The sequence below is a fragment of the Dermacentor albipictus genome, chromosome 7 (assembly GCF_038994185.2).
Source record: "Dermacentor albipictus isolate Rhodes 1998 colony chromosome 7, USDA_Dalb.pri_finalv2, whole genome shotgun sequence".
NCBI classification, from domain to species: Eukaryota; Metazoa; Arthropoda; class Arachnida; order Ixodida; family Ixodidae; genus Dermacentor; species Dermacentor albipictus.
This window is the reverse complement of record NC_091827.1, coordinates 132,257,545-133,115,203: the sequence shown is the minus strand read 5'-3', so window position 1 is coordinate 133,115,203 and position 857,659 is coordinate 132,257,545. Positions and strand designations below refer to the sequence as shown.

The following is an 857,659-nucleotide window of genomic DNA, read 5'->3' as shown; positions in this document are numbered from 1 at the left end:
TTGTTGTGTTGATCTCTTTTCGCCTCCGTGCACCGCTAAATCCCCGTAAGAATTAGAGGGTCCTTATATGAAACGCACGCGGATTGACCCAGCTATTACTGCACTGTGTTTTGCTGGCAATCCGCGTATCGCTTGTGGCGTTTTTCTTATGTTCATTTGCAGTTGTGTGTTTTTCATCAGTAAAATGGCATTGCCGATTACCGAAACATCTTCGAGTGTATAAGGGAAACTTGGAAGGAACGAGCTCGCAGCTGTATGTAATGTACTTTGATATGCTGTATTACGCTTTATTATTTGACGGCCAGTAGCTGTGGCTATGCTGCATTCGTTTTTAAAAACAGAGTAATGCAGGCACTTAGCAATATATTGACACGTGTACTTATCTATATTGGGCGACCACGTTTCGCCGCTTAACAACTGTAATCGCACAGCGAGGGACGCGCCTGAATGTATCCGATGTTTCTGGAAAGTTATCGATGCTTCTACCCGGCTGTCTGTTGTCGCCGAACCTTGTGTTATCTGATTTCAACGCGTAACGCGAATGGTGTAGAACTTTGTGGAAGGCACGCGGGTCCGAACGATTAGTCTGGAACATTCGACGACTGCTCTATAAAAGCCGACGCGCTTGACCTGCTTGACCCGCGCTGATCAGATTTTCGACGATCGCCGACTGTGTTCGCCGCTATCATTGTGCTTTAAGTGTAGCCTGTTTTGTGGGCACAGGTTCGCCCAATACAAGCTAGTTTTGTCTTACACAGTACTGCTACTGTGTTCTTTCTTCACCGTCACTACCACGTGACATCTGGTGGAGGTGCTAGTGCGTTCATGTACCGAACGCCCCCGCAAAGCCGCGATCCAAGCCTGAAGCCCGAGGACAAAACCGTCACCGCCCAAGACCAGCGTGCTAGCCGCAGACTGCAAGGACTGCCCCCAAAGCACGGACTTCTACCTGATGCGACAAAGAAGATCGTGGTCAAGACAACCTCAATGGCTGCCCCAGCGTCCCCCGTTATCCTGCAACAACCCCGGGACCCACCGACCTTCCATGGAGCAGCGACTGAAGACCCGGAATCCTGGCTGGAGACCTACGAGCGAATCGCGACATTCAACAACTGGGACTCCGACGACAAGCTGCGGCATGTCTACTTCGCCTTAGAAGACGCCGCCAGAACGTGGTTTGAGAACCGGGAGTCGACCTTGACTACGTGGGACCTGTTCCGTAGCGGCTTCCTGCGCACCTTTACAAGTGTCGTGCGCAAGGAAAGGGGCCGAAGCTATGCTGGACGCCCGAGTGCAGCTACCAAACGAGAACGTTGCCATCTTTACGGAAGAAATGACCCGTCTGTTCCGCCACGCCGACCCGGATATGGCCGAGGAAAAGAAAGTTCGCCTACTCATGCGTGGTGTGAAGGAAGAACTTTTCGGCGCAACGGTACGAAGCCCACCGACGACCGCAGCAGGGTTCCTTCGCGAGGCCACCGGCATTGAGAAGACACTCGAAATGCGGAACCGGCAATTCAACCGCCGCACGAACTCTACAAACTATGCAGGAATTCAATCGCTGGCCACCGACGATCTGCGCGAGACTATCAGAGCGGTCGTACGGGAAGAGTTGCAGAAGATGTGCCCTAGGTCGCAGCTTCAAGTAGCCTCAATCGCCGAAATCGTCAAAGATGAGCTTGAGCGATCCCTTGGAGTTCCTGAGATGCAACCAGAATCACCGCAGCCCCAGCCGGAAGCGATGACCTACGCCGCCGTCGCCCGCCGCCAAGGCCCCCCTGCACGACCGCGCCAGGGACCTGCCACAATTCCGTCGTCCACCGCCGCCGCCGCCAGCACGCCCGCCCGTCGCCCAGCGCCGCTACGCGAGGAAGACGGACATTTGGCGCGCTCCTGACCACCGCCCACTCTGCTACCACTGCGGAGAAGCTGGTCACGTCTACCGCCGATGCCCATACCGGGAAATGGGACTGCGAGGGTTCGCTGTTAATGCGCCGCGACCACAGCTTGGTGAACGACCTCGCGATATCGCCGACTACCTCGCCGCTACTCAGTGGAGCGCGCGACGACCATCCCGTTCGCCGTCACCAGGCCGCTACCTGTCACCGCAGCGCCGACCATACACTGGCCCAGCCCGGCGCCGCTCTGCGAGCCTATATCCGGAAAACTAAAAGCAGCAACCGATGGAGGAACGGTTGCTGTTCGTCGAACTGACGAAGATCCTCCGCCGCCGACGAAGACGATGAAGAGACCACCTCGACGACATAATAACGACACGCCGCCGTCCCGACGAAGTCAGGAAGTCAAGACTACACCGACGAAAGACGACTTGAAGACGCGACGTTCCAGCTTCACTTCAACACGACGCAGCCGTGATCCGACGCCAAGACCTAACTGCAACGCCAGACAAAGAACCACCGACCTCGATGTGCTTCTCGACGGCCACGCAGTTAACGCCTTAGTGGACACAGGGGCTGATTACTCCGTCATGAGTGGACACATCGCCGCCCAGTTGAAGAAGGTTAAGACTGCATGGGAAGGCCCTCAAATTCGCACCGCTGGAGGACACCTGATTACGCCGACTGGAATCTGCACGGCAAGGATAACCATTCATGACCGGACTTACCCTCCCACCTTCGTTATCCTCCAACAGTGTTCACGAGACGCCATTCTCGGCATGGACTTCTTGAATCAACATGGCGCAGTCATCGACCTGAAGTTGAAGTCAGTAACGCTGTCGGAAGATAAAGCGATACCGACGGAGAGCCCTCGTAGTCACTACGCCTTGAGTGAGCTCGAAGACCAAGTAAGCATCCCGCCCCGCTCCAGCATTGTTATTTCGGTCGGCACCGAAATACCCGCTGACGTAGAAGGTGTCATCGAAGGCGACCAACGTCTCCTGCTAGACCGTGAAATTTGCGTCGCAAGAGGGATCGCTCGACTGCATGGAGGGAAAACTGAAGTGTTGCTGACAAACTTCAGCGAGGAGTTCAAGCACATCAACAAAGGCACGACGATCGCATTCATCGAGGAAATTGTGGAAACCAGTAATGCGTTTGTCCTCTCGGATTCCGCCGCATCTACCCCGACGACCATGGTTCCCGAACCAGACTACATCAATCCAAGTCTCCCAGTGATTAAGCAACAGCAGCTCAGAAGTCTGCTCAGTTGATACAAAAGCTGCTTTTCGACGACATCGAGGATTCGACAAACACCAGTCGCCAAGCATCCCATAATCACCGAGGAGTACGCTCGACCACTCCGCCAAAGCCCTTACCGAGTTTCGCCGCGAGAACGCGAACCTATAAGAGAACAAGTCGACGAAATGCTGCGCGACGACATCATCCAGCCGTCGAAAAGCCCGTGGGCATCCCCTGTTGTCCTGGTGAAGAAAAAGGATGGAACCCTACGTTTCTGCGTCGATTATCGTCGTCTGAACAAGATCACGAAGAAGGACGTATACCCCCTTCCACGGATAGACGACGCATTGGATCGGCTCTGCAACGCTAAGTACTTCTCCTCGATGCACCTCAAGTCTGGCTATTGGCAAATAGAAGTCGACGAAAGAGATCGCGAAAGACCGCCTTCATCACCCCAGACGGCCTCTACGAGTTCAGGGTTATGCCATTTGGACTGTGCTCGGCGCCTGCAACGTTCCAGCGCGTGATGGACACCGTTTTAGCGGGATTGAAATGGCAGACCTGTCTCGTTTACTTGGATGACGTCGTTATATTCGCCGGAATTTTCGACGATCACCTTAGGCGGCTTGCCACAGTACGAGAGGCCATCAAGTCATCAGGGCTCACTCTGAAGCCGGAAAAGTGTCGCTTCGCTTACGACGAGCTTCTGTTCCTAGGCCACGTCATCAGTAAATCCGGAGTACGCCCCGACCCCCAGAAAACAGCCGCCATCGCAAAGTTCCCGCAGCCCACCGACAAGAAGGCAGTGCGTAGATTCCTCGGCATGTGTGCCTACTACAGGCGCTTTGTCAAGGACTTTTCACGCATCGCCGAGCCATTGACACGTCTAACTAAATGTGATGTTGAGTTCAAGTGGGAAACGCCGCAGGCCGACGCATTTGAAGAACTCAAACGACGCATGCAGTCGCCGCCAGTACTTGCGCACTTTGACGAGTACGCCGATACAGATATCTATACTGACGCCAGTAGCCTAGGCCTCGGTGCCGTTCTAGTCCAGAGGAGAAACGGAGTCGAACAGGTGATAGCTTACGCTAGCGCCGGTCGCTGTCAAAAGCGGAAGGCAACTGTTCTACGACCGAAAAGGAATGCCTCGCCATCGTTTGGGCTACAGCTAAATTTCGCCCTTATCTTTATGGCAGGCCATTCAAAGTCGTCAGTGACCATCACGCGTTGTGTTGGCTAGCGAGTATAAAGGATCCTTCAGGACGACTGGCGCGGTGGAGCCTCAGACTACAAGAATACGACATCACTGTAACCTACAAGTCCGGCCGAAAACACTCCGATGCCGATTGCCTATCACGCGCCCCCATTGACCCGCCGCCGCAAGATGACGAAGATGACGACGCCTTCCTTGGCATGATAAACGCGGAAGACTTCGCGGAAGTCTTCGCTGAACAGCAACGGGCAGACCCGGCGCTATAAGGCCTGGTGGAATATTTGGAAGGGCACACCGACGTTGTGCCCAGGGCATTTAAGCGCGGATTATCTTCCTTCACGCTTCAAAACAATCTCCTCGTGAAGAACTTTTCACCAGTCCGCGCCAACTACCTTCTTGTTGCCCCGTCAGGACTTCGTCCAGAAGTATTGCCCGCCCTACATGACGATCCGACCGCTGGACACCTCGGTTTTTCCCGGACACTATCGAGGATACAAGAAAAGTATTGTTGGCCGCGCCTAACCGCCGATGTCGCCCGTTATGTCAAGACATGCCGCGACTGTCAGCGACGCAAGACACCACCGACAAGACCAGCGGGATTACTACAGCCAATCGAGCCTCCTTGCCGACCATTTCAGCAGATCGGGATAAATTTGTTGGGACAGTTTCTGATGTCAACATCCGGGAATAAGTGGATCGTCGTGACGACGGACTACATCAACCGCTTCGATGAAACTAAAGCTCTGCCGAAAGGTAGCGCAGCCAAAGTACAACAAAGCGCAGCCAGAATACAACTTCCAACCACTCACAGATGAATATTCTTATGGAGCACCTGAATAAGACCCTCACCGACATGCTAGCAATGAACGTCGACGTCGAACACAAGACCTGGGATGCCGTCCTGCCATACGTAACCTTCGCTTACAACATGGCGGTGCAAGAAACAACACAGATCACGCCGTTCTAGCTGGTTTATGGCAGGAACCCGACGACGACGCTCGACGCCATGCTGCCACACGTCACTGACGAAGAGAATGTTGATGTCGCTAGCTATCTCCAGCGCGCCAAAGAAGCCCGACAGCTCGCCCGCCTGCGGATCAAGAACCAACAGAGGACCGACAGCCGACACTACAACTTCCGACGACGCTTTGTTGAGTACCAGCCAGGCGACCGTGTTTGGGTTTGGACACCGATACGCCGACGAGGACTCAGTGAGAAACTACTCCGACGCTATTTCGGACCCTACAAGGTTATCCGACGTATTGGCGCTCTTGACTATGAGGTCGTGCCAGACGGCATTTCGCATTCACAGCGGCGCCGCGCACGATCTGAAGGGGTCCACGTGGTGCGCCTTAAACCCTTTTACGGACGCTGACGAAATTCCTTATTTTTTTGTTTTGTTTTGTTTGCTACGGGTGTTTTTATTTTGCTTGTATGTAGCATCGGGTCGATGCTTTTTAAGAGGGGGGTATTGACACGTCTACTTATCTATATCGGGCGACCACGTTTCGCCGCTTAACAACTGTAATCGCACAGCGAGGGACGCGCTTGCATGTATCCGACGTTTCTGGAAAGTTATCGATGCTTCTACCCGGCTGTCTGTTGTCGCCGAACCTTGTGTTATCTGATTTCAACGCGTAACGCGAATGGTGAAGAACTTTGTGGAAGGCACGCGGGTCCGAACGATTAGTCTGGAACATTCGACGACTGCTCTATAAAAGCCGACGCGCTTGACCCGCTGATCAGATTTTCGACGATCGCCGACTGTATTCGCCGCTATCGTTGTGCTTTAAGTGTAGCCTGTTTTGTGGGCACAGGTTCGCGCAATAAAAGCTAGTTTTGTCTTTCACAGTACTGCTACTGTGTTCTTTCTTCACCGTCACTACCACGTGACAATATTTATTCACATATGCAATGCACAAAATACGATTAGGATATTGGAAATTACATTTTGGACATGTTGTAAAGCGCAGTTAACAACGCGCGCACAAACATAGGAAAGTGTAAAAGTAGAATTCGCTGCTGAATTTTATTTTTTTATCGCACGTAACGCAATGCGGACATTTGTCTGCGAGTTAATGCGTTTCTGCCCCACTATTTACTTGCATGCTACGTCATACTGCACTTGCTAAGTCAACGGGCTCGTAATGCACTAAAATCAGCAACCTCCACAAACTTCGGCCGTCAACATTCATGCGCGCGAATGAAATAATACTGCAGCTCTGCACACACAGGTGTATACTTTCGCTCGCACCTTCGTATCGCTCTACGTTACTTTCCTCGCATAGTCGTGCAGTTACCGACGGTTCAGTCTTTCCGTCCATTTCTATGCAACCAGAATTACCTTCTGGTTAGGTTTTGTTTGCTGCGTGGGATGCAAAATAACTTCTTGTCGTCCTCCGTCTGATCTCGGCACCCATCCGCACAGCAACACGGCATTTCGGTCCTTCACATCCTAGGTCATGCCGATCTATTCAGCGGGCTCACAGCGAACTAAAATAAATAATCTCCACAAACTTCGGCCTTCAACATTCATGCATGCGAGTGAAATACTATCACCGTTCGACACACGCACGTGTATACTTTCTATGGCACCTTTGTATCGTTGTGTGTTACTTGCCTCGCATAGTCGTGCTGTTACCGACGGTTCAAAGTCCGTCCGTGCAATTCTGTGTAACCATACTTTTCGTCTGGTTAGGTTCTGGTTGCCGCGCGCGATGCAAAATAACTTCTTGCCATCCTTCGTTCGGTTTCGGCACCCAACCGCACAGCAACAAGGCATTTCGGACCTCCCGGAACGAAATTATCGCAGCGATGTGCAAAGCACAACAGGCGAAACGCGCGCTCTTCGCCCGGCGCGCAGGAACTTTCATGGCGGCAAAGGGGCGGAGCAAGGTCACATGTCACCGATCAGCCTATCGCAGGCGTTGTCGGCTGGATCAAAGCCTGGCGGTACTTTTAAATGATTGAGGAACTTTAGGTGGGTGTACGTCATAGAGTTAGTAGAACAACTCTAGAGGAAAAGCTGGGCCGGAAAAGTGGGAACCTCTAGGGCGCCGCCCTGTTGCTACTGGTCAATGTGGCCAGCGCAATTACTATTGAAAGAGCTGAGAACAAGTACAAGTCACCTTATGCTTTGTCATCTAAAAACGCATACCTGATGGCTTTATGAACGTGGTACGTTAATATGAAGTTTACAGAAAGCGATCGCTAAGTCCGTGACTTAAGTAAATCACGATGTACGCATTCATGCAATAAAGGATGACGCCAATTTCGGTTTCGAATCTGTTTTTTTGCATGCGTAGTAGTTTCGTTTAGGTTTGACATGCGATCGCGCGTCGACATCGGAGGCTATGGCACACTCGTGCCTTATGTGCCACCGAAGCCCCGAAATGGTCTGGCATATACCTTCACATGTAAGTAAACGAATGTATCTCAATTGTTGAGAATATCACGCGAGTAGGCAGCTCTTGTGGTACATCACAATCGTTTGAGAAGCGTCAAAGTAGAGCATTTTTCTGCATGCGGAGCGGTGTTTTTATTTGCAGGTTTCCCTTCAGTAGGAATTGCTGGACAGGCGGACCAGCGCACCGGAATTGTACTGGAGAAGCCACAAGCAACTCAAAGAATCTGTTTAATTATTGCACTTTGAACAATCATGCTTCTACAAAGGCCACAGCAGAAAAACAGCCTGATGCCGAGTATTTCTGTGCCACGAAGTAATCAAGAGGCGAGTGCCTAATGGGGACGAAATCGAGTGCATCGAGACTTAGAACGACAGAAAGCTGAGCTAGTTCGTAAGGATTCATTATGCAAAACAGAGGTGAGGCGTGCAGACAGGACACAAGAGTAGAGAAGTGGGCGGCGCTCGTGTTGTTTACTTGTAAATACTCTACTCTTGTGTCCTGTCTGCACGCCTTTCCCCCGTTTTGCATAACGAGTGCATCAACCCACATATTAATAGCTTAGGCGTTTATTAACTGTACAATATTTTCAGCACTTCCTTGCATGCCATTTCATGTGGAATATCTTTTATGGTCACAAATTTGTGCAGCGAATCTATTTGCATGATCGACTCCGGGCCTGTGGGACCGTTCACTTGCACTTGATGCTGAGTCTTTTACATGTATCCATAAACTGCAGATATGCACATCAGATCCCTGCGAGCATTTTCAAAATTCAATTATTTTCGACAACAGGCACATATGCAATACTGACATAATCCCGAATACCACTAAGCAGCTGGGACATATTTTTGTTGACCATACTCGCAGGTATAATAAGTACATCATGTGGGCAGCTCCAGCTCATTTTCCTTGAGTCAGTGTGTACAAGGGTTATGCAAAAATAATTTTTTTCTCGCGCACCGATTATTTTGCTGTATAAGCAAGGGAACCCACCACGTTAGTGTAACGTATCTTGTGCATCACACTAATATGTGCTTTCATTTACCAAGTGAGATGAGTTACTTTTATGGCTCATTCAGTCATATCACACTGCAAGCTGCATTCATCAATCTTCAATTGGATTTTGCAAATGTTTAATGAAATATGTTTCCCTTTTATGCAGATATGCAATGGCAAGCCCTTCCATGTGTTCCAAAAGTAAAATTTAAGCTCTAAATTAAAGAAGATATTTTTAGTCAGAAAAAAGCAAAAATGGTGACTGCAGAGTATCAGAAGCCCAAGGTACAGAAATTATGAGAAGTGTCGAATGATTTTAAGGAAAAAGTCGTATTTGAAAATGCAAGACTCTTTAGTGGAGGTCAAGCAATTGAATATATAGGTAGAATATTCTGCAAAATTATGCGAGTGAGGGGATGTCAAACAATGGGCCAGGAAATGCACTGTTTTTCTGCAAAACAAAAGCTGATTGCCATTACATAAGTCACTTTAGCATCATGATAAATTCAGAAATAAACCAAAAAACAAGACACGCAAGAATAAAAAAAAACATTTAATGATATTCCAGCAGAACTTTTTGTTGGGCTAGTTGGTGCATACTACTGAAGTACTATAGGGCCAAACAGACGACACAAGAAGAAGAGACACGGACACGAGCGCTCGTCCGTGTCTCTTCTTCTTGTGTCGTCTGTTTGGCGCTTTAGTACTTCAGCCATTTAATGTTGCTCTCTCCACACTGGGATAAATAAAAACAAACACATCACATCTAATGTGGACATATCAGATGATTTGTGAAACACTATATAAAGGAACAATTCAGTTTCGAGCTATGGCACTTGCCGCATAGATGTGGGGGGGCCTTGCACCAATAGTGATAGTAACCACTGCATTTAGAAATTGAAAGCATTCGTGCAGACAAGAATGATTCTTTAAATTTTTGGCTACCACTTCAAATGCCTCCACCAAGTGTTACAATGCTGCACGCAGCCATACTAAGGATCTCGCAGCAACACCTGCAGGTAAAAAGCAGAAGCAGTCAAAGTGCTGGTGTGTTCTGGACACTATGTTTGAAAACATTTAGGCAAGGAGAGTGCAAGAAGCAGACATACCAACTGCATTTATTTCCATAATTCCCCATTTAAATGGCCTTTTCTTTTTGCTTAGACAATGCCTACGCCTAGCCACAGCAGCTCCCTCATACAGACTCCACAAACCAAGAGGCCGTGGAGGCAAATGCAGGTAAGAGGCAATAAGCAATAGCACTGGCATCGACATTCATCTAATTTCTTTTTATTTCGTTTAGGCAGCCAGCACACCTCGAACAGCCACCTTTACTGCGGGTGTGTCACTCTAGTCGCCAAGGAAACATTTGAGGGAAAGTGACAGGCAATGTGAACAGCCACTTCTCCATGTAAACAATACTCTTTCTCTCAGATGACTCCTACGCCTCGCCACGCCAACACACTTGTGCACAAAGATGCCGCAGAGGCACGTGCAGGTCAGAGGCAAGAAGCAGTGGCACTGGTGTCGACATTTACCCAATTTCTTTTTCTTACACTGAGGCAGCCAGCACACCTCGAACAGCAATCTTGACTGCGGGTGTGTTAGTAGATTCCTGTTGTACATATGCTCATAATAAACTTCAGTAAACTTGAACTTCATAATAAACTTGAAGGCAAATGGGACATTAATTGATGCATTGTATTTCTGAACATTTATTGCACACATGCAATATATGTTATACTTTGCAGTGCTACAGAGTGTATTTTGAAGCTTCCCCCTATATTTTGCACCTTTAATTACGTATGTGTTGTGTGGCCCTCAATGCAGTTCATGTTGTAGCAGCTGCTTTGTCTGTGTATCGCACATTGGCTTAAGCTCGTGATATCCACATACTTCTCTCACATATACAAAACAAAGTTCTATGTAGTCCTCAGTGTTACAACAAAAAATGAAAGTAAACAATCCGATCGTGGAATAGTGTTTATTACAGTGATTCCTATGACAGTTACTGACAAGTTGAACTGGTCAATCCGTTCATAGCCTCCTCTATTTTTCAAAAGTAAAGGAGGCTATGATCCGTCATGGCAAGGAATTGTATGTATAAATAAAAAAAGGGGGGGTATGTGTGTGTGTTTGTAGTGGGGGGTATAGGATTAGGGCGGTTCGAAAAAATGTACCAACACCGTCCTCTAGACCCATTCCGTTAAGGTACCGTAACAAAGCGTATTATGCATAAAGTTCATACAACCAACTCTGATATTACTACAGACGCCAGGCGACGCGAGCTACATTTGTCATGATGCATTCGCGACTGCACCGGATGCCCTCCACATTATTCTCTTTAATCGTGCTCACTGCGCCGAGGCAAAAGACAGATCATGGGCGCAGGTGCCTTTAAAGTATCTTGACCTTGCGAGGCACGGCTGCGCGTGCCAGGGGAGCTGACCGTGCGAACACTCCCTGGCACACACCTGCCTCGGCGGCCCCAACCTACGTACCGTTCTGCTTCGAGCTTTGATCCCCCCACTGTCCCTCGGGTGCCCTGGAGTTCCTGCCCCGCCTGCTCTACTATCATCTCAGGTGCTCTCCTGAGACTTCCGTTTGTCGGTTATATGTGCCCTACAGCTGGATCATTACTTACAATAATAAAAAACCCGATCTATCGTCACGACGATAGATCGCGAAAGCGGCTTTTGCAACATACCGCGCCCGTGTGAAGAGAATTACGGAACGCCAACGAGGAATCTGACCACAGCTTCGAGCTCGTAACGTCGTCGAGTGACACTCCTGCAACAGGCGTGACCGCTGAAAACCGCATACCGCCAGAAACTTGAACAGGATCATCCCTCGGTTGCATAACTGCCAGCTGTACGGCCAACATGGACCACACCCACACCATCCCGCAACATAGAATAAAGAACCGACGTATAAAGCCCAAACACACGGCGGCACGCACACATCACAACACTACAAGCGAGACGCCTGGATGCATGGATGGATGGCGGCTATACCCATTGTAGCGGGCGGCGGCTGGCGCCACCTAGCCTTTTGCTCCCCCTCCTATTTTATTATTATTATTCTTTTTTTGCTATCTTTATATCCTTTTTTTCTCAACCTAGTTTTTACTCCCCTCGATCTTCCCCCCAAGATAACTATATAAAACAGTAGAGGAAACATTAGGTCCCCGATTTATGTTATTATCCATCTCTTGACTTCCTCCACCAATCCTCTAGCCTCCCCTTCGTTACTGCCACTCTTTTCTCGTCTATTTGCCCTCGGTCCCCGGGAAAACCTAATGCCCCTTCCATATCTGCCACTGTTCCCTCTGCCATGGTCGGGCGAAGGGCTGTGCATCTCAGTACTATATGCTCAGTGGTCTCCATTTCGGCTCCGCAAGCTGTGCACCGAAGGTCCACGTCTTCAAATTTAGCCCTATATGTTTTCGTTCTCAAAACCCCCGTCCTAGCCTCGAATAATAGTGAGCTGCCCCGCGAGTTATCAAATAAGAGCTCTCTCTTAATCTCCTGTTTTTGTGACCTATACATTGATAGCGATGGCTTTCCGAGCATTCTTTCTTCCCACATTTTTCTTTCCGTCTCCTTCACCTCCTTTCCCACACTAAAACCACTTTGGACCCGCTCCCTCGGCTGTAGGTATCTATTCCTCAGCTTCCTCGTTCTGAGTGTCCACTTTGTGTTCAAACTGTTCATGTACAGATATTTGTACACTTTTCCTGCCCACCTTTTTTCCTCCAGTGCTGGGAGTGTCTGTTCAAATTTTAGTTTACTTATTGCCTCTCTACCTTCAAATGACGTCCATCCCATGTCCCCCTGCACTCCCTCATTAGGGGTGTTCCCGTGTGCTCCTAAGGCCAACCTGCCTACACTTCTCTGTCTCGTTTCCATGCATGCCTGAACTTCCGATTTCATGCACAGTACTGAATTTCCGAATGTGAGGCCAGGTACCATAACCCCTTTCCATACGCCCCTAACCACCTCGTACCTATTATAGTTCCAAAGTGCCTTGTGTTTCATTACAGCCGAGTTCCTTTTCACTTTTTCAATCGTAGTTTTTTCCTGTTCTTCCAAGTACTTTTTGCCCTCGTTTAGCCATATGCCCAAATACTTGTATTTTTCAACATGATCAATCTTAGTGCTTTGTATTTCCAATGGTTCCCCCCTTTCTTCATTGTATACTATTATCCCAGACTTCTCTCTACTGAATTGCAGTCCCAATTTTTCTCCCTCCTCTCCACATATGCTCATTAGTTCCTGTAGCCCTACTCGGGTGTCAGCAAGCAGTACAATATCATCTGCATACATCAGTCCGGCTAGTACTTGAACTACCTTCTGCCCTTCCAGCATATAGCTTATGTCGGTTCCTATTGTGCTCTGTTCTAGTCTCTTTTCCATTTGGCTCATGTAGATCATAAAAAGCAGAGGTGACAATGGACAGCCCTGCCTGAGACCTCTTCTTATTTTAGCTGGCTTTGTAGTTTCCCCCTCCCATGTTATCTCTACCTCATTATCTGTATAAACTTGTTGTAGGAACTCAATCATCTTTCTCTCTAGACCATATTCCCTCAACTGGCTCCATAACTTTTCTCGGTTTACATTATCATAAGCTCCTCTAATGTCTAAAAAGGCTATCCATAGCGGTTTCTGCCTGGCTGTTGCTATCTCTATGCACTGTGTTATAACAAATAAATTATCATCTAGCCTTCTGTTCCTTCTAAAGCCATGCTGCTACGCTGCTACTGTTGCCGGATTAAAACTGACTACTGTCACCAAGTCTAGCAAGCGTCTCAGGAGCTGGCAACCTCGGCGCGTAGCAACATGGCGGCGCTCTTGCGGTTCCCGATTTTAATGCATGGGCTCTATGGGTAGCTTGTCCTCTAGAGTCAGTATAGTAACTCTATGGTGTACGTTTGTTTTGCAGGATGATTAGAGCGTCCTTTCGTGCCACGTGTTCCAACATGTGCAGCCTAGTGGGACGTTGAGTGTTTGTAGTCTTTAGGTAGTAGCTTGTAAGTGGCAAGAGAAATAGCTATTAGTGGTTTTACTGTGCGTGTTTGGTAGAAAAGTGAGAACGTGACCGCGTGGTTGAGCGCGTCATACCTTTGGTCTCCGCGGCATTGATTGTTTTTGAAACAGTGGTGAGAGTTGCTTTGCGGAATTTTGAGGATTTGAATTCTGTGCGTATCGGTTTTTTCTAGAAGGCACGTGCTCTGCATTGATATAGTATTATAGTATTTGCAAAAAGCCGTGCAATACATCGCGAGAAAGCCGGTAAAGCAGGCAGTACGGGAGGCGACCCTCAAGGCAGATGAAGAGACGGGTGAGAATGGAGAGGGCGTCGAATCAACCGGCACACAATGTGATGTCGATACTAGGATGCAGAAAATGGAGAGTTTCCAGGAAGAGCTTCTCAAACAGGTGCAAGAGCTCAAAAATGAGCTAAACACGGAGCGTGAGGCACGGAAGGTAGTTGAAAAGAGACTGGAAGCAGCCGTGGAAAAGCTGAACAGGACCGCCATTGTGACCGAGAATGTGCGTGACAATGGAACGCAGACCCCCGACGCGACAGGCGCGGGAGGATCAGAGAAATACGTGGAACGCAGGCAGGGTGATGATGGGTTAGCTGGAAAAAGCAGCACCTACCTTGAGGCCGCTACGCGGAAAAAGCAGGAGCCGAGGAGACAATGCCCCTTGTCGAGTCCGAATCACGCGGAAAATGACAAAGGGAAGCAGGGAGAGGTAGGAGAGAGTGAAAGGGTGATTATTGCAGGCGATTCAAACCTGGCTGGGTGCTCAAAAGCAATTGTGGAGAAGGTGAAAGGCGACAAAAGAGTGGCGGTAGGGACATTTCCAGGGCGCACACTGGGTTCTGTCATGGAGCGAGCAAAAGAAAAGCTCACGGAAAATGCCCACGTGCGCAACCTTGTCGTAGTAGCAGGTGGGCTAAATGACATCCTTAACAGGAAAGGGCCAGGACTAGCCCAGCGCTTGGCGAAGGGGGTGGATGACTTGCGCGAGCTATCCCCTCAGGTGCAGATCGTGGTGTGCACGGTGCCGGAGGTGCCTGTGCGTGACAGTCACGTACAAAGAGCCGTAATGGCTGCCAATGAGGCAATATGGAAAATGAGCCGAGAGAAAGGCTTCGAGGTTGTCGAAGTAAACAGGGAAGTGAGAAGTTGCGGTGGTTTTAAACGAGACGGGATCCACTTCAATTACAGGTTAGCACGAGAAGTGGGCTGGCGACTTGGCGGTCGCGCTGTTGCTTTTTTAGGGGGCCCGCGGGCGCTCAGGAGGTCAGAGTAGATAGTAATGAAGAAGGTCCCCTAGGGGAACATCAGAAGAGCATCGCCGTCGATAATAGAAAAAGGAGGAAAACAAGAAAAAGAGCTCGCCATGCAATATGTTACATAAACATGCAGGGCGGCAGAAGAAAGGAAAAGTGGACAGAGATTGAGAAGCAGTTACACAGAGAACAAATAGGGGTGTATGCGGTTACAGAAACGCACCTTAGAGACTCAGAAGAGCCACCAGTTATTGACAATTATGTTTGGGAAGGGTGCAACAGAACTAAGTCGGAAAGAAAGGGTGGGGGAGTCGGAACGCTCATCCATCAGGGAGCCAAATGGAAAAGAGTAAATTCACAATGTCAAGAGCATCTTTGGTTATCAGGTACAATAAGTGGGAAAGAAACTTTGCTGGGCGTTACGTATTTGTGGACCGGAAAAAATTGCACAGAGAAAAATAAAAGAGTTAGTGCAATGCGTAAGCGCTGATATTAAAGGGCCCCTGAAACGGTTCGGACAAATTTTGTAGACGCGTAGGGTACAGCTTAAGTAGAACATTCGCACCACAATTTAAGTGAAGCGTTACGTATTAATGGAGCTACAAGCGATTAGAAGTTACCCTCCTCCCCAGCCATGCTTTTCCTCCTCAACTCGTTCGCCGAGCGAGCGGGGCTAAGCTCCGCCTTCACTGGTCCTGCGTCACGATGCGACGTCACATCGTCCACTTCCGGTTGTTTTGAAGCCCGCCCCCGCCCGCGCGAAACCTCTCCGCTAGCCGCTTGGCTGTCGACCCCAAGCGAGAGCTATCGAAGCAGCGTGCGTTGCGAGCATTCTGTCGTAGCGCCGAACGTATCTGGTATTCCGTTAGCCACAGGCAAGCTGGTCATATCGGCAAATGACTGGAGGCATAAACTCAAGCTGATGAAAAAACTTTGGCGCAGACGTACGTGAGCGGCCTGATCGGTCTGCATGGTCCAGACACTTGTTGGCGCAGCGCTTAACCAGCCAAACAAAGCGCTAATATTGCTCTAACCAAGTGTAAAACATTTTTAACATTTATAAAAACGTGTTGATGATTACACTCCTGCGAAAAATACGCACCAGCAGCAAAAAAGAATACGCTTCGTTGCTGCTACTGTGTATGGTTGAGCTTGTAGCGGCAGCAGCATCGGCGTCGCACGAGAGTTGACGTGGACGCTCGCGTCTACACGTGGCTCGAGCGGCTGGCACGCTCCGGCACGGGCTAGCGTTCCGAAGGACATTAATTAAAAAGAATGCCACGCTAAGCGATCGAGTGTTGGTGCTTCCTCTCCTGCGAGAGCCCGACTTTACCGGTCTACGTGGTCGCTCGTCGCCACAGTTTGGTGAACCTGGACGTGATACTGCCATACGCTCCTGTGGTGGAGACGACCATGGACCAGACCGACGCTACGAGAACTCAAGGCCACCCTTCCGAGGAACGCGGTGAGCCCTCCTGTTCCGCCATCGCTGTTCGCCTCCCACAGTACTGGGACCAGCATCCTTCGGCGTGGTTTCTTCAGGCCGAAGCGCAATTTCAAGTCGCTGGTATCCGCTCTCAAGCCTCGAAGTTTCATTAAGCCGTCGCAGCACTCTCGCCCGCCGCCATTGACGAGGTAGCAGATTTGTTGAACTCCCCATTGTCTGCCGCCGCCTATGACGACCTCAAGGCAGCACTGCTACAGCGCACAGCAGCTTCACAGCGTTCTCGCATCCAGCAGCTTCTGTCCGCTGAAGAACTCGGCGACGGACGCCCTAGTCAACCTCTTCGCCGAATTAGCCAGCTGCTCGGAAACAATGCGAGATCCGTCGACGACACGCTGTTGCGCGAACTGTTTTTGCAACGACTCCCGGCTAACGCGCAGATGGTCCTGGCGACAGCCTCTACCATGGACCTTACCGGACTTGCCGCTTTGGCCGACAAAGTCATGGAAATAGCCACCCCAACCATCGCAGCCACGTCACCGTCTCCGGGTGACAATACAACCGCTCTGCAAACTCTTCCCTGCTCTTCCGCAGTGCAATCTCCGCTCGACTCCTTGTGTGAGCGCCTGGAACGCATCATCTGTGGAGCGGAACATCGCCGCGCGTGGTGGTGGTGAAAAACTTTTATTGCTCTCAGACGAGAAGCACATGGAGGCACGCACATGGGCCGGTCCTTAAGGGCCCGGCCCTTAAAATACTGGGTGGAATCCCTAGTACGGGACCCCAGTGGCGTCGGCCGCTGCCCGGGCGCGCTCGACCAAGGCCCTTTGGGCCTGCAGGTCATAGCAGCCGAGCAGGGTCGCCTCCCAGTCCTCCCGAGTGGGGTTGGGGTGAGGGGCAATAGCTGGGTTAGATGGGCAGGCCCACACCATGTGGTAGATGTCCGAAGACTTCTCCGCACAGTGCGGACAACTGCCCGTGAAAGAACGATCGAAATGTTTGAGTGCTGCCGGGCACAGCAGAGTGTTCGTATAGAGACGGAGTAGAAGCCGCTCCTCCGTCTTTGATAGACCTTTACTCGGGCGAGGGTAAAGGCTATGGCCAGATTGATAATGCAGGACAATGTCTTTAAAAGAATACGCAGGATTGAATTCAAGATCCTGATCTAGGGGGTCGAGAAAGGAAGCCCGGAGAGAGAGCGCGCGGGCGGCGGCATCGGCTGCCTCATTCCCCTCGAGACCCATATGAGCAGGAGCCCATACTATGTTCCGGTGAGCGGGGTCCCCGGTGTAGGTGCAACTTTGAAGTAGTCGGTAGGCTAAGTATGGAGCCCAGCCTTGCTCGACGTTCCGACAGGCCCCTCGCGAGTCGGAGATAATTGTTTTGGAATCAGGGTGGGTAGCTGCCAGTGAAATGGCGACCTCCTCCGCATGAGTTATGTCGCGGGCGCGAAATGTAAGCCCGTTAACTGTTTTGGACTGGTGGACGACTGCGGCCGTGTACCATCCCCCATGGTGGGGGCCGGAGGCGTCCACGTAATAAATGCCGGGTTTCGACCCATAATGACGGCCCAGGGCTTCCGCCCGCGCCAGGCGCCGACCATTATGGTCCTCACGTGTCATGTTGTTAGGAAGAGGGCGTACGTGGAGGGCGCATCTCCACTCGAAAGGGAGTCGTACTCGCTCTTCCATAAGGGTGGTGTGTTGGATGTGTAGTCGGGCAAGGAGGCGGCGACCCGACAGTGTCTTAGAGAGGCGTGTGTATTGGTTAGTTAAGTGAGCCTCTCGGAGCTGCCGGAACGTGTTCACCATGCCTAGACCCAGGAGTCGCTGGTTGGAGGTGTTCACGGGGAGATCGAGGGCTCTCTTAATAATTTTGCGGAGGATGACTTCGAGTGCATCCTCATCATGTTTCCGAAGGTGGAGGTAAGGAGTCGAATATAAGATTCGACTGGTCACGAATGCATGCGCCAGCCGCAAGGCGTCTTTGCACCGCAACCCCCCGCGTTTGTTGGAAACCCGGCGGACCATGCGGCCCACCTGGTCCCCCACCTTACGGAGCTGGGCCAGGGTAGTGTTCGACCGTCTATGTTGATCAATGAAAAGCCCCAGTACCCGGACTTCTGTGTGTTCAGGAATTGGTCCTGTCTCCAGAAAGAGCTCAATTTTGGCTGTACACTTTGGTGAGGGGCGTATGTGTACAAATTCAGACTTTTGAGGGGAGCATTGCAGGCCACAGTGGCGAGCATAACGGTCCACTATGGTCGCCGCTTGTTGCAGGTTGGCCTCAATGTCTCCGAGTGAGCCCTGCGTGGCCCATAGGGTGATGTCGTCGGCATACAGCGCATGCTGCACACCAGCGACAGCACCCAATTGGGCCGGCAGGTGCATCATAGCCAGATTGAATAGGAGAGGAGACAGCACTGCACCCTGTGGTGTTCCTCTGGTTCCAAGTCGAAAGGGACCGTGTTCAGTGTCCTGGATTTTAATGTAGGAGTCACGATCTGTCAAAAATTGCCGAATGTATCTGAACGCGTTGCGTCCGCAGCCGGTTTGTGAAAGATGGGTGAGTATTACCTCGTGAGTAACGTTGTCGAAGGCCCCCTTCAAGTCTAAGGCGAGTACGACCTTATCGTTGTGGGGGCATTCGACCGGGTCAAGGATGTCCCGATTGAGTTGTAGCAGAACATCCTGTGCGGACCTGTGCGGGCGAAATCCGAACATGGTGTCTGCGAAGATGTGTTGATTTTCCATGAACTCGGACAACCTGTCACGCACCATCGTCTCCATTAGTTTGCCCACACACGAGGTGAGAGAGATGGGGCGAAGGTTGTCCGTGTTGATGGCCTTGCCAGGTTTGGGAATGAAAGTGACCAGAGCGGTTTTCCAATCGTTGGGGAGTGGCGCGTCCCCGAGCCAGATTGAATTGATGTAATCCAATAAGGACTGGTAGGCCGGGTCGGGTAAGTTAGCGAGTAATTTAACTGTAATTTTGTCCCGACCCGGGGCTGTGCCACGTTTCATTTTCCCCAGGGCTGCCCGCAAATCGTGGAGCTGGAACGGCTGATCCAGCTCAGCGTTCTCCGAACCTGCATAAGAGTACGCCGATCCGCAGGGGTCCTGGGTAGTGCACAAGTATTGGTCCCGTAACTTGTGCGCTAGCTGAGTTGTGTTGCCGTGAAAACTGTGTATGGCACGTTGTAGATGTTTATGAGTTTCTGTGCGTGTCTGCGTTGGGTCGATAAGGGCGCGGAAGAGCCGCCAGGTATTCCTGCTGGACATCTGCCGCGCCGCCGTGTTGCAACGATCCACCCAGTTGGCGTCTGCGAGCTGGGCCGCATACTCGGCCGCCTGCTGGGTGAGCTCGGCAATTCGAGCCTTAAGTTTGCGGTTATGCTTTTGTCGGCGCCACCGGCGGACGAGGCAATGCCGCGCTTCCCAGAGGTGGAGGAGGTGGTTATCCACGTCCGATACCGCCTCGGAAAGCTGAATTTTGGTTTCGGTGGAGCGAAGGCTAGAAACCAATTGTTGGGACCATGTCTGGTAGCCTTGCTCGAGTATAGATGTCGCTGTGTTGTAATTTTGCCTAAACTTGGACCAATCTGGGAGTCGGGCCTGTGTTGTGGGTTTTGCTAATGGCTTGGTCCGAATTGTAGTGTTTAGGATGCAGTGGTCGCTACCGAGGGTTTCCTCTGTGTTTACCCAGTCTGCATACTGAATGTTGCGGGTAAAGGTCAAATCCGGACATGTATCCCGTGTCACAGAATTGCCTATACGGGTTGGGTGGACGGGGTCTGTGTGAAGAGTGAGGCCCAACGTTGACGCAAGCTCCGCCAACTTGCGTCCCCGTTTCTCTTCACGCTGGTATCCCCAGACTCGACTGGGGGCGTTGAAATCGCCAACAATCAAGAGGGGGTCCCGACCCGCAACTCTTAGCGCACGGCTAAAGACGTCGGAGAATGATACATTCGGCAATTTGGGTGTGCAGTAGACATTTAGAATGTGCAATGGTGAGTCCTGTTTGCGGAGGGGGAGGAGAGTCACCATTACATGGGAAAACTCAAGGTGGAGGTCTAAGTCGACCATATTTGCAGTATAATTTTTATGAACGCATAGACAAGACGAGGGGTCCTGCTGAAACGTCGTATAGTTTGTTAAGGTGGCGCCCCTTCCTGGCTCTTGAAGGGCCACCACGGCGGGCATATGCTCAAAAGTTGAAAGGAAAAGCCGAAGGTTGGCCCGCTTAGTACGAGACCGTAGTCCTCGGCAGTTCCATTGAGTTACTGTGACAGGATATGCCAATTTAGATAAGGGGGAACGCCTACACCGAGGTTGTCCCGCCATGTTCGGATTTAGAGGTTAGAGGAGGGAAGGTAGGTGTCCCGGAGCCAGCAACCAGGGGCTGAAATTCAGCTCCTGATAGGGGGCGGCTGTCCTCATCATCTTCCAGATCAATTGCTCTACGCGATTTGGAGGGCCGGCCGGATACATCTTTAAGAGGACCGGCCCTGCGAGTCGTGCGGGGGAGATTCGCGACATGTTGGGCAATCATGGTAGGAAGGGCCTCCATGACCTTGGCAACGATGCGTTCCATTGCCGTCCCGATAAGGGTCTCGAATTTGGCGTTAAGACGGGCTTCAAGATTGGCCACAAAGGCGTCCGACGTCACCGGCGCCGCCGCGTCGCTCTCCATGGCTTCTGCTAGGGGTGCAGATTGGGGGGGAGCAGCGGTTTTAGCTTCTAAGGCTTCAATTTTGGCAAGTAGCATCTCGTTTTGGACCCGGAGAGATGCTACCAAGTTGTGAAGCTCGGCGTCGGTCGCCGAGCTAGGGGAAGGAGAAAGTGGTTGGGAGGAGGAGGCAACCCTGCCCGAGCCGCTCACCTGTTTTCCCTTTTTGACCGCAGTTGCCCAGGCACCGGTCTCGCCTTGGTAGTGGGCTTGCTTCCCCGATCCGCCGTGTGGGGGCGGTGGTGGCGCTTGGTCGCCCTTAGCGTCACGCCCGCTTGGGGGCGCATGCTTCTTGGAGTTGGTGACGTCAACGCGGGGAACTGAGTCACCGCCGATGGCGCGATGCTGCTGACCAGGCTTCTTCCTCGTCGCGCCAGGTTTTCCGCCCTTTTGGGCGGCCAGCTTGGTGTCGAGGCGGTACTTGGCAGTACAGTCTCTGGAGTTTGTGGCATGGCCGCCACCACAAACAGCACATTTCGGATTGCACTCATGAGGGGCCCGCAACCCTTCCACGAAAGGAGCCTGCATTCCACACAGGCCGCACTTGTCTTGCATTGGATTTGGACATGAGTCTGCTCTATGGCCCACGGTGCCACACACACCGCAGGCAGGGATAGTGCGTAGGTAGGGCTGCACTTGGACAATTTCCGAGTTGTAGTTCACTGTCCGGGGCCTCACTTTTCCGGCAAAAGTCAGGCGAGCCTTATTGGAGGTTCCAAATTTACGAATTTCTAAGATGGTGCCATGCCTCCACTGGATACCGTCTTTCAGAGTTTCCCCTGTTTCTTGATTTGCCACAGTGATGACGCCGTAGCAAATTTCTTCGCCATTTTGCTTGAGATGGCCCCGCAGTGGCACGTCTCCCTGAGCCGCTTTGATCGCGAAATCACCAAGCAGGCGGTCCGCCACGTAGGCGTTCTTGGTGCTCGCAATGAGTAGATTTTGCTCGCGGGAAAAGACGAAGCTGAGTTCCGCCGCCATTTGCGGTCCGAGGTAGGCACGCAAGGCCAGGCCCAGCTCACCATATTGGAAGGCGCTCCCGATGGCCACAGCGGCTCGGGGCTTGATGATCACGACGAAATCGTCGGGTTGGAACTTGGGGAGAGGTTTGGGCCTCCATGTTGATTTAAGTTGGCGGTCCTTGGCCACACGCGAGACAGGACCGTGCTGAGGTGAGGTCGACTTGCCGGTTGTCGTTGTGGCGTCTGCTGTCATTTTGGCGTTCTGGCGCTGAGAGCGGCTCTCCACGAGACGCAGGAGATTTTCGTTCCGGAGCTGGTCCGATGTTGCCGAATTGGGTTCCTTGGCTTGAGGAATCGTCGACCAGGCCATGGCCTCCGGGTCGTAGCCGCGTTGAGGTGGGGAGTTCGCCATGTTGGTGCGGAGAGCGGCTGCTTCGACGCCGGGCGCCGGTGCAGTCGTTAGGCTTAGCGGCGGCGCCGCCAAGCACGAGTGAAAGTCCGCTCTAAATTGGCGAAAAATTTGGCCCACCTGGATAAAAGTGATGTCCCTGTGTGCCGGGCAACTTGCTGCGTCCGATGGATGCAAAATTGGCAGGGTTCGACGAATTGGTCCGTGGCTCCTGTCGAAAAATGACGGAGCCGAGGTGACATGCGTCGCGCGGGCACAGGTCGCGACAGCGTTCCCCCTCGCCGCGCGTCTCGTCGCCCACGCAGCCGTAGTTCCAGCGGATCAAGACGCACAAGAAAAAGAGCTCGCCATGCAATAGGTAACACAAACATGCAGGGCGGCAGAAGAAAGGAAAAGTGGACAGAGATTGAGAAGACATCCACCCGCAATGAATGCGGCATCCCACCCGCAATGAAGCCTCAGCTACACCGCCTGGCGTTTGCTACTACCACCGCCGTTTTCGAAACGACGCTCGTCACTGTCGGCGTCCCTGCGCTTGGCAGGGAAACAGGCCGGCCGACCTCTAACGGCGACGAGTGGTCCGGCCCAACACACAAGTCGCCTTTTCTACGTGACGGACAGAGTTACGGGACAACGATTCTTAGTCGACACAGGTGCTGACGTCAGCATTCTCCCCGCCCAGCACTCCGACCGAAAAGCGACACCTGTGTCGTTTTTGCAAGCCGTCAACGGCACCAGGATTCCAGTTTTCTCGTCACGCTCCGTCATGCTAAACCTTGGCCTTAGACGAGCGTTCCGCTGGATCTTCCTGGTTGCAGACGTCCGTCATGCAGTCATTGGAGCAGACTTCTTGCATAACTACGGACTCCTTGTGGACATCCAACGACGCCGCCTCATCGACTCCGTGACCCAGCTATCCGTTCCTGGCGTCCCATCATTAGGCACATCGCCCATAGCACCTATTTCTGCCATGTTGGACGAACCTTTCGCCGCGCTCCTACGCGAGTTTCCCACTTTGACGCGCCTGCCGGACTGGACGCAACCGGTGCAACATGACGTGTGCCATCACATCGTCACCTCCGGCCCACCGGTCTACTTCCGTCCCCGGCGTTTGTCCCCGGAGAAACTCTAGATCGCTCGCGCGGATTTCGAACACATGCTGCAACTTGGCATCATCCGCCCTTCCTCCAGTAACTTGGCATCACCACTTCACATGGTGCCTAAGACGGGAGATTGGCGCCCATGCGGCGATTACCGGGCACTAAACAACGTCACAGTTACTGATCGCTATCCTCTACCGAACATTCAGGACTTCACGGTAGCGTTGCACGGTGCGACGATCTTTTCTAAGATCGATCTCGTTCGCGCCTACCATCAACTACCGGTCGCTGAAGAAGACATTCCCAAGACCGCCATCACCACACCCTTCGGTCTTTTCGAATTTCTCCGCATGCCTTTCGGTTTACGGAACGCGGGCCAATCCTTTCAGCGTTTCATCGATTCCGTCACCCGAGGTTTGCCTTTCGTTTTTGCATACATTGACGACCTTCTCGTCGCAAGCTCTACGGCTGAAGAACATTTTCACCACTTGCGGTTGTTGTTTTCACGCCTTGCCAGTAAAGGAATTGTCATCAACGCCGCCAAGAGTGAATTCGGTCAACCCGAACTCGAGTTCCTCGGTCACATCGTCGACGCTAACGGCATTCGACCTCTGCCGTCCAAGATTGGCGTCATCGAAAACGTTCCCCGGCCGACCACACTCACCAAGCTTCGCCAATTTCTCGGATTCGTCAACTTCTACCGCCGGTTCATTACCAAGTGCGCACGACTTATGGCTCCGCTAGACGCTCTCCTGGTAAACAAACGCAAACAAGTGCTTCAGTGGACTGAAGAGGCCACCGACGCTTTCACAAGAGTCAAGTCTGCCCTCGCTGACGCCACGCTGCTTAGACACCCAAAGCCTGACGCACCCACTGCCATCATGACCGACGCTTCAAACACCGCCGTTGGTGCCGTTCTGCAGCAATTCATCGACAATGAGTGGCATCCACTCGCTTTTTTCTCCAAGAAACTGAAGCCTGCGCAATCCCGCTACAGCGTGTTCGGCCGTGAATTACTCGCTGTTTACCTGGCTATCAAGCATTTTTGCCAATTCCTAGAAGGCCGTGCATTCACTGTCTTGACTGACCACAAGCCCCTCGTGCACGCAACGAATTGCTCGGCGTCCTGTTACTCGCCCCACGAGATTCGACACCTTTCCTACATCTCCGAGTTTACGACAACGTTCCGCCACATCAAGGGCACCGACAACGTTCCAGGTGACGTTCTGAGTCGTGTCAATGTCGTTTCCACGTTGACATCGGAACCTTTCATCATCGAGGCCGACTTACTCGCCAGTCAACAGCGTGACGACACTGAACTTCGTACACTCCGGAATTCGTCAACGTCCCTGAAATTGGAAGATGTCGTTGTGACCCCAGATGGTACGTCCGCCGTCTGCGACACTTATAACGACACACCCAGACCATACATTCCGGCATCCCTTCGCAGACGTCTATTCGAAACCGTGCACAACCTGTCGCACCCTGGCATACGCGCGACACAGAAGCTCCTTTCCAGTCGTTTCGTTTGGCCTCGGCTAAACGCGCAAGTTCGCGATTGGGTTCGCTGCTGTTTGTCGTGTCAACGTTCGAAGATCCAGCGTCACCCCATTCCTCCTGCCAAGTCGTTTCTTCCACCGGATGCTCGTTTTGACACCGTACACCTGGATCTCGTCGGCCCTCTCCCACCTTCGAAAGGTTACTGCTACATACTGACATGCATCGACCGTTATACAAGGTGGCCAGAAGCTACACCTATATCTGACATCTCAGCGCCCACTGTTGCAGCAGCTTTCATGTCTACCTGGATCGCAAGGTTCGGCTGCCCATCCACAATCATCACAGATCGCGGTCGACAGTTTGACTCAGCACTTTTCAACGAGCTACTCAAACTACTCGGAACGACACGTTTTCGCACAACTGCTTACCACCCGCAGTCTAATGGACTAGTTGAACGTTTTCACCGGCATCTCAAGGCCTCCCTTATGGCACATGAATCGCCGGAGAAGTGGTTCCTGCATTTGCCCCTCATCTTACTTGGCATCAGAGCCGCACTCAAGAGTGACCTAGGTTGCTCCTGTGCTGAGCTAGTTTACGGCACTCACCTACGCCTTCCGTGCGATTTCTTTGTCGCCACCCCCAAAGCGCCTATGCCATCACCTGCCGAATACGTCGCCGACCTGCAAGCCTTCTTCAGCCAGATGCGCCCCGTGCCTACACGTTCACAAGAAACAAGGTCCCCGTACGTTTCTCCCGCACTCAGCTCTGCTACCCACGTTTTTGTGCGTAACTGTGCCGTGCGGAAGCCTTTACAACCACACTACTCCGGGCCATATTGTGTTCTAGAGCGTCGTCCGACGACGTTTGTAGTCAATGTCAACGGCCGATCAGACACAATTGCCCTGGAACGTCTCAAACCCGCCTACATCGAAGCACCCGCGCCATCAGCTCCACCAGTATGCGACGCGACCCTGCTGCATCCTTCGCCGCCGCCAGTGCACGTGACACCCAAGACCAACGCCAAGAGACGCCACGTCACGTGGACTTTCCATCGTTCGTCGAACTTTCGTCCTCTCTAGGGGGGAGCCCTCTGTAGCGGCAGCAGCATCGGCGTCGCACGAGAGTTGACGTGGACGCTCGCGTCTACACGAGGCTCGAGCGGCTGGCACGCTCCGGCGCGGGCTAGCGTTCCGAAGGACATTAATTAAAAAGAATGCCACGCTAAGCGATCGAGTGTTGGTGCTTCCTCTCCTGCGAGAGCCCGACTTTACCGGTCTACGTGGTCGCTCGTTGCCACAAGCTCTATGCCACCAGGTGGCTGCACCGTGCAGACCATTCACCTTTGCCCTTATGCTCATCTCGGCTCATCCCGTTACGGCACAGTCAAGCGGCCAGACCCTGTCCCCTTGCGCTTACGTTTGCCCTAATACGGGACTCGCGAAACGCTAGTGCGTTAGTAATCTTCCGGTGTAAAGCGACGGCCACAAACGTGCAACGTCCTGGCGCCGATCGGATAGCGGCAGTCCGATGCGCAGCAGCCAGTTCGCTCGTACGCTGCCCTGCAGAGGGACACGATGTCGCGGCTTGACATATTGCCAGTCGCTACGTTTGCAGTCCACAAGGCAACAAAGTCGAATCATAGTGCTCGCGAAAAGACTGAGACCAACTCTGACCGCGGAGCTCTCGTCAAAATGGAGTACGTTGTAACACAAGCAGACGACACTTGCTGTGTGCCGGAAGTGCTTAAGTGTACTGAAAAATTGTTCTTGTGCATTCTCTTTCTGCTACTTTCTCTTTATAAAAACAAATTAACTAACATTCCAACTATTACGAAGATCATTCGTTTACCATAAAGTTGGAAAAATTATCGATCACGCGCCCTGGTGAGCCAATCGGATAGCTCGCCCCACTGACGTTATATGGGTTATCTCGGTCATATGGGTAGGGGCGGCTTAAAATTCCGCCGAGCAGTGCGCTGCGATCGGCAGCGATGTGCATTTTTAAAACCTTAGAAAAAATTACACGCTTTACTTAGATGTGTCAATTAATGATCAGAAGGACCTACTCTAACGACTCAGTACGTTTGTAGAAAATCGACAAAAGCGTTTCAGGGTCCCTCTAAGGGTTTCGGGAGTGGTGCTGAAATTGTCCTGTTAGGTGACATGAATGCCCACATACAGGATTTAGATGGCTATACCGACAATAACGGGAAGTCAATGCTGGACCTTTGTGAGCAAAGTAACCTCGTGATCGTGAATACAGGGCCTAGGTGTGAAGGACAGATCACGTGGGAAGTGGGAAACCGGCAATCGACCATTGATTACTGTCTGATGACAGAAGGAAATCATGATAAGTTGAGAGAAATGGTCATCGATGAGGAAGGGTTTAACAGCATAGGGAGTGACCATAAACGCATCATATTGAAAATGGTATATGTAGTTGAGAAAGAGAGCAAGGAGAGCAAAATGGCCAGTCCAAATTTGAACGCTGAACAAATAGCAAATACAGTCACTAGAGTTGAGGAAGAACTTGGCAAATGGCCAAGAGTGGGAATATGGTAAGCTTATAGGTGTAATAAAGACAGAAATACGGAAAGAGAACCAACATGTTCGTTGGAAAGGAAAAAAGAAACCGAAAACCTGGTGGAACAAGGAGATACGAGAAGCGATCGCCGAACGACAGAAAGCATCTCGAGAGCACAGGCAGGCAAAGAAGGCGCAGTTGCCACAGGATGAAGTAACTAGTAAATGGGAAATATACCGGGAGAAAAAGTCTATGGTTCAAATACTGGTGCAAGCAAAATTAAAAGGTGAAAGTGAACGTTGGTTGCAAGAAATACGTGAGGAACAGAAGGCCGCACCTAGAATATTTTGGAACCACATAAAATTATTAGGCAGGAAGTCAACAACAATACAACAACATATCCTAGACGAAGATGAAAACAGACTCGAAGGAGAAGCGGCAATAAATTACATCCGAAAAGCAACAGCCGAATCTTTCCAAGGCAATGACGAGGTTATACTTGTTGAAAAAAAGAGCATTAAAGAGACCCAAGGGGAAAAGCAGCTGGTGCTAACAAATTTAAACTGGAAGAAGGCGGAAGAGAAAATTCCTAAGCGTACAGCCACAGGGCTAGACGAGGTTCCCGTTAGGCTGATAAATGAACTAGGACCAAAAAGTAAGGAAGCTCTGGTAAAGCAGTGGAAATAACTTTAAAAGATAGACGAATACCAGACAGCTGGCGACAAAGTATAATGAATTTGATTTATAAAGGAAAGGGGGAGAAAGACAGAATTCACTCGTATAGACCGTTGACCATTACATCGGTAATATACAGGCTAGCAATGCAGGCAATCAAATTAAAGCTTCAAGCATGGACAGAGAATAATGGCATTTTGGGAGAGCTTCAGAATGGTTTCAGAATTGGTAGGCGTTTGGATGACAACTTGTTTGATCTTACTCAGTGTACTGAAATATCAAAAGCAGAAAGCAGACCGTTGTATGTGGCCTTTTTAGACATTACAGGAGCCTACGTACGACAACGTGGACCGCAACATATTGTGGGATATCCTGGAAGGGGAAGGCTTAGGTAACGATTGTATACAGCTTTTGAGAGAGATTTACCTAGAAAATACCGTTTGAGTTGAATGGGAAGGGATGAGGAGCGAGGAGAAAGTTCATATCAACAAGGGACTGAGGCAGGGGTGACCTTTATCCCCGCTGTTGTTTATGATGTACATGGTGAGGATGGAGAGGGCGCTAGAAGGAAGTAACATCGGGTTTAATCTCTCATACAAACAGGCGGGTACAGTAATAGAGCAGCAACTCCCAGGTTTATTTTATGCGGACGACATTGTGTTGCTAGTTAACAAGCAATGTGATTTGCAACGTCTGGCTAATATCTGTGGACAGGAAGGCAACGATTTAGGCTTGAAGTTTAGTGTTAGAAAATCAGGTGTTATGGTATTCAATGAAAACAGTGAACAGACAGTGGAGATACAGGGCCAAGAAATACCTCGGGTAACAGAATATAAATACCTTGGTATATGGATAAACGAAGGGAATGGATATATGGAAACACAGGAAAAAAACATAACAGTAAAGGGGAAGACAAATGCAGCCATAATGAAGCACAGAGCTCTATGGGGATACAATAGGTACGAGGTCCTCCGAGGTATGTGGAAAGGTGTAATGGTTCCAGGACTTACTTTTGGAAATGCGGTTGTTTGCTATAAATCAGGGGTACAATCAGGACTCGACGGGAACCAAGGGTCAGTGGGTCGCCTCGCATTGGGCGCTCACGGGAAGACTACAAATGAAGCTGTGCAGGGTGATATGGGCTGGACTAGTTTTGAAGTGAGGGAAGCTTGCAGTAAAATTGAGTATGAAGAACGGCTGAGGAATATGGAAGGAAGTAAATGGGCTGGGAGAGTGTTCAGGTATCTGTACAGGAAAAACATTGATTCACAGTGGAGGAAAAGAACTAGGAAGCTTACCAGCAAGTATGCAGCCTGTAGGGTGGACAACACAACAACAAAGGTCAAGCGGGAAGTCAGAGAAGCTGAATTAATCTCATGGGTGGCGGCAACGGAAAAGAAACCTGCCATGAGTAACTACTTAAGAGAAAAAAACGAAATCAGGAAAGAAACTATTTATGATAACTCAAAGGGAAGCTCATTACTTTTCGAAGCGAGATCAGGATGCCTTAGAACACGCACCTATAAAGCGAGATATAAGAAGGAAGAAGAAGCATGTGCTTGCTGTGGTAAAGCTAGGGAAACTACGGAGCATGTTTTATTAGAATGTGAAGACGTCTACTCAGCGGTCGATTTAGGCACCACTGGCCTCCTTGAAGCCCTTGGGTTCAGAGGGAGCAGTGGTAAAGCAAACATGTCCGCAATAGACATTAGTAAGAGGCGACTGGAGGATTGGTGGAAGTAGGGAAACGACAAAAGACGGAGACGTACAAAAGCACAGTTCGCAATAGGGGATCAGAAAATTTGGGCGTGGTAGTTCATAGTGTTTTTTGTGTGTCTTTTTTCATTGTTTAATCTAGGTAGAATATTAGGCAGTATAGTAGCAAGAGCTTGGTTGCGCAACGCACCGCCCCGTTCCAAAGGGGACGCTCATAACATCCATCCATCCATCAATGGTCGGTGCGCACGGGTGCGGTTGATCGAGGATGAAAGTGCGCACATGTCCTCAATAACTTTGTGAAGCATGTTTCCCCTGGGGTTGGTGTACGTATAACCCCAGAGGGGGTGGGCTGCATTGAAGTCGCCCGCTTCTAATTGTGGGCGACTTCAATGCAGCCCACCCCCTCTGGGGTTGTACGTACACCAACCCCAGGGGAAACATGGTTCACAAAGTTATTGAGGACATGGATCTCACACTCGTCACCGATCCAAAGAATAGCACGAGGCTCGGCACAAGTGTTCAAAGAGACACGAACCCCGACTTAACCCTCACCAGAAATATCCCCCAAGCTTGCTGGACCAATCTGGAGGAGTACCTAGGCAGCGACCACGCGCTGCTAGCCACCATGCACTCTCCATGGGCTCGAATACAAAGCCAGGATAGGCACGGCTCGCCTCACGGATTGGACCAAGCTGCGGGAGATAAGAGAAGAAAGAGCTGCGAACGAACAGAGCCAACAGCTTCAGTCAATTAAGGACTGGATCACTCAGCTTCAGAAGGATGTGAAGGCGCACACCAAAATGCTTGAAACATCCACCACCACTCCAAGCATCGACGCTCGCTTGCTCCACATGTGGGAAGCCCGGCGTAGCCTGCTGAAGCGTTGGAAAAGGCAAAGATTAAATCGCAAGCTCAAGAGGCGGATAGCACTACTCACACAAGAGGCTGCGGAATACGCTACCACACTATGCCGAGAGAATTGGCTATCCCTCTGCGACAGCTTGAGAGGAAGACTGAGTACTTCCAAGACGTGGAAGTTATTGAGGTATTTAATCAACCCGGCCAGCAGCAAAACGGAATCCCACCACAATATGGCCCGAGTAATTCACCAATTTCCTGGAAATGAGGCGGACCTCCTTTTGGCTCTCAAAGCCCAGTACTTCCCCACACAGCCATCGGAGCCTCTGCCACCCTACACCGGCATCCCTAACGAGCTCCTAGATGAGGACATTCATCTACATGAGGTAACAGCGGCGATAATGGGCTTGAGACGCCACACAGCCCCGGGAATGGACCAAATTACCAATAAGGCACTCGTAAATCTTGACAGCCCCTCGCTACTAGAGCTTACCGCTCATCTTAATGAAGTATGGAGGAAAGGAAACCTTCCCGAGGACTGGAAAATAGCCGAGGTTCGTCTGATACCGAAGCCAGGCAAGCCACCAGCCATTGAGAACCTACGACCGATCTCCCTCACTTCGTGTGTGGGAAAGCTCCTAGAGCACATCGTTCTCAATCGGTTACAACCATTCCTGGAGGACTCGGGGAAACTTCCAACAACGATGATAGGATTCCGTCCACACCTCTCAACTCAAGACATCCTACTTCAGCTGAAAGAGGAGGTGATTGTACCAGCGACACGCAACTCCCCCACGGCTATCCTCGCCTTAGATCTTAAAGGGGCGTTCGATAACGTCAAGCACACAGCAATCTTACAGAGGCTAAACGCGCTGGGCTGTGGGGCCAGGACGTACTCCTATATCAGAGATTTCCTCTCAGATAGAAAAGCCATCCTAAAGGTCGGGGACAAAGCCACAAACCCCTTCCTACTGGGCGGGCGCGGCACACCACAGGGCGCAGTGTTATCCCCTCTCCTTTTCAATATCGCCCTAATAGGCCTACCGCCGCTCCTCGATAACATCCCAGGGATCCGGCATGGCCTATATGCTGACGACATTACCATCTGGTCGTCCACAGGGTCCATCGGGGAAATGGAGAACCGCTTGCAGGAAGCTGCAGACGTGGTGAGCGACTATGCTAAGTCATGCGGGCTCAGCTGCGCCCCCCAAAAGTCGGAGCTACTCCTGGTCTCACCGCGAAAGAAGCACAGATGCGACTCGCCCACTATCAACATACAGCTGGAGGGACACACCATCGTTCCGTCTCGGAGCGTAAAGATATTGGGAATGGTTTTCCAGTCGGATCGCACCAATACAATATTAATTCAAAAGCTTAAGACTACAACAGCCCAAGTTACGCACATGATCCGGCGAATAACAACCAAGACAAGAGGCATGGGGGAGGCGGACACGCTTCGGCTTGTCCAAGCCTTCGTCGTGTCTCGAATAACTTACGCTATTCCGTACGCACTACTCAACGAGACGGAACTCAAGAAAATCAACACAATGATCAGAAAGGCATATAAGCAGGCGATGGGTCTGCCAATCAGTACGTCCACAGAACGCCTACTACGACTAGGTGTGCACAACACGGCCGAGGAGCTGATCGAGGCACATTTATCCAGTCAGCGAACAAGGCTGGCGATTACGGAAGCAGGGAGGTCCATTCTCTTACGCCTGGGGCTCTCTGCCCCTATGAGCCATCCGACGCCTCAGACTGTGAGCTTACCCCATGCCATCCGGAGAAAAATCACCGTACGTCCTCTGCCTCGCAACATGCACCCAGTGCACCACGCAGAGCGAAGGGAGGCCCGCGCCCTGGCCATACACAAGCGATACGGAACTTTACCCTCTACAGCCTACACTGACGCGGCTTCTTACTCCAGACGCGCAGCCACAACAGCCACCGTAGTCGTCAACACAGAACATCGGAGCAGCATTTCGCTCACACGAAACAATCCCCTCCAAGCCGAGGAAGCGGCCATAGCCCTCGCTCTCTCCCAAACACAGGTTGAAGTCATAGTGACCGACTCCCAACAGGCGTGCCGCAACTTTGCTAGCGGCAGAATTCATGCCACTACACTCCGGATCATCAATCAAAAGCCGCCAACGAGATCAGTCATGATCATCTGGGCGCCAGCTCACCAAGGCATTCCTGGCAACGAGGTCGCCAACCACGTGGCTCGAGATCTGACCCACCGAGCTGACGCCGAGGAATCTGAACCCGAGCGCATGCACCCTCTAGTCTCTTACCAAGACATCACACAACACTACAAGCTAACCCGCAGAACATATGCACCCCCACACAAGTCACTACCTAGAGAGCAGGAGCGATTCCTCCGGGCTCTACAGGTCAATACATTCCCCCACCCAACCAGGAATCACCTCATAGACCCTACAAAATTCTCTCCCCAATGCCGCTTCTGCGCAGAGCCCGGGTCCCTCAGGCACATAGTAGGAGGTTGCAGAGCGGCACCATTAAATCATCCGAACCCTTACCCCACTAACGAGCTTTGGGAGAGAGCCTTGGCCAGCTCCGACCTCGAGGATCAGCAACGGCTGATTGCGAGGGCCCAGGATGCGGCCCGAGCTCAAGGCATTCTGGACTGAGGACGCCTCTCCCTAGCTGCTTCACCTAATAAAAATGTTTATTCTCTCTCTCTCTCGCGCACCAAGGCGCCCCGGTGCAGGTGATCGAGGACGCTATAAAAGAGTCGTAGGATAATCTAGCTTTTTTGAGTTGATTACAGGTAGCATAATGTCGTAGATGAGATTAGCATTTACTGCTGTGTGCCATAGCGAAAGGCAGAAACGTATTCGCAAGTAAGACCTGCGCCCGATTAAAGCCCCTTCATACACGCGCCACCGCCGCTTTCCGACAACCGCCTTTTCCCCTCACACCAAATCCGGTTCCGGTATTTCCGCTTCCGGCACGTTTGGTTTTAAGATTTCCTGTTCAGGCGTTTACGCTTCCTGGAGCGCTATTCTGGACACGCATGGCGGCTGCACAGCCGCCATTATCCGCCATGTTTACTCTCTTATTGGCTGTGGCGAGCTCACGTGCCTTGAAATTTTTGCCGGGAAACGGAAGTTTTGCGAAATGTCATTTTGCGTTTTCATCAAGATGACGAAACGTGACGTGGAGCTGCAAATTTTATGGACTAATACATTTTTTTGGTCCTTGGAAGATATATTGTGATGTTAGTGCTTCAAAAAGAATGTGAGCGGTAGCGTGCAGAAGCCAGTGCAATGCATCTGCAATTGCGCGAATATGTCGTGGCGATTCAAGATATGCGCCATGCCAGCTTGCTGATTGGCTGAAGGAATATCTCGCGAGGAGCGTCACAGGAAGGGCTGTTTCGTAAACGTCATTTTGACGATGCGTGACGTTGCGCTGGGCCGCCATTGCTGAGATTTTCCGCCATAATTTTTGCTGCGACGAGCCGCGCGAATTCTGCTAATGAGCAGCCATATGCAACGGCAGCCGAGAGGAATGAGTATCGTCACATTTTCCCCGTCGTTTGGCGCCACGAAAATCTTTTGTTCATAACGCGTGCTCATAGTATTTGCATGGCTCTCGGGTAGTGTTGGCATTTGTGTTTGGGGCCATCATTCTTTAAAAGAACGCGTTTATACAAAATAATATTGGTTGAACATAGCAAACTTTCGGCAATGTTGTCCACTTTTCACTGCTGCATTCGTATTGTAATCAAGATTAATGCCTTTTCGCACAATGAAACGTTATGATAACGGCCTCTTTCTAATTTATAAAAAAAATGTACGCAAGGCGGCGCCTTGAAGTTTCCTCTCTCGGTGCGAGTAACCAGCGAAATGAACAAGAGATGGCAGCGCCGGCGCTTGCGTCGCTCTAGTGGATATCTCTGGCGTGCGCAACGCTATCGGTGATATTCGGCTGTTTCTCAGCCAGTCGAGTCGGGCTGTGTCCCTTGCGTTTCACGAGATAGCGATAACGTGGCCTAGAACGTGCGCGCATCACCACTGGTAGGTCGCGTATGTTGTCTCAAGCAAGAAAACAAGCGCGTTGGCGCCAACATGCCATGACTCATTGCATTTTCCGGGGACACGCATCCTAACTATTGAAGCAGACGACGGCTTGTACGCAGCAGACGACGGAAGCGCGAATCGTTTTCGACGGAACAATCATACGCTTCGAGATAGCTGCTTTATTTTTACTGCGGAGGAAAACTGTTTTGCTTTACCGATAACGCTACATTCAGTGTCTTCATTTCAGTTTCTTAGGCGAAACGTCAAGTTGGCGTCACGTTACGTAAGCAAAACTGGGCCACCAGCGCCATTTTGTTTGCGTCGCGCCTACGTCACGCACCGAAGAAAATGGCGGAATGTCCAGAATAGCGCCCCTGGGGTGCGTTTGTTACTATTGATACTATAGCCTTGTTTGTTACTATTGATGTAACCACTCCTGCTTGGGCCCGAATAGGGCCTGCAGTATTTGTAAATAAATAAATAATTTTAAGCGTAGTGGCTGCATGCCTTAGCAATGAAAAGCTTTTGTCAGAAGTTAAGCAAAGTTGTTTTGGCAACGTAAAAATGTGTATCCTCGTTGCTAAAGCATTCCTGTCCGGGGAGTGCTAGGAGTTTGTCTTGGCGTGATGTAAAACCCTCCACACATTTATATAGTGCGAGAGAGAGAGGTGATGGGGAAGTGGGAGTGGTAGTGGCCAGTGGAGAATCCTTCCCTGAAATAAATTTCTGGCTACGTCACTGAATGTCTCTAATGCCTTGTAATAGCAATAGGTCTTGGATGGAAACACTATAGATGATACCAGTGAACCTATTGAGCCTATTCCTGTTTAGTGAGGTGATGGATGTTTTCCCAAAGAATTACAGGAACTGTACAGTGGAATGTCTTCACCTGTAATAACTATGCTGCAAGAAAACCGAAAGGCTGAGCTTAAATGTTGTAGGAAATCTCTTAAGAGGCTAGAGGATAGGTAAAGATGGCTAACTCCCGTATTCTCCACTCAACACTCTACCTGGACTCGAGTGCACAGCAGCCCCGCTTCTTGACAGAAACGGTCGCTTGGCTTTCATTAAACTTCATGTCAATTACTGTGAAACACAGCGTCGTCTTCAGTCGAGGGGTGGCACTGTGCTCAGCTCGGTGGAATGAAGCTTCCAGTCATAGATGGTTTCGGAATACAGGGTAAGTGGCCTCACATTTTACTCTCTTCGGTGAAGTCTAGACAGCAAAGCCTCGGTTTGAACAAGTAATGCTTTAAGCGCTCTCTCATGCATAAGTTTGCTTTAAGGCAGAGTCAGCTTACTATTTCCTGCTTCTGCCACATGCAAATGATACAAAAATATATCAATAAAATGATTGAGATCTAAGTGGTACACACTCTCTGCAAGGTGATTGAATGTTTGCAATAAAAGAAGCACTACTCATGTGCTGGTCAGCATCTGCAGCAATATGTTCACCGAGATAGCTTTTTTGTCTCAATATATTCGATATTGCTGTAAATTTAAGAGGTTTTGCAGCTAACATGTAGCTGTTTACTTGTGTTTCGAGAACATACAGCTTTAGGTGAGAGGAGCGCTATATTGCATGATACAAAGGAACATTTTTGTACTGCTTGTTTTATTTTTGTGTGAAACACAATTGTGAAGGTTTTAATTGCAAATTAATACAGTAGGTGTTGGCCACACAAGCAAGCCATGCAAAGTGTATGCATTAGAAATGAACTAACCAGATGAGGACCCTCCGCCCCCCTGATATATTGTCAAAAATGCTATAAATAATAAATGCTATGCTATAATATCAAATTCTGTAACATTTAACACACATGGTGACTAAAAAAAAGGATAACTAAAGCAAGAACAGCATTAATAAAACAACAATATCAACTGCAAGATTTATACAATTTTTCTCAAAACTTTTATCTTCGCATAAACTGTGGCCTCACACACTGTGGGCACCTTTGCCAACAACCTTCACATTTCACTAATGCTAATTCTAGCTTCCCTTTAGCTTCTAGCTCAACTGCAATATTTTGAACGTCAAGGCGTGTGCAAGTGAAAATTTGTTTGCGATGGCCATGTGGATCTCAGTTCCTCTGCCTGAATAATAGGGAGAGGAGGGCAATATAATTGCCTTGTGAACTTTTAAGCAGAAAAAGCATGGTGGATGAAGTGCAGTGGCCGTGATAAAACATTTCAGGAGTTCGATGTAGTAAGGATACAGGAGTAATATGATGAACTCTGCAAGAATATGACGCCATTATAACACTACGGGAAACAGACTGGCCCATCACAATGAATTTTCAGATATTGTAACTGATCTAGAACACCTTGAACGGCTGCTGTAATTAGGAAAAAAAATGTAGCATTGTCTTAAAAAGACAGCTTTTTTTGTATTTTTACTCTGCTATGCCACTGTACACATTATTACTATCATTTTTTTTTCTTTTGGAACAGAAGTCACCATATGCCTGCCCAATTGGAAAATTTCCACTTGTTTCCAATTGGTCCCATTTGTGTATTAGTACCCAATTGGGCCACTTGGAACAATTGGGCCAATTGGTTGTATACCATCTGGCTCAAATGGTGCAGTTGGCATAAAACCAATTGGTTGTTGCCAGTTGGGTCACATGGTGCAGTTGGCATAGAACCAATTGGGCCAATTGGCATGGAACCAAATGGTGCAAATGGAGCCGCTCGACGGGTCAAATGGTTTCGACTGTGCACCGCCTGCCTGCGCTGTGTGAATCTGGCAAACTAGCACAGCAATAAGGAACCACATTATTACGTGTTGCTCGGCTAGTTGGTTCATATATATTGTCATCTAATATGATGCAATACAATACGAACAGCACAGAAAGAGAATCTCTTCATTAATACTCTTCCCCATGCTTTTCTTGCTTCACATCATATCACACAAGGAGCCAGTAAGATGATAACTACATGTGACAATGAGGCAACAAGTGAAAAGTAGGATTTAAAGCTTTATTACTAAGAAAAATGCAATGCGGGATACTGTTCATGGTCCTTTTCCGGTCTAGTCACGCCACAACCTGCAGAAATGGATAAAAAAGAAAGACAGCATTGTGTACGGAATCCTGAAAAACCTGTTGCCCTCAAAAGCTGGCAAGACAGGCAAGCTGATATTAGATAAAAAGGCACCTCAATTTTAATATTCAGCAATCCAACCAGGTTGAAGAGAGTCACAATTTGCGGTTTATGTAGCTAAGGTTCAAGCAGCAAATGCAAGAAAATTGTTCTAATCAGTATATATATTTCGCTGTTCTGTCAATGTCAGCAATGTTCTCCCCCACGTAGTGATTCATACGTTTCACCAGTGCTGTCACGACGCTCTCGGGGAAACCTTGCTTTTAAAGAAACGCTCATGCAATACACTTGAAGCATTATTGTCGAAATTAGTTCAGTGCAACATGCATATTTGCTACATTACACAAAAGCGTATACATATATCTGTGCAATCATTTAACTCAAACGAGTGTGCGTGACCCGTGCACTTGTGTAGTGCAGTAATGCAAATTAATTACAAGAGATTTGGAAACGCGGAAACTTACCTCCGATCTGCAAAATCCTGGCAAGGTAGTGGGCACACGTGCCGGCCGCGTTTGCCCACTTCACCATATAGAAACCCGCCGAAAAGTCGTCGTCAGGCTTGAAGTTCTTTATGTCTGTCACTGGCACAATTGCCAAATGTTTGTCGATTTCGTGCCGCACGAAGCACGCAAGGCGATCAGGACAAAGCGCAGAATGCAGTGCAGCACGCATGCACGACTGTCGGCGCGCACACACGTGCACATGTTGCTAATGTTGATGTCGATTATGCTGTCCCGTTCGGTCGCCAAGGAAAAATGACGCTGAGACAAAATTTAATTCCAAGGAAGAATTATTTCATAGATGGGAAATATAAAATTTAAACAATATTGCTAAATTACGAATTGCATTATCCCTAAAAGTTGTTTGAGTCGTGTGTTTAAGAAACGCATAAAACACTGCAAGTTTTTTTTTTTACTGTTTAACATGATCAATACATCGCGACCACTTTTTTTTACGGTTGTTCCCCATTTGCCCTAGCTCCAAATGCCAAATAGTGTCTTCCAATCTCACGAATCCAATCTCGAATCTCGCGTCCAAATCTCAAAAGAGAAATCTCAAAAGGAAAAGAGAAATCTGCAAATTTTGTACACAAGAGACATCACTTAAATTTTATCCAAATGGTTTTGATAACTCCAATTGGACCATGTGGCAATTCTGATTTACCCAAATGGTCCTGCTGGAGACTCCATCTGGCCCAATTGGAAGGGAGGGTTTCCATATGAACCAATTGGCCGTTCTAACTGGTACAAATGGTCCTGTTGGTGATAACATTTGGTCCAATTGGAAATTGCCGTTTCCAGTTGGACCCATTGATATTTCCAAATGGTTTCAATTGTTTTTTCCGACTGGGTGGAGGTTTTAGATCACCTTCTTGGTGTGTTCCTGATATATGAACAGTTCGAAAACATTAACATTGTTGCTTGGTTTATTGCCCAAGTGGACCGGCACGTAACGACTGACCAAGGCAGCAGGCGTGTGAATATGCACATCCTGTATGCAATCAACCCCTATATCAATCAATTGTGTACAATTAGACCTCCATATATTGAACTTTAATGTAACAAACCGTTTTACTTTGCAGAACTTATTTGGTGTGCATATAGAAATCTTCAATTTATTGAATTCTGTTTATCTGCAATTTCAATTTAATGAAATCATAATGAAATCATAAATTCTTCTAAAATTTAAATGAGGATATGTGTTGCATTTGAACTGTAATTTCTATTGACGTACAAACGCTTTTCGGAAATAAAGCTTCACGATTTCCTTCCCAAGTTTATTCGACTTAAGGACAAAATTCTGCACCAAAATTATAAAACGACCACAGGTGATAAGCAGCTGAATGCGAGGTATCTGGTACAGACCGACGGGGGAAAACTTACAAATCACAACAGCACACATCCAGGCGAGTATGTAAACAGGCGAACTAAGCAGGGCACAAAAACAACACAGCACTGCTTTCATAGGTCCCGAATGATCAGAGTTTCATCAGAGTTTCATTTCATTTCATTTCATTTATTTTACCCTCAAGGTACATAGTACATTATAGAGGGGAGGGGCTAAGGGAATACAAAGTAAACATCGGCAAAAGTAACTCAAACAAAAAAATAATTATAACAGCAGTAATAATTCCAAATTTTGAGTTAACATCCGATGTACACAATGGTAATTAAAGAGATTCAAAAAAACATAATATGTACAGTAGATTTACAAAATGCATTGTTAATTTTTTGATCATGATGCTGATGAAAACTGATGAAAACGCTGCAATAGAGAAAGGTACATACACATAGGCAAGACAAATGGTATATTACAAAAGTTCGTTTTCAAGTGCGTTTCTAAACATAAGTGGATTAATTATACCTGTTAATGAAGGGGATAAGCTGTTCCAGTCTTTGCTAGTCATTGCTAAGAATGAATTTGCGCCCATGATAGTATTGAAATGAGATATGCTAACCTTCTGATTATGATCACGACGAGAAGAAATGAAAGGTGCTGGCCTGATCCAAAGAGTGTGTAAAAAGGTGTTATGATAATAGATTTTGTGAAAAAGAGAAATGCGTGAATGCGTCCAAGTTGGTGCAAGCACGAATCAGCAGATAACACGGGCTCCCACCGTGCATTGCCCAATACTTCGAGAGCTGACGCCTACACATGACGCAAGTACTTGCGACCTTCCACAACTCCAGAACATCACAATCATATGCAAAGACCGTTTGCACATGTACTAACCAGCCAAACAAACTAACCACGGCAGCGAAGACCCCTTAAATGGTATGTACAACGCAGAAACACCTCGAAAAGGTTTCACCATACAGAAAGGTTACACCCTGAAACCTGTTTCACAATCGCTCACAAGAAATCACAAGAAATGTCCAAAGCGCACTACCACCGCCTTTTAAAAATCCAACGGGAGCCAAGCCAACTCAGCATTTGTTGACTATTTTGGTGAACGCAAAGCACCCGTTCGAACCACCGGTATGGTGGCTAGAGGGGGAGGTGTCAGCATCGGATGGGCTGCGCCGCGTATGGTGGTGCGGCATTTTTTCATGACAGCGACAGGTGGCGTGCTCGGGTCTCCTGTGGACGAGGCTTCAGCGACTTCGCTCGTAGCTAAGTGCTCTTTTATCTTTATTAGCTAGTGTTTTGAAGTGTTTTCTTTTGCATGGAGTAGGGGCGCAAATTTTGAATTTTTGGTAGGAGTAGGAAACGTACCGGCTTTGTCTAGGTCTGGCGGCTCCCCCGTTAGGCCTAGGGGGTAGTTCTTTCAGCTAGCTCTTCGGATTCTTACATGGAGTAGGGAGTGATAATTATTAGTTTTTGTATGGGATAGCGGTCGAGGTCGGATTTGCGTGAGTGATTCGGTGAACTTGCTCGTTGGACCTAGGGAGGTAGGTCTAGCGATGAAATCGAAAAACGTGAAGGCCGCGGGGGACGGGGAGCAAGTGCAGTGCGACGAGTGCCTGCGCTGGTGCTTCCTCGACGAGCAGAAGCGGTGGGGTCTAGCTTCACGTGCAGGTCGTGCGAGGGCGTCAAGGAAGCCGTCCAAAAACTGGAAGGGAATTGGGCGGCTAAGTTTGAAGAGCTTAAGGCAAACCTGAGGGAGGAGCAGGAGAAGCGGGCAGCACTGCAGGCGAAGGTTGAAAATTTCGTCAACGTGGGGGCGGCCCAGGCCGCGCAGTTGGTGAGGACTGTGGCCGAGCTTGGGGAGGCGAAAGAAAGGAGCGCCGAACTGCAAAGACGGCTCGACGCTCTTGAGACTCGGGCAGCGGATAATGTCGGGTCAGGACACCAAAGCGAGGGCGAAGTGGGAGGCAGGGAGCCAAAGCAAGCGGTCGCCAGCTCGCCGCCGGTGAATCGGCGTAGCTATAGCGAAGCAGCCCAACACGCCTCGAGTGAGGCGACGCTGCAGCCACAGGAAGCCGGGAAGCAGGGAGAGGTAGGAGAGAGTGAAAGGGTGATTATCGCTGGCGACTCAAACATGGCTGGGTGCTCAAAAGCAATTGTGGAGAGGGTGAAAGGCGACAAAAGAGTGGCGGTAGGGACATTTCCAGGGCGCACACTGGGTTCTGTCATGGAGCGAGCAAAAGAAAAGCTCACGGAAAATGCCCACGTGCGCAACCTTGTCGTAGTAGCAGGTGGGCTAAATGACGTCCTTAACAGGAAAGGGCCAGGACTAGCCCAGCGCTTGGCGAAGGGGGTGGATGACTTGCGCGAGCTATCCCCTCAGGTGCAGATCGTGGTGTGCACGGTGCCGGAGGTGCCTGTGCGTGACAGTCACGTACAAAGAGCCGTAATGGCTGCCAATGAGGCAATATGGAAAATGAGCCGAGAGAAAGGCTTCGAGGTTGTCGAAATAAACAGGGAAGTGAGAAGTTGTGGTGGTTTTAAACGAGATGGGATCCACTTCAATTACAGGCTAGCACGAGAAGTGGGCTGGCGACTTGGGGGTCGCGCTGTTGCTTTTTTAGGGGGCCCGCGGGCGCTCAGGAGGTCAGAGTAGGTAGTAATAAAGCAGGTCCCCTAGGGGAACAGCAGAAGAGCATCGCCGTCGATAAGAGAAAAAGGAGGAAAGCAAGAACAAGAGCTCGCCATGCAATAGGCTACATAAACATGCAGGGCGGCAGAAGAAAGGAAAAGTGGGCAGAGATTGAGGAGCAGTTACATAGAGAACAAATAGGGGTGTATGCGGTTACAGAAACGCACCTTAGAGACTCAGAAGAGCCGCCAGTTATTGAGAATTATGTATGGGAAAGGTGCAACAGAACTAAGTCGGAAAGAAAGGGAGGGGGAGTCGGAATGCTCATCCATCAGGGAGCCAAATGGAAAAGAGTAAATTCACAATGTCAAGAGCATCTTTGGTTATCAGGTACAATGAGTGGGAAAGAAACTTGGCTTGGAGTTACGTATTTGTGGACCGGAATAAATTGCACAGAGAAGAATAAAGAGTTAGTGGAATGCATAAGCGCTGATATTAGAGGTTTCGGGAATGGTGCTGAGATAGTCCTATTAGGTGACATGAATGCCCACATACAGGATTTAGATGGCTATACCGACAATAACGGGAAGTCAATGCTAGACCTTTGCGAGCAACATAACCTCGTGATCGTGAATACAGGGCCTAAGTGTGAAGGACAGATCACGTGGGAAGTGGGAAACCGGCAATCGACCATTGATTACTATCTGATGACAGAAGGAATTCATGATAAAGTGAGAGAAATGGTCATCGATGAGGAATGGTTTAGCAGCATAGGGAGTGACCATAAACGCATCATTTTGAAAATGGGATATGTAGTTGAGAAAGAGAGCAACGAAAGCAAAATGGCCAGTCCAAATTTGAACGCTGAACAAATAGCAAATATAGTCACTAGAGTGGAGGAAGAAATTGGCAAGTCGCCAAGTAAGGGATGGGAATATGGTGAGCTTCTAAGTGTAGTAACGACAGAAATACGAAAAGAGAAACAACATGTTCATTGGAAAGGAAAAAAGAAACCGAAAAGCTGGTGGAACAAGGAGATACGAGAAGCGATCGCCGAACGACAGAAAGCATCTCGAGAGCACAGGCAGGCAAAGAAGGCGCAGTTGCCACAGGATGAAGTAACCAGTAAATGGGAAATATACCGGGAGAAAAAGTCTATGGTTCAAATACTGGTGCAAGCAAAATTAAAAGGTGAAAGTGAAAGTTGGTTGTCAGAAATACGTGAGAAAAAGAAGGCCGCAGCTAGAATATTTTGGAATCACATAAAATTATTAGGCAGGAAGTCAACAACAATACAACAACATATCCTAGACGAAGATGAAAACAGACTGGAAGGAGAAGCAGCAATAAATTACATCCAAAAAATAACAGCCGAATCTTTCCAAGGCAAGGACGAGCTTGTATTTGAAGAAAAAAAGAGCATGAAAGAGACCCAAGGGGGAAAGGAGCTAGTGCTTACAAATTTAAACTGGAAGAAAGCGGAAGAGAAAATTCCTAAGCGCACAGCCACTGGGCTAGACGAGGTTCCCGTTAGGCTAATAAATGAACTGGGACCAAAAAGTAAGGAAGCTCTCGTGAAAGCAGTGGAAAAAACTTTAAAAGATAGACGAATACCAGACAGTTGGCGACAAAGTAGAATGAATTTAATTTATAAAGGTAAGGGGGAGAAAGACAGAATTCACTCGTATAGACCATTGACCATTACATCGGTAATATACAGGCTAGCAATGCAGGCAATCAAATTAAAGCTTCAAGCATAGGCAGAAAATAATGGCATTTTGGGAGAGCGTCAGAATGGCTTTAGAATAGGTAGGCGTTTGGATGATAACTTGTTTGTTCTTACTCAGTGTATTGAAATATCAAAAGCAGAAAGCAGACCGCTGTATGTGGCCTTTTTGGACATTACAGGAGCACACGACAACGTAGACCGCAGCATTTTGCGGGATATTCTGGAAGGGGAAGGCTTAGGTAACGATTGTATACAGCTTTTGAGAGAGATTTACCTGGAAAATACTGTTTGCGTTGAATGGGAAGGGATGAGGAGCGCGGAGAAAGTTCATATCAACAAGGGACTGAGGCAGGGGTGACCTTTATCCCCGCTGTTGTTTATGATGTACATGGTGAGGATGGAGAGGGCGCTAGAAGGAAGTAACATCGGGTTTAATCTCTCATACAAACAGGCAGGTACAGTAATAGAGCAGCAACTCCCAGGTTTATTTTATGCGGACGACATTGTGTTGCTCGCAAACAAGCAAAGTGATTTGCAACGTCTGGCTAATATCTGTGGACAGGAAGGCAACAATTTAGGTTTGAAATTTAGTGTTAGAAAATCAGGTGTTATTGTATTCAATGAAAACAGTGAACAGAGAGTGGAGATACAGGGCCAAGAAATACCTCGGGTAACAGAATATAAATACCTTGGTATATGGATAAACGAAGGCAACGGATATATGGAAACACAGGAAAAAAACCATAACAGTCAAGGGGAAGAGAAATGCAGCCATAATGAAGCACAGAGCGCTATGGGGATACAATAGGTACGAGGTCCTCCGAGGTATGTGGAAAGGGGTAATGGTTCCAGGACTTGCTTTTGGAAATGCGGTTGTTTGCTTTAAATCAGGGGTACAATCAGGACTCTACGGGAACCAAAGGTCAGTGGGTCGCCTCGCATTGGGCGCTCACGGGAAGACTACAAATGAAGCTGTGCAAGGGGATATGGGCTGGACTAGTTTTGAAGTGAGGGAAGCTCGCAGTAAAATTGAGTATGAAGAACGGCTGAGGAATATGGAGGAAAGTAAATGGGCTGGGAGAGTGTTCAGGTATCTGTACAGGCAAAACATTGATTCACAGTGGAGGAAAAGAACTAGGAAGCTTACCAGCAAGTATGCGGCCTGTGGTGTGGGCAACACAGCAACAAAGAAGGTCAAGCGGAAAGTCAGAGAGGCTGAATTAATCTCATGGGTGGCGGCAATGGAAAAGGAACCTGCCATGAGTAACTACTTAAGGGGAAAAAACGAAATTAGGAAAGAAACCATTTATGATAACTCAAAGGGAAGCTCATTACTTTTCGAAGCGAGATCGGAATGCCTTAGAACACGCACCTATAAAGCGAGATAAAAGAAGGAAGAAGAAGCATGTGCTTGCTGCGGTAAAGCTAGGGAAACGACGGAGCATATTTTATTAGAATGTGAAGACGTCTATCCAGCGGTCGATTTAGGCACCACTGGCCTCCTTGAAGCCCTTGGGTTCAGCGGGAGCAGTGGTAAAGCAAACAGGTCCGCAATAGACATCAGTAAGAGGCGATTGGAGGATTGGTGGAAGAAAAGTAGGGAAACGACAAAGGACGGAGACGTACAAAAGCAATGTTCGCGATAGGGTATCAGAAAATTTGGACGTGGTAGTTCATAGTGTTTTTTTTTTTCATTGGTTAACCTAGGTAGGATATTAGACGGCATAGTAGCAAGAGCTTGGTGGCGCAAGCAACCGCCCCGTTCCGAAGGGGACGCTCATAACATCCATCCCATCCATCCAGAAGCCTAGCGTGATGTGTTTGAGCAAACTCTCCGGCTCCAAGCGCGCGTCGTGAAGTCTGTGGTGAAGTTAGCTTTGCCTTCCCCGCTTTTGTTTGCTTGTCATAAGAAGAAGAAGCCGAAGGGAGCGGATGCACTTCACGCCGGCTCTGTCTTTCGTAAATGATTTCTCAGTGTTTATGCAAAATATCTCTGTAATTTTGCAACATCATCTCCCGCAAGTTATCCTGACTCTACCGATATTCGTCTTCAAGGTGGGAACTGCATTTTCACCGCGTTATTGGACCATTTCTGCCGAGCCGCTGCACCGCCGAGCTAAGCTTACTGCTAAGCTTAGTGCTCCGGCCGCTACGTGAGCCGCAGTTACGGCTGCGCGTCAAATTTCTTCAAGCCGCCATGGAAATACAAGTTGCAGGAACTGACATCTCACCCACCGAGATTTCTGAAGAAGCAGGATGGTGCACCATTGGCCCGCGTGAACGACTTTCTCCTTGGGGCAAGCGCGCTAACCCTAGCATTGCATCAGCCTCCCAAACCGGCGTTGGAGACACGAACAAGGCGCAGCGAGGCCCGCGCGCTCACAAGCAGCAAGTTCTGAAGGCAGGGAAGATGCCCACTCTTCCACGTGATCACCACAAAGTAGTTATCAGGCCACGGGGCCGCTTGAACGTTGCAAAAGTCGGGGTCGTCCGCCTCGCTTCGGCCCTATATATAGGGCAGCAAACGTATCTCCACAAGACGCCACGGAAGACATTGTCTGCCCAAATATTCAGCAAAATATCATCGTTGTGAGTACCCCTCACTCTCCTAATGCAGAACGGTACCGCCGACTCGACAGCTTTGAGGTCGACGGACACCAGTTCGAGATACGGGCATATGAAACTGCGCCCGACTATACAGTCAAGGGAGTCGTCCGAGGCATTCCTCTCGAAGAAGACGCGAAGGACATTCACCTCAATATCGTCAACAAGAGGAACCCGAATGCCTTAGCGGCCAAAAGACTCAGCAAGACCACGTCAGTCATCATCGCCTTCGATGGTGGCCGAGTACCAACGTGGGTGTACTACGGGGCTGCTATGCTCAGGTGTACCTTGTACAGAAAGCAGATTGACATGTGCCACCAGTGCGGACGCGTCGGCCATCGCATGGACGTCTGCCCGAACCCCCAAGACCGTGTGTGTAGAGGCTGCGGAGCCTCGAACCCAGACCCCAATCACACATGCACGCCAAGGTCCCAATGGGCATTCGAACTCCTCTGGACGTCTACTGGACTACCACTTCTGGATATCTTGGTCATCCATAGGACGTCCGCAGATCGCCTAAGGGCGTACGGCGGACATCCACAGGACTAGCAGGCGCTTACTAATTGGCAGTCCGAGGGGTGTCCCGTGGATATCTAGAACGGATATACGGATGTTCCTCGGACGCAAGAATTTGTTTAGGTTTTCATTGCTAAACGTCCGTCAGACATCCATACGACGAACTGTGGACCATTAAGGGATGTCTGCAGGATGTTCATTTTATGCGAAGCATATTACGAGAGCTCAACCCAGCTCCTCAGGCGCGGCGGTGTCGCCTTCAATACCACGTGACACCGTGACGTCACGACAGAGGAGAAACGGCGCTCCAACTCGCGCCGTCGCTCGCGGCGTCGCCCCCCGCATCGGACGCGGTGAGCGTCGAGCAACGCAGCGTTCGGCGCGACAACGATTTATTCATGAAGTGCAACGCCGCAGACACCGATACCGACGACAGCGGCTTTTCTGCGACCCGAGCTCCTTAACGCTGTCGCGTTGAAATAAAGGCTAGTATGCTTCGCATCCTGGGCGTAACCTTAGCTAAGCCACAGCCATTTTTTATTTAAATGGGCTGAATAGCACAGTTAGCGTAAACATTGGCTTTGTGTAGAATCTGTGCTGCAAAGATGATGCAGTATACTGACATGCACCACTGAAAATACAACTTGCACCCATGGAACAAAGATTCCAAAGCAAGCTAAGTTTACATAAAATGGACAATCACTTTCACAGAAATTTTTATTCATTTCCATTACAAAAAAATGGCTGTGGCTTAGGTAAGGTTAAGCCCAGGATGCGAAGCATACTAGCCTTTATTTTAGTTGTTGAACCACTGTTTAGCCTGGTGAACTGCTGTTGCTTGGCTATATTTGGTTCGGCTAGACGAAGAAACAACTCATGCATTACTTCTTCGCCTTCAAGAGTGGAACGCGACAGCGTTCCCGTCGACCCGCCAAGGGGTGTAAGACAATGGGCTACAGGGCAGCGACTACGCGCCCCGCATTGGACGCGGTGAGCGTCGAGCAAAGCAGCGTTCGGCGCGGCAACGAAATGTGCGCCTGAGCAAGAGACGCACGCCTTAGAAACAGCGCGTTTCTAAGGCAACACCGCATTCACTAGAGGCGCTTTTGTACCGCTTTGAAGCGTTGTACTCGTGGCTCAGTGGTAGCGTCTCCGTCCCACACTCCGGAGACCCTGGTTCGATTCCCACCCAGCCCGTCTTGCAAGAGTTGAGCCAAAGCCACTTCTCCTCTGTCGTGACGTCACGGTGTCACGTGATTTCATGGTCACCGCCGCGCCTGAGGAGCTGGGTTGAGCCCTCGTAATATGCTTCGCATAAAACTCGATTTAATACAAGGAGAGCCGGTATAGTGATGCAAGTGTTACAAGTACTCAAACACAGAACTGGTCACGAGACCATTGATATACTGCAAACCTGTAACATTCAGAGAAAGAATATGACATATTCTTTCTACATATTTTTTGACATATAATACGTTGTTGGCTTTTATTATAATGCAGGACTGTCACATTGTGACAGTCCTGCATTATAATAAAAGCCAACAACTTATTAGCACAAACTAAGACAAAGTCTGCAGGTGACAGCTTTTACAGCAGTACATTAAAATTTCCAGCCCCCAAGTGCTATAAGAGTGTTTACTAAGCACCACTATCGGTAGTATATCTTTAGAAACATCAAGGTGGGCAGGGCCAGGTGTAGCACTCAGGGTACTTCAAAAGCATGGTACACTTCTTTCACTATTGTACGATTATTCTTCACCTTAACATCAGGGAGCATGAGAAAAAAGCTCAGAATGCCGCATGGTATACGAGACATGAACAGAGCGCAGGTATTCACTGTTACATTAGCGTGAATGAGTCTTGAGGTGAGGCTCCTATCCCCGAAAAAAAAGCTGGCGATCAGTACACTATCGCGTTTCACTACATTCAGTAATGAGTATACAAGGAACATAAAGGTACTAGCAATCCTCACACCTAAAATATCACACAGCTGAGACATAAATTATCTGGACTGTGCCTTTTTTTCATATTCTAGCAATACCTTGGAAACGGCAAATGATCCCTCCTTGGTTTACACATGCATATGAACAAAACTATGCAAACAGTAGCTGAAATGTGACAAACTTGCAATGCACTACAAATAAAATACTGTTTCTTCTCGAAAAAGTAAGTCACAGTAAAACAAAATGCAAATAAGAACTGAAACAGTGATTCTCGCTATGCACTAAATAAAAACTCTGGGCTGACAGCAAGAAAACAAATACAACGCTACGCATAAAAGTAAAACTACTAGAAGAGAGCAGACTTTTTGCTGCCAGCAAAGACCAGCATAAATGATAAATACTTCACAGTAAAATAACTATCAAGGAAATTATTGTTTGTAACAAATAAACATAAAACTGGAAGTGACACAGAATGGTTAAATGTGAAATATGTGTAGCATTGACTTGCTACATGCTAGTAGCCCTGCCACCTCTTCCCGAGGAAAAGAAGTAAATAGCAATGAACGGAACGGTTGATACATACTGAAACTGGAGTCCTCATGCAGTACTGCTCAATATAGTGCAGCCTTTCCGACTCAAGGCCACATCGTAACACAAAAGAGGTATAATAAAATGTAAACAAACTGTTTCGTAACCTCACCTTGCAACACACTGGAACTTAGCCATCACTTGAATTGTGAAAGATAGTAGTAAGCTTACACTTTAGCATGGTTCCTACAATACCACGTAACGTGACAATGGACAACAGGAAGTACACACAAGTGGTACTGTGCATTTATGCATGTTGTGCTGTATGCAAAAGTGTGAACATTTACCAGCTAGTTCAGCTTTCTTTAGTGGTAACACAAACTGCAACGGAAGTAGCCGCATAAGACTGACAAAAATACTGCAATGGAATCGATTACAAAATAATAGAAATATAGTGAGAGAACTACAAGAAAGGAGACATGTCAGCAGCAAATCTATTAAGATCGATACACACAAAAAAGGCCGTTCAGAAGCATGCAGCCATGACTTGCGAGAAAGAAAGACTGCAGTGGACTGGCTGCCTTCATTCAATGAAGTACTCAGTGAAGACAAAATGCCCACTGATGCCTTGATGCCTTCTATTTCACACCCTTTTGTCACTCAGAATCTGAAAAGTGACATAAATATCAGCAATCAGTCATTCAAAGGAGAAGAAAACTGTGAAAACAATGAATTTAAGCACAAAATTGTGCACAAATAATGTTACAATATCAAATGATCAACTGCAGTCTATGAAGGCACTACTCCAGCCAATACACCAGAAAAGGAATTTTAAAGTCACAAGTATTCTAGCCCGCAGCAGTGGTTCAGTAGTATTGGCGCTCGGCTGCTGACCCAGAAAATGCGGGTTCGATTCCTGCTGTGCCAGTCGCATTTCAATGGAGGCAAAAGGCTCATGTATTGTAATGTCAGTGCATGTTAAAGAACCCCAAGTGGCTGTAATTCATTCGGACCTCTCCGTTACATTGTCCCTCGTAGCGTGAGTCACTATGAGTTTGATTTTATTTAACCACATATGGTACATAAGAAATGTGCATTTGTGGTTGGATATGACAAGAAAAAGCTATTTTTATTAATAATATCATTTAAGAAACTAACAATGACACCAAAGACAACATGGGTGAAATTACTTGTACTGACTAACTGAAATAAAAAAAATTATAAATTAATGGAATCGAAAGTGGATGAAAAAACAACTAAAATGACATCCAAAACATCCAAAATGAAATTTAAACTGCGCGCCACGGTGACATTTAGAAGGTCGAGCGTTGTGGGCACGCCTCACTGCGCCGTAGCCTTCGCAGTGCAAGGGATTGAAGAAGAAACGGGTGCACAGCGGAGGTCGTGTTTTATTCCCAATAACTCCGCTTCTGCTGAACCCATTGAAGTACTTTTTGCGGCAAAGTATTTCTGGAATAGCCATTTTCACTTCAAATACATTTCTCCCCTTCGATAAAAAGTGGTTCAGGGCAACGCTACTACAGGGCCCCTTCAAGTTTTAAAAAGCTCCAAGGCAACTAATAGGTATCTCCCAAAAAAATAATTGCGATAAACAAATTGCAAGGACTTCATTGCATAAGGAAAACAATCATACTTACCAAAGTACAGCTTGGCATTTTTAGCATGCGTAAAGGCAACTGCTAAAAGTGTTATACAATTTGTTGGCATATGCTGAAGTTCGATATAGCCCAAGGCTCGTGGGGGAACAATGGAACAAAGTTTCTATTATACAGCAACACAAATAATGCCTCAATTCCAAAAAAGAGATTTTTCCAAACAGCGCAAGTTAGATTGAATGCAGCTCTGGAACGACCACGAACTGCTTCTTCCATGGGAGCCTGACCATTTTTCGAGCATTATGCAGAGGCCACACTTTCAGTTCTGAAAGATCTGAAACAGTCTATATGCCCAGTCTCGAAGACTGAAAAGGCACTTTGTAAAGGTCTTCCTTTCGACGAAACTCTTGACTAACAGAGCTCCTTAGTTGACTTTAAGCAGGCAATATTTCGTATAATAATAATGTGCTCATCCAGCATACAGCAGTTGTCTTGCCTGTCCAAGCTCAGGGTGAAACTTGAGCATTTCACACTTTGAAAGTACGGCACACAGCACGTGGAAGGAAGTGGACCATTTTCATGACGGCAACCGGGTGTTACAACACTGGCTTCCTCGCGAAGCTCTCCGACACTGCTTGACCGTGCTTCAGATAGCCGCTTTCCAAGTTGCTGCAAGGGTTTTCTATGCTTGCGAAGCTGCTTTTTCAGGTGTCGCATGTTGTTTTCAAAAGGGAATGCACTGAAGCAATCCAGTGCCCCATGATACTTTACATCGTCAGGCAGGTGTAACAGGCAGTGAACATTGAAAGACACATGGTCTTTTCCATAGAAATTAGCAAATGTATTTACAAAATGCTTGAGAAGATGTTTTGCATAGTCAGCATAACGAGCACATAACTGCTTGCTGGCTAGAATTGAAAGTGCGGCATGAAGAACCCAAAAATTTTCATAGAGGTAATCTGGAAGAATGAGTTTGAGCAATACTGGCCCTGTGTAGAACAAAAGAAGCCGGAATTCAACCGCCTTCCAACGATCTAGCTCATCAAGTCCCCGTGGCTTCCGGGAAAATTCACGTGGGATATGTCGACGCAAAGTACTGCTTAGTTCATTGAACTTGAGACGAGAAAGTGGACCGAGCCGAACATTCAGAGGTCCTGATACCCATATGGAAAGGAGTTTTCTCACAACACCGAGAAGGACAACATGAATATAGTCAAGAGGAACATCACTTACTGTATCAAAGGGCAACTCGAGGAGAATAGAGGTTCCTCTGTGATGTTCGGGATCATGCTGTTCCCTGAAGCTTTCATCAGTGCGCAGAGGGCTATCTGAATCAAGAAACACAACCTTGCCTGCCACATAAGAGCCTTCAACAGTGCACTTTGGGCACCCGTTGTAGCCACTATGACCTTTCGACATCATTATGTAGGACCGTGCAGGGGCATCACACACTAGTGCCTTCAGTGTCAGTTCAGACAACAAGCCCATGTGTCAACAGATGCTGCATTTCGTCAACGAAAGGTCTGAGGAAATCATTTGAAGACAGTGGCTTTGAAGGCCCTGCATAAGAACCAATTACAAATGGTGAGGTAACAGCGCCGCAGTTGCTGACCTGGCACTGAATTGGCCACAGTTGCATTTTCGAACTCTTTGCAAGCGGTAATCCATCCACATTCAGTGTGAGTTTAAGAATGCGTGGGAGCTCTTTCACGGCTCTCAGAGAGTACCGCAATCCTGCAGCAAGACCATAATGACAATATTCACCTGGCTTCAGAGCAGTTACCGGGTATTTACCTTGCGTGCACGGTGTTCTCAAGAGGGTACCCGCGTCACCGGGAAGGTCCAATTTAGAAAGGTCTTGGGACTTCAGAAGCTTCAGTAGGTAGGTAATGGCCTTCCTTTTAATGTTGTTTTCAATTGCCCATAGACGCAGGGAATCTCGAAAACGTATTTGTGGAGTTACCACATCAGAACCCGATGAAGCTATAGGACTGGACTGACGAAGTGGAATGCCATCCGCACCAAATCTCAATCGCCTGGAGTAATCGCGGTCACAGAACGTGGCGTCTTCTGAAAGTGTGTCATATTCTGACGACTCGGGTTCCTGAACAATTTCGTTCACGTTAACACGAGGTACGGTTTCCAACCGTTTACACAAGGACTGCGAAACAACAGATGGACTGGTCGAAGAACACTCCTGCCCGGTGCATGCAGAATGAAGAAGTTGAAGGGATTTTTTCGTCTCCCGTGCCGCTTTCTCTTCAGAAAAATCTCTTGCGAGCTTTCTGCATACTTTACGCGCACTATACCGTATTAACAGTGAGTAGCAGCTCCCAGCGACATATGCGACCGCAAGCAATCGCGTACAGCAGCACCTCCTTGCACATATGCGACTAAAAGAAAGGCGCTCACGCGAACTACTGTGCATATGTGGCCTGTAGACCATACCGACAACACATGGTATAGTATAAAGTCCAGGCACGCTTCATATTACCTTTACTGCGGGGCCAACCCGGCCAGGAGCTCAGGAGAAAGAAACAACAGTCTTGACCACCTTGCACAGCCGTAGTGACAACTGAAAATGGCGCCTCTGCACTCACAATAAGCGCGCGAAACGCTCGCCTTCGCGCCTTTTTCGCAGGCCAAGTTTCATCCTAGAGGCCAGCGCTCGCATGGTGCTCGCTTCTCTCCCGGCGGAATGATTTCACCTCCCACAGGTGTACGTTTTCGCCGCTTCCCGTCAAGGGCGCGCCCGCGCTTGGCTCGCGCTGCGCGCGAAACGTCTCTTGTTTCCGACGGCGCCTCTTCGGATGACTGGAAATTATTGTGTTGTTATTAAACTGTCACAACATCAATGTAAACACGAAAGGGTTAATGCCACCAGTGAAATTCTGCCGATGCACACTTCCAAAAATATTACCGGAAAGAACCCGCACGATAAAAAGAAATAGCCTCCCGCAAAAAAAAAAAAAAGCAGGGTATGCTAAGCTTCAGAAAAGATTGCGCTGGTAGCATAATGGGTATGCTTGCGGCGCGTTTTCTGCATCTTTAGAGATGATCGAAATATTTATGAAGTTTCCAAATGTGTGGCTGCTGTTAATTATTATTTGAAAAGCGTCGTGAATGGACGTCAACTATACAATGGCGCAGTTGATCTCTGGTCACATCGATGTCTGGCGAGCGTGATGGCTCACAAAGGATATGCGTGATAACGCGTGAGCACTGTAAGCACAGAAATCATTCTGTGGCTCTGCAAGTAATAATAATGAGGCGGTCACATGTGCATGCACGTATCTTTTACGATCACGCTGTGCTTTATAATTAGAACCAGTCCACTAACCTGCCTCCGAGGGTACCTGTACGCTCTCCACCAGAAGAAGAAAATCCCATGGGCGGGTAGAATTAGATCGAATGTGGTTTATTTTATGCTGCATGTTTGAAGACTCGTTGATATTTCGCCGACAAACGTTGATGCCTATATTGAACAAAGTTAGCTGTGGCTATTGCTTGAATGAACTCGAGGTCAGTTCTACGTTGGTATTTGCAAGCGCAGAAATGCTCAGCAAGGGAGCAGTTCGTCACTCAAATCCGAACAAAGTCATGCTCAGGAGATTGGCGAAATGTCCAGCACGAATGACCTAAGGATGTCCGCAGGAGGATAAAAAGTGGATGTTAAAATTAGTCCGATAATGATATCCACTGGATGTCCCCAGGACGACTGCCGTAGGACTTGGACGTCGGGATATTATCCGGACGTCCGAGGGAGTTTCAATGCACATTGGGGTGCCACCTTTGTGGGGGAGCGCATCCCACTGCGGACAAGGCCTGCAAGGCTCGATTCAAGACCCCCTATCTCGTTAAGAAACGACGCGGAGACCGACAGAGGGCAGCTGCGGAGGCCACCCTCGAGCTACAGCAACAGACCTACGACCAACATTTCCCACCTGCCTCCCGCTCCCGCTCTCGAGGCCGGGCCCGGTCTAGACTTAAATCCGAATCTTGTCTTATTGTAATCTAAAATAAGACTGGACTTTCCGGCCATCATGTTTCGCTTGCACGAACCGACGAGACTGAACTATAGTCCGGACTTATTGAAGACGGTAGGTACTTTTAGTACCTAGGTGGGAAATTTCGCCGTCGTCAGGGAATGAGATGGGGAATGGGCCGGAAGTTCGTTGCGGCGGCGACAGGCGTTCGCGCTGTCCAATAGTTGACCGCGATTCGATGTCAACATCCGGCCGCACTCCCGCGCTTGTCACCGCTGCAGAAGCAGCCGAACCAGCTGCAAACGTTGACGGTACGCGCGTGTTTTCAAGCATGTCTTCGCAACCGCCCGCCACGCGACTCAAGAGCCATCACTGGAGCGAAGACGAAAAAATAGATTTGGTCCATATCATAAGCGAGAAAACCACTGCTTTATTTAGTAAGTTCAACGTTTATGGAGTGATAAAAGTGGCGGTTGACGTAGGCTTCTTCATGCTCTCCAGGAGCCTGTATCCGCACATGCGTGCCGTCAATTGCACCCACGACGCGCGGAAAGCCAGCGACAGCGTAGAAGCAGCCTTGGACTCCCCGCACCTCTCTAGGCGACGGCCAACTGGAAAGAAAACGAGGGTGGTCACCTTTAGATTCACGCCGATGTCATGCACGGTCTTGCACACAATGACACACGCACATATTCAGGGAAGCACACGTATATAGTGTTAAGCTCGTGCTGACCATCACACAGCTACGCACGACGTCGGCTTGAAAGAACAAAATGACGAACTGCTCACTTGAGGCTGGAAATGTTATTCACGGAGAGCGACACCTTCGCGGTACGTGCAATCAGTTAGCTTCGTTGCAGTCGAGTAGGTGCAAACATTCGAGACATCGTCAGCTGATGTTATGGCAGCGCAGCTTGTTCAAATTTAAAGTTCGACGAAGCGGGAACGCGGCCACACGTTACATCACATTAGCGAGATCAACAGAGCCTAGTTCCACAGATGATTCGACGTACTGCATGCCGGACGCGGCCAACGCGCTCCGACGCGCCCGGCGTCTAACGCTCGCCCTCTACACACGTAGGCATTTCGCAGCACTAAATTCCTAACGCGACACGCGCTCCTACGTTCCGCAAAGCACTTGCGTGCGGCTTATTTATCGTTATGACGCAGTACTAAAGCTGTCTGCTAAAACAGGCAGTAGAAAATAAATGGTTGGAGAGAGGCTTACCTGATGAGGCAACCCGGCGTACCGTGCGGCTTGCGGTCGATTCGTGGGCGCCGATCACATCTCCGGCAGTAATCAAGAAGCATCCGGAGGCAAAAAATTTCAGTGCCAGCATCACCTGCAGCTCGGCACTCAAAGCACCACTCCGACACGTCGGGTGCTCGATCTCGGAGCGAAGGAACTCGGCAAGAAATACTATGCCGTCCCGCCCGAAGCGTACGCGCCGCTGCAGCTCCTCCTCGCTGAAGGCGTCCAGCGGATTTGTCCTGTCGCGAAACACGCGTTCGCGGCGCAGCAAGTGCTCGGCGAGCATCTCGAGGCGGGCCAACCGCAGGGCAGCCATGTTGGAAAATACTGAATAAGTTTTGGATAAGCCAGCTCGGAGCAGGCTAGATTCCGGTCTCATTTCAATCTTAATTTCGTGTCTTGTTTCAGTCTAGTCTCTTTCGTGCAAGCGACTTATCGGCTAGGGAAGATTAAGCCTCCAATAAGATTCGAATGAGCCTGAAGATCAGAATAAGACCGGACTAGAGAGTTTTGTGCAAGCGGGCCAAAACTCGGAGCCGGGCGCGCAGCAAAACTCCCAGGGCGAGCCGTAGCCGTTCGAGCTCTCGGCGTCCGAGGCAAGCCGGCCAGCAAGATTCGGACCTACCTGACAAGGTGAGCTGGGCAGATGCGGTTAAGGGCTCGCTGAGACGCAAGGCTCACGGAGCTACTGCCTCAGAACCCAATAATAAGAGGGACCCCAGGGATGTGGCATTAGAAGAAATGCAGCGCGAAAACGCACAATTACGTACGGTCGTGCTACAATTAACCCAAGAAATTCGAGAGATTAAACAGTCGATGGCGCAGACATCTATACCTAAACCTCCTTTAGTCCCGACCCCGGTCACGAACGGTAACGACAGTGCGGCGCCGCCCACAAAGACACGCGCGGCGGCCAGTTCCGAGTCTCAACAGCTCGAGAACCTCGAATCAGCAGTAAGTGATTGGCGCAAAGCACATGTCACGATAAATGACTGGCGGAAAGAAGAAGAAGAAATGAGGAAGCTGCTTTCAGAAATTCAAACCGGGATCCGCAACATCGGCGTTGCGGTCAATAACCTCACTGCTCGAACAGACAGGGTTGAAATCCATATAAACAAAATCGAGACTCACATAGGCCTTCGCCCAGGCATGGAAATGATACCCACCATGGGCCCTACAGTCATTCACCCTAGCCCAATTTCAGGTAACGCACAAGTACAGCACCACGATGGCCAGCCCCACTAACGAGCTCGTGGTGTGGCAGTGGAACTGTCGGGGCTTCACTAAGAAGCAACCACTGCTGCAACAATACGTCCGAAACGCGCAACCCAAACCCGACATCATAATGATGCAAGAAACAGTAGGTACCGTACCAAAGCTTCCAGGTTACACTGCGCATGCCTTGCCGATTCCCGTTGATCGCGGACTTGCAATTTTAATTCGGAAAGGGACAGTAGCGCAAGAACACAGCGTAAGCGGCACACATGCGGAAAACATGCTTGTAGAGCTCCTTCCCAATAGAACACGCAACCACAGTGTATTTCTCCTCAACGTATATAGTAATCCGGCTCACTCACGGGCTCGTTTCCTTTCTCTGTTCCGGGGGGGCGCTTGCCTTGGCGGGCGCAAACCCGTTTCTGGTCGGGGAGATTTTAACGCCCCGAACGAGGCCTGGGGCTATGGCTACACTACCGCCTAAGGTCGACGCCTGTGGCAGGACCTACATGATGCCGAATTAACTCTAATTACCGATCCCACGGCGCCGACCCGCACGGGCATCTCTACGGCACGGGACACGACACCAGACCTGACGGCGGTCCGTAACATCCCTCAAGCAATGTGGCGCAATACCTTTGAAGATCTCGGTAGTGACCACATGATCATAGAAACACGAATTCCTCAGGCGGGTACACCCCCTTTTCCTAAGCTGTTCAAATGGACGGACTGGGACAAATTCCGAAAGCAGCGAGAGAGAGGTGAGGAGAACATCGATGACATCGAGGCATGGATGGAAACGCTCAACGACGACATGAACAAGGCGACGCAGACGCTCGCACCCGAAGTCTAGGTTGACAAGATCGACAGCCGACTAGCCCACCTCTGGGAAGCCAAGACGTCACTAAAGGCACGATGGAAAAAGCAAAGGCACAACCGAAAGCTTCGTAAGAAGATCGCACATATTAATCGCCAGCTGGAAGAACATTGCCGAACCTTAAGCCGCCAACAGTGGTATGACATCTGCAACGCGGTCGATGGGCAGCTCCACAATGGCAGCACATGGCGCCTCCTTCGTCACCTCTTGGGGGAATTACGCAGAGCAAGTCTGCTCAGCAAGCAAACCTGCAACGCCTTTTGCACAAGGAACAGGCTACCACGAGTGATCACCAGCTCGTGACAAGCCTGCTAGCCAAGTACTTCCCTCAACGGCCTGATGTTCAACACGGAGATTACACTGGAGAGACAAATGTGACACTCGATGAAGAATTTCACGAGTCAGAGATCCGCGCAGCTCTCCACGACCTTAATGGCAAATCAGCACCTGGTCCCGACAAGGTTACGAACAAGACTCTAAGAAACCTCGATGATGCCTCGATAACCGCTCTTACGGCATACATCAACAAATGCTGGCGAGCAGGTTGCATCCCAGGCGTGGAAACGCTCTAAAGCAGTCCTGATACCGAAGCCAGGCAAGCCGTCCAGCCTCGATCACTTGCGGCCCATTTCCCTCACATCCTGCGTTGGCAAGGTGATGGAGCACGCGTTCCTCTCCCGCATCAACCGCCACCTCGAGGACACTGGAGCCTACCCACCCACTATGGTGGGCTTCCGTTCACACCTCTCCACTCAAGACGTCATGCTCCAGCTCTACCACCAGATTATCAATGACCCAACTAGTGGCAACCGGGCCATCCTCGGCCTAGATTTGGAAAAGGCATTTGACAATGTAGCACATGCAGCAATCCTGAGCCGCATAAACAAGCTCAACTTGGGTGAGCGAAGCTACAACTACGTCAGAGACTTCCTGTCGCGCCGCACAGTCACCCTCGCGGTCGGCGGCATGACATCCGACGAACATACACTAGGAAACACCGGCACTCCTCAAGGATCGGTCATATCCCCGCTCCTTTTCAACCTCGTGATGCTGAGTCTCCCGGCCTACCTCGACGAGATCGATGGCCTCCATCACGCCTTGTACGCAGATGACATCACCCTGTGGGTCAACAAGGGCAGTGACGGTCAGATAGAATACACCTTACAAGCAGCGGTCTCTGCAGTCAAAACCTACCTCCAAGACACAGGTCTCCGACTATCTCCACTGAAATCAGAGCTGCTCGTCTACCGCTCGCGCCGCCGGCCCAAGCCTACAGTCGAATCGCGCCAATGTGACGACATAATCCTCTATACGCAAGACGGCTCCTGCATTGCCCGAGACCCGAGGATACGCATCCTAGGCATGCATATAACAGCCAACGGGTCAAACATAGCAGCGATTCGCAAAATCGAAGGCAAGGTTACAGCGGCTACCCGCCTGATCAAACGCATTACAAACAAGCACACGGGCATGAAGGAGGACAGTGTCATGCGCCTCATACACTCTTTCGCAATCAGTCACATCACTTATGTGGCTGCCTTCCACAACTGGAATGTCACTGAAAGGGAGAAAATCAACACCCTTATACGCAAGACTTACAAGATCGCCCTTGGCCTACCGGAGTCCACAAGCACTGCTCGTCTGCTACAGCTGGGGGTATACAACACGCTTGAGGACATTGTGGATGCGCAAAGAACCTCTCAACTCGAACGCATGTCTCTGACAGCCACGGGCCGCTACATCCTGCAGAAACTCGGCTTCAACTACCACGTCCAACACGGTCAGAAACAGGTCATTCCACCTGACCTCAGCGACACGCTGACTGTCGCCCCTATACCTCGAAACATGCACCCCGAATTTAATCCGGGCCGACGCCAGGCCCGTGCCAAGGCACTGCTGCGATCCTTGGGTGGAAAGAGGACTACGCGCTTTGTAGACGCCGCAGAATACACACGAGAACACCGGTTCACGGCGGTAGTCGTAGATGTTAGCTCCCGGCTTACGCACGCGTGTAGTGTCGCAACAGAATACCCCGAAACAGCAGAAGAGGTAGCAATTGCGCTTGCGCTTACCGACCCCCTCTGCGAGGTAGTTTTTAGCGACTCACAATTCGCAGTTCGCAACTACGCGCGGGGGCGCATTTCCTCCGAAGCTCTCCAGATTCTAAGGAAAGCTGGTCGACAGCACTTCGATAACACCGCCATCATATGGTTTCCAGCGCACGCCGCCACCCCCACCGATGAGGGCCTCATTAACTTGAACGAGGTAGCACACCGCTCTGCGCGAGAACTGACCCGCCGCGCAGAATCGGAGACTGCCTCTTCGAGTTCGGAACTGCTGGCTCAAAACACGCGAGAACGCCTGGTCAGGTACAATGACATCACCAAGCACTACCAGCTAGGCAGGCGGTTGCTGCCCCCACCTCACCCCATGCTGAAACGTCGCCAGGCAGTCATCTGGCGACAATTGCAAACACAAACCTTCCCCAGTCCGGTGCGATTGCAGCACATTTTCCCCGCGCAATACCCGACTGCTCTTTGCAAATTATGTCAGGAAACTAGGGCGACGCTGTCACACATGTTGTGGGGGTGTCGGGTTACATCAGCTACAATGGCAGTAGCTCCGGAGGCTCTTGCGTCGAAGTAGGCCGCCGCTCTGCGCAGCTCCAACCTCAAGACACAAGAGTGGGCTGTCCAGCAAGCCCGAGAGGCGGCGACGAGGCAAGGCCTGGAAGTCCCCTCATGGGAGACCTGAGCCCGGGTCGTCAAATTTGCCGGATTCAGGATAAAGTTGTTTCCATCCATCCATGTCATAAGAAGCTCTGAGTAACCTTCTTGACCCACGCCACTGGAAAAATTTGGTCGGTATGCAGAGTAAGCTGGATGATCTCCTGGATGTGGGCCACCAAAATGAAGTTCACGAGATGGTAAAGCATTGTGATGCGATGCCAGATCATCGTGAAATGGTGGGATCAAATAGCGACTCTCGCATACCCTACTACGTTAGCGGGTATGTTACCAGGGAAATGCTAATGAGAACAAAGTGCGAATAGTGTTCTCTAGCTGTTGCTTCAAGCAAAAGACTCGCGCTTGCTTCCGGAAGAGTCGTGCGTTACCAACCACATGGATAGAGGTGGCCTACTTTACCCATCTCAGGCACTAACAGACTTGGTTGCTGCGATGGAAGATGCCTTCGCGCATTGTTTCAGTTTTAACAAGTTGAAGGCTGACAGCATCATGTGCCTTATTTCCTGCCTGTCAATAAATAAGCTGGATATGGTTGGCTGTGCGCAGCATAGCGTAGAAATCACCAACCAAGTGATACGACTTTTTGTCATCACGAGGTTGCACGTCCTTGTCGCAGGAGAGAACGCATCGAAGCAAGGGAAGCGAGAAAAAATTAAGTACCTCAAGTTGAGGTGCACAGCATAACTGCATAACTGCAAAGTTCATATCAGCAAGACCAACATAAAGCGTTTGTATATGTATATATTATAAAACAGGAATTGTTCCCATCACATTATATGCACAGAAATATTTGCATATCTGAACAGAATTTCCCACCCGACAAATTATTGTTTGCACTGCACCTCGTTCAGCGTTTTTGGGTATATACCTCCATTATATATTGGATTTGCGCTCCATTTCGTGTCATATTGTTTGTTTGAGAGCTAACAACCATGTATATAGAGTCGTGTGTATTATTTTATTACCAAATATATTCTTATTAAGGCATTTTTGGCATTATCTGAGCGGTACTAAATACGCGAACTTAGTTCTTTGCAGGTTTCTAATATTGGAAACCAAATTTTCCTTAACGCTCTCATATTATGCTGAGTTTTGGCCATGGGTGCCTACAGTTCTACCTTTCATTGCAAAATTAAATAAACTTGAAATAATCATGGTTCACTCGAGCGGCCCGTTTCAACTGAGGCGCGCACCAACCAGTGCACGATTAGGACAAGCGCCTGTAGCTCAAGGCACCAATAAAGTCACGCCAGACATAACTGCATACGGCACCAAAAAAGCGGCACAGGCAAACTGCAAACAACCGCCTACTGCAGTTTCACAAGTGTTGCACTGAGCGCGAAGCTAAAGCGCGGCGATAAAATGACCAAAATTTAGTAGATAGTACGTTAGGCCAGCTGCAGTGATAAAGTCGCCTAGCCTTTAAAATGATTTTCCGATGCGCGTATTGCGCCCAAGAAGCCGCGGAGCGAGAAAGCACTTCGCACCGGAACCAAATAACCGCAGCGGACCTTCCAGCGTACGGGAGGCATCTCGGAGCCGACAGCAGCGCCGCCGCATCGTCCTGAAAAAATGCTTCCTCTCCGGCGCTCCGATGCCGACACCTCCCCCTCTAGCCACCATTAGCCCCGAGAAAGAGGAATGGCGCCCTCTCGCGGGTGACGTCACGGCCAGGACGCCGCTCGCTCCACGAGCACATCGAAAATGGATTTCACCGCTGTTTCTGCGCACGCGCGAGGAGCAGTAGCTGCGAGAGAGAAATGTGGGGACTTTTGGTGCTCAAGATTTCTCGTCGTTTAGGTACTACGGGGAAGAAAACCGTTTGCTCCGTTTGTCCCTAGCCGAGCTTGCTGCACAGAATCGACAGAATGCGTGGCCGGCAAGGCGGAAAAAGCCGCGTACGAGGTGAGTTTGTTTCTATTTTGTTGCGACGGTAGCATATTAAATTTTATAGTCGCAAGGGGATACGTTTGGAAGTGAGGTGTCTTGAAAGCATATTTAGCGCCAGCAAACAAGGACGGAAGGGAGACGACAACACATTGCGCTTGTGTTGTGTTCTCGTCTCCCTTCCGTCCTTGTTTGCTGGCGCTAAATATGCTTTCAATTTACCAACACGCTCAACAAATGGCAATGAGGTGTCTTCTCGGATGACTTTAGTGGCAAAGCATTACGTCGTGCCGATGCATTGTTCATTAGTGTCGTTGATCAAGGTCAGCATACCACTCACTTCAGGGGCGCGGGAACGGAAACAGTTTATGAATTAACTGCCGTGCCGATGCATTAGTTCTTAATGTAACTGAGAATACAGCACACTTGGAGGTTCGTGGGAATGTAAATCTTGTACTCTGTATGTCTAAGTATACAACTAGCGTCGTCATGCAATCTGAGCCGTAGATCGTTGTGAGAGCTGTATAGCCACACTGGCAAAACACTACGCCCTGCGGATGAATACGGAAGAAATGTATGCAAAAGAAAAGTGGTCGTCATGCAATTTCATAGCAGTAGACCTTTGTGAAAGCTGTGCAGTAACACTGATATTGGCTAGTTAATAATCCCGGCTGTTACGATGTCTAGCTCATATACGGGGCGCTCTATGTGGGCGAAACAAGGGCTCAGATCACTACAACCGCATGCGAAATAGCTCTGAATGCCTGCCAGTACACTTGTTCGGCGTCTCTGTGGTCAGCCAGTAACAAACGCATTGCACGAAACAGTGAGACTTTGTTTAATCCGCAATGCTTATGTGGTGAACAGGAGAGCAAAAGGTGAAAACAATGTTTTCATACAAGGCAAGTTATCCATGTAGTGGAATTGCATTTATCGTTGGTGTAGTGTTGATGCACTTTCTGAAGTCCAACCTTTAATGCAACTTAGTTTTCGTTGGTGCAAGTGCTTCTACTGGAAACATCCAAAATATGATTTAACAAATCAGGTTGCTGTCTTGTAGTTGTAGAAATTTTCCTCTGGTCATAAGTCTTTTCTGAATCTGGAAGAGCTGGCTGATTGCACATTTCATCTCGAGATAGCTCGCACACTTCCAGCAGCACAGGTTAGCACACTTTGTTGAGTGCAGATGAGCACTGCAAATTCAATCATTTTGATGAGGCACCGATCTAATGCCACTCACTCTTGCCACAGCACTTTTTCAACTTGTACTGTACTTGTTTCTTCCACCTTCCATTTGCAGCACCAGGGCTAAGGCACAACAGCAATAACATTTCTAGCAGAAAATTCTTGCTTCTTGGCATCTGAGCTCCCCATTCATTTGCTACTTTCTTCAAATTTTTCTTTTCATTTGATGCTCTTGCCTTCACACACAGTCAGGCTTCTCCTTCATGCGTTTCTTTAATACTCCTTCTGTCTGCTTCTTGCTCGACATACCGTGCATGCCTTCAGTCATGTCCAATTGATCGATGCAGTCTTGTCCTTTTGTCTCTCTCCTCCAGAACCTGCAACTTTCGACAACCTAGCATTATTTTGCTTCTTTTTGTGATAGTGCCTGGCTATCTGTTGCTGATGCCACACATTCACTTTGCAATGGTTTATTAGACCACATACATAAATTAGTAGCTGTACAAAACCTTGACTCTCCAGCACTTCCACAAAATTCATGCAGAAGTGGAAACAAAGATTACACTTAATTCCTCACCACACATTACTATGTCTGCATCAAAGCTTGATATTACCAACATGTGTGCAGTGTCGTTGCCCGTGCTTCCTGGACAGGAAAGCCAGTTGCTCCAGTTCACAAGGCTAGAACAACTGCGAAGTGATTGAGCTATCTGCTTGTGCTGCATTTTGTTGCGACAAGCTGTACAAGGTCTTGGCTTGTGCTGCAGAAACCGCATCTTTTTGCATGCTGCATTCCTTTGTGATGCATTGAACGTGTCTGCTTCCATTCCCCTGCTATTTTTACAGCGAAGCTGTATATGGCTAGGTTCTGACCACGACCAATAGTGCATACATCGACAGGGTGTGTAGAAAAAAGTTGCGTCGACAAAATTGAATCCACAGTAGCCTGCTGTGCGCCAGCAGTGCTCAGTGGCTCTGGAGTGGATGGCAGAATAATAAAACGTCATTGTGTACCCACCAATGTCTATGCCTCGTTTTCTTGTGAAGTCAACATCGCTCTAGCGACATTATCAGCAGTTTTACTTTGGTCTAGTCCATACTAGTCCATAATAGTCCATACTAGACCATACGCGTCTAGTCCATACTGAAGAAGAACGATGTGCATGTTAAGAGCACAGGTGTGAGCAACAGCGTGAAGGCAACGGGCAGCTGCTATAGCCAGACCCGTCTTGTCTGCAGATCCGTAATGTCGGATAGCTGCTCTGTGACTGATGAAGAACAGCGTGCCCGTGAGGATCACCTTTGCAAACAGAAGCGGGAGTGGGCACGAAAGCATCGGCGACCAATTGCAGTATATCACAGTGACCACAAAGCAATGGTTACCATGGTGACAAAGTAAATAGAATATCAAAGATAACGAAGTTGTGTGTATGTTTCTTTATTTAATCAATATAGCAATTAACCATATATAACTCAATATACTTGTCAACAAGTACAGCTTCAGCCGGTCTTCCACCTTCACATAGTGGAAGGGCTCTGAATTGTATTTTTTTTATCATTTGTCATCAAACTTGTGCATTTTCTTTTTGTAATGCTACAGCCTGTTTCGTGCCATCACTGTTTTCTCTGCTTTCGCCTATTCTGCAGCAGTTGCTGCCATTGTCTCTTGCCTAGGTGTTGGTCCACATGACATGCTAGAGATGCCATAGACAGTTTAATCACAGGGTGTTCAATGTAAGAGAAGGTCAAAATTACTGGTGTTTTTCATTTTTAAGCAGGCTTTTTTGAACTTTTATGTGATAAAACTCGCTTTGTTGATAAACAAGTGATTATCTTTGACAAGTTGTTTCCAATGACAACATTTTTTATGCGTCGAAAGTTCACACATTTGCCAACAAGGTGCACACACGACTCAAAGAACTTTGAAACTTTATAGGTCTTGCTTCATGCTTTGTCACTTGGTTTGACATTTTATTGCCATTTTTGATCTCATTAACCTGGCAGCTGTGCGGGAATACCGAACTTGCTACTTAGTACTCAGCACGAAACAATGCTTTAAGACCACTGTGTTGTCCACTTGCCTCACCATGCCACTGTGTGGTTTTGATCAGAATTTTCCATCATAAGTACACTGTTACAAAATTGCACATGACAAGTATGTTACCCTATATGCAAGCAATGCACTGTTTAAAGCCGAGCTAAATACTTCACCAAAAGAACTGGTTTCACCTCCAGTCCACTCTCTTTAGTCTGTTGTCTAAACATCCTGCCAAATACTGTCATTGCTATTGTGTCGCACCGCAAATGTTCATTGTCAGTAAACCTTAATTGTTCTGTATGCTAGTGCAAGTAATATGCCTGAAAATGTGCTATGGTGGTGTCCTGTCCTCTTAAAGATGACCAATTTTCCTGGAAACCATAGTAGCCAGAAGAATGGCATTTAAAATGTGCATCACCAAGGTCCTGCAGAAGAGCAGAGCTCAGTGTTCGAGCCTTGACATCACTCCATAGAATACCTGCATATCATTTGTGCTCAATTAGCCTTGCTGCAAGACTTTTTCCAAGAGCAAGGCCTAGAATGTTGGTCAATTTTTGATGCTCTGACCTAGTTTGATGCGATTTTCTGTGACATTTTTCTCTATTCCTTTCTTGATTATTTTGGATAGTGGCCTTCTTAGGAGCTATTGCTTCATTAGATGTTTCCTAGGAAGGAAAATCTTGGATGCCTTTATACCACACTAGTGCGCATCATCTGTATGGAAACAGAGCGCTGCATGAGCAGAGGTCTGTCTGCGGCAGCTGCTGTGAATTGCGCCCACGCATCACCCATGTGCTGCTCTCGTGGTCTTCCAATTAGCAACGCAGTCGCGCCACACTTCGCTTTGTTTGTGAAGTGCCACACGAGACAGATTGTCCATGCTAGCCAATATATTGCAAAATGGAAACATGTATAGAGCTGCACTCAAATTTCGCATTAGGCAGTTGGCGAAATATATTGTAAAAATAACAATTATATAAATACCATGCAATGAAACCAGTCAATATGTACTGAACCAAACTTGTCACCTAATTGCACTGCAGGGAACCCCTGATCATTTTAAGTTACACCAAAGGCTTGTCATATTTAAATAGTCTCTTGTGCACGCAGTGCATGAATGGGATATCATTGAAAAATATGTGAATGCCCTAAGGGAGTGTAATCAGGACTGGCACTTCTTTCACTTTAACTGTCAGTTTCCTATATGTTGCTTCGCTATAGGGAGGTTATGCTCTAATAGAAACAGTTGGAAGACGGTTCTGTGCACCATTGTCACTTGCATCTATATTTTGTTTTGCACTGTGCATTCGTTTCAGACCCATCAACTAGCCCAAATTAATTTACATATCTCATAAAAGCAAGTGCACTGCAGTTGGAGCTTTGGAAATAGGCCTGTGTTTAAAACAGATTCGAGTGGTCGACACATGAAGTGGGCTCATTCATGTGAGTACCCATGTCAGTGCTGTATTGTCTTTTTTTGAAGAGGATTGATCGATTGTTCCTGCTTTAGATAAATGTCTAGTGATCTAGAGAGCATAGTTTAAAAGGCTGATGAAAAAGGGAACACTTTTGGATTTTGCGTGCTAACTACTATCTTGTCAGCTGCTACAGTTTTTGTAAATATTCAGTAAATATATTTGGTGCATCTCTTTTCCTCTGTAACACTTTCATGGAGGTTGCGGACGCTTCCAGACGCAAGACTGATTTATGCAGCAGGCACTCAAGGCGAGAATGCTTTGGCTACGTTGCCATCTGCGTCCACAGTCATCCTGGCACAACCGCCATGGTATGTTGGCCACAGAAACGTCACGTGGGTTGACAATATGTGTAGGCTGCTGTGAACACAGTTGGTAGGTGGGCTTTGCTTGCCTTGTGTGGTTTAGATTCCAGCTTATGATCTTGAAAATCTCGCCTTGTGCTTCTACTGAAGCATTACAAGCAATGGTGTCTGTCCTTTGGCATCATTATCTAAAACTTTTCACCTGTGTTGTCATCTGTTTACAGCAATGTTTCTCTAACTTATCTTATGTTCAAGTGCCATTGTAAGTTCATTCTGGTTCACACATTTGACCCATCGTGTCATGTCTCGGCACAAAATGTTACGGAACCTGTATCTGTGAAAATAGAGGGTTTTCACACCATTTTCTCCTCTAACACAGGATACTGATGATGTTTAGAGCATCAGCAAATGTCGATAGCGTCTTGTTTCTGCGGAGAAATCGGCAAGGAAATGCTCTGTCCTGACAGACGCGTGTACCGTGATGAGGCCGATAACACCTGTGTGAATCAGGCCTTCGTGAGGAACATAGTTGTCACTTTACCTTTAGCTATGTCAAGTTGTCACTTTAACTCTGGCTATGTCAAGAATTGCTGGATAAAACACACTTCTCTCTTTCAGAAAGAGATAATTGAAATGTTTTGGAGGTTGTCCTAATTTCCTGCCTCTGGCTTAAGCAGGTGTGCAAGATGCAAGCATTAGGTCCATAGAATTGACTGCACCATTTGAAGGTGCACTACTGTAAATGTTTGGTTTGCCTGCAAGACTGAAACATGCTTTGTTAAGAGTCTTATGGCTTTGGTAAATATTACGTCTCAATGTCCAGAAATACGTCTCAAGATGTTGAACTTTAAAGGGGTACTTACATGATATTGTTGCAGGAAGAAAGCAGGCCCACGAGTGTAAAATAATCTACATTTACAACTGATGTTAATGGCGTTCAGGCAACTGCCAGACTTCGTCTTCATCTAGTCTAATCCAACTTCTTCCTTCCCTTCACCGTAACGTCACCCTCCCGGTGGGGTAGCTCTGTCCCGGTGCAAGTCATAGAGCATCACTTAATGGGGGGACATAGGGCTTCAGCCTGGCGACGTGAACAACATCGCTGGTGACGTTGGAAGGCATTGAAGGCTGGCCGACGGGGGCGATCTTGTATGTCACGTTGGAAAGTTGGCGTAAGATCTGGTACGGACCAGAATAACGGCAAAGTAGTTTTTCCGACAAGCCGACGCGACGTGAAGGCGTCCAGAGAAGGACAAGGGAACCAGGTGAAAAATGAGAGTCTCGGTGCTGAAGGTCGTAGCGTCGCTTTTGAGAAGCTTGCGAGACTGTGAGGCGATAATGGGCTACTTCTCGGGCCTGGGCGGCTAAGTCAATAGCATCGCGAGCGTAACCAGTGCTGGGTGATTGTACTGCGGAAGGTCGCAATATATCAAAGGGCAAGGTGGGGTCGCGGCCATACAACAGGTAAAATGGTGAAAATCCGGCAGTGTCGTGATGGGACGAGTTGTATGCAAAAGTGATGTATGGTAAAGCGACGTCCCAGTCGCGGTGATCGTCGGAAACGTACATGGCCAGCATTTCAGTTAGCTTGCGGTTGAGTCGCTTGGTGAGGCCGTTCGTTTGAGGGTGGTACGCGGTAGCACTCTGGTGTTCTGTAGAACAGGAGCGGAGCAGATCGTTGACGACCTTCAATAGAAAGTAGCAGCCGCGATCCGTCAGCAACTGGTGAGGGGCGCCGTGGTGCAGGATGACGTCGTTTAGTAAGAAGTCGGCAACATCTGTAGCACAGCTGGTTGGTAGCGCTCGTGCGATGGCATATCTCGTGGCATAATCGTTGCTACAGCAATCCATTTGTTTCCTTTGATGGAAATTGGAAAGGGGCCAAGGAGGTCTAGGCCCACCCAGTAGAAGGGCTCTGTAGGGATATCAATTGGTTGCAGCAAACCAGTGGGAGGCATAGCAGGCATCTTTCAGCGCTGACACAGTTCGCAAGAAGCGACATAACGGCGCACAGTGCAATAAATGCCGGGCCAGAAGGAGCGTCGTGAAGTTCCTGGAGCAAGGTGAGTCGAAGGTGCTTGGGAACGACTAGGAGGAGCTCCGGGCCGTCTGGACGAACGCTGCGACGGTATAAAGTTCCATTGCGCAAGGTGAACATCCGGAGGGACGGCTCATTGGGCGAGGAGCTTAGGCGTTCCATAAGTGTTCGAAGAACAGGATCTTTCCGCTGCTCGTTGCCAATATGGAGGAAGCCGGAGAGGGATAGTACACTGATGTCCGAGTCTGCATCAGTATCGTCCGGTTGATTTGCCATTGTGGCGGCAAGTAGATGACGTCTGCTGCGAAGTTCCGTGATTGTACCCAGCACCTCCACCAAAATGTTGCAGGAAGAAAGCAGGCCCACAAGTGTAAAATAATGTATGTTTACAACTGATGTTAATGGCATTCAGGCAACTGCCAGACTTCGTCTTCGTCTAGTCTAATCCAACTTCTTCCTTCCCTTCACCGTAACAATATTTTTGACTATTCATTTCTTGTGTTAAATCAAGGTCCTAGACTTCTAAACTCTAGAAAAAATTGTGACAAGCTTCAGAGCGCAGTTAGTAATTTACTAACTTTTCTACAGCCAATTTCAGTGTCGTTTCTTTTTATAAAGTGGAACCTCGATACGATTCTGCTTAATACATTTTTCGAAATGTTGTTTTTTTTCTTTTCCCGAAAATCCGATTTGGTTGGATAATATGTTGGATGATACGATTTTCCTATGATACACTTTACTTTCCAGTTCCTGTGAAGATCGTATCAACGAGGTTCTACTGTATTTCAGTTTTTAATTTATTTCTCATTAACCCTTTATTGACATTTGTTGCCTGCAGGCAACATACCAGAAGTATGTTTGTCTTGCCTAGTTTCATTGTTCAGTACCAAGATTCTGGCTAGGTGTCTTTGGCCAACACTGAATGAGAGGCAGCAACTGTCATTTGTTAGTTTAGAGCAGGAATACTCGACGAGGAAGAAGTTTGGCATGTGACTCAGTTTTCTGAAAGTAAGGTCAGAGGATACAGGCCGATGCAAGATATCCAACTGCGGTGGTGTCACACATCTGAAGTAAAGCAAAAGAAATGTACACCTATGCTTCATATGTGATGAGAGCTGTCTATACAAATTGAAAACAAAGCCTCAGGTGGCTTGGGGTGAAGCCCACTTCCAGATTCCTGCCTGGGGCTATTGTATTAAATAATTACCCCTTCATATCAGTAAAATCATAAAACTTCCCACATATTTATTCATGAGGTGGAAATGTGCACATCAGCTGCTGTGAAATATAACCTCACTGAGCATTCGACCTCACTCAACCTCAAATTTGTCCATGAGGTTGCCATTGCCATAGCTAAAAAATTTTAACAGCCAACCAATCTTGCATCACTTTGGGAGGTTGAGATCAGCTTAGGTTGACTTCATTACGTCAGCCGTGTGAACCTTGTGAGGTTGGCCATCTTTGCATGGAAGTCTAATTCTATGGCCCCCTGTAGAATCCTGGGGTGCTATAACATAAAATGATTCGAAACTTTTCTATTCCAATTCTGCAATCAGCCCACCACGATTGGTCAAAACTTTTTCAGGCCACTCCAAACTTCACCCGTCTGTCATGCGACGTCACGAAAACCGTGATGGCTCTCCATCTGATACACATGTACACACTGATAATGAATGATTAAACCACACAAAAGAAAAATAATTATTCCTGATTCAACGCCTTTTCACCATTAGCCCTCTGCTATTGGTTCAATGTTATTGGGCGACACCCACCTTGCCTGTCTGTCACGCGACCTCACAAAACAGCAAAAACTCACTGCATCAAAGTGACGTGTACGCGAAAAAAAATGCATTAATATGCCGAACAAAACTGAAAATTTTTCTGAATAGCCAGAGACTACCCCGTTCTGAAAGGAATAGAATATGGCTGCCCGCCGATCGCTCAGGCCCTCGCTACTCGCACCTGCCGGTCAGCATGTATTTATTTGCACATGATAAACCTTTTTGCATGACAGTAAAACGTTATCGAGCCCTTGCGGCATGTATACAGCATCACTCTGCCAACTCTTCCTTGCCGAGGATCCGTTTTAGCGGCATTCTTATCCTTCTGTTGCAAGCTGCCGTGATTTTCGACCAGCCACCGCAAGCTAAGTAAGGTGAAGCGGACCAATCGGAGAAGCCAGCACCACCCTCTTCATGCGGTTATCTATTTTCACTGTGCTGGCTCAGCCCCATCGAAACCCTCTCCACTAGACCGTACTCCTCGCCTCTTGTCAGCCAATTAGATAAGAAAAACCGCTGAGTGTAGGCAATGTTATTGGTTTTGAAAGTGAACAAAGGTGACCTCCTATAAACGAGGAGAGTGTCTGATTGGGTTCAGACCACGCTGCAGGTCACCGCCCAATGCTTGCACCGGTGGTTACGTAAATTTGATGTCAGGAGATTGGAATCAAAACAGTTTGAAATCATTTTATGTTATAGCACCCCTGAATGTGCTTTACTTTAGGTGCGTTCGATTCGCCTGCACCGCCTGAACGAGTTCACAAGTTGCACCCAGCCATTTGTTCCAGTGGCGCCCGCTGAACCACTCCGTTCGTTTCAAAAGGTGCAGGGCTGGTTCATGATTTTGCTGCACCTACTCCGCTGTCGGTGCCGACTTGGTACAGGCATACAGGTGCGACGCAGCAGTGCAGCAGAAAATCCAGCACATGGGCGCAAGCGCCATTAAAAGCCCGCTTACGCACGTCTGATGTGTCTACAAGTGTGGTTTGTAGTTAGGCCCACAAGCTGATACTTGTAGTTCACGATCTTTCAAATGTACGCACTCTATGCACATTAATTGGGCATAACATAACACCTGCACCGCATCTGCACCTTGCCATTCGTTTTGAGTGTTGCGCTGTGCCTGCACTGCAGAAACAAGCTGCACAATTTCTGAACTTCTTGTGAACCTCCGTTAACTGGTTCACAGTTGTGCAGATGAATTGAACAGACCTTTTAAGTGCTTCCACATGAAGTTCTTATTTGCCCTTACGTTGCTTGGTGGCCTGATGGCTGCTTTGATTCAATTGATTCAAATGCTAGATTCAACATTGAAAAAAATTCAAGGATATGAATGCTCATGAAGGCCAAAATTCAGTGACATACAAATGCATTAATTCTGCACATAAACTAAATATTGTCAAATTTCCTTCTTCCTAGCTGCATTCAGTTAAGCATGCTACTAAGTTGGAATTGCTGGAAAAGTGTAAAAAAAAGGCAATTCTCTTTTATAGTGTAGACTGATAACTGGCCTTACGGCCAGAATTGACGTGCTTACCTTGAGGAGGATGCTTTAGTTCAGTGCCAACTCTAATCTCTTTATTCAAATACATGTAAAATGCAGAAATGCTTTTGAGACAACTACTCGAATAATTTCAATGAAATTTGTTGTATTTGAGAGAAAAAGTTAAATTTTAGTCATTCTAGGCTGCATAATCTTGATTTAGGACCTTCAATATTTAGGAAAAATTGCTGAGAGTCAGTAAGCTTAAAAAATATAAGCACAAAGTTTACAATGTCATAGCTTTTGTATCAAGTTGCAAACTTCATACGGACGTCCTTTTAATTTCACAATTTTCAAATTTTCCTGCCACAAAACATTGCCCCCTAAAACAGTGGCTACATTTCAGCGGTTTTTTTTTTTGTAAACAGAACCAACCTTATCGAATTCTGTTGCTGGCTTCAGAGAAAAACTATTTCTCTTTTCCCATGTATTCAGATAGGAGCTCCCGAGATAAAACTGCCTCCAAGTCAGGTAAACCATTGTATTAAAGGACATAAGGAGGAGGAGGAGGAGAAGAAAAAACATTTATTACAGAAAAGAAAGGAAAAGCAGGTGTCCTTCTGCTTGTGTGGGAGGCGCCCTTAGTCCAGGACTCCTGCGGCTCTTGCTGTCTCCCGGGCTCGCCACACCTGGTGTAACAAGAATTGTGTTCTCATCTGAATTACTGGAGTATACTTTTTCCTTTGTCATAGGTGGAAAAGTAATCAGCAACGTTCGCACACCTACACTGTCCTTATTGGTATGTAGTGTGACTAAATTCTGCTTCTGCATTAGTTGTGTTGATAGCATGCTTGTTCCAAATTCTTATTTGTTCCTTTTGCTACTTTTCATTTTGTTCACAGAACTTTCCAAAAGGGGAACGTATCCAACAAAATAAAGCACTAATTTACTTTCATGCTGAAGATTCATAACTCTTACATATTGATGTGGTTTTTACCTGGTGATCTTCACTGCACTAAAGAGTTATGAGATAGGTACTAGGGTATCCCAGCAACATCATGAGCAAGCAACACCATCTTCTCTCATCTCTTAGAGAAAAAGAAAATTCTTTATAACTTTACTTCACTCTGCAAAATGCTTAAAGCATAAAAATATCACTCGTTTTTTTATTTTTACATATTATATTACACAAGCGCATATTAAACAATGAACAGTACTCCTCATTGTCTTCTCCCATCCAGTCATCCCTGGCCCAAGACTATGCAACTGCCAGGTCAGCAAGCCAAATTAAAGAAAGTGTACCACACATGAAGTAGGACGCTGAAAAACTTAGATAAATTGTGTTGTAGTTTAACGTAACCCCCCTCCTCCTCCTACATGACAAAAACTTGTTTGCATGTCAAGGTAGCATCAGAAAATACTAAATTTCTTTTCTGATTGAAATTAAAGCTGGAAAGTGTTCTATCAAGTGCAGAGGGCACAAGAGCATTAGCAAATAGCGTAGCTTTCAAGATTTTTCACACAGTGCCTATAGGTTGCCTTGATGCAGCCTCCAATCTCCCTTGTACTGAAACATGCACACACATTATACCTCCATTGATACCGAAGTCCCACTCAAAAGTCTCTGGCCACCGCAAATCATCCTGCATATACCGCTGACAAGGTGTACATCTTTGGAGAATTTATTTCTGATTCAAACATCTGATGGGCCAGAAAACTATAAATTTCGATATGTCACCAATAACCAAAACACAAATTAATATTCCTGCTTGCAGGGACACAAACTGATTGCTGTTACTGAACAGCGCTCCGTGGCATTCAAGTGAAGAATGATCTTGATCGTCACTTATATGAATAATCATTCGGTTGTATGGCTGGGATTCCTAGGTCATGTGAATTGCAGTGGAGCTGCTTAGTGTAGTGACTGACTTGGGGCTGCTCAATATTTTTTTTTTTATGCCACTCTAATGTCCGCCAAATAAAAGAAAATGTTTCTTTCTACATTGTGTCTTATCGTTGCTTTGCAATTTGCAAGCACAGTACAGCAAAAAGGGGCCTTGCCTTACATTGGTTCTATTTGAAATAGGCAATAACTATTTATTTCGGCATACATGCTGCAGTTTGTGCTCTGCAGGTCTCCAAGCATGAGTGCCTGCTTCCGAGAAGACGACAGCTGTAAGAAACAAATGACTCTGTGTCACACAACTACAAAAACATGAAATTGCCTGCTTTATGATAAATACAAAAAAATGGCAACTCGGGCAGACTGGCAGAGCAGTCATCAATAATAAAACAAGACATTGCACAGTTTATTTGCCTGAGAAATGAGGTCTGCACATCAAGCTTAGCAATTCTCTGCAGCTTGCTCGCCTTATACAATGAGCCCACATTGTTAGCTCAACATATCCGTTTGATGGATTTCACAGTCCTCTTTACCACTCTGCCTGTCCCTTACTTCACCAAATATGTTGTTGCTGTGAACACCACTGAAATTACAGTGGAATCTCATTGATAAGTGTCCAGACAATGGTAGCTGTCATTCGTTTTAACATCTAATTCAACAAACCAGTTGGGCAAGGGCCTAAAAACCAGCAATTTGGAACCATCAAGTTACAGTGCACAGGGCTGGGCAAACACTTTGAAATTGGGTTCTACCAGCACAGAAGGTTAGCACTACCCGCCATGGTTGCTCAGTGGCTATGGTGTTAAGCTGCTGAGCACAAGGTAGCGGGATCGAATCCCGGCCACGGCGGCCGCATTTCGATGGGGCCGAAATGCGAAAACACCCGTGTACTTTGATTTAGGTGCACGTTAAAGAACCCCAAGTTTCCAAAGTCCTCCACTACGGCATGCCTCATAATCAGAAAGTGGTTTTCGCACGTAAAACCCCACGATTTAATTTAATTTTAAGGTTTGCACTACCTTTCCAAATGCAGGCACATTTAGGTGAACAATCACATTTAAGGTGGAGCTTATGTGCTGCTGATCTATGGTGTAAAAACACACATTTTGCTTTAAGTTGGCCTTGTTAATCAAAGAAATATATGTGCCATAGAATCTTGACTGTGGGTAATATTAGTGATAGCCACATTAGACAACTGCACCCATCCTACTGGAGAGCTTCTTTGCATTCTCATGGGAGGAACTTTTGAAGTTCAACCATGTTATAGTTCTGTACAGCGAGGGCAATTTCGTCTCAAGGCCAATGAACCAGGAACGCAAAACATTTCTCTATGGAGTGAACAGCGTGCCCTACTTTTTTAAACTTACTAAGCTGATTGAGCATATTTTTTCTGTCCATATCGCCAACAGCAATCTGCCAGTATCCAGAACGAAGATCAATAGAAGAGAAATAGCTGGAATTGTGGAGGCAGTGAAGGGCATCGTCTATATTTGGGAGCGGGTAGACGTCCTTCTTAGTAATTTTGTTCAGATGACGGTAGTCCACACAGAAGCGCCACGTGCCGTACTTCTTAACCAAAACCACAGGTGACGCCCAGGGACTCGAAGAAAGCTTAATGATGTTTTTATCTAGCATTTTATTCACTTCACTTAGAATTACTCGGCGTTCCGATGCAAAAACTTGATATGGTCATCGGTGAATAGGCGTAGCATCGCCAGTAGAAATCCAATGCTGGACCGCGAGCGTCTGGCCTAAAGGGCGATCGTTTGAAGTAAAAGATATCTCGGTAGGACGATAATACTTTGCAAAGGCTGTCAGCCTGCGCAGAGAACAGGTCCACCGCAACCATTTTCTTTATGTTGGCATCGATGCCCGAGGCTGGTGCGAGGGGCATGCTAAGCTCAGAAGAACCATCGCTTGATAAAGCTGCTACATGATGGTCGCCGAGACAATCAACGTTGACGAGGCAAATACCTTGCAATAGGATTTGCGTTCCCAATCCAAAGTTAAAGATAGGCATGCGAGTATGGTTAGCAGTAACAGTCAGAATGCTGTGAGGCACGGTGACGTCATACTGTAGTGGAATGTTGGGCAGGCGAGTGACGAGGTACTCGCCATCAGGAACAGGTGGACAACACAACAGTTCAGTATAGGCTGTTGACTTCGATGGCAGGCGAATAAAGCAGGTGGGGCGTAAGCGGCACTGGGGTGCGCTGGAAGGTTCTACGAGAATCGGCACCTCAAGGCAAAGGCTACTGGCAGAGCAGTCAATAAGAGCAGAATGCGCAGAGAGAAAATCGAGTTCGAGGATTAGGTCATGGGGCAATGAGCAATCACGGTGAAAAGGACAGGAGTGTGGTGGCCGGCAACGCTGACACATGCCGTACATATGCTGATGATAGGCACAGTACCGCCATCCGCAACGCGACCAACGCGTGCTGACGCTGGGGTGAAGTGCTTTTTCAGTCGTCTTCGGAAGGCAGCACTTATAATATAATAGAAAGATGTGCTCCTGCATCGATGAGTGCAATGACAGATGTAATGGTTGGAGTCGGGCATGAAATAGATGGTAGCTGGCCCATGCGGTCATCAAACTTACCCACGCTGAGGACGTTATTGAAGGGAGAGACTTGTTCTCATCAAGAACGAGGAATCTGGGATTTATTTACAGTATCTGCATGAGAATGTTACACTTCATCAGTCTACAAGACTGAAAAAGGAATGCACCCTGAAGAGCTGCCAACAGCTCCTTAAATACACTGTCCTCCCGAAATCCCTAGGTGACGGAACACAGCAGTTCACCGCCCACCAATTCGGAGCGTCCAAAGTCATCATAACCAACCCGCCTTTGAGGGGCAGGGTTTACGCACACACTTCTGCACAGGTTGCACTGACCACACCGAGGTGAGAGGGTTTTCGCAGACACTGTGCTTGACCCGAGCAGGTGCCTCTTTATCCCAGAGTTGACCCTGCAGTCAGTGGCCGCTGCATCTGTCTGTTGACTGACGCGCGAGACGGGTTCAAAGCTGCATGAGACGGCACCACAAAATATCTTCCAGGAGCTCCCCTGCTCCAAGCAGACCTTCACGGTGTACACGCTAACAATACTTGCTCCGCCCACTGTGTCTAGCCATCTCGGCGCCCTTCCGTTGGGGACGCGGCGCATCGTCCTCCTTACAAAACCAGTCGCCGCCACAGCCATGGTGGCGCCGATGGGCTGGGGACTGATGTCTGGTCGTCCTTTCAAAGCTAGTCGTCACAGCAGACCTGGTGGCGCCTTTCCGTCAGTCCCTTCCTCAAAGATCGCCAGCCCCCGCTGGTCGAACGTAACACAGGATACCTGTCAATGCCAAGAAAGTTTTGGTTCGTAGGTAACATGAGCAGAGAATTTGAGGGCAGGGTCGACAACACAGCTTCACCTCCAGAAGCTGTAGTGCCTAGTTTTTTGGCTGCATCCAGGAGGCGATAGGCGGCGAGGAGAAGTGACGGGCCTGGGGCGAACGAGACTGATGGCGTTGAGGTGAGGGCGAGTGGCTGTAGCGAAGGTTCGGAGGTGGAGCATCAGTGGCAGTGGGTTCTAGACGGGTGGCATAGGGAACAGTAGGTCCAAAGGTCCAGGAATAAGCGCAGGTGTATGTCCGAGGAGGTGTATGTCCATTGGTTGCGGCAGTGACGAGCGACGTGGTCGATGCGACAGCAGTGGAAGCAGATCAGCTTGTCATCAGGGGTACGCCATTTGGACGGGTTGCGATATGTGGCAGAAAAGGAGTGCCAGGGACGAGGAGGGCCGCTAGAGAATGGGGGAACGCTGGGTTGAGTCGTTAAACACACAGAGTTCAGACCCACGTTCTCAAATTCCTGTCTGACGACGGCCTGAATCCTGGCAATTGTGGGTGCTGGCGGGTCGAGAGGTGTCGCGGAGAAGGCTGGCCAACAGGTGGCCTCGAGCTGGCGGCGAACAATACGGGTTAGGTCATCACAGGTGGTCGTCTGATGTGGTCGACCCTCACATGTCGACTTAGCAGCAGTGTTGGGTAGCTGCGTGATGTGGTGTGTGACACGGCAGCTCTTAGCTTATTCAAGGCGACGGCATTCATTTATCATGGCGCTGATAGGAAAGACGTTGCCGAAAACAAAAAATTGAAAGCATCGTCGGCGATGCCTTTTAGCCACCTTTTCTGCTGCAGGCATAGTATCGTGGGCTTTGTGGCAAAGAGCCAAGACGTCTAGGATGTATCGAACGTATGGCTCTGTAGATGTCGGGACACAAGGCGCAAGAGCCTTTCTCGTGGCAAACTTGCGCCTGAAGGGGTCACTGAACAGTTCTCGTAGCTTTACTTTGAAACTGTCCCAGCTAATTATCTCGTCATGTGTTTGGAGTCACACACGTGGGGTGCCACCGAGATAAAAGATTACATTAGCAAGCATAATTGTTGGATTCCACCTGTTATTAGCACTGGCGCATTCATAGAGCTTGAGCCATTCATCAACGTCCTGTCCCTCCAGGCCACAGAAGAGACCAGGGTCACGATGTTGGGCAACCATGACGATAAGAGCAGTCGGACAAGCTGAAGCCGTTACAGATGCGGTCTCGTCACCGGGAGGTATGGTGACAAGCTCGATATGCCGACCACTTCGGAGTGCCGTGACGAGGACGGGGATCGCTAACCTCCACCAGAATGTTGCACAGACACAGACGAAATACAGAGATGAAAGAGGCTATTTACATGCTATTTACACTGGAGCCAGACAGCCAGGCCGACACTCGCTCACGCCATGAGCCCAGACACACTTCATCTCTTCCTCGCAGCGGCTCGTCTCTTGAGCCTCTCTCGATGAGATCGTAATAATACGAATGTCTGTACTACATAGTGTGGTGTGTAGTGCATGACATGGTACGGTAGATGGAGAGAGACAAGAAAGAATGTGCACGCAGAGGCGAATTCTGTACTGGATGGAAGACAACGTTGAAGAGCGTCCAGCACGTGAGCACGCAGCACTAGAAGAAAAGAATAAAAGGAAAAGGCATCCAATCAGAAGAAAACACGGAGCTTCCAGGGGCCAATCAGGAAATAACAAATCGAACAGAGCGGCAGAAAAGCGAGGTGCGCTGGCAGAAGAAGGGAGAGTTCCAGGAAGCGACGCCAAGAGAACGTCGGCCACCGGACCGGGAGTTCAAGACCGGCCGGCAGGTTCCGGACCCGAGCCACCAGGACTTCAACCAACCGGGACCTCCTGCCAACCCGTTCCTGGGCTTCGCCACTCTACCCGATCATGAACTGCTGCTCGAAACCGGCGAGTTTCTGCGCTCATGGGCAGAACGAGAGCAGTCGGGCTATGGGCCTGAGTTCTACGCCCAGCTGCCTGACCAGAACGCCACCACCATCTGCCGCCGCCTGCCTTTCCTCTTCAAACTGGAGCCACTACACTCTGGCCGCCTATTCATCTACCGATCCCATCGACATTGCGGTGACACATTACATTTTTTTCTGTTTTCCAAATCCCCTTCACTAATGAGAAATTTCGCAGCATCCCCCCTTCAAGTATTTATTGAAGAAAACCTTCAATCAAGAATTCATTCATGCTGATGTAATTATGCAATGAATTACAGAACTTCATTCAACTTCCTTGAACAATGAATAAAGAAATTAAATGGAAACCATTAGTCAGTTGGACTACACCTTAACGTGCAACATAATTGGTGGATGTATATCCATAATTTATTTCCTTCCATGTCCAGTTAATGTCCAGTCCAGTTAATTTCATTGATCTCAGAAATTTTCTAATTTTTGTTTGTGCTTGCATTACTATGACCACAGCTAAAGTAATGCAAGGCGGCAAATTATTCACTGCTGCCAAAAACCTAATTTTTTTTTTTTCCACTTGTCAGCAGCAACGCAAGTGGAAAACTGCTTAGCAAGATATGTATCTAGCAAATACATATGCAGTTGGCATCTTCATAACAACAGAGAGGTGGATCATGCTACACTGAGGCTCAAGGGCTAACTGGACAAACCTAGCTGAGCTAGACAAGGGTGGACCAGTGCATGGCACTGGCTCGGATCAGACCAGGGAAAAGTGTCCATGCAGTGCTCTACTTTTATGCAATGTTTTCAAGTACTGAAAATTCATCCTTAAAAATTTCTTGGTCATGCAAGCATACTATGCTCTTCTATGTCCATCACAGTTGCGTCTCATTTTCACAACTACCTAAGCTTTATAGCTCAATATAGCTGTAAAAATAAGGTATACTGAAGCATACACTAATGTTTTGTTTGTGTGTTCCTGTCGTATGTTGAAAGGCAACATTTTGGTTGCAAGGCGACTTTCAGTTGTTTTGCCTCGGTACCATGACAATGACGTATTGTTAAAAATTCATTCAACAAGAGAGATAGCAGTTGATGCCACAACGTCACGCTTACCTTTTAAGTAGCCGGAACACATTTTTACACAAAATGAATTCGCCCAAGGCGCACGATCACCAGGTCACTACAGATGTTGGTAATTAAAGCACTATTTATTTCACACAACTGTGGCACCTTCCTTGCAACTGTTGCATCATCCTTTCCTTAAATTCATTTCTTTTTCACACGGAAGGGGTGGTTTGCATAAAATTAAAATATCCTGATGCACAAAAATACGGAGCAGTAAAGAAAGGTAAAGCGGCAGATGAGCAATATTCTCGCTCCAACGTAGTGACAAATGAGCTGCTGCAAATGCTTCTTAACAGTCATGCTTTAACGGTGCGAGTGGTGCCTGCACTATGTTTAGAAAACATTTACGATGCACTACCGATGTTTTGCTTCGTTTAACATGCGAAAGGTAAACAGCGCGACTCCGCTGTTATACTCTGCGTTGTCGCAAACTAGTGAAAGGCGTCAAAACGCATATACAACGCGGAAATGGATAAAGTAAGGCTATCAAAAGCTCACTTTAAATGCAAATCGGAGCGTCGAACCTACGCGTCTTGTTGGAAAGACGAAGCGAGTGCTCTTCAAAACGCAATAAACAATGGCCACATATCGATTTATCAATAAAGACCGTTATAAAACGCTTCTGTGTACTGGCGGTGCAAAAAATAGAAACCGTTTGAAGAATTTAAACCATTAAAACTGGGACTGAATCCTTCAATGACACGGACGTCCTGCAACAAACCAATGGAATAACTTCCGAGCACGGAAAACAAGATTAACGCTTACAAAAAAAAAATGGTTTTGCTAGTTTCTGTTTCGGTTTCTGATGCATGAAGCGCCACCTGCTTCCTGCAAAAAGTGCCATGGCAGCTTCCTGTTTACTTTTCGAATTTGGCGTAACTAACGCAGCTGAGTCTCGAAGCTTTCGTGTGCCGTTAAGCATAACGCAATGTCATTAAATAGATGCTGTGTGTATTTGTGGAGCCTCTAGAAAGTCCTGCATCGATACGTGTGTGTCTTTGTACACGCGCCATCTCTGGAGGTAAGCAAACCCCTCAGCCAGCTTGCGCCGACCTTCGTTGCAAGGGCAATATTTGTAATTTAACTACATGCTTTATCGGTATACAACTGCCACTTTCTTATTGGCCTGATGAAAAGTGGTATTGAAACCACTACATGGGTAATACCGTAACCTTAATCTCTACCGTAATCTACCGCAATCTTAACCTGCGTTTTCGTTTCCTTCAGTTCTAGTTCGATTTCAAAACAAGATCCCATTTGTTGGTACTCATCGTTCATTATATGCTTAGCATGTTGGCCTCGCCCGATTTGTCCAGAATAATATATATATCATCGCCTTATAACAGACACGTCGGTATCGGAGAAACTCGCAGGTGGGTGTGCCGTTTTCACTGCCTAAAGTACGCATGAACGACGTAGATAATGACATCTAGTGATTCATAAATAACTTGGAGTAAAGAAATGCTGTGTTGCTGCGAAATTTTAGTAAAAACAAAGCAAAGATACGCCTGAAATGTTTTTCAGTGAAATATTTGTGCACATATTTGGGGACGTCTTCTGAAACGTTCCACTTCGGCGATAGTTTGCCTAGGCAACAATTTCGCCTTCAGGCGCGCGCTGAGATGATAAGATTGCATAACAAAATACAAATTGCATAGCAAAATACAGCGGTGACTACCAGCTGATGCTTTTTGCGGGAATTACAATATATGTAGCAATCAAAATGCAAGAAAAAGTAGCAACAGAAAAAAACAAATTAAACACCTGTGAGTTTACTCAACCATGCACTTGTGCATATATATGCGCTCACAGGTAGTTCTAGCTTTCTTTTATTATGTCCGTGTTTTGCTGCACTACCCAGATACCATTCCATGATGACCGACCAACAAGCCCATATTGCCACCCTTGTCGATTTCATTTCTAGTACAACAGGCTTTTTTCAATATGTTCCTCGGGATTCCGGGCATACTGTTGCCCTCATTGCCATGGCTGCCAGCAGCATGTGTGTCCTAAGGTTCTGTATTCATAACAAGCAGCTTTTACAGGATATAAAATCGTTGTTTACTGGTTGCGCACTATTCGGATGTCGGTCATGGAAAAAGAATTTTGAAGATTGTATGTGCTAAACAACTTCAGCAGGCGTGTCTCCACAGAGATTACCTCAGCGTGCAGATGTTTGATCAGTATGAGCCGTGCGTCGCAAGGAACCTTCTGTGGAGGCACCTGCACTTAGCTGATCAGGTCACCAAGTTTCTTTGGCAACCTCAAATAAGACTACTACGGGCTCATGTGAACAAGGATTGACAGAAAGCAACAAGTGATGTCTATGTTTCTGAAGGTTTCATCCTACCCAACAGTGTGTGCAAAGTTCTTGGCCTCGGTCCAAAATTTGCCCAAGCTACCAGCTGGACTAAACCGGAACTTCCCTGTCCGTTATAAGTAAAGTGTCCAGAAGAGCCCCGTAAGAAGATGGTGTGAGGATGAACTCGGAAGGTTTAGATGCCCCGTTGTGATGCAAGCCCCAACCTTCCAAGTTACCTGTAAAATGTGTAGTCTTACCTGAAGAGCAATTCATTGTGTGTCATACCAGCTGACAAAGAGCGTGGTTTCGCAGTTTTTTCCTTTAAATGTTTCTTGGAGAAAGCCAGTCAAGCAATTTCTGCAGTGTTCAATGAGCGTAAGGATGTATCACTTATGAAAGTAGCAGCGAAACCAAGTGAAATTTACAGAAAGTTGAATCTCGATAAACTAAGCAAAAGTTCAAAGATGTAATTTTTAGTAAGTGCACAAAGAGGATGTTCCTTTTCGGGTCATAATTTCCGAAAGGGGTACCTGGCAGAAGCAAGCTGCCCCGTACCTGGTTTCAAAGCTGAACATTAAAGAGATTGATGACCAGTTTCTTGTAAAAGGTTCTAACGAATCCTTGATTTTGTTAGGTTTCACGGCAAAAAGGGCTTCAAGGCCTTCTCAGCTAAGGTCAAAGAATTATATTATTCTATCCTGCTCAATGACCTTATTCAATGTGTCGAGGATTGTATTGACAAATATGGCGCCGTAAGGTTTTCACAGGAAGCAGGTTGTTTCAGTAGAAGGGTATTTAGAATTATGGTGTTTTTACATGTCGCCAACCTTTGCACAGTGGAACAATAGGCTGCATCTGCAGAAGAAAGGCATTTGCATAGGGTTGTGTCTGGCTCCCGTCTTTAGCAACCTATATTTAGCACAATTAGATAGACACATATATGACCACCTCACGGGACTAACAGTTTTTCAGCGGGCTTTTAGATTGGTCAACAATTTTTTTCGTGTTTCTGGATTTCCCTAGTAATAGTTTTCTAGAAAAATGTCCCGATGTCTAAGATTTTTTGCGAGTGTTTGAGACCTCTTGAAGTGACTTTTGAAGTGCAATACGTTTCAGTTTCTTGACTTTCAGTTCATCTCTACTGATACTAGTAGGACTTGCTGGGCTTACAGTCCATGAGCTAAGAAACCCAATTTCATTCAGCCCATTTGAATTTGGTGAAGAGGGGCATAACTAATAGAGATGTCTTTCTGCCCACTGCTGCGCATGTGGATGTAGGCCGAAATTCAAAAAATGTTTTATTGTTGCAAAACACGGGGACCATGTTACACGTGAGATAATCAAAGCGGGAGAAATTCTACGTTTAAAGGATAGTTGCATAAGCACCCCTCTATCGCTCTCACTGACAAGGAGATCAGTTACCTCGGGCTATCACCACGTTGAATTTTGTGTGGCTTTGTCGTGGCGTTCTAAGCATGGCTGGTGGGCTATTGTGTGACTGTATAAATAGCGATGCTTTCTGAAAAGAAAAGAAACAGTTGGAAGTTCAGCGCTTGGTTCTCTCTTCTATTCCTTCTGGTGGCTTTGCGCTGTTAACCTGACTTTGAAGCATAATTTATCAACAAGCCCAATCTTACACCCTTCATAACTAACATGTGTTTCAAAAACGTCCTAATGAAAACCACTTTCCAGCAATCGGCTGCAAGTCTTAAGGAGGCTGGTTACCCTAACCACGTGTTGGTGTCGGTGGCAGAAAGGCTGCTCAAACAGGAACTTTCGAGACGATGCCTCCATGCAAATGCAAGAGCTAGCAGCCTTGACCAGGTGAAAACTGCTGTGATTCCGTATATACACCAGATATCACATAGCCTGAAAAAGATAGGACGCCAAGGTAATGTGCGGGTGTTTTTTCAGCTCCAAATAAGCTAAGCACCTTGTGTAAAACCACTAACCCAATAAGGACAAATAAGCCGGTTTGTGGTAGCATTGCAAAGATGAGTTCGTCGGATGCGCTGTAGGAGTGTTCTATCATATTCCACTGTTATGCGGTAGATGCTACATAGGCCAAACCAGAAGATGCATTAATGAACACTTAAGAGAGCACAGAAATATAGTGTATCAGGTGACGATTTTCTTGCTTTGCATTGCAATACATGTCCATGTCGCCCTCTTCTAAATGACACCGCTATTATATACAGGGATAAGCGCAAGTGTGTAAGATTAATAGTAGAAACTGGGCAAATCCTATCGGCCGCTAACCAATGTATCAGCAAACTATCACTATCATTGTCCGTGAGAAAGTTAGATTATTTGCGCATGCCATGAAAGTTGACTGCATTTGCAATGGGTCATTTAGGTTTCTTGGTGTTTTCTTGTTGTACCGGTTTTAGACAGTGTGGCTCTACTCAGCCATATATACAGTCGACTTCCATTAATTTGATCATCTTTCTGGGATTTTACTTGCCAAAACCAGTTCTGATTATGAGGCATGCCCGTTAATTCGATCCTCACGGAACCATTGAGACTGGTCGAATTAAACAAAAGGCACAAAAAAACATTGAAACATGCCATTGCTTCACTTTGTAGTATTTGCCTTTAAAATTAACTTTGGCTGCATTTCAGTTTAGCGCTACACCTGCAACCATCAACAGCTACCAACTCGCCCAGTTTACTATTTTTCTTAATGTTAGCTTCACTGCAATACAGCCATGTTATGCGTAGAACCATACCAAGCAGGGAAAGGTACCATTGTTGCAAGACAGCGCGTGTTCCCTAATTTACATACATGCACATGTGCAGTCTCCAGTCACAGTATGAGCACCAAGATGCCTAATAGGTGTATGGGCAGGCCTTCAGAGTTTGATATATTCACACTCTTTTGTTCGCTTTTAACATCTCCTCGGCTTAACGCAGTTTTTTCAACTTACTGCCTTCCTTTTGCTAGCTTTCCCAAAACACGATTGTTTTCCACTTCTCTGTGCACGGCACATTTACTTAAAGAAGACGTACTAGGCCTCATTAACGGTCTCATATAGGAGACATGTATGGAAGGTGAAAAAAGGACTCAAATCACCACTGAAACGTAAGAAACAGCTCTGAATGGCTGCCACTATGCTTATTAGGTGGCTAGGTTCTCCTACTGTGACAGGAAACTGCATGCCTGTATAATCAAGGAACACGTGCGATGTCCTGTGACAGTGGCCCTTTTCCATTCTCGGTATGCTTCACCACAGTAAGTTGCATATGCTTCAGTGCATAACACGGCTGTATTTGGGTGAATCTGACCAGTGAGGTTCGAACTATCCGACGAAGGCCAATTTTGAGATTGAAATAACAGAAATGTATTTCATTAAATAAAAAACAATCATCAGCAAACAACTTTATTTAAAAGGGGTGACTGTCTACTTCTATATCATTAATACATATTAAAAATGACAAGAGGCCAAGCATGCTGCTTTGAGGAACACTGGAAGTAACTGGCACTTCATGGGAAGGGCAATCGCTTATGCTGACAAATTGTTTGTGCTTAGTTAAGTATGCAGAGATTCAGCCAATTAAGTATGGCAGAAGATTTGCGATTTAGAGCTTCTCAATTAGAGTGTCAAACAAGCTCAAATGCTTTTCTGTCTGCAATACAGGAATATGACATCAATCTGGCCAGGTTTATCAAGAATGCTAGCAAATGCTTGCATGTATAAACCCATGATCCAACTTCCAATAAATCGTTGAAAGTACCACTTGTGTGTGTCTCTTCTCTCGTCTGTCTTGTCTATGGTTTCTGCGCTAAGCACTAAAAAAATGTTGTACCAACAATGTTAAAAGTCCACCCTTGCAATGTAAAGTTTTTTTTTTCAAGAATACTCCACACTTCTCTGAAATGTGAACATATTTGTTATTCAATATTCAATAGGTCAGTTTCGTCAAATATCCATATTTAATTCTATCCAGAAATATCAGAATATGAAAACACCTACTACATATAGGCCTTGAGTGGAGCAGTATGGCCTTAAATTCGTGTAACCAATGCTACTTACAGGGAACAAGAGGTGAGTCTGGGGTTTTATGTGCAAAAACAACGACATGATTATGAAACACACCATAGTGGGGGACTCCGGATTAATTTTGACCACCTGGAATTCTTCAATGTGTACTCAATGCATGCTAAACAGGTGTTCTTGCATTTCTTCCCCGTGGAAATGCAGCTGCTGCAGTCGGAATTTGATTCTGCACCCTTGGGATTAGCAGCACACAATGCCAAAGGCATTATGGGGGGTTTTGAAACTCAAGAGGTGGAAAAGAAACCGCAGCAAGCTTTAGAAGAGATGTTTTTTAGATTGTTTGACACATGTAATGCCAGTCACAACCAGGCCTCTGGTCAACTGATAAGTTTGTAAATGAAAGTGACTGAAAGGTGATAGTGTCTGCCGCGCCAAGATGACATCAGGAACATGTTCACATTGTCCAAATGATAATTTTTACAGCCTCAATTGAGAAAAATCCGTTGGCTGCCTAAAGGCGAGACATCCTTACTGCGCGACTAGAAATTACTAAGCAAAGCAAAAAAGTACCTGCTGTATATGTCCGCTCAGGAACTGCAGTTCCCTTTGAGAATGGTCACCACATGCACCTGACTTTCTCCCTAAAGATCCCAGTATGTGTAATTATTGACAGAAAGGAAGATTTGATAACTTCTAATTGCGTGTTCTCCAATTGAATACAAGTCAAATGGTCAACAGCTATTTGATTTACATTTGACATTTTGAACATTCGCACAGCACAAATATGTACTCCAGCCATACTCGAGAAGAATACTGTAAGGTCGCTCTGATTGTTCGTGTTCTTAAGTGTCACGAATCGGCCGTGTGCTTTGTGCATAGAGAGGGGGTTCACTTCCCCACCCATGTCAGCGGGGCGACAGTTGCTGTGTTATGTGGGGTCACAGGCACTGCGCGGTGTTGGGTGACGCGTCGCGGCAGGCGCCAGGAGGGCGAGTGCCGGTTCCGTGAAGTCGGTATTGTGCGCACGGTGTTGGCAGTCCGCCGACGGTCACACAGACCAGCCTTGAAAGGGACCGCTGTACAAGGTATTGTGGGTCTGGCGCCCGAGTGCCTGACTAATTGGAGGCGCCGCCGAGGCTAAGAAGGGCTTAGCAACTCTGACCCCGTGCCGCATGCAGTGAGCATGGACCTAATCTTCTACGCGTCCGGAACGCAATCGCCAGCCTTGTTGTTGGGTGCGACTGCCTATGTGGTGTCGAAGGCCAGCTTACAGCGCACGCTGTAGGAATGTGGTGCACACGTAAAGAGTGCATTCGGACGACGGCGTCTTGGAAACACGCTCTCGGAGAACTTTGTCTTGTAGACAATAAGTTTGAAGGACAAGGAGGGCCATCCGTCTCCCACACGGCCAAACTTTGAGTACAGCGGCATTACGTGGTGTCGATGCCCCTGCTTCCGAGACATTTGCGGCCTAGACGCCGTTGGGATTTGAGGCGGTCTAGCGATAACTTGTTCGGGCCTGGCGTGTTTTGCTGAGCCTGTGAGCCCGTCACTAACTACGGAGAAATGAGAGGGCAACGGAGTTTTAGGGAAGAAGGAAAAGAGCTTTGTTTTCCAATATGTTTATTTTTAAGAGTAAGCCCATCTCTGTGGGTTGTGGGTTAACAAACGGTTGACTCTGATTGGCAACTGAACCTGTGGGACGGGCCAACGGCCCTACCGACTTTTTTTCTTTGTATATTTGGGCTATAAAAATCGGGACGACATGCTGTCCCTCAGACTGGGCTGAAATCAGGATTGCTGATAGATCAGTGAGCCTCCGTACTATGTACGTTAAAACGAGTCTGGGCTCTAACAGTCATTGAGACAGTAGAAAAGTGAGACTTTGTTTCTCAATTGTTCAAATTTGTAATGTATTTGTTTTACCTGCCATGTATATAGAAAAGTTTACGTATAAATATTTCTTGTACATCTGATATCATCGTTTCCTGCCTGCGTTTGATCAACAACTGCCGATCATCATCCGAGAAGCTTCAAGTGCCAACGGTGAAGCGAGGACGGAGAACGAACGAAACTTTACTAATACCATCAGTGCAGATAGTGAAACACCTGACGAGTAGGGAAAAAAAAGCTTCGTTTTCAGGGCTCTGAAATTATTTTGAGTTTTGTGCAAGTGCAGTAGCGTACCTACTGTAGATCATCAAGGGTTCAGCATTAATATATCTGCTCTTACCAACACTAACAATACGAGATATTCCTCTAACAATTCTTTCCTTCCTCAAATAAACACTAAATTAAACCACCCCATATTAAAGCCTGCCGCACAACATTAACATTCAAGAGAGCTATGAAGAAATATTTACTATCGACAGTACTGGCTACAGACTCATTACTATGAACATATATTATATACAAATTTATTTTACCACTTTCAGTGCTTCTGTATTTGCCTAATGTATCGCTTTTATTCTCTATATCCCATTGTCTTTATTCTTTCCTTCCTTATATTTAGAAATTTTAAGCTTTTTGTCACACAGTATATATTTCACTTGTACTTTGCATATTGTAAGCACATTTTTGTTTCTAATTATCTCGTACATTAACCTTGTGTTCTTTGATATGTGTCATCCCTATGTTTCCATAACGTGCCAATTACTACATTTTTATTTATTCATACACAGCATCTATTTCATTTGCTTGTATTTGTAAGCACCTTCCTTGTATTTGATTACTCACTTCATTAACTTCATGTATTCTGATGTGTATCACTGCTATGTTGCCATAATGTATTAATTACTATATTGTTAAACTACTAATAGGTCCCACTGACAGTTTTTGTAACTCCGGGACCTCCTTCTGTACTAATGATGAATGATGAAATAAAATTTAGGTATTCTGCATCAATTGTGTAATTATTAGGTATTAAACATCACCATTGCTAGATGTCATAGCGGCACCACTCCCCAGGTTTTGAGCCACCTCTAGCAGAACGAACAAGTGATCTTTTTTCATGAAGTGGATTGGCTTCCCACTTGACATCATTAAGAATGCACAAAGCAAGCTTCCTCATTTAGCTTATTTTTAGTAGGATATGAAGGCATAGTAATTGATGTACCTGTAAAAGTAAACACACTAATGTAAGACATGTAGATGTTTCTTGAGTCCGATGGTAGACTTGCCTGAGATAGCAGATTGTCTGCCACTGTTATCTACACACATACTATCGACTAAAAAAGTTTACGGACCACGGGATCTCAGAAAACGCTAAATATCCGAGCAGCCTTTAAAAGTACCCAGTAAAACCGAACATCACAATGTTCGCATATACTAGTAGAGGCTGGAAATGGGAATACCAGGCTTCGTTTTGAGGCTGCGGAGATATTCAGCTTTTTGTGAGATCCCTTCATTCGTTAACTTTTTGGGTCGATAGTACATTTGTATGTGTGTGGTAGGGAAGGTATGAATTAGAGAGTTTCTCCAAAAAAGCGGGGCTTTGCTATAGATGTGCCAGGCTGTAGATGTGCAGCCAAAGAGTGAAAAAGAATGCAATGTTTAATAATAGCACAGTGACGACAGCAAGCAAAGCAAAGCAGCAGAGAGGTACATGTAGTTACCCGCCGTGGTTGCTCAGTGGCTATGGTGTTAGGCTGCTGAGCACGAGGTCGCGGGATCGAATCCCGGCCACGGCGGCCGCTTTTCGATGGGGGCGAAATGCGAAAACACCCGTGTACTTAGGTTTAGGTGCACGTTAAAGAACCCCAGGCGGTCAAAATTTCCGGAGTCCCCCACTACGGCGTGCCTCATAATCAGAAAGTGGTTTTGGCACGTAAAACCCCAAATATTATTATTATTAGGTACATGTAGTGGCAAAAACTTGCACTGTACCTATTGCACTTATATTCTTGTACTGCAGGTGAGTGCAGAGAGTAAGTTACCGCGACTGCACACTGTACAAAACATAAGCGCTCTATGTAAACTTCGTTTTGAGGCCATCATCACCACAATAACAAAAAAAAAGCTGCATCTCTAAGTCATACGGGAACACACTAGGTTCAAGTAAACTGCAAGTAGCCAACACTACTGTCACTGTACGATGTCGTGTCCAATGAGGCAGGACATAGCCAAGGCCACATAGAATAAAAGTGACATTGGAGAGAAAAGGCTTTAGAGGAGGGTAATTTTTAACCACTTGCAGCTCTTTATATAGCATGGTGACATGAAGCTTTTTTTGAGTAACCATTCGAGGAGAGATACTGTGTACGTGTAGGTAACACACCAATAAAATAGTTTCAGGGACCCTTTGGGTGATGAGGTTAACATTTAGTCTTTTTTTCTTGATGCACCCACAAGGTTCTGTTACATATGTACAGTTTTTCCGTGAACAATTTTTTTTTTCCTTATCAATTTGTGTTTTACCTGTTTTTTCACCAACAAACTTCCAGTTGTGAATAGGTGCTCGTGTGTGTTCCTTAATTTCCTTGTATGATTTGGTTCTGTTTTCTTTAACTTCAGTCTTTCCTCAGCGGCAATGCTGATGTCATTGTTATTGATTTCTAGTGCTTTAAGCTAATATGGCCAGTCCTACACAATAGACAAAGAGTGAAAGAAATGCACAAGATATGCATGCTGGGATGTGAAGTGATTGCTTACGATGGGGCAGGGTGGACATCTTAGGGATTGATGGCTGGAACAATGTAATAATTATTTTCTTTTTCACTTTTTCTCATTGGTCTCAGCAGCATTCTGCTTACATTATCATCAGCAGGTCTACCAGTAAATGATAAGCAAATTCTGACATTATACCAGCTAATAACTGCCTTGCTCAAGATGGACAACTGAGCTATTTCATGATAGGAGTGTTTGAAAACTTGCATCAATACTGACTGAACGAAATGCTATTTTGCTTCAGCTACCTAGAAAGAACTAGCATTAGTGGGGTTGATCTCTTGATATGTCTTATGGTAAATGAATGGAGGTGCATTTGCCCATTTAGAATGAGAATAGTGGAAATTAATGGGACATTGAAAAGACACTTCAACATTCCGATGGTTGTTACAATTATGAAGGGCATGACAGTTCCCGTAGCATTACTGTTCTGCTTACCATTTAAAGGTTACCAGCTTACTGCTGTGGTTTGGACATTAAACTCTACATTCGACCTCACATTGGGCATTCTTGTTGCACCTGCCTTGAACCCCACCCTTTCCATGCATATGAGGTGTGTTGAAAAAGAAACCGAACTTTTGCTATAACAGCTTTGCTGCTTATGGTACAACATCTTAAGTGCTGTCCCCTTCAAAATAGTCCCCTCTACTGGCAATGCACTCTTCCCATCTTTTCTTCCATTTTTGGAAAGCCTCCTGGAATGCAATTTCTGGAATGGCATGCAGGTCTCTTCTCGCATTGTCCTGAATCTCCTCTACGATTTGGAAAGGGTCTAGGTCCGGAGAATATGGTGGGTGGGGCACAAAAGAAGTGTGGTGTTTCGCTAAGTAGCTGCGGACAAGGAGCGACATGTGAGCCAGGGCCTTGTCATGATGCAACATTCAAGCCTGATTTTCCCACAATTCAGGCCTCTTACTGCACACAGAATCTCTCAAACATGCTAGGGTTCCCTGGCAAACTTTGTTTACCACCTAACCATGTGGCACAAATTCCTGATGGGCAATGCCTTTGCAGTAAAAAAACACAACCAACATCACCTTCATTTTTGACCGACTCATGCGTGCTTTTTTTGGATGAGGAGAACCTTTGGCCACCCACTGCGACGACTGCACTTTCATTTCAACATTGTAGGCATAAACCCATGTCTCATCGGCTGTTATGATGTTCTTAAGAAAGTTTTCATCGTCAGTGGCAGTGGCAAGCATTTCCTGGCTGATTTCAACACGGGTCTGCTTCTGTGCACCAGACAACAAACGTGGCACAAATTTTTCACTGACACGACGCATCCCTAGTTTGTCACTCAAAATTTCATGACATGATCCTACGCTGATACCCACTTCATCAGCGACTTCTCAAACAGTCAAACAACGATTTCCACAAATCACAGTTCGAACTCTCTCAATGTGGTCATCATCTGTGGATGTGGAAGGTTGTCCAGGCTTGGGATCGTCACCGACTAACATTCTTCCCTCTTCAAAACGCTTGAACCAACCATAGCACTGCGTGCGACTCGCATAGTCCTCCCCGTATGCTTGGCTAAGCAACTGAAAAGTCTCTGTGAAAGTTTTCCCAAGTTTGTAGCAGAACTTCACACACACACACACTGTTCTTCCAATTTCTTCATTGTCACTTTGGCACAAATCCGAAGAGCAGCTTGTTCATGTGCTCACTTCAGCGGCTGTAGCTCGCCAACTACGGTCAGAGCGAAACACGGCAATGGCAGTTTGTTGTCTAAACCTGCCACTACATGCGCTCAGTAGCCGCAGCACGCTCCCTCTGCTGATTGGCACACTATTTCAAAAGTTCGGTTTCTTTTTGAACCCACCTCGTATATATTACTGCACACACACACACACACACAAAAAAAAAAAAAACTTGAGTCATAAGTGAGCACTGTGCCTGTCCCCTTTCCTTTTCCAATCAGTTGACACTGTTTTCGTTCTAAATACCTTCTAGGAACTAGGCCCTCAAGAAACTGTCTTGCAAGTGCCCTATATTATCTGTGTTGTACAGTTCAGTTTGTCAGTCAACCTAAATTTAGCATTGTTTATGAATTCTGCTTAAGTGCTTCAAGATTTTATGTATTCTGTACACTTCTACAGGTCAACACCACCACATATTTCATGTAGGTAAAAGTTACTATGCAGAAAATGCTCGTTTTATTTGAAGACCAAGCAGCTTAAGTGATAATGCATGTCCTGGCTAGGTAAAGTTAATGAAAAGTGACCAAACATATTTTTCAAAGAAAGGCTATGTATATGTACTACAGGCAATACAAACCTTTATTTGCATGCCGCTGCTATAGGTCCCATGACCAGTGTGACTTGCTTTCTGTAAGCAGTACAGACTGTACAGAGCTGTCAAGTCAGCTAGTCTTTAGCCTATCTAGCTTGCTTTCCTGGTGCTTTCATGTATACAAACCAGAAGGCCGCCTTCTACAGTATTATGCTGAAGATTATAAACGGTTGCCTGACACTGTGCCTTGCAATGTTCACAGGCATTCGGCTTACCAGGAGACATCATTTGTGTTGGCAACAGTAGGTGAGAGGTAAATAAAAAATAAAGTACACATTAATTTAAAAGCCTTCATCTTCACTACATTGTGCAACATGAGGATGCCTTTCCAAAGGAATGTAGCCAGTGCTATCTGCAAGCACATTGCTCACCAGCTGGAGTGGCTTCATTTCGACACTGGTGACACGCAAAGACATCGTTGTGCTTGAAGTGAGGTGCATGTAAAGCACCACAATCCAATAAAACTGCTCATATTTTATACATGTACTGCGTTTTTGCTCCCACTTTGATGTTGACATGATGAGCCTGAATGCCATCAGCCATCCCATACAAAAACTGTCCCAACTTTCATTCAAATGACTCAACCTAACTGTGATAGGCTAGCAATTTTCTTGTTTGGATATGCTGTTCAGTTTGTGCATGTTATAGTGCAGGCATACCACCAATTGAGTTAAGCATTGTGAAAATCAAGTACACTACATTGCCTACTTAAGCACATGAACATTTAAGCAACAAAATCTTTCTCTGCTCATGCAGTGACCTACAGCTACAAAGGAAGACACAAAGACAGTGCGCACGGGTAGGTAATATCAAGCTTTGATGCAGACATAGTAAGCTGTGGTGAGGAATGAAGTGTAATCTGTGTTTCCACTTCTGCATGAATTTTGTGGAAGTGCTGGAGAGTCAAGGTTTTGTACAGCTACTAATTTATGTATGTGGTCTAATAAACCATTGCAAAGTGAATGTGTGGCATCAGCAACAGATAGCCAGGCACTATCACAAAAAGAAGCAAAATAATGCTAGGTTGTCGAAAGTTGCAGGTTCTGGAGGAGAGAGACAAAAGGACAAGACCGCATCGATTAATTGGACATGACTGAAGGCATGCACGGTATGTCGAGCAAGAAGCAGACAGAAGGAATATTAAAGAAACGCATGAAGGAGAAGCCTGACAGTGTGTGAAGGCAAGAGCATCAAATGAAAAGAAAAATTTGAAGAAAGTAGCAAATGAATGGGGAGCTCAGATGCCAAGGAGCAAGAATTTTCTGCTAGAAATGTTATTGCTGTTGTGCCTTAGCCCTGGTGCTGCAAATGGAAGGTGGAAGAAACAAGTACAGTACAAGTTGAAAAAGTGCTGTGGCAAGAGTGAGCGGCATTAGATCGGTGCCTCATCAAAATGATTGAATTTGCAGTGCTCATCTGCACTCAACAAAGTGTGCTAACCTGTGCTGCTGGAAGTGTGCGAGCTATCTCGAGATGAAATGTGCAATCAGCCAGCTCTTCCGGATTCAGAAAAGACTTATGACCAGAGGAAAATTTCTACAACTACAAGACAGCAACCTGATTTGTTAAATCATATTTTGGATGTTTCCAGTAGAAGCACTTGCACCAACGAAAACTAAGTTGCATTAAAGGTTGGACTTCAGAAAGTGCATCAACACTACACCAACGATCAATGCAATTCCACTCCATGGATAACTTGCCTTGTATGAAAACATTGTTTTCACCTTTTGCTCTCCTGTTCGCCACATAAGCATTGCGGATTAAACAAAGTCTCACTGTTTCGTGCAATGCGTTTGTTACTGGCTGACCACAGAGACGCCGAACAAGTGTACTGGCAGGCATTCAGAGCTATTTCGCATGCGGTTGTAGTGATCTGAGCCCTTGTTTCGCCCACATAGAGCGCCCCGTATATGAGCTAGACATCGTAACAGCCGGGATTATTAACTAGCCAATATCAGTGTTACTGCACAGCTTTCACAAAGGTCTACTGCTATGAAATTGCATGACGACCACTTTTCTTTTGCATACATTTCTTCCGTATTCATCCGCAGGGCGTAGTGTTTTGCCAGTGTGGCTATACAGCTCTCACAACGATCTACGGCTCAGATTGCATGACGACGGTAGTTTTATACTTACAGAGTACAAGATTTACATTCCCACGAACCTCCAAGTGTGCTGTATTCTCAGTTACATTAAGAACTAATGCATCGGCACGGCAGTTAATTCATAAACTGTTTCCGTTCCCGCGATTCCCCTGAAGTGAGTGGTATGCTGACCTTGATCAACGACACTAATGAACAATGCATCGGCACGACGTAATGCTTTGCCACTAAAGTCATCCGAGAAGACACCTCACTTCCAAACATATCCCCTTGCGACTATAAAATTTAATATGCTACCGTCGCAACAAAAGCGCCTGCCGTGATTTATCGCTTACGGTCAACGCCGCGGACGCCGACACCCGACGCCGACGACACCGGCTTTTCTGCGACACGAGCTCCTTAACGCTATCGCGTTAAAATAGAAACAAACTCACCTCGGACGCGGCTTCTTCCGCCTTGCCGGCCACGCATCCTGTCGATTCTGTGCTGCAAGCTCGGCTAGGGACAAACGGAGCAAACGGTTTTCTTCCCCGTAGTACCTAAACGACGAGAAATCTTGAGCACCAAAAGTCCCCACATTTCTCTCTCGCAGCTACTGCTTCTCGCGCGTGCGCAGAAACAGCAGTGAAATCCATTTTCGATGTGCTCGTGCTCGCTCCGGCTCGCTCGGCTGCCGCGCACGCTCGTTCCCTTCGTGTATGCTTGGGGTATGGGCTCCCTGCAATGGTCAGGCGGCGCGGCGATCGGCTCAGCCGTCAGCGCCACCGTGTCAGTTGCGCGAAACACCGAGGCGGCCGCGCGGCCGGTCTCTAGGGGAGCGCGCGCTTTCCTTCCTACGGCCTTCGCATTCGCCGCAGAAGCAATTGGAGTTTTTCTCCAAGAGTTACGCCTTTCGCCTCCGCCAGGAGCGCGACGACCCTACTGCTAGGGACCGCTCTCTGCCCGCCTGCTTCTGCGGCGGCGGGCGGTGATCGCCTGGTTTCGTGCTGTTGTTCCGCTGCTTCTTGTTCAACGATTCACCGAAACGAAAGAAAACAAAAAGCAAATGATTTATCTACATGTAAGTCAGCCAATAAGTTCAAACGCGAACGGAGTTTTCATAGAAAAATTCGAACCATAGAAACATCAAAGGTCCAATCACTCTTGTTCCTGAAAGGTATGACAGGGAAATGACAGATGTTGCGGTCTGAAATGCCGATGGTCGTATTTCGCTCAATTTCTTGCATGTATCATAGCCCATGCCGAAGTTAAGTGCTGGTAGAGAATTTAGTTAATCCGAAGGTTAACGGAATGGTTTATGGGGGTTTAACGTCCCAAAGCGACTCAGGCTATGAGGGACGCCAATGTGAAGGGCTCTGGAAATTTCGACCACCTGGCGTTCTTCAACGTGCACAGACACTGCACAATACATGGGCCTCTAGAATTCCGCCTTCATAAAAATGGCTCAGTAGCTTAGCACTCCAACCACTGAGCCATCGCGGCGGATTCATATAAGTTTCAATGCCGCCATATTCATTGCTTTCGTTTTCTCGCCACATTGTCAGGAGTAGGGGGTATCGTCTCCTGACTCGGCTACCTGACGACGCTACTGTCGCCGCTGCTTCCGCGAACGCCATTCCTCGCAGCTGCGTGTCGAATTATGTCTCGAATTCCGACTCATCCGCCTTTACGTTGGTTTTCTAAGAATCCTCCCAAGGTCCGAATTCACCGATCTTAACAATGTGCAGAAAAGCCTGCCAACTTGACTTCCCTCTTATGTGCGAAGCGCAAACGTCACTGTTGCTCTGCGCTTGCTTTTTTTCCGAGCCTCGCATATTTCTTTCTTGGACGGGGAGTGCTCTCATCGCACTGTGTGCCGGCAGGCAGCGTGGCCTTTAGTGTTGTGAGCGCTGGTGCAAGTTTCTACCCGTTTCTTCCACGGATTAAGTTATTGGCTATGCGACGGTGTTTATTGTCCGCCGTTGATGATCCAACGCGGCGATGGTGTACTGCTGCGTACCGCTTTGCAAGTCGCAGTTGGGTAAGACTCAGGGCGTTTCTTTTCATCAATTCCCGAGTGATTCAGAACTGTTTGCAAAGTGGCTCAAAAACAACTCCAGAGTAGATTTCGTCTTCAACGACAAGTCGGCATCGAGTGTGGTTTGCAGCCGGCATTTCCTCGCTAGTGACGTTTGGCACTCTTCTCACTTCCACAGCGTTGTTCATGCCATTTTCTTTGATGGGAAGTTGTTGATCACTCATGTACTAAACCGACTGAATCTGCAATAGATGTGCTTCAGTCGCGATGCTATAGATATGTAGAGTGTTTCAGCCAACTGATATGTTCTGAACGTAAAACATATTGAAGTTATGGATCTGAGCGCACCGCATTGGACACCTTGAATTTAGCTGTGAATACATTTGTTTTCGTTTCTCTGAATCCGTCCAGCGTCATGAATTCAAGCTAAATCCGCTTTCGTGCAAAACAAAAACGGCAGCGCTTGAGATTTCAGGAGCTATATTTTAAACGCTTCGGAATTCTTAGGAATCTGTCATATAAACGCTTCAGGTCGCTTATAATTCTACACACTGGTTAAAACCCGTCAGTAGGCAAACTGAAGAGGCTGATAGCTTTGTTTCTGTCCAAATTTACCGGGTAGAAAGTGTTGACGTGAGTGTACCAAAGCCTCATGCGACCATGCAGTCATACTGAAGAAGAGCATGCGATGGCGCGCGGTTGTTATTCTGTTGTTTATAACTCTTAGCTGTCAAATCCAAGAGGCTCATTGCGCGGTCTTTGCATTGCATAGGGGTGAAATATCAGGACCTGACGGTTACCACTCACGCGGGACGGACTTGGAGCGGGCGCGTGTTCTCCTTCCGCGTGAACGGCGGTCGCAGCGTCGGAGCAGTTAGGGTGCCTCGATGCGCGCGCATCGAGGCACCCTACGGAGCAGTGGGGCAGTGGCGACCCCACCGCGGTGCGGTGCGAGGCGGAAATAGACCCCATTGCGAAGGCCGTAAGAAGAGAAGCGCGCGCACCCCTCGAGACCGGCCGTGGCGGCCGCTGCTGCGGAGGCATGCTTTTGCGGTACTCGTTTGAAAGCTTTCGGACGTTCTAAATTGCGGTTTTAAGGCAATCGAAAACGTCGAGGCCCATTTTGGACCACCGACGCTTGAGAAAGGACGTGAAATCTTTTACTACAACCACGTATACCGTGTCAAAGAAGTAAACAGCACGGACATCCCACTGAGGTGCTTAAATTAAATTGTGGTGTTTCAGGTGCCAAATCACGATCTGATTAGGAGGCATGCCGTGGTGGGAGACTCCGGAATAATTTGGACCGCCTGGGGCTCTTTAACGTGGACCTAAATCTAATTACACGGGTGTTTTAGTATTTCGACCCCATCGAAATTCCGCCGCGGTGGCCGGGATTTATTCCCGCGACCTTGCGTTCAGCAGCTAGCCCAACACCGTAGCCACTAAGCAACCACCGCAGGTAGCGAAGTATTTTTCACAACAAAGTAAGTATGCTTACGACGTCGATTGCGAAGTGCGTTAACAAATCATTATTTTATGCCACTTAAGTGAGCAAATACGGCCGTGGACGTCTTTGAACTGTCATTTGTCGCTTCCTTACTTGGAGCGTGCCTTGCACCTCACATTGTAGAGGTTTTGGCGAATTGGCAGGTAAGTGCTTTTTTCTCCGTTGACGAAGTGCCTCGAACATATTCTGGTATTGTCGTTCGGGCTCGAATGTCAGAGGTATTACCGCTGAAGAATCATAGAGAGCAATCAGCTGAGACTAAACAACGTGAAGATTGAACAAATATGCTCTCGTGTGCGCGAGGGAAATGCTAATTTTCGAATACTCGTCGTGTTCTGCAGTGTACTCCAACCTTATGTTGTTCTAAGCGCGAGAAAACATCGGCACGAATGAGCTCGGTACCAGCATTCGCGTCTTGATCTTGGCGCAGGAGGAAGCAAGCGCATGCAAAGCTCCAGCACGGAGCGCTTACGAAGCTAGATTTGACACCTAACAACCACTTCGACTTTGTTTTGGAGCAAGAAGAGCTAAACAACTATCAAAATTGATTTACAACAGCAGGAATCAGTTCACGCATTTTCATGCAGTTGACGCTTTATTGTGTCTTTTTACAGATGCCGCTCCTGGCTCTTTTTCATTTCTTTTTCTAGTTTTTTCACTGACGTCTCAGTTCGTTTGGTAGAAATTTGCAAGACCGGCACAAACCGCGACGATCCACTTCAGCCGCCGGGTTGCTTCCCCCGGTTTCGAAGGGAAGCGGCACAATTTGATGCCGACATCCCCTTCGCGGATGTGACAGTTGTTAACGCAGCAGTATCTCCGCTTGTTCTTTTTGTTCACACTTCTCACAAAGGAGCTGCCAAGAGGCCGCGGAGAATCAAGTGGAAAATTGGAAAAGCAGGCTTGCAGGCGCGCCTGAGCGCACCGCGGCCACTGGTGAAATGACGGTGACGGCCTACCCGCGGATGCTCACCGCCGCTGCCAGGTGGCGCGACATGTACAGGCAAACTGCATTGCAGGGTGCCTATAGGCGGCTCGAGCCGTACGTATTGAAGAATAAGTCGGCTTCTTTCAGCTGCCATACCTTAACCACAGTTTCTTCTTCAAAAGCGTGTGAGTCGAGAAACTTTGCGGCTTGGATATCGCAAGCTAAGTAGCGTTAAAGGGGTCTACTAGTTTTTGCAATGCATATATGCGCCGTGTCTATCGGTAAATTTTGACTAAAAAATGAATATCTGCAAATTCAACGCGCCGCTAAACACTTAACATTCCTTTAGTATTTAGCTATGAGAGGTATTGCATTTTACGTGGAAGAAAAATTTGGTAATTGGCGTCAACATGTTATCCGATGTTAGAAAGACACTGCCCAGCGAAGCTGTCATCATGATTCCTATTACTCTGGTGTGTTGTTCTATTCAAATATGGTCATTCATGAATGCGTAAAAAAATAGTTAGGCGCGCATTTCTTATGAAAATGTTTGCTGCTACTTTCATCCCCCTCTGAAACAGGCCTCCAAAAAACGAATTGCTCATGGCTGCCAACATGACGGCGCGTCATGTAGAGTATTTACATAGTTAATTCACAAACACCATTGTAGCAATCACCTGAGAGAAAAGTTTCGTTGTTTAGATCGAGAGCCACTCAATTGAAAGTGATGAAATGTATCATAGTGGCCCTCAGTAGCCTTTATCGACAATATGGCACACCCCTGATCACGTAATGGTAGCAATCGACTGTCCGTATGGCGAGGCACGCTATGTTCGCGAAACCCATCAGTTCACTTCAACTTCGAATTAAAACCATAAAGCAATTTTTTACAGCGCCAACTGGAATGGCTAAAGTATTCTCGAGCTACTACTACGCAGCTTAGATTGCCTACAAAAAGAAATTTCAAGCACCTTTTGTCTCACCATGTAACGATCCAGCGTTATTTAATTATACAAACGGATAACTATTCGCTTCGTCGGTACATAAAAGAGAACCTTGCAGGCTAACTTAAATTTGCTCCAATCCAATCGCAAACATTCATAAAGAAAGCACCGCAAGCCTTGCATATACTTTCACTTGATTTCTGACCCTCCACAGGGGCAATTTCTATATCTTCAATATGTCCCATACTACTAGTCATTGACGCTTCGACTGCTTTCTGGCTGCAGCTATGCGGTCCAGCAGGCATACTTCACTAAAAAAATTGGGCCGAGCAGCCTGTGTCAGTTTGCCAAACAGATTCGTCATGTATATTCCTCAAGCAACAAGCACCAGGAAATTTCTCAAGTGAGTTTGATTTGATTTGATTTTTTAATTTCCATTTACACACACACATGTAGAGAGGAGTGGTAAATGGAGGTGGATGAGGGAAAAAAGCCGCACAGACGCGGCTTGAGGTAACCTTACCCTCTTAGGTACAATATGGCTGCATGGGGTAACACATCAAGCGCCATATAAATTACATTTATATAGTGGCCATAAAACATTGCAGTTATACAATATATGAAAGCACAGTGAAATATTTCCACGATAACAATGCAAAACACACTGCGGCATTGAAATAAATAAATGATATACATTTGGTAACATAGACAAAAAAAGAGGAACATAACATGTATTATTAATCATTAACAAACGCGCTCTAAAGAGGCGAGTTGAACGTGTAGCACGGAAAAGGGAATATATATTGGTACATTCCTATTTGTACTCTGTAAATAGCTGTAAGCCTTCATTAACTTTACTTCAAATTTCCGCCGCTTAAAAAAAATAAACACGTGAGGAACCGCCTAATGTTGACAAGCAGTTAAAGAAGCAAGTGAGGCGCGTAGAATCTAAGCTCCAGTATTAGTTAAGTCACCGTGCTACTGCCGAGCGTTTCTGTGAGGAAATGCGAAAATTCGATATTATACCATGAACTACTCGTCGTGAGCAAACCTGTTTTAGCGGAATAAAATCAACGTAACTGCTGTAGAAGTCATATATAGCCAGCTTTGTGACATACTTGTTGCACCGCGGCAGGTATGGTATCATAACTGGATTCTTATAGGCTATGCTTTTGCGATTGTCGATCCGCGTATGAAAAATCCGCAATGGGCTGGTCTGCGTCGCTTCGGCTGGCACTGTAGCGTTGCCTTCGAGAGCTGCATTGTTGTCTAAGAAATTAGCTCTTTGAATAAATGTTCGCAAAGGAAGACGTCGTAAAAATATATTTGAGACGACCACCATAAGTATACAAGCAGAGAGAACGAGGGCGAACAAACGAAAACACCGCAGAAAGCGCCCGGACAACGCCCGAACTGTAGCAGACGACAGGCGCGAGTCCGTGCCCTGACGTCACGCGAGCAGCGCTCGCAGCGCCGCCCGTGTTCGTTCTCGGGGCTAATACCACCGGTACGGTGCCACCGGGTACGCGCAACGCCGGCCGACATATAAACGGTATAAAGCCGGTCGTGGTCCAAGCCAAGCCAGTCTAGAATGTGACAACATGGTGGCGCGCATCAGAAGCACGTGAGGTGCGCGTGCCATTACCGCACAGTAGCTGAGCAACTGTCGGCAGTTTAGGAAAAGCTTTCTCTGGCGATTTCAGCGATGGTGCACAGAGAAGTGTGCTTGCGTCTGCTGTTAGCTGCGGCTGGTCGTTCTACCGGAAGCGCTGCCGGCATCCAGCAGCGGCTACTCTGGAGCACGCCGCGTCGTATCGGCAACACGGCGGCGGCTCGATTGCTGTTGGAAGGGAGGCAGCAACGATGGCGTCCTGTATTTTGGGCTTTACGGCCTTACTCGACGCAGCCGGAGTCTAAGGAACACATTATCATTAAGGTAAGGGTCCCCTCTGCGTAGAGGTCAACTGTTCTGCACGATACCATTAGGGTTGTTTACACTGGCATTTCTTCCTTGTCGCTCTGCAGTGCATGGGAGTGGCTCCACATTCCCAGTCATTTATTTATTTATTTATTTCAAAATACTGTAGGCCAATGTGGTGGCCCAAGCAGGTGTGGGTTACATCCAACATGAATGTGCAAAGCAACAGACAACAAAAAAGCAAGCAAGAAAGAAATAAAGCTTAAGAGAGAAGGTAACACTCCAACTCAGCGAGAAAATTATTGGAACCAAAAATATCAGACGTCAAAGAATTCCATTCTTCCACAGTTCTTGGAAAATAACTGAATTTGAAAGCTTTTGGTCCGGCAAAGATTGGGGTTAGTGCAAATTCATGGCCATGGCGTGTGCGTCGTGTTGTTAAGGGTTTTATACTGTCAGGCAGATCTATTTTTATGTTACCAAACATACAATTATAAAGAACTGAAAGGCGACTAAATTTTCTGCGGGCTTCTAGCGTAGAAATAGTTTAATTGCATTAGGTTGGATGGGGAATCAAGTCCACGATATTTGTCAAATATAAACCTAACAGTATTTCTGTTAATACGTTCAAGTTGCATGATATCTTTCTTTAAATAGGGATCCCAAATGATAGAAGCATACTCAAGCTTAGAACGAACACACGTATTATAAGCTAAAAGCTTTGTTTGCGAGGGTGCGAATTTCAGCTTTCTTTTAAGGAACCATAACTTATACCCGTGTCACACGGGCGTTTGGAAGGCCTTCCAACCGATAGTCAGTTGACTCAAAGGTCAAGTTCGAGCTGCTACACGGGCGGTTTCGACGGCCGCTGAGTCAATAGTCTATCGAGTCAACGGAGCACCTTACAACTCTATCGAAATCTCGATGGCCTTTGAGCAACGGAAACGGAAACAACGCCAACATGCCCTCTCGTTCACAGTGTGCTCCAACTCACGGTTAGACAGAACAAATCAAACCAAAATGCTCTAAAAATACTATATATGAGTGTTATCAATTATTCAATAAAGTATTTTTGCCACTTGATATGCGCGAACTACACACACTCTTGACAACAGCGACGTGCAGCGACGCAAGTGTTCCCGCAGTTTCGCTGCTCAACAACTTAAAAACTAAACATATATGTAAGGCAGTGTATAAACAATTGTTTTCATGTATAAACAAACATAGAAGAAATTATAGTGCTTTTAAGTGGTTTGAATGGTGTTTAACTTTTTGTGACATGAAAACGAAAATAAAGATACGCAATGCCACACAATTTGGCGAGAAACGCCGCAACCACTCAACGGCCTTTCAAAAGTGCCGTGTAGCAGCGCGACAACTCCTTTGAGTCGATAGAGTTCTGGCGTTTCGAAGGCCGTCGACTGAAAGCCTTCCAAATGTGCCCGTGTGACACGGGTATTACGTAGTGCAGATGTACAGATATCAGAAATGTGGGTTGACCAAGTTAAGTTGCTTGTGAGGGTGACACCTAAGTACTTATATTTGCCTACAATCGAGATACTATTGTTTCTAAGGGTATAACAGAACTGGCTCGGATTTAGTTTCCTGGTGATACGAAGTAGTACTGTTTTCTGAGTATTTAGTTGCATGCCCCATTTTTGACACCAGTCGTCAATAACATTCAGTGCATGTTGCAATTCAATGTGATCTCTGGGGGATACAATTTGGGGGATACAATTTGTTTAAAAATGATAGAATCATCCATGAGCAAACGTACAGACACATTTTCGGGAATAACAACAACCAAGTCATTAACATAAATTAAAAACAAAAGTGGTCCCAATACACTTCCCTGTGGAACTCCAGACGTGACATGAAGAATAGCAGATGATGAATCATTTATTACCACATACTGTTGTCTGTTATGAAGGTAAGCCCCAATCCATTGAACTATTTGTCTTGGTAACCCCAAGCACTAACTTGTACAGCAATTTCCCATGTGGCACTTTGTCAAAGGCTTTACAGAAATCTAGAAAGAGAACATCTATTTGACCTGATGCATCAAGCACTCGTGAAAATTCATGCACAGTTGTAACTAGTTGTGTAACAGTGGATAACCCTTTTCTAAATCCATGTTGAAATTTTGATAGTACATTGTTATCACTAAGGAATTAATGAATGAAGTTTGCAATAACATGCTCGAGAAGTTTATACCTGTTGCTACTATTTGCTGGGTGCTGCTGTCGCTTCATGCCCGCTCTACATGACGTGCGATGAAAGATAGTTCGCGTGATCCCCCAGTCCGAACACTGCCACGCTGTGCTTAGTGTCACAAGCACGACCTACTTAACTCCAGACCTGCACATGTCTCCCTACTCCAGCACGCCTGGTCTAGTTCTCCCCTTTTGCCGCTAGAAACAACGTACGAGCAGAGTGGCGCTACATATAGCCTGTTCACTGTCGACTGCTTCTCCGATCTGTTCAGCGCTCGTGCGGCTATTTCGGTAGGCACAAAGTGCTTGTATTGATGGTAAATGAACAAATTCACAAATATAAGAACAAAAAAATTTGCGAATGCTTTGCGTTTGAACAGGGAAATTAGAGGAGGAGGAGAGTTGCAAGGAAGGTAAACAATGAGCATAGGTGGTAGCTGCAATGCTAGACGGCATAAATTTCCCTTTTCTAGTGCTATGGAACAGTATTTGCGATAACCAAGAGGCGAGCAGTGTGAAGACGACAACGAATGGAGGCTAGCATGGGCTGTTGCCTCTTGGCCAAGTGTAGCGTATTTGTAAATATACTTGTATATAGCTTTTCGTCTGCGTCTTCCTACGTAACATATCTGGTGGAGGTGGACGTTCCCTGTAACTGGTCATGGACCTTCGCAGTGGATGGTACATCGAGCCTTCCTTCATGGCTCCCGGCGATGACAACTCGACTCCGCCACCTCCGACACCTGCTGCCACTTCGACGACCTACATCACTCTCCCTGCTCACCGTGATCCTGGCGTATTCTTGGGCAAAGATGGGGAAGACGTTGATGACTGGATCAGCTTGTATGAACACGTCAGCCACACAAATCGGTGAAACCCTACTATTGTGCTCGCCAATGTAGTATTTTACCTCGGTGGCACACCTCGAGTTTGGTTTTGGACACACAAAGATGGGCTCACCAGTTGGGATTCACTTAAGCAAAAGCTCCGAGTCTTGTTCGCCAACCCCTACGGTCACCGACTTGCCGCGCAGAAGGTGTTATGCGGCCGTGTGCAGACATCAATGGAGCCCTACGTCACGTACATTCAGGACGTCTTGGCTCTGTGCGGCAAAGTTGACGCACACATGACTGAGTCCGACAAGGTTTCCCACATCCTCAAAGGCATTGCCGATGACGGCTTCAACTTGCTCGTTTTCAACAATGTGGCGACCGTGGATGCAGTTATAAAAGAGTGCCGCCGCCTGGAACTCACTAAAAGCTGACGTATCAACCAGCAGCTTGCCCGTTTGCACAACACCCCAGTGACATCCTCCTGTGCCAACGTTCCTCATCCCAACAACACTGCCGATGTTATCAGGATCGTCCGGCGTGAGATCGAGGCCGCCTATCCGGCTGCCTTCGACTCCAGTCCCACCAACACATCTGCAGTCACGGTCTCACTGATCCAGGCAGTTGTCCGCCAGGAGTTCGCAAACATGGGTCTTCACACCCTCTGCTCAGCCTATCGCCCTGATACCCACCCGGCTTCTTCGACTCCGCCCCGTTCAGCATCTTATCACCCACCACATTTCCACGACCCATCTGAATGGCGCACTGCTGACGACAAGCCCATTTGTTTACATTGCCATCGAATCGGGCACATTTCTTGGCACTGTCGCAGTAGCTGGAGTTCCCTGACTCGATCTACTTATACTGCGTACTCTCGAACCCCAAGTGGCCCTTCTCGTCCCTATGCCGCACGCTCCGATAATGCCACCACTGGTTCTCCTGCGCCAAACCGCCCCTATTCTCATTTGCCTTCGCCCCAACGACCACAATCTCACTCTCCCCTGCCCCGTCCGTCGCTCCTTTTCGCCGACTCCCTTCGGACACCGCTCCCAGCCGGAAAACTAGACGATGCAGCGCCTCGAGGTGACGCTGCATTGCTCCCTACGCCGCCAAATCATCTACTGATGTTGCCCACTCATCTGAACCTTCTTGACGTGCAAGTCGATGGTGTTTCTGTATCTGCTCTTATAGACACTTGGGCGCATTTGTCGTTAATGAGTGCTGACCTTCATAACCGCCTGAAAAAAATAATCACACCCGCCACGACGCCTGTTGTCCGTGTCGCCGATGGCGGAACAGCCCCTGTAACTAGTACGTGTGCCGCCCTCGTCTCCTTCGCCGATTGCTCCATTATCGTGTTATTCAGTCATCGCCCACTGTCCCCACGACATCATCCTCGGCTTAGACTTCCTCCTGCAGATTTTGCTCTCATCGATTGCCTCTCCACACATTCTGCTCTCATCGATTGTTCCGCCAGTACTCTCTGCCTTGACCTGCCTGTTCTGGATCCCGCTGAACCAGACCCCTGTTGCCTCAGGTCTGTCGATTTCGTTCGCTTGCCACCTTTGGCACGGACTTATGTTGACTTAGTGTCATCCCCACCAGTGCCCAATATTCTCTCCGTTGCGGCTCCTATGCAAGACATCCTCCTTACACACAGGATCACAGTACCTCATACAGTTTTATCTACTACGGCAAATTGCGTCTGTCTGCCAGTGGTCAATTTTGGCTTGACGACACAAGTGCTGCCACGCGGGATGTCTCTGGCCCAGATTTGCTCATTCGAGGATCACTCAGTAGCATCTATTCCAGTAGACGACAATTCAGCCGATCCTGCTCTACCATCGCAGTCGGCAATATGTACCATCGCCGACTTACAGAAAATGATTGCGCCTGACATGCCGTCCGAGCATGCTCGTGAGCTCTACCGCGTTCTGTTTTCCTACCATGATATCTTTGACTTTAATGATTGTCCTTTGGGTCAAACTACAGCTGTTAAACATGGCATTAATACCGGCGATGCCCCTCCTATTCATCGCCGCCCGTATCGAGTGTCACCGCCTGAGCGTCAAGTTATTCACCCAGAAGTTCGCAACATGCTTGCCAAGAACATTATTGAACCGTCATGTACTCCGTGGGCGTTACCTGTTGTACTGGTGAAAAGAAGAAGGATGGCTCATGGCGCTTCTGCGTGAATTGTTGGCACCTAAACAGGGTTACCAAAAAGGATGTGTATCCCCCACATCAGCTTGATGATGCCCTTGACTGCCTCGACGGTTTTCGCTACTTCTCCTCTATTGACCTTCGCTCCGGCTATTGGCAGATTGCCGTGGACGATCTCGACTGTGAGAAGGCTGCTTTTGTAACACCCGACGGTCTTTATCAATTCAAAGTGATGCCATTTGGTCTAATGTAACGCTCCTGCCACTTTTGAACGCATGACGGACTCCCTTCTTCACGGTTTCAAATGGTCCACGTGCCTGTGTTACTTGGACGACGTTATAGTATTCTCTCCGTTTGCTACACACCTCGAGCGCCTCTCAGCAGTCCTGGGCGTTTTTCATTGAGCCGGTCTGCAACACAACGCATCGAAGTGCCAATTCGGCCGTCGCCAGATTACCGTCTTTGGCCATCTCTTTGACGCAAACGGAGTGCAACTAGACCCAGGCAAGATTAATGCTGTTACGCACTTCCCCGTTCCCAAGTGTGTCAAGGATGTGCGCAGCTTCATCGGCCTTTGTTCGCACTTCTGCCATTTCGTGAACAATTTCGTGGCCATAGCACGACCACTAACCGAGCTTTTGAAAAAAGACGCCCTTTCCAGTGGGGCAATAACGAGGCCTCTGCATTTTCGCATCTAATCGACCTTCTCACAACGCCTCCCATTCTGGCCCATTTCAATCCTTCTGCGCCTACCGAAGTCCGTACTGATGCCAGTGGTCACGGAATTGGCGCAGTACTGGCACAACGCCAGCATGACCACGACCGTGTTATCGCTTACCCCAGCAGGCTCCTCTTGCCCACGGAGCGCAACTATTCCATCACTGAGCGTGAGTGTCTGGCCCTAGTTTGGCCGGTTGCGAAGTTCCGCCCATACTTATATTGCCGACCCTTTTCCGTTGTCACAGACCGTCATGCGCTTTGCTGGTTATGCTCACTGAAAGGTCCTACAGGAAGACTTGGTCGCTGGGCCTTATGCCTCCAAGAATATTCGTGTACTGTCACCTACAAATCTGGCCCGACTACCCAAGGACGCTGACTGCCTGTCTCGCTACCCGATAGACGAGCCTGACGACGCCGGCAGTAGTACCGCCAATGGCATTTACTCTGTGTCTGCCTTCGCTAACATCGCTGATGAGCAGTACCGAGACCTATCGCTGCGAGCACTCATTGAGTGCCTGCGCTCTACACCTACCGACGCATCCGTTCGCCGGTATGTCCTCCAGAGCGGCATTCTTTACCGTAGGAACTTCCTCCCTGACGGATCTGATCTTGTCGTGCCAAAACATCTAGGACAGACTGTGCTCTTTGAGATGCATGACGCACCCACTGCAGGGCATCTTGGCGTAACCCGCACGTACGACCGCGTCCGCCGCCGCTTCTATTGGCCTGGTCTCGCTCGCTCCTTCCGACGCTATGTTCCTACCTGTGATCCCTGCCAGCGTCGAAAAACACCTCAGGTGCTACGTGCCGGTCATCTCCAGCCAATCACCGTCCCTGTGGAACCGTTCTTTTGTGTTGGATTAGACCTCTTCGGTCCTTTTCCCACGTCATCTTTTGGGAACAAATGGGTAGCCGTCGCAACTGATTACACCACCTGATACGCTATCACGCGAGCTCTCCCTACCAATTGCGCCACTGACGATGCGGACTTTCTCTTGCGCGACATTATCTTACTTCATGGCGCCCTGCGACAGCTGCTTACTGACCGTGGTCGTAACTTCCTCTCATAAGTTATCGCCGACATTGTGTGTTCCTGCCCCACTTAACACAAGCTCACTACTTCATACCATCCTCAAAACAATAGCCTGACAGAGTGGTTAAACCGTACTCTTACGGATATGCTGTCCAAGTACGTTTCCAAGGACCACCATGCCTGGGACATTTCCCTTCCTTACGTCACATTTGAGTATAATTCTTCCTGGCACGACACTGCCAGATTTTCTCCATTTTATCTACTGTACGGTTGCGAATTGACCTTGCCCCTTGACACGGCACTTCCGCCTGCTGCGATCTCAACAAGCAAGTATGCGCGCGATGCCGTTGCCCTAACCAACCATGCATGCCAGCTTGCCTATGCTCGACTGACGGCCTCGCAAACCACTCAGCAGCATCAGTACAACGCCCGCCACCATGATGTACAGTTTTCACCTGGTGCGCTCGTGCTCCTGTGGTGGCCCTCTCGTCACGTCTGATTTTCAGAAAAGCTCCTCTCGCGATACACAGGGCCTTACCACGTGCTGCGCTAGGTGATGCCTGTGACGTACGAAATTGCTCCTGTGAGTTAAACCTCGTCCTTTACTCTGACATCTAGTGATGTCGTGCACGTCAGTAGGCTCAAGGCCTACTACACTGCTTCCGAGTCCGGCCTTTAGTCGCTCCGGGATGGCGCTTTTGCCACCGGGGGTAGTGCTACGGAACAGTATTTGCAATAACGAAGAGCCAAGCAGTGTGAAGACAACGACGACGATTAGAGGCTAGCACGGGCTTTTGCCTCTTGGCCAAGTGCGGCGTATTGCCTTGTAAGTATACTTGTGTATAGCTTTTCATCTGCGTCTTCCTATGTAGCACTAGTAAAAGACAGGAAAAATTGTTTTAGAGGATGCATAGTATAATCTAGCTTTTTTGAGTTGATCACAGATAGCCTAATGTCGTAGATGACATTAGGAATTACTGCTGTATGCCGTAGTGAAATGCAGAGGGTCTGGTAAAACTATTCACAAGTCCTGTGCTTGACATGTGCAATGAATTGGTTGAGTCAGTTTCAAGGAAAGGTGAGCATAGCTTGTTTTTAATGTTGTTTGATATCCTGGTCAGTAAAATGCTTGCAAAAGCGATCTCAGTGCTTTAAAACGTGCTGCACTGCAGGCCTTGTGTCATGGAACTCTTTTCAAACCGCAAAGCTAGCTCTCCTGCGTGGTACGGTGGTACGAAAGAAACGTGTGCAGTGAAGCTGTATATGTAATTCTCTTTTTGAACTCGCAACGCATTCACGGAAAACTTTTAAGAGTTAAAATGAGTGGTAATTGTTCTATCGTTGAACGTTACGGCGGTTTCCAGTTTCTAAAGAGCGCAGAAGCGAACTTTACAACTTGTACAGTGAAACTGTTGTCTACTTTATGAACTCTATAAACAATGGGACTCGGTGTACAAGATCTGTGCAGTTTGCTACTGCCTGAAAGATGGAATAGGAGCGGCTATTTAATGCCATTTTAGAGAGGAGCGGACTGTGCACACCGATATTTTTCAGGTTCGGGCAGTCAACTTTTGGAGCCAAGTGACCGATCAAAGCCTTGTGACATCACTGTCACAGTGTTTGCAAAAATCATAAACTAGGCAAGCACTTGTCACAACACAACAGCCACCGTACTAATTACAAGGCCGCACCAGTCAACTGTAGAGTAGCAGACGAACAGGTTATAAAAGCGACAGCAACGGTTGAACGAGAGTGGGCGCAAGTGGCTCCCATAGAAGCCGGATATATGTGCAGGTCTAGAATTCCAGTAGGTCGTGGTCACAAGCTGGTGGCGCTGCGCTCCCCCTCCCCCTATTTTTTTCTGCATTGGATTGGCGCAGCTCGCTCCGTGCTTGCGCTCGCATTTCTGAGCACAGATTGGTGTACGCTTGCTTTCCGCTCTGGGCTTTCAACAGGTCATGATAAAAACAACATACAGCGCGAAGGAAAAGGACTGTGAAAGGCGACACACACTGCGCTGACTTCCAGCAATATGTTATTGCATTGCCACATAATGTGTATATATACAAGAGGGGGCATGCGCAGGAAATGAAAAGCAGTCGCAAGCGGTGTTCTAACAGCAAGTCATTGCACTAAGAACATGGTCACTAAAAAAAAATGCACATTACTATTTCTATCTGTTGATATACATGACTTCACTAGGTGTCAGCACGATAGAGGGTAGAGGGAGCACTAATGCACACACAACCCAGTTTTCTCATGAAATCAGCTTGTATAATTTCCTGTGTGAGCAGTGTTTCCCTAAAACTTCTGTATCTTCAAAAAGGGGTACGGAGCCGACGTGGCCGCAATCCCGGCAATGGATGCCCAAATGGCCTTGAACAGTGTTATGAATGCCGTTATAGTGCTTGCTTAAATGATCGTTTTAGCACCAGCCTGTCTGTCCAACATATTTACTGCTGTAAAGCAGGGGAATCTGGTAAAGTATATTCATTGCACACATCGCAAAACGTTTTCTGCGCCAGACAGAGCAACAACTCTGACATGATTTAGGCGCATTTACACATTTACAGAGCCTTGCCAACTTTTCTGGGGTTGAGAAAACGAATGTACGCTGCACGCCGCCCAATCTTTTTTAGCCTATGGGAGACATCATGCGCATACGGCACATATGCTACCGTATGTGTGTGCTGTCTCCCATAGGCTAAAGAAGATTGGGCCACATACCGGCAAATTTTGCTGCAGAACGATGAATTTTATTTCAAGCTATGCGATCCTTGATGTCTAATGGTAGGTCTGTTGTAAGTCTGTCACCTACTTCATCATCTACATGTTTCACAGCTGCCGCTGAAGTAGATGTGTCAGAGTTGACCGCAGCAGAGACAGCACCGATGAAATCCGAAGAGCAACTGACGTGCAAGAAGCAGCATGCTCATTTTATACACTTGTGGTCTACTGCGAGTCCATCGCAGTGGACTCAGCACCGATGAAATCTGACCACCAAGCGATGCGCGGGAGGCAGCACCCTTGCTTTACACTCATGATGTGGCGCTGACACCTCTTCGTTGGCTGCACTGCCTCGTTCCCAGTGATGCACACACTAGGCATACCTTTAGGCAGACCATGGAGCCGCCATGGCATTGGGGAAGTGAGCTCTTCTCGCTCCCCACGGGTCCGGGCTTAATTCCCACCCAGACCCAAATGTACCAAATTTTCTTTTCAAAGCCACTAATTTACTTTGCTTATAGGGACCTCCCCGAGAAATTCGATGTCAATCTGAGCATTTCCTGACGTGTTTTTACTCTTTGCACTGTCAGCCATTTTTGCTACCATCGCTCGTTCATGCCAAATTTTCTGCCTTGTGGGACACATAATGCTTTCGCTTTGATAATAGGTCTATTCAATTCAACTAATCTCTGCACTGTGAAGTACAGGAACTCAAGAGCTGCACAGATAATCGTCTTGTATGAGAGCCGGCCCCACCAACTCTCGTTCGAAGATTGACCGTTGGTGTCGCTTTTATGACCTGTTCTGCTACGCTACGCTTGGCTGGGGCAACACAATGAGAATGGCAGTTGCTCTGTTGTGATGGACTGCTTGATTACTTGGTGATTTTGAGAACACACTGGCAGTGATAATGGTAAGCTTCCCATAAGGATCTGAGTATGTCGGCTGTATGCGCTCCAACCCAGTTTAATTCCGTAAGTTTCCTTTGCATGATCAGGGTTTCCTGTGAGTAATTGTCCTAGGTAAACGTCACCTTGGTCAGATACTCTGCAGCTGCTGGGGACTGAGGGTCACAGGTTAATTGTAGCAGTCATGAGGGAGGTAGTGACTGAACGCTGCACCAGGGAAGCCAATTTCTGTTCTGGTGAGGGAGTGTCTTTGTTGAAGCTTAATGGGCCTTCCTAATTTGATTAGTATAGCCCCACTGGTTCTCGGCATTTTAGCCGATATCAAGTGCCACTCCAAGCCTGGAAAAAAAAAAGAAAGTTGTACAAGCAATGCATTCTACCGGTGCTAACATATGGGGCAGAAACTTGGAGACTGACAAAGAAGCACGAAAACAAGTTAAAACTGCACAAAGAGCGATGGAACAAAGATTGATAGGCATAACATTAAGGGACAGGAAGAGAGTGGTGTGGATAAGAGAGTAAAGAGGCATAGCCTATATTCTAATCGACATTAAGAGAAAGTAATGGAGCTGCGCATGTCATGTAACGCGTAGGTTATGTAACTAGTGGACCTTTAGGGCTACAGAATGGGTGCCAAGAGAAGAGAAAGGCTGTTAAGGATGGCTAAAGATTAGGTGGGGTGATGAAATTAAGAAATTCACAGGTGCAAGTTGGAATCCATTGGCGTAGCACAGAGGTCATTTCAGATTGGAGGGAGAGGCCTTCGTCCTGCAGCAGTCTTAAAATAGGTTGATGATGATGATGACTGCAAGTGATGTCACATGGCTATGATCGGTCACTTGGCTCCCAAAGTTGACCACCTGAACCTGACATATGTTGGTGTGTAGTCCACTGCTCTCTAAAATGGCATTAAAAAACCATTCGTATTACCTTTTCGCAAGTAGTAACAAACTGCACAGTTCTTGTGCATAATGTTGCTGCGTTTATAGACTTTGTAAAGTTCACTGCAGTTTCCTTATCCAGTTGGTAAAGTTCATTTCACCACAATTTAGAACTGGGAACCACCCCTAATGTTCAAGGAGGGAACGTTGACCACTTATTTCAACTCTTAAAAGGGAATTAAAGAGAAAGGAAATTCTAACCAAAATTTATTTTGGTTGGAGTTGAAGATGAAGATGTTGGAGTTGAAGATCGGAGAGACCTTGTCCTACTTCTACAGTGTATTCATAGAAAATGTGGTTAAGGAACACAAGGTTTAATACCAGGATGTCTACCAACTGGGAAAACCGGGAATTCTCAGGGGTTTTCAGTAGTTTGGAAAAACTCGGGGAGAACTCGGGGAATTTGTGCCTCTATCAGGGAAAATTAACTGTAGTTTTATTGAAAGGGTCGAAAGTCGCGGTATTGCTGGCTCGGCCAACAGACGGGAATCGTAATGAATCGTCTTTGACGTCCAGTCGTCGGTTGGAGCAGTTGCCAGTGCACAGTCAACGACCGACTTTCCGTATACCCGATAATTTGGACGGCTTCACGGCACCACCACTTACCCCATAGTCAATGTATCAGAACGTCTGAAATTTTGCACGCAAGAACTCTTCGCTGTCCGATTTTCCGGACGTTTTGCCGTGACCGCCGGTCCGAAATGGCATTAATCAAAGCCACCACTGCTGCCATCTTGATTACCTCGCCGCCTGAAACCGGCACTCTCGCACGCAGATCCGCTGGTAGCCGTAGCCACTGCTGCGGCAACGCTAGGCCTAGGTGCTTCGACATTCGCTGTGAAGCTTCTTGCCGTTGGGTGCCGTGTTTTTTATTGAAACAATTCGCTGCTGTCAGCAATGGCACGGACTCTGCCTTTGCGGTCCTCGCGATTGGCTTAGAAGCTTGGAATGCACGGTGCGTTGCATACTGCCGGTTTCTGAAAGTCAGCTTTGCCTCCGTACAGAAATGTTACTTGGTGAAGCATACGCAAAAGTATTGCAGTGAAGCGTAACAAGCGTGGGAAGGGGCTATTGCCACGGGATACAGTATGTATTCCTTAATTATACACGTGTGCACCCCTTATTTCCTGTCGCAGTGCGAGCACCGATTTGCCTAATACGTGTCCCGACAGGCCTTCAGAGCGTTTTCAAATGTGCCTGTGGTGGTTTGAGCCCTTAAGGGCACTAAATGACATGCATTTATTTTATTCCAACTGGCCGATTTTTCGGACGTTTTCGCGGCCCCTAAGGAGTTCGAAAACTAGGACGTGGACTGTGCAAGTGACCAAGGAGATGCTTCAAATGGTCCATGAGGCGAACGAGTGACGGAAGGAGTACGAGAACAGAAAGGACCTACGCATTGAAGAATGAACGGGAAAGGAAGCATGCTGCTGCTGTTTTGAAGGAACTTGAGCTCAAAAAATAGTGTTGGCTGATGCCGAGATGCAAGTGTCCCTCATCCAAACCAAAATAATCTCTTTGAAGCAGTGAAACCCAACAATGAGGCGTCGTGTGTGGGCTGAGAGTATGTCAGGACAGTTGAGGTTGACTTGCGAGCTGTTGAGAGAGAAGCTCAATTGTGACAAAGCTCGAGCCTCATACCACTGAGCTTGCTATCAATTGATAGAAATAGCTCATATTCGAAAATATTTGCTTTTGTTTGCATCTCCTTTTTTTTTTCATATTTGAGAATGTCCAACTCGATTTGCAATTTTTTTTCTAAGACATTTTATTTGCTGTGCATTTTACTAATTCCTCCCTTCTATTCTCTTCTTGAATAACATGAACACTACTCCTTAGCATTCAAATTGGATTAAGTTGTTTTTTTTATTTTTTTGATATGCTCACTAGAGAGTGACCGCATCGGGCGATATGGTTTCAGCTTGTCTCGACATAAAACAGTTCTGCATCACTCGGGGATTATTGCAAAGGCACTCAGGGAAAACCTGGAATACTCAGGGAACTTGGAAATGTCAACTTGGTAGACACCCTGAATACTGACATGAAATTGCCCTGTACGCCTGTTGGTACATGAAGTACTTGTAAGAGGTCTTGCATAAGCATAATGTCAAAAACTATGTTAACATATTTGGAGAAGTTAGTGCTGGCATCAAGGCGCTGCCAGTTCTTATTCTAAAATTTAGCCTCAGAACAATTTCAGTGTGCTGAGGTATTCCGGAGTGACATCTGGTGCTCTGTGCAGCCCAAATAAAATAAAAATATGACCCCTACAAGTTACCGTAATACATATGCATTCTACTTCATTTACATCTTCCATTGAAACAGCCTCAATGCAGTTTTTAATTAAGATGACCAACCCTCCTCCTGTAATGGTCCTGTCCTTATGCAAAGCAGTATAGGATGGGGGAAGACATCATCATTGGGCAGTTGAGCATGCAACCAAGTCTCTGTAAGAACAGTGATGTGTGGATCGTGTTGTAGCGGGAGTACTACAAATGCTTGTTTTATTCACAATACTGTGGGTACTAATATTGAGTAGTCTTAATTGCTTGTTATAAGCTGTAACGAGAAGATAATTGGCACGGACTGGTGGAGAAATGTGTAAAGTGTGTCCCAGCTATTATGCACAGCTTAAAAAGAAGAGACAATCCTATGCGAATAGGACCAAGTGCATGTTGTTTAGAATCTTGTTGAGAAGCCAGTACCAAATTTTAGTGCAGTTATTTAATGAAAAGTAATCAAAGTTTTTATTTGTTGTTCTAATTGTTGAAATGTCAATGAGTGGTTGTTGAGAATTGTAAGACACATAAATGTGAGGTGCTTCCAGCAAGGTACACGTCACATGTTTACCTTTTCCGGCAAATGAAGGAAGCCCGCAGAATGTGAAAAATGCCATGTGACAGCGCATGCACACAGAACAGCAGCGGTATCAGAGTCTGTGGCGAAGCAAACTGTTCATCTCAGGTTCACCGTTCAGAGCAACACATTTCCTTCATCATGCAATAATTGCCAAAAGTTGTTCGCATGCTGTTATTGCTGCCACTTGGCCCTGTAGCAGCTTGCCTTGCCGCTGAGTCTGTTATGAATGTGAATTAAATAGCAAAGACAGTTATATTCATGTTCGAAATTCGAACTATTTGCTGCCTTTATTAAACAAAAATGAACTCTTCTTTTTACTGCTTTCGCTAGACCCTGTACAGTGCCAGTTACAAAATTTATAGATATATCTCAATTGCTGGGGAATGTTTTTGAAGGCTCTTTATGATAATTAAAAAGGAATGAAAATGCAGTGTTGACTCCAAAGTTTGCAATACATTATTAGACTTAGCTTGCCAACAAATGCCCTGCCCCCGCTGTGCTATATTTCTTTCCTCCTCCAGTCTCCTTATTCCTCTATTAAACCCCCTCCATTGCAAAGGAAAAACCCAACTTTTCATGAAGAAAATCCTTCAAATATGTAAACATCGTAAAAAGCCACATAAGGCAAGATTCTGTACCCCATAAGTGTAGGTGATGAATACTGTTTGTCACCTTACAAGACAAAAGAGATTGGATGTCTAATGACTAGCATCTGCACACCCACCATCACTCTTACTTCTCTTCTCGGCATCCTTTTTTGTTGCTAGTGTATACAAGCTTTTTACATTACCTTGTTTAGTTTCGGTTTCCTTGTGAGCACCTTGTGAAGATATGTTGCTGGTCGGCATAGATTTCAGTTTTTGTCAAAGCACTTCATGTAGAATATTGTTGTTAACCGTAATTGTCTTATGATACATGTTGCTTTCCATGTCTTATATTACAGTATTTTGGTATTTAATGCCGATTGATAGTCTTATTTTGCACCTAATAACAATGTTGGTATAACAGTATATAACAAAGAGGCCTGAGAAGAAGCCAAAGAGTGATCGCAGTGAGAAGGTGATGGAATAAAATATAAGTGTAACATTAAAGTGGCCGTGAAATGATTTTGGTGATATTGTACAAACGTGCTGAGTCATCAGGATAGGTCCTTTTGACCATTAAGTGACGCAGTTAAGTGCTCCACATAAAGCATGTAATTTATTATACGGTTTTAAAAATATGCATCGCTACTGATCGCAGTCGCACCATTCCCCTGACTTTTCAGCTGCCCCATCCAAATTGACATCTCTTGGGCAGACTATCCGATTGGCTATCCAGGTTGTGTCATCAATAATTTTTTCAACTTTATGGTGAACAAATGTTGTTCATAATAGCTGGAATGTTGGTTCATTTGTTTCTATAAATAAAAGAAACAATACACAATGACAATTTATCACTACGCTCAAGTACATCTGGCACACAGCAAGTGTTGTCTGCTTGTGCTACAACATTCTCTTGTGTTGACAGGAGCCGCGCAGTCATTGTTTGTCTCGAGCTTTCTTTTTGCGAGCACCATGGATTACCTTTATGTTGGGGGCTGCAAATGTGGTGATCAGCCACGAGTCAAGCTGCGACATTGTGTCCCTCTGCAAGGCAACATGTGAGCAGAGTGGCTGCAGCGCATCAGGCTGTCAGTGTCCGTTCGGTGCCAGCATCTATGTGTTTGCAGCCATTACTTCACACCAGAATATTACTACCACAACAGAGAGTTTTAGCACATCCGGAATTAGGGTAGACAAGGGGGAACAGAAGCACAAACAGATTGTGCATTCTACCGAATGAACAGAGGCACGAACATGAACAGCCTACATGGTGGTTGAACTCCATGCCACTTGGTGGCATAGAGCTCAACCAGACAAACACAGAGCTAATATGGCAGTGACAACGTGTGTTCTACTTTGCTGGTTGTGTAAGTTTTGTGGTGGGATCATAATCGTGAACACATCTTTTTAAATGCTTAAAATGTTTTACACTTAGTTACAGCAATAGTAGCTCTGTTTTTGGCTGGTTAAGCTCTGTACCACCAAGTGGCTGCACTGTGCAGGCTGCTCAAGTTTATTTTAAAACCCCTTCATCACAGCAGTGGTAGTATGGAGGGTCTTTAGCTTACACTTGCGCCCATCTGTCAAAATGCCCAGCTCACCTGCAGTTACCGGAATACCAGACACACTTGGCTGTGGCAGAACACTTGCAACACACGCTGCTTGGAGAGCTGTCATAGAGGATCGACAGCCAAGCGGCAAGTGAAGAAGTTAGAGAGGCTTTGCGTGCTGGCTACAAGACAACCAGAACAAGATGTCACAATGTCACATCATGACATAGAGCCAGTGAAGGCAGAGCTTAGCCCTGAACACTCTGAAAACGAGTTGAGGAGAAAAAGCATGGATAGGGAGGACAGTAACTTGTAATCGTCCATAGCTCTCTTCATATAAGATGCTTCACTTAAATTGTGGCTCTGTACTGTAGCTGTACTCTGCGTCTAGAAAATTTCTTTACCATTTGAGGGACCCTTTAAGGGACAGAAAGATAGCAGTTTAGAAAAAACAGGGTTAGCCGATATTCTTGTTGGCATTGACAGGAAGAAATAGAGCTGGGCAGGCCACGTCATGTGTAAGAAAGAGAACCAGTGAGTTGTATAATGGGTGTCAAGAGAAAGGAAGCGCAGTTGAGGACAGCTGAGAGTAAGTGCTGTGATGAAGTTAGGACGTTTGCAGGTATAAGGTGAAAAACATCTAGCACAAGAGAGGGCTAAGTGGATATCTCCAGGAGAGGCTGTCATTCTGCAGTGGACAGAAAAATAGGCTGATGTTGAACCCAAATCAACTTACCTGATTTTAAGCACTTGTTCAATTATAAAACTGTGCCCTTACAAACATTGCTGTCTGTCAGTCATACCATTGGCAGCATCTTTTGTGGAAATGATTGTGTAGTGAGACCTGCTGGGAGCTCAGTCTGAAATGTATAATTTTTTGATGTGCATAATACCGTGAAATAGCTGTGTGGGAGAAGTATTGCCTAACTTTTCCTGTACCTTGCCCATTCGGCATCGTTAGCCTGATAACGATGGTTTGAAATGCCACTTTCGAGACCTTCCGCGCTTCTCACGGGCACACTGCGCTATTGGACGTGAAGGAGAACTGTATTTTTGTTGGCTAAGCAGTTCGCTTTTCCTCTCAGAGGGCGATTTTTGAATGCATTCCAAAGTTTTTGCAATTGTCGAAGCAGAAAGCAGAAATGGCTGCCCACTGTCGATTGTTTCAAATGCCGCTTTCGAGGTCTTCCGCACCACTCACTGACACTCTGCACCATAGGAGGACACGAAGGAGGAGAACTGTATTCTTGTTTTCTAAGCAGTTCGCTTTATCCCCATGAGGCGTTAATTTTTTAATGCACTCCAAAATTTCGCGATCATCAAAGTAGAAAGAAAAAAATGGTCCCGCCAAGAATGGCGCGCGCTTCAAAAGGTTGCAGACCACTATGTCTGCAGCTGATTTTATCGATGGATCGAGCAGAAGTGAGTCTAGGATGCTGCCTTTTCGTTGTACATCAGCAGCCACAGCCTGGCACGCCGAACTGTAGTCATCATCATCAGCAGCAGCCTGGTTACGCCCACTGCAAGGCAAAGGCCTCTCCCACACTTCTCCAACTACCCCAATCATGTACTAATTGTGGCCATGTCGTCCCTGCAAACTTCATCTCATCTGCCCACCTAACTTTCTGCCGCCCCCTGCAACGCTTCCCTTCCCTTCGAATCCAGTCCGTAACCCTTAATTACCATCAGTTATCTTCCCTACTCATTATATGTCCTGCCCATGCCCATTTCTTTTTGTTGATTTCAACTGAGATGTAGTGGGGGGGGGGGGACTGTAATGTTTGCATTTCAATTCTTGTAGGGGAATACCTCTTCAGTGAAAAATTGATTTTTTTCAGAGATAGTGCCTACTAGACCGCAATACATTTTGTATACCTCATAATTTTTGCGATATATACATATTAGATACAAGCATGTTTTTACAACAGAACCTTTTGTTGGGCTAGTTTGTAATATCTTTACAAACTTTGTTTATCCCACAATCTTGATTCTGGCAATTTATATCTTTTTTTATGACATGCAGCTCATTAATAAAGCTTTTATGCAGGAAAAGTGAATTTATTCTGCTGTTTGCTGATGTAATACACAAAATATTGAGTGCAGTAGTTCCTCCTGAAAAAAAAATCTGGCGTAACCTACAGAAAGCATTTGTCTTCCCCATGGCAGGGCAAGAGTTAAGATAGCCTGAGTAGACTCAAGAAATAATACTGTGACTGTTCTTATGTCTGGTCTGGGAGAAGAAATAGTAACACTACCATATTTTACACATGTAAATCATATACACTCGGGCTAAGCTTACAGCTTGTGCAGTTAACAGCAAAAGTTTACAAACTATGGGGTCTGTGAAAAAAAAGAGCTATCTCCGCAGTCTGTGAACACAGCCTGGTGCAATGAAATAGAATTGGGTTGGGTTCAGAACCAGTCCAGAAAGAAGTTGCATGGGACACTGGAGTACAAACACACAGTAGAATGCTCTAATCACTCAACAAATAACATTTAACATGCGTTGACATGAAAACATTAACAATGCGACAGTTGCACTCGGGAAGTGTCACGCTGGTGAAGCTCCTTCTGTGGCAACTGAGCTCACCCACATTGTGGACGAAGAGGACGAGGACTGCAGTTGTACAGACGGTCCCAAGGACAGCAGTCGAGCTGAAAGGCGAGCCAGGGAGAGCTCGGGTAGCTGTACACCATGGTTGAAGAACTAGCACATCCACATGCTTGGCTTTTGGGCCAGGTGTCCAATGGGACAGGTTGTACCCATCCAGTCAACCCTGTCAGCTTTCCTGGATGCCCACTTGGCAATAAACCAGGTACAGCCATGCCAGCCCTTTTGGGACAGGTGTCCAGCGAAAGGGAAAGCCGAGATGGGTCACCAACCTGTGTCACCATGCCAGCTGCTAGTACCAGTTGTCCTGGTGGGAGCACTTTTCTGGTGCAGGCCAATGGCGGCATTGGTTTCTTTGGAAAGGACGTCGAGTGAGGAAATGTTGGCTGTTGAGCTCTTAGCATTGAGCACTGCTTGTGCTATGTCATAAGACACCATTCACTGTTGATTTTTCTCTTCACCACCGTACTGCACACTGTCATGTTTGTCCTTTTCTTCCTACGTATCAACATTCTGCTACACCTTGTATTAGAATTTCCAGTGGATGTGAAAGCCTTATTGTGGCAGGGTTTTATTGGCTATGGTTGCACACTGCTTTAAAATTCAACGTTTTCGCAGATTCTCTAGTCCACAAATTTATACAGTTGAATGTACATACCTGTAGTGATGAAAACAAGTTGTTTTGGTGCAATGACTGAAGTTGCACAACAAGAATACAAGTATTGTTGTGTTAACAAAATGATTGAAGTGATAAATTTCCGTGGTTTCTTTGCTTTGTGGTTTTTCCTTCCAGAATGATGAACGTAGAAAAGGGCCAAGTGAAATGCACGAGTTCCGGGCAGAGACGCGCATGTTGCTGGACATTGTGGCCAGGTCGCTGTACTCGGAAAAAGAGGTCTTTGTGCGTGAGCTGGTATCGAATGCAAGTGATGCCCTTGAGAAGCTTCGCTATGTGCGACTTACAGAACCCGAGTCGGTATCAGCAGACTCCGCTGAAGCTCCCCTGGAAATCCACATTGCCACCAACAAGCTGGCCAAAACGTTCACCATCCAGGACACGGGCATTGGCATGACACGAGAGGAAGTATGTGCTTATTTAAATATTTCTTTTTTCTTTGTTATCCTCTAGGCCCATGCACATCATAGAGGGGAGGGGTGAAATGGGAAGCATAACAATGAAATCTGCCCAATAAAGTAAACAATGTCTACTAGCCGAGCAAGGCATCTTGCTCGAACACAATTCTTCCTCATTTGGTGAAGTATATGGAAACAATCCTGTCTCCTAGTAGTGCGGTCCTTTCACCCTTATTTTTCCAGATTTCTAGCGCTACATATTTCATCTTTACATTTCCAGTCTATACACACCAGTTTGGTCTACCTGCTCCTTCTGTGTGCGGCCTTTGCCATTGCACCGGTGGGCTGGATAACGTAAATAATGCAGCTGCCACAGGGTGCCGTAATGAGCCAGCAAGACAGTTAGACAACCACAATTGGCCTTTGTAAGTGATGTAGCTCCGGGTGCCCAAGTGCCCATCTCACTTCTAGTGAATGCCACATGCGCTTGAACTGGAAGTAGTGCCGTGGAGAAACAAAAAACAAATGGAATAAATATAGAGTTTGTTAAAATTTAATGGAAACCAAAATGAAAACCATGTTTGCAACAGCCTACTGTCAGAACCGGCCTAGCCAGTGTCGGCATGATTGTCATCACAAGGTGGTGACTAAGTATTCTTACATTATGATGACGAAACGGGTTTTCACATAGCATGACAACAAAACGATGGCGACACTCTAGGGACGTATTCTGCAATGATCACTTTCACCTACAGTGTCGCCGCGGCGGCTTTGTCGTCAGGTGCGTGCTGATTGGCTGTTTCAGCAAGACCGGAAAATGAATAGTGCCATCTAGTAGTTCCAGTCTATGTCAATTTTACGTCACGGTGTTGTTGGGTGCTCCCGACGTATATTGAATAAACACATCTTTTCTCAGTCTGTTGGTGGTGAACTGCAGTAGAGAGGAGAGATGGTAGTTTATAGTATTTCTTGATGGTGGTTTGAATGTGGTTTTGTGCAGGGCTATTTGTTGACTGTTTATGGGCCAGTGCAGTGTGTTGCCTTGTGTAAGGGCCAACGCTCGGTGACAGTGTCTTAGAGCAGCTGACAGCGGCACCATGAACAATGCATTGCTCACGTGATTCCTCTACTGGAAGATGATGTCGCTATGGCTGTGCACGATGGCTGACATGCAGATGTAGACAGTGTGTGTCACATTATAATACCACCAGAAATGTACTTTGCAACCATGTGAGTTCTAGCACAGTTTAATGATTCAAATAAATCATTTCACACTTTCTTTTTAATTTATTTTACCTGAAAAGGCCATAGTCAACCCTAGTCAGTGTGCAAAAGCTGTACTGTGGCTGATATACTCAAAAACAACACACCCGAACTGCTCTGCACTCTCACGGTACGCTCTCTCTTGTGTTTTGAAGCATCCGAAAGCATTTGTTGACAGTGCAGGATGATGTCATGGGTAATCAGTTGCTGAACTATTGAATCGGGCCTATTGCCGAAAGTTATTGTCGCAGAATAAGACCCCCGCTTTCAGTCTCATTAGGAAGTACATTCAAACAAGTCAAGTTTTTTTACATCTTAAGCTAGCATCAAGGGTCGAGTTGCATGATTTTAACATTCCGGAGGATTACATGTGTTGCAGGTTGAACTAGCGAAGTGGTGCAAGTAAAGTTTGCTGGTTCTGTCCTTTTCTTTTATTGCCACCATCAGAGGCTTGCTGTTTTTCTTGCTGGACAGTTGAGTGCACATTCGATTTCACCTTTGTTTTGAAGCTGCAATGTCATTTTTATATTAGAATTTTCTACTTCTAACACATAAAAAGTGTGATGATTGATTTCGTCAGTCCCATCAGCGTTGAATTAACGGAAGTTGATTGTACCACCATGGTGGCATAGTCTTGGGTGTTGTGCTGCTAAGACTGAGGGCGCGGGATCGAATCTCGACCACGGCGGTGGCATTTTGACGAGACGAAATGCAAAAACATCTGTGTGCCATGCATTGGGATGCACATCAAAGAACCAGAGGTAGTCAAAATTAATCTGGAGTCCCTCACTATGGCCTGCCTTGGTATATCTTGGTTTTGGCACATAAAACACTAGAACTTAGTTTAATTAAGTTGACTATATTGCCACCTGCAGTAATGGGTGCCCAAGAGAAGAGGTAGGAAGGACAAGAAGGAAGAAGCACACGTGCTACTCCTCCTGCTCGATAGCCAGGTACCACCGCTGTGTTTTTCGAGAGCCAGCTGTCCTCATTAAACGTTGCGAGTCCTCTTTGAACACACGTGACCAAGTGGTGGAGGTGCTGGGTATTTCTCGCTCATGCCACAGACCCCTCCTGGAAGTGGAATCATCAGCAAAGTGCCAGTCGAGACTCCTGTCCATTGGGCCAGCCATAGGATCAGGGGACAACCTCCGGAAGACAACACAGGGATTCCAACTACCTCAACTGGCATGGGTAGCCCAATGATGACAATTTACACACTTCAGAACCCACGGGTTCCAAACTCATTCCATGGCAATGTGTTCGAAGACTTTGAAGACTGGATGGCCGACATTGAGCGCGTGGCTAAGTACAATGGGACAACGAGACTAAACTTAGAAATGTTTATTTTCACCCGGAGGATGGCACGAATAACTGGTTTCAAAACCTTGAGAAGCTGCTGATGTCGTGGCCCGAGTTCCGCCGTCAGCTGCTAGACACCTATGCCTGTGCTGACCTCTGCAAATGAGCAGAACAAGTGATCCAGGCCTGCATCCAGCTCCCCAACGAAAGTGTCACTGTGTTCGTCGAAGAAATGACGCCCCTCTTCAGACCAGCAGACCCACGAATGACCGCGGACAAGAAGTCGCGTCACTTGATACGAGGCGTGAAGGAGCAGCTCTTCGCTGGTCTTGTGCGGAGCCCTCTGAAGACTGTCGCCGAAATTTTATCTTAGGCTGTAAGTATGGAAAAGAAGCTTCAGCAGTGATCGGACTTCTATGAACGGCAAGTGAGCATCCCTTTCCAATATTTTCACGGCCACCGGAAGCAACGATAACAACCTCCGAGAACTCATCTGCACCGTTGTGCGTGAAGAAATGTAGGTTTACGGCTTGTCACGGGCTACGGTGAGCTCCATTGCGAGTGCTGTAAAATATGAAGTGCACCATGTGCTCTGGTCAACCTTTGCTCTTGGTAACACCACTGTGCGACCTGCGCAGAAGCCCTCAGACTCCCTCTTTTTCTTATACTGCTTCTCAACCATCGAGCCAATTCTCTTTTCGAGGAAGGGGAAACATGCCATCTGCAGTAGTGGGCACAGTGCATGAGAAGAGGCAGGAAGGACAAGAAGGAAGAAGAGCGCAATACCCCGCCCATTTGATAGCCAGGTTCCACTGCTGTGTTTTTCGGGAGCCAGCTGTTGTCATTAAACGGCACAAGTCCTCCTTGAAGACATGTGACAATATAACATCCAGACCTTCAATTATTTTTAGTGTTCATGATGGTCGGTAAGCTTGCCATATAGATCCTTGCACTATGCATAAACATAGGCCCTGGACTGCTTCTGGTTCTTCCCACTGATGTAGCCTGCTAAATTTAGCGGGGGAAAAGGCAGGGACCAGTAGCAGGAGTACATTAAAATAGAAGCCTGCAGCACACGTTTTCTCATGTAATAATAATTTCAAGTCATGTTTGCTTAAGAAGAGAAGAGAAAACAAGGGTAGGAAAGGCAGGGAGGTCAACCAGAACAGCATCCGGTTTGCTACCCTACACTGGGGGTGGGGGAAAGGGGAATAGAAAGCGGAAGAAAGGGAGAGAGTAAGCACTGAGTACGTGTGGGAGGGACACCATACACAAGGACACTATAAACGGTCCGTTAAGCCCGTACACTTCAAGTACTGCACTAGTGCACGAATTGCTTTTCGAGCCAGTGACGGGTGTGGCCATGGTCCGAGTATCTTCGACTCGGTGAAAGGTCTCGAGTCCAGTCTGCGTAAAGTTGCCCGCAGAGAGCGGCGTTGGACATCGTAGCGAGGGCAGGCACACAATAGGTGCTCGATGGTCTCCTTGCTCGCACTCACAGGAGTCGCACATCGGGCTCTCGGCCATTCCCATACGGTAGGAGTATGTGTTCGTAAACGCCACTCCCAGCCACAAGCGACACAAGGTTGCTTCGCCGCGGGAAAGGCTAGATGGCAGTTGTCGCCGTAGCATGGGGTCCAGTTTACGTAATCTGCAATTGAAGCCACTTGAAATCCAGAGATCTTGGGACTTCTTGCGCGCAAGTTGGCGAAGTTCTCTGGCAGCGTCCGACCTCGCCAAAGGTGTTGGACGCGTCTTGGTATCCCCTAGGGCACACCAGGCAGCCTTGTCAGCTAGGTTGTTGCTGACGATGCCACAGTGAGCAGGAATCCAGTGAAATATAATTTGGTGTCCTCTTTCCAGAGCATGGTGGTGCAGTTCCCTGATTTCAGATGTCATTTGCTCGTAAGTTCTGGGACGTAATGCGGACTTGATGCTGTGAAGGGCTGCCTTAGAGTCACAAAATATGACCCATTTCTCTGTTGGCTCTTCGGTAATGTACATCATAGCGGCATGGAGAGCTGCAAGTTCTGCCGATGTTGATGTAGTCGTGTGCAACAATTTGAATTTAACTGTACCGTTCTTGGCTGGAACAACGAATGTGGCAGTTGAGCTGGTAGGTGAGGTCGAACCATCGGTATATATATGTATGCGGTCATGATACGTCTGGTGCAGTAATAGGAGCGTAAGTTGCTTCAGAGCCGGCGATGGATGATTGGACTTTTTTGTAATTCCAGGAATAGCAAAATTCACTTGAGGCGGTCGCAGGCACCACAGGGGAGAGGAAGGCTTCCCCGCCGGTGTAAAAGATGCCGGTATGTACTCTTGATGAACGCTAATCACTCGTGAAAAGGTCCCTTGAGGTCTCTCGGCTGGTAGGGAAGCCAAATGATGGTCAGGGATCCTTGACAGATGGAAAATGTGCGCTCTGAGAGAGTCGACAGCTACATGTGTCTGGATTGTATGGTCTCCTGCGATGGCAATTGTTGCTGTGGTTGAGGTGCACCGAGGCAGCCCTAAACACATGCGTAGGGCTTGACCTTGTATGCTCTCCTAGGCGCGAAAGTTCGTCTTGCATGCACTTGACAATACTGGTAGGCTGTAACGTAGGAGTCCGAGAAACAAAACCCTGTAAAGCTGCAACATAGAATGGACTGGTGTACCCCAGTTTTTCCCGCATAGAAATTTGAAGACCTGAGCAATGGCGACTAGCTTCTTCTTGAGATAGACGCAGTGAGGGCTCCACGAGAGGTTGCGGTCAATGATGGCGCCCAGAAAGCGATGCGTCTTAACATAGAATACAGCTTGACCATTGATGGTAACAGGATACGATGCCATTTCTTTCCGCGTAAAACCAAGTAATGCGCACTTTTCAGTAGACACACTGAGGCCTTGTTCTCGGAGATAAGAAGTCGTCATGGTTGCCGCCCGCTGAAGCCTGGCTCTTAAGGCCTGTTTATAGTCCGACGTTATCGGCGCGCGGGCGAGCGTCGTTCGCGGTCAGTCACGCTACGTCGGTTGCGCTGCGCCAGCCGAGATGCCATCCCCTCTATACTTCAACGCGCGCGCCATAGGCTGCTATCTTCGGAGCATGCGCAGAAGGTTCGCCAAGTCGCGCGCCGTCCACAAAAGCCGTCTGCGGAGTTGTGTTGGCGCCTTTCTCTTCGCGCGCAATGCATTGTGGTGCCAGAGTTCCGCCGACTTCGACGTGCGAATGGCTCAGGAGCCATATCGGCGCCGGGCCCGTCGGGGCGCGTCAGAAGCCGCCGGTTACGTTGGCTGCGCCGGTGCGCCCGACTATAGAGGGGTCGTTTTCGCCGACGTGACGTAGCGTGTGCGCGCGCGGACGTTACGTTGGACTATAAACGGCCCTTTAGCTGAGGGCGAGTCACCGCAGAGGCCCAGATGCAAATGTCGTCGGCATATATTGAGACATGCACTGTCTGCGGTAGGTAATCCGCTAGTCCTACCAGGACGAGGTTGAACAAAATAGGGCTCATCACTCCACCCTGCGGCACACCACGGCAGATGTAATGGTCTGAAGTTGGGCCGTCTTTGGTCTGTAAGAAAAAAACGTTTGCTTAAGTCGTGTGAAAAAGATCCACTTGTGAATCTTGAAGCATTATAATTCACCTTTAATTTATCTGAAAACCTAAAAAAGGTGCTTTGTGTACATTGAAACAACTTAAAAATAAGCATTTCTCTTGCTTTAGTAGACTGCTAAGGCACGTGACTAGATGTTTCTCAGTGCAACGCGCTCGCTATTATCACATGTGCGAAACTGTGTTTGTGTCTTTGTTCTGTCCCGTATATATCGGGAAGGCTCGTGTTCTCTCCCAAGTGGCAAATGTCACTTTTCTCCTATGCCTGCGCTCATTGTTGGGATAAAAATAAACAGACTTAAGACTTAATCATTTAGGACAAATCTCAATCATCTTGTCTGGTTGCATTTCAGATGGTTGAGAGCTTAGGCACCATAGCACGGTCAGGCTCCAAAGAGTTCCTCGAGAAGCTGGCTGCGAACGACACCAATGCAAACTCCATCATTGGCCAGTTTGGTGTTGGCTTCTATTCGGCCTTCATGGTTGCCGACCGGGTGGAAGTGTTTTCGCAGTCACGTTGCGTAGGAGCCAAGGCGATGCGCTGGCTCTCGGATGGCTCGGGCCAGTACGAAATCTCGGAGGCCGAGGGCGTCCAGGAAGGCACCAAGATTGTGCTCATGTTGAAGCCGGATTGCTTGGACTTTGCTGATGTGGACTTTGTGGGCAAAGTGATCGAGAAGTACAGCAATTTTGTAGGCAGTCCCATCTACCTCAATGGGCGACAAGTCAACACACTGCAGGTAAGTTACCTCAATGTTTGTGGGCTCTTCTGAGATGCAACTCGTGAAAAAAGGGCACTTGCTCACTGTTGAAGAAGACTCACCTTAAGTGTGTATCGCTTGTATGGTTGAGTCTCAATAATGTGAACTCGAGGGGGCCTGGAAATGTGTTCAGTTAAATGGAGTTCAAGGTAAAGGAAGCTCGTTGAGTGGAGGACTTATGCATGCAGCCGTGCATTACGCAGTGCATGTGCACTGACCTAGCAAATTATTTATATTTTTTATTGTTTATTTAGGAAACACTGCTGTCATTAAACACCTGCCAGCTGGGGAGAGGAAAAAATAAGCAATCACGCACACATCAAGATAAGGAAAATTAAATTATGTACAAATATACAATGGGTGATCCGTACAAAAGAAAAGATGTAAACCTCTGAAACCTCTGTAGACCTCTGAAAGACTTTCGACGTAAAGTGTAAGGACTTTGTAAGACTTTTGAGCACATTATTTATACGGCCTTAATTAAACACATTACGTCAATAAGACTTCTGAGTAATCAGCGGCATAGATTTCGAAAAGGTTTTTCTTGTACAGCTCAGATGCTCAAATTTTACTACAATATAGCCTCCAGTATCGATTGTAGAGGACAGATTGAGTGCTTATTATTAAATTTTTAGAACTTTCGACACTGTCTCCCATCAGTTACTAATACAGAAACTTGTGTACATTAATATTGATAACTCTGTTAAAAAATGGATAATTGACTGTTTAACATCATGGAAACAGCAAGTTCTAAATGGCAAATGTTCTCCGTGCGAGGATGTAACATCTGGGGTTCCACAGGGATCCGTACTCGGACCCCTGCTGTTCCTTATTTTTATTGAATGATATTTTTACGGTGCAACCAACATTGGCGCCAGTCAGAAGAAGAGAATTTGACGTGTAGAGGTGGAATTTATCTACGACAGCCATCTTGTTTATGCATTGTTGTCTCTCTTGTAAATATTGTAAATACATCTTTATGTGCGACTTCTGCAAGGTAATAAATTGGTGAGGGGTGCGGAGTACTTATAAGAAAAAACAACGGAGCTCTGCAGTGGTCATCACCTCGAACTGGACAACATGATGGACAAAAGGGGACCCGACATGGCACGGCCCACATTAGCGCCTACAACCCCGACGGCTGTGCTGGCTCAGCGGCAGGATCCAGGAACTTTCTGTGGCACTGACCACCTCAACGTGCAAGACTGGATTACCACATATGAGCGTATAAGTGCCCACAACAAATGGGATCAGACAATTATGTTGGCTAACTTAGCCTTCTATCTATAAGGCACAGCGAAATTGCGGTATGACAACCACGAGGAAGAGCTTAACGACTGGGGCACATGCAAACAGAAGCTGAGGGACTTGTTCAGCCGTCCAGCTGGGCGGAAAAGCACCGCTAAGAAAGAACTAGCGAACTGCACCCAGACGTCCACAGAATGATACGTCTCTTACATCCAGGATGTGCTGGCTCTGTGCCGTAAAGTTGACAGCGATATGGCCGAGTCAGGCAAGGTTGGGCGTGTACTGAATGGGGATTGCTGACAATGATTTCAACCTGCTTATGTGCAAAAAATTGTGAAACAGTACAGGCCATCATAGTAGCGTGTCAACGCTTTGAGCAGGCCAAGAGCCACCGCATTGCAACGCCGTTCGCACGTCTGCCGAACACAGCTGCGACATCCTCTTGTGAGGACAGGTTAGGAGTGCAGCGACCATTATTATAAGATGACGTGACAAGAATAGTGCGGCGAGAACTTGAAGCCATGGCTCCTGCAGACCTTTTTTTCCTGCCCCAGTGAATCGAACAACTTGTCTACAGCAGCATTTGTGCAGGCAATAGTCTGTGAAGAACTCGCTAATGTTGGAGTTCATTCTGTATGTGGCATTGCCACTTCACAGCCGTCTCATGCTCCAGGTTCATTGACTGCTCCGTGGTATCCTGCACGCTACCGAAATCCAGCCGAGTGGCGAACGGCAGACAATCAACCAATCTGTTTTTCTTGCTGGCGTGTTGGTCACGTTGCTCGCCATTGTAAAAATCATACTGTGTCCTCCCCTCTATGACTGCCATTCACCGGTTATTATGGCCACGAATGATGCGAGTGTCGTTACCAACCCCCATTAGAACTGCAACAGCCTAACAATGACGCTTGTGCTCCTTGAAACAGTCCCTCGTCATGATTCTGATTTCACCAGTCCCGTTCACCACCAGCTCGTCGGCCATCATCCTTTTCACCATAGCCTTGTCACCCACTGTCTGCTATCACCTCAAGCCACTATGTACATCTCTGTACTGTCGTTCCCATCTGTTCCTGACGATGTCTATGTGCGATGTCCCACCACTGACATACTGCTTGAAAGAAATTTTGTCGTCCTCCATACCGTGCTCACTGTTACAGGCAATCAGATTTCGCTCTCTCTCCTCAATCATAACTGCTCGACTCAAATTCTTCCCAGAGGCTTGTTTTTGGGTGATATGTCGCCTGTGAATGATTGCGAGATATCGAGTCTTGACGCTGAAATTCCATCGCCCTCTACAGGAACCTTCGATCCACCGACTCTCACAGATGAACTTAGCAAGATTGCACCTGATCTTCCGGCACAAGCTGCTGACCTCCACCATCTCTTGGAAACGTATCACGACATTTTTTACCTTGACGGCAGCCCTTTAGTCCAGACATCTGTGGTCATGGTTCATCTGTGGTCATGGTCCAGACATCTGTGGTCTGTGGTTCACCGTCACGTGGTAGTGACGGTGAAGAAAGAACACAGTAGCAGTACTGTGAAAGACAAAACTAGCTTTTATTGGGCGAACCTGTGCCCACAAAACAGACTACACTTAAAGCACAACGATAGCGGCGAACACAGTCGGCGATCGTCGAAAATCTGATCAGCGGGTCAAGCGCGTCGGCTTTTATAGAGCAGTCATCGAATGTTCCAGACTAATCGTTCAGACCCGCGTGCCTTCCACAATGTTCTACACCATTCGCGTCAGGTGATGAAATCAGATAACATAACGTTCAGCGACAACAGACAGCAGATAGAAGCATCGATAACGTTCCAGAAACTTCGGATACATACAGGCGCGTCCCACGCTGTGCGATTACTTTTGTTAGGCTGCGAAACGTGGTTGCCCGATAAAGATAAGTATACGTGTCAGTATTTACACTGGAGAGACCAATTCAATACGCCACTGGCCATACCGTGTTTCGCATGCTGAAGAACAAGTGATACAACGTGAAGTCAATAAGATGTTGACTAATGGCGTTATCTAGCCTTGTTGCAGTCTATGGGCGCTGCCTGTTTTCCTTGTCGAGAAGGACAGCAGTTGGCACTTTTGTGTTGATTACAGGCACCTCAACAAAATCACACAAGGATGTCTACCCTTTGCCGCATATTGATGACGCCTTGGACTGCTTGCACGGAACCAAGCGCTTTTCATTGATAGACCTCCAATCAGGCTATTGGCAGATCTGAGTAGATGACATGGACCATGAAAAAAACTGCCTTCGTAACACCTGATGGCCTCTACCAATTCAAGGTTATGTCATTTGACTTTGTAATGCCCTGGCAACCTTCGAAAGAATAATGGACTCCTTAATTCGCACCTATAAATGGTCCGCATTATGGGAACTCCAGCATCAGATCCAGCAGTCAAAGAAGGGGAAGACAAAGGGACTTGCGAGTGCAAGCGATGATTCGAGGCTCAGCTGGGTTTCTAAGAGTGCCCAGCTGACTTTGGAATCATCATCATCATCGTCTTTGCTGCCGCAGGCCGGCACCGAAGAATTGTCGTCAGAGTCTGAGACTTCGCCTTCCTCAGGCTCGGACAAGGACAACGCGCCGCTCTTGTCCTCGGCTTCGCTACCTGTCGAGCGGCTCTTCCGGGTCGTTTTCTTTGACAGCTTGCCTTTGCGTGCCTTGGCGGCTCCTTTGCCGTCAACGGTCCGTTAGTCGTCGCTGTCCAAGTTGCTGGACGCGGCCACGCCACCAGATTTGGAGCCATTCGTACCGTATTTACACGATTGTAAGTCGACTCGAATGTAAGTTGACCCGCCCATATCGCTTGACCGGAAAAAAAAATAAATAAGAGAGCATACCCGAGGGTGCATTCGATAAGGAAAATTTATTAGTAGCTGACGTGGTCACTCGACTACTCGTCTTCGCTAGTGCTGCCATCGTCATCGTTGCTGCGGTCCCACAGCGCGTCGTGGTCCAGCGAAATTTCAAATTTGGCAAACGACCGCACCAGGACATCTTGCAGAACAGCAGCCCACGCCAAATGCACCCAACCACACGCAGCCATCACGGAGGCTTTTTTGACAGGTCCGGTTGGCGTAATTTCGCAGTCTTCTGCCGCCAGCCACTCGTTGTACTCACGGCGGAGCAGAACCTTAAAACTAAGGCGAAAGTCTGAGCTTGTTTCATGACCACGTCGCACTTCAATGGCAGGGACCGATCACGCATTTCAGCGGCGTACGCCGCAAGCTTAGCCTACAGCTCCGGAAAGCGTCCAGACTTCGGCACGTGGGAAATTTGTCACTTGCCGTCACAGGGTGAAAATTTCGCTTCGCTGCAGTCGCCACTCTCACGCCACCCATTTAGAAACATCGAAATTGCGGCCCGCTGCGCAGTGATTTGTTTCTTCGGCGTAAAGGATGGCAGCCCCCTTGAACGCTGCTGTGAACGAGTGCCGAACGATTAGTGGGCCTGCAGCACTCATGACGACTGGGGAAGCATGGGCACGTTGCAAGTGCTAGGCGGCGCCCTGTCTTTCCGACCCCTAGCGCCATCTGACGAACAGTTGCGCGAATGCGGTAGGATTACTCACGGCGTCAGCAGCTCGCACTGCGTGTTTGGCGCCCTGTCATACGGTAGCGATAGCGCGAAACAGCGTACCGATATTAATTTTAACCGGGTTTCGGGAATTACAACATCTTCACAGCTGTTTTCGTGAAAAGAATTTAGAGATAGGAAGTCTTCTATTTGTAGTGGGGCACGTCTACGACGTGAGGGAAGTGTTGAACTCGTACTGATCGGAAGTTCAGTTCAGTTCAGTTCAGTTTATTTTCCTTAAAGACCCCCGATTTCAGGGGTATTACATAAGGGGTGGGTACAAGATTCGAATTAAGACTAGTTCAAGTAACGTTCAAGTTCAAGCACGCATATATATACACATACATAGTATACATATTCAAGTATATTCACACATGTATTTACATATATCAAAGCCTATATATGTAGACCAACATACACGTATGTAAATACAAACAACACATATAAGGAAAGATCATGTACAATGTGGTTGGAGATGGTCAGTAACATGTTGTAAAAATATGGATGGGCAGATTATGTCGACAATGGCGGCGGGGAGGCCGTTCCAGTCTGCCGCCATGCGAAGAAAAAACGAGGCTAAAAATGTTGATGTTCGTGAGCGTGGTCGTGAAACTTGCAGCGAGTGGCTCGTCCGGTATGATATGCGCGCCGCGGGCGTAATATATGGTGCTTGATGAAGGATAGGACTGTAAAAGAATTTGTGGTAAAGACAGAGGGAAGCGATGCGCCGACGTAAAACGAGGTCCGGAAGCCCAGATAGGGATTTCAGTGACGTAACGCTTACGTCATATGAGTACGACGAATGGATGAATCTAGCAGCGCGGTTTTGTACCGCTTCAAGAGCGTCGATGAGATATGCTTGATGCGGATTCCAGACTGCTGAGGCGTATTCTAGTTTCGGTCGTACAAGTGATGTGTAGGCAAGTAATTTTACGTGATTTGGGGCTTTCTGCAAATGACGTTTTAGGAAACCTAAAGTTTTGTTAGAAGCTGAAATGATGGTATGCACATGCGTACGCCAGTTGAGGTCGTTTGATACAGTGACACCGAGGTATTTAAAAGTGTCAGTTGATTGAAGAGCGAAATTGTTAATTGTGTACGCAAACGTCCGAGGGTTATGACTGCGGGTAAATGACATGCTTTTGCATTTGTTAACGTTTAGTGTCATTAACCAAGTGGTACACCATTCTGAAATATTAGTAAGGTCACTTTGTAGGGTTATCTGATCCGAAGTGTTAAGTACGGTGCGGTAGATAACACAGTCATCCGTGAACATGCGCATATTACAGGATACATGCAAAGGTAAGTCGTTTATATAGATTAAGGATAGGAGGGGGCCAAGAACCGATCCCTGGGGGACGCCTGACGTTACTGGAACCGGTGTAGATAGGTGGTTATTTATAACAACGTACTGCGATCGATTAGTAAGAAATTCTGCAATCCATGCTAAGATAGTAGGATGTAAATTTAGCTGGGAGAGTTTCACAAGTAATCGTTTATGAGGCACTTTATCAAACGCTTTAGCATAATCAAGAAAGATCGCGTCAGTCTGTATGTTACTATCCAGGTTAGTGTGGATGTCGTGTAGAAAAACTGCAAGCTGTGTTTCGCATGACAAGCCCTTGCGGAAGCCATGTTGTGAAGGATGGAAAAAGTGATTACTGTCAAGGAAATTTATTATGTGGGAGTAGATCACATGCTCCATGATTTTACAGGGGACGCTTGTTAGGGAGATAGGGCGGTAATTTAGTGGGGAATTTCTGCTACCTGACTTGAAAACAGGAACGACCTTCCCTGTCCTCCAGTCGTCTGGAATGATTCCTGTAGAAAGTGACTGTGAAAAAATTAGGGTGAGATAAAATGAGACGTTGTGTTTGGTGTTTTTCAAGATTTTGGTATTAATTTCGTCCATTACAGCAGAAGATGACAATTTAATATTTTCTATTATGGATGAAATTCCATTTTCACAAAAGTTTATCGCTGGCATGTCACAATGAAAGTCAAGCGAAGGTAAACATGGGGGTGCGGTCCCTTCATCAGGAAATACAGTACTGAACGTGGTGTTGAACAAGTTCGCACAGTCCACGTCCGTAATCCTTTCATTCAGGTCACTGGTGAGTACGATTTCTCGCGGTTCGTCGTCTTTCAGTGTTTTCCAAAACTGTTTGGGATTAGATTTTAGTAGCTTGGGCAATTCTAAGTGGTAAAAAGAGTGCTTTGCTTGATGTAGAGTAGAAAGGTAGTTTTTATCTGCTTCATAATATTTCTCCCATGCTTTTGGTTGATCTCTAATCTTTGCAACCCGGAATAGACGTTTCTTTTTATTTTCAAGCCTTTTTAATGTTTTCGTAAACCATGGTTTGTGACGACTGGCTCTGAAACTTACTTTAGGTACAAATTTATCGGTTAATTCCTTCAGCTTTTCTTTAAAACGTGTCCAGTTGGCGTCAACATTATGGTGGTGGAACGTTGTCTGAAATGTGGGAAAAAATGTGCAAAGGTCCTCATTTATCGCTTCATAATCGCCTTTGTCATACAACTGTATCGTTTTCTTGTACATTTCGCACTTTGTTGGTCGAAAAGAAAAGCCAGCATGAATTACCTTGTGGTCACTTATTTCCTTGAGATAATGGATGTACGAAAGACTTTCGGGGTTGTTGGTTAATATTAGATCTAAGATATTGGATGTATCCTGTGAAACACGTGTTGCTTCAGAAACCAGCTGGGTCATGTTAAAATTGAGGCAGATATCGAGGAAGTTCCTGGCCTCGGTTAGTCCTGTCGAAGAACACAGATTGTCAGTGTGCCAGTCTATTTGCGGGAAGTTAAAATCGCCAAATAGTAGTATGTGTGCATTTGGGTGAGCAGCAGTAAGCTGACACATGGTTTGGTTAAGCTGGCTGCAAAATTCGGAAGTAGTGTGGGGAGGTCTGTAACAAACGCCTAGTAGTACGGTGTGTGGGCGTGATTGGATAGCCACCCATAATATTTCCAACTGTGACCGAACATTGATTACTGCACAAGACAATCGTTCGTGGAATGCAATCAGTACACCACCACCGCGCGTAGGTGCACGGTCATTGCGGTACACACGAAAGTTTGGTAGGTCCGATAGCACTTCAGTATCGCTCACGTCGTCAGTGAGCCACGTCTCGGTAAGTATTAGTAGATTACTGCTAGAGGACAATACAATGCTAGATATACGTTCACGTTTTTGAAGAAAACTGCGGATGTTAGTGTAAATTGCAGAAAGTGAAAAATCATCGCTAGAGACAGCATATGCTCGGTTCTTTTCTTTCTTTTTTTGATGCTTCGTCTGCTATGATAATTCTTTGATGCTGTTAGTACTGTCGTCAAAGACGTAACGCTTTTGGTTCATATACAGAGTTTTGAAACGTACGGAAAATGGTTTGTTCTTGCTTTTCGCAAAAGCAATTAGTTGTTTACGGGCATTTTGGACTGGGCGCGAGAAATCCTCACCGATGCCATAACTTGTCCCTTTAAGCATCCGGCCTTTTGACAATATTGCAGCTTTGGTCTTGTGTAACGCAAGCTTTACTATTATGGGCCGGCAGCGACCGGCTGAGGGACGGCTGAGGCGATGCGCACGCTCTATATCCCTTGGTTCCAAGGTTAGCTGTAAATTATCCCGGCAAAGGTTTGCGACCAACTGCTCTGTCTCTGCGACAGTTTCCGAGGAGGAGGGGTCGGGGATGCCGTAGAAGATTAGGTTATTTCGCCTCGAACGGTTCTCGGCGTCATCCATACGGGCTTCCAGCTCCGAAATTCGAGAGGCAGTGCGCTCTGTGCCGATGCGCATGATTTCAATTTCTTTCCGCAGTGGTACCAATGCCTGATAGTGATTTTCAAGATCTGTTAGTCGTTCGTTCAATTTCCCTATTGTTTTGTCCGTATTGCCGAGTTGAGCTTTCAGGCCTTGTATTTCAGCGAGTACCTGCGCTTGGCCGTTAGTAGATTACGCAATTCCGCGAGAAGGGCTTCATTAGAAGGGCCAGGGTTAGATTCAATATCTCCAGCTTGGAGTAGTAGCGAGTGCATTACATCAACACATTCAGCAATAATAGCAATACAGCACCGTGGGCTCGTCAGCTGTACCAGGCAATAATTACTCGTTTTTTTTGAAAACATAACGTAAGGTTCACCAACCTGCATAGCGAAAGTGAACTGATTAGTGGTCTGTGCACTGGCACAGTCACCAAGCCCACAGGATTGCGCCGAAGGTGCTTGTTCCTTTATAGCTGGTAGACTTGTTGCTGTCGACGATGATGCGGCAGCCCAATCTCGGGAGAGTTCCGCTGTCCAGCGTGCCCCATGCGGCTTGGGTAGGAACTGCAGCCTGCCGACAGGTAGGATGCGGGCAGTGGGTCCGTAGCTTCCAGGATCGATGAGTCCGCATTCCGATGTTGTTTGCGATGCTGCATGCGCAAGCGCAGGCAGCAGCAGGCGCACAACGCAGTAAACCATCTGCATAGCGAAAGTGAACTGATTAGTGGTCTGTGCACTGGCACAGTCACCAAGCCCACAGGATTGCGCCGAAGGTGCTTGTTCCTTTATAGCTGGTAGACTTGTTGCTGTCGACGATGATGCGGCAGCCCAATCTCGGGAGAATTCCGCTGTCCAGCGTGCCCCATGCGGCTTGGGTAGGAACTGCAGCCTGCCGACAGGTAGGATGCGGGCAGTGGGTCCGTAGCTTCCAGGATCGATGAGTCCGCATTCCGATGTTGTTTGCGATGCTGCATGCGCAAGCGCAGGCAGCAGCAGGCGCACAACGCAGTAAACCATCTGCATAGCGAAAGTGAACTGATTAGTGGTCTGTGCACTGGCACAGTCACCAAGCCCACCTGACTGCTATGTGAAGTGACTGCTATGTGTATTCCGCAAACGAAAAATAACGCACCAGCGAGATGCGTGAAGCTCAGCGTAAGTTACTTCGAAGAACTTATTGTTGGGCGAGTTGGTACATATCAGCGAACATTTTTAACTGCGCGAACAAACAGACCACAGAGACAGCATGGGACAAGGACGGGCGCAGACTTGCAACTAAAGTTTATTCCAGAACTTTTATGTCTTTTTTTTGTGCCGCTGCCGAGATAGTCGAGCCAGAGAGCTACTCGAGGCGTACCATATTAGAAAGAAGGGACAAGACTGTGTCAGTGACACTTCAGTTTATATACACAACAGTGATGTGAGGTTTATTGACGAGCGTAGCTAGGTCGCGTAAAACTCTTGCTTGGGCTAGTTGGTTCATGCTTGAAGTAGTAAAGGCGAGGCGCAGAAGACCAGGACTCAAGAAAAAGAACACAAACGACAGGACCGGTCCTGTCGTTTGTATTCTTCTTCTTGAGTCCTGGTCTGCGCCTTGCCTTTACTACTTCTAGCTAGGTCGCGTTTTGCATATACAAGGTTTTTCTTTTCTTTTATCTTTTTTTTTCGCGCACGCGCAGTAGTGTATGTCGCGGGCGTACTTATATGTGGTCGTTGTGGAATAAACATTAGTTGCAAGTCTGCGCCCGTCCTTGTCCCATCCTGTCCCTGAGGTCCGTCTGTTCGCGCAGTTAAACAATGTTCGTAAGTTACTTCGTTATCCACGGTGTGGACGCATGAAATTATAGGCGACATTGATTCTTGAAGATGGGCGACAGCAGACAAATCCTAGCGGGGAGCTGCGATTGCCGTGCTGGCATCGCAGGGAAGTGCAAGGACGCTGCGGTAGTTTCCCTGTACATGCAGGACGGCAAATACGAATCTAAAACATCTCATCCAAGAACGTGGGGCGTACGAACGACCCGTAAGACCTACCCGAGGTACACGTTGCTCTCCCCAAACATACACAAAAAAGGGTAAGGAACTTACCAGTTGTGTTAGACTACGCTGGCAAAATATTGTCGCCCAAGTTACTGGAAGTGCGATACTTTTATGTTGCGATTTTTCAGTGCGTGCAAAGGGGGTTCCAATAAACCACGTCGTCAAAAATTTTGGCGATCTCGACTGCCCCTTAGTTGATAAGCTGGGCGCAGAAGGGTGTATGCCAGCTCAAACAGCTGCAACCTCTCCTCAAATCTCTCAGCAAGCCCTCGCTGTTTGAATGAGAGAGGATTGGGAATGAGTTCCACAGCTTTACTGCGGTACAGTGTGGGAACTAACTACTTTGTTTTCTGCATATCGTGGTACGCACTGCAGGTGCCCCGTTGCTGCCATCATTGCTGTAAAAGCAAATAATTCAGTGTTAACGCACTTGGCATAACGCCGGAGCAAAAAAACAGCTTATGCCGTCGGATGAGCGCTATCCATGTTGACGCTGTTCTGCTTCATACGGTCAGCTTGGAAACCTGTAAAACTTTGTTCCTCGTGAGTTGGTGTACGTGCTGTTGCAGCCCGCTACGCAACAGCTCGGGTTGCACTTCGGGCTTGCTCAGAAAAGGCAACAGCTACGCGCGAAACAGTGCACAGACAGGCATTTAGAACGCAAGCGGTCTGGTCGCATCCTGCCGGTTCCGCGCTCGCCGCCGCGAGGGGCGCCCTAGTAGACGCGGGTAGCACATAGCCGGCAGTCAAGTGGAACGCGTCAAAAAGTTGCCTTTAAACTGAGGAAGAGAAACCCGCGAGCGGCGTCTGCTCTTCCATGAACTACCGATACCCCCCGCAAGCGCTGCTGTTCTGAGGGTGCCGCCGCAAATGGGAACAGCGGCGCTTCCATCAACTATCGACACCCCCCCATGAGTGTTGCATGCACTGTAAGACTCTCAAAAATGTTGAAAAACCCTTTCGAAAAGCGAACACGCGGGATAGCAAAAAGATACGGGTAGGACCATAGAGCAAACATAAAATTGTAACTACGTTGTAGCTCTTGTTGGTATCGCTTTTCTTGGCGGGGCCATGTTTTGGTTTCGATTGTAAGTCGACCCCCCAACTTCAGACTTTCAAATTTAAAAAAAAGGGGTCGACTTACAATAGTGTAAATACAGTCTCCGTGCTTCAACAACTTGTCGCGTTGATGCAGTGCTGCATCAACCAGCCCACAGGGCTGCACCCACAGCTCTGTAGAGCTGTGGGTGAAGCTGAGCTGTGTCCGCAGCCCATTCATGTTCGGAGGGGGGAAAGGGTGACGGGAGAGAGGCGTGCAGAGATGGCTAGAAAATGAGCACGCGGCGGCTGTTGGAGTTTTGTATAGGACATACCTCCAGACCCTTGCATTTCAAGGGCTCTGTTGAGGCAGTAGTGCTTCTTGCAAATGTTTGCCTGTGACATATTTTAGCATGTCATTGTTCTTTCGCTATGTATATTTCGTGTCCATGGTACACTTCATTAGCCATTGCCATAATTTTATTACATATAGGCTTTACGCACTTTACAGCAACCATTCTTTTCAGGTCCCTTTACAGTCACGTCACATTCACCTGTCGTAATTCATTGCTCCACTGCAAACTCATTAACACTGGCCTGGCGCTCTTTGGCCATCCCTGCTCCTTGCGCCAGAAAACCCCATACATCATCATCATTATTGGCATTAGTTGAACACAGCAGTACACACATAAAAAGGTGACGTGTGGCAGTTCTCATATGCACCTTTGATCTGAAAAGTTTATTGATTGAAAAGGTGTCTGGTAAATGTCATCATAAAGGGTCAAGCTGTCTTGCTGGGAGCATATGGTGTAACCTCGGTGATACAATCATGGCTGGTGTGATTTCGCGTTGATACGAATTCATACGATGCCCCGGCAGAAGCACACTTTATACTGCGAGCAACATTTTGGATGTCCTAAACAATCCCCCCCTGCGCATTGGTTTGGGTGATAGAATGAGAGAGCCACGAGCGCCGTGACTGCCAGCTTCAAAGTGGCGAGGAGGCTATGCCGAGCATGCCGAGGCGGGTTGGCAGACGGACCATTTCCATATTCGCAGTGCGAGGGAAGGCCGGCAGAAGGCAGCCAATAACACGGCGGCAAATGCATGCACTGTATGGAGCGGAAACGGTCCGGCTTTGGCGGTCTCTTCTTGTTAGGCTCATGCTGTGCTGTATCCAATGTTCTTGCAAAGCCTGTTTTGTGAAGTTTGTGGACAACTTCCAGAATTAGCTGCTGGTTGACCTGGCGAAGAAGAAAACCCAGAAGGACATTCGGGACTTCTTCCATCCGTTAATCTGTGAATAAATTTCTAAAAATGAGTTTCGGGCCCTTTAACATGCTGATTTCATTTGTTTTTTGGGGCTATGAATTTCGGGTGATACAAATATTTCACACAATTTACGTGGCCCCTTGAGATCTATATCGCTGAGGTTTTGCTGTATGTGCATTTACTTGAGAAGGTTGTTTACACTGTGCTTTCCTTGTGTCTTCTATTAACTCTGCTTGCTGAGTAAAAATTTCAGTAGCAATTCTCTTCGTATGGTGTGTACCTGCACTAGAAAGCACTATATGTTTACTTATATTTGAGTAAATCTAGGCCATAAACTAGATGTGTACAGAGAACACATGTGACGGGATGGGTGACAACTTCCAACTGGTTTTATACCTGTCACACAGGCACAAAAATACCATTAATTCGTTGATGCTTAAGTTTCCTAATGACATTTTTTTCGGCGGACCTGCCACATGTCCAAATTTAATGACATTTGACGCGGTGATGCTGGTGACAGTATCTTCTAAATTGAGCAATGTTGACGTAGGGAATAAAAATCAGTGTGCATTAACAAGTTTAGTTTGCCTTCATGAATACGAAATGTAAAAACAAGCATACTATGGTGCTGTTAGCTTGTGTTTGTTGCTATCTTTTAGGACGTTTGAACTAACTTTGGCCATTACATGTTCAATTGGAAGCACGAAAGCAAAATGGTGCCTGCGCTGTCGAAGCTGTTCCAATGCTTACCTGGGGAAGTTTGTCTAGTACAACTCCTGCAGGAGTATTGTTGTAGAACATTATGTATGAATTATTTTTTACGTGATAGAGGCTGTTTCAAGCACTTAAATTAATTTGCACTGGGCACGCTATGACATTGAGAGTATGCATTTCTCAGTCGAACTAGTTCTGGTGAATGCATTAGATAACGAATGAAATTAAGGCAAATGATATTAGGTTTGTCCGTGTGGCATCATGCAAATTTAATAAAAATATAAGGCATTAACAAGTTAAGGCCATTTTCTGCACCAGTGTGGCACAGGTATTGCTCGGGTTTAGGTTCTGTCATGTGACATCCTGTCTTATGTTGTTCACTTGCAGTTTGCGCTGCAGGTTTCTTTAAATATGACACACCAACTAGCTTAAACCAAAATTCTGCTGTAACACTGTATGGTTCTTGTTAACAGGCACTGTGGCTCCTGGAGCCCCGGCATGTGACACAAGCACAACACGACGAGTTCTACCGCTACCTGTCGGGGGCATTTGATGTGCCTCGCTTCACAGTGCATTTTTGCACTGATGTGCCCCTCTCCATTCGATGTCTCCTGTACGTGCCCGAGGGCAAGCCCGGTCTCTTTGACATGAGTCGTGAGAAAGATGGTGTGGCCCTCTACTCGCGCAAGGTGAGCAGTGCCCATACGTGTCGTAAACTGTATTTCCACTGCGCCGAGGTGATCTGGGTCTTGAAAATTTCCTGAACTCACTTGTGCACATTTCACAGGTTATACACTCGTTTAACACCTTGAAGACAGTGCCCATAGGTCACCGATCATAAATGATCCACTGCGCTGCCGAGCTCAAACTTCCATTTGCTGGAACATGTAATCGCATCATGGAGGTAGTTTGAGAATTAGGCTTCCAGTTTCAGTGCAGTTTGTTCTCTTTCCAACAGGCAGCAACACATGAGAGAATTGTCTAGAGACCGGTGGTGGCCATCATCATCATCATCAGCCTATTTTATGTCCGCTGCAGGACGAAGGCCTCTCCCTGTGATCTCCAATTACCCCTGTCCTGCACTATTCCAACTAGCACCCGCTAATCTCCTAATTTCGTCGCCCCAACCTAGTCTTCTGCTGTCCTCTACTGGCGGTGGTGGACATAGACAAACATGACCTCATGCTCACATCGGGACGCGCAAGAAAGCAGACATCAATCGCACAATTCTGCTGCTTCGACAACAGAAGTTTTTTATTAAACCAGCAGTGAAGAGTCTGAAGGCAACTTTGGCAGCTCTGATTTCAGTTAGGAAACGGGATTCAGGAGACGACCAACCAGGGACTTAAGGGTGGACGCGGCCCTTGAAAACCGAAAAACAGCAAGAACGTTGATTTTTGAAAAACAATATTTTGGGGTTGTATGTCTCATAAACTACTTGTTTTATAATTATCAGCACGTAATTCAACCGCAAAGTAAAAAGAAATGCAACTTTTGAGGCCACCGCGGCCTACAATACGTGCAAATGCTGAAATTAAGTCAAACTTTGCGCGTGCATCATTCCCTGCCCTTGCGACCTGCCCGCGCCACCTTGGTGTCATTTTGACCATCAATTCTTTGTCTCTATTATGGTGTCTAGAAGGGGGCAGTGTGATGGGCAGCGTATCTGTGCTGTGCGAGAGAGAGGCGCGATGGGCGATGAAAGTTCCCGGCACCGTTAGGGCCACTGAAGCACACTAGTGTGCAAGGACAAGCCTTTGCCATTGTAGGGCCAGCGAGGTCTGCCAGGCAAAGGTAGGCTTGTAGACTGCACTTGTTTGCACGCTGATCGGTATCACTGGGAAGCGTCACACTGGGATTATTTTGAGGTGCGTGTTGCATAATATTGTGCTGTTCATAGCGTGTCGTGGCCTCATGGCGTCGATAGCGCGAACACGTTTCGTACTTGGGTGCAGAAGCAGGTACAGAACCTGCAAAGCCAAGGGGGTGGGGCCTCTCTATTTAGACCGCCTAAAGCGCCGCTCTGCATGAATTGTTGTCATGACTCAAAACATCTAATGTGCTGGGAATGAGTTGACAACAGAGTGTGTCCTTTGCCAACGGCACTTAAAATTGAAGTACATCGAAAGGACCTTTCGGCATGTGATTAATGGGGAAGTAGTCACCAGAGAATCACCTGAATGCAATACAGACAGCGTGTTCATACAAAAAATTGACATGGAAGGCCCATTGTACCCTGGACATGAGTTAGCCATGCTCATTAAAAGGTTAGAGGTTGCATTCACATAATTTGTTTAAACAGAGAAGCTTTATGCTTTCAGTGTGCATGATTTTATGCAGTTCTTGAACAGTTTAACACTCCGCCAAGTGGGATGCGAGCTCTATCGCAAGGAGCTCACTGCAGAAATGATCCAGTTTGTAGTGTAACTAGGCTGTACTTTTTCACATTGGACAAGGGCAAAGCTTATCAAAGGGGGACCCAGAAGCATTTGAAGTTAAGTATAGTGAATTAGAGCCTACTGCTAAGGTCGGTCTGATGTGTGCATGTGGATTACTGTAATACATAATAAATGGTTTCCTCGTCTTGTGGATCTGTACAACAAAAGCAGTGATGGAAAATATTTAGTGCATATTGAGGGTTCGTCAAAGCGCCGACATATGTACCTAATTTTTATTTTAAGGAAGCAAAAACTCTTTAAAGGGCATGTTGCTGGCACATGCGGATGCGGATTCCCCTGTTTATTGTGCGCAGCCCCAGCATTGATTTTGTCAGAAACGACCCAATGTGAATGTGACGTGCGTGCTAACTGCCATGCACCGCCCCTTTGAAAAGCTGTGAAAACTGCACAGCAGCTGCAATTAGCGCCATCTGCAACTTTCATCGCTCCTTTGTGCAACCAATCGGCTCCCACCCATCACACTGCCTCCTTCTAGCCACCATTTCTCTGTTTTGCCGCCTTGCAAAGTGGCATAGTCGGTGTGGTTGAGGCGCTATTGGTGTTTTCTCACGATATGATGCGGCGCGCTGATTGGCTGGATTAGCCAGTGGGATTCAAATCCCACTGGCTAAAGCACGCGTGCCATTGGCTGCTGTGCGGCTGCTCTCTTCGATGCCATGCCCGCCGCACTCGCGTCTTTGTTGCCCCTTGCTCCGTCCGCTTCAACAGACATGTGCTTGCGAGCTGCTCATCGCCTTGCGCTATCTTTTAAATTATATTCAGAGCTTAGTTTTTTTTTCGCTAGTTCTGTGGTTTTCATCCTCATTGTTCCATGCGATGCCAGCAACGAAGCCCAAGACAGTGCACACGTTTGGTGCACGGAAGCGCCATATGCGACATGTACGAGCATCGAAGTTTCGATCTTCCACTGCGAGAACCAACTGCGTAAGACGCTTGCAGCGGTAGGACTGTGCTGTTGGCTGTCGCCAGTCGAGAATCCAACACATTGAGTGCCTCGAGCAGCAAGAGCTGATTAGAAGCTCTGCAGGACGTTTCTAATAAAAATATATGTGTTCAACTCGGTTTTCTCTGAATGAATTTTTTCGCTAGTAGTGGGGCTAGGGAAGCCGATATCTCAAGAACTGCTCTTCAGATTTGTGTGCCGTGTTTTTTAAAATTGTTTCCGAATGACTTTGCCAGGGTTAACAAGCTTCTTTTTTTCTTAAAGCTGGTACAGTTAATTGATAATGAGCAATTAATTTTTGATCAATGTGGTCATTACTGGCTACATCAAATTCAAAGTTGTGCCAAAATTTTTTGGAGGTGAAATAAATAGAAAGGGGTTTTGTAGCCCTCTGGGATATCTATCAAGGAATTATCACAGTGAATTAGAGCTTCTTACGTTGTCCTGGTATTTCTCCAGGCTCTTCCTCAGGCATACCCATGAACCACCTAGTTAGACCTCAATAACTCTGGAACTAATAAACACATCTTCATGAAACTTTGCAGTTCCTCACAGTTTGGTGGTATGAATGTACCTTGAATGTTTCATCCGAATATCATAAAAAATAAAAAGTTCGGTCTCCATGGTAGCCTCCCCCCTTAAACTAGTGTTAGAAGGGGAGCGTAGTACCACACTCAATCCGCTCTTGAGTAGGTACGCATGCTTGCTGTGTGTTCTCATTGATTCATCTCTATTTTGTAGTGTTTCAACAACCTATGGTAATTCATATGATGAAGACAGTTAACAGAACACCAACCAAAATGGTGTTGTTCACTTCTTGTTCACACTGCCAGACGTTGTCCAAGCATTGATTTCAAGCTATGGTAATGGCCTCCTGCCGTCAGTATAGAAGCGAAAGGAATTTTCGCTAGGAGGGGAACCTGGCATAACGACGATGTGGGTGTGGCACTCACAAGTAGGGTGTGTCAATGCACAAATCCTGCCCTGCTCTTTGCAGATGGCGACATTCATTGAAGCGGCCGATGCCAACAATACCACTTCGAAACCAGCTTTCTTGGCATGCTCTGCCATTTTCAATCTCGCTTCAGATGGCCACCTTCACATGGCCGTCAGCAGCCATCATACACATTGCCGGCCTTGCTGTGACAACAGAAAAATTACTGGTTGCTGCAGCCTGCAGTGCTCTAATCATTTGCGAAATTGCTAGTGGATGGTGAATGGATGGTCTATGGATGGTAAATATTCAGCAGAGGAATAGGCTGTCACAAACACCTCGTGTGTTGACCCCTTTTCCTTTCAAACTACACTTTATTTCTACATATATCAAACCACTACACTCATTCGTTCCTTATGGCAAGTGTTTTGCTCTCCCGGCAATAACAGTAAAACCTCGTTAATTTGACCCCCGTGTATTAGGAAAATTGGATAATTCAGATTCTTCCTTTGGTCCTGACAGGCATACGCATTATTTAATGCAATGAAACTCTTATAAATTCGGACGTATTTGGTTACACATTGGTTAATATGGACAACTCTCGGAGCTTGGTCAGCATAGAGCGCCGCAAATGTGCGATGCAAAGGAGCAAAAACGGCGTCGGCCTCCAATGAAACAAGATGACGGAGTTTGCATCGCCATGGTGATCGTAAATGACAATGCCAGAACGTTTCGCACCTGTTCGTGCCTTTGAAGCCTTTATTCTTGCGTTTACCGCAGCACATAGCTCCGTGGCTTCATGAGTGCATAGTCACCATCCAGGATTGTGTCAATAGCGGCCGCAGTTTTGTCTGCAATGGTTGCGGCAAACAGTTTCGTCTTGACTCGGTACGCACATCAGCGGCAAGCCTTTAGAACCGCAAGGTCGCCGTCCATGATCGCGTCGATAGGGGCCGCGGTTGTGTCAGCAGTGGTTGCAGCAAACAATAGTTGCATTTGACTCGGTGCGAAGCTGTCAAATATGAAAAGCACCGTCTACATCGTGATAAGTGGTGACCTGACAGCAATATTATCGGGATGTGCGTGTGGTAGTGAAAAGCATGTCTCAGATGAATACTCGCGCCGCGGCCGTGCTGTGGAGGAAGTCCTGAAGCTATTACCGCAGCGAGCGCTAATCTTTCACAAAGGGAGGAGAATTGCAGCTTGCTCACTGGTGTTGGGCAAAGTATAAACAGGATTTGCCGATTCATTCAGTAAATACAGGTATGTTGACATAGCAAGCATTTGTTTGTTTTTAGGATACCCTCGATAATTAGGCATTCGATTAATTCGGACATATTTTGCGGTTCCGTGAAGTCCAAATTAACAAGGTTATACTGTATTATTTATACCCTCTTAGAACACCAAACCTCGTAAGTCTCTTGTGGCGCTTTATAATATGGAGCCCTGAAGCTGGTGCGAGCAAGCTAACAAAAATTGCAGAAACTGAAATCAAAGCCAGATGTGGTCAGTAGACTCAGTGCTGACTTGTAAACAAAAAAATTACGCAGATCCCACTCACTGTAGAAATCAAAGTTATGCGAAACATTTTACAGGCCGCTGGCATCGACCCTGCCTCAACCACGTGCCTCAACCGGCTCTGACTTCAAGCAGGCACTCATTGTGGAGTTTGGACACGCTAAGGGTCAGAAAGGTCGGCTTGCCTAGTTGTTCGATCGTTGTGAAAGCGTTTCCCTTCCAAGTAGTACACCAGTACTTCAGAAGAGTAGAATCTGGGGCCAGTCGGTGATGCATATTTGGCTACGGTGAAGTGTGATGGAAGGGACAAAGTAAGACTAGACAGACAGGATAAGCATTACTAACAACTCTGAACATTTATCGGAAAATTTTGCAGCAGCAGGATAATGCATGCATGCACATAAGACACTCTGAGACCAGCAACAGAAAGAGCAGGCGCAAAACATGGAGGTGATACAGGTGCAGGTAATACGTGAGAATCAGAGGCGAGAGTTGGATGACGACAATGCCGCTACAGTGAAAGCTCATTAATTCGAACTTCAATAATCCGAAGTCATGGATAATTCGAACTGTACGATTTGTTCTGGCCAAGCTCCACAGAAGTCTGTGTATAAAAAAGCCCATTAATTCAAACGCGAGAAGGTTCCACCACGGATCATTCGAACTACGCGCCACCGTGCCGGCGGCGTGGCGCTTGGCACACGGCCAGAGAAGCTCACCTACTGCATACACACAAGGCTGCGTCGCCTCCGGAACAAAGAGAACGGCGAGAGAAAGCAAAATAGGCAAAAAATCTAACCAGCGCGGGGTCAGCCAGAAGGCAGCAGCGGCTGCCTCCTCTCCGTTCTACGTTGACCGCCCAGATCCCGTCCCTCCCGGTGGACTACGTGGCCCACAGAAAGGCATAGATGACGGGGGAACTGTTCGGACAGTGGCTAGCGAAGATGGACAAAAAGTTTGAGCGTTGTGGACGGAAAGTCCTCCTGCTTGTTGACAACTGTTGGGCTCATAAAGTCGACATTGATACGAAGGCCATTGAGCTAGCCTTCCTTACACCTAACACTACAGCAGCGCTGCAGCCCATGGACCAAGGTATCATTCAAAATTTTAAATCATTTTACCGGCGCCATCTGTTGGAGCAAATTATTTTGTGCAATAATTATCAGGTGACGCTCCTAAGTGCGCTACACATAAGTGTGCGTGCTTGGGAGCAAGTAACTGCAGTTACGATAGCAAATTGCTATCGCCACTGTGGCTTCGGCGCACAAGCTCTACAGGGAGGAAACCAGCCACCTGCGCTTGAAGATAGCGTCACCGCTCCCATGGTGGACGTTTTGGACGACATCTCCTTTGCTGACTATGTCGACGTGAACGAGAGTGCAGTGGTGTGTGGTGCGCTGACAGATGAGGACATAATTTCTCAGGTCAGAAGCGCTGAACCTGTCGCTGCCAGTGACGAGGAGGAGGAGAAAGACGACGAGCCAGTGAGGCCCTCCACTGTGGAGGTCATGGCTGGATTGCATGCTGCCCGTCTCTTCAGTTTTAAAGAAGGCGAAGAGGAGGCCTTCCGCCACATTCGCTCGTTAGAGCAAGAAGTGCTAGCTGTCGCCTTCAAGTAAAAAAGGCAGGCTAGGATCACGGACTTCTTAAAGCATTAAATTTCTGGCATGCTACTTCCAAATCGCCGTGTACTGTTGTTCCCCTTCACTTTCGTTAGTTCGAACTTTCGATAATTCGAACTGAAGCGGCTTCCCCTTGTGGTTCTAATTAACAAGCTTTTACTGTACCATGTTGGCAGTGTGCACATGAGCATATACCCTGCAGCTCCAGTTGTTAGGCACTGCCAGCCTTGCCAGTGAGGGGATGCTAGACAGAGAGATTGACAAGACAAGGCTAAAAACGCCTGAAGTTCACTTCACATATAAAAGTAGTTTTTGAGGCCTGATGATTTTTGATGCACCGAGCAAACAAGAACTGCAAAGACAAAATTGCTTGAGCTGCTAAGATACGGAAAAATAAAAAGATAAGCAGATAACTTGAATTGCAATACGTTATGAAATATATCTTCTGCAAATGATTTGGTGTTATTCTTTGCATGAAGGGCTGTATACAGAGAAAGACCATCTCACGTCACTGTGCTAGACACACGGTACTTCAGACTAACATTGAACACGCCGGACGCCGTGGCAGATGACATGGTTGTCGCTACCTTGTACAGAGTGGCGCCTACTACTCACAGGCAGATCAAATGAATTTTCAACTGCCTTGGACATCTTTCTTCTTTTTTTCAAGGTGATTGAAGCTATTTGCGGACACATAAATACGCTTCAACTCGCATTTTAGAAAAATCGACGCATGCTCGTTCCAACACATCTTGGGAGGAAGTTGCCATAATTAAAATGCTAACGTTCATTGGCCTCGTAATCTTCATGGGTATCGTGAAGGTTGCCTGGCTGGAGCTCTACTGGAATATAGGAAACTTCTACTGTGGTTTGCTCCCACCACGGATCATGCTGCAACGACGTTTCATAGCTTTGCTCACAATGTTGCAGACTTAGACGATATCAGTCAAGGGGAAAGCTCCAGTGCATGTGGCTTCTGAAGCGCATCAACCAAGTGTCAGCAAAGCTCTTCCAGCCACATTCAGATCTTTCTGTGAATGAACATGTGGTGAAAAAATTCGTGGGACCACAAGATTCACACGGGGACGGATTACAGTGAAGCTGTTTAGCCTGCATATGCGGACTACATACACAGACTGCATACAGGGGCTGCATACAGGGGCTGCATACAGGGGCTGCATACAAGGGCTGCATACAGGGGCTGCATACAGGGGCTGCATACAGGGGCTGCATACAGGGGCTGCATACAGGGGCTGCATACAGGGGCTGCATACAGGGGCTGCATACAGGGGCTGCATACAGGGGCTGCATACAGGGGCTGCATACAGGGGCTGCATACAGGGGCTGCATACAGGGGCTGCATAAAGGGGCTGCATACACGAGCTGCATACACGGGCTGCATACATGCGCTGCACACATTGTGAAATCATAAATTTTTTTCTTACGCAACGACACTAAGCCAGCATAAGCGCTGCTGCAGCCACACCAGTACCTCCGGTGCGCGGGATGTTAGAACCACAGAAGTGCAGGCCACAAGCACATGCACCGTTGGCACACTTTTTCCCCTCCCCTTATCTGTCTCCATTGCTGCAGCGCCGTCGCCACACTCTTTCCCTCCTTCCCTACCTGTCTCCATTCGAGCAGTGCCAGCACCTCCAACGCAGGTGACGTTTCACTTTTCAGTTTAAGTTTATTATTCTTTAAATACAATGAATGGGTAAGAGAATATACAGATGAGGGTCCCAAAGTTGCAGATTGCAACGGGACCTTCGGTTATTAATAACAATGGAGAGACGTATTAAAGATGAGCACGCTAAGTAAAGGAAACAAACACAATTGCGAAAAATACAACATAGAAAAATTAAATTAACGAAAACAACTTGTCTGTATGCAAGCCTATAGCGCAGAAAAAAACTATCAATACATACAAATGGCAAATGTAGTGTAATGAATGACGTAAACTTAGTTACAGATATAAAGAAGCTTAAGGGCATGACTAAATTCATGAAAGGATGAAGATTTATTGGTGTTGTAAACCATTCCACAGTTTTATAGCAGCGAATGATGTCATCATTTTTCCATAGAATAAATCATAGGCAGTAGAAAATTGGAGTTATGTGCAAACCTGGTATAATTATTGATGAGGTGCCTGGAGTCAATGAATTGGTATGAAAGCTGTTTAATAAGCAAATTATAAAACATAATTGTTAGATGATAGCTGAACAAGTTCACTATAAAAAGGATGTTATTTTCACGAAGTAATAGAGTCATGAAAAACCCGCTGTTAGTGGTAATGTGTATTGCTTGGTTTTGTAAGTGCTGAATAGATGAGATAGGACAGTGATATGTGTTTCCCCAGGAAACAATGCCGTAATTAATGTGACTGAATGAAGGCAAAGTGTAATGCTAATAATGCGTCTTTGAAGAAATATGCTCTTGATTTGATTAATGCTCTAATACCGAAGGTATACTTTTGCTTAATGAAGGCAATGTGCTGAGAAACTTTAGGTTAGAATCTAATTTGATGCCCAAAAATGATACACAGTCGGAGGCGGGAATGTGATGATCATCTAGAATTATGATTTTCCGACCTAGCCAAAGAATACTACCTGGCTTGCCTGAGATGAGTTGAGCTTTTGAAGGATTGATAATTAAATGATTAGAAGAACACCATGCAAGAATATGGTCAAGCTCATTGTTTAGTTTAAGGATTAAGGTAGTTAAAGAATTGTCACGCCACGAGGTAGTACAGTAAAAGCTCTTTCATTCACTACTACTGAAAGCAATATGTAACACATCCTGCTTATTCACACTGAAATCTGCACCACCACTGATAATTCGAACTCTGCATCATCGTGGATGGGGAGAGTGCTAGTGCGCGGGAGCACGCTGGCGTCGTCACACGGGTCGCACAGCTTTGCTTTTTCGATCAGAGGTAAGGACGATGACACCGTCGCCGCGCGCCGTGTTCTTTGTGTACGAGCGTGCGAGGGTGAGCCGGCGAACGCGGCTCAATCTCGCGAGAGGGGAAGGCAGGGCGGAGTGCTCCCTCTCTTGTCGCGCGCGAGGCAGGGGGGTGAGGCGAGGGAGGGTTGGGAGGACGATCTTCGGCGGCTGCTGCTTGCGGCGCTGCATCTTGAAAGTGATCTGTGACCTGGCCAAAGTGCACGCCCGCGTGGGCCTCATCTTCAAAGCGATCTGCGATGTTTGCAGAGTGTGCGTAGTGCTGGTAGCTTCATATGCGATGTGCTTTCTACGTTTCGTTCGCGTTGAAGCGAGAGCTGTACGAACGTCAATTCGCTCGCTGCTACTGCTGCATGTCCTCACTCCAGCGTTTTTCAGCAAATTTTCGCGGTCATCGAGCGAGATGCGTTCATGCTTACCTGTGTGTGCGTGACACAGTGCTTGTTAATTTATTTAGTAAGCATTCGCTTACTAGTTTATAAGGCCGATAAAACTATTATCCTTACTTCGTATAGCTATCTACTAATTTTCTATCACAATCGATGCTTCGCTTTTCGCCCGAGTCTGCGACATTGTTTTTTTCTCTGCCCCAGTCAGCGCGATGAACGCGCGGATGGAGCAAGAGCCATGTCGATGTCGGGCGTGTCGAATTGCGCTGGCCGCGTCCGGTTACGTTGGCTGCGCCAGTGCTCCAAGGTATAAACGTTCACGCCAACGTGAGCGTGTGCGCGCGGGCTCACTCCACGTCAGACTATACACGCGCCTTAACCGAGCAATTTCTTTCTCCGACTTTCATTAGTTCTAATTTTGTATAATTCGAATTTTCATAGCATCCCCGCGGAATTCAAATTAATGAGCTTTTGCTGTAGTATCGTCTGCCTAAAGTACACAATGTGCCAATTTAAGACACATGGGTAAATCATTAATATAAATGGAGAATAGTAAAGGATTTAGTATGGAGCGTTGTGGTACTGCTTGGTTAATGACTTTAGTATCAGAATAAGCACTTCCAAAAAAACTGTATGTTCTCTATCATGCAGGTAACATTTTAGCAGTTTTAGTACTGGGCCAGTCATTCCCAGGGCCTTAGTAGAAAATATGTTATGATTAATCATATCAAAAGCTTTAGTGAAGTCCAAAAATACCGAACCAACAAAGTTACCCGTATCAATCGAGTGACGAATGTAGTCAGTTAGGGATAATAAAGCTAAGTTAGTCGAACTGCCACTGCGAAAACCAAATGGAGAAGATTGCAACAAATCAAATTTTTTTGAAGTAAATATTTAGGCGCTTACAAAATAGCTTCTCAACAACTTTACCAATAGACGAGAGAATAGAAATAGGACAATACTTATAGGACAATAGGACAACACCTCCATTTTATCGCCTTTCTTATGTACAGGTATAATCTTAGCCCTTTTAAGCAAAGTGGGAAAACTACAACATTTAAAAATATTGTTAATTATGGTACAAAGTCTGTCGGAAATAAGTGGTGCAACAAGTAGATAAAATACAGAAGTGTTATCTAAGCCAGGGCTAGCATTCTTTAGAGCTAATACCACGAAACATCCACAGAGATGCAGGCCACGTGTACAGGCGCTGTCGTCACTCTTTCCCCCTCTTACCTACCTGTCTTCATTTGAGCAGTGCTGGCAGCTCCGACGCACGTGATGCTATAACAACAAAAGCACAGGCCACGTGCACAGATACCGTCGACACGCTTTTTTCCTCCCTCCCCCTACCTGTCTCTATTGCTGTAGCAGTCACCACACTCGTTCCCCTTCTTCCCTACCCGTCTCCATCCGTGCAATGCCGGCACCACCGACGCATGGGAGGTTATAACCACAGAAGTGCAGGCCACATACACAGGCACCATTAGCACACTTTTCCCCATCCCCCTACCTGTCTATTGCTGCAGTGCCGTCACTACACCTTCCCCCTCTTCCCTACTTGTCTCCACCCGAGCAGTGCGGGCACCTTTGATGCACGTGAGGTTATCCATGGAAGTGCATGCCACATACACAGGCACCGTCGGCACACTTTTCCCACCTCCCAATACCTGTCTCCATTGCTGCAGCACCGTCGTCACTCTTTCCCTCTCTTCCCTACCCGTCTCCATTCGAGCAGTGCGGGCACCTCCGACACACGTGACGTTCGCCACAGAAGTGCAGGTCACATGCACAGGCATTGTCACGCACATTACCCCTACCCGTCTATTGCTGCAGCACCATCGCCACATTCTTTCCCCCTCTTCCCTACCCATCTCCAGTTGGCCAGTGCTGGCACCTCTGACGCACGTGACGTTATAACCACAGGAGCGCAGGCCACGTGCACAGGTACCATCCGCACACTTTTTCCCCTCTACCTGTCTCTATTGCTGCAGCGCCGTCGTCACACTCTTTGCCCCTCTTCCCTACCCGTCTCCATTCGAGCAGTGCGAGCACCTCCGACGCACGTGCTGTTATCCATAAAAGTGCAGGCCACGTGCACAGGCACCGTCATGCACTTTTCCACCCTACATCTATCATCAAGAGCTAATCGGATGGATCGCCTCAAGACCTAGCGGTCGGCTCGACGAACACAGAATACGAAGATTTTGGAGGAAGCACAGTTGCTGCTTACAGATCCTACCGTGGACAAACCTAAGCTTTCACGTAGTTTTGACCGTCTATTGACCGACAATGCACTCGAAGAGCACATTGCTGACGATGAGCTCGAAGCAGAATGCATAACTGCTGCAGAATATAACGATCAAGCTATCAGCATGCTTGCCGAGATTCGGTGTAAGATCGACGCTTTGAGACACGTGGACAGTACAGTAGAGTCTGCTCCTCAGAATGCGACCCCGACAGTTCCTGACACTATGCCCACAATTGGCACAAGGCTACCGAATCTTGATATGCCGACATTTAAAGGTGACATTCACAAATGGGCACCTTTCTGGGAGCAGTTTGAGCAGACTGTTCATCTCAATAAGGCTATATCGACAACGACAAAGTTTTTCTATTTACAGCATTATCTTGCCGGGGAAGTGGCAGCGGCCATTGCTGGTTTACCGACTTAGGCAGCTTGCTACTCAGATGCCGAAGAACTTCTCAAAGAACATTTTGGCGATTGTCAAAGGATAGTGCAGCACCACCTGAGAGCGCTTCACCATCTACCTCATTTAAAGTCCGGAAGCGAGGTATGCGGCCTCGGGCAGCTGTATGATGCCACGCAACTAAATATCTGCTGTCTTACTGCACTAAAAGTACCCACTCTGTTTTTCTGCAATGCTGATAGATATTCTACAGAAGGCATTGCCATATGAGATCGTTCTTGCATATACGCGACGAAAGCGAAGTCAGACTTTACGTCAGCATGGGCCTGATATGAACCTCTCGGAACCAGCACTGGCAGCTGCAACATCGGAAGCAGAGTTAAAGAGCTGCTCTTGTTCACATGTGTTGAGTTAGAAAGCCGAGAGCAGTGCAACACATTGTCACAACGATCTGTCGATGACCATGCTGAGAGAACTCGAGGGAGCAGCACCACTTCCATACTGCACAGTGCACCATACAGCTGGAATGAGTGTTTCTTCTGTCTATCTAAGAAGCACGGTACACGTGGCTATGGCGCCAGCATATCTCTTGTTTCCGAAAAAGATAAGCTAGCTAAGGATAACTGCTGTTATAGATGTACATCACGAGGTCACCAGGCACGGTCCTGCCATGTCAAACTCACGTGCTCAGCTTGTCACGGAAGACACACCTCGAGTATGTGTGACCCAAACTACAGAAAGAAAGATACTACAGCAGAAACTTCGAGACCAGAGGTGGCTTCAGGTAGCACAGCAGGGATAGTCTCGTCGCTTTGCTGCAGTAATGCTTAATGCTTAATGCTTAATGTAGTAATGCTTTGCTGCAGAGATTCCACAAATGCTTGTGCAAAGACGAACAGAGAAGTGTACCTGCAGATTTGTCATGCTTTTGTCGTTAAAAATAACAGGTCCACATACATCAGAAGGATTATAGATGGAGGCAGTCAGAGATCACTTTTCACAGAAGATCTGGCTGTAAAACTACAACTGCAGGTACTGGGAGAAACCAGAATTTCCTTCAACACGTTTGGCAATGCATCCCCAAATTCTGCTGAAATACGAAAGGTTGTTGAAGTACCACTGCGTAGTCAGCACTGTTCCGACACCCATATTGTTCAAGCAATTATAGTTCCACTTATCTGTCACGACATTGCTGTGCCAACAGCTGATAACTTCATTCGGAAGCTGCGATAAGAGAGCAAATTTCTTGCTGACGACAAAAATTTTCTTGAAGCGGATACTGAGAATGGCCTCAACTTGTTGATTGGAGCTGACCATCCTTCGGAAACCATGACGGGAGAAGTTGCAAGGAGCATAGAAATTCCAGGACTTGTTAACACAGCATTTGGATGGACACTGCAAGGACCGAATCACCAAAAAGCCTTTCTTGACTGCAACGTTAACATTTTGGTTTGCATTCTGCAAGTGGAAGCGATTACTGACGATGACACAACCTCGCAGATTCTACAGTCGTTCTGGCAGCTCGAAGCAATGGGCATCACAGATTCTGGCGAACGTCCCTCTTCTGAGTCCATTGCACGGTCCTGAGGACCAATTCGCAAGAAAAATGGCAGATACACCGTCGCGCTGCCTTGGAAAGAAGATCAGAAACAGCTACTTGCAAGAAACCGTGATACCACGCTCGTACATCTACATAAACTGCCAAAGAGGCTATTGATGAATGAAGGATTATTGGAGCGATACAACACAGTCATCCGACAATACCTGGAACTAGGACACGCTGAAGTGGTACCTAAGAGTGTTCCTATTGATCGGGCCACTTATTATATGCCACATTGGAAAGTTATACGAGAGGAATCGCTGACCACCAAGCTCCGGGTCGTGTTCAACGCATCATCACAAGCTCAAGGCTTTCCATCACTCAACGACTGCCTGGATAAAGGGGTGAACCTCAACCCAGAGTTACTACAAGTACTGCTTTGCTTTCGGTGGTTTCCAGTCGCCATCAACTCGGATATTGAGAAGGCATTCTTACAAATTGAGATACAGGAGACCGACCGAGATGCATTTCGGTTTCTCTGGTTTGATACCATTCCCGTCACCCAAAACAGCAATATTGTCAAATGGCACATGACCCGAGTACTGTTTGGATCAACATCAAGCCCCTTCTTGCTCATGGCGACTATTCATCACCACTTGGACAACGCTTGTGAGGACAAAGCACTTGCTTCTATTTTGAAGAAGTCCTTTTATGTAGACGATTTACTGGTGGGTGCAGAGACATTTGAAGATGGTCTGTACATCTATGAGCGATCGAAGGCTATTGTGCGAGATGCAGGCATGAGTGTTAGATAATGGAAGACCAATAACCAACAACTAGAGAAGATTTTCGACAACCAGAAGGAGCAAGTGGAAGGTACATCAAGGGAATCAACTGCAGTTTTGGGAATGCAATGGGATACCGAAACTGATTACTTCAAATTTTCTTCCAAATCTATAGCGCAATAATACTTAGCCCCTGCGCAGCCAGACACAAAACGTACACTTCTCAAGGCTGCTTCCAGAATTTTCGACCCTCTTGGTTTTCTCTCGCCTTTCACCGTCACTGCAAAGCTTTTGTTTCAACGACTGTGGGTTTTAGGCCAGTCTTGGGATGACCAGTTACCAGAGGAGATCAAGACAACGTGGACGGCATGGTGTGCAGATGCTATCCAGCTTGGCTTCATCAAGATTCCGCACTGCGTGAGAGGTGGGCTATATGGAGCGGTCGAGAAGGCAGAGCTGCATACATTCATCGACTCCAGCCTGACGGCTTTTGGAGCATGTAATAATTCACCTATATCCGCGCAGCCTCTGGAATGTACACTCATAGACAGCCTAAGCTGATACCAAATAACAGCAGACATTAGATACTGGTGGCACGGCCCAGCCACCACAACGGAAAGCTGCGACATGATAAAATGTGTTTGAGAGTGCCCCTTAATGCTGCCATGGGAATCAGCCGGTTTCATCTGCTATGCTACTGAGCAGCTGTCCATTCTTGCGTCTGGGCCACGCCGCCAGTATCTGTTGTCTGCTGTTATTTTAACGTGACAGCGTTAAGGAGCTCGTGTCGCAGAAAAGTCGGCGGCGGCGTTGGCCGTGAGCGATAAATCCCGGGAGGCACTTCATGAATAAAAACAACTAGCAAGATGGGCTGGGTGGGAATCGAACCAGGGTCTCCGGAGTGTGAGACGGAGACGCTACCACTCAGCAATAAGTTCGATGCTTCAAAGCGGTACAAAAGCGCCTCTAGTGAATGCGGTGTTGCCTTAGAAACGTGCCGTAGAAGGTTATACTGCGGTGTATATCGGTAATTATGAGCATGTAACTTACAGAAGTCACAGTTACACGAGTAGCATAGTACGTTTCCACTCCAGTTCTTCTGCACTCTGCGCACACACAGAGCCATCTTGCGACAAACACAGGAGACCCCCTCCTCGCAATGTGCGGCGCTGCCCCGACACGTGGCGCGCCACTCGCCCACTTCTCCCCTTCGGGCCGTGCGGGGACCGGTGCGAGGATGCCCCACTTCCCTTGCGTTTGATAAGTTTTCTTGCCCTCTCCCCTTCCAACTTCACTCGCACCATCGTGTTTTGGCTTCTTGGCTCCTCTTTCCACCCACAGCACGATTCCTAGGTGCAGCGTCCGATGCGGGACGCCTCTGACGTGATCGCTGCGCCGTAGCGCGTCTGGCGGGAAAGCGTCCCCTGCGATGTGTGTCAAGCTGCTTCCGAGGAGTCATGCGTCTGCGTGGTGCTCCCAAGCGAGATGGAGGACGATCCCATCGAAGCGTCATCCCCATGATTGGTCGGCCTTCATGGCGCATCGTGGCCCCGGCTTTCTGTGCCAATCACGACATTTGGCTCGCGTAGATCGTTTCTCCCTCCGAGACACCGAGCTCTTTGGTTTGTTCCGCTTGCTCAGGCGCACGTTTCGTTGCCGCACCGAATGCTGCATTGCTTGGCGCTCACCGCGTGATTGGTGGGTGCAAAGTCCGATGAAGGGCGCCTCATAGGTGTTCGCTGCGCTGTAGCGCAATGTCTTACACCCCTTGGCGGGTCGACAGGAACGCTATCGCGTTCCACTCTTGAAGGCGAAGCTTAGGCGTCCTCCAATTTTTGTTTCAGCTTAGGTTGTCCGTGACTGCACTTTAGGAACCGTCGTGTGTGTGTGGGCTGTCTCCATGTGTTAAGTGTGTCTGATACAAGTCTGACGTGTGTTTGTACTTATGCGTACTGCCCCTATTTCTTTCTGGAGTGATCTTGAACCCAATACCATCACAGTCACATCTGTGACAAGCATGCAGCCTCCAACAGACTTGGCAAGTCTGAGGTGTTCCTTGGAATGCTCTACAATGTTGGACGCATTTTGCCAAATTTATCTGCTGTTATGACGCCTCTCAGACTGCTTTTGAACAAAGACACTGTCCGGACTTGGGGTACTGCTTGAGCAACAGCCTTCGACTACTTGAAGAAAATGGTTGTCTTTAGCTCATGCATGGCTCAGTACAACGCAGAATTTCCTACATCAGTGTCTGCCAATGCCAGCTCCTATGAACGGGGCTCAGTCCTTCAGGACCAACCAACTGGAAAGATGAGAGGCAGCCTCCACAACACGAGCCTTGACTTCTGCTGAACAAGGTGCATCCAAATCAAAAATGAGGTACTGGACGTCTCATGAGCAGTCCAAAGGTTTGATGAGTGCTTGTGGGGCCTCAGCTTTGTTGTTGAAACCGACCACTAGCCACTCAAGTTACTGGGATCAGCTCACCTGGCGACCATGCCTCCTCAACGGTAACAGTTTCGCGTCAGGCTCTCGCGCTACCAGTTCATGGTGATGTGTGTCCCAGGCAAACGCCTAGTTATGGCTGACACTTTTTCAAGGGATCCTGAGCGCTCCATCTCTCCAACCTCTAGGGATAGCCTCGAGCTCTTTGTGTCGCAAGTTGTAAAGGCTCTTCAACTGTAGCAGTGGGCCTTGAAGACTTCAGAGCTCAGCGGTAAAGAATTATTGCTTCAAAGGAGGTTGGTCTAGATATGACCAGTTGCCGTTAAACATGGTTCACTATTGGGAACACCAGGACGACTTTTCCATATGCGATTGTCTTCTACTCATGAGACAACACCTTGTGGTGTCAGCTCTACTTCGCCAAGACATGGTGAACCTGCTGTGCGACTGTCATCGTGGTGTTAACTGTTGTTTGGCACTAGCCAGACAGCTTGTGGTGGCGAGGTCTCAGCGGCCAGTTGAAAAATGCAGTGGCAAACTGTGATGTTTGTGCTACTACAGGGGCCCAACATCCCAAACCGATGATGCTGACAGAAATGCCCACAGTAGCCTGGTAGCGAGTGGTCACAAATCTGATTAATTTGAACAACCACGAGTTCCCGCTAGTGGTGGACTACCGTTCTCATTACCCAGAAGTCGTCACCCTCTAGTCCACATCTGCTGAAGGTGTAATCGTGTCACTGAAGAGCGTGTTTGTCAGACACGGCATTCCTGACTCTGTGCTTAGTGATAGTGAGCCTCAGTTTGCCTGCAAAGCCTCCCAGGCATGCTACGAGCAGTCCTCACTTTCCCCCGTCTAATGGTGAAGCAGAGGAAAGGGGCCGCACAATCAAGGACTTGCTCCAGGAACCCGAAGATCTGTTCAGAATCAGAATTTATTATTAAAAGTTGGGTCATATTACAAGTATTTAGTATACAGAAGGAGGTCCCATTGTCAAAGACTGTATCGGGACATCCTGTACAAGGACAGTTACGATAGCCAACATCTCAAAGCAACAGTAGCATACAATAAGGTAGCACATAAGCAACAAGAAAAGAAAGGTTACAGAACAAAATACAAATTGATTACAAATAATAACAAAGTTTAGCATATCTAATGGTAGCATGAAAAATGGTGTGGGAAGAAAATACCAACAGTTTATTTACAACAAAAGAAAAAAAGAAAAGTGAACAAAACCAAATACAGTAAACCTCCTAATTCATCTGTCACTAATAAGTGCGTTTTTAGTTCTCTCTTAAATTGTGATAAAGATCTTGCATTTTTCATTATGAAAGAAAGAGTGTTTCATATTGATTTGGAAGTAAATTCTACGGTCTGTTTACCATAGTTAGTGCGGATTCTTGGTAAAAGAAAATTGTTAAACGCAAATCTGGTTTTACTATAAATCATCAGTTAGATGGTGAAAATGTGATTGATGGTAGCTCATTATTCACAAATCTGTAGAAAAAAATACCTAGGTTGTATTTAGTGAGTCCAGAAATGGTAAGGATGTTATTCTCGTGTAGTAGAGAGTTGGCATTAGAAAAGCGTGGACTGCAAGTAATTATTCTTATGGCTCGGTTCTGAATTGTCTGGAGAGACGCAATATGATTATTATAGGTGTCTCCCCAACATATTATGCCAGAAGTAATGTGAGATTGGACAAAACGTGCTAAAGTGAGAGTAATGTGGTGCATGTGAAGTATGGGCATGTTTTAATTAAGATGCATATACCGCAATTATTTTCTTTTTTATGTGAGCAATATGATTGTGATATTTCAAATTACAATCAAGTAGAATAAAATATGAACATGGACTTGGAGGAAGGCAGCGAGGGCCAAAAGTGATGGTTGGAATGGCTGGTGCTTTTCGCTGATCTAAAGAGAATACAAAAAGTTTAGTCCTAGTTGCATTAATAGAGGACGTGTTAAGATTACACCACCTTAAGATAATTTTTAAATCAGCATTTAACTTAATAATGAGAGATGAAATAGTATCTTTATAAAAGGAAAATATAGTGGTGTCATCTGTGTACAGAATGCATTTTGTAGAAGAAAAACAATGAGGTAAATCATTAAACCAAAAACATAAATGGCCCCAGGATAGAGCCTTGGGGCACACCAATGTTAGTAATTTGCTGTCGGGAATAAGCATTGGAAACAGAAACAACTTGAACTTTTGTTAAATAAGTAGTGAAAGAGCAGGCCCGCAAATGCCAATTGCTTTGAGATTAGAGAATAGGATATTATGATTTGTGCTATCAAATGCATTCATTCGATTGATAAAAACTGAAGTGGTGAGAAATTCTTCGTTGAAAAATTTGCTCGCTTTGCTCACAAAATCGGCTTTCTTAGTTCTGGGACAGAATCGAGCTATGATACTTTCCTTGTCATTAGCTCTGTTAGTACGCGATGAACAATGTCCAAATCGCTAGGCGGTATGGGACAGCCAATTCTGTCCCCTACCATTTTCATTATTGTAATACTGTCCTATCCTTGGGTGCAGGGAACGCCCTTAATCTCAACATTGCCAAGGCAAGAGTACTGTTAAAGCTCCTCCATCTTGCGAGTTAATGACTGGTTCTAAGAATTCAATTGATTGTTCTCAACAATTAGGGTGGCCTTTTGGCTACACAGTTCTTCTACAAATCCGTTCAAGTGCTCAGCTCTTGTATGCAAGGAAGCAACTTCTTGTTTTTGCTTGACAACATCAATCCCAGACTCCATCATTCTTATCAATATTACCAAAGGCGAGTTCATGCATGCTTTTAGCCATATTGTTAATCTTTTCTTCCAGCTCCTCAATTTTTCTCGGTAGTTCTGCATTCTTTGGCATGGTAGGAGTATTAAACAGAAACTGCTCTTGCTCCCGTTTGGCTCCCGTTTGGGCGGTGGGCTAATTCCGCCGCTACTTACATGCCTGGCATTTCACCGTCACTACCAATCATCATGCACTTTGCTGGCCTAAGTCCCCTTAAGGGTCTCACTGGTCGTCTTGGTCGCCGGGCACTGCAACTGCAAGAATACACATACTTGGTTTCTTATAAGTCTGGCCGTTTGCACTGGGATGCTGACTGTTTGTCTCGCAGTCCCGTGGATTCGCGTGAAGTCTCCAATGACACGCCTGCATATATATTACTATGCGCGTGTGATATTTGATTGTTTGAACGAGGTACATGGGCACCATCACTCGAGAAAAGAGGAAGAATGAACTGGCCTCACACTGTGAATCTAGCTGGTCAGCGCTGCCACCGCTGTTGTAAATATAACTTGTAAATAGTTGCTCATCTTACTGACTCAGCCTTCGCGCAACAATATTCTTATTCTTTGCTTTATGCCACATCCGTGATTCATTCAATTATTTCATTTATTTCTCATTGCTACATGAATTGTACAAACAACAGTTGGTCCCATAGCCGAAGGCTAGTGTGGGCCCATAGTCAATATGCATATATCAGCAGCTACAAAATTTAGTATGTCTACTTCCTAGTAATAAAGTTTAAAACAATTAAGTGATGCAAACACATGCAATTAAAAAAATACAGTAGATGATACAAAAAAAAGAATCAAATAAGTTTAGATTGGTACAGCATTTTGACAGCGATTGCAAAATTGTTTGGCCTTTTTTTTTCATGAGGAATTCAATTCCAAATTTTGGCACCATGAAACTCAATCAGTCGTTGACCATATGTGTTACGAGAGACAGGTAAGTTAAAATTTATATTTGTTGCATTCCTTTATTACGATTAGGTATAATGAACAAGTTTGGCAGCAATGAGTGATTTCCGCATATAATGTTTATCAGAATCGCAACTTTCATTTCTGTTGCCAAGGGAAATGGTAGTATGCCAAGGTGACTGAATAGCATGGTGTTATCATCATGTGGGCTTGTGTATGTTATAATACTCAAGGCCCATTATTGTAGCTGAATAATCGGATCTATGTAGGTTTTATATGTACTAGCCCATGATTCACAGCAGTATATGATGTGGCAATGGAAGAGAGAAAAGTAGATAATCTTACGTATGTTAAGATTAAGGTATGCTCTGCATTTAATTAGTACATAGCAAGCAGAGGCTAATTTCGAGCATGCACTGGTTATATCTGATCTCCAGTTTGGTTACAATCTAATAACACTCCTAAGTATTTTATGGTGTCTAACGAGTAGTTAGACACCATAAAATACTTAGGAGTACCACCTTCGACATAAATCTGCATACCTGTTGTGTCACGTTGAGAATACCGGGAGTGGAGTACCACGTATTTCGTTTTATCTCTGTTTAATGATATTTTATTCCTTGTAAAAATTTGATATGTTTGATAATTCGAGATTTATAATGTTCTGTAATTCCTCAAGGGATTTTCCTGAAAAGATTAGTGCAGTATCATCAGCGTAAATAACAGCTTTTGATGATATTAGTGCTGATGAAAGGTCATTAATGTATGGCGAGAAGAGAATGGGCCTCAAAATTGATCCTTGTAGGACACCTGTAACAACAGTGTTATATTGAGAGGAAAAGGAGCCAAGACTTGCATATTGCTTACGTCCACTTAAAGGGACACTAAAGTTACCAGAAACTCAAATTAAAGTGGTAGAGCAATGTTCTAGAATGTCTAAAGTGTCAATATAATCGCGAACAGAGCTCTAGTAACCAAGAAATTGAGGTAAATGCATGACAGGATTTGAGACCTCCCAGCGACATTCCGGTACTAGCCCGATGACGAAAGCAGTCCTCATAATTTGTGTTACTAATACTTGACTACTCGTATTAAAAATATCATTTCATTCGATTATAAGAGGGAAAAAAAATGCTACTTGTCTACGTCTATTCTATTCTAAGAAAAAATAACATTTTGACGTTACCCTTCAGTAATATGGGTGTTCGAAAGGTTTTGTTTTCGCTCGACTCTGCGCGCTCGACTCTGCGCCGCGCACGCTTTGGAGTTTCAGTAGTTTGGTTATCACGTCGTGCTGTGAGGGTTCTGCTGGCTTGCAAAACTTTCATTTGGAACAAGCAGCGAAAATGCCACGTCCATGTGATGTCGTGGGAAGCGCTCGTTGCTTTCCCGCTCTGGAGAGCCGGTGTCGAGGCCGCCGTCGTAGTACGCAACGACGCCGGCAGCGCGAGCCCTCAGCAGCAGGTCGCGCTCGTCAGTGCTCAAATCGCTGAAGTTGAGCCCACCATCACGAGCCAATCTGTCGGTGTCAGGGTCCATTGCGACGAGCATTGAAGTTTGCATCATAGAATGAAGTACCAGCTTATGGGCGTCTTGCGCTGGAGTTTGAGGTATAGTAGCGGCGCCTGGTGGCGGTGCAGGAAACGACATCTGAGCCATGCCAGCTTAGGTCGTATTGAGCCCTGGCTGGGGCGAAGCACGTTTCTAGGCCGAGCTTTGCATCGATTCGCACTTTTTTATGCCCTGTTGCGAGTGCGAAAAGGCTCGTCACTTCTCACAGACCACGCTGCGAGCTCGCCGCAGCCTATAGTGTAACGAAAACGGACTCTCCGTGTGCCGTGGGACATAATGCTGGGAGCAGACGGAATCGGTGATGCCGATCCGGAGAGACCTAGCCCAGCCTTGAAAAGGTGTCGCCGTCATTACTTCTGCGTCGTGGGCTGCCATGAACAAGAAGGCCCAAATCCCAACATCAGATTCTACCGTTTTCCTTCAAGGCCTCAAGAAGTGGAGCGTCGGGCGCGCTGCATAGCTGCAGTTGGTCGCGCTGAGTAAGCGAAACTTCGTGCCATGCTGACTGCTTCGCCTGTCTTGAAGCTTGCTTGATTATCTGCGTTCGAAATTTCGGCCTTTTGTACCTAAAGTACCGACAGCAGACCGACATAGCAGCAGGCATGGCTGGTAATTCACGATTCGAGACCCGGCCACAGCGACAATTAACAATTCGACCAATGCGAAGTGGTGAAGTGTGTGCAAATGAGCGCAAATGGTCGAGCTCATTCGATGACAATTCACTACTACTCTACGAGCAGCACAGGTTAAGAGAGTTAAATGCGCTCATCCTTGATCTCAAGCCAGCACGTTGAGGCAGCGTAGCAAGGCAGTATTGATTGCAGCACATCGATGTTCGAGCACTGTCATTAAAAGCTACATCAAGCGAGCAGCGCACAAGCTCGCGCTACAGCGCAATTCGCACGTACGTGCGAGCTCATATCCATTGCATCAGTTTAGTGGCATGCAGTCAACAAAGAATGCAGGAGGCCCGCCGTTTGGCGGCATGTCGAAAGACCGCTGCCGTCGCGGCGCGTACGATCGTGCACTCGAGCAGTTCGTACATCGCGGCGCGTACCGTCGTGTGCTCGAGCAGTTCCGTACACATTATGTCTGCTTATCGCTGCTGTGGATTCATTTATAGCACGCATTTCCTCGCATTTGCGCGCCTGAATCTAGCAGCTAGCTTGCAAACCTTACCTGTAGTTCCACTTCGTACGCGATTCGCTTCACTTGCGATTGACACCATGCTAAAACTTCGCCGCCTAATTCCTGAACGGCGTACACCTATTCGGCACTGCATAATTTCTTGCCTTTACGCAGCGTGCCACCCTTGAAAAAATCTTCGGCGCCCGATATACGCAGCAGGCCGTGCTACAACACAACCGGAAGTGGCGGTTCCATATTGTAGACGTGCTTTCCGAAGCAGACAACCGAGCTTGGTAAGACCCATTTTAGGACAGAAGACGCTTTTTAGCACCTTTCTCGCAGCGCCCCCTAAGCAATGCAAGAGCCCCATGGTCGCGCGTTTCTCCTTCCGCTAGCCACCATACTAACCCTAACCATACTCCCGCTTTCGCTCTGCTGTCGGCTCTGTCTTGGCTCTGTTTCTGGCCGCGCATTTGCGTTTTGCGCAGAAAAGCTGTAGCGCCGTCTGCGGACGCCGTTCTACTCACCGATGGCGCAATGTCACTATGAGACCATGATAGGGTGGCTAGAAGGGGAGGTGTGAATACCGGCGGCACTTTCCTTCGGGCGCGCATGACCCCCTTGCGCACCGATGCCACCAGGGGCAACGTGGCGCTGCTGCTCGCGGCGCGGTATTACGGCGTGGTAATCCCTCGCTGGCCTGCGCCCTCCGCTGTCAGTTGGTCTCGTCGCCTGTTTTGGAGCGTTCCTCCCGACATTCCGTCATTCGAGGGCGAGATGCTGTGGACCACCAAAGTTACGTTGAGCACCGCAGCGACGCACGGCTAGTTTATTACATTGCAGGTTATGTGGCGAGAAGGCGTGTTTTTCCCACACATTGTGAAGACTGCGAAGCACCATAAAGGCAATATCCGTAGAGAGCTTCCACCAGAGGCATCCAAAGAGTGGCACCTTGAGGGCCTTTTATATCCCTCAGAATCGTTCCATAAGCTGGACAATGCCCTTGAAAACAAACTCACTCGTTTATTCAGTGTAACACCCGCCGTGGTTGCTCAGTGGCTATGGTGTTGGGCTGCTGAGCACGAGGTTGTGGGATCGAATCCCGGCCACGGCGGCCGCATTTTGATGGGGGCGAAATGTGAAAACATCCGTGTCCTTAGATCTAGGTGCACGTTAAAGAATTCCAGGTGGTCAAAATTTCCGGAGCCCTCCACTACGGCGTGCCTGATAATCAGAAAGTGGTTTTGGCACGTAGAACCCCATAATTTTTAATTCAGTGTAACACGCTGGCATGCCAAAGCTGTGGCCGAGATTTTGCCGTCAATTGGTTAAACATCAAAGATTGGTTGCCTAGACCATTCTGCTACCCTGATAGCCTCAGTTATACGTTTTTATTGCCTCAAAAAGATTCACTTTTTGCTTAAAGGTGTCAATCAGCAGAGCAGTGAGAAGAAACGAAAAATACTGAAACCTTGTGTGTTGTAATTTTTTTCCTCACTTGTAAATAAACGATTTCATGACCAGATCTGTTGCTTCACCGTCTGCAATCATAGTAAATTGCTTATATGAGCGTCAAAATGACATGCTACAGGTCTGCAAGCGCAGACAAAAAGTGGTTTGTAAACACGTCCAGACGTTATCAGGTAATGTCTGCAGTTTACAGGTCTTACGGCACGCATAGGGTGATTGACTGCTGATCTCGAGGACGACGGTTGCATTTTCAGGGAGGCGATATGCAAGGCGCCTGTGCACCGTATGATGTCAAAAAAAAAAATTATGGGGTTTTAGGTGCCAAAACAACTTTCTGATTATGAGGCATGCCGTAGTGGGGGACTCTGGAAATTTGGACCACCTGGGGTTCTTTAACGTGCACCTAAATCAAAGCACACGGGTGTTTTCACATTTCGCCCCCATCGAAATGCGGTCGCCGTGGCCCGTATGATGTCAGTGCGTTAAAGAACCCGAAGTGGTCGAAATTATTTCGAAGACCCCCACTAGCTCCTAACACCCAAAGCCAGCTCACGAAATGCGCACAGACGAAACGCGTTTGAATCTCGATACAGTGCGAACTGGGCCCGTAAAATTTCGCAGGAGTAACGATGTGGGCTGACATAACATTGTTGTCATGATAAAGATTCATTCTTTGACGCTCGCAGAAAGCGCGCGATACCCGAAACGGGCTTACTTTCACTTCGGTGGTAGATATGCAGCCGATGCGAGGCTGGCGAGGCGCTCATTTCGGCTGCGTGCTTGCCCCGCCTTGGTCAACAGCGCCGCCCCGCGGCATCGGTGCGCTGTGGGGTCACATTTGCGCCGCTGGTATTCACACCTCCCCTTCTAGCCACCCTAACCATGATGTCAATACTCCTCGATTGGAGGGCGGGCGATTTGAACTGCGCTAGAGGTACGCGGACGCTTCAGAACGCATTTTCTCTTAAAATAAGTCTCTCCTTGGCACGAAACAAGCGTTTTCAGGTTTCTGTGATGGTATTTCAACAGTCCACGTTGACTTAATAGTAACCTTTAGCGTCCCTTTAAGTAGCTAGAAAAGTGGCTCATAGTAGCTTTGTTAAAGCCATAGACTTGTAATTTTTTTAGAAGTATGGAGTGGATGACTGTGTCGAAGGCTTTCTGTAAATCTAAAAATATTCCTACTGAAAATTCATTTTTGTGCAGTGATGTGTTTATACTCCGAGTTACTTCTAGCATGGCTGATTTTGATCGATTGGCCCAGAGTCCACGTTGGCAATCTATTAGAAGCTTGTTCGTGTTAAGGTAGTGTTTTAATTGAGACACAATGACCTCAAATACAGTATTCGTAATGCTGAGCACAGAGATAGGCCTATAGTTTTCAGGGTCATCAATGTCACCGCTTTTATATATAGGAGAAACTCTCGCAATTTTTAAAATGTCAGTGTATGTGCCTCGGCTCATGGAGTTATTAACCCTTTGAGGGTCGAATTATTTTGAAGAAAACTTTCTGCGGTGGTCAAATTATTTTATTGCGGATATTGAATGTACAAGATGTATAAAGTCGGGAATAAATAGTAAAAAAAAATTAGGAAACAGTATTTTGGTGTCGGCATCACTCAGAACTGCAATATGTTCAATAGTATTTTAGAGTGTGGTACTCCTTGAAACACGAGTCTCCGCGCAGCCGCAGAGAGCGAGAATACCTCATGAGCGGCGGTGATAAACGAGCTAAGAGCCGTGCCAATCAAGATAGAAATCAACTTCCGCCGCCCCTGCGATAGCGTGCCGACAAAGATAAAAATCACGTTTCGCGCACCTCCGTTGCGGTGGAACCAAAACCGCGAAAGCGCGTTGCCGCTGAGAGCGAGAATACCTCGCGAGCGGCGGTTATAAACAAGCTAAGAGCAGCGCCAATGAAGATAGAAATCAACTTCCACAGCATTTGCAAGAGAGTACCGACAAAGAGAAAAATGACGTTTCGCGCGCCTCCGTTGCGATCACGTGGCAAAACCAAAACCGCAAAAGGGGTGTGGCCGCAGTCTGCGCGACGCGCTGAAGCTTGAAGTCAGTTCTGTTTATCTCCCCAAGAAGGTAGCACAAACTTCAAACGCTTCTTGTAAGACCTAAGAGGTGGCAGCACCTCCCAGTAAGCGTGCATTGTCATTATGGCGCGAAATTTCAAACGGAGGGTCGAAACTGTACCCGTACGGCGAAGACCTTGCGGGACAGAAAACCGCAGCCGTACATGTACGGCTAAAACCGTCAAAGGGTTAAATATTTTTCGAAGTACTGGCTCAAGAACATCAATGTTTTCTTTCAAAAAAAAAAAGCTTTTATGGTAATGCCATCGTTACCAACAGCTTTGTAGCAAGGCATGCCTAATATAGTCAAGGCTACAGCATGCTCGTCCACCTGCTCCAAGAAAAATGTACTACGGATGATCGGGCAATTGCAATTATTCTCACTTGCTGGAATCCGATCTGCTAGCTCTGGACCAATGCTAGTAAAGTATGCATAAAACGTTTCAGCACATTGGGCATCAACCTTTTCAGGGGTGATTTGTTTTTTAGCCAGCTCATCAATTACACCTTTTGCAACCTCCCAAATTTTTTAAATATTGCCTTGTGCTTGTTGTGTTAATAAAGTTTTGTATTCTCTTTTTTGCCTCCGGATTAGAGCAACAAGATGGTTACAAGAGATTCGAAAGTTCTGCGGATAATAGTTGTGATCTTTCTGTTTTTTTTTTTCATTTTTGGTACCACCAATCCTCGTATAGTGTTAGTCATCCACGAGCATAAAGGTTCCTCATATTTACTGTGTTTATATGTGGTACATTCAGACATCATGTGTGTTAATGCATTTGCACAGTTTACACATTCGATATGAGTTTCAATGTTGAATATTTCCTGAAATACTTTTATTTTAATATTTTCTGCAATTTCTTATAATTAATCCTGCGAGTTGCCGTGAGGTTGTTCTTTGTAATGGCATCATCTATGTTGCTTAATAAAGCAAAAATAGGGCACTGGTTAATGAGAACTATATCGTATACGCCAGCAAATATATTTTTACTATTTCACAGAACATGGTCTGTAGTCATAGATACACTTAACGAAATTCTAGTATGTTCATAGATCAAGTTCTTAAAGCTGTAAGACTGCAGCAGAATCTTAATATAAGCTCACGTAAGCTTATTCAGAAGCTGAATTCTGCAGCACCCTACCTGTCCCTTCGCGTCTTCGTGCTTAAAGATGGCACATTATATCTCCACAACGTCCACCCAAACGGACGCGAACTACTGCTTGTCATTCCTAGACATCTGCAGTTGAGCGTTCTTGACCAGCTCCATGACGTTCCGACCGCTCGTCATCTTGGAGTTTCTCGGACCTACAATCACATTCGGCATCGCTTCTTTTAGCTCAGTCTTTACCGTTCTGTTCATCACTACGTCGCTGCGTGTGAACCGTGCCAATGTTGAAAGAAACCACCTGTGCCTTCTGCTGGCCTCCTTCAGCCCCTTGATGTCCCATCTGACCCCTTCTTCCGAGTCGGTCTTGACCTCCTCGGTACTGCTGCCAAGAAATGGATTGCCATTGCTATAGACCACAACATCTGATATGCAATTACATGCGCTCTCCCTACCAGTTGTGCTACAGATGTCAATGATTTCCTGCTACATGATGTCATCTTACATCATGGAGCCCCTTGTCAACTTCTCACCGACCGTGGCCGCTACTTTCTCTCCAGCGTTATCGATGACTTGCTTCGCTCCTGTGCGACAAACACGAATTTACGACGGCTTACCACCCGCAAACCAACGGCTTGACTGAACGATTCAACCGGATGCTAACTGACCTGCTTTCTATGTACGTCTCTTCTGGCCACCAAGACTGGAATGCTGCATTGCCCTTCATTACATTTGTCTACTATTCCACCCATCATGATACTGCTGGTTTTTCACTCTTTTATCTTCTGTTTGGCCGCAACCAAACGTTACCTTTTCACGCTATGATTCCCGCTGCCAACCATTCGCACACTGAGTACACCCATGATGCTGTTTCCAAAGCTGACGAGGCACGCCCGATGGCTCTCCATTGTCTTACGATATCACAAGACCACCAGAGGCACTGTTATGACTCTCGTCAGCGCGATATTATCTATACCCCGGGTGCCTTTGTACTTCTGTGGACTCCAACTCGTCGTGTTGGACTCTCTGAAAAATTGCTTTCCTAGTACTCCGGACCCTACCATGTCTTAAGACGTGTAACAGACGTAACTTACGAGATTGGCCCAGTCAAATCTCCCCCCCCCCCTCCTTTGTTTTCCACCACCTACAGACATTCACGTATCCTGCCTTAAACTTTACCATTCCTTTACACCATAGCAAGCACCGTGACGGTGCTTCAGCAGCCAGGGGTCATGTTACGGTACTACAGTTAAACCTCGGTATAACGAAGTTGGTAAAATCGGCAATTTGCTTCATTATATCAAAATTTCATTGTCTTGAAATTCGACCTTTTATGCAAGTAAGTACAGCCGCTGATCTATTTTTCTTGCATGGAAAAGGGCCGCAGAATTTTCCGATCTATCGGGCATTCGAAAAAAGCAAATTTAAATTGGAAACAATTCATTTTGATAAATTTGGGAGTCTGCCATGAATGATACTGTTTCATGCCACATACCTTGGCGATATCTTCACATTTGTGGTGCAAATTAAGCGAAGCCAACAACGCTTTCGCGTGCACTCCACCCCCATGGCTAATAATGTTGCCCGCACTGGGACGACGCTATCAGAAAAGCGCCAGCACTGATGAGCGAATGCTTCGTCTGCCTCTCACTCCAACGGGTTGCTGAAACTCGAGGTTATGCAACCTCCAAAGCTAAACGTGCGAGAAAACAGCTTACATAGTGCCATGCTGTCTCAGCACACCCACTCTTTGCACATGCAGCAGATTGTCTTCAAAGCTGCGCATGCGCTCAGCCACACTTGCAGCCAGCCATGTGCAGCCACGGTTAAGCGCACGCCTGAAATTGAGACGCGGGCCAACTTATCCTCCACTCCGACCCCCACCGTCCTCTCGGGCGTGCTTGATCACGTTATCGTGAGTTCAGTCTTTCCCCTTCTTTCCTTTGCTCACACGAGAAGGCGCCACTCGTGAAGCCACCATCTTTCTTGTCCCAAACTCACACACTTTCATTCTCACCTAAAGCACACCGTGCACGGGGCGTGATAGGATCTTATCGCACTTAGACTTTATATGGAACATTATGTGGCTCCACTTCAGTGGTCACTCTTGTTGCGCAGCGCTCAATTCGAGAAGTTCAGTTCCAGGCTGCCACTTGTAATTCGATTGTTTTATCATATGTGTCCGTGTATGGAAGTTTCCACTTATTGTCTTGGCATTTCTTTGCAGTGGCAAAGAAATGCCGTGATAATTTTGTTATATTGAAATTGCACACAAACGCACTTCGTTATATTGAGGTTCTAAGTACATGCTGTTCTATGGACAAGAGGTTATGAAAAGTGAAGTACTTCGTTTATATAGAGACTTTTCTTATATTGAAGTTCATTATATCGAGGTTTAACTGTACTCTGCTAGAGGAGCGTTGATGAAGACAATTAACTGTATTCCGCTAGTGGAGCGTTGATGAAGACAATGCTTTTAACCTGGCGTGCGCATTTGATGATATGGTTCAGTGCTAGGTCTCCCTGTAAATATATTGTAAATACCGCATTTACTCGAATATAACGTGCGCTTCATTCCGATAAAATGGGTAAAAAAACTGTGTGTGCATAGAATCGAGTACGACCCTAAACCTGCGTTACCATTTGCATCGGCATTTCAATATGGCTGCCTCGTACACGCTTCGAGCCTAGCTGCCGTAGCTTCTTCTATGTGCTGTAATAGTGCACCATCCGTCTTCCCATTTTCTGCATTTGCTCTATCAGCATTGAAGTACCGACTGTGAAGATACGCGATGTCGCAATTAAAAGGAAAGTGATCAGGTGTGCGGAGACAGACGGAAATTGGGCCACATAAGGGACGTTCGGAGTTCCCTAAACTTGCGGGCATGACTGGCGCAAACAAGAGAGGCATTCTACTCTGGTAGCTGCTATGTACAGTGTGGCCCCTATTTTGAAAGCGATCTGCGATAGAGACAGTCTACACATCTAGGCGCACCGCACTGTGATCTCGTCACTTCGTTTGCATTGAAGCGAGAGGCCGCACAAGGTTCAATTCGCTCGCTCCTGCTACCACACTTCCTCGCTCCAGCGTTTTGATAAAGACTTTCTGCGGTCATGAGTGAGACATGTTCATGTTTACTTGTGCCCGCGTGACGCCATGCTTTTTAATTTATTTACTAAGTGAATGTTTAAAAGTTTATACGACCAATAAAACTACTATCCTTACTTTTCATACATCTTTCTACTAATTTGCTATTGCAATCGATGCTTCCACTTTCATGGGAAACCAATTTTTTTCTATTTATTGCAACTTTAGCGTACTGGGAGTAAATCTTTGCTTTTCCATATGAGAGAAAGTTGTTTTCTGTATGAAAAAAGGAGCTGCGCAGTACTGTAAATGTTTTTTTTTTTAGGGCCCGGCAAATGAGTGCACGTTACAGTTGAGGGCATTTTTTCCCTCCCTTTTTTTTGGCCATAGAAAACGGGTGCGCATTAGAATTGAGTAAATACGGTATGTTTACCTGTTGTGTCTGCCTCTACGTAACAATATTGGCACGTGTACTTGTCTTCATCGGGTGACACGTTTCACCGCCTAACAAATGTTATCGCACAAGCGCAGGACGTGCTTGCATGTGTGGGAAGTTTCTGGAATGTTATCGATGGTTCCATCCAGTGTCTGTGACCAACCCTTGTGTAATCTGATTGCATGTGTGCGCAACGCGAATAATGTAGAACTTTGTGGAAGGTGCGCGGGCCCCAGCAATTAGTCTGGAACATTCGACGATTGATGTATAAAAGCCTACGCGCTTGACCCGCTAATAAGATTTTCGAGTATCGCCGACTGTGTTCGCCGCTGTCGCCATTGTAGCCTGTTTTCGAGGGCACAAGTTCTCCCAATATAATGCTAGTTTCGTCTTTCTCAGTTTGGCTGTTTTTTTCACAGTTAATACCATGTGACAATATTTACGTGCATTCTCACTGCATTGCAAGAATGCACAAGCGATGGCTATCAGCACACTGTACGCACATCACAACCTTTGGCTAATCCATCTGCAGTTTATGAGAACAAACACTTGTGCCAGTCACAGCTTTGTAGGAATCATTTTGCTTTATTGAACACGTTTCAGGCGGCCGCGTACTGAGGAGATGTGCCGAACCACAGTGTGCTGACAAAGAGGCCAGCAAAGGAGAATATTGTTACGTGTTTAAATACATTAACTGCGACCTGAGGTATATTGTTCCTGCGGTAAGTGAAGCTTCACAGAAACGCAGTTCTGCAGTCCCGAACAGTAAGCGCATATGCGTGCTGCTAGCATGTTGACTGGGCCTACATGCGACCATCAAGGAGCATTCATACCTTAATTACTCACTGCAGCTGCTTCTTTTCCACGTGGCTGTTTACATGCCACAAAGGCACTGTCCGCTTTCGGAAGCAGGAACACTGCACAACTGTCACTGACCTGCAAGGGGTTTATCATACATATTGTGAAGCATAGTGGTTTCAGTCTGCCGTGACACATTAGCCTGAATACACTGAAGACGGAAAACCTATTCCCAGAGTGTCCTTCGTCTGTGGTGTGGTACGCAGTGTACGGCGTGGCATGCGCGCTCGTTTCATGCTTTTTACTTCCAGTCCCACCTCGCCGTGACAGCAGCTGGGAGAGCATGGTGTAGATAAAACAGCAGAACAAAACACAGAGGCTAACACGTGACGCCCTTCGCACATCATGCCTTTGCTGTGGTACGACCCACGGGGCAGCACATACATGAGCACATACCACCATAACAAAACTGCCATTGTGCCCTGACTGCATGGTCGCTGCAGCAAAAAATGCCACGTTACTTCCTCTACATTTTTCTCCTAGTGCATGGGAGAGGTAGGACCTCTCTTCAGTTTCTTCCCTCCATGGCGCACAACGTGATGACAACAATGCACCGCTTTCAGTTGGATTACGACAGCACGATTAAGTGATCAGTTATACTACATGTTAAGCTAGCGGCAAAAGGTCCATGCAACAATGGTTGCTAGTGTGCTGTGAAATGCTCATTTGCTGTGACCTAGTTCACGGCATGGTGCGAAAATGTACTCACAGCGAAGCAAAAAATTGTGCGCGGGCATGCATGCAGATGCGCACTCGGTCGCTGCGAACCCGTGCGATCGCTGCATTGAGGCTTCACTTTGTTATGCCCCATTTGGTTATACAGACAGCCCACTATAAAAACATATTTTACATAGCTTACTCTCAGCATATGCCTACCTTTCACGCAAGAAGCCAGTTCGGGAGACTCCATCGCGGCAACCGCACGCAGTGGCGTTCACTGTACGTATTCGGTAAAGAGATAGCATTTGTGAACGATTCTGTGCTTACAGTTAGCCCAAGATTATTATATTGACAGTCAAAAACTTCCTTTGTTTTGAAAGCACCTAGATAAATGTCCAGGAGGGCTGCCGCGTGGTGTTTCTATTGAGCGCCATAAGCGAAACCTATGAGGAGCGTGCCGCGCGATCCCTCATACTATGCAAGGGAGGCGCTTCTGACAGATGGCGACTCCGTAACTCCTCACTCCCAGTAGCTAGTGCCGAGATGGTACCATTTAGGATTCGGTGGTCGTGGCCTCAGAGTCCGGTGTCACAATGAGGGTTGCTCTCTTGCCTACACTGCCAGTGCACCTCGTTCTCGTAGCATGAGCTACAGGTCAGAGAAGACCACATCTTTCAGGGAGAGCACGTCAGGAGCACGTCAACACACTTTAGCACACCAGAAAAGGTCTGCTTAAATCCCTTCGGTCTCCCTAGATCCGAAGGCCAGGGAAACCCATGGTTGCAGCATTTGTAGTCGCCAAAGGCTCTGCCTTGAGGGCGAGGGTGCGCACTATCACTCTGGCACCTTTGTTCACGGAACACAATCGTAGGAATACCCCCAGGCGCACCCGGTTCACTGGCCCACCAGAGAAAGGAGGATTCTGCTCGTAGACAGGGGTGTCACGCTTGACTCAATTTGTGCGTCTTGGCTCCTGGGATGGCCCAGCAATTAGCTGGTTCGTCTGTCAATCGGCTTGAGCAGTTAGCAGCAGCCACAATAAAATGACATAGAACGTACTTTCACAGGAGTTCCTTTTTCAGCGTCGTGGTCAGCGACCAATTGTTATCCATTGACCCCAGACCCCACAGCTGTCAAACACGTCTCGCCTCGGTCTTGCCGCTGGTCTGTCCAAGGGGACGTATTGTGACCTTCACAAAGGCTATTCGTCTCGCCAAAGTAGGACAGGTTCTAAGCCCGCTGGCCGATCGTAACAGCCTTTACAGCTAGGGTTATGTTATGGCGCAACCAAAAATTATACCACATTCAGAAGACGACAATTTGATGTGTTGAGGTGAAATCGGTCTCAACAGCTAAAGGCAAGTGGCACTAAAGCATGATAGCACCCAACACTGTAGGTGATTGTCAAAAACCTTATCTGTGGGTCCAGTACATTGGCTTTTATGCATGACTCGTCGAAGATTCCAGCATAATCATTGTTGGTGCTCAAATACCTTCTAGAAAATGCAACACTATTTGCGTTGTGCATGAAATCTAATTACACAAAGTTCGGTGAGAACATCACGACAGAAACAATGATGACATTTTAGTAAGTCCCAAATTATGTAGCCATGTCTTGCACTAAGCAGTAACATTAACCTGTTAGTGGGCGAAATGCAGTCCCCAGAAAAGGGATTGTTAAGAACACGTCTCAATATACTCAATGTCCACAATTTCTTCGTGCAGAATATTCATCCACAAATAGAGAGAGGAATAAAGGAGAACTTCGTAAAAACATGGGACTAGTTGTCTAATGTACTTGTGGTAGTTAGTGCTAGATAAATGGCAGTGAGGCGTCCTTGTATGTTCTTATTTATGTTCATAACATCATTATACAGCACAAGGAAAAGCTTTCTCTTGCTTGCGACAGTCGAAAGCAAAGGGCGATGTGCCGCTAAACTGGCCCAAAGGAGGCGAGCTCTGAAGGGAATGTGTGCATGCATGTTGGCAGCTTTCCTGGTACGTTGTTGATTTTGTGAGTTGGAGAAATTTCTTGCAGCATACACGATTGACTTACTCATCAGCAATCACTCTTTTTGTTTTTCTGTGTCCCCCCAGATGCTGTGAGATTAGGTTGGTTATGTCAAGTGCAATGTGTTTGATGAATGTTGACCAAGTTATACGCAAACTTCAGGAATTTACCAAATCCTGGTAGTTATACTCACAAGCTAACACACTTTTTAAAATTGCATTATTTCATCGTGATTAGGTGTATGAAGGTGAAATTTAATGTGAACAAAGTGTGTTTGGGAATGTGTACAGCCAACGACCGATTTTTCAGATGCCTGATTTTTGGACATGCCTGATAATTTGGACGCTTTCGCATCACCACCGGGTGCCTCATAGAGCCAATGTACAAGGATGTGTGAAATTTCGGATGCTGAAACCCTTCGCCGTCCGATTTTTCTGACTTTTTGCCCTGACCATACACGTCCGAAATGCTGCTATATTGACTATTTTGCAGCCTTAAATCAGCGCTATCTCGCGCCAATCCGATGGCAGCTGTTGTAGTCATTTTGTGCTGTCGTTAAAGCTAGCTGCTTTGACGTTTGCTAACGAGGTTCCTGCTGTTTGGTGCTGTTTTTCATTTGACGGATTCACCATTTTGGCAATGGCATTTATTGCGCCTTCGTCTATTCGCCATCCTCGCCGATGGAATCGAAGCACGGAAAGCAGTAAGCGTGGTAAAGCTATGGAAACGATAAAGCATGTTTTATTAGAATGTGAAGATATCTGCCCAGCAGTCGATTTAGGCACCACTGGACTCCTTGAAGCTCTTGGGTTCAGCGAGAGCAGGGGGAAGGTAAACATGTCCGCAATAGAGATTAGTAAGAGGCAATGGGAAGATTGGTGGAAAAAAAAGTAGAGAAACGACAAAAAACGGAGACACAAAAACAAAGTTCACAATATGGGGTCAGAAAACTTGGTTATGGGAATTATCATGCACTTCTTTTTTAACCTAGCTAGGACATTAGGCAGTATAATATCAAGAGCAACTCACCGCCCCATTCTAAAGGGGATGCTCATAACATCTATGTGTCTATCCATCCATGCATCCACGGCAAGGACTCTCCGCGCATAATGGCGGTTCCTAAAAGTGAGCTTCGTTGCAGCATACCAAGAGCGCGAAGTGGCCACTGTCATAGGACATAAATTGTGTTAAATACACGTGCTCGCACCTGCCGTCTCCTGTCACAGTATGAGCACTGAGATGCCTAATAAGTGTGCTGGCAGGCCATTAAAACTGTTTTGGATATGGATGTGGCAATATGAGACCTTGAGGGCAGTTAAAAGCATGCATTCGATTTATGCAGACGTTCTTGCGGTTCCTAGGCAGTCCAAAAGACCGGAAGTTGACTGTAGATGGTGGTGACATTTTTATGCTGCAGGCACTTTGTGGCCATTCAGAAAATTATTAAGTTTGTACTTCATTGATATTACCTTGCTTACTGGGACTAAAACATTTGCCGTTTTGACACTACCAAGGCATATCAAGTTAAAGAATTGCAGGAATAATGTGTGCACAGGAAAAAATGTGCTGCGGGAATACAAAATTTCAAGTTGTCTTTAAAGGGGCCCTAAACCACTTTTTATTGAAGTGGCAAAATGCAGTCATAGTTAAATAAGTTATTTCAGAAATACTTTGCCGCAAAAAGTACTTCGATGCATTCAGCAGAAGTGGAGTTATTGCACATCGAACACGCCCTTCACAGTGCTTTGGCTCATTCTTCAATGCCATAGCCTTCATTGTGAAGAGTGAAGGCTATGGCGGAGTGGCCCACAATGTTTGCCTACCAAACGTTGCCGTGGCACTCACTTCGAATTTTAGTTTGGATGTTCACGTACTGACCACTATTTCAGATTTAGGTGCCTGTGATGCACCAAACGTAGCCAAACATACCAAACATATTTGTCCTCAGTGAGCTGCCATGCACTCAGCCAGTGGACTCGTCGCAGCACCCTGCGGCAACCGCAGTATCTACGCCACATACCAAGCTACATTCAACAGCAGCATTTGTTTTGTGCACGACAGGGCTAGAGCGCACGACAGGAGCGCACGCTCCTGTCTGGCTGTGCTTTCATGGTGCAAACCAGCTTTGCCCTACACCAACTTGACTAATGGACAGTAGCCACATTCAACTTGCGCATTTTGAAGCGCTATCTATAGCTTGATCACTATGATCACTGCCAAGGTGTCTAACCAGGAGCGACAAAGAGTGCACATGCGCTGTGAAGCATGCGTGTGGTCTGATCTTAAGTTTCGTGTGGTTCGAGGCTAGTTGAGTGTTCAAAACTACTCGAAAGTAGCGAGACCCCACAGCTACGACACTGATAGATAGAGTGGCCAAAGTTTAATTCCCACGCGGGCGGCCACGGCCCAGCGTGAGCAGACGATAGACTTCTTATGGAAGTGCGTTATTGTTATCGAAATTCGAAAGCATATTTTTGCTTAATTCAGCCTGTTTATTAAACTGCATCAATAAATATACACTGTAACAGTAGAAAGAAGTGCACTGATCGAAACATCCTTCTTGATTGATTTCATCTATTGGCCAATAGCAGCTGCCTTTGAATCCACTATATTACAAAATGAAGAGTCCATAAAAGAGTGAGGAGCAGGCATCTGTCGAAAAGCAATTGTTTGAAGGAAAGGTGACTACACGCTCCGTTTGCGACATTCACGCGCCATGCACAATTGCAATATTTGGCTGAGATGTTCCCAGCAGCATATGCTATCCACGGATTGTGTTTTTTTGCCAAGTTAAAAGGGTGTTTCAGGGCCCTTTTAAAGTAAATAACGACGATTGTAGGATCGCTCATAAGAAACAAAACAAAGCGTGGGGGATGCTACGCGCCTCCCCCACTGCGGAGAATCTTATCAATTTTAAAAAAGTAAAATCCCAAGGCAGCGAACCCGCCGACAAGCCAGAAGAGAGAGTTGGCAGAAGTTTTTATCTGGTATCAACTCCTATACAGATGAGGCCAAAGTCTGGAACAGGGTTAATAGGATAAAAGGGCGACAAACATATTCACTTCCTTTGGTGAACACACAAGGTGAAACACTGAAAGATCAGGCAGACACACTTGGAGAACACTTTGAGAGCGTGTCGAGTTCAAACCACTATTCGCAATCATTTTTGAAATACAAACGAATAGAAGAATGTAAGCCAATAATACAAAAATCCAGACAGAATGAACCTTATAACCGGCCGTTCAGTATTGCAGAGTTGAGAGCTGCTTTGACCACATGCAAAAGCTCTGCACCGGGACCTGATAGGGTCATGTACGAAATGATCAGAAATTTACACACTGACACCAAACTTACACTACTCACGCTTTTCAACGCTATTTGGGCTACGACATGCCTCCCATCCGCATGGAAAGAAGCGATTGTGGTCCCTGTTCTTAAGCAGGGTAAAGACCCTTCCTTGGCGGCAAGCTACCGTCCAATAGCTCTTACAAATTGTCTTTGTAAGGTTTTTGAAAAAATGGTTAACCGCAGACTTGTACATTTCCTTGAACTTAACAATATCCTCGATCCCTTTCAGTGTGGCTTCAGAGAAGGGAGGTCCACAACCGATCACCTTGTGCGCATTGAGGGAAACATTCGCGACGCCTTTCTACATAAACAATATTTCCTATCCGTATTCCTCGATATGGAGAAGGCGTACGACACTACGTGGCGCTATGGAGTCTTGAGAGACTTGTCGGGAATTGGCATCCGTGGCAATATGCTCGTCCTAATAGAAAGCTATTTGTCCAACCGTACATTCCGCGTGAAAGTCGGCAATGTATTGTTGCGGCCTTTTATACAGGAAACTGGTGTACCTCAAGGAGGTGTACTTAGCTGCACGCTCTTCATCGTGAAAATGAACACCCTTCGTGCTTCATTACCACCAGCCATTTTTTATTCTGTTTACGTAGACGACATACAGATGGGTTTCAAATCCTGCAACCTTACTGTATGTGAGAGGCAAGTTCAACAGGGCTTGAACAAAGTGTCCAAATGGGCAGAAGAAAACGGATTTAAAGTTAACCCCAACAAAAGTTCTTGTGTGCTTTTCACAAAAAAAAGAGGGCTCATTGCAGAACCCACTATCGAAATGTATGGTCAGCGAATTCCTGTGAAAAAAGAACACAAGTTCTTAGGCATCATACTTGATTCCAAATTAACGTTTATTCCACACATAAAGTACCTCAAGGACAAATGCCTAAAAACAATGAACTTACTTAAAGTGCTATCCCACACAACATGGGGCAGCGACAGAAAATGTTTAATGAATCTTTACAAGAGCCTCATCCTATCACGGTTGGACTACGGTGCCATGATCTATCATTCTGCAGCCCCTAGCGCGCTAAAGATGCTAGATCCGGTCCACCATTTAGGAATCCGACTGGCCACTGGAGCTTTCAGAACAAGTCCTATTGAAAGCTTATATGCAGAATCAAATGAGTGGTCACTTCATCTGCAGAGAACATACATCAGCCAAACATATTTTTTGAAAGTCCACTCTAATCCTCAGCATCCGTGTTTTAATATCATTAACGATACGACATATGCTACACTATTTAATAATCGTCCTTCCGTAAGACAGCCTTTCTCGCTGCGTGTGAGGGAACTTGGTGACGAAATGCGTGTCCCAATCCTCGAGCTTTGCCCAATGCATCCAGCCAAGCTGCTACCTCCTTGGGAGTGGCAGCTGATACAGTGTGATATATCCTTCATGCAAGTTACAAAACATGCTCCAGAGATTGAAATCCAAATGCATTTCCGGGAACTCCAGCACAAATACTCCTGCACGGAGTTCTTCACAGACGCATCGAAGTCACACGACGGGGTGTCCTATGCAGCCGTCGGCCCATCCTTCTCTGAAACCGATGTACTGCATCCGGAAACTAGTATCTTTACGGCTGAGGCTTACGCACTGCTGTCGGTCGCAAAGCATATAAATAAGTCAAAACTCCAGAAATCAGTTATATATACGGACTCCCTTAGTGTTGTGAAGGCCTTGATGTCTTTCTGTAGCCACAAAAATCCGGTAATTAATCAACTCTACTCTGCACTGTGTAAAGCATATATATCTAACCAACATGTGATTATATGCTGGGTACCTGGTCATAGGGGCATTGAGGGAAACGTACTAGCTGACCAGATGGCCACATCCATTTCATTGCATGCAGTTAGTCCTACTGCTTCGGTCCCTGTCACAGACCTGAAGCCTTTCTTAAGAAGAAAACTGCGAAACCACTGGCAACGTATGTGGGACGCAGAAGTAAATAATAAACTGCACGTAATAAAGCCACAGTTAGGTTCTTGGCCCTCCGTAACAAAATCGCGGCGAACAGATGTCCTATTCTGTCGCCTCAGAATAGGACACACATTTGGCACGCATAACTATTTACTCACTGAAAATAATCCTCCAACCTGCGGTAGATGCGGGGAGAGGCTGACCGTCCTCCACGTCCTCCTGGAGTGTTGGGCAGCCGAATCCGAAAGAAGGAAACATTTTTCGCTAGCATACCGGCAGCACATCCCCCTACATCCCGTAATGCTACTCGGCCCAGAACCTTTATTTGACACCAACGCAGTCCTAAGTTTCCTGAAAGATGTTGTCCTGCACGTTTTTAGCCCCACATGTTCGTAGCGGGTCCTCTCTTCAGAGGATGCCGCTGCGATAGCTCTTTAGTATAGCACATGCCTCTAGGCCCTTGGGTTTCAAGGGCTCTGGCGAGGCAGCAGTGCTCCAACTAATTTTACCATCCTATATATTTTTATTTTGCATCATTCTTCTACGATAGATTTTAATGTTCATAGTATTCGTCATTAGTCATCGCCATAATTTTATAGTACATAGATTTTACGCATTTACAGCAACTATTTTTAGGCCTCTTTACAGCCAAGTCACATCTTCCATAATACATCGATAACACTACCACCTGTCATGGCGCTCTTTGGCCAAACCTGGCCCTTGCGCCACAAAACACCACACATCATCATCATCATGTATTGTGGCCTACAGAAACAAACTGGCGTCTGTTATTAAGATAAGATTTTAATAATTGAAGTGGAATGCCTCTAATCCCATATTTCTCTAGTTTGTAGAATAAAATGTAGTGAATAATATGATCAAACGCCTGTGTAAAGTTGACAAATATGCCTATTGCTAATAGCTTATGTTCGAAGTTCTGCAATATAAATTCCTTTTGATCGAGAAGAGCTAATTCAATCGACCTGTTTTTACGGAAACCGTATTGAGCATTTTAAATTATCTTGTACTTTTCACAGAACGAAGACAACTGACTTAGAATAATTTTTTCAAGACCTTTTGAAAAAACAGGGAGGATCGAGATCGGGCAATAACTTTTTATATCTAATTTATTACCCTTTTTAAATAATACTACTACTTTAGCAACCTTCATATTTTCTGGAAATACGCCTGTGGAAATGCACAAATTATAAATATGTGTCAAAATAGGGGCTATATCATATATAACAAATTTTATAGGTTGAATCTGAAGACCATCGGCATCGCAGCTACGAGATGTCGTGAGTCTTAGGTACACAGAACATACATCCGAAGGCATGAGTGGCTGAAAAAATATTGTGTTTGCGTTTGGAGTAATGTGCACATAGTGTGGCATGGGATGATTGAGGTCAACGTCTCTGTGTACAAAATAATCATTGAAAGCGTTTGCCAAATCCTCCTTTACCAACAATCTACCGTTTAAACTAATTTGTTCAATTGTATCACTCCTCTGATTTCTATTCATAAGAGCATTTAGTCTATTCCAGCTTTGAACTTATATGGAGTTTAAAGATGCTAATGCAAGATCTGTGTCTTACTACAACACATGGAGATGTAGAAAAGCCTGTAAAGGGTGCGCAAAAATGTCACATAGTAATCGGAAAAATCTCAGTACTAGAAAACACTCTAAGGTTATAAGAAAAGGAGCAGAGTTTGGAGGATTCATTAGTAATTCACAACACTCAATGTCAGATTCATTCTGTATCACCCATACATTATCCTGTTGTTTTATTAGCTAATTAAAAATTGGTTAGGACAACATTTAGAATAAGGAGGTGCATTCATTGCGCAGGTCTTTTTTTTTCATTTCTTTTGTTTTGATATTTAGACAAATTTATGTATGTGGTCCCTGCACAAGAACAATTCATACTGTATTATAACACATCTTATTTCATTGTTATACAGCATAAGCATTGTTCTGCATAACCGGTCTATACTTGGAGGTGATTTGACCTTGAGTGTATTATAAAAGTGCTGGATGGAAATGTGCCTGTGATGGTCCTCTGACTAGGTGCTGATCAAGCCAAGGGCAGAAATCCTCCCGAAGTGGCTGCGTTTTGTCACGGGCATTGTCGAGAGTGAAGACATTCCTCTGAACCTGAGCCGAGAGCTGCTGCAGGACAGTGCACTCATCCGCAAGATTCGCACCATCATTGTTGGACGACTCATCAAGCACCTGGCACGCTGCGCAGAAAGGGAACCGGAGAGCTACAGTCGTTTTTACCGGGACTACGGGGTTTTCCTTAAGGAGGGCATCTTGGCCAGTCATGAACAGGTGGGTGTTTATGGTCGTACCACTCTGCGGGAGAGTCAAGTCATCAATTTTATCTAAAAAGTTATGTTGGGGTTACATGGCATATTACAGCAGGAATTCCCAGAGTTTTGAAAAAACTGACAAGGGGATTGTCTATGATTGCGTAAATAGGGTAACATTACAAAGACGGCAAGCAGTAATAAAGCTGCTGACATGGGAAGAATATAAATAATAATAAGTTTACCAATATAATTGGTACATGCAATAAAGTAATCAAAGCACAAACGTGAACAAGCAAATTAACAACAAACAGTAACAAGAATAACCTGCCTGACATAACTCAATTTATTGTCTGAACTGTCAAATAGGTAAACAAGAACGATAATATGCAGTAAGGAAATCGGTCAGAATATAGTCGTAAGGAGGCAGGTCCGCTCCTGCCTTCTTGCAAAATGAGAATGGAGATCAGGAAAGCGGATTCGTCACATTGTTTGTCGCATTGCACTAAAGCAGAATGATAAGTTATGTTGCATTGGTAAATTACACTTCTGTAATACCAGAAATGTCAGTCTTTCCACGAGCACAGTCTTGTAAAGCTGGAAAATATGCATAAACAAAAGATGCGCTTGAAGTTCTTAGCTACTCCTCAGGAATGGTACAAAACTTTGACAGTGTCTTCTTCGGACTAGTTAATAATTTATCGATGGACAAAGATTACGTTACATTCTAAAGGAATCAGAGTGGTCAACTGAAGTTTCCTGTTTGGCATCATTCACTTTTGACAACTGCAGGCAGAGAAGGAGGAGATAGCACAGCTTCTGAGGTTCGAGTCGTCCCAGCAGCCAGCTGGTGAAACGGTTACCCTGCCCGAATACTGTGGACGCATGAAGGAGGGGCAGCGCGACATCTACTACCTGGCCGCTCCAAGTCGTCAGTTAGCGGAAGCATCCCCGTATTTTGAGGCAGTGCGTGCACGAGACGTCGAGGTGCTTTTCTGCCTCGAGCCATACGATGAGTTGGTGCTGGTGCAACTGCGGCAATTCAGTCGCAAGAATATCACCTCAGTGGAGAAGGAGATGCGCAGGGACGCCGAGGAGATCCACGAAGAACCAGCTGAGGTGCAAGGCCTGGCCGAGTGGCTCAAGGCAGAACTAGGGCCCATGGTGCACAAGGTGAGTCACCTTCATGACCGTTTAGGCTTGTTAGTATGGCATATTTTGGAAAAGCATTTTTATCGCAAGTACATGGCATAGAAGAGAGGATGCACAAGAGAGAGGGCTAACTTTCAACAGCTCATGGAAGCAGTGATACAGTTAAACCCACTTATAAGAATATTCAAGTTCCACCAAAATTCATTTGTTATAGCTGGGTTGCATAAAAAATCAAAATAGGAAGATGGCAGAGCTGATGTGACAAAACTAATGGTGGGGATGCCAGTGTCCCTCCCCACCACCTTCCTTCATCTGGCTGCTAATTGTGTTCACTCGTTTAATTGCTTCCTTGGCGCTCCGATCGCGCATAACAAGCCGCGGCTTTTAGCGTTAAAGAATGACACTGCTATAACAACTGCAAAGAGGTGTCACAGGTGGCAGGCGATATGCGAGTACCGCTGAGGCATCGCTTTGGTAGCCCCAAAAGAGGCCTTTTAAGAATTCCGAGAATGCTGCCGCGGCAGCCTGTTAGCTCAAGAAGTCTGGAAGAAACACTGAGGTGAGATCGCCACAAGCATCTCGACACATACTTCTCACTCGCTTGCATGAGGAAACCCTACGTCCCTCAGCCTTAGATGCTTTACGTGAAGCTTGCCGACATTTTTCTTCAAGGCATCCAGGTGCTGCATGTAGTGCAGTGGAAGAGTCCTTGCGAAAATGAAGCCCTGGAGGGACTGAATCATCTGCTGGACCTCCTGTGAGGATAACGCTGAGGCAGCCCGCCATACTACGTCATCGCTGCCGTCGTTGCCATCGCAATCTGATGCAAGCGCACGTTTGCGACGATCGCCTCATCGGTTAGAAACACTTAGTTTCCAAATCTATAGCCGCTGCTTTCTTTTCGCCGGCAATGTCATGCATTGCCGATGATCAGCGGGTGGTTCAGCCATCTTCTGTTTCGGCAGTGAGTCAAGTGAGGCTGAGAAACCGCGTGGCCAGAAACAAACCAACAAAGTCGAACGCACACAATTAAGCTGTTTTCAGAACTGCACTGAATGAGGAGCCAGCAAACAACGTACAAGCAGCACAGTTGGCGTGGTCCATTTGTGTTTCGGAGGGTGGGGGGACTTGAGCTATGGGCGCAGCCCATTTGTTTTCGGAGGAGTGGAAGGGTGACGGGAGAGTGGCACGTGGAGAAGGCTTGAAAGTGAGCATGTGGCGGCTGTTAGAGCAGCGGGCCAACATGCAGTGGCTTGAACTTCTCGTTTGTTCTTTTCAAGGATTTTGCATTTCACTACCTTTCGGCATGGACACCCAGCAGCCAGACTTCATCGTTATAAGCGATAATGTGGCATCAGGGCATTGTAGTAAGCAGGTTATTTCACCATAGAAAACATACAATACTTGACGGTGCAGCAACTTCTCATTGTTATAACCGATATATTGTTCAACTGGTATCGTTATTAGTGGGTTAGACTGTAATGTCAAATTGTAGTGATGGGAACAATGATGAAGTGTCTCAAGTGGCGTAAACTCTCTCCTTTTTGGGCAGAGTTGTGGCCAGGAAATCAAGTAGCATACAAGTACAGTAGGACCTCGTTAATTTGGAAAATTGGATAATTCAGATTTGTCCACTGATCCCGACAGGTGTATGCATTATTTAGTGCAATCAAACTGTTAATTCAGTGGTATTTGGCTGCACATTGGTTAATTCAGACAACTGTCGGAGCTCAGTGAGCGCAGAGTGCTGCAAATGTATGACACAAAAGAGCAAGAACAGCGCTAACATCCAACCAAAGTGAAGTGGCGGAGTCTGCATTGCCATAATAACCAGTGAAAATCGTACATGAGCAACAGCAACACTAAAATGTGTCGTCCTTATTTGTGCCTTTAAAGCCTTTATTCTTGAATTTACTGCTGCACTTAACATTCCCCGCAGGGGCGTCTGCGTCAGCAGGCGTTTGGTGTGTTGCGACACCACGTACCCGAGCACACGGGGGTTGGACCCTCCCGCGTGTAACCATGCGCGGCTTAGCCGTGTCCACGGAAAGGGGGATCCTGGAGGTTGAGCCGATGCTGGGTGTTTGGACCTTTAAGGCCCCCCGGCAGAGGCAACACACCTCTCTGGCCTCTGCTTCACGTAGACGGCACCCCCGGACTGACCCACCCGGGGGAAATCGGCAGTCGCCTTTTCCTGTCCTCCTCTCCAATCTTGGTCTTTCTCTTTCACTTTTTTCATCTTTCCTGTCTTCTAATCACTTCTCCTCACTTCCTAGTTTCCCGGCTGCAAGGGTTAACCTTGTGTAGCTAGCCAGCCTTGGTTATGCTGTATTTGGTTATAGCAGCGATGTACGGCTGGCGTTGGCAGGGTTTCCCTAGCAGGAACTTCTGTCACGTCCCCCTGTTGGGCTCCATGGTGGGTGGTCGGCATCGCAGCCGAAAACCCAACTGTACTTATGGAAAACGCTTTTCTTAAACTCCCTGATCGCCCTCAGAAACGAGGGCACACCGAAGAGGTCTCTCAGTTTATCGGATGCCAAGTCTACAATTTTTCTCGTTTTCATGTGATCCACGCAGAAAAACCAGCTAAACAAGTGCGAACAATGTCCCCATTCCTTGTATCTAAGTCTCTTACAGAAGTTTTTGGTCCAGGATATAAGGTGTCGAGGATGGCTAGCGGTGACCTCCTCTTGGAGCTCCGCGATCAGAAGCAATTTGAGAAACTGCCTCAGCTAGTATCATTTGGGGAAACCCAAGTAGTAGTAACTGCGCACCGCACGATGAATACCTCCCGCGGCGTTGTCTCGGACGATGATTTGCTGGAGCTCACTGAGGCTGAGCTCTTGGGGGGCTTCAGTGAACAAAATGCTATAAATGTCAAACGAATTAAGATGAGGCGAGATGGTAAAGAAATTTCGACCAAACACCTAATACTCACCTTCAATTCAAGTGTCCTGCCCGAGTCAATCGAGGCCGGGTACATCAAGCTCCGTGTAAGACCGTACGTGCCAAATCCCCTCCAATGTTTCAAGTGCCAGCGTTTTGGCCACAGTTCGCAGAGCTGCCGAGGCCGCCAAACTTGTGCGAAATGCAGCACGCATGAACACTCCTCTGAAGCTTGTGAGAATTCTTTCCACTGTGTAAATTGTGATGGCTAGCATGCTGCATACTCGCGGTCATGCCCGTCTTGGAAGAAAGAAAAAGAAATAGTAACAATCAAAGTAAAAGAAAACATTTCATTCAAAGTGGCACGCAGGCGGGTTGCATACCTTCCTAAGGCCAGCTTTGCTGAAGTGGCGCGTCAGGGGGCAGCGTCACAACGGCCTCCGGCGGCTGTCCGACCCACAAGCCGTGAGTCGGCAGTTACGCCATCTGCCCCCGCGGCGGTTGCAACTAGCACTGCTCCATCTACCCAACAGACGGGGCCACTGACCCCGAAGGTGGGCGCAGCCGAGGCTGCCCCAACCTCCCCAGCCCCTTCCAGCGCTGGCAACAGCCGGTGCAGCCAAATCCCGCAGGGTGCCCCATCGACTTCCGGGTTGGTGGGCGCAGGGGTCTTGCCCTCCAAGGCAGGACTCTTGCCCTCCAAGGCAGGACTTTCTCTTGTAACTTCTCGCTCGCAAGAGCACGTGTCCGGCGCCTCACAAGAGGCAATGGACACTACACCTGTCCTCAAGGCGCACCAAACGCCTAAGGAGCGGCGAGGCTCCCTCGAACGCTCCAGAAAGGGCAGAACCCCCATTACAGGGCCTCGAAAGAGCTCTGTAACCTAAGGCATCACCTCCCTTTCCGTACACAAAGCACTTATTTACATTAAATATGGATACACAAATTATTCAATGGAACATCAGAGGTCTCCTTAGAAACCTTGATGATCTGCAAGAACTCATCCACAAACATAATCCAAAAGTGCTGTGTTTACAGGAAACACACTTAAAATTCAAACACACAAACTTTCTCCGTACGTATGTTACGTTTCGCAAAGATCGTGATGATGCCGTCGCATCATCAGGTGGTGTTGCGATTCTCACTCATAAAAGTATAGCATGCCAACTTTTACAGCTACAAACGCCCCTTGAAGCAGTGGCGGTGCGAGTTGTTCTGCTAAATAAGCTCATCACTATTTGCTCGCTTTATATACCCCCACATTACAAATTACCTAAACATGAATTTCAGTCCCTTATAGATAAATTGCCAGAACCTTATGTTGTTCTTGGCGACTTCAATGCACATGCCGTATTTACACGATTGTAAGTCGACCCCTTTTTTAAAATTTGAATGTTTGAAGTTGGGGGGGGGGGGGCGACACCAAAACATGGCCCCGCCCAAAAAAACGATACAAACAAGAGCTACAACGTAGTTACAATTTTATGTTTGCTGTATGGCCCTACCCGTATCTTTTTGCTATCCTGCGTGTTTGTTCGCTTTTCGGAAGGGTTTTTCAACATTTTTGAAAGTCTTATTACAGTGCATGCAACACTCATGGGGGGTGTCGATAGTTGATGGAAGCGCCGCTGTTCCCATTTGCGGCGGCACCCTCAGACGGCGGCACTTGCGGGGGGGTATTGGTAGTTCATGGAAGAGCAGACGCCGCTCGCGGGTTTCTCTTTCTTTGTTTAAAGGCATTGGAATTGGATTTACCAATTGCACCAATTGACTCACTGCACCGCAACAAGGAACACATTTTACCTGTGTGAACGAAAAATGTGAACTGCCTCCTAAATGTCACAACGAGGCCCCTAGCCATGGCGTTTCGAAGATGGCAAAACGCTCTACATTCAAGAAACATAATCGTCAAGCCACGGAGGCCGTTTTTTGACACGATGAGGACGCGTGCGTACCTCAGAAGAACTTTGGGGGTTGCGACGCGTTTCGGTCGACTTTAAAGACCTAGTCGTCCCACTACTATTTCCCTCCCCCTGGTTGGAAAATTGAATGTGGTTGTCGCTCAAAGCTGGGGAGGGTTGCCCAGGAAGGTCCTCTCGAAGTCCCAACAAGTCCTGGGATGCTACCGATTCCCCCACGGAATCAGAAACGATTGCTGACTGTGTAGACTCGGAAGCGATACAGTCAGATGCACTACTTAACTGATGCCTATGAAAGGACGATGTCACGACAGACGAGTCATCGGAATGACTATCCAGGTTTGAATACGATTACAAAAAATCTTTATCAGTTGTGGACAATGTACTATGTTTTGAATTATCTACTATTGTGGTTAACTTAGACGCATTCCACGTCTTCCCATCACTGAGTACAAAAGAGGATGGTCCTACCTGGGCCTTCACTGTACCAGGCGTACTGTACTTAAAGAATCCTTTCTTGGCAAGTTTTACTTTGACGGTGTCTCCCACCTTGATACGAGTTGCCTGAGCACCTCTATGTTTGTCTACATACTGTTTAGTCTGCCGCTGTTTCTGCGAGACTCTCTCGCGAACTTGTGGAAGATAACTGTCCTGAACCGCTATGTGCTTATGCAACCTGAAGTTGCTAATATCTATCTTTGAACGAGGTTGACGACCATGAAGTAGGAAAGCTGGGGAGAGACCCGTTGTAGCATGTGGTGTAATCCTATAAGAACCCAAGAATTCTGAAATGCTTTTCGAAGCATCTCGACCTTCAAGCCTGGCTACCTGCAGGTGTTCCTTAATGACTCTGTTGAACCTTTCTATTTGACCATTTCCCTGAGGATAATAGTTGGAGGAGAAAAAATGAGCGATTCCCTTTTCCTTTAGGTAATCTTGGAATTGTTTTGAGACAAACTGCGGACCATTGTCTGTAACTATAGAGTCTGGCAACCCTTCACGGCTGAAAGCCCAGTCAAGAAGCTTAATGACATCATCTGTGGAGATGGAATTACAGTGAAACCTCGTTAAACCGTACTCGGCCGGAGCTCGGAAAAAGTACGTACTAAACGGTAGTACTGTTTAAGCGAAATAGCATGAGATCGCCCACTTACCTGTCGAAAACGGAACTCAGAGAGAGTGCGATAAAAGGGGAAAAAACATGCAGTATTTATTCACTTCGCGGGACGTAAGTGTTATTTCCATTTGATGTCGCGGCGGCCTAGCACGACGACAGCGGCCTCAAACTTACTGAAGCTGCGTGCCAGCTTCTCAGCCAGCCCCCCTCCTCTCGGCAAACACTTGCAAGGCAGATTCCTCGTTGGCATTACGTATTCTCCGTGAACGCGCGCAGTAGTGCTGCATAAGTCCCGGGGCGCCTTTTTCATTGCCGGGTGCCGGAGTTCGGAAAACTTTTCGTTTGGAATAGTTACGTTATCGCGCCCCTGTTCTCACGACGATCGCATTCATGAGGCTGACGTAACGCGCAGCTTCTGCCACTGCCGGGCCTGAATAGCCCGTGCTGTCGCTTTCCGTGTCGTCCTCATCACTGTCGCTAGTTGACACTTCGGCAACAACAGCGGCAACGATGGTGAAAAGTCGATCCTCGTAGCCGACATATCTCTTCGCGGTCGCAGCAGCGCTGCCGAGCAACTTCGCATTCCAAATGCCACACACTGTAGTCAACAGCAGATCCATGTCGTGGGCCAGCTCCGACTTTTTCGTGTCACGTTCGGTAACACGGACGATGTCTAATTTTTCTTCTATGCTGAGCACCCGGCGTCTTTTTTATCCTAGCTTCGGCATGACGCGAGTCCTCGCTTGCACGACGCCACGACGCTCTCTGGCACGGCGTCCATGCGGCGTCGAAATGATGTTGATGTTGATGCGGCTTCACGTGCAAACGCACAGGGCGCTTGGAGGCCGTTGTACCGATCTCTGAGGCTTGTTGTTCTGCCGGGCCGCCCGATGGAGACGACGCACCGCCGTGTTTGCACGACGAAAAGTGGAAACGCTACGTTTTAACCGATGCGTACGCAATAAGCTGGTACGGTTTATGCGGATACAAAATACATTATGTTCAATGGCCGCTGAGTCGGGGAATTGACTTTACTACTTTTAAACCGAAACTACTGTTTAAGCGGGTACGGTTTAACGAGGTTTTACTGTAGTACCAAGTACTTCTGGCCACTTTGAGTAGTAATCAACAAGGGTGACTAGATACCTAGGGTAGGACGTGTTTAATGGGCCAATGATGTCCATTCCCAATTTCTGCCGAGGCCCGATCGGCCATTCAACTGGTTGCAATGGAGCTACACGAGGCTTTGCAGACTTGTCTGCCAGCTTACATACATGACAATGCTTTACATACTGCTCAACAGTGCTATCCATCTGGGGCCACCAATAGCGTTCACGAAGAAGCTGCTTAGTACGTACTATGCCCTGATGATTTTGATGTGCCAGCTGTAGAAATGTAGGTATTAGGATACTGGTTATTACCACACGATCACCACGCATGAGTAATCCATCTACAAACAACAATTCTTCATTCACATGAAAGTATCGTATTTACTCACATAATGATCACACTTTTTTGTAAGAAAAAAATTGACGCAAATTCAGGGGTGCGATCATTACGTGAGTTAAAGTTCCCGCGAAAAAAAAAAAAGTTTTTTTTTTCGCCCCCTGTTTGCTGCGGGATGCGGGTGCGGGACACCAAAACGAAAATGGCGGCCGGCGGAGCAAGCCGAACGCGATTTTTTTTCTTCTCGTGAGTACATTACATGCATTGAAACAGTTTTTTCCGTGTCAGTAATAAATAATATCGTTAATATCGGCAAGTTTGCGGCAATAACGTAGCCATGCCCACTTTGAGGGGGCAGAAACAGATGGGCGCGCTTAGCTGCCAGTGACATAGAAACACATGGCGGGCATGCTGCAGAAACTGCGGCATCTGTCTTCACTACTATCCTAATACCGCACGTTTGCGCTAAGGGTGCGTGAATATCTTAGCTGTGTTACAAGCGTTGGTGTATGAATACGGTACACTTCTAACGTATCAGTGTAAACGTGGCTACTACCGCCCCTCGCGATTTGTTGCTTGCCCACGAGTGCAGATGAGAAGAATCGAAAGGTGCCTTTTTTGTTGTTGACCACAACTATTATAAAGCCTACACATAATAAAGGAAAGTTTGGTTGTACCTTTCTTGTCATGGAAGTGCAGAAAGTGATAAAAGTAATGAAATGAGGCATCTACTTAAGAATGTTTGGTGCGTGCAGACCGCTTGGTTCGTCTTGAATAGTCGTTCGCGTAGCATTCAACAGATGGTAAGCGCGATCATTATCAGCTAGACTTGGCACACGACATATCGCTGCGACAAGTTCAGGGTGCGATCATTACGCGGGAAATAAAAAAAATCGAATTTTGACGACAAAATTCAGGGGTGCGATCATTTGCGAGTAAATGCGGTAAGCTATTAAAGCATTGTCTATGTTTTTCTTAGAAGGCCAACCCTCTGCTAGGCATTTACTGACCTTCTGAAGCGTCTCATCTGTACTTGTTGCAAGTTGCACTGTTTCCTTGTCAACGACTGATGTGACTAAGGATACTATTTCTTCCTCCTGGACTACATTCTGCGAATCCTTTACTGGAAGTCTAGACAAGGCATCAGCGACTAGGTTTTCTGATCCTTTGCAATATTCAATCTGAAAGTTGTAATACAGGAGCCTGGCTGACCATCTTGAAATGCGAAGAGGTCGACGACCTGAGTCGCCAGCGGACAGTAAGGCAACTACTGCTTGATGGTCAGTTCGAAGAGTGAACCGTCTACCCCAGAGGTAAACATGCCATTTTTCACATGCGAACAGACATGCTAGCGCTTCACGCTTTCCTACAGAATACTTTCGTTCAGCTACAGACAAAGTTCTAGATGCAAAAGCTACAGTTTCTAGCTTAGAACCATACGTTTGCTGTAACACAGCACCAACACCCACATCAGATGCATCAGTCGTGACTACCACAGGCAATTCAGGGTTGAAAATCTTAATGACAGGGGAACATGTAAGACGAGCTTTCAACTGATTGAAGCTACGTTGTGCATCATCAGACCAAGCAAAATTTTGCCCTTGCCTGAGCATGAGACGAAGCGGTTCTACAAGTTCTGCATAATGATCAATGAACTTGGCATAGTAACCAGCTAATCCTAAGAAGGATTGCAATGACTTAATATCTGTAGGAGCAGGCACATTCAGGATTGCTTTTACCTTGCTCTCTGTAGGCGAAATGCCTTCAGCTGAAATTTTATGGCCCAGAAAAGTCAGTTCTCTCACAGAGAAGACACATTTTTCATTCAGTTTCATACCACTGTTTGAAATGCAAAGCAAGACTTCTCTTAAGTTAGCATCATGCTCAGGTTTTTCCGTCCCCAGACCAAAATGTCATCAAGGTAACAGACAACATTCTTACAACTCTGCAAGATTTGTGACATCATTTTCTGAAACACTGCTGGCGCGGATGCCAAGCCAAAACAGACACGCTTGAACCTGAATAAGCCTTCATGAGTTATGAATTATTGGAATCTCAGCGCTGACGCCCGTTGTTGCAATCGGACCGCTGGCACGAGTTGTTGCAAATGGGTCGCAAGCCCCAAGGGTAGCGTTGGCCTGGCGGCCTGGGGCACAACTGGAAGCATCCGAAGGTCCGAGCAAAGCATGAGTCGACTGCTAACAGAACAACTTGTTTATTCTAGCATCGCAAAAGAGCGGCCGGTCAGGTCGACCGAAGTGGAGAGACGGGAGAGCACGTTACTCAACAGAAGAAATCGGAGCCTCTCCTTTGGCGTCCGGGCGCAGCTGCTTTTATACTCTCGGAGTTGAGGGCAAGAAGGAACGTCACGGGACGAGGCCACGTGACGGCGGGGCACGGACACGCTGAGAGAGCGTGATCGTAGTGATGCATCCGCCGGGCCGGCGCCGGTCAGACCTCCTCGCTTCACACTTGGGGAGCTCTTCTCCCCGGCTGCCGCGCTTTGACAAGCGTGGGCACCAACATGCACACACACACACACGCACACACGAATACACGTGGCATCGAAACATGCCTGGACGCGCTTGGCGGGGAGGCGTTGAGGCAGCGCTGAACGGGCCAAAATGTCCGCCGCTTTGAATGAAGCCCCGGCGTCCATTGCATCCGCGCCGGCTACCGCGCGTCGTAGGCGAAACGTAACAGAATGTAGTGAGATCTCTACTACCTTCTTCCAGTAACAGCTGGTGGTAAGCAGATGCTAGATCCAGCTTAGAAAAATATGTGGCACCATGAAACATTTGCAGTAACTCTTCCACGTGCGGCAAAGGATGCCTGTCAATGACAATTGCCTTATTCGGTTCCCGTAGGTCAACACAGAGCCAGATGGCTCCATCCTTTTTGCGCACCACGACGAGTGCAGACACCCATTCAGAAGCCTCTACGCGGTCGATGACGTCGCAGTCCTCGAGACGTCGCAGTTCATTTGTCACCTGGTCACGGAGAGCCAGGGGTAGTCTGCGCAACTTTGAAGATACTGGTTTCATACCTTGCCGCCAATGTATTCGGTGCACGAAGTTTTTGACGAGTCCCAACTCGCCACTGAAGAGGTGATCAAAACCCGGAGGCACACCTGTGGGGCTCTGTACTGGAGGAAGCGTAGCCAGGCAGCATGTCAGCGACATACCGTCGATTTGTATCCCCAAGCGCTGGATGGCGTCAAGACCCAGCAGTGATGTTCCTGTAGACGTTACATGGAACGTTACTGAGCAGGACCTTTGAAGAAACTGGACAGTGGCTTGGAAAAGGCCTTGAATGTCGATGCGTTGCTTGGAGAAATTCCTCAAGTCCACTGCTGTTTTTGACAGTCTGTGCTGTCGACCAAAGTGCTCTCCAAAATCCTCGGCCGTCATTGTTGTGTACCGATTCTGGCCGCTGAGTTCAGCGGATGACGTATCTGCATCAGTTAACCCTGTGTTGAAGAGCGCCCTCCCCCGGCCTCAAGAATGTATATATTGTAGCAGTTATCAAGTTCCCACTGTTCTGTGTTTGTTTCGTGACGGCAATAAAAGGTTATTGCCGATACGCCTTGTCGCGATGGTGCCTCGCGATACGACCCACGCAGCAACATAACACTGGCGACGAAGATGGGATTGAATGAGACCGCCGCAATAGGAAGCTAGCTCCTGTCCGTACTCGTTCACAATGACGGCCACCACAACGGAGGGGCTCAAGCCTTTCGACATCGCCCACCCTGAAGAGTGGGAGGCCTATGCAGAACGTTTCCAGTTCTTCCTTGAGGCGCAGGACGTTACGGACGCCAGCAAGAAGAGATCGATATTCCTCAGCCGCTGCGTTCCCGCCACTTTTCAATTAGCCAGGGCACTCGTGGCACCGGCCCAGCTGAAGGATACACCGTTCGAAACAATCCTCGCTGTTCTGCGTGACCACCTAGCGCCAAAACCACCGGAGCTTGCCAGACGATATGAATTCCATCGCCGCGACCAGGCACCAAGTGAGTCTGCCGCCGCCTACCTCGCTGCTCTTCGAACGACGGCACAGCACTGCAACTTCAACGACCTCGACACCGTGCTACGGGATCGATTCGTGTTCGGACTGCAGAACGACGCGGTGAAGCGGCGACTACTGGCGAAAAAAGAGGTGTCTTTCACTAGTGCTGTCGAGGAAGCAGTCGCCGCTGAGGCCATTGCCCGGGAAGCCAGCCTAGCCTCGTTTCAAACCACCAACGCGCCACGTTTTGAGCCTGTGCATCAAGGGACGACGACGGGCGATGATGGCGAGCAAGACACCGCCGAGGATGTTCTTCGGTTACGTGCGAGCCTCACTCAGCGACGGGACACCGAGAGATTGGTGGGCGGCCCCTGCGCCAGCTGTGGAGGCCCGCACGAACGCCGCCTGTGTCGGTTCCGTGGTGCCCAGTGCAGGGAATGTGGAAAAACCGGTCATATTGCTAAGGTCTGCCGGTCCCGGAGGCAGCTTAGCCCACGTCGAAATGCCAAAGATCAAGCCCGGATGCAACAATTCAAGACCGCTCCTCGCACAAACATTTCATACTGCGATGACTTGGCAGTTACTGCTATCAACGAAGTGTCTAAACCCGCCAAGAGGAAGATACATGTGAGTGTAAAAATCGAAGGCACACAGTGTCTGATGGAGGTGGATTCGGGATCAACTTTTTCCATTATCTCCGACGCCACAGCCAGACGCATTTTTCCAAAGGGGCGTGTCAGAAACCTACAGCCACTTGATGTTGTCATGAGGGATTATCAAGCAAACCGTATCGCTGTACGAGAAGTTGGTACCGTCCGAGTGCAGTTCAAAGATTTTGACGGCCCATTGCGCCTGGTCATTGTCAAGGGCGAGCGCCCAAGTCTTCTCGGGCTGGATTGGTTTCCGGCACACGGTGTCAATATCACAGGAGTGCAACGCATCGATCTGCAACCATCCTCACTTGATAGCATATTCCGGGATTTTGCCTCTGTGTTCGACGGGACGCTGGGCTGCTACAAGGGACCGCCCGTTCAGTTTGCACTTGACCCTGAGGTTGTGCCTATCCGCCTGAAAGCAAGAAGGGTTCCTTTCGCACTGCGACCGAAAATGGACGCCGAACTGGACAAGCTGATAACACAAGGAATCCTAGAGCCGGTTGACCACGCTCATTGGGAAACCCCTATTGTTACGCCACTGAAGGCAAATGGGGACGTCCGCATCTGTGCAGACTACAAGTGCACCATCAACAAAGCCTTGCAGCAGCACTCGTATCCGGTACCAGCTGTCAACCACCTGCTGGCATCCCTCTCTGGTGGAACTGTCTTTGCGAAGCTAGACTTAGCACAGGCCTACCAACAGCTCCTAGTGACTGATGAATCTGCAGAGGCGCAGACCATTGTGACGCATCGGGGTGCTTTCCGCGTTCGACGATTACCGTTCGGTGTCAGCGTCGCACCTGGCATCTTTCAGAGTTTAATGGAGAACCTATTGCGCAGACTACCAGGCGTCATTCCATATTTTGATGATGTCCTCATTTCAGGTGCATCGCACCAAGAACTACTTAGTCGCCTTCGAGAGGTCCTTCAGCGGTTCCAAGATGCAGGGCTTAAGGTCAAGAAGGAGAAATGCCAGCTAGGAGTGACTCAAGTGGAATTTTTGGGTTTCCGAGTCGATGCTGAGGGAATCCACCCCACACTGGCCAAGACGCAAGCCATCCTTTATGCACCGCGGCCGTTGAACAGAGCCGAGCTGCAGGCCTTTGTGTCTTCTCAATTTCTATCATGCATTCCTTCCACACAAGGCCACTGTCGCTGAACCCCTGCACCGTTTGTTGGACAAGAAGGTCCTCTGGCTGTGGGGAAACCTACAACAAACTGCGTTCGACAATGTGAAGAAGCTACTGGCATCCAACCAGGTGCTGACACACTTCGACGAGAAGAAGCCGGTAATCCTTGCATGCGATGCGTCCCCGTACGGAATAGGAGCAGTGTTGAGTCACAGAATGCCGGATGACACGGAAGCACCAATCGCTTTTTATTCAAGAACCTTGTCCTCTACGGAGCGTAATTACGCCCAGATTGATAAGGAGGCACTCGCTGTGGTTGCAGGAGTAAAGAAGTTCCATGACTACGTATTCGGCCGCCCATTCCAGATCCATACAGACCACAAGCCGCTCCTGGGGCTCTTCACATCAGACTGGCAAACGCCACAGATGCTTTCACCACGAATGTTGAGTTGGTCCATTTTTCTTAATGGATACCAGCATACTCTCCACCACCGACCAGGAAAACAGTTAGGCCGCGCAGATGGTCTCAGCAGACTGCCTCAAGCGGACCAGTGCCAGGATGACCCTTCGCCAGCAGAGGTCGTCATGCTTCTGGACGTACTTCCAGAATCTCCAGTCCATGCAGACGATGTGGCTAAGTACTCCGCCAAGGATGCTATCCTCTCCCGTGTCCTCAATTGGGTGTGGAAGGGGTGGCAAAGGTGCGCTCCGAGTTCCGAGTTCACACCTTTCATGTCCAGGCAACATGAACTGTCCGCCCACAAGGGATGCTTACTAGGGGGTGACCGTGTGGTGATTCCACAGAAGTTGCGTTTCCGGGTCCTTGAAGCTCTGCATGTCGGACACCCTGGCATCGTCAGAATGAAAGCGCTTGCCCGCAGTTATGTATGGTGGCCCGGCATGGATGCGGCCATTGAGGAATGGGTCCGGCGATGTTTTCCTTGCCAGGAAACATGGCCCGAGATGCCTCAGGCACCTGTGCACCCATGGGAGACGACCCGGACACCATGGTCACGCCTGCACATTGATTTCGCTGGTCCCTTCCAAGGACAGACCTTCTTGATTGTGGTGGACTCTTATTCCAAATGGCTGGAGGTCATACTAATGTCGTCAATGACATCGAGTGCTGTAATCACTACCTTACAAAGATTGTTCGCAACTCATGGCCTGCCAGATACCCTTGTTTCAGACAACGGGCCGCAATTCACATCCACAGAATTTCGAGGGATCCTGGATGCCAACCTCATCCGCCAAGTGACATCTGCACCGTTCCATCCATCCACGAACGGACAGGCCGAAAGGATGGTACGGACCACCAAAGAGGCATTAGCTTGAATAATCCGAGGAAGCTGGGCACAGCGCTTGGTAGACTTCACTCTACAGCAGCATGTAACTCCGCTCACAGTCACGGGGCGCACCCCGTGCGAGTTGTTGATGGGCCGCCGACTGTCTACCATGTTGGAACGGCTGCATCCAGACCGGGCCCCTGACAAGTCCTCCCGGTTGGCAGAAGTTCTGCCGACACCACGCATATTCCAGCCCGACGACCCTGTATTTGCATGTAACTACGGCCAGGGCCCACCATGGGTGTCTGCTGTGATTTCCAGAGCAACTGGCCCGATCTCTTATGAGGTTGCTCTTCCGGATGGTCTGTGTCGCCGGCACGTGGACCAGCTTCGTCGGCGGAGCAGCATTCCCATGAGGTTAGCCGAAACTGTACCTGAAGAACAGCCTGAGGTTCAGCCTTCGTCAAGCCCTTCACCCTGCGGAATGAGCAGCAGCAAGACACCAGATCCCAGTGAAACCGAGGAGCACCCGACACCCATGCTACCTCCCGAGGCGCAACCAACAGTCATGCTTCCTTCGGACGACATAGCAACACCTCAGCCAGCACCAACAGAGCAAAGTGTAGAATTGCCGGGCGTACGCCATTCGCAGCGTTCCCGGAAGACACCACAACATCTTCGGGACTTTGTGCTGGCATTGGCTGACTGTTGAGTCCGAACTAAGGGGGAAGGAGTGTTGTGTACCGATTCTGGCAGCTGAGTTGAGCGGATGACGTATCTGCATCAGTTAACCCCTGTGTTGAAGAGCGCCCTCTCCCGACCTCAAGAATGTATATATTGTAGCAGTTATCAAGTTCCCCCTGTTCTGTGTTTGTTTCGTGACGGCAATAAAAGGTTATTGCCGATACGCCTTGTGCGATCGTGCCTCGCGATACGACCCACGCAGCAACATTACAGTCATCAATGAGACAGACGCTCCTGTGTCCACGAGCAGCCGCATGGCGACGTCGTTAACCACGACCGGGACTTGTAAATCCCTTTTAGCTTCCAAAGTGCTCACCGTCAAGACAGACGTGGACGGCTGTCCTGCGGAAGTTGAAGACAGCGTCTCTGCAAAAGAGACGTGCTGAACAGTACGGGTATTCGGCATACTGATGCAAAATGGCCCTACGTGTGGCAGGCGTTGCACCGCCGTTTCCTTGCAGGACAATTCCTGTACGTTGCAATATGCTTCGTGCTGCCACACTGATCGCATGAACTACGGTTGAAATTAGGGTCCTTCGCATCCTGTGCTTCATTGCTGGTCCCGGAGGAGCCTCGCGGAAAATGTCGATCATCTGGGCGGCCTCTTGGAAGACGTCGGCCATCTTGGCGGCTCCTCAGAAGAAGTGGGCCATCTTGGCTCGTCGACAGAGCGCCAAGTTGAGCTGCCTCGATTCTCTGTATTTTTTCCGAGTCGAACGCGCGGTTCGCTCGATGCAGGGCTTCTAACGAGCGTCCAATTTCTTCTGCCTTGTCTAGGGACAGGGTTTCGCCATGAGCCAGCAACTTTTCGCGAACGCTGACATTCGCTGCCCCATGTATGATTTGGTCTCGGACGCGCTCGTCATAGGTTGTGCCGAAGTTGCACGGTACCGCCTTCTCTTTCAATGCGGTCACGAATTCCAGGAATCCTTCTCCCTCGAACTGCTTTCGACTGGTGAATTCGTGCCGTTCCGCCAGGACATTTGTTGACGCGGCGAACAGCCGGTCAAGCCGCTGCAAGAGTCTCGGAAACTCTGACGCTGGCAGGACCGCATCACTTGACGTTGACGCTGCGCCGGTCGACTGCCTTGCTGCTTCGCTTGAAGCTGACGCTGCGCCGGTCGACTGCCTTGCTGCTTCGCTTGAAGCTGACGCTGCGCTGGTTAACTGCCTTGCTGCTTCCTGCTCCTCGTCTGTAAAGTACTTTCGTTGTCCCTCACGCCCGAGAGCGCTGACGAGCGCGGACGCTCGTCGCGCGTCTGTCCAGTCGCCACCGCCGGCCGCTTCGAGGTGGGCGTGAAAAATATTTTTCCAGCAATACCAGGGAATTAACGGTGGGCTGGGCACTTCAAGAAAAACGGGAAGGTTCGCTGTAAAAGCCATGCCGGGTAACGTCAGGAGACAGTGTAGGAGGCAAGCCAGAGCTCGCCGCAGGAATGGGCAAGGAAGAACAAATGGGGCGAGAAGGCCTAGGCTCGGAAGCCTCGTGACGCCAAGTGCGTCGGCGGCGTTTGCAGGCCGTGCCGACACGTAAAGGACGCTTCACTTACGAAGCTCGTTGGTTTCCCGGGGCTTCGGTCGGAACCGCTGCGGGAATCCCATCCTCGTCGCCAAAAGATGTTGTTTCGGCAACGGCAGGCAAGTGGTGAGCCCCGGCCAGTGATCGCGCGCGAGCGCCGGCGCAGTGAAGGAGACTCGGAGCTAACTGCTCCCGATGAAAACCGGAACGAAGACTCGGCCGACCCGCGGCCGTTTATTGCTAATAAGGGCTTCACACGCCAGATGACACCTCCAGATTGGCCCAAGCTCGTCACATGACAGAAGGGGGGTGCGCCATCTAGCTAAACAACTACAAAACATACATTTACGATGACACAGAGATCTGACAGGGGGCGACACTATACTAAACTTTACGCCGAAGAAACAAATCACTGCGCAGCGGGCCGCAATTTCGATGTTTCTAAATGGGTGGTGCGAGAGTGGCGACTGCAGCGAAGCGAAATTTTCACCCTGTGACGGCAGGCGACAAATTTCCCACGTGCCGAAGTCTGGACGCTTTTCGGAGCTGTAGGCTAAGCTTGCGGCGTACGTTGCTGAAATGCGTGATTGGTCCCTGCCATTGAAGTGCGACGTGGTCATGAAACAAGCCCGGACCTTCGCCTTAATTTTAAGGTTCTGCTCCGCCGTGAGTACAACGAGTGGCTGGCGGCAGAGGACTGCGAAATTACGCCAACCGGACCTGTCAGAAGAGCCTCCGTGATGGCTGCGTGTGGTTGGGTGCATTTGGCGTGGGCTGCTGTTCTGCAAGATGTCCTGGTGCGGTCATTTGCCAAATTTGAAATTTCGCTGGACCACGACGTGCTGTGGGACGGCAGCAACAATGACGATGGCAGCACTAGTGAAGACGAGTAGTCGAGTGACCATGTCAGCTACAGTCAAACCTCAATATATCGAACATGGATATATCGAATTATTGCGTATATCGAACACTTTCTATATCACGTGGAAAATCGCATGCATCTTTAATTTTTTATTTCGAACGGGGCCAGATGTAAAATGGATATATCGAACTCCGCCGCCCCGGACCAAGTGCGCTCTGTTGACAGGAGGCGAGCTTTCCCGCAACACTCTCGAAGATAGCGGCGGCGCGATGGGCGTTCCGGACTGCTGCGTACGACAGCTGCCCACATCGGTTGCGCCGAGGGCGCCATTTGAACGTAGCGGCGTACACACACGGCGGCTTGGAGCCAGCACGGCCGCCTCGATCACGCGCGCACGGCGCACGGCGGGGGCAAGCCCTGCCGTGCGCGCGTGATCGAGGCGGCCGTGGAGCCAGTTGGAGCGCTTTGTCGGTGCTGAGCCACACAGCATGTGCATTGAGGACTTCGTTGGCGGTGATGACAGCACCGGAACAGTGGCGGAGTTTGCTCGAGCCGCCCATAGCCGCGAGCCGCACCGCACGCGTGCAGTCGCGCGAAATATTGCACGTATCAAACACTTGTGCACAAATTTCGGTTTACAATGTGTAAGGTATACACTGTGCACACAGTGTAAATCGTAATTTGTGCACAAGTGCTGGATACGTGCAATTTTTCGTGCGACCGCAAGCGTGCGGTGCGGCTTGCGGCGATGGGTGGCTCGAGCGTAAATCGGCCCTAACAGACGTGAGATCGCGGCAGAAGTGACTGCTGAGCGGCCGAACAAAGACGCTGCCGAGGCTGATCCAGCAAGCGCTGATGTTGCCCCGCTCCCGACTGCAACTGAGGCTGTAGCTGCATTGGCCGTTCTAAGCCGCTACTGCGGCGCAATAGAAGGCACTGGACCGTCTCTTCTGGACCGTTTGGACTATGTTGAGGATGCCGTGGTCAAGCACGCGGTTGCCAATATGAAGCACGCTACGCTGCTTCAGTACTTTCAGCGAACGAAATAAATACTTTGTTTGAAGCTTCATGTGAGTATCTATTGCGCCACGATTGGTTCATTGATTGATTTGTGCTAGTTTTTGATGCGTTTTCTACGTGATTTTATATATCGAATTCTGGCTATATCGAACTATTTTGCGATCACCGCGCTGTTCGATATATCGAGGTTCGACTGTACTAATAAATTTTCGTTATCGAGTGCTTCGTTATCGAGTCGACTTAAAATCGTGTAAATACGGTAACTACCTGTGAGGTGACCCTCGTATAGATGCGCGAGGGTGTCTTGTTGAGCAGTTCCTTTTTTCTTCTGGTGCGAGCCTGTTGAATAAGAAGGAACACACATATTACTCTCTTGCAAACAGAACCTATTCTTCAATAGATCTTAGCATAGTATTCCTGTCTGTACTGCCTGAACTTGAATGGGAAGTTACGGACAACCCTTACGGCAGTGACCACTTCCCTATACTGCTAAGGTCACCTAAAGAAAACGAATATCTTCCACAAGCTCCTAGGTGGAAGATTGAGACAGCTGATTGGGAGAAATTTCGAACTCTCACTAGCATCTCATGGGCTGACATGTCTTCTTTAGAAATTGATGCTGCAGTGGAGTATCTTACAACATTAATAATAGACGCCGCATCAAAATGCATATCCGAAGTGAGTGGTTTAGCATGCAAACGGTGCGTCCCGTGGTGGAACGACGAATGTAGGACCGCCCGTAAGAAACAAAACAAAGCGTGGGGGTTGCTACGTGCCTCTCCCACTGCAGAGAATCTTATTAACTTTAAGAAAGCAAAATCCGTAGGCAGGAGAACGCGCCGACAGGCCAGAAGAGAGAGTTGGCTGAAGTTTTTATCGAGTATTAACTCGTTTAGAGACGAGGCCAAAGCCTGGAACAGGGTTAATAGGATTAGAGGGCGGCAAACATATACACTCCCTCTGGTAAACACACAAGGCGATACCCTGCAAGATCAGGCAGACTCACTCGGGGAGCACTTTGAGAACGTGTCGAGCTCAACCCTTTATTCTCAGTCCTTTCTCAAGTATAAACAAATAGAAGAATGTAGGCCAATAATTAGAAAATCCAGACAAAATGAACCCTATAACCGGCCTTTCAGTATTGCCGAGTTGAGAGCTGCCTTGAACACATGCAAACGCACTGCACCGGGACCTGACAGAGTCATGTATGATATGATCAGAAACTTACATACTGACACACAAGTTACACTACTCACACTTTACAACACTATTTTAGCTGCGGGATACCTCCCATCTACATGGAAAGAGGCGATTGTGGTTCCTGTCATGAAGCAGGGAAAAGACCCCTCCTTGGCAGCAAGTTATCGTCCGATAGCTCTTACGAATTGTTTGTGTAAGCTTTTTGAAAAAATGATTAATCACAGACTCAAACACTTCCTTGAATTTAACAATATACTCGATCCCTGTCAGTGTGGCTTCAGACAAGGGCGGTCAACAACAGATCATCTTGTGCGCATTGAAGGATACATTCGCGATGCCTTTGTACACAAACAGTATTTCCTCTCCATATTCCTCGATATGGAGAAGGCATATGATACAACATGGCGCTACGGGATCTTGCGAGATTTGTCGGGAATGGGTATCTGTGGAAATATGTTGAAAATAATTGAAAGCTATTTGTCCAACCCTACCTTCCGTGTAAAAGTCGGCAATGCACTGTCACGTCCCTTTACCCAAGAAACTGGTGTACCCCAGGGAGGTGTGCTCAGCTGCACTCTCTTTATCGTTAAGATGAACACACTACGTGCTTCACTACCACCTGCCATTTTTTATTCCGTATACGTAGACGATATACAAATAGGCTTCAAATCCTGCAACCTCACAGTATGCGAAAGACAGGTACAGCAGGGCCTAAACAAAGTGTCCAAATGGGCAGACCAAAACGGATTTAAGATCAACCCCCACAAAAGTTCTTTTGTTCTCTTCACAAGAAAGAGAGGCCTGGTCCCAGATCCTTGTGTAGAACTGGGCGGACAACAAATTCCTGCCAACAAATAACACAAATTCATAGGTGTTATTCTTGACTCCAGGCTCACTTTCATTCCTCACATAAAACACCTTAAAGAAAAATGTCTTAGAACAATGAACTTACTTAAAATCCTATCCCACACAACGTGGGGTAGCGACAGACAGTGTTTATTGAATATTTACAAGAGCCTAGTTCGATCACGGTTAGCTTATGGTGCCGTAGTATATCACTCTGCCGCACGGAGCGCGCTTAAGATGTTAGACCCCGTTCACCATCTGGGTATCCGTCTGGCCACTGGCGCATTTAGAACAAGCCCTGTTGAAAGTCTATATATAGAGTCAGATGAGTGGCCACTCCATCTCCAGAGAACAAACATCAGCTTGACTTATTTTCTCAAGGTTCGCTCTAATAAGGAACATCCGTGTTTCGCAACTGCTAACGACTTGACGTGTGAAACACTTTTTCATAACAGACCCTCTATGAGACTTCCTTTCTCACTGCGTGCAAGAGAACTTAGCACGGAAATGGATGTCCCAGTCCTCGAACAACGCCTAATGCCTCCAGCTAAGCTAGTACCGCCCTGGGAGTGGCAACTGATAGAGTGTGACACATCCTTTGTAGAGGTCACTAAACATGCGCCAGAGACTCATATCAAAATGCACTTCTTGGAGCTCCAGTACAAGTACTCGTGCACAGAGTTTTACACACACTTCTAAGTCGCATGCCGGGGTGTCCTACGCAGCCATTAGTCCATCCTTCTCGGAATCCGGTGTACTGCACCCTGAAACAAGTATATTTACGGCTGAGGCCTATGCACTATTGTTGGCTGTGAAACATATCAGAAAATCAAATATCCAAACACAATTTTATTTACAGACTCCTTAAGCGTCGTAAAAGCCTTGAAGTCACACTGTAAACACAGAAACCCCGTAATTATTGAGCTCTATTCCATTCTCTGTAGAGCGTATATGTCTAACCAGCATGTCATTGTATGCTGGGTGCCTGGACATAGGAGCATCGAGGGTAACATTCTAGCAGACCAGATGGCCACATCAATTTCATTGCATACAGTTAATCCTACTGCTTCGGTCCCTGTCACAGACCTGAAGCCTTTTTTAAGAAGGAAACTGCGAAACCACTGGCAACGTAAGTGGGACGCAGAAGTAAATAACAAACTGCACGTGATAAAGCCACAGTTAGGTTCTTGGCCCTCCGTAACAAAATCGCGGCGAACAGATGTCCTATTCTGTCGCCTCAGAATAGGACGCACATTTGGCACACATAACTTTTTACTCACTGAAAATGATCCTCCAACCTGCGGTAGATGCGGGGAGAGGCTGACCGTCCTCCACGTCCTCCTGGAGTGTTGGGCAGCCGAATCTGAGAGAAAGAAACATTTTCCCCTAGCATACCGGCAGCAGATCCCTCTTCATCCAGTAATGTTACTTGGCCCAGAACCGCTATTTGACACCAACGCAGTCCTAAGTTATCTGAAAGATGTTGTGTTGCATGTTGTTAGCCCCACATGTTCGTAGCGTCTCCTCTCTTCAGAGGATGGTGCTGTGATAGTTCTTTCGTTTAGCACGTGTCTCTAGGCCCTTGTGTTTCAAGGGCTGCGGCGAGGCGACAGTGCTCCAGGTATTTTTACCATGTCATATATTTTCTATTCTGCGTCATTCTTGTACGATGGATTTTAATGTTCATAGTATTCGTCATTTGTCATCGCCATAATTTTATAGCAAGTAGATTTTACGCACTTTACAGCGACTATTTTTAGGCCACTTTACAGCCAAGTCGCATCTTCCATAATACATCGTCGACATTACCACTTGTCATGGCGCTCTTTGGCCAAACCTGGCCCTTGCGCCACAAAACATCGCACATCATCATCATCATGCACTTAACATTGTCTCAGCTGCTTGCCTTCATAGCCGTGTAGTTCCCATCCATGATTACCTTGATAGTGTCACATGCTAGTGACGGTAAAGAACACACTATCAATACTGTGAAAGACGAAACTAACTTTTATTGGGCGAACCTGTGCCCAAAAAAAACGGTGAAAGGTGAACGGTGAAGCGATGAAACATGGTCGCCCGATAAAGATAAACAAGTACACGTGTCAATACTCCCCTCTTAAAAAGCATCAACCCGATGCTGCAAACAAACGAAAGTAATAAACAAAAACGCCCATAGCAAAAAAACTACAAAATAAGGAAATTCGTCTGCGTGCATCAAAAGGGCTTAAGACGCACCACGTGGACCACTTCAGACTGTGCGCGGCGACTCTGTGAATGCGAAATGCCACCTGGCATGATCTCTTGGTCCAGTTCGCCAATACGCCGGATGATCTTGTAGGGTCCGAAATAGCATTGCAATAGTTTCTCACCGAGTCCTCGGCGGCAAATCGGGTGTCCAAACCCAAACACGGTCACCGGGCTGGTAATCAACGTAGCATCGTCGGAGGTTGTAGTGTCGGCTGTCAGTACTCTGCTGGTTCTTCATCCTTGGCAAGCGAGCTGTTGGGCTTCAGCATGCTGGAGATAAGTGGCGAAGTCAAGAGATTCTCTTCGTCGGTGATGTGCGGCAGCCTAGCATCCAGAGTTGTCATCGGTTTCCTTCCGTAAACCAGTTTGAACGGCGTGATCTGTGTTGTTTCTTGCACCGCCGTATTGTAAGCGAAGGTTACATACGGCAAGGTGGCATCTCAGGTCTTGTGTTCGAGGTTGATGTACATCGCTAGCATGTCGGTGAGGGTCTTATTCAGGTCCTCCGTACAACCATTCGTCTGCAGGTAATAGGCAGTGGTCCTCCTGGCTTGTCTGACTGTATTTCAGAATGGCTTGGGTGAGCTCCGCTGTAAAGGCCGTTCCTCTGTCGGGGATGAGGACTTCTAGGGCACCATGTCGCAGCAGGCTGTTCTTAACAAAGAATTTCGCCACTTTGGCTGCACTACCTTTCGGCAGAGCTTTCATTTGAGCAACGCGGGTGAGCTAGCCCATCACCACGATGATCCACTAGTTTCAGGTTGTTGACGTTGGAAAGGGTCCCAACAAATCCATCCTGATCTGCTGAAATGATCGGCAAGAAGGCTCGATCAGCTGTAGTAATCCCACTGGCCTGTCGTCGCTGACAGTCTCGGCATGTCTTGACGTAACAGCCGACGTCGGCGGTCAGGCGCGGCCAGTAATACTTTGCCTGTATCCTCGATAGGGTCTGGGAGAAATCCAGGTGGCCAGTGGTCGGATCGTTACGTAGGGCGTGCAGTACTTCTGGACACAACGCTGAGGGAACAACAAGAAGGTAGTTGGCGTGGATTGATGAGAAGTTCTTCTTTACGACTAGGTTGTTTTGAAGCGAGAACGAAGTCGATCCTCTCTTAAATGCCCTAGGGGCAACATCAGTGTGCCCTTCCAAATACTCCACGAGGTTTCTCAGCTCCGGGTCTGCTCGTTGCTGTTCAGTGAAGTCTTCCGCGCTTAATATTCCAAGGAAGGCGTTGTCATCCTTGTAATCTTGCAGCGGCGAGTCAATGGGAGCGTGTGATAAGCAATCGGCATCAGAGTGTTTTCGTCTAGACTTGCGGGTTACAGTGATATCATATTCTTGCAGTCTGAGGCTCCACCGCGCCAGCCGTCCTGAAGGGTCTTTTAAATTCGCTAGCCAACACAACGCGTCATGGTCACTGACAACTTTGAATGGCCTGCCATATAGGTAGGGGCAAAATTTTCATCATCATCAGCCTGGTTACGCCCACTACAGGGCAAAGGCCTCTCCCATACTTCTCCAACAACCCCGGTCATGTACTAATTGTGGCCATGCCGTCCCTGCAAACTTCTTAATCTCATCCGCCCACCTAACTTTCTGTCGCTCCCTGCTACGCATCCCTTCCCTAGGGATCCAGTCCGTAACCCTTAATGACCATCGGTTATCCTCCCTCCTCATTACATGTCCTGCCCATGCCCATTTCTTTTTCTTGATTTCAACTAAGATGTCATTAACTCGCGTTTGTTGCCTCACCAAATCTGCTCTTTTCTTATCCCTTTACGTTACACCTATCATTCTTCTTTCCATAGCTCGTTGCGTCGTCCTCAATTTGAGTAGAACCCTTTTCGTAAGCCTCCAGGTTTCTGCCCCGTAGGTGAGTACTGGTAAGACACAGCTATTATATACTTTTCTCTTGAGGGATAATGGCAACCTGCTGTTCATGATCTGAGAATGCCTGCCAAACGCACCCCAGCCCATTCTTATTCTTCTGATTATTTCCATCTCATGATCCGGATCTGCCGTCACTACCTGTTCTAAGTAGATGTATTCCCTTACGACTTCCAGTGCCTCGCTGCCTATTGTAAATTGCTGTTCTCTTCCGAGACTGTTAAACATTACTTTAGTTTTCTGCAGATTAATTTTTAGACCCACTCTTCAGCTTTGCCTCTCCAGGCCATTGAGCATGCATTGCAATTGGTCCCCTGAGTTACTAAGCAAGGCAATATCATCAGCAAATCGCACGTTACTAAGGTATTCGCCATTAACTTTTATCCCCAATTCTTCCCAATCCAGGTCTCTGAATACCTCCTGTAAACACGCTGTGAATAGCATTGGAGAGATCGTATCTCCCTGCCTGATGCCTTTCTTTATTGGGATTTTGTTGCTTTCTTTATGGAGGACTACGGTGGCTGTGGAGCCGCTATAGATATCTTTCAGTATTTTTACATACGGCTCGTCTACACCCTGATTCCGTAATGCCTCCATGAGTGCTGAGGTTTCGACAGAATCAAAAGCTTTCTCGTAATCAATGAAAGATATATATAAGGGTTGGTTATATTCCGCACATTTCTCTATCACCTGATTGATAGTGTGAATATGATCTATTGAGTAGCCTTTAAAGAATCCTGCCTGGTCCTTTGCTTGACAGAAGTCTAAGATGTTCCTGATTCTATTTGCGATTACCTTAGTAAATAGTTTGTAGGCAACGGACAGTAAGCTGATCGGTCTCTAATTTTTCAAGTCTTTGGCGTCCCCTTTCTTATGGATTAGGATTATGTTAGCGTTTTTCCAAGATTCCGGTACGCTCGAGGTCATGAGGCATTGCGTATACAGGGCGGCCAGTTTCTCTAGAACAATCTGCCCACCATCCTTCAACAAATCTGCTGTTACCTGATCCTCCCCAGCTGCCTTTCCCCTTTGCATATCTCCCAAGCCTTTCTTTACTTCTTCCGGCGTTACCTTTGGGATTTCGAATTCCTCTAGACTAATTTCTCTTTCATCATCGTCGTGGGTGCCACTGGTACTGTATAAATCTCTATAGAATTCCTCAGACACTTGAATTATCTCATCCATATTAGTAATGATATTGCCGGCTTTGTCTCTTAACGCATACATCTGATTCTTGCCAATTCCTAGTTGCTTCTTCACTGCTTTCACGCTTCCTCCGTTCCTGAGAGCATGTTCGATTCTATCCATATTATACTTCCTTATGTCAGCTGTCTTACGCTTGTTGAGTAACTTCGAAAGTTCTGCCAGTTATATTCTAGCTGTAGGGTTAGAGGCTTTCATACATTGGTGTTTCTTGATCAGATCTTTTGTCTCCTGCGACAGTTTACTGGTATCCTGCCTAGCGGAGTTACCACCAACTTCCATTGCACACTCCTTAATGATGCCCACAAGATTGTCGTTCATTGCTTCAACACTAAGGTCCTCTTCCTGAGGTAAAGCTGAATACCTGTTCTCTAGCTTGATCTGGAATTCCTCTATTTTCCCTCTTATCGCTAACTCATTGATCGGCTTCTTATGTACCAGTTTCTTCCGTTCCTTCGTCAAGTCTAATCTAATTCGAGTTCTTACCATCCTATGGTCACTGCAGCGCACCTTGCCGAGCACGTCCACGTCTTGTATGATGCCAGGGTTAGCGCAGAGTATGAAGTCTATTTCATTTCTAGCCTCACCGTTCGGGCTCCTCCACGTCCACTTTCGGCTATCCCGCTTGCGGAAGAAGGTATTCATTATCTTCATATTATTCTGTTCCGCAAACTCTACTAATAACTCTCCCCTGCTATTCCTAGTGCCTATGCCATATTCCCCCACTGCTTTGTCTCCAGCCTGCTTCTTGCCTACCTTGGCATTAAAGTCGCCCATTATTATAGTGCATTTAGTTTTCACTCTTTCCATCGCCGATTCCACGTCTTCATAGAAGCTTTCGACTACCTGGTCATCATGACTGGATGTAGGGGCGTAGACCTGTGCAATCTTCATTTTGTACCTCTTGTTAAGTTTCACAACAAGACCTGCCACCCTCTCGTTAATGCTATAGAATTCCTGTATGTTACCAGCTATATTCTTATTAATCAGGAATCCGACTCCTAGTTCTCTTCTCTCCGCTAAGCCCCGGTAGCACAGGACGTGCCCGCTTTTTAGGACTGTATATGCTTCTTTTGGCCTCCTAACTTCACTGAGCCCTATTATATCCCATTTACTGCCCTCTAATTCCTGTAGTAGCACTGCTAGACTCGCCTCACTAGATAAATTCCAATGGCGGCCTGTCCGGAGCCAGTGATTCTTGGCACCCTCTGCTGCGTCGCAGGTCTGACTGCCGCCGTGGTCAGTTGCTGCGCAGCTGCTGGGGACCGAGGGCCGGGGTTTTATTGCTGTGTTCATATAGGAGGTTGTGGGCCAAGTACTGCACCAGGGTGGCCAATCCTGCTCTGGTGAGGGAGTGCGTTACCAGTTCTGGTCACCGGGATCAGGCCACACTCCAGGCCTGCTTGTGCAATTTTATCAACACGTGGATTTTTCTAAAAACTTTTTTTCCGGTGAAAAATTGCTGGCACCGGGATTCAAACCACAGACCTCTTGCACGCGAGGTGGGTGTTCTACCTCTACGCCACCACTGCAACTTTTGCCAAAATTTTGCTGTAGTCCAAATGATGGCGAGGCATTCCTTTTCGGTTGTAGAATAATTGCCTTCCATTTTTGACAACGACCGGCTAGCGTAAACTATCACGCAGTCTAGTTCGTCTTTTCTCTGGAGTAGGGTGGCACTAAGGCCTAGCCTACTGGCGTCTGTGTGTATTTCTGTATCGACATCCTCGTCGAAGTGCGCAAGTACCGGTGGCAACTGTATGTGTAATTTGAGTTCTTCAAATGCATCGGCCTGCAGTATTTACCACTTGAACTTGACATCACATTTCATTAGATGTGTCAACAGCTTAGCGAGGTGTGAAAAGCTTTTGACAAAGCGCCTGTAGTAGGCATATATGCCAAGGAATCTGCGCACTGCTTTCTTGTCGATGGCCTGCTGGAAATTTGCGATGGCGGCTGTCTTCTGTGGGTCAGGACGCACTCCAGAGTTGCTGATGATGTGGCCTAGGAACAGAAGCTCATCATAAGTGAAGTGGCACTTCGACAACTTCAGAGTGAGCCCTGATGACTTGATGGCGTCTAGTACGGTCGCGAGCCGCCTAAGGTGATCATCGAAATTTCCGGCAAAGAAGATATCATCCAAGTAAACAAGGCAGGTCTGCCACTTCAATCCTGCTAACACCTCGTCCATGACGTGCAGAAGCGTTGCAGGCGCTGAGCGCATTCCGAATGGCATGCCCTTGAACTCATAGAGGCCATCTGGCCTGACGAAGGCGGTATTTTCGTTATCTCCGTCGTCAACTTCTATTTGCCAGTAGCCAGAGTGGAGATCAATCGACAACAAGTATTTAGTGTTGCAGAGCCGATCCAGTGCGTCGTCCATGGTGGAGGGTATACATCCTTCTTTGTGATCTTGTTCAGTTAATGATAATCGACGCAGAAATGTAAGGTTCCATCCTTTTTCTTCACCAAGACAACAGTGGATGCCCACAGGCTTTTTGATGGCTGGATGATGTCGTCTCACAGCATTTTGTCGAATTGTTGTCTTATAGCTTCGCATTCTTGCATCGAAATTTGGTAAAGGCTCTGGCAGAGTGGTCGGGCGCTCTCCTCGGTTATTATGCGATGCTTTGCGACTGGTGTTTGTGGAATCCTCGATGACGTTGAAAAGCAGCCTTTGTATTGTTGGAGCAGACTTCTGAGCTGTTGCTGCTTAATCATGGGGAAACTTGGATTTACGTCGAAGTCTGGTTCAGGGACTATGGTCGGCGGGGTAGATGCGGCAGAATCTGAGAGGACAAAGGCATTGCTCGTTTCCACAATTACCTCGATGTACGCGATTGTCGTGCCCTTGCTGATGTGCTTGAACTCTTGGCTGAAGTTGGTTAGCATCACTTCCTTTTGCCCTCCGTGGAGTTGAGCGATCCCTCTTGCGATGCAAATTTCGCGGTCGAGCAGTAGATGTTGGTCACCCTCGATGACACCTTCTACATCGGCAGGTGTTTTATGCCAACGGAAATGGCAATGCTGGAGCAAGCCAGGATGCCGACTTGATTTTCGAGCACACTCAAGGCATAGTGACTACGAAAATTCTCTGGCTGTATCGCTTGGTCTTGGATAGCGTTATCGACTTCGACTTCTGAATGGTTGCACCGTGTTGGTTCAGAAAGTCCATGCCGAGAATTGCGTCTCGTGAGCACTGTTGAAGGATAACGAAGGTGTCAGGGTAGGTGCGACTGTTAACGGTAATTCTTGCCATGCAGATTCCAGTTGGTGTTATCAGGTGTCCCCCAGCTGTACAGATTTGAGGGCCTTCCCATGTATTCTTAACTTTCTTCAACTGGGTGGCAAAGTTCCACTCATAATGGAGTAATCAACTCCTGTGTCCACTAAGCCGGTGAGTGCGTGACCATCGAGAAGCGCGTCGAGGTTGGTGGTTCTTTGTCTTGCGTTGCAGTTAGGTCTTGGCGTTGGATCATGGTTGCATCTTGTTCATCTGAAGCTGGAACGATGCATCATCAAGTCGTGTTTCGTCTGCGTATTCTTTTCTTCCAGGCTTCGTCGAGATGGCGATGTCTCGATATATTGTTGAGAAGGACTTTTTGGCGTCTTAGGCGGTGGCGGAGAATCTTCGTTCGTTCGATGAACATAAATCGCACTTCCATCTATTGATGCTTTTAGTTTTCCGGATATGGGCTCGCAGACTAGCCCTGGGCTGGGCCAGTATATGGTAGGCGGTGCGGCGACAGGTAGTGACCTGGTGATGGCGAACGGGACAATCGTCGAGGGCTCCACTGAGTGGTGGCAAGGTAGCCGGTGATATCGCGAGGTCGTTCACCAAGCTGTGGTCACAGCGTGTTAACGGCGAACCCTCGCAGTCCCATCTCCCGGTATGGGTATCGGTAGTACACTTGACCACGTCTCTGCAGTGGTAACAAAGATATCGCGAGGTCAATATCGAGACGATATCGCGAGGTCGTTCACCAAGCTGTGGTCACAGCGTGTTAACAGCGAACCCTCGCAGTCCCATCTCCCGGTATGGGTATCGGTAGTACACTTGACCACGTCTCTGCAGTGGTAACAAAGCGGGCGGTGGTGAGGAGCGCACCAGACGTCTTGTCTTCTTCCAGTAGTTTAGCTGGACGACAGGCGAGTGAACTGGCGGCAGCGGACAGAGGAACTTCGTCATTACAGCGCTCTTACACGGGCGTGGAGTGTTACTTTGACGGCAAGCGACAGCGGCGTAGGTCATCGTTTGCAGCTGGGGCTGTGGTGATGACGGTTGCATTTTAGTAACCCCAAGTGATTGCTGAACCTCCTCTTGATGATGTTGGCGATTGAGGCCACTTGAGGCTGCGACCTAGGGAAGAGCTGCAGTTCCTCACGAACGACCGCTCTGATTGTCTCTCGCAAGTCTTATTGCCGAATGATTGAACATCGGTGGAGTTTCGGCGGGTATACTGCCTTGTCCGCATATCGAGCGTCTTCTCAATGGCTGTTGCTTCGGAAACAATTTCAGCAATGTCCTGCGTGGGTTGCATATCAATCAATCTGGCGAAGAGCTCCTGTTTTACCCCCACGCATGAGGAACCGAAATTTCTTCTCCTCGGGCACATCTGGATCGGCGGGCGGAACGGGTGCGTCATCTCCTCGGTAAAGATCGCTATGGTCTCGTTGGGTAATCGTACTCGGGCTTCTAGCATAGCTTCGGCCCTTTCCTTGCACACCATGCTTGTAAAAGTTCGCAGGAAGCCACTATGCAATAGGTCCCACGTTGTCAGGTTCAACTCTCGATTCTTGAACCACGTTCTGATGGCGTCTTCTAAGGTGAAGTATACATGCCGCAGCTTGTCTTCGGAGTCCCAGTTGTTGAAAGACGCGATTCGTTCGTAGGTCTCTAGCCAGGATTCTGGGTCTTCTGTCGATGATTCATGGAAAGATGGTGGGTCTTGAAGTTGTTGCAGCAGAATGGGGGACACTGGGGCAGCCATTGGGGTTGTCTTGGCCACGATCTTCTCAGCCTTCGCAGGTAGAAGTCCGGGCTTGGATCATGGCTTGTCGGGGGTGTCCGGTGCATGAATGAACTAGCACCTCCACCAGATGTCCACCACGTGGTAGTGACGGTAAAGAACACAGCAGCAATACTGTGAGAGATGAAAGTAACTTTTGTTGGGTGAACCTGTGCCCACAGAAACAGGCTACACTTAAAGCACAACGATGGCTGCGAACACAGTCGGCGATCGGCGAAATCTGATCAGCGGGTCAGTCAAGCGCGTCGACTTTTATACATCAGTCGTCAAATGTTCCAGTGTAATCACTGGGACCAGCGTGTCTTCCACAAAGTTCTACACTATTCGCGTTGTGCGTACATGCAATCAGATTACACAAGGTTCGGTGACAGACCGCGGATAAAATCATTGATAACATTGCAGAAACTTCTGACACATGCAGGCGCGTCCTGCGCTGTGCGATAACATTTGTTAGGCGCTGAAACGTGGTCACCTGATAAAGATAAACAAGTACACGTGTCAATAGCAACCGCAGTTTTGTCAGCAATGGTTGTGGCAAACAGTAGTTTCGTTCTGACTCAGTGTGTATGCCCATCACTTGCCTTCAAAACCGCACAGTCATCGTCCGTGATCACGTCGATAGTGACTGTGCTTTCTTCCGCAGTTGTTGCAGTCAACGGTACTTCGTTTTGATTCAGTGCATGCATCGGCGGCACGCCTTGAGAACTCCAAGTTTGCCGCCCATGATCGTGTCGATAGGGGTCGCAATTTCATCCACAGCGGTTGCGGATGAAATTCTCAAACGCTGCGGATGAACTTGGTACAACGTTCTCGAGGTTGAAGAGCACCGGCTTTATCGAGATGGACGGACAATCTGTTGGTGACCAGTTTACCAGCTAAAAAATAAATGGAACATGTGTGCAGTAGTGAAAAGCGTGTCCCAAGTGAAGACGCATGCCGCAGCGGCGCTGTGAAGGAAGTCGCGATGCTTGCGTCGTTGCGAGCACAAATCACTTACGATGACAAGAATCACAGCTTCCGCATTGCTTTCGGGAAAAATAGAGTTCATGATAGAATATTTAAATGAAACTAAATGAGGACGTAGAAAAAAAAACACACACAGAGACAGCACTACTTTCAACTATAGATTATTTTTGCACGAACTGATAAATGTATGGCGAATGAGCAAAAGCAAAAGAGTCAAAGAACAGTTTTGCATATGGAAGAACTGTATATGTGTCTAAGGCATGATCAAAACATACACTGCAATAGTTACAGCAGTAAACCGAGAAATTGTATCTCTTTTTCATATACAGTAAAACCTCGTTAAAGCGTACCCGTTTAAACAGTAGTTTCGTTTTAAAAGTAGTAAAGTCAAATCCCCGACTCAGCAGCCATTGAACCTGTGTTTTGTATCCACATAAGCCGTACCAGCTTATGGGGTACGCATGGGTTAAAACATAGCGTTTCCCCTTTTCGTCGCGTAAACACGGCGGTGCGTCGTCTCCATCGGGCAGCCCGGCAGCAGAGCAAGCCTCAGAGATCGGAACAACAGCCTCCAAGCGCCCTGTGCATTTGCATATGAAGCCGCATCAACGTCAACATCATTTCGGTGCCTTGCCAGAGATCATTGTGGCGTCATGCAAGCGAGGACTGGCGTTATGCCATAGCTCAGATAAAAAAAAAAGACGCCGGGTGCTCAGCATAGAAGAAAAATTGGACATCGTCCATGCTATCAAACGTGACACGAAGAAGTCGGCGCTGGCAAGTGGCAGAGATCTGCTGTTGACTACGGTGTGTGGCATTTGGAATGCAAAGAAGTTGCTCAGCTGTGCTGCTGCAACCGCGAAGACATGTCGGCTACGAGGTTCGACTTTTCGCCATTGTTGCCTGTGTAGTTGCCGAAGTGTCGACCAGCGACAGTGATGAGGACGACACAGAAAGCAACAGCACGGGCGATTCAGGACCGACAGTGACAGAAGCTGTGCGTTACGTCAGCCTCATGAATGCAGTCGTCGCGACAAGAACAGCACCCAGCTATGAAAAAGGTGCACCGTGACTTCTGCAGCACTACCGTGCGCGTGCAGTATACGTAATGTCACTGTGGAATCTGCCATGCGAGTGTTTGCCAAGAAGAAGGGGCTGGCTGAAAAGCTGGCATGCAGCTTCATTAAGTTTGAGGTCGCTGTCGTTGTGCTAGGCCGCCGCGGCACCAAACGAAAATAACACTTTCGTCGCGCGAAGTGAATAAATACTGCATGTTTCTTTCCTGTTTCATCCCACTCTCTCCGAGTTCCATTTTCGACAGGTAAGTGGGCGATCTCATGCTATTTCGGTTATACAGTACTACCATTTAGTATGTACCTTTTCCGAGCTCTGGCCAAGTACGGTTTAACGAAGTTTCACTGTAGTGACACTGAAGGCTTTCTTACGCACCTTTCTTCGAATTTCACAATTTTATAGGCTTCCACAATTACCTTTGTCATCCTGCTATGAGCCTTATAGAAAATAGAAGTTCAGTGCAGTCCACTTATAAAAATATTAAGAACGAAAAATCTGATAGGTATAACTGATCATCGCTATATCTGGACTGCCATAAAAAAAAAGCTGCCGAACATACTTTCGTAGCTCCAAAACCAAATTTGCCACTTGTGCTAAGAAATCGTCTTCATCATCAGCCTATTTTATGTCCACTGCAAGACGAAGGCCTCGCCCTGCGATCTCCAATTTGTTGGGGTTGGAGGCCGGACTTCGGGATGAAAACCAAACTTGGGAGGGTTTATTTTACATTATATACAGAGAGGTGAGAGACAAGTAACAGTTGTACAGTCATTACGGGCCGGCAGCAACTCGGACGCTGCGGCCCGCGGCAAGAAGTTTGAGAGAGGTCAATCAGGGAATCAGGGAATGCTCTGGTCTCTCTGGAATGCTTCTTTTAAACCCTTCGAGGACTGGAAGTTGCGTCATGTTTGGCCAATGGGAGAGTCCGCTCAGATGACGCCATTTTCAGCCAATGGTTGGCGCCCGTATCGCGTTGTCACACCCGGCGGCTCTCTGTGGTCTTGCCTCGCGCAGACTTGCAATGCGCTTCTTCTAAGGCGGAGAAGGGGGGGGGGGGCGCTCACGCTCCATTGTCCGAGGGCCCACCTGCTCCCGGTGGTACGGCTCCGCATTGGTGGCAAATGCCTTCTTCAAAGGTGAAGAGGGGTAGGCTTGGGCCTTCCCGGCACGTCCGGCTGTCACGGCACATTACCGCCGTCTTGGTTTGGCACCCACTTTACTTCCAACAGTGCCGTGCTATCCCCTCGCTTTCTGGAAGAGTCAAGCAGAGAACAGCTACCGCCGGCTTACGAACTTGTTTGCACGTTGTGGGGACCCCTTTTGGGACCCCTGTCTCCTGTTCACACGCGATTTGGGCCATTCGGCCGCGCGATCGCTGGGGACACGCAGTTCCAAGCCTTATTTTGGATGGCGTACATTCCCCGCGGCCGCAGGCGCCGGCGCGACGCGGAGCCTGCTGCTTGCGCGCGCAGCTCACGTTACGCCGTGCGCCGCGCGTAAGAACAGTGCCTGAGGAGCGGGCCCCTCTCGCCCTCTCTTCGGTTTCTCTCTCCTTCAGCATCGGAGGTGCGCGGGCGCTTTCGCCCGGACAGATTGACTTTCGGTGCTCTTGGCTGTCGGACGTGCGGACCCTCTTGGTCCCGCGCCCCTCTGAGCAAGGCGGCCCCCTTTTGTGTGGCGAACCTGCTCGGAAGAGCCAGCGTGGCGGAGCAGACTTCCCGGGAGCTTTCACCCGTAGTCTGCGACTGCCACCCCAGTGCCGTATTCCTGTATTGTACTCGCATATTGTACATAGCAGGGAATAAACCCCCATTCGTTGGTGCCACGGCAGGAGTCGTCTCTACGCCTTGCCGGTGAGACAGCGAACCCGCCACGGCGCCCCTTTGCGTGCGCTGCGGAGTGGGGACGAGCTACGTGTCTCCTTAGACCTTAGCTAGCCGGGTCCGGGCACGTTAGCCCGAAGCCCCACATATCTGGCGCCCAACTAGGTTTCGGCATGGCATCGGAGCAGGCCCCTTTGCGGCCCCCGTCGCAGCCTGACTCCTTGGTTGCGGACCTTCTGTCGTTTGAGGCAGCGGACAATGCTGTAAGCTTCAGGGATGCTCTTCGTGGCAACCCCATGCTATCAGATGCCAAGTGCGACCCCCTAGGGACGCCCATTGGTCAGTCCGTTTGCCCAGCGGCACCCTACGGTCCAAGCAGCGTGAGCCCTTTAACTGCTCAGCTGCTTCGGCGTTCTGCCGAGCAGGAGCCATCCCGCCCCGCCGGCTACTGCGATCCGCTATCCGGCCTCAGTTGGCCTGGAGGGCAACCTTTTCGCAGCACCGTCGGCCGGCCTCCCATAGGCCCGCACGACATTTCTCCGCCGTTCGCCGGTCCCTTAGGGCCACGAGCGGGCACATCCCGGCAGGCACCCTGTGAGCCTCGCCCGGACCAATTGCTGCTGCACAACGCAGCCGCGCAGTTGCTACTGCCTAGTCGGACAGCGCGCTCGTAGCATGAAGGAGTTTAGGACGCTGTTCAGCCATGAATTCCTCCCTCCTGACTATGAGCGACGCATGCGGCGTGAGTTGGAGCTTCGAACCCAACACAGGGACGAATTTCTGCTCGAGTACGTGAGAGCCATGCAGGAGCTTTATCTCCTAGCAGAGCACTCGGTGTCGAACTCTGAGAAGGTGGAGCGGGTGATTCGGCAAGCCCATCCAACCTTCGCCGCTTACCTTCGAAACGGCCGGTTCCACGACCTGGACGATTTGGCCGCTGAAGCGAAGCGTATTCAGGGTGACATTCTGGCCGCGCGGGCCTACCGCCCGCCGCCGCCAGCGTCGTTGTCCCTTGAACCCCGGTGCGCTTGGAACGGTGGCAACGTGCTTACGCCCGCCCCTTTCCGGCTAACCGACGCAACGGCAGCCCCCGGAGAAACGGAGCGAGGCGTGTGGGAGCTCTGTGACCGCGCTCTTGACCCGTACTCGTATGCCACGCGGGTGCGCACAGTCGCCCAGCCCGGCCGAGCACAAAACTGGGAACGCCGAATCGGCCCGGCGGTGGAAACTGATACCAATGCCCACGCAGCGCAACAGAAACCACCGCCGACGCGCAGCGCGCCGCGAGCAGCTCCGCCTGCACGCAGCGTCGTCTGCTACAAGTGCAATGAGACGGGCCACATTGCCCGGGAGTGCACAAACCGCCGCGCTACCGAAGGGCACAATCGCCCGACGGGAAACGGCGTGCGCCGCCGGTGACTCTGCCTTCGCCGGCAGTGCCCGAAACAAGGGGTTCCTTAGCCCCGATGGCGTGTAGGGTCGGAATTGATGACCCGTCGCCAGCCCCCTTCCTTGCGCTCACGATCGCTGGTCGAACGTTTGCAGCGCTACTGAACAGCAGCGCCACAGCCTCGCTGTTCGGGGAGGAAGTTTTGGCTCACTTACGCCGGCACTCAGTCCGGCTGCGAGCCTGCAACACCGCCTTCCATCTCGCGAGTGGTGCGGCTACCTCGTGTGGCTCGGCGAGATTGGTTGTGCGCTGGGAGGAGCGTGTACGCCGTCACAGGTTCGTTTACCTCCCTGGTCTGTCCGTACCCGTGATAGTAGGCCGAGACTTTCTGGCCCGCACTGGGATCGTGATAGACATTGCGAACAAAGGATACAGGGAGGGCCCTGGTGCGCCCCTGAAACCTTGCGCGCATTTCCCTGTCGCTTCGGTGGCACCTAGAGCCCCAGGCGCGACACCACGGCAGGAGGAGGGGCGAGTCCCTTTGAACCCCCAGACTCCGGCTGTCACAAAACCCGCTGTACGCGGCCCCTCGTCGGCCAGCGAAGCGGGCAGAGCTCGTTGCGAGACTCATTCTCCCGAGCCGAGCGCAGCGCTAGCGGATCGGATTTCATGCAATCCTACGATCGCAAGCGCGCGCGGCGAAACGAACCGCTCGCTGCCGCCTTTGCCTGGCAGTTTGTCGGAACGTGAGAAGGCGCGCCTGTCATCGCTGCTGAACCAATTTCACGCGATGTTTACAGATCGGCCGGGACGCACCACTCTTGTGCGACACCGGATCGACACAGGCGACGCGCTACCGTGGAAATGCAATCCTAGGCCCGTGAGTGTGGCCAAGAGGAAAGCTATCGACCTCGCAATGGACGAAATGATCGAGACTGGCGTAATCCGCCGATCTAATAGTCCGTGGGGTTCTCCGGTAGTGCTGGTCCCGAAAAAAGACGGCTCCCCTCGTCTTTGCGTGGACTACCGCCGACTCAATGAAGTCACTCGGAAGGATGCTTACCCTATGCCGAGCGTTGACTCAATCGTGGCGAGCCTAGGTGGTGCCCATTATTTTACCACTCTAGATGCTAGCCGCGGTTACCTGCAAGTGCAGATGGAGCCAAGGGACGCGGAGAAAACCGCTTTCACCTCACATAGAGGCTTGTACGAGTTCACTCGCATGCCCTTTGGCTGCTCGGGCGCTGCAGCGACTTTCCAGAGATTGATGGACAGAGTTCTGGGAAGGGCAAAATGGCAATACGCCCTAGCCTACCTAGACCATATTGTCCTCTTCTCTCGCACCTTTGAGGAACACCTCCGCCACTTGGAGGACATCCTCGGAAGGCTGCACGCTGCCGGGATCACTCTGAACCCGAAGAAAGCTCAGATCACAGAGACCCGTGTCTCACTGCTGGGCTTTACAATAGAGCAAGGCCGTGTTTTGCCGAGCAAGGACAAGGTCCGAGCTATCCTCGAGTACCCAACGCCGGCGAACATACAGGCCCTCAGACGCTTTTTGGGCATGATGAATTTCTACCGCCAATTTGTGCCCAACTGCGCCGCTCTACAGGCTCCCTTGACCTCGTTGTTGAGGAAGTCTACAAGCTGGAGCTGGGGTCCGGAGCAAGATGGTGCCTTCAGGGCTCTCTCTAAAGCTCTTGTGGACACAGCCGAGCTGAAGCTGCCCGACCTGAACAGGGAGTTCGTAGTCCAAGCTGACGCGAGCGACCTGGGTATAGGTGCGGTGCTGCTCCAAGAACATGAGGATGTTCTTCGGCCAGTGGCCTTTGCCAGCCGGTCGTTGACGCCCGCAGAGCGTAACTATTCCGTGACCGAACGTGAGTGTCTAGCGATAGTGTTCGCTCTGCGTAAGTTCGATCACTACGTCGACGGAGTGCCTTTTGTGGTTGAAACGGATCACATGGCGCTCACCTGGCTGAAGCGCTTGCGCGAGCCCTCAGGCCGCCTCGCGCGCTGGGCATTGACGTTACAGCGCTACAACTTTGTTGTTCGCTATCGGAAGGGGAGCACAAACGTGGTGGCCGACGCCTTGTCGCGCGCCCCCGTTTCAGACCCGGACACCTTTGACGGGCACCCCTCCGCGACAACGCTTCTGAACGAAGCCGGAGCCCTGGTCTCCGATGGCACGGAAGGAGCGAGTTCAGGCGGCTGTGCGGCCTATAAGCCGCCGTCGCCGGGCGAAACGGCGTACCTGCTGGACCCGGTAAAGTCCATGGGTATCACATTCAGCAGGTGGGAGCTGCTGGAAGCTCAGCGGAAAGACCCATTTTGTCAGCAAATGGCTGACGAGCTCGAAAAAGAGCACAGCTCCGGAAGGGAGCGAGGCGGCAACGCCGATGGGCGCAAATTGACAGCTGGTATTGCTGTTGGCGCCTGGAGCGACGCAGCTGGTATTGCTGCAGGCACGTTGGTTTCGTATCTGCTGGATGCTGATGGAGTGCTCCTGCGCTACCTCCCATCTGAAGAGGCTCCTAATGAGTCCTTTAAGGTGGTGATCCCCTGCAGTCTACGGAGGGCCACGTTGAGCTATTTCCATGACTCGCGGTTGGCCGGACACGCGAGTGGCCGTAAGACTTATCTTAAGTTGTGCCGCTCCGCAACCTGGCCAGGCATGAAGCGTGATGCACTTCATTACTCTCGCTCGTGCCGCGTGTGTCACAGTGTGAAGCCCCGTGGTGGCAAACCCCCCGGCCTCATGCAGCCGATCGACGGCCAGCTACCCTGGCAAATCGCGGCCTGTAACGTTATGAGACCTTTCCCAAGAAGCCGGCAAGGTCACACATTCCTGCTGGCCGTCACAGATCATTTCACGAAGTGGGTGGAACTTTTTCCCCTTCGGAAGCTAACGGCACGCGTCATATGGGACAAGTTGCTCGAGGTATTCACCCGCTTTGGCTTTCCGGCGGAGTTGATCACTGACAACGCGTCCTATTTCACGGCCAAGGTGTTCGTCGATGTCTGTGCAGCCGTTGGCATAAAGCACCGCAAAACAACGACTTATCACCCTCAGGCCAATCCCACCGAGCGGATGAACCGAAATGTGAAGCCCTTGCTCGCGGCCTTTGCCCAGCAACACAGGGACTGGGACGCCTGTCTCCGCGAGATAGGTTTCTCTTTGCGCACATCGGTGAACCGTTCGACTGGGTACACGCCCGCTTTCCTCAACTTCGGGAGAGAGCTGCCAAACCCTATGGATCGCGTTCTGCGAACCGGCAGCGGGGCGAGCGCCGTTGCGTCAAGTCTCTCCGACTACGCGGTGCAAGTGCGCGCTAGGATGAGCGAGGCCCTTTCTCATGCCCGCACCAACCTGGCGAAAGCACGCGCTGGACAAAAAGCACAATACAACCGGTCGCATAGAGAGGTACATTATCAAGTAGGTGACCTCGTCCTCAGGCGCAATCATGTGCTGAGTGACGCAACAAAGGGCATCTCAGCCTCTCTGTCGGCCAAGTGGTCGGGCCCATACCGAGTGGAGATCAAAATGTTCCCTCTTGTGTATAAGCTGGTGGACTCAAACGGTAGACCACCCGGCGGTCCAGTGAACGTTTCTGACCTCAAACCTTTTGTTGCCAGAAGCAGCAACTGGGAAGAGGAAGAGACACAGCAAGCGCAACCGAGCAAGACGGCGGATCTCAATCCGCGCACTCGCCGGTATAACTTGCGAAAACGCTCTTAGTCGCCGCTTCTCGCTGGTAGGCAGAGGGACCTTATTCCCCGCCGAGCTGGCAAGCGGAGAGGTGTGACTATAGCATGAATGCACGCGTTAAAGCGGAAAAAAGGCACTCATTAGCCGAATAAGACGCTTTTTCGTAGTGCGCAGCTTCTGCTGAGGGCCGTGGTGAACCAAAGTGATCCATGAGCCCGCCGGCGTGAGCTGTGAAAGCCGACCTGGCCGTTGCCTTACTGCTCGCGCCCGGTGAACTTTATCCTCCAGTGGCGCTCGAGTGCCATGAAAGGCACGGTTAGCGTTTCAGCACTGGCCGGAGGGATGCACGAGGCTACCATAAGCCCAATATGCCCCTTTCCGTGGGCCTCCTCCTTCCCTCTGGCAGCCGCCTGCAAAGGTGAATGCGCCAGAACGATGCGTGATTGGCAAGCTGACGAATGCAGTGTGAGCTTCGTGTTCTGTGTGTGAACATTGTCAGCGGAGGGTGAGATTGGCTCGTAGTGTTGTTATTATAATCGGAGTGCGGATTAGTTGTGTGAAGTGTTGATTGTCAGTGTGGTGCCAGACGGACGCCAACAATGAAGCCATCGCAACAAGCCTCGAGGACGACGACCGACTCGCCCAGGTCTCACGGGAGCCGTCGCCGCCGCCGCGGGCGCCTCCAGTCCCAAGCCGTTCGAGAGGCCACTGCTGTCGCACTCGCTCCCGAGACCACAGCACAACCCGTGGTGCAAGCTGCCGCTGTTACCACCTCCGCATCCTCCCACGTGCGGTCGTTGCCGGTGTCTCCACAGCCAGCTGCCCGTTTGCCTCCACGCCGCCATGTCGCTACCTGGGCCTTCCAATCCAGTTCCGAAGCACCACTTTGCTTCGTGTCGACGAAACGGTGGAAGGAGCAAAGAAAGGTGGAGAACCACATGAGCGGGCGAGAGATACCACGCATTTTCTGCGGCCGCACGCTATCAGCCATGGTCGAGGCCTCGAGTGGAGCCGTCATGGCCTCTGACCCTTCGGCAGTGTACTGCGGCGTGTGCGGTGTGCTGCGGCTGTGTGCTGCCCATGACTCCAGCGCGGTGCACAAGCTTCACGTGAAGGGGACGGAGCCAGCTGCCGAGGAGCCCGGGATGGATCCAGCCCCACAGGTGCTGCAGAACACGGACCCTGACGTCAACCCGGCCTTGCTGCGTTCCGTTGTCGGCACTCTCGCTTCGGACCCTGTGTTCGCGGCGACCATCGCGGCAGCTGTGCAGCAGGTGACGGCGCTGGTGCCCCTCCACAACTCCGTCCTATCTCCGGAAGCCGGAAGCACCGACCCTGCGAGCGAGACTCTCGACTTCGATATTTTCGCTTGAGAAAATAAAACAGGTCAGACGTCAGCTTTGCCATTGATTCCGGTCGGCTCCCTCATGGGCCGGCCCGAGTCTTCAGGAGGAGGGGGGGGGGGATGTGGGGACCCCTTTTGGGACCCCTGTCTCCTGTTCACGCGCGACTTGGGCCATTCGGCCGCGCGATCGCTGGGGACACGCAGTTCCAAGCCTTATTTTGGATGGCGTACATTCCCCCCGGCCGCGGGCGCCGGCGCGACGCGGAGCCTGCTGCTTGTGCGCGCGGCTCACGTTACGCCGTGCGCCGCGCGTAAGAACAGTGCCTGAGGAGCGGGCCCCTCTCGCCCTCTCTTTGGTTTCTCTCTCCTTCAGCATCGGAGGTGCGCGGGCGCTTTCGCCCGGACAGATTGACTTTCGGTGCTCTTGGCTGTCGGACGTGCGGACCCTCTTGGTCCCGCGCCCCTCTGAGCAAGGCGGCCCCCTTTTGTGTGGCGAACCTGCTCGGAAGAGCCAGCGTGGCGGAGCAGACTTCCCGGGAGCTTTCACCCGTAGTCTGCGACTGCCACCCCAGTGCCGTATTCCTGTATTGTACTCGCATATTGTACATAGCAGGGAATAAACCCCCATTCGTTGGTGCCACGGCAGGAGTCGTCTCTACGCCTTGCCGGTGAGTCAGCGAACCCGCCGCGGCGCCCCTTTGCGTGCGCTGCGGAGTGGGGACGAGCTACGTGTCTCCTTAGACCTTAGCTAGCCGGGTCCGGGCACGTTAGCCCGAAGCCCCACAACGTGAACTTGTTGGCTCGTGCGCTCCTCTGGAATGTGCTGCGATTCGATGTGGTCCTGGGGAACTCGAAGTAGGCGCAGGAAACAGCTCCATATCTAACAAATTACACCTGACCTGCGCCAACTGATTCCAACTAGCACCTGCAAATTTTCTCATTTCGTTGCACCACCTAGTCTTCTGCCATCCTCTACTGCGCTTCCCTTCTCTTGGTATCCATTCTGTCACCGTAATGGTCCCATGGTTAGCTAATCTTCACATTACACGACCTGCCCAGCACCATTTATTTCTCTTACTATCGATTAGAATATAGTCTATATCCGTTTGCTCTCTGATCCAAACCGCTCTCTTTCTGTCTCTTAAAGTTATGCCTAGCATTCTTCGTTCCATCGCTCTTTAAGCGGTACAGACGTGGTATATAGTAGCTTGTGAAAAATGAAATGTTTGTTTATACCTCTAAACAGCGTATCGAGCATTAGGCGTGCCGAAATAGTCAAATCTGCACTTGCTTTCACGGGAGTTTCAGGTTCACAACTGCGGTGTCCAGCTGCTGCGCGAACACTAGCGGAAATAATTAAGTGTGCATGAAACCAATGAGCGACTCGATCGATGAAAGTGGACTTCGCGTGAACATCAGGGTCGGTGTCAGATGGGTCGTTGTCAATCTCATTGCCCCCGTTGCACAACGCCGCCATCTGTCGCGACGATCGCCCCGTCGGAGATCTCTTCGCATAATGAGGCAGCACTATTTGCACTCAGAAACTCCTCCATCTAAGCACCACCTGCTTCATCGTCAGTAGTGACTTGCTTCCAGAGCTCAGTAATGTCAGTGGCTTCTACCATGTTGGATCCAGAGGTTTCGTCCAGGCACACAAAGCTCGCCTTTTCCATTGATTGGCATGGCCTGTGATTGCAACCATCACGATCGCGGTGCTCCTGTATGAGCTCACACTCTGGGCCTTGCAAAATTTGCACCTTTGTCTCAAGCGATACAACATTGTGCTTTGTTGGCACCGCTTTCTATCAAACGGGCTATCCGCTGCTGCTTCTGCGCTGCATTTCTGTGCTTGTTGAGAAGGGTCAAAGGGCAGGTGCCACTTCGCTTCAGGCTTCTTTTTTTTTTCTTTCCTCACACGTAGCTCAATCATGGGTGCTGTGGCTAGGGCCATCTTGTGACGCACAGGTGGGATGCGTTGCGCGGTTAGTGGTGGCAGGTGGTTAGTAGCGGGTCTAAAGTGAGACCCACTAGGTACCCGATTCTTTGAAGCCTAGTGGGTCTAAAGTGAGATCCAAGATACATCATCTCGGCGCAGAGCCGTGTTGTGGGGTTTGCTTTGCAGTTGCCTGACCTTGTTGGATGTTTTGGGGTGGTGTCATCATTTCACAGATGGTCGCTGCAGCCAAGGCCTTGCCTTGCCACCAGCCAATCTCTTCCTGTCCAGCAATTATCAGCACTGGCCAGTCGAGATTTTCCGGGCCGTGGAGGAGCTGTTACGATCGGCCTGCAGGAGTACCGACCTGCAAAATGTTTTCAGCCGCTGTAGCTGCTGGGGTGGCATCCTTTGGAGAAGCGACCTTCGAACCCTCCTGCTCCGCTGTGACAAGTCGTTTTGGGAAGCCTACAATGCGCCTCTTTGGACAGCCCCTCAGCGCCAGCAAGGCTAGCCATGCTCGGTGGACTGACTATTGTTAGTTGATTTGTTGTCGCTTTCATGGTCTACTTGGAGCAACCAAACTCTTGGAAAAGGGTGTTTCACGGTGCTTTCTCACGGGCCCCAGAAATCGTCACAGTCAATTGACAGATGCGGCAGCTGACTGCAGGGTCAGCTCTGAAATCAAGAGGTGCCTGCTCGGGTGAAGCTTATCAACACCTGTCTGCGATGTCCCACTCCCCTTGGTGTGTCCCGTGAAAACAAAGTGCGGAAGTGAGTGCGTGAACCGTCCCCCTCAAAGGCGGTTCAACTCCAGTGTCTTTTGACGGGTGCTCCCATTGGTCGAACGTTGAACGGCCGTTTTCCCTCACCCAGGGATCTAGAGAGGACAGAGTGTTTTTAAGCAGCCATTTTGCAGCTGCTCAGTGTGCATTCGCTTTCAGTCATGCTAGACTGATAAAATGTAACGTTCTCCACCCTTCATGTAGATATTGTAAATAAATCCTGTATTTCTCGTTCTCGATAAAAATAAGTACCTCCCTTCAACAACGTCCTTAGCGTGGATGAGTCTGACGACAGCATGGGCCAGCTACCATCTATGTCATGCCCGACCCCAACTCTTACAAGGCTCAGATACCTTTTTTTCCCATTTTATAAACACCATGTTACTTTTACAGATATCTCTTAAAGGATTAGTTACTCCATCTTCCACCTCTAGTGTGTCCCACAAATCCTCTTGGATTACACTGTCATAGGGGCCCGTGTTACTTTTCTGCTATTGCAGTACACTATGTCAGTGAGAACAGATTGTCCTCTAACTTCCTTTGTTTCCGGAACCCATTTTGTAGCTCCCCCAGCAGCTCTGAAATCACCATGTCATTTCTCTAGAACAAACTGCTCCACAACGAGGGTCAATAACACCGAACTCTTCAGCACTTCTGGCAAGTGGCCGACGCACGCGCAGCCACTCCCTTCTGCGTCGCTGCTGCTGGCACTGCCAGGGCGGCGGCGTTGAGAGTGTACTAGAATACAGTTGGGCGGAGCCAAGCAGTGCAGTGAACCTTAGCTGAGATGCAAAACAATAAAAAGTAGGCTGGGGGTGCACGCTGCAGAGGATTTAGCAGGTGGGCGTCTCTGTCCCCAGGGCCTGTATGATGTAAAACTATTCTAATCTGCTTTTATACCTGTATGGGCGAGGCCTGAGCCATTTTGATGTATCAAAAGGGGCTAATAGGATTTGGAATAAAAACGGATTGGAATAGTTTTATGTTATACCAGAAAGTTAAGCATTGCTATTGGTGTCGGTGCTTTGGAATCGTCCTGGTCAATTATGTAAAGATTGCTTTAAAAAAGGACGTAGTTTCACCCGAAAGGTGAAGCATTGATCACTATAGCAAATTAGCAGACAGCAGTATGAAGTAAAGATAATAGTTTTGTCGGTCGTAAAGCCTTGTAATCGTTTGCTTACTAACTAAATTAACAAACATGGTGTCACGTGTACGTAACCCAACATGAACACATCTCACTCGATCACCACGCGCACTCGCTGTCAAAACGCTGGAGTGACGAAGCACAGCAGCAGTAGCAGGCAAAATGACTTTCGTGGTGCCTCTCGCTTCAGTGCGAACTAAGCGGCGAAAACACACAGCGCAAACGAAGCTGTCACCGCTCGACGCATGCACTCTGTCCCCATTGCTGATAGTTTTCACGATAGGGCCCGCACGGCCACGCCATATGCAGCAGTGGCCGAAGTAGAACCCACCCTCCTCTCCTCTGCCAGTGCCTTGCACACGGTGGAAGACAGTACGCTTTCTTTCTGCTTTCCTCCCTCGCACATACGAAAGATTGAGCCACCATCATCAACTCATCCTCACACGCTTTCACTCGCACATGCAGCATATGGCGCAAAGCGATGATGTTATCACTCTTCTACTGTGTACGGAAAATCACGGCGATGCTGACGCCGCTGGCATAAATGTGCCTGGAGTGTCCATATAATTACAATAATAAACCACAGTAGTTCCTAACTCTGGCTTGTCTGTACAGTCTGTTGAAGCGCATTTCCAGGCAATTCACTCACACTGTTGAGACATAAAGAAAAATGTATTTATAGTTGTGGTGTTGGGTTGTTAAGCATGAGGTCAGGGCGGCCGCATCTCGATGCAGAAGAAATGCGAAGACACCCGTGTACTTAGATTTAGGTGCACATTAAAGAACTCCAGGCGGTCCAAAATTCCTGAGTCCCCCCACTATGGCGCGCCTCATAATCAAGTCATGGTTTTGGCATGTAATACCCCATAATTTAATTGATTTTTTTGTAAATGTGTTTATAAAATATGTCTTAGGCTACTCTTTGAAATGTTAAACTCACTATTGCAGAATCCATCTTTTTGTTATTGATATCACTATTTAAAAATCTACAGGCACTATTACCAAGTTTGCATTTTCTAGACCGTATCATTATCAAATCTGCTTCAAAATTCAGCTTAAGAAAGTTGCAGTGCAGCGCTTGTGTTGGTTTATTCTGTTTCGTCATAGTTTCAAAGTGTGCTGCCATATTCTATTATTCCACCAAAATTGAGATTGGCCTGCTCCAAAGTGCTCCAAAATGCAATTTTGTCTGCTCCAAAGTGCTCCAACAAGCAATGTTACTTGCGCCGAAAATTGCCATAAAATGACTTTTGGCTGTCCCACCCCTGGAGTACGTTTCTCTTCTCTCTGGTGCACTCTTTATAGGTGCACAACATAGCGGCGCAGGCTGTTGAAACACCTGCTAATATTAGGTAAAGTGCATGTGAATGTCACGGTGAATAATTTCAAGCTATGACACAATGAGTAGTTGTTCTAGTTGTCGTTCACAGCTTCGCTGTCCAGCAACTAGATGTCTGTCTGTAGTGACAACAGTCAAAATACAGACTGACAAGGTCACATACATGGATTAAGAGTCCTGGGATTCAAACCCAGGACCTTTAATGTAGCCTTGCGCTACATTCGGGTGGATGGCAATTTTTTTTTCCTTTTCATCATACTTACTTCACCTTCTGGGCTTCTGCAGAACTGATTTGTCGTATTCGGTATCCTTGTGCTTCGAATTGTTAATTCACCTCACGCTGCAAACTGCTAACCTCTTGGTTAGCTCAAATGGTAGAGAGACTGCCCCACAAAGACGGCGCCAAGTTCAAATCTTGGACCAGGACAAATTTTTCCTCAACTGTGAAGCATTCTTTCTGAGAAATCCGCGTGGGCTTCCTTTGTAGCCTTGTACTATGTTCAAGTGGATGACAATTTTTTCTTTTCACTTCCCATGAAGGTTGCATGGCTGCTCTAGGCACTTTACAGGTCTGTATAGAAATCCTCTGCTACATTTACTATATCATAATAATGTATAGCATAGCATAGCATAACTATAACTTGGCAGATCAGTCTGTGCAAATTTACAATCTAAATAAATCTTCAGGATAGGGAAAATGGTCATAAACGTGCACAACGCTACAAAGGAAGCGCATACATGTATTTGTTTCTCAACACAGAAATGTCTGCAGGCTTTGGTCATTGGAAAGGTGTTGGTCCCAGATGTAAGCCCTAGACAAGGATGAATTTTGCTTCAGCTGTGGTTTCCTTTTTGTTCTTTTTTTTTTCAGAGAGGCCTATGTGGGTTTTATTTGTAGCTGTAGTATTGTGCAGGTGCTATCGTCTTTCCATGATCAACATATCACACTTGTATGTTGCATACCCTAAATCTAATGAGGGGTCCCTGAAAAGAATCGGAGTTGTTGGAGTTTAGCGATTTTTGAGCCTGGAACCCTGGTGTACATGTTTATATTGAATTGCTTGGGACGTTAAAAATCGTTTGTTATACAGGTCACTTGGTATAGAGATTGCACACCACCGATAACACTAGAGCAGGCTAAGCATGTTCAACAAGAGGAAACCTTTATTTAACATGAATTCAAGAGAGATTTAGTGAAATAGGTCGCTAACTTTTTGTGCACATTTTGTATGGTATAATGTGCGACTGAATCCAACTTTATTGCACCTAGTTTCACGACATGCCCTACACCAAAACACAGGAGCATGCAAGGTAATGGCATGCTAACCCATGTTGAGGCAAGGGAAGCATGGTCAAAATTCTTGGTTTGTTTGCAGGCGCTTAAGTGTTCGTTTTAATGACACTTGCATCCTTTTTGCCCTTGATTGTCCTTGAAGACCTCTTCGGTTGCCAGTTGAGATTGCATCATCCTGTCTTTATTAAGTGTGTATTCTTTAACCACTGCACCTGCTGCAGTGTTACAGGAAGTGTATGAATTGAGAAATTCCTGGGGGCATTGCAGCAAGACTGTAATGCTCGTTAACATCAGCACGCTCACCAAGTGTGTTGCTAGCATTCCCGTTAGCGCTAGTGCAGCTCAGTAGCGTGTGCAGAGGAAGCACTACTCGTAAAGCAACAAATGAGCCGTCGGAGATGCCTAAGTTCCTTCAGTGTACAGGTAAATTTGATGTAGTAGTTTTCGTTGTACAGACATTCACAAAACTTGCAATATCTATGAAAGATCGGAATAGCTGGGACATAATTAGTTCTTCGTTATACAGGTAATTTTATTGGAGAGGCATTTGACTGTATGTGTCTAAGCGAATCCTTTCATCGCAGGTAAAAGTGACGCGACGGCTACAAAAGCATCCATGCCTGGTGTCCGTAGAGGAGATGGCAGCAGCGCGGCACTTTGTGAAAACATCACTGCAAAGTTTCTCAGAAGAAGAGCGCTATCGCCTTCTGGAGCCCACACTGGAGATCAACCTGGAGCACCCAATCATTTCTAAGCTCGCTGCGCTTCGTACTTCAGAACCTGAGCTAGCCAAAAAACTTGCGAGGCAGGTTTTTGGCAATGCCATGCTCACAGCTGGTTTAATTGATGACCCGCGGAAGGTCACGTCAGAGCTAAATGATTTGCTCACTGCTCTCTTGGAGAAGCTCTGAGGCAAAAGCATGTTGATTAGTAGGGTTACCGAACTTTGCATTTAATGCTGGTTAATGGCAGTGCTGATATCGCTACCATTGTATGACGATTTGTTGGCGTCATCTTATGGCATATTTGGGTGCTCATGTCATAGTGCTCTAGTAGCTCTATGTTCCCTTGCTGATAAGTTAGCAATATTATCACTGCTGTAGTTGATTACTTTCATAATGCAGCTTTAAAGCTGTTTTTCAACGCCTTCATAGCACTTGCACCAGGATTATTACAATTAAAAAATTTGTACATAAACAAATGTTGCCAACTCAAACTTATAATTGCAAGACTTGGAAACATAGCTTTCAGAAACTGCTAAAGATCGCTCTGAATTCAGGCCATGATGGGCAATATGAGCACTGAGTACATAAATTGATGCAGAAAGGTTTAATGGGCCCAACTTTTCTTCCTAGAGTCCTTGTCCATTTGTGCACTGCAGCCCTAGATAATTAACATATCAATTCCTCGTGTTTAGAATATGGTTGACTTAAATTTCTATGATTGTTGTGTTCATATAGGAGGTTGTGGCCAAGTACTGCACCAGGGTGGCCAATCCTGCTCTGGTGAGGGAGTGCGTTACCGGTTCTGGTCACCGGGATCAGGCCACACTCCAGGCCTGTTTGTGCAATTTTATCAACACGTGGATTTTTTAATTTTTTTTAATCCGGTGGAAAATTGCCGGCACCGAGATTCGAACCACGGACCTCTTGCACGCGAGGCGGGTGTTCTACCTCTACGCCACCGCTGCACTCTGCACTACTTAGGGCAGGTAGTGACGGCGGATCCGGATCATGAGACGGAAATAATCAGAAGAATAAGAATGGGCTGGGGTGCATTTGGCAGGCATTCTCAGATCATGAACAGCAGGTTGCCATTATCCCTCAAGAGAAAAGTATATAATAGCTGTGTCTTACCAGTACTCACCTATGGGGCAGAAACCTGGAGGCTTACGAAAAGGGTTCTACTCAAATTGAGGACGACGCAACAAGCTATGGAAAGAAGAATGATAGGTGTAACATTAAGGGATAAGAAAAGAGCAGATTTGGTGAGGCAACAAACGTGAGTTAATGACATCTTAGTTGAAATCAAGAAAAAGAAATGGGCATGGGCAGGACATGTAATGAGGAGGGAAGATAACCGATGGTCATTAAGGGTTACGGACTGGATCCCAAGAGAAAGGAAGCGTAGCAGGGGGCGGCAGAAAGTTAGGTGGGCGGATGAGATTAAGAAGTTTGCAGGCACGGCATGGCCACAATTAGTACATGACCGGTGTTGTTGGAGAAGTATGGGAGAGGCCTTTGCCCTGCAGTGGGCGTAACCATGCTGCTGATGATGATGATGAAATTTCTATGGCCTGCACAGCATAAAACCAAGGAAATGGTGCTGAAGTTCGAGCTAGCTTTCTTTTTTGTTAAGCAATACCATAAGAGCTGGATGTTACAAAACTATGTTAGTATGCATCACCAGAAATTTTTTTCTGGGGGATTCTCCGCCAACTACGACTCCTCCCCCTCGTTTTCCTTGCTCTCTCTACACACATATATATAGTAACTGGATTTTCGACTGACTGAAACTGTTAGGTAGATAAACTAAAGATAACCATGAAGTTGTGCTCTCTCTCTCTTTATATATATATATATGCATAATTACAAGCATGAAAGTCATATGATTTGGGTATGTGCCGCCAGCACTAGCGGGATACAGGGCAAGAGAGGGGAGCAGACATTCGCCTAGCAATAACGGAACCTCGACTGGCACTCAGAACTGTCGTTTGCATTCCAATAAACCCTCTCTACACAGAGAGTAGTCCGTGACAAAAATGGTAAAGGTGCGGGGTACACATCGTTGCCGTATTACGGAGTCGCACTGCTTGAACTTCGCCTGAGCCACTGTCTAGCCGGTCTCTCGCCAACAACAGTCATCATGCCACAGAATGGAGGACCAGACCTGGAGTCAGTTGCAAACGCGCAAAGGTCAACGCCAGCTGCTGGCGCACACCATTACATGGAACCACGCTCGCTCGCAGAAAGAGCAGTAGAAAACGCAGACGAGTGGCTTACGCACTACAGTCGGGTGACCCGATATAACCACTGGAACTCGGTCACGAACCTTGACAACGTCGTCTTATGTTTGAGGGAAACCGCACTGATGTTCGTGAACGATGAAAAGCCCTTAATAACATGGGAACTCTTTGTTGAGGAAATCAAAAAATGTTTTGGTGACTCTAATGCAAAAAAAAAAAAAACGTGCGGAGAAAACACTTGGCCAAAGATATCAAACTCCAACAGAAACATGCACTACCTATATAGAAGAAGTACTCAAGTTGTGCAAGATCATAAACCCGCAGATGTCTGAGGAAGGCCAGTCGGACATCTTCTGAAAGGCATCACAGAAGACATCTATAATTTTCTGATTGTTAGAGAAGACCTCACTTCCATCTCGGATGTCTTTCGTCACTGCCGTACATTTGAGACGTTGAAGGCACATCGTATTGCGCCGAAATTTGGACGACTGGTAAACGTGACAACTGTCATCAGAGTCGATACGAGTCCATCCACTGACCTTGCCTCAACTATTTGGAAAATAGTATGCGAGGAACTGCAGCGACACAATGACTAGTGTGCAACGCAGCTCAATTGTGGGCTGCGTACCCAGTATATCACTCGGCGCCCGCAGCCCCATGCGCTACTTTGCCATTGTCTGTGTGTGTCAGGACGTCAGTGTGGCTGGAACGACGTGGCCACATCCGGAGACATATCTGTCAGAACAGCGATATGGGCAATGCTTGCACCCCAGCCTTGATGTACAGAGGCGGATGGCTTCTCTTCAGCGTAGTGAGGTGCCGTGCCCCGTTCGACCACCTCTGCCGGCTGAGCGTTTTGAGTGGTATTTCATCAAGCATCTTCTGCCCTTGTGCTACAACTGTGATATCAAGGGCCAGATCGCCAGGTACTGCAACGTGGCCCCACAAGGTTGCCAGCCACTGAGGTACGACGACCGATCAACAACAATATCTGGCCAGTAACGTGTTGATATTGTGTACACAAATCCATGCGGTGTGTCCAACGAGACCCTGGGAATGCTGCAAAACCATTCACCGACCTCCGATCGCATGACACCACCGCCTGCCCCTCGGGTCTCCCAGTCGCCGCTACCCGTCGCCTTCACCGGAAAACTAGTCAGCGCAGCTGTTGGAGGTGAGGCCGCTGGACAGTCTTCAATTATGACAGAAATACCTCCGCCAATTTGCATGTTTAAAAATAAGATTTGTGTCTGTCTAGACGCGTCTCAACAATGGCCTTAGTGGACACTGGAGCGACTGTTTTTGTAATGAATTACGCATTCAAATGCCTGCCAGGACGAAAAGGGCTGTTTCCATGGGACCGTGTCAATATGTTTCGTGGAGTGAGTGGAAACCTATTGTACCCTGTAGGTGCGTGCAGTGCAGCAGTTAGCTTGGGTTGTGAAATGTTAACATGGAGTTCGTAGTTTTACTTCCCCCATGCTACGCATGACATTCTAGAAGAATGTTCTAGTGCCCTATTTATTATACGCTGTCGGTTATTGACGGGTGTACTGTCTTGTGGACAATAAGTTGCTCCAATGTACCCACAATACTACCAGAGGGTCTGAAACTTGCGGCTATTCGTGAACCTCAAGTACTGGCGCTTGTCATCCTTGCAAAAGCCCCCGATGCCAAGGATGAGTCCCTTTCGGATGCGTGTGCCACGGAGACTTCCATGATGACTATGATAAACAAATCGCTCAGTATTAACCAACATCAGGAACTGGCAAATATTTTACAAAAACACTTTGCAATCTTCTACTTTTCCCAGCAAGAGGCTCCGCCATCCTTTCCCCCTTCTCGTGTACAGCATCGCATAGACATGAGATCTCGCCAGTCTGTGCGACAAAAACCATACTGGGTGTCACCTTCGGAGCGCAAGGTGATCAATGACAAAGTCCGTGACATGCTAAAGAAAAACTTTATCCAAGAGTTGAGTAGTCTGTGGGCAGCCCCAGTAATTCAAGCAAAATAGAAAGATGGCAAATGGCGATTTTGCATTGAGCATCATTTAATCTATTAAATCTGTTCATTTGGCCATGTCCGTAACATTTGAAGCATGCCCTACCCATACCTTTTCAAAGGGACAGACATTGAAAGAGCTTTTTTACAAATGATCTGGAAGAGTGTGCTCATATGTATGAGCTTGTACTCGCAAGTAATTCATGAAACGAAGAAATAGCCATGCGCTCGACTAACATCTAGCAAAAGAGGAAACTCGTACAGGTTTCTCTAAAAAGAATGCTTCACATTCTGGTCCTGGGTTTGAACTTGGAACCAATGCTTTTCTGGGGCAGTCGCTCTGCTATCTGAGCTAACCAGGAGGCTAGCAAATTACAGAGTAAGGCCAAATTAGTCAACAACTCGCACAACAGGCTCGCAAAATATGGCAAATCAGTTCTGCAGAAGACTGCAATGCAGCAGAAGATTCATGTAAGGGCAAATTGTCAGCCACATCAATGGAATAGAAACAGAGCTAGGGCTTCCAAAGCTGCAGGACAGAGAAAGCACTTATGCAAGAGTACAGGTTTCCTGCTGCAAGCAATGTAATAATAATTGGCTTGTATGTTGACAACAGCATTGTCCACAAACCAGCTACTATCTTACCATGTTTAAAAAGACCCTGAACCACTTTTCCGACTAATCATAGAATGACGCCATTAATAAATTATGTCACCTCATGAATCTCCTGCCACAAAAGCTTTTCGTATCCTTCAAGCACAACTAAAGTTAGACATGGTTATCGGATCGATGAGCAGCTTGCCCTATTCGTTCATTTACACTAGCATGCTGTAAGCGACGCAGGGGAGACGGTACGGTGATGCAAGAGAACAATGCTGTGCCCAAAGGTTGAATGTCGCGGTAGCGAGACGGCTCATGGCGGCTGTAGTACCTAAGCTACGCTTTTCATCTCAAATGCCACATGCAGCAGACACAGAAACATGCAACTGTCATGTGTAGATTGACTGTGCAGAGATGAACTGGCTTTTCTGTCATTTTGTAATTGCAGACGTGTTTTTCATTTAACGCAAATAAGTGATAATTGTGTTACTGAGAATGTTCTTATGATTACGGAATCAGCCAATAGCTATCATTGGTGCAGCTGCTTGCGATGACAATGCATGATGACATTGAGGAAGCGAGAGCAAGCGATTTTTTTTACCATTTTTGATATGAGATTGTAATTTCCGTTCTGCATGCAGTGCAATAATATTTGGCTCACATATTCTCAGGAGACAGATAGACAATGTTTTCTTATGTTGAAAAGGCATTTCAGGGATCTTTTAAGAAGTGTTTCAGTACGCTTTAAGTCATAGGCATCTATGCAGACTTGTACACGTTACAGGAAAAATGTAACCAATTACAATTACCTCACACAACAATGTAATTGATTACATTTACCAATTACTGTGCCATGAAAGTAATTAAGGAATTACTCAAAGGTAATCAGTTATTTGGAGGCTACTATCCTCTGCAATTTAATGACACTGCTAAAATACCCTATTCAAAACAAGCTGGCCTGGCACATGTAATGTGTCCCCTGCACCCCTTCATACATTGCTTATCTTTACTAACAATTGCTTTTGAAAAATTTCGGCAATCATATTCCCTAGTTTTTGTCGTTAAGACATTGGCAGTGACTCTGAAAACTTGCTCTATGTGTGCTCTGGGGAGTAAGGCAGTGTAGTAACACAATCTACCACACAATATTGTCATTACTCAGCATCTGGGTCCTCTGTGACGTGTAGGGCTTTACTGTTGCTGGTGCATGAAGACGCTCCTGGTTGGGCCAATGATAATCTGTAAAAATCATCCGTATCAGAATCAGTTTATTCAAAGCAAAAATGGGGATAATTACATGATAAGTATATACAGAAGGAGGTCCCGTAGTTAGAAATTGAAATGAGACCTCCTGTGCATGATGACGATTTAATAAAACTGCAATGGCAACGTGCGAAATTTCCGATAATAAAGGTTTTAGGAGACAAGGCATAAATGAACAGAAAAGCAGCAGATGAATGTATTAAGCAATAACAAGGCTTTGGATTAGACAACAAAAGGTGAAACTACAAAAAATTGCTTAAAAAAAAGAAGTAAACAAAATGCGAGAGACATATAGAGAAACAAAGTGAAAGTTAAAAATATAACACCTAGTACACTCAAATGGGAAAGTCGGAGAAAGCTAAAAGAAAATACGTAAGTTCTGTACGAAACCTGTGAGCTTTGAACAATTTTAAAGGGAACGGTAATGTGTTCCACAGAGATAAAGCTGAAAAATGTAATGACTGCTTACCATAGTTGGTGTAAACGATGGGTAAAATGAAGTTCATATTTCCTGCAAATCTAGTATTATTTACATTAGTAAGGGATGTCTTTGGTATGATGGTTACTGGAATATCATTATTTAATGACCTAAAAATAAATATGGCCAGGTTATATTTAACAAGGTCAGTCACATTCTAAATATTATGTGCATGTAACAGCAGAATTGCGCTAATGCTACGAGGTGAAAATGTTATTAGTCGAATAGGTCGATTCTGAATGACTTGCAACGAAGTTAGGTGACTGTTATAAGTCTTTCCCCATGATTCAATGTTAGAGTTAATATGAGAATGAACAAAAGCATAATAAAGCGACTCGAGAGTTGAAAATGAGAAATATGGTCGTGCTTTGATTAAGACGCGTATTCCGTATGCCATTTTCTTTTTCACATTAGCTATGTGAAGGTGAAATTTAAGATGACGATCAAATTCTGCACCTAAATAGGTGCAATGATCGACTGCAGTGATTAGGTGACTGTTGACGGAAATAGATTGAAGGAGCTCAGGCGATCACTGATGTGAGGCAGAGACAACAAAATTGGTCTTTTTGTGGTTAATCTGCAGCTTATTAAGTTGACACCATGTGGAAATTTTCACGAGATCTTCGTTTAGCTTACATGTTAGTGTTGACATGCAATTGTTAGAACTAAATATAGTAGTATCATCAGCGTAAAGAATACACTTAGATAAGGAGAGGCAACTAGGCAGATCATTGATATAAATTAGGAAAAGTAGACCACCTAATATGGACCCTTGTGGTACACCAATGTTAGTAGTAGCTTCTGTAGAGTAGTACCCAGAAATGTTAACGACTTGTTTTCTGTCTTTTAAGTAACTGCGGATGAGAAGTAGAGGCGGACCAGTTATTCCGATGGCCTCAAGTTCAGCACGAAGAATTGTATGATTAAGTGTGGCAAAGGCCTTGGATAGATCAACGAATATCGATGCTGCAAAATTACCATCATCAATCGTTTTTTTAAGGTAATCAGTAAGGGAAAGAAGTGCTAGATTAGTTGAAAAGCCAGAACGAAAGCCAAACTGATAAGGGGAAAGAATACTAAATTTATCTAAATATTTTGTTAGATGCTTTTCGATAACTTTTTCTATTAGTTTTTCTCATCCGAGATTCAGCTATTCGTCAATTTTCCACTTTTATTTCATTAACGCGAGGCAACCATCAAAGTGTAAGCCTAAACAAGAATATTTTCTTTCGAGGTCAGTAGCATGACAAGGTTTCTGGCAATATTAGAACCACTGTTCCATAATGACCAATTCATTTGTAAGAAAAAGGTGCGACTCAATTCGCATATCTTGCGTTTTAAAAATATTTTTATATTATTGCAGCCCTTAATGAAGAGCGCATGCTAAATAGTCTTCATGGTGACGTCATGTGAGTCACCATCATAACACGGTTTGCACGTGTCAGTGCGTCTCTTCTCTAACACGATATCTGGAGCGAGTTCCTCGGAACAGCGCATTGTAAGTCACTAGTGATCACGTCATGTTAATGAGCGATGGTAAGCAGTTACCTGCCCTTTGAAAACCATTTCTTTTGATATACGTGCCGGCAGGTAAGGGGAGTTGACGCTCACGTGCGAATGTAGTGACGTCACGTGAGTCACTAGTGATCACCTCATTCTATTTGGTGATAATGAGCAGGTTGTTGCTCTTTAAAAGCCATTTCGTTTGATATGCATGTCGGCAGGTTATGATAGTGCATGGTTGGGTGAGAACCGTGGTGACGTCATGTGAGTCACTAGTGATCATCTCATTCGACCTTGTGATAATGAGCAGGTTGTTGCTCTTCAAAAGTACATTTGTTTGATATGCATGTCGGCAGGTTAGGAGAGTGCATGGTTAGGTGAGAATCATGATGACGTCATGGGAGTCACTAGTGATCCCGTCATTGGCTGGGTGATAGTGAGCCGGTTATTACCATTTATAAGCCACTTCGTTTGGTATGCATGCCGGCAGTTTAGGATAGTGCATGGTTAGGTGAGAACCATGATGACGTCATGGGAGTCAGTAGTGATCACGTCATATTACCCGTCATATTACCCTTTATAAGCCACTTCGTTTGGTATGCATGCCAGCAGTTTAGGATAGTGCATGCGTGAAAAGCGTGGTTACGTCACGCGAGTCACTAGTGATCACGTTATCTTGAGTCATTGATGGGGAGCATGTTTTTGAGCTTTGAACGCGATTTCCTTTGATGTGTTAGTAGGCAGGTTAGGAGAGGTGCGACGGCGGTGGCGTCGAGCGAGTCACAAGTGAGCTAATGTGCGATCGGGGATGGTTGTTCGGCGCGTTCGTTTGGTTACCGGCGCGCCCGATTGGCCTACTCCGCGCCGACGTCGCCAGCCGCGGGGCGCCGCCCCGTTTTTGGTGACGTCAAAATGACGACACGCCCCTGTCAATCATCCGCCCACTGAGCATTTCGTCCGAACGCGACGGGAGTTGAGAAGTTTGGAGCGATCATACGGCTTCGCATGGCGCGTCTGGTGGATTGGATTGGATCCAGCAGGCGGCCTTTTCGGCTGCGGATTGGCACGTTTGAATCCAATCCATAGTTTAATTCTAGAAAATGGCGCTTCCGTTGGAAACCACGGAGGAAGGAAACTAAGGAGAGGCTATAGTGCCTAGAATATACTGGCTAGTGTGCCGTCCGCGGCCTCCCGGGTGGCACCAAATGCAATGAATGCCGGCGGCTGCCGCTAGGGGCGCTGCAGTGCAGGTGGGTGCCGCGGCACAATCCGGTCTTCGTAGCCCGCCGTGTTTCCGCAGCATCGGCAAGCGGGCTGCTGCGCTTTTTGTTTTTATTAAGCTGTAGCAGCAGCACAGTTCAAATGTGGGCAGCTGATTTATAAATCAGGGTTTGTTTTGATTACAACAGGCTTCTCTAGCGCTTGTCGCTTGCATGAAAAGCGTGTGCTCAGCTGGGCTTCGAGGTGGGAACCTGATGTGTTTCTATGCTGGAAAACGTAATTTTTAAGGCAAATGCATTGATATCCATTTTCCAAGGCCATGTTGCGAGGTACAGAACATATCACACGATCCAAGGAAGGCCAGAAACGAACCAAAGCACGTCCAGCCGTATACAAGAGATGCTAAATGATTCGCAAATTTAATTATTGATAATTGTGATAGGATTAAGAGGGATTAGGCTGAATTAGAGGGATCAAGCTGTATTAATTAAGGAGGATTAGGGTGAGAGTAGGCTTTACAAAGCGATCGCCTTCGTACGTGTCTCTTCGGCGATAGCTAAGGACACTTGTTTTTTTATTCTAGCGATGATGGCAGCGTAATAGGGTAAGTTTTAGGTAACATTTTTCATTCTAATAAAGTAAAGGAATTCTAAGGTTACGTTACTGTTCTATTGATGTTATAATAATGCATAACCATTCGAAACCGCTGTAACCGATCATCTTTTGAAATGACTTGAATTTGTCTGTTCTTTCTTTTTATTTTATTTGCTGCTATTTCTGCCTATTATTGTTCTCATAGGTTTGAATGTTTTTTGATTGTTTGTAAACCATGTACCCATCTCCTCATAATTCCCATTGGACCCTGAGGATAGGATAACAAGCAAAAAAAAATGCCTGTAAAATGGACTGCACGTGGTGTTCTGTGTACTATACATTTTTTAATACCTGGTAAATACGTGCAGATTTATTTTTATGTTTGATATACGTGAACAAAAATAGGAAACAGATATTTCATTTAAGCGTAACAAAGATTTTAGTCATGCGTAAGAACAGTCAAACGGAGGCATATAAGACAGCCCTAGATGAAATAATGTACACATACATGAAGATAATAGATCGCGCAGTGACGTAGTTTAAGGAGCTTCTGCCGTTGCCTTTGCGCTTCCCTCTCTTTGTTGATGCCTTTTACAAAAAAAACCCAAAACCTCAAGAAAATAAAGAACTTTGCAAGCGCTTTCAAAGCTGGTTTTTCACGTTCTGGTCACCCTAGTTGGGAAAATGCCAGCTGTCTGCAGCTGACCTGAAAAATCAGCTAGACTCGCTACTGGTACCTTGTTAATTTCTGCTGAAGAACACAGTAAAAGCATCTTCCACGGCATTCACAGCGGTTGACAACGTCTGGCTAAGATAGACAAGCAAGGCCTCCATTGTCAAAATGGGAAGTACAATAATGAAGCAGTGTCGTTTCTAGCTTCAGCTTTACTTACGTAAAAGAAGCCTGCACGATGTAGTCAAGAATTTTGGGCAGTGATCTTTCGTGCAACATAACCTGCAGTATAGTAGATCAAAGCACTACTGCTCATTTTTTCTTTTTTCCCCTGGTACTCAGGAAAAGTAAGCTGAATGCTTAGCATAATGCTTAGCATACGATGGAAGAATACTTCCACCGTGGGCGTGTGTTATCGCGGGGAATCTCGTGGACAACATCATTCACGGTGATAGAGAACGCGCGCTCGGCTATGCTGTTTTCGAAATGTTTTTCACAAACCGCAGCAGTTGGTGCCGGCCTTCTGTCCGTTCTCCTGATCATTCTTGCCCATTCTGCTGCCGCTTCGTATCAGATGGTAGAGTGAACAAGGATACACGCCCTTTGTTCGAGCGGTAACTGCTTCTACACAACGGCACAAAGCAGGTCCTCTCCTCGCACTGTTTCTATAGCTTCGGCATTTTTTCACCACCGCCGCATAGATCTCGCAATGACAGGCACACGAACATAACAGCCACGCACTCACTCTTTGACAACACCAAGGACAAACACGCAACGCTGCTATAACACTGAAAACGCAAACACGGAAACCGACGCAACAGCTGCGAAACTGATATGCGAAGCAGACGACACACGCAGTCTGCACCCACCCGTGTGGCAGCGACCTCTGCCGGCCATCGTGGGCATTCATTGCAGGCGGCGCCACGCTCGGCCATTGAAAAGAGCTGGTGGATGGCACACTAGCCAGTATATTCTAGGCACTATAGAGAGGCCTTACCGCCTCCGCGCGCTAGGAGAAAAGTGTGGCGGAAATGACGTATAGGTTCTTGTTTTTTGCTGCTTTTTATTTTTTTTGCTGCATGGCCACGCCTTTTGGGCCACAATGGCGGCGTTGTTATGGTTTTGAGCGGCGCTCACACGTGTTGCTCTGGTAGGTTTCGTGCTGTGGCAAAGGCGCTGTGTGGGTGGGTTTGCGTTAGTCACCGTGTCTTGTTGCGCTGTGTTACCTGCACCGTGCTCTGCCGGATGTTGCGCGAGCGCGCGCGCTCCGCGCGCGTAACCACGCGGCGTGGTTTCGCGAAAGATGTAAACAAGAGAGGAGGGTGGCACAAAAGGCGGAGCATCGCCATGAGCAACGCCAACTTCCGGCTTCACTTTTGCTTCACAAAGAGTGACGTCAGGGCCTCTCCTTAGTTTCCTTCCTCCGTGGTTGGAAACTTGCGCTGGCGTTTCTAGAGGAAGGAGAAGAGTGGGTGGCGGTGCGAAACGCGTTTGAAGAAATGGCAGAAAGTGAATTCCGGCGTCGTTTTTGTTTCTCGAAACAAATAATTCGTTGGCTGTACAGAGAAATCGACAACATCATCGGTGCCAGCGAGCCACTGGGATGTTGTCACTGCCTCTTGAAAAGTGCGTCACTCTTCCCGTCGTTTTTTCTTCTTTTTCCTTCTCGCTGTGCGCGACACCACCTAGGGACGATGCAAAGAACCTATTAGTTGTAAATTGCAGTAGTCACACGTACTACTATTTCGAAACGTGTTTGGGCTTGAGAAGAAAAAATACATTTTTTTAGATAAAAATTTCATTCAATTGGAAGACGATAAACATTTGTCTTTGTAGTATACTGTTTGCAAGCAGACGACAAACGACGGAGGTAAACTTCCGGGCAGGTCACCGCTTCTGGATTGGCTGCTCTCTCCTCCCCGCTGTCACAAATTTTGCATACTGCAACTTTGTGACGTTGCAGCAACTGAACAGAACGCGTATCGAACAAAATATCTCCGATCGCGCCCCATGTCACTCAAGGATTATGCTGTTACATTCTCGGAACCATTTCATTTGGTATGCATGACGGAAGCATAAGAGTGCATGCAAAATACAAGATTAGTGAGCTACATTGAATCACTTAGTGATTACGCCAAGTGCCTGAGTAATGAGCAAGTTTTTACCCTTGCGAACAATGTCGATCGATATGCAAGACGATGGGGAAGGAAATCGCATGTCATGATCGCAACCCAAGTCGCGTAATATCCGTCACGATTCTGCCTCACTTATGTGAGTCTCTTGTCACTCGGAAATGCGACTTGAAAAGGAGGAAATGAGCGAGCGGTATAACACACGGAAGTGTTTCTGAAGAAACCACATGACAACACCGGTAGCGTGGAAACTGTGCTCCTATAGTGCTGACGCCAATATAGTAATCACATCAATGAATATACGGCATTCGTGACGCCTGTTACGAGCTCTTCTGCAAGAATTGTTCGTTTCTCAATCAATTCCCAACACGATTAAATTGAAAAGCATTAAAAAGCACTTTGTATTGCTTTTTGTTGTTACTGACCATTGTATATGTAACGACTGCTCCCTCCCCCCCGTAGGAAACTCTATGCCCCCCCCCCTTATGTAATGCCCTAAGCCAAGGGCCTTAAGGGTGAATAAATGATGATGATGATGATGACTGGCATTGGGATTAAGATGTGTGGCATTTGGATTAAAATGGCTGGCGCAAGGATTATATGAGTTGGCACGCGGATTAATTCGGATGGCGCTAGGATTAAATTATTGGCACTGGGATTAAAAATACTGGCGCTCAGATTAAATTGGCTGGCACCTGGATTATTTTCAATGGCGTTTGGATTAAACTGAGCGGGAAAACCTGTAGTAGAGTGTACTAGATTCGGAGAGTGGGTCCAACGAGGGCTCCGCGCTGAGGCATTTTTTATTGAAAATCCAGAGGGCGCCACCATCGCCTTCTTCTGGAGGCCACGCCCCCGCGCGCGGCGGAGGCCGCGGCGGCGCCGGCCGGAGAGCGTGCCCAACAAAAAAAAAAAAAAGCACGGCCGCGGTCGAGCGCCGCGTTGCAGTTGCGTTCGAGGATGACCGTGCCTGGATTAGCCGGAGCCACGAAGTCAGATGGATGGCGTTTTCAGTCTGCTTTCCTCTTTAAACCTTATGTGCGTGTTTCACTGTCAAGAGATAACGCAATGCAGAGCTCATATTCCGATGAAATGGGGATCATGTGCGGTGGATGAGGTACAGGAATTAAAATGAACTGTGTGGCATAATAAGGGGTCAAATAAGAATTGGTAAACCTTTGTTTTCTTCCTTCGTAAGGCCGATATATTGAATGCTAACAATTTCCCCGATGCCCTAATAACGGCACCAATTTGACATTTAGGGAGAATGTGGGTCACGTACATTATTTGTTACGTGCAGCACTTTTTTTTTTTGCGTGTGTAGGATGACTGTGTGTTTGGAAAATATTTACGCAATAGCCATTTTTTCCGTATTTTTATGCCACCTGCACCCGAGACGCACTTGCTTTTCGAGGTCCCCTCGGTAAATAATGCAAAACGCATTGTTTATACTAGATTGAAATATCAAATGCGGTAAAAATAGGGGAACATTATGGCGGGTACGCATATGAAATTAGATGTGTCTCGGTGACGTGCGGCCTTAGCTAAATATTGCATAATCAAGGGCTTCAAGGCGTGTTCGAGAAGGCCACGTTTCAAAGGGTCAATCATACAGGCGATGTTTCAATTAAACTATCTGGTTTAAATGCAGGCAACTGATATTACTAATGCAACAGCTTGAAAGTAGCCGCTCTGATGAAAGCTGGGCTGTTTTTATGCAAGGTCGAGTAAGTTTGCTATTCCTTTTTTATTTCTGATCTTGTAGAGTAAGTCTGTTTTTCTTTTTGTATTTTTTTCTCTTATTACGCGTCCTGCAACGCGCTCATTCTCACCAGCAATCGTGCCACGCGGTGAGCATGATTTTTTCGGGAACTAATACGGTCATATATACAATTATATCAAAATATGCAGTTATCACTATTATAATTATTGACATAATTTTGGTATAAGAGGTTCTATAATAAGCCATGCAATTCGACCATTTCCTGGAAACACGAAAATGTTCTCACAGATCCAGCACAAAGAGACAATGACAAAAGCGCTGAAATCAAAGACGAGGTATGATACTTTATTTACAGAGAGAGAGAGAGAGAAATAAACTTTATTTTGAGACCAGGCTTCTTGAGCCCAAAGGTGGGTGGCCTCCTCAGTCCAGGCAGCCATGGCTCGCTGCCGCCGCCCGAGCCCTGTTCACCAACCGCAGCTGGCTGTCAGGGTCTTGCGTCACCAGCAGAGCCTCCCACTGGTCTTCCAATTCTTCTTCCGAGTCCGCCTCTTTCTGCATGTTATCGCCTGATGGCGATGATGATGGTTGTGCTTCTCGATTATTCTTGCATCCAAGCACCATATGGCGCAAGGTGTTGGGCGTGTCCGGCGGGCAGAACTTGCAGTCTCGCCCGTAGATGCCCGGGTACATGGCGTGCAGCAGTGTTCCGTGTGGGTACGTTCCAGCCTGTAGTCTTCTCCAGGTTACCGCTTGGTCCCTACTCATCGTCTTATGTGCGGGCGGGTAGCGACGCTTCTGCTTCCTGTAGTGCGCCAAGATATCCGAGTACTTCTTGGATATGCGTTCTTCATCCTCTTCACAGTCGTCGGTACGCGTTCTCTGCGCGTCGGAGATGGCTCGGCGTGCATGATCTCGAGCCGCGGCGTGCGCCGCCTGGTTCCCCGTGAGAGACTCGTGCCCCGGTGTCCAGAGGATTTGTGCTGCTTCTATCTTGGCGGTGTTCAAGACCTGAAGCGCTGCCTTTCCAATCCTTCCGTTCATATACCTTCGGCATGCTTCTTGCGAGTCCGTCACCACGGTAACCATGGCCTTCTTGCACGTTGCGATGGCCAGGGCTATGCCCACCTCTTCCGCTGTGCTCGCGTCCTTGGCACGTATGGATGTGGCTGTAAGTTGTTCGCCCTTCTCGTCGACAACGCTGATTGCGAATCGGTCGTTGGTACTGTACGCAGCTGCATCTGTATATCTAACGTTTTCTTCTTTGCTGTTGGTGCGTTCGAGTATGCGCTTGAGCGCCTGTGTTCTCGCCTGTCTCCTTTCCTTGTCGTACTCGGGATGCATGTTTCTGGGAATGGTACTTATGTGTAGCTTGTCTCTGATCTCGTGTGGGATACGCTGAGGTAGGTGCCTTTCATCCTCGACTTGGTAGCCCAGATCTTGCAGCAGGGCTCTTCCCGTCCTTGTAAGCTTTAGTCTCTCCAGTTGGTTGACGTTGTGCGCCTCCACGAGCTCTTCCCACGTGTTGTGGACTCCCATTTTGAGTAATTTCGCTGTGGACGTGGAGGGGGACAGACCCAAGGCAATTTTGTATGATTTTCTGATGAGGGCGTTTACTTTGTCTCGTTGACTGTTCTTCATGTCAACGTATGGGGTCCCGTACGTGACGATGCTCGTGAGCAGCGCTTGTATCATTTTCGTGCAGTCTTCTTCCTTTTACAAGTTCTGCTATTTACAAGGATGCACTAAAACCATATTAAACTCTTCGAAAAACTAAAAGCCTTCAGATAGCTTCGAAATCGTCCTTTAAAAATGTGCAGGGCATAAAACAAACTATAAGGCGGGAGTAGATTGATCTATATACGATCCGTCTACCGTGAAACAATAAAATCTGAAAGAAAGAACATGAACAGACGAGCATATTCCTCATGAGGAAAATCATTTGTCGAGTAGCCACGTCTTCGCGAGACACTGTACTCACCGATGCTTTATACACTGACGCACTGGAATCAGACTGAACAAATCTAACAGAACGCATAGGCGCATGTGCGGAAACATGAGCCTCTATTTAATCCTGCTTAGCTTTAGGTGCTTCGCCCTCTCTCTCCTTGATGTGTTTTCACTGTTGATTCCCTTAACTAAAAAGTGAAGGCGAGTGAGCACGTAGAAAGAAACAAGCTTAATGCTTACTTCTTCTTTGTGGTCTGGACAGCCGACAGCATTCGAGTTCAGAAAATTTGTTTTTACCAGAGAGAGGATATCGGAGATACTCTCTGTGTGCAGCTCTGAAAGGCTGAAACATTCAGTAAACAAGTTTTCAAGGGCGGCAATGAACTTGTAGAGCTCCCGGGAGGGGTATAGAAGTCCACCCCAGTCGCACTGTTCCGTAAATTGTGAGGGTAGCCGCTCAGCTGTGGCGACAGATTTCTCAAAGAGAAGTACATCTTTGCATTCCGAGCATGCTAGCTTTAAGACACACTTCCTCGCCACATACCCTGCAGTGTAATAAATAAGCCTCGAGTCGCTTTTCTCCACAATCACACCAGCGTGCTCCACAGGTTCAGCTGGCATTGCGGCAATCGAGCTTTCAACCTCGTCTAGCTTACCCTGGGAAAGAAGTGCGTCGATCCTCTTGGTCATTGAATCAGAACCTTGTTTGTCATGGACGGTCACAAGAGCGCTTAATATGTCAGGATCTGCATTGCAACTATCGACACTGCGGGCCAAGTTATAGAAGGACAGACAATTGACCGTAATTAGGAACTCATCTGGAGGAGGGTGGGCGTTGCAGCCACTTGACTGGCGAACGATGCCGAACAAGTGCTCCACTGGATCGGTGCTAAGCCGTGAAGCCGTCGGTAGGCGTTTCTGAGAGAGTTGGTGCATGGCTGTGTTAGGAAGAGCTGCGTGTATGAAAGGACGAACACAGGATATGACCACACACACACACACACACACACACACACACACACACACACACACACACACACACACACACACACACACACACACACACACACACACACACACACACACACACACACACACACACACACACACACACACACACACACACACACACACACACACACACACACACACACACACACACACACACACACACACACACACACACACACACACACACACACACACACACACACACACACACACACACACACACACACACACACACACACACACACACACACACACACACACACACACACACACATACCGCTTCCAAACCAATAACACCAGTTGATAATTGCGCTCTTTCCATCTACCTCGTTCCTTCCCTCTGTTCGTCCTCTTACACGCGCAACTGTCCCGAACATAGCCATGTACTGTTCGTGAATAGTCGCATTGAGGGTCATACGAATTCGTTCTTTGGCTAGATCTTGCCGACGATTAGCTCATTTCAAAATGTACGTGCAAGCAACACCTCAAACAATTTTTGTATATATTCACCTGCTTGATTTACTGCTCCTGTGCACTTGGTACTGAAGACAAGGTCATCTGAATGGGAGATTTGCTGCTGGAGTGTCTTCGTAAGGGCTACCTTTGTGAAATCGTTCGGTTTCCCTGCACCTCTACAAGGATGGAGGGAGTCTGCGGCGTACAGGACCTTCTTTGCATCATCAACATTGTCGCATATTGTTTCGGACACTTGTTTCTTCCGAACATATGTCCGCCAAATGACCACACTTGGATCAGGCCCGTAATTCATGAGCACGGTCTTTTCAATGCTGACGACTTCAGTATCACGGCTGAGGGAGGCCAAAACATAAGCAATTCCATCGTAATTACAAAACTTGTGGATTGCCCAGCGCTCGGTTGGCGGGAGGACATCCCCGAGCTCAAATGCCTTGTCTTCGAGCTCGCGCGGATTTCCATTTTCATATGACTCCAATGTACGTGATGGTTCAGCTCTTAGCTGGGGCGTTCTCTTTGGTGGTAGGCCTTCATCTATTGTTTGTGAGGCCGGTCTCTTTCGCGTGGCCTGTTTGTGTGGGGGCTGCTCGTTGTGACACTCTGAAAGAGACGGCAAGATTGTGGGTACGGCATCAGGCCGCAGTGCAGGCTTTCCACGCTTCACAGATACTTCTTGGCCGTCAATGATATGAACATAATGTCTCAGTATGTACTCTGCCTCAAAGTGCCGCTCACAAATTGCGTCGGTAGCTTCCAAGAGCTGATCGGTGCGGTGAAGATTGCGCTCCCACACTCGGCGCCTTTCTTCATCTTTCGGGACGCCGAAGAGCGAGAGCTTGGCCTCACCTTTCAACCTACTGTATGCGGATTCACAACCCGCTACGCAACAGTAGTTCTTTCGCCGGGATGTACTAGGTGTGGTCATCCTCTCATATTTCAAACACCCTGCCGAGTTACCAGACAAACCATATAGAGTTGCGCGCGGGCCGTCTGCGCGCGTGTACATCGTGCAGACGGCATCGTTTGACAGAAGCGACGAACCTCCAGTCATGACGAAGCAGTAATTTTATTGAATTCTCTCTTTTTTTTACATACTAAGTACAAAAATCAACTATGGAGAAAATGCCGAAATAAACAATAAACACAAGCACGACGGCGTGTTCAGGAGACGGCGGCGCGTCGAGCAGACGACAGCTGGGCGCCGCCGTACCTCCGTCGGTAGGCGTGGTTCCGCCGGGCCGCCGAGGCACCGGATTGGCCGGAACATCAGAAGAAGGCGACTGCAGCGCCGCCGCAAATTTCAATGTTTTTTGCTTCACCCTCGCCGCTTGTCGGGGCCTCCGTTGGACCCACTCCCCCATTCTAGTACACTCTACCTGTAGTACACTGTAACACTACCCCCCTCCAGCCACCATAGGAGAGCCAACGTTACTAGAGTAGGTTCAGTTTTCAAACTCCCGTGACTGCGTGGACCCACCACCCATCTCGTGGCGCTGCTGTCGCACTTTGCTCGGTCAGCGCGGCGCGGACAGGGCGACAAAGCACTGTCCGTTGTTTATGCGTTTTGGCGCGTTGTATATATGCGTGTTTTGCTGCAGTCTCGGTGCATTTTTGCGACACTCTTATGCGTTTTAAATGCCCTGTGGGTTTTGAAGAGTTTACGGGCCGTATCATCCAATTTTATTTACTGACGCGAATGCATATTTATGCACCGTTCCTGCAGCGATAACTTACTTTGAATGTGCAAGTCTGCTCGCAAGGGAGCAAATCTCACGTAGGTTTCAACATTGCACTTGTGAATGCGGTGCTCTGATGAAAGAAATAGTGCTAGCTTCATTTTTTTTTTATCCCGAAATGAAGCGCTGAGAGTGTGTATATACCGTGTTTCCCAGCTAACTTCAGCCAGAGTTTTAAAATATGCGAATGCTGCGTAGTTGGGCACAACCAAGGTAATGTTTGCCGTAGCTTTGAGATATTCAAATTATAAATCCGCCCAGTTAGGTAATGCGTAGTTAATTCATTATTAATTAAAAGTTATCCAATAATTGTTAGTGTACTTCTTAATTCACTAATGAATAAATTAGTTCATCTATTTATATAATTCGTTGCCACCACCAAAGGTCCAGGTTTCAACGACCGTGGGTTCGAGTCACATCGGTGAAAACACTTGCTGAGTACGTAAGTTGCGAAGTCTGAGGACTCAAGCCCCTTCGCCAACGCAGAGCTGCGCCCGCGTAGAGCTACTTGCGCTGCTCCCGCCCTCTGGCGGCAAACCAAGACAAGGGGCCACCCGCGATGTATGGCGCCTACGGAGAGTTTGACAACTGAACCTAGTCTAGTAACGTTGAGGAGAGCGTAGTTCAGTGCACCAACGAGCCAAGCCAAGTAGCAAAATCAGACGGCATGCAGAAAGCAGACAGCTTTCCCGGTCCCTTCGAGGCATTCTCGGGCATACCGTGGTAGTCGGCAAGCTGTCTGCATCGTTAACGAACGAACGGCGGCATGTCAGTGACGCTTAGTGGCAAGCAGTTATCGTTCATGCTTTTTGTTTCCTTCTTGCTGGGCGTCGGCTTGGGCTACAAGCTGAAAAGCCTGCGCATCCATTTCCTCAAGCAGCGCCGGGACTGGCTCGCCTCCCGGCTCGCCACGGCGCAGCAGAAACTTGAAGGTGAACTGAGGCCCTAGCAGACCAGCCCCTGTGGAGGACAAGGCACTGTCGTAAGGCTTCTTGGTGTTAATATGCCTACGCTTATCGCCATGCCTGCTGATATGCTTTGGCTAGTGGACTGCACTTCTCCTACGTCTTGGCCGGTTGTTGAATGCCGCAGGTCATCCTGCACCTAGTTCCCTGAAGAACGCAGGCGAGCTGATGATCGCCCAATTGAGCTGGATAGATATTGCAGGAAATGTTTTTGCATGTTCGGAAAAATGTCGAACGCCTTGCCGCTGTGCTTGCAGCCAATGAAGGCCAGGTAGCGCTGGTCATGCGCCTAGCTTCCATGCGGCACTCGACGATTTCTAGAAGCACAAAACCCAAAATTCTGCTCAGGAATTCCAGGAGCTGTTTAGATTGGAGACCATCGTCCACGTGAAGACATGTCTGCCGTAGCGCTGCGCAAACCAGCCGAGGGACAAACAAAGACAGGCAAGGACTAGCGCTCGCCGTCTCATTTTTGTTCGCGTCGTCTAGCCACCTTGAGCTAGGCTACTGCAGTCAGAATGCATGACCAACTAGTCCAACAATCAGGGCCTCTAAAATTTTGTTGCATGCACTTCATGTTGCATAGGATGGGTATTTCGAGTAGTAAAAAATGCGAGTCCCTGTTCCGCAGAGTATCTGCGCTGCGGTCGCAGTTTTGACGAACTTGGTGCATGAAGGCTTTTCAGCATGCCTTCCATCAAAAAAGAGGCAAAGTGTCATGTGGAATGCCTGTACTGTTCACATCATCAGCCTATTTATGTCCACTGCACGACGAAGGCCTCTTCCTGCGATCTCCAATTACCCCTGACCTGGGCCAACCAATTTCAACTAGCACCCGCGAATTTCCCAATTTTGTTGCACTACCAGGTCCTCTGCCGTCCTCTACTGCGCTACCCATTCTGTCACCTTAATGGTCCAACGGTTATCTAATCTGCGCATTACATCACCTGCCCAGTGCCATTTTTTTCTCTTGATGTCTATACCCAATTGCTCTCTGATGCAAACCGGTCTCTTTCTGTCACTTAAAGTTATGCCTAGCATTCTTCGTTCCATCGCTCTTTGTGCGGTCCTTAACTTGTTCTCAAGTTTCTTTCAGTCTCCAAGTCTCTGCCCCATGTGTCAGCGCTGGTAAAATGCACTAGTTGTATACTTTCCTTTTCAATGATAGCGGTAAGCTCCCAGTCAGCAGCTCACAATGTCTACCATATGCGATCTAACCCATTTTTATTCTTCTTTGAAGTTCCTTCTCATGGTCAGGGTTCCCTGTGATTAGTTGACCTAGGTAATCATACTCCTTCACAGATTCTATAGGCTGACTTGCAATCTTGAACTCTTGTTTCCTTGCCCGGTTATTTATCATTATCTTTGTCTTCTGCATATTAATCTTCAGCCCCACTCTTACACTCTCCCTGTTAAGTTCCTCAATCATTTGTTGTAACTCATCCGCAGTGTTGCTGAATAGAACAATGTCACCGCCAAACCGAAGGTTGCTGAACTATTCGCCATCGATCCTTACTCCTAAACCTTCCCAGTTTAGTAGCTTGAATACTTCTTCCAAGCACACAGTGAATAGCATTGGGGAGATTGTGTCGCCTTGTCTGACCCCTTCCCAAGGAGTGCTTTCAAATACCTATATACTGAACTCGCACAATGTTCAGAGCTGCAGTGGCTGATTGTTGTGGTGTTTGTCGATCGGAACTTGGAACTGTGGCTCCTGAACAAATCACACTATAAATTAATTTAGCTGCAAGCATTAGCAGCATGACTGAGTCTGACTATAATTCTAGTACATGTTGACACTGGCTGCCATTCGACTGCTGGCAAACATGCTTATGTGGCAAATTCACATTTCCTGACACTCCCTATAAGTAAATTGCCTAGTTGAGTGTTTGTAGTCATTGTGTTCACTTAATTACCTGTGCCCCTTCACCATCGGAAATTCCCTCAACTCCTGTGAATTCCTGTAAACACCCAAATAAAGTAAGAAATGAAGTCGGACTTCCCAAACAAACCAAACGACAGAGGCTTTACAGCCTGGTGACAGTGTAACTCAATGTGAAGAGCTTTTTCTACCCAGCCAATTTCATGGCTCGCCACTAGTCGCATAATGGCATGTTCAAAGCTGCAGTGTATCAGGCGTACATGTATGGCAAGCATGAGAAGTTGTAGATGGAATGTCGCAGTGATGTGGTTTTTGAGCACATCTAAAGGCTCAGGGCATCAAGCTGCAACAGAGTGTTGCAAGGCATAGAAATTTGTTTTAACAGTGAAGCTGTTTAAGCTTTAGTTCCACTGTGGAGCGTTACCAGAAAACACAGCCCAGCTGGGCGCTGCCTTGCATTGCCTAGCAACCACCTGCGAGAGCACCGAGCCATGTAACCTCCTCGCACCCCATGCTCGTAGGTTGGAGTCTTGGCGTCACTGGTGAGTAGAAGCTCGGAACAGCGGCGACACAGCTCTCACCTCCTTTACTCTGTGCGTACGTGCTGCTACCATGGGAAGACCGAAGGAAGTGCGGACGCCTGAAGCGGCTTACCGAGAAGAGCGCTGTACTATCAAGCGAAAAGCGATGCGTTGCCACCAAGCTGATCCAAAACACCGTGTCGTAGCTGTGGCTGAGAAGAGGCTACGCCAAGTCGAGGATCTCATGTTTCAGTCCAGGGAACACGAGAGTTGGCGCCTGAATGCTCGACATTGCTGTGAAGTGATCTTCGCCTGCAACTGCTCAAAAATTTCCAGCATCAAGCCCGCCGAGAAAGCTTAAAAAAACCTAGCATAACCTCACAAAACCTAGAAACAACTTATCCAAGCCTACCATAACCCCGCTAAACGTAGACTTAGCCAAGCCTACCAACAACTTAGCAAAACCTTCAAACTTAGGCAAGCCACGTAAAAGCTAGGTGATCACAAGCTCCACTGTTGACTCCAGCCTTGCACCACTAGTGCTACCTGTGCAAATTTTTTTTGCGCAGCTGCTGAGATTTATGGTCCCTGAACAATAATTCAATCAACTGATCATGCCTGTAAAAGGCTGAAACAGTGGCTGTCATTTTCATTGTTTATGCTGGCTGCTGCTGGAGGAGTGCTGGCCACAAACATGCATAGGTCAGCATACTCACTCATGAGTCTGCTGACTCCTACTCGCTTTGCCCGCGATTCATGCGCGTGAGAGAGAGAGAGAGAGATGAGGACTGTTAGTGGACGTGCATGAGGGAGTGCCAGTGAGTGGGAGTAGATGTGAGTATCGGCACGAGTCGGGGCCAATAAGTCTGTATGAAAGTGACTATGAACGTGAGTGAGCATTGGTGACTATGAGTGGCCATGAATAAGAATGGAGTGAGCGCTGACGAGTGTGAGTGCACATTTTTATTTATTTGTTTGTTCAATACTGCCAGCAGCCTCTTGGCAGTTTTATGCTTTAGTTTTACAGCTTTATGAAGAATAAGTGCAAAAATTAATACAAGCCATCAATGCATCAAAGAGTTTAATAATAAACTAACTGGCAGACTAATAAGTAACAAGCATAACAAAAGTAAGTTAAACAAGCTGAATATGATTGCAGGCACATGAGGCACTTCAATAAACAAAAGGAAACAAAACAAAGTAAATTCCAACGCTGCAGAAGACTAGTTGTAACCGATAAATAGGATTCTTGTGATGTCACCTATGCTATACCACGAGGAAGGTAGTTCTGTTATGATATTGTTCTCAGAAAAAAACAGTAAGAATACGCATTTGCTTTCATTCAATGTTCTTTCATGTTTGCCCTAAGTCTGTCAGGCTGTATTGTACTGAATGTAGAATTAAAATCAAGTTTTGTTCTGTTGGTGATTATATTAAAAACACTTGTAGCCAATGAAGTTTGTGAAATGGCTTTAGTGAGGGCAGTCCAGATTGAGCGCGCAAGTTACAGACATATGTCTACCATCCCCCGCAGGGGCGTCTGTGTAAGCAGGCGTTTGGTGTGTTGCGATCCCACGTACATGAGCTCGCGAGGGTCGTGCCTGAAGAAAGGGGGATCCTGGGTGTTGAGCTGATGCCGGGTGTTCAGACATTTAAGGCCCCCCGGCGAAGGCAATATACCTCTTTGGCCTCTGCTTCACATAGACGGCACCTCCAGACTGACCCACCTGGAGGAAATCGGCTGTCGCCTTTTGCTGTCCTCTTCCATCTTAGTCTTTCTGTCTCACTTTCAATCTTTCCTGTCTCCTCTTCACTTCTTCTCACTTACGAATTTCCTGGTGGCAAGGGTTAACCTGGTGTAGTTATCCGACCTTGGGTATCTTATATTAGATTATAGTGATTATGTACAGCTGCCATCTTTGTTGCTTTTGGGCTTTGTAGTGTCCCCTTGTTGGGTTCGGTGGTGGGCGGCTGGCATAGCTACCGAGGTGACATTTATTTTGATGACTTTTTAATCATTCCCCCAAATCCCTGATTGCCCTCTTTCCAAGAGAGGGCGCACCGATGACTCCCTGAAACTTTTCGGCCAGACCAAAGAAATTTACCCAACATACCATGTCTTAAGTTGTGAAAGGACTGATAAAACTAGAAGAACTCTATTGCCATTTGTTGTCTCTAAGTGTCTTACTGAAAAACTAGGTCCCAGCTACAAGGTCATGAATATGGCCAGCGGTGATCTGTTGCTCAAAGTTAGTGACAAGAAACAGTACGAGAAACTATCTGGACTTGTTGAAATTAATAGTACCCCCATCTCGATAAACCCGCATCGTTCTTTGAACAGTACACGCAGCGTACCTGAACAAGATCTCCTGGACTTCAGTGAAAGCGAGCTGCTTGAAGACTGGAAGGAAGAGCACATCCCCACTAAACACCTAATTTTGCTATTCTGCACAAGCACTTTACCAGAATATATTGAAACAGGCTGTATGAAAATCCAACTTAGACCCTACATTCTGAATCTGTGCTGCTGCTTTACGTGCCAGTGATTTGGCTACAGCTCTCAGAGCTGCCGGGGCCATACCACATGTGCAAAGAGTGCATCACACGAGCATCCTGCTGATAATTGTACTGAGACACCCCACTGAGCAAACTGCGAGGGTGACTACCCTGCATACTCTCGGTAGTGTCTTTCTTGGAAGAGAGAAAAGGAAATAATTACACTCAAAATCAAGGAGAACATTTCTTTTCAATAAGCACGAAAGCGTATTTTTTTCCTTCATACCGCAGGATATGCTGGTGCAGCACGTAGGGGGGTGACACCGCAGCCGGTTTTCAAAAGCGGTGACAGAACTGATCCATCAAATTATTGCCCGATATCACTCACCTGTATTGCCTGCAAACTTCTTAAACACATAATGTATTCTCATGTTGCCTCTCATCTTGAAGCTAACTCTTTCCTTTTCTGTAACCAGCATGGCTTCCGACTAGGTCACTCATGTGAAACTCAACTCTTTGAATTCACTACTGACCTCCATTTAAACCTTGATTCTCTCTTCCAAACAGACGTAATTTATCTAGACTTTTCGAAAGCCTTTGACCGTGTACCTCACGAACGACTAATGATCAAAGTGAACAGCTTGTGTCTCCATCCTCTAATCACATCCTGGATCCAGCGCTTCCTAATTAGCCGATCACAGTTTACAGTGATTGGACATTGTCGCTCTACAGTCACCGAAGTGTTATCTGGAGTACTCAAGGTTCATTCCTTGGACCCCTTTTGTTTTTAATTTTAATTAATGAACTCCCTTCTGGTATTTCGTCATCCACCCGACTCTTTGTCGATGACTGCGTGCTGTACCGCCGTATAAACTCCCACAATGATCACTTGCTTTTACAGTGTGACCTCGCCACAATTGAAGAATGGTGCACAGAGTGGCTCATGCAGCTAAACGTCAAAAAATGTAACTTCATGCGTGCATCTCGGAAACACTTTCTCGTTTCATACTCTTACTCTTTGCATTCCCTTCCTATTGAGCTGGTTCAATCATACAGGTACCTTGGTATCACCTTCACTAGCAAGCTTGCATGGTCAGAACATATCCAAAATCTGGTTACTGCCACTAATCGATCCCTGGGATTCATAAGACGGTCACTATCACCATAACCCCCTGTGATCCGTCAACTAGCATATGAAACATTTATCTGTACTAAATTGGAATTCGGGTCCACAATATGAAATCCTCGTCAAGTGTACCTTGTTGAGCTACTGGAAGCCGTCCAAAATCGCGCAGCCCGGTTTATTACATCCCAGTACGACTATCAGCTAAGTGTTAGAAACATCTAATCATCCCTTCACATCTAATCATTAGCACATGACCGAAAAATCTCACGCTTATGCCTCTTTCAAAAGCTCTATTACAATTTCCTGCATTTACGCGACACACTTCTTTTGCCACCCAACCGTACTTCACGCCGTCTCTCAAACAACCTCAGTATTCAACGTCTTCATGGCTCTACTAAATCCTTCAACAGCTCTTTTTTGCTGGTAGCTATTGCAGAATTGAATAGTTTACCGGACCGCTTAGTAATCAAACGTAACCCTACCAAGTTAGAAAAATACTAACGAACTTTCTGAGTATTGGTGCTTAATGGATTTTACTTATTTTTACTACATCGCACTTTCTTTTAGTGCTTTTATTACTTTTTGTGTTCGACATTCATTTTATTACACATTCTTTACCCTTCTGAATGTTATTGTTTCTTACTTCAGTCATGTATGTAGTCATGTAGTCATTTCTTATGTATGCTGCTGAGCACGAGTTCGCGGGATCGAATCCCGGCCACGGCGGTCGCATTTCGATGGGGGCGAAATGCGAAAACACCCGTGTGCTTAGATTTAGGTGCACGTTAAAGAACCCCAGGTGGTCAAAATTTCCGGAGTCCTCCACTACGGCGTGCCTCATAATCAGAAAGTGGTTTTGGCACGTAAAACCCCAAATATTATTATTCTTATGTATGCTCCCCCCTTATGTAATACCCCAACAGGGGCTTTTAAGGGTCCATAAATGATGATGATGACTGGGGCATCAGCCCACAAAGAGTGGCCATGGCAGTGCCCCCAGGCAACAGCAGCGAGTGCTGCTGCGCCATCTCTAATGGAGGGCCGTCGACCTCTGGTTTGGCGGCCTCCAAGGCCCTGCTTTTCGAGGCAAAACCTACCTTGAGAACACCCCACCCTAGTGAGCAGAAGTTCAGCGGCTCCCAGGAGTCGATGGACACAACCACAAGCCAGGCGGCACATTCAGCGCCTCTGGAGCGGCGTGCTTCTCCTGACTGCTCCAAGAAAGACAAAGCCCAGATCACGGGGCCTGGCTCCATAAGCCAACTGGCTCCTCTTGACACACAGCACATAAACACAATGTGGATGCACAAATATTACACTGGAGCATGAGAGGTCTGATCCACAACCTCGATGATATCAAAGAACTATTACACAAATACAATCCAAAGGTGCTGTGTGTTCAGGAGACATATCTTAAATCTGTACAAACTTTCTCAGGCGATGTGCTATTTTCTGGAAAGACTGAGGCGATGCTGTTGCATCGTCTGGCGGGGTAGCAATAATAGTCGACAGAGGCATTGCTTGTTGGCAACTGCAACTCTGAACTCCTGTTGAGGCAGTTGCTATCGAAGCAGTGCTATTCAGTAAACTAGTTACCATCACGTCTGTATACATATCCCCAACTTATCAACTCTCTAGAACAACATTTCAAAGCTTTATTGATGAGCTCCATCACCCTTACATAGTTGTCGGTGATCTAAACATGCCTAGTACACTGTGGGGCGACTCTCGCTGTGTTGCGAAAGGACGGCTTATAGGAAACATCCTATTCTCTTCAAGTTCCTGCTTGCTAAACAAGAAAAAGCCAACATTGTACAGTTCTACACACAAAACATTTTCTTCCATAGACCTAAGCGTAGCGTCCAGTACAATTGTGCCATATCTAGAGTGGGATGTCATTAATAACCTTTATGGAAGTGATCACTTCCCCATCATTTTAAACTTTAAAAAACAAGCTGCGTGTCCTGCACATGTTCCTCAATGGAAAGTTAATTCAGCTGACTTGATGAAGTTTTGCAAACTAACACAGCTGCCCTGGAATGATATCTTTAAACTTAGTTGAGACGATGCAGTAGCATACATAACAGTGTTCATTATTAATACTGCATCAGTATGCATCCCCCAAACAGATGGGTTGCCCTTGAAACAATGTATTCCATGGTAGAAGGAGGAGTGCAAGGAAGCCTGGAAAAAGCAAAACAAAGCTTGGAATCTCCTCCGTAACTCCCCAACCACAGAGATCCTAATTAACTTCAAGGCGATCAAGTCGCAAGGTAGGAGAATGCGCTGCACTGAATGGGAAAGTTGGGAAAACTCCATAAGCAGCATCAATTCCTATACAGACGAACGAAAAGCCTGGAACGGGTTGAACAAAATAAAAGGCCGCGAAACTCATCCTTTAACTTAGGTAAATACACAAGGAGACACTCTTGAGGACCAGGCAGATTGTCTAGGAGCACATTTTGAGCACATCCAATGAAGGCACATCCAATGAACTATACAATCGTCCATATAAGATGGCTGAATTCCAGGCCTCACTGAATTGCTGCAACAAGTCTGCTCCAGGAAGTGACAGAATAATGTATGAGATGATCAGCCACTTATACCCCAAAAACCAAAAATGCTACTGTCATTCTTCAACTCCATGTTTGCCCCCGGCTACGTTCCGTTTGCCTGGAAAGAAGCAATCGTAATCCCTATTCTCAAAGAGGGCAAGGACCCTTCCTTACCTAGCAGTTATAGGCATACAGCTCTGACAAGTTGTCTATAACTATTTGAGAAAATGATTAACCGTCGCCTCATCCATTTTCTTGAAAGCAAGATGGTACTCGATCCTTTACAGTGTGGTTTTAGGGAAGGTAGATCCACAACAGATCACCTTGTCTGCATCGAGACAAATATCCGTGATGCCTTTGTCCAGAAACAGTTTTTCTTGTCAGTATTTTTGCATATGAAGAAGGCATACGACACAACCTGGAACTTTTGAATCCTCCCTGATCTGTTTGAAATGGGAGTTAGAGGCAAGTTGCTGAATGTGATTGAGAGTTACCCCTCCAATCGCACGTTTCGTGTTATAGTTGGCAACATTCTGTCTCATCCATTTATGCAAGAGGCTGGTGTTCTACAAGGTAGTGTGCTGAGCTGCACTCTATATATTGTCAAAATGAACTCTATCCAGACTGCCATACCACGTACTATGTATTATTCTGTATATGTGGATGACATGCAGATAGGTTAAAAATAATTTAATCTAAGTATTTGCGAGCGACAAGTACAGCTTTGCATAAATAAACTGTCTAAGTGGGTGGACGCAAACGGTTTTAAACTAAACCCTCAAAAAAGTATGTGCATCCTGTTCTCTAACAAGAAAGGTATACTGGCTAACTCCGTAATAGATCTCAATGGAGAACGGTTATCTGAGTCATGAACACAAATTTTTAGGGATCCTTTTAGACGGTAAGCTAACTTTTGTGCCACACCTGAAGTACCTTAAGGCAAAGTGCCTCAAGACTATGAATCTGCTGAAGCTATTATTACACACAGCTTAGGGAAGCAACAGGAGATGCCTTATAAATATGTACAAAAGTCTAAGATTAACACGCTTATTTTATGGAGCCATAGTCTATAATTTATAAATCTGCTGGACCTAGTACTCTGAAAATGCTAGATCCTATTCACCATTTAGGCATCCACCTTGCTACAGGCACCTTTAGGACTAGTCCTGTGCAAAGTCTTTATGACGAATGTAATGAATATACTACCAAAGGACATATTTAAGTTTTTCATATACCTTGAAGATAAAATCGGCTGTGGATCATCCATGTCATTCAATTATTCACGACTTCTCCATGGCCAAGCTGTTCCGTAACTGCCCAGGTATCCTGCCTCCTCTGTCCCTCTGGTTGAAAGCACTCTCAGAAAAAACAGGGGTCCCTTTTATAGAGAATGTCCTGATAGCTCCTACTCGGCTTCCACCACCTTGGGAGTGGCAAACTATCCAATGTGACATCTCTTTCTTAGAAATATCGAAACGAGCACTTGAGGCTCACATACAATCACATTTTCTTGAACTTAAAGAGAAGTATTCCTGTGATGAATTTTACGCAGATGCTTCGAAGTCTCTTGCTGGTGTTGTTTACGCAGCTCACGGACCCTCATTTTCAACATCTGGGGCACTAAACCCACACACCAGTATCTTTACGGCAGAAGCGTATGCTTTCGGCTATTAAACACACAAGGCTCAGAAATGTCGCTAAGGCTGTTGTCTTCACAGATTTATTAAGTGTTGGAGAACCCCAATTAGTTTACGAAAACATAAGAATTCTGTTTTGAATGAGCTGTATAGCTTGTTGTGCTCTGCATATATGTGCAACCATGTGATTATCTTATGCTGGGTACCTGGCCACAGAGGTATAAAAGGCAATGTAGCTGCTGACGAAAACGCTACGTCAGTGAGTCTTAGTGACAAAGATGGTAATGTTCCCATCCCTGCCATATACCTAAAGTCTTTTCTGCGTTGTAAACTGAGGAGTCATTGGCAAGGAAAGTGACACAAACATTGAATAAGCTCCACATGATAAAACCAAAACTAGGGAACTGGATAAGTGAGAAAACAGCACGGTACAAGGAAGTACTCCTTTGCGAATTAAGAATGGGACACACGATACTCTTAGCTCTTGAGTAGGGGTGATCCTCCGACTTGTAGTAAGTGTGGCAATAGTCTGACAGTTCCCCACGTTCTTATTCAGTGCCCTGCAATAGCAATAGAGAGAAAAAAGTATTTTCCTTCTGCATATCGGGAGAATATACCTGTTCACCCTGCATTTTTTCTGAGCGATGAACCGTTTTTTAAACTGCTAATAGATTTAGATTTCTTAGGCGAAACCGACACCCTGAAAATCATTTGGCCTGCTAACTCTAACACATGATTAACAGCCATTATATTCGAGGGCCCTCTTGAAGCTCTACTGTCACTGTTGTTTCATTGTCATATGTTTTTACCAAAACACAATTGCCATCATCCACATCCCTAACTAATCAGTGTCATAATACCTATACATTTTATGGTGTATCTGTGTATGACATCCTCCAGTGCATTACATCTGCAGGCTTGGAGTGGCGCCTGACACCGGCGAAAGGTGCCGAGAGCGAGTGGGGCTATACTAGTCCAGGTACAACCAAATTAGCAAGGCCCACTAAGCTTGAACAAAGACACTCCCTTACCAGAACAGGAATTGGCCTCCCTGGTGCAGTATTCAGCCACAACCTCCCCAATGATATCTACAATTAACTCACGGCCCTCAGTCCCCAGCAGCTGCGGAGCACCTGTCCAAGGCGGTAGTCAGACCTGTAAATGTAGCAGAGGGTGCTGAAGATCCCTGGGTCCGGACAGGCCGCCAATGGAAATTGACCCTGCCAACCTTTAACAGCCGAACTCTGTCGAGTGACGCTAGCTTATCAGGACTCTTTGAGGAACTGTCAGGCGTTGTTTGGGATATCATCAGCCTTAGTGAGATTAGAAGAACTGGTGAGGCTTATACGGGGCTGAATAACAGCCATGTCCTCTGCTACAGAGGTCTCCCTGACAAGAAGCAATACAGAGAAGGATTATTAATCCATACGGACATAGCGGGCAACATTGACGAATTCTACAGCATTAATGAGAGGGTAGCCATAGTCGTAGTAAAACTTAATAAGAGGTATAGATTAAAGGTAGTAGAAGCCTACGCTCCAACATCCAGTCACGATGATGAGGAAGTAGATCTGTTTTATGAAGATGTTGAATTAACGATGAGAAAAGTACGAACTCCGTATACAGTAGTAATGGGTGACTTCAATGCAAAACTGGGGAAAAACCGAGCAGGTGAACAGGCAATTGGCAACTATGGTGTTGATTCTAGAAACGCTAGAGGAGAGGTGCTGGTAGAATTCGCAGAAAGGAATAAGCTGAGAATAAGGAACATGTTTTTTAGGAAGCATAGCAACAGAAAGTGGACCTGGAAAAGCCCTAATGGTGAAACAAGGAATGAAATAGATTTAATACTTTATGCTGATCCCAGCGTGGCACAGGATGTAGAAGTGTCAGGTAGGGTAGAGTGCTGTGATCATAGGTTAGTGAGGGCTAGGATTCACCTCAATTTGAAGAGAGAAAGGTCAACGTAGAGGCAGTAAGGGTAAAAGCAAACAAATTTAGGCTGGTACCTGCAAACAAATTTGCAGCCTTAGAACAGAGAGATGATGGTGATGACATAGAGCTATTGAATGAAACTGTAATGAGGCTGGCTTCAGAGGCAGCAACTGAAGTGGGAGGCAAGGTGCCAAGACAACCAGTAGGCAAGCTCTCCCAAATAACAAGGGACCTAATAAAGAAATGACAAAGAATGAAAGTGTCTAACTCAAGAGATAAGATAGAATTCGTGGAACTGTCAAGACTGATCAACAAGGTGAAAATAAGTGATATTCGAAATTATAACGTGAGAAAGACTCAGGAAGCCGTAAACAGTGGATGCAGCCTGAAATCAGTGAGAAGGAAACTTGGCATAGGACAAACCAAGATGTACGCACTGAAAGATAAGCAGGGTAGTATTATCAGCAATCTCGAAGGTATAATAAATGTAGCGTAAGAATTGTATACTGACCTGTACACTACCCAGAGTACTCAGGAGAAATCCATTCTGAACGATAACGAACAGGATACAGAAACTCCTCTTATAACTAGAGATGAGGTCAGAAGGGCCTTGCAAGACATGAAATGGGGAAAAGCGGCAGAAGATGGAATGACACTCTATTTAATCAAAGATGGAGGAGACATAATACTTGAAAAACTGGCGGCTCTTTATACGAAATGTCTGTTAACTGCAAGGCTCCCAGAAAACTGTAAGAATGCAAACATTATAGTAATCCACCAAAAGGGAGACATTAAAGAACTGAAAAATTACAGGTCCATTAGCTTACTCCCAGTATTATATAAAATATTTACCAAAATAATCTTCAATAGGATAAGGGCAATACTGGACTTTAGTCAACCAAGGGAACAGGCGGGCTTCAGGAAGGGATTCTCTACAATGGATCACATCCATGTCATTAATCAGGTTATCAAGAAATCCGCAAAGTACAATAAGCCTCTCTATATGGCTTTAATAGATTATGAAAAAGTATTTGATTCAGTAGAGATACCAACAGTCATAGAGGCGTTGCGTAATCAAGGAGTATAGGCTGCTTATGTAAATACCTTGGAAAATATCTACAGAGATTCCACAGCCACCTTAATTCTACGCAAGTAGGAAGATACCTATAAAGAAAGTAGTCAGACAAGGAGACACAATCCTTCCGATGCTATTCACTGCGTGTTTGGAAGAAATATTCAAGCTGCTATTAAACTGGGCAGGCTTAAGAGTAAGGATCGACGGCGAATACCTCAGCAACCTTCGGTTTGCCAATGACATTCTTCTATCCAGCGATGCTGCGGACGAGTTACAACAAATGATTGAGGACCTTAACAGAGAGCGTGTAAGAGTGGGGCTTAAGATTAATATGCAGAAGAACGAAGGTAATGATGAATAACCGGGCAAGGGAACAAGAATTCAGGATCGCCAATGAGCCTCTAGAGTCTGTGAAGGAGTATGTTTACCTAGGTCAACTAATCACAGGGAACCTTGACCATGAGAAGGAAATTCACAGAAGAATAAAAATGGGTTGGATCGCATACGGCAGACATTGTGAGCTCCTGACTGGAAGCTTACCGCTATCATTGAAAAGGAAGGTATACAATCAGTGCATTTTACCGGTGATGACATATGGGGCAAAGACTTGGAGACTGACAAAGAAGCTTGAGAACAAGTTAAGGACTGTGCAAAGAGCGATGGAACAAAGAATGCTAGGCATAACTGTGCGAGACAAAGAGAGCGGTTTGGATCAGAGAGCAAACGGGTATGGATGACATTTTAATTGACATGAAGAGAAAAAAATGGCACTGGGCAGGTCATGTAATGCGTAGAGTAGATAACCGTTGGACCATTAGGGTGACAGAATGGGTACCAAGAGAAGGGAAGCGCAGTAGAGGACGACAGGACTAGGTGGTATGATGAAATTAGGAAATTTGCGGGTGCTAGTTGGAATCTCCTGGCGCAGGAAATGGGTAATTGGAGATCACAGGGAGAGGCCTTCGTTCTACAGTGGACATAATATAGGCTGATGATGATGATATTTTATGCCATTAAGAGCGGCAGTTTTTAGGCCCTTTTACAGCCATGTCACTTCTACCATGATGAATTCACTGTCCATGCCATGAACAATACATCGTTAAGATTACCATTTGTTGTGGTGCTCTTTGGCCATACCTGGCCCATGCACCATTAAACACCACATATCATCATCATCATGTCTACCATAGGTGTATTAGATAAATTGTAGGGCCTTTGCACCATTTCTATACAATGGATGTCACTTTTTAGATATGGGTCCTAAACAGTGTCAGTATATTCAAGAGCCAGATGTATAAGGAATGTGTAGGCAACCAATTTTATTTTACTCATGCAGTGCTACAGTTGGTGCTTTAGCAGCTACAATTTTTTGCATACAGCTGAGCACTCTAACTTGAATTTGAACTGCTGTATGTGCCTAGATACTTGATTTAACTAGCTGGTGTGATTTTCTTGTTGTTTATCTGATGTTTAAAATGAAATAATTGTTTCTTTCGTGTCATAGTGATGTGTGCACATTTTAAAATATTAATATTCTTGTCTCAAGTGCGACACCAGTCAAACACTGCAGTTGAGTAGTTATTAAGAATAACCTGGTCATTTTTGGATTTAGTGCTGTGATAGAAAACACAGTTATCTGTAAAGAAATGGCAGGGGAATTGAATGACAGGTCATTTAAAGGGCCTCTTACCAGGTGTTGCCATCTGTAGCAAACAAGTGTAGTGCATACATGACATGCCGGCAGTCATGCCTGCAAAGCGTTATGCATGCTGTGAAAACAACTGAAATTTAAAAGCAAACACCACACTCTTTCACTCTCGAGGCAGCACGCTCCCAACCATAGTCACACATTCTTCATTGATGTGCGTGTTTCCTCACTTGCCATGACTAGTCATCCAAAGTGGAAGGCACAAGAAAGGAGGTAGAGCTTATGCTGCAGTATGTCTCTCGGCTCTGGTAGGGGAGAAGACAAGGAAGGAGCACCGCTTGGGAATGCTACTAGAGGCAGAGGGAGCGAGTGTCTCGGTTGACCGTGATACTCGCCTCCTGACTGCATGATAACAGGGCCATTAATTTTTTTCTGTCTCCTCCAATAATGAACCGATCTGAAAAAATTATTCGGTAAAATGCTTCTGAGATGGCACTTTACAGCTTCCGGTGTATAACCAACCTTTGCAATGGGGCCTGGTAAGGGACCTTTTAGATATATATCAAGGAACGGTTCAAGAACTGAGCTCAGTGGGACTTCAGATAAGACTGGCAGCAAGGATGGCTTAAGCGCTCCTATTTTAACATGCTGTGGTCTGTCTAAAAGATAAGAGTCAAGCCACTGTAATATCTTATCATTCTTAAGAAGGTTTCATAGTTTTACCATGAACTTGTGTGATATCCTATCAAAGACCTTTTAACATGATCATTAAAACATGACGCTATTGTTATGCCTGCCACCAGTTGTCACGAGCTGGTTACTGTTGTTGCGGAGATGGGGTTTCGGCAACAGTGTCTGCTTGGAGCTCGAACCAGATTGACCATCGGAGAGGGTTTGGCAGCGAAGACCAGATAATGTAAAAACAAATAACAGAAGTTAATACATCAATACGGGTGAGTGGTGCGCTCCAAGAAAAAAGTACAAAAATGTTCAGCGTGCATCTCCTGCACACACGCGCAGAGAAGATGTGTCCGTGGTGTCTTGCTGGCCTTCTTATGCCCTACTCCATTCGGGCAACCTCATTCCTGCTTGCTTCCTGGTAGAAAGCTTTGTCAGCACACTGGTCAGCCCACACAGAAGAATACGGCGAAATCCCACTCACTGGTGTAGCTGTGGGGAGCGTAGGTCACATTGGGTCAACACACTGGTCAACCCACTCGCAGGAATTCAGAGAGCAACCACTCCCTGCCATAGATGGGGTGAACGTAGGACAAAGGAGAGTAGGATTTGAACTGGTGAATAATCCCATCGCACACACCCGATGGAAAAGAAAGTGTTTTCATGTTGATGAGCGTGACGATTGCGCACATAGTCTCAAGCGCTTGGCATCTATTCCATTCATCGCTGCACACAGTGAACCATAACAGACTGCCCTGCCGCAGCAGATCCTGATGGTTAGGGGACAACATCCGCTGGCCAGAGGGATCACGCTGGTCGGTGCTTGTGGTTGTCGTCGATTGTTGCACAGCTCTATGCAGCACGAAACACTGTAGCCGTTTTCCCATGTTGCTAACGTCTAGGTCCAGGTCTAGATGCCTCAGAACGGTCTGCAGCAGTTTCTCGTTCATAGCACGCCTTGACAGAACTACACCAAAGCTCAGCCACTTAGTCAACAAGCACGAGACAAATTCTTGCTGAGCTGCACCACGCTTCCTTACCCAAAAGGGACAGTCTTACTGGACTTAGAGCAGCACTAGATACATACATGAACTGGTTATATGCTTGACAAGACATGGCTCAACCCAATTGCGTGAAACAATATAAGACCCTTCCAATTCTACATCAGGAAGAAAGAACCCAAGTTGTGGGAAACGTTTGAGGCTGGTTCTCGTTCTAGGGACTTCGACTCAAGCTATCGGCATTGTCATTGATAGTCCCCTTTTTATAGCGTATCTAAAGAGAATATTGCTGTAAAGAAAGACTCCAGTGCAGGAGACAGGCATTTTTGGAAGACGTCTGCAACCATTTGAGGACAATGATTCGTTTCGATGACAAACCTCGAGCCCACAAGATAGCAAGACAATTTTTGAACAGTGCATACGAGACATGCGCATTCTTTCTCAGTAGTGCTGTATGCTTGTTCTCAACTAGTGAGTTTCGAACTTGTGTAAAAGATGGGGTGTTCCTCTTCGCTCTCTCCCTTTTGGCATAGTATGATACCCATGCCTCGCTCGCTCAGAACACATTGAACCACAAGTCCCCTTGTGTAGTCCACTGATCTTAGAATGGGCTGACTCATCAGTGCACTCTTCAGGGCGTTAAAACAGGATTTCTTTTTTTTTCATCCCAGAGGACACTCTGTGGCTCAGTTTTTTGGAGAGCATCAGCTAGAGCACTAAATAGTTCAGAATACCTAGGGATTTACCACTGGTAGTACCCGGCGACCCCTAAGAAATATTGGATGCCAGTCTGTGCGCAGCTGCAGGAAATCTCATGTTGCAGCCGCCTTTAGATTAGAGGAATAGCCATGGCCCTGTCCGATTACATGATCGAAATAGATCACTTCCGCTTCTGCCACTTGGCATTTTTGTGCCTTGACGGTTAAGCCTGCTTCACGCAAGTGGGCCAATGCTGCCCTCAGATGTTGCATATACTCTGACCAGGATGCAGAATATATCGCGACATCATGTAAGTAAGGCAAGGCGAACTCTTCCTGTCCTCGCAACATATTATCCATAAGGCTTAAAAAATAGTACGGTGCGTTCTTCAAACTGAAGCTTAGGATCTTAGGGCGGAATGTTCTTAATGGAGATATTAAGGTGGAATATCTGCTAGCCCATTCTGCGAGTGAAACCTTCCAGTAGCCTTGAACTAGATCCAGGGTAGAAATGAATCAAGTGCTACTAACTTTCTCACTGTGCTCTTAGATCTTTGGTATAGGATAAATCTGATCTTTAGTGATTGCGTTTCACTTGTGGTAATCTAGGCAAGGGCGCCATTCTTTGCCTAGCACCTCAACTAAGATCAAAGGCGAAGTGTGAACACTCTCACAGTGCTCGATCACACCTAGATTCAACATTTTTCTCACCTCCACATCCATAATGACACGTTGGCACAGTGACACTTGAAAAGCCTTTGAACATACCAGCTCTGGAGTGAGCTCGATATTGTGTGTAAGAACTGATGTCCTTCCTGGATGGATGGATGAAAAACTTTATTAGGGTCCTTTAGGGCATGCACTAGCGCACAGCGGGCCGCTCCCACGTCGGGACAGAGAGGTCGAGCCTCTCCGCCGCGTCGCGGGCCCGTTGGACAGCCCAGATGTCCTTCCTGGCCTACCTACAAATAAGTCCTGAAACTCTTGCGGGATTTTCCTGTAACTCCATCATTTGTTGAGGCTCCAGTTGCGTTTTAGAGACTAGTTCCATAATTAGTTTTTCCCCAGCCTCTCCGTTAGTGACTGACACGAGCACCAGAAGCTCTACCGGAATCTCTTTGGGAACGTTTACCATCATGCATACAACTGCTTCCCATTCTCTGTAAGGCTTGAGCTGATTACAGTGATAAACCTGTTGTATCTTCCACTTTCCAGGCCAGCTTATAACGTAGTTTGTGTCAGACAGTTTCTGAACCACATTTGCGGAACCTTCCCACTGCACCTCGAGCTTGTTTTTATGCGAGGGTCGCAGAATTATTACCTTAGTGCTGACTTCAACTCGACAGGTCCTGGCTGTCCGGTTGTAATACACCTTGGACCGATGCTGGGCATTAGACATGGCCTCTTCTGACAACTTCTGCACTTTGCTTAAGCGTTCTGGTAGCTTAAGTATGTACTCGACCACAACTAGGTCCTCCCCATATCCTTCCCATGATTCGCGGAGCGTGTGCAGTGGTGATCACAGCGAGTGGCTATAGTATAGGATCTCTGCTGGCGAAAAACCAGTTGCTTAATGCGGCGCAATCCTCAACACAAACATGGTAGCAGGCAAGCACCGTTCCCAGTTTATCTTCCTTTCGAAGCCTAATGCCCTTTACACGCGCTTTGTAATAGAGTGTAGCATCTCTACGGAATCAGACTGCAGATAGTACGTACACTGAGCTATGAATGTGCCTTGCCCCACATCGTTCTAGAAAGGTCGTAGTTTGGGCACTAGTACACACAGTGCCTTGGTCGGACTGCACTTTGGCGGGAAAACCAGCTCGCGTGAATATCAAGAGGAGCACTTTAACTATCTCCACCGAATTAAGTTCTTTACATGGGATCGCTTCGGGGAACTTAGCAGTGGGGCTAATCACTGTCAAAATTTTGTTACGAAGAGTTGCGAAGAAATGGTTTTATTTACAGGTGATGGATGATGATCGTAGCGTGATCATAGCGCAGCCCGGCCTCTCAAACTCTTTGTTCTCTTCGTCTTCTCTTCTCTCTTCTTGTCCGTGCCTTTCGTATCCCTTACATTTCCCCGCAAGCAGACAAAGCCTGTGGGGCGAGTCAGGATGGACAAGCAGGGTAGAAAGGCTTCAGGCGAGCAATATGAGTCAGCTGAGTTCTGCTTGATCGCCGACCATTGCACAGGAAGCGAGCTGTGACGTAAGTGAGTTCGCTCAGGCGGTCGACGACTACAAATGGGCCTGAATATTGTGACAAGAACTTTTGGCACAATCCACGCTTGCGATGCGGTGTGCAAAGAAGAACCAAGTCACCTTTTGCCAACGATACTTGTACGTGACGGTCGTCGTATCGCTCTTTCGAACGACTTTGCGAGGCCAGAGTACGAAGACGAGCTATTGAACGGGCTTCTTCGGCGAGACACAGTCTCCTATACAGAATCGTCACTGTGCAGTACGAAGGGCAAGAAAGTGTCCAGAGGGCTTCACGGTAACCTTGCATACAGGAGATGAAATGGGCTATAGTTCGTGGTTTCGTGTTTCGCCGTGTTGTATGCGTAAGTGATGAGTGGAAGCACGTCGTCCCAGTTCATATGATTGGAGGAGACATACATGGCAAGCATGTTGGTCAGCATTCTGTTCATCCTTTCAACGAGGCCATTGGTCTGTGGATGATACGGCGTGGAACGACGGAACTGTGAAGTGCACAAACGAAGTAACTCTTCAATGGCATCAGCCGTGAACTGGAGACCACGGTCGCTGATGATGACACGTGGTGGGCCATGACGAAGGACCACGGAACGCAACAGGAAGACCGCCATGCAAGCGGCGGTGGAAGACGGTATGGCTGCAGTTTCGGCATACCGTGTAAGATGGTCTACGCAGACAATTATCCAACGGTTCATTTTGTTAGATAATGGGAATGGACCCAAACGGTCAATGCCTACTTGCTCGAACGGCGTGCTGGGCGGTGTCAATGGCCGAAGGGGACCCGGAGCTGCGGTGGTCGGTCGCTTGTGACGTTGGCACGTTTCACAACTAGCGACATAGCGCTTGGTTGTTTCGTACATCTTGGGCCAGTAAGAGCGTTCCTGCGTGTGGTGCAGCGTTCGTACGAAGCCGAAATGGCCGGATGTCACATCGTCATGCATGGCGCGTGGAACGGTGGAGCGGAGACTCTCAGGGACAACAAGCAGAAAACGCGCTCCATGCCCGGAGTAATTAGTTTTGTAGAGCAATTTATCACGGACAGTAAAGCGACCGCTGCCTTTAGAAATACGGGCGGCGACAAAAAGCGGATCGAGGGTAACATCATTCCGTTGTTCTCGCTGAAAGTCTGCCGCGTCAGGGAACGCAGAAGTAACAGCAGCGAGAAAGTCGTCAAAATTCTCAGCATCACAGTCATTAGTCGCAAGAGAAATCCGAGAGAGGTAGTCTGCGTCAGCGTGATGACGGCCACTCTTGTACGATACCACAAAGTCGTATTCCTGGAGGCGCAGCGCCCAACGTGCGAGGCGACCAGAGGGATCACGCAAACCGATCAGCCAGCATAAAAAATGGTGGTCAGTGATAATCTCGAATGGTCTACCTAAAGATAACACCGAAACTTTTGTATGGCAAAAACGGCTGCCAGGCATTCCTGTTCCGTAGCCGTATAACTGTGTTCAGATTTGCTCAGGCAACGGTTGGCATATGCGACAACATGTTCTGCGCCACTGTGACGTTGTACAAGCACTGCTCCTATCCCAGTTCCACTAGCATCAGTGTGAACTTCAGACGGGCAAGATGGATTGAAGTGACACAAGAGGGGTGCTCACGTTAGTATAAACTTCAAATGAGAGAATGATGCGGCACACTCTGGTGTCCAATTGAAGGATGCATTTTGTCGCAAAATATTTGTCAACGGGTAAACTATGTCGGCAAACTGGGGAACAAAACGATGAAAATACTAACATAGGCCAATGAATGAGCGGAGTTCTTAGGCTGATTGCGGTGGCTTGAAGGAGCTCACTGCTTTAATCTTACGAGGATCGGGTCTGACGCCATCCTTGTCGACTAAGTGTCCCAGGACCAGTGTTTGACGTTCGCCGAACCGACACTTTTTTGAGTTTAGAACCAGTCCAGCTTTCTTAATGCAGTCGAGAACGAGGCTGAGGCGTTCGTTATGTTCTTCAAACGTGCGGCCAAAGATTACAACATCATCGAGGTAACACATGCATATCTCCCACTTTAGACCACGTAGTATTGGTCCGTGAATGTTTCAAAGGTGGCAGGAGCATTGCAAAGGACAAAAGGCATAACATTAAATTCGAATAGGCCATCTGGAGTCACAAAAGCGGTCTTTTCCTTGTCGGCAGGGTCCATAGGTATTTCCGAATACCCGGATCGCAAATCAAGTGTTGAGAAGTAAGAAGCAGCGTGTAAGCAATCAATGACGTCATCGATTCGCGGTAGTGGATATACATCCTTCTCTGTCACTGCGTTTAGATGTCTGTAGTCCATGCAGAATCTCCAGGAGCCATCTTTTTTTCGCACCTGGATTACTGGGGCTGCCCTTGGACTAGACGACTCTTGAACGACACCTTTGTTCATCATCTCCTTGACTTGCTCTGCAATAACTTTGCGCTCGGACGATGACACTCGGTAGGGCTTCCGGCAGATGGGGTGTGCTGAGCCGGTATCTATTTTGTGACGAGCAGGGGACGACGGTAAATGAAGGGGTGCATCTCCATGCGTGAAGTCGAATGCAGCCTCATGTCTGGCAAGGACCTGTACCAGTGCTTGCCGTTCTGATGTGCCGAGAGCCTTGCTGATCATGCCGAGCATTAGCTCTTCAGAATGGCGATTATCGCAAGGAGAGCAAGCTGTAGAAACGTCCGTAGTTAGTGCCGCTATTGAGCTACATGCGGCTTTATCAAAGAGAGCGATTTTCATACCGCGACGAAGGACAACCGGCATGGCGGAACAGTTCAGCGCCCACAATGGCGACTCCTTTCGTCCTGCACACGACAGAGCAGGGCACAAGTATATCTTTTTTAGTACAGTGTATGCGGAGAGGCCTAACTACAAGGTCAACACAATCAGCATCAACAGTAGTTGCAGAAACACGAACGGGCGTCAGGCACCACGATGGTGCAATCACTTCATCAAGAACACTGAGAGTGTCTGTGTCCCTGTCTTCACCACCCGAGCTTTGTTCGGACTGTGCTGATAAAAATAACTTGTTCAATGATATTTCGCCACAACCACAGTCCACAGAAGCGCCGCACTGTTCAAGAAAATCTATACCAAGAATAACATCTTGGTATAGATGTTATTGCTATTCAATGGTGGGTGGTGCAGAAACATGACAAGATTCTACCGATAGCATGAAGGCATTAGAAATTTCACGCACGCAATGATTAGAGGGATTGTAGGTATAGCACTTTTTATTTATGTACAGTTTCTTAAAGCAAAGCTTGAAAGTGAAGGGTTGCGTTTTGCCAAATTCAACCAGTTTCTTCCTAGCAAGATGAGTAGCGGGCAAATAGTCATCACTAACGGTAATATTTATTTCCTTCAGCTTAGTTATTGAGGAGAATTTGCTGTTTGAGCTTGAAAGAACAGAATTTGGCTATAATTGGTCTGCACTTATTCGAAGTATACCCACCGAGCCTGTGTGCTCTCTTGATCAGTATTTCAGAAGGTGACATTTTCAAGCAGGATGTAAGCACATTACATCCTGCTTTCCCTCCAACTGAGCCCAGGACTCCGACTGGGTGTCTGATAGGCCGTAGAATAAAAGGTTGTCTCACCGCTGCATGTCTTCAAGCTCAGCTTGCTTAGAGCGCAGTTGAACATTTTCACTCTTAATTTGATTAATAGACTGGCAAAGGCACTGTACATCCTCCTCTAATTCCTCAAGTGCAACCGTTTTGCATTCAACCTCTGTTAATCTTTCGTCTATAGCTGTTTATTTTCCTGAAAATTAGCCTGCGTTGTTTTAATGTCATCAACAGATTTGATTAAATCCATCTGTTCCTTTCCCATTTTTTTTTTTGCTCGCCTGTTTACTGTTTGTAACATCACTAACATCTGATCAAATTGCTTAGACTGGGAATCAAGCACGGAGCCCTGCACTAGGGTTTGTGCTCTCGTGCTAGGCCCAGGGTTGAGCTCGACATCTCCAGACAGCATAAGATGTTGGTTTGCAACGTCAAAGTACTCAAGGAACATGCAAAACAAAACTCCTGGGCATGGGAACAGCAAGAGACAAACATTATTCGATTTCTTAGCATTCATACATGTAACAGGACTAACCTGGACGAAGAAGCAAAGCAGATTACTGAGCCACATCACAGTGATGTTCATGGGCCCAATAAGGATGCCGGGTTTCCGCCAGCGCTTTATGTAGGTAGCAGAAAATGATGTCGTCGATACTAAAATCCTTGTTGCGGTAGAGGGATGATCGTGAAAATGTCTGCTGCATGGCCAAGGGGATCCTCACGTGTTGTTGGATTGACAGGGCAACTTGCTGGTATCATTGGTAGATGAGGATAGCAGTATGGCGCTCAAGTAAACCCATGCTGTAACCTGGACGAAGAAGCAGTGGATTAGTAAGCCACATCGCAGTGCTGTACATACACCCACTCTGTTTGACATACAGTTGAACCCCTTTATAAGAGACACGTACTGGGGAGCAGTTTGTCTCTTATATGAGAGGTCTCTTATAAGCAAGGTACCAAGTTCTCATTTTCTAACCAGCCCTTATATCGATGTCGGCACCATACAATTAAAACAAACACAAAAGCAGGCTATAACCTGTTGAAAAAAAGGTTTATTATATGACATTTGTTGTTAAACTTTGTTAGTGGTGAAATAGTTCTCAAGCTTGGTTTGTTTCATGGCTGCATTCACAGTGTTCTTCAGCACAGCTTCTTCCAGCTTGGTGACAAGGCTGAGAGATCCTTCACGGTCACTGGTCCAAAGTTGTATGTGGTGACGAACTTGGCTAAGTACTGTCATTACCTCCCCAGAAGTCATTGGAGCTGCACAGTCACTTTCGTTGTCAGACACATCTGTGGCACTGTCTTCACTTTCCTCATCTTCGTGCACCATCCTGATTATGTTCTCATCACAGAGGTCTTCTGTAACAGCAATATTGTCATCCGCTTCAGCAAAGCCCTGAAATGTGCCCGACTCATTAAAGTTCCTCTGAATGATTGGCCAAGATTCCGGCTCTTCATCTACAGAATCAAAGTCTTCCTGCTGCAGATTAAAACCTGCTTTACGGAAGCACCCTCTCACAGTGCTGCTCTTAACATCGTTCCAGCAGCCAAATAGCATTTCAATTGCTGTCCTCAAGTTGATCGCTGATTCCCGCTTCTGCAGCATATCAATCAGCAGCCACTGAACAAGCCGTTCTCTGTATTTTGCTTTAACAGCTCTTATGACCCCTTGATCCAGAGGTTGTAGCAAAGACGTGCAGCCGGGTGTGAAATAGCTCAGCTCAACAGCTTTCAATGGCGGGGTTTTCATGTGTGCCGAACAGCTGTCTAGAAACATGACAATTTTTCTGTTTTTCACTGCCATCTTCTGATCAGAACTAGTCAGCCACTTGTTGAAAATCTCAGCTCTCCTCCACGCAGCCTTATTTGCAGTGTACTCTACATTCATAGAGTAGTTCTTTAGGCAGCGTGGTTTTTTGGACTTGCCAATAACCAGAATTTTTTCTTTTTCAGTTCCGTCCATATTAGTACAGAACATGGCTGTAATACTATATTTTGACTTTTTGCCTCCACTGCAATCTTGACCAGCAAGGCAAAACGTTTTTCCAGGGAGCATTTTGAAAAATATTCCTGACTCATCCAGGTTGAAGACATTGCAGGCCTTCCTTCCTCTCGGCAATGTTTGCAATGTCTCGTCTTTCCACTGCCTTACGGCATTTTCGTCGGCAGCTTTGCTTTCGCCGCAAACAGCTTTGTAGCTGATTCCATGCTTACGCTTGAAGCGGTCGAACCATCCTTGACTGGCCTCAAACTCAATGCCAAGGCCAAACGCAAGCTGCTTGGCTCTGCCTTGAACCAAGGGTCCGCTGAGCGGTATGTTCATGCTCCGCGCATCCTGTATCCTCAGAAGAAGCGCTTTTTCTAAGGCAGGATGAGACGACTTACGGAGTTTCGATCTGCTTGCTCCGGTTGGGGCTTCTTTTAGCAGCTTCTCTCGTTGGGTCCAAATCCCGCCGACCGTCTTTCTGGACAACCCAAATTTCCTGGCGGCGTCAGCTTGCTTCATTCCGCACTTTATATCCGCAATGATGTCCAACGTTTTTGCGACGGTCAGGAAAATACGGCGCTTCACGGAGCTGTTCTCCATACCGATGCGGTGACAGCGAGGCAACGGCTGTCCACGTCGATGAAGCACGTGAAGATCAGTTGCAGTTATTCTAGGCCATAGAGTTGGAAAGAAAATTGGAATAGGGCGATGGCGATGGCGATTCGGCTGTGCACTGTGGACCAACGCTCTCTGTGGACAGGGTTGATCGAGTTACTTGCGAGCATAGAGTTACTATACTGACTCTAGAGGACAAGCTACCCATAGGGCCCATGCATTAAAATCGGGAACCTCAAGAGCGCCGCCATGTTGCTACGCGCCTAGCAACGCCTCCTTTAAAAAGATGCCTGCCGCGTGCGCCGAAAACCTGCTGCCCTTACCTTTCCCTCCTTCCTCCGTTCCGCGTGAGGTGGTAGCGAGCGATCCTGGCGGTGGTCGCTTGCAACATATGCGCGCATGCGCACATCACCCCATGGAAGCGCGGCCGGCGCGGCCGCCGCTACCGCCGCGACACCACACCGCTACAGTGTACTGTACTAGTTCACTATAACACCGCCCCAGCCCTACAGTGAACTATTCTAGTTCACTGTACCCAGCCCCCTTGGCGGAGATAGGGCTGTAGGTAGCGCCATCTCTTGACAACCGACCGCAACTCAAGGCGCGACGGCTGCAATGGGTAAAAGCGACGCCGCAGGCATCTTTCTAGAGGAGGCGTTGGCCGAGGTTGCCAGCTCCTGAGACGCTTGCTAGACTCGGTGACAGTAGTCAGTTTTAATCCGGCAACAGTAGCAGCGTAGCAGCATGGCGTCTCGCTTGTGATGTTGTGATGTGTGCGTGCAGCCGTATGTTTGGGCTTTATAAGTCGGTTCTTTATTCTATGTTGCGGGATGGTGTGGGTGTGGTCCATGTTGGCCGTACAGCTGGCAGTTATGCAACCGAGGGATGATCCTGTTCAAGTTTCTGGCGGTATGCGGTTTTCAGCGGTCACGCCTGTTGCAGGAGTGTCACTCGACGACGTTACGAGCTCGAAGCTGTGGTCAGATTCCTCGTTGGCGTTCCGTAATTATCTTCGCACGGGCGCGGTATGTTGCAAAAGCCGCTTTCGCGATCTATCGTCGTGACGATAGATCGGGTTTTTTATTATTATAAGTAATGATCCAGCTGTAGGGCACATGTAACCGACAAACGGAAGTCTCAGGAGAGCACCTGAGATGATAGTAGAGCAGGCGGGGCAGGAACTCCAGGGCACCCGAGGGACAGTGGGGGGATCAAAGCTCGAAGCAGAACGGTACGTAGGTTGGGGCCGCCGAGGCAGGTGTGTGCCAGGGAGTGTTCGCACGGTCAGCTACCCAGGCACGCGCAGCCGTGCCTCGCAAGGTCAAGATACTTTAAAGGCACCTGCGCCCATGATCTGTCTTTTGCCTCGGCGCAGTGAGCACGATGAACGAGAATAATGTGGAGGGCATCCGGTGCAGTCGCGAATGCATCATGACAAATGTAGCTCGCGTCGCCTGGCGTCTGTTGTAATATCAGAGTTGGTTGTATGAACTTTATGCATAATACGTTTTGTTACGGTACCTCAACGGAATGGGTCTAGAGGACGTTGTTGGTACATTTTTTCGTACCGCCCTAATCCTATACCCCCACTACAAACACACACATACCCCCCTTTTTTTATGTATACATACAATTCCTTGCCATGACGGATCATAGCCTCCTTTATTTTTGAAAAATAGAGGCGGCTATGGACCGATTGACCAGTTCAAGTTGTCAACTTGTCAGTAACTGTCGTAGGAATCACTGTAATAAACATAATTCCACGATCGGATTGTTTACTTTCATTTTTTGTTGTAACACTGAGGACTACATAGAACTTTATTTTGTATATGTGAGAGAAGTATGTGGATATCACGAGCTTAAGCCAATGTGCGATACACAGACAAAGCAGCTGCTACAACATGAACTGCATTGAGGGCCACACAACACATACGTAATTAAAGGTGCAAAATATAGGGGGAAGCTTCAAAATACGCTCTGTAGCACTGCAAAGTATAACATATATTGTATGTGTACAATAAATGTTCAAAAATACAATGCATCAATGTCCCATTTGCCTTCAAGTTTATTATGAAGTTCAAGTTTACTGAAGTTTATTATGAGCATATGTACAACAGGAATCAACTAACACACCCGCAGTCAAGGTGGCTGTTTGAGGTGTGCTGGCTGCCTCAGTGTAAGAAAAAGAAATTGGGTAAATGTCGACACCAGTGCCACTGCTTCTTGCCTCTGACCTGCACGTGCCTCTATGGCATCTTTGTGCACAAGTGTGCTGGCGTGGTGAGGCGTAGGAGTCATCCGAGAGAAAGAGTATTGTTTACATGGAGAAGTGGCTGTTCACATTGCCTGTCACTTTCCCTCAAATGTTTCCTTGGCGACTAGGGTGACACACCCGCAGTCGAGGTGGCTGTTCGAGGTGTGCTGGCTGCCTAAATGAAATAAAAAGAAATTAGATGAATGTCGATGCCAGTGCTATTGCTTATTGTCTCTTACCTGCATTTGCCTCCACGGCCTCTTGGTTTGTGGAGTCTGTATGAGGGAGCTGCTGTGGCTAGGCGTAGGCATTGTCTAAGCAAAAAGAAAAGGCCATTTAAATGGGGAATTATGGAAATAAATGCAGTTATGTCTGCTTCTTGCACTCTTCTTGCCTAAAAGTTTTCAAACATAGTGTCCAGAACACACCAGCACTTTGACTGCTTCTGCTTTTTACCTGCAGGTGTTGTTGCGAGATCCTTAGTATGGCTGCATGCAGCATTGTAACACTTGGTGGAGGCATTTGAAGTGGTAGCCAAAAATATAAAGAATCATCCTTGTGCGCACGAATGCTTTCAATTTCTAAATGCAGTGGTAACTATCACTATTGGTGCAAGGCCCCCCCACATCTATGCGGCAAGTGCCATAGCTCGAAACTGAATTGTTCCTTTAGTGTTTCACAAGGCATCTGATATGTCCACATTAGATGTGATGTGTTTGTTTTTATTTATCCCAGTGTGGAGAGAGCATCATTAAATGGCTGAAGTACTATAGCGCCAAACAGACGACACAAGAAGAAGAGACACGGACGAGCGCTTATGTCCGTGTCTCTTCTTCTTGTGTAGTCTGTTTGGCGCTATAGTACTTCAGTAATATGCACCAACTAGCCCAACAAAAAGTTCTGCTGAAATATCATTAAATGTTTTGTTTATTTTTGCGTGTCTTGTTTTTTGGTTTATTTCTGAATTTATCATGATGCTAAAGTGACTTATGTATTGGCAATCAGCTTTTGTTTTGCAGAAAAACAATGCATTTCCTGACCCATTGTTTGACATCCCCTCACTCGCATAATTTTGCAGAGTATTCTACCTATATTGACTTGCTTCACCTCCACTAAAGGGTCTTGCATTTTTAAATACGACTCTTTCCTTAAAATCGTTCGACACTTCTCATAATTTCTGTACCTTGGGCATCTGATACTCTGCATTCACTATTTTTGCTTGTTTCTGACTAGAAATGTCTTCTTTAATTTAGAGCTTAAATTTTACCTTTGGAACACACGGAAGGGCTTGCCATTGCATATCTGCATAAAAGGGAAACATGTTTCATTAAACATTTGCAAAATCCCATTGAAGATTGATGAATGCAGCTTGCAGTGTGATATGACTGAATGAGCCATAAAAGTAACTCATCTCACTTGGTAAATGAAAGCACATATTAGTGTGATGCACAAAATACGTTACACTAACGTGGTGGGTTCTCTTGCTTATACAGCAAAATAATCGGTGCGCGAGAAAAAAAATATTTTTGCATAACCCTTGTACACACTGACTTAAGGAAAATGAGCTGGAGCTGTCCACATGATGTACTTATTTTACCTGCGAGTATGGTCAACAAAAATGTGTCCCAGCTGCTTAGTGGTATTCCAGATTATGTCAGTATTGCATATGTGCCTGTTGTCGAAAATAATTGAATTTTGAAAGTGCTCGCAGGGATCTGATGTGCATATCTGCAGTTTATGGATACATGTAAAAGACTCAGCATCAAGTGCAAGTGAACGGTCCCACAGGCCCGGAGTCGATCATGCAAATAGATTCGCTGCACAAATTTGTGACATGAAATGGCATGCAAGGAAGTGTTGAAAATATTCCACAGTTAATAAAACGCCTAAGCTATTAATATGTGGGTTGATGCACTCGTTATGCAAAACGGAGGTGAGGCGTGCAGACAGGAAACAAGAGTAGAGTATTTACAAGCAAACAACACGCGCGCCGCCCACTTCTCTACTCTTGTGTCCTGTCTGCACGCCTCACCTCTGTTTTGCATAATGAATCCTTACGAACTAGCTCAGCTTTCTGTCGTTCTAAGTCTCCATGCACTCTATTTCGTCCGCATTAGGCACTCGCCTCTTGATTACTTCGTGGCACAGAAATACTCGGTCATCAGGCTGTTTTTCTGCTGTGGCCTTTGTAGAAGCATGATTGTTCAAAGTGCAACAATTAAACAGATTCTTTGAGTCGCTTGTGGCTTCGCCAATACAATTCCGGTGCGCTGGTCCGCCTGTCCAGCAATTTCCTACTGAAGGGAAACCTGCAAATAAAAACACCGCTCCGCATGCAGAAAAATGCTCTACTGTGACGCTTCTCGAACGATTGTGATGTACCACAAGAGCTGCCTACTCGCGTGATATTCTCAACAAGGAGATACATTCGTTTACTTACATGTGAAGGTATATGCCAGACCATTTCGGGGCTTCGGTGGCACATAAGGCACGAGTGTGTCATAGCGTCCGATGTCGACGCGCGATCGCATGTCAAACGAAACTACTACGCATCCAAAAAACAGATTCCAAACCGAAATTCGCGTCATCCTTTATTGCATGAATGCGTACATCGTGATTTACATAAGTCACGGACTTAGCGATCGCTTTCTGTAAACTTAATATTAACGTACCACCTTCATAAAGCCATCAGGTATGCGTTTTTAGGTGACAAAGCATAAGGTGACCTGTACTTGTTCTCAGCTCTTTCAATAGTAATTGCGCTGGCCACATTGACCAGTAGCAACAGGGCGGCGCCCTAGAGGTTCCCACTTTTCCGGCCCAGCTTTTCCTCTAGAGTTGTTCTACTAACTCTATGCTTGCGAGCTTGCCGGGCGAAGCAAAACTAGAAATTATAATGAAACTAAATAAAAAAATATACACGGATGTATAAATGGTGAAAATGATGGGCAAAATAGAAGATTTCTAAAAGCATAGCCTTTGAGATTTGTTGCTCGGACCGTTCTCGTCCATAACGACAACCGGCTTGTTTTTATTTTTACTTGGCTATTGTCTCGCTTTCAGCAGATTCTAGCTCGCTCAAGCCGACCTCGGAATATGAAACTCCTGTCTCCGCCGGTCTCCGCCGATTCGGTGGCAGTAGAGTTATTGTTAATGTGACCATATTCTATAGAACCCAAAGGGGGACACGGGGGGGGGTTATGCAGGTAGGTAGGCACGAAGAGACCATTCAATCATACATTTTGATTTCAAACACGCAAAAGCCATTTTCGTTTTTCTAAATCAACCCGTGCGAAAAGTTTCTCCTTCTTTAATACTTCTGGCTGGAATGTATTTTCTTTAGCAAATGTTCCGTTTTGCAAAGATGCGCAAAGTATTGCTCGCACGTCATGCGTACATTTACCTTTAGCACAAGCATGGCTTTTAGTGTCTCCACTTTAAGCTGCGTCTTCTCTGCGGTCCATCTTGTTCATGAGAGAAAACACCCTCTCTACTAGTGCGTTTGTACCTGGCAGGCACATGCAATATTCCAGCACGGTCATCAAGTTCTCACAAGCTTGGGGAGGCCACGGTCAGGCAGTGCTGCCGTACTGTGATGGATAGAGTGGATAAAGCCACTAGTGATGGAGACAAGGTATCTTTCTAGGCCGTTCCGGAAACATACGATTTGGAAAGCAGAAAAAGGAAAAAATAAACTTGCTCGCGTTGCTCGCACCGCCCGTGTTTCAAAGGAGATGATCCTGAGAGCTAATTATCAACCAACGCTTCGTTCGGGAAAGCCAAAGCGGGACGAAACGCCGTCCCACAAGTACCTCAGTGGGACACCGGGACCGTGGCTGCAAAAGCGGGACTGTCCCGCCTAAATCGAGACGTCTGGTCACTTTAGTTATTGTATATGGCTCCCGCAGGGAGCCATATAGAGTAATTCTAGGTGGCAGAAGCAATTGCCGCCATCCGTTAGGCAAGTGGAAAAACAAAACTCGCTCTTTTTTTGACCTCCGAGATTGGCGCGCATATCTTGAAGGTCATAACGTTTTCTTCCTTTCTTTTTTTTTTCCCACGCTTCTCGCAACTACGCTGGCTTTCGGTCTTGTCATGTCGCAGCCGATTCGTTGCTCGCGCACCGGAAACGTGCTTGCGTGTCCTCCTCGTCGTCTTTTATGGTCGGATCACTGGGGCGCGTAGTTGCTCGCTACGTAACCTTGGTGGTAAGCTTGAACTGCTTTTATGTGAAGCATTCCCATTGCAGTGGTCTTGATTCGTGTTTTTTTTTTCTTGCTTCCACAACGGACGTAACTGCAGTTAGCGGGCGACGGCAACGCGTGTAAGGTTCGAATGTCTGTTACAAGCGAGGTTATTGACCAAAATTTACGGACAACTTGTCCTTTACAACCGATTGTCTTCTATATCCGGTGTCTCTTACAAAAGAGGTCCAGTTAATGGGAGAGATAGGTGTGTGAATAGTGTCTGTTATACCCGATTGTCCGTTGCATCCGTGCCTCTTAAAACGGGGTTCAAATGTAAACACGCGCCCATTCTGTTTGACATAAACTTATATGCAAACTCAGTATAGGACTCATTCCTAGCCTTTTCAATCTTGCAGAAATTCTGCCGAAATGCTTCCTCTGACAGCTTATACTTCCTCAGCAAACTGGACTTTTACGTAATCTTCAGCTTCCTCTCTATTTAAGTGAGCGATTACGCCCGTTGCCTCGCCCGGTAACAGTGTGAGCAACTGCTGTGGTCACGCTTTGCGGGAGAACTCCTGCTTGTCGCACATTCGCTCAACATGCTTTACATCCACGCCTCCCAGCGGCAGCAATTATCCTTTGACGGCATCTGTTCGCTGCCATGTGGCAGCAATTGCTTGCAATGCCTTCCTGTCACCACAATCGCAGCTGTCCTTCAACGTTTGCTTAGACTTCTTGTTTCTGTGGTAGGACCGAGGAACAGGGAGATGTGACAGGTGTTGGTGTATCATTGTTCTGCAAATGACTGCAGACGGCTCGCTGCTGCCATGTATTAACGCGACAGCGTTAAGGAGCTCGTGTCGCAGAAAAGCTGGTGTCGTCGGCGTTGTCCGTGAGCGAAAAATCCCGGCAGGCAATTCATCAATAAAAACAACTTTGTAAGATGGGCCGCGTGGGAATCGAACCAGGGTCTCCGGAGTGTGAGGCGGAGACGTTACCACTCAGCCACGAGTTCGATGCTTCAAAGCGGTACAAAAGCGCCTCTAGTGAGTGCGGTGTTGTCTTAGAAACGTGCCGTAGAATGTTATACTGCGGTGTATATCGGCAATTATGAACATGTAACTTACAGAAGTTGCAGTTACACGAGTAGCGAAGTACGTTTCCGCTACATTCCTTCTGCGCTTTCCGCACACGCAGAGTCATCTTGCGGCAAACACAGAAGACCCCTCCCCTCAATGTACGGCGCTACCCCGACAGGTGGTGCGCCACGCGCGCATTGGGGCTCTGCGGGGACCGGGGCGAGGCGCGCCGCGGCCCCAACTCCCTCTCCCCTGACGACGCTTCGCCGTGCTCTCTCACGGGTTGCAGAATCAAGCGTCCTTCCTTTCTTTAGATCACTATCTATATATCTCTGCCCGTGCCGATCACGACGTTTGGCTGGCGTTCCCCCTCCGAGACACCGAGTTCTTTGGTTCGTTCCGCTTGCTCAGGCGCACATTTCTTTGGCGCGTCTATGTGGCTTTGACCGAACGCTGCGTTGCTCGACGCTCACCGCGTGATTGGTGGGTGCAAAGTCTGATGCGGGGCGCCTCGTAAGTGATGGCTGCCCTGTAGCCCATTGTCTTACACCCCTTGGCGGGTCGACGGGAACGCTGTCGCGTTCCCCTCTTGAAGGCGAAGCTTAAGCGCCCTCCAATTTTTTATTTATTTACCTATTTATTTATTTATTATACATACTTTCAAGGCCCTAAGGCACTACAGAAAGGAGTGGTACATAACAAAGCCATGTAATACGCAGACGATGGTATGCAGACAACGTTAAGCAATACTGTGGTAGACTGCTGTTTTGAATGAGGATATATATGTGATCTGAATGATAGAAGCAGGAAGGGGGTTCCAGCCGACACTTGTGTGGGGTAAAAAAGAATCGTGATACTTGTTCGTTCGGGAGGATGGGACGGCAACTTTATATCTGTGGTCAGAACGGGATGAAATGTAGAAAGGTGGGGTGATAAGTTGATTCTTGAGCACGTGGTTAGGGTGATAAACCTTGTGGAATAGGCAAAGACGAGTACATTTGCGGTGTAATAAAAGATCTTGCAGATTCAGGTTTTTTTTCATACATGTAACACTGGAATGGCGGGAATAGTTAGATAAAGTAAAGTGAGCTGCTCGATTTTGAATTGCTTCAAGGTTTATGGTTAGTGATGCTTGACTGTTATCCCAAATGGCAGATGCGTATTAAAGTTTTGAGAGAAACTAGGGTTGTTTAGAGTAAATTTTAACGAAGTAGGAACGCTAGAAAAGTTACGACGAAGATATTCTGACATGCGACTAGGATTAGTGGTAATACAATTAGTACGCATATTCCATGAAAGATCATTAGTTAGGTGAAGGCCAAGATATTTGTGAGCATTAACGGACGCTAATGAAGGGTCATTCATTACATATTGGCACTGATTGCTTTTGCTGGCCGTACGTGAAATGCGCGTCGATTTACACTTTCTAGCATTCAGTTTCATGCGCCATGTTTTAGACCAGAGTGATCAATGTGAAGATCTCCTTGCAGTTTATCTGAATCGTTAGGGTTAGTGATCTTTCGGTATATTACGCACTCGTGTGCGAACAGATTAATTGATGATGACGTTACACAGTTAGGAAGATCATTAATATAAATCAAGAAGAGTAAAAACCCGTAGATGGAGCCTCGTGGCACTCCGGATGTAAGTGTTGACAAAGCAGATAAATAGTTATTTGTTGTGACATATTCAGTTCAATTTGAAACTCCTTAATCCAAGACAACACATTTGGGTCAATATTGTTACGTAGGAAGACGCAGACAAAAAGCTATGTACAAATATATTTACAAGGAAAATACGCTGCGCTTGGCCAAGAGGCAACAGCCCGCGCTAGCTTCTAATCGTCGTCGTCGTCTTCACACTGCTGGCCTTTCGTGATCGCACATATTGTGCCGTAGCACTACCCCCGGCTGCAAAAGCGCCGTCCCGGAGCGACTAAAGATCGGACTCGGAAGCAGTGTAGTAGGCCTTGAGCCTACTGACGTGTACGACATCACTAGATGCCACATGAGAGGACGAGGTTGAGCCCACAGGAGCAATTTCGTAAGTCACAGGCGTCACCTGGCGCAGCACGCGGTAGGGCCCTGTGTATCGCGAAAGAAGCTTCTCTGAAAGTCCGACGTGACGAGAGGGCGACCACAGGAGCACGAGCGCACCAGGTGAAAACTGTACGTCACGATGGCGGGCGTTGTACTGACACTGCTGAGTGGTCTGTGAGGCCGTAAGCCGAGCACGGGCAAGCTGGCGTGCATGGTCGGCGAGGGCGATGGCGTCGCGCGCATACTCGCTTGTTGAGACCGCAGCAGGAGGAAGTGCCGTGTCTAGGGGCAAGGTAGGTTCGCGACCGTACAGTAGATAAAAGGGAGAAAATCCGGCGGTGTCGTGCCGGGAAGAATTGTACGCAAATGTTACGTAAGGCAGGGCAATGTCCCAGTCGTGGTGGTCCTTGGAAACGTACTTGGCCAGCATATCGGTAAGAGTACGGTTTAACCGCTCTGTCAGGCCATTGGTTTGAGAATGATATGAAGTAGTCAGTTTGTGTTGAATGGAGCAGGAACGCACAATGTCAGCGATAACTTTCGAGAGGAAGTTTCGACCACGGTCAGTAAGCAGCTGTCGCAGGGCGCCATGAAGCAAGATAATGTCGCGCAAGAGAAAGTCCGCGACGTCAGTGGCGCAGCTGGTAGGGAGAGCCCGAGTGATAGCGTATCGGGTGGCCTAATCAGTCGCGACTGCTACCCATTTGTTCCCAGAGGATGACGTGGGAAAGGGACCGAGCAGGTCTAATCCAACACGAAAGAACGGTTCCACAGGGACGGTGATCGGCTGGAGATGACCGGCAGGTAGCACCTGAGGGGTCTTCCGACGCTGGCAGGGATCACAGGCAGCAACATAGCGTCGAACGGAGCGAGCGAGACAAGGCCAATAGAAGCGGCGGCGGACGCGGTCGTACGTGCGGGTTACCCCAAGATGTCCTGCAGTGGGTGCGTCATGCATCTCAAAGAGCACAGTCTGTCGTAGATGTTTTGGCACGACAAGAAGAAGATCAGGGCCATCAGGGAGGAAGCTCCTTCGGTACAGAATGCCACCCTGGAGGACATATCGGCGAACGGATGCGTCGGTAGGTGAAGAGCGCAGACGCTCGATGAGTACTCGCAGCGATAGGTCTCGGTACTGCTCATCGGCGATGTTAGCGAAGGCAGACACAGGGAAAATGCCGTCGGCGGTACTACTGTCGGCGTCGTCAGGCTCGTCTACCGGGTAGCGAGACAGGCAGTCAGCGTCCTTGTGTAGTCGGCCAGATTGGTCGGTGACAGAGAACGAATATTCTTGGAGGCGTAAGGCCCAGCGACCAAGTCTTCCTGAAGGGTCTTTCAATGAGCATAACCAACAAAGCGCGTGGTGGTCTGTGACAACGGAAAAGGATCGGCCATATAAGTATGGGCGGAATTTCGCAACCGCCCAAACTAGGGCCAGACACTCACGCTCAGTGATGGAATAGTTGCGCTCCGCGGCTGAGAGGAGCCTGCTGGCGTAAGCGATAACACGGTCGTGGCCACGCTGGCGTTGTGCCAGTACTGCTCCAATTCCGTGAGCGCTGGCATCAGTACGGACTTCGGTAGGCGCAGAAGGATCGAAATGGGCCAGAACTGGAGGCGTTGTGAGAATGTCGATTAGATGAGAGAATGCAGAGGCCTCGTTATCGCCCCACTGGAAAGGAGCGTCTTTTTTCAAAAGGTCGGTTAGTGGTCGTGCTATGGTGGCGAAATTCCTCACGAAACGGCGGAAGTACGAACAAAGGCCGATGAAGCTGCGCACATCCTTGACACACTTCGGAACAGGGAAGTGCGTAACAGCATGGATCTTGCCTCGGTCTGGTTGCACTCCGTTCGCGTCAACGAGATGTCCAAGGACGGTAATCTGGCGACGGCCGAATTGGCACTTCGATGCGTTGAGTTGCAGACCGGCTCGCCGAAAAACGTCCAGGACTGCTGAGAGGCGCTCGAGGTGCGTAGCGAATGTTGGGGAGAAGACTATATCGTCGTCCAAGTAGCACAGGCACGTGGACCATTTGAAACCGTGAAGAAGGGAGTCCGTCATGCGTTCAAAAGTGGCAGGAGCGTTACATTAGACCAAATGGCATCACTTTGAATTGATAAAGACCGTCGGGTGTTACAAAAGCAGCCTTCTCACAGTCGAGATCGTCCACGGCAATCTGCCAATAGCCGGAGCGAAGGTCAATAGAGGAGAAGTAGCGAAAACCGTCGAGGCAGTCAAGGGCATCATCAAGCTGATGTGGGGGATACACATCCTTTTTGGTAACCCTGTTTAGGTGCCAACAATTCAAGCAGAAGCGCCATGAGCCATCCTTCTTCTTTTCACCAGTACAACAGGTAACGCCCACGGAGTACATGACGGTTCAATAATGTTCTTGGCAAGCATGTTGCGAACTTCTGGGTGAATAACTTGACGCTCAGGCGGTGACACTCGATACGGGCGGCGATGAATAGGAGGGGCATCGCCGGTATTAATGCCATGTTTAACAGCTGTAGTTTGACCCAAAGGACAATCATTAAAGTCAAAGATATCATGGTAGGAAAACAGAACGCGGTAGAGCTCACGAGCATGCTCGGACGGCATGTCAGGCGCAATCATTTTCTGTAAGTCGGCGATGGTACATATTGCCGACTGCGATGGTAGAGCAGGATCGGCTGAATTGTCGTCTACTGGAATAGATGCTACTGAGTGATCCTCGAATGAGCAAATCTGGGCCAGAGACATCCCGCGTGGCAGCACTTGTGTCGTCAAGCCAAAATTGACCACTGGCAGACAGACGCAATTTGCCGTAGTAGATAAAACTGTATGAGGTACTGTGATCCTGTGTGTAAGGAGGATGTCTTGCATAGGAGCCGCAACGGAGAGAATATTGGGTACTGGTGGGGATGACACTAAGTCAACGTAAGTCCGTGCCAAAGGTGGCAAGCGAACGAAATCGACAGACCTGAGGCAACTGGGGTCTGGTTCAGCGGGATCCAGAACAGGCAGGTCAAGGCGGAGAGTACTGGCGGAACAATCGATGAGAGCAGAATGTGCGGAGAGGAAGTCTAAGCCGAGGATGATGTCGTGGGGACAGTGGGCGCTGACTGTGAATAGCACGATTGTTGAGCGATCGGCGAAGGAGACGCGGGCGGTACACATACCAATTACGGGGGCTGTTCCGCCATCGGCGACACGGACAACAGGCGTCGTGGCGGGCGTGATAATTTTCTTGAGCCGGTTACGAAGGTCAGCGCTCATTACGGACAAATGCGCCCCAGTGTCTATGAGAGCAGACACAGAAACACCGTCGACTTGCACGTCAAGAAGGTTCAGATGAGTGGGCAAAGTCAGTAGAGGATTTGGCGGCGCAGGGAGCAATGCAGCGTCACCTCGAGGCGCTGCATCGTCTAGTTTTCCGGCTGGGAGCGGCGTCCGAAGGGAGTCGGCGAATAGGAGCGACGGGGCTGGGGAGAGCGAGATAGTCGTCGTTGGGGCGAAGGCGAACGAGAATAGGGGCGGTTCGTTGCAGGAGAATCAGTGGCGGCATTATCGGAGCGTGCGGCATAGGGACGAGAAGGGCCGCCTGAGGGGCGAGAGTAGGCAGTATAAGTAGACCGGATCGGGGAACTCCAGCGACTACGACAGTGCCGAGAAATGTGCCCGATTCGATGGCAGTGGAAACAAATAGGCTTGTCGTCAGCAGTGCGCCATTCAGATGGGTTGCGGAAACGTGGTGGGTAAGAAGATGCGGGACGGGGCGAAATCGAAGAAGCCGGGCGGGTATCAGGGCGATGGGCCGAGCAGATGGTGTGAAGACCCATGTTTTCAAACTCCTGGCGGACAACCGCCTGGATCAGTGAGACCGTGACTGCAGATGTGTTGGTGGGACTGTAGTCGAAGGCAGCCGGATAGGCGGCCTCGATATCACGCCGGACGATCCTGGTAACATCGGCAGTGTTGTTGGGACGAGGAGCGTCGGCACAGGAAGATGTCGCTGGGGTGTGGGGCAGACGGGCAAACTGCTGGTCAATACGTCGGCTTTTGGCGAGTTCCAGGCGGCGGCACTCTTTTATAACAGCATCCACCGTGGCTACGTTGTTGCAAACGAGCAAGTTGAAGGCGTCATCGGCAATGCCTTTGAGGATGTGGGAAACCTTGCCTGACTCAGTCATGTGGGTGTCAACTTTGCGACACAGAGCCAAGACGTCCTGAATGTACGTGACATAGGGCTCTGTTGACGTCGGCACACGGCCGGAAAGCGCCTTCCGCGCGGCAAGTTGTTGACCGTAGGGGTTGCCGAACAAGTCTCGAAGCTGTGTCTTAAGTGAATCCCAACTGGTGAGCTCATCTTCGTGCGTGCGATACCAAACTCGAGGTGTGCCACCGAGGTAAAAGACTACGTTGGCGAGCATAATAGTAGGGTCCCACCGGTTATTGCGGCTGACGTGTTCATACAGGCGGATCCAGTCATCGACGTCTTCCCCATCTTGGCCCGAGAATACGCCAGGATCACGGGGAGCGGGGAGAGTGATGTAGGTCGTCGAAGTCGCAGCAGGTGTCGGAGCCGGCGGAGTCGGGTTGTCGTCGCCGGGAGCCATGAAGGAAGGCTCGACGTACCGTCCACTGCGAAGCTCCGTGACGAGGTACGGGGAACGTCCACCTCCACCAGATATGTTACGTAGGAAGACGCAGACAAAAAGCTATGTACAAATATATTTACAAGGAAAATACGCTGCGCTTGGCCAAGAGGCAACAGCCCGCGCTAGCTTCTAATCGTCGTCGTCGTCTTCGCACTGCTGGCCTTTCGTGATCGCACATATTGTGCCGTAGCAATATTAAGCTGATTAAGTTTATGGATAAGTAGGTATGACGTACGGTGTCCAAAGGCTTGGCAAAATCTAAAAAAAAATACATTCAATATTGAATCGTTGATCTAAGGCGGCAAACAAGTTGTAAGTGCAAAAAAAAAAGTTGAGTATCGCATGAAAAAGTTATTCTAAACCATGTTGAGATGCGTGGAAGAATGAGTTGCTTTCCAGGAAATCGATGAGGTGAGGATATATTACGTGTTCTAAGAGTTTGCATGGAATGCTAGTTAATGAGATGGGTCGGTAGTTCTCAGGACATAGTGCGTTACTGATTTATGCACTGGAACCACCCTCGTCGTTTTCCAGTCTGTAGGAAGCGATGAGCACTGTACTGACTGAGTATACAGTTTAGATAGAATATAATAGATTAAAATAATGCAGTGCATTTTAACATTTTTGAATTAATAAGATCAGGACCTGAAGAAGCTGAGATCTTTTGATTATCAATGAAACGGTTAATACCAACGCAATCAAATAATATGAGTTCAGTAGCACAAAACAAGATATGAGGAATATTTGGTAAACTGGCAAGGTTGTCATCACAAAAAAATGACGTAAACACTTAATTTAACACAGTGCAACACTGGTTTTCGTCAAAATCACTGCCATCTACATGAACTAAATGAATGGAGTCAGCTTTCTTGCCGCCAACAATACTCCAGAATTTACGTGGATTAGTTGAACCCGGACAGGCCGCCATTGGAATATGAATCTGGCAACGTTTAACGCTAGAACGTTATCTAGTGAAGTGAGTCTAGCAGTGCTATTGGAGCATTTAGAGGGCAGTAAATGGGATATAATAGGGCTCAGTGAAGTTAGGAGGACAAATGAAGCATATACAGTGCTAAAAAGCGGGCACGTCCTGTGCTACCGGGGCTTAGCGGAGAGACGAGAACTCGGAGTCGGATTCCTAATTAATTAGAATATAGCTGGTAACATACAGGAACTCTATAGCGTTAACGAGAGGGTGGCAGGTCTCGTTGTGAAACTTAATAAGAGGTACAAAATGAAGGTTGTACAGATCTACGCACCTACATCCAGTCATGCTGACCAGGAAGTCGAAAGCTTCTATGAAGACGTGGAATTGGCGATGGGTAGAGTGAAAACAAAATACACTATACTGATCGGCGACTTCAATGCCAAGGTAGGCAAGAAGCAGGCTGGAGACAAGTGAGTGGGGGAATATGGCATAGGCAATAGGAATAGCAGGGGTGAGTTATTAGTAGAGTTTGCGGAACAGAATAATATACGGATAATGAATACCTTCTTCCGCAAGCGGGATAGCCGAAAGTGGACGTGGAGGAGCCCGAACGGCGAGACTAGAAATGAAATAGACTTCATACTCTGCGCTAACCCTGGCATCATACAAGATGTGGTCGTGCTCAGCAAGGTGCGCTGCATTGACCATAGGATGGTAAGAACTCGAATTAGCCTAGACCTAAGGAGGGAACGGAAGAAACTGGTAGATAAGAAGCCGATCAATGAGTTAGCGGTAAGAGACAAAATAGAGGAATTCCAGATCAAGCTACAGAGCAGGTATTCGGCTTTAACTCAGGAAGAGCACCTTAGTATTGAAGCAATGAACGACAATCTTGTGGGCATCATTAAGGAGTGTGCAAGAGAAGTCGATGGTAACTCCGTTAGACAGGATACCAGTAAGCTATCGCAGGCGACGAAAGATCTGATCAAGAAACGCCAATGTATGAAAGCCTCTAACCCTACAGCTAGAATAGAACTGGCAGAACTTTCGAAGTTAATCAACAAGCGTAAGACAGCTGACATAAGGAAGTATAATATGGATAGAATTTAACATGCTCTCAGGAACGGAGGAAGCCTAAAAGCAGTGAAGAAGAAACTAGGAATTGGCAAGAATCAGATGTATGCGTTAATAGACAAAGCCGGCAATATCATTACTAAGATGGATGAAATAGTTCAAGTGGCTGAGGAGTTCTATAGAGATTTATCAGTACCAGTGGCACCCACGACGATAATGGAAGAGGGAATAGTCTAGAGGAATTCGAAATCCCACAGGTAATGCCGGAAGAAGTAAAGAAAGCCTTGGGAGCTATGCAAAAGGGGGAAGGCAGCTGGGGAGGATCAGGTAACAGCAGATTTGTTGAAGGATGGTGGGCAGATTGTTCTAGAGAAACTGGCCACCCTGTATATGCAATGCCTCATGACCTCGAGCGTACCGGAATCTTGGAAGAACGCTAGCATAATCCTAATCCATAAGAAAGGGGACGCCAATGACTTGAAAAATTTTAGACCGGTCAGTTTACTGTCAGTTGCCTACAAACTATGTACTAAGGTAATCGCAAATAGAATCAGGAACACCGTAGACTTCTGTCAAGCAAAGGACCAGGCAGGATTCCGTAAAGGCTATTCAACAATACACCGTATTCACACTATCAATCAGGTGATAGAGAAATGTGCGAAATATAACCAATCCTTATAATAGCTTTCATTAATTACGAGAAAGCGTTTGATTCTGTTGAAACCTCAGCAGTCATGGAGGCATTACGGAATCAGGGTGTAGACGAGCCGTATGTAAAAATACTGAAATATATCTGTAGCGGCTCCACAGCCACCGTAGTCCTCCATAAGGAAAGCAACAAAATCCCAATAAAGAAAGGCGTCAGGCAGGGAGATACGATCTCTCCAATGCTATTCACAGCGTCTTTACATGAGCTATTCGGAGACCTGGATTGGGAAGAAATGGGGATAAAAGTTAATGGAGAATACCTTAGTAACTTGCGATTCGCTGATGATATTGCGTTGCTTAGTAACTCAGGGGATCAATTGCAATCCATGATCACTGACCTGGAGAGGCAAAGCAGAAGAGTGGGTCTAAAAATTAATCTGCAGTTTCGGGAGGGAACAGCAATTTACAATAGGCAGCGAGCCACTGGAAGTAGTAAGGGAATACATCTACCTAGGGCAGGTAGTGACGGCGGATCCGGATCAGGAGACGGAAATAATCAGAAGAAGAAGAATGGGCTGGGGTGCGTTTGGCAGGCATTCTCAGATCATGAACAGCAGGTTGCCATTATCCCTCAAGAGAAAAGTGTATAACAGCTGTGTCTTACCAGTGCTCACGTTCGGGGCAGAAACCCGGAGGCTTACGACAAGGGTTAATTCTACTTAAATTGAGGACGGCGCAACAAGCTATGGAAAGAAGAATGATGGGTGTAACGTTAGGAGGTAAGAAAACAGCAGATTGGGTGAGGGAACAAAGGCGAGTTAATGACATCTTAGTTAAAATCAAGAAAATTAAATGGGCATGGGCAGGACATGTAATCAGGAGGGAAGATAATCGATGGTCATTAAGGGTTATGGACTGGATTCCAAGGGAAGGGAAGCGTAGCAGGGGGCGGCAGAAAGTTAGGTGGGCGGATGAGATAAAGGTGTTTGTAGGGACGACATGGTCACAATTAGTACATGACCGGGGTTGTTGGAGAAGTATGGGAGAGGTTTTTGCCCTGCAGTGGGCATAACCAGGCTGATGGTGATGATGATGATGATGAGTTAGTAAAAGGGATGGCAGTGTGACATTAACATAGGTTTTTTTGCCATTGCTAGCAGCATAAATGTGCTTGGCTTCTACACGATGGTAAGCATCCCAGCGATCGGCAATATTGGTTTCCTTGGCACGACGAAAAATACGTTTCTTTTTGTTGCGTATTCGCTTAAGGTAATTATTAAACCAAGGTGAGCGTGAGTTATAAGGAATCTGCCTTCGAGGTACAAACCGGTTAATTAAGTTGAGCAATTAATTTTGTAGAGCTGCCAGTTTTCTTCGACTGAGCGTTCATCAAATTTAGTAAAGTAGTAGCTGGTAAACGTTTCCAGTTTACCGGTAATTGAGGCTATGTCAGCGTGGTTATAGTCAACAATAATTTTAGATCGTCTCTTGGAAGACACATGCATTTTCAACGTGAAATTAATAATCAAGTGATCACTTATGCCCTGGAGGTAAGCTAGTTCAGAAACAAGGTCAGGCACAGTGGTGAAAATAAGGCACAGGATGTTAGATGACATAGAAGTTGTATGGGTGGGTTCATGCACAAACTGTGACAAGTTAGTCTGAACAGATATTCAGAAATCGTGCATCCTCGGATGAGCTTTTTGCCAGGGTATGGAACCCGAAATCACTTCTCCAAAAAATATTAGAAAAATTAAAGTCCCCCAGAATAAACAAAGGTGACGTAGGGTAACGAACAGTTAGATTGTTGAGAACATCATGTAAATCATCGCATAAAGGTTTTGGTGCTGTTGGGGGTCTATAGCAAGCGCAAAAAATGCATTCATAATCATCAATAACCACACGTACACGCACAAGTTCTAAAGCAGACACGACTGGAACATTCGATGAAGAAAGTTGATCATTCACAGCGATTAGGACACCCCGCCAGCACGAACATCGCAATCGTGCCAGTAGATCTTGTGGCTTTTTTCACATTAAAAAATTTCACCGTTTTTAATTTTTGCTGAAAGCCAGGTTTCTGGAAGGACAACTATGCTATGTCAGATGAGCATGCGTCAATGCGAGATAACAAAGTTGTTCGTTTATTAAGGACACTGCATACATTGGTGAAAAAGATTGAAGCACCATTTGCAGATAGAGGAGACAGCTACGCCAATCTGTCGTGTGCTGGATTAGCAGGTGCTTTGCCAGTGGAAACTGCACGCACCTCTCTAGGGGATTCCAGTTCACAAATAGTGTCAGTCGCTGCGCTGTATATGTAGGATTTATTGTTGATGACTAGTTTATTAAAACGAAGTGAAAAAGGCTGGCCGCTGGACTTGCCAAATTCGAGAAGTTTTTTCGTGTCAAACGCGTTGCTCTGCAGAAATCTTCGCTAATGGAAACACCTGTACTTTTCAGTTTAGGTTTCTGTGAGAGAATACTTTTTTTTTGTTTTGAAGGAAGGAAACTTCACGATAATTAGGCGTGTCTCATTTGCAACATAAGCACCCAGCCTATGTGCTCTCTCCGCCATGCCATCTGTAATACGCAAATTTAAATGACGTAAGAGAAGCTCACCAATATGCTCTTCCAATTGTGTCGAACGCCGTCTGAGATGCCAAAAAACAGTAAATTATGTTGCCGTGACCTATCCTCTAGATCACCAAGACGCGAGGCCAATGCAGCACTTTCAGCCTTAACAGCCTGGGCAACAGAACTACTGACATCTGCTGTAGGTAGTGCCATTTCAATACATTCGACAGTAGATTCAAGATTTGCCAATCTGCATGCAAGATCTGCGACTGTATGTGAAAGTTCCTCTTGGTTTTATTTTAGTTCAGCGAATGCATGCATCACCTCTGAGTGGCGACTGTTGAATTTCGCTGAAAGGGCTCCTGTGGCATCAACCAATTCTTTGTTCGATTTGCTAGGGTTAGCGTTTAGTAGACCGGGATTTTCTTCTACATCCCCGCAAAGCAGTGAGAGTTTCACAACAAAAATGCATTCGCACAGAGTATAGTAAAACACACTGGGGCACAGGAGCAGCAGTAGGCAAAGATTGTTCGATCGTTTAGAATTAAGAGATGAAGTACCACCAACCTGCACATGAAAGAAAAAGGAATTCGTGAGCGACAGCATTTTTGCCGTTCTCGAGTGCTCTCCAGAAGGCGGACAGCCGACGCCAGTCCTTCAAGGGCTCACTGAAATGATGGCACTGGTGTTGCCGATGTGCCGCTTGAGTGCAATGCAAAAGCATGGCACCGGTCACGCAGGAGGAAGCAGTCATCTTTGCTGATTGCAGTCGTGACTGTCAGGGTTGGTCTTGAGTTCAGCACAGGTGACGATAAAAAGACACTTGGTCGACCGGGTAGCAGGGAAAGCCACACACCAGTTAGGGCAACAAGCTGCACATGAAAGAAAAAGGGATCTGTGAGCGACAGCATTTTTGCCGCTCTCCCTTGCCCACTCTTGAAAGAGACATAAGCATTTTTTACAGCAACTTGAAGCTGACAAGCGCGGTTCGCACAGGTGGAGTACTTCTTGAGTGGCAATGGGCAGGGAATGCATCTGAAACCAATAAAGGAGCCGCCATGGAGCGAAAGCAGAAAAGAAAAAGATGAGACACAAAGGAACTGGAGGGTGAAGTGCAAGGCTGTGCGAGGTGGGCAGGCGTGAGAGGGAGCACTGAGGTGGTCTTGTCAAAGGGAAGCATAGGAAGAGCGGAGTGATCTCGAGAAAGTTGCAGTGTATGAAAAATTTCGGCAACTGGTGGTGTCTGTGAAGGCATGTAAATATTTTAGTATCACCCAAAAACTTGAAAGGATGAAAAAATTTCGGGGATGGGGGGAGCCAGTTACAGCCCTGGCGTAAAACATTATAGGTCCATTCAATTCACCTGCACCCTGTGAACCAGTTTACAAAAGTGCACGAGAAGTTCAGAAATTGTGCAGCGCGATTTCTTCGGTGCAGGCACAGCTTGACACTTGAAATGAATGTAAAGGTGCAGACACAGTGCAGGCATGTTTAGTTTTAGACTAATGTGCACAGAGTGTGCAAGCTTGAGAAGTGCTGAGCTGCTGGTATGATCAGCTCCTGTGGCATCAGTACACCCTTGCTTGCATAGACACAGCTGATGCATGTAAGTGGGGTTTTATCACCGCTTGCGCATGTGTGCTGCGTCATCTGCTGTGCAGCCGTTTCGCACTTGTACATCTGCATCAAGTCAGCACTTGCAGTAGAGTTTGCAGCAAGATAGTTAACCAGCCCTGCACTTTTGCTGCACCTTTTGAAACGAACGGCGTGGTTCAGAGAACGCCATTGCTGCACCGCCGAAAGGAATGGCAGTGTGCAGCATCTCGTGAACTGCTTCGGGTGGAGCAGGCAAATCGAACGTACCTTATATTTCAAGAAGGCCAACTTATGATCAGACATATTGATGCAAGCCAGAAGCATTTTTAAACAACGCGCGCCGATTCCTGCGCCCTCCCAAGAGGACAACGTTGTATTGGAGGGCACGTGTTTTCACATCACGCACTCGCATCGTAGGTGGCCATTGTCGGCGTGTGCACGAAGAGGTGTAGCGACGCTCGAGAGAGAGAAGAAGGCATTCCTGATCTTCTGTTTAGAAAGCGGCAGTCTTTTTTATTTATCCCCAGGGCACAAGTTAGCCTACAATAAATAGTTGTGTCTGAACTCCCTCAAGTGTTCGTTACAATTCTGGTGGAGGTGCTGGGTAATGATTTCCAGCCCCATTCGAGTTGGAGAGAGCAGCCCGGAGCCTCACCATCTCAGACCCAACGAGCTCACGCCGGCGCACGAGTCGTCGCCTACGTGGTGAGCCACCTGAGTTTCTTCTTTTGCCGGAGCAAACTATAGTAGCAGCAGCAGACAATACCGAAATGGCATCCCAGACAGCCTCAACCCGCATCGTCGTTGATCAGCTGCGGGCGCCCGAGCCTTTTCACGGCGACACCTTCGAAGATGCCAAGGACTGGCTGGAAGGCTTCGACAGCGTCGCGGACTACAATGGATGGGGCGAAAACCGGAAGCTCCGCAACGTTTACTTCGCGTTTCAAGACTGCATGAACGTGGTTTGAAAACCATGAAGGTGTCCTCCGGTCATGGGATGACTTCCGACGGGTGCTGTTGCCCACGTATGCGAGCACAGACCGCCGGGAAATAGCTGAAGCCACTTTGCAAGCAAGAAGCCAACGAAACAATGAAAGTGTGGCAATGTATCTCGAAGATATGTCCCGCTTATTCCGCCGGGCCGATCCGAGCATGAGCGAGGGCAAGAAGCTTCGGCACCTGATGCGCGGTGTGAAGCAGGAGCTTTTTGCCGGTTTGGTTCGCAGCCCTCCACGCGCCGTCGCCAAATTTCGCTCCGAGGTGATAACATTGGAAAGGACACTTCAACAACGAGTGAGACTCTACAACCGCGATATGAACGTTGCCTCTATGGATGCGATGTCGCCAATGTTCGGGAACAGTGTCGAGGTATTACGAGAACTCGTAAGATCTGTGGTTCGAGAAGAGCTCCAGAGGCAACAGCTGAACAACGGCCCCACAGCGGTCTCTTTGTTAGCAGCAGTGCTTCGCGAAGAAGATAAAGCAGTCCATGAACAGCACCCGCACGCACAGCCGCAAGCGTCGTCACCGGTACGGCCGACGGTATCATAGGCAGAGGTACTCAGAGGATCCCCAGGACATACTTTCGTTGCGGCAACTACGCATGTACCCGAACCTCGGTTCTTGCCCTCTCCGCCGGAGACGAGATTGCGGAAGGCTGAGATATGGCGCACCATCTAAGCTCATCATCTCTACAGGACGTGCGAATATTGCAGAGCGGGACTTCGGGGGTTTTCCGTAAATGTTCCTTGCCCAAGAAATGGTGAACGCCCTTTTGAAAACCAGGAGTATTTGTCAACACGCGAAACCCCGCAGACTTCACAGCTACATCAACCTCGGTCAACAGTGCCGCTGAGGTATCGATCACCGAGCCCGCGTCCATTCTCAAGCTCTCCAAGACGATGCCCCCAAAGCCCACGTCGGGAAAACTAATACCGGCCACCTGTGGAGGTGAGGCCGCTGTCGACGCAAGAGCAGAGCCTCCAGCGCTGATTCTGAAATATAACGACGGACGCGAGAGTAGTTGCAAAAAGAGTGACATTGCTTCCGATTTATGTGTGTTTATAGACGGCTGCGAAATTACTGCTTTAGTAGACACAGGCGCAGACCATTCCGTTATAAGTAAGGTACTTGCCAGAAGACTGAAAAAAGTGCTGACTGCTTGGAGAGGACCGCAAATTCAAACTGCCGGAGGACACCTTATCAACCCAGTGGGCAGATGCAGTTCTAGAATCGGAATAGGCGGCTTTGCATACGTCGCCAGTTTCATTGTCCTGTCAGAATTCTCAAGGGATTTAATTATTGGAATGGGTTTTTTTTTTGCAGGCGAACGGTGCAGTAATCAACTTGCAGGAATCCTGTGTGTTTTTCTCAACGAAGCGTGCCATCGCGACATTCGAGTGTGAAGAACAATTTGATACGCTTCAGATTATAGATGGCGACGTCACGATACCCCCAAGATCCAGCATAGCTGTCGCCGTAAGAAGCACCGTACTCAGTGACTATGAAGGAATAGTGGACAGTAACGTTGGTCTCTTAGCCAAAAAATGGATCTGTATGGCAAGGTGTCTTGTTCGGCTGCATGACGGGTGTTCTAATGTCTTCCTGACTACTTTTGTAAATGAAGTCCAGCATGTTGCGAAGGGAACCGTCATTGCCCGGCTTAACGATTATGACCAGATTACCGATTAGAGCCCTTCCGATGCTGCACTACTGGATTCTGACAACGTAGACTCCATGCTTGCATCCGTCCACATCGAAGCAGCACTATCACAGAACCAGAAGCAGCAAATAGAGAACCTTGTACGAGAATTCGCCTCGTGTTTCTCAACGACATCGAAAGTCCAGAGAACATCCATCGCCAAACACCGTATCATTGTCCACGAAGCTGTGAGGCCTCTTTGCCAGCATCCCTACCGAGTGTCACCGAAGGAGAGAGAGTTCATCAGCAATCAAGTCAAAGATATGCTTAGAGACAACGTAATTCAACCATTGACCAGCCCGTACGCTTCGTCTGTGGTGTTGGCAAAGAAAAAGGATCAGACCTTGCGCTTCTGCATTGATTATCGGAAGCTGAACGTCACAAAGCGGGATGTAAAGGGAAAATCAGACATCCACCCAGCAATTGCTACAAAAGAAACCCATACGGGTTCCTCGAGAGAAAAACCTCAGAGTTGAAGAAAAATTTGTCCTGGTGGTTCGTCCTGGTGGTTCGTTCTACTAAATTCGTGTGAGGCTTTTCTTTCGAGGAACCCGTATGAGTTTCCTTCGTAGCAATTGCTACGAACGGGTGGGTGTCTGATTTTCCCTTTATTAACGTATCTCCACCTTGCGGGTTTCCGCAGAACTACTACGTCAAAAGCGGGATGTCTATCCACTTCCGGGAATCGATGACACCCTCGATAGACTACGGGATGCGAAATTCTTTTCCTCTCTCGACCTCAAAAGCGGATACTGGCAAATAGAAGTGGACGAACGGGATCGTGAGAAGACAGCATTCGTCACACCAGACGGACTATACGAATTCAAGGTACTTCCGTTCGGCCTCTGTTCCGCACTTGCCACCTTTCAGCGGATGATGGACACTGTGCTCTCCGGGTTAAAGTGGCAGTCCTGTCTGGTTTATCTTGATGATGTGATTTTTTTCTACGACCTTTGCTCAGCATGTGGAACGACTAAGGACTGTGCTCAAAGCTATTAGTTCAGCAGGGCTGACGATAAAGGCACAAAAATGTCACCTCGGCTTCCATGAGCTCCTTTTCCTCGGCCATGTGATTAGCTCCGAAGGCATCCGTCCTGACGCTGAGAAGACAGTAGAAAAGTTTCCTAGACCAACCGATAAAAAGGCCGTTAGGCGATTCTTAGGACTTTGCGCCTACTATAGGCATTTCATCAAAAATTTTTCGAAGATTGTCCAGCCGTTAACACGAATAATGAAAGAAGATATGCCTTTCGTCTGGCTAAGCGAACAAGAAGATGCATTCAATGAGCTACGATGGCGACTTCAGAACCACCCGGTGCTTGCGCACTTTGATGAGGAAGCGGTAACAGACATTCACACAGACGCCAGCAATTTAGGACTCGGTGCCGTCCTCATTCAGTGGCAAAACAGAGAGGAAAGAGTGATTGCATACGCTAGCCGCACTCTTTTGAGGGCTGAAACCAACTATTCAGCCACAGAAAAAGAATGCATTGCAGTAATATGGGCCATAGGAAAATTCCAACCATACTTTACGGTAGCCGAGCAATCAGCGACCATCGCTCATTGTGCTGGCTTGAAAACCTGAAAGATCCTTCTGGACGACTAGCTAGATGGAGTCTGAGGCTGCAGGAATGCGACACAATGGTCGTGTACAAGTCAGGTCGCAAGCACAGTGACGCTGATTGTTTATCACGTGCGCCGGTCGCATCTGCTCCTGTGAAAGATGGACACGACTTTCCGTTTCTTGGGGCCGTGACCACATCTGAGACGGCCAAACACGAAGAGTCTGACGCCGAGTTGCTCTACTCATCAGGCACCTCCAGGAACACCCCGTCCATGTTCCGTGAGTTTTCTGCCGGGGATTGTCATTGTATGTGATGAGAAATGGTGTCCCGTACAAAAGAAATTTTGAGCACAGCACAGAAGAATTTCTACTCGTCGTTCCTTCAGCTTTACGATCCGAAATCTTGGAAGCCTGTCACGATGACCCATCAGCAGGCCATCTCCGAGTGAGCAAAACGTTCGCCCGAATTCATGCTAAGTACTACTGGCCAAAGCTATTGAATTCAGTACAGCATAATTGCCAAAAATGCAAAATGCCTCCATTAAAATCCGCAGGCCTCCTTCAACCAATAGAACCCCCAGGAGCCCTGTTCGAACGAGTAGGAATGGACTTGCTCGGTCCCTTTCCGACATCATCATCAGGGAAATGATGGATTTTAGTAGCGACGGATTACCTAACCCAGTATGCCGAGACATCCTCTCTAATCAGTGTAACAGCCGTTGAGGTGGCTGAATTCTTTGTCACCAAGATAGTATTACGACATGGTGCCCCTTCAATTATTACCATGGACCGAGGAACTTCGTTCACAGCTGGTTTGACGCAATCCATCATGAAACTCACTCATACCAGCCACAGGAAAACAACTGCCTATCACCCTCAAACAAATGGGCTGACCGAGCGATTGAACAGGACGCTGACCGATATGTTGTCAATTTTCGTAGACTTAAAGCATAGTACATGGGACAAGATGCTACCCTATGCAACATTCGCCTACAATACCACATTGCAAGAGACCACTCAAGTAATGCTATTCCAGCTTGTTTTTGGTCGAACAGTTACCGCACCCTTGGATGCAATGCTGCCTGTCAGCGACAGTACAGAACAGAACCCTGACATCTGCGACTTTACACAGAGGGCCAAAGAAACACGTCAGCTGGTACGACATTGCATTCAACAAAGGCAGTGCATCGACGCGGACCGATACAACGTGCGGCGAAGAGAAGTCGAGTGTGTACCAGGTGACAGAGTACGGGTGTGGACTCCCGTGCGGAGGCGCGGCCTGTCCGAAAAGCTTTTGCGCCGTTATTTCGGCCCTTACCGAGTGCTTTGCTGCATCAGCTAGTCCCCTGAACTATGAAGTTCTGCCAGAAGGACACGTGAGTTCATCACGATGCCGGCGTCGCACAGAAACTGTACATGTGGTCAGACTGAGGCCATATTATGACAGGCAGTGAATATTCTACCAAACATCTATTCTGTGCCATATATCACTTTAGTATGGACAACAGCTTGTGAACAATTTCGTCGCTTTACGCATCGGGACAATGCGTTTTGGAGGGGGGATAATGACACAAGGCAGAAACATATTTAAAGAACGCGGACAGGTTCGTGCGCCCTCCAAGGGCAACAGCGTATTGGATGAAAAGATGACGAAATAATGGCACGTGTCTTCGCCGCACGCACTCGCATCGTAGGTGGCCATTGTCGGCGTGTACAAGAAGAAGAGGTGAAGCGACGCTCGAGAGAGAGAAGGCATTCCTGATCTCCTGTTCAGAACGTGGCAGTCCTTTATTTACCCCCAGGGCACAAGTTCACCTACAATAAATAGTTGTGTCTGAACTCCCTCAAGTGTTCGTTACAATATCGGGGAAAGTGTCCACTGTGTAACCGGAATCACTAGGTACACTGGAGACAAAGATGAGATGAAGAGTAGATCATGCGTTTGCAGTCATACAAGTCGGCATATCTGCGACCTGCTTGAATGCTGAATAGCACGCAGTGAATCCCAATTTATCTTCGGCAATTTGGAATTGCTGCACAAGACTATGCTTTCATAGCGCTTAGTACAGAGAGACAGAAAATCGTGCAATCCCTCCAGGATTGAAATGTAAGCATTGGGAGACCTATAAAAAAGTGCCGATAAGAACATTGAGCTGGCGCAGGCAGTCCATGTTATTTCGATATTTCTGTTATGTAAAACAAATGTATACTTGAGCCATTTTTCATCACTACACCACCATCCCTGGAAGGAAGGAAGGAAGGAAGGAAAAAGTGGAGAAGGAAAGGTAGGGAGGTTAACCAGTTTAGCTTAACTGGTTCGCTACCCTACTCATGGTAGAGGGATGGGGGATATTAAAGATGGGGAAGGGGGAGAGAGAGCACATAGCACAGCACACACACATCGTCCATTGGAGTCCATCAATCTGGCATGGTACGTGACATCACTCTCACAGCCGCTTGTCCAATCCCGTCTCTTTCAAAAACCGAAGTAGTCCCTTTGTCGCCTTCATCCCTCACCATCCCTGGAGTTGCCATTATAGTGCACAATTTCGTGGAATCTGGGTATAACATCTGCGTCTGGAATTTCACTATTTAGCCGCTTTTCTGTTATTGTGACATCTGCACCCTAGCTAAGGAGAACACTTTCAAAATCATATTTATTAGGTAATTCTGGCAATAAAGGAGCCCTGAAACACATTCTCAACTAATAGTAAAGTGGCCTCACTATAAAGTAGTGAGGCAGTCACTACATTGTCTGGTGAATCTCATGGTGGCAAAATTTTTTGAATCCTTCAACTAAAAGTGTCCATTAATTGTGTCGATACTCGGCTTTCTCTTTCTTTTTGTCTCCGCCAGGGCACTGGAAGCTACACAGTGGAGAAGCCAAGAGGGCAAAGCCCCGGCCAAAGGTTGAACATCGCAGCGATGAAAGGGCTCGTCATGGCACGCTGTGACAGTCGACTGCGCTGCACAGCACGCCACTGCCATCTCAGAGGCCGTGCACAGCAGGTGCAGCACGCAATTAAAAATGATCTTTGACATTTTGCGATAACAGGCATATATATTTTCCATTTCTTTAACTCTAAATTAGCAATAATGTGTTACTGAGAATGTTCTTATGATCACGAAATTCGCAAGTAGCTTTGGTTGGCCAACTGCTTTCGATGAGCTTTCGATGAAAACATCCTGGATATGAGTGCTTGCATCACTTTTAACATTGTAAATTCCCTGCTGCATTGCAGTGCAATAATATTTGGCCCACATGCCCACTCGAGCCTAATTAACAGATCGGAGTTTTTTTGAGTATGTTCAAAAGTGTTTCCGGGCCCCTTTAAGGTTCTTCTACACTGTGAAACTGCCCTTTTCGTTTGGCATTGTTGGAATAAATTTGAGAGTTCTCTGTTGCTGATGACTGAAGTGCATGGTCATGAATGGGGCAGTCTGATTATGGCCTAAACGGAATCTGCTTCCTCTGAGCCTCGTCCCAATGGAACAGTTTTTCATTTACCTTGACCTTGTTGAAGGACAGATACACCTCATCGTTGTCATTCATATCTTGCTTGGCCCAAGGTTTTCTACATGAGTGTGAGCGAGGACATAGCCTGTAAAAATATTGGTGAGTGAGTATCCACTTATTCTGCCAACCTATGCAAACAGTTTCTAATTGCGCAGTTGAGAGTTAGTAGCTCGCATGTTTCTGCACAAGAAAGATTGCTCGGAGCCAACCATTGTGGCTGTAATTTTTTCTGCCACTTTGCCATTTCTCTGCTTACCTGAAAACGACCTTAAAGCTTGTCCGATATAACTCAGTTTGGTTTATCTCATCTAATATAATAGAACTGTGAGCATTTTCCCCATAAACATATTCTGTCTTCCTTTGCGGTCAATTCAATGTAGAATTGCACGTCTAGCACGTTTTTACAGGATTTATCATCATCCTACACTGGACACGCAATTCTTTACAAGACCCCATTATGTATCACAGCTTGTTGATCACTGTCATAAAGTCTGGACCTATGTATGCCACGCGACGCATTTTTCCCAGTCTTTCTTTCTTCGTGCATGTGTACACTGGAACCACCTTCCCGCTGACATCGTAAATACTACTAGTGATAATAGCCTTTTTCATGAAACTTGAGCTAACATTCTATAACCAGGAATTTCTTGTTTTGACACACCAGCCAACATTGTACAGAAAGAAACCTCTTGTATTTCAGCATTTTGTTTAGTTCATAATAATCACTGCATTTTGTTTACTTCCTATGTACCACTTTTTCTTTTGTACCACATCCCTCTATAATGTCTCTGGCCCTGAGGGTATGCTAAATAAATAAATGAATAAATACTATTGTTATATTCAGTTTTGTTATTCATTTCAGTTTTTTATTCCCCAGGGGGCCCTCTGTTCTTCATTATATGTATGGTTGCATAAGTTGAATAGAAGAAGAAGAAACTTTAGTAAAGAATAGTCCGGCAGTTCTTGATGTGGTGGCCTCAGGATAAACGTTTTTTTTTTACTGCGGGGTGGCTGGAGTCTGACTTCCACCTTCGGTCAATACCACATTGGCGACGAGGTTGTCGTGAACGTACCCCCAGCCCCGCTGCGCCGTCCGTATCCGCCCACCATGAGCTGCACCGGGCTTGCTCCGCCGCCGTTTTTCCTTCCGACGCCCCGCCGTCTGTCGTTGCCATGGGAGCAGTGGGAGCAGATCGTGTACTTGCTGGCATCCGGAGCCGCCGCATTCAAGCCGGAGCATCGCAAGGCTCTTTTGCATTGTTTGGGGGCGGAGGGCCAGCGCATTTATCAGACGCTACATGCAGGGACCAGCGCCGCAGAACCGGCAGCGCCAAGTGCCGCAGTACTCGCCGATGACAAGTCTGTCGTGGCCCCTCCTGACGAATACGACTCTGCACTCGCCGCATTACGGCACCACTTTTCGACGTCGGGAGTTATGGCGCTACGGGCAGCCGAGGTACCGCCATTGTTTTAACGCGATAGCGTTAAGGAGCTCGTGTCGCAGAAAAGCCGGTGTCGTCGGTGTCGGCGTCCGCGGCGTTGACCGTGAGCGATAAATCACGGTAGGCACTCCATAAATAAAAAGCAACTTCCAAGATGGGCTGGGTGGGAATCGAACCAGGGTCTCCGGAGTGTGAGACGGAGACGCTACCACTCAGCCACGAGTTCGATGCTTCCAAGAGGTACAAACGCGCCTCTAGTGAATGCGGTGTTGCCTTCGAAACGAGGCGTGGAAAGTTATACTGCGGTGTATATCGGTAATTATGAACATGTAACTTACAGAAGTCGCAATTACACGAGTAGCGAAGTGCGTTTCGCTGCATTTCTTCTGCGCTTTCCGCACACGCAGAGCCATCTTGCGGCAAACACAGAAGACTCCCTCCTCTCCATGTACGGCGCTGCCCCGACAGATGGCGCGCCACGCGCGCTATGGAGCTGTCGCGGCTCGGACTCTCTCCCCTGACAACGCTTCGCCTTGCTCCCTCTGCAGAATCAAGCGTCCTTCCTTTCTTTAGATCACTATCTGTCTATCTCTCTGCCCGTGCCGATCACGACGTTTGGCTGGCGTGCATCATTTCCCCCTCCGGGATACCGAGTTCTTTGGTTCGCTCCGCTTGCTCAGGCGCACGTTTCCTTGCTACGCCGAACGCTGCGTTGCTCGACCATATGGTTCGACGCTCACCGCGTCCGATGCGGGGCGCCTCTTAAGTGATAGCTGCCCTGTAGCCCATTGTCTTACACCCCTTTTGATGCCGAATTTCGACGGCCTTGTTATTCGCCATGCCAGAGATTCCGAGGGCCGCGTCTTGTCGTCTTGTCGGTGGATCTTGATTGTGGCATTCGAATTGTTAATGTATATGCTCCAACCCGGGCTAGAGAGCAGAGAGTGTTTTTCGACACATTAGAACCCTATTTGGTCGGTCCTCGACTAATTCTAGTAGGCGACCTCAACTGCGTGTTAGAACTGGTTGACTGCCTCTCGCGTAGAGGGACTCCAATATCTAAAGATAAGCGTGGAAATGCTGTACTGCGAGAGCTCGTCGATGGGCTGGGACTGGTCGATGCTTGGCGCGTACTTCGCCCGGGACAGTCAGGAATGACATGGACTCTCTTCTTGTCTCTCTCTCCTGAAACCTTCGCCTTTATCTCTGACTTTTTTATCTTTCCTGTCTTCTTCTCTGTTCCATTTACGTCCTTTCTCCATGGCGGCAAGGGTTAACCTTGTGCATGTGCCCTCTCTTGGGTATAATATATGAGGTTATAACCTAACCAGCACCTGGCAATGTACGGCTGGCGCCTGCAGCCTTACCCGTTAAGTGCTGCAGCGTCCCCTAGTTGGGCTCCGTGGTGAGTGGCCGCCATTGCTGCCGAAAACGAACTAACATACTATGGGAACACCCGCATTTCCCCGCCTACTTGATCGTCACCCTCAGAAGAGGGGACGCACCGATGACTTAAGTACATGTGCAAAAGAGACATACCCGAAATACCATGTTGTATATAGTGAGAACGCTGCAAAACAGGCCAGGCTCATTTCACCATTCATAATTTCAAAATCCTTGACCGAAGGGCCGGCTCGAGGCGATAAGACGCGCGACGGAACGGCTCCGTTGAAATCACCTGAAACACCAGAAATACCAACAGCATTGGTGCCATTTTCGGCACAAAGCAACGCGTAGTGGACCGGCACCTCAGGACGCAATTTGGGGTGAGTTGAATGGTTTTTCGAAGCTCTACGGCTGCTCCTCCGAAGGCGACGTGTAAAGGAGTCGCTAACCCTAACCGCCGGAGCCTCGCCGGCGGCTAGGCACGTCGACGCCTGAAGCGTCATGGACGACGAGGCAGCCATGGAACCACACGATCAAAACGGTGAGGAAGAATTCATTACTATTCCAACCGTGATACGCCACGCCAAGCCCAAGATCGTCATTCTGCGGCTGGGGACTAAAATCAACTTAAGAGAAGCCATGCCCTACCATGTGAGCGCTGCCATCACGGCAGCAGCTGGACTTACCACAACCGAATCTCGGGACGTCACTACCCAAGTTAGACAGCTGCAGAACCTTGTAGTTGCGGAAAGCCGGCGGGAATCTGCGACGCAGAAGCTCGCCGCACTCAAGACGTTGAAGTTCGGAGGGGAACAACACGAAATAACAGCATACGTGGCGCATGAGCCGGACAACGCAAGGGGTGTAGTTAAAGGGCTCCCACTTGACGTGCCGGACAACGAACTGACAAAAGTCATAACTCTTGAAGATCGGGAACTTCTAGCAGCGAGAAGACTGGGCCGATCAACAGCTATACTCATCACTGTCAAGGGACCAGAGCTACCCAAGAGAGCCCTTCTTGGAAGATCAGTCACCAAAATACAACCATTCCGTCCCAAGGCGGTCCAGTGTACAACATGCTTCACCATTGGGCATCGAGCCGACGTCTGCCCCAACGCGCGGAATTTTGTGCGGTGTGAACAATGCGGGCTTCAATTCCCACCGGACCAAAGACCGGACAGAACACTGCACGAGTGTGAAATGAAGTGCGTGAACTGTGGCGGGCCTCATGGGGCAAGAGATCCCGATTGTCCAAAGAAACAACAAGCAGACCGCATGGCCAGATTGGCGGCCGAAAAACGCAAGCAACACACATCAAGGAAAGAAAACACGAGCAATCGACACCCGCAAGCATACCGCAATAAGCCACCACCTAAAAACGACACCAACTACCCACCGCTGAAGACACAGAATCGCTTCGACTGCCTAAGAGAACCATCACCTGAGAACGTCCTGAGGCGTTCCGAAAACTACGGCAGCCTACCTGACCTCAGTAGGCGACAACCACACAAGGGCACTACACCACCAACGAACAACGCCAAGAACAAGGCAAACAAGAAACCTCAACAAGGCAGTGCAGAAGTCAAAGGAGCATGGAGGTCATGGGCAGAGGTAAGTCCGCCAGCTCCCACTCCTCAGAGCCGTACTGACGACAAAAACAAAACTAATCCTCCCCACAACCCCACTCAGTCACATGCCAGACAAGAATCATGGTCAGGAAAGCTGCCCACAGGAACACAGCGAAACGCAACCCACGAAACAACCAATGACAGCACGCTTGCCTACATTCTCAATGAGATAGCAGAAATTCGAAAAGAACAAGTAGATTTCAAAAAAGAAGATGCAGAACGCGACAGAATAGTAGCGGAAATGCAAAAACAACTCGTTGCTATTACACAACAACTTGCCGCGCTAACGCAAAGCGTGGAAACTTTACAACGAACCTTTAGAAAACGACTTCCCGCCAGGGAGGAAGCGCACCCCTATAAACAAGGTCATTCTAGCAATTATGGCGATTAATGACAGCAAACGTAACTCACTACACGAAATGGCTGTTACTGTATGGCAATGGAATTGTAGAGGAATACGCCGTAAAAAAAACTCTCTAATACAATACCTCACACACACTGCGCATAAGCCGGACGTAATAACTCTTCAGGAGACCAATGCACCGATCTCCCTACCGGGTTACACGGCCTACCACAATCCAAGTATTACACACCGGTCCCGAAGGCGAACCAATGATGATCCGATTAGTTATCCTACAATGACGGTGACACTGGTGGCGAATCAACATACGGCCTTACACGAGGACCTCAGTCATATTAACAACGGGGAAGAGGAAAGCGTATTGGTTAAATGCCGCTTCTTCAAACGATACGACTTTACCATTATTAACACCTACCGTACTCCTAAAGGAGGGGCTTATCGCAAAGCATGGACGAGCTTGCTCAAAGAGCATGGCAAGAAGGACTTGCTATGGGTAGGCGACTTTAACAGCCACCATGAGGCGTGGGGCTACAATCATAGTACGCCAAATGGAAGGCAGCTCCTACGACATGCAAGTGATGCCCACCTATCGCTTCTGAATGACATAGAAACTCCCACTCGTATGGGAAATTCAGTGGAAAGAGACACAAACCCAGACCTGACCTGGGGCCGGACAGCTAAGGAAGTGGAGTGGAAAAACACCGGGGAAACGTTGGGTAGTGATCACAGCATCATAGAAATAATCATTCCTGTACCACAGAAGCAATGCACGACTAAAGGAAATCGCACTACAGCCACAAATATCACAGACTGGGATGCTTTCAGGAGTCTTCTCCAAGGAGCGCATTCTGATAACCCGGAAGAATGGGCGAAAACACTACGCACCGTGCACAAGGGCACAACCAAGACAGTACAAAGAACTGAAGACCACCCGCAAATAGACAGACACTTACTCAATCTATGGGACAATAGGCACAAGCTACTTAGAAAATGGCGAAAGAACAAGCTGAACAAGCGCTTAAAATGCCGTATAGATATCATCACCAAGGAGGCGCAAGAATACGCTGACAAACTCGCAACTGACAACTGGATGCAGATATGCGAGCAAGCCGGAAACAACATGCACACAAGCCGAGCCTGGTCGCTCTTTCGGGTGCTTCTTGGGCAACCCAGGAGAAAGAACCACCTGGAGGCAATCCAACTAAGGGAGGAAATCGGAGCGCGCGATCTCGCAGAACAAATAGCCAACCATTTCTTCCCTTCGGCCACCTTACAGAAAGATCAGCGACAACTACCATCCACACAAGATTGCGGCGAGGTACCTGCAGACCAGCCATTTACAATTGGGGAGCTTAAAGCAGCCATCAATGCAAGTAAAAGACACACGACACCTGGAGCGGATGGCATCACAAACAAGATGCTACGCAATATGCCAGACACACAACTGGAACAGCTTCTGGCTATCATAAACCAAGCTTGGGAAAGCGGTGACATACCGGAGACCTGGAAAATGGCTACTGTGATCCCAATACCAAAGCCCAATAAGACCCCAAGCGCCATCAGCCACCTGCGCCCCATTTCTTTAACATCATGTCATGGAAAGATTATGGAACGAATGGCCCTAACACGACTCCTATGGCAGCAGGAAAATTGCACTGCTATAGATCCTCGAGTCATTGGTTTTCGAAAGCACATGTGCACACAGGATGCGATGCTTGCTATACAAGAAATATACAGAGCACAGAGCAGCAGCCAACTCAGAGCCGTAGTGGGGTTGGATATCAAAGGAGCATTTGATAACGTTACCCATGAAGCGGTACTCGAAGGACTGCAAACCATACAACCAGGTCAAAAGCTTTACAACTACGTAAAAGGGTTTCTTACAAACCGCACAGTTACCGTGAAGGTAAACGAAGAAGAGTCCGAAAAAAGGTACCTGACAAGAGGTGTACCCCAAGGGTCGATTCTTTCACCCACACTATTCTCGCTAGCATTAAGCAAGCTGCCAACTCTCTTGAGGCGTGTAGAAGACCTTCACTTTACAATTTATGCGGACGACATAACGCTCTGGGCCAGCAGAGGATCTCCAGCTGAAATTCAAGAGACACTGCAAACAGGTATTAATGTCACCGCGCTATACCTTCAAGAAAGGGGCCTCGCCCTGTCCAGTGCCAAGTGCGAGCACATAGTGGTAACCAACCAAAGAGAACCGCAGGCAGAAGAGGAACGAAAACTAATAACACTACAAGTGAACCAAGATATTGTCCCGAGAAAAACGTATATCAAGGTCCTGGGCTTTTGGCTGCAGGACAATGGTAAGGCCGACGTTTGGGTGCGGCAAACAATTCGGCAGCTCCATGAAGTCAAGAGGCTACTTACAAGAACAACACAAAGGGTGAGAGGTATCAAAGAGCACCAGCTTAGAAGACTCACCATGGCCCTGGCTATACCTCGGATAATGTACGAATACCCATACTTACAAGTCACCAAAACACAAAAAAACAAACTTGAAACCATGCTCCGGCAGATAACGAGAGTTATTCTAGGCACCCCTGCATATTCGCCATCCAACCGAGTTGATGAGACGGCAGTGCTGCCTAAACTGGATGAGCTGAAACAACTCCACCAAGAGGCACAATTTAGTCGCCTGAAGCTATCTAGACAGGGACGGGCATTTATGCGTGATCTAGGCTACGATGTCCCACAATGCCCAGACAGGGAACAACAATATCCCCCGTGGGACACGCTAGACCATATTACCGTCGACCCAATACCTCGAAATATGGGGGCAGACACACAACCAGAAAGACGACAAAGTCGAGCACTACACCTCAAGGACGACACCGACGACTGGATCCTATACACGGACGCCTCTCCAAATAATCGAGGCTTCTGCACAGGGGTGGCAACCGACTCTACACCTTTATCATGGGGCCTACACTGCAATATTACGTCACAACATCAAGCGGAACTTACAGCTATCGTGGAAGCCGCGACCATGCCAAATCCACACGAACGAAATCTGCTCATTCGAACAGATAGCCAGGCTGCATGCAGGGCACTCGCCGCCAGAAACGTTTCCGCGGCACTACACTCAGCATTAACAACGCACCTCAACGCACACCCTAACATTAGAGTGCGGATTCAGTGGATTCCGAGTCACACAGGGATCAGAGGGAACGAAGTGGCACATGCCACATCCCGCGCAAATCTCGCGGGCCCTCCTCTGTGGTGGCCGGACCCACTGAGTCTGAATGAGCAATATGCCTTCGCGCGGGCGGAAAGGCGCGAAAAACTTGATGATTTACTAAACAACTCCATGAAGTATCCACAAGCGGATACACACATGAATCGAAGAGAGGCGGTACTATGGAGGCGTGCACAGACGCACTCTCTCTTGTCCCCACACTTCCAACACTACATACAAGGTTTGCCTGGTAAACCTGCTTGCATGGCATGTGGCGGCTTCCCGGATAATGCTCACATTCTGTGGGATTGTCCGGGGAGCCGTCTCGCTATTCAGGCTAGCCTTGCCAAACTCTCACCCATCCGTAGACCTACGACGCTTGAGGAGTGGCTGGCGGACTCCTCCCCCGACTACGTACGTGCCATGATCGAGCTCATCACGACGCTCGGCTTGGCAGACAATTAGAACAAAGCGGGCGAACCCGGACCGGGGTTCTTGAATAAAGTTTATTCTCTCTCTCTCTCTCTCTCTTGACCGAAGCCTTAGGGTCAGGTTATAAGGTGACGAAAATGGCAAGCGGAGACCTACTTCTTGAGATCCCTCAGAAAAATCATTACGAGAGGCTAGGCAGTCTGGTGACATTTGGTAACGTACCAGTTTCTGTTACACCACACCGATCAATGAATAGCTCACGCGGAGTCGTGTCAGAGGCAGACCTTCAGGGTTTGACAGAAGCTGAACTCCTGGAAGGGTGGAAAGATCAAAATGTGACCGATGTAAAACGTATTATCCTTAAAAGAGACAACAAAGAAATTCCGACCAAACACCTCATCTTAACATTTGCAACTAGCGTTCTGCCGGAAACCATAGAAACGGGATACATTAGGCTAACTGTCCGACCATATATTCCAAACCCTAGACGTTGTTTCCAATGCCAAAGGTTCGGCCACGGCTCGCAGAGCTACCGTGGTCAAATAACTTGTGCAAGGTGTGGAGCGCAGGGCCACCCCTCCGACAACTGCAGTGGCACACCTCACTGTGTGAACTGCAGTGGGGACCATCCAGCTTACTCACGCTCCTGTGCGAACTGGAAGAAAGAAAAAGATATAATCACCCTTACAGTCAAGGAAAATATTTCGTTTAAGGAAGCCCGTAAACGGTGCTCACCTTTTCACAACACACCTTATGCTGATGCGGCGCGTCGGGGGGCAGCGTCGCAGCGGCCACTGCCAAGTGCCCAGCCCGCGTTTAGCGAGCAGGTACCTTTGCCTCCTGCCCCCAGGGTGGAAGTAGGTAAGCCTACTCCATCCAACAAGCAAACAGGCCAGGCTACCTTTGGGTTGCCGGCCCCACAAGAGTTATCTGCGGCAACCTGCGCTACGCGCAGCGATCCCGCAGGACGGATAGCGTCCACGAAGGTAGGCGCAGCTGAGGCTGCCTCAACCTCCCCGGCCCCTTCCAGCGCTGGCAATAGCCGGCGCAGCCAAATCCCACAGGGAGCCCCATCGACCTCCGGGCTGGTGGGCGCAGGGGTGTTGCCTTCTGAGGTGAGACTCTCTCGAAAAATTTCTCGCTCGCAAGAGTGCGTGTCCGGCGCCTCACAAGAGGCAATGGACACAACACCTATATCCACGGCGCACCAAGCGCCTAAGGAGTGGCGAGTTTGCCTCGAACGCTTAAGAAAAGGCAAAACCCCGGTTACAGGGCCTCGAAAGAGCTCTGTAATCTGAGGCATCACTTCCGCTTCCGTACACACAGCACCTATTTACTTCCAATATGGATACACAAATTATTCAATGGAACGTCAGAGGTCTCCTTAGAAACCTTGATGATGTACAAGAACTCATCCACCAACACAATCCAAAAGTACTGTGTTTACAGGAAACACACTTAAAACCAAAACACACAAATTTTATTCCACAGCACGTTACTTTTCGCAAAGATCGCGATGATGCTCTCGCATCATCGGGCGGTGTTGCCATTGTAATTCAAAAAAGCATAGCGTGTCAGCGTTTACAGCTACGAACGGCCCTCGAAGCAGTGGTGTTTCGAGTTGTCCTGCTAAACAAACTCATCACTATTTGTTCGCTTTACATACCCTGTTAAGAATGGTGAGCTGCAAGGCAAAATTGCCACCAAATTACGACTAGGGGACAAGACGCGCATCCCCCACTCTCCGTCGCTGCAGCTAGGAGGCGTTCGAAGAAGCGGGCTTTGTGCTCAAAACCGCCTCCATCCACCAGCCCCATCGTCATTGTGACGGAACGAGTCCGGTGGACGAACAGTGGTGCTGGAGTTCTCCAGCGCGGACCTGATCTGATACGCATGAACAAGCTGCCGCGGGAAAGCTGTTTTTTGGTGCTTCCCAGGCCTCGTCCAGAAGCAAGACAACGAGCTACCCACGATTGGCGCTGATACTTCCCGTAACGGCACCCCTCCAACGCCGGCGTCGGGCATCGGAATGTGTGTGCCTTTGTGTACGTAAACTGTTCTGCGGAGCGGCGGCAATTTGGCCATGAGTAAACGAACAGTCGCCGCCTCGTATGGCCGGCGGACCGAGTGTATAAAAACTGCTGTTGCGCGAATGCTGGACACACTTCTCTTGAGCAGTCACGTTAGACTGATACACTTCTCTCGTGCAGTCATGTTGGACTGACACTCTTTTTCTCAAGCAGTCATGTTAGACTGATTTAATTTCTGTAAATAAACCCATATTCCTCGTTCTCGATGAAAAGCAGTTCTTCACTTCATCAACGTCCTCAGAGTAAATAAGTTGGACGACGGCATGGGCCAGCTACCTTCGAATTCATGCCGTACTCCAATCTTGGCAAAGAACCATGGGCGATGGGATGGAATTGGCTGACAGCGGTGAGATGGACTTTGCGACATGGTGCTGTATCTGCGGTGAGTGCTTGGTTCTTGCTTTGACTCTCTAGGCTTCATTTTGTGGTTGTTCTGTTTAGAACAGTAGGGAAGCTAGATTGTTGTGTGTTAGCTAGGTTGTGTTTTCCTAGCTAGATTTAGAGAGCAGAATCAAGGCAGTAAAGCAGCAGTCATGGAGTTAAGGACACTGCTTAGAGACGAATTGTTGATTTTTGGTGAGGAACTTGGCCTAGATGTGCGCAAGGAAATGCTAAAATCGGAGCTATTGGAGCTAATTTCCAATCAGGCCAGTGAGGAAGATATTGAAATGGGAATGGAACTTCTCAAAAAGAGAGAGAAACGGGAAAGAGAAAGAGAAAAACGGGACAGAGAAAAACAAGAGAGAGAGGAACGCGATAAAGATCGCGAGTTAAGACAAATGCAACTTGAACTTGAAAGCAATCGTTTGGAGTTGTCTCAAGGAAGTGAAGGCGCTCTGGGACGATCAAGTGAGGCAGAATCGTACCGCATGGACAGGCTATTAAAGCCATTTGAGGTCGGGACCGACATAGGCTTGTTCCTAAGCAATTTTGAAAGGACTTGCGAAAAGATGAACTTCGACCCGAGTACATGTCCACAGCGGTTGCTGTCTATGTTGCCGTGTGAGGCGACGGAAGTAATCGCCAGACTGAGTGCTCAGGATGCATATGATTATTCAAAAGTTAAGGCTAGTCTCCTGAAGAAATACCGCCTTTCAGCCGAAGCTTTTCGGCAAAGGTTTAGGAGCACAGGCAAGAAAGATAGCGAGGGCTATCCGGAGTTTGCATATAGCTTCAAGGCCAACCTAGTCGAGTGGCTGAAAAGCGCGGAAGCGTGCGACAGCAGAGACATGATCATTGAATGCGTGCGTCTAGAGCAGTTTTACAAAACCATCCCCCAAGCTGTGAAACTGTGGGTGCAAGACAGAGGGAATGTAAACACTGTGGAAGGGGCGGCTGAATTAGCCGAAGAGTACGCAATCCGTAGAAAGTTGAACGCCGAGGAGGGAAACTGGGACGGTCGAAATGGACCGCGGAAACCATTTCCGTTCAAAAAGGGTGCGCAGACTATACGATCGGAGCCTGTAGACATGGCGGAGAAGCCCGCAGAAAAGAGCGAGGAGAAATTTAACGGAGAAACCGCACAAAAAGAACAGGACAGAAAATTCGAATCTTTTAGACCAATTCGCTGTTACAAATGCCACAAACTGGGACATATAGCTGTAAACTGCGAGAAGTCTCGCGTAGTTTTTTCCTAGGTGGAGGAAAAAGACGAGAATATGGAACTTTTAAGTCCATATCTCCACGACCTGCAAGTTAATGGAAAACCATGCCGAGTGCTAAGAGACAGTGCCGCCACGCTGGACATTGTCCATTCGTCTTACGTGACGGTAGATGACTTCACCAGAGAAGTAGCATGGATAAAACAGGTTGTAAAAGAACACAGCGTGTGTCTGCCCATGGCCAAAGTCAAAATCAGTGGACCATTCGGGGAGCTAGAGACTGAGGCTGCAGTTTCCAAATTTTTGTCACTGCAGTATCCTTGCATCTTTTCGAATCGTTCGAATCAGTTACTGCGTGACAGAGGGCTCAAACTGGGAGAGGGCATAGTACAGGCATTGACCCGAGGCCAAGCTCGTAAGATCGCGGCGCTGTCGACTGAAAATGCACAAGCTCCTCCAGCGGAAGTAGAAAAGGGGATAACTTCAATACCCGAATCCGAGCTAGGCCCGAGGGACAAAAGAACAGTTGAGGAGAGCCTGCGAGCTGACCAGCTCAATGAGAGCGTAGCACTAGAGTGTCAGGGTTCTAGCCTGCAGGAAGAGCAAGCTGACGCCCTCACAAGCGAGACAGGGTCGTTATCACCGGCCTCAAGGAACTTTGATCAGCTCTTACGTGTGGATAGAGAGTCATTGGCAGCTGAGCAAAAGAATGATGAGAGCTTAGCTAAATTACATGACACAGCTAAAGAAGGCATTGCTAGGCGCAACGTGACGATACATGAGAGAGGAGGATTGTTGTGTCGGCAATACAGAGATCGAAAGGGTAGGATTTTAGATCAGTTAGTCGTACCTACTAAGTATAGGGAGGACCTTTTGAGTCTCTGTCATGGGAATGGGTGGTCCGGCCACCTAGGCATAAACAAATCAAAGGAAAGATTGCTTATGGAATACTACTAGCCTGGCTGTTTCAAAGACGTAGAAAACTTTGTGAGATCATGCGACGCCTGCCAGCGTTCTGGTAAACCAGGAGAGACATGGAAAGCTCCACTGAAGGTAGTGCCCTTAATAAGAGAGCCTTTCAGACGACTTGTTATAGACACGGTAGGGCCTCTTGCAAAAAGAAAATCGGGCTACAGGTACTTGTTTACCATGCTGTGTCCGGCTACCAAGTTTCCAGAAGCAATCCCTTTCAGAATCAGCTTTTATTCATGACAAAATGAGGATAATTACAACATATGTATATACAGAAGGAGGTCCCGTAGTTAGAAAGAGCTCAGCTCCACCGAAGCAGTAGACGCGCTTTTGACAGTGTTTGCACGAGTTGGGTTTCCAGCCGAAATTCAGGCAGATCAAGGGTCAGTATTCACGAGCGCACTGACTTCCACATTCTTGCAGAAGTGCGGGGTAAAGTTAATACACAGTTTTGTCTATCACCCTCAGTCAAACAATGTAGAGAGGTGGCATTCGGTGCTTAAGCGAGTTTTGCGTGCGCTCTGTTACGAGCACAAGGAGGACTGGGAGAACTGTCTGCCGGCAACTTTGTTTGCTTTGCGAACGGTTCCACATGAAGCGACAGGGTTCTCACCAGCAGAACTAGTGTATGGGAGGACACTCCGTTCTCCACTGAGAATGTTAAGAGAGATGTGGGAGGAAAGAGGGGAGAGTCCAACAGTGGTTGAATACGTGCTAAATTTACTAGAACGGCTAAGCGCAACCCAAGAACTTGTCTGAAAGAACATGGCAATAGCTCAAAAGAACGCCAAAGTCTATTACGACAAGAATGCGAGGCTTCGTACGTTTAAAGCCGGCTTAACGATGAAAGCGGAAAAGTTAAGGTTTGGTTGTTCGCAGGTTACTTATCTGGGCCATGTTGTCGGTCAGGACATAAGACGGCCGGCTGAGCTGAAAATAGCTACGATTGGAGAATTTTCTCAGCCGCGCACGAAAACGGACCTTCGTTCATTTTTGGGACTGGTGGGTTACTATCAACGGTACATTCCGAATTACTCGCAATTGGCAAGTCCATTAACAAACGCCCTCCGAAAGGGAGCACCGAGTAACGTACACTGGGATAAGGACAAAGAGAACGCTTTCCAAAGTTTGAAAACGCTATTGGTTTCTCGCCCTGTGCTTCGCGCGCCAGACTACACAAAGGAATTCATAGTTCAATGCGACGCAAGCGACAGAGGTATGGGCGTGGTACTTAGGTCGGCGACGATAACGAGGAGCATCCTATCCTCTATGCCAGCCGTAAACTAAATGTAAGAGAGGAAGCTTACAGCGCTTCAGAGAAGGAATGCGCTTGTTTGGTTTGGGCCGCCCAGAAGTTGTCGTGTTACTTGTACGGAGCGAAGTTCATCTTCGAGACCGACCACTGTCCTCTGACGTGGCTCAATCAAATGTCACACAAAAATGGCCGCTTGCTCCGATGGAGCCTCACTCTCCAAGAGTACAACTTCTTCGCTAGATATAAGAAGGGAAAGTCGCATAGCAATGCGGATGGTTTGAGCAGGCTAATTTGAATTCTGCGTTTCAGGGTCCCGCCTAAATTTTAGGGTTACTAGTGTTAATCTTGTAAAGGGGGTTTATTTAGCTCGTAGAGCAGCAGCGACAAACTCAGCACCAGCAGGTAGGGCGCAGCCAGCGAACGAAGTGAGTACGTGCCACGCGATGGCAAAGGGGCTTTTTAGCCTGTCGATCTTCTTCGTCACAATCACCCCCGGAATTGAAGAGTAGCTATCCTGGCGACCTAGGAAGAGGTGGGCGGATCGTAATACTGCTTCAGCCGGTCAATGTGCACAGTCTCTCGCCCCCGACGACGCAGATCGGAAGATGGCGATACGGGTTCGACCACGTAGTTCACTGGTGATGTTTGTGCGACCACGCGGTAGGGCCCGTGGTACTTCTGGAGGAGCTTGGACGAAAGGCCAGGAGCAGCAACAGGCGGGACCCAAAGCCACACGAGTGAGTCGATGGGGAAGGGGTGAGGGGGCGGATTGAGGTCATGGCGTTCTTTTTGGCGGCACTGTTGAGCAGACGTCAACGAACGGGCCAGTTGGCGGCATTTCTGGGCGTGCTGAGCAACCGTAGCAACAGGTGAGCATTCAGCAGGGTCCGGCCGGTACGGGAAAACCGTGTCAATGGTGCTGGAGGGATGGCGGCCGTAAAGCAGAAAAAATGATGAGAATCCGGTAGTGGCTTGAGAGGCAGTGTTATATGCGTAAGTGACGAACGGAAGTACAAGATACCAGTTGGAGTGGTCAGATGCAACATACATTGATAGCATGTCACCAAGAGTTCTGTTGAATCGTTCTGTTAAGCCATTGGTCTGTGGATGATAAGCAGTAGTAGTGCGGTGAATAATTTGGCATTCAGATAAGAGTGACTGCAGGACATCTGAGAGGAATACGCGGCCCCGATCGCTCAACAGTTCACGTGGTGCGCCATGGTGGAGAACGAAGTTGTGTAGAATGATCGAGGCGATGTCTTTTGCTGATGCGGCAGGCAAGGCGGCGGTTTCAGCATACCGTGTCAAATGATCTACGGCGACAACAATCCATCGGTTGCCAGCGCCAGTAGATGGAAGAGGCCCATATATATCAATGCCGACACGGTCAAATGGCTGAGCTGGGCAGGGAAGTGGTTGGAGAGGTGCGGTGGAGAAATGCGGCACACATTTGCGTCGCTGGCAGGCAATGCAGGAGCGTACATATTTGTGGACGAATGTGTACATCCCTCGCCAATAATATTGTAGGCGAAGCCGTGTGTAAGTTTTTGACACTCCGCAGTGACCACACTGCGGGTCAGAATGAAAAGCGGAGCAGAACTCTTGTCGTAGGTGGCGAGGCACTACTAAAAGCCATTTGCGGCCGTCATTGTGGTAGTTGCGGTGGTATAAAAGTCCGTCCCGGATTGTGAGATGCTGCGCCTGTCGGCGTAGCGCTCGAGGTGCCAAAGTTGCCGGAGGATTTGACAAAAAGTCAAACATCATGACGATCCATGGGTCTTTTTGTTGCTCCGATGCCACGTCCAGGATGTCAAGTGGTGAGATGTCATGTCTGTCGGTAGAAGTGCTGCTGTCTGAAGTAACTGGGGAGCGCGAGAGGGCATCGGCGTCGGCGTGTTTGCGTCCAGAGCGGTAGACGACACGGATATCATATTCCTGGATTCGGAGGGCCCACCGAGCGAGCCGGCCCGACCGGTCTTTTAGGTTGGACAACCAGCAAAGAGCGTGATGATCCGTCACCACGTCAAAGCGTCGTCCATAGAGATATGGACGAACTTTTTGAAGAGCCCATACGATAGCCAGGCACTCTTTTTCTGTGACTGAGTAATTGGCCTCAGGTTTCGTAAGGGCACGACTGGCATAGGCGACTACGTATTCGGCATTAGTGTTCTTGCGTTGTGCGAGCACGGCACCAAGGCCGACACCACTGGCGTCAGTGTGAAGTTCTGTAGGTGCGCTGGGATCAAAATGGCGCAAGATTGGCGGAGACGTGAGTAGGTGACGAAGAGTCGTAAAGGCATCATCAGAGGCTTCCGACCAAGCAGAAAGTTCATTGTTGCCTTGGAGAAGTTGGTTTAGTGGTGCGATCACAGTAGCGAAATTGCGAACGAAACGTCGAAAATAAGAGCATAGGCCAATGAAGCTGCGTAGTGCTTTCAAGGTAGTGGGCTTTGGAAATTCGGATACGGCGCGAAGTTTAGCAGGATCAGGAAGAATGCCTTCTTTGGAGACAACGTGGCCTAATATGGTCAGTTTTCGAGCTGCAAATCGGCACTTTTTTAAGTTAAGCTGGAGACCAGCATTCCGGAGACAGGTTAGAACTTGATGTAAACGCCGAAGATGGGTCGGAAAATCAGGAGAAAAGACGACAACGTCGTCGAGGTAGCAAAGGCAAGTATGCCACTTCAGGCCGCGTAGGATGCCGTCCATCATGCGTTCGAAGGTGGCGGGCGCATTGCACAGACCGAACGGCATTACAGTGAATTCATACGAGGCGTCTGGGGTTACAAACGCGGTTTTCGAACAATCAGCGTCAGCCATGGGCACCTGCCAGTAGCCAGAGAGGAGATCTAAGGAGGAAAAAAACTCCGCTCCTTGCAAACAGTCAAGTGCGTCGGCAATACGTGGCAACGGGTGTACATCCTTTCGGGTAATCTTATTAAGCCTTCGATAATCGACGCAAAATTGTATGGTGCCGTCTTTCTTTTTAACTAGGACGACTGGTGATGCCCAAGGACTACTAGAAGGTTGGATGACACCGCGATTGAGCATATCGTTCACCTGGTCATTGATAACGCGCCTTTCAGTCGCCGATACTCGGTAGGGACGCCGTCGAATTGGTGCATGGCTCCCAGTGTCGATAGTGTGCGAAACAGTCGTTGTGCGGCCGAGTGATGTTGCTTGGCAGTCAAAAGACGAAGAGAAGCCTTGGAGCAAGCGAAGAAGTTCGTCGCGCTGCGTCGTCGTAAGGTCACTGGCAATAGCTGGCGTAAAAGAACGCGGCAGTGACTGAGGAGGCGATGCCTCGAGAGCAGCAAGATAAGTGGAGTCGTCCATCGTGTGAAATATTGAAGATGAGGTCAGTGGCTCTGCTCTGCCGAGGCTTTCACGGCGGCGTAAAGTAATTGGTTCAGCCGATGGGTTGGAGACGCACATGAGAGAGGCACCAGCTTTGAACTCGAGGACGGCGAACGGCAGTGGTAGTGAACGGCGGCGAACTAAGAGTTCAGACGGAGCGAAGAGTACTGTGCCGTCATCTACAGATTCGCAAGAGATACTGACAAGAGTGGAAGACCAGGCAGGTATAATGGTGTCGTCTGAAACAGCGCTTTTGCGACAATGGGCCTTATGGTCAGTGATAACATCGGTCGAAAACTGAAACAGCTCGATTTCAGCGCGGGCGCAGTCAATGATCGCATGATGTATGGAGAGAAAGTCCCACCCTAATATGACGTCGTGTGAACATGATGGCAACACGATGAATTCTATAATATAGAGGACCTCCTGAATTATGACACGAGCAGTGCAGGCGCCTGATGGCTCGACGTGCTGCGCGTTGGCAGTTCGAAGAGACAGTCCCGAAAGCGGCGTCGTCACTTTTCCTATCTTGCGGCAAATACGGGCATATATCGCTGAAAGTGCAGCGCCGGTGTCGACAAGTGCTAGTGCCGACAAGTGCGTCAATGTTCCTTCTATTGCGACTTCAATAACGTTCTTCGGGGAAGTGTGAGGACTTTTACATTTCGCTGGCACCGCAGTTCTCGCCTCCTCAACTGCGATATTTAGTTTTCCTGGCGCAAAGGGCTCCGCCGCCGGTGCATGGGGGAAAGCGAGCGGCGGCGAGGAGAAGGTGAACGGCGAGCGGCGGAGAATGCGGTGTCGACGGCAGAAGGAAATTCAAAGGCGTCCGAATAGTTGCGGCGTTGTTGGAAACGTGGTGCATACGGACGCACATTGTTCGGGACGTTCGGTGTAAGCAGGCGACAGTGACGTGCCACGTGTCCAGCACGGCCACAATAAAAACAAATCGGACGGTTGTCTTCCGTGCGCCAATGGTCTTGTGGTCGTGCATAGTTCACCAGTGGACGGACTGGAGGGGATACGGGTGGGCGCAAAGGTGGGCGAAGGGGGCCGTAGGTCTGTGGCGCAGGCCTCATCGCGACTTCGGCGTACGTCAGGGGAGCGGCCGTCGGAGCCTGTTGAAGAGAAGGCGAAATGTGGTCGGCTACCTGCTCCTTGATGATAGATTGGAGAGCGGGCGCCAATGGAGTACTCGGCTGTCCGTGTGCAAGTGGAATCAAGGAAAGCTGACGAGCTACCTCTTCATGGACGAACTTCTTGATCTGTAGCAGCAGCGAAGTGTTATCCGGGGCAGCACCCAAGTTCGACATTGAAGTGGCCTGAGTTGTAGATTGGCGGGTGGCTACGCGTTGTTTGCGCAGTTCGTCAAAGCTTTGACACAGACTGACGAGTTCAGAGACTCTCGAGGGATTTTTCGCCAACAGCATCTGGAAGGCGTCGTCTTCAATGCCTTTTAAGATATGGCGGATCTTCTCGGCATCAGGCATTGCGACGTCAACGCGATTGCAGAGGTCGACAACATCTTCTATATAGCTCGTAAATGTCTCCCTGCACTGTTGCGCACGGCCACGCAAACGTTGCTCGGCGCGAAGCTTGCGAACTGCGGGACGCCCGAATACCTCTGTCACGTTAGTCTTGAAGGCCGTCCATGTCGTCAGATCACGTTCGTGGTTGCGGTGCCACACGCTGGCGACACCGCTCAAGTAAAACGACACGTAATTAAGTTTTTTGGTGTCGTTCCAGTGGTTGTGGATGCTCACCCGGTCGTAGTCAGCGAGCCAGTCTTCGACATCATGGTCTTCTGTACCACTGAAGATGGGTGGGTCGCGTTGCCGCAACGGGCCGGGGCAGACCACGGTAGTCACCGGGGCAGCGGGTTGAGGTTGTGGTGGTCCTTCTTCCGGCATTATGAAGACGGGCTGCAGTGTCCGATTACGAAGTTCCGGAATTCTGGTTGTACCCAGCAGCTCCACCAATTGTAAAGGGGGTTTATTCAGCTCGTAGAGCAGCAGCGACAAACTCAGCACCAGCGGGTAGGGTGCAGCCAGCGAACGAACTGGGTACGTGCCACGCGATGGCAACGGGGCTTTTCAGCCTGCCGATCTTCTTCGTCACAATCTTATTAAGCGAAGAAGATCCCCTCTCATTTAGCAGGATTCCCTCCATGATTGCTGAATGTGTCAGCAGGAATTTGCTTCAGAAATCGGCATAGCAAAATGCAGCATTTTTTGTGTTTCTGCACTTATGATGTTGGTTTTTTTTTTGAAGCCTAGCGAGTCTAAAGGTAGAGCCAATGCGCGTCGTCTCGGCGCAGAGCCGTGTTGTGGGTTTCATTTTGCAGTTGCCTGTGCTTGTTGGATGTTTTGGGGCGGTGACATCAATGCACAAGTGGTCGCTGCGAGCCAAGATATCAATCCCCCCTGACCACCAGCCGTTCTCTTCCTGCCTAGCGGTTGTCAGCGCTAGACAGTCGAGATTTTTCGGGCCATGGAGGCACTGTTGAGAATGGCGAGCTGCAAGGCAAAATTGCCACCCAATTACGACTAGGGGACAAGACGCGCATCCCCCACCACTCTCCGTCGCTGCAGCCAGGAGGCGTTCGAAGAAGCGGGCTTTGTGCTCAAAACCGCCTCCATCCACCAGCCCCATCGCCATTGTGACGGAGCGAGTCCGGTGGACGAACAATGGTGCCGGAGTTCTCCAGCACGGACCTGTTCTGATACGCATGAACAAGCTGCCGCGGGAAAGCTGGTTTTTTGGTGCTTCCCAGGCCTCGTCCAGACGCAAGACAACGAGCTACCCACGATTGGCGCCGATACTTCCCGGAACGGCACCCCTCCAACGCCGGCGTCGGGCATCGGAATGTGTGTGCCTTTATGTGCGTAAACTGTTCTGCGGAGCGGGGGCAAGTTGGCGATGAGTAAACGAACAGTCGCCGCCTCGTATGGCCGGCGTACCGAGTGTATAAAAACTGCTGTTGTGCGAATGCTGGACACACTTCTCTTGAGCAGTCATGTTAGACTGATACACTTCTCTCGTGCAGTCATGTTGGACTGACACTCTTTTTCTCAAGCAGTCATGTTAGACTGATTTAATTTCTGTAAATAAACCCATATTCCTCGTTCTCGATGAAAAGCAGTTCTTCACTTTATCAACGTCCTCAGCGTAAATAAGTTAGACGACGGCATGGACCAGCTACCTTCGAATTCATGCCGTACTCCAACCTTGGCAAAGGACCACGGGCGATGGGATTGAGCCCCCAATCCTGACAACCCCCACATTACAAATTAAACAAACCTGAATTTCGGTCCTTTATAGATGAATTGCCAGAACCTTATGTTGTTCTTGGCGATTTCAATGCACACAGCACCTTGTGGAGATACTCTCGTATCGATGCGCGAGGTCTTCTCGTTGAACAGTTCCTTTTTTCTTCTGGAGCGTGCCTTCTAAATAAGAAAGAACCCACATATTACTCTTTTGGAAACAGAACCTTTTAGTCAATAGATCTTAGTATAGTTTCCGCGTCCATACTGCCCGAACTCAAATGGGAAGTTACGAGCAATCCTTACGGGAGCGATCACTTCCCCGTACTGCTAAGAACATCTAAAGATGATGAATTTCCTCCACAAGCTCCTAGGTGGATGATAGATACAGCCGACTGTGAGAAATTTCGAACTGTCACTACCATCTCATGGGCTGATATGTCTTCTTTAGGAATTGATGCTGCCGTGGAGTATTTTACAGCGTTCATAATAGATGCCGCATCTAAGTGTATATCTGAAGGAAGTAGCTTGGCATGCAGAAGGCGCGTCCCGTGGTGGAACGACGAATGTAGGATCGCTCGTATGAAACAACAAATCGTGGGGCTGCTACGTGCTTCCCCCGCTGCAGAGAATCTTATCAACTTTAAGAAAGTAAAGTCCCAAGGCAGGAGAACTCGCAGGCAGGCCAGAAGAGAAAGTTGGCAGAACTTCTTATCGAGTATTACCTCGTTTACAGATGAGGCGAAAGTCTGGAACAGGGTAAATAGAATTAGAGGTCGACCAACGTATTCACTCCCTCTGGTAAATACACAGGGCGATACACTGCAAGATCAAGCAGACTCACTTGGGGAACACTTTGAGAGCGTGTCAAGTTCCACCAATTATTCGCAACCCTTTCTCAAATATAAACAAATGGAAGAATGCAAGCCACTCATAAGAAAGTGTCAGCAGAATGAACCGTTCAACCGTCCTTTTAGTATTGCAGAGAGCTGCCTTGAGCGCATGCAAATGCTCTGCACCGGGATTTGATAGAATCATGTATGAAATGCTCAAAAACTTACACAATGACACGCAAGTTAAACTACTTACACTTTTCAACACTATCTGGGACGTAGGGTACCTTCCAACGGCATGGAAAGAAGCCATTGTGGTCCCTGTTTTGAAACAAGGGAAAGACCCTTCCTCAGTGGCAAGTTACCGCCCGATAGCCCTCACAAGTTGCATGTGTAAGTTATTTGAAAAAATGATAAATTGGCGACTCATCCATTTCCTTGAACAAAACAAAATGCTTGATCCCCATCAGTGCGGCTTCCGAGAAGGGTGCTCCACAACCGATCATGTGGTACGTGTTGAAGGACATATTCGTGACGCGTTTGTACACAAACAGTTTTTCTTATCGATATTCCTCGATATGGAGAAGGCGTACGATACAACATGGTGCTATGGAATCTTGAGAGATTTGTTAGAAATGGGCATTCATGGTAATATGCTAAACATAATAAAAAGCTACTTGTCCAATCGTACCTTCCGGGTAAAAGTCGGCAATGTGCTGTTACGTCCTTTTACACAAGAAACTGGTGTACCCCAGGGAGGCGTGCTCAGTTGCACACTCTTTATTGTTAAGATGACAACACTTCGTGCTTCCTTACCACTGGCCATTTTTTATTCCGTCTATGTGGACGACATTCAGATAGGTTTCAAATCCTGTAACCTCGCAGTATGCGAGAGAAAGGTACAGCATGGTTTGAACAAGGTGTCAGGGTGGGCAGAGAAAAATGGTTTTAAAATCAATCCTCAAAAGAGTTCTTGTGTTCTGTGTACAAGAAAGAGAGGCCTGGCTCCGGATCCTTGTTTAGAAATGTGTGGACAACAGATGCCTGTAAACAAAGAGCACAAATTTCTAGGTGTTATACTCGACAATAGACTCACTTTTGTCCCACACACTAAACATCTTAAAGAAAAATGTCTGAAAACAATGAACCTAATGAAACTTCTATCCCAGACTACGTGAGGTAGTGACAGCAAGTGCTTAATAAATCTCCATAAGAGCCTGATTCGGTCACGATTAGATTACGGTGCCGTGGTATACAACTGCCGCCCCGAGCGCGCTAAAGATACTAGACCCTGTTCACCACCTAGGTATCCGCTTAGCCACGAGGGCTTTCAGAACAAGCCCGATTGAAAGCTTATATGACGAATCGAATGAGTGGTCACTTCGCCTGCTGAGATCGTACATCAGCTTTACATATTTCCCTAAAGTGCGCTCTAATCTTGAACATCCATGTTTTGGCTCCGTTACCGATATGACGTGCGCTACACTTTTCAGCAATCGCCCCTCTATAAGACAGCCTTTCTCGCTGCGTGTGAAGGAGCTTAGCGATGAAATGCATGTCCCACTCCTCGAGCATCGCTTAATCCACCAAACCAAGCTCCTACCTCCTTGGGAGTGGCAGGTGATACAATGTGACATATCCTTTATAAAAGCTACAAAACACGCTCCTGAGGCCGAAATCCGGATGCATTTCCTAGAACTACAGTACAAGCACTCCTGCGCAGAGTTCCACACAGACGTTTCGGAATCAAATGCCGGGGTATCCTATGCAGCCGTTGGCCCATCGTTTTCGGAATCCGATGTACTGCATCCGGAAACAAGTATCTTTACGGCCGAGGCCTACGCATTACTGTCTGCTGTGAAGCATATAAGAAAATCAAAACTTCCAAAAGCAGCGATCTATACAAACTCTCTAAGCGTCGTGAAAGCCTTAAAGGGAAGCTGAAGAGTCTGTCGAATTCAATAAGACGCTCATATACGGATGCGGGAACCTTATAAACCATGTAGGTAAAATTTGTTTTTTTTTCAATTAGGAGCGACGTAATCGTCGGTTGAAATTGCGCTGTAGCTCCGCCCCCCGTTGAGTGAGCGAGCGGGGCGGAGACCGGAAACCGCGGTGTTGTGACGTCAACTCTACTGTTTCGTTCCTTCGCAGCGTCCGCGACCGTGCCTGACCGCGCTTGTTTCTGCGTGCGTGCCATCGTAATCTGCTTCGATCGACCCTGTATTCCTTTGTTGGTGCGTCTGCGTGTATGTAGAGTGGTAGTCAACGTGCGTGGTAGTCAACGTGCGTGGTAGTCAACGTGAGTGGTAATCAACGTGAGTGGTAGTCAACGTGAGTGGTAGTCAACAGATGAAGGTCACTACACGTACTGCATGAACCGGGAAGCTTTTCACGCGTTTAAACTGTCTTTGTAGATTGCCGACAGCTTGGACAGCGCACAAATGCTGACGATCGCATCCCCGCTTACGTTCCACGAGGAGGCATGCAGGAACACAACACTACATTTGTTTGACCGGAAACGAGCTCACTAGATCGGCGAAAGATCGGCGAGATCACTAGATCGCTTTGCAAAAAACATACTCACCAAAGAGCATTTCCAACACGAGGAGATCCCAAGACTGCTTTCGTTGGCGTCGAAAGCACTGCTCGCACCAGCATCGTTTGCTTCTTCGAGAGGCCGGCTCTTCGCAATCGGCTCGTACATGTAGGGAGTAACGCCGAACTCCTCAGAAAAACGCAGTCTCTCTGAATCTTCCATTACCGTCTCAGAAAAACAGCACCAAACAACCTGGCACCGCGCTTCATGTGTAGCGGCAGCGGTCGGTTACTAGAGTCGACGTCACGAGGCGCACCGACCAATCACAGGCGGAAACGAGACGCGCGAGCTGGGCGTGTCCGCTGCTGCACTTAACGTCGAAATAAAATATATTTGCGCTTTCTTTCGCTCAATTTCGATACGATATTTGAATTCGGAGGGTTGGAAACCATTATGTACAGATGTTCACTCATTTTTTTCTGGAAAACCTTTCAGCTTCCCTTTGATGTCACTCAGCAAACATAAAAATCCCGCATTTAATGAACTATATTCGGTCTTGTGTAAAGCGTACTCATCTAACCAGACTATCATAATATGCTGGGTCCCTGGCCATAGGCGAATCGAAGGTAACGTTCTGGCGGACGAGATGGCCACGTCAATCACATCACAAGCTGTTAACCCTACTGCTGATGTGCCTGCCATCGATCTGAGGCCTTTCATACGAAATAGACTGCGCAACCATTGGCAGTGCACGTGGGACGCACAAACAAATAAGAAACTTCACGTTATAAAGCCACAGTTAGGTTTTTGGCCCTCCCCAACAAGATATCGGCGAACCTATGTCCTACTCTGTCGCCTCAGAATAGGACACACATTTGGCACCCATAATTATCTGCTTACTGGAAGTGAACCTCCAACCTGTGGTAGATGCGGGGAGAGGCTGACCGTGCTCCACGTCCTTCTGCAGTGTCGGAAAGCCGAATCTGAGAGAATGAGACATTTTTCCTTAGCATACAGGCAGCACATTCCTCCTCATCCTGTAATGTTCCTCGGTCCAGAACCGCTTTTTAATACACAGTCCTAGGTTTCCTCAGAGATGTGGTCTCACATGTTATTAGTCCCATGCATTCGTAGCGTTTCCTCTCTAGAGGATGCCGCTGGGATTGTTCTGTATAGCACATGCCTCCAGGCCCCTGTGTTTCAAGGGCTCTAAGGAGGCAGTAGTGCTCTAGCATATCTTACGGCCTTGTTACGTTTCGCCTATGACGCGCGCTGTAGCCGGCGCGGATTCAACGGACGCCGGGGCTTCGTTCAAAGCGGCGGACATTTTGGCCCGTTCGGAGCGGCCGCGACGCATCCCCGCCGAGCGCGTCCCGGCATGTTTCAGTGCCACGTGTCTTCGTGTGTGCGTGTGTGTGTGTGTGCCCACGCTTGTCAAAGCGCGGCAGCTGGGGAGAGGAGCTCCCCCAGTGTGAAGCGAGGAGGTCTGACCGGCGCCGGCCCGGCTGATGCGTCACCTCCTTGTCTCTACATGTCTTTCTGTCCGTCCGTGCCTCGCTGTCACGTGGTGTCATCTCGTGACCTTCCTTCTTGCCCGCGACGCCAAGAGTATAAGAGCAGCTGCCCCCGGACGCCAGGAGAGAGGCTCCGATTTCTTCTGTTGAGTAACGTGCTCTCCCGTCTCTCTACTTCGGTCGACCTGACCGCCCGCTCTTTGCGATGCTAGAATAAACAAGTTGTTCTGTTAGCAGTCGCCTCATGCTTTGCTGGGACCTTCGGATGCTTCCAGTGTGCCCCAGGCCGCCAGGCCAACGCTACCCTTGGGGCTTGCGACCCATTCGCAACAACGGGCGCCAACGGTCCGGTTGCAACAACGGGTGTCAGCACAGAGATTCCAACAGCCGGTGCCATCGGTGCGGTTCAAATAGCCTGATATATTTTGACACATCCTATTACTTTTCGTATTATACATCGTATTATTTTTCTTAAATGCATCTTAATGTTCATAGCACACGTCATACGTCATCGCCATAATCTTATTATAGAATTTTTACGCACTTTAGCGCGACTATTTTTTAAGGCCAATGTCATAGAACTCATAATTACACTGCGAACTCATCACCAAGGACATGGCGCTCTTTGGCCATATTTGCCCTTGCACCATTAAACATCAATCATCAATCAATCAGGAATGACATGGACAGGGGGGGCATGCAGAGCCGCATCGACCGTTTTTACATCTCGTCGTCACTGGCTCCCACTATGCATTCTTCTTGGTTAATTCCTTCTGCTCTTAGCGACCACACCTTCCTAATTCTGCGGTTCGCCGATTCCTGCATAGTATTAAAAGCAAAGAGACCGTGGCGCTTAAATCCACGTCTCCTAAACGAGAGGCAGTCAACCGCAGAGGTATCATCCATTCTATTTCGATCGCATCATAACACAGCGAATCTAAGTGGCAAGGAATGGGATAACGTAAAGGTCAGGGTGCGTGAGTGCTTCAGGTCTTGGGGCAAGCGCCGAGCGCGCGAGGAGATTAAAGTAGTCTCCGACGCGATCCTCCTGCTCTCGAGGCCACTGTCCGGCGGGCTTGGTGTTGCTTCGGCGCTGGCCTCACTCCGAAAGGAACTTCGGATTCTCCTACAGCGACGCTGGGATGGCTTGAGGGCCACAACCCGAACAGAGCTGTGGGAAATGGAAGCGTGGTGCAGCAGAAACGTCCTACGTAAACATCTTTCAAGGAAGAACACAACTCTCTCTTCCCTAATAGATCCAAGCGATGGTAGCATAGTCGACTTACCAGAGGGAGTTCTTGCACTGGAGAGGCAGTTTTACATGTCCTTGTATGCCGAACCAGTTGCCTCTCCAGCTGTCTTTCCGCTTGCTTTACCAGCTGAGCCACCGAAAGTGTGCGACTCAGCCATAGATGAGGGCGAGCTATTTTCGGCCTTGAAGTCTATGAAGAGTAATCGCAGTCCAGGGTCCGATTGTCTTACAATCGAGTTTTACGTTAAATTTTGGACAGCGTTAGGGAAGCCGTCCACATCACTGGTGAACAGGCTGCTCAGTGAAGGGACATGTCAGCGTCTGAACGAGAGGGAGTAATCACTCTCCTTTGTAAGGACGAGTCGAGGAGCACTGATCTGAGAGCATGGCGTCCAATCACGCTTCTGAACTGCGATTATAAGCTCATAGCAAAGTGCCTGTGTACGCGACTCACACCAGCGCTCAGCACTGTTTTGGGTCCGTACCAGGCATGTAGTGTCCAGGGGCGCTCTACTCAGCTTCATGGTTTAGCAGTGAGAGACCTTCTCCTGTGGGCAAACACCAGAAAACTTCCAGGTATTCTTTGCTCCTTTGATCAGGAGAAGGCTTTCGACATCATTAGCCATAGGTACCTTTCCCGTGTTTTGGAAGAGGCTGGTTTTAGTGGGGGTTTCGGCAGATGGTCCAAGAAGTCTCGACCGAGTTCTGCTGTTGTCATACTAGACTGCGTCTCGGAGGCGTTCATTGTGGGACGTGGTGTACGGCCGGGGGACCCCCTCTCAGCTGCCCTCTACGTGCTCGCTTTTGAAGCGCTTCTGCAGAGGTTGTCCTGTGATAGCAGTATTGGCAGGTTCCTCCTCGCACCAGGTTCCCCTCCGGTTGCACTTTTTGCCTGCGTGGATGACTTGTCCATTGTCATCCCGGACGAAGCATCAGCTTGCGGTGTCTTGGAGGTCATGGACAGTTACTGCAGGGCGAGCGGTGCAAGGTTGAATAGTCGAAAATTGCAGCCATGTACTTGAACTCCACTCGGTCCAGTCTGCAGCGCGTTCATGGTCTCCCCGTGAAAACGCGGCTGCACATTCTAGGCTTCCAATTCGAACCAGATGGTCTGTTTCCTGAAAACTGGCAACAGGCTAAGGAGAAGCTTGAAACCAGAATTCAGGAGTTCAGCGCATTGTCATGCCCATTGACTGCTCGAGCGGCAATCCTGCGCTCACTTTTGTTTTCGTTCCTGACGTATGTGGCGTGTGTGTCTCCTGTTCAAACCCGAACCAAGCTTATCTTGGAGGGGGTCCTCTTTCGCTTCCTTTGGAAGGGTACAAATGGTTGTGTAGCTAGGCGGGTGCTCAAGTTGCCCAGGGATAAGGGAGGACTCGGAATTTCCGACCTGGGCATCGTGGCTACTGCACTACACGTCAGATGGACCCGGGTCGCTCTTAACTCGGATATGCACCTGACTCGAAGCTTTACCTCGTTTTTCCCTAGCACCCGACTCCGCTTGTTTTCGCAGAGCACTTCTTCCCACTGTGTTCCTCGCTCAGGTTCCCCGCCATCATTTATGCGGCGGCTGCCAACTCTTTGGTAAGCCTCCGCACGGTTCGCCCCGACATCGACGTAGTTTCAACTCCACTCCAAGAATTAGTAGACATCCTTACCCCAGGCCTCCCCCCGCATTGCCAAATGTGTGACCTGTCCATTCACAGGCCAAACTGGAAGCTCATCACGGCCAGTTTCCTCGACGCTAGGCGAGCCACGTTCATGTATCACCTGGTGCTAGGGTGCCTGCCGTTGGGCTACAGGCCCTTCACAGCCGTCCCGGCTAGTGGAGTGTGCTCGTTTTGTGGCGCTCGTGAGGACTCGGTTCATGCTTTTGCGCAGTGTTTGCTTCCTGCAGCTCTTCTCCGTAGGATTGCTAGTCTTTTTAATCTCCCAGGCGTTCCTTTCCAGACAGTTCGATTTTTGCACCCTTTGCCTAATCAGGCGGTCAACCAGTTCGTGCTTCTCCTCGCCGAGTGCTCCTACCAAGTTTGGTTGGCATGCCGCGATGCAGTTTTCGGGGGGAGGGCACCGGGCCTTCACGAAGTGCTTGCGAAAGCACGGAACGAAGTCTGGTTCCATCTCACTCAGGAGCGGCACCACTTGGGCGAGAAGTTTCTTGAAGTGTGGGCCCGTCCTGCAGTGATTTTTGATGAGTCAGGTGGAAAGCTATCCATTAAGTTATGATGCATGCTCCTAAGTTCGCTCGACTCGGCCGTGTGTGCCAGTCGATCTACGGGGTCTGTTTGGTTTAATGGAACCCAGAGCTGGAACCGGTGGTGGCGCGCACCCTTAGTTGGTCGCGCTGCTCCGCGGACGGCTTTGGTGCTCTCCATGGTTGTATGCCTTGGCCTCCTTTGCGCCGAGGCAGTCCGAGGGTCACTCAGGCTTGAGCCCTGTAAGACCGACATGGCTGTTTGGGTGTTGAGTGCAGTAACTCTGTGTTGCTGCACCACAACAGCCCCCTTGTCCGGGAAGGACCTTTGGCCCGAACCAAAGCCCCCCGCCCAGTAAACCCGGGTTGAGGGGGGGAACTGGGGTCAATGTATCGAATGATGCTGGGTTGATGAGTACACGAAAGCTCATGGACGTGGCGCCTTCAAAGGTGCCAAGTCCTTTTCCCATCTGACAACGGTTCCGTCTATCGGAGGGTGCCAAGAGCCCTCCCTTGTTCACGACCCGGGGTGGATCGTGACAAGCTTCAGCAAGCGGCTGAAGACCTAAAGGAGCTTTCTGCTTCGGTCGAAGCAATTTCATTGCGGCAGTGTCGTAAACCATCCTCGCATTCTTCGAAAAAAAAATGGCCAGGCTTAGCTTGGTTAAGCCAAGAATGCCTTGCATATTGCGCGGTCTTTTTTTTTTGAGGGCGAGGTATTGCTTGGCGGCACTCCATTTTCTTGGCAATACTTGGTTATACTTGGATTTACTCGGTAATACTTGGTTTAGCTATTTTAATTCTTGGTCATCCTGTGTGCAAGTACCAGTAGTGAGGCGAGAAGTGCTGTAGCGGCTATATACGTGGTTGCCGGTGAAGCTAACGCAGAATGTACAAACGCAGCTCCAGCACCGGCTACAACGGCGTTCTTGGCACCCATGGAATGGAAAAATGGAATGGAAAAACTTTAATTCTCTATATCTCAGAGAGATTGGCGGTGGGCCGGTGTCTTCATGTTTTGAGTCCTGGCCGCTTCACAAGGTCGGCGCCCCTATTCCAGGGCACCGCTGAGTCTTGCTGCTTCGCAGGCGTGCTGCACAATTGCCCGTTGGGCTGCGAGCTCGCTGCTGGTGAGCAGACCCTCCCATTGTTCCGCACTTGGGTTATTTACTTTATGGAATGCGAAATTACGCTTGCATTCCCACGTGATGTGATATAACGTGGGGGTTGTTCCGCACCACGGACATGTATCCCTGTACTGGGTAGGGAACATTTTGTGCAATGTGTGCAGGTTGAAGAACGTACCTGCTTGCAGTCTTCGCCAGCTTACTGCCTCATGTTGTGTGAGCGATGTGTGGGGTGGGGGGTATTTAAGTCTCCTTCCTCTGTAATGGTTAAGTATTTCTGCATACGTCGGCTCCACCGTTAAGGGGGCCTCTAGGGTTTCCGACTGCCCTGCTCGGTGCGTGAGTTCGCGAACTAGGCGGTCCACCCTTGAGTTGCCCTCTATACCGGTGTGTGCCGGTATCCAGAAGATCCCATGTTTTATCTTTTTGTTAGGAGGCTCTGTTTTGAGGAGGATTCTTAGTGCTTCCTTACTAACTCTGCCTTGTGTGTAGTTCCTGCATGTTGCTTTGGAGTCCGTTAGAATTATCAGAGATTTGTTCCTGCGGTAACCTTCAGCCGCCGCTAGAGCTACGGCGACTTCCTCCCCCTCCGTTACAGTGCAGTTTCTAAGGGTCGCGCAGCTAATTGGTTCTCCCGTGTGGTTTACCACTGCTGCCGCGACTCTAAACATTCTAGTGTTGCGGTCCCATGGGTATACGGCCGCGTCTGTGTATACGGTGTTTTCTAGTGCGGCTAGGTTTCGTTCCACGAAATCTGCTCGTGCCTGCCTTCTGGCGGCGTGGAGATTCGGGTCCATGTTTCTCGGTAGGGGGCAAACCTCCAGTGTCTGGCGAACGCTGTCTGGGATGCTGGCAGCCCGATCCTCTATTCCGTCTGTGTTATGCCCTATTCTTTTTAGGAGCTTGCGGCCGGTGGCAGTCTGCTGGAGCCTGGCGATCTGTGCAACGAGCTGCGCTTCCGCGAGTTCTTCGAAGGTGTTGCTCAGGCCCATCTGTAACAGTTTATCGTTGGGCGTGTTTCTAGGCAGATGTAGCGCCGTCTTATACGCTTTCCTTAGTAGCGTTTCCGTCTGTTCTTTTTCGTGCTTGGTCATGTTGTGGTACGGGAGCGAGTACGTGACTCTGCTGACCACTAGGCTTCTTGGTCATCCTGTGTGCAAGTACCAGTAGTGAGGCGAGAAGTGCTGTAGCGGCTATATACGTGGTTGCCGGTGAAGCTAACGCAGAATGTACAAACGCAGCTCCAGCACCGGCTACAACGGCGTTCTTGGCACCCATGGAAAGTACATTGGAAACAGCGGGAGGAGCGGGAGTCAGGTGGTGGCTGCGGCCGCGCGCGCCCGCGCCAGTTGGGGCCCAGCTTTTCCTCCGTGACGTCACGCGCCGGCGCAGCGCCCCTAGCGGGAGGAGCGGGAGTCAGGTGGTGGCTGCGGCCACGCGCGACCGCGCGAGTTGGGGCCCAGCTTTTCCTCCGGCTGTCGTGACGTCACGTCACGTGGTAATGGTGGCTGCCCGGCCGCGCCCAAGGGCTGAACTGAGTGATTGCAATATGCAACGCATAAAAAGGAAGTTACAATCGGCAGCCACCTTTCAGCAGAATTTAACGAGGAGTGCGGGTGGTTCACGCGCGCCGCAGCGGAACCGAGACAGAGTAGCCGCTCCGGCTCGCCACATTGTTTCCCATGCCGCTCGCGGGACCACATCACGTCAGCGCTGCAGTGCCCAGCGCATGGCAAGACTGGTTCGTTGTGCGGTCGCAAGGGCCACTTTCAAAGGGTATGCAACCGCAAGCTAACTCAAATGCAAGGCCGAGTCCGTGAAGTTGAATTTCATCAAGATGTTTCGTCATCTAGCAGCGCTGAGCAAGTTTTGACTGTGCAACGTTCCTTGCCTACAGGAATTCATATTCAGGTGCAAGTCGCGAATGTCACTGACCAAAGCGGCCGCGGTGTCAGCCTACCCCGAGATCCTATGGCACCATGGCTGGCTGGCTTAAACAAACAGTGGCTACGGCAGCTACTTCTTCGATCCGCCTCCCTCAAAGTGATGACACAGTTGATCGAGCCCTGCCATGCCAGCATCAGCGCACCAACTTTACCAAGGCGAGTAGTGACGTGGCCTCGCACGGTTTGGCAGACGTCCTGCGATTGTAGGGTGCAGGGGAATTCTACATTGACATGCTGGACATCTGGTTCATCCCGCTAAACAACCATCTCCTTCTCAACAAGGTTCCAGGCTCCGGCTCTCAGCCCCTGCTCTGACTTGTACAAGTACTCGTGGGCGGCCGTCCTTGCTCACTATGTCACCTCGAGCGCTCACTCTCCTCCAGCTGGTGCTCCATCACAACGGCTCTCGCCATCTATCGTGTCATTCTGCATCTGGTCGTCCCACATCACCTGCGTCCACCCATGCCGGTCGTCTGCATGCACCGACCCCAGCATCAAACTTCTACTTGGTCCGTGAGCTTCTTCCCCAGCTCAAAGGCAGCTGCTCGACGATTCTTTCCAAGAAATACACTGGGCTAAACGCAAGCGCTTTCGGCTACTCTACAGCTCGTCGCTCTCCTTCCTTAGACGTTCCCACAAGCCGCCCGCTTTCCACTCGGCGGAACTCACTCATTGCCAATTCAGAGGCTCAGCCACCGACTCAAGTTAACAAGGCGCAAATTTCACTCTCGCTGGCACGGCGTTGCCACAAGCACGACCTTCATGATGCATTGAGTGACCACTGCACACCTGGTGCTATCGGCATTCGAGATTCCACTGCAAGCAGCAGCAGGCAAGCTTTCCGATGTTGTGCTCACACCTTCCGCGGATGCATGGCCTACCGAAGTTTTGCAGGAGCAACTCTGCCATCCGGTTTCTTCAGCTTGAGAATCAATTCTACGTCAACATGAGTGACCAACGCTTGCGATATCTCCACGCAAATCCCGAGCTGCCAGACGGTCTACTTTTGGACCGCCGACGTCTACAGGCCTGGGCATCTACGAGTGCCTGTGGCAGGTTGCGATTTTTCACTCTGGTATCGTTGTGGCTGCGCCTCACACACAACCTATGCTGCCGGTGCTGCCTGGCATGTCTCTATGAGATTGCATGAACCCGACACTACCAATGACGACGCCGTCTGCACACTTTACCTGGGCTTTAACATTGGACTTTATTTCAATTGCACTTCGCACTAGGAGATGGGCTCTGTAGCCGCGCGACTATCGCTTCCAACATAGGCAAAGAAGATGGGCTCACGCACAGGCAGAGCACGAATAGAACATGCTAGTGCTTGCGACCTGAATGGCTGCTCCCAAGATCCCGTGACACCATGGCTGGCTGGCTTGAATAAGCCGTGGCTACCTCTTCATGCTGCCTCCCATAAATTGGTGACCAGGACGAGCGAACCTAGCCTTCCCACAACTTCTTTGTACACACATCTCTTCTCACAGTGCTTCTGTCGCAAATCAGAAAAGATTGCCTTAGCCTGCAAGTCATTATTGTATTGATGTAATTAACCATGAGGACTTGTTAATTTGAATTCCAGCAGAAGGGTTAAACATTTACACAAGTCGGAAATCAAAATGGAGCGACTCCCATGCATTATGGGAACCAATGTTATGGTAACATTTTGCTGGTAAACCAACATTGTTATGACTAACGTGAAGTGTTGCTAGGCGGACCAACATGTTTGTGTAAAATGAACTATGTGCGTAACGAAAGTAAAAAGACGTCAGTGACTATGATTGTGTGACACTGATGGCATGATTTCTACTCCGGCCATTCGAAGTCAGCTTACAACATGCAGACTTGCATTCTACATGTGTACTGGACGAGCATATGAAAGAGAAGAATGGATTGTGAAGTTATCAGTGATTATGTGTTATACAATCGTACGTACCTATGGCTATGTCATGTGATGTATGTTAAAACAACGATGGTTTCATAGGTTTCTCAGCCGAAAGCAGTTTTTTAAAAACCCATAAGAGATTTCTCTGAAAAAAAAAGCTTCATAGTTGGAAAAAATTTTCTCCAGATCCTGGGATGGAACCCAGGACATTGTGCTAAAGTCAGGTTGATGAGAATTTTTGTTTTTGTGAACCCTCCTTGATTTTGCGGGCTTCCACAGAACTGATTTGCCATTAATTGGGCTTAGGAGCAGGCAAATGGTCAACGGCCCTGACTTTGACTGCCTCGATGCCTTGGGGTAGCATACAAGAGTTTATTGGCTACTAGCCTGCTTCTAAAGTCACATGCGATTAAAATGAATTATATTTACTAACACATGCAGGATCGTTCTAATAACACATGCCTCCATGAACTCATGCACTGCCCAAGATCATAACACGCGGAAAGCACAGTTCACATTAGTAGGCCTTGCAAAGCTTGCCAAGATGCACACCATGAAATTTATTTGAATTGTTTGAGTGCTTCCTAACATGGTCATGTAATGGGACACTAAAGGCAAATACGAAGCAGATGTGGCCTATTAAAGTAGCATCCCATAAACCTCACAGTGCTCGTTTCGTGCCAAGAAAAGACTTAGTTTACGAGAAAATTGCGTCTGAAGGGTTCGCATACCTAGAGAGCAATTCAAATCACCTGCTCCTGAGGACAGAGTAGCGACGTTGTGCCACCACTGCCCTTCACTTTCATTGGTGAGTAAAACAGTACCCTACAGACGGTGCTACAGGTTTCTGTGCAAAATGCGTAAGCGCGGCCATGGAGCAACCGAGCCAAGACAGAACGTTGGACTCACCGCTGCTACTGCTCTTGAGCAAGTAGCATGGACTGTTCGGGAATCCCACAACATCACATAAACATCGACTTGTCTGTAACTTGCAGTTTGTGTGAGTTTCGCGAGCCAGAAAAGCCAGCTCAGCACTATGTGATAACGAAACTACTAAAACGTGTAAGCGTGGGCGATGCTTTCAAGGGTAACCTCAATGGGTTCTTTTTTCTAAAAATCAAATAGAACTAGACGAGTTGCATTTTTTTCGTCTAATAATGCAATGCAGCAATCTTTTTATTACTAGTAGATAAGTCCTAGCGACAGAAATTTAATGAGGAGTGCCTTCAACACCGGGCTGGTACTTGAATTTGCTGGGGCAGTCTCGAATTGCGTCCTGCAGTTACTTCCGTTTATCAATTACTTAAGCTCTGTTCGCAATAACAGTGATGCCTTCGACGTTCTCGAGCACTAATCTATTACTGTAGCTTGACTTAATGATTGCCTTTAGTGTCCCTTTAGACACTAGTCCCACTGACCTGCATAGGACTTGCCACAGCAGATAGGTATTGCGCTGATAACCCCCACAGCACAACACACAAAGTGCTTGGCATGGTTCTTCATACATCCTTGTCTTTCAGTACTCGTGTTACAAAGACACAATTGGGCTAATCACTTTGGTGCGGGAGAAACCACTGGGGCACCATATCTACCAGCCAAGTTCTTCAATTTGCGGCTAATTCTGAGCACATATGGCATGAAGTCATATCTAGTGATATCTGTTCTTTTTATGTCCGATGGTGTGTCCTAGTGAGGAACGCTTCACCTTTCAAAGAACAGATTTGGTAACAGCATGTACAACAAATTTAGTGAAGCTGGATTTGAAATGCCTGTTCACTTGAGGAAATCGCATCAACAGGCCACTTGCCCCAATTGGGCAAATGGCCAATAAACCATCATACCCTATGTTAGGGCATCAAGGGGCAGCCGAAGTCAGAGCCCTCGAACAGTTGCCTGCTGATGTATTTCACGATGCCCGCAGTTAAGACGTCTGCTGCTGTGGCTGTGAGTGGTAGTGGCTTATGCCAAGGGAATGGGAGGGTGAGTGCCACAGTAGCTAAATTGGTAAGCCACCACATGCCTAATGAAGGTGGTCTGGATTCAGCTCCTACCTACAGCAAACTATCTTTTCGTCTACTTTCATTTCCCTTTTCCATACTATCTATAAATTCCAAAAATGCACAATTAAGTTACCCTATGCTTTCTCGGAGTTCATTGCCTATTTTCATCATCTGGTCAAACAATTATGGCTCAGCTCGACACGGGCTACTTCAGCTTGGAAGATAAGAACGTCCGAGGAGGCCAAAGGAAGTGACTTGGTCGGCAATTGTGGATACTGTTCAGAATCAGTTTTAAAAACACAGAAGGTTTTCAGCTAAACGCATAGCAAACACAGTCGATTTGTCATAAAGGTGCTTAGAGTAAATACTCACTACTGCACTAAACATGAAAGATTTAGCTAAGTGGGCTCCAACTGCTGACAAGAAATGCGGAAATAAGGTAACTTGTCAATCTAGTATATGCTCCTGACAGTGCAGCTTGCTGGCGAGCGCCGCAACACCTGTCACAGCAGAAGCGCAACTAGGGGACAGATGGGGGAATAGGCACCGTGCAAGACAGTGCAGTTTGCGGCTTTGATGCTGGTCGGCGCACAGCATGGTATTGGCGTGTTCAATAAAAGCACGAATCTTTTTAAAAGGCGGGAGATGACGCATACGCTTTCCATTTCACGTTGTGGTACTTGTTAAGTCGTCAGTCCTCACATCACAGGAAACTGCGCTCTTCGTGCTCGTATGTTGACATTTCTAATGGCATTGCCGGACATTTGTGTCATTCTTCTGCCTGTCCGTGTAGAGGCTTGGTTAAGATGTCCTCTTCGCCACATTAGGGCGAGACAATTGTTTAGTAAAGCAAGATTAACATAAAATACATGTTTTCTTTAGATTGTTGCTCCGGGTGATCTAGTACCTCACTTGATTTCCCACCTCCCCAATGCTTCATAGTCTTCATCGCCTCTCTTGTTTCATGCTGGCGGCCAGACCAGACTCTAGTTCAGCGTCCAGTGAAGGTATGTGCCTGGGGGGTGCTATTTACATGGAGCAGCAGTATCTGCCTAACCGGACCCTTTAATCTGATTTGCAACTAGAGACAAGTTTTACATTTAAAATAGTGTGAAGCTTATCACCGACTTGTGACAGCACTGCAATGCATAATAATAATGCGGCAAAAGTCGACCGTGAGGCAGCCCTATTAGAAAAATGTGGACTTATATCTACCTTAACGCGCCCCTAAATCAATTTTCCATTTCGCTTTCCTCAATAGCACTTGGACTATCTTGGACTCTCTAGTGACGTAGATGCGCTCGCGGCATGGCTTTCCTCAATGGCACTTGGACTACCTTGGACTATCTAGTGACATAAATGCGCTCGTGGCATGTTTTGAAAGGATTGTAAAATCATGTATAGATCGATTTGTTCCTTGAAAACTAAGAAGAAGAAAACAATAACCTTCCCTGGATGAACCGAGATCTGCTGCACTTATCGCGACGTGCTGGCAGACGTCGCACTAAATGCTCAAACAATCCTCAGGAATGCATTTTGTACGCTCAGGTAAAAAGTGAACTGCAGATAAAAAAACCTCGGCCAAAAATTTCTTCTATAATGTTCAGTTGCCGAAACTGTTCAAGTCTAACCCCCGTAAATTCTGGTCTTTCATATCTCCGCGTTCTTCTTCTTCCACATCCTTTAAAATCAATCAGTGTTGTTAATGATCCACTAGAGATTTCAGAAGCGTTTAATACATATTTTCAGTCAGTGTTCGCCTTGGATGATGCCAGTCTTTCAACACTTACAACTAACGATTCTTATGGAATCGATGATATCAACATTGGCCTAGGTGTTTTGAATCTCGTACTAAACTTAGATGCTAAAAAACCAGCCGGTTCTGATGGAATTCTGTATTTCTTTTTAGCACGATTCTCGCTATGCACATCTAAATATCGTTTCATTATATGTCAGAAGTCCCTTAATAGCGGCGTTGTGCCTTCTTCCTGGAAAAGAGCTAAAGTACTACCTTTACAAATATCTGGTGACACACAGCTCTCATCTAACTATAAGCCTATTTCTTTAACCGCAACCTCATGCAAAATACTAGAACACATAATCTATAAGCATATAATTATGTTCCTTGAAAATAATACCCATTGAACAGATTTCAGCATGGCTTCAGGCGCGGTTCTAGCAATGTAACCCAACTTGAGGAGTTCACTCATGACCTTTCCCATTACATCGACTTAGGTAATCAGATTGACACCATTTTCATTGACTTTAGAAAAGCTTTCGACACTGTACTACAATCTACATTTCTTTTGAAACTCCAGAATATTTTAAATAACCCTCAGTTAGTGTCTTGGATTTCCAGTTTCCTTTCTTTGCGTTCCCAATTCGCATGCTATGATTCTGCGGATTCATCTGTAGTCGACGTTACCTCAGGGTTCACACAGGGATCTGTACTTGGCCTTCTACTATTCTTATTGTTTATTAACAACCTTCCAGACCATGTAACTTGAAAAATACGCCTCTGTGCAGATTATTGTGTTATGTACAGCCCAGCTGACTCACTCGCTGATCATCAGCGCCTTAAAGATGCCTTTGTTTCATTTTGTGAGTGGTGTGCTGCCTGGAAAATGAGCATCAATTTTGATAAAACTGTTATAATGTATTTTACTAACAGAAGCATGCCCGTATGTTTTGATTATATACGCAACGGTGTAGCACTAACACGAGTTTTTCAATACAAACATTTAGTGTCATTTTCACACCCAGCCTGTCTTGGTCCAAACAAATAATTACATTTGTAGTAAAGCGTTAAAAAAAACTTGGTTACATTCGCCGGACTTTGTCTGCTGCTCCGAGGGACACTAAATTAGTAGCATACAAAACACTGATTCGCCATATTTTAGAATATGCTTCCTTCGTATGGAACCCATATAAACAATGTGAAATTAATTGTATTGAGTCGGTCCAGAGGAAGGCTATTCGTTTTGTTTACCGTCGCTTCGACTGAGACTTTTCACGGTCAGCTGCTCTTGCGGAATTAAACCTCCAGTTTCTCTCTAGACGGCAGCACATAGAATCTCTGAAGATTTTCTACTCTTATAAGAACTCTCTTTGTCGCCTATCAGATCCCCCCCTTTTAACCCCTGTTTGCCCGACTTCAACTAGAGCTTATTATGCCTCTAATATCACACCACTCCATCCATGCACTAACACTTTCCAGTAGTTTTTTCCCCCGCATTATTGAACAGTGGAATTTGCTACCTGCCGAAGTTCGTTTGTTACCCATTTCTCAATTTTTAAATGCTATTGCTGATGTATAGTTTCTTTATATTTTTCTATTTCTATGTTCTTGTTTCTGCATATTATAATTAGTTTTACTCGCATGTACACCCACTCCTGCCATAGCCCGAACGGGCTGCAGTATGTATAAGAAAAATGTGTGGCTGCAGTAGCAGGTCCAGCGAAATGCATAGATATTTCAGTGGCGTGAATATAATGGTCACACTTCATCATTACCTCCATGCATTAGCTTGAGAAGCGGCTAATCACTTTGAACAAGCTAAAGTAAGCAAAAATTGAAGGCTCAGTAGAGCGTCGAAGCAGTGCCATGAAAGAGCGAGCTACTCGAATATCAAGCCGAGTCATGCTCGCAGACTCTTCTGAATTGCTATCTCAAAGCTTAAATTCATATACGGTGTGGCAAAGTAAAAAAAAATGTTTGTTTCCATCGCTATGAATGTTGGCCCTCCAGCAAAAAAAAAGAAACCTTCTTTCACGCCAAAAATGTGCGCAGCAAAAGCGAATAATTTTGCTTCCAGTAACAGAGCAAAATTCGTGCCGTTGCTCTAAGCAAGAGCATGCATGCAGTTTCGATATTAGCAGAACACTGGCAGACCAGTCCCACCGTGCCAGTGTTGACTCAACTTGTCGTGCGAAGCAATGATAGCTTTTGCACTGACGTGCCCCCTGGGCAGTGCCAGAAGCTTGTACGCTATTGTGAAGAGAGGCATCTGTTTTTTGTAGGTTACTCTTAATGAATTGGCACATGGTTATTGTTGTACAATGTCAAAACAAAGAAAATTGAAGACATTTGTTCCCCTCAACCTAGGGAATTTAAAATCCAAATTGCTGCAGGTAAGGTACCGCGTCTATGTTTTGGGACCAAAAAGAGATCCCCTTGGACTGTAATTAAGTGGGTGCTACAGGAGCAGCAGTGAATGATTTATCACTGATGGCAAAATGAGGCAGATCAGGTCGACAGGCTTGTAAAAGCAGGTTTATCCTATAGGTCATGCGTGCCATGGCCGAATAAATTTCCCGAAAGCTGAAGGGCAGCTTGACAAGGACTTACTGATCAGATGTAAGCGGAACAGACGCCACTAGACCTGAGGTGTACAAATTGTACACCTCATGTACAAATATGTGCACAAATTTAGCTCAACAGTCATCATATTGACAACAGGTCCTCTTGAACTATGTGCTTCACCATGAAATGTTTGCAAGTTTACCGATAGGGGGGTGTGAGCATCAGGAAATCAGCAGTCTTCAGTTTTGTATATATCGAGCGGCAACGCTAAAACTGTACTTACAAGCTTACTTGGATTTGAGAGCGTTTCATGACAACTACAGAAGTAACATGTTGAGTGCCAACTTGTTTCTTTTCAAGTCGTTATGGTCCTGACAACCAGAAGAGAAACAATGTAGCAAGCTCCTACTTGCTAGTTCACTAACTATGTCATCTGCTCTTTGCAAATCAGTTTGACGGGCATTACCACCAAGTATCACATGGTTCCTCACAACGCTAATTTGATACATGAAAATGCGAATAATTTTAAAATGTTCAGAAATGCTCAAAGCAATTTTACAGAAATTATACTTCATGTTGACTAAAACCCTTTGAAGTCTTTCTTCAGTTTATTCTATATCTTAGTTAATGTACCCTCAGGGCCACATGGTATTAAAACGGGGAGTGTTTACAAAGTAGTAGAGTAAAGCAAACACACACATACAAGTGCAGTGAGTTCTGGTAACGTAATGATTCTCCTGAGTATACAATGTTAGCTAATGTTTTACAAAAACGTTTGCTATTGGTGATAGCTTCCATACTTGAGGGAAGATGGTTCCATTCTTGAGATGAACGGAGGATGAAAGATTGAAAGACTGCGTGTAACGTGAATAAATTCCAGCCTTACTGCGATGATGAACGCGGTTTGAAATGCACCGAGGTCGCAGTATGAAGTCGTCGTGAAGTGTGGTGTGATGCAAACTTTTATGAAATAGCCAGTCCCCGGCGGGACTGGCGGCTTAGCGGCGGCTACTTAGTGGAATAAGTGCTACGTTAGTTTTTATTTAGGTACTCGTGGTAAGGTTATAATTTATTTATAAATTTATTTATAGATACTGCGATTTAAACGAGATCTTAGCAGCGTTTCATCGATCTAAGCGTGGTACTCGTGTACCACGCTGCTAGGCGTGGTACACAAGTAAGTTTAGAAAACAAAATAAATACAAAAATGGGGAACTGCACTCAAAATATTCTGCACACAAGCGCTAAAAAAATAACAGGCGCAAAAACAAGCGCTTGAACATTACTTCAGCGATTTTTCCAGTCATACAGTCAAACAAAGGGTGCAGCGGTGGCGTAGAGTTAGAGCATCCGCCTCGCGTGCGTGAGGACCGTGGTTGTAATCCCGGTGCCGCGCAATTTTCCACCGGATTAAAAAAATCCGCGTGTTGATAAAATTGCACAAAAAGGCATGGAGTGCGGCTTGATTCCGGTGACCAGAACCGGTAACGCACTCCCTCACCAGAGCAGGATTGGCCACCCTCCTATATAATCACAACCTCCTATATAAACAGAACTATTAAACCCCGGCCCTTAGTCCCCAGCAGCTGCGAAGCAACTGACCACGGCGGTGGTCAGACCTGCAATGCAGCAGAGGGTGCTAAGAATACCTGGTTCCGCACAGGCCGCCATTGGAACCTGAACCTGGCAACTTTTGATGCTAGAACGTTATCAGTGCTATTGGAGGAATTAGAGGGCAGTAAATGAGATATAATAAGGCTCAGTGAAGTTAGGAGGAGAAAAGAAGCATATACAGTGCTAAAAAGCTGGCATGTCTTGTGCTACGGGGGCTTACCGGAGAGACGAGAACTAGTCGGATTCCTGATTATTAAGCATATAGCTGGTGACATACAGGAATTCTATAGCATTAACGAGAGGGTGGCAGGTCTTGTGAAACTTAAGAGGTACAAATTGAAGGTCGTACAGGTCTATACGCCCCTACATGCAGTCATGATGACCAGGTTGTCGAAAGCATCTATGAAGATGTGGAATCGGCGATGGGTAAAGTCAAAACAAAATACACTATACTGATGGGTGACTTCAATGCCAAGGTAGGCAAGAAGCAGGCTGAAGACAAGTCAGTGGGAGAATATGGCATAGGCTCTAGGAATAGCAGGGGAGAGTTACGAGTAGAGTTTGCAGAACAGAATAATGTGCAGATAACGAATACCTCCTTCCACAAGCGGGATAGCCGAAAGTGGACGTGGAGGAGCCCGAATGGCGAGACTAGAAATGAAATAGACTTTATACTCTGCGCTAACCCTGGCATCATACAAGATGTGGACGGGCTCGGCAAGGTGCGCTGCAGTGACCATAGGATGGTAAGAACTCTAATTAGCCTAGACTTGTGGAGAGAACGGAAGAAACTGGTACAGAAGAAACCGATCAATGAGTTCACGGTAAGAGGGAAAATAGAGGAATTCCGGATCAAGCTACAGAACAGGTATTCGGCTTTAACTCAGGAAGAGGACCTTAGTGTGGAAGATATGAACAATAATCTTATGTACATCATTAAGGAGTGTGCGATAGAAGTCGGCGGTAACTCCGTTAGACAGGATGCCAGTAAGCTAACGTAGGAGAGGAAAGATCTGATCAAGAAACGCCAATGTATGAAAGCATCTAACCCTACAGCTAGAATAGAACTGGCAGAACTTTCGAAGTTAATCAACAAGCGTAAGACAGCTGACATAAGGAAGTACAATATGGATAGAATTGAACATGCTCTAAGGGCCGGAGGGAGCCTAAAAGCAGTGAAGAAGAAGCTAGGAATAGGCAAGAATCAGGTGTATGCGTTAAGAGAGAAAGCCGGCAATATCATTACTAATATGGATGAGATAGTTCAAGTGGCTGAGGAGTTCTATAGAGATTTATACAGTACCAGTGGCACCCACGACGATAATAGTAGAGAGAATCGTGTAGAGGAATTTGATATCCCACAAGTAACGCTGGAAGAAGTAAAGAAAGCCTTCGGAGCTATGCAAAGGGGGAGCTGGGGAGGGTCAGGTAACAGCAGATTTGTTGAGGGATGATGGGCAGATTGTTCTAGAAAAACTGGCCACCCTGTATACGCAATACCTCATGACTTCGAGCGTACCGGAATTTTGGAAGAACTCTAACCTAATCCTACTCCATTAGAAAGGGGACGCCAAAGACTTGAAAAATTTTAGACCGATCAGCTTACTGTCCGTTGCCTACAAAGTATTTACGAAGGTAATCGCAAATAGAATCACGAACACCTTAGACTTCTGTCAACGAAAGGACCAGGCAGGATTCCGCAAAGGCTACTCAATAATAGACCGTATTGTCACGTAAGTCACGGTGAGCTACCTGGCACGCAGGCAGACAGAAAGGGACACGCGTCGGCGTTAGATGTAAAAAGAGTTTTAATGGGTGAACTTGTGCCCGAAATCAAGTGAACAACGCGGTGACGGCGAAAGCAGCAAACGCGTCTGGGGCGTTCGTCGGACTGAGCCAGCGCAGGCGGTGGTCCCGTATTTATACGTTTCGCGACCATGATCGAAACGCGTCAAGCGACGCCGGTCGCGTCGCTAGAAGCCGAAATAAACGCACGTGGCATTACCCCCCCGTGAAAAAGCATCGCCCCGATGCTAAAGAAAAGAAACTTGTAAGCATGCAATCACATAAGGATAACGAAAAAAAAAGAATGTCTGTTAGTCCGCTAACACTCAAAAAACTTCTTGAGGCGCGCGACGTGCACCATCTCAGGGCGTGTGCGACGTCGCTGTGACAGCGTCACTCCATCGGGCACAACCTCATACACCAGCGGTCCAAGTCGTCGAGTTATCTTGTAGGGCCCGAAGTAACGGCGCAGGAGCTTCTCACTAAGCCCGCGGCGACGAATCGGTGTCCACACCATAACGCGGTCACCAAGTGCGTACTCTTGGTTTCGTCGTCGTAAGTTGTAGAGTCGGGCGTCGACGTTTTGCTGCTCTTTAATACGCATTCGGGCTAGCTGGCGAGCTTCCTCGGCACGTTGAAGGAAGCCGGCAACGTCTGCATGGATGTTGTCTTCAACGTGAGGCAACATCGCATCAAGCATCGTGGTGACTTGGCGACCGAAGACAAGCTCGAATGGCGTCATCTGCGTTGTCTCCTGTGGCGCGGTGTTGAAGGCGAACGTTACGTACGGAAGGACTTCGTCCCAAGTCTTGTGCCCGACGTCGACCTACATGGCGAGCATGTCGACGAGGGTTTTATTTAAACGCTCCGTAAGGCCGTTTGTCTGCGGCTTGTACGCTGTAGTGCGCCGATGGCTCGTGTGGCTCAAGTGCAGAATCTGTTGCGTAAGTTCAGCTGTGAATGCCGTACCTCTGTCCGTAATAGGGACCTCGGGTGCACCATGACGGAGAACGATGGTCTTTATGAAGAATCTGGCGACCTCGATTGCATTTCCCCATGCTAACGCCGCTGCCTCGGCACAGTGCGTCAGATAGTCCGTTGCTATTACTATACACCTGTTCCCGCAAGTAGACGTCGGGAAGGGGCCAAGCAGATCCATGCCTATCTGCTGGAATGGTTTTCATGGTGGCTTGATTGGTTGCAGGAGGCCGGCTGGCCTTGTAGGTGGTGTTTTCCGACGTTGGCAATCTCGGCAGGTTTTCACGTAGCGTGCGACGTCTGCGTTCAGGGCCGGCCAGTATTATTTTTCTAAGTAATACGTACACGCACGGAACGATAATGCATCGCCTCTACCCGACGCTCCACGGCTACCTCTGCCCACTTTGCAACGTACCCGACACTCTGGCACACTTGCTCCTGGGATGCCCGTGGCAGGAAGGCAGCGAAATGCAACCAGAAACGCACGCAAAACGAGCAATAGAAGCAAACGACCTATTCGAAACGTGGGAGGCCAAGCTAACCCTCGGGGACCTGGAAGACCAGCGACAACTCGTCGCCAGGGCCAAGAGGGCAGTCGAAGCCAGAGGGTTCCTGGACTAAGGAGCCCTCCTACCTTAGGGTGATACCCGGCCTCGCTCGGGACACTGTTTCGTTTAATAAACGTTTCTCTCTCTCTCTGAATTCTTTTGAGAGTTCGAGTGAATCCCAGATGCCCTGCTGTCGGCTCATCGTGAGACGCTTCTAAAATCTCTTGCCTTAGCTTGACTGGCACGACGAGTAGATATGCCGCTTTGTACGGCGTGAAGTTCTTTTTCACAAGCACATTGTCGCGCAGGCATAGCGATGAAAGCACGCGTCTGAATGCCTTTGGCAATGAATCGGTCTTCCCTTCGAGACATTGAACCATACAGCGTAGATCAGGATCGGCACGTTGAATCTTGTGCGAAAGTGTTAGAGCTTATGGGCCTAAGGAAGGTATTGTCGTCATCGTCGCAGGTCGGGGCGGATTCAACAGGGGCTCGCGAAAGGCAGTCGGCGTCTGTGTGCTTTCGGCCTGACTTATACACGACGGTGACGTCGAACTCCTGTAGTCGCAGGCTCCAACGAGCGAGGCGACCTGACGGGTCTTTCAGGTTTGCGAGCCAGCACAGAGCGTGGTGGTCACTGACGACCTTGAAGTGCTTCCCGTAAAGATACGGCCGAAATTTTGTGACCGCCCAAACTACAGCGAGGCATTCCTTTTCGGCCGTCGAATAGTTCAATTCGGCTTTCGACAGTGATCTGCTCGCGTAGGCGATGGCTCGCTCCAGGCCGTTCTTCTTTTGAATCAACACAGCACCGAGTCCTATGCCGCTTGCATCCGTGTGGATCTCGGTGTCAGCGCTCTCGTCGAAATGGCCGAGTACTGGCGGTGACTGCTAGCGTCGTTGAAGTTCGCGAAAAGCGTCTTCTTGGGGCTTCTTGGGGCTTGTGAGAGGCTCTGCGATTCGAGAGAAATCTCGGAAAAAAACGCCTGTAATACACACAGAGCCCCAAAAATCTACGGACAGCTTTCTTTTCACTAGGTATCGGGAAACTTTCGATGGCTGCCATCTTTTTGGGGTCCGGACGCACGCCTTCGCGATTAACTACGTGACCGAGGAACAGGAGCTCTTCGTAGGCGAAACGACATTTCTCTGGTTTCAGAGTGAGTCCCGACACCCTAATTGCCTCTAGCACGGTCTCCAGCCTAATAAGGTGCTCGTCGAAGGTGGATGCGAAAACGACTACGTCGTCGAGATATACGAGGCATATCTGCCATTTCAGCCCAGACAACACGGCGTCCATGACACGCTGAAATGTCGCCGGCGCTGAGCATAGTCCGAATGGCATGACCTTAAATTCGTAAAGACCGTCCGGTGTGATGAAGGCAGTCTTCTCACGGTCCCTCTCGTCGATCTCAGTCTGCCAGTAGCCGCTCCGGAGGTCCATGGGCGAAAAATACTTGGAACCGCACAGTCGATCTAACGTGTCGTCGATTCTCGGAAGCGGGTAGACGTCCTTTTTTTTTTGACGCTGTTGAGACGCCTATAATCGACGCAAAGTCGTAGGGTACCGTCTTTCTTCCTTACAAGCACCACGGGTTAAGGCCACGGCCTCTTGGACGGCTGAATGACGTCGTCGCGAAGCATTTCTTCAACTTGTGTCTTGATTGTTTCACGTTCTCGCGCTGATACGCGGTAGGGACTTCGGCGGACGGGACGAGTCGATTCATCAGTTATAATGCGATGCTTCGCTATGTGCGTTTGCCGGATCCTCGACGACTTAGAAAAACATTCGGAATATCGCAGAAGAAGGCGACATAGCTTTTCTTGCTTTTGTTGAGGCAGGGAGGGGTTAATGTCGAAGTTCACCTCACCAGTCACCGTCGACGACGCCTCATGGGACGACTCGGAGAGTGCTAATGCGTCGCTTATTTCGGTGAACTCTTCCAAGAAAGTGACCGTCGTACCCCTGTTGAGGTGCTTGTGTTCCGTGCTGAAATTGGTTATTAGCACAGCCGCTCTGCCTTCACGCAGGTGGACGACACCGCGTGCGACGCAAATTTGGCGATCCAGAAGCAGCTGCAAGTTCGCTTCGACAATCGCATCGCCGCTTGAGGACGCGTCTGTTTCGACGAGTGCCATGACGCCAGCATTTGGCGGGAGGCTCACTTGATCGTCGAGAATGGTGAACGCGGCGCGATGATAATGATTACTTTGCATTCTTTCTGACCGTTTTGTCGTCAGTGTTATGGTTTTCGTCTGCAGGTCGATCACCGCACCGTTTTCGTTCAGGAAGTCCATCCCGAAGATTACGTCGCAAGAGCAGTGCTGTAGGATGATGAAGTTCACAGGGTAGGTGTGACCGTGAACAGCCACTCGCGCAGTGCATCGTCCCGTGGGGGTTATGAGGTGGCCTCCTGCTGTTCGTATTTGAGGACCTTCCCATGCGGTTTTGACTTTCTTGAGTTGTGACGACAATCGTCCACTAACGACGGAGTAGTCGGCCCCGCTGTCGACGAGTGCAACCACTGGATGTCCATCTAGGGTCTAGGGTAACTTGTAAGTCGGCACTTGGTGTTCGCGTTCGATGTCGATCGGTCACCGACTGTGCGGTCTGTCGCTTCGCACAGTCGCGGCTGCGTCGGGTGGAGGCCTCGTGGCAAGGTAGTGTTGAGGCCTTCAGCCGCGTCATCGAATTTGTGGTGTCGGGTCGCGGCTTCGTGTTTTGTGGCGTCGCTGCGTCGAGTCGCGTCGTGTTGTCGGAATGCAACGAGGCGGCGGAATGTGTCGAGGCGGCGGAATGCGTCGTGGTTGTAGGAGGGTTTTTCGGTCTTCGCTCGAGAGCGGCGTGACCTCCTGACGTCGCTGGCTTTAGTTTCCCCTACGAGGGCTCGGTGACCTCTCTCTCGCGTACCCTTGGTACGGCGAAGATGAACGGCGTGGGTAGGGTGACGGGGACCTGAAGCGACGTGGGGCGGCATCTTCGGCCGCTCGAAGATAGGCTTCAATTTCTCGAGGCCGTTGGTCAGGAAGAGGTCGTGGGGCGTCTATGTTGTACCCGCGGAGGCCCATCTGACGGTAGGGGCATTCTCGTAGTAGGTGGCCGGCTTCACCACAGTGAAAGCAAAGCGGTCGTCGATCTGGGGTTCTCCAGATGTCAGTCTTCCTCGTGGTGGTTTGCCGAAACGTGTTTGAGCGGACGGCCTGCTGCGGACGCGGCGGTGGCGGGTAGGCTTGGCTGCATTGAGGTGGCGCGTACGGTTCCCGTTGCCAGCTGGTCGGCCTCGCTTGGCTTTGCAGAGCGGCGGCGCAAGTTGAAACGCGTGGCTCCTGGCAAGGTGGCGATATGGTTGGCGCCGTTTCGGCAAGATCGAGTGTGCCCAGCGCTTGTTGTACCTCGTCCCTTACAACGTCGGCTAGCGAGGATATTTGTTGTTGCGGACCCGGTAGCAACTTGCGCAGCTCGTCGCGCACGATGGCACGCATGGTATCTCGAAGGGCCACTGCGGAGGCAGTTCGGGAGTCGTCGCAGTCGGACGGAGGAGCGCGTAAGTTGAGGTCGTATTGCTTTGTGCGCAGCTCGAGCGTCTTCTCGATAGTGGCCGCTTCGCTAATCCATTCGGCGACAGTCCTCGGCGGGTTGCGAATGAGAGCGACGAAAAGTTGCTCCTTGACGGCCCTCATAAGGTACTGAAGCTTCTTGTCTTCAGTCGTGTTGGCGTCCGCGTGGCGGAAGAGCTTTTGCATTTTTTCCGCAAAGTCGGTTACGGACTCGTGTGGATGCTGCTGGCGAGTTTGAAGCAAGGCCTCAGCTCGTTCTTTGCGCAGAATACCTGCGAAAGTTGCAGATAAGTGCCTCTTGAAAGCCTCCCACGTTGTCAGGGACAGCTCCTGGTTCTCGTACCAGGTTCTAGCAGAGTCTTCGAGAGAGAAGAAGACGTTCCGAAGTTTGTCTTCGTCAGACCACTTGTTGAAAGTTGCAACTCGTTCGTAACGTTCCAGCCAATCTTGTACATCTTCGCAAGTGGAGTCGCTAAAAAGCGGAAGTACTCGCGGCTGCTGGACGACGAGCGGCGCAGGTGTAGTGGCGGCTTGCATTGGTGACGTCGAGCGCTGGTTCAAACGGCGTCCAGGGGCAGGTAGTGGTCCCAATTCAGCCAGCAGTCCTTGAAGTCGGCGGCTGCTCCGGGTTTCTTCTTTCTTGTCTTCTCTGGAGCTGTCTTCCGCGTCGCCAGCTCCAGATGCACTTGGGCTGGTGTCCCGGCTTTGAGGGGATGTCCGGAGCATAAGCACCTCCACCAATATGTCACGTAGGTGACGGTGAGCTACCTGGCACGCAGGCAGACAGAAAGGGGAACTGCGTCGGCGTTAGATGTAAAAAGAGATTTAATGGGCGAACTTGTGCCCGAGTTCAAGTGAACAACGCGGTGACGGCGAAAGCAGCAAGCGCGTCTGGGGCGTTCGTCGGACTGAGCCAGCGCAGGCGTTGGTCCCGTATCTATACGTTTCGCGTGCATGATCGAAACGCGTCAAGCGACGCCGCTTGCGTCGCAGCGACGCCGGTCGCGTCGCAGCGACGCGAGCTGCGTAGCTCGTGTCGCTAGAAGCCGAAATAAACGCACGTGGCAATATTCACACTATTAATGACGTGATAGAGAAATGTGCGGAATATGACCAACCCTTATATATAGCTTTCATTGATTACGAAAAAGCGTTTGATTCAGTCGAAACCTCAGCAGTCATGGAGGCATAACGGAATCAGGGCATGGACGACCGTATGCAAAAATACTGAAAGATATCTGTAGGGGCTCCACAGCCAGCGTAGTTCTCCATAAAGAAAGCAACAAAATCCCAATAAAGAAAGGCGTCAGGCAGGGAGATACGATCTCTCCAATGCTATTCACAGCGTGTTTACAAAAACAGGCTAAGCTTATAGCACAACGATAGCGGCGAACACGGTCGGCGATTGTCGAAAATCTGATCTGCGGGTCAAGCGCGTCGGCTTTTATAGATCAGTCGTCGAATGTTCCAGACTAATCGTCGGGACCCACGTGCCTTCCACAAAGTTCTACACCATTCGCGTCGCGGGATGAAATCAGATAACACAAGGTTCGGCGACAACAGACAGCCGGGTAGAAGCATCGATAACTTTCCAGAAACTTCGGATGCATACAGGCGCGTCCTGCGCTGTGCGATTACATTTGTTAAGCGGTGAAACGTGGTCGCCCGATCAAGATAAGTACACGTGTCAATACCACCCTCTTAAAGAGCATCGACCCGATGCTGCAAACAAACGAAAGTAATAAACAAAAGCACTTGTAGCACAGAAAAAAAAGAAAGTTCGTCAGCGTCCGTAAAAGGGTTTAAGGCGCACCGCGTGGACCACTTGAGATCGTGCACGGCGCCGCTGTGAATGCGAAATGCCGTCTGGCATGACCTCATAGTCCAGTGCGCCAATACGTCGGATGACCTTGTAGGGTCCGAAATAGCATCGCAGTAGTTACTCACTGAGTCCTCATCGGCGTATCGGGGTCCATACCCAAACACGGTTGCCGGGCTGGTACTCGACGAAGCGTCGTCGGAGGTTGTAGTGTCGGCTGTCGGTCCTCTGCTGGTTCTTGATCCGCAGGCGGGCGAGCTGTCGGGCTTCTTCGGCGTGCTGGAGGTAGAAAGTGATGTCAAGGTTCTCCTCGTCAGTGACGTGTGGCAGCATGGCGTCGAGCGTCGTCGTCGGGTTCCTGCCGTAGACCAGCTTGAACGGCGTGATCTGTGTTGTTTCTTGCACCACCGTGTTGTAAGCGAATGTTACGTACGGCAGGACGGCATCCCAGGTCTTGTGTTCGACGTCGACGTACATCGCTAGCATGTCGGCGAGGGTCTTATTCAGCCGCTCCGTAAGACCATTCGTCTGCGGGTGGTAGGCCGTTGACCTCCTTTGCCTTGTCTGACTGTATTTCAGAATGGCTTGGGTGAGCTCCGCTGTAAAGGCCGTTCCTCTGTCGGTGATGAGGACTTCTGGGGCGCCATGTCTCAGCAGGATGTTTTCGACAAAGAATTTCGCCACTTCGGCTACGCTACCTTTTGGCAGTGCTTTTGTTTCAGCGAAGCGGGTGAGGTAGTCCGTCACCACGACGATCCACTTATTTCCGGTTATTGACGTTGGAAAGGGTCCCAGCAAGTCCATCCCGATCTGCTGGAATGGTCGGCAAGGAGGCTCGATTGGCTGTAGTAATCCGGCTGGCCTTGTCGGCGGTGTCTTGCGTGGCTGACAGTCTCGGCATGTTCTGACATAACGGATGACGTCGGCGGTCAGGCGGGGCCAATAATACTTTTCTCGTGCCCTTGTTGATGTGCTTGAACTCTTGGCTGAAGTTTGTGAGCAGCATTTCAGTTTTCCCTCCATGCAGTCGAGCGATCCCTCTTGCGACGCAAATTTCATGGTCTAGCAGTAGACGTTGGTCGCCTTCGATGACGCCTTCTACGTCAGCGGGTGTTTCGGTGCCGACCGAAATAACAATGCTCGAGTGAGGCGGGATGCTCACTTGATCTTCGAGAACACTCAAGGCGTGGTGACTACGAAATCTCTCCGGCGGTATCGCTTGATCTTCCGACAGCGTTATCGATTTTGACTTCAGGTCTATGATTGCGCCATGTTGGTTCAGGAAGTCCATGCCGAGAATGACGTCTCGTGAACACTGTTGGAGGATAACGAAGGTGGCAGGGTATGTACAGTCATGAACGGTTATTCTTGCCGTGCAGATTCCAATCGGCGTAATGAGGTGTCCTCCAGCGGTCCGAATTTGGGAGCCCTCCCATGCAGTCTTAACCTTCTTCAACTGGGCGGCGATGTGTCCACTCATTACGGAGTAATCGGCCCCTGTGTAGACTAAGGCAGTGACTGCGTGGCCGTCGAGAAGTACGTCGAGGTCGGTGGTTCTTTGTCTAGCGTTGCAGTTGGGTCTTGGCGTCGGATCACGGCTGCGTCGCGTTGAACTGAAGCTGAAACGTCGCGTCGTCAAGCCGTCCTTCGTCGGTGTAGTCTTAGCTTCCTGACTTCGTTGGGACGGCGGCGTGTCGTCATTAGGTCGTCGAGATGGTTTCTTCGTCGTCTTCGTCGGCGGCGGAGGATCTTCGTCAGTTCGACAAACAGCAACCGCACCTCCATCGGTTGCTGCTTTTAGTTTTCCGGATATGGGCTCGCTGACCGGCCCCGGGCTGGGCAAGTGTATGGTCGGCGCTGCGGCGAGAGGCAGCGGCCTGGTGATGGCGAACGCGACGGTCGTCGAGAGCTCCCCTGATTAGCGGCGAGGTAGTCGGTGATATCGCGAAGTTGTTCGCCAGTCTGTGGTCGCGGCGAACTAACGGTGAACCCTCGGAGTCCCATCTCCCGGTATGGGCATCGGCGGTAGATGCGCCCGGCTTCTGCGCAGTGGTAGCAGAGCGGGCGGTGATCGGGGGCTCGCCAAATGTCCGTCTTCCTCGCGTAGGTGCGCTGGGCGTCGGGTGGGCGTGCTGGCGGCGGCGGCGGACGACGGTATTGCGTCGTTGCAGGGCCCTGGCGTGGTCGCGGAGGGGGACCTTGACGGCGTGCGACGGCGGCGTATGTCATCGCTTCTGGCTGGGGCTGCGGTAATTGTGGTTGCAGCTCGGGAACTCCAAGCGATCGGTGCACCTCTTCTTTCACGATGTCAGCGATCGAAGCCACGTGGGGCTGCGACGAAGGCTGGACCTTGCGCAGTTCTTCGCGCACAATGGCCCTGATGGTCTCCTGAAGGTCGTCGGGATCGAGTCCTTGGATAGCGTACCTCGGCGTGAGCCCCTGGTGGTTTTATTGCCGGGTGCGCGTCTCCAGAGTTTTCTCGATCGTCGATGCCTCTGCAGAAAACTCAGCTACGGTCTTCGGCGGGTTACGAATAAGTCCTGCGAAAAGTTCTTGCTTGAAGCCCCGCATCAGGAAGCGGACATTTTTCTCCGCTGACGTTTCCGGGTCGGCGTGGCGGAAAGGACGGGCCATCTCCTCCGTGAAGATCGCGATCGTCTCGTTTGGCAGCTGCACTCTATTTCTAGTAGTGCTTGGGCTCGCTCTTTTCGCACGACGCTTGTAAACGTTTGCAAGAAGCCGCTTCGGAACAGGTCCCACGTCGTTAAGATGGCTTCTCGATTCTAGAACCAGGTCCTGGCGGCGTCTTCCAGTGCGAAATAGACATGCCGCAGCTTGTCGTCGCTGTCCCAACTGTTGAACGTAGCGACCCTCTCATACGTCTCGAGCCAGGTTTCCGGGTCCTCGAATGTTGATCCGCGGAACGTGGGAGCTTCCCTGGGTTGCTGCAGCACGATGGGGGACGCTGGGGCTGCCATTGGTGTTGCCTTGGCCACAATCTTCTTGGTCTTCTCAGGTAGAAGTCCGTGCTCCGGGGACAGCTGTTGAAGACGGCTGCTTGCTCGATGCTCCGGGACTACGTTGGTGTTCTCTTTGCGGTCCGGGCTTGGATCACGGCTTGACGGGGGCCTCCGGTACATGAACGAAAATCACCTCCACCAGATGCCACGTGGTGGTGACGTTGAAGAACGCAGTAGCAAATACTGTGAAAGACAAAACTAGCTTTTATTGGGCGAACCTGTGCCCACAAAAACAGGCTACACTTATAGCACAACGATAGCGGCGAACACGGTCGGCGATCGTCGAAAATCTGATCTGCGGGTCAAGCGCTGCGGCTTTTATAGATCAGTCGTCGAATGTTCCAGACTAATCGTCGGGACCCACGTGCCTTCCACAAAGTTCTACACCATTCGCGTCGCGGGATGAAATCAGATAACACAAAGTTTGGCGACAACAGACAGCCGGGTAGAAGCATCGATAACTTTGCAGAAACTTCGGATACATACAGGCGCGTCCCGCGCTGTGTGATTACATTTGTTAGGCGGTGAAACGTGGTCGCCCGATCAAGATAACTACACGTGTCAATGTCACCCATGGTCCGAGATACGTTCAAGGTAGATCCCCTGCCACGTAATGTCGAACCTCAATACTGCAGGGCGCCAGCTCGCCCAGGCTCGTTCCCTATTAAAAGTGGCTGTGGCCACTCTGAATCTTCCATGTTTCGTTGACGCCGCCCAGTACAGGCGCTTTGATCACTATGCCGTAGTTTCGGTTCACTCTAATGGCACTCTCATCAACTCAGCATTCGTGCGGAAGGCTTCTGCAACAGTAGCCGAGCAGGTTGCTATTAGCGGAGTGGCGCTAATAGCAACAGTATTAGCGGTTGCTATTAGCGGGGTGCTATTGGAGTGGCGACCTCTGGTGAGTGACGTCACGGCGACGATGCCGCTCGCTCCGGCTCGCTCGGCTGCCGCGCGTGCTCGTTCTCTTAGTGCGTGCTTGGGGTATTGGCGACTTGAGCTGTACTTACAGAAGGTTATTTCGGGTTATTTCTGTTGCCATGCGTCGACCGCAGTTCCTTCTTTGAAAGCGCGTGAGTCATGAAAGTTTGCGACTTGGATATCGCAAGCTGTGTAGCGCTGAAGGGGTCTATTGGTCTTGCAATGCATGTATGCACCCTGTCTGTTTATAAATTTTGCTTAAATATAACTCCAGGAAGTTCAACACGTGAAGTTATTTATGATGTTCCTCTAAACGCTTACCATTCCCTTATTACTTAATTATGAGAGACACAGCATTTTACATGAAAGAAATACCTTCATATTTGGTGTCAACATTATAAATCCGTGTTACAAGGATACTGCCCAGCGAAGCTTTCATCACAATTCTTATCACTCTGGTGAGTTATTTGAATAAAATGTGGCAACTGTATTAGGCCTAAATGGAAGAAATAGGCGCGCATTTTGTGTGAAAAGATTTGGTATTACTTTCACCGTTCTCTGAAATAGGCACTGTTAAGAACGGCCAGATGCAGGGCAAGTTTTGCCACCCAGTTGCGACTATGGCGGCAACATTCCGGGAGCGTCGCCGCACACCTCTAGCCACCGCGTGACTAAGTCGACTGTGTGTGAACAACAATACGTGCGTCCTCGACTCTCCGTCGCTGGAGACGAGTTTGACGAAGTCGCCATTGTAACTAAACGGGCTCGGCGGACCAACTATTGTTACTGAGCCGTGGGAACATCTATTGACACCCCTTCCCACAACGCCGACCAAGACGCCAGACAATGGGCGGCTGGTGGGCGTGCTGCAGTTCGGGGAAGAAATGCCCCTACGGTGCCTCGTTCTCCCCTACTGTGCCTGGTCAACTCGCCTACGGTGCTTAGACGTAAAGTGTTTAAACCGCGTTTCCGAGGACCGAGTGTTTAAAAAGCGCTGTTGTGCGGCTGCTCAGGACACTCTCTCTCAAGCAGTCATGTTAGACTGATATAAGTACTGTAAATAAACCCACATTCCTCGTTCTAGATGAGAAGCAGTCCTTCCCTTCATCAACGTCCTCAGCGTGGATAAGTTGGACGACGGCATGGGCCAGCTACCTTCTAATTCATGTCCGACTCCAATCGTGACAACGAATCACGAGCGATGGGATTGAACCCCCAATCATAACAGCACCCAGAGACGCATTGGCTGTTAATACGACGGCACATCGTATATATATATATATATATATATATATATATATATATATATATATATATATATATATATATATATATATATACTGTAACGGATGCGAAAGGCGCGGGCAAGAAGAGAGAGAAGAAGACGAAGAGAACGCAGAGTTTGAGACGCCGAGCTGCGCTATCACGCTACGATCATCATCCATCGCCTGTAAATAAAACCATTTCTTCGCAATTATTCGCAACAGTTGTGGTGGAAGGTGCTGGGTAATCGACACCCGAAAACGGAGGCTGAAGCAGAAGTTCTTCGACGGAGCCGTCGCCTTGCTGGACTCCCACCGAATCTACCGGAGCTGAATATGTCCCGCGACGCAGACGAACAACGGCCCATTCCAACAGCTGTGCCGACAAGTTCCGTTCTACAACTGAGAGTTGCGCGTCCCTTCGCCGGAAGACCGGACGAAGACGTCGAGGAATGGCTCATCCATTATGACCGGATGAGTGCCGCCAACAAGTGGAACCGCGCTTCTCAGCTTTCGAACGTCGTGTTCTTTCTAACGGATACTGCGTTGTTGTGGTTCGACAATCACGAGTAAACGTTTACAATATGGGGAAGATTTGTTTCCGAAATCAAAGAGCGATTCGGTGACTCCGCGACGAAAAAAAAAGGGCAGAACAGACGCTACTGCAACGTGCGCAGGTGCCAGGCGAAACCGGCACGACCTACATTGAGGCGGTAATAAAACTGCGTAGCATGGTAGACTCTGGAATGTCTGAGGAAGACAAAGTCGGGCACATCCTGAAAGGAATTGCCGAAGAAGTTTATAATTTCCTCATCGCAAAGGACAACCTGGCTTCCGTCGCTGACATCATTCGGCACTGTCGTACTTTCGAGCAACTGAAGTCGAGGCGCATCACGCCGAAGTTTGGCAGGCTAGCCAATGTGACCACAGTTGCAAACGTAGATAGCAACCAGCCCCTCGATCATGCATCAACGATCCCACATATAGTTCGGGAAGAACTCAGCCTGCACGCGCAAGTGACACATCCAGGTACTCATAGCTTCCGCCTACCACCAGATTTAGAGCCCAACGTGGCATCCTTCTTCCCGTATCCTGCGGCGAGGGGCACTGAGGATTATGAACTCGCGCCCCGATAGCAGCCACGTCTCTACGACAGAGGCCTTACTTAAGACGCTCGGCCATAACGAGAGCAGCCGCGTTTTTACCCCCGAGGCCTTGTGACTTCTGTCAGGCCGCGACAAGAACAGCACCGACCCTACTACCACAACGCTACTTATGAACGATATAACGGATTTCAGCGAGCAGCAGAGACACGTTATCCACATGACAACGAACTTTCCCGCCGCCTGCAGCAGCCTAGCATTCGTTTCGAGGGAGATGCTGTGAACCGCGACCCTCCCGTGTGCTACAACTGCGGTTCCACAGGCCATATAGCTCGGCAATGTCGCCAAGGCCGTCAATTACGAAGGACACCGCCGATGTTCTCGCCACCCAGAACCCGTACTTCATATTACTTGCGGACGACCGATTTGCTTCCAATGGACCACTTCTCACACGCGACCAGACGCAGCGATTCGCCAGCTTCTGAGCGGAGTTTGACGCCACCAAGTAACCGTCCTCGTCGCTCTCCGTCCCCTCGGCGCCGTTCTTCGTCACCGCCGCCGGGAAACTAGTATCCGCGGCCAATGGAGGTGTAGTTAGTTGATACTGGGGCGACTGTGCCTGTGATGAGCCTCGCTTTCAAAAACCGTCTGGGCCACAAAGTTATGTTTTCTTGGAACGACGGTATTAGCTTTCGTGGAGTAGGCGGCGAGTAGCTTCAACCCCTTGGTGTTTGTGCTGTGAGTGTTTTGTTGGCTGGGAAAGTGTTTGTGTCGGAATTCCTTGTTCTTTCTCGTTGTTCGCACGATGTTATTCTTGGTATATATTTTCTTGAACAGTGCGGTGCTTCCGTGGGCTGTGGCTGTTGTGAAATATAATTGAACGAGTTATTTATATCAGCACACTCCGAACAAAGCTCGGGTGGTGAAGACAGGGACACAGACACTTTCAGTGTTCTTGATGAAGTGATTGCACCATCGTGGTGCCTGACTCCCGTTCGTGTTTCTGCAACTACTGTTGATGCTGATTGTGTTGACCTTGTAGTTAGGCCTCTCCGCATAAACTGTACTAAAAAAGATATACTTGTGCCCTGCTCTGTCGTGTGCACGACGAAAGGAGTCGCCACATTGTGGGCGCTGAACTGTTCCGCCATGCCGGTTGTCCTTCCTCGCGGTATGAAAATCGCTCTCTTCGATAAAGCCGCATGTAGCTCAATAGCGGCACTAACTACGGACGTTTCTACAGCTTGCTCTCCTTGCGATAATCGCCATTCTGAAGAGCTAATGCTCGGCATGATCAGCAAGGCTCTCGGCACATCGGAACGGAAAGCACTGGTACAGGTCCTTGCCAGACATGAGGCTGCATTCGACTTCACGCATGGAGATGCACCCCTTCATTTACCGTCGTCCCGTGCTCGTCACAAAATAGATACCGGCTCAGCACACCCCATCCGCCGGAAGCCCTACCGAGTGTCATCGTCCGAGCGTAAGGTTATTGCAGAGCAAGTGAAGGAGATGATGAACAAAGGTGTCGTTCAAGAGTCGTGTAGTCAATGGGCAGCCCCAGTAATCCTGGTGTGAAAAAAAGATGGCTCCTGGAGATTCTGAGTGGACTACAGACATCTAAACTCAGTGACGAAGAAGGATGTATATCCACTACCGCGAATCGATGACGTCATTGATTGCTTACAAGCTGCTTCTTACTTCTGAACACTTGATTTGCGATCGGGGTATTGGGAAATACCTATGGACCCTGCCGACAAGGAAATGACCGCTTTCGTGACTCGAGATGGCCTATTCGAAATTAATATTATGCGTTTTGGCTTTTGCAATGCTCCTGCCACCTTTGAAAGATTCATGGACACAGTACTACGTGGTCTAAAGTGGGAGATATGCATGTGTTACCTCGATGATGTTGTAATCTTTGGCCGCACGTTTGAAGAACATAACGAATGCCTCAGCCTCGTTCTCGACTACATTGAGAAAGCTGGACTGGTTCTAAACTCAAAAAAGTGTCGGTTCGCGAACGTCAAACACTGGTCCTGGAACACGTAGTCGACAAGGATGGCGTCAGACCCGATTCTCGTAAGATTAAAGCGGTGAGCTCCTTCAAGCCACCGCAGTAAGCACAAGAACTCCGCTCATTCATTGGCCTATGTTCTTATTTTCGTCGTTTTGTTCCCCGGTTTGCCGACATCGTTTACCCGTTCACATGTATTTTGCGACAAAATGCATCCTTCAATTGGACACCAGAGTGAGACGCATCATTCTCTCATTTGAAGCTTATACTAACGTCAGCACCCCTCTTTCGTCACTTCAATCCATCTTGCCCGTCTGAAGTTCACACTGATGCTAGTGGAATTGGGATAGGAGCAGTGCTTGTACAACGTCACAGTGGCGCAGAACATGTTGTCGCATATGCCAGCCGTTGCCTGAGCACATCTGAACGCAGTTATACGGTTACGGAACAGAAATGCCTGGCAGCCGTTTTCGCCATACAAAAGTTTCGGTGTTATCTTTAGGTAGACCATTCGAGATTATCACTGACCACCATTTTTTATGCTGGCTGATCGGTTTGCGTGATCCCTCTGGTCGCCTCGCACGTTGGGCGCTGCGCCTCCAGGAATACGACTTTGTGGTATCGTACAAGAGTGGCCGTCATCACGCTGACGCAGACTACCTCTCTCGGATTTCTCTTGCGACTAATGACTGTGATGCTGAGAATTTTGACGACTTTCTCGCTGCTGTTACTTCTGCGTTCCCTGACGCGGCAGACTTTCAGCGAGAACAACGGAATGATGTTACCCTCGATCCGCTTTTTGTCGCCGCCCGTATTTCTAAAGGCAGCGGTCGCTTTACTGTCCGTGATAAATTGCTCTACAAAACTAATTACTCCGGGCATGGAGCGCGTTTTCTGCTTGTTGTCCCTGAGAGTCTCCGCTCCACCGTTCCACGCGCCATGCATGACGATGTGACATCCGGCCATTTCGGCTTCGTACGAACGCTGCACCACACGCAGGAACGCTCTTACTGGCCCAAGATGTACGAAACAACCAAGCGCTATGTCGCTAGTTGTGAAACGTGCCAACGTCACAAGCGACCGACCACCGCAGCTCCGGGTCCCCTTCGGCCATTGACACCGCCCAGCACGCCGTTCGAGCAAGTAGGCATTGACCGTTTGGGTCCATTCCCATTATCTAACAAAATGAACCGTTGGATAATTGTCTGCGTAGACCATCTTACACGGTATGCCGAAACTGCAGCCATACCGTCTTCCACCGCCGCTTGCATGGCGGTCTTCCTGTTGCGTTCCGTGGTCCTTCGTCATGGCCCACCACGTGTCATCATCAGCGACCGTGGTCTCCAGTTCACGGCTGATGCCATTGAAGAGTTACTTCGTTTGTGCACTTCATAGTTCCGTCGTTCCACGCCGTATTATCCACAGACCACTGGCCTCGCTGAAAGCACAAACAGAACGCTGACCAACATGCTTGCCATGCACGTCTCCTCCAATCATAAGAACTGGGACGACGTGCTGCCCTTCGTCACTTACGCATACAACACGGCGAAACACGAAACCATGAACTATAGCCCATTTTATCTCTTGTATGCAAGGTTGCCGCGAAGCCCTCTCGACACTTTCTTACCCTTCGTTCTGTACAGTGACGATTCTGTATCGAAGACTGTGTCTCGCCGAAGAAGCCCGTCGAATAGCTCGTCTTCGTACTCTGGCCTCGCAAAGTCGTTCGAAAGAGCGATAAGACGACCGTCACGTACAAGTGTCGTTGGAAAAAGGTGACTTGGTTCTTCTTTCGACACCGCAACGCAAGCGTGGATTGTGCCAAAAGTCCTTGTCACAATATTCAGGCCCATTTGTAGTCGTGGACCACCTGAGCGAACTCACTTACGTCGTAGCTCGCCTCCTGTGCAATGGTCGGTGATCAAGCAGAACTCAGCTGACTCATATTGCTCGCCTGAAGCCTTTCTACCCTGCTTGTCCATCCTGACTCGCCCCACGGGCTTCGTCTGCTTGCGGGGAAATGTAACGGATACGAAAGGCGCGGACAAGAAGAGAGAAGAGAAGATGAAGGGAACGAGGAGTTTAAGAGACCGCGCTGCGCTATGATCACGCTACGATCATCGTCGAATTCTGTACATATATATATATATATATATTGTTGCACCCACAAAAGGCGTTACTTTGAAGCCGGGTAGAGTTAGCAGCGATGGCCTGGATCAGCTGAGCGCCTGGCGAGATTCAGCCAGCCAGCCACACGTCGTCTTCCTCGTTCACCACCCTCCGGTGCCCCCGCATACTTTTTGTTGAGGCGTGAACCCACTATGCTCCTAAGAGTGTCACATTCGTGAATCCACTACACACCTAAGAACGTAACATTTCCCTCCGCGCAGACGAAGCCCGCCGGGCAAGTCTAACAGGCTATCGTGAAATAAAGGGCTTTAAACGGGCGACATGCGAAAGTTCAGTCTTTGCTGACCGTCGGCCATTTGATGTGAGACGTGCTATGCGGTAGGTTAATTCGCTGATGCGCTCCGTAATAACATAGGGGCCAACATAGTGGGCCAGCAGTTTTTCACATAGTCCACGTTTCCTGGTTGGTTTCCAGAGCAACACTAAATCACCAGGGTCATATATCACGTGTCGGCGTCGGCGGTCGTAGCGTGCCTTCGAGCGGTCTTGTGAAAGAAGAGTGCGTAAAGAAGCAAGTCGTCGGGCTTCTTCAGCAAGACAGACTGTCTCTGATATACAAAGATTATCGTGGCTGGAGAACGGGAAGATAGTGTCTAGTGTATAACGAGGCGGACGAGCGTAAAGAAGAAAGAAGAGACTGTAACCCGTAACTTCATGCTTTGAGGTGTTAAATGCGTACGTAATGAAAGGTTGCACGCTGTCCCAGTTATTATGATCTGACTCGACATACATGGACAGCATGTTAGTGAGAGTTCTGTTCGTGCGTTCCGTAAGGCCATTTGTTTGGGGATGATACGGGGTGGAATGTCGAAACCTTGAAGCACATAGACGAAGCATCTCTTCGACCACGTCTGCAGTGAACTGCCGCCCACGATCGCTGATGATGACTCTGGGAGGTCCATGTCGAAGAATGACAAAACGCAGCAGAAAAATGCACACTTCGGTTGCAGTAGCCGATGGTATTGCAGCTGTCTCACAGTAGCGTGTCAAGTGATCGGCACACACGATAATCCAGCGGTTCCCATCGGATGAACGCGGGAAAGGACCGAGGAGGTCGATGCCAACTTGCTCAAAGGGAGTGCTGGGGGGTGGCACTGGATGGAGTTGACCAGGAGGAGCACTCGTCGGACGCTTATAACGTTGACACTCGTTGCAGCTGGACACATACTGGGCGGTCGTCTGGCGCATTTTGGGCCAGTAGAACCTTTCTTGAAGGCGGTAGAGAGTTCGCGCAGAACCCAAATGTCCAGATGTTGGATCGTCATGCATAGCGCACAAGACGGAGACACGGAGACTCTCCGGGACCACCAGAAGATATCGTGGGCCTGTAGTAGAATAGTTCTTTTTGTAAAGAACCCCATCACGAACACAGAAACGAGTTGATGGTGCTGATTGCCTTGCAGTAATGAACAGTGGTTCTAAAGTTCTGTCTTTTTGTTGCTCGACCTTGAAGGTATTTATATCAGGAAATCCCGGCTCCAGTGATGCAATATAGCAGTCGAAGTTGTCCGCGTCGCAGTCCGTCGTTGGAAGCGGCATGCGCGAGAGGCAGTCAGCGTCGGCGTGTCGGCGGCCGCTTTTATAAGAAACGGTAAAGTTATATTCCTGTAAACGGAGTGTCCAACGCGCAAGCCGGCCCGACGGATCACGGAGATTAACCAGCCAGCAGAGAGAATGATGGTCTGTCACCACAGTGAAGGGGCGCCCGTACAGGTACGACCGGAAGCGCTGTACTGCGAAAATAACTGCAAGACATTCTTGCTCTGTAACGGTGTAGTTACGCTCGGACTTACTTAAAGAACGACTCGCATAGGCGACGACGTGTTCTTTGGTGTCGACGCGTTGAATAAGGACAGCGCCGATGCCAATACCGCTAGCGTCCGTATGAACTTCTGTGGGAGCCGCATGGTCGAAGTGTCGGAGAATGGGGTGAGACGTCAGACGAGACTTCAGCTCACGAAAACTAGCTTCACATTCAGGAGTCCATTCAAAGGGAACGCCCTTCTGGAGGAGGCATGTCAGCGGATGCGCGATGTTGGCAAATCCACGAATAAACCGGCGGAAGTACGAGCAAAGCCCTAGGAAACTGCGTAGCTCTTTTACATGGCGAGGTTGCTTGAAGGCTTCCACCGTAGCAGTCTTCGCTGGATCAGGTCGTATACCGTCCTTATCCACTAGGTGTCCCAGAACGAGTGTTTGGCGCTCTCCAAAATGGCACTTCTTCGAGTTGAGGACCAAACCCGCTTTGTACAAGCAGTCTAGCACAAGATCGAGACGTGCGTTGTGCTCACTGAACGTGCGCCCGAAAATCACTACATCATCTAGATAGCACATGCATACTTCCCACTTCAAACCACGCAGGATGTTGTCCATGAAGCGCTCAAAAGTTGCAGGCGCATTACAGAGCCCGAACGGCATCACATTAAATTCAAAAAGTCCATCTGGTGTTACAAATGCCGTTTTCTCCTTGTCTGCCTCGTGCATCGGAATCTGCCAGTACCCCGACCTCAAGTCAACAGACGAAAAGTAAGACGCTGATGAGAGGCAGTCGATAGCATCATCAATACGCGGAAGAGGATATACGTCCTTTTTAGTGATGGTGTTGAGGCGGCGGTAGTCAACACAAAATCGCCATGAACCATCTTTCTTCCTAACCAGGATCACTGGCGCTGCCCACGGACTACAGGATTCTTGGATTACATTCTTATTTAGCATTTCGTGGACTTGGTCATTGATCACCTTGCGTTCCGATGGTGAGACTCTGTATGGTTTCTGTCGCAGTGGTTGGGCAGATCCCGTATCTATGCGATGGTGTATACGAGAAGGAGGAAACAATGGTGGCCCCTCTTGCTGGGAGAAGTCAAACAGTCGGGCATGCTTTAGCAGAATATTCGCCACTTCGTGACGCTGCTTAGTGCTGAGCGACTTGTTTACCATAGTCAGAAATGAGGAGTGCGCCGCAGGGCAGACATTAGCGAAATGGCGCTCATCCGCAGAATCAAGGGCCTCTGTAAGAATGGCGAGCGATAGCACGTGATCTTCATGGTAGGCGGCAAGTTTCAGACCCTGTGGTGGTATTGCAGGTTCACTGGAACAGTTTACGGCCCATAAGTTGGTGCGTCCCTGAACAACTGACAGCGTGCAATACGGTATCAGTACATTCCTCTTGATGCAACTCAGGTGAACGGGCTCCACGGTAGCGTCAAACGTTCCGTCGGTGGTTGGAAAACAGGCGACTGAAACGTACGTTGCGGATAACGGAGGCACAACGGTATCCCGGGATACACAAAGCACACTTTCACGATTCGGTGTGCCTTCCATAAACGCAGCAGAAAAGCTCGTACCTACACTGATTTCACCCGTTTTGCAGTCGACAGTGGCACCACACAGTTTCAAAAAATCAAGGCCCAGGATTACGTCATGCGTAGAATGCGGTAGAACAGCGAACTCCGCGTTAAATATTTGGCCACCCAAGGTTACGTCTACATTACACACGCCCACAGGATACAACAACTCCCCACTCACTCCGCGAAACGCATCGGCACGGTCCCAGCGAAACATCACCTTTCGTCCTAGGAGGCTTTTAAACGCCAGACTCATCACTGAAACGGTTGCTCCCGTGTCCACTGAGGCCATGGATGAAACCCCGTCAATTAATACAAACACCGTATTCTTAAACATACAAATGGTTGGAGGTATCTCTGTCGACAGCGAAGATTTTCCAGCGACCTCACCTCCAACGGCCGCGCTGGCTAGTTTTCCGGAGGTGGCGACGGGTATCGACGCCGCGGAGAGGGCGATCGGCTTACACGAGGAGCGGGTGGTGGTGTCAAGCTGCGATCGGATGCTGGAGAACGGTTCCGCAGCGGCTCCGGGTGCTGGTGAGGCAAGCTTCCTAAGTATGCCTGCGAGGGCGAGTATGTTTCGCCCAGAGGAGCGCGGTACCGCCTAGACATCGTCGATCGGTCGAACCTCGGTGGTTGGCGGCGATTGCAGTACCTGGCAATGTGACCCAAGTCGCCACAGCTATAACACACAGGCAAACGACGATCGATGAACTGCCCTTCGAAGCGCTCAGCCGTGGGGGGTCGTGTAGCAGAGCGAAGCGGCTGAGCCTGCTGCACAGCAGGAACGGTCGGTCTGCGTGCAAACCTGCTGGAGCGAGGGTGTTCTGCAGGTCGGTGTTCGGTCGTAAATGTGTCCTCACGTGGCCATGGAGCACCTCTGCGGTTGACGTCTGTGACACATACCGCCGGTTGCCAGGAAGCGCAGGGTGCGGCAGGCGCCATGTGTTGCGGGTAATAACCGTCAGGTTGTCGTATGACGTCGCGCGCAAGTTCCTGGTGCCGCAGCAGTTCCTCACGCACGATCTGCCGTATAGTAGACGAAAGATCGGCAGACGGGCTCTCATCTACGCTGGCAATGGTTGTCACATTCGCCAGGCGTCCAAACTTTGGCACAATGCGACGTGTTTTCAACGTCTCAAACGTAGGGCAATGACGCACGACATCTGAGACGGAATCAACGTGTTCCCGACTTATGAGGAAATTGTATACATCTTCTGCAATTCCTTTGAGGAGATGTCCGACTCGGTCTTCCTCGGACATCTGCGGATTTACGATTTTGCACAGCTTGAGGATTTCCTCGATGTATATAGTGCATGTTTCTCCAGGAGCTTGAGCTCTTTGAGCAAGTGTTCTCTCGGCGCGTTTCTGTTTGGCGTGGGTGTCGCCAAAACACTTCTTTATTTCCTCGACAAAGTGCTCCCATGTTGTTAGGGTGTCTTCGTGGTTTTCATACCACATCAGCGCCGTCTCACTCAGAAAGAGCGCGACATATTCAAGCTGAGTGACAGAATCCCAACGCTTGTAGCGGCTCACCCTTGCGTAGTGCATCAGCCACTCGTCGACGTCCTCGCCCACTTTTCCCGCGAACGAGCGTGGCTCCATGTAGTGCCGCAAAGGTCCAACGGGCGTTGACCTTTGAGAAGGTGAAACTAGAGCTGGCATTTGTCCATCACCGTCCTGAGCCATAGGGAAGGTCGTTGGCAAGCGACCGGCAAGACGACGGCTCCGGCGAAGTTCTGGATGTTGCGACTCCGTGGTACGTCCTGTCGTACCCCGCACCTCCACCACTCTGTTGCACCCACAAAAGGCGTTACTTTGAAGCCGGGTAGAGTTAGCAGCGATGGCCTGGATCAGCTGAGCGCCTGGCGAGATTCAGCCAGCCAGCCACACGTCGTCTTCCTCGTTCACCACCCTCCGGTGCCCCCGCATACTTTTTGTTGAGGCGTGAACCCACTATGCTCCTAAGAGTGTCACATTCGTGAACCCACTACACACCTAAGAACGTAACAATATATATATATATATATATATATATATATATATATATATATATATATATATATATATATATATATATATATTGTTACGCATGATGTTTATTTACAGGGTGAAACGAGGTCCGAGAGGGAAGCCACAGGCCAGGCCCAGCCGGCGCAGAGTACCGCGAGGTCACGCGCGCACACTCTACTTCGTCTTTCTCTGCCTCAGCCGCAGCCGCGCAGTGCTGCGACATTTTCCCCGGGGGCAGACGAAGCTCGCTGAGCGAGTTAAAGGGACCTGTGATGGCACTGCTTGAGTCTGGCCACGTGAACAACTTGCGTCGCCTGTGAACGCCGATTACTTGCCGTCACTTTGGCGACGACATAGTTCACATCGCTCAAGCGGTTGAGTATAACGAATGCTCCGGTGTAAGTGGCGAGAAACTTGCGGTACAATCCCTTTTTGCGAACAGGTGTCCACAACCAAACATAATCATCGGGAGCAAAACTTACGGGGATATGTCGCGCATCACAGCGAATCTTGCTGTGGCCTTGTGAGGACAACGTCCTAAGATGCGCCAGTCGACGTGCTTCCTCAGCATGACACAGAGTTTGGGCTATGGAAGGATCTTCTTTGCACGATAAAGGTAAAATAGTGTCCAGAAAGCTCTGGGGAGCGCGTGCGTACAGCAGAAAGAACGGCGCATATCCAGTAACTTCGGGCTTGGCACTATTGTACGCGTACGTTACAAAAGGTAAGACGGCGTCCCAATTCTTGTGGTCAGCAGCGACATACATTGATAACATGTTGGTAAGGGTTCGATTCTTCCGCTCCGTGAGGCCATTGGTTTGCGGGTGGTAAGGAGTGGCATGACGGTATTCAGAACCACAAAGCCGCAAAAGTTCTTCAACGACGTCGGCGGTGAATTGCCGTCCACGGTCACTGATGACAACACGGGGAGCGCCGTGACGGAGTATGACGTGATGCAACAAAAATGAAGAGACATCTGCTGCAGTGGCAGATGATAGTGCCGCCGTTTCCGTGTAGCGAGTAAGATAATCTACGCATACTATAATCCAGCGGTAGCCAGCTGACGTCTTTGGGAGCGGGCCAAGCAAGTCGATGCCCACTTTTTCAAAGGGTAACGTCGGTGGCTTAACTGGTTGTAAATAGCCTGCTGGGGCCGTCGTCGTTTGCTTGTGGCGCTGGCAAACAGTACAGCTGGCGACATACTGTTTCGTTGTTTTCCAGAGCTTGGACCAGAAAAATCTCTGTCTAAGTCGGTGTAGTGTGCGTGTAAAGCCAAGGTGCCCGGACGTGATATCGTCATGGATAGAACGAAGGACAGCAGGGCGCAGGTTTTCGGGAACAACTAGAAGCAATGGGGGACCATCAGCCGAGTAATTTTTTTTTCTACAGCAAACCATTACGAAAAGTAAACGGTGTTGTGTCTGCTGGCTCACGTGCAGCTGCCCGTAGGGATTTCAAGGTAGGGTCGCAACGTTGCTCGCTCTCGAAGGCACGCAGGTCTGGAAAGTCGGAAGAGATGGAAACTAGGTAGTCGTCGAAGTCATCATCCTCAGCTTTAGTATGCGGTGAAGGGAGACGGGATAGGCGATCAGCATCCGTGTGACAGCGTCCGCTCTTGTAGTTAACGGAAAAGCTGTACTCTTGAAGGCGCAAAGCCCAGCGGGCCAACCGGCCAGACGGGTCACGCAGCCCAACCAGCCAACAGAGTGAATGATGGTCAGTCACCATCGTTAATGTGCGGCCATGTAGATAGGGACGGAACTTCTGAATGGCGAAGACGACTGCTAGGCACTCGAGTTCAGTAACGGTGTAGTTTGTCTCCTCTTTTGTAAGTGTCCGACTAGCGTAGGCAATGACATGCTCACGGCCATCGCAGAGTTGAACAAGCACAGCGCCAACACCCGCACCGCTGGCGTCAGTGTGCAGCTCAGTTGACGCCTCCGGATCAAAATGCCGCAGTACCGGTCCAGAAGTCAACAAAAATTTCAGCTGTTGAAACGCCGACTCGCAGTCAGCAGTCCACAATTATGGGGTGTCTTTGTGAAGCAGAGACGTGAGGGGAGAGGCAAGCTGTGCGAAATTCTGGATAAAGCGTCGGAAATATGAACAACGGCCCAAAAAGCTTCGCAGATCTTTCACCGTTTGTGGCTGTTGGAAGTCGCGAACCGCTGCTATCTTTTCAGGGTCTGGTCGTATGCCGTCTTTGTCGACCAGAAAGCCTAGTACGAGGGCTTGACGCTCACCGAAATGACATTTCTTCGAGTTTAAAATAAGGCCAGCTTGCTGGATACAGTCAAGAACGATCGACAGGCGCTGATTGTGCTCGTGAAATGTCCGGCCGTAGATAATGACGTCGTCTAAATAGCACATGCAAATTTCCCATTTGAGTCCGCGGAGCACGGTATCCATAAATCGCTCGAATGTCGCTGGAGCGTTGCATAAGCCAAAGGGCATAACGTTGAATTCAAAGAGACCGTCAGGTGTCACGAAGGCTGTCTTCACCTTGTCTGAGGGGTGCATGGGAATTTGCCAATATCCTGACCGCAAATCAACAGAAGAGAAATACGACGCGGAGTGGAGGCAGTCGACGGCGTCATCTATTCGTGGTAGGGGGTACACGTCTTTCTTTGTGACGGTGTTTAGGCGGCGATAGTCCACACAGAATCTCCATGAGTTGTCTTTTTTCTTGACTAGGATCACAGGAGCAGCACAAGGGCTAGATGATTCCTGGATCACTCCTTTCTGTAACATTTCTTCGACCTGCTCGGCGATGACTTTTCTCTCTGAAGGTGAAACGCGGTAGGGCTTCTGACGAATTGGCGTTGCTTGCCCTGTATGGATGCGGTGTTGCACACGAGACGCCGGTGGTGTATGGGACGCTCGTTGGCCTTGAGCAAAATCAAACACTGTGGCGTAGCGAGTGAGCACAGCTTCCAGCAGACACTGCTCACTAGAAGACAGTGACTTGTCAATCATGCGCTTAAAGTCAGCAGAATTATCATAGTTGGAGTCGGGGTTGGATTTTTTTTCGGCAGTTGACAGTTCGACCGTTCCGACACTGACAATGGCTTGTTCATCAAAACTTGCCAGTTTAAGTCCTAGCGGCAATGTTATGGATTGGGTTGAAACGTTCACTGTCCACAAACGAGTACAACCATCAGTGGTGACCACGAGGGAGCGAGGGACTATCGCATTTTTCTTGAGCGCATTGTTATAATCGGGCTCGGCTAAACCACAACAAGAACCTGTACGAGGGCGAGAAGTAGTGACAGGTACAAACATTGCAGTCTTAGGGGGCAAACACACATCTTGTGACACGGTGAGAACGTCGGCGGCATCACTGGTGCTATCTGTCATTGAAGTTCGCGCGTCGCGGCGAAGAGAAATCGCGCCACTTCCACAATCCAAAGTTGCCCCCCACACACGCAAGAAATCAATTCCTGAAATAATGTCATGCGTTGTACGTGCAAGCACAGTAAATTCACTCCTAAATATCTGCTCCCCTATCGTAACTGAAACAGAACAGACCCCAAGTGGGCGTAACATTTCCCCGCCAACTCCACGAAAGGTAGCGTTCCGATCCCAAGAAAACATAACTTTTTGTCCAAGACGATTTTTGAAGGACAGGCTCATAACAGAAACTGCCGCCCCAGTGTCAACTAAAGCAAAAGCACTCACATTGTCAACTAAAACGCACACTTTGTTTTTAAACAATTTTACACAAGGGGGTCTTGATGAAGATGAACATATTGCGGCCTCAGCCCCGTCGGTCGCACCAGCTAGTTTCCCAGTGGCGGCGGTGATAACGAGCGACGACGAGGTGATGGAGAGCGTCGTTGTCATGTCGGTGGTGGTGTCAGGCTGCGATCGGAAACGGGGGAGTCACTGCGGTTTGCGCGTCCCTGCTGCAGCCGCTGGAAGGAACTGGAAGGAAGGGCTCGTCAGCGGGCACGCGGGGCGTGTAGGAATTAAACCGTGGAGCACGCTGCTGGCGGCAGTGGCAATACCTAGCAATGTGTCCAGCCACACCGCAGCTGTAGCAAGTGCGGGAGTCGCGGCTTGTCGCGGGTGACACCGGTGACATGGGTGTCATGGGTAGAAACGTACTCTCAGGCTGGTTGTAGGAGGGAATAGCCCGCGGAACAAATCGTTGTGGTGCATCTTGTCGGCGTCCCAGACTTGTCGGTTGCGGTGGCAAGTTGCTGCTCTCCGTGCGATCAGCATAGGTCCTGCGAGGTTCTCGGAAACTCTGAGGTGCCCTTGTGGACGGTGGCACACGAGAACGATGATCAAATGCACACTGATGGCACACATGAGCGTCGTCAACAACTTTAAGGCGTTCAAGCTCTTCTTTAACCACTTGCCGAATCACTGAGGAGATGTCGTCGTGCGTTGGGACGCACACACTTGCAATAGTAGTAACATTGTCCAATCGTCCAAACTTTGGCCCAATCCTTCTCATTTTCAGCGCCTCAAACGCCCGGCAGTGTTTCTTCAGATCAGACGGAGTACTAAGATCGTCCTTCGTTATAAGAAAATTGTAAACATCTTCAGCGATTCCTTTAAGCAGATGTCCTACTTTGTCTTCGTCTGTCATGGTAGCGCTGACGATTCCGCATAATTTCAGAACAGCCTCTGTGTACGTTGTACACGTTTCGCCAGGTAATTGAGCTCGTCGGGAAAGCGTCTGCTCAGCCTTCTTTTTCTTATGGATTGGGTCCCCGAAGCACTTGGTGAATTCTTCTACAAAATTATCCCAGCTTGTTAGAACGCTCTCGTGGTTCCAGCGAGAAAAAAACCACGTTATCGAGCTGCTTCGTAGTGTTCCAGTGGTTGTGGCGACTCACTCTGTTGTAGTGTTTAAGCCAGTCGTCGACGTCTTCGTTGGCCTTCCCCGAAAAGGTGGGTGGCTCTAGCAGCGGTGTCCAATAGCCAGCCTGACCTGCGTGATTGCTGTCTGGTCCGCCGCAGGTGGGGTCGTCATTGCCTTCTCTGGAATCGGCCATGTCCGCTGCTTGTGGTCGTAAACCGGCCAAGCGCCTACTCCGTCGGAGAGTTGGTAGAGCTGGGTCGTCCAGGATCGTCCAAGATTTACCCCGCACGTCCACCAAAGGTGTTACGAATGATGTTTATTTACAGGGTGAAACGAGGTCCGAGAGGGAAGCTACAGTCCAGGCCCAGCCGGCGCAGTGTACCGAGGTCACGCGCGCACACTCTACTTCGTCTTTCTCTGCCTCAGCCGCAGCCGCGCAGTGCTGCGACAGTATATATATATATATATATATATATATATATATATATATATATATATATATATATATATATATATATATATATGATTTAACGAATACCATAACAGCAACTACATGAAAGAAAATTTCGTGTTTAAGGTCGAGAAGCAACCAAGTGCAAAGTGCAAACGACGAAATGTGTCATAGTGACCCTCAGTAGCTTTTATCGACGATATGGCACACCCCTCCCGCAACGGAAGCAATCGACTGTTGCTACGCTGAGGCGCGCATTGTTTGCGAAACCCAGCAGTTCATTACATCTTCGAATTGAAACCATGAAGTAGCTCTTTACTGCTCCAATTACAAAGCATATATAGCATACTCGAGGCACTACAGCGCAGCATAGGCTGCGTTGAAATGGAAAATGCAAACACTTTCTGCCTCAACATGTCTCGATCCTCTTTGTTTAATTACATAGACTGAAAACTTTTTGCTTCGTCAGTGCATAAAAGAAAGCTTCGCGTACCCGCCTCCTAAAGAAGACACCACAATCTCACATGAACACTTGACATCCATTGGGGAACAATGACATCTTAAATATGTGTGACACTACTAATGAATGTACCTTCGGCTTCCTGCTGGCTGCAGCGAACCTGTCCAAAAGGCATATTTCACTCAAATATTTGATTGGAGCAGCCTGTGTCAGTTCTACAAAGAGATTCATCATGTCTGTTCCTCAAGCAAGAAGCACCAGTAAATTGCTCAAGTGAGTTGAACGTGTAGCACGGAAAGGGAATAAATATTGGTACATTCCTTTCTGTGCGCTGCAAACAGCTGTGAACCTCAATCAGCTTTGCTTCAAGTTACCGCCATTTAAATTTAACCGGTGAAGAACGGCCTAATTTTAAGAACCAGTTAAAAACGGAAGTGGTGCTGGCCGAATCTAAACTGCAGTGGTGGTTAGGTCCTCGTGTTACTGCCGAGGGTTTCTGTGAAGATATATAAAAATTATATATTATACCGTTAACTATTCGTCGTGAGCAAATATGTTTTAGCGGGTTAAAGTCAAGATAAATGTTGTAGAAGTCATATATAGTCAGCGTTTAATTGTGACGAGCATATTGCACCATGGTGGGCATGGAATCTTAACTAGATTCTTATGTGCTGTGCTTTTGCGTCTCTGCTTTTATTATCCATGTGAGCTACCACTCGAAAGTGCAAATCCGCGCATGAAAAACCCATAATGGGCTGGTCTGAGCTCCTTCTAGTGGCACTATAGCGTTGCCTTCGAGAAGTGTATTGTCGCCTAGGAAATAAGCTCCTTGATTACATTTTTGCGAACGAAGACATCGTAAAATATATGTTTGAGAGGCCCGTCATAAGTATACAAGCATTGGGAACGAGAGCGAACAAACGGAAACACGGCAGAAGGCGTCCTGACACCGCCCGAACTGCAGCAGACGACAGGCGCGAGTCCGTGCCCTGACGCCACGCGGGCGGCGCTCGCAGCGCCCCCCTAGGTCTTTCTCGGGGCTAATAGCTAAAGACCGTTTTTTCCACGGAGGAAGGAAACTAAGGAGAGGCCCTGACGTCACTCTTTGTGAAGCAAAAGTGAAGCCGGAAGTTGGCGTTGCTCATGGCGATGCTCCGCCTTTTGTGCCACCCTCCTCTCTTGTTTACATCTTTCGCGAAACCACGCCGCGCTGCGCGTGGTTTCGCGCGCGGAGCGCGCGCGCTCGCGCGACATCCGGCAGAGCACGGTGCAGGTAACACAGCGCAAGAAGACACGGTGACTAACGCAAACCCGCCCACACAGCGCCTTTGCCACGGCACGAAACCTACCAGAGCAACACGTGTGAGCGCTCAAAAAATCAGAACAACGCCGCCATTGTGGCCCAAAAGGCGTGGCCATGCAGCAAAAAAAAATAAAAAAGCAGCAAAAAAATGAGAACCTATACGTCATTTCCGCCACACTTTTCTCCTTGCGCGCGGAGGGGGTAGGGCCTCTCCTTAGTTTCCTTCCTCCGTGGTTTTTTCGTAGGCGCTGCCATATTGTGAGCACAGTGGCGCCGCCTATGAGCAGCGCCATACTGGCTTGGGTGAAAGCAGCCTTTTGCATGGCAGGTATACGCTCGGCGGTAGATTCTGGCGTTTGTTTTCGCGGTTGTGCGGTCTGTTTAGTGTGACGTGCGTGTTCTACGTGGTAAACGGTTCTGTGAGACGTGCTGAAGTAGTTTAAGGCGTCATGGCCGGAATTTCTGCTGGCGTTGAGGTGGACGGAACACGCAGCGCGATGCGTGCGCGCATGTTCGAGTCTACAATGGGCCTCGGAGATCAATAGTGCATTTCTGAATGTTCCAAGCACTAATGTGACCTTATTGCAGTATTATCCTCTATTTCTAAGCTGCGGTTTAGGAGCCATGAAACATGCGCGACGATCGTAACAACGTGGCTACCGTTCTACAACCGTGGGTACCGTGGGTACAAGCGTTCAAACTGTTCGCTACAAATTGCGTGACTACTTGGTTCGATGGATGAGGTTTCCGCCCCTGAATAAAATAGTTTTGGCAAGTAATAACAGCATACCTTACAGCCTGAATTAAGCTTGTCCAGCAAAGGGACTGTTTACGAACTGCGCGAGCGTCCTAGGCAGTGGTAGGTGCTGGATTGCATATATCTGTGTTCTGTATACTGCAAGGTCCAAGCACACGGCATCAGCGGTTATATATTCATAAACGTTGTGCGGCGTGACTATGCGAGGCCTTATTGAGGCGTTAGCCCGTTTTCTCTTGCTTTTTCGAGAAAGAGGATGATAACGGAATTTTTTTTTGGTTGTGTTCGTTCCGTTTTCTACTACGCACTCACATGTATTACGGAAATATTGACTTCAAAAATAGGCATCACATTCTTTTTATGCGATCTCTCATATATTATAGCTGTATGCAGGCCAAAAAGGCAATGCCGAAGCGCACAGCTTACATATGTACTTTGCTGGTTCACCAACCGCAGTTATCGCTGTGTTGAGCAGCGCCAGCCACTTAGATGTTTCGGGGTCGCCTTAGGCTGGCCGTGCACGAGAATTCGCTCTTATGCTTTATGTTTTACTCCCTACGCCAAGCGATCAGATATTGAGCAGATTCACCATTTCATGCGGCTAATACAGAGTCAACGGTTTTCTTTGTTGAATTAAAACTGATATAAGCAAAATAGTTCACAGCACATGAACACATCGCGACTGATAATGTGCGTACGCCGCGGCTGATAAGGCGCGTCACATTTTTGCTCCCCCAAGAGATATTTCCGCCTACTGTAGTTACCGATGCACCGAAAGGCTTCCCTGACGACCTTATATGAACGGACATGGCGCAAATTTCACAAAGTACCATCTAAAACATCTCGAAATCGTTCCGCAGCACGCGACAGCAATACTTAGAAGCAGCGCCGCGCCGGATCGCCCAAGCCAGAGAGGAGGAAAGGCTCTCTGCGCGCCCTATCCTCCTCGCTCGATGAAACGGTCTATTGGCGGCGAGGAGTTACGGAGTCGCCATCTATCGGAAGCGCCTCGCTGGCGTAGTATGAGGGATCACGTGGCGCGCTCCTCATAGGTTTTGCTGTCAGCGCTCACTGAAAACACCACGCGCGAGCTCTCCCGGACATTTCTGTAAGTACCTTCGAAACGAGAGAAGTTTCTTACTGTCTAAATAATAATCTTGGGCAAACTGAAAGCACACAATCGCTTACAGACGCTATCTCTTTACCGAATACGTGCAGCGAACGCCACTGCGCGCGGTCGCCGCGATGGAGTCTCCCGAACCGGCTTCTTGCGTGAAAGGTAGGTAAACGGTAGGAGCAAACTATGTGAAATATGTTCTTATAGTGTTTGTAAAATTAAATGGAGTGTAATAGAACGAAGCCTCAATGCAGCGATCGCGCAGATTCGCAGCGACCGACTGCGCGTCTGCATGCTTGTCCGCGCACTGTGTCGCTGTCTCCGCGCGCGCGTTTTCGCACCGTGTCATGACCTTTAGGCCGCAGAATATGAGCATTTGACAGTATGCAAGCAACCATTGTTGCGTGGGCGCTATCAGAGCTGTTCAAAAATAATTTAATTGTAGAGACTTCGACGCCTACGAGGATTGTGATGTGCCGTCGCGACGATTCAATCTTTTTTTTTTCTTCTAAGCTCTTCGACCTTTCAATACTATTTCTCGAGTTGCGTCACACTGTATGTTTATCGGTGTTCTCAGTGTGCAATTTCCCGCTGCTCCTTTTTTGTAATCCAGTGCGTTAATTCATAACACAAACATGACCATATGCCATGCTTTTTTTTTAATGTGCTTCTTACCGCTGCCTTTCCACTCCACTGAACTTGCCAGTATCTATAGCATCGACAAGTTCATAGACCAAACCGTCATGACATTAGTCGGGCAGCGGACTCGGGCGAGAGTCTCAGTGCGCGTTTTCAGAACATCGCAGACCGGGTGCCGTTGCAGAAATCTTCCTCGCGTCTGTGCTTGCTGCATACCCGAGTTGTAGCCGATGACTGTTTGCCGGTTTTATGTTTCGCGAGCCAAACTTCACGCAGCTTCTTGTCCTGCGGCTACGTGTGAATAAGGCTGACACCGGCCTCCGTTACGTGCGTCCGGCCCTGCGGCACCGAGCAGATACCATGTTGCGCGCCTTCAAAGGCAGCCACTACCTATTGTAGTGCTTTCAAGCGTTGTAAAGGAGACACTCGAAGCGGGAAAATTTCGCCACTAAATGAGGACCTCAGCGTAGGACCTCGGCTCGCTTCGGCGCGCCCGAAGCAGCCGACGCGGCCGCTATGTCCACGTGATCCCTCCTAGCACGTCACGTCGACGGTGGCGCCAGCTTTTCCAGTGGTGGAGCTCGAGGCCAATAGCAGTGAAGGACCCTCTACGTCCCAATATATTTACAGACTCCGGGTCTGCAGCCCGGCTCGCTTCCGGCTCGATCTCAAAGGAGGCGGCGGCCATCCTCGGCCGCGATGGGGCTGCTGGTTTTCATATCATCAAATGGTTCCGGCCCATATGGGAATCAATGTGCACTCTGAGGTTGTTAACGCCAATGAGTTGGCCCATGACTGTGCGCGCGGTCTTACACACCGCAGCGGTTCCGGTGCACTCACGGACGGCGACTTAGCACTCTACAGGGATTCGCTTCTCACCTTCCATGAAATCGTGGCACATTATCAACTTGCTCGGCGGGCTTTTCCGCTACCACATCCTAAACTCACTAGACCACAATCGTCGGCCTTTCGCATGCTCCAAACGGGGTCGTTCCCCTCCACGGGCCGATTCAGTCACTTCGCGCCTAATGTAGAACCCCACTGTCCAGACTGTGCGGAGGCGTACTGCTCCTTATCTCATATGCTCTGGCAATGCCCTACGTTACGCAGCTCATCGCTTACCACTCTAATGGACTGGGAGGCAGCCCTTAAGAGCGGCGACCTCTCAGACTAACTAAGGGCTGTCGCCTGCAACAGAGCGGAGGACCATCATCTTCCGACCCCGACGTGGGTGGGGCCCGCGACGGCTACGGGGACTCCCGAAAAGGGAAGTACCCTAACGCGGTTCCTCAGGACCATCATTAAAGTTCTTTGTCTATCTGTCGGTCCCTTCTCTAAATTTATATAGGTGTTATGTGTCCGGCCGCGTTCCTCGCTCGCGCACGCGGGATTGAGGCGCGTTCGCCGGCTCAGACACTTTCACTCGTGCGGAACCCCACGGCGACGGCAGAAGCGCGCCTGCAGTGTCCGCATAGTTGCAATAAAAGATGAGAGGCACCATTTCGCGGTTAGCTTCGGTTGAATTGCCCAACGGCTTCAGTAAGTAGATCGACCTAAAGTACAACACACTGTACTGTTGGTGGTGAAATTAAACCTTAACTTCAACTCCAACCTATATATATATATATATATATATATATATATATATATATATATATATATATATATATATATATATATATATATATATATATATATATATATATATATATATATATATATATATATATAGGACGTCTCTTCGTAACCGAGGAGGCAGGTGACGCAGAGCAAAAACAGCTGGTTGCCCGAACGGCTCACACTCGTGCCAGGCACTGGCGATCCGGCTGGCCCACTGGTTGCACAGCAGGCTTGGCAGAGACGATCTGGCTGGCCTTGTTCTTGTGCTCTTCTTCTTCATTAGAATTACCCCCGGTGCAAAAGCGGAGCCATCCTGGCGACTTACGACGTGGAGACGAGCGGGTCATAGAATTGTCTCAGGCGGCGCACGTGAACATCTCGTCCACGGCGGCGCTTGTCGGATGTCGATGTAAGCGGCTCTATGACATAGTTGACGGGAGAGGTCCGTCCGACGATGCGCTATGGTCCATCATACTGCGAGAGAAGTTTTGTCGAAAGTCCAGGCGTGGTAGAAGGCACGGACAACAAGACAAGGGTGCCGGGAGCGAAGTTCGGATTCGTAGCGTCGCCATCACGATTGGCTTTTTGTCGTTATTGGTCAGCGGAGGTAAACTTTCGGGCTAATTGACGGCATTCCTCGGCGTATCGGGTGATGGCTGAAACGGGAGCACATTCTGACGCGTCTGGTGTATAAGGCGAAACCGTGTCGATGGTACGGGAAGGATCGCGACCGTAGAAAAGAAAGTATGGAGAAAATCCTGTGGTACTTTGTGTAGCCGTATTATATGCGTACGTGACAAATGGGAGGACGATGTCCCAGTTTGTATGCTGCGATGAAACGTACATGGCGAGCATATCACCAAGGGTGCGACTGAGACACTCTGTAAGTCCGTTAGCTTGAGGGTGGTACGCCGTGGTGGTCCGGTGAACTAGGCGGCATTGAGCAAGCAGAGCTTCAACCACCTGCGACAGAAACACACGGCCTCTATCACTCAGCAGCTCCCGAGGTGGGCCATGACGAAGAATGAAACGATGGAGCAAAAAGGATGCAACGTCACTGGCGGTCGCTGCAGGTAGAGCATCGGTTTCGGCATAGCGTGTAAGGTGATCAACTACGACCATAACCATCGTTTTCCAGCGGGTGTTACGGGTAGCGGCCCGTACAGGTCCCACACGGTCGAAGGCACGAGCAGGGCACGGAAGCGGCTGTAATAATCCGTGGGCCGGATGAGGCGGAGATTTGTGGCGTTGGCATGGCAGGCACGAGCGGACAAACTTTTGTACAAAAGTAAACATTCCGCGCCAGTAGTAACGTTGCCGCAGGCGCTCATACGTCTTCAAAACACCTGCGTGTGCACATTGTGGGTCAGTATGGAAAGACGCGCACATGTCGGAACGCAAAGTCCTAGGGATAACCAGGAGCCACTTGCGACCATCGGGCTGGTAGTTCCGTCGATACAAGAGTTTATACCGCACAGCAAAATGAACAACGAAGGCAAAATTGCGAACAAAGCGTCGGAACTAAGAACAGAGGCCGGTGAAGGCGCGGACTTCTTTGAGTGTCTTAGGTTTCGGAAATTCTGCCACGGCGCGAAGTTTTGCTGGGTCGGGGCAAATGCCGTTTTGTGATACGACGTGACCTAGAATCATGAGCTTGCGCGCGGCAAACTGGCACTTTTTCAGGTTCAGTTGCAGGCCTGCGTTGGTCAAGGACGTCAAAACTTGCCTAAGGCGAAGAAGATGTGTGCTGAAATCAGGGCGAACACAACGATGTCGTCGAGATAGCACAAACATGTGCTCCATTTTAGGCCGCGCAAGATATTGTCCATCATTCGTTCAAAGGTAGCAGGCGCCTTGCACAGGCCAAATGGCATCACATTAAATTCACATAAACCATCTGGCGTAACGAATGCACTTTTAGGGCGATCAACTGGTGACATCGAGACCTGCCAGTAGCCCGAGCGTAAGTCCAACGAAGAGAAGAATTTAGCGCCTTGCAAGCTGTGCAGAGCGTCGTCAATGCGCGGTAGAGGGTAGACGTCTTTGCGCGTTATCTTATTGAGACGGCGATAATCGACGCAGAACCGAATAGAACAATCTTTTTTTGTGACGAGAATCACCGGTGATTCCGACGGGCTATTGGAAGGTCGAATGACGCCGTGCTGAAGCATGTCGTCCACGTGCTCACTGATCACCTGACGCTCCTTGGCGGATACGCGGTATGGGCGCTGCCGCAATGGCGCGTTGGAGCCAGTGTCGATGTGGTGGCTGACGGTTGACGTGCGACCCAGAGTAGGCTGAGCGACATCAAAAGAAGAACGGAACTGGGCAAGCAGGTGAAGAAGCTGGGAGCGCTGCTCGGAAGTAAGGTCATCGGCAATGAAAGGTGTGAATAAGTCAGGTGATGGCGGAGCAGAAGTGGAAAGTGCACAGAAGTCGGTGAGCTCTGCATACGAAGCATCCGGCACGTCGGTTATAAACATGTCATCAATAGGCTGAACACGGCCAAGTGCTTCGCCGCGAAGAGCCATCAGGACTGTAGGAAGCGGATTGCAGACAACGATGGCGCTGAAACCGGCTGAAATGTCAAGCGCGGCGAAAGGCAGGGGAACGTCTTTGCGGGTCATGAAGAGTTCTGAAGGAGTGAAGAGGACAGCGCCTCCAGAGAGAGCGCCACAGAAGGCGGGAACAATGGCAGACGAGTACGGTGGTATGGCGATGTCTTCTCGAAGAACTGAGCATGTGTTGGTGGGCTACTTGGTTAAGCATGATTACAAAGACGGCGCCGAATAAAACAACACACGAAGAAGGGGAACACGAGACAGCACGTAGGCGCCTACGTGCTGTCTCGTGTTCCACTTCTTCGTGTGTTGTTTTATTCGGCGCCGTCTTTGTAATCTTCTCGAAGAACTAGCTTAGCGGTAAGAGAAGTGGCGCCGACGAGGGACACGTCACACAGAGGCGATAATTCGACTTCAGCACGTGCACAATTGATGACGGCGTTATTTCGCGAAAGAAAGTCCCACCCAAGTATCACGTCGTGAGAACTGGACTGGAGAACCACAAACTCCACAATATAGAGAACGCCCTGAATAACAACTCTAGCTGCGCATGCTGCTGAAGGCTGAACTGGCTGCGCGCTTGCTGTGCGAAGAGAAAACCCAGAAAGTGGCGTCGTAACTTTTCGTAAAGCGCGAGAGAGGCGTTCGTTTAGGACAGACACGGCTGCTCCAGTATCAATTAGCGCAACGGTAGGGACGCCGTCAACACTAAGAACGACAACGTTCGAAGGCGACAATGGAGGACTTGTACAGATCAATGGTGACGCAGTTCTTGCCTCCTGAACTGCGGCGCTTAGTTTTCCTCTTGCGTGGGTGAAGGGCGCCGACGCATGCGGGATAACGAGCGGCGACGCGGGGAAGGCGAACGACGTGTAAGGACCGGGCGCTCGGCTGGTGGCCTGTTCGACTGCCGACTAAAATAAGTGTCGTGGAAAGGCTGCACGTTGGCGTAGGGAGGCGACTACACAAACTCCTCAGAGTGCAACATGCGGAGGCGGCAGAGTCGTGCAACGTGGCCGGGAATACCGCAGGCATAACATATGGGCCTGTTGTCTTGCGTGCGCCAAGGATTAGTAAAGGCAAGAGCAGGTCGATGAACGGGACTATGAACGGGTGGTGGCGGCCGAGGATGTAGCGCAACGAGTGGTTGACGAGGGGGCTGCGCGGCGAGGGATGCGTGAGTAAGTGGCGCGGTGGCAGGGTACTGCTGATGCTGCATTGGTAGAGCCTCAGCAACTTGGTCTTCAATAACCCGCCGGAGAGTAGGAGCGAGCTGTGTAGGAGGGTGTTGCGGCAGTGGCTGCTGTAGCTCAGCGAAGGGTAGCAGAGAAAGCTGACGTGCAACTTCCTCCCGCACGAAAGCTTGGATTTGTGTGAGCAAGGAGGAACGATCAGAGAAGGCTGTCATGGAAGAGAGGGCCTCGTCAGCCACTGAGGGGCGCCTAGTCAACTCGCGCTGCCTCCTCAACTCGTCGTAGCTTTGGCACAAGTTTATGGGCTCCGCTGCGGTGCGCGGGTTCTTGGCGATCAACACTTGGAAAATGTCATTGGCGATGCCCTTCAAAATGTGCTTCAATTTGTCATTTTCCGGCATAGACGCATCCACACGTTTGCATAGGTCGTGAACCTCTTCAATATAACAGGTGAATGTTTCACTGGGTTGTTGCGCTCGCCCTCGTAACCACTGCTCGGCGCACAACTTGTGGACGGCAGGGCGACCGAAAACTGCAGCGAAACTGGTCTTGAACGCGGACCAGAACTGAAAGTCGGCTTCGTGATTCTTAAACCACAGGTGAGCCACTCCCTCAAGGTAGAATATGACGACAATTAACTTGGCGGTATCATCCCATCGATTGTGCAAGCTCACCCGTTCGTACGTAGCCAACCAGTCATTGACGTCCTGTTCATCCGTACCGCTGAAAACCGCTGGATAGCGTTGCGGGACAGCGCCAGAGCAGGTAACGGGGGTGTCGGTGGTGTCGGTTGGGGAGAGTCAGGCATGACGGGAGGCAGAGTCCGAAACCGGCGTTCCAGGGTGTAGATGTTCTTGAGTACCCAGCACCTTCCACCAATTGTAATGGGTGCACTGAACAGTTCCGATGGTAACGTCTGTTCGTAACCGAGGAGGCAGGTGACGCAGAGCAGGAACAGCTGGTTGCCCGAACGGCTCGCACTCGTGCCAAGCACTGGCGATCCGGCTGGCCTTGTTCTCGTGCTCTTCTTCTTCATTCCTATATATATATATATATATATATATATATATATATATATATATATATATATATATATATATATAGAGGGGCTCAAGAGGGGCGATTTCGTACGTGGCATCCGTTACTTGACGCAAGACACGGTAAGGGCCAGAGTAGCGTGAAAGTAACTTCTCTGAGAGGCCAACGCGTCCCGACGGCGACCAAAGGAGAACCAGGGTGCCCGGTGTGTAATGGACGTCACGATGGCAGGCATCATATAAGCGCCGCTGATTATCCTGCGACTCCACAAGTCGACGTCGGGCAATATGGCGCGCTTCTTGTGCTTTGAGGATGGCTTCACGAGCGTACTCGGATGTGGAATTCAGACTAGCAGGCAGAACGGTGTCTAAAGGTAACGTGGGGTCGCGGCCAAACAAGAGCAAGAATGGAGAGAAGCCTGCGGCGTCATGGCGAGACGAATTATAGGCGAAAGTAACAAACGGCAACGCAACGTACCAGTCGCGATGGTGATCGGAGACATACATGGACAGCATGTCAGTAAGGGCGCGGTTAAGGCGCTCGGTTAGACCGTTCGTTTGTGGATGGTAAGCAGTAGCAAGTTTCTGTTTAGTCGCGCACGAGTGTAGAATGTCATTGACAACTTTAGAAAGTAGCGGCCTCGGTCGGTGAGGAGCTGTCGAGGGACGCCGTGGTGAAGGATGACGTTCTCTAGGAGGAAGTTGGCGACATCGGTTGCACAGCTTGTCGGAAGAGCCCGTGTGATTGTATATCGGGTGGCGTAGTCTGTTGCTACAGCAATCCACTTGTTTCCCGAAGCAGACGTAGGAAAAGGGCCTGAAAGATCGACACCTACACGGAAAAATAGTCCTGATGGTACGTCAAGTGGTTGAAGGCGTCTCTTGGCTTCTTCAAACCGCCGGCATTCGGTAATGATGGCTTGCACAGTGGAAGAATTCTTGAAGACAAGGAGATGGAAGGCATAATCTGCTATGCCCTTAATGACATGTGCAACCTTATCAGGTTCGGACCTCTTCGGATGCACTTTGCGGCACAGAGCGAGCACGTCCTGGATGTACGTGAGATAGGATTCAGTGCACGTCTGGACACGCGAAGCGAAGTCCCTTTAGGCGACAATATATATATATATATATATATATATATATATATATATATATATATATATATATATATATATATATATATATATATATATATATATATATATATATATATATATATATATATATATACCAGAAAAGAAGCAGTTCTGGGTCCGGGTAAATATTCACAGTGAAGTAGACGCGTGTATGAAGCGGTTTATTGACGTTTCGGCCGGGGTCCGGCCTTCATCAGAATACATTGCATGGTGTAAGTACAGTTAATATACATGTGCTTATCAACCAAATGAAGATACGTTTACATGAAAAACGAATTAAATGGGCGAAAAAAATGCATCCGAATCGTTCAAAGGATAGCTGATACGTGTATAGACCGATGGCGATTGCAAACATATAATCTAAAATACAAAGCATAAAAACGGACCGAAATGAATTGTAAAAACCAATCGCCACGTGACAACAAAACGTGACAACAAATATATATATATATATATATATATATATATATATATATATATATATATATATATATATATATTAATTCACACATTAATTCGTTTTGCAATTCAACATCGACCTTATTATCAATCACACGTGGTGGTCTATGGGAGACTAACCAATTATTTTATTTCATTGATATAATGAAGATAATGAATGATAATGAATGATATATAATTATATAATACAATCTCAAGATGATGAAGGGACGAAACCGAATGGACGCCTGACCGTAGTTTCTGACCTCGCACAGTAGCAGCAGTTCAGTGCGCATAAAAGTACACATTTTCTACACACAATCTGAATGATTAAGGAAAGAATAGTCCTTGGTGTTTGTCTATACCACAAATTTCTCACTAGTTTAGGCAATAGTACTGTCGAGGTTATAGACAAGAAAGCACATTAATTAAGAGAGAAATAAACATCTTCGATTGAGTAAATGTCTAATATTCTCTTTATTAATTACATCTCTCCTTCTTGCGGATTTCTTCAGAACTATTACGTACAACAAAGTACAATCAACGTAAACCGCTTGTAATATTCAAAAGAAAAAACAAACTGCAGATGGAGAAGTTCAGCCCAATTTCAGCGAAGCTGTTTCGCTCATGCAGTAAGAGTTTGAGTTTCCTGTAATTATATCGCATCCTTTAAAAGGTTGCCCGTAATTGATTGCTAGGTCTGGGACCTTGCCCACATGTAACGCTTTCGAGCACTTGTTAAGAAGAAAAAAAAAAGCCACTAATACACCCACACATATCGTACTTTGCGCTCATAGCGTTCCACCCGTTTTCGCTAAATTTGATCTCAGTGACAGTTCTAGCTCTGCCAGGGCAGCGGGATAAATTCTGTACCTCTCGTCACACTTACTCATAAAGCTCTAAAGCACGTGCATAGATTATGTGCTACCAAAACCCTATTTATCCACCCAGTTAACTTTCCTACACACATCGCGCATTTCCTGGTCCTTCCTGTTAGCAAACATAAAGATACTGCTTAGTTCATATTCCCTAGATGTGGGCAGCGCGACCCAGACGAGAGGCAAAGTGGCCGATACGAGCGGTCGTATCGCCCACTTCGTTTCGTTCGGCTTGCGCTGCCCACCCCTAGAAATATTGTTGCAGGGAGAAAGCAGGCCCACGAGTATAAAATAATGTATATTTTAGGGGTGTGCGAATAATGAAATTTTCGAATACGAATCGAATACGAATAAGGCAAGAAACTGTCTTTGAATATCGAATCGAATATCGAATATGTATGTAGAATTAGAAATTTGCAAAACGTGGTGACAATAGCTTTATAGCCCTTGTTAAAGATAATATTGAATTTTACAAGGCTGCTGCAGGTTAAAAAGACACTCATTACAGATAATGCGCTCAGGTAATGACAGGTAATGCTCTCAGTCAAGTAATGCACTTGTTAGTGGTTATCATGAAGGAAAATTAACTGCTCGACATGTTCAGAAAGCAAACGCTCTGTATGCACTGTGACAGCATTTTAAGCGCTAGATAAGACTTTCACTTAGAACTGAGGTGGCAGCGATGGCAGAGTACTTCTGGGTGAGTGTACTTAAAAGCGGGTACATGCAGCGGCCAATGGACTGCCACCACTCACAAAGATCCTTGCCCCTTTCGAGAAGAAGCTTTTCCGTATATTCTGTAACAGAGGCAGATGTGAAACGTGCGTTCTCCTTGTTCATCAGTAGACCGTCAAAAGCTTTGCATACAGTGGATACCACCAGCGGACACGAACTCGACGCTGGCATGGCAGTGTCCTCACTGGGTTCTACGCCAGCTGCCTGGAGCTCCCTTATTATAATGTCTTTCAGCCAGATCATCTGACCAGACGCCTGATGAACTATGTCCTTAAAGCGTGGAGCAAGAAACATGGCCAGGTTGGCCACTTCGTCAAATTCGCACTCAGCAAAACGAATCTTGATACATTTTGCGAGATTGTTAGCAAACGCTGAGTTGCCTTTGCAATCTGCGATACAATGCAGCATTTCAAAAATAATTGGATTTTGACATGACAATGAGGGGTACTTTCCAGCACTTAAAATCACAGTTGCGTCAAATAAGGTCTTCAATGCCTCCAAAAACTCTCCTGCATCTCTTCACTTTGCAGAGTTAAAGGTATCTACGCTCGTGTCCGAAAGGGTGAGCTCAAGTCTGGTGGACTCTCAGAGTTCAAGGAGCCTTGAGAGCATGAGGTACTGACTACTCCATCTTGTGTCAACATCCTGCACAACATAGAGCACGTCTTTGTTCAGCTACGTCTGCAGATCGTTCAGTCTTTTCTGTGCGCTAGGGCTATGCTTGTAGTGCCCTACAATCGTTTTCGCCTTCTTGCAGGGTCTGTTGATTGCCGGAGTACACGACATTTCATTGCTGATCACTGATCAGGGCAGAGTGTGCGCAAAGCAGGCTCGCTGGAGCCAAGGCAGTCTCCTGGCAGCCGCTCGGATGTTGCGGCCGCTGTTCGTCACGATGTACTTCACGCAGTTGATTGGTACCTCAGAGTCGGTGCATAGCTGCTCCAATGACGCAGCTATGTTCACAGCCGTGTCACTCTCCGGCATATGTCGCATGTTCAAAGTGGACTTTTTCATGTTGAACTTCACCGCAGGAAAATGACGCGCGAGGCTTACAAAACTCTCGTTGGCACGCTACGTCCAGACATCGCTCGTAATAGCGAAAGTGCTTGTTCCGTGTTCAAGTGCTTTTAGCAGCTCGTGTCGTACCTTTGCTGTTGTGTCGTTGTACATGCGCGGGACGAGCACACGCGACAATTTTGTTCGAGATGGCCGACTGTAGCACGACTGTATGGCTGCTTCAACCAGTGCTTTGAACTGATGTGGCAGAAATGGTGAAGAAATGAACGGCTGCCACATTCTGGTGAAGCGCGTTTCCTTTCTTCTGAGACAATGACGGCTATATCTGCTGATCAGTATATCATCCAGTGTCGGTTGATTCTTCAACGGAGCGTTCGTGGCGGACTCTTTTTTGCGCTCTTCCATCAACAGAGGGTGCTGTTTCATGTGATTTTGAATAGTAGTGGTTGTTCCCGTTGGCATTTTAAGAGCATGATCGCACGACTTGCACCGAGCTGTCGATGGCGAGAGCTTTGTGCAGTGCCGCCAAAGGAGACTTCTTATTCTTTTCTTGCTTGCTCGGTGGCTCGTCATCTGCAGTTGATGCCATCCTTGGAGAACACGCTCGATCGAGGGCTGTATAAGCACTGAGATAGTTGCAAATAGCGCACTGGCGAAGTTAGCGTGTTTTGCGTTTGTCTCACGGAGAAGCAGCGCAGCAGGTAGCAAAGAGCCGGCGATTACTCGAGAAAAGCGGGAACACAAGGCGGCAGTCGTCGATGGCGATGCAACGTTCGCCTCGGACATATTTCTTTTTCTTTTTAATTTCCAAACATCTAAAGATTGTCCAGGTAACACTTTTGGGATACATATTTTATCGCATATAGAGACAGAGCCCTAAAGGACATCATATATGGTTATGAAAGAGCCATAGAATGAAGCTTGGTAAAAAGAAACTGAAACTGATCGTGCCCCACCGGCGTCATGCAGATAGACTGAAACAGAGCATACAAATAATGAGCGGGTCATGCGAAGTTCTCAGTGAATAAACATGTTCTGAGGAGAATGCGGAGCAAGCGTATAATTCGTTACTTGCTCAATTATTCCGTCTGTCAGAATATTCGCCGTTTCTACCGTTATTCGGCCCTCTTCGAATATTCGGGAATTTCCGAATATGCATTTCTCGAATCGAATACGCTTCGAATAAGGAAAATATTCGATACGCATTCGAAATTTCGAATATTCGCACACCCCTAGTATATTTACAATAGAGGTTTACAATATATGGCGTTCAGGGAACTGCCAGACTTCGTCTTCCTCTAGTCTAATTCAACTTCTTCCATCTCTTCACCGTAACATCGCCCTCCCGGCGGAGTAGCTCCGTCCCGGTGCAAGTTATAGAGCCTCACTTAATGGGGCGACATAGGGCTTGAGCCTGACGACGTGAACAACATCGCTAGTGACGTTGGGAGGCACTGAAGGCTGTCCGACTGGGGCGATCTCGTATGTCACGTCGGACCGTTGGCGTGAGATCTGGTACGGACCAGAATAACGGGAAAGTAGTTTTTCCGACAAGCCGACGCGACGTGAAGGCGTCCAGAGAAGGGCAAGGGAACCAGGTGAAAAATGGGAGTCTCGGTGCCGAAGGTCTTAGCGTCGCTTTTGTGAAGCTTGCGAGACTGTGAGGCGATAACGGGCGACTTCTCGGGCCTGGGCGGCTAAGTCAATAGCATCGCGAGCGTAACCAGTGCTGGGTGATTGTACTGTGGAAGGTAGCTACGTGTCAAAGGGCAAGGTGGGGTCGCGGCCATACAACAGGTAAAATGGTGAAAATCCGGCAGTGTCATGACGGGACGAGTTGTATGCGAAAGTTATGTGCGGTAAAGCGACGTCCCAGTTGCGGTGATCGTCGGAAACCTACATGGCCAGCATTTCAGTTAGCGTGCGGTTGAGTTGCTCGGTGAGGCCGTTCGTTTGAGGGTGGTAGGCGGTAGCAATCTGGTGTTCTGTAGAACTGGAGCGCAACAGATCACCGACGACCTTCGATAGAAAGTAGCGGCCGCGATCCGTCAGCAACTGGCGAAGGGCGCCGTGGTGCAGGATGACGTCGTATAGTAAGAAGTCGGCGACATCTGTAGCGCGTAGCGCTCGTGCGATGGCATATCTCGTGGCATAATCTGTTACTACAGCAATCCATTGGTTTCCTTTGATGCAAATTGGAAAGGGGCCCAGGAGGTCTAGGCCCACACGGAAGAAGGGCTCTGTAGCGATATCTATTGGTTGCAGCAAACCAGCGGGAGGCATAGCAGGCATCTTCCGGTGCTGACACAGGTCGCAAGAAGCGACATAACGGCGCACAGAGCGATAAATGCTGGGCCAGAAGAAGCGGCGCCGTAGGCGGTCGTATGTACGAGTGATGCCCAGATGTCCAGCAGTAGGAGCACCGTGAAATTGCTTGAGCACGGCGAGTCGAAGGTGCTTGGGAACGACTAGGAGGAACTCCGGGCCATCAGGACGAATGCTACGACGGTATAAAGTTCCATCGCGCAAGGTGAACATCTGGAGGGACGGGTCGTTGGGCGAGCTTAGGCGTTCCATAAGTGTTCGAAGAACAGGATCTTTGCGTTGCTCGTCGCCAATATGGAGGAAGCCGGAGAGGGATAGAACACTGATGTCCGAGTCTGCATCGGTATCGTCCGGTTGATCCACGGTATTGCGGACAGGCAGTCAGCGTCTTTATGCAGGCGCCCTGACTTATACATAATAGAAAATGTATATTCTTGTAGACGCAGTGCCCAACGTGGGTCCAGTTGGGTCCTTCAAAGAGGAGAGCTAGTAGAGGGTGTGATAATCGGTTATGACGCAGAAGCTCCGACCGAAAAGGTACGGCTGAAATTTCGCGACCGCCCATACGAGCGCGTGATATTCTCTCTCAGTAATGGAGTAATTTCGCTCGGCCGTGGAAAGAAGGCGGCTAGCGTAAGCGATGACACCGTCTTGGCCCTGTTAAAGCTGAGCGAGGGCAGCGCCGATGTCATGACCACTCGCGTCAGTCCGTACTTCAGTGGGCGCATAAGGGTCAAAGTGTGACAGAATTGGGGAAGTTGTAAGCCGCTCAATCAGGGTAGAGAAGGCTTTCTCCTGCGTTGTCCCCAAGAGAAAGAGACGTCTTTCTTAAGAAGGCCAGTGAGAGGGTGAGCTATGTCGGCAAAATTTTTCACAAATCGCCGGAAATAAGAGCATAAGCCCAGAAAACTACGGACATCGTTTGTTGAACAAGGTACAGTAAAATTTCGCACGGCGTGAACTTTCTGTGGATCAGGCTGGATTCCAGCTGCGTTTACGAGATGGCCGAGCATGTTAATTTCACGGTGACTGAAATGGTACTTGGAGGAGTTCAGCTGAAGGCCAGCCCTGCGAAACACGGAGAGTATGGTTGTGAGGCGCCGCAGGTGGCTGTAAAAGTTCGGCGAAAACACAATCACATTGTCGAGGTAGCAGAGGCATGTAGACCACTTCAAGCCGCACAAGAGAGTCCATCATTCGCTCGAATGGAGCTAGCGCATTGCATAATCCAAACGGCATGACTATAAATTGGTACAGACCGTCCGTTGTGACGAAGGCTCTTTTCTCGCGGTCCATCTCATCGACGCTAATCTGCCAATAGCCGGAGCGGAGGTCAATTGATGAAAAGTGTTGGGATTAGTGAAGGCAGTCAAGAGCGTCATCAATGCGAGGCAGGGGATAAACATCCTTCTTTGTTATCCTGTTGAGGTGACGGCAGTCAACGCAAAAGCGCCACGAGTTGTCTTTTTTCTTTACTACGACAACCGGTGATGCCCACGGGCTACTGGAAGGTTCAATGATGTCTTTGTCCATCATCCTGTCTACCTCTTTCTGTATGATGGCCCTTTCTGTTGCGGAGACACGATATGGCCGCGTATGAATGGGGCTGGCGTCACCGGTGTTGATGCGATGCGTCACAACAGATGTCTGGCCAAGTGGACGGTCGTCCAAATCAAAGATGTCCCGATAAGATGACAGGAGGTGACGAAGAGCTGCTGTTTGCTCGGAAGGAAGGCCAGGGGCGATGATCGTAGAAACATCGTCCGCGGGCGTCTAGTACGGAGGAGTGGGTGACAAAGGTTCGTTGGTACTGAGGAAGGATTAAGAGGTCAGAGAAGAAACCTCAAATTCTTCCAAAGGAATGATATGCGCTATGGCGATACCGTGTGGCAGCACATGCGACGAAAATCCAAAATTGAGGATGGGCACGCTAGTGCAGTTTTCGCGGATCCGGACTAAGGTGCTCGGCAGGGCAATATTGCGCGAAAAAACCACGTCAGTAAGCGGCGACACGACGTACTCGCCATCGGGTACGGGGGGGCAGGGCGTCAGGAGGACATTTGTAGCCGCTTGTGTTACAGCCTGAGCCTGAGGCGTCAGGCAGGCAGATGCGATCTCTCCAATGCTATTCACAGCGTGTTTACAGGAGGTATTCAGAGACCTGGATTGGGAAGAAATGGGGATAAAAGTTAATGGAGAATACCTTAGTAACTTGCGATTCGCTGATGATATTGCCTTGCTTAGTAACTCAGGGGGCCAACTGCAATGCATGCTCACTGACCTGGAGAGGCAAAGCAGAAGAGTGGGTCTAAAAATTAATCTGCAGAAAACTAAAGTAATGTTTAACAGTCTCGGAAGAGAACAGCACTTTACAATAGGCAGCGAGGCACTGGAAGTCGTAAGGGAATACATCTACTTAGGGCAGGTAGTGACTGCGGATCCGGATCATGAGACAGAAATAATCAGAAGAATAAGAATGGGCTGGGGTGCGTTTGGCAGGCATTCTCAGATCATGAACAGCAGGTTGCCATTATCCCTCAAGAGGAAAGTGTATAATAGCTGTGTCTTACCAGTACTCACCTACGGGGCAGAAACCTGGAGGCTTACGAAAAGGGTTCTACTCAAATTGAGGACGACGCAACGAGCTATGGAAAGAAGAATGATAGGTGTAACGTTAAGGGATAAGAAAAGAGCAGATTGGGTGAGGGAACAAACGCGAGTTAATGACATCTTAGTTGAAATCAAGAAAAAGAAATGGGCGTGGGCAGGACATGTAATGAGGAGGGAAGATAACCGATGGTCATTAAGGGTTACGGACTGGATTCCAAGGGAAGGGAAGCGTAGCAGGGGACGGCAGAAAGTTAGGTGGGTGGATGAGATTAAGAAATTTGCAGGGACGGCATGGCCACAATTAGTACATGACCGGGGTTGTTGGAGAAATATGGGAGAGGCCTTTGCCCTGCAGTGGGCGTAACCAGGCTGATGATGATGATGATGATGATGATGGTGGTGGTGGAGACAGCCTTGCAAACTCAGCAGAACATAAGCGGTGTGAAGCACAAGTTGTTGCGTCAGCAGGAAGCGGCAGATCCAACTGTACAACACCTGCGGAGCAGTCAATTTGGGCAGAGTGTTTAGAAAGGATGTCGAGGCCGAGAATTAGGTCGTGCGGACAGTGTTCAAGGACGATAAATAGAACAACGGTATAATGGCCCCCAGTGGTCACACGTGCTGTGCAAATTCCAAGGACAGGTGAAGTACTCCCATCGGCGACTCGCACAGTGCCCGGTACGGCGGGTGTCAGAACCTTTCTGAGCCTTCGGTGGAGAGCAGCGCTCATAACTGAAAACTGCGCTCCTGTACCACGAGAGATCTAACAGGGACGTCATCAACTTCAATGTCCAGTAGGTTTCCACATGTAGGCAGGGTCAGCAGAGGATCTGTGGGCTGGGTCGGAGTTGCAGCTTCACCTCCGGGAGCTGCACCGCCTAGTTTCCCGAAGCGAAGCGACCGGTTGCAGAAGGGGACGAAGAGCGGTGAACGTGAGGCGAACGGGACCTACGACCTTGCGGAGACGGGGAGTGGCTGGATCTTGGTAGAACACTAGCGGCGTTGATGTTCCTAGTCGGCGTATAGGGCGACAAAGTATGATTGTCTGGTGCTTGGCGGTAGTGACGCGGAGACGACCATCGAGGAGGCGACGACCAGTGGTTGCGGCAATGACGGGCGATGTGTCCAATACCGGAGCAATTAAAACAGATTGGTTTATCATCCGCTGTGCGCGAATCAGCTGGGTTGCGACGGAGTGCCGGAAAGCTTTACGTCTGGGAGCGAGTGGCCGGAGAAATCTGGTAGGTCTTTGTATGGCGGACCCAGCAGAAAGATGGAATGCCCAAACTTGCTATTTCCTCCCGAACGACGGCTTGTATAAGGGAGATAGGGGCACGCTTTCCCGACAGTCCGAATGAACTGGAGCTGGAGCCATGGCCTCAAGCTCACGGCGAACGATGCGCGTGATATCTTCCGGTCCTGTGGGCTGAACGAACCGCGGCGGTATTGGGCAATCGGTCGAAAGTTTGAGCGACGCGCCGGCCCTTCGCTTGTTCGAAGCGCCGGCACTCCTTTATAGTTGCATCCTCAGTGGCACAATCTTTGCACATCAGGAGATTGAAGGCATCATCTGCAATGCCTTTCAGTATGTGACCAATCTTGTCTGCCTCGGTCATGTTGTTATCAGCCTTGCGACAGAGGGCCAGCGCATCCTGTATGTACATGACATAGGATTCTGTGGACGTCTGGGCGCGGCACGCAAGTTCTTTTTTTGCTGCCAGCTGACGACCGACAGGTCTGCCAAACAGGTCTCGCATTTCTTTTTTGCAAACATCCCAGCTCGTTAGGTCAGCTTCCTGTGTGTCGTACCATTTGCTTCGCAGTTCCTCTTAGATAAAATATTACGTTTGCTAGCATCATTGTTGGATCCCACCTGTTGTTGTCGCACACTCGCTCGTACATCGTAAGCCAGTCCTCGACGTCGGCGTTGTTCGTGCCACAATGTGTCCCTGGGTCTCGCGGATGAGTGAGGATGACCGTTGGCCAGGGCTGCTGAGGCGTTGTCGCTTGTGTCGCTTGATTTGCCATTGCGGCGGCAGGTAGATGACGTCCGCTGCGAAGTTCCGTGATTGTACCCCGCACCATCCACCAAATGTGTAAATAATGTATATTTACAACAGAGGTATATGGCGTTCAGGGAACTTCCAGACTTCGTCTTCCTCTAGTATAATTCAATAATGTATATTTACAACAGAAGTATATGGCGTTCAGGGAACTGCCAGACTTCGTCTTCCTCTAGTCTAATTCAACTTCTTCCTTCTCTTCACCGTAACATTATGTTTAGTCACCATCGCTCAGCTTGCTGTCTTAATTAGGATTAGTTCATTGAGGACTCCAGGCGAACCCAATATATCAAGCATAAAAAACAACATAGCGATGGTTCAATAATTGTCCGTAACGCTTCTAAATAAACCAGAAACTTTAAAACTTCCTGACGCACTGCGTTTAAGATGCGCCCATTTCTTCCAAGTATAAAGTTCCTTAAGTGCAGATTTCTCTTAAGAATTCGGGAAACAGCTTCATAACGGCAACACGACCCTCTTGAGCACTTGCTTTGCAGAAGATGTATTTGATCAATGCTCATTTAACATCGCACACAAACCTGGCGTCGCGTATCCTTTTTGTACGCAAAATTTGACCTCGGTTGTCGTTGTAATTATGCCAGGGCAGCAGTCTAAGTTTTATGCTTCTCGTAAAACACACTAATAATGCTCCGTACTATCTGCATACATAGCCTTTTGCAAAGGCACGCATTTAAGCCACCTGTTTAGACGTTGCCTGCTTGTTACCTTATACGAGGCTCCCATTTTTCCCCACATGTGAACGAGGGTCATTTTTTGTAGTTTGCCAAGGGCATCGGGGAAACAAACTACGAGCCTCGTATGATGCGCGGAAATAGGGAAAACGAGAGTTCAGTAATACTTTGCAAGGCTTTCATTTAAAGCAGGAACCTAAAGGTTTCGCAACGAATTTGAAGTTCGCATCTAGTGCAGTTGCTTTAGGGGTGTGGGAAACATTTCCAATGGTGGTAGAGTGACGTCTCGCAACTCTTCAATACGTAAGTTTCTTCAAAGGTTGTAATGAACCTACATAGAATAAACATTTTTCACTAGTTACACAAGACAAGCTTTCTACTTCAACTAACTATAAACAATGTGCTTTGCACATTGTTTAGCGACAAAACGGGGAATATCAACGAAGTGCCTTATATAACACATAGAAACTGGGAGAGAGCGAGTGTTTATATAGTCATTATTTTCAAAGCACATAAATAACCGACAGTTCCAACTTTGGGTAAGCATCACCCAAAAGAACATTCCCATTCATCTCTAAATACGAAATCTCTGCTGTTTTCGCTCCTGTCTGGGAACAAGCAATATTGTAACTCTTATGTAGCAACAACCTGAAAATGACATCGACAGAATGTCAGAACACACGCTGACAGAAAAGGTCAGCTCAGTGCTGTAATGGCATTACAATGGTTCTGCACATTCGAGCAGTTCGTTTCTACCAACACATCTAGGATAATTCCTGATTGCACAATGAAATCCGACCGTCAGACCTGTAATATGATTGATTTGTTTTTAACGATGAAGAGACAAACTGCAATGCTATGTGGATAATCTCTGCACAGATTCAATAGTTCTCGTATTAGATAATTCAACGATTTCATGTCGTAATGCGTAAGATGTCGGCTTTTTCGCTCTGTGGGCCATTTGACACTTTCGCATCAATATTGCAATATGATTTTGATTTTTCAAATTTGATTAGGCCGTCTGAAAAAAACTGGGCATAATGCAAGAAGCGCAAGTTAAAATTTGTGATGTCGAGAACTGCCCGTATAGGGCATGCGTTGCCCGCTACAGCGCGTCGATGCACGAAGGACAATCCTGATTGCCCAAGCAAGGGATATGTAATATTAAAAGCATTACTTCCGTTGGCAATATATTAATTACGAATAAGCTTTGGCCTCAGCTGTTGTTTTCTTGAATTTCCCAGCGTGTCTGCTTTCAAAAGAGGGTGGGAGGGTGACTTTTCAAAAGCTTGTTTGTTCTTCCTCCCTCCTAGTCGTCGACACATGTGGTTAGTTGAAATATACTTTATATTTATATTATTAACATATCGTTATGTCGTAGTAAATTAGTTGACCGCGTGCGCAAGCTTCCCGTCAACGCTACGGGCTTTAGTTGTGCAGCAGGCAACACTGGCAGGTGGCCGTTCTCGTGCCGCTCTCGCCTGACAGCAGACGCCGAGCCGATAAGCCCAACTGCACTCCCCGCTGACCTTCACACGGCAAGAAAAGGTGAGCCGCTGTTCGCTGAAGCCCTTTCCTTATTTTTCGGGAACATGAACCGAGGCTGCGCGTAACCTGGTGCTGTCTTGCGCGACTGCTGAGGCCGCAAGAAACGGAGCAGATGCAGCGTACTCATGTAAATGCCACCGCGTCGCTGCGGGCAGGTATGCTGTTCCCCGGCTCGCAGTACTTTTTTTTTTATAACCCAAACCTGACTGGAGCAGTATTACGCGCGATAGCGACGAACGACGAAACGGGCCTTCGCGCGACCAAATCAAGGTCCATTCGCGTAGGTCATCAAGGCGAGGCTGAAATGCAGCGGCGACCGCCTTGTTCCTGTGCTGCCCTCTGCCGCACGCCGTTGGAAGCGCTTTGGCCGGGGCTTTCGCCGGTTGGTGTGTGTGCCTGTGCCTACATGTTGAGTGTGCGTCGGTTGTGTGTTCCGTGAATCGCGATTAATTAATGGCTTCTCCGGGGCTGCATGACGCTCCTGGAACTCGTGCAGCACTCGACACTTCTAGGTGCGCTGTTGTGCCAACAGTGCGACCGATGGACGTCAGACTCTAGAGTTTTGCAAGACGTGTAGCGCCACCTGCCGTTGCGAAGAGGAAGTAATTGAGTAGTGCGAAGCCCGACTCCCTTGCTAAGTTGCCTATGCAGCTAGCGACTGCGAAACAACGATTTGACTAGATTTTGGTAAATATTGCGAGTGTTTTGCGCATTTAACACCCAGATAGAGAGCTATGAATTTCTACGCTAGCCGGACGCGCCGCTGAACTGCCATAACGCGCTTGCTGGCTCACTCCAGACTGATGGTGGAAACGACGGCAACCGCGATAGCTCCGCGCGCTACGAAAAAACGCCGCAATCGACGCTACTGTTGTGTTGCAAATTGCCATGAACGTGAAGGACGGAATAACAACGTTCAGTTTTACCGATTTCCATCGTGATCATATGAAGGGGAAAGGCGAGAGCGCTGTATACGGGCCGTTCAACCTGTGGGGTAATCGGATTACTTGCATTCCCCACAACACGGCGGCTCGCATCAGAAAGTGCGACAATTTTGTTCTTCTGTAATTGTTTTGCGTAGCCCTGACGGAGGACCGTGGTAACGAAGCGAAAACTCAAGAATCTGCAGCCACCATTTCGTTGGTAACAGAAACAAAAAAAAACGTTGCGAACCATCCTGCTTATGTGCCATTGATATCTCCACGTTTTAACAGACGTCCGCCTCCGCTTGACTCAACAAGTGGAACGGAGAGATTTGGCAGGTCAGTTTAACGAAACATTTTGGTTCGTTTATGAATTCAAAATCCTGTTCTAGAGCATCGTTATATCGCGAGCTCATTTCTAATTTCGGTATTTTGTATGTCCTGCGCCGATACAACAAGCACGCTTCGGAATGTGCTGAGCCTGTTTGACTGCGTTTTTCAAATGTGAGCAATAAATTTGCTGTAAGAGCGCTGGATGAGTAATTGCGAAGTAACGCACGTGTGTAAAGAAAAAAGATGTCGCGTTTATTTACATTTATTTGTGCGCGCTTGTTGCCCGAAGCGTCTGCGAAAAGTTCAAATTAAGGTACTGAGCGATGCTGTAGATCCTGCGAGAAAGAAAGGTGCGGCGCGTAGTCGCTGTAGGAAGCTTACTTTCGCTACGATCGCACGCTGTTTGCTGCCTTGGAAAACGTTTTCTCTTTGCTGCCCTGGAAAAGGCTAGGAAAGGATTTACTCTCTGTAAATAATTGCGAGACAAAACATTACGATAAAATACATAAAAATATAGGAGATACTTAAGTCTTGTGTTCAGGACATATTCAATATGAACCAATTTGAAATGCTTAGATTTTTATGCTGATATGCCTATAGACAAATCTGATGCTCTCTGTACTTGCGAGTTGCAGCACGCCGAAATAACACTTGAGACTTTATTTGATATTGTACTCGTACTTCGCCCTGCTGAGCTTGCGTGGATGGGCAGAAGAAGCTTTCCAGGTCCTTGATTTTTAGGAAACCGTGCCTCAACACAAACGAAAGAGAAGGGTTCATTGTGGTCTATGCTGGAAATGGGGGCGCTGGTGATGGGTTTTTCCGCAGCGCCGCCTGGGCACGTCTGGCGGCGTCGCTACCTTGAAATTTGTCGTCGCTGATGTCTGCTCGAGAAGGGGGCTTGTTTATTCCTTCTGCACATTCTCTAGAAGTTTAGCATATTCACGACGTTTTCGAGCGCAGCCTTCTGCGTCGGATTTGCCAAAGTGGTGCACTTGTTTATGTCGACATCTACAGCCATAGATTGTTATTAGCGTGGGATATTGTGGAAACGGCGCATCGCTGAGATGACATAATGTCAAAACGTAGCAAACATATGTATGCATATGCGCTGCGCTGTTCCAACCTGAGAGGAGTCAATATGAGCGACCAAGACACTTAAACAACGGCAACTGTGATCTAGACACATATATTATTATATGTTATTACTGATTCTCGCTTTTCTTTTAACTTCATCATACAGTTTGCGCGTGCCATAAAGTATTATTAGAAATAACTGTCCCCGGCACACGCGCCCACTTGTTTACTGAGCGAGGCGGTTGTTTATGTTGCTGTACCGAATGCACTGTCTCCTCTTTTCCCGTTAGACACAGAGGCAAACAATGCTTCTATGGAGTTAACAAATGTGCCAGTGTAGCAACACGTACAGAACAGTGGCGTAGCCAGAAATTTCGTTCAGGGGGCGGGGGCTCACGTTGCAGCTTGGCGTCCTCCTCAAGAGGAACCTTTATCTCGGATGCTCCTATCTAAATACATGTAGAAGGTGAATTAGTTTTTCTCGGCAACCACTGCACAAAATGTGATCAGGTTTGTTTCATTTAAAAACTTAAATTCTACTGTCTTCTGGTTTCGAAATTTTTTATTTAGGTTGTCAACTTTTTATTAAAATTGGCACAAATCTCAAATTTTCGGAAAACTAAACTATCATGTTTAAAACTCTGAACTCAAAAATGAAAAATAATGTCACAATTCTGTGATTCGCATCTAATAGTACATCTACAGCGGACAAAGTTGATTTGTTACTAAAATCTCAAGCAATTTAGCATTATCGAAATACGGCTTTTGCAGAACCCTTGTGCACCACGTAAATGATTCACGTAAGATACAAATGGACATACCGAATTTGTCCGCTTTGACTGTTATAATAGATGCCGTTTGAAGATCCGCCATATCTGTTTTTGATGAAGAGCTGTTAGTTTGTAAACGAAGTGCGTCTATTTTTTCGCACTTTCAAATTTTTCAAAATATTTTAAACATAATTCAGGCCCTAAATCGAACTTCCACTTCCAACAGATCATCATCATCATCAGCCTGGTTACGCCCACTGCAGGACAAAGGCCTCTCCCATACTTCTCCCACAACCCCGGTCATGTACTAATTGCGGTCATGCCGTCCCTGCAAACTTCTTAATCTCATCCGCCTAACTTTCTGCCGCCCCCTGCTGCGCTTCCCTTCCCTTGGAATCCAGTCCGTAACCCTTAATGACCATCGATTATCTTCCCTCCTCAGTACATATCCTGCCCATGCCCATTTCTTTTTCTTGATTTCAACTAAGACGTCATTAACTCGCGTTTGTTCCCTCACCCAATCTGCTCTTTTCTTATCCCTTAACGTTACACCTATCATTCTTCTTTCCATAGCTCGTTGCGCGGTCCTCCATTTGAGTAGAACCCTTTTCGTAAACCTCCAGGTTTCTGCCCCGTAGGTGAGTATTGGTAAGACACAGCTATTATACACTTTCCTCTTGAGGGATAACGGCAACCTACTGTTCATGATCTGAGAATGCCTGCCAAACGCACCCCAGCCCATTTTTATTCTTCTGATTATTTCCGTCTCATGATCCGGATCCCCCGTCACTACCTGCCCTAAGTAGATGTATTCCCTTACCACTTCCAGTGCCTCGCTACCTATTGTAAATTGCTGCTTTCTTTCGAGACTGTTAAACATTACTTTAGTTTTCTGCAGATTAAATTTTAGACCCACTCTTCTGCTTTGCCTCTCCAGGTCAGTGAGCATGCATTGCAATTGGTCCCCTGAGTTACTAAGCAAGGCAATATCATCAGCGAATCTCAAGTTACTAAGGTATTCTCCATTAACTTTTATCCCCAATTCTTCCCAATCCAGGTCTCTGAATACCTCCTGTAAACACGCTGTGAATAGCATTGGAGAGATCGTATCTCCCTGCCCAACAGATACTAGAAGCTAACTCTCTCAAATTCAACAAAATTCATTAAAAGTGATCCAGGGGTTATCCCAGAAAAGCGTTTTTGCGTTTTGCATTTATTTGAATAGACCGCGTTGGAGTTTGGCCCGAGCTAAAGATTCCTGTTAAACAATTTGCCGAGAGATCAAATGCATGAATAATAACTGCATTGCTATTGCCAAAGATGCTGCAAACGAATTCTTGAATGCTACGCACTGCCAAAATAAGTAATATATGTATTTTTTATATAAGAAGATATACTCGTATGTGCCAGAAATTGTGCTCAAAATAACTGATATCAATGCTTCCATGTTTTTGCCTATTTAATAAGTAAAGAAAATGTCACACAAACCTTAGAACTATATCAGTTCGAAACATGCAAAGCAGTGCATGCCACTGATATGAAAAATGTAAAGGCCATGAAATGAACAAGTTGAGGACAAATATGTTAATGAAACTTTGTCATTCAACAACCTTGTTTACATTGGAATAAATTACACTGTCATTTATTCCAATGTATTACGCAGGAGCAGCATTCACCGGTCGTGTATCGTGACTAATTGCACCTAAATTATTGTCCCAACAGAGAAGAGGGCACCTATATAAATTCGTTCTGCAAAATATACAAGGCGAGTCAAATGAAAGTGAGCCAGTGCAAATATATGACAAACGGGGTACCTAATTTAAAAGTAGTCTTCATGAGCATTTAGACATTTATCCCATTGACTAACGAGTCGGGTGATTCCCGTCTCATAAAACTCCTTAGGTTGCTGCTTCAAGAAATCTGCAACTGACTCTTTCACGTCATCGTCCGACGCGAATCTGTTTCCCTTAAGCTGTTTTTTGCACTTGCCCCAATTGGTGGAAGTCGCAAGGCGACAGGTCTTAGCTGTATGGCCGATGTTGCAGCGTTTCCCATTTGAACTTTGCCAGTTTTGTATTAACCACATCAGCGACGTGAGGATGAGCATTGTGGAAAAATTAAAAATAAATTATGGGGTTTTTATTGTCGAAACCACTTTCTGATTATGAGGCACGCCGTAGTGGAGCGCTCCGGAAATTTCGACCACCTGGGTATCTTTAACGTGCACCTAAATCTAAGCACACGGGTGTTTTCGCATTTCGCCCCCATCGAAATGCGGCCGCCGTGGCCGCGATTCGATTCCGCGACCTCGTGCTCAGCAGCCCAACACCATAGCCAGGTCGTGGAACAAGATGACCCCATTCGTCAATTTTTCACGTCGTTCGTTCTTGATTGCCCCGCGCACCCGATCCGGCGTTTGACAATATCGGAAACGATTGATAGTCTCTCCGACTTTAGAAAATTCTATCAGTAATAGCCCCTGCCGGTCGAAAAAAAAAGAAGTTAACTACACCTTTCCGGCGGAAATGATGGCCTTTGCTTTCTTTGGGGGCGGTGAATTCGAATGTTTCCACTGTAAGCTTTGCTGTCGTGTTTCAGGCTCGTAGTAGTGGCAACATGGTCCGTCCCCGATCACAATTGCAGAGAAGAAGTCGTCACCCTCATTGTGATACCGGATCAGATGAGTCAAGGTAGCGCACAGCCTTCTGGCGGTGGTTCAAAATCTTGGGTATCCATTGCGCACATAAGAGCCGATGACCGAGATGTTCATGAATTATGGTGTGAACCGAACCGCGACTCATGTTCACACGCTCTGCCAGTTCATCGATGTTTATCCTCTGTTCTTGTCTCATCAGCTCATCAACTTTTGCACTTGTGTTGGGGGTGACTGCACGATGGCTTTGACCCGGTCTTGGATCGTCTTTTCAACTTTCACGTCCTTTTTCAACCGTTTGCTCCAATGCTTCACAGTGGCCAATGAAATGTAATGTTCGACGTACACGGCTGCCCTACGGCGGATAATTTCCTTTTGGGAAACACCTTCAGCTCTCAAAACATTCACGGCATTCCGCTGTTCAACTTCTGAAGTGTCCATTACGTCACGCAACCATGTTCAATCCAGTGTATGAGAGTATTACAGAACATTTACCCTCACAGCTATGCGTCACTTTTGTAAATGAAAGATGCCTGTGTGCTACGCGCATGCCTCGCAGATAATGAAGCAAACCATTATTGCGCGGGATGGGTAGGCTCACTTTCATTTAACTCGCCCTCGTTCATGAGAAATGCGAAGATTCCATGGAATATACAAATGCTTGATATATAAAGGGCAAAAAAGTGTCACTGGAAAGAAAGGTCACTGCACGTATACACAAAACCTCGCAACAAGGTATTTCAATATTCGTATAAGTTTCCAATAAATCTACGTATCTAAGAAAAAGTCACTGTATATACTGCGTCAAACAAGGCGAATAAACATGTAGCGCAATCACAGATTCACAGAATCCTAGATCCCGCCCCCATTCCATCCACTGCACCCGGTGTATCGCGCGCGAAGAAAGGCGGCACGCTTCCTCCCCGCTTTTCTCCTTTGTGTACACAAGGCTGAGCCACCATCGTCAGCTCACCCATTCCACCCCCCCCCCCCCCCCTACTCTTTCACTCGCACATACAGCATGCTGCGCACGGTCACGACGTTATTGCCTTGAGACTTCATACGAAGCATGAGGGCGACGGCGACAGCAGGAATGCACCTGGAATCTTCATATAATTGCTATCACAATATAATAATAGTATCCGGCAACCGAAGCGTGCCGTGGCCGATTACTTTCCGCAAAAGAAATAACAAACTGTCACCATGCGACAATTCGCTGCGCCGCAACAATGTATCTTTTTTTTTTCCTTTTGCGGGGCGGGGACAACGAAATGAAAAAAAAAAACGCAAAGGAGAGTATGACAATCCAGTGCCTACTTTGAGCACCTAATGTGACTACCGAATGAATATCGAAGAAAACGTGAGACGCTTGGTCGACCGAGAACCATACGCATAGTGCTCGGTATTTTACACCGGCGAGACAAGACTTTCAGGTGAGGTTGCGCTCAAGCGAACACGGTGTAATCTGTGAAGTCTTCACAGTGATGGTGGTGAGCGACCATTGTTTCTTTTTCTCGTCTGCTAGCCAGAAGGCATCCAAAACTCTGCCAGGCGAAAATTCACTCGGCCAGAGAAAACCACACGCGCACCGAAGTACGCCGCGCGGTGGTTTCGGATCAACACAAGAAAAACGCATGCGCCCTGGCTGGCCCTGCCAGCCCGCGGGTAGGGTTGCGAGAATAAAAGAAATTAAGAGGCTCAATGTGTCCTCACGAATAAAAGACAAAGTAGAAAAATAAATGAGAACGTAGTTACCCTGGCTGGCTCTAATGTCTTGACATGGATGCTTTGGCGTAGGTGAAAAAAAAAAATGTCGTGGGATCGAATCCCGGCCACGGCGGCCGCATTTCAATGGGGGCGAAATGCGAAAACACCGGTGTATTTATATTTAGGTGCACGTTAAAGAACCCCAGGTGGTCGAAATTTCCAGAGTCCCCCGCTATACGGCGTGCCTCATAATCAGAAAGTGGGTTTGGGCGCGTAAAACCAAATAATTTAATTTTAATTTTTTTATGCGACATGATGGCACAAATGAACCACCACAATGCTTCGTCTCATCGTATCTCGCGGCGTGTTTTGTCAACTTCTCTGAAAGTGTGTTGATTTGGCTTGTCTCGTTGCATGTTCCGATCTAAGACTTTAGAAAAGTCAATGCACCTTTGGCGTCAAATGTTTATAACAACATTAAGCCCACAATGTACCAGAATTGAAAATCTAAAGTATGACTTTGAAAATATCAATGCACCTTTCGCATCAAACGTTTATTAGAACTATATATCCATAAAGTGTCAGAATTGAGATCCAAGCGCTCCCGATTCCGCGGCCTCAGCGAGATGCCGCGACAAGCCCACCCGCCGCGCCTTTGGAAATTTGTGCGCGTATGGAGCACCTTGCGTTACGATATGTGACTCCCGGTGCATGGGGAAGAAGAAGAAGAAGCATCGAAGAACATGGAGAAAGATCGGCTCCCGCTTTCAACGTCGGTTTTGACCCGTTAATCAGAGTGTACCCTAGGTTCGCTTACATAAATCGACGCTTAGCATCGAGAGGATCATGGCGACACCAGGATTTCTACGGTGGGTTGACTTTTCGCATCTTAAGAGACTTTTTCGAGCTGCCATCGCCACCGCCGCGCTAGGCCAGGTGCCGCCTGAGTGTGGCCATTCGAGGCGAGTAAGACATGCAAGTCATGATGGAAGGGGAGGAACTACCTCCCGACGAGTGTACCGAAGAGTACGGATGGCAGGCAGCAGTTTCTAGGCGAATTTTGACCAGATCCGGTGTTAGCGGGAATTCAGCAGGAGCTAGATCAATCAGGATCTATCAGATCAGGTGCTAAAGATCACTTTAAAATTATACTCCGACCACGCGGCGGACTAAATATTAGCAAGATTGGCTCCACCAAGATAGGTAAAACCATTGTTCAAGCAGCTGGTCTGAGCTCGGACCACATTGCATCAGACATCATATGCCCGAACGTCAATCAAAACATAATTGTGGCGAGTATGCCGGAACGAGAGAATGCTGAGAAATATGTGAGAATAAGGTCAATTAACCTGGATGGATGCAGCTTCGAGATCAATGCATATGAGGCTGCACCTCACAACACGTGCAAAGGAGTGATAAGGAACATTGACGCAGCAGATGGTCCGGCAGAGCTGGAGAAGAACATAGTCAATCCAAGAAACCCTTTGGCTCTCGCCGTTAAACGAATCAAGAATACTGGTACGGTGATCATCGCCTTTGATGGACACAAGGTTCCAAATTTCGTCAGATACGGCCCTGTCCTTGTAAGGTGCTCACTATACAAGAAACAAGTCGACGTATGCTACGCTTGCGGTCGGCTCGGTCATAGAGCTGACGTGTACCCGTTTCCGCAAGAGAGAATATGCCGAGGCTGTGGTGCAGTGAATCCGACTGACGAACATAAGTGCCAACCCAGGTGTGAACTGTGTGGTGGCCCACACCCAACGGCGGACAAAATGTGTAAGCAGCGCTATACAACTCCATACGTGGTCAGAAAACGGAGAAACGAAAGAGCACTAGCAACCAACGTCAACAAGGACCATAACGACCCGCCGCCGAGATCAAGGTCCCGCGGCAGGTCTAGGTCCCGCAGTCGCTCACGCTCCCGGGGAAGAAGCGTGTCCAGATCCGGACCAGGATCCAGATCCCAGTCCAGGGCGCAATCCGGATCAAGAGATCGCAGTCAACAGGCTGCATCGAAACCCGGGGAAGGAAGCAACGGTTCCACGTGGGCCGACAAAGTCAAGGGAACGGCTATAGCGGGCAAGAGGCTGCCTCACCAGGACACCAATAAGACAAGACTTATCTGGGCCGACGACGCGCGTACTGATCCGGTAAGTGCCATGCTTTGTGACCCACCCCCAGAGCAAAGTAGGGATCGTGAAATAGAAAGACTTAAGAACGAAAATGCAGAACTAAAAGAAATGAATCAGAAAATGATGAGAGAGATGACGGCAATAAGGAAACTCTTAAGCGAGGCTAAACAAGCAGAAAACAAAGAAAGCACTAATGCACGCAATGAAGCCCCAGTCCCCGCGCCTGCTGGTGAGGGACCTATGTCAGCCAAGCGTAGGGCTGTTGAAAGTAAGCTCAAGAACACTGAAACACAGATGGAGGAAGTCAAACAAGCGCTGGCGTCTTTCAAAGACAACATGCAGCTGCTTATGGACAGTGTCTCACAGTTGACAATGAATGTAGGCCAAATACAGACGGCACTGAATGGCCCTAAGGAGGGACTGAAGGCTTTTGGCGAAAGAATAAAAACCCTGGAAATGATGACTATGTCAATGGACGTAAGGGAACAATGCAGGTCGTCATTCCTCAGAGCTACACTTACTCCCCAGGCGGGGGAGATGAATATCCAATATGGCTCACACTAAGAGGGAATTTCGAATATGGCAGTGGAATTGCAGGGGGTACAATAACAAACGTACCATCAATCAGCAATACCTTAGGCCACTTCAGTCTAAACCGAAAATTATCGCACTTTAAGAGACAGGATATAGATATGTCACACTCACTGGATACAGAGCCATAGAGTGTCAAACGTTTGGTAGGGGCCTGTACGTGCTTGTAAATAAGCAGCTTACACACATTTCACATGACTTAGGCATCATAGACAAAAACCTAGAGTACCTCATGGTTGAGGTTGTAGTTCCAACTTCACACAAAAATCAAAGGAACAATAGCTTATTCGTGCTCAACGTCTACAGCAATCCGAAACACCAGAAACAACAGTTCACGAGATTGTTCGAAAAGGCTACTAATGTAGCTGGAAGTAGACCTCTGATTATATTAGGACACTTCAATGCAGCCCACGAGCTATGGGGCTACGCTACGACGAATGTCAAGGGCAGGAATCTGTGGAACCACGCGGATGAGCTAGACCTGGTCTTAATCACGGATAAGACTCATCCCACAAGGATCGGCAATTCTGTCTGCAGAGACACCACACCTGACCTTACGTTCATTAAGAATGCAGAGCATGTTTCATGGACTAACACAAACATCAATTTTGGCAGCGATCATTACGTGATAGAAGTCAAACTGGAAGTTGAGTAAGGCCGAACTCGAGAATTCAAGGTAGTAGATTGGGACGTTTTTCGTAAGTTAAGAGCCCTAAACGGAAAAGAAACCACCAAACTCAATCTCAGAGACTGGTGTGAGGGCATCAGGAGGGACATCAAAACAGCGTCCAAAAGGTTTGTTACAGACACTAATGTAGAGATAATGGACTCGAAACTTGCCCACTTAATAGAAGCCAAGGAAGCCATAACCCGAATGTGGCGGGCCCAAAGGCTAAATCGTAGGCTGAGAAAAAGAATCGCAGAACTTAACAAACAAATCGAAGAACACTGCAACACCCTCTGCCAGCAACAGTGGGACGAGTTTTGTGAGTCAATCGATGGGCAAATAAGGAACGGCAAGGCGTGGAATTTAATCAAGTATCTGCTGGATGAAGAAGGCACGAAAGCCAACCAGAGACACAGCCTTGCCCGAGCTATACACGTAGCCCTTAAGGATCAGCCCATCGAAACAGTTACCAAACAACTAGTTGACAAATACCTACCAGTTAGCAATGAGCAGGACCAACCACTTCCATCAGAATACAGGAGAGCCGCTCAACCTGAGCTCGACCAACCATTCACCACATCCGAAATCCGGAGGGTGTTAAGTGAACTAAATCGAAAGTCAGCCCCCGGTCCTGCTGGAGTAACAAACAGATCACTTAGCAATCTCGATGAGCCGTCAATTGAATCGCTGAAAGACTTCATCAATGAAGCATGGATTTCAGGCGAGGTCCCAGACGAATGGAAAACCTCCCAAGTTATATTAATACCGAAACCGGGTAAACCTCCAAGCTTGGACAACTTAAGGCCAACATCACTGACATCATGCGTGGGGAAGGTCGCTGAGCACGCAATCCTTAATAGGCTAAAAGACCACTTAGAGGAAAATAATATATACACTCACAACATGCTGGGTTTTAGGTCCGCACTTTGCACGCAGGATGCCATGAAGCAAATTAAACACCACATACTCGACGGATATTCTAGAAATACGAAGGCCATACTCGGATTAGACTTGGAAAAAGCGTTCGACAGCATCAAGCATGAGTACATCCTCAAAACGATAGAAGACATTGGACTGGGATTGAGCATGTTTAAATACATCAAATCCTTTCTGGAAGCACGCACAGCAAAGATAAAGGTCGGCGACACATACTCGGAAGTGTTTCAGCTCGGAAATCGAGGAACCCCCCAAGGATCGGTGATCTCTCCCGTCCTTTTCAACCTCTGCATGATTGGTCTGTCCAGAAAGCTGCGCAACATTAAGGGCATTGACCATACCATATATGCTGATGATCTGGCTATATGGTGTGCTGGTGGCACTGAAGGGCAGATACAGGACGCACTGACTGAAGCGATGAAGACGGTGGAGGAATACATGAGACCTACTGGACTCAGGTGCTTCCCACATAAATCGGAGTTGCTACTTTATAGACGTGAAAAAGGGGGCAGGCCTAAGGGCTGGAAACCTCTATCGGAAACCAATGTAAACCTACATACAGAAAATGGTGTCAATATACCCAGAGTCAACGTGATCAGGGTACTAGGCTTTTTCATTGATGCCAACGGTGGAAACCATACGGAAGTGAAGAAAATCACCCTTAAAACGGATAACGCGTACAGGATTATCAGACGCCTGGCAGGAAGACACAAGGGCATGAAAGAAGATAACCTCATCAGGTTAATCAACTCTTTCGTACTCTGTCATATCTCATACGCCGCTGCCATGTACAACTGGATGCAGGTTCAACTCAAGAAGCTTGACGCAGCGATCAAGAAGGTTGTGAAAAGCGCATTGGGGCTCCCAATTCGAACCAGCACTGAAAAATTGCTCAAGTTAGGAGTACACAACACGACCATGGAGATCGCGGAGGCCCAAGAAACATCACAAATAGCGAGATTATCCACAACCAGCACGGGAAGATAAATCCTGGACAAGATCATGATCAACCCCATTACGGATCCAGCAAATTACTCTAAAGTCCATCAAGATTTCGCAGACAACATAGTTGTCGCACCGCTACCCAGGAATATGCACCCAAAACATAACATCAACAGGAGAGTTGCACGAGCCAGGGCGTTAATAAAGAAAATGGATAAAGGGGGCAGAGGAGCCTGCTTTGTGGATTCGGCTGCCTACAAGGATCGAACAAAGTTCGCGGCGGCGGTTGTGGATCATCAGGGCAAATGCACCAACTGCGCCACCGTCTACACTAGTAAACCTGAAGTCGCTGAACAAGTTTCCATTGCATTGGCGCTAACAGACGATAGATTCACAGAAATATACAGTGACTCGAAAACAGCTATTAGAGCTTTCAGTAGGGGACAGATTGCCCCACAGGCTGCTAGAATAATTAACCAAATGCAAACAAATGTTACACGTTACATTTATTGGTTCCCGGCACACCTTGGTTCACTTGAGGACATTCCTGTCAATCCAAATGAATCGGCCAACAGCGTCGCCCGCGACCTTACAGACCGGGCCGCTTTTACATATGGTTTTGATTCTGCTGGATTGGAGAACCTACAGAGAGATACGCTCATTACATACAATGAAATTACAAAACATTACTACATGGAAAGGAGGGAGTTTCCACCCCCTCACTATAGGCTAAACAGAGCGCAAGCAGTTACACTTAGGCAATTACAAACACAGTCTTATTATTCACCTGCAAAAATAAAGGAATGGTATGACATTACAGACATGAATATCTTATGCAAAGCATGCGAAATAGAGATATGCACGCTTGAACATCTGCTCTGGGAGTGTGGGTCGCTCGGCCCTGGCATTTCCCGGAATCGGTTTTTAGGAATGATCAGAACTTCAGATGATATCCCTCAAGTCCTGGCTGTCCAGTACGCCCGTGATAGGGCTAGGAGGCTTGACCTCCCGGTCCCGACATGGGACTAGCCAGGCAGGTGGCAACACCTTGTACAGGACCAGAATAAAGTTTTTTCCTCCTCCTCCTCCTCCTCCTCCTCCTCCTCCTCCTCCTCCTCCTCCTCCCGGTGCATGGGTGTTGCCGCGAAATGCAGCTCGATTTCGCAATGTTCGCGCTAAAATGTTTTTTTCGAGCGTGGAAAGCACATTCTAGAAAAAATCGAGCATGATTTCCGGCGCCGTGGGTTGTTTTGGCTGGCGGCGCATGGAGAGAACGAAAAAATTTCGGGGGGGGGGGGGGTGTCGCTGAAGCCCATAAGCCCCCTCACCCCCTGGCTACGCCCCTGGTACAGACCCACCCACCTACGCAGCGAATGTGACCTGTTGCCTACAGGAACGGTGGCGATCAGATGTTGGCACAGTGCTGCGTCGCCGCTATTGTGTACTCGCCGTGTGAAGAGTAGCTGATAAGAAAACGCTGTGAGGCGATAACTGACCAAGAGGAGCTCTTTCCTTCGTCGTAACTGCTTATATTTATGTTCAGGTCCACCGGTAGCGGGTGCACAAACTCGACGGCGCCACGCCTAACCCAAATTCGCCAATATTTTAAGTACTTTGCCAGGGCTTACGGTGTGTTATTCATTTACAGCTTAAATAAAACGTCAACCGTCCCAACAGCAAACAAAAATACATTCGAGACTACAGTAAAGCCGACTACGTATCAATGAACACACAACTTGCAGCTTTCGTCTAAAATATATGCCGGACTTTTACACTCGCAGCGTTGAACAGAACTGGTTCCTTTTGAAAAATAAAGTTAATGAATTAGTACAAAAATACATACCCTTCCGAGTTGTCCGGTGTAACCATTGAGCAGCGTGGTTGAATGCATCCCTAAAACGTACCTTGAGCAGGAAGGAGCGGCTGTTTCGCCAGGCTAAAAAACGCAACACAACTGATAGCTGGTGTGCGTATCAGCAGGTTGCTTCACTCTTTAAAAACACAGTCAAAGAAGCTCAACGCATTTTATTTTACAATAGACTTCCATTTCTGCTGATTGAAAATACTAAAAAATTTTGTAGAGCTGTCAAGGGTCCGAATGTAACACGTTATCGTTAACTGATGTATATGGTGCTGCTGTTCGGCAAGAAGAATGTTGTTCTGTGCTCAATCAAGTGTCTTCTAAATAATTTTTGAATAACGTGTTGCCCTGTACTTCTCTAGCTGAAGTTGTTGAGATGAAGTTTCCTCAGATGGAGCCATTGCTCATTGATTACGATGGTGTCGGGAACTTGATTCGCAAATTAAAGATTTCGTCATCGTCAGGAATAGACGATAATAATTCTAAGTCTTTGGAAAATACCGAAGTGTACTGCTCCATAATTTTCTGCAACATCTTTTCGCAGTCTATTCTGTCGTGTCCATTGCCGAAGGATCTTAAACTCGGCAAGGTGGTTCCATTATTTAAGTCTGGCGAAGTGCCTTTAATTTACAGGCCGATTTCTCTGACAAGTGTGCCCTGCAATATTCTAGAGCATATAATGTACTCTAATCTCATCAACTTCTTAGAAACAACTTCATTTTTTTTTCATCGCGTCAGCATGGATTCCGTAAGTTCTTTTCCTGTGATACTCAACTTATTTCATTTACACACGAAATCTATGCCACGTTGGATAATGGATTTTAGATTGACACCATCTTCTTAGACTTTTCTAAAGCATTTGATATCGTCTCTCACCAATTACTTTGTCTAAAATTAAGTACACTCAACATTGACCGTAATAATATCTCATAGATTGAAAATTTGCTATCCAATAGAACACAATTTGTCTCAGCTAACAATTTTGACTCTTCGCTTTGTCCTGTCAGCTGCGGGGTGCCGCAAGGTTCTGTTCTCGGACCCTTGCTTTCTCTCATATATATTAACGATTTGACTAACTGTGCAGCGTCCTCTACAAGGTTATTTGCAGACGATCGTGTCATTTCCAGAGTAATATCGTCAAATTCTGACGCTGTAAAATTACGATCTGATCTAGACAAGGTAACTAACTGGTGCGACACTTGGAAAATGCGACTTAACAGCCAAAAGTGCAAAATGACGATTTTCCGCAATACCGCTTCGTCTAACCTATCCAGCTATCACTTGATGAACTCTGTACACGAAGAAGTCACTTCTCATGAATACTTAGGCGTCCACATAACATCTAATTTTTCCTGGCCAACACACATAAACCACATCACTAAGAATGCTAACCGCAGGCTCGGTTACCTCCGTCGCAATTTCTCTATGGCACCGGCTAACTTAAAGGTACTTCCGTACAAAACATTAATACGTACGAAGCTTGAATATGCCTCTTCTGTCTGGGATGCTGGCTTAGATTACTTAACAAATGCAATCGATTCTATACAAAATTGTAGCGCATGTTTCATTCTTATTAACTATTCTCGGACATCAAGCTTAACATCTATGAAGGCTACTTTAAACTTCCATCTCACCCGCCGTGGTTGCTCAGTGGCTATGGTGTTGGGCTGCTCAGCACGAGGTCGCGGGATCGAATCGCGGCCACGGCGGCCACGTATTGATGGGGGCGAAATGTGAAAACACCCGTGTGCTTAGATTTAGGTGGACGTTAAAGAACCCTAGGTCGTCGAAATTTTCGGAGCCCTCCACTACGGAGTGTATCATAATCAGAAAATGGTTTTGGCACGTAAAACCACATAGTTTTGAAACGTCCCTCTCCTCTCATCCCGTAGAAACTGAGCACGTTTATCACTGCTGCACAAAATTTATTACTGCAATCCGGAATTAAAAATTGAACGTTTGTCCGAACCTTGTTAAGAATGGCGAGCTGCAAGGCAAGATTACCACCCAGTTACGGCCGGAGAACAAGACACGCATTCCCCACTCTCCGTCGCTTCAGCTAGGATGCGTTCGATGAAGCGGGCTTTGTGCTGACACCGCCGCCTGATCCTTCAGCCCCATCGCCGGTGTGACGGAACGAGTTCGGAGGCGAACTATTGTGCCCGAGCTCTCCAGCGCGGACCTGATCTGCTACGGGTGAGCGGGCGGCCGCGGGAAAGCCGTTTTTAGTTGCTTCCCACGCGCGACCGGGACGCAAGACAACGAGCTATCCACCATGGCTCCGAGCTTCCCGGAACGGCGCCCCTCTGACGTCGGCGCCTGACATCCGAATGTGTGTGCCTATGTGTGCGTAAACTGTTCTGTGGAACGGCGCCCCTCTGACGTCGGCGTCGGACATAGGAATGTGTGTGCCTGTGTGTGCATAAACTGTTCTGCGGGGTGGCGGCAAGTTAACAATGAGTAAACGAACGTTCGCGTCACCTTGTATCGCGGGAGGACCGAGTGTTTAAAAACCGCTGTGGTGCGAATGCTCGGGACACTTCTCTTGAGCAGTATGTTGGATTGACACTCTCTCTGAAGCAGTCATGTTAGACTGATGCACTTTTCTCAAGCAGTCATGTTAGACTGATTTAAATACTGTAAATAAACCCATATTCCTCGTTCTCGATGAGAAGCAGTTCTTCCCTTCATCAACGTCCTCAGCGTGGATAAGTTGGACGACGGCATGGGCCAGCTACCTTCGAATTCATGTCGGACTCCAATCTTGACAAAGGATCACGAGCGATGGGATTTAGCCCCCAATCCTGACAACTGGCTGACAGCGGTGAGATGGACTTTGCGACGTGGTGCTGTGACTGCGGTGAGTGCTTGGTTCTTGCTTTGACTCTCTAGGTTTCATTTTGTGGTTGTTCTGTTTAGAACAGCAGGGAAGCTAGATTGTTGAGTGTTAGCTAGGTTGTGTTTTCCTAGCTAGATTTAGAGAGCAGGATCAAGGCAGTAAAGCAGCAATCATGGAGTTAAGGACACTGCTGAGAGACGAATTGTTGATTGTTGGTGGGGAACTTGGCCTAGATGTGCGGAAGGAAATGCTAAAATCGGAATTATTGGAGCTAATGCCCAATCAGGCCAGTGAGGAAGATATTGAAATGGGATTGGAACTTCTCAAAAAGAGAGAGAAACGGGAAAGAGAAAGAGAAGAACGGGACAGAGAAAAACGAGAGAGAGGGGAACGCGATAAAGATCGCGAGATAAGAAAAATGCAACTTAAACTTGAAAGCAAACATTTGGAGTTGTCTCAAGGAAGTGAATGCGCTCTGGGACGATCAAGTGAGGCAGAACCGGCTATAAAAGCCATTTGAGGTCGGGACCGACATAGGCTTGTTCCTAAGCAATCTTGAAAGGACTTGCGAAAAGATGAACTTCGGCCCGAGTACATGGCCACAGCGGTTGCTGTCTATGTTGCCGTGTGAAGCGGCGGAAGTAATCGCCAGATTGAGTGCACAGGATGCATATGATTATGCAAAAGTTAAGGCTAGTCTCCTGAAGAAATACCGCCTTTCAGCCGAAGCTTTTCGGCAAAGGTTTAGGAGCACAGGCAAGAAAGATAGCGAGGGCTATCCGGAGTTTGCATATAGCTTAAAGGCCAACCTAGTCGAGTGGCTGAAAAGCGCGGAAGCGTACGACATCAGAGACATGGTCATTGAATGCATGTGTCTAGAGCAGTTTTACAAAACCATCCCCCAAGCTGTGAAACTGTGGGTGCAAGACAGAGGTAATGTAAACACTGTGGAAAGGGCGGCTGAATTAGCCGAAGAGTACGCAACGCCTAGAAAGTTGAACGCCGAGGAGGGAAACTGGGACGGTCGAAATGGACCGTGGAAACCATTTCCGTTCAAATAGGGTGCGCAGACTAGACGATCGGAGCCTGTACACATGGCGGAAAAGCCCGCAGAAAAGAGCGAGGAGAAATGTAACGGAGGAACTGCGCAAAAACAACAGAAAAGAAAATTCGAATCTTTTATTCCAATTCGCTGTTACAAATGCCACAAACTAGGACACATAGCTGTAAACTGCGGGAAGCCTAGCGTAGTTTTCTCCTACGTGGAGGAAAAAAATGAGAATATTGACACGTGTACTTATCTTTATCGGGCAACCACGTTTCGCCGCTTAACAACTGTAATCGCACAGCGAGGGACGCGCCTGCATGTATCCGACCTTTCTGGAAAGTTATCGATGCTTCTATCCGCGTGTCTGTTGTCGCCGAACCTTGTGTTATCAGATTTCATCGCGTGACACGAATGGTGTAGAACTTTGTGGAAGACACGCGGGTTCCATCAGTTAATCTGGAACATTCGACGACTGATCTATAAAAGGCGACGCGCTTGAGCCGCTGATCAGATTTTCGACGATGGCCGACTGTGTTCGCCGCTATCGTTGTGCTTTAAGTGTAGCCTGTTTTGTGGGCACAGGTTCGCCCAATAAAAGCTAGTTTTGTCTATCACAGTATTGCTACTGTGTTCTTCGCGTCACCACCACGTGACAATATGGAACTTTTAAGTCCGTATCTTCACGACCTGCAAGTTAATGGCAAACCATGCCGAATGCTAAGAGACAGTGCCGCCACGATGGACATTGTCCATCCATCTTACGTGACGGTAGATGACTTCACCGGAGAAGTAGCATGGATAAAACAGGTTGTAGAAGAACACAGCGTGTGTCTGTCCATGGCCAAAGTCAAAATCAGTGGACCATTCGGGGAGCTAGAGACTGAGGCTGCAGTTTCCAAATTTCTGTCACTGCAGTATCCTTACATCTTTTCGTATCGTTCGAATCAGTTACTGCGTGACAAACGGCTCAAACTGGGAGAGGGCATAGTACAGGCATTGACCGGAGGCCAAGCTAGTAAGATCGCGGCGCTTTCGACTGAAAATGCATCCTCCAGCGGAAGCAGAAAAGGGGATAACTTCATTACCCGAATCCGAGCTAGGCCCGAGGGACAAAAGAACAGTTGAGGAGAGCCTGCCAGCTGACCAGCTCAATGAGAGCGTAGCACTCGAGTGTCAGAGTTCTAGCCTGCAGGAAGAGCAAGTAGACGCGCTCACAAGCGGGACAGGGTCGTTATTATTACCGGCCTCAAGGAACTTTGATCAGCTCTTACGTGTGGATAGAGAGTTACTGGCAGCTGAGCAAAAGAATGATGAGAGCTTAGCTAAATTACATCACACAGCCAAAGAAGGCATTGCTAGGCACAACGTGACGATACATGAGAGAAGAGGATTGTTGTATCCGAACTACAGAGATCGAAAGGGTAGGATTTTAGATCAGTTAGTCATACCTACTAAGTATAGGGAGGACCTTTTGAGTCTTTGTCATGGAAATGGGTGGTCCGGCCACCTAGGCATAACAAATCAAAGGAAAGATTGCTTATGGAATACTACTGGCCTGGCTGTTTCAAAGACGTAGAAAACTTTGTAAGATCATGCGACGCCTGCCAGCGTTCTGGTAAACCAGGAGAGACATGGAAAGCTACGCTGAAGGTAGTGCCCTTAATAACAGAGCCTTTCAGACGACTTGTAATAGACACGGTAGGGCCTCTTCCAAAAACAAAATAGGGCTACAGGTACTTGTTTACCATGGTGTGTCTGGCTACCAAGTTTCCAGAAGCAATCCCTTTGAAAGAGCTCAGCTCCACCGAAGTAGTAGACGCGCTTTTGACAGTGTTTGCACGAGTTGGGTTTCCAGCCGAAATTCAGGCAGATCAAGGGTCAGTATTCACGAGCGCACTGACTTCCACATTCTTGCAAACGTGCGCGGTAAAGTTAATACACAGTTCTGTCTATTACCCTCAGTCAAACAGTGTAGAGAGGTGGCATTCGGTGCTTAAGCGAGTTTTGCGTGCGCTCTGTTACGGGCACAAGGAGGACTGGGATAACTGTCTGCCGGCAACTTTGTTTTCTTTGCGAACGGTTCCACATGAAGCGACAGGGTTCTCACCAGCTGAACTAGTGTATGGGAGGACACTCCGTTCTCCACTGAGAATGTTAAGAGAGATGTGGGAGGAAAGAGGGGAGAATCCAACAGTGGTTGAATACGTGCTAAATTTACTGGAACGGCTAAGCGCAACCCAAGAACTAGTCGGAAAGAACATGACAATAGCTCAAAAGAACGCCAAATTCTATTACGACAAGAATGCGAGGTTTCGTACGTTTAACGCCGGAGACCAGGTGATGATCCTCAAACCTTCAAGAAAGAACAAGCTGGAAGTTCACTGGGATGGGCCCGTTAAAGTGTTGCATAAACTTTCAGATACTAACTATGCTTTGAAAATGCCCGGTCGCAGGAAGGAGGTGAGGATATATCACTGCAATTTGATGAAGCCGTATATAGAGCGGAGCGGAGTCGTTAACTATACCATCAAAGAGCAGGATGGCACAAGTGCCAAGTTTAAAGAGTATAGGGCGACCTCCAACTCTGAAATCGGCCTAGAAGAAGTAGTAGAACACTCGGTAAGCTCACACGCTCTAAGACCCGAGCAGCTAGATGAGCTAAAAGAGGTGTTAGGGGAATATCTCGACAGATTCAGCGATCGGCCGGGTAGAACCGAACGAATAACGCATGAAATTGAGCTGACATCAACCGAACCAGTAAGATCAAAGCCTTACAGGGTGTCTCCAAGAGAGAGAGAGAGATTATGGAGGCAGAGATGCAGCGCATGCTTGGGAGTTATTGAGCCCGCTGAGAGTGACTACACGTCACCACTAATACTGGTAGAAACCCCTAACAAGGGCCCTCGTCCGTGTGTTGACTACAGGAAGTTAAATGCCATCACTAGGGATCAGCTGTACCCGATACCCAACATTGAGGAACGAATTGAAAGAGTTAGCGCTGCTAAATACATTTCAACTATAGATCTCGTGCGGGGGTACTGGCACGTTCCCCTTTGAGAAAGTGCCAGCCGCTATGCCGCATTCATCTCGCCTGTAGGCACTCTTCGCCCTCTCACACTCAGCTTCGGGCTGAAGAACGCGCCGTTTAGCTTCTCTAAATTAATGGATATTGTGCTAAAAGACTTGCAGGAGTTCGCCTTGCCTTATCTTGATGATGTGGCCATTTTTTCGGACAGCTGGGAACAACACGTATCGCACCTCAAACAGGTGTTCTCACGGTTGAGGGAAGCCGGCTTAACGATGAAAGCGGAAAAGTGTAGGTTTGGTTGTTCGCAGGTTACTTATCTGGGCCATGTTGTCGGTCAGGGCATGAGACGGCCGGCTGAGCTGAAAATAGCTACGACTGGAGAATTTTCTCAGCCGCGCACGAAAACGGACCTTCGTTCATTTTTGGGACTTGTGGGGTACTATCAACGGTACATTCCGAATTACTCGCAATTGGCAAGTCCATTAACAGACGCCCTCCGAAAGGGAGCACCGAGCAACGTACACTGGGATAAGGACAAAGAGAACGCTTTCCAAAGTTTGAAAATGCCATTGGTTTCTCGTCCTGTGCTTCGCGCGCCGGACTACACAAAGGAATTCATAGTTCAATGCGACGCAAGCGACAGAGGTATGGGCGTGGTACTTCGTCAGGTCGGTGACGATAACGAGGAGCATCCTATGCTCTATGCCAGCCGTAAACTAAATGTAAGAGAGGAAGCTTACAGCGCTTCAGAGAAGGAATGCGCTTGTTTGGTTTGGGCCTCCCAGAAGTTGTCGTGTTACTTGTACGGAGCGAAGTTCATCTTCGAGACTGACCACTGTCCTCTGACGTGGCTCAATCGAATGTCACACAAAAATGGCCGCTTGCTCCGATAGAGCCTCACTCTCCAAGAGTGCAACTTCTCCGTTAGATATAACAAGGGAAAGCTGCATAGCAATGCGGATGGTTTGAGCAGGCTAATTTAATTCTGCGTTTGAGGGTCCCGCCTAAATTTTAGGGTTACTAGTGTTAATTTTATTAGGCGAAGAAGATACCCTCTCATTTAGCAGGATTCCCTCCATGATTGCTGAATTTGTCAGCAGGAATTTGCTTCAGAAATTGGCATAGCGAAATGCAGCATTTTTGTGTTTCTGCACTTATGTTGTTGTTTTTTTGAAGCTTAGCGGGTCTAAGGTGAGAGGCAATGCATGTCATCTCGGCGCAGAGCCGTGTTGTGGGGTTCATTTCGCAGTTGCCTGTCCTTGTTGGATGTATTGGGGCGGTGACACCAATACAGAAGTGGTCGCTGCGAGCCAAGACATCAATCCCCCCCTGACCACCAGCCGTTCTCTTCCTGCCTAGCGGTTGTCAGCGCTAGACTGTCGAGATTTTTCGGGCCATTGAGGCGCTGTTAAGAATGGCGAGCTGCAAGGCAAGATAGCCACCCAGTTACGACCGGGGAACAAGTCACGCATCCCCCACTCTCTGTCGCTTCAGCTAGCATGCGTTCGATGAAGCGGGCTTTGTGCTGACACCGCCGCCTGATCCTCCAGATTCATCGCCGTTGTGACGGAACGAGTTCGGCGGGTGAACTATTGTGCCCGAGCTCTCCAGCGCGGACCTGATCTGCTACGCGTGAGCGGGCGGCCGCGGGAAAGCCGTTTTTTGTTGCTTCCCACGCGCGACCGGGACGCAAGACAACGAGCTACCCACCATGGCTCCGAGCTTCCCGGAACGGCGCCCCTCTGACGTCGGCACCGGACATCGGGATGTGTGTGCCTATGTGTACGTAAACTGTTCTGCGGAACGGCGCCCCTCTGACGTCGGCGCCGGACATCGGAATGTGTGTGCCTATGTGTGCGTAAACTGTTCTGCGGGGCGGCGGCAAGTTGACAATTAGTCAACGAACGTTCGCGTCACCTTGTATCGCGGGAGGACCGAGTGTTTAAAAACCGGTGTGGTGCGAATGCTCGGGACACTTCTCTTGAGCAGTATGTTGGATTGACACTCTCTCTGAAGCAGTCATGTTAGACTGATGCACTTTTCTCAAGCAGTCATGTTAGACTGATTTAAATACTGTAAATAAACCCATATTCCTCGTTCTCGATGAGAAGCAGTTCTTCCCTTCATCAACGTCCTCAGCGTGGATAAGTTGGACGACGGCATGGGCCAGCTACCTTCGAATTCATGTCGGACTCCAATCTTGACAAAGGATCACGAGCGATGGGATTTAGCCCCCAATCCTGACAATCTGCATACATATCACCTCGCATTTACCATCACCATAAACTGAGCGTTCCACACGGTCACACGAACCTATTTTTTATTCATTTATTCCTAAAACTACCAATGAATGGAATCATCTGCCGGCCTCAATTGTTAACATAACGGATACGTCTGCTTTTAGAACTAGTATTGAAGAATACATTTAATAATGCGCACTTTCTAATTTGTTTTATTATTATACCCTGTTATCTGCACATGCTCTGTATTTCGTTCTACTCCCTACTGTAATGCCTTCGTACTTTGAGGCTACAGTAAATAAATAAATAAATAAATAGGATTAACATTGGCCCAAACTTTATGGGCGTGGCTTGGAAGGACTGAAGCTTGTGCATTTTAACATCGAAGATATGTTTCCGCTAATTTTGACTGTGTGTGATCATAAATACAAGCGAAATACTGCAGCTGTCGCATTGTCGGTTCGACGGCCCATCGCGTGTTATTCGCTTGTGAACGTGGTTGGTACTCTGATATTGTCGGTGCCGTCGACAAGAACCATGAAACACGGAATCAGCTGTTTTATGTCTAAAAGTTGTTTTGAACAGATATTCAAAGTCTAGTAGCTTTTTTGATCAAGTCATTTTGTAGCCGTGAACATCGAGAAGTACTGCAGTAAGCCTTGCTAACATTCTGCTAAAAGTTGGCTAAGGGACATCTTGACAAGAAGAACTGAAGACTTTTATTCCCTCAAATTTTTGGTGCAAGGTTTATAGTACCACAAGGTTTGTCCACAGTTACAAATTATTTTAACTGAGGCACGGACATCAGGAAAAAAATATTAGTCCGATAGAGTAACGCACAGGTAGTTTTGCTTAATGTAAACCATGGGAATAATGTAGCACAGCCTGATTGGTCGACTAGTGCATTTTGCTTCGAACAATCGATTGAATTCCACCTGTCATAATTATTTTGTAGATAAAAAAGAACTGCATTGCATGCTGATCCCACGCCAATGTGCCCCGATTGACTAAAACAAGGATCCCTGTGGTGAAAAATTGCTCGGCCCATCCTCGGCCATATGTGCAACGGCCAACCACGGATTGCTTGGGCCAACCTGAGCAAACTAGGTTGGGCCGAGTTTGGGGATGGACATCAGCCGATTTTAGGTTCCCATTGTAGGGCCGACCGTTTCTGTCGACATGATGCCTTGTGTTATCCATGCTAAATTTTTGGTTGGCTGATCATAGAGCCAACCATTTATGCCAACCTGTCTTATGTAATGCCTCGCAAGGCCCAGAGGAAATTTTGCTTAGCTCTAGTAGGCCAACCACTGTTGCCAACCTGGTCGATGTAATGCCTCACATGGTCCATGGCAATATTTTGGTTGGCTCTACATTGGTCATTCACTGTTGCCAACCTACTTGCTCTACTCTACTTGCTTAGTCAAATGAAACATAGTGCATCACATGGGACACACTTATATTGTAAAAATATCACGTAGTGGTTCTGATGACTAGAATTATGGGATTGTCGATAACATTTGCATATGCTCTTGCTTCATTTGCGCAATAAAAGAAGTTCACATATTTTGCAAAATAGGGACAACGGCACGGCCACTTTGGCCGCCGTCACGTTTCGCTACAAAAACATTACTGCGTGTCTTCACACGGCCTGCTGCAGCCCTTATCAAGGGTGACTCTCATTGCGTTCGCCCTCCCGGTCAGGGGCACCTATCAGCCAACGCTTGATGATGGCACTTGTTTTGAAACACACACCGCCGTGGTTTGCACTTGCACAACCTGCAGCAAGTTGAAGAAAAAGGCGTACAAGGGTACTGCAGTACTGCTCTCTCAATTGAAGCGATTTGACTGCAAAATAAGCGGTTATTCAGATCTATGATGATGTAGCTGTACTACAAGATACTGCCCACAACAGAAGCAGGGAGAAAACGTCATGGCGCACGCATAAACATAACATATAGGTGCGTAAAGTGTTGCTCATTGAAGGTGGCACGATTTCGCCAGTTTATAGTAAAACACCAAGCATCAAGTTTTCAGAGAGTATGGCGGTCATTTACATCGGAACAACTACTTTTTGGATAAAATTCCTAACGCCACGGTAGCAGAGCAAAACAAAGAGCCAAACAACTCGTGTTTTCCTTTCGGCAATATGTTCCAAACTTAATTACATGTGCCAACACTGAAATTGCACTTTCTTTACTCTCCTACTGATACTCCGTAGGGGCGTCTGCATCAGCGGGCGTGTGATGTGTTGCGACACCACGTACCACCACGTACACACGAGGGCTGGACCCTCCCGCGTGTAGCCGTGCGCGGCTTAGCCGTGTTTGGGGAAAGGGGAATCCTGGAGATTCAGCCAATGCCGGGTGTTCATACCCTTAAGGCCCCCGGTGGAAGTAACACACTTCTTTGGCTTCTGCTTCACATAGACGGCAGCTCCAGACTGGCCTACCTGGAGGAAAGTCACCTTTCCTGTCTCTCTCTCACCTGAAATCTTCGTCTCTCTCTCCCACTTTTTGGCCTTTCCTGTCTTCTTCTCTCTTCCATTTACTTCCTTTCTCCTTGGAGGCAAGGGTTAACCCTGTGTGGCTGTCCAAACTTGGGTACACCATATATTTAGTTATAGTGATGGCGTACGACTGGCGTCGGGCAGACTTGTACGCAAGCTGTGCCGCGTCCCCTCGTTGGGCTCCTTGGTGGGTGGTTGGTGCTGTTGCCGAATTTATGTTTATTCATGGAATCGTCTTTTCCCCCACTTCCTGATCCTCCTCATAAATGAAGGCTCACCGAAGTCTTTCAATTTTCGGGCAACCGAACATACAACTTTTCCCACTGTCACGTCATCCATTCTGATCAAGCCGGAAAGACGGTGAGAATGATCTCACCCTTTCTCGTCTCGAAATCTCTGACAGAACTCTTTGGACCAGATTACAAAGCATTGAAAAAGGCAAGCGGCGATCTGCTACTGTAGCTCCGCGATCAGAAACGGCATGAAAAACTGGCTGCCTTTGGTGATGCTTCAGCGACAGTTACCCCACACCGTACCATGAACACCATCCGCGGCGTAGTCTCCGATGCTGATTGGTTGGAGCTATCTGAAGCTGAACTCCTGGAGGGCTGGAGTGATCAGACCGTCATCAGTGTCAAACGAATTAAGATGAGGCGGGATAGAAAATAAATTCAAACCAAACACCTAATACTTGCTTTCGGTTCTAGTGTTTTGCCCGAGACCATCGAGGACGGGTACCTTAAGATTCGTGTTAGGCCGTATGTGCCAAATCCCCTGAGATGCTTCAAATGTGGAAGGTTCGGCCACAGTTCACAGAACTGTCGAGGCCAGCTGACCTGTGCGAAGTGTAGTGACAGTGAACACTCATCTGAAACATGCCAGAACACCCCACACTCTCAACTGTGATGGCGAGCATGCTGCATGCTCGCGGTCCTGTCAGTCTTGGAAAAAAGAAATCGTCGCAATCAAAGTAAATGAATATATAGCGTTTGAGGAGACTCGTAGGCGGGTGTCATACCTGCCAGCAAACAGCTTTGGCGAAGTGGTGCGTCAGGGGGCGGTGCCACAACGACTACCGGCGGCTGTCCGGCCCACACGCAGTGAACCAGCGGTTACGCCATCTGCCTCCTTGGCGGCTGCAGCTAGCGGTGCTCCGCCTCTCCAGCAGAAGGAGCCATCGAACTACGGGTTGGTGGCCTCAAAGGTCTCTTCCAAAGTGTCGAGGCCTTCAGGTCAAGCACAGCGCTCGGAAGAGCGCGTGCCTGGAGCCTCGCAAGAAGCGATGGACACAACCACCAGCCAGAGGGCGCCACCAGTGTCTAAGGAGCAGTGACACTCTCGCGATTTTTTTATTAGGTTTTACGTGCCAAAACCACTTTCTGATTATGAGGCACGCCGTAGTGGAGGGCTCCGGAAATTTCGACCACCTGGGGTTCTTTAACGTGCACCTAAATCTAAGTACACGGGTGTTTTCGCATTTCACCTCCATCGAAATGCGGCCGCCGTGGCCGGGATTCTATCCCGCGACCTCGTGCTCAGCAGCCCAACACCATAGCCACTGAGCAACCACGGCGGGTACTCTCGCGATCGCTCAAAAAAAAAAAGACATAGCTCGCCTCAGGGCGCCTGAAAAGGGCCCTTGAGCTGAGCTTCGTCTCTTAAACACACATTACACAACACCTTAGTCATAATGGAGACACAAAACTACAGTGGAATGTTAGAGGACTCATTCATAACTTTGACGATATTAGAAAACTCCTACAAAAACATAATCCAAAGTTGCTGTGTGTTCTAGAGACGCATGTAAAACGCACACACACTTTCTTCGTCCCACTAACTTCAGATTCCACAAACTTTAGAAAATATGACAAAGAGCGGGTATCGGTGTTGTTTTTCTGCTAAAAAAAAACTTGCACAGCTTTGCGCCAAAACCAATCCTGTTGCTAAGGGGCGTAAGTCTTGCAGTATCAATCACGGGGAAAGGTATACAGATTGTTCGAAAGGTGTAGTGTAGAGGATACCCCTGAAAGGTGGTCGGTCTTATATAGGGCAGACAGGTAGATGTCTCAATGATAGATTGCAAGAACATATCAATAAAGTGCGCAAAGGGCGGGAAGCATTTCTAGGTGTCCATTGCGCACAATGCGGCTGTATTGCGCTGTTTGAGAAACCAGTGTCTTAGCTAGGCATCCTAATGAAAACACTACACTTATCATTGAAGCAGCAGCCATGGCTGAAGGTGACTCGGTTAGTAAGCCGTCAATTGCCTGAAAAGATAAAGAATGTACTTTTCTGAGGTTGCACATGCGCGCTCGTTCATCTTAGGGAGGCGGTCAAGGTTCCTTTGAATTTTGAATGCATACTCATGTCGGTTTAGTGCTTTGTGAGTAGGGGGGGGGGGGCGCTTTTTTCTTGGTGTCTTCGTATATATGCGCGTAACTGAAAGTAAAAAATAAAATAAAAATCAGTTGGAAGCCAGCGCTTCTCTTCGTCGTTCCTTTGGTCCCTGTCTATGTACGCGCTTTAAGGTATGTTTCTTCGTCAGTACGACAACTTCCGAAAGGACCCTGACGAGGCTAACGCCCCGTGCGACGGTGTAGCAATCCTTGCACACAATTCTGTAGCTTGTCGCCACGTAGCGTGTCAGTTAGAGGGGTTCCAGTCAAAAAGTTGGTAACTGTTTGTTCCACATATATACACCAAACTATCACCTGCAAAAGATAGATTTCTATATCCTTGTAAATCAGCTTCCTACATACTTGTGGGTGATTTTCACGCTAACAAGTTATGGGGAGACGCGCGATGCAACGCAAGGAGCCGACTCATTGAAAATTTTATTCTTACATCTGGTGCCTGCCTGTTTAATAAGATCGAAACCTATTATAGCATCCAACACAGCTCATATTCATCGATAGATATAGCAATGGGCTCTGCTTCTCTTATGCCTCATCTGGAATGGAGTGTCATCAATAATCCTTTTAGAAGTGACCACTTCCCTGTAATTGTAAACTTCATAACTCAATACGACAGCCCTCGCCGTGTACCCATTTGGAAATTAGCATTGGTGGACTGGGAGCATTTTATAGAATGATCTGATCTACGACAAGATTTTATAAATGATTTTACTACAGAGGATGCTGTTGCATATTTTGCCGTTTTTATTATCGATGCAGCCGTAAAGCCTATCCCGCAAAGGAATGGTGGTTCACTTACAAGACCTGTTCCCTGGTGGAACGAAGACTAGAGAGGCGCGAAATAAGCAGAACAGGGTATAGGGCGTATTGTGCAAATCGCCAAATGCGTAAAATCTAATTCAGTTTAAAGAAATTAAATCACAGGAAGGATGACACGACGTCAGGCACAGAGAGAAAGCTGGGTGAGGTTCCTCTCGGGTATTTAATGATACACGCAGGAGGCGAAAGTGTGGAATGGCTTAAGAAAGTTAAAAGGGCAACAAATCCATCCACTGCCTCGGGTGAGCTACCACGGGAATACCTTGCAAGACCAGGCAGACTCTCCTGGGGAGCACCTTGAGCGTATGTCGAGCTCAATGCATTGCTCTCAATCCTTTTTTAAATACAAACATATAGAAACGCTTAAGCGAGTCTTACGTAAATGCAGACAGAACTAACCGTGTAAGCGGTCTGTCAATATAGCCGGGCTTTGAGCTGCCGTGATCGCATGCAAGAGCTCTGCACCGGGACCTGACAGAGTCATGTATGACATGATCGAAAACTTACACACTGACACATAAGTTACACTACTCGCACTTTTCAACACTATTTGGGCTGCCGGATACCTTCCATCCACAAAGAAACAAGCGATTGTGGTCCCTGTTTTGAAGCAAGCGCGCTAAAGATGCCAGATCCCGTTCACCATCTTCGTATCCGTCTGGCCACTGGCGCACATAGAACAAGCCCTGTTGAAAGGTTGTACGTAGAGCCAGATGAGTGGTCACTCCATTTTCAGAGAACGTGCATCAGCTTCACCTATTTTCTCAAAGTGCACTCTAATAGGAACATCCGTGTTCCACAACCGTTAATGACTTTTCGTGTGCAACACTTGTTCGTAATAGAACCTCTATGAGGCTACCTATTTCGCGGCGTGTGAAGGAACTTAGCGAATAAATGCATGTTCCAATTCTCGAACACCGCCTAATGCCTCCAGCTAAGCTATTACCGCCCTGGGAATGGCAGCTGACAGAATGTATTCTATCTAGATGTCACAAAGCACGCTCCTGAGCTCGAAATGGCTGTGAATTTCCGTGAACTTCACTCGGAGTACTCCTGCTCCGAATTCCACACAGACGCGTCGAAATCATATGCTGGCTTATCTTACGCTGCTGTTGGTCCCTCTTTTTCTAAATCTGGCGTATTGAACCCCTGACAAGTATATTCACTGCAGGAGCCTTTGCAGTAGTGTCAGCGGCAAAACATATAAAGAAATTAAAACTTGACAGAGCAATCATGTGCACATGCTCGTTAAGCCTTGTAAAAGCGTTAATGTCTTTACGAAAGCATACAAATCCTGTTTTTATTGAACTTTACTCACTACTATGCAGCATTTATTTATCACTTAGACATGTAGTAGTATGCTGGGTTCCTGGGCATAGAGCAATCGAGGGTAATGTGCTTGCGGATGAAATCGACAAATCAGTAGCATCGCAGGGTGTTCGTTCTGCTGCTGTCCCTGCCACAGACATAAAGCCTTCCCTACGAAACAAACTGCGAAGCCACTGGCAACGCTTGTTATATGCTGAAACGAGGAATAAGGTTCGTGTGATTAAGCCGAAGTTAGGTTTCTGGCCCCCAACTACGAAAACACGAAGAGCAGATATAGACGACGACGACGACGACGACGACGACGACGACGAAGGTTCCCTGCTAAGGTGGCTGCTCACCGCTCCTGTGAAAAATCTCGCCTTCCGCGTAAATACGTTCCATACATCAAGAGATTTGACCCAAAGACATCTGAGGACGCTCCGGACGCTCATGTGCAGTCTGGTTTTCTGACATTCAGCGAATGTCACTCCATCGGCCCTGCAGCTGAATTGTACACCGGGACTAGGCCTAGTGCCTCCGGTGACGCGCTGGTGGAGGTAGATTCGCTGGCGCCGCTCGTCATGATGGCATTACCGGCCGCACAATTGACACCTGAGCCTGGATCCCAGCTCCTGGTTCCTGCTCCAAGTCCTTGGGCTACAGCCCACCCATCGCCTTCCCAAAATGCACATCAGACCGTGAGTGATCTGCCCTCAGGGCGGAGCCCGGCGATGGCTTCCCAGACACGGATCGGAAATGGGGCTCCAGTTGTGCATGACGAAACGAGTACCTCCATGGACATGTCTTCTGCGCTACCATCTGAGCCGTCAGCCCCCGAGGATCTCCTAAGCGCCCGTCGGAGCAATCTGCACCAGATTCGTGTTCGGCCAACAGCGGCTCCCAAGGCAAGCGTTCCTGTCTAACGACTGACCACCCAGTAGTGTCGACACCGGGCTCGGTTTGCTATAAAGCAACCATTAACGGTCTGGCCCCCACAAGCCTCACGGAGATTCCGAACAGGATTATTCAGGAGAACCTAGACGCTTGTCTTAGCACCACAGGCTTCCGCGGCTTCACGGCCAGGAAGAAGTCAAATACTATCGCTGTGTGGCTCCCGACATTGGCTGCTGTCGAGCGTTTGCAAACGCTTCAACGTCTCTCGATAACAAGCGAAGTCACCGTGCCGGTCCAGGTGTACCTGGTAGAGGGCTCGGATTTACAGCGCTGTGTCGTTTACAACGTTGACGTTGGCGAGGACCAGACTGTTCTCCAGCGTGAGCTCTACTGTCCTACTCACCGTATCATTCAAGCGCGTTACATGGAAAAGGGGCGCTCTTGCATCGTCACCTTGCAGGGTCCACCAACTCCCCTAGCCCGCCTGCACTACTATGGCTGCATTCTACGACCTCGCCCATATAAACCCCGTGTCTATTGTTACAACTGTTTCCGACCGGGCCACATGTGCCGATCCTGTCCATTTACAGCGCCAGATGGAGCTGTACTAGCTGGCGCCGTGTCTTACCGATGTGGGCTCTGCAAGACCGACGACCACGATATCACTTCTCGAACATGTCCCACAAAGCAAAAGGCCACTCAGAAGGTTCGTCGCGGGATTCATAAGCAATGGCCTCAGCATGCTGCAACACAACCAGTGCCGACATCTAACAGGTTTGCGGCGCTCCAATGGGATGACGACGACTGGCCAGAGCTTTCCGAGCCAGACCCGCCTGCATCCCATTCCCAACAGACTTACAGTGACAAAGTTCCAAAGACCGCCGTCGACCGCTGGTTACACAGAAGCAGAGTGGGCCGGAACATCCGTGTGATGATATGGCAGCAGTTGACAATCAAATTGCTCGCCTTTTAGCGGAGGTATTCAAGCTCCGGCAGCACCGTGAACTACTTGCGCGTCGGTGACGTGCAGTGAAATCTCACACCACTACAACTATCGATTCCGCTGCATCATCGTCTCTATCACGCCCCGCTGTATCGGTCGCAGAGTCTACCAGGTCTTCAGCTCCGTTGCCGGATAACTCTACAACATCCCTTTTGCGGTTCATGGTCAGCCAGTTATCCAACCTGACATCAGTGATTTTACAACGCCTGGACTCGTAATCAAAATGGTGGGCACAGGTGTTTGTGGCGTGCTTCAATGGAACTGTAGAGGGCTCTCCAAGAAAGCGGGGGAGCTTAAATCCCGCCTACGCATGAACAAGCTGCAGGTGTGGGCCCTGTTACTACAGGAGACCAACGCCTTGCCTGCCATTCCGGGCTTCAGTGGGTACGTGTCTCCTTCGATTAGTGACCGTCGCGTGCACACAGCTGCCCCTCCAGGAAAGGTGGCAGTGTATGTTGATACGCGCTATCCTCAGGTCTGCCTTTCTCTTGAAACCTGGTGTAACTCAAATCAAGAGGTAGTGGCAGTAGCTGTGAAGTCACCCAAGGCAACTGTTGTGGTAGTGTCATACTACATAAGACCAGCCGGTGGCTCTTCAAAAAATATTCTGGGCTGGTTAGTGAATGTCCGTCGCCAATACCCAGCGTGTCCTATTTTAGTTGGTAGTGATTTCAACGCCCCTCACCCAGATTGGGGCTACCCCACTTCTAGCGCTTGAGGTAGGTGTGTGCGGGACGCCTTCGTGGATGCGTTGTTTGTACTGCTGAACCACCCCGATTCAGCAATGCGCGCTGTGCCTGAAGCTCGACGTACAACATACGCACCGGATCTTACGTGGTGGTCAGGTCTCGGCACTCCCACTTGACACCTGGAGCCCGACTGCTGGAGTAGTGACCACCAACCTATCATCATCGGCCTTCATCCGTCGCAGGCCGGCCGATTGCGCCGCAAGTGTTCTGTTGTCAACTGGGACACCTTTCGCTCCGTTCTCTAAGATACCCCTGTGGACTCGTCACCACTACTTGTTGACCGCATACAAAGCGCGCGCTATGAAGCTACAGCCATCAGCTGAGTAGACGTCGATCGACCGGCACCGGATATCGGCCTGCTCAACTTGCGGGCTGCTCGCAGACAAGCTGAGCTGGCAGCATCCCTAGACCCCACTTCTGCACAAAACACGTGCAAGACTGAATTTCCTTACTGCTAAGGCCCGCAGATATGAACCCGACCTCTCGCGGAGGCACTGGCATACGTGGTGTGAGTGGTTTTCATCCAAGACATCGAATGCTTCTCTCTGGCGAACGTTCCGTGCCATGGAACACGGTTGCCGCCGTCCAGATGCGGCAGCCACAGCCTGCTTCGCTGCTGGCTTGTCGGCGGATGATTTCGCCAGAAAAGCAGCCCGGAAGTTTTTCCCGCAGTACGACGTGTTGCCTCGAACAGCCAATGGTGCTACCTTGGCAGGCATTCCGACACATATCGACAGGTTACGATCTACAGCAGACTCCGAGGGGATTGCAAGCTCTTTCACCATGCCTGAGTTGCTTGCAGCGATAGATGGTACCAGTCGCAAGACAGCACCCGGTCCAGACTCTATTACTTATGAGGCTTACAAGAACCTGAGTTCCGCTGTGCTGCTTCAACTCCTCGACACCATTAACAAGGTATGGCTAGATGGCGTTGTTCCTCCAGGCTGGAAATCAGCTATTGTTTTTCCGATTCCAAAACCAAGCAAGCCGCCGTCTGACCTTGGCAACTTCCGACCCATTTCCCTAACGTCAACGTTGTGCAAGCTTGCTGAGAAAATGCTCGCCACACGACTGTCGTGGTGGCTAGAGCACCACTGTTTCTACCACCCTGCTCAAATCGGCTTCCGTCCAACCATAGGTACTGAAGATGGGGGTGGCTGTCTTGGCATCCTCGGTTTTATGGTCAACTCGTAGCCACAGTGTCTGTACTGTCCTCGCTATGGACGTCGAAAAGGCGTGTGATAACATCAGTCATGCTTGGCTTCAATTGACACGTTGCATTTTCCCCCTAGGGTACGGAATTTTGTCAAATCTTTCCTTGAAGACCGACATTTTGCAATTCGCCTCAGTGGTGACGCCCGCCGTCGGATCTTTTGTCCCTCTTCGTGACGTACCCCAGGGATCTGTATTGTCACCCACATTATTCAGTATTGCTTTCATCCCGCTTGCATGTTGCTTACACGAAGTACCCGACATAAAGTTCTTGTTGTACGCTGATGACACCACGGTATGGAGCACTCATCACGACCTGCAGACTCAAGCCGTTGCCCTTCAATCAGCTTTAAATATCACGGCGACTTACGCTTCTTCGGTCGGCCTTAGGCTTTCCGTCAGCAAATCTGCTGACATGTCAGTCGCCAATCGCTGGGGCCGGCGTAAACTCTCTGCAACACCCATTCGTCTTCATCTATCCGGAACCCCTCTTCAACAATGTTCAACTATAAAAATTCTGGGTCTGATGGTACACGAGTCAGGAGCCGGAACTGCTTGGCTCTCCAGGACTAAAAAGCAGGCAATCCAGACGTTGGGTCTGATTAGGCGCATTGCTCCTAAAACGGGTGGCGCCAGCTCATATGTTGCGCGACAATTGGTGAAGGCGGTAGTGCAACCACGCCTTGTTTATCAAGGGCAATTCCAGCATTTGACGAGGGCACAATGGGATCGCTTTGAGGCCTTTAATCGCGAGGCAATGAGGATCATCACTTGCCTTCCCCGCATCACCCCGATCGTGGCTCTCCTAGAAAATGCACAGCTCAACACACTAGATGAGCTGGTGCAGCAGCGACGTGATGCGCGCAGGCTTAAGGTCAGCCTTTCACACGCAACGTGTGCTCTCAGGGCTTACGCTTTCTCGAACTCACTTCTACCACCACCATCGCCAGTTCTTCCTCCCTGGAGTTTTGTACAGCTGAATGATAACAAGTCAACTGATATACATCGCCCGACATCAACTCACGCGGCGGCGTCGCTTCATGACCGAATTATAGCTCAATATGCCCACCTGCCGCTTGGCTCCATCGTCCTTTACGTTTATGCAAGCATTCAGGACTGTGAAACAACCACTGCGATGTATTGCCCATGCGTACCTGCCCTTAATAAGACGACCCCGTTTCAAGTCCAAGAACCTCCTTCTTCCTTTTGTGCTGAGCTCCTTGCTGTCCGAGAAGCGTTGTGCTCTGTGGCCGCCTTTCCCATGGTCCCCACGGCCCGCATCGTCATCCGCACTGGTGCCCTCCAGGCGACGCGGCTTCTGCGACGCGTCAGTCGCAGCCCTGACACACGCCAACAGATCCATCTTCTGGTGGCGCGCATCCAGCAGCCAATATCTGTCGAGTGGATCCCACGCGACCTTCTAAGCTTCCAAAGCCGTGCGGATTCTGCGACCCGTCTAGCGACCTCTCCATCGTCACTGCCTCAGCTCTTTCGCCTAGATGATGCCACCCTCCTTTTAACAAGAAAGAAGCACCTCCGGCGCCGCACACGTGTTCTCATACCTCCGTGTGCGGTAAACCTCCCCTGCGGTCTTACCCGTGCAGAGGAGGTTACGCTTCGGAGGATCCGGGTCAGGGTTGCCCTCACTCTTGCCGTGACTAGAAGTGGCCGCACTTTCGCCCGTTATATCCTCGTCCTGAGTGTCCACTCTGCAAGTCGCGAAATGCTGAAGCTGACATCCACCACCTGCTGTGGGTTTGCCCTGCACTGAAACCAACGAGGCTCCGGCACCTCGCAGCAGCGGGACTCTCGCCGCATAATCCGAGCGATTACACTGCTTGGACGCAGAGACCGCATTATCGATCCCTCTTTGACTTCATTAGGGCAGCAAATATTTTTTCATTCATTTAATCATCCTCATTCGCCCCCATCCCATACCCCTGTATGCCCTGAGGCATTTACCTTCGCATTAAAACAAGAGCAGATATCCTATTCACTATACTCAGAATAGGACACACATTTGACACTTTTCTCTTGACGGGTAACGAACCTGCAACCTGTGGTAGATGTGGTAACAGGCTGACCTTCCTCCATGTCTTCCTGGAGTGTCGGGAAGCCGAAAGAGACAGAAAGAAATATTTTCCTTTTGCATACAGCTATTGTGTTCCTCTTCATCCAGCTATGTTTCTTGGGGAAGAACCGCTTTTGAAGACCAAAGCTGTCCTCGCTTTCTTGAATGATGTTATTCTGCCTGTTATAAGCCCATTAAATTCGTAGTGCATCCTCTTTCCAGAGGATGCCGCTGTGAAAGTTATTTTACATAGCTCATGCCTCTAGCACCTTGTGTTTCAAGGACTCTTGGTGAGGAAGTATTGCTGTAGCGATTTTTAGCATCTCACATATTTTTTATATGGCATCATTCTTTCGCAATGAATTTTATTGCTCATAGTACATGTCATTAGTCATTGCCATAATCTTATTACACGTAGATTTTATGCAGTTTACAGCAACTATTTTAGGCCTCTGTACAGCCACGTCACATCAACTTCACAGAGTTCATCAGTCCACTGCAAAACATTACCATTAGCACTAGAATGGCGCTCTTTGTTCATACCTGGCCCTTGCCACCCCTAAACATCAAACATTCATACTCTCCTACAGATACACATGATGTTCGAAAAATCAGATGCGTACTAAGAAGCAGATCGTCGACTTTCTGCATCGTTGAAAAATATTGTTTCTGTCCAAGAGAGCCTTTCTAGCTGAACTTCAGGGTGGCAGATTTTGTAAAAATATATCGTAAGAGGCACCGCACAGTGTCTTGCACATTTGTACGACTAAAACGTGAGAAGTAGGCAACCTGCAAGGTTAAGTGAAAGCAATACTTGACAGATAAATGATAATTCAATAATTCAATGACTTTAGCTATCAAACTCCAATTTCCATCAAACAAATATTGAAAAGCAAAGTATACATTGTTATCTGGCCTAATAATATGTGGTCTAACAATGGCTGCTGTTGACCTATGTAATAAGAAACTGTGCTGGCAGAGTCGACAAGCTGGCTGTTTCAATTTTGTGCTGTGAAAACTTCGCCGAAAGACTCTGGCTGTTCCTTAAGCCTTTTCCTCGCTGATCCTGCGGCTGCGCACAGGTACCGGTTACTGCATATCTCAGCAGCAATATTTTAGCACATTTTGCAATTATCTACGGACTTTTAGAATGCTTGAATATCTTACTGCAATTCGCCTGACACTGTTTCCATTATAGGCGTCATGCTATTGCGGCTGTATTGATGTGACACTATGCACTCCAATATTGACAATTTCTCAGCGGTATTGAGACACCATCCGACCTACACAGATTATCCATAAACTCTACATGCCTCTAGTCTGTCTTTGTAATGCCCTTGCACATTTACTGCCATTGTTGCACGAACGATGGGAATGCTCACTATGGCTTGCTTCACTTAGCGGCTTTTCCACTGCAGTTAACGTTGAAGTTATTTTACGTAGAATTCAAAGCCAAGATTTTTTTGACGAACTGAATAATTCGATGCTGGCAGCTTAGGGAAATCTTGCGGCAGTGTGGCGATTCTTCTGTCGGATGATTTAACAGACGTGTGCACCTTCTTCAGTTCCATCAAAATCTGCATTAGGTCTTTAAAAACATTCATCTCAAAGGGTGAAACACACACACACACACACACACACACACACACACACACTTACAAAAAGGTAGAGGAAGATTGAGGCAGCCGCCTCCTGTTTCTCTATTCAAATAGATGTAAAGCAAGAAATGGTTTTGATGAGGAAAACGGCTGTCAGCCAACAAGGGCATGGTGACAGGCCTTGTCGTTGCAACTGTCGACAAATACAGTACATATATATACATATACATATATATATATATATATATATATATATAGCGGCTTTTATATATATATATATATATATATATATATATATATATATATATATATATATTGTTACTGTTATATTGTTATATATATGTTATATATATTGTTACATCCGGTGACGCCCATGGACTACATGATGGCTCAATAATGTTCTTGGCAAGCATGTTGCGAACTTCGGTGTGAATCACTTGACGCTCAGCCGGTGATACCCGATACGGGCGGCGATGAATAGGAGGGGCATCTCCGGTATTAATGCGATGTTTAACAGCTGTTGTTTGGGCCAAAGGACGATCGTTAAAGTCAAAAATATCTTGGTAGGAAATCAGAACGCGGTAGAGCGCACGAGCGTGCTCGGACGGCATGTCGGGTGCAATCATTTTGTGTAAGTTGGCGATGGTACAAGTTGCCGACTGCGATGGTAGAGGAGGATCGGTTGAATTGTCGTCTACTGAAATCGATGCTACAGAGTGATCCTCGAATGAGCAAAGTTGGGCCAGAGACATCCCTCGAGGCAGCACTTGTGTCGTCAAGGCAAAATTGACCACTGGCAGGCAGACGCAATTCGCCGTAATAGATAAAATAGTATGAGATATTGAGATCCCGTGTGTAAGGAGGACGTCATGCATAGGAGCCGCGATGTAGTGACCGTCGGGCACTGGTGGGGATGACACGAAGTCAACGTAAGTCAGTGCCGAAGGTGGCAAGCGAACGAAGTCGACGGAACTGAGGCGAGGAAGGTGTTGTTCAGCGGGATCCAGAACAGGCAGGTCGAGGCGGAGAGTACTGGCGGAGCAATCGACGAGAGCAGAATGTGCGGAGAGGAAGTCGAGGCCGAGGATGATGTCGTGGGGACAGTGAGCGATGACTTTGAATAGCACGGTAGTGGAGCGATCGGCGAAGGAGACGCGGGCGGCACACATACCAATTACGGGGGCTGTTCCGCCATCGGCGACACGGACAAGAGGCGTCGTGGCGGGCGTGATTATTTTCCTCAGCCGGTTACGAAGATCCGCGCTCATTACCGACAAATGCGCCCAGTGTCTATGAGAGCTGATACAGGAACACCGTCGACGTGCACGTCAAGAAGGTTCAGATGAGTGGGCAACGTCAGGAGAGGATTTGGGGGCGTAGGGAGCAATGCAGCGTCACCTCGAGGCGCTGCATCGTTTAGTTTTCCGGCTGGGAGCGGCGTCCGAAGGGAGTCGGCGAATAGGAGCGACGGGGCTGGGGAGAGCGAGATTGTCGTCGTTGGGGCGAAGGCGAACGAGAATAGGGGCGGTTCGGCGCAGGAGAATCGGTGGCGGCATTATCTGAGCGGGCAGCATAGGGACGAGAAAGACCACCTGGGGGGCGAGAGTAGGCAGTATATGTAGACTGGTCCAGGGAACTCCAGCGACTGCGGCAGTGGCGAGAAATGTGCCCAATTCGATGGCAGTGAAAACAAATTGGCTTGTCGTCTGCAGTGCGCCATTCAGAGGGGTTGCGGAAACGTGGTGGGTAAGAAGGTGCGGGACGGGGTGGAATCGAAGATGCCGGGCGGGGATCAGGGCGATGGGCCGAGCAGATGGTGTGAATACCCATGTTGGCGAACTCCTGGCGGACAACTGCCTGGATCAGGGAAACAGTGACTGCAGGTGCATTGGAGGGGCTGGAGTCGAACGCAGCCGGATAGGCGGCCTCGATCTCACGCCGGACAATCCTGGTAACATCGCCAGTGTTGTTGGGACGAGGAGCGTCGGCACAGGAAGATGTCGCTGGGGTGTTGGGCAGACGGGCAAACTGTTGGTCGATACGTCGGCTTTTAGCCAATTCCAGGCGGCGGCACTCTTTTATAACGGCATCCACCGTCGCGACGTTGTTAAATACGAGCAAGTTGAAGGCGTCATCGGCAATGCCTTTGAGGATGTGGGAGACCTTGTCGGACTCAGTCATGTGTGCGTCAACTTTGCGGCATAGAGCCAAGACGTCCTGAATGTACGTGACGTAGGGCTCCGTTGACGTCTGCACACGACCGGAAAGCGCCTTCTGCGCGGCAAGTTGGTGACCGTAGGGGTTGCCGAACAAGTCTCGAAGCTTTTGCTTAAGCGAATCCCAACTGGTCAGCTCATCTTCGTGCGTCCGATACCAAACTCGAGGTGTGCCACCGACGACGTTGGCGAGCATGATAGTTGGGTCCCACCGGTTATTGCGGCTGACGTGTTCGTAAAGGCTGATCCAGTCCTCGATGTCTTCCCCATCTTTTGCCGAGAATACGCCAGGATCACGGGGAGCGGAGAGGGTGATGTAGGTCGTCGACGTGGCAGCAGGTGTCGGAGCCGGTGGAGTCGGGTTGGCGTCGCCGGGAGCCATGAAGGTAGGCTCGACGTACCGTCCACTGCGAAGCTCCGTGACGAGGTACAGGGAACGTCCACCTCCACCAAATATGTTACGTAGGAAGACACCGACGAAAAGCTATTTACAAGTATATTTACAAGGCAATACGCCGCAGTTGACCAAGAGGCAACAGCCCGCGCTAGCTTCCAAACGTCGTCTTCGTCTTCTTCCTTCTCGGCTCTTCGTCATAGGGAATACTACCCCGTAGCAATATATATATATATATATATATATATATATATATATATATATATATATATATATATATATATATATATATATATATATTTGAAGTGAAGTTTATGCTTCTTTTCAAGGAAATGAGGGGACCGGGACAAAAGGCGGTAAGGCCTGACGAGGCCCCGGCACCCATACAGTTGGCAGTAACAATATAACTGGAAAAAATGTACATAGAAGGCGCAACAAATATGTCAAAACACCGCTACAATGCGCACAGTGCAACTTAATTTGGCAAAGATACAAACATGTGCAAGGTGATATGCAAGCACACAAAGTTATACACGTACAAATACAATGCGTACATGGCTGGTGAATTAAGACAGGAAAACATGGAACTGCAGCAAACTATTGTTGCTTGTCCGCAACAAAAATATAAAGAAACGTATGTGTAATGAAACGGCAGACGCATTTTCTTACATTTGAATTTCGCCTTCAATCAAACGTTGTTTCATGTTTTTCTTTTTAGATAACACATTTTTAGATAAAAAGAAATCATCTCTAATGGGAAATTTGTTGAGGACGTTGGGTACTTGAAAACTTAGCTTTTGTTTACCATAATTCGTGCGTGCTCCCGGTACACGTTGTTTTACCTCACGAAGGTTGTAATTTATAGTACTGTCAGCAATAGAGTACAAACTGTTTCTATGAATGTATTGTAACAGCCGTAGATAATACACTTGTTCAGCTTGTAGTATGCTATGTTCAACAAACAAGGGTTGTGTACGTAATTTATGTGGTGCGCCGCAATAGCCCTCAATAGCACGCAAGGCTCTTTTTTGTAGCAGTAGTAGTTTATGGTAATTTGGAGACGTAGTCGTACCCCACTCAAGATTACAATATGACAGTTTTGAGAAAAAGAGTGCGTTATACATGGACGCCTTTAACCAAACAGGTAAGAGTTTAGAAATCCTAAAGAGCAGACCAACAATTTTGCTTAGTTCAGAAGCAAGTTTTGAGATATGAACATACCAAGAGAGATTTTCATTAAACCACACACCGAGGAATTTCCGAGAAGAAACCTGACTGATTTGTGTATTATCATAACAAATCTGTATAGAATAACGTTCCACGGTGTTGATCGGCTTGAAAAGAATATATTTTGCTTTATTTATATTTAAACTAATCTTATTTACGTGTAACCAATCACGAAGCTTCAGTAAATAAGTGTTAACCAAACTTTGGAAGGTGAGTAATGAGCGGGAGGAAAAGAAAATATTTGTGTCGTCAGCGTACATTACCAGATCTGGAGAATTATATATATCGGCTAGGTCATTGATATATGTAATAAATAATAAAGGCCCTAGTATTGATCCCTGCGGGACACCATGCATTATTGTCTGTGTATCGGAGATGTTATTTGTTCGTACGTATTGGGACCTATTACTCAGGTAACTTTTCAACAGGTTCAGCGCAATACCGCGAATCCCGTAGCCACAAAGCTTCTTAAGGAGAGTATCATGATGTACGCAATCAAAGGCCTTGCGAAAATCTAAAAATAGACCAAGTGTATATTTTTTACCTTCCATGTTATCTATTATTTTGTCTTTAACAACTAATAGCGCTTGTTCCGTGGACCTATTTTTTTATAAACCCATACTGTGAATCAGCAATGACATTGTATTTATGGAGAAAATTGGCCATCCTTGAATTAATGACGCATTCAAAAATTTTTGATAGAACAGGTAATACCGAAATAGGTCGGTAATTAGACAGTTTAATTATGTCACCACCTTTATATATTGGAACCACTCGGGCCAATTTTAATTTGTCCGGAAAAACACCTGTTGACAACATAAGGTTTATAATGTGTGACAAGACATCGCATATAACGTTGCATACATACGTCATATACAGCGGATACATCATTCTTTAAAGATAATATTAATGTAGCTACTTCTTGAAGGGCTGCTGGTGCGAGTGCTATAGAATTCAGTAATGGAGTGGTGAGGACCATAAAACTATCAACCGGAGTATGCGTAGAAAGATTTGGTGAACCGACATTAATAAAGTAGTCATTCAGGGCGTTTGAGAGCTCACGGCCCGTTAATTTACCCCTAGTTGTAGTTATTTCACTAAGTTGTGTGCATTTTGTTTTATTCTTCAAGTTATTAACCTCTTGCCAAACCTTACGACTATCATTTTGAATACGAGAAAAATGGCTTATGTAATAATTAGATTTAGCATTTCTAAGTCTTTGTTAATTTATTTCTAAATTGTTTAAATTGAGAATGCAGAGCTAGATCTCTGCTATGGAAGAACTCATGATACATTGTATTTTTCTTTCTTATCCTTGCGTAAAGTGATTTGTTCATCCAAGGCTTCTTAAACTTCCTAACATTTATTTTTCTTTCTATTTGTGGAAAAGCTGCGTTATATTGGGTTAAGAAAATATCAATAAACTCAGAATATGCTGTATTAACTTCAGATATCTCGTATATAGATCCCCAGTAAGTACCTTCGATTAGTTTACGAAACTCGTTCAGAGCAAAATCATTAATATCTCTGGTCATATGCGTAACACCATTTGTTAGTCGGTTTAATCTGAGAGGTATGAAACAAAATATGGGCAAATGGTCACTAATATCTAAAAATAATAGACCAGATTCAGTGCGTGGAGGCTGAACATTTCAGATACAGATATCTAATTAAGTAGCCGTGTTGCAAGTTATTCTAGTAGGCAAAGTGATATAGTTCATACATGCGTAAGAAGAAATCAGGCTCTGCAATTCCCTTGAATGAGAATCATCGGATAATAGGTCAATGTTTAAATCACCCATTAAAATGAAAGGTAGTTTAGTAGAGTCAAGAGAAGTATATATATATATATATATGTATTGCGCAGCACTTATTATTTGTGCGACAGGGCTAGAACGCATGCCTGTTCTCGTGTGCTTCGAGTAATGCTCTCGCCGGCTCAGTATGAGACAACTGACCACAGTGTTTGAAAGAGCACACACGTTGTACAGTGGCTGCTGCCTCACCTGAGAAAACCAAGCACATGATCTTCATTGAAGACCGGAAAAGACGAAATTCATTTTCGGTCTTTTTGATATCGCACGCATGTATACTATTCGTTCAACTGAAAATGAGCAATAATACTATTACTGAGGATGTTCTTGTGATCAAGAAATGAGCCAGCACCTGTTGGGTATTCTTGCTGCATAGCAGATGACATTGCGAAGAGAGTGAGTGATTTTGGGCTGTTTTTTCACGCAAGACTTTCTATGCCGCATGTAGTGCAATAATAATTGGTTGACAAGTAGACAGGAGACCTTTCTACAGATGGTCAGTATTTTTTAAAAATATGTTCGAAAAGACCTTCGGGTCCCATTAAGATACTGTATTACGAAAGCTGTACCCAACGTAATGGTATATTTCACAGCGGTGCGTATGTACATCAGAATCACATAATTTACATTACAATAAAGAAGAAAAGTCTGCTTCAAGGGCCTTATTGGTGCATTTTACAGAATTGTGGTACCTTTTTTAATTGCTAAAATGGAATTGCTGTCTTTGAATGAACAGAGCGAACTAAAGAATGGACAGTGAGTCAAACTACATGAGTGCCTGTCTCTTGTTTTCTTCGTGCTGTTGATCCAAAGATTATTTATTTATTTATTTATTTATTTACCTATTTATTTATTTATTTATTTATTTATTTATTTATTTATTTATTTATTTATTTATCTGGACATACTGCTAGCCTCACATTTGAGGCTGTTGCAGGAAAGGGGCAGGATAGATATTCAAGAGAACACAGTTCAAGTAGGCGCGGACATAGATAAGATTTATTATTATTATTTGTTTTGAACACATATACACATATACACAGGTATTAGGAAAGGGAAAGCGAGGAGCAGGCTGGCAACTGCCACCGGAAGGGGCACAACGCCTGCCTACTCTTCTGAAGGGAGGTGACAGCAACACAGAAATAGAAGATAGGAAGGAGGGGAGCAAAATGGAAAGAGGAAAGGAGAGCAACAGGACACTGCAACAGGACAAATCTAAAGACTAAAGTTGAACTCTGCAGCCGGAATTAAAGTGACGCCGCGTCGAACAGCCTCCACAATTATCAACCACATCCATGGCTAGTTCGCTATGCGGCTAATTGTGTTCTCCACGATGAGACGCCAAGTAAAGCTGCACGTAATCACCGTTTCACCATTAGTCGGTTCACAATATACACTATAAGGTGTTTGAACCCGCCACCTCCCATCTTCGAAGAAAGAAGCGCTAGGGTACAGTACTGATCACACACAGTAGGGCCGGTCACTGAAGGTCACGCTACTACAGAATGTTCAATGTTCATGCTACAAACGTGAACCTAAGTTAGTCAGTTCTGCAAAGGTTAGTAGGGCACGATGGGCCTGATCACGTTTAGTTGCACAGCCACTGGGGTATAAACATTCCTCGAGTGTCGCACACCGCAGGCCAAGGAGATGATAGTTTCTCACAAGCGACATGCGCTGCGCACTGAAAGCACGAAGGCAGTACATATGCACTCTATAATCATTGTACAATTTCTATAACAGGAGCGGGGAAAAATGGTAGTAAACGCCATGTTGGAAAGTTTAGCACACAGAAGAACCAAGAAAGAAAATGTAAATACTTTGGATGTGCAATGCGCAAGGGACAAGATTCAGCAGGTATTTATATCAGGGCAGAATACAAGACACTGAGAAGTGAATCAAAATGCCATTGTACGACGCAGCTCGCCTACGTGCAGATCGTAGCTACAGAGCATTGTTTGATAACTTGGCGATAAAAGTTTCGAGTGATGTGCAGGTGACATCATCATCAGGCAGCATGTTCCATTCATGGATTGCATGTGGAAAAAAGTAGTACCTGAATGTGTCGTTGTGAAATCTGTATTCTGTTATGTGCTTGGTGTGTTTTGTTCGAGAACTACGTGTATCTGTCTGTAGCAAGTAGTCAATCGCATTGATTTTCATGCTGCCATTAAGAAAGAAAAGAAACTTAAGACGAAGTAGTCGGGCTTGATTTTGTATTGTGGGAAGTTCAGCTTGCCTTAATAGTTCCCTGGGGGAGTCAAGACGGCGATACTTATTAAAAATAAATCTAATCGCTTTCCTTTGTACGCTCTCCAATTTTGCTATGTACTGCTTGCGGAAGGGAAACCAACGTACTATTCCATATTCCAGTACTGAGCGAACTAGTGACAGGAATGCTAAGCTTTTAGTATCTATTGATGCGGATCTAAGCGAGCGTCTTCACGAGTATAGAACTGCCACTGATTTATTAACAATATATGTTACCTGCTTGGCAGATTAAAGATCTGATGAAATTATGACGCCTAAGTATTTATACTGTACTACTTTCTTTAACATCTGTCCTTGTAAATAATACGAGCAGTTCATTGGCGCTCTTTTATTCGTCATTGTCATACAAACTGTTTTTTTCTGTGTTAATCACCATCTGCCACGTTTGGCACCATTGTGTTATATTTTCAAGTGCACTGTTTAAGGTTATCTGGTCATCACGACAGGTTATTTCCTTGTAGATAACACAGTCACTTGCAAACATTCTTACTGTGGCGTTAGTATTAATGTGTGAGTCATTGATAAAAAGAAGAAAGACGATAGGTGCTAAAACGGCTCCTTGTGGGACGACTGATAGCACATCGCCGCAATCCGAAAAGTAGTCTTTGAAACATACATATTGACGTCGACCGGCAAGATAACTTTTTATCCACTTGGTGATGTTGTTATCACCGAGGTAGTGGATAAGTTTCTGAAGTAACTTTGGATGGGAAACTCGATCGAATGCTTTAGATAGATCTAGGAATATCATGTCGGTTTGACTGCATTTGTCCAATGTAATCGCTAAGTCGTGGATTGTCTCAATCAATTGAGTAGTCGTAGACAATCCTTTTCTAAAACCATGCTGATTAGGGACAATTAAATTATTTTTTTCTATGAATGACATTATGTGCTTTAGGATTATATGTTCAAGGATTTTGCCGGCCGTACAAGTAAGCGAGATTGGTCGGTAATTTGCTGTGCTGGTTGGGTCACCGGATTTATATATACGGATAACCTTAGCAGTTTTCCATTTCACCGGAACCTCGCCCATTTGCAATGATTTTAAAAAAATAATCAGTAAGAACTTGGACATCCATTCCGCGTAGCGCTTCAAAAATGCATTTGGTATGTTGTCAGGGCCACAGGATTTTTTGGGGTCTATTTCTAGTAAGAGGGAAAAAATTCCCGACTCGGTTAAGATTAAGTCGTCTAGTTCTGCTGAGTAGCTAGGAAGGGATTGAAGGTAGGGTTGTCTGCTGTTGTCTTGCGTAAATACTGAAATAAAGTATTCATTGAACTCTGTAGCCTTTGCCATAGCTTCAGTTGGTGATGGATTACTGGTCTGACGTGACTTTGGATTAAGGTATCGCCAAAACTTAGACGGAGATGTTTTGATAAAATTACTTAAGGTTACATTCATGTATTCATCTTTTGCCTTTTTTACGGCTGACTTTAGTGCCAGGGAGTTTTCGCGTATTTTATTAGTGTAGCCTGGTAGCGGTAGTTTATTTCTCAGTTTCCTTAATCTGGCAATTTTTCGCTTTAGTTGTATTATGTTTCTTGTTATCCAAGGGTTTGTCCTACGTACTGGTTTGATCTTTGTGGGAATATATTTTGATAAACAGTGCTGAATGATGCTTTCCAATGTTGACCATAATCCATTCACTGAAACTGTATTATCATTCGAGAACGTTGTAAAAGTGGAGTAAGAGTGATCTAGATAATCAAGAACGCTGACGTCGTCGGCATTCGCCCAGTCGAAAATTCGTGTACTCCCTTTTTGGGTAGGCGGAGGTGTGCCTAACAGTAAGCAACATTTAGTAGCTTTGTGGTCCGATATGCCGTCGACAACTTCCCAAGAAACACGGCCTTCTGCGATAGCATCACTCACAAACGTCAAATCAAGTACATTCCTGCTTTTTGCAGTAACACGTGTTGGCTCTCGTATGATTTGTCTAAGGCCAAGATTAAAACAAAGATCAAGCAGTACCTCTGCGTGAGTTCTATCAGCCATGTTATCAAGGGAGTCCCATGCAATACTGGCAAAGTTGAAATCGCCCGTAAGGATTAGTTTTGTAGTATGTGTAAAATGATTTTCCATATAATTTGCTAGCACGTGTAGCATATCATAGGAAGTATTAGGGGGCCGGTACATGGTGCCTATAAAAAGGGAGGATCGATCTGTCATGATTTTGCACCAAAGTGCTTCAGCATCAACCATTTCAGGCATAGGTGTGACGTAAATATTTTCCCTTATCAAAATTGGTACGCCACCACCGCGAGAGGACCTATCTTTGCGCATGACAGTATAACCCGGAGGGAAGATATCGCTGCTTGAAACATCAGGAGAAGGCCATGTTTCGGTTATTGTTAAAATATCTGGTCTATGTTCTATAATAAATGCTTCAAGTTCCGTGCTTTTGTTCATAACACTTCGGGCATTTATGTTCACTATCACTAGGCTGGAGGGCGTTTCATGTTTAGTCAGTTTTTTTTCTTTGGGACGGCAGGTTTCTTTCCCACGGGCACTCGGGCTCCTTTATGTTCGTCCCAGACGTAAACCTGGCCATTGATTTTAATCTTGTCGTACACAAGTGTAACTTTTTCGCCCCTATCTCGGTTGCTCTTGCTGCTGTTCCAAAGTTCTTTTCGGATGTTACGCACACGGATAGAAAAATCTTCACCCACAGATATGTTGGAATTCTTTAGCTTCGAACAGTTCTTTAATATGTTCGCCTTGTCCTCGAAACATTGCAACTTGAGGATAACAGGTCGCGTTTTATTTTCTGCTTTAGTTCCTAGGCGGTGCATTCTCTCGATTCCCGAGACCATGACACCGATGGTACCCTTGATGATCTTATCAGAGATTGTTTTTTTGAGGTCGTCAGGTTTCTCATTTTCTACTTCCGGAATGCCATAAAAAGATTAAGTTTGATCTTCTGCTTCTATTTTCGAGATCATCAACCTGGAGTGCACGACTACTAATGGCATTTTCAAGTGTCGCTATTTTATCCTCAACGCCTGCTATTCTGCCCTCGAGGTTTGACAAAGTATCTAATTTCACGTGGATGGCTTCCAGAGATTCAGTTAAAGCTTTGTTGTCATTCTTCAGATCAGTCATGTCAGCAGCCACCCTGCGAATTTCGGTCAAGACTTCTTGATTGGTAGAGCCGGGGTTACTTTCTACATCCCCAGCAAGCATCAGTAAGTACCTCAAGGACGTTATACAATTACACACAGTTTCACACACTTTGCCTGGGCACGGCAGCACCGCAAGAAAGATGTCGTTACTTTTGTGACATTTGCCAAAATGTTTCCTCACCTGTATCAGGAAGACGAAAGGGTTACTCGACATGTTCACTGCGGTGCCGCCATGCCCAATGCCGTTGTCAGGCGCGTCGCACTGTTTATAGGTGAATGGTGTCGATAGCGTTGGGGTGGCCGATACGCTACTGAAGGGGGCGTAGGCCAGTCGGTCCAGCTGTCCAAGAAAGGCGTCGCGACCCAGCTCGGCAAGTGGCGCTTTGCAGCGCTCGGCATTTGGCGGAGCAGTCAGTGCTGATGCGGTGCGGTTGTGTGTCCGGATGCCGCTCCCAAAGCAGTCGCAGGAAAGCAGGAGGCCGAGGGCCTGTATCAGGAAGACGAAAGGGTTACTCGACATGTTCACTGCGGTGCCGCCATGCCCAATGTTATCCTATGTTATCAGTTATATCACTAAAATAAATGAGAAAAAGCAGTGGTCCCAGAACTGACCCGTCTGGCACTCCTGAGATGACATGCGTGGTTCCAGATGTATGTTCCTTAAGAATAACTCGTTGATATCGATAAATTAAGAATTCGGCAATCCAACGTGTTGTGTTCGAATCTTATCCTAGGTTATCGACCTTCTTGATCAGTCGGTTATGCGCAACACGATCAAAATCTTTTCTAAAATAAATGAATATTGCGTCTGTGTATGTTTGCTCATGTACGTAGTCGTGAAGGTGAGTAACTAGTTCGAACAATTGTCTTTGACAAGATTTTTTTGTGCCTGAAGCCATGCTGCCTGTCCGACAGTTATTTGTTTTTAAATGAGTCATTATCTGTTCTAAAAGTTCGCTGCAAATCCAGGTCAGTGATATTGGTCGGTTATTATTAGGACTTGTGCTACTGCCGGATTAGAATGTAGGAAGGACTTGTGCCAATTTCGATTTATCAGGAATGCTCCCGCAGTCTAAGGACAGCTGAAAGATCAGCGACAGCAATATGGATGAAGCGTGCACTGTCATTTTCAGAAGTTTAGTGTTGATCCCGTCAGGACCAGGGCTTGAATTAGGCGGCAATCGCTCAATAGCACGGGCTGCGCCTAGTGCTCTTGTGGTTGCTTCTGCTCATGGGTGACGACGAGTTGAATTAGTGCCCTGAAGAATAGCTTGTAAAAGGGACTTATTAGTGAAAGTTTCAGAAAAGTAATTAATAAAGACATCAGCTGTGACTTCCATGGGGCAGCGCTACCGCTTTCGTCGTTTATTAAAGGAATAGCGTGTTTGTGATTTAAACAGTCGCCGAAATTTTGCAGTGTTAGTTTTTTAATAGGTTACGTAATGTGTAACGTATAATTAAAGAAATTGTATTTAGCCTCATTAACTGCTGTCTCAGCAGTGGCGTGCACCTCTTTGTAGTTTGGCCAATCACTATCAGCGTCTGTTTTGTTCGCTGTTAGGTATGCTCTCTTTTTTCCTTTTAAGGAAACATCTTGTGCGAACCACGGCGCACCTGTTCTTGTTTTAATTGTTATTTAAGCGGTACAAGCAAGTTCTATTTCTTTCATTTTATCGTGGCAGATGATCCAGTTCTCATTTGTTGTCCCGGTATTGAAGGTGACTTTGTACGTGGGGGCAAACTCATCCAACATTCGGTTCGTTTTTGTCGTGTCAGCGCTGGAGTAGTTTAGTATCTGCTTTGTAACCGTAGATTTTGCTTGGAGGGACAGTGGAAGTGTACAGTGAACGAGTCTGTGGTTTCCTCAAGTACATTTGTACGAGCTTTGCCTGGAGTGTTTGTGAACAGTAAATCAAGAATATGTTCGCCTCTAATCGGCTTGTGTACCAGCCGGACCAAATTGAAGATGCTTATTGTGTGACGAATGTGGGAACAGTGGGGACGATTAGTCCAAGAGTTCATAGAGCACCTTGTCCATCTTATACCAAGGTAGTTAATTGAGTTAGTAATCGAATGTTTACAAATTTTTTACGGACGATAAAACTACTATCGTTACTTCGTATAATTATCTAATAATTTGCTATCGCAAGCGGTGCTTCGCCTTTCCGGCGAAACTGCGATTTTTTTGTAACTCTTCTAGTAAGGAAGAAACGTTAAAATTTCGCGACACATACCAATTAAGCTGCGGCAATTTCTTCGCAGTATAATGTTTGTAAAATGCAGAGTTCTCTCGCAAATTCGGAATACGTAGATTGTAACCGCAGCTTGACACTTTCAAACGATTGCTTAAGATTAAAACAATTCCAGTAACTGTATTTCATCAACACACATTTAACATCGCGCACAAGCTTGGCGTGGCGTTCCCCCCATGTTTGCAAAGTTTGACTTTTATTGTAATTGTAGAAATACCAGGGCAGCGGTGTACGTTTTACGCTGGTCGTAAAACACACTCATAACGCTCTGGACCACTTGCATACGTGATCTATCGTAAAAGAGGCGCATTTAACCTACCTATTTGGAACGTTGCCCAGACATTAGCAATACCATGCCCCTAATTTTCCGCAAATATGAACAAGGTGCCTCTTTAGTTCACCGAAAACAGTGGAAAAACAACCTGCGAACCTCATGTATGACCAATAAAAATAGAGAAAAAACGAAGGTTCAGTAATTATTTACGACAACACATGGAAAGCAAGTACGTGATAGTTTAGCAGCAATTACACTAAACGTTCTCCCTATCTACATGTAACTTGAAGTTCGTACCCACGCTGATTTAGAAGTATGGGAAACATTTTAAATAACGGCAGTATCCATTTTAAAAGGCGGCAGTTAACCCACAGATAAGCAATTATCGCTTGTCACTGAGTATACGGTTGCTACTTCAATGAAATATAAACGCCGTGCCTGGCATAGTTTACCGAGGAAACAGGCAAAAGCAATTGAATGATTTGTGTAACGCATGGAGGTTGGAAAAGAGTAGGTATTTACTAACTATTTTTGAAGTACATAAACAACTTACAGTGTTCAAACTTTCGGCATATGTCCCCTGAAGCGTTGAAGCTCGGACACGGAGGCCGCCATCTTCGCTCCCGGCGTTCCTGAAGTCTCGAGGTTCGGACGCGCAGCCAGACAGCCTCGTTTCCCCACACCGGGTTTCCTCCCCCAGAGAAGAAAAACCTCTCTCGGAACTCGCTTGTCTTCGTAATTGGCTGTTGACCGAGGTGCCGCGTCCTGTGAGCTCACGTCAAATCTCACTATTATTTTTCTTCATTTAGAATCACTGGCTGTTGCCGTACCAGACACGTGCGCATTAGTCTTTATATAGGGGAGTCAACTATTCGCCCAGCTGCAGACATACTTGAAGGTCATTTTCACCAACATATCTAGGATAAGTGGTGATTACACAACGAAATTCGACAGCCTCTCGACATGTATATTCTGAGAGAGCGTAAACTTTAATTTCAAATTAACAAGATTTGAGTCCGGTGTCTTTTTAGTGGGTCTGGGCACCCGTCGCGGACGCTTCTTTATTCTTGAAGATTCCGCGCTACGACAACAAAGAAGTCGTGGCTGTGATGAGTATATGTGCAGATACTATGATGGCATGAATCAATGATGATATATACAGATGAAGAAGATGAGATGTGAATAATTTGCTCACACTAGTTTCGCCCTCTAGCGGAAGTGGCCAGCCTGGCCGCACAATTATGCTGCGAAACGCGCCGTACTTAAGGTTTCAAACGAGACACGTGCGCAATCGCGGTCCCGCGAGAACGACGCTCAGAGGGAGTGGAAAGAGCCGAAATGCGGTAATTAACAGGCGAAGTTCGTTCAAGAATCCGGTAGGGTCCAAGAAAATGACTGCGAAATTTGTCAGATAAACTGGGAACCCGTACAGCTGTCCAGAGTAGTACTTCGTCACCAAGGCAGAAAATCACGCTGCGGCGATTGAAGTCGTAGCGGTGCTTGCAAGCATCTTTGGAGATGCCGGTGTTAATGCGCGTGACGTAGCGGCAGTGGGTGAGGCGGGAAACAAATTGTTCGGAAAAAGGCATTGTCGATGAGGCAGGGGCCGAGAAGAAAGATGCATCAAGGGCGGAAGTTCGTGAGCGGCCGTAAACAAGGAAGAATGGTGAAAACTGGTGGTACGTTGAGGTGCAGTGTTATAAGCTAAAGTCACAAATGGTAGGATTGCATCCCAGTTTGTGTGGTCCGGGCTGATGTACATAGAAATCATGTCGGAGAGTGTACGATGGAAACGCTCGGTCAAGCCGTTGGTCTATGGATGGTAGCTGGAAGTTGTCTTATGAAAAGTGGTGGTAGCTCGTAGAACTTCGGCAAGAATGGAAGAGAGGAACACCTTGCCGCGGTCGCTGAGGAGAACGCGGGGTGCTCCATGGCGTAAAAAGATGCTTCGCAGGAAAAAGTCCGCAACTTCAGAAGCTGTACCAGAAGGTAGAGAAGCTGTCTCAGCATAACAAGTGAGATGATCAACAGCTGTCACGATCAAGCAATTACCGTTGGCGGTCAGTGGAAGAGGCGCGTACAAATCTATTCCGACGACCTCAAAGGGAGAGGCCGGACAAGGGAGGGGTTGCAGGAGCCCAGTGGGCGCAGATGTAGGGCGCTTGCGGCGTTGACCAGACACGCGAGAGGCGATATACTTGGCCACGGAGGAGGAGAGGCCAGGCCAAAATAACCGGCTTCGGATCCGGTCGTACGTCTTGTGATATCCAAGGTGCCCTGCCGTTGGATTGTCGTGAAAAGCTTGTCGCTTTGCACAGAACGGGCAATGACAGCTACCCTTTTGTTGCCATCTGGGTGAAAAATGTAGCGGCATAGGGCGCTGTTGTGCAACTGGAATTGGTCAAACTGTCGCGCAGGCGGGAGTTTGGGGGCGAGGAGAAACCGCTAAGGCGGTAAAGAATTGTCCGGCAGTACGGGTTTGCGTGCTGGTGTGCAATAAGAACGTGATGACAGTCAGTGCCTTGCCAATCCAGTGTTGCTATTTGTAAAGGGGATGAAGATGGCTCGCGAGACGGGCTATCTTGTGGAGGCGTGGGTGAGGGATGCGAGAGCGCCAGCGGGCAACGGGAGAGGGCGTCGACTTCTTGGTGCATCTTTCAACATCTGTACTTTATGTCGAAGTCGTACTTCTGCAAGCGGATCACCCAGCGCCCAAAACGACAGTTGTTCAGCGAGGAGAGCCAGCACAGCGCGTGATGGTCTGTAACGACCGGGCCGGCCGGGAGGAAATACGGGAGGAATTTTCGCACAGCCCAAAACGCAGCGAGGTATTCCTGTTCAGTAATTGTATAACTTTCTCAGCTGTCGGCAGGAAACGACTGGCATAGGCAAGGACTCGCTTACGAGAGGTATGGTCACGTTGTAGTAGAACAGCGCCTATGCCATGACCGCTAGCGTTGGTGTGGACGATGGTAGGTGCAGCCGTGTTAAAATGGCATAATAGCGGCTCGGACGTGAGCGCTCGCTTCATAGCCTGAAAAGCGGCTTCGCAGGGCCCTGTCAAGACGGCAGCTCGAAGAAGTTGCTGGAGCGGAGATGCAAGCGTTGCGAGGTTGCGTATAAAACCGCCGCATAAACGGACGTTTTAGTTGAGGACTGCGACAATCTTTTCCGGGTCCGGTGGAATCCGTTTTTACTAAGTGTCCGAGAGCCTTAATGGTCTTGCTCGTGAAGTGGCATTTTTGTGTGTTCAGCTGCAGTCCAGCCTTGGCAAGATAGGTTAAAACTTCACCAAGGCGCTCGAGATGTTGGGAGAATGTTGAAGAAAAGACAAATATATCGTCAAGACAGCATAGGCAGGTCTTCCATTTGAGACCACGCAACACACTGTGTATCATGCGCTCGAATGTGGCAGGTGCGTTGCAGTCAGAATGGCATCACGTTGAATTCGTAGAGCCCATCCGGGGTTGCAAGTGTTCTTTTCTCCTTGTCAGGCTCGTACCTGGGTATTTGCCAGTAGCCAGATCGAATATCAAGATCAAGACTGGAAAAGTACTCAGTGTCCTGCAGTGAGTCCAACGCGTCATCAATTCGTGGCAAGGGATAAACTTCTTTGCGTGTGATTTTGTTCAGGGCGCATTAGTCGACGCAAGAGTGAACTGAGCCGTTTCGGAACAAGCACCACTGGGGAGGACCAGGGACTTGAGGAAGGGCGTATTATGTTCCGGTCAAGCATATCGCACACATTTTTTTTTCGATGACCTTGCGCTCGGTAAAAGACACTCTATATGGGCCTCGGTGATCGATGCACGAGCCATCGGTCTGAATGCGATGAGTGGCGGCAGGCATTTTACCGAGGACGGGTGAATGAACGTCGAACAAGGCCACGTGTTTGTTCAACGAATCGAGTTGATCTCGAGCCTGAGTAAGTGAAAGGTCTGTGATATGAAGTGCTGTGCCACACGTGTCAAACATGATTCGTTCTTTTTATGTTACACCACAGGCAAGCAGCTTATATATCTAGTTCGCTGTCACTGAAATAAAACAGTGCGGTACGTGCTCTTGGATCGTCTCCGTCACTCTGCCACCCACTACAACAGTGGCGACGAGGGTGACCACCCGGCGGAGCCCCCGCCACGAACAGTCGCGTCTCGCTAGCGATGGAAGTCCTGCTGGGTACTGAAAGTAATCGAGTCTACGGAGCATCGGCGGTCATGGCTCTGGCTACGAACCTCGGTACCCCAAGTTTCGACGAAAATCAAGATAAGTGGGATATTTACTTGACTCGAGTGGAGGCATTTTTTGAAGCAAATGATATTAAGACAGATGATAAGAAAAGGGCGCTCTTGGTTTCGACACTGTCAACGAAGACGGTAGGCGTTCTTGCTGGACAGTGCGCCCCCCCCCCCAGAAAGTAAACGCCCTGAGTTACAAGGACGCACTTACCATACTAAATAACCACTATGCGCTGAAGACTAATGAGGTTGCCGCAAGTTACAAGTTCTTTACAAGGGATCAGGCTGCAACCGAATCTGTCCGGGACTATGTTGTTGAGCTACGCAAGCTTGCGGATAATTGTCACTTCGGCACCAGTTTGGACCGTATGTTACGGGACCGCATTGTTTGTGGCATCCGAAATCAGGCGGTGCAGCAGACGCTGCTTGAAAAAACTGAGCTCACAATTGCCCAAGCTGAAACGATTGCCATAGCGGCAGAGACAGCCGCACTGGAAGTAAGCGCCATGACTAGACCTGATAATGAGGCAGCGGTGTGCACTGTGGTGAGTAAATCGCACCGATATCAGACCTTCACCAAAGATAAGCAAAGCGATACTGAGTGCGCACGCTTCGAAAACTACGCTCACGAAGCAAGCGACTGTCCGCACAAAAAGGAGCAGTGTTTTCGCTGTCGGAAGACTGGTCATTTCGCAAGAAAATGCCGCTCCCAGTCGGGGCTCTGGCCTGGTCGTAGGCGCGATGGCGTCGCTAACGCAGTCCATTATGAGAGCGCTGTATCCGAAACGGAGGAAGGCGATATTTCATCAGTTTTCACATTGCAGGAATGACGGGAAAAGAAATCTTTGCTCCAGGCGTTCCGCAGAGTTATCCGCTGGGGTGGCGTGCCCTTGAACATGATTATTGACACGGGATCACCGTTTTCTATCATTCCGCAGGAGGTGTATCTAAAGCACCGTCTGAGTTGGCCACGCTTATCGAAATGCAAACACACGCTCAACTATTACTTGGGCAAGCTACCCATTGTCGGTGAACTGCACCTTGAAGCCCATTTTGCGGGGAAGACTGTACCTGCCACACTGATAGTTACAGGCTGCTCGGGTCCGAGCCTTTGCGGAAGGGACTTAATCTTAGCGTTCTCGCTTTTGCCGTCCGGGTTTCTTGCTACGGTTCAATCGACGTCAGCAGATCCCGACAGCCTCAGGACCGAGTTTCCTGCCCTTTTTGAGCCAGGGGCCACCTTTGAAATTCCACATTCGAGAAGGCGCCCAACCGAAGTTCCACAAGGCGCGATCAATTCCTTATGCTCTTCGTGAAAAAGTGGAAACTGAGCTAGACCGTTTAGTAGAGCAAGGCATATTATCGCCCATAGCACATTCTGAGAGGGCGGCGCCAATCGTACCACTACTGAAGAAAGATGGTTCCCTACGCATCTGCGGTGATTTCAAAACCACAATCAATGCTGCGTGCATAACTGAGCAGTACCCTTACCAAACCTTGAAGACATTTTCGCGTCGCTACGTGGGGGATCATTTTTCACAACACTGGACCTTAATGATGCATATAACCAACTCCCATTGGATGAGGAGGCGAGGAAGTTGGCCGTGATAAACACTCACAAGGGGTTGTTCTGCTATAACCGTCTTCCGTTTGGAGTTGCCTCGGCTCCCGCGATTTTTCAGCAGCGCATGGAAACGGTCCTGGCCGGACTTCCAGCCATGCAGGTGTATTTGGACGATGTATTGATAGCGGAATGTCAAGACGATAATGGCTCAGTGCTTCGGGACGTTTTGCGCAGGCTTCAAGAAAATGGTATCAAGCTTAAGGCCGAAAAATGCCATTTTCGCAAAGACTCAATCGTCTACCTGGGTCATCGCATTGACAAAGACGGCTTGCATCCGCTTGAGAAAAACCCAGCAGCAATACGCGACTCGCCACGGCCTACGAATGTAAGCGAACTGCGCTCGTTTTTGGGTCTGTTGACTAATTATCACCAGTTCTTGCCACACATGTCAATGATGCTGGCGCCGCTGTATCTTTTGCTTGAAAAAGAGCGTAAATGGCACTGGGGAATGGCACAGGAAAATTCATATCTCAAGGCTAAACAAACACTTCTGAGTTCGCCTGTTCTGACGTTTTTCGATCCCAACCAACCAGTGCGTTTGGAATGCGATGCGTCACCTTCGGGTTCAGGTGCCGTAATCTCGCACCGAATTGGAGAATTGGATAAGCCCATTGTCTTCCGTTCACGCAAGTTAACACACGCCGAAAATAATTATTCTCAGCTCGATAAGGAAGCGCTCGCACTGGTATTCGGAGTAACAAAGTTTCGAGACTACCTGCTGGGCCGCGAGCTTATATTGGTCATGGACCACCAACCACTGGTGGGACTTCTACAAGAAGATCGACCTGTGCCCCCAATGGCGTCGGCACGTATTCAGAGATGGGCTCTGTTTCTAAGCCAATATAGCTACCGCATAGAGTACAAGGCCGGCAAGGAAAACGCCAACGCGGACGCACTCAGCCGCTTGCCCGTGCCAATAACAGACGTTTGTCGATCGGGCACCTTACCAGAATACGTGTTGTCTTCAGAGACCCTTGACAGCTCATTCGTGCCAGCGAATGCCATACGGGCGCTGACGAACGGAGATGAAAACCTTAGCGTTGTGCAGCACTTTGTACTGTATGGATGGCCCAAACGCTTGTCACCGTGTCACAATCACCTTCAACCTTATTTTTGCAGAAGACTGGAGCTGTCCAGCGTAGAAGGCCTGCTCTACTGGGGTCATCGCATCGTCGTACCCCGCAAAGCGCGAGTCTCCATGCTCGCTGAGCTACATCGGTCACACCAGAGTGCATCTGCGATGAAAAGACTGGCTCGGACGTTGTTCTGGTGGCCTGGGTTGGATGGTGAGATCGAAAGCCTTGCACGTTCGTGCATCTCATGTGTACAAGCTCAGCCAATGCCCCATCGACAGGTTCCTATCTGTTGGCCAGAAACGGGAACCAAATGGTCAAGGCTTCACGATGATTACGCCGGACCGATAGAGGGACGCATGCTGTTGATAGTCGTCGACTCGCATACTAAATGGATTGAGGCACTTGCCGTCAAGTCGGCGACCACAGAAGTCACAATTGCGCGGCTTCGTCAATTGTTTGCGCGTTTTGGCTTGCCGCAAACAGTTGTATCAGATAACGGGCCTCAATTTGCAAGTCAGCAGTTTTCCCTGTTCATGACTGTCAACAACATAACTCATCTACGTAGTGCGCTGTACCACCCACATTCTAATGGTCTCGCAGACCGTGCGGTCCGCACAATAAAGGATGGCCTTCTTAAGCACTCGATGGTGAACGAAATCGGAACAAAACTAGCGCGAGTGTTCCTAGGCTATCGACGTACACCACTACCGTGCGGCAAGTCTCCTTCAGAGATGCTGTTGAACTACCAAATTCGTTCGCGCTTGGATACTTGCGCCTCTTCTCTGCCTCGAAGTTACTCGCAGCCTCCCATATTCCAGTCCGGCGACCAGGTGTGGGTGCGCAACTTTGGCCAAGGGAAGCGTTGGCGTCCAGGCATCGTCAAGAGCATAGAGGGTTCACGCCTTGTCACGGTCGACACTCCAGATGGCCTAGCCAGACGTCACTTCGACCAAATTTTCCGTCGCGTGCCTGTGTCACCCGTGACCCCAAAAGCGGAGGCTCCCGACTCGCTTTAACCCAGCCCGGACAACAAGAATCGGCCCACGTCAACGCCAGAAGCCCGGTGCAGCCTGGCCACTCCAGAAGCAAGTAGCGCTGCACCTGTTCCTTCGATAACACCTCCAATGTCCCTCCCAGCCGAACAGGCTCTCTCTCCCCCAAGTCCGCCGGTCTTACGGAGGTCTACCCGACAACGAAGAACCGTGCAAAGACTGCAGTTTTAAAAGAAAGGGAGAAGTGATGTGAAGTGCTGTGCCACACGTGTAAAACAGGATTCGTTCTTTTTATGTTACGGCATAGGCAAGCAGCCTATATATCTAGTTCGCTGTCACTGAACTAAAACAGTGTGGTACGTGCTCTTGGATCCTCTCCGTCACTCCGCCACCCGCTACAACAGTCTGGACTGATGAAAGTTGGCAGAAGAGAGCAAGAAGAGCCGAAAGGAGGCAAAGTCAATTCCGTCAGGGCTAGAGTCAAAGGAAGGAGGACGACAGGTTGAGTATCAACAGTGCATGTGATAGTTGATCGACAGGGCAACAATTGGGGATCGGGATTAGTGTCAAATGCAGTAACCACTGCGCACCCATCAGTGAAGGCAAGAAGGCTGGGAGCGAGCACAATCCCTCTAGACGCTATGCGGCCGTAAGGGTGGATGAACACGTCGCCATGTACAATCTCGGTGGAACGAACGGCAATGATTTGTTCTCTAGAGGGTCAAGACAGCACAGAATTCGCGGCTGTTACAAAACGGCTATGCGCATAATTTGTAGAATGGCATTGCTGACTGGTGTCGGTCAGGGAACGGAGACGCTGGCGACAACTGATAAACGCGGAGGCGGATGACGAGAAATGCCAACCCAAAATAAGTTTGTGAGTGCACTTACGTAGCACGGCAAATACTATGTGATGACGGATGCCATCGATGTAGACACGTACTGTGCATTGCGCGATCAGGTATATTCTGGCATTGTTTGCACAACACAAAGGAGCGCCGCAGTATGGCGTGGTCCATTTACGTAGACAGGAGCATAAATCAGCACCAATGATAGAAATGGCCACACAAGTGCCAATAAGAACTCTTACGCGAACACCTTCCACAAACAGTAACAATAGATTCGACGGGTGCTCTGCAGAAATTATAGGCAGTCCGATGGATGCAGCTTCCCCTCCTAAAACTGCAGCTGGAGATTTCAGAGCGGATGTCAGGGGCCTGTGAGGCGGGCCGAAGTAGGGACACTGAGCGACGATGTGGGGAACGTGAGCGGCGTCGAGATGAATGGTAGATGGAAGGCATATCGTCAGAGTGTCGGTGAGACGGCGAAGGGTGCGACGAAGGCGGGTATGCCATCCGCTGGTAAGTCATAGGTACGTGGGCATCTAAGGTAGTCGCAAATAATCAGTAATCGCAGAGGCAATCGATTGCTAAGGTAATCGCAAATAGAATCAGGAACACCTTAGAAACCTGTCAACCAAAGGACCAGGCAGCATTCCGTAAAGGCTACTCAACAATAGAGCATATTCACAATATCAATCAGGTGATAGAGAAATGTGCGGAGTATAACCAACCCTTATATATAGCTTTCATTGATTACGCGAAAGCGTTTGATTCAGTCAAAACCTCAGCAGTCATGGAAGCATTACGGAGCCGTATGTAAAAATACTGAAAGATATCTTTAGCGGCTCCACAGCGACTGCTGTCCTCCATAAATAAAGCAACGAAATCCCAATAAAGAAAGGTGTCAGGCAAGGAGATACGATCTCTCCAATGCTATTCACAGCGTGTTTACAGAAGGTATTCCGAGACCTGGATTGGGAAGAATTGGGGATAAGAGCTAATGGAGAATAGCTTGGTAACTTGCGATTCGCTGATGATATTGCCTTGCTTAGTAACTCAGGGGACCAACTGCAATGCATGCTCACTGGCCTCGAGAGGCAAAGCAGAAGGGTTGGTCTAATTAATCTGCAGAAAACGAAAGTAATTTAAGTCTCGGAAGAGAACAGCAGTTTACGATAGGTAGCGATGCACTGGAACTGGTAAGAAAATACATCTACTTAGGGCAGGTAGTGACCGCGGAACCGGATCATGAGACTGAAATAATCAGATGAATAAAAATGGGCTGGGGTGCGTTTGGCAGGTATTCTCAGATCATGAACACCAGGATGCCATAATACCTCAAGAGAAAAGTGTATAACAGCTGTGTTTGACCAGTACTCACGTACGGGGCAGAAACCTCGAGGCTTACGAAAAGAGCTCTACTTAAATTGAGTACGACGCAACGAGCTATGGAAAGAAAAATGATTGGTGTAACGTTAAGGGATAAGAAAGAGCAGATTGGGTGAGGGAACAAACGCGAGCTAATAATAACGTAGTTGAAATCAAGAAAAAGAAATGGGCATGGGCAGGTTGTGTGATGAGGAGGGAAGATAACCGAGGGTCATTAAGGGTTACGCACTGGATTCCAAGGGAAGGGACGCGTAGCAGGGGGCGGCAGAAAGTTAGGTGGGCGGATGAGATTAAGAAGTTTGCAGGCACAACATGGCCACAATTAGTACGTGACTGGCGTAGTTGAAGAAGTATCGGAGAGGCCTTTGCCCTGCAGTGGGCGTAAGCAGACTGACGATGATGGTAATGAAGATGATGATGATGACGACACGGGCATCGGAGAGTTTTTGAGGAACGTAACCGTGCCTCTGGTCCTGTTGGTGCCGCCGGCAGAACCGGGAAATGTGTCCTCGGTATCCGCAGTAATAACAAAGAGGGCGGGTAGGACGTCATGCAGGGTAGGAAGGTTAAGGACGAACATGCGCCGATACTGAAGCCGCGGATATGTGGGCGGATGGTGTGGAGCCAGGCGTGGTCGTAAGTGGAGACATCGCGGTGATGTCGCCATATGTAGGTACAGTAGGAGCACCGGTAGCGTCAGAACACATCGCATGAGGAGTAGACGCGAGCTCTTCTTTAGTGATTGTGCGCAAGCCGGTCGCAGAAGGGGAAGTGACGGCGCCAGAAGCGCAGGAAGAGCATTGCGCGTGGAGTTCTTTGCGTGTGATAGTATGGATCAAAGTGCCTCAGGAATGCGACCGTCGTACGTATCGGTGTGAACGCGAAGAGATTGCAGTTCCTAAAGGCGTTGGCACATGGTGATGACATCTGGCATACTGGTAGGGGTTGTGTAGCCAGGGCACTGGAGCCAATAGTGTTGATACCCTTGATTACCTGACGGATACGGTCCCTTTCGGACATAGCGGTGTGTACACGCCGGCACAGGGCGAAGACATCTTCAGTGTACGACGTGCACGAATGCCCGGAAAAGTGAACACGCTGGTCAAGCTTCTTTTTCGCGATCTGAGTGTGAATAGCAGGAACATCGAAAATAGCATGAAACTACTGTGTGAAAGTGGTCAGTCAGGGCAGTCGGGCTCATGGTTCAAGAACGAAGTTTTAGGATGCCAGAGAGGTAGAGAGGGGCGTCACGTAGTTTAGGAAAAGTGTCCCACCTGTTGTAGCCACTGACTCGATCGTAGTTGTCGAGCAAGTCTTCAAAGTCTTCGCCGCGTAAGCCAGCGAATACTTGGGGGTCACACTGACGGCTGTTGATAGTCCAGAGGGAAGAATGCTTGGCAGAGACGGCGGCGTTAGTTGTACAGAGTGGGTCGTGACTGGACATTGTAGCACACGGTGGGGTGATGCGACGACCCGAGCGGAGCTCCAAGGAGAAACTGTGTGACTGCTTGGGGAACAAGAAGCATCCTCCACCAATTCTGAGAAACTTCTTTATTCCCGAAGATTCCGCGCTACGACGACAAAGAAGGCGCGGCAGTGATGATGATATGTAACATACGACGATGACATGAATCGATGATGATATCTACAGATGAGGAAGATGAGATGCGAATACTTTGCTCACATTAAACACAATAGTTCGGGTATTTGATGATCTAAAAATATCATGGCTTAAGGTACGCCATCGTTGGTCGGGGCTGATCCCCCGCCTCGCCATAGGTTAAATACAGCAAGCTGCTTCTGTGGTTCTAAAAATAATTAGGCGGTTTCTCAAAAAAAAAAAACATGGTATGATGCCAGAAGCGCAGCGTGAAATTTGTTTTGGCTGGAAGTGCCCAGCACCCGGCCTTCTCTACAATGCCAGCGTGTACGGCGCACGCCGCTCGTCGTATGCTACAGCTTTTCGCGGCGAGGCACGAAAGAGAATTCTCACTGTCTAAGCAGGGCATACGTAATAAAGAAAAGCGTTACTGACGTGGCTAATGCATTCAGGAAGAAAAATCTGGCCCTAGCTGCTTGATTTTCTAGCGTGCAGCCGAAAGCAAGGACCAGCTTTCAAAAAGGGGGTGGGGGGACGCAAATGGAATACTTTGCCTGTCCACTTCTGGCACTGGGGGCCAAGTGCCCCTATTCCCCCCCAGTCGGTAAATACGCTTATGCATCCTCTGTAGCTCCCCCACACAACTGCTCGGTTTCTGTCTTGCATGTCGTGGGTGCCAAGCGCTTGGACCTCGTAGATTGGGGTCGCCATTTGGCGATCATGTTTTCTCGGTCGCATTTCAGCGTCTTCTCGATGGTCGTGGCTTACGATGAAATTTCCGTGATGGGCTTCGGTGGGTTACAAATTATTCCGGCAGACAGCTGTTGCTTCGACGCCCTGATCAGGAAACTAACTCTTTTTTTTGTTCGCTTGTCGTGCTATGCATGGCGAAACGGGTCACCTCTTCAGTGAAGGTGGCGATTTTTTCGTTAGGTAGCTAAGTTCGACGTTTTAGAAGGGCTTCAACCCTTCCTCTCCTTAGGACAGGTCGTAAATGCCTGCAGAAAGCTGCTGCAAACCAGGTCCCATCTCGTTAAGATTGAATCTCGATTCTCAAACCATGTCCGAGCAGGGTCATCCAACACGAAGTAGGCATAGGGCAGCTTTTCCTCGCGGTTCTAATTGTTGAATGTCGCGATTATTTCGTAGGTCTCAAGCCAGGTTTCTGGGCCTTCAGTTCATGGTATACTGAAGGTCGGTGGCTCTTGATGTTGCTGCAGCAGGGAAGGCGTCGTTGGGATTGCGTTGATGTTCTGGTCTGTTCGGGTCAAGTCCGCGTTCCGGGGGCAGGTTTTGTAGCCCGCGGCTTACTCGGTGGTCTGGGGTGACCCTGGTGTTGTCTTTGGGTTGCGTGCTTGGATCACGAAATTGCGGGGGATTTCGGCGCATGAACGCACAAGCGCTTCCACCAGATGTTACGTAGTAGTGACGGTGAAGATCAGAGAACACAGTAGGAATACTGTGAATTACGAAACAAACTTTTTATTGGGAGAACCTGTGCCAACAAAGGCAAGTGACCCTCAAAGCACAGCGATAGCGGCAAACACAGCTGGTGATCTTGAAAATCTGATCAGTGCTTCAAGTGCGTCGGCTTTTCTATATCACAAGTGGAACATTCCAGTGCGATTGCAGGTGCCCGCATGGTTTCCAGAAAGAACTACAGAAATCGTGTCGCGCATGCAATCTGATTATACATGGTTCGGCGAGGACATACACAACAGAGAGAATCGACGATACCATTCGCGTAAGTTCCAAATCAAGCATGTGTGTCTTTCACTGAGCGATAAAGTTTACCGTTTGTTCTTTAGAAGAATTTGTTAGACTAGTTGGTGCATATTAGCCAGCGAAGAATTTCGAACTGCCCGAACAAACGATCCCAGAGAGAGCGGTGAACGGCGGAGCAAACAAGGACTGCGCCTGTCCTTGTTTATTCTCCCTGTGATCGTTCGTGGAATTATAAAAATGTTTGCTACCATTTCTTATCCGGCGAAAAGCAATCACCGGAGAAAGATAAACACGTACACTTGTCAATATCACCATTCCTGCTTTACGTGTCCGTAAATCTAAGTTACTGGCAGTCATTGCATTTGATTCCATTGGAATGCGGCCACCATGGAGGGAGTTGAACACGTGACATCTTGTTCAGCAAGAGAGCGCCATAATAAATGAGCCACCAGAATTGGATCTAGTCAGGCCTTGGTATTTCTTATACAAAGCGCATTTATTCCCTCTGTAGCGCTTGTGGCTGCTCCATATGGCACAAACAGAAGCCATAAATAAACCTGGCGCCTGCGCAGCGCATCATTCTAGAAGACGGGCCGTGCCACAGCACACACCGCAGCCTTTACATGACTAGTTATTACCTTCAGTTCTACTTACATAAAAATTACACATGCCTGTGCTTATAGAATATAACAAATGACAGTATATAATGCCGGTGAAATTAGCTGAAAATCAGAGATGGTTTTTTTGGCGTGAATACTAACATACTTTCAATGTTTTGCGATTTTCAAATTCTTCCGCATAAATCAAGAATAATAATACGCAAGAGTGACTAAATACGCTTTTACGGCGCGTTTGGTATGTAGAGAAGTAGGCGCCGAAAAAGATCTGGGAATAATTTCGCAGAAACAACACACGTTAAAAGATTTCCAGAAATGACAATTTTTAGCCTCTTGTTCAAAATTCAAGTTTGTCAGTTTTTGTTCGTGGTTTCTCTGTGTGCGGCCATTTGAGTGCACTATATTCTCTTTAAAGAACGTCTGTAATGTAGGCATAAAGAGTATAAGAGCGTTGCATATTGTATTTGTTTTATTAGCCTCCCGAATTGACAACTTCGTGCATCGCAATAGCCGCATTTTCCAGCTTTTTTTTCCGGACGAAATAGAGGGGTGCGCTAAAAGTTAAGCTCGGTTTAATTTTGGTATGAAATTTAACAATTTAATAAAATAGAAATAGTCGGTACCTGCCTTCACTCTGCTAATCCGATCACACCCTTGAAGCTCAAGAGCACGGAATAGTGGGCGAGTTGGTTGACCGTGAGCGCTTGAACGTGATCTCCTGCAACCTAGAATTAAATGAAAACATATGAAAACAAGTTAAACTGGACAACCTATTGAGAATGTGAGTTTCAAATGATTCCGTGGAATTAAGATCCCTGGGCACTGGGAAAAATTGAAGAATGATCTGATGCTGACAAAAATAGAGCTCACCATCTGGGCAAAGCTTGTGATTGCGACCCTCATCGAGGGAGCATGAATGGAAAAATTACTGCTACGATGACTCGATTAGAATTGAGTCTTCTGCTTGGAGATATTAGATTTTTTTGCGTATGAAAATATAACGTTGAAGTGTAACTTTAAAATCTAAATCTACAAAAGTATATCTTGAAACAAAAATTAAATTTTTTGATTTCGTTTATTCTCTCAAACCTACGAGAAGCACACCATAGACATTCAGCGATCAGAGAATTTGAAAGGTGACCAGAAGGTCAGATGTGTAGTGCGTCACGAATAATCAGTGAGTGAGCCGATGGGCTGCAGTTATTTGTCTATTTGTTTCATCATACTCATTTGTGTCTATCCGCTGGCATTGCAGCTGACTCCGTGTGCAGGCATGCTTCCTGTTGTGGCAGTGCATGGTGGGGCCGGGAAGGTCTCTTCGCCCATTCTTGAAGAAAAGATGGTTGCCCTGCGTGCTGCAGTGGATGCGGGATACGCACTGCTTCAGCATGGAGGCACTTCCGTTGATGCAGTCGAAGCAGCCGTCCGGGTTATGGAGGACCACCCTGCTTTCAATGCTGGTGAGGCTGGCTCATTTGATCTTTTTTGACGGACTTGTATGCACTGAGTGTCACAGTTTTGTTTTCAGTTTCCATCCATTTAGGGGTGCCCCCCTACGGCGACGCCAAAATCTTGCGAATCTGCCGACAACACAGGCCAAAGGCACTTTAGGCGAAGCCCTGTTGTGTAGTGGATAGCGTCGGTTCCTTGAGGCGTAGCCATTGTCTACAGTTGACAAGCCTATTGGCAGTGCTTTGTCAACACTTGTAGCACTGAGCTTGCTCTAGCTTGCACTGGGGAGGGGACGCTTGAAGAGCATATTTCCAGCATGTTGTGGGATCTGTAAAGCCATGTGGCTATGTGCATTGGGAAAGAAGCGGTCTTACAACCAAAGGCTGCTGCATTTGCACCAGCCCAAGGACTCAAATACAGACATCTGGTCTCTATGAACGGCTATCCTATCAATTTAGACCATGGTTATTGCAAACTATTAGGTGTCAAGCGCAAGAGCACTGACTTTTGGGCTAGTTGGTTACGCATAGCAGATCACGGTGAAGTGCGCACAAACAAGGACAAAACAAGGAGCCGACAACACAAGTATAGCGACCTGGTGAATACAAAACCAAATCGAATCCAGTGCACTAAGCTTGATTAGTTTTATTTGAGGTTGTGAGGCACACACTATTTCATGTCTGGGTCGAGTCCCAGTTATGCAGACATCAGTGGCGCTGACCTGGTTGGGTTCAGTACTAAAACGTAGAGCTTCGTATGACCCAGCGAAGCAAGACGTTCATATTGTTTCGAAGAGGAAGCCTGGCAGAGATTCGGAGCCTCTTTAGAAAGCAGGTCATGAGCGATAATCTTTGAAAATATGCCGGGATCGGACACTGCGCAACTGATCGCACAGGAGGTGGCTGCAGACGAGGACGGAGCGTCCAATACAGAGATGGCGGTATCGTCGATCAATTCATGGGATCACTGCTCACGACAAGCAAATAGAACGGAAGTGTTGAAAACAGCAACAGTGGTTCGGGCAGTACACATCATCATCATCATCATCATCAGCCTGGTTACGCCCACTGCAGGGCAAAGGCCTCTCCCATATTTCTCCAACAACCCCGGTCATGTACTAATTGTGGCCACGCCGTCACTGCAAACTTCTTAATCGCATCCGCCCACCTAACTTTCTGCCGCCCCCTGCTACGCTTCCCTTCCCTTGGGATCCAGACCGTAACCCTTAATGACCATCGGTTATCTTCCCTCCTCATTACATGTCCTGCCCATGCCCATTTCTTTTTCTTGATTTCAACTAAGATGTCATTAACTCGCGTTTGTTCGCTGACCCAATCTGCTCTTTTCTTATGCCGTAAAGTTACACCTATCATTCTTCTTTCCATAGCTCGTTGCGTCGTCCTCAATTTGAGTAGAACTCTTTTCGTAAGCCTCCAGGTTTCTGCCCCGTAGGTGAGTACTGGTAAGACACAGCTATTATATACTTTTCTCTTGAGGGATAATGGTAACCTGCTGTTCATGATCTGAGAATTCCTGCCAAACGCATCCCAGCCCATTCTTATTCTCCTGATTATTTCCGTCTCGTGATCCGGATCCGCCGTCACTACCTGCACCAAGTAGGTGTATTCCCTTACGACTTCCAGTGCATCGCTGCCTATTGTAAATTGCTGTTCTCTTCCGAGACTGTTAAACATTACTTTAGTTTTCTGCAGATTAATTTTTAGGCCCACTCTTCTGCTTTGCCTCTCCAGGTCAGTGAGCATGCATTGCAATTGGTCCCCTGAGTTACTAAGCAAGGCAATATCATCAGCGAATCGCAAGTTACTAAGGTACTCTCCATTAACTTTTATCCCCAATTCTTCCCAATCCAGGTCTCTGAATACCTCCTGTAAACATGCTGTGAATAGCATTGGAGAGATCGTATCTCCCTGCCTGACGCCTTTCTTTATTGGGATTTTGTTGCTTGCTTTATGGAGGACTACGGTGGCTGTGGAGCCGCTATAGATATCTTTCAGTATTTTTACATACGGCTCGTCTACACCCTGATTCCGTAATGCCTCCATAACTGCTGAGGTTTCTACAGAATCAAACGCTTTCTCGTAATCAATGAAAGCTATATATAAGGGTTGGTTATATTCCGCAGATTTCTCTATCACCTCATTGATAGTGTGAATATGATCTATTGTTGAGTAGCCTTTACGGAATCCTGCCTGGTCCTTTGCTTGACAGAAGTCTAAGGTGTTCCTGATTCTATTAGCGATTACCTTAGTAAATAGTTTGTAGGCAACGGACAGTAAGCTGATCGGTCTATAAATTTTCAAGTCTTTGGCGTCTCCTTTCTTATGAATTAGGATTATGTTAGCGTTCTTCCAAGATTCCGGTACGCTGGAGGTCATGAGGCATTGCGTATACAGGGTGGCCAGTTTCTCTAGAACAATCTGTCCACCATCCTTCAACAAATCTGCTGTTACCTGATCCTCCCCAGCTGCCTTCCCCCTTTGCATATCTCCCAAGGCTTTCTGTACTTCTTCCGGCGTTACCTTCGGGATTTCGAATTCCTCTAGACTATTTTCCCTTCCATTATCGTCGTGAGTGCCACTGGTACTGTATAAATCTCTATAGAACTCCTCAGCCACTTGAACTATCTCATCCATATTAGTAATGATATTGCCGGCTTTGTCTCTTAACGCATACATCTGATTCTTGCCGATTCCTAGTTTCTTCTTCACTGTTTTTAGGCATCCTCCGCTCCTGAGAGCACGTTCAATTCTATCCATATTATACTTCCTTATGTCAGCTGTCTTACGCCTGTTGATTAACTTCGAAAGTTCTGCTAGTTCTATTCTAGCTGTAGGGTTAGAGGCTTTCATACATTGGCGTTTCGTGATCAGATCTTTCGTCTCCTGCGATAGTTTGCTGGTATCCTGCCTAATGGAGTTACCACCGACTTCCATTGCACACTCCTTAATGATGCCTACAAGATTGTCGTTCATTGTTTCAACACTAAGGTCCTCTTCCTGAGTTAAAGCTGAATACCTGTTCTGTAGCTTGATCTGGAATTGTTCTATTTTCCCTCTTACCGCTAACTCATTAATCGGCTTCTTATGTACTAGTTTCTTCCGTTTCCTCCTCAGGTCTAGGCTAATTCGAGTTCTTACCATCCTGTGGTCACTGCAGCGCACTCTGCCGAGCACGTCCACATCTTGTATGATGCCAGGGTTAGCGCAGAGTATGAAGTCTATTTCATTTCTAGTCTCGCCGTTCGGGCTCCTTCACGTCCACTTTCGGCTATCCCGCTTGCGGAAGAAGGTATTCATTATCCTCATATTATTCTGTTCCGCAAACTCTACTAATAACTCTCCCCTGCTATTCCTAGCGCCTATGCCATATTCCCCCACTGCCTTGTCTCCAGCCTGCTTCTTGCCTACCTTGGCATTAAAGTCGCCCATTAGTATAGTGTATTTGGTTTTCACTCTACCCATCGCCGATTCCACGTCTTCATAGAAGCTTTCGACTTCCTGTTCATCATGACTGGATGTAGGGGCGTACACATGCCGTACATGCAGTACACATGCCAAGCATAATTGGCGTTTCTTGGTGACGGTTAACGAACCACGGCGCCATGTGGTCTTACCGTCCGTCGCGTGCAAGTTCGGCTAGGCTTGCGGCTGGACATAGTGAAAACCATGAGGGACCATAGGAGCGCATGTATCGTTGACAGATGGGTGCAGAGCCCCAGGACACATGGCTTCCAGCTCACGGTGCACAATCTTCGTCAGCAGTTCTCAAGGCTGCATCTGCTGCTGCCATGCAGGAGAGTCTTGTAGGTCTTCACAAGACGATCTTACAGCCTTATTCGGAAGGCGTGCAAATGACTGGTAGATACGACGGCTCTTCACCTGCTCGAAACGCTTGCCCTCCATGATAACGTCATTAAAGAGTTGTCGGAATGCACATAGCAAAACACGAACAATCACGCGAAAGTGGTGTTAAGTTACGACAAGGTAAGAATTAACGGCAAGCTACTCAGGTGGGATGATACACTCAACAAGGCAGTCCTCTTGAATGGCAAGTGACCAGGTGCCGTAAACACAACGAACAACACATCAAAGTGAGAACAAAACAATAAATCATTGAGTATGCCCGTGCCTCCACGAGAGCTCACTATGCTATGTGCTTATGCTAGGAGTATAAGGAGTATAGGAGTATAACCTAGAGAACCAGAAAGTTTACTCTTGGCCGTTCGTCCGGATGTAACACTCCTAACCGAAACGTGGCTAAGCCAAAACATCTCGAATGCAGACATACTACCAAGCTCTCACATAATGGTCAGGAGGGACGTAGCTCAAGAGGGGGTGGCATAGCAATTATCTTAAAAATGCAATTGACTTCACTATTATTCCTCATGCGACGAGTGTTCAAATGGCGTGGATTCTTGTTCATTTGTGTGAATGCAACCTTCTAGTCGGTGTAGTCAACAGGCCTCCTAGCGTTGACGTTTCGATGCTTCAGTCATGGAATGAATTTCTACAAGTAAACACCAAACGCTACAAGATTGTCATGTGCGGTGACTTCCATCTGCCCACAATAAACTGGGAACAACTGTGCTCACTACCGCCTTGCGCGCAGTCTGAAATGTTGCTTGAAATTGCGTACTGCTTTAACCTCACACAGCTTGTGCAGATACCGACACGTGTCCATTCCAGTTCCAGCACAACACTTGATCTTGCTTTTGTTTCTCAAGCCATTCATGAAAAGAGCCCTTCCGTGGATGTTTTACCTGGAATATCCGATCACAATATTATTCTCTTCACATGCAACTTTGCTATAGCAAGATCGCATGAACCTATAAAAGAATTCTTAGATTTCAATAACGCCAAAGAAGAAAGCATTCTCGATTACTCAGAACAAGATTTTGACATTTTTTTTGCCAAAAACAAATACAAAGTTCCCTAGGTGTCACTGAGCTGTGACAACACTTTAAGATCGCCGTGCATGAATGCGTCATAAAATACGTATCTAACAAGTGAAAAAAAGATCAACCGAAAAAGCCCATGGATTACTCGTAAAATCCCGCACTTAAAGCGTCGATTAAAACTATTATCAGGCTATCGGTCAAGCCACTCTGTCCTGGCGTCCCTCCGAGGAAATCTTAGATCCGAATTAAAATTAAGTCAATACCATTTCTTTAATGTCAGAATGAAAAGCTGTCTAAAAAACAACCCAAGTAAGCTTTGGATGCATATATCGAAGCGGAACAGCCTTGTAAGCAAGATAACATTGAATGATGCTGACGTTACCGACACTCAACGCACTGCGGAAGTTTCTAACACGTTTTTTGTAGGTATTTTTACGTGAAACGACCCAGCAAGACGATGCTCACTGCGTTGGTCGCGAGCTTCCAGATCTTGTCATATCTGAGGAAGGCATATTCTCGTCACTCCTAAACTTAGATCCCAAAAACATCTGCAGGTCCTGGCGACATGCTGTAGGGTTTTTGTTCATAGGGAAGAACTTGGGAGGAACTAGGCGTACATGATTTATTTAAAAATTTACGTTAATACAAGAGATACATTAGACAGTCTAGCGTGACTCCCAAATGGAGCACGGAAGACGAAGCACACAGCACACGAGCACAAAGCTCCAAGCACACTGCGTCTTGCGTATGAACACACAGCTCACGAGCACACCGTAGCAGCCGGCAAACTGCTGCTTATAAACGCTCTGTCATCCCTAGATCCCTAGGTGAGGGAAAAACGTTCGACCAGAGTCATCGTAGCCGCGCCGCGTATGAGTGAAAGGGCGGAGGAGCTGCGACGCAGCGGCGACGTTGACGCTGTGCCGCTGCGCGAAGTCTCCCGCTAGTGTGAGCGCGCCTTTACACAAACACTTCCGCACAGGTTTCACTGCCCCCATCGAGGTGAGACGGTCTTCGCAGAACTGGGTCTTGCGTCTTGAAAGGCGCGTGCGACGGTGCCGCCAAATACATTCCCTCGGGAGCTCCCCCGCTCCCCAAAGACCGGGTTGGTGGAGGCGAGTTCACTAACAAAGCCTGGTTCGTCGACCTCGTCTCGGCATTCCGGCGACGAAGAGCTGCCGACTCGGCGCATTATCCTCCTCACACAGTCGGTTGCCGCCGCAGACATCGTGACGCCAAGAGGCTGCGGAACGACGCCTTGTCGTCCTGTCAACGCAAGTCGACAGAGTAGACCTAGTGGCGCCGTTCGGCTGGAGACGGACGGTCGGTTCCTAGAAAACGGCAACCCTGCTGCTGCAGCTGGCTGAGAAAACTTTGCATAGCGGCACCTCTGCAGGTCGTTCTGAACAATGCCTAATGCTTTTCTTAATCGGTTCGCCTTATGGTCCGCGAAATAACTGTTCATAATATTTAACCCAAGTTTAAACAAAGGGGATCTACCTAATCAAGGTTTGGGTGCGGACTAGTTGATATTCTATGGTATCAATCGTCAATTACAGTGCATACATAGATGAGGGACAAAAAAGGACGACGACGCTTGTCTTCGTCGTCCTTTTTTGTCCCTCGTCTATGTATGCGCTGTAATTGACGATTGATCTACCTAATGACTGGAAAGTCGCCAAAGTAGTCGCCGTCCACGAAAAGGGACGCAAGCTTAATGCAGAAAATTACAGGCCCATCTCTCTACTCTGCACCTCTTCTAAGGTAATGGAACACTTTACTTGTAAACATTTATGTGCCTTTTTAGAAAATAATGATTTCTTTAGGAAGAGTGAACATGAATTCAGGCGGGGTTTTTCGACCGCCCTTACTTCATACGACTAACGAAATACTGGCAATCATGGACCGAGGTGGGCAGGTGGATAATCTTTTTTTTAGATTTCGAGAAAGCCTTCGATCGGGTTTCACACACACAAAAAAATGATGATACAGCTAAACGGCATCATACGCAGCGAACAAATTTTGCGCTGGCTTGATTCGTACTTGACGCATCGAGCACGATTTGTCAGCATAGGTGCTTCGAATTCATCGCTCGCCTCTGTACTTTCGGCGGTTCCACAGGGCTCGGTTTTAGGGCCACTTTTTCTTATTTACCCAAATGACCCGGCTTTCAAATTTTCCGTGCGGTGCCGCTTTTTCACGCACGACTGTATTGTTTATATGAGCATTCAATCTGTGGGTGATAAATCTAGCTTAACCGACTACCTAATAGCAATACACGACTGGTGTATCCAATGGCATATTTATTTATTGGTACCTCAAATACCCCATTTGGGGTTTTATGTGAGGGGTGGGCATATTTAGATAATATTATCAATTAATGCCTTGAACGATGAAAGACTGGAGTGGTGAACCACTTCAGCAGGTAGTGATTGCAGTCTTTCGCTGTCTGAACGAAGAAAGAGTTAAGATGAGCGGAGGTGCGAGCTGGTGGGGGATAAACAACCTTTGAATGGCCATGACGGGATGAAGTGCGATGCGCAGGCGTGATGTCGGTCTGATGAAGTAGTGAGTTATAAAATTTGTAAAAGAATTATAACATGACTCTAAACGTCTCGAAATGCGCGCACATGGTTATTACACGTAAAGAAATCTGCTAATTTGCACCTACAAGATAAATAATATGGATATTAAACAAGTGGAGGAATTCACATATCTTGGAATTGCAATTCATTCTAAGATACGCTATAACGCTCATGTTCGCTATGTTTCCTCGGCAGCAACGAGAAAGTTATGGTTATTAAAGCACCGTTTAAAAGACTGCACTAGTGCTACCAAAACAATCGTATATAAGACAGTTATTAGGCCAATACTCGAGTATGCAGATATTGTCTGGGAGCCTCATAAAAAGGCTGGTATAGATATTATTGAAAGAGTACAAAAAAAGCTCTTAGATTTATCTGCAATGCTCATGATTGGCGCATTTCAGTCACGATTTAAGATTGCGGTCTGGGCTCCAGACATCCTGGAGACTCGTCACGACAGGACCGTCTACAAACAATGTCTACAAACATAGTTAACAACCACAATAAAATGAGATTTGACAACTACATGCCATTTAATAAATCGCAACTGACCAGGGGTAAGCACAATCAAACAACATTATTGCCGCATGCTAGAACAAACGCATATCTTTCTTCCTTCCTGCCTAAAACAATTCGCGAATGAAGCGCCCTTCCGCAAAACGGGGTTGATTAAGCCACTCCCGATTCCTTCTTATCTGCAGTACAGACGTACATGTAATGTCATGCCTTCATTGTTTCCTTTAGCTTGTGTTACATATTCTGATGTCCCTTTTATTACGCTTATCCTATTGGCAGCAAATGGGATGGCGTCATCCTATTTCTTTTTACTTGTGTATTAGAATATGTTTGCCTTGCCTATTAGGCTGTCTTTTTTGGTTTTGTTTGTTTGTTCCCTTGAGGAAAGAGAGTTTGTAATCACGTGATGTTTGCAGGACTCCTGCCCGGGCTTCCAAATGGAAGGCGGCAGTATTGTGAAATAAATAAGCTAATTAATCGAAGTACAGGTCTTACAAATCGGTAGATCTAGGCGTCATCGGCGATGCGTTTTAGGACACGCCCAACTTTTTCAGATTCGGGCATTTCAACGTCGGCTCTGCGGCCAGCATGTCTTGCATCTAGGCTATGTAACCCTCGGTGGACGTCTAAGCTCGTGATGCCAACTCTTGGCGATGACCTTCCGACCCAACGGTTTTCTGAAGAGATCTTGCAGCTTCTGCTTGCACCCACTCACGGACTTCTGTTTCGTAATTTTGAAACCATACTGGTGGTGTTCCCGCCAAGTAAGCAATTATGTTCACGAGCATCGCTGTTGGATCCCATTTTTGCGACTGAATACCCACTCATACGTCTCCAGCCAGTCGTCGACGTTGGCGCTATCGGTGCCCCAGCACGTCCCCGTATGACACGAGTGCGTGAGTACGAGAGTCGACGCAGTCGATGCGGGCGTTGCCGAACCAGGCACTGTCTCCTGCAACACCGGTGAAGAACCAATGTGGCGGCCACTGCGAAGCTCTGTTCTGAGTCGTTACCCTGCACCTTCACCAAATGTCACGAAGAGGGAGATCGGCGCACAAACATATTGTTGCGCCCACAAAAGGCGTTACTTTGAAGCCGGGTAGAGTTAGCAGCGATGGCCTGGATCAGCTGAGCGCCTGGCGAGATTCAGCCAGCCAGCCACACGTCGTCTTCCTCGTTCACCACCCTCCGGTGCCCCCGCATACTTTTTGTTGAGGCGTGAACCCACTATGCTCCTAAGAGTGTCACATTCGTGAATCCACTACACACCTAAGAACGTAACATTTCCCTCCGCGCAGACGAAGCCCGCCGGGCAAGTCAAACAGGCTGTCGAGAAATAAAGGGCTTTAAACGGGCGACATGCGAAAGTTCAGTCTTTGCTGACCGTCGGCCATTTGATGTGAGACGTGCTATGCGGTAGGTGAATTCGCTGATGCGCTCCGTAATAACATAGGGGCCAACATACTGGGCCAGCAGTTTTTCACATAGTCCACGTTTCCTGGTTGGTTTCCAGAGCAACACTAAATCACCAGGGTCATATATCACGTGTCGTCGTCGGCGGTCGCAGCGCGCCTTCGAGCGGTCTTGTGAAACAAGAGTGCGTAAAGAAGCAAGTCGTCGGGCTTCTTCAGCAAGACAGACTGTCTCTGATATACAAAGATTATCGTGGCTGGAAAACGGGAAGATACTGTCCAGGGTATAACGAGGCGGACGAGCGTAAAGAAGAAAGAAGGGACTGTAGCCCGTAACTTCATGCTTTGAGGTGTTAAATGCGTACGTAATGAAAGGTAGCACGCTGTCCCAGTTCTTATGATCTGACTCGACATACATGGACAGCATGTTAGTAAGAGTTCTGTTCGTGCGTTCCGTAAGGCCATTTGTTTGGGGATGATACGGGGTGGAATGTCGAAACCTTGAAGCACATAGACGAAGCATCTCTTCGACCACGTCTGCAGTGAACTGCCGCCCACGATCGCTGATGATGACTCTGGGAGGTCCATGTCGGAGAATGACAAAACGCAGCAGAAAAATGCACACTTCGGTTGCAGTAGCCGATGGTATTGCAGCTGTCTCACAGTAGCGTGTCAAGTGATCGGCACACACGATAATCCAGCGATTCCCATTGAATGAACGCGGAAAAGGACCGAGGAGGTCGATACCAACTTGCTCAAAGGGAGTGCTGGGGGGTGGCACTGGATGGAGTTGACCAGGAGGAGCACTCGTCGGACGCTTATAACGTTGACACTCGCTGCAGCTGGACACATACTGGGCGGTCGTCTGGCGCATTTTAGGCCAGTAGAACCTTTCTTGAAGGCGGTAGAGAGTTCGCGCAGAACCCAAATGTCCAGATGTTGGATCGTCATGCATAGCGCGCAAGACGGAGACACGGAGACTCTCCGGGACCACCAGAAGATATCGTGGGCCTGTAGTAGAATAGTTCTTTTTGTAAAGAATCCCATCACGAACACAGAAACGAGTGGATGGTGCTGACTGCCTTGCAGTAATGAGCAGTGGTTATAAAGTTCTGTCTTTTTGTTGCTCGACCTTGAAGGTATTTATATCAGGAAATCCCGGCTCCGGTGATGCAATATAGCAGTCGAAATTGTCCGCGTCGCAGTCCGTCGTTGGAAGCGGCATGCGCGAGAGGCAGTCAGCGTCGGCGTGTCGGCGGCCGCTTTTATAAGAAACGGTAAAGTTAAATTCCTGTAAACGGAGTGTCCAACGCGGAAGCCGGCCCGACGGATCACGGAGATTAACCAGCCAGCAGAGAGAATGATGGTCTGTCACCACAGTGAAGGGGCGCCCCTACAGGTACGACCGGAAGCGCTGTACTGCGAAAATAACTGCAAGACATTCTTGCTCTGTAACGGTTTAGTTACGCTCGGACTTACTTAAAGAACGACTCGCATAGGCGACGACGTGTTCTTTGGTGTCGACGCGTTGAATAAGGACAGCGCCGATGCCAATACCGCTAGCGTCCGTATGAACTTCTGTGGGAGCCGCATGGTCGAAGTGTCGGAGAATGGGGTGAGACGTCAGACGAGACTTCAGCTCACGAAAACTAGCTTCACATTCAGGAGTCCATTCAAAGGGAACGCCCTTCTGGAGGAGGCATGTCAGCGGATACGCGATGTTGGCAAATCCACGAATAAACCGGCGGAAGTACGAGCAAAGCCCTAGGAAACGGCGTAGCTCTTTTACATGGCGAGGTTGCTTGAAGGCTTCCACTGTAGCAGTCTTCGCTGGATCAGGTCGTATAACGTCCTTATCCACTAGGTGTCCCAGAACGAGTGTTTGGCGCTCTCCAAAATGGCACTTCTTCGAGTTGATGACCAAACCCGCTTTGTCCAAGCAGTTTAGCACAAGATCGAGACGTGCGTTGTGCTCACTGAACTTGCGCCCGAAAATCACTACATCATCTAGATAGCACATGCATACTTCCCACTTCAAACCACGCAGGATGTTGTCCATGAAGCGCTCGAAAGTTGCAGGCGCATTACAGAGCCCGAACGGCATCACATTAAATTCAAAAAGTCCATCTGGTGTTACAAATGCCGTTTTCTCCTTGTCTGCCTCGCGCATAGGAATCTGCCAGTACCCCGACCTCAAGTCAACAGACGAAAAGTAAGACGCTGATGAGAGGCAGTCGATAGCATCATCAATACGCGGAAGAAGATATACGTCCTTTTTAGTGATGGTGTTGAGGCGACGGTAGTCAACACAAAATCGCCATGAACCATCTTTCTTTCTAACCAGGATCACTGGCGCTGCCCACGGACTACAGGATTCTTGGATTACATTCTTATTTAGCATTTCGTGGTCTTGTTCATTGATCACCTTGCGTTCCGATGGTGAGACTCTGTATGGTTTCTGTCGCAGTGGTTGGGCAGATCCCGTATCTATGCGATGGTGTATACGAGAAGGAGGAAACAATGGTGGCCCCTCTTGCTGGGAGAAGTCAAACAGTCGGGCATGCTTTAGCAGAATATTCGCCACTTCGTGACGCTGCTTAGTGCTGAGCGACTTGTTTACCATAGTCAGAAATGAGGAGTGCGCCGCAGGGCAGACATTAGCGAAATGGCGCTCATCCGCAGAATCAAGGGCCTCTGTAAGAATGGCGAGCGATAGCACGTGATCTTCACGGTAGGCGGCAAGTTTCAGACCCTGTGGTAGTATTGCAGGTTCACTGGAACAGTTTACGGCCCATAAGTTGGTGCGTCCCTGAACAACTGACAGCGTGCAATACGGTATCAGTACATTCCTCTTGATGCAACTCAGGTGAACGGGTTCCACGGTAGCGTCAAACGTTCCGTCGGTGGTGGGGAAACAGGCGACTGAAACACACGTTGCGGATAACGGAGGCACAACGGTATCCCGGGATACACAAAGCACTCTTTCACGATACGGAGGGCCTTCCATAAACGCAGCAGAAAAGCTCGTACCTACACTGATTTCACCCGTTTTGCAGTCGACGGTGGCACCACACAGTTTCAAAAAATCAAGGCCCTGGATTACGTCATGCGTAGAATGAGGTAGAACAGCGAACTCCGCGTTATATATTTGACCACCCAAGGTTACGTCTACATTACACACGCCCACAGGATACAACAACTCCCCACTCACTCCGTGAAACGTATTGACACGGTCCCAGCGAAACATCACCTTTCGTCCTAGGAGGCTTTTAAACGCCAGACTCATCACTGAAACGGTTGCTCCCGTGTCCACTAAGGCCATGGATGAAACCCCGTCAATTAATACAAACACCGTATTCTTAAACATACAAATGGTTGGAGGTATCTCTGTCGACAGCGAAGATTGTCCAGCGACCTCACCTCCAATGGCCGCGCTGGCTAGCTTTCCGGAGGTGGCGACGGGTATCGACGCCGCGGAGAGGGCGATCGGCTTACACGAGGAGCGGGTGGTGGTGTCAAGCTGCGATCGGATGCTGGAGAACGGTTCCGCAGCGGCTCCGGGTGCTGGTAAGGCAAGCTTCCTAAGTATGTGTGCGAGGGCGAGTATGAATCGCCCAGAGGAGCGCGGTACCGCCTAGACATCGTCGATCGGTCGAACCTCGGTGGTTGGCGGCGATTGCAGTACCTGGCAATGTGACCCAAGTCACCACAGCTATAACACACAGGTAAATGACGATCGATGAACTGCCCTTCGAAGCGCTCAGCCGTGGGGGGTCGTGTAGCAGAGCGAAGCGGCTGGGCCTGCTGCACAGGAGGAACGGTCGGTCTGCGTGCAAATCTGCTGGGCCGAGGGTAATCTGCAGGTCGGTGTTCGGGCGTAAATGTGTCCTCACGTGGCCATGGAGCACCTCTGCGGTTGACGTCTGTGACACATACCGCCGGTTGCCAGGAAGCGCAGGGTGCGGCAGGCGCCATGTGTTGCGGGTAATAAGCGTCAGGTTGTCGTATGACGTCGCGCGCAAGTTCCTGGTGCCGCAGCAGTTCCTCACGCACGATCTGCCGTATAGTAGACGAAGGATCGGCAGACGGGCTCTCATCGACGCTGGCAATGGTTGTCACATTCGCCAGGCGTCCCAACTTTGGCACAATGCGACGTGTTTTCAACGTCTCAAACGTACGGCAATGACGCACGACATCTGAGACGGAATCGACGTGTTCCCGACTTATGAGGAAGTTATATACATCTTCTGCAATCCTTTGAGGAGATGTCCGACTCGGTCTTCCTCGGACATCTGCGGATTTACGATTTTGCACAGTTTGAGGATTTCCTCTATGTATATAGTGCATGTTTCTCCAGCAGCTTGAGCTCTTTGAGCAAGTGTTCTCTCGGCGCGTTTCTGTTTGGCGTGGGTGTCGCCGAAACACTTCTTTATTTCCTCGACAAAGTGCTCCCACGTTGTTAGGGAGTCTTCGTGGTTTTCATAGCACATCAGCGCTGTCTCACTCAGGAAGAGCGCGACATATTCAAGCTGAGTGACAGAATCCCAACGGTTGTAGCGGCTCACCCTTGCGTAGTGCATCAGCCACTCGTCGACGTCTTCGCCCACTTTTCCCGCGAACGAGCGTGGTTCCATATAGTGCCGCAAAGGTCCAACTGGCGCTGACCTTTGAGAAGGTGAAAATTGAGCTGGCATTTGTCCACCTCTGTCCTGAGTCATAGGGAAGGTCGTTGGCAAGAGACCAGCAAGACGACGGCTTCGGCGAAGTTCTGGATGTTGCGACTCCGTGGTACGTCCTATCGTACCCCGCACCTCCACCACTCTGTTGCGCCCACAAAAGGCGTTACTTTGCAGCCGGGTAGAGTTAGAAGCGATGGCCTTGATCAGCTGAGCGCCTGTCGAGATTCAGCCAGCCAGCCACATGTCGTCTTCCTCGTTCACACTCTTTGGTGCCCCCGCATACTGTTTGTTGAGGCGTGAACCCACTATGCACCTAAGAGCGTAACAATATGTATAACAATTTACATAGGAAAAAGTTAGTGGTTAACGCACAGGCTGGCACAAAGGTGACAGCTCCAGCAGACAGTTTACCACTTCCTCTCCCTCCTGCGTGCACGGTCCTATACAAATGCACCGTAAAAACACGAACGCGATAGCGTTAAGGAGCTCGTGTCGCAAAAGATCCGGCGTCGGTGTCGGCGTCAGACGTCGTTTCGGCGAAAGGATTTTCGAACCATGCATACGAACCATGCATGCATACCCAGAATCAGAGTTATCCTGGTTTCTCCCCCGAATCTTTATCTCCTTGAAAAGGGATTCTGGGAAGTAGCCAGGACCAGACGCGAACTGAGGGGGGCACATAACCTAAAAAACGCCAAGATAGCGTTAGTGACACTTCCATTAGGTTGTTTCAATGGGAGATATATTGTTTAAATAATTGGTTGCCCCGCTAGGCTGGTGTGTTTTCTTGTTTGTTGCGTTCTGTGCATGTTCTATTTGTCTATATATTGCCACGAGTTGCCGTGAATAAACGAGTTGAAAGTTACCACCCGTGTCGTTTTTGTGTTCTCTTCCGCTGTCCCCGTCTTTATTTGCAGTCAATATGATATACAGTAAACACCAACTAGGCCAAACTGAAGTTCTTCTGGAGCCTTAGGAGGTTCTTACAGGAGTACACAGGTAGAACAGATACAAAACTGACATGTAGAAAACGCAAGTACAGCAGCGGAGATGCTAAATTAAGGAAAGGACATTTTGCACGAAGCTTGAAAGACAACTGCAGAATAACAATTTGGAAAAGAAGAGATACGCACAACCGACAGCATTCAAGAAAAGCTATTAATATGCAGAAGGAGTTTTGCTGTAAATGTATGTGAGTATTCATGCAACCACGCAGTAGGTTATTCTATAGTTCCAGAGCAGATAGAATGTTAGAGCAGATAGAAAAATGTCAACTGTCATCTCGCATTCTTAAACAATTCTGCTCCTGTTGCACGAGAGGTGCGCTGACCACGTACACATTTACACTAATGGATCAGTAACTCTCCAAGGTTCGTCTGGAGCGGTGATTTTCCTAGCGAGAGCCGCCACTGTTATTTTAAGACGTGCCGCCTAATGACATCGAGGGCTTGCTATTCTTTGTGCTGCACTTCACCTCATCAGCCAATAACGGCCTAGATTGTCACTATTCAGCAACTTGAAAGCAGCATGGCAGTCTTTTCTATCAGCCCTGCGGCACTGAACACACGAAGAACTACAGAACAACTGATAGTTGGGCGAGTTGGTACGAATTCATAGTAAAATATTTCATCATCATCATCATCAGCCTGGTTACGCCCACTGCAGGGCAAAGGCCTCTCCCATATTTCTCCAACAACCCCGGTCATGTACTAATTGTGGCCATGCCGTCCCTGCAAACTTCTTAATCTCATCCGCCCACCTAACTTTCTGCCGTCCCCTGCTACGCTTCCCTTCCCTTGGAATCCAGTCAGTAACCCTTAATGACCATCGGTTATCTTCCCTCCTCATTACATGTCCTGCCCATGCCCATTTCTTTTTCTTGATTTCAACTAAGGTGTCAATAACTCGCGTTTGTTCCCTCACCCAATCTGCTCTTTTCTTATCCCTTAACGTTAGACCTATCATTCTTCTTTCCATAGGTCATTGCGTCGTCCTCAATTTGAGTAGAACCCTTTTCGTAAGCCTCCAGGTTTCTGCCGCGTAGGTGAGTACTGGTAAGACACAGCTATTATATACTTTCTCTTGAGGGATAATGGCAACCTGCTGTTCATGATCTGAGAAAGCCTGCCAAACGCACTCCAGCCCATTCTTATTCTTCTGATTATTTCCGTCTCATGATCCGGATCCGCCGTCACTACCTGCCCTAAGTATACGTATTCCCTTACGACTTCCAGTGCCTCACTGCCTATTGTAAATTGCTGTTCTCTTCCGAGACTGTTAAACATTACTTTAGTTTTCTGCAGATTAATCTTTAGACCCACTCTTCTGCTTTGCCTCTCCAGGTCAGTGAGCATGCATTGCAATTGGTCCCCTGAGTTACTAAGCAAGGCAATATCATCAGCGAATCGCAAGTTACTAAGGTACTCTCCATTAACTTTTATCCCCAATTCTTCCCAATCCAGGTCTCTGAATACCTCCTGTAAACACGCTGTGAATAGCATTGGAGAGATCGTATCTCCCTGCCCGACGCCTTCCTTTATTGGGATTTTGTTGCTTTCTTTATGGAGGACTACGGTGGCTGTGGAGCCGCTATAGATATCTCTCAGTATTTTTACACACGGCTCGTCTACACCCTGATTCCGTAATGCCTCCATGACTGCTGAGGTTTGGACAGAATCAAACGCTTTCTCGTAATCAATGAAAGCTATATATAAGGGTTGGTTATATTCCGCACATTTCTCTATCACCTGATTGATAGTGTGAATATGATCTATTGTTGAGCATATTCCTGCCTGCCTTTTCTTTGCCTGAATCCTTTTCCTTTTCCTTTGCCTGAATCCTTTTCTTTGCCTGAATACTGCCTTTTCCTTTCCTTGACAGAAGTCTACGGTGTTCCTGATTCTATTTGCGATTATCTTAGTAAATACTTTGTAGGCAGCGGACAGTAAGCTGATCGGTCTATAATTTTTCAAGTCTTTGGCATCCCCTTTCTTATGGATTAGGATTATGTTAGCGTTTTTCCAAGATTCCGGTACGCTCGACGTTATGAGGCATGGCGTATACAGGGTGGCCAGTTTCTCTAGAACAATCTGCCCACCATCCTTCAACAAATCTGCTGTTACCTGATCCTCCCCAGCTGCCTTCCCCCTTTGCATATCTCCCAAGGCTTTCTTTACTTCTGGCGTTACCTGGGGGATTTCGAATTCCTCTAGACTATTTTCTCTTCCATTATCGTAGTGGGTGCCATTGGTACTGTATAAATCTCTATAGAACTCCTCAGCTACTTGAACTATTTCATCCATATTAGTAATGTTATTGCCGGCTTTGTCTCTTAACGCATACATCTGATTCTTGCCAATTCCTAGTTTCTTCTTTACTGTTTTTAGGCTTCCTCCATTCCTGAGAGCATGTCCGATTCTATCCATATTATACTTCCTTATGTCAGCTGTCTTACGCTTGTTGATTAACTGCGAAATTTCTGCCAGTTCTATTCTAGCTGTAGGGTTAGAGGCTTTCATACATTGGCGTTTCTTGATCACATCTTTCGTCTCCTGCGATAGTTTACTGGTATCCTGCCTAACGGAGTTACCACCGACTTCCATAATATTTATAAATATTATGCAAAGTAAAATATTTAGCGCGCGCAATTGACAAGGACACAGTGAAGGGGGACACACTAGCGCTTACTCACAACTATTTTATTTTCGGAAAGATACAGAACATATATACCCCAGCTATCAGCGCTGAGCATGTGCAACAAGAGTGGTCAGTAAAACAGAAACAGATAAAAAACAAATTAAGAAGGTTCATCCAGTATATAAAAACGCAAATTCATTTTCAGTGATTAAAACCGATGCCTGGCTTATGCATTTTCTCGCGCACTTTTTGATATGAAATGCATAGGTGATTTCACGTGTTAGCTTATTTTTATCTCAAAACAATATGTCAGTGTTAAAAAATGCCGGCTCATAATGACATAGATTGCAGTGGTTCGACAAGTGCGAACGGTTTTATTTACCGAGAGAACGTTCATGTTTGTTTAGACGGGTGTTTATGCACCGACCGGTTTGTCCTATGTGCATGTTGCCACAGGTCAACGGAAGCCGGTACACAACACCTGTTCCGCATTTTGTGAATTTTTTCTCGTCTTTTAGGCCGCAGCTGCATTTTTTACCCTATTGTCTAACTTACTGGACATAGCTTGGCACAGTTTTTGCACCTTGTTAGGAGCGCTGAAAACCACTTCAACGCCATACCGGCTGGCAACATTCTTTAGCCCATGGGGAAAATAATGGACGTAACGTACAACTGCACGAACAAAAAGTGCCTTGCAGTAATCACTGTAACCTATGTCATTGTGATCCGGTATATTTTAACACTGATATTTTGTTTTCAGATAAAAATATACTAACACGTGAGATCACAGAAGCGTTTCATATAAAAAAGTGCGCGAAAGAAATGCATAAGCAAGGCATCGGTTGTAATCGCTGAAAATGAATTTGGTTTTTTAAATACTGGAAGAACTAGTATTCCAGATTACAGAATCAATCAATACCTTGGCCGAGAAAGGAAACCATGTGACATTTCAATAGCTTCCAAGTCGCTGCGGCGTTAGATGTAACAAAATTGCCGGAAATCCTGCTTGGTTAGCCCTTCCAAGCAGTAAATAGGTCTTAATATCATTGCCCAGGACAGCAATTGTTAGAAAAGTGTCAGTGCTTGCACCAGAGGTGACATTGTTCATGGGAAACACCCCAATTTTTGAAGTCGCGAGCATGACGAAAGCCTGTCTGGTCGGGATGATACATAGTTAAAAGGAAGAGGACTGGACACCGACCAATATGGTTTAAAATAGTTATTTACGTTTCAGCTCCTTCACGGGAGCCTTGTTCATAATGAAACAAGGGGCAGAGCTTGCACCCCTTCTTATGTGTGGCTCAAAACATGACTAAGGCATCTGGCATACTTGGGCGGCAAATACACCTTCTAATTGTGCAATATGGCTTCCTACACCTTCCATGCACTGCTGATGCAAGCCATCGTGCGTTCTTTTTGCCCTCGTTCCGCCCCTTCGCTAAGTGCTGGAAATAGTGGCACTCCCAGGCCGCGATATACTGATGATCTCGCTGCGCAGTTTGCATGATTTTTGCAAAGGGCTGCGCACCTAGAGGACATTGGGGGTCATAATAAGTGGACGTTTTGCTCCTTGGCGGTCTTTTGGCAGTAGTTGCAGCTCGTGGAAACACCTACTAATTGTGGAATCTGGCTTCCTACATCTTCCATGCACTGCTGATGCAAGCCATCGTGCGTTCTTTTTGCCCTCGTTCCGCCCCTTCGCTAAGTGCTGGAAATAGTGGCACACCCAGGCCGCGATGTACTGATGATCTCGCTGCGCAGTTTGCATGATTTTTGCAAAGGGCTGCGCACCTAGAGGACATTGGGGGTCATAATAAGTGGACGTTTTGCTCCTTGGCGGTCTTTTGGCAGTAGTTGCAGCTCGTGGAAACACCTACTAATTGTGGAATCTGGCTTCCTACATCTTCCATGCACTGCTGATGCAAGCCATCGTGCGTTCTTCTTGCCCTCGTTCCGCCCCTTCGCTAAGTGCTGGAAATAGTGGCACACCCAGGCCGCGATGTACTGATGATCTCGCTGCGCAGTTTGCATGATTTTTGCAAAGGGCTGCGCACCTAGAGGACATTGGGGGTCATAATAAGTGGACGTTTTGCTCCTTGGCGGTCTTTTGGCAGTAGTTGCAGCTTGTGGAAACACCTACTAATTGTGGAATCTGGCTTCCTACATCTTCCATGCACTGCTGATGCAAGCCATCGTGCGTTCTTTTTGCCCTCGTTCCGCCCCTTCGCTAAGTGCTGGAAATAGTGGCACTCCCAGGCCGCGATATACTGATGATCTCGCTGCGCAGTTTGCATGATTTTTGCAAAGGGCTGCGCACCTAGAGGACATTGGGGGTCATAATAAGTGGACGTTTTGCTCCTTGGCGGTCTTTTGGCAGTAGTTGCAGCTCGTGGAAACACCTACTAATTGTGGAATCTGGCTTCCTACATCTTCCATGCACTGCTGATGCAAGCCATCGTGCGTTCTTTTTGCCCTCGTTCCGCCCCTTCGCTAAGTGCTGGAAATAGTGGCACACCCAGGCCGCGATGTACTGATGATCTCGCTGCGCAGTTTGCATGATTTTTGCAAAGGGCTGCGCACCTAGAGGACATTGGGGGTCATAATAAGTGGACGTTTTGCTCCTTGGCGGTCTTTTGGCAGTAGTTGCAGCTCGTGGAAACACCTACTAATTGTGGAATCTGGCTTCCTACACCTTCCATGCACTGCTGATGCAAGCCATCGTGCGTTCTTTTTGCCCTCGTTCCGCCCCTTCGCTAAGTGCTGGAAATAGTGGCACACCCAGGCCGCGATGTACTGATGATCTCGCTGCGCAGTTTGCATGATTTTTGCAAAGGGCTGCGCACCTAGAGGACATTGGGGGCCATAATAAGTGGACGTTTTGCTCCTTGGCGGTCTTTTGGCAGTAGTTGCAGCTCGTGGAAACACCTACTAATTGTGGAATCTGGCTTCCTACACCTTCCATGCACTGCTGATGCAAGCCATCGTGCGTTCTTTTTGCCCTCGTTCCGCCCCTTCGCTAAGTGCTGGAAATAGTGGCACTGCCAGGCCGCGATATACTGATGATCTCGCTGCGCAGTTTGCATGATTTTTGCAAAGGGCTGCGCACCTAGAGGACATTGGGGGTCATAATAAGTGGACGTTTTGCTCCTTGGCGGTCTTTTGCCAGTAGTTGCAGCTCGATGAAACACCTACTAATTGTGGAATCTGGCTTCCTACACCTTCCATGCACTGCTGATGCAAGCCATCGTGCGTTCTTTTTGCCCTCGTTCCGCCCCTTCGCTAAGTGCTGGAAATAGTGGCACTGCCAGGCCGCGATATACTGATGATCTCGCTGCGCAGTTTGCATGATTTTTGCAAAGGGCTGCGCACCTAGAGGACATTGGGGGTCATAATAAGTGGACGTTTTGCTCCTTGGCGGTCTTTTGGCAGTAGTTGCAGCTCGTGGAAACACCTACTAATTGTGGAATCTGGCTTCCTACACCTTCCATGCACTGCTGATGCAAGCCATCGTGCGTTCTTTTTGCCCTCGTTCCGCCCCTTCGCTAAGTGCTGGAAATAGTGGCACTGCCAGGCCGCGATATACTGATGATCTCGCTGCGCAGTTTGCATGATTTTTGCAAAGGGCTGCGCACCTAGAGGACATTGGGGGCCATAATAAGTGGACGTTTTGCTCCTTGGCGGTCTTTTGGCAGTAGTTGCAGCTCGTGGAAACACCTACTAATTGTGGAATCTGGCTTCCTACACCTTCCATGCACTGCTGATGCAAGCCATCGTGCGTTCTTTTTGCCCTCGTTCCGCCCCTTCGCTAAGTGCTGGAAATAGTGGCACTGCCAGGCCGCGATATACTGATGATCTCGCTGCGCAGTTTGCATGATTTTTGCAAAGGGCTGCGCACCTAGAGGACATTGGGGGTCATAATAAGTGGACGTTTTGCTCCTTGGCGGTCTTTTGGCAGTAGTTGCAGCTCGATGAAACACCTACTAATTGTGGAATCTGGCTTCCTATATCTTCCATGCACTGCTGATGCAAGCCATCGTGCGTTTTTTGCCCTCGTTCCGCCCCTTCGCTAAGTGCTGGAAATAGTGGCACTCCCAGGCCGCGATGTACTGATGATCTCGCTGCGCAGTTTGCATGATTTTTGCAAAGGGCTGCGCACCTAGAGGACATTGGGGGTCATAATAAGTGGACGTTTTGCTCCTTGGCGGTCTTTTGGCAGTAGTTGCAGCTCGTGGAAACACCTACTAATTGTGGAATCTGGCTTCCTACATCTTCCATGCACTGCTGATGCAAGCCATCGTGCGTTCTTTTTGCCCTCGTTCCGCCCCTTCGCTAAGTGCTGGAAATAGTGGCACACCCAGGCCGCGATGTACTGATGATCTCGCTGTGCAGTTTGCATGATTTTTGCAAAGGGCTGCGCACCTAGAGGACATTGGGGGTCATAATAAGTGGACGTTTTGCTCCTTGGCGGTCTTTTGGCAGTAGTTGCAGCTCGATGAAACACCTACTAATTGTGGAATCTGGCTTCCTATATCTTCCATGCACTGCTGATGCAAGCCATCGTGCGTTTTTTGCCCTCGTTCCGCCCCTTCGCTAAGTGCTGGAAATAGTGGCACACCCAGGCCGCGATGTACTGATGATCTCGCTGCGCAGTTTGCATGATTTTTGCAAAGGGCTGCGCACCTAGAGGACATTGGGGGTCATAATAAGTGGACGTTTTGCTCCTTGGCGGTCTTTTGGCAGTAGTTGCAGCTTGTGGAAACACCTACTAATTGTGGAATCTGGCTTCCTACATCTTCCATGCACTGCTGATGCAAGCCATCGTGCGTTCTTTTTGCCCTCGTTCCGCCCCTTCGCTAAGTGCTGGAAATAGTGGCACTCCCAGGCCGCGATGTACTGATGATCTCGCTGCGCAGTTTGCATGATTTTTGTAAAGGGCTGCGCACCTAGAGGACATTGGGGGTCATAATAAGTGGACGTTTTGCTCCTTGGCGGTCTTTTGGCAGTAGTTGCAGCTCGTGGAAACACCTACTAATTGTGGAATCTGGCTTCCTACATCTTCCATGCACTGCTGATGCAAGCCATCGTGCGTTCTTTTTGCCCTCGTTCCGCCCCTTCGCTAAGTGCTGGAAATAGTGGCACACCCAGGCCGCGATGTACTGATGATCTCGCTGCGCAGTTTGCATGATTTTCGCATAGGGCTGCGCACATAGAGGACATTGGGGGCCATAATAAGTGGACGTTTTGCTCCTTGGCGGTCTTTTGGCAGTAGTTGCAGCTCGTGGAAACACCTACTAATTGTGGAATCTGGCTTCCTACACCTTCCATGCACTGCTGATGCAAGCCATCGTGCGTTCTTTTTGCCCTCGTTCCGCCCCTTCGCTAAGTGCTGGAAATAGTGGCACACCCAGGCCGCGATGTACTGATGATCTCGCTGCGCAGTTTGCATGATTTTTGCAAAGGGCTGCGCACCTAGAGGACATTGGGGGCCATAATAAGTGGACGTTTTGCTCCTTGGCGGTCTTTTGGCAGTAGTTGCAGCTCGTGGAAACACCTACTAATTGTGGAATCTGGCTTCCTACACCTTCCATGCACTGCTGATGCAAGCCATCGTGCGTTTTTTGCCCTCGTTCAGCCCCTTCGCTAAGTGCTGGAAATAGTGGCACACCCAGGCCGCGATGTACTGATGATCTCGCTGCACAGTTTGCATGATTTTCGCATAGGGCTGCGCACCTAGAGGACATTGGGGGCCATATTAAGTGGACGTTTTGCTCCTTGGCGGTCTTTTGGCAGTAGTTGCAGCTCGTGGAAACACCTACTAATTGTGGAATCTGGCTTCCTACACCTTCCATGCACTGCTGATGCAAGCCATCGTGCGTTCTTTTTGCCCTCGTTCCGCCCCTTCGCTAAGTGCTGGAAATAGTGGCACACCCAGGCCGCGATGTACTGATCTCGCTGCGCAGTTTGCATGATTTTCGCATAGGGCTGCGCACCTAGAGGACATTGGGGGCCATAATAAGTGGACGTTTTGCTCCTTGGCGGTCTTTTGGCAGTAGTTGCAGCTCGTGGAAACACCTACTAATTGTGGAATCTGGCTTCCTACATCTTCCATGCACTGCTGATGCAAGCCATCGTGCGTTCTTTTTGCCCTCGGTCCGCCCCTTCGCTAAGTGCTGGAAATAGTGGCACTCCCAGGCCGCGATATACTGATGATCTCGCTGCGCAGTTTGCATGATTTTTGCAAAGGGCTGCGCACCTAGAGGACATTGGGGGTCATAATAAGTGGACGTTTTGCTCCTTGGCGGTCTTTTGGCAGTAGTTGCAGCTCGTGGAAACACCTACTAATTGTGGAATCTGGCTTCCTACATCTTCCATGCACTGCTGATGCAAGCCATCGTGCGTTCTTTTTGCCCTCGTTCCGCCCCTTCGCTAAGTGCTGGAAATAGTGGCACTCCCAGGCCGCGATGTACTGATGATCTCGCTGCGCAGTTTGCATGATTTTTGCAAAGGGCTGCGCACCTAGAGGACATTGGGGGTCATAATAAGTGGACGTTTTGCTCCTTGGCGGTCTTTTGGCAGTAGTTGCAGCTCGTGGAAACACCTACTAATTGTGGAATCTGGCTTCCTACATCTTCAATGCACTGCTGATGCAAGCCATCGTGCGTTCTTTTTGCCCTCGTTCCGCCCCTTCGCTAAGTGCTGGAAATAGTGGCACACCCAGGCCGCGATGTACTGATGATCTCGCTGCGCAGTTTGCATGATTTTTGCAAAGGGCTGCGCACCTAGAGGACATTGGGGGCCATAATAAGTGGACGTTTTGCTCCTTGGCGGTCTTTTGGCAGTAGTTGCAGCTCGTGGAAACACCTACTAATTGTGGAATCTGGCTTCCTACACCTTCCATGCACTGCTGATGCAAGCCATCGTGCGTTTTTTGCCCTCGTTCAGCCCCTTCGCTAAGTGCTGGAAATAGTGGCACACCCAGGCCGCGATGTACTGATGATCTCGCTGCACAGTTTGCATGATTTTCGCATAGGGCTGCGCACCTAGAGGACATTGGGGGCCATAATAAGTGGACGTTTTGCTCCTTGGCGGTCTTTTGGCAGTAGTTGCAGCTCGTGGAAACACCTACTAATTGTGGAATCTGGCTTCCTACACCTTCCATGCACTGCTGATGCAAGCCATCGTGCGTTCTTTTTGCCCTCGTTCCGCCCCTTCGCTAAGTGCTGGAAATAGTGGCACACCCAGGCCGCGATGTACTGATGATCTCGCTGTGCAGTTTGCATGATTTTTGCAAAGGGCTGCGCACCTAGAGGACATTGGGGGTCATTATAAGTGGACGTTTTGCTCCTTGGCGGTCTTTTGGCAGTAGTTGCAGCTCGATGAAACACCTACTAATTGTGGAATCTGGCTTCCTATATCTTCCATGCACTGCTGATGCAAGCCATCGTGCGTTTTTTGCCCTCGTTCCGCCCCTTCGCTAAGTGCTGGAAATAGTGGCACACCCAGGCCGCGATGTACTGATGATCTCGCTGCGCAGTTTGCATGATTTTTGCAAAGGGCTGCGCACCTAGAGGACATTGGGGGTCATAATAAGTGGACGTTTTGCTCCTTGGCGGTCTTTTGGCAGTAGTTGCAGCTTGTGGAAACACCTACTAATTGTGGAATCTGGCTTCCTACATCTTCCATGCACTGCTGATGCAAGCCATCGTGCGTTCTTTTTGCCCTCGTTCCGCCCCTTCGCTAAGTGCTGGAAATAGTGGCACTCCCAGGCCGCGATGTACTGATGATCTCGCTGCGCAGTTTGCATGATTTTTGTAAAGGGCTGCGCACCTAGAGGACATTGGGGGTCATAATAAGTGGACGTTTTGCTCCTTGGCGGTCTTTTGGCAGTAGTTGCAGCTCGTGGAAACACCTACTAATTGTGGAATCTGGCTTCCTACATCTTCCATGCACTGCTGATGCAAGCCATCGTGCGTTCTTTTTGCCCTCGTTCCGCCCCTTCGCTAAGTGCTGGAAATAGTGGCACACCCAGGCCGCGATGTACTGATGATCTCGCTGCGCAGTTTGCATGATTTTCGCATAGGGCTGCGCACATAGAGGACATTGGGGGCCATAATAAGTGGACGTTTTGCTCCTTGGCGGTCTTTTGGCAGTAGTTGCAGCTCGTGGAAACACCTACTAATTGTGGAATCTGGCTTCCTACACCTTCCATGCACTGCTGATGCAAGCCATCGTGCGTGCTTTTTGCCCTCGTTCCGCCCCTTCGCTAAGTGCTGGAAATAGTGGCACACCCAGGCCGCGATGTACTGATGATCTCGCTGCGCAGTTTGCATGATTTTTGCAAAGGGCTGCGCACCTAGAGGACATTGGGGGCCATAATAAGTGGACGTTTTGCTCCTTGGCGGTCTTTTGGCAGTAGTTGCAGCTCGTGGAAACACCTACTAATTGTGGAATCTGGCTTCCTACACCTTCCATGCACTGCTGATGCAAGCCATCGTGCGTTTTTTGCCCTCGTTCAGCCCCTTCGCTAAGTGCTGGAAATAGTGGCACACCCAGGCCGCGATGTACTGATGATCTCGCTGCACAGTTTGCATGATTTTCGCATAGGGCTGCGCACCTAGAGGACATTGGGGGCCATAATAAGTGGACGTTTTGCTCCTTGGCGGTCTTTTGGCAGTAGTTGCAGCTCGTGGAAACACCTACTAATTGTGGAATCTGGCTTCCTACACCTTCCATGCACTGCTGATGCAAGCCATCGTGCGTTCTTTTTGCCCTCGTTCCGCCCCTTCGCTAAGTGCTGGAAATAGTGGCACACCCAGGCCGCGATGTACTGATCTCGCTGCGCAGTTTGCATGATTTTCGCATAGGGCTGCGCACCTAGAGGACATTGGGGGCCATAATAAGTGGACGTTTTGCTCCTTGGCGGTCTTTTGGCAGTAGTTGCAGCTCGTGGAAACACCTACTAATTGTGGAATCTGGCTTCCTACATCTTCCATGCACTGCTGATGCAAGCCATCGTGCGTTCTTTTTGCCCTCGTTCCGCCCCTTCGCTAAGTGCTGGAAATAGTGGCACTCCCAGGCCGCGATATACTGATGATCTCGCTGCGCAGTTTGCATGATTTTTGCAAAGGGCTGCGCACCTAGAGGACATTGGGGGTCATAATAAGTGGACGTTTTGCTCCTTGGCGGTCTTTTGGCAGTAGTTGCAGCTCGTGGAAACACCTACTAATTGTGGAATCTGGCTTCCTACATCTTCAATGCACTGCTGATGCAAGCCATCGTGCGTTCTTTTTGCCCTCGTTCCGCCCCTTCGCTAAGTGCTGGAAATAGTGGCACACCCAGGCCGCGATGTACTGATGATCTCGCTGCGCAGTTTGCATGATTTTTGCAAAGGGCTGCGCACCTAGAGGACATTGGGGGCCATAATAAGTGGACGTTTTGCTCCTTGGCGGTCTTTTGGCAGTAGTTGCAGCTCGTGGAAACACCTACTAATTGTGGAATCTGGCTTCCTACACCTTCCATGCACTGCTGATGCAAGCCATCGTGCGTTTTTTGCCCTCGTTCAGCCCCTTCGCTAAGTGCTGGAAATAGTGGCACACCCAGGCCGCGATGTACTGATGATCTCGCTGCACAGTTTGCATGATTTTCGCATAGGGCTGCGCACCTAGAGGACATTGGGGGCCATAATAAGTGGACGTTTTGCTCCTTGGCGGTCTTTTGGCAGTAGTTGCAGCTCGTGGAAACACCTACTAATTGTGGAATCTGGCTTCCTACACCTTCCATGCACTGCTGATGCAAGCCATCGTGCGTTCTTTTTGCCCTCGTTCCGCCCCTTCGCTAAGTGCTGGAAATAGTGGCACACCCAGGCCGCGATGTACTGATGATCTCGCTGCGCAGTTTGCATGATTTTTGCAAAGGGCTGCGCACCTAGAGGACATTGGGGGTCATAATAAGTGGACGTTTTGCTCCTTGGCGGTCTTTTGGCAGTAGTTGCAGCTTGTGGAAACACCTACTAATTGTGGAATCTGGCTTCCTACATCTTCCATGCACTGCTGATGCAAGCCATCGTGCGTTCTTTTTGCCCTCGTTCCGCCCCTTCGCTAAGTGCTGGAAATAGTGGCACTCCCAGGCCGCGATATACTGATGATCTCGCTGCGCAGTTTGCATGATTTTTGCAAAGGGCTGCGCACCTAGAGGACATTGGGGGTCATAATAAGTGGACGTTTTGCTCCTTGGCGGTCTTTTGGCAGTAGTTGCAGCTCGTGGAAACACCTACTAATTGTGGAATCTGGCTTCCTACATCTTCCATGCACTGCTGATGCAAGCCATCGTGCGTTCTTTTTGCCCTCGTTCCGCCCCTTCGCTAAGTGCTGGAAATAGTGGCACTCCCAGGCCGCGATGTACTGATGATCTCGCTGCGCAGTTTGCATGATTTTTGCAAAGGGCTGCGCACCTAGAGGACATTGGGGGTCATAATAAGTGGACGTTTTGCTCCTTGGCGGTCTTTTGGCAGTAGTTGCAGCTCGTGGAAACACCTACTAATTGTGGAATCTGGCTTCCTACATCTTCAATGCACTGCTGATGCAAGCCATCGTGCGTTCTTTTTGCCCTCGTTCCGCCCCTTCGCTAAGTGCTGGAAATAGTGGCACACCCAGGCCGCGATGTACTGATGATCTCGCTGCGCAGTTTGCATGATTTTTGCAAAGGGCTGCGCACCTAGAAGACATTGGGGGTCATAATAAGTGGACGTTTTGCTCCTTGGCGGTCTTTTGGCAGTAGTTGCAGCTCGTGGAAACACCTACTAATTGTGGAATCTGGCTTCCTACATCTTCCATGCACTGCTGATGCAAGCCATCGTGCGTTCTTTTTGCCCTCGTTCCGCCCCTTCGCTAAGTGCTGGAAATAGTGGCACACCCAGGCCGCGATGTACTGATGATCTCGCTGCGCAGTTTGCATGATTCTTGCAAAGGGCTGCGCACCTAGAGGACATTGGGGGCCATAATAAGTGGACGTTTTGCTCCTTGGCGGTCTTTTGGCAGTAGTTGCAGCTCGTGGAAACACCTACTAATTGTGGAATCTGGCTTCCTACATCTTCCATGCACTGCTGATGCAAGCCATCGTGCGTTCTTTTTGCCCTCGTTCCGCCCCTTCGCTAAGTGCTGGAAATAGTGGCACACCCAGGCCGCGATGTACTGATGATCTCGCTGCGCAGTTTGCATGATTTTTGCAAAGGGCTGCGCACCTAGAAGACATTGGGGGTCATAATAAGTGGACGTTTTGCTCCTTGGCGGTCTTTTGGCAGTAGTTGCAGCTCGTGGAAACACCTACTAATTGTGGAATCTGGCTTCCTACATCTTCCATGCACTGCTGATGCAAGCCATCGTGCGTTCTTTTTGCCCTCGTTCCGCCCCTTCGCTAAGTGCTGGAAATAGTGGCACACCCAGGCCGCGATGTACTGATGATCTCGCTGCGCAGTTTGCATGATTTTTGCAAAGGGCTGCGCACCTAGAGGACATTGGGGGCCATAATAAGTGGACGTTTTGCTCCTTGGCGGTCTTTTGGCAGTAGTTGCAGCTCGTGGAAACACCTACTAATTGTGGAATCTGGCTTCCTACACCTTCCATGCACTGCTGATGCAAGCCATCGTGCGTTCTTTTTGCCCTCGTTCCGCCCCTTCGCTAAGTGCTGGAAATAGTGGCACACCCAGGCCGCGATGTACTGATGATCTCGCTGCGCAGTTTGCATGATTTTCGCATAGGGCTGCGCACCTAGAGGACATTGGGGGCCATAATAAGTGGACGTTTTGCTCCTTGGCGGTCTTTTGGCAGTAGTTGCAGCACGTGGAAACACCTACTAATTGTGGAATCTGGCTTCCTACACCTTCCATGCACTGCTGATGCAAGCCATCGTGCGTTCTTTTTGCCCTCGTTCCGCCCCTTCGCTAAGTGCTGGAAATAGTGGCACACCCAGGCCGCGATGTACTGATGATCTCGCTGCGCAGTTTGCATGATTTTCGCATAGGGCTGCGCACCTAGAGGACATTGGGGGCCATAATAAGTGGACGTTTTGCTCCTTGGCGGCCTTTTGGCAGTAGTTGCAGCTCGTGGAAACACCTACTAATTGTGGAATCTGGCTTCCTACACCTTCCATGCACTGCTGATGCAAGCCATCGTGCGTTTTTTGCCCTCGTTCCGCCCCTTCGCTAAGTGCTGGAAATAGTGGCACACCCAGGCCGCGATGTACTGATGATCTCGCTGTGCAGTTTGCATGATTTTTGCAAAGGGCTGCGCACCTAGAGGACATTGGGGGCCATAATAAGTGGACGTTTTGCTCCTTGGCGGCCTTTTGGCAGTAGTTGCAGCTCGTGGAAACACCTACTAATTGTGGAATCTGGCTTCCTACACCTTCCATGCACTGCTGATGCAAGCCATCGTGCGTTCTTTTTGCCCTCGTTCCGCCCCTTCGCTAAGTGCTGGAAATAGTGGCACACCCAGGCCGCGATGTACTGATGATCTCGCTGCGCAGTTTGCATGATTTTTGCAAAGGGCTGCGCACCTAGAGGACATTGGGGGCCATAATAAGTGGACGTTTTGCTCCTTGGCGGTCTTTTGGCAGTAGTTGCAGCTCGTGGAAACACCTACTAATTGTGGAATCTGCCTTCCTACACCTTCCATGCACTGCTGATGCAAGCCATCGTGCGTTCTTTTTGCCCTCGTTCCGCCCCTTCGCTAAGTGCTGGAAATAGTGGCACACCCAGGCCGCGATGTACTGATGATCTCGCTGCGCAGTTTGCATGATTTTTGCAAAGGGCTGCGCACCTAGAGGACATTGGGGGCCATAATAAGTGGACATTTTGCTCCTTGGCGGTCTTTTGGCAGTAGTTGCAGCTCGTGGAAACACCTACTAATTGTGGAATCTGGCTTCCTACATCTTCCATGCACTGCTGATGCAAGCCATCGTGCGTTCTTTTTGCCCTCGTTCCGCCCTTTCGCTAAGTGCTGGAAATAGTGGCACTCCCAGGCCGCGATATACTGATGATCTCGCTGCGCAGTTTACATGATTTTTGCAAAGGGCTGCGCACCTAGAGGACATTGGGGGTCATAATAAGTGGACGTTTTGCTCCTTGGCGGTCTTTTGGCAGTAGTTGCAGCTCGTGGAAACACCTACTAATTGTGGAATCTGGCTTCCTACATCTTCCATGCACTGCTGATGCAAGCCATCGTGCGTTCTTTTTGCCCTCGTTCCGCCCCTTCGCTAAGTGCTGGAAATAGTGGCACACCCAGGCCGCGATGTACTGATGATCTCGCTGCGCAGTTTGCATGATTTTTGCAAAGGGCTGCGCACCTAGAGGACATTGGGGGTCATAATAAGTGGACGTTTTGCTCCTTGGCGGTCTTTTGGCAGTAGTTGCAGCTCGTGGAAACACCTACTAATTGTGGAATCTGGCTTCCTACATCTTCCATGCACTGCTGATGCAAGCCATCGTGCGTTCTTTTTGCCCTCGTTCCGCCCCTTCGCTAAGTGCTGGAAATAGTGGCACACCCAGGCCGCGATGTACTGATGATCTCGCTGTGCAGTTTGCATGATTTTTGCAAAGGGCTGCGCACCTAGAGGACATTGGGGGTCATAATAAGTGGACGTTTTGCTCCTTGGCGGTCTTTTGGCAGTAGTTGCAGCTCGATGAAACACCTACTAATTGTGGAATCTGGCTTCCTATATCTTCCATGCACTGCTGATGCAAGCCATCGTGCGTTTTTTGCCCTCGTTCCGCCCCTTCGCTAAGTGCTGGAAATAGTGGCACTCCCAGGCCGCGATGTACTGATGATCTCGCTGCGCAGTTTGCATGATTTTTGCAAAGGGCTGCGCACCTAGAGGACATTGGGGGTCATAATAAGTGGACGTTTTGCTCCTTGGCGGTCTTTTGGCAGTAGTTGCAGCTTGTGGAAACACCTACTAATTGTGGAATCTGGCTTCCTACATCTTCCATGCACTGCTGATGCAAGCCATCGTGCGTTCTTTTTGCCCTCGTTCCGCCCCTTCGCTAAGTGCTGGAAATAGTGGCACTCCCAGGCCGCGATGTACTGATGATCTCGCTGCGCAGTTTGCATGATTTTTGTAAAGGGCTGCGCACCTAGAGGACATTGGGGATCATAATAAGTGGACGTTTTGCTCCTTGGCGGTCTTTTGGCAGTAGTTGCAGCTCGTGGAAACACCTACTAATTGTGGAATCTGGCTTCCTACATCTTCCATGCACTGCTGATGCAAGCCATCGTGCGTTCTTTTTGCCCTCGTTCCGCCCCTTCGCTAAGTGCTGGAAATAGTGGCACACCCAGGCCGCGATGTACTGATGATCTCGCTGCGCAGTTTGCATGATTTTCGCATAGGGCTGCGCACATAGAGGACATTGGGGGCCATAATAAGTGGACGTTTTGCTCCTTGGCGGTCTTTTGGCAGTAGTTGCAGCTCGTGGAAACACCTACTAATTGTGGAATCTGGCTTCCTACACCTTCCATGCACTGCTGATGCAAGCCATCGTGCGTTCTTTTTGCCCTCGTTCCGCCCCTTCGCTAAGTGCTGGAAATAGTGGCACACCCAGGCCGCGATGTACTGATGATCTCGCTGCGCAGTTTGCATGATTTTTGCAAAGGGCTGCGCACCTAGAGGACATTGGGGGCCATAATAAGTGGACGTTTTGCTCCTTGGCGGTCTTTTGGCAGTAGTTGCAGCTCGTGGAAACACCTACTAATTGTGGAATCTGGCTTCCTACACCTTCCATGCACTGCTGATGCAAGCCATCGTGCGTTTTTTGCCCTCGTTCAGCCCCTTCGCTAAGTGCTGGAAATAGTGGCACACCCAGGCCGCGATGTACTGATGATCTCGCTGCACAGTTTGCATGATTTTCGCATAGGGCTGCGCACCTAGAGGACATTGGGGGCCATAATAAGTGGACGTTTTGCTCCTTGGCGGTCTTTTGGCAGTAGTTGCAGCTCGTGGAAACACCTACTAATTGTGGAATCTGGCTTCCTACACCTTCCATGCACTGCTGATGCAAGCCATCGTGCGTTCTTTTTGCCCTCGTTCCGCCCCTTCGCTAAGTGCTGGAAATAGTGGCACACCCAGGCCGCGATGTACTGATCTCGCTGCGCAGTTTGCATGATTTTCGCATAGGGCTGCGCACCTAGAGGACATTGGGGGCCATAATAAGTGGACGTTTTGCTCCTTGGCGGTCTTTTGGCAGTAGTTGCAGCTCGTGGAAACACCTACTAATTGTGGAATCTGGCTTCCTACACCTTCCATGCACTGCTGATGCAAGCCATCGTGCGTTCTTTTTGCCCTCGTTCCGCCCCTTCGCTAAGTGCTGGAAATAGTGGCACTCCCAGGCCGCGATATACTGATGATCTCGCTGCGCAGTTTGCATGATTTTCGCATAGGGCTGCACACGTAGCGCCCTTTGGGGGCCGTAATAAGTGGACGTTTTGCTCTTTGGCGGTCTTTTGGCAGTGGTTGCAGCTCGTGGAAACACCTACTAATTGTGGAATCTGGCTTCCTACAGCTTCCATGCACTGCTGATGCAAGCAGTCATGCGTTCTTTTTGCCCTCGTTCCGCCCCTTCGCTAAGTGCTGGAAATAGTGGCACACCCAGGCCGCGATGTGCTGATCATCTCGCTGCACAGTTTGCATGATTTTTGCAAAGGGCTGCGCACCTAGAGGACTTTGGGGGCCGTAATAAGTGGACGTTTTGCTTCTTGGCGGTCTTTTGGCAGTGGTTGCAGCTCGTGGAAACACCTACTAATTGTGGAATCTGGCTTCCTACACCTTCCATGCACTGCTGATGCAAGCCATCGTGCGTTCTTTTTGCCCTCGTTCCGCCCCTTCGCTAAGTGCTGGAAATAGTGGCACTCCCAGGCCGCGATATACTGATGATCTCGCTGCGCAGTTTGCATGATTTTTGCAAAGGGCTGCACACCTAGCGCCCTTTGGAGGCCGTAATAAGTGGACGTTTTGCTCTTTGGCGGTCTTTTGGCAGTGGTTGCAGCTCGTGGAAACACCTACTAATTGTGGAATCTGGCTTCCTACAGCTTCCATGCACTGCTGATGCAAGCAGTCATGCGTTCTTTTTGCCCTCGTTCCGCCCCTTCGCTAAGTGCTGGAAATAGTGGCACACCCAGGCCGCGATGTACTGATGATCTCGCTGCGCAGTTTGCATGATTTTCGCAAAGGGCTGCGCACCTAGAGGACATTGGGGTCATAATAAGTGGACGTTTTGCTCCTTGGCGGTCTTTTGGCAGTAGTTGCAGCTCGTGGAAACACCTACTAATTGTGGAATCTGGCTTCCTACATCTTCCATGCACTGCTGATGCAAGCCATCGTGCGTTCTTTTTGCCCTCGTTCCGCCCCTTCGCTAAGTGCTGGAAATAGTGGCACTCCCAGGCCGCGATGTACTGATGATCTCGCTGCGCAGTTTGCATGATTTTTGTAAAGGGCTGCGCACCTAGAGGACATTGGGGGTCATAATAAGTGGACGTTTTGCTCCTTGGCGGTCTTTTGGCAGTAGTTGCAGCTCGTGGAAACACCTACTAATTGTGGAATCTGGCTTCCTACATCTTCCATGCACTGCTGATGCAAGCCATCGTGCGTTCTTTTTGCCCTCGTTCCGCCCCTTCGCTAAGTGCTGGAAATAGTGGCACTCCCAGGCCGCGATGTACTGATGATCTCGCTGCGCAGTTTGCATGATTTTTGCAAAGGGCTGCGCACATAGAGGACATTGGGGGCCATAATAAGTGGACGTTTTGCTCCTTGGCGGTCTTTTGGCAGTAGTTGCAGCTCGTGGAAACACCTACTAATTGTGGAATCTGGCTTCCTACACCTTCCATGCACTGCTGATGCAAGCCATCGTGCGTTCTTTTTGCCCTCGTTCCGCCCCTTCGCTAAGTGCTGGAAATAGTGGCACGTCCAGGCCGCGATGTACTGATGATCTCGCTGCGCAGTTTGCATGATTTTTGCAAAGGGCTGCGCACCTAGAGGACATTGGGGGCCATAATAAGTGGACGTTTTGCTCCTTGGCGGTCTTTTGGCAGTAGTTGCAGCTCGTGGAAACACCTACTAATTGTGGAATCTGGCTTCCTACATCTTCCATGCACTGCTGATGCAAGCCATCGTGCGTTCTTTTTGCCCTCGTTCCGCCCCTTCGCTAAGTGCTGGAAATAGTGGCACTCCCAGGCCGCGATGTACTGATGATCTCGCTGCGCAGTTTGCATGATTTTTGCAAAGGGCTGCGCACCTAGAGGACATTGGGGGCCATAATAAGTGGACGTTTTGCTCCTTGGCGGTCTTTTGGCAGTAGTTGCAGCTCGTGGAAACACCTACTAATTGTGGAGTCTGGCTTCCTACATCTTCCATGCACTGCTGATGCAAGCCATCGTGCGTTCTTTTTGCCCTCGTTCCGCCCCTTCGCTAAGTGCTGGAAATAGTGGCACGTCCAGGCCGCGATGTACTGATGATCTCGCTGCGCAGTTTGCATGATTTTTGCAAAGGGCTGCGCACCTAGAGGACATTGGGGGTCATAATAAGTGGACGTTTTGCTCCTTGGCGGTCTTTTGGCAGTAGTTGCAGCTCGTGGAAACACCTACTAATTGTGGAATCTGGCTTCCTACATCTTCCATGCACTGCTGATGCAAGCCATCGTGCGTTCTTTTTGCCCTCGTTCCGCCCCTTCGCTAAGTGCTGGAAATAGTGGCACTCCCAGGCCGCGATGTACTGATGATCTCGCTGCGCCGTTTGCATGATTTTCGCAAAGGGCTGCGCACCTAGAGGACATTGGGGGTCATAATAAGTGGATGTTTTGCTCCTTGGCGGTCTTTTGGCAGTAGTTGCAGCTCGTGGAAACACCTACTAATTGTGGAATCTGGCTTCCTACACCTTCCATGCACTGCTGATGCAAGCCATCGTGCGTTCTTTTTGCCCTCGTTCCGCCCCTTCGCTAAGTGCTGGAAATAGTGGCACTCCCAGGCCGCGATGTACTGATGATCTCGCTGCGCAGTTTGCATGATTTTCGCAAAGGGCTGCGCACCTAGAGGACATTGGGGGTCATAATAAGTGGACGTTTTGCTCCTTGGCGGTCTTTTGGCAGTAATTGCAGCTCGTGGAAACACCTACTAATTGTGGAATCTGGCTTCCTACACCTTCCATGCACTGCTGATGCAAGCCATCGTGCGTTCTTTTTGCCCTCGTTCCGCCCCTTCGCTAAGTGCTGGAAATAGTGGCACTCCCAGGCCGCGATGTACTGATGATCTCGCTGCGCAGTTTGCATGATTTTTGCAAAGGGCTGCGCACCTAGAGGACATTGGGGGTCATAATAAGTGGACGTTTTGCTCCTTGGCGGTCTTTTGGCAGTAGTTGCAGCTCGTGGAAACACCTACTAATTGTGGAATCTGGCTTCCTACACCTTCCATGCACTGCTGATGCAAGCCATCGTGCGTTCTTTTTGCCCTCGTTCCGCCCCTTCGCTAAGTGCTGGAAATAGTGGCACTCCCAGGCCGCGATGTACTGATGATCTCGCTGCGCAGTTTGCATGATTTTTGCAAAGGGCTGCGCACCTAGAGGACATTGGGGGTCATAATAAGTGGACGTTTTGCTCCTTGGCGGTCTTTTGGCAGTAGTTGCAGCTCGTGGAAACACCTACTAATTGTGGAATCTGGCTTCCTACACCTTCCATGCACTGCTGATGCAAGCCATCGTGCGTTCTTTTTGCCCTCGTTCCGCCCCTTCGCTAAGTGCTGGAAATAGTGGCACTGCCAGGCCGCGATATACTGATGATCTCGCTGCGCAGTTTGCATGATTTTTGCAAAGGGCTGCGCACCTAGAGGACATTGGGGGTCATAATAAGTGGACGTTTTGCTCCTTGGCGGTCTTTTGGCAGTAGTTGCAGCTCGTGGAAACACCTACTAATTGTGGAATCTGGCTTCCTACATCTTCCATGCACTGCTGATGCAAGCCATCGTGCGTTCTTTTTGCCCTCGTTCCGCCCCTTCGCTAAGTGCTGGAAATAGTGGCACACCCAGGCCGCGATGTACTGATGATCTCGCTGCGCAGTTTGCATGATTTTCGCATAGGGCTGCGCACATAGAGGACATTGGGGGCCATAATAAGTGGACGTTTTGCTCCTTGGCGGTCTTTTGGCAGTAGTTGCAGCTCGTGGAAACACCTACTAATTGTGGAATCTGGCTTCCTACACCTTCCATGCACTGCTGATGCAAGCCATCGTGCGTTCTTTTTGCCCTCGTTCCGCCCCTTCGCTAAGTGCTGGAAATAGTGGCACACCCAGGCCGCGATGTACTGATGATCTCGCTGCGCAGTTTGCATGATTTTTGCAAAGGGCTGCGCACCTAGAGGACATTGGGGGCCATAATAAGTGGACGTTTTGCTCCTTGGCGGTCTTTTGGCAGTAGTTGCAGCTCGTGGAAACACCTACTAATTGTGGAATCTGGCTTCCTACACCTTCCATGCACTGCTGATGCAAGCCATCGTGCGTTTTTTGCCCTCGTTCAGCCCCTTCGCTAAGTGCTGGAAATAGTGGCACGTCCAGGCCGCGATGTACTGATGATCTCGCTGCGCAGTTTGCATGATTTTTGCAAAGGGCTGCGCACCTAGAGGACATTGGGGGCCATAATAAGTGGACGTTTTGCTCCTTGGCGGTCTTTTGGCAGTAGTTGCAGCTCGTGGAAACACCTACTAATTGTGGAATCTGGCTTCCTACACCTTCCATGCACTGCTGATGCAAGCCATCGTGCGTTCTTTTTGCCCTCGTTCCGCCCCTTCGCTAAGTGCTGGAAATAGTGGCACACCCAGGCCGCGATGTACTGATGATCTCGCTGCGCAGTTTGCATGATTTTCGCATAGGGCTGCGCACCTAGAGGACATTGGGGGCCATAATAAGTGGACGTTTTGCTCCTTGGCGGTCTTTTGGCAGTAGTTGCAGCTCGTGGAAACACCTACTAATTGTGGAATCTGGCTTCCTACACCTTCCATGCACTGCTGATGCAAGCCATCGTGCGTTCTTTTTGCCCTCGTTCCGCCCCTTCGCTAAGTGCTGGAAATAGTGGCACACCCAGGCCGCGATGTACTGATGATCTCGCTGCGCAGTTTGCATGATTTTCGCATAGGGCTGCGCACCTAGAGGACATTGGGGGCCATAATAAGTGGACGTTTTGCTCCTTGGCGGCCTTTTGGCAGTAGTTGCAGCTCGTGGAAACACCTACTAATTGTGGAATCTGGCTTCCTACACCTTCCATGCACTGCTGATGCAAGCCATCGTGGGTTTTTTGCCCTCGTTCCGCCCCTTCGCTAAGTGCTGGAAATAGTGGCACACCCAGGCCGCGATGTACTGATGATCTCGCTGTGCAGTTTGCATGATTTTTGCAAAGGGCTGCGCACCTAGAGGACATTGGGGGCCATAATAAGTGGACGTTTTGCTCCTTGGCGGTCTTTTGGCAGTAGTTGCAGCTCGTGGAAACACCTACTAATTGTGGAATCTGGCTTCCTACACCTTCCATGCACTGCTGATGCAAGCCATCGTGCGTTTTTTGCCCTCGTTTCGCCCCTTCGCTAAGTGCTGGAAATAGTGGCACACCCAGGCCGCGATGTACTGATGATCTCGCTGCGCAGTTTGCATGATTTTTGCAAAAGTCTGCGCACCTATAGGACATTGGGGGCCATAATAAGTGGAGGTTTTGCTCCTTGGCGGTCTTTTGGCAGTAGTTGCAGCTCGTGGTAACCCCTACTAATTGTGGAATCTGGCTTCCTACACCTTCCATGCACTGCTGATGCAAGCCATCGTGCGTTCTTTTTGCCCTCGTTCCGCCCCTTCGCTACGTGCTGGAAATAGTGGCACACCCAGGCCGCGATGTACTGATGATCTCGCTGCGCAGTTTGCATGATTTTTGCAAAGGGCTGCGCACCTAGAGGACATTGGGGGCCATAATAAGTGGACGTTTTGCTCCTTGGCGGTCTTTTGGCAGTAGTTGCAGCTCGTGGAAACACCTACTAATTGTGGAATCTGGCTTCCTACACCTTCCATGCACTGCTGATGCAAGCCATCGTGCGTTCTTTTTGCCCTCGTTCCGCCCCTTCGCTAAGTGCTGGAAATAGTGGCACTCCCAGGCCGCGATATACTGATGATCTCGCTGCGCAGTTTGCATGATTTTTGCAAAAGTCTGCGCACCTAGAGGACATTGGGGGCCATAATAAGTGGAGGTTTTGCTCCTTGGCGGTCTTTTGGCAGTAGTTGCAGCTCGTGGTAACCCCTACTAATTGTGGAATCTGGCTTCCTACACCTTCCATGCACTGCTGATGCAAGCCATCGTGCGTTCTTTTTGCCCTCGTTCCGCCCCTTCGCTACGTGCTGGAAATAGTGGCACACCCAGGCCGCGATGTACTGATGATCTCGCTGCGCAGTTTGCATAATTTTTGCAAAGGGCTGCGCACCTAGAGGACATTGGGGGCCATAATAAGTGGACGTTTTGCTCCTTGGCGGTCTTTTGGCAGTAGTTGCAGCTCGTGGAAACACCTACTAATTGTGGAATCTGGCTTCCTACACCTTCCATGCACTGCTGATGCAAGCCATCGTGCGTTCTTTTTGCCCTCGTTCCGCCCCTTCGCTAAGTGCTGGAAATAGTGGCACACCCAGGCCGCGATGTACTGATGATCTCGCTGCGCAGTTTGCATGATTTTTGCAAAAGTCTGCGCACCTAGAGGACATTGGGGGCCATAATAAGTGGAGGTTTTGCTCCTTGGCGGTCTTTTGGCAGTAGTTGCAGCTCGTGGTAACCCCTACTAATTGTGGAATCTGGCTTCCTACACCTTCCATGCACTGCTGATGCAAGCCATCGTGCGTTCTTTTTGCCCTCGTTCCGCCCCTTCGCTACGTGCTGGAAATAGTGGCACACCCAGGCCGCGATGTACTGATGATCTCGCTGCGCAGTTTGCATGATTTTTGCAAAGGGCTGCGCACCTAGAGGACATTGGGGGCCATAATAAGTGGACGTTTTGCTCCTTGGCGGTCTTTTGGCAGTAGTTGCAGCTCGTGGAAACACCTACTAATTGTGGAATCTGGCTTCCTACACCTTCCATGCACTGCTGATGCAAGCCATCGTGCGTTCTTTTTGCCCTCGTTCCGCCCCTTCGCTAAGTGCTGGAAATAGTGGCACTGCCAGGCCGCGATATACTGATGATCTCGCTGCGCAGTTTGCATGATTTTTGCAAAGGGCTGCGCACCTAGAGGACATTGGGGGTCATAATAAGTGGACGTTTTGCTCCTTGGCGGTCTTTTGGCAGTAGTTGCAGCTCGTGGAAACACCTACTAATTGTGGAATCTGGCTTCCTACACCTTCCATGCACTGCTGATGCAAGCCATCGTGCGTTCTTTTTGCCCTCGTTCCGCCCCTTCGCTAAGTGCTGGAAATAGTGGCACTGCCAGGCCGCGATATACTGATGATCTCGCTGCGCAGTTTGCATGATTTTTGCAAAGGGCTGCGCACCTAGAGGACATTGGGGGTCATAATAAGTGGACGTTTTGCTCCTTGGCGGTCTTTTGGCAGTAGTTGCAGCTCGTGGAAACACCTACTAATTGTGGAATCTGGCTTCCTACATCTTCCATGCACTGCTGATGCAAGCCATCGTGCGTTCTTTTTGCCCTCGTTCCGCCCCTTCGCTAAGTGCTGGAAATAGTGGCACACCCAGGCCGCGATGTACTGATGATCTCGCTGCGCAGTTTGCATGATTTTCGCATAGGGCTGCGCACATAGAGGACATTGGGGGCCATAATAAGTGGACGTTTTGCTCCTTGGCGGTCTTTTGGCAGTAGTTGCAGCTCGTGGAAACACCTACTAATTGTGGAATCTGGCTTCCTACACCTTCCATGCACTGCTGATGCAAGCCATCGTGCGTTCTTTTTGCCCTCGTTCCGCCCCTTCGCTAAGTGCTGGAAATAGTGGCACACCCAGGCCGCGATGTACTGATGATCTCGCTGCGCAGTTTGCATGATTTTTGCAAAGGGCTGCGCACCTAGAGGACATTGGGGGCCATAATAAGTGGACGTTTTGCTCCTTGGCGGTCTTTTGGCAGTAGTTGCAGCTCGTGGAAACACCTACTAATTGTGGAATCTGGCTTCCTACACCTTCCATGCACTGCTGATGCAAGCCATCGTGCGTTTTTTGCCCTCGTTCAGCCCCTTCGCTAAGTGCTGGAAATAGTGGCACGTCCAGGCCGCGATGTACTGATGATCTCGCTGCGCAGTTTGCATGATTTTTGCAAAGGGCTGCGCACCTAGAGGACATTGGGGGCCATAATAAGTGGACGTTTTGCTCCTTGGCGGTCTTTTGGCAGTAGTTGCAGCTCGTGGAAACACCTACTAATTGTGGAATCTGGCTTCCTACACCTTCCATGCACTGCTGATGCAAGCCATCGTGCGTTCTTTTTGCCCTCGTTCCGCCCCTTCGCTAAGTGCTGGAAATAGTGGCACACCCAGGCCGCGATGTACTGATGATCTCGCTGCGCAGTTTGCATGATTTTCGCATAGGGCTGCGCACCTAGAGGACATTGGGGGCCATAATAAGTGGACGTTTTGCTCCTTGGCGGTCTTTTGGCAGTAGTTGCAGCTCGTGGAAACACCTACTAATTGTGGAATCTGGCTTCCTACACCTTCCATGCACTGCTGATGCAAGCCATCGTGCGTTCTTTTTGCCCTCGTTCCGCCCCTTCGCTAAGTGCTGGAAATAGTGGCACACCCAGGCCGCGATGTACTGATGATCTCGCTGCGCAGTTTGCATGATTTTCGCATAGGGCTGCGCACCTAGAGGACATTGGGGGCCATAATAAGTGGACGTTTTGCTCCTTGGCGGCCTTTTGGCAGTAGTTGCAGCTCGTGGAAACACCTACTAATTGTGGAATCTGGCTTCCTACACCTTCCATGCACTGCTGATGCAAGCCATCGTGGGTTTTTTGCCCTCGTTCCGCCCCTTCGCTAAGTGCTGGAAATAGTGGCACACCCAGGCCGCGATGTACTGATGATCTCGCTGTGCAGTTTGCATGATTTTTGCAAAGGGCTGCGCACCTAGAGGACATTGGGGGCCATAATAAGTGGACGTTTTGCTCCTTGGCGGTCTTTTGGCAGTAGTTGCAGCTCGTGGAAACACCTACTAATTGTGGAATCTGGCTTCCTACACCTTCCATGCACTGCTGATGCAAGCCATCGTGCGTTTTTTGCCCTCGTTTCGCCCCTTCGCTAAGTGCTGGAAATAGTGGCACACCCAGGCCGCGATGTACTGATGATCTCGCTGCGCAGTTTGCATGATTTTTGCAAAAGTCTGCGCACCTAGAGGACATTGGGGGCCATAATAAGTGGAGGTTTTGCTCCTTGGCGGTCTTTTGGCAGTAGTTGCAGCTCGTGGTAACCCCTACTAATTGTGGAATCTGGCTTCCTACACCTTCCATGCACTGCTGATGCAAGCCATCGTGCGTTCTTTTTGCCCTCGTTCCGCCCCTTCGCTACGTGCTGGAAATAGTGGCACACCCAGGCCGCGATGTACTGATGATCTCGCTGCGCAGTTTGCATGATTTTTGCAAAGGGCTGCGCACCTAGAGGACATTGGGGGCCATAATAAGTGGACGTTTTGCTCCTTGGCGGTCTTTTGGCAGTAGTTGCAGCTCGTGGAAACACCTACTAATTGTGGAATCTGGCTTCCTACACCTTCCATGCACTGCTGATGCAAGCCATCGTGCGTTCTTTTTGCCCTCGTTCCGCCCCTTCGCTAAGTGCTGGAAATAGTGGCACTCCCAGGCCGCGATATACTGATGATCTCGCTGCGCAGTTTGCATGATTTTTGCAAAAGTCTGCGCACCTAGAGGACATTGGGGGCCATAATAAGTGGAGGTTTTGCTCCTTGGCGGTCTTTTGGCAGTAGTTGCAGCTCGTGGTAACCCCTACTAATTGTGGAATCTGGCTTCCTACACCTTCCATGCACTGCTGATGCAAGCCATCGTGCGTTCTTTTTGCCCTCGTTCCGCCCCTTCGCTACGTGCTGGAAATAGTGGCACACCCAGGCCGCGATGTACTGATGATCTCGCTGCGCAGTTTGCATAATTTTTGCAAAGGGCTGCGCACCTAGAGGACATTGGGGGCCATAATAAGTGGACGTTTTGCTCCTTGGCGGTCTTTTGGCAGTAGTTGCAGCTCGTGGAAACACCTACTAATTGTGGAATCTGGCTTCCTACACCTTCCATGCACTGCTGATGCAAGCCATCGTGCGTTCTTTTTGCCCTCGTTCCGCCCCTTCGCTAAGTGCTGGAAATAGTGGCACACCCAGGCCGCGATGTACTGATGATCTCGCTGCGCAGTTTGCATGATTTTTGCAAAAGTCTGCGCACCTAGAGGACATTGGGGGCCATAATAAGTGGAGGTTTTGCTCCTTGGCGGTCTTTTGGCAGTAGTTGCAGCTCGTGGTAACCCCTACTAATTGTGGAATCTGGCTTCCTACACCTTCCATGCACTGCTGATGCAAGCCATCGTGCGTTCTTTTTGCCCTCGTTCCGCCCCTTCGCTACGTGCTGGAAATAGTGGCACACCCAGGCCGCGATGTACTGATGATCTCGCTGCGCAGTTTGCATGATTTTTGCAAAGGGCTGCGCACCTAGAGGACATTGGGGGCCATAATAAGTGGACGTTTTGCTCCTTGGCGGTCTTTTGGCAGTAGTTGCAGCTCGTGGAAACACCTACTAATTGTGGAATCTGGCTTCCTACACCTTCCATGCACTGCTGATGCAAGCCATCGTGCGTTCTTTTTGCCCTCGTTCCGCCCCTTCGCTAAGTGCTGGAAATAGTGGCACTCCCAGGCCGCGATATACTGATGATCTCGCTGCGCAGTTTGCATGATTTTCGCATAGGGCTGCACACGTAGCGCCCTTTGGGGGCCGTAATAAGTGGACGTTTTGCTCTTTGGCGGTCTTTTGGCAGTGGTTGCAGCTCGTGGAAACACCTACTAATTGTGGAATCTGGCTTCCTACAGCTTCCATGCACTGCTGATACAAGCAGTCATGCGTTCTTTTTGCCCTCGTTCCGCCCCTTCGCTAAGTGCTGGAAATAGTGGCACACCCAGGCCGCGATGTCCTGATCATCTCGCTGCGCAGTTTCCACGATCTTTGCAAAGGGCTGCGCACCTAGAGGACTTTGGGGGCCGTAATAAGTGGACGTTTTGCTCCTTGGCGGTCTTTTGTCAGTGGTTGCAGGTAGTGGAAACACCTACTAATTGTGGAGTCTGGCTTTTTAGACCTTCCATACACTGCTGATGCAAGCCACCGTGCGTTCTTTTCGACCTCGTTCCGCCCCTTCGGTTAGCGCTGCAAATAGTGGCACGCGCAGGCCGCGATGTGCTGATCATGTCGCGGTGCAGTTTGCGTGATTTTGGCAAGGTGTGTGCACTGTTGGATTTGAGGATGATCTCGCCGCTGCCAGCAGTTGAAGGGGTTGTAGGTTGTAGAGAGGAACTTGGGAGGAACTAGGCGTACAGCGTTTATTTACATAATTTACATTAGAACAAGGGATGCTTTCAACAGTGTTGCGTGGCTCCCAAATGGAGCACGCAAGACCAAGCATACAGCATACCAGTACGAAGCTCCAAACACACTGCTTCTCGAACACGAGCACACAGCTCACGAGCACGATCACAGAGCACCTTGACGAGCCTACCCTAGCAACGACAAATAGCTGCTTTTAAACACTTCGTGCTCCTTAGATCCCTAGGTGAGTGGAAAACGTTCGACTAGACATCGTAGCCGAGCCGCCTTTGAGCGGGAGGGCTTGCACACACACGTACGCACTGGTTTCACTGCCCCCACCGAGGTGAGGCGGGCTTCGCGGCACTCGGGGCTTACGTCTTGAAAGGCGCGTGGGGAGGTGCCGCCGAATACCTTCGCTCGGGAACTCCCCCGCTCACGGCAGACCAGGTCGGCGGTGGCGGGTTCAGTAACAAAGCCTGGTTCGTCGATCGCATCTCGGCATTCCGGCGACGAACTGTCGCTGAGTCGGCGTATTGTCCTCCGCACAAAGCAGACAGCGTGGCGCCGTTTGGCTAGAGGATGACGGTGGCTTCTCAGAAAACGCCAACCCTCGTGCTGCAGCTGGCTGAGAAACTTTGCATGTTGGCACCTCAGCAGGCCATTCTTAACAGCTCCTCCATGGCCCGGAATATATATACCGGTCATGCTGACAAACGCTGGGCAGGAAGAGAATGGCTCGCAAGCAAGAATATGGCTTTGCTCTCTGCAACCCCTGCGCATTTGGAATGCCTTTAACCATCGCACAACAACCGGCACGGAAGAGTCGATCCCGGCAACACAATACCACTCAGCGTGCAAACGCCCAGAATCAGCTGTTAATCCACCTGGCTTCCTATCAAAATTTCAATGCAAGCCACTCAACTGGGAACCCCAAATTTTGCCCCAAAATGTCGTGCCGCCAAAGCGAGTGTTCACGTTACCCTTAAGTTTGACCAACCCTGACCGTCGCGCTGCACAAGAGTGAAGGTTTACGCAGAACAAAACCGACGGCTCTCAACCACCAATACCCGAACATAACTTAAGCAGCCTAAGTTCATTAACAGTTTGTTCTTGCGCTATCGCATTGGCGTACTTATGTCACGTACTGTTGCCACTGAACAGTCTGGTCAACTCCACAGGTACGTAATCACAAACGCGCTTGCTTTGTGGTCCCTATTCAGAACGCGTACTTGCGTCTTACGTAAACGTTTCATCACGCTCACTCACGTTCCTTTCTCTAGTCCATACTGGACTCGTAGCTTAACCGAGCAACTAAACTTGCGTAACTCACGCACACCGCAGAACCCTAAAAAATGCGTCTGCTAATAACTCGTTCCACGCACGCCCATTAGAGAATTGAGAGTACGGCCGCCCTCAACACACGCACGAGCATCATCATCATCATCATCATCAGCCTGGTTACGCCCACTGCAGGGCAAAGGCCTCTCCCATATTTCTCCAACAACCCCGGTCATGTACTAATTGTGGCCATGCCATCCCTGCAAACTTCTTAATCTCATCCGCCTACCTAACTTTCTGCCGCCCCCTGCTACGCTTCCCTTCCCTTGGGATCCAGTCCGTAACCCTTAATGACCATCGGTTATCTTCCCTCCTCATTACATGTCCTGCCCATGCCCATTTCTTTTTCTTGATTTCAACTAAGATGTCATTAACTCGCGTTTGTTCCCTCACCCAATCTGCTCTTTTCTTATCCCTTAACGTTACACCTATCATTCTTCTTTCCATAGCTCGCTGTGTCGTCCTTAATTTGAGTAGTACCCTTTTCGTAAGCCTCCAGGTTTCTGCCCCGTAAGTGAGTACTGGTAAGACACAGCTGTTATATACTTTTCTCTTGAGGGATAATGGCAACCTGCTGTTCATGATTTGGGAATGCCTGCCAAACGCACCCCAGCTCATTCTTATTCTTCTGATTATTTCCGTCTCCTGATCCGCATCCGCCGTCAATACCTGTCCTAAGTAGATGTATTCCCTTACGACTTCCAGTGTCTCACTGCCTATTGTAAATTGCTCTTTTCTCCCGAGATTGTTAAGCATTACTTTAGTTTTCTGCAGATTAATTTTAGACCCACTCGTCTGCTTTGCCTCTCCAGGTCAGTGAGCATGCATTGCAATTGGTCCCCTGAGTTACTAAACAAGGCAATATCATCAGCGAATCGCAAGTTACTAAGGTATTCTCCATCAACTTTTATCCCCACTTCTTCCCAATCGAGGTCTCTAAATACCTCCTGTAAACACGCTGTGAATAGCATTGGAGATATCGTATCTCCCTGCCTGACGCCTTTCTTTATTGGGATTTTGTTGCTTGCTTTATGGAGGACTACGGTGGCTGTGGAGCCGCTATAGATATCTTCCAATATTTTTACATATGGCTCATCTACACCCTGATTCCGTATTGCCTCCATGACTGCTGAGGTTTCGACTGAATCAAACGCTTTCTCGTAATCAATGAAAGCTATATATAAGGGTTGGTTATATTCTGCACATTTCTCTATCACTTGATTGATAGTGTGAATATGGTCTATTGTTGAGTAGCCTTTACGGAATCCTGCCTGGTCCTTTGGTTGACAGAAGTCTAAGGTGTTCCTTATTCTATCTGCAATTACCTTAGTAAATACTTTGTAGGCAACGGACAGTAAGCTGATCGGTCTATAATTTTTCAAGTCTTTGGCGTCCCCTTTCTTATGGATTAGGATTATGTTAGCGTTCTTCCAAGATTCCGGTACGCTCGAGGTCATGAGGCATTGCGTATACAGGGTGGCCAGTTTCTCTAGAACAATCTGTCCACCATCCTTCAACAAATCTGCTGTTACCTGATCCTCCCCAGCTGCCTTCCCCCTTTGCATATCTCCTAAGGCTTTCTTTACTTCTTCCGGCGTTACCTTCGGGATTTCGAATTCCTCTAGACTATTTTCTCTTCCATTATCGTCGTGGGTGCCACTGGTGCTGTATAAATCTCTATAGAACTCCTCAGCCACTTCAACTATCTCATCCATATTAGTAATGATATTGCCGGCTTTGTTTCGTAACGCATACATCTGATTCTTGCCAATTCCTAGTTTCTTCTTCACTGTATTTAGGCTTCCTCCGTTCCTGAGAGCATGTTCGATTCTATCCATATTATACTTCCTTATGTCAGCTGTCTTACGCTTGTTGATTAACTTCGAAAGTTCTGCCAGTTCTATTCTAGCTGTAGGGTTAGATGCTTTCATACATTGGCGTTTCTTGATCAGATCTTTCGTCTCCTGCGATAGTTTGCTGGTATCCTGCCTCACGGAGTTACCCCCGACTTCCATTGCACACTCCTTAATGATGTCCACAAGATTGTCGTTCATTACTTCAACACTAAGGTCCTCTTCCTGAGTTAAAGCTGAATACCTGTTCTGTAGCTTGATCTGGAATTCCTCTATTTTCCCTCTTACTGCTAACTCATTGATCGGCTTCTTATGTACCAGTTTCTTCCGTTCCCTCCTCAGGTCTAGGCTAATTCGAGTTCTTACCGTCCTGTGGTGACTGCAGCGCACCTTGCCGAGCACGTCCACATCTTGTATGATGCCAGGGTTAGCGCAGAGTATGAGGTCTATTTCATTTCTAGTCTCGCCGTTCGGGCTCCTCCACGTCCACTTTCGGCTATCCCGCTTGCGGAAGAAGGTATTCATTGTCCTCATATTATTCTGTTCCGCAAAATCTACTAATAACTCTCCCCTGCTATTCCTAGTGCCTATGCCATATTCCCCCACTGCCTTGTCTCCAGCCTGCTTCTTGCCTACCTTGGCATTAAAGTCGCCCATTAGTATAGTGTATTTAGTTTTCACTCTACCCAGTGCCGATTCCACGTCTTCATAGAAGCTTTCGACTTCCTGGTCATCATGACTTGATGTAGGGGCGTAGACCTGTACAATCTTCATTTTGTACCTCTTATTAGGTTTCACAACAAGACCTGCCACCCTCTCGTTAATGCTATAGAATTCCTGTATGTTACCAGCTATATTCTTATTAACCAGGAATCCGACTCCTAGTTCTCTTCTCTCCGCTAAGCCCCGGTAGCAAAGGACGTTCCCGCTATTTAGCACTGTATATGCTTCTTTTGGCCTCCTAACTTCACTGAGTCCTATTATATCCCATTTACTGCCCTCTAATTCCTCCAATAGCACTGCTAGACTCGCCTCACTAGATAACGTTCTAGCATTAAACGTTGCCAGGGTCATATACCAATGGCGGCCTGTCCGGAGCCAGTGATTCTTAGCACCCTCTGCAGCGTCGCAGGTCTGACCGCCGCCGTGGTCAGTTGCTTCGCAGCTGCTGGGGACTGAGGGCCGGGGTTTGATTGTTGTGTTCATAGGAGGTTGTGGCCAAGTACTGCACCAGGGTGGCCAATCCTGCTCTGGTGAGGGAGTGCGTTACCGGTTCTGGTCACCGGGATCAGGCCACACTCCAGGCCTGTTTGTGCAATTTTATCAACACGAGGATTTTTTTTAATCCGGTGGAAAATTGCCGGCACCGGGATTCGAACCACGGACCTCTTGCACGCGAGGCGGGTGTGCTACCTCTACGCCACCGCTGCACGCACGAGCAACCCAGTCATAAACCATCTGCTCCCCCCCCCCCTTTCATCCGCACAGGACACGCACTAATGGAACTAAGAGCTCTTCTCAGTGCAAATGATGCACTAACTGAAAATCTACGCGCTTAACCTTAGAAAATTCAAGAACACTTATGAAAAAGAAGGTTAAATAATACACATGCGTGTTTCCATAGGCCTCTCAACGATAAACCTGACCTTCAGGTTTCTCACAAACAAACACACACACAAAAAAATGCTATCTACTAATTAATTAACACCTCGCGAAACTACAGGATTACATAAAACGCGTCTTTCAAATCTCGGAGCTTCTCGAATGAAAAAACAAAGCTCATACCTTACCTATTGGAAGAAATTCTAGTATCAAATCGCGAAAATTATCCAATGCTCAAAAAAGAAAAGAGAACAAAATGTTTCACTTGACCGAAAGCTGTCTTGGCCTCCCGTTCCAAACGTTTAGGATTGAGTTATACTTTTGAGCCGTACTCGAGGTGGTCGCGGTTCAAAAGATATTCCGGCTACCCAGCAACAACAAAAGGGCCGACACACTTTCAGCTCCTTCAACACGTTACAGTTTCTGGCCAATTTGCGTCCTTGCACCACGCTTTCATCACTAACTCGACTGATCGCGTCGCGACTCCCTACCAACTCGTCTCGTCTTGCCACCTTGCGCTCCTTCGCACTACATGCTGCATTCCGAAAAGAACGACGGAACGACGAGAAATATAACTGCCCCGTGCCCTTTGTCCGCGTCCGTGCAGAACATGCTTCTCGCTCTCTTCTTGACCGGTGGCTCGAACGTGTTTGATGCGCCAACATCGTCAACGATGACCGCACCTTTCTTGTCCTCGCGCCCTGCCTTTTCGGGTCTGTCGTCGTCTTTGGCTGCGCTGCATTAGTCACCATCTTTCGGTCTTTACCACGCTTCTTTTTACGGCGCTGTCTCTTTGAATTCTTTCTCATGCCGCCTTCTCGCGCCTTGTGCTGGCCGGTACACATTCTGTCGGCTCGCATCACTCTCCTGCCCGCACAGTCTGAGTAATTTTTCTTTAAATCAACTCTCTCTTTGCCTCGACTTGCGGACAGCTCAACCGACTCTGGAAGAATGCAGCAGGCTATACGCGAGCTATGCAACTCGCACTCTTGCGAACTGAACTCTACTGCACTGCCCAGCTCACGCTGTGCATCGGCACACTATTCCTCGGTCTCGATCGCTGTCTCGCGCGCACAGTCCGAATGATTCATAACTAACTCATCGTTCTCTCGGCTACCTACACTGGCGGTCAGTTGCACCGATCCCTGAACCATGCAGTTTTCTTCCATTGAGGTACGCAGCTCGGAATCCTGCGTACTGCCCTCAACTGCATATCGTCCAGCTGGCACTTCTCTTCGGCACACAGATCTGACTCGACATGGGTGCTCGCGTCTGTCGGGTCAGCAGTACTCTCTACTTTGTTAGCAACCTCGCTAACATTACAAGCGACGCACACGCGCGGTGTCTGTGCCAATTAATTCACAGCTAGCCTAGCTGTCTCTACAGTGTTCTGTTGGCACAGTACTTTGTCGCTCTCACTACGGCCTTTAACGGGCTCTGCTGCCACTGAGGCTTCGTTAGCTGCTAGCACTTCGAGTTCACTTATGAACGTGCTGCTAATCTCGCAGGTGCTACTCTTTTCCTGGGCTTTCGACCAAAATCTCTTATCGACTTCCTGCCACTTTTGCTGCGTCCAGCCTACAGATTTCTCAAGCCGCTGTTGACTTTGTTCGATTAACTGCTAAAAACCTTGAGTATCATTGTTGAACGCAGCAACGTACTGCCTCGTTACTTCCTTAGGCCTTTTTCCTGCTGAATGCTTTTCAGTTCCTGCCTAGCTCCTTCCCGTTTTTGCCTCATTTCTTCCTGTTCTTGCCTAATTGCTTCCTGTTTCCGTTTTTTGCTTAGAATTCGTTTACCTATTTGTTCTATGAATTTCAAATTATTGCCACTTTGCAGAATAGCCTTACGAATTTCTGATTCCGTCAGTACTCCTCTACGTCTACCTCGACCTCTTCACACAACCACAACAGGTCAGCTCTCGTCAAACACAATAGGGCCATGGTCGCTACTTTAAACTTTGGCTCTGCTGTCACACCATACTTGCTGCGATACCCATGCAAATCAGGATACAAGTAAAAGATACCCAGCGAATCAAATCTACAAATACAGTTAAATTGAAGCCTGGTCAATCTTACACCCAAAACCAAACACTTACCCACTGAAGTAGCACCATATCACCAGTCTATCTCCACCGTATCCAGTCAATTGCAAGAGGTGGTCAATCACAGGTCGCCTCCAACTTGATCGCGATACTGGTCGGTCACCATGTGGCAAAGTCCGTGAGCTGTCATTGCTGTCTACGAGTCGTAGGCCGATCTCACTCCGTTCATCCAGTTGTAAGAGTTCTCGGACGATCTCACCGCTGCCACCAGTTGTAAGGGTTGTCGGTCGAATGAGGAACTTGGGAGGAATTAGGCGTACAGGGCTTATTTACATATTTTCACATTTGAACAAGAGGTACTTTCGACAGACTAGCGTGGCTCCCAAATGGAGCACGCAAGACTAAGCATACAGCATGCGAGCACGAAGCTCCAAACACACTGCTTGTCGAGCACGAGCACACAGCTCACGAGCACGATCACAGAGCACACTATAGCAGCCGACAAACAGCTGCTTATAAACATTTTGTTCTCCCTAGATCTCTAGGTGAGGGAAAAACGTTCGACCACGCATCGTAGCCGAGCCGCCGTGGAGCGTGAGGGCTTATACACGCACTTCCGCCCTGGTTTCACTGCCGCCACCGAGGTGAGACGGGCTTCGCAGAACTCGGGGCTTACGTCTGGAAAGGTGCGTGGGACGGTGCCGCCAAATAGGTGACCTCGGGAACTGCCCCGCTCACGGCAGACCAGGTCGGCGGTAACAATAACAACAGTTCAGTAACAAACCCTGGTTCGTCGAACTCATCTCGGCAATCCCGCGACGAAGAGTCGCGGATGCGGCGTATTGTCCACCGCATACAGTAGACTGCGTGGCGCTGTTTGGATATAGGATGACGGTTGCTTTACAGAATGTGTCGACGGCGCTGTCGCATCTGGCTGGCAAAACTTTGCATGTCTGCACCTCTGCAGGCCGTTCCTAACATCGCCCGTAGCTCTCCTAATATGAGACATTTCACACAAATTGCGGTGCGAATTATTAACTTTAGCTGTACCCTACGCGTCTACAAAATTTTAGCGAACCGTTTCAGGGGCCCTTGAAGTGTCCTTCGCCTGGCCGCATATTGAGGGCACAGGCAAACTATGTGAGCTATTGTTTAGGGAGTTTCACAGACGCTACAGTCAGGGTCCCTTTCTCGTGCAATCTTGTGAAGGTATCGGTTAGTGTACGCCACACTGTGCCGTAATCTATGGCTAAGTGTTTCCTGGCCTCTCCGCAACCGAAGTGGTACCCGGAATGGCAAACGAGCGTCAAATCTATGGAGGCGCTCTTGCCGATGTTCGTGGTTGTCCTATTGTCGCGCCATAGAGGTTTCGATGGAGTTGTGGAGCAAGGCGTGGATGTCATACCAGGAAAAATTGTTTTATAATCTTCCCGTGAACGTTTGCCTTCTTGCCTCTGCGTCAGCCTGTTCATTTCCAGCTATTCCCCAAGGGCTAGGAATCCACTTCATCATGATGGTATCCCCGGATTGAGGTGCCTCAGCAAGCAGAGCCATGATTTCTTAAACCAGAGGACTATATAGGGTTCTGTGATTCATATAATTGCTTATGCGCTGCAGCGCCAGTTTTGAGTCACATAACGCTGTCCATCTCTCGATGCTTTGTTGAAGTATGCAGCGGACTCTTCTCGAACTCAGCTGCTGTTGACGATGTTCTGTGTCCTATCTTTCAACGTGACGTGATCCCCATTCCAGGTATCGCATAAACTGCCGCGGAAGAGGTCTGTATTACAGAACCATCTCCAAAAATATGTTCGATATATCTGTAGATGTAAGCAATGTAGATAACGGGAAATGCTTGAGTCCAGCAAGCGGCATTTTCAACTTCTTCGTTATTCCTGGGATTAAGAGTCTCACCGTTGGCTTTGCCATCGTCCAGAGTGAAACTTCCGGTATGTCATGTGGTGCGAAGTCCGATGACAGTAGACCTTGTTGAGACAACACGGCTTCTGAGCAGGCGGCGTCAGGCCGTACGCTTGTGACGTTAGTCAGTGGATGATTCCTTCGCCTAGTTAGTAGACTTAGATGCACTCGCAATGATTCATGTTGCAGATAAACTCCAGCTGGGTACGCGCATGCCTCTGCATTAGTGTCCCAAGTAAAAGCGCTTCATGATGTTCCTAGGCAAATTCTTAGTGCGCAGGCCTGAGTACGTTGAAGTGTGCGTTCGGCAGATGTAACTATCCGAAAAATTACAGACGCACTGTATCGAAGGTATCCGAAGAAAAGTGCCCGGTTAAGCTGTGGAAGAGAATTTAGATGGCCTCCATGATTTTCCAAACATAGGTCGAATGAGTTGATTAAAGCTGCCCAGCATTTTTCTTAATGCAGAGATGTGCTTCGACCAAGATAAGTAACGGTCGATCGTGTCTCCGAGAAACATGTGGTGGGTTACCGAAGGTAAAATCTTCCCATCACTCATAACGTGGTAGCAGGCCATTGACTTCCGTGTAAATGTCATGGCTGCACTCATTATCGGTGAGAGCTGTAGTCCACGTCTGTTTAGTCATATTGACGTAGCTTCGTTTGTACTTGCAAGTGCGCTCAGCTCGTGGTCCGTATGCAGATGTCATCTATGAGTTCTTTGATGAGCCCGAAGAGAACAACATTAAATAAAGTTGGGCTCAGTACACTTCCTTAAGGTGCCCCATGATAGACGGGATGATTCCTTGTATCACCATCCAGAGTTTACATAAATATCCTTCTCTTTTGAAGATAGCTGGCTATGCACTGACGCAGGCAGCCACCGGTGCCACATTCTTCCAGGGAATTTAAAATTATATTATTTTAAAACATGGTCAAAAGGCACCCTTGATATCAAGAAAGACAGCAGCCGTCAATCAACGGCGACGTTTCTGATGTTTAACAGTCGTTACAAGGTCAATAACGCTGTGGATTGATGACCAACTATCTCAGAAACCTGTCATCGCGTCTAGATATATATTACGCTTCTCCAATAACCGCTCTAGGCGCGTCAAAACCACGCATGCCATGGCTTTTTTTACACAACTGACAAGCACCACAGGTCTGTAGGAAAGCATAGCATGGGGTGTCTTGCCTGGTTTCAATAATGCCACGATCTCGCTTGTCCTCCAGTGTGCAGGCACCGTTTCCGAGGCCCAAGAGAGATTGTATAAAACCAGACGCTCTTCAGTCGCTCGAGGGCCGAGACGACGCGCGGTAGAATAGGTAATGCCATCAGGCCCAGGCGCATTTAAGTGTCCTGAAGAAATCGCTGCACATAGCTCTTGCAGTGTGAGTGCAAGGTCGAGACGATCGTCGATTGTTGGAGGTGTGCGGCGGAACAGTGAAGCTACCGCTCTTGTAGAGCCGGAGATGTGCAAGCACAAATCTTCCACGATCTTCTTCTCACTGCGTATCCGGATGATAGCCAAAGTACGGAAGGGGCGTAAATGTGGAGAGGAAAGCAGGGCTCGCACAACTTGCCATATCGTGGACAACAGTTTTCTTGGGTCTAGGCTGGTGCAAAGAGACCTCCGACGTGGTCTGTCGAGCTTGTCTAAGTATCTTTGAATTTTCTTTTGCATACGGCGTGGCGGCCTCAAGTTTCATATCAATTAAGTTCACCTGTATTTCCTCTCGGCACGACGTCAGACTACCCGGAGCTCTTCATATATAACGTTAACAGATGTTCTTGAATTTGACGTTGTGACGATGCGTGTTGCTGCGGGCATTGCGGCTGAAATGCGCTCTTCAATCCAATTCGGAGAAATCATACAGTCGCACGACTCTTGCAATTTGTATTGAAAAGCATCACAGTCAGTGTGTTGCGCATGAGAACTTGGGGGTCTAGAAAACCATCTCAGTTGTACATAAGTAGGCAAGCGATTACTGTCATACGCTTCAGCATATGTGAACCAGGCCGCAGAAGACGAAGGGAGTCGTGAAGCGATAGCTAAATCCAGACAGCTGCCATACTTTGTGCCAAAGAAATATGAGCCGTGTTGTAGGATGTCAAGACCGTTGGTATTTGCTGCTTGTGTTTTTTGGGACCTATCAGGATAAATGAAAATTCCCATGGATTTGACAAAATATTGGTTAGACCGATACGCTTCGTACCACTAGGCACGTGTACAATAAATGGTACATTGGTGCATATCTGTTATAAATGATTACAAAAGCATACGACTTTTGACTTGCAGCTTATTACATTAATCAAGTTATTTCGAAAAGACGCAAAAGAGAGTGTTGCACTTTCTCCCTCGGCGACCTCTGCGTAACTTAGTGAACGAGCACAGCAAAGGATGAAAGAGCGAACGCGGAACTCATTGGAAGAATAAAGGCGGCGATAGCAAAAAAGAGCGCGAGGAGGGAAGTGGAGGAGGAGGGTGGTGGCGAAAGCGTGAGAAAGACGTAGCGCGCAAGATGGACTCTGCGGCGACGACCTCCTGCGAGATAGCGCCAGGACGCACCGTCATCTGTTCACCGATGACGCCGTCGAGAAGGCATGCGGTGAGCGCGTCCTCCGAATGTGGAAAGAAAGCGCCGCATAAGCGGAGGCGTGTCTGCGGCGGCTGCTGCGAATCGCGCTCACACGCCACCCTCCTCTCGCGATCTCCCAATTAGCCAGCCAGTCGCGCCACACTTCGCTACGTTCGCAACCAGCCGAACGAGACAGACGGTCTGCGCTAGCCAATATATCACAAAATAAAAACACGCTGGAGCTGCGCTCGAATTTCGCATTTCTGAGTATCGCGCTAGTCGGTGATTTTTTTATTTCCTTGATTTTGTTCCCAATTCTTAAATCACCCATTCTTGGCGTAAAATAAAGTGTCAGAGCAGCGCAAAATGAATAATTTCAGCGTGTACACATGTAATAGAACAGTTAACTAGACCGACAAGGCGGCAATCACTGTTTATTTCATCTCATGCCAGCCCCCCACTTTTTCGTTTCGGAAGCACCTTTCTCGTTTTTCTTCTTTGGCTAGGTTATAATTACCCCCTTTCTTCGTCACTCCCCCTGTGGTGATAACGAAAAACGTTGCTCATGGCCGTAAACTCAAGATGTTCATTATTTATGTACCCCACAGTCTTGATTACACCTTATTGCAACGATGACTTCACTACTTCAAAAGCTCCAAGAATCTTTGCTTCACTGGCCGGTAGCCCTTTTCCAACGAGCACAAGGTCTTGTAGTCTGTTAAGAATGGCGAGCTGCAAGGCAAAATTGCCACCCAATTACGACTGGGGGACAAGACGCCCATCCCCCACTCTCCGTCGCTGCAGCTAGGAGGCGTTCGAAGAAGCGGGCTTTGTGCTGAAAACCGCCTCCATCCACCAGCCCCATCGCCGTTGTGACGGAACGAGTTCGGTGGGCGAACAATGGTGCCGGAGCTCTCCAGCGCGGACCGTATCTGCGACGCATGAGCAAGCTGCCGCGGGAAAGCCGTTTTTTGTTGCTTCCCATGCCTCGACCAGACGCAAGACAACGAGCGACCCACCGTTGGCTCCGATACTTCCCGGAACGGCACCCCTCCGACGCCGGCGTCGAGCATCGGAATGTGTGTGCCTTTGTGTACGTAAACTGTTCTGCGGGGCAGCGGCAAGTTGACGATGAGTAAACGAACATTCGCCGCCTTGTATCGCCGGCGGACCTAGTGTATAAAAAACTGCCGTTGTGCGGATGCTCAATACATTTCTCTTGAGCAGTCACGTTAGACTAATACATTTCTCTTGGGCAGTCATGTTAGACTGATACACTTCTCTCGTGCAGTCATGTTGGACTGACACTCTTTTTCTCAAGCAGTCATGTTAGACCGATTTGATTTCTGTAAATAAATCCTTATTCCTCGTTCTCGATGAGAAGCAGTTCTTCCCTGCATCAACGTCCTCAGCGTGGATAAGTTGGACGACGGCATGGGCCAGCTACCTTCGAATTCATGCCGGACTCCAATCTTGGCAACGGATCTCGAGCGATGGGATTGAGCCCCCAATCCTGACAAGTCCCAAATCTGGTGTATGGCCTTGGCGCCGCTAGTCAAAGTGAAAGTTCATGGCTTTTCTATATCTGTATCTCTCCTCGGATGTTTTGAAACGCACAGTTAGCGTTAGCCTGTCTGCAATTCCAAGTCTGCGCTTAGCTTTGAAACCTCACCATAGACAGCAAAATACGGACTGCACCCAAGACTGCTTCTATGAGTCCTTTTATGATGAGCCGCAGCCGCTTCTAGGCAATGTTTCCAGCCACCATTAAAATTTGGATACATCGACATGACTTGTTTCAAATTGCATATCACCCTCTCCGCCATTCCATTTCCCTGCGAGTGATGGGGCGCACAATGCCGCAGTGTGATGCCGCGGTTCTCTTCCCACTTTTGAATCTTCCTACTAAGGAATGCAGGCTCCGTGTCCGATATCACAGCCTTCAAATCGGAGAATGTGCCTCGGTCGAGGAGGGCTATGACACTGTTTGCGCCTTCCTTGCCGGGTTGTGCAGCCACCATTCTGGTACATGGATCTATTACGACCAGGAATGACTGAGTTTTGCGTAAACGTGGTCTTTGTCAGCTCGCCGAAGTCTACATGTATGGCTTCAAAAGATTTGTCGGAGTGTTCAGGCAAAACAAACTCGTCCGGTCGTGGCCGGTACTTGCCTTTTTTATGGGGTTTAAATGGCATGGCCTTACATCGTTTTCATAGTTTTTTATGTGTTTCGATCTAAGCCTTTGAAAAATCTTGTATGTGCACCAGAAACCGTCGTGACCGCCGGAATCTGGAGTGTCGTGGTACAAGTGGAGCATTCTTGAAACAAAAGTCTCGGATACCACGTTTTCGTTTTCAAAGTATAGGTGGTCACATCCTTCCAACAGCTTGGTCATATTAATCATCTCATGTGGGAGCTCAATCGCCAATCGAGACAATGCATCGGCGTCTGTCATATGGCTGCCTGAACGATAGAATGTTTCGAAGTCATATTGTTGTAGTGCATTTATCCAACGAGCAAGCTTCCCTCTTGATTCCGACATAATCAGGAGGTAAATCAAGGATTGGTGATCTCTATATAATTTAAAGTTTCTCCTATCGATATATGACCGAAAAGAGTGCATTGCCGTTAAAACAGCCAAGACATCTTTCTCTGTCGTAGTATAATTAACTGGAGGAGGGCTGAAGGTGTAGGCATAATAACCTATCACTCGTATCTGCGGACTCGGGAAAGATCGTCTCTCTTTGGTACAAGACTGCCCCAGTACCGCAGTTAGATGCGTCAGTATTCATTTCAAAGGGCAGGCTTAAGTCGGGCAACGTAAGCACTGGGTCAGACGATATACGATGTACGAGTTCCTGGTAGGCTGCCTCACATTCTTCAGTCCAGAGAAGAGGGACACCATTTTCGGTCAGTTCAGTCAACATTTCGCTAGTTTAGCAAAATCTTTGATGAATGCTCTGAAGTGACCAGGAAGTCCAAGAAAAACTCTGAGTGAATGCAGATCATGTGGCTTGGGAAGCTACGAGATTTGTTGCACCGACTCTTGTTTGGTACTCTTGGTGACACCATGAAACGCCCTTCCAAGAAACGCTGCCCGAGGCTTGAAGAATTTACTTTTCCTTTCGTTTATCTTCAAATCTGCATCAGTAAGCGACTGCAGAATAGTGGCCAAGTGCTATTTTTGTTATTTCTAGTAAACTATATTGTCATTAATGTAGACGTAGCAAAAGCGTCCAATATGTGGCTTCAAAACAACATTCGCCATCTTTTGAAACTAACTGGCGAATTCTTCCAACCAAAAGGCAGTCTATTATGTTCATATATGTCAAAAGCTGTCACATATTGTGAAAACCTTTTGGTCAGCTCTACTAAAGGCACTTGCAAAAAGCCCATGCAAAGATCCAAGTGAGAGAAGACGCTGCAACCACCAGTTTCATTCATAATTTTGTGGATGTGTGGCATCGGGACAGGGAACAGGTCAGTTTGTTAATTTGACAGTAATCGGCGCAAAGTCTATACGTTCCGTCTTCCTGCGTTGCTATAGTGATGGGTGTTGCAACAGTAGCCGTGGATGGTCGGATAACACCAGCGCCGAGAATCTTCTGCAGTTCTTCCTTGAGCCATACCTTCTTATCGCGCGGCATAAAGCATGTTATAAGGCTTGCGTTTCACAACTGTAGTATCTCGAAGCTCGAACGGTACTTTAAACTTGGATGTAGCCTTAGGATAACCTCCTACTGAGAGGAGCTCCGGGTACATCCTGGTAACGCCATCCGCTGTAGCGGGCTTCCGAAGGCTTTCACTAAATGGGAAGAACGATCATAACTGACGATCGTCTTGAGTAGTAACTTGGCCATCCCAATAAAGATTTAGATGGAGCGCTTGCATTACTGTGCGTGACAAAATTATTTCATATTTTATTCCATCGAGGACCAACGCTGTGGTTTTGATACGCTTGCTCTGACACGTGACGATTACCTCCACCCACTCATTGTGCACTTACTTTTTGGTGTCGTATCCATACACACTGACTGAAAAATCCTTCATTGGGTTCAAGTCCAGAATATGTTTCTTGTTCACAACGGTGATGGAAGCTCCACTGTAAGCCAACGCACTGACTTTTTTCCATCTACATACAGGGGAACATATACCAAGTTGGTGCGCTCTACAAGAAATATTTTCTGTTGTGGTCGCGGTGAATTGTAATCAGAGGTGTGTGTAGCTACTTTTCTGCTCGCCTCTTGATATGCGATTTGTTTATTTGCTGGGGCCAGTTCATCTTGTTATTTGACGTTATCATAACTGCTCACAGGTTGCCCAACATTATAACAATGCTCTTTTATATTCTGTAACTCCTCTGTGTTGTTTGATTTTCAAAGCTTAACACGACACCGCATGTCTTCCGTAAGTCCCAGCACAGTGAGCACGACCGAAGAAGCCTGGGATAGAGCAGAGTCAGCTAAATGCAGCAGTCTCCATTTCTCAAAGAAATAGTCAAGAACTGGCCCGGAGTTGTACTTGTAAGACATAGCATTATCCCAGCTTTGAAGCTTGATTTCAGTGAATGAAAATGAAATGAAAGCTTTTTGAGATCTTTGCACTACATCTCAAGTACAGACGCATGTTCATAACTTTGTCTTTAACCTCTCGCCAGCAATTCCTGTCACAGGTGTATTCGTAAAAATCAAGCTATTCCTGGGCACTTCCTTTGAACTACCAGTCGTAGACCTCAGGCCTGACAAGCTTCATGGGTGTCCTCCTGGTTTGCCGAAAGTTTGCTTGCAGTGAAAAATCAAATAATTGCTGCTGATGCTGGGCATTCGTTTCATGCAATTTCATTATACCGTGCATCCGCACACTTGCAGTGTGGTCCTCTAAATCACACGTAGGAGAGGTTACTTGCATTTTCGTGAAGACGGGATTTGCTGCGGTGCAACCGCGAAGAACGCACGACGTCTGCGTCATGCTGGGGATCACGCATGGCAAGTTTGGAAGCCCTCGCCAGCGTTCGACTTCAGGGAGCCAAGTTGCAGTAGTTCAATAGGACATGTGTTCGTCCGAACAGTACCGATCTTCACAATAGACGTACTGTGCATCGTTCACTGGCTTATCACAAAAAACTGTCACGTCAGTGCACATTGTCCATATCCAGCTTTTCTGGACACAGGTATTGAAAAAGGCAAGTGACAGACATGTTCTGGAAGACAATCCACACGAGTCAAATGCAGTGATCACGCTGTGGCAAGCAAGAATTTTGTTCCCAGAGCGGTTAGATTTAGTAATGGCAGCCTATAGAAACGACGCAAATTTGTACTCGATTTTCGAGACAGAAACGATAGCTGTGATAGAACTACGGTGTCTATCGTTATAGCCGCTGCAGTGCATGTAGTCTGGAGACACAGCTTTCGGTTGATGCCTACCTTGACTCTCTACACATGGCGTAACACAGGTTTCCAAAAGAGATTTTTGAAATAGTCGTGCAAGTTCGCGGAGTATCTATAAAAACCCGAGCGTATCACTGGCGGAAACATTGGGAGCCGTGGCCGAGTCATTCAATCCCTCACACCTATCGTTACGCGTCGTGCTGCGATACCTTTTTCTTTAACGCCACGTAGGACTGAGTTCGACAGTCTGCCTCCAGATGGCCGAAACACAAAACTCAAGATTTGGTTTCAGTTCTTTTTCAGGAGGGCTCTTCAAATATTCTATTTTCTATTTTTACTTCCTAAAACATAGGAATGGGTTGTTTATTTGTTAATTGCTTTTATTATAAGATTTTATTCTTTGGACAACTGAACAACAAGCATGCGTATGTCTTTGTGTTACGTTAAAAGGTACTATCGTGCCTTGTAGCAGGACATACTCAGGAATACTGGATATTGCACCTTCCCCATCCTGTGGAACTTCACGGCAATGCACATGCGTAACTGAATGGGCAAAATTTTAAACAATTTTATTTTTATATTATAGCCGAGTATGTACACATTTCAACTGTCTGCGCCAAAAGGGTGGTCCTTTGTAACATGTGCATTTAGCACACTTAGTTGGAACTTTGGCGGTGCGTTAAAGCAGTGTTTTGGCCGGAGATGGGCAGTTATATCACACGACAGGAGCAAATGGATTTGCACGCTCTCAACAGAGGGCACAGTGACTTGAAGAAGCGCGAAATTTAAACCGTAAGGCGGTTTATTATGGCCAGTGTTTTGAACGGTAATTGCAGAGCGACTGTCATTCAGTCTGCTTGCACGTGCTTGTTTTTGTGAGGCAACAGGGAAGGAGAGGGAGTGTATATGGGTGTGCACACCTTGGGTGTGCGTGCGTGTGCACTTATATTTGCGTGTGTGTGCGTGTTTGTACCTCCGTGTTTGAATATGCGTGTGCACGAGTGCGTGTATGTGTGTGCGAGCTTACGCGTGTGCGAGCGTGCGTACGTTTTTGTCAATGTGAATGCCGGCGAGCATGCATGTGTCGTATCTCTGTGTATTTGTGTGTGCGAACGTGCGCGCGCGCGCGTGCGTAAGCGAGGAGCATTTAGCCGCTTACTCTTGGGGATGAATGGGATATAGAGTATATTTAAACCCATATATTCTTGGCGGCCCCTATGAACCAGTGATTCAGGTGCAAGGCTAGGCAAGGCTGAGCAAGCCAGGTATTATGTCGTGAGGAATGGCGTTGCCCCCTCGAACGCGGCGGATTCCGCGTATTTTTTCTTTTTATTTTCTTGCGTGTTTCTTCAAAGTGTGGCGTTTTTGCGTGACCAAGCGCAATCCTTTCGTTGGCGAAAGGTGTGTGTGCACGTTTCTTGTTATTGTTCAAGTTCACGCTGGGGCATCCGATGCGCTTGTCTTGTCGTGACGAAAAATGCCAAACGCCCCGCAAAGAACCATGGCGCAATGTTAATTGACTCTCCGTAACACACCCTTTGAGTGTCGGATGGGCAGCTAAATTAGTAAGTGAATGTTTTCTAAGCGATAATGTGGGGCAATGTTGTCTGCTAATTGTTTGATATGAATAGATGGCGTCGCAAGGAATTATGAATGATTTTGTGAAACGGATTCGGATAGGTTGCTATGCCTTACGACTGTGTGCTGGCCATAGTACGTTTCATCATTAAAACATGTTTTGTTTGGTAAGTTATATTGGTTGCATTATTCGAGACGAATAAAAGCGAAGTTGATTTTGAAAGCTCTTTGGCAGCGTCATTTATTGCCACCCTATTCGCTCACCTTCCTAAGGAAGCTACTGGAGCAATTGCCGTCGACAACACCCTAATTACGTCCACACTAAGACACTCCTAATTGCTAAAGGGCACGCTGGCGTTTCAGCTGAGGCGAGTCGCAAGCGTGCCTCAAAAGAAACATAACTGCTGTCACAGCGGCCGTAATGCCGGACGCTAAAGAAGTTCAAACATTCGCGCGAAGCCGCGTAAGATCTTGACGTCACTTCATTTCCACTTTTTATTTTTTTTATTTTTTGCTTGCTGTTAGTTGTCCCCACGGTACATAGTTGGGGACGGTTACAACAGGCCCCATTTTCTCGACATGTGGGCTTCTATGGAAGCTTCGCTACCAGTGTACATAAACCTTGGCCATACTATTGATGACAGCATCACAAAATGAAGCGACTTGGCGTAGAAGCTAGGGATTGTTGGTGATTGAGCGCTGTGTGCGAGTCGCTGTCTCGTGTCCTTGTCTTTTTTGCGCTGTGTTCTTTTCCGAAAGCATCACAAAAGGCTGGGTGCGGTCAGCTTGGCTTTACAGGCTTGCAAGGATTGACTAACGAGCTAGTTGGTTGATTGTAACAGAAAGAATAGCGCTTGAAGTTGTTAGAGAAGTGTGTGTGCGGTTTATCCTTTGTGTTGCATCTTGTTATTTTTATGATGTTATTTTTATGCGTTAGTCACGCTTTCCAAGAGCGTTTAATTAGAAAATTTTAGTTCGCATAGCTCTTACAGAAGCGTGTTCAATTAAAATATCTTCGCTCGGCTAGATAATCTCGAGGATGGGTTCCAAACTGCTCATTTTCTTTAGCCACATAAGATTAGTTGCTGCAAATTTATTTAGGTAGCTTTAATTGTTAATTACGCACACAACTTCTCAACTTACTCCGCGCTTAGAGGTCACCAATCTGAACACGCGAATGATAAAACGATGTTACCGATGCTTGTATTGGTAGAATAGTTTCTTAAAAACAGATAGCATATTCATTGTGCGGTAGGCTTCGCATAAAGCAAGTGTGAAAGCTTGAACAGGTTTTCTTGGCACAAATAAAGTTCATGAGCTTAAGCACATGGGCCCAACCCTGCACTTCTGTCTTTATAACCGATTCTCGTATACATTGTACAAGAAGCAACGCAGCGCTACGGTACATCACACAACGTGTGCGAGAACATTGTCCGCGCCCCCGAATAGATTTCTTAGCACTTGTGGCATCAGGCTCGGCTTCCTGGCATCATCGGGAATGAAAACCTGGGGGAAAGCATTGGGTACATTTTCAGTGCTATGCATCATATGGATCAGCATGGACTAGTACGTTAAAACGAAATGTATTCAAATATTAAGATGCGGATTTTGCGGCACATATTTTGGCTGCCTAATGTTAAGATCTAAAGAAAAATTATGTTATTTTGTAACAATTATTGCTGACGTACGTGCAGTCAGTGAAATGTGAGCTCCGACACAGTACCCGTGGTAGAACTTGCCCCTGCACTACAGGGCTACATTGACCCACGATATGCTGGTTTGATAAATACTAGGAATCTGAAAGTGTTTAAATCTCGAATATTTTGTATCTCAGCGCCGCCGTGCAGTTTTGTGGGCCCTTTTTACCACATAGACTATGTTTCAGCTACTGTTAAAAGTAACTGTACCCTTCCTTTTTTTTGGGGGGGGGGGTGAGCTTTTTTTAGCGTCCAACCACTATTCCAATGTTCTCGTTTGGCTGAAGACGGGCCTGCATGTGTTTGTGATATCCAGTATGTTGACACGAATTGAATAGCGAAAGAGCGTTATCTTATCAGATTGCGCGCGTGAAGCGAATGCTGGTGTACATTCTCGACGACATTTGAGGACCCGAGGTTGCACTGGAGTGTATGAGCATTCCAATCTGATGAAGCGATGGCTTGATCCGTAGATCAGATTGAGAGGAAGCTCTATTTTGCGCGCAGCCAACGTTGTGCTTTGAGTGTTATTTTATTTTCCAGCGCAAGCTCACCTTATAACGTGTTATATTCGTGACTCACTCTTTTGGAACTGCCTTGTTCTTCACGTCACTACAACTTAACGCTATAAACGTGCTAGATCTTCATTGAATGAATAGTGGGAAATGGGCTAGGACTTTTGTTGCGTGTCCGCGTATACACATTTACTGCAACAATTGATTTTTCATAACTTACTTTTTAATTTAGGAGGCTGTAAAAGACAGAAACCTTAGGGGAGGTCTTAATAATACAGAAAACTTAAATGCTTATTAGTCGGCTCTCACTTCATGGTAAGAAATTTGGATAACTATATCCTTATTATAATTAAAAGCCTATCCGCTTGACAACGTTTTATCCAAGTTCCCCCTTTGCAAGCTGATACCGACTTGAAGGTGGTTGATATAGTGGGCCCCTGACATATGTCCAACCGTCAAACAAAGGGTTACTCCGAATGTTTCATTTCAGGAAGGCGTGTTACCCTTCAGCACTTCACTGCTGTGCGCAAACACGCGTAAGACAAAAGTGCTCCATGAAAAGCGTCGTTAGTCCCAACGTGCGAGCTACCGTAACTCATCTCGCCTATATTGCTGTCATTCAGGCTTAGATAAGACATGTACATTTTATATTTTAAATCGACGCATCACGAATCCGAAAAGAGCTGCCCGCTACCAGCCCAGCTAGGTTTCTTTCGTTTTGTGCTTCTTCCTAGCGGCTAATAGTAGCTCATGGAGCAGAGCACTGGATTTGAAATTGGCAGAGAAGGGGCTCTATACTGTCTCAACACATACCGAAAATTGCATGCCGCGCTGCTGGCCATTTCTAGAAAATTGTATACGAGACGCCCAGCCATTTGCAGCACAGCAACATTGTTTTGCCATGGGAGAGTCCAGGTGAGAGACAGGGTGGCTATGGAGATGAAGACACGCAATTTTGTGCAGCAATTAAGGAACGAATGAATGAATGCCTTCACTTATTGAGAAAAAAGAAGAGAAAACATCAATGGAAGCACGTCTCAGCACATTAGGAAAGGACCGGGGGACAAAAAGAGGAAAAGCTGAAGTCCGGGTCGTATCCAGCTTTTCTGGACACAAGGGTTATAGTGCGCGTGAGTGCCACCACGTGGCGTACTGAACTTAAACTTTTCAAACTTCCCGCGGTGACGCGTGATGACGTCAACAAAACAAAAATACATTAATTAAAAGCTATCCCTGCGCATTGAACTTCGCCACCCTGCTTGTCCCGCCGGCGTTATCAGTGTTCTTGATAAAGCGTAGCCGCTCGTCGCCTGGAAATCGCTCGTCATCCTAAGAGCGTTTAATCGCGACGAGCACTGGTTGATTCTGGGCTTTTGATGCGGTTCTTTTCTTTTTCTTCTTGTTTTCTCTTTTTCTTTTCCTTTTCTTTTTTTTTGTTCTACGGAGTGAAGAAGCTAGCCTAACTGGCCTAACTGTCAGAAGCACTTCGGGGAGCCTTTCTTCAGTAGGCACACATTGTTAACGTCCGAACATCGCACAGCGTCTTATAGAGACGCCGTCGTGTACGGATTTTGATTGTCCCCTATTGAATTCGTTAAGATGCACACAATTATTTCACCAGCGACTTTCCAATGCGCACTCATGGGCTACCGCCGCAGCTGCAAATCTAGATGTGCTTAAGTATTAAGACATATACATGGATATGTTGGTTTCTCCTTTCCCAAAATTGCCGCATTTTTGTCGGCCTCCGTTCATATTTTGGAAGATTTTTAATAGACGTGGAAACCGTTGCGTGGCCCCCTGACCAATCTGCTCAAAAAGTCATTTTATATCCTGAGGTCTTGTGCAAGCTTCCGCCTTCTTGCCATTCATCAACCTTCTCATTTCCCTGTCAACTGTATCCCATTTTGACGATTCCAATCCCACGGAAGTTGGCAACGAAATAATGTCCATGTGATTAAAGCTATTTAAATCAATTCTACTGTGGATACCAAAGCCGCTTTTGCTCACTGTGAATGGAAATATTGCGTTAATGAGCGCCATTCTTAAGCATTTAAATTGACAGTCAAAAAATTATACGGATCCCATGTATGTGCGAATCGATGTAAGCAAAGCTTTCTGTGTTGTCATTGTCATACGTAATCTACACAGTGTAGACAGGCACTCTCTAATGAAATGCTGTCAATGTTTGCCTGAATACGCCTGTCGTTGTGATGCAAATAAACGGAACTTCAACACATTTTCTCAGAAATGAACGCTGAATGAAATGCTGACGTCATCCTAAACAAGATCAACAAGCGCCGTAGTGTTCGATCTTATGATGTCCCGATTCGTAAGCTTATATTCGTGATATTTTTGGAGGGGGGGATCTGCTCTTGTACCGTAGAAATTTCCCACGGACGTCTCTGATGTGCTCGTTTTTATTCTCAAGTACACAATGAAGACTAATCGCTGCAACTTCATGATGTCCTGGTGGCAGGCCACCATGGCGCGTCGCGCAAGTACGACCACGCTGATTCATTTGGGTTGACATATACTATTTTGTGCGTCATACTTCGCCAAATTCATTTTCAAACTATGGCAGAGCTCGAAAAGGGCGACCAACTCACTACGTCCCTTTGCTCTGTTTACTTTCGCAAAGAGTGTGTTTATCGCTGTGATTACCAAATACGCCCAGCGGTATGCTAACACTCTAGCCTTTCTGGCGGATAAGCAACTGAAGTCGCAGGCTTTATTCAACATGGCGTCGACGTTCAATATGGCTATCCTCAATTACTATTCGCGGACTTCGCTCACCGCATTCTCTCCAGTGTCATCTCTTACACTACTCGCTCCCACTAGACACAACACAAACATGCAACGACCTGAATGAAATATCAATTACAGGCTAGTTGACACGCTATTGATGTATACTTCCGCTGAGCACCGGGATTGGAGCGTGGTCCTGTCTATGGTGACATTATCCGTCTACAGCCTCGCTCAACAACATCACTCGTTACCCATCACGTTTTTCTATCTTTCTTTTTTCTGTCGACAAGAGCATAGCGTATTTCCTCTGAATGTGCTTTCGGCTTTAGGTGTAACCTTGCACGCCCGCTTATTCTGTTATGTTGACGGTGGCCGTTTTAGTCAGGCTGCCGCCTCAATCCGAGCTTCGCAGTCACCAGAGAGCACAGAAAGCTGTCTTCACAAACAAACCACCGGGATTCGAGCACATCTCGCAAATGCACCATCTTGCATTTGGGAGATGGGCACTCTAACCATTACGCTACCACCTGCCTCCACCAATGTCTGCCTTCCCACTTCACGTTTTTGCCGCAGACGCAGGCAGAACGGATGTAGAAACGAAAAGAAAAGTAAAGATTGCTTGAGCCGCCAGCTGACACATGACCTTAACTTTGGCAGGTTATTCTCATTGGAGTGCATGTAGGCTTGCGGCTGCGCGCAGATTGTGGGTCGCCTTAGCTTTATTGTAAATTTGCTTTCACCGACTCTTTTCAGCTAAAACTTAAATGCCGGAGTTAGAGTTTTTGCTGATTGTGTCTTTTCTCCTTGAAGTCGACCAAAGTCTCTTCAAGGTGTTTATCGGCGTTGATGAAGCAGGAGGCAGGTTGGAGGTAACAAAACTTGAAGATATATTGCAACGGAAATATTTACACAGTCAAATACAGAGTTAGCAAAAGAACACTGATACAAAACACACAAGTAAACATCGCCTTACTCTTCTACTTTCTCTTAAGTTAGAGCCTAGGACAACTGTCACTACATACGATCAACCGAGTCTCACTGTTCTACCACTAAGTGGTTACGGCCCAGACTAGCGTTGCATCGTACGGAGTCTTACTGTTCTATCAGGTTTAGTGATTACAGCCTAGACTGAGGAACAAGCACCTCGTCTCGGTTGTTATAGGGGAAAGAGACAAAGAAAAAGGGCGGTAGGGTCGTTAGCCCATCCCACGGAAGCAATTGCCAATGAGAGTTGACAGTTTCTTAAGCCACAACCCAAAGGCATGGGCTTACTCTCATAAGTGAATCTATTGGAAAACCACCCTGTTTTCCCTCTTCCCACATCTTCTTCTCCCCCTCCTATTTCCACGTGGTCAGTGACGGCCTCGTCAAACACGCCAGGCCTGCAGGATTTATTGAGGCCATCTCGCACCTCAGCGGCGTTTCTAGCCAGCAAGGGTGGCTCGGGCGCTGGTGTCCCAACACCGCGTACCGTAGCCCCCCTCAAGGTTTTTCCTGGTAGAAAACTAATTACCGCTGGCGGCATCCGGACTCGGGTGCTCTTCAAACGACGCCGCGCCCCTCTCTACGGCGCGCACTGCATGCTGTAACACGACACAAAGCGGGCTCTCCCCAGCGCTCAAAACAAGATGCACGTGGCTGCCGTCCGAATGCGTAGGGGGGTGAACCCCCCGCTCCGTACGCGCCAGACGTGGTCAACCTTGCTGGCAGCTGCGTCTCTAATTAGCAGGGGACTCAAGAGCCGGCGCCACAACGTCGCGTATACAACCTTTGTCCGCTCGAGCTTTGTCCGCGTGGCCCTATTATGACCATCGGCGGAATGTCAACAAAGCCCGCGTAAAAGCATTTTCTCCGAGTCCGTTTTCCTCTGCACCGCGCCCCCCGCGGCGGCGCGCGCCTCGGCTCGTCACCCAACACCACGCGGGCCGTCCGACCCCTCAACCACAGAAACGATTGCCGCCTGAGGCGCTGGGGGGTTAGACGCTTCCCTATTCACAAAACGCACCGGCAACTCGCGGCACTTCAAAAGTATATACAAAACAATCATGCAGCCCTCCGCCGTCCATTCTGCGTGTTCGAGAGATGAGCGGCCTAACACGTTCCCCCTAAAGAGTATACTGGGCTGATTTTCGCTCAGTGATACGATAAATCACTGCCGCGATTACGTAATGAACATTCTAACCACACCCTAGCCTAATTACATCCCAACAACAAACACTTTCATATAACAAAGCAAGAAGAGAGTAAAAAGAAATACACAATACATGTCATCAAACTATCAAGCACACGATTGCAGTTCCAAACTGTAAGAGCACTCTAGTGTCTCTGGGTCTTGAATCGGCACTCACAAAGTCCGCAATATACAGCGCCAAGTGAGCAGGAACATTCACGCCCATCCAGTTGGCATGGCAGTATAGTATTACGCTGGCTTCCATGAGCTGTTGTGAAGCCTGGACAAAGCATCCGCGTTACCATTACTGACACCCTTCCGATGTCGCACTGACACGTGATATCGCTGTAAAGCCAGCGCCCATCTTGTCAATTTTGCCCCGTGTGGAGTCGAAGTTGTAAGGTACGACAATGGATTGTGGTCGGAAACAACGTTTATCTCGGCACCAAAAAGCCAGTAGTCAAACTTCTTTAAGGCCCATATAATAGCAAACGCTTCCCTCTCAATTGTCGACCATCGCGTCTGAGTCGGCGTGAAGCGGTGGCTGGCAAAGGCATTAGGCCTCTCCTTTCCCTCGGCTGTCATTTGCGCCAAACAAGCGCCCGCCGCCGTAGCTGACGCGTCTGCGAAAAGCCAGTAGGACTCAGATGGGTCCGGAGTGCTGAGCGCCACGGCCTCGCACAGGGACTGTTTCAGCGTCTTAAACGCCGTCTGAGCTTCCTCTGACCAGGGTATGCTATTGGGTACCCCTTTCTTTGTTAACCGCATGAGCGGGCTCGCCACCTCTGCACATTCTCGGACGCACTCGCGATAGTAGCCGCACAGTCCTAGCAGGATGCGTAGCTCCTTTTTAGTGCGTGGTGTCGCCACATTCTTAATTGCAGCTATTTTCTCTTCGTGTTCTGGGGTTGAGAATCTTGGTGCGCAACCTAATTTCTTGAGCATCGACTGTGTGAGCTGTGATTTGAAATTAGTGCCCTGGTCGGAACAGATCATTTCCGGCACGCCAGTGCGACTGAAAATTTCAATCAACGCGTCGCAAGTCGCCTTAGCTGTCAAAGAGCGCACTGGGACAATCTCTGGCCACCCTGTGCAAATGTTCACCAAGCATAGCGCGTACCTATGACCTTTCGCTGACGGTCTGTCTAAGGGTCCAATGATGTCTGCATTGACAATTTGAAAAGGGTGATTTGGCCTAGTGGGAGGAGTTATAGGTACTCTGTCCGTGCGACGCCTGTCAGAGCGAATTTGGCAATCATGGCATGAACTACAATGCTCTAATACCTCCTTCTCCATGCCAGGCCAAAAAAAATTACACCTAATACGCACTTTAGTTTTCCTTGGCCCTAGGTGCCCTCCGCATAGTGACTCATGAGCTAAACGCATCACCTCACTGCGCTTGTCTTTGGGAACAACTAGTTGTCTCACTCGGGTGCCTACGATTGAGTCCCAGTGGTGTAAGAGTCCATCAGAGACGAACATGCCGGATTTCCCACTCCGAGCATCTTCCCACCCCTTCTTTAAGGTAGCGTCAGCTAGCTGCAATCTGCGGAACTCTTCTCTCTGGCTTATTGACGCATCCCTCTCTTCATCAATTAGCTCAACTTCCCCAGAAACACCTTCCTCCTCCAAAGTAAAGTTGCAGGCCACTACCTCGGCTTTCTCATTTGATCTCTCTATCCTCTGAGTAGGCTCGGCCGGTGCTACAGTGGATTCCAGAGAGCTGCTGGCCCTCAACAAATGTTCCCAATCTTCCTTGGTCAACAAACAATCTGTGCCCTCGACGAGCTCATTAGTCAACGCGCAGAGTAGGTCCACGTTCTGAGGTTCCGCTGCCATTTGCGGGCTATTTAACTTTACCGGCAACGTTGCTAGCTTTGCCTCAATAGTTTTACCAAATGCAGACACCAATCTTATTGTGCCTGATGGCTCCACTATACTTTTCGGAAGGAGACTCTCGCGTATGACAGTTATTTCACTCCCCGTATCTAGAATCGCATCTGTGGATACGGTTCCGCATGAGATCGGGATCAACTGTAGGTTAGTCATGCCTTCACCTTGGTGTTTCAAGGCCTCTACCTTTGCAGTAAGGACTCCATCAGGTATCCCACTTCCCGTCTCGTCGGCTATCACCACCCTTTGTGCCCTCGGCCTTGGCTCGATAGCCTTCTTTGGCTGATTTTCCTTGTCACTAGACATCGGGCAATCCTTAGCGAAATGGCCTGAGCTGTGACATACGTGGCACTTTAGGGCGCTTTTCGCCACTCGCGTCGGCTTTTGCCCCATCTCTGCCGCTGATGGCTTTGAGGCATACCCTTTGCCTTTCGCTTGTTCCAAAGTTTGCAGTACTTTGGCAATCTCAGGTGGCTTAAGCCATTCCTCGCCTTCTCGTAGCCTCACGTATTCAAGACCCTCTATACTAAGGCCCGCTTTTATACGATCCGCGACCATGAGTTCTGCCATCACTTCTACAGTGTCGGCTCCTCTTACTTGAAGGTAGTAGGAAAAATACGTTTTCACTCGCGACGCGAACTGTGACCACGTTTCCTCCTTCCGCTTCACTGCTCTCTCAAACCTTTGCAGATACTCTGCAGGAGAAAGCTTCAGTTCCATCAACACTGCCTGTTTAACTGACTCGTAATCTGTACTCTCTTCCTGGTTGAGGTTACGCAGTAGGTAGCGAACACGCTCAGTTAGAGCTGGCATGACTAAATGCACGCGACTCTCATACGGTACCCCGTAAGTAGCAAAAAGTCGTTCTACCTCCTCAAACCATAAGGGTACATCCGCGTCACACGGCAGGCGGAACCCTTTCAGCACTTTTGCGCATTGCTCGACGGAGTCGAAGCCCCTTCGCCTCCGATCGCCCCGCTCCGACTCAGCGCTGGACGACGTGCCATTGAGACGTTCAGCATTCGTCCTTGCCTGCAACAGCCTTTCGTACTCGATCTGAAGTTGTATACAGGTAGTCTGAGCATTGAGCCTTTGAATTTCAAGCTCAAGCGTTCTTGTATCATTCGGAATTTGCAAAGGCTGAGATGCCTGCTGCGAAAATTCCTGGCTCTGACTGGGTTCTCTCATTTCATTTGACTTATCGGAATTTAGCCTATCGTCATTTGATAACTCTCGATTCCGATCCATTTCCGCCACCGTCGCACCCTCAACTCCATTAGACTCCATTGTCTCTGCGCCCCCGCGTGTCCTCACCATTTGCTCTACACATCAACTGCCATGCCAACTTGAGAAAGACGCAAGAAATCCTGCTCACCCTTTGCTGAATGCACTGTCGTTTTCGGATCTCCTCCACGGTGCCGGGCTTGGCTGCTGTGGGATCTTCTCAAAGGTGCAGGAGGTGCTCGTTGGATGACTTGATCCTTTCACCACTGGTCCAGGATTCGATGTTGTAGAGCTCGCCGATCCTGTCGACTGCGCCAGTTAGAGTTTTTGCTGATTGTGTCTTTTCTCCTTGAAGTCGACCAAAGTCTCTTCAAGGTGTTTATCGGCGTTGATGAAGCAGGAGGCAGGTTGGAGGTAACAAAACTTGAAGATATATTGCAACGGAAATATTTACACAGTCAAATACAGAGTTAGCAAAAGAACACTGATACAAAACACACAAGTAAACATCGCCTTACTCTTCTACTTTCTCTTAAGTTAGAGCCTAGGACAACTGTCACTACATACGATCAACCGAGTCTCACTGTTCTACCACTAAGTGGTTACGGCCCAGACTAGCGTTGCATCGTACGGAGTCTTACTGTTCTATCAGGTTTAGTGATTACAGCCTAGACTGAGGAACAAGCACCTCGTCTCGGTTGTTATAGGGGAAAGAGACAAAGAAAAAGGGCGGTAGGGTCGTTAGCCCATCCCACGGAAGCAATTGCCAATGAGAGTTGACAGTTTCTTAAGCCACAACCCAAAGGCATGGGCTTACTCTCATAAGTGAATCTATTGGAAAACCACCCTGTTTTCCCTCTTCCCACATCTTCTTCTCCCCCTCCTATTTCCACGTGGTCAGTGACGGCCTCGTCAAACACGCCAGGCCTGCAGGATTTATTGAGGCCATCTCGCACCTCAGCGGCGTTTCTAGCCAGCAAGGGTGGCTCGGGCGCTGGTGTCCCAACACCGCGTACCGTAGCCCCCCTCAAGGTTTTTCCTGGTAGAAAACTAATTACCGCTGGCGGCATCCGGACTCGGGTGCTCTTCAAACGACGCCGCGCCCCTCTCTACGGCGCGCACTGCATGCTGTAACACGACACAAAGCGGGCTCTCCCCAGCGCTCAAAACAAGATGCACGTGGCTGCCGTCCGAATGCGTAGGGGGGTGAACCCCCCGCTCCGTACGCGCCAGACGTGGTCAACCTTGCTGGCAGCTGCGTCTCTAATTAGCAGGGGACTCAAGAGCCGGCGCCACAACGTCGCGTATACAACCTTTGTCCGCTCGAGCTTTGTCCGCGTGGCCCTATTATGACCATCGGCGGAATGTCAACAAAGCCCGCGTAAAAGCATTTTCTCCGAGTCCGTTTTCCTCTGCACCGCGCCCCCCGCGGCGGCGCGCGCCTCGGCTCGTCACCCAACACCACGCGGGCCGTCCGACCCCTCAACCACAGAAACGATTGCCGCCTGAGGCGCTGGGGGGTTAGACGCTTCCCTATTCACAAAACGCACCGGCAACTCGCGGCACTTCAAAAGTATATACAAAACAATCATGCAGCCCTCCGCCGTCCATTCTGCGTGTTCGAGAGATGAGCGGCCTAACAGCCGGGCAAAAATGAGACCTATCGTTAAATATTTTTTTTCTTGTTTTCTAGGTTTCAACCAAAAACGCTCATTTACACAAAAAGTGATCTTTTTTTAAAGAAATGGCAAAAGGATACTATATTTCGAGGTCATGTTGTGTCAATATGGGCCGGCACCACGTATCGACGAAAGGGCATCACAGTGCCGATGCACGTGGCAGGTTACTGAATGAAGAACACAAGAAACGACTGTTTTTCAGTTCTCGCAACATATTGTACACAGAACACAAGTCACCCACCACCATGACGTTTTATTTTTGACAACAGCGACACACAATGGCGGACTGATATACTTCCTAAAGGCGTTTCATTTTATTGTTTCATCGCAGAACCGCAAGCACAGGTTGCGTCGCGCGTATACCGCAGCCGCGTACTGTGGCCGCGCTCCTTTTTCCCTAACAATGTGGCCCCCGGCGGCTTCACGCGCTCCCGTAAATGGCGGATTGGACTGTCACTCCATAACCTCTTTCAATAGAAACGACGGCATGATTGTTAACATAGTGTTGGCTTGGATATGTTTGGCACGAGGCCCAAGACCCTGTCTTCTAACGCGTTCTTATGTTTGCGTTCGCGTCTCTGTCTTGCAGGGACGCGCACCGTAACATGCTGCAATGGTGCTTGCGCTGACCGTATGTAAGATGAAAAACGCGGTTCTAAAATGTCTGTTCACTAATTTGTGCAATAAACCCATGTTTATAGTATTCGCGCACTATAGTAGTAGTATAGTAAGAGTCACGAGTATGGCATCCGTAACCGCATGCGTCACGTTATGGTCGTAACTTGTCGGGACAGCGTAGTTGTAATCCACAGACCCTGCCACTAAGGAATACGTGGCTAGGCATGGCTGATCAAAAAGTAATTGCGAAGATTGGTTTTCAGTAAAGGTTTGTTACCAAGAACGGCGACAGCTTATACGGCCGCAAAGGACGGATGCTGGGTGGTGACTCCAATCATTTACTCGGCACATCACACATCTACGCTAGAATTCAACTGGTTTCGCCAACTCTTGCTAACATTCTCCCGCCTCTAAGATGCGACTTCGCCTGCCACCCGGGCCCCAGCTTTTCCTCTTTGTCCCCCGCTTCTTTCCCAATCTGCTGAGACGTGCTTCCACTGATGCTTGCTCCTCCTCTTTCTCAATAAATGAAGGCATTCATTCATGCATTCCTAAGTGACTGCCGAGAATAGCGTGTTTTTATCTCCCAAACCACCCTGTCTATCACCTGGACTCTCCCATCGCAAAACAAAGTTGCTGTATTGCAAATGGCTGGGCGTCACATATACAATTTTCTAGGAATGGCCAGTAGCACGGCGGGCAATTTCCGGTCGGTGACGAGACAGTATATAGAAAAGCTTCCCTGCCATACCCACACTCAGTGCTCTGCTTCGTGAGCTACTATGAGCCGCTACGACGAAATACGACATGAAAGAAACCTAGGAGGACTGGTCGCGGGCAGCTCTTTTTGGATTCGTGATGCATCGATTTAAAGTATATATATTTATTATCTAAGCCTAAATGCCAGCGATATAGGAGAGGTGAGTTACGGTAGGTCGTTACTTGGACTAACGACGCTCTTCACGCAGCACTTTCATCTTACGCGTGTTTGCGAACTGGAATTAAAGACAGGAGGGTAACAAGCCTTCGTGAAATGAAACATTTGGAATAACCCTTTGTTTTGCGGTAGGACATATGTCGAGGGTCCCCAATACCAACCACCTGCAAGTCTGTGTCACCTTGCAAAGGGGAACTCAGATGAAACGTTGTCAAGCGGATAGGCTTTTATCATAAGTATATGTTTATTGCTATTCCTTACCATGAGGTGAAAGCCGACTAATAAGCATTTAAATTTTTTGTGTTATTAAAACATCCTGTTAATAAAAGGTTGCTGTGCTTTACAGCACCCTAAATTAAAGAGTAAGTTATGAAAAATAAACTGGTGAGGTAAATGTGCAAACGCAGACACAAGAAAAGGCCCTGTCCGTTTCCCAGTTTTCGCTGAATGAAGATGAAGCACCTCTATACTCTCGCGTTGTAGTAATGTCAAGAACAAAACACTTCCAAAAGAGTCAGTCACGAATGTTACTCATTATAAGGTGAGCTTGCTCTGGAAAAGAAAATAACACTGAAACATAACGATGGCTGCGCGCAAAGTGCTTCCTCTGATTCAGATCTATGTATCAAGGCGTCGGTTCGTCAGATTGGTATGCTCGTACATTATAGCGCAATCTCGGGTCGTCAAATGTGATGGAGAATGTACGCCAGTATTCGCTTCACGCGCGCAATCTGATAACATAACGCTTTCGCTATTGCATCCGTGACAACATACTACACATTAGAAACATATGCAGGCGCATCTTGAGCTAACTGATAACTTTGGAACTGTAGTTAGACGCTAAAAAAAGCCCCGCCGCACCCCTTTAAACAAGAATACAGTTGCTTTCAATATTAGCTGAAACATAGTGCGTTTGCTTTAAAAAGGGCCCCCAACACTGCACAGCGGCGCCGACATGCAGAAAATTCAAGATCGAACCGCTTTCCAATTAATGGTGTTTATCAAACCAGCATATCATGGTTCAATGTGGCCCTATAGTCCAGGGGCCAGTTCCACCACGGCTACTGTGTTGGAGCTCACATTTCATGCCAGCATTAACTGTCACAAAATCACAGTATTTTTTTTCTTAAGATGTTATCACCAGACAGCTAAAATACATCCAGCGAAACCTTCACCTTAATATTTCAGTACTTTTCGTTCTGACGTACATATCCATGCGGATCCATATGTTACAAAGTATTGAAAATGTACCAAGTGCTTCCCTTCAGGAAGCTTGTTTGATTCCTTATGATGCCAGGAAACCGAGCCTGATGCCACCAACGCTCAGAAACGTAACCGGGAGAGCGCACAATGTTCTCGCACACCTTGTGGGTTGTACCGTAGCGCTTAGGTGCTTCTTTTATAATGTATGAGAATCAGTTGCAAAGACAGAGATGCAAGGTTGGGCCACGTGCTTAAGCTCATGAAGTTGATTTGTACCAAGATAACCTGTCCAAGCTTTCACTTACTTTATAAGAAGCCTACAGCACCATCAATATGCCGGCTGCTTTTAACTGCACGAAGCGAAACTATTGAAACGATACAAACAATGTTAACATCACTTTATCATTCGAGTGTTTAGATTGGTAACCTCTAGATGCGGAGTAAGTGGAGAAGTTGTTTGCGTAATTAACAAAGCTACGTTAATTAAATTTTCAGTAATGGTTCTTACGTGGCTAAAGAAAATGAGCAGTTTGAAGCCCATCCTCGAGACTATGCAGCCAAGCGAAAAATATCCAACTAAACATGCTTCTGTCAGAGCCATGCGAACAAAAATTTTCCAACACTCTTGGAAGACGTAACTGGCGCACAAAAAAAAAACATCTGTAAAGTCACAGAAAGAACAGCACAGAAAGGAGGAGCCACACACAAACTGCGCTAACTGTAAGCGCTATTCTTTATGTGATAATGAAGCAACTAGCCCGTCAGTCATTCCTTCCAAACCTGTAAAGTCAACCTGACCACATCTAGCGTTTTGTGATGCTCTCATCAATAAATTGGCCCCGTGAACATGTTCCCCATGGCCACATACCCCCGTATTCACAAACGCACCTCGACTTGACCCTCCACTCGAAATGCTCCTTGAGGGCGGTTTTTCATTTCACCAATCGCCCTCCACTTGAAACACGCCTTAAGTGAAGGAAAGCTCGAGTGCTTTAATCGAGAATCTCAAGGTAGCTTCGCAGCTACCTTGAATCGCTACTCGAGTGTAGTTAGTGCGTAAACACGGCTACCTTGCGATCTGTCGCTCGCCTCGTCAGCTTTTTTCCGATGGACGCCAGTGGCCTCCGCAGCTTTTCTTGGGTTAGCTAGGCTGCGCATTTTCAAGGGCTTCGTTTTAGGGACTGCTGCAGTCCTCTGGAGCGCTTCGGCACCGGAATTATTCCACTGCGGCGCCAAGACAGATCGGCCGTGCTGTCAAGAATACTGCGAGCCAGTGCAGTGACTGTCGTCTTACTCCGTGCATGAGCCAGTTGATGACCTGCATACGGGTATTCTTTGTGACAGTGCTCCAAAACTACTATCGGCGTCAGTGCATTTACGTGTTTCTCGCGACTGATCGTACGAAGCCGCATCAGTTCAAGCACGGCGTGATACATACCTGCGGCGGACTTCGAACTTGTAAAAAGAAAACAACTAGGAAGATTCCTGTCATTAGTGCGCATATTGCTGGCGCGAGCGCCGGCAGTCGCCCCGTCCGCACTGTTTGTACTCGCCCCGTACACTGTTTGTACGCTTTGCTGCATAGGGGTGCAGCAAAGCGAGCATCCCTATAAGCGAGCATGTGTGTTCACTTCAATATTTGCAATTTTCTTTAATTTTATGCAGCTAGTTGCGCTAAGGAAAATAAGAAATATACTGTAATTTTGCGCGGACCGTGTGTAGTTGCTGCAAGTCATAAGCAATAATTACGTAATCCTTGCTTCAAACCATTCAGATTCAGTTTAATTAGCTTATTAGCTAATTAGCGAAGAAGTCACCAACCATGAAATGGCTTTCAGCATTATACCTGCACATATACACAGGTTAATGTAATGTTTTGTTCGAATAAAAGAGACAGAATAACAATACAACAGAGTAGAGGTTTGTGCATCACATTATTTTTTATTCCGATGAATAAAGGTGTAGCAGTGTAGTGACAGCACCTAATACAGACAGTGCTAGCAAGTGGTAGCAGATATATCTCGCACACCTTTATTGCGAACATCCCAGCTCTCTATAGGGTTCATTATGTAAGTGTTAGATCGCTGCTGTCGGTCTTGCTGAGCAAGCGGTAGGCCAGCTGAAAAATGTTTCTTTGCAAATAAAAATAAATAAAAACAGTATGAGCTAATTAATGTAAAAAAATCGCGCTCTATAACACAAAATTCTTAAACGAATGTATTATTACGAAATCTAAGCCAAGGAAAATGAACACAGTACTTAAGCTTGTTTTCATGGACCATTTTTTAACATCATTGTATGTTTATTACCGACCCCTTCTCTTATGCAGAAACCAGGTTGCCAACACACGCACGAAGAACTGCCTTTCCAACTGTGCTGTGTGTGCTTCGCTTGCATTGGTGTGCAAGTGGAGGAGAGGTCCAGTTAATGTCCTGCTGCACTATAATAGCCGTCGAAATATTCTGCCTAACACATCTCTCACTTTTCTGACATCCTACCAGCTCAAACATCACCACTAAAAGCAGTTTGAGTGCATGGATCTGCCTTCATAGACAAGTTGTAGCTGAAGTCATTGTATTTTTCATTCACATGTCTTTTCTTCAGTCATATTTATTAAGACGGTATGTATCCCCTTATTTTCTGGTCAATTCAAGTGCCAATTTTTTTCTAAAACAATAAATTAACATTACTCTCGCCTATTAGTACCTTGATAGTATGCAATACAGCGTGAACTCTCATCCTACAAACAGAAGCAGTAATGAAGGAGAAGAAAGGGGGTTGACCGAGGGCCGTGATTTTTAATAATCATATCATGAGAAGCCAACAAGCAAAGTCACCAAAGACAACATAGGAAAAATTACTTGTACTTATAAATTGAATTAAAGAAATTACAAATTAATAGCAATGAAAGTGGATGAAAAACCTTGCCGCAGGTGGGGAACGATCTAGTTCTAGTAGTAGTAGTAGTTAGTTCTAGTAGTAAAATATAAATACACAAGAAAGTGGGTGGGAAAGCGGCGCAGCAGTAGCTCAATTGGTTAGAGTACCGCACGCTTATGGCACGTTGTTTTGTCATCCGCTTTCATTGCCATTAATTTGTCATTTCTTCAATTCGATTTGTAAATACAATTTCTCCTATGTTGTCCTTGGTGTCTTCGCTTGTTTGTTTCCCAGGATATAAACAGAACGAGTATTACTGCTGACAAATATATTCTTGAATAAAACACCATCTCTGTTCAAGACAGTAGCCTGTCGGGTGAAGCCACCCAACGGCACGCAGTTGGAATTCCTGGTAGAATATATGCTGTTTCTACCCTGCTTCTAGCTTCAGCTTAAATAAATTATGAGGGCCGGAACAATGAGTTTCTTCCATTGGATGCGGATGACAGTTGGCTTCCATGGGGCTTGCAGAACTTCAGCAATTGACCCAGGTAGAAAACCCAGGGTAGCAGCATGTCTTGTGGGATCCCAGGATAGGCCAAATGGTGATGCAGACTGTCACAATGACAATGCTGAAAAATACAGTATAGAGCGCATTACTAGCGTTATTTCAGAAAAGCTGTGATCAACCATCAAAACTATGGCACATTTTTAATATACACTTGCTCATGGTAAAGTAGCTTCAGCATGCCACCAAATACTGAAGTGCTGGCTACAAATACTACGAAAGTGTTGCTTCACAAATTGTGCGCAGAAAAAAGATCCTGTCGCAGCTGCAAAGCACCACGGGCAACTGATGACCTCGCGCATCATATTCATGCGATTTAAAACAAAAATTATATGACAGCTGAAGGGGAATAAAAAATTAATTTGATTTCATTGACATGGCTGTTTCATGCTTGTGGTTCTAAATAACAGGGTGTCCATTTTGCCATCTTGTGTATGTGGGGACACGTAACATGGATATTTTTACAAAGTTTATGAAAATAAGCACAGACTAATTACCGGGTAGGCTAATCAAGTACTTCTTCAGCACCTAGCTTCTTTCAGCGAAGCGAGCTGGTGCAATTCCAACAGGCAGGCACCATATCTATCGATGCTTTCAGGTCTGCCAGAAGCCTTACTGTGCAGCACAGGCGTTGATTTTTTCATCAGCTGGTCCTTCCAAGGCCCACTTCCTGCACCAGAATGCCAAAACTTTTATGTAGACAGGGCGCTCGCGCGCTAAGTAAATACAGTATACCTAAGCAACGGAAATGAAAAAAAAAAACGTAGCACAACTAAAAATATGTCGGCATTGCGTGAACTTGAAAGCCCAGTTTATGGAACGTGCATCAGCTGCTACCACATAGCACACTGAAAGAGTTGGGACGAAAAAACAAATGGCGGTGATGAAGTATTGACAAGTGAATTTTCATGAGATTAAAACATTGCGTAGCGTATATGTGAAGTGAGGAAGCACAGGAAATGCAGGCACCAGTGCTGTTTCGTTGACCATATGTGCTACAAGTTCAGCAAGCCGACTGACAACCACGGCTTCTAAAACAAAGTAGAGGACTCAAAAGACGCTTGTTTTTTTTCTACCTGCCGGAGCTACGCACTCAACCATATACGCATTCTGCCACATGTATACTATAACTGCTTCTCCTCTACCGAAAGATTTCATACGCGATTCTGGAATGATCGTTGGATGCAGGCACCGATCCGTACCTTCTACAGTATCGTTTAAAAAAGCGAAACCCACAACAGATTGTCGTGCGGAATCTTCCACAAGTTCCCATTAGCAAAAAAATAATAATAATATATGTTTTGGACAAGCTTATGCTGCCTCGAATATGTTTCAGGTACTAATTAATGCCCGCAGCATGAGCAACTGGAGTCAATCATGCTTGTGTACATCGGAAACGGCTTATCGACAGCGCAGCGGCAACCTCAAGAAAACCGCATTGAGATACTGTGCTTCCATGAAATAATGGCTCACTCACCCATATTTTCTGTCCTGTTGTTGCTTTCAGCAAACTCACAGCACCACTCGGTCTTGAAGGTAAACAAAGCTGCCCATCGGCCGTTCCATCTGTGGCCTCAGAAGTCATTCAGGCTCGGTCACCATACGAACAAGGACAAAATCACCCATCATAACCGCGATTATCAACCGCAACGTCAGTCACCAATGAAACACTAGGAAAAAAAGAGCAGGGGCCAAATGCCGGCACAAATTATCTTGGTTCTCAGCCATGCGCCATGCTCTCAGCTGTTGGGATGCGATTGTTGCCAGACCTCAAACACAGCTCCCGCTTGCTCTATCAGTCGAACGCTCACACTGACAGCGTTGCCGAGCTAAAGTTGTGCATTGCGCCGTGTATTTGTTTGATTAGGAAGACGAATGAACTGAAACACATATTTGTCTTAAATAATGGGACTTTATTAAGCACATTGAAGAATAGTCTCGATATCAGACGCTTTTCTCAGTCGATACACTTCACTTGAGTCGAGGGCGCATTTTCAAGGTGTTCCTTGGCGGAGGAAAGGTGAAGTAGTGTTCATGAAACGCAACGGAGCCTTGAGTGAAGGAAGCCCCGTCGCCTCGACTTGGCTGAGTCGAGGAGGAGCTTCAAGTGAAGGCGTGTTTAAGAATACGGGGGATAGTCGCGTTCCATCTTTATTCATGCTGCTTTCTCGAAGGCACGCATTTTAAAATTTTCTGTCAATACTGCAGTGAACGTGTGCCGCCGAAAGCTTGCTTGGTCGCAGAGGTGATGCATGACTGAATGATGGTGCAGATTTAGCGCGTCGCTGGCATCAAGACAATGCGCTGCCGCCGAAGCAAGGAAGATAACGAAAGTGAACAGCTTGGTAGCTGCGCACGGAGCCGTGCCGATGGTGGCGGTGCCATCATGACGAAATCTGAGCCGGCGATATTGACGGCTGAGGCGGTTTTTTTTCTTTTGTTCTTTTATTCCTTTTTTTTTTACACCGAAGTCGTTAAGAGGAAGCTTTAGCTCGGGCCCAACTCCGACGCGGCCTATTCAAATACATGTAAAAACGCAAAAACGTTTTTATTAGATAACCACTGGACCGAATTTAATGAAATTTGTTGCATTTGAGAGAGAAAGGTAAATTCTAGTGACTGTTGGAAGCGGAATTTCGATTTAGTGCTTGAATTTTGTTAAAAGGATTTTCAAAAATTCAGACGTTTGAAAAAAATAGAAGCACGAAGTTTACAAGCTAATAGCTCTGCATCAAGAACAGATATCGCGATTCTGTAAACGGCGTCCATTAGACCATTCAAAGCGGATAAATTTGTTATGTCAGTTTACATCTTACGTGAATTTGTTACGTTGTTTACAAGGGTTTTGCAAAAGTTGTAATTACACATTACCCCATTTTTTTAGGTTCATGTGGTTCATGTGTAACATATCAGTTTGGTCCGCTTTAGATGTGCTATCAGGTGCAATTCGCAGAATTGCGATATCATTTTTTCCTGCTGAGTTACGGAGTTACAAACTTGAAAGTTTCATTTTCTGAATTTTTGCCAAATTTTTATAAATATTTGACAACCTAAATCAAGAATTCGAAACCATCAGTCACTAGATTTTAAGTTTTTCTTTTAAATGCAGCAAACCCCGTCAAATTTGGTGCAGTCGTTGCCGAGCAAAACGAATTCTCCTTTTACATGTATTTAGATAGGAGCACCCGAGCTAAAGCTTCCTCTTAAGAGTAAGCTTTAACTTCGGCCCATCTCCGACGCGGCCTATTCAAGTAGATGTAAAACGCCGAAATGCTTTTCTGAGATAACCCCTGGGCCGATTTGAATGAAATTTGCTGGATTCGGTAGAGAAAGGTAAACTATAATGACTATTGGAAGCGGAATTTTCATTTAGGGCTTGAATTCTGGTAAAAGGTTTTCAAAAATTCGAAAGTGCGAAAAATACAGAAGCACAAAATTTAAATATTAATAACTCTGCATCAAGAACTGATATCGCAGTTCTGTAAACAGCATCCTTTAGACAATTCAAAGGGGACAAATCAAATATGCCGATTTATATCTTACGTGAACTCGTTACGTTGTGAACAAGGGTTGTGGGAAAGCTGTATTTCCACATTACTAAACTTTTTTTTTAGATTCATGCGTAATATATCAATTTTGTCCGCTTTAGATGCGCTGTTAGATGCAATGTACAGAATTGTGATAGCGGTTTTCATTGCCGAAAGACAGAGTTGTAAACTGGTCGTTTCGTCTTCTGAAAATTTGCGATTTTTGCCAATTTTGAATAAACAAATGTTGAAGTTGAAGTTGAGGTTTATTTTGTTTCAAAGATGAAAGAGGTCACAGTTCCCCAAAACAGTCGATACAGCAGTGAGCAAGACAGAAATAAATATTAACATAGTGTGATAGTGAACAAAACACATTGCATCAAAACGACATTGCATCAAATGCATTGCATCATAGTATGACAGTGAACAAAATACATTTCATCAAACGACAGTATTACCGTGAAAAATATTACTTTTGATACAAAGACAGTGCACCATAAATCAAAAGGCAGTGTATAAACTTGGCATAAGGTCGCTAAAGAAAACACACACATAAACAACATGATATGAAAACAAGAGATGCTTCGCTAAGTAAAAAACTGAAATTATATGGAGTCAGTGCTGATTAGTAACTTTTTTATGTCTTCTTTAAATTTGTTCTTAGGGAGATCAAACATGACACTTAAACATGGGTTATTGCGAGCAACTGGAATCTGGTAATGAAGATTTTGCTTGCCGTAATTTGTCCTCGTTTTAGGTACCGAGTTTCTGTGTTGCCGAAGGGGGTACTTAGAAGGAGGGCGGTTTGGAGCAATGGAATACAAACGATTACGATGGATGTACTGTAACAGGCGATATATGTAGACATGGTTTGCTTTAAGTAAATTATGCTTATGCTAGAGTGGTAATGTTGGTAGGTTTTCGGGCCTACCATCGCCTACCCTCAATAACCCGCAATGCCTTCTTTTGCAAAAGCAATAACTTCTGAAAATTACTTGTTGTTGGAGTGCCCCAGACCAGTGCACAATAGGAAAATTTGGAAAAACATAGTGCCTAGTATATGGACACTTTTAGGGAAACGGGCGAGAGATCGCTGATCCGGTAAAGACAACTTACAGTTTTACTAAGGTACGTAAAAAGTTTTGAAATCTGTGTGTTCCACGATAAATGTTCATTAAACCAGACATCAAGAAATTTCTGAGTTGTTACCTGTTGCAGTTTTGTGTTAGCGTACAATAGGTTAAGTGTGTAATGAACAGAGGCATTAATAGGTCTGAAAATTATGTACCTGGTTCTTGACAAGTTTTTAAACCAAACTTATTCACCTGCATCCAAGCGTATAATTATTGATGACCTAAATCAAAAATTCTAAACCAGCAGCCACTAGATTTTAAGTTTTTCTTTAATGTGCAACAAGCTTTGTAAAATTTGATGCAGTGGTTGTGGAGAAAAGCGAATTCTCCTTTTACATGCATTTAGATAGGACCACTAGAGCTAAAGGTTCCTCTTAAGGGCTATTTTCCCCACTATCGCGTCCGCGTGTAGAGCAAAATCCTGAAGATAGCGTAATACCGGCCTGAGCCGCAGCGGAGGTGAAGCAAGCGTTCAGCTCTCCCCATACGTGGACTGATCCCGAATGTAACGCCATGCCAGGCCGACCTGCGGCGGAGGTGAAGCAGGCATTAAGCACTCCCCATACGTGGGCCGATCACCCAAGACAGTGCAATGCGGGGCCGACATAGGCGGAGGTGCAGTTCGCCATCAAGGGGCCCACATACACAGCTTTGCTGGTCATCTTTCTTCACAGAGTGGGATGCAAGTGAGAGTTTTTACTTATCAAACATCAGGTCATCCACGGTGAAACCAGGGACACCAAAGCCGTCCTCGGGCTCGACCTAGAAAGCGCCTTCGACAAAGTGACGCACTCAGCCATCCTCGCGCAGGTATCCCATCTAAACCTAGGTGAGAGGTGCTACGAATATTTCAAAGACTTCCTCACCGGCAGAACGGCGGAGCTCAGAGCCGGCGACCTGAAGATGGACGAGAAGACATTAGGGTGCCAGGGCACTCCTCGAGGCTCCGTGATCTCACCCATGCTATTTAGCCTTGTTATGATTCAAGTTGCCAAAATACTATGCCAGCTTGAAGGACTGAAGCACACGATGTACGCATACGACATTACGCTGTGGGTGGACGGGGGCAGTGATGCCCACATAAAATCCACACTACAGACGACCGTCGACACGATCGAAGAAAGCCTGCAAGGTACGGGACTGCGTTGCTCACCAAGTAAGTCGGAGCTCCTGCTTTACCAACCGATCAAAACGCACAGAATCAAGAAGCAAAGGAAACACGAAAAGATCGAGATTCGCACCAGGGATGGTAACACAATACCGGCGGTCAGCAAGATTCGAGTCCGAGGCATGACGATCGAAGCGCTCGGCAGGAAAGGAAACACCGTCACCCGCATCATGGGTAAGGCGGCCAACGCCCCCAGACTGCTCAAGCGCGTTACCACCTAGAAGGGAGTTATGAAGGAGGAAAACTTCGTCAGACATAAACTCCTTCGTACTCTGCCACATAGTGTACGTGGCAGCCTTCCACAAGTTGGTGAAAAGCGAAAAGAACAAGCTAGACATCCTAATCCAGAGGGCTTACAAGACACCCTTCGCTCTACCCCAAACTACCAACACGATACGTCTCCTCCAGCTGGGCACACACAACACGCTCGATGAGATCGCCGAAGCGCAAAGAGCCGCACAGTTGGAAAGACTGTCATCAACAAAGGCCGGCAGAAAGATCCTGTGCAGTCTAGGCATCGGTTATCACGAACAGCAGGGACCAAAATGCCCCGTCCCCGACCACGTATGACGGAACGTGCGGATTGACCCCTAGCCGAGGAGCATGCGCCCGGAATTCAACGAAGGCAGAAGACACGCTAGAGCCAACGCACTGACGGACCTGCACGCCGAAGACACCGGCGCCAGATACGTGGATGCAGCCGAATATGCCGGCCGCAACAGCTTCGCTATCGCGGTGGTCGACTCCGGAGGCAACGTGCGGGCGACCGCCAGCACATCGAGCAAGCAAGCGGAGGAAGCAGAAGAAATAGCCATCGCCCTGGCCTTCGTAGACCGAGAATGGCACATGATCCTCGGTGACTCCAGACAGGCGGTGAGGAACTACGCCAAAGGAAGAATTGCCCCAATGGCGGCACGCGTCCTGCTCCGACAGGCAGACCGCAACAAGAGGACTCGAATCAAGTGGTTCCCGGCGTGCACGGAGCACAAGCGTCGGAGAAGCATGCCAATCGCAATGAAATGGCACACGCCCGAGCACGAGGACTAACCGACCACGCCGAAGGCAGCGGCTGTTCGCTGTGGTTCAGCGCCAAAGACCGGATGACCAGCTATAACGAACTGACGAAGGCTCTCGGCTAGCCCGCATACTTTTCCCGCCACCATGCCAAGGGCTGAGCAGGTCGCAGGCCGTGCTGTTCAGGCAACTACAAAAGAGAACGCTTCCAAGCCCGGCGCTATTGCATAGGATGTACCCAGAATCGCACCCCCATGACAAATGCAGAACGTGCTGCAGGGAGGCGGCCACATTCGAGCACATGCTATGGGATTGCTCCAAACATCCTAGCGAAGCTAACTCAGGACGTACACCGCCGCAGCTTGAGGAAGCAATACGGAGCGACGACCAAGAAAAACAACTCCAGGCTGTCCAGCAGGTCAACGAGGTGCTGGCTAGGCAGGAGCCTGGCGAGCCGGCAACGGCGAGCGGGGATCCTCGCAGAGCCCCCGCCACGATGACAAAGTAGGCCACGTCCAAAGTGCGCCTTCGCGCCTTCACGCTTTACTACAGGCTCAATAAACGTTTTCCCAATCCAATCCAATTACTTATCCGCGTTTGTCCTGCCTGCGTCTGCGATGAAAACAAGAAGCAGGCATGCATAGAAAATCTGAGGTGGCGGCGGCAGGTGGTAGTGCAGAAGTTAGCATGCCCAGCCCCTGCACGTACTTATATCTGCATTGACATGGGTTCGCGGTGGTGATAGCGAATAAAGCTCTACTTCTTCTTCGCGCTCTAGCCATTGTGAAACTAAGCATGCCCAGCGACTGAATGCAAATTGCAGCAGTTCCGACTGGTGGAAACCCGCTGGGGCTGATTGTGAAGAAAGCTTCCTTTCTCTGTCCACTCTCGCGATGGTGAAGCTAAAATGAGGAGGAGGCCTGACGGACACAGCGTTGATGGTCACCGTAACAGAATGGATGGACGACTTGCGGAAAGGACAAAGCACACCAAGGTTTTAGCACTTGTTCTAGAGTAAAGCGCTACAATGGCTAGTATGCCCTCATGGGGATGGTAGACCGAACTGCTTCTCACTGCTAACACTGGACTGATACTAGGAAAATACTCCGTTCGCAGACACCACGCTACACTGAAATTAGCGAAACAATATCAGTTTATAAACTGATAGTGTCAATTATCTGTTGTCCTTCTTGTGTGTGTGGAGGACATAAAGGTCCTGGCGATGAAATGGTAGTATCTTTGTTTTTGCTATAGTTGCACACAAACAAAATTCGTCGAAGTGATCGGACAGCAATCTACCAGCGGAGAAGACCAACCCGCAAATTAAAAATAATTGCTGGTTTCAGATCTTCCAATGTACTTTGCGCTTAGCTTAGCTGTAAAGTTCTTTTGAATAAATAAATATATAAATAATATTTTTTTCTTTTTGTGCTCTTATGAAGAGGAAAACTCCACATTACTACAATATCAACAACAGTACACAGTACTGGGGCAACAGTAGTAGTGCTACAATACTACACAGTAGTATTGGGGCAACACGTTTGAGCAAAATGATTAGGCTTTCGGTCAAAGCACTGTGACAGGCGGGAAGAAATCGTTGTCATGCCCGGTCTAAACAATACCGTCTGAAATCTTATTTACTTATACATATTTTTTTGAAAAATCACTATAACCCTTTATACATTTTCTTCGTGTGAGTTATATACTAGCTTGCCTCGTCAATCTCAAAAATGTATTCTCTTTGCGGGAGAAGGCTTTCGTGAAAAACGACGCAACATAACAGTAAAACATCCAGCTCCAGATGATTGAAGAAATTGTGCACTGAGAACGTGTCGACTAGCGTGCAATTGAATGTTGAAATATGATGGTTGTAAGCTTGTGTTGCGTCTGGCACGAGCGAGTAGTGTTAGCGATGACATTGGTGTGAAAATGGTCAGCTCGGTTTGCGATTTGTTCTTGTGGATCTTCACATTGAACCTCGCAGTCGTCACGATGAGAGCACTCCTGTGACGTCATTAGCTCAGCGGGCTGGGAAGGCTCGAGTGGTAGCTCACCTTGAGGGGTATTGGGTAACAATTATTAATATACGTACTTTGCGATGATGAAAAATATGCAGAAACACCGCTGGTGTTGTCTAACTATTCGTAAACAGGCCCCCAAAGTTGAATTGGCTTACCCCAAACATTAAGTAGGCCCACCCCCAAATTTCAAATTGGCACATTCTCAAATTTAAATTGGCCCACCCTCAATTTTAAAGTCGGCCACGCCCGATTTTATTTTCGCCCAGCCTTAAAGTCAAGTTGGCCCAATCCAAAATTTCAATTGGGCCATCCCTAATTTTCAGGTTGGTCCACGCACGAATTTCCATAAATCGTCCTCCAAATTTCGAGTCGAGGCATCCCAAAATTTAGGTTATCCCACCCCCATATCAGCTCCAAACTTAGACTGGCCAACCCTTCTATCACCTCAAATTTAGGATGGCCCACCGCAAATCACTCCCACATTAAAAGTAACCCAACCCCATATAAACCCCGATTCAGCTTCACCCAGCCCCATATCATCCCAATGGTTAGGATAGCCCCCCCCATATCCCCCCCCCATATCCCCCCCCCAAATGTAGGTTCTCCCACCGTCGTATCATCTCCAAATACAGGCTGGCCCACCCCCATATTCCCCCAAACTTAGGCTTATCCACCCCTATATCACCTCAAATTTAGGTTGGGCCATCCCCATATCAGCCTAAAATTCAGCTTGGCTCATTACCATTTCAGTACAAATTTAGGTTGGGCCACTGCCATATTGCTACCAAATTCAACTTGGCCCATCCCTGTATCACGCCCAAATTTGTGCTGATACCACTTCCAATTTCAGGTTGGCCACCCGAACCCTTTTAATAAAGACCTATGTATTCATGTGGGAAATGCGTTAAGTTGTTTGGCGTTACAGACACGATTTTGCACGACTTTGCTACCAGATTGCTGGGGTACTCGCCAAAGAATGCTGCGCAATAAAAGCAACTGCAGCGAATAAGTGACGCCATATGTTGATCCTAAATACTGACGGCTAGCCAAGCTAGCTTCTCTGTAGAGCGACCGGGGCAGGCACAGCACGGGATATTTATTCAAATGGTTTTTTTTACGGCCACACCTACGGATTCACACCACTTCGCGGTAGGGAACACATTAACAGCAGCTGTTAATCCACACGCTGCACATCTTTTCCTAGTTGGTGCATTTCTTATTTGGATGAATCTTTAGAAATAATTAACGTTTGGGCAAAGACTCAGCTTAGCAGACCCTTTGTTCCGCACCTCTACCTCGGTAAGTGAGCAATTTAAACTTTATGGGGGAGGATTAAAGTTTTCCAAGGAATTACCTCAGCGACGCGTAATTCAGTTTCTTGACATTTCCTTGATCTTCGAACGAAATCATCTTTGTTGGCAGTACTCCCCAAGATCTTCGAAGCCGTTGCTAAACTTTCAATCCAAACATTCTAAATTAGTAAAAAACGGAATCGCCATGTCGTGCCTTAAGTCTTCCCTCACAAGATCTTGCTTGCACAAAATGAGCGCCAGTTTTAATGCGCAGGTCCGGCGCCTATTAGAAGCAGGTTATCCTAGTGTAGCGGTGGCCACTGTAGCTGAGCGCCTAAAGAAGTCGGTTTCGAGAGGGACGGACGTAATTACAGAGAGCAGTAATCGCAAAAAAAGAGTAGTGGCTATTCCGTATATTCATTCAGTGTCGCACAGGCTTAAAAAAGTTGCTAGTAGATATGATGTTAATGTTGCTTTCACTGCTCCCAATAAGCTAGGTAAGATATGCGCTGCCGTACAGAATAAAAAGGAGCGGGTTAAAGGCAAAAAACCAACAGATATTTGTCCAGTGAAGCACAATAAGAACAACAGTTTTACTGAATGTCGTATGGGTGTGGTTTATCGAATTCCCCTTAGCTGTGGCCAGTTCTACGTAGGGCAAACGGGACGGTGTATCAATCAGAGGCTAATGGAGCATAAACGGTCGTTAACCGGTGGATCGCCTTCTAATCTTTCGCTACATTGCCGAGATTGTAACTGCAAGCCAGAGTTAGATGAATGCGCGATACTGTACAGGCATAAGAATGAAGATACGCGTCTTATGGTAGAGGCATGGCATATCTATAATGGTGGAAGTGCGTGCGTGAGTCAGCCTTCGATTACTTTACATAAGGAAGAGATTAAGTGCCTTAACAGTTATCTCTCACGTAGACCAGCACGTGTACCCGATTGACACGTGGTGTTACCATTCCTGAGCATGCGCAGATGAGTTTTGCGTCTTCTTTCATTTTTCGCCTCAGTGCTCCCTTCAGTTGATAGTCGGCGTTCGTGTTGTCCATTTCTCTACTCTTGTGTCCTGTCTGCACGCCTCACTTCTATTTTGCATTATGAATCCTTGCCAACTAGCTCAGCTTTCTGTCTTTCTACCTTAGCTTGTTTACTCCGCAGCATAAAAAACGGAAAAGAAAACAAAAATTGGAGGACACTTAAGCTTCGCCTTCAAGAGTGGAACGCGATAGCGTTATCGCGCCCCGTTCGTACCACCGACTCATTCGCACGGCATGCTCTTGACTAGACGAAGGGGAGAAGCGGGTGAGTGGCGTGCCACCTGTCGGGGCAGCGCCGTACATTGCGAGGAGGGGGTCCTCGCTGTTTGCTGCAAGATGGCTCTGCGTGTGCGCCAAGCGCAGAAGAAATGTAGCGGAAGCGTACTTCGCTACTCGTTTAACTGCGACTTCTGTAATTACGTGCTCATAATTACCGATATACACCGCAGTATAACTTTCTACGGCCTGTTTCTAAGGCAACACCTCATTCACTAGAGGTGCTTTGGTCCCGCTTTGAACCATCGAACTCATGGCTGAGTGGTAGCGTCTCCGTCTCACTCCGGATACCGTGGTTTGATTCCCACGCATACCATCTTGCAAGTTGTTTTTATTTCTGAATTGCATTCCGGGTGTCTTTCGCTCACGGCCAATGCCGCCGACGCCGACACGGACGACACCGGCTTTTCTGCAAGACGAGCACCTTGATGCTCTCGCGGTAAAAAAACTGTATCGGAAGCCCAGAATCAATCATCGCTCGTCGCGACTAAACGCTGTAAGGATGATAAGTCATTTGCGGGTGACGAGCGGCTACGCTTTGTCAAGAACACTGATAATGCTCGTGGGACCAGCATTGAGGCGAAGTTCAGTGTGCAGGGTTAGCTTTTAATTACTTTATTTTTGTTTTGTTGACGTCATCACCGCGTCGTTGCGGGAAGCTTGAAAAGATTAAGGTCAGTACGCCACGTGGTGGCACTCACGGAAACGAAAGCGTCGAGTCCAGAGACGCTGGATGCCCACAGAAAATCGGTGCGGCTCAGGCGAGTAGCACGAGGTTCCATATGCGACTGCGCCAAATTGGTTTATTTCACTGTTTATTTCAGCTCATTCCAGCCACCCACTTCTTCATCTTCGGAAGCACCTTTCTCGCTTATTCTTCTTCGGCTAGGTTACAATACACTATTGTTGTATGACTGCAATACTAACAACTTGAATATAACATGTGAAAACACGTGTAGCATAGACTAATAGTACCTGATAACTTTTCAATTCTGGTTTCGTTGCAAGTTCCCAAATATTTTCTCAAGCTTTAGCGGTCACTCAACAGAACTGCTGAATCTGGTAGCTGGTTCCAATGTCTAATTCACAACTGTGGAAGTGAAAATTTAAATGCATTAGTACCGTGAAGTATTAGTGCAAGTTCAAATGCTTAGGTTGCGTGGTCGTGTAGATCATATGTCGCGTGCAGTTGAGCAGTAAAGCTGTTTACTTGGTTATAGAAGAGGGTAGTATGTAGTCTATGTAAATGTATAAAATCTCTGCAAAACTGCTGCTGTTCTAAAGGAGGAATGCATCTTGCATTTTAATGAAAACCACAATTAAAGCATGCGCTTTACAACCTCCCTAAGTCTAATTATGTTGTTGCAGGCTTTGGCTCCTCACTTACCAATGAGGGTAGCGTGGAGATGGACGCGCTGATCATGGAGGGCACACTCATGAAGGCGGGTGCCGTGGGCGCTGTACGCACTGTGCGCAACCCGGTCACCCTGGCGCGCAAGGTTATGGAGGAGGTGACTACACTTTGTGCATTTTGTCTTGCATGAATTTGGCATTTTGTTACCATGGATTGCCACATATGCTCTTAGGAGAACCGTTGCGGTAGCCTAATAGCTACGACGTTGCGCGGCTAAGCTTGAAGTTCCGAGTTCAATTCCGGCCACGGCGACCGCATTCCAGTGGGGGCTGGTATGCAAAAACGCTCACATACCACGCATTAGGTGCATGTTAAAGAATCGAGGTGATCCATATCATTTTAGAGTCCTGTGGTATGCCTCATAATATTGTGGTTTTTGGCATGTACCATCAAGCCACATCGCCAACTTTGTCCACAATGTAATTGTTTTTGTTGGTCTTGAGAAAAAGCTTTGGTAATTATGATGCATTTCTTGTTAAGATATGTCTGTGGCCCCCTTAAGGCACCTGAGGGCTCGTGCCGCCCGTCAGTTTGCGCAATATTATTTATATAAACATTCAGAAACTAAATATGTGTTGTGGCGCACAGATTAAGGAAATCAGCTGCACAAGCTGTAGCCTGTCATTCCGGCAATTCCTTCAATGCGGTTGGACCTGCAGTTTTTAGTGGCTTTCCGTTACCGTGAAAAAAAAAACATAAAAAGACGGACAGTAGAACTACGTTTGCGGGAAAGCTGTCCTGTAAGCCATATTCAGAAATAGTTACGATGCTCCTCCACGCCACAGCACACTGGGGACGCTACAGCAGAGTACTCTAAGACAGAGTACAGATGAAGTCAGGTCACCAATGAGCAGGGATTTATCAACCGGCAGAGTGCTTATTACAGCATACTCATCACTATGCGTGCCAAGCAAGCAGCGATCTACCGAGCATGAGATGTCACTAGAGGGAAGGTCCCACGTAACCAACTTGTAGTGATCTTGCAGGGCATCTCCAGCAGCGAGGAAGCACTAGGCTGTTCAGAACATGGGGGGAATTAACCCGGGGATGATTCTCGGGAGACCAGTGGGCTAGTCTCGGTGACACATACAATTCGGCTCTGGAGGGGACAAGCTTGGTTTGCCTAGCAAATTAGCTCCACTGAGCCAACCATGTTAGCCACATTCCCGCCATGTGGCAGTTCGCGAAAGGCCGCCTTGGCAAATAGCCGTCAGCATGTGCACGTTGTGTATGAGGCTCAAGAAGGCACCTCAGTCCCCACAAGGAGTTAAAGAACACCTACTAGCAATGGTTTATTTAGGAGACGAAAGGAGCCAACATATCGCTACAGGCACACTTTGGAAAATGTGTGAAAGTGCAGAAAGGGGAGGCCGAGAGCAGTTTCAACAGTTCGGTCTAGTGATAACGCAAGGGTGGCAGCAAGGTATCATCGTTAAACTGCATACACGGGAAAACGTGCGTGCGTGCGAAACGTGCGTGTGGGCAGATCTCTCACGTCCACAATTTGTGTGCGTGCGTTTCTTCTTTAGCCTTATCCCCGACGCATGACAGCACTCTTTTGCGGCTTGCCATCATTAATCACTCTTCCCTTAGTATTTATTTCACATTGCTGCCCTGTAGCTCAGTGCCTTCATGTGTTCATTTCTCCGATCAATTATTTCTACTTTGCGTTCTCAGTTAAGCTGATTGTACATTGACAAGTATGTATTAGTTCCTGAAATATTTTTCACCGGATTCAAATACAGCCAGTGCATTATACAGCTGGTGCTGTATAATGCCCTGTTCAACAGCTTTCATGTGAGAGTTCCAATACTATTTACGTTTGTGTCTCGGCACAACTATAGAAGGTTACAAATGCGGTGTATTCTAGCTATAGCATTGAAGTGATATAGGTGACTGAACCTTTGTTGTGGAAAGCTTTGTGCACACTGAACGAATACAACAAGAAAAGGACATAGAGACCAGCGCAGTTCTCTTCGTTCAGTCTGTGCAAAACATTCCACAATGAAGTCAAACCAAGTAGCCCGCCTTTCAGACTTACTGACTGAACCTTCTTTCATTCGCTTAGTTGGTACAGATACATACTTGTCATTATACAATGCAAAATATGCAAAAGAAATTAAGCTTAGGACACTGACGGCGGCACTGTCTTCTTCCTTTTTCATGCGCTGTACTGTCAGCGCAAACTTAACGAGAATAATTTTTCATTGACTGATGCGTTGTTTGAGACGGTTTCATTTCCAGCTTCACCTGCATCGTACACTTGGGACTACTCCCTGCTTACGAATTTGCCGCAGAGCGTTTAGACGTCCCACTTCCATGCCATTAAACATAGCATGGTACTCCGATCAATTATTTCTGCTTTGCGTTGTCAGTTAAGCTGATTGTACATTCACAAGTATGTATTAGTTCCTGCATTATTTTACAGCGGCTTCAAATGCAAGATGCGTGTTGTTTGGCAATCACATCTCGATTGAATAGGAATTCATTCCGGATCCAAGCTATGTGTGCAACGGTCATGCTGTTGGTTAAGACACAATTAATAAAGTTTGAGAAAAGATCATTTGTCCGTACCGCGAATTCTTTTATTACATTGCGATCCCTGTTCTGTTCTGTGCAGACAGAGCATGTGTTGTTGGTGGGGTCAGCAGCAGATAGATTTGCCCAAGAAATGGGGATCCCACTGGTGGACAATGGCTCGCTCGTCTCTGCTAAAGCCAAGCAGAGGTTGGAGGAGTTCCAGTCCTTTCGAAACACCGTGCAACGATCCATCAACGTTGACAAAAAGTGAGTGAAGGAAAGCAAGACTCTATTTAACCTTGTTGCTTGGCGAGTTTTTATTTATTCGATTACCTCAAAGGCCCTTAATCAAGGCATATTACTTGAGGTGTGTACATTCATTACTAGTGCATACATTCACAATTAGTGCATACATTCACAAATAAATGCAATCGGTACTGTTCTTGAAAGCAGCACAATTGGATTAGAGCGCGACATGTGGATGCAAGTAATTCCATTGCTTTGTTGTTTGTACGAAGAACGGTCAGAGCTGGGCAGAAGTATGCGGGCACCAGTGATAAACAGCTGATAAATGAGTGGGACTACGGTGAGGTGGTGTGATGACAGGAAACCAAGCTGCGAATAATAAATCTTTTGGAACACGCAAAGCCGACAAGCTCGGCGCCTAGATTCTACGCTGACAAGGTTAGCACGTTATTTAAGGTCTCTTACACTTGGGGACCCCAAAGGAAAAAAATTCACACCACCAACACGGTGTGCTCTCATCGTTCCAACCAAAGCACATTATTTTTGTAATTCATAAATTTATTCTAGTACCTTTCTCAAAAGGGGCCTCACGATGACTCAATACAACAGATGGTTGACTTATACAACACATTTTTGTTTCGTTGATGTTTCGTTACTTGTTTCTTAGTCGGCTGATTCTTATGGTGAGGAAAAAATGTAGTGTCGCTGAAAAGCGCCAAGCATCCACATTGTGAAGAATGCCCTTTAATGTGCGAATGAATGGTTCCCCCATAATGACCTTTTGTGTTACAAATGTCTTGTGTTCTCACAAGGAGCCGTTTGGCGGATGCATACTTTTCCACATGTTAGGGGCAAATGTATACAAGGGAGGATCTTCATTGACAAACGCCAGCGATGCTTGACCGTGCACGTGTATTAATTTATTTAATTAGTGACGAAACTCTGCCATCCCGCATGGCACTATTTTACCGAGCTTTTTAGGCGCTCAAAAAACTACTTACAGACCATGCCTTTTAACTACATGTTTTAGGTGATGCCCCATCATAAACGCATACGCTATCGACCCATTTTTGTGCTGTCCTTCTCCTCATGATGTTCCTCCTGAAAGCCATTACATACATAACGAACCAAGTTATAAGCGGATCTACACTGCACATGTTTTCCGTACCCTGAATTGCTCTTATGCTGATAACCTGCTGACTGAAATTTTCATTTATCTTTTCCAAGCAACACTTACCCAATGCAGCACGCAGACATGCAAAATCAGATATGCCGCTTGTTACGTCTTTTGAGTGTCGCGGACTGTATGACCAAGAAAGGTAGTACGTTGCGGTAGTTGACACCACATCCAAAAACCGTAGCTTGCACTTCTTTGACAACAGTGAAATCTAGCCCTTGGCTGCTGTCCTTGAACACTTAAAGTCTCTACCACTCTTCTGTCCAAAGTACCATGTTCAAATAAACATCCTCCACATAACGGGACATCTTTATTCCAGGGCCATCAAGGTTTGAATCGATTGCCTTGTCAAGTCTACTTAGAAAAATTGTGCTAACTACCAGAGAAACATTTGAGTCCATACAGATACCCGAATTTTTGTTTCTACAAATCATTCTTCAACAGTGCAAAAGTGCATTCAAGATAAAAGGTTGATTGTTCGGGAAAGGCGTTAATCTACACGCCACATTTGTTGACAACTTCCATCTCATCGTTGTCTTCCGTTATATAATTCCCAACACTCGATAGTAAGGGACTATGCGGAATCTTAAGTTGCAGATTACCGTCTATCCTAAGGAAATTGCAGCTTCCGATGTTATGCGTGCACAAGTACGGTCGGTACTCATTGTTTAATAAAATGAGCAGATCAGAAACAGTGAAGGCCTTAGGGTGGTTTTTCTTGTACACTCATATAACCAACTTCCATGAGTCATTTTCTGATACTATGGCTCCGAGCGGAACATAAATCTCATTTGCCTTGACCAAAAAAAAAATCAAGATGCTCGCTGCACGAGCGCTTAACTGCTGAAACAAGTCAATCAAAATGGTCGCTTGCCATTCACGTGTCTGCTTTATCCCTAATCTTCCTAGCATTTACGCTGATACAAACAAAATGCTTTTTTCCGCTGTCATTGCCTTTTCTTGGAAGAATCCTTCAGGTACGACAACGAAACAACCTTTCTTGGCTGAAGTAAGAAATAGTAAATTGTTCTTCGCGCCAATTTTTACCAAGATCTTTACATGTTCATCTTTTCTATCGGGGAGTCATAGTCCTAGAAACGAAATAAACGCACTTTGTGACCAAGTGAGGACGCTCTTCTGCAGCTACTCGACGCGACATGCATTTGACCAATGCTGAGATTTCCGGTGGGGTGAAGGCTGACTGGTAGCGGAACTTCGGACCAAGTCCAATAATCCTTTTATATCCCTCCGGAATGGTAGAAATCCACGTAAAACACGGGGCAGGTGGGTTATTGAAATTCAAGATGATGAGCAAGACGAGAACAAGGTGAAAGGAGGAGCCAGCGTTTCGACGAGTGGAAGCTTGTCTTCTTCAAGGCGACATATGCTTTCCTCGCCGCAGTATATTGATACAAGGCAGAAACATCTAAACAGCGCGCGCAGGTTCGTGCGCCCCATCAAGGCGACAACGGCGTATTGGAGGAAAAGACGACGAAGTAATGGCACGTGTTTTCGCCGCACGCACTCGCATCGCAGGTGGCCGTTGTCGGCGTCTGCAAGAAGAAGACGAGGTGAAGTGACGCTCGAGAGAGAAGAAGAAGGCCTTCCTGATCTCCCGTTTAGAACGCTGCAGTGCTTTTTATTTACCCCCAGGGCACAAGTTCGCCCACAATAAATAGTTGTATCTGTATTCCCTTAACTGTCCGTTACAATTCTGGTGGAGGTACGCGATAATGATTTCCAGCCCAATTCGAGTTGGAGAAAGCAGCCCGGAACCACGCCATCTGAGACCTAACGAGCTTACGCCTGTCCACCAGCGCACGAGCCGTCGCCTACGTGGTGAGCCGCCCAAGTTTCCTCTTTTGCCGGAGCAGACTATAATAGCAGCAGCGGCCAATACTGAACTGACATCCCAGACAGCCTCAACCCGTATCGTTGTTCATCAGCCGCGAACGCCCGAGCCTTTTCACGGCGACACCTTCGAAGACGCCGAGGTCTGGTTGGAAGGCTTCGACCGCTTCGCTGACTACAATGGATGGGACGAAACCGGAAGCTCCCGCAACGTTTACTTCGCGTTGCAAGACTGTGCGCGAACGTGGTTTGAAAACCACGAAGCTGTCCTCCGGTCGTGGGATGACTTCCGACGGGAGCTGTTGGCCACGTATCCGAGCACAGACCGCCGGGAAAGAGCTGAAGCCGCTTTGCAAGCAAGAATCCAGCGAAACAACGAAAGCGTGGCAATGTATCTCGAAGATATGTCCCGCTTATTCCGCCGGGCCGATCCGAGCATGAGCGAGGACAAGAAGCTTCGGCACCTGATGCGCGGTGTGAAGCAGGAGCTTTTTGCTGGTTTGGTTCGCAGCCCTCCACGCACCGTCGCCGAATTCTGTTCCGAGGCGACAGCTATGGAATGGAGTCATCAACAGCATGCGAGACTCTACAACCACGATATGAACGTCGCCTCTATGGATGCGATGTCGGCAATGTTCGGGAACAGCGTCGAGGTCTTACGAGAACTCATAACATCTGTGGTTCGAGAAGAGCTCCAGAGGCAGCAGCTGAACAACGGCCCCACAGCGGTCTCTTCCTTAGCAGAAGTGGTTCGCGAAGAAGTGAGACAAGCAGTCCATGAACAGCACCCGCCAGCACAGCCGCAAGCGTCGTCACTGGTACGGCCGACGGTATCGTACGCAGAGGTACTCAGAGGATCTCCAGGACGTACTTTCGTCGCGGCAACTGTGCATGTACCCGAACCTCGGTTCTTGCCGTCTCCGCTGTCGACGCAAGAACGGAGCCTCCAGCGCTGATTCTGAAATATAACGACGGACGCGAGAACAGTTGCGAAAAGAGTGACGTAGCTTCCGATTTATGTGTGTATAGACGGCTGGGAAATTATTGCTTTAGTAGACACAGGCGCAGACCATTCCATTATGAGCAAAGCACTTGCCAGAAGACTGAAAAAAGTGCTGACACCTTGGAGAGGACCGCAAATTCGAACCGCCGGTGGGCACCTTATCAACCCGGTGGGCAGGTGCACTTCTAGAATCGGAATACGCGCCTTTACATATGTCGCCAGTTTCATTGTGCTATCAGAATGCTCAAGGGATTTAAGTATTCGAAATGACTTTTTGGAGGCGAACGGTGCAGTTATCAACTTGCAGGAATCCTGTGTGTCGTTCTCAACGAAGCACGCTATCGTGACGTTCGAGTGTGAAGAACAATTCGATGCGCTTCAGATCATAGATGACGACGTCACGATAGCCCCAAGGTCCAGCATAGCTGTCGCCGTAAGAAGAACCGTATTCAGCGACTATGAAGGAATAGCAGACAGTAACGCTGGACTCTTACTAGAAAAAGGGATCTGCATGGCAAGGGGTCTTGTTCGGCTGCGTGACGGGTGTTCAAATGTCTTCCTGACTAATTTTGGAAATGAAGTCCAGCATGTTGCGAAGGGAACCGTCATTGCCCGCCTTAACGATTATGAACAGATTACGGATTTGAGCTCTTGCGATGCTGCATTATTTATTTATTTATTTATTTATTAGATACTGCCAACTGCCTCTTGGCAGTCCAGGCAGGAGTGAGTGTGTACAAAGTCGGCACTGCAAGTCAAAATAACAAAAGCATGGGTTACAAGGAACCATAAAAAATGCTTAAATATGCAGACTATTGCGTCGGGAAAGGCAGCATGTACAAAATTACAAAAATAGGAAAATGGTGATTCTAAAACGAACACGCTTCGTTGCAAAGATTGCACGGCAGACACAAATGATTCAACCGAGGACATACAAGCGACTTCTTGCGGTAGAGCATTCCACTCTGCTATAGTTCGAGGGAAAAACGAGAAGCGATAAGCAGTAGCTTTAGTCGGTGGCATCACAATCGCTTTGCTGTGCTTGGGTCTGGTTTCTCTTGTTTTATTAAAATTGATGTATATGTCGGGATCCATTTTTGTTTGTTTATTAACGATATTAAACAAAGTTTGTAGGCGATGCAGTCTACGCCGAAATTCTAGCGATGGGAGGCCAGACCGTGTTCTGAGATTAGTGATCGAGACTCGTCTATTATAAATATTATAAATAAATCTAAGGGCTTTCTTTTGCACGCTTTCAATGTTGTTGACACCGGTCTTTGTGTGGGGATCCCAAACTGCATCGGCATATTCAAGCAGTGGTCTAATCAGTGTCGTGTAGGCAGCGAGTTTATTCCTACTAGTGCAATTTTTGAGCCGGTGTTTAATTAGCCATAGCTTCCTTAGCGACGCTGAAACGACGTATTGGACATGAGCGTTCCAGGCTAACTTCGAGTCAATAACTACACCCAGACACTTATATTTGTCAACCGTCTCAATTGCTACATTATTGATTCTATATGTACAAATCGATGGTGCTTTCTTTCTTGTAATCATCATTTGAGTACATTTTGAGGCATTTAAGTTCATACGCCAGGACTGACACCAATTATCGATTGCATTAAGGTAATCCTGTATAGCAGTCTGATCATGGTGTAATTGAATGTTGTGGTACACAATAAAATCATCAGCGAAGAACCGGCATCTTACCGGTGTTAGGAATGGCCGTACGGGTTGGCAACGTACCAGCTTTCAGCCCGTTGCACATGTTCCAAGCCCACCAGACGAGGCGCCCTTCCGAGAACTGCGGATGACCGGCAGCCACCTGGCGCGCGGTCAGCTCAGGAATGTGGTACGGAGCAGAGTTCTACGAAGCCCGCGGTCGTCGACACCGAGAGCTATGCGGTACCAAGAGTTCTACAAAGCCCTCTGACGTCGGCTCCGGAGCCTTTGTGTGTATGCGCTCGAACTTGTGTGCCTTGGTGTGTGTGGGCCGTGCTGCGGGGCAGCGGCAAGTTTACAATGGTTGAACGAACGTTTCCGACCACACGAACATTTCCGTCCACGCCGAACGATGACGTCGAACTATGACGTCAAGCGGAGAGCTTATAAGCAGCGTTTGCCGGCTGCTAGAGTGCTCGTGTCGTGCTCGTCGTCGGGAGCTGAGTGCTCGTTGTCATGCTCGAAATGTAGTAGTGAGCTGTGTGCTCGTAAACTGTTTGCTGTATGTTAGTCTTGCGGGCTCCATATGGGAGTCGCGCTAGACTGCCAATGTACCTTGCTTAAAATGTAACTAATTTAAATAAATACTGTTCACCGAGTTCCTCTCTACGACCTTAACTCCTTCAAATGGTGGCAGCGGCGAGATAGTCCGACGACTCCTACATCTGGTTGACAGCGGTAGGATCGTACGACAAATCTTACACCGGGGAATCAAAGGACAAGTCATTCAGATAAACCAAAAAGAGACGAGGTCCAAGTACTGGACCTTGCGGTACACCGGAAAGTACGGGAGCAGGTGAAGAAAATGAGTTTCCTATATGGACATATTGTGTTCGGTTAGTTAAATGAGAGTCAAGCCAGCGAAGAATTTGTTCATTTTTCAGCGCACATTGTAGCTTGAGCTTTAGGCTTTGGTGACAAACACGGTCAAATGCTTTCTGAAAATCAAGGAAAAGCACATCTATTTGCCCGCCGCAGTCCAGCGCTGCCCTGACTTCATTGGTAATATGTAGAAGCTAAGTAACTGTAGATAGGCCACGCCGAAATCCATGCTGTTTTTCCGAAAAAAATTATTGTTTTCCAGAAAGCTGCTCAAGTGCTTAAAAACATAGTGCTCCATCACCTTACTAGCGGTGCAGAGAAGCGAGACGTGTCTGTAATTAGTAATACTGAGTTTATCTCCGGACTTATGAATGGGAATTATCTTTGCTGCTTTCCAATCGTTAGGAAGGACACCTTGCTTTAGACTTTTGTTAAATATTGTGAACAGATACTTTGCGCACCACTCCGCATATCTAAAAAGAAAATGATTTGGTATGTCATCAGGAGCAGCAGATTTCTTTATATCTATGTTTAATAGGGACGAAAGAATACTTCCTTTGCAAAAATAAAGGTCCGGAAGTTCGCAGCCAGAACCTGCAAATTCTAGGCTATCGCCTCCAGTACCGCGTAGAAATACCGAAGCAAAGTACTCGATGAACGCTTCAGCAATATTCTGGTTGTCACTGGTCTAGGTATCATTCAATCTAATTTTGGTGACCGAGTTCTTTTTCTCGGATTATGTGCATCCAAAACTTTCTTGGGGCGTTTGATAAAAAATAGTGTAGTTTAACATTGAAAAAAATGGTACTTTGAGTCTTTTATTTTTTTCCTAAGTTTGGTACGCATTGACGGTAGCACAGAACGATCGACACAACTATTGGGGCGTGACAAGCGTTTTGAGTGGCGCTTTAGCTGCAGTATGTCCCGAGTGATCCAAGGGTTATTGCGGGCCATTCTCTTGCGTTTTGTTGGAATGTACCTGTACCTACATTCCCGCACTGCGTCCTTAAAATGCAACCACAAATCATTGACACAGGTTACACCTTGATTTGATTTTTGAAGAAAAATGTCGGAATCTTGCTCTAAGTAGTCGAGTAGACTTTCATCAGCAGCTCTCCCAAAATCCAAGACTTCTTTGTCTGGACAACAGATAATATTTTGCTGTAGACTGCTTTTGAGCAGAATCGCTTCATGATCTGATATGCCTGGTAAAACTTCTACAGTAAATCCTGTTTCACTGACTGCTTCAGAGATAAGAACAAGGTCGAGGATAGTTTTTGAGTTTGAAGTAACACGTGTAGGTGTTCCTACTACTTGTTTTAGATTAAAAAAAAACGCCAAATTGAGCAGCATTTCAGCATGTTGACTGTATGTAGGGAATAGCCACTACTCTTTTCTTGTTATTACTGCTTCCTGTAATCACTTCAGTTTCCCTCGAAATCAACTTATGCGTTCAGCCACAGCGGCCACTGCCAAGCTAGGATAACCTGCTTCTAATGGGCACTAGACCTGTGCACTAAATCTGGCGCTCATTTTGTGCATGCATGATCTGGGCAGAAAAGACTTAAGGCACGACACGGTAATTCCGTTTTTTACTACTCTGAAATGCTTGCATTGAAAATTTAACAATGGCTCCGAAGATCTAGGGGAGTACTGCCAAAACACGTGATTTTCTTCGAAGACCAAGGAAATGTCTAAAAATTGAATTACGCGTCTATGGGGTAATTGTTTGGTAAACTTTAATCCTCCTCCATTAAGTTTAAGTTGCTCACTCACTGAGGTAGCAGCGGAATCGAAGTCTTCCCTATTGCAGAAAATCAGGTAATCATCAGCGTAACGAAAAACCTTAACACAATCGTCTAAGGCCTTCTCTAAGCAACTGTTAATCTTGCTCAGGTAAATATCGCTAAGACTAGGGGAAACCTTTCAACTAATGTAAATTCCTGATTTCTGCAGAAACGCGCCATCTCTCCACCCAACCAGAGTCGACTTGCAGTACATTGCAAGCACATTAAGTACATGTTGTACCTTAAGTCTTGTCTCACCAGATCACGCATGAACAAAATGAGCGCCAGTTTTAATGCACAGGTCCGGCGCCTATTAGAAGCAGGCTATCATAGCTGGGCAGTGGCCACTGTGGCTGAACGCTTAACGAAGTTGATTTCGAGGGAAACGGACGTGATTACAGAAAGCATTAATAGCAAGAAAAAAGTAGTAGCTATTCTCTACCTTCATTCAGTATCGCACAGGCTTTAAAAAGTTGCAAGTAGATGTAATGTTAATTTTGTTTTCACTGCTCCAAATAAGCTGGGTAAAATATCCGCTGCCGTGCAGAGGAAAAAGGAGCAGGGGAAAGGCAAGAAAAGAACAGAGATTTGTCCAGAGAAGCACATCAAGAAGAACAATTTTACTGACTGTCGTATGGGTGTGGTACATAAAGTTCATGGTTATATTGCGCTTAGTTTTCCACTGACGATATTAAGTGAAGGACAGTACGTGGACGTACGTAGCGCAAACTACCAACTGTTTAATACTGTTAAAGAAGGCGCTTATATGCAAGGAGATATGGCATGGGGGGGGGGGAGATATAAAAGATATGACAAGGTGATGACATGTGATCATAGTTCGGGCCAGGCATACATCGTTCACATGCACCCGTTCGCCCTGGCAAACTCGACCTCAGCTTCGATAAGCGAGATGGACGGAGTGCTTACGCACATCTCTTTTTCTTTAGCTATCGCAAGCGCCTCCCATATTTCACGCTCCGTTTTTGTTTTTGATGTGCCAATGACTGTGGTGCTTTCTAGTAGCGGAGAGCATTTGCATTGTTTGCAATGTGCAGCCAAGTTGCTAGGTGCTGTCAGAAGCTGGCATGTGCATTTGTGCTCCCGTAACCTATCATTTAGACAACGTCCAGTTTGCCCAATGTATACTTTCCTGCAATCTAGAGGGAATTGGTAAACCATGGAAGGAGCACATTCCACGTACTTTTTCACGTGCTTAGTCTGACAGACCGGAGCACTAGGATTGCCCTCTTTGGATCCTACATACACCGTCTTGCACATGCCTTTTAGTTTTTATTTATTCATTTATTTATTTACTCTCATACCCACAGCGCCATTTAGGCACTACAGAGGGGGGGGGGGGGTTACATACATTTGTGTACACAGCTTATGGCATCCAATAAACAGCATGAAACTATACAATACAATGACAAAAAGGCAGGAAATGGCATCATACAATTAAGTAATAAAGCATTATGTAATGATAGCAAACTCTACGATTGCTATATACGATATATACAATACATATATATATATATGTATATGTATGTATATATATATATATATACATATATATATATATATATATATATATATATATATATATATATATATATATATATATATACATACAATGCTATACAATTACTATATATATACGGAGCGGACAACAGTACTTGAACGCCATGGCGTTGGGCTGTCTTCTGTATCCTATGGGACAAGCCATGGATGTACGTGAAAAAGTACGTGGAATGTGCTACTTCCGTGGTTTACTAAGTCCCTCTAGATTGCGGGAAAGTATACATTGGGCCGAAACGAGCTAGGGAAAGAAGAATGATAGGTGTAACGTTAAGGGATAAGAAAAGAGCAGATTGGGTGAGGGAACAAACGCGAGGTAATGACATCTTAGTTAAATTCAACAAAAAGAAATGGGCATGGGCAGAACATGTAATAAGGTGGGAAGATAACCGATGGTCATTAAGGGTTACGGACTGGATTCCAAGGGAAGGGAAGCGTAGCAGGGGTCGGCAGAAAGTTAGGTGGGCGGATGAGATTAAGAAGTTTGCAGGGACAACATGGCCACAATTAGTACATGACCGGGTTAGTTGGAGAAGTATGAAAGAGGATTTTGCCCTGCAGTGGGCGTAACCAGCATGATGATGATGATGATACATTGGGCAAACTGGACGTTGTGAAAATGATAGGTTACGGGAGCACAAATACACGTGCCAGCTTCTGACGGCACCTAGCAACTTGGCTGCACATTGCAAACAATGCAAATGCTCTCTGCTACTAGAAAGCATCACAGTCATTGGCACATCAAAAACAAAAGCGGAGCGAGAAATATGGGAGGCGCTTGCGATAGCTAAAGAAAAGAGATGTGCAGAAGCACATCTCTTTTAGCTAATCGAAGCTGAGGTCGAGTTTTCCCGGGCGAACATGCACAAGTGAATGATATATGCCTGGCCCGAACTATGACCACATGTCGTCACCTTGTCATATCTTTTTATATCCCCCCCCCCCCCCCCCCCCCGCGCCATATCTGCTTGTATATAAGCGCCTTCTTTAACAGTATTAAACAGTTGGTAGTTTGCGCTACGTACGTCCACGTACTGTCCTTTACTCAATACCGTCACTGTAAAATTAAGGCCAATATAACCATGAACGCTCACCAAGTAACCCCCTTCATTGCTTTAATAAGTATAAAGTTCATTTTAGCTGTGGTCATTTCCACGTAGGGCAAACGGGGTAATGTATCAATCAGAGGCTGATGGAGCAAAAAAGGTCGTTAACTAGTGCATCGCCTTCAAATGTTTCCTTACATTGCGAAGACTGCCAAGATTGTAACTGAATGCCTGAGTTAGACGAATACGCAATATGGTACAGGCATAGGAATGAAGACACGCGTCTTATGGTCGAGGCATCGCATATCAATAATGGTGGAAGTGCGTGCATCAGTCAGCCTTGGATTACCTTACATAAGGAAGAGATTAAGTGCCTTAACAATTATCTCTCACGTAGACCGGCACATGTACCCGAATGACACGTGGTGATACCATTCCAGAGCTTGCGCAGATGAGTTTTGTGTCTTCTTTCTTTTTTTTTCGCCTCACTGCTCCCTTCAGTTGATAGTCGGCATTCGTGTTGTCCACTTCTCTTCTCTTGTGTCCTGTGTGCACACCTCACTTTTTTTAGCATAATGAATCCTTACCAACTAGCTCAGCTTTCTGTCGTGAACCCCAGGGGTCAAATTGTTTAATTACATACGATGGTTTGCAAATGTATCTTTCAAATGCCATACCACATAGCAAAAAGCGGATGCCAAAGTGGAACAGTGGTAAATCTTGCTTAGAACGACAGAAAGCTGAGATAGTTGGTAAGGATTCATAATGCAAAAAAAGAGGTGAGGCGTGCAGACAGGACACAAGAGTAGAGAAGTGGACACCACGAACGCCGACTATCAACTGAAGGGAGCACTGAGGCGAAAAAAGAAAGGAAACACAAAACTCAGCTGCGCAAGCTGAGGAATGGTATCGCCACGTGTCATTCGGGTACATGTGCCGATCTACGTGAGAGATAATTGTTAAGGCACTTAATGTCTTCCTTATGTAAAGTAATTGGAGGCTGACTGACGCATGCACTTCCATCATTATAGATATGCCATGCCTCCACCATAAGACGCGGAGCTTCATCCTTATGCCTGTACAATATCGCGCATTCATCTAACTCTGGCGTGCAGTTACAATCTTGGCAACGTAAGGGAAGATTAGAAGGCGATCCACCGGTTAACGACCTTTTTTGTTTTATGAACATAAAAGGATTGATGAGTGCAACGTCGAGAAGAAGCAATGCGTCTACCAGTTCATGATAAGAGCAAATATTACGAACAGAATAAGGTGTCATGTCTGCTGTTCGTAAAGTCCAAAGATGATTCTTCACATCGCAATGGAATGCCAAGGCGGAAGTGCGTGCGTTAGTCAGCCTTCAATTTGCATAAGGAAGATATCAATCTCCTTAAGAGTTATGCCTCACGTAGACCGGCACGTGTACCCGATTGACACGTGGTCCTACCATTCCAGAGCATGCGTAGGTGAGTCTTGTGTCTTTTTTATTTTTTCGCCTCAGTGCTGCCTTCAGTTGATAGTGGGCATTCGTTTGGCCCACTTCTCTTGTGTACGTGTCTGCACGCCTTCCCCTCTTTTGCATTGTGGAAGATGCGCATCCAATCCAATCACTGTAAGGTGACCAAGCTTCGGTTTCGTTCTCCCAGATCCTTTAGTCAGGCGAGGAATGACGCACTGCGACTGGAACTTCGTTGTATGAGCCGCTAGTCTCTGGAAGTTCCTAAAAGACGCCTTCCCGACACTTCCTGCGTTGGACGCGCCACGCACCGCTCGTAGCCAGTCGTGCCAGAGGCGAACTTGTCTCCACAACTCCGATTTGAGGATGCGACATATCCTTTAAGCATGTCCAATCCAAGGCTGTATTTTTCCAAAGAGAGCAATCACTTCCGTTGGAATTACTGCCTTATGCAATCAAAACGACACAAATATTGCACGACATGTACACGGGGCAGTGTGGTTGATGATGGCACAAGGCTGGACTGAAGTAGGCGATTCACGTATACATATCCAGCTTTTCTGGACACGTACCAATTAGCGCCCCAAACGGCCCCGGCACGAAGCTAGCGCATTTTCAACGGAACAAGTGGGTTCTTCACGAATAGCAAAAGCTGCAACTCGATTATTAAAAAGGGCAGGTGACACACATGTTCTGGATGACAATCCACACGAGCCAAATGCAGTGATAACGCTGTGACAAGCAATAATGCTGTTCCCAGAGCGGTTAAACATTCAGAAATGGAAGGCTATTGAAACGATGGTACTCAATGTTTGAGGCATAAATGGTAGCTGTGATAAAATTACGGCGTATGTCGTAAAAGTCACTGCAGCGTATGTAGTCCGGAGACTCAGCTTTCGATTGATGCCTATCTCTCTACACATGGCGTAACACTGTTCCGAAAAGCAATTTTTGACACGCTCGTGCAAGTTCACGTGGTATTTATAAACACACGAGTTTATCACTTGCGGCAACGTTGGAAGCCGTGGCCGAGTTGTGTAACCACTAGCACCGATCCTTCCGCGTCATGCTGGTAGCGGATCGATGCCGTGGTACCAATTTTTTTTACGCTGCCTAGGACTGAGTTCGGCAATCTTCCACCAGATTGCCGAAACACAAAACTCATGATTTGGTTTGAGCTATGGTTTCTTCAGGAGGGGTCTTCAAATACTATATTTTCTATTTTTACTTCCTAAAACGTAGAAATGAGTTGCTTTTTCGTCAAATCATTCCTTTTATGATCATGCGCATGTCTTTGTGTTACGTTAAAAAAATATACTATCGTGCCTTGTAGCATGGACGCACTCAGCAATTCTGGGCATTGCACCTTGAACATCGTGTGTGTAATTCACATGCGTAACTAAATGGGCGAAATATTTGAAAAGTTTGGCGAGTTCCACTCACTCAGTGAGAGACTGCATGCCACGTGTCGAAGCTGCCTTGCGGCGTCTGTTCACGAAAGCGGAATTGGAGCGCTGTGCTCTTCTTTATGTTACGTGCGAGCAGCGTTATCGGCGGAATCATTGCCACTGATTCCACAATGGCCAGGTACCCATTGAAAGACAACCTCGTGACCTTTTTGTTGGACGTGATGGTGAAGTTTCACAATTTCGTATGTCAGCTGTTCATGACAACTGCGTTGGAGAACTGACTGCGTGCGCTGTAATGCAGGTTTTGAGTCGAACACAGCACATTTTCTCAGTTTTAGACGATTTAACATAAAAGGTATGCGCTGTCGATCTAGCAAGGCATGGCATATGCATACGACGAAATATGTACGAACATTTTTGCTCAGTGACAACGCCGTCGATGCCGACAGGATATTTTCTGAGACGAGGGGCCCTTAACAGTTTCGCGATAAAACAGCTGCCTGGGAAAAGCATTGGATATATTCTTCAGTGCTTTGCAACAGATGGAGCAGTGCGGACATGTACGTTAGAATGAAAAGTACTAATGTGTTAGGATGGGTGTTTATGGAATATATTTTGGCTGTTTAATGTTAAGACCAAAAAAAAGTAAATACTGTAATTTTGTGACATTTATTGCTGACATGTGTAAAGTCACGTGAAATGTGAGCTCCGATACAGTGCCCATGATGGAACTGGCCCCTGGACTACAGGGCTACATTGACACGCGAAATACTGGTTTAATAACTACCAGTAGCCTGAAAGTGTTTAGCTCTGGAACTTTTGGTATGTCTGCGCCGCTGTGCAGTTTTGGGGGCCCCTCTTACCACGCGCATTATATTTCAGCTAATATTTTAAGCAACAGTACATTATTATTATTTTTTACGGGTGAGCTTCCTTTACCGTCTCACCACTGTATGAAGGTTATCGCTTAGCTCAAGATGCGCCTGCATGTATTTTAAGAATCCAGAATGTCGTCACGGGTTCAAAGCAAAAGAGAGTTATCTAATCAGATTGCGTGCGTGAAGCGAATACTGGCGTACACATTCTCGTTCATATTTTAGCGCCCGCGATTGCGCTGCTATGTACGACCATTCCAATCTGATAAACCGATGCCTTGATTCGTAGATCAGATTCAGATGAAGCACTATTTTGCGCGCAGCCATCGTTGTGCCTTGATTGCTATTTTCGTTTCCAGCGCAAGCTCGCCTTTTAATGAGTTATATTCGTGACTCACTCTTTTGGAGCTGCCTTGTTCTTCACATCATTACAACTTGACGGTATAGACCTGCTAGATTGAGGGAATACTGAGAAATGGACTAGGATTTTTTTTGTGTGTGTGCGTTTATTCATTTATACAAATAAGTTATTATTCACATCTGACTTTTTAATCTAAGAAGTTGTAAATGACAGCAACCTGGACACTCTCAGAAGGTCTCAAGAATGAAGGAAATTTAAATACTTATTAGTCTGCTTTCGTCTCATGGCAAGGAGGGAAATTTCAAGCAAAAATATCGTTAGGATAATTATAAGCCTATTCACTTGAAAACGTTTCATCTGAGTTCTCCCTTTGTAAGCTGATACCCATGTGAAGGTGTTTCGTATATTGGGCCCTTGACGTACGCTAACCTTCAAACAAAAGGTTATTCCAAATTTTTCATTTCGGGAAGGCGTGTTACCCTCCTGCCTTTCACTCCGGCTCACAACCACGAAAAAGATGAAACTTCTGCGTGAGCAGCGTCGTTAGTCCGAACCCACGAGCTACCTTAACTAACTTTGCCTGTATCGCTGTCATTTAGGCTTGGATAGGAAATGTATCTTTTAAATCGACGCATCAGGAATCCGAAAAAAGCTACCCTATACTAGCGCAGCTAGGTTTCTTTCATATCGTACTTCGTCCTGTGAGAGATGAGGCAAATCGCTGACAAAAAAAAGTGCGACATACTAAAGAAAAGGGCAGGTAATGTAAGTGCCAAAGGCAAGGAGTTTAACAATAGACGTGTCCGATTGGCTACCGTACACATGGGGAGGGAAATAATTTAATGGTAATTTAGCGGTAAATGTGAGAGAAATGCGGTAAGCATTATGTCGCACGTCTGTGAGGTCCCGGTTTGATGATTTATGCCACGTTTACTAAATTGCAGTGTTGCTCAGTTCCTCATTCGATACACGTCCTGTTTCTTCTAGGAGCGAAGTGTACCCGATGGTGGGGTCTGGAACATACCACCATGCATACATATATGTACTTTTCTAAGCGGTTCCATCTCCTCTCTACCTCTTCCACATGACCAGCTTGCCTAATGTCACACGCTTACACTTTTTTTTACTTGAACAATCCTAATGCTACGTATTAAACTATAAACAGAGATATAACGAAAAAGAATGAAGAGGTAGCGAGAGTGAACCCTGCAGTACACACAGTGCAGGAACTTTCACGAAGCACACTTGGTGTTTTATGGCCTTGTGAATCGAATGATGCTTAGACCAACTTCCCAGTATATTTCCCTCCGATAGTGGTCTGCCTTCGAACCGGGTAATAGTTGCTCACGGAGCAGTGTGTTGAGTGTAGAAGTAGCAGAGAAGGTGCTCTATACAGTCTCGTCACCCACCGAAAATTGCACGCACGCTGCTGGACATTCCTAGAAAACTGTATATTGACAGGTGTACTTATCTTTATCGGGCGACCACGTTTCGCCGCCTAACAAATGTTATCGCACAGCGCAGGACGCGCCTGCATGTATCCGAAGTTTCTGGAAAGATATCGATGCTTCTATCCGCTGTCCGTTGTCGCCGAACCTTATGTTATCTGATTTCATCGCCTGACGCGAATGGTGTAGAACTTTGTGGAAGGCACGCGGGTCCCAACAATTAGTCTTGAACATTCGACGATTGATGCATAAAAGGCGACGCGCTTGACCCGTTGATTAGATTTTCGACGATCGCCGACCGTGTTCGCCGCTATTGTTGTGCTGTAAGTATAGCCTGTCTCGTGGGCACAGGTTCGGCCAAAAAAAGTTAGTTTTGTCGTTCACATTATTGCTACTGTGCTCGTCAACGTCACCACCACGTGTCATCTGGTGGAGGTGCTTTTCGTTCATCTACCGGACGCCCCTGACAAGCCGGGATCCAAGCCCGGACCGCAAAAAGAACACCAACGTAGTCCCGGACCATCGAGCAAGCCGCCGTCTTCAACAGCTGCCCCCGGAGCACGGACGTCTATCTGAGAAGACCAAGACGATTGTGGCCAAGGCAACCCCAATGGCAGCCTCAGCGTCCCCCATCGTGCTGCAGGAGCCCAGGCAACCACCGACGTTCCGCGGTTCCACATTTTAGGACCCGGAAAGCTGGCTGGAAACGTATGAGAGGGTCGCTACGTTTAACAGCTGGGCAAGCGACCACAAGCTGTGACATGTTTATTTCGCATTGGAGGACGCCGCCAGGACGTGGTTTGAGAATCGAGAAGCCACCTTGACGACGTGGGACCTGTTCCGAAGCGGCTTCCTGCAAACATTTACAAGCGTCGTGCGAAAAGAGCGAGCCCAAGCTATATTGGAAACCAGAGTGCAGCTGCCGAATGAGACGATCGCGATCTTCACTGAGGAAATGAACCGTCTGTTCCGCCACGCCGACCCGGAAATGTCAGAGGAGAAGAAAGTCCGCCTACTGATGCGTGGTGTAAAGGAGGTACTTTTCGCCTGAATGGTAAGAAGCCCACCGAAGACCGTCGACGAGTTTCTTCGTGAGGCGACGAGCATCGAGAAGACACTGGAATTGCGGAACCGGCAATTCGACCGACGCACCAAGCCAACAAGCTACGCTGGAGTTCAATCAATGGCCACCAACGACCTGCGCGAGACCATCCGGGCAGTCGTACGAGAGGAGCTTCAAAGAATCTTCCCCTTCATCGCAACCTCAAGTGGCCTCCATCACCGAAATGGTCAAAGAAGAAGTCCAGCGAGCGTTCGGAGTTCCCGAGGTACAACCATAATCATCGCACTCGCAGCCAGAAGCAATGACCTACGCCGCCGTCGCACGCCGTCAAGGTCCCTCTCCACGACCGCGCCAGGGCCCTGTAACGCCGCAATTCCGTCGACCACCGCCGCCGCCGCCAGCACGCCCACCAATCGCCCAGTCCAGCTACGTGAGGAAGACAGACGTTGGGCGCGCTCCTGACCACCGTCCGCTCTGCTACCACTGCGGGGAAGCCGGCCATGTGTACCGCCGATGCCTATACCGCGACATGTGATTGCGAGAATTCGCCGTCAACGCACCGCGCCCTCGGGTATTTGAACGCCCTCCTGACATCACCGACTACCTCGCCGCTACTCAGTGGAGCCCTCGATGGCCGTCCCGGTCGCCGTCACCAGGCCGCTACCGGTCGCCGCAGCACCATCCATACGGCACGGCGTCCCAGCACAGGGCCGCTCTGCGAGCCCATATCCGGAAAACTAAAAGCAGCAACCGATGGAGGTGCGGTTGCTGTTCGTGGAACTGACGAAGATCCTCCGCCGCCGACGAAGACGACGAAGAGACCATCTCGACGACATAACACGCCGCCGCCCCGATGAAGTCGGGAAGCTAAGACTACACCGACGAAAGACGACTTGACGACGCGACTTCCCAACTTCAGTTCAACACGACGCAGCCGTGATCCGACGCCAAGACCTAACTGCAACGCCGGACAAACAACCATCGACCTCGACGTGCTTATCGACGACCACGCAGTTGCCGCCTTAGTGGCCACAGGGGCTGATTACTCCGTAATGAGATGACACATCGCCACCCAGTTGAAGAAAGTTAAGACCGCACGGGAAGGCCCACAAATTCGGACCGCTGGAGAACACCTCATCACGCCGACTGGAATCTGCACGGCAAGAATAACCATTCATGACCGGACTTACCCTGCCGCCTTCGTTATCTTCTAACAGTGTTCACGAGACGTCATTCTCGGTATGAACTTCCTGAACCAACACGGTGCAATCATCGACCTGAAGTCGAAGTCAATAACGCTGTCGGAAGATAAAGCGATACCGCCAGAGAGCCCTCGTAGTCACCACGCCCTGAGTGTGCTCGAAGATCAAGTGAGCATCCCGCCTTGCTCCAGCATTGTTATTTCGGTCGCCACCGAAACACCCGCTGACGTAGAAGGCGTCATCGAAGGCGACCAATGTCTTCTACTAGACCGTGCAATTCGCGTCGCAAGAGGGATTGCTCGACTGCACGGAGGGAAAACTGAAGTGTTGCTGACAAACTTCAGCCAGGAGTTCAAGCACATCAACAAGGGCACGACGTTCGCGTACGTCGAGGAAATTCTGGAAACCAGTAATGCGTTTGTCCTCTCGCATTCCGCCGCATCTACCACGACGACCATGGTTCCCGAACCAGACTACGACATTAATCCAAGTCTCCCCATATTAAGCAACAGCAGCTCAGAAGTCTGCTCCGAGGATACAAAGGCTGCTTTTTGACGTCATCGAGGATTCGACAAACACCAGTCGCCAAGCATCGCATATTCACCGAGGAGTGCGCTCGACAACTCCGCTAGAGCCCTTACCGAGTTTCTCTGCGAGAACGTGAAGCTATACGAGAAGAAGTCGACGAAATGCTGCGCGACGACATCATCCAGCCGTCGAAAAGCCCGTGGGAATTCCTGTTGTCCTGATGAAGAAAAAGGATGGAACCTTACGTTTCTGCGTCGATTATCGTCGTCTGAACAAGATCTCGAAGAAGGACGTATACCCCTTCCACGGATAGACGACGCATTGGGTCGGCTCTGCAACGCTAAATAATTCTCGTGGATGGACCTCAAGTCTGGCTATTGGCGAATCGAAGTCGATGAAAAAGATCGCGAAAAGACCGTCTTCACCACCCCAGATGGCTCCTACGAGTTCAAGATTATGCCATTTGGACTGTGCTCGGTGCCTGCACGTTCCAGCGCGTGATGGACATGGTTTTAACAGGATTGAAGTGGCAGACCTGTCTCGTTTACTTGGATGACATCCTCGTCTTCGGCGGAAATTTCGACGATCACCTTAGGTGGCTTGCAACAATACTAGGGGCCATCAAGTCATCACGGCTCACTCTGAAGGCAGAAAAGTGCCGCTTCGCTTACGATGAGCTTCTGTTCCTAGGCCACGTCATCAGCAAGTCTGGAGTCCGCCTCGGTCCCGCAGAAGACAGCTGCCATCGCAAAGTTCCCGCAGCCCATCGACAAGAAGGCAGTGCGTAGATTTCTTGGCATTTGTGCCTACTACAAGCGATTTGTCAAGGACTTTTCGCGCATAGCTGAGCCGCTGACAGAGCTAACTAAATGTGACGTCGAGTTGAAGTGGGAAACGCCGCAGGCCGACGCATTTCAAGAACTCAAACGACGCGTACAGTCGCTGCCCGTATTTGAACATTTCGACGAGTACGCCGATACCGAAATCCACACTGAGGCCAGTAGCCTGGGCCTCGGTGCCGTCCTAGTCCAGAGAAAAGATGGACATGAACACGTGATAGCTTACGCTAGCCGGTTGTTGTCAAAAGCGGAAGGCAATTGTTCTACAACCGAAAAAAAAATGCGTCGCCATCGTTTGGGCTGCAGCGAAATTTCCGCCTTACCTATATATATGGCAGGCCACTCAAAGTGGTCAGTGACCATCACGTGTTGTTTTGGCTAGCTAAAAAAAGGTCCCTTCAGCACAGCTGGCGCGGTGGAGCCTCAGACTACAAGAATACGACATGACTGCAACATACAAGTCCAGAAGAAAACACTCAGATGCCGATTGCCTATCACGCGCCCCCATCGACCCGCCGCCGCAAAATGATGAGGATGACGACGCCTTCCTTGGAATAATAAGCACGGAAGACTTCGCCGAACAACAACGAGGAGACCCAGAGCTAAAAGCGCTAGTCGAGTATTTGGAAGGGCACACCGACGTTGTCCCTGGGGCATTTATGCGTGGATTGTCTTCGTTCACGCTTCAAAACAGCCTACTCGTGAAGAACGTCTCACCAGTCCGCGCCAACTACCTTCTTGTTGTTCCGTCGGCACTGCGTCCAGAAGTACTGCACGCCCTACATGACGATCCGACCGCTGGACACCTCGGTTTATCCCGGACGCTATTGAGGATAGAAGAAAGTTTTTTACTGGCTGCACCTAACCGCCGATGTCGCCCGTTACGTCAAGACATGCCGAGACTGTAAGCGACGCAAGACACCATGGACAAGGCCAGCGAGATTACTATAGCCGGTCAAGCCTCCTTACCGACGTTTTCAGCAGATCGGGATGGACTTGTTGACACCGTTTCCGACATCAACTTCCGGAAATAAGTGGGTCGTCGTGGCGACGGACTATCCCACCCGCTTCGCTGAAACTAAACTCTACCGAAAGGCAGCGCAGCCGAAGTGGCGACATTTTTTGTCGAGAACATCCTGCTGCGACATGGTGCTCCAGAAGTACTCATGACCGACAGAGGAGCGCCTTTTACAGCAGAGCTCACGCAAGCCATTCTGCAATACAGCCAGACAAGTCACAGGAGGACAACTGCCTACCATCCGCAGACGAATGGTCTCATGGAGCCCCTGAACAAGACCCTCGCCGACATGCTAGCAATGTACGTCCACGTCGAGCACAAGACGTGGGATGCGGTCCTGCCGTACGTAACATTCTCTTACAACACGGCGGTGCAAGAAACAACACAGATTACGCCATTTAAGCTGGTTTACGGCAGGGACCTGACAACGACGCTCGACGCCATGCTGCCGCATGTAACTGACGAGGAAAATCTTGACGTCGCTACCTATCTCCAGCGCGCCGAAGAAGCCGGACAGCTCGCCCGCCTGCGGATCAGGAACCAGCAGAGGACCGACAGCCGACACTACAACCTCCGATGACGCATCCCATCGGCGGTCATCGCTTCTTGAGCTGGCACTGTAGACGCGAAAAAATCGTTTATTTAAGAACACCGATGCGAAAGCGGAAATATAGTGATTTATACTTCTTATACTTCTTGATTCCTGAGCCTAGACCTGTCGATAGCGTACTGATAGATTCGGCGGGTAGGCTAGGCCTAAGCTTCGGTGGAGACCGATCTCGGCACAGGTAGCTGCCGAAAGCTAAAATGTGTGTATTTGAGCCTCCGAACTCTTTTTAGTACAATGTGGAAAGTGGAAGCTCATGGATCACCTCAGCTTTGTTATCGGTGCGATATTATGAGTCAGCGGTAGGCTTCGCACTCGGGGTCCGTTCGAGCGCGTCTGAACGACTTCTGGGTTTCATGTCCGCTCTACAACACTGTGACAACGGCAAGAACTCCCAGTCATATATTACGTTCGAACTACTAAAAAACGCGGCGTCCTCAGCGTTTGCATGGTTTCGTGCAAGAATTTACCTATCCGCCCAGTCAAAAAGGAAAATGCAAAAAACAAAAGTATACTTCAGTGTCAAATGTGCATAAATAAACAGGGCAGCTCACGCACGTTTATTCCAAGCTGCTACACGAAATAGAGTTTTATGACCCCAAGAGATAGCGTTATTTAGGACAAGAGACTGGTGTCAACCGATGAAATTGTATAAAGCATTTAATATTCAGCAGCGCTCGTCCTTGCGTACTGGAACCAGTGTGGCACAAACAACCAGCACAGTTTCCAGTGTGAACCAGTGCCTGTACAGCACAAACCAGTGCGCCCCAGCGTCATGGCCATGGAATCAGCGTCTCTTCCACTGTGACCCAGCTCTTATCCAGCATTCTCACTAGTGTCAGTGAGAAAGTAGCAAAGGGCTTAGTTCGGTGCTCTGGGGCACACGGGTTGTTTTATTTATTTCGTCCAGCCAGCTTGTGTTACAGGCTTGAGTGGGATATACAAAAAGTGTTTAAAAACGTAATACCATGTGAAACACAAGAAAGAAAACAAAAGAAAAAAAGTGGGAACAAGCAAAGCGTCATCTCGTTACAATGCAAAAAAGGAAGAAACAAGAATCAATAAGCGAAGAAAAAATGGAAGGAACATATCACAGAATTCTGCAATAAAGCACATGTTTCCACAGTGGCTTATACAAAAAAAAAATAAGGGTTCCCTTAACATATGATCTATATCACATTCTATATGGAATAGGACAGAGATCGTGGCAAATGTTTCGGGTCATAGATTAACGAGAGCGTGCACAAATGATGATAAGGTTGAGCTTTGAAGAACGTTTTCAGGCAGGGCGTTGCAGTCATGGATGGTTCGGGGGAAAAACGACTGCCTAAATAAAGTGGTATGGTACTAATACTCGTCTAACCTGGATGAATGTGATGAACGCGTTGGGCGCCGGCTACAACGTGCAATATGCAAGTTTTTATCTAGTTTTACATTCTCCCGATGAATTAAATATAACATTTTGAGCCTCTCTCGATATCGCCTTACCTCTAGGATTTCCAGGTTCGCCTCCAATAAAAGACCGCTAACTGATGTATGACGGCGGTAGGAATTAAAAGTAAATCTGGCTGATTTGCGCTGTATCGTTTCAATAATATTTAAGCTTGCGTGGGTGTAAGGGTCCCAGACAGGAGTAGCGTACTCTAACAGTCGTCTGGTGAAAGTCTTGTATGCCAATAATTTTATATTGCATGCAGATTTAGCCAAGGTCCTTCTCAGGTATCCGAGCTTCTTCATGGCTTTTTTAAAATGTGAGCTACATGGGAATTCCACCTAAGGTCCCACGCAATTACTAAACCAAGGTATTTATATTCTGTAACAGTGGATAAGTTATGGCCATTAATAATGTATACAAAGGGTAACGGCTTCTTTTTGCTTGTAGTGATCACTAATACTGTTTTTCTTAGGTTAATGCTCATTTGCCACTCTAAGAACCATGTCGCTATTGCGGATAAAGATGAATTCAGGATCATCTGATCTGTCTCGCTGTGGTTTTCATCGTAAAGTATACCGTCATCTGACAGCCGAATTTGAACTGGTATATTATTCGCTATATCATTGATAAAAACTGGAATGAACAGAGGGCCCAAGACTGATCCCTCTGGTATTCCACATTGCACATCGGATAAGTCTGATTTCGCATCATCAACAACGACTGTCTGTCGCCTGCCCGTAAGATACGCCTCAATCCAGTGAAGTAGTTGTTCGTTTTTGAGAATAGGTTTCAACTTTGATAACAACTTTTTGTGGGACACACGGTCGAAGGCTTTCTCAAAATCTAAGAATGCTATGTCGATTTGGCCTCGACCGTCTAGTGCTGCTGCTATTTCGTGCGCTGTTTCTAATAGTTGTGTTACGGGGGATTTACCACGACGGAAGCCGTGTCGTCGCGCGTCGCAAAGGCCATTACTTTCATTGAAGACTGAGATGTGCTGAAACAGTATGTGTTCTAACAGCTTTGATTATGTACACAGTATGGAGATAGGACGGTAAGAGGAGAGAAATGAACGGTCGTCTGATTTAGGGATGGGAATTATTTTTGCATGTTTCCAATCACGTGGGATTCTGCACATGAAAGTGATTTATTATAAATAACGCAAATATATTTGACGCACCATTCGGCATATCTCAGCAAAAATGCATTAGGTATCTCGGCGACGCCTGGCGACTTCTTTATATCAAGATCAAGAAGCAAGGACAGTACACCTGCTTCGTTTACGTCGAGATCACCGATGGGTGGAATATAATTTAAAACAGCTCTGTGCGGTGTCTTTCAATCATGGTTCGTGAACACAGAGCAAAAGTACTTGTTAAGTGCATTTGCTATTTTCAGTTTATCTGTACGTATGAAACCATCTACACAAATATCGGACACGTGGGCTTTTCGGCGATAAGTACCGCCAAAACGTATCCGGCGAGGACAAAAGAAAGTTTTTCAAAGCAACATTTTGATAATAGTCTTTAGCTTTCGAAATACCAGTTTTAAGCTGTAGACGCAGGTTGGTTAGCTTTTCGACCTTAGCTTTTTAGGGTCGCGCTTTATGTTGCTTTCTTACTTGCTTTAGTTCTCGCCCAAGTCGTACCAGGTCTCTTGTTATCCACGGATGCGTTTTACATACAACTTTCCTCTTTTTTGCGTACAAAAGGGTTGATACAGTCGCGAATAGGTTTTTTTTAAGAGTAACCATGTGAGAGGGAATTGACGAGAAGAGAATGAATGAGCAGAAATACCAACTAACCTGAACGGTGCCATGGAACATGTTGGATTTGACAGGAGAAATACAAGAGAGTAAATATTAACGAACTGCATGCTAGTACTTGAGAGGTTACTTATCCAGTGGTCAACATGCTGATGAAGACTTAAATGAGAAAGTGTGGCAAAGTAGCTGGTGTGAATCTTTGTCAAATACTTTTTCGGAATCGATTCATTGCGCCTATAAGCCCGTTACCATCAAGACATCTACTGATCATTAGGATGAAGAGCTAGCTATGCTTGCCATGGAAGTCCTTCAGAAAACTCGTATGTTGGTTAGGCGAAAAGAATCTGCAGATGTGAAAAATATTGCTTGGCAATAAATACATGGGAATAAACTACATGTTCTACCAGCTTGGATTAAACGGATGTCACATCGGACACTACGAATGGCATGAAGATGACTAACCATTTTCGGACTGGTACGACTTTGCCAAACTTTTAGTCTTGCGGCAGTTCCCCAGCCGATGATTGTGGAAAAATGTGGGATGCCACTAGTGACCATCTTGGTATTTTTAGAACTTTTGAAATAATTCTCTTTATATACATGCAGGTGATTTTCGCTGAGGAGAGTTAACTACCTTGACAGTGCTGCTGGAATACAACATTAAAGGGGGGCATGAGCGGATGGTCAGAAAACATAAAATTAGGGAGGTTACCGTAGGGTTCCTAGGTAAAAACGAAACAAATTGTTCCATTCAAAGCTTCTGGAACATTGCATTCGGCAATCAGAGTGTTAATGCCTAGTAAGGAAACTTCGATTGTCGTTGGGTTCATTATGCAAAAAAAAAGGTGAGGCGTGCAGACAGGACACAAGGGAAGAGAAGTGGACAACACGAATGCAGACTATCAACTGAAAGGAGCACTGAGGCGAAAAAAAGAAAGAAGACACAAAATTAATCTGTGCAAGCTCTGGAATGGTATCACCACGTGTCAGTCGGTTGCATGTGCCGGTCTACGTGAGACATGACTGCTAAGACACTTAATCTCTTCCTCGCGTAATGTAATCGAAGGCTCACTCACGCACGCACTTCCACCATTAGAGATATGCCATGCCTCTACCATAAGACGCGTATCTTCATTATTGTGCCTGTGCAATATCGCGCATTCATCCAACTATGGCGTGCAGTTACAATCTTGGCAATGTCGGGAAATGTTAGAAGGCGACCCACCGGTAAACGACCTTTTATTTTCCATTAGCCTCTGATTGATACACCATCCCGTTTGCCCTTCGTAGAACTGGCCACAGCTAAAGGGAACCGTCTAAACCACACCCATACGACAGTTAGCGAAACTGTTGTTCTTAATGTGTTTCACCGGACAAATATCTGTTTTTTTTCCTTTTACGTGCTCCGTTTTCCTCTGCACGGCGGCGCATATCTTAGCTAGCTTATTGGGAGCAGTAAAAGCAACATTAACATCATACTGTCACGTGGTAGTGACTGTGAAAAAAGCAGCGAAACTGAGAAAGACGAAACTAGCGTTTTATTGGGCTAACTTCTGCCCTCAAAACAGGCTACACTCAAAGAATGGTGACACCCGCCGCGGTTGCTCAGTGGCTATGGTGTTCGGCTGCTGAGCACGAGGTTGCGGGATCAAATCCCGGCCACGGCGGCCGCATTTCAATGGGGGCGAAATGCGAAAACACCGGTGTACTTAGATTTAGGTGCACGTTAAAGAACCCCAGGTAGTCGAAATTTCCGGAGTCCTCTACTACGGCGTGCCTCATAATCAGAAAGTGGTTTTGGCACGTAAAACCCTATAATTAAAGAATGGCGACAGCGGCGGACACAGTCGGCTATCGTCGAAAATCTGATCTGCGGGTCAAGGGCGTCGGCTTTTATACATCCGTCGTCGAATGTTAGAGTAATCGCTGGAACCCGCGTGCCTTCCACAATGTTCTTCATTATTCGCGTCGCGCACACATGCGATTAGATTACACAAGGTTCGGTCACAAACAGCAGATGGAAGCATCGATAACATTCCAGAAACTTCCCAAACATGCAAGCGCGTCCTGCGCTGCGCGATAACATTTGTTGGCGGTGGAACGTGTCGCCCGATGAAGACAAGTACACGTGTCAATATCTACTTGCAACTTTTTAGGCCTGTGTGATACTGAATGAATGTACGGAATAGCCACTACTATTTTTTTGCTATTACTGCTTTCTGTAATCACGTCCGTCCCCCTCAAAACCCCCTTCTTTAGGCGTTCAGCCACAGTGACCGCTGCTACGCCTGGATAACCTGCTTATAATAGGCGCTGGAGCTGTGCATTAAAACTGGCAGTTATTTTGTGCATGCAGGATCTGGTGAGAGAAGACTTAAGGCACGACATGGCAGTTCTGTTTTTTATTAATTTGGGATGCTTGGATCGAAAGTTTAACAACGGCTTTGAAGATCTTTGGGAGTGCTGCCAACAAACGTGATTTTCTTCGAAGACCAAGGAAATGTCTAGAAACTGAATTACACGTCGCTGAGGAAATTCCTTGGTAAACCTTAATCCTCTTCTATAAAGATTAAATTGCTCACTTACTGAGGTTGCGGCGGAATCGAAGTCTTCCCTATTGCAGAAAATTAGGTAATCATCATCATCATCATCATCATCATCATCATCATAATCATCATAATCAGCAGCAGCAGCAACAGCAGCCTGGTTACGCCCACTACAGGGCAAAGGCCTCTCCCATACTTCTCCAACAACCCCGGTCATGTACTAATTTCGGCCATGTCATCCCTGCAGACATCTTAATCTCATTCGCCAACCTAACTTTCTGCCGCCCCCGTCTTACGCTTCCCTGCACTTGGAATCCAGTCCGTAACCTATAATGACCATAGGTGATCTTCCTCTTCGTTACATGTCCTGCCCATGCCCATTTCTTTTTCTTGATTTCAACTAAGACGTCATTACCTCGCGTTTGTTCCCTCACCCAATCTGTTCTTTTCTTATTCCTTTTAAAGTTACGCCCATCATTCTTCTTTCCATAACTCGTTGCGTCGTCCTCAATTTAAGTAGCACCCTTTTCGTAAGCCTCCAGGTTTCTGCCCCATACGTGAGTACTGGTAAGACACAGCTGTTATACACTTTTCTCTTGAGAGATAATGGCAACCTGCTGTTCATGATCTGAGAATGCCTGCCAAACGCACCCCAGCCCATTCTTATCCTAATTATTTCAGCCTCATGATCCGGATCCGCGGTCACTACCTCTCCTAATTAGATGTATTCCCTTACCACTTCCAGTGCCTCGCTACCTATCGTAAATTGCTGTTGTCTTCCGAGACTGTTGAACATTACTTTAGTTTTCTGTAGATTAATTTTTAGACCCGGCCTTCTGCTTTGCCTCTCGAGTTCAGTGAGCATGCATTGTAATTGGTCCCGTGAGTTACTAAGCAAGCCAATATCATCAGTGAATTGCAAGTTACTAAGGTATTCTCCATTAACTCTTATCCCTAATTCTTCCCAATCCAGGTCTCTGAATACCTCCGGTAAACACGCTGTGAATAGCATTGGAGAGATAGTATCTCCCTACCTGTCGCCTTTCTTTATTGGGATTTTGTTGCTTCCTTTATGGAGGACTACGGTGGCTGTGGAGCCCCTATAGATATCTTTCAGTATTTTTACATACGGCTCGTCTACATCCTGATTCCGTAATGCCTCCATGAACGCTGAGGTTTCGACTGAATCAAACGCTTTCTCCTAATGAAAGAAAGCTATAAATAAGGGTTGGTGATACTCCGCTCATTTCTCTATCACCTTATTGATAGTGTGAATATGGTCTGTTGTTGAGTAGTTCTTACGAAATCCTGCCTGGTCCTTTGCTTGACAGAAGTCTCAGGTGTTCCTGATTCTATTTGCGATTACCTTAGTAAATAGTTTGTAGGCAACTGACAGTAAGCTGATCGGTCTATAATTTTTCGTCTTTGGCGTCCCCTTTCTTATGGATTAGGATAATGTTAGCGTTCTTCCAAGATTCCGGTACGCTCGAGGTCTTGAGGCATTGCGTATACAGGGTGGCCAGTTTTTCTAGAACAATCTGCCCACCATCCTTCAACAAATTTGCTGTTACTTGATGCTCCCCAGCTGCCTTCCCCCTTTGCATAGCTCCCAAGGCTTTCTTTACTTCTTCCGGCGTTACTTGTGGGATTTCAAATTCCTCTAGACGATTCTCTCTTCCATTATCGTCGTGGGTGCCACTGGTGCTGTACAAATATCTATAGAACTCCTCAGCCACTTGAACTATCTCATAATGATATTGCGGTTTTGTCTCCTAACGCATACATCTGATTCTTGCCAATTCCTAGTTTCTTCTTCACTGCGTTTAGGCTTCCTCCGTTCCTGAGAGTATGTTCAATTCTATCCATATTATACTTCCTTATGTCTGCTGTCTTACGCTTGCTAACTTTGAAAATTCTTCCAGTTTTATTTTAGATGTAGGGTTAGAGGCTTTCATACATTGGTGTTTCTTGATCAGATCTTTCGTCTCCTGTGATAGCTTACTGGTATCTTGTCTAACGGAGTTACCACCGACTTCTTTTGCACACTCCTTAATGATGCCCATAAGATTGTCATTCATTGTTTCAACACGAAGGTCCTCTTCCCTAGTTAAAGCCGATCATGCAGGTAATCATCCACTTAAAGAAATATCTTGATGACGCAATCACCGAAGGCTTTCTCTAAGCAGCTGTCAACCTGACAGCTCAGTGCCTTTCTACTCTGTGAAGAAGGATGAGTAACGAAGCTGTGTGTGTGGCCGCCTTACTGGGAAACAGCACGTCAGCCGCACGTAGGCTTGGCATTGCAGTGTCTTTGGCCTGTGCTTGTGTATGGGGAGCGCTTAACGGCTGCTTCACCACCACCGCGAGTCACTTCACTATCTTCGCGATCAGCTGACGTATGGGGTGTACTTCACGCCTGCGTCACCAACACCGCGGGTCGGCACGGTATTGCATTATAATCGACATGGACCTACGATTGGGGAGTGTTTAACGCCTGTTTCACCTTTGCCGGTGGCCGGCCAGGCATTTTATTCATTTTTGGATTGGCCCACGTATAGGGAATGCTTAACGCCTGCTTCGCCTGCGCCGCGGCTCGGCGCAGTATTGCACCATCTTCAGAATTTTTCCTGGTACGAAAAAATTGGCAGTGGCTTAGTTGGGCTGTGTATCGTAACGACGAAAGGCACGAACTCAGGAAACGATGCGTCTGGTTTATTGCGTTCCGTACATTTATAGGGCCATGGGGGAAAGAAGGCAGGAGTTAACAAGGGAGAGGGAAATGGAGCACGTTGCACTGAAGCGGCTGTTCATAACAGGCACCTGACATGATACATCGCCACCCTTTTAATGTTCGTTATTGGTGATTGGTAATTCGTTGAAAGTCCATGTTGTAGGCTAACCGCATGCGTGGCCTTGTGGGTCGCGAGGACCGCCTTGGCAGCAGAGGCTGCGCCTTCGCACCAGTGGCTGCACGGTCCTGTGGCGATGATGGGACAAGCTGGGTTTCAGTTTGTTGGCTCTCAGCGGAGTTGCTGTCATCCGATGAGCATGAAGCTAATCGCTCCCTGGTCGCAAGCAAGTGCTGCCGGTTGCGCCGCAGAACGCTGTCATCAGCTTAAACTAGGTAGGACCGCGGTCCGGCCGGTGCTATCACCCGACTTTTTCGTGCCGATGAGGACCCTCTTATGCACACGACATCAGCTTCAAGGGGTGGCAGGTTCCGGCAGCAGTGTCGTGACTGCTTGTGCTTGCTGACCTGGGTGATCGGCTGCGGGCGGAATTCCGGCAAGGGGGTGCGAAAGCACCTTTCTTGAAGCAGCTTTCCAGGCGACCGGCCGTCTTTCAAAGGACTTCTTCTGTTTTTTAATACGCCAAGCCAAAAATCCTCAGTTCCTCGCTTGTCTTTTTAAGAATCATTTTGATCACCTGTACACCCTTTTCGCCAAGGCCATTGGTGCGCGGAAATTGTGGGCTAGATGGCACGTACTTAAAGTCATACAGTTTCGAAAAGCGTTCGAACTCGCGGGAACTTCTGATAGTATGCCATATCTTCAAAAGATTGCGCTAAGTCTTTCGATAACAGTACAGGCACTGAGATCGGGCAACTTCTCGACGTCTGGAAAGTTTGACATCCCGTAATAAGTGCACCAATAATACTTTTCTCCGTACTGAAATATATCGACACCAAGTAGCTGCCAGGCTTGGGTCGCTGTTGAACGAAGTATTAGCGGTTTTGCGGGCTGACTGTAAGCGTACATTCTGCAGATTCCACATTTCTGGTTCCATGCTTCTATGTCAGAATTTATCCCATGTCAGTAAACGAGTTGCCTAGCTCTTGCTTTGCTCTTAGTGTCACCAAGATGTCCTGCATGAATCCGCTTTAATGTCTCAGCACGCATGCTTGTGGAAATTATCACTTTAGTGTCTGTCATGAGTATGCCGTTTACCACTAACAGCTCCGATGCAACAGACTTTAGGCAACCTTCTATGGGCTTTGCTCTCGAAATGCGTTCTATGACAACCTGCAGATAAGGACCCACCGATGACTCGCGCTGTAGGTGCGTCATTGTTCTTTCACTCGCGGCTGCCGATAGTATCGTGATGGCGTGCGCTTCAACGTCATCCGTGCCCTGTTAAGAATGGCCAGCTTCCGTGCAGGATTGCCAGCCACTTACGACAATGACGGCAACCTCCCGGCGCTGATAAGAATGGCCAGCTGCAGTGCAAGATTGCCACCCGCTTACGACTATGACGGCCAACATACCGGGTGCTTCGCCGCCAACTTCTAGTCACAGCGTGACTAAATTGACTTTGTGACGGAATGAGTTCGGCGGGCCAACTATTGTTCCCAAACTCCCCAACGCGCTACCCGGAACCACTCAGAGTTCTACGGGGCCCCTCTGACGGCGGCTCCGGACATTGGAACGTGTGTGCCTTTGTGGGCGTAGGCCGTCCTGCGAGAGGCGGCTAGTTTTGCGATGGCGAAACGAACGTTCGCCGCCTTGTATCGCCGGCGGACCGAGTGTTAAAAAGCTGCTGTTGTGCGGATGCTCGACACACTTCTCTTGAGCAGTCATGTTGGACTGACACTCTCTCTCAAGCAGCCATGTTAGACTGATGTAATTTCTCAAACAGTCATGTTAGACTGATTTAAATATTGTGAATAAACCCATATTCCTCATTCTCGATGAGAAGCAGTCCTTCCCTTCATCAACGTCTTTAAGCGTTGATATGTTGGACGACGGCATGGGCCAGCTACCTTCTAATTCAGGCCGGACTCCAATCTTGACAACGCATCACGAGCGATTGGATTGAGCCCCCGATCCTGACAACTCACTGACAGCGGTGAGATGGACTTTTCGACGTGGTGCTGTGGCTGCGGTGAGTGCTTGGTTCTTGCTTTGACTCTCTAGGCTTCAATTTGTGGTCGTTCTGCTTAGAACAGTAGGGAAGCTAGATTGTTGAGTGTTGGCTAGGTTGTGTTTTCCTAGCTAGATTTAGAGAGCAGGATCAAGGCAGTAAAGCAGCAATCATGGAGTTAAGGACACTGCTGAGAGACGAGTTGTTGATTGTTGGTGAGGAACTTGGCCTAGATGTACGCAAGGAAATGCTAAAATCGGAATTATTGGAGCTAATTTCAAATCAGGCCAGTGAGGAAGATATTGAAATGGAATTGGAACTTCTGAAAAGAAAGAGAGAAACGGGCAAAAGAAATAGAAGAACGGGACAGAGAAAATCGAGAGAGATAGCAACGCGATAAAGATCGCGAGTTAAGAAAAATGCAACTTGAACTTGAAAGCAAACGTTTGGAGTTGTCTCAAGGAAGTTAATGCGCTCTGGGACGATCAAGTGAGACGGGATCGTACCGCATGGGCAGGCTATTAAAGCCATTTGAGGTCGGGACCGACATTGGCTTGTTCCTAAGCAATTTTGAAAGGACTTGCGAAAAGATGGACTTCGGCCCGAGTACATGGCCACAGCGGTTGCTGTCTATGTTGCCGTGTGAGGCGGCGGAATTAATCGCCTGATTGAGTGCACAGGATGCATATGATTATGCAAAAGCTAAGGGTACTCTCCTGAAGAAATAGCGCCTTTCAGCCGAAGCTTTTCGGCAAAGGTTTAGGAGCACAGGCAAGAAAGATAGCGAGGGATACCCGGAGTTTGCATATAGCTTAAAGGCCAACCTAGTCGAGTGGCTTAAAAGCGAGGAAGCGTACGACAGCAGAGACATGATCATTGAATGCGTGTGTCTAGAGCAGTTTTACAAAACCATCCCCCAAGCTGTGAAAGTGTGGGTGCAAGACAGAGGGCATGTAATTACTGTGGAAAGGGCGGCTGAATTAGCCGAAGAGTACGCAACCCGTAGAAAGTTGAACGCCGAGGAAGGAAACTGGGATGGTCGAAATGGACCGCAGAAACCATTTCCGTTCAAAAGGGGTGCGCAGACTAGACGATCGGAGCTTGTAGACATGGCGGAAAAGCCCGCAGAAAAGAGCAAGGAGAAACTTAACGCAGAAACAGCACAAAAAGAACAGAAAAGAAAATTCGAATCTTTTAGACCAATTCGCTGTTACAAATGCCACATACTGGGACATATAGCTGTAAACTGCGGGAAGCCTAGCGTAGTTTTCTCCTACGTGGAGGAAAAAGATGAGAGTATGAAACTTTTAAGTCCATATCTTCACGACCTGCAAGTTAACGGAAAACCATGCTGAGTGCTGAGACAGTGCCGCCACGATGGACATTGTCCATCCGTCTTACGTGACGGTAGATGACTTCTCCGGAGAAGTAGCATGGATAAAACAGGTTGTAGAAGAACACAGCGTGTGTCTGCCCATGGCCAAAGTCAAAAGCAATGGACCATTCGGGCAGCTAGAGCTAGAGCTCTTACGTGTGGATAGAGAGTCACTGGCAGCCGAGCAAAAGAATCATGAGAGCTTAGCTAAAGTACATGACACAGCTAAAGAAGGCATTGCTAGGCGCAACGTGACGATGCATGAGAAAGGAGGATTGTTGTATCGGAACTACAGAGATCGAAAGGGTAGGATTTTAGATCAGTTAGTCGTACCTACTAAGTGTAGGGAGGACCTTTTGAGTCTGTGTCATGGAAATGGGTGGTCCGACCACTTAGGCATAAACAAATCAAAGGAAAGATTGCTTATGGAATACTACTGGCCTGGCTGTTTCAAAGACGTGCGAAACTTTGTAAGTTCATGCGATGCCTGCCAGCGTTTTGTTAAACCAGGAGAGACATGGAAAGCTCCACTGAAGGTAGTGCCCTTAATAACAGAACCTTTCAGACGACTTGTAATAGACACGGTAGGGCCTCTTCCAAAAACAAAATCGGACTATAGGTACCTGTTTACCATGCTGAGTCCAGCCACCAAGTTTCCAGAAGCAATCCCTTTGAAAGAACTCAGCTTCACCAAGGTAGTAGACGCGCTTTTGACAGTGTTTGCACGAGTTGGGTTTCCAGCCGAAATTCAGGCAGATCAAGGGTCAGTATTCACGAGCGCACTGACTTCCACATTCTTGCAAAAGTGCGGGGTAAAGTTGATACACAGTTCTGTCTATCACCCTCAGTCAAACAGTGTAGAGTGGTAGCATTCGGTGCTGAAGCGAGTTTTGTGTGCGCTCTGTTACGAGCGGACTGGGAGAACTGTCTGCCGGCAACTTTCTTCGCTTTGCGAACGGTTCCACATGAAGCGACAGGGTTCTCGCCAGCAGAACTAGTGTATGGGAGGACACTCCGCTCTCCACTGAGAATGTTAAGAGAGATGTGGGAGGAAAGAGGCGAGAGTTCAACAGTGGTTGAATACGTGCTAAAATTGCTGGAACGGCTAAGCGCAACCGAAGAACTAGTCGGAAAGAACATGGGAGTAGCTCAAAAGAACGCAAAATTCTATTACGACAAGAATGCGAGGCTTCGTACGTTTAACCCCGGAGACCAGGTAATGATCCTCAAACCTCCAAGAAAGAACATGCTTGAAGTTCACTGGGACGGGTCCGTTAAAGTGTTGCACAAACTTTCAGATACTAACTATGCTCTGAAAATGCCCGGTCGCAGGAAGGAGGTGAGGATATATCACTGCAATTTGATGAAGCCGTATATAGAGCGGAGCGGAATCGTTAATTATACCATCAAAGAGCAGGATGGTACTAGTACCAAGCTTAAGGAGTATAGGGCGACCTACAACTCTGAAATCGGCCTAGAAGAAGTAGTAGAACACTCGGTAAGCTCGCACGCTCTAAGACCCGAGCAGCTAGATGAGCTAAAAGACGTGTTAGGGGAATATCTCGACAGATTCAGCGATTGGCCAGGTAGAACCGAACTAATAACGCATGAAATTGAGCTAACATCAACCGAACCAGTAAGATCAAAGACTTATAGGGTGTCTCCAAGACAGAGAGAGATTATGGAGGCAGAGATACAGCGCATGCTAGAGTTGGGAGTTATTGAGCCCGCTGAGAGTGACTACACGTCACCGCTAATACTCGTAGAAACCCCTAACAAGGACTCTCGTCCATGTGTTGACTACAGCAAGTTAAATGCCATCACTAGGGATGAGCTGTACCCGATACCCAACATTGAGGAACGAATTGAAAGAGTTAGCTCTTCTAAATACCTTTCAACTATAGATCTCGTGCGGGGGTACTGGCAAATTCCCCTTTGAGAAAGTGCCAGCCGCTATGCCGCATTCATCTCGCCTGTAGGCACTTTTCGCCACCTCGCACTCAGCTTCGGGCTGAAGAACGCGCCGTTTAGCTTCTCTATGTTAATGGATATTGTCCTAAAAGACTTGCAGGAGTTCTCCTTGCCCTGTCTTGATGATGTAGCAGTTATTTCGGACAGCTGGGAACAACACGTATCGCACCTCAAACAGGTGTTCTCATGGTTGAGGGAAGCCGGCTTAACGATGAAAGCGGAAAAGTGTAGGTTTGGTTGTTCGCAGGTTACTTATCTGGGCCATGTTGTCGGTCAGGGCATGAGACGGCCGGCTGAGCTGAAAATAGCTACGACTGAAGAATTTTCTCTTCATTCATATTTTCTCAGCCGCGCACGAAAACTGACCTTCGTTCATTTTTGGGAGTTGTGGGGTACTATCAGTGCGGTACATTCCGAATTACTCGCAGTTGGCAAGTCCATTAACAGGCGCCCTCCGAAAGGGAGCACCGAGTAACGTACACTGGGATAAGGACAAATAGAACGCTTTCCAAAGTTTGAAAATGCTATTGGTTTCTCGTCCTGTGCTTCGCGCGCCAGGCTAGACAAAAAAATTCATAGTTCAATGCGACGCAAGCGACAGAGATATGGGCGTGGTACTTAGCCAGGTCGGCGACGACAACGAGGAGCATCCTATCCTCTATGCCAGCCGTAAACTAAATGTAAGGGAGGAAGGCTACAGCGCTTCAGAGAAAGAATGCGCTTGTTTAGTTTGGGCTGCCGAGAAGTTGTCGTGTTACTTGTACGGAGCGAAGTTCATCTTCGAGACCGACCCCTGGCGTCTGACGTGGCTCATTTAAATGTCACACAAAAATGGCCGCTTGCTCCGATGGAGCCTCACTCTCCAAGAGTACAACTTCTCCGTTAGATATAAGAGGGGAAAGTTGCATAGCAATGCGGATGGTTTGAGCAGGCTAATTTGAATTCTGTGTTTGAGGGTCCCGCCTAAATTTTAGGGTTATTAGTGTTAATTGTTTTAGGCCAAGATGACCTCCTCTCATTTAGCAGGATTCCCTCCAAGATTGCCGAATTTGTCAGCACAAAATTGCTTCAGAAATTGGCATAGCGAAATGCAGCATTTCTTTTTTGTTTCTGCACCTATGTTTTTTTTGAAGCCTAGCGGGTCTAAGGTGATAGCCAATGTACGTGACAGGTGGTCACTGCGAGCCAAGGCATCTATCACCCACTGATCCCCAGCCATTCTCTTCCTGCCCAGTGGTTATCAGCGCTAGACAGTCAAGATTTTTCGGGCCATGGAGGCGCTGTTAAGAATGGCCAGCTACCGTGCAGGATTGCCAGCCACCTACGACAATGACGGCAACCTCCCGGCGCTGTTAAGAATGGCCAGCTGCAGTGCAAGGTTGCCACCCGCTTACGACTATGACGGCCAACATACCGGGAGCTTCGCCGCCAACTTCTAGCCACAGCGTGACTAAATCGACTTTGTGACGGAATGAGTTCGGCGGGCCAACTATTGTTCCCAAACTATCCAACGCGCTACCCGGAGCGGCTCCGAGTTTTATGGGGCCCCTCTCACGTCAGCTCCGGACATTGGAACGTGTGTGCCTTTGTGTGCGTAGGGCGTCCTGCGAGAGGCGGCTAGTTTTGCGATGACGAAACGAACGTTCGCCGCCTTGTATCGCCGGCGGACCGAGTGTTAAAAAGCTGCTGTTGTGCGGATGCTCGACACACTTCTCTTGAGCAGTCATGTTGGACTGACACTCTCTCTCAAGCAGCCAGGTTAAACTGATGTAATTTCTCAAACAGTCATGTTAGACTGATTTAAATATTGTGAATAAACCCATATTCCTCATTCTCGATGAGAAGCAGTCCTTCCCTTCATCAACGTCTTTAAGCGTTGATATGTTGGACGACGGCATGGGCCAGCTACCTTCTAATTCAGGCCGGACTCCAATCTTGACAACGCATCACGAGCGATTGGATTGAGCCCCCAGTCCTGACAGCCCACCATGGCGGCGTTCTCAGGGATCGCCGACCTTTGCAGCAAATCAACGAAGTCCATCTGTTTGCCTGGAACGCATGATAGTGTGTAGTTGTACTTTAGTAGTCGCAAAAAGAAACGCTGAACTCTGGGCGGCATATCCCCAATTGCTTTTTTCGCGATATCCATTAGCGGCCAGTGGTCACTTTCCAAGAAAACCGGACGGCCGTACACAAAGTGATTAAATTTCTCGCCACTAGACCACGCCGAATGGTGTCAGAAGTGGGATCTCGTCCACGATCGTTTGGTCCGCGAAGCTCTGGTCCACAAGGTTCTGACCCACGTATGTGGGCCCGGGTTCGTATTCCATTTCTGACATGATGTATCGTAACGACGAACGGCACGAACTCCGAAACAATGCATCTGGTTTATTGTGGTCCGCACATTTATAGGGCCGTGGCGAGGGAAAGTAGGAGTTAACAGGAGAAAGGGAAATGGAGCGCGTTGCACGGAACCGGCTCTTCATAATAGGCACGTACTGATTTCTGATATGATACAGGCTATGCAAGGATATACGTAGCGAAAGCTAAGGCATAGCATGGTTAGCTTTGGTTAATCTTGATTGCGAGTGCAGGTTAGTCTGGTTGTCTAGCTATGTGGTGGTGTTTAGCCAGTCGTTCGGCGCGATGTTCGTCTGTTTCCTGGGCGATTCATTTCCTCTTCCTCTCGTTCCGATGTCGATTCCAGGCCTCCTTTTACTTATCAGAATTGTCGCCGTCCATACTGCCGCCTCAACTATGGTTGCGCCGCACGCGAGCTCTCCTTTTCAATCCTCCGACATGTTATCAGGAATGCGACGCAGCTAGTGAAGCCAGCGGAGGCGAGCGCAACGACGAGGAACGCGGTGTGACGTCATACCAAACGGCGGTGGCGGAAAGGCTTGGCGCTGCACAGCGGCGGAACACCTGTGACTCGGTGCTACTAGTGGCGCATGCGCAGCACTGACTAGGGAGTGAGAAAGAGAGAAATATCGGCGGCGAGGCGCGCGTTGTGACGTCGTGTGCCTCCTCGGAGTGCCGCCACGGCAGAATCGCAAGTTCGCGGCCAGTAAAGCTTTCGCTTTATAATTACTGGTCGACGCGTGGGCGCAATTCGCCAGTTCCTAGCCACAGAGACCTTCGCTGTACAAGGCATGAAATAAATGGAGCCTCCATGAGCACTCGTAATGTATTGTTATAGGTTTTAAAATCGCAATGGCTGTACTAAAACGTGATTAGTTCGAGCAGCCTAGGTGTAAAGGCGACGCTGTTAGACATCACTGTACTTAAATGTATTGCGTACTCAACGTAGTAGAATTCTGTATGCGCGCGCACCTTGCGTCAGCATCTAATGTGGTCTTTCCGTATCCAATTCTCTCTGCCGATTACGTGCCAGCCTCGTGAGGCAACAAGTGTGACAGCCTGAGTAGCATGAGTAGCATGACAGCGTGAGCATGACAGCGACTAAACACAAGGCCCACTTGCTTGACGAGTGGTACGCAAACTTGCAGCCGATCTCAGTGAGTGAGCAAAATAAGGATGTCGCCGCTACTTTTGGGAATCCACAGAGCTTGCGCTCCATGATCTCGAAGTCGAAAGCAGCTATCCTTGAGTTCCTGAATAAATAGGCAAATTCTCAGTGAAAGCATATGAGAGATCGAAACAAACCTTCAGTGAGTTTACCACGCCTGCAACCAAATCTTGCATAGAAGTAGCCGACCCATTTTTGAAGATGTGCATTATTGACACTTTGTGGTTGTTCTGCTGAGCCAATGCATAACGGCGACTGAAATTTCGGATGCTGTAACGAATTTCCCATATTTCAGGTTGTTGACTTTCTTCCATGCAATATTGAATTCAATTTTTTTCCCTTTTTACAGGTTTTGAGGCTGCATTGACGTGGGTGGAGAACAGCCCATTGAGCTGAATATTTAGTTCTGACTGACTCTGGGCAGCATTGGAAGTTATGTTGAAAAGCCGCAGTGATAGAGTGGGGGCGAAAGCTTCACTGCTACTGATCATCGCAGTGCATTACACCAGCATCAATACATTTTTCCTGTCTTTTCGAAGGACTGTTCGGCTGGTGCAAGGACAGATTTGTTGACACGCCATCAAACTGAATCGTCTCCGACTCTTAGATTCAGTGAAACTGGCATTTTTATTGAAATTGATATTTTTAACTGCCCAATGTTCAGTCATTTTTCCGGCTACTTCCATGCAAGAAAAATCAACGGTACTTCCTTTCGTGCAAGGTAGAATTTCAAATGTCGTTATATTGAGGTTTTATCTGCAGATGGTGAGCATTGAGGTTAGACATTGTTGGTATGACACAGATATGAGTGTTGCAGTGGTGCAGTGGCGGGCAGCAGCAAACAAGTGGACACACCAAAGCGTGCTACATACATACGCAATGTTAAGGTTGGCTTTCCCGCTCTGTAGCAAGCTATGCAGCATCATTTATCCTACCTCTGACAGAGCGGGCGGCCGTAGCGTGCGCCACATAATGTGTACTGTATCGAATTCATCTTTCATTGGGAAAGCATTAAAGGGGTTCTGAGATTCCTTTTATGAAATAATGCATTTGAAGCAAAATATACTATTTTAGAAATATTTCGCCGCAAAAGCTACTTCAATGCCTTCAGAAGAAGCGGAGGTATTGGCAATCAGAGGTTGCCTATGATCACCGTCGAGGTTCTCGCACTCCTTCAATGCCTTGCGAAATGCGAAAACACCCGTGTACTTAGATTTAGGTGCACGTTAAGGAACCCCAGGTAGGCAAAATTTCCGGAGTCCTCCACTACGGCGTGCCTCATAATCAGAAAGTGGTTTTGGCACGTAAAACCCCATAATTTAATTTTTTTAATGCCTTGCACTGAAAAGTCTGCGGCAGAGCGAACCGAGCCAACAGTGCTTCACCTACATAACGTCACCATGGGGTGCATTTCAAATTTAATTTTGGATGTTCACGTAGACACCTTTATTTCCGATTTGGGGCCTACGGCATACCATATACGGTCGCCCTCAGCAAGTCGCAGTGTGCTTAGTGAGTGGACTCATCGCAGTACCACGCGCCGGCTACCTAGCAGACCGTAGTTACATGCAACTGTAGTGAGTATGTGCACTGTTAGCTTTGTGCACGACAGATCTTGAGTGTGCGCTCGCGCTTATATGCTTATGTCTAGCAGTGTGACGGGTTGCGGACCGGGTTTCTCCTGCACGAGTTTGACCCGATGAATAGTAGCCGCATCCAACTGGCACATTTTTAAGCGCTTTCAATAGTTACCTCTCTGCGCTGCGGCGGCAGCTAGCATCCTGGTGACGGCGAACGTGTAGGATTTGGGGGCCTCCAAGGCGTTACGGCGATGTAGTCAGCGATGTCACGTGGCCGCTAACCAAGCTGTAGACGCGTCGCGTTGATAGCAAACCCTTGCAGCTTGCAGTCGCGGTATGAGCACAGCGGTATAAGTAGGCGCCTTCTCCGCAGTGATAACAGAACGGCTGGTGGTCTGGAGCGCGCCATAGATCTGTCTTCCTTGGGTAGGTGCGCTGGGCGACGGGCGGGCGAGCTGGCGGCTGCGGCGGCGGAACTGCGGCAGTACCGAGCCCTACCACGGGAGGAGGGAGTTGCAGGGAACGTTATGGCGGGCTATGCTGGCGTAGGTCATCGCTTCTGGCTGAGGTCGCGGCGATTCAGGGTCACCAAGTGAGTGCTGGATCGCTTCTAGGCCGATGTCAAAAATGGAGCCCATGCGAGGCGGCGTCGAAGGGAACATCCACTGCGTACCACTGCTGTGATGGTCTTTCAGAGCCCGTCGGAGGCTAGTGCGTGGATTTCGCTCTTCGGCGAAAGCACTTGGTGGTTGTATTGACGAGTGCACATTCCAGCGTCTTCCGTTAAAAATTCTGCGACGGTTTTGGGTGCATTGTGAATAAATCGGTCGAAAAGCTCTTGCTTCACACCATGCATAAGATTGATATAATGGGGAGGGGAGGAAAGAGAAAAGTAGAAGGCAGGGAGTTTAACCAGAATAATGTCCGGTTGGCTACCCTACACCGGGGGAATGGGCAAGGGGAAAACAAAGATCACAGTGAGAGAGAGGAGGGAAGGAAAGAAGGAAATTGCGGCGAGTTCGCTGACGCGTGTGGTCTTACAGAAATTGCATTAATAGTCACAGGTGGTCGCACAAACCCGTCGTCCTTAAGAAACACAAAAGCGCCTTCACCGCTTTATGGGCCGATGGGTGATGGGGGTGGTGTTCCAGCGGCACCTGCACAGAAAGCGGCCGATTCTTTAGTTACTGGAAATCTTTGGCAAGTTCTTGTCTCTCTGGGGCATATCTTGGACAGTGGTACAGCAGGCGGTCGATGTTTTCTTCGGTGCCCCAGACCTCGCATGCTGCACTATCAGTCACTCCAATGAATGTAGCGTATGCCTTTGTGAAGGCCACTTCTAACCAAAGACGGCAGAGAAGCGTAGCTTCACGTCGAGGAAGTCCGAGTGGAGGTCGGAGTTGCAGGGAGGGGTTTAGTCGATGCAGTCGCGTAAGTCGTAAGTTTGGCGAGTTCCACTCGGTCACTGTGAGACTGCGTGCCAGGTGTCGACGCTGCCTTGCAGCGTCAGTCCTCGAAAGCGCAAGTGGAACGCTTTGCTCTTCTTGATGCGCTGTGCGAGCAGCGTTCTCGGCGGAATCATTGCGACTGATTCCACAATGGCCATGTACCCATTGAAAAACGACCTCGTGACCTTTTTGTTGGACATCATGGTAAAGTTTCACGACTTCGTATGTCAATTGGTCATGACATCCATGTCGGAGAACTGACTGCGTGCACTGTAGTGCCGGTTTTGAATGACAAAACACAGCCCATTTTCTAGGTCTTTCAGAAGCAATGAATTCCAGCGCTCGACGCAGGGCCGTTAGTTTAGCTGCCGTTGAGGTCGTTACATTCGATGTCTTGAACCGCAGTGTCATTCCTCGCGTTGGTATAACCACGGCACCAGAACGACGCAGTTGATCCATCGGTTTAGATGTGCACCTGGTTGCTGTACTTTTCATGCAGAAGTAAGCTCAGCTGTTTTAGAACAGGGGCTGGTAGATCTGTCTTCTTCTGTAAGATTGATGGAATAGTTCTGCGGAAACTGTCAAGGTAGAGAGAAGTAATTAATAAATGTAAAATGAGACATCCACCCAATCGCAACAATTGCTACAAGGGAAACCCATACGAGTTTCTCGTAAGAAAAGCCTCGCAGTTGAAAAAAAATAGATGCATGAGGAAGCGAACTTTGTTGTCCTTAGACATGTCCGGGTTGGCCTGGCGGAACACGCAGGTCATCTCTTCCGTGTACATCACAATGTTCTCGTTTAGGAGTTGTGTGCGTGATTGCAATATAGCTTCAGCCCTCTTTGCGGATGCCGCTCGTGATTGTACGCGCTCAAGAAGGTGCGGCGGAAGAAGGCCCACGTTGTCAGGGTTGACTCACAATTCTTGAACCACCTCCTGGTGGCGTCTTCCAAGGAGAAATATACATGCCGCAGCTTGTCGTCGGCGTTCCACTTCTTGAACGTAACGACCATCTCGGAAGTTTCCAGACAGGTTTCCGGGTCTTCAAACAATGATCCGCGGAAGGTCAGTGGCTCCCTGGGCTGTTGCAGCCTCATGGGGGACATCGGGGCTACCACTGTGGATGTTGACTTGGCCGTGATTTTTCTGGCCCTCTCAGGCACTAGTCCGTGCTCCGGGGGCAGGTTTCGTAGCCTGCGACTTGCGGTCGGGGGCGACGCTAGTGTTCTCATCGCGGTGTGTATTTGACAGGGGCGTCCATTACATGAACGCTAAGCACCCGCACCCAATTTCCCGCTGTTGTGATGGTCAAGGACAGTAGCAAAACTGCGAATGAACAAACTAACTCTTTATTGGGCAAACGTTTGCCCCCAAAGGCAAGTGACATTCAAAGCAAAACGATAGCAGCTAACACATTCAGGGATCGTTGAAAATCTGATTTGGGGGTCAAGCGTGTCGGCTTTTACACATGCGCATAGCCATTTGTTGGACGTGTTGACTGGTTCATCGGAAGTTTCCGGGTAATCGCTGGTGCCCGCGTAGCTTCCAGAAATGACTACATGTTTCGTGTAACGCATTCAGTCTGATTATAAAAGGTTCGATGAGGGCATACACAACAGATAGAATCAACGACAACATATTCAAGTAAGTTCGAAATCATGTAGGCGCGTCGCTGAGCGATAACCCCAAATTGTTAATGGGCGAAGTGCAGTCCCCGAGGAAAACATAAGTACATGAGTCAATGCGAAGTGAAATGCGCCAAGGTGCCTAGTCAGGAGCGCACAGGAGTGCGCTGGCAAGCGTGCGTGGGGTCTGACATTAATGTTTCGCGCGGTTCGAGGCTTGTTGAGTGTTCAGAAATAATCCAAAGTAGGGAGACCCGGTGGCTACGACACCAGTAAACCGCCTGACCATACTTTAGTTCCTAATCAAATGATAGTGGGCTTGTTTTGTAAGTATGTAATTCTTACGAAATTCGGCACCAGATTTTTGCTTACTTTAGCCTGTTTATAAAAATGCGTAAATAAAGATGCAGAGTAACAGCAAGAAGAAGCGCACTGATCCGAACACCCTTTATGGTGGCTGTCAGCTGTTGGGCAATAGCAGCCGCCTAGGCAAATATGCTATATGACTAAATCTAGTATCCAGGTGACACTTAGGAGCAGGCTTGCGTTCAAAAGAATGTGTCAGAAAAAGGTGAATTCGGACTCAGCTTGCGAGCTCCACGCACTGTGCACAACTGTAAAATTTTGCTGAGATGTTCACAGCAACCTATGCGTCCGTGAGCTGCATTTTTTCTCGAAGCACGAGGGGTGGTTATGAACCCCTTTAATTAGACCAGACCAAACACTGTCGCAGTGACACACTCGCAACTGATATCAACAATCTAAAGAAAGCATTTCATTGCTCTACAGTGAAGCATGTGTGATTGTGAGGCGTTTCGGAATTGCTTCATTATTCATTGAAGCGGAAAAAAATGACAAATTTCCATATTGTGCACGCTTCTGACGATTGGGCCGGTTGCTTGCACGCACGGGGTCGCAAGCAGGTGTTAAAAAGTTTTGTAGGCAGGGCGAGGGCGCAAACCTGTGAAGCTGAGACAGAAGAATCAAGCATGCACACACCAATACACGGCAACTGTTGCAGTTGAATGAAGTTGGGTGGTCCATTGGACGTTTACATTGCCAAGCTTCAGGCACCCGTGCACAGGCGGTGATCCGAGGGCAGCAATGAGCGTATAGAATGACGCCGGGAGCCCGATGACGCACGTTGCTGGCGATTCGGCCAGTTGCTTGCACGCGCAGGGTGACGAGTAGGTGCTGAAGAGTTGTGTAGGCAGGCGGTAGCGCAAACCTTTGAAGCCCAGACGGAAGAAACAAGCATGCACACACTCCCAAGCGCCACTGCTGCTGCTCAATGAAATTGACTGGTGCGTAGGGCGTATATATAACCATGCTGCTGGCGACCGGAAGCAGGCGCAGATTCTTGAGCAGCAGTGAAATGTCAGAATCAGGCCGACAGTCTAATGACGCACGCTGCTGGCGACTCGACCGGTTGCTGGCACGCGCAGGGTCGCGAGTACGTGCTGAAAAATTGTGTAGGCAGGCCGATACCGCAAACCTGTGTTTCGAGATGGAAGAGTGACGCATACAGATACTGCTACACCGCCATTGCTGCTGCTCAATGAAGTTGAGTGGGCCGAAGGATGTCTAGGTAGCCATGCTGCAGGCGACCGGGCGCAGGCGCAGATTCTTGAGCAGCAGTGAAATGTCAGAATCCGGCCGACAGTCTAATAACGCACGCTTCTGGCGACTCGGCCGGTTGCTGGCACGCGCAGGGTCGCGAGTACGTGCTGAAGAGTTGTGTTGGCAGGCCGATAGCACAAACCTGTGTTTCGAGATTGAAGAGTGACGCATACAGACACTGCTACACCGCCACTGCCGCTGCCTAATGAAGTTGAGTGGGCCGAATGATGTCTAGGTAGCCATGCTGCAGGCGACCGGTCGCAGGCGCAGATTCTTGAGCAGCAGTGAAATGTCAGTATCCGGCCGACACTCTAATGACGCACGCTGCTGGCGACTCGGCCGGTTGCTGGCACGCGCAGGGTCGCGAGTACGTGCTGAAAAGTTCTGTAGGCAGGCCGATAGCGCAAACCTGTGCTTCGAGATGGAAGAGTGACGCATACAGACACTGCTACACCGCCACTGCCGCTGCCTAATGAAGTTGAGTGGGCCGAATGATGTCTAGGTAGCCATGCTGCAGGCGACCGGTCGCAGGCGCAGATTCTTGAGCAGCAGTGAAATGTCAGTATCCGGCCGACACTCTAATGACGCACGCTGCTGGCGACTCGGCCGGTTACTGGCACGCGCAGGGTCGCGAGTACGTGCTGAAGAGTTGTGTTGGCAGGCCGATAGCACAAACCTGTGTTTCGAGATTGAAGAGTGACGCATACAGACACTGCTACACCGCCATTGCCGCAGCCTAATGAAGTTGAGTGGGCCGAAAGATGTCTAGGTATCCATGCTGCATGCGACCTGGCGCAGGCGCAGATTCTTGAACCGCAGTGAAATGTCAGTATCCGGCTGACAGTCTAATGACGCACGCTGCTGGCGACTCGGGCGGTTGCTGGCACGCGCAGGGTCGCGAGTACGTGCTGAAGAGTTGTGTTGGCAGGCTGATAGCACAAACCTTTGTTTCGAGATTGAAGAGTGACGCATACAGACACTGCTACACCGCCATTGCCGCAGCCTAATGAAGTTGAGTGGGCCGAAAGATGTCTAGGTATCCATGCTGCAGGCGACCTGGCGCAGGCGCAGATTCTTGAGCAGCAGTGAAATGTCGGAATCAGGCCGACAGCCTAATGACGCAGGCTGCTGGCGACTCTACCGGTTGCTTGCATGCGCAGGGTCGCGAGTACGTGCTGAAGAGTTGTGTTGGCAGGCCGATAGCACAAACCTGTGTTTCGAGATTGAAGAGTGACGCATACAGACACTGCTACGCCGCCACTGCCGCTGCCTAATGAAGTTGAGTGGGCCGAATGATGTCTAGGTAGCCATGCTGCAGGCGACCGGTCGCAGGCGCAGATTCTTGAGCAGCAGTGAAATGTCAGTATCCGGCCGACACTCTAATGACGCACGCTGCTGGCGACTCGGCCGGTTGCTGGCACGCGCAGGGTCGCGATTACGTGCTGAAAAGTTCTGTAGGCAGGCCGATAGCGCAAACCTGTGCTTCGAGATGGAAGAGTGACGCATACAGACACTGCTACACCGCCATTGCCGCTGCCTAATGAAGTTGAGTGGGCCGAAGGATGTCTAGGTAGCCATGCTCCAGGCGACCTGGCGCAATCGCAGATTCTTGAACCGCAGTGAAATGTCAGTATCCGGCCGACAGCCTAATGACGCACGCTGCTGGCGACTCGGCCGGTTGCTGGCACGCGCAGGGTCGCGAGTACGTGCTGAAAAGTTGTGTAGGGAGGCCGGTAGCGCAAACCTGTGTTTCGAGATGGAAGAGTGACGCATACAGACACTGCTACACCGCCATTGCCGCTGCCTAATGAAGTTGAGTGGGCCGAAGGATGTCTAGGTAGCCATGCTGCAGGCGACCGGGCGCAGGGGCAGATTCTTGAGCAGCAGTGAAATGTCAGAATCTGGCCGACACTCTAATGACGCACGCTGCTGGCGACTCGGCCGGTTGCTGGCACGTGCAGGGTCGCGAGTACGTGCTGAAAAGTTCTGTAGGCAGGCCGATAGCGCAAACCTGTGTTTCGAGATGGAAGAGTGACGCATACAGACACTGCTACACCGCCATTGCCGCTGCCTAATGAAGTTGAGTGGGCCGAAGAATCTCTAGGTAGCCATGCTGCAGGCGACCGGGCGCAGGCGCAGATTCTTGAGCAGCAGTGAAATGTCAGAATCCGGCCGACAGTCTAATAACGCACGCTTCTGGCGACTCGGCCGGTTGCTGGCACGCGCAAGGTCGCGAGTACGTGCTGAAAAGTTGTGTAGGCAGGCCGGTAGCGCAAACCTGTGTTTTGAGATGGAAGAGTGACGCATACAGACACTGCTACACCGCCATTGCCACTGCCTAATGAAGTTGAGTGGGCCGAAGGATGTCTAGGTAGCCATGCTGCAGGGTACCGGGCGCAGGCGCAGATTCTTGAGCAGCAGTGAAATGTCAGAATCCGGCGGACAGTCTAATGACGCACGCTGCTGGCGACTCGGCCGGTTGCTGGCACGCGCAGGGTCTCGAGTATGTGCTGAAAAGTTGTGTAGGCAGGCCGGTAGCGCAAACCTGTGTTTCGAGATGGAAGAGTGACGCATACAGACACTGCTGCACCGCCATTGCCCCTGCCTAATGAAGTTGAGTGGGCCGAAGGATGTCTAGGTAGCCATGCTGCAGGCGACCGGGCGCAGGCGCAGATTCTTGAGCAGCAGTGAAATGTCAGAATCCGGCCGACAGTCTAATGACGCACGCTGCTGGCGACTCGGCCGGTTGCTGGCACGCGCAAGTTCGCGAGTACGTGCTGAAAAGTTGTGTAGGCAGGCCGGTAGCGCAAACCTGTGTTTCGAGATGGAAGAGTGACGCATACAGACACTGCTACACCGCCATTGCCACTGCCTAATGAAGTTGAGTGGGCCGAAGGATGTCTAGGTAGCCATGCTGCAGGCGACCGGGCGCAGGCGCAGATTCTTGAGCAGCAGTGAAATGTCAGAATCCGGCGGACAGTCTAATGACGCACGCTGCTGGCGACTCGGCCGGTTGCTGGCACGCGCAGGGTCGCGAGTACGTGCTGAAAAGTTGTGTAGGCAGGCCGGTAGCGCAAACCTGTGTTTCGAGATGGAAGAGTGGCGCATACAGACACTGCTACACCGCCATTGCCCCTGCCTAATGAAGTTGAGTGGGCCGAAGGATGTCTAGGTAGCCATGCTGCAGGCGACCGGGCGCAGGCGCAGATTCTTGAGCAGCAGTGAAATGTCAGAATCCGGCCGACAGTCTAATGACGCACGCTGCTGGCGACTCGGCCGGTTGCTGGCACGCGCAAGGTCGCGAGTACGTGCTGAAAAGTTGTGTAGGCAGGCCGGTAGCGCAAACCTGTGTTTCGAGATGGAAGAGTGACGCATACAGACACTGCTACACCGCCATTGCCGCTGCCTAATGAAGTTGAGTGGGCCGAAGGATGTCTAGGTAGCCATGCTGCAGGCGACCGGGCGCAGGCGCAGATTCTTGAGCAGCAGTGAAATGTCAGAATCCGGCCGACAGTCTAATAACGCACGCTTCTGGCGACTCGGCCGGTTGCTGGCACGCGCAAGGTCGCGAGTACGTGCTGAAAAGTTGTGTAGGCAGGCCGGTAGCGCAAACCTGTGTTTCGAGATGGAAGAGTGACGCATACAGACACTGCTACACCGCCATTGCCGCTGCCTAATGAAGTTGAGTGGGCCGAAGAATCTCTAGGTAGCCATGCTGCAGGCGACCGGGCGCAGGCGCAGATTCTTGAGCAGCAGTGAAATGTCAGTATCCGGCCGACAGTCTAATGACGCACGCTGCTGGCGACTCGGCCGGTTGCTGGCACGCGCAGGGTCGCGAGTACGTGCTGAAAAGTTGTGTAGGGAGGCCGATAGCGCAAAGCTGTGTTTCGAGATGGAAGAGTGACGCATAGAGATGCTGCTACACCGCCATTGCCGCTGCTTAATGAAGTTGAGTGGGTCGAAGGATGTCTAGGTAGCCATGCTGCTGGGGACTGGGTGCAGGCACAGATCTCAGGGCAGCAGTGAGCTGTCATAATTTCATTTTCATGGCGTTTCTTTCTGTACAGGAAAAGAAACAGGAGCATAAGCACAAGGCCGAATAGCCTGACAAAGTCCTTTACTCCAGATACAGTGCGGTACGCAGGTTAGCATGCATATTATGAAGATTAAACAAACACTTACGCGAACATGTTTGAACACAAGAAAAAAAGCTGTTTAAAGCGAACAAATGTTTTTTGAAGTTTGTACTCGTTTTGAAATCGTGAAAAATTATGTAATGTACATAATATAGTGACCATAACTACAGATACACATAATTTTACAATACGAGAGTTTGCTGTCTAAGTATTCATGTCAAGTTAGAGCTGCTCAACAAATGCAACTTGAATAAAAAGCACCAATATACATGAAGCACGCAAGATAATAATAAAGATATATGCAAGTACGGTGTCCTGTAATGCTTTCGTGTTAGACATTTTGAAGGAAAACATAAGCGCATTGAAAAAAGATTCAAGAAAATTCAATGCTATTTTCCATCAAAGCCATTGTAAACCATCTTTAAGAGGTTGTGCTCTCCTTGTCTAGGAAGCGGTCGATTTTATTTAACAAAGTATGCACTTGATATGAATTTTGTTGCCGTCCATAAATAGTTCGTATCGCTGCAGTCTTTCTAACATGGGATGTGAAAAGGATATGGAGAACCCTGAAAGCCTTGCAAGCAAACAAGCCTATGGCACTTTATATACTGGAACAACTTGAAAAGGTATATTTGATTGGCTTTTAAAACATGATGCTTTAGAGAAAGTGGGTTTGTCCACAGCTCAGAGAAGGGGCCATTATGGGTTTCGAAAATTATCTGCATCCTTTTTGGAGAACAACGAGTTTAGTATAATTTTTCAACGTAGTTGTTCCCCACAGAAGCTCACAATAAGAAAGTCAACAGTAGAACAGAGTATAGCAGAGCGTCTTTTTGAGCCACAGCGGTAACAATGAATTTCATTTTACATGCATCGAATGCTTCTACTTAACTCCGCCGTTACCTTTGTTGTGTGGTCTTTCCATGACAGGTCTTCCTGAAACCACACTCCCAGGAATTTCGGAGTCTTACCCTATTCTAACATGTGCCCTTGGTAGGAAATACTCGTGCTGAAATTTCGTGGCTTGTTCACTGGAGCAAATATAATGTGTTTTGTGTTATTGGCGTTCGAGCATAGCTTGTTAAGTTTCAACCAGGAAGACAACTGATTGAGAAAATGATTCACGTTTCTTTCAATATCGACCAGCGAAGCACCTGCAAAAAAGATATTTGTGTCGTCAGCATGCATTAGTAGCTTGGGCAATCTGGAATGCGTCATAGGTCATTTACCTATATTATAAATAGGAGATGACCCACCATGGAGCCCTGCGGCCCTTTCGGCACTTCGAGGCACGCTGATGGCTCGTCATTGATTACCACGCATTGCTAGCGACTGGATAAGTAGCTTTACATCAAATCACGTGCAATGCCTCGTATACCACGTGTACTCAGTCTACGTAAAAGGACGTCATGACAAATGATATCAAACGCTTTGCTTAGGTCAATAAAAAGCACAACTGTCTATAATTTTTGTTTCAAAGGTATCTAATGAATAATCCTTTATATCAAGTATTGCTACCTCGGAAGGCTTGTGTTTTTTTTTAAAGCCAAATTAGACATCATTCATAATATACTTATCAAAAAAATCCTGAAGCCGGACATTCATTGCGCTTTCATATACTTTTGACAAAACAGGCAGTACTGATTGAACAGAACGAATAATTCGACATTTGTTTTCAATGACCTCCTTTAAAGATAGGACATACTCGAGCAATTTTTAGCAATTATCTGGAAAAATGGCCGTAGTAGGTCGGGCGTGCAGGCGCATCTCCGAGGGCAGCAGTGAGCTGTTAGAATCACGCCTAGAGTCTGATGACGCACATTGCTGGTGATTGGGCCGGTTGCTTGCACTCGCATGGTCGCGAGTAGGTGTTGAAGTGTTGTGTAACCAAGGCGATAGCGGAAACCAATGACGCCAATGCGGATGAGTCAAGCATGCACACACTGCTAAACCACCACTGCTGCTGCTAAATGAACTTGAGTGTTCTTTAGGACGTCTATATAGCCATGCTACTGGCGACTGTGTGCATGCGCAGCTGCGAGGACAGCAAGGAGCGGTCAGAATCACGCCTAGAGTCTGATGACGCACGTTGCTGGTGATTGGGCTGGTTGCTTGCGCGAGCAAGGTCGCGAATAGGCGCTGATTGGCTGGGTATAAGTAAGGTGACAGCGCAAACCTATGAAGCCAATACGGATGAGCCAAGCATGCACACACTGCTAACCCGGCACTGCTGTTGCTAAGTGAACTTCAGTGGTCTGTATGACGTCTATATAGCCATGCTACTGGTGACTGTGCACAGGCGCAGCTCCGAGGGCAGCAGTGAGCTGTCAGAATCACGCCTAGAGCCTGATGACGCACGTCGCTGGCGATTTGGCCGGGTGCTGGCACGCGGACGGTCGCGAATAGGTGTTGAGTTGCGTAGGCAAAGCGATAGCGCAAGCCTATGAAGCCAATATGGATGAGTCAAGCATGCACACACTGCTAAACCGCCACTGCTGCTGCTAAGTGAACTTGAGTGGTCTGTATGACGTCTATATAGCCATGCTACTGGCGACTGTGCGCAGGCGCAGCTCCGAGGGCAGCAGTGCGCTGTCAGAATCACGCCTAGAGTCTGATGACGCACGTTGCTGGTGATTTGGACGGTTGCTGGCCCGCGCAAGATTGCGAATACGTGTTGAGGAGTTGCGTAGGCAAGGGTATAGCGCAAACCTATGAAGCCAATACGGATGAGCCAAGCATGCACACACTGCTAACCCGGCACTGCTGTTGCTAAGTGAACTTCAGTGGTCTGTATGACGTCTATATAGCCATGCCACTGGCGACTGTGTGCATGCGCAGCTGCGAGGACAGCAAGGAGCGTTCAGAATCACGCCTAGAGTCTGATGACGCACGTTGCTGGCGATTTGGCCGGTTGCTGGCATGCGGACGGTCGCGAATAGGTGTTGATGAGTTGCGTAGACAAAGCGATAGCGCAAACCTATGAAGCCAATATGGATGAGTCAAGCATGCACACACTGCTAAACCGCCACTGCTGCTGCTAAGTGAATTTGAGTGTTCTTTAGGACGTCTATATAGCCATGCTACTGGCGACTGTGTGCATGCGCAGCTGCGAGGACAGCAAGGAGCGTTCAGAATCACGCCTAGAGTCTGATGACGCACATTGCTGGTGATTGGGCTGGTTGCTTGCGCGAGCAAGGTCGCGAATAGGTGCTGATTGGCTGGGTATAAGTAAGGTGATAGCGCAAACCTATGAAGCCAATACGGATGAGCCAAGCATGCACACACTGCTAACCCGGCACTGCTGTTGCTAAGTGAACTTCAGTGGTCTGTATGACGTCTATATAGCCATGCTACTGGTGACTGTGCACAGGCGCAGCTCCGAGGGCAGCAGTGAGCTGTCAGAATCACGCCTAGAGCCTGATGACGCACGTCGCTGGCGATTTGGCCGGGTGCTGGCACGCGGACGGTCGCGAATAGTGTTGAGTTGCGTAGGCAAAGCGATAGCGCAAGCCTATGAAGCCAATATGGATGAGTCAAGCATGCACACACTGCTAAACCGCCACTGCTGTTGCTAAGTGAACTTCAGTGGTCTGTATGACGTCTATATAGCCATGCCACTGGCGACTGTGTGCATGCGCAGCTGCGAGGACAGCAAGGAGCGTTCAGAATCACGCCTAGAGTCTGATGACGCACGTTGCTGGCGATTTGGCCGGTTGCTGGCATGCGGACGGTCGCGAATAGGTGTTGATGAGTTGCGTAGACAAAGCGATAGCGCAAACCTATGAAGCCAATATGGATGAGTCAAGCATGCACACACTGCTAAACCGCCACTGCTGCTGCTAAGTGAACTTGAGTGTTCTTTAGGACGTCTATATAGCCATGCTACTGGCGACTGTGTGCATGCGCAGCTGCGAGGACAGCAAGGAGCGTTCAGAATCACGCCTAGAGTCTGATGACGCACGTTGCTGGTGATTGGGCTGGTTGCTGGCACGCGCCCGGTCGCGAGTCGGTGTTGAAGAGTTGTTTAAGCAAGGCGATAACGCAAACCAATGAAGCCAATACAGATGAGTCAAGCATGCACACATTGCTAAACTGCCACTGCTGCTGGTAAATGAACTTGAGTGGTCTGTATGACGTCTATATATGCATGCTACTGGCGACTGCGCAGGCGCAGCTCCTAGGACAGCAGTGAGCTGTCAGAATCACGCCTATAGTCTTACGACGCACGTTGCTGGCGATTTGGCCGGTTGCTGGCACGCGCAGGGTCGCGAGTAGGTCTTGAAGAGTTGCGTAGGCAAGGCGATAGCGGAGATCTATGAAGCCAATACGGATGAGTCAAGCATGCACACACTGCTAAACCGCCACTGCTGCTTAATGAACTTGAGTGGTCTGTAGGATGGCTATATAACCATGCTACTGGCGACTGTACGCAGGCGCAGCTCCGAGGTCAGCAGTGAGCTGTCAGAATCACGCCTGGAGCCCGATGACGCACGTTGCTGGCGATTTGCCGGTTGCTGGCACGCGCAGAGTCGCGAATAGGTGTTGAGGAGTTGGGTAGGCAAGGCGACAGCGCAAACCTATGAAGCCAATACGGATGAGTCAAGCATGCATACACTGCTAAACTGCCACTGCTGCTGCTAAATGAACTTGAGTGGCCTGTAGGACGTCTATATAGTCATGCTACTGGCGACTGTGCGCAGGCGCAGCTCCTAGGGCAGCAGTGAGCTGTCAGAATCACGCCTAGAGTCTGATGACGCACGTTGCTGGTGATTTGGACGGTTGCTGGCACGCGCACAGTCGCGAGTACGTGTTGAAGAATTGCGTAGGCAAGGCGATAACGCAAACCTATGAAGCCTATACGGATAGTCAAGCATGCAGACACTGCTAGACCACCACTGCTGCTAAATGAACTTGAGTGGTATGTAGGACGTCCATATAGCAATGTTACTGGCGACTGTGCGGAGGCGCAGCTCCTAAGGCAGCAGTGAGCTGTCAGAATCACGCCTAGAGTCTGATGACACACGTCGCTGGCGATTGGGCCGGTTGCTTGCGTGCGCACGGTCAGACTGGCAGGCCTTTCACAAAGACTAGAGCGCCATTAAGGCGATGATAGATGACATAGAAATATGGATAAGTTGAGTCGTTGAAAAAGGAGACAAGTATACGAGGAAAATCACACTGTCCCAAGTCACCCCCTTCGTAGACTCCCCCCCCCCCCTCCTTACTCCGTCTGCGGGAGGCACGGAGGGGTCTTGCGAAATGCTGGCCGCGTAACAAGTGCAATTGGAAACTCAAAATTTTAATCTCAAAGCTGATCAAGGAAACGCAAGAGTACTGCGAACAACTTGAAAGAAAGAACTGGCGCGAAACATGTAACAAGCTTCAAGGAACCATAAGGAGCAAGCGCACTTGGGCGGTACTTCTATCACAGACTCTCCTATCAAAGAAGAACAAGAGCGCCGCACTACAGAAAGTGAAGAGGCTCATACACAACCACTCGTGTCAATAGATAGATGTTATCAAAGAAGTGAAGGCGAAGTTCCTCGGTACGGAGCGGAACATAACTCTAGATTCGCACTTTGACGAGCATCGAGGCAACCTAAATCTAGAACCGGATCGGCCCTTCACAGCAGCAGAAATTGAGACGGCCTTGAGCAAGCTTACCCGCAACACTGCGCCGGGGTACGACAGAATAAACACGACCCTCCGGAGCCTTGACGGACCCTCTGTAGGTTGGGCCGGTTGCTTGCGCGCGCACGGTCGCGAGTTGGTGTTGAAGAGTTGCGTAGGCAAGGCGATAGTGCAAACCTGTGAAGCCAATACGGATGAGTTAAGCATGCCCACACTGATAAACCGCCACTGCTGCTGCTAAATGAACTTGAGTGGTCTGTAGGACGTGTATATAGCCATGCTACTGGCGACTCTGCGCAGGCGGAGCTCCGAGGGCAGCAGTGAGCTGTCAGAATCACGCCTAAAGTCGGATGACGCACGTTGCTGGCGATTTGGCCGGTTGCTGGCACGTGCAAGGTCGCACATATGTGATGAGGAGTTGTTTAGGCAAGGCGATAGCGCAAACCCCTGAAGCCAATACGGATGAGTAAAGCATGTACACGCTGCTACACTGCCACCACTGCTGCGTGACTCAACTTAAGCAACTGTATTGTCAGCGGTGAATTTGGCAGTATGAAAACACCGTATTGTCTTCTATATATCTACATACTTTCTTAACTTTCGAGCTTTCATTATAGGTTTGAAGTATTCTGTCACATTGCAAGGAATACTGGTGCTATGCTGTACCATATGCACGTACAATGTTTTTAATAATGTAGGCGATGCCTCCTAGGGTGACAAAGGCTGCCTTCAGGCGGCTGTGTTGTATTTCTGAGAGTGCAGTAGGTGCCATCCTATGTGCATTTTGAAATGCAATGAGCCCATGTCGGGGATGTGAAAATAATTGTTAATACTGCTTCGTGAGCGAATAACAAAAATTGCCTGGCTTTCTGGCTAAGTGCGAGTCTCATTTTCGTCAAACTCGGGACACACCGAATTGTCCTATCAGAGGTACTACAACTTCGATCCAATCACATTGCGGACTGATATTTAGCAGTAATAATTTAACATGTGTGCATTTTCATTGGTTTTGTAAGCGAAGCGATTTTATTTTTTCACTTAAAATATTTGTGTGCGCTTGAGCTTTGTGAATAGCTTATTTGTGTAACTTATTCTGATGTTCTTTACTTGCACCGTGAGAGTAATATTTCGATAAGTGAATGTCTTGTAGTGCTCTTGGTAATCTGCTTGCTGTATGTATATACAGGGTGTCCCAGCTAACTTTAGCCAGAGCTTAAAACAATATGCCGATGCATTATAAGAAGACGTGACCAAATGCGTGTTGCTGACTATTGTATGGAGTAAGACACACGATTTTTGGTTTCTGCCTAATTGCTCTAGTCAAAAATAATTACCCACTTGGGAAGCAACGAAGTTAGGCGATAAATTCAAATTGGAAGCTATAGAGCACTTTGCGAAACCAGTCAAGTTAAAGTTTCCAACGTAGGTGCATTGTTTTGCGCTTGGTTCAGATACCCGCGAGAAGAAATGCCACGTGACGGGCCCGCTACGCATCGGGATTGCAGTGCTCTCAAACATTTCTCGTTTAAATTAACATAGGATATAACAGGGTGTGCTGCCATTTAAAAAGTGACAGGGCAGTGAGGAAGGCGTTGAATGTGCGATTTATGCACCCGTTGAGCTTTCCTTGCGGTGGTTTATGGCAGCGATAAGCAGGCGCAGTGGCAAGACAGCCGGCTAAAGGCTATGTTCTTTTTCACGTGGCGAGTTTGGGAGCACTGAAATCAGCGCGGGCAGTTATAACATGTCACGCAGTATTTTTTTGTATTTCGCGGGCATCTGCGCTAAGCGGAAAAACACTAATGCCTAATAGATAGAAAGATATAAACTATTAATCAGACGCTTTAAAAAGCTCTCTAACAGTATCTAATTGGAATTTTTTGGTTAACTTCGTTGCTTCAGAAGTTGGTTAACGAATCTTGACTAATTATGCAACTAAGCAGAATACAAAAAATCCTGCGACTCGCTCCATGAGCCCTGCAGCCTCAGGACACGTGCCTCGTGCCTTGAGATCCCCGTGCACGCTGGGCCGCCCGGCGACGACTTATCTGAATGTTTTTTCTCTCTTCAAACGTAGCCGTAACCTAGCGTTATCGTGGTCTATCGTGGTCTGGGCGGGGATTGGCGCATTCTCACGCATTCAGTTTTCTTTTCGCTACCCCTTCCCGCCGTACCACTGGATATGTATGCTGAAATGATGATGAAATGAACCATTCATTCATTCATTCATTCATTCATTCATTCATTCATTCATTCATTCATTCATTCATTCATTCATTCAAAACAAAAAAGAAACCTGGAAAGTCGACCGAACGAACTCCATAACAGGAATAACAAATAATGAAGCAGAGATGAACGACACGGAGCCGACGTTCGACAGTAACAGCGGAAAAACACTATGCAAGACGAGACCGTGGGGGATGCTACTAGCGCGACATCAGAAGAAGAAAAAATCCATCGGGACGTGGAAAACGCAGAAGGAGTTCTCATACGAGCACAGCAAGGGGCAGAACACGAATGATGGAAAACGGCAACAACCCCCTCAAAAGCCATGGGGCCACAACAACGCAAGCAAGCCACGTCCTCGCTGGCCAACGACCCCACCACTACCAGAAAACCATTACAATATTGCTTACAGACCCAAAGCCAGTGTTGAAGTATCAAACTGTAAAGACGGAGTGATAGCAAGAGCATGCGGAGTTACACTCCAGGAGCTCTACGCCAAAGTGATCATAGAGACACAGTGGCAACAAAAGTTAATTCAGGCAAGTACCGAAGAAGAGGATTGCGCACTTACGCTAGCAGAAATAACAAGCACCGAAATAGGACACGCAACATACGAAGTCACACCGTACTTGAAGCCAATTCCGGGCATTGGACGTGGCGTTGTCCACGGAATAGAGGAGGGCACCACCGACGAGCAGCTAGTAGATCTACTAGCAACGACCAACAAGTGCAAAATCCTCTACGCTAGAATGCTGGGAAGATCGACGTCGGCGGTGATCACCTTCGAGGGCCCGCACGTGCCGTTCTACGTTAAAGTTGGATGTACGCTCACCCGCTGCGCACCCTACAGAAAGTCAGTCCAGTAGCGCAGATCTTGCGGAGATATAGGACACAGACAAGACGTCTGCCCTATCCAAACGATGAACTATGTGACTACTGCGGAGAACACAACGCTGATCTAAATAACCACCAATGCGAGCCTAAGTGTAAGCTCTGCGGAATGCCCCCTGAAACGGCGAGTAGAGACTGTCGAAGGAAGCTGAAACGAGCCCCGCCACCGTTGAGAGTCAGGGAGCGGTCAAGATCTAGACTGAGAAGCTTCTGGTACTAGGTCAGCGTAGTAACTACCGACGACAACGAGCACATGATGACCATGTCATCATCACCACAGTCACTGAATGAGACTGAAAAGACAAAAAGATCCAGATGCAAGTCGGGATCGAGATCGAGGGAAAGAAAACAGAGCGCCCCCCGGTTAACGGCAATGGGCTTGTAACACGACACCCAGCGCAAGGTAGGCTGGGCCAACGTCACCATAGGGCACGGTCATACGTCGAGGGAACATACTGGCGTTCAAACCACAAGACACTCGAGGTACGAAGTCACGATAATGATTCTCCGAAGACAGATCGACGAATTGAATCGAGAGCTAGAACAGCAAAAGAAGAAGATACAAGAGAAGGAAGCCAGCACAGAAAAACAGCTCAAATACCTGATGTGAGAAATAAAACAACTATGGAGAGAACAGACCTAGCAATCGCAAACACCACTACCGCGGCCATCATTCTCACCACCACCATCATCACCAACACGACCAGAGCCATCAACACTGTCAAACCAAGCAGTGATAACGCAAAACGACTTCAAGACACCTGAATACCGCATCAACGCCAACGTGACCGTCATGAAGGAAACCACGCTGTCCAGTGTAACGCAGGTTATGCAAACTACGGTGACACAGATGATGCAGACTGCGTTTCAATCTCTCAAAAGCGAAGCAGAGAACCAGATTCAGGCTCTACAGAACAAACTGACACAATCGGGAGAAAGTTTCAGTCAACGCATCCACATGCTGGAAGGAAGAGATAATGCTCGCAAGAAGCCTAAGTACCCTGCGAGAGAAGGAAGATAATGCAGACCGTAAGCGAAAAAGATGGCGAGGCTAACTAAAGAGAAAGATGACTACAAGCAACACTCACGGCTCAAAATTTGGCAATGCAACTGTGATTCTATCCGAAGTAAGAGAAGCATCCTTGTACAATTCTGCATGCAGTTTGACCCAGATAGTATAGCCTTACAAGAAGCCGAAGCTGAAGAGTTCAAGGTCAGTGGTTACCTCACTCACGTCACCGACGGTAAAACGAGGACAGCAATCCTGACCAAGAAGGTCATCAACGCTCAGCGACACGACATCCAACACTGCATCGAACACACCCTCGTCCAAATCGTACCCAAGAAAAAACAGCAGCAAAACCTCTTTGTGTCAAACGTGTACAGCCCACCCAAGGACCACCCAAAGGATCTAGACAAGCAAATGCGAGAGGTGAAGAAGTTGAGCAAGGGTAACGGGCTGATAGTCGTTGGAGATTTTATTGCTCCCCATGGTGGCCTGGGGTTACGCGGCCTCAATGAAGCAAGGAGAAGATGTGCATAACGTACCTCAACAACCCCTCCTCATCTCATACTACTCAACGACCCGCAGACAACAACCCGCATCGGCAACAGTGTATTTAGAAACACTAGCCCCGACCTCACATTCGTACACGGACACAAACAGTGTGAGTGGTGATGCATGGACGAGAATCTGGGTAGCGACCATTATATAGTGCAAACGATCATCCCGCACCACCAAGCAACGATGAAAATCGAAAAAGGCAAGATCACGGACTGGCAGGCCTCTCTGGCAGGACTGGCAGGTTCAAAGACGAGAGCGCCATTAATGCGACGATAGACGACATAGAAATATGGGTAAGAGGAGTCGCGGAAATAGCCGACAAGTATACGAGGGCAATCACACTGTCGCAAGTCACTTCCGTCGTACACTACCCCCCCCCCCCTCCTTACTCCGCCGGCGGGAGGCACGGAGGGGTCTCGCGAATAGCTGGCAGCGTAACAAGTGCAACCGCAAACTCAAAATTTAAATCTCCAAGCTGATCGAGGAAACGCGAGAGTATTCTGAACAACTTGACAGAAAGAACTGGCGCGAAACATGTAACAAGCTTCAAGGGACCTTAAGCAGCAAGCGTTCTTGGGCGGTACTCCTATCACAGACTCTCCTATCAAAGAAGGAGAACAAGACCGCCGTAATACAGAAAGTGCAGAGGCTCATACACAACCACTCGGGGAAAGAGGAAGATGTTATCAAAGAAGTGGAGAAGCTCCTCGGTACGGAGCGGAACAGAACTGTAGATTCGAACTTTGACGAGTATCGAGGCAACCTAAATCTAGAACTGGATCGGCCCTTCACAGAAGCAGAAATCGAAACGGCCTTGAGCAAGCTCACCCGCAACACGGCGCCGGGGTATGACAGAATAAACAAGACCCTCCGGTGCCTTGACGGACCCTCTGTAGACGCGCTCTTAAAATACGTCAAGTGCTGGGAACACGGTAAAGTGCCACCGGAATGGAAAGATGCCGATGTAACCATGATGCCTAAACCCAACAAGCCGATCAGTGTGCAGAACCTTCGACCTATATCCTTCACCTCGGGTGCTGGAAAAGTCTACGATCACATGGTCCACAACCGCATGATCGAACATCTGGAAGACAACGGACCCGTCCCAAACACCATGTTCGGATTTAGAGCTCACCTGTCTACGCAAGACGTCCTTACACTTAACATCCTTGCACTTAACGTGAAAGGGGCTTTCGCCAACGTGCCACGCGAAGCCATACTGCAACACCTCAAGATATATAACTGAGGCGAAAAAATATTTACTTACATCAAAGATTTTCTGAGAGAAGGGACAGCCACTGTGGGGAAGGGCAACCTACGCTCTGAGCAATATGACATAACGTGAAAGGGAACGCCACAAGGCTCCGTCATTTCGCCCATGCTATTCAATATAGGGATGAGCTAGCTATCCAAGCAACTGAAGCAAATAAAAGGGGTTGGTCATGCAATATACGCTGACGACCTCAACACCTGAACTACAGGAGGATGGACAGGTAAACAGCAAGAGGCTCTGCAAGAAGTGGTTGACACAACGGAAAAGTACCTGGAAGCATGTGGACTGACGTGCGCACCTGAAAAGTCGGAGCCCGTGGTGCTAAGAAAGCGCACAAGAGGCCGACAACCGCAGCACATACCAGACCCGGTAGTAGAGGTTGGAGGCATTATGATTCCGCAGGTTACGACACTTCGCATCCTCGGACTCCTGATTCAAAAGGACGGGGCCGGGGGAGCAGAATTGGAAAAAAATTCAGAGAACAGTGCTACAATTAACCCACCTTATCAAAAGAGTGATGAGCAAAAGCCACGGACTCAAGGAAGAAGACTGCATGAGAATGATACAAACGCTGCTCACGAGCATCGTCAGGTGCGGGACACCATACGTTGACATGAAGAGCAGTCAACGAGACAAAGTAAACGGCCTCAGAAAATCCTACAAAATTGCCTTGGGCCTGTCCCCCTCCACATCTACAGCGAAACTACTCAAAATGGGAGTCCACAACACGTCGGAAAAGCTCGTGGAAACGCACAACGTCAACAAACTGTAAAGACTAAAGCTGACAAAGACGGGAAGAGCCCTGCTCCAAGATCTGTGCTACCAAGTCAAGGATGAGAGGCCCCTACCACAGCGTATCCCACACGATATCAGAGACAAGCTACACATAAGCACCATTGCCAGAAAGATGCATCGCGATTACGACAAGGAAAGGAGACAGGGGAGAATATAGGTGCTCAAGCACATACTCGAACACACCAACAGCAAAGAAGAAAATGTGAGATACAGGGACGCAGCTGCGTACAGAACAAACGACCGATTTGCAATCAGTGGGGTCGACGAGAAGGGGGAACAACTTACAGCCACATCCATACGTGCCAAGGACGCGAGTACAGCGGAAGAACTGGGCATAGCGCGGGCCATCGCAACGTGCAAGAAGACCCTGGTTACCATGGTGACGGACTCGCAAGAAGCATGCAGAAGGTGTATGAACGGAAGGATCGGAAACGCAGGACTTCAGGTCTTGACCAACACCGAGATATAAGCACCACTAATCCTCTGGACGCCGGAACACGAGTCTCTCGCGGGGAATCAAATCGAGATCATGCACGCCGAGCCATCTCCGACACGCAGAGAACATGGACCAACGACTGTGACTAGGATGATCGGATATCGAAGAAGTACTCGGATATCTTCGTGCACTACAGGAAGTAGAGGCGTCGCTACCCGACGGCGCATAAGACGACAAGTTTCTGAAAAAAATAAAACAAATAAAGGTTTAAAGTACACTCTTTATTGCATATGGTCGACCTGGCACTGCTCATGGAACGCTTTATATGGAAATGGTAACGACGTGTTGAAAAGGTCTCAGCTAAATCGATCGATTTCTTCTGGTCTGGTAAGGAAAGAATGAGCGTTGTGCTAGTGTATAGGGATTTTTTCTGTCTGTTTTATTAAGATAACAAAATGGGGGATTCAATTTACCTAGAGTACCTTATTACAGGACATTCCTCCTCGTTGGACACTTGGGTCTTGCATATAGTAAGGGCATGACCTCCACGCAGAGAACACGACACAGTTGGTGCTGTGGCAGTGGACGTAGCCGGCCACGTGGCGTGTGCCACATCAACAGGGGGCCTTACGGGTCAACTTTGCGGCCGGGTGGGTGACAGCCCTCTGGTGGGCGCTGGTGGATTCGCCGACGACTCTGTGTGTGCCATCTCCACCACTGGCCATGGCGAGGCAATTGCTAGGTCGTGCCTGGCATACGACATGGCTACCCGTCTGCAAGCCGGTGAGTTTGCGGCTGCAAGCTTTTGTGAACTGCCTTGCTTTCAATAGTATGCATGAAGGCCATTGGGTGGTTATAAATGTGTGCCGAGAGAAATTTAGACTTGTGGTGACTCAGCTGATTGTCCTCTGTTACTCGGAACAGATGCCACCTGAAAAGTTGCAGAGGGAGTGTCTGATCATGTCTCATTTCCACTGGGCAACAGTTCTGCGAATGATATGGAGTGCTAATCAAAGTACTCTTGTAAAGTAGTCTATATACAACATAATGCGCATCACACAGGAAGATGGACACTTGAAGCGATTAGCACTAGTTGAGCCGTGAATGCTTCCTGATGAGGACAAGCGCCCTTGTCCAAACATCGGCTTCAGCAACACTCCTTGTTCAACAACTAACAAGGCTGGAAGTTGGGCAAGTTAGTTTAATTTTAGAAGAAATGAAATGGCGTGTGCCCCCTTGTCTCCTTTTCGTACATCTATGTTCCAATTACACTGCTTTTACGACTAGAAAAACCAAACCGGGGCCATCCAGCAGGTCTCGGTGGCTTGAAAGAAAAAGGCCGAGCGAAACCGACAGAACGTTGCCCCTCAGGGCGACCGACCGCGGGTCACGCGCTGGAGTTGAGTAGAGACCACCCGCTGAGAAGACGTCAGGGCCCGCGTCGCGGCGCCATTTAGTCATGGTGTCGTTCTGCAGGGGACTAAATAAAATTGTTTCTCTCTCTCTCTCTCTCTGACAATGAATGTATTAATGTATTTTCATGTGATTGGGATAACAGAAACTCGGCACGTTTCTGATATGGACGTACTGCAATTACCTCGTTTTAACACATTCTTTTTAAAACAGAAAGCGCTGTCGAGGTGGAGGCATAGCGCAACTTGTATCCACTAAACTTTCACGTGCAGTTATTGACTTTTCGAGCATTACTAATGATTATGAAGCCCTAGCTCTGCAATGCGGGAAAGATAATTTTGCAGTTGTCTGCCGTGTTCCGGATGGAAATGTTGAGAGGTTTCTGGTGTCATAGAAAACCCGCTCGACTTCTCCTCCTCCAATAAGCTGGACATGGTAACAGGTGGTAACCGCAATATCAATATTCTACAACCCATATCTCATTACCGAGAATTACATTGATTACTTAATACAGAACCTACGCGCATTAGTTGCGCTTTTGAAGCACTCCTTGACTTCTTTATGACCAATGCATAGGTAGCAACGTTGCATCAGGCGTTATTGCCGTGAACTTGAGTGATCACTTGGCCATATATATGTTTTGCTAAGAAAATGAATTATAAAGAAGCTGCAGAGATTACCCCGCTGCATTTATCATTCAAGGTAATAATACAAGAACACTGGATACGTTTCGTCATAAAATAGAAAACATAGATTGGACACCAATATATCAGTGCAGAAATGCTGACGAAGCGTGTGTAACTTTTATGGAAATATTTCTCAGGCTGACTTTTGTGCCTTTATGTAATTTCTCTCTCGCTCTCTTAGAGACGCGTCGTTTGCATGTCATCTATGACAAGGTATGACAAGTCGTTTAGACCTAGAATGATAAGTAAGCCAAAGAAAGTCAGGAAGCCATGGCTTACGCTTGAGTATATGGACTTCATACAAATAGAGAATTCGGTCCACTGTGTTTGCCTCCTTTAAAAAATTTCGAAATTTTGTAACAAGCTTCTTGTGTAGCACGAGAAATACGTATTACCAAAACTTGTTTTTACAATGCTGGTCAAACGGATGTTCTATGGCGCGAACCTAACAAGATTTCGAATCGTAGAAATGGGCTAAATGAACTACAGCTCAGGATGAATGATAAGGTCAAGGGCCGGGCACTAGCAGTCCGATTTAATATGTACTTTGCTAATTTGATGTCAAACGTCCACAACAATGCAGCTATGAGCTTCCTAAATGAACTGAAAATTCACACAGCATTTTTCTCCGCCGACAGACGAGGATACTTATTCCATATTCTCAAGCCCAAATAACAGTGTAGCTTGATATATTGTCGGACTTCAAATATGGCTAATAATGCTTGCAGTTTATCTTATTGTACATGTGCTTAACGACATAAATAACATGTCTCCTCCTGTGGGCATTTTTCTGAAAAAAAAATGCAACACGCGAAAGTAAAGGTTTTGTTTAAGAGCGGAGACAAAAGTAATTTTTTATATTGTTACGCGGATGTTGGGAGTATAAGACTGTATTTACAACGTATATACAAGCAGAGGCAATGGGGTCAAAATGGCTGACTAGTAACAACACGCAGCAGCCAGCGTCTCGCGATCTTCTTCTTCTCTCTCTTTAATCCTTCCGTAACAGAACCCCCGGGTGCTGAAGCGCCGTCTCGGCGCGTGGTAGGCAAAGAACAGCGAGCGAAGTATGGCTTCAGCCGCGAAACGCGCATGACGTCAACAGGTGGCGCGCTTGAGGTTGGACGAAACTGTTACGGAATGATCTCGTAAGTGGCATCGTTAACTTGACGTAGGACTTCATAAGGCACTATGTAGCGAGAGAGGAGCTTCTGGGAGAGGCCAACCCTACGACATAGTGACCAAAGTAGCACCCATGCACCTGGAGCGAACTGAAAATCGCGATGGCACCAGTCATAACATTTTTTGGCAGATGCTGCGAGGCGAATAAGCCAGATCGGGCGACTTGACGTGCCTTGTGAGCGTGATCGATGACTTCACGAGCGTACTGAATGCCAACGCGGGGTACAGAAGGTAGGATGGTGTCAAAGCGAAAGTGGGGTCGCAACCATACAAAAGATAAAAGGGTGAATATCCTGTGGTGTCATGTCGAGATGACTTATACGCGAATGTGACGTAGGCCAGTGTGGCGTCCCAGTCGCGGTGATCGTTCGAAAGGAACATCGACAGCATCTCCGTTATTGTTCGGTTGAGACGTTCCGTAAGACTGTTCGTTTGCAGGTGGTAGGCGGTGGACAACTTGTGCTCAGTGGCACAAGAGCGGAGGAGGTCTTCCACAACTCGAGACAAGAAAGACCGGCCGTGGTCTGTAACTGTCGAGGTGCACCGTGCTGGAGAATGACGTCGTGAAGGAGAAAATCGGTGACGTCAGTTGCGAAACAAGTCGTCAACGCCTTTGTTATAGCGTAGCGTGGCGCGTAATCAGTCGCCACAGTGATCCACTTATTCCCTCTAGTTATCATCGGAAATGGCCAAGCAGGTCAAGGCTTGCGCGGAAGAATGGTTCAGAGGGAACTTCAATTGGATGGAGTCTGTCAACGGGTGGCAAGGGTGGTTTCTTCCGGTGCCGTGACAATTAAAAAAAATTGTGGGGTTTTACGTGCCAAAACCACTTTCTGATTATGAGGCACGCCGTAGTGGAGGACTCCGGAAATTTCGACCACCTGAGGTTCTTTAACGTGCGCCTAAATCTAGGTACACGGGTGTTTTCGCATTTCGCCCCCATCGAAATGCGGCCGCCGTGGCCGGGATTCGATCCCACGACCTCGTGCTCAGCAGCCTAACACCATAGGCACTGAGCAACCACGGCGGGTGCCGTGACAATTCGAAAGTTGCGCATAAGGACGCACGGAGGGGTAGAAACCCGGCCAGAAGAACTGGCGTCGTATGTGGTCGCATGTAGGCAAAACTCCAAGGTGTCCCGCCGTCGGTGCATCGTGAAGTTGTTCGAGAACGACAGATCGCACAAGACGAAGGCCAAGAAGCAAGTCAGGGTCGTCAGGGTTGATATTGCGGTGGTGGAGGATGCCGTCATTCAGCACGAACATGTGGCACGTGCCGTCTGTGCTGCCAGATTGCACTGAGTCCTCCGGCACACTCCGGCAATCCGGCGATTATGGACTGTAAGAATGCGTCGCGTTGTTGTTCAGCGCGCATGTCGGTCATGTTAGTCAAAGCCATCACGCAGGTCACCGGACCATGCGCAGCAGGATCGGGAGGATCCACGGGTTGACGCGAGAGGTGGTCACCGTCCTTGTGCAGACATCCAGACTTTTAGTTGACAATAAATGAAAATTCCTGGAGCCGCAAAGCCCAGTGACCAAGCCGTCCTGTGGGGTCCCGATGGGAAGACAGCCAGCAGACTGCGTGGTGCTCTTTAACGACCGAAAGCGTACGGCCGTGCAAATATGGCAAGACATTTGCGACAGCCCAAACTAAAGCCAAGCACTCCCGCTCGGTGACGGAGTAATTTCTCTCAGCAGGTGACAGCAGGCGGCTGGCGTAAGCTATCATGCTTTCGTTACCATTCTGCTGTTGGGCGAGAACAGCGCCGGTGCCGTGGCCGTTTGCGTCAGTGTGGAGTTCGGTCGGTGTAGATGGATGAAAGTAGGCAAGTATAGGAGAGGTGGTCAGAAATTCGATGAGAGCGGCGAACGCGTGACCTTGGTAAGGGTACCATGAGAACGCCGCATTCTTCTGTAGAAGATCTGTTACAGGCCGAGCAACGTCGGTGAAGTTTTTGATGAAACGGCGAAAATATGAATACAGGCCGACGGAGCAGCGCATGTCAGAAGCAGAACCTGGCACACGGAAACTGCGTACGCCGTTAACTTTTTCTGGACCTGGTTGGACGCCGGATGCGTCAACGAGGTTCCCAACATGGTAATCTGACGGCGCCCGAATTGACTCTTCGAGGAGGTTTGAGGCCGGCTTTTCGGAAGACCGCAAGAATGGCAGCGCGTCGGGTAAGGTGGCAGCCGAATATGGGGAAAACAATAACGTCGTCAAGGTAACAGAGAAGCTGGTGGATTTGTAGCCTCGCAGAAGAGGGTCCATCATACGTTCAAGTGCCGCAGAAGCATTGCATAGGCCGAATGGCATGACTTTGAACTGGTATAAGCCATCCGGCGTGATGAAGGCCGTCTTCTCGGGGTCCATTTTATCTACTGAACTCTGCCCGAGGCCGGATCCAAGATTGATGGACGAGAAGTATTTAGCCCCGTGCAAGCAGTCAAAGGCGTCATCGATGCGTGGTAGTGAGTAGACGTCTTTTCGGGTGATCTTTTTTAAATGGCAATAATCGACGCAAAGATGCCAGGTACCATCTTTTTTTTTCTTCACATATATGACAGGCGAAGCCAAAGGGCTGTCTGATGGCTAGATGACTCCTTTGCGGAGCATTTTGTCCACTTCTGATTGGATGACTTGACGTTCAGCATGCGATATACGATAGGGACGCCAACGTATAGGATTCGTGTCTCCAGTGTTGATACGGTTGTGGACAACAGATGTTTGTCCTAAAGGCTTCTCACCAAAATCAAAGATTTCAAGGTACGATTCGAGGAGGAGGCGTATATCTGTGGCCTGTGCAGAGGTGAGGTCAGGTGCAATCTTCTTCGAAAAGTCATCCGTTAGGGAACCAGAGCTGTGAGCTGCAATTGGTGGTAAGAAACCACTCTCGGCATTCAGACATTCAATATCAAATTCGGAAGTATTAGAAACACTGGCCAAGAACAAGCCGGCTGGAAGCACTTTAGGGCACCGGCTGAAATTCACAAGTGGAAGAACGACGTTATTATTAGTAATCGTCACCAGCGTATGCGAAAGGGCAACGTTCCCGTTCAAAATCACGTCGATCATGGGGCGAAGGATATATTAACCGTCGGGTATCTGGCTGTGCGGTCAAAGCGACGTGACTGCCTCAGGTGACAGACGCACCACGTGAAGCGAACACAACTGCGGTGGAGCGGTGCTCGGAGCATCGGCGACTTGAGGCAGTTCCAACTGAAGAGCGCTGGTTGGCAGTGGATGAGAGCGGAATGATGGGATAAAAATGGCTGTGGCTTAGGTAAGGTTAAGCCCAGGATGCGAAGCATACTAGCCTTTATTTTAGTTGTTGAACCACTGTTTAGCCTGGTGAACTGCAGTTGCTTGGCTATATTTGGTTCGGCTAGACGAAGAAACAACTCATGCATTACTTCTTCGCCTTCAAGAGTGGAACGCGACAGCGTTCCCGTCGACCCGCCAAGGGGTGTAAGACAATGGGCTACAGGGCAGCGACTACGCGCCCCGCATTGGACGCGGTGAGCGTCGAGCAAAGCAGCGTTCGGCGCGGCAACGAAATGTGCGCCTGAGCAAGAGACGCACGCCTTAGAAACAGCGCGTTTCTAAGGCAACACCGCATTCACTAGAGGCGCTTTTGTACCGCTTTGAAGCGTTGTACTCGTGGCTCAGTGGTAGCGTCTCCGTCCCACACTCCGGAGACCCTGGTTCGATTCCCACCCAGCCCGTCTTGCAAGAGTTGAGCCAAAGCCACTTCTCCTCTGTCGTGACGTCACGGTGTCACGTGATTTCATGGTCACCGCCGCGCCTGAGGAGCTGGGTTGAGCCCTCGTAATATGCTTCGCATAAAATATTCAATCCAAGGATAATGTCATGAGGGCAGTTGTCGATCACAGGAAAGAAAACAGATGTGGGGCGTCCGCCTATGCATATGCTCGCAGTAGATATTCTGAGTTCAACCAGCACGCCGCCCTCGGCCACACGAAGCACTCGAGCAGCTGCTGGGGTAAGGACCTTCTTTAACCGTCTATGTAGGCTAGCACTCATCACAGAGACGCGGGCTCCAGGGTCGATGACTGGTTGGAGCGGTTACGGCTTCTATTTTAACGTCAATTACACTTCTCTTTGTGGGCGCAGACGGAGGATTTCCTGCAGTAGTAGGCGATGCAGCACCATCTCCGAGGGCTGCATTTGTTAGTTTTCCGAAATGGTGCGTCCAAAAGCCACAGGGGACGAAAAGCGACGTGGCTGCGGCGAACGGGAAAATGGGCGACGTGTTTTAGGTGAGCGAGACTGGTGTCCACGCGGCGATGGTGAGCGACTGTACCACGTGTTTCCAGAAGAGCTGTCGGCGCTGTTAGGCTCGGCGGCGGGTGAAACATGGAGTACAGTTGCATCAAAACATCTCCGCTTGTCGGCGTGCGAGGTGTTGAGGGCCACGAGTTGCGACAGTATCTGGCGACATGACGAATGCGGCGACAGGTGAAAGATATCGACTGGTCGTCCGCGGTTCTCCACTCAGTCGGTATAGCGATAACGCGGAGAGAAGCGTCGGGGTGGAACGGAAATTGTAGAAGGGTGTTCGTCGGCTCTGAAGTTGGTGACGGCACAGACGGAATGTAGGCCAAAGTTTTCAAGTTCCTGTCGAACGATGGCTTGCACGAGGGGACCTGAAAAAGGGGTAGCATCAGGGCTACGCGAACAGAAAGCTGCGGGCGCCATCGCGTCCAGTTCACGTCGAACGATTCGCTCCGCGTCCTTTGATGGCGACGCATGCTGCTCTGCGCCCTTATGAAAATAGTTATATCCTTTATGTTTACTGTATGTTTCCCGCAGTTCACATGAGGAAATGTCCTTTATGTTTCCTCCATGTTGAAATTTGGCCACTGCTTTTATGTTTCCTTCGTGTGTCCTCCCTTTATGTATCCCTTATGTTACCGTACTTTATGTTTCCTCCATGTTGAAATTTGGCCACTGCTTTTATGTTTCCTTCGTGTGTCCTCCCTTTATGTATCCCTTATGTTACCGTACTTTATGTTTCCTCCATGTTGAAATTTGGCCACTGCTTTTATGTTTCCTTCGTGTGTCCTACCTTTATGCATCCTTTATGTGGCCGCAGTGACTAAATCCTGTATTTTACGTAGACATGCATAGATGAAGAGTTCCGTGTACACATCTTATATTTATAAATTTTTCCTGAGTTAAAAAGTTTTGCATTGGTTTTCATTGTAAGGTTACTGTTCCCTACATGATGCAGCGCACGGATTGAAACTCTGCTATGGCACAGAAATTTATGCCAATTTGTTCTAAAATTACAAACTAATTAGACTTCATAGATTATTTTAGTATAACACTTGGAGTACCACTGTACATTCCTCACTGCAGTGCTGCTGTTCTAGTTATGTCTTTGTGATTAATATAAAATGTAATGTTTGGATGGAAAGATCAGGTTAGATCAGTGCTTGCACTTTTAAAAGAAAGTTTTGACTATACTTTGCAAAGGTTTGTCTGAAACTACGAACAGTTTATTGGACTATCTGGATGTTACTTCAATTTGGCAGGTCTGCTCACGGCAGACCTCTGGAATGTGGTGCTTGGGTGAGAGCTCACAAGGCACCTGAAAAACAAAACAAAAGCCAATCTTTTTCACTTATTCAAAAATATTGATATAAGCAAGAACAGCCTGGCCTGTATGCACACAGCTAAGAAATGTGGAGCAGTCAAAGACAGATCATAATAACATCAGGGCAACACAGAAGCTTTTAACTAATTGTTGTTTGAAAGAGACTGAGCTGCCAGTCCACTCAGGTATTAAATTGCTCACAAATTATTTTAAACATTTCTGAAGCAGCTGCGAAGTAGTACATGACCTATAGGAGTAGGCAACTGGCCAACAAATCTTTGTGTGCCTGCTTGTACAGATGTCTCGTAGTTATATCTCAAGTGGTTACACTGTTACATGGTAAAATTCAGGCGGGAATAAAACCAGCCGCAAACATCAGACTACCTGGGAAATTATCACCAAAACTTAAACATCTAGTAAATCAAATGAACAATCGATTACGAAGGGCCTAAAACCTAGACCGCGATTTTGTAGCGATCCCTTTTTCGATGCTACTCCTTTTGCTCATTGATCTGACCGACATTCCGCTATCGTTATTAACTACAACAGCCAGCCGTGGAAGGTGGGTTATAAGAGTGGCAAACATCAAGCGCAAAGCATCGCAAGAAAATCGCATCCCTTATAAGGCAGTGCTACAAGCCACTGTCTTTAACAATCGCAGGAACTCACATCCTGTTCTTCGGTTGAAAATATTAAGGAAAACGAGCGTCTGATTGACATGCCTAGATTAAAAAGAAATTTTGATGTTGTAATGTAGGGCGCTATTTTCCCTACAATATAAAAGACAAATACACGAGCACATCGAAGAACACAAACAATGCAGACAAGTTCTCGCGAAGCTGGACTTCAATCTGAACACTATCAATAAAGTAATCTTCACACAAGCTAATATCTGTTCAAGTGTCAAACATCGCAGTCGCGTGCCAACTCGCGATGCACGTGACACATCGACATGCATTACACACGTAACTTGCGGAAATTCATATCTACGGAATGATTTCTTGCCGGAAAACTACCAAGAAAACAGTAACTTTCAGCGTTTACGTAAATATTTGCCCATTAAGTCCCAACGATCAGCGGTGGTAGCACATCACTCCATAAAGCAAGTAAGCGGTAAGAAATAATACATTTCACGGAAACTCCCCTCGTGAAATGCTTTGCTAAATGTGCAGAGCAACATGGTCAACATACGCTCAGAACGTGTTCTGTTGTCGTTCCACAAAGCTTACTACATGAACCAGAAGCTGCGAGAATGCGCGCAAGCGTCAGACCTGCTTACCTTCAATGTGGTCGGCAAACGGCTCCTTCGTCTCGCAGGCACCACGCGACGACGCTCTTTCCAGCGCGAACACTGTCGAATTGCCGATGAACACCAGCGCACGAAAGCACAACTTTCAACACATTCTTCCACGCACCACAATTCGAAGCCACAGTATCAGGTATTCCACGGGCGAACGCGGACAGACGAGAACAAAGGAAACTCGGACGGGCGCTGTAGTACACAAGACACTGGCGTATCACAGGAAACATAAGGCGAACTAATGGCGTTACAGGAATCCGGAGGTTTCCTGATGGTTAATGCACACGATACTGATCACAGTTCGTTTAGGCACTTCGAAAATATGATTCAATTACCGTGTAACTGCAACGAGCACTCTCACCGCTCATACGTACTACGCAACGTGGCCCAGCTCACCGTCAACCGCCACACTACGGCAGCGCCGCGCTGCGGTTAAAAAGTGAATTTAGCCTCCGAGATCTACATTTCCTTTTAGGGCATGCATTATGGAAAAGCACGGCCTTCGAGATTTAAAAAAGTCGTTGCTGGAAGGAAGGCTGGTATTTAAACACAAATTACTGAGTTTAAAGTGTCTTGGTGCTCTGCCTTGTAAAGTATATGGAGAGATTTTAGACGAACTATGCGCGAACTTTTGCCGGCGGACACGAGCCAATCAGCGCGCATCATGTGCAGCCCCATCGCTTGGGGTGGCGATGGCTGGCTTGCAGCGGCAGCGGAACTTCGGCCAAAGTGAAACAGGCGTACTGCTTGCATGCTCGCGTAATCAAATACGGCCATACTCCGCACACAACTTTCATACTCAGCCAACTCACAATTATAAATTGTTCAGTTGTACGCCCAAGCAAGCATTTACGGGATCCGCGCTGCCCTACTCCTACGCGTGCTAATATCGTCACAGCAGTTACTCGTACTTGTGGTCAGCACGAAAGCGACACGGACAAAAGGAAGAAACACAACAACACGGCGCTGTTTCTTCGGAGTGTTCGTCCCTTGTTTCCGCGTTGCTTTGCGCTGTTGCTATAGGTACGATGAATCGTAACCAACTCGCCCACTTTGCTATCTCGCTACAGCAATCACACGCAGTTTTGAAAAGAAAGGCACTTTTAGCATCAACCGCCGGTTCTGCATTGGTTAGTGACCAAACTTTTGTGTTTAATCTGTGTGAGTAGTAGAGAAAAGGCATCATCACAAGGCCGAGGGCTGAAAAAAAGATAGCGTAGAAAAAGCAACATGTCAAAAAGTGCTTCGAAGACCACGGTTTTGAGGTGGAGCAGTGGCAGCGTCTCCCAATGTTCGAGCTTTTTTTTTTTCAGCTTAGAGCATCAGAAACGTTACAGATATTCAATTTCACTACGTTCTTTCGAACTAGGCGTTCTGAAAGTTAGCGGCAGCTCCAGTAGAGCTTTTGAGGTGGCAGCGCTTGCATTTCCCGCTGATGGCTGCAAACAAATCTTACGAGCGTAATATAGGGACAATCGTAATGTACGTGTTAGATATTTATGTGTAATGAGGCTATCATGAAACCAATATAACACCGCGAACAGCTACTTAAAAGGTTGTATAATCATATACGCTCACAGCAAAGCGGCAGATTGGCCGCGGAAGCATCCGCCTCTTTTGCGGTTCATGTAGCGCAAGCCATCGAACGTACAGCGCGTCGTGCCACCGCGTCTCTAGGCGCCGCGCAATTGTTATTTCTCGTGAGGGATTATTCGCTGCATGAGGCTTTGATGTACGTAGGTACTGTTGATGGCACGTGGTGATCAATACGGCCAAGATATATAGGGAGCGGGAGGCAGGCGCACCCCCCCCCCCCATGTTTTTTTTTACTTTGATACGCCAGCAGTTAAAGTTAATACATGTTTCAGGCAGACGACCTATCTGTAGCATGTGTAAAAAGATAATCACTCACGAGAAATTCTTTATATATGTATATATATATATATATATATATATATATATATATATATATATATATATATATATATATATATATATATATATATATGTGTGTGTGTGTGTGTGTTACCTACATGTGCACTCAAGTGCACCTGTAGGTAACATATAAAGAGTGCATGCACCATATTTAGATTGATGCTCTATGTTACCTACGTGTGCACTGAAGTGCACACCTAGGTAACATCCCGCCGTAAACACAAAGGGCACATCCTACAATAATTATAATAAGGGTTGTTTTCTTGGGGCAAAGGAAAGAACAAGATTTGGTACTTACAATGACTCTGCAGAATGTATCAACGGCTGTCACACAGTACAGATATATCTGCCTGTATTATATGTACAGACAGTTGTTATATGCACTCTATGTCACCTACATGTGCACTCAAGTGTACACTCAGGTAACACATAGTACACACCCAGTTAACATCCTGCCGTAAACATAAAGGACACATCCTAGAGGCATAATAAAGGTCACTTCCTCGAGGTATATGTTAGGATGAGTAAACATGTGGTACACACAAAGGTGGCGTCCCGGAGGTCACACAAAGGACAAGGAATCATAAAGGTCACATAGGGCACAATAAGGAAACATAAAGAAAACATAAAGGCAATGACCATTTTCATAGGGGCGGGCTGATCTTCACAGGTCAACGTTGCGGCAGTTTTGGGAAGTCTGGTGAGTGGGTGGAGGACGCGTCGGCTTTTGGCCTGCTCAAATTGTCGGCACTCTTTGATAATAGCATCAACTGTACAGCAGCTTTTACACATGAGCAGATTAAAGGCGTCGTCAGCAATTCCCTTGAGTGCATGCTCTACCTTCTCAGCTTCTGTCATGTCGGGATCGGCTTTACGACAAAGCGCCAGCACGTCCTGGATATATGAAAGAGAGAACTCTTCGGGGAATCGGGCACGAGAGGCCAGTTCCTGCTTTGCGGCAATTCTACGGCCGGCTGGTTTGCCAAACAACTCCGTTAACTTCTCTTCGGATTGGTCCCAGCTGGTCTGCTCCGCTTCGTGGTTTTCAAACCACACCTTTGCTGTGCCTCTTAGGGTCTCATCTGTTGATTCCACTCACACGTTCGTACATCGGCACCTGCTCTTTAACGTCGGCGCCATCGGTCACGCAGAAAGTTCCGGGATCCTTTGGTTGAACAACCACAACCGAAGGGGACAGCGACGTAGCGGCCGATGGTGACGTTGAAGGCGGAAACGAAGTTGAATCCGAGTGCTCACCGTCATTCATGGTGAGAACGGTGATGCGACGTCCCCTTCGGAGCTCCGTTTCGAGCTGTGGTACCCCGCATCTCCCACCAATATGTTACGGGGATGTTGGGAGTAAGACTGTATTTACAATGTATGTACAAGCAGAGTCATTTGGGGTTAAAATTGCTGACTAGTAACAACACGCAGCAGCCAGCGTCTCGCGATCTTCTTCTTCCTCTCTCTCTTCTTTCATCTTTCCGTAACAATATTATCGACCTGTTTTTGTCCTCCCCGTTTTTTCTCAGGATGGGAAAAAAGTAATTGGCAATAGATTGACCTCGTTATTGTGAAAAACACTGTTGTATACGACCGCAACAGTTCGGCGTCCGGCAGCGCATGTCCACAGAACTGGCTTTGCTGACGCAGAAAGGAATAATATTACGACGTGGCTTTGAAGGAAAAAAATTACCTCTAGGCGTCTTTGTGAACTTATTCAAGGCTTCCGATAAAATAAGTCGTCGAACCTTGTTTGCTTAAATAATCATTGTGGTTTCGTGGTCTACCTCTTTCTCTTCTAGACTAATATTTAAAGCATAGAAAAGAGGAAGTAGCAATCACAAATTAGCTTTCTCTCTTAGAAGATATTGCGGCAGCGGTCCTTTGAGGAAGCACATTACGACTGATATTCTTTAACATATATATAAATGACGCTGTAAAATTTAGTAACCACGCACAGTTCATTATTTTTTGCCGATGACTCAAAGATATTCGTCCAAGCATAAGGTCGTCTTGAGCTCTCTCGCTTAGCCAACAGAACGCTTCAAAAATGTCACGCATACAAATTGAATTGAAATTAATATCACCAAAACAAAATCAGTTGGATTCAGAACTTTCCAAAGACAATTAATCATTCACTTGATTTGCCTCTAGGGGGTGAAAAGATGGCCCTTACGGGTGAGGTTCAAACACTACGAGTAATCTTGACCGAACATTTAAGCTGGGATGCTCCTGTACATTGTGTGTGTGCCAGTCTATCACGAGCGTGTGGTGTGCTTTCTAGACTTCGACATGTTCTGAGAGACAAGATTAAATTAATGCTTTATAACGATCTCTTTGTACCTCAGATTAATGACTGTTCTCTGATATGGGGAACTACTTCATTTAGGAATATTCAGAAGGTGTGTACTCTACAGTAAAGGGCTCTGCATCATATAGCGAACGTATTACACGATGCGGAGACAAACGAGTTATTTTTAAAATACGGCATCCTTACATCACCACTAGTGTATAACTTTATTCTGCTAATAACATCTCAGGAGAGTCTTAAGCAAAAGCAAACAGTCTTCCTTGCATTGTCTGCCTTAACACAACAATTTAACATACTTTTCACAGTCAGAAGTAGGAGCACTTGGCTGACTCCTTCTTCGAGGACGTGTCATGGAAGAAAGGTTAAAATCGCGTATAGCTACTCTTTTAGTTGACCTGGAAAATGACAATATAGGCATAAATAACTTATCCCGAAAGGAATGGAAAGCTTACTAAACCGGTGGTACTCTTAAACACATGTAGACTGTTGAATTGTATGAATTGATTATTACATCGAATTGAGATATTTTTGTTGTGCTTTATTTAGGTTTCCTTGTAGATACTCACTGTTATTACTTCTGTAGTGAGGTTTCGAAGTATTTTATGCGATCTGCTTTGCGTTTTCTGTAAGCTACTATTCTATGGGCTACTGTTCGTGGTATGTTTACAAGGGCATACTAAAACCGCGAAATGTTCTACATATATTTGAATATTGTTGCGTGTGGAAAGACACAGACAGAAGAGGCTATTTACTGGCTATTTACACTGGAGCCAGGCTGACACTCGCTCGCGCTAAGAGCACCGACCAACTTCGTCGCCGTTCTCGCGGCCGCTCGTTTCTTGAGCATCGCTTGAGCATATCGTAATACTATCCCCCAGCGGCAAAAGCACCGTCACGGTGCTGTTAAATATCCAAGGAGCGTGGAAAGTTGTAGGGCTTGAGTCGGGCGACGTGGACAATGTCACTGGTTGTCACAGCGGAGGACGTAGTGGGCGTGGCTAGAACGATTTCATAGGTGACATCGGTTACGTTGCGGAGCACGCGATATGGGCGTGTGTAACAAGAAAGGAGCTTTTCACATAGGCCAACTTTACGCGAAGGTGACCAAAGCAACACGAGGCTGCCGGGCACAAAATGGACATCACGGTGACGGAGGTCGTAGCGTTGCTTCTGCTTGTATTGAGACACTTGTAGACGACAGCGCGCAAGTTGGCGAGCGTGGTCAGCATGGGCGATTGCATCGCGGGCATAAGCGCTAGTTGAAGCTGTGGCGGATGGAAGCACAGTGTCCAGTGGTAGCGTTGGTTCGCGGCCATACAAGAGGTAAAACGGGGAAAAGCCAGCAGTTTCGAGACGGGGAGAGTTATATGCAAAGGTAATGTGAGGTAGAGCCAGGTCCCAGTCACGGTGGTCGTCGGAAACGTATTTGGATAGCATGTCCGTAAGGGTGCGGTTCAAGCGCTCAGTGAAGCCGTTCGTTTGGGGATGGTAGGAGCAACGCAACCTAGGGAAAAGTCTAGGTGAAGTTGAGAGAAGTGGGGAAGGAGGTAAAGCGCTGCAGAGGAGGAAGGTAGGCGGAGGCGCGCTCGGCTGACCACCTCTGGCAGTTGCTAAATGTTTCGTTTGTGATACGTACGTACTGGGTTCGTCTCGGCATAACGGCTACCTCGCCCACCGCACGCTGTGTGTCCGTGTGAAAGTGTGCGATGGTGATGACGATGGCGGCCCAATCTCGCTTGCACAAAGGATGAAGAGGTGGGGAGGAGCGCGCCGTTTTCCGTCGCGCGTAGGTCACGGGGGAGGGAGGGGGGTGTTGTCCTTCGGCTGCGCCTGGTCGAGCGGGCTTCATCTTGAGCGTGATGTGCTTTGGGGACGCAGTCTAGGTGGGCTCGTAGTTTGGCGTGCGCTGTGTTCTCGCCGCTCAGTTTACGATGAAGCAATAGAGAGCGCAAGGGTCACTTCGCTTGCTGTTGCTGCCGCGATTACTCACGCTAGCGTTCTGACAGCGAGCGTCCGCGGTAATCGAGTGTGATGTGTCCACGCTTGTCTGTACGCGCTCACACTACGCTGGTTAGTTTAGATACAAGGGGGCGCTCTACTCGGGTGGCTGCTGCGTACGGCGCGGCCGCGCAAGCCCTGTCTTGAACACAATCTGCAATGCGGAGCGTCCAGGCGCATCGAGGACCGATAGCGAATTCGTATGTGCTATAGCGCTCATACGCTTGCACGTCACCAGCGTTCACGAAGTGAAACGTCTCTTTTTGTCTGCTCTTGTTTTCACCTCTGCCCAAGGGCGATGTGCGCCACAGGCCTCCAGTCGGGTAGAACGACAGAAAGCTGAGCTAGCTGGTAAGGATTCATTATGCAAAATAGAAGTGAGGCGTGCAGACAGGACACAAGAGTAGAGAAGTGGACAACACGAACGCCGACTATCAAGTGAAGGCAGCACTGAGGCGAAAAAAGAAAGAAGACACAAAACTCATGTTCGCATGCTCAGGAATGGTAACCCCACGTGTCAATCGGGCTCACGTGCCGGTCTACGTGAGAGATAACTGTTAAGGCACTTAATCTCTTCCTTATGTAAAGTAATCGAAGGCTGACTCACGCACGCACTTCCACCATTGGAGATATACCATGCCTCTACCATAAGAAGCGTACCTTCATTCTTATGCCTGTACAATATCGCGCATTCATCTAGCTCTGGCGTGCGGTTACGATCTCGGCAATGTAGCGAAAGATTAGAAGGCGATACACCGGTTAACTACCTTTTATGTTCCATTAGCCTCTGATTGATACACCGTCCCGTTTGCCCTACGTAGAACTGGCCACAGCTAAGGGGAATGTTATAAACCACACCCATACGACAGTCAGTAAAACTGTTGTTCTTATTGTGCTTCACTGGACAAATATCTGTTCGTTTTTTGCCTTTTACCCGCTCCTTTCTGTACGGCAGCGCATATCTTACCTAGCTCATTGGGAGCAGTGAAAGCAACATTAACATCATATCTACTAGCAACTTTTTTAAGCCTGTGTGACACTGAATGAATATACGGAATAGCCACTACTCTTTTTTTTTTGCTATTACTGCTTTCTGTAATCACGTCCCTCTCTCTCGAAACCGACTTCTTTAGGCGCTCAGTCACAGTGGCCACCGCTACACTAGGATAACCTGCTTCTAATAGGCGCCGGACCTGCGCATTAAAACTGGCGCTCATTTTGTGCATGCAGGATCTGGTGAGGGAAGACTTAAGGCACGACATGGCAACTCCGTTTTTTACTAATTTAGAATGCTTGGATTGAAAGTTTAGCAACGGCTTCGAAGATCTAGAGGAGTACTGCCAACAAACATGATTTTGTTCGAAGATCAAGGACGCGTAATTCAGTTTCTTGACATTTCCTTGATCTTCGAACAACTCCAAACAAATGCTCCCATGTTTTTTCATATGCGAGAATTGGGCTTAACCCATTTCAATTTAACGAGAGTTCACTGTACATATACACAAACAGGCAAGGTTACGAGGCATTGTCTCAGACATTGAAGAACAAAACACATGCTTGCGCTTCTTGTTCTTCCCGCGAAAGACAAATGAGTGGTGTTGACAAAAGTAGCAGGTAATGGATCGATCCCCGTAACCAAGCGCTGGAAGCGGAAAATAGGCGCTTAGACAAGAGCTCGCAGAGATTAAGGAAACCTTTAAGAGCATAAAACGAAAATTTATAAACCGCCACGAGGTTAGCAACACTATCCCAGGACCACTAGCCGGGCAGCCGAAACGCAAGGTGCTCAACCCGGAACCTTTTAGAGACACGGAGGAGGAAGAAGAGGGCGACATAACAGAGGTCAGCGAGACCTCGTCCGCAGCCTCGGCTTCCCTTGCGAAAAACGAGGGTGAATGTCTAAAGACACTGAGTAGGATTATCGAAATGCTCTTCGCCAGAGAGTTGAGAGCAACGGCACTAGAAAGACCTAGGGCTCAGCCCAAATGTAAAGAAACAACACATACTGAACCGCTCCAAACCGGCTGAAATTGCGACGGCTGCGCCAGAGGTTTCTGAAAATTTAACGGTAAACAAGGTGACGATCACAAATAACAGTACCATCCAAATTTGCCACTGGAACTGCGCTAGCTCTCAGAGGTGCTAGGCTCTGTTAGGTCGGCTCGTCAGGTCGGTGGTAGACAGCCATAAATCATCTTACCGCAGGAGACGCTCGCGGAGAAGATCACTCTGTTGGGGTATCCTGCCGCAGCGTACAAAAGCCACACGGGGCCATAGTTAAAAAGAACGTCTCCTTTGTGGAGCACACCGGTCCAAAATATAGGAGCGGCATAAGGCGCAACTGATCGAGATCGTGCCCAGTAGATCGATCAAGGCGAATGTCTTTATTCTTAACGCCTACAGTTTGTCTGCGGATAGAAACGGAGACTTTAACGCACTATTTAAATCCGTAACCAGGGCAGCCAGAAACGCGCCCCTCTTAATCGCGGGGGACTTCAACGCTGCGAACACGGAATGTGGATACGGCTTTAACAGCAAGAAAGGCGCAAACTCAGCCGGATGCGCAGCCGATTATAACCGCAAACTTGTTAGGGATCCTAGCTTTCCCACCAGAACGGTTAAATCGGTCAGTCGAGAGACAGCGCCAGACCTCGCATTCTTTCGAAATATTGAGCGCACGTGAGATAGTCTCCAGGAGGACTTAGTTAGTGACCACTGCGTTCTCGAAATCGCGATGAAGGTCGAACGCAAACCTCCGGTCAAATACGGATACGTCGATTGGGATCTTTTCTAGAAGATTCGAGCCGCAATGGCAGCCTCAGCGAATCCTTCAAAGCTGTAAGTGCCAATCTTGAACAGGCCGTCAAAAACGCAGCCAAAGAAACCGCCACACACCTCGAAGTCCCCAAAATGTACTCGTGGTTAGCGCATCTCCTGAAGGCTAAACACGCTCTCGCGGAGAGGTAGAAAACGCAGAAATTAAATTGTTCACTATGAGGAAAACTAACGTCAGTAAACAAGGAAACAGATCAACGACAGTCTATGAGTGCGTTCAATCTTGCCGTCAGAATTAGACGAACCTTTCACAATTTCGGAAACCGGACACGTACTCTTCAACTTAAATGAAAGATGAGCCCCAGGGACGAAAGGGCTAACTAACTAACAACACCTCCGGAACCTGGACGACAAAGCCATTGAGATCCTGACGGCAGAGATAAACGAGGTGTGGAGCTCGGGGCCGGCCCGTCGGAAAGGCGCACCGCCAAGCTCATCCCTAAACCGGGGAAACTTCCGCACATGACTTGCGTCCCATCTCTCTAACATCGCGCATTTGCAAAGTGGCCGAACATGCAGTACACAATCGAATCGTCGAATGCATAGAATACCGCCAACTATTGCACGAGACTTTCTGCAATCGATAGTATTTTATCTCCGAGCACATACTTCATATTTATATATCTGCGCACCCTCAGGCGTCAATATAATCAATGTAAGATTAAAGGCATCTTTCACATTCATTTGCCCGCTCATACTCGGGCGTCAAAGATGGGCACCTGTCTATCATGGTGTGCAATCCTATCCTATTTGTTGCACACCTAACAAACAATTTTAGTGCACATTTTTTTCCTTTAGTGTTCTTTCAAAAAGACAACCTCACCTTGGCTTGGAAGTACAGATGGCTGACTGATACAACTGATGCAGCCAACTTTACGTCTGGCCATCATAACCATTAGCTAACGGCCCGACTCTCGCACAGGATTGTGCCTTCAAATAATCTTTTACCACCAATCAGGAAATTACGTCCTTCATTATATATCGGGTTCCTCGGTACTGGCTCAACCTTTATACATCATCATCATCATCATCAGCCTGGTTACGCCCACTGCAGGGCAAAGGCCTCTCCCATACTTCTCCAACAACACCGGTAATGTACTAATTGGGGCCATGTCGACCCTGCAAACTTAATCTCATCCGCCAACCTAACTTTCTGCCGCCCCTTGCTACGCTTCCCTTCCCTTACTATCCACTCCGTAAACCTTAATGACCATCGATTATCTTCCCTCCTCATTACATGTCCTGTCCCTGCCCATTTCTTTCTCTTGATTCCAACTAAGATGTCAATATCTCGCGTTTCTTCCCTCACCCAATCTGCTCTTTTCTTATCACTTAACGTTACACCCATCATTCCTCTTCCATAGCTCGTTGCGTCGTCCTCAATTTAAGTAGAACCCTTTTCGTAAACCTCCAGGTTTCTGCCCCGTAGGTAAAAACCTGGAGGCTTACGAAAAGGGTTCTACTTAAATCAATATGGATGGATGGAAACAACTTTATTCTGAATCCGGCAAATTTGACGACCCGGGCTCAGGTCTCCCATGAGGGGACTTCGAGGCCTTGCCTCGTCGCCGCCTCTCGGGCTTGCTGGACAGCCCACTCTTGTGTCTTGAGGTTGGAGCTGCGCAGAGCGGCGGCCCACTTCGACGCTAGAGCCTCCAGGAGCTACTGCCATTGTAGCTGATGTAACCCGACACTCCCACAACATGTGTGACAGCGTCGCTCTAGTCTCCTGACATAATTTGCAAAGAGCAGTCGGGTATTGCGCGGGGAAAATGTGCTGCAATCGCACCGGACTGGGGAAGGTTTGTGTTTGCAATAGTCGCCAGATGACTGCCTGGCGACGTTTCAGCATGGGGTGAGGTGGGGGCAACAACCGCCTGCCTAGCTGGTAGTGCTTGGTGATGTCATTGTACCTGACCAGGCGTTCTCGCGTGTTTTGAGCCAGCAGTTCCGAACTCGGAGAGGCGGTCTCCGATTCTGCGCGGCGGGTCAGTTCTCGCGCAGAGCGGTGTGCTACCTCGTTCAAGTTAATGAGGCCCTCATCGGTGGGGGTGGCGACGTGCGCTGGAAACCATATGATGGCGGTGTTATCGAAGTGCTGTCGACCAGCTTTCCTTAGAATCTGGAGAGCTTCGGAGGAAATGCGCCCCCGCGCGTAGTTGCGAACTGCGGATTGTGAGTCGCTAAAAACTACCTCGCAGAGGGGGTCGGTAAGCGCAAGCGCAATTGCTACCTCTTCTGCTGTTTCGGGAAATTCTGTTGCGACACTACACGCACGCGTAAGCCGGGAGGTAGTACGACTACCGCCGTGAACCGGTGTTCTCGTGTGTATTCTGCGGCGTCTACAAAGCGCGTAGTCCTCTTTCCACCCAAGGAGCGCAGCAGTGCCTTGGCACGGGCCTGGCGTCGGCCCCGATTAAATTCGGGGTGCATGTTTCGAGGTATAGGGGCGACAATCAGCGTGTCGCTGAGGTCAGGTGGAATGACCTGTTTCTGACCGTGTTGGACGTGGTAGTTGAAGCCGAGTTTCTGCAGGATGTAGCGGCCCGTGGCTGTCAGAGACATGCGTTCGAGTTGAGAGGTTCCTTGCGCATCCACAATTTCCTCAAGCGTGTTGTATACCCCCAGCTGTAGCAGACGAGCAGTGCTTGTGGACTCCGGTAGGCCAAGGGCGATCTTGTAAGTCTTGCGTATAAGGGTGTTGATTTTCTCCCTTTCAGTGACATTCCAGTTGTGGAAGGCAGCCACATAAGTGATGTGACTGATTGCGAAAGAGTGTATGAGGCGCATGACACGGTCCTCCTTCATGCCCGTGTGCTTGTTTGTAATGCGTTTGATCAGGCGGGTAGCCGCTGTAACCTTGCCTTCGATTTTGCGAATAGCTTCTATGTTTGACCCGTTGGCTGTTATATGCATGCCTAGGATGCGTATCTTCGGGACTCGGGGAATGCAGGAGCCGTCTTGCGTAAAGAGGATTATGTCGTCACATTGGCGCGATTCGGCTGCAGGCTTGGGCCGGCGGCGCGAGCGGTAGACGAGCAGCTCCGATTTCAGTGGAGGTAGTCGGAGACCTGTGTCTTGGAGGTAGGTTTTGACTGCAGAGACCGCTGCTTGTAAGGTGCATTCTATCTGACCATCACTGCCCTTGTTGACCCACAGGGTGATGTCATCTGCGTACAAGGCGTGATGGAGGCCATCGATCTGGTCGAGGTAGGCCGGGAGACCCAGCATCACGAGGTTGAAAAGGAGCGGGGATATGACCGATCCTTGAAGAGTGCCGGTGCTTCCTAGTGTATGTTCGTCGGATGTCATGCTGCCGACCGCGAGGGTGACTGTGCGGCGCGAGAGGAAGTCTCTGACGTAGTTGTAGCTTCGCTCACCCAAGTTGAGCTTGTTTATGCCGCTCAGGATTCCTGCATGTGCTACATTGTCAAATGCCTTTTCCAAATCTAGACCGAGGATGGCCCGGTTGCCACTAGTTGGGTCGTTGATAATCTGGTGGTAGAGCTGGAGCATGACGTCTTGAGTGGAGAGGTGTGAACGGAAGCCCACCATAGTGGGTGGGTAGGCTCCAGTGTCCTCGAGGTGGTGGTTCATGCGGGAGAGGAACGCGTGCTCCATCACCTTGCCAACGCAGGATGTGAGGGAAATGGGCCGCAAGTGATCGAGGCTGGACGGCTTGCCTGGCTTCGGTATCAGGACTGCTTTAGAGCGTTTCCACGCCTGGGATGCAACCTGCTCGCCAGCATTTGTTGATGTATGCCGTAAGAGCGGTTATCGAGGCATCATCGAGGTTTCTTAGAGTCTTGTTCGTAACCTTGTCGGGACCAGGTGCTGATTTGCCATTAAGGTCGTGGAGAGCTGCGCGGATCTCTGACTCGTGAAATTCTTCATCGAGTGTCACATTTGTCTCTCCAGTGTCACATTTGTCTCTCCAGTGTAATCTCCGTGTTGAACATCGGGCCGTTGAGGGATGTACTTGGCTAGCAGGCGTGTCACGAGCTGGTGATCACTCGTGGTAGCCTGTTCCTTGTGCAAAAGGCGTTGCAGGTTTGCTTGCTGAGCAGACTTGCTCTGCGTTTCCCCCAAGAGGTGACGAAGGAGGCGCCACGTGCTGCCATTGTGGAGCTGCCCATCGACCGCGTTTCAGATGTCATACCACTGTTGGCGGCTTAAGGTTCGGCAATGTTCTTCCAGCTGGCGATTAATATGTGCGATCTTCTTACGAAGCTTTCGGTTGTGCCTTTGCTTTTTCCATCTTGCGTTTAGTGACGTCTTGGCTTCCCAGAGGTGGGCTAGTCGGCTGTCGATCTTGTCAGCCTGGACTTCGGGTGCGAGCGTCTGCGTCGCCTTGTTCATGTCGTCGTTGAGCGTTTCCATCCATGCCTCGATGTCATCGATGTTCTCCTCACCTCTCTGTTCAGCTCGCTGCTTTCGGAATTTGTCCCAGTCCGTCCATTTGAATAGCTTAGGAAAACGGGGTGTACCCGCTTGAGGAATTCGTGTTTCTATGATCATGTGGTCACTACCGAGATCTTCAAAGGTATTGCGCCAAATTGCTTGAGGGATGTTACAGACCGCCGTCAGGTCTGGTGTCGTGTCCCATGCCGTAGAGGTGCCCGTGCGGGTCGGCGCCGTGGGATCGGTAATAAGAATTAATTCGGCATCATGTAGGTCCTGCCACAGGCGTCGACCTTAGGCGGTAGTGTAGCCATAGCCCCAGGCCTCGTTCGGGGCGTTAAAATCTCCCCGACCAGAAACGGGTTTGCGCCCGCCAAGGCAAGCGCCCCCCCGGAACAGAGAAAGGAAACGAGCCCGTGAGTGAGCCGGATTACTATATACGTTGAGGAGAAATACACTGTGGTTGCGTGTTCTATTGGGAAGGAGCTCTACAAGCATGTTTTCCGCATGTGTGCCGCTTACGCTGTGTTCTTGCGCTACTGTCCCTTTCCGAATTACAATTGCAAGTCCGCGATCAACGGGATTCGGCAAGGCATGCGCAGTGTAACCTGGAAGCTTTGGTACGGTACCTACTGTTTCTTGTATCATTATGATGTCGGGTTTGGGTTGCGCGTGTCGGACGTATTGTTGCAGCAGTGGTTGCTTCTTAGTGAAGCCCCGACAGTTCCATTGCCACACCACGAGCTCGTTAGTGGGGCTGGCCATCGTGGTGCTGTACTTGTGCGTTACCTGAAATAGGGCTAGGGTGAATGACTGTAGGGCCCATGGTGGGCATCATTTCCATGCCCGGGCGAAGGCCTATGTGAGTCTCGATTTTGTCTATATGGACTTCAACCCTGTCTGTTCGAGCAGTGAGGTCATTGACCGCAACGCCGTTGTTGCGGATCCCTGTTTGAATTTCTGAAAGCAGCTTCCTCATTTCTTCTTGTTCTTTCCGCCAGTCATTTATCGTGACATGTGCTTTGCGCCAATCACTTACTGCTGATTCGAGGTTCTCGAGCTGTTGAGACTCGGAACTGGCCGCCGCGCGTGTCTTTGTGGGCGGCGCCGCACTGTCGTTACCGTTCGTGACCGGGGTCGGGACTAAAGGAGGTTTAGGTATAGATGTCTGCGCCATCGACTGTTTAATCTCTCGAATTTCTTGGGTTAATTGTAGCACGACCGTACGTAATTGTGCGTTTTCGCGCTGCATTTCTTCTAATGCCACATCCCTGGGGTCCCTCTTATTATTGGGTTCTGAGGCAGTAGCTCCCTGAGCCTTGCGTCTCAGCGAGCCCTTAACCGCATCTGCCCAGCTCACCTTGTCAGGTAGGTCCGAATCTTGCTGGCCGGCTTGCCTCGGACGCCGAGAGCTCGAACGGCTACGGCTCGCCCTGGGAGTTTTGCTGCGCGCCCGGCTCCGAGACCTGCTCTGCCGGCGGGATGGAGACCCCGCAACCGAGCGAGACCGGGCCCGGCCTCGAGAGCGGGAGCGGGAGGCAGGTGGGAAATGTTGGTCGTAGGTCTGTTGCTGTAGCTCGAGGGCGGCCTCCGCAGCTGCCCTCTGTCGGTCTCCGCGTCGTTTCTTAACGAGATAGGGGGTCTTGAATCGAGCCTTGCAGGCCTTGTCCGCAGTGGGATGCGCTCCCCCACAAAGGTGGCACCTTGGCGTTCATGTGTGATTGGGGTCTGGGTTCGAGGCTCCGCAGCCTCTACACACACGGTCTTGGGGGTTCGGGCAGACGTCCATGCGATGGCTGACGCGTCCGCACTGGTGGCACACGTCAATCTGCTTTCTGTACAAGGTACACCTGAGCATAGCAGCCCCGTAGTACACCCACGTTGGTACTCGGCCACCATCGAAGGCGATGATGACCGACGTGGTCTTGCTGAGTCTTTTGGCCGCCTAGGCATTCGGGTTCCTCTTGTTGACGTTATTGAGGTGAATGTCTTTCGCGTCTTCTTCTAGAGGAATGTCTCGGATGACTCCCTTGACTGTATAGTCGGGCGCAGTTTCATATGCCCGTATCTCGAACTGGTGTCCGTCGACCTCAAAGCTGTCGAGTCGGCGGTACCGTTCTGCATTAGGAGAGTGAGGGGTACTCACAACGATGATATTTTGCTGAATATTTGGGCAGACAATGTCTTCCGTGGCGTCTTGTGGAGATACGTTTGCTGCCCTATATAGGGCCGAAGCGAGGTGGACGACCCCGACTTTTGCAACGTTCAAGCGGCCCCGTGGCCTGATAACTACTTTGTGGTGATCACGTGGAAGAGTGGGCATCTTCCCTGCCTTTGGGATATGCTGCTTTGGAGCGCGCGGGCCTCGCTGCGCCTTGTTCGTGTCTCCAACGCCGGTTTGGGAGGCTGATGCAATGTTAGGGTTAGCGCGCTTGCCCCAAGGAGAAAGTCGTTCACGCGGGCCAATGGTGCACCATCCTGCTTCTTCGGAAATCTCGGTGGGTGAGATGTCAGTTCCTGCAACTTGTATTTCCATGGCGGCTTGAAGAAATTTGACGCGCAGCCGTAACTGCGGCTCACGTAGCGGCCGGAGGACTAAGCTTAGCAGTAAGCTTAGCTCGGCGGTGCAGCGGCTCGGCAGAAATGGTCCAATAACGCGGTGAAAATGCAGTTCCCACCTTGAAGACGAATATCGGTAGAGTCAGGATAACTTGCGGGAGATGATGGTGCAAAATTACAGAGATATTTCGCATAAACACTGCGAAATCATTTACGAAAGACAGAGCCGGCGTGAAGTGCATCCGCTCCCTTCGGCTTATTCTTCTTCCTCCCTTTCTTAAATCAATATGACCTTTATACCTTCCCGGGATAATTTAGACAGGGGGTGTTTGTCGAGTGGTGCCTTTGTGGGGAGTATACCAGCTTCATCGAAAATCTGAATGCCCGTATTAGTTGACGAAAGCCTGGAGATCTTTTCTATAAAATGTGCTGCGATTAATTCGTCTGTGTTATTGTGAATTCTGATGTCGAGTAGTTGAACCGTGCTAGCGTACTGTGGAATACCGAGTATTCTTTTGACGCTGAAGGGGATGAGCCTGTCCAGTTCTTTTCCATTTTGCCCCATTGGAGATACGGTGCCGTGTAAGTAATATAATAATGTTTATTTGCCATGATACATATTAGATGGGAGGTCGGTGGGAAAAAGCTGCTCGCAGGCAGCTTGACGAGCCGACAACCCCTGGTCTGTTTGTTTTGGCAAGCACAGCAACATATCAAAAGTACGCAAACAAAACAAAGCAAAAGCATCTGCTGCTGCTACTACTGAGTTAAATATAGATACGGGGCAATCATCGAACAGAAACGGATTCTTAAGACACTACAAACCATGTAATAACATGAAACCACTGCGAAAGGAAGTATCCAGAAACAAGCACTGTATTACAATATGACTGTTGAAAAAAGCATGGAAGACGCTGAGTAGATTGTCCACCTTGAGTTCTCCCCTTTTGCTTGTGAATATAGTGATGAGTCAAAAGCGTAGCAGTTTGGGCGAGTTGGTATGTCATGACTGTTTTAGGCTTGTAGCGCAGCTCGGAAGAGCAAAAAAGGAATAAGGTAGGGGTAATCAAAGGGAACGGGAAACAGAGTGAGCGCTAACTTCCAACTGACAGTTTATTTCGTGACACGAGACTACTTATACACTCGGCAAACCATACGACATCAGGAGATAACAAAGACATGAAGCAACAAAACCGATAGTGACCAAGTGGTAACATTCAGACAGCCTGTGGCTGCAGTCGGAGATACGCCAATTCAGTGTTTGATAATGATAATGAAGGTGAGCTTACACATGCATGGCCCAGACCAATGATAGCCTTTGCTTCGATGATTTCTCTTGTGAGCTGATTACGACTGCGACCAAGAATGACGCATTCCTCTAAGACAGGTTCGCAACCACACGTTTTGCAGTGCTGCGCCAGAAACCCCCCAGCTGTAATACAATTCTTGGCATTATAACGATGTTCGCGCAGCCTGTCATTCAGACATCGCCCAGTCTGTCCAACGTAACATTTTCCGCACCTGAGTGGAAAAGAATAAACGACACAATGTGTGCAATTAACAAACTTATTTTTGTGGTTCTTGTCACAGGAAAGAGGAGCTACCTTATTGGGATTAGTGAGATTGCAAATCCTCATTAGCTTGTTAGGGGCAGAAAAAACTACACGAACATTCGCTCGCTGGGCGATTTTCTTAAGATTATGCGAGACGGTGTAAATATAAGGGATGACGCTAGTCCTACCCCTAGTAGTTACAGGATTATCTGCGTGCTGGTTGTCTTTTCTTCGCTCTCTTAGAATTCGTTCTGCTATTGATACTTGTAGGGACACGGGATAACCAGCCTGCGAAAGCGGATCGCACTGAGAGGCAAAACTAGACGAAACAGTATGGTGGTACGACTTTTTCAAAGCATTATTAAGGCAAAGGTTAGCAATGCCTCTCTTGATCAACTTGGAATGGGCCGAATGAAACGGAAGAAGTGGTTTGTTAGCACGCGGTTCATAGGACCAACACGTATGAATATCCGAACAAACTAAGCGCAAATCCAAAAACCGGATCTCATGATCCTGTGGGAGCTCGTAGGTAACGTCAAGGGGCGCTAGGCATTCTTGGACTATTGGCACAACCAAGGTGACCTCAGTCTCAAGGTCAGCCGGAGAACACTGAACACAAGACAAAAAATCGTCCACGTAACGGAATATTTTAAAAATGTTAGTCTGACAAAGGTTGACTGACAAGGCGACGTCTAGGCGAGCTAGAAACAAATCACTGAGGAGCGGGGCAATGCACGAACCAATGCACACTCCGTTTTTTTGCAAATAGATGGTGTCATTCCATGTAATGAACGTAGATGACAAATAAAAGCTCAAAAGTTTTAAAAAGTGATCACTAGACATCCCAGCATTATTTTGAAAACGGGTGACGCCAAAATCATCAATTGTCTGCGATATAGCTGACAGCAGGTCATTGTGAGGAATAGAATAGTAGATGTCCTTCACATCGACGGAGAAGAGTTGAAAGCCTCGATCAGAGTTGTCCTTTAAAAATTCAATTACTTCATCGGAGTTGCGTATTAACAACGGGTCATTCACGGGTAAAATGGCTAGCTTGGCCTGCAGAAACAATGCGACAGACTTCTGCCACGTGTCTTTTTCTGAAACAATAACCCTCAACGGGACGTCAGGTTTGTGCGTTTTCGCGCTAAAGAACACCTCTAGGTGATCTCGGCTGGCAATATTTTTTAACACTGTCCAAGTTGCATTCCCTGCAAAGTTTCTTAGCCTTAGCTTTTACCTTACTTAAGGACACTGTATCCTGACGCTTAAAAACGGCGGAAATTGCCAGACCAGCTTTTGCGTGAAAATTCCCTTCCGAGAATACACAGAACCCGCCTTCTTTATCTTCCTCTTCCGAGCTGCGCTACAAGCCTAAAACAGTCATAGTGATGAGTCTCAGTATACTTTTAGGCTGCGTGCCTAGCTTGTTCAGAGCTTCCGCATTACAGCGTTTGGCGTTGATTAATTGTCCTGAAATTTTGATGGAGTTCCCCCTCAGAATAGGGTGCCCTTCTCATGTCGTAATTACGACTGGTAGCGTTTCCAGAGGCTCGAAGCTCCTAACGCCCTGCCTGGACTGTCTGCAGAGCAGGAGTTCAGATTTGGTCGCTGAAAGCTTGAGACCCGTGCATGTAAGAAATCATTCCGTGATATCTATGGCCGCCTGGAGATGTTGCTCTAGATCTGCCAGAGATCCCCCGGGGACTAGATTGTTTTATCGTCTGCATAGATTGCCTGGCCTATTTTTGGGAGTTCGGCCAGCCTTTCGAACAGTTTTGCAAGGCGATATTGAATAGTAGCGGGGATAGGAGTGAGCCCTGAGGGGTTCCGCAGTTGCCCACTTCGTATGAACCGCCCGGGATCATGCCCAGTCGAATAAACGCTTTCCTTTCCTATATGAACGGGAGAGTGAAATTAAAGAATTTCCGCCCTAGGTTGAGATAGGAAATTTATTTCAACATGTGTTCGTGAGCCACCTTATCAAATGCCTTGCGAGGTCGAGTGCAATCATTCCTCATACGTCGACGCCGTGTATAGTTCTCGAATATGGATCTTTTCAGGAGCAGCATTGCGTCCTGCGTGGACAGACCCTTTCTAAAACCATTTAGATTATGCCTAAATAGTTTGTGGTCTTATATGTGTTCAATGATTCGATTGTGTCCATCATGTTCAACCACTTTGCAAAAGCACGGTGTTAGAGTAGATGGGACGCAGGTTATGTGCGGAGGTTTCCTCGGTTTGGGGATGAGCACGCCCTTGGCGGTGCACCATTCTGAGGGTCCCTTCCCCAAGCTCCACACCTTGTTTATCTCTGCCGTTAGGATTTCGATGGCCTTGTCGTGCAGGTTCCAGAGAAGTTAGTTGGCGACCCCGTCTGGCCTGGGGGAACGGGTGGGGAAGTGATCTTCGATTTGAGTTGAGTACGTGTCTGGTTGCCGAAATTGCGAAAGGTTCATCTAATTCTGGTCTGTCTAGCCCCGTGTAACCCGCTCTCGCATTTATGCCTTGCAAATCATCTTCCTGGACGGGTAGGTAAGTTCGCGCCAGGTTGTTTACAATTACTTCGTTTGTGAGGCCCGAGATGACCTGCTTATCTATGAGCCTATCAACGGCGAGATTTAACGCATTCCTGCACTGTTTCTCGGTCAGGAGGTTTTTTAGCAGATTCCACTTACTGCTATTTCTCATGCGACCGTCCGTTTCGTTGCATCTCTCGTCCCAATGTTGCAGGGCCAGTTGTGTGGCATACGAATATATTTGTTTACTGACGTTAGTTTTGATCGTAGTTGGCGATTTAATATCTGCGTTTTCCATCTCACAGCAAGAATGTGTTTAGCCTCCAGGAGATGCGCTAACCACTAGTCGATTTTGGGAACTTGAAGTTGGCGTGATTTCTTTGGTCGCGTTTTTGACAGCCTCTTTAAGATTGAGAAGGAGATCTTTGAAGGATTCGCTCGAGGGTGCCATTTCGGCTCGAATTCCAATCCCAATCGACGTATTTCTATCTCAAAGATCCCCATCGACGTATTCGTATGTGACCGAAAATTGGGGTTTGACCTGCACCGTGATTTCGAGAACGTAGTGGTCACTACCCAAGTCCGGCTCGAGATTATTCCACGTGCCCTTGATATTTTGGAAGAATGCGAGGTCTGGCGTTCTGTCTCAACTGACCTAATTACTCGTTCTGGTGGGAAGCTTAGGATCTGTAAGAAGCTTGAGGTTAGAATGCCCTTCATACTGCTAAACCCATTCCGTGTTCGGAGCGTTGAAGTCACCCGAAATTAAGAGGGGCGCGTTTCTGGCTACCCTGATTAGGGAATGGAAAAGTGCATTGAAGTCTCATTTCCTATCCGCAGGCGAACTGTAGACGTAAAGAGTAAAGACATCGGCCTTATTCGATATACTGGGCACGAGCTCGATCGGTTGTGCTTCTAGTCCGCTCCAATATTTTGGAATGGTTTGCTCCACAAAGGAGACGCTCTTTGACTAAGGCGGTGATGCCTGTCCCCATTTCGCTTTTGTGCGCTACGGCACGACACCCCGATAGAGTGATCTCCTTCTTCGCAAGCGTCTCCTGCAGCAAGATGACTTGTGTCTTGTCTGTCACCGATCTGACGAGCTGACCTAACAGAGCCTTGCGCCTCTGGAAGCTAGCACAATTCAGCTGCCAAATTTTGACGGCATTGTTATTTGTGATCGCCATGTTATTTACTGTGAAATTTTCAGAAATCTTTGGCGCCCACGTTGGGATTTCATCTAGTTGGGAGTGGTTCAGTATGTGTTGTATACTTTTGGGCTGAGCCCTAGGTCTTTCTGGTAGCGCTACTCTCAACTCTATGGCGGAGAGGATTTCGATAATCCTACTCAGGGTCTTTATCAATTTACCCTCTTAACTTAGCTGGGGTGGCGGATGGGGTCTCGCCTAACTCGGTTATGTTGCCGTCTTCTTCATCCTCCGTGTCGCTAAAGGGGTCCGGGTTGAGCGCCTTGCGTTTAGACTGCCTGGCTGATGGTCCGGGCTTAGTGCTGCTAACCTCGTGCGGGTTTATGAATTTTCCTTTTATGCTGTTAAAGGATTCCTTAAGCTCTGCGAGCACCTATCTATATTGTCAACTTTCCGCTTCGAGCGCTGAGGTACGGGGATAGACCCTATGCTCTGGCTGTGCCTCACCTTTTGTTTCTTTGCTTGATGCGTTCTTCTTCCCAGACGGCTGCGTGGCTCCCTTGAGTTTGTCGGCACACGTGGCCCACTTGACGAATTGGGCGCGAGACCGCGATCACGATCCTGAGGAGCGTTCTCCTTGCCTCGCTTTGGACTATCTCCTTCCCGAGCGTGAGCGCCCTCCGGATCGAGATCGGGTGCCGAGGCTGGAGCAGCTCCGCGGAGCTGGCGCCGCCGACGAGCTGTTGCGAATTGCGTCGGTGATGCCAGACTCTTGGTCCAGTTGTGCCTTCCTTGCTCTTTATCGGCGCCTTCGCGTCGGCGTCGTACGATGTATGGGATTTGCGCGCGCTTATTTTGCACTTTCGGTCCCCTGTGACGTGGGGCCCGCCGCACGCCTCGCTCTTAGGGGTGCATCAATGTTCGTTGTCCGCTTTTGCTTTTCCGCAACCGCGGCATTTACTTCTCTCTTCCTCGCTGCTGATGCAAACGTCGGCACGGTGGCGTACGTCGGCGCAAGCATGGCAAACGTTGATTTGGCGTCGCTATAGGAGCATGTCAGCAAGGCCATGCCGCAGATAGCGTGGTTGGGCACACGCTTGTCTATCAATAAAATCACGACTACATGCGAGTTCTTGATTCGCCTGGCTTCTAGTTCCGTGGAATTTCTTTCATTCACAATCATTTTTCTAAGCATTCCTTCGTCGTGAACTGGGTCGATGTGCCCAGTTATGTCTTTGAACGTATCCTCAGGGGCGGCGATGTACGTCGAAACTTCGTAGGCGCCGTACTTGGCATGGATTTTATTTAGTCGTGCATAGGCCCTTGCCTTAGAGGTGTGTGAGTGGAGATGATAAAATATTCTGTACCTCGTTTGGGCACACGGCGTCATCCATCGCTTGCTGCACAGGCAGGGCCGCCGCCATGGCCAGCGCTCGAGCGAGGAGTTCTACGTCGGCTTTTGCTACGACGAGGCCGCCCTTGGGGCGCACGATAATCTTGATCTCTTCCTTGGGGAGCTTTGGAAACCGCAAAGCTGCCTTTACTTGCGACAACAGACTTTCAGCCAGTTCCTTAGCAGTGCGGTAGCCAGCCGGCTTGTTCATGTTGCCACGTTGTTCATCTCGTAATGGCGGCCTCTTTGTCTCCTGCTTTTTACGGTTGCTGAGGGCAGTGATCCACCCTCCGTTGAGATCTTCCTAGGTTACGTCCATACCTTCCACAGTTAAGACTTGGGGCATGGCTTCGCTTTCGATGAACGCACGTGTCGTCGTTTCAGTCGCGCACAGAGGCAGGAAGACGCGAGCGCGGGGCTAGACCTAGGCCTGCCTGCACCGCCGCGCCAAGAGCAGGCTGCGTCCATTAGGGCTAGCTCCCTCGTCGGCGTGGTCGTAGAGTAAAGGCTCCAGATTATGAAGAAAAGCCCGCCCACCGATAAAACTTGGCGGTTCCGATAAGGTATAAATTTCCAGGGTTCTTCTTGGAAAGAGGCCTGAAAACATTTTGTAACGCGGGATCTGACGTGGATACGTCCGCACCGTTCGGCACCTCTTCTTCGGCATTACAGACAAAGCAGGAGGAAATTCCTTACCGCTTGCGCGAAACTGAACAGGGCTCAGGCCGTTACTTTTAGGCTCTTACGGACGAGATCGTACCTCACCGCCTGAGCACTTAGTCGGATAGACCCCAACTTACCGCAGTCATGCTCCAAATGTGGTCACACATGCTGCTCCTTCGACCACATGCTCTGGCTGTGCCCATGCAACGTGGGCTCCGAATTTCAACACAAATCTAAGTGGGACGCTTTGCTGAAGAGCTGAGAATTCACGCACCAACTACAGGCCATCCAGAGGGTCTGCGAAGTCGCAGAGAGGCGCCACCTCCCGGTCCACTCGTGGGCGGAGCACCAACTTGATTGGAGAGCTTTCCGCTCCCCCAATCGTGTTCCTCGAGACACTTCAATAAAATTCTTGTCATTTGTTCATTGTAAGACAGAAATTACATTTTTTGATTCCACAAAGCATTTCTCAGGGTATTTAATTCAAAATTATTGTTAGATATTCATGCTATGTTCAAGAACCCCGACATTATGTAGTGATCTTGCTCCTATCTTAGGAAGATAGTATAGCTAGTACGTTCTGTTTCACGATACAAAATCAAAACGAACTAGTCGTACTGCCAGAGTTCGCCATGATAGTGTTTTATGCCACTATTTATTTTCAGTTTTTATCACTTATCTGCCCAAGGTTACTGCGGTATCATTACGGCTGTTCGCTGACGGCTGCACAATGTATAAAACGATGACTACTCCTTCTGACCAAGCAGCCTCAAGTGGAAATTGCCAGAAAATGAAAAGCTGGAGCTGTTTGTGGCAGATGGAAATAAGGGCGTCATTGTGAGGCGTGATGGCAGTAAGTAAAGGGAAACATACCTTAGAGTGCGCATACTACATTAATTACCATTAAGTTGTCATTGCCGAGAACACGAATATTTCTGCCTATGGAATATCTTGTAATTTTAGATGGAATTTGCATATGGCTAGGTAACGTTACCTTCAAGGTCAATAAAGCGTTGTGGAGTGTTCGGTGAAACTTGAGTAGTGCAAGTGCTGAGACTAAATGCTTGGCGTATGTAATCGCTCAGTCGCCGATCGATTATTCGGACTTGACAGAAACCGCCATAAAGAATGGAGAATCGGGAGTCTGTAAATTCAGCAGAAAACATGAGGCTCAAATTTACTCCACAAGTACCATTAGAAATGTGCCACTTACCTGCTGTGATTGCTTGGTGGCTATGGTGTTGGGCTGCTAAGCCCAAGGTTTCGGAATCTAATCCCAGCCATGGCGGACGCGTTAGGATGGGGGTGAAATGCGAGAACACCTGTGTACGTAAATTTAGGTTAATGGCAAAGAACCCTAGGTGGTTCTAATTTCTAGCATCCCCCAGATGGCGTGCTTCATAATCAGATCGTGTGGCTCAAATTTACTCCACAAGTAGCATTAGAAATGTGCCACTTACATGCTGTGGTTGCTTGGTGGCTATGGTGTTGGGCTGCTAAGGCCAAGGTTTCGGAATCTAATCCCAGCCACGGCGGACGGGTTAGGATGGGGGTGAAATGCGAGAACATTTGTGTACGTAAATTTAGGTTAATGCTAAAGAACCCCAGGGGGTTCTAATTTCTAGCATCCCCCAGATGGCGTGCTTCATAATCAGATGGTGTGGCTCAAATTTACTCCACAAGTAGCATTAGAAATGTGCCACTTACATGCTGTGGTTGCTTGGTGGCTATGGTGTTGGGCTGCTAAGCCCAAGGTTTCAGAATCTAATCCCAGCCACGGCGGACGGGTTAGGATGGGGGTGAAATGCGAGAACACCTGTGTACGTAAATTTAGGTTAATGCTAAAGAACCCCAGGGGGTTCTAATTTCTAGCATCCCCCAGATGGCGTGCTTCATAATCAGATGGTGTGGCTCAAATTTACTCCACAAGTAGCATTAGAAATGTGCCACTTACATGCTGTGGTTGCTTGGTGGCTATGGTGTTGGGCTGCTAAGGCCAAGGTTTCGGAATCTAATCCCAGCCACGGCGGACGGGTTAGGATGGGGGTGAAATGCGAGAACATTTGTGTACGTAAATTTAGGTTAATGCTAAAGAACCCCAGGGGGTTCTAATTTCTAGCATCCCCCAGATGGCGTGCTTCATAATCAGATGGTGTGGCTCAAATTTACTCCACAAGTAGCATTAGAAATGTGCCACTTACATGCTGTGGTTGCTTGGTGGCTATGGTGTTGGGCTGCTAAGGCCAAGGTTTCGGAATCTAATCCCAGCCACGGCGGACGGGTTAGGATGGGGGTGAAATGCGAGAACATTTGTGTACGTAAATTTAGGTTAATGCTAAAGAACCCCAGGGGGTTCTAATTTCTAGCATCCCCCAGATGGCGTGCTTCATAATCAGATGGTGTGGCTCAAATTTACTCCACAAGTAGCATTAGAAATGTGCCACTTACATGCTGTGGTTGCTTGGTGGCTATGGTGTTGGGCTGCTAAGGCCAAGGTTTCGGAATCTAATCCCAGCCACGGCGGACGGGTTAGGATGGGGGTGAAATGCGAGAACATTTGTGTACGTAAATTTAGGTTAATGCTAAAGAACCCCAGGGGGTTCTAATTTCTAGCATCCCCCAGATGGCGTGCTTCATAATCAGATGGTGTGGCTCAAATTTACTCCACAAGTAGCATTAGAAATGTGCCACTTACATGCTGTGGTTGCTTGGTGGCTATGGTGTTGGGCTGCTAAGGCCAAGGTTTCGGAATCTAATCCCAGCCACGGCGGACGGGTTAGGATGGGGGTGAAATGCGAGAACATTTGTGTACGTAAATTTAGGTTAATGCTAAAGAACCCCAGGGGGTTCTAATTTCTAGCATCCCCCAGATGGCGTGCTTCATAATCAGATGGTGTGGCTCAAATTTACTCCACAAGTAGCATTAGAAATGTGCCACTTACATGCTGTGGTTGCTTGGTGGCTATGGTGTTGGGCTGCTAAGCCCAAGGTTTCAGAATCTAATCCCAGCCACGGCGGACGGGTTAGGATGGGGGTGAAATGCGAGAACACCTGTGTACGTAAATTTAGGTTAATGGTAAAGAACCCCAGGTGGTTCTAATTTCTAGCATCCCCCAGACGGTGTGCTTCATAATCAGATCGTGTGGCTCAAATTTACTCCACAAGTAGCATTAGAAATGTGCCACTTACATGCTGTGGTTGCTTGGTGGCTATGGTGTTGGGCTGCTAAGGCCAAGGTTTCGGAATCTAATCCCAGCCACGGCGGACGGGTTAGGATGGGGGTGAAATGCGAGAACACCTGTGTACGTAAATTTAGGTTAATGCTAAAGAACCCCAGGGGGTTCTAATTTCTAGCATCCCCCAGATGGCGTGCTTCATAATCAGATGGTGTGGCTCAAATTTACTCCACAAGTAGCATTAGAAATGTGCCACTTACATGCTGTGGTTGCTTGGTGGCTATGGTGTTGGGCTGCTAAGCCCAAGGTTTCAGAATCTAATCCCAGCCACGGCGGACGGGTTAGGATGGGGGTGAAATGCGAGAACATTTGTGTACGTAAATTTAGGTTAATGCTAAAGAACCCCAGGGGGTTCTAATTTCTAGCATCCCCCAGATGGCGTGCTTCATAATCAGATGGTGTGGCTCAAATTTACTCCACAAGTAGCATTAGAAATGTGCCACTTACATGCTGTGGTTGCTTGGTGGCTATGGTGTTGGGCTGCTAAGGCCAAGGTTTCGGAATCTAATCCCAGCCACGGCGGACGGGTTAGGATGGGGGTGAAATGCGAGAACATTTGTGTACGTAAATTTAAGTTAATGCTAAAGAACCCCAGGGGGTTCTAATTTCTAGCATCCCCCAGATGGCGTGCTTCATAATCAGATGGTGTGGCTCAAATTTACTCCACAAGTAGCATTAGAAATGTGCCACTTACATGCTGTGGTTGCTTGGTGGCTATGGTGTTGGGCTGCTAAGCCCAAGGTTTCAGAATCTAATCCCAGCCACGGCGGACGGGTTAGGATGGGGGTGAAATGCGAGAACACCTGTGTACGTAAATTTAGGTTAATGGTAAAGAACCCCAGGTGGTTCTAATTTCTAGCATCCCCCAGACGGTGTGCTTCATAATCAGATCGTGTGGCTCAAATTTACTCCACAAGTAGCATTAGAAATGTGCCACTTACATGCTGTGGTTGCTTGGTGGCTATGGTGTTGGGCTGCTAAGGCCAAGGTTTCGGAATCTAATCCCAGCCACGGCGGACGGGTTAGGATGGGGGTGAAATGCGAGAACACCTGTGTACGTAAATTTAGGTTAATGGTAGAGAACCCCAGGGGGTTCTAATTTCTAGCATCCCCCAGATGGCGTGCTTCATAATCAGATGGTGTGGCTCAAATTTACTCCACAAGTAGCATTAGAAATGTGCCACTTACATGCTGTGGTTGCTTGGTGGCTATGGTGTTGGGCTGCTAAGGCCAAGGTTTCGGAATCTAATCCCAGCCACGGCGGACGGGTTAGGATGGGGGTGAAATGCGAGAACACCTGTGTACGTAAATTTAGGTTAATGCTAAAGAACCCCAGGGGGTTCTAATTTCTAGCATCCCCCAGATGGCGTGCTTCATAATCAGATGGTGTGGCTCAAATTTACTCCACAAGTAGCATTAGAAATGTGCCACTTACATGCTGTGGTTGCTTGGTGGCTATGGTGTTGGGCTGCTAAGGCCAAGGTTTCGGAATCTAATCCCAGCCACGGCGGACGGGTTAGGATGGGGGTGAAATGCGAGAACACCTGTGTACGTAAATTTAGGTTAATGGTAAAGAACCCCAGGGGGTTCTAATTTCTAGCATCCCCCAGATGGCGTGCTTCATAATCAGATGGTGTGGCTCAAATTTACTCCACAAGTAGCATTAGAAATGTGCCACTTACATGCTGTGGTTGCTTGGTGGCTATGGTGTTGGGCTGCTAAGGCCAAGGTTTCGGAATCTAATCCCAGCCACGGCGGACGGGTTAGGATGGGGGTGAAATGCGAGAACACCTGTGTACGTAAATTTAGGTTAATGGTAGAGAACCCCAGGGGGTTCTAATTTCTAGCATCCCCCAGATGGCGTGCTTCATAATCAGATGGTGTGGCTCAAATTTACTCCACAAGTAGCATTAGAAATGTGCCACTTACATGCTGTGGTTGCTTGGTGGCTATGGTGTTGGGCTGCTAAGGCCAAGGTTTCGGAATCTAATCCCAGCCACGGCGGACGGGTTAGGATGGGGGTGAAATGCGAGAACACCTGTGTACGTAAATTTAGGTTAATGCTAAAGAACCCCAGGGGGTTCTAATTTCTAGCATCCCCCAGATGGCGTGCTTCATAATCAGATGGTGTGGCTCAAATTTACTCCACAAGTAGCATTAGAAATGTGCCACTTACATGCTGTGGTTGCTTGGTGGCTATGGTGTTGGGCTGCTAAGCCCAAGGTTTCGGAATCTAATCCCAGCCACGGCGGACGGGTTAGGATGGGGGTGAAATGCGAGAACACCTGTGTACGTAAATTTAGGTTAATGGTAGAGAACCCCAGGGGGTTCTAATTTCTAGCATCCCCCAGATGGCGTGCTTCATAATCAGATGGTGTGGCTCAAATTTACTCCACAAGTAGCATTAGAAATGTGCCACTTACATGCTGTGGTTGCTTGGTGGCTATGGTGTTGGGCTGCTAAGGCCAAGGTTTCGGAATCTAATCCCAGCCACGGCGGACGGGTTAGGATGGGGGTGAAATGCGAGAACACCTGTGTACGTAAATTTAGGTTAATGCTAAAGAACCCCAGGGGGTTCTAATTTCTAGCATCCCCCAGATGGCGTGCTTCATAATCAGATGGTGTGGCTCAAATTTACTCCACAAGTAGCATTAGAAATGTGCCACTTACATGCTGTGGTTGCTTGGTGGCTATGGTGTTGGGCTGCTAAGGCCAAGGTTTCGGAATCTAATCCCAGCCACGGCGGACGGGTTAGGATGGGGGTGAAATGCGAGAACACCTGTGTACGTAAATTTAGGTTAATGCTAAAGAACCCCAGGGGGTTCTAATTTCTAGCATCCCCCAGATGGCGTGCTTCATAATCAGATGGTGTGGCTCAAATTTACTCCACAAGTAGCATTAGAAATGTGCCACTTACATGCTGTGGTTGCTTGGTGGCTATGGTGTTGGGCTGCTAAGGCCAAGGTTTCGGAATCTAATCCCAGCCACGGCGGACGGGTTAGGATGGGGGTGAAATGCGAGAACACCTGTGTACGTAAATTTAGGTTAATGGTAGAGAACCCCAGGGGGTTCTAATTTCTAGCATCCCCCAGATGGCGTGCTTCATAATCAGATGGTGTGGCTCAAATTTACTCCACAAGTAGCATTAGAAATGTGCCACTTACATGCTGTGGTTGCTTGGTGGCTATGGTGTTGGGCTGCTAAGGCCAAGGTTTCGGAATCTAATCCCAGCCACGGCGGACGGGTTAGGATGGGGGTGAAATGCGAGAACACCTGTGTACGTAAATTTAGGTTAATGCTAAAGAACCCCAGGGGGTTCTAATTTCTAGCATCCCCCAGATGGCGTGCTTCATAATCAGATGGTGTGGCTCAAATTTACTCCACAAGTAGCATTAGAAATGTGCCACTTACATGCTGTGGTTGCTTGGTGACTATGGTGTTGGGCTGCTAAGCCCAAGGTTTCGGAATCTAATCCCAGCCACGGCGGACGGGTTAGGATGGGGGTGAAATGCGAGAACACCTGTGTACGTAAATTTAGGTTAATGGTAAAGAACCCCAGGTGGTTCTAATTTCTAGCATCCCCCAGACGGTGTGCTTCATAATCAGATCGTGTGGCTCAAATTTACTCCACAAGTAGCATTAGAAATGTGCCACTTACATGCTGTGGTTGCTTGGTGGCTATGGTGTTGGGCTGCTAAGGCCAAGGTTTCGGAATCTAATCCCAGCCACGGCGGACGGGTTAGGATGGGGGTGAAATGCGAGAACACCTGTGTACGTAAATTTAGGTTAATGGTAAAGAACCCCAGGTGGTTCTAATTTCTAGCATCCCCCAGATGGCGTGCTTCATAATCAGATGGTGTGGCTCAAATTTACTCCACAAGTAGCATTAGAAATGTGCCACTTACATGCTGTGGTTGCTTGGTGGCTATGGTGTTGGGCTGCTAAGGCCAAGGTTTCGGAATCTAATCCCAGCCACGGCGGACGGGTTAGGATGGGGGTGAAATGCGAGAACACCTGTGTACGTAAATTTAGGTTAATGCTAAAGAACCCCAGGGGGTTCTAATTTCTAGCATCCCCCAGATGGCGTGCTTCATAATCAGATGGTGTGGCTCAAATTTACTCCACAAGTAGCATTAGAAATGTGCCACTTACATGCTGTGGTTGCTTGGTGGCTATGGTGTTGGGCTGCTAAGCCCAAGGTTTCGGAATCTAATCCCAGCCACGGCGGACGGGTTAGGATGGGGGTGAAATGCGAGAACACCTGTGTACGTAAATTTAGGTTAATGCTAAAGAACCCCAGGGGGTTCTAATTTCTAGCATCCCCCAGATGGCGTGCTTCATAATCAGATCGTGTGGCTCAAATTTACTCCACAAGTAGCATTAGAAATGTGCCACTTACATGCTGTGGTTGCTTGGTGGCTATGGTGTTGGGCTGCTAAGGCCAAGGTTTCGGAATCTAATCCCAGCCACGGCGGACGGGTTAGGATGGGGGTGAAATGCGAGAACACCTGTGTACGTAAATTTAGGTTAATGCTAAAGAACCCCAGGGGGTTCTAATTTCTAGCATCCCCCAGATGGCGTGCTTCATAATCAGATGGTGTGGCTCAAATTTACTCCACAAGTAGCATTAGAAATGTGCCACTTACATGCTGTGGTTGCTTGGTGGCTATGGTGTTGGGCTGCTAAGGCCAAGGTTTCGGAATCTAATCCCAGCCACGGCGGACGGGTTAGGATGGGGGTGAAATGCGAGAACACCTGTGTACGTAAATTTAGGTTAATGCTAAAGAACCCCAGGGGGTTCTAATTTCTAGCATCCCCCAGATGGCGTGCTTCATAATCAGATGGTGTGGCTCAAATTTACTCCACAAGTAGCATTAGAAATGTGCCACTTACATGCTGTGGTTGCTTGGTGGCTATGGTGTTGGGCTGCTAAGGCCAAGGTTTCGGAATCTAATCCCAGCCACGGCGGACGGGTTAGGATGGGGGTGAAATGCGAGAAAGCCTGTGTACGTAAATTTAGGTTAATGGTAGAGAACCCCAGGGGGTTCTAATTTCTAGCATCCCCCAGATGGCGTGCTTCATAATCAGATCGTGTGGCTCAAATTTACTCCACAAGTAGCATTAGAAATGTGCCACTTACATGCTGTGGTTGCTTGGTGGCTATGGTGTTGGGCTGCTAAGGCCAAGGTTTCGGAATCTAATCCCAGCCACGGCGGACGGGTTAGGATGGGGGTGAAATGCGAGAAAGCCTGTGTACGTAAATTTAGGTTAATGGTAGAGAACCCCAGGGGGTTCTAATTTCTAGCATCCCCCAGATGGCGTGCTTCATAATCAGATCGTGTGGCTCAAATTTACTCCACAAGTAGCATTAGAAATGTGCCACTTACATGCTGTGGTTGCTTGGTGGCTATGGTGTTGGGCTGCTAAGGCCAAGGTTTCGGAATCTAATCCCAGCCACGGCGGACGGGTTAGGATGGGGGTGAAATGCGAGAACACCTGTGTACGTAAATTTAGGTTAATGCTAAAGAACCCCAGGGGGTTCTAATTTCTAGCATCCCCCAGATGGCGTGCTTCATAATCAGATGGTGTGGCTCAAATTTACTCCACAAGTAGCATTAGAAATGTGCCACTTACATGCTGTGGTTGCTTGGTGGCTATGGTGTTGGGCTGCTAAGGCCAAGGTTTCGGAATCTAATCCCAGCCACGGCGGACGGGTTAGGATGGGGGTGAAATGCGAGAAAGCCTGTGTACGTAAATTTAGGTTAATGGTAGAGAACCCCAGGGGGTTCTAATTTCTAGCATCCCCCAGATGGCGTGCTTCATAATCAGATGGTGTGGCTCAAATTTACTCCACAAGTAGCATTAGAAATGTGCCACTTACATGCTGTGGTTGCTTGGTGGCTATGGTGTTGGGCTGCTAAGGCCAAGGTTTCGGAATCTAATCCCAGCCACGGCGGACGGGTTAGGATGGGGGTGAAATGCGAGAAAGCCTGTGTACGTAAATTTAGGTTAATGGTAGAGAACCCCAGGGGGTTCTAATTTCTAGCATCCCCCAGATGGCGTGCTTCATAATCAGATCGTGTGGCTCAAATTTACTCCACAAGTAGCATTAGAAATGTGCCACTTACATGCTGTGGTTGCTTGGTGGCTATGGTGTTGGGCTGCTAAGCCCAAGGTTTCGGAATCTAATCCCAGCCACGGCGGACGGGTTAGGATGGGGGTGAAATGCGAGAACACCTGTGTACGTAAATTTAGGTTAATGGTAAAGAACCCCAGGGGGTTCTAATTTCTAGCATCCCCCAGATGGCGTGCTTCATAATCAGATGGTGGTACTGACACGTAGAACCCCATAATTTTTTTTTAATGTGCCACTTGTGCCGCAAGATATATTCTGCCTTTTCAAAAAGTGCAGACAGTGGTCTACCAATGATTGCGGTGATGGCTATAGGAATAAGCAACGGAAAGGCACGATGGCCTGACGGTCGCATAAGGTAATGGTATAATCGCCCATGCCACACCAGTTATATGACTCATCTCCGCCACTAGTTGCCATACGCATCTTCAGCCATGTGCTGCACGTGTGGCGAAGCGTGTTGGCGATAACGCAAACCTGCCACCGTTCCCTGCCACCTCTTCGAGCGTCACCGCTTCAAGTGCGCGTCGCTTGCAGAAACAAAAGCACCGTGTTGGCATAAGAAGATACGCCCTGCATGTGTGCCACGCTGCAGTCTGCCGGAAACCGCATGCGTCCAATAGAGCAAGCATACCGGCCACCATGAGCCGAAGCGCTGTACACAAAAGGAGGATCGGCACCACGTGGTGTGGCACGTTTCGATGAAGTGGCGCGGCTTTCGCTCAGTGGCAGACGCGCATCGAGGAACGCTCTGCCGCTGTGTTGGCCGTTTCGAAATGTTGCTCGTTTTTGCGTTATCGCAAGGGCGACGGAATTCTTGATCGCTGGGGAGAAAAAAAAGCCCGTACGAAGTTTACGTATACAATTGCGGAGGCATCACATATAATTTTTGGTTAAAGCGACACGCCGCATGTAAAGGGGGAAACTTATACTTGGTGGTTCGTACTGCCGGATCGTGCGTTGTGCTGCGTTCCCGCCAGGTGCGCGTTAGCTTGCGAACGCGGGCCGCATGGAACCAGCGCCAACGCAACCAACGAATAGATAGGTTCTTTCCTTTAATAAATTGAGAATTTATATTTAGGCTAGTTTTTAGATCTAGGCTAGTCTAAGTGCTCGCGAAAGAGCAGGTCAGTGACCTAACGGCCGGGTATTTTCCGGCTGGCAGCCAGAGATTTGCAGGGCTCATTTGTCAGTTAACTAGTTTAGACAGGCAGTTAGTATTTCTTTTATAGGTGATCGGCTTTCTGCGGTAGGCAGAATTTTATTTGAGCACGTGGTTGCAAGTGTTTCTTTTCTAGCTTTTGTGGTAGCGATAATAGAGTGCTCTTATGATGGTCAAGGAACGGAAGGTTAAAGGCAAGGAGTTTTAGGCGTCGGCGAATTGGAAGGAAACACGTTTCGTATCTGTAGAGGAGGCCGAAGGCGCGGATTTTATGTGCAAATGCTGCGTATTAAGTGCACGCCTCGACAGGGCTGACAAAGCAAACACCAGCCTAGCGTTAGGTATGGATGCTCTAGAAAAGGAGCTACAAGTAGAGAGGGCAGAGAAGCGCAAACTCCAAGAGCAGCTTAGTGAATAGTTGGACAACAAAATGGTTGACACCGCCATGCGAAGTCACATTGGCGTACTTCCCAGTGCCAGCCACGTGGATGGGGCCTGTACTGGCATGGACAGCGATAGGAAAGAAGGTCAAGCGGGTAGCATGCAGGACTATTGGTCACCTAGCCAATATCAAACCCAATCAATATCAATAGCCAATCCAAGGGGACTCCAATAAATCATTGTCATCATCATCATCGCGCAACCGCGCACGTTCACGGCATAGACCGACGTTGGTATAGTACAGATGCATGCGCTTTTAGCCACGATACCTGTCTTTCTCCTTGTCCTGTCTAAAATATTTACTTGCGGGAGACATACCGGCCTTGACTTATCAAAAGAAAATCCTCAACCAAATATAGCGACGAGGCCGACGAAACGTTGAACGCCTACTTCCACCGCGCTAACCGGCTGATATCTATAATTTTGTTCTTCGTTAAATGAGATTAAATTTGGAGCATCCAACGAAAAACGCCCCTTGAAACAATAACTGAAGGTTAGTTTACTCGTTGATTACAATGTCATTCTGGATGAATTTGCTTCACGGCTATTTATATCGCGATCCAGTCAATCGCGGGTATAGCACGTACAGTCCTGAGGTGCTATGCAGGATGCGCCGAGTTTCTCGTTCACCCGAGTTTTACCCAAGTTTGCTCGACAGCAGTCAGTGATCGGAGATAGCGTGAAACGCGCAAAGGCTGCAGGCAAAAAAATATGTAGACAAAAAGCCGCGTATGACAACATGAGCGCACCCTGCGCGGCACGCTGCTTCCACGTTTTAAGCGCAGACGGCTTCACAACGAAACGTGCCAGCGCCGCGTGTTGTTATTAACAGATTATGGCAACTTAGCAATACCGTGACTGTCCCACTTTCTGTCTGCACACTTGCCGTGAGCCGATTACCACGCTTTTCCCGGGCGCGTCAAGGGCGTGCCTCCTCTTTCGGGCACTATCTTTCTATCCTCCATTGGATGCGAACGGGGTACATGCGGCGCATTCTAGTACCTACGCTTTCGCTCAAACGAATACGTTACAATACAACAAATAAAATAACGAACATTTTTATTTCTTTGAGTGTCTGTTTTTCGTTTTGACTGCTAGAAATTTCTGATGACAAACGGAGATCGAGCAAATGATTAAATTTTGCACTTCTTGCCGGGAGTGGCGACAGTGAGGCGAAAGCTTAGAAGCGGATACATTGAAGCGAGTAGCGCGCACGAGGCAGTTCATACGGTGAGAAGTCGCCTAGGGGCGCTACAGTGTTATTCTCAATGATGTCAGTGATCAAACTCTTTCTCTATTAGGGGAATAGAAACGCAGCGCCGCGGTACGGCTGTTCATCGCAGGCGCTTTAAGGCCCCCGCTTTACCAACCAAAAACTACACACTAGTCATAAATACGGGAGCAACGGCTGTCGTTGCAAAATGGCGGTCCGTAGTGCCCGTAGTGACGCAGTTCAGTGAAAATGTACCAGTTTATCGTTGTGCGCGAAGCCTCGGCGATGCATTGCGAAGAAGTGCGTGCTTCCCAGCGACACAATTCATCGCTTGTCATCGCTTGCCCATTGAAAGTGCCTCTGAGCGCATGTACCCAGTATTTGAGTGTTTTGTGCACACCAAGGTGCTTGCGGATTACTTATGCCGGAGCCAGCAGCGATCGCAGAAGGATATCGTAACGACACCGCAGCAATCGCATTTTGGCAGGTGAGGGCTCTTGTGTGCGGTTATGAAATGAGACTTCGAACTGAGGAAGGTGTTGGAACTGTTGAGTGCGCAGTGCTTGTGATGAAGAAATGCCATTTCACTGCGTCTAGAAGAGCGAGCGATTCTCGGGCGCTGATCGTGTTTACGACGTTCTGGCTCCGATACATCACCGATGACAGAGCACCCATCTCAAACGACTGCTGCGATACGCACTCCTCAGCATCGTCGTCACCCTCGGCGCATCGACGCCTTGCAAGCAGCTACAGTGACGTGCCGATAATTATTTATTGTGCGCCATGTCGCCACAATGCAGGCAATGAAACCGTGCTGTGGGGCCATCTCAGCCCGAAAAGATATATGCATAAGCCAGCGACAGTCAACACTATGTTTTTGATAGTAGTGCGCAGTACATCACCGATGACAGTGAGTTGTGCGTGTTTTATGTCGGTGGTGAATATTGCTGATGCCTCTCAGCTCGGCACCGCGTCGTTGTTGCCCAAAGATAAGTTGGGCGTGGCCCAACCCTGGTGGGTGCGCGCACCAGAGTTACATGCCTCGCGCGGGGTGTGACCTCTGGCTTTGATTGACAAGCGAACTCGTGCTAAACTCGTACATCTCGAAACCCCCTCCGAGTTCAACTATGGTTCAACTCGGGAACATGGCGGCGGCAGCAGCAGCCTGTGTTATTGCATCCAGTGGCAGCAAGCGTCAGTATGACCGTCTGGACCCGTTCACGTACATGACCGCCGTGGAGTTTCAGCGTCATTTTCGCCTGTCGAAGACATCAGTGCGCTGGCTGTGTGACGAGCTAGGTGAAGACTCTCATCTGTGGAGATAGCGTGGCGGGTTTCATTCGCTCACCGTCGAAGAGCAAGTCCTCTGCGCCCTCCGTTTCTACGGGACTGGGAGTTTTCAGGAAAGCGTCGGCGCCGAGCGTTACATTGGACGTCATCAAACTACTGTGAGCCTCTGGGTCAGAGATGTCTGATGCGCTTATTGATGCGGCAGTCCGGAAGCGGTGGCTGGCTTTCCCGAAGACTGCGGCTCAGCGGGCATTTATAAACGAACGCATCTCACTTCGCGGGAACATTACGAACGTAGTCGGGTGTGTCGACGGAACGTACGTAGGAATTAAGACGCCTTCAATGTCAGCGTCATTGTGATTAACATTGAAGCAATGTCTAGACGCACCATATTGCCAAATTTGTCTATTCTGTGTAGCCGACTTAAATTTTGTGTTACCGACATCACACATGCGGCAGCCTATGATACTGACTTTTTCGCTGGTTGCTGACTTTTTACCGATTGTTCTACTTGTCTACCAGGGTGCCTTCCAAATGGCTCACTTTTTGGGGAAAGAGGTTAATGAAGTATAAATAGATAAATGGGTATCACAAATTGTGTGAAGTACCCTGTGAATGCTAATCTCATAAAGAACTTGGGTTTTTTTATGAAATTACTGAGTACTTAGTACAAGTTACTTAGTATGCATAATGCTGAATTTTGGTCATGCGTCATCTATCGGTCGCACTATGAAACAGCAAGGCATTGCACAATTCGTTGCAGTGCGAGATGCGGATGTCGCTCCAAGCCGGTTGTGCCTATGCATTTATGGCGAAATGAAAACGCATTAAGAATCTTAGTGTGCTGGCTTGCATGAAGAAAATACTTCGGAGTGTTTGCTGTGTTCACTGTTGGTGCATGTGCCAGTGGTTCATTGTATTTTCTTTGGGTGGGGGCAGCGTTATTCTGTATGGATAAATCGTATGTTTTCGTCTCATAATGGGGCTCTAATTCTTCAGCAGTAGAACAATGCAGATCCAATGCTATGCAGAACTCATTGTGCGTGAAGATGTCGTGAACCACCAAGGCAAAATTACGTATCGGGAGAAATGTGGTGCAGATTAACCCGCCATGATAAAAATAAAGATATCAGAGCGAATAGACCTTTTTTACAGCTTTAGAGCAATGATTACAGAAACTGTGAAATGCTCAAACGTGTAAAAGCTTGCCGCAATGCCAAAGCAGGATGAGCGATATGCAGCATATTTTGGCATTGAACATGTCTTGTAACTGCTATTTTTATTGTAAGCCTCTCTGTCACGCATTTCCCTCCGGCACTCCCTTTACTGAATCGCAGCACTGTCTTTCTATTGGTGTCATGATGACAATGGTAACAGCAGCAGTAAGGCTGGTTAATGCTTGCCCCTTTGATTCCTGCGAGTTTAGTAGTACAGAATATGGCACGTGCATACACCTGTGCAGCAAAATTTTACGCTTGTGGTGATTTGTTGGAGAGCTAATTCGTGTCGGGACATTTCAAAGATGTGCGCCATTGTGGCTTAATAACTGGTGAGGTTGAAGACTGGTTGTATTGGTACAGAAGCTTGAAGTTGAATTACACAACAATTCGACGGGACACAAAGAAGAGAAATACACACAGCAGAACCATCTGCTGTGTGTGTTACTCTTCTTTGTGTGCCGTCGAATTGTTGCGCGATCCAACTTCAAATAGAGCATTGGGCTTCTTTGGTGCAGGACCGAGGAAGTGTGAGCTATTCGACACCATGCCAGTGCCTTGCCACACAATTATGGAAGTGTGAAGGTTTGCAAACCAAGCTTTGCTTTCAAACCCAGCTGCTCGTGTAATACAAGCACTGATTGAAAGAACCGTCATACAAAAATAATGGTGAAATGAATGGCCTTTGAATATTTGTATGTTGACACTAATGACATAATAGGTGCCACACCGGACTCGACAACTGTACTGCACAAAGCAGTTTGTTTACTATGTGAAGCACAAGCTTCCATTACATGCTGTGCAGATAACCAAGCTCAGTTTGTTTTAACGTGGTACACAACATTCACTGTAATCTGTTTTCATGCGAAGCATATTACTAGGGCTCAACCCAGCTCCTCAGGCGCGGCGGTGTCGCCTTCAATACCACGTGACACCGTGACGTCACGACAGAGGAGAAACGGGGCTCCAGGGAAGACGACGACGATCGCTCGAGGAGACGTGTGTTCGATGGGCTCCGTCGACTACGGCCGCACGAGCACAAGTTGGATTCGACGGTCTTGGTTTATCGCTGGAATCAAGGAGAAGAGAGGTCCGAACGCGGATCCACCGGAATTAACAAGGTGGGACCGAATTCTCCAGCTTGCTGAGCTCACGAAGCCGCACCGTGCCACGACGGCCGCTAGGCCTAACGAGGCCTAGACGCGCTAGGGAGCAGAGATAGAGGCTACGCCTATCGGCTGTGCCCAGACGACCTCGTGCAACATGGAGGTTGTAGAAGGTACGGAAATTGATCCCGACGAGTTGAAGATTCCGGGACAGTGGTTTAAAGCGAAGAGGAGCGGAAAAGTAGCACCAGCGGAGTTGGAAGAAGGCGGCCACGTCGGCGGGAACCGAGGCATACGGGAGCGTGCTGCGCAGCTGCGCGAGGGAAGAAGAAAGGCAGAGAAGTCGGTGGAAAGGCAACATACCAGAATTCCGCCCGACTACGAGAAGATAATTATGAGACGTCAAGGGGGACTAGAGAAATTACTCCAACTCGGCGGAGCTTTCGTGGCTGACGCAATCAGCGCGGCGGCCGAGACAAGTGACAGAGGTGTGAACGACATCATCACGTTCAACACGAAGCAACAATCGATCCTCATTGCTACAAAGGACAAAACGACGAGAAATAAGTATGCAGCGATCAGAGAACTGACGATAGGCAAAGAAAAGGTGAACGTCAACGCATACGTGGCGGCGCCAGAGAACAGCGGAAAAGGCGTCATATACGACGTACCTCTATTCTGGACTGAAGACGAAATCAAAGAAAGAATGGAGTACTTCAGTGCGAAGAACCCCCCAATCCTAGGAGTGCGAAGGCTGGGCAAGGGAACGAAGGCCGTACTTATCCTCTTCGAAGAAAGCACAGTTCCGAGGCAAGTGTACCTGTCGCCCACGCCAACGAGATGCGTCTTGTACAAGAAAAAGTACGAGGTATGCTATGCGTGCGGTCGATTGGGACACAGATCGGACGTGTGCCCAAACCCGGACAACAAAAAATGCCGAAGATGTGGGGAAGAAAACCCGCAGGAGGACCACCAATGCGAAGCCAAATGCCAGCTCTGCGGGAAAGAGCACCCACTCGGCGACAAGAGATGCAAAGAGCTGTACAGAACACCGTACGAAATCAAGAAAAAAATCTGGGAGAAGAAGAAAGACAAGCAGGAGGAGCTGAAGACCCAACAACGGCAACCCCCTGCGGACGGAGCTGAGAAACTCACCAAGGAGGACTTCCCCAAGCTGGAAGGAAACAACCAAGGAAACTTGCTGACCCCCGGTTGCCAGGAGAACAGGGGACGCAGGAGATCGAGATCCAGGGACCCAAAGGACCCATGGGGCAAGGGACGAAGCAGAAGCAGGGATCCAAGCAGAGAGCCCAAACAAGTAAGCTTTGTAGAAGGGTCCTCCCAGGCCAAAGATGATAAGGACAGAGAAATAGAACAGTTAAAGAAAAAAGTAGCGGAGCTACAAGGGCTCATAAGTAACCTTATGAAAGCGCAAAAAGAAAAAGAGAAGGCAACATCCCCCCCTCCCCGCACACAACCCGCACAACCCAAGCAGGTGGCCCAACAAACCACTCCCCCAACACCCAAGCAGAGTGAAATGGAAGGAGAGAAAATGGATGAATCAGAAACAGTCAGGAGACCCCCACTTAAACGAAAAGGAGATAACGAAACAGACATGTGGGCAGAACTAAAGAAGGAATGCGAGGCGAATAGGAACGCAATGAAAACGATACAAACAGAACAAAGAGACTTCATGGCACAGGTCATGACTGCACTCAGCCAGATACAAAAAAATATAAACCAAAGATTTGAAAGTATAACAGCAGAACTACAGGCACAGAGAACTGAACTACAAACACAAAGAACCGAGCTGGTTGCCCTTGCGGAGCGACAGAAAAACTTAGAGGGCTCCTTTACCCAAATCCAATATGGCCAGAAACGCACGAATTAAGTCTATCATTTGGCAATGGAACTGCCGAGGGTTCCAACGCAAGCGAGCGCTGCTGCAAAACTACATCGATACACTAGAAGAAAAGCCGCTAGCAATAGCGCTGCAAGAAACCGGTAAATTAGCATCCCTCCCAGGATATCAGGCGTTTCACAGTGATAAGGGGGAAAAATCGAGGGTAACAACCCTAGTGAAAAGAAACGTAGCAACAATCGAACACGAGATTCAATCCAGAGACACAGAAGGAGTCTTAGTGGAGATGCTTACGGGTACAAAAAAGAAGAGCCCAGCCTATTTCTACTAAACATCTACTCAAGTCCTAGACAGAAAAAAGTCAGGTTTAGGGCCATCTTCCGCAAAGCCCTGAAAGCAGCAGGAAAGAACCCTCTATTCATAGTAGGAGACCTAAACGCGTTGCATGAGGAATGGGGATACAACAGAAGGGATGGCAAGGGAAGGCAGCTGTGGGAGGACATACAGGAACTGAACCTCTCACTACACACCGACCCAGGAAACCCAACTAGAAAAGGAAACAGCGTCACCGCAGATACTACACCCGACCTAACACTCTCCAAAAACACCAAAACAGTAACGTGGGAAAATACAGGACAAGACTTAGGCAGCGATCACTATATAATTGCCACCACATTAATGAAGGGAGTAAAGGAAAAACGACTAAAACAGCCAAAAGTTACAGAATGGGATAGATTTAGAAAGCGGCGAGAGGAATCTCCAACCACAATCATCACAGATCTAAGAGAATGGACAGACACACTTAAAAAACACGTCACCGAAGCAACGGTTACTTTAGAAGGCCAAGACGCTCCACTTATAGCAGACAACAAGCTATTGCACATGTGGGAAGCAAAGAGTAGTCTAGAAAGCCGGCTCAAAAAACAGAGATGGAACCGGAATCTAAAAAGAAGAATAGCTAGACTAAATCGAGAGATTGAAAAATACGCACTGCAGCTATGCGAGCGAAACTGGTGTAGCACATGTGATGACATGGAAAAAGGTATGAGTTTAGCTAAAACATGGAACATCCTAAGACACCTGCTAGACCCAACCCAATCAAAGTCGCAGACAAACATAAGGCTAGCCAAAACACGACATAAATACGACGGAACAGACGAGAGCTTCATGGAAGAGATCAAACAAACATACATAGGAAGCGTGACTCGCACCAGCCTACAAGAGTATGGGGGACCCCTAAATGAGGAGCTAGATGCACCCATAACAGAGGCAGAAGTGAGAGGGGAAATAATCAGACTTAAAACGAAATCGGCCCCAGGCCCAGATGGAATAACAAACAAGATGCTGCGGAACCTAGACGATGAGTCGATCACAGCTATAACCAAATACATTCTACAGGTATGGGAGAAAGGCGAACTCCCGAAACAATGGAAAGAGGCCAGCATCATACTAATCCCCAAACCGGGCAAGCCCCCTAAGCTAGAGAATCTCAGGCCGATCTCCCTCACATCATGCGTAGGGAAATTAATGGAGCATGTAATCCAGACAAGGTTAACCCGATTCATGGAGGGAAATGAACTATGGCCGAATGAGATGGTTGGATTCCGACCGGGCTTAAGTACCCAGGACGTGATGCTGCGGCTTCAACACGACATCATAAACTCAAGATCGAGAGATATAAAAGCAATCCTAGCTCTAGACCTCAAGAAAGCCTTTGACAATGTCAAACACGAGGCAATCCTGACAGAAATGCAAGAAATAGGTGTAGGATGCAGAACCTACAACTATATAAAGAACTTCCTGACAAACAGGACGGCAAAGATTAGATACCAGGATTTGGAATCGGAAGAAATAGAACTGGGAAACAGAGGTACCCCGCAAGGATCTGTACTCTCCCCACTCCTCTTCAATCTGGCTATGAGGGGCCTCCCGGCTAAACTCAGGAAAATAGAAAATTTAAACTTCAGCATGTACGCAGACGATATAAATGTTTGGATACACAAAGGTAACGACGCGGAAATAGAAAACAAACTGCAAACAGCCGCGGACACAGTAATCGAGTATGCAGCAACTAGGGGACTTACTTGCTCACCAGAAAAATCGGAACTCTTAATGTACAATCCCAAATCATTAAGGCTGAAAAGAGACAGCGATCTCAACATCACGGTTGGGGGTAAACCAGTACCCAAAGTAGATAAGATAAGAATATTAGGACTTTTCATCCAAAGCAATGGATACAACGACGAAACCATAAGGAAACTGGAAGGTTATGCAGCACAAGTCACCGGGATATTCAGAAGAATAGCTCTCAAGGGGAGAGGGCTAAGAGAAAGAAGCCTAGTTAAGCTAGTACAAGCGTACGTCATCAGCAGACTTAGCTACGCCACACCATACCTTAACATCCGGGCTTCAGAAAGAGACAAATTAGACTCGATCATCAGAAGATGCTATAAACGAGCACTCGGACTACCCATAAGCACCTCTACTGAGAGACTCCTAACAATGGGAATTCACAATACTTGGCAAGAAACAGCCGAAGCAGTTAAAACCGCCCAACAGGAAAGACTCAGCCAAACATATACAGGCAGAGCTATCCTGAACATGGTGGGGCTGCAGACAGACAGAGGCATGCAAAAGAAACGTGACATCCCAAGAGAAATCAGAGAACAGCTAAGGATAGACCCACTTCCCAAAAACATGCACCCCACCTTCAACAAAGAAAGGAGAGAAAAGAGAGCCGAAGCACTGGTCAGACGCTTCAGTGAAATAGATAGGGAGATAGTGGCGTACACGGATGCGGCCAGCGGCAAACTGGGTGCGGCAGTAGCCTCAGTGGTAGATGGCCAAGGCGAAGCAGTCTCAGCAGCAACAATACGCAGCCGCAATCCGGAAGCAGCGGAAGAAGTAGCAATCGCGCTTGCTTGTGTCGGGACCAAGGCGAGCTACATAATAAGCGACAGCAAAACAGCCATCCACAATTACGGAAAAGGCAGAATCGCACCAGAAGCGATACGAATACTAACAGGAAAGAAAATTGACAGAAAAATCAGCCTCGTATGGGCACCAGCTCACACGTCGGTCCCAGGCAACGAGGCGGCACACTTCCTAGCCCGAGATCTCTACTTCCGGGCAGGAACAGAGCCGCCCGCTTGCAAGGAACTAGACGAGAGACTACAGACCTACACAGAAATAATTGAAAACCATAAGCTTCAGCGTAGAACTGTCCCCCCTCCGGACAAGGAGCTCGGAAATAGAGAGGCGAGAGCCTGGCGCAGACTGCAAGCAGGAAACTACATAAATCCAGTATGGGCGTCGCACGTACTGAAAGACGACGATATAGACGATAAATGTAAGAGATGCGGGGAGAGGGGGACCCTCGACCATATAATCTGGCAATGCGTAGACTCCCCAGGTGTCAAGGAAGGAATAAATAGTAGAGAAGCCTGGGACACCCTTCTGCAAAGCGCGGACCCCGCCATGCAGAGGAGAGCCATCCATCTGGCGGCAGAGGCCGCGAAGAGTCAACAACTCTTTGCCTGCATCTAGTCGCGGAGACTCCCACCCCTGTCCCTAGGCCTGCGCGCCAGGGACAGGGAGTAGGGGGTCTCCTTCTCTGATGGAAATAAAAGTTTTTGGAACGGAACGGAACGGAAACGGGGCTCCAACTCGCGCCGTCGCTCGCGGCGTCGCGGCGGTATATAAGCAGCTGCGCTTGCCTCTGCTAGACACTCACGAGGTGAGATGCCTCCTGGAGACAGAGCTGCTCGTTGGAATGAGAAGCGAAGGTTGCGGCGTGCTACAGAGACTGTTTCTAGGTGGCTTTGCTACGGCGCAGCGACTACGCGCCCCGCATCGGAAGCGGTGAGCATCGAGCAACGCAGCGTTCGGCGCGACAACGAAATGTGCGCCTGAGCAAGCGCCGCACGCCTGAGCCGACGCCGACGACACCGGCTTTTCTGCGACATGAGCTCCTTAACGCTGTCGCGTTAAAATAAAGGCTAGTATGCTTCGCATCCTGGGCTTAACCTTAGCTAAGTTACAGCCATTTTTTTTATTCTGAAGAAGCGCCAAACACCACCTCTTTTTCAAGGATGTCATGAGAATATTTGGCGAGACCTTTTTGCAGCCCCTCATAATGGAAGTGTGGCCAGCCAGCTTTGCTTGGGTGCCTTTATAGATTTCTCTTCCTGATCATTGTGTGCTATCAAATTACTAAAGTCTATGCAACCAGTGCAAGGCATTACGTGATTTTATAGTCGGATACAGCTTTAGGAGGCCGCAGAATCTGCACTTCAATGGCAGGTGAACACAATCCTGCACCAATGGGCACACACTCTACACTGACGTCGTTCCGCTGGACGCTCTAATACCCGCTCAATGGAGAGGGACTATTTCTTTAGACGTGGAGGTAAGCGGCTGCTGCGCTTTTGTCATCTGGGCGGGGCCTCTCCTGTCTTGTGAAGTTGTATCCTACTAGCGGATGCCGCTTTTCATACAACACAAAAGGACAAAGTGTACAATTATTTGGCCTATGAAATGGATGCATCACAAGTGAGCTATGCATGGGCTTGAGGTGTTTGAAAATTAGTAGATGCAAATATATGACATTGTTAAAGAATATGTGGTATCGAACATGCATGTAATGGCACGTTTAAATCGGGGAGTGTTGCATTCATATGCACAGTCTATAGGTGATAGCATTATTAAGCTCAAGCCGTTTCCGGTCTTTTCATTGTGAAATACACACACCGTTCATCTTGTGGCTAATCAACACCCACTGTATTCTTGCACATAGAAAGAACAAACAACACAATGATGTATATGCTGCATTAGTGTCGTTTTCATTTACACGGTCCAAGAGTGGCACAGGTTGTCTAACGTTTTTGCCCATTTTGAAGAGACATCAAGTGCATGTTACAAGTGTCCCAATATGCACAGCACAATGTTTACTGCAATAATTTTATTCATGCTCTTGAATAATAAACAAAATAATAAACTGAAAGCTCCTTTATTAGGTGTGTTCTGGGGGCTCGACTGGAGAGCAGTGAGGGTACTGATCCTACTGTTGCAGAGCAGCCCTCTGGACCTTGGCACACTCTCAAGAGCACGTGCCTGGCGCTCGCCTACTGCCACCAGGCGGTTGAGTGCCTCCAGCAGCAGAATGTTTTGCTGCAAAAAAAGTGGATTGTTGGAGTGAATCTACCGCATATAAACCATTATTTACAAATAAAAATGCTCATTGCACTACTGGTACTAAATGCCCTTAACTGTGGAAGCCTTTAGTGTATGCATAATAAAACAATTTGTCGGGACAACGTTGCTTTAGTTTTCATACTTTTTTCAGAGTCAATTATAATGCTTATTAGTGTGCCAACAGCTGAAGTGTCCTCGCACCTTCACGAGTCTGCTGTCAGCACCACAAACCTGTTTTTGTTCACTGCAAAACCAGTGCCGCTCCCTACAATCCCGTCTTATGGGAGCTGATTGCATCCTATGCCTACAAACATCATATTTTTCTCCCATTACGCAATTTTCCACCATCCCCGGCTGCAGTTCTCTCTCCTTGACATCCATTCGGTCACACTTATGTAATCACCTGTTATAAATTGGCAACAAGTGATTGAAGACGTGCATGGCCTGCACGCCGATTCCATTTTTTTCTTAATCTCAACTAGCATATCAGTTGCCACGGTTTATTACGCCACTGTCTTCCTTCCTTAATGCTATCTCCAACAATTTTTGTTACTTCGCTTTCTGCACAGTCCTTGACTTCTCAAGTTTCTTTGTTAACCTCCAAGTTTAGGTCCCATTTTGCATAACCGGTAGAATGCAATGATTCTAAACATTTTTCAAGGATATCGGTAACGTGCCGATCATGATTCGGGAATGCCTCCCATGTGCTGTTCAACCCATGAAATTTTTGTATAGGTTTCCTGCTTTATATCAGTACCTGCTATTGATATTTCACCTGGATAAAGATACTCTTCCATAGATTCTGCGGGCTGAACGTCACTGATGAATTTCTTTTATCTCACCAAATTAGTGAAGGTTACCTTTATCTTTTCCATATTTTCGCGGGCCCACGTACGTGTAAAAGCACGAACACTCATTGGTTCTCAATGCCTTTCTTAAACTGCTGGACATTCACTTCCTTAATACGAAAGTGACTTAATCCGTGCACTATTATTATGCGAAATATAAAACAGTAGAAATATACTTATCTGCAGTTTGATGATTTCTCCTTCACTGTGTTGGTTGCGAGATCCATCGTCGGCACCACCTCCTTGTCGCATCGTAGCGATATCGGCTGTCTTCCTGTTGCACACACTATGCAATATTCGTGACCCTCGCAGTCACGCAGAGTGGAGTAACTCACAGAAGCAGCACCGGACAAATTGTTTCTTCAGCATTGCGCCGTGAGCAGTAGGTGCGCGTTGCGATCTGTAAAATCGTCGAAGCTATTGGCAGTCTTTCGGGGTGCACGAAAAGATTGCTCACGGAGGAACAGAACTATCCAAGAAATAGTGGTCATAGTCGAGCCTGATCACGACGTCGCGCACTGCAAGCTCGTTGCACGAGTTTGTTTACAGTGGGCCTCTTCGATGTTTAGCCGCCATGCTCGCCCGATGAATGTATGTGATGACGCCACCACACCGTTCCCTCGCGGTATAATGCGAAGCGTACTAAATTACAAATTAGTCGAATACACATTGAGTGTACATCTTGTAAGCTTTAAAATGCTTTTAAACCACGTTAAACTAACTAATAATATTGCTACGGCACAATATGTGCGATCATGAAAGGCCAGCAGTGTGAAGACGACGACGACGATTAGAAGCTAGCGCGGGCTGTTGCCTCTTGGCCAAGCGCAGCGTATTTTCCTTGTAAATATATTTGTAGATAGCTTTTCGTCTGCGTCTTCCTACGTAACGTATCTGGTGGAGGTGGACGTTCCCTGTACCTCGTCACGCAGCTTCGCAGTGGACGGTACGTTGAGCCTTCCTTCAGGGCTCCCGGCGACGACAACCCGACTCCACCGGCTCCGACACCTGCTGCCACTTCGACGACCTACATCACTCTCCCCGCTCCCCGTGATCCTGGCGTATTCTCGGGCCAAGATGGGGAAGACGTCGATGACTGGATCCGCCTGTATGAACACGTCAGCCGCAATAACCGGTGGGACCCTACTATTATGCTTGCCAACGTAGTCTTTTACCTCGGTGGCACACCTCGAGTTTGGTATCGCACGCACGAAGATGAGCTCACCAGTTGGGATTCACTTAAGACACAGCTTCGAGACTTGTTCGGCAACCCCTACGGTCAACAACTTGCCGCGCAGAAGGCGCTTTCCGGCCGTGTGCAGACGTCAACTGAGCCCTATGTCACGTACATTCAGGACGTCTTGGCTCTGTGCCGCAAAGTTGACACCCACATGACTGAGTCAGACAAGGTTTCCCACATCCTCAAAGGCATTGCCGATGATGCCTTCAACTTGCTCATTTGCAACAACGTAGCCACCGTGGATGCTGTTATAAAAGAGTGCCGCCGCCTGGAACTCGCCAAAAGCCGACGTATTGACCAGCAGTTTGCCCGTCTGCCCAACACCCCAGCGACATCTTCCTGTGCCGAGGCTCCTCGTCCCAACAACACTGCCGATGTTACCAGGATCGTCCGGCGTGAGATCGAGGCCGCCTATCCGGCTGCCTTCGACTCCAGTCCCACCAACACATCTGCAGTCACGGTCTCACTGATCCAGGCAGTTGTCCGCCAGGAGTTTGAAAACATCGGTCTTCACACCATCTGCTCGGCCCATCGCCCTGATACCCGCCCGGCTTCTTCGATTTCGCCCCGTCCCGCATCTTCTTACCCACCACGTTTCCGCTACCCATCTGAATGGCGCACTGCTGACGACAAGCCTATTTGTTTCCACTGCCATCGAATCGGGCACATTTCTCGGCACTGTCGTAGTCGCTGGAGTTCCCCGATCCGGTCTACTTATACTGCTTACTCTCGCCCCTCAGGTGGCCCTTCTCGTCCCTATGCCGCACGCTCCGATAATGCCGCCACTGATTCTCCTGCAACGAACCGCCCCTATTCTCGTTCGCCTTCGCCCCAACGACGACAATCTCGCTCTCCCCAGCCCCGTCGCTCCTATTCGCCGACTCCCTTCGGACGCCGCTCCCAGCCGGAAAACTAGACGATGCAGCGCCTCGAGGTGACGCTGCATTGCTCCCTACGCCGCCAAATCCTCTACTGACTTTGCCCACTCATCTGAACCTTCTTGACGTGCAAGTCGACGGTGTTTCCGTGTCTGCTCTCATAGACACTGGGGCGCATTTGTCCGTAATGAGCGCTGACCTTCGTAAGCGGCTCAAGAAAATTATCATGCCCGCCACGACGCCTGTTGTCCGTGTCGCCGATGGCGGAACAGCCCCCGTAATTGGTATGTGTACCGCCCGCGTCTCCTTCGCCGATCGCTCAACAATCGTGCTATTCACAGTCATCGCCCACTGTCCCCACGACATCATCCTCGGCTTAGACTTCCTCTCCGCACATTCTGCTCTCATCGATTGTTCCGCCAGTACTCTCCGCCTTGACCTGCCTGTTCTGGATCCTGCTGAACCACACCCCAGTCGCCTCAGTTCCGCCGACTTCGTTCGCTTGCCACCTTCGGCACTGACCTACGTTGACCTAGTGTCATCCCCACCAGTCCCCGACGGTCACTACATCGCGGCTCCTATGCAAGACGTCCTCCTTACACACGGGATCACAGTACCCCATACAGTTTTATCTATTACGGCGAATTGCGTCTGCCTGCCAGTGGTCAACTTTGGCTTGACGACACAAGTGCTGCCACGTGGGATGTCTTTGGCCCAGCTTTGTTCATTCGAGGATCACTCAGTAGTATCCATTGCAGTAGACGACACTTCATCCGATACTCCTCTACCATCGCAGTCGACAAATTGTACCATCGCTGACTTACGGAATATGATTGCCCCCGACTTGCCCTCCGAGCACGCTCGTGAACTCTACCGCGTTCTGTTTTCCTACCACGATATTTTTGACTTTAACGATCGTCCTTTAGCCCAAACTACAGCTGTCAAACATCGCATTAATACCGGCGATGCCCCTCCTATTCATCGCCGCCCGTATCGAGTGTCACCAGCTGAGCGTCAAGTTATTCACGCGGAAGTTCGCAAAATGCTTGCCAAGAACATTATTGAACCGTCATGTAGTCCTCGGGCGTCACCGGTTGTGCTGGTAAAAAAGAAGGATGGCTCATGGCGCTTTTGCGTGGATTATCGGCACCTTAACAGGGTTACCAAAAAGGACGTGTATCCCCTACCTCGGATTGATGACGCCCTTGACTGCCTCCACGGTGCTCGCTATTTCTCCTCTATTGACCTTCGCTCCGGCTATTGACAGATTGCCGTGGACGATCTCGACCGCGAGAAGACTGCCTTTGTAACACTCGACGGTCTTTATCAATTCAAGGTGATGCCGTTCGGCCTATGTAACGCTCCTGCCACTTTTGAACGCATGATGGACTCCCTTCTTCACGGTTTCAAATGGTCCACGTGTTTGTGCTACTTGGACGACGTCATCGTATTCTCCCCAACGTTCGCTACGCACCTCGAGCGCCTCTCAGCAGTCCTGGACGTTTTTCGGCGAGCCGGTCTACAACTCAACGCATCGAAGTGCCAATTCGGCCGTCGCCAGATTACCGTCCTTGGACATCTCGTTGACGCGAACGGAGTGCAACCGGACCCAGGCAAGCTCCATGCTGTTACGCACTTCCCTGTTCCGAAGTGTGTCAAGGATGTGCGCAGCTTCATCGGCCTTTGTTCGTACTTCCGCCGTTTCGTGAGGAATTTCGCCGCCATAGCACGACCAGTAACCGACCTTTTGAAAAAAGACGCTCCTTTCCAGTGGGGCGATAACGAGGCCTCTGCATTCTCTCATCTAATCGACATTCTCACAACGCCTCCAGTTCTGGCCCATTTCGATCCTTCTGCGCCTACCGAAGTCCGTACTGATGCCAGCGGTCACGGAATTGGAGCAGTACTGGCACAACGCCAGCGTGGCAACGACCGTGTTATCGCTTACGCCAGCAGGCTCCTCTCGCCCGCGGAGCGCAACTATTCCATCACTGAGCGTGAGTGTCTGGCCCTAGTTTGGGCGGTTGCGAAATTCCGCCCATACTTATATGGCCGATCCTTTTCCGTTGTCACAGACCATCACGCGCTTTGTTGGTTATGCTCATTGAAAGACCCTTCAGGAAGACTTGGTCGCTGGGCCTTACGCCTCCAAGAATATTCGTTCTCTGTCACCTACAAATCTGGCCGACTACACAAGGACGCTGACTGCCTGTCTCGCTACCCGGTAGACGAGCCTGACGATGCCGACAGTAGTACCGCCGACGGCATTTTCTCTGTGTCGGCCTTCGCTAACATCGCCGATGAGCAGTACCGAGACCTATCGCTGCGAGTACTCATCGAGCGTCTGCGCTCTACACCTACCGACGCATCCGTTCGCCGATATGTCCTCCAGGGCGGCATTCTGTACCGAAGGAGCTTCCTCCCTGATGGCCCTGATCTTCTTCTTGTCGTGCCAAAACATCTACGACAGACTGTGCTCTTTCAGATGCATGACGCACCAACTGCAGGACATCTTGGGGTAACCCGCACGTACGACCGCGTCCGCCGCCGCTTCTATTGGCCTGGTCTTGCTCGCTCCGTTCGACGCTATGTTGCTGCCTGTGATCCCTGCCAGCGTCGGAAGACACCTCAGGTGCTACCTGCCGGTCATCTCCAGCCGATCACCGTCCCTGTGGAACCGTTCTTTCGTGTTGGATTAGACCTGCTCGGTCCCTTTCCCACGTCATCCTCTGGGAACAAATGGGTAGCCGTCGCGACTGATTACGCCACCTGATACGCTATCACTCGGGCTCTCCCTACCAGCTGCGCCACTGACGTCGCGGACTTTCTCTTGCGTGACATTATCTTGCTTCATGGCGCCCCGCGACAGCTGCTTACTGACCGTGGTCGAAACTTCCTCTCGAAAGTTATCGCTGACATTGTGCGTTCCTGCTCCATTCAACACAAACTGACTACTTCATACCATCCTCAAACCAATGGCCTGACAGAGCGGTTAAACCGTACTCTTACCGATATGCTGGCCAAGTACGTTTCCAAGGACCACCACGACTGGGACATTGCCCTTCCTTACGTAACATTTGCGTACAATTCTTCCCGGCACGACACCGCCGGATTTTCTCCCTTTTATCTACTGTACGGTCGCGAACCTACCTTGCCCCTAGACACGGCACTTCCTCCTGCTGCGGTCTCAACAAGCGAGTATGCGCGCGACGCCATCGCCCTCGCCGACCATGCACGCCAGCTTGCCCGTGCTCGACTTACGGCCTCACAGACCACCCAGCAGGGTCAGTACAACGCCCGCCATCGTGACGTACAGTTTTCACCTGGTGCGCTCGTGCTCCTGTGGTCGCCCTCTCGTCACGTCGGACTTTCAGAGAAGCTTCTTTCGCGATACACAGGGCCCTACCGCGTGCTGCGCCAGGTGACGCCTGTGACTTACGAAATTGCTCCTGTGGGCTCAACCTCGTCCTCTCCTGTGGCATCTAGTGATGTCGTACACGTCAGTAGGCTCAAGGCCTACTACACTGCTTCCGAGTCCGATCTTTAGTTGCTCCGGGACGGCGCTTTTGCAGCCGGGGGTAGTGCTACGGCACAATATGTGCGATCATGAAAGGCCAGCAGTGTGAAGACGACGACGACGATTAGAAGCTAGCGCGGGCTGTTGCCTCTTGGCCAAGCGCAGCGTATTTTCCTTGTAAATATATTTGTACATAGCTTTTCGTCTGCGTCTTCCTACCTAACAATATTATACTAAATGCATTTGTTTTATAACTCGCTTGTGCATGTAATGCACTCGGTGGAACGAGAAACAAGTGAAAGAAGGCACGACCATGCACCGACGGCATGATCACGTGAGCCCCAGTTTGTCGAGGAGGAGGAGGAAAATCTTTATTTGCTCTAATTGGGTAGAAATTAGCGGTGGCAGATGTGGTCGGCCATCTTCACGATCTTCTTCCCCATCTGCGCAGGGTCGACGCCCCTATTCCAGGGCACCACTGAGGGTGGCTACTCGGCGAGCGTGCCTTAATAGTCCATGCTGGACTTTCGGGTCGCTACTGGAGAGCACCCTCTCCCACTTCTCCGCACTCGGGTCTTTTATTTGAAGGAATTGTTGATTCTGAACGCATTCCCATGTAATGTGATATAAGGTGGGCTTGGCGCCGCACCAGGGGCAAGTGTCTCTATACTGGGTGGGAAACATCTTGCTTAGTGTGTTTAGGTTTGGATATGTTCCTGTTTGCAGCCTCCTCCAAGAGGTTGCTTCATGCTGATTTAGGCTGTTGTGGGGTGGAGGGTATTTGATTCGGACACCCTTATAGTAATTCAAAATGTCTGAGTAGCTTGCGTTGACTGGTATGGGTTCCTCAGGGTCGGTGCTTGTGGCCGCTCGGTTTGTGTGCTTTCGAGCTGCCTTGTCCGCCCTTAGGTTCCCTTCTATTCCAGGGTGTCCCGGTACCCAGAAAATTGTATGCCTGACTTTATTGTTAGCCCTGCAGGAGCGGAGGATGTGAAGCGCTCTGCGCCCTATTCTGCCGTTCATGTAATTGCGACACGTAGTTTGCGAGTCGGTGAGTATTGTTAAAGACTTTTCCGATCGGTAGCCCTCCACTGCCGCTAGAGCTACGGCTATTTCCCCAGCTTCCGTTACCGAGCACTACTTCATTGACGCGCTGCTGATCTCTTTGTAGTCCTGGCTTATTACTATCACAGCTGTCTTTACTACGTTTGTGCCTCTTTGCTTGGCGTATACTGCAGCATCTGTGTATACTGTTGTGTTTTTTGTGGCCAGGTACTTTTCGACGTATTTCGCCCTTGCGTCTCTTCGCGCCGTGTGGAGGTTTGGGTCCATGTTTTTGGGTAGGGGGCTAACAGTGTATGTTTTCCGATATTCATCAGGAATCCCCTCCGTTCTTTGGGTTTCTCTGATTGATTCCGCGAAGCCTAGCCTTATTAGCAGTTACCTTCCCGTTTTGGTCTGCTGGAGTCTCATGAGCTGTGCGATACTTTGGGCTTCTTTTAGTTCTTCGAAGGTGTTGCTTAAACTAAGTGCCATTAGTTTCTCTGTCGGTGTATTGTTTGGCAGGTGAAGTGCTGTTTTGTACGCTTTGCGTAAAATTGTGTCCGCTTCTTGTATTTCCTGTTTGGCGCAGTTGAAGTACGGGAGTGAGTATGCGACCCTGCTGACCACCAGGCTGCCAACCAGCCTAAGTGTGTCTCCTTCTTTCATCCCATATCTCTTTTGTGACACCCGCGGGATCATGCGTGCTATTTGGGTTGTTGACTGCTTGAGTGTTTTCAGCGTGTGGGTGCAGCGCTGGTTGGATTGCACCCACATTCCAAGGATCCTGATTTGTTGGCTTTCGGGTATCGGCTGCGCCTTTAGCCATATGTTAAGGCTTTCTTTGCTTTTCTTGCCCCGTGTAATTCTCAGAAGCTCGGATTTCTCCGTGGAGCACTCAAGGCCTCTTTCCCCGACGTATTCTTCCACGCAAGTGGCTGCTTCTTGCAGATAGCTTTCTTTTTGGCACAGCGAGCCTTTAGTGGCCCAGATGGTGATGTCATCGGCATAAATGGCGTGTTTTGTGCCTTCGATTTTGCTTAGTTTATGCCCTAGGCCAATCATTGCGATGTTAAAGAGTATCGGGGAAATTAATGAACCTTGGGATGTCCCCTTGTTTGTGTATTGTCGGGAATTTTTGCGATCGGATCTCTCCCAAACCTATTGTTGCTGTTCTATTGGAGAGGAAGGCTTTGACGTATCCGTGTACTTTCTTCCCGCAGTCTACGCTGTTAAGGCCTTCCAGTATTGCCGCGTGGCTTACATTGTCAAAAGCTCCTTTTATGTCTAGTGCCATTAAAATGTGTTCTCCGTTGTATGGTATGTTGCTGAGAGCCTCATGTTTAATTTGGAGAAGGACATCCTGTGTCGAAAGCTTGGATCGAAAACCGAACATACTATGGGGCTATAGCTCGTTTTCCTCCATGCAATGTTGTAGTCTTTTTTTTACTATCCTCTCATATAATTTGCCTAAGGACGATGTGAGGAAGATTGGTCGTAAGTTTGTTACCTGTAGCTTTTTACCTGGTTGGGGATCATTACAATCTCGGCGTGTTTCGATTCCTCTGGTACCGTTTCCGCAGCCCAGTGTTGGTTGAGGAAGGCGGTGAGTTTTTCCACCTGTTCGCCCCCTAGCTTTCGAATAAGTGAATTTCTGATTTTGTCAGCGCCCGCTGCTGTATTCTTTTTCACGCTTCTTATGGCCGCGTACACCTCTTCTTTTGTGATTGGCCTGTCCAGCAGTTCGTTTTCTTTCCCTTTGTATTGTTGTGTGTAGGCCGCCGGGTGGTCATGCCCGAAACATTTTACTCTGACCTGCTCTAGCAGTTCAGAGTCCGGTCCCTCGAATTGGTGTACCAGGCGGTGTATGGCCTTATTGTTTTCAGATTTTGTTTTTGTTGGGTCCAGGAGCGCCTTGAGTATGTGCCATGTTTTTGCCGTGCTAAGCGTTCCGTTTAGGGACTCGCTAAAATGTTGCCAGTTTTGCCTAGTCAGCTGAGCCGCATACTCCTCCGCCTCCTTGGTTATTTCTGCAATTTTCTTTTTGAGCTTCCTGTTTAGCCTTCGTTTTTTCCATCTTTTAGTGAGCCCGCGTCTTGCCTCCCATAGCTTGAGTAGTCGCGAGTCCACCTCAGGTGTTTCCTCTGTTCTTTCTATTTCTTTGGTGTACTTGTCGAGCACCTCCCTGAGCTTGTTTCCCCAGCCTTATAGGGACTCGATGCTTCCCTCTATAGTTTTGCATTTCTTCCTGAAGGCACAAAAATATGTCACCTTGGTGGTGCCAATTTTGCGTTTTATTCTTCCGGTTGCCAATTGCGTTTTTAGGATGTAGTGATCGCTGCCCAGATTCTCCAGCAGGTTTTTCCATACCGCATTGTCTGTTCCCCGGATGTATGTCAGGTCGGGGCATGTGTCGGAGCTTACGCTGTTACCTAGTCTGGTTGGCGTACTGTCGTCTGTTATGAGGGTGCAGCCGTACATATCTTCTGCTTCCTTAACTTGCATGCCTTTCTTGACCTATTTTTTGTAACCCCAGGTCAGATCTTTGGCGTTGAAATCTCCTACAATCACTAGGGCGTTTGTTTTGGCTAATTTGCTCGCTCCTGCAAAAAGTTTGCGGAAGTCGGCGTCTTTCTGACTCGGAGGACTATGGAGATTTATGACAAAGACACTGCTGTCTTTTCTTTTCTTTTTTGGAATGATTTCGACAATACCGTGGTCTATGTCTGTGTCGGCTATGCTGTCGTGTGCTATGGCAGTGAGGGATTTAGTGATTAGTATTGCTGTGCGTTCTTTTTCATAGCACGTGTAGCCTTTTAGAGTTGGTGTGGTTTTCCCTTTCTCCTGTAGTGCTATGATATCTGGTGGTGTGAGTTGTGTGTTTATGTACTTTAGGAGTTGCCCTTGTTTTTTGCGATAGCGTCTGCAATTCCATTGCCAAATTTCTATTGTTTCGTATCTGGCCATGATTAGTCCTCGGTGTTAGACGCGTTGTAGTTTTCGAGGCCCTGTCTTCTTAGGTTGAATTTGTCTTTAGCTTGTTGTGAGATTTTTTGCTTGCGTTTGTTTCGGATCTCCTGATCCATTACTGCCATTTTCTGTTCTATTGCATTTGTTTTCTCTTGTATAAACGTCATAAATTTTCTGATTTGGTCTTCGAAAGATTCTGGTTGCTGTGGTTGTTGTTGTGGTGGAGTCTGCAGTCTAGGGGGACTACCTGTCCTTTGATCCTGCAGGGCTTTAATTAGCTCCTCCAACCGTCTTTCTAGCTGTTCTATGCGTTTGCGATATGCTTCGTTTTCCTTTCTAAGATTTTTAAGTTCCTCTCCATTATTATTATCTTTCCCCGAGTGCGGAGGTGGTGTTTTGGGTGGTCCCCAGCTCACCTTAGCGTTATCTTGGGTCTTCTTAATATGTTGTTGTCCCTTGTGTTGCTGCTGCCCCCTCGTGGGTGGAGGCTGCAGTGGTGGGAAGGAGCTGTCCCTGGCTGGGTCTCTCGCCTGGCTCCTCGACTGGCTCCTGGCTCGGCTCCTCGAACGGCTCCGGCTGGCTCGATCGCCCTCCGAGCTCAGCCATCTGGGTCGGCGCCTGCGGCTGCGGCTTCGGCCTCGGCGTTGTTGCTGCTGCTGATGCGGTTGTTGGCGGCCGCGGAGCTCCTTGGTGTCCTTGAGGCGCCGTTGGCAGTCCCTGGTTCCGGTTAGGTGGGCTCCTCCGCATACCAGGCACTTCGGTTGGCATTGGTGCCCCTCTGGGGGGCTAGTTGCTCCGCACTGGCGGCAGATTCTCCTTCCCGGCTTTGGGCAGACGTCCGAGCGGTGTCCTTGCTCGCCGCATACAAAGCATACTTGTCTAGTTAGTCTGTAGGGGTGGGTCTTGTACTCGCATGCCCCAAAAATGACGTATTTGGGGATGAAAGGGCCGTCGAAAGTGACGAGTGCAGTCTCCGACTTGCCCAGCATTCTGGCGCTCAAGATCTCCACACCTTGGGTGCGTAGGCGCAACTTGGATTCGAGTAGGTCCGCCGCGATTCCCGGGGGTAGCCCGTGAATAACGGCTCTTTTGATGTCTTCAGGTAGCGCCACGTAGGCGTTCACGTCGTAATTTCGCCCGTCAAAGTTGAGGCAGTTGACCTTCCTGATCATCCCGGCTGCTTCCTCGTACGCCCAAGGAATGATAACCACCTAGAGTGAATCGAGATAAACCAATGAAACTGGAGGCTTGTCGAAAGATAACTGGGTTTCGGTATGATTTGTGCTTTCATCTTGGAGTGTCGCCAGAGCTCGTGAAGATCCCGAGTTTCGCCAAACTCGGCGCATCCTGCATAGCACCCCTGCTGAGTGAACTGAAACAACTGTATCCTGCGACCATTCTCAATGGCCAGTAAAAAAAAAATGTGCCGCGTTGGAGGGAAGCGGCCCGCATACTCCAAATTGGTGACCATGGCGACTCAACATCGCCCCCGCAACCCCGAAATTCTGCGGCCTTCGCCTACTGCACCGCTGCACACACCGATGTCCCGCTCGCGGGCAACAAGGCGGCCCATGCCATGGGTCTAGGTCTCACACGCCGAGCCACCGCAGATTAGGTGGCCGCGGCTTCCGCCCCTCAGAGCATGGCACCGGGTCGGCCGTACTGAGACGCTATGACAGAAAGGCAACAAGAATCACAATGGGCATGGGGCGATCACCTGACCAAGTTCAGACTTCACGCAACACTAAACACTCGAAAGACGCACATTCCCGCCACTGCAAGATAAATTAAACAGGAACGTGGCCTGAACCTTACGCTTACTGCAAACACGCACCTACACTACCGTCTTAGGCCACTGTTACCCAGGTTATACACGACTGCTTCGCGTAAAGCGTGCGGACAGAGCAACGCTGCGACACATTCTCTGGGAATGTGCCTACGGTACTGAAACCGCCGCCGTTCCCGACATAATCGCGGCCGCTGTTCGCGTACAGGAACCTCGCTCTTTCTCGACGCCTCCCCAGCTGCGGGTGCCGCCGCTGGGAGGCGGCTCTCAAAAGTTGGAAGACCAGCTCTGGGCCGTCCGGCAAGAAGCCGCTCGAGTCCAAGGACTTCGAGCCGCCAGCTGAGACCACCACAACCACAAGTGCCGGTCCATTCTTTTTAATAGAGTTTATTTTCTCATTCTTCTTCCATGGTGGGTCTGTCGCAGCAACCATTGCGCAAGTGACATAGGTATTAGCCACCAGCCCGCGTTTTGTTCGCTTTCTTCTTAAACAAGGGATCTCAATGTCAGTCAGTGGATGCTAAGGAGCGTCGCCTATCTGCAAAAGGAAAGCAGCAACACCTTTGCTCTTTCCAAACTTGTCACTATCTCCGATGATCACATGGAGTAATCAACATAAGCAGTCACCAGATTCGCTATACGTGCATTCAGTTTAGAAGGCACAACTCGCTTTACATAGGTAGTTCTAATGCGGGGACTGTAACATTGCATTTCGTTTTGTCAGAAAAAAAGCAAGCACGTACAGAAAATTTCCATCTAGAAATTCCACAATAAAGCAGAAGGACGGTAAAAAAAAAGAACAACCCAGAAGCATAACCTTTTCAAACCCCTGCTAAGTGTTATCAACAATGTAAACAAGATGCTGAACAAGTTCGTTGATTTAATGACAAACACATATTTTAGGATGGCTGTTAGAGCGACGACTATTCCGCCACATGGCTAATAAATAAAAATAAAAAGGCATAGAACACCACACAAGATCGGTCTTTCTCGGGCGAGCTCGTTGGCGACGCGGTCCGACATTACTTTGAAAATTCCCTGGATGTAAATGTCTTCAGAGTGCTTCTCGCAGAAAACGCACGTTGGAGTCAACCTGCGGTACCCTCTTTTGATTAGCCGCTCTCATTATGCAAGCCGTGCAGTGCCCCCGGCAGTGCGCCGAACATAAATACCCTGCCTGGGTTCGATAGGCAGCCTCGCCGACACTGCGGTACACAACATGTCTTCTCCGTTCCATGAGGCATCATTAGTCGCTGAAACTTCCACTCACACGGGCTCAAATTACAGCGCACAATATGGAAGAATGCTGTACAATTTAATGAAACGATTTTCACGAAGCAAAAGTGACGGATGCAACTGCAGCGCATAAGAGCCGCTGACACAATGATGATGAGGATATTGTTACGGGAATGTTGGCAGCATAAGACTATATTTACAATTTAAATACAAGCAGAATTATTCGAGTTAAGATGGCAGCAAGTAACACCACGCAGCAGCCAGTATCTCGTCATCTTCTTCATATCTCTTCTTTTATGCTTCTGTAATTGGACCCCCGGGTGCTGAAGCGCCGTCTCGACGCATGGTAGGCGAAGAATTGCGAGCGAAGTATGGCTTCAGCCGCGAAACGTGGCGGCGAAATCTAGTAATATACGTCGTTAACTGGACGTAGGACTTCACAAGGCCCTGTGTAGCGAGAGAGAAGCTTCTGGGAGAGGGCAACTCGACTATCTGATGACCAAAGGAGCACCCAAGCACCAGGCGCGAACACCGCGATGGCACCGGTCATAACGCTCTTTTAGTGTGTGCTGCGAGGCTAATAAACGAGATCGGGCAACTTGACGTGCATGTGAGCGCGATCGATGGCTTCACGAGCGTACTAAGTTGCAACGCTGGCACAGAAGGGAGGATGGTGTCAAACGGCAATGTGGGAGATAAGAGGGTGAATATCCTTCGGTGTCAGGTCGGGACGAGTTGTACCCGAACGTGACGTAGGCCAGCATGGCGTCCCAATAGCGGTGAGTGTGGGAGGCGTAAATCGACAGCACCTCTGTGATTGTTCGGTTGAGACGTTCCGTAAGACCGTTAGTTTCTTGGTAGTAGGCGGGGGACAGCTTGTGCTCAGTGGCACAAGAGCGGAGGAGGTCATCGACAACTCGAGACAAGTACGAGCGGCCGCGGTCTCTAAGTAACTGTCGAGGCACACCGTGATGAAGAATGACGTTGTGGAGGAGAGAATCGGTGACGTCTGTTGCGCAACTAGTCGGCAATGCCTTTGTTATCGCCTAGCGTGTCGTGTGATCATTAGATTCCCTCTAGTCGTCGTTTGAAAAGGGCTAAGCAGGTCAAGGCCTACGCGAAAGAACGGTTCAGAGGGAACTTCAATTGGATGGAGTCGTCCGAAAGGTAGCAGGGGACGTTTCTTCGGGCGCTGACAATTCGCAAGTTGCGACATAACGACGCACAGAGCGGTAGAGACTCGGCCAGAAGAACCGGGGTCGTATGCGGTCGTATGTACGCAATACTTCAAGGTGCCCCGCCGTCGGTGCGTCGTGAAGTTGTTCGAGAGCGAAGGATCGCAGACGGCGAGGAAGCCCAAGGAGCAACTCAGGGCCGTCAGGGTTGATATTGCGGTGGTAGAGGATGCCGTCCTGCAGCAGGAACATGTAGCACGTACCATCAGTGGTGCCAGATTGCACTCCAGCGATGATGGACTGTAAGGATTTGTCGCATTGTTGTTCAGCACCCATGTCGGCCACGCCAGTAAAACCCATCGCGAAGGTCACCGGATCCTGCACAGCTATATCAGTGGGATCCACGGGGTGCCGAGAGAGGCAGTCAGCGTCCTTGTGGAGGTGTCGAGTCTTGTAATTGACAACAAACAAAATTCCTGAAGCCGCAAAGCCCAGCGACCAATCTGTCCAGTCGGGTCCCGGAGCGAAGACAGCCAGCAGACTGCGTGGTGGTTTCTAACGACCGAAAGCGTGCGGCCGTGCAAATATCGCCGCAACTTGGCGACACTCCAAACTAAAGCCAAGCACTCTCGCTCGGTGATACAGTGATTTCTCTGGGCAGGGGACAACAGCGGTTGGCGTAAGCTATCACGCACTCGGTACCATTCTGTTGGGCGAGAATAGCGCCTATGCCATGGTCACTTGCTTCTGTGTGGACTTCGGTCGGAGCAAATCAATCAAATTGGGCAAGTATCGGAGGGATGGTGAGAAATCCAATGAACGCGGCGAACGCGTGAGTTTGCTCAGGGCCCCACGAGAACGGTGCGTTCTTCTTTAGAAGGCCTGTCAAACGCCGAGCAAGGTCAGCGAAGCTTTTGACGAAACGGCGAAAGTAAGAACACAGGCCAACGAAGCAGCGCACGTCAGAAGCAGAACCTGGCACAGGGAAACCGCGTAAGGCGCGAGCTTTTTCCGGATCTGGTTGGACAACGGATGCGTCAACGAGGTGTTGCAACACGGTAATCTGACGGCGCCCGAATTGACACTACGTGGAGTTCACTTGGAGGCCGGCTTTTCTGAACATCGCATGAATGGCAGCGAGCCAGGTAAGGTGGCTGCCGAACGTCGGAGAAAGAACAGTAACGTCGTCAAGGTAACAGACAGGTTGTCCATTTGTAGCCTCGCAGAAGACAGTCCATCATACGTTGAAATGTCGCAGGAGCATTGCATAGGCCATAGGGCACGACTTTGAACTGATTTAAACAATCCCGCGTGATGAAGGCCGTCTTTTCGCGGTCCATTTCATGAACTGAAATCTGCCAGTAGCCGGATTGAAGATCGATGGACAAAAAGCATTAAGCTCCGTGTAAGCAGTTCAAGGCGTCATCAATGCGTGGTAGTGGGTAGACGTCATTTCGGATGATCTTGCTTAAATGGTGATAATCGACGCAAAAACGCCAGGTACCATATTTGTTTTTCACAGGGACGACAAGTGAAGCCTAAGGGCTGGCTTATGGTTCGAGGAACTTTTTGCGGAGCATTTTGTTCACTTCTGATTGGATGACTCCATGTTCAGCATGCGATACACGATAGGGACACCGATGACTATGATTCGTGTCTTCAGTGTTGATACGGTCCTGAACAACAGATGTTTGTCCTAATGGCCTGTCGCCGAAATGAAAGATGTCGTGGTACGATTCGAGGTGGAGACGTATGTCCGTGGGCTGTGCAGAGCTGAGGTCAGGTGTAATCATCTTTGCAATGTCATCGGTTTGGGAACCAGAGCTGTGAGGTGCAATTGGCGCTAACCTCTCGGCATCCAGACTTTCAATGTCAAATTCGGAAGCATTACAAACGCTGGCCAAGAATAATCCAGCTGGAAGCTCTTGAGGGCACTGGCTGAACTTCAGAAGCAAAAGAACTACGTTGTTATTAGCAATCGTCACCAGCGTATGCGAAAGGGCAACGTTCCCGTTCAAAATCACGTCGATCATGGGGCGAAGGATATATTAACCGTCGGGTATCTGGCTGTGCGGTCAAAGCGACGTGACTGCCTCAGGTGACAGACGCACCACGTGAAGCGAACAAAACTGCGGTGGAGCGGTGCTCGGTGCATCGGCGACTTGAGGCAGTTCCAACTGAAGAATGCCGGTTGCGCAGTCGATGAGAGCGGAATGATGGGATAAAAACTCCAATCTAAGGATAACGTCGGGAGGGCAGTTGTCGATCACAGCAAAAAGAGCAGAAGTAGTGCAGCCGGCTATACTGAAACGCGCAGAACACATTCGAAGAACACATCCCAAGCCCATATTTTCCTGTACGGATAATAATATCAATCTACGACGCATTTCTTCACTACAAATCTCTTACTGCATTTCTCCTTCGAGCAATACCTGCGTAACTCACTTGGCGCCCCTGCAGCACACACAAAACCAAGCTTTGAGAATAATCACTTACAGCCATTTTTCATCTAGTGCTTTGCCATTACTCCGCAATTTATAATATTTTGTCAGTAGTAGATTTAAATAAATGTTCTATTCGTGTCCTGAAGTATAACTTTTCTCAAGGAGAATTACCAATCTCGTTGATAACAGAAAACCAAACCCGACATTTCACCGGCACTCGATTTTCACACCATAACAACTACCTGCTACCGAAACCAAGGACTAACTATGGCAAAGTTATTGCGAACTTTTTGCACTATGGATTTAGAATTCACTGCCGCCCTCCAATAAATCATCGCATTCCATTCATTTATTTAAGAGGAAACATTGTCACCACTTGTTGGGAACGTGATTGTTTTGTTTATTTTACGCGTCTTTATGTAGACTATATTTCCCAGAATCTGCCTTTTGTGTTTATACTTCATTGTTATTACCATGACGACGTTTTTTTGTTAATCCTTTTTGTTTTCATAGGATTGCTACTGCTGTTAACCGCATTAAGTGTACTTCTATTTATTTATTGTTGGAGGTCCCTTCCCACTCAATGGCTACGGGACCTCCTAGATTACTTTTTCTGTACAAAATTTCAGTTGCACCAGTAAACTGAAACTGAAACGGAAACCAGCGCGCCGCCGTCGGCCACACGAAGCACTCGGGCCGATGCTGGGGTGAAGACCTTCTTTAAATATCTACGTAGGCTAGCATGGATCACAGAGACGTGGGCTTCAGTGTCGACGACTGCTTGGACCGGTTACGGCTTCTATTTTAACGTGAATTACACTTCTCTTTTTGGGCGCAGACAGAGGATTTCCTGCAGTAGTAGGTAATGCAGCACCATCTCTGAGGGCTGCGTTTGTTAGTTTTCTGAAAGAGTGTGGCCAAAAACCACAGGAGACGAAAGGCGACGTGGCTGCGGTGAACGGGAAAATGGGCGACGTGTTTGCGGTGAGCGAGACTGCTGTCCACGCGGCGACGGTGAGCGACTGTACCACGTGTTTCCAGAAAAGTTGTCGGCGCTGTTAGACTCGGCGGCAGGTGAAACATTGCGGACGTTTCCATCAAAACATCTCCGCTTGGTCGGCGTGTGAGGTTTTGAGGTTCGTGAGATGCGACAGTTTTAGGCGACATGGCCAATGCAACGACACGTGAAAGATATTGGCTGGTCGTCCGCGGTTGTCCACTCAGTCGGGTTGTGATAACGCAGACAGAAGCGTCGGGGTGGAGCGAAAATGGTAGAAGGGTGCTCGTCAGCTCTGGAATTGGCGACAGCACAGAGAGAATGTCAACCAATGTTTTGAAGTTCTTGACGAACGATAGCTTGTACGAGTGGAACTGAAAATTTAATAGCATCAGGGATGCGTGAATAGAAAGCTGCGGGCGCCATCGCATCCAGTTCACGACGAAGGATTCGCAGCACGTCCTATGATGGCGACGCATGCTGCTCTGCGTGTTGATCTTCACACGTCAACGTTGCGGCAGTATTGGGAAGTCTGGCGAATGCTTGCAAGACGCGTCGGCTGTTGGCCCGCTCGAATTGTCAGCACTCTTTAATAGTACCGTCAACTGTAGAGCAGCTTTTGCACATGAGCAGATTAAACGCGTCGTCAGCACGTGCCGAACCTGCTCAGCTTCTATCATGTCGTGATCGGCTTTACGGCAAAGTGCCAGCACGTCCTGGATGTACGAGACATAGGACTCCATGGGGGATTGGGCACGGGAGACCAGTTCCTTCATTGCGGCAATTTTACTGCTGGCTGGTTTGCCAAATAACTATGACAACTTCTCTTTGCAATGGTCCCAGCTGGTTAGCTCCTCTTCGTGGTTTTCACACCACACATCTTTGCTGTTCCTCTTAGTTAGAACAACAGGTTAGCTAGTATAAGCGTAGGGTCTCATCTATTGATTCCGCTCACGCGTTCGTACATGGCCAGCCACTCTTCAACGGCGGGGCTATTGGTCCCGTAGAAAGTTCTAGGATCCTTGGGTTGCACAAGAACGAAAGGTGACAGTGACGTAGCTGCCGACGGTGACGTAGGAGGTAGAAACGACGTTGATCCCACATGCTCACCACCATTCATGGTGCGGACGGCGATGCGACGTCAACTGCGGAGCTCCGTTTCCACCCGTGGTACCCCGCATCACTCACCAATATCTTTCGCGGATGGTGGTAGTACAAAAAGAGTGTATTTACATTATATACAAAATGAGTAGTTAAGATGGCTGACCACCAACAATACGCAGCAGCCAGCGTACCGTGATCTTGTTTTTTCTCTCTCTTGTTTCATCCTTCCGTAACAATATATTGGCATCTCTGTTAACGCGAGGCGGTGACAAATAGTCACCTATCCCGCTTGATTTAATCAGGTTTGCCATGCATATTTTCGTTAAAGCATTTTTGTTTACAGCTGTATAATCTTTTTTTTTCGTCCTGAAAACTTCTCTTGTACTCTTGTACTGCTAGGCATGCGTAGCTTGTACTGCTACGCATGCCTGTAACAGATGTTGTTGTATCAATCTCTTTTCTGCTTTTTCCCCACCAATGCTCTTGTGGCGCCGAGCGACCTCGTAGACCGGTAAAGTCGGGCTCTCGCAGGAGAGGAAGAACCGACACTCCTTCGCTTAGCGTAGCATTCTTTTTAATGATCTTCGGAACGCTAGCCCGCGCCGGAGCGCGCCAGCCGCTCGACCTCGTGTAAACGCGAGCGTCTGCGTCATCTCTCGTGCGACGCCGATGCTGCTGTCGCTACAGAGGGCTCCCCCCCTAGAGAGGAGGAAAATTCGACGAACGATGACAGACAGACAGACAGACAGACAAAGAACTTTTATTTTGGTCCTGAGAAGACGATGAGTGTCCCCGTTAGGGGGCAGCGTCTGCGGGCCGCACCCACGACGGAGCCGGGAGGTTGAGACTCTCGGCGATATCGCGGGCTCTCTGGACAGCCCCGAGTTGCTCTTCCTTGGCGGAGCTGGTGACGAGCCGGAGCCAGTCTTCCTCTGAAGAGGGAGACCCCGAGCCCCCGCACAAGTCGGGGCACTGCCAGAGCATGTGCTTAAGAGTGCATCTGGGATGTCCACAGCGCGGACAGCCCGGGTTGATGCCACCTAGGAACTTTGAGCAAATAAATGGAGAGGGTGATTGCCTCTCCGTCTGCAGCATCCGCAGGGTGATTGCCTGTGGTCTGTTTAGGTGTGGGTGTGGAAGTGGAAACTTCCGACGCCCTAGCTGATAGTGCCTGCAGACCTCGTTAAAAGTAAGGAGAGGGTCCCTGTGCCATTGCCATCCCCCAGCCTCCGATTGCCCACTTCCGGCGCGGCGGGTGAGATCTCGCGCCTGGGAGTGAGCAAGTTCGTTGGCGTTGGGGACGGCTTCCTGAGCATCGCTGCCCATGTGACCGGGGAACCAGATTAAGTGCTTTTTGCCTGTCCAAGATGCTGCAGAGAGAACGCGAGCGGCTTCCTTGCATACCGAGCCTCTCATGAATGCTCTAACGGCAGCTCGCGAGTCTGTGAAGATAGTGGAACGGTTCGTGGTGGCCATGGCGATGGCTACAGCCACCTGTTCGGCTTTGTCGGCGTTCACATTTTGATGCGTAAGCGACGTAAGCAGCTCCCCGCGCAGCGATGTAGCCACCGAAACAAAATGATTGGAAGCAGCGTATTGCGCAGCGTCGACGAAGGCGACGTTGTCCTCAATCTTAGCCGCCAGGCTAAGGAGGGCCCTGGCCCTCGCTTTACGTCTGCCGTAATTGTGCTGAGGGTGCATATTTCTAGGTATCTGGGATACTGAATACATTTCTCTGACTTTGACGGGGAGCGCGCACTCCCTCTGTTTGGTGATGCACGAACCTTGACCGATATGCGCTAGTAGCTGTCTGCCGGCTTCCGTGGAAGCCAGTCTTGCAACTTGTGACATCTGCTGCGCCTCGACTATCTCTTCAAAGGTGTTGTGGACACCTAGCTCCAGCAGCCTTTCAGTACTGGTGCTCTGTGGGAGACCCAGTGCCTTTTTTATGCTCTTGCGAATTATTGTTTCTACTCTGGCCGCGTCCCTTCTGCTCCATTTATGGGCCAGGGCTATATAGTTAATGTGGCTGATTAGGAAGGCGTGGAAGGGTCGCCTTAGATTATCCTCCGATAGCCCCGCTTTTTTGTTGGCCACCCTCGTGATTAACTTTGTCATGGAATCGGCTTTGGTTGCGATGCGCTCTAAGGTGTAGTCATTACTGCCGTCCTCCTCCAGGAACATGCCCAGGATTCTGATTCTGTGTACTACCGGAATGACGGATCCGGTCTCGGTGGTGATAGAGATATCGGGAGGTGTCCCTTTCTTTGCACCGATTAAAAGTCCACGTGACGCGGCGTGTCTTGATGTTGGTCTTGGGTGTCACGTGCTCAAGCGGCGGCGAAGGATGCAGCAGGATCGCGTCGCATATTGGTGGAGCTGAGGGCGCGGGTGCTTCGATGTAGGCGGGTTTGAGACGTTCCAGGGCAATAGTGTCTGATCGGCCATTGACATTCACAACAAACGTCGTCGGACGACGCTCTAGAACACAATATGGCCCGGAGTAGTGTGGTTGCAAAGGCTTCCGTACGGCACAGTTACGCACGAAAACGTGGGTAGCAGAGCTGAGTGCTGGAGTACGGGGACCTTGCTTCTTGTGAACGTGTAGGCACGGGGCGCATCTGGCTGAAGAAAAGTTGCAGTTCGGCAACGTAGTCGGCAGGTGATGGCATAGGCGTTTGGGGGGTGGCGACAAAGAAATCGCATGGAAGGCGTAGGTGAGTGCCGTATACTAGCTCAGCACAGGAGCAACCTAGGTCGCTCTTGAGTGCGGCTCTGATGCCAAGCAAAACGAGGAGCAAATGTAGGACCCACTTCTCCGGTGATTCATGTGCCATAAGGGAGGCCTTGAGATGCCGGTGAAAACGTTCAACTAGTCCATTGGACTGCGGGTGGTAAGCAGTTGTTCGAAAACGTGTCGTTCCGAGTAGTTTGAGTAGCTCGTTGAAAAGTGCTGAGTCAAACTGTCGACCGCGATCTGTGGTGATTGTGGATGGGCAGCCGAACTTTGCTATCCAGGTAGACACGAAAGCTGCTGCAACAGTGGGCGCTGAGATGTCAGATATAGATGTAGCTTCTGGCCACCGTGCATAACGGTCGATGCATGTCAGTATGTAGCAGGAACCTTTCGAAGGTGGAAGAGGGCCGACGAGGTCCACGTGTACGGTGACAAAACGAGCATCCGGTGGAAGAAAATACTTGGCAGGCGGAATGGGATGACGCTGGATCTTCGAACGTTGACACGACAAACAGCAGCGAACCCAATGGCGAACTTGCGCGTTTAGCCGAGGCCAAACGAAACGACTGGAAAGGAGCTTCTGTGTCGCGCGTATGCCAGGGTGCGACAGGTTGTGCACGGTTTCGAATAGACGTCTGCGAAGGGATGCCGGAATGTATGGTCTGGGTGTGTCGTTAGAAGTGTCGCAGACGATGGACGTAGCATCTGGGGTCACAACGACGTCTTCCAATTTCAGGGACGTTGACGAATTCCGGAGTGTACGAAGTTCAGTGTCGTCACGCTGTTGACTGGCGAGTAAGTCGGCCTCGATGATGAAAGGTTCCGATGTCAACGTGGAAACGATATTGACACGACTCAGAACGTCGGCTGGAACGTTGTCGGTGCCCTTGATGTGTCGGAACGTTGTCGTAATCTCGGAGATGTAGGAAAGGTGTCGAATCTCGCGGGGCGAGTAACAGGACGCCGAGCGATTCGTTGCGTGCACGAGGGGCTTGTGGTCAGTCAAGACAGTGAATGCACGGCCTTCTAGGAAATGGCGAAAATGCTTGATAGCCAGGTAAACAGCGAGTAATTCACGGCCGAACACGCTGTAGCGGGACTGCGCAGGCTTCAGTTTCTTGGAGAAAAAAAGCGAGTGGATGCCACTCATTGTCGATGAATTGCTGCAGAACGGCACCAACGGCGCTATTTGAAGCGTCGGTCATGATGGCAGTGGGTGCGTCTGGCTTTGGGTGTCTAAGCAGCGTGGCGTCGGCGAGGGCAGACTTGACTCTTGTGAAAGCGTCGGTGGCCTCTTCAGTCCACTGAAGCACTTGTTTGCGTTTGTTTACCAGGAGAGCGTCTAGCGGAGCCATAAGTCGTGCGCACTCGGGAATGAATCGGCGGTAGAAATTGACGAATCCGAGAAATTGGCGAAGCTTGGTGAGTGTGGTCGGTCGGGGAAGGTTTTCGATGACGCCAATCTTGGACGGCAGAGGTCGAATGCCGTTAGCGTCGACGATGTGACCGAGGAACTCGAGTTCGGGTTGACCGAATTCACTCTTGGCGGCGTTGATGACAATTCCTTTACTGGCAAGGCGTGAAAACAACAACCGCAAGTGGTGAAAATGTTCTTCAGCCGTAGAGCTTGCGACGAGAAGGTCGTCAATGTATGCAAAAACGAAAGGCAAACCTCGGGTGACGGAATCGATGAAACGCTGAAAGGATTGGCCCGCGTTCCGTAAACCGAAAGGCATGCGGAGAAATTCGAAAAGACCGAAGGGTGTGGTGATGGCGGTCTTGGGAATGTCTTCTTCAGCGACCGGTAGTTGATGGTAGGCGCGAACGAGATCGATCTTAGAAAAGATCGTCGCACCGTGCAACGCTACCGTGAAGTCCTGAATGTTCGGTAGAGGATAGCGATCAGTAACTGTGACGTTGTTTAGTGCCCGGTAATCGCCGCATGGGCGCCAGTCTCCCGTCTTCTTAGGCACCATGTGAAGTGGTGATGCCAAGTTACTGGAGGAAGGGCGGATGATGCCAAGTTGCAGCATGTGTTCGAAATCCGCGCGAGCGATCTTGAGTTTCTCCGGGGACAAACGCCGGGGTCGGAAATAGACCGGTGGGCCGGAGGTGACGATGTGATGGCACACGTCATGTTGCACCGGTTGCGTCCAGTCCGGCAGGCGCGTCAAAGTGGGAAACTCGCGTAGGAGCGCGGCGAAAGGTTCGTCCAACATGGCAGAAATAGGTGCTATGGGCGATGTGCCTAATGATGGGACGCCAGGAACGGATAGCTGGGTCACGGAGTCGATGAGGCGGCGTCGTTGGATGTCCACAAGGAGTCCGTAGTTATGCAAGAAGTCTGCTCCAATGACTGCATGACGGACGTCTGCAACCAGGAAGATCCAGCGGAACGCTCGTCTAAGGCCAAGGTTTAGCATGACGGAGCGTGACGAGAAAACTGGAATCCTGGTGCCGTTGACGGCTTGCAAAAACGACACAGGTGTCGCTTTTCGGTCGGAGTGCTGGGCGGGGAGAATGCTGACGTCAGCACCTGTGTCGACTAAGAATCGTTGTCCCGTAACTCTGTCCGTCACGTAGAAAAGGCGACTTGTGTGTTGGGCCGGACCACTCGTCGCCGTTAGAGGTCGGCCGGCCTGTTTCCCTGCCAAGCGCATGGACGCCGACAGTGACGAGCGTCGTTTCGAAAACGGCGGTGGTAGTAGCAAACGCCAGGCGGTGTAGTTGAGGCTTCATTGCGGGTGGGATGCCGCATTCATTGCGGGTGGATGTCTTCTCAATCTCTGTCCACTTTTCCTTTCTTCTGCCGCCCTGCACGTTTGTGTAACCTATTGCATGGCGAGCTCTTTTTCTTGTGCGTCTTGATCTGCTGGAACTACGGCTGCGTGGGTGACGAGACGCGGGGCGATGTTCCGCTCCACAGATGATGCGTTCCAGGCGCTCACACAAGGAGTCGAGCGGAGATTGCACTGCGGAAGAGCAGGGAAAAGTTTGCAGAGCGGTTGTATTGTCACCCGGAGACGGTGCCGTGGCTGGGATGGTTGGGGTGGCTACTTCCATGACTTTGTCGGCCCAAGCGGCAAGTCCGGTAAGGTCCATGGTAGAGGCTGTCGCCAGGACCATCTGCGCGTTAGCTGGGAGTCGTTGCAAAAACAGTTCGCGCAACAGCGTGTCGTCGATGGATCTCGCATTGTTTCCGAGCAGCTGGCTCATTCGGCGAAGAGGTTGACTAGGGCGTCCGTCGCCGAGTTCTTCAGCGGACAGAAGCTGCTGGATGCGAGAACGCTGTGGAGCTGCTGTGCGCTGTAGCAGTGCTGCCTTGAGGTCGTCATAGGCGGCGGCAGACAATGGGGAGTTCAAAAAATCTGCTACCTCGTCAATGGCGGCGGGCGAGAGTGCTGCGACGGCTTAATGAAACTTCGAGGCTTGAGAGCGGATACCAGCGACTTGAAATTGCGCTTCGGCCTGAAGAAACCACGCCGAAGGATGCTGGTCCCAGTACTGTGGGAGGCGAACAGCGATGGCGGAACAGGAGGGCTCACCGCGTTCCTCGGAAGGGTTCTGGCCTTGAGCTCTCGTAGCGTTGGTCTGGTCCATGGTCGTCTCTACCACAGGAGCGTATGGCAGTATCACGTCCGGGTTCACCAAACTGTGGCGACGAGCGACCTCGTAGAGAGAGAGAGAGAAGGAGACTTGATGGGAAGGAAAGGTCGTAGACCAGTAAAGTCGGGCTCTCGCAGGAGAGGAAGAACCGACACTCCTTCGCTTAGCGTAGCATTCTTTTTAATGATCTTCGGAACGCTAGCCCGCGCCGGAACGCGCCGGAACGCGCCAGCCGCTCGAGCCTCGTGTAGACGCGAGCGTCTGCGTCATCCCTCGTGCGACGCCGATGCAGTGTCGCTACACTCTAAATGTCTCCTCAACTGGTGGCTGGTTTATGCTTCGGTTCACTTTCAATCCACTTGCTTCTGGAACGTGTGCGTTAGTTTCAGTTACAGTTTCAGTTTTGTTACCTGAAAGACTCCTTTCTGGGGGGCATTACATTACCTACGGAGTCTCACTGGGTGATTGCCATCGCATTCCATTAGTGTATGCTGAGTGGTCCACAGAGTTTTGCTGCAGCGTGCACATGCCTCATCTAATTGCGAATACTTGATCTGGTTTGTTATTGAGCATGCGCAACGAGCTTGAGATTCAAATATCAAGACACTGTCCTTTGTGTGGTCGTACAGATTTCCCCTTCTAGTTTCTTTATTCCCATTCTTAAAGTGTCCATGGTCCTTTTTCTTTCCATTCTTGGCATCCAATTTCCGGTCTCTGCTTCTCTCACTTTCTTTCTGACGACTACTAGTTATCTATTTACGCGTTCAATTGCCCTGTACTTGGTTGCCAACTTTCTTGACCTCTTCCTCCATTCTGTGTCCAGGCTTTTCACGTATGGATATTTGTGCACCTTAGCCGCCCACTTATTTGGATCCATGCTTCTGAGTCTGTCTTCAAAAGTAATTTTGATCTGCGCTTCTCCGACTTTAAAACAGGCCCACCCCATCTCACTCTGCACTGCTTCATTTGTGGTTTTAACTTGGGCACCCAAAGCCAACCAGTCTATCGACCTTTGGTCATCTTCCAACCTCGATGAAATATCCAATTTTAAGCACGGAATTGCATTTGCGAGCGTTACCGCTGGCACACTGCTTCTTTTTAGGTTCCACGCACCACCTCACACTTAATGTAGCCCCAGTGTAGTCCATGTATGATTATTGCTGCATTCCGTTTCCCCTTTATTTTCATATTATCTTCGTGGCTGCGTGAGTAAGTCTTTTTTATGATAGCTATATTGGTATCGATATTGCTTCAATGTGGGCATGACTTGCTGTTTTATTGACACCGCGTAATTACTCGTCTCTTCAATAAAGATCATAATTCCCGATTTAGGTTTGTCGCTGCATTGTCACAGATATCCGCAAGTGTCTGTAAATCGCTTGCATCTAAAGCATCAGCTCAGGGACGTTTTGTTGCACCGTTTGTGCACTACGCTTGTCGGATAAATCAAGCCCTACTTCATTGTTTTCCAGTCGTCGTTTTATGCCCCTAACCTAAAGCGCGAAGATCAATTGACAGCGGACGTCTTTACTTCAGTCTTTAGTGGATTTCCACCACATCATTACTATCTCGGCCTTCCCATACAACTTGTGCTTGGTTGTCTGTGTATATATCTCTCAGCACCTCCACGATATCACCATCTATGCGTTCATGCTTAAAGGGTCCCGAAAATGGTTCGGACAAATTTTACGGACGTGTAGGTTACAGGTACACTTAATCATTCGAGCCAGAATTTGTGGGAAGCGCCTCATATTGGGAGTGTTACAGACGATTGCAAGTTATCCTCCTCCATAGCCTTGTTTTTCCTCCTCAACTCGTTCGCCGAGTGATCGGGGCTGAGATCTGCCTTAGCAGGCTCTGCGTCATGATGGCATGTCGTGTCGTCTATTCCCGGTTATTTATTTATTTATTTATTTATTTATTTATTTATTTATTTATTTGTACATGTTGCAGTCTATACAGACCAAGCAGGTAGGCGTATTTCCGCAGACACTCATGTAGGACAAGAATAATATATGCTCCTGTGCTAGACATATGGAACACGAAAAGGAAGAGAGCGAAGAAAAAAAGGTAACAAGTTGGCATTTTTGTATTGCAAAGGACGATATTCACACTATCATAAAAATGCACTGGGATAGTCAATATCACATCAAAATAACAAGTTCTTGTCAGAACAAAATGCACTTGCATAGGCGATAACATGAATAAAAGAGGGGGAAAAATAACATTCCATACCATTGGGCAAAATACATGAGTAGTGCCTGCTCAAAATTATCAGCAGAGAAAATTGTGAGTGTAGATCATTCCACTGAACAACTGTACGAGGAAAGAATGAATTTTTAAAGAGGTTAGTGCGTGCACGGAAAGGGAGCAAGTTGTGAGCGTGACGGTGTCGAGACGCGCGTGACAGGTAAGGTTGAATGTATGTTCGTGCATTAAATTCAAGCGACTTGTCGCACATCGTGAAAAGAAATTTTACTCGTGCCACAGTTCTTCGTGCTTCTAAGGTAGGGATATCGTTTTCGGTCATTAGTTTTGACGGCGAATCAGTAGACCTAAACTTGTTGAAAATGAACCGTACTGCTCGCCTCTGAACCATTTCAAGCTTATGCTTATCCTTCATGTAATACGGGTCCCATACTATTCAGGCGTATTCAAGTTTTGGCAATATATAAGTTCTGTATGCTAGACGTTTTAAATTTGAAGGTGCTGTTTTCAGTTTATGACGCAGACAGCCAAGCTTTCGAGAGGCAGATGCACAAACGTTCGCAATGTGTTTCGACCACGATAGAGTGTTGGTAATCGTTATGCCTATATATTTATATTCAGAGACCTCCTTTATTTGTGTACTATTGATGCAATATGGAAATGCGATAGATTGCTTTTTGTTCGTGACATGAAGTAAGACAGTTTTGTTAGCATTTAGGGTCATAGACCAGGTGGCGCACCATTCATTAAGTCTGGCTAAGCTAGTGCTTAAGTGAACTTGATCATCACGGCAAGTAATCTCTTCAAAGACAAAGCAATCATCTGCGAACAATCTGATGTTAACGTGTGGATGAATTGTGCTAGTTATATCATTAACATAGATTAGGAAAAGGATTAGGCCGAGTACGCTTCCTTGAGGTACTCCGGACGGAACTGTTAATACAGTAGAAGCATGGCCGTTAACGTCTACGAACTTGCTACGGTTTGAAAGGTAGGCTCTTATCCAATTGATGATTAATGCAGGAAGGCCGAGCTTAGTAAGTTTTTCAAGAAGTTTACCATGAGGGACGCGATCAAACGCTTTACTGAAATCAAGGAAGATAAGATCAACTTGTCCGGAAGAATCAAGCGTTAGAGCGATTTTGTGAATAGTTGTTAAAGGTTGCGTAGATGTCGACAGTTTCTTTCGAAAGCCATGCTGAAATGGAGAGAGCAAGTTGTTGCTTTCAAGAAATCAGTTATATAATGAGCGATGATGTGTTCTAGTGTTTTACAGCACGTGGATGTCAACGAAACGGAACGATAGTTTTCTATGCTTAGTCGATCACCCTTCTTATGAACTGCAATGACACGGGCCACACGCCAGTCATCAGGCAAAGTCGCTCTGGTCGTAGATAAGAAAAGACAGCTGTTAAGTTGTGTGAAACAGGCTCGGAGTAAAGGCGAAGAAAAGAATTTGGTATGCCATCCGGTCCCCCAGAAGATTTTTCTTTAACATTGAGCAATAAGGAAAACACGCCTTCAAGAGATATGAAGTCTGACACTTGGCACAGAGAAGAAGGAGCCTCCATGGCTCTATCAGCGCGGGTGAACACAGAATGGAAATATTCATTCATTATGTTAGATATTTCCTGAGGATCGGTGATCACAATGTCGCGTTGCCTTATTTCTTGCAAATGTGTGTTTGCACTGCTAAGACATCGCCAAAATTTATCGGGACTGGTTTTTATGTAATTAGGCAAAGTAGTGGAAAAATATTTTTGACGGGCAAAAGACAATGCATCTGAAAGCTGGACTTGCAGGTGGCTAAGAACTTCAGGATTTTTGTTCCGGCGTTTTTTTGGCGCGTTTTAACCTGCGTTTTATATGCATAATTTTTCTGTCAATCCATGGGTTTCTTCGTTGTGGTTTAATAAGTTTTGTCGGCGCGAAGGCATCAATACAGTAGTTAACGCAGGTCACAAACGCACGCCATAGTGAAGTAACATCAGTTTTTGGTAAGTTGTTGATCAGCTTCCAAAGTTCATCAAGGATAGATTGATCATTGGCATTAATAAAGTCTTTAACAGTTTTGCAAGGCTTAACGTGCTTCCTTTCACAACTATCAAGCCTACTACTGACCAGCACAAGCTTGTGGTCCGATATGCCCTCCTCCACTCGGACATCGAGCGCTGTCATATTTTTGCTAAGAAATACAAGATCCAAAATTGAACCAGTATCAGCATTGTCACGCGTGTTTTCAAGCAAAACTTGTTTCATGTCACATGCAAACATTATGTCAAGAAGAGGGCTATCGGCCAGCTGCATCTCGGGCCTGTGCAGCCAATTAACTGCGGGTAGGTTGAAATCGCCCGCCATTATAATTTTCCGGGGTTTCAGCGCAGTCATATAGTCACGCAGCGAGAACAAGAACTCGGGAGGGGATGATGCTGACCTATAAACCGCGCATACCAGAACTAGATGTCCCCAACAATTAACTTTCAAAAACAGACTCTCATGGTTTTCGATCTGAGGAAGTATTTCTGTGGAAAACGTGCTTTTTAGAATAATCGCATACCTCCTCCCCTCGATCCACGGTCCCGACGGAAAATCTTATGTGATGGTGATACCAGTATTTCGTTGCTAACACCATCATGCAGCCAGGTTTCTGTGACAATTGCAATATGGGGGTCGTATCTGAAAAGAAGGCATTCAAGTTGTTCTACCTTATTTATTATACTTCTGGCATTGAAATTGAGCACTCGCAGGATTTTAGAAATGGCGCACGTGTTCTGTCACGCATTACTAGAAGTTTTGTTTTCACGGCTCAAGACAACTCGTTGAGATGTGCTGTCATCCCAAGCATAAACGCAGCCATCAAATTTCAGTTTGTCATTGATAAGAAAGGCACGTTTTCCATTGTCATCATCCCGTTTGACAGTTTTCGTTTTCTCAGAGTTTCCTTGCTGTAATCATTCTGGATAGATACACCACTACCCTTAAGCTTACGCACGTTTCGAAAAACGGCCTCTTCTTCCAAAAAGTCTTGGAAATATACGATAACAGGTCTTTTTCCTGGCTGTCTTCCAAGACGATGAATACGCGCGATAGATTTGCATGATTGCTGCAGTTTTTTTGAAAAGACGTCATCAATGACCGATTTTCGTAACGTTTTATCATCTTCATCGTCTTGCTCTTTGACGCCAAAAACAACTAAGTTTGATCGGCGACTACGGTCTTCAAGATCAGCTATTTTTTCGTTCTGCTTCATTACTACTTGATCTAAAGACCGAATTTTGTCTTCTAGTGTTTGAATTTGGAAGGTTTTTTTGCTAATTTCTAGCAGAAGCTTATCGATTGCATTCAATCGTGTATTAAGATTGGCGACGGCTTGTTCATTCGATGTAAGACGCTCCCGAATACCAGTTAGCTCAGTTAATATGCTTGGTTGCCCTGACTGAAGGCTTTCACACATTGTTCAACTGTGGGTTCAATGTCTCCACAGACAAGCAATTTACACAGACAGAAACAGTCGTAAGCAATTGACAAGCATGTCCGTGGGCACGGCGAAACCACCAATGTAATATCGCTACTGCGAAATGAAGAAACAGACAAACTAACCTGGGGAAGGAACATAAATCGTTTGGTGAGCGGCATGATCCCTTTGGTTTCGCCGTGCCCACTGACGAAGAAAAGGTGCGGACTGTCTTTCATATCCCAATCCGATGTGGTCACAGGCGGTGATTTGGCGTGCGCTGTATGGAACATGCGCACATGTAGGTCGGCAGATGATAGGAAGTGAGGAAAAGGGGAGCGGCTGTCGTCCACGTCACACACACGTCACACACCCACGTCACACTTACAATAAGAGCATGCTAACGATTACACTCCTGCGAAAAATTTACACCAGCAGCAAAGAAAAATACACTTCGTTACTGCTACTGTGTTTGGTTGAGCTCTGTGCCACCAGGTGGCTGCACCGTGCAGATCGTTCACGTTCGCGCTTCTCCTCATCCCGCGAAACGGCACGGTCATGCGGCCAGGCCCTGTCCCCTCGCTTGCATTTACTCGAATACTGGACTGGCGAAACGCTATTGTGGTAGTAATTCTCCGTTGTAAAATTGCGGCAGTAACGCTCAAATCCTGGTGCAGATCGCATACCGCTAGTCCGAGGCGCTCCAGCCACTCCGCTCTTCTGCTGCCTTCCAGAGGGACATGATCGTCGCAGCTTGACATCTTGCAGTCGCTACGTTTGCAGCGCACAACGCAACAAAGGTGATTCATGGTGCTCACGAAAAAACAGACCAACACTGACCGCGGAGCTCTTGTCAAGACGGAGCACGTGGTAGCACAAGCAGACGACACTTTCTGCCTGACGGAAGTGCTTAAATGTAGTGAGAAATTGCACTTGTGCATTCTCTTTCTGTTACTTTCTTTTTATAGAAACAAATTAACTAACATTCCAACTATTACGAACAATATTTCTTCATCATAAACTTGTAAAAATTATCGATGACGCGGCCTGGGCAGCCAGTCGGATAGCTCGCCCTACTGACGTCATTAGGGCAATTTACGTCATATGGGTAGAGGTGGCTGAAAATTCAGCCGAGCAATGTGCTGCGATCGGCAATGATGTACATATTTAAAAGCTTATAATAAATTAAATGCTATACGCAGAGCACTTAGATGCGTCAATTAATGATCAAAAGGACATACTCTAACGACTCGGTACGTTTGTACAAAATCGCCGATATCTTTTCAGGGCCCCTTTAAAGATATCCCATAACAATTTCCTGCCTACGTTGTCATAGGCTGGATTGATACGTAGAAATGCTTTCCGTAAAGGCCTATTCTGAGCTAGTGAAATGTCTATGCCCCCAGTTATTGGAGCTATAATATGCTTTGAGCATCGGCCTGGTGTGAACCCATTCTATAGTTGCCCTAGTACAGTGTTTTCCTCCACTACTTCGACAGTTCTAAGTTTATGGCTTGCATTGTCATTCTATATTTCACCGATGTTATTGCAACCAGCCTCTACGAGCTTGTCTTATTCTTATCCCCTTTGTTCTCGTATATGAGGGTTATCTTGCTTTCACGCCATCCACAGGAATTTTCTTCGTTCTAATCATTTTTTCTATACCATTATTCAGCAGTGCCTTGTTCTTTGAAACCAGCTTTTCTATTAGCTTTATTGGGACTTCATCGGTTTCTTCTGCCATGCTACTAGGGATATTTTCTTCAGGTTTTTTTTCCAGTAAATGCTTTCTATGACAATTTTTTTTCTTTCACGCTTCTGTGTCGTTTCTGGATCTGTTTGAGTTTGAACCACGCTTTCTTCCGTGTCGGAGTTATCCCTAATAACTGCTGCGATGCGCCGCAGCACATCGTCTCTTTCGAAGATGGTGGCGTTTTCATCCCTTATAGTCGTTTGCCAATTGTTAGTTGTAGCTCTGAGTGCCCTTACATGGTTCCGGAATCTTTTTGGGGCGCCTTTTAATTTTTGCCAGTGTTGTACTTTCGACGTTCACTTGCGCATTTTATTTTCTCTTGCGCGAGCTCACTCACCACCTTTCTCTTTTCTCGGTATTCCTTCAGAGGAACACCTAGCTCTCCTTCGTGTAATCCTAACTTGCTAGCTTCTAAATTATTGCCAATATTAGACCCCGGATCGCTAGACGCCTGCTTATGGCAGCTTGATTTATTTCCTTGTTCCACCACTTACGTGATTTCATCTTCCCAGTCTAGCGAGTTTATTACCGGGTCTCTCCTACTGGATAGCGCCTACGAGTTTTTTATATTCCCAGACTGTTTTTGGAAACGCTTCCATTTGCTTCTCTGTTCTTTTGCGATTTCTGTTATTTGCTTTTCATTCATTTTTCGAAATCTTGAAGCTATTTGTTCTTGTTTTGTCTTAGTATATCCCACAAACATTAAAGTTGAACTTTTGTGATCGCTACCCAGGCAATTTTTTTTCATGTTCGCCTATAATCATTTGGCCTAGTTGTTCCTAAACCATTTCCGAGACTAGGACGTTGTCGATACATAACTGCCTGCTTCCACATTGCCTCATTACCGATCCAAGACACTTATTCTCCCTGTTAACAACTATCATCATCATCATCAGCCTGGTTACGCCCACTGCAGGGCAAATGCATCTCCCATACTTCTCCAACAACCCCGGTCATGTACTAATTGTGGCCATGCTGTCCCTGCAAACTTCTTAATCTCATCCGCCCACCTAACTTTCTGCCGCCCCCTGCTACGCTTCCCTTCCCTTCGGATCCAGTCCGTAACCCTTGATGACCATCGGTTATCCTCCCTCCTCATTACATGTCCTGCCCATGCCCATTTCTTTTTCTTGATTTCAACTAAGATGTCATTAACTCGCGTTTGTTCCCTCACCCACTGTGCTCTTTTCTTATCCCTTAAGGTTACACCTATCATTCTTCTTTCCATAGCTCGTGGCGTCGTCCTCAATTTGAGTAGAACCCTTTTCGTAAGCCTCCAGGTTTCTGCCCCGTAGGTGAGTACTTGTAAGACGCAGCTATTATACACTTTCCTCTTGAGGGATAATGGCAACCTGCTGTTCATGATCTGAGAATGCCTGCCAAACGCACCCCAGCCCATTCTTATTCTTCTGATTATTTCCGTCTCATGATCCGGATCTGCCGTCACTACCTGCCCTAGGTAGACGTATTCCCTTACTACTTCCAGTGCCTCGCTGCCTATTGTAAATTGCTGTTCTCTTCCGAGACTGTTAAACATTACTTTAGTTTTCTGCAGATTAATTTTTAAACCCACTCTTCTGCTTTGCCTCTCCAGGTCAGTGAGAATGCATTGCAATTGGTCCCCTGAGTTACTAAGCAAGGCAATATCATCAGCGAATCGCAAGTTACTAAGGTATTCTCCATTAACTTTTATCCCCAATTCTTCCCAATCCAGGTCTCTGAATACCTCCTGTAAACACGCTGTGAATAGCATTGGAGAGATCGTATCTCCCTGCCTGGCGCCTTTCTTTATTGGGATTTTGTTGCTTTCTTTATGGAGGACTACGGTGGCTGTGGAGCCGCTATAGATATCTTTCAGTATTTTTACATACGGCTTGTCTACACCCTGATTCCGCAATGCCTCCATGACTGCTGAGGTTTCGACAGAATCAAACCCTTTCTCGTAATCAATGAAAGCTATATATAAGGGTTGGTTATATTCCACGCATTTCTCTATCACCTGATTGATAGTGTGAAAATGGTATACTGTTGAGTAGCCTTTACGAAATCCTGCCTGATCCTTTGGTTGACGGAAGCCTTAGGGGTTCCTGATTCTATTCGCAATTACCTTAGTAAGTACTTTGTAGGCGACAAGCACTAAGCTGATCGGTCTATAATTTTTCACGTCTTTGGCATCCCCTTTCTTATGGATTAGGATTATGTTAGCGTTCTTCCAAGATTCCGGTACGCTCGAGGTCATGAGGCATTGCATATACAGGGTGGCCAGTTTTTCTAGAACAATCTGCCCACCATTCTTCAACAAATCTGATGTTACCTGATCCTCCCCAGCTGCCTTCCCCTTTTGCATATCTCCTAAGGCTTTCTTTACTTCTTCCGGCGTTACCTTTGGGATTTCGAATTCCTCTAGGCTTCCTCTAGAACGAACAACTATAAGGTTCCGTTAATCACACAAATTCAGCACTAGAGCACTGTTGTAATCAGTATATCTGTCTGAATCCTTCATGTGCGCATTCTTATCTCCTACCACTACCACCTGTCCCGATTTCTTGAGCTCATGAATGTCGCTTCTAGTGCAATCGAGCAATTCCTTATTTTTGTCTGACACTTTAACGGCACGCAGCGCCCTTGGTGACCAAAGCTAGAAGGAAGTGCCAGTGGTCCTCAGATCGGGGGACCCCTCCGCTCACCACACTAGAACGCGGCGACGCTAGCGGAGTCAAATTGTCGCAATTTGTGTTCGACTCGTGCTAGCAGAGTTCGAGTTATTGATGAGTGCTGTATGGCGTCCGCCAGTTTGGTCGCTCTGAAGTCTACGGAGCCAGTGGGGGGGCCGCCAAGCAGTCAGAATAACCAAGCATGTCTGAATGATTGATGTCCGAGTATCCTTTCCGCAACTGTAATATTGCGAATTATTGAATAGGGATAAATTGTACTGGACGACTATACAAAAATCACTTAAACTTGATAAGGTGTAATGATCCTTTTATTTAGTGAATATATCACCATCTTTTCTCCAACTAAGTTTTGCAAACAAGCCCATTTTCCCGTACTTGAAACTGGCTCGGTGCTCTGCCAGCTGATATCGCCATCGGACGCACACGACAGGTGGTCCATAGCCTCCGCATCCACAGTTGAGTGCACAGGCCACCAACTGGGTGCACCCCAGGATACAAGTCACGAGAGCAGCGTTAACGCCAGTGAATTGATGGTCATTTCTGTCTCTCCCGCAGGCTCATCTGCCGGTGAGGCCGTGGAGCAGGCGTTGCAGAGGATGCGGTTCAAGACGCAAGGTGGCTGCGCGGGTGCCATCTTGGTCACCCCCGCGGGCACTGTGATCACCACGACCACCACCGAGCTTATGCCCTGGGCTTGCCGCAATGCACGAAGTTACCAGTGCGGAAGCGGTCCCGACGAGCACCCGTTGTAGCAGTTGCCATTTTAGCCTCCCCAATGGTGGCAGCTCCACAATGGTCGTAGGGAGGCGGCTGTCGTCACTGCGTGAAATAAACACTTTTATTACCAAGGGACTATTTATGAAATATGCAGCGGAACCGCTTATCCTTGGTGGCATCAGTGGTGAGAGGGTGCGCTGAGCAGCTACCACTATGCCACTATGAAGGTGTATAGCGAATTCGGAGTCTTTTCTAGGCATTTTTACTCATTTTTAGTAATTGCCTGTTGCATGTTGGAAGTGAGCATGCAATAACACTTCGGCCAAGCATTCCCCACCTTCAGCATACCGTAGACTGGTGAATTAGCTATTCATCTAGCTGCGACAACATTCTCAAAAATAGTTCCCTCGGCAATTGTGAGCAGGCACTCACTGATGGTGTTGTCGTTCAGATTTTATTGTTAGACACACAATCACTAAAGCTTGTGTAGACGCATTGTTGCATTCTTATGCATATGAAAAATGAGAATGTTGAGTAAAGTGGTGTCTAACGCGAGCAATATAGCTTCAAAATTTGTCGCGGGATTTCATAGAGAAATTGCCTGATGGAGGCCATCTTATAAACGACATCCTGCCATCAATGCTGCTTCCTTGAATAGCTTTCGCTTGCGCTACTGCATTACACTAAAGGAAGTGTCTAGCGCTCAGAACATGCAAGTCTAGAATTAGCGGGAATCAGAAGATCGTGCGTCATATTGAGGGAAGCAAGCATGCTTTTATGCCAAGTACAAGGAGCTATATTAATGCGGCTTGCATTCTTTGGCTGCGTCACGAACTTTGCGGCCGGGCTGGTCTATATGTCTAACTACAGGGCGTACGCACAAACTAGAGCGACCGGGCAGCGCGCCATGTTAGCGCACTCCGTTGGGAGTTGCCCAGCAAGCGCGCGTTCTACAAGTGGTGTGATGGCGCTGTTATTTGTTGCAGCCACAGCTCGAAAGTAAAATAAGCTCGAGACGAAGTAACGGTAATGTGCTTTGTTTAGCATTTTCCATGGTGTGCAGAGGCGTGTGCGGTAAAAATATGGAACTTTCTGGACAGCGACAACGTGATGGATCCCCCGCTGAAGCGTGCGCGGATCAACTCGCTGTGAATCCTGACAAAACCACAGTTTTATCTCGGCACGTTTCAGCAGACGCATGAACATTCGATTCTTAAACTATGCGTATTTGTCCCGTGCAAGTGGGTCGGATGGTGGTTTTGCACATTGTAAAGCGTAGCTTTCTTTGCCTCTTCCCTCGACTTTACCACTGCTGCTGCTGCTGCTGCTGTCGCCTTCTTGCACGCCGCGTCGAGGCGTGGTGGAGAACGTGTATACTTTCCTGACGCCGCAGAGCAGGACAATCTAGAGCAAGGGGCGTTGAAAGGATTTTGATGATTTTGTGCAAGCGTACGGAGTGCTTAGGGTTGGTCCTTCTGATCATTACCTGACACATTTAGGCACTCCCTGTAATGCCTGCAATTTATTATTTGGTTTTAAGAGGACTGACAACCTATTTTTAAAGACCTAGTCTTATTTGGCACAACGCAAAGGTCACGCTATTTATATAGTGTTTACCCCTGCAGCGGTTGCTTCTGAAAGTGCGTGGATATTTTGTAAGTAGAATTTTTCGATCTCTGAGCAGCCTATAAAATGTAAGTCACTCTTCTAGCAACGCTTAAGGCCCAACCACACGCGGCTAATCGCAAGCGTCAGGCTGTCTCGTCACGCGTCTGCGAGGCCGCGCGTGCCTGTCGTACGCATCTAGAGATGGGCGATGCGCTGGCAGCGTGCGTGTCAGGGAGGTCTTGCTCTTGGGCGTCTTTTTGAGCGTACGCGACGGTAGTGGCAGCTTGTGCACCGATGTCACGTGGCCCGCACGTACACTTCCTGTGGTTCAGAACGGTTGTTGAAGTTTCAGAATCGTACGGAGCCGCCGGGAGTCACTGCTGATTTCGTGTCGCTAGAGCACAGAGGCTGTAGATACCAGCAATGAAGCGCTGATCTCCTGCGTTGAGTCTCGACCTGCGCTTTGGTGGAAGCCGAAACACAAGCGCCTCAAGAGCAGCCACATGGCGAGGTGCTCGTGGATCGTCATGCCCGACGCTGCTTAACCGGCAAGTGCTCGGAATTTTATGCAAACGTCATACCGGAGCAGTTTCGATCGCCATCGAGGCCGATCAGGATCGTATTTTGTGATCACGATTGGCCGTACTGCGCAATCTGCGTACAACCAATCGTGATCGAGAAATTTGATCGCGCTCGATCGCGATCGCAAGCCTGTGTGGAATCGGTTAAGCTGCCTCTCTTATCAGCCGTCTCGCCGATGTCAAAAACGCGTTCCTTCTGTGCAGATGACATTAGCACTGCGCTGCAGAAGTGATCGAAATCTTCGAGGGATATATTTCGGCGCCTTTTGAAGACGCTTCAGGAAGAAAAGAGCTGCGCGGTAGCAGACGACGTTCAGGACGATGTCACTGGCTGTTTTTCGACAAGATGAAGCTCCTGTACTACACAATGCAATGCAGACCGTAAGTGATTGTAAAGGTTGCTTCTTAGCCAGCGTGTTAAAAACTGAACACCGAATCTTAGTGCTTTTCCTTTACCATGTCGAACGGCAATGCCGTATGTTTGTATTATAGCTCGTAATGCATCGCATTTATGTGGACTCAAAATTGCGCTTACATGCGTAAATCGACGCGCAGTGTGCATTATATTCAACTTTGTCTCATTGGCGATAAAAGGTTTGTGCGGCACCACTGCTCCGATTATCGCATATTTCGTTAAATGTGATCCGTTCAGGGGACATATATGCAGTACAAGGATTTATTTTACTAATTTATTTATTTATTTATTTATTTATTTATTTATTTATTTATTTATTCATACTGCAGGCCAACATACTGGCCCATGCAGGAGGGGTAATACAGTTGACAAGGTAATAACAATGCAACAAAGATAATAAAAAGATGTATATATAAACAGCGCATGAAAATGATGCATCCCATAGCCACGTTACGAAAATCACAATGCTTCCCTTAGCACAGTAACTACAACAAAATAATCGCACATTTGATTTATATGTGGATCAAAACGCTGTGCCAAACAACAATCGGACACTAAACATAACTAATTACAGGAAATTTCACATATGAAAACGAGAAAAATAGTGAAAAAAATAGTGTTTATGGTTGTGTTATTTTATGTGATAAATAGTTTTCCAACGCATTTGTGAAGTTCCCCGATTTAAGTACGTCATCAGGGAGAGAATTCCATTCGTTTATAGTACGCGGATAAAAACTATTCATGTGAGATTTCGTTTTAGCAAATAATGGCGTAAGGGAGAAGTTGTGTCTATGTCTTGTTTTTTGTGCATCAAGAGGCGTTGCATATTGAGGTATTTGAAGCCCGATTTTTCCGTTTATGATGTTATGTAAAAACTGGAGACGACTAACTTTACGCCTGTGTTCTAGTGAAGTGATTTTATTCCTAAGCATTAGTAAGGACGGGGAATCCTCTCTTTTATATTTTCCAAAGATGAATCTACCGGCCTTCCTTTGTACACGTTCCAAATTCATGATGTCCTTTTTGGTATGAGGATCCCATACAACCGCTGCGTATTCAAGTTTCGATCGCACGAATGTGTTATATGCTAAAATTCTTGTGTTTACCGGTGCCTTTTCAAGTTTCCTTTTCAAGAACCATAATTTCCACAAAGCTTCTGAACATGTAAGGGAAATATGGTCTGACCAGGAGAATCTGTTAGTGAATGTGACGCCTAAGTATTTGTATTGTTCAACATCAGTTATTTTTGTGTCATTTAGAACATAAGAAAATATACTAGGTTCCTTTTTTCTTGTTACTCGCAGCAAGACTGTTTTGTGTACATTTAATTCCATGCCCCAGAGTTTGCACCAATTGGAAATTGCCATGACCGATTTCTGCAAGCATGCGTGATCGTTTCTTGAAGCGATTTTAAATATGACACAGTCATCCGCAAATAAATTGACATGCACATCATCGGGGATTGCGTCTATTATATCATTAATATAGATCAAAAATAAAAGCGGGCCTAATACGCTGCCTTGCGGTACGCCTGAAGTTGCCTGACGGACACTTGAGGAACATTTATTAATTTCTACGAACCGCTGCCTGTGTCGGAGATAGGCTTGGATCCATGATATAATATTTAATGGAAGACCAATGCGCTCGAGCTTGTATATTAATTTTCCGTGGGGTACCTTATCGAACGCTTTGCTAAAATCTAAAAAGAGCATGTCAACTTGTCCGGACGAGTCAAGTACTTCAGAGATTTCATGAACGACTGACACAAGCTGAGTTGAAGTCGATAATCCCTTTCTGAACCCATGCTGTAGTGAATATAGGACATTGTGATCTGTCAAATACTGACGAATAAAGCCTGCGACAATGTGTTCTAATAATTTGCTGCTTGTGCTTGTAATAGAAACAGGACGATAATTTGACACTGTGAGGTGATCGCCCTTTTTGTGAATTGGGACAACTCTTGCCTTACGCCAATCTGATGGTATCTCTGCTAAATGTAAGGATAATTTGAAAAATCTGTTAAGAATACACGTATCTGTTCCGCATACCTTCGTAAAAACGCATTCGGAAGCTTGTCAGGGCCTGCAGATTTCCTAACGTTGATATTAAGGAGCATTTTGAAGACACCTTCTCGGGAAATCGTTATATCATGCAAGACAGACCTATTTGTATTGGACCGTTCGAAATCATCTAGGTCCGAGAATACACTGCCGATGTAATCAATAAAATGCTCAGCAATTAAGTGGGCGTCTTCAATAATTTTACCAATAATGTTTATTTTATATTCTGCCTCTTTTGACTGACTGAAATAGCGCCAAAACTTTTGTGGAGCACTTGAAATGAAATCAGCAAGACCATGACTGAAGAATCTTTCTCGCGCAGCTTCCACTTTTCCCAGTAATTCATTTTCTAATTGTGTGACTTGCGAACTCCTTGTTTTTTATGTTTTCGTTTCATTCTTTTCAGCTTCTGCCTAGTTTGGATATCTCTGTTGATCCAAGGGTTTGATGGATGTTTCTTGACCTCCTTCAATGGAATAAATCTTTCAATACAATAAATAACATTCTCCCTGAACCTTTGCCATGAAAGCTCGACATCATCCTGGACAATGTTAAGGTGCAGGTCCAAGTAATCAATAATCGATTCATCATCTGCTTTAGCATAATCCCTAATCTGCATGTCTTTTCGGAGTAGTCTGACACTATTCACGATCATCGATGACGAAAAAGAAATCAGTTTATGGTCGGAAATGCCAGTTTCAATTTCGGCGGTTCCTTCACCAAAACTTTCGCTGAGGAATAAGAGGTCAAGAATATTCCCTCCCCGAGTACATACACTGACAACCTGCTGAAGACTGAAAGTTAGCATGATATCAATGAGTAAGTCAGACGAAAGACTGTGTCCATAACTCCAATTTTGCCATTCTATTTGTGAGAGAATAAAATCACCAGTAATTATTAAGTTTTTTCCTCTATATTTCAAAAGGTGATCATATAACTCTTGCATAAAGTGATCATAAGCATTTGGTGTCCGATACACAGAACATAATATGAATGACACACCCCAAACAGAGACACTCAAAAGCAAACTTTCACGATTATCTATCTTATCTAATTCCCTTGCAACAAGACTATTCTTTGCAATAACTGCGATGCCACCGCCTCGGGAGGGCGTATCTTTTCTAAGCAGCTGCTGGTTTGGCGAAACGATTGCATCATCATGTACCCCGTCGTGCAACCAAGTTTCAGATGTAACACACATGAGGATCGTATACTAGTAAAATATCTTGCAGTTTCTCCATTTTGTTGACTATACTTTGGGCATTTAGTGAAAGCAGCCGAAACTGCTTCGACTGTGACTGCTAGTTGGTGTGGTTTGGTCGCAATTCTGCGCTCTCTTCTTTCTTTGCAATGAGTTTCCGCGTGTGCTGTACGCCATCCCAAAAGAACAAGTCGTCATCAACGCGAATCTTATCATGAATAAGCCTAACTTTCCTGCCTCTTTCGCACTGCTCCAAAGCAGACGACGCTTGCGCAGCGTGTCTGCAAATTAATCATTTTGCAACGATATGCCCGTTCCCTTCAATTTGCGTGCGTTTTTCAAGAGAGATTGTTTTTCAGAATAATCCTGTAAGAAAGCAATGACTGGCCTTCGTGTGGGTGCGTTCCCAAATCTGTGAATCAGCGCCACACATGTACAGTTTATTCCTAACTTATCTTGAAAGACATCCCGGACAACCTTATTCAGCAGTACCGCTTCTGTTTCATTCGGATCCTCAGAAATTCCAAAAACTACCAAATTCTAACGGCGGCTGCGGTTTTCCAAATCAATAAGTTTTTCTTGTTGCGTTTTAGGTATTTCCTGTACTGCAGTCACAGTCGCATTTACTTCTTCGTTCTCGTGGTTTTTTGCTTTTAATTCAATCATACTGCCTTCCAAGTCTCTTCAAGTCTCTTGTCTTCAAGTCTCAAGTCTTCAAGTCTTCAAGTCTCTTCATACTGAAAACATAATCAAAAACGCTAATTGCATGATTGGCTACTTACGCCGCAACCTTTTCAACGTACCTACTAATTTGAAACTTTTGTTATATAAAACATTAATACGACCCAAACTCGAATACGCGACTCCGGTATGGGACCCTGCTCATGAAAACCTAATCACTGACCTCGAGATGGTTCAAAATAACTCTGTACGTTTTATTCTTGCTAAGTACAACCGCACAGCGAGTAAAACTAACATGAAATCTAATCTTTGCCTCCCATCGCTGGCATCTCGCAGAAAAATGTCTCGTATTGCCCTCTTCCACAAGTTGTACCATCATCATACTCTACGAAATCACCTCATCCCCCATCCAATTTATGTATCCCGTCGCCTTGATCATCAGTACAAAGTTGGTATTTTGTCATGCAACACTAAAAGTTTTTCACAATCATTCCTACCGCGAACCTCGCGTGACTGGAACCATCTTCCCGCCGAACTTGTAGGCCTTATTAATTATGAACAGTTCCGTGAAGCTTTAGCTAATATTGTATATACAGGTGCCATTTAAACGCTCATGTAACCAACTGTCTTTGTCCTCTTTTTGTATTTACCACTCCCCCTCTGTAATGCCCTTGGCCCTGAGGGGTATAATAAATGAAATGAAATGAAAAAAGGTGTTTAAACGCTTTTCAAAACCATGTATCGCTTTCTTCGTTGACTCAAGGTGTTCTTTCAAAGAAGCAATGTCGTCTCTAATATCCTGTTGGCCACTTATTAATGACTGGAACATTTCCTCGACGGTTGGACCCGGGTTCCATTCTATATCGCCACATACTAAGAGCTTGCAAGAATTCAAACACTCATATGCAATACTCATACACACAAGTGGGCATGGCAGTACAATCAGAAATCTATCATCACTGCGTATTGTATTATTGTAACTAACCTGTACAAGAAGAACGAGACGCATAGTCAGCGATGTGCGCCTTGCGCTTTCGCCGTGCCCACTGGCAAGTCCATCGTTCGGTGCTGCCTTTATAGGAGTTGAATCCGTTGACTTCAGGAACCCGTGACTTGTAATCGCTGCATCATCCGTGTATGAAGGGACGCATGCAGCTTCACCGTCGATGTCGCATGTTGTCTCTGTTGTACACGGCTTGACTGAAGGCGCAGTAAGGGAGCCGGTGGATGGCAGGAACAAAGCCTGTACAAGAAGAACGAGACGCATAGTCAGCGATGTGCGCCTTGCGCTTTCGCCGCGCCCACTTCTATTTCTATTTCTATTTTTATTATTTAGGTACCCACAAAGCGGCTTTGGCTTTGTAGTGGGGAGCATAAAAAGCAGCAATACAGGTAAAAAATAACAAGTAGCACAAAAAACACAACATAATAAAGCACAAGACAGAAGTACAAAGAATATCGCATACAAGCTACCAGGATGAATAAAAATAAAAAGACCTGCATGACGCACACACAAAAAGAAAATACAAAAGATGCAAGCAGTTTTCTTTGATTCTATGCATTGATTCTAGAAGGCAACGTGCAAATCAATGGGCAGTATTTAGCCGAGTATTGAATGTTCCTACATTCACGTGTGTTCGGGCACTGCAATGAACAGCTTTAGTATTGCATTTTGCTGCTTGCCAGCACTGTTCAAATCTGTGCTCCTTCACATACCCTGAAATTTTCACTAGCTTTCTCATGGATTCATTCGATGCCCTCATACTGTAGGAGAAAATGCGCCATAGTAGAGACCATAGCTGTGTAATTGATAATGATTGTTTTTGTGTGTGCTCAGCAGTGTCCTTACTTGATTATCAACCTATGGTTATTCTGCGGATCCCAAGCGCTTTGGTTACTGGTTTAAGCAAAGCGATCACAGTGTTTTTGGATAATGCGGTTCCTGCTTAGCAATATTTCCAAGGAAAGACTAGAAGATCCAGTTAGACACATTTTCACTGCGCAAAAAATTATTACTGGAATTCGACATCCCCAAACTACGATCTAGTTGCATTAATATATCCGGTATTTGCACTGCGTCCGGTACTGGTCACTCGTGCAAGACAGTAGCCAGCGGTCAGCTGGGAGGACAATGGTTCAACGACTACATTAATATTGTGGCGCGAAGGACGAGTCAGTAAGACGAGCAACTATTTACAGGTTACATTTACAACAGTGTTTCGAGCGCTGACCGGTTAGACTCACAGCGCGAGCCCAGTTTGTTCTTCCTGCGCTTTTCTCGAGTGATGGTGCCCAGGCGCCTCGTTCAAACAATCAAACACCACACACGTGTAGCAATATGAGTATGAGGCATTCAGTAAGAGCTATTTGGCAAGACAGCAGCAGCAGCGGAGGGATAGTCTAAAGAAGAGGCAAAGAAAGCTTAGCTTTAAGAAGCCTTTTGGAAAGATTCGCTCGCTAAGATTAGCTTCACTGGGCCAAAACACCCTTTACAAGGCAGGTGGCAAGATGACAAACAGTATTATACTTAACTTCCTAAATGTAAACAACTGCACTGAATCCTACGTACACAGCTTCACACTGTGTTTGGACATACATTCAATTAGGAAAAATAGTTTGGAATTAAATTAGGTTAAAAAGAAATGAAAGAAAAACAAAGTTATAAGCCAAGAACACCTCAAGTACAAAAACTGCGACAGGAAAGACTGTCATGTTAAAGCAAGAAATAATAATACTTCTATACTATGTTTAGAAAGTACAAGCCTAGGTCTTTCAACATCTAATTTATTTAGTGGTTGTAGAGATTAAATGTAGTGAAATGCATGCTGCTAATTATTTCGAAACTAAAAAATTCCAGATATCATGCACTGTTTTGGGCACGAGGTGTCACTTGGCTTAGCCATGCACATCTCATAAGAATTGGGTAAATGCATCAGAAGCAAACAATAAAAAAAAATACAAAAGCTACACTTCAGCTCATGTGGAAGAGGTTCATTCTGGTTGTTCACGCAAGCCACTTTTGTCCCTACAAAACAGACTCATTGTGCAAAAAAGAGGTGACGTGTGCAGACAGGAAACAAGAGTAGAGAAGTGGACAACATGAACGCCGACTATCACCTGAAGGGAGCACTGAGGCGAAAAAAGAAAGAAGACACAAAGCTCATCTGCGCCAGCTCAGGAACGGTATCTCCACGTGTCAGTCGGGTGCATGTGCCGGTCTACGTGAGAGATAACTGTTAAGGAACTTAATCTCTTCCTTATGTAAAGTAATGTAATTTTAATGTAAATTATTAAAGAAAAACAGACTCAACGCTTTGGCGTTGTTGTCTAATAAACCGACACCTTAAAACAAATGTGGACGGACTTGAGCCATTACATATTTTTGAACTCAGACCGGCACATTATTTACGCATTGACAATATGTGCAACTAACATGGATGAGATAGTTGAAGTGGCTGAGGAGTTCTATAGAGATTTATACAGTACCACTGGCACCCACGACGATAATGGAAGAGAAAATAGTCTAGAGGAATTCGAAATCCCCGAGGTAACGCCGGAAGAAGTAAAGAAAGCCTTAGGAGATATGCAAAGGGGGAAGGCAGCTGGGGAGGATCAGGTAACAGCAGATTTGTTGAAGGATGGTGGACAGATTGTTCTACAGAAGCTGGCCACCCTGTATACGCATTGCCTCAAGACCTCGAGCGTACCGGAATCTTGGAAGAACGCTAACATAATCCTAATCCCTAAGAAAGGGGACGCCAAAGATTTGAAAAATTATAGACCGATCAGCTTATTGTCCGTTGCCTACAAAGTATTTACTAAGGTAATTGCAAATAGAATCAGGAACACCTTAGACTTCTGTCAACCAAAGGACCAGGCAGGATTCCGTAAAGGCTACTCAACAATAGACCATATTCACGCTATCAATCAAGTGATAGAGAAATGTGCAGAATATAACCAACCCTTATATATAGCTTTCATTGATTACGAGAAGGCGTTTGATTCAGTCGAAACCTCAGCAGTCATGGATGCATTACGGAATCAGGGTGTAGATGAGCCATATGTAAAAATATTGGAAGATATCTATAGCGGCTCCACAGCCACCGTAGTCCTCCATAAAGCAAGCAACAAAATCCCAATAAAGAAAGGCGTCAGGCAGGGAGATACGATATCTCCAATGCTATTCACAGCGTGTTTACAGGAGGTATTCAGAGACCTGGATTGGGAAGAATTGGGGATAAAAGTTGATGGAAAATACCTTAGTAACTTGCGATTCGCTGATGATATTGCCTTGTTTAGTAACTCAGGGGACCAATTGCAATGCATGCTCACTGACCTGGAGAGGCAAAGCAGACGAGTGGGTCTAAATAATTAATCTGCAGAAAACTAAAGTAATGCTTAACAGTCTCGGGAGAGAACAGCAATTTACAATAGGCAGCGAGACACTGGAAGTCGTAAGGGAATACATCTACTTAGGACAGGTATTGACGGCGGATCCGCATCATGAGACGGAAATAATCAGAATAATAAGAATGGGCTGGGGTGCGTTTGGCAGGCATTCCCAAATCATGAACAGCAGGTTGCCATTATCCCTCAAGAGAAAAGTATATAACAGCTGTGTCTTACCAGTACTCACTTACGGGGCAGAAACCTGGAGGCTTACGAAAAGGGTACTACTCAAATTAAGGACGACACAACGAGCTATGGAAAGAAGAATGATAGGTGTAACGTTAAGGGATAAGAAAAGAGCAGATTGGGTGAAGGAACAAAGGCGATTTAATGACATCTTAGTTGAAATCAAGAAAAAGAAATGGGCATGGGCAGGACATGTAATGAAGAGGGAAGATAACCGATGGTCATTAAGGGTTACGGACTGGATCCCAAGGGAAGGGAAGCGTAGCAGGGGGCGGCAGAAAGTTAGGTGGGCGGATGAGATTAAGAAGTTTGCAGGGACGGCATGGCCACAATTAGTACATGACCGGGGTTGTTGGAGAAATATGGGAGAGGCCTTTGCCCTGCAGTGCGCGTAACCAGGCTGATGATGATGATGATGATGATGAATATGTGCAAACGTTATTACTCTCACGTGCAACGCGTCGGGCAACCTTCCACCAGCGAGGAGGAGGGCGCTGCGGATATCTTAATGCAGATGTGCCAATTTTCCAATCTAGCAACGATTCAAGTCACCGTCAGGGGAAGAGCCACAAGCACCAGCATCGACTCTGTCTGCAGCATCGCATGAGTCTGCGGAGTCTTCGGATGCTTTGGAATCTCTTGAATCCCCAGTGCTTCAAGAAGTGCAGGTTCCTGAGGCTTCCGGGGCACACAACAGCAGGCTGCAGTCGCAAGCATCGTTGGCTTCAGCAGGGAATCGCGAGCTGGGCACGTTGGGAAGCATTGCTTCTGAAGCGGCAATGACAAAAGGGGAAAAAGAAAAAATAAAGAGCCGTCAGTTAATATTAGAGGAATTAGGCAATGTTTCAAGTGAAAAGGTGCAAACCACAGGGCGACCTCAAAAGTTTTGCTGTCTTTCTGCTCAAACACATGAGATAGGTGAGTGAGCATAAGCATCTCCATATGAAAATTTTATGGATACAAGCAGTGAAGCGATTCGAAGATTAAAGTTTTTTTAGCGCATGCCGCTTGTATAATAAAGCCAAGAAATAATGAAACAAAGGAAATCACTGAGGAATAAAAAGATAACTTCCCATTGATGGGATACGAACCCACAACCTTTGAATTATGCTTGGATTGCTTTACCAATAGAGCTGCGACAATGGCTATCTCTCTGCAAACTTCTTGACCTTATACGTGCATGTACTATATCTTGCCCTGGCAGTGTTAGCCAGTGCTACTCTTGCAATGACCCTCCCAGAGCCTAATCTAAGACGCGTATGTATTCTAGTAAATTGGTGGCGGAATAGCTTCCACAGTAGCTCAATTGGTTTTGAGTTTAGCTCCCACCAGTGCAAGTTATATTTTGTCCACTTTCATTTCCCTTCTCCTTGTGACGTCGACATTACAAGTAAAACGACAGTTATTTTCCCTATGCTTTACTATGTTTCTTGGTTGTTGGTGTCATATCAAACCCCCTCGGTTCTCCTTCTTTTTGTACATTTTACATTGTGGTGTATTTGTATCACTGGACGTAATGATTCAAGAATTTCATAAAGTTTATATTGACACGTGCACTTATCTTTACCGGGCAGCCACGTTTCGCCGTTTAACAACTGTAATCGCACGGCGAGGGACGCGCTTGCATGTATCCGACGTCTCTGGAAAGTTATCCATGCTTCTACCTGGCTGTCCGTTGTCGCCGAACCTTGTGATATCTGATTTCATCCCGTAACGCGAATGGTGTAGAACTTTGTGGAAGGCACACGGGTCCGAACGATTAGTCTGGAACATTCGACGACTGCTCTATAAAAGCCGACGCACTTGACCCGCTGATCAGATTTTCGACGATCGCCGACTGTGTTCGCCGCTATCATTGTGCTTTAAGTGTAGCCTGTTTTGTGGGCACAGGTTCGCCCAATACAAGCTAGTTTTGTCTTACACAGTACTGCTACTGTGTTCTTTCTTCACCGTCACTACCACGTGACATCTGGTGGAGGTGCTAGTGCGTTCATGTACCGAACGCCCCCACAAAGCCGCGATCCAAGCCCGAAGCCCGAGGACAAAACCGACACCGCCCAAGACCAGCGTGCTAGCCGCAGACTGCAAGGACTGCCCCCAGAGCACGGACTTCTGCCTGAGGCGACAAAGAAGATCGTGGCCAAGACAACCTCAATGGCTGCCCCAGCGTCCCCCGTTATCTTACAACAACCCCGGGACCCACCGACCTTCCATGGAGCAGCGACTGAAGACCCGGAATCCTGGCTGGAGACCTACGAGCGAATCGCGACATTCAACAACTGGGACTCCGACGACAAGCTGCGGCATGTCTACTTCGCCTTAAAAGACGCCGCCAGAACGTGGTTTGAGAACCGGGAGTCGACCTTAACGACATGGGACCTCTTCCGTAGCGGCTTCCTGCGCACCTTTACGAGCGTCGTGCGCAAGGAAAGGGCCGAAGCCATGCTGGACGCCTGAGTGCAGCTACCGAACGAGAACGTTGCTATCTTAACGGAAGAAATGAAACGTCTCTTCCGCCACGCCGACCCGGATATGCCCGAAGAGAAGAAAGTCCGCCTTCTCATGCGTGGTTTGAAGGAAGAACTTTTCGGCGCAATGGTACGAAGCCCACCGAAGACCGTAGAAGAGTTCCTTCGCGAGGCAACCAGCATTGAGAAGACACTCGAAATGCGGAACCGGCAATTCAACCGCCGTACGAGCTATCCCCATTACGCATGAATTCAATCACTGGCCACAGACGATCTGCGCGAGACCATCAGGGCCATTGTGCGCGAAGAACTGCGCAAGGCCTTGCCTTCGTCGCAGTCTCAAGTGGCCTCGATCGCCGACATCGTGAAAGAAGAGGTGCACCGATCCCTTGGAGTTCCTGAGGTGGAACCAGAATCACCGCAGCCGGAGGCAATGACCTACGCCGCCGCCGTCGCCCGCCGTCAAGGTCCCCCTGCGCGACCGCGCCAGGGTCCTGCAACGCCGCAATTCCGTCGTCCGCCGCCGCCGCCGCAGCCAGCACGCCAATACGTCGCCCAGCGCACCTACGCGAGGAAGACGGACATTTGGGGAGCCCCCGACCACCGCCCGCTCTGCTATCACTGCGGAGAAGCCGGCCATGTGTACCGCCGATGCCCATACCGCGACCTGGGACTGAGAGGGTTCGCCGTCAACGCGCCGCGTCCACAGCTTAGCGAGCGCCCACGTGAAATCGCCGATTACCTAGCCGCCACTCAGCGGAACTCTCGACGACCATCCCGTTCACCGTCACCAGGCCGCTACCTGTCACCGCAGCGTCGACCATACACTGGCTCAGCTCGGGGCCGCTCTGCGAGCCCATATCCGGAAAACTAAAAGCAGCAACCGATGGAGGTGCGGTTGCTGTTCGTCGAACTGACGAAGATCCTCCGCCGCCGATGAAGTCGATGAAGAAACCATCTCGACGACCTAATGACGACACGCCGCCGTCCCGACGAAGTCAGCAAGCCAAGACTACACCGACGAAAGACGACTTGACGACGCGACGTTCCAGTTTCAGTTCAACACGACGCAGCCGTGATCCGACGCCAAGACCTAACTGCAACGCCAGACAAAGAACCACCGACCTCGACGTGCTTCTCGACGGCCACGCAGTTACCGCCTTAGTGGACACCGGTGCTGATTACTCCGTCATGAGTGGACACATCGCCGCCCAGTTGAAGAAGGTTAAGACTGCATGGGAAGGCCCTCAAATTCGCACCGCTGGAGGACACCTGATTACGCCGACTGGAATCTGCACGGCAAGGATAACCATTCATGACCGGACTTACCCTGCCACCTTCGTTATCCTCCAACAGTGTTCTCGAGACGTCATTCTCGGTATGGACTTCCTGAACCAACACGGCGCAGTCATCGACCTGAAGTCGAAGTCAATAACGCTTTCGGAAGATAAAGCGATACCGCCGGAGAGCCCTCGTAGTCACCACGCCTTGAGTGTGCTCGAACACCAAGGGAGCATCCCGCCCCGCTCCAGCATTGTTATTTCGGTCGGCACCGAAATACCCGCTGACGTAGAAGGTGTCATCGAAGGCGACCAACGCCTCCTGCTAGACCGTGAAATTTGCGTCGCAAGAGGGATCGCTCGACTGCATGGAGGGGAAACTGAAGTGTTGCTGACAAACTTCAGCCCGGAGTGCAAGCACATCAACAAGGGCACGACGATCGCATACATCGAGGAATTTCAGGAAACCAGCGATGCGTTTGTCCTCTCGGATTCTGTTGCATCTACCCCGACGACCGTAGTTCCCGAGCCAGACTTCGACATAAATCCAAGTCTCCCCGTGATTAAGAAGCAACAGCTCAGAAGTCTCCTTCGACGATACAAAGACTGCTTTTCGACGTCATCGAGGATTTGACAAACCCCAATCGCAAAGCATCGCATAATAACCGAAGAGTGCGCTCGACCACTCCGCCAAAGCCGTTACCGAGTTTCGCCGCGAGAACGCGAAGCTATAAGAGAACAAGTCGACGAAATGCTGCGCGACGACATCATCCAGCCGTCGAAAAGCCCGTGGGCATCCACTGTTGTCCTGGTGAAGAAAAAGGACGGAACCCTACGTTTCTGCGTCGATTATCGTCGTCTGAACAAGATCACGAAGAAGGACGTATACCCCCTTCCACGGATAGACGACGCATTGGATCGGCTCTGCAACGCTAAGTACTTCTCCTCGATGGACCTCAAGTCTGGCTATTGGCAAATAGAAGTCGACGAAAGAGATCGCGAAAAGACCGCCTTCATCACCCCAGACGGCCTCTACGAGTTCAAGGTTATGCCATTTGGACTGTGCTCGGCGCCTGCAACGTTCCAGCGCGTGATGGACACGGTTTTAGCGGGATTGAAATGGCAGACCTGTCTCGTTTACTTGGATGACGTCGTTGTATTCGGCGGAAATTTCGACGATCACCTTAGGCGGCTTGCCACAGTACTAGAGGCCATCAAGTCATCAGGGCTCACTCTGAAGCCAGAAAAATGCCGCTTCGCTTACGACGAGCTTCTGTTCCTAGGCCACGTTATCAGTAAATCCGGAGTACGCCCCGACCCGCAGAAAACAGCTGCCATCGCAAAGTTCCCGCAGCCCACCGACAAGAAGGCAGTGCGTAGATTCCTTGGCATGTGTGCCTACTACAGGCGCTTTGTCAAGGACTTTTCACGCATCGCCGAGCCGTTGACACGTCTAACTAAATGTGATGTTGAGTTCAAGTGGGAAACGCCGCAGGCCGACGCATTTGAAGAACTCAAACGACGCATGCAGTCGCCGCCGGTACTTGCGCACTTCGACGAGTACGCCGATACAGAAATCCATACTGACGCCAGTAGCCTAGGCCTCGGTGCCGTTCTAGTCCAGATGAAAAACGGAGTCGAACAGGTGATATCTTACGCTAGCCGGTCGCTGTCAAAAGCGGAAGGCAACTATTCTACGACCGAAAAGGAATGCCTCGCCATCGTTTGGGCTACAGCTAAATTTCGCCCTTATCTTTATGGCAGGCCATTCAAAGTCGTCAGTGACCATCACGCTTTGTGTTGGTTAGCGAGTATAAAGGATCCTTCAGGACGACTGGCGCGGTGGAGCCTCAGACTACAAGAACACGACATCACTGTAACCTACAAGTCCGGACGAAAACACTCCGATGCCGATTGCCTATCACGTGCCCCCATTGACCCGCCGCCGCAAGATGACGAAGATGACGACGCCTTCCTTGGCATGATGAGCGCAGAAGACTTCGCTGAGCTGCAACGGGCAGACCCGGAGCTAAAAGGCCTGGTGGAATATTTGCAAGGGCACACCGACGTTGTCCCCAGGGCATTTAAGCGCGGACTACCTTCCTTCACGCTTCAAAACAATCTCCTCGTGAAGAAGAACTTTTCACCAGTCCGCGCCAACTACCTTCTTGTTGTCCCGTCAGGACTTCGTCCAGAAGTATTGCACGCCCTACATGACATGACGATCCGACCGCTGGACACCTCGGTTTTTCCCGGACACTCGAGGATACAACAAAAGTATTATTGGCCGCGCCTGACCGCCGACGTCGCCCATTATGTCAGAACATGCCGAGACTGTCAGCGACGTAAGACACCGCCGACAAGGCCAGCCGGATTACTACAGCCAATCGAGCCTCCTTGCCGACCATTCCAGCAGATCGGGATGGACTTGCTGGGACCCTTTCCGACGTCAACAACCGGAAATAAGTGGATCGTCGTGGCGACAGACCACCTCACCCGCTTCGCCGAAACTAAAGCACTGCCGAAAGGTAGCGCAGCCGAAGTGGCGAAATTTTTTGTCGAAAACATCCTGCTTCGACATGGCGCCCCAGAAGTCCTCATCACCGACAGAGGAACGGCCTTTACAGCGGAGCTCACCCAAGCCATTCTGAAATACAGTCAGACAAGGCACAGGAGGACCACGGCCTACCACCCGCAGACGAATGGCCTCACGGAGCGGCTGAATAAGACCCTCGCCGACATGCTAGCGATGTACGTCGACGTCGAACACAAGACCTGGTATGCTGTCCTGCCGTACGTAACATTTGCTTACAACACGGCGGTGCAAGAAACAACACAGATCACGCCGTTTAAGCTGGTTTACGGCAGGAACCCGACGACGACGCTCGACGCCATGCTGCCCCACGTCACTGACGAAGAGAATGTTGACGTCGCTAGCTATCTCCAGCGCGCCGAAGAAGCCCGACAGCTCGCCCGCCTACGGATCAAGAACCAACAGAGGACCGGCAGCCGACGCTACAACCTCCGACCCCTTATGAAAATAGTTATGTCCTTTATGTTTACTGTATGTTTCCCGCAGTTCACATGAGGAAATGTCCTTTATGTTTCCTCCATGTTGAAATTTGGCCACTGCTTTTATGTTTCCTTCGTGTGTCCTCCCTTTATGTATCCCTTATGTTACCGTACTTTATGTTTCCTCCATGTTGAAATTTGGCCACTGCTTTTATGTTTCCTTCGTGTGTCCTCCCTTTATGTATCCCTTATGTTACCGTACTTTATGTTTCCTCCATGTTGAAATTTGGCCACTGCTTTTATGTTTCCTTCGTGTGTCCTACCTTTATGCATCCTTTATGTGGCCGCAGTGACTAAATCCTGTATTTTACGTAGACATGCATAGATGAAGAGTTCCGTGTACACATCTTATATTTATAAATTTTTCCTGAGTTAAAAAGTTTTGCATTGGTTTTCATTGTAAGGTTACTGTTCCCTACATGATGCAGCGCACGGATTGAAACTCTGCTATGGCACAGAAATTTATGCCAATTTGTTCTAAAATTACAAACTAATTAGACTTCATAGATTATTTTAGTATAACACTTGGAGTACCACTGTACATTCCTCACTGCAGTGCTGCTGTTCTAGTTATGTCTTTGTGATTAATATAAAATGTAATGTTTGGATGGAAAGATCAGGTTAGATCAGTGCTTGCACTTTTAAAAGAAAGTTTTGACTATACTTTGCAAAGGTTTGTCTGAAACTACGAACAGTTTATTGGACTATCTGGATGTTACTTCAATTTGGCAGGTCTGCTCACGGCAGACCTCTGGAATGTGGTGCTTGGGTGAGAGCTCACAAGGCACCTGAAAAACAAAACAAAAGCCAATCTTTTTCACTTATTCAAAAATATTGATATAAGCAAGAACAGCCTGGCCTGTATGCACACAGCTAAGAAATGTGGAGCAGTCAAAGACAGATCATAATAACATCAGGGCAACACAGAAGCTTTTAACTAATTGTTGTTTGAAAGAGACTGAGCTGCCAGTCCACTCAGGTATTAAATTGCTCACAAATTATTTTAAACATTTCTGAAGCAGCTGCGAAGTAGTACATGACCTATAGGAGTAGGCAACTGGCCAACAAATCTTTGTGTGCCTGCTTGTACAGATGTCTCGTAGTTATATCTCAAGTGGTTACACTGTTACATGGTAAAATTCAGGCGGGAATAAAACCAGCCGCAAACATCAGACTACCTGGGAAATTATCACCAAAACTTAAACATCTAGTAAATCAAATGAACAATCGATTACGAAGGGCCTAAAACCTAGACCGCGATTTTGTAGCGATCCCTTTTTCGATGCTACTCCTTTTGCTCATTGATCTGACCGACATTCCGCTATCGTTATTAACTACAACAGCCAGCCGTGGAAGGTGGGTTATAAGAGTGGCAAACATCAAGCGCAAAGCATCGCAAGAAAATCGCATCCCTTATAAGGCAGTGCTACAAGCCACTGTCTTTAACAATCGCAGGAACTCACATCCTGTTCTTCGGTTGAAAATATTAAGGAAAACGAGCGTCTGATTGACATGCCTAGATTAAAAAGAAATTTTGATGTTGTAATGTAGGGCGCTATTTTCCCTACAATATAAAAGACAAATACACGAGCACATCGAAGAACACAAACAATGCAGACAAGTTCTCGCGAAGCTGGACTTCAATCTGAACACTATCAATAAAGTAATCTTCACACAAGCTAATATCTGTTCAAGTGTCAAACATCGCAGTCGCGTGCCAACTCGCGATGCACGTGACACATCGACATGCATTACACACGTAACTTGCGGAAATTCATATCTACGGAATGATTTCTTGCCGGAAAACTACCAAGAAAACAGTAACTTTCAGCGTTTACGTAAATATTTGCCCATTAAGTCCCAACGATCAGCGGTGGTAGCACATCACTCCATAAAGCAAGTAAGCGGTAAGAAATAATACATTTCACGGAAACTCCCCTCGTGAAATGCTTTGCTAAATGTGCAGAGCAACATGGTCAACATACGCTCAGAACGTGTTCTGTTGTCGTTCCACAAAGCTTACTACATGAACCAGAAGCTGCGAGAATGCGCGCAAGCGTCAGACCTGCTTACCTTCAATGTGGTCGGCAAACGGCTCCTTCGTCTCGCAGGCACCACGCGACGACGCTCTTTCCAGCGCGAACACTGTCGAATTGCCGATGAACACCAGCGCACGAAAGCACAACTTTCAACACATTCTTCCACGCACCACAATTCGAAGCCACAGTATCAGGTATTCCACGGGCGAACGCGGACAGACGAGAACAAAGGAAACTCGGACGGGCGCTGTAGTACACAAGACACTGGCGTATCACAGGAAACATAAGGCGAACTAATGGCGTTACAGGAATCCGGAGGTTTCCTGATGGTTAATGCACACGATACTGATCACAGTTCGTTTAGGCACTTCGAAAATATGATTCAATTACCGTGTAACTGCAACGAGCACTCTCACCGCTCATACGTACTACGCAACGTGGCCCAGCTCACCGTCAACCGCCACACTACGGCAGCGCCGCGCTGCGGTTAAAAAGTGAATTTAGCCTCCGAGATCTACATTTCCTTTTAGGGCATGCATTATGGAAAAGCACGGCCTTCGAGATTTAAAAAAGTCGTTGCTGGAAGGAAGGCTGGTATTTAAACACAAATTACTGAGTTTAAAGTGTCTTGGTGCTCTGCCTTGTAAAGTATATGGAGAGATTTTAGACGAACTATGCGCGAACTTTTGCCGGCGGACACGAGCCAATCAGCGCGCATCATGTGCAGCCCCATCGCTTGGGGTGGCGATGGCTGGCTTGCAGCGGCAGCGGAACTTCGGCCAAAGTGAAACAGGCGTACTGCTTGCATGCTCGCGTAATCAAATACGGCCATACTCCGCACACAACTTTCATACTCAGCCAACTCACAATTATAAATTGTTCAGTTGTACGCCCAAGCAAGCATTTACGGGATCCGCGCTGCCCTACTCCTACGCGTGCTAATATCGTCACAGCAGTTACTCGTACTTGTGGTCAGCACGAAAGCGACACGGACAAAAGGAAGAAACACAACAACACGGCGCTGTTTCTTCGGAGTGTTCGTCCCTTGTTTCCGCGTTGCTTTGCGCTGTTGCTATAGGTACGATGAATCGTAACCAACTCGCCCACTTTGCTATCTCGCTACAGCAATCACACGCAGTTTTGAAAAGAAAGGCACTTTTAGCATCAACCGCCGGTTCTGCATTGGTTAGTGACCAAACTTTTGTGTTTAATCTGTGTGAGTAGTAGAGAAAAGGCATCATCACAAGGCCGAGGGCTGAAAAAAAGATAGCGTAGAAAAAGCAACATGTCAAAAAGTGCTTCGAAGACCACGGTTTTGAGGTGGAGCAGTGGCAGCGTCTCCCAATGTTCGAGCTTTTTTTTTTTCAGCTTAGAGCATCAGAAACGTTACAGATATTCAATTTCACTACGTTCTTTCGAACTAGGCGTTCTGAAAGTTAGCGGCAGCTCCAGTAGAGCTTTTGAGGTGGCAGCGCTTGCATTTCCCGCTGATGGCTGCAAACAAATCTTACGAGCGTAATATAGGGACAATCGTAATGTACGTGTTAGATATTTATGTGTAATGAGGCTATCATGAAACCAATATAACACCGCGAACAGCTACTTAAAAGGTTGTATAATCATATACGCTCACAGCAAAGCGGCAGATTGGCCGCGGAAGCATCCGCCTCTTTTGCGGTTCATGTAGCGCAAGCCATCGAACGTACAGCGCGTCGTGCCACCGCGTCTCTAGGCGCCGCGCAATTGTTATTTCTCGTGAGGGATTATTCGCTGCATGAGGCTTTGATGTACGTAGGTACTGTTGATGGCACGTGGTGATCAATACGGCCAAGATATATAGGGAGCGGGAGGCAGGCGCACCCCCCCCCCCCATGTTTTTTTTTACTTTGATACGCCAGCAGTTAAAGTTAATACATGTTTCAGGCAGACGACCTATCTGTAGCATGTGTAAAAAGATAATCACTCACGAGAAATTCTTTATATATGTATATATATATATATATATATATATATATATATATATATATATATATATATATATATATATATATATATATATATATATATGTGTGTGTGTGTGTGTGTGTTACCTACATGTGCACTCAAGTGCACCTGTAGGTAACATATAAAGAGTGCATGCACCATATTTAGATTGATGCTCTATGTTACCTACGTGTGCACTGAAGTGCACACCTAGGTAACATCCCGCCGTAAACACAAAGGGCACATCCTACAATAATTATAATAAGGGTTGTTTTCTTGGGGCAAAGGAAAGAACAAGATTTGGTACTTACAATGACTCTGCAGAATGTATCAACGGCTGTCACACAGTACAGATATATCTGCCTGTATTATATGTACAGACAGTTGTTATGTGCACTCTATGTCACCTACATGTGCACTCAAGTGTACACTCAGGTAACACATAGTACACACCCAGTTAACATCCTGCCGTAAACATAAAGGACACATCCTAGAGGCATAATAAAGGTCACTTCCTCGAGGTATATGTTAGGATGAGTAAACATGTGGTACACACAAAGGTGGCGTCCCGGAGGTCACACAAAGGACAAGGAATCATAAAGGTCACATAGGGCACAATAAGGAAACATAAAGAAAACATAAAGGCAATGACCATTTTCATAGGGGACGACGCTTTGTTGAGAACCAGCCCGGCGACCGTGTTTGGGTTTGGACACCGATACGCCGACGAGGACTCAGTGAGAAACTACTGCGACGCTATTTCGGACCCTACAAGGTCATCCGACGTATTGGCGCTCTGGACTATGAGGTCGTGCCAGACGGCATTTCGCATTCACAGCGACGTCGCGCACGACCTGAAGTGGTCCACGTGGTGCGCCTTAAACCATTTTACGGACGCTGATGAACTTCCTTAGTTTGTTGTTTTCTTTGCTACGAGTGCTTTTCTTTGTTACTTTCGTTTGTTTGCAGCATCGGGTCGATGCTTTTTAAGAGGGGGGTAATGACACGTGCACTTATCTTTACCGGGCAGCCACGTTTCGCCGCTTAACAACTGTAATCGCACAGCGAGGGACGCGCTTGCATGTATCCGACGTTTCTGGAAAGTTATCGATGCTTCTACCTGGCTGTCTGTTGTCGCCGAACCTTGTGTTATCTGATTTCATCCCGTAACGCGAATGGTGTAGAACTTTGTGGAAGGCACACGGGTCCGAACGATTAGTCTGGAACATTCGACGACTGCTCTATAAAAGCCGACGCACTTGACCCGCTGATCAGATTTTCGACGATCGCCGACTGTGTTCGCCGCTATCGTTGTGCTTTAAGTGTAGCCTCTTTTGTGGGCACAGGTTCGCCCAATAAAAGCTAGTTTTGTCTTACACAGTACTGCTACTGTGTTCTTTCTTCACCGTCACTACCACGTGACAATATCTGTGGGCCTGATTGGTTGGCCATTGCTTCTGTAGAGACCTGTGAACATGTTTTAGAAACACACCTACGAGAGGAACAAGCACTGACTTGCAACTGTATGTTTTTCGTTGCAAGACAGGTGTTTATCGCTTTCATCTGTCCTTACCCATTAAACCTGTCTTGCAGCAATGAGCCCTTCTGAGTTCACTACTTGTGCATGCAACTACGGGTGCCTGTACATGCCTGTAAAGAAAAATAAATGTAATGGACCTTCAACCAGTCCTCATTGGAAATTTCGATTATTTGCTGCAAGTTGTAAAGCGTTATCTCAGGGCGTTCTAGCACCGCAAGCATTTTTCAAATTGTTTCATTATTAGAAGAGACAGCAGAAAGTGGGAAGTTTTGCCACCTAGCTAGCAGGCGAGGTTCACTGCCAACATATATAACCAGTCTCTCTCCCACAAGTAGCGTCAAGAGGCCATATTTCTTGTCCTTTTTTGGCTGTTGCATGGCTAACTTCCAGAGTTGGTTTGGCATGTTCTGCATTGCATGTTTGGCCAAGGTCCTTACACGTAATCAGTCGCATTGAAGGCAGTACGTAAATGAGGCATTTGTGCATATGACCCCGCTTGTCTGGCAGGAAGCAGAGCTACCTGACAGTTGCCGTAAACAGCATATGTGAGTATTAAAATATTCTTAAGCCTAAAAAAATGGTAGAAATGTTTGCTGGTGTCGTATTGTGCAGCAGTTTAATACTTTGCATACATGGTCGTCACAATACACACTATTTCAGTCTGGCCGCCTCAATCCCCACACGGTAAGTCAAGGCAGCGTCTTTTGTGTCTTGTCTGGATGCCAAGTAGCTGGAATGCAAGTTGGAAAAAAAATTGTACCCATGTCTGAATTGTTGTTTGCGTATTAATTATGAGGACATGACTTTTCTTGACAATGATCTCCATGGCTGTGGGGGAACTTTTTGGGTGACACAAGATCAAAATTAATTTGTGTAAGTTAGCTACTACCTACGTTTAATACCACATGTGCAAGCATTCCTCAGTGCATGTTTTACAAGTTGCGCAAGGTGAAAAGCGCTGAGGTACTTTTGTGATTAAGTTAGCCATATCCGCTACACTGATGAGGCACTGAAACTTTCAGTCTCAGTGATTATGTGATAATTTTTTTCAGGTATTTTCTTCATGCGCATTGTCAATCAATCAATCAATCAATCAATCAATCAATCAATCAATCAATCAATCAATCAGTCAGTCAATCTTTATTTTCCAGTAAAAGAAACAGAACAGGATGGTCATTTTGGCCTAAAAGCTACGACAGTAACTTGACGGGGCCCAAAAGATCTTACATGACAATATCATCTTGGCACATGATCAAACACTCCAGTAGATATATACGCATATGTGAGGGAAAAACATAATAGTCATGACAGAATTATAAATAACTCTCATAGTGCACTGTAGTAATGACAACAAATGCATATGCATTTGTTGTCATTATGCATTATGCATTTTTACTACCCGACCCGATCTTATTTCCGACCTAACATATTCGCCAGGCATCAGCGATCATTGCCTACTTTCATTTAAAGTTTGCATCGAGCGACCTAAACCGATTACAAAGATCAAGACATTAAGAAATTATAACAAGGCTGACTTTCTTTCAATTAATAATGAACTCGCAGTGTTTCTTCACGAATACTTGCGTGAATTTGAATGCCGTAATGTTCAGTCAAACTGGAGTATCTTTGTTAATAAAGTGATTGAATTAACAGATTGGCATATCCCTGTTTACACGATCACCTCTAATCTAAAGAAACCATGGTATAATCATCAGCTAAAACGCTTGTCTAATAAAAAAAAGCGCCTGTTTAAATCGGCTAAACTAAGCCGTACCAATGTTCGTTGGACAGCCTACAAAATGAGTGCCGATGAGTACGCGCAGGCCCTAAAAGACGCCAAAGATAACTTCTTAAGCAGAACATTACCTCGTATGCTTAAAACTAACCCTAAACAATTTTGGCACACGGTTAATTTTAAAGACAATAGCGCTCAGTGACGTTAATGGTGACGCTATACCGGCCAACCAGTGTCCCGGAGTACTAAATGAAGTTTTCGCAAAACATTTCTCGTTACCTAGCAATTCCACTCCACCACACCTACGACCATATGACCATGATGTAATGTTCCCTGTCATTATCAGCTATGATGGTGTCGCGAGCATCATTAGGTCACTAAAACCATCCTCTGCGCCGGGTAGTGATCACATTAATGTGAAATTCCTTCAAAGCACAGTTTGTTACACATCAATAATCTTAACTAAAATTTTCCAGCAATCATTGCACGATGGTTTTCTTCCATCCGAGTGGAAAGTCGGGAAGGTAATTCCAATTCATAAATCAGGCAATAAGCATTCCCGTCTAAACTACAGACCGATTTCGCTCACAAGTATACCTTGTAAGATACTAGAGCATATCTTGGCTTCTCATCTTGCTAGTTTTTTGGAGTCGAATTCATTTTTCGCACCATCACAGCATCTATTTCGCAAATCATACTCGTGTGAAACCCAACTAACACTTTTTGTACACAAACTAAACACCATTCTTGACAATAGGTCCTTGGCTGACTGCATTTTCCTTGACTTTGCTAAAGCCTTTGACAAAGTGTGTCACAAACTGCTCATCTATAAATTACGACTACTTAAGCTCGATCCCTGTATTTTAATCTGGATTGAAAGTTTTCTTGCTAACCGTTCTCAGTTTGTTTCAGCTAACGGCGCGAATTCTGAAGAATGCACAGTCCATTCTGGTGTGCCGCAGGGCTCTGTCCTCGGTCCTCTTCTTTTCCTCATCTATATTAACGATTTACCATCCTGCGTTTCCTCATCAGTTCATTTGTTTGCCGATGGTTGCGTAATTTTCCGAGAAATAACAAGTTCAAATGACAGCGCTCTTCTTCAAGCTGACATTAACGCAGTCTTTGAGTGGTGTAATATATGGCTTATGGAACTAAACATTAAAAAATGCAAATTCATGCGAGCGTCTAGAAAGATTACTAGTTTACCTACTTATCACCTAAATAATTCACTACTCGACAGCGTATCTTCATATAAGTACCTCGGACTTCACATCAGTCGCAATCTAACCTGGGATACTCACATCTCTCATGTTGTCTGCAACGCTAATCGCATGCTCGGATATCTTCGTCGTAACTTTGCAAAATCGCCTTCGTCTCTCAAACTAATGCTATATAAAACACTAATTCGCCGTAAGTTAGAATATGGCGCTACGGTTTGGGATCCGCATTATAATACTTTGGTACATACGCTTGAAATGGTGCAAAATAATTCCGTCCGTTTTATACTCTCTAATTACAGTCGTAGCGCGAGCATCACGGTAACGAAAGCTAACCTTAATCTACCTACGCTTGCTTCTCGACGTGCGATGCTTCGCTTAAGCCTCTTTCACAAACTGTATCATCATCCCTACCTGCGTGATTTACTAATACTACCTCCCCATTACGTTTCGCACCGTTTGGATCATGCTCATAAAGTTGGCATTCTATTGTTTAAAACAGAATCATTCCTACATTCCTACATACCACGCACATCAAATGATTGGAATTGCCTTCCCAAATTGGTAGTAACAATTTCAGATCATGAAAAATTTGTGACTTCATTAACCAATGCCCTGTAACATGTTGTTTTTGTTTGCCTGTTTATAGCTATTATTGTATAATTAGAAAAACTGGACTGCTTCTTTGTATATATATGGTATTTTTTGTAACATGTATTTTGCCTCTTCATAACTACTATCGCATAATTAGATACATTGTGCTGCCACTTGTAGTTAAAATAAAGTTTTTCTGTGTTTTGTACCACTCCCCTCTGTAATGTCTGTTGACCCTGAGGGTATCATAAATAAATAAATAAATACATAAATAAATTTGTTCCATATGCATTTGCATACTTAGAAAAACGTGTTTCTGCAAGAAAGAGAAAAAAACACATTTGGACACCAGGAAAAACAGATTTTACTGAAAGAACGAAAAGTGCATCGAAAGAAAAAGAGGCAATGGAAACGGAAATATTGCTACGGAACAGTATTTCCGATGACGAAGAGGCGAGCAGTGAGAAGACGACGATTGGAGGCTACCGCGGGCTGTTGCCTCTTGGCCAAGTGCGGCGTATTCCCTTGTAAACATACTTGTACATAGCTTTTTGCCTGCGTCTTCCTGCGTAACAATATTATATTTGAAACAAAATATCATAACTGAAGAAATAATTATCCGAGTTGCTTTCTACTGTAACCTGCAGTATCTACACATTTGTTGATAATGAACGATAAGTGGTAGGCTAGCGAATGGTGCTGGTAGCAGTATGTACGGAAATGTGGAGTAAGCCATTTCTTAGATTTCCTTGTGTTTAGATTAGGCTGACGGTGTTCCAAGCATGCTAGACGTTCAATGAAGTTATTTGCTAACGTTTCAGAAAATTGAATCATATAATAAACTGTATGTGTGAAGGTGATCTACTGTGACAATATTAAACAGTCTATATGCATCTCCAGTCGCAGACAAAGGTTGCAGGTTTCCCATGTGACGAATAATTTTTTCTGTTATATCAAAAGTCTGCTTATATTGGCTTTAGTTGTCGTACACCAGACCAATGCCCAGTAGTTTAGGAGTGAATTGAAAAGGGCGTAATATATCTGTAGTTTGGCGAAGGCTCGCCGCATGCCGCGACAACGGCATAGTACTGTCACAGAAGATAGTTTTTTACATAGATAGGTTACGTGAGTATCCGAAGTTAAAGTAGACGAAAAATGAACACCGAGAATTTTGTCACTGTCAACAAACCCTATTTCTCGATCCTAAATAAATTATGTCATGATTCAATGTTGCCTTTTTGTTTTTCGCATGAAATATCATAACCTTAGTCTTTGTTGCATTAATCTTAAGTTGATTTTCCTTAGACCATATAGATAGCTTCTTTAGTACATCGTTACATTGTGATGATAACTGGTTTATATCAGATCCTTCCATTAAAATGGTGCTGTCGTCGGCATATATAATAAACTTTCCTTTCTGCCTAAATCTACGATATCATTAATATAGATCTTATACAAAAGTGGTCCCAGCACACTCCCTTGCGGTACCCCAAATTTAATAGGTAAGAGGGTTGAGGTTTCGCCATTTATACATGTGCACTGTAGGCGTTTACTAAGATGTGATTGTAATAAATTTAGGGAATTAGCACGTATACCATAAGACTGCAAATTGCCGAGTAGCGCAGAATGATCAAGGCAGTCAAACGCCTTGCTCAAATGCACAAATAGGGTAAGCGTAAACGTGTTCTTTTATATGTTTTGTAGGATGTATTCCTTTAATGAAGGTAGAGCTGCTTCTGTTGGTCTCCCTTTTCTGAAGCCGAAATGTGCATTTATTAAAACGTCATACTTGTCGGGCAATATTGTCATGCAAGAGAATAACATTTTTTCGAGACCCTTAGAAAAAACTGGCGATGCAGATATTGGCCTATAATTACTCGGTACATTGGGATCACCACCTTTAAAGATTGCTGAAACCCTGGCACATTTCATACATTGTCGGAAGCTTCCAGGTTGCAACACTAGGTTAAATATATCTGCCAGTAAATTAGAAATGTAACACAAACAGTATTTTGTGGGCTTTAGCTGTAGATTTTCAATATCGACTGCCTTGCTATTTTTAAGCTAGCGAAGGTACTGTAAACTTCATGTTCGTCAGTGGGCTGCATAAAAATTGTTTGCTGAACAATGTTAATTATACCTTTGGTGGTAGAGGGTGTATTTGTGGGATCGTCATATGCTAGGGGGGTATTAAAAAGTGCTCGTTGAAAAAATCTGCAAGTGATTTACCGCTGTGAGGATTGGCAGGTCAATCCCACCGTTCGTAACCAGTTGTCAAGATTGGAGTCGGGCATGAATAAGATTGTAGCTGGCCCATGCCATCGTCCAACTTATCCACGCTGAGGATGTTGTTGAAGTGAAGGACTCCTCATCGAGAACGAGGATTATGGGTTTATTTAGAGTAACTAGATAATGACGTTGCAGTTCATTAGTCTAGAATGACTGCGAGAGAAAGTACCCTGAGCAGCCGCACAACAGGGGTTTATAAACACTCGGTTCTCCCTCGATCCCTAGTTGAGGGAAACGGTCGACCAGTAGACGAGTCGCCTAGGGCTTACACACACACACACTTCCGCACAAGTCCACGGTCCCCAACGACGTCAGACGGTCTTCGCAGAACTTGGGGCTTACGTCAGGAACGGCTCATCTTATTTGACCCCCGCAGCGCGGCCCCCAGTTCTCCATTGTCTTGCTTCTTGAAAGACACGTGGGACGATGCCGCCAAATACGTTCCCTCGGGAACTACCCCGCTCGCGGCAGAACAGGTCCGCGGTGGCCGATTCAGTCACAAAGCCTGGTTCGTCGAACTCATCTCGGAAATCCCACGACGCAGAGTGGCGGTCGCGACGTATTGTCCTTGGTACGCAGCAGACTTAGTGACGCCGTTTGGCTTTCCAGGAAAAGTCGACGCCGCTGTCGCAACTGGCTGGCAAAACGTGCACCTCAGCAGGCTGTTCTTAACACCGCTGAGTATGGTTCTGTACTCAGTGGTGAAATAATCAGAAGAATGAGAATGGGCTGGGGTGCGTTTGGCAGGCATTCTCAGATCACGAACAGTAGGTTGATATTATCCTCCATGAGAAAAGTGTATAACATCTGTATCTTTCCAGTACTCACGTACGGGGAAGAAACCTGGAGGTTTACGAAAAGGGTTCTACTTAAATTTAGGACGACGCTACAAGCTATGGAAAGAAGAATGATGTGTGTAACGTTAAGGGATTAAAAAAAAGCAGATTGGGTGAGGTAACAAACGCGAGTTAATGACATCTTATTTGAAATCAAGAAAAAGAAATGGGCATGGGCAGGACATGTAATGAGGAGGGAAGATAACCGATGGTCATTAAGGGTTACGGACTGGATTCCAAGGGTAGGGAAGCATAGCAGGGGGCGGCAGAAAGTTAGGTGGGCGGATGAGATTAATAAGTTTGCAGGGACAACATGGCCGCAATTAGTACATGACCGGGGTAGTTGGAGAAGTAGGAGAGAGGCCTTTGTCCTGCAGTGGGCGTAACCAGGCTGCTGCTGATGATGATGACGATGATGATGATGACTGAGCCGTTGTGTATTATTGTATTCGGGACACTGGTTTTGTTCTTGCCCCCCACCCAGGAAAGTATTGAATTTTTTTCACGTTCCATCCGGCTGCTGTCGACTGACATCCGCAAAAATACTTTGATAATATGTATTTTTTTGCTTTCTTGAACTCAGCATTCGACCAATTCCTATAAATTTGTAATTCTTTTAACGCGAACTCAGAACGCGTCCGTAAAAATGAATGGTACTTGCGATGCTTTTCTTTAGTCATCTTCAAATTTTATTTAGTGATTCATGGTTTTCTAGCTGTTGTTGGAGATTTTATAACTTTATAATCGAAATGCTTATGGTAAATTCTTGTAAAGCTGTCGATTAAATTATTGTATGCATCGTTAACATCTTGGTTTGCTAGCACCGATGACCAATCGTAACTAGCTATCTCCTTTTAAAAGGACTCAAGCCTACCTTGCGTGGTAAGCTGTATCTTAAATGCAGTATTCGAGTTTTACACGTGTTGGATTTATTACGATACATCGGAAAAACTGGACAGTGATCACTAAGGTCCGATGCAATCGTGCCAGCACTATAGACTGCAGTGTCTATATTTGTCACAATAAGGTGAAGGGAAGATAAGGAGGAACACGTGTTTGTTGTTGGAGTACCGATGTTACTTGCAAAACCCGATGATGGTAGTAGAGAAAAGAAATCTTGCGAGCATTCATCATCTAAAACAATGATATTGAAATCACCGCATGTAAGGCTATAGTTTTCCTTACTAACATAATGTAAAAAAAGCCTCATGGAACTCAACAAAGCGCGCTAAATTTCCGCTAAGAGGACGATAAATAAAAGAAAGGACTTTATCTTTATGCTTCAGTGTTACGATCTCATAGTCAACAGTTGAACGGCTGTGCTCAGATAGTATTTCACAATTTTTATGTCTAGTCACAAGAAGCGCCACGCCACCACCCCGCCTGTTTGCACGGTTTCGAAAAAAGTTTTGGTAACTATGCGGCTGGAACAGTTTACATCCGGAGGCGTACCACGTTTCAGAAAACATTATAATGTCGAATCTGAAAGGAAATTGATCGAGAAAAAGTGAGGTATCGTCTTCCTTGTTTAAAACAGAGCGCACGTTGATGTGTAGGACAGATTGACATGATGAATTGCAGTATTTGATTTCTGTGGGTAGAACTACTTCTTTGTACTCCATGTTAGCGTACATCGATTTCCAACCCTGCGCAAAGGGGATATACTCCGTGATGACAGCTAGGTCACGGTTATCCCTTATTGTGTACACTCTGCTGCTTTCAGTCTTCCTAGCCTTGATACGGTAGTTATCGGTCCAGATCAACTTCTATTTCATTTCTTTTTTGAGAGCGAGTGCTTTCGCAAACAGGCGTTTAATTTCAGCGGTGAGGTGCTCGGTTACAAAAACCTTATTTTCATGAGAAAAGCCAAGTGCTTTCGTTGCAGACGAGCCCTTCTAGCCTTCCTCAGAAAGTCGGATTTTTTTAGCAGCGAGCAAAAACGAACAATTACATTCTTGCCGTGCTTTGAATTAACACAGTGGGCGATGTCAACATCGCTGGACGTAACCGGACAGCCAACTTTTTCTGCAATGGTCTGAATGACTGCGACACAATCCTCATCGTCAGTGCAACGTATACCTTTAATTTCAATATTATTCTGCCTAGAACATTGCTCAAGATCTGCCAACCTCTTTGACAGCTGTTCATATTGATTTTTTCAACGTCTTATTCTCAGAAAGTGGCGCTTCCTGGTTCTTTCTCATTTCCTCGTAGAGAGTATTTAACAGTGAAACACTTTCTCGCAGTACCTCAACCTCAGAGCGCAATTTTTCTAGTTCGCGAGACAATTGAATATTCGAAGACATGGTAGCAAGCAAACCACTGCTATACCTTAGCAACGGCAGCTGTGAAAGGAAAAGAAAGGCAGTAATAGTATAAAAAAGCCTAAAGACTTACCTGCACACAGATGGCTTAAAAGTTTAGGTGGCTTGAAGAGCCCACAGCTGTCGTTGCCAAATGATCCTCGGTCGCAGCGGTTCTTGGGTTATAAGTAGTCACCCGCAGCGCCAACACAGGATCCACCTCAATGTGTTGCAGATACGTGGCAGATATCGCTGTGAGAGCTATCTGGCAGTCCGAAAGTCATTGACTTTACGCATGCGTCCAGGGGCCGTATAACGTAAGAGCATTCCAATATATTTTTATTCCAATCTCCTGACGTCAAATTTGCGTAACCGCCAACGCAAGTATCGGGCGGTCACCCGCAGGGTTTTCTGAACAAACCAATCAAATGCTCCCCTCATTCATAGGCGGTCACTTTTGTTTGCTTGAAAAACGAATAGCATTGCCTGCACTGAGCGACTTGTCTTATCTAATTGGCTCACAAGACGCGAGGAGCATGCTCAAATGATGAGGGATTCGATGGGGCCGAGCCGCTGCACTGAATATCGATAATCGGATGAAGAAAGTAATCGGACAGACGGCAATCGACCTGAGCCTGACCACAGAGGACTGCCGGTACAGCTGGGAGACGCTTCCTGTCACCTGGGGTTCCGACCATCCGCCTCTGCTCCTGTCTCCTTTTCGAGGCAAGTCCCCCAGGAGCAGAGAGTTCCTCACAGTAAACTGGAAGGCCTTCCGTGAGCTCTGCCGGCAGGCATATGACGACGGGGATCTGTTGCAAATGATCGTGGAGTGCGCCAATGCCGCTACCATACGCTCTACTGTCCCAGAGGGCAAACCAGTTCCGGATATACGTCATTTAGAACTGCGAGCTGCTCAGCGCTGTGTGGAGCGCAGGGCCCGGCGCACCATCCTTCCGAAACAATGGATAGCCTACCGCTGCGTGGATGCTGTCTGCCGCCGCCACACCCGGCGACGCAGACGCAAAGCTGGGAGAGCCTCTGCTCCACCATCAGTCGCAATACAGATGGTGCTCGAGCTTGGCGCCTGCTGAGGTCACTGATGGATGCTCCAAGCGCTCAACACCAGTCCTTAACCGTGGCTGTCCTCATGGGCATCAGCGAGTGGGCCCTGGTCGAGCGCCTAGCTGACCGGTTTGCTGAGAAGACTCCAGTCCCGCAGATCCTGCCCTCGATTGTCGCTACAAGACGCTGCCTCCCTCCCTGCCACCATCCAGAGTGGGTGGCAGCACAGATCTCCGCCCTGTGCAGTGAGCCTCTCCGCATGCATGAGCTCGAGTCGGCGCTAGCTCTCACACGATGACGGAGTGCTCCAGGAGCCGACGGGATAAGCTGCCAGATGCTGCGTAACCTTGCAGAGCCACAACGGGTACGACTCCTGGAGCATTTCAACTCCTCCTGGAGCACTGGGGTCCGACCTGAGAGCTGGCTGATGGCTGTGGTGGTGCTTTTGCTGAAGCGACGGAAGTCTGCGACTTCGCTTTCCTCCTACAGGCCAGTCTCCCTTACCTCTGCAGCATGCAAGCTGATGGAGAAGATGGCCCTATCACGGCTCGAATGGATAGCTGCCCAGCTGAAGTACTTTGCAGAACAGCAATCTGGCTTCAGGCGAAAGCGCTCAACGGCGGACTCCATCGCAGATGTGGTGGCCTCCCTGGAGGAAGCCAGGAGCATTGGAGATGTCGCCATGCTGCTGCTCCTGGACGTCCAGAGTGCATTTGACCGGCTGCCGCACGAGGTGATTGAGGCTGCACTGGACTGCTTAGGCGTCACGGGATGTCTCCAGGGCTTCATCTCCGTCTTCCTGGTGGGCCGGAGGTTTCGTGTGCGGGTAGGCAAGGTGCCAAGCGACCCCAGAGACATCACATCCGGTGTCCCGCAGGGATCAGTGCTGAGCCCTTTCCTCATCAACCTGGCTCGGGCAGGACTTGCAGCAGCACTACCGGCGGACAGCCGCAACCCAGTCTGCTGCGCTATCTACGCAGATGACGTGGCGCTGTGGAAACGAGGACCCAGGAGAAGCATCACTGCCATCCGGGGCTCTCTACAGAGGGCATTAGAAGCGGTCATCTCCTTCCTCGGTTGCACTGACGCCCGTGTCCCCGGCAAAGACAGAGGCACTACTTGTACACCCGCTGGCCTCCGCACGCCACTACGTGAAACAGCTGCGCATTGGAAACACCACCGTCCCGTGGAAGCGGGAGGTCGCATATTTAGGCCAACCATTGATCATCGGCTCTCCTGGATTCCTGCTGCCAAGGCTGTCACCTCCAAAGTCCGAAGAGACCAGGGGGCAGTGATCAAGATGCAGCAGCGTGGTCGGGGCTGCACCGTCAAGTGGTCGCTGCGGATGAACCAAGCTGCAGCCATATCCATCCTGCTATATGCCCTGCCGCTGGTTCTACTATCTCCAGCCAGGAAGCAACAGCTCGAAAGACTCCACAGGAGTGCAGTAAGGAGCATCCTCGGTCTCCCCAAACACTCCCGAATTGCTGCCACACTGGCTCAGGCTGGCGAATGGCCATTGTCGCTGCACATGCTCCAGCGTGCCCTTGGGCACATTGACCGTCTGCACCGTGCTCCGGATGATGGAGCGCTGCTCTGCCGACTGCGTAGGCAGCCGCAATCTCGCATGGGGGCCTCTGTCAGCTCTACGAGGAGCTGATTGTGCAGCGACCAGTGCCAATGGTCACATCTCCGCCACACGAGCAACCTCCAGAGGTGCACCTATCCCTGAATGGAGCATCAGAGCGCCGGACGCCAGTGAAAGCACTAGAACAGGCTGCTATTGGCAAACTCCTGGAAGTGCTGGACGGCAGGCTGCTCGTGTACACGGATGTCTCCGTGCTCTCCAGTGGCTCCGCAGTGGCGGCCTGTACCATCCCATCTGAGGGCAGAAGCAGGCAGGGCTGACTTCCTTTCCGCGCGACCTCCACAGCAGCTGAGCTGGCGGGACTCCACCTGGCTGAAGACCTCCTAGCTGAGGACCCCCCGACAAAACCAGTGGTGGTGCTAAGTGACTCGCGACCGGCTCTCCAGGCACTCTCCGATCACCATCGACACGGAGTCACTGAAACCCTCCTGAGAGCAAAAATATCGGCCCTCTCTACAGTGGGGGTAGCCATCTCCTTCCACTGGCTGCCTTCCCACGTAGGGATCGCTGGAAACGAGGAGGCGGATGTCCTTGCTAAGGCCGCCCACCACCCAACCACTCCACTCACCAGAGCAGTCACAGTATCGGACTACTCCAGGCAGCGACTAAAACAGTTTATTTATTTATTTATTTATTTCAAAATACTGCAGGCCAATGTGGTGGCCCAAGCAGGTGTGGGTTACATCCAACATGAATGTGCAAAGCAACAGACAACAAAAAAGCAAGCAAGAAAGAAATAAAGCTTAAGAGAGAAGGTAACACTCCAACTCAGCGAGAAAATTATTGGAACCAAAAATATCAGACGGCAAAGAATTCCATTCTTCCACAGTTCTAGGAAAATAACTGAATTTGAAAGCTTTTGATCGGGCAAAGATTGGGGTTAGTGCAAATTCATGGCCATGGCGTGTGCGTCGTGTTGTTAAGGGTTTGTAGCGGCGCGGCGATGGAGCTGCGCACCACCCCCGCAGCCATAAACAACTCCGCGGGGCGTCCCGCGGGCCTCCCGCAAGCGGACCTTCGCGAGTGTTGGACACCAGGCACACGGACACATGATCCGACTCACTGTGCCGAACGTCGTGCGCGAGCTCCCTTTTCTTGTGACTGTGTTTACTGCCTTCCTTTCGCATTAGGTCCGTGCACCGCACTTCTCTATGCTCCTTTTCCCTCTTTTCTCCTCTCGCTCTCTAAAGCCCTCGCACTTCCGGCGCGCTGCGCGCGCCCGCTCAATTCTCTCTTTTGACAGAATAAACTAGACCTTGTTACCGAAAAGACGTGTGTCCGTCTCGTTTGCCACGGCTCTACAAAGTGGTGACCCGTAGTTTTCTTCGCGGCACTGCCGAAGTTCTTGTGGAGCCATGCACAGCAACGAGATGCAACCAGGCACTGAACCTACGGGCACGGCCGAGCAACAAGACGTCTCCGCGGTTTCCATCCGACTCCCGCCATACTGGGACCGCAACCCTGCAGTTTGGTTTCTGCAAGCGGAATCGCAATTTATTCTCTCTGGCGTTCGCACGGAACAACGCAAGTACCACCTAGTTGTTTCGGCACTGTCGCCTACTGCTGCAGAAGAAGTTGCCGACCTGCTTTCTGGACCGCCTCCCGCCACTCCATACAGCGATCTTAAGGCTGCCCTTCTCGAGCGCACAACAACATCGCAGCGAGCCCGCATGCAACAGTTGCTTTCCGCAGAGGACTTGGGAGACCGTCGGCCAAGCCAGCTCCTTCGCCGTATGCGACAGCTCATGAGCGACAACACAACAGTAAGCGATGACCGCCTCCTGCGGGAACTGTTCATGCAGCGCCTTCCAGTAAACGTTCAGATGGTACTCGCTACAGCCACGGTGATGGACCTCAACAGCCTTGCCAGCTTGGCGGACAAAGTCATGGAGGTGGTGACGCCAGCGGTGTGCAACGTAACATCATCAAGCCCCACTGCGAGTTCAGCCCCGCAAACATCATCCTCCACCGATTCTCCCATCGACGTGCTCTGCAATCGCCTTGATCAATTAGTTTGTGCTGCGGAGCGTCATCGCACTTCACCCCGTCACGGAAGGTACCGCAGCTCGAGTAGATCACGGCGTCCAAGATAAGAACGCTCCCGGTCTCAAACGCCACCACGGGTATGCTTTTATCACCGCCGCTTCGGGCAGGAGGCGCGCCACTGCCTCCGTCCTTGTGCATGGCAGGGAAACCAGCCGGCCGACCTTTAATGGCGACAACCGGTCAGGGCCAAAGCAAAAGTCGCCTATTTCATGTCATGGACAGAACCACAGGGCAGCAATACCTGGTGGACACCGGGGCGGAGGTCAGCATTATTCCCGCGCAACGTTCCGACCGAACTACACCGCCGACCTCCTATCTTCAAGCTGTCAACGGTAGCAGGATACCTGTTTACAAGTCGCGGTCCCTCACCCTGAATCTTGGCCTGCGCCGCGTGTTCCGTTGGGTTTTCCTCGTCGCTGATGTTCGCCGTGCTCTTATTGGCGCTGATTTCCTGGACCACCACGGACTGCTCGTCGATGTGAAACGCCAACGCCTGCTGGACACTGCTACCTTGCTGTCTGTTCATGGCGTCGTTTCCTCTGACTCGCCTATAGTCGCCCCAACCTCAACAATTGCTGGTGATCCTTTTGCTTGCCTCCTTCAACAGTTCCCCAACCTCACGCGACCACCAGACTGGACAAAGCCCGTACAACATGATGTACGTCATCACATCATAACAACTGGTCCACCTGTATTTGCTCGCCCACGACGACTCGCCCCGGACAAACTCAAAATTGCCAAAGCAGAGTTCGAACACATGTTAGAACTTGGAATCGTACGACCATCGTCCAGCAGCTGGGCGTCTCCGCTCCATTTGGTCCCCAAGAAATCAGGTGACTGGAGGCCGTGTGGGGACTACCGATCCCTGAACGCAAAAACCATTCCGGATCGGTACCCACTGCCTAACATCCAAGATTTCACGTCGGCACTGGATGGCACTACAGTGTTTTCCAAAGTTGACCTGGTGCGAGCCTTTCACCAAATTCCTGTCGCACAAGAAGACATCCCAAAAACAGCAATTACTACCCCATTTGGCCTCTTCGAATTTTTGAGAATGCCTTTCGGTCTCCGAAATGCCGCACAGACATCACAGCGGTTCATCGACACAGTCACACGTGGTCTGCCGTTCGTTTTCGCCTACGTTGACGACTTGCTTGTGGCAAGCTCATCCCACGAAGAGCACCTCCAACATCTCCATCAGCTTTTTGAGCGCCTATCAGCAAATGGTATTGTCGTCAACACTGCCAAGAGCGAGTTCGGAGTACCATCACTTGATTTTCTCGGCCATCGCTTGGATAACAACAGCATCCGCCCTCTTCCTCACAAAGTGCAAGCCATCATGGAGTTCCCCAAGCCAGCTTCAATCACTAAGCTGCGCCAGTTTCTAGGCCTGGTAAACTTTTACCGCCGATTCATTAGAAACTGTGCTATGCTGCTGGAACCCCTCGAGCGTTTGCTCTGCGGCAAACAATCGTCAACCGCACTGCCCTGGGACAGCACAACAGATGAAGCTTTCAATTCTATCAAGCACGCTTTGGCTGATGCCACACTGCTAGCTCATCCCAACCCCAACTATCCGTTATCGCTCATGACGGATGCCTCCAGCTCTGCGGTCGGAGCGGTACTGCAACAAAAAGTAAACAGTGGGTGGCAGCCCCTTGCCTTTTTCTCAAAGCGCATGACCCCCGCACAAACACGCTACAGTGTTTTCGGCCGTGAGTTGCTCGCCATGTTTCTCGCCGTGAGGCATTTCCGACACCTACTTGAAGGCCGCTCTTTCACAATCTTCACTGACCACAAGCCTCTCACCTACTCAATCGGCCGCTCTGAATCATTATACACTCCACGTGAGGTGCGCCAGCTCGCTTTCATCTCAGAGTTTTCAACTGACATACGCCACGTCAGCGGCGTTGACAACTCACCAGCTGACGCCCTCAGTCGCGTGGATGCTATCACACGCAGTCGCTCCAAGAGCTCTATCTCAACATCATTTCCTTTCAACCTCCGAGAATTGGCTACAGAACAAGCTAGTGATTCTGAACTCCGTCACTTACGTGACGCGTCAACATCTCTTCAGCTTGAATTAGTTACCTTTGAAGATGTGCCAATTGTTTGCGACACCTCCACGGGCACACCTCGGCCTTACCTAACCACCTCATTCCGCAAACAAATATTTGACTCATATCACACTCTTGCACACCCAGGCATTCGCGCATCCCAAAAGCTTGTCTCATCACGCTTCGTCTGGCCGGGCATGAACGCAGATATCAGAGACTGGGTCCGCTCGTGCGCACCTTGTCAGCGCGCGAAAGTTCAGCGGTACCCTGTCCCCCCCACAAAGCCTTTCTTGCAACCCGACGAACGTTTCTCCGTTGTGCACGTCGACATTGTCGGCCCGCTACCCCCATGCCAAGGCTATCGCTATCTTCTGACATGTGTCGACCGCTTTACACGCTGGCCCGAAGCGACACCTATCCCCGACATGTCTGCAGCTACTGTCGCCGCAGCTTTTGTTTCCGTTTGGGTATCCCGATTTGGCTGCCCAACGAAAGTTGTCACTGATCGAGGCCGGCAATTCGAATCGTCCCTTTTCACGGAGCTACTTCAACTTCTCGGAACAGCACGCTTGCGAACTGCCTCCTACCACCCTCAAACAAATGGCCTCGCCGAGAGATTTCATCGCCATCTCAAGGCAGCACTCACAGCGCACGGCTGCCCAAACAAGTGGGTTGACAGACTTCCGCTCACGCTTCTCGGAACTCGATCTGCCTTCAAAGAGGACCTCTCCTGCGCTACTGCGGAGCTTGTTTACGGCACCTCGCTTCGCCTGCCAGCCGACTTCTTCGAAGAAAACACCCTCACCTCCTCTCTAACAGCAAGCGAGTACGTCGACCAGCTTCGCGATGTGTTCCGAAACCTCCGTCCGCAGCCTACGCGTTTTAACAAACCCCGTGCAGTGTACATCACTTCGGACTTGCAGACAGCCACACATGTTTTTGTGCGTTACGGCCCTGTGCGCGGCTCGCTGCAGCCCCACTACCTCGGGCCATTCCCCGTTTTAGAACGTTTTCCTTCTAACTTCGTCGTCGACGTAAATGGGAAACGAGATACAATCGCGCTTGAGCGACTCAAGCCAGCATTCAGCGAGGCACCCGCGCTTAATTATCTCGCCTCCCCGGAACATGCGGACTCCGCCTTGCAAGTGCGCGGTTCGTCACCTCTTCGTCGCGTTCACTGGGCTGCCACTTGTGCATTGTGAGCATCGTTCGTCGCTTCAGCTTCCTCTCTAAGGGGGGAGCAATCTGTAGCGGCGCGGCGATGGAGCTGCGCACCACCCCCGCAGCCATAAACAACTCCGCGGGGCGTCCCGCGGGCCTCCCGCAAGCGGACCTTCGCGAGTGTTGGACACCAGGCACACGGACACATGATCCGACTCACTGTGCCGAACGTCGTGCGCGAGCTCCCTTTTCTTGTGACTGTGTTTACTGCCTTCCTTTCGCATTAGGTCCGTGCACCGCACTTCTCTATGCTCCTTTTCCCTCTTTTCTCCTCTCGCTCTCTAAAGCCCTCGCACTTCCGGCGCGCTGCGCGCGCCCGCTCAATTCTCTCTTTTGACAGAATAAACTAGACCTTGTTACCGAAAAGACGTGTGTCCGTCTCGTTTGCCACGGCTCTACAGGTTTTATGCTGTCAGGCAGATCTATTGTTATGTTACCAAACATACAATTATAAAGAAATGAAAGGCGACTGAATTTTCTGCGGGCTTCTAGCGTAGAAATTGCATTAGGTTGGATGGGGAATCAAGTCTACGATATTTGCCAAATATAAACATAACAGCCTTTCTGTTAATACGTTCAAGTTGCATGATATCTTTCTTTAAATAGGGGTCCCAAATGATAGAAGCATACTCAAGCTTGGAACGAACACACGTATTATAATCTAAAAGCTTTGTTTGCGAGGGTGCGAATTTCAGCTTTCTTTTAAGGAACCATAACTTACGTAGTGCAGATGTGCAGATATCAGAAATGTGGGTTGACCAAGTTAAGTTGCTTGTGAGGGTGACACCTAAGTACTTATATTTGCCTACAATCGAGATACTATTGTTTCTAACGGTATAACAGAACTGGCTCGGATTTAGTTTCCTGGTGATACGAAGTAGTACTGTTTTCTGAGTATTTAATTTCATGCCCCATTTTTCACACCAGTCGTCAATAACATTCAGTGCATGTTGCAATTCAATGTGATCTCTGGGGGATACAATTTGTTTAAAAATGATACAATCATCCGCGAACAAACGTACAGACACATTTTCGGGAATAACATCAACCAAGTCATTAACATAAATTAAAAACAAAAGTGGTCCCAATACACTTCCCTGTGGAACTCCAGACGTGACATGAAGAATAGTAGATGATGAATCATTTATTACCACATACTGTTGTCTGTTGTGAATGTAAGCCCCAATCCATTGAACTATTTGACTTGGTAACCCCAAGCACTGTAATTTGTACAGAAATTTCCCATGTGGCACTTTGTCAAAGGCTTTACAGAAATCTAGAAAGAGAACATCTATTTGACCTGATGCATCAAGCACTCGTGAAAACTCATGCACAGTTGTAACTAGTTGTGTAACAGTGGATAACCCTTTTCTAAATCCATGTTGAAATTTTGATAGTACATTTTTATCACTAAGGAATTCATGAAGGAAGTTTGCAATAACATGTTCGAGAAGTTTACAACAACTGCTTGTAATAGAGATAGGAGGATAATTCTCAAACGACAAGTGGTCACCTTTTTTATGAATCGGCTTAACACGTGCTATACCCCAGTCAGTCGGTATTTCCCCTGAAGACAGTGAACAGTTAAAAATAGCAGTTAGAAACCCGGATAAATACTCAGCGTATCGTTTAAGAAAGGCATTAGGGATACCGTCAGGCCCAGCAGATTTTTTAGGATCAAGTTTTAACAGCATATGTATTACTCCTACCCTCGTTACTTCTATGTCAGTATCAGTTTCAACGACTGAATTCTGAAATTCGTAATCATCGGTTTTAGTAAAAACACTCTGGAAATATGCATTAAAATGTTCAGCAATAGCACAGGAGTCAGTTATCACCAAACCATCGACATTCATTTTGCTAATCCCGGTTTTCGTCTCACTTTAGTACCGCCAAAACTTTTGGGGGTTTGTTTGAAGAAAATCTGTCAATGTATTAGTATAAAAATATTTCCTTGCTTTTGCCAAGCTTGTTTGTAGCTTAACTTTTAATTCTGTAAACTGAGAAGTCATTGTTGCACGCTTCTTGCGTAATCTTTTAATTTTATGCTTCATGTGGATCATTTCTCGGTTAATCCACGGGTTTACACGGTGCTTACACATTTTTCGGCTGGGTACAAAATTATCAAGACAATAATGTATGGTTTTAACAAAGAGTTGCCATGAGGGCTCAACATCGTGTGATAAGGTTTCGATATGCGTATCAAGGTAGTCAATTATAGCGACATCATCAGCCTTAGAAAATTCCTTTACAACAGTGGCTGACTCAGTTTTTTTGGTTCGACCTAAAGCCTTATCCCAGATAAAGAAGATTAGCTTATGGTCAGAAATACCAGGCTCAATTACAATGGTGCCATGAATGAATATTTTACTGAGGAACAGTAAATCCAAAATTGAGCTGCCTCGAGTATAGTCAGTCACCGCTAGCTTAAGGTTGAGCAAAAACATGACGTCAAGGATAGAATCACCAGTAGAAGAACAGCCATAACGTAGGTTCTCCCAATCAATCGTTGGTAAATTAAAATCACCAGTTATCAATATGTTTTTTATTACGCAAACCTAAAAGTCAATCGTATAGCTTATTCAAATACAAATCATCTGCATTGGGTGTACGGTACATTTGCTACGGTACGGTACGGTATTTGCTGTTTTTAGCTGCTCACTTCCAGCCATCCGGATAACAGGGTAGCTACCAACCAAACCCCAAAACTCCTTCCTGAGAACAGTCTCTCACGACTGAACCGTTCCACACTCCTTCGTCTGCGCACGGGCTCCGTGTGGACGGCCGCTAGGCTTCATGCCAAGGGACGCATCGCCTCACTGGCCTGCAGAAGGGGCGGGGACGCCGACACCCTCGAGCACCTACTATGCGCCTGTCCTGCATTAGCCCAGGAGCGCGCTCCAGTCACGGCCACCTACCGGCGGTATGGACTACCTCAGAAACACACCTACTCTGCCCGGCCCGCTACCACATTCCAGCACTGGCAAGCCTGCTTGAATATGTGTACTCAAACGGGCTCCTAGATCGCCAATAGACTTCGGCCTCTCATGGCCTCTGCCTCGCGCGCCGGCTATCGCCCCTGGATGCTGCTGACTATGCTGCCTGAAACCTGCTCTCCCTTTCCCCCTCTATCCCCTGATCTTTCATATCCTGCCCCCATCCCCAATACGCTGCGCCGTGCTCCCATATGGGCTGCAGAATTGAGCGCACTTTCCCTCTCCCGCGTCTGCGATTGGTCCGCTTTCTCTTGCGTAGCTTGCGGTGGCTCGTCGACAATCGCGGCGGCATGCAACGGAAGCTTAAGAATGACGCTAAGACGGATTCTCAGCAATGAAGAGTTGGCAGAACGACGTCGTAAACGTGCCGAAAGTACTCGAAAAAGTTACACGGCCACGCAAAATGGTTTATTACACGCAAATAAACCCATGCTCTCCGACAGGGGCGAGTAGCTAGTGCCAGAGCGATCGGCGGCCGCCATCTTTTATTCCTTTCGGAGCGGGGTAGCCTGCGGCTATTCAGAAGAAAATTGAGTTTTGTTCGGCATATTAATGCATCTTTAACGCGTACACGTCACTTTGACGCGGCAAGTTTTTGCGGTTTTGTGATGTCGCGTAAGAGGTAGGTGAAGTGGGTGCAGCCCGAAAATTTTTGACCAATAGCCGAGGCCTAATGGCAAAAAGGCGTCGAATCAGAAATAACTATTTTTGTTTTGTTTGGTCAAATTATGCATAATCACGTGCACACGTCATATCAGATGGGGAGCTATCGCGGTTTTCTGACGTGTGTGAGACAGGTGAAATGGGGGTAGTCCAAAAAGTTTTTGACCAATCGCGGTCGGTTGATTGCAGAACTGGAATGGAAAAGTTTGGAATAGTTTTACGGTATAGCGCCCCAGGTCTGCGCAGTCGCAGCAGTTGCGAACACGATCGCACAGCGATGTTCTTGCTATAGCTGCAGGTTCCTGCACACAGATGAAGTAAAAATTTAGGTGGCTTCAAGAGACACAGCTGTCGTTGCCAAATGATCCTCGGTCGCGGAGGTTCTTGAGTTATATGTAGCCGCCCGCACCGCCAACGCAGGATCCACCTCGATGTGCTGCAGATATGTGGCAGATATGACCGTGGGAGCTATCTGGACGTCTGAAAGTCGTTGGATTAACGCCTGCGTCCAGGTCTGCGCAATCGCAGCAGTTGTCAACACAATCACACAGCTATGTTCTGCCTATAGCTGCAGGTTGCTGCACACGGATGAAGTAAAATTTAAGCGGCTTGAAGAGACCACAGCTGTCGTTGTCAAATTACTATTCATTACTTCATTCTTTTTCTTCATTACTATTTTTCTTGTCTTGTATCAGCGTTTTGTGTCCCATTCTTTATTTGTTTATGGCTAATAAATATTTCTTTGGGTATAATGAACTAGATTATCTATTAGTATTTTTTATGGACGCTCATTGTCAGTTGTTTCGTTTTTTTCCTTTGTTTCCTTCAGCGTTTTGTGACCCCTCCCTGCTTTCGCTGTGAAAAGGCGGCGGGCAGTATTATGTAAATAAATAAAATAAAATAACTGCTACAATAAATGACAAAGACACGGTGTTCTTTTGTTTTGCTCCAATAGCACATTATTTCTGTTGGGGCAACTATCCTTTACAAACCTGAATACTACAGCAAGTCGTTCGCAGGCTCCAGGGGTTTCTGAAATGCGGTGCTGCCGTGTGATGTCCTCTGCGACAAAGTTAAATAGCTTGTCGAAGAGCTGCGGCGTCATGCGAAAGAACTTGAAGAAAAATTCGTGGTCACCCGGACGCATCCGTTGTATCAGCAAAAAAATGGCGCATTATAACTAGACAGAAGGCCCGTTCCCTATACCCACATAAATGCGCAGGTATCAGGACCTGTACACTCTTCACTGAAACACACGCATAGCCACTAGTCATGATTAACTTTACCCCCTGCTTTGTTTATATGCTTAAATACAAACAGTGTGTTGGCAAAACAGGAGAGCCAGTCAACGTTAGATTAAACAAAAATCGTGCGCCCACTGCCAAAAAACTTCTGAAAGCAGTCGCACAGCATTTTAAGCTGCCGGGCCACAATTTAACTACATTACACTTCATATTCTACAGCCACACTTCTGAGAGGCAGAAAATATAGGAACTGGAACCTTATCCACGAGCTTTATATACGACAACCAACAGGTATAGAAATGTGTTCTTGAATCCATGTGCTATACTTATGGCACACATATAACTAACAGTCTTTAACTTTTTGTTGGGGGTGTGCTAATACCGAACAATCGATTTAGAATCCAATATCGAATCAAATGGAAAATTAAGCAGGATATAAAAAGTACCGAATAGCAGAAAATTTATTTAAAAAGCTTCATCACTATAAATTTTGTGCAAGAGGGTGCTACACGACCTCTGTATAAACAGTATGGCCTATTATTAATAATGGAGCTCCAAATTAGTATTCCAGCACTGGTTACACTTCTGTTCAAGTATATAAATTCCTAGAAAATAATTTTTATTAGTAGAATGTCAGTTCAATACAACCAAGTGCCTCTTCCCCTCTGAAGCTGGATAATTAGTGACGGTATGTTGTGCAGCATGCATGGGTTAGACAGATGGCTGCTGAAACGGCGTGAAGTATCGTCACCGCCTATCCAATATATGATCTCTGTGCCTGCGATGGCTAATCAGCCCGATCTTCACCTATGCTTTCGCACTTTCCGAAGTACACCCTGCGCTTGTCGTTCCCTCTGTTCGCGTACGTCACGTTGTCGTTTCGATCGGTGCTGTCAACCTGGGACAAGGACGCGGTGCTGTTCTGCTAATTGTGCGAGCACTGCGAGTACGCTCCTCGCATTACTATTTTAACCCTTTGTGTTTCCTATATGCGCACACGTAGAAACGCTGATAAGTAATTGGTGCCCTGACGTAGGTAAGTCCCCATTTCCAAACACTGGCTCCCAGCTCTACCACTGCAGATTGTTGGAGGTAGAGAAGTTGCAGACGTAAAGTCCTTCTTCTTTGCGCCGTTGAAAGACGGGCCGGACCCACCAACGTCGCTGCAGATGGTTTCTGCGCTCTCGCCGCCTTTGCAAGAGCAGCAGCAGCAAACGCTTCTTTCTCACGTGGTACATTGCGGCCAGAAAACGCTGGTGAAGCACGCGGATAAGCAAAAGCTCGACAGCGACGTCATGCATGGTCGCGCGCAGATGTAGTTTTGATTGTCATAAGAATGCGTAGGTACAAATGGCGTGCATTTCTCAACATAAAAACAATGTACTAGCTATAACATGGATAAATAGAAAATGCTAGCCATAATGAAATTGAGGACGAAGATTTCTCAAACCCAAAGACGACTGTTTCCGTAATCGCTGGTCTGTCAGCCCTGTGCTACGCGCAGCGAAGCGCGGATTGTTGCCTTCGTCACCGGCGTACGCACTCGGGGACGCTTGCGTGTACGCGTCGCGAGACGCGTATCCCGTGTGGTCGGGCCTTTCGAAGTGAGAGTGATGCCGATAGCTCGCCTCGCAAAAGTCGCCCGTCGTTCTGCTTTCAGATGAATGCAACTGGGGCCAACTACCTACCCGTTGACTTTTTCAGCCACGTTGAAAGTAAAAAGCTGGTACAATAAGTTTGCGTTGTTATACAGAGCTTTCTTATATTTGTACTACGTTTTCCCCAAGTACACGCGTCTACGTCACGGGTGGCTGCCCCTGTCGTCGTTATTCTGTCGATAGATGAGCCAACTCATTGAAAAACGAAAGGCGGAGGCAGGGCCACTTGTCTGCTCTTTGCAAACGAACGCCTATCTACACATCGTAAGTTATGAAAAGTTATCACAGAAAAAAGTCTACTGCATTACAATACTAAGAAAAAGACCAGGAACCGCTTACGCTCATAGAAGGTCACGTGATAGACTTCTTATGCATCTTCATGTTATTGTCACGTTAGGCGTCAAAGGTTACTTGTGATGGCTTTTGGGAAAAAACTAAATATATAAATCTGCGTTTCGTGAGACAAACAGGGCTCGTTCTAACTAACATGATAGCTAATCCTTTAGCTAAGCGGGGTTTATCTCGATTTATGTTCTGCGTGGTTGTCTGTACCTTTAAAAATGCATCGCTACCTATCTCATTGACACCCCTCTCCTGAGGTTTCGGCTGCACCATCCTAATAGACGCGTTCGGTCAAATGACGTCAGTTGGGAAAACTATCCGATTGGCTATCCAGGTCACGTCATTCATAGTTTTTCCAAATTTATTGTCACCAAATGCTGTTCCTAACACTTGGAATATTGGTTTATTTATTTCTTTAAGAAATGAAGCCACCCTCCAGGCTTGGAATGCCGCCGGACGCCGGCATAAAATACGGAGAACCCGAACAGGAATTGGCCTCCCTGGTGCAGTATTCGGCCACTACCTTCCTCAGTACTCCTTCGATCAACCTATGGCCCTTAGTCTCCAGCAGCTGCGGAGCATCTGACAAAGGCGGCGATCAGACATCCAACGCAGCAGAGGTTCTTAAGAATCTCTTGACCCGGACAGACAGCCACTGGAAACTGAACTTGGCAACGTTCACCACATGAACTCGCATTATGTGGGATATCATTGGCCTTAGTGAGGATATAACAACTGGTGAGGCTGATACAGTGCTGAATAACGGCCACGTCCTCTGCTATAAAGGACTCCTAGATAAGAAACAATACGGCGTAGGATTCTCAATCCATAAGGACATAGCGGGCAACATTGACAAATTGTACAGCATTGTCAAGAGGGATGCAGTGGTCGAAATTAGGCTATATAGGAGGCGCTTAATATATACTGAGGGGCTAGTTGATCAGCCATGATATTCAAGCAGCGCACTTACATCTGACAAGTACATGCACAGATAGAAAGCACATACACAGGCGCTGGAACTAACTACCTTTTCTTGCGTCAACGGACTTCTCAAGCTGTTCCAGTTTAAGCTGCTTGAACAACTTCATCGCTTTCTTCTTGACACTTTAAAGGGAAACGTCAGGACATTTCTGAAAGACAGAGGAGCATCTGAAGCTTTTTGAAAAAAACTTTAGTGTCAACTGACAAAGAAGGCGGCATCATGGTTTTTAAAACTTGTACAACTTGTATATCGGGACGGAGTCATTGGCAAAGATGATAACTGTCCCGCTTCCGCTTTCAGCTGGCGAAATAAAAAATTGAATGTAAAATAAACAATGCCAACCGCTGTCGTTACACGCTACCATGCAGACTGTAACAATGGCGGCAGCCGCCATGCCGATATGGAGGCGCGAGTGGAGGAAACGGAGGGCAGTGCGCGTGCGTTAAAGTGACTGGACGAGCGGGCGTGGCCCTTGCCCAATTGAAGTGACTGCTGAACAATTGCAAGCTTTATTCAAATCGAATGGCTCAACTGCACGGCACATGGCGCTGTCATATCTTGGCCAGCCGAGAGGGGAAGGGACACAGCGAACACCTTTGCCTATGCATCCACGCAGACTAAACGTCACACGCAGAAACAACGTCACATCATGGAGGAGTTTTGCGTCGATCTTCACTCTCTTTTAGCATGCGTAAGGATAATTATTATTTGGAGTCGGATATGTCGGAGTGCAAACATGCCAGAAGAATTCTCCTAAGTGAAACTGTGCAGAAGGAAGACTGCCTGTAACTTATGAATACAAACATACGAAGTTACTTCAGGCAAAAAAATGTTATTATTTACTTTCAGGTAATTCGGCTGCTGACAGCGATAATTGTCATCATAATTTATCACCTCTGAGCTGGCGAAGTGTGGTGGGGGTGTCATTACGTGTATATGTAGTCTAACAAGGCATTGCATGGAGACGGTATGTCTTATTGCATAGTAGCTGCATTAAAGCGCAAACGGCAGCTCGGTGCTGGCCAAGCGTGCTGCTCGTCTCTGAACGTGTATATCTTGCCCAAGAAGGCAATACATGGAGACACAATCTCTTATTGCATGATGCATACACTAGAGCGCAAGAGGCGCCTCTGAGCTGGTGAAGTGTGCTTCTGGTCTCTGTACTTGTATATCTTGCCTAAAAAGGTAATAGGAGACGAGATGTTTTACTGCATGGCGCATGCATTCGAGCGAAAGAGGCACCTTGGAGCTAATGAAGCGTGCTGTTGGTCTCTGTACGTATAAAGTCTAAAACGGCAATACATGGAGACGAGATATATTTTTGCATCACACGTACATCAGAGTGCAAGCGACACCTCAGAGCTTCCCAAGTTCGGTGAGGGTGTGAGTTAGTGTACATGTAGTCAAAGAATGCATTACATGGAGACTGTATGTCTTATTACATGGTAGGTGCATTAGAGCGCACAAGGCACCTAGGAGCTGGCCAAGCGTGCTGGTGGTTACTTTACGTCAATATGCAGTACATTAAAGATGCAATACATGACAGACATCCCGTCTGTCATGTATTATTGGATGTCTGGATGTCTTATTGAATGATGCGCACATTAAAGCACAACAGGCACCTCTGAGCTGACCAAAGGTGCTGGTCAGCTCAGAGGTGCATATCTAAGCCAAACATACAATACATGGAGACGGGATGCCTCATTGTATAGTACATGCATTTGCGTGCAAAAGGAATCGCGGAGTTGACCAAGCGTGCTGCTCGTTTCTGTACGTGTATATGTAATCTAAAAAGGCAATCCATGGAGACGGGATGTCGTATTGGATGATGCGTGCATTAGAGTGCAAGAGGCACCTCTGAGATGGTCAAAGGGGCGGGTGATCTCTGTACGTGCATATCTGTTCTAAATATTGTCACGTGGTGGTGACGGTGAAAAACACAGTAGCAATACTGTGAAACACAAAACTATCTTTTATTGGGCGAATCTGTGCCCACAAAAACAGGCTACACTTATAGCACAATGATAGCGGCGACCGCGGTCGGCGTTCGACGAAAATCTGATCAATGGGTCAAGCGCGTCGGCTTTTATACATCAATCGTCGACAGTGGCGTAGCCAGAAATTTCGTTCGGGGGGGGCTCACTTTGCAGCGCGGCCTGCTCCTTATAAAATTAGTCGAGGGATCTATATATATATATATATATATATATATATATATATATATATATAATGTCTGTCATTCAATAACCTTGTTTACATGTTTGTACCAGTGGCGTAGCCAGAAATTTCGTTCGGGGGGGGGCTCACTTTGCAGCGCGGCCTGCTCCTTATAAAATTAGTCGAGGGATCTATATATATATATATATATATATATAATGTCTGTCATTCAATAACCTTGTTTACATGTTTGTACATATGCAACGACCAGGGGAAAATCTCAATGACGCTTTCCTTTGTTAGAATGTACTGCGCAGGAGCAGCTGTCACCGGTTGTGCATCGCGAGTAATTGCTCCGAAATTATAGTCGCAACAGAGAGCACATATAAAAAGCAGGAGTTCTGCAACATATACAAGGGCGAGTCAAATGAAAGTGAGCCAATGCGAATATATGACAAACCGGGTACTTTATTTAAAAGTAGTCACCATGAGTATTTAGACACTTGTCCTACTAACGAGTCGCGTAATTCCCGTCTCATAAAACTCCTTGGGTTGCTGCCTCGAAAATCTGTAAATACTACACGTCATCTTCCGACACGAATCTGGTTCCTTTGAGCAGTTTCTTCAAATTTTACCAAATGTGGAAGACGCAAGGCAACAGGTCTGGGCTGCATGAGGGATGTTGCAGCGTTTCGCACTTGAAGTTTGCCAGTTTTGTATTAACCACATCAGCGACGTGGGACCGGGCAATGTCGTGAAGCAAGATGTCCCCAATGCTCAATTTTCCACGTCGTTTGCTCTTAATTGCGACACGCAGCTGATCCGATCTTTCACAATATCTGAAACAATTTAGAGTCTCTCCAGGTTTAGAAAATTCGGTCAATAGTGGCCCCTAACGATTTAAAAAGAAGTCAACGCTTTTTTGGCATAAATGACGGCCTTTGTTTTCCTTGGGAGTGGTGATTCGAATTCAAATGTTTCCACTGTAAGCTTTGCCGTAGTGTTTCAGGCTAGCAGTAGTGGCACCACGAGTCATCCCCGATCACAATTGCAGTCAAAAATTCGTCACCCTCATCTGGAGTTCTTTGACGTGCACTTAAATCTTAGTACACGTGTGTTTTCGCATTTCGCCTCCATCGAAATGCAGCCGCTGTGACCGGGATTCTATTCGCCCGACCTCGTGCTCAGCAGCCGAACGCCATAGCCACTGAGCAACCACGGCCTTTTCAATTGTGTTGGGGGTGACTGCATGGTGGCTTTGGCCCGGCCACAGTGGCGTAGCTAGGTCGTCTGGCACCCGGGGCCCATAGGTTTTTTGTCACCCCCCCCCCCCCTAGGGTGTAGCCGGCGGAAAGAGGGGTGCCTTCAGACGTATATGACACCCCCCCCCCCCTCAACTGGCCCCTTGCACCCGGGGCCCACGGCTCCCCGGCCCCCCCTGTTGCTACGCCACTGCCCGGCCATGGATCGTCTTTGTAACTTTCATGTGCTTCTTTGAACAGTTTGCTACAACGCTTCACAGTGGCCAATGACACGCAATGTTCAACGCATACGGCAGCCATACGGCGAATAATTTTTTGGGGGGAAACATCTTCATTTGTCAAAAACCTCACGACACCAAGCTGTTCAACTTTTGAAGTGTCCATTATGTCACGCAACCATGTGCAACCCCGTGTATGAGCGCATTAAAGAACATTTAACCTCACCTCTGCATGTCACTTGTAAAGCAGATGCGTATGTGCTACGCACATGCATCGAAAATAATGAACCGAACCATTATTGCGCCTGGCGGGTTGTCTCACTTTCATTTGACTCGCCTTGGGACATTAGAAATGCGAAGATACAATGGAACATACAAATGTATGTTCCAACAGCTTGATACAGGGCAAAAAATTGTCACTGGAAACAATGTTCACTGCGCATATGCGCAAAACCTCGCAACAAGGTATTTAAATATACGCATGAGTCACCAATAAATCTACGTACCTAAGAAAAAGTCACTATATATAATGCGTCAAACAAGGCAAATAAACAGGTTCCGCAACCACAGATTCACAGATCACAGCACCCCCCCTCCCTCCACTCCCGAAATGTATCGCGTGCGACGGAAGGCGGCGCGCTTCCTCCCCGCTTTTCTCCCTTGCGCACACAAGACTCGGCCACCATCGTCGGCTCACCCCCTCCCCTTTTCCCTGCACGTTTTCACTCGCACATAGAGCATGCGGCGCGCGGTCACGATGTTCTCGCCCTTGGTCGTTATATATACAGAACATGAGGGCAACGACAGAAATGCGCCTGGATTCTTTATAGAGCTGCTATCGCAATAATAAAATAGTATCCGGCAACTGAAGCGTCCCGTCGCCCATTACTTTCCGCAAGAGAAGTAACAAAATCGAACTTTCACCATGCGAAAATTCGCTGCGCCGCAACAATGTCTTCTTTGTTTTTTGTGGGCGGGGGGCGGCGAAATAGAATAACGCAAAGGAAAGCATGTTGGCTACAATCGAATGCCTACTTTGGGCACCTAGTGTGGCTGCCGAAGGAATATCGAAGAAAACGTGTGACGCTTGGTCCACAGGAAACCATACGCGTACTGCTCGGTATCCTACACCGGCGAGATAAAATTTTCCGGAGAGGTTGCGCTAAAGCGAACGCGTTGCAATCCATCGAGTCCCCGCAGTGCAGGCGGCGAGCGACTATGCATTGTTTCTTTTTCTCGTCTGCTACCCAGAAAGCGTCCAAAACTCTGCCAGGCGAAAATGCAGCCAACCAGAGAAAAACAAACGCGCATCCAAGTGCGGCCCGCGGTTATCGATGCAGCACGAGAAAAACGCATGCGCTCTGGCTGGATCGGCAGTTCGCGGGTTGCGAGAAAAAAAAAAGAAAAAGAAATGAGAAAGAGGCTCAATATATCCTCGTGAACAAAAGTCTAGGTAGAAAAATGAATAAGAACTTAGTTACAATGGTGGCTTCAGTGTCATGACATGGATGCTTTGGCGCAGGTGAAAAAAAATGTTTATATTCCTTTCTGTGACCTGACGGCACAAATGAACCACCACAACGCTTTGTCTCATCGGACCTCGCTGCGTGCTTTGTCAACTTGTCTGATAGTATGTTGATTTGGCTTGTCTCCTTGTATAGCCCGATGTACGACTTTAGAAAAGTCGATGCACCTTTGGCGTCAAATGTTTACAACAGCATTAAACCCAAGAAGTTCCGGAATTGAAAATCTAAAGCACGACTTTGAAAATGTCAATTAACATTTCGCATCAAAATGTTATGAGAACTTTATACCCACAACGTTTCAGAATTGAAATCCAAGCGCTCCGTAGATTCCGCGGCCTCCGCGAGATGCCGATGCGAGCCCACTCACCTTCAAAACGCCCTTGAAATTTTGTGCCCGGTGGGGCTCCTTGCGTTACGATATGTGACTCCCGATGCATGGGCGTTGCCCCGAAATCCAGCCCGATTTAGCAATGTTCGCGCTAAAATGTCTTTTCGAGCGTGAATTAAGGACATTCTAGACAAAATCGAGCATGAGTTCTGGCACCGGGAGTTGTTTTGGTCGGCAGCACATGACAGCACGAAAAAATTTCGGGGGGGGCTGAAGCCCCATAAGCCCCCCCCCTGGCTACGCCCCTGATCGTCGAATGTTCCAGACTAATCGCTGGGACATGCGCGCCTACCAAAAGTTCAACATTATTAGCGTCGCGCACACATGGAATCAGATTACACAATGTTCGGTCCCAGACAGTGGATGGAACCATCGATAACATTCCAGAAACTTCCCACACATGCAAGTGCGTCCTGCGCTGTGCGATAACATTTCTTAGGCCGCGAAACGTGTCGCCCGATGAAGACACGTGTCAATACCCCCTCTTAAAAAAAGCATCGACCCGATGCTGCAAACAAACGAAAGTAATAAAAAAAGCACTCATAGCAAAGAAAACAACAAAATAGGGAAGTTCATCAGCGTCCGTAAAAGGGTTTAAGACGCACCACGTGGACCACTTTAGATCGTGCGCGGCGCCGCTGTGAATGCGAGATGCCGTCTGGCACTACCTCATAGTCCAGTGCGTCAATACGTCGAATGACCTTGTAGGGTCCGAAATAGCGTCGCAGTAGTTTCTCAATCAGTCCTCGTCGGCGTATCGGGGTCAATACCCAAACACGGTCGCCAGGCTGGTACTCGACGAAGCGTCTTCGGAGGTTGTAGTGTCGGCTGTCGGTCCTCTGCTGGTTTTTGATCCGTAGGCGGGCGAGCTCTCGGGCTTCTTCGGCGTGCTCGAGATAGGTATCGACGTCAAAATTCTCCTCGTCAGTGACGTGAGGCAGCATGGCGTCGAGCGTCGTCGTCGGGTTCCTGCCGTACACTAGCTTGAACGGCGTGATCTGTGTTGTTTCTTGCACCGCCGTGTTGTAAGCGAATGTTACGTACGGCAGGACGGCATCCCAGGTCTTGTGCTCGACGTCGACGTACATTGCTAGCATGTCGGCGAGGGTCTTTTTCAGCTGCTCCGTAAGACTATTCGTCTGTGGGTGGTAGGCCGTTGTCCTCCTGTGCCTTGTCTGACTGTATTGCAGAATGGCTTGGGTGAGCTCCGGTGTAAAGGCCGTTCCTCTGTCGGTTATGAGGACTTCTGGGGCGCCATGCCGCAGCAGGATGTTTTCGACAAAGAATTCGCCACTTCGGCTGCGCTACCCTTCGGCAGTGCTTTAGTTTCAGCGAAACGGGTGAAGTAGTCCATCGCCACGACGATCCACTTCTTTCCGGTTGTTGACGTCGGAAAGGGTCCTTACAAGTCCATCCCGATCGGCTGGAATGGTCGGCAAGGGGGCTCGAGTGGCTGTAGTAATCCGGCTGGCCTTGTCGGTGGTGTCTTGCGTTACTGACAGTCTCGCCATCTTCTGACATAACGGGCGACATCGGCGGTCAGGCGCGGCCAATAATACTTTTGTTGTATCCTCGAGTGTCCGGGAAAATCCGAGGTGTCCAGCGGTCGGGTAGTCATGTAGGGCGTGCAATACTTCTGGACGCAGTCCTGACGGGAGAGCAAAAACGTAGTCGGCGCGCACTGGTGAGAAGTTCGTCTTCACGAGTAGGTTGTTTTGAAGCGAGAACTAAGAAAATCCTCGCTTAAATGCCCTAGGAAAAAACGTCGGTGCGCCCTTCCAAATACTCGACGAGCTTTTTCAACTCCTGGTCTGCTCGCTGGTGTTCAGCAAAGTCTTCCGCACTTAAAGTGCCAAGGAAGGCGTCGTCAACTTCGTCATCTTGCGGCGGCGAGTCAATGGGTGCGCGTGATAGGCAATCGGCATCAGAGTGTTTTCGTCTAGAATTATAGGTTACAGTGATATCATATTCCTCATTTTCCTGTGTCTCGGACGTTTTTCAACATCAGAGACTGTGCAAAGGGCACAACGTCATCCTCCAGGATGGGGGATAGGAATCCCAACCAAGCGTTTGACCCTGGTCGTCCACCACTAGCTGCATCGAAGACAAGGGACCGCACTGGCCCTTCCACTGTCGCCCTTGAATCTTCCGACAGCTCAACGGTTGAAGAAATGGAATCGGACAACGATTTCCCACTTGCCGTGGGTCGCCGTTTGAAGAGAAAACTCGGGAGGACATCAACAGACAGTGAATCGTTGCCCAGGCAGGACAGTGGTAAGCAATCATTCACTGTTGCTTACGTCGCTACCACAGCTACCGACGATCTGAATACTTTGAATAGGCAAAGCTTAGCGGAGTACTTTGAGCGAATTGGGCCCGGCCAAGTCAGCGAGATCAGAATTAACGCTCGGAGGAACATCCTTTCGGTGGACGTGAACAACAAGTCAATTCTGGATACGCTAAAGGCTGCCACACTACTAGGAAACATCCCAGTGCGCTTCTTCTTTGCGTATGGAAAAGGAACCTCGACTGGCGTTATCTCTGATGTGGACAAAGAAATCGCAGACAGTGACCTCTAGAAGCTTTTGAATTCCACCGCACCAATAGTGCAGATTCACCGCTTCGGTCAATCCCGGTGTATTAAAATAGTCTTTGACTCTGAAACATTACCTGAATACGTAAAAGTAGGATACGTAAGACACCATGTGCGCCCTTACGTGCCAAAACTGGTGCAGTGTCGGAAGTGTTTCAATATAGGACAGGTAAGCGCAGCTTGCAAGGGCGGCGCAACATAACATGCCAACGGTGCGGAGGGGCCCATCAAAATTATAGCTGCGATGCTACTGCCGTAAAATGTCCCAATTGCGCCGGTTCACATGAAGCGACATCAAAAGACTGCCAGAAAATCAAGGACGAAATGTCAGTGCTCCAAAAGATGGTGCGGGACAATTCCACTCACAGACAGGCTGCTACATCGATACGCCGCCGCAGACGTCGATTGTGACACAGACGACAGCAAGACAAGAGTGCTTCCCGTACAGATGGACCATCGGCCGCATGGCAAACACCTCGCTTGCCAAGTTTGCTTCTGCGATCAAGATGCGGGCCCGACGTACCTTCTTCGGCAGCAGCACGTGGAACACATGCGCTGCATAAAACGACGCCTCCGCCGACCGACTCTGACATTGACTGGCCGTCGCTCCCGCCCAAACAAACAGGCTTAAACGCGTCGGGTGATGTGTCTGCAAAGGTGGTTGAGAATGATAAGACAGAAAATTAAAATGTACGAAGTATGCTGAAACACCTGATAACTACTGCGTTCACTTCTCTGCAGACTACAGACGCCGGTTGCTAAGACCGCGCTACATGTTCTAGATGCTTTGGAACCGCTCCTCGCGGCTCTACAATAAGGCATAATGGCGCTATCCGGACTGAGATGGGTCCCGTCTGAGCGAAGTTTGCTCCAAGTGTACCAGGCACTTTTTGTGGGCTACATACGCTACAGCATGCCTGTGTTATCTAACATGGGGTCATCTTGTATACGCACGCTGGAGAGCCTTCAGGCACAAGCACTACGAATATGTCTTGGCTTGCCACGCTGCACGTCAACTAAGGCCACAATAGCGGAAGTACGGGCTTGCCCTATCGACATATACAGGTCTTGTGAACCTGTGCGAACCTATCTTCGCCTGCTAACCAGACACTCACACCATCCACTGTCAACAATTCCAAGCACCAACCTTGACTGTGCTTTTTCTAAAGCTACTGCATGTCACGCAAGCATCGTACCTGCAAGATTCCAGGCCACCGACATCCCTGTGACACCTCCATGGACATTGCCAAGACCACTAGTGAGGCTTCAGATACCCGGAATTAGGAAGAAATCTCACGTTTCCTTTATTCGCTTGAAGCAGCTCACCCTGTCCCATATATTTACATCATATAGTGGGACTGCACAAGTATATACCGATGGTTCGGTCACGCCATCTGCCACAACGGCCGCATTTGTCATCCCACAACTTGGAATTACTCAACGATTTCGATTAGACCACAAATCGACATTTACGGCTGCAGAACTTGCGGGAATACGAGAGGCTGTCCATTTTATGAGAACGCAGACACCCCATAAATGGACGATATTGTGCGATGCCAAATCAGTGCTACAGGCGCTAAAATACTTTTTAAAGAAAGGACCATACTATCTGCTCGTGCTGGAAATCGTCGAACTTTATCACAGTGCCGAGTTAAGTGGCCACGTGATTACCTTTCAATGGATGCCTAGCCATTGTGGTGTCTTTGGTAATGAACTCACTGACAGTGAGGCAAGATCGGCCTCCTCTTCCTCTGATGAAGTACGGATTGCCTACTCGCGACCTGACACCAACTCCATGATCAAGGCACTCATGCAGGACCTTACAAAGGCTTACAGAGCCCACTCTGATAATATTCACAGACGTCTACATACGATTGACCCAGACGGTAAATTCTGTTTGCCCCCGAAGCTTACTCGTAGCAAAACATCATTGCTACACAGGATTCGGCTCGGCGTTGCTTTCACCTGTCGCTACGCACACCTCATCGGCCAATCGAACAACCCTGATTGTGTACACTTCCAGATGCCCGAAACACTGCAACACGTACTGTGCGACTGCCCAGAATATATGCTGGAGCGAAGGACGTTGGACAGTTTCCTAGCCAGCGTTGGCAGACAACTACTGTCGGAGGAAGCTATCCTCGGCCCATGGCCCGACACTGCAATTTCAGTGCGTGCAACAAAAGTATTGTTGAAGTTCTTGCAGGACACCAAGCTCGACGAGCGGCTCTAGCGAGGCAACTGTATCATGTACATAAGCACTCACCACTTCTCTTATCATCATCCTCCATCCCAATACTTTCACTCCCCTTCCCTCTTACCCAGTGCAGAGTAGCAGACTAGAGCGCACTAGCTCAGGTCGACCTCTCTGTCTTTCCTATCAATAAATTCTATTCATTCATTATATTCTTGCAATCTCAGGCTCCATCGCGCCAGCCGTCCTGAAGGATCCTTTAATTTCGCTAGCCAACACAGGACGTGATGGTAGCTGACGACTTTGAATGGCCTGCAATATAGGTAAGGGCGAAATTTCGCTGTAGCCGAAACGATGGGGAGGCATTCCTTTTCGGTTGTACAATAATTACCTGCCGCTTTCGACAACGACCGGCTAGCGTAAGCTATCACGTGTTCATGTCCATCTTTTCTCTGGACTAGGACAAGGCTACTGGCGTCAGTGTGGATTTCGGTATCGGCGTGCTCGTCGAAGTGCTCAAGTACGGGCGGCGACTGCATGCGTCGTTTGAGTTCTTGAAATGCGTCAGCCTGTGGCGTGTTCCACTTAAACTCGACGTCACATTTAGTTAGCTGTGTCAGCGGCTCAGCAATGCGAGAAAAGTCCTTGACAAATCGCATGTAGTAGGCACACATCACAACAAATCTACGCACTGCCTTCTTGTCGATGGGCTGCGGGAACTTTGCGATGGCAGCTGTCTTATGCAGGTCGGGGCGGACTCCAGACTTTCTGATGACGTGGCCTAGGAACAGAAGCTCATCGTAAGCGAAGCGGAAGTTTTCTGGCTTCAGAGTGAGCCCTGATGACTTGATGTCCTCTAGTACTGTCCCAAGCCACATAAGGTGATTGTCGAAATTTTCGGCGAAGACGACGACGTCATCCAAGTAAACAAGACAGGTCTGCGACTTCAATCCTGCTAAAACCATTTCCATCACGAGCTGGAACGTTGCAGGCGCCGAGCACAGTCCGATGGCATAACCTTGAAATCGTAGAGGCCGTCTGGCGTGATGAAGGCGGTCTTTTCGCGATCCGTCTCGTCGACTTCTATTTGCCAGTAGCCAGACTTGAGATCTATTGACGAGAAGTATTTTGCTTTGCAGAGCCGATCTAATGCGTCGTCTATCCGTGGTAGGAGGTATACATCAATCTTTGTGATTTTGTTCAGTCGACGATAATCGACGCAGAAACGTAAGGTTCCGTCCTTTTTCTTCACCAAGACAACAGGGGATGCCCACGGGCTTTTCGACGGCTGAATGGTGTGGCGCAGCATTTCGTCGACTTGTTCTCATATAGCTTCACGTTGTCGCGGTGAAACTCGGTAAGGGCTCTGGCGGAGTGGTCGAGCGCACTCCTCGGTGATTATGCGATGCTTGGCGACTGGTGTTTGTCGAATCCTCGATGACGTCGAAAAGCAGCCTTTCTATCGTGGGAGCAGACTTCTAAGCTTCTGTTGCTTAATCACGGGGAGACTTGGATTAATGTCGTAGTCTTGTTCGGGAACCATGGTCGTCGGGGTAGACGCGGCGGAATCCGAGAGGACAAACGCATTACTGGTTTCCAGAATTTCCTCGATGTACGCAATCGTCGTGCCCTTGTTGATGTATTCGAACTGCTGGCTGAAGTTTGTCAGCAACACTTCAGTTTTCCCTCCATGCAGTCGAGCCATCCCTCTTGCGACGCAAATATCACTGTCTAGTAGTAGACGTTGGTCACCCTCGATGACGCCTTCTACGTAGGCAGGTGTTTTGGCGCCGACGGAAATGACAATGCTGGAGGGAGGCGGGATGCTGACTTGACTTTCGAGGAGGCTTAAGGCATGGTGACTACGAGAGCTCTCCGGCGGTATCGCTCGACCTTCCGACAGCCTTATCGACTTCGACTTCAGGTCGATGATTGCGCCGTGTTGATTCAGGAAGTCATTGCCGAGAATGACGTCTCGTGAACACTGTTGAATGATAACGAAGGTTGCACGGTAAGTCAGGTCATGAACGGTAATTCTTGCCGTGCAGATTTAAGTCAGCGTGATGAGGTGTCCTCCAGTGGTCCGAATTTGAGGGCCTTCCCATGCAGTTTTAACTGTCTTAAACTGGACGGCGACGTGTCCACTTATTACGGAGCAATCGGCCCCGGTGTCCACTAAGGCTCTAACTGCGTGGCCGTCGAGAAGCACGTTGAGGTCGGTCGTTCTTTGTCTGGCATTGCAGTTAGGTCTTGGCGTCGGATCCCGGCTGCGTCGTGTTGAACTGAAGCTAGAACATCGCGTCGTCAAGTAGTCTTTCGTCGGTGTAGTCTTGGCTTCCAGACTTCGTCGGGACGGTGGCGTGTCGTTATTATGTCGTCGAGATGGTCCCTTCGGCGTCTTCGTCGGCAGTGGAGGATCTTCGTCGGTTCGACGAACAGCAACAGTACCTCCATCGGTTGCTGCTTTTAGTTTTCCGGATATGGGCTGGCAGACCGGCCCCGTGCTGGGCCAGTGCAAGGTCGGCGCTGCGGTGACAGGTAGCGGCCTCGTAAGGCCGAACGGGACGGTCGTCGAGCGCTCCAATGAGTGACAGCGAGGTAGTCGGCGATATCGCGAGGTCGTTCGCCAAGCTGTGGTCGCGGCGCGTTAACAGCGAACCCTCACAGTCCCATTTCCCAGTAAGAGCATCGGCGGTAGACGTTACCCCGTTCTCCACAGTGGTAGCAGAGTGGGCGGTGGTCAGCAGTGCGCCAAATGTCCGTCTTCCTCGCGCAGTGGCGCTGGACGATAGGCGAGCGTGCTGGTGGCGGCGGTGGTGGACGACGGAATCGTGGCGATAAAGTTCCCTGCCGCGGTCGTGGCGGCGGGCGACGGCGGCGTAGGTCATCGCTTCTGGCTGGGGCTGCGGTGATTCTGGTTGCACTTCAGGAACTCCAAGGGATCGCTCTAGCTTATCTTTGACGATCCCAGCAATTGAGGCTACTTGAAGCTGCGACCTAGGGTGCAACTTCGGCAGGTCTTCCCGTACGACCGCTCTGATGGTCTCAGGCAGGTCGTCCGTGGCCAGTGATTGAATTCCTGCGTAATGGGTAGAGCTTCTACGGTGGCTGAATAGCTGGTTCCGCATTTCGAGTGTCTTCTCGATGCTGGTGGCCTCACGAAGGAACTCTTCTACGGTCTTCGGTGGGCTTCGTATCATTGCGCTGAAAAGTTCTTCCTTCACACCACGCATAAGAAGGCGGACTTTCTTCTCCTCGGGCTTATCTGGGTCGGCGTGGCAGAACAGATGGTTCATTTCTTCCGTGAATATGGCAACGTTTTCGTTAGGTAGCTGCACTCGGGCGTCCAGCATGGCTTCGGCCCTTTCCTTCCGCACGACGCTCGTAAAGGTGCGCAGGAAGTTGCTACGGAATAGGTCCCATGCTGTCATGGACGACTCCCGGTTCTCAAACCACGTTCCGGCGGTGTCTTCTTAGGCGAAGTATACATGCCGCAAGCTTGTCATCGGAGTCCAAGTTGTTGAAAGTCGCGATTCGTTCGTAGGTCTCCAGCCAGGTTTACGGGTCTTCAGTATAAACTGTATAAACTTTAACCTTTTCTTTTTCTTCTTACGCGAATTGTGTACTCAAGTGTTGAAAATGTGTACTACCTTAATTTCATGTGTGACCTCCTGAAAGCCTGCCACTGCCATGTTGCTGCCACTGTACGGGTGGCACGGCCTAGTCAGGCAAATGTTTGTCTTTAGCCGTGTCCCCTAAGACTATCTGTTCATTGTCCTAAGTAAATGAATAAAGAAAGAAGTAGCTGCTTCGTGGAAGGTCGGTGGGTCCCGAGGCTGTTGCAGGATAACGCAACGCTGGGGCAGCCATTGGGGTCGTCTTGGCCACGATCTTCTTTGTCGTCTCAGGTAGATGATGATGAAGCAACATTCACTGGGCCCGAAATAAATCGGTGGTGCACGCAGGCACCAGACGGGGTGGTTCCCTAGGGGACCCATATGTTTCCAGCAGCTCCTGGCCCCTGTCCGTCAGTGCGAGCTGAATCGGTAGGGCGGGGCTGGATAACAAGGTCTCCCATCGCTCAAGGGGTTGGGGATTGGGGGTGTTGGTGGGAAGGGGAGGAGGGGGGGTCTTGAGTTCTGTGCACTCTGCCAAGACGTGCGGCAGGGTGCCCTTTTCTCTTCTGCAAAATGGACAGAGCATATCGTATTCCGCAGGGTACATGCGGTTCATCAGTACGGGATGCGCAAGCGACCCCGCCTGCGCTCGACGCAGGATCGTCTGTTGTTGCCTGGTGAGTTTGGGGTGCGGTTCTGGCAGTCTGCACCTTTCTTCTCGGTACATCCGGGTAATGTCGTGAAAGCTGTAACCAGGTGCGGTAGCTCTTCCGGCTCGTGCTTGGCCCGGACTGACATTTCTCAGGCATGGTAGTCGGCGATGGTGTTGCCTGCTACCTGCGAGTGAGCCGGGACCCACACGAGCTCTATGGCTCTTCCCGGAGGCTTGTGCTCGGCTAGAATGGCTCGGGGCGCGGAGGAGATTACCCCCCTGCGGAAGCTTCTGTAGGCTGTCTTTGAGTCGGTGACTACGGTGTCCACGCTCGGCTGTGCGAGTGCGAGGGCTACGGCCGCTTCTTCGGCAACTGCGGGGTCTGTTGTCTTCAGGGACGCGCTGACGATCAGCCTCTCTTTTGAAGTAACCACCACGGCTGCACGGTCACTGTGTTTTCGGAGCGAGGCGTCCGCGTAGAGGACCCCGGGGTTCTCTTCCAGCTTACGGGCTAGGGCTTTGACTCGCGCGGTGCGCCTCTCATCGTCCTTGCCTGGCGTCATGTTCCGGGGAAGGGGTTTTGTCTGAATTATCATTTTCCAGTCTTCCGGAAGGGCCGTCTTGACGGGTACTGGCTCGATCTGCCATCCTATCTTGCGTAGGACGGCTCGTCCGTGTTCCGTGTGACTGAGCCGGATTCTCTGATTAGAGAGGTGGGCTTCGATGAGCTCCCCCACCGTGTTGTGGGCGCCCATGTCTAACAGTTTTTGCGTGGATGAGTATATGGGTATGCCCAGTGCTTGTTTCGTTGCTTTACGAAGCATCGTGTTTAGGGTGTCCCTATTCGCCTTCGTCAGCTGGAGATACGGGGCGGAGTAGGTAACCCGCGACACGACGAACGCGCGTACCAGGCGCATGGCATCGTCCTCTTTAAGGCCTCGGTTTCTGTTTGATACCCTCCGAATAATACCAAGTATCTGTTCGGTTGCAGTCTTGATCTTTGTGATGGCGGCATGTGCCTTTCCGTCGCTCTGGAGTAGTAGGCCGAGAATCCTAATCTGCTGTGTTGGCTTGATGGTCGTTCCGGCGATCGTGATAATCACGTTCGGCGGCAGCTCCTTCTTGGTTTTTCCTGGTTGGATCATGAGCAGCTCTGATTTCTGGGGAGCGCAGCTCAGTCCTCACGACTTTGCGTACTCGTGCACGGTCGTTGCCGCCCGCTGCAAGACTTCCTCCATCCAGGCATCGGATCCGGCTCGGGCCGTCCACACCGTAATATCGTCGGCGTAGAACGCGTGGTCCACGCCTTCGATTTGCTTGAGTAGATCGGGCAGGGGCAGCAGGGCCAGATTGAAGAGCAGGGGCGAGAAGACCGATCCCTGAGGGGTGCCCCTATCGCCGAGCTCGACAGGGTCCGACTTCTCCTCCCCTATCCTGATGGTCGCCGTTCGGTTTGACAGAAAATCTTTTATGTAGCCGAATGTCTTTCTGCCACACCGGGTTTTGTTTACATTCTGCAACACGCTCGCGTGGGACACGTTGTCAAACGCTCCCTTCAGGTTGAGGGCGAGTATCCTGCGCGGCGCGTGCCTCGTTGCCGGCTTGAGGACCAGTTCGTGGAGTTGGATCATCACGTCTTGGGTGCTGAGATGTTACCTGAAGCCATACATCGTTTCTGGCATCTCATCCGTTTCTTCGAGGTGCTTTTGCAACCGGCGAAGGACCATGCGCTCCATCACCTTCCCCATGCAGGATGTGAGGGAGATGGGCCGCATGTTGTCTATCGTGAGGGCTTTGCCGGGCTTTGGAATGAAGCGGACCTCGGCGTCCTTCCATTCCTTCGGCAACTGCGAGCTCTCCCAGGCTTCGTTAATGTGCTCTAGGAGGCCGCGGGCCGCTGCACCGCTCATGTTACCGAGTAATGTTATCCAGGTGTACCAGATGTCTCAGGTAGAAGTCCATGCTCTGGGGGCAGTCCTTGCCGTCTGCGGCTAGCACGCTGGTCTTGGGCAATGTCGGTTTTGTCCTCGGGCTTCGGGCTTCGATCGCGGCTTTGCGGTGGCGTTCGGTAGACGAACGCAAATCACCTCCACCAGATGTCACGCAGTGGTGACTTTGAAAAACACAGTAGCAATACTGTGAACGACAAAACTAACTTTTATTGGGTCAATCTGTGCCCACAAAAACAGGCTACACTTATAGCACAACGATAGCGGCGAACATGGTCAGCGATCGTCGAAAATCTGATCAACGGGTTGAGCGCGTTGGCTTTTATACATCAATTGTCGAATGTTCCAGACTAATCGCTGGAACCTGCGCGCCTTCCACAAAGTTCTACATTATTCGCGTCGCGCACACATGCAATCAGATTACACAAGGTTCAGTCCCAGACAGTGGATGGAACCATCGATAACATTCTAGAAACTTGCCACACATGCAAGCGTGTGCTGCGCTGTCCGATAACATTTGTTAGGTGGTGAAACGTTTCACCCGATGAAGACAAGTACACGTGTCAATATACAACACATGGAGACGGGATGTCTAATTGCATGAGGTGTGCAAGAGGCTTTCCTGAGCAAGCCAAGCGTCCTGCTGGTCTCTGTACGTATGTATCTAGTCTAAAAGGCACTACATGGAGACGGTATGTCTTAATGCATGGTGCGTGCATCACAGCGCAAGTGCCACCTCTAAGCTTGGCGATTGGGGGGCGGACCGCTGTACGTGTATCTCTAGTCTAAAAGGACCATTCATAGAGACAGGATGTGTTATTCCATGGTTCGTGCATTAAAGCGCAAGGCACACCTGTATGGTGGCCAAGCGTGCTCCGAGTTTCTGTAGGCATATATCTATAGAGACGGGATGCCTTATCGCGTGGTGCGGGCATTATAGCCTAGGAGGCGCATCTGAGCTGGCCAAGCATGCTGCTGGTCTCTGTAAATGTGTATCTAGTCTAAAAAGCAATGAGTGGAGACGTGGTGTCCTATTGCAAAATGCGTACATCAGAGCGCAAGCGACACCTTTGAGGGTGCCAAGTGTGGTGAGGGTGTCAGTACGAGTATATTGTCAAGTGGTGGTGACGTTGAATAACACAGTAGCAATACTGTGAACGACAAATCAAACCTTTATTGGGCGAACCTGTGCCCACAAAACAGGCTACACTTATAGCACAACGATAGCGGCGAACACGCTCGGCGATCGTCGAAAAACTGATCAGCGGGTCAAGCGCGTCGGCTTTTATACAGCAGTCATCGAATGTTCCGGACTAAACGTTGGGACCCGCATGCCTTCTACAATGTTCTACATCATTCGTGTCAAGCGATGAAATCAGATAATACAAGGTTCGGCGACAACAGACAGCGGATAGAAGCATCGATAACTTTCCAGAGACTTCGGATACATGCAGGCGCGTCCCGCGCTGTGCGATAACATTTGTTAGGTGGCGAAACCTGGTCGCCCGATAAAGATAAGTACACGTGTCAATATGTAGTCTAAAAATGCATTACATGGAGATGGTATGTCTTCTTGCATGGTAGGTACACTAGAGCGCGAAAGGCACCTAGGACACTGCTATGTGCGCTGCTGGTCTCTGGATCTGTATTAAAAAGGCAAAACATGGAGACGTGATGTTTGATTGCATGGTGCGTGCATTTGAGTACAAGAGGCACTCCTGAGCTTATCAAGGGGGCTGCAGGTTGCTGTGCATCTATATCTAGTGTAAAAGGCAATACCTAGAGATAAGATGTTTTATTGCATGGTGCGCGCATTTGAGTTGAAGAGGCTCCTCTGAGCTGGCCAAAAATGTTGCTGCTGTCTGCATTTATATACACATCTAAAAAGGCGATACCTGGAGGCGTGATGTTTTATTGCATGGTGCGTGCATTAGAGGGCAGGAGGCTCGTCTGGCCAACCATACTGCTTGTCTCTATACGTATGTATGTAGTCTGATTAGGCAATATATCGAGACGGGATGTCTTATTGCGTGCATCATAGCCTAAGAGACACTGCTGAACTTGCCGAGCATGCTGCGGGTCTCTATACCTGAATATCTAGTCTAAAAAGCAATACATGGAGACGTCTTATTGCATAGTGCGTGCACCATAGCGTAAGCGACAACTCTGAGCTTGCCAAGTGTGCTGAGGGTGTTAGCAGGGGTACATGCAGTCTAAAAATGCATTACATGGAGACGGTATGTGGTATGTTGCTGCGTGGGTCATATCGCGAGGCACCATCGCGACAAGGCGTATCGGCAATAGCCTTTTATTGCCGTCACGAAACAAACACAGAACAGGGAAACTTGATAACCACTGGAATATATACGTTCTTGGGGCCAGATCATGGCGCTCTTCAACAGCAGGGTTGACTGACGAAGATACGCCATCCGCTCAACTCAGCTGCCAGAATCGGTACACAACACTCCTTCCCCCTTAGTTCGGACTCAACAGTCAGCCAATGCCAGCAGAACGTTTCGAAGATGCTGGGGTGTCTTCCGGGAACGCTGCGAACGGCGTGGGCCTGGCAATTCTACACTTTGCTCTGTTGGTGCCGGCTGAGGTGCTGCTATGTCGTCCGAAGGGAGCATGACTGTTGGTTGCTCCTCGGGTGGTAGCATGGCTGTTGGTTGCTCCTCGGGTTCAGTGGTATCTGATATCTTGCTGCTGCTCACTTCACCAGGTGAAGGGCTTGAAGCAGGCCGGACCCCAGGCTGTCCTCCTTCAGGTACGGCTTCGGCTAACCTCATAGGAATGCTGCTCCGCCGACGAAGCTGGTCCACGTGCCGACGACACACATGGCCATCCGGAAGAGCAACCTCATAAGAGATCGGGCCAGTTGCTCTGGAAATCACAGCAGATACCCATGGTAGGCCCTGGCTGTAGTTCCGCGCAAATACAGGGTCGTCGGGCTGTAATGTGCGTGGTATAGGCAGAACTTCTGCCAACCGGGAGGACTTGTCAGGGGCCCGGTCCGGGTTCAGCCGATGCAGCATGGTAGGCAGTCGGCGGCCCATCAACAACTCGCACGGGGAGTGTCCCGCGACAGTGTGCGGAGTTACACGCTGCTGCATGAACGTGATGCACCGCTTCACTATTGCAAAAATAGATGTCCTGAGGTAAGCCAAATTGAACATCAAGAACATTTGGAACGAACAGGTACGAAATATGGGTGAATTATGTGTGCAACTGTGTAGTACATTAAATTCAGTACTTTAGCGTCAGTTTATCAAAAGGTTATTCGGTTCTGTGAACGAAAGAAGTTGCCGGCGGACTCGAAAAAAAAAATATATTGATAAGGCAACTCAGTCACTTATGGCTACGGCTACAACGTGATGAGAAATGTGACGCGCGTTCCGATATCGTTTCTCTTTTGTGAACGTGTGTATAATGATGGCCTCGCAACTGAAAGTTTATTTCGGAAACAGCAACGGAGGGTCCTGACTGCCCTTATGTAATGCAGCATCTAGTTCGTTAACTTACCTCCGCCTGTAAGTTAACGAGACGAATAAATTACATAGCGATTGAAGCAGTGATGTTAAACGACTCACAGGTATTGCTGTCCCCAGTCGCAGCAGGACCCGGCTCCCATTTCGATGCAGACGTGTTCCACATGGCTCACGACGGAAACCTAGCTTTCAGGCTTACACCCCAAGTTAAATAACGCAAGATATCGAAGCGCAATAAACTAGTGTTAGCACAAAATAACCAACCAATGTACGAACCAAGGAATCCGTACCTGCCATGCAGGCGAACACACCGGTAAAAATTTTAAATCCAGGCTAGGGGTCACGCGGGAGGTCGATGATGCTGAACGCTATTTTGCGTTTAAAATGACAAAAAAACAACGAAGTTGGTAATAAAAAGTAGTGTCAAATCAGGAATTATAATTCTGTGCAATAAAAACGCTTCGTTTACTGTTGAAGAAAGTTTGTAAGTTAAAATTGCGCTTACTACGGCGGCTCTAGCGGGAGATAATGCGCTCAACGGGGAACCTTTTTAATTGGTGTATTATGCCTGTTTCTTTAGCAGCGCCGCGCGGTCATTTTTTTCGCCCTCTGTGGCCATTTGCTGAACTTGAGAGTGTGCTACCCCTCAGCGCATAGAGTTTCCTACAAAATTTCTAGAGGGAACTCTGGCGCTAGTGTCTACGTGAGCTACAATGGGAGCGGTTGTCCCAGCATGGGAATTATGGGAAGTACATGGATTTGCCTAAACTTCGTCTTCTTCGCTTCAAACGGCTTTGTGACTTTGTAAACTCGTCATTTTCAACAGTTTATTGCGTAATAAATAATTAAATAAACATCTTTAAAATTGCCTGACGGCAGGATTCGAACACAGGGACTCTAGTACAGAAGCCTGATATTGAACCCATTAAGCCACGAATGCATGTATCGACAAGCGAATGAAACGCACTTATGAACTTATCGCGGGCATGCCAGTGCTTTGAGAAGCTTGGTGCGTTTCGATTTGGGCACATAGACAAGCTCAATCGTTGCAATTAATAGCAATTGTACGCGTTCCCAGCGTCTTCTGCACTTGGATGAATATAGATTGCGCTGAAATATACGACAATAAGATTTATATAGCGTAATATACAAAGCCACGAAAACATCTGAATCCATAAGCACGAAGATCAGACAAATCCATGTACTTCCCATCATTCCCATGGTAGGACAACAACTGCAGCGCCAGAGTTCCCTCTAGTAATTTTGTAGGAAACTCTATGCCTGAGCGGCCTCTCAGCATGCGGAAGGTACATAGCCGCAGTTTCGCACACAATATTGCTGCTTGAAATTAAGCTTCATAAATACACTTCAGAAAAAAATGTCGCTGTCTAATTACACTAAGATTATTTTTATTGTAGTGTCCTGTCAGTTTAAGGGCATAATATATGTGCGGTAACAGAGACAATGCAGGTCGTTGAGAGTTAAGTTGTCTGGCAACCCGGAAAACGCGGCGCGAAAGCTCCCCTCCTTTTTTTCGTACGGGTGCTCGCGCGTCGGCCGCAACGCGGACGTTTGCCGCGCGTCGCGTTTTTCGCTCGCGAAAAACGCGCCATGCGGTTCCAGCTTAACGCCTAACGTCCCTTGAAAGACCCTGCCGCTGCCTTCCAGCTATCCCATGCATTTCACCCCTGACTCCTTGTCGCCATCTTAACTCTTTCAAAATTATCCGACACATTCCTACTACGCTATTAAAGTCACTCTTTTCTACCGATGCCTTTCTGGGTCTTTTTTGTTATTCGCGCACTGACCGCCTGACCGGTTCTTCTAAAGCCACAAATACATGCCGTCGATGACACACCTGAATGCTCCCTACCTCTCGCTTCCACAACACCCTCCCATGCCCTTCTTTCTCCTTTTTTTCTTCCCACATGGTGCCCCCCCCGTTTTTTCCTCCTTTTCTTTCTTTTCTTTTTTCCCCACTCTCCCACTCTTGTCCCCTCGTCTTGGGAACCAGGCTCGCAGACGTCAGGCAACAGTGCTGATCTCTTAGAGGTCTCCCTTTACAACCAGCCGCCATCGACAACAACCGCACGTGACGTCACTGCACTAACCCTTTAAAGCTAACGTGCCCAGGATGACGAGGCCGACTTTGACGAAGATTTGACGATATTTTCATTGATTTTATTTTTCTATGTCACATTTTCGCGATTGCGTTCGTTTCATTTAGTTAGCTTGCTCTTCTTCATTGCACCTCTACATTGTTATATCCCTAGGGTCCCGCTGCAGTTTTGACTTTGGGACCCTCGTCTGTATATTGTATCTTATCAATTCACTGTACATAAAGAATAATAAACGGAAACAGGAAACTGAATGGTGCGTGCATCAGATAGCAAGAGGTACCTCTGAGTAGGTCGACCGTGCTGCTGGTCTCTGTACGTGTATATCTAGTCTAAAAAGGCAATACATGGAGACGGGACGTCTTATTGCATTGTGCGTTCATGGAGCGGAAGAGGCACCTCTGAGCGTTCACGTGTGCTGCTGGGCTCTATACGTGTATATCTAGTCTAAAGAGGCAATAGATGGACTCGAGATGTCTTATCGCATGGTTTACGCATCAAAGCGGAAGAGATACCTCTGAGCTGGCCAAGCATGCTGCTGGTGTTTGTACTTGTATATTTTGTCTAAAAAGGCAGTAGACGTGGACGTGATGTTTTATGGGCGTGGTGCGTACATTAGAGCGGCACCTCTAAGCCTGCCAAGTGTGCTGCGGGTGTCTGTACGTGAATATCTAGTGTAAAGAGGCAATACACGGAGACGTGGTGTCTTATTGCATGGTGCGTGGACTAGAGCGGAAGATACACCTTTGAGCTGGCTTAACGAACTGGTTTCTGTATGTGTATAAGTAGTCTAAGAAGGAAATACACGCAGACACGCAGTGTTATTGCGTGGTGCGTGCATTAGAGTACACGATGTACCTCTGAGCTGGCCATTCGTTCTCCTGGTATCTGTACGTGCATATCAAGTCTAAAAAGTCAATACATGGTGACGTAATGTCTTATTGCATGGTGGGCACATTAGAGCGCAAGAGGCTTTTTTGAGCTGGCCAAGTGCGCTGCGGGTATCTGTACGTATATATGTAGTCTGAATAAGCAGTACATGTAGACGGGATGTCTTATTGCATGGTGCGTGCATCAGAGCGCAAGGGTCACCTCAGACATTTGCAATTGTGCTGTGGGCTTCTGCACATTGATGAGTAGTCTAAAAAGGCAATACATAAAGATGTCATGCGTCACTCCATGGTGCGTGCATCAGAGCGCAAGAGGCACCTGTAAGCTATCCAAAGTGCTCGTGATCTCTGTACGGCTATATCTAATCTAAAGAGGATTTACTTGGAGACGGGATGTATTATTGCGTGGCGTGTGCATCAGAGCGGAAGAGACACCCCTTAACTGCACAAGCATGCTGCTTGTCTTTGTACTTTATCTCATATAAAAAAGCAAGGCATGGAGCCGTGATGTTTTATTGCATGGTGCGTGCCTTAGAGCACAAGGCATACCTCTGAGGTTGCCAAGTGTGTTGTGGGGGTTGGTACGTGTGTATGTAGTTTAAAGAGGCCACCCATTAAGACGGGATGTCTTGTTACGTGGTGCGTTTATAAAACCGCAAGAGGCACCTTTCTGCTTGCCATGCTTGCCCCTATTTTCTGTAAGTGCATATCACGTCTTAAAGGAAATCCATGGAGACGGGATGCGGTATTGCATGGTGCGTGCATCAGAGCGCCAGGGGCACCCATGAGCTTGCCAAGTGTACTGCGGGTGTCTGTACGCCAAGGGTACCTCTGAGCTGATCAAGAGTGCTGCTGGTCTCTGTAAGTGCATAGCGAGTCTAAATGGCAATACATGTACACCAGATGTCTTATTGCGTGGTGCGTACCTCAGAGTGGAAGAAAGGCCTCTAAGCTGGCCAAGCATGCTGCTGGTCTCTGTACCTGTATAACTTTTGTAAAAAGCAAAACATCGAGACGCAATGTTTTACTGCATGGTGTGTGCATTAGAGCGCAAGAATCTTTTCGGAGCTGGCTAAGTGGGCTGCGGGTCTCTGTATAATATATATATATATTTGAACGCGCCCGCAGCTTAGATCGAGCACAGATAATGGGAGAAAAGGTTAGCAATACCAATCCACAATCAGATCCAAACTTGGTCCTCACATACACCACCGGTGCTCCGCGGGTCAATGCCATTCTCACCCGCCATTTCAATATCATGAAACAGAGCATCCGACTCGCTACTGTCTTCAAGCAGCCGCCTCGAGTTGTGTATAGAAGAAACAAAAATTTAAGGGATTTGTTAGTCAGGGCGAGGACACAGAAGTCAAACACGCCCAAGGGCTGTCGACCGAGCGGGAAACCTCGTTGCAAGGTATGCCGTCACATGACAACAGCAGACACGGCTGAAGCATCGAGCTCGCCCTTCGTATATAAAATTACCGAAAATCTTGACTGTGATTCCAGTAACGTGGTGTACAAAATTCGATGCGAGGTGTGTAGGCAGGAATATATCGGCCAAACAGAGACCCCTTTCCGCCTGCGGTTTAACAATCACCGCGCGCATGTGAAAAGTCTCCCTAATTTACCCTTCTCCAGGCACGTTCGGCTGCCAGATCACTCCTTTGAACGCGTGAGCGTTGTGCTCTTGCAATCTGGTTTCCAACACACCCGTGCACGCGAGCAGAGAGAATCTTTTTTCATCCATAAATTTGGAACGTACACTAAAGGAATTAATGAGAGTCCGGGGCGGCTGCCGCGCCTCCGGGATATGCCGTGAAAGTGCGTGGGAAACGCGAATACAGGCTATGTAGTCTAAAATTGAGATGCTGGCTATTCACTGCTTGCTCACCCCTCCGCATGCGCCTCAAGGGGGCGAGCGGAAAACCAATAAATTCAGTTTCCTGGACCCTGCCACTGAAGTGTTCATCCTGAGTGACCTATTGCCCTTCTTGAAATACGCACGTGCTGACTTGATGTCAGTTGTCTGTTAAACGTTCAAAAACTGGACCACAAGGAGGCTATTTGACTCGGCTCCCTAAATCTAAGCCCATGGGCGCACTTGCTTTGCGAATCCCACGCATATATTCTTTTTTGGAACTATATATATATATATATATATATATATATATATATATTCGCACCGTAGCTGGACCCCCGAGTTGCCGGAACGGGCCGTGCCGTGCTTTGTATATGTGTACTGTGACACTGTGTTTCTTTCCACAAGTTGCCGCTCTTCTGTCTTCCTTCTGGGCGCCTTCTCTATTGTGCCCCCCGCCACCCGATTCAACTTGCCCTCTCTCCCGCTACAACGTCAGCCCACGCACTGGTGCTGCGGAGCGACCGTTTTCTCCCTCCTTGCCTCGGGTGCACGGGAACCTCCCGTCTCCCTCGTCTCCCTCATCCTGTGTGCTTTTTTCTTTTTCTTTTCTTTTTCTTTCTTTTTCCCTTTTTTTTCTCACTGACCTCCTTGCTCTACATACATGTGACTCCGCCTTCCTCTTGCCCTGCATAGCTGCCAAAGGCCACTGTAAATCTGCCAAGGCACCGAAAATCAATCACTGTCACAACTGTTCCTCTCGGTTTGATGTATGTAAGAACGACCGGGCACCCGGTCTGGTGTCTTCACTACCAGAGACGAACTGCCATTTTTTTGTTAATACTGATGAAGATCGGTCCACCGATCGAAACTGCCGAAATTAAATACTTGTTCTGTTTACCTTGTAGCACCACTCAAGTTCTTTACGTTTGAGAGGTAGCCTGAAGAATCCCTCTTTGCCTACTGCTACTACTCATGGCTACTAAACCTGCTACAGGGAAACAGATCTCATGGAAATTCCCGCATAAGATACCGCATTGTGCCGTCATCGACGATTTGCAGACCAAGTATGTTTTCGGTCACTTTGATCCACACGAGGACGACGCCCCAGCCTTCGTCTCGCAGTCATGTGCATTGATTGAGGACACGTTGTCGCTTTTGGACTTTGTGCCACGCTCCGTGACCACCTTGGTGCTACATGTGGGTACGAACGACCTCACCTCTCAGTCACGCAGCGTGGTCTTCCAGCGGTATACATAGAAACTTGCTGGACACAATTCGCAAGCTGCGCCCGGAAATCAAGAAGTTGTTCGCCACCTTGGTGCTGCCGAGAACACCAAACCGCCTCCGAGCGTGTCGCAACAGACGGTACATCGAGCGCTTCAACAAGGAGGCATGTCACTTCAATGCCTTGCTGCGAAATCACTGCCGGCGGACAAGGAACGCCATCTACCTTGACCACGAGTTCCAGTGGCTGCCCCCAGGCAGAGTACTCGCATCTGATGGGGTGCACCCCAGCTTCGAGGGGGTGGCCATCATTGCCAGTCACCTGAGGTGCGTGCTCCTGCGGGGCGGCGCATGGTTGCATGGATATTCGCGTGATCACACCTCGAATGGTTACGCCGGGCCCACGCCACGGGGCTCACCATACTATCCGGGCGACGCCCAGGCTGCCCCCTGTGACGGGTCGGACCAACACGCCGCACGTGTCCGGAGCTCAGGCACGACCAGGGGCGCCGGTTGCCGGGAGGGCAGCGGGCACCGCGGAGATCGCCCCACCTACGCCGAGGCTGTCGGCTGCGCAGCGCCAACGCCGAGAGATTGACTGGCCAACACTTCAGGTACGGCGCGATCCGGCACTTTTTGGTCCTGCGAGTTCATGACGTTGCGTAAAACAATTGACAAGCGTGTGCGATTTGAGATGCATGCCTCTAATATGAATAAATATTTAGCCTCGGGCATCGCACCGAAGGGTCTTCAGGTAAAACAGAAGCTGGCAATGGACACCTTTGACGAAAAAGAAAGAGAGCAGTGGAATGCTATACTACGGGAGGCCTTGCTTGGGCTCACTCGGCTGGTGGCACAACATAGCGTGCGTAGAGCATCGCAGCTTAAAAACGAGGAGCAGCTTCTGTGGTGTCAGTCAAAGCTCACGGAATTGGAAGCGCTCGAACTGGTAAAGTACGAGGGAGAGAAAAATGTCAATATCCAAGAACAACAAAGAAAGAAGCGGGCGCGTGACAATATCCCAACGGCCATCAGAGCTGATTCTCAAAGCCAAAACCTTGAATCCGAGCCGAGCGATTGTTCTGAAGTAATCAGTGGAAAAAATCACGAGACAGTGGGCAACTCCTCAAATGTCATAAGCTTGTCGAGTAGCCCATTGTCGAGTGCACAACTAAATCTCCTTTCGAAAGGTCTAACTTTTTGTCCGGCGTCAGGAAGGATGAATGAGTTTAAATTGTTTCAAGATTTGGATGACTTCGCGAGAAATTTGCGACTACGGGAGTACTTTTATGATCGAAAAACTACAGAAGGGTGTCTTGATCAGCTACCTGAACTCTCCGAAAAATCATGGACACCTGGCGAGGCACGCGACAAATACTTGGACATGTATATTTGTGCGCTTCAAAAAGACATTATAAAAGAGTACGAGAGGTATCGTCCCATCCGCAGTAACCTCTCAAAAGAGGAAGAGCAGGCACTGCGAGCTCTACGTGATGATCAGACAATTGTCATTAAGCCAGCAGACAAGGGTGGTGCAGTGGTGGTACTTGACCGGAGTGTTTACATAGCCGAAGGTTTCCGTCAACTGGGAAACTCTAAATTTTACAGAGAACTCCCAAGCAATCCTACCGAGAAATTTGAAAGCGAAATAAAGGACGCCCTAACTACTCTGCGCAAGGCAGGGCAGATAACCGATAAGACGTTCAAAGCATTGGTACCAAGAAACTCTGGCCCCGGCCGTTTCTACCTACTACCCAAAATTCACAAAATAAACAGTCCCGGTCGGCCTATCGTTTCCAGTAATGGAACAATGACCGAGAAATTATCCAGCTTTATTGACAAACTCATTAAGGACATCCCATCTTCATTCCCCTCGTACATTAAAGACACAAATCATTTCCTTCGGGAGGTACCAAACCTTACGGTACCGGCGGGGGGTTACTTGGTCACTATGGATGTCGCATCTTAGTACACCAACATACCTCGCGCCGAGGGCATAGCTTCCGCATTTTCAGATTACGCTGGCTCCAGCCAACCTAGGCAATTAGATAAAGATTCAGTTGAGACTTTTAAATGTAGTACTGAAATATAATCACTTTGAGTTCGAGGACAAGCATTATTTGCAAATCAGCGGAACCGCCATGGGAACGAAGATGGCGCCAAATTATGCAAATCTCTTTATGGCATCTTTAGAAATACCCTTCCTCGCAAACTCGGCCGTAAAACCAATATTTTATAAGCGATTCCTGGATGACATTTTCTTTGTGTGGGCGGACAATGAACAAAGTCTCTTAGACTCCATTTCCAATTTCAATTCTCTGCACCCGTCAATCTGCTTTGCGCACAACTTCTCCCAAGGTAGTATTCACTTCCTCGACGTCACACTGTCGCTGAGTGGCGGTCGCATTTCCACGTCCCTATACAAAAAGAGGTGCAGCGGTGGCGTAGCGGTAGAACACCCGCCTCGCGTGCAAGAGGTCCGTGGTTCGAATCCCGGTGCCGGCAATTTTCCACCGGAGTAAAAAAAAATATCCGCGTGTTGATAAAATTGCATAAGCAGGCCTGGAGTGTGGCCTGATCCCGGTGACCAGAACCGGTAACGCACTCCCTCACCAGAGCAGGATTGGCCACGCTGGTGCAGTACTTGGCCACAACCTCCTATATGAACAACACAATCAAACCCCGGCCCTGAGTCCCCAGCAGCTGTGAAGCAACTGACCACGGCGGCGGTCAGACCTGCGATGCAGCAGAGGGTGCTAAGAATCACTGGCTCCGGACAGGCAGGCATTGGAATATGAACCTGGCAACGTTTAACGCTAGAACGTTATCTAGTGAGGCGAGTCTAGCAGTGCTATTGGAGAAATTAGAGGGTAGTAAATGGGATATAATAGGGCTCAGTGAAGTTTGGAGGCCGAAAGACGCATATACAGTGCTAAAAAGCGGGCACGTCCTGTGCTACTGGGGCTTAGCAGAGAGAAGAGAACTAGGCGTCGGATTCCTGATTAATAAGAATATAGCTGGTAACATACAGGAATTCTATAGCATTAACGAGAGGGTGGCAGGCCTTGTTGTGAAACTTAATAAGAGGTACAAAATGAAGATTGTACAGGTCTACGCCCCTACATCCAGTCATGATGACTAGGAAGTTGAAAGCTTCTATGAAGACGTGGAATCGGCGATGGCAAGAGTGAAAACTAAATACACTATACTAATGGGCGACTTTAATGCCAAGGTAGGCAAGAAGCAGGCTGGAGACAAGGCAGTAGGGGAATATGGCATAGGCACTAGGAATATCAGGGGAGAGTTATTAGTAGAGTTTGCGGAACACAATAATATAAGGATAATGAATACCTTCTTCCGCAAGAGGGATAGCCGAAAGTGGACGTGGAGGAGCCCGAACGGCGAGACTAGAAATGAAATAGACTTCATACTCTGCGCTAACCATGGCATCATACAAGATGTGGACGTGCTCGGCAGGGTGCGCTGCAGTGACCACAGGATGGTAAGAACTCGAATTAGCCTAGACCTAAGAAGGGAACGGAAGAAAGTGGTACATAAGAAGCCGATCAATGAGCTAGCGGTAAGAGGGAAAATAGAGGAATTCCAGATTAAGCTACAGAACAGGTATTCGGCTTCAACTCAGGAAGAGGACCTTAGTGTTGAAGCAATGAACGACAATCTTGTGGGCATCATTAAGGAGTGTGCAATGGAAGTCGGTGGTAACTCCATTAGGCGGGATACCAGTAAACTATCGCAGGAGACGAAAGATCTGATCAAGAAACGCCAATGTATGAAAGTCTCTAACCCTACAGCTAGAATAGACCTGGCAGAACTTTCGAAGTTAATCAACAAGCGTAAGACAGCTGACATAATGAAGTATAATATGGATAGAATTGAACATGCTCTCAGGAACGGAGGAAGCCTAAAAACAGTGAAGAAGAAACTAGGAATTAGCAAGAATCAGACGTATGCGTTAAGAGACAAAGCCGGCATGGCTTACATGCCGGCTTTGTCTAACACAGGGATGAGATAACATGGATACATGTTAGCATGGATGAGATAGTTCAAGTGGCTGAGGAGTTCTATAGAGATTTATACAGTACCAGTGGCACCCACGACGATAATGGAAGAGAAAATAGTCTAGAGGAATTCGAGATCCCAAAGGTAACGCCGGAAGAAGTAAAGAAAGCCTTAGGAGATATGCAAAGGGGGAAGGAGCTGGGGAGGATCAGGTAACAGCAGATTTGTTGAAGGATGGTGGGCAGATTGTTCTAGAAAAACTGGCCACCCTGTATACGCAATGCCTCATGACGTCGAGCATACCGGAATCTTGGAAAAACGCTAACATAATCCTAATCCATAAGAAAGGGGACGCCAAAGACCTGAAAAATTATAGACCGATCAGCTTACTGTCCGTTGCCTACAAAGTATTTACTAAGGTAATCGCAAATAGAATCAGGAACACCTTAGACTTCTGTCAAGCAAAGGACCAGGCAGGATTCCGTAAAGGCTACTCAACAATAGATCATATTCACACTATCAATCAGGTGATAGAGAAATGTGCGGAATATAACCAACCCTTATATATAGCTTTCATTGATTACGAGAAAGCGTTTGATTCTGTCGAAACCTCAGCAGTCACGGAGGCATTACGGCACCAGGGTGTAGATGAGCCGTATGTAAAAATACTCGAAGATATCTATAGCGGCTCCACAGCCACCGTAGTCCTCCACAAAGAAAGCAACAAAATCCCAATAAAGAAAGGCGTCAGGCAGGGAGGTACGACATCTCCAATGCTATTCACAGCGTGTTTACAGGAGGTATTCAGAGACCTGGATTGGGAAGAATTGGGGGTAACAGTTAACGGAGTATACCTTAGTAACTTGCGATTCGCTGATGATATTGCCTTGCTTAGTAATTCAGGGCACCAGTTGCAATGCATGCTTACTGACCTGGAGAGGCAAAGCAGAAGAGTGGGTCTAAAAGTTAATCTGCAGAAAACTAAAGTAATGTTTAACAGTCTCGGAAGAGACCAGCAATTTACAATAGGTAGCGAGGCACTGGAAGTGGTAAGGGAATACATCTACTTAGGGCAGGTAGTGACGGCAGATCCGGATCATGAGACTGAAATAATCAGAAGAATAAGAATGGGCTGGGGTGCGTTTGGCAGGCATTCTCAGATCATGAACAGCAGGTTACCATTATCCCTCAATAGAAAAGTCTATAATAGCTGTGTCTTACCAGTACTCACCTACGGGGCAGAAACCTGGAGGCTTACGAAAAGGGTTCTACTCAAATTGAGGACGACGCAACGACCTATGGAAAGAAGAATGATAGGTGTAACGTTAAGGGATAAGAAAAGAGCAGATTGGGTGAGGGAACAAACGCGAATTAATGACATCTTAGTTGAAATCAAGAAAAAGAAATGGGCATGGGCAGGACATGTAATGAGGAGGGAAGATAACCGCTGGTCATTAAGGGTTACGGACTGGATTCCAAGGGAAGGGAAGCGTAGCAGGGGGCGACAGAAAGTTAGGTGGGCGGATGAGATTAAGAAGTTTGCAGGGACGGCATGGCCACAATTAGTACATGATCGGGGTTGTGAGAGAAATATGGGAGATGCCTTTGCCCTGCAGTGGGCGTAACCAGGCTGATGATGATGATGATGATGATGATGATACAAAAAGCCGACAGATCGTCAGCAATATCTGCATTTTTATAGTAGCCACCCCCATCACTGCAAAACAGGCATTCTCTACTCCCAGGCCCACAGATACAGAAGAGTCTGTTCTGAATCTGCGCAATTTGAGCGACATGCGGAGGGACTGAAATCTGCTCTCATACGCCAAAAATATCCTCCAAAAATAGTAGACGATGCCATTGAACGCGCCCGCAGCTTAGATCGAGCACAGATAATGGGAGAAAAGGTTAGCAATACCAATCCACAATCAGATCCAAACTTGGTCCTCACATACACCACCGGTGCTCCGCGGGTCAATGCCATTCTCACCCGCCATTTCAATATCATGAAACAGAGCATCCGACTCGCTACTATCTTCAAGCAGCCGCCTCGGGTTGTGTATAGAAGAAACAAAAATTTAAGGGATTTGTTAGTCAGGGCGAGGGCACAGAAGTCATACACGCCCAAGGGCTGTCGACCATGCGGGAAACCTCGTTGCAAGGTATGCCGTCACATGACAACAGCAGACACGGCTGAAGCATCGAACTGGCCCTTCGTATATAAAATTACCGAAAATCTTGACTGTGATTCCAGTAACGTGGTGTACAAAATTCGATGCGAGGTGTGTAGGCAGGAATATATCGGCCAAACAGAGACCCCTTTCCGCCTGCGGTTTAACAATCACCGCGCGCATGTGAAAAGTCTCCCCAATTTACCCTTCTCCAGGCACGTTCGGCTGCCAGATCACTCCTTTGAACGCGTGAGCGTTGTGCTCTTGCAATCTGGTTTCCAACACACCCGTGCACGCGAGCAGAGAGAATCTTTTTTCTTCCATAAATTTGGAACGTACACTAAAGGAATTAATGAGAGTCCGGGGCGGCTGCCGCGCCTCCGGGATATGCCGTGAAAGTGCGTGGGAAACGCGAATACAGGCTATGTAGTCTAAAATTGAGATGCTGGCTATTCACTGCTTGCTCACCCCTCCGCATGCGCCTCAAGGGGGCGAGCGGAAAACCAATAAATTCAGTTTCCTGGACCCTGCCACTGAAGTGTTCATCCTGAGTGACCTATTGCCCTTCTTGAAATACGCACGTGCTGACTTGATGTCAGTTGTCTGTTAAACGTTCAAAAACTGGACCACAAGGAGGCTTTTTGACTCGGCTCCCTAAATCTAAGCCCATGGGCGCACTTGCTTTGCGAATCCCACGCATATATTCTTTTTTGGAACTATATATATATATATATATATATATATATATATATATATATATATATATATATATATATATATATATATATATATATATATATATATATATTCGCACCGTAGCTGGACCCCCGAGTTGCCGGAACGGGCCGTGCCGTGCTTTGTATATGTGTACTGTGACACTGTGTTTCTTTCCACAAGTTGCCGCTCTTCTGTCTTCCTTCTGGGCCCCTTCTCTATTGTGCCCCCCGCCACCCGATTCAACTTGCCCTCTCTCCCGCTACAACGTCAGCCCACGCACTGGTGCTGCGGAGCGACCGTTTTCTCCCTCCTTGCCTCGGGTGCACGGGAACCTCCCGTCTCCCTCGTCTCCCTCCTCCTGTGTGCTTTTTTCTTTTTCTTTCCTTTTTCTTTCTTTTTCCCCTTTTTTTCTCACTGACCTCCTTGCTCTACATACATGTGACTCCGCCTTCCTCTTGCCCTGCATAGCTGCCAAAGGCCGCTGTAAATCTCCCAAGGCACCGATAATCAATCACTGTCACAACTGTTCCTCTCGGTTTGATGTATGTAAGAACGACCGGGCACCCGGTCTGGTGTCTTCACTACCAGGGCCGAACTGCCATATTTTTGTAAACCCTGATGAAGTGCGGTCCACCGATCGAAACTGTCGAAATTAAATACTTGTTCTGTTTACCTTGTAGCACCATTCAAGTTCTTTACGTTTGAAAGGTAGCCTGAAGAATCCCTCCTTGCCTGCTTTATATATACACATATATGTATGCATATAATAAAATATATATATATATATATATATATATATATATATATATATATATATATATATATATATATATATATATATATATATATATATATATATATATATATATACATATATATATATAGCCTAAAAAGACAATGCATGGAGACGGGATGTGATATTTCGTGGTGCGTGCATCAGAGCGCAAGGTCTTGCTGAGCTTGCCAAGTCTACGTCGGGTGTCTGCACGCAAAGGGTACCTCTGAGCTTCTCAAGTATGCTGCGGTGTTCTGTACGTGAATATCTAGTCTCAAAGGGCAATGCATGGAGGCGGATTGTTTTATTTATTGCGTAGTGCGTGCATTATAGAGGCACCTCTCGGCCTGCCAAGTGTGCTGCAGGTGTCTGTACTGTCAGGATTGGGGGCTCAATCCCATCGCTCGAGGTCCTTTGCCAAGATTGGAGTCCGGCATGAATTCGAAGGTAGCTGGCCCATGCCGTCGTCCAACTTATTTACGCTGAGGACGTTGATGAAGTGAAGAACTGCTTCTCATCGAGAACGAGGAAAATGGGTTTATTTACAGAAATTAAATCAGTCTAACATGACTGCTTGAGAAAAAGAGTATCAGTCCAACATGACTGCACGAGAGAAGGGAATCAGTCTAACATGACTGCTCTAGAGAAGTGTGTCCAGCATTCGCACAACAGTTTTTATACACTCGGTCCGCCGGCCATACGAGGCGGCGACTGTTCGTTAACTCATCGCCAACTTGCTGCCGCTCCGCAGAACAGCTTACGTACACAAAGGCACACACATTCCGATGCCCAAACGACGGCGTTGGAGGGGTGCCGTTCCGGGAAGTTTCGGTGCCAATAGTGGGTAGCTCGTTGTCTTGCGGCTGGCCGAGGCATGGGAAGCACCAAAAAACAGCTTTCCCGCGGCAGCTTGTTCATGCGTATCAGATCAGGTCCGCGCTGGAGAACTCCGGAACCATTGTTCGCACACCGAACTCGTTCCGTCACAATGTCGATGGGGCTGGAGGAAGGAGGCGGTTTTCAGCACAAAGGCCGCTTCTTCGAGCGCCTCCTAGAGCGACGGTGAGTGGGGGATGCGCGTCGTGTCCCCCAGTCGTAACTGGGTGGCAATCTTGCCTTGCAGCTCGCCATTCTTAACAGCGCCTCCATGGCCCGAAAAATCTCGACTGTCTAGCGCTGACAACCGCTGGGCAGGAAGAGAACGGCTGGTGGTCAGGGGGGGATTGATGTCTTGGCACGCAATGACCGCTTGTGTATTGATGTCACCGCCCCAAAACATCCAACACGGACAGGCAACTGCAAAATGAGCCCCACAACACGGCTCTGCGCCGAGATGACGCGCATTGGCTCTCACTTTAGACTCGCTAGGCTTAAAAAAAACAAAAGAACAACAACAACATAAGTGCAGAAACAAAAAAATGCTGCATTTCGCTATGCCAATTTCTGAAGCAAATTCCTGCTGACAAATTCAGCAATCATGGAGGGAATTCTGCTAAATGAGAGGGTATCTTCTTCGCTTAAAAAAAGTTAACACTAGTAACCCTAAAATTTAGGCGGCACCCTCAAACGCAGAATTCAAATTAGCCTGCTCAAACCATCTGCATTGCTATGCAACTTTCCCTTCTTATATCTAACGGAGAAGTTGTACTCTTGGAGATTGAGGCTCCATTGGAGCAAGCGGCCATTTTTGTGTGACATTTGATTGAGTCACGTCAGAGGACAGTGGTCGGTCTCGAAGATGAACTTCGCTCCGTACAAGTAACACGACAACTTCTGGGAGTCCCAAACCAAACAAGCGCATTCGTTCTCTGGAGCGCTGTAGGCTTCCTCCCTTACATTTAGTTTACGGCTGGCATAGAGGATAGGATGCTCCTCGTTATCGTCGCCGACCTAAGTACCACGCCCATACCTCTGTCGCTTGCGTCGCATTGAACTATGAATTCCTTTGTGTAGTCTGGCGCGCGAAGCACAGGACGAGAAACCAATAGCGTTTTCCAACTTTGGAAAGCGTTCTCTTTGTCCTTATCCCAGTGTACGCTACTCGGTGCTCCCTTTCGGAGGGCGTCTGTTAATGAACTTGCCAATTGCGAGTAATTCGGAATGTACCGTTGATAGTACCCCACAAGTCCCGAAAATGAACGAAGGTCCATTTTCGGGCGCGCCTGAGAAAACTCTCCAATCGTCGCTATTTTCAGCTCAGCCGGCCATCTCATGCCCTGACCGACAACATGGCCCAGATAAGCAACCTGCGAACAACCAAACCTACACTTTCCCGCTTTCATCGTTAAGCCGGCTTCCCTCAACCGTGAGAACACCTGTTTGAGGCGCGATACGTGTTGTTCCGTGCTGTCCGAAAAAATGGCCACATCATCAAGATAAGGCAAGGCGAACTCCTGCAAGTCTTTTAGCACAATATCCATTAATTTAGAGAAGCTAAACGGCGCGTTCTTCAGCCCGAAGCTGAGTGTGAGAGGGCGAAGAGTGCCTACAGGCGAGATGAATGCGGCATAGCGGCTGGCACTTTCTGAAAGGGGAACTTGCCAGTACCCCCGCACGAGATCTATAGTTGAAATGTATTTAGCAGCGCTAACTCTTTCAATTCGTTCCTCAATGTTGGGTATCGGGTACAGCTGATCCCTAGTGATGGCATTTAACTTCCTGTAGTCAACACACGGACGAGGGTCCTTGTTAGGGGTTTCTACCAGTATTAGCGGTGACGTGTAGTCACTCTCAGCGGGCTCAATAACTCCCAACCCTAGCATGCGCTGTATCTCTGCCTCCATAATCTCTCTCTGTCTTGGAGACACCCTGTAAGGTTTTCATCTTACTGGTTCGGTTGATGTCAGCTCAATTTCATGCGTTATCAGTTCGGTTCTACCCGGCCGATCGCTGAATGTGTCGAGATATTCCCCTAACACCCCTTTTAGCTCATCTAGCTGCTCGGATCTTAGAGCGTGCGAGCTTACCGAGTGTTCTACTACTTCTTCTAGGCCAATTTCAGAGTTGGAGGTCGCTCTATGCTCCTTAAACTTGGTACTAGTGCCAACCGCCTCTTTGACGGTATAGTTAACGACTCCGCTCCACTCTACATACGGCTTCATCAAATTACAGTGATATATCCTCACTTCGTTCCTGCGACCGGGCATTCTCAAAGCATAGTTAGTATCTGAAAGTTTGTGCAACACTTTAACCGACCCGTCCCAGTGAACTTCAAGCTTGTTCCTTCTTGAAGGTTTGAGGATCATTACCTGGTCTCCGGCGTTAAACGTACGAAGCCTCGCATTCTTGTCGTAATAGAATTTGGCGTTCTTTTGAGCTACTGCCATGTTCTTTCCGACTAGTTCTTGGGTTGCGCTTAGCCGTTCCAGTAAATTTAGCACGTATTCAACCACTGTTGGACTCTCCCCTCTTTCCTCCCACATCTCTCTTAACATTCTCAGTGGAGAACGGAGTGTCCTCCCATACACTAGTTCTGCTGGTAAGAACCCTGTCGCTTCATGTGGAACCGTTCGCAAAGCAAACAAACTTGCCGGCAGACAGTTCTCCCAGTCCTCCTTGTGCTCGTAACAGAGCGCACGCAAAACTCGCTTAAGCACCGAATGCCACCTCTCTACACTGTTTGACTGAGGGTGATAGACAGAACTGTGTATTAACTTTACCCCGCATTTTTGCAAGAATGTGGAAGTCAGTGCGCTCGTGAATACTGACCCTTGATCTGCCTGAATTTCGGCTGGAAACCCAACTCGTGCAAACACTGTCAAAAGCGCGTCTACTACTTCGGTGGAGCTGAGCTCTTTCAAAGGGATTGCTTCTGGAAACTTGGTAGCCGGACACAGCATGGTAAACAAGTACCTGTAGCCTGATTTTGTTTTTGGAAGAGGCCCTACCGTGTCTATTACACGTCGTCTGAAAGGCTCTGTTATTAAGGGCACTACCTTCAGTGGAGCTTTCCATGTCTCTCCTGGTTTACCAGAACGCTGGCAGGCGTCGCATGATCTTACAAAGTTTTTTACATCTAAGAAACAGCCAGGCCAGTAGTATTCCATAAGCATCTTTCCTTTGATTTGTTTATGCCTAGGTGGCCGGACCACCCATTTCCATGACAAAGACTCAAAAGGTCCTCCCTATACTTAGTAGGTATGACTAACTGATCTAAAATCCTACCCTTTCGATCTCTGTAATGCCGATACAACAATCCTCCTTTCTCATGTATAGTTACGTTGCGCCTAGCAATGCCTTCTTTAGCTGTGTCATGTAATTTAGCTAAGCTCTCGTCATTCTTTTGCTCAGCTGCCAGTGACTCTCTATCCACGCGTAAGAGTTGATCAAAGTTCTTTGAGGCCGGTGATAATAACGACCTTGTCTCGCTTGTGAGCGCGTCTACTTGCTCTTCCTGCAAGCTAGAACTCTGACACTCTAGTGCTACGCTCTCATTGAGCTGGTCAGCTGGCACGCTCTCCTCAACTGTTCTTTTGTCCCTCGGGCCTAGCTCGGATTCGGGTATTGAAGTTATCCCCTTTTCTGCTTCCGCTGGAGGAGCTTGAGCATTTTCAGCCGAAAGCGCCGCGATCTTACGAGCTTGGCCTCGGGTCAATGCCTGTACTATGCCCTCTCCTAGTTTGAGCCCTCTGTCACGCAGTAACTGATTCGAACGATTCGAAAAGATGTAGGGATACTGCAGTGACAAAAATTTGGAAACAGAAGCCTCAGTCTCTAGCTCCCCGAATGGTCCACTGATTTTGACTTTGGCCATGGGCAGACACACGCTGTGTTCTTCTACAACCTGTTTTATCCATGCTACTTCTCTGGTGAAGTCATCTACCGTCACGTAAGACGGATGGACAATGTCCAGCGTGGCGTCACTGTCTCTTAGCACTCGGCATGGTTTTCCATTAACTTGCAGGTCGTGGAGATATGGACTTAAAAGTTCCATATTCTCATCTTTTTCCTAAACTACGCTAGAGTTCTCGCAGTTTACAGCTATATGTCCCAGTTTGTGGCATTTGTAACAGCGAATTTGTCTAAAACATTCGAATTTTCTTTTCTGTTCTTTTTGTGTGGTTTCTCCGTTAAGTTTCTCCTCGTTCTTTTCTGCGGGCTTTTTCGCCATGTCTACAGGCTCTGATCGTCTAGTTTGCGCACCCTTTTTGAACGGAAATGGTTTCCGCGGTCCATTTCGACCATCCCAGTTTCCCTCCTCGGCGTTCAACTTTCTTGGGCTTGCGTACTCTTCGGCTAATTCAGCCGCCCTTTCCACAGTAATTACATGCCCTCTGTCTTGCACCCACACTTTCACAGCTTGGGGGATGGTTTTGTAAAACTGCTCTAGACACACGCATTCAATGATCATGTCTCTGCTGTCGTACGCTTCCTCGCTTTTAAGCCACTCGACTAGGTTGGCCTTTAAGCTATATGCAAACTCCGGATAGCCCTCGCTATCTTTCTTGCCTGTGCTCCTAAACCTTTGGCGAAAAGCTTCGGCTGAAAGGCGGTATTTCTTCAGGAGACTAGCCTTAACTTTTGCATAATCATATGCATCCTGCACACTCAATCTGACGATTACTTCCGCCGCCTCACACGGCAACATAGACAGCAACCGCTGTGGCCATGTACTCGGGCCGAAGTTCACCTTTTCGCAAGTCCTTTCAAAATTGCTTAGGAACAAGCCTATGTCGGTCCCGACCTCAAATGGCTTTAATAGCCTGTCCATGCGGTATGATTCTGCCTCACTTGATTGACCCAGAGCGCCTTCACTTCCTTGAGACAACTCCAAACGTCTGCTTTCAAGTTCAAGTTGCATTTTTCTTAACTCGCGATCTTTATCGCGTTCCTCTCTTTCTCTTTCCCGTTCTTCTCTGTCCCGTTCTTCTCTTTCTCTTTCCCGTTTCTCTCTCTTTTTGAGAAGTTCCAATCCCATTTCAATATCTTCCTCACTGGCCTGATTGGAAATTAGCTCCAATAATTCCGATTTGAACATTTCCTTGCGTACATCTAGGCCCAGTTCCTCACCAACAATCAACAACTCGTCTCTCAGCAGTGTCCTTAACTCCATGACTGCTGCTTTACTGCCTTGATTCTGCTCTCTAAATCTAGCTAGGAAAACACAACCTTGCTAACACACAACAATCTAGCTTCCCTACTGTTCTAAACAAAACAACCACAAAATGAAGCCTAGAGAGTCAAAGCAAAAACCAAGCACTCACCGCAGATACAGCACCATGTCGCAAAGTCCATCCCACCGCTGTCAGCCAGTTGTCAGGATTGGGGGCTCAATCCCATCGCTCGTGGTCCTTTGCAAAGATTGGAGTACGGCATGAATTCGAAGGTAGCTGGCCCATGCCGTCGTCCAACTTATTTATGCTGAGGATGTCGATGAAGTGAAGAACTGCTTCTCATCGAGAACGAGGAAAATGGGTTTATTTACAGAAATTAAATCAGTCTAACATGACTGCTTCAGAAAAAGAGTATCAGTCCAACATGACTGCACGAGAGAAGTGAATCAGTCTAACATGACTGCTCAAGAGAAGTGTCACCAGCATTCGCACTACAACAGTTTTTATACACTCGGTCCGCCGGCCATACGAGATGGCGACTGTTCGTTTACTTATCGGCAACTTGCTGCCGCTCCGCGGAACAGTTTACGTACACAAAGGCACACACATTCCGATGCCCAAACGACGGCGTTGGAGGGGTGCCGTTCCGGGATGTATCGGTGCCAATCGTGGGTAGCTCGTTGTCTTGAGTCATGGACAAGGCATGGGAAGCACCAAAATACGTCTTTCCCGCGGCAGCTTGTCCATGCGTGTCAAATCAGGTCCGCGCTGGAGAACTCCGGAACCATTATTCGCACACCGAACTCGTTCCGTCACAATGTCGATGGGGTGGTGGAAGGAGGCGGTTTTCAGCACAAAGGCCGCTTCTTCGAACGCCTCCTAGCTGCAGCGACGGTGAGTGGGGGATGCGCGTCATGTCCCCCATTCGAAACTGGGTGGCAATCTTGCCTTGCAGCTCACCATTCTTAACAGTACGTGAATGTCTTGTCTAAAAAAGGCAATACATGGAGACGTGGTTTCTAGTTGCGTGGTGCATGGATTAGAATTGAAGAGGCACCTTTTGGCTGAGCAAGGGTGCTGGTGGTTTCGGTACGTATCTATCTTGTCTAAAAAGTGCATCCTTGGAGACGGGATGTTCTGTTCTATAGTGCGTGCATCAGAGCGCAAGCTACACCCCAGAGCTTGCCAAGTGTTCTGAGGCTGTGAGTACGTGTATATCTAGTCTAAATAGGCAATACATGGAGACGTAATGTATTATTGCATGGTGCGTGCAAAGAGCCTAAGAGGCACATCTTTGCTGGCCAAGGGTTCCACTGGTTTCTGCACGTGCATATCTGGCTTACAAAGAGAATACATGGAGTCTTGATGTCTTATTGCATGGTGCGACATATTTGGCTTTCGCATACAATAAGGTTCTCTTGCACCCTGACAGCAGGGATCTGACAGCTTTCATCACACATGACGGCCTTTTCCGTTTTAAAAGAGTTTGCTTTGGATTGGTTTCTGCCCCAGCGGCATTTGAAAAGATGATGGCGACAATCCTTGACCGCTGCTCTGGCGTGTTGTTTTGCATTGATAATGTCATCATTTTTGGCAAGACCGCAGAAGAGCACCTTTCAAACTTGAAGACAGTGCTGCGAAAAATCAAGAACGCAGGTCTCAAAGTGAACAACAAATGTCTCTTCGACGTTCCAGAACTTGCGTTTCTAGGGCACAAGTCCACCGCACGTGGTATTTCGCCACTTCCAGGGAAGGCAGACTCCATAGTTAACACACCAGAGCCAACTAATGTTGCCGCCCTTCGTTTGTTCCTAGGTCTCGTAGAATACTACTCCCAGTTTGTTCCACAATTTGCACAAATGGTTGAGCCTATGAGAGTGTTACTGCGCAAAAATGAGCCATTCATCTGGTCAGCCGAAGCAGACAGCAGTTTCAGGAGGGTCAAGGAAATGCTTTCTTCGAGTACAGTCCTTTAGATCTTCGATCCGTCACTTGCAGTTATTGTGTCGACTGACGCGTCCGACTGTGGGCTGGGAGCAATCCTGCAGCAATAAAGTGGCCACGAGCTCCGCACAGTCACTTTCGCATCTCGTGCACTGTCGCCTGCAGAGAGAAAATATTCAATCGGTGAACGAGAAGCTCTTGCATGTATCTGGGCATGTGAGTGATGGAACACGTACCTTTGGGGTCGCCATTTCACAATTCAAACAGACCACCAGGCACTGGTGTCCTTGCTGTCGTCACAAGGACATGGAAGACGCCCACTCCAAATCGCACGACTATTTTGGTACAATTTCACTGTTGAATACCGCAAGGGGTCCACAAACAATGTAGCGGATGCACTTTCTTAGCTGCCTGCACCTACCTCGGAAGCAAAGATTGCTAAGGAGGAAGAAATTGTCTCATTCATTGAGCCAGCCTGCGTGACTAAGGAGAAGTTCAGGCAGGCCGCCCTCGACGACAGTTGCCTGGAAACCATCAAGTCATTCGTGCTGAGTTCCTGGCCGCCAAGGAAGCGCATACCAGCAGAGGCGAAACCATTCTACGCCATTCGGGAAGAACCGTTTGTTGTCGATAACCTGCTTCTGCGTGGAGAGCACCTCGTTGTTCCGTTCTCCCTCACGGCTCAAATCATCGGCACCGCCCACGAGACGCATCCGGGTATCACTCAGGCGAAGGCGCGACTGCATGAGCGGTTCTGGTGGCCACTAATGGACAGGCAAGTGGAAATGGCAGTAAAAAACTGCCACATCTGCCTGGCGGCAGATAAGTCCGCTAAAACATCACCAGCATCATTGCAACCTGTTGAATGGCCTGAGCGACCGTGGCAAAAGCTTGGCCTAGACATTGTTGGTCCGTTGCAGCATGCAGCTCGCAATTGCAGATTTGCTGTAACTCTTGTTGACTACCATTCTAAATGGCCAGAGCTATATTTTTGCTGCGAAGTGTCCACGAGCACCGTAAAATACTTTTTAACAAGTGTTCTTGCCCGTGAAGGCTACCTAGAAGAGATCGTTTGTGAGAATTGACCTCAGTTTACTTCGCGTGAATTCGTCACCTTCCTGCAAAACAGAAGCATCAGTCTTTCACATTCTTCGGTCTACTACCCCCAAGCCAATGGGCAAATAGAACGTTTCAATCGCACATTGAAAAACTTCATTCAAGTCGCATTCCTCGAAAGAAGACCACTCCGGCAAGCTCTCACAGAATACCTTACCATTTACCGCTGCACTCCGCACACCGCCGCCAGGGTCGCCCCAGCAGTTCTGCTGCATAATAGAATGCCCCGAACCAGTCTGGATGTCGTGGGTTTCTCAGCACCTTGCATTTGCGGAAGACCCAGCCAAGGAGTTGGCGCGACTTCGTCAAAGGGTTCGTCGTCAACAGCTTAGCAGCAAGCACTACATGGACAAAAGGAGAGCTGCCAAGAAGACGAAGATGGCCGTAGGTGATTTTGCCCGTATCAAAAAACCGTCCGTTCGCTTCAAGGAAGTCTGCGCCTTTTCTTCAACTAATGTGACCGAGAGTAGGGGACCAGCCTCTTTGCGACTTGGAGACGGCCGTACGTGGAATGCCTCCAAGATTTCCAGGGTTCCTGAGAGGGGCACCTGGGAACCAGGCCTGCCTGCCACGCCGCAGCCGCGGTCTCGTGATGCGCTGCAGCCTGCTGTGCTACAGCCGCCTTCCCCCAGGACGCAGGCGCGGTCTCCTGGCATACTGCAGCAGCAGTCTATGAACCCGTCGCCATCGTCGCCAGTGCGACGTATAAAGCGGCCGACCCGAGAGCGCCGGCCACTGACCTGGTTCCAAGACTATCAGACCAACTATAGTTGGATACAACTTCAGAAAAAGGGGAGGCCCCACCAAGATGATCGAAGCGCGACGTCCGATTGCCTCCGCAAGTAAAATAATCCCGCTTAAAAAATCGTGCTTCTGAAACGCGCAATTCTCGGTATAAATAAAGACTTTTGTATTTTGATGACTGGTTTAGTAGAGCTCTAATGTGCCACAGCACATGCCGGATCGCGACAGAAAAATAACCCCATGCTTTCCACAACGCTGCCCGTCTTGTGCTCTTAGCTTCGTTGCAAGCGACAAAAATAGAAAGACGGGGAATGCGGGAGATGGAAATTCAAGACGATGAGCAAAACCTGAACAAGGTGAATGCAGGAGCCAACGTTTCGACAAGTGGACTTGTGGACTTGTCTTGATTTTGTCTAGTCTTGTCATGTCTTGTCGACTAGTGGACTTGTCTTGAAGAAGACAAGTACACTTGTCGAAACGTTGGCTCCTGCATTCACCTTGTTCACGTTTTGCTCAAAAATACAAAGAGCAGCTCTGCATGGCTTTTGCGCTTGTTTACATGTATACGGTGCATTTACTACTCATGTTCCAAGCTTCAAATGAATCAGTTGCAATTGAACAACTGCTTATATATAACAATGCATTTATCGCAACCATTACAAACTCAACATGCTCGCTGTCAGCGAAAGCACAGTGTTCAAGGTGAGGAGGGAGGTCAGAGCTTCGCATATTTCAGGTGGCAAAACTGTCAACGCCCTCGCGAAGAAAAGAAGACGCAGCCCGAAGTATGACACGTTGTGTGCGCCGAGGTCGTGTGCACGATTTCTTCCGCCGCAACGAGATAGCGACGGTAGAGAAGATCATTAAAAAGTTCTTCAAGTGTATGTGGTGTTATGATTGTGCCCTGGGATTTGCCTGACCAAAGGCCAGTGCTAAGGTGTGTCGACCGTGGAGGCAGCATTCATCCCCGCATGGTCCCTGCTTCGGGCACACGACTACGTGCACGGTTCGGGTTTCCTCGCGGCTGCACGGCGTCCATGACGGAAGCGGCCACCGGATCACGGACTGCTATTGGGCCCCTCCCCGTGCCGGCAGCAAAGCAACCCCCCTCCTTTGTCCGGCGGCGCCCGCACCACGAACGACTCCCGCTGTGTTTGGGACGGTTTCCAAAGGAGGGCTGTGTTTCGACCCCGTGCCTTGCATTTGGTTCCCTTTGTCCTGTGCGAGCCATAAAACTTCCCTGGCGCACCATTCTGACCGACCGGCAGATCGGCCCGACGCCGCAGCGCGGTTCGAGGAAGCACCGGCCACCGAGAGCGGCGTTAGGACCACGGAGGCGTGCCGGCGCCTCTCTCTCTCGACCTTGTTTCGTCCTTAGGGACTGTCTGGGGAACATGGGGTCTGAGGGGTGTTATTTAAGCAGTTTGCAGCTGCTCTGTTGGTCTCTCTCCTGATAACGAAGACAACATGCGAACATAGTATAAAGAACTCTTCGCCGAGAAAGCTCTCCTCGTCTCTGACTCTGCGTGAAGTGGGGTCCAGACCTCCTGCCGGCCACACATACCTCGGCATACGCAACAATGTATCTCCTATCACTGAAGCGGTGTACTGTGCGTCAAGCACAGCAGCCAAGCATTCTCTCGTGACCTCTCAAATAAATAAGCAGTTCATTTGGTGACATATTCCGTTGAATTCAAGCCCAATTCTGAAAAACCAACGTCCTGCACAGATCGTGCTCAATATAAGTATTATAATGTGCTGAAATGCTGCTGAACGTGCTGAAATAACGTGCTGAAATGCTGGAAAATCTAAATGCAAATACAGTTATTAACTCTGAATAACTATGTGGGGCCCAAATGCTCATTCGGCAGCCACTGTCCAGCTCCACACGAAAAAGGAGCAGTCAACGTGAAACTGACAGCCACTCTTAGCAGCCTGCACGCCAAAGCACATTGTGCTTTGCGTGCAGTTGTGCGGCCCCTACTGTATTTTCCAGCCCGTTGAGATGAATAATGCCAATGTCCGAAGGCCCAAAATACTCTATTGGGCAGCCACCTACGAGCATGACGGGCCCTGTGATGATCCCACAATCCTGGAACAATTACAAACCTCGAAATCAGGCTTGAGGTTCAAGAAACCTGTTAAAACGTATATTCTTCGCTGATTTATTGTATAACATCCTTATGTACCTTAATGTTATTGTTTTGTTTTCCTTTTTTAACATGTTCTGATTGCGATTCGAATTGTTTATCGTTTTGATATGTTATCATATTTTGAAAATTGTAATACTTGTTGAGCTGTTCTTTGCTGCAGAGTGTTAACATGCTTTGGGTGCTGCAGCCTTTGTCAGGCAAGAATACTGCCTTTTGCTGCAGCACCTGAGACAGCTGTATGCCCCAAACAACAAATAAATGAAATGAAAAAATCAAATAACAGTCGTCGGGGCATACTTGAAAGGCACTTTAGCATCTGGACTTTAAAGCGCAGCCATGTCGCAGCCATTGTAGGTGAAACAGCAGTAGTCAACGCGAAATTGACCGCCACTTGTAGCAGTTTGCATGCAAAAGCACATTCATGTGGTCGCATTCTTTATATTGATAACCTGGCCCAGACAAGTAATGCGAATAAGATAACAATTATAAAACATCATGAAGTTAGGCCCAAAATAATCCTTCGGGCAGCTATTCATAGCAGTAGTCGAGGGCAAGCTTGAAAGGCACCATTAGCGCTCTGCACGTCAAAGCGCAGTCAAGCCGTCGCCACTGTTGGTGAAACGGCAGCTATCAACGCGCAAATGACAGCCACTGTTGGCAGCTTGCATGAAAAAGATGGCCAGGCTTAGCTTGATTAAGCCAAGAATGCGTTGCATATTGCGCGAGTTGGGGCCCAGCTTTTCCTCCGGCTGTCGTGACGTCATGTCACGTGGTTGCGCTAAAGGTCAGTGGTGGCTGCTCGGCCGCGCCCAAGGGCTGAACTGAGTGAATGCAATATGCAACGCAAAAAAATAGAAGCAACTTAATAACAAACATAGCAAAGTTAAAGAGAATAGACCCACATATGAGACGTGCAGCAATGAAAAATGGCTCCTCATACCCTCAATGGTGGCTGCCCGGCCGCGCCCAAGGGCTGAAGTGAGTGATTGCAATATGCAGCGCATAAAACGCATTCAGGGGGCACGCCACCGCATCGCAACTCGTATTGCAGACGCCCTTTAGCTAGCCCGAAAAAAGCTTTTTTCTTATGGCCAACGAACTAACGCCTGATTTAAGATCCGCTTTGATAAGTTGGTTATCGGCAGAAAATTGTTCACCTACAACACCCAAACAGATTCCGTTGTAGAACTTCATTCATAGCGGTTAACGCAAGCCCCGTGCGACACTTCCCTGCCGCAGGTCCGGCTGTCAGAATGCCTGAGCACAGATAAAACTAACAAAATTTCTGTCCTACTGACAAATATAAGGAGCTACCTGCCAAAAAAAGAAATAGTTTAGGCCGTCCTAGAAGACCATAGCACTGGCATCACCTTATATACTGAATCTTGGCTAACACCCGATATTCACGATTCAGAATTGCTTCACAGCAAACGGTCCTTTCATATCTACAGGCGAGATCGAATAGGTCGCCGGGGAGGCGGCATTCTTGCTCTTGTGAATTCAACTTTTTCATCCGCTTTACTCGAGATAAACAGTCACAGCGAAATAATGTGTCTGAAAATTTGCCTTCCCTCTTGTACCAACATACTAGTTGTATGTTATCGAGCACCTGACACGGATCATTCTTTTATTACGGACCTTCACTCTGTAGTTCAAGCCTTGCAATCCCAATTTCCCCATTCCAATCTAATACTTTGCGGTGATTTTAAGTACCCGGACATCGACTGGGACGCTGTTACTGCGTCATCTCGCCAATCTAAAGATTTCCTTGAAATCGTCCTCACTTCAAACCTTTTCCAAGCAGTAAATAAGCCAACACGAGGCTCAAATATTCTTGACCTCACTCTTGTTTCCAGCCCCGAGCTAATTCAATCCTTTTCATGTCGCAGTGGGCTGAGCGATCACACTCTCTTGTTCTTTAACCTGATGATTGAAGTCTCCCCCCGTCAACCATCCATCAAATACATCCGTGATTACAATAATGCTGACTTCGCAAGCATAAACTCCGACCTGGAACGCTTTTTCCCCACCATTCATGCGTCCATGGCTCGGAGATCCGTGAACGAAAATTGGTGTCTCTTTGAGCACAAAATCTTATCACTCATAGACGCCTACGTCCCACTCATCTGCATCCGCGGGGATGCCACAAAGTCATGGTACTCTAACTCACTGCGTAAGCTGTCACGAAAAAAGAAGCCTCTTCCGAAATGCCAAGAACTCCAAATCACCTGTAAAATAGGAAAAATACTTCGGCATCCTTCGCGAATACACGAGATTATTGCGGTCGTCCAAAAGAAAATTCTACAGTCACGATCTTCTAGAAATATTGCGTGTTAACCCCAAGAAATTTTGGAATTTGCTAATGCCCAACAAGAACAGTTTCTATAATATATCCTTAAAAACACATGAAGGCACAAACGTTCCGCTTTACGAGCGATCAGACACAATGAATTCCTACTTCACCTCAGTTTTCACCCACGAGCCAGCTGATAAAAGCATTACCTTACCGAGCTTAAATTTTATTCCAATGCCACCCGTAACCATCACATCTCAGGGAATTTCAAAGCTCATCGATAACCCCAAGCCATCTACTTCACCCGGACCTGATAACATTCCTGCTAAAATACTTAAAGGCACGAAACATTTCACTAGCCCATTCCTGAAACTCATCTTCGCCCAGTCCCTCAATACCAGTCAAATTCCGGACGACTGGAAATCAAGCAAGGTTGTGCCAATTTTCAAGAGCTGCGACCGTGCTGACCCCTCTAATTATCGTCCAATTTCATTAACATGCATCTCATGCAAGCTCTTCGAACATATACTCTACTCCCATATTGCGAATCACCTCGATCACAGTTCTTTCTTCTTTCCCAAACAGCATGGTTTCAGGGCAGGCTTCTCGTGCGAAACCCAACTTTTTGAATTTACAACCGATCTTCACCTCAATTTAGATTCTTCATTCCAAACAGACGTCGTCTACTTAGATTTTTCAAAAGCATTTGACCGCGTTCCTCACCAACGTCTATTGTTAAACTTGCATGCTTATCACTCGACTCTCTTATCTTATTCTGGATTCGCTGCTTCTAACTAACCGCTCACAGTTCACCGTCATCGCCAGTCGTTCGTACGAAACTACTGAAGTTATCTCTGGAGTTCCCCAGGGTTCCGTTCTTGCTCCGCTTCTCTTCCTTATTTTCATCAACGACCTGCCATATGGGATTTCGTCATCCCCCTGTCTTATTGCGGACGATTGTGTCATTTATCGCCGCATCGCCGATATTACCGACCAGGAATCATTACAAGACGACTTAAACAAAATCCAGAAATGGTGTTCTGACTGGCTTATGCAGCCTAATATTTCGAAATGGAAATGCTTGCACATCTCGCGTAAACGTTCCACTACCCTTTTCCCGTACTCGCTGAACTCCACGGCACTATCAGTAACAAATAACTAACAACAAGTTTACTCGGGTGGACCATATCACGCAACTTTGTGCTAACACTTCCAGAACACTTGGTTTCATCCGAAGATCGCTGGCTATGTCCCCTCCGTCCATCTGGCAACTAGCATACGAAACATACGTCCGCTCTAAAATGGAGTACGCCTCAGCCGTATGGAACCCTCACCAGGTTTACTTGATTCAGTCGCTCGAAGCCATTCAGAACCGGGAAGCCCGCTTCATAACTTCCCAGTACTCGCCTTGGCATAGCGTTACTCACATGAAATTGTCTCTCGGACTCGAACCCCTAGCACTCCGCCGGAAATTTGCAATGCTCTGTCTTTTTCATAAATTATACTTTAACTTTCCTGCACTACGCGAAAACTTATTACACGCTGCGTTACAGCTATCTCACCGTTTGTTTAACTCCCTTAGCATACAGCGTTTGCATGGTTCTTCCAACACCTTCAACAAATGCTTCCTCCCCATCGCCATAGAAGAATGGAACAGTCACCCCGAAGCCGTGGTTTCACAGTCAAATCGCTCCAAATTTAGGCAGTTACTAACAGACTATTTGAACCCAAAATAGCCACTTTTCCTCACGTTCCCTCTCCCAGCAATCCGGCTTGCTTGTGTCATCGCCTATTTTTCCTTCTCTTCTATTTTGCCACTTTTGTTTAGCGTTTTTCAGATATACGTGTACAGTTTTCTTCAAATTTATTGCTACTCAGTTTGAGATATTTTGATTGTTCTGTTTATACCTTATGTTTTCTACACAGTTTATTGTTTATTTTTCGTTACCTTTGTTTTTTATTTGACCTGATGTATGGCACTTTCCCATCGCTGTCTCCCCCCCCCTTGTGTAATGTCCCTGAAAGGACTCTTAAGGGAATTATATATGATGATGATGATTCCTGTGGTGGCGTTGTTTATTTTGATTACCTGACCCGGGCAAGTAATGTGATTAAGAGAACAATTATCAAACATTAGCTTAGTGAGGCCCAAAATACTCATTCGGGTAACTATTAATAGCAGTAGTCGAGGGCACGCTTGAAAGGCACCTATAGCATGTGCACTTCAAAGTGCAGCCCTGTCGTAGTAGCCATTGTAGGTGATATAGCAGTAGTCAACGCGAAATCGACCGCCACTATTAGCAGTTTGCATGCAAAAGAACATTCATGTGGTCGCATTCCTTATTTTGGTAATATGGCTCAGGCAAGTCTTGCCGATAAGAGAACAATTATCAAACATCATTAGCTTAGTGAGGCCCAAAATACTCATTCGGTTGGCTCTTCATAGCAGTAGTCGAGGGCACGCTTGAAAGGCACGGTTTGCAGTCTGCACGTCAAAGCGCAGTCATGCAAGCCGTCGCCACTATTGGTCAAATAGCAGCAATCAACGCGAAAATGACAGCCACTGTTGGCAGTTTGCATGCTAAAGCACATTCATGCGGTGGCATTGTTTATTATGGTTATCTGGCTCTGGCAAGTAATGCGAGTAAGAGAACAATTATCAAACATCATTAGCTTAGTGAGGCCCAGAAATCTCAATTGGGTAGTTATTAATAGCAGTAGTAGAAGGCACGCCTGAAAGGCACCGTTTGCAGTTTGCACATTGTTGTATTTCTTTATCTTACCGGGCAAGTAACACCAATGTAAGCGCAATTATTCACCCTTAATAGCTCTGCTAGCATCGTTTGGACTAAAAATGCTGAGTGAAGTTGAATGTGTTTTATTAAGGCAATTATTTAATTCGCAAGCCATCGGCATAGCGATCCACGGCCATGTTAAGACAATGACATTTGTGAAGTAATAAATCGTGAAAGCGTTGCAGCGGTGGCATGGATGTAGAACATCCGCCTCGCCTGCAAGAGGGCCGTGGTTCGAATCCCGATGCCGCGCAATTTTCCACCTGATTAAAAAAAATCTTCGTGTAAATAAAATTGCATAAACAAGGCCTGGAGTGCGGCCTGATCCCGGTGAGCAGAACCGGTAACGCACTCCCTTACCAGAGCAGGATTGGCCACCCTGGTATAGCATTTATTTATTTATTTTACCCTCAGGGCTTGCACATTACAGAGGGCAGGGACATATTACAGATGAAAATTGGAAAAACAGTTGATACAATCAATAAGAAGCATTAACAGTCACCAGCTTAACACAAAAATGAACTGAAACAGTCGCATCCAAGATAAAGCAGAGTAATTTGAACATCTAAAACTAAAACAACAATAAGCAAAAAACAGAAGGACAAATTCAATACAAATAATTAAGCATGTTATTCGAGAAATCCCTAAAGCGCGTTGTATCCATGATAGCTGCAGCTGCTCGTGGCAGCTGATTCCATTCGGAGGTGGTTCTAGGTAAAAATGCATGTGAATAGGTTACAGTTCTACAACGAGGAGCATCAACTTTTTGGAGGTGGTCAATTCTAGATGAAATGAAAGGAGGGGATTAAATGAACTGATTGCGGAGATAATTGTTGTGATAGTAAATTTTATGAAAAAGAGCGAGCCGGGCTATTTTACGCCGAATTGTACTTTCTGAAAGGTTAAGTAGTGACTTCATCATGGTAACACTGGCTGTGCGGTCATAATTGGATAAGATGAAGCGAACGGAACGATTCTGCACTCTTTCAAGTTCTTTTATCAGTATAGTAACACCGGGATCCCAGATAGATGATGCGTATTTAAGTCACGGATGAATGTAGGTTGTGTAGAGGAGCTTTTTAAGTGATGGGGGTGCCATATAGAAGTTTCTTCGAAAGTACCCAAGTGATCGGTTAGCTTTGGTGACGACGTGCCTCACATGATGGTTCCATGATAGGTTACTACAAATGCTAACACCGAGATATTTGTAAGATGAAACAGACTCAAGAGGCGTATTATCAAGATGATAGTGTGGTGATGCTAATAAGATGCGAGATACGCGCATTGACTTGCATCTTGAAATGTTCAATTCCATGTTCCACGTTTGACACCAGGAATGTATTGTATTTAAGTCGGTCTGAAGTAAGGCAACATCGTCTTGGTTAGTTATTTTCCGATAAATTACACAGTCATCCGCAAATAGGCAAATCTTTGATGAAATGTTATCGGGTAAGTCATTCATGAAAATTAAAAAAAGTAATGGTCTCAATACAGACCCCTGGGGAACTCCCGATAGCACTGGCTGGACTGGGGAATCAACATTACTTGCGGAAACAAACTGAGTACGGTTAACAAGGAAAGCTCGAATCCAGTTGAGAACATTCGGATCTAGATTTAACTGGCCGAGCTTAAAAAGTAGTAAATGATGACTAACCTTGCCAAATTATCTTGTTAATTTCGCAGTCATAGATGTCGCCATGCAACCAGGTCTCATTGTTGCCCATAACATGAAGGAAATATGCCTGCTTTCCTGTAAATACCTCAATTATCCTGTTAATTTCGCAGTCATAGATGTCGCTATGCAATTAGGTCTCATTGTAGCCCATAAACTGCGGGGAATGTGCCTGCTTTCCAGTAAATACCTCAATTATCCTGTTAATTTCGCAGTCATAGATGTCGCTATGCAATTAGGTCTCATTGTAGCCCATAACATGCGGGAAATGGGCCTGCTTTCCTGTAAATACCTAAATTATCTTGTTAATTTCGCAGTCATAGATGTCGCCATGCAACCAGGTCTCATTGTTGCCCATAACATGAAGGAAATATGCCTGCTTTCCTGTAAATACCTAAATTATCCTGTTAATTTCGCAGTCATAGTTGTCGCTATGCAATTAGGTCTCATTGTAGCCCATACCATGCGGGAAATGTGCCTGCTTTCCTGTAAATACCTAAATTGTCCTGTTAATTTCACAGTCATAGATGTCGCCATGCAACCAGGTCTCATTGTAGCCCATAACGTGCGGGAAATGTGCATGCTTTCCTGTAAATACCTAAGTTATCCTGTTAATTTCGCAGTCATAGATGTCGCTATGCAATTAGGTCTCATTGTAGCCCATAAACTGCGGGGAATGTGCCTGCTTTCCTGTAAATACCTAAATTATCTTGTTAATTTCGCAGTCATAGATGTCGCCATGCAACCATGTCTCATTGTAGCCCATAACGTGCGTGAAATGTGCCTACTTTCCTGTAAATACCTAAATTATCCTGTTAATTTCGCAGTCATAGTTGTCGCTATGCAATTAGTTCTCATTGTAGCCCATAACATGCGGGAAATGGGCCTGCTTTCCTGTAAATACCTAAATTATCTTGTTAATTTCGCAGTCATAGATGTCGCCATGCAACCAGGTCTCATTGTTGCCCATAACATGAAGGAAATATGCCTGCTTTCCTGTATATACCTAAATTATCCTGTTAATTTCGCAGTCATAGTTGTCGCCATGCAATTAGGTCTCATTGTAGCCCATAAACTGCGGGGAATGTGCCTGCTTTCCAGTAAATACCTCAATTATCCTGTTAATTTCGCAGTCATAGATGTCGCTATGCAATTAGGTCTCATTGTAGCCCATAAACTGCGGGGAATGTGCCTGCTTTCCAGTAAATACCTCAATTATCCTGTTAATTTCGCAGTCATAGATGTCGCTATGCAATTAGGTCTCATTGTAGCCCATAACATGCGGGAAATGGGCCTGCTTTCCTGTAAATATCTAAATTATCTTGTTAATTTCGCAGTCATAGATGTCGCCATGCAACCAGGTCTCATTGTTGCCCATAACATGAAGGAAATATGCCTGCTTTCCTGTAAATACCTAAATTATCCTGTTAATTTCGCAGTCATAGTTGTCGCTATGCAATTAGGTCTCATTGTAGCCCATAAACTGCGGGGAATGTGCCTGCTTTCCAGTAAATACCTCAATTATCCTGTTAATTTCGCAGTCATAGATGTCGCTATGCAATTAGGTCTCATTGTAGCCCATAACATGCGGGAAATGGGCCTGCTTTCCTGTAAATACCTAAATTATCCTGTTAATTTCGCAGTCATAGTTGTCGCTATGCAATTAGGTCTCATTGTAGCCCATACCATGCGGGAAATGTGCCTGCTTTCCTGTAAATACCTAAATTATCCTGTTAATTTCGCAGTCATAGTTGTCGCCATGCAATTAGGTCTCATTGTAGCCCATAAACTGCGGGGAATGTGCCTGCTTTCCAGTAAATACCTCAATTATCCTGTTAATTTCGCAGTCATAGATGTCGCTCTGCAATTAGGTCTCATTGTAGCCCATAAACTGCGGGGAATGTGCCTGCTTTCCAGTAAATACCTCAATTATCCTGTTAATTTCGCAGTCATAGATGTCGCTATGCAATTAGGTCTCATTGTAGCCCATAACATGCGGGAAATGGGCCTGCTTTCCTGTAAATATCTAAATTATCTTGTTAATTTCGCAGTCATAGATGTCGCCATGCAACCAGGTCTCATTGTTGCCCATAACATGAAGGAAATATGCCTGCTTTCCTGTAAATACCTAAATTATCCTGTTAATTTCGCAGTCATAGTTGTCGCTATGCAATTAGGTCTCATTGTAGCCCATACCATGCGGGAAATGTGCCTGCTTTCCTGTAAATACCTAAATTGTCCTGTTAATTTCACAGTCATAGATGTCGCCATGCAACCAGGTCTCATTGTAGCCCATAACGTGCGGGAAATGTGCATGCTTTCCTGTAAATACCTTAGTTATCCTGTTAATTTCGCAGTCATAGATGTCGCTATGCAATTAGGTCTCATTGTAGCCCATAAACTGCGGGGAATGTGCCTGCTTTCCTGTAAATACCTAAATTATCTTGTTAATTTCGCAGTCATAGATGTCGCCATGCAACCACGTCTCATTGTAGCCCATAACGTGCGGGAAATGTGCCTACTTTCCTGTAAATACCTAAATTATCCTGTTAATTTCGCAGTCATAGTTGTCGCTATGCAATTAGGTCTCATTGTAGCCCATAACATGCGGGAAATGGGCCTGCTTTCCTGCAAATACCTAAATTATCTTGTTAATTTCGCAGTCATAGATGTCGCCATGCAACCAGGTCTCATTGTTGCCCATAACATGAAGGAAATATGCCTGCTTTCCTGTAAATACCTAAATTATCCTGTTAATTTCGCAGTCATAGTTGTCGCTATGCAATTAGGTCTCATTGTAGCCCATAAACTGCGGGGAATGTGCCTGCTTTCCAGTAAATACCTCAATTATCCTGTTAATTTCGCAGTCATAGATGTCGCTATGCAATTAGGTCTCATTGTAGCCCAAACCATGCGGGAAATGGGCCTGCTTTCCTGTAAATACCTAAATTATCCTGTTAATTTCGCAGTCATAGTTGTCGCTATGCAATTAGGTCTCATTGTAGCCCATACCATGCGGGAAATGTGCCTGCTTTCCTGTAAATACCTAAATTGTCCTGTTAATTTCACAGTCATAGATGTCGCCATGCAACCAGGTCTCATTGTAGCCCATAACGTGCGGGAAATGTGCATGCTTTCCTGTAAATACCTAAGTTATCCTGTTAATTTCGCAGTCATAGATGTCGCTATGCAATTAGGTCTCATTGTAGCCCATAAACTGCGGGGAATGTGCCTGCTTTCCTGTAAATACCTAAATTATCTTGTTAATTTCGCAGTCATAGATGTCGCCATGCAACCACGTCTCATTGTAGCCCATAACGTGCGGGAAATGTGCCTACTTTCCTGTAAATACCTCAATTATCCTGTTAATTTCGCAGTCATAGATGTCGCTATGCAATTAGGTCTCATTGTTGCCCATAAACTGCGGGGAATGTGCCTGCTTTCCTGTAAATACCTAAATTATCTTGTTAATTTCGCAGTCATAGATGTCGCCATGCAACCAGGTCTCATTGTTGCCCATAACATGAAGGAAATATGCCTGCTTTCCTGTAAATACCTCAATTATCCAGTTAATTTCGCAGTCATAGATGTCGCCATGCAACCAGGTCTCATTGTTGCCCATAACATGAAGGAAATATGCCTGCTTTCCTGTAAATACCTAAATTATCCTGTTAATTTCGCAGTCATAAATGTCGCCATGCAACCACGTCTCATCGTTGCCCATAACGTGCGGGAAATGTGCCTGCTTTCCTGTAAATACCTCAATTATCCTGTTAATTTCGCAGTCATAGATGTCGCTATGCAATTAGGTCTCATTGTAGCCCATAACATGCGGGAAATGTGCCTGCTTTCCTGTAAATACCTAAATTGTCCTGTTAATTTCACAGTCATAGATGTCGCCATGCAACCAGGTCTCATTGTAGCCCATAACGTGCGGGAAATGTGCATGCTTTCCTGTAAATACCTAAGTTATCCTGTTAATTTCGCAGTCATAGATGTCGCTATGCAATCAGGTCTCATTGTAGCCCATAACATGCGGGAAATGTGCCTACTTTCCTGTAAATACCTAAATTATCCTGTTAATTTCGCAGTCATAGATGTCGCTATGCAATTAGGTCTCATTGTAGCCCATAACATGCGGGAAATGGGCCTGCTTTCCTGTAAATACCTAAATTATCCTGTTAATTTCGCAGTCATAGTTGTCGCTATGCAATTAGGTCTCATTGTAGCCCATACCATGCGGGAAATGTGCCTGCTTTCCTGTAAATACCTAAATTGTCCTGTTAATTTCACAGTCATAGATGTCGCCATGCAACCAGGTCTCATTGTAGCCCATAACGTGCGGGAAATGTGCATGCTTTCCTGTAAATACCTAAGTTATCCTGTTAATTTCGCAGTCATAGATGTCGCTATGCAATTAGGTCTCATTGTAGCCCATAAACTGCGGGGAATGTGCCTGCTTTCCTGTAAATACCTAAATTATCTTGTTAATTTCGCAGTCATAGATGTCGCCATGCAACCACGTCTCATTGTAGCCCATAACGTGCGGGAAATGTGCCTACTTTCCTGTAAATACCTCAATTATCCTGTTAATTTCGCAGTCATAGATGTCGCTATGCAATCAGGTCTCATTGTTGCCCATAAACTGCGGGGAATGTGCCTGCTTTCCTGTAAATACCTAAATTATCTTGTTAATTTCGCAGTCATAGATGTCGCCATGCAACCAGGTCTCATTGTTGCCCATAACATGAAGGAAATATGCCTGCTTTCCTGTAAATACCTCAATTATCCAGTTAATTTCGCAGTCATAGATGTCGCCATGCAACCAGGTCTCATTGTTGCCCATAACATGAAGGAAATATGCCTGCTTTCCTGTAAATACCTAAATTATCCTGTTAATTTCGCAGTCATAAATGTCGCCATGCAACCACGTCTCATCGTTGCCCATAACGTGCGGGAAATGTGCCTGCTTTCCTGTAAATACCTCAATTATCCTGTTAATTTCGCAGTCATAGATGTCGCTATGCAATTAGGTCTCATTGTAGCCCATAACATGCGGGAAATGTGCCTGCTTTCCTGTAAATACCTAAATTGTCCTGTTAATTTCACAGTCATAGATGTCGCCATGCAACCAGGTCTCATTGTAGCCCATAACGTGCGGGAAATGTGCATGCTTTCCTGTAAATACCTAAGTTATCCTGTTAATTTCGCAGTCATAGATGTCGCTATGCAATCAGGTCTCATTGTAGCCCATAACATGCGGGAAATGTGCCTACTTTCCTGTAAATACCTAAATTATCCTGTTAATTTCGCAGTCATAGATGTCGCCATGCAATTCGGTCTCATTGTAGCCCATAACATGCGGGAAATGTGTATGCTTTCCTGTAAATACCTAAATTATCCTGTTAATTTCGCATTCATAGATGTCACTATGCAATTAGGTCTTATTGTAGCCGATAACATGCGGGAAATGTGCCTGCTTTCCTATAAATACCTAAATTATCCTGGTAATTTTGCAGTCATAGATGTCGCCATGCAACCAGGTCTCATTGTAGCCCATAAACTGCGGGGAATGTGCCTGCTTTCCAGTAAATACCTAAATTATCCTGTTAATTACGCAGTCATAGATGTCGCTATGCAATCAGGTCTCATTGTAGCCCAAACCACGTGGGAAATGTGCCTGCTTTCCAGTAAATACCTAAATTATCCTGTTAATTTCGCAGTCATAGATGTCGCTATGCAATGAGGTCTCATTGTAGCCCATAACATGCGGGAAATGTGCCTGCTTTCCTGTAAATACCTAAATTATCCTGTTAATTTCGCAGTCATAGATGTCGCCATTCAACCAGGTCTCATTGTTGCCCATAACATGAAGGAAATATGCCTGCTTTCCTGTAAATACCTAAATTATCCTGTTAATTTCGCAGTCATAGATGTCGCTATGCAATTAGGTCTCATTGTAGCCCATAACATGCGGGAAATGTGCCTGGTTTCCTGTAAATACCTGAATTATCCTGTTAATTTCGCAGTCATAGATGTCGCCATGCAATTAGGTCTCATTGTAGCCCATAACGTGCGGGAAATGTGTCTGCTTTCCTGTAAATACCTAAATTATCCTGTTAATTTCGCATTCATAGATGTCACTATGCAATTAGGTCTTATTGTAGCCGATAACATGCGGGAAATGTGCCTGCTTTCCTATAAATACCTAAATTATCCTGGTAATTTTGCAGTCATAGATGTCGCCATGCAACCAGGTCTCATTGTTGCCCATAACGTGCGGGGAATGTGCCTGCTTTCCTCTAAATACCTAAACTATCCTGTTAATTCCGCAGTCATAGATGTCGCTATGCAATTAGGTCTCATTGTAGCCCATACCATGCGGGAAATGGGCCTGCTTTCCTGAAAATACCTAAATTACCCTGTTAATTTCGCAGTCATAGATGTCGCCACGCAATTAGGTCACATTGTTTCTCATAACGTGCGAAAAATGTGCCTGCTTTCCTGTAAATACCTAAATTATCCTGTTAATTGCGCAGTCATAGATGTCGCTATGCAATTAGGTCTCATTGTAGCCCATAACGTGCGGGAAATGTGTCTGCTTTCCTGTAAATACCTAAATTATCCTGTTAATTACGCAGTCATAGATGTCGCCATGCAACCAGGTCTCATTGTAGCCCAAACCACGCGGGAAATGTGCCTGCTTTCCAGTAAATACCTAAATTATCCTGTTAATTTCGCAGTCATAGTTGTCGCTATGCAATTAGGTCTCATTGTAGCCCATACCATGCGGGAAATGTGCCTGCTTTCCTGTAAATACCTAAATTGTCCTGTTAATTTCACAGTCATAGATGTCGCCATGCAACCAGGTCTCATTGTAGCCCATAACGTGCGGGAAATGTGCATGCTTTCCTGTAAATACCTAAGTTATCCTGTTAATTTCGCAGTCATAGATGTCGCTATGCAATCAGGTCTCATTGTAGCCCATAACATGCGGGAAATGTGCCTACTTTCCTGTAAATACCTAAATTATCCTGTTAATTTCGCAGTCATAGATGTCGCCATGCAATTCGGTCTCATTGTAGCCCATAACGTGCGGGAAATGTGTCTGCTTTCCTGTAAATACCGAAATTATCCTGTTAATTACGCAGTCATAGATGTCGCTATGCAATGAGGTCTCATTGTAGCCCATAACATGCGGGAAATGTGCCTGCTTTCCTGTAAATACCTAAATTATCCTGTTAATTTCGCAGTCATAGATGTCGCCATGCAACCAGGTCTCATTGTTGCCCATAACGTGCGGGAAATCTGCATGCTTTCCTGTAAATACCTAAGTTATCCTGTTAATTTCGCAGTCATAGATGTCGCCATGCAACCAGGTCTCATTGTTGCCCATAACGTGCGGGGAATGTGCCTGCTTTCCTCTAAATACCTAAACTATCCTGTTAATTCCGCAGTCATAGATGTCGCTATGCAATTAGGTCTCATTGTAGCCCATACCATGCGGGAAATGGGCCTGCTTTCCTGTAAATACCTAAATTATCCTGTTAATTTCGCAGTCATAGATGTCGCCACGCAATTAGGTCACATTGTTTCTCATAACGTGCGAAAAATGTGCCTGCTTTCCTGTAAATACCTAAATTATCCTGTTAATTGCGCAGTCATAGATGTCGCTATGCAATTAGTTCTCATTTTAGCCCATAACGTGCGGGAAATGTGTCTGCTTTCCTGTAAATACCTAAATTATCCTGTTAATTACGCAGTCATAGATGTCGCCATGCAACCAGGTCTCATTGTAGCCCAAACCACGCGGGAAATGTGCCTGCTTTCCAGTAAATACCTAAATTATCCTGTTAATTTCGCAGTCATAGATGTCGCTATGCAATGAGGTCTCATTGTAGCCCATAACATGCGGGAAATGTGCCTGCTTTCCTGTAAATACCTAAATTATCCTGTTAATTTCGCAGTCATAGATGTCGCCATGCAACCAGGTCTCATTGTTGCCCATAACGTGCGGGAAATCTGCATGCTTTCCTGTAAATACCTAAGTTATCCTGTTAATTTCGTAGTCATAGATGTCGCTATGCAATTAGGTCTCATTGTAGCCCATAACATGCGGGGAATGTGCCTGCTTTCCTGTAAATTCCTAGGTTATCCTGTTAATTACGCAGTCATAGATGTCGCTATGCAATTAGGGTCTCATTGTAGCCCATAACATGCGGGAAATGTGCCTGCTTTCCTGTAAATACCTAAATTATCCTGTTAATTTCGCAGTCATAGATGTCGCCATGCAACCAGGTCTCATTGTTGCCCATAACGTGCGGGAAATCTGCATGCTTTCCTGTAAATACCTAAGTTATCCTGTTAATTTCGCAGTCATAGATGTCGCTATGCAATTAGGTCTCATTGTTGCCCATAAACTGCGGGGAATGTGCCTGCTTTCCTGTAAATACCTAAATTATCCTGTTAATTTCGCAGTCATAGATGTCGCCATGCAACCAGGTCTCATTGTTGCCCATAACATGCGGGGAATGTGCCTGCTTTCCTGTAAATTCCTAGGTTATCCTGTTATTTCGCAGTCATAGATGTCGCTATGCAATTAGGGTCTCATTGTAGCCCATAACGTGCGGGAAATGTGTCTGCTTTCCTGTAAATACCTAAATTATCCTGTTAATTTCGCATTCATAGATGTCACTATGCAATTAGGTCTTATTGTAGCCGATAACATGCGGGAAATGTGCCTGCTTTCCTATAAATACCTAAATTATCCTGGTAATTTTGCAGTCATAGATGTCGCCATGCAACCAGGTCTCATTGTTGCCCATAACGTGCGGGGAATGTGCCTGCTTTCCTCTAAATACCTAAACTATCCTGTTAATTCCGCAGTCATAGATGTCGCTATGCAATTAGGTCTCATTGTAGCCCATACCATGCGGGAAATGGGCCTGCTTTCCTGTAAATACCTAAATTATCCTGTTAATTTCGCAGTCATAGATGTCGCTATGCAAGTAGGTCTCATTGTAGCCCATAAACTGCGGGGAATGTGCCTGCTTTCCTGTAAATGCCTAAATTATCTTGTTAATTTCGCAGTCATAGATGTCGCCATGCAACCAGGTCTCATTGTTGCCCATAACATGAAGGAAATATGCCTGCTTTCCTGTAAATACCTTAATTATCCTGTTAATTTCGCAGTCGTAGTTGTCGCTATGCAATTAGGTCTCATTGTAGCCCATACCATGCGGGAAATGTGCCTGCTTTCCTGTAAATACCTAAATTGTCCTGTTAATTTCACAGTCATAGATGTCGCCATGCAACCAGGTCTCATTGTAGCCCATAACGTGCGGGAAATGTGCATGCTTTCCTGTAAATACCTAAGTTATCCTGTTAATTTCGCAGTCATAGATGTCGCTATGCAATCAGGTCTCATTGTAGCCCATAACATGCGGGAAATGTGCCTACTTTCCTGTAAATACCTAAATTATCCTGTTAATTTCGCAGTCATAGATGTCGCCATGCAATTCGGTCTCATTGTAGCCCATAACGTGCGGGAAATGTGTCTGCTTTCCTGTAAATACCTAAATTATCCTGTTAATTACGCAGTCATAGATGTCGCTATGCAATCAGGTCTCATTGTAGCCCAAACCACGCGGGAAATGTGCCTGCTTTCCAGTAAATACCTAAATTATCCTGTTAATTTCGCAGTCATAGATGTCGCTATGCAATGAGGTCTCATTGTAGCCCATAACATGCGGGAAATGTGCCTGCTTTCCTGTAAATACCTAAATTATCCTGTTAATTTCGCAGTCATAGATGTCGCCATGCAACCAGGTCTCATTGTTGCCCATAACATGAAGGAAATATGCCTGCTTTCCTGTAAATACCTAAATTATCCTGTTAATTTCGCAGTCATAGATGTCGCTATGCAATTAGGTCTCATTGTAGCCCATAACATGCGGGAAATGTGCCTGGTTTCCTGTAAATACCTGAATTATCCTGTTAATTTCGCAGTCATAGATGTCGCCATGCAATTAGGTCTCATTGTAGCCCATAACGTGCGGGAAATGTGTCTGCTTTCCTGTAAATACCTAAATTATCCTGTTAATTTCGCATTCATAGATGTCACTATGCAATTAGGTATTATTGTAGCCGATAACATGCGGGAAATGTGCCTGCTTTCCTATAAATACCTAAATTATCCTGGTAATTTTGCAGTCATAGATGTCGCCATGCAACCAGGTCTCATTGTTGCCCATAACGTGCGGGGAATGTGCCTGCTTTCCTCTAAATACCTAAACTATCCTGTTAATTCCGCAGTCATAGATGTCGCTATGCAATTAGGTCTCATTGTAGCCCATACCATGCGGGAAATGGGCCTGCTTTCCTGTAAATACCTAAATTATCCTGTTAATTTCGCAGTCATAGATGTCGCCACGCAATTAGGTCACATTGTTTCTCATAACGTGCGAAAAATGTGCCTGCTTTCCTGTAAATACCTAAATTATCCTGTTAATTGCGCAGTCATAGATGTCGCTATGCAATTAGGTCTCATTGTAGCCCATAACGTGCGGGAAATGTGTCTGCTTTCCTGTAAATACCTAAATTATCCTGTTAATTACGCAGTCATAGATGTCGCCATGTAACCAGGTCTCATTGTAGCCCAAACCACGCGGGAAATGTGCCTGCTTTCCAGTAAATACCTAAATTATCCTGTTAATTTCGCAGTCATAGTTGTCGCTATGCAATTAGGTCTCATTGTAGCCCATACCATGCGGGAAATGTGCCTGCTTTCCTGTAAATACCTAAATTGTCCTGTTAATTTCACAGTCATAGATGTCGCCATGCAACCAGGTCTCATTGTAGCCCATAACGTGCGGGAAATGTGCATGCTTTCCTGTAAATACCTAAGTTATCCTGTTAATTTCGCAGTCATAGATGTCGCTATGCAATCAGGTCTCATTGTAGCCCATAACATGCGGGAAATGTGCCTACTTTCCTGTAAATACCTAAATTATCCTGTTAATTTCGCAGTCATAGATGTCGCCATGCAACCAGGTCTCATTGTAGCCCAAACCACGCGGGAAATGTGCCTGCTTTCCAGTAAATACCTAAATTATCCTGTTAATTTCGCAGTCATAGATGTCGCTATGCAATGAGGTCTCATTGTAGCCCATAACATGCGGGAAATGTGCCTGCTTTCCTGTAAATACCTAAATTATCCTGTTAATTTCGCAGTCATAGATGTCGCCATGCAACCAGGTCTCATTGTTGCCCATAACGTGCGGGAAATCTGCATGCTTTCCTGTAAATACCTAAGTTATCCTGTTAATTTCGTAGTCATAGATGTCGCTATGCAATTAGGTCTCATTGTAGCCCATAACATGCGGGGAATGTGCCTGCTTTCCTGTAAATTCCTAGGTTATCCTGTTAATTTCGCAGTCATAGATGTCGCTATGCAATTAGGGTCTCATTGTAGCCCATAACATGCGGGAAATGTGCCTGCTTTCCTGTAAATACCTAAATTACCCTGTTAATTTCGCAGTCATAGATGTCGCCATGCAACCAGGTCTCATTGTTGCCCATAACGTGCGGGAAATCTGCATGCTTTCCTGTAAATACCTAAGTTATCCTGTTAATTTCGCAGTCATAGATGTCGCCATGCAACCAGGTCTCATTGTTGCCCATAACATGCGGGGAATGTGCCTGCTTTCCTGTAAATACCTAGGTTATCCTGTTAATTTCGCAGTCATAGATGTCGCTATGCAATTAGGGTCTCATTGTAGCCCATAACGTGCGGGAAATGTGTCTGCTTTCCTGTAAATACCTAAATTATCCAGTTAATTTCGCAATCTCACATGTCGCCATGCAACCAGGTCTCATTGTAGCCCATAAAATGCGGAAAATGTGCCTGCTTTCCTGTAAATACCTAAATTATCCTGTTGATTTCGCAGTCATCGATGTCGCCATGCAACCACGTCTCATTGTTGCCCATAACGTGCGGGAAATGTGACTGCTTTCCTCTAAATACCTAAATTATCTTGTTAATTTCGCAGTCATAGATGTCGCCATGCAATTAGGTCTCATTGTAGCCCATACCATGCGGGAAATGGGCCTGCTTTCCTGTAAATACCTAAATTATGCTGTTAATTTCGCAGTCATAGATGTCGCCACGCAATTAGGTCACATTGTTTCTCATAACGTGCGAGAAATGTGCCTGCTTTCCTGTAAATACCTAAATTATCCTGTTAATTTCGCAGTCATAGATGTCGCTATGCAATTAGGTCTCATTGTAGCCCATAACATGCGGGGAATGTGCCTGCTTTCCTGTAAATACCTAAATAATCCTGTTAATTTCGCAGTCATAGATGTCGCCACGCAATTAGGTCACATTGTTTCTCATAACGTGCGAGAAATGTGCCTGCTTTCCTGTAAATACCTAAATTATCCTGTTAATTTCGCAGTCATAGATGTCGCTATGCAATTACGTCTCATTGTAGCCCATACCGTGCGGAAAATGTGCCTGCTTTCCTGTAAATACCTAAATTATCCAGTTAATTTCGCAATCTCACATGTCGCCATGCAACCAGGTCTCATTGTAGCCCATAAAATGCGGAAAATGTGCCTGCTTTCCTGTAAATACCTAAATTATCCTGTTGATTTCGCAGTCATCGATGTCGCCATGCAACCACGTCTCATTGTTGCCCATAACGTGCGGGAAATGTGACTGCTTTCCTCTAAATACCTAAATTATCTTGTTAATTTCGCAGTCATAGATGTCGCCATGCAACCAGGTCTCATTGTTGCCCATAACATGCGGAAAATGTGCCTGCTTTCCTGTAAATACCTAAATTATCCTGTTAATTTCGCAGTCATAGATGTCGCCATGCAACCAGGTCTCATTGTTGCCCATAACGTGCGGGAAATGTCCCTGCTTTCCTGTAAATACCTAAGTTATCCTGTTAATTTCGCAGTCATAGATGTCGCTATGCAATTAGGTCTCATTGTAGCCCATAACATGCGGGAAATGTGCCTGCTATCCTGTAAATACCTGAATTATCCTGTTAATTTCGCAGTCATACATGTCGCTATGATATTAGGTCTCATTGTAGCCCATAACATGCGGGGAATGTGCCTGCTTTCCTCTAAATACCTAAATTATCCTGTTAATTCCGCAGTCATAGATGTCGCTATGCAATTAGGTCTCATTGTAGCCCATACCATGCGGGAAATGGGCCTGCTTTCCTGTAAATACCTAAATTATCCTGTTAATTTCGCATTCATACGTGTCGCTATGCAGTTAGGTCTCATTGTAGCCCATAACATGCGGGAAATGTGGCTGCTTTCCTGTAAATACCTAAGTTATCCTGTTAATTTCGCATTCATACATGTCGCTATGCAGTTAGGTCTCATTGTAGCCCATAACATGCGCCAAATGTGACTGCTTTCCTGTAAATACCTAAGTTATCCTGTTTTTTTCGCAATCTCACATGTCGCCATGCAACCAGGTCTCATTGTTGCCCATACCATGCGGAAAATGTGCCTGCTTTCCTGTAAATACCTAAATTATCCTGTTGATTTCGCAGTCATAGATGTCGCCATGCAACCACGTCTCATTGTTGCCCATAACGTGCGGGAAATGTGACTGCTTTCCTGCAAATACCTAAATTATCTTGTTAATTTCGCAGTCATAGATGTCGCCATGCAACCAGGTCTCATTGCTGCTCATAACATGCGGAAAATGTGCCTGCTTTCCTGTAAATACCTAAATTATCCTTTTAATTTCGCAGTCATAGATGTCGCCATGCAACCAGGTCTCATTGTTGCCCATAACGTGCGGGAAATGTGCCTGCTTTCCTGTAAATACCTAAATTATCCTGTTGATTTCGCAGTCATAGATGTCGCCATGCAACCACGTCTCATTGTTGCCCATAACGTGCGGGAAATGTGCATCCTTTCCTGTAAATACCTAAGTTATCCTGTTAATTTCGCAGTCATAGATGTCGCTATGCAATTAGGTCTCATTGTAGCCCATAACATGCGGGAAATGTGCCTGCTTTCCTGTAAATACCTGAATTATCCTGTTAATTTCGCAGTCATAGATGTCGCTATGCAATTAGGTCACATTGTTTCTCATAACGTGCGAGAAATGTGCCTGCTTTCCTGTAAATACCTAAGTTATCCTGTTAATTTCGCAATCTCACATGTCGCCATGCAACCAGGTCTCATTGTTGCCCATACCATGCGGAAAATGTGCCTGCTTTCCTGTAAATACCTAAATTATCCTGTTGATTTCGCAGTCATAGATGTCGCCATGCAACCACGTCTCATTGTTGCCCATAACGTGCGGGAAATGTGCATCCTTTCCTGTAAATACCTAAGTTATCCTGTTAATTTCGCAGTCATAGATGTCGCTATGCAATTAGGTCTCATTGTAGCCCATAACATGCGGGAAATGTGCCTGCTTTCCTGTAAATACCTGAATTATCCTGTTAATTTCGCAGTCATAGATGTCGCTATGCAATTAGGTCACATTGTTTCTCATAACGTGCGAGAAATGTGCCTGCTTTCCTGTAAATACCTAAATTATCCTGTTAATTTCGCAGTCATAGATGTCGCTATGCAATTAGGTCTCATTGTAGCCCATACCATGCGGGAAATGGGCCTGCTTTCCTGTAAATACCTAAATTATCCTGTTAATTTCGCAGTCATAGATGTCGCCACGCAATTAGGCCACATTGTTTCTCATAACGTGCGAGAAATGTGCCTGCTTTCCTGTAAATACCTAAATTATCCTGTTAATTTCGCAGTCATAGATGTCGCTATGCAATTAGGTCTCATTGTAGCCCATAACATGCGGGGAATATGCCTGATTTCCTGTAAATTCCTAGGTTATCCTGTTAATTTCGCAGTCATAGATGTCGCTATGCAATTACGTCTCATTGTAGCCCATACCGTGCGGAAAATGTTCCTGCTTTCCTGTAAATACCTAAATTATCCAGTTAATTTCGCATTCATACATGTCGCTATGCAGTTAGGTCTCATTGTAGCCCATAACATGCGGGAAATGTGACTGCTTTCCTGTAAATATCTAAATTATCTTGCTAATTTCGCAGTCATAGATGTCGCCATGCAACCAGGTCTCATTGTTGCCCATACCATGCGGAAAATGTGCCTGCTTTCCTGTAAATACCTAAATTATCTTGTTAATTTCGCCGTCATAGATGTCGCCATGCAATTAGGTCTCATTGTTTCCCATAATGTGCGAGAAATGTGCCTGCTTTCCTGTAAATACCTAAATTATCTTGTTAATTTCGCAGTCATAGATGTCGCCACGCAATTAGGTCACATTGTTTCTCATAACGTGCGAGAAATGTGCCTGCTTTCCAGTAAATACCTAAATTATCCAGTTAATTTCGCATTCATACATGTCGCTATGCAGTTAGGTCTCATTGTAGCCCATAACATGCGGGAAATGGGCCTGCTTTCCTGTAAATACCTAAATTATCCTGTTAATTTCGCATTCATACGTGTCGCTATGCAGTTAGGTCTCATTGTAGCCCATAACATGCGGGAAATGTGCCTGCTTTCCTGTAAATACCTAAGTTATCCTGTTAATTTCGCAATCTCACATGTCGCCATGCAACCAGGTCTCATTGTTGCCCATAACATGCGGAAAATGTGCCTGCTTTCCTGTAAATACCTAAATTATCCTGTTGATTTCGCAGTCATAGATGTCGCCATGCAACCACGTCTCATTGTTGCCCATAACGTGCGGGAAATGTGACTGCTTTCCTGCAAATACCTAAATTATCTTGTTAATTTCGCAGTCATAGATGTCGCCACGCAATTAGGTCACATTGTTTCTCATAACGTGCGAGAAATGTGCCTGCTTTCCTGTAAATACCTAAATTATCCTGTTAATTTCGCAGTCATAGATGTCGCCATGCAATTACGTCTCATTGTAGCCCATACCGTGCGGAAAATGTGCCTGCTTTCCTGTAAATACCTAAATTATCCAGTTAATTTCGCAATCTCACATGTCGCCATGCAACCAGGTCTCATTGTAGCCCATAAAATGCGGAAAATGTGCCTGCTTTCCTGTAAATACCTAAATTATCCTGTTGATTTCGCAGTCATCGATGTCGCCATGCAACCACGTCTCATTGTTGCCCATAACGTGCGGGAAATGTGACTGCTTTCCTCTAAATACCTAAATTATCTTGTTAATTTCGCAGTCATAGATGTCGCCATGCAACCAGGTCTCATTGTTGCCCATAACATGCGGAAAATGTGCCTGCTTTCCTGTAAATACCTAAATTATCCTGTTAATTTCGCAGTCATAGATGTCGCCATGCAACCAGGTCTCATTGTTGCCCATAACGTGCGGGAAATGTCACTGCTTTCCTGTAAATACCTAAGTTATCCTGTTAATTTCGCAGTCATAGATGTCGCTATGCAATTAGGTCTCATTGTAGCCCATAACATGCGGGAAATGTGCCTGCTATCCTGTAAATACCTGAATTATCCTGTTAATTTCGCAGTCATAGATGTCGCTATGATATTAGGTCTCATTGTAGCCCATAACATGCGGGGAATGTGCCTGCTTTCCTCTAAATACCTAAATTATCCTGTTAATTCCGCAGTCATAGATGTCGCTATGCAATTAGGTCTCATTGTAGCCCATACCATGCGGGAAATGGGCCTGCTTTCCTGTAAATACCTAAATTATCCTGTTAATTTCGCATTCATACGTGTCGCTATGCAGTTAGGTCTCATTGTAGCCCATAACATGCGGGAAATGTGCCAGCTTTCCTGTAAATACCTAAGTTATCCTGTTAATTTCGCATTCATACATGTCGCTATGCAGTTAGGTCTCATTGTAGCCCATAACATGCGGGAAATGTGACTGCTTTCCTGTAAATACCTAAGTTATCCTGTTAATTTCGCAATCTCACATGTCGCCATGCAACCAGGTCTCATTGTAGCCCATAACATGCGGGAAATGTGACTGCTTTCCTGTAAATACCTAAGTTATCCTGTTAATTTGGCAATCATACATGTCGCCATGCAACAAGGTCTCATTGTTGCCCATAACATGCGGAAAATGTGCCTGCTTTCCTGTAAATACCTAAATTATCCTGTTGATTTCGCAGTCATAGATGTCGCCGTGCAACCACGTCTCATTGTAGCCCATAACGTGCGGGAAATGTGACTGCTTTCCTATAAATACCTAAATTATCTTGTCAATTTCGCAGTCATAGATGTCGCCATGCAACCAGGTCTCATTGTTGCCCATAACATGCGGAAAATGTGCCTGCTTTCCTGTAAATACCTAAATTATCTTGTTAATTTCGCCGTCATAGATGTCGCCATGCAATTAGGTCTCATTGTAGCCCATAACATGCGGGGAATGTGCCTGCTTTCCTGTAAATTCCTAGGTTATCCTGTTAATTTCGCAGTCTTAGATGTCGCCGTGCAACCACGTCTCATTGTTGCCCATAACGTGCGGGAAATGTGCCTGCTTTCCTGTAAATACTTCAATTATCCTGTTAATTTCGCAGTCATAGATGTCGCTATGCAATTAGGTCTCATTGTAGCCCATAACATGCGGGGAATTTGCCTGCTTTCCTGTAAATACCTAAATTATCCTGTTGATTTCGCAGTCATAGATGTCGCCGTGCAACCACGTCTCATTGTTGCCCATAACGTGCGGGAAATGTCACTGCTTTCCTGTAAATACCTAAATTATCTTGTCAATTTCGCAGTCATAGATGCCGCCATGCAACCAGGTCTCATTGTTGCCCATACCATGCGGAAAATGTGCCTGCTTTCCTGTATATACCTAAATTATCTTGTTAATTTCGCAGTCATAGATGTCGTCGTGCAACCACGTCTCATTGTTGCCCATAACGTGCGGGAAATGTGACTGCTTTCCTGTAAATACCTAAATTATCTTGTCAATATCGCAGTCATAGATGTCGCCATGCAACCACGTCTCATTGTTGCCCATAACGTGCGGGAAATGTGCCTACTTTCCTGTAAATACCTCAATTATCCTGTTAATTTCGCAGTCATAGATGTCGCTATGCAATTAGGTCTCATTGTAGCCCATAACATGCGGGGAATGTGCCTGCTTTCCTGTAAATTCCTAGGTTATCCTGTTAATTTCGCAGTCATAGATATCGCCGTGCAACCACGTCTCATTGTTGCCCATAACGTGCGGGAAATTTGCCTGCTTTCCTGTAAATACCTCAATTATCCTGTTAATTTCGCAGTCATAGATGTCGCTATGCAATTAGGTCTCATTGTAGCCCATAACATGCGGGAAATGGGCATGCTTTCCTGTAAATACCTAAATTATCTTGTTAATTTCGAAGTCATAGATGTCGCCATGCAATTAGGTCTCATTGTAGCCCATAACATGGGGGAAATGTGCCTGCTTTCCTGTAAATACCGAAATTATCCTGTTAATTTCGCATTCATACATGTCGCTATGCAGTTAGGTCTCATTGTAGCCCATAACATGCGGGAAATGTGACTGCTTTCCTGTAAATACCTAAGTTATCCTGTTAATTTCGCAATCTCACATGTCGCCATGCAACCAGGTCTCATTGTTGCCCATAACATGCGGAAAATGTGCCTGCTTTCCTGTAAATACCTAAATTATCCTGTTGATTTCGCAGTCATAGATGTCGCCATGCAACCACGTCTCATTGTTGCCCATAACGTGCGGGAAATGTGACTGCTTTCCTGCAAATACCTAAATTATCTTGTTAATTTCGCAGTCATAGATGTCGCCATGCAACCAGGTCTCATTGTTGCTCATAACATGCGGAAAATGTGCCTGCTTTCCTGTAAATACCTAAATTATCCTTTTAATTTCGCAGTCATAGATGTCGCCATGCAACCAGGTCTCATTGTTGCCCATAACGTGCGGGAAATGTGCATCCTTTCCTGTAAATACCTAAGTTATCCTGTTAATTTCGCAGTCATAGATGTCGCTATGCAATTAGGTCTCATTGTAGCCCATAACATGCGGGAAATGTGCCTGCTTTCCTGTAAATACCTGAATTATCCTGTTAATTTCGCAGTCATAGATGTCGCTATGCAATTAGGTCACATTGTTTCTCATAACGTGCGAGAAATGTGCCTGCTTTCCTGTAAATACCTAAATTATCCTGTTAATTTCGCAGTCATAGATGTCGCTATGCAATTAGGTCTCATTGTAGCCCATACCATGCGGGAAATGGGCCTGCTTTCCTGTAAATACCTAAATTATCCTGTTAATTTCGCAGTCATAGATGTCGCCACGCAATTAGGCCACATTTTTTCTCATAACGTGCGAGATATGTGCCTGCTTTCCTGTAAATACCTAAATTATCCTGTTAATTTCGCAGTCATAGATGTCGCTATGCAATTAGGTCTCATTGTAGCCCATAACATGCGGGGAATATGCCTGATTTCCTGTAAATTCCTAGGTTATCCTGTTAATTTGGCAGTCATAGATGTCGCTATGCAATTACGTCTCATTGTAGCCCATACCGTGCGGAAAATGTTCCTGCTTTCCTGTAAATACCTAAATTATCCAGTTAATTTCGCATTCATACATGTCGCTATGCAGTTAGGTCTCATTGTAGCCCATAACATGCGGGAAATGTGACTGCTTTCCTGTAAATATCTAAATTATCTTGCTAATTTCGCAGTCATAGATGTCGCCATGCAACCAGGTCTCATTGTTGCCCATACCATGCGGAAAATGTGCCTGCTTTCCTGTAAATACCTAAATTATCTTGTTAATTTCGCCGTCATAGATGTCGCCATGCAATTAGGTCTCATTGTTTCCCATAATGTGCGGGAAATGTGCCTGCTTTCCTGTAAATACCTAAATTATCCTGTTAATTTCGCATTCATAGTTGTCGCCATGCAATTAGGCCTCATTGTTTCCCATACCGTGCGGGAAATGTGCCTGCTTTCCAGTAAATACCTCAATTATCCTGTGAATTTCGCAGTCATAGATGTCGCTAGGCAATTCGGTCTCATTGTAGCCCATACCATGCGGGGAATGTGCCTGCTTTCCTTTAAATACCTAGATTGTCCTGTTAATTTCGCAGTCATAGATGTCTCCATGCAACCAGGTCTCATTGTTGCCCATAACGTGCGGGGAATGTGCCTGCTTTCCCTTAAATCCCTGAATTATCCTGGTAATTTCGCAGTCATAGATGTCGCTATGCAATTAGGTCTCACTGTAGCCCATAACGTGCGGGAAATGGGCCTGATTTCTTGCAAATACCTAAATTGTCCTGTTAATTTCGCAGTCATAGATGTCGCCATGCAACCAGGTCTCATTGTTGTCCATAACGTGAGGGAAATGTGCCTGCTTTCCTGTAAATACCTAAATTATCCTTTTAATTTCGCAGTCATAGATGTCGCTATGCAGTTAGGTCTCATTGTAGCCCATAACATGCGGGAAATGTGACTGCTTTCCTGTAAATACCTAAGTTATCCTGTTAATTTGGCAATCATACATGTCGCCATGCAACAAGGTCTCATTGTTGCCCATGACATGCGGAAAATGTGCCTGCTTTCCTGTAAATACCTAAATTATCCTGTTGATTTCGCAGTCATAGATGTCGCCGTGCAACCACGTCTCATTGTAGCCCATAACGTGCGGGAAATGTGACTGCTTTCCTGTAAATACCTAAATTATCTTGTCAATTTCGCAGTCATAGATGTCGCCATGCAACCAGGTCTCATTGTTGCCCATAACATGCGGAAAATGTGCCTGCTTTCCTGTAAATACCTAAATTATCTTGTTAATTTCGCCGTCATAGATGTCGCTATGCAATTAGGTCTCATTGTAGCCCATAACATGCGGGGAATTTCCCTGCTTTCCTGTAAATACCTAAATTATCCTGTTGATTTCGCAGTCATAGATGTCGCCGTGCAACCACGTCTCATTGTTGCCCATAACGTGCGGGAAATGTCACTGCTTTCCTGTAAATACCTAAATTATCCTGTTAATTTCGCAGTCATAGATGTCGCCACGCAATTAGGCCACATTGTTTCTCATAACGTGCGAGAAATGTGCCTGCTTTCCTGTAAATACCTAAATTATCCTGTTAATTTCGCAGTCATAGATGTCGCTATGCAATTAGGTCTCATTGTAGCCCATAACATGCGGGGAATATGCCTGATTTCCTGTAAATTCCTAGGTTATCCTGTTAATTTCGCAGTCATAGATGTCGCTATGCAATTACGTCTCATTGTAGCCCATACCGTGCGGAAAATGTTCCTGCTTTCCTGTAAATACCTAAATTATCCAGTTAATTTCGCATTCATACATGTCGCTATGCAGTTAGGTCTCATTGTAGCCCATAACATGCGGGAAATGTGACTGCTTTCCTGTAAATATCTAAATTATCTTGCTAATTTCGCAGTCATAGATGTCGCCATGCAACCAGGTCTCATTGTTGCCCATACCATGCGGAAAATGTGCCTGCTTTCCTGTAAATACCTAAATTATCTTGTTAATGTCGCCGTCATAGATGTCGCCATGCAATTAGGTCTCATTGTTTCCCATAATGTGCGGGAAATGTGCCTGCTTTCCTGTAAATACCTAAATTATCCTGTTAATTTCGCATTCATAGTTGTCGCCATGCAATTAGGCCTCATTGTTTCCCATACCGTGCGGGAAATGTGCCTGCTTTCCAGTAAATACCTCAATTATCCTGTGAATTTCGCAGTCATAGATGTCGCTAGGCAATTCGGTCTCATTGTAGCCCATACCATGCGGGGAATGTGCCTGCTTTCCTTTAAATACCTAGATTGTCCTGTTAATTTCGCAGTCATAGATGTCTCCATGCAACCAGGTCTCATTGTTGCCCATAACGTGCGGGGAATGTGCCTGCTTTCCCTTAAATCCCTGAATTATCCTGGTAATTTCGCAGTCATAGATGTCGCTATGCAATTAGGTCTCACTGTAGCCCATAACGTGCGGGAAATGGGCCTGATTTCTTGCAAATACCTAAATTGTCCTGTTAATTTCGCAGTCATAGATGTCGCCATGCAACCAGGTCTCATTGTTGTCCATAACGTGAGGGAAATGTGCCTGCTTTCCTGTAAATACCTAAATTATCCTTTTAATTTCGCAGTCATAGATGTCGCTATGCAGTTAGGTCTCATTGTAGCCCATAACATGCGGGAAATGTGACTGCTTTCCTGTAAATACCTAAGTTATCCTGTTAATTTGGCAATCATACATGTCGCCATGCAACAAGGTCTCATTGTTGCCCATAACATGCGGAAAATGTGCCTGCTTTCCTGTAAATACCTAAATTATCCTGTTGATTTCGCAGTCATAGATGTCGCCGTGCAACCACGTCTCATTGTAGCCCATAACGTGCGGGAAATGTGACTGCTTTCCTGTAAATACCTAAATTATCTTGTCAATTTCGCAGTCATAGATGTCGCCATGCAACCAGGTCTCATTGTTGCCCATAACATGCGGAAAATGTGCCTGCTTTCCTGTAAATACCTAAATTATCTTGTTAATTTCGCCGTCATAGATGTCGCTATGCAATTAGGTCTCATTGTAGCCCATAACATGCGGGGAATGTTCCTGCTTTCCTGTAAATTCCTAGGTTATCCTGTTAATTTCGCAGTCTTAGATGTCGCCGTGCAACCACGTCTCATTGTTGCCCATAACGTGCGGGAAATGTGCCTGCTTTCCTGTAAATACTTCAATTATCCTGTTAATTTCGCAGTCATAGATGTCGCTATGCAATTAGGTCTCATTGTAGCCCATAACATGCGGGGAATTTCCCTGCTTTCCTGTAAATACCTAAATTATCCTGTTGATTTCGCAGTCATAGATGTCGCCGTGCAACCACGTCTCATTGTTGCCCATAACGTGCGGGAAATGTCACTGCTTTCCTGTAAATACCTAAATTATCCTGTTAATTTCGCAGTCATAGATGTCGCCACGCAATTAGGCCACATTGTTTCTCATAACGTGCGAGAAATGTGCCTGCTTTCCTGTAAATACCTAAATTATCCTGTTAATTTCGCAGTCATAGATGTCGCTATGCAATTAGGTCTCATTGTAGCCCATAACATGCGGGGAATATGCCTGATTTCCTGTAAATTCCTAGGTTATCCTGTTAATTTCGCAGTCATAGATGTCGCTATGCAATTACGTCTCATTGTAGCCCATACCGTGCGGAAAATGTTCCTGCTTTCCTGTAAATACCTAAATTATCCAGTTAATTTCGCATTCATACATGTCGCTATGCAGTTAGGTCTCATTGTAGCCCATAACATGCCGGAAATGTGACTGCTTTCCTGTAAATATCTAAATTATCTTGCTAATTTCGCAGTCATAGATGTCGCCATGCAACCAGGTCTCATTGTTGCCCATACCATGCGGAAAATGTGCCTGCTTTCCTGTAAATACCTAAATTATCTTGTTAATTTCGCCGTCATAGATGTCGCCATGCAATTAGGTCTCATTGTTTCCCATAATGTGCGGGAAATGTGCCTGCTTTCCTGTAAATACCTAAATTATCCTGTTAATTTCGCATTCATAGTTGTCGCCATGCAATTAGGCCTCATTGTTTCCCATACCGTGCGGGAAATGTGCCTGCTTTCCAGTAAATACCTCAATTATCCTGTGAATTTCGCAGTCATAGATGTCGCTAGGCAATTCGGTCTCATTGTAGCCCATACCATGCGGGGAATGTGCCTGCTTTCCTTTAAATACCTAGATTGTCCTGTTAATTTCGCAGTCATAGATGTCTCCATGCAACCAGGTCTCATTGTTGCCCATAACGTGCGGGGAATGTGCCTGCTTTCCCTTAAATCCCTGAATTATCCTGGTAATTTCGCAGTCATAGATGTCGCTATGCAATTAGGTCTCACTGTAGCCCATAACGTGCGGGAAATGGGCCTGATTTCTTGCAAATACCTAAATTGTCCTGTTAATTTCGCAGTCATAGATGTCGCCGTGCAACCACGTCTCATTGTAGCCCATAACATGCGGAAAATGTGCCTGCTTTCCTGTAAATACCTAAATTACCTTGTTAATTTCGCCGTCATAGATGTCGCTATGCAATTAGGTCTCATTGTAGCCCATAACATGCGGGGAATGTTCCTGCTTTCCTGTAAATTCCTAGGTTATCCTGTTAATTTCGCAGTCTTAGATGTCGCCGTGCAACCACGTCTCATTGTTGCCCATAACGTGCGGGAAATGTGCCTGCTTTCCTGTAAATACTTCAATTATCCTGTTAATTTCGCAGTCATAGATGTCGCTATGCAATTAGGTCTCATTGTAGCCCATAACATGCGGGGAATTTCCCTGCTTTCCTGTAAATACCTAAATTATCCTGTTGATTTCGCAGTCATAGATGTCGCCGTGCAACCACGTCTCATTGTTGCCCATAACGTGCGGGAAATGTCACTGCTTTCCTGTAAATACCTAAATTATCCTGTTAATTTCGCAGTCATAGATGTCGCCACGCAATTAGGCCACATTGTTTCTCATAACGTGCGAGAAATGTGCCTGCTTTCCTGTAAATACCTAAATTATCCTGTTAATTTCGCAGTCATAGTTGTCGCTATGCAATTAGGTCTCATTGTAGCCCATACCATGCGGGAAATGTGCCTGCTTTCCTGTAAATACCTAAATTGTCCTGTTAATTTCACAGTCATAGATGTCGCCATGCAACCAGGTCTCATTGTAGCCCATAACGTGCGGGAAATGTGCATGCTTTCCTGTAAATACCTAAATTATCCTGTTAATTTCGCAGTCATAGTTGTCGCTATGCAATTAGGTCTCATTGTAGCCCATAACATGCGGGAAATGGGCCTGCTTTCCTGTAAATATCTAAATTATCTTGCTAATTTCGCAGTCATCGATGTCGCCATGCAACCAGGTCTCATTGTTGCCCATACCATGCGGAAAATGTGCCTGCTTTCCTGTAAATACCTAAATTATCTTGTTAATTTCGCCGTCATAGATGTCGCCATGCAATTAGGTCTCATTGTTTCCCATAATGTGCGGGAAATGTGCCTGCTTTCCTGTAAATACCTAAATTATCCTGTTAATTTCGCATTCATAGTTGTCGCCATGCAATTAGGCCTCATTGTTTCCCATACCGTGCGGGAAATGTGCCTGCTTTCCAGTAAATACCTCAATTATCCTGTGAATTTCGCAGTCATAGATGTCGCTAGGCAATTCGGTCTCATTGTAGCCCATACCATGCGGGGAATGTGCCTGCTTTCCTTTAAATACCTAGATTGTCCTGTTAATTTCGCAGTCATAGATGTCTCCATGCAACCAGGTCTCATTGTTGCCCATAACGTGCGGGGAATGTGCCTGCTTTCCCTTAAATCCCTGAATTATCCTGGTAATTTCGCAGTCATAGATGTCGCTATGCAATTAGGTCTCACTGTAGCCCATAACGTGCGGGAAATGGGCCTGATTTCTTGCAAATACCTAAATTGTCCTGTTAATTTCGCAGTCATAGATGTCGCCATGCAACCAGGTCTCATTGTTGTCCATAACGTGAGGGAAATGTGCCTGCTTTCCTGTAAATACCTAAATTATCCTTTTAATTTCGCAGTCATAGATGTCGCTATGCAGTTAGGTCTCATTGTAGCCCATAACATGCGGGAAATGTGACTGCTTTCCTGTAAATACCTAAGTTATCCTGTTAATTTGGCAATCATACATGTCGCCATGCAACAAGGTCTCATTGTTGCCCATAACATGCGGAAAATGTGCCTGCTTTCCTGTAAATACCTAAATTATCCTGTTGATTTCGCAGTCATAGATGTCGCCGTGCAACCACGTCTCATTGTAGCCCATAACGTGCGGGAAATGTGACTGCTTTCCTGTAAATACCTAAATTATCTTGTCAATTTCGCAGTCTTAGATGTCGCCGTGCAACCACGTCTCATTGTTGCCCATAACGTGCGGGAAATGTGCCTGCTTTCCTGTAAATACTTCAATTATCCTGTTAATTTCGCAGTCATAGATGTCGCTATGCAATTAGGTCTCATTGTAGCCCATAACATGCGGGGAATTTCCCTGCTTTCCTGTAAATACCTAAATTACCCTGTTGATTTCGCAGTCATAGATGTCGCCGTGCAACCACGTCTCATTGTTGCCCATAACGTGCGGGAAATGTCACTGCTTTCCTGTAAATACCTAAATTATCTTGTCAATTTCGCAGTCATAGATGTCGCCATGCAACCAGGTCTCATTGTTGCCCATACCATGCGGAAAATGTGCCTGCTTTCCTGTAAAATACCTAAATTATCTTGTTAATTTCGCAGTCATAGATGTCGTCGTGCAACCACGTCTCATTGTTGCCCATAACGTGCGGGAAATGTGACTGGTTTCCTGTAAATACCTAAATTATCTTGTCAATATCGCAGTCATAGATGTCGCCATGCAACCACGTCTCATTGTTGCCCATAACGTGCGGGAAATGTGCCTACTTTCCTGTAAATACCTCAATTATCCTGTTAATTTCGCAGTCATAGATGTCGCTATGCAATTAGGTCTCATTGTAGCCCATAACATGCGGGGAATGTGCCTGCTTTCCTGTAAATTCCTAGGTTATCCTGTTAATTTCGCAGTCATAGATATCGCCGTGCAACCACGTCTCATTGTTGCCCATAACGTGCGGGAAATGTGCCTGCTTTCCTGTAAATACCTCAATTATCCTGTTAATTTCGCAGTCATAGATGTCGCTATGCAATTAGGTCTCATTGTAGCCCATAACATGCGGGAAATGGGCATGCTTTCCTGTAAATACCTAAATTATCTTGTTAATTTCGAAGTCATAGATGTCGCCATGCAACCAGGTCTCATTGTTGCCCATAACATGCGGAAAATGTGCCTGCTTTCCTGTAAATACCTAAATTATCTTGTTAATTTCGCCGTCATAGATGTCGCCATGCAACCACGTCTCATTGTTGCCCATAACGTGCGGGAAATGAGCCTACTTTCCTGTAAATACCTAAATTATCTTGTTAATTTCGCAGTCATAGATGT

The 857,659-nt window shown here is 47.8% G+C and overlaps 4 protein-coding genes, 1 long non-coding RNA gene and 1 pseudogene across 20 annotated transcripts; 4 read left to right on the top strand and 2 right to left on the bottom strand.

The window, feature by feature from the left end:
- Positions 1-63,482: 63,482 nt before the first annotated feature.
- LOC139048171 (uncharacterized) lies at positions 63,483-82,054 on the top strand. 2 transcript variants are annotated; one of them, XR_011507604.1, is made up of 4 exons: positions 63,483-63,529; positions 68,051-68,177; positions 68,410-68,520; positions 80,226-82,054. It is a non-coding gene; the product is annotated as an uncharacterized lncRNA (long non-coding RNA). The 2 variants fall into 2 exon arrangements; XR_011507603.1 differs by lacking the exon at positions 80,226-82,054 and having other exon boundaries at positions 68,410-68,847.
- On the bottom strand, positions 74,381-98,100 carry LOC139048170 (uncharacterized). Of its 12 annotated transcripts, none has more exons than XR_011507595.1 (5): positions 97,950-97,977; positions 95,399-95,449; positions 93,104-93,137; positions 75,878-75,989; positions 74,381-74,505 (listed from the first exon to the last, which is right to left on the bottom strand). XR_011507595.1 is itself a non-coding variant. In XM_070522728.1 (5 exons), the coding sequence occupies exons 1-5, from the start codon at positions 97,984-97,986 to the stop codon at positions 74,458-74,460; spliced, it is 315 nt and encodes a 104-aa protein (XP_070378829.1). In that variant the 5' UTR covers positions 97,987-98,100; the 3' UTR covers positions 74,381-74,457. The 12 variants fall into 12 exon arrangements, 1 of the variants encoding a protein (XP_070378829.1); XR_011507596.1 differs by having other exon boundaries at positions 75,928-75,989; XM_070522728.1 differs by lacking the exons at positions 93,104-93,137; positions 95,399-95,449 and adding exons at positions 85,878-85,974; positions 89,024-89,094 and having other exon boundaries at positions 75,928-75,989; positions 97,950-98,100.
- A 6,384-nt stretch (positions 98,101-104,484) lies between these two features.
- Positions 104,485-240,207, top strand: Trap1 (TNF receptor associated protein 1). The gene is made up of 7 exons (XM_070522727.1): positions 104,485-104,850; positions 124,765-125,055; positions 131,566-131,952; positions 146,139-146,354; positions 189,392-189,655; positions 190,426-190,806; positions 239,182-240,207. The coding sequence occupies exons 1-7, from the start codon at positions 104,620-104,622 to the stop codon at positions 239,506-239,508; spliced, it is 2,097 nt and encodes a 698-aa protein (XP_070378828.1). The 5' UTR covers positions 104,485-104,619; the 3' UTR covers positions 239,509-240,207.
- Positions 240,208-259,503: 19,296 nt separating this feature from the next.
- LOC139048167 (isoaspartyl peptidase/L-asparaginase) lies at positions 259,504-729,687 on the top strand. Of its 4 annotated transcripts, none has more exons than XM_070522723.1 (7): positions 259,504-259,906; positions 477,722-477,926; positions 571,492-571,634; positions 574,158-574,324; positions 637,350-637,579; positions 725,089-725,211; positions 729,395-729,687. In XM_070522723.1, the coding sequence occupies exons 2-7, from the start codon at positions 477,740-477,742 to the stop codon at positions 729,589-729,591; spliced, it is 1,047 nt and encodes a 348-aa protein (XP_070378824.1). In that variant the 5' UTR covers positions 259,504-259,906; positions 477,722-477,739; the 3' UTR covers positions 729,592-729,687. The 4 variants fall into 4 exon arrangements, with proteins under 4 accessions (XP_070378824.1, XP_070378823.1, XP_070378826.1 ...); XM_070522722.1 differs by lacking the exon at positions 259,504-259,906 and adding an exon at positions 410,349-410,468; XM_070522724.1 differs by lacking the exon at positions 259,504-259,906 and adding an exon at positions 459,819-459,903.
- LOC139048168 (uncharacterized) lies at positions 729,524-749,758 on the bottom strand. The gene is made up of 5 exons (XM_070522726.1): positions 749,631-749,758; positions 748,277-748,345; positions 741,290-741,505; positions 737,088-737,345; positions 729,524-729,658 (listed from the first exon to the last, which is right to left on the bottom strand). Exons 3-5 carry the CDS (start codon positions 741,452-741,454, stop codon positions 729,656-729,658), a joined length of 426 nt encoding a protein of 141 aa, XP_070378827.1. The 5' UTR covers positions 741,455-741,505; positions 748,277-748,345; positions 749,631-749,758; the 3' UTR covers positions 729,524-729,655.
- Positions 749,759-766,161: 16,403 nt separating this feature from the next.
- LOC139047927 (uncharacterized) lies at positions 766,162-768,055 on the top strand (annotated as a pseudogene).
- Positions 768,056-857,659: the final 89,604 nt, after the last annotated feature.

Coding starts and splice junctions, on each gene's coding strand:
- LOC139048170 (XM_070522728.1), bottom strand. CDS start 97,986: ATGCGTGGCCGGCAAGGCGGAAGAAGCCGCGTCCGAG. Junction 89,095..97,949: donor CGGAAGAAGCCGCGTCCGAG/GTGAGTTTGTTT, acceptor TGGGATCTTTAG/GGAGAAAGTCAGGTGCATGT. Junction 74,506..75,927: donor CAGAGCACAAACTGCAGCAT/GTATGCCGAAAT, acceptor TTGTTACACCAG/GTGTGGCGAGCCCGGGAGAC.
- LOC139048167 (XM_070522723.1), top strand. CDS start 477,740: ATGCTTCCTGTTGTGGCAGTGCATGGTGGGGCCGGGAAGGTCTCTTCG. Junction 477,927..571,491: donor CCACCCTGCTTTCAATGCTG/GTGAGGCTGGCT, acceptor ATGTTGTTGCAG/GCTTTGGCTCCTCACTTACC. Junction 571,635..574,157: donor CGCGCAAGGTTATGGAGGAG/GTGACTACACTT, acceptor TGTTCTGTGCAG/ACAGAGCATGTGTTGTTGGT.
- LOC139048168 (XM_070522726.1), bottom strand. CDS start 741,454: ATGCTTGCGACTGCAGCCTGCTGTTGTGTGCCCCGGAAGCCTCAGGAA. Junction 737,346..741,289: donor TTGTGGCTCTTCCCCTGACG/GTGACTTGAATC, acceptor CTTCTTGTACAG/GCTTTGTTCCTGCCATCCAC.
- Trap1 (XM_070522727.1), top strand. CDS start 104,620: ATGGTGCACAGAGAAGTGTGCTTGCGTCTGCTGTTAGCTGCGGCTGGT. Junction 125,056..131,565: donor TTGGCATGACACGAGAGGAA/GTATGTGCTTAT, acceptor GTTGCATTTCAG/ATGGTTGAGAGCTTAGGCAC. Junction 146,355..189,391: donor TGGCCCTCTACTCGCGCAAG/GTGAGCAGTGCC, acceptor TCCTCTGACTAG/GTGCTGATCAAGCCAAGGGC.